General features: G+C 42.1%; 3 protein-coding genes, 3 long non-coding RNA genes, 1 other non-coding gene and 3 pseudogenes across 46 annotated transcripts; 5 read left to right on the top strand and 5 right to left on the bottom strand.

Moving 5' to 3' along the window:
* The first annotated feature begins 6430 nt into the window (after positions 1-6430).
* Positions 6431-193812, top strand: ANOS1 (anosmin 1). Of its 2 annotated transcripts, XM_077888262.1 has the most exons (14): positions 6431-6652; positions 42753-42800; positions 112392-112454; positions 132855-133077; positions 141316-141500; positions 143866-143995; positions 156232-156437; positions 159427-159571; positions 169348-169494; positions 182726-182820; positions 186382-186553; positions 186713-186927; positions 188659-188800; positions 189820-193812. In XM_077888262.1, the coding sequence occupies exons 1-14, from the start codon at positions 6446-6448 to the stop codon at positions 189876-189878; spliced, it is 2037 nt and encodes a 678-aa protein (XP_077744388.1). In that variant the 5' UTR covers positions 6431-6445; the 3' UTR covers positions 189879-193812. The 2 variants fall into 2 exon arrangements, with proteins under 2 accessions (XP_077744388.1, XP_077744389.1); XM_077888263.1 differs by lacking the exons at positions 169348-169494; positions 182726-182820; positions 186382-186553; ... (1 more) ...; positions 188659-188800; positions 189820-193812 and adding an exon at positions 160089-160733.
* Positions 193813-244660: 50848 nt separating this feature from the next.
* On the bottom strand, positions 244661-245183 carry LOC144307708 (ATP synthase peripheral stalk subunit d, mitochondrial pseudogene; annotated as a pseudogene).
* Positions 245184-275318: 30135 nt separating this feature from the next.
* LOC144308023 (uncharacterized) lies at positions 275319-680328 on the bottom strand. 11 transcript variants are annotated; one of them, XR_013374666.1, is made up of 14 exons: positions 679745-680328; positions 678830-679008; positions 678076-678220; positions 662642-662712; positions 577203-577353; positions 476202-476318; positions 459642-459812; positions 456102-456236; positions 454565-454767; positions 450421-450789; positions 395832-396057; positions 294511-294609; positions 293584-293695; positions 275319-276098 (listed from the first exon to the last, which is right to left on the bottom strand). It is a non-coding gene; the product is annotated as an uncharacterized LOC144308023 (long non-coding RNA). The 11 variants fall into 11 exon arrangements; XR_013374665.1 differs by lacking the exon at positions 678076-678220 and adding an exon at positions 665326-665462 and having other exon boundaries at positions 679745-680327; XR_013374667.1 differs by lacking the exon at positions 678076-678220 and having other exon boundaries at positions 450421-450603; positions 450692-450789; positions 679745-680324.
* Positions 503478-534781, top strand: LOC144308025 (uncharacterized). Of its 2 annotated transcripts, XR_013374676.1 has the most exons (4): positions 503478-503983; positions 527162-527266; positions 528616-528820; positions 534154-534781. It is a non-coding gene; the product is annotated as an uncharacterized LOC144308025 (long non-coding RNA). The 2 variants fall into 2 exon arrangements; XR_013374675.1 differs by lacking the exons at positions 503478-503983; positions 527162-527266; positions 528616-528820 and adding an exon at positions 533641-533962 and having other exon boundaries at positions 534154-534207; positions 534423-534781.
* Positions 680020-860636, top strand: PNPLA4 (patatin like domain 4, phospholipase and triacylglycerol lipase). 13 transcript variants are annotated; one of them, XR_013374661.1, is made up of 11 exons: positions 680023-680434; positions 681534-681718; positions 686440-686534; positions 686702-686846; positions 698610-698675; positions 708460-708612; positions 787820-787877; positions 822335-822521; positions 823275-823482; positions 828932-829035; positions 860328-860636. XR_013374661.1 is itself a non-coding variant. In XM_077888155.1 (8 exons), exons 3-8 carry the CDS (start codon positions 683935-683937, stop codon positions 709476-709478), a joined length of 648 nt encoding a protein of 215 aa, XP_077744281.1. In that variant the 5' UTR covers positions 681579-681718; positions 682797-682858; positions 683865-683934; the 3' UTR covers positions 709479-709586. The 13 variants fall into 13 exon arrangements, 10 of the variants coding, with proteins under 10 accessions (XP_077744273.1, XP_077744277.1, XP_077744275.1 ...); XR_013374662.1 differs by lacking the exon at positions 822335-822521 and having other exon boundaries at positions 860328-860623; XR_013374663.1 differs by lacking the exons at positions 787820-787877; positions 822335-822521; positions 823275-823482; positions 828932-829035; positions 860328-860636 and adding exons at positions 743850-744118; positions 749035-749121 and having other exon boundaries at positions 680276-680434.
* Positions 720066-743684, bottom strand: LOC144308022 (uncharacterized). 14 transcript variants are annotated; one of them, XM_077888165.1, is made up of 11 exons: positions 743583-743684; positions 743228-743403; positions 741610-741690; positions 739370-739563; positions 732624-732777; positions 731686-731766; positions 730937-731009; positions 729131-730010; positions 728474-728661; positions 727282-727435; positions 720066-726433 (listed from the first exon to the last, which is right to left on the bottom strand). In XM_077888165.1, exons 8-11 carry the CDS (start codon positions 729296-729298, stop codon positions 726242-726244), a joined length of 702 nt encoding a protein of 233 aa, XP_077744291.1. In that variant the 5' UTR covers positions 729299-730010; positions 730937-731009; positions 731686-731766; positions 732624-732777; positions 739370-739563; positions 741610-741690; positions 743228-743403; positions 743583-743684; the 3' UTR covers positions 720066-726241. The 14 variants fall into 14 exon arrangements, with proteins under 14 accessions (XP_077744291.1, XP_077744282.1, XP_077744294.1 ...); XM_077888156.1 differs by lacking the exon at positions 730937-731009; XM_077888168.1 differs by lacking the exon at positions 730937-731009 and having other exon boundaries at positions 720066-726693.
* On the bottom strand, positions 829789-829942 carry LOC144309351 (U4 spliceosomal RNA; annotated as a pseudogene).
* Positions 837360-837466, top strand: LOC144309373 (U6 spliceosomal RNA). Its single transcript, XR_013375389.1, has one exon. It is a non-coding gene; the product is annotated as a U6 spliceosomal RNA (small nuclear RNA).
* LOC144308968 (trifunctional enzyme subunit beta, mitochondrial pseudogene) lies at positions 845506-851323 on the top strand (annotated as a pseudogene).
* A 185769-nt stretch (positions 860637-1046405) lies between the features above and the next one.
* On the bottom strand, positions 1046406-1066927 carry LOC144307931 (uncharacterized). 3 transcript variants are annotated; one of them, XR_013374593.1, is made up of 4 exons: positions 1066148-1066927; positions 1054705-1054783; positions 1049009-1050088; positions 1046406-1046542 (listed from the first exon to the last, which is right to left on the bottom strand). It is a non-coding gene; the product is annotated as an uncharacterized LOC144307931 (long non-coding RNA). The 3 variants fall into 3 exon arrangements; XR_013374592.1 differs by lacking the exon at positions 1046406-1046542 and adding an exon at positions 1048294-1048653; XR_013374591.1 differs by lacking the exon at positions 1046406-1046542 and having other exon boundaries at positions 1048294-1050088.
* Positions 1066928-1107500: the final 40573 nt, after the last annotated feature.

Below are 1107500 nucleotides of genomic sequence, written 5' to 3' on the forward strand. Positions count from 1 at the left end.
ACAGACTGCTGAGGGAACAGAGCAAAGTGAGCTCCTGGCCTTGGCATTCCTTCTCTGGAACTCTAAGTCAACATTTTGTGCGAAAGGGAGAGTGAGTGTGTGAAGAGGGGTGCGAAGTATAGAAGCACCTGGAGAGAGGAGGGAAGGGATTGATATTTGCTTTCTGACTCCCTGAAATGACCAAACTCAGTTGGAGGGCAAAATATTCTCCAGCCCGGAGCGAGTTAGCCACTGCAGGAAATCCCAGGAGTAAACCAAAACTTTCTGTTTTTGTTCTGTGTTGGTCCTATGGGATGCTTCCCAACCACCCCCCTCCCGCCCCTGACCCAGTGGATTCGGAAGAGGAGTGTTAGTTCACGTGTTAGTTGCACTCATTGGTCTATTCACACTGTGTCTGGGTATCACGGTGCTTCTCTCTTGTCTTAAATGTATTTACCTTAATCTCTTGACTCTTGGTTCATCTTGTCTAAAGTGGACCGTGAGCATTGAAAGCCTCTTCTCCCCTCACCCCCAAACACTGTAGATAAAGCCTGCCAACTTTCTCTGCATTAGTTTCCCCTGGTGGTGAATTTTATTCACATAGTCTCATATTTTGGTGAATCTTAAGAAGCAAGCGATGTGTAAGCTGCAAAGGTGTTCTGAACCGAAGCTTCTTCAGATATAGCTCACACACACTCGGCCCTTGTCATTCACTGTTTTAGGGAATAGGTTGAAAACTGTTTAAAAGCATAGAAAAAATTCATTTGAAGACTACTACGCTCATTTCCGTAACTTATTTCAGTGTGATTGCATTGATGCAGGAAAGCCTGCCTGTGTTTCAGTCCACACTATTAATTGTGAGCACTGCAGGATCATCCTAGTCAGATTCATGCTCTAGAGTTGACAATGTAGTCCTAAGATTAGCTTATCACAGATGAGGGACTCTGTGGCCGCATTTTATGAATATGGCCAGCATGTGGCGCTGTTTCCTGTTAAAAGCTGCCTTTGTAACTTTTCAGAGTTCTCCAAACCTATGGCATTTACAGTGGTCAATGTAAATTTCAATGCAGTTGAAACATCAAAGAAAAACCCACTTAAGTCTTTACACAGAATAGAATTTCAGTATTTCTGAAGAGCACCTGTAGATTTCTTTTCATGTTTAGGAACGAACAGAATAAAAGTACGATTGTTTATTAAAACTTTGTTTTAGGAAAGCTTTAAAAAGTGTGATTTTACAAAATTTTAAATACGAATTTCACTGAAAAATGCATTATTTATTTCATACGAAAACTAGGCCAGTCATTAAGAGGGAAATCAGTTTTTTAAGTTATATTATTTTTAGACTTAGTAAAAATTGTATAATTTCGATTTCTTTTAATGTACTTATAATTCTCAAATTATATGTTGGGAGCAAACCAGTAATATTTTGGTTATGTGAAGAACTGGAAATCCACAAGTTACTTTTTATGTTTTAAATAGTTTCCTGCATTTGACTATTAAGTAGTACTTATTTTTTGGCTATATGTATGTTTTTCAGTAGCCACAGTTAGATGAGATGATGTTGGGATGAGGCTAAAATCAGTTCATTGCCCGGTTACTGGGACAAGTGGTCAGTTTTACTGGCTTTGAACATCCTTTGAAAACACTGGGTTTCCAAAACCCAGCATTCCTGGCATGGTCCAGCAGCCATTATGATCAGGAAGACACTAAAATCAACAGAGGTCATTAAATGTGCTATAGCTAAAAATTAGGAGGGAAAAAGCATTCACAGTTGAAATAGCACAGTCACCATACAGTTGCTCCCTGAAACATGAAAATGCGTATTGATACATTATGTTCTTTAGTAGTTCTTTTAATTTTAGTAATTATTGCAGTGATAAAATAAAACTTCAGTGGTGAGATCAGCTAGAATAGGTTCTTACATGCCTGCAGAACAGGTGCCAAATTTAATACTAATAGGTTGATGGTGACTTTGGGGGAAGTGAGACAAAAGAGCAGGGAGACCAGCTCCTGGAAAGAATTAGTCGGTTGAAATCATGTTTTTCGACAATCCTTTGTATATTTTGCCCAGAAAAGTTTTAGATTTCATTAAACTACTTTTCAGTGCACAAAAGTAATAGCAGTTTTCTGATGCTTCTTAATAAAATCTTAGTAAATATCAAGGTGATTAATAAAATTGATACCTTTAAACCTGTAAATGCAGCAACTGAATTTTTATAATCTCACTGAAGAGGACAATGTGTCATATGCTTAACTTATCCCCAAATAGGATATTGACATTGCACAATGATTAAAAAAAAAAAAAAGGTGGATGATTGCAAATGAATGTGAGTGTCCTTTTCTACAAAGTACAATATTTTCAATGGCCCTAATGCAAAAAGTTATCATTTATTTTTTTAGAACTTTACTTGTTTATTTATTCATGAGAGACACAGAGAGAGGCAGAGACACACACAGAAGGAGAGGCAGGCTCCCTGTGGGGAGCCCAATGCAGGGACTCGATCCCAGGACCCCAGGCCTATACCTTGAGCTGAAGGCAGAGATATTCAACCATTGAGCCACCCAGGCATCCCAAAAAGTTATCATTTTCATTTGTAGAAGGATGACATTGGTTGTCGGGAACTAGAGCAGTAAGAAGTACCATAGAGGTTCATCCCATTCTTGCCTGAAATCCTATTACAAAAGATGGAAATCTGATATTTGTCCATTCAGTTGTTAACTGCATCCCATGCTCCCCATCTCAGCATTTTTTGCCTCTTAAGGGCTCTGAATATTCCCTGGATCATGCAATTCCAAGCTAAGCAGAAAGGATAAAGGCTGGAGAAGGATAGCATAGTTAAAAAGAGTCCAGAAGGGCAGCCCTGGTGGCTCAGCTGTTTAGCGCCGCCTTCAGCCCAGGGTGTGGTCCTGGGGACCCCGGATCGAGTCCCACATCAGGCTCCCTGCATGGCATGGAGCCTGCTTCTCCCTCTGCCTGTGTCTCTGCTTCTCTCTGTCTCTCATGAATAATAATAATAATATCAAAAAAGAGTCCAGAAGAGTCTTCTTCCCAAAATTTTGAGAACTTAGTCTGCACATGTAGTTGTGAGAATGAGTCAAGGCTCTAGCAGGGGGACATTTCTTGGTTTTCTCAAATTTTCTTTTCCAGAAGTCAATTGCAGTTTCTGAGACTAAGTGCATGTTATTATGTCATCAAATGAAGGCAATTAAATTCATATGTGAGTGGGTTGTTTTCTAAATCAATTATCTGTAAAACCTGTCCCTGGTTCACAGGCAATAGGAACATTAGGTGTAGTTTAAAAGTTGAGATTCCAGCACCCTACCCCAGATACGGCTGAGCTGGAATCTCTGAACGTGGAGTCCTGAAGTGTATTTAGCAAGCTTCCCAGAGGGTTCTTACTCTCTGCTTAAAAATAAACAAACAACCCAAAAAACAAAAAGGGAAAGGAAGAAGAAACTCATATTCTAAATAAATTGCAAGGAAGAACATAGCTAACTTCGTGGAAACTGTGAATGAGGGCCTTATTTTGTGTGTTTCTTCTAGAACCTGACCAAGGTGGGCCATACAGTTTGGTCTTTGTTCACATAGATAGAAATGAGTCAGTTAAGACCCTTTTCCATTGTCCTTGCTGGATGGGTGTTTTGTCTATTTGAAGTCAAAGTGAAGTCAATATAAGGTTCATTTCTTCTCCAGACTAAATTCAGACCATGGGGTTCAAGTTGACATTGAAGAAAGGCTTGCTAGCTCTTTGTTACCAGTGCACCTGGACAATTGTCACCCACCCATTTATCTACCATTCCTTCTATACACTTAGAGTTCTCTTATCATGTGGTGGATCTTCATGACCTTTGAGAGCTTAGCCAGTCCTGTCAAAAGTTAGGGAGCTTCCATGAGCCAACTTGCAGGGTGAACTACATCATAAACTGGACACATGTAAGCAGAAAAAAACCCTTAGATTTCAGCTGTTACTCTGATGTGACCGAGATGTTTTCCTTTTAAAAGTTACTTTAAACCAAAATTAACATAAATAACATAAAAAAGGCCAGCAAATGCTAAAACAGGAAAGCAATATGACCGCAAGTATGATTTTAACATATGCATAAGGTGGCCCTATATGTTTAAATCTCAAGCTTTCTGTTCAACCGACTAGATGTTCTCTTTTGTGGTTTATTAGAAAATGCATTTATTCATGGAAATGAATATGCTGTGGAACCCATATAAGTAGCACACACACTGCTTTAAAAAAATACAGTGATCGCTTTGAACATTTAAAGGCTGTTTTTAAAAGCTCAGCATGCTTGTTCTTACGATTTCACTTTCTAGAGTATAAGTTTCATGATACGACATGCAAAGTTATAAATCAAAGATACCATAAGAAAATGTAGGCATGCGTTATATCCTTACCTTCACCAACACTAGGTATTTGCTTAACTTTAAAACTTAAATGCAATGGAAAGCTCTGATACAGCTTTTGGAAATGTTTTTAGTCATTTCCAGTGAAAGTGATAAGATTTAAAAGACAATTTCTGTATTCAGACATCACTCCTCCATTCACTGCTATGAGGCCATATCACCTTCCAGCTTGGGGTCACCATGGTTAGCTTCTTTGCTCAACTCAGTATTACCTGTTTAACATACTTTAAAAAGATTTCCATTCACAATTCTGAGCATCTTTTAAACTATTGAGCTCATGCCTAAATTTTTTTTATGTCTTTTGCTCAAGTGCAGTATTGTGACACATAGAGCTGGCTGCATTAACTCAACCCTTGTTCAAAATTAAAAATCAAGATGGTGACAGAACATAAAATCAAATGTGGGTCCTTCTAGATGGCCTCCGTATGGTGGTACGGGTTGCACACTCCTGAAGCCAGTTCTTCCTACAGAACCGTTTGAATGAGCCCACTCTGATTTTTAAAAATTCGTTGAGAAACACACTAAGCAAAGAATTCTGTTTGGCCTTGCTGACTTAATTATGTGAGGAAATATACATAGAAGATGATATGTATTGAAAAAGAACCATAGGTGTAATAGGATAACTGTAGATGGTTGTTGTCATTATAATTTAACAGGAAGACCTTAAAACCACAGAGTGGAAAATGTGCAGAAGAATGGGGATGTGGGAGGGGTTGGAAATTGGAAGGAGCCTAAGTTCTATGTGAAGAAGAATCCCACTTTGTGATGTATCTCCGGGCAGGTTGAGTGCATCTAGACATTAGCTGTGCTTGGCTGTGTGCTTGTGGAGCTACTAGGTTTTGGAACACATAAGTGCCATTGGGTATGAGAATGTGGAGAGGTCAGGACATAGGAGTATCAGGTGGTCAGCACCCGAATATGAGTGTGCGTGGGTCTTTGTGGTAAAGAAATAACCCCTTGCGTCAGGCACGGCCTTCAGGATCACAGCTCTGTCTCGGGCCTCCTAGCTCCTTGCTGTCACTTCCCAGTGGAGCTCCGGGAAGCATCACCTTTGTTATGGGCGGTGTATTGCAGGTGCTGCCACAGCTCCTTCGTGGCACAGCCCCCTCTAGGGACGGGGAACATAGGTGGCAGAGAGCATGGGATAAGATTGGAAGAGAAGGTGGGGCTGAATCTTGAGGCCTGGGGCAGATACAAGGGGAAAAGTTGGAGGAAGATTTCTGTTTTGAGTAACTCACCCTGGGAGACTAATGTTTACCAGAAGAACCGACACCCAGGGAAACCAGGGGTGTCTACCTAAGGAATGTCACCTGCCATGTACTCAGATCGGTTTCCAGGTAGTATTAGGGAATGAAGGGCGGAAGGAGGAAGGAAGGAAGGCGGGAGGGAGGGAGGAAGATGTCAGTCAAATGTGCTTGCCTGGCTTCTGACTCGTCTTATAACCGTTTCAGTTGTTCCTTAGCTCCTTCCACTACTTGGGAAAAAAGGCAATTAAAATATGCGAAAGTACGAGCGAAGCTTGCACCCGGGGAGGAAGCCTACGACGTGCAGGCGCTGCGGCCTTCCGTGGGTGGGCAGGTGGGACGCCCTTGGGGGCCCCGAGGCCCTCCTTTCCAAGAGGGCACCTACATGCCAGGCCCGGGCTCGCTCACACCTGAGCTTTACCTGGATGGCGGGGCGGGGGGCGGGATGCGGACTGTGGGGGCGCCAGCGTGGGAGACCGGCCACCCAGAGTGGGGCGCCCCGGGGGGACCGGCGGGCGCCGCCCTGCCTTGCAGCGCGGGGGCTCGCGGCCCCTCGGACCTGCCCACGGCCCTCGGCCGGCCCCCCTGTCACTCACTTTCCTTGCAGCCAATGGCGCGGCCGCCTGTCACCCTCACCCCGCCCCCGAGGCCGGCGGGGAGGAGGTTGGCGCGGCGGGCGCGGGGCTGGAGTTGAATGATTGAACTTTCCAGCGGAGTTGCGGCGGCCGCGAGGTTCCCGGCAGTGCGGCCCCGGCGCGGAGCTGGGAGCCTCGGCCAGCGCCCGGCGCCGCGCCCCCGACCCGCAGCCATGGTGCCCGGGGCGCCCGGCGCGGCCCTGAGCCTCTGCCTCTGGCTGGCGGCCTCCGGGGGCTGCCTGGCTGCCGGCCCCGGCGCGGCGGCCGCTCGGCGGCTGGACGAGTCCCTGTCGGCCGGGAGCGTCCAGCGCGCCCGCTGCGCCTCCAGGTGCCTGAGCTTGCAGATCACGCGCATCTCCGCCTTCTTCCAGCACTTCCAGGTACGGGAACCGCCGCCCCCGGGGCCGCGGGGCCGCGCGCCCAAACTTCTCGCCCGGCTTGGCCGGCGGGTCCCGCTTTCCTGCCGCGTGCGTTTTGCAGCCGGGGCGCTCGAACCCCTCCGTTCCGGCCGCCCCCTTGCTCCCGGGAGGAAAAGGAAACCCGCAGCATCTTTCCGTAACTGCCCCCCGCAGCGGGAACGCGGGGCGCTCGCCCTCCGGGCCGAGGCGGGCCGGCTCTGCGGGTGCCGGCGCGCGGCTGTGCGCGTGTTACTTTCCCCGGACTTCCGCGCGCGGGACGCCCCGCAAGGTCCCGGGTGCCGCCAGCACGGAGAGCGAGGCCGGCGAGGCGCGCCCAGCTGCGCCCCGGGACCCGCGCCACCCGCCCAGCCCCGCAGGTGCCCGCGGCCGACACCTTTGTCTCTGCTGAGCGGCGCTTTCGCGTTCGGCGGGCCCGGAGCAAGCGGCGCACCCTCGGAGCCCCAGGCGGGTCCTGGGGCCAAGTGGTGTCTTCCAGAACGTGTGCGTTGGGGAGGGGGCTGCTGGTAGCTGTGCGCGCCCCAGCTCGGAGCCGCGGAGCCTGTAGGTCTACTCAGTGGATGGTGTGGACAGTCAGGGAAGGGATGCAGGGATCGGGGCTTACAGGGCCGTGTGTGGATGGATGCTCCGACAAGCGCCCTGGGGTCAGTGACCCCCCCCCCCCCCGCCCCAGCCCGAGTTGGTCCTTGCAGCTTGCAGGTGGGAGAGCGTGTGTGTGAACCGAGGAGGTTTAGGGGGACGCACACGCGGAGCCTGTGGATTACCGGCCCGGTTGAGGGGAGCTCAGCGTCAGGCTCCCCGCGGGTCTGGCGTGGGAACCCGCGATGCCGGGGACGCATTCACGCGGCTTGCGGATTCTGCGGAGGCGCGGCCGGTTGCCTTTCCCAGCGGGTCTCTGAAATCGTCCACGCAGACGCCTTATTTCTCTCGAGTGCCATCGTTCTCTACCTGGCCCTCTCGCCTCTATGCTTAGCGGCTCACCTGTTCCAAGACGCTAACTCACTTCTGGCCGCAGGGAAAACTGCGGAGGCTAGATGGGGACCCAGGACTCTTTGGCAGGTTCTTAAGATAAGCCCTTTGACCTTAGAACTAAACTGGACGCCCCTCCAGCCTGGGCAGGTTAAAGGGGCTTTCCCAGGGGCCCTGGGAACTGAGCTGTGAGAGGAGGCGACTGTAGCGACAGACCCTCCCTGTAGCCTTCGGGGTGTTCATCCTGGCCTTAGAGCTGATGAAACCTGGCGCCCAGGGGCACCAGGACTCAAAGTCGGGGTCTTCAGAAACTGCCCCAGCCCGCCGAGTTTGCGTGTGCCTGAGCGCGCGTTCTCAAGGAAGCAACACGTTAGTGGGCTTCGGAGAAACGGGCACCCTCTGCGGTCCTCCGGATTCCTCCGGGAAGGGGGAAAGCGAGTGCTGCCGTCCTGAACTGAAATTACGCGGACATCCTGGAGAGGGCTCCTCCCCAGCCACCAGGTTTCAAAACCGCCGCCCCTGCCCTGCCCTGCCCTGCCCTGCAAGTCACTCTCCTGAGAAGATGCTACACCATTGTTGAATCCACGACAAAACCCAACAGAGCAACCCATTGCTGGAGAGAAAGAGTATCTCTTCTTCCTTTCTTCTCCTCTTTCTCTCTCTTCTTTTTCTTTCTAATTGAATTGTCGGTTGCTGTAATTTATTTGTTTTACAGTTTAAGCGGCTAAAGAAGCAGTTTAGATCAAGCCAATTCCCATGAAAGGCTTTTCTTGTGGTCTCCTGGCATGATTTCTCTTCGGAAGAAAAACTGCTGACAGAGTACACATTGCCAGACAACCCTGATTACATTTTAATTAGCTGGGGTGGGATACGCTGCAAATTACTGTTAGGACTTAATAACTGCTGTTTTTGCCATCAATGGCCCAGCCATTCGTGGAGGTTTAACCCTAACCTGGTAATGCCTATCTGATTTACCTAAATTGCAGGGATTATGCTTTCTTAAGATTTGAAAAGGCAGCAACACACTCTCCTTCTAAATCCTCCAGCCTCCCTGTCCCTCCCCCTTGTTAAATAATTGGGAGATGATGGAGGAGTCAGGCTGCTGCCAGCTCCTTGCCGGGCACGTGGTATCTATTAACAGCAAAGGCCAAGGCTGGAGGAAGCCTGTGGAAGAGCCCCTTCTATCAGGGTCACCCCACCCCCTGGTGCAAATGAGCCCAAGCAGAAGGCTGTTTCTGGAGCAGGTGGCCATTTTCAACTTCTTTTACACAGTTTTAGGCATCTTTTTAAGGACGGAAGAAGGCTTATCTCCATCCTTGAGGCTAGCGAAGTGTGCAGATTCTTAGGTGTGACAGCGGCCAGGGCTCAGCTATGGAGACCCCAACCTACGCGCTCGTGGTGTAGATGGAGACTTGAAGCCGCTAGGGGCAGTGCCCTAGAGTAGCAGGTCTGCAGAGGCAGGTGGAACCTAATTGTCTCTGTCCCAATTCCACATGCTCTCTAGCCTCCCAGCCCTGCAGTGATGAGGCTGTAGGGATACAGGTAGATAGATGGTGCCCACCTGGTGCCTTTGCTTCTGCAGTGCTGGGCAGGCTTCACCTGTCCACTGTGCAGCCATCAACTGGGTCCCAAGGGACTCAATACTAATGCATGGGGATGGCAGTGGTGATGGGGGAATTCCTGAAATATTTGGCACAGCCCCTGACATGGAAAACTTCAGAATTTCATACTAAAGGGAGATAGGTGGGTGAACTGCATCAGGTTGCTACTAAATGCTGGCCTCATTCATGAAAAGAAACAGTACAAGTTAGCACCTCACAGGATATCCATTCCTGGCTCTGCGTGCAGGGCATTTGGCACATTGCCATTTCAAGTTTGCCCATATCATATACACAATGTTGTTAAAATCCCACGAACAGAGACAGTAGGGAAGGACATCTTCTGTCTGTGGAACAAAGATGAGATCTGGGCTGTGGGGTATGGAGCAGGGATGTGGGCTTTGCAGCCAGGCAGGTGTGCTCTGCATCAGCTTTGCCACTTTGTAGATGGGTAGCTGGGGCAGACCACCTTCTTGAACTTCCAGCCTCCCATGGGACAGAGGTACCTACCTGGCAGGTGGAGATCATAGACCATGTTGGGGATAATGAAAGTGATGGTAGCAACGGAGCAAACACTGATTGGAAGATTAGTAAGTACAGCCTCTGTACTAGGTGTCCTACAAGTCCTGTTTCATTGAACCCCACAGCAGCCATATAAGGAAGGTACTATTTGTTTCCTAATTGATAAGCAAACAGAGATGCTGAGAACATAGGTTACTCACACAACTAATAGACAGTGGAGTTGGATCCCGAATGACAGTGGCTACCGGTTTTTGGTTTTGTTCTTATTTTTGAGTTTTATTGGTTAATTGGTTCATTTACTTCAAGACTAACTACCTAATAATTCTTGGGACTCAGTGCAAAATGAAAATGTATAGTCCATTCTTTCAAATAGCAAGAAAAAAAAAAGAGTTAAAGGTGCTTTTCCTTCTTCTGTGGCTCTTTCCATTTGTCATGGTGTTTCAGATTTGCTATTCCGTGCTGTTCTCAGTAAAGGAAAATTTAAAAATTAAGTTTTTGGTATGGATTTTGCACTTCATCTTTATATTATTCAGTGCCGGGTTTACGTGCAAACTTCAGAGCATTTCACTTGTATGCAGAATCACCAGCATTTCACACTTTGTATTTCCTGGCTCATGCCTGGAGAGTGCCAGATGCATACATGCTTGCTCAGCCATAACACTTGCTTGGTACTCTCTTCTGCAAGCTTCTAGACCATTGCATTGTACTTTGTTTTAGATGTTGTCCTCAGAAAGTTGAGCCAGGGGTCTCTCTCTTTCTCCCCTACTGTTCAAATGACAGCCAGTGGCAACTGCCAAGTCTACTGCAGCCTCCTTACTGGATGCAAGTACATACCTGTACCAGGGATGGGCTTGCTCCCTGAAAGTCTTGGACTCTGGCTGCCCACCCACCAAACACATGGTGTTGCTTCCGGCATGAGTTGAGGGCAGCCACCACTGTATTCTGGGATGCTGTGGCTCTTGCATGCATCAACCCTCCTTGGACCTTTGTCCATGTCCCTGCAGGGCCCAGAGTGTGACAGTCATTTTGGGGCAAGAAGTAGGAAGGGAGAAGCTGGGTGAAGACTGGGGTGCCAGGGGCAAAGGAGTGGGTAGTTGAGAACTTTTCCTGAGGAAGTGAAGGAACAGTGGGAGGCAGGATCATGTGTGATCTGAGGCTCCAAACCTCCAGAACAAGCTCCAGTATTCCATCAGACTTCTCATATGAAACATGAACTCAGGATAAAAACACTGAGATTTCAATATGGTGACCCCAGAGCATTAAGCCCCAGGTACTGTCCCTTTGAGCATGGACCACATGCATTGATCATATGTCCAGGAAGCGGCCCTGGTGTGGGTTTTTGTATTTCAAAGGTGCAGAACACTTGGGAAGGCTTAAGCCCACTTGCCATGGAGGTTCTTCCTAGAGTTTTCCACAGCATCAGAGCTTATGATGTTGACCAGCGTTCACTTGGAAAGAAACTCTACACTTGTTTTTTCAACTTCCTTAGGATATTAAAGAAGAAGGAAAGGAGGGAAGACTGTGTCTGAAATAAATTCCTCTTCAGCGAATCTCATTTAACTTAAGAGTGACTCCCTCTCTTATGCTAGTTGGGATATTCCTAGAGGAGCCCACTGTTGTCTCCCTTGGTCCTGTGCATTATGGCAAGCATGGAGCTCAGTCTCAGAGCCTTAACGATAGAGTCATTTCACTAAGTATTAGAAGACTTAGAACCTGCGCTTTCCGTGCTCTAGAGAATAGGACTTGGGAACAAATAGTAGCCCATGTGCAGCAGAGGAGGGGGGAGTGTGTCTGTTTCTTTGCCAGAACTCGGCCCTGCTTGGGGAAACAGTGGACCTTCGTGTTGGAAGATAAGTAGCAGGTTGCTGGCAGCCTTGGCCCCATGGGTCTAGAATTTTATTAGTGGTAAGAGATTCTTGTTTAATGGGACATTATTCACCCTATAAAGTACCACTGATAGGCTCGCTTAGGTAGCTGATTAGAGAGATCAGAAGCTTTTCCTAGCAGTAATTGGAAGCTGTTTGTTTTGGCAGAAGGGAGAACTAAGCTGGTGATTAGCTCATTCTACTTAGAGGACCAGCTTCTCCTCCAAGAAAAAGTAAATAAACAATTAGGGCATCAAAAACCCTTAGCTGCCACGAATCAGCCCTAGGCTCACTAACATTTGGAGGAGCACTTTTGTGGTGAATATACCCAGCCCTGGTGTGTCACTTTGCCCTGCAGTGAGTTGAAGTTACACGCCAGAATGGCCAGGCATTTAGAGAGTCTCCAGAAGGAAAGCCATTCTCAGCTTTGGCCCTTCTATTTCCTGGTCTGAGTCCCTGGGTCTCTGGCTGTGTTTCTAAGAATTTCTGAACTTAACCAAAACTAAACAGGAAGCTATTCATGGCAAATTTTTGTGTTTTTTAATTTTTTTAAAAAATATTTTATTTATTTATTCATGAGAGACACAGAGAGGCAGAGGGAGAAGCAGGCTCTCTGAGGGGAGCCTAATGCAGGCCTAGATCCCAGGGCCCTGGGGATTGTGACCTGAGGCGAAGGCAGACGCTCAACCACTGAGCCACTCAGATGGCCCAGGTTTTGTGTTTTTTTAATGTAGTGTTTCTCTTGAATGTGATGTAAAAGTCGATCTTCTTGTATTGTAGAACATTTTAGAAACACATTAAAAAACACTTATTAACTTGTTCATTCCTTTGTGTACTATGTCATTAAAGACGCATATATATGCTTTTATATATGTTTATATTGTATATATTTATATATGTTTGTACGTATTTCATACAATATCCTATATGCGTGAATGTGGTTGAGGGCCTAACTTAGACTTAAAAGTTAATGTTGGTGTGTTTCCACATAAAAAACTGAATCACAAATTAGGAGGTTATTTTTTCTTTGAAATGGGTTCACCAGATTGCATTGTATAACCTGTCCTTGTATGTTTCTGTGACTGGGTATAAAAGTAGGGTTAGGGGGCACCTAGCTGGCGCAGTGGGTAGAGCCTGTGACTCTTGATCTCAGGGTTGTGAGTTTGAGCCCCACGATGGGTGTAGAGATCAATTAAAAATGAAAAATAAAAAAACCTTTAAAGCAACTGTAGGGTTAGAGAAACTTATGAAAGGGTTAGTGGGCTCAGCTTGTATTAGTTCAGACATGGAGAGGTTCTTTTGCATCACTTGGCAATGCTTTATAGAATTCTCTCACACAATTTTGAAGGTGGGGGCTTGGGACAACAATCAGTGCAATATATTGATATTATCAAAATACATTTTACATATGAAAAACGGGAGCCGGAAGATGGCCAGTGCCCCATCGCCATGCCCTGGTGCGGAGCACTGCAGGCCTTACTTTGGAAGACCTGTTGAGCTCCAGACCTTTCGCGTTCCAGCGCTGGCTGCCTCGCACATTTCTGTTTCACTTATTCTGGACTCCGTGTTGTGGAAGTGTGTAGTCAATCAGCATATGGCATTTATTAAGTATGACCTAGTTTTTCCTCTTTACATTAATCAAAGATACCCCTAACTCTTTCAAGCTTCAGATCAGCAGGAGGTCGCCCGCATTACGGAGCAGACTGATAAAGCCGCTTCCTGACCTCTTAGTTAACCGTGTACCATCATCTTAGGAGAATGTGTAACTTCTTCTGGATTCTCTGAAATATTGGAACTGGGTCATAGACGCCTATTCCTTCTCAGTAGATGCTTTTGGTGACCTTCTGTCCCTCACCTCCCTAACCCCCAGCTCCTGTCTCAGCTGCTAATGGCTTCCAGCTGCTCCTCGCTTAGAGCACAGCCTTCTGCCCATGGGCATCATCTTGCCAGCAAGGCAACAACCCTCCTCCCTCCTTGGGGGGGAATCTTGCCATGGTCTCTGTGCTGGCAGCTATGGGAGGCTAGCTCCCTGCTGGAATAACTCTTGGGTGCAGTTTGTGCTCCAGAGCATTGCCTGGGAGCAGGCTTCCGCGGGCCTCCAGCTGAGATCCCTTCCCTGCCTCGCTCGTTCTCCTGCTTCCTTCTCTCTCTTGGCTTCCCCCAATTTATCACATATGCAGGAAGCCCCTTTGCAGCCTCTGCTTTGAGGGCACCCGATCTCAGACACCTACCTTCAGAGATACCTGATCGAACTCTATACAATTGTTTTTAAGATTGCACAACTTGGTGCTTTTAGAAATGACTCATTCAAGCACATACAGATGGTAGATAGAAGCAGGGAAAGAGAACCAGCTTTCACAACTCTCAGCTCAGACTTTTTCCCACTACCCCGTTAAAAAAACAATCTTGAGATTTTACACAAGGTAAAAAAAAAACCTTCTAAATGAAGAAGCACTTAGAGTCGGAACATTTTGTTATTTGCATTTAGTTTATGTCTCCTGATGATTTCGGTACAAAGATTTCAAATCTTGAGCCTGATAGGTAAGCGCATCATGCTCCCTCATTGGCCATGTGAAGTGTACGCACTGTTTAAGCAAGCTTGAAATAGTTACGTGGCTGTTGGACGATCAGTGGGGTAAGGGAACATTGTTAACCACAGTACCCCCTGCAGGTCTAGGAAGATGAAAAGCAGGACCAATTAGTGCAGCTATTTACCAACTTTGGATTTACTCAGTGAGCAACCAGGGAACCACATGCCCCAGGACCCAGAATAGGCTCTATATCCTTAGATTTCATATGGTGAGTGGAAGCATTGGTTCCACACGGTGAGTGGAGGCATTTTTCCTGGTGGTGGAGAAGGTTGGATGAAAGTAGTAATCCTTCGGGTGCCTGGGTGGCTTAGTCGGTTAAGCATCTGCCTTTGGCTCGGGTCATGATCCCGGGTCCTGGGATTGAGCCCCAGGTAGGGCTCCCTGCTTGGCCAGGAGTCTGCTTCTCTCTCTCCCTGCTCATGCTCTCTCTCTTGCTATGTCTTTCTGTTAGATAAATTAATAAAATCTTTTTAAAGAGTAGTAATCCTTGATAGTAATTAAGTAAAGAAAGGAATATGGGAACAGTGTTGTGGCTCATTTTAATGTAAATAACAGACTATGTAGATGCTCATTTTGTTTCTCCCTTAAAAAAAAAAGTTCCATTTATTTCAGCTAATATTGAACAGGATGGGTTGCAGTAGTTTCAAAGATGAGATTGTAAGATCCCTGCTCATGAGGATCTTACTGTCTAGTAGGGGCTAAGACTTGTAAACAGACAGCTTTGGTCCACACATGACTGCAAGGATAGTTATTGGTATAAGATCTCTGAGGAAGGAGCTTATCCCTATTGGGGAGAGTGTCCAGGTGACAGTTGAGCTGAACCTCAGATATTGGGTTATTCTAATCCAGAGCAACCAACATGAGTAAATGTGGACTTTGGTCTGTCTGTTGGGGACTCTAAGTGTCCGTAATGGACCTGATAGGGTGACAGGCCCTCAGCTAGCAGCCAGGGTTTAGAACTTGTCCCTGGGAGCTGTAACAAAGCTCACGTCCTTTGTTCTACAGATCAGGTTAAAAACATGCGCAGGCCATTACACTTAGAGGTGTGTGTACAGCTCTTCTTGCTGGTTCTTGCTGCTCTGGTTGAGCCATAGGCTACACTACTGGCAGCTCTGCTGCTCTTCATTTGATCTTTATGGAGATCTTGCCAGCACCCCTAAGAAAGAGCCCCCCAGATGAGCATAAGAAGGTGGAAGGAGGCTGCCCATTCCATCTCCTTGCCATCATGCTTATAACAGGACCCTGGTCTGAACTTGGGGTGGACCCAAAGTAAGAAACTCTCCTGAACTACTGAGCCACAGGTTAAAATGTATTTAGCATTGCATTTTATAGTGTCTTGGTGTTGACAAAGTAGTTTCACATAAAATATCTGTTTGACCTCCACAGCAACTCTGTGAGGTCAGGAGTGTTATTTTTCTTTTACAGATAAGGAAATTGAAGGTCTGGAAGTGAGGTAACCAAGGCTTTATAGCAGAACCTCAAGCACTAATTGTCATATTCCCAAATATTTATACTAAATGACCCTGCTTCTCAGGATGTTAACAGTGAGAGAAGACAGAGTGGAAATATCAACTGTAATGTAATTGAGAATCATGGAGTATTTAGGGGAAATATTGCTACATTTCTCATTGGCTCTGGAGGTACCGCTGCATCACAGAGTGGAACAGTTGTGGATAATTGGAAGATTAATGGAATGATAGAAAAAGCCTTAAAAAATACCAGCCCATCTACACCCATCTCTTGTCCATTTAACCATCCAAATATTTCTTCCAACCAATAAAAATCTGTCAAACATAGTCATCTTTCAAATATCTTAGGTTCTAGGGGACCTAGCACAAGTGAGATGTACTTCCTACCCTCATAAACTTTATTGTCTGCTAGAGAGAGAGAGAAATGTTGAAGCAAACAGTTGTAAAGAATTTTCAAGTGAAGAAAGAAACTATTATAATCGCACATTATTTAAAATCTTCCTTTATGATGGGACACCTGGGTGGCTCAGCGGTTGAGCATCTCCCTTGGGCTCAGGGTGTGATTCTGGGGTTCTGGGATTGAGTCCCGCATTGGGCTCCCTGTGGGGAGCCTGCTTCTCCCTCTGCCTATGTCTCTGCTTCTCTCTCTGTGTCTCTCATGAATAAATAAAGAAAATCTTTACGACCCAGCAATTGCACTACTGGGTATTTACCCCAAAGGTACTGATGTAGTGAAACGCCAGGACACGTGCACCCCAATGTTCATAGCATCAATGTCCTCAATAGCCAAACTGTGGAAGGAGCCACAATGTCCTTTGACAGATGAATGGATAAAGAAGATGTGGTCTATATACACAATGGAATATGACTCAGCCATCAGAAGAGACGAATACTCACCATTTGTTTTGACAAATGGAAACAGTGGATGGAACTGGAGGGTATTATGCTGAGTCAAGTAAGTCCATCGGAGGAGGACAATCATCATATGGTTTCACTCAAATGGGGAATAGAAGAAACAGTAAAAGGGATTATAAGGGAAAGGAGGAGACCTGAGTGGGAAAAATTAGAGAGGGAGACAAACCATGAGAGACTCCTAACTCTGGGAAATGAACAAAGGGTTGTGGAAGGGGAGGTGGGTTGGGGGATGGGGTCACTGGGTGAGGAACACTGAGGAGGGCACTTGATGGGATGAACACTGGCTGTTATACTATATGCTGGCAAATTGAATTTAAATTTTTAAAAATGTAAAAAAAAATCTTAAAATCTTCATACATGATGGTTTAATGCACAATCATAGTTTCTTAGATGAAGAGTTGTTTTTCTTCTAGAAATGGATTTTGTTTCTGTCCACCACCACTTTCACTTGTCTAGCAAACAGCAGAGTGTTACTGTGATCCTTGCAGAAATGTTTTGGGAACGGCCAGGCTCCTTAATGTGGTGGAGGCTGGTTTGCTCTCTGAGAGTAACAGAAGTCTTGGGACTTCAGCCTTGCTCTTGCTTCTTGGCTGCCATTGCACTTCTGTATGGTGGTGGGGTACATTTGGAGTATTCGCAAGTGGTAATTGTAGCTCATATGTATGTGACAGCTACTCTCAAGAACTCAGTGTGCCTTCTGTGCTTGCTCTCTTTCCATTTGTTTTGGTTCTGGGAGTATGTTTATACTTTATGATCCTTTCCAGCATCTGTGTAAGATATAAAAATTGGACAGTGAGGAGGGCTGCACATGAAAAGAACATGGTGACAAATTGGGGTTCTTTCATACACCAAGTGCTCAAATCTATCCTGAGGGTAATCTGAGAATAGCCTATCAAGAGGGAAGGAAGAAAAACTAAAAAAAGAACTAAAAAAAACAAAAACAAAAACAAAAACCTTTAAAATCACATTGTATTTACATTTTTGTTTTAAATTATAACATTTATCACTTAATAAGTTTTTTACTGTCCAAGTTATTAATATCCTGTCAACTAGAGAAAATATTATGTTACTGTGACCTCAGAAATAGATAATTTTGTTTTTCATATTGCCTTCTTTCTTTGAAAGGTAAGGTGAATAAGTTGTTAGCACTTAAATCGTATAATGTATGGTGATCCAAATCTTTATCTTTGGGAAGTGCATTTTCCTACTTGGTATGCACAGGATCTCAAAATGCATGTTTCCCGGGATCCCTGGGTGGCGCAGCGGTTTGGCGCCTGCCTTTGGCCCAGGGCGCGATCCTGGAGACCCGGGATCGAATCCCACATCGGGCTCCCGGTGCATGGAGCCTGCTTCTCCCTCTGCCTATGTCTCTGCCTCTCTCTCTCTCTCTGTGACTATCATAAATAAATAAAAATTAAAACAAATTTAAATCAAAATGCATGTTTCCCTTAATTTACTATCTAATCATCACTGATGGTTTTAAAATTTTCATACTTAATGTCTGTTATGTCCAAAGAAGTGATCATAGTATGAGTCTAAAAATAAAATATAAAAGAGTCCCTTTAATGAAACAAGAAACATTAATTTTGCAAAGTAATTCGTCACTTTCCAAAAATGTCATTAATCACACCAGCGCGTGGGACCAGAGAAATGTTGGGACATCATTTACTTATGAACTTCAGAGATGTCTTTTTCCTTATTTTTACACCTTTTTTCAAACCACTATAATATTATAATGCATTAATAATTCATATGTTTGAAACACATGAAATTATTTTTGGTGTTCCTCACTCCCTCTAATGCAAGTGACGTGCTTATCTAAAAACAAACCAGATGGGTTACATTCTTAGTTGGGAGGTTACTTACTGACAGCTCCTCTAAAAGAAAGGCTGAAACAGTTAAGAAAGTCTAAATGCAAACAAAAATAACGCTTTGAGGTTAAAGGTGATTTTACCTATTCACTGTGTTCCTGTTGGGTTAGTGTAAGTGGTTCATGCAATGTAAGTGAATCGACTCTTGTTTAATTTTCTGGTAACACATAATTGAGAGAGACAGCCCTTTTTAGACTTAAATAAATGTCTGTGCTCCCGTGTTTAAATGCCTACACAACTGGAAGTAATGGCACTCCTTCGAAATGTATACTGTTACACTTTGTGGACGGCAAAGATTGACAAAGGGACATGCAAATGTAAACTGCCAGGAGAGATTTAAAAGAGGGTACGCACCTTATATTAATATGTTGTCCTGTGCCCAGGGCCAGTTTCCCAAGTGCTGTTCTAAGAAACCAAAAATGCCAAGGAACTTGGCATTTCAGGGCCATTAGCTTGCTTTCCAGCAGGAGCAGATCCTTGCAGGATGCAAATACCAAGACCCTCTACAATCATGAGGGAATAATAATAATAATAACGGGACGCCTGGGTGGCTCAGCGGTTGAGCATCTGCTTTCGGCTAAGGGCATGATCCCACGGTCCCAAGATCGAGTCCCACATCGGGCTCCCTGCATGGAACCTGCTTCTCCCTCTGCCTCTGTCTCTACCTGCCTCTCTCTCTGTGTCTCTTATGAATAAATAAATAAAATCTTTAAAAATAATAATAATATGCCCCACATTTAGAGATGTGGAAATGTTTTCCGACAAACCTCCACACAGTTTCTTTTTGAGTTAACTCAGATTCCCTCCACCTATTCTTCACAGCAAGCTGCTTATTTTTAGTTGGCATCCCTTGCCTGATGGCCGTTTCTCCCAGTGGGCAGTGTCTTACGCACGATAGAGGAACAACCTCTTATGAAGAAGACCACCCCAGCCGTGTGGAGATCCGGTGGTGGCCAGGCCCCTGGGTTGAAAACCAGTCTTGCCTGACAGGCCTGCTATATAGGTGACTCAAGAAAAGGGAAAATTAGAGATTGCATCATAGCACAAACTTGGGGCTTGCTTTCTAGAGTTGAAGTCTGTTAATGATAAGAATGCCAAGTTTACACAGAAGTTACTGATTCCTTTTTTTAAAACAGAATTATTTATTTATTTGAGACACCAAGCAAGCATTTGTGGTGGGGGCAGGGTAGAGGCAGAGAGAGAGAATCTCAAGCAGACTCTGCACCTGGCCTGGATCCTGATGCAGGGCTCAATCCCACTGTCCCAGCTGAAACCAAGTCGGATGCCTAACCAACTGTGCTACCTAGATGCTCCTCATTACTTTCTGAAAGAAGGAGAAAAACTTGGAGGTAGGTTGAAAGCAGTCATTGTTTGAAAGTGGGCATTTTGTTTCCTATTTTCTCTTCCATGTTTTGGGCTCTTGCAGCTCATTGGAACCAAGAACATTGCCCTTATAGTCTAACTTATGTACCCTACAGTTCCTTTCTTCTTTCCTGGGCCAGAGTGGGCCCTCAGCAGAGATTTGGTGGATCTCCCTCCAGCACTTCTTTGAATAGAAATGCAATCTCTCTTTCTGTTTCCCTCCCCTCTTTTTATTTTGACACTTGGCTGTACCATTTTGAAAGCAGTACAGCCAAACTCATTTGCTCATCATTCCAGAAATGGCCTACATCTGGGAAGTTATTTTCCCATTGGGCCAGAATCTAAAAGAAAGTAGGGAACATCTTTCCTGTGTTGTTGTTGTGTCCACATTTTTGTATCCGGGATTATGAGATCATGTCCTCACAGCTGCAGAGAAATTAAAAAAATTCTGGACAGAATGTATTCACTTGTTAAATATCACTCTGATCGTAGGATAACATATTTAGAGGTGAGACTATTTTACAACAGACTTCCATTTGTATTTTGATCCTTCTGTTATTCAGGAGCCGTGGACTTGTATAATATCCTTTAACACATTTTTAGTAGGGCAAGATTTGTATAGCCTAGTCCCATTATTTACTCCACAATTTCATAAAAACAAAACAAAACAGGAGACTCCTGTTTTGAACAGTTATATGAAATTAGGGCTAAAATATTATTTTAGGGGTGCCTGGCTGGCTCAGTTGGTAGAACATGCGTGACTCTTGATCTTAGGGTTGTAAATTTTAGCTTCGCGTTGGGTGTAGAGATTACTTAAAAATCTTTTTAAAAAGTTTTTATTTGCATACATGTGTCTGTATGTGTATTTCCATATGTGCCTAGTTTAAGGTTTCTCAATCCTGACGCTATTGATATTTTGGGGAGAATCATTCTTTGTTGTGGGGCTGTTTTGTGCATTTTAGAAGTTTAGTACATACCCTTTCTTGTGTTTACCCACCGGGGGCCAGTAATATCCCTCCCACCTGAGTCATGAAAAAAAAATCTATATAGGTATATCTCCAAACACTGGAATCAATACATGCCACAGGGCAAAAATCACTCCTGTTGAAAGTCACTGGTGTAATTTTAACTCTTTCTTCTTTACATTTCTCTTAATTTGTGTGTCTCTAGTTCAGTATCTGTAGCTAAATATGGGTATCTATACCTAAACACACACATACATGTATGTATACATGAGTCTTTTATCACACATTCATGTGCCCTGTTTGAAGGATTAAACTCTAATGCAGAAACTAACAATTTGATTGCATTAACCATGTTCTGTTTCCCTTATAATTTGGGAGTTGGAAAGGTGTTCATTGATGTCTCCATTTGAGAATTTGGAAAAGACACTTGTTTTTATGAAATGCAATTAGAAAAAAAATGCTTTGCTTCCATTCAATGGCAGACATTCTTTTGAAAAGTAACAGTTGCATCTTTAATAACGCTGATTCTACACTGAATTTCACTCCAGAAACCAATATTGCACTGTATGTTAACTACTTACGATTAAAAAAAAAAAAAAAACCCGATTCTGAGAATATAACCTAGCATTTGTGGATGTGATCCTTTAAGAAAACGTGGGGCTTATTTTCCAGTCATGAGCAGACTGAAGTTGGTCATGTTGCATCTTTTCCTTCAAATACCCGCTAATTAAAAATTTTTTAATTTTGTGAGCTTGTCCTAAAGTCTGACTTTCTTGGAACTTCTTCACAAGTAAACGGCCTTTTTTTTTTTTTTTTTAAGAGGTTCTGTCTCTGAACTTTCTTTCAGACCATTTCCCTGCTATTTGCTCAAATTTCCTCACTTAGAACATGGTGGCAGTGAATGGGTAGAACTGATTCACCACGCTACACTACGATGGAGTTGAACCAGAGCAGAACTTCTCATGAGGTAGCTCCCCAGAAGTCTTGGCTATTGTGGTTTAGATGAGTTAGGCACCGAATGAGAGTGCCTGGTGCTGAAAATTTGGGGCCTCAAAAATGAACATGTGTACCCTCGATCCTTGACACCTCATAGTCTGGTCTGTGAGCAAAAAAAATAAAAAAGGAAGTAATTTTAACAACCTGAGGCTGAAGACCTCAACAGACACTTCACCAGAGGAAAGTATACAGGTAGCAAACAAGCATGTGAAAAGAAGCCCCGTGTCATATGTCATTGGGAAAACACACATTAAAACCAGGATGAGATACCACTCCACGCCTGTCAGAATGACCCAGATCTGGAATTTGGACAGCACCAAACACTGGTGAGGATGTGGAGCAACAGAAATTCTCATTTGCTGCTGGAAGGAATGCAAAATGGTGCAGCCACTTTGGAGGACAGCTTGGCCATTTATGTTAAAAAAACAACAACAACAAACAAAAACAAAAACATAAGAAACAGCAAGCCCAAAAAGGGAATCATTTGCCTTCCAGGACAGCAAACCAAGACTTAATTACAATTTCAATGTATCCCAGGACTGTGAGCTTTTAATAGAGGACCTGAAATTTCCTCATCAGCTCTAGTGAGGTAATCTACATGATAAAAACTCTCCTATTCCCTTCCCCACAAAAGGAGGATGTAATTATCCTTTCTTCTCCTTCCATAATAACTTCCTGCTCTACCCTTTTCCTATGAAAACCTTCCATTTTGTGTGATACCTCAGAGCATCTCTCTTACCAGGTGGGATGCTGCTTAGGTTCATGAATTGCTTAATAAAGCCAATTAGATCTTTACATTTACTTTGTCAAATTTAATTTTTTAGCACAACACTAAACACACTCATTTGATCCAGCAATTGAGCTCCTAGGTATTTACCCAAATGAATTGAAGATTTCTATTTATAAAAACTTGTGCATGGATGTTTATACACCTTTATTCATAATTACCAAAATTTGGAAGCAAACAGAATGCCTTCAGTAGGTAAATGGAGAAATAAACTGTGGACCATCCAGACAATGGAATATGATTCATCACTAAAAAAGTAATGAGCTACTAAGCCACAAAAAGACATGGAGGAAACTTAAATGCCTATTATTAAGTGACAAGCCAATCTGAAAAGACTTAATACACAATGATTCCAACTATGTGACATTCTTGAAAAAGCAAAATTCAGGAGACAATGAACAGATAAGTGTTTGTCAGGTTGGGGTAAGAAGAAGGAATTGGGTGAGCACAGAGGATTTAGGGCAGTGAAAGCACTTACATGATATTGTAATGGTGGATCCTCTGGTGGGGGTGTTATTAATAATGAGGGAGGCTGTGCAGGGGGCAGAGGATGTATGGGAAATCTCTGCACCTTTCTTGTAATTTTAGTATGAACCTAAAACTGCTCTAAAAAATTAAGATTTATTTTTAAATTTTTAAATTAAAAATTTAAAATTTTTAAATTTAATTTTTTAATTGCAAAAGCTTACCCTTTGAAATTTGTTTAAGAGTGCTTACTTCTGTGGATAAAGAATGAAATTCAGATGTCTTATATGCGTTCATTGGTTACAGATTTCCTATTCCCTTATGATCCATAAGAATAGATTCAGTAGAATTTTTAATTGAAATTTGAAATCCTGGATAAGTATTGTGTTAGGAGAAAAGAGCATTGAATTCTAGGTCATCTATTCTAATATGAAAACATACCTGACTTCCCAGATGCTGGGTGCTTAAAATTCTGCAGATAACACATTTTTCTTGGAATTGATTTTTTTTTTTTTTTTTTTTTTTTGCAAAATGCAGCGTTTTCTTGGGGTTATTGCTCTTCCTCTTGTATCACATTTAATTCATCATGTTTTCTCAAGTGGTCTCTCATTAAAGCATGCTATCTTTTGAAGTTCATATTAAAATAACCCAGAATCATGATGAATGGCTTAGAATATCATATAAGTCAGAATATAATTGACTACAAGGTGCTTTATTTTAGTTTGATTAATTATTCTGCACTCTCTAATGAATAACACATAAGTTAGCACAATGAAAAAGCATATATCACAAGTAAACAATGTGACAAAAATCTGACTTAAAGTCAATTAGAATGGGAAAAACATGTAGTTCTAGTATTTTTTTCTCTCTGCTTAGATTTTCCCCACTACAAATTAAAGTTGACTAAACTAAATCCTGAATCTTCCGGCCTATAAGTGTATATCAAGGTGGTAGATTTTGCTTTAGTATTAGAGTAAGTACTTCTGGGACTTAATGTATTCTAAAACATGTCAATAAACTCTTCTGTAGGAGTGCAAATGGAAAAAAATCATTCTCTTTTATGAGGCGTTGTATGTTTGTGCAAGTAGAAATTTTCAAATGGTTCTAGTTGTAATAGCAATAGAATGCAACTCCTGCTATCTGGAAACATCTTCTCTCTGGCTGCTGTTAATACTTGTGAGTAATTAGCTTGATAACTTAAAATTAATCCTCTCCTGGTCAACATGCCAGAAACCAGGCAGTAATGTTCCTTGTGGGAACTGCTTATTAAGAACAACAGATCACACCTGTCAAGCTTCACAGCTGTCAAGCATCTATTTTGAAAAATAGTAGGGAGACTTGAGAGTACCTTTAAACTCCTCTTTCTTTTTGTCCTATTCTCCTGAGCAATAAATAACTTCTTCCTAGAGTTGCTTCCTATGAAGATGCCCGTAGATGGAGGTGAGGCCAAACAGGACTGGAGGCCAACTGGCCACATCTGTGTTGGATGTCATCACCTTGAGCAATCTGTGCAGACACAGACTTGACCTGATTTAAAATTGTACACGTGTCTGTGTACACACATATCCAAAGGTCAGTTTGTTGTAGGATGCAGAATGTTGTCTTTTTCAGTAACTGGAAAGCTGTGAGACACCTAAAAGCTGGATGAAGTACTCCATTTACTTAGCAAACTTGGGGAGAAAAAGAAAGAAGCATTTGGAGTGATATTTCTTGGAATCATGGGTAGCAAACTAAGATGAATTATTTTCCCTTCCCATTGAGGTTCTGCAGCTTTAGTGAAGGTCAGAATCACCCGGCAGAGCTTTCAGCACACAGCTTACTGTACCTGCCTCCAGAATTTCTGATTCTGCAGGTTTGGAGTGAGACCCTAGAATTTGCATGTCGGACAAGCTTCCAGCCAGTGGCCTCACTTTGAGAACCATGGCTATAGACTTCTCCATGCACTAGGTTTCTCTCTAGTGGCTCTCTCTGCTCAATAAGATGTGCCAGGTTCTCACATTCAGCCCTTCCATTCTTGGACTCTTGGCCCCTTCATTCTTCTCATCTGCCTTCCTTCATCCAAGGTTATATTGACTTTATTAAGGTCTAGCTTATGATCCTATGAAGAGTCAGAGGTGGCTCCCTTGGTAGAAATGTTATTGAGGACACACTCAGTTTTACTATATAAGGGAGAGGGTTGGAATAGCTGTTGGCTGCTTTCTCTTTTGAAACCTAGGTTATGGTTCTAATTTGTTGATGGGGGAAGGAGGCCATTAATGCCTCCTCTGACCATATGTGTTCAGGGATGCAGGTCTAGGATGAAGAATCCTTAAGGGGAGACTTAAAGAGGATAGTTGGTAAGTAGTCAGGGTCCAATTTTGAAAGGAAGTAAAGGACATAAAGTTGAGGGTATGGACAGTAGAAAAAACATGGTTAAGAATAGGCTTATTACCTTGGGCGAGAATCATCTCATTGTGAATGTGTGCTTGTTCCACACTTACTTAAGTGGACCTGGACTGTTTGATCCAAAACAGTCTGCATTATGCTTAACAAATGCTACCTTTTTTTTTTTTTTTAAAGATTTTTAATCTATTTATTCATGAGAGACACATACAGACAGAGAGAGAGAGAGAGAGAGAGAGAGGCAGAAGCAGGCTCCATGCAGGAAGCCTGACTCGGGACCGATCCCGGGTCTCCAGGATCATGCCCTGGGATCATGCCCTGGGCCAAAGGCAGGCACCAAACCGCTGAGCCACCCAGGGATCCCCAACAAATGCTACCTTATGATGCAAACATATGCTCTAAGAATTAAGTACTTTATGTAAAGACAGACAAGGGACAAGTTGTTGTCAGCAAGATGGAGAGACAGATGGATCAGAGTGAGACACTGTGCTCTGACATATGCCTGTGGCAGGGAGTCCAAAGTTAAAGAGTAAACACTGATAGTAATTTTTGAAGCCCGTGGGAAATGTGCATGAAAATACTAAGTCAGGGATTCTCAACTGAGGTGCAGGTTGGGGTGTGGTTCAAACAACATAGCATTTGCCCCATGGCTTTAATTTATTTTTGTCACTGGTATGGTTTGAATTGTGTCCTCTTACTTCCCAAATCCGTAAGTTGATGATCTAATCTTCAGTACCTCAGAAAATGACCTTATTAGTAAAAAGAATTGCTGCAGATAGAATCAGTCAAGATGAGGTCATATCTGAGCAGGGTGAGCCCTCAATGCAATGTGACTGGGTCCTTATAAAAAGGGGAAACTTGGACACAGACGTGCATAGATGTGAGGCCATGAGTAGAGGCCCATGAAGATTAGACTGGCTCCCATAAGCCAAGGAAATGTGGGAAGTTAAGAAAGGCATGGAATGGATCCCTCCCCCTCCACCGAGCCTTCAACGAGAACATGGCCATATCGACATCTTGATTAAAGATCTCTAGACTCTAGAATTATGACAGTCAATTTCTGTTGTCTAAACCACCTAGTTTGTGGTACTTTGTCGTAGCAGCCCTAGGAAACTTATAGTCACTATATTTCATTTTGAATTTTAAATAATATTAAGAATAGTGTGGCATTGTGATTTATTTATTTATGTATATTTGGTAGTTCAGGTGACCAAAATATATTTCTCATCTGTTTGGTCTTCATCCACTGGTTCCTGGCTCCAAACCCTTGAAATTTCCTGTGACAGGAGTGATAGAGGTATTTTCTGTTTTGTTAATGAAGTGACTGTTGGAAAGCCCTTAAGTAAAGTAAGGATGGGGGCCAGTTGCTAGTGGCACCATCCTGTGAATAGAGAGTTGGAACTTTCAACCCTCCCCCTACATCCAGGAAGGGGAGAGGTGCTGAAGATTGAATCAGTCACCAGTGGCCAATGGTTTAATCAATCATACCTATGTAATGAAGCCTCCGGAAAAACCCCAAAGAGGAGAGTTTAGAGAGCTTCTGAGTTTGTGAACACATGGAGGTGAAGAGCCTGGAGAGGACATGAAAGATCCATCTCCTTTCCCCATACCTTGCCCTAAGTATGTCTTCTATCTGGTTGTTCCTGAATTACAACCTTTTATTAAAAGACAGTCATCTGGTAAAATGTTTCTCTGAGTTCTGTGAGCTGCTCTAGAAAACTAATCAAACCCAAGGAAGGGGTTTTTGGAAACTTAGCCTTTAGCATGATGGTCAGAAGCACAGGTAATAATCTGGACTTGGAGGACTGAGCCCTTTACCTGTGGAATCTGATGCTAGCTCTGAGTGGACAGTGTCAGAATTGATTTAATTCTCCAACACCCAGCTGGTGTCTGAGAACTCAGTGGTGTGTGGGGGAAACCCACACTCCATCCCACACTGGCATTGGGGCAGGAACTCAAAAGAAATAGTATTCAGTGTTACTGGATTTTCATGTTCCCCAAAAGGGGGGTGATGGGTAATGAGTTTAATTTAGTGCAGCACTGCATTGAAGACCTGTACTGATTTTATAATTTATGAGGATATTGTGTCTTTGGAAAGACCTGAAACAACGAAATAATGTAGAAATTCATAAGATTGATCTTCCTCATAAGCAATTGAGAAAACCATTTTCTTTCTTATTATATCAAAACTTGAGGGTTCTTAGAATTCTGACTTCTCCATAGTTACTTACATGAGCCACCCAGGACTCTAGACCTCCCCGAGACCTTCTAAATTATTAACAGTCCCCACTTTTGTGTAAATCGTTCATTTTGATGGACTTTGCATCTTGCCAGCTAGACTACCACTTTGACTTCAGATGATCACAAATGGTCTTCATAAACATCTCCGTGACCATCTACAAAAACACTCATCACTTTAGAAAAGAAGAAATTGATTTTTTTGAAAGCTTGCTATTTATGATGTGACCTGGAATGTGAAATAGGTTCTTGTGACTCCACATTAGGCATGCTTTCTGTTAGAATATTCTTATTTGTTTGAATCAGCAAAGTGTTGCACATTTTTAGCCTTCCTGGGTTTGATCTACACAGGGAGAACGTTGGTCTCTGTTAACTCCTAAAATTCTCACAATGACCTAAAATGTTCCTCAGAATCTTGTGTTACCAATGTTGCTGATGGCTTTCACATACCATTCAAATCTACGATGATGAATGGCCCTGTGTGTCCAGAGAGTCCTGGGTGGGGTAGTTTTGGGGTTTAGTGCTATCATTGGATGCTTAGATCCTCTTTCCCAACCCATTCTGTACTTTCTTTCTCCTCATACATTGGTGAGCATTTTTCAGAAAAATTCCCCATATCACATTCACTTCCAAGATGTGGGTTGTTTACATCATCATCTTGGTCCTACCACTCTGAGTATTATGGAACTTGATAATGTCTATGTGGTCTTCCTTCTTCATACTCACACGAGGTGGATCCTGTGTTGCCCCATCCAGTTTTGACTTTTTTTTTTTTTTTTTTTTAGGTATTATAAATGTTTTGGAGAGAGAGATGAGAGGATTTTGTTAATTAGAGAATAGGGTATTAGCAAGCAGAAAGTCTGAACTTTAAACTCCTCACTCCTTTACTCTTCATGCATTTGAGAGGTTTTAGTAGGGGTTCAAGGATGGAAAACTCAGAACAGTGTAACATGTCACCGAGATGCTGAAACTCTTTCCCTTGGAAAGTTCCTTGTATTATAAGACAATTACATGTCATTAACGAGTTAGATTTGTCTTTTTTTTCAGCAAGAAGATGGATTAAATGACCCTCAAAGATCGTCAGTGATTTGTAATTATATGGTATCGTCTGATTTGTAATTACATGGTATACAGTTTACAAACATTTTGAGTGGGTATTTAGAAACACATTTGGAGTCCCTTTTCTTGTCCTGGTTGTGTTTAGAGAACAGGCGTGGCCATGTTTGGATTGATCTTCTACTTTGACAGAGAGGAATTGACAGCTGTGCCCACCGATGCAAATGCTTTGCATAGAGGTGACCATTAGTCATAATGTAGAAGGTCTCAGAGAGGCCTGGAATCCTTCTACATGGTTCAGCCGTTTACCTGTGGAGAAGTCAGAGTTCTCCCTCAAAACATCTGATGTAATAATGAGTTTTCAGTTGCTATGAGTAAGGGCAGCATATGCACACTACCAGGTAGGACAGCGTTGAAGCCTGATGTAATTCAGAGAGCTTATGTGGCTTTGAATTTTGCTAGAACTTCCCTTGATGAACTTTCCACTTTGTTCATGTTTAAAGCATCCTACAATAAAAACACAGCAGCAGCAGCAGCAACAATCAAGGAAAGAAAAGACCAGAGGCCTCCTAAACATTGCTGGTCACTAAAGGTTCAAGTACACTTGAGCGCATTGTAAATTTGCGTCCCATCATTGTCTTTCCAGAGTACTGTAGCAAAGGATGTAATTAAGAATTGTGTAAAATTATGTGTTTAAATTGCTTTTCCACATTGCTCTTGCATTTTTTCCTGCTTTGATAATGATTTTAATTCTTATTCACAGGAATTTTGGAATGGTGCTGACATGTTTTTTTACTAAAAGGATTTCTGTGGTTTCTTTCAATTGTTTGGTTCACAGCCTCACAACAGAGTTGCTTTTAAATGCACAAATGAAAAATAGCCGCCAATAACAAGTTAAAACATATTGAAACAACGCTATGGTTTTCTTTGGTGAATACTTTCAAGAGAATACAATTCTCTTAGTTTAGGGAAAAGTGTATCGACCTGAAATGAAGTTGTCACACATCCTAAGCTAGCTTGGCCCACTGAGGAAGAATTTGTGGGGACTTAATGAGATCTGTTTTTGGGCAAGAATGTTCAGTAGCTCACCTGCTGTTTCCTGTTCCACCTTCTTCTCCTCCACTGGAAGGGCTCACTTCTGTGCAACGCTTCTGCCCTGCCACCGCATGGTTCATTTCTTCAACACCCTCACCTTTTTCAAGTAATATGCTTCATATCTACTTGGCTTTATTGTAACTTGGCTTCTTCCAAAAGCCTCTTAATTAGAGAAAACCCTTTCTTTCCTGCTGGACATATATGGGAATGTGATTAGTTTTCACACATTGTGTTATTCATGGAGCATATTCTAAGCTTCTGAGATCTGAGCTCAGGCTTGATTGGGTGATGTTCCCCGGATCAGCCCCTAAAGGACTAGCATGGGGCAGGAGTTGGGCTGTCATGCATTTGCAGCCACAGCCCCAAGTGGCTACCACAGCGTGATCTAGAGCAGGGGATGCCTTGGAGGTTGTTCTGACAGGGACGAGGAGGTTGGGCCTTTGTACCACAGCACTGACTGGTCACTCGATATGGGCTTCTCCCTGGAGTGTGGTGTAGGTTGGTAGCCTCTCTTCAACCAGGTACAGTTTCCAGGTGGGGAGAGGCAGAGTTTACCTATGAACTGTCAGCACTCAACACTCTCAGTAGGAAAGTGCATTTTAGCCATGGGCGCGTGGAGATACCTGGGTAGTGCCTGACAGGATTCGCTACAGACAATTTCTCGTTTGTGTAACAAGATTCTCCCTTTGGGGTCGAAACAGTCCCAGCTATTGGCACACCAGGGATGTATCATCCACCCGAACTCTTCTCCTTTACACATTTTAAACTTTATTTTCCCACTCTGACCATAAACACTTAGCATTTTCATGCTTTTATTTGCTTTCTACAACTGTTCTGTTCTACAACTGCTGTGTATCTTTTTCATCACTATACTTTCATTCCGTAATCTCTCAAAGTTCAGGCACTCTGTTGTCCTGGTGTTTACCACATGTGTTACATTATAAGAAACATTTGGGGGCATCTGTGTCTAGAGATTCCAGGGTCAGATCTAGATCTACTGAGTCCTTCCCGCGGAGAACCTCATTGTCTAACTGATTCCCCAGGTGATTCTTTGAACCATCAGTTTTGGAAGCACTGTTACACTGGCTAGTCCTCTTTTAATTTCCTGTGAAGTCTTATCTAGAATCCATGATGCATCTTTGTAAGAATTTTTGTTTTTGTTAGTGGCTTTATTTATTTATTTATTTATTTATTTATTTATTTAGCTCTTTGGGTATTCTCAGGCTATAGATTTCTAACTCTGAATCCATCAATCCCTAAGGCTGCCTACTTGGATGTGTCATTTCAGTGGTGGGTAGTGCTAGAGAAAGTCGTACAATCTGGGGCACCTGGGTGGCTCAGTCAGTTGGACATCTGACTTTGGCTCAGGTCATGATCCCTGGGTTGTCCTGGGATAAGGCTCTGCCTCAGGCTCTGTGTTTGGTAGGGAGTCTGCTTGTTCCTCTGCCCCTCTTCCTGCTAATGTGCGCTCTCTCTCTTTCTCTCTCTCTCTCTCAAATAATTTTTTTTTTTTTAAAGAAAATCACACAATCATGGAATGGTGTTACTATGAATCCCCATAGCTCTCAACCTTAGATATATGTCTGTACCATCCACCAGTCCTGCCAGGAGAGTTCAACTTGCTTCAACTCCCACATTCCTTTAGCAACTAAACCAGATGTTCATTGCTCCCTTCCAAACCCCACCCCCTACTCATCATCTCACTTCTTTTGGAAAATTACCTCAGTTCCAATTTCATTGAGAAAAACAAATAGAGCAAGAAGCACTTTCCATCACAATTCATGTCACTAGAAGTTCTGTGCGCACATTCCATGTTAGAGGTCATCGAAACTCACATTGAGTTTATTTTTTTGTGGTCTGGGTAGACCTCCATATTGCTGCTGTAAATACCCCCCTCCTTATAACCACTCACTCTCTATAACATACTGATCAGTTTAAGAAGTCATTCACTAATCATTTCCTGAATGCAGATTAGGGAAAGCAGGGGCAGCCCAGCCCCCAAAAGAGTTACTATCAAATTGTGTTGGTATAGAGAAGAAAGGGGCTTGATAGAGAGCCAGCATAAGTCTATAGAGGAGATTTTAATGAATCTAAGAAGTCACGGGTGAAACATCCATTTTTATGCAACATTAAGAAATAAAAAAAATTATAACAAAATCATGATACAGACTCAATGATTTTTTTTAAGCTTTTATTTATTTGAGAGAGAGAGAGAGCAAGCATGAGTGGGGAGAGGGCTAAAGGGAGAGTGGGAAGCACACTTCCCACTGAGCAGGGAACCCGAGTGGGTCTCCATCCTAGGACCCTGAGATCATGACCCAAACCAAAGGCAGACGCTTAACCGACTGAGCCACCCAGGTGCCCCATTGATGGTCTTTGATAAAAGAAGAATCATTTGGTCTCACTAATATCCTGTTGTTTTCTAATACCTTCTATCTGGCCTGGGAGGTTTGGTGATTTCTTAATGTGTTTATTTGCATTTGGTGACTCCTTTTGTTCATATATCAGTAATCATGTGACACAGCTTCATCTACTGTGCCATATTGCTTGCTTACATCCTGTCAGGTATTGGTTATTAGTTTCAAGAAAATATGAAAGTTTAGTCTTGTGGCAGTGAGTGTTTGGCACACTTCATTCTTTGCATTTCTGTGTACACTGTAATTTTCCCCTTCAATGCCAAATCATTGTCTAATTATATTAATCACATTTTACATGGCAGTTAAACCCAACATATGTAGAAGCAACCATGTACACAACTCAGTTTAGTTTAATTGATGACAGCATTCATAGCTATGACCAAGGTCACGTGTGTGAAATGTTGACCACTGTGTCATGACTGCTGCCTGGCCAGTAGTCATGGTGTCACATCCACCACAGTTGGGGAAAGATGTACCCTGACTGCAGAGACAATCAGGTTGTGGGTCTCAGTGAAGCACAGTGTCTCACAGCTTTGCCCAAGGTTGTTGAAAGGACATGTCCTATGTCCAGAAAAGTGGGTCCTGGGCATTAATCTTGTTTGTGGAACTCATTGCTCGTCTCACTTCTGCCAGTCTTTCTTTCTGTGCTTTGACTCTAATTACTGTGGATTACAGCAGGTGTAGCTGGGATACTCAAATGTTAGTGGGGACCCCATATCCCAGATTGGACAGTACTGGTGGTTGCCATGGAGACTGAGCTGAAGCTATATAACTGAACATAGCATCCAAGGTTCAGACACTGTTACCTCTGCATTCAGACACCTGCTAAAGACCACTGATATGCAGCCCACTGATCTGATGACAGCCCTCATGCCAGTGGCTTTTGTATGCTTGGGCTGCAGTGATCATAATTGGTGCAGATGTGCCTGTGCCTTTTGAGGTCAAAAACAAAATCTGCTTTTATATGAAAATATGATCTTATATTATTTTGTATTTAAAAGAGTCTTTAAATCTCATGTTTATGCTCAGAGACCCAATAAGCCATTTACCCCAGACTTTTTGGACTCTTTCTCTCTTTCTTCCCTATTCCATCCACTTCTCCCCTACTGCTCCTCATTTTCTCCTCTTCCCAGTTTTGTCTTTCTCAACATCACTCAGACACAAATTATTAAAGTCAGAAAAGCTTCAAAGTAGGTGTGGCTGACTATGATGCCTACCTTAGGGAGCAGGTGGTCTTTCCTACACAGCCCAACACCTCTGCCCTGCTGGAGTGGCCACTTTATTTCCACAAGCATGTGTTTACTTTCTAGACAAATCGATATAGTGACTGGTGAGAAGTTTCTGGAATTGGAGGAACTCACAATTGACATGTGAAGTAAACATTTCAGAGTAATGAATGGGAAGCAGTGAAGGAGAGTGACATTTATAGACACATTTTTTTTAATTATTCAGGTTTCCCATCAACAATGCTTTAGATCTTCGATTTATTGCAGTCACTCTCTTCTCATGCTTCCCTTACTTTGTCAAATGAGTCATTTACTAAATTTTAGCTATTACCTTTAATGCTCCCTCTAAACTTACTTAAGGCTAGATTTATTTCAGCACAAATCATTCCTTTCGTCTTGAAATCTTCTAGGGTTTTATGTAATAATGTTGAGATGATACACCTTACTAGAGTTACTTCCTGAAGATATACATTATAATACCAAATATGGCTTAGGGAATACATATCTGAAATCATAAATGTGGCAAGAGTGATTTAGTAATTAGCATGCCCTCATGGAGGAGATTCAAGTTGGTAAGCTATTGGTTGAGATGTCCTAAGAGAAGCCAAAACTTCTGATCCTATCGTGGGTCCCACCCTTCTCATAGGGACATTAAGGAGTAAAAGTTCTGGGGGCACCTGGGTGGCTCAATGGTTGAGTGTCTGCCTTTGGCACAGGTCGTGATCCCTGTCAAGTCCCACATTGGGCTCCCCACAAGGAGCCTGCTTCTCCCTCTGCCTATGTCTCTGCCTCTCTCTCTATGTGTGTGTGTGTGTCTCATGAATAAATAAATACAATCTTTAAAAAAAAAACAGTAAAAATTCTGTCTTGATCTAATGCTCTCCCACATATAGAACTCATTAGAATATTCCTTGTCAAAATTCATAGTAAAATGTTAATAAAATGTAATGTTTTCCCATATGGCATAGTCTGGCACTTGCTGTTCTATAAATTTTCTTTAGATAACTTTAATTATGTGCATCTGTAAAAAGATAATTAACATGACTATTTCTAAAATAATTTGTATTTGATCCTGGATGCAAGTTTTTGTTCCATTTTTGATATTGCTATGCTGAATCTCTTGAACTCTATAGGAAACAAAATAATGAACCTACTTCCTAAATATTCCTCTCAGAGAAGGTGAAAAATTTGTCTGGCTCAGTCTACTTATTTCATTCTTTTCAGGCCCTTATGATCTAATGATTAAAGTGTAAATTATATGACTCCCTATTCCATTCCATTATATATTGAATTAGTAATGTTTGATAAGATTGTCAGGGAGCCAATGGTAAGCCAGAGATACAGATAGACTCTAACATGTTCTCATGAAGTAAAAAGAACATAAATACATTTATATGTGTCCATCATGGTAGAGTGTTTTGGAAGACAAGGGCAAGGAGCTTGCAAGAGTGTGTGTAATGGGATCTGTGATAGCGGGTAGTGGTCAGGGAAAGCTTCCCAGAAGCAGTGGCATTTGCAGTGACCTGAAGGATACATGGGATTGGTATGGTGGAGGCACGAGTTCTGGGTGGAAGGGACAGTACTTGGAAAGGTTCTTATTCCCAAGCAAGCCGTTGGGCATGAAGAAGTGAAACGACAGTGTGGCCAGGCGTGCATTCCAGTGCTGGGCACAGGGAAGGGCTGGGCATCTGGAGAGAGGTACACGTGTATGGCCGAATGTTCTACAGGATTCAGTTCAATGTGATGTATTTGTAGAACCCAGAGAGAATTTTTTGACAGAGTGGAGGATGAAAGGCCATTTATTTACTGAGGGTGATCCATAACATTTGAAAGAAATCCTACTTATGAACAACCGACATAAACACAAAGCTTTCTTTTTTTCAACTCTGAAGTCGATTGCATTTTTTAGAGTACTTTCAGGTTCACAGCAAAACTGAGTAGAAGGTACAGTGTTCTGTAGACTGGCTGCCCCCACAGATGCATAGCCTCCCCTATTATGGACATCCCTCACTCATCCATTTGCTGTGTCTGTGAACCTGCAGTGACACGCCGTTATCCCCCATGTTCATAGTTGATGACAGGGTTCCCTCCTGGTGGTATACATTCTATGGGTTTTGACAAATGATAAAGATGTGTACTTGCCATTATTATATGAGAATAATTCCACTGCCTTAAAAATCCTCTGTGTTCCATCTCTTATCCTCACCCCACCTCCGCCCTGCCTGCCAGTGATCTTTCTACCATCTCCTACTTTTGCCTTTTTGGGAGTATTTTATATTTGGAATCATATAGCATGGAGCCTTTTCAGATTAGCTTCTCTCACTTAGTGGTATACATAGAAACGTCTTGAGAAATATTTTGAATGAAGTCTGTAGACGAGATGATAACTAGCAAAGATTCATTTAAAAAAACATTTCAAGCCACAAAAATGCCTTATCTCAATGTCCTATCTATTTTTTAGCTGCTGTTGAATACGTGAGAAAGTCCCAAGTATATTGACAGTAGAAAAGCACATCCTTATAATAACAAATGAAATCGAGTGTATTATTCCAAGTTCCAAATTAATAGGAAGATATTCTGGATTAAAATGAATTCCTGAATTTTAACCCATACCTTCATTTTGTTTTTTAAATTTTTTTATTTAAGTTTTGTAATCTCTACACCCAACATGGGGCTGGAATTCACCGTTCTGAGATCAAGAGTCGCAGGGTCTTAAGCTAACCATGCCAGGCGCCCCTCTGTACCTTCATATAAAAAAACCTTACATTTAGGGATCCCTGAGTGGCGCAGCGGTTTGGCGCCTGCCTTTGGCCCAGGGCGCGATCCTGGAGACCCGGGATCGAATCCCACGTCGGGCTCCTGGTGCATGGAGCCTGCTTCTCCCTCTGCCTATGTCTCTGCCTCTCTCTCTCTCTCTCTCTGTGACTATCATAAATAAATAAAAATTAAAAAAAAAAAAAAACCTTACATTTAATATGAGAGCAAAATTGTCAACTGAAAGTCGCAGCTGATTATTTGTAGCTTTATAGGGTTGAATAGTAAACATTTGGTCTGTCGCGGGGTTTCTGGGATAGTTTCACTTTCCTATCCTGCAATTGGACAATAGTGTTGTGTTTACAAAACTGCAAATTTATCAGTCCTTGTTCTATTTCTACACCTGGTTATGTTAAAGAAAATAGGTGGGATCTGTTCTAATTCTCTTTTCTTTTTTCAAATGGTTGTATATAGATAGATACTTTTCATTTATCTTTATCCTTTCCTTTTGGGTTGTCTTTGAGTGAATGAAGTGTTTTCTTTGCTTGAGGCTTTTGAAGAATTATTTTTCTTTAAGGAAAAAAAATCAAAAAGCTAGAAATGGAGAGACTTTGAAAATGTCATTGAAATAATGTCCGGGTGCAGTTGATTGAACTTATATAAACTCTTTGAAAGATGGATTGATGAGCATTCATGTTTGATCTAGTTAAACCAATAAAATACAGGATGTAATCTTTATATAATTACAAAAGTCCCACTGTCTGATCCTACCTGGAGGTTACAATAATGATTGAACAGACAAACGCCTTTCTTGTCTGATGTACTTTGACTCTTTATCTTTGCTGGCTTTAAGCCAGAACAAGACTGGGTTGCAAATACTGTATTTTATTTTTGTTGTCAAGTGGCTTAACTGGTGAAGGCTATTGTAATCTAAGAACTTCCCCTGGGGTGGGATGTTGAAATGTGCTGGATGCTTGTATTTTTCCATTACTCTTCTGCTCAAAGAGCATTACAGGTAAGCAACATAGGTGGATGGTGCAGTGTGTGTGCACCTGGCTGAAACACAGTAGCTGGAGTTAATCAGGGGGTTTACCAACATCCTTGATGCCATTAGGCAGTGTTCTTAGAAGTTCTTTGTAGAGATAAATAGTATGGCAAATGCTGATTGATAAAGGGAAAAGCAAAGAACAGCTGCAAAACCTTGACATGGCTGGGAGGGGATTGTTTTAAGAAAAACAGGAAACCTAAAACCCAAAAAGGAAATGCAGACAGACCTATCTATGTACCTGTGTGTGTGCATGTGTGTTTATAGAAAATTTCTGCATGGAGAAAACTTCATGAATAAATTCAAAAGGCAAACGGTCACTGGAAAATTTTTCCAATACTTATTATAGACAAATGATTATTAAATATAATTGGTACTCATAGCTGCTACAATGGCTTAAGGTTAAACAATCCAGAAGAGAAATTGTAAAATGCACAGACAGTTCACTCTAAAGGAAATGAAACTGAAAATAATACCTTTGCTCACTCATCATATTGACAAACGTGGCAAGATTTTTACCATTCAAGGTGAAAAGCATGATGGGCTCCCTCTTCTGAGCTTCACTAATAAGATTGGATGGGGTTATACATAGGAACCGGGAGATTTTAAGTACAGGATTACTCCCCCACTCCTGAAAACAATCATCATGGCAAACAAAGTAACATCAGTCATAATGGACTTTTTTCATACATCTAACTGTGCCAAACATTTTGCTAAATATTTTACGTGGATTATGTTTTTAATCCTCCCAAGCATTCTAGGACATGCTGTCTTCAGTAACAACAACAAAAAACTATTACCACCGTACTAATCTTTCATGCTTGTTTGCTATTGCCCCAAATATTTCTGTATAATGACAGCTTTTCATTTTATGATTAGTGGGAAATTTTGCTTAAAACAAAAATGCTGGGCAGCCTGGTGGCTCAGCGGTTTAGCTCTGCCTTTAGCCCGGGGCCTGATCCTGGGGACCTGGGATCGAGTCCCACATCAGGCTTCCTGCATGGAGCCTGCCTCTCCCTCTGCCTGTGTCTCTACCCCTCCCCCCATATCTCTCATGAATAAATACGTAAAATGTTCTTTAAAAAATGCTTTGGTTGAGGAAATGCATTGACGTTAATCCCCCCACCCAAATTGTAAACAGTTTAGGAGAGGCTCTACAGCTATTGGTTTGACAGGTGTAGGAGCACTGGGTTTCAGCATTGGGCTGGTGAGTAGATGGTGTATTTGCTGGGCAGCTGAAGGGAATCTCTGCTCCATTCTTGGCATTTTGTTGTTGAGGTTTGACCATTTTACCTACAGTCAGAGGAAACAAAAGGCTTCTAAGCAAGGTGTGCCAGGTACACGACTTCTTCTAGCCTCTATTTTTTTTAACCCTCTGACATTTACTACATAACAAATTTTATTTGTAGCAATAAGTCCAAATCCACTATAATCTGCTTTCTATCTATTTACCCACCCTCATTTCCTGTTCTCTGCTCCAACCCATCAATCTGATCTACTGCTTCCTGAACTTATGAGTCTCAGGACCATCCTAAGCAATTCTTAACTCCTTCTTCTGAGATCCTAACTCTGGAGATTCTTGCAAAAAACAAAAAACAAAACAAACAAACAAACAAAAAAAACAAAAAACAAAACACTGTAAAGCTCATCCTTGTTTAACAGAACCTTTACTCATTGTGGTGTCACAACTATGTTTAACTGTTTGCTTCATGGCTATAGATATCTTACTTGCCTTCTATGAGTCTCAGTTCCTTAACTGTAAAATGAGTAAATGAAGTTTATGTCCTCACGTGGGATGTGTGCGTGGGCTTAATGTGACAGACACCAAAGCAAGTGCGGCAGTGTAGATGCGGCCAATACCATATAATAATATTGATTGATAATAATCATGTCAAAGGGGTATCAACTCATCAGTAATACTTTATCAGCCACTTACTATGTGGCAGGCAGCAATTGCCATATCTGCTTTGCTACCGTAGGCTGCCTCTGATGGGAGCTAGTCCATTCACTAGTGTGATGCACTTAAACAATGAGGAAAAAGAAGCCCAGTCTCCTAGACCATACTCTAGCTGAGGAGCTGACTTAAATAAATGTATCCCAGGATGCCTGGGTGGCTTGGTGGTTGAGCATCTGCCTTCAGCTCAGGGCATGATCCTCGGGTCAGGGAATCGAGTCCTGTATCAGGCTCCAGGTGAGGACCCTGCTTCTCCCTCTGCCTATGTCTCTGTCTCTCTCTGTGTGTCTCTCATGAATAAATAAAATCTTAAAAAAAAAATAAGGAAATGTACCCCATCCTCTCTTGCCTTCGGATCTCTGTCTTGAGCACTGCAGCAAATACAGAGGCAGTTAGGGCACCCTGTATCCTCCACGGGTCCTGCCTATGTGTCCAGGAAAACTTGACTTGGGAGGGACTGAGATAGAAGCCGGGTGGTATCAGGGTCCCCAGCACAAGGAGCAGGACCTTCTGACCTGATGCAAGGAGGGTGAAGGTCCTTAGACCATAACCCTGGTAAATAGGTTGTGTGAGTTCGGAAACTGGCCTTGGCCCAGGCTCCAAGATCCAAGTTTATTCATTTCAGCCCTGAGTCCCTTTGGAAGGACCGTCACTGCTCACTGGGGAAGGACCATGGAACACTGAGGTTGGGGCCAGGATGTGCTCTGACAGGCGTGGTTCTTGCAAGTTCCAGCAGGAGTCCTCCCTGCATGGGGCAAGGAGGAGGGGAACCTCCCCAGCGAGATGTTGAGGTGGTCCTCATGTAGGAAGTTCTCCAGAGCTGCCCCAGATGCTGCTCTCAGCTTTTCCGTAATGTGATTCTCCTTTGCTTTTTGCGGTCATCATCCAGTTTATGTATGATCATCTCTGAGTCTGCATGACCCCCCTGTGAACTTTTAGTTTATCACTAAACTAATCCTTTGATGATTCTCAATCTGCACATAATGCTTTCTTTCTCGCAGCATTTCTACTAACACTTCATTCCTGGTACTTAAACCATGGCCACTATTTGTCCAGTTTTGACCTATACCCAGTCTAATTATTTCCCTAAGATAAATAAACCCTGCCCCAAATCGTGCTTAATCTCATCCCAGGCTGCTCATGTCCTTCACAAGCTTCAGTCCTGCTTGTGTGGCCAATGAACATTGAGATGTAGTGAGAGAGGAGAGGGTCTACTGAGGATGTGCAGAGGTCAGTAGGGGGATGGTCAGGTTGATAACCAGATTTGCTGAAACTGTAGGTATGGGTTGTGATTTGGGGGATGTAAGGCTGCAATGGAGAGTTAGGGCCGTGTGATAGATTTAATAGCTAAAGCTTTTAACATGGGGCTGCGGCCTGTTAGTCCTACTGAGCCAGTAGGATGAAGCTTTCTGCTCCTATACAGTTGAGATTGGTTCATTGGGAATCTTATATTATGAAGATATGTTATTGAAAGTGGGGTGTATTGAGACAGATTATTGGAAGCAGAATACAAAAAATTGTGATATGTCCATAGAAGGAAACCAGACAAAAAAGAAGTATTGATATTGAAATCAAGTATTGATTTTCTTTTTTTTTATTTATTTTTTATTTTTTATTTATTTATGATAGTCACACAGAGAGAGAGAGAGAGGCAGAGACACAGGCAGAGGGAGAAGCAGGCTCCATGCACCGGGAGCCCGACATGGGATTCGATCCTGGGTCTCCAGGATCCCGCCCTGGGCCAGAGGCAGGCGCTAAACCGCTGCGCCACCCAGGGATCCCAAGTATTGATTTTCAATGCAATATAGGCAGAGCAAAACACTATACCATTTAACAAAATGTGAAACATGATGCCATGTGGAAGAATCCAGACACAAAAGACCACATATTATACAATTCCATTTACATGGAATTTCCAGAATCAGTCAATCTACAGAGAAGGAAAGTAGATCAGTGGTTGCCAGGGGCTTGAGGGAGGGAGTGGCAGAGTGGCTGCTAATGAAGACAAGTTTCTTTCTGGGTTGTTGAAGATGTGCAGAAATTAGATAGTGGTGATGTTTGCACAGCCTTGTGAATATACTTCTTAGTATTTAGAATATACTTCTTAGTACAAACCATTGGTGTGTATACTTTATTTTTTAAATTTTTTTAAAAAAATTATTTATTTATTCATGAGAGACCCGGGGGGAGGGAGAGAGAGAGAGAGAGAGGCAGAGACAGAGGCAGAGGGAGAAGCAGGCTCCATGCAGGGAGCCTGATGTGGGACTCAATCCTGGGTCTCCAGGATGACGCCCTAGGCTGAAGGCGGCGCTAAACCACTGAGCCACCGCGGCTGCCCGGTGTGTACACTTTAAATGAATGCACTTCATGTATATGGATTATATCTCAGTGAATTTGTTATAAAAATATTTTTTAAAGATGTATTGGTTTAATTTTCTCTGAACAGATAACACTCATTCTATGGATAGAATATGATGTTCTCAAAATGCAAAGTTGAGAGTTTCAGACAGAGGAGACGGGTTATTTATTTATATATTTTAAAAAATTTATTTATTTATTCATGAGAGACACTGAGAGAGGCAGGGACACAGGCAGAGGGAGAAGCAGACTCCCTGTGTGCCCACAGTCCGATGAAGGACTCGATCCCAGGACTCCGGGATCATGACCTGAGCTGAAGGCAGACATTCCACTGAGCTGCCCAGGCATCTCAACACATTACTTTATATCATACTGAACTGTGCACTTCAAAGAACTGGAGGCCATGGCATCTAAATTGTGGGTTGATGGCTTTTACTATATCTACCAACCACCCCAGCCTAGCGCACTATGATGTAATATATCCCAGCCAAAGGAGAAGTCGTGACCAAGATGTTAGTCATGTGGAATGAGAGGTTTCCAAGCAGAAGTGCTAATGTTAGACACAATAAACCATAGTTGTGATGTTTGTTCCATACTGAGAGAATATCAGGCCATGCTAAATGATGTATGTGTATTATTTCCTTATGCCACTGACCTCATGCATGAGATATTGTTCTGTTTTACAAGATGGATAAATTCTAAGGTATAAGGATAGTTAAGTCCCTTGTCCACAGTTACACATCCAGTAGTAACAGGGAAAGAGAGCCTTCTCAGATCTGACCTGCAAGCTCAAACCCTTATTCCTGTGAACTGGTCGAGATGAAAAGCCTCTGACTTGTAAATTTATCAAAACTGCTTACTACAGGAGAAATGTCTAGTGTTCATTTTCCTGCTGTATTTCATAGCTCAGCACACTGGGAGAGGACACTTTTCCTTTTAGACAGCTTGAAATCTTTATTATTTTATATGTCTTTGTGTCTGTCATGAAGTCAAGGGCAAAATTGGACATACATTAGAAACACATTTTCTATTTTGGGAAGAGAACATCAGGATTGCAAAATTGGTCTTTTGTTAATGATGATATTGAAAAATGACATTCACAGTATGTAGTTATCAGTTAGAAAATTATTTAATGAACCAATATTTCTTTTTTTCTTTTTGCAGAACAATGGTTCCCTGGTTTGGTGCCAGAATCACAAGCAATGTTCTAAGGTATGTTCCCTACAACTGTGTCAGTATTTTTAAAAACTTAATTTTGGAATAATTATAGAGTCACAGGAAGTTTCAAAGACTGCAGAGGAATTACATGTGTTCTTCATCCAGTTTCCACCGACAGTTACACTTTACATGTTTGTAATACAATGTCAAAAGCAGAAAATTGACATTAGTACAATGTATGTACATCATTCTAGGACATTTCATCACATGTAGATTCAATTAGTGTAGCCACCACCGTAATCAAGATACATATATCAGTTTTTCTCTATCCCATCTTATTTCTGTCTCTGTAATTTTTTTAATATATTTTTTTAATTTTTTATTTATTTGTGATAGTCACAGAGAGAGAGAGAGAGAGAATGAGGCAGAGACACAGGCAGAGGGAGAAGCAGGCTCCATGCACCGGGAGCCCGACGTGGGATTCGATCCCGGGTCTCCAGGATCGCGCCCTGGGCCAAAGGCAGGCGCCAAACCGCTGCGCCACCCAGGGATCCCTGTAATTTTTTTAATCCAAAAACATTTTAGGAGAAAACACATTCTGGTTACTTTCAGGCCCACCCCCTGATTTCCACGGAGAGGAGAGGGCTGGAGGTTGAATCAATCACCAACGGCCAATGATTTAATCAATTATGCTCAGTTAATGAAACCTCCATTTAAAACAAAACAGAAAAGGAGGTGGTTCAGAGAGCTTCCAGGGTGTTAAACACATGCAGAGGTAGATTCGGGGACAGATGGTGTCCCTGGAAACTCCTCGCCATGTCCCCCTGCCTGGTCCTGAGCATCTCTTCCCATACCTGTTCCTGAGCTAACATCATTTTATAATAAACCTGTCTAAACTGATTTAGTAAGTAAACTGTTGCTCATGTGTTCTGGTGAGCCACCCTAGTGAATGAATGGAAGCTAACGAGGGGGTCGATTGGATCCACCCATCTACAGCAGGTCCTGTAGAAACATGGGTTGTCGCAGAAGCATGGGTTGTTGCAGAAGCATGGGCAACAACCGGGACTTGTGATTGGCCTTGAAATGGGGAGGGGGGCATGGGAGCGGGGTGGGGACAAGCTTGTAGGCCCAGCCCTTTAGCCATGGGATCTGACAGTGTTGCAAGGTACATGGTGTCAAAATGGACTTAATTTGTAGGACACTCAGCTAATGTTGCAGAACTGGTGAATATTTGCAGAAAATGCGCCCAGTCATCCACATGCAAATTGGAATTGCTTGTAGAACTTCCAGAATTACTGGTTAAATAATTTGACTCTTTAAATTATAAGGTCTGTTTCCCATTTTTAGGTGGTACTTGCTGTGTACACACACTCAAAAGGTGTCTTTATATTCATTGATACATTTGATAGCATACATTTTACCTCAACCCTAAAGCATTGCAATTTTTTAAAAAAGGGTATGTATATCCTTTTATATATATATATCCTTATATTTATATATATATCCATATATATATGTATATATATATTTGTAACATGTAATATATAAATGAATAAAGTTTACCATTGGCTAAAAATATTGGCAACTTTGGGATCATAATAATATTTCATGAGATTTATTTCATCAACATTGCTGTTAGACCTAAAATTGAAACAGTCCTTTATTTTATAACTAAAACTTTATCTGAGCAACACATAATACTGAAATAGCATATTTATGGAGAACATTATTATTTTGAGAGGTCTTTCAAACATTATTTCACAGTAAATGATTTTAGAATAACATTTCTAAACCAAAAACTTTATTATAATGATCCATTCCAATATGCATGCATGCATTATGTCATCTAGTACACATGCATATTAGTAAAAATAGAACAGAGTTCTTAGGTAAATGTGAAATAATTTGGTGAAAGTAAGCTTTGCTTAGCTCTGACTTGCTAATTAAATCTTGAGCAGAATGAAATGTCAGGTTTATGGTACTTTTACTCTTTTTATGTAATAACATAAACATTTGTTTTGATAAGACATTTCCTAGGATCTATTATACTAATTGTTCTTCAGCTAGAATGTTGAAGAACTTGTTTATGTCACCATTAAAGGAAAGTGTGTGTGTATACACACATACACACACACACACACACACACATACAGAGAGGAAAGGAGAGAAAGAGAGAATGCCATGAGGCTGATGAAATTTCCTAAGTAGTGTTTCTGTGCAGTTTTATATTAGTTGAGTATTATGTGAATTACCAGTATTATCTCTTATTTAAGTAACCCTTTTCTCCTTATTCCATTAAGAAATTAATTCTTTTTTATCCATTTAAAAGAACTTTGCATAGAAAAGTTTCATTTGAACTATGTTTTTCAGTATCCTAATTAAAGAACCCACCCCACCCCCTACTGGGCCTGCAGATTGTTAAACCATATCTTCTTATTGAATGATCAAGGCTGACATGAGAGACTGAATTTCACAAGAAAAGAAATAATTCCTTTTGCCTAAAAGCAAGAATGCGTTAATAAGTCTCAGCTAACGCCAACAGAAACTTTGGAATATAGTACAAAGCTGACATAAGTTAAAGGGTTGTCTTGAGTCTGAATCTTGGGGAATGAATCTTACATGTTAATCAAAGTTTATATCCTTTGGGTGTCATCACCACTGGATACATTTGCAGATAATTATACTTTGCATTTCTTTTGAGATTTGTAGAGCCTATATAAGTTTTTTGGTCTTAATCTTTAGGTTAATGAGGTGAAACGTGAGTGATAGAAACTCCATTTTACAGATAGGGACATTCAGGCACATAAGTATTTGGTAACAGTCCTGGAATCACTCAGCAGAGGGGTAGTAGGGTGCCAAAGTTTGGAACACTACCTTCTGCATTGTGTTGCTCAGAGGTGAACAACTTGAAAACCCGCTTTGAAAAAATATTGAGATAGGTGAGTACAAAATAAGACCTGGAAGTAATGATGATATAACTTCCTGAATATATTTGAAAAGATAAGGATCGCATAATTTTATGGAAACCACACACACTCATCATTTCTGGTTACCATCTACAAATATGATCTCTTCCTCCGATCTAACTGCCCTCCCACCTGCTCCTTGTCCAGTGTGCCATCATCTCTTGTCTGGACCATCCATGAGCATCATGTCGTGTCTCCCAGTTGCTGCTTTTGCTTCAAATAGTGTAGTCTCCCCAGGGCTCTGGGAAAGACCCTCTAAACTTATAAGTTGAGTCATACTGCTACCTTACGCCATTTAATATCTTTCCATCTTGTTCAGACCAAAACATTGGCCCTATGTCTCCACCTTTCTCTCCAACTTGACATCCTCCTAATTTTATCCCTTTGAGGCTGTTCTCTGCACCCAGAGCTCTCCTTCCTCAGACACCCAGTTCACCACCTGCTCTCATTACATCTCAGCACATGTGCACCTTCTCAGCCTTGCTTTCTCAGATCACTCCCTCCCTGCTTTACACGCTTCATTTACACCATGATGTAACATTTGGAGAGCCATTGCTTTATTCTTTCAGACTCTGTCTCCTTTACCAGAAAGTAAACTCTTTGTGGGCATCGACTCTGTCTTCTTTGTTCACTGTGGAGTCCTTTACTGTCATAGCTTAGAATGCTGTTTGACACCTACTAGTTGCTCAACATATATTTGTGATGAATGAAGAAATGAATAAATGAAATCTATATATTACATTTTATTCATGCCCCTGGAGCACATCTTTACTGCATTATCTTTATGAAAAAAGTCATATATAATCCATTTTGTATCTGTGTAACTTTGCAAGATTATTTATTATTCGTTCAGAAAATCTGCACCTTTGTCCTATATTCTGTTCTCCATAATGAAATCAGCACTACAAACACAAAAGTCTTTAGCACCACTCAACTCCTAGATCATATAGAGTAGTGACTTAGTGTCTTTGTAGATTTAGGCAGTGGTTCTCAACGTGGGGTGAGTTTGCTCCCAAGGAGACATTTAGCAATGGCTGGAGACATTTTTGGTTGTCACAGCTGGTGATAGAAAGCCACAGACATCAGATGGGTAGAGGTCAGGGATGCTGATAAACAATCTACAATGCACAGGACAGCCCTGCACAGCAGGAGTTATCTGGTCAAGTGTTCATCATGCTAAGGATGAGAACCCTGGTCCATACAATTTAGGTGTTATAAAATAAATTAGAAACACTGTTCTATCTTCACTAAAAATAATAATAATAAAAATTAAAAAATTAAAAAAACCCACAGTTCTATTCTAAGCAGTTTTACTTCCTTACATGACAGAAAATAAATGTATGATTTCCTGGGCATGTGGTATGTGTGGAGCGCTGTCAGGGGCTTGGTACCTATATGAATTCTAATTCTCTGCATATAAAGTAGGTGAGTGATGCTCTTTGCCTCCTAATCCAGTTTCTTTTCTACTAATCAAAACCTGGTTCCTCACCTGAGCGTATTACCACCTAGAATTAAGCATCTGCATAATTTGCAGCAAAGAGCAAAGCTCTTTCCCAAAGCTTTTTTGCTGCTAAATATGGCCATCTAATTTATTTCTAGCCCATTAAATATACTTGGAATGATTGTGAAGGACTTTTGAAATGCCTCTCTAAAGGGAAGTGAGTTAGCTAGAAAATGTACTCATTGGCTCTTCCACTTTTCTGTCCTCTGCTGCATAGGATGCAGGGGCTCCAGCAGCTGTCTTGGTCCATGAGTTTAGCCTTAAAGGTGGAGGCAAGTCTGAGAATAACCAATAAGATATTTAGAAGCCATCTGGGTCTTTGATACCGTGGAGCTGCCATTACAAGTCCTGGACTTCTAAAATTATTTGCACATGAAAGACAGATAACTTCCTATGTTAAAGTCATTGGTTTTTTTGTTTTTGTTTTTATATTTTGTTGTTGTTCTATGAAGATGGACTTGTATGTTAGTGAACCTAGTCTTGATTTTGTAATTGGCATGATTATCTCTTTTTCACAGATACTTACTTAGGAATGTTCGATGATCTTGGTACAGTGTCACTCGGCTACTAAGTACTAGCAACTACCAGAGATGGAATTTGAACTGAGTTGTGATGGAATCAGAAGCCAGTTGTGATGCAATCAGAAGCCAGTGGTTTTCCCATTATATACCCCACACATTTGAAGTCTTAGAGAACCATAAAAATATTACAAGAGATCCTTTGCTCAGGGCAGCAGTTGATTGCCCTGGTGCTTTGGGTTTTTTTCCGAACCATTCTCATGGCTACTGTGAAATGTGTAGCTTCCTGGAAACATTGTGGCCCAACTCTAGGGTAAGAATCCTACCTTCTTCTTCCTTTTACATCTTCATTGTCCAATGCTAAGGTAACAAGATCCTGTCTAAAGATGACCCACTCAGCGGATTCAGCTCCATTCAGGGATACATGACAAAAGCCTAGAAAAAAGAATTCCTTAGAAATTCCTCCATTTGGGTGATTGTTCACTTTGAGAGGGACAAATAGCTCAGGGGAACATGATTTGCTATTGGGCATTCCAAAATAGTTTGCAAAATTGACGTCTGAGCTCAGTGTCAGGCTAGGACAATTTTGGGCAAACCTTCTAAATATATCAAATCTACCAAAAATGACACCTTTTAGAATAACTTACTTTCAGAACTTCACTTTTAGTAGTAACTAGATAATAAGATCACCTGGTAGACAAACCATAAGAGAATCTTAACTCTAGGAAATAAATGGAGGGTCGCTGGAGGGGAGGGGGATGAGAATGGGGTAACTAGGAGATAGGCATTAAGGATGGCAGGTGATGAAATGAGCACTGGGTATTATATGCAACTGACAAATCACTAAATTCTCCCCCTGGAAATAATAATACACTATATGTTAAATAACTTGAATTTAAATGAAATCTAAACAAAAAATAATATCATATGTTTCTAATTAAGACCATAAACATATGCCATTGGCATAAAAGAGAAGAAAAACATTTTTATATTCTACCTAAATAATCTTTATAATCAATTTTTATCTTAATGTTTTCATCCAAGCAATCTTAAATACGTTTTGGGATAAATACTACTTTGGTGCTATAAAAACCTAATAAAATGTCCTAATAAAAAATTCATTTTTGACAATGTACATAAGAACTTCTTTTAATTAATCTGTCTCTTAAATAACACATTTTTCTATACCAAATATGTGAATTTCCTAATTTTTTTCCCATAGACTGTAATGGGATGGCTGTTCAGGACTTTCATTTATGTTTTTATTGTAATATTTTCTTGAAATACATTTCTTTTTATTTTTAATTTTTTTGAAATACATTTCATTTACTTGTTCTAATAGAGCTTAATTATTTCAGTTGCAACAAATACTCATTGAGCATGTCCTATGTCCCAGGCCCTCGTGATTAAGTAATATAACAGCACATTTGGTCTTTACTCTTACTTTTTACCTTTTTGGCTTGCTGAGCAAATCCTCCTTTAAAAATCTTCATTCCTTTTAAAAAATTGGCACAGGATCCCTTAAGAGTCCCCAGTATTGTGTTGACAGGCACATAACGCACCTTTTCCTTCTTTCACCGGCGAGGCTATTTGTACGTTTTTAGAATCCATCCTTTCTCTGCTCTTTGCTGATCCCATAATTCTTTCCCAATTATAGCTCTCCCCTCTTTCTACCACCTGGATTTTCCTCTGAATTCATGCATTAACTGGTTATTATGTAAGTGAGCATGTTCCTTTCAGATTCTGCTTGTTCCTCTGAGGTTTTACACCCCCTAACTCAGGACTCACCTGAATGGAAATATTTGAGTACAAAGGACAGAACTATTTGAGTGATCCCCTGACTTCTAGATTTTAGACTGTGGTCAGAGTTAGATGGATGGAGGTGAGGGAAGGTGAATGATGCACACCACTGGGATCACTGTAGGAAGGATGGACAGAAGAATTCTGAATCCAGGATTTTAGGAATATTCCACGGTAATTCTTTCATAATGCAGATAGGGAATCTGCTCCTAGCACACAGATGTATCCTGCCAAAGGCGAACTCCACTTCAGTGGAAGGCCTTAATCCCAGAACCTATTTTCCATTTGGCATGATTTCTCTGAAGACCAGGGATGATTTTGAAGCATTTGCCAGGGGGCTTGAATTGGTGGGCAGGACACCCTGGTATTTTGTCTCATTATGAACCATTCTATCATGTCGAGAATATCTTTTTTTCTTTCATTTCATGTTAAAGATTTTATTTATTTATATATTTATTCATTCATTCATTAATTCATTTATTTGAGAGAGTGATTGTGAACAGGAGTAGGGGGGTGCAGAGGGAGAGAAAGAAGCAGGCTCCCCACTGAGCAGAGAGCCCAATGTGGGGCTCCATCCCAGGACCCTGGGATCTTGACCTGAGCCAAATGTAGATGTCTAACCAACTGAGCCACCCAGTCGCCTTGAGAATATCTTTTTTTCTTAATGGCTTCTTTTTTTTTTTTTTAAATGCAACATTCCTTTTTTTTTTTTTTTTTTTAAAGGTTTTACTTATTTATTTGACACAGAGAGAAAAAGCCAGAGAGCATAGGCAGGGGGAATGGCAGAAGGAGAAGGGGAAGGAGATGGAAAAGCAGGCCCCTTGCTGAGCAGAGAGCCTGATTCTGGCTTGATTCCAAGACAGGATCATGACCTGAACTGAAGGCAGATGCTTTACCAGCTGAGCCACCCAGGGACCCCTCAAGGTGTGACATTCTATTAAACACAGTACAATGATACTGTGATTTGTAATACATACATATTTAGTCTTTGTTCCCATTTCTGGCACAGAGCTCCTAAAAGCCTTGACATTTCCTAAGTGGAGAGCACAGTAAAGATGTCTTTTGTTATATTAATGAGGTGACATTTGGAAAGCCCCTGAGAATGAAGGCTGTTTGCCAGTGGAGCCAACCACATGGCCATAGAGTTTTGGAACTTCTGGTTCCACCCCCATATGTCCAGGGAGGGGAGATGGGCAGGACTTAAGTCTTCAGTGGCCAGTGATTTACTTGATCACGTCTAGGTAATGAAGCCTCCTTAAAAACGCAAAAGGAGGGTTTTGGAGGGCTTCTAGGTTGATGAACACATTGGGGTGCTGGGAGAGTGGTGCCCTGGAGAGGACGTGGAAGCCCCATGTTCTTGCCCCAGGCCTGGCCCTGTGCATCTCTTCCATCTAGCTGTTCCTGACTTAAACCCCTACTGGTGATGTAGTAATCACCATGTTTCTCTGAGTTCTGTGAGCCACTCCAGGAAATGACTTGAACTCAAGGAGGGGCTTGTGGGAATCTCTGATTTCTAGCCAGTGGTCAGAATCACAGATGGCAAGCTGAGGCAGTAGGAGGACCAGAGTCTTACAGGACTTAACTGTGGGATCCGATGCCATCTCCAGGTAGGTGGTGTCAGAATGGGGCAGAATGGCTTTTTGGTGTAGGGAAGCTCATTCTCCACACACACATTGTAATTAGGGTCTAATACTTGATGTCAGGGGTCAGCAGAAAAGGCCAGATAGTAAATATTTTCATCTTTTGTAGCTCCTAAGGTTTCTGTGGCAACTATCACCTCTGCCATTGTACGCATGAAATCAGTGATCGATAATACATAAACAAATGAGTGTGGCTGTGTTCCAATAAAACTTTATTTATGGACGCTGAAATTTGAATTTCATGTCATTTTCACATATCATGAAATTTTATTTTTTCCTAACCATTTAAAAATGTAAAAACAATTCTTAGCTCACCAGCTGTACAAAAACAGGTGCCAGGCTGCATTTGGCCATTTGTGATAGTTTGCCAATCTGTTCTATGCCATTGCATTCACGTATGCAAAACCAAACTTAAACAAAACAATAAAATGCTTTCTTCTCTCAGCACAAAGACATATCTTGATGTATTCAAACTCAAACAAAAATGGACAGTTTCTAACATCATTTATGGAACATTGTTGGTTGGTGTGTGAGGATTTTTGAATGAGTGCATGATAAACAATAGTAAGAAAACGTCAAAGACATCATAGTTTTTGAAAATTCAGTGTTAAAATGGGATTATTAGAGCCAGCAAAAATTGTGAGGGACTTCAAAATGAGCAAAACAAAAACGACTTCAGAATGGATGTCCTCTGTTAGACCCTTCCAGGTTATCTCCATTGTTCCTTGTCTTTGAGCTATTTTCTTAGTCTGCAAATGGAAGAAAGCTGATAATAATGCAGATGATTCTGGTCCATGGAAATGCAAATGAATTGTGACCAGCGGAATGCAATTGATGCTCGCCCATGAATAGACCATTTTGCATCTATCTGTAAATCCGGTCCAGCATGTCTAGTTGTATGTGAATATATTTATAGTTATATTTCCTGGAATTCTCCTTCGAACCAAATGTGACATATTATTGGTCCTTGGAATATTTCCTGGTTTAAATCTAATCATCGACACATGTTCAGTTTGTGTTTGCACGAGGGTCATGCATTTACTTTATAAAAGATTCATCTTTTCACACTATGCTGTGTTGCTCTGTACCTAGGTATGGCACTCCGGGTGACAGCCCACCTGTCTGTGGGAAGCATGGTGCTCATCCTTCTCCTTTTGGGTGTTATAACTCACTCTCTTGCCGTGTTTCCCATTTGGTTTTGAGAGCGTGTGTTGAAAAGCAGTAATTTAGGGCCTGTCTTGGTGCTTTAGCGTGCTGCTTTCATCTCAGTGGGAGTTCACTTCTTACAAGGGCTCCAACTCCAAATTCTTCATCATGTTCCAGGTTTATTCAGAGCCAAATTTAGAGGTGAGGAATATTGGTTTTGCTTGTATGACCATTTGAACATCTGGACGGCTTCATTTGACATCTGTGAAATTTATTGGATAAGGGTCAAACCTCTGAAACACAGTGGAATGTGGCCATTGAAGGTTTTTGTTTTGTGTTAGATGCTTTCCATCATTTATGTGGTGAATCCATAGAGCCCAAGGAAAACATATCTTAAGGAGGAAAATGAGAAACTCAGGCACACATGGAGATGCACGGTGTCTGAATATCCAAGAACATCCTTTACTTTGCAACTCTAATAAACAGTGGATGAAAATTTCAGGTGTTTTATATAGTTTACAACATTTAAAGCCTATAGTAATACTGATGTCCTATAGTTTTCTCTGACTTTATACAATCAACTTCAAAGACAAAGTTGATGTATATTGAGCATCTCTTGCCTAACACACTGGTATCTCTTGGGAATTACCCACTATTTCATACGCAAAGCCACCATTGGCAGTGATTGTCAAAGAAGTGTAGCTTTGTATCCCTGGAACAGATAGCTTCTTATCGAAAACTTCCAAGTGGTATGATGAGTTCCCTTTATTGTGGTACCAGTGCTATTTACTTGAGTAAAAATCATGACATTATTTCTTTTTTTTTTTTTAAGATTTTATTTATTTATTCATGAGAGACACACAGAGAGAGGCAGAGACACAGAGAGGGAGAAGCAGGCTCCCTGCAGGGAGACTGATGCGGGACTCATCTCAGGACCCCCAGATCATGCCCTGAGCCCAAGGCAGATGCTCAAGCACTGAGTCACCCAGGTGCCCCCATGACATTAATTCTCAGGAGAGAATCAATAGGATGTCATGATGTGGGAAGAGAAGAGAGGCTCATTCTACCATTTCCTTAAACCAGTGGTAGAATTACGATGTACATGGAATGCATATGAGAAGAAATTGGTAGGTGCTTGAAGGTTGGGCTGGTGTTCTCTTGAAAACGCAGTCTGTACCTGTGACATGATATTAGCACGGTTAATACGGATTGTTGAATGTAAACTTGACTGACACTCTTACCACCTTATGCCAGAAAATGGCATGATTTTAGGTTCCCAAAGGTGAGCTTACCAAGAGATGTGAAGCCCCTTTTAAGGGATACTTGAGTCATTGAACTTCACAGGCTAAATGCAGGTAGGAATCAGTTGACCAACAAGTTTAGGTTAGGGCTCCTTGTGCAACCTCATTGTCAAGTACTCTGTCCAGTGTTGCTCTGAGGGAACATGCACAGGGATGCCACCTCTGATGTAAAGGCAGAGATGGAAAAAAAAGAGAGAGAGAGAAAGGTGAGAGAATACGAAGCAAACAAAAATAACTTATAAATGGGGTAAGTAAGCATCCAGAGTCAAAACTCCATTTCTTAAATGGTGAGGAAGCAGAGCTTAGCTGTGTGAGAAAGGCTGAAGGCTTCCAGCAGCGTCCCTGGTAGCGATAATGCAGGTGGGTCGAGGAGTTAATGGTTGAAACAATTAAGAGATTTGTGCCCCCTTCCGTCTGCCCCAGCCTCCTGGAATGCGAGCTCCCAGTTCTAATTGCCGCCTCCAGCATTGAAGGCAGCCTGAACTGGTGTCACCGATTTGCTTCTCCTCACATGTCATTCTTATGGTAAGTGTTTTCTGCCCTCATGCTGGGAACTTTTATCAAACATATTAGCGTGCTTTTGGGTGATCATTAGCCTGCAGTAGCTGGAACATTCCAGGCTTTTTTTTAACCTAGAAACTAGCCTGAAAGAACATGCAAAGCCTCCTGCTAGACTCAGAGCACAATCAACGTGTAAGGAAAAGAACAGGTTCTTATTTAGATTTAAATCCAACATGTGACATGTTAATAGCCCAATGTGTTTCCGATTTTCCATATCAATTTTTACGGGTGTGAAAGCCTCTTCCACCTGCCGGAAACTTCAAAGCAGAGACCCGTGGAAGGGAAAAAGCCACCTCTGTGTAAGTCCTTATTCGCACCCTTGCCTACTCTCTATTAATTTCTCCTCCTGTCCGATGAAAGAAGATGCCAACGAAATCTCTTACTTGGTTCACAATTGAAGAAGGGTTCCTGAAAGCTGGCTTTAGAAAGGGAATCTGTTTGAACATATGAAAAACATCTCAGTCAGGATGCATTACATGGTGATTATGGTCTGACAGATGTGTTGAGCTGTAATGTATTCATCAGAGGACACAGAGAGCATGGATGAGCGCCGATTGCTTGAAGATGTTGGGGTGTGATCTGGTGGCCTGCAGAAAGCACCAACAGTGGTGACTCTCAGGTTTTAGACAGGAAGCAGACGTTTGCGGGCATCATACACATGATCGTCCTTTGTTGCCCTACCTGCCCCAAGAAGGGTCCTTGTCAAAATATTCTCGGGGGGGGGGGGGTAGGGGATGGGGCAAACACTCAATGGGATTTAGCCTGTCAGCATTTGCTTAGCTATGTTCATAATTTGGACTCTATCCAATAGGTAATCCTTGACTGGAGGGTCAAGTCTAGTTGTTTTACCTACTTATACACAGGATTTCCTCTCAGAAAATGTGACTTGTTGCTGGTGCATCATTTGCCTTGGAAACATGATTTCTTTATGTTTTTAAGGGAACAGTCGTTACAAGAAAATAAATCTGGGTTTTATTTATTTTTTTTAAGTGTATTTTTTTGTAATCTCTACACTCCACGTGGGGCTCAAACTCACGACCCTGAGATCAAGAGTCTCGTGTTCTACCAACTGTGCCGGCTAGGTGCCTGAAATCTAGGTTTCAGTTTCAACTCTGTTTATACTAGTGAACAAGTATACACTCTTGCTATCTAACTTGCCTGAAAAAAAAAATAGGCTAATTTTTGCAAACTAATTTTCCTTTCTCAAAAGTTCTTATCTTTTATTTATTTGATTCAGGAGAACTTTCATCACCTTATAAATAATGACACCCAACTACAACTACCTTGGTATATTCATTTTGCAACTAGTTTAGGTCAGTGTGCTCCCTTGTAAGATTGATTGCTCAAAGCATGATGTTCTTTGGGTGATTCGAAGTGTGTGTGTGATGACTAAGCTGGACACTTGTTTTAAGTTCTTTTTCATCCTAGAAATAAATTATTGTGGCCATACTATATGATATATAGAACTGAGGCACACCTTCTATTTTCTTCTGGGTTGAAAGAGAAAAATATTTTTTTTGTAAGGAAGATCTTTGTCAAGTACTCCCTTCGATGCATGTCTACGCAGAGGTTGCATTACCTTTTTACTCAAACATCTTTGTTAGGATCTTTAATTTTCACAGTGGATATTGAGCTAACAAAAGTCTGCTGGCTATGAAATGACAGTGACATGTTAACAAAGCCGCTCTACTCCTGAAACTCGCCAAGGAGCAGCGTATCAAACTTGCTGTAGTCTCGTGCCACCGGAAGTCACCAGGTGGTGACAGGGAGAAACAATCTTTACATATGCCTGCTGGATACATAGTTTCCACATGCTCTGCAATCTATGTCTTGATTATAGAACTAAACTTTCTACTTTCCCATCTCAAAACTGTTCTTTAATGAATGGTTTTTATTGAATGCATATTGTTGTAGTGCAGCCTATGTAGTATTTTCAGAAACTGTCTCCGACAGTTTCTGAGGCTCAGCCAGTCTGAGGCTCAGAGACCCCAGCCTTTGGGACTACCCTGAGGAACTCGCAGACATTGGTCTGTTATTCTATGGCTTCCTTAGAAGGAAACTTTAGAAAGCATTCATTGTGTTTGCATCATCAATACTCATTATGTTTTCCCTAGAAATTGGTAGGGTTTGGTAGAGTTTTTTTTTTTTCCCCTCTTGTGGATACTGTGTACCTTAACCAATAGTGTTTTCCCCTTGAGTTGGCTGTTAGAAAGCTAAAAGATAAATAAAATACCCTATCTTTAACAAGGGTACCGAAATTAATCACATATATTTTGGAAACTAGCATTTTCCTGACTCTGTCTACTTGTTTATTGTCTCTGTTTTTCTTTCCCTTCATCTTGGTTTTCTCACACACCTAAGATTTGTGTTTTGGCTGTATCTTATGGATCTTGGTCAATTGTTTTTAAATGCCTTTAAGAGTGAAAATAGCCATAGAAAAATTCATAAACCCATTAAACAACAACTAGAAGGTTGCCATATTGAGGCCAAAACATGCCTGATGAGTCCTTTGGTTTCTGGGACCATTTCATAGTTAGCCAAGATGAGGTGACAAGACACCTGTATTCATAACAACAATCTTTCCACTGGGCAGTGATGATTATGGCATCATACTTGGAAAAGGAGCAGTGATTGCCACTTGTCAATTAGGTAATGGCTGTAACTGGGCAAAAGGAACAAGAAAAAGCAATTTAAATGATGAACCCAGGGGGAGGGCAGCATAAACGTGTTCTGATGGGAAATGAGGTAAGTGGAGCAAAGGTGGAAAGCTTTTGTTTGTGTGCACCCTTTGGAACCAAAGGGCTTTGGCCCTGTCTTCACAGATCTTAAGTCATAAATAGCAGAGGTCAAAGAATAGTCTTTAAAACTACACAATAAAGAAAGGACTTCTCTCAACTGGCTCTTTTCAGAGCATAGCTACCAATGTGGGTGAGTTCATTTTCTGTTTGTGTGGAGGAAAAAAATGACTTAAAGTGTGGACTTTGTAAAGATGTCTTTCTTTCTGTCTTCTTTCCATTATTATTAGTAGTAATTCTTTATGTTGATTTCTATGCAGAGCTTTCTCAATCTGCCATAGGCTATGGGAGTCCATACTGAAAATTTTAAACATAGAGAAATATATGTTGATAAACTGGGTTTTCAGCTTCTTTAACTACAGTGGAAACTCCAGTCAAGTGATAGTGGGGATCATGATGTGATTTTCATGATGGCAAGAGCTCAGTGCACGTCCACGCATCTCTTCGCTTTGGAAGACAGGTTGGGGATAAGGCAGAGACGAACAGGAGAAATTTGCTGGTGGTTAGAAAAATGGGATTACATGGCATTGCCTTATTAAACAATATGCATTTCAAGTGATTACAAGTGACTAATTCTGCATCAAGTTGCACAGAAGGAACACCGTTTACCGGAAGAACTCTGAAAGCGGCTGGGGCCAGGACAGGCCTTGCACTGTGCAAGCAAAGATCACTTTAAGAGTTCGGCCGCCCGCAGATGTGGCCGATTCAGCCTTTTGCAGACTTTTCTCATGTGCCTTGATGGCAGCATTGTTGAGAGTAAAAGGGGAGCTGCCCAGCGCCGCCTGGGGACACAGCTCGTCTTGGGCTCTGCTTGCTGATGAAGGTAGGGCTTTGATGCCCGTACAGCTCCCAGTTCTCACAGCTGAAAGGTTGAACTTGGGCGGTTGCAGATCAATGAGCTGCGTTTCCCAAGAGAAAGTGCACAATGGCTCCAGGACTATTAAGCTGTGAAGATTCATGCCTTCGCGTTTGGGAGTGTGTGTTCAGCAACTTTTCCTTGGGGAGGGGAGGGGGGCATGTGAGCTTTGGCTTTTTACATCCAACTGTATGCACATTTTCCCTTTTTGTATGAGGAAATAATGCCTGCACTAAGGATAACCCTCCCCTCCTCCTAAATCCTTCCACAAAAAGATACTGATTAAGGCTGGCATTCTGAAGAACTAAATGCTTCTTTAACTTTGCTTTATCTGCTTCAATGAGCACAGTGTACCGAGTCCGGGGAATTCACATTACGGCCGCGAGCAGCCCTCCCTATTCTCTAGGGCTCTTTGGGCACAGAAATAATCCCTTCCTAGGATCTTTTGAGAAAGCAACTCAACTATGCAGGCTAATCAACTGTAAATCGTGGCCAACTCGAAAGTATTGCATGAAGTAGCATCGAAAAGTGTTCTGATCACCAAAGAGCCCTGTTGCTCCGTCTCTCTAAACAAGGATAGTCGTTCCAAGACCCAGGACAAATTCAAGGCAGACACTTCTTTGCTGTATTTTAAAGCTCCGGAATGCTCCCCTCCTGATCCCATCCCCACCTTTGTCCTATGCGCTCTGTGTATGTTTCCCTATTTCGTTTCTTTGTCATTTTGAGACAAAAAGGCAACGAAACTCCTTAGAACTTTTGTTTTCCCAGTGGTAATGGAGAATATATAAGGAAAAGTGAATTCTGATGGAATGTTAAATTGCATCCACTGGGAAGCTTTTCTGTGGTGCTTCTAAACCATTTCCTGCCCAATCCTGATGCAATATCTGGAAGAAAGAAATCACACCTCCATGCGTGTGTGCGGCTGTGCTGATATCCCCTGATGTTATAACGTTGGCTGTCATTCTGCTGAAAGGCTGTGTCTTGATCGAGACTAAGGCACTACTAGTTTCCTGCAGTCTCCTTGGCTGGCAGGATAATGTCAGTGATGCATGTATAATAGCATAAATCCAGTATTAAGACACTTAAAGAAGAGAATTGAAGCATCTCTTCCTGAATTACCAGAATCTAACAGAAATGGGACTGTGGCATTTGCTCTCTGATATTTGGAAGGTAGGGTGAGAAGTCTGATTTTGGCCAGCAAAGTGTCCCTTCGTTCCCTGCTGTGTTCCTCTTGCTCTTCCTTCATCCACATATACATAAACCGCTGCCGTATTTCTATTCATATGGGTCATTTCTGGTTGATGGTCCTCTAGAAACTCTTGGAGTTACTGTGTCTTACTTTGAGCACAGTTCTGCTGTTGGTGTGAAAGACGGTGAGTGGCATGGTGGAGAGTCTGGTCTTTGGCATCCAGGGCACACAGTGTGGCTCACGAGCTCCATTGATGGGGTCTGAGTTGCTTATTTGCCCTCACCAAACCTCTGTCTCTCCCTGGATTCTCAGTATTAATTAAAAACGTGAATATTCACTCCATTACTTGAGCTAAAAGCCTCAGAATCCCCCTTCGTGCCTTCTCCTCCCTTGTGTCCATCTTTCTGTAAAGTCTTTGACATTCATCTCTCAGACCATTTTGCATCCCCTCTGCTGTAGCTCAAGCATGCATCGTCCCAGAAATACAGTAACTTATTGAAATTAAATTGAACAAACTTAGCAATTAAGAACAAGAAAAATAAATTTTATTTTACCTTCACGTATTCCTTCTTTGATGTTCTAAACTTCTTTATGTAATGTAGATCTGAGTTCTTGACCTATATCATTTTTCTTCTCTCTAAAGAACTTTTTGACATTTCTTGCAAGGTAGGTCTACTGGCAACACAGTCCCTCAATTTCTATTTGTGTGAGAAAGCCTTGATTTCTCCTTATCTTTCAAAACTGAATTTCACAGGTACAGAATTCTAGTTGGTGGGGTTTTTTGCCCTCAAAGGTTTAAATCTTTTTATCTGCTCTCCTTGCTGGCACAGTTTCTGAGGAGAAGTTGGTTGTAATTCTTATCTTTGTTCCAATATAGGTAAAGTATTTTTTTCTCTCGCGGTATTCTCAGGATTTTTAAAAATCTTTGATTTTCTGTACTTTGAGAGGGAGATGCCAAGGTGTAGAGTGTTTTGTCCTGCCTGTTGTTCACGGAGCTTCCTGGATCCATAGGTTGGTGTCTGATATGATTTTTTCCTCAGCCGTGTCCTTATTGACCAGCATGTCCATCACAAAGGTGTTCTTCCTCTCTGTTAACAGGGTTTTCTTTTGTTTGTGTGTTGTTTTTGTTGTATCTCTAGCAGGATTTCTTTTTGGTTCTTTCTTGGGATTTTCATCTCTCTCCTGAACATCTATATGTTCTTTCATGTTGTCTGCTTTTTCCATTAGACTCTTTAGCATTATGAATCATAGTTGTTTTAAACTCTTGGTCAGGTAATTCCTGCATCCCTGCCATATCCTGTTCTGATGCTTGCTTTTCCTTTCAGATAGTGTTTTTTGCCTTTCAGTATGCCTGGTAATTTTTTCTTGATAGCTGGATGCGACCCACCAGGTAAAAAGGAACTGCTGTAAATTGGCTCTTAGTAGCGTGGTGGGGAGGTGTGTGTGGAGGCTTAAGTGTTCGACAGATTAGGTCTTAGTGTTTTATTGAGCCTGTGCTCTGGGCTGTGAACTTCAAAAGTTCTCCTCCGTTACATTGACAGAATGGCTAAAGCCAGTTGGCTTTCCCGGATCACGTAGGCCCTGATAATACTCCATCAGGGAAGGGTCTGCTTAACTGCGCTCCCAGAAGGCAGGCACTGCCAAGAAGAACAGGCCAATCTGGCATATTTCAAAGTGGCTCTTTTTCCCCTTTGCCTGGCAAACTCTTGCGAGGATCTTTCTCCAATATTTGCTTGATAATCTGGTTGGGTTCTTACAGGTAAATTTCACAACATCGTGGGGCTTCCTTATCACTGGGTCCCCCTGAAGTTTTTAACTCCCAGATTCCTCATAATCGGCCTCCAGCAATTTGCCAATCACACTTCAGGTTTTCTTATGCCAGGACAGGTTCCTGAGATGCGTTCTGCTCTCGGTAAGCCACGATTCTCTGTGTGCATCTGTCCTTCTCTCCCATCTTGGGAGGAACACTTCCTTCTGTGTTCTCCCTTGTGTTGTGGATCTGAAAAGACTCATTTTTTCAAGTCTGTTTGGCTTTTTATTTGCAGTTAAGATAGAGTTATGACTTTCATGTTCCTTATGCGTGGTGCTGGAAGCCGGTGTGTCCATTTCGTGGATTTCTGCTGTGAGAGTCTTTTCCGTTACTGGTCAGATTGAATGTCTCTTCTGTGCAGCCTTTCCTGACCTTTATTTATATTTCTTCAGTCCTAGGACCAATTCATCATTCTCTGCTGTGTGCTAACAAGATGCTGTGTTTACATTTCACAGTCATTGTCCGTCTTGTAGGGTTTTGTTTCTGTGTGTTTGCACGTGGAACCTCATTACCAGTGTCCCCCTTTATTGTACTTTGTTTATCCTTCTTAGCTCACTTTACATTTGTCAGGCTTTAATTATGTACCATCCATGTGCCTGACCCGATGCTTGCGGAGAGTTCAGTAGGATGAGGGGATGGGGTGTGGGTTAGATAAAAATTTACTAGTCTGAATCAGAATTCTGAAATTCTGTGCTCTCAGAAAAACCCTGTGATCAGTATGAGTCTCTCACGTCCTTGACTTACATGAGTGGTAATTTGACATTTTTATTATTTTTAGATTCCCTCTGAAATGTGTTGATAGCAACTTTGGCTTGATCTTCAGTTATGAAGTTAATATCTTTCATTTGCTTGAGATTTACAGTTTGCAGACATCTTCACATAAATTAATACCATTTGCTTTTTAAAGCATCTTTCTGAGAAGGGAAGGGAAAATATTAACTTCCTTTGGCTGTTGTGCCAGATACGATGTAGAGAATAGCCTTTTGAAAGTCCCATGGCTAGTCAGATGTGGGGACGGTGAAATGGACCCCAGTGTCCATGGTAACTTTGAAAACGGGGGTGTAGGGGAGCCTGGAGGACAGGATCCTGACTTTATGCTAGTTGAAAAAAATGTGGGAAGGGAGAAATTTGAGGCTATGGTGATCCCCGCTTTTGGTAGTTTGGCTATAAAGAGAAGAGAATGAAGAAGACAGGATGTTGAGAGGCTGGATAATTTCTCAAATAGTGGATTTTGCTATATTCCCTGGAGGGCTTATAAATAAATATTCCTCTTCATATCATACTAGTTTGTATTGATACTGGTTTTCATTGCTCCATATAAAATTACTAGGTGAGTAGACTTGTCTAGACAGGGAATAGATTCTGTAGCTTGGCCTGCTGGCTAGGACTTGGCATTTGTGCTAATTTTGATGGGGTTAAAGAAAAAAAGACCCTTGGGATGGCTCTTAAAACTTCTCCTCCCACTGGCACTTGCTACTTCTCACTTCACAGCCCATTGGCCACACAAGTCACAGTTCCCCGAGTGACATCAATGAGACAGAGAACTGTATATAGTTCTGGTCATGGGCCATCCTCTTCTAGACAGGACATTTGGGATCAGCATGTAGTCTGCCTTGTAGGAAAATCACTTAGAATGATAAAATATTAGTTTTAATAGACATTTTTCAGATCTGCTCACATAATGCCAGTAATAGGATAAATTTTTACTTATTTGTATCTTCAGAATCTCAAATGAAAATGAACAGGTAGGAGAAGTGATTTTAGCATCATACCTGAGTCCTTGCATATTTAGCTGTAATGGAAAACAGTGCCCTGTTGCACTTTCATGGCTGTGAAACTACTCTGAGAAAGGAGAGCTTAGTGCAACTCAATTGGATGAAATACTGTAAATTTTTTAATGTGTGAAATTTCGGGCCATGTTTATTTAACAAAAGCTATATGCATCATGCTCTGCTGAAAATCCTTTTTCTATCAGTTTAAATTTTAAATTATTTTACATTATTCTGCTTATTGTCTTGGCATTATCCCAGGGATGCCACTGGGCAGTTCTCTGGCTTGGGCTGAATCTTTCCTTCCTTACCCTACTTTCTTTTCCAGTCAAGAAATCTTATAAAGATGCATACATGTGAGATTTGCATTTTAGGTGACTAGTCGAGGATCTGCCAGGTTTATTTATTTGACATTTAATGACTGTTTTTGCCACGAGAGACTACAAATTACTGGTGTCATGTCATACAACATAGTACAATGGACATTTGTGTCAAGACCCCAGCTTTGGGGGTCACTCGTTTAGACCAGATTTTTTTTTTTAACTTTAAAATGCATCCCCTGGAGATCTTGTCCAAATGTAGATTAATATTCAGCAGGTCTGGGTGTGGCTCAAGGTTTTGTATTTCTAAGTTTCTGGGTTTGCTGGTCTGTGGACTGTGTTTTGCATAGCAAGAGTCTAACCCACTAAGTTGAGAATATTGCAGCTCATGGTGGGGGCCGGTAGCATCACATCTAGAATAATTTTGCTAATTAGTGGCAACCGTTACTACATGTGGTTGAGTGAAATTTCCATTTTACTGTGTTACTATAGCTTTTTTTTTTTTTTTTTTTTGCTCCTAATGGACATTAGTCTGTGCCCCAAGCCATTAGTTAATTTTATTTCACCACAAACTAAAATTCATTCAGACAAGCTGAGTTCCAGAAACTTTTATTGCCATTATTTTAAAAGGAGATACTGTGTCTAAGAGACAAGTTCCTTTTATGTTGAGGGAAAGAGTCTCTCATTGTCAGCAGTCTGCTCATCGACCAGAAAAGCTTCTTTGACGTGACTACAAGACAAATGGAACACTTTACACCGTAGGGTGGCATGGGCACAAGGCAGAGGAAGGGAGTGAGTTTAAGCATCATATCCACAGCTCGCCACGGGGAGGGAAGCGTCGGCTCTTTGCTCGTGTTGTGTTCTTTCCTTCGTACTGCTTCAGCCTGAGCAGAGGTGCATGCCGCTGGGCCAGTTTTTAGGGCTGCTTGTTTTCTGTTAGCGGGGTGCACTGTGAGATGAAACCAAGGTGTTTCCTGCTGTTCTCCTGCCCCGATGCAAAGGTGACCGTAGGTGTGAAGTGTACATGTTTACGTGTGCGTGTGCCCCGTGGCTAGCAGAGCTGCATAACCGTGCTGTTCATCTTTTCTTTTAGCCATGATAAAATATACAGAATATTAAAAAGTTCCTCTTTTAGGGGCGCCTGGCTGGCTCCATTCTTGATCTCACAGTCATGAGCTTGAGCTCATGTTGTGCATAGAGCTTACTTAAAAAAAAATAGTTACCATTTTAATCACCTTTAAGTACACATTTCAGTGGTAGAAGTACGTTCACACTGTTGTGTGAGCCTCCTCCCCATCCATCTGCACAACATTCGCATCATCCCAGACAGAAACTCTGTCCCACTGCTCACTCCGTCTCCCCCCAGCCCTTGACAGCCACCCTCCTACTTCCTGACTCTATGAACTATTCTACACTAGGTCCTCCATGTAAGTGCAGTCATATAGGTTTTGTCCTTTTAGCCTGGCTTATTTCACTTAGCACAGTGCATATCTTTTTTTTTTTTTTTTAAAGATTTTATTTATTTGAGAGAGAGAGAGCGAGAGTGAGAGCATAAGCAGGGGAGGGACAGAGGAGAGAGAGAAGCAGACACACCACCGAGCAGGGAGCCCAATGTGCAGCTCGATCCCAGGACCCCGGGATCCTGACCTGAGCTGAAGGCAGATGCTTAGCCAACTGAGCCACCCAGGCCCCCCAGCATAGTGCACATCTTTTATTTTTTTATTTTTATTTTTTTTAAAGATTTTATTTATTTATTCATGATAGTCACACAGAGAGAGAGAGAGAGGCAGAGACATAGGCAGAGGGAGAAGCAGGCTCCATGCAGGGAGCCCGATGTGGGATTCGATCCCGGGTCTCCAGGATCGCGCCCTGGGCCAAAGGCAGGCGCCAAACTACTGCGCCACCCAGGGATCCCAGTGCACTTCTTTTAAAGCCAGGTTTTTATTCAGTTAATTATTATTTTGACTTTCAACTGTTGGAGAGTGTCATCATGCAATCTCTAGGACCCTTGAGCTAAGTACCCCATGAATCAGTGTTTTTGAACCATTTGTCCGTTGGAAAAGCCCTTGAACCTTGCAGATGCCTGACAGTTTTTGTTTCACATTAAAGTGAGTTGTTTATTTTGTTCTTTTGGTCACTGTTCACTCAGAGGCGCATTTTCCCTCCAGATTATATGACCCATGGAGTCCCAGTTGCTCCCAGAGTTAAGTGGTGTGTTTCCGATGTGGACTTTCATCTACTTTGGTGTTTACGTGTCTGTCTCCTTAGATAGATGGGAGTCTTCCTGAGATGAATGATTGTGGTTCCAGCCTCCCGGGCTCCTGGGAGCTCCTGGAAGGGTGGGTGGGGCGATCTCATTCTTTTCTGTGTCTTCCAGAGCCAAGATCGGCCACTCAGTAAAGTGTGATTGAGGCTTGGAGAATGTGTGATGGGAAGAATAGATGTGTTGGTATGCTCTGAAAGATGTCCTTTCAGTTTTTACAATAACCCAAGAAGTGGCTATGATTTTTCTCATTTTACAGTTTCGAAAGCTGGGTTCAGATGGAATGAGGCTTGTCCAGGTTTCCTGAAATTGGCTGCTTGTGGGCAAAATGGCAGGACTCTATCTCCAGAGCCCACACTCTTTCTCTGTACTTTAAATGACTTTCCCCGGCATCAGAATCTGTTAGTGGATTCACCCTGCAAGAAGTTGGAGGGGAAATACAGACTTTCACTGTAGTTCACCATCATGAGTATTGTTTCTTTCCAGCAGTATCTTGTCTAGCTTTTGGAACGTAGATCTGGAAAGACAGACATCTATGTCTGTTAGGCACTGGGGTTCAGTTGCCTTTGTGATTCCAGGGAGACTGTTTGTCTGAGATGCAATATTCCCTTTGAACTTGGACTCATTTTTGAACTCTCAAGGCATTTACAGGATTCCCTAACCTACCACAGTTATCTCGTTTTGACAGTTGTTTTTACTCCCTGAACTTTTCAAAGTATCCGATAAACCCTCGGAACCACACCCGCAAGGGCCTGGGGTTGGCTCAGAGTCCAGCGATAGGAATGAGGGGCGACCCGAGCAGGTCAGCAGTAGAGCTTGCGAGGTCAGGGCACTGCTGCTGCCCAAGAACAATCCGGACCTGCTCCTGCTGCCCGAGAACAATCGGACCTGCTCCTGCGTGGTGTGAGTGCTTAGTGGGGAGAGGCCTGCAGCCAGCGCGAACAGCTTGGGGTGGTTACGGCTGTTACTTCTTCCTTTGCTTCTGGACCTGCTGCTGGTACATATCTCTCTGTCTCATTATTCCCTCCCTGGGTGGCAGGTATGGATAGGAAACCCCTGTGGTGGGGTTTTTTTGTTTGTTTGTTTCCTTTTATTATTAATTTTGTACCTTTTAACACACTGCCAGGTTTGGATCGCCCTCACTGCTGTGAGTTGAAGACAGCAAATAATTATATGTAAAGAAATCGAAAGCTTAATTGTTCAACCTATCCTTAGCCCTTTCAGAAAAAAACATCCTGAACGTCCCTACGTATTTGTCAACAGTCTAGATTATATTATATAACAGTCTAGATAATAATCTTTTTATAAAATAAGTATCTTTTATTTTATAAATATCTTATTTTTTATTTATTTTATTTTAAGATTTATACATTTATTTATGATAGACTGAGAGAGAAAGAGAGAGGCAGAGACATAGGAGGAGGGAGAAGCAGGCTCCATGCCGGGAGCCCGACGTGGGACTCGATCCCGGGACTCCAGGATCGCGCCCTGGGCCAAAGGCAGGCGCTAAACCGCTGAGCCACCCAGGGATCCCCCTATAAATATCTTTTAATTTAAATTAGATAAAATTTAAAATTCACTTCCTTAGTTGCACTGGTGCAGTGGTTTTCAACCAGAAATAATTTGGCTGCTTCCGGGGGACATTCAGCAATGTCTGGGGACATGTTGGGTTGTCCTACCTGAGAGGAGGAGGTGCTGCTGGCAGCTGGGGGGTGGAGACCAGGGATGCTGCTGCCCACCTGACACTGTACAGGACGCCACACAGAGTGGCCTTTGACCCAAAATATCAGTAGTGCTGAGGCTGTAGGAACTCCACGCTAGCACTGTGTCCACACGAGGCTGGAGGCTGCGATGCTGGGCGGCACCTACCCAGACCGCCCCGTGCTCACCGCCCATGGTTGCGTGGGACCACACGCCCACGGTGAAGGCGCAGGCACAGCCAGTGAGGAGGAGCGCGAGTGGGGAAGGGAGTTTCTTATCCCGTTGGTTTTTGGAATGAGCTGCTGTAGACTCTAGATTCCTTCCCCATCCACTGTGTGTCTGAGACCACCCCCGCACCCCCCCACCCCCGTTCTCACTGAAGTCATGTTCTAGCCACGTTGGCACTGGTCCCCATTGTTGGACAGGCACTTTACCATCATGTGCCTCGCTGAATTTCTGCAGAACTCTAGAACATGTAAGCTCTCCATTTCACAGACTTACAAGATTGAGAGGGTAGGTGATTGATTTACTCGGGCTTCTCACTACGTGAAGGAACTAACGGATTCAAAAAGGAAGCCGACTTCACGATGCCCACGCTACGCGAGTGGAGCCCGGGCTCCCGGCTTGGGAGTGCATGCCCATCACACTGTCTTCACTGCTTTCTTTGGCAAAGTTTTGAAGGATTCAAGCAGTCAGTGTACAACAGTAGAAACAGGTCAACTCTTAGAACCCAAAATGGTTTTTATATCTTCAGCTTTCCATGCCACTCTCAGTGGGAAAGCAAGATATGAAGAAAACGGGATTCTTTGTCCTTTGTTGAGTAAGTCTGAGACAGTTGTGGGTCTTCCCAAATTGACAGATGATGTTTCCCTAAATACCTTTCCTCTGGAAGATCTCATGAAAGAAGAGAAGACCTCCTTCCCCCTCCCTTGCCCTTTTTCAACAGAATTAATGGACAAATGGTACAACACGTAACAATAAGTATCAGCTCATTTGATTTGTTTTATTGTTTTTTTTTTTTGTAAGCTTTGATTTATTTAAGAGAGAAAGAAAGAACATGAGTTGGGGGTCAGGGTAGGTGTAGGGACAGAGGGAGAGGTTCATCTGCCGAGCAGGGAGCCTGATGTGGGACTCAGCCCCAGGACCCTGGGATCATCATGAGCCACCCAGGCGCCCCTCATTTTAGTTTTCACATTTGGAAAGGCCATTCCTCTAAACTAATTCGTGCAAATAAAGATAACATAACACATGTGCCATCTGTAGCTTGTACTTTCAAAACAAAAACAAAACTTTAAACACTTGTAGTTAGGCTGTCTCAACTGAAGGAAAGCTCTTGGAGAGGAAATCAAAATGTATTAATGTTAAACCACATACGTGGAACTCAGTACTCAACTTTAGCTACTTTGCCATTGGAGTTAAATAAAAAACTAGTCAGTCAAAACAGCATTTTGGTTACAACAGCAAGGAATATCAATTAGGACACCCAAGGACAGACTCCTCTTAATTATATCTGAACGGGACTGTGGACATGGAAATGTTTGGTTGAAGAGACCGAGGGACGGGCTTGCTGTATTTAAGCATCTTGATGGTTGCATTCCACCAAAGGCTAAGAGCCTTGGCTATTTTCAGCTCCACCTTCACACAGAGCCTGCTGTTGTCATTAATTTCTCGAGACTATTAGGCATACGGGTGGACTGTCTCTGCACAGCACCCCGGAGGGAATTATTTCTGCAGAAGTGGTTACTGTGCCTTTCTTGGAGAGCCTGTGTCTCTGCTTTGAGAGTTGCAGGCAACATATGATCAACTTATGTATTTATGTATTACCACATGTTTTGGCCTAAAAATGATGCCTGTGAAAATGTGGAATACATTATGCTACAAAATACTTGGGAGCTTCTCTTTCTCTCTTAAGTTTGGAAAGGAAATTTGTGTTAGTCAAGGGGTGCCAAATTCACAGCTTTGGGGTTTTGAAAAGTTCCTTTCTTGACTAGGATGCATGGTAGTCCCAGCATGCTAGACTCCATTTCTGGACTTCCTTCTGTGGCCCACATATGCATTTCAGATCAGTTCTGGGAAGAATGGCTCCAGGATCAAGAGGGGGCTGAGGGAATGGGGATTTGCTCTCCCGTTACGTGGAGCTGACAGGGCAGAGGTGGCCTGGCAGGGAGGTTAAAATGTACGGATATTGCCGTTTGCCTGAGAAAATCTATTTGGCATTTCTCTATTGCTCCTGAGCTTCCATGCACGTTTCAGGGCAGGTCAGAGATTTCCATGTGTGGGTTATGAGTTTCATGTGAATGGGGCATGTGCATTTTATTAGGAACTCCTCAGGCTTAGAGCTTCATGCTCCTCATTTGACCTATCTATGTCTTTAAGACCTTAAGAAGAAGTACATGAGGCCCCACCAGCACTCAGTGAGTAACATTTATCTCAAGGCATGATTTTGGGAACTTGTTGATTTTATAAGTCTGATTTTACTGGATCCCAGAAATGCTAACATAACAAAACAAAGTAGCATTTTTTTCCTATGTCTTTTTTTTTTTTTTTTTTTTAAGATTTATTTATTCATTAGAGACATAGAGAGAGAGAGAGAGAGGCAGAGACAGGCAGAGGGAGAAGCAGGCTCCATGCAGGGAGCCCAATGTGGGACTCGATCCCAGGTCTCCAGGATCCCGGGCTGGGCTGAAGGCAGTGCTAAACTGCTGAGCCACTGGGGCTGCCCTCCTATGTCTTTTTTTTTTTTTTTAAGGTTTTTGCTTCTTTATTCATGAGAGACACAGAGAGAGGCAGGGACACAGGCAGAGGGAGAAGCGGGCTCCCTGTGGGGAGTACGATGTGGAACTTGATCCCAGGACCCCAGGATCACGACCTGAACCAAAGGCAGACACTCAACCACTGAGCCACCCAGGTATCTCATTTTTTTCCCTATTTCTAAACAAAAATTAACAAGAGAGTAACTTTTTATGAAACATAAACTTGGTTGAGACTTTGAGGACGTGCTTTTGGAACCCTTGCAACAGAGTCGTGCATTGATTCTGTGTCTCGATTTTCTGCCACATAGAAGTGAAGGGGCCCTACACATTCTTCCTGTGTTAAAAAAAAAAAAAAAAATCCAGACCATGAGTTTCTTGTTAGAAAGTAGAGAGATGAGCCAAACGGTCCTTACATTTGGCTTGTGGGGCCCTTCTTGGAAGCTTGTGAAGTTTCCTTTCCTGCTGGTGTTTGGAACTCGAAGAGAAGCTCAGCATAGAAGCTAGTTGACACCTTGGGCTGAGAGACAGCAAGGCAAATCTGGAAGGAAGAACGTGGTGTGGGTGGGAAGTTGCTCCTTGTTGGGGCCCACCTGCCCGGAAAGTGTCAACTCATTACAACCCCCTCAGCTCTCTCTGTACCCCTGCTGCCAGCTTCTGCACACATCTGCACATTTGACCCGTCCATCTCCTTGCACGGTGAGTCCACTCAGCCTGCGACGTGAGTGAAGCATTGATTCTGTAGCCATTTGGGGAAACTTACCTGATGCCATCCTTTAAAAATACAAGTTAACTTTCTTTTACTTTTTAAGGCAGAATGGGACTCACTACCCATTTATTAAAAGTTTCACAATCCTGGTGTGGAGGACAGTTTGGCAGGAGAGGTTGCCGTGTGCGGAGTCCTTCCGAGCAACCTTGTTGCCCGTGTCATCCTGGGTCCTGGGGGCTCACATATCAGCAGGCCTTCCTGAGCCCTTGAAACAACCACGTACTGTTTTTGACAGCATTTGGAAAACCTCTTCAGTTCTGCCTGACAGAGACTCTCCTTTTGCATGAAGCTTGTAATAATGGTGAACAGAAATGGGTAAAACTGCCAAGTTTCATTGTTCTGGACGGTTTTGAAGCGTCATCCTGTTGTATGAAAGCCCTTGTCGCTCTGTGGAAAAGAACAACAAAACATCACTCCTCATGACATCAATGAATAGAGAACAGAGCCAAATTTGGTGTTACATGCCACTTTTAAAAATACATTAGATTAGTGGGAGTTAGCTACGCACAAAGCTTTGAGTAGGGTTTACCGAATTCTCGCTAAAAAGATGGATTGATGGTGGGACAGTAACAATTTTAAAACATGGGTTTTATCTTAAAACTGGGTTACCACACCTTTATAGTTTTAAGTTAAAAGACATCTAAAGGGGCACTTAGGTGGCTCAGCAATTGAGCATCTGCCTTTGGCTCAGATCGTGATCTCGGGGTCCTGGGATCAAGTCCTATATCGGGCTTCCCCATAGGGAGCCTGCTTCTCCCTTTGCCTCTCTCTGTGTGTGTCTCTTATGAGTAAATAAATAAAATCATAAAAAAATAAATAAAATACATGTAAAATAACAAATGATTATAATGTAAGAAATAATTGCACGGTTCTGTTTTATACCATAGTATCCTTGCAGAAAGTTGAATAGTGCAGTGATACTCATAGTAATACTGACTTTGTACGTACTACCTAGATAGCATTGTGATTTCTTTCTTGGTTCTCTTATTTTACTAGATCTTAGTTGCCCTAGGGCAATGAAGAAAATGCCCTTTTACTCTTGTCTCCTGCTCTGTGAGATCATCTACTGTCTAATTGATTAGTTTTGCTGTTACCACCAGAATATCACTGGTGTTTAGGGTGAAGACCCCAGTTGATGAATTAACAGATTTGCAGATCCCTTCCTTGGCCAGTGAAGTGGGGAGGGTGTCTCGGTCTCAATTCTTCATCCAGGGGACAGGAGATAAGCCCCTCTGCCCACTGCTCCTGGCTCTCTGAAATGTAGCGGAGCTTGTTAGCAATGAATGACTCATGCTGGGAGCAAATGCACCCCTGGCCCCGACAGAGATTATAACACTGACCTCCGGTCACTTGACAAGAGAACTCTGTGGCGTGGCTCGACTTCCCACTGCTTCAAGCCAAGCCTAAATAGACTGTTCACGGAGAACTGGGCTGACAGATTAGGAATTTATATGCACAGATAGGGGCACGAGCAGCAGGATGTCTTCCCTGTAAGGCTCTCCAGGCAGTTTATATGCAGTGACCATTGAGAACTGACATTTTCCTAGTATAAAAGTAGGTCTGTAAACTCTCATGGCGTGACGGGGTGGGCTCAAGATTTAATTCTTTCTAATGTCAGGGCAGCCCTGTGAAGTAAACAGGGCTGTGGGGTGTGTGTGTGTGTGTGTGTGTGTGTGTGTGTGTAGCCATCTATGTCTGTGACTTCTCAGGGAAAGTGATTTTTGAATGTGATTTAAGAAAACTGATTTCTCTCACTGAATTTTTTTGTGAATGGTATTCTGTATACACAGTATTTATACACAAAATATGTAGCATCACAATACAAAATAAAATGAATATTGCTTTATTTGACAAAAGGTTGGTTTTTAGCAAGTATGGAGAAGTATTTCCTAAGACATACAACATACGTGACTCATGATGAGTTTGGACATTTGGTCGAGTTTACATTCCTGCTCAGCACTTCAGCACTGAGGCTTCAGAATGATGTTCTCTCTCTCTTCTCTCTCTCTCTCTCTCTCTCTCTCTCTCTCACTCAACCAGCAGGAAATTACTATGCGGAAGACTAATTTAGCACTGTGTCCCTCAGCAACAAGCAGAAAGGAAATGTAATTTGCACCTTTCTACAAATACCCTGTTATCTGATTTGCACGTCTTGACCCACTTTTCTGGAAAAATATATTTGAAGTTGAATATTTAAATAAAGCAAATTTGTTTCATAGAGATGAAAACATCTTTCTTAAAAGTAAATCATTTGACTAATTATAAATACCTCATGGGCTGAAATGGCAACGGTAGTGAGAACCTTATATTTCACCTCTCTCTTCTGGAAGTGAGATTCTCTTGTAGTAGAACAGGTACTTTGATAATTATGTAATGAATGACAAATATTATGAGAAGGACTTTTCCTCTACCAGTGATGAAATGAACGAGGAGATGGTAAATACTTAGTAAATGAATGAATTCCAATGTCATATTTCTCATGCTTACTTTGAAAAAATTAATTCATTTATTCATTGATTTAAAATATTCATTTTCAACCTCTTATGTACTGTACCCTTTTTAAAAAAAGGTTTTATTTATGTATTAGAGAGAGACAGAGCATGAGCAGGAGGAGGCAGAGGGAGGAGAAGCAGACTCCCTGATGAACAGGGAGCCTGACATGGGGCTTGATTTTAGGACCCTGGGGTCATGACCTGAGCCAAAGGCAGACAGTTAACTGACTGAGCCACCCAGGTGCCCCTGTCCCATGCCCATTCTATGGAAGTTTGGCATAGAGGCATAGACTTTGTGTCCATGGAACAGAACGGGTATTATAGATGCTGAAGGAAGAAAAAGAAAGCAAGACAGCCATTTCAAAAATGAATAGACATGCATCAAATATTTTGAAAAAAGAGTGCTATAATAGGAAAGATAAGAGAACGATTATTTTCTGAGGATGAAATTTCTCTGAAATTTTGAGGAGTAGGCTTAAGAACTTTCTAGGCAAAGGGAATAGCATGTGCAAAGGCACTGGGGCAGGAAAGAATTCTATATCTTTACAGAATTTTAAAAAGCTACCTTGGTGACTGAGACTTGGAAAGTTAGGCAGGGGCCTGACCTCCACAGGGTGTCAGAGGAGCAAGGATTCTATACTCTGTGTGAAGGATGAAGTGTAACAGGAGAAGCCACTGAGGAGTCATAAGTAAAGGGGGTATGACCTGGCACAAATTCTATTTGGGGAAGATTAACAGAGCTGAGAATGGAAATTGAGTGCATGTGTGCAAATTCAGGCAGAAACATGAGACTATGGGGAAGGCGGGGTGAAATAAGTGGATTTGGATTTTAAATCAGGAAGAATTGGCCAGGCTTGGACAGGGGGGTGTGAGGGGAGGGAAGCCTCCATATTCCAATGCCTGCGTTTCTTGGGAAGCTTGGGAGAAGCATGGATCAGTTACTGAGGTGAAGGGGAGGAGTGGAGGAGCTTGGATTTTCCTGGTGGGGAGGAGAGCTACACCAAAATTTCCCCATGGGCATGATAAATTTCAGCCTGTGAGATAATCAGGGGGAGCTCTTAGATAGTCAGTTGGGGAACTGGGATCTCTAGTTCAGAAACACTCAGGACTAGAGATGCAAATTGGAGTGATCCATGGTTGCATGATGTTCATGGCCACCTAGGAAAACCCTTGGGTAAGGCCATTATTTGTTGAGAGTGTTTGTAATCACTTCCCTCCTGGGTATTTAACAAGCATTGTTGTGTTGATGAGGATTGGCATTTAGTGGAGCGTTGGCATAGGTGAGAAAGCAAAATGGTGGACAGAGTGGTGCAGCCAACTGGCAGAGGCTGGGGCAGCGCGGCATCCAGTTAGGACTCTTCCTCTTTGCAACCACTGTGTGGCCATAGCCACTCCCTTCATCTCCTGCCTTTTTCTTCCCCAAAACGAAGACTCTAAAAATCAAATTTTACTTTGCAGCCTCATGAAGTGTCAACCACATAGGGAAATCATGATTTAAGTACCTTTCGTAGCGCGTTATAGGTGCTGTCCTGGTAGATGCTTCGTAAACTCACAGGAAGAAGGAAGCGATGAGCCCAGATGCTGGTGACTGGGGGACCGTTCCTGATGTGGTTTCACTCCACAGGCACTTTCACCCCCCAATTTACACACAGGATGAATATCCTACTTTTAGCAAAGAAGTCATGGTAACAGTTGTAGTACCTATTTCCAGGGGGCATTTCTGGATCCGGAAAAGAGAAATGTTTTCTGTAATCTCTCCTTTCATTGATTATCTATTTGGTAAGCTACCCGTATGTCCCATGCATTTTTATGATACTGAATAATATATGCAAATAGGCATTTTTACCAGTTTTGCTAGTAAAATCATTAAAATAATGGTTTCTTGTGTACTTTAAAACAATTCTTTTTTTTTTTTAAAGATTTATTAATTTGAGAGAGAGACAGCAGAGAGCACACAGAGGGAGAGGAGCAGATTCCCATTGAGCAGGGAGCCCAATATGGGGTTTGATCCCAGGACCCAGGATCATGACCTGAGCCGAAGGCAGACACTCCACTGACTGAGCCACCCAGGCACCCCTAAAACAATTCAATATAGAATTCTGGTTTTCTTTAGCATCTACCGAGTCACCTCAGTCTACATACCTACTTTGAGTCGACATCAGTTTCAACATAGTTTTTTTTGTACTGATGATAGGTTTCTTTTTGGAGGTGTCATCTTAAATCCAGTGCCATATGTTTGGGAGTATTAGATCTTAGATCTTTTAAATTAATAGACTTATGGGTGTTGTTGTTTTTTTCAGTAGTTTCAGATTGACGGAAAAATTGAGCAGAAGATAGAGTGAGCTCCCATATACTCCCTTCCCCGGCACAGTGTCCCTTCATTAACATCTTGCCTTAGTGTGGTCCAATAGTTACAAATGATGAGCCAATGGTAATACATTATTGCCTAATAAAGTCCTAGTTTACCTTACCCTTGACTCTTGGTGCTGTACATTCCATGAATTTGGACAAATGTGTAACATCATGTATCCACTGTTACGATATCCCGCACCACAGTTCCCTGCCCTAAAACCCCCTGACCTCTACCTACTTACCCTCTCTTCTTGCAAACTCCTGACAACCACTGATCTTTCTGCTGTCTCCATGAGTGGCTATGCATTTTCACCCTCATTTTGCTTTTTTCCCTTGGTTCTCTGTGTAGCTACAATGAAAGAACTTGCTGTTATACCTTTGACGGATGAGGGCACTGCCGAGTGCCCCCTCAGCTTCCCACACACAGATTCACACATCTCCAATTACTGAGAGGTGGCCTTTCCTCCACTGACCTTCAGGGGAAAAGGCTGTCAGGAGACAGAGAAAAGGCACAGAAAAGCAAGGACAGGAGTGAAAAAGACAGTGCCATGTGACTTCGGACTTCTTCTGGGTCCAGAGACTTGATTTCTATACCTGCCGCCACCCCCCCGCCCCCAACTTTACTGAGATGTCATTGACATGTCACATTGTGGACGTTTAAGTATACAGCGTGGTGATTTGATCCATAGAATATATATCGTGAAATGTTTACCACAATAAGATGAGTTAACACATAGTTACCATACTTGTGGGTGTGGTGAGGGTATTTGAGATGGGTTATCTTAGCTGCCTTCAAGTATGCAATACAGCATTATTAAGTATAGTCATCATGCTGAATCCCCAGAACTCATAGCTGGAAGTATGTGCCCTTGGACCACCTTTCCCCGTGTTCCCTCCACACCCCTCACCCCAGCTAGATCTTTTTTTTTTTTTTTTTCTTCTTTTAATAAGTAGTCTTCATGCCCAGCATGGAGTCCAACGCAGGGCCTGAACTCAGAACCCTGAGATCAAGACCTGAACTGAGATCAATACTCAGATGCTTGACCAACTGAGCCACCTAGGCACCCCACCCCAGCTACCTCTTTTTAATGCCATGGTGCTCCTGCCTCAACCCAAAGGTGTTGAATCAAACAATTTGGTTGTAGACAGGACAATGGAAGGCTCCCACAAAGCTGATTCACCTTTCCTGGGTTGATGTTGTTCTAGAAGCTGACACCCTGTACTTTGGATGATATTATCAATTCGGCAACTATGGACAGAGTGGTTCTTCTTGTTATTGTTGCTATAGCTTAATAGACCTAATGGACTCCTGGCAGTTGTAAGCACTTTGCAGGTATTAACTCACTTGGACCCTATGACGATCCAGTGAAGTAGTTACTGTTCTTTTCCTTGTTCTACGTAGGGGGAATTCTAAGAAAGACAGAGTCTGAACCCAGGACCCCTGGCTCTGCAATCCATGCTCTGACCTTCCAACCCTCCCCAGTTCCTTCATAACTCAGTCTTGCCCTTCCAATCCAGACCAGATTGGGGGGCGGGGGGCGGGCCTTCAAGAAAATGGCTGGTTCTCTCTAGTCTTTAGCAACTAAATTCCTTAACTTGCTCCCCGTCCCCCAGAAGAAACCCAGCACTTCCCTGATTATGTTCTGTGTCGGCCTGGCCTCATAGTGCAATAACATGGACGAGGGTGGTGACCTCTGCTCCCATCAACTCTTAGCTTCCTGCTTGACGTGTGAGCCCTGTCCTGCAGTCCCACTCATTCTCCAGAACTCTCATTTTCTATTTGAAAAGTGAAATGATTGGATGAGAAGCTCTCCTGAGGTTTTCTAGAAGATGAGGGATGACATTCTAAAACTTCCATGACATTATAGAGGAGTTTCATTAGTGCGGTACTGGGGAGGCTTGATTCTCTTGTAAAGTAAGTGTGAACTCATTTTTCTCCTCACTGTGGGCTTGAGTTTTGTTCACTATGTGCTAGAATTTTAAGGGTCAATTTCAGCAATGCTAAGCACAGGATGGCGTGGGGCTGGGTGAAAGAGTGTGGACACAGTTTATAATTTCCCAAGCACACAAAGTTCTGTGCTATTCAGCCCAAGGGCATTGGTGATGGTTGAGATTTCTGTTCTTTGCACGAGTCCAGTTGGCCTAGAGTAGGATGTATTTTTGCCCCAGATGGCTCCTGCTGTTGGCACCCGGCGTGTTTGTTTGGGGTGGGGAGTGCGAGGGTGGTTTGCTGGCATGAGGTGATGCTGTCAGCTGTTGGGCATCTCTGGACCTCATCCCAGGGCATATAAGGTGAATTGAGTGGGGTGAGAGTTGAATTTTCCAGATATCAAGAAGTCTGGAGACTGCCCTCAAAGGGCACTTACCACAAGTGATGAAAATCTCCATGTTCTGGAGACATACCATCATTTCATTCAGTACGAAACCAGTTTTTCCTCTTTTGCTTCTTGGACATTGGAGAATACTGAGTGTTTCCTCTTAAGGATCTTACCATGTCGTAGATACTATGTTCCACATTTGGAATATAGAGATTCAGCCTTCCTAAATTACGCTGTGGCCAACTGTAATGATGCAACAAGACGCTTAAAGTTAAAAATTGAAAAATTTTTGACTCCAGTGCGTATGAGAGAGAGAGAGAGAGAGAGAGAGAGAGAGAGATTAACAGAATTTCCCCTTGGGTCACAGTAGAAGCATTATTTAATTTTTTATCAAAACATATATGATACAGGCAAATATCACCTAATACTGGTAAGTTTGAGAGTCACTGAAAAATGAACATTCCCAACCCTTCCCAAATTCCTTTACTTCCTTGCATCTACATTTTAATCTTTAAAATTTGTTAAATTTGAGGGCACCTGGGTGGAGCATATGACTCTTGATCTTGGGATCTTGAGTTTGAGCCCTACATTGGGTGTAGAGATGACTTAAAATATTTTTTTAAAAATAAAATTTGTTAAATATGAACAAATAGTGCTAAGTATGTCTTAGAGTATACAATGAGTTTGAAATTTTGGATCTTTTTGTTTGTGCTTTCCTGTCTGACTGCTTTCCCTCCTTCCCTCCTGCCCTCCCTTCTTTCCTTCCTTCCATTTCTCTGACTCTCTTTATGTTTCTGTCTTTCTCTGTTGTTGTCACTTTTTGTGGAATGTGTATGAGTTGGGATGAAAGGAATGTGTTTTCAGTTTTAAGGAGTATCATCAAAAGTCATCAGCTTTGCCAGAATGAGCGCGGTAAATATTGCCACAATTACCTGCTTTGATGTTTTGAAGGTCAAATTAAGTGACCATTTTCTAATACTAGTAACTCCTATAAGAGGACAATGTTTTTTAATAAACATCTACACGAATTGGGTCCCCAATATTTCAGTACCTAAAATATCCACATCCTTCTTGAGTAGGTTTAAGAAGGAGATAATTTGAAGTTTTAAACTCCCAATAGTTGGGGCACCTGGGTGGGTCAGTCAGTTAAGCATCTGCCTTCAGCTCAGGTCATGATCTTAGGCTCCCTGCTTAGTGGGGAGTCTGCTTCTCCCTCTGCCCCTAACCTTTGCTCATGCATGTACCCAATCTCTGTCTGAAATAAATGAATAAGATCTTTGAAAAAAAAAAAAAAACTCCAATAGTTGTCCTAATGAGTACATTGTATAAAAAAATGCTGCTTCCATAATAAAGGCAATACACCCCTTCAAAAATACGGCTGGTTCATTCAGTGGAGTGTGTGCCTCTTGAGCTCAGGGTTGTGAATTACACCTCACACCAGGTAGACAGATTACTTAAAAATAAAATCTTAAAAAAATATGTGTACAATGGAAATAGAAAAAAATGTCACCCATCATTGCACTATTCCAATATTGACATTTGGTGGCATCTCTTTTCAGTCTTCTCCTACGAATGGGGAACTGTTGTTAGGAGAACTTCTCACTGGTGCTTGAGGCTCTTGTGGAACTGAGACAAGTTCACGTGTTGGGCACTGCTCTCTGTGGGGCCAGCTCTGGGAACCAGCATGGTTCTTCTGCATTTGTGAATCTGTACTCTGGTTTAAGGAAGAGCTTTATCGTCATGCTCATGTTTGTAGTATCAGGGTGGACTCCTGGATTCTTACTTTATAGAGAACAGGAAAATGGGAAGAAGAACAGATTTCAGTCTGTACTGTTACAACAGTGGGGAAAGAGCCCTCAGCATACAACGAGGCTCAACACCAAATCCAGTGAGGGTGAGTGGGGGTGTGTAGCCAAAGAGCAGGAGGGGGGTCAGTGGAAGCAGAATGACTAAGAGCAAACACCAGCCCTGAAGGGCGTTCCTGGCTACACCCACTTGACAGGATTCTTGCTGAAGGCTGGCCAGGGACTGGACGTCACCTGGGGGAGGCTGGGGATGAGGAATTGGATCAGATATTAAAGGTGACCAAATGGCCTGGATGAGGGTTCTGCTAAATGGATTCAGCTGGATTCTTGCTAAAACGGGGCTCTTGAGAACAGGCCCCAGGATGAGCCAAGGTCAGAAAAGAGCTCAGAGGAGACTGACTATAGTTTGGTCCAGGAGAGAGTCTTGGTTCACCTCACTGCACTGCCATCCATCGCCGTGTTATCACCTTCAGTTTGTCACTGCCATGGCCAGCGACAGCCTCTTCAGCCACACTCTGGTGTCCTTTGGACTCATGCTTGTTAAGTTTTGAGCCCTTAGGAAATTTCTAGCACAGCAGGATGTTGCTGGCTCATCGTATTGCTTTGCCCCACACCTACGAGTGGGCATCCCTCCAAGGGGCCCAGGGAACATGCCCCTCTTCGGTTCATGTTGCTGTCGGTGTGGTGTCTACAAGAAAGCGCAGTGTGAGACAACATGTCTAAAAATACTTGCCTGTGTGGTCCTGTGAAAATGTGTCCCCAACGTGATAGAAGTCGAGTTCCACACAAAGGTAGATGGGGCTGGAGAACAGGATGTGAACAAGTCTGTGAGAGCAGCAGAGATGGAGGCCAGCACCTCTTTCCCTGTGGTCCTCAGGACCTGTGAGAACTTACCGTTCAGGAGAGCTTCTCCAGACACACCATGAGGTGCCTCTGGCGGCAGCGGGCTTTCTGCTCAGCTTACACCCTAATTGGTTTTGAGGTTGTAAATTAAGGTAATTTGGGTAAAGTGACTCTTTTTATAAATGAAGCCCAATTGAAAAGGTAAATGGGCATGTGTGTGTGCATGCACACGAGTTTAATATCTAGTGGCTACAATTTCTGTATTGTCTGGGAGATTACTAATAACTACTTAAAAAAAATCACAGCAAAAAATTTTTTTTTTTTACAAAATAAGTAAATCACAGCAGAATGTTTGCTGGGAAAGTGCCCCACAAATCCCATCGTGGGTGCAGAAATACCTGGTAATGATGTAGGTGTTCTCCTTCCCCAAACCAGAGCTCTGTTTTACTTGTTTCCTGAGTCATGTCTCTCTGTGCTCGATGGTCTCACATCCTCATATTTCCCATATGAAATTGGAACTCTGAGTCATGCTAGTTTATGGCCATGTAGTTATGCAAATATTGATAGATTTAAATGCTTTATACACATACTTGCACATTGCCAATTGCAGGGGGAAGAGTCCCAAGTTAAATAATCCATCATACAAAATCAGTAATGTGGATACCAAAGTTTGAACAATGCAAGTATTTTAAAAAATTTCCCACAATACTTTGCATCAGGAATTAGGATACTGCATTTATTTTTTAGCAAAAGAGAACCCCTCACTTAAAGATTATAATAGGGCCTGGTGCAAAACGAGAATGAAGGCACTTTTAAAAATTAAGAACTCCAAGATGATGCAGGCCAAGCATGAAACCACGGGTGGTGTCTTCCAAACACAGAGCCCTGTGTTGACTGCAGAGACTGTACACTCATGAAGCCAGCCCTGCCTAAAATATTGACTGGCTATTTACAGAAAAAATCCTGTGATCCCAGCTTTACCTGCAGAGCTGAGAGTGGGGTCTTGAGCTTTGGGGACCTCTGCTTGCCCTAGAAACACAGATGCGTCTGCCTTGAACATAATCAAAAGCTACTGGTACACAAGGTTTGTATGATTCACAGAGAACCAGGATTGGGTTGGCTCTTCTTTCTTGTTTGCCTTCATTGATTTTTTTCTTAGCTCAGCATGCCCTGTACGTTGCCTTCCATCTGCTCCATTTCTGATTACTGCTTTCAGCTGTCCCATACCTTTCCGAGACCATCTTTTCTTTTGCTGATGCGTGGTGCCGTGGAAAGTGAATGTCCTTGCCCACCAGCTGCAGAGGGCAGGTCAAAGCATGGATGAATCTTGTTTGTCCTGCTCTCTGAGCAGTGCTGCTGATGGTGAAGGTGGCCAGTTGTGTCCAAGACTGAGCCATCCCCTGCGGTCGGGATACCTGGACACGTGGGGGGCACGAGGACGGTGGCTCTTTATTATTTTCACTATGTCCGCAAGGCACTCCTGGTCTGTGCCAGCTTTTCATCTTACGATCATGTTGTTGAAAACCGACCTCTGTGCTTCAGAGCCAAAATGTAACATGAAGACAGAGTTTGGGATAAAGAACAGTAGCTTTATTGCTTTGCCGGGCAAAGGAGGCTACAGCAGGCCATGGCCTTCAGCAAACTGCAAGGCTTCTTGGAGGAAGGGGCTGAGGATTTTATAGGGAAATACAGAATCTAGCTGATTTCGACAGGAATTGTGTGTGTGTTGCCAGCCTCTTTCATCCTGTTTTCAGGGTGGTACCGGGTTCTTCAAACAAAAGACTAGGAAGGAGGACAGGACGTTTGTGGAAGAGGAAAAAAAAGGTTACCTTAAGATTTTAAGTGATCTCTATACCCAGTGTGGAGCTCCAACGTGAAACCCCGAAATCAAGATTGCACGCTCCTGGAGGCGCCTGGGTGGCTCAGTTGGTGAAGGGTCTGCCTTCAGCTCAGGTCATGATCTCAAGGTATGGGATCGAGCCCCACATCGGGCTCCCTGCGATCTCAGGGTATGGGATCGAGCCCCACATCGGGCTCCCTGCGATCTCAGGGTATGGGATCGAGCCCCACATCGGGCTCCCTGCTCAGTGCGGAGTCTGCTTCTCCCTCTGCCTCTGTGTGCAGTCTCTCTCTCTCTCTGAACTAAATACAATCTTCAAACAAACAAAACAAAGGATTTCATACTCTACCGACAGAGCCAGCCAGACGCCCCTAAGAGACTACTTTAAAATCAAGTTTTGCTGAAGCATTAGTGGAGCCATTTTTATTTTTGTTCAGTCTTATGCTTTTTAAGTGGTTTCACTCAGAGCTAATCCTTGATTAAAATCAAATAAGTAATAGAGGGACACCTGGGTGGCTCAGCAGTTGATCGTCTGCTTTCAGCTCAGGGCGTGATCCTGGGGTCTTGAGATCGAGTCTCACATCAGGCTCCCCATAGGGAGCCTGCGTCTCCCTCTGTTTCTGCCTCTGTGTGTCTCTCATGAATAAATAAATAAAATCTTTTAAAAAGTAATAGAAACCCCAAATGTCTACTGTTTTGCCTGAATTATGCCGTCCCTCTGGTTTATATGTTGAAACCTTAACCCCCAGCACCTCAGCATGTGACTGTTTGGACTCAGGGTCACTTACGGGGTAACTGAGGTAGATCAGGTCATTAGGATGAGCCCTGATCCCATAGGACTGGGGTCCTTATAAGAAGAGATGGTGAGGACAGACACAGAGAGGGACGACTGCATGAGGACATAGGGAGGAGACAGTGTCTACTCCCTAAGGATGGAGGCCTGGAATAAGTCCTTCCCCCTTGGACCTTGGGAGGAACCAGCCCCTGATGGTGCACTTTCAGCCTCCGGAACTGAGACAAAGTACATTTCTGATGTTGACGCTGTCCAGTCTGTGGCTCTTTGTCATGGAAGCCCTAGGAGATGACACAGCTATCTAGTTCTGTACAGTTTCTCACCTGGCTGGTCTGTACACTGCTATAATCTGTCACAAATTCCTTAAGGATGCTTTAGCTTGTGGGGCGCCTGGGTAGTGCAGTCAGTTAAGTGTCTAACCCTTGATGTTGGCTCTGGACGTGATCTCAGAGTTGTGAGATCTGGTCCCATGTTGGGTTACACACTCAGTGCAGGATCTGCTTGAGACTCTCTCTCTCCTGCTGCCTCTCCTGCTCGTTCTCTCTTTCTCAAATAAAAACATAAATCTTTATTTTTATTTATTTATTTTTAGATTTGAATTATTTTTTCATGAGAGAGACACAGAGAGAGGCAGAGACATAGGGAGAGGGAGAAAGAGGCTCCCCCTGGGGAGCCTGATGCAGGGCTTGATCCCAGGACCCTGGGAACACGACCTGAGCCAAAGGCAGATGCTCAACCACCGAGCCACCCAGGCGTCCCAAAAAAGAAATATTTTTTAAAAAGAATAAAAATGCTTTTAATTTGCACTACAGCATATTTCTTGTCTCTTCTGTGTACTTACTCTTCAGCTTCCTGAACTGCCTGGCACGTATTACTCTCTGGGCCATTAGAGTGTTTATGATGCATGTATAGTGAAGGCCTCCAATTTTAGAGACACTCTCCACCTCTGCTGCATCGTGTATACACATGGAGTCGAAGCACAATTTGTGTACAAGATTGGAATAAAAAAAAAGATTGGAATACAGTGGTGGGTTGAGATATATACGGGTCACTGTTTTCTACAACATTCTGGTGCATCACCATTTTACCCGCAAAACCAAAGGGGAGGACGCAGACATCTCCTGGTGTCATGTTAGGGCTTTTGAAGATGTTCCCCAGACTGACTCCTTCAAGGAGATTGGGTCGTGTCCACAGTCATCCCGTTTGCTGGGTTTGTTGGGGTCCCGTCTCAAACGAGAATGCTCCTGAGAACAAGTATTAAATCAGTTCATACATTCCTGGAAGAAGTCCCTTCACCCGTCCAACAGATATTCATTGAACTATTACTGAATATCTTAGGCTCTGGGGATACACCAGACAACCTTTAAGCAGTGCCCAATCTTATGGTGTAAAACAGACAAGAAAGAGGAAATTAAAACAGAACCTGAAAATTGGCAGGAGTAAATGGACAGGGCAAATAATGGAAGCACCCCAGGACCCTGGGACGGGGTTGGCACTGACACCCAAGGATGAGTTAGCTCGTTCAAGCAGCGGGAGGGCGAGGGCTTTGCCAGCATTCCAGGACAGTGGGTAGCGTGTCACAAGAAAACAGAACGGCCCAGGACACCTTTGAGGCATTAGAGCTAACAGCACAGTCCTCATGAGTTCCCAGTATTTTCAAGGCGTGTGATACCAACTGCACATTCGAAGGTGGTAGCCCAGCGTGGCTGGAGCGTGCAGCTGCCCGAGGTGGTGAGTGTCTGGAGCAGGGCCCCCTCGCACAGGGCTCTGTGAACCGCTGAGTCCGAACTTCGTGGTGGGCAGGTCCGTCCCAGGCGTGAAGGTGCTGGCTTCCGTGGGCAGAGTAGCTGCGAAGAGTGAGTCGGGAAGCCAGGCATTGAGGTCCAAGGTGCTCACAGCCACCCAGGTGGGACAGCATAGTGGCCTGCATGAGGAAGTGGCCCAACAGACAGAAATGGATGGATCCAGAGCCTGTTCCAAAGGTTTAGGGCCATCAAGGTTCTTAGCAGCTGGGCGAACAGGGTATGACCCACTGTTCTGAAACGTAGTAAAGAGAGCTGGATGCCTTCAGTATCACTGCGCAGGGCTGGGGGGCATCACTTTGTCCCCCATATACTGATGGGGAAAGGGCAGAGAAAGGCTGCACGTGGCGTTTTGGCAAGCCATTCTGTCTCCCCGGCCACTGCTGTTGGCCGGTGCTGCTGGATCCCCGCCACAGAGGGGGCAGCAGTAGGCTTGCTCTGGACCAGGAAGGCTTTCCCCGCAGGCTGGGCATTTGCGGGGATGCAACACGATGTCCCGTGAGGTGCTGCAAATCTGCAAGCAGGGGCTGGGGTGGATGTGGCAGGCAGAAACCCGAGAGGCCTCTCTCAATTTTCTGATGCCTTAATTCTCCTCCCTTCACCTCCTCCCGACATTCATCAAGTGCTGGTCCTGGCGAGGCAGGTGCTGGCACCTCTGCTAACGGAGCGGGGTATTGACTCTGGGGTTCTGCGGCCCGGAGGGTCAGCGTCACAGCTCCGCTTATTCCGCTCGTGTTCCTGGTGTTGGACTGGATGACATCCCCTGAAATAAAGCATCTTTTCTACTTTATCATAGCCCGTGAACTGCCTACAAGAGAGGAACTTGCTTTCTAAGGGCCAGAGCCCTGTTCTTCTGATGGTATTGAAACTGCTTTATGAGATAAAAAGAAAACAATTTTGAGGTCTGAGACTCTTTCCAGAGGTCAGAATTCTGCTAATGATTTCCGTTGATTTTAATAAACATTTGATGAGCACCCGCTGCCTTCTCAGTTCCAGGTTTCTGCTGTACTGTGGGGAGGAGGTGATGAATTAGACCAGGGCTTGGCACATTCTTTCTCAAAAGAACCAGCTAACAAGGATTTGGGACTTTTGTGGGATGTAGTGACTTGCGCTGCTGCTCGGCTTGCTTACTGATAGCCTGCAAGCTGCTGTAGACAATGTGGAAACGAACGGCTCTGTGTGCCAGTAAAGTCTTGTTTTTGCTGCTGATGCTTGATTGTTAGGTAGTTGTCACACAGTACAGAAATTATTCTTTCGATTTTTTTTTCAACCACTTTTAAAGGAACCCCTATGGTTTGATTGCGGGCAGTACAAGAACAGGTGTCAGGCTGGTTTGGCCTCCAGTGACCTTAGTTTGCCAGACTCTGAATGACACACACAGCCCCTGATTTTAAGAAGCTTATGGGCTATTCTAGAGGGATAAATAGATGGGTAAGTCATGTCGCCACCTGTGAAGTGAGAGTGGTAGTCATGGGACAGAGATCACAAAACAGGCCTCGGGCTGTTTGCTACTGAACATATGTGCAAGGTTTAATTCCTAAAAATCGGCTCCAGTTCCTACACTTGACGAATTCAGTGGAGATAAAAGCAAGAATCAGGGAATGCAATATCTTGTTTATTTGCTAAAAAAGGACTTTTTTGTGTTCCCATCCTGGCAAGTTCTTAGCAAAAGATCAGAAGTACTTTTTGTTGCTGAGATGAATATCTCTTCGGATAAATGGAATAAAAATAGACCTCTAACAAGACCACAGTTTGTTTATTTTTTATGGTGTTATGTTTCCTACGAGTATAGCACAGATTTATTTTGAGGAGGAAAGGGGGTTGTGTTTAATTTCACTGAATGCCTTTTGATAATAAATATGGTTTGTGAATACTGAACCAGTCAGTGATGCAGACCAAGGGAAGACAAGACACGGGGTCCGGCTCCAAGGACCAGGGGTATGGGCTGGGTGGCAGGGGTATGAGCTCCGGCTGAGGCTGTAAGGCTTGGAGTTGAAAGTTAGGTCAGAGACATGGTCTGAGGCTGAAGCCGACGTGTAAAGCCATGAATTTCATCCCATTCAGGATCAGTACCAAAAGATTTAGCTGGAAGATTCCCTGAGGGCTACAGCCATGTCTATTTTGGTCACCACTGAATCCTTAGCACCTGGCACCATGCTTGTCACTCAGTAAAATTCAGCTGGAAACCGAAGACGTTGGTCTCATGTCTACAGCCGTGTGTCATGCCAGCTCATTCTCTACCAGTGCACTGAATATTTATTGCATACCTACTGGGTGCCAAAGCTGTTATGGGCTCCGGTGATACCAAAATGAAAAAGTAGACGCGTTCCAGGTCCTCATGGAGCTACCTTCTAGTGCAGGCAATGCATAAAAAACACAAGAATCAAGTTTAAATATGGTGGTTGGTGTAAAGAGCCAGGGAAAAAAAACTAAGCCAGGTAAGAGGGGGTGGGATGGAGTTGGGAAAAAGAGAGTTCCTTCTGCAAAAGACAGCTGCTAAAGGTCCTGCATACTTGCACATGTAGCAGTGATGTGGAGGGAGTGAGGGAGACAGTGTGGGTATATTGGGAAGCATTTTGAAGGTGGTGCCAACATGACCTGCCACTTTACTTTACTTCCTGGGGTAGGCAATAAGAATTCATGTGAGCACTTCCTTTCAATCCAGGAGAGCATCTAAGCATCATGTACACCTGTTCATGGATAGCCATCAGCTTAGCTCTGTTTCTCCTGTCTTCCACCTCGAAATCACTGAACTTAAAACGGGTACAATGAAGAGATAAAGTCATGAGAAAAATGAGCGTGAAAGAAACAAAATAGTGTGAATTATACCAGTGGTTCTAAATGGGATGGAGACTGGCTGAATCCAGTTGGGCAAAGGACTGATTATGCACTCACAGTTTGGAGGACCTTTTAGAATTGAGGGTGTTGACTTTGCTTTGGTGAGATGCTGCCCTTTAGTGAAACATGCCATGAGAAAGAGCCTTATGAGCATCTCAATATTGCTACTATGAAGACACTCTTGAATCCATTCCATTTTAGAATGTGGTTTTTCTGAACTTCAGAAGAAAAATTCTTTTTAGTATTTTTTTTAAAGATTTTATTTATTTGAAAAAGAGAGAGAGAGAGAGACCACAAGCAGGTGGGGGGAGTGGCAAAGGGAGCCAGACTTCCCATTGACCTGGATCCCAGGACCCTAGAATTATGATCTGAGTCAAAGACATACACTTAGTATTTGTGCCAGAAAGAGTTGTTTCCCCAGACTACTTCCTTGCGTTCAACTTATGTGTGCTTGAGTTGTGCAGACTGATCAAGTTCTTTTTCTGCTGGGTAGTAGAAAGCTCAGTGCAGTATTCATGGCCTCTGTTCAATGAATGATAAAGCCCCTGAAGAGTATAATTTTGTATCATTGGTTTGTCTTATTTCTTTTCATTAACTTCCAGGTTAGGTTATTTTTTTATAATTATGTGTGTCACTGTAGATCATTCCTACAGATGTAAGCCAAAGACTAAATGTACACCAGGCCAGAGCCAATGACCTCCCATTCTCTTGAGCTGCTGTCCAAAGGGCATGTCCAATGGGGAAATTTCACCCTGAGACGGGACCTCTGATCCCTGTGATCACTAATTGTGGTGGAAACTGTAGGAATAGAAATGGAGCTCCAGCAAACCTACTAGTTAGATGGGAGTTTGCTTCACGTAGATACGATAGCGGTCTGCCTCGGTTTGTATGCACGACTTCCCACCTTTGAATGTTTTATTGTGTGACCTTGTGGGAGCCAGTGGAGAAACCTCAATTTGGGAAATTGTTTTCTTGATTTAATACCATTTTAAATGGTTTTTAGGGCACCCGCTCGAGAATTCCATAAAGCAGAGACCCGTCCCTCACACACACTCCTGTTCTAAATCAGGCAAAAACGACAAATTTGATGATACTCGGCTGCCTATTAGCTGAGAATATTGCTCTGAAATACAGCTTGTCTTTAATTTTCCTCAAATAATGTTTTCCTCATCGATGAGGTGGTGGTTCCATTACTTCGCCACTCTCTGGCTAATTTTATTTAACATTTTCTACCCAGTTCTTCAGGGCTTTAACGTATTCTGTTCTCCTTTTCATGCACCCGGTGGTATTGGAGAGTCCTGGGAGGCTATTTGCATTGGTTTTAAGAGAGAGGGCATGGGAAGGCCGTCTGCTTTTGATGAGGGAACGTGTTTTGCGGCCCGAGAGGTGCAGGGCCTCCGAGCAGCATCTCTGAGCTCCCGGGCTGCTGGGACGGAGCCTTGCTTTCTGCTGCTCGGCTGCCCGGGTTCCCAGGGTCTCCCGCGCGCCCCATTCCTTCCCAGTATCTCTCTAGTCTGCAGACACTGTGTGCTTTCTTTCAGGTGTCACTGCGGATCAAAGCCACCCAAAGGACATTTGCATGAGAATCTGTAGAATGATTAATTAGCAATGGGCATTAGTAATTTTTCTTTAAGGCTTTGAAATGTCTTTCATTGATAAACTAGTTCTGTTAAGCCTTGACTCCTTTTCAAATGGTTTTCACCCAGTATTCCTTCTGTGACTACAAATTGGATTTCTCCCCCGTCTACACCTCTCCTATTACTTTGATTCTGCAGCATGCTTACGAGTGGTTAAAAGGACAGCCTCCTGAGGGTGATATCATTATCGGCCTGTTTTACGGGAGTGTATCTTCGAGCATCTCTCTCTCTCTCTTTTTTTAAAATCATTCCTACAGTTGTTCTATTTGCCCCATTTTGTAGCTCTAAATTCTGACCATGCTCTTCCCTTAGATGCAAATAGACTATGATTTGGCAACGTCTGATTCTCACTTGCCTTTTCTTGATTATCCGAAAAGCCTTTTGGGGTGTGTTCATAAAGGGCACATGGGAGGTACATCAGCGGACACTGTCTCAGCAGGCTGTGAGGCAGCAACGTTAGCAGAACGCGGGGTTCTGTGGTCACCTGCCCCTGCCTGCAGAACTCCCAGGGCAGACCCCGCACACCTGGAGCCTCTGCACAAGGCCATCGCACTGCCTCTGGAGCAGTGGCAGCTTCCCCAGGCAGCTGTCCTGGGCAGCAGGTAAACCTAACAGTGGCCAAGCCTGGGCAACAGTAAAGCCTTTGCCAATATGTGACTGAGGTGTGTAGAACGAAAACTTATGTAATTAAGAGAAATGAATAAAAATTCATTAAGCTTGCCAATTTCATACGTGAATGCATTGCGAGGACATCCGTCTGGGCCTTGGGGGGCTTCACACGGATGGAGGAGCCCTGAATTTTCAGTGTGATCAGCTCCCTGGGAAATCTGCTTCGGCCCCTATGGGAGAACCCTCTGTGGCCTGCTGCCCCGAGAGGAGGTGCCCTGCAAGTGGTGGAGCTTGTGCCGGCAACACTGAAGGTGACCGACCATTCCCGTTTGTGAGAATTTTAAATTGTGGTACTTGGTCTTGTGAAGACCGAGGGTGATGGCACGTAATCCTGCGTGAACCCGTGAGTACCTCCTCCTCATGCCCAGTCTCCCTCCGGTTACCTCGATGAACAAAGACAAAAGGCTTGGCCTCGTGGGTACAGGAGAAGAGGCCAGGAGGACTCTGGCAAAAGCTGGGGAGGAGGAGGAGGAGGAGGAGGAGGAGGGAATCTGTGGCAGGTGTGTTCTCTGTGCGTCAGGAAGGCACCGCCACTGCGGGTGAACGCGTGGGACCCACAGAGGCTGGTGGTGCGGTGCTGAGACGCGTCTTCAGTCCTCCTCTGGTCACAAACAGGACGTGTTGCCTTGAGTTCGTCGCATACGGATGGGCCACGGAATGCTCAGCAGAAGATGGGATTCTTCAGCCTCTCCGCTCTTTCTTCTGGCTTCTCCGTACTCTGTTTGCTTTGTCTCAACCTGGTCCCAACGATTCCATCGGTCTCTGCCTCTTACCGTTAGACACACGCGGATGGTTGCGGTTCTGTACTCTAGGAAATGTCTTGGGATTTCAGGACAGACCCTTTGTGGATACTCCAGGTGCTGAGGGGATTAGGTGTCATTCCTGGAAGAGGAGTGGTCTAGGGCCGGGTAGCACCTGTCCGCTGGTCCTCACGTCCTTAAAGCTTTCTCTGTTGGAGCCAGTGTAACGGCGGGTCTGGTGACGCGTCGGACGCTGACGCGGGACAGGGCCATCTCTTGGTTGGTTCTTCGTGCTAAAGATCAAATACCCGGGGTGTGTGTGTGTGTGTGTGTGTGTGTGTCCATTTTCATTCACTGAACATCTAGAGTGCCTTCTTCTGTGTGGTGTCTCTTAGAATGCCGTATGTCCTCACATCTATACCATCACTTTTAGAGAAAGAAGAGATATACAAGAAATTAAAAAGGAGCTTATATACTAATGAATCTGGACTTCGTAGAGAATCATTGGAGTATTTTAAAGATAATGTTGTTACTTAATATAAGTAGAGTAACATTTCTATGGTCCCTTGGTTTCATGAAGTGACAATAATTGGTCAAAATATAAAGAATATATTTAACTATTAATGAATTCTCATTCTTCACCTTGGCTTAGGTAAATAGCAAACTTAAAAATTTGCTTGTTTTGAAAAGAAAATTGCCTATTTTGAATTATACTTATTTTAGACTCTAGAACTCTTGCCAAGTTACTTCTTTTGAATGTTTAGTGGATGCTTCTTTTTAGCAGGTGATCTAATTAAATTTGTTTTCTTTGTTATGAAATTATCTTTATAAAATTATTGTACTTTAATATACTACTTGGCCCACTTTAGAAGCATGCAAATTATTTTCCACTATGAAGGTTAATCTGAGAACCATTTTAATTGGCTCGTCTGTCAGTTTGTGACATTATTACAACCTGATGAGCTTCCCTAGGTTTCAGATGCTTTGTGGGAAGTTTTGGTATTTGTTCCTCAAATTAGATGGCTGAGCTGAATAGGATAGGTCACAGTGTTGAAATGTAGTAAAATCAAAATGTATTTGGGTCAAAAGAGTATAAAGGAGAGAATTTTGATAATGTGATAATTCATTCTTTCCTCTGTCATTCATCTTAGTGGAAGTCTTAGGTCTTTTGTCAAGGAGGTTGAACACAGTAATTCTATTTGTTGACTGCTTATAACTAACAGAGAAAGTATCTCTAAAATAACTTCTAGCTGGAAACATTCTGTTCACTAAGAAAGCTAACAGATTTGACTTTTTTTGCATGAATATTCCAAAAGTCCCACAGAAATATTACTCAAAAAGCGATGTTGATTTGTGGAAATACTCTGTAAACCCTAAAGTTATTTTCAGATGTTAGTAAGAATTGTTATTGGTTTTACTTCTTTTCTTTCACCCTTTGAACTCTTACGGTGAGTTACTCCTGTTCCCACCTACTCGTAGCCCTCTGGCAGAATTTCAGTCTGGCTTCTGTTGGGAAATCCCTATCATGGGGACAGGGGTTCAGATTCAGAATCAGTAGGACTGCTCTGACTGCTCTTCCCCCGGTGGTGATGGTTGTGAGCTTATTTAGGGTCTTACCCTGTCGCCCTGGTTCTTAATGGGGAGGAAGGGGAGGTTTAGCCCTCCTCCCATCCCTCTGGGGGCATTTGGCAATGTTTTGAGACCTCGCTGCTCACAGGTGGGGAGGCAGATACTACTGGCATTTAGTGGGGAGAGGCTGAGGATGTTGCTCACACCACAGAACACACAGGACAGCCTCCCTGAACAAAGATTTATCCAACCCCAGATGTCAGTAGTGCTGAGGCTGAGAAACCCTGCCTGTTTTGACAAGATGAATAGTGTGTTTCTTACAGTGGCCTGCTCAGATCACCTTTTGAGGTGGAACAGTTTTCTCTGCAGACAGCGGATTGTGCTACATGGGGATCAAGCCCTCAACCCTGGTCTCATTAGAGCCTGAAAATGCTGTATGAAATATTCTCTTAAAAGTACGATTCTAAAAAAAAAAAAAAAAAAAAAAAAAAGTACGATTCTATTTTCAAGCTTCCCTTCTTGGCAGGCAGGGGTAGACTTTACTAATAATTGCAACCTAAAAAAGATAAAAAGCTTTCTTTCTATTGTAGCGAAGCATAGAAGGAAGATGGGTGTTGGTGCTTACATTTGTGTACATAGTGAGGAATAGGACATCCTTTCAACATAGCAAAGTACCTGAGAACCCTAGCAGGATCACTGGGCCTACAAAATGCACATTCCTGGGCCTGGAGATGTCTTTCTTGATTGTCTCGTGCTTATTACTGTTGTTTTCTGAACTCACCAGCATTTCCTTTGCTCACTCTTATTAACAACAACAACAACAACAAAATAGAATTTGTGATAGACGTGGTCATTTTGCTCTTCTTTCCCAGGAGAAGATTCTCCTAAGGCTTAAATACTGTAGATACAGCTAGAGATATTCTTGCCTCTTTCGAAAAAGTAAATTATGGAGGCCTATTTTCCAGAATCAGAGGCCACCTGTATGTCTCTATGCAGCCTTCGAGTCCCAACCCTCAATCTTACTGTATAAGAAGAAGAAACTTACACAAGACTTACACATGACAGGTAGACCCAAATTTCTGGATTTACAAAGAGTTTGAGCTTATGTCTCTTTACTTACAAGTGAGAGATAAGATGAATTGCAAAACAAATGGTAAAAACAAAAGAGCTTAAGGACAAGATATTTAGAAGATGAGAAATATGAAAAAAGGAAGCAATAGTAAAAACACTGAGTGCAATTCCACAAATCTACCACTCTATTGGTTAGGCAAGGTCATTGATTAAAATAAAGCCAACTGAAATGTCCAGGTGTCTTGCATTGAGATTCTGAGGGTCCACACAGGAAGCCTTTCTTTAGGAAGGCCAGCAGTCGAAATTTTTGTCAATTCACGCCGAAACATTGGCAGAAAGTCTTTCTGGTTCACCCTTCTGATTCAGGCAGGCATGGACATTCGTTGTGCAAACATTGTATGTTTGCAATGACTTCTTCTGGACATGTTGACTCCCCTCTGTCAACGTGAGGATGCACACAGCTCCCTGTTACTACTGTCTCATTGCACTTCTGGGGGAACTTTGAATGGTCTGTGGAGGAGCATGCATTTGAAATTGAGATCCCTTTGTGGTAAAAGCATTTCATTTCAAAATTATACGTGGGAAGTCCTAGTATAATGTTAAGGCCAAAAGGTACTCTACAGAGTGCTATTCTCATCAACCTAAATCTTAAAAAGAAGCAGAATAGAATAAAAATATAACTTACAACAGGAGGGCCCAATTTATTAGTGCAACATCTGATTTAAGCCTAAAATTGTAGCCACCAGTATCTTGGGTTGTTACATCATTTTGCCAAATTGACATATTCGATCAAGGTCTATGATTACGAGATGCAGACACACCATTTTCCCCCCACCCAGTATATAAGCATGTTAGGAATCCATAAATGGGAGTGCCAATTCCTGCATTGGTATGTGTAGAATTTATTTTAAAAGATTGATGGACTAATTGCATCCATCTTGCTGAAAGGAAAAACAAAAGGATCGCAAGAAGTAAGTTTAATGAGAAGATGAATGTTAAGGATTGCTATTTTATTTCATTGAACACTGCTGAGAGCCTCTTCTTTCCTCATTCCAAACATCTGATTATTCCCCCACTTACCAAAGATGAGCTATTTAGTTTGCAATGTATTGCTTTTATTTGCGGTGTGTATGTGTGCGTGTGTGTGCGTGCGTGTGTGTGCATGTGCATATGTGTGTCTGTGTCCAATTATGTTTGCAATGACTCTTCAGATTCATAAAATTTTTTATTTCTTATTGCTTTATCCCCTGAAAAATTCCTTACTCCTTGGGCATTCCATCTGTCTGACTACGCTACTTAGTTTCATAATTTAAAAATGCTTCTTCTTCTGCATGTAGGCTAAGCTTCTGAAGTAAATATCTAATCTTAGAACAGCATCAGAGAAGGAAGTATAATCCTGGAACAACGAGAAAGCATTGTTGTGTCAATTATAATTATATTAGAAAACCCTGTGTTTTCGAACTACTGATGTGAATCATAGTCACTGATTTAAGTTTTTAGGGGCCATCTCTACCCGTGGTTTCCTTCTGGAGCAGCAATCGTCATGGTAGCTTACAGAAATGATCGGCATTAATCATGTGCTCTAAAGCTTTTCCTCGTGGAGACTGTCTTAGATAGAACGAGCCCTTTATCAAGCTTGAATAGCAATGTCTGCTAATAGTGCAACAGGTTTCCCGTATCGAGAAGATTTCATTCCTGAATTCTCTGATTTTATTGCAAGTGGGGGAAAAAAGACCTAAGAAATATATCTTCAGTATTTCCAATTCCGTCTTTTGCAGGTTTTGTTTGTTGATTAAGAAGTCTGAGCAAAAGGCTGTGCTTTGTTTTCTTTTTTTCCTCTGTAAAGCAACAAGTGACCTCCTGCAAGAGGGAGAGAGCTCTGTCCCTCGTGGCTTAGTGGGATTGCTTGCAGGGTCTCAGGGTGCAGGGCCTTGGGGCGCAGGGCCTCGGGCAGCGCTCCCCCTGCTTCCCGGGACTGCGGAGGGGGGTGTGCGAGAAAAGCTGCCTCCTCGCTCCCCTGCCTCGCCCTCCCTCCCGTTGGAGGACCTCTGCTTGAAGACAAACAGATGCCCGGCTGCCAAATGCAGGACTTAACCTGACCCTCGGCTGGGCTCACAAAGGAGGGCTTTTAGGTCCCCAGGGAAACAGCCCCTGCATTTTATGGCGCCGTGAAATTCGGAGTGAAAAGCCCCAGCCCCTGCTTAGCCATGCGAGGCGGCCGTGCTGGGTGTGCTGGGTGCCCGGAGGGAAGTGGGGAGCGGCGGAGGGACAGGGACAAAGTTCCGCAGCCACAAAGGCGGCCTTCCCCCTCCTTTGATTGTTAGGTGGTCTGTAAAACTCCTGAGGACTAGTTGAGCCGGGGCACAAGAGCATTTTGTCGCTGGTTCCCTGGCCTTCTGGGTGGGGCTGGGCTGGGCGCAGTGACCGAGTCGGGGTCCTCTGGGTGCCCCTGCTCTTGCTCCTTAAGCCAACAGCCCCCGCACCTTCATGTCCAAAATAAAGAAATAAAAGTGAGAGGAGCTCATCACGTCACAGGAAGGACTGACTTGCCTTGTCGGACAGATCTTGAGTCTCTAAAGATACTTAGGACTCTGTTTTCTACAGAGGATGCCATTCTCATGGTTTACTTTGTCCGCTCTTTGGGGGCAGATCTTTGCAGGAGTCCATCACATTTCATACTTGAACTTAACACATTCGGTACACATTGCTCCTATTTTGAATAAACACACGGAGACCTTCCTAGTATATCAGCAACTGGAGGAAGAACATGGCACAGCATATAAAAGTGCCCTGAGCGCCAGTAGGAACGAGGGGGGTGTGGTTGGCGGCCACGGACGCGGCTGCTTTCCCATCACTGGGTGGCAGTGTCTTGGTTGAGCTTGGCTACCACGTTACCCTGTGGATTCAAGGTGTTCAAGGTCACTCTCATGAAGTGACACGTGGACCGAGCAAAGTGCATTGGGAAGCAAGTAATAACACGTGAAGGAAATACTCTATACTTTTGCTTCTGTGTGTCACTGGCCAGTTAGACTGTTCTATGTACTTGTCCTGAATCACAGAAGCTGCCTATTTAGATTTATGGGGTTGGTACATCTCACCTAAATTTCTTGAATAATGTGTGAGTGAGACAGTTTTTAAGCTCCCCCCGGATGGAAGAAAGCAGTCGGTAATGACATCGGCTATGTTGGAAGCGCCACACATGGCTCTCGTAATATAGTTGTGTCCACACGTACGTCGTCTTCAAGGTCATGCAGTCTTCCCGAGGGAATGTTACCATTTCATCCAGCAGACCTCTCCGTGCTGTCTTTATGAGGCCATTAAAGGATTGCTTCTACAAATGGTGCTGCATGTCTAGAGGAACGGAAGCTAGATCACTTGTCTCTGATAAAGGGAACATAAATTTCTTCAGTAACAGAGTCATTTTCTTTCTTCTGTATTTCAACATCATGCCTGCTATGCTTCTGGAAACACATTCAGTAATTACTCTAAGGATCGCGAAGATCCCATCTTCCATGTGCCCACAAGCTAAAGTTTACTCTGAGTAGCCTGTGGGTGTTAGAAATCTTGTCTCTCATCTCAGCACAGCAGAAACCTTTCGGGTGGCTCTACACTGCGGAAGTTTACAGCTTTATTTTCATATTTCAGAAGATCAGATCTGACAGGAGCATAATCTTCTACCTTCTTTTGCTACTCTTTCTTTTTCTTGCTCAGTCCTCTACTTTCTGTCTGCACAGGGCCTCACCCAGAGAGCTTTGCCCAGCTCCACGGCAGGGTCAGGCTGCTCTGTCTGTGCATCTCTCCACTCTTCCGTGGCCTTGACCACTGTGTTGTAATGGTGTCACTAATTCTGTCCTCTGTTATACTTGAGGTTGAAGCGGACAGAATGTCTATGTGTACACGTGCTCCCCATGTCTCTCAGAGTCCCGGACACATAGACGTGGCTCAGTAAACGTATATGCAGGAGAGGGAGGGAGGGAAGGAAGTAACAAAGTGGAAGGAGAATATTACTTTGCTTACTTACGTTTGTTTACTCCAAACTGAAGGGATCCCAGGGCTGGAGATGGACATTAGTGACATAGTGGACAGAGAGGCTGTACCTACATTCTTTGTATTTTTGATAGCGTAGGCATTAAATCTGAATGCGCATCTAGCATCTTAGACTCTTGTATTGACAATGAAGAAAACCAACCACTCTAGGTACATATAAACTGGGAGGAATTTAAACAGGGGATGAGGTGCTTCCCAAATGATTGGAAGTGTTGACGGAATGATTGGCTGTATGCCCAGCCTCCAGAAATGACTCCAGAGCGGTATAGAGCTGACCGTCTTGCTCACTTGGAGGCTCCTCTGGAATGTCTACCTCAGGGTTAAGAATCTTCCCCTGATGAAGCCTGTCTAGACCTGCAAGAAGACGAGGATGACAGTAGATATAGTGAACAGGGGACAGGTGAGGAAATACCTTCTGCTTCATTTCTGCCTCCAAGTGCTGCATGAATGCATTAATTAGCATAGCCTAATTGATTCAGAATCTCAGGGGCAAGGTCATCTGGGAAATGCAGTTTTTATTTCCTCTCATGCAGTAAAAAGAGAGAGTAATGGATGTTGAATGCACGCCTTTTGCTTTTTCTAACACTGAGTTCGTCATCCCCAATATGGTGGCCGCTAGCCACATATGGCTCTCTAAATTTAAATGAATTAAAATTAGTAAAACTAACTATTTAGTTTTTAGTCACATTGGCCACATTTTAAGCACTAATAGCCTTAACGGCTGACGGTTACCATATTGGACAGTGTACATATAGAGCATTTTCACCATTGCAGTATGTTGGATAGGACTGCTCCACATGATGCGAGCTGCCTTTTCTTCCAGATTTTTTGGTTCAGCAGATGAATGAGTGGGTAAAGGAGTCGAGAGAGTAAGCACAGAGTTAATTAAGCGGTGTTGAATTAGCAGAATTAAGCACAAAACAACAAAACAAGAACTCTGTGGTTAGATTCTTAACTATCTGTTTCAGGTCAATGGAGTTGACGAGAAAGCCGTATGTGCATTGCCTACAGTGTAAAGAAGGCCATTCTAGGCCCTGTGCAAAATTTCCTGAAAGACTGGGAGCATTAAACAAACTTCTCTCTGAGCCATACGTACTGAATTTGCACTTGCTGCTAGTTGTGATTCGGTTCACAAGTAGCTTTAATTGTCATCTTATTATAGTGGCATTCTATTGGACCCAGGAAACTCACTATCAGTCCTTTGAGGGGAAAGGAAGAACAAAATTAAATATCCAGATGAGATTTGTGTGAGTTCTGAGTTTGGGTTAAAGGTCAGATAGGTTCTATATAAATAGGATTTCCCACCCATAGCTAACATACACCCTCTATGACAGTGTTTTATTTTCAGCTTCTGGAAAGTTATGAATATTGTGACTCACTCATTAATTTTGAGCAGACCTACCACATAACGCCAAGTTGAATGGGTTTGTTCAGGGATGCGCTAATGTCTTAGAGGCGCTTTTATGTTGACAAAGCTGGGGTGATTTGATCTGGCAAGGGAGACAGGAAGCATGAAAGTCCTTATGAGTTTCGGTTCCCTAGTCCTTTCAAGAGCGCACCATGCCTTCCTTGAGCTTGACATGTCAGACAACCAAACCACACAGATAAGATATTAAGCTGTCAATGTTACAGACTGCTTCTATCTGAAAAGGATTAGTGTTGACACTCTTGCTGATTTATCCAACTAAGGACTTGCTTCATTTTTAGGTTGTCTCTTAGAACCTACTACAATCACTCACCTCTCAGACAAACAGATTTAATTTCTCGGAAATAATAAGCTGACAGTGTGTATCTACCTATGCCGTTCTTATATACTGCAGATAGAAGCAATCTTATTAACCCGCAGCACATAGAAGTTATTGGAAAGTAGCTCTCTGAGATTTCACAGAGGAGGAGCAAATAGAAAACTCCATTCCTCCTCCTGTCACATATGCAATGTTTTTAAGGCCAATAGCCCAGGGAAAAGGGACACCAGGCCACCCAACTTGGGAATACGATTGACACGGTTCTCCAACACTACCAATTACATGATTTCTTAGGAATTGTGTGTTGTTAAGAAAACGTATAGAAAAAATACATACGAAGATAAGGATCAACGCTAGACTTGCATAAGCTTTTAAATGTAGCATGAAGTGATGGAAATCCTAATCTCCATTCAACTTGAAGCATGTCAAGGAGGAGTTCTTTAACCTGGGGGCTCAGCAGTGTCAAAAGCATGCTGTGCAGATTAAATTCTGGCTTTCACTCAGGAGATGAGGTCTGGCCGTTTAAGCCTAAAAGGATGCTGGGCCTGGTGATTCCAGGCTATGCAAAATCTGATCTAGTGAAAGCTTGTGATTCTGGGTGCGCAAGGTGGTTCAGCCTCTAGGATCTGACTAATGGCTGGTATAGGTTTCTTGAGTTATTGTGATTACGTGGGGGTCAGTATTGAGAAAAATGAGTGGTTGATTGGATGGTCTGCCAGAGGACACAGATGTCTATGATCAAAGTATAATTTAAAAGTGTGTGTGTGCATGTGTGTGTTTGTACTTTCTGGGTTTAGAATGACACATAGAGATAATATTTTCTAGCTATTGTTGAATTTTTGAGCACTCTGATTGCATATAAATGTTTTATTTCCCCGGTGGAAATGCTAATGTGTCAGGTACGTCTTTGGGCCATCTGCTTCTTCAATAAATAAATTTTGTACCAAGGGTCAGTTCTTAAGTGTCTTCAGGAGAAAGTTCATGTTCGCATGTCACCTTCCTAATTTGAGGGAAGAGCACCCACCCCTTGTTACTTCCCTGCCTTGGCCAAGCACCAACATCAGTTTTCTCTCATTGGACTTGTAATAAACACGGCTTCTGCTGATTTTGGAATTTATGTGTGAATCTAGGCAGGATGTGCAAATACTACTGGAAGCTAATAATTATTCAGGACATGACATTGAGTGACTCACAACTGCAAACAAATAGATTGTACTCATTTCCTATTTTTATTGTGAGAAATCTTTTCCTCTGATGTTGTAAGAAGGGTTTGTTGAGTACAAAGGAGGGAGGACACTTTCAGGGGTGTGAACTTGTTTCCTGTGTTTTGTAATTAAAAACCAAGACAAGGTGAAGATGACGGGTCATGACAAAACCACCTGGATGAACAGAAGACCTCCAGGGTGACTCTAGCATCCCTGTCTTCTTATTGTAGGATTCCTGAGGCTGTGGTTAAGCCACCAGTTTATAGTACCTATTGGGTCTAACTGTACAGAGCCTAGAAGATTCTTAAACAGTTCTGTAGGAAGAACTGCCATCCAGTCACTACAGGTGTCAGACCTGAAGCATTTGTCTGTACATGTCCACTTTTCCTGGTTTAAATCAGTCCACTGATACCCACTTTATGATTTTCCATAGATCTGTGTTCATAATAGCTTTTTAATAATGTTGGATGAAGAAAATTTGTGATTTTGAGATTTCAAGGAATTTTAAGATAATGTATTTTTAAAATAGTTTTTTTTTTTTTTAAAGATTTATTTATTTAATTGAGAGAGAGAGAGGGAGAGGAGGGGGAGGAGCAAAAGGAAGGAATCTTGAAGCAGACTCCCGCCTCTGCCTGGCTCAATCCCATGACCCGTGAGATCGTGAAACTGAGCCAAAACCAAGAGTCAGACGCACAACTGGCTGAGCCACCCAGGTGTTCCTACTTTATGTATTTTTAATGTTTAACTTATTATTAAAAATTCAGAAAAATTATGAGTAAAAGGACTTCCACATACTATTTCTCTAGATCAGAGTGCAGCAAATGTTCTATGAAAGACGAGTAAATATTTTTTGGTTTCTTGGACATAAGGCCTGTCATAACTAGTCAACTCAGCTATGGTAGCACAGAAGCAACCAGAGGGAGTGTATAATATACGTGAATGGGCGTGACTGTGTTCCAATAAATTGTCTTTACCAAAGCAGATGGTGTGCCAGATTTGGTCTCTGGTTTCTAGTTGCTGACCTCAATCTAGATTTACGAATCGTTAACTTTTTTGTGCCTGTCATAGTTGCTTTATCACATCCTATGTATCCATAGAAAAAAAAATTATATGTGTGCATGCCCTTGTAATTGTTATTTTGTTTCCAACCATTTAGGAACGAGTTGCAGGTATTATGACTCTTTTACCCCCAAATTCTTCAGCATGCATCTCTTCCATGACTGCTGTGGAATTACCAAATTCAGGGAAATTCACGTTGATGGAACACTTTTATTCCATATATAGCGTTCTTTTACATGTTCCTGTTGGTGCCAGTAGCGTCTTTTGTAGCATTGTTTCATCTGATTCGGGATCTGGCGGGCCGTCTTGCTTTGCACTGGATTGTTGCGTATCTTTAGTCCCCTTGAGTTTGGAAGCATTTCTTATTCCTTGTTGTTTGTTTCCAACATTGGTATCTTTTTTAAAGACTAGAGGCTTGTTGCTTTGTACAAGGAGCCTCATTCTGGATTTTTATTTTTTTTATTTTTTTTGTTTCCTTGTGGTTCAGTTCAGGTTTTGCCTTTTGGGCAGGAATCCTGCCTTGAGAATGCTGTGTTTCTCCCATTCCTGGAGATGTCACTTTATGACTTAGTTAAAATATTCTCTGCCTGGTTTCTCCACTGTAAAGTGGTGACTTTCTCTTTGTAATTAATATCTTTTTGATTTGAGAAATAACCATGGGAGTATTATTTGAAGCTGCACTGGTCTGCTGAAATTCCTTAGTGGAAGATGAGGCAAAAAATCTGGATGCTAAGAAAGCATGTGTGGTCTTCAGTGAACCAGAATTCCATGACCTGTCTCAGGAGGCTTCATAATACACACAAGGACATGGTTAGGTGAGGAAGAGCTACAATGAGAGAGTAGTTTTCTGGTAAGAACTACCTTGATTAATCTCATTGTTCCGCTTCAGTTGTTTTTTGTTTATTTCTAAACACTTTCACTGAAATTAAAAGAGCTCCTGATGTTAGAGTTCCCTTTATTGTGAGAAATAGTTGCGATAAAAGGAGGCCCAGATTCGTAGATAAACATCATGGTGGGAGAGGAATTATCCTTTGATCGTTTCAGAGAAAGTTGATTTGTGATATGAAATGTCTGAGGCGTAACATTGTTGTGCAGGGTTGGCATGCTGATCCTCTGTGGTTTAGGCTCTGATGATTGTTCAACTGTACTTCCATAGGATGTCTGCCAAAAGATTTCATTATTTTGGCAAGACACAGCGCACTTTTCGACACACAGGATTGTAACAATTTCTATACCAATTTAGAGCTGGAGGGAGTCCATGAATACTTCTAAAGGCAGTAGGGTGCACATATTTTAGGGAATATATTGAAAAAAATCCACTTCCATCTAAAAACCAGATCTATAGTTTCCCAGAGAAATTGCTGCCATTAATTTAGGAAACAGAAATGGTCTTTGGAAACTTTTGTTGACAGCGTTGTTATATGCTTTGAATATATAACTGTATGAAATGAGAAGTTGGATTTGTGTGTGTGTGTGTGTGTGTGTGTGTGTGTGTGTGTGTGAGAAACTTAAAGCTTATTCCTTATATCCAGGCAACAATGCAGATAAAAATTAAATGTAAATTATTATTTGCTTTCTTGTTATTCAACAGAAAGTTTTTTTTGTGAAGGTATACTATATGTGCTACAAAATGCGCACTACCCTAGTGTCAGATTTTTCCTTCTGATCCCACCTTCTGACCACACACAAGACTAATGCCACCCAACCCAAACCTAGTTGTTGGGATTTTGAGGGAAAAAAAAATTGGTACTTTTCTAATTCCACCTAAAAGAAAAAAAGGTAGATATCAGGGAAATATGAGAGAACTGAAATAAGTTCTTTTTATGGGTCTTCTAGAAATGGAAGGCAACCAGATTCACCGAGTACCTATCTTGTGTAGATATTTTAGAAGGTTGTCTTTATAAAATTTATTTCAAAATGATTGTCTTTGGCAAATATTATTCCATTCTTTTATGTGGCAGAAACCTATGGTTCAGAGAGGTTAAAATAAACTGGAATGGGGGGAAAAACATTTAGCAGGTTAATCCGACTTCAAGGATCCACGGTCTATGTCTTGTCCTCAGACCTGCCAAAAATCATGCACTTCTGTGCCCTTGTGTGTCTTATTCATCTACTGAAGACCTCTCAAACTCCGCCATCAGAACTGCATCTAGAAGGGCACATGCATCTGATCACTTTTTCACTGGGAAAACTCTCCCTGGAACAGCTGTGCTACTCCTGACCATCGTCTTGTATGTCCACATCCAAATTCTTACATCCTTATGCTGAACAGTGAAATTGCATGGCCTGTGTCCAATTATAGATGGGGCCATGGACCAAAATCGTGCTACCCAGCCAATTGCCTCTATGAAGATGTGTTAGTTCCTGAATATGGAGGATGTAGGGTTGGGATAAATGTCATCAGAGAATCCTTGCATCTCTAAGATTCTATGTTTCCATGTTGTAGCCCCTGCAACATTCTTTGGGACCTTCATCAATTGATTATTTCCTATTTCTCCTCCATCTTCAGTTAGACCTCCTCCACCTGATCCTTTCCTTCTCTTCACCAACATGTTCGACATTTATTTCCTTTTGCACTTGTGGCCTAGATTTTTGCTTATAAATAAACATGACTTATTTATGTAACCTTTCTAGGCAGTATAGAATTGGCAGCATTTTGTGTGTGTGTGTGTGTGTGTGTGTGTGTGTGTGGTTCGCAGATTTAGCAGACCCATCACCTAGCATGTACCATGGTAATTAAATTCTGCAGATATCTATAAAAGCAATGAATGAATGAATGATGTAGAGAGAACGAACAGAGTTTGTAAATGCTCATCATTCTTCAACCTTTCTCCAGAACTACATGTCCACAGTTCCAGTAGCGTGTTGGGCATCCCTTCCATGTATTTCATGTTAGAGTCTTGATTGCTCAGCTTTTCCTATGTTTGTTTATTCCCCACGCTCCATCTTAGAGACACCAAGAGTTCCTTTCAGATCAAGGTTAGAAGTTTTGGTGTGTTTTCCTGTTCTCATTTGTCGCTCATTCCTACCTTTCACAGCAAACCAGCAACTGTGTCCATGAGCTTGCAGCTCTATGTTGCCTTTCCTAGGCTCATGTTCCTTTTCCTTTTATCCAGTGTCCTCTACTACCTAGATGGCATCTCAACCCTATACGTGGTAGACAGAAGCTTTGGAGAACATTGTAAAAACTTCTACTCCAGTTTCATTTTGCTGCAATACCTCACCTCTGTAATCTAACTCCTATTCCAACTCTCTTAGGGCTCCTGGACCCAGTTCCGATGTGGGGGGTTCCCCCCTCCCACATCACCAAGCAATTCCTGGATATCAGCAGCATGTTTGAGAATTCAACTCAATTCTGATGTTATCTATAGGGAGATGGCATCAGATTCCACCAAACCTATGAGATTGCCCACCTTGTGCCCAACTTCATAGGCCCATGTCAAATCCAGACCAGTGATAGATTGGAAGTTCCCACGACTCCCTCCTAGGGTTCCATCAATTTCCTAGAGCAGCTTACAGAATCCAGGGCAACACATTAACCAGTTTATTAAAAGATACAATAGGATACGAGTTAACAGGCAAGTGAAAAGATATATAGTGTGGAGTCCCCAACAAAGGAGCTTCTGTCCTCGTGGAGCTTGGGGCCCAGCTCTGTGGCACATGGAAGTGTTCTGGTTGCCCAAGCATGAAAAATGTCTGAAAGGATAAAAAAAATAGTCCCCTTGTGGATTTTTTTTGAATTGTGTGTGTATATATATACACATACACATATATACGTATAAAGTATATATATGTATAAATCTTTACGTGCATGTGTGTATATGTATATAGTTATATAACTATATATAACTATAACTGTATATATATATCTAAAGTAATCTCCACATCCAACATGGGGCTTGTACTCATGACCCTGCAATCAAGAATCATAGGTACTTTAACTCATCCAGCCAGGTGCTCCAGTCCTGTTGTGTTTTTATGGAGGCTTTATTACCTAGCCGTGAGTGACCACATATTAGCTGACTCAATCTCTAGCCCCTCTCTGCTCCACAGAAGTCAGGGGGTAGTACTGAGATTTCCAATCTTCTAATCACATGATTGGTCCTCCTGTCAATCAGCCTCTGTCCTGCGATGGGGGTGGAGGTGGGTCCTAAAGTCACCTTTCTTAATAACAAGACACCCATTTCACCTTTATGACTACTCTGATGCATTTTCAGGAACCATGGATGAAGATTAAATATATTTGAGAAATGTGTTTTGGTCATCTGAATGACCAAATATATATATATATTTTTTCAAATATATATTTTTTATAAATCATTATATTGCACCAAGACCCAAGTTATCTTAAACACAAAGTGAGGCAAATACCTCAATGTTTTAGGACTATCGTTGGCTCCTCATTGAGTTCCAAGGGGCCCTGTTTCTAGCCTTGTATTTTACAGCATCTTCTCTTTTAGCTATCACACATCACATCCTCCACATATACCATCCTGGCCCCAGATCTGCTAAAATTGGTCAAGTCCCACTCCTCCTCCTAAGTTAATTCATGAGTCCTCAATTCTATGCAGTCCTCTCCAATTATCCCATATGGAAATACATATCACTTTTACAGTGTCTTATGGCACATTATTCTTCTCTTGGTTATTTTATGCCGCATCACTTTAGACTTAGTCACATGGTTTCTCCCATGGAGATTATAAATTAATTTAGGGCAGAATGACTGCCAATTTCCCCCCACCTTGAGACTAGATGAATACATCGCACATGGGAAATACTCATTTTTACTTGTTGATTTGGCAGATGTTAATTTGAATAGGTTGGAATGTACGGGATGCTGGTTGCTTTGTTTTAATGGGTTCTATTTATTTAATATAATGTAATTATGGGTTCTGTTTCCTCGATTCTTGGACATGTGTGAAAATTTGAATTTTATAGTAACCTTTTGTGCTTCAGAATTTATTATAATTGCTATTTAGGTAATAGAATTTCCTTTTCTGGTAATGCAATATAAGGTAATAGAATTTCCTCTTACAGAAGTGTTTGGCTAATGTAAGGTATGGAATTTTGTGCTAATCCATCTGGATGGTACCAAAGCGGTATCAGTAATTTCCCTCTTTGTCAGTGCTTTGGCTCCTAAGAGTGGGATCCCTTCGTCTGTGATATGAAACACACAGTCTTAATGGTTATGATTTCATTAAGTACCTTCATTTGTAACACCTAGGGCATTCTGGAGCTGAATCCTTTCTGGGATCATTATAATTCGGTAATCTTCTAGATTTGCGAAGTACTTTTCAGTGTCCAAATCCTTTTCACATACATTACCTTATTAAGCCTTGTAGCACGTGGCATAAACAGCACAGCGGTCTGTAATGGAAAGAACATTCCTTTGAGTGTGCCAGAGTATGAGTCCAACTTCTAGTTCCTGAAATCTCAACCATAGTCACTTGCTTGGTTTACTCAGCCTCTCTACACTGCAGTTTCTCTCTCTAAAATGAAGGAATAACAGTATCTAATTTTACATACTTGCATAGATCTGTTGTTAGAGGTTCATTGAACAAATAATTTTAAAAGTGTTTTAGAAATCCATAAATGTTATGACACTCTTTGGCATCCAATAAAATGTTTAATATGAAGGACTGTATTCTCATATTTGAATTAGCAAATAGAGGCTAAATAATCTACATGATTTTCTCACAGGTGTAGGTTAGAGAACATGGCAGAGATAGGGCTCAAACCCAGGCTTCGTGTGCCTCTGTTCTGCACCATCTGCGCTGCCACAGTGCATGGGATGTTCCTGAGAATCTTTTCTGTCATTTGCATGCTCAGTCCCACAGGTCTTGTGAAGGATGAGGAACGGTTAGCAGATACAGGCCCTCCCTAGGATGAGTCAGTTGGAGATAGTGTCACGTAATTACAACTTGTAGCATTTGTAAGATGTGAGCATCCTTGAGGGAAAGCTGCATGGTTGCAGAGGGGGAGTCAGTGCATGTTGTGTGGATACCAGTGGTCAAAACAGGTGGTTTGAAGTTGCTGGTGGTTGGAGTGGAGGACAGACTAGACTCCCTTTAAGGAAGGTGTACAGTAACCCAGTGGAAGTCGAGGGATCTTGTGTTTGGGGAACAGGAAAAAGACCAGCTTCGTGGAAAGTAATTCATGAGCAATTAAAGAGGCTGGGGAGGCAGGATTTGCTGATTGACCAGATGTTTTGAATGTAAACCATATACTTTGGGCTTAATTTGGTAATTATTGTCTAATTTTATCAGAGAACTCACATTATCAAAACCATGTCTTAGAAGGATGAATGTGACCAAAACATGTAGAATTGTGGCATAATTAGAAGTGACAGTTTTGAGTTAGCCTTTACTCCTCTGTCCCGGGCAAGTTGTTGTTTCCTAGATCAACTCTGTTATTATGGCTAATCCACTGTATTTCTGTTGCCCTTTTTTTTTTTTTTTTTTTTTAAAGAAATTTCTCAACCTCAGCACTGTGAACATTTGGAGCCAGATAATTTTTTATCATGTTGGGGGGGGGCTAGCCTGTGCATTGTATGACATTCAAGCAACATGCCTGGCCTCTGCCTGCTAGAAACCGGTACGTCTCTCCTCTGTTGTTTCCAACAACCATCTCCAGAAATCACCAAAGGGCATCACTGAGAGGGCAAAATCACTTCCATTTCAAACCACTTACTTAAGAGCAATTAAAATAATTTATCTAATATCTTCTGCTATAAATAAATTGCAGAAAATTACCTACACAGCATTATGCAATACATTTAATGAACAGTTGGAAAGGTTTACATAAAGTCAGCATCACTGGCTTCTCTGAAGTTTGGAGAGCTGGGCAATTCTGGATAAGAACTGAAAGGCAGTGAAGAACAGTTGTGTCCTGGACATTGGGTGAGCTCTCCAGTTTACTGGTCTTCCTGCCACTCCCATTGTTCATAACTTACCCTCCTTCACTCTTACTCATTATCTGCTTGGCCCCTGGCAAAATACTTCCCCACTCAAATATGGGTGAGCCAGCTCCAGGAACTGCTTATAAAAACAATAAATTTATTTAACAGATGTTTATTGAGAGGCTACTATACATTAAGAATATTGTAGTAAATGTCCCAGAGTTTCAGTGCTCGTGTGTCTTACATTTTAATAGAATATTGTATGTACATGTTTGATATTGTGTATTTTGTATTATAAATGTAATACAGAAGTATCATCTAAGGAAATGATATTGCAAATACAATTTTCTAGATTAAGTGAAAAATAATAGTGTCTATAATCCAAAGGATAATTTATGTGATTAGCTCCGTCAACCAATTTTAAAAATTTTCTCTCAAATTTTAAGTTTTCTTCATTTGGCTTAAGCAGTTACATGGGAAGGAATCATTTCAAAGAGTTGATCATCCTAAAATCTGAAAGCTTAAAACACTTGCTAAATTCAGTTACCGTTTTGTTTGTTCTGTAATTTGATCAGGGCATGTATAGTTGTGATATGTAGTAAATTCCAAAGCAGTTGTCTGCTTGTAGTGTTGTTTTTCTCATGGAAATAAGATTTGAGTCTGCCCTCTTTTGACAAAACTTTTTTTTCTTTTAAATCTGGAGAAACAGGATGCTTTTTCTTCTTGTTTGAAGTATGAGAGAAATGGTAGGTTTTTGTTTTCTGTTTTTTGTTTTTTTTAAATCTCCCTCCCCCTTGGGCGTTTATTGCAATCATTTTACCTGGCTGAGAGCAGCACTACAAAGAAATAGAGCTTTGGCAAATTGATCCTGCAAAGATTTACTCCAATTTCTACATCCAGACTTCTTTTGTCAGATAGTTTTCACAGAGGATTATTAAAGGAAAATGTTGGCTGTCATTAATAACATTTTGTGATGTATCTTTAGACACTGATGATTACTGGTTATTGGAAATGAGGCAAGCATGCAATTGAAATAGAACTTTAAATGAATTGCATATACTGATGCTGGACTCGGCATATAGAGATGCTGGATTAACAAGAAGACAAGTACGTTATATGTTGCTTCCATTAGCATTTCACAAGCGTGCCTAGTTTTGTAAATGATATTTGTTTTACATAAGGTATTTGTTCCATAGTCTGTCAGGAATAGGATTATGTGGAATTGTGGAGATATCAAAGGAGTGAAACTTTTTAATGCACCAATGTTTATAGTTGAGACAATGCAACTAAGCACATGTGTTCAAAATTACATTTTCAGCAGTGATCCAAAGCAAGAATGGTGTAATTATTTTGAGACATGGTTAGCCACATTGCATTGAGCAGTTTTACATGGAATGGATGTTTGTTGGATGTTTCCTAAATAAAATGATAAAGACTTAGTTTGTAAGTAGCTGAACTTGTGTCCCTGGAAAATCCCCACATCTTATGGAGGGGTCCTCTCACATCATAGGACACGTCCCCACCTGAACAAAATCTCAAGGTATTCTGGAGAGTGCCATTTATTCACTTCAAATGGTCTTGAGAAGGAATTAGGTCTAGATACACTTATTAAGTGACCATTAAACTTTTTTTGGCTAGAAGCCAATGTCTTAAATACCGAGAAGTCTGAGGATAAGGAATCAGACATACCTTTAGGAAACAAAACTAACTCTTGACAGAACTCATAAAATATGTAAGAGAGACAAGTTTTTTTTTTTTTTTAAGATTTTATTTATTTATTTGAGAGAGAGCTCCCATGAGCAGAGACAGAGGGAGAGGGAGAAGCAGGCTCACTGATGAGTGCAAGGCCCCATGCAGAGCTGATCCTAGGACCCTGAGATCATGACCTGAGCTGAAGGCAGATGCTTAACCCATTGAGCCACCCAGGTGCCCCGGGAGACAAGGTTTTAAGTGATTTCATTGTTGTTAGAAAAATAGTATTCTTTTTAGAATTGTTATATTGACAAAAAACTGTGCATTTGTTTTAATATGCTTAGGACAGGTGAACACCAGGAAACTTGGGACAAACTTGTGTAAGTATTGGAAGAGGTCAAATTTTTTAAATTAAAATAACTAAAAATGAATTGTTCATCTGCAACATTAAAGAATATAAAATCTGAGATGTTCTTATAAGAAATAGATTTGATGATTTTTTTAATGAAAAATAAGAGAAAATGTGGGCTCTCTTTTTTTTTTTTTAGAGAGCGAGAGAGTGCTAATTTGCAATGGGGGCAGAGAGAATCTTAAGCAGACTCCACTTTTAGGGCAGAGCCTGATGTGGGACTTGATCTCTCAACCCTGAGATCATGATCTGACCTGAAATCAACAATTGGTCCACCCTATGTACTGAGCCACTCAGACGGTCCTATGGACTCTTTTTTTCCCCCAGCAAATTCTATAGCTTCCCCAGCTTTATCGACATAGGATTTACAACCTGTACAGCTTTCAGTGGTATGATATGATGATTTGATACACATATATATTGGGAAATGTTTACCACAATAAGGCAGTTCTTTTTTAAAGTGTAGTAAGCATCAGAATTTCCTAGAGAATTTGCTAACAGAGATTCCTGGGTTCTGATCCCAGAGATTCTGTTTCTAGGTCTAGGGGTGGGCCAGGAGTTTGCATTTCTGATAAACTGCAAGGTGGTGTTCATATTATCAGTCATCGATCACACTTTGAGCAGCATTGCTCTGACAGATTGGTGGTTGACACATGGACAGTAGAGTCTTACAGTTTAAACTGTATCTTTATTTTAAAACAGAGGGGGAGGTGACTACCAAGTAGAGTGAAAAACAGTATCCATATATATCCTGAATTCTAGAGTATACTTACCTGGAATTTAACTGAGAAGTTTGATCCTTACTGGAAAATTTACAAATAATGAAATAAAAATCATATGGATAAAATAATAATGACCTGATAGGAGCCAGGGATATGCCAATGTTTAGAGAATGACATAAAACATAAAATTGAGAATCAAGTCTCCATTCACATTAATGGACTGTATTTTATATAATATATATAGTACATGTAGTATATATAGTGTTATAGGATAGATATGTGTGTGTGTGTGTGTGTGTGTGTGTGTGTGTAGTTCCATGGTGTACTAGTATAGTATATATAATGTATGCAGTATATATGTAGTATACATAGCACTATATTGTACGTATTATTATACTAGTATTATATATAGTACTAAATGTAGTAATAAACTATTGTATACTTTATTCAACGATATTCTTTATTATTCTTTATATACATTTAATATATAATATGTATTGATATATACTATAAATATTATTACTATTAGCATTATGATTATTATTGAACAGTGGAGCCTGGTTATTATCTTTGATTAGTTCATATGTATGGTAATTCATTTTATTTTATTTATTTTATTTTATTTTTTTTTGGTAATTCATTTTAAACATATATTCAGACTTTATTCTCAATTCTGAAAGTCTCATGTCAGAGAGTTCATTCAATATATTTAGGTTGATTCAATATATTCTAGTATTTATTTCATAAATATTTATGTTAAGATACATTCAGTATATTTTAATAGAGTAATTAAACTGGATGCATGTAAATGCTGTTAGGTCCATTGAGCTAAAGATACTAGTTAACAATCATATGTTATAGATAGATATTTAGTACAATGCAACTTCACCCAGTCACCTGCAGGAGAATATACAGACAATACTCCTGTGTTACCATTTGTAAAGCAAGTTCACGTTAAAGTTTATGAAAAAACAAAATTCTTCTGTGACAGCAACTGTTAGAAAACATTTCTTTTTTTTTTTTCTTAAGATTGTATTTTTAAGTAATCTTGACACCCAGTGTGGGGCTCAAAGGCACAACCCTGAGATGAAGAGCTATGTGCTCTGCCAATCAGCCTGCCACGCAGCCCTAGAAAACATTTCTTACTGAATAAAAAAATTTCTCGTCTGAACTGTTCAGCCTGATGGTGAATGTCACTGCTTTTTCTACACATCCCCTCCAAACCATGCAACTTCTCATTTTCGGTTATGTTGAAATACACATTTTTTGTTTCTGTCCTATCGTGCCGCTCTTCCTCAGATTCCTATTATACCCCATTCAAATGATCCCCCAAGTAGCTGGGTTTCCTAAACTAATTAGCAAAAGTAAGGAGTGCAGATTCTTTTCCTTTTGGCCCTGTTTCTTATCTGTTTATTGATTTACTTTTATTGTTAATCTCTCCTAGTGTCTGGAGCCCTGCAAGGAGTCCTGGGACCTGCGGAAGCAGCAGTGCCAGAGCTTCTGTGAGGTAAGACAGCTCTGGTGCAAGCCCAGAGGTGCTCATGTCATGTCCTCAATCTGACAGTGCTCTGCTGGATCATTGACATAAAAGGGCACCTGCATTCCTCTGTAGGTTGGGAAGTTCAGTTTACATCAGGGATGGGTGTGTGTGTGTATGTGTGTGTTGTGAATTTGTATAAAAAAGAAAAACATCATTGAGCCTTCTTAAAATATAGTTACCTACTGCTTCCATTATTGGTTAATCAGAGAGAAAAAAATTATTACCTATGTGTAGGGACTAGAACCTTTTTATTTTTGTTTATTTTATTTTTTAAAAATATTTTATTTACTTATTCATGAGAGACACACAGAGAGAGGCAAAGACATAGGCAGAAAGAGAAGCAGGCTCCCTGCGGGCGGGGAGCCTGATATGGGATTCTGTCCCAGGACCCCGGGACTACGACCTGAGTGGAAGGCAGATGCTCAACCACTGAACCACCCAGGCGTCCCTAGGACCTTTTTTTTTTTTTTTTTTTTTTTTTATTATAGTCACACACAGAGAGAGAGAGAGAGAGAGGCAGAGACACAGGCAGAGGGAGAAGCAGGCTCCATGCAGGGAGCCCAACGTGGGATTCGATCCCGGGTCTCCAGGATCGCGCCCTGGGCCAAAGGCAGGCACCAAACCGCTGCGCCACCCAGGGATCCCCCTAGAACCTTTTTAAAGGTACAAACTATTGATGTCCTCTCCTGACTTTCCAACATGACTTTTCTATGAGTAATTGCCCCCGTGATGTTGGAAGTTTTCATGCTGTTAGGGGGAGGCCACCCATTTGATTGGGAGTGGGGTTCTCAACATTTTCATCTCATCATTCACCCTTTGGGCCCCCATATCCTGGTCAGAAGACTTGCTTGCTTTAACTGTATGGGAGGCTTCTTACTTGCCCTGTGCTTGGAGGTGGAGAATAAAGGGTGTTACTGTCCTGGACACGTGCTGTCTGAAATCCTCAGTCGGGCTGAGGAGGGGAAGAGCCGCTTTGCTGGACTGTGTCCTCCAGAGCAGATCAGGGCTGGGATATGCTCAGATGCAGCCAGGAGGACGTGGAGCCAGGCTGACCGCCTGGTGACCTCCCATAGAAAGGAGGGTGGGAAAGTCCATGAGGCCCGGTGGGGAACGGCGCTCCAAGGGCCCACCGTGGCAATCACAGAAGCTCTGTTGAGGGTCATGGGGAGTGAGCCAGAAAGGATGCCCTGTGGTACCGGAGTGCAACGATGGTACGGGGCTTCTCTGAAGGGAACTGGAGACCGATAGGAACTGCAGACGTCTGTGACCCTGCCTTTCCCCTGCGTGGAGCACTCATGGGATCCTGCCGCCTGCGTTTCACCATGGAAGGCACACAGATTCTATTCGGAGAATATGAATGTGGAATTAGGATAACAGTATCTCCATCCATCTTGTGCATAAAATATCTCCGCAGTCCTCACATCATTGGCCTTCCCAGTAACACGGAGCTAAGCAAAGGCATGTAGTAAGTCCGTGGGAGTTAGGCTTGGAAGCCGTGAAGGACTGGGGAATTGGAGCTCGTCAAGTCCAGTGGCTCCCCCCGCTCCAGGTAGAGAGACCAAGCCTAAAACCCCCACGTGTGTCACCTTTCCCTGCATCCCGGTGCTGCTGTGGCTGGGCTTCCCTGGGACAACTCTGCGAGGTCATGGTGTTATCGGGTTCTTGTAGAAAAGGGTTCAGTGTGGTTTTAGACAAGTGGAGAGGAGGAAGTGTTTCTCAACACTAATGTGATCAATATGTGGTCTTTCTAATCTCCCTTGTATTTCGCTTTGAAAGTTCTGCTCAGCATTTTGTGATGGGCTGGAATTTTGGCGATTTGCAGACTCTTCCATACTGATGTCTGTGTTGCCAGAAGCGCTTCGGACCTGAAGATTACTGTCAGTGAAGTCTTTGGATGCGTTTTGTAATTGTGGACATTAAAACGCCTCAAATAATAACACAGGACTGGCAGATACTCCAAGTTACTTAGCCAGTTGCTCTGCAAGGGCGCTCACAGCTAAGCTAACGATTCGGTGTTAACTCCTGTAAGACGAGAACCTTTCTAAGTCTTGGTGTCCAGCCCTTTCTGGATGGTGGCAGAGTAACATCAATCGTGCTTTGTGTCCTCCCTCATAGGAGCTGACATATTATCCACCCATTTTCTCAAAACATTTCGACTTCTTCGGGGAGTCGGTCCAAACTTTTCCAGAAAACATATGCTGACCTGGCATTAAATGTAGCATATCTTTATATTAGTTCTCTATTGCTGCATAACAAATTACCCCCAAGCTTAGTGGCTTAAAACAACACACATTTCTTATCTCATAGTCTCTGTGGGTCAGGAGTTTGGACATGACTTAAATGCACACTTTGCTCCAAGGTCCCACAGTGCTGTAATCAGGTGTTGGCCGGGCTGCTTCCTCATCTGGGGGCTCAGCTGCTTCTGCTGACACTCTGCTTCCAAGCTCATTGCAGTTATTGGCACAGTTCGTTTCCTTGCGGTTATAGGGCTGAGGTCCCATTCTCTCGAGGGCTGGGGGCAATTCTCAGCACCTGCAAGTTCCCTGCAGTTCCTTGCCCTATACACCCCCACCCTGCAGGCAGATCACAACATGGCTATTGACTTTTCAAAGCTAGAAGGAGAATCTTGATCTCCAGTCTGCTGAGACCAAGCCTTCTATAACAACATATTCTCGGGAGTGACACCCCTTCCCTTTTGCCATATTCTGATATTCTGCTGGTTAGAAGCAAGTCACAGCCGCCCCCTCCTCACCCCCTGACACACGCAAAGAGAGGTGATGAAGTCAGGGGAGATTGTGACTGATTGGGGCTCCCTGTGTGTCTACTACAAAAAGGAAAGAAAAAGAAGTGGATCAGGCCCCTTGAGGCATAGAACAGAGCAGAGTCATCAGACATACAAGAAAACAGATGAATTGATGCAGTGTCTTGTATGCCCTACAGCGTGCCCTCCTACTTCTATTTTGCGCTTTGTGCTATATGCAAACGGTACGTCCATAGGAATGAAAAGATGCTGTGGTAAGATCTTGAGGGACAAGATGTACCATGTTGTTTGCTTCATAAACATGTGATCCCTTAATATCAGTGAGTCTGGGTTGACGTTGTGACATCTTCTCCCCAAGAAGAAAGATGGAATTGGAGGTCATCGGAAACCTCGTTCCCTGGAAATTCCAAACGTGCTAGCACACTTCTGTAATAGCTCTTGTCTCAGAGATAACCATGAACGAAACCCAGCTTATTAAAATGGGCCTCGTGTGCAAACTGTGGTTTCTGCTCTGGCAGGAGAGGTTAATTGGAACTGCAGAGGCGGGACAGATAGAGGCCAGCTAATGTGACCCCTTTGTGGGCAGACCTCAGCTCAGTGGTCAGACCACTCAAGCCTCCCTGTTGCATTTCCTTCCTTTCAGCATTCTGAAAACCCTGCCTTGTTCCTTTCTGTTTGGCCATAATGTCTCCCTGTCCCGTTGGTGTAGACTGAATCCTGAAGGACTGGCCCTGTTTCGTCATTTCGGAGGCTGATCATTCACTGAGGCAGACCGGATACGATCCTGTTCTTCCTCTCACTTGTCTCATGACGTGCTATGAGTGCCTGTAGGGTTCCTATTTCCATGAACCTAGTAAGTGTTCCCTTTGTAAACGTCTAGACCCAGAAGCACTCTGGAATTTATTCATCAACAAGTGGAACAGCTGAACTGTTAGATCTGTTTGACCCGGTGGGTTTATCTGTAAGACACTCTGAGCTTTGCTTGTCTTCTAAGGCATGGTTTGCAAACCACGGCCCGCGGAGCAAAGCCAGTCGGGCTTCTAAGTTTTTCTAAGTAAGGTTTTATGGGAACGCGCCGCACCATAAGTTTGCTTGGATGCCGTCAGACGCAGCCTTCGTGCTACAGCAGCAGAGCTGAGACGTCCTGGCGGAGCCCAAGGTCCGTGAAGCTCAGACTACTTACCGTGTTTTCAAACTCCTGCTCTGAGAAACAGAAGAGCAGTCATCATCCCGGCACAGAGCGGCCTAGCGCTTCAGAATGTCGGTACTTCTTGATCTGTGTTACCAGCACCTGGTTCTAAACAAGGCGTTACTGTTCTTGGTATTTTAGTCATAAAATAAATTGTCTTCCACGGAAGAGATTTTTTGGAGGCGTGTTACTCATCATGTACCTAGAATTGGTTCATGGCTTCCTCGCACACTGATCTCTCTAACGTCTCATTTGATTATTTATACAATTCTGCTTTAACTACTTTGGGGCTGCTGTCAGAGTTCAAGATGTTGTTCCTTAAATGAGAAACTTAAATGTGTTAGAGTAGCTATCTTGCAGGATTCCTTGTGTGGATCAAAAGCAATAATTTTTGCTGTGTGTTTTTGGAGTATGTTGGGCTGTGACAGATACGTAGACAGGTCATGCTTTATTGTTTCAGCTTATTAATTAAACATTATCTCCATCTTATTATTTTTTTAAAAATTGAAAAAACCATAGCAAACCATTTTTCTTCCTGACCATAAAATGCACATTTCTTTCCATATAAATGTTTTTTCTTACATTTGTAGGGATGTAAATGATCAAGCAAAGTATTCTTTTTCTTTCTTAATGGTATAAAATAATTTTGTTTTAATTGCTATTGTCTTTGTTTTGATGAAACGTGATACATGGTAGTTAGAGTGACCTCCTTGCTGGAGGACACACCTCTCATCTTTACTTCTGATGTTTCTGATTTTGTGACATCCCCACCCTAGTAGGAACTCACCGGGATGTCCGCATTGACAATGCGAAGTGCACAGGAGGGTCACAGAGAGCTGAGACCTCCTCTGGGTCAGGGATCTGCTAGTGGGAGAGGTATCCTGGGCTTGCAGTAAAGCTGTTCTTGGACCAGCCTGGATTCTGATAGGTCTGGTTCTTGTCACAGTGAAAATAGGCATAGGAAGGAGGCTTTCACTCGACCACAGATAGAAAGAAATGAATTAATCCTGTTTTTTTTTTTTTTTTTTTTGCTTTTCAACATGTTTTCTTATTTGATTATTATATTTGATTTTCATAATGATTCTTAGAAGCTAGGTCTGAATTTTATTCAGTGAACTTAATGAGCAACAGGGCTGACATACAACAATGTGAAATGGTTTTATCTGCCCAAGATTGCATGTTTAATTGGTAAAGGTGGAAGATCTGGGATGGAGCTGGTGGTCCACCGCTTTTCCATGTACTCTGCCCCAGGCACGTCCTCCTAACGCTGCTTTGTGTCCCAGCCTACAACAGAGTGGAGGATGAAGTTGTACTTCTCCCCAGCAGGAAATAAATTAGAGCCTCTTTCTCATGTAAAGTTGTTGGCCAACCATCTGTGCTTAAACACCCTTGAACAAGAAGGGAGCTTTGATTATGCAAAATAATAGTTCGTGAAAGGTACATCTAGGAACTGCAGGAAGAACAAAGCTCCTTACTGCTTTGGATGTACTCCTGAAAACACACATCAGAAACTAAAGTGGTTACGATTTGTCACGCTCCTATGGGAAGCTCCTTGCACTCAAAACTTGTTACCCTTCCAGTGCTCCAAAACCCAGGTCTATGTCTTAAAATGTAGGGTGTTAAGTACATGCATCCCTTCAGGAATGGAAGCGGTACCCTCTCCCATCTGGGACATCTATAAGAGAGTTAAAGGTACTGGAAGAAACGAGTGAGTGTTGAATTAGAGAATGATATCCTATGCCCAGGTGTGTGTGTGTGTGGGGGGGCACAGGAATCAGAGCCAGGTGCATTGGAGGGTGTCATGTGGAGTTTGTGCATGGTTTATTCTGAAAGCTCCACGTTCCTTGGTGAAATCCGGTGTGTAGCCAGGAGTGATTATGAGATGCGGTGGAGGCTGGGGTGGCTGGCATGTAGCACGTTTTCAAGAAATGCTAGTTTTTAGTATTATAAATAGTCAAGTTTTATTTTTACAAATGATGAACTTTACCTTTACCTTTTCATAATGCAAATATTGAAAATGTAAAGGTATTATATTTCTGGAATGGGATCTCTGGGCGGGGGTGGAAAGAGCACACTCTGTCCCAGTTTCCTTTTCAATGTAGGGGATGGCGGGAGTCAGGGAATGGAAACATTTCAAGGAATGCTCGTGAAGTTTTACAATTGTTGTGAGAGTTCCTTTACCCGTCATCTTACAAGGAAGCTATTATCCTCATTATATCAAATTTTATAGTCCTGGAAAATGAGAAAATCAAGAATATTGAGTGACATTTTAGGGTTGTTCAGTAGTTTATGTTGTCTTGATGGGACATGTTCTCCATAGAATGTAGGCCCCCCCATTTTTTTGAAATAGACTCAATTTTTAATTGCATTTTTATATGATGCTGGGGGAATATAGAATTATGTGAGATTCAGTTAGAGGAGAATTAATGAGTTTTGAAAATTGATAAGAGGCCGAGGCTGGAGATTATTCTGAATGATTTAAAGACCTATCTTGTTTGAAAAGAGGGGCAGAGTAGATAGAGTTAAGGGAATAGCCTGAAAATTCTAAGAGCATCAAATTTAAGGAAAATATAAAAGATGCATGAAAAGCACTTAACCAGTGTCTGAACATGAGAAACATTGAATAAATATTAGCCATTTTCACTATGAAGGGGAGGGCAAGGTTAACACTTGAATTCTGTGATAGGTCAGGGAGGTGGCACTTAAAAGGAATTTTGTCATTACGAGGTGACCAGAAGCCTGTCAGAGGGTTTCACTGGAAGAGGAGCCATCCATCCGTAGAACTCTGAGTTGTAGAATAAGGTATATGGGAGGAAATGTAGACCGAATGCCCACGACTGTTTATGCTTGAGTTCGTTCTCTGAGACCGTCTGGGTGGAAGAAGGGGAGACAAGGGGCTGTGGCCAGGGGCTCACAGTCTGAGGACGTGATTTTGTGTACCTTTGCTCTGGGAGGACTTGAATGCATTCACGTGCAGTTGCCTACCCCGCCTCCCAGGATGGCCCTGAGCAGTGCTTTTCAGATTCCATGGTGCACACAGATCACCTGGGCATCTTCTAGAAGTGCATGTTCTGATTGAGTGGGTGTGTGCTGTGGGCACCCGGCATCTGCATGTCCAACAGGTGGCTCTGAGGCTGCGGGACCAGGGGCTGCACTGGTGCAGCAGGGATGTAGGTGTCCCTCTAAGATAGCTGTGTATAAATTCGTTTTATTTTCCTGTCTGCTTTGAAGATTTTCTTTCTATATCTGGTTTTAAGCATTGGTAAATTTTGACTGAGTAGCCTTTATATTTCTTCTGCTTGGGGGTCATGGAGATACTTCTAATTGTAATTCTGATTGGGGTTCTAGTTTTAATCAGATTTTTTATATATCAGCAATATCTTTTTTCTCTCTCTCTCTCTTATTTATTTATTTATTTATTTATTGAAAGAGAGCATGAGTGGGGGGAGCAGAGAGAGAGAGAGAGAACCTCAAGCAGACTGCATGCCCAACACAAAGCCCAGCTTGGGGCTTGATCTCATGACCCTGAGATCATGACCTGAGTCAAAATCAAAAGTCGGGTGCTTCGAGGACTGAGCCACCTGGGTGCCCCTATGTAGAAGCCAATATTTTTTCTATCCCATTCTCTGTTTCCTCTCCTTCTAGGACTCTAATTGTATGTGATAAACTTTGTATTATGGCCTGGGTCACTGAGTCTCTGATGATGTTTTTTATCTTCATCTTTCCCCTTCTCTTCTTTATCTTGATAATTTTTATCATTGTGTCTTCAAGTTGCCGTCAAGTGATCTTTTTCTTTCTATGGTGTCTAACATCTTTAAGATGCCATCAGGCATAGTTTTCACTTCTTCATTTTTACTTCTGGAAGTGTCATGCAGGTCTTTCTCCTACATTCCTGGACAGACAAAGCAGATTTATAATGACTTTTAAAATGTTATTTTCTTTATAAATAAAAAAAATGTTCTGTATCATATTACGTAAGTTTCCTTCTATTCTTGGTGTACCAGTGGGATTAACCTGAAATGAATATGGGGTTTATTAACTGCATTTTCTCCATTTATTTAAATGATAATTTGGTCTTTTACTTTAGTCTGTTCATCTAGTGACTAAGATCGATAGATTTTCTAATGTTGATCCGTCCTTGAATTCCTGAAATAAATCCTAGTTAGAGATCCTGTGTTGTTCTTTTGTTGGTTCTATTTGTTAATAGTATTTTTAGGTGTGTGTGTGTGTGTGTCTATTTGTGTAGGTGTGTATATAGGTGCCTGTATATATATTTTCATAAGTAACTTATGATTTACTTTTTCCCATTATCTTGGTCATTTTTGATATCAGAATTATATTAGCTTTTGTGAAATGGATTCTTGAAAGCTTTGTAGAACTTTCTTATAAAGCCAACATTTGAAATTTTGGTGTAGAATTGAGTTTACTAATTTTTTCAATTTCTGTTCTTTTATAATTCAAGTAGTTTCTTAGAAAAACTGTTTATCTTTTTTTTTTTTTGGCTTCCACATTATTGGTTTAAGGTTGTAAATAGCATTATGTTATTAAAGATAGTGTCTTTAAATAAATAAATAAATAAATAAATAAATAAATAAATAAAATGTTCTTTTCTGCTAACTCCATCACCTCTATCATTTCTGCTTTTGTTTCTTTAGATTTCTTTTTTTCTATTTCTTTTTCCTTTTGGACTTATGAGGGGAGAGGAGGTGGTCTTGTGGGACTGAGCCTTTCCCTGTGGGATCTGAAGCTGTTTCCAGGTAGATAGTGTCAGTAATGAGTTGAATTGTAGGACACCCCACTTGTATGGGGAACCTCCCTACCAGCAGTGAAATTGGGGGTGCAGACTTTTCTAGTTTGTAAAAAGGTAAAGTCTGTATTTTTTCTAAAGTATGCTTCTACTTGTAACTTGGATGGGTGTGATGGTTTTGCGGAGTTAGGCAATGTTTGCAAAATTCTTTGAGATGAAAGCCTGTTTAGAAACTTAAAAATAGGGATCCCTGGGTGGCACAGCGGTTTAGCGCCTGCCTTTGGCCCAGGGCGCAATCCTGGAGACCCGCGATCGAATCCCACGTCGGGCCCCCGGTGCATGGAGCCTGCTTCTCCCTCTGCCTATGTCTCTGCCTCTCTCTCTCTCTCTGTGACTATCATAAATAAATAAAATTTAAAAAAAATATTAGAAACTTAAAAATATAAGTCAAAGAGTGAACAACTACATTTCACAACTTTAGAATTTGTTCCTCTCTTTTTCCTTTTCTTCTTTTTTTTTAATTTTAAGGAGGCTCTTTGCCCAACGTGGGGCTTGAACTCATGATCCTGAGATTAAGAGTTGCATGTTCTACCAAGTGAGCCAGGCAGGCACCTCTAGAATTTGTTTCTCTTTAAGAGAAATTATTTATTTATTATTTTTATTATTTTTTTTTAAGAGAAATTATTTATATGAGGCTTTTAGGCAATCCATTATTAACCTATACTGTTTCCCATTGCTTTGTAGAATTTCTAGAACTATGTTTAAAAAATCGGGTATGAGGAATCCCTGGGTGGTTCAGTGATTTAGCGTCTGCCTTTGGCCCAGGGCATGATCCTGGAGTCCCGGGATTGAGGCCCCCAGTAGGCTCCCCTTAGGGAGCCTGCTTCTCCCTCTGCCTGTGTCTCTCATGAATAAATAAATAAAATCTTAAAAAAAAAATTCAGGTACTCATCTTAGTGGCTAACACTAATTTCAACTTTTATATGTGCTAAAACCTGTGCTAATTGTTTACATACTTAATACTTAGGGTAATATTACACAGTAATCGTAATTATCCCCCTTTTATGTTTGAAGACACTGAGACTTGTAGAATTAATTTTGCCTCCAAATCATACAGCTCCTACCTGACTGATGTATTTGCTAGTCCTTCATTCTAGAATATTCCTTTGTCTTTCACATCATGTAACTCATCCTAAATATAGATGGCTTTTTTTTTTTAAGATTTTTAATTTATTCATTAGAGAGAGAGCGCAAGCAGAGGGAGCAGCAGAGGGGGAGGGAGAAGGAGAGTGCCCACTGAGCAGGGAGCCTGATGCATTGACTCGATCCCAGGACCTTGAGATTATGACCTGAGCCAAAGGCAGACGCTTAAGCATCTGAGCCACCCAGGTGCCCCAATAACTTATGTTTTTAAAGAGCTTTCTCTTTGACAGTAGTTCTGATCAGATGGCTTAGAGAAATTCTGGAATATTCATATTTGAAGACTCCTTATTAACGAATGTCTTTGCCTTAAACCTTAACCAAAAAAGCACATTATTCTTTGTACATTTTCATTATATAGTGTTAACAAGCTTAGTTGCAAACAGCTTACTTAAGCTGTTAAAAAAAAAAGAAATAGCTTTCTTTTTAGAAAGCAAGAATTCTCTTGGTTTAATCCTTTTTAAAGGCTTATTTACTATTACTTCTTTTACTAAAGTCGAGTTGACACAATGTTCTATAGGTTTCAGGTGTAACTGAGTGATTCAGCTTCGGTGCACCTTCGCTGCTCCCCATAAGTGTAGCCAGCGCCCATCTGTCAGCCTACAACACTATTACAATACCACTGACTATTCCCTACACTCTTTTACCCCCCGACTGTCCATTCCATTAGTCTAATCCTCTTTGACCTCATGTGTACTTCCATTACTTTCTGTGTCTGCCTTGTTTTAATACAGATTAAACTGTTTAATGACTGCCCGCTCACTAGCAAACATATACACTGTAATCATAGCAGAGCATCATTTTCATACTTTCTTTTTCATCATTTGATTCCTAGTACCTAGAATGGCAGTTTGGCTTATCAATTAGTATATAAATCCTTCCATGGGCTGATTATTTCATGTGCATGCCTGGTCACTCTGGGTAACAAAACGCAGGCAGAAGGGGAGAGAAGGAAATGATAGTTTAACTGGAGGATCCTTGCTGTCCCTGACTCTCTGGAAGTTTTTGAATTTCTGGAATCAAATGTGTGCCTCATGATCTTCCAGAGATCTTCCAGCAACATTCTGGAGTGTTTCTCCCAGTGGAGCCATCCGACCATTGATATTTCCATACACGGTGACACATTTGCCTTCAAAAATAAAGAAAAGCAGGTCAAGGAAGAGGAAGTTGAGATACATAAGATGACTTAATTTGACAAAACATATGTATTCATTGGAAGTGACTTCCCTAATATGCATATTTCTGATTGTCTCCTATTTTGTATTATTCATGGCCAAGGTGTATAATTTGCCCGGGAAACAAATTAATTGTAATCCCATCTAACAAATTGGTGTGTATAATTGAGTTTCCAGGCAAATTATAATTGCATTTCCACGAATAAATTACAAACATTTGAATTGACAATGCTTTTTTCTATTTCATGCATACTTAGTACTCAGGTTTCTTCTTTGAAAGATGCAACTGGAAGTTTTAGTTGTTTTTTTTAACACTCACTATAATGTTTTTTATTATTTTATAGAAACTATATATGCACATTAAAAACTTAACAATCAACAGGCGAGTAAAACCAAACCATTACTCCAAATTCTACTACCCAGAATAGCCATGGTTACCTGTGCTAAAGAGTTTCCATAGCAAACCTAAGACTGCTCTCTTTAGAAATTCCGAATTAAGAGGTGGGCCCTTGCCCAGTAGGCAGGAACTTCGATTTGGGGAGGGTTCATACCATTCCCTGGCTGGTAATTGGTGCTCAGTGTTCTTGCAGGATTGGTACAAGCAGTGTGGCTTATGATGGACACCTGTTCCCTCCTGGGAGTCTGGATTTTTGGTCCATGCTAGGCAGCAGGTGACCAGCCTCAGTAAAAACTCTGGACACAGAGTGTCTCCTGAACTTCCCTGGTGACAGCATTGCACATGTGTTGTCTCAAGTCCTGATGTGAGAAACCAAGCACATCCTGTGTGATGGCACCATGATAGGACTCTCGGAAGCTTATGCCTGGTTTGCTCCGGACTATAAACTGTGCACGTTTTCCCTGTTCCGGATTTGGCTGTAGTAGATCACAGCCCAGAGTGGGACTATATGCTGAGTTCTGTGAGTCCCCCTGGTGAATCACCACCTGACCTGGGAATGCTCTTGGGGACCCTGATATATTACTATTAAGCAGACATCTTATCTGGCATTTCTTTTTTTTTTTTTTTTAATCTGGCATTTCTGTGCATGCTAGTTTTTAATGCTTGAAGTTTAATATTTTTTGAGTGTCATAGAAGAATAAGAAACTGCTAAATTTCAGGGAGAGAAAGATTATGAAAAATATTATGAGATCAAAAGCATTATTTCAAAAATTTTATATTTGTTTTATTATATACTGATGCCCTAAAAATTAAGTTCATTGTAAGTTACCTATATATTCCTCATACATATCCTATCGACCAATTTTTCTAACATTATTATTTCCTAATTTTTAGTTTTATTATATTATTCTTCCTTAACTATAATTCCTGCTTTATTCAATTTTAGTTCTATATTTATGTAGATGATAAAATGATTGAGTATTTTATGGTAATTTCTTTACACTTTGCTTCTAAATTTGATCATATTTTGGGGCACCTGGCTGGCTCAGTCAGTGGACCATGTGACTCTTGATTTCAGGGTTATGAGTTCAAACCCCATGCTGGGTATAGAGATTACTTACAAATCTTAAAAAAAAAAATTTTTTTTGACCGTATCTTAGTTTTTAATGGAGTCCATAAATACCATTTTCTTTAAAAATGTTCACAGCAAACTTTGCCTACCATTATATATGAAGTCCAAATTGGATTGCACAGTCTTTTCTCACATAACATATAAATGTGTGTGTTGTTTTCTTTGGGTGCTATTTTTTAAAAGATTTTATTTATTCATGAGAGAGAGAGAGAGAGAGAGAGAGAGAGAGAGAGACTGGCAGAGACATAGGCCGAGGGAGAAGCAGGCTCCATGCAGGGAGCTTGATGTGGGACTTGATCCTGGGTCTCCAGGATCAGGCCCTGGGCTGAAGTCGGGGCTAAACCGCTGAGCCACCCAGGTTGCCCATCTTTTGGGTACTATTATAGTAGCCCATTTATTCTTGTTTCCTGTTTATCTGTAGAATGGCTGAATTTGGCATTGCATCACTTTGCAAGAAAGGCTCATGGGTGCTATATTCTATGAGTTTTTCTGTATTTCAGAATGTTTCTGTCACATATACACTTAAATAACAGCTTATATATGATTTTATATATAATATATTTTTTTATTTTACTTATTATTATATAGTCATTGTTGTATTGGCTTTACACATTAGATTTTTTTTTTAATTTTTATTTATTTATGATAGTTACAGAGAGAGAGAGAGGCAGAGACACAGGCAGAGGGAGAAGCAGGCTCCATGCACCGGGAGCCCGATGTGGGATTCGATCCTGGGTCTCCAGGATCGCGCCCTGGGCCAAAGGCAGGCGCCAAACCGCTGCGCCACCCAGGGATCCCTACACATTAGATTTTGTAGGGAGGTACTAACTGGGGGGAAACTATATTTCCTCCATTATAATCAACCTGCCTTTTCAACCTGGATGCCTGAAAAATTATATTTTTATCCTTGAAATTCAATAGCACAAGCAATATTTCAGTGTTGCTTGTTTTTAATCAATATTCCTGGATGAGATTCCTGCCCTTTTGATTTACATATATATAATTTACATATATATGTATGTGTGTGTGTGTATATATATATATATGATTTCCATACATGCATTTATAGAAGAACCTATCTGCAATGTGTTCCCTCTATTCCTTGATATTTCAAGAGTTAGATGCTCACAGGTGATCCTAATAGGAAAGCCAGTTGAGAGCCAGTGGTTTAGCTCTTTTCTTAGTTTACCCAGAGATACCTTGTGGCCTTTAGAAATCCGCTGGCTGTAATAGTGGCCCACACCCTTACCTGTTCTGTGATTTGGGATAAATTATAATCTCCCTGAGCTTGTTTCCTCATTTGTACAATGGAAATAATAATGGTTATGGGGATTGGAGAGGAATAAGTGAGATGAGCAAGCAAAGCACCTGGAAGAGGGATTCTGTATTCATGGTGGCATTTGCTTATTGGCTGCAGCAGGAAAAAAAACCCTGCCCCGGCTCTGGCTCTTTGGAAAGGCTGCTATATTTGATGCATGATACAGTTCTGTTGAATTGAATTAAATACCAAGTGCAATGTTCTCTCCATATCTGAGGCCTCATATATATATAGGATTTCTAACATACTAAGTTTGCGAATTGAATGTTTTTATATTCATCATTCCATGATTACTGCATAAATTATTTTATTGTATAGTACCTTGCATTTTATACCAAACAAAACAAAGATGATAACATCTTTTACAGAAACATCCAAGAACTGTTAACCTACTATTGTAAGGATTTCACTTTATTTTTATCATTTGCCAGGCACGTTGAGATTAGCATATTGCCTAGATAAGGCACTAAGAAACACATTTTAGTTTTTACGCTAAGAATTGGGATGTAGGAGAGATTCATAAGAATTAACTAATATATAATATTCCATAAAATATTAAGGATCTTTCACCTAATCCCAAGAGTGTTTTCATTTACTATAGTACTTTGCCTTATCCAGCCCTTCTTTGAGTTCACGATGACAACCATGAGATAGTAACTATTCTAGAAAAATACATCATCTTTGAAGAGTATTCTGTTCTGAGTTTTGTATAGGGAAAGAGCAGAAGAAACAATGGACAAAAATTAATGAGCATAGTAACCATGACTTTTCCAAATTTTCAGTTGGAGCCACTGACTAGCAAACATTGCCATTTGTGTGATTAGTGCAATGATTCATATGAATAGTTTTATAAAACAGTTGTAGTTATATTAATTTTACAATGAATAGTTTGCCTAAATAGCTTGATAGAATTTCATAAAGAAGAAAAACTACATTTCGCACATATATCCGTGTTACCGCAGATGGTTTTCATTTACCATGAAGTTGATGGGCATTATACTCCTAATGATTTGGATGACTTGTATCTTTTCTAAATTTTTTACATCCCTCTTGATGAGTCTACCAATAATTAACTAGTAATATCACAAGAAATAGTAGGTGCTTATTGGTCAGAAGTGTATTTATTGACACTGAATGATCTTTGTTCACAGGATTTACAACTGGCCATTAGTGGACCAATTTACACATTTTCTCTATATCTAGAGTATTAATATTCACACATCATTTTCACTGACTTGCACTCATTTTGATCCTTTATTCCATTCAACTAGTACATTCTTAATAAGCTACGCTTAAAGGCATAGTGAGAGACCTGCATACACATACCATAAATTCTCCAATTTATATTCAGACCATTAATAGTTTTCAACCTCATCCAAGATAATTATCTGAGATTATTGATAGAGAACATCAAAATTTGCCTTCAGTAGAAATAAACAATGGAACAGTTAAATAGAATTCTTCTGTAAGATTGTTGTATCAAATCCATGTATTTGTAAGATGATCTTCAAAACTTAGACTTTTTTCTTTCTTATAAAGGCCAGCAGGGCAGCATTCCCCCTGTGGAGATTTCAGTGCTTACTCTGACGGTAGCACATTGGAGACTTGTGGATGATCACCGTAGAAGAAACAGAGCCAACTTTCTGTCTTTGGATCTTAAAACATTTTTGTCAGAGTAACAGAAGAATTTGGAAATGTTAAACAGTAAACTTGTAGCATGGGAAAAGAAAAGAGACACCAATTACTCTACTCCTATTGAGCACCCATTGTGGGCCAACTCTGCATAATAGCGCTTACTCCTTTGTATGCAGCGTCTCATGTAATATTCATAACGCTATTTGTACTATTTCAGGCTCATGGACCAGTCTAGAAAGCTCTGGTGCAAAGATGAACCTTTTTTGTTCCCACATTTGTTTCCATGGTTCTCAAAACAATCACAGGCACACACACACACACACACACACACACACACACACACACAATCACGTTTTTGAATCCATACCAAAAAGGAGAAATATTAAATAAATAGAACACCTCTGACATCAACCAGGAGATCTAAATTATCTAAATTATTGTCCTAATTATGATCGTTCTTATGTTCACTGGGAGAAAATGTTTCCGATCTGGGTCGGCCCCTGTTTTTGTTTTTAATTCTGCCCCATTTGCTCCCTAAGTAAATTATGAAGATGAGGAGATGCCACCGTTGTTTTCCTGTCCCTCACAGTTCGAGGGTGTGGCGCTTGGCACACAGATGATGAGAGCAACACGAGCAGGGAGCCCGTACCTCGTTATCTGAGTCCCCATTCATCCCTGGGTTCCTCTGTGAAGCTTGCATGGAGCTGATGTGATTATGCCGTGGTGCGAACTAAGCCACGGCGATTTCCCAGTTAACAAGCAGTAAACACTTGCCAGATTTAATAAAACTATTTCTACTTGGAAATTTCAGCCCATGTGGGCCAACTGATTTTGGTAACCAAGGTCTTTCAGTGCGCTGTGATGTATACAGTTTGTTGAGAGAGAAAGGCTGGCAAACACTCCATCATCATTGTCACAGCTCCCTTCACGGACTTTGATTCCAAAGTTAGGGTTGGACCTACATTTAGAAATTCAAAAGCCAACAAAGTAAAACACATCTAGTACCAGGCAGGAAAAATGAACTGAGAAACGGAGGAAGGGAGAAAAGCCTGAAGAATCGACTCTTTCACTGTTACAAACTTTCTAAAAAATTAACTTGCTACCAATGTGTGGGACTTCGGTATTGAAACCACAGCCTTCCTTCTAAGGTTTACCTGGAAAGTTCTTAGATTCAGACAGTACTTCGACTAGGAGTTAATCATTTATTTGACGTCCACGATTGTAATTTAAACTTTGAGGTTATGCTACGTCTAGCTAGTGTTTAGGTCTCCCCCTTTTTGTTAATTGGAGTGTGAGCTCTTCCCTTCTGCTTAATGGTCATGTGGTATTGCCACCTCAAAGAACATGACAGTTTATGCTGTCACTGCACCTGTCCCACGGGATACACACATGTCTCGCTCTTACATAGGTTTTTGTTTAATTGTGGTATAAAATACACATAATGTAGGGACGCCTGGATGGCTCAGTGGTTGAGCGTCTGCCTCCAGCTCAGGGCAAGATCCCAGGGTCCTGGGATCGAGTCCTACATCAACCTCCCTATGGGGAGCCTGCTTCTCCCTCTGCCTGTGTCTCTGTCTCTCTCTCCCTGTGTCTCTCATGAATCAATAAACTCTTAAAAAAATACACGTAATATAGCATTTATCATCCTAAGTCATGTACAGGTTTTCAGCTTTTATTTTTTAAGATTTATTTGTTTTAGAAAAAAGCACATGACCTGGGGGATGGGCAAAGCACGAGGGAGAAGCAAGCTCCCCGCCAGCATAGAGCCTGACATGGAGCACGACCCCAGGGCCCTAAGATCATACCTGGAGCTGAAACCAGGAGTTGGACATTTACCTAATTGAGCCCCTCAGCCACCCTGTATGCAAATTTTTAAAAAAGATTTTATTTATTCATGAGAGACACAGAGAGAGACAGGCAGAGACACAGGCAGAGGGAGAAGTAGGCTCCTGATGCAGGACTTGATCTCAGGACCCCAGGATCATGCCCTGAGCCAAAGGCAGACACACAACCACTGAGCCACCCAGGGGCCCCTGTATGCAGATTTTTTTCTTTTTTCTTTTTTTTTTTTTTAAGATTTTATTTATTTATTCATGAGAGACCAGAGAGAGAGGCAGAGACACAGGCAGAGGGAGAAGCAGGCTCCATGCAGGAAGCCCGACATGGGACTCGATCCCAAGTCTCCAGGATCAGGCCCTGGGCTGAAGTCGGCGCTAAACCGCTGAGCCACCCGGGCTGCCCTGTATGCAGATTTTTAATGCAGCAGTGTTTGGGGAATGAACCAGGAGCAGCACCATGGAACAATTTGCGCTGGTGTCAGAGTTACCCAGGGTTACTGGGATAGGTCCTTGTCCTGACGTTACCACGTTTGGGGTTTTTCATGATATTTCTGGTCACCATCAACATAAGAAATAACAGGATCATTAACCGTCTTTTTGGAAACAAGGTAGAAACATTCCTTTCTCTCCTCCTCACTCCTTACAGCAGGGACTTTGATGATGGGGAGGGTTTTTTCATTCCTTTTTAACCCTCTGTTGTTAACACACCTCTACCATGGTGTGAGATACTTCTGGCTACTAGTCCTCAATATTCGCTAACATTCTCCGGCCAGGCTACCTGGGGATGGCCTGTCTGCCTAGAGGGTCATAAGCGTCAGCGAGGAGCAGCGGGCAGCAGGCTGGCAGGCGTCACCAGATGTCACCAGATGGTAGAGAGCCATACTCAGTCATTATGAGAAGCAGCAGGCAGCGCATGGGCAGCCTTACAAGTGTAGCGGGTGCTGTCAGGTGTTCCCCAGGTGTGACCAGGTGCTGGAGAGCCGCATTCGGTCACCCACCAGCAGGCGTTACCAGGTGCTGCGGCATAGCGTGGAGCAGCAGGCGGCCTGGGGCACTCAGCCGCACGAGGCTCGGATCCCGCCCCTGGTCTGGGTTCACCCGCGCTACCATTCTTATTTCTAGAAGAAGTCAAACAATAAACAACGTGGCCTCCTTGAAGATCTCCTGCTTCCGGTGTCAAGAGCCGCCAGGCCCTCCCCGGAGCCACTCTCAGACACGGGTGTCCGCGTCGCCCGGGGCACGCTGAGTTGTCTCAGCCCCTGACAGTTCAGGCTTCGTGCACGGGGAGGGGCAGCTCAGGGGCCTCCGGGCGGGGGGTGAGCCGTGCTCCGCGCCACCCGGCTTCCCGGTCCCTGGGCTCCGCCACCACCGAGGCCTGTGGCGTTGCCTGCGTCCCGCAGCTGAGGGAAGCGGGGTGTGGGGGCGCCATACCCACGGCCTGCAGGCCTGGCTCACAAAGCAAAGCTCCGCGACCACGAGGCACCGCTGCAGAGGGGACAACGGGCGGCTGGGAATCTGCCAGGCTGGACAGGTGTGCTGCAGGTGAAAGCGGGTGTAGGGGGCTCGGTTGGGGTGTGGGTAGCAATCTTGGCAACCAGCTGTCCAGGCCAAAGGAGGGGTAGGCCGAAAGTTAGGATGATAGTGAGGGCCCTGGCAGCCGTCCTCCGCCAGGCGAAGGGACGCCGCAGCGTGAGGCCATTTCCCTCTGTTCCTGGGGGTGGGGCTGCTTTTAGGATCCTCAGCAGCTCCCTACTTGTGCGGCAGAAAGAAGCCCATATCCTCCGATTGCTTCTTATGTTCTAGTGGCAACCAAATGCTGTCCTGAACCTGTGTTCCCAAGGAGAAAGATGCATTTGATAGCTAGTTCTTTCCGTTACTCACACTCTTTCCATAATGCGACTCTAAATAAATCCAGGAATACCTGTTCTCACTAGTTGCAAAGCTCAGTGACCACAGAGCTCAGCGACCAATCAGTTTGATTGATTCTGGGTTCAACTGAAATATCATCAGCTAGAGGCTATTCAGAACCTGGCTGTGTCACAGGTAACGACGATTCATCTTTTTCACTGCGTAGTTTATTGATAATTCCGTATTGATAGGTGGTTGCATCTGCACATTAGCTCTAGAAACCGGATATTCTTAAAATATGTTCAGTTAAGGGAGGCTAAGATTACTTTTTGATAAGATATCAGCAAATATTACTGCTGTGAGGATTGCAAAGTTCCCGGAGGCCTACAGCTAAGGCCTTGTGATTAGCATTTAACACGTAAACAGAATGACTCATTAAAGAATTAAAATCTGTGTATGTCTACAGTAGTCCAAAGGGGGCCCTCAAATCGTAGAGACGCTTCATGAATATTTCTAATCAATTATTTGACAACTACATTTAACTCAGAATGTCATACTTTGTTGAACGTGTGTATGTATAACTGAGGAGATCTGTTTCTTGCAGGATAATGTTATAACTCATGGGTCAGATTCCTTTTAGAAATTAGCATAAAATATTAGTTCTTTAGGAGGAAAAGAAAGCAAATACATTTATTTCGTAAGACATTCCAGGGCGGGCACCTGGGTGGCTCAGTTGGTTGCGTGTCTGCCTTCGGCTCAGGTGATGATCCCAGCGTCCTGGGATTGAGCCCCATACCCAGCTCCTAGCTAAGTGGGGAGTCTGCTCTCTCTGTCTGCCTCTCCTCTCGCTCATGCTCTCTCTCGCTGTCTCTCTCAATTAAAAAGAATTACATTCTGGGGAAATTTTGACCAAATAAGAATTTTTACCTTCCTTTCCAGTGTCTTGGAAATCAAGCATCATGTATCTTTAATAAGTTTTCTTTCCAGGGAGCAGGCTGGGTCAGTCGGTAGAGCATGAGACTCCTGATCTCGGGGTTGTAAGTTCGAGCCCCACGTTGAGCGTGGAGATCACTTAAAGAAACCAAAATCCTTAAAAAATAAGTGAAATTTTCCTCTTCTCTCTTTAGCCTCTCTTCCCCAAGAAGAACTATGAATGCCTGACAAGCTGTGAGTTCCTCAAGTACATCCTGTCGGTGAAGCAGGGCGACTGCCCAGCCCCGGAGAAAGCCAGTGGGTTTGCCGCCGCCTGTGTGGAAAGTTGTGAAGCTGACAACGAGTGCTCTGGGGTTAAGAAGTGTTGTTCGAACGGGTGTGGACACACCTGTCAGGTGCCCAAGACGCTATACAAAGGTAAGGAGGAGAGCTGATGTGACGGGAACCTCACAGAGTCACTGGTGTGTGTGTGTGTGTGTGTGAGTGTGTAAGGATGTCAATCAAAGAAAGAGAAGAAAAAGGGTCAGAAAACACACTGTGACACACGGAAACTTCTGAAAATATTACTGGACCATACAGATCAGCCACGATGCACTCATTCTGGGGCGGGGCAAGTCCTTCTTCTTAGAGCGAACGTTTAGGAAGGTCATCACTTCACGAACTTCCTCGTACTTTTCCGCACGGGGAGTAAGTCAAGTAAGCTGCGCCGTGGACATGGGAGCAAATCGATTTAAATCCTTGGAAAATAGGCTGGGCGTGGGGCACCCTTGAAAAACGCATAACAAACGCATGGGTTTTGTGGTTTTCCTGTTGGCAGAATCCAAGAACAGAAGTGTCATTGTACGGACTTGAAATATTTTGATTAGCGTCTTGAGAACCCAGATGGAGGAATAGCTTTCTTCCAAAGACGGGGATGCAGTTTACCAAACAGTTTAGCAGATGTAATAGTTTACATTCACAGACACTTTCTAGAGCCCTAAACTCCTTGATGCTAAGGGCTACTTCCCTCTTCTGGGAATTGTGACTCGGTTCTTTGAAAGCAAACCCATTCTGTTGTGTTACGTACAGGTTTGGGTACCATCAGAGTATCCCGGGAAACAAGATTTTGCTGGTTCTTTGGGTCTTCTATGAAGAGTGAGATAGAATCAATCACTAGGCACTATTCATTACAAGTAGAGAGAGTCATCTCTCCCTCCCTCCGTCTCTCTTTCCCTGACACCAAGTATATATTCTTCCCAAATATAGGTCAGTTATTTTTAAACCGTATAAAAGAGTATTGCCAGCAGTGCCAGTGTTGAGTGATGTGCTGTTTTCAGAAGTCTGTTCTTACTATCACAACAGCTCTAGTCTCCCAGAACTCACGTCCCTGCCCATTTCCTCTGGCGCTCACTTGGAATTACTGTCTCTCGAATCTGTACAGTCCTCCCAGTTTTCCTTGTATTTGCATAGGGTCTTGGGAAACCTGGCATAAATATTACGACTCAAATTCAAAATAATTGCCCCTTCCCCGTCTTATCAGGTGACATGTCTTAATGGATTTAAAGTTTTACTGTTTTCATGCCTCTCATAAACTACATAAAATCACTTTTGCAAAACAACAGCATTTAATTTTTCTAAAGTCTACTATTAAGAAGCCTTTTCTGTTATTCTAGATCACTTACTATTTAAGTATTCACATTTACCATAAAAATAAGATGCTTTTAGAATGACTGTTGAAAACCCATTTGTAAAAACCCTTAGTGTTTTAAAAGGAGGGTGTTTTAAAGAGGCCATATAAATTAAAACATGCTTTTTATTTAAAAGCATTGAAGAGTCCGTATGAATTTCAAATATGTCTGGTTCACCAACAGTAAGGGAAATATTCTACAAAGGGCCAGCGTAAATGATTAATTATTAAAAGAGACTCACGTTTTAAACCTATGCTTAACTAAATATGATGAATTTTTTAAAAAGTGCTGAAGTCCCTCTTCTATAAAGTAGCTCTTAACTTGGGTTTTTTGCAGAGACAGGTGATTCTTGGAGAGCTAACCAGGAATAGAATAAACAGACTCTTGACCTGACGGTGACTTTTGCCTAGTGAGCCTAGGACAATATTACTGTTATTTTGAAAATATATATAAGTCCATGTAGGTATTTCCCCCTTGCTCTGTTGAGCAGTCCCTGAAGGAAGGCTGGCTTCCATATTGCTGGGGGGGGTGGGGGGGGTTCTGACATGCCACCAGGTAAGAACATGTGAGCCACAAGGGCTCCCCACAGCCTGCTGTGATGCTTTCTGTGACTGTCTTCGCTGATTAGGCACCTGGACTGTCTAATCACGTCCCTGACCAGGACTCACACTGCTTGCTCACTCTCAGGAGAGGACAGTGGTGCTGAGTTGTACCTAGCACTTGGCTTTGCAAGGACAAACACACGCAGCCAGACAGTCTGCATACAAATCACCTTTGCCAGTCTGTAGAGTACCTGCCATCAGGGTCCTGCTCGCCTGGGCTTTGTCTTCTTACTGACCTGAACCAAGTGGGGGAGATCACCTTGCCCTCCTCTTTTCTGCTCGTGCTAGGTCTTTGCCATCTTTTCCCTCAGGGAGCAGCACCCCGTCATGGGTTGGGATGGGCTGGTCCTACTCCCAGTCCACAAGTGCTGGAGTTGAGGCTATAAGCCGTTGCTCAGGTGATTTTTGGTAGCTGGTAGTAGAAATACATGTGACCTTAGCTCCCAGCTGGGCCAGCTCAACTATTATTTTCATTTTGTTTGTTTGTTTTTTTAAGATTTTATTTATTTATTCATGAGAGACAGAGCGAGAGGCAGAGACATAGGCAGAGGGAGTAGCAGGCTCCGTGCGAGGAGCCCAATGTGGGACTTGATCTTGGATCCTGGGATCATGCCCTGAGCTGAAGGCAGATGCCCAACCGCTGAGCCACCCAGGCATCCCTATTTTCATTTTGAGTCTATCCAACTATCATAATGGACCACAAATTATTGTATTAATATAGTAGAGATCAATCAAAAGATGGATCAATATCAAATATTTTAATGTGATAAAATCACTTATTTGTCATCGGGTAGAGGGGATAGCATCAGTCTGATAGCAGCCCCTATCTGGTCCAGTAGTGCCCTATCAGGGTAGTCATGCACATAATGCTCATTTGTGCATAAATAATTATCTCAGCTTCTGTAGTAAATTGATAGGTGTCAACTTCCATCCTGTTTTTTTCCTTTATTGTGTATGAGGTTAAACATTTATATAAATATATGTATACCTGAGCTGATTTGATTTGCAACTGCTGATTCTCATCATTGAGTTTTCTATTATTATATTTTCTGAATTTTTTAAATCACTAAGTTTCATATATGTATATATTTTAAAGATTTTATTTATTTAGTAATTAATGAGAGATATACAAAGAGAGGCAAAAACATAGGTAGAGGGAGAAGCAGGCTCCCTGTGGGGAATCCAGTGCGGTACTTGATCCTGGAACCCTGGGATCATGACCTGAGCCAAAGGCAGATGCTGAACCACTGAGCTATCCAGGTGCCCCAGTTAAACATTTATTTATTTATTCTTTCTTTCTTTCTTTCTTTCTTTCTTTCTTTCTTTCTTTCTTTCTTTCTATCTATCTTTTTCTTTCTTTTCTTTCTTCTTTCTTTCTTTCTTTCTTTCTTTCTTTCTTTCTTTCTTTCTTTCTTTCTTTCTTTCTTTCTTTCTTCTTTCTTTCTTTTCTTCATGAGAGACACAGAGAGAGGCAGAGACACAGGCAGAGGGAGAAGCAGGCTCCCCACAGTGAGCCTATTGCAGTACTTGATCCTAGGACTCTGGGATGACTTGAGCTGGAGGCATATGCTCAACCACTGGCACCCAGGTGCCCCTAAACATTTTTAAAATACAGAAACATAAGTGTTCTGTTTAGCCTCCTTTGTTTGTGGTAGGGAAGATGGTGGACATACTTGATGTTATGGCTTCTAAAGCTTTAGATGCTGCAAAATTGAGGGTTTTTTTTAAAAAGATATATTTATTTGTTTGAGAGAGAGAGAGAGAGAGAGAGAGAGTGAGTTGGGACAAGGGGCAGAGGGAGATGGAGAGAGAGAGTCCTAAGGAGACTCCATGCTGAGTGTAGAGCCTGACTTACCACCTTGAGCTGATCTTACCACCTTGAGATCATGACCTGAGCTGAAATCAAGAGTCAGATGCCTAACTGTGCCACTCAGTTGCCTCAAACTTGAGCACTTAAAAATAATGCATATTTTGAAAAGATGTTCAACGGAATGCATTATATTTGAGCATTTAATTTGCTTTATACTGTTAAGAATTATCCTTAGCTGATGCCTCTGGAGTTTAAAACAAAGGAAAACAACAATTTTTTTTTTCACTTTGCCCTTCAAATACAATTGTTAAGGGCATCCTGGAAGGCTTGCAAATGTTAATGTGGGTAAATGCTACCCAAGGTGCCAGTTTCCTGTAATGCAAAACTTAGTGTAGTTGAGGAAAGTTTAAAAGTCTGATTCTCCACAGGTAAAACAAAAAGGATTAAGTATCCAGGCACTCGTTTTCCCTTTGCTGCTCCCTCTGGCCTATTTCAAGGCCAGTTTACAGCTGAGTTAGGCTCTCTTCCCTCCCGAAGATGATATGATTTATTTTACTGCCCAAACTTCTGCTTCTCCTGACTCCTCCAGCAATGGCACTTGGTTAGGCAGGGCAGGAGAAAAGCTGAAATTGTTTTCCAAATGTAAGGATTGAGATGAATCTGTGGTATCCCTCTTTTCCCTTTACCGTGCATAAGCTGAAACTAATCACATATCAGTTTGTTTTCAAACAAATTGGATGATCCAATGATGGTATAGACTTAATATTTCCATGAATAGCTTCGTATGTGAAATATTGAAACTTAAAGTCTTTAGAGATGGACTAGTCCACTATTCAAAAATCAATTTTTTGACATTTAGACTCCTGACAGAAATGTTTTTACAAGGAACAATCAAGTCTGATTTGATTTGCAACTGCTGATTCTCATCATTGAGTTTTCTATTATATTTTCTGAATTTTTTTTTTTTTTAATATTTTATTTATTATTTATTTATTTAAGTCACAGACAGAGAGAGAGAGAGGCAGACACACAGGCAGAGAGAGAAGCAGGCTCCATGCACCGGGAGCCCGATGTGGGATTCGATCCCGGGTCTCCAGGATCGTGCCCTGGGCCAAAGGCAGGCGCCAAACCGCAGCGCCACCCAGGGATCCCTATTTTCTGAATTTTTTTAATCACTGATTTTCACCACAATACTTCTGATGCTTTAAAGAAAATACACCTATATTGCCACACGTTGTGGGATGTTGTAACATTTTTGACAGAATAGTGTGGATTTCAGGTGACTCATGTGTTCAAAAATAATTTAAAGTAGAAAAAGTCCAGTCATTTACATAATAAAGAACACGCTGAGGAGACATGCATTCTGCACATCTGGCTACACAAGTAGGGTGCTGGGTGAGCTACCTAGGACTGTGTAGAAGACCTGGGAGTGGGGGTTAGAGGTTCTGGGGGCTGGGGGGCCAAGCCCCATCTGCACACAATTACAGCTGAGTGCTGGAGTTACTTCCAATCAAGAGAGCCAGCTGACCCTAATGCAAAGCAGATGGACCATTTCTCAACATGCAAATCGTAAGATTGTTGTACATAATAATTGAAGAGTTTGTTAAATGAAGAAATGCGAACTGACATCGCTCTGATGCTCATTATGTTCAATTAAGGCTCTTGGCTGTTGAATGATATTCAACATTAAAACCTTATAGCAAGGGGATTCGGATGCTTGCTTTGCTGCTGATGAGTTCAGGTCACTTCAGCGGCTGCACTATTTACTGGAGATGCATTTATTCTAGAGGAATATACGTAGGAGAGCCAAGGAGAAACTTGTCTCAGAGAATGTGCTTTAGGATTTCAAAGAACTAACCAGCCATCTTCTCTTTACTGTGCACAAAAGAAACCATGTGAATCACAAAATGTTCTCAGCGGCCGCCCTCTCCACATACCCCCTTGGCCACCCTCTTCACATACCCCCTCGGTAGAAAGTGTGTCTAGTACCCGCCTGGAATGCAAACATGATACAAAGCAATCATTTTGTCGAGATTGGGTTTTCCTCTCTCTGAGCACACTTTGGTACTTTTTCCTTGACCTAAGTCTTCAGAGACCTACTTCGGGATAAAAACCCACTGGCAAACTTTGGGATTACCATCCTCTCAGGAATTGTCAGGAACTGGTCTTTTGTTTAAAACGAGGAAAGTTCTCTCAATGCAATAAAACTATTCATTCCATCTTGTAAATTCACTAATTGAGTTTTATTGTATTTTTATTTCATATTTACTTTTTAAAAACGTAAGAGTAAGCAAATACCCGTGCTAAGTTTTCTCCCTTCCCTAAAACGAGTCCCTCCAGCAGAGAGGGGTTGACCCCGTTGGTGCAAAGATTGTGTCACTGTGTCTCTATCGTCCGACTTCTGCAGATACATTCTTGAGGGTGGAATGGGACAGTGGGTTAGGCTGTTCTTCAGCAGACATTTACTGAGCATTTCTTGTTGTAGAATGTGCTCTCCTGGGCCACTGTGAGGTGTGGGAATGAAGGAGACCTGTTCCTTGAGGGCTGGGGGTACAGCTTCATGGGGAAGATGGACGTCATCCAGTGAGCTTCTGTAGTAGGAGTTCAGTGCACATTTTGACAGTTACAGGCTAAGCTTTGAAGAGGGGGCAGCAGAATGGAAGCTTTATTTCCAACTGCGAGGTGTAGGGTAAGTAGCTCTGAGGGCTGGCATTCAGACTGAGTCTGGAAGTATTCATGTGTCTGTAGTCAGAAAAGAGGAGGAAAGATACTTCAGACTGAAAAGAAATAGTAGTAGTAGGAAGTACCTGGCCGTGCGTTCCTAGAAAAGCTCTGTTTAAAAAGTAGGTTGTGTGACATATATGTAAAACATACCAGAGATAACCGGCAAGATGGCTGGTAGTAGATCATAAAGATGGGTGCCTGGGATGCCTTGACATGATGCACATGACGTGCTACTTGTTCATTCCACAGAAAATGGGATGCAGTGGAATAGTCAGAGAAGGTAGAGGAGACCCTCTGTCCTGTACTTAGGGGAATAATCATCACAAAACACTGTGAAGAGGGAATCAGAAAGATGTGCAGAGCTATGAAAACTGCCTCTTTTCTCGACTTTTCTCAGTGGCTTTTCCTCATTCAAAATGTAGAACGAAGCAGAAAACTCGGAGAGAAAAGCTGAGATCGGGTCATTGCTCCAGGCAACTTAATCTAACCCCAGACTCAATTACTTGATGTTCAGAATGTAGGCAATTAACCCTTCACCCACAGCACAAACTCACAGCGAGGATCAGTTGAGATACTAAGGTTATGGTACAGGGCAACGTACAGAGACAACCCATCAGCAAATCAAAACAGAGACTGCCGTGGGTATGGGAAATGTGTTTTCTAGAAAGTATTTGGCAGAACTCACTGACCTTTGATCTGATTTATTTGGTGCTATTTTAAAATTCTACAGTTCCACCCACCTAAATGTATAGGGACTCTAAAGCTTCCCCCAACAAGACTTTGTGTGAATTAAGATCAAAATGAAAATCAGAGTTGATAGTCAGTGACATCACTCACATGCGTCAGACATTGTCTACATTTTGTATTTGCACGGTTTTCAATTTCCCTTGAAATTGAACGCCAAAAAACTGGTGTTCGAAGTTCTGATGGCATCGAACATCATGGGGCCATGGACTCTAACTAATCCAGTTGGTTTTACATAGCTTACGAGTACAGAACTTTGTTTGAAACTTCCCTTTCCATAATGGCTGTGATTTTGAACTCTGGTTCTTAAATCTGTCAGTCGCCAGACCACTTGCATGCGCTGTAGGGGTAGAAAGAAATCAGAATGATTAACTACTTTAAAATGAGACACCTGTGAGGGACTTTTGCAGCAGGGCGGTCGCTCGTGCCAAAACCAAACACTATAAATTCATCATTTTCCAATTTTAAACCATAAGCCTATAGGAGAGAGCCCAGCAATCAATTGGGGAATGCGAGAGATCTACGCTTTGGAAATCATTCTTATAAGGTCTGACCACATGAGAGCATTTAGCCTTATAATTTTTCCCTGAAAAGGCAAATTTTCTGAGATGGGAGAGGTGAGCAAATCAGGGAACCATGTTAGAATGACCTTAGACTGTATCGGTAGAAGCAGAGCGTGGTAAATGGGAGCAGGGTCTTCAAAGTCTTCATGACTGTGGCCTCATGCGAATTCCTTGGGAACCTCCAGTGACGTAGCTCGGTAACATTGTTTATTCAGAATAATACACATGAAAGAATTGCTCTCCCATTGATTGGGGAGAAAAATACTCGTTCAGAATCAGGAACCGATTTAGGGCCTCTTGTAAAAATGGGAAAGTGAGAAGCAAAGGAGGTAATGCTATGGAGATGCGGCGGGCTGACCTCTGCGTCAGAAGGTTTCAAACTCGGAACCCGGACAGAGCGAAGCCACTTTTCTGGAGGGAAGTGAGCATCACTTGTCATTACCTGAGATTTGTCTTTTCTAAAGATTTGTCTTTTCTTCCTCAGCTTTCCCTGCATGCACCTGCATCCCTCGCTAACGGTTTTCGTGGCCACGGTCCTGTTTCAGGTGTCCCCCTGAAGCCCAGGAAGGAGTTGCGATTTACAGAACTGCAGTCCGGACAGCTGGAGATTAAGTGGTCCTCGAAATTCAATATTTCCATTGAGCCCGTGATCTACGTGGTACAGAGAAGGTGGAATTACGGGATCCATCCTAGCGAGGACGATGCCACACAGTGGCAGACAGTAGCCCAGGTGAGCGCTTCCTGGACCCCCCCCCCCACTTCGGTGACATCTGTCTACCACCCACCCGCAGGTACAGAGTGAACTCGCCGTGCCTCAGCCCGAATACCTGGCTACCGAAATGACTTAGTCAGCCGTGGACGTCATAGCATGCTGTCTGCAGAAGACATGTGTCTATGAGCTCCATAGATGTGACCCGGTGCGACCAGTAACCTGAGTGTTGGCTTTCTTTGCTCAAAAGACATGTGCAAGGGAGATTTTCTGAGTGTTCACATTTATTTCCTCCAAGAAGTATATTTCCTTGAGATAAACCTAAAACCCACCCAAGTAGGAGAAATGCAACTGTGTTAGGACTAGTTCATCTGAACCATTCCTGTTTCTCCTGCGTCGAAGCCTTCGCTCTACACAGGGACTGGGGTGGCGCGCAGTGAGATTCCTCTCTTGCACGGCCGTGGTGGGAGGGAGCCAGCAGACCCTCAATCATTGCTAAGTGCTTCCTCCGTCCTGGTCAACTGATACCCCACCTGGACGGCAGCACTCCCGGGGTTTATCTGAGCTCCGCTGCTTCCTCTGCTGTCTCGCTGATGAGAAAAGCAAAATATTTTCTTTCTTTTTAAGAGCTGTTAAATGGACTACCAGCTGTAAGAAACCTACACGGTTCTAGAGAAAGAACAAATTTTCAATGTGAACCTGCCTCATGCCCTCAGCAACTGCAGTGCCTTTTCCACATGTGTCTGCGGGCAGAAATTCTGACCCGGCGTCCATCAGGTCGTGTTGCTCCAAGGACGAGATTCCCATTGTGCCTTTCAGTAAATACAAAATAAATTTCAGCGGGCAGGTGTTTGTACAGGGAATTTGGCTCTTTCCTAATAGTAGTATATCAAAGAAGATAAACACTAAAATAATTTAGAGACACCCCCCACCCTAAGTAAATGAACAATTTGATGTACAAGAAACAAATTAGTGGCAAAAAAAAAAAAAAACAAAACTGGTCAAATAAATTTTGTAATTCTATTTCATACTTATTCTCTCAAAAAAAGTTTGCTTTCATAAAACATAAAGATGTCTGGCATACAGCCTAAAAGACTCTTTGATTTATGTGGTGTGCTTCCTTAATGGTATAATCTCACTTGTAAATTTTCCAAATTACTTAAAGACTTATGAAAGTAACTGACAATAAAATCAGCTCTTAAAAAAAAAAACATCAGGTCTTTTATCCCTTCTCTTCTGGAGAGAGGAAAGATCTTCAGTTAATCTTATTATCTTCGCTAGTTCACGTCTTTGTCTTCCTCCCACCTTCCTTTCTTTGCTAAATGCTGTGGGAATCACACTGAGTTCAGTTTTTGTAAACTCAAGGCTAGTAAACGTTGACGTCCGTGCAAGAGTCCCCTCCTGTTCCACCAAATGAGGTAGAAAACCATGTTGGAGAGTCCAGAGCCTTCCCTTGTAGATAGTAAAGCAAAGGTGACACCCCTTTTCAAGAGGTTATTGGGGACTGGGGTGTGGGAGGGTTCAGTTCCATCCTCCTGGCCTGCATTCATCACTGGGCGCAGGCTGAGTCCGCAGTGGCCGTAGACGAGGTGCCATACGTGGCCTTGTGGCCCTTGTCATCGGTGCAGGCGATTGCGGGTCTGCCGCAGGGTGGCGGAGAAAGAGCCACACTTCCCCTCAGCCTGATGAAGGGGGAGAGCTTAGTCCTGCCTTGTGCCTCCAGCAGGAGACGCAGCCCGTCTAGCACCTTCCCCAGTGTCCAGTGTTTTTCCCTTTGGACATTTTCTGGGACAGAGATATGTCAACACACCTCCCCTTGGACGAACATGACCGGGACCTTGCAGGTCTTAACCCGATTTACACAAATAAGGAAGAGAGGCTTGGGTTCAGTGTAATTCTAGAAGTTGTTAGTACTCCTTAAAGCGCATGGGTCCTCATAGCGACTTCCAAGACTGTATTTGGCAGGCACGCTAGAGAGGCATTTTCTTTCTATAATCGAAAGATGATTTCATTTTCTTGCCTATAATGTCATGATTAGCTCATGCGTATATTCGAATGCTCAGATGTGTAATTGAGGGATGAAACCCCTCGTGGCTTTAATGCTACATTAAATCACCAGACTTAAGTAGCCCAGGCACGTTCATCGCGTTGGCTCCAGAGATCTTTAACTGTTTGGGGTGAAATCTCTAGAAGTGGAATGAAGCACTTAAAACGTCCTAGAAATTCCTCGAGCCCTGACAGCTTTTCTGCCAACCGCGCTCGATGGCCACACTCCTGCACAAGGGCACAGGGAGGCCAGGGCGGCGTTGGGCCGGCTGCCGACGTGGTGTGCTCTGAAGGCGGACCCGACCGACCCGTCTCTCTGCCCTGTGACATTTCTCCTCAGACCACAGATGAGCGGGTCCAGCTGACCGACATACGACCCAGCAGGTGGTATCAGTTCCGAGTGGCAGCCGTCAACGTGCATGGCACCCGAGGCTTCACGGCCCCCAGCAAACACTTCCGCTCCTCCAAAGGTCAGTCCTGCTCTCCTGACCCCATGCTCTCCTTCCTCCCGGGCGCACCTGGGATGCGGAGCCGTGGTGTCCCCGTGTTCATATTTATGGTTGGTCAGCAGGTGGCTTTGCTGTTCTTTGTGAACGGGGCCAGATGTGTGAGGATGTACGATTAAGAACATCCTTGGGCCTTTTACCTTCAAAACATCACCCGAGATGATATAATGGGGTTTCCTCCACTTTGAAGTGGTGGTTTCCCATCAATCTTTGCCTCAAGATACTGTGGCGTAGTCACCATTCAATTAAGTGTTGGAGAGAAGGGTTTAGTTTGAGCTACTTCGGATGGTGCAGCTTTTCTTCAAACGGTGTTTGCATACAGTGTGTAATTAATCTCTTGTGCTTCAAAACATCCAGAATTGAAACCGTGAGTCACCTATGTCATTGCCATTATTTTCATTTTTTTAAAAGATTTTCTTTATTTATTCATGAGAGACACACACACACACAGAGGCAGAGACACAGGCAGAGGGAGGAGAAGCAGGCTCCATGCAGGGAGCCCAATGCGGGACTCAATCCCTGGACTCCAGGATCACGCCCTGGGCCGAAGGCAGACGCTCAACCACGGAACCACCCGGGTGTCCCTTGTTCCGTTCTTATTTCATTTGCTATTAGGAAAGTCTCTGGGATCCAACAAATACTAATGATGTGACATCTCAGGTAAGTTTAGTGTGTGGTAGTGGCAGGATGGACCTGGTTTAGATGCCAGTAATGCCTCCGTGTGTGTTTCTCCGGCTGTGCCTCCTTGGCTGTACACCTTCACCGCTCACTGTACATCTGCCACAAGATCCCGTTTCACAGATCGCGGCTAGTGAGCTGATTCACTTCCTAACCAACTATGGGAACGTTTGGAGTGGCTGCTATAACTTGTGATTTCTGTTGTGTGATTGGGGAAATGTCTACGTCGCAGCCAGTCTGTGCATTTCTCTCGATGTAATATTGCCGCCTCTTTGTCTATGTCATCGTTGGTCTTAGAAGTGGAAAGCTTGCAACCAAAATAAGTTAGTATTTGGATTCTGTTACACCGTATGCTGTGCGCTGTTAACTTTATTTTAAAAGACCTTTTAAAAAAGAAAGGGAAGCTGCATTTTTCCCTCCTTTGAGGCAAATCCACTAAGGAAGTTTAAAACTGCAATCATAGACATCAAACCTCATCTTGAGGCTGTGTCTCCAATTGGTCTGATGATTTAGAGAGGCAAAGGAAATAATTAACAGTGGGTTCAGAGGCAAGGATCAATAAGAGGCTTGAGAACTCTTCACCTTGGGTTTCATGGTTCAAATGCGATCCAGGCACGTCGAGGTCAAAATACGTTACCATCTGTGCGGTTGCCTGCAGGTTGCCTGGGCTGGTGCTTCCAGGTCAGGGCTGCAGATAGAGAGCAGCCGGTAGCAGCTTCCAGCCTTTGGAGACAGATGTGGGGTACCTTCAGTGGTTGGGTGGGATCTGGGCAGAGCTCTGCTGGCAGCCCCCAGTGCCAGCACCTCAGAGGCATCCATTCTGAGCATGTAGCCAGGCCATGCTGTCCCAGGATGCCCCCTGGATATCTGAGCACCTCAACAGTCTGCAATTCCAGCTGCACCCCTCAGATTTAAATAGGCTTTCGCTGAATGAGAATGCACCATGTTGGGGAGGCATGGCATTCACCATTACACTGTTGTTCTCGTCCCTGATTTTCCAGACACACCCAACACTGAGCGTTCCAGAGACACCGTCCTTGCAGTTCTGGCAAGCCAGAAATGTCTGCCCAGAATTCATAGTAGATTCTACTCTTTTCCCAGTGAAAATGCATCACAGAATTATGGAAATGTAACAGATCCACTAAATGGTTGAACACAATTCCTCTAGGATTTGTGTAAAGGACACTTGCCCATTTCCAAGACGGCACCACATCTTCCCTCACCTACTCAGATCTCCTCAAACGGAGAAATGTGCCTTAATGGGAAAATGGTTTATAACAACCTGACTGAAATATAATTATCATACCGTTAAACTCATTCCTCCGAAGAGTATAGTCCAGTCATTTGTACTATTTATGGAGGTGTGCATCACCATCGTCCACTTTAGAACCCTCCAAGAGCCTCCATACCTTACTGGGTAAACTTTAAGGTAGAAACAAAGTTAGTTCTGAATCTTCACCTTCTCATCACTCAAGTTTCATTCGCTTTTGTATTAAAGAAACATTTGTTGAGCTCCTATATGTGTCAGGCTCTGGTCTAGGCACAGGGGATAATAAATGAAGGAAAGGTGAAAAATGTGTGCTTTGGTGGAGCACACATACTCACACACACTCTTCTGCCAATTGGGGTTTTGAGGAAACAGTAAACAAGGTTAATAAGTAAAATACTCTTGTAGGATAGGTAGTGACAGCTGATGTTTGGGGTATTTTGGTTTTAGTTATAGGGAGAGTGGACAGAGGTTTTGCAGAGAGAGAGGTATTTGTGCAAAGGAGGTGAATCAGCCTTGTACCAATTTGAAAGAAGAGCATTGCAGTTACTGGAAATAATTGGTACAAAGGTCCTGTGGCAGGAGTGAATTTGCAGTGTTCATGGAACAGCAGAAGAGCCTGAGGGTTGGTTGAGCAGCAAAACAGGGCAGGGGAGCTGGAGATGAAGCCTGAGAAGCAGAAAGGAAGTGGGTTTGTTGGGTTTTCATAGCCACTGTAAAGAGCATGGATTTTACGCTCTGTTAGGTATGGGAGCAGAGCAAAGAACATGATGTGACTGAGATTTTAGTGGGGCCTCCCCAACTGTTGTGCAAAGAGGAGATGAGAGAGAGGAGGACAGAGAATCAGGGATGCCGGGGTCGTGGAGCTGGGGAGGGGGTCACTGCAGCCTTCCTGGTAGAAGATGATGGTCACTTGGACGCAGCGAGGAGGGAGCCCCCCGGGGGACACAGCTGATGGCACCTGAGAAGGTGCCCGTGCCTCGCAGGAAATGCATAGGATACAGAGTGATTTCGGGATACGCAGAGTTCCAGAGGGGTAGTCGCTTCCCAGTCACTGGGATTGCTGTTTCAGGCCCCGTTCTGCAAACAGCCTTCTTCCTTCAGCAACAGCTGAAGGACGTGCTGGTAAGGTCGCTGTTGAGAAGCACGAGTGGATAAGCTTTTGAAGCCGAAGACACAAAAACAGCTTGGTTTCTACCTTAACGTCCTCCCAGGAACGCACGAAGAATCTTACTGGGGGTGATGGAACCATTGTAAAAGTGGGTGACATGGGTTGCCCATCTCAGAAAATCCTAAACGTCATCGCATTGTTCGTTTAATGTGAGTTTTACAACATACAATTTAAGTTCCCCTAAAGTCATTTAAACAATTCCCCCCCCCCCCCATTAAGACCCCTTTCTCCATTGATGAGATTAAGTAAGCGGGAAAGATGTGGCGCCATCGTACCAAGGGCCGAGCATCCTTTGGACAGGCCCTGGAGGCCGTCTGCAGCCACTGAGCTGAACTGTGCTGGTCCCGTGATTCCGAGGTGCATCTTCAGTGAACCCGCAGTAGAACCTGTTCCGAATTCTGCAGAAGCACTTGCAGTCTCGAAAGCGTGAGAGCCACAGTCTAGAATGTTCCTCACGATGAGATGTACGGAAGTATGGATAAAGGGCGTATTTGTCAAAGCAGGAAATAGGACATTTTACCAGAGGCTGCTACGGTTCCAAAAACGGTGCATTTTCATTTAATAAAAGCCCATTTATTCCTGGTGTGCTCCAGAACTGAAACTGTACCGTTGTAAGTCCTCTAGTGGTTTAAAATGGCTTTGAGAAAGAATGATTGCCTCTAAAATAATAGTCTGTGCAAAGGGTAAGTAATTTCTAGTGTATTTGAGTTGGGTGGAGGGCCAGCCTCAGTAATTTAAGTCTGGGTCAAGGGAAAGAGGAAGGGATTTTTCTCCATCTACAATAAACACTTCTGAAAATAAAAGGAAAATTAAATGGAGAAAGAAAAAAAGAACTTGATAAAATGGGTTTCGTTTATGCTTTCTGCCTGGTATTCATTGGCCATAATCCTGATTTTTGTGGAAAAGCCCAAATTCTTGTCATTCTCTTCTTAACGGTTATGTTTAAATACAGAATTACTGTGGTTTGCCAGAATGGATTGGCTATTGACTAAGCTAATTTCCTTTTAACTCCTGTCTTTTCCCATAACTAAATCCTAACCCCTCAGAATGATGATTTTTACAGAAAATTCTGAGTTATGCATAGATTGGTAACTCAGGTTCATGTTTTCCTCCTCCCGGTGAATACCAGTCTTGTTGTTGGCCCCTCCCTATCTCCCCTGGAAGAGATGCATGATTATAAAATGGACAGAATCAATCAATAATTCCTCCTGGCAGCAGGAAGCTGCAAATAGCAGTTGGGATAATTTCTGTATTTACTTATTTAAATTTTCTACTACCTTCCCCCCAGTATTAAGATGGATAATTGGCTTCAGCTCTAAAAATTAAAATTACAAATTATTCAGTATCCTAATATCTTTGTTTTTTTTTGTTTTGTTTTGTTTTTTGTTTTCTATGTTTTGTTTTGTCTCGTTATTTGGAGTAGAACTGGTAGTGCTTCTCCACGGAGAATTAGCTTCCTAGGTCGCTGCTAGGATGAAGCATCTTTCTAGCTCCCAAGCTGCCAGATTGTAGGGTCTACCCCAACTCTTCTATCCTGTTGCATGGAGAATAAACCATAGGAGGCGTGGTGTGTAGAACCCTGAGGTGTTGCTAGGCCTGTCCCGTGTGTGCACAAGGATGTGGGAACATGCCCTGTTAGCAGGTGACCTGGACACACAGACAGTTCCTACAGCGATGGGGCTTCCCCAGAGGCCCAGGCATGTGAAAGCTTTGAGTGGGGGTGGCTTTCTTCGGAGGAAATCCAGGAAACCGGGTGGGTAGGAGGAGGAAAAGGTGCATTCTCATGTTGGTTGTCACCGGGGCAACCAGAACTCCTTCCCACGAGGACACCGTCACGGGACTCCGGCTGTTTCCTGGCCCATCTGTCCTGCACATGGGCACAGCCTCCTGAGGGCCCAGGTGAAGGCTCAGGCGACAGGCTGGCACTTAGAAGTTGAACTGTGTGTCCTGAGATTGTACAGTTGCAGGGACTGGGGGGTCTACCAGGCTTTTGCTCTAGACCCATAGGATTCCTATTACGGGGGCGTCTCGTACATTTTCAGTTGGGGTTTAAAATCAGTATATTAACAGTTCCATGGAAGGAATGCCCGCGTTAGCAGGTTCCCGGTCTCCTTCCTGTGCCCGACGCCGGTGTTAGCCGGAGACAGGCATGCCTTTCAGCCTCACTTGGCCTCTCCCCTGATGCCACCCTATGCCAGCACCCGGCAAGTGTCACGTTATGTAAGAAAGCTACCAATTTCTAACTGACAGAGTCCCCAGACTTGTGAGTAAACCACTAGGAGGGACAGTTGTACTTACAGAAAATGAAATTTTTGGGTTCCCTGCTATGTTTGCTTATAATTGCAGCAAATTGGTGTTTCACCTTGCCTTGAGCATGTTGGTATGAATCGAAGGGGCAAAAACTCTGTGTGCTTCACGTGCCCAGTGTTGGAAGTATGTATGGCTAAGGCCGAGTATCTCTGCCAAAATGCTCTTTTACTAGCTTGCCGAACTTGGGAAAGAGTGCTTCTGCCCCTCGGCATGACTTCTGCGCCTCAACATGGATAGTGACAGAAGGAAGGCTTCTAATTTTGTAGATGGTACAAAAGCAAAACCTGATTTTATTTTGATTTCTTTTTTTTGCGTGTTGCCAAGAGCAAGCAGACATTTACTTGGATGTTTGCAGTTAGTCAATATCAGTTTAAGGTTCTGGAATAGCAAACACTAAAGGGAACTTAGAAGGAAAAATGTTAAAATCCGCCTTCTGTTGTCATTCAGCTAATGCATTATTTTTTAGTTATGATATTCATTTCCCTCCACATTCACGTCCTTTCCTGCATCCTTCTGCTCTATTTTCCCATGTGTACAGGATGCATTTAAAAGAAAAATCAGGGCAGCCCAGGTGGGTCGGCGGTTTAGTGCTGCCTTTAGCCCAGGGTGTGATCCTGGAGACCTGGGATCGAGTCCCATGTCGGGCTCCCTGCATGGAGCCTGCTTCTCCCTCTGCCTGTGTCTCTGCCTCTCTCTCTGTCTCTCATGAATAAATAAATAAATAATTTTTAAAAAATCAGGGGATCCCTAGGTGCCTCAGCGGTTTAGCACTGCCTTCGGCCCAGGGTGTGATCCTGGAGACCGGGGATCTAGTCCCACGTCGGGCTCCCTGCATGAAGCCTGCTTCTCCCTCTGCCTGTGTCTCTGCCTCTCTCTTTGTCTCTCTCTCTCTCTCTCTCTCATGAATAAAGAAAATCTTTTAAAAAAGGAAAGAAAGAAAAATCAGCAGACAGCATTGCTTTCCAAGTGCCTAAGTATCACCCCGGATGTTATTCCATACCTTACAGAGTGTTAGTAAAAGGAGAACAGACATCACCGGGAGTAATAAAGTTCCCTGCTGCTCCGCGGGGACCCATGACTCTATGCGGCTCCGCAGCTGCTCCGTGTGTGCCATTTCCACTGGGCACGACTCCCCGGTGCATGTGTCTTGAAACTATTTAAGAGTTGGAAACGTGCCTGCCGTGTAGCTTCTGCAGCTTTTCAGAGGCTCATGAGTTGTGTCTCTAGATACTGCAGGGTGATTTCTTTTCCTCTCTTTAAAAAAAACAAAACAAAACAAAACAAAACAAAAAAACGAGGAAAGGAAAATTATCCTGACTGCTGAGTCTGGAAAGGAAAAGAAAAGCCAAATATTAGAACCAAACTTTCAATTTGGTTTTCGGTTGCAAAATGCATGAGTGCTTTTACCATTGCTTTAAAAATGTAACTCCACTTGATCACTATTACTTAGCTTAAGAGATATTTCTGTAGTGTGTGTCAGTGGGAGGTTTGATCTCTGGATACCATTTGGGGAAATCAAGTAAGTAATAAAAGTAACATCTATTTTCTTAGAACATATGTTGTTCCTCTATATGCACAAGTCTGAGTATATATGTGTATGTGCATGTGATTACTTATCAGCTCTTTTCTGCTGATAAGCACGCTACCATTCACTTGTGGCATTACCCACCAAAGGTTAAAGAAAGAATGAAACCTTAAATCTCTATGCGAAACCCAAATGTTCCACCTTCCATGGCTGGAAGCATCACATGTGATCGTGAATAAAAGGAACTATTTTTGTCCAACACTAACATTAGATAAATTCATGCTAAAGGATTAATACAGCTTGAACTGGAAAGTGTATGTAAGTAGAAAAAGCTACCACAGCCTTCCTCTGCCGGTTATCTTTGGAAGAGTGCTTCCTTCTGCTTTCGGAGATGGGTTTCTGCAGATAATTGGGGAGAACACAGAGGGAGTAGAAAGCAGCAGAAAGGGAATCAAGGTGGAGGAGAAATCCTCTGATTTAAGCTTCAGAGGGAGGGCTTGGAGAGCATTGGTCTTGTGATAAGACTCTGACCTTTCACTCTCTGCTCTAGAACGTAAATCTCCCACGCTCAATCTCCTCATCTGTAAAATGGCAACAAAAGTCCAACATTTACCCCACAAAGTATAACCATGCCTTGATAACATTAGAGATCGTGCTCATGTCATGTTTCAAAAGCTAATGGTAGTGCTGCTTTTGAAAGACTGGCTCAGGGGTTGGCAGTGTATGGCCCGTGGTCCAAATTTGGCTTGCTGCCTGCTTTTACAGATAAAGTTTTATTGGCACACAGCTCATTTGTTGGCATATTTTCCATGGTGGCTTTTGAGCTACAGGTGCAGAGTTAGGTAGTTGCCACAGAGCTCGCATGGTCTGCAAATCCTGAAGTGTTCACTCTCTGCCCCTGACTCAAAAAGCTTGTCAGTTCCTGCACTAGGTTATTAAAAGATGAACATGTTCCCCACAGAAGAGCTTTCCGTGTTTTCTTTTTGTAGGTACACTGGCCCATAGTAGCGATGGATGTGTAACATACGTAGAGATGAGGGCCACCTGGGTGGCTCAGCAGTTGAGCATCTGCCTTCGGCTCAGGGCGTGATCCCGGGGTCCTGGGATCGAGTCTCACATCAGGCTTCCTGTATGGAATCTGCTTCTCCCTCTGCCTGTGTCTCTGCCTCTCTCTCTGTGTCTCTCATGAATAAATAAATAAAATCTTAAAAAAAAGACATAGGTAGAGATGAGGCATGTGTGGGCGTGTATTTTAGAGCCTTGACGATGCCCTCTTTCTGCCTTCCTTTCCATTCTCCCGACTCTACTGCCCCCCATTACTTCAATGACCTTGGACAAGTTGCTTTACCTCTCTAACCGAAAGCATTTACCAGTTTTTTTTTTAAGTGCCAAGTAAATAAATGATAGAATGCGTTAGGGCTTTATTAAAATGTAGAGTCTTTATATATATATATATATTTTTTTTTCACATGCAGACTTCCAAGTAGACATTTCAAAATTTGAATGCAATTAAGACATCATGCAAACGAAAAGAAAAGATTCTGTGTGATTCAGCAAAGGGAATATATTTTCCTTTGCAATGGAACGAGCCATCACACAAAGCAGGGAATGGCTTGACTATGGGAATTTTAGGATTGAAAATGAAATCCTTCAGATTAGACAGATGGGATAGGCTGCCTCTCACCTGACGTCTACAGCAAATAAATGGAGAAATGAATATTTGGTTGACAGAGGAGAATCAGGAGACCAGAAAGTCTCTGCAATTGCCTTTTGCTTCATAACTGAACAGTGATTATTTGGGGGGCATCTCATCCTGGTAATGGAAGTACACCATCTTGATAGCGTAAATTGTTGAGAATAATGTAAAGGTAATGTCAGATAATGTAAAGCAAAAATTACTAATTCACATATTTGAAAGCATTATTTCCTCATATGTTGTTCTCAGGAATTATGTTGTTGTGTGTTTCATAATGTTCCATAAAGGAGATGATGTTATTCTGGATTTTGATGATCACATCCAAGTTATGATCAAGTTTTCTGGGGCAGTGAGTAAGAATGTACTGAATGGAGTAGATGAAGACACTGGTGAAATACCTAATATTATTACACTTGGATTTCTTGAGAAGAGGAGATGATTTTGAGCTCTTCCTGTGCACCTAGAATAACTTGAGAATTCACGTAACTTTATTTTCTGTACACAGACTTTCAGGTGCATCACTGAAAACATGTACAGCTGTGATCGTCTTTACATATTGAAATTATTTCCTTGTCTTGAAGTGATGATTAGCCTGCAAACTAGTTTCCCTCTCCAAAAACTCTGTAGCTCCTTTTTCTAGGTTACAGATGGAGTCGTACAATAGAGGAAGGAGGGTTGCTTTGAGTCTCTTATTTCAAGCCAGAAAGAGCCCCCCTTTGGTTTTCCAGTTCCCTTTATGGTCTTGTCACGATTCACCCATTTCAGTTGATGGGGTCGAAAACTGGAACTGAAATATCAGATTAAAGTCAACGTTTAGGAAAACTGTCATCCATTCACCTATTCATTTAGCATCTATTTCCTGAGTGCCTACCATGTGCTACGCACTCTTCTCCATGCTGGGAATACAGAAGTGAACAAAACAAAACAAAAAAATCTTCCTCCTCTCGTGGAGCTTTCATTATTGAGGGTAGAGCCAGATAGCAAATAAGGTACATAATAAGTGAGTTAACTGGTCATAAGGGCTGTGGAGAACAAGGAAGCAGGAGAAATCATGGTGAAAACTTTCTCGGGCGGGAGGAGAGAGCTGGTAGCTCTTTTGAATGGGGTGGCATCTGGTAGACCCACAGCAGGCGAGGCGCCCGCCACGGGGAGCTGCGGGGGCAAGCGGTAGGCAGACCGTGGGGACGTCTCAGCCTGGTGGTTGGCCTCTCCACGGCCTAGTAGGCAATGATGGGACTTGAGCAGAGGGCCTGGTGGGCCTGGGAAAGCATTTGGGAGGCAACGCGAGGCCCCAGTCTGCAGGACCTGGGGGACTGCTAATGCTTGGACCCTGAGCCGGGAAGCCTCAAGCGGGAGCGACGGACCCGGTGTGGGCACTACTGGGAGAGGCTCCGGAGGCCTCAGCACGGGCAGGGTTGAGGGGAGGCCCCTGCCACACTGCGGGAAAGGTGGCGGTGCCCGCGGCATCACGCGGTTGACCGCGGTGCGCTGAAGTCCGCCAGCAGGTGTTGCCGAAGGGCTCCGAGGGACGCTGTGACCTCAGGTGTCCCGTCTGGCTAAGCTCTGGCCAAGCGGAAGGAAGGAGTTTGCTCCTGAGCTGCGCTGACGACCAGGGCTGAGTCGGACGCCTCCTGCCTGGGGTGGCTCGGAGGCCCCGAGCGGAGCTGACCGTGCAGGCTCCCGTGAGCACATGCACCTGAGAGTCAGCGGAACAGAGCCCTTGGGTAAAGCTGTGACCGGACCAGAGCCCCAGGAGGTGCGAGGACACGAGGGGGCAGGGCTGGGGGGCGGCCCGTGCAGACGGCGGCGTGCGGTGAGCCAGCCGGGGAGGCCGAGCAGGAGCCGCACTGGGAGCAGAGTCGTGTCAGGTGGAGGCCGTGACTCAGAGCGCAGGCGGCCCAGCGGTGTCCCTGCGTCCACGTGCATGACCGGAGGGGGCTCCCCGGCGCTCCCCAGGCCCAGGGTGAGGCAAACCAGCGTTTTCCAGCTGACCCAGAACCCAGGGGCGCTCACACCTCTTGCTTTGTTGCCACCAGGTGCGGTGCTTTTCAAGTTCCGGCCTGCGGTAGATCATCTGCTTCAGAATTGTGTGTTTTACATAGAAAATATTTGACATAAAACCTACAAATACATATTTATGCAAATATATGAAATTTATACATATGGGGCCCCACGGGGACTCACTGAGTCAGCGTATCCCAGTGTATGTCTCGGGCGCTCCCAGAAGTTTCCTGAAGTTGACTGTCTCAGGACCACCTGATCAACAGTATCACGAACTGTGCTTTGGGTTAGCCACTCACCTGAAAAAGTGACTACGAAATGTTCTCATTTTTAAAGATTGAGCAATCAACCAGACCTGCGCTCCTTCCTTACATATCCAAGAAAAGCAAGAGATTTTTAAAAGTGATTCATGTTTTCATCATCCCCAAACCACACACAATCCCGACAGTAAAAACATGGGTATTTTTCCCTTGGTCTGCTTCATTTCTATCAAGTTAGCTATAACCTCTTTCCACTTCTGATGCAGATGGTATTATAAATATTCGAATTATTGACAGCATTTTTCTGGGAAAGCGTCTTCAAAACGAAACCATCTGTAAATAATTTGTGGTGAGCGGCATCTACACTTGCTCACTTTATGGCAGAGAATGAAGGAAAGGCCGTCTAGCTCATGCATGTTTAGTCATCTTCATATATATATATATATATACATGGAGATTTGTAGAGTAATAATTCCAGAGCCTAGTCTGTCTCTTGACAGCTGAGAAGGTTTTGGTTTATGTGACAAGCCAGAAATGGTGAAATTACAAAAATGGATGTCATCCGTATGCCATCCAATTTGCAATGTAGAGTAAGAAAAAAAAATGCTTTATTTTTGCTGATCTCCGTTTTTCACTCTTCCTGAAGCAAGGATCAAAAGCTACACGACCAGTAAGATGAAAACAATTACTCGGGTGAGCTGGACTTCTTTCTTTTTCTGCCCAGAGTTTTCAAAGCCAGGTCTACTCTGCTGACCTTTTTAATGCCAACCAGCCTAAGTGGAATCCTACCATGTTTGTTTGTTTTTTTAAAAAAGATTTTATTTATTTGAGAGAGAGCATATGTGAGCGGGGAGGGGCAAAAGGAGAGGGAGAAAGAATTTCAAGCAGACTTCGTGCTGAGTGCAGAGGCCAACTCGGGCTGGATCTCATGATTGTGGGATCACACCCTGAGCCAAAACCGAGAGTCAAACGCTTAACTGACACAGGTGCTCCCAATTTTACCATATTTCATAAAAATTTATCAATTGTGGTACAGTGAAAATTTAGCTGGGTTATAGTGGTATATAGAGCCTTCTGGATTACAAATGTGGCCCAAACGAATCTATCTTCCTGTTTTGTGCCCTGTATTTTCATTTGAGGCTTACAGAAGAGACTGTATTTGTTTTCAGCTTCTCTGCATGTAAAGGGCAGTGCTCATGTGTTGACAGTGTAGTTACTAGACATCCAAGGACATGGCTTTTGTTGTCACCTTGGTACTTGAGTATATGGTGTGTCTTTCTCCTGGATTTCAGATCCATCCGCACCCCCAGCTCCGGCCAACCTCCGACTTGCAAATTCCACCGTAAACAGTGACAACACTGTGACCGTGGCTATTGTTTGGGATCTCCCTGAGGAACCAGACATCCCCGTGCATCACTACAAGGTGTTTTGGAGCTGGACGGTCAACAGCAAATCCCTCGTCCCAACAAAAAAGAAGCGGAGAAAGACTACGGATGGGGTAAGTGGGTACGAGAAGCAAGAGTGGAGTCTTCTTGCAAAGTGTATTTGAACTCAAGGCCGCAGGTCCCAGGGGTGGCCTCTGGTGAGCTAAGAGAAGGAATGGGTGAAGGAAAACTTCCCATCCCTCTCTCTTGCGCTGAGGAAGTGCAGAGAGTGGAGGTCCATTCCAGAAGTTTTGCCTTTGACATTTTAGGTGAAAATAGCTGCAGGTAGCCCGTTGACCTACTCATCTCCAAATGGCAGGCACGATGCCAGAAAGGAGAGGAACAGAAATCATTTTTGTCTTGATGCCCTGTCATAGAAAATCACGTAATTCAAAATGTCCCTAGCATCTAGATCTTCTTTGGTTTTGGTTGAGATCCTTGTAAATCAATGAGCAATGTTCATGGCTTTTCTGTCGCAGGGGATTTCCTTCTGTAAGCTAATCAGCTTAGAAAATGCATGTTTGACAATATATTGCTCTCATTGATTAAAAGAACTTGGAATGGTTTATTTTCCAGATGCCAAGAAATAAAGTCTTCACTGAACCATTTTCTGAAATGAGATTGCTATGATCGTGAACATTTGGCATTGCATGAATTTCTTAGTGCACAAAAAGAAGTTACTCGGTTTCTTTTATTGTTGTTAGAAAACTTACATAAACAACTTCCCCCTAATTTATAAAGCTGAATTCCATAAAAAAATAAATATTTGAAAATGTCTTACAAAAAGGATGGTAAGCCTTTTTTTTTTTTTTTTTTGGCAGTGAAGATTCTAATTTCTGTGCCATTTAGAATTCTAAAACATGTCTCCAAAAGTCTGTAACCTTGATATTTAGCTGATGCCTATTTTGGTTTATTTTTAAGAAACTTTCTGACATTTCCATCTTTTATTTTTAAGGACTTCACCATAAGTGATAATTGGCAATGCGTGGTTGGCACATAGGAAGATTTAAAGGAGCTTAAATTGTGGGACCCATAAGGGGTAGGAAGCAAAATGGTAATAGTGCCTGCACACCACACACACACACACACACACACACACATGCACATACATGCACATACATGCACACACATACACCATCAATCAGCAAACAGCATCATGGGTTACTAGGAAACTGCAATGTATTTCTTTCCAGTGTCAATTAGATAAATAAAACGTGAACTGCAAAGTTAATTGACACCGTTAATAGGACAGGGTAGCCAAAATTGTAGGTCACTATTTAAATTTTTGGATCCACCATAGACAAGCTATAGGTCATGTGGATCACTAAATTCTCAATGTCAAAATCTCACCAGTTGAGATTAGGATTAGAAACTGGAGAAATCGGGCAGCCCGGGTGGCTCAGCAGTTAGCGCCGCTTGGAGACCCCGGATTGAGTCCCATGTCAGGCTCCCTGCATGGAGCCTGCTTCTCCCTCTGCCTGTGTCTCTGCCTCTCTCTCTCTCTCTCTCTCTCTCTCTCTGTCTCTCATGAAAAAATACATAAAATCTTTAAAAAAAAAATGGAGAAATCCAAGAGAACATGAGAAATTATAAAATTTTCTTTTTAGGGATCAGTGAGTCCCCATTTACTAAGAGATTTACTAATATCCTTGGTAAATAGGAGAGAGGGGATCTTCAAGGGGATGCTTTTTCAAAAGTAAGTTTTCTTTTAGTTTGGAGACAGCAGTTTGGGGAGAGTGATAATCCAACAGGAAACCCTAAGTAAAAGCAATGATTGGTAGTTTATGCAAACACACTACAGGTTAAAGGATGTAAAACGTCCACCAGGAGACCCCAAGAGGGTTTTCCTCCGGCAGCACCCGGTGCAGAGCACTGTCCCTCCTCCCCTCGAAGACCCAACCGTGGCCTGGAGTCTGCCTCTCTCTGACTTGCGGTTGTGCCGCCAGCCTTCCAGAGCCAAACAGCCGGAGATGGCTGCATTCTGATCGTTCATCCCTCAAAAGCCCGAATCCCATAGCAGCGCCATCCAGAATTTACAGTGAGCCTTATGGTCGCGGTTCTGGAATGCCCACGGAAAGCATGTTCTCGCGCCGAAAAGAGATCTCACAAGGCCCGAGAGTGTGATCAGAATGTTGGTAACAGGTGACGGTGGAATTGAAACACAGGAGTTCCTTAGGTGTTGCAGTGCCAGTGGGACACTCCCTGTCCCGTGTCACTGTCAGTACCACCCTGTAGTTTCTGGGCAAGCCTTACAGCCATCACATGCGTCAAAGACACCCAACTTTATTTTTCTTTCATTATTTTCATTTTTCTTCAGTTTCTTAGGAAACTAAGCTGGTTTCCCGTAACCCTAGAAAAAGCACCTGACTCAGGGTTATCAGACGTGTGCTCCTGTCTCGAGGCCACCATCAGACACCTGGCTCGCTCTGATGTGTCACTGGATCTCTCAGCCTGTAGTAGAATTCCTGTCTGGCCTCCAGCCATTAGGCAAAGAGGTCGTTTTGACTTGCTTCACTTAATGCTGCACGTCACACAGAGAAACCTGGATGAGTGCTTGACACTAACAATAACGATGACCAAAAAAAATCTTAAAACATTTTCTTAGGATGATTCTCCTCACTACTTTTGATTGAAATTTACTCATAGGACATTTAAAAGAAATATTTTAAATATGCAGTTAGTGCCAATTCATAATTTTTCCAGGTATGCCAACATGAGCTCGGTCAGTTTACAACCAACGCATCTCTCTTCTCTGTGAGATGGTGTCTAGAATGGGAGGGGACGGAATTATTCAGTTGTATAGTATCAGGGAGGATCCAGTCATTGGATGAGGAACAAGTTCCAAAAAATATGTGTGGTCATTCTATAAAATTTATTTTGATGCATGGTAAAAGAGGATTTTCGGATCCTAAAGACAAAGAGAATTGTGTGATCTTAGAAAACTGAGGGCAGAGCCAAGTAGGGGGTGACGTGCCGCTGCATGAGGACCGTGTGGCTTTGTGACGAAGAGGAGAGGCAGGGCAGGCGTGTAACGGGCGTGGTGAATTTTGTCTTCCTCTGCAGTCCCAGAATTCGGTGATCCTGGACAGACTCCAGCCAGACTCCAGCTACACCGTGGAGCTGCAGGCCGTGGCGTACTGGGGGCAGACGCGCCTGAAGGGGGCCAAGGCCTCCCTGCACTTCACGCCGGCGCACGCCGCCAGCCACAGTAAGTGCCGAGTCCTTGTCCTCCGGTGGGTGGTAAAGCTGGGGCTCGCCTAAGAGAGAGAGACAGACAGACAGAGAGACAGAGAGAGTGAGCTTGAGCCTTTCCCCGGCAGTCGTGACCTGGGAGACCCTGCTGGCCGTGAGCCTCCAGTGCTGGGTGAGATGACCTCTGGAACTACTGTGTGTCACACACTTCCACCTTTCAATTTTTTATCTGTTGAATATGCACTACTTTGGTGTCATAATGGAAGTTTAACAAGAAAACTTCCCACTCCTGCACATGGGGCAGGGGACACACCCGTTCTCACTGGCATTCCACAGCGGCCCCAGTCACTTCTGGAAAGGCTACTTCATATTCCACGGAGTTAATTATTCCCATATTGATTTCCCTTGTCTCCAGTTTTCCTAAACTAGTATGTTTGCCGCAGACCGTGCAAAGCAAAAGGAGGGTCTTTACATGGCACCCCCATCTGAGCCAGAAAATAAGTCGCTTTCTTATTCCTGGCTTTGTTCACAAGAGGGGCCGGGCCGGTGAGAGCCGCAGAGGAGAAGCGCCTGGCGAGGCTTCCGGAACGGGGCAGATGAAAGGAGCGTGTGATGTTGATTCCCTAGGAGGAGAGCCCCGTGGCGTCTGCCTTTCATCAGGGCCCGGTGCAGAGGGTAGAGCAATGGGCTCGAAGCTTGTCTGAATTTAGGAAAGGCGAGCCTCGCTCTGCAGACTTAGGCGCAGTCTTTGCTTGTAATTATCTTGTACCACCCGCAAAAAATAGGATCGGAATGAGCAGGTCTGTTTGAAATGACGCGTTCAAAAACGTTCCAGAAACAGAGCTTCCTACCTGCTTGAGAAACCGTCTCTTTGGAGATTAAATGTATTTGAAACAGTCTTCTCTTTCTCTGTATAACTCTGGGCACGATACAACTGTTACTGAAAAATTCTCATGAAAAAAAATTTTTTTTAACTTTTCTGTATGTTTAGAAACTTAGACTGATTTTTCAATCCTGTCATCCATCCGTTCCTCAACCTGAAATGTACGGCTACGAATTATGCCAGCACTGCGTCTAATATGGGGGGATACTTACTGTGTTACTCTTATACTATGAACACGCCGCACTATATAGTGTGCCTATGTACTGTGTAGCCCAAGTATACACGATCTAGTCCATTTGCACGTATATTTGTGTATATGTGCATATACATGGACACATGCACATACACATACATACACAACATACACAAATAGATGTGCATATGCACACACATACACGTAAGCATGCATATGCATGCACGGTACAGGATGCATATGCATGCATGCACACACATGTACACAGATACGCAGGCATATGCATGCATGTACACATGTACAGGATGCGTAAGCAGACACACATGTCCACAGATACACATGCACGCATGCACACGTGTACAGGATGCACAAGGATGCACATGTCTGTACACATACCCATGCACACACATACGTACACAGAGCCACCTGCATATGCACACACGCACACATCTGCATACACAGAGACACCCGCATATGCACGCATGCACATGGACGCACACACTCTGCAACACTGGATGCATGTGATCTCTGCCTAATGTGGAGTGTGGACGATGAACATGTAGACGCGATCACACAAGCATTAGTCCGCCGCGGAGGCAGCAGCAGCTAAGGTGGCGGTGCGGCCCGAGGGCCCGGAGCAGCGAGGCGTCGGCGGACGCAGGGCACGGGCACGGGTATGGAGTGTGCGGCAGGCTCCGCCCCTCAGCGTCAGCGCGGCCGGCTCCGGGCCCTCGGGCCTCCGGGTGCTGCGGCTCCTCGCTCTTCGCCGAGGCGCCCGTGTCCGCCGGCACGTGCCGTGGGCTGTGGGCCCAGTGGCCGCCGTGCTCAGGCCATCCGCACGTCCCCCCGCCGTGAGAGGGCCTCCTGAGGGGCCTGTGTCTGCGCTCCTGCTTCGCCTCGCCCTTCGGGGACGGCGCGAACCACGTCCCTGCCCCGTTGCCACCCGCTGTGGGGTTGCAGACGCCGCATTTGGGTGGATCCCCACAGCCCCGAGCCCCGAACCCCGAACGGGAGGCAGAGCTGCGGACCTCGGCCTGCCACGGTGGGGGGGGCGGCGCACGGAGCTGCTGCTCCCGGGACCCCCCAGGGGGGCTCCTGCTCCTGCTCCTGCTCCTCCCGCCCTTGTTGCCGCTTGCTCCTGGCCCCGCCCACTTGCTCTGGCCCCGCCCACCTCGCAGGCCCCTCCCACTTGCTCCTGGCCCCGCCCACCCCGGCCCTGCCACCTCGTAGGCCCCGCCCACTCCTGGCCTCGCTGGTCATGGGCCGTCCCACTCATGATCCCCCCGACCATGGTTCCGCCTACTCAGTGTTTGTCCTCTTCATGGTCCCTCCCTCCCATGCTTACCCCCAATCTTGGTTCCGCCTACTCATGTTCTCATGGCCCCTCCGGATTGTGGTTCCTCCCACTCATGGTTCCCGGGTACTCATGGTTCCGTCTACTCATGTACTCACTTCCTCATGGTCCCTCCCGTTTTTGGTTCCTCTGGCACATGGTTTCCCCTAATCATGGTTCCGCCTACTCCTGTTCTCTCCTCCTTGGCCCCTCCTGCCCCTGGTCCGGACCACTCACGGTCCGTCCCGCTCATGATCCTTCCTGCTCATGATCTTCCCGGACCATGGTTCCGCCTCCTGTTTGCTCCTTCTCATGGTCCCTCCCGCCCTGGGTCCCTCCCACTTATGGTTCTTCATACTCATGATTCCACCTCATGCTTTCACTTCCTCATGGTCCCTCCCCCTCATAGTTCCTACTGCTCATGCTTCCCCCCTAATCATGGTTCTGCCTATTCATGTTCTCCCAAAGTCCCTCCTGCTCTTGGTTTCCCCCACTCGTGGTTCCGCCTACTCATGTTCTCACTTCCTCATGGTTTTTCAGGCCCCTGGTCCCTCCTGCACATGGTTCCACCTACTCATGTTCTCTCCTCATGGTCCCTCCCGCCCTTGGTCCTCCCGCCCTTGGTCCTCCCGCTCATGGTTCCCCATACTCACGGTTCCACCTCATGTTCTCACTTCCTCATGATCCCTCCCCCTCATAGTCCCTCCAGCTTATGGTTCCCCCTTAATCATGGTTCCGCCTACTCATGTACTCATTCTTCATGTTCCCTCCCGCCCCCCTTCCCTCTCACTCGTGGTCTCTCCCACTCATGGTTCCACCCCCTCATGGCCCCTCCCGCTCCTTCCCGTCCCTGGTCCCTCTCGCTCATGGTTCCCCCCTAATCATGGTTCAACCCAGTCATGTTCTCTGGTGCCTCCCGCCCCTGGTCCCGACCGTTCACGGTCAGTCCCGCTCATCCTTCCAGACCATGGTTCTGCCTCCTGTTTGCTCCTCCTCATGGCCCCTCCTGCCCTTGGTCCTCCCGCTCATGGTCCCCATACTCATGGTTCCACCTCATGTTCTCAATTCCTCATGGTCCCTCCCCCTAATGGTTCCCCCTAATCATGGTTCTGCCTACTCATGTTCTCTCCTCCCAGAGTCCCTCCCACTCTTGGCTCCCCCCTACTCATGGTTCCTCCCGCACATGGTTTCCCCCCCAATCATGGTTCCGCCTACTCATGCTCTCTCCTCCTCATGGCCCCTCCCACTCCTGGTCCCTCCCGCTCATGGTCCTTCCTGCCCCTGTTCGCTCTCACTCCTGGTCTTTCCCACTCATGGTTCCCCCTAATCATGGTTCCGCCCACTCATGTTCTCCTCCTCATGGTCCCGACCGCCCCCAGTCCCGACCGCTCCTTGTCCCTCTCGCTCGTGATCTCTCCGACTCATGGTGCTTCCTGCCCCTGGTCCCTCCCGCTCATGGTTCCATCCTACTCATGGTTCTGCCCAGTCATGTTCTCCGGCCCCTCCCGCTCGTGCTCCCTCCTGCCCCTGGTCCCTCCTACTCATGGTTCCCCCCACTCATGGTTCCGCCCAGTCACGTTCTCCCCTCCTCAAAGCCCCTTTCCCGCTCATGGTTCCTCCCACTCATGGTTCCACCTCCTCATGACCCCTCCCGCCCCTGGTCCCTTCCGCTCATGGTTCCCCCTAATCACGGTTCCACCCACTTATGTTCTCTCTTCCTCATGGTCCTTCCCGCCCCTGGTCCCGCCCTCCTGGTCCTTCCTTGTCATTGTCCTGGGACCCTACCGACGGCCTCTCCTATGCCTGCTCTCTCCTGCCCTTGGTCCCTCCTGCTCATGGTTCCCCCCACTCATGGTTCCACCTCCTCCTGGCCCCTCCCGCCCCTGGTCCTCCCGCTCATGGTTCTCCCCCACTCATGGTTCCACCCAGTCACATTCTCTCCTCCTCATGGTCCCTCCCACTCATGGTTCCCCCCACTCATGGTTCCACCTCCTCATGGCCCCTCCCGCCCCTGGTCCTCCCACTCATGGTTCCCCCCACTCATGGTTCCGCCCAGTCACGTTCTCTCCTCCTCATGGTCCCTCCCGCTCATGGTTCCCCCCCTCATGGTTCCACCTCTTCCTGGCCCCTCCCGCCCCTGGTCCTCCCACTCATGGTTCCCCCCACTCATGGTTCCGCCCAGTCACGTTCTCTCCTCCTCATGGTCCCTCCCGCTCATGGTTCCCCCCTCATGTTTCCACCTCTTCAAGGCCCCTCCCACCCCTGGTCCTCTCGCTCATGGTTCCCCCCACTCATGGTTCCGCCCAGTCACATTCTCTCCTCCTCATGGTCCCTCCCGTTCATGGTCCGCCCCCGCCATGTTTCCACCTCGTCATGGCCCCTCCCGCCCCTGGTCCCTCCCGCTCATGGTTCCCCCCCTCATGGTTCCACCTCGTCAAGGCCCCTCCCGCCCCTGGTCCTCCCACTCATGGTTCCCCCCCCTCATGGTTCCCCCCCACTCATGGTTCCACCCAGTCACGTTCTCTCCTCCTCATGGTCCCTCCCACTCATGGTTCCCCCCACTCATGGTTCCACCTCCTCATGGCCCCTCCCGCCCCTGGTCCTCCCACTCATGGTTCCCCCCACTCATGGTTCCGCCCAGTCACGTTCTCTCCTCCTCATGGTCCCTCCCGCTCATGGTTCCCCCCCTCATGGTTCCACCTCTTCCTGGCCCCTCCCGCCCCTGGTCCTCCCACTCATGGTTCCCCCCACTCATGGTTCCGCCCAGTCACATTCTCTCCTCCTCATGGTCCCTCCCGTTCATGGTCCGCCACCGCCATGTTTCCACCTCGTCATGGCCCCTCCCGCCCCTGGTCCCTCCCGCTCATGGTTCCCCCCCTCATGGTTCCACCTCGTCAAGGCCCCTCCCGCCCCTGGTCCCTCCCTCTCATGGTTCCCCCCCTCATGGTTCCACCTCGTCAAGGCCCCTCCCGCCCCTGGTCCTCCCACTCATGGTTCCCCCCCTCATGGTTCCACCTCATCAAGGCCCCTCCCGCCCCTGGTCCCTCCCGCTCATGGTTCCCCCCCTCATGGTTCCACCTCGTCAAGGCCCCTCCCGCCCCTGGTCCCCGCCCCTCGTCCCGGTCCCTCCCATTGTCCCGGGACCGTAGGGTCGCCGTCCTACACCTGGTCCCACGCAGACGGAGCTGCCGCGGGGCTGTGCAGCCCGGTCGGGCTTTGTTCCAGGGCCTCGGCCGAGAAGCGAGCGCATGGGGTCGGTGGGGCGGCCGGCGGCCGAGCTTGGCGCCCGCGTGTAGGGGAGGAGCGTGGAGCTGCGTCGCCTGAAGCCGAGTGCAGGGCGGCCTCGTCCCTTCGAGGCGGCCACGGGTCCCCTGGCCGGAGCCGGGTCGCTGCTCTGTAACGCCAGGCAGACGCGTCCGTCCTTCCGCCCGCGCGGGCCCTCCCGAGGCCGGAGACCGCCCCTGCCCGCCGGGAAGAGCGTGTCCAGGAGGCAGGCGGGCGCGGGCACGCTCGGGGCACCGCCAGCCGCCCGCAGCTCCCCGTCGGGCCGGTGCTGAGCAGAGCGGCACTTTCTGCTCCGTCATCTTTGATCGTCACACGATGTCTCATCTGACCGATGGAGTCAGGGCAGCGGGCGCTGGGGGCTCAGCGGTGGAGCGTCTGCCTCGGGCTCTGCCGTGGTCCGGGCGGCGCCGGGGATCCAGTCCCCTGCCGGGCTCCCTGCTCCCGGGAGTCGGCCTCTCCCTGCCTCTGCCCCTGCTTGCGCTCTCCCCCTCCCACACTCTCTTTCTCTTTTATTTATTTTTTTTATATAAATTTTTATTTATTCATGATAGTCTCACACAGAGAGAGAGAGAGGCAGAGACACAGGCAGAGGGAGAAGCAGGCTCCATGCACCGGGAGTCCGACGTGGGACCCGATCCCGGGTCTCCAGGATCGCGCCCTGGGCCAAAGGCAGGCGCCAAACCGCTGCACCACCCAGGGATCCCTCTCTTTCTCTTTCAAATGAACAAACAAAATCTTTTTTAGAAGTCAACAACACTTACACCTAAGGGCCACCGGAGTCAGGACTAGCCGAAGCCTCTCATGTGGCTTCACAGAGGTGATGGAGGGAGCTAATATGTGAGGAGAGCAAAGCGCCGGTGACAGCGCACACCCTTTGGGTCCCGGCTGTGCTGGGAAGACTCGGGCTTCGCAGCGGATTAGGCCCCACGGACCTGCGCCTTGTCAGGCTCTCGGGTGCCCGCGCTGGGCTGCAGTCTCATCAGAGCAGCCGCTTGCCTCTTACGGGACCTGCACGTTGTCAGGCTCTCGGTGCCGCACTGGGCTGCGGTCTCATCAGAGCAGCCGCTCGCCTCTTACGGGACCTGCACGTTGTCAGGCTCTCGGTGCCGCACTGGGCTGCGGTCTCATCAGAGCAGCCGCTCGCCTCTTACGGGACCTGCGCCTTGTCAGGCTCTCGGGTGCCCACGCTGGGCTGCGGTCTCATCAGAGCTGCCGCTCGCCTCTTTCATGGACCAGCGCCTTGTCAGGCTCTCGGGTGCCCGTGCTGGGCTGTGGTCTCATCAGAGCAGCCACTTGCCTCTTACGGGACCTGCACGTTGTCAGGCTCTCGGGTGCCCGCACTGGGCTGCGGTCTCAGAGCAGCCGCTCGCCTCTTTCGGGACCTGCGCCTTGTCAGGCTCTCGGTGCCGCATTGAGCTGTGGTCTCATCAGAGCAGCCGCTCAGCCTCTTATGCGCACCTGCTCCTTGCCAGGCTCTCGGGTGCCCGCGCTGGGCTGTGGTCTCATCAGAGCAGCCGCTCAGCCTCTTATGCACACCTGCTCCTTGTCAGGCTCTCGGGTGCCCGCGCTGGGCTGCGGTCTCATCAGAGCATCCGCTGCCTCTTACAAGGACGCTGTGTATTCATCACAGACCAACCAGAAGTAAATGATCACAGCTTCGTCGTGCAGGCAAAGGACATGACCTTTCAGGGGCAAGAGGGGGGGGTGCCCGCCAGCATGTGAATCACTTTCTGAATTACATTTCTCCAGGCCTGCGGGCTCCTCAGCGTCTCTGCAGCCACAGGCTGAACGTTCATTACGTTCTATAAACGCGCCCCTCGAAGGACGAGCGACATAGCAGCCTTGGCTGGAAAGGCAGCTTGGTTTTCTGGAGGTCGGAGGAGCATCTGCAGGGCTGTCGCAGGGCCGATGCTTCACATTGCTGCCTGCACCTTGGGTGTTCCTCGAGCTCTGCAGACGACACTTGGCATGCAGACAGATACACGCAGAACCTCTTAATCTATAAAGTTTATCAGTTTTGACATTTGGAAAAATAGCCTACTCTCTCCGTTCTCTTACCTTTGGGACTTTATTGCACGTTTATTTACCACTCAAAGTGCAGGGCTCCCCCTTACTGCGAGGGCCACGCTCCTAGGCCTGAGGCTTGAGCCCCTCTGTCCTTTCCATGCAGCGAGCGTCTGCAGCACTACACATTCATGCATTTCAGCCCTGACACACAGAAAACTACATCCAACGTGTATGGAATGAAAAATAGTTTCTGCGGGACATCCCAGGAAATACGAAAATAAAATTTGCATAGAGATTAAACGTAGTATCTAAACCTTATCTTGAGTATCCGCTGGCGAATTCTCAAAGCCACAGATCTTTCAAGGGATTATTGGAAGCACACATGGGCTTGTGAAAATCTCAGTCCTTAGGCAGCCAGTTAACGCGTGCTTGAGGTGTGCACAGCAGGAGTTCATGGCGAACTCAGGAGAGCGATGACTTTGGGATGAGAGCCTAAGAGGGGGACACCCCCCGGGTGTGGATGGTGTCAAAGGGGGACACCCCCCAGTGTGGATGGTGTCAGTGGGGAACACCCCCTGGCATGGATGGTGTCAGAGGGGGACCCAGGCCATGGCTGCAGTCGAGCTCCCGGAGAGGCCAAGCAGGCCTGCACACAGCAGTGTGCACACAGCAGCGGGGTTCCCCCGGGCCCCCCGGGACCCACCCGAGTCCCCTGCGGAGCCAGGTTCTCCCCTTGGCGCAGCTCCTGGAGAAGAGCCCAGTGGCTCCAGAGCCAAGGGACTCATATGCTCCAGTCAGCGCTCCCCCCCCGCCCCCCACAGGGCTGAGCGCCAGGGTCCTGAATCCAGATGTGCTCACCCCACACGGTGCCTTCCCTAGGCTCCCAGCGCTCATGCTCTGGCGGCAGCAGCCAAGCCCAGGGAACAAGACCCAACGCTGGGAAACCACGGGTGTAGTGAGGCTGTTTGCTTCTGTGCCTCCCGGGACATCGTCCCCGAGGACAGCAGCTGGGGCCCCGCAGAGGTCAGGGGTCGTCAGGGCTCGGACAGGGGGCAGCACTGCAAGCTGCACTGACAGAGCCTGGCGCGCGCTGACCAGGGACCCAGCAGGTGTCAGGAACTGGGAATGGCATGAAGGGGACAGGCACAGCCACGTGAGGGCCGCACGACACAAACCACAGTAGAGGCAGAGCCAGATGGTGACGGGAGGTGGCCTCGGCCAAGCGCGAGGATTTCAAGTTTGGATTCCTGGGTTCAGGGGAATGCTTCCTGGTGTTTTCTCTGAGTGCAGCTCTTCTCTGCGTCCCGTTGCATGTGGGGCGGCATGTGAGGGGTGGGGTCGTCTGAATCCCATTTACAGTCCTTGTTGCAGTAAGTGTGCGGTGGAGACAGAGTTACAGTGACGGTGGGGAGAGCAGCACCGAGTCCGCAGACGACTCGGCCTCGCCGTCCCTAGAGCATCGCCTTGCCTACTACAAATGTCCTATCCTCTCTGCTAACTCGTTGCCACAGACACTCTTAGGCAATTCCTCCAGAGAACAGGCAACAGTGGGCTGGGAGCCACAAACACGTCCCTACCCCCCACTGTGCTCCCTCGTCTACCGACGTGCGGGATCACCTGCACCTGCCTGCTGCTTTCGCAAGAGCCCCGGGCCCAAGAGCTTCGTCTCTGTGGCCCCGGGCTCGCTGCCGGGCACCTAGGAGGTCTCACCGGGGACTGACAGGAAAGAACGAGTGAGCGCATGAACGAAGGCAGCCTTCAGGCCTAAAGCCTCATCTGAAGTATCATCGAGGTGCATTTGCTGACGTGATACTTCAGGTGCGAGTCAACACAGCAAAGTGCCCATTTAGGGGACCTTGTGGCGGCTGGGAGCGTAGAACTGCCGGCACATCTGTGCAAAGCTCTGTGGTTTCCAGGCCACGTGGTATCTTCATATCATTTCGTTTACTCTCTTCACAACTTTTTTAAAAAACCTATCATGAGAAACCGTATCCGTACGTCTGGTTTAACCCAGAGCCTCCCCGAAGGGTGAATGTGTACTGATTGCCCGTTACCTTGACCAGCGAATCACAATGTCGTACTTTGTTGCAGAAGAGCACGTCGGAAAATCCAGAAAGAGCCCGACGCACATACAGCCCCCTTTCCAGAGACGACGGCCCGCTCGCCTCCTGGAAATCGGAGCCCCCTTCTATCAAGACAACCAACTGCAGGTGAAGGTCTACTGGAAAAAGACCGAAGGTGCGCACACGCTCTCCTCGCTGGCGGCTGCCTTAAGTAGCCCGCTGACCCCGCGCTGCTAGTGCGAACTCAAGGTCGCGCCACGGGGTTGACTTGTTTTTTTTTTTTTTTTAAGATTTATTTATTTTAGAGATAACATGGGGGGGGCAGAGCGGGAGGGAGAGAGAACGAATGTCAAGCAGACTTCGTGCTGAGTGCGGAGCCCAGTGCCCTGTCGGATCCCACAACCCTGAGATCACGACCCGAGGCAAAACCGAGAGTCAGATGCGCGACCGACAGATGCACGCAGGCGCCCGCCACGGTGTTAATATTAAGGAAAATATCACCCGAACGAGACACTTAAAACACTTCGGTCCTCTCGTGGTTGCAGTTAAATGTCTTGCTGTTGTGCACTGTGAGGGGCCCGGCCCTTGTTTTCCAGGAGCCAGTCATCGGTCAGCGCGTGGCATCCTGTCACCTCAGGGATGTCGGCCTGTCTTCACAGGCACGCTGCTGCTGTGGCCTCTGGGGCACATATCACCCCCGACGAGCGGGGGCCTTTCGGTCGTTAGAGCGCCCAGAGCTTTGGAAGACAGAGCTTTGCGCCAGCTGACATTCCCACGGGCAGGGCACGACCATCCTGGGGCGCCCCCCACCCGCTCCCCGCCTTGCGGAACTCCCATCTTCCTGAGCTTGCTGCCTCTTGACAGCCGTGCGTTGTCTGAACGTGCGTCTTCGCCCCGCGGGCTGTCCTGCAAGCGTCCCTTACGCATCGAGGGTATGAGTCACCTGCGGGGTCCCTGTGTGACCAACACTTGCCTTCCTTCCTTCTCAGTGGCTCTCAGGTCTAGAGGGGGTCGATTCATCATCTTGTCTCCTTTAGGTGACCGCTCCCTGGGCCCCGGTGGAGAGTCTTTGCTTCTCCAGGGTCACACGGGTCCTCCCGTCGTCCCCTAGAAGGCAGTGTTGCACCTTTCTCTCTCGGGCTGACTTCCGCCTGGAGCTGACTTTAGTTATAGGGGTCACTGTCCTTTTATTCTTGTTTCCCTCCCGATCTCCAGCTGACAGAGCATCATTATGTAAAAAGCACTCTTTCCTGGGGCGCCCGGGTGGCTCAGCTGGCTGAGCATCTGACTCTGGATTTTGGCTCAGGCCCTGATCTCAGGGTTTGGGATCAAGCCTTGCATCAGGCTCTGCACTCACCAGGGTGTCTGCTCCAGACCTTCTCTTCCTGTCTCTGGCCCTCCCCACCTGTGCTCACTCTCTCTCTCTCAAGAAAATACGTATTTTTTTTTTATTTTATAATTTAAAAATTATAAAAATGACTCTTTCGCCCAAGCTCTGGTCTGCTACCCTGGCCCTAAATCAACAGTGCAGGCAGGTTACCTTTTTAACTTTCTGTGGCCTCTTATCTATTTTTCCAACTCTCTGGCATTACAACACTGCCTTAACCACCGTAGATTTGTAAATATCTTAAATCACAATCCTTCAGTTTTTTACTTCATTTTCAAATCCTCTAGACTCTTCTTGGCCCCTTGTAGTTTTACATCAGTGTGTGCATTAGTTTGTCAATTTCCACAAAAACCTCCCGAGATCTTTGTTGAAATGACAATCAGCCTCTCTGGTCATGACTAGAGAATTCGCATCTTCAAAATATGCACACTTATGTGTCAGTTTATTCGGGTTTTTAAGATTCTCTCTCAGCAGTGATTTACAATATATAAGGCAGAGGCATCGTACGATTTCATATCAATTTTCTAAAGTGTCTTTGATTATTTTGATCCCATTACGTACACGCACACGTTTTCTCAGTTTTATTTTCTGACTCTGGTTGTCACAGACATAAATACAGCCTCTCTTTATGCCTGGATGGTGGAGCCAGCTCTGTTGTCATGTTACCTTGCTCGTGACATTCCGTGCGATAGTCCTTTCCCGCTTGTCTGTAAAAGCAACCATGTGGCACGTAAATAATGCAAAGGTTATATTTTCCGCTCCAGACCTCTGACATTTCACGTGGCTCTCTTGCCTCAACGCTGGCTGTGGCGTTCAGCACAGGGTGGAGCGGGAGTGATCACTGCAGACGTGATGTGTTTTTATTTTTGACGCCTTCATTTCTGTTTCTTCAAAGCCGAATTAAACAGAAGCACTAGTTTCTGTCCTTCTTGGTTACTTGATCATTTACTAGTGATTCCAACTAATTATATGGAAACAAGGTAATGGTATTGATGGCTGAGAAAAGTCACCGTGGTGGACATCTGCAGGGAGTCACTATATGTAAAACACTGCACGCTTGCCAACTACTCTTTGAACCCCAATAACATAGAGTTTAAGAATACAGTCTTTAGTTTTTTTGAAGATTTTATTTATATATTCATGAGAGACACAGAGAGAGGCAGAGACGCAGGCAGAGAGGGAGAAGCGGGCGCCCGATGCGGGACTCGATCCTGGATCCCGGGATCACGCCCTGAGCCGCCCGGCGTCCTAGAATACAGTCTTTAAAAGGAGATGTATTTGGTTTCAAAGCCCAGGCGAACCGCTCGCCAAGTGTGTGATGTCGGGCAAGTCCCTCCCCACTCACACATCAGTGTCTCATCTGTAAAATGGCAATAGCGTGCCCATCTCACAGGGGCGGGGGGTGAAGTAATGGGATCTTTATGCGCGTGTGGATGGATACAAGCGTGTGCCAGTGTACACAGTTTTATATCCATGTGCGAATATCTGCTGCTCCTATTTCCCCAGCTGTATGGAGACAGAACTGACCCAGACCATCGCGCAGGTGCGCAACGTGATGGTTTCATACACCGAGCTCCTATGAAACGATTGGCGCAACAGGCCGCTGAGCACTTTATACCGGGCGTGCTAGGGGCCAGCTTTCTGCAGACACCCTTTAGCAGACGAACAAAATGCCGTGTGGATCTTTTTTCTTTTTTAAAGATTGTATTCATTTACTTGAGAATGAGAGAGAGCACGAGTGAGGAGAGGGGCAGAGGGAGAAGCAGACTCGCCCCTGAGCCGGGAGCCTGATGACACGGGACTCGATCCCAGGACCCTGAGGTCATGACCTGAGCCGAAGGCAGACACTCAACCGACGGAGCCACCCAGGCGCCCTGTCCCCTGCTGCTCTGAGCTAGTGTTCTTATCATGGATATGCATTGATTTTTATCGAATATTCTTCCTGAAAGTAATGAGAAGATCAATGACTTTTTCTCTCTTATTCTGTTAACATGATGAACTAAAGGGAAAATGATAGACTACCTCGTAGGCGTGCTGTGGGGCTTGGGTGGGAGCATGCGTACCGACGGTGGGGACGGCGTCTGGTAATCACCCCATAGGCGTCAGGGCTCTTACAGGGTTTCCTGCAGGTGGAAGGGTGACCGAAGCATAGAAGAGATGGGACTTTAAGAAGGATGGTGAGTGCCTCGTAGCTCTAGGACTGACCCTGTTCTCCTCCTCTGCAGACAACGGTGTAGGAACCTTTGGCAAACGTTCAAGGATTGAGTTTGCAGTATAGACGCGGTTAAGTCTAGGTACTGAGTTTGGCACCTGAAATGGGATGAACCATCGCTGCCCTCGCTCAGCAGCAGGAAATGGTCAGTGTTCCCACAGGGTGAGACTGCAGGGCGGGACGACCAAGGTCATGATGGTCTCAAAGATCGTGTGCGTGCGTGCGCGAGTGTACACGTACATGCGCTGCACATACACGTCACGGTCGGCCTAGAGCCCCGAGCCCAGCAGGGAGTTCTGTGGGAGAAACAGGAGCCACGGTTGGTGCAGTTACTGGGCCGTCGGGGTCTGCAGGTGGACGTCGACTCGCAGCAGATCCCACGGCCGCTGAGGTCCTGAGAACGCTCACGCTCTACCTCGAGTTTTGTCTTTTTTCCCCAAAAGCCCCCTGGGCTACATTACATCCACACACCATTTCCCCTTTGATTTTAAATCTGAAAGCCAAACGAGCATATCCCACCCGGAGCTTCGCGGGGCCAGAGCCTCCGAGGAGGAGACCGGGAGCTCGGGGGCCCAGCGCTCACCACGGCGGCGGCGCGTGCTCCACACATGCTCTAGATTGTTCTCCCCCCTGAAGCGCGTTAGGCAGGCCCCGTGTGACCTGCAGAACCCAAACCACGGTTCCCCCAGAACTTTCTGAAGCAAGTGCTGTTCATAATTATCACAAACCTAGGAAAGGAGGTGCCTTTTAAGTCAACACACAGTCCTCATGCGAATTCTGCTCAGAATGTGAATACGGCATCTCTTCCTGTCCCGGAGCAGGACGCTTTGGCTGCCTTTTGTAAACTTTTTGACTCTGTAAAAACCCTCCATTGTGTGCACCCTATGCAACGTGGTAAGACCCATTTCAAGTGGTGATAAAAAGTCTGTGACACAAGTAGCTGAATTGATTATTGACTTGTAACTAATGTTCACCAGCGGATACACTGATTTGAAACCTAAAAAAAAAAAAAAAAAACACACAAAACCCGAACGCTTGTGACAAATGAGAGTAGACGAGAATCTTGTTCACTGATCGAGACAAAATTATAAGTAGAAATTGGTTTCGAGATATGTCACATTTCCTAAAAAGCGAGGGTGGCCAGCATGTTGGTTTTGGAGCTAGGAGCTCAAAAGCACCAATCTGTTCATTTCCCTTGAAATTTTCCAAAGAGAGAGCTTCAAGTTTTTTGTTATTATTTTGACACAGCATATAATTCTGTAGAGAAATGACTCAAACATCATATAATAGGCCAACTTAGTGTCTATGGTAGCTGGGGTATAATAGTGAAGGCTCTGGAAAGAAGTAAGTATCCTCAACACTGATTTTGTAGAACCATCATTCTTCTAAAAGGTACAGTTCATTTAATTAATTAGTAATTTTATTATTCTTAGCTCATGTAATTAATTAGTGATTTTATTATTCTGCAGACATCAGTTCACTTTTACTGTGTGACAGCAGAATCCACAATTGATTCTTTTAAGCTTTCGGGTTTAGACTTAGTATTTGCGCTCCAAAAATATTTAAAAATTAGCTCAGAGAGAGAGAGAGAGAGAATATACTTTGAGGAGAAATGCCTTCTGTGTAGTAGGTGTTCAAAATTACTCTTTTTACAAAATTGTCCAAAATCAGAAAATCTGTCTGACCAAAGCATTTTTTTTTTTGACAAATATAGAGACCAAGGCACTACTTCCTGAAAGGAAGTCATTTAACTAACATTTATTGACGACCTACTACGTACCAGGTGGTATTTCTGCCGTTTGAGATGCCGCGAAGATCAGAAACTGCTGCCCTAGGGAGCTGGCATTTTCTGATGCCCTTGCCGGTGTGCGTGCCCCGCCACCAGCGTTGTGACTTTCTGTCCTTTGCTAGGCAGTGGCGCTCCAAGATGGCCTTTCTCCGAGCTCTGATTTCAATCACCCCAGAATTTAGAGATTAACATTTAATTTAAAAATTTGCGGCCCTGGGGTGCCCGGGTGGCACAGTCACTTGGGTGTCCAACTCTTGGTTTGGCCTCACGTCACGATCTAAGGGTCCTGGGACCGAGCACCATGTCCGGCTCTATGCTCAGCGGGAGTCTGCTCGAGGGGGTCTCCCTCTCCTCCTTCAGCTTCACCCACTCATGCTCTCTAAGATCAATAAATCCTAAAACATTTATTTCTTGTAGCCTTTAATTATGCCAGACACTGTGAGTTAGATGTATTTTAGAAACAAAAAAACATCTCCTTTTTGAAGCATAGTTGAAGCGTCCTGAAAGTAAATTTCAACATTTAAAAATACTTCTCAAGGACTTACTGACTTATTTGCAGAAGGAAAAACTTAAGTTCAAGAACCAGAGCAGCACAAGGCATTTAGCCTAGAATTTTCATATGTGTCCCCTTAGCAAACATTTGATTGAATGATGCTGTTTTTAATATTCTAGCTAATGCTGGGATCCTGAGGTCCTAAGTACAGGCTTGAGGGATTTTCGTAATTGTCAAGATGAAGCTAAAGACAAGATATTTGTATAAATGAGTTACGTGGACACAGTTTAGCTAGCATAGCATAGCGTGGGTGTTTTACGCTCTGGGATCTTTTTTTTTTTTTTTTTTTATGATAGTCATACAGAGAGAGAGAGAGAGGCAGAGACACAGGCAGAGGGAGAAGCAGGCTCCATGCACAGGGAGCCCGACGTGGGATTCGATCCCGGGTCTCCAGGATCGCGCCCTGGGCCAAAGGCAGGCGCCAAACCGCTGTGCCACCCAGGGATCCCCCGCTCTGGGGATCTTGAGAAATAACCAGTATCATTAACAGACAGTGTTCTGTACTCTCAGGGGTACAGTTTAGTGATTCAGCAATTCTGTAGGGACGTGAATTGGTGCTTCCGTATTTTATTTTCATCCCAGCGCGGTTAACGTGCACTGTCATAGTAGTGTCTGACGACAGTATAGTGATCCTACAAGTCTGTGTACTCCTCAGTGCTCGTGATGGGTGCGCTCTGCATCCCCATCACCGAGTTAACCGCCTCCCCCGCTGCCCCCCTCTGGTAACCACCAGTTTTCCTCCGTAAAGAGCCTGTTTCATGGTTTGTCTCTGTCTCTTTCCCTGTACTTGTTACTTTTGTTCCTTAAATTCCACATATGAGTGAAATCCTATGGTATTTGTCCTTCTCTGACCGACTCTTCCACCAGTGCTGTTGCAGATGGCAAGATTTCATTCTTTTTTCTAGCTGAGTAATATTCCACGGTATATACACACATTCCACATCTTCTTTATCCATTCATCAGCTGACGGACACTTGGGCTGCTTCCATAACTGGGCTATTTTAAATAATGCTGCTGTAAACATAGGGGTGCGGGGATCCCCGGGTGGCGCAGCGGTTTAGCGCCTGCCTTTGGCCCGGGGCGTGATCCTGGAGACCCAGGATCGAATCCCACGTCGGGCTCCCAGTGCATGGAGCCTGCTTCTCCCTCTGCCTATGTCTCTGCCTCTGTGTGTGTGTGTGTGACTATCATAAATAAATAAAAACTAAAAAAAAAAAAAAAAACACAGGGGTGCGTACAGCTTTCCAAATTAGTGTTTTTCTGTTCTTTGGGTAAACGCCTAGTACTGGAATTACTGGATCACGGGGTAGGTAGTTTTATTTTTAAATTTTTGAACAACCTCCATACTGTTCTCCATGGTGGCTGCAGCACTTTGCGTTCCCACCAACACCGCATGAGGGTTCCTTTTTGTCCACATCCTCACCAACACTGGTCTCCTCTGTTCTTTAGCCATTCTGACAGCCATTCTCTTTAATTTAGAGGTGACGGGAGACGTGGTATTTCATAGTTTTGATTTGCATTTCCCTGGTGTTGAGCATCTTTTCATGTGTCTGTTGGCATCTGTATGTCTTCTTTGGAGAAATGTCTGTTCATATCTTCTGCACATTTTTTAATTGGGTTTTTTGGGTTTTTGGTGTTCAGTTGTATCCGTTCTTTATATATTTTGGATACTAACCCTTTACTGGATATGTCATTTGTAAATATCCTGTCCTGGGCAGCCCAGGTGGCCCAGCGGTTTAGCTCTGCCTTCAGCCCAGAGCATGATCCTGGAGACCCAGGATCGAGTCCCACGTCAGGCTCCCTGCATGGAGCCTGCTTCTCCCTCTGCCTGGGTCTCTGCCTCTCTCTCTCTCTCTCTCTCTCTCTCTCGTCTCTTGTGAATAAATAAATAATCTTTTTTTAAAGATTTTTTCAAAAAAAAAATAAATAGATAAATAGATAGATAGATAGATAGATAAATAAATAAATAAATAAATAAATAAATAAATAAATATATATCCTGTCTCATTCGGGATATCCATAGCCTGTCTTTCGGTTGTTGATTATTTCCTGCACTGTACAAAAGGTTTTATTTTGATGAAGTCCCAATAATTTATTTTTGCTTTTGTTTCCCCCGTCTCAGGAGACTTATCTAGAAAAATGTTGCTAGGGCTCATGTCAGAGACATTACTGTCTGTGCTCCCTTGGAGGATTTTTATGGTTACAGGTCTCACAGTGAGGTCTTTAGTCCATTTTGAGTTTATATTGGTGTAAGATGTAAGAAGGGGGTCCTGGTTTATTCTTCTGTGTGTACCTGTTCAGTTCTCCCAAAACCATCTGTTGGAGAGATGTTTTCATTAATTACTCTTGCCTCCTTTGGGAAAGATTAATGACCATATAATCACGGGTTTATTTCTGGGTTCCCTCCATTCTGTTCCACTGATTTACGTGTGTGTTTTAACGGCCGTACCATACCATCTTGATGACTACAGCTTTGTAGGGTATCTTGACATCCGGGATTTTGATACCTCCCATTTTGTTCCTCTTCTTCAAGATTGCTTTGGCTCTTCAGAGTCTTTTGCGGCTCCATATAAATGTTAGGATTGTTTGTTCTAGCTCTATGAAAAATGCTGTTGCTATTTGGATAGGGATTGCATTGAATGCGTAGGTTGCTTTGGGTAGAATGGGCATTTTAATAATATTTGTTCCTCCAACCCACGAGCAGGGAATATCCTTCCATCTCGTTGTGTCATCTGTAGTTTTTTTCTTTCTTTTGAGTAAGCTCCATGCCCAACTCGGGACTTGACCCTGATATCAGAAGTCCCATGCTCTGCCATCCAGGCACCCCTTCAGTTTCTCTCATCAATGTTTTATCGTTTTCAGAGTACATGTCTTTTACTTTCTTGATTAAGCTTATTGCTAGGTATTTTATTATTTTTAGTGCAATTGTAAATGGAGTTGTTTTCTTAATTTCTCTGCTATGGCAGTCTTGGTGTATAGAGATGCAACAGATCTCTGGATATTGGTTTGGTATCTTCTGATTTTATAGAATTAATCAGTTTTATTAGTTCTGGGGGGGGAATTTTAGGCTTATCTATATACAGTATCATGTCGTCTGCAAATAGTGAAAGCTTTACTTCTTCCTTCCCAGCGTGGATGTGTTTTATTTCTTTTTCTTGTCTGATTGCCGTGGCTTTGACTTCCACTATTATGCTGAATAACAGTGGGGAGAGTGGACATCCTTGTCTTAGTTCTGAGCATAGGAGAAAAGCTCCGTTTTTCACCATTGAGTGTAACATTGGCTGTGGGTTTTTCATAGATGGCCTTTATTATGCTGAGGTGTATTCCCTCTAAACCTACTTTGTTGAGGGTTTTTATCACGAACAGATGTTGTACTTTGTCAAATGCTTTTTTTACATCTCTTGAAATGATCATGTGGCTTTTGTCCTTCCTCTTGTTGATGCGATATATCTCATTGATTGACTTGCAAATACTGAACCACCCGTGTATCCCAGGAATAAATCCTACTTGATGATGGAGAATGCTTTTGTGAATGTACTGCTGGATTGGATTTGCTGATATTTTGCTGAAGATTTTTGCATCCATCTTCATCAGGGATTTTGGCCTATCGTCCCCTTTTTTGTAGTGTCTTTATCTGGCTTTGGTAACAGGGTAATGCTGGCATTATACAACGAATTTGGAAGCTTTCCTTCTACTCTTTGGAATAGTTTGAGAAGAACAGGTGTTAACTCTTCTTTAAATGTTTGGTAGAATTTGCCTCTGAAGCCACCTGGTCCTGGACTTGTGTTTGTTGGGAGTTTGATTATTATTACTGATTCAGTTTCCTTTCTGATAATCAATCTGTTCAAATTTTGTATTTCTTCCGGATTTAGTTTTAGGAGGTATGTTTCTAGGAACTTATCCACTTCTTCTAGGCTGTCCAGTTTGTTGGCATATAATTTTTCATAATATTCTCTTATAATCCTTTCTATCAGTGGTGTTGGTTGTTATTATTCCTCTTTCACATATGATTTTATTTGAATCCTCTCTCTTTTTTATGAATCTGGCTAAAGGTATATCAATTTGGTTGATATTTTCAAAGAACCAGCTCCCGGATTCATTGCTCTGTTCTATTGTTCTTTTAGTTTCTGTTTCATGTATTTCTGCTCTAATCGTTTTTATTTCCTTCCTTCCTTCTGCTGGTTTGGGTTTTCTTTGTTCTTCTTGTTCTAGCTTCTTTAGGTATAAGGTTAGAGCTTTTTCTTGCTTCTTGAAGTAGGCCTGTATTACTGTAAGCTTCTTAGAATAGCTTTTAATGCATTCCAAAGATTTTGAGCCGTGTGTTTTCATTTTCATTTGTCTCCATGTATTTTTGGTTTCCTCTTTGATTTCACAGGTGACCAGATTATTATTTAGTAGTACGTTATGTAACCTCCATATATTTGTGTTCTTTCTGGATTTTTTTTTCTTGTGGTTGATTTTAGTTTCATAATGATATAGTTGAAGAGCTGCACAGTAGGACTTCAATCTTTTTGAATTTGTTGAGACTTGTTTTGTGGCCTAACGTGGGATCTACTGTGGAAAATGCCCCACATGCACTTGAAAAGAATGTATTCTGCTTGAGGATGGAATGTTCTAAATCTCTCAGATTCATCTGGTCCAATGTGTCATTCAGAGCCTCTGTTTCTTTGTTGATTTTCTGTTTGCGTGGTCTGTCCATTGATGTAAGTGGGATGTTAAAGTCCCCTATTATTATTGTATTATTATCAATTAGTTCCTTCTGGTTTGTTATTAAGTGCTTTATGTATTTGCGTGCTCCCTTGTGGGTGCCTAAGTAACCACAATGCTTATATCTTTGTTGGATTGTTTCCTTTATGGTAACATAGTGTCTCCCTTTGTCTGTTACTGTCTTTGGTTTAAAGTGTGTTTTGTCATATAAGTATTGCTACTCAGCTTTTTTTTTTTTCACTTCCATTTGCATGATAAATGCCTTTCCATCTCCTCACATTCAATGTGCAGGTGTCTTTAGGTCTGAAATAAGTCTTTTGCAGACAGCATATGGATGGGTCTTGCTTTTTTTAAAATTCAGCCTGTCACCCTGTTTCTTTTGATTGGGACATTTAGTCCATTTACATTCACAGTGATTATTGATAGACAGGTATGTACTTACTGCAATTTGGCTATTTGTTTTACAATTGTTTTTGTAGTTCTTTTTTTTTCCTTTTTGCCCTCTTCTCTACATCTCCTCTTAAAAGCAGTGGCCTTACAATGGGTCCTATAGCGCCCTGCTGTGCACTGTCTCCTGTTCCCCAGGACCCAGCAGTTCAGGGGTGTCCCTTGTGTGTGTCGTGTGCGCCCTACTGTTGTGGTTGAGCTGCGTTGGCCTTCCGTCCAGTCATCTGCAAGGGCTCTCTCTGCCTGTTGTGAGCTGCAGTGTTAATGGGCCGGTCTGGGGCATGTTGGCCTTGAGGTGGGTGCGACCAGCATTCTCCAGAGCTGCAGGAGCACAGAACTAGGGGCCACTGTCTGTGTTGTCCCCTGAGCGGCTTGTGTTGGTGGCGGGGTCTGCAGTCCATGTGGGTCCCCAGCCCACTGCTAGGGCTGCAGTCAAACTGCCTGTTTTCCCCTCTTCCCAGCGACAGGCATCACTTTGGGGTGATGGGCATTTGGGGTTACCAGGGTTTGTGAGGCCTCCTGCAGGAGGGACATGTGGCTTCAGGGCGTGAGCCTGCAGCACAGCAGCACTGTCAGCGAGCTAGGTGGAGAGTATTTGTGCTGCACTGGTCGGGCAGGTGTCTGTGAATCCGCAGGGGGAGGGGGCGGTGCCTGCCACTTGGAGAAATTTCCCAAAGATCCCTGCCTCTCCAGCACACATTCCAAGATTAATAAACATGTCTCCCTGCGGTGTAGCTCAGGCATTTTTTCGATGCCTGCTTCTGTGCTGCAGAATCTCGCGGGGCTATTTGTGGTGTTGTCTCTCTAAGGGTGGGGACTTGGGAACTCAGTTTTCTCTTACCCCCTAGCTCTGCAGAGTCCCGCCCACTGGTTTTTAAGTTCCAGGTGTTAAGCCCCAGTGACTGTAAGAGCTTGTGATGTTGTGCCCATCTGGTGTTCAAAGCCAGATGTTGTGGGGCTTTGTGTGCCCTGTGTGGGTCCGCAGTGCCTTGGGGGCTGCAGTGAGGGTCCCCTCCTCCCTCTGTGGGGGCCCCACCCCATCTCCACCTTCTCCCCCCTCTGCCGTGGCCTCTGGTCTACATGTAGCTGTGGAGAGCCTGTCCAGCCTGCGTTCAGGTGGCTCTGGGTTATGGACACCGCCCCCTGCAGGGTGGTCTTGCTTATCCATGTGATGACGTGAGCTGGTGATGCTCCTACTGCGCCGGCCTCCCTGGAAGTGCGGGGATGGATGCAGTATCCACAGAGCTGGTCTGTGCAGACATGACGGGCCCCGGACTCGGACCAGGCAGCCTCCAGAGCTCGGGGGGCTGGGGCCGAAAGGGGGCGAGCAGGTGTCGCAGTCCGTGCCTCCTCTCAGGAAAACAGCCGTGCTGGACATGGGCCCCGGCTTCCTGGAGTCCCCGGTCCTCAGGGGCCCACCGGAGACCATGTACCGCTCCATGGCGGCAAACCCGACTCCATCCCGAGTGGGGAGCGCCCGCCCCACAGTGGGCAGGAGTCTGCCCCCTGGGGCCAGACTCCGCCCAGTGTGGTGGCCCTGAGCCACCGGCAGCTCTGCGTTTAAGTTGATTTCCGTGCACTCAGAATTTATCCTATACAGTATTTCAGGAGCTTCACAGGCACGAATGGCTAGGGCCAGCACGTGCGCAAGGTTGTGTCGGGTGGTGCTGGCCAGATGGCCTGCCGCAGCCATCCACACTGCCCACGCCAACCTGCAGGCTTGTCCCCGCAATCCACACTGGCCACAGCCACCGACACTGCTCACGCCAGCCACCAGGCTTCGTCCTCATCTTCACTGAGGGTCAGATCCCCAGGGGAGGAGCCAGCCACTCTAGCCACACCTGTCCCCTTTGGAGATGCACCTGCCCCCTTACCTTCTGTGTTGTTCTGTGGCCAGAGTACCTTCCAGCATGAGGTATAGGCTGCCTCCGGGCCTCACGTGTGGCCAACGCAGCCGTGTTGGGTCCAGGCCCCCGAGAGCACTGCTGTGTGTGGCGGTGCCCAGAAGAGTGGTGCTTGAGGCCAGCGCGTGACTTCACGCAGCGACTTGGCACCCGTGTAGGCTGTAGATTCCTTCCCTGGGAAAGGATCCCACCACCTCTGGTGTGCACGGTGGGGCGTCTAGCAGGGGCTCCCTGCTCAGGCCCCCATGGGGATGGGGGGGCTGCGAGCCGCCCAGCCCAGGCCCATGCACTCACAGCAGGCCCCCTGCTGCACCCGGGCCGCCCGTGGCACCTGCCCTGGCCCTGGGGGAGGAGGGGCGGGGGCGGGAGGCTGCCAAGCGTCGAGCTTGTGTGCCCTGGCCTTGCAGATCCCAGCGTCAGCCGCTACCACGTGCACTGGCTCCCGGAGGCCTGCGCCCACAACCGGAGCTCCGCGCCAGGGACCGCTGCTGCCATCACCCAGGTGAGAGGTGACGGGCTCGGGTGGGAAAGGCGCGGACAGACATGCAGGGGTCTGACACTCGGATGCCTGGTTCCCAGAAATCGGGCGTCGACTAAATGCGAGGCGCGGAAGCAGAGGCGTCCTCCACCCCCAGGCCCTTCTCGCCACGCTTCCCGAGCTTGGGCCCCCGTGGGCCGGGCAGCTCCCCCAAGGCAAGGGCCAGCGGTTCCGGGGTGCCCAGGGCAGCGCACGGTTGCCTTGCGGGGGCTCGGGGGCTCCTCCGGGCTGGACGACAGCTCTGAATTATGTTCTCAATCTCGGCAGCGCAGCCTAAGGGAACGGTGCCCTGGGAGCCTCTGTGGGGCCCTGATGCTCGCTCAGCACCTTGTGGCCGGGGCATGGCAGCTCTTCCCTCTGCCAGACACGGTGCACCACCTTTTTTGTTTGTTTGTTTTTTTTAACATTTTATTTATTTATGCATGAGAGACACACAGAGAGAGAGAGAGAGGCAGAGACACAGGCAGAGGGAGAAGCAGGCTCCATGCCGGGAGCCCGACGCGGGACTCGATCCCGGGTCCCCAGGATCACGCTCTGGGCTGAAGGTGGCGCTAAACCGCTGAGCCACCGGGGCTGCCCAACACGTTTTTGATTCTTACTTTGAAGAGAACAGTAACCCCTTGGGGATGGTAACTCCATCAGCACTACTCCCTGAATTCTTTCAAATACTTGAGGTTCACGCGTGAATTAGAGAGTAGTGTCAACGGGCCAACAAAAAATGGTTTCGAGGGCAGAGAATCCTGCACAGTGTTGACGCCCGTGACGTGTGTGTGATGCAGCAGGACGGTCTCAAATATGCGAAGGCATGGCCCCAGCTGTGTAGTACGCTGACACATGATCTGTAAGTACATTTTTCTTTTGAGTATTTTCTAAAGCAACAAGTACAGTATTTTTAGAATCCTATCTGATCACATAACTCAGAGATAGTAAGATAAAACAAGTCAGTGGGTCCGCAGAAATACACTTTTTTACTGGATTTGACTTGTCTCAACTCATGCTCACCAACGCTGTTCCTTTTATTTTTCCACATGCTGTTTCCAAAGTTTGGAGACTTCATTAAAAAAAGAAAAAAGAGGGGATCCCTGGGTGGCTCAGCGGTTTAGCACCTGCCTTTGGCCCAGGGCGCGATCCTGGGGTCCCAGGATTGAGTCCCGCGTCGGGCTCCCAGCATGGAGCCTGCTTCTCCCTCGGCCTGTGTCTCTGCCCCTCTCTCTCTCTCTTTCTATGTCTATCATAAATAAATAAATCTTTAAAAAAAGAAAGAAAAGAAAAAGAAAAACAGAAAAAGAAACATTTTTGAAAAGGAAACCTACTCGAAAAGCACAGAAAAAAAGGAACAGAAGCAGGGTTTATTAAATTTTTTGTGGGCAGGGGTGAGGCTCCTAGTAGTTTTACCTGTGCATGCCTTGAAATCATATGAAATCTGGCTCATTTTCAGGGGCCCAGCCAACCTTTGGCTATCATCTTTAGAAACTCTCATAAGGTGAACATGTATGATGCGTCCCATAAACCTTTTTTTTTTAAGATTTTTTATTCATTTATTCATGAGAGACACACAGAGAGAGGTGGAGACACAGGCTGAGGGAGAAGCAGGCCCCAAGCAGGGAGCCCCATGAGGGACTCGATCCCAGGACCTCAGGACCACGCCCTGGGCTGAAGGCAGATGCTAAACCACTGAGCCACCCGGGCGTCCCGATGTGACCCATGGAAAGAAGAATCAGAAAGCGCTCCGCCAAAGGCTTAGACCTTGCTGATCTGCATTTTTAAACGACTTTCAGACCCATTTACTTTCTTTTTCTCTTGTTTTTTTTTATTGGGGTTTGATGTGCCAACATATAACACCCAGTGCTCATCCCGTCAGGTGCCCCCCGAGTGCCCGTCACCCCATCGCCCCGCCCTCCCCCTCCCCTTGTTCGTTTTCCAGAGTTAGGAGTCTCTCATGGTCCGTCTCCCTCTCTGGTATTTCCCACTCACGTTCTCGCCTTTCCCCTATACTCCCTTGCACTATTTCTGTATCCGGACCCACTTCTTTTCAAGCCCCGATGAGCACCAGCTACTTTACCTCTTGCTACAGATGGCCGCGCTCCCGGCCACGCGAACGCATTCTTGGAGCAGCTGCCAGGCGGTGCCCTTCGGGGCTCACGTGGGGTTGCAGTCTCTTCCCACGCAAAGCGCACATTCACTCCTGCGGGGCAGCACGCCGTCACCCAAGGGGACGCAGCAGGCCTGTGGCTCCCTGCTCGCACGCGGGTGGGCCCACTGCCCTGGCTCTGCTCCCCGCCTGGCACCTGGGTAAAGGGCCAGCAGCTCCCCCTGGTGCATTCTCGCGCCTCCCACTCCCACCGCGTGGCTCCCCGTGCACATCTGGAGGACTCCCAGTCTGCCAACCGCAGGGCTCCCCAGTGCACGTCCACACGGCTCCCACTCCACTAATCGCAGGGCTCCCCCATGCACATCTGCGTGACTCCCACTCCCCCAACCGCAGGGCTCCCCAGTGCATGTCCACAGGGCTCCCCTGTGTGTGTCTACACGGCTCCCACTCCATTAACCACAGAGCTCCCCAATGCACAAACCACAGAGCAGCTCCGCATGGCACGTCCACACGGCTCCCAGTCCACTAACCACAGAGCTCCCCAGTGCGCATCCCCACGGCTCCCGCTTGCGACTTCAGTGACCGGCGGAGTGTGCGGGCCTCGGCTTTTGCTGTAGTCCTCGGCCTGCTCCCCACCTCACGCACCCACGCTGCTGTCCGGCAGGGCCCCGTCCTGCACCCAGGGTGCCCGGGACAGAGGCGCCGTCTGCACCTTTCACACGAGTGGGTCAGGCTCGGATACGACCCCACACAGGGGAAGCAGGGCCGGTGAACGGAAAGGAAGCCTAGCTGCCCCGTCCTACGGCCCCGGCGGCAGTTCCCGGCAGTTCCCACGTCGCGCGTTGTGCCCCAGCCCCCTTCCTCCTTCCGCCCGCGCTCCGGGGCTCCCCGTGGCCGCGGTGCCTCGCCGGGACCAACAGCGGCCCTCCGGGACGAGGAGAGCGTGCGGTGCCAAGCATGGTCCTCCTTTTTCAAAAGGCAGACTCACCCGGGGCTAAGCCCGTGTCCCACTCACCCGGGGCTAAGCCCGTGTCCCACTCACACGGGGGCTAAGCCCGTGTCCCACTCACGGGGGCTAGGCCCGTGTCCCACTCACGTGGGGGGGAAGCCCCTGTCTCAGGGAAGCCTGAGCCCACCCCCTTTATTTTTGTATCAAAAATCAAATGAGTTTTGTGCCACCCCCCGCGTGGCTGGCCACTGGGACACGTGCCTGGACGCTCAGCGTCCTGGTCCAGAGCCCGTGCCCACAGCGGGGGGGCGGGGTGCTCAGGCCCGTAGCTCCTCACCACCTGCAGCGTGGCTCTGGTTCTCCGGAAAGCCACGCTGCACACGCCGCACCCGGGAAAGTGTCCCGGTGGGAACAGCGTGTCCCCTGCCAACGTGCAAGCCCCGGGTAGACTCGCTGCGAGCACGTGCTCTTTCTCTCGCTCTAGGAAAACTATATAATTCTTCAAGATCTAGCATTTTCCTGCAAATACAAGGTGACGGTCCAGCCGACCGGGCCCACGGGCCACCTGAAGGCCGAGACGGGCTTCTTCACGACGCCGCCCTGCTCTGCCCTGAAGGGGAAGAGCCCCAAGCCCGGGAGCTGCGCCGGCGACGCAGGTACCCAAGGACTTGCAGGTGCAGCCGGGGGTCCCCGTGTCCCTCCCGCGGGTTCGCCCCGTGGCCACACTGGGGGCCCGTGCCCTGCGCCCCGGGCCGGCGGTCGGGGTGGGGCCCCGGGGCCAGGGAGCGGCCTCAGCGACTCCTGCGCCCCCCCAGGTCCCCCGCCCAAGGTGCTGGCCAAGCCCGAGAACCTGTCCGCCTCGTTCGTGCTGCACGGGGCCAACGTCACGGCGCACTTCTCCTGGAGGGTGGCCCGCGGCGCGCAGCGGCCGCCCACCGGCTTCCAGGTGACCTGGGCCGAGGTGACCTCCGAGAGCAGGCACAACAGCCTGCCCAACAGCATCATCTCCCGCTCGCAGATCCTGCCGTCGGTACGTGCCCGCCGCCCTGCTCCAGGCCCCGCTGCGTCGGGGGCTCGGGCCACAGAGCCCCCCACGGAATGTGCTCCCCCCGGGACTCCCCCCAGCCCCCCATGGAGTCCCCCTCCACGGGGTAGTTCCCCAACTCCCCCCACGGAGCACCCCACGGAATGCGCCCCCCCGGAGGCCCCTCCACGGAGCTCCCCACGGAGCTCTTCCCCCCAGAGCTGCTCCCTCCACGGAGTGCTCCCCACGGAGCCCCCCCATGGAATGCTCCCCCCAGAGCTCCCTCCCGGAGCCCCCCCCACAGAGTGCGCCCCCCAGAACTACCCCCACGGAGCACCCACCCCCCAGCTCCCCCCATGGACCCTCCCACAAAGCCCCCCAAGCCCCCCTCCCCCCGCCACCGCAGACACTGACACATGGCAGGGCTGCTGTTGCAGGCTACACCCGCAGTCTCCCCAGTCGCCCCATGAACCCCACGTCCCCCTGGTCCAAGCCCGGAGCTGGGGGAAGGACGGCCACAAGGGGCCTGTTGTGTCCCCCCTTCCCCCCATGGATTTGGGCGCCGGCCCATAGCGAGCTGGCCTGGCCTGTCTTCCAGGCCGCTTAATTCCTTGGCTTCAAAAAACGCCCATGTGTGCGCCTTCACCCTCCCTCAAAATGCCCTTAGGGTATCCAACTCTGGCTCCAGAGGAAGAAAGACAAAAAGGGAAAAAAAACCCTTAAGTCCGGAAGGACAAATTCCTTGGAATTAGAAAGTACTTATTCTATGAATGTATTAGGTTTTATTGAATTTTGAGAAGAATGTGTTGGCATAAAAATAAACATTTTCAGCTATGGGCATTGACAGATATTGTGTTTTAAGGAAAACAGTTGGCTCGTTCACTGAAATTCGGATTATCAAGAATTCCCATCACAAGATGTGCAGATGAAAACTCTAAACCATGGGAAAGTCCTGCGTTAAGGACTAAAAACTGAAATCCCGACGGCGCCTGAGAACTGGCCCCTCGGCACCGCCTCGCTCTGCCAAGGGGCCCGGGCGGCCCGGCGCAGCACACGGCCACACGTGCGGCCCCACACTCACTCCCACAGCTCTCCCTGCTCACACCTGTTCTCCAGGCGCTCACCCCTGCAGCTCTGCGCTCACACCTGTTCTCGGGGCGCTCACCCCTGCAGCTCTGTGCTCACCCCTGCAGCTCTGCGCTCACACCTGTTCTCCGGGTGCTCACCCCTGCAGCTCTGTGCTCAACCCTGCAGCTCTGCGCTCACACCTGTTCTCTAGGCTCCTGCTGCTCTCCACGCACTCGCACCTGCTTTCCACGTGCTTACACGGGCTTTCCATGTGTTCTCACCTGCTACTCTGCATGCTCATACCTACTACTCTGCGTGCTCACACCTGCTGCTGTCCATGTGCTCACACTTCCTGCTCTCCACGCGCTCACACCTGCGACTCTATGCACACTTACACCTACTTGCCACGTGCTCCCCCGCTACTCTCCTTGTACTCAAGCCTGTTCTCTATGCACTCACACCTCCTACCCTCTGCAAGCTCACACCTATTATGCTCCGTGTGGCCACACCTGCTGTCCACACACTCAATCTATACTCTCCACATGCTCACACCTGCTTTCCACGTGCTCACACCTGGTCTCCACCGGGTAGTCACTCAGAGGATGTGTGCCCCTGTGCCTGTTGTTTCTGAAAGGTCACTGACGAGCATTTTTCTGTGTGATGCCCCAGGACCATAACGTCCTAACAGTGCCCAACCTGAGGCCGTCCACGCTGTACCGGCTGGAAGTGCAGGTGCTGACCGCGGGTGGCGAAGGGCCGGCCACCATCAAAACCTTCTGGACGCCCGACCTCACGCTGCCCTCAGGACACAGTGAGTGTGGGACCCACAGAGCCCATCATCTGCGTGCAACGCTAAGATCGCTGTGTTATCCCAGAGAACGGAGTTCTCTCAGCCTGAAAGCCTTCCTGCCCCGCGTCTCCCCGGGCTGGGTTTTGCTCAGCCTCCGTTAGCATGACCCTGTGGTTGGTGCTTCACTGCTCCCTCCCTGCAGTTTCCCTCCCCTCCCTTCCTCTGGTTTTCTGCACCTATCATGCTTTTTCCGTATCTTTCACACCATAAATACACACGAGGAAAAAAATCTGCAAACTCGTATGAGTCTCAATTATCTTAAAAATTGAGATTTTCAAATATGACGATAGAGGAAATATTTTGCTAAGGATTATTTTCTTATGGCACATATTTTCCTGTAATACATTACACGGATTTTCTTCGTAATATGACCTAAATCAATCTACTAGATTTACTGCTATGCCAAGTAAAGTCTTTAAAAAAAAATTATCACCCACTGTTTCAAAACAATGGGGCTCTGGCAGATTTTTAAATTATGTGCTTCATCTTTTTCAAGCTTACGCACATAAAGCAGTGACTAAAGGTTTACGTGTCGATAAGAAAACTGAGAAGCGAGCTCGGTTTTACACTGACACTTGCACAAACACATCCGCGCCCATAACTTCCGATGCCTAGAATTGCAACAAAACAGGCCTCACGTGGGCAAGTGTGGCGACCCCGATCTTCGTCAGGGTCGGCTGCATGCTTGCCTGGTGCTCCCCCTCTGACACCGGGATTCATGGGAGTCCCAGTGAAGTGTTCCCCTCCGCGGAGCTAGAAGGAGCTAGAAGGCCGTGGCTGGCCTGGGTCGCTGTGATGCAGGGAAGGAGCCTGTCCCGTTCCTGGGTGTGGGGGTGGGGGGGGAGCCCGATTCAGAGCAGGAGAGACGGGCTGCAGGAGGGAGGCTCGGGAGGCTCGCGGGTCTGATGCGCTCGCTCACTGCCAGGCGCTGCCTTCTGTGGCGCCACATGACTGACACGTAACGTCCTGTCCCCGCTCAGGACCGCATCTTAAGCACCGGCATCCTCCTCACTACAAGCCTTCCCCAGAAAGATACTAAACGGTTCAAAAAGATGTCTGAGAATGTACGAACGAGCAAGCTGCTTGAGCCTCCAGGTCCAGCCGCGCTGCTCCGGAGGCAGCAGGTGCCCACGCACCCTCCCTCTCCCGTGTAACCTTGTACCCTCCGTCCCTCTGCCCATCTCGACGCATGTGGAAACAGTCCCAGACGGCCCGTGGAGGTGGACGCACGCGTTCCCTGGAATGGAGGAGACGAAGACGGGGCCCATCTAGCTGGAAACCTGAATGTCCGCGGAGGAGTCTCGGTGGAATGAGTGCAGAGATGAGATCTCTCTGAATTTGGAGCCGCAAATTCTCAGAACGAATCAGTGTGACAGATACACAACTAATACACATACTAAGCATAACGTTCATCAATAAAACATTTTTAAATTAAATGATTGCTTTGATTCGCAAAATCAAATAAGATGGTGCAGTTTTTAAGGCCCGTTTACTCACATCTCTCCTAAGATGAGTTATAGCATGTGTGATTTTTTTTTAACCTCAGATCCGTAGCAGTTAACTTCCACGTACGAATGTGCGCACCTGCAGCCCCCCCGAGCCACACGCCAACACAGGCACATGAGCGTCGCGTGGGTGAGCTGTGCTTTACGAGAACCTTCCAAAGTGAATCGGCTGCCACGCACAGTCTGCCTTGGAGAAATTAGAATGCTTTTCCGGGGATACATTTGAATACTTCGTCCCATAAAATGAGAGCTTCCTGATGCGCATTCTTATTTATGTTTTCCTTTTTTCCTCCATGCAGAAAAGACCTGCTGGTATGCTTTGTTTTACCACGTCACATATTTCAAAATTTACAAAACCTCCTGCTTAACATGAGAGAATTCCAACTATTGAATATTTTGAGATCTTTCCTAAGGTTTGCCTTTTCCTCAAGTAAGCTATTTGTATGCGAGAATGTTCTCGGTGATGCAGACAAGAGGCTCCGGGTGATAGAGGACCGCTACTTCCCTGCCTTTACCGTCTCGAGTCCATTCTGCCGGACTGCTGGGCTCCCAACGACCCTTCGCGGCGTGGACACGGGTGGGAACGCATCGTCAGTGCGTGGTGCTGCTGGAAACCCACCACCGTTAGCTTAACCCAGTCTTTTCTTGAGGGAATACCCAGAGGTGTGGTTTGAAATATGCATCCATGTGTGTGTGTGTCCATACGTGTGTGTGAGATCCACACAGACACATCGCACACGCCGAGGGTGACTCACTGCGGACGTTCTCTTCACAGCTCAGCAGTGGTGCAGAGACCCGGGTCTCCTAAAGGGAAGGGCCACGTAGTTTCCCCGTCAGTGTTGACTCTGTGAGGAAACAGCAATTTATTGACATTTCAGCGTCTCAAAGGAACGGCTGCTCCCTCCTTTCGTTGTGCACCTAAGTCAATCTGGGAAGTGTTGGGGACCGTCCTCTTGGGTCGTGATGGTGGCCCCGGGCCCTTGCCCTGTGGTGGCTCCTGGAAGCGTGGGGATGTGGCGACTGCTCCTGGCAGGGACAGCTCTGGGTCCGTCGAGTCCACCGGTGTCTGAGGCGACCGCACCATACAACGGAGACGGGGTATTTGTATTATCCTGTGGATGCGTCTCTAGGAAAGGCGGCCTGGACGCGTGGATGCGCGGTAACAGGCAGTGAAACCCGCCTCCTGTGTAGCAGAGACGTAAAATGCCGATGAGCGCAATGTTCTACAGCTTCGTACCCTTCGTGACACTCGTCGGAAACGCCAGCGTGGACGTGCACGTGGCTTCCGAATGCTTTGCTGCAGCTGCTGACGCGGTCGGGACGGACTCAGCACAACGTGCTGCGACGCCCCCCACCAGCTCCCAGAGTTACGCGTTTGTCACCCAGAGAACGGGAAGCTCCCCTCGTTTCGACAGCCCGACACCTGACCCAACAGCACCGGTATCTTCGCAGAAACTATGATTTATGCCAGTGCTGCGAGCGGCATCTCAATTTCAAATTCTCAAATTCTCACAAATTAGGATGTCTAATGTTGGCTATAGCATTCTGTTTTACCTTATTTTGCCGTGAGCAAATCCAGTATTTGTGCCAGAAAATTCTTATACTGTTGTATAGTTCAAAATGCAGGAGTGTATACATAGATACGAAATATTATTAAATTATTATGTAAGTTTAATTTTATAAAGTTTAATTATATGTCTTTCGTCTGAGGAATAGACAACGAGCAAATATATTTTTAGTTTGGATGAAGGTTTTGAACTTACAAAATTGAAAGTAGCTCCTGTGAGTATCTAATTTTACTATAACAAAATTTTAATTTCATTCACATTATTGGAAGAAAAATGCTATTAATTATGGTTAAGGAAACGTGAGTTTCTTTTATGAATTTCAGTAATCCTCAATAATATGCAAATTGGCCAAGATATAATTACATTTTTTAAAAATGTTAAAAATGTGAGTGTCCTCATAAAGGGTTTACAATCTACAGGGGCTTTTTTAAAAAACATAGTTCTAGTGGCTAGGTCTCTAATATATCTTACTAAAATTAAATGCATCTCTCATAGGACAAAAAATATATTCCGTGATAATATTCACTCTTAGCAATTAAGCCCACGACAAATGCCAAGTCCTGTAATTCCCGGGGGTTAGTCACTGAGGTTGCACACGGTGTGCCTGCGCACGTGCTCCGCTGAAGGTACCGGCTCTGCGCCCTTCCAGCTGGAGCTCTGCAGGCGACTCTTGTGAGCGAGCATGTGCCCTCCCAAGTCCCTCCTTGTGTTACTCTGACGTATCGGAGACGATGAAATTGATGACAGGTAGCTCTCTGAAAAGCGTATTCAGCAAAGTTCAAGTGTAAAGCTGGGTCTGTACGCTGGGAACCTCAAAGGGCCTGTACGTGATTGTGCAGAGTGGGCCTGGTCCATGGCAGCGGGGCTGGCAGGTGCGGCCGGCAGGTGGGGTGGGGGCGGCTCACTGTGTGCAGGGAACCCCCACCCCGAATCCCAGGATGTATGTGCCCCTCAGGGGCCCGAGGCCTGGCCCCCGCCCCACCCACCACATGCCAGGAGCACTCCCCCAAGTAGTGAGAACCCACAATTCTCCACACACTGCCTACTCGCACCCGAGGTTATTGTCCCATCTCCCTTCCCCCCGCTTGAGAATCCCGCCCCGGACAGGCAGCGATCTGTACTAAACACGTGAGAATGTGCCGACTTAAGGCACCCCTTCCCGGGAACTGAGGAACAGCTGCAAACTTAGACATCGAAGCCCTGCGTTGTGTCTCTTGTGTCCACTGAAAGACCTGAATTTTGCCGTGTGTCCGTATGACGCAGGTACGAATACTTTCTCCTTCCTGTGAGTCCACGTCACTTGTGGTAGTGCCCTTCCTTCCGCCTCGTGCCGTGGATTTACTAATGAAGTTTACCCATTCCCACGATTGCAAATAGCTCTAAATCTTATTAAACAAACCTTCCCATTGTAACCAGAACACAGAGGCTAAGTATCTGTTGCATGTACTTATAATTCACTTAAGATAATAAATGCATAAAGATGGTGACTCTTCCCTATGGTTCTGCATGGCCAGACTCCGTTTCTTACCTCTACTGAATATTTTAGCAAGTTACACAATTTACAGAGTGATTAACAGAGGTCTGTTTGTAAAGGTATTATTATTCCTTTCCTTAATTATTCCGTAGTGTGCAGATAACAGAGCAGCCACCTTCTCATCCAAGTGGCCTACGGAGATCATGTCTCTTCTCCTGGTCATTTCAAGTCTATATTTATTTATGTATGTAATAAAAAAAAGTGATTTGTGTGTGCGTCTGTCATGTTATTTAGAGAGAAGTAATCTTGTAAAAAAACATTTTGTAAAAACAAAAAAGTATTGTAAATAGCCTGATATTCTGTGACTCATTATTTTCATGTTAGAGTTTGTACATACTGATCGGTAATAAAGTATCCTTAAACCTGCCCAATGGACTAGACTCATTTATTTATTAAAAAAAAGAAAGAAACCAATTTTATTTTTCCATTTTTTCCCTGTGTTCCCAGGGAGATAGAAAAAGTCAGCATGAACGGAATTTGAGGTGTGGTCAGTGTCACCCACCGCTCTTCATGCTAATGAAAGTTTTGTGGTTTGACAATCAACCCTTGAGAGTTGTTCCATCATATTTACTTATGGCTGGTGTTTCTGGCTCTTTGGTAGAATTTTCTGAAAGACTTCTTATTTATTTATTTATTTATTTATTTATTTATTTATTTATTTATTTAGAGAATCCCAAGCAGACTTCCCACTGAGCTCAGAGCCTGAATTGATATACAACCTCCTGGCCCTCGCCAGTGGCGGGAGAGTCATGTCTTCGTGTGCCCTGTAAATCATTCCTGTGACCTTCCAAAGCAAGGTCAACAACAGTGGTGCCAGAGGAGGAAGTATTCTGTTCTTGACCTTGGGTGGGAGGGTCCTGGGCTCTACTGTCAGGCTCCCCAGCGCAGTGGCCAATATCGGATGATGCCAACCCTAAAGATGGTGGCTGTGGCCACCCCACCAGCCTGAGTCCTCATGCCAGCTGCCTGAGCCACTGTCACCCAGTGAAGTGACCTCAGCCCAGACTCCTCCCGCCTTCAATGCGCCCACTCCCCGGGGCCCTGGTCCACTCCATAGTCTGACACTTCACTATCAGCGGTGTGGCCGCCATGCCTCCAACTGGTTCTTCCCTCCTCATCCTCCACCCTCCCAAGCACTCCTTCAAAACACTTCAAACCTAGCTCCTTGTCCAAGTCTTTTCCTCCACGAGCTACACTGTGGGGTCTACACATTGTTAGGGTCAGTGGAACCCCACGTCACAGACTCCAACCCCAACAAATATTTTTTCATATTGTTTGCTTTGGGGAGAGACTTTCACACAGCTTAGGGGTCTTAGGAACATGACTTTGTTACAACTTGGACAAGACCTTTACTCAGTCCACCAGCTAACAGAACAGGTCACGTCAGGAGAGGTAGGTGCGGGTGATGGAGGAAACCTTACACAGTAGGGACTGGGTCCCTTCTTGTGCCCTAGCACGTGGACACTGCCTGTCCCTTCCATGCCTCGGCTTTCCAATTCCAAGCAAGGATTTCGCCACTTCGTGGTTACTTGGAAGTTGGGTTGACCGTGTAGGGGTGCTCCGAAAACTCCAAAGAGTGTATGTGTGCGCGTGCACGCGTGTGTCTGGATTTGCCAGGTGACGGGGCTGGAACGTCAGTCCCAACGCAGAGCCCATCGTGCCTCAAGGCCTGGCCGTATCTGCTCTGGGCCCTTCCCACATCTCAGGAGTGACACTGGGCTGCGGGGCTCGATGGGGAGACTCGGCGGCTCGAGTGACGTCTTCACAGTGACAGGATCTCAGCCAGGTGATACCGTCAGGAGCTCACGAAACCAGATGATGAGTGAAAACAATCAGAATTCAGAGGTGACGGGCAGGTGGGCGCAGGAGTGCTTGACGACGCGTGACACCGCCCAGGCTTGTCCGCATAGCAGTTAGGGTCCCATGTCCGACTCTGATGCCACCCGCGCCTTAGCCTGAGGATGGGCCCACGCTGGCGGTGATGCCCCGGGGCGTCATGTGCGACGTCGCACCCCAAAGCAGGTGAGTGAGAGCGGTGTCTGGGCCCAGCTGTCACTGTACCACCGGGTGGTATCACACTTCGATGGAAACCCACGCCCTCAGGGCCATCAATCTCTTTGGCAGAAGTCCTCTTTCCTTTTTTTTTTTTTTGTTTTTTTTTAGTAAATTGTAGATCTGCATGCGATTGTAAGAAATAATAGACATTGCCAGCATTGACCTTTGTCCAGTTCTACCAACGGTGACATTTTCCATAAACGACAGTCCAACAGCAGCGGCTGGAAGTGGGCATCGGTACCAGCCACAGAGCGTCCTCTCACCTCCCTGGCTCTACCTGCACACGTGACACAACTGTATGTGATTGTAGGGTGTGTGCACGTGCCAGTGTGTTTGAAGCACAACATCTCAAAGACACCCTTACTTAAATTAATTTTGAGGAAGTATTGTGTATTTTTGCACATTTCCCTGAGGCCGAATGCCATTTGCCTTATGCTGACTTTAAGGATACGGCCGCAGGAACGATCAGCTCCATGTGCGCTCCACGCTGCCTCGAACTGCAGTCCATGGATCGTATTCTGAAGTGGCTACACGTCTGGCAAGTTTGTCCAAGAAAACCTGCCTTGTCCGATGAAACTAAATTTAAGTGTGATTAAGATCTGTAGATTTGCAAAGTCATTCCACGGACTAACAGTAATCCGGGTGCATAGCTGTGGCCCAGAGTGGCTGTGAGGAAGGAAGAAAAGGAAAGTGACCCTCGTTATTCTTTAGAATGGTAAGCGCTGCCCAAGGAGGGACGAGATTGCAGTTTCAGATCCACGTACCACTTAGACTGAGTTTTGAATGATCCCCTCTGGTTCTTAGCATGACCCCGGGTCACTTGCTCCCCAAACTGGCTGCCGACTAGATCCCCCGGGGAGCTCTGAAGAAGGCCAGTGTCTCGGGCGCCTTCAGATCTGGGGTGAAGCGCGGACAACAGGGCTGCTCGAAAGCATCCCCAGCTAATTCCAGAATGCGCCTGGTGCGGAGAAGCCTCTTCTGCGACGGGGGGATAGGAGTGAATGATAAATGGCATAAGCATTCCTGCTCACAGGGCAAGGACCTCAGCGTCACACTGAAGCATCACCTTCCCACTGCGCCACAGTGAGGTTTCCTCGGCGTACTTTATGCTTCCCTGCGTGACACACAGACACGGGCACAGTGGGCGTGCTTGTGAACACAGGCGTGTAGACACATGTAGGTACGCACAGACGTCACACACTCAGTCCTCTGGGAATTTATCGTGGGGAATACGGATAAAACACGGGTAGTCAAACACAGCGCGGACATCCTAGCGTGTTGTCAGTGGCGATTACCGTCTTTCCTGGCCCGGTGAAATGGCTTTCCGAGGCGCAGCTTGCAGTGATTTACATGTAGTCACAGAGCCAATTAGAATCGATCTGTCACTGCACGTCCAGCAGATTGTGAGCGATCCAAAACGGATTCTGATTGACCTTTTTGTCCAGTATCTCCTTCCTCGTCTCAAACGACGACCCATCAAATGCAGCTGGGATCACTAGGAATAATGGAAGCCACCCTCATTCCTTTGTTGACCCTCTGGGGCCCTCTGGGGCTCCCACTGGGTCGATCACAAGGCCCTCTCCGGGGTTTACGAGGGAAGCAGCTTCTGGGACTCAGCCCTAGAGCCAACACTTACTGAGGGCCAGCTCACAGTCGGTACCTGGCTGCCTGTGCTCCTTGCACGAGCTCATTCACATCTGCGACCATCCTAAGAGGGATGGTAGGTAGCATCCTAACACTGAGGAGAGTGAGACACAAGTTGTTATGTCAGCCCAAGATGAGGTAGCTGGCGAGTGACAAAGTCTGAAGATGAAGCCAGGCCATGAGGATCAGGCCTGGGTCCTTGTGCTCAACCACCAAAGTCTCCTGCCTGCCAGCCTGTCCTCCATAAGCTCAAGTTACAAAAGGAACGATGTAGAACGTGGCAAGTAGGACGATCCTAAGCTCCCCTTGTCCCACAGATTCGACTATATGACACGTCATATAGTAAATATGGGTAAATAACCCAGAAAGTGACCTAAAGACTCTCCACAACTAAGAGAAGAGGCCACATCAAAGAGGGTAGGAAGGGTGGAAATGCATTCAGGAATGAAACTGGTCCACAGGACTATCTGCAGTTGAGGTGTGGGGTGGGGGGACACTGAGGCACAGAGAAGGCAGAGGAGCAGAAGCCACAGCATGCACCCCAGCATGGGAGACCCACATGTGGGAAACAAATCCCCATTACATTTGGCTTCGAAAACCAGAGGAGCTTGACTCTTACTTTCTTTCCTTTGATGATTTTAAAGAGAGAGAGAGAGGGAGCGTGAGTAGCGGGAGCTGCAGGCAGAGGGAGAGGGAGAGGCAGGCTCCCCACTGAGCAGGGAGCCCAACGTGGGGCTTGATCCCAGGACCCTGAGATCATGACCTGAGCCGAAGGCAGGCACTTCACCGCCTGAGCCACCAGGCACCCCGAATTCTCACATTCTGATGATGAGTGGGACTTAAACACCTGGAACTTTACACATCCGCCAGGTGGGCTCTGGGAGAGCTGGAGGGCAACAGGAAACTCTGTCTCTGCCCATAAATAGGCAACACAACAAACAACACTGTTGAGTAGAACACAGAAGCAGCAGTTTGACAAACACCTGCAGGATACGGGAGGGAGATGTGTTTACTCTCAGAGCATAAGACAGAAGGGCACAGATCGTTGGGAGACTTCTCCAAGAACAAAGGAGCCGGTGGGCACCATTCCCACCACTAAACCAGCCCTACGAGAAATGTTAAAGGTGTAGTCTTGAATGGATAGGAAAGGCCGTTAGCAGTAGGAAAGTAGGTGCATGAATGCAGTAAAATTAAGGATATCTATAAAAATCAGTCAAGGGATTCACAAAACAAAAGGATAGAAACTGTGACATCACATGGGTGTCTGGGTGGCTCAGTCAGTTGCGTGTCTGACTCTTTATTTTGGCTCAGGTCATGATCTCAGGGTTGTGAGATCGACCCCGGCACTGGGCATGATGCCTGTTTAGGATTCTCTCTCTTCGTCTCCCTTGGCCCCTCCTCTCCCCCTACTCCCACTCTCTCTCTCAAAAAAATAAAAAATTAAAAAATAATAAAAATAAAATTTTAAAGTGTGACGCCATATACTTAAAACATGGAGGGTAGGACCACAGAATGGGTATAAACATAAGCAACCACCTACATAATGTAGGCTGCTATATGCTCAAGATGTTATCTATAAAGCTAAGGGTAATCACAAATCGAAAACCACTAACAGATACACAAAAAATAAAAAGAAATGAATCCACAAGTGTCACTACAGAAAGCCAATAACTGTGAGAGAAGAGAGCAAGAAAAGAAAGGGACACCGAAAACTATAAAAACAACCATAAGGCAATTTTTTAAAAATGCAAAAACTATCATAAATAATCTCACCTTACAACTAAAGGAGTTAGATAAAGAACAAAGAAAACCCAAAGCCAACAGAAGGAAGAAAATAATAAGGATTACAGCAAAAATAAACAAAATAGAAACTAAGAAAACAACAAGAAGAAGAACCATAGGCCAATATCTCAGGATTTCTGATAAACATAGGATGCAAAAGTCCTCAACAAAATATTAGCAACAAAATCTACTCTGCCTCTCTCTGTCTCTCATTAATAAATAAATAAAATCTTAAAAACAAAAGGTGTGTGTGTGTGGGGGGGGGCGATCCCTGGATGGCTCGGCAGTTTAGCGCCTGCCTTCAGCCCAGGGTGTGATCCTGGAGTCCCGGGATCAAGTCCCACGTCGGGCTCCCTGCATGGAGCCTACTTCTCCCCCTGCCTGTGTCTCTGCCTCTCTCTCTCTCTCTCTCTCTCTCTCTCATGAATAAATAAAATCTTAAAAAAAAAAAACAAAGCAAAAAAGCAAAAATAAAATATTAGCAACAAAATCCAACAATACATTAAAAATTTTGTTCACCATGCCCAAGTGGGATTTATTCCTGAGATTCAAGAGAGGTTCAATATTCACAAATTAATCATATAAAAACAAAGGAAGTATAAAAACCTTATGATCATTTCAATAGCTGTAGAAAAAGCATTTGACAAAATACAACATCCATTTAGGATAAAACCAGTAGGTTTAGAGGGAACACACCTCAACATAATAAAAGTCATCTATGAAAAACATAGCTAACGTTACACTCAATGGTGAAGAACTGAGAGCTTTTCTCCTAAGATCAGGAACAAGACAAGGATGTCCACTCTCACTATTTTTATTCGACAAAGTACTGGAAGTCCTAGCCACTGCACTCAGACAGGAAAAAGAAATAAAAGGTATCTAGATTGGTAAGGAAGAAGTGAAAAAAATTTTTAAGATGATTTATTTGAGAGAGACAGAAAGAGATCAAGAGAGGGAAAGCAAGGGATCCCTAGGTGGCTCAGCTGTGCCTGCCTTTGGCCCAGGGCGTGATCCTGGAGACCTGGGATCGAGTCCCGTGTCGGGCTCCCTGGGTGGAGCCTGCTTCTCCCTCTGCCTGTGTCTCTGCCTCTCTCTCTCTCTCTCTCTCTCTGTCTTTCATGTAAATAATTTTTTTAAAAAAATCTTTAAAAAGGGGGGAGCATCCCAGGTGGCTCAGCAGTTTAGTGCCACCTTCGGCCCAGGGCGTGATCCTGGAGATCTGGGATCGAGTCCCACGTCAGGCTCTCTGCATCTCTCTGTGTCTCTCATGGATAAATAAATAAAATCTTTAAAAATAAGTAAATAAACAAGAGGGAGAGCACAAGGTGGGGAGGAGGAGCAGAGAGAGAGAGAGAGAATCCCTAGCAGACTCCCCACTGAGCGCAGAGCCTGATGCAGGGCTTGATCTAGCGGCCCTGAGATCATAACCTGAGCCAAAATCAAGAGTCGGTTGTGTAACGAACTGAGCCACCTCGGTGCTCAAGGAAAAAGTAAAACTTTCACTCTCTGCAGATGACATGATACTATACAGAGAAAACTCTAAAGAATCCTCCAATAAAATACTAGAAGTAATGAAAGAATTCAGTAACGTTGCATGATTCAAACTCAATATACAGAAATCCATTTCATTTCTCTACATTAATAATGAAGGAGCAGAAAGAGAAATCATGAAAACATTCCCATTTGCAGTTGCATCAAAAATATAAAATACCTAGGAATAAACTTAAGCCAGGAAGTGATGGTTTGTACTCTAAAAACTATAAAACACTGATTAAAGAAATTGAAGATGACACAAACAAATGGAAAGATATTCCACGCTCACGGACTGGAAGAACAAATACTATTAAAATAGCCATACTACCCAAAGCAATCTGCAGATTTAATGAAAATCCTATCAGAATACCAGCAGCATTTTTCAGAGTTCAAACAATCTTAGGATTTTTATGAAACCACAAAAGACCCTGAATTGCCAAAGCCATCTTGAAAAAGAACAGGGGCACCTGGGTGGCTCAGTCAGTGGAGCGTTGGCCTTCAGCTCAGGTCATGATCCCAGGGTCCTGGGAGTGAGCTCTGCCCTGGGCTCCCTGCCCAGCAGGGAGTCTGCTTCTCCCTCTCCTTCTGCTGCTCCCCCTTCTTGTGCTCTCTCTTTCTCTGTCAAATAAATAAAATCTTAAAAAAAAAAAAAAAGGAACAAACCAGGTGGAATCACAATCCCAGATTTCAAGTATTTTATGAAGCTGTAGTAACCATAACAATGTGATACTAGCACAGACACAGATGCACAGATCAGCAGAATAGAACAGAGAGCCCAGAAATAAACCGACAATTATATAGTCATTAATCTTTGACAAAAGAGACAAAAACGTGCAATGGGAAAAAGACAATCTCTTCAACAAATGTTGTTGGAAAACTGCACAGCTACATGCAGAAGAATGAATAAGACCTTATAACCCACACAAAATACACTCAAAGTGGATTAAGAATCTAAATATAAGATCTGAAACTGTAAAACTCCATGAACAGAGCACAGGCAATAATCTTTCTGACACGGGCTGCAGCAGCATATTTCTAGAAATAGTGTCCTGAGGCAAGGGAAACAAAAGCAAAAATAAACTATTGGGACAACATCAAAATAGAAATCTTCTGCACAGCAAAGGAAACCATCAACAAAACTAAAATCGAAAAGAGTGGGAGAAGATATTTGCAAATGACATCTCTGATAGAGGGTTAGTATCCAAAATATATAAACATATAATTGAACATCAAAAAATCCCCCAAGTAATCCAATTAGAAATGAGAAGACAAGAACAGACATTTCCTCAAAGAAAACCTACAGATGGCCAACAGACACATGAAAAGATGCGCGACGTCACTCATCATCAGCGAAATGCAAATCAAAACCGTGAAGAGCTATCACCCCACACCTGTCAGAATGGCTAAAATCAACAAAAGAGGAAACAACAGGTGTTGGCGAGTATGTGGAGAAAAAAGGAGCCCTCGCGCGCTGTTGGTGGGAATGCAAACTGGTGCCGCCGCCACGGAGGGCGGTGTGGGGGGTCCTTAGAAAAAATAAAAATGGAGCTGCCATCTGATCCAGTGATTCCACTCCTGGGTATCTATCCAAAGAATACAAAAACACTGATTTGGAAAGGTATACGCACCTCTGCCTCTAACGCAGCGTTATCTACAATTGCCGAATTACGGGAACCAGCCAAGCGTCCGCTGATAGGCTGCACGGAGGACGAAGATGCCGACTCTATATGCAATGGAATATTAGTCACCATAACAAAGAATGAAATCTTGCCATTTGCAGAGACATGGATGGATCTAGAGGATATAATGCTAAGTAAAATAAGTCAGTCCCAGACAAATGTCATATGATTTCAGTCATATGTGGAGTTTGAAAAATATAACAAATGAACACAAGAAATAGATGAACCAAAACAACAGACTCTTAGCTCTAGAGAGCAAACTGGTGGTTCCTCCAGGGGAGTGGCGGGGGGATGGAGGAGCAGGTGACGGGGAAGAAGAGCACACTGGGAAGGGCACTGAGTCCTGTACAGAATTGTTGAATCACCAAACTGCACACCTGAGACCAATATGACACAGCACGTTGACTACACTGGAATTGAAACTTTAAAACAAGGCACTACTATGTAGCCTGTAAGTGAGCACAGTTGTGTGTGTGTAACACTGACGTGCGTGTAACACTATGGATCCATGGACGAAATGTGCAGGATTCTGAGTGGATACGATACTAAGCGCATTTATTTGTGTTTAGGGGGAGCTCAAGTTCCACGTCCGTGTGACTGGCTGCGAAGACAAGTCTGCTTGGTTGACACCGTTATGTTGTTGGGGTCACAGCTCACGGACCCCATGCGCTCCGGGCGGCACTCAGAGCTGCTGAACTGACTCCCGCGGGGCCTCCCGCCGTCTCGTCTCCGCGCACAACCGAACAGCCCCACTTGGCCCACGACCTAGCTTTTCTCGAAGTAGGACTTGGCCATGTGCACTGAGGCCGATGTGGGAAATGCTGAACATCTCCTACAGAATCTTCCCTGTTTTCTCTCCTCCGTCCCTTATGCAGATGGGTCAGAAATCGTAATTGTTATTTTACGTAGGACGTTATCCTTACTCTAGTTTCTGGGTATATTTGGGAGACCCTAGGACTTTTGAGGACTTAGTCAAGACTTGAAGAAAAGCGCGGTGTGTAGATACACCCCCGTTTGGGCTGCGGTGATGCAGCGCGCCCGGTTGGCTACGATTTGCGTGGTCCGCACTTGTTACTGCTTCCTGTCAAAAGGCCCATCGGATGGTAAATTAGGAAGTTGAGGCTGGAGGGCTTACGAAGCCAACTGCTCAGCAGCCCCTTTTGCAGGTGGGACTTTTGCATTGGACACCCCCAAGCCCTGGTCCGCCCGACAGTAGGAGGGGACGGTACGCGGGGCTCCGGGCTGCGCGGAGCGCTCCTGCCCAGTGGCTCCACTCAGCCTGCGAGGTGAGAGATGCATTTGGGGAACATTTCACGTGGGCAAATCTTTCTCAGTTTTGCTTTTTTTTTTTTTTTTTTTACTCTACCTGTACAGAGATTAGTGGTTACTGTCAAATGATGAATGTAAATACCATTAATTATTAATTAAGGACCCCACGCCCGACAGGCAGGAGCTCAATCCCCAGCCGGGCCCACGTGGGACAGAGCCACCGGGCCCAGCCGTGTGCTCCCGGGGGGGGCACCCAGGGTGCATCTGACAATTCCGTGTGCTCACTCATCCAGGAATTATTCCCCAAGAAGAATAAGAATAACACTTTTTTTTTTTTTTTTTTTTTTTTTTGAGAAAGCCAAAGTCTGTGCCTCACCTTTACGGATACACTTCACCCATCTATTTGAAATTTGTACAGATTCCCCGTTACCTTGCTTAAACTCTGGTGTTAGCGATTCCACGGCCTTCCAGACCTTCCTTTCCAACAGAGGGAATTGGAGAACTAGAGGGGACTAGTGACCTCTCTCTCTCCCCCCGACCCCCATTCGGTTCCCTCTCTCTCCCTCTGCAGCAAAGCCTTTGGTGCTTGGCTGCCATAAAGTCTGCAAAGACAGCCTGTGTCCTCGACTCCCCAGATCCAGAACACCTGAAGGGAGGCCAATCCTGGGGTCTGTTTCCTTGTCTGGTCCTCACCCTCCTGGGGGCTGCCTGCGGGCTGGCAGCGGGGCTCCCCCCCCCTCCACGCCTGTGCCAGCCGTGGGGCGCTGAGGGCTCCTCAGGCCGCCTTACTCTTGCCATCTCACTGCCTGGCTGCTCCACTGAATGGCTCCAGTATCTACACTGGGCCCATCCAAATAATCCAGGATAATTGCCCTATTGTCAAGTCAGCTGATGAGCAACCTTAAACCTTTTTTTAAAAGATTTTATTTATTTATTCATGAGAGGCACACAGAGAGAGGCAGAGACACAGGCAGAAGGAGAAGCAGGCTCCCTGCAGGGAGCCCGACGTGGGACTTGATCCCGGGACCCCAGGATTGTGCCCTGGCCCGAAGGCGACGCTCAACCACCAAGCCACCCAGGTGCCTCGAGCAAGCTTAATCCTATCTTCAATTTCAATTTTCCCTTGCTACATGAGGTGGCATTCACAGATTCCAGGGATTCGGATGTGGGCGTGCCCTTCACTAGAACCAGAATATGTTCTCAGATGAAATCATTCACATAGTAGACAAACATAAACTTGATATAAAAATTTCCCATTTCTTACTCCCTAGCTCAGCTACTGGGAGCTGATCATTACTGACGTTCCCTATACCCCCGTTATCTTCCCTGTTATGCTTCTACAGAGTGAAACCTCCTCTATTTTTTATGACAATTCAATCACACCACATGCATTATTCTCCAACCTGCCTTCTTGTCTATTAATGTCTTATTGATCTTTTCACAACCACACACATAAATCCAGCCATTCTTTGTAATTAGAATGTTACTGATTGGAAAACCATAAACTATATAACCATTTACATATGGATGGAGTCTGACACCCCCAATTTGTCACTATGTTCTTATTCATATATATGTCTTTGTACATATGTCTGTGTTCATGGACAGATGCCCATCCCACAATGTGTGTATATGTTACTATGTGTCTTTATATTTAAATATACATGTATTTATAAACTATACATTTATTTAAAATTATATTTAAATATGAATACATATATATATCTCCTTATACACATATCTGTACATAGATATGCAGATATTTTTGGAATGGACATTTAAAACAGATTCCAGAATATGTGCAATTTATTTTAGAAGTTGATACAGTCCTGCCACTATTTTCTGTGACATCCCATTTCCCCACCTCTGTGTCAACACTATCTAGTGTAACTTTTCCAAAATGTCCATATGTTGGCTAACAAATAATATCTAAGGTTGCTTCCTTTTTATTTCCTATCTTAGAAGAGAGTGCCAGCAATTATGGATCTATTCTCTGGCGATTTATTGTTTATGTCCAGTTGTGCTATGTGCCAACTGTTTTTCCCTGTTTACAATTTTTTACATAGAAATAAAGGAAGCAAGCCTGGCACTGTGCAAACAGTCTCTACAAGGACCAGCACCACTCCGAAGTGACTCCTGCTCTGGGGAGAGGGGAACATAAGCACACACATCATCCAAATGTGGCCTAAGGAGTGGGCTGGGGAGATACTGGGTCTGACCACAGGCCTTGCCCAAAAACAAGAGCTTCTCTGGGGATAAAACAGGGAATGTGCCTTGCATTTGGTGCTATTGCATCTCTGACAAATGCTCAGTCTAACTCAATTTGAGCCCAAGACAGGCCCAGACTGGCCCATGAACAACACAGGGACCAAATGACCTACCACGGGTAGAGAGCCATTGCAGATGCCTGGACTATAGGTAAAAGTGGCTCAGCCAATAGACGAGGGTGCATGCAACATGCCTAGGAGAAGGACCTGGTTCTGGTGAACAGGGGACACTGCACTGCAGGGCACAGGACCTCTTCTACACAAGGACACTGTCATCAAGAGCAGGAGATGTAGCTGACTTTCCTAACGCAGAAGCAGACCTAGAGAGGCAGACAAAATGAGGACGTGGAGGATTTTGTCCCACATGAAAGAACAGGACAACATCACAGCAAAAGAACCAAACAGAGGTAAGTAATATGCCTGCGAGAGAATTTAAAGTTATGGTCAAACAAATATTCACTGGATGTGACAAAAGAGTGGAGGATCCCAGTGAGAAATTCAATGAAGAGGCAGAAAACAAACCCAATCAGAGATGAAGGACTCAGTAACTGGAAGAGAAATACATGAGATGGAATGAACAGGCAAGTAGAGGAAGCAGAAGAAAGAAGCAGCAACCTGGAGGACAGGGTGATGGGAAGTCATCACGCTGAATGTCAGAAATAAGTAAGAGTTCTGAAAAATGAGAACAGACTCAGGGAACACGGTGACAGCATTAAGCATAATAACATTTGCATTACAAGGATCATAGAATTAGTAGAGCAAGGGAAGGAGGCAGAAAATGTATTTGAAGAAATAATACCTGAAAGCTTCCTGAATCTGGGGAAAGACACAGAAATCTAGATCAAGGCAGCATGGAGAGCCCCCAACAAAGCCAACCCAAAGACGTCCACACCAAGACACACAGCAATTAAATGGCAGAGCAGTGATGAGGACAGAACTTCTAAAGCATCAAGAGAAAAGAAAACACTTATGTAGAAAGTAAACCCGATAAAGCTATCAGTGGATTTTTTCGAGGAAATATACAGTCAAGAAAGGGCTCATGATATATTCCAAGTACTGAAAGAAAAAAACCTTGCACCCAAGAATACTATATCCAGCAAGGCTATCATTCAGAGTAGAATGAGAGATAAGAGGGTTTCGCAGACAAACAAAAGTTAAGGGAATTCATGACCACTAAAGCAATCTTACAAGAAATGTTAATGGGAACTCTTTGATTGGAAAGGAAAGAACATAAGTAGGAGTAAGAAAAGTCGGAAGCACAAAAGCAGTAAAATTAAGTATATAGATAAAAACCAGTCAAGGGATTAATAAAATAAAAGAATGTAAAGTATGACATCCTATACCTAACACATGGGAGGAGTGGAGTAAAGAATGGATTAAAACCTACCAATCAGGGGCAGGCCGGTGGCTCAGCAGTTTAGCGCCACCTTTGGCCCAGGGTGTGATCCTGGAGACCGGGGATCGAGTCCCATGTCAGGTTCTCTGCATGGACCCTGCTTGTCCCTCTGCCTGTCTCTCTCTCTCTTCTCTCTCTCTCTCTCATAAATAAATAAAATCTTAAAAAAATAAAATCAAATAAAACCTACCCATTAGCCTCAGCAATCAGATAACACAAAGAAATAAAGGGCTTCAAAATCGGCAAGGAAGAAGTCAAACTTTCACTATTTGCAGATGACCTGAAAACCCAAAAAGACCACAAAAAACTGCTAGAATTGATACAAAAATTTATTAAAGTCACAGGATACAAAATCAATGTAAAAAAAATCTGTTGCATTTCTAACACCAATAATGGACCAGCAGAAAGAGAAATTAAGAAACCAGTCTCATTTACAACTGTATGCAAAACAATGGGGTACTTGGGAATAAACCTAATCAAAGACTTGAAGACCTAAACTCTGAAAACTATAAAATACTGGTGAAAGAAATTGAAGATGACACAAACATATGGAAAGACATTCCATGCTCGCAGATCGGGAGAACAATCTATTAATCTGTTAATATGTCCACATTACCCAAAGCAATCTGCAACTTTAAAGCAATTCCAATCAAAATACTAACAGCATTTTTCACAGAACTAGAACAAATACTCCTACAATTTTTATGAAACCACAAAAGACCCCAAATAGCCAAAGCAACCTTGAGAAAGAAGAACAAAATTGGAGGTATCACAATTCAGATTCAAGATATACTGCAAAGCTGTCGTCATCAAAACAGTATGGTACTGGCACAAAGATAGACACAAAGATCAATGGGAACAGGATAGAAACCCCAAAAATGAACTCACAATTATATGGTCAATTAATCTTTGACAAAGCAGGAAAGAATACCCAGGGGTAAAAAGGCAGTCTCTTCAACAAACGGTATTGGGGAAACAGAACAGCTACAGGCAAAAGAATGAACTTGACCACTTACACCACCCACAAACATAAACTCAAAATGGATGAAAGACCTAAATGTAAGATCTGAAACCATAAAAACCCTAGAGGAGAGTACAAGCAATAATTTCTCTGACGTCAGCTGGAGCTACATTTTCCTAGATGTGTCTTTTGAGGCAAGGAAACAAAAGCAAAAATAAACTATTGGAACTGCATCAAAATAAAAAGCTTCTGCACAACAAAGGAAACCATCCACAAAACTAAAAGACAACTTACTGGATGGAACAAGATATTTGCAAATGACATATCTGCTGAAGGGTTAGTATCCAAAATATATAGAGAACGTAAACAACTCAACACCCAAAACCAGATAATCCTATTACAAATGGGCAGAACGTGATGAGACATTTCTCCAAAAAAGACATCCCGAGGGCCAACAGACACATGGAAAGATGCTCAATGTCACTCAACATCAAAGAAATGCAAAACTACGAGTTCTCACACCTGTCAGAATGGCTAAAATCAACCACACAAGAAACAAATGTTGGCGAGGATGTGGAGAAAAAGGAACCCTGTGCACTGTTGGTGGGAATATAAACTAGTACAGCCACTTTACAACAACAGTATGGAGGTTCCTGAAAAAACTAAAGACAGAGCTGCCATATGATCCAGTAATTCCACTATTGGATATTTGCCTAGGGAAAACAAAACAAAACAAAAAACCCCTCTAATTCGAAAAAGCTTTATGCACCTTATGTTTACTACAGCATTATTTTCAACAGCCTAGACATGGAAGCAAGTAAATGCCCACCAGTGGATGAATGGATAAGGAAAATGTGGTGTGTATACACACAATGGAATATTACATAGTTATAAAAAAAAAAAAGTAAGATTGTGCCATTTGAGACAACAAAGATGGACTTAGTGGCCGTTATGCTAAGTGGTACAAATCAGACTGAGAAAGATAAATACTATAATATTTCATTCATAAATGGAATCTTTTAAAACAGGGATAAAAAGCAAAATGCATAATCAGAACTCTACTACAGAGAACTGATGGATATGGGGTGCGTTTGGACAAAATCAGTGAAGGGAAGACGTAGTACCGGCCTCCAGTTCTGAAATGAGTGAGTCACAAGAATAAAAAGCAGAGCATAAGGAATACAGTAAACCATCCTGTGATAGTGATGTAATGGGGCAGACAGTAGCTACACTTGTGGTGAACGCAGCACAATGTACACACTTGTCACATCACTAAGCTGTACTTGAAGCTAATGTAGCATCGTGCGTCAACTATATTCTAATTAAAAAAAAAAAAATGGGCCCGTTCCAAGTGCCAGGGATTAGAATGGGGATGCAGGTCAAATTCAGGTGGAGGCATTGGGGAGTAGATGTGTGAGTGATGTAATGGGACTGCAGATTTGGGGTATTTTTGTAGCAAGAGTGGAAGGGAACCTTCAGACAAAAGGAGTACCTGTGGTTTGTTTGGGGGAGGGTTGATTGGATAATTTAACTAAATATCTGAAAGATATTTCTCTATTTCTTCAGCCCCTTTGCAATTTCAAATGAGGCAGGATGGATGTGGGTGACTATTCTAAAGTAGCTACGGCCCATTTTTATAAAGTGAACGCAACTCTATGTTTAGACTAGTTTCCCCATCTGACATGGGGCACCCCTTGTGTCTGAAATAGATAGGGCATGATTAGAGGCAGTTCTTTTGGTGATTTCAGAAAATCCCAGAGCAGGAGGTTAGGAACTGTTTCTTATACATTACAAAGAACACCAGGGAGGCTCCTCTGAACCATAAATCTAGTAGCTCCACGGAGAGGGGCTGAAACCCTGGGGAAGCTGGGCTTGGCTTTCACAGACTCCAGCAAGCACAACGGTGGGCTCCCATCACTTGTTGTTCACTTATTCCAACTTGTAGAGATTTCAGGACCTTGCATCTTCAGTTTGATGGTATTTATTACTCTGCAAATTATCAGCATGCATGACTGTATTCATGTACTATTTCCTTGTAAAACCAACAACTAAGAAAAAGAATGAGGGGCAGCCCTGGTGGTGCAGCGGTTTAGCACTGCCTGTGGCACAGGGCGTGATCCTGGAGACCCAGGATCGAGTCCCATGTCGGGCTTTCTGCATGGAGTCTGCTTCTCCCTCTGCCTGTCTCTCTCTCTCTCTCTGTGTCTCTATGAATAAATAAATTTTAAAAAATCTAAAAGAAAAAAAAAGAATGAGGTTAACATATTAAAAGGCAAATATATTTTCCATGTATTTTTATGTATAAATGATGCATACTCATTTTTATTCTCATTAAAACATATATTATTTCTAATATCCAACTGTCTTGCCCATTATGATGGGTTAGTAATACAATTAATGATTATTTCAATGCGTAATATGTACGCAGGGAAGGCTCGTAGCTCATCATATTGTATGTGAATTCACGTATCAGATAATGCTCTTGATGACACTTCAGATCTGGCAGGTGGTTGCTTGTCTGAAGATGGTCACTGTATGGACCCCATAAAATGGCCTCAAAATGAGAAGTCTGTACTAGGATTAAACAGGAGAAGAGATAGCTATGCTCTTATCTGGCTCTCTAGGACTTGATTTATGGATGAATATTTTCAATCCACGATTTTTTTACAGGACAATTTTAAACTACATGTCGATATGTGTGGGCTAGATTAGTTAAACGTACATGAAATAATCGTGGAATCTACTTAACTGTGTGTATGTCACATCATGCTAAAAGTTGGCAGTTAAGGAAAAGCCTGCTCTGGGCTCCTCCATGCTGTACAAACTCCCAGCCTACCCTCAGGATATCTTGCATTCCAAGCACATGACACATCCCATTTGTCATGTGAGGAGTCAACACCACGCCAACTGTCATGAATCAATACATCTTAATCACTCTCTGACTTACTCAGGTAGACATAAATATCAGTGTAAGTTCCCGTACTTTCTTCCTACATCCAAAAGGGTTGTTTTATGAATCCCACCCTCTGCTGAAGACCATCAGATGTGTCAACAACCACTGGAGTACAGCCAGACTGGGGCTGCCTGTGGAATTACCTCCAGAAGGGAATTATAAAAACAAACAAACAAAAAAACTTCTTTTACACTTCGTAATCCACTTTGTGGATGGAAGGACACTTCTTGGGGCACCAAGAAAGGAAGTACATTTTTGTAGCATTTTCTTTTCCACGGTGTATATCAACTGCAGTATATGGACATGAGGGTTATCTAGGGTGGGCCTTACTCTGGTTACACAATCCTCCAGCCACTTACACAAGGAAATAAGCATTCAAGAAATGTTTAATGAATTAATAAATGTAAGATGAATCAAGGATTTATGAGGAGATAAAAGAGGTTTGGCCTGAATTCTTACATAACCCACACTGGGATTCCAACGTTCAAGATGGCAGCCACCAGCATCCACCCTGGGGAGTGGGAGCTGGTTATAGCTGAGCTTGGTGCTGGGACGTAGTGAGGTGTCTCCTCCATCTGATATTCAAACACACCACACAGCAGCAAAAACCTTTGCTGTGTGCAGAAAGCTGTTCCTTGGTCATCTTTTTCTTCTTCTATCCTGAACCGCTATGGAGAGCCTACTAAGGAGAGAGATTTCTTTGTGACTCCCAAGGAGACCAATAAAGATTTAAGAATGACAGAGCCCACTGCTCTCTCCCTCTGCTGTCCCCACTGCCTCTTCAGGGTGGAACTGGTGCCACATGTGTCCAGCAACATTTGAGGGAAGGGACCCTGATTTTCTCTGTGGCCCAAGAAAAGCAGAGGAAGCAATGAAGACAGAGAACAAAAATCATGTTAATTTGAAGGTAGACATTGGAGGTTAAAGATCAGGAGACAGACTACAGGAAAAGTAATGAGAGTTTATTGTGAATGACAAGGTTTAATTTCTCTCTTCTCAGTTTTTCAGTGTTCATAAAGTTGTAGAAATATATAATATTTACCTAGTTATCTGTGTATCTCTATATATCTATACCTCTCTATATATTTATACCCTTAAACCTACCTATCTGTATACAAATATCTCCATGTCTTCTTTTAAAAAACTAAATTTGCTACAGGACTGCTTTGACAAGGATTGATTTACACTGTCTCAGTCTTTTATTGTTAATAATATAGCAGATATATCTGTAAATATCTATCTACACACACAGTCTTTTTTTTTTAAACTAAATCTTCCAGAAGGTTGTTTTGATAAACATTAGACAAAAATGAAGAGGAGTAAAATACTGGTTTCTGGAAAACTATACCCTTTCTCCATGAGTGGCATGTTTATTCGACTGCTATCTGTACACTGCAGTAACTTATTTTGCAATTCATTGTTTAACTCGAAAACCAGCCACAATAAACAATCCTGATACCTTGTTTGACTGAAGGACTCAATGTTTTTCATTTATCACTGTAAAACCAAGGACAGTTTTATAAGTTCTTTGGACATGGTGGTTACATGCAGAATAATTTGTCCTGAGTAGAAATAAATCCTCGCTAGTTTTTCGCTGCAAGTGCTCTATTGTTTAAATATACTAATTTTACTTTTGAAGCAATGATAGATACAGATACAAGCTACCCAACCAAACACAAAGATTGGAATTATGTGCCAAGGGAATTCACAGCATTAAAAACTCCCAACTTCTTTTTGCTGGCTTTTTTTTTTTTTCTTTTACTTCATGAGAGACACACACACAGAGGCAGAGACACAGGCAGAGAGGGAAGCAGGCTTCATGCAGGGAGCCTGATGTGGGACTTGATCCCAGGACTCCAGGATCACGCCCTGGGCTGAAGGCAGGTGCTTAACCGTTAAGCCACCCAGGCGTCTCTTTCTGCTGGCTTTTATGTAAGGAGAAGGCATTGGTTCTATTTTCCTGCAAAATTTCCTGGAATGACTTACAACACCATCATTGCCAATCCATCACATAGAACCTGTGTTGCTTTCACCTCTCAGTTCTTGGGAGCGTCCACATTAGAACCATGTCGATGGCAGCATCGGATTGCACAGTGAGGGCAGGCATGTGCAAACAAGTGCTACCAGGTGACGTGCCCTAAGGGTGTCATCTGAGATGGACTACGAGTCCCGCCTCGGAAGACGGCCTGCTTATAGCAATAGCTCTATTTTAAGCAATGCTTTGTAGTCCAACCCATCTTATTTAACCTTCATCAAATGGGTGTATGCAACACCAAAAGGTCCCGATAACTATCTAAGTGCTCTGTTGATGGAAGCCACCTGATGTTCTGATAACTGCCCTTAATGACTTCAGTAAATTTCACTTTGAAATCCTTGGTCAACCCCAAGCCCCTGATCAATCATACAGAAACACAAGCTGTCAAAGGCAAATGCTGGCCACATACTGGGAAAGTGAGATGTCCTTCTTGAGTGTCTTTCAAATCCTGATTTTGGCAGGCATACATTTTGGGTCTATGTCTATGAACAGATTTTTTTTTTCATACTCAGAACATAAAACTTAGTAATGCATAAAAGCCTTCTGAGGTATCCTGATGTTGTTTAGCAAGTTGACATGAATTTATGCCAGACGTCGGCTGAAACTGGCTGGTATCAGCCAAGGATTCTTAGACTCTAAGAACACATCTATTAAACACATCGTGTGGTTTCTCTCCTAGATAGCAACATGAAGTAATAATTAATAAAATGAACATCTCTTGCCATGTCTTCTTGTGCAAAATTTAAACACATATTGTAAGGATGGTCATTTAAGTTTTTTTAAAGAAACAATTATAAATGTGATTCTTTGTGTAAAAAATATAGGTAATCTATCTGAAATAATTTACACCTCTAGGTTTTTTGTTTCCCTTTTTAAGATTTTCTTTCTTTATTCATGAGAGACTCAGAGGCAGAGGCAGAGACACAGGCAGAGGGAGAAGCAGGCTCCCTGTGGGGAACCTGATGTGGGACTCAATCCCAGGACCCCAGTATCACAACCTAAGCCAAAGGCAGATGGTCAACCACTGAGCCCCCCAGGCCTTTATGCATTTTGGGGGAACTTATTATTAACTGTAAATAATATATATATTATATATGACATATATAATATATATGCAATTCCTATATAATAATCTATATATAAGATTCATATATACATATTAAATTTTAGGAAAACAAATATTATATTGAGGTACCATGGGATAGCTAACATTTCTCACTATGTTCATTGGCTATTGGTCAAGGGAGAATGCAAGTAGAGTCTATCAGCTTCCCTTACTAACCAGCAGTCACTATGACCAACAAGATGGTTGAACACTAAAAAAAAAAAAAAAAAAAAAAAAAAAGATGGTTGAACACTAAGGGAGCACTGATTCATATGTCAATATATGTCACTTGAAAGATGCCAGAAAATTGATGTTTCTTGCAGTTTTTTTGTTGTCGTTGTTTCATCTGTACACCTTTAAAATACTATACTGAAATTTTTTTTTCAGCAAGTGCTTCATGCTGTATTTAAATGTCTGGCATAAAACCATGATCTCTTTTTCATGGCAAATCCAACCTCCTTCATGTGATTGAATACTTAGAAGTTCTCTGCAGCTACAGAAAGGACAGGACACCCAAGCTGGGATTCCTAGGGTTGTCTCGTGTTTAGGGAATGTTTCAGGCAGAAGGAGTTATTGTTTGATCAGTTTTTAAATAAAATATCTAGGAATAAACTTAACCAGGAGGTGAAAGACCTGTACTCTGAAAACTATAAAACACTGATGAAAGAAATTGGAGATGACAAAAACACATGGAAAGACATTCCATCCTCGCAGATTAGAAGAACAAATATTGTTAAAATGTTCATAGTACCCAAAGCAATCTACATATTTAGTGCAATCCCCATCAAACTCCCACCAGCACTTTTCACAGAACTAGAATAAACAAACCTCAGATATGTATGGAACCACAAAAAAACCCAACAGCTAAAGTAATCCTGGGAAAAGAGAAAAAAACTGGTGGTATCACAATCTCAGATTTCAAGATATTCTACAAAGCAGTAGTCATCAAAACAGTATGGCATAGGCACAAAAGTAGACATGCAGAATAGAGAGCTCAGAAATAAACCCACCATTACAAGGTCAATTAATCTATAACAAAGGAGGCAAGGATGTCCAGTGGGAAAAAGTCTCCTCAACAAATGGTGTTGGGTAAACTGAACAGCTACATGCAAAAGAATGAATGGGACCACTTTTTTTTTTTTTAAGATTTTATTTATTTATTCATGAGAGACATAGAGAGAGGGACAAAGACATGAGCAGAGGGAGAAGCAGGCTTCCTATGGGGAGCCTGATGCAGGACTTGATCCAGACCTCAGGATCACAACCTGAGCCAAAGGCAGACGCTCAACCACTGAGCCACTCAGGGGCCCCAGAACCACTTTCTTACACCACACACAAAGATAAACTCAAAATAGATTAAAGAGTTAAATGTCAATCTTGAAACCATAAAAATCTTAGGAGAGCACAGGCAGTACTTCCCTGATGCTGGCTATAGCAATATATGTTCTCCTGAGGCAAGGGAAACAAAAGCAAAAATAAACTATTGGGACTACAGCAAAATAAAAAATTTCTGCACAGTAAAGGAAACCATCAACAAAATTAAAGACAATGTACTGAATGGGACAAGATATTTGCAAATGACATATCCAATAAACGTTAGTATCCTAAATATATAAAGAGCTAATGCAACAGAATACCCAGAAAACAAATGATCCAATTAAAAAATGGGCAGAAGACATGAACAGACATTTCTCCAAGTAAGACCTATAGATGGCCAACAGTCACACGGAAAGATGCTCAACATCACTCATCATCAGGAAATGCAAATCAAAACCACAATGAGATATCCCCTCACACCTGTCAGAAGGGCTAAAATCAAAAACACAAGAAACAGGTGTTGGTGAGGATGTGGCGAAAAGGGAGTACTTGTGCACTGTTGCTGGGAATGCAAGCTGTGGAGCCTCTGGAAAACACTGTGGAGGTTCCTCCAAGTTAAAAATAGAACTACCCTATACTTCAGCAATGGCACTACAGGTATTTACCCAAAGAGCATAAAAACACTAATTTGAAGATATATGCCCTCCTACGTTTATTGCAGTGTTATCTACAACAGCCAAGCTCTGGAAGCAGCCTGTGTGCACTGATGGATGACTGGCTAAAGAGGAAATGGTGTGGGAGGGGATGGAGCTGAGTGGCAGGCAGAGCACAGGCCTCGCATGTGTGAGGCCCTCGGTTTGGTCCTGTCACCTCCAGGCCTGACTTTCCTCTCTGCTTTGTTACACAAATCAGCACACTATTTGTTTTAATTGGAGAGAAGATATTATGGTGAATGAAAATATGGTCAGGTGTCAAACATAAACATATAAAAGCCTTCTTGCTGCCCATCATAATCACATTCATTTATTATTTGCTGGCAATTATGAAGGTTTCTTTTTTGTTTGTATAAACTCTAATTTTTATTACGTTTTTAAAATTTTTTATGGTTTTATTTATTTGAGAGAGAGAGCACAAGCGAGGTGATGGTCAGAGGGAGAAACAGGCTCCCCGCTCAACAGGGAGCCCAATGTGGGACTCGAACTCAGGACCCTGGGATCATGACTTGAGCCAAAGGCAGACACCTAACCAACTGAACCACCCAGGCACCCCTAACGTTTTTAAAAGTTTTTTTCAAGTTTATTATTTAAGTAATCTCTACACATGATGTAGAGCTTAAACTCACAACCCTGAGATCAAGAGTCACATGTGCTTCCGACTAAACCATCCAGGGGCCCCTCAAGGTATCAGGGATATATATATATATATATATATATATATATATATATATATATATATATAATTTTTTTTTTTTGGTATCAGGGATTTTTAAAATTAGTATTTCATTACAGTTGTGTCAGTGTTAGTTCACTAATTTTTGCCAGGACTATTACTGATCAAGCAAATAAATGCAGCAGTCATTTGAAGGGAAAAAAATATATATACACACACACATATGCTTATTTATATTTATATGATGGAATATTTTATATACAATGGAGTATTACTTGGCCATAAGAATAAAATCTTGCCATTTCCAACAACCTGGATTTAGCTGGAGGGTATGATACTCAGTGAAACAGGGTGCCCGGGTGGTTCGGTTGGTTAAGCGTGTCCTATCACTCAGGTCATGATCGTGGGGTCCTGGGATCCAGGCCCATGTCGGGCTCCCTGCTCAGAGAGGAGTGTACTCCTTCCACCTCTGCTGTTACCTCTGCTTGTGTTCTCTGGCTCTTGCTCTCCATCAAATAGACAAATCAAATCTTTAAAAAAATACTAAGTGAAATAAGTCAGGGAATATGATTTCACTCACATATGCAATTTAAGAAAGAAAACAAAAGAATAAAGGAGAAAAGAGACAAATAAAAAATGAGACTCTTAACCATAGAGGACAAACTGGTGGTTCCTGGAGGGGATTGGATGGGGGACGGGTGCAATAGGTGATGGGGATGAAGAGCACACTTATGATGAGCACAGTCACGTACAGCATTGTTGAATCACTATATTGTACACCTGAAATGAACATAACACTGTGTGTTAACAAACATAAATAAAACTAGTGCTTTAAAAAAATTTTTATACTGGGATGCCTACATAGCTTAGCGGTTAAGTGCCAGCCTTTGGCCCAGGGCGTGATCCTGGAGGCCCAGGATCGAGTCCCACGTGGGGCTCCCTGCACGGAGACTGCTTCTCCCTCTGCCTCTGTGTGTGTGTGTGTGTGTGTGTGTGTGTGTGTGTGTGTGTCATGAATAAATAAGTAAAATCTTTAAAATAAATTTAAAAAAATTTTTATCCATTTATTTCATATTAGTTCAAGTATCAAAGGGATCAGAATTTTAAATGTGTATTTTTTATATATATACAATAATAGACTGGAAATATCTGGCTTTGCTGATATATAAAATCCAGAATAATATTTTAAAAGAACCCTATCGTGCACTGAAAAAAATGTAATAAAAAAAGGATTTGATTTGAAGTTATTTCTACTACAAAGGGAATAATATTCACCTTATTGAGATGTATCACAGTGCTAAGAATTGAGCAAAACTTCGCAGTTTAGCATGAGGAGGACAGAGCATGCAGCTCCAGATGGAAGTATTTATTATCAGGCTTCCTGAAACACACTATCTTGTGCCTGATGCCAAATGATTAACAGATGCACTCTCTCTCCTTAAAAAAATACTCATGTAGACCAAATATGCTGCAAACAGGACATAAATTACACTTTTAAAAACAATACTAACCAAAAAAACAAACAAGAAACTCCAAAAGGGCGAATCTTCATCAGGAGTGATGAGAGAGTGCAGCAGGAGTCACGGTCTAAGTTCGAAAGCACTCTGCGGAATCCCAGCGCGGATTTCACCATCAGTCACGGTGCCACTTTCCGCTTTCTGCTACCAACCGGGAAGGGACAAGAAAAAGTTGCCCGCCAAGTGCCAAGGCTGTGGCCATACGACACAAAACAGTAGTGAGTAAAAGCAGTGGGAAGAGGGAGCACGTCTTAATACTGCCTTTTAGGGTTTATAGGCTTGCCCTCTTCGAGTACGTGGTTAAGTGCCATGGTTTTCTTGACTTTCTCTGCTCCTGTTCATTTCCCACAAGTATTCTATTTATTTATTTATTTATTTATTTATTTATTTATTTATTTATTTATTTATCTATCTATCTATCTATTTATTTATTTTTAAAAGAGCTTATTTATTTATTCATGATAGAGAGAGGCAGAGGGAGAAGCAGGCTCCATGCAGGGATCCCCACGTGGGACTCGATCCTGGGCCTCCAGGATCACGCCCTGGGCCAAAGGCAGGCGCTGAACCACTGACCCACCCAGGGATCCCCTCCCACAAGTTTTGTTTTGTTTTTTTTCCACAAGTATTTTAAATTGAAACGTTCTGAGGCCCAGTGGCCTACACTGGGGGCCCGCAGACACCCTGCACGCTGTCAGGCCCACGTGCCCTCCTGCCTCCTCCATCACCGTCCTCCTCCCTTTCACCTCAGTGCGTGGGAAGAAAGGAACTAGGGAGGTTCCGCTGGACTGGACTGGACAGGGGGAGCTGCGGTGCAGCAAACATGGGTTTTCAGGCTGCAGCCATGAGGGCTGGGCGTAAGGGCGCCCTGGTTACCTTATTTCTACCCTGTTAAAAAAATGCCATTTGAACTGTATCAAATTCATATACTGATTTTGAAGCATCATTTTTTCCCAATACCTATTAAGGACATGGCTCTTTCCTTTAATATGAACACAAAACTCTTGAATTTATATTTTACATATGTAATAGTATAATACACAATGTCTAGAAATACAGTTATATAGAAATGTTAGACTATACTGTATATGCACTATATATCATTAAATGAATATACAGAATGACTAAATATATATATGTATATAATATAATTATAATGTATTTTTCTTAATCATTCTGTAGTTTCTGCTATTAAGAAAGAAATGTATTTTTCCTAATTTCCCATTGGATATGGCTAGAATAGGGAGAAAATTGTTGAATATGACTAGTCTTGTTTACCTTATTAGTTTATCTTGTGAATTCTTACTTTTTTTCTTAGATATATAGTATTAGCATCTGCATACGAAGCATATCTGTGACTTTAAAAATAAATATAATGATTATTTAATTTCTTAGGTCTTTGTGTTTTAATGGGAATTTCCAAAGCAATGTTAAATATGAGTGGGGATGGTGTGCATCCCTGTCTTTTCCTTGATTTTAGTAGAAATAGTTCATCGGTTCTTTCTTTATCATGGTAACTGGTAGTAACTAGTCCATGTCATGATTACATCATTTTGTTCCAGTTCTTAGACTTTTTTTAGGAATAGCTGCCGAATTTATCAAATGCCTTTCCATCACCAGTCACCATGAATATAAACAGTTTTCTCCTTTAACGTGTTGGAACAAAAGATCTTCAGTCATGTCCATCCTGGATTAAATGTATCAGTCACCTTGAATACTTTCGACTCTTTAGACTAAAAATCTATTTAGAATGTTTGGATCTAGTTATGCATGATAATTATTCACAATTATTCTATATTTTTTTCAATTATTTTGTGCCTTAGCAAGCTTGAGCACTAAAACTATGCTACCATCATGAAAGTGGGCTGTTTTCCAACTTTTTCTATAGCCTAGAAAAGTTTTCATTTCATAGAAATGATTTATACCTTAAAGCTCAAATAAACCTCAGCTGTAAAGCCTGATGTGTATTATTACATCTGAGCCCAATGCGTATTATTTTGTAACCTAGCATCTCTTTAAGTTACCTTTTCAACACCTTCCTTAATTATTTGTAGATTCAGTTTTCTGCCTCTTTGGAAAGCAAGTTGGGATTTTCTTTGCAGGAAATCCACCATTCCCTTCAGAATTCTCCTATGTATTGCAATAGTAATGCAGCAAATATGCTCTTGTAATTATTTTAATCCCTTTAATGTCTGTGATCCCATTGTTGCTTTTATCCATAACCTCATTCATTTTTTGTGTCCTCAAATTTTCCCTCATCCATCTTTCTAGAAATACATGTATACTTATACCAATCACAATGATTCCATAATATCATCATTTATAAATTGATTTTACATCATTATGAGTATAGATCACTGTAAATGTGTGTATATAGTTACGATATATAGAGATGCATATATCATTGTAAATAGTACACAGATGTAACTATATACAGTTAATTTCAAAGAAATAATGTTTAGATCTATTTATCGTTTATGCTATTTTAGCAATTTTCATTTTAATCTTTATTCTTTTATTTTGCCTTTTTGTAGACATTCTTCATCAAGCTGAGGAGGCTTTCCCCTATTTCTACTGTACTGAGAGTTTTTATCATGCAAGAGTGTTGGGTTTTGTTGAATGCTTTCTCTGCATCTGTTATGATTATGTGATTCTTCTTTTTTTAGCCTGTTGATGTGCCGGATTACACTGAGTGATTTTGGAATGTCGAACTGGACTCAATGCTGGGATGAATCGAACTTGGTCAACGATACAATTCTTCTTATGGTTTTTTGGATTTGATTTGCTAATATTTCCTTAAAGATTTTTGCATCTATGTTCATGAGAGATTATTTATCTGTAGGTTTCTTGTAATATCTCTGCCTGGTTTTGGTATTAGGGAAATGTTGGCCTCAGAATGAGTTAGGAAGTATCCTTCTGTTTCTGTCCTCTGAAAGGGATTGTAGGAAACTGGTAAGATTCCTTCATAATATTTGGTTGAATTCACCAATGAATTGATCTGGGCCTCATGCTTTCTGTTTTGGAAGGTTGTTAATTTTTTTTATTCAACGTCTCTAACAGTTTTAGGCCTATTTGGACCATCTCTTTCTTCCTGTGAAAGACACAACAGAATTGTCCTGTTTCATCTAGGTTATCACATTTGTGAGCACAGAAATGTCCATCATGTTCTTTTATTAGCTTGTCAATGTCCATAGATCTGTAATGATATCCCCTCTTTCATTTCTGACATCATTAATTTGTATTACATCTCTTTTTTTCTTAGCCTGGGTAGAAGCTTATTGCTTGTATTGATATTTTTGAAGAACCAGATTTTAGTTTCAATGGTTTTCTCTATTGATTTCATTTTGAATTTCATTGATCTCTCCATTTTTTTTTTCTGGTCACATTGGATTTAATTTGCTCCTCTTTTTCTAGTTTCATAATGTGAAATAGACTGTTGATTTTCAATCTTTCTTCTTCTCAGACCACAACAGAATTAATTAATATATACGTCCCATGCTATACATTTTCCTCTAAGCACTGTCTTCACTGCATCCCATGCATTTTGATAAGTTTTATTTTCATTTTTATGGAGTTCAAAATATTTTGTCATTTCTTTGACCTGTTGTGTTCTTTAGAAGTGTGTTGTTTAATCTCCACATATTTTGAAATTTTCCAGTCACCTTTTTATTATTGGTTTCTAGTTTAATTCTGTTGTGATCTGAGAGGAGACCTTATGGTTTCTACTTTTTCTAAAACAGCATTAACCCATATTCAGTCTTTTCCATTTAATAATGAAGGCTTAGGTGGATGTAAATAAGTTTGTCACATGCTTTGTCACACAGGATTAACCTTCTCATTACTTGCTAGATAACTGATAGCTCTGGTATGACTTTCCTGTGGTCGAAGTGTTCTTTCATACATTACTTGCTTAGTTGTTCAGTTCACATATGAATCCATCAATTTATAACTGATTAGGTTTTAGAGCTCATTTTGTATCATTGATATGTAGCTTTGTTCATGAAAGTGTTTTGTAAAATCTGGACATTTTAGATACAATTGGGGGATTTTTGTTTTGCAAAGTCACAATCAGCACGTAGATAAATACATACACACGTATATCTACAGATATAGGTACAACTGTAAATACAGATATAGCTATGGATAGACATAAAGAGATATTATAGAGACCTATTGATATATATGATATAGATACAGACACACAGACATACATACAGATATAAATAGAGATATAAACAGATATCCTGCCCATATGCCCTTAGCCTGTATGATTTCATCCACCCTGCTCTGGTCTGTTTTCCAGTGTCTCAGCTCCCAGCACCTGTGTCTCCTTGGCTGAGGGCCTTCTCTGGCCACCAGAGCCTACTCTGGCTGAGCACACAGGGTGCCAGATGGGCCAGGGGATTAATGCCTCCCACATGGGCCCCAGCCAATGGCTGATGGGCACTGATGGCCAACAGTGTCAGCCTCCTCTTCTCAAGGGGGTGAGAGCTCCAAAGCTTGTGTTATGCACTGCCTCCCAGACACAGTCAGGAGAATTAAACTTCAGTTGCCCACCCTGGGAACTTGCTGGAAAAAAACACCCTTTCTTAGCTTCTTCCTATACTTTACTTCCCCTCTCTCTCACTGATGTTTCTTAAGATCACATCTCACATAAACTGCTCACATTCAAACATCAACTGTCTCAACATCAACTCCTGTAATGGACACACACGCATGCACACACATACACACACACATCATATGGTGGGAAATAAGTGTTCTCTTCTGCTGAATTCATGTCTAGGGGAGGTAATTCCATTACTTAATCTGACCAGAACATAAAGATTTGGCATGTTCTGGTAACATTCTTTGGTGGGTAATACATTTATGACAGAATTTAAGATCTGTATTCTAATTTGGATTGTAATCTATTATCTTTCATGAACTGATGGGGCATCCTGCTTGGCATGCTATGAGCAAAAAGGCTTTGCCTGGTCTGTTAAGTATGTAGCTGCAAATAGGGTCACGTTTTGTCTGATAATGTTTCTCACAGCCACAGCCAGCAGGTCTTAGATGACTTAGACCTGGCTAGAAGCTCAATCTTCTTCCTGAACAACAGTAACAAAAATCCAAGTTGGGACAGCCCAAATCAGTGCTTGAACAATGTCTGTTTTGAGCGGGAAAAAAAACCCTAGCATTGAAAGTTGGGCATATCCCATCATATGGGGTACAATTTAGCATGGATGTACATGGAGTTGCTGGTTTAAGAAAAAAAACTGACTAAAACAAAGGAAGCCAATATAACATGTGCTGCTGATTTATAGTTCTGCAATCATTTCAAATTAGATGCAGCTAATGTTGGCAAACATCCATCAGTCAGTGGTTCATAACTCTGTCCCATTCAAACTCACATAAATTGAGGGGTTCCCAGAGTATAACCTTTCTAAAGTTCTCCAATAATGGCTTAGGGTCCTGTTCTAATAAGCCGGAGTGGTCTAATAGAGGATGGTACATTATCCCTCTATCTCCCTCACCGGATCTACTCATGCAGACCCTAAGTCCAGTAATGCATGAATTGCCATCAGAGATTAAATGCTTTGAAAGGAAGTAGATACAAACTGAGATGAAACCCACATTACACTATCTGGTCTTTCTCAAATGGTATTTGAAAGAATAACAAGAGCATATCTACATTAAATCATCAAAGCTTCTTTCAAGCTAATCTAGTCATCCAGTGTATGTATACAAGGTTTTCAAAAGTTCTTAATCAAGAATGATTTCAGGGGTCATGAGTTCACCTATATGTTAAACTATACACTATGACAAAGTTACTCATTGGATTTACTTGATTCAATGAAAATTAGTCAAAATTATTAATTTGCCTTACTCTTTAGGATCATGTGGGTGTTTAAAATATTTTGCTTATTCAGCTGAACAGTTTCCAACTCAGTTTGTCGTTACGGAGACAAAATCAACTGTCTTTAAATGGTGAATAGATCTAATAATGTTCCATTCTTTTTTATTTATAGAACCATGAGCATTGAAATGTTTGCTGTTGTCAATGGTTAGGTTTTGGATGATTTCTTTCTTTCTTCTCCTTTTCTTTGCTCAGCATTATTATGGTAATTGCTCCATAAGAGATGATGTAACCATGGCTTGGCTACATAACTACAACTTGCCTTACAAAAATCCGGCTAAGAGCATGAGAGCCCAAACAAAATCATCATGTGGCCTATACTCTAGGTGTCTGCACGCAAGCACGTCCCCCTGTGAGGAATGCTTCGTCAGCCATTGCCCTGTTGAGCAGACACACTCAGGTGGGTTCTCACATGTACATTCTGGACCCATAGTTTGGAAATCTTGGCAGAGGAGAGGCCCATTGTGTTGGAGACAAGGGAAAATATAACAGGGAGACCAAGAAGAAAAGTAGTAAGAACTAACAAGTTCTGACAGCCAGGAGAACAACAGAGGCATGGTTGGTCAGAATGGTTTTTAACTCTTATCTCCACACTTCTGGCTCTACTGGGGTCCGGTTCTCCCAGGGGATCTCCATGGGCAATCCCAGCTAAGTACCTCTGCAGCACAGTGGCCTCTTGATGGTCATTCTGCAGGCTCTTTACTCTCATGAATATCCTCAGTGTTTGAGATAAATGGGAGGAGGGGGGAGCTTTCTGTGGCTAAAGTTGGGAAAACCTAGTTAACATGCCTTGCAAGAGGAGGCAGCTAGATGGGTGGTAAGTATTAAGAAGGGCACTTACGGTGAGCACTGGTGTGTTTACTAGTGATGAATCACTGAATTCTGCTCCTGAAACCAATACTGCTCTGTATATTAACTGACTACAATTTAAATAAAAATTTGAAAAGAAAGAAAAGAAAAAGAAACTATCCTCCTTCCAAGGTCAAAATACTACTCCAGTTGCTCTGGAAATTGAGGCATCCTTGTGCTATTATTGTTATTGTCAATAACATAAGCATATGTTATGGTTGGTGGTGGGGGTTTACAGTGTTTGAGCGTCTGGTGAGTGCCAGGCACTGCACTGTATTATGTGCTGGGGCCTAAAGATGCTGAACATCTTCCCCCAGCTGTAGGGTTGGCCATACAAATACAGGATAGTTCCAACGAACTGTGCTAAATGCTAGTAGACACTGCATATTAAGGAGCCGTGGAGAAGGGACACAGCAACAGGTTCTTGGGATTCACAAGTTTTAAATAACTGGTTTGCAACGTCTCTTTATGAATTAAAGGGGGAATAAAAGTACCCAAGTTTTACTCATTCATTTAGTCTCGTGCATTTACACTGGCTTTCTCAGGGTGAGTATTTGAAGTGCAAAACACAGTGAAGGAGCTCAAAGGGCTCTTCTTAGGCAGAGCCCTGTATCCACTGCAGAGCTGATGAAACCACAACAAAGGGAACAGTAGGGCAAGGACTGTTCAGACGGGCAGACAAGGAGGTGGAAAATATGTGCCTTGCTCGAGTCCAGCCTTCCCTGCTCCATGTCACACCTGTGTTTGAACTGTCACGAATCTCTCACATAGTAGGGATGCAGCTTCAAAGAACTCCCCAAACGCACTGAAGTTTAGACCTAAGTTGGCTTCTCATTACCTTACTCTCAGGATAATTCATGCCACCAAACTGTTCTTTCCAAGCAGTGCAGAAATAAAAGTTAAAAAGATTGAAATTGAACTTGAAAAGTTTGCCCTTTAAAAAGTAGAATCACAACATTAGTATTAATACCACTTAAACTGTGGAGTTAAAATATTAATGTTTTCCATTTAGAATGAAATTTAATAATGTATAGAAAAGTAATACATACATTAGAGGTTTAGAAGCATAAGCGGTAAAAGATAATGAGGCTTTTGTCTTTGTAAAATGACTTAAAGTCAGACTAGTTTAAAATGAACCTTATAAACCTTGATTCTGTCATCATTAGTGTGTGGTTTCTAGGCTGATCTTATTGAAAACCTTGGGGGGACAGATTTTGAAACTTTCTAATCTAATATTCTTTGTCACTCATGAAAAGTGGCTTTGCACAGAGTTGAAGATAAAGTTTGAACTGTGCAGTGTTGAGATAAAAAACTAGGTGGTTTATTTTTTCATATTATATTCTATGCACACATACACTTTTCTCGCATTTATTTAAAGTTTTCAGAGCTGGAGGTCAGGATGCAGTGCCCGCTCTTTCACACTGTTGACATCTCAACAGTGGCAGGCAATCAGAGGGCTGACTTAATTTGCATAATGCCCAGGTTTATAGTAAATGATTTTTAAAAAGACCTTGCAAGGAAGATGCTTGTGTATTATTTAAAGGCATCCATATAATTCTGCTTAAGAGGCAACTTTCAATATAGCCAATTGAGTGTCAGATGGAATTACAATCTGAAAAAATTCACTCAACTCTTTCATAGATGGGGAACTGTGATTGCCCTCCTCCACACAGACGGTTCCAAACTCTCCCTTCCCCTATTCATCATTGCAAGCAGCCTTCAGAGATGACTGCCAGTGACCCCTGCTTCCTCACCTCCATGCCTGTGTAATCCCCTCTTGTTGAGTGTGGGCTAGAAGTAATACTTAGCTACTCAGGAACAGACCTGCAACGTGTAAATGTAGCACTTTGGAGGTTGTTACGAAAGACTGACTTCTATTCTGTGGGCCTCTCTGTCTGGTTCTTCTCACTTGTTTCAATCAGGTAACTGGTGAGCTGCCCTATGGAGACTCCCATATGACAAGGAACTGAGGGCAGTTTCCTACCAGCCACCAATAAAGAACTGAGATCTTCAAATGGCTCATGAGAATCTGGATCCCACCATTCTTCCAAAAAACATGAGAAAGATCAGTCTCAGACTGATGTCCAAGGTGACTGCAGCCTCACGAGAAAGCCTACGCCAGACAATGTCATGTAAACCATGCAGGATTCCTGACTCACAGAAACGGCGAGGCAACAAATGCTGTTGTCTGCCTTTACATTTTGGGATAATTTGTTACACAGCAATAAATAACTACTGCACCACTATACCATCTCTGAGAGTGAAACTTCATAAAAACTCCTGGACTAGATCTATTATGAGTAAATAGAAAGCACCGTGTCCTATCTTTTCATAAGTTGAAAAACTGACAAGATATTTACTAAATACTAGTTGAAATTATCTTAATCCTAGATCAACACAGGGGAGTTCCTGAGAAGACTAAGATGAACATACATGGTCCATGGTGGTGGTGGAAAGGTCTCCACTGGTGATTTTTGGCAGAATTGGTTTTCAGTTTGAAATTAACTATGCGTGTGTGGTATGATCTTGAGCAGGTAACTTGGTCTTTTTGAGTCTGTGTCTCATTAACCAAATTGAAATGATAAAACCTATCATGTAGCATTTTTGTGAGGCTAGAATCCTTTGTGTGGAGGATTTGCTGTTTTAAAGGACTTAACGCAACAAATATTTTTTTTCATGTCCCCAGTCGCCCAAAGAGCTCTTAATTTAACAAGGAAGACAGAAATGGAAAAATATGGTATGTGTTTTAATAGAGGGAGATTAGCTTTTTTTTTTTTTAAGATTTTATTTATTTTTTCAAGAGAAACACAGAGAGAGAAGCAGAGACACAGGCAGAGGGAGAAGCAGGCTCCCTGTGGGGAGGACCCTGGGATCACGACCCAAGCTGAAGGCAGATGCTCAACCGCTGAGGAACCCGGGTGCCCCAATAGAGGGAGATTCAATGTACAATAAGAATACAGGGCAAGGAGCAATCACTCCTTCATCTAAATATTAAAAACATTCTGGGAAAAACAACAACAACAAAAAAAACATTCTGGGATGCCTGGGTGGCTTGGTTGGTTAAGTGTCTGACTCTTGATTTCAGCTCAGGTCATGATCTCAGGGTCATGAAACCAAGCCCTGTTTCAGGCTCTGCACTGGGCATGGAGCCTGCTTAAGATTCTTTCTCCTTCTTCTTCCTCTACCCCTCCATCTTCTCTTAAACAAAACAAACAAAACAAAAAACAAAAAAACTCCAAAATGACAACATCCTTAGTAGGTTGTGTCTGAAGATAGGAAATAAAAAATGGATAAAACTATCATTTTTTCCCCCATTGGCAAGATTGCCTCAGCTAACTCTGAAGGTGAGACCACTCTTATCAATTACGTATGGCTTTTCCTGAGTTAGACAGAAGGGAGTATCTAACATCAAGGTTGGATCTGTAAGTCAACTACAAGCAATGTGAAGAATTTGAGATACATACACATGTATATCCATTTTTAAAATTTTATTATTTATTTTAATACAAAGCTTTGGCATTAGCAATTTTATGAAAAAATAAAATGTACTAAAAATAAACGCTTGTATGGCATGATTGGTAAATGATGCACAAAAATAGGTTCTTTTTTCCTTCAAGGCAATCAGTCAGAAAGCAGTTTTTTTCTTCTTCAGAACCACTCTACCAATGGTTACTGCAATGTTGATCTCTCCTGTTCTGGGAGTGAGCTCCCCATCCTGTGCAAGAGGCGAGATCCCCGAAGTTCGAAGTGGCTCGAGGCCAAACCTTTCCTAAGGAATGGCTGTCCTTAGTTCCCTGTACAGTGCACAGTCTCTGATAATAAATGCCGGGTCTGTCTAATATAAAAAGCTTCATTAAATGTTTCTCTAGTATAACCTTCAGGAAATGGGAATTTGGATAAGGCACGAATACCTCATAAATCTGTCTAATTGCAAAGTGCTTTGTTTTAATGTTCAATTAGCATTTACTGAGATGTATTTCCTCAAGTTCACTGGGCTGCTTGAGTTCCTCACCTTCTAGCTCCTTCCAAAAATATAGCTATCTCCATATTACATATACACCTAAACCTATTATACGTACATGGTGGGAAAATGTATCTTTGTCTCTGCTTTTGGTCTGGCTGCTGTACTGCAATGTCTAAATGAACACCAAGCTTCTTCAACACACTGAGGAGAATCAATGCGGTTCCTAAGCCAACTCACTGAGAACCCATGGCTCTTTGCGGGAGGAGGGCTGAGCCCCTGATTCTTCCTGGAGTCTTCTGATGGAACAGAAGGTGGCAGCCACCTCCTCTGGTGTAACACAGATCTGTAAAGTCACTCAGATGCTTAGCCCATCCTGTCACCCCTCGGGGTCCGAATGCACCAGAAGTGCTCTCTGAGGAACACAGCTGCATGCTATTGTTCCTCTCTGTTCCGTGACTGGAAACTTCTATAAATCACTGTTCTTGTTGCTGCTGTCTCCTATGGTCTGTTCACCTCTGTTGGAGTTTTATGAAGTTGTGAGAAAAAGTTCTGATTGCCCAGTCCTCCTCCTGAGGATGGTGGGCCACTGAGAGTAGGCAAGGGTTCCTTCTTTTTGGGTAGAATTCACATTACTGCAGAAGGGATGAATTCTGGGCAAACTATTTCTAGAGACTTTTCTATAAAGAATGTTAGAATTTTTATGATTTTCTAAAATCATCATGAATCTTTTTTAAAAAAAATTATTTATTCATGAGAGACGTAGAAAGAGAGAGGCAGAGACACAGACAGAGGGAGAAGCAGGCTCCATGCAGGGAGACCGACGTGGGACTCGATCCTGGGACCCCGGATCACACCCTGAGCCGAAGGCAGACGCTCAACCTGAGCCACCCAGGCATCCCATCATGAGTCTTTTTAATTAAAACTCTGTGGCCAATTGTCAAACGCATTCATTTCCCAAATTTAGGAAGGCGGTGTTCTTGGGACGACGACGGTGACTTTCTCTTGAGTAAATGCTTTATGGAATAGGAGTGACTTGGAATGTGTTGAAGTAAGAAACTGTTTTGATCCGTGGAAACCAGTGTATTCTGATTTTTTCCCCTCACCAATGTCTACCTTGATTTTCTACTTTGTAGCAGCTTTTCTCTTTTCAAGAGTTATCTATCACCTTAGACTATAGGGCTGCTGTGGCTCTAGCTTATTGCACTCTCTGAAACATTTTCAAAGGCTTCCAAGCATCTGTCACACCTGAAGCAAGTATTTATTTAATTAAAGAATAAGCCTCTGAAAGATCTTTTGCATTAGGTTAAATGTTTGCAGTTTTACAGTTTGCTATTTCTCCCTAAAAATTGCCTTCATTCACAGTAAAGGCTGGAGAACCACATGGAAGGAAAAATAAATACATGTTTTAGGACAGCAAAATTTTATGAAAAAAATGTTAGCATAGTAGAATTGTTTCATGTTTTCTGCTAGGTAAGCGTAAGCTAAAGATTAAACATGTAAACACAGCTTTCCCCTTGAAAATCTTGGCATATTTTCCGATGTTTGAACACACTCAAAATAATTTTCATATGAACAAAAGTGAATTCAATTCTCACCTATTCTGCAGTGCTGCATGATAATTCTGTTAAAGCTAAATAGAAAGCTGACATTTATTTCCTTAACCTCATCTCATTATATTTATTCTCAATTTGCACAATTGGGAGATTTTCCAAGCCTTCCAGCAATAGATACATTATATAATAAGCCATGATCCAAAAACCATGTTACAGGGAAATAAAAGCCTTGACATTTTCATTGACTACAAATTTGTTCCAGGCTAACAATGTGATAAAATTTAACTCCTTTTAGATATTGGCATATTAAAAGAGTAATTTCATTTTGTGTAGAATGTCAAGTATGCTACAGGTTAGACCACATCTAAATATACCAAATCACAGTCTCTATTCATAATACAGAATGGGAAATAAATGCTATTCTCTTCCGTGGGATCCTGACAGACTTCAACAACTAGTGGCATCACTCTTTGAAAGAGCCTGAACATGATCTCTTATTTTCTTCCTCAACTGTAGTGGTCCAAATAGTCATAGTAATTCATTGGAATTGGTGTCTTTTGGTATGTTTGGTATGTTTTGTTTAGCCAAGAACGACATGCAAGATTGCAAGAACACTCCCTTCAAATACTTAGAGGGCTGCTCCCTGAAAAGGAAGAAGACATGCTTATTGTTCTTCAAATAAAACAAAGAATAATGTAGAGAATTTCAGGAAGGGTCTCTGCTCGTAATACACAGGAAATGCCAACTAGTGAAATTAGTGAAATAAGTACCGTTAAAAGATAATAGGTACTCTTGAGAACTTCCAAGAAACCTAGCAGAGTAGGAGGTCCTTGAGTCAACCTGTCCCACAGATATACCTATTTACATCAGTGTAAATAATGCAGAAGGTGACCTGAAGAGTGGCAGATGAGACTCTGCACAGTAAGTTGTAGAGAAGAAGCCACATCGAAGAGGGTAGGAAGGGTAGAGATGTGGTCTGGAGCCAAACAGACCTGTAACACTCTTCTTGAGAGAGAGAGGCCCTGGAAGCATGGAGGAGGGCAAGGAGCAGACCCTACACAGGGTACACCAGGAATCTAACTGGGAAATAAGTCCCTATAACATTTGTCATTGAAAACCAGTGGGGCTTAATTGTGCCAGTTCTAACAATCAGTAGGATGTAACACATGAAACTTAAAAAAAAATCAGCAGGCTTGGGGCACCTGGGTAATTCAGTCAGTTAAGTGCCTTCAGCTTAGGTCATGACGCTAGGATCCTGGGATCGAGCCCCATGTTGGGCCTCCTGCTCACTGGGGAGTCTGCTTCTCCCTCTCCCTCTGCACGTCCCCTGCCCCCCACTGTGCTCACACTCTCTCATTCTCTCTCAAATCAATAAAATCTTTTTTTTTTTTTTTAAATCAGTGGGCTTGGCTCTGAGAGAGCCAGAGGGCAAGAGGATACTGAGAGTCCCTGCCCTTAAAGAGACAGTATAACACATAGCCCCCCTGAGATACAGCATAGAAGTAGTAGCTTGAAAAATGCCTGGGGTATATGGAAAGGAGATTTATTTACTAATTTCAGAGCTAGAAGGGCAAAGATCTTTGGGAGATGTCTCCAAGAAAAAAGTGCTGGTGGGTACCATTTCCTCCCCTACCCTGATTCCCTGGGCAACTGCTGGAACCAGTACAATGTGGACACTCTCCACCTGGCTTGCTAATAGCTAGTCTCAACCCCGTGTTCTCCTGTGGTGCTGACCTCTAAACACACCCTTGTGAAGAGTCCATCCAATGTGGTGCCACAAGCAAGGCATTGTGCAGGCAGCCCTGAAATGGCATTGTGCAGGCAGCCCTGAAATGGGCCAGCACCACTCCTGCCCTGGGGAGAGGGGAAGATAACCACACATAGCAGTCTGACAGCAGCCACAGCATTGGGTTGAATGCAGAAATCTGGTCTGATTGCAGTTTCTGGCCACAAATAAAAGGTTCTCAGGGGACAAACACAGACGGTGTCCTACAGTTTGGTGCAAATGCAGTTCTAGAAAATGACTAGTTTGACTCAACCCAAGCCCAAGGCAGCCTCAGGCTGTCCTACTAACAATACAGGTATGAAATCCTGCCCTCCACAGGCAAAGGGAGCCTTTGCACATGACTGGCCAAAGGCTAATGAGTCTCAACCAATAATAGGGTGCATGTAACACACAACACACATAGGAGTCACCGTGAAGTGCCAGTGGCTCATGAACAGGGGACACTGCACTATAGGGCACTATAGGACCTCCTCTTCATTAAGTCACTACTTTCAAGAGCAGGAGATGTAGTTGACTTTCCTAACTCACAGAAACAGACCCAGAGAGTCACAGAAAATGAGGACATAGAGGAATATGTCCCAAATGAAAGAACAAGACAATAACCATAGCAAGAGAGATAAATGAACAGCAATATACAATATGTAATATATCTGATACAGAATTTAAAGTCATGATCATAAAGATACTGGATTTGAGAAGAGAGTGGGGGATCTCAGTGGCACCCTTAAAGAGATGGAAAACATAAAAAAAGAACAATTTTCAAATTGAGATGAAGAATTCAATAACTGGAATTTTAAAAATTGCTGGATATGGAACACCTGGGTGGCTTAGTGGTTGGGGGTCTGCTTTTGGCTCAGGGCATGATCCTGGTCTGGGGACTGAGTCTTGCATCGGGCTCCTTGCGAGGAGCCTGCTTCTCCCTCTGCCTGTGTCTCTGCCTCTCTCTGTGTGTCTCTCATGAGTAAATAAATAAATAAAATCTTAAAAAAAATAAAAATAAAAAATCGCTGGATAGAATAAATAGTAGAGGAAGCAGAAGAATGGATCAGTGACCTGGAGGACAGAGATAGAAAGCAATCAAACTGAGCAGTTGAGAAAAATAAATAAATAAATGAAACAGATTAAAGGAACTCAGACACATCATAGAGAATAGGAGCACTTGTTAGAGGGGTCTCAGAAGAGGAAGAGAGAGAAAAGAGTGCAGAAAATGTATCTGAAGAAATAACAGCTGAACATGTCCTGAATCTGGGGAAGAAAAAGAAATCCAGATCCAGGAGGCATAGTTAGTCTCCAGCAAAATCAACTGAAGGAGGTCCACACCAAGATACACAGTAATTAAAATGGCAAGAAGCAGTGATAAAGAGAAAATTCTAAAAGCAGCAAAAAAGAAAACAGTTACATACAAGGGAAACCACATAAAGCTATCATTTTTTTTTTCCCAACAAAACTTTGCAGGCCAGAAGGAATTGGCATAATATAATCAAGCTGAAAGGAAAGCCTGCAACCAAGAATACCGTAGCTGGCAAGGCTATTATTCAGAATAGAAGGGGAGATAAAGAGTTTCTCAGACAAACAGAAGTTAAAGGTATTCATCACCACTAAACCAGCCTTACAAGAAATGTTAAAGGAGACTTTCTGAGTGGAAAAGGAAGACCATAAGCAGAAGCAAGAAAAATAAGAAGCACAAAAGCAATAAAATTAAGTATATAAAAATCAGCCAAATGATTCACCAAAAAATGTGTATGACTCCATATACCTAAAATGTGGGGGGAGAAGAGTAAAAATGTAGTGCTTTTAGAATGGATTCACATTTAAGTGACCATCACCTTAATATAGACTGCTATATGTGTTAGATGTTATATACAAACCTAATGGTAACCACAAATAAAAAACCAGTAACAGATATGAAGAGGGAGAGAGAGAGGAGAGAGAGAGAGAGAGAGAGAGAAAGAGAGAGAGAGAGAGAGAGAAATGAACCCAAGTTTATCACTAAAGAAAGCCAGCAAAGCATGAGAGAAAACAAGAGAAGAAACATCAGAGATAAACTGCAAAAACAACCATAAAGCAAGCAAGAAAGGGCAATAAGTACTTATCAAAAATTACTTCGAATGTAAATGGACTAAATTCTCCAATCAAAAGACACAGGGTGACAAGAAGGATAAAAACACAAGACCTAAAAATGCTGTACAAGAGACTCATTTCAGACCTAAAGACACCTGTGGATTGAATATGAGGAGATGGAAAAGTATTTATTATACAAATAGAAGTGAAATGAAAGCTGGTGAGCAATACTTATAATGGACAAAATAGATTTAAATCAAGGACTGTAACAAGAGACAAAGAAGGACACTGCATAATCATAATGGGAGCAATCCAACAAGGTATAACAATTATAAATATTTATGCATCGATGAGGGAGCAACGAAATACATAAAGCAGTTAATAACAAACAGAAAGAAAGTAACAGAAAGGAAGCAATCAATAGAAATACAATAATGATCGAAGACTTTAACACCTCACTTACATCCATGGATAGGTCACCCAAACAGAAAATCAACAAGGAAACAGTGGCTTTGCATGACACTGGATCAGATGGATCTAACAGATATATATATTCAGAACATTCTATCCTAAAACAACAGAATACACATTCTTCTCAAGTGCACATGGAGCATTCTCCAGAGGAGATCACATATTAGGTCACAAAACAAGTCTCAACAAATTCAAAAAGACTTAAGTCGTACCATGTATTTTTTCTGACCACAACACTATGAGTCTAGAAATCAACCACAAGAAAGAAATCTGGAAAGAACACCAATACATGGAGGTTATATAACATGCCACTAAACAATGAATGGGTCAACCAGGAAATCAAAGAGACAAATGAAAATGAAACACAATGATCTAAAATATTTGGGATTCAGCAAAAGCTACTCTGGGAGGGAAATTTATAACAACAGGCCTACCTGAAGAAGAAAGAAAAATACTAAATAAATAGCTTAACTTTACATCTACAGGAGCTAGAAAAAAGAACAAAAAAAAATCCCAAACCAATAGAAGGATGGAAATATTAAAGCTTAGATCACGAATAAATGAAATAGGAACTAAAAACACATTAGAACAGATTAATAAAACGGGAAGCTGATTCTTTGAAAAGATCAATGAAACTGATATATCTTTAATAAGATACACCAAAAAGAGAGAGAGTAAGGGAGAAAGAACTAAAATAAACAAAATTGGAATGAGAGAGAAGAAATAATAACCAATGCCACAGAAATATAAAGGATTATAAAAGAATATTATGAATAATTACATGCCAAAAAATTGGTCCATCTAGAAGAAACGCATAAATTTCTAGAAACATATAACTTCCCAAAACTGAATCAAAGAAGCAAAAAATCTGAACAGACCAATTGCCAGCAATGAATTGAATCGGTAATAAAAGAAACTCTGAAAAAAGTTCAGGACCAGGTAGCTTCACAGGGGAATTCTACTAAAAACCTAAAGAAGAGTTAATTAATATCTACTCTTCTCAAACTATTCCAAAAACCAGAAGAGGGAAGAAAACTTCCAAATTCATTCTATGAGCATTACCCTGACACCAAAACCAGATAAAACGACTACAAAAAAAAACTAAGATCAATATCTGATGAACATAGATGCAAAAATCCTTTAAAAAATTTAGCAAAATAGGGGATCCCTGGGTGGCTCAGTGGTTTGGCACCTGTCTTCGGGGCAGGGCGTGATCCTGGAGTCCCAGGATCGAGTCCCGCGTCGGGCTCCCTGCATGGAGCCTGCTTCTCTCTGCCTCTCTCTCTCTCATGAATAAATAAATAAAATCTTTAAAAAAAATTAGCAAAATAAATCCAACAATACATTAAAAAAATCTTTCACTACAATTAAGTAGGATTTATTCCTGGGTTGTAAGGGTGGTTCAGTACAAATCAATCAAATCAATCACAAATCACAGGGACAAGAGAAAGGATAAAAATCATAATGATTATTTTAACAGATGCAGAAAAAGCATTGATAAAGTACAACATCTATTCATGATAAAAACCCTAGACAAAGTAAGTGTAGAGGGAATATATCTCAACATAATAAAGGCCATCTATGAAAAATGCATACCTAACATCCCACTCAAAGATGAAAAACTGACAGCTTTTCCTACAAGGTCAGGAACAAGACAAGGACGTCCAGTCTCACCACTTTTATTCAATATAGTACTGAAAGTCCTAGCTACAGCAATCAGACAATAAAATGAGACAAAAGCATGCAAATTGGAGGGAAGAAGTAAAAATTTCACTATTTGCAGATGACAAGATACTATATATATAAAAGACCAGCAAGATTCCACAAAAACTACTAAAATTCATAAGGGAATTCAGTAGGGTTGCAGGATACAAAATCAATATACAGAAATCTGTTGCATTTCTACACACTAATAATGAAGTAACAGAAGGAGAAATTAAGAAAACAATCCCATTAAAATTGCAATAATAATAATATACTTAGGAATAAACTTAACTAAAGAGGTGAAAGACCTGTCAGTCCCAAAACTATAAAACACTGACAAAAGAAACTGAAAATGACACAAACAAATGGAAAGACAGCCCATGTGCATGGATTAGAAGAACAAATATTATTAAAATGTCCCTGCTACCCAAAGCGATCTACACATTTAATACAATCCTTATCAAAATACCAACATTTTTCACAGAACGCAAACAAGTAATCCTAAAATTTGTATGGAACCACAAAAGACCTTGAATTGCCAAAGCAATATTGAAAAAGAATAAAACTGAAGTATCACAATCCCAGATTTCAAGATATATTACAAAGTTGTAATAAGACAGTAATTTACTGTCACAAAAAGACACATAGATCAGAACAGAATACAAAGGCCAGAAATAAACCCACGATTATATATTCAATTAATCTTTGACAAAGGAGTCAAGAATATGCAATGGGAAAAAGGCAGTTTCTTCAGCAACTGGTGTTGGGAAAAGTGGACTGAAACATACAAAAAATGAAACAGGACTTCTCTTTTACACCATATATAAAAATAAACTCAAAATGGATTCATAGCTAAATGTGAGACCTGAAACCATAAAAATCCTAGAAGACAGCAAAGGTAGAAATTTCTCACATCAGCTCTAGCAACATTTTTCTAGATATGTCACCCGAGGCAAGGGACACAAAAGCAAAAATAATCTACTAGGACAACAGCAAAATAAAAAGCTTCTGCACGGCAACAGAAACCATCAACAAAACTAAAAGACAACTTACTAAATGGAAGAAACTATTTGCAAATTACTTCTCCAATATAATTTGGTATCCAAAATATATAGAGCTTCTACAACTTAACACCCCCAAACCAAATAATCCAATTAAAAAATGGGCAGAAGACATGAACAGACATTTCTCCAACGATGGCCACCAGACACATGAAAGGATGCTTAAGGTCATTCATCAGCAGGGAAATGCAAATCAAAGCACAATGAGATATCACGTCACATCTGTCAGAATGACTAAAATCAACAGCACAAGAAACAAGTGCTGGAGAGGACGTGGAGAAAAAAGGACCCTTGTGCACTGTTGATGGGAATGCAAATTAGTGTAGACACTGTGGAGAACAGTATAGAGGTTCCTCAAAATATTGAAAATGTAATTACTGTATGAGTCAGTATTTACCCAAAACATATGAAAACACATTCAAAAAGCTACATGTACCCTTATGTGTACTGCAGCATTGTTTATAATAGCAAAGATATGGAAGCAGCCCAAGTGTCCATATGAATGGATAAAGCAGATGTGGTAGGCATATAAAATGGAATATTATTCAGTCACATAAGAGTGAAATCTTGTCATTTGTAACAACATGGATGGAGCTAGAGCGTATAATGCTAAGTGAGATAAGTCAGTCAGAGCAAATACCACACGATGGCATTCATATGTGGTGTTTAAAAAGAAAACAGGGATCCCTGGGTGGCGCAGCGGTTTAGCGCCTGCCTTTGGTCCAGGGCGCGATCCTGGAGACCCGGGATCAAGTCCCACGTCGGGCTCCCGGTGCATGGAGCCTGCTTCTCTCTCTGCCTGTGTCTCTGCCTCTCTCTCTCTCTCTCTCTCTCTTTCTGTGTGACTATCATAAATAAATTAAATTAAAAAAAAAAAAGAAAACAACTGAACAATGAAAAAAAAAAAAAAAGCAATGAATAAAATACCAGACTCTTAACTCTAGAGAACACATTGGTAATTGCCAGAGGAGAACGAGCAGGGGAATGGGTGAAAGAGGTGATGGGGATTACTAATGCACGTATCATGATTAGTACTAATGTACAATTTTTTTTTTCCAAGAGAGAACATGTGGGAAGGAGGGCAGAGGGAGATGGAGAGAGAGAAACCTGAGCAGGATCCATGCTCAGCTTAAAGCCAGCCGTGGGGCTCGATCTTATGACCCTGAGGTCATGACCTCAGTTGAAATCAAGGGTCGGATGCTTAATCAACCGAGTCACCCAGGCGCCCCACTGTACAGAGTTCCTGAATCAGTATATTGTACATGTAAACCTACATAGCAGTCTACTGTACGTTAACTATTCTGGAATTAAAAAAGGTAATGGGTAGTCTCAACTACTGGACTTATATTCAAAATTAGCTGAGGCATCAGTGTTGAAGAAGAGGTTGGTATAGCAAACTAGGCGCTCACTCAACTAGCGTCCAAAGGCTACATTATGACATTAAAGCATTTACAGATTTTCACAAAAATAATTATTCTGTTACTACGTACACCAGTCTCTGCCTCCTAAATTCGATCTTCACACAGCCTAATTGCTGAGTTTGTTTTGCAGGCATAATTTACGTGTTATCACTTTTGGATGCTACAAATACCTGGAGGCATTCATTGGAGAGAATGGTATCTGTCATCACGTGAGTCAATGCATTTTCTTAATAAACTAATAAGCGGAGACCGTGATTTATCTTTACCTTCATTCTGACATTTAACAAACAATAAACGATAATGTTGCATCAGAAAGTCGTAAGAACTGCTGGGCACGGGTGCCAAACCGCAGGGGCTCCCCGCAATTAAATGCCTTTGCGTTATCCACGAGCCCATAGTGATGGCAGATGAAACCACAGAGAATGCCAACTAATAAATGCTGAATAGATGAAGTCAGAAAATCACCAATTCACAACTATCACAGTGGCATCCATGGCAATTAGATGCCAAAGTCAGTTTTAAAAATAAATTTAAATTCAGTTAACGGAGTGTATTATTGTTGTTTGAGAGGTAGAGTTTAGTGATTCTTCAGTTGTGTCTGACACCCAGAGTTCATTACATCACGTGCCCTCCTTAATGCCCATCACCCACTTACTGCATCCACCCCCTCTCCCCAGCAACCCTCAGTTTGTTCTCCCCAGAGTTAAGCATTTCTTATGGCTTGTCTTCCTCTCTAATTTCATCCTGTCTAATTTTTTCCCTCCCTTCTCCTATGCTCCTCTGTTTTGTATCTTGAATTCCACATATGAGTGAAATCATATAATAATTGTCTTTCTCTAACATTTCACTTAGCATAATACCCTCAAGGTCGTTGTAAATGGTGAGATTTCTTTTTTTTTTTTTTTTTTTGATGGATGCCAAAGTGAGTTTGATGAACAAGATAATATATACAGTGTCAAAATCCCTCACTGATTTCTTACCTATACAACACACTTCCTCTGAATGGCAAAGGGAAAACTAGCAACTTTACAGGAAAAAAAAAAACAAAACAAGGAGATGTCCCTTTAATCAAGTGATGCAGTTTCACATCATCAATTACTGGATAAAGGGACACCAGGAGCTCCCTGATAGGAGGCGCTGCAGGGGACACACCACCCCTTACGTGCTGTTCTTGCCCACAACAAATAAATTGGATCTAATCGTGAGGAATCATTAGACAAACTCATGCATTCCACTAAAGAACTGGCCTACAGTCTTCAGAAATATTACTGTCATTAAACACAACGGGAGGTTCTCTGACGCACATGAGCCAGGATGCCGGAAAGCAGACGCGAAACAATGAGAAGTCACAGTAAACTTTAACAAGAATACCTGTTTATATGCTCTTTCAGCAGAATGCCTTGCAATGCAAAGTGCAGTAAAACTTAACATGTTTAAGCAGAGACACGCCTAATGGTAGACTTCTTACGCTGTTTGGGGGTATACTATTCGGGCCTGCATAACGTCGGGGATGCCTGACCTTCCTAACACCCATTGCAAAATTTCTGCAAAGCCCAATGCCAAATGTAAAAGCTGGAAACGATCATGCTTTTCTCGATTTGACTTTAATAATACACGTTTTACAGTGTGTTTATTTACATATGGTAAACTGTAATATAATGTGGTATAAGCCTCATTCCACGGTTTTCCAAGTTTGATGTAAAATGTTCTCAGAAGTAATATTAATAAATGAAAAATGAAAAAAAGGATTAATCCAAACAGCTTCCTGTGACAGAATCCAATTTTAAATATATGTATACAATTTGCTCAAACTGTTCACAGAGTTCAAGGCCATCAGAGATTTTTTAGAAATCCTATCAACCTCACATATATATCTGAAGAATTTAGGCCAGAAATCTTTAGTGACAATTATCAATGAGACTGTATCCTTCGAGTCCCTTGTCCGTGACGGAGTAGAGGTAGAAAATTGGTTGAACGTCATAAGTAAGTGGTGACTAAGTTCATGATGTGTATTTCTGAATGGGTTTTGAGGATATTAGAAGCGTCCATCCACAGATGAATGGCTGAAGAAGGTATATGGTGTGTATACACATACACAATGGAATATTACTCAGGGATAAAAAGGAATGAAATCTTGCCATTTGTAATGACAGGGATGGATCTACAGGGTATTCTGTTCAGGGACGTAAGTCATCACAGAAACACAAATACCATTTGATTTCACAGATATGTGGAATTTCAGAAACAAGACAAATGAACAAAGAAAAAAAAGACATAAACCCCCCAGACTCTTAGCTCTAGAGAACACACTGATGGTCACTGGAGGAGAGCGGAGTGGGGGACGGGGGACACAGGTGATGGGGACTGAAATAACACTTACACCATGAGCACTGAGTAACATACAGAATTGCCGAATCACTACTGTACACCTGAAACTATATAACACTATGTCAATTATACTTTTAAAAAATGTTAAGTGGTTCTACCCATGCATCGAAAAGAAGAGACGTCAAAGTATTGAGTGACAAATCACCATAGTACCTGAAGCTGTGTGTCAAATGGTTTCTCCTCCTTTCCTGGAAAGAAGCACAGGCCGGGGCGCCACCAAGCCCGGAGAGTTAGATGGTAAACGAGCAGAGATGTTTGGCTGGAGGGACGTGAGCTAGAGCAGTCTGGCCATATTCTTCTTCGGCAGTTGAAATGCCAGCACCTGAGCCTCCTCGAGATGGAAAACAGCATCTGGAAGAGCGCTCCTCGACGCAGCAGCCTCCAGGGACAGCGGAGGGAGAGCCATCTCCCCTGTTCCCAAGGTGCAGTTTCGGTGACTAACAAGGAGGAAATGGTTCTTCCCTCCCCTCCCACTAGCAAGTTACTGGTGATCTCTTGAATCCACATGGCATCAAGTTAGAACTAAAGCCTGTTTCTAGAAAACACGTAGTCAAGCGTGGGGTGCTCCTGTGAAGGTGAAGTGGTGGCTGCTCCCACGGAAGGTCATCTCCATCACTGCCCGAGACTCCATCCAGCCTTGGAGCCTGACAGCTGCCCAGGTCGCGATGTTACGTAAAGTATAACACAAGGCAGTCTCAGGACACATGACCTTTGCACCTGGTCCTACTCTGGTCACTGCCCCAAACCCATGCTCCATTCTGGGAACTAGGACCGGATTTTGAAAGTAGCAGATCATGTATATATATATACATATTTCTTTTCTATTTAAGCCAAATTATATATATTATTATTACTATATATCATATATAATTTATTTAAATTTTAATTATATATAATTATATATTATAAATATATAATATTAAATTTAAATTATAATTTAAATATATATAATTTATAATAATATATATAATAATTATTATTATATATATATCATTATGGATGTGGCTTTACCACATTCAGGCTGTAGGCTCTTAGCCTACATTCATTATCTCAGAAATCTAAGCTATTTAAGGTGAACATCGGAAGAACGTTCAAAGATGCTAAATTCTCACTGGGTCTGGATTTCATGGTACCTTTGTTTCCCACAGGGACCAGTGGTGACACCTCCTGCCTATTCCATATTGTGCTCATTGAAAATTTGAGATACTTAACCATAATCTTATTTGCATCTTGGGTTTCTACATCATGATAAACTTTTTCATCTTTTGTATGAATAAATGCTAAGATGGGGAAATGAAGAACCACATATTTAATTCTTCACTTAATTGTGCCCACTTGGGTAAAACAGAAGAGCTGAGGTGGTTTTATTCCCAAGGCAATTATCCATGAGGAGATACACATCACTCTAAAACCCCTAAAATGTGGTTCCTCCAGGTAACCATATACATTTCCTAATGCATCAAGAGCTGAGAAACCCCAAGTGGAGGGACTGTGTCGTCAGCCTGCAGGTTTATCTGGGTTCTGTTTCCTCACATGCATTGGCTGGAAGCACCCCTAGGGGACCCTGGATGATGGAGACCAACTGATAAGTGGTTTTCCATACTTCCCCCAAATGCAAACGTAAGCACTTTAAACGCTCAAAGCCCAGCACCCTTTGGTGCCTGCAAACAAGATGGCTTACTTGGCGTTGCCTTACATAAGTAACCAGAGGAATAAGGTCTGTGTGCCTGTCTTTGGATTCAGGAGCCATAAATCTCAAGCGAGTTGAAAAGGCTTGTGTGGAGACTTCATGAGAGGTGGGCGTTCTCGTGGTCTGTTTGCTCCATCAGACATCTGTATGCAATAGCTCACAACGACATCCGAGGAGTATTACAAGTCACACGATACCACTTTCCCCCAGGATAACTCAGGGAAGAGAGTTCCTCTTGTCCCCTTGGCCTCCCGTTAAACTTTGTACAAACACATCAGCGTGAATTCAGGTATGCATACAATTTTCTTTTCCATTTTAGCCAAATATCTGTTTTCTATCAGTTGTAACTTTGGTAAAGAAGAAAACCCAAAAAACCCCCACTGCCTATGTGGGAGGGGAAAGACCAGTGTTTACACTATCAGTATAAATTATATCAGTTTACCTAGCTTGGGATTATGAGAACGTCTGGAAAACACTTCAGTTCTCTAAAAAATGAAACTTTCCTTCAGCAGAAATTCAAAAAAGATAGAGGGAAAAAAGAGACTCATCCTAGACTTAGGTGATTCTATGCAGATAAGAAAATCATAAGGAAAGAGAATGGAAACCAAACCCCAAACAGACAAAACAGAATTTTGATTTGTTGTATTAACACTTCCAAAGTGTTTCGAGAGATTCAACCAGGACTTCTATAAAACTTTGGTCATACTTAGTCTCATATAAATTCCTTCTCTTTCTGAGTTCAGATAAAGTTACAGAAATCAAAGTATTTTCAATAAGGGCAGTTTCTTGATTCAACCTTGACAGCACGTGGCAGGTGTACAAGAAAAGTATCTGTGCCGGCTGCTTCATCATTTTCTGGATAATCACTGTCCAAAAGCATCTTGTTCACATATGTACTCTTATTTCCAACCATATGAACATACCTTTTAAAAAACTTGGTGGTGGTGGGGGGGCGCCTGGGTGGCTCAGTCATTAAACATCTGCCTTTGGCTCAGGTCATGATCCCGTGATCTTGGGATCAAGCCTTGCATCTGGCTTGCTGCTCTACAGGGAGCCTGCTTCTCCCACTCCCTCTGCCTCTCCCCCTGCTTGTGCTCGTTCTCTGCCTCTCTCTCTGTCAAATAAATAAAATCTTAAAAAATGTTGGAAGTAATATCTAGTATATTTTTTCTTCCTGGTCATTTTCTTTCTTTCTTTCTCTTCTCTCTCTCTTTCTCTTTCTTTCTTTCTTTCTTTCTTTCTTTCTTTCTTTCTTTTTCTTTCTTTCTTTCTTCTTTCTTTCTTCTTTCTCTTTCTTTCTTTCTTTCTTCTTTCTTTTTCTTTCTTTCTTTCTTTCTTTCTTTCTTTCTCTTTCTTTCTTTCTTTCTTCTTTCTCTTTCTTTTTTCTTTCTTTCTTTCTTTCTTTCTTTCTTTCTTTCTTTCTTTCTTTCTTTCTTTCTTTCTTTCTTTCTTTCTTTCTTTCTCTCTTTTCTCCACCGTTTATAAGGCCAGGGCTTTCTCTCCAACTCAAGTTTATAAATTTTTGATTGGCTTGTGAGGCCAATAGGGATACTTCTTCTTGTCTAATTTGGTTTCTGGGAAAACTTCATTCAGGTCCTCAATGGTCATCTGATCAAACGGAATTATGTTCTTCATCTTTTCCAGCTCATTTTCATATTCTTCAATGCTGGCCTTTGAGAGAGACAAAAATTCAGCACAGCTTTTCACATCTTCTTTTTCCTCAGCATCCACCTGGACAGTGTATTTATCCTCTGGCACAGGAACCTTCAGGGCACTAAATTTCTTCTCAAAGTCATCTACCAAGCCAGCCTTTGCCACATTGGCCTTGTAGTAAGCCCAGTCGATAGCAGGTGGTTTCTCAGGAAGAGTAGCCAACCTTGAGGTTAGCGTCTCATTCCAGGATTTCAGGGAATTGGCAATGGCCTTCTGGCTTCAGGGTATGATCTCCCCAAAAGCTACCCAGTTTTTAGAGCAAGTTTTCACCCGACCATCTTGAGATCCTTCACCGACCCCGGTGGCTCACAGTCCACAGTAGCCCATTTTTTATCTTTTTGTAGACTGTCACCATGAAATCAGCCGTTGGGCTGAAGTTTATTGTCCCATAAGGATGAGCACTCAAGAAGGCAGGAAGATCAGAGTCAAATTTGCGCTTTGAATAGCAAACTTGAGCTCTCAGTTCACAGAAGAAATGCTGGTCTTCAGATCAAAGCATTATCTTCCAAGAAATCGGTGCTTGAGAAGGTATATTTTTTTCTAACTCCAAATTTCTTGTTTAGATATCAAGAGTCAGATCCTTGGAGAACTCAAAACCTTTAGAGGGCTTTAGACCCCTGGAGTGAGAGTGACACAGCATGAGATAAGCACATCCCCAAGCAAAGTGAAACCACAGTCCCAACAGAAAGGAGCCGATGAAGGGATGTCACAGCACCACACCTGCTATCAAGAAGCAGACGAAACTTCAAGATGTGCCCACACACCTTTTTCCCACCTGAAACTCTTACAAGAGGCAACCCCTTCCTCTAATAGAAAAAAAACATACATGTGGGAGAGGAACAAAGAGGGACAGGCAGTCTTCTGAGTCTCCGGGGCCCCCAGAGACATACGGGGGAGCTTCAGAACCGGAGAGGATTGAGGGCCCAGCTGAAAAGAACAGATAACATCCTGGAAATTAAGACTTCTCTGAGAGAAAGGAGATCAAAAGACAGAAATGCCCTGGCAGATTTACCTCCAGGAAGAGGCAGCCTTTGGAACCCGCACAATGCAGGTTAGAGAGCTCAGTGGCAGCCACGAGCCGAGAAAAAAAGGATCTGTGTGTGTCAGAGTCCTTGGTTCCACTTTTAACTTGCTATACGTGGCATATAGAATACAGGAATTAACCTCTCAGAAATTAGTTTCCCTGCAGCAAAACTGGGATAAAATAATCCCTAAGTTTTAAGGTCGCTGGTAGGATTTCACATAATTACCCAGCGAATACACATAGCAAGCGTTCAGTAAGTTGTAGGTGATATTATGGTTGCGATCATTACGACTGTTAGGAAAAAATCAGTCTGTGATGTGGGGCATTCCAATGATCATTGTGTCTGAATTTAATTAGGTGAGAATAATCTGTGCCCATCATCTTCCCTGATTAGCATGCAGCAATTATTACACAAAACAAATGACAAAACATTTCAATCCATTTGCAGGAGTAACTATTTTAGATAGATTATTCTGTACTGGCAGACATAAAGATCATGACAATGCATGGCAAATCATTCCAAGGTGCCTATGACTTGTCAAATTAAGAAATCCCTTCAAGATAAGCTTGTGTAAGAAAATGAGACTCCGGGGCACCCGGGTGGCTCAGTGGTTGAGTATCTGCCTTTGGCTCAGGTCATGATCCCCGGGTCCCGGGATTGAGTCCGTATCGGGCTCCCCACAGGGACCCTGCTTCTCCCTCTGCCTGTGTCTCTGCCTCTATGTGTGTGTCTCTTATGAAAAAATATTTTTTTTAAAAGGATTAAGGTTGCTCATCAGCTAACTTGACAACTGGGAAATTGTGTGGCTCGTGGACCAGCACGGTAACATCACCCGGGAGACAGCGAGAAATGCAAATTCCCAGGCCCCAACCCAGCGCTGCAGAACCAGCATGTGCATAAGAAGATCCCAGGTACTTCTGGGGCATGTTAAAGTTTGAGAAGTGCTGGCCTAGGCCAATCTCCTAGTTAACATTCTAGCACTGGCATTACACCAAGCAAGAGAGAGAATTCTGAAGTGTCTTTGAATAAAGCTTACTTTTATGTCCCATAACACAAATAGATCAAATACATAATAACGTCAAGTGGCAGAGATGAGCAATTTTAGAAACAGAGAAATGAGTAAATGCAAACTTGTGAAAAGTTATGCTAATATCATGACAAAGTAAAATTTATATTCTGCAAACGCTCATTTTTGTTCGAAATGAGGGCATTGCTTTCAGAAATCAGTAACATTAAGGACATGGTTCTGAGAATAAAATGTCTGTGCTCTTTTTTTTTGTTGTCATTTTTACATCATTATGGGCTGTAGACTTCCCTTTGTCACCAAGCCTAGACACTGTGAGTTAAAACCTTCTCTGGAAAACTATATGCACAACCTCTAGTTGAGGATAATTAAAACTGTTTGCAAATAAATAATTCCGGCATCCAAGATATAAATTCTTTTTTTATGAAGATTTTATTTATTTATTTATTTATTTAGAGAGGCAGAGACACAGGGAGAGGGAGAAGCAGGCTTCATGCAGGGAGCCCGACGTGGGACTCGATCCCGGGTGTCCAGGATCCCACCCCTGGCTGCAGGCGGTGCCAAACCGCTGCACCACTGGGGCTGCCCCAAGATATAAATTCTTTTAAAATTATCTAATGAAAAAACAATAAAATAAAAATAAAATGATCTAATGAGAGTCATTCTGTTTTAGTTAACTTGATCCACCTACAGGTGATGATTATTCCCATGCATTGTATGCTAAGATGTGTAGAAAATGCTGCAGAGCACACACGCCGGTGGCACACACGGTGTGCGTGCATCTGGTTCCCTCACCCGGCAGGGAACATGTGTTCTGTATCTGTATTTACCCACAGCACGAATCACTGCCGCACGCTGGACGCTCCACTAACGTTACCAAGTAAAAATGTATGTTTGCAGCAAACTGTCTGTGCTTCTCTGCCTTTGTGATATTTTTGGTCATAACCTGACTAGGTCATCACCCACTTCATATCAGCTGCTTAAAAAGGTGAGGTTTTCCAAGTGAACTCTCAGCTCACTGTCCTTTGCTTTCGTTTTTATTATTTTTATGCATTGTTTGTTGAATTCTGTTAAAGGCCATACGGGGTGTTACGCTATCTTCCGGGGACTTTCCCACCTGTGACAGACACCTGGCAGCAGAGGTGGGCAACGGCACTGCGAGAGGAGACAGGTGTCCTGCTACCACCTACCCCGATGACCAGGGAGGCCACCCTGTGCTCAGGCATCCCTGGAGCCCCCAGGCTGTACCTCTGGATGGAGCCCAGGCCCCCTACAGCTAATTACCAACCAGCACCTTCCTTAGGACTTGCCCTTAAGCACATCGCAAAGTCCATTTGGAACAAAATCATGTTCCATTCTTTATTCAGAGAAACACATTTGCACTCAATTAAGCACTTGAACTGGTATTTCACATTGTATGGGTGTTTTTCACCTCATTTTGTTCCCTGGCAGAAATACACTGATTTCTGTTTTCCAAGGATTTGTCTTTTTGCTTCATAATCAACCACCCTCTACATTTTTATAGTCGTATTTTCCATCCCATGTCTTTTAAGACTTAATTTTTCATAATTTATAGATTATCATTTATAGTTTTATCTTTCACCTATGATAATAGGGGAGATTTTAACATGACAATGCAGTAGAAATAAAACCAAGACAAAGACTTTCTGTTTAGTATGGAATTCATTTGTGAGAGTTTAAATAAATTTTGCATATTATTCACCTTCAATGTCAGTGGCTCGCTAGGAAATGAAAGCTAAAAAAAAAAAAGAACCAAGCAACGAGATTCCACTCAATTTTTCCTCTCAGACACTAACAGGTCAACAGTCCTCCAACAGATTCTTTGTTTCTTACTGAGACAAAAATGAAGACTTTGATGTTTGTCTCTGACTGACCGTGTTGAACATGACTCGCATAAGTGAAAATTGCCATTAAAACATGAAACTCTTCATTGCAAAGACTGGTAATACAAACCTGTGACACTCCATTTAATGTTATTTGTAAGAGCGTGTGCATAGATGCCAGAAAAAAAATCAGCTGATTCTAGCAAATTGGTTGTTTGCCCATTTAAACAAAGGAAAATATTAAGCAATTGTTCTACTAGCTGATAGGTATTTATTTATTGTTTATTTATTTTTAACTGATAGTTTTGAAATGGAACCAAATGAATTAGTCAAAATTGTGACTTGCGGGTTCTGGGGGAATGTCCATAACCATGGTGAAAACAGTGTGACCCACACAGCGCTCACTGTCACACCAAGGCCAACAATGTGCAGAATTAATTTAAGGAGGCCGTGATGTCTTTGGGACATCTGCACTTTGAAAACCCACTGGTTACAGGGATGAATTATCCACTTAAGTTCTTGGCCAGTTTCCTTCTTCAAAGCTGCTCAAGTTTACTGGAGAAACCTGGTGTCTATCACCCCCTAAACTGCCCACTGAACGAACTCCTAGGTGAGTAAAGGGGATCCGTGTCACTGAAGTGAACTGCTGTAGGAGTTAGTGGACCGAGATTCCAATTCTGAGAAGTGTATAAATCAACATGGGTCAATCTGTGAACTGCTCTGCTGGTTGTTTTTTTTTTGTTTTGTTTTTTGTTTTTTTTTTTTGAATTGAGACACACACACATACACTCTGAGCCCATGGAACTGGGGTTACCAGAACAGAATGGATGATCATCTGCAAAGGGCTGAAAAGAAAAACAAAACAAAAAACCCAAGACTGTCAGTCTATAATTCTGCATATAGTAAAAATACCATTAAAAAATGAGAGGGGAAGTAAAGACTTTTTAAGACACACAAAACCTAAGAAATTTGTCTCTGGGAGACATGCTCTGTAAGAAATCTTTTTTTTTTTTTAAGATTTTATTTACTTATTCATGAAAGACAGAGAGAGAGAGAGAGAGAGAGAGAGAGAGAGACAGGCAGAGGGAGAAGCAGGCTCCATGCACGGAGCCCAATGCGGGACTCGATCCCAGGACCCAGGATCACTCCCTGGGCCGAAGGCAGGTGTTAAACCACTGAGCCACTCAGGGATCGCTCTGCAAGAAATCTCAAACAGAGCTCTGCAGGCAAAATGGAAGTGACACCAGAGGAAAACTGAATTTATACAAAGTGAAGAGTGTGACAAACATAAGACTTTTATTTTCTCATTTTAAAATGTATTTTAAAAATAATGAACAGTTTAGGGGCTCCTGAGAGGTTAAATGTCTGCCTTTCACTCAGGTCATGATCTCAGGGTCCTGGAATCCCCACGTTGGCTCCCTGTTCAGTGGGGAGTCTGCTTCTCCCTCTGACCCTGCCATCCCTGCTTGTGCCCTCTCTCTTGCTCTCACTTGCTCTCTCTCTCTCTCAAATAATCTAAAAAAGTAATTAACAGTTTAAAGCAAAAATTTAATGGTAAATTATAGGTTTAACATACGTTGAACTAAAATGTGTTATAAAAATAACACAAGAGCGGATAAGTGTACTGTTGTGAGCTTCTTACATTGGTTGAATGTGTTACACTATTATTTGAAGGTGTTAAAGATGCATTATAAATACTTTCATAGCCATTATAAGATTATAAAGAAGTATATATAATAATTTAATGGTTGAGTTAAATGGGATTCTACAAAGTGAATTTTTATTATATACACATACACAGAAACTTTTACTTATTTATCCTAAATAATGCTTAAAATTCTAATACAAATAATAAGCCCTAGCCAGATCAACTATGAAAATCTTCCTAAGATTTCTAGGGAGATTAAAAGTGCATGCTGACTTCAATGAAGAGTTTCAAATTGATGAACTGTTACTTTTTAAAAATTTGGTAACTGGCTTCTTAAACATGCCAAATTAAATATGCATTATGGCCTAAGTAACAGTAGCACTGTGGTCAGCACTATGCTTACCTCCTCCTTCCTCCAAAGTGCACTGCCTACCCTCACAACCTCCCACTAGGTATCACACCCAGCTTGGGAGTGGGTCACTGAGAAATCTAGTGATTTCCAGAGCAACCACCAATCAGGCAAATTCTACTCTCTTCCTAAGAAGAGCTCCCCCAACCCCCACCCCCACCCCTGGCCTTGAGATTGACTGGCAGATGATACCAACCAGACCAATTCCAGGACACGATTTCAAGTGGTGTGTAGGCAAGAGTTCAGGACGGATGCCAGAATGAGGGGGATGAAGGTCAGAGGAACTAACAGCATTGCACACAACCAGATCCAAGGGCCTTATTTTTCCATCTGAGAGCCTACAAAGAAGTCTACGTGACTTCCAAGATTTAATATTTAAGAGAATGGGGGATGAGCCTTCTGTTACTTCTGTTATCCAATCTGCAACGTGAATGCCTCGAAATACTTTAATAAAAAATTTTGCAAAGGATAAGGGATTAAAACCAGGAACCAAAGTATCCTAAAATTAAGTTAGCAAATGAAAAATCAATAGCAAAATATTGACCCTAAACTGAGTAAAAGGCTCAGTACCCAGTTTGATGGGAATTCTAAGGAAAGAAAAAGCTCAATCACTGCTCTTAGTTAACAACCAACCAGTGGGAGATACAGAATTTATTATCCATGAGAAGCACAAAAACAAGACGGGGCATATGGGAGCCTCATTTACTACTGTCTACTTCAATTTAGGAGAGGAAAAAAACGAGATCTCTATTGCATGCAATATGAGTTCAGATATTTTCTTCCAGGAAGTGGGCTTCGGTTGGGCTTAAAAGGATCAAATTAAATGGAAAATGAGAGAAGACCTAAGTCTGGAATGGTGGGGGCGAGGGTGCAGAGGTAAGCATGCAGAGAACATAAGTCAGAGAGTGGGAGGCCAGCCTTTTGCACAGATAAACATATTGGAATGATTTTGTTACTCTAATCACAGACTGTTTAAATGGATCCCTTGGTCGTTCTTTTCTCACATTTGCCCTGAGATGTCATACCCCTCACTTTGGGTTTCCCTTGGATTTCAAATGAATATAGTCAGAAATGAAATACTATAGTAAGTGAGGAAATCTTCACCCAAATACCCCGTTCATTGTTAACTGTGTATTTCAGCAATGAGAAATACTTTATAGATCACCTACTGTAGAGAAGACACAGTGACAGATGCTGAGATATGGTCCCTGGCCTTAAACAGCTTATTATCTATAAGGGTAAACATCCATGTGCATGTGTGATTATATCTGGAAACAGGTGATAACAGTACCAATAAGGTAGTAAATTCAAAGAAGAGGTTGCCACTTCCTATTGTGGGGATTATGTAAACTTTAGAGCAATAGGTATCAGTTAGCTACAGCTGCCATAACAAAACACCGTAGCCAACATTTGTTTTTTCGCAGTTCTGAGTTTGGGAAGTCTAAGATGAAGGTGCCAGCAAGGTGGGTTTTATTCTGAAGTCTCTTCTCTTGGGTTGCCTGTGGCCACCATCTTGATGTGTGTTCAGATGGCCTCTTTGTGTGTGTTAGCTCTCTGGTGTCTGCTGTTTTTGTTTTAAGATTTTATCTATTTGAGAGAGAGAGAGAGAGAGAGAGCATGGAGAAGGGCAGAGGGAGAGGGAGAAGCAGACTCCTCACTGAACAGGGAGCCCGACATGATGCTTGATCCCAGGACCCTGAGATCATGACCTGAGCCTATGGCAGATACTTAACCGACTGAGCCACCCAGGCACTCCCCTGGTGTCTGTCTTGTAAGTGCACTGATGCCACCATGAGGCCCCTTCCTCATGACTCCATCTAACTCTTATTCCCTTCCAGAGGTCTCACCTCTAAAATCCATCACACTGGGCGTCAGGGCTTCAACATATGAAATCTGAGGGGACACAGAATCTGTCCATGACAGTCAGTGGGTTTTGAAGGCTGGGAGAGTTGCTAAGGTGAAGGAGGTAGACTAGGGGACCGCAGAGAGGGGTGAGGGAACACACTTGCTTCCTGTGCTCCGGCCCCCTGATTGCAAATCCACATCAGTGTTGTTGAGACCACTGGTTACAACCATCATGATGACACTAGGTCAAGAGACTCAAGGTAAAAGGCTTGACTTAGGCGATGGGAACAGCTAAAGATAAGGAAACTCCCCAAGCAACACAGGATTGGAGGCTATAGTGCCAGGAGAAGACAGAGGGACATGTCATGGTGGTCTGGCTCAGGTAACCACTTCCTTCAACTGCTGCAAAACTTTCAGCTGGAACAACCAGAGAGTGTTCTGGTTTAGGGACCCTTGATGGAATCTCATGTTGGCAACTATCAGAAGAGCTCTTAAGACACTGTTGTTTATGGGAGTCTTTCGGCTTGCTGATGTTCAGAAGAGGGCAAGTGAGCAAAATGGGAGAAAGAGAAAAAGAGAAGAAGAAAAAAAACAACAGTAGGAGACCATTTTCAAGGGTCCAAACAAAGGAAACTGGATTCTGTCTGAATGCATTCATGCCAGGACACCTGGGTGGCTCAGTGGTTGAGCATCTGCCTTTGGCTCAGATCATGATCCCAGGGTCCTGGGATCGAGTCCCACATCGGGCTACCCACAGGGAGCCTGCTTCTTCCTCTGCTTATGTCTCTGTTTCTCTCATGAATAAATAAAATCTTTAAAAAAAATACATTCATGCCACCTGGGGACCTCTGCATGGACCTGCTTTTGGGCTTCAGTTACGTTGTCCCAGTATGACAAGGCTGTGCTCAAACATAGGGGCAATACTATCTCCTGACCGTTTCTTACTGAGGTAGAAGAATAATTTAATTACAAAAAGACACTGGAGGTCTATCAGGTTTTCTCATTTGGTGGTTCCAGCTGAATCCCACATGCTTTTTTGGGGGGGAAATGGCTTTTGGTGTCATCTATAATTATTTTCAAGGTTTTAAGTGTAACAAAGACACCGCTGAGCCACCCGGACTGCCCTGGGGCAGATATTATTTATTATTAAGATATTATTTATTTGAGCTCAGGGTACAGGTTTTCTTCCCACATCTTTGCCCTTTCATGGGGCTCTAAGTGTATAATCAGAATGACACAGATTTCCCTAGCTGGACTCAGGAAGCAGCGCTGCAGCAGACGCGCAGTGAGCGGCGGTGGGTAGACATCAATGGGATCTTGTCTTGATGACGAACGGTAATAGGGTAAAGGGAGACGCATGATATAGAGGCCATCTTTCAGAGGTATTTAAACCGTGGAATGAGTTAAATAAGGGTTTTCACTGAACAGCGGCACTGGAGCTGCGAGGCCGTGGCAGACTCCCGGCCCTTGGGCCACGGCAGCGGGTGTAGGCCGTGGGGTGACAGCAGCGTCACCTGCTTAGTAGTGGTGATTTCATCCTATTGTGTCACTGTAGGTGCGCAGCATGAGGACCCTGGGACCCCCGTGCCCCCACTTCTCGTCCCAGGCTTCATGCTCACAGTGCCCCCGGAGACCTCAGGGCCGCCTGACTGCCTGGGCCTGCCTGGGCCACACTGTGACCCCCAGGTCAACGACAGCCCCCCATCTGAAAAGAGGGCATTTCCTCGGAAGGGTTCATGGTCTTAAACTGAAGCAAACAGTTTAAGACCAGCAGCAAACAGCCAGCGTGGTGGAATGTCCGGCGGCGGGGCCGAGGAGGGCAGGGAGCCTGCTGAGGGCGGCGTGCGGCGCGGACCAGGGTTCCAGGACCAGGAGCCCCCAGGAGAGGCCGACGCACATCTCCCGCGGGGGTGCACACTGTCAGGGGCCAGCCCCGGTGCTGCCGAGCTGTCTCGGGGTGCGTCGGGGGCCAGGCTCCTCGGGCTCCCGTGGCCCACCCACCTGGGGGGGCCCGTCGGGGTGCGGCGAGACGGCCCTGGTAGACCGCCCATGGCCCTGATCTGCAGCTCGGCTGGGCGGTTAGGGCGCTGGCACAGAGCCTGCCTCCAGGGAGGCGGCCGGGATGGACTGGGGCGGCACCGACGCCCCTGGCTTCTGGCCCCTAGGAAAAGCCCAAAGGGTCTCACCGTTACAGGTACACGGAAACGGTCCGGGAGGCCTGCAGAGGGATCCTGTGCCGTCCAGATTCACGTAAGGAGCTGCCCGGCTCCTGGCTGTAAGCAGTAGGGGTAACACAGTTGTCCTGGACACGGATCCCCTTCTCACCCCACCTGTAATGCGGCGCATAGGAGGAGCTCCAAAATCCTTGATAGGGCGCCCGGGGGGCTCAGTCAGTTGAGCGCCGGCCTTGGGCTCAGGTCAGGAACCCGGGCCTTGGGATTGAGGCCTACGTCGGGCTCTCTGCTCAGCGGGGAGCCTGCTTCTCCCTCTCTCTGCCCATTCCCCCAGCTCATGTTCTCTCTCTTACTCAAATAAATAATATCTTAAAAAAAAATTGTTGATGGGGCAGCCTGGGTGGCTCAGCGGTTTAGTGCCGCCTTCAGCCCAAGGCCTGAGCCTGGAGACGCAGGATCGAGTCCTACGTCGGGCTCCCTGCATGGAGCCTGCTTCTTCCTCTGCCTGTGTCTCTGCCTCTCTCTCTCTCTCTCTCTCTCTCTCTCTCTCTGTCATAAATAGATAAATTAAAAAATCTTAAAAAAAAATTCTTGATGGATTCCACCAAATCAGTTTTTTATATAATTCTTTCTGTGACTGTTCTCATTTGAAGATCAACTATGCTCATACTAGGTTCCAGAGATGCTGTTCACTCCATTTCTTTTCTTTTTTAAGATTTTATCCACTTACTCATGAGAGACCCAGAGAGAGAGAGGTAGAGACACAGGCAGAGGGAGAAGCAGGCTCCCTGTGGGGAGCCTGACATGGGACTTGATCCCAGGACCCCAGGGTCACGCCTTAAACGAAAGGCAGAGGCTCAGCCGCTGAGCCCCCCGGGGCCCCAGGTCAGTCCATTCCTGTGGCTAGGAAAAGGCCAGAGTGCAGAACACTTTCCGGACGGAGCCGAAGGTTGGGTGGCAGCCCTCTGCTCTTGCTAACGAGCCGAACCAGCACCTGTACGTTGGGGACCCACAGCGAGGACAGTGGACAGTGTCAGCGCAGCCCCCAGGGCCGTGGGGCTTCGGGCGCAGCCTTTGCTGATGGGTGGCAGGCTGCTGTGGACGAGGCCAGCTGGTGCATCCTGGCCGGGGGGGGTGACCCCAGAGGAGTGAGGGGACAGCACACTGGAGGCCCCACCCTGGCATCTCCGGGCGGCCCACGGGCGCTGTGGTGCGAGGGGCTCCTTCGCGCGAGCACGACGGCAGTCCCTCACGGCGAGGCCTCTTGGTGACAGCTCCCTCCTAGTGAGACAGGACAGCCTCTTCACTGGAGCAAACAGAACAAAAATGAAAACCAAGCAGAATGCTGACTTCCAGTGAGCAGAGCTCCGCATGTGCACCCTCCCTGCGGCTAATAGGCCGCGTGGACCGACGCCAACCCAAGACTTAGGATGACTGGGCAAAGCTGGGGGAGCCCGCGGCCCGGGGGGCGGCTGGCGGGGGGCCTGTGTGCTGGGGAATAGCAAGGACCGCATGTCCCCAGCTGGGTGGGGGGACTGCAGCCAGGCTGAGCTCCATGAAACCAGGGACTCGGAGACGAAGCTGACAGAAGCGGACACGATCTTGCCCACTGCCTGGTGGCTCTGGCTTACTTTGAAGGTGTGGCTTAGGGCCCCGGATAAGGTAGACATGCTACAAAGTTAAGTAAAAAGAAGGCAAATTAACCATGTTGCTGGTTTAGGAACATGAGGATCAGCCACATTCCCAGTCTCATTAGGGCAGGACTGCCAAGCCTGATGCCCTTTGCCCTGGGGACACCTGCCAGGGGGGCCTAGAGGACCTACTAAGGAGCCCAGGTACTGGAAGATTCCAGGTGGGTTAGCGCATGTCCTTCTCTGAATATACCTACAATGCAGATTCATACCCTTACGGAGACATGGGAGAAACTGTCTATGAAGCCAATGGTTGAGGGATAAGACTGGTCCACCATGAAACAAAAAGAGCTGTGATAAAGATTTTAAAAGAACTATTTTGATTCCCCCAAAGGGTAAGTAAAAGTTGAATATTAAAAAAGAGAGATTTTAAAAAGCCAGATGTAGAACAAAGATGGACTTTAAAAGACATCAAAAACAATGAAGATTGAAAAAATGTTCTCCAAAATGAAAAAAAAAATTATTGAAGGGATAGGATAAACAGCAGACTTTGAAATCTAAAAACAGAGTTTGTAACCGGGAAGGGAGTGCGTACAAATTTATTCAGAGTCAGCACAGACATAGAAAGAGGAAAGAAATATGAAAGAAGTTAAACAATTTGGGGAATATATTGAGAAGCTACTACATAAGTTTAATTAAAGTTCCAGAAGAAATAAACGTTTTAGGAAAAAAATTCGGGCAGCCCGGGTGGCTCAGCGGTTTAGTGCTGCCTTCGGCCCAGGGCCTGATCCTGGAGACCTGGGATCGAGTCCCACATCAGGCTCCCTGCAGGGAGCCTTCTTCTCCCTCTGCTTGTGTCTCTGCCTTTCTCTCTCACTGTATCTCTCATGATAAATAAATAAAATCTTAAAAAACCAAACAAACAAAAAAACCATACTGGTGAACTTTATAAAAGAAAAAAATTGCTTTACTGAACTTTATGGAAATGAAGAAAGGCAAGAGTAGTCCAATCAAACGTGCAATCAAATAGCAAGCAGGATCAATAAAACCACCAAACCCCAGACAATAATCTTAAGGAAATGGCACAACTTCAAGGATACAGATAAAATGAAAGCATGTCCCAAACAAAAAGCACAATTTGGTTGGAATGAGTTGCAATTACAGTGCCAGATTTCTTACTTGCAAAAACAGGTCAGAAGGTGACAAAGGGAAAAATACATAAATGACAAATCTGTTCTCTCCAGAATTATTATGGAATGTAGACAAAACAAAAGTCACAAAGGACGGAGGCTCTGAACACTCTCAAGGACAGAGGTCACCCAATTGATCAACGTTTATGGGACCCACCGCTCCACAGCACCAGAATACATATTCTTTTAAAGGGACACGTGGAATAAGTATCCACAGGGATATCTGCAGGGCCATAAAACATCACACTTTTTAAAAAATTTTATTTATTCATGAGAGATAGAGAGAGAGAGGCAGAGACATAGGCAGAGGGAGAAGCAGGCTCCCTGCAGGGAGCCCGATGTGGGACTCGATCCCAGGACCCCAGGATCACACCCTGAGCTGAAAGCAGACACTCAACCACTGAGCCACCCAGGGGTCCCCAAAAAACCTCAATTTAAAAGGATTGAAAATATACACACATATTCAGCAACAAGAAGAGAATTAGAAATAAGTAACAAAAATATCTAGGAAATCCCAATAATATATAAATATGAAAATATATGTGAAAAATCCAATAAATATATTTGGAAATTAAGCAACATGTTTATAGGACAAGAAAGAAATGACAATGGGAATCAGAAAATATGAAAAACTAAGTGATAAGGAAAATAACATGTACAAGAAAGTCTACTGCGCTCAAGGCTCTTCTTAGAAAAGCAGAAATTTTCAAATCTGAGAAACCGAACTTCTATTTAAGCTAGAAATAGAACTGCAAACTAATCCCAAATTAAGTAAAAAACAAAACAAAACTAAACAAGAAACATCAAAGGCAGTATTGAAAGCACTGAAATAGAAATTAAAGAAAAAATAGCAAATATCACCCAAACCAAAGTAATAGTACATAGAAAGAGGTCAAAAGCAGAGGTAAACCTGATCCAACATGGTGTGGGGGCAGCGGAGGAAGAAGGGGATACAGATAGAGTGATTGGTGGTATTCCTAAGGAAATGAGGAGCATCACTGGACATATTACATGATGTTAGGGGGCTGTTGTGAAAAATTTTATGCCAGTAAAATTAAACACTCAGATAAAGCTGACATTAAAGAAACCCATACATTACCAGCACACACATATGCATACACAGGGAAAAAGAATCAGAATAGGCCTGACTTTGAATTTAAAACTAAAACCTTCTTCCAAAGAAAATTTGAGGTCAAACAGCTCAACTGATGAATTCTAGACATTAAAGGAAGAAATAATATGAAAACCATACAAACTCCTTCAAAAAAACCCAGAAGGCACATTATATATGATTGAGTAAAGCCAGAGTAATCCTGATACCGAAAACAAGTAAGAACAGTATAAGAAATAAAACATAAACACAACAATACTTCACAAAATAAAATTCAGCAATCATCAGGAACAAAAAGATAATACATTATGGCCAAAGGAGCTTCATCAAAAGCAAGGCTGAATTAACATGTAAAAAAACCAATCAATGTAACTCCTTTTATTAATATAAGAGACAAATGCAGTAAGTTTAAAAGTATAAAGGGCTTGTGATAAAATTTAAGACCCACTCACAACTGTGGGAGTCTGACTGTAAAACACTGTACACTTGCCACTAAAATGTAGCTTAAGAAAATGATATTTTTTTCTCATATGTTGTACTGATGGTCACAGTTAGCGCAACAATACAGTTATTCCTTGATTCTGGAACAACACTGGGTTTGAACTACAAGGGTCCACATACACATGGGTTTTCTTTTTCAATAAATAGAGTACGGTACCATAAATGTATTTTGTCTTCCTTAATGGTTTTCTTTTTTTTTTTTTAAGATTTATTTATTTATTTATTCAGAGAGAGCGAGAGAGAGACAGAGACACAGGCGGAGGGAGAAGCAGGCTCCATGCAGGAAGCCCGACGTGGGACTCGATCCCGGATCTCCAGGATCACACCCCAGGCTGCAGGCAGCGCTAAACCACTGCACCACCGGGGCTGCCCCCTTAATGATTTTCTGAATAGCATCTTCTTTCCCCTAGCTCACTTTATTGTAAGAACAGAGTATGTAATACATAGAACATAAAGATATGTGATAATCAACTGTTTGTTACCAATAAGGCTTCCAGTTGACAGTCGGCCATTAGTGGTTAACTTTTTGGAGAATCAGAAGTTATAGACATATTTTTGACTGTGCAGGGGCCCGGCACCCAAACCCCAGGTTTGTTCTAGGTTCAACTGTAAATTGCATTATCTAAAGTGATGATATTAAGAAGGTAGAGGCAAGAGGGTATCATTGCAGAAACATGGTTTTGTGTGTAGACGATACTACAGTATACAGATGACTATTAATTCTAATTGGTGAATTTCGCATGGGGTTAGAATGAAAAGGTCATTAGAAATGCATTAGTTCTATGTTTACATGCTAGTAACAAGGAAATGGAATTGTGAGTACCAAAATGCCATCTACAACAACATCATAAAACATAGAGTATCAGGGATAAATCCAACAAAATCTGAGCAAAACCTCTGCCCTGAAACAACACAACATTGCCAAGAGAAATTAAAGTAGATTAAGATAAATGAAAACATGAATCATGCTCACGTATTCGAAGACTCCATTTGTTAAGATCTCAATTTCAGGCCTGTTATCTATAGATGGAATGCAATTCTAATTATATTTCCAGCAAGCTTTGTTGACAGGCAATGCCGGAAATTTAGAGGGGTGGCAAAGGACCCAGAATAGCCAAAACAACCTTGAAAAACATGAGCAACTTTGCAGGCCTCCTGTTACTTGCTTTTGAGAGTTCCTGTGGAGCTAGAGTAGGTCAGAGTAAAAATTAGGACTGTGTGGCCTCAGGAAGACACATAGGTCACAACAGTGATGTGAAAGGGCCACACAACTAGATGGTGAGAACTATCCCCAAGTAATTTCATGGGAAAAGAGGAGATTTTTCAAATTATAATAATGAAGAAAAGATGGAATAAGACAATTAAAACGTCCTTCTTCCATGGAAGAAGTTAAAATCTGGGGACAAATTACAAAAACACTCACTTGGGATCCCTACAAATTGAACAGTAGTTCACACAAGGGACTGAAATCCAGATTTGAAACGGTCCCCTAACAGTTTTTCCTTCTTGGTTTCCCAGCTTTGAGGGAGTGGAGCGCTGAGGGGATGCGCTGAGGGGAGCCTGACCTGGTTAGGGGGGGCGGGGGAAGGGCCACCGGTGACTCCTCTCCAGGAGAAACTGCCCTTAAACCAGGCAAGGGGCCTCCTGCACCCGGGAGGGAGGAGGGCATCCGGGTTTCTCTGGGCCTGGCTGCGCTCTCCCCTCTCCTGATGCTGGCTGAATGACCACACTGCTCTGGGGGCAGCTATGGGGCTGCAGCTACAGCCCCCACAGCAGACCCGTCCCACTTCTTTCCCCAGGAGCCCTGCGGCCTGTCGCCTGTAGGCAAATCGTGATCTCTCCTCTCTCCCTGCTTCATCCCAAATGTGGCCCTGCTCACACAGACCTGCACAATAGTGCTGGGAGTGTGTGTGTGTGTGTGTGTGTGTGTGTGCAGCCACAGCCCTCATAGAAACCTGTCTTTCTGGCCACAGGAATCGGGTAAGGAGGCAGCTAGGAGGCACAGACTGTGGGGAACATCTGGCAGATTTAACAAAAATACAAGATTGCAAATAAAAATACAGGATTCTTAGTAAAATTATCATTTCAGATCAACAGTGAAGATGTTTTTAATATAAGCATGTTCCACGGGCTATTTAGGATGCACCCATACTAAACCATATATATTCATTATATACTGAACTGGGCATGGTGTATTTTTGCTGGTGACCCTACGTGGGGCTGATTCCAGAGGGGGCGAGCCAGAGAAACGCAGTCCCTACTTCTCTATGTAAGGCATCCGAAGTCCCGGTCAGAGGAGGCTTAGGAGGTTTATTCCTAAACTCTGCAACATGTGGAACAGAGAGGAGGAAGCAGAGCACTGAACCACGACATGAACCACTTCGGGGATGCACGCGCCGGGCACACTCACACAGCCAGCAAAGGCTCTGAAGACTGACGTGACATTGGAACCACCACCTACAGAAAGCAGGACCAAAGCTAGGCTCTGAACCTACCCAACTTTATACCAATTAAAAAAAAAACAAATTTACAAAAATGGTGATGATAGAACAGCTGGATATCTAAATGGAAAAACAGCCAACGTGAATGCATCAGAGACTGAAACATAAAATCTAAAATCATAAACAATTTCTAGAGTAAAATAAACACAGAATATATGATCCTGGGGCAGCCAAAGACTTCTCAGGACACAGAATGTATTCAGTAGAAAGGAAGAGTTAATAAATTAGGCTTTTCAAAACTAAAAAAAAAATCACCTTCTACTTATCAAAAGATACCTTTAAGAAAATGGGATGTGAAAACACCAGACAGAAGAAAGTAATCACAATTACAATGTCTGAACCTCGCCATGTTCTTCCCATCATGTTCTTAAAACATCTCCGAATGTTAAAAAAAAAAAAAAAAAAAAAAAAAGAGAAGCAGATGGAGGGCTTCCCAGAGGCTCCACAGAGAACTATCTGAGGTGATGACATGTTCTGTGTCCAGACAGGGGTACGTTCTGCAAAGGTGCCTGCACTTTACAGAATTCCTCAAGCTGTTAACACTATTCAAATCATTAAGAAACATATACAAATATTGAAAATTTGACATTGTTTTCTTTTAATTTGCATAAGAAGAGATACTGTAAATGAGATTTTTTAAAAGACACTTTATTTATTCATGAGAGACACACAGAGAGAGGCAGAGACACAGGCAGAGGAAGAAGCAGGCTCCTCACAGGGAGCCCGACGCGGGACTCGATCCCGGGACTGGGATCCTGCCCTGGGCCGAAGGCAGGTGCTCAACCACGGAGCCACCCAGGCGTCCCTATAAAGGAGATTTTTTTAAAAGAAAAATCAAGTCACAGAGGAGAAGGCCACATATGCCAATTTATTTTACTGATATGGATGGTTTCTGGATATAATTTTTTAATAAGAACAACAGATTACTAATTTAAAAATCCCCAAGACACTTCAAAATGCACAAGTTATATGGAATGCAATCTAGTGAAAAGCAAACCAAAATGGACAACGACCAGAAAGAGCCTGACTTCACTGTGAGGTTAGAAAAGAAGTTACAAAATATCGCAAAGGCATGAGTTTCTATCCCAAAAGAGCAGTATTACTATGTGTTGATGGGAGCATGTATGACTGATTTGATTCTTCTGGTGGGCAGCTGGCAATACTGAACAAAGTTACACCTGCACTTGCTCCTACCCCATGGACCACCTGGAAACTGCACCTCTGTGGGTCTATTCTGGAGCAGGTCTCATCCTTGGTTGCACATTAGCAACCCCTCTTCCGGAATACAGTGTAATAAACGTTCTCGTGCATCATTACTTATCGATCAGATGCAAGAGTTTCTCTAGAGGAGGGGAGGGGCTTATCTCAGTCCCAGATGCCCGTTAGAACCTCAGAAGGTGTTCTTTACAAAGAGCAGGGCCTGTTACTTGCTGTCCAAATCTCAGGAAGTTGGTCTGGGAGAGGTCTGATGAGGAGCCTGGGCTGCTGCGAAACTCTTGAAACTCTTGACACCTGGGCTGCAATGCAATATGTCTGTTTTTGAGCTCCAAGTAATGTGTAAACAAATTACAGGACTGAAGGTAACAGCAAAAACCCAGAAGCAGCTTAGATGTTCACTGATAGGAGAATGCATAAATATGTCACCATATATATACAAATATGGTCAGGATAGTTCACTGAGACCTGCCCTGCACTTAAAATATATGATACCATCATCTATATAATATGGCTGAAGTTAAAACACATAATTTTGTGTGGGGAAAAAAAATGAGTACAAAAGAGCACAGACAATATGATGCCATTTACATAACTTAACCATATATTGTCTACAGATGCACATGAGTGCATAATAAAAGTATGCGAGTTTGTATGAGGATAATAAAAACCAAGTAAGGATTAATAATTATATCTGGGATGGGCAGGAGAGAAAGGGAATGGGGACCAATATATGTGGTCGATGATTCTAATAGTTAAAAAGTATGTGAACCAAATAAGGCAGAATATTAAAAGTTATGCGAGGTGCGAAACTGCTCATTATAACATTCTCCATACTTTTCTCTGTGATGCAGTCGGTAGAGCATCCGCCTCGTGATTTCAGCTTAGGTCATGCACTCAGGGACCTGAGATCGAGCCACGCGCCCGGCTCTGTGCTCAGAATGGAGTCTGCTTGGGTTTCTCTCTCCTTTTCCCTCTGCTCCTCTCACATAATCTTTAAAAAATATTTTATGATTCAAAAGCATTTATAATAAACACTAATGAAAAGCTAGCTGACCAGAAAGTGGCAGCATTAAGATACCTATCCGGGTCTTCCACTGAAGCACTATTACTATTTTTTTCTGAGTTTATTTTTTATTTATTTATTTTTAAGATTTTATTTATTTATTCATGAGAGACCCAGAGAGAGGCAGAGACACAGGCAGAGGGAGAAGCAGGCTTCCCGTGGGGACCCCGATGCAGGACTCGATCCTGGGACCCCAGGATCATGACCTGAGCCAAAGGCAGACGTTCAACCACTGAGACACTCAGGTGCTCGCATTATTACTATTTTTAATGATTTTCTTTTTGTTCTCCAGACCGAATGTTATATACTCCTTCTTTTCAAGACGTCGTCCTCCTATTTTCCTTCCTAAAATTCCTTCCTTTTCCAGCCTTCTCTATGTTATTAATACAATAAGCTTAATGAAACAAAGAACAACAAAACACACATGTTTCAACTAGACTATGGTTTCAATATGGTTTCTTCATCTTTTGAGAGAAATGCATATAATAGGATCCAATTTTACTGCCCACACAGAACACTTGAGCACAGGGTTGGAACCTGCTAGAGTCGTCATTGCTTCCAGACTCTAACACCCAAGCATGATGAAGTGTGAACGGAGGATAGCTTTCCGGATATTTAACTGCCATGGTCACTGGATGTTTCCAATGAAAGGTTTCCCAAAGCAGATTCTCAATTTACCAATAGGTTTAGAATGGATCTGTCTGCACCATGAAATGGAACTCTCTTTCTTGAACTCGACACACTATTTAAATAATTTACAAAAGCCCTGCTTGTGTTTTTTTTTTTCTTTCGTCTGGAAATGGCACTTTGAGCTGTCAGACTCCTTTTTACATCATCACTGGGAAATCCAGGGGGGTTCAGGAAGAAGTTTGGCATGGGAAATCTATTCCAGAACAGTTGCTACCTTTCATCACAGAGGACAGGCAGTTATTTCACCCTGGGACATCACGCAAGGCCTACGGTTGACACGGTGCTCCACGAGGACAAGTTTGCATCACATGTGTCCCACCGGAGTGGAAGTTTGCCAAAAACATACTCAGATGCTCAACCCCTGAGCCTTCCAGGTGCCCCCACATAGCTATTTCTAATTTGGGAATATGTTAGACCTCTTCTTGATCTTCTTCAACCTCTTCTCCTGTGTCGTAAGTTTTTGCGTCAAACCTCATTTGAGTGGAAAATAGGTGCTTTTTACTTGGATAGAGACAGAACTCAAGTCCACAACATGCTGCTGTGTGATAGCAGACAAACAGCTTAGGCACTCTGAGCTCAGGAATCTTCACCTATCACAATACGTACTTCTCACAAAGATGCCGTGTGAGTAGACCCGAATCCCATTTACACAAAGGCTGGCTTCCATTACTCGCCTGCTCAACATTTGTTTGCCTTCACTCCTAATGGCTTTCAACCAGGAGCGCATTTTCTTGGCCTTGACTTGAACTTGCAAACCAGATTCAGGATTAGATATGTAGTGGATGCCCAGTTAATGCTTTATGAATTTAAAACTTATATACTTCCAAGCCTTTCAGGATGCAGTTTTCTTTAAATAAACTTTTTATTTGTAAATAATTCTGGATCTATGGAAAGTTGGAAAGACAGTAAGTAGAGAGAGTTCCTATGCCCCCCTGAGATGTTCCCATCTTGCACAACCACAGGACATTTGTCCCAGCTAAGAGATGAATGTTGCTGTACTACTATTAGTTAAACTCCACACTGTGCTTGGGTTTTTTCAACTCTCCAGGGTAATGCCCTCTTCCTGTCCCAGATTCCACTGAGGGTCCCACACTGCGATCATCTTCAGGTCTCATTAGCCTCCCACAATATATGGCATTTTGGGTTTCCTTGTTTCTCATGATCTTGACAATTCTTAGGGCTACCGGTCAGGTAGTTTGTACAATGTCCTTCGCTCTGGGCTTGCCTGGTTTTAGGAGCATTGGCCTGGTGTATGGATTACAGGGAAGAGCCCCACACAAGTGAAATCCCCTTGCCAGCACACCACATCTGGTGGGCCTGATCAGGGCACTAGTTAAGAATCCCGAAGCAACAATATTTAGTAGTCAAGAGCGCCTGATGCTCTAAAAGAGCCTGCAAAGCTTCTAGAAACAACTATCTTGTTTTCAGAATGCCTTTGCTCTGCGTGTCTTGTGGCAAATAGCACTGTGGGCTACATCCGGATCATGAGATGTCCCACATTTCCAACCAGATGCACGAGCGAGGAAGGGAACCATAAGAATTGAGCTAGTAGGCAAGCAGGCAAGCAAACCACAGAGCATGAGGGCAACGGTTAGTTTGGAAGACGCCTCCTTGCTCTGTTGGCTCTCAGAAGCGCGCTGCCAGCCGACTGTTCTCGAACATCTGCTGTCAACAGCTGCCCCGTTCCGCAAACAGCGCCACCTCATGTGCACACAGAATCATGGTTCCTGGGCATTTGTGGCTCTGTGTGTGGCCCGGTGCAGCCTGGGACGCGGGCCTGCAAAAATAGAATAATTCTTCCCACGTTGAGACAGAATTAGCACATGTGAACTTCTGCTTGGCTGAAAGGACACACACAATGCACATATTTCCTGCCAACAAAATTCATCCAACAGATACCGGGGGGTGTGGGGTGTGGGGTGTGGGGTGTGTGTTTGTAGGGTTACTGATGCTGGCGGCTGGAGCTGAGGCCGCACAAAGCAGAAAGAGCTACAAATGTCTCCCTCTTTCTTCCCCGTCCTCTCTTCCCAGCCGGCCTTCTCTGCCCCACAGACTGAACTTGAAGTCCACATGGGTGGCTCTGCACCGCCGTCCGGAGGGGGTCTGGCTGCCAGCGCAGGGGGCTGGGGGTCGGCCCGTGGCGGTGCAGGCCCCGGACGCTGCTGCCCAGCGCGCAGAGGCTGCCCGCCCAAGGCCAGCGTGCGGAGGCCCAGAAGCCCTGTGGCGCACTGATCCCCCCTCTTGTCACCCATCTTCTGGAGCACAACACGCCCTCCTCCATGTCTCCTTTCCTCCACGCCTCCTCTAGGACTCTCAGTGTGGGATTCACGCTGTCCCCACTCTCCCGGTGTCTACACTGAGCTCGGTCACTGTGACATCTCTAAAGCCAGCCACATCCAGATCCAAACCGCAGTTGTTTCTCTGAAGCTCCTCCTGGGCTCACGTGTTCTGGCCACTTTGGCTCTGAAGACCATGATTCTCTGAAATAACCTGCCAACCACGCTGTCCATTTAGTCTCATCACGCCCAGCGATGGGCGACTGTCCTGCCACCACTCTAGGTCCCATCTGCCGTCTCGCCACCCACTCTTCCCTCCAGTTTACAGCAAACCAACCAACCCGTGAACCACTCATTCCGTGAACATCTACGGCTGTTTCATGGCGGAACAGCCCTAGATGTACAGCGAAGATGCCAAGAGAGTGCAGAGTCCCAGGCCCCACTCAGCCGCCCTCTTTCCTGCTCAACTTTCACACCACGGTCCCCGTGTCTCTACTAAGGAAGCACCTGGGCCGTTCCTGGGCACATCTCGTTTCATCCTCTTCCACCCTCACACTGCAACGGACACCATTGCCTCGCCTGGGTTTCCAGCTTGCACATGGCAGATTCGGGGGCTTCTCAGCACCCACAATCATGAGAGCCAATTCCTCATTTAATCTCCAAATATTCTCCCCTTGCATCTGTTTCTCTGGAGAACCCTAAGACAACCTGGAAACTAAATCATCACTGTACCCAGGATGGTTTGAAAATGCTTGCTTCCCTCTATCCCAGACACATCTCCTGCATTTTGCTTAAGAGTTTTATATTTCTCTGGTCACTCCTTGTCTGGGCTCCAGGATTTCTTGCCTTTTTATGATAGAAGTCCTGTCTAGTGCAAACCTGTGTCCTTCACAGACACTCAAAAGACACACGCTAAGGGAAACGAATGATCCATTCATCGACAGCTTGTGTTTATAGCCTCACACACAATATCATATTTCTTGTCTCTAAATCAAGACTCTTGTGGGTTTCAGTAAGACAAGGCTGAAGTACTTTGGGGTGCAAAGCTGGAAGGGGCTCCCAAATGCAGCAGTTTTAAACATGTGGCAGAGGCACAATATATAGGTATGTTTTCGTTTTAAGAAAATCCATTGCAGGAAAGTTAGCAGAGCAGAGTAGCAGCTCATCCACATCCGCAGGGGTTTGGTAAACACCAGAGTTGGTGTGGCCTGAACTCAGAAGGCATCCTGCAGAGCCAGGCTCAACTTCAAATCCTCCAGAAGGGCTTTCTTTGCTGTCTGAGTTGGAAACCAATCTCTCCTTCCATGGAAATCTTACAGAACTCTTTCCTCACGCTCCCTTTGACTTCAGTATCGTGTGGCTAAATACTGTTATTTAGCATCACACACATATGCATGATGCTTACTTTTGCTCGTTGTCTGTAGAGGGCACTCGTCATGGTACACCACACCCTCCACGTGCTTCCTGTCTGTGCCATGCAGGACATCAACGGGACATGACTCTATAACAAATGATTCCCTGAGTTCTGATGCCCCATGTCTTCAGTTCCCTTCCATCAGCACGTGATGCTGGTCTGGAATTTTTAGGAAGAAATATCAGCTGCTGCTTCTCTTCTAGGGAAAGAGACCCGAACAACTCACACGTACGTCGGTCTTTCACTCAAGCAAAGAGCAAGCTATTTCCTCAAAATAAAAACAACGCAGAGTCCTTAATATACAAATGTTTCTTCTTCTAAGATGTGTCATACTGGCTGCAAAAAAAAAAAAAAAAATCCCTTTCTAAAATAAGTTTGTGATAGAGTCTTAACCCAAGTTAGGTGTGTGTGTTGGCACCTGCGCGCTGAGTGGGGAGTTTCCCCATGGTGTCTGCATGCCGTATTGTCCTCCGTGGCTGACGCCCACTCCTCACTGTCCTGTTGTCCTGGGCCCTTCCAGGAGCAGTAACGATGCTCAGTAGCAATGTTCATCCTCCGACACCTCCTCTTCTTCCACACTTTCACTGGTAAATTTCTTGGCAGTAGCTCCAGGAATCATTAAAACTACCAGAAACGTCTCCAATTTTGTTACTCAAAATCAAACACAGAAAATATACAGATAGTATTTTGAGCATGTGCCAAAGTCTGTTTTCTTTACACCCTGAACTAGATACTGGACTCTCTGAAGCTGCGTAGAAGCCAAGCGTATTTTTACTCCAAACATGATCATTCATGCTTCATGATTAAATGACCTGTTTCATTATTTCAGAGATGAGGCGTGTTATATGTTCAATCTACTCTGAGTGGCTCTTCCAGTTTTTGCCTCATGCTCTTCTGGGCTTCACCTCCTATAAATCCTCAATACATGTGTGTCAACTAAATAGTCTCGATAACACAGACATGTCTACAGCAAGATAGCAGCCCTTGCCTAATTTCACATTGTTAGCTTGGGGAGAATTCTATCCCACTCAGAATATAAAGTGATGATGAATCGCCGGAGCTGTCACACGACTTCTTGTCAGACAAATGAATCCTGCAATTGGCATTGTTCTGATTCCAAGTAGACTTGGTGCGAAGGCACATGTGTGAGCACCTTGTCCAAACCCATCCATCAGCAGCAAACATCTGACAGCAGAGGGCTCGGATTTTAATTGTTGTTGAAATTTGTGTGTTTTTCACATCCAACTGTCTATGAACAATAAGGTGGAAAACTGAGACAAAAAATTCAGATAATTTAAAAAATCCTATTTTTTATCAGTTATTTGAGTGTATAAATGAAGTTCTTATAAAACAAAGAGATTTCAATCTTTGAACTGTTCAGTGAGAAGAGGTAACAGACTATGAAAATGTAATTTCCATGTATTTAAAATGTTAACATTTCACTTCAATATTTTAAATACAGTGAAGACAAGATACAAAATAAATACAGCAAATATACTGTATATAGCCTGCATTTGAATCATAGGGCAGCAAAATACTATTTGATTAAAATTTATATATATAAAAGTTCTTGGGGTAACTAAAATTCTGAATTTTCAGCAATGGTATTTGCTTCAGGGACAATATATATTTTATTACTTTAAATACATGACTAGTCTTCTGAACCAGCGACTGAGATGCACTCTCATGCAACGCTCTGTAATTAAATTAAAAGTATAGTTGGGACGCCTGGGTGGCTCAGTAGTTGAGCTTCTGCCTTCCACTCAGGGTGTGATCCCGGGGTTCCAGGATCAAGTCCCACATCGGGCTCCCCGCAGGGAGCCTGCTTCTCCCTCTGCCTGTGTCTCTGCCTCTCTGTCTCTCAAGAATAAATAAATAAAATCTAAAGAAAATAAAATCGCTACTGCCTTTCAAGGTTAAAGTCACATTCTATTGGTATTCATATCTTTGGAAGTATGCAAAGATCTCAGAAAATAACTTTTTGTGAAACTCAAAGGCCCTATAGCACATATTTACATGGCTCTGTTGTTTTACAAAGTATTTCCAGTAAAATCGTCTTTTTGAACCATGAAAGGTAACGTGCCTTGCTGTGCTATGTAAGACTTTATTCATCAACTAGGACACATTAAATTTTCCAGATTAACTGTCAATTCGTGTGTGTGTACGTTTGTGCACACATGCACTCGAGCCTGCAGATATTAATGATGTTTAATTTTAAAAGGGGAGATGTGCATTTTTGGAATATAACTGAGAAATAACAATGACATAATTATGTTGAACCTCGGGGAAGCAGCAGAGCCCATGAGTCAATTTAGGAGGACAGAAATTACTAAAAATCAGGAGTGATGCTCAAGTGATTTCAGGTTAATTAAAACAGGGCTTGACCTAATAGCCCTACAGACCCTCCACTAGCTGGTGTGACCTAGGTCACAAAGTCCCTTCGGTGGCCTGGCTTGTCAATACACCAGCCAGAGTGCTGGTAAACTAAAGCCTGTGCTTTAAAAATCAATCTCGAATTAACGGGTCCATAATCAAGCAAAAAGGTTGGACTTACATCACCCACACCAGATTGCAGGATGGAAGTCCAATTTAATAAGCATTGAATAGTATCTCACTCTCAACAGTATTTTCGTTCAGACCACGTCTCTACACTTCAGAACCTAATTTTACAAATTAAATTAAATATATACAATCAGTTAATAAATGAAATTAAATGATCTATCCCTTGAAGAAGGATGTAATCCAAATGTTTCCGGGTGAATCCAGAAATAGCATATATACTGACGGATGCACATGCATTCTCATACCTAATACGTGTTACTTAATTATGAGCAGAGACGTTAAACAGTACAATACAGTGCTTCCACTTATAAAGCAAGATGGAACATGATTTAGGATTCGTACAGGTACAGAATGCAAAACCCATACAAACCATAAGGTAAGAAAAGTGAAAACCCAGCAAAAAAGAAAAATAACCAATTATTAATGATTCTTATATTAAACTCATCTATGTCTTCAGGCCCCTTCTGCCCAAAACATAGTGTGAGGATGCACACCTGGCTTGATGCAAGAGGCAGACTGGTCTAACTGCCTCAGACTGAAGCACAAGGGGACAGCTACAGGACAAGATGTGGTCTGCTATGAAGGGCACACAAACTTTTGCTTGTGTGGGGAACTGGGCTGCAGCTATGTTTTATTTCCAATTTTTCACCTTTTTAAAATATTTTATTTATTTATTTGAGAGAGAGAGAGAGAGAGCGAGTGAGCACCCATGAGAAGGGGGGATGGGCAGAGGGAGAAGCAGACTCCCTGCTGAGCAGGGAGCCCAACACAGGGCTCAATCCTAGGATCCCTGATGCAGAACTCGATCCCAGGACCCTGAGATCATGACCTGAGCCAAAGGCAGATGCTCAACTGACCGAGCCACCAAGGCGCCCTGCTGCTATGTCTTCAGTTGCCTGTGGATAGAACATATCTTGTCACTTGGCAGGTGCCCAGCAGACAGGGGTGCATGAATGAATGAATGGCTATTCTGAATATTAGCACAAATTCAATGGTTATCAGGCTCAATGACTGGGACAGCGCCTACCCCTGGGGAGGTCTCCAGCACGCCCCCCACCTCAGCATGTCTCATCTGTACTTTTACCCCTGAGTGGACACGTCTGTCATCCCTTCCACTCCAAATCCCCTACGAGAAGGACAAGAGTGAAGGGTTCCTCTAACTTCTCAGACCATCTCGGGATCCTTGTGAGGTCATGCATGTGCCTCCTCCTTGCTGCGTCTGACACCAAACCACTAAGTGGTTACATGTTTCAGCAGACCACAGAGTTTGTTTTTATTATTTTTAAAAAAGACATTATTTATTTATTCATGAGAGACACACAGAGAGAGGCAGAGACACAGGCAGAGGGAGAAGCAGGCTCTATGCAGGGAGCCCGATGCGGGACTCGATCCCGGCACTCTGGGATCATGCCCTGAGCCGAAGGCAGATGCTCTACCGCTGAGCCACCCAAGCAACCTGACCACAGAGTTTAATCTGTGCCTCCCACAATGTTGAGAACTTTACCCCTGTTCTGCCACATGGGTTTGTAAATCATCAAATTGAGGCTCTTAATTATCCCTGGAAAATCTTTCTTTTTCCTTCTAAGACAAAATATGGTGAATCGTAAGTAGAAATACAATTACACTCAGAAAAAATGATTATCAACTTACATTAAAAATGTAAATATTCTTTGAGACTCCCAGTACGTAAAACTGAAGGTAAGTTTTGTTTTGTTTTGATTGTTTATTCTTATATTAAAGAGGGTAAATTTTTGATACATACTTCAAATCCTTCTCACCCCAAATTTTCATTCACTTATTGTTTATGGTGTTTTTGATATTTTTATTTTTATTTGGTGTACAGTGAAAACCAAGGGATACAGACTTTTCCAGGAAGGGCCAGTGAACATTTCAGGATTTGTGGCTGCATACAATCTCTGTTGCACATTCCTCTTTGTCTTCTCTCATTTTTCTGTTTTCTCTATTTTTCTTCCTTTTGTCATTTTTTGATATCTTTTTTTTTTCTTCTCTCTTTGTTTTGTTTTACAACCATTTAAACATGTAAAAACCATTCTTAGAATGGGTAAGTAAGATCCATTCTCAGGTTAGAACTGGCATACTTGCTATATAGTTTTCCACACCCTGCTATCACTGGTTTGTTTCATTGTTTTAAATTACTTACTTTAAAAAATTGTTTTTAATCATTGCACATTTTTTTAAAGTATGGTAACCCCTAGTCATTAAACCATTTATATTGCAGTTATTGGCATTTCTTATATTTTTATACTTAAACTTTTTCCTCTATCTGGATATTCTGTTGATGTGAGGACATACTATCTTCATATTATGTCTACAGTGAAGGAAGACGTTGTTTTCAGAAAATCAGCTGCGTCCATGCCATGGATTGGTCAATGGGACTGTTCTCATTGAAAATGCCACCTTTATCATATCTTAATTTCTTACTCATCTTTGGAAATTTTTCTAGAATTTACATTTGTATGTTTATATCAATTCCTAAACCATCATCCTACCACCTTATGATAATCACTTTGCATTTCTTCAATATCTGTTAAGCCCCATTCATTGTTGCTTTTCAAAAATATTTTACCTTTCTCCTATACTTATGTTATTTCATCATTTTTTTGTGCTCCAGGTTCCCCATCTCTTTCCAAATGTTTTCAGGAGAGTTTCAGCAATTATATATTATATATGATAACATAAAGAAATTATAATGTAAACAAGGAGAGATTCTATTCTTGCCCATTCTCAAATCTTCCTTAACAACTACTAAAACTTATTAGTAACATAAATGTAGTTTAAATGTCTTCTCTTCATATATGACAAAGCAGTACTAATCCAAAAAATAGGTGCATAGGTCAGTGGACCAGAATATAGAGCCCAGAAATAAACCCACGTTTATGTAATCAATTAATCTACAACATAGGAGGCAGAGAACACAATGGGAAAAAATCCCTTCAACAACTAGTGCTGGGAAAACTAGACATCAATGTGCGAAAGAATGAAACTAGACACTTTCCTATACTGACAGAAAAGTAAAGTCACATGGATTAAAGACTTAAATGTGAGACCTAAAACCACAAAAACTCTACGAGAGAGCACAGGCAGTAATTTCTCTGACATTGGTCATAGCAACATATTTCTAGATGTCTCCTGATGCAAGAAAAACAAAAACAAAAATAAACTATTGGGACTTCATCACAAGAAAAAGCTGCACAGCAAAGGAAACACTCAACAAAACTAAAAGGCAACTCATAGAATGAGAAAAGATACTTGCAAATGATATATCTGATAAAGGGTTAGTATCAAAAATATATAAAGAACTTGTACAACACCAAAAAAGCCAAATAATTCCATTAAAAAATAGGCAGAAAAAAATGGGCAGAAGATGTAAGCATGTGAACAAACATTTACGTAAAGAAGACATACAGATGGGGCAACAGATACATGAAAAGATGCTCAACATCACTAATCAGCAGAGAAATGTCAATCAAAATTACAATGAGATATTGCCTCACACCTGTCAGAATGGCTAAAATCAATAACACAAGAAACAACAGGTGTTGGAAAGGATGTAGATAAAAAGGAACCATTGTGCACCGCTGGTGGAAATGCTAGCTGGTGCAGCCACTGTGGAAAACAGTATGGAGCCTCCTCAAAAAATTAAAAAGAATTATGACAAGATCCAGTAATTCCACTAGTGAGTATTTACCCAAATACAAAAACCTAATTCCAAAAGCTATACACACTACTATGTTCACTGCTGCATTATTTGCAGTAGCCAAGCTATGGAAGCAACCCAAGTGTCTATCAATAGATGAATGAATAAAAAAGATATGAAACGGAGTATTAGTCATAAACAAAAATGAAATCTTGCCCTTTGCAACAACATGGATGAGTATAGAGGATACAATGCTAAGTGAAATAAGCCAGTTAGAGAATAACAAATACCATATGATTTCACTCATATGTGAAATTTAAAAAACAAAACAAACCAACAAAGAAAAAAGAGACCAATAAAAAAATAGGCACTTAGCTATAGAGAAGATGATGGTTACCAGGGGGGAGTTGGTGGGGAATGGGTGAAATAGGTGATGGGGATGAAGAGTACACTTACCGTGATGAGCATATTTTTAGCATCGTGGAGTTTAGTCATGAGTGGTTACTTTACTTATAATATTTGAGATATCAAGTAGTTTCAACCCTTCTTTAAGCAGAAAACAAATGACAGGGCAGTAAAAAATAAAAGAAGACAAAGACAAGAAGCAATGAAATACAGGGAGAGCTTGCTCAAGATTCAGGACATTACCAAAGCTTTATTCTAACCCTCAGGATAAAGACAGTCATAGAGATATATCCCGGATATTGAGTACAAAGGATAGAGTAATTCTACTAGCTAATTTGTCCAAATTAGAACTTAAGTATCTGACTTAATAAATGAATGGTCAGGAAGGTTGGTTTACTCTTGAACAATACTTACCCAGTGGCATATTATCACGGTACTTTCAACTGCAGGCACCACCACCTTTTTTTTTTTTTTTTTTTTTAAGCACGGGATCTTAAAAAATATCTATTTAGGATGTAGCTAATGCTATGTCCTTCTCAAATGGACATATTTAACAGATGAAAACTGGGTTGAGTAGCAATTATATGTGGATGTTGTAAAATATTTTTCATTGAGTCTGTAAGTCTTCCAGTGACCTTATAAGAGGCAGGTCACCTTATGTGATCAGGTGCTTTAGTTTCCTCATTTCTGAAATGAGCGAAGCAGTAGAAGATTTCAGTGGATTTCTGCATATAAATGTTTTTTCGCACACTATCTGTGTAGATTACTTGGGGTTGATCCAGCTATGTCCCCATCGATGCCTTGATTGAAGAATTCAGCTTCACCCATGTGATTGTTGTTAGTATAAATGAAGTGCAAGGGAAATTGGATCTGTTTGGACTCACAGATGGCTTAAGCAGGTGCACTGTTTTGAGAACAGCCTTGGGTCTCTTGCTGCGGGCTGCATGGGGCTCAGAGGTTATGCGTCGAGAGCAAGGTCTTGGATGCCTGGTAAACCTCAGCAGCTTTTGGTGGAGATGGAAAAAAAAAAAAAAAGAAAGACCACATTTCTGTGAATTTATGGACTGCAAAGATAACTGCATATGCATCTGTTTTCTCTTATTGAAAACACATGAAAGCTATTGCTAGACAGGAAAATTCAGCTCTCCAGTTCATGGAAGTGAGCCACTGCATGAACCCCAAAGGGTGCTGGAACATATCAGACATGTACAAAGTCATCAGGAGGTTACAGCGACGCTGCCATTGAGACCAACACCAGATGAAGACTTCAGTGCATCCTAGGCTCTTGAGCATGAACGGCCATGAGAACAAACATGTTCAAATTTGAGTAGGAGCTGTACTTCACACACGCGACATGAGCAAGAAGGAAATGTTTCAGGCTTACACATGCATCCAGAAAGTTCTCTCTTAACTAAAAATCAAAGGAGAAATCAAACTTTCCCAATTGGAAGTTATATGTTGAAGAGCAGTGGCTTCTATGGCACAGTTCATGTTGATATGTGGACTTAGTTGGGATTTAAAATCAGTCCTGGTGTTTCCAATATTCCAGCTGTACCCACACATTTAAACCTGCCCTGGCCAATATGGCTGGCACCCACCTACTGCAGTCTCTACTGTTGATGAAGAATAGAAATGGTTCAACTCATCATTGATGAGCGCTGTGAAACTGTCAAACAGTTTTTAAAGAAGAGTTTTGAGAACTTTCTATGAGTTGCACACTTTGCCTGGCACTTAAAATTCAAAGGTGCATAGAATATTATCCTTTCTCTCAAAAGTCATGATTCACTAGATTAGACTAAGTTTTTTCTTATGCCATCAGTATTTATTATTTTTAGAATGTTTCTAAGCTCTACCTCATTATTATCCACACCCATTTCTTAACTCTGATTTTCTTCTTAGTTGGTCATCCCACAGAAGAGATATTGGGACCACATTCTCCTTCAACTTGTCCATTTTCCCTGCAAAGGACTGAATTGGGATGCTAGAGATTTTAGTTCCTTGTCAGAACTAGCACCTATTTGGGGCCTCTGTAAATCCATTTTGCTTCTCTGGGCATTAATTTCTTCATCTAAAATTAGGGGCTTGAGCAATAGAATCTCTCTGGTTCCTTCTAGATCTAACCTTCTAGGAATCTGTGATTCTAGGTGGGCTCCTAACCCTCAAGCATTATCTCTGTAGTTCTACTTTGTGGACCAAGGACAGTATGATTAATGTGCACCCAAGATTTTACACGAATGATGGCTCATGATGACATGTAAAAATAGCTCTGTCTCTTGATATTAAAAACTTATTTTTGGTGGATACTATTTTCCACTCTTTTCCCCTAATGAACAGTCCCCAGATAACTTATGGTATTTCCCCCCCAGAATTCCAAACCCACCTTCATAAGATTTTTTTTAATGTTTTTATCTAAAGGAATATGTCTTAATTCTTCAGGAAAATTCTAAGACAAGATTCTAAAGACATTTTGGATCACCTCAGCATCACTGAAATAATTACATAATATAAATCTAACAACCTGCTCTCCACTGCCCAGGTGCAACTAATTGTCAATTTCTTGTATGTACGCTGTATTGTTTTATATTTTATTAGCTTTTCATTTATTACATCTAAAGAAAATACAGTCTTGCCTGACTGGCCAATTTTCATATTCTTAAGTAACTGTTTTACAAAATGTCTAGCATAGAGCAGCAAATAGATTAATTTTATCTTCAAAGAGACAACTATAAAGAAAACAACTGGTTCTCTTTGCTTAAACTTGTCACACAAACTGAGAATTATATATAGTTAAAAAAACATTGCATGATTTCACTTATGTGTGGAACCTAAAAGAATCAAATTTGGGATGCCTGGGTGGCTCAGCGGTTGAGCGCCTGCCTTCGACTCAGGGTGTGATCACGGAGCCCCAGAATAGAGTCCCACATCGGGCTCCCTGCAGGGAGCCTGCTACTCCCTCTGCCTGTGTCTCTGCCTCTCTCTCTCGGAGTCTCTCATGAATAAATAAATAAAATCTTACATAAAATAGAGCAGAGAATGGAATGTCTGCCAGGGCGGGGGTGATGGGAGTTGTTGTTCAGTGGGTATAAATTACATTACATGAAGAAGTCCTGGAGATCCACTCTACAGAACAGATTATACAGTTAACAATATTGTATACTTAAATTTTTCTAGAAGGATATGTCTTATGTTTTCTTACCATACCCAAATAATGTAATGATGGTGATGGTGGTAAAGAATCTGGGAAGAGGGGATCCCTGGGTGGCCCAGAGGTTTAGCACCTGCCTTTGGCCCAGGGCATGATCCTGGAGTCCCAGGATCGAGTCCCATGTCGGGCTCCTGCATGGAGCCTGCTTCTCCCTCTGCCTATGTCTCTGCCTCTCTCTCTCTCTCATGAATAAATAAATAAAATCTTAAAAAAAAAAAAAAAAGAATCTGTGAGGAAACTTTGGGAGGCGATGGATATACTTATGTCCTTGGTAGTGGTGATGGTCTCACAGATGTACAGTTAATCCTAAACTCATTGAGATGCATACATTAAACATGTACTGCTTATCATATATTAATCACAACTCAATAAAGTGGATTTTAAAATGTATGGGGAGGGGCAGCCCGGATGGCTCAGCGGTTTGGCGCCACCTTCAGCCCAGGGTGTGATCCTGGGGACCCGGAGTCGAGTCCCACATCGGGCTCCGTGCATGGAGCCTGCTGCTCTCTCTGCCTCTCTCTCTCTGTGTCTCTCGTGAATAAATAAATAAAATCTTTATAAATAAATAAATAAATAAATAAATAAATAAATAAATAAATAAAATGTATGGGGGAGTAGTCAACCTCACTACTGAAGAAGAAAGAAAGAAAGAAAGAAAAACGAATACCAGACTTTCAGTTTGTTAAACTGGCAAAACCTCTGAGAAGTTAAGATTGTCTGTTGTTTGAGTGTGTCCAGTGGATATAAATTGTAATTTGGTAAGCTTTCAGCATATGTGTCAAGTACTTTTTTTTAAAAGATTTTTATTTATTTATTCATGAGACACACACACACACAAAGAGAGGCAGAGACACAGGCAGAGGGAGGAGCAGGCTCCATGCAGGGAGCCCGACGTGGGACTCGATTCTGGGGCTCCGTGATCACACCCTGGACTGAAGGCAACGCTAAACCGCTGGGCCACTGGGGCTTCCCAGTGTCAAGTACTTAAAATATGGGTATACTCTTCATATGGCAATTTCACATTTGGAAATTTATTCTAAGGACATTAAACATAAAAAGCTATCATAAAATCAAAATTAATACATATCAACAAATATCAAAAAACCTGTGGAAGTCTTAGTCAAAATAGCAAATATTAGTCAAAAATAGAATAATATCTATAGCAGAAAAATGTATAGGTAAAAACATAAAACAGTATTTTATGCAATTACTAAAATGGCATGGATATGATAATATAAAACGAAAAATGGAATAAAAGATTTTGATAAATATAGAAGAAACATAAAGCAATAAAGTTAGTAACTACAGAAGGCCACATAGAATGACTGTCAACAGCTAGCTAACTATATATTTTTTTCAAAATTGCTTGTAAATATTATGTATTGATTTTATAACATAGCAACATCAAATTCATTTCATTTAAAAACAGGCACTACCAAACCATGTTTGTCTTTCCAACATTCAGTTAGATTTTTCATGTGGCCAGGAGTTTGTTGTGATGTTTGCCTTCAAAGCTCATTCATAACACACGCTTGTGTACAGGCCGACCTCTAGCTTTCTACTCAATTTGTTTCTATCACTTACTTTTTATTTTTAAAATTTTATTTAAATTCAATTTGCCAACAAATAGCCTAACACATGGCGCCCTCCTTAATGCCCGTCGCCCAGTTACCCCATCCCCCTACCCACTTCCCCTTTTGCAACCCTTTGTTTCCCAGAGTTAGGAGTTTCTTATGGTTTGTCTTTACCACTTACTTTTTAAAGGAGATAAATGAATTGTGTTCTACAAGCCAGCATAAAAACCCAAAAGCCACCTAGAAGATGAAGTTAGAAATCATCTAACAAGGTTTTCTCCAGCTACTGAAAAACCAACCATAAGCCAGATAGAGTAAGTTCATTGTAGCCAGTGGATTGACCAATCATATGAATTTACAAAGGGTGTGGTTGTGAGATGCGGGGAGTTCAGGCATCATCTGTAAATTACTGCCTTTGCTGTAACTGTGTTCTGAGCCTACTGCTATCACAGGAGGGACAGAGTCTCAAAGTGTCATCTGTCCATATGACTAGCATCAGACGAGGACGGCTCAACGCCTGCAAACTCAGACAAGAGATGGGGAACCAGGGCTTCTAGTCTTTACTGCGGGAAAGGAAGCAGAGTGAAAACAGAGAAGCTGTCCCTGATGATGGACACTTGCCTAGGCTCAATCTACTTTAAGATGTATTTGCAGTACTTTGGTTCTAGTTTTCAAAATCGTGTGTCTTCAAAATATTTTGAGAGGCAACGATCTCAAGTTTTATGCAATTAAACTGAAGCCTGCTTGAGTTACCACGGGGGAATGCTAATGATGATTAATATTTAAAATCGTAGAGCGTGACGTTTGTGTTATAGCTTAAAAATCGAAAGATTACTGCCACATTATGCTGTGTGGTTCCCCCAGGGATACAGTGACATTGGATTCTCTCTTTACCATATTTTTACAGGTCACAGAGGGCAAACGCGAGAGTTACGTACAAGTTTGTACAATTTTGTGTTCTTCATAAAAACACTGAAGACATCATACTGCTTATATTTTCTTATGAATTATAGAGAGTAGAGAAAAATTGTCCTTTGTACCGTTATTCCCACATTCATCTGTGTGCCCCCAAATAAACAGCATGTATAGCCTGGTACACATTATTTTGGGTATATTTATACACACAGATTAAAATACAGGATTGCATAAATATTCTGAACTAGTTGCTTTTAAACAACTTTCTGTGAGCAAATGAAGACATATCACCCTGTTACTAGTTCTCAGTATCACTTCATGCTAATATAGATTTCTTTAACCAGTGTTATGATGTTGGCATTTTAGGAAGTTTACAATTACACTTTTATCAAACAATGTTTTTTTTTTTTTTTAAGATTTGTTTATTCATGATAGACAGAGAGAGAGAGAGAGAGAGAATGGCAGAGACACAGGCAGAGGGAGAAGCAGGCTCCATGCTGGGAGCCCAACATGGGACTGAATCTCGGGGCTCCAGGATTGCGCCCTGGGCCAAAGGCAAGCGCTAAACTGCTGAGCCATCCAGGGATCCCCTTTATCAAACAATGTTAAAAGAATTTCTATTTATCTTGTATAACTGTGGTTAAATTTCTGAAAAATAGCAATAGAATTGTTCAATTCCAGTTATGCACATTTATAACGAATATTCTTTTTTTTTTAAAGATTTTATTTATTTATTCATGAAAGACACACACACAGAGAGAGAGAGAGGCAGAGACACAGGCAGAGGGAGAAGCAGGCTCCATGCAGGGAGCCCAACGCGGGAACCGATCTCGGGGCCCCAGGATGAGGCCCTGGGCCAAAGGCAGCGCTAAACTGCTAAACCGCTAAGCCACCCGGGCTGCCCTATAATGAATACTCCTACTTGCCCTCTATGTATGCCTTGTCACTTCAAGCTGGATTATACGGTATCTCCTATGTTAATGTATTTTTTAAAAAGATCTTAGTGATTTGAGAGAGGGAGAGAGAACTTGCAAGCATGAACAGGGGGAGGGGCTGAGGGAGAAGCAGGCTTCCCGCTGAGCAGGGAGTGGGATACGGAACTCAATTCCAGGACCCTGGGATCATAACAAGTTGAAGGCAGATGTTTAACCGACTGAGCCACCCGGGCGCCCCAACTGTACTTAATTTTTATGAAACTACTCTGAATTGTGGATTTATTTTATGTAAAATTTTATTTACTTGAGAGACAGCGAGCATGAGCAGGGGCAGAGAGAGAGGCAGAGGGTGGGGGAGAAGCCGACTCCCCGCTGAGGACGGAGCTTAACTAGGGGCTCAGTCCCAGGATCCTGAGATCATGACCTGAGCCGAGGGGTGACGCTTAAGCACCTGAGCCACCCAGGTGCCCCTATGTCATTGTATTTTTAATTATACTCTTTTTGTTGTTGTTTGATGATTTCTTGAGTAAGTATTCTTTTTTTAAAAAAAAAGACTTTAAAGTAATCTTTAAACTCAGCATGGGGCTTGAACCCACAACCTTGAGATCAGGAGCTACACACTCCACTGACTAAGCCAGCAAGGTGCTCCTTTAATAAGTATTCTATACACAATTTGTAATGCTGAAAATTGTCTATTGTATCCCTCCCTTCCTTTTCTAGTGTGTTTACCTTTTTCCTACAGATCTGTAAAATCTTCTACAAAAGGTACATGCCAGAAAAAAATTCCAAATTTGATACTGATAATGATCATCTGCCTTGCACATCCTTTATGGTCATGTTATTGTAAGGGATGGGGAAGAGCTGAATTTTTATATACTTATACTCAACCTGAAATGTGATAATTTGAATTTATAGAATGAATAGAGAACATTCTAAGACCCTTATCAAAATATGGTTCTCAAAGTCTCAGAAAGAGACATATAGTTTTAGTGAGAAGTAAGCTTCACCTACCATCTAGCCAACAGATAATCAATACATAACGCTAAGCAAGTCTAGTAATACAAATTTGTTAACTAATGGAAAAGAGGTAGCCAAGCTATTTCTAGATTGAGAAAACTATCAGTTACTCACTTTTTCCCACTTTCTAAAGTATTATTGCTGGTACCTAAGAAAATGGGTATAGTCAAGGATAAATTTTTGAAAATATATCTGACCTTGGGGCACCTGGGAGGTTCATTTGGTTAAGCGTCTGACTATTGATTTCAGCTCAGGTGGTGATCTCATGGGTTGTGAGATTGAGCCATGAAATGGGGGCTCCATGCTCAGCAGAGGCTGCTTGAAATTCTCTCCTCTTCTTTCTCCCTCTGCCTCTCCCTTCATGTGTGTGCGCGCGCACACACACACACACACACACACACCCTCTCTCTCTCTCTCTCTAAGAAAATCTTTAAAAAAAAAATGTAAATCTGACCAAGAGATATGTAAGCAATGAAACTAATACTTTTCTAAAAAATATTTTACTTATTTATTCAGGAGAGACACAGAGACACAGGTAGAGGGCTCCCTGTGGTGGGGAGCCCCATGCAGGACTCGATTCCAGGACCCTGGGATCACACCCTGAACTGAAGGCAGATGCTCAACCCATGAGCCACCCAGGGGTCCCTGAAATTAATACTTGAATCTCCATTGCACGCTTTTATCAGTAATCTCTCACCTGGGCATGACAGTTTGCCAAGTGCTTTAACACTCTCAGCTTGCACGACATCTAAAACAATCTGACTGGCTGTCAGCCTCTAATATTAACCAACAAGAAATAGTCTCTATGTCAAGGCATTTTTTAATGTCATCAGAAATTATGGGCCCTCCCTTAGTTTTATCTGCTTTAGGGGAGCAACTTGCAAATATATTTTTCATGGAAATGAAAGAAAATATATTTTTGCTGTGATTACAGAAGCCACTGCTTATAACTCTGCCTGTTAGGTTCATATTCCCAGACATCTATTTGATCACAATATAGAGGCGTGGGACCATCCAGAGAGATTTGAGATTTACAAGAGCATCCAACATGGTTTCAGGGTCTGGTTTGATTGATCCACACTGAATTGAGTTGAACAGGGGGGAAAAATCTGAAAGCCTTTCCATTTTTTCCAATTTATTTTAACTGAACAAGAGAAAACTCCAAGCAAACAAATTCAGGGCTGTGATTTAACGCACCACATTAGCTCCATGCTTTGCTATATACACCAGCATGCAGGAAAATAATGAAACAAGTCAGCCTGGAGTTATGGGCCTTGGCTTTTAATCATCTGGCTTGTTCTCAATGTGCTACAGAATTTCCCTGAATAAACACATTTGAGTGGAGTCAGTCACTCCTTGCAAAGTATTCTCAACCATCACAAATCACAAACGCTACATCTTTGTGCTACCTGTGTTTCAACCGTTGTCAAATGTAGCATTCTAACTTGTGCTTAAGGATTTGCTCCTTCTCAGGGTGCCTAGAACCCTTGCTGTGATAGAGATGACCAGGGCCAAGTGGAACATTTTATTTTTATTATTTTATTTTATTTTATTTTATTATTATTTTTTACTCAAGTCATTTCATTTACTGACGCGATGTCCTTTTCCATCCATCCTAGAAAGGAGTTATTTCTGCTGGCTGCAAACATCTGAAAATGGACAGTGAGAATTCTTGACTGAGAGGAATGGAAATTCCATCAGTCTAGCTCACAAAAATGGAGGAGAAGATTAAGAAATGTCATGGGAATCCAGAAAAACTGAACAAGGAGTACTTAGAAAATTCAGGTATCTAATGAAACAAATACTCTCACCTATCCGTCTCCACCATCCACACCTCAGCTTTTGGAAAGACAATTGTCTGACCTTTAAGTCAGATGCCAAATTGTAGAGACGTGTTTTTCAACATGATAGAAAGATTACAACCATTCTTAAAGACTTCTCCCAGATCATGTTGATATATATCTCTATCTCTATCTCTATCTCTATCTATCTATATCATCATCATCATCATCATCATCATCATCATCATCATCAAGAGTCACATGCTCCACATACTGAGCCAGGCATCCCTCTATTGCTACATTTTTTATGGCAAGAATGTTAATATAAAACAGCATTTATTCAGGAAAAATAGATGTCAATCTCCTTATCCCATAAGACAGTGAAGGCTGAGGGTGTGATCAGTCCTCTTCTTGACCAGAAAGGAAAAAGGACTGTAATGTTTTAAGGGGATACTGTATTTTATTCTCCAGGCACCTGAGCACATTCATCTCAACATACCGGGAGAAACTTAATTGCAAGATGCTAGCAAATTGAGGTTGATTCTTTCACCATGAGGGAGCTATCTCTTATATTTCAACTAGAGAGCATGTGTTTTTTTACTCTTCTGGACTAAAAACACTTTTTTAAAGTATTAGTTGTTTATTTTGTTCACACAAATCTTGCCTCCCCAATGATACTTGTTGAGTAGATGATGTTCTTATTCAGATACTTTCACTTGAACTCCGTACATTACTACTTATTTTTTGTGTTCTCAAAGTAATAGATATGCATGTAAAGGCAAATTTTTAAATTTCTAAATATCCACTCAAGGTCCTCCATAATACTTCCTCCCCAATATAGCCATGTTATAAATATATATCTGCAACAATGAATCTCATTATACATTCTAATGATATCATATTCCTATTTTTGCATAGCACCTTTCATTTCCATAGGATTACCTCAAAGTTCAGGGCACTATTCCATTAGATGAATGTAAAATAAGGTACTGAATAATATTCTATTATAAACAATTATGTCTTCACTTCCTTTTTCTATAAAAATGAACACCTGTATTTGTGTGTCTTATTTTATCTATCCTTACTTTCTAGATAGCTATATCTTTGAGCATTTTTGCAAATATTTTTATAACTAGCTTTTTTGGAACAAATCACACTATCAAGAATTATATACACTTTAAATGTACTGAATATATACAATAGAAACTTGAGTATATTCATTAATTTAATCCACCAAGATTTTTCAAAAGTTTCCATTTTCCAGCATTTTTCTTTCTTTCTTTTTAAAATAAAAACCATGTTACTATCACTTTGTAATTTTTTTTCACCAAAATAATAGGAAAAAAGTAAAGCCTTGCAAAATTATTTTCCGGCAGGAGGGACAGCATGAGTTTGGTTTTTAAAATGTTAATTAGTTAATTTATTTCTCTTTTTCTGGAAATTGCCTGTTCACAGTTTTGCTCATTTTTGTTTTGTTGATTGTGAAGAGTATTTTAAGGAGGTAAATAACAGACGCCAACTTTTTGCTTATTGATTCATGACCATTTGTTTCCAAATAATTCTGTAATTTGAATTTTTAGATAGTTCGTTTTGCTTACAAAAAAATAAAATATCAAGGTTTTTCTTCACTCTTTCATTTCTAATTATCATGCCTTGAAATACCTTCCTTGGCAGAGCATTACAAAAGAGCCACCCATGTTTTTTTATTTTTGTACTGTTATAGTTTTATGACATATAATTTTTTAAAAATCTATCTATAATTCACTTTGTTGTGTGGAGGGGAGAGGAAACCAATCTTCATGAGAATAGTACCAGCTTTATGAGATACTTCTATTTGTTATTATATTCTTGTTTTTACAATCTGTCTATTCGAGCATATGTTTATTACTGCTTCAGTTTTATGGTTCTATATATTCTAATGCTTCATAATTTCTATTTTCAGAGTCTTCTTTGCTGTTCTTTCATTCCAGATGAATTTTAAAAGTCAACAAAAAGAATTTGGCTAGAGTTGTTTTGAATTTTTATAAATTAACTTAGGGAAAACCAACATTTCTACATTATTGAGCTGTCTCACTGATAATTTATGTTTTGCTTCTGAGGTACTTCAATTTTCTTTAGCTTTATGGCTTTCTTCATATTTTTCATTCATAACACTTGCTAAGTTTACTCCCGGGAGTGTAATTATTTTGTTTGCTACTGTGAATGCAATATTTCATACATGCTATTTTTTTGGGTGTCATCTGGGGGTAGAAACATTTTCATATAAGTATCTTTCACAAGTGAATTCTTCAGTGTTTTGTTTTGTTTCTAATTTCTTGTCAGACTCTGAAAAGGTTTTTTAGTTACTAGCCCTTTAGTGGGACTGTGTAAACATTTTGATGATAACAGAACATTTCTCTTTATTTCCATCATGCTTAGAAAGACTACTGTTGTCTCATTGCTCAGCATGATGGTATAATTTGTCTTGTGTCATCTCTCAGATGAAGAAAGTAGGAGGCTCTTTTGACTTAACTAAGGAATTTTGTTAAATGTTAACCTTTTTCAGATGTCTATTTCTGTGCAGCAGCAAGAGAACCTTATTGCTTTGACTTTGTCATTATGACCAATCTCATCATATTTACTAATGTTAACCTGTACTGATTGTCAGATTTCTGGGAGGAATGCTGTCATTATATGCTCTTCTTAAAAAAGTCTAGACTCACGCACACATTCATTCATTCAACCTATATTTGACTGTCTGCTCTATACCAATACATTCGGTATAATGCAATGTAATGGGATTCCAGAGTGTGCAATGACTAAACAAAGGAATACGAGGTACACATATTAACTTGGGAGTGGGATGATGTGTGACTACTACCGACATGGTGCCATCTTTCTAAGGAGTTGATGATTTCAGCGAATGAATGATGAAAAGAATTCTGCTCTGAGCTAGCATGAGCACTCTGAGTTGTGAATGGGTCTGGCCTCTTCAATGATCAAAATGAATGTGAGTTTGGTGGTGGGTTATTGATCAGTGCTGGATTTATTATTAAACTAATGAATCGTTGTAAGGCTCCTTCTAAAACATCACACCTAAATTTACATTTTGTTATTCTATATTCTTATTACAAATGGTTCTTTAATTCAGTATCAAAAAACCTGTATCTGTCTCTGCTGATAGAGAAAAGTGATAAAAGGTCATTAGCTGTTGAGTCAAGACTTTTCTTTAAGGGTCATGGAAGTTTGATAAACAAGGGAGTGGCTTGACTATATACATATTTTTAAACTATATATATGTATATATATTTTTAACTGTATATATGCAAATATATTTGATAGACTTTATATTTTTAGAGCAGTTTTAGGTTCACAGGAAAATTGAGGGTGGCAGCTTACAAGCTTCCCCTATGCCCCCCTCTCCCCTGTGAACGTTGCTACCAGAGTGGGACATTTGTTACAACTGATGAATGTACAGTGACTCACTGTAACCTCCCAGAATCCATAGTTTACATCAGGGTTCCCTCTTAGTGTTGCACATTCTATGGGTTTAGACAACCGTATAATGGTGTATATTCATCATTCTCGTATCACACAGAGTCATTTCACTGCTCAAAAATGCACTGTGCTTCACCTGTTCATCTCTCCCTCCTTCTGATTGATATTTTTAAAAGATCATGCTGGCTGTTGGTCAGATGATTTATTATATGAAGGGGACACTGGAAGAAGGGAATATGTTTCTATGAGCCAAAATTTTGTTTTGCTCCTTGCATTACTATTTATAAAATAAAACTAATATGATTTTTGTCAGACTTGGGACTTAAAATATTTTCAGAAGAGGGAATTTTAAGCCCTTTCTGCAAAATAAGGCTGGATTTGTATAAAATCTTTGGCATCACACTATTCAAGAGAATATTTCCAATCCCTTTTCTTTTGCTTAGCTTCAGCAGACGAAAAGTTCCTAGACAGTGGTTACTGTTCTGTAACCTCTCAGCATGCTCTCTAGAGAAAGCAGACAGTCTTCTGCTGCTGTTTGTATGTGATGGAGTTACGTTGGGGCCTGACCACGCCCTTCTTTTCCCAGGTGTGGCTATTTCGTGTGTTCCCGTGATATCTATATGTACTTCCGGTCGTTTAATAACGTACATGTATACATATATGCATACATGCACACCCACATACATATATACTTAAACACACACACATACACACAGTCAAATCTATTGTCTGTGGCAATGAGGTTCTATAAATCACCCTGCAAACTGAATTTGCAAATCCTGAACCGTTGCTCCTAAGGGAAATGCAAGGAAGGGTGCCTGCAGGCCTCTGGTCATTTTCATCAATTGATCAATACATAACCGTGTTTTACGTGTGTTTTTGCTTAAAGATTCCTTATTAAGGAGCACTCGGCTGGCTCAGTAGGTGGAGCTGCGGCTCTTGACCTCAGGATCATGAGTTTGAACCCCATGTTGTGTAGAGATTACTTAAAAAAAGGAAGAAAAGAAACAAAACAGTTTAAAAATGACAGCTTTCTTATTTAATATATATTGGTGCTTCATCCAGACCAAATGCCCATCCATCAGCACTGGATAACTCATGCCGCAATGAAATTTTTCTCACACTATTTTCTCGTAAAGACATATCACAGCCACCTTACACTCAGGGACACTGGACAGCACGTTACACTGTGCTCACGGGTCATTTTATGTTCTGCAATCAGCAACCAAAAGCACAAAAAATGAGAAAAACATGAGACCACATAAAGGACATCTGCTTTCAGTACAAGAACTGAAAGAGGAAGAAGGCAAAGCATGGTCTTATTCCAACTCAGCTGGGAATGTGGGTGTGTCGATGAGAAATTTTTACCATTCTGCACATCCACGGATGACTGTGAAAGCATCACAAGTATTGGTTTGGGGTTACAAACAAACGTTAACAAAGTAAGCAAACATGCACACGCAGACTCCACCACAATGACGATGCACTGTGTGTATCTTCTGGAACCTACTGCGAGCTTTCCGAGGGCAGGACGCTCAGACAGGACCCAACATTCCTTGTTTCAATGAAAACAGCATCATGCCTTCTCCTGCCCAGTTCACACACTACACTGTTTTCATCCATTCATAAGGTATAGAGTTCTTTAAAAAACTTTGAAACCTGAATAGACAAAAGCGATAAAAGTGGGTTTTCTGTGCTTGATTTCTGTCCTCCTCTCTCCCTTCGGGAGGGTAATGTAAATTGTATAAGACATTATTGTACAAGCAAGCACTAACACTCTAGAAACCATGCTTTTCAGATTCTAGAAGGTTGGCTCAGTGCATTTTTCCTTGCCCAAAGCTGACTTGCTCCCCAGGTGCTCTTGCAGTAAAAGACAATGATATTTCCTCTCCCAGATAAAACAACACATACAGTTCCCAGCTACGTGCCATTCTAGAGCTATTTGTAGTGTAAAAATGTCTAATATAGAACAGCTGGTACCAAAATGAATATTTCACCACTTAGTGTAAATTGTACAGTTGGTATTTCAAATGCTCCTTTTCCCATCAAGAATTATTGGGTAGAATGGCCTCCTGGAAGTAATTAATCTCTGCTCGATGTGGAGCCCTGTTAGGGAGACGTGAGCCCCCAAGATCAGTTAAGACGCATGATTTAAAGGGCGTTTCACAAAAATCTGCCACAAACACAGCCATCTATGTAGGAGGTCTTTTGGAGCATTTTCAACACATTTTTGTGTTATAACTCACCCCGTGTGAAGTTATAGAAGGACTGGGCTTACACACTTGAGGTTTGATAACGCAAAATGAAGCAAAATTAGACCTTAATCTGTGTCAACACCAACTCAATGAAGTTCTCAACATACTCCATCCCTGGGTCTGGCAGACAAGCAGGGCGATGCAGCCAATGGTGTACACATGTCTGTCATCTCTGCTTCTCCCTGCCTCTGAGGGCTGTGCTGGAAAGCGTTCCCAGAGATCCCAGGGCTCCTGAAACTGACTGTGGCCACAGGTCCCTTCCCAGGTCCAACGTTCTGGAAGATGTGCTGACAAACCCAACATAACTCCAAGAGAGCTCGTCGCTGAATGTGTCATTCTCCCATCCACTATACAGCCACATGAAGAAGCATCTGAGGCCTGTGGGCCTGGAAAGTCTAGGGATCACTGGGGTATTACCAATATGTTCCTAAGGGAACTGTTCAGAACGAAGGAACCAAGAGGGGGAAGGACGGCGGAGCCGGATGGTCCCGTGACTGGAAAGAGGCTGAGCTGTGCTCTATCCCATCACTGACAGGTTCCGAGCAGAATGCCCATTTGGAGCAGGACGGCCGGTGGGCATCTGCGTCCTGGGAGAGGAGCTAGCTGGATGGATTCCTGCAGACCCTTCGGGTATGTTTGGCAAGACCCATTCCAAATCCCGACTGTGGGCGTTGCTGGGTTTTCCAAAGGCCACCAGCCAGAACCAGGACTGGTCCAGGTATGAGGCGGGGCTGCATTCCCTGCTGGCCTGAGCTGGAGAGGATGGGAAGGTGCTCAGGGCAGAGGACACAGAAGTCAACTGTGCCTCTGGCTTGGCCTCTCACGGGACTTGCCTTTATTTCTGTTTTGGGGGAAATAAACTGGCTTCCCGTGAGAGTACTCCAGACAGATGGCTGCTCTAGGACTCAAAGAAAATGCTGTTTGATCTAGAAGAATTCTGGCACTCACACAGTAACCTAAGGCCGCTGTGTTTTTGACACTATTATAGCACATTTGGCCAAAGACACAATCGTGCTAAGAATAAATACTAATGAGGTGCTGGCCTTCCTGGTTTTTTTTAAAAAAAGATTCTTAAAAATTTAATTATTTGAGAGAGTGAAAGTGAGAGAGATCACAGAAGGAAAGGGAGAAGCAGACTCCCCACCGAGCGGGGACCCCACCGAGCGGGGAGCACAGGCGGGGCTCCATCCCAGGACACTGGACGCTCTGGTGCTGTGATCCGGGACTCCTGGCCTCCAGAACTGCGAGAAAGAAATGTCTGCTGCTTAGGGGCCCCTCGGCATGTGCTGTTCTGTTGTGGCTGCCCCAACAGACTAAGGCGCTAATGGGACAACATACAGCCGAGGGCAGGCGCCTAACTGACCGAGCCACCCAGCGGCCCCTGTCTTCCTGGTTTTGCTCCCTCTACAAGCACGATCATTTTAGTGTTAATCAGCGGTAAAATTCTACTGGAGCAAAACATCATTACATCCACTGGAAATGTCAGTCCAGAAACAAGAAAATAAGGACCTTGCTTGCTCTTCATTCTCTAAAACAATACCTTGTGTCTGAAAAAGCGTATGAGAAATTAACATATCAGTTTTGTTTTGTTTTGTTTTGTTTTGTTTTTACTTCTCAAATTCCACTGTATGGCTATATGGCTCAAAGACAGAATTTTAAAGTTTGTTTTTAGGAATTCAAATTTGTTTTTATTTCTAAAGTAGATCTAAAACTCCTTTCCCTGAAGAATCCAGCCATCTAACATTTGAACCAGTGCCGAAATCCCTAACAGTACACTTTGTTTTCTAAAATGCTCTCTCTCATGAATGATAGGTTAACTGAAAAGATTTTTTTCCTGTTTTCTTTTGTTTTCTGTAAATCCCAAAGGTTAGATTCCTGCTAATTTTGCCACAAAAGCATGTTGCACTAATAAATCTCTAGATTTATCTGTCTTTGTTCTTGTCAGGGGGGAAAAACAGCTCTGACACATTTTTCAGCATTCTAAAATGTGTTTCCAGAGGTCAGAGTCATCGTGAGTTGGGATGTGCTTGCATGGTACACGTTTTCCAGTCCTATTTTAACAGGACAGATTTAAATAACATAAAATGAGAGCTATTTTTTGGTTAATTGACCGGTTAAATAATAGTTTACTCCAAGCAAATGATAAACACACGTATAAAAATTACATTTACATAGAGGAAAACTGAATGAAAATCCCCTAAATGTAGGTCAAATATACTGCCATTTAATAAACCACCTTCAAGTTTGTTCTTAAGTTACATTGATCAGCAGAGAAAATGTGATGCGATGGGCACTGAGATCCTCGTCCGGGGTGACGAAGCAGGGCACCATGGAGCTACAGTTCCTTCAAGGGTGTCTGAGGAAGTGGCTTAGGTGACACTGCCTTCACCTAGAGATCTCCACCTGACGCCTGATTTCAGTTCAACGTTACTCCCATAGAAAACGATTCATGGATTCCCAATAGCACATCACAGGACTTACTCCATCTTGTCAGGTAATGGATCCATAATTCACATTTAAAAAATCATTTGCTGAACCTTTGTATTTACCAAGAGGGTACACATCCTGTGATGCAGAATACAGGAAGCTTGTCTGGATTTTTGGTTTTGCTCATTCTTTTGTCCCTAGTGCTTAACCCAATCCTTGGTACACAGTAAGTGCTTAACAAATACTCATGGGAAAAATGGAAAGAGAAAAGTGAATTCATGAATACTCATGGTTTAAAATACCTGTTCCATTTTCATGCTGAGGAAGAAAAGTTAAGTAACATTTTCCCAATCGATCACATACAGTTACACAATTTTTATATCCGTTCTATAAGGCTACCTACGTATCTGTGATGTTGAGAGCAAAGATTCCTCAACACTTAGCTTCTCGGCTGTTCATTTAACTTTTTTTTGGTGAACGTCTTCCTGTGTTATAATGTGAAATAGCAAAAGGGAAGGAGCAAATCTCTTTTGTGTCAGATCACTGATTTTGTTCCAGCCTTGAAACTCTGCTGTTTGGTACCAGGGGGAATGATTCCCGTACCTTAGACCGAGTGTCACTCCCCGCCCTGTGTGATATTGTGTTCATACCTACTCCCCATGTTGCCTGTAGCAGTGTGTCTATGCCCGTCAGAATGGTAACAGGACAACATATAGGATCATTTCTTCAAAACTCCATATATAGGCGTTACTGACACCAGTCCCCTCCCCGTTGGTGTGCTGAAACCGTAAGCCCTAGTGTTAGAGAAGAGGTCCTCTGGGAGGTGACTACATCAGGAGGGTTGCACCCTCATCAGTGAGAGGAGTGCCCTTCTCAAGGAGATCCCAGAGAGCTGCCTCATACCTCCATCCGTGTGAGGACACAGCGAGAGGACGGCTGTCCTCGAAGCAGGGAGCGGGCCTTCGCAGACGCTGAATGCTCTGGTGCTGTGATCCGGGACGCCTGGCCTCCAGAACTGTGAGAAGGAAATGTCTGCTATTTAGGGGCCCCCCAGCATGTGCTGTTCTGTCGTGGCTGCCCCAACAGACTAAGGCAGTAACACACTGTTATCATTCAGAGTGGCCTGTGCAGAGATAGATGCAGAGGACGGTGAAGAACCTCTCGAAATGCACAGTATTGTGGGGTCAAGGGAGAAAATGAAGACACTGAGAGAAGATTATTCCTTCATATCTCAGTGATTAATCAAACTATTGTATCTAAGAAAGGTTTTCTCACTGACAGCACTCTCAAATTTTAAGGTGAGGTGACTACAGAAAAAAAACAACAAACAAAAACAAATCACCAGGCAATTCTTTACGACTACCTTCCCGAAAATAATTTAAAATGTCAAGTGGTAATTTGGCCCTGGTGTTTAAAAGAACTGGAATAATCATCTCTCTGTGGTCAAAGGCCATTTCAGCCTTCCTGGCGACTGAACTGATTCAAGTCTTTGAAGCTTTCATTTACTTTTTTGGATATGCACGTTTAAAGGTCAGAATTTTCACGATTACTGTTAGAATGCTTCTTCTGGGTTTATATGAACCCCCGACACTGGTTTGCAACCATGAGAACCTGGTTTCTATTAATCTCCCTTCTTTTTTATTCCTCATTAACTCATACTCAAAGAGAGGATATGACAGGCTTACCTCCACTCTATAAAACGTTTCGCTGCGTTCAATGTGAGGGATGTGGCCAAGAATCTGAGAATGAAGCCTGCAGTAAGAAATCCACATTTACAGAGAGTGTGACCTTTGCAGATGTGCTCATGTCAGGTACAAACGTGGGGCTTACCGATTTTTCAGCAAGGTGCTGGAGATAAAAATAGAGTTGGCTTTTAACAATCACCGTCTTGCCTTCTGATGATCATTGCTCTTCCATTTTCTCTATCTCCTGGTCACCAGAAACAAAATAATAGACATAGATGAGATCACACAACACCATGTATATATATAATATATATATATTTTATATATATAATATTTTGATTACACATACATAATATTATATAATATATAATGCATATATACACTACATAATGCATATATAAATAAAACCATATATGTTTGTCTGTAATCCACTCATACATTTGGTGTCCAACATTATACAAGAAGACAAAGACTGCCCGAATCTTATTTTTTGTATACTTTGGTCTTGAATGTAGTATTTTTTTTAAGTTTTATGCATTTTTTAAAGCCATGTTGATAACCCAGCATGGGACTAGAAGTCACGATCCTGAGATCAAGAGCTGTATGCTCTTCCAACTGAGCGCCATACAGGGCGCCAGCCAGGCGCCCCTTGATTGTGATATTTTACAGTAACAAACAAAACCATATTCAAATGAAACCATGGTGTCCACAGTCCCTTGGAGCTCTCTGACACTTGCTAACAATCCACTTGCCAGAGTGTAACAGACAAATTTTCCTATGTGACAAAAACATAAGTGGTTCATGTTTATTAGTAACTAAGATGATTGGGGCATTTGATACAAACCTAAAAAATAATACATTGTTTATTATGGATATTTACTCAAGCCTGTATCTAATCCTACATGAAACATCTTGTAAGGTGGCAAAATATGCAAGATAGGTGAATGTTTGTGAACCTGTGCTTACCTGATATCATTGCTTACATCTAAATGCTGGAAAAATAAAATTTTTAAAAGAGCAATTAAAATAATGTATCCTTAAATTGTAGTGTCTTTGCAGAGTCAAATATTGGCCACATTGGTTTTGCTAAGGTTACATGTTGTCAAACATTCTGTGAAAAGGGAAAAATTCGGTTTATTTCCTGAAACCATGGGGTTTAGAAAGGGGGTTGTTTCTCTGTGATAAGAATGAATGCTTTATATTCCAAAGCAGATACGGTTTAGGGTTTTTCACTGCTCACAAATAAATCATGAATCTATAAACCGGGAGCACTAATTACAGATAATCTCATGCCATGGTTTTAATTTTCAGGATCTGAGACCCCTGAAATTTAATTGAGTCTCAATATGTCAGCCCAGTCCCCAGCAAATGGATGTCAAAGGGAATGGAGAGAAGCTTCCAGACCACCTCAGCCAGGTGCTATTGTTAGCTATGCCTCTGTAATGTTCCCAGGCTGCCCATCTGCAGAGCCCTCAAATCCACTCTATTCAAACCACCCTCCGCCATACTTGAGGTCTGCGCAGGAATCTCAGGAACTTAAAGCATGTTGCAAATACTAATGGCATGTGAGCATGTGAAGCATGTAAAGAGCACAACTTGAAGAAGGTAAATATTAGCTCCACTTGACCGTGATGTCAAATAAGGTAGAGCTGCCCAAACTCATACCAGGCCCGTGGAAGTGGAAGACCATCCCTGAGCGACTGGAACTACACCCCTCCTGCTTCTCCCATCGTCTTGCTGAAGGGGTTACGACAGAGCGCTACCGGTGTACTCTGCGTAGCCAGAGCTGGCATCACCCAAAACAGTTACTGAGAACTGAGATGTCAAATACTCATTCGGAAGACTGGTCAAGTCTAAGTCACGTTGTGCCCAAGTAACACATATGTTCACAAATGAGCAATAGAGATCTACCAGTCTGCGTGTTGATGTGTCGGTTGTGATGAACAGAGAGGCTGAAAGTCTCATGTTTGCTTAATTTGCTTGAATAAGGGGCCCAACACAAGCAAACTACAAAACCTAGTAAGGAAAACAAAATGAATGGAAATGGAAATGTACTAGGACAAGGTCTATCTGTGCCAGGCATTGTGAGCCATAAAGAATAAACCATGGGGACACCTGGGTGGCTCAGTGGGTTGAATGTCTGTCTGCCTTCAGCTCAGGTCATGATCCCGGGGTCCTGGGATCAAGCCCCATGTCAAGCTCCCCGCTCAGTGTGGAGTCTGCTTCTCCCTCTCCCTCTACTCCCCCCTTTCTCCTGTGCTGTTGTGCTCTATCTCTCTAATAAATAATTCGATAAAATCTTTAAGAAAAAAAAGAATACGCCATGGCCCATGTCCTTCAGAATGATGGGCCTCTCCCGGTGCATGGAGCCTGCTTCTCCCTCTGCCTATGTCTCTGCCTCTCTCTCTCTCTGTAGGACTATCATAAATAAATTAAAAAAAAAAAAGAAAAAGAATGATGGGCCTCAGATGACCAAATAGGTTTTAACTAACAAGCTGGAAATGACCCACAGAACAGACAGATTTTATTCAGTCTGTATGGGGCTCAAGCTCATGGGACAAGGAATATAGTGTCTAAGCCTCAGTTTTCTGAAGATTAAATTAGTTTGGATATATGAAGAGATTGGCCCAGCTGATCGTCATTCAACAGAAGAACAACTGGAAGCCAATTCACAGTCAAGAATAACCTAATGTCACCCCCAGGAACACCCATGGAATAGAACTCTGCCCCCAGAACTAAGTTTACCATAAATCCAAAAGGGGGGAAGGAATCTCCCCCTCAACTAAGTCCAATGCTTCTTCTCTTAATTCTAATTTCTATACTTCGATCTGCATTTCTCAAGGTCAGTTGGGAATAGGAAACCCCTCCTTCCCTGGAAGAAATGTCTCCCACTACACGATGCAGTGGGGTGCCTTTGCTTCTGGTCCTAACAGCTTGATTTCATCACAATACTAGAATTTGCTCTCCATTTACTCACATGTATTCATTCTCTCATTGAGTATAATTCAAATATTTGAGAGAAACACTCATTTCCAACACAGGATTCTATAAATACAATGCTGAACAACACAGGTGGGTCTCCTGGCCTTAGGGATTTTGGCATGGCCTCTGTAGGCTTTCCAAAGTGTAAAGATGTGAGTCATGCAGTCTTAACCCATCTCACATGGTGTAGCCCAGACCTTTATACTCTTGTACATTTCTCAAGTCTTCACGCTTGGAAATAACTATTTCCACACACAGCTAGACGAAGACCATTAAATACTTGGTACTTGAACATCTTTAATCACGCTGTATTTTACAATCATATTGAGAAAAGCAACATTCTTCTGGAAAAAAAAGTTGCATATTCCATAGCTGTGACTCAACCATTTGCTGTGTCATACTGAATCTTATCTTTTGGGCTTCCCTGCTTCCAGAGTAAGGGTTAGCTAGGAAATATTCACAGAATAGCTTTATAGAAAGGGTGGGATGGTCAAATGAGGGCATAGTTGGAAAGTACTCCTATGACCTGAGATGAGACTGGCTCCATCATGGTATGGGGGTGATCTGGGATTCAAAGAAGGGGTGTTATTCTGTGTGGAGGAATCCAGGATTTGGGTGTGGTCTGGGAGTGGGGAGGGGCATGTTGAGTGTGTGGAAGGAGGTGATCAGGCTCTAGAGACTTGACCAGGCTGACGGGACAGGCCCTTCACAGGAAGAAGCAGTAGTAGGTGGTAAGAGTAGACACCAAGTCTGAGCAACCAGTGTTAAGTCTTGAAAGTCAGACTATCCTATCTTTATCTACTTTTCACTTCTCCCCCAGCATTCTGGAAAGTCTTGAATCTCAAATACAAGTGTGTGAATTTCTTCTAGAGAGACTGAGGATGCATTAAAGACAATTTAGAAGTCATCAAAGTATCACCATGGGAAGGATGCACCTGTGGGGCTTCCAGAACCACCCCAACAGGCCGTGGCCCCATGCTCCATCCACCAGTCAGTGTCTCAGATTATTAGTATCTCCCTGACAAGTTTCCTCTTGACATGTAGCAAATCAAGGGCATCAACCTGCTGCAACTTCCTAAGCCTTTGAAAGAGATCCTGAGTAATGCCTTTCTGATTCGGAGCAAGGACATTTTGACAGCTCCTTTATTAGAAGGGCATTTTATACCCCGGTGAGATGTGGTAAACAAAAGAATGTCAGGTTGATATTGGTATCCAGGTAGGAAGTAGGACAAAATCATGGTGACTATTTGCGTCCCCACAGTAACCTATTCACTGATGATTTTCTTTATTTGACACTGTATTATATAAGGAGGTGGTAGCTTTTTTGGATAAAGCTTTTTTTCATCTTTCTGCCCCAGGAGACACCAGTTAGGAATCAACTGAAATATGGAAATTCCAGAGAGAATCTCCCTCCAGACTGACATGTTTTGCAGAGTGATTGGACCAACGTGAATGAAGTGATGGGCTCTCTAGAGTTGGGTAGCACCAAAGTCAGATATAAGTAATTTTCTCTAGGGGTGTGCGTGTGTGTGCGCGCATGTGTGTATATGTGACTATCTGCACTCACTCACCCACAGATACACTTAAAAAGATATATAATGAGATAATGCATCTTGTTTTATTTGTTTGAATCAACATGTTTTAGGGTAAGGCTCAATTCATCAAGAGCCCCAGTTAAGAGAGACAGCAAATGCATGTCTCTGCTACTCATTTCTCCTACATTTTTGTAGAAAACACCACCTCCCCGCCTAGAGGAGGGGAGGGAAACTCAGAATTTTGTTTTAAATATTCTAGGAAAATATATACAGGAAGTTTTACTAAGTTCTATTAGTCACTCCTGCACACAGAAGAGTAATTTCAAAAGTAACAAAGACTAAGTGCTTGAGGGCTTACAGGTGAGATCTCATGGTAGGGGTGTACAGGATAGAGAGGTTTGCATAGTACCTCCGTGTCGGAGCTCAGGTTTGACTGCCTTCCTAGCTGTACCTTTACAATTCCATCAAGTCTGTGCATGCTGAGGACCTGTTAATGAGTGAGTCCATGGGGCAGAAGCTGAAATTGGTGCTACATATCTGTTATAAAACAAAAACAGGGCTTTTGAATTGCAAATTTGGAGGTAGACTCCTGGCTCATGAAACTATTCCGCTACATTATTTGCAACCTGGGATGTAAAGTGCGTAGCAAAGTCTAGACCTGTTTTATTTACTTTCTTTTTTGCTGCTGCAAACCGCGCCCCCCCCCCTTTCTTCTCTTCCCCTTAAAAGAAAGTGACTGGGCTGGCATGTTCATCAAAGCAATTTAGTAAGAATGCATTTTGACAGACTGCATTAAGAATGTTGACTTGTGAAAACAAAGGATGGTTTTATAATGCACATAAATTATATGCTTTTAAACAACTGAAGGTTCAGGATTCTTTAATGATACTCAAGCAGAGAAGAATGGAGTTTGCCTATTTTTCATTTCAGCACTTCAACAGGCTTTTTTAGGATTCCATGACTGACAAAACTCAAAACAAAACAAAAAAAAAAGAGAGCACAGCACATAGTGGTTTCCTATTTGCATTTATTAAACTTAAATTTAAGTCAACTCATACTTACTAAGTATCAACTGTGAGCCCAAGACTGTGCTGCATACTACTAGGGATACAAGAGTGGGCTGAACCATGTCAGAAGACCTTTAGAGGAAATTATCTCCTCACACGAGTACTTAGTTATGCGATGCAATAAAAATGTGAACTACATGACTGGGAAAAGGTATTGTGTGATTTCGAAGAAGCACTTGATTATATTTGATTGAGGGTTCATCAGAGAGTTTATTTGAAAGCAAGTTGTGACCTACACATTTCCACAGGGATGGATACAAAAGACACAGCATGGAGAGAGATTCTGTAAGCAAAATCAGTATGAACCAAGGTCAAATCCAAGCTGTGTTGTGGTGGACGCTTTTATTTTGTGTCTAAAGTACACGCAGAGAGGATGCCTGGATGGCTCAGCAGTTTGGCACCTGCCTTCAGCCAAGGCCGTGATCCTGGGGTCCTGGGATCGAGTCCCGCGTCCCGCATTGGGCTCCCTGCATGGAGCCTGCTTCTCCCTCTGCCTATGTCTCTGCCTCTCTCTGTGTGTGTCTCTCATGAATAAATAAATTAAATCGTTTTAAAAAAATAAAGTTCATAGAGAGGAAGCAGCAGAGATAAAGCTAGGAAAAAAGGTCATTAAGAAAACACTAGGATCAGAGCTGTGCTTTAGAGTAACTACTCCTAAAATGGTGTGTGGTTGGAAAGGTGTGAGATATGACAAGATCCACCAGGGTTAAGGTCAAATAGTTCTTTCATGATTTAGAAAAACCTGGAAATGATACAACAATGAGTTGGAAACTTCTATCTCAGGAAACAAATAAATACATAAACAGATATAATTTGTAGCAACATCAAAGATATTGAATACCAAGAAAGAAATCTAACTCTATGAAATCTTTTACACAGGAAACAATAAAAATGCAGAGAGAATGTAAAGAAGACCTAAGTAGAGAAAGATATCATGTTCATATATTGGAGAACGCAATAATTTTTAAAGACCCATTCTCTGCAGCTTGATTTATAGGTTCAATGTAATCCCAATGCATAATTTCACCACTTTTTTTTTTTTTTTTTTTTTTGTGGCAACCGAGAACTTGAGTTCTAACATTTCTATGGAAAGTCGAAGGCCTAGATTAGCAAGGTTCTCCTGAAGATCAAATGTCAAGGGCTTAAGTTACTAGATATGAAGACATACAATGAAGCTTCAGTAATCAAGACAGTAGCACATTTGTAAAACACATAAAACAAGAAAAAAGATGCAGCACAAGAGTAGACAAAAAGACCTGTGAAAAATAGCATAGAATCTGTAGAATGACCCGTTTATACAGTCTGCTTATTTATGAGAAGGCACCACATCAATTGTCAGGGAAAGGACTGCCAATTAAGCAAGTCATTCTGGTTTAATTGGATATCGATATTTTAAAAAAAGCAATCATACCTTTATGTTATATAAATTCATATGACATAGATCACAGACTATCTGTAAAATGTCAATAGTGCAACTTATAGAATAAACCAGGAGAGTATGTATATGAACTTGGGGTTCATAATAAGCAATTTTTAAATAATACAAAAAATCAGTTGGCATAAAAGAATAAAAAAGGTAATTGGTTTTCATTAAATAATGTTAAGAACTTTAGCTCATCATCAGATAGCAATAGAAATTAAAGGATAACATAGAAAGTAGGACATCACAGTCTCAAGAAAAAAAAAAAAAAAAAAAAAAACCCAAAACCTCAAACCCAGTATTTATAGTATGTAAGGTACTAATCCTACAAACTACAAAAAAAGACAATTGAAATAAGCTGAAATAAGCTGAAATAAGTGAAATAAGTGCCTGAGCTGGCACTTTCCGAACGAGGATTTCTGAATGGTCAATACACTTATGAAAAGTTACGCAACATCATTACCCGGCAGGAAAATCCAAATGAAAACCAGAATGCATGCCACTGCCCGGCCACTAGAACGGACAAATTGCAATAAGAAGACTGGTAATTCCAAGTCTCTACATGGCTGTGAAGGAAGAGAAACCAAGAGTGTGGCTGGTGGGTGCGTGAACTGGCAACCACTTTGGGGGATGTTTGGCAGCGTCAACTGAAGCCAAACCCAGAGTGACCCCATGGGCAGCAATTTCATTCCTGGGTGTGTGGCAACGACCAATGAATACATACATTCAAAAAAGGCAGGAGAGCATGCCTCATGCCTTTACTGGAGCAACCCAAATCATCATCAACAATACAATGGATAAAACCAGTTGTGGTATATTTTAACCAAAAAAATGACCAAGTAATAATGAAAATAGAATGAACTATTGCTGCATGGAACAACATGAATCTCAGAGACATAATGATGAGCAAACGAAAGCCAGAAACAGAAGTGTGCTGCCTGATTATTTATCTATAGGTTTGGTTTACCTGCGTTAGTGGATGTGGATATGATGGCGACTCTGGTAAGAAGATGACAGCAATTGAAAAGGGGAACAATGGAGTCTTTTGGGGTCCTGGGAGTATTTGTATTTTGACCAGAGTGATAGTAACATAGGTATATTTCTATGTAAAATACCACTGAATTTCACACTTAAAGATTTGTATAGGTTACCTATATTATGCCTCAAACATGATAATTTTTAAAAATTTCTGATTTTTCCCCTTCACCTACTATATGGTAAAATGTTCCATTTAAACAACACCAAAAAACAAACAAACAAACAAAAAAACGATTGTAAAGGCATTTTTTTTTAAGAAATGGGACAAAAATCAATTTCCAGTTCTTGTTTCCCAGAATTCCATGCACATATTTATTTTCAAATACTATGCATTTCAGCAAAATGGTGGAGAAGAGATATATTTCCTTTTCATTATTGGGGGAAAAAGGACTCAGAGGCTACCAGAGGCTATTGCAATCATTGCAATGATTGGATGCATAAAATGAAGCTACCTCCTTTTATAAAAATGCTTGCCCTGATCATGTTATATATTGGGATTTCAAAAGAAATGTTACCCAAAAGAATTATATTGTACCTGACCATTTATGGCCCTCATTTCATTTCAAATATATCTTAAAGTTATCCCTGGAAAGAAAATAGCCCTTTGATAATATACATGAGATCATGTGCTGAATTTGCAAAGTCGGGCAATTTTGACTGGAATAAATTCATAATAGCAGTAATAAGTTTCAAACAGATAGGCCAATACTCGCTTTATTATCTTTCTTTTGCTCTTTGGCACATAAAGACATTTATGGAAAACTTCAGCAGAGGATCTAAAGGCTCACATGTGAAAGTGACTCAAATTTCACTAATTTTAAAGCATGTAAGTAATGATGTAAAATGCAATCGCATCAGTGGAAAATTCTTGTCGGTCAGTAGTTTTGGGGTTCAAATGATTTTGAGTAAGTATATTCCATAAAGCTCTTGCCACAGAGAAACATGACATTAGGATATTTTTTAATCAAGCTCTTTAATTCCAGTATAGTCAACACTCGGCACCATATCAGTTTCAGGTGTACAATATAGCGATTCAGGAATTCTGTACACGGCTCAGTGCTCATTACGAGAAGTGTGCTCTTCATCTTCTTCACCTACTTCACCCATCCCCCACCCACCTGCCCTCTGACCACCACCAGTTCATTCTTCGTAGAGTCTATTTCTTGATTTGTCTCTCTCCCCCTGCCCTCTTCTTCCCTATGCTCCTGTGTTTTGTAGCTTAAATTCCACATATGGGTGAAGTCATATGGTATTGGTCCCTTCCTGGCTCTGCCACTTGTCCATCATCTCTGGGAACTTGGGCAGATCCCAGTCTGGTTCCTTGTATAGAAAGGGCCAATGATAATGCCAAGCTCCCTGAGTTATCCTGAGAATCAGATGGCGGAGAGCAGGCCAGGTCAGTGGCACGGGGTCCTGCATACAGCCGGCCTTCCATAAATGCGAGCCGTATGTGTGACCCCGTTATGCTTGGGTGGGGGCAGGTTTTCTTGCTGTGCCCCCCGATGGCCTTGTGGGCATGCATTTCTGGGGTCCTCTTATAAGGGTGCTAGGCTACTCTGATGGCCTCATTTTAATCTAACTACCTCTCTAAAGAGCCTACCTACGCTGTCTCCGGAGGCAAGGGCACCCTGAAACACTATGAATCTTAGGGGCACAGAGGGAAGTCAGGAGTGTGTAGGGACGGGGGCTTAGGGGAGAAGAGGGTGCTCTGGGGTACGACGTGTAGTCAGAGGCGCCCCTTCGACTCTGGGCATGCCGAGCATGGAGGGATGCGCTGGGCAGAGGGGCCAGGGGAGGCCTCAGAGCAGGAGGGCGGCTCATTCCCGCACCAGCGACCGAGGGGGGCCTGGGGCCTCACCGGCCACCGCCACTGCCCCACGCACAGGGGAGACCGCCCTCTGTGTTTCTCACTGTCTCCTCTACAGGGGTCCTTCCTCCCACTCCCCCCCCCCACGCTCTCTTCTGGGGGCTGATCGGCAAGCGCAGGGAGCCAGGCCTCCCGGGCCAGCGCGTGCACCCCATGGTGCAAGTCCTCTGTGATTGCAAGACGACACCTAACTTTCCAGGCCATGGGTTGTTACTGCTTGCTGAGGTTTAGAAGAGATTTGAATTATGATGTTGCATTATCGAAAATCCGATAATATCTGCAGCTGACAAAAAAAATGTCTTTTTGGTTAAGGTACTTCTATACCCACCAATCTAAGTGGTATAGATACGGCTATATCCCCAAATTCCTATGTGGAAGGCTGAGTCCCTGTGACACTCTATTTGGAAATAGGGCCTGGGAGGAGGAAATAAAGGTTAAGTGGGGTCCTATGGGTAGGCTCTTAATCTGACAGGACTGGAGCCAGTGTAAGGAGAACAACAAGGGACGGCAGTCTCTCCCTGTCCGTGTAAGCATTTTGAGAAGTGGCCACCAGCACACCAGAAAGAGAGTGCTCAGACACCAGACCACACCAGACCTCCATCTGGGATCTTCCAGCACCTAGAACTGTGAGGAAATAACTTTGTTGTTTCAGCTGTGAAGTCTGCGGCAGCCTGAGCAGACTAATATACACATATCAGTACAATGGCAAATACTGTCAACCATCTATTTTCTCACATATGAAAATCATGCTTTGTTATCATATATATTTCATTATATATATATATATATATATATATATATATATATATATATATAGTTGGGATAGGTAGAGTGAGAGCCCCTAAATACGTCCACATCCTAATGCCCAGAACCAGCCAATATGTCATCACAAATGGCAAAAGGGCCTCTGCAGGTGGGATGAAGTTAAGGACCTTGAGATAAGGAAAGAATCCTGGCTTACCTAGGTGGGCCTGACACTGTCACAAGGGCCTTTGCAAGAGGGAGGCAGGAGGGTAGGCATCAGAGAAGGAGGTGTGACAGCAGAACCAGAGGGGAGTGTTGGGAGGGCACACAATGCTGGGATGCAGGGAGCCTCTAGAAGCTAAAGAAATAAGAAATCCAATTTTCCCCTAGGCCTCCAAGGGGAACACATCCTTGCCACATCTCAATTGTAGCCCAGCTGAAACGCGAGAACTGCAAGATCCTAACTCCGTGTTGTTTACAACAACCACAATTGGTGCTAAGCTATTAAAGCTGACATAGGAAAATAGTACATGATTCTAAAAGGAAACCCTGGGAGCAGAATTATTAAAAGAAAATACTAAAAATTAAGCTGAACGGAGAACCCACCATTACGGTTTGAGGATGGACTGCTGCAAAGCCTCACCTACAGAGAATCAGACATCTACATGTTCTCAATGATAATTTAAAAAAAAAGATTTAAACCCCTAAATGCATGCTCATACGCCTCTTCAGACAGTAACAGCTTAAACTCAGGGTCCATTCTGTATTTTGTTAGCATCAGAAGAAAATACTGCCACCTGTGTTGACATACTCTGAAGAACACAGAGCAGCACGAGAAAGCTCAGGAGGACCTGGGACCTGCACATTCACTGCGACGGCCAGAGGACCTAATTGTCGCTTCCTCAGTCACACAGAGAGGCTCTCTGTTGCTGCTTCACGCAACTGCAGAGAGAAAGATGCCCTTTCCTATTTATTCTGGACAGTCAGCACATTGGGAGCTCGTAATTAGTATGAGTCTTTCCCTTTGTGGCTAAAGTCAGCAGGAAGTTGTCTGAAAAGTAACGCTGCACTTTTAACATTTCAGCTAATTTTCCCAACCTTGAAAAATTCACGCTGGTAAAATGAATGCCTCTGGAAAAAGAAGAGAGAGCTGATTGTGTTGTTCTTTACAGTGGAATGAAAGAAAACTGTCCTTGGAAAACAAAGGTCAAAGGTCACAGGCTTTCCATTCTAAACCTGAAGTCTGGTTTTGCCTCGTGGGGCTCTGCCCGGATCCACCCTTACTCCCCGGGCCTGCGGTGGTCAGTCCTCACCGCCTCCACGGTGGTTCAGCCTCATGCCGCTGAGTGCATCTCACTGCCTTGAGGTGACCAGTTCTGAGTCCTTTCCCTTTGTTGGTTTGGTAAACCAGTGGCAATTGGGGGACAGGGTCTGGGTCTGAATTCTGCATGCTTTTTTCCATTTCTCTCTATTGCATGTGTGTGTACAGTATTTGGTATACAGTAGGCACTTAATCCTGTCCAGTCATTATCTCCTGTTTCTGCCCCCTGCAGGCGTGTATGGGCCCAGGCACCATTCATTGCTTGGGAGCCTGTCTCCCCAACCTTCCTCCTGGGACTTTTCTGCCCAGACAAGCATTAGGCACCAACCTTCTCCTGTATCAGGACCAAGGATCCTTGGAGAAACCCCATCCTGGCCCCACTGCTGTGCCCTTCTCTAACTCAGAACAACTCAATGGTCTCTGCCTTTAGTCTGTGGCTTCGAATTTCCAGCTTTTCCCCTTACTCAGGTACCTTCCAATGAGACCATTGCTTTACATCCCCGAAAACAAGACCCCGCCCCTCAAGGAGATGGCGTTTGGGATAACACCTGTTCAGACATTCAAAGAACACTGAAGATGCACTCACCCTCTCTTCCTTTCCAATTTAGATTGCAACCCTGCAACAAAGAGGTAGGATTTGGGGAGACTGAGGGGGTGACAAGGTTCTTAACCTGTGAAAAGTCTTATGGTTCCTGGTTCCCATGACACACGCTGTCTGTCAGCAAGGAGCACAGAGAATGAGCAACAGAACCAGACTGCAGCCGAGGGTATGCTAAGGAGGCAGTGTATAGGAAGCAGGAGCACGCATGGGACACGGCATTCCACACAGCAAGAATCTCCTAGACTTGGAAGAAATAGGACAATGATCTTATGAGTTCAAATCACCAATTCGAAAATAAACTTTACAGACATTCCTTGGTTCTTGGCTGGGCCCTACTAGGTGTAGGGGCAGAAGGCACCACTACTATAGTCATTTATTTCTTGAGGACCAAATACTTTCTGGATTGGTATCACTGCCAGTACCTGACCCATGTCTGCAGTCTTCCACGCCAGCAACTATACTTGTGTGAAAATACACCTCCACTTCACCTTTCATTGTGTAAGTAATAGCATGCTTCAAGCTTTAAACTTCTGAAAGAAGGGATCATTTCTAATGTTTAACATGAACTTCCTTTGTCTAGAACAGTCTAACACCACTTAAGGAGCCATGATGCTTATCAGCAAGATAAGGTTTCATTTATTGAACTTTATAAATACATTTAAAAATATTGAGAAATTACTAATTTGGAAATGCATCTGATCATTTTTTTTCCCAAAATTTTAATGAATGTGTGGGGTTTTTTTCTTTATTTTTAAAGAGTAAGCTCAATACCCAATGTGGGGCTTGAACTCATGACCAAGAGTTGCATGCTCTACCAACTGAGCCACCCAGGCATCCCCTGATTTTTCATTTTTAAAACTTGACAGAAGTTCAGCAAAGCAGAAAAGAAGATCTATTGGCAAAAGACAATCTCTTCAACAAACGGTATTGGAAAACTGGATAGCCACATACGAAAGAATGAAACTGGATCACTCTCTTATACTATATGCAAAAATAAATTCAAAATGGATGAAAGACCTAAATGTGAGGCATGAAACCATCAAAATCCTAAAGGAGAATAGATGCAGGTGGCAACCTCTTTGACCCCGGCTGTAGCAACTTTTTACTAGATATGTCCCCTGAGGCAAGGGAAACAAAAGCAAAAATAAACTATTGGGACTTCATCAAAATGAAAAGCTTCTGCACAGCAAAGGAAACAGTCAACAAAAGTAAAAAACAACCTACTGAGTGGGAGAAGACATTTGCAAATGATACATCTGATAAAGGGTTAGTATCCAAAATATATAAAGAACTTAGACAACTCTACACCCAAAAAGCAAATAATCCAGTTAAAAAAAATGGGCAAAAGACTCAAATAGACATTTTTCCAAAGAAGACATCCAGATGGCTACCAGACACATAGAAACATGCTTACCATCACTCATCATCAGAAAAGTACAAATCAAAACCATGATGAGCTATCACCTCACACCTGTCAAATAGCTAAAATTAACAACACTGGAAACAACAGATGTTGGTGAGAGAAAAGGGAACCCTCTTACAGTGTTGGTGGGAATGCAAACTGGTGCAGCCACTCTGGAAGACAGTGTGGAGATCCCTCAAAAAGTTAAAAATAAGAGCTACCTTATGATGCAGCAAAAATACACTAGTAGGTATTTATCCAAAGATTCAAAAATACTAATTTGAAGGGATACATGCACCCCGATATTTATAGCAGCGTTATCTACAACAGCCGAGCTATGGAAAGAGCCCAAATAAATGTCCACTGACTGATGAATGGATAAAGAAGATGTAATAAACAATGGAATATTCTCCAGCCATCAAAAAGCATGAAACCTTGCCATTTGCAACAACATGGATGGAGCTAGAGAGTATAATGCTAAGCAAAGTAAGTCCGAGAAAGATAAATATCGTATGATTTGACTCATATGTGGAATTTAAGAAACAAAACAGATGAACATAGGGAAAACACAAAAGAGAGGGAAGCCATAAAACAGATTCTTAACTAATAGAGAACAAACGGAGGGTTACTGGAGCAGGGGATGGATTACATAGTGATGGGTGCTAAGGAGGGTACTTGGTAGGATGAGCACTGGGTATGTACAAAAGTGATGAATCATAAATTCTACTCTTGAGGCAGAGACACAGGCAGAGGGAGAAGCAGGCTCCACACAGGGAGCCCGACGTGGGACTTGATCCCGGAACCCCAGGATCACCCCCTGAGCCGAAGGCAAATGCTCAACCGCTGAGCCACCCAGGCGTCCCAAGTCATTATCTTTAAATGGAAATTTTCATTGCAATCCTAATTATTTATTATATTTATAATTATTTATTTGTAAGTATTTTCAATTAGTATAAAGTCTTCTTTTACTAATTACAGTTTCTTGGCAGGTTGGCTATTTGTCTTTCTTTGAAATACTGTGAAGATAAATACAAATTGTGTATAAAATGAATTTAAAGCCCCTGACATTTATGCAACAATAAATAAATAATATAGTAACTATCCTAGAAGTAATGCTTCTCTGTCTCAGTCCTCATTTATACCCAGGTAATATTGGATAAGAGAGCTGAGCAATATTGAAGCAGCAAATGTGCACAAAACATCTGCAGGGAAATAATGATTCTACTGAATCATTGAAAATTCACCCGAAACACTCAGGTCACACACTGAACTTCCTCTGTAGCTGCAGCTGGCAGCCGTTGCAGCAGGTCAGATGTCGGTCGCCCCCTTTTAGCTTTGACTGGTGGAAAGAGAACATGACCGCCTTTTGGGGTCTTTTCTTACAACTACACACAGAGAAAAGCTGGTTCGCTTGCGGTGAAACCAGCCACTCGGCTCATGGGGAAACATGTAATCGTGATAAGGAAAATAAATGAGCCTTGGGGGTGCTGTTCCAGAGACATCGGGAGAAATAGCGAACCAAAAAGATGGAACAACTTCTGATTTATGCAAAGGGAACTCCCAATTCTTTGTAGGTTTTTGGTGCTAAAAGAATTTTAGAGCCATGTTATGAAATGCCACGATTTTATAGTCCAAGCGCTGTGCTGGGGCGCAGGGATTTTTTTCAAGTTGGTGCAGCTGGCTAGTGGCAGTGACAGTAAAAATCCAGGGGTGATGATACCCATCCCAACACCATCTCTACAAAGTGCATTGCTTCCAGGAATTCCTCTACTGTTGATACTCATCACGTCGGTACTGGAAGTGGAGGTGAGGAATGTGTTCCCCACCAGGTAGGTTAGAACGTGCAGCCATTTCACCGTAGAAATTAGAGTCAGTCCGTTTTACGTACGCAGCCACACGCCTGACAAACTAAGCCTCTTCGCACTGTTGTTTTATATAATCTTCGCCATCAGAGCGAAGGGAAGGGGGACCGAACCTATAAAGCATCTAAATGGAGCCTGCACAAAAGCTCCCTGAACGTGACATCGCCGCTGGACCCCCGCTCGGATCCCTGCAGCCCTCTTCCCCAGAGATGCCTGCTTCCCTAGCTCTGCGCGTCCTCTCACCTCCTTTATCGGATGCATGTGACTAAAGCTTCTGTGAGCATTCTCGTGCAAGTCCTTTGTGCACACTTGTTGTTATTTTTCTCGCCTGAACATACCTAGGAGTTGAGCTGCAGCCTAAAATCCCTGCAGAGGAGCACGGTCCACACGTGCCGTGTGCTCCGAGTATGAACGTTGGCAGCAGCAAACAGCAAGGCCGGTTACGGGCAACACCTGGCCAAACCCTGACATGGTCACCTGAGCGGGAGAGACTCAGCTCTGGTACCCACGCGTGGAAGGGAAGGGGCACAGCCAAGGCGGAGGGCTGGTGTAAGCTCTCCTGCACGCTCCTGCTGTGTGTGCTGGGAAGCTCCTTAGGAAAAGGAGCAAAGAGCCCGGCCTCCCCAAAGGGGAGCGGAACGGTGTGGCCCGGGTGCGAAGCATCCCTGAACACACGTTAGTCGGCGGGGCCTCCTGTCTGCCTCCCCCCTTCCACGTTTGACATAGAGCTCGATTAGTATTTTGGCCCAACGGTTGCTTTTTCCAGGGGCGGCAAACTGCAACCTTTACTCTTACTTCTGATCACTTCATAAGGCAGATTTCAGCTTTCGTAGTTGTGAAAGAGGGCCACACGGAGGCAGGGTTCCACTGGAGCGTCGGTGCTAATAGAAGGACACCTGCTGGTGCTTTCTATTCAGTCCGGACGCCAACACTGTGGGTCTGCGTGCTTGTGTCAAGGGGGAAAGCCCGGAGACCTCCCTTTCAGCTGCCATCATCGCATCCTAATCATTGGATCTTGCTCTGCAGTGATGCACAGCGTTGCTTAGCCTTCCTTCGGCCCTCTACTCTTTATTCTCGGGGCCCCAAAGATCACACCTGCTCCCCGTCTGCCCCCCCTGGAAACTTTCTAGGCCACGCCTCTTCCAGCTCCCTTTCTGCCTTCCTCCACATGGTTTCTTTCATAGCATTTTTAAAATTACATACACAAGTGTACGCAAGAATGCAGGCTCCCAGGGCCCCTGCAGCATTGCTGCCAAGGCAACATCTCGCAGGAGTGCACCCAACGGCACCAGCAGGAGGCTGACACCCACCAGCCTCATTCACGTGTCCCCAGCTCTCCGTGCACACAGCTGTGTGCACTGCAATGCTATTTTATCACTCCTCCCTAAAAGTCTGACATGAGGTTACTCCTCACTTTAAGTCTCTAAACATCCCACATGTCAAAATATCCCCAAACTCTCAGAGACCCAATTCCTCTTTGTATGCAATGTGCATCCCTCCTGAGATGGACGCAGATATTTTTGGATTCTGAAATCCTTTTCACTTAACCAATAGTCAGTCCTTCGCTCAGCAGGATTCTCTGAGAGGGTGCAGAGAGTCACTGCCATTTCGAGCTGTAGGGCTTCATAGTAAATCCCCATGCCTCGATTTCTCAACTGTCTTTCACTGGGACCCACATTAGCCCTTTTTAAAAATCTTGCCATGGTCTGATTTTGGACCTTGAAATACAAATATGAATGTAAGACGTAAATGTGTTGATAAATGAGGACAGACATTTAGAATGTGGGGAAGGAGATTCCACACCATGTGATTTTGCTTTATTTCAAAGCCCCAAATTATAACGGCCACAAGCTCTATAACGAAGAAAGTTTTAAAGAGGCCATTTCAGATTACATGCAGAGTGTGAGACGCATTCGGGGGACACAAAGAAACACAGAGGTAGGATTTTATTTGCCTTCCCAGCAGGCAATTTCCTGGATGCGCCAGGGGATTACGGAGTCACAGAGAAGAAGCCCCTCCTACGTGAGGGCAGTTTTAAGGTGAGATAAGTTGTATGTGGGGGGGGGTGCATATATATGAAAAATAGTGAAAGGGAATAAAGAGGAAAGGAGAAAATGCGAGTGGGAAATATCAGAGAGAGAGACACACCATGAGAGACCCCTAACTCTGGGAAATGAACAAGGGGTGGCAGGGGGCGGTGGGCGGGGGGTGGGGGTGACTGGGTGACGGGCACTGAGGGGGGCACTTGATGGGATGACCATCAATAACACTGGGTGTTATTCTGTATGTTGGCAAATTGAACACCAATAAAAAATAAATTAAAAAAAATAAAGGGGGGTGCATTTGTGGGAAGTGATGACTTGCTCTCGAGTGGGCAGTGCAGAGCTCACCCGCCGACGGAGGGCCTGTCAAGCTCCCTGTCCCGGACACCTGGGGCAGCAGACTCGGGCCCGGAGGCCCACCCTGCGGCACTGCTGGGCGCACTGCACCCACGACGCACTCTCCTAACCCGTCTCTGACTGTTTCTCGTTCGAGACCGTCATGCCAACCGCCTCCCGACGAGCCGCCGCTCAGCTTGCATGGTGACGGAGCCCCGAGACCTCGGCAAAGCCCCCCCGCCTCCCGGCGCCGCCCCGGGCCAGCAAGCGGGAGTGCGCTCAGCGTCGGGCGGGAGGGACACGGGGAGGGGGCCCGGGCGGTTCACGCACTGCCCTGGCAACACGGAAGACTAAGACGAAATACTCTGTTTACAGGAAAATTTACCCCAGACGTAAGAGAACTAATTCAAGCAAGGACCGCAGCTACTCGAGCCAGGGCTCTGCTTTGGCGATTTCAATGGAACCGTGTGGCTCAAGTAGCCCAAATGTCCAGGGACAATTCTTCTAACGGAGGAGAAAAAACCCGTTGATAGAATCAATAATAATCTTTAGGCACACCATATGCACTGGATTCAAATTATCTTCAATTATATGTATCCTTGGGCAGCCCCAGTGGCCCAGCGGGTTAGCGCCGCCTTCCGCCCAGGGCGTGATCCTGGGGTCCCAGGACCGAGTCCCACGTCGGGCTCCCTGCATGGAGCCCGCTTCTCCCTCTGCCTGGGTCTCTGCCTCTCTCTCTCTGTGTGTCTCATGAATAAATAAATAAAATCTTGTCCTTGACTCCTGAATCCGCCAAGCAAATACACCTTCCTTGGAACGTCACCGTCACGGCCTCCCGCCCCGAGGCTCTTTAGAGAAGTAACAGTTCAGACGTTGCATGTTTTGGTTTTAAGGGAAGGGGAAAGACCATTCTGGATTTCCTTTTCTTCCAGCTGCGACCCTAGCCTTTCACAAACTCTTCTTTGCACACGCAAGAAGCAGAAAACTTCCTGCCAAAGAAGGGGCCGGATTTGCTTGAGCCAGCTGCAAGTCGGAGCCCAGGGGCCGGCGATCCTAACTCTGAGGCTCCTGACACAGGGCACCGCTCTCCCTGCTCCACGGCTGGTCTTCCCCTCCGCGAGGGATCACTTCCTACCTGCCTCACAGGGAGGCTGTGATGTTTGAGTCGGATGATGGGAGCCGAGATGCCAGGATGCCAGCCCTGAGAGCCCCATCCGAACGCAAAAGGATGATTCTCACTTTCCCCGGCAGGACCCTTGGAACTTGCAGGAGGTGGTCAGCACGAACTCCCAACGCTGCGGCCCATAATCTGAGAATGTCAGCAACCGGCGGCCTTTCTGTTCTTGGGACCCCAGGGCCGGCCAGCAACAAGGGGCACGTTTTTCTTCTGTGTGCGTGCCGAGCGCTCAGCTTGCGGCCAGGGTGGTGCCGGCCCCCACCCCTGTTATCAGGAGGCTGATAAAGAAACTTGGACACATTCTTCAGGGTCTTCTTGGCACAGAGGCCCGGAATAGTTTTGCCTCTTCATCTCGATTCCCTTTCAGCTCAGCAAACACAGCCAGTGGCTCCAATCGAGGTTGTGCCTTTGCAGGTCACGCTGGGCCAACGAGAATCACCGGGGGCTGATAAAGTTAAATCAAGACGCATATTTTTGTACACTGGAGGCTTGGCAGGCCGAGAACGAGACAGTTTTCAAGCAAGAACCTGGAAGCTTTTGTTTTGTTTTGTTTGCCAAAATAGTATTTGTTTCGGAGGCTGCCTCTTTGGGTTATGTGGAAGGAAAGGAATCCTGAATGGAAGGCATGCTCCTTTTAAATATTTCCCAGGAGGCATGGGACCATGGGTTTGTGACTTTGGGAAGAGCACCCTGGAGGATGCTGCCCCTCAGCTGGGGACTTTTCTGGCAAAATGCCACCTGCTTAGTTTCTTAGAGAATGGGGCCTCTTTCAGAGCAACCGAGAGGGAGCAAGTAGAAGGTGGTTTTGTTATTACACCAGAAAAAGCGGTTTTTTAAGGATAACTTTGGCTAAGAGTTTCTTTAAAAGGCTCGAGGGGGATCCCTGGGTGGCGCAGCGGTTTGGCGCCTGCCTTTGGCCCAGGGCACGATCCTGGAGACCCGGGATCGAATCCCACGTCGGGCTCCCGGTGCATGGAGCCTGCTTCTCCCTCTGCCTGTGTCTCTGCCTCTCTCTCTCTCTCTCTCTCTCTCTCTGTTACTATCATAAAAAAAAAAAAAAAAGGCTTGAGGAAATAAAAGAGGTCTGTTTGCTGAGTTGACAGTAAATCCCTCCTACACTTTCACAAATGTGGATCCCTTCCCATTTCAGGAAGATGGCCCCAGAACATGGAAACATTGGCCAATATGAATAAGAGATTGTGCCAAAGTAGGGTAAAGAAAAACGGGGTCTGGACGGGTTAATTTCCTGCAAATAAACTGAACTGTTGGAAGAGGCGCCCATCATGACGAGAGGATGCATCCTGGCACCAGAACCCTGAGACACAGTCTCTCCTCGGCTACCAGTCTCAAGATGGATGAGGGTCTGCGTGGGGTCTCCTGGCTTCATCCACACTCGGGGCAACCCGGAGCTGACAAGCAAAGCCATTACAAGCCTCAGCTGATGCCAAGACCACTGCCTGGCCCACAAGTGGTACGAATGTCACAAAGCCATTAACATCTGGGCCTTATAGACGGCGACATTCTCACTCTAAGTGCAGTAGAATGTGCATCAGTGTGGCCAGTAGCCTCAGTCTGGGATAATTTAAACAATTTATTTTTCCTTTGCTTTTCCGGGCTAACATCCTAAAGGATGTCTGCTTGCATTTGCTCATCTCAGATTTTAGGTTAAGATCTTTACTCATACCATGGTCCAGGGGTTTTTCTGCAGAATTTTCCTATAAAGTGCTAGACAGTAAATAGTTTAGACCTGGAAGGGCATGTGGTCTCTGTCGCCAGCTACTCAGCTCTGCCATTCTAGAATGAAAATAGCCAAAACAATGCGTAAAGCAATGGATGTCACTGTGTCTCAAAACAACTTTAATAAAACAAGCGATGGGCCAGATTTGGCTCATAGACTACAGTTTATTGTCCCTTGCTGTAGAAGCAGATATCATCCAGGTATTTAGGGTCTGGGGTCCTGAGCACTGAGATCATAGCTTCCAGCAGGAGTTGGTCAGCTACAACCCGTGGGCCAAATGTTACCAGTTTATCCAGTGAAATATTCTATCACAAGCCCAATAAGGGAGCTGTGCTCAACTATACCAACATACTATACCTTAGAAACTTGATACTAAATGAAAGAAATCGAGTCCCTAAACACGGCATCTTGAGTATCGTTTTTTTTAAAAAGCAAAAACAAACTTGATCTGTTTTGGTGTTATCATACGTTACTCTCACTTGTCACTTCTGGTTTGGGTTTACTACGAATAAAGCTGCCATGACATTTGTGCACGTATCTTTGAGTGGACATATGTTATCATTTCTCAGGGAAATGAGGAAATGACTGAGTGGAATGGGTAGGTGATATGACAGGTGGAATGGGTAACTTTCTAAGAAAAAGCCAAGTTGTTCTGCAAAGTGGTTGTGACATTTCACATTCCCGCAAGTCACACACGTGGTCTAATTGCTCCAAATCTTCACCAACGCTTTCTATGGTCACTGTTTTTGATTCTAATAATTTTGTTTGGTGTGTACTCCTATCTCACCATGATTTTAATGTGCTTTTTCCAATGGTTCATGATAAGGAGGACTTTTAGTCAACGGTGTCTGGGAGGTAAGGGGCGAATGTTGCCAATTATTTCCAAAGGATGAAGAAATAACATTTTGCCCCATCTCATTATGGTGGTTGTTACAAGTACATACTCATGAACTGAAAAGTAGGTACATTTCATTCTACATGAAATAACCGCAACAAAACCAATACAAATATATGAAATTGATTTGGAAAGCCTGCCAAACAAAACGGATCCAGGGACAAATGCACATGTAATAAAATTCTATTTAAAAAACCCCCAAAACCCCAAGATAACAAAAAGCACAAAAATTCAGTATAGTGTCTATCGCTGGGAAGAGAAAAGATGATGAGAGAAGAGGAATACAAATTTACTTTCATAGGTGTTTAGAGGGCCTACAGGGGTTCATTTTATTCTTATGGTTTGTAATTTTTTTTAAAAGATTTTATTTATTATTTATTCATGAGAGACACAAACAGAGAGAGAGAGAGGCGGAGACACAGGCAGAGGGAGAAGCAGGCTCCATGCAGGGAGCCCGATGTGGGACTTGATCCTGGGACCCCAGGATCACGCCCTGGGCGGAAGGCGGCGCTAAACCGCTGAGCCACCCGGGAGCCCTCTGGTCCGTAATTTATACCAAGGTAACACATATGTGGTTTGGATACACAGAACATTGCAGAGAAAATTCTACTTATGAACACAAGCTCTTAATGTTTGGGTTAGAACCTTAGGAACGGTCAAGTCCAAGTAATTTTTGTAAATCCTACATCTCTGTGATGTGGGACACACTGTGGTGGCCAGTAGCATTAGGTCTTTCTGACAGGACAAACCTCATCTGGAAAACATGTTGCAAGACTCTAAGGACATACTCATAAGTTTTCAACGGGAGTCAGTAAGTAATTCAAAATTGAAGGGGGTCATAGAATCTGATTTATGTTTTTAAAAGATCACTAGGGACATGGAGGAAATTTGAATGCATATTAGTAAGTGAAAGAAACCAGTCTGAAAAGGCTACATCCTGTATGATTCCAAGGAGATGACATTCTGGAGAAGGCAAAACTATGGAGAGAGAGAGAAAAGAAAAAAAAGAATAATTATGGGTGTTGAAGGGGAGAGAAGGGTGGAACACAGAAGGTTTGAGGGCAGTGAAAGTACTCTGTGTGACATGACAGCATAAGGAGGCACATACATGAGCAGACGTTTGTCCAAACCCACAGAACGTACATCACACAGAGCGAACCCCAAGGTCAACTCTGGACTCTGGGTGATAATGACGTGTCAACATAGGCTCATTCTTGTGAAAGAAAATGTCTCGCTCTGGTGACTGGTTTTGACCCCGGTGGAGGCTGTGCGCATGTGGGGGCACGGGGGCATGTGGGAAATCTCCGTCCCTTCCTTTCAGTCTTATTAGAAGCCAACAACTGCTCTAAAAAATTGCTTGAAGAATCACTAGGGCTGCCTGATAGTGACTAAGCAGAACAGAATCCCAGCAGTTGCTGGGTGTCTACTGGGGTTTGCCCTTGAAGTGGGTGGGAGAGGTGAGGTCGGACAGAGGGAGGTGGATTTTGGTCAATACTCTAGAGTGAAAATTGTCAGGATGTGTGGATGCTAGAATATAATTTTAAAATCCCTCTCATACGATACCCATCATCTCACCCATCAGGCCCCTATGTAATGTTTGACTTTTGTTAGGATCTGCTGGCTGGCTGGCTAGGTCATTGCAAGAATTCCTAACAGTCGTTTCTGTTTTATATCACTATGAGATTCAGAGTACAGATTTGACAGCTAACAGGCAGAAATAATAACCAAGTGCCAGTTGGTGTTTTCTTTTGGACATTAATCTTATATTTGTCCTAAACCAGGGGCAGGCGACAGATGGCATCTTAGCAAATGCATACATTCAGTGCTCCCTTCTGCATTCTTCTCTGAAGGCAGGCCAGTGATGAGGGACCCCCATCACTCAAAAATAATGAACTCAGAACTCCCCCATAGAGACCATGCTTTGCTCAACAGGAAGAGAATGATAGGAAAATCTGAACTCTGCACATGGTAGCACTGCACGTAGCTGTAAAAAATTGTTGTTTCAACTTTCTGCGGCTAGCGAAGAGGCTTTAAAATGAGGGCCACATGACACATTACTAGAGGACACGAGTGACAAAGCCCACACTCTGCCTAACATCTTCTGTCCCCCCAGCGTCCTCACATCCACATCCAACTGTCATCTCCCCACCTCCGCCCCCCACTCCAGATTTTAGATGTTTGCACTGTTTGGTCACCATGCAAGGTTGCCCGTTACGGAGGTCTACACTCCAGTCATCTCTTCTAGATGTTTAAGGGAGTCTCAGTCCCCCATCTTTATTCCACTGCCCCCGGCCCGGGCTGAGTGGAATAACCTCTGAAATTTTTTTCCTGATGGTCACGCTGTTGTTGAGGACAAGGTGAGTGTCCAACTGCACAGGTTCCCCCTCCTGTCATCTGAAGCACGTGTGTTGTATGCTCGGGCTTCCTCATTAGGAAGCGTATTTTGAATCTGAATGCAGCCAATTCAGTAATCAACATTCCAGATGAAGAGGGAAGAGCTTTCATTGATTTAATTTTGTGAAAACCATGGAAAGACACCATTGTGCTTGGATTTCTTCCTCACCCGTTGCTGATGCTGAATGGAGGGCAGGCCGGGGAGGTATAATCCGACTGCAGCACGTGACTGGAAGCGAACGAAGCCCAAAAGCCCACCAGGGGACCGTGAACACCCGTGTCTGCCCTAAACACACTAAGGGTTAAGTGAAACAGCAAAAGGAAACATTTCTCAGAATAATGGAAAAGATGGGGGGGGGGGAAGAGATTGAGGATTTAGCTCCGCTCTTGCCTTATCTCATCAATAGCGGAGGGTGCAGGAGCCTGACTTTTAGGATCTGCTAAGAATTCTGCACTTTCTTTCAGTAACGTCTGCTCTTGGTAGGTAAGATGGTCCAGATGCCGTGTATAATTAGATACTGTAGACAAAAATACTTAGGAATATTTTAAACATTCTGCAAGAGGAAAATAGTTTAATCACTTAATGTGGTTGGAGCACGCTCTATCACAGTAATATAGAATGCATCCTTTTAGACTGGCTTTCTCACCTAGCAATGCATATTTAAGATTCATCCATGTCTTTTTGTGGCTCGATAGCTCTCTCTGTGTTGTTCAATCACCGAGCGATGTTGTCCAGTGTCCCGACATACCACAGGTAGTTTAGCATTCACCTCCTGAAGGGCATTCTGGTCATGGCCAGGTTTTGGTGATTATGACTAATGCTGCTATCAACACTGATGGGTAGGTTTTTGTCTGGACGTATTTTTAAAATTGGTTGCATAAGTCTTTAGGGCCATGGTTGCAGGCACAGTCAGCCTATGTTTAGCTCTGTTAGAAAATACTAAACTGTATTTGAAATGCACTATTTTGCATCCCCACCAGCACTGAGCGAAAGCTCATGCTTCTGTATGTCTTCTCCAGTAACTGGAGTTGTCAGGTCTTTAAGCTATTCTAACAGTGTGGAAGACAACTCATTTTAATTTTTAATTCCCTAAAAAAAAAAAAAAAGGTGTTGGACATCCTTTTTTATGCTTATTTGTCATTTGTATATCTTTTATCAGTGAAGAGTCTGCTCAGGTTTTTTTTTTTTTTTTTTTGCCAATTACTGACTGAGCTGTTTGCGTTGTTACTGTTGAGTTTTAAGACTTGTTTGTATATTTTGGATGTAATTTCTTCATCAGATATGTATTTTGCAAATATTTTCTTTTAGTCTGTGTCTTCTAATTTCATTCTTTGGAAATGTGTTTCACAGAGTAGTTCCCAATTTTCACGAAGTCCTACTTACCAATCTGATTCTTTTCTCAACCAGGCCTTTGGTGTCATATCTAAAAACTCACTGCCAAACCCAAAGTCACCTACATTTTCCCCTTGGGGTTATTTTCTACAAGTTTCAGTCTTGTGTTTTACACTTGGGTCAATGCTCCATGTTCAGATGGTTTTGAAGAGCATCGCTTTTCTGAAAGTCCAAGTCTAGGTCTTTTTGTTTGTTTGCATAATGACATCTAATGGTTCCAGCACCAGAAGATTATATACTGTCCATAGAGCTGCCTTTGCTCCCTTATCAACAGCCAATTGACTCTGTTTTTGTGGTTCTGTTAGTTGACTCTCCACTCTCGTCCTTTGGTCTCTTTGTATCTGGGTGACATGAGAGTGCACATCAAGTATCAGGCATGTGTGCCATGCCCTCCGTGGACACCGACCACGATGTCACCATCTCTTCTCAGCTCACGGTGTCCTGCAATGGTACTTATCCAACATGACCTAAAAAACCTAGTATGTCTAACAATTCTTCTTTCAGTTCAATACGAATAACAAGCAGCTTTCTTCACTGATGCCATATTCTTTTTTTTTTTTTCATTATAGAAATAATGAGGTCCTGGGGGAGACTGAGAGTGAGTGAACATGATATGGTAACACTGAATATTCACGTCATTGAGAGCAAGAAGGACGCCACCTCTCAAAATAGATGGCAGAAGTTTTCTTTTTTGCCTTTGCTCGAAGACTTCTAATAGGACTTTCTTATCTCATTTTAGATACAGACATGCTTTTCTCTAACAGCCAGGCACGGAAGGCCACATGTTGCTCCCATTTATATGCAATGTCTAGACTCGACCACGCATTCAGACAAGAAGGAGATTGGTGGCTGCGTCATGGTGGTGTGGTGGGAGGGGGTGGGGCAGGGGTAAAGCTGAAAGCGACACGTTTCTTTCTAGGATGACGGAAACGTTCTGGAATTATATAGTGGTGGTGACTGCACAACTTTGTAAATGGACTAAAAAGCACTGTCTTATTGTATGCATGGTATATGTCTACCTAAACAAGATCAACAAAGTACTTATTCTTTAAAAAAAAATATTAAATCAGTGTAAACTTCATGAGTTAAAAAAAAAATTAAATTGCATGTGTTTTTTCATTATAAAAGTAAGGTAACATTTTAGAAAAAGAGAAGGAACTGGCTGAGTGGCCCAGCCAGTTAAGCATCTGCCTTTGGCTCAGGTCATGATCCCAGGGTCCAGGGATCGAGTTCCACATCAAGCTCCCTGCTCCATGGGGAGTCTGCTTCTTCCTTTCCCTCTCTCATGAATAAATAAATTTAAAATCTTTAAAAGAAAAAATAGAGAAAGAAGAAGATATCACTGATATTTATTCCAAATAGTTTTTTGTAGTTCTCTTTTGTGCTGACTAGCTTATTAATTGCAAGCTTGCCATCATACTTCAATCTTCTGTTTTTTACCTGGAGAGGTGAGAGCTCTAAAACAGAAGCCATGGTTTCAGGGAAGCTTCCTGAAACCATGGAGACATAGTGCCATTTGCGTGTTCTGTATCACACAGCACATCTCACCAGAGCTCCCCGCTCCCAGGGTTCTATTTTCTCCCTGTGTCTGGCCAAAAGGGAGCTGTGTACCCGAGCTCCCATTCTTCCCTGGCCTTCTGCTTTTTGCCTTCTTCCTTCTGCCCAACCAGGATGAAGAACAAGGAAAAGAAACTTCAAGTTGTTTGTTTGTTTGGTCCAGACACTGTGCAAAATAGCATGCTGGAAGCAATCTCCTTCACAAGACCAGGTTAAAGAAGCCGTTACTCTATCAACCAAACTTGCATTTCCTAAGACTGGTTTTGTCACAGAAAGTGCAGCCACGCAGTGTTGGTTGGTGAATGCTGGTAACATGGGAAATGGCATAGGGGGGTCTATTCACAACACTTATCAACAGGAACATTCATGCCTGGACAGAGTGTGTTACCCAACCCCTTATAATGGCTGATGTGAATATAATTAAATTTACTGACAGAGTTTTTTTGTTTTTTTTTCCCAAAGAGTGCTTCGAAGCCACAATAAATGGCTTTTTAAAAGATGCCAAACCATTGCAGTGATTTGTTTATTACACATCATGCCACTGAGCACTCACAGATGCAAAGCATGTGCTGGGCAGAGCAACATATGCACACCTGCTGTAGTTCCCATTTGTCCAAATATAGGACCGAGGCCTTTGAGATGACATGACCAAGGCTGTGCATTTATACTAAGAGAAGGAGGCCAGAATTACACTGCCCGTTGGAGGTGCTCTACTACGCACTCTAACCAACGTGGTGCAGCCACAATGCAGAACACTTGCTTGCTCTAAGGATAGAAATATCACTACAGTTTGCACTGGAACGTCATAAACGACATGAAGTCCTTGAGGCCACGGTGATGCCATCAAAACAAAAGTGTCAAAGCAACCTCAACCAGGTCGTCCAATTTCCAATGTGTCATTTCACAGGTTGAAATAGATTCTCCGACACTTTATTTCGGTCTTTTTCCAAGATGAGGAAGCTGAGGGCCGTCAACAGAGAAAGAAGCAGAACCTTCCATGTATTTGTGAATAACCCAAGTGCCAAGAAAACAGCAGAGTATTTCCAGTTATGTAAAAGACGGATTTGCAAGAGTAAATATATATTCAAAATTTACACTGCTGGCCTGAGAAAATGTTTTAAAAATATTTCTCAAATATGCCACTTTGGAAATGCCCATTGAAAAGAAATTTCAATATCTAACTTGTGAGGCCTTTCCTGTGTTTTGAGGAATAATTCTCTGCCTTGAGACCAACAGTTGTTAAGAACAGTGACATTATAAAGTTTGTCACCGTGCTCAAAAATGGAAAAAATTAGGAGAATGTTGTCTAAAGAGCAACATAATTTATTACCATATTACCACATTGCTGGGTTTCATCTTCAGCAGGGTAATAAGGTTAAAAATCTTCACTGCGATCTCAGTATAAAAACGATGCCGATACCTATTACCTAGTATACATATTTTATACTAATGGGATGTAAGCTTTCTACTTGATGATGAAAATAAAGTACCCAAATATGTAAAATCAAGTAGTTTTCACCTGCTGAGAAGAATATTATTAGTGCTGAAAATTTGGTATCATGTGGTGCTTGCAAGTCTTCTCCTATCCTAAAAGACAATAAAATTGAGGAGGAAAGAGTTCCAATTATTCACCTAATAAGCAAATCAAATAAGCACTTAAAATTTAGTGTCCTTGTAAAAATAAGACTTACTTCGGTGTTAAATTTTTCTTGCCACCCCCCTAAGATGTATACAACCTTTTACCGTCTTAAATGAGACTTTCTTTATTGCAAGTTTTATGATGAGCAAGTTGGCTGAGTGTAATTTGCCACAGCAAAAGTGAAAAACACGGGTTTCGTTAATGAATAGCATCAACAGAATGTTCTATCAAATGAGGGGCAGGGCAGCAACAGCGTACACTCGCCAAAGAGCTCCCAGAAACTAAGGGCTATGGAGAGAACACTGGGTATGAAAGGAGAGATGCCATCATCCATGATCCTTCCTTGAAGGCTCGCGGCATGCAGATTTCCTGGACACTGGGCCTGATGGAAATCACCAGATCTCAAATATTTTAAAATTTTTTTTAAATTTTTATTTATTTATGATAGTCACAGAGACAGAGAGAGAGAGAGAGAGAGAGAGAGAGACAGAGACATAGGCAGAGGGAGAAGCAGGCTCCATGCACCGGGAGCCCGATGTGGGATTCGATCCCGGGTCTCCAGGATCACGCCCTGGGCCAAAGGCAGGCGCCAAACCGCTGCGCCACCCAGGGATCCCCTCAAATATTATAGCTGTGTCTACAGGACCACGGAAAGCTTTTCCAGTGGCTACACTGTAAATGGCACCAAAACCGAGGCTGACTTCAAAGGTACTTAAGAACTGTGCCATGTGTTTGAAGTCCAGGAGACAATGGATATATTCATTTCCACAAAGTAGCCATTTAGGTAAAAATGTTACTTTTTCATCTTGCTGCCTTCCAGACACTTCAAAACATCCCACTGCACAGCACGAAATATGATCCCAATGATTTGGAGGTGTATCAGGAGTTTTACGCTATGCTTATCAAAGTTCTAGTGAGTAAACCGTATCTGTAGAAGTTGTTGCAAACAGGGGAATTATGAGATATTGAGGCAGTATTTCTAGACAGAAACCCAGGACCTTCGTCTTCATCGTTTCTCCTGATGAAATACTCTTTTGCTACCTGTGTGTCTTCACATCTTCCCAGCTTAATAAAGGCTAAAAAACACAAGATCCATTTTGATAGGTAGTGTTCTCTAATATTTGTAAAGCAGGAGCAAAAGATGTACATACATGGAATTTTAAATACTGAAATTTCTCACACTACATCTATGTAACAGTAAGCTGCCGAATTTTTTTTTTTTTTTTTTTTTTTTTGTCCAAGAGTGGTTTTCTCTTTGTCTTTCTTGTCCACATGCAGTCATTGATGTTTAAAATGTAGAATGGGGGCACCTGGGTGGCTCAGGGGTTGAGCATCTGCCTTTGACCCAGGCCGTGATCCCGGGGAACTGGGATCGAGTCCCGTGTTGGACTCCCCGCAGGGAGCCTGCTTCTCCCTCTGCCTGTGTCTCTGCCTCTCTCTGTGTCTCTCATGAATAAATAAATAAATAAATAAATAAATAAAATCTTAAAAAAGTAAATAAAATGTAGACTAGGGATCTGAGACTTTGACTACTGATCTGGAAACATGAGTGCTGCACAGAAACGAGCTGCTAACACAGCACTTGGAAACGTGAGCACAGAGACAGCCCGTCAGTCCCGTGGCTCGCACAGACTGGCCACAGTCCGAGGGAGAGGCTGCAACAAGAGGGTGAACCCCAGGAGGCAGGATGGGTCGGGGCCATCGTGAAGACTGCCTGCTACACTCAACAAATTACAGACCATTCGTCTTCACTTAAAAACTCCCATTTATTTCCTATGTGCCCAAATTTACATTTTTCCCTTGGGATGTAAAGAACTAGACTTTGTGGATGAAACAAGCTATGGTTCTAAGGCTCGTGGTGGAAAAAACCAGCATGTCTCAGGCTCAACTAAGAGTGCAAATTCTCTTAGAAATATGTTTGGTCCTGCCAACTCTGAGATGTATTGTGCCAAAGTCAAAATTCCTCTCACTTCAAACTCTAGAGAATTCTCAGGAAATTTAAATCGCATGGCTATTGTTCATTCCTTAGTCAAGTCATCAAATATTTTCCTTTAAAAGATCCTTAATGTCCAAAAATTATTCACATCTGATTTCTCACAGACAGAGGGCCAGGTTTGCCAGGAATATATCAAATTATACTCACAGAATTTGGAGTTTGGTTTATATTTTCTACCTGCTTGGAAAGTTGGATGTTGGCCCTATGTTATTTGTTTACCAATTCTGCTTCTCTTCAAAACCCTTTCTAGATATCTAGACATCTGTTCTTGTTATCCATAACTTAAGTGAAAAACACCAGCAAAAAACCCAAACATAAGCAGAATATCCAAATCAATCCAGAAACATAAATCACTGTAAAGATAAAATATAAGAAGGAAAAAGCAAAATACATTTGATATCTTTAGAAACCACTCCAAGGGATCCCCATGGATGTCTAGTTTCCTTGTCTTATGGACCCAAATGCTCAGCAATGTTTCCATCACATATTTGCATGTATATAATGAGGAATTCTTGCTTGAAACTGGGAAATCACACCGCAGAACCCTTTCTTCAGCCTTCTATAATAACTGCTTATAAATCATTTGATTCTTGTCCTAACTTGGAAGAGCTCTGAAATTCCATTAAGAGGCCCCTATGATCCACAAAGGAGGAAATCAGATCCAAGAGGAACATGGCCTAGTTCATGGAGCTGGAGCTCCAGAAAGTTGGAACGAGAATTCAGAGCATCAGACCCAAACCCCCTTCAGCAAAACCTTCCATAGGAGAGGAATGTGGAACCAGATCTGCATTTAAACCATGAATCTTCTGTTCCGGACTCAGGGATGCTAATTAACATCTTAAAATATTGTTTTCTCCATCTGTAATAATAGGAGGAGCAAACACCTCATGAGCACCCATATGACCTCAACTGTCCCATTAACCTTTCATTTCAGGTGCCCTCCCAATGCCATGTATGGGGGTACTGCCATTATCCCCCTTCTACAAATACGAAAACCGAGGCACAAAGAGGTTAAAATACACAGTGAATAAAACCTGAATATAATGTTGGTCTATAGTTGGTGCTCATAGCTTGAACACCTATGCCCCTTCCTTTAAATCCAGGACAGAGTTGTTTGAGGGTGAAAACAGGTAAGGAATTCTGAGAGGTAAGGTAAATATGTGGGCCTTTTCTTCCTTCCTTAAAAGTCAAGCAATCAGGCCAATGGACACATGAAAAGATATTCATCATCACTTACCATCAAGGAAATACACATCAAAACTACAGTGATATATCCCCCTCATACCTGTAAGAATGGCTAAAATCAACAACACAAGAAACAAGTGTTGGCAAGAATGTGGAGAAAAATGCTCATGCACTGTTGGTAGGAATGTAAACTGGTGCAGCCACTGTGGAGAACAGTATGGAGCTTCCTCAAACAGTTAAAAATAGAACTACCCTATCATCCAGCAATCACACTACTAGGTATGTATTCAGAGAATACAGGAACACTAATTCAAAGGGATACATGCACCCCTATGTTTATTGCACCATTAATTACAACAGCCAAAGTATGGAAGCAGCCCAAGTATTCATCAACAGATGAGCACATAAAGAAGAGTGGCATAGATACATAGATAGATATAGAGATATATATAATGGAATACTACTCAGCCATCAAAAAGAAAATCTTACCACTCACAACAATGTGGACGGAGCTAAGGAGTATAATGTTAAGTGAAATAAGTCAGAGGACGACAAATATCATTTGATTTCACTCATATGTGGAATTTAAGAAACAAAACAAATGAGCAAAAGGAAAAAGAGAGAGAAACCAAGAAACGGACCCCAGAGAACGTATTGATGGACACCAGAGGGGGAGGTGGGTGCGGGATGGGTGACATGGGTGATGGGGATGAAGGAGTGCACTTAGGATGAACACTGAGTGTTGTATGAAAGTGCCGGATCATTATATTGTATACCTCAAACCAATACAACGCAGAGTGTTAACTTACTAGAATTAAAATAGAAACTTAAACAAAAGGGCACACGAAACAAACAAAAAAAAAAGCCAAGCAATGAAATGTGAATGTTTTGATGTACTGTCTATACCTACACCTACGCTTCCATCTATTCCTCCAGTTAAACAGCATCACACATATGAGAATTCTTTATAAATATAAAAGAGAAAGTCTAATATCCCGTTATCTAAAGATATCATAAATTCAGAGTGGTTTGGGAAAGCTGCATTTCCTGGAAGGAATCAAACTTGCAAAACAAACGAATAAACAAGCTCTTTCGGTGAAAGAAAACCAAAGATTAGATAGGTCAACGCATTTCAAGTAGTGAAAGCGAAAACACCCTCTGCCTCTGCCCTATACATATCCATTAGGAAGGTACCAGAATCCCAATTCCCTTCCTAGCATGCATTAGCTTCTTCTCCACCGAGGTAAACAGAAACTAAATATTCAATATGTAAATAATTGCATTTACATCTCAGGATACTGAGGGGTTCATTACCAAGTTTCCCAAGGCACATTTGAAACAAAAGAGCACTTTTCTTGTTTTGGGACCAACTAACCCTACACATCATGCAGCATAGTGAAGGCTTGATATTTGCAAGAAGTGGGTTTTTTCTTCCCCCAGAGTCAGAATTTTGTCACCCATCTTACCCCTTTTCACCAGGGAGATGATGTCAGTTTTGTCCATCCCGCTCTCCCACATCTCTCTGGCTCAGTCTTAGATGCAGATTATCACCACCTTGCCAGGTAATCCAAGCTCCTTGTGGAGCTTTGTCCACTGAAATGCATTGCACACCACAACACCACGTGGTCTGGCTGTCCATCATTTGACATAGATTAAAGACAAAGTTCAGAACCTACGGCAGTGACAGCCCCCAGCCATGCCCAGACATGCACATGACAAGTCTGTGCTATTAAAACACCAATGGCAGTTTGGTCAAATTGTATCTCCGATGGCTTGGACCATGGAAATCATAGTTTTGAAAGAGCATCTTTTAGAAGAGAAATTAATGGGAAGATGATACTTTGGAAGCCCCCTCTGCTTCCTGGAGGAGCTTCCTCTGTTTGATTGGTTGAGCCTCGCTTGCATTTCCAGTGGTGAGCCCGTACCCATTTCACAGACTTGCATGAGGCATACAAGTGCTGCGGAGATTCTTCAGTATTTTACTAATTTTAAATGACACTTTGAGAACTCGTTGTGAGGTAACACTTTGTGCTAATAATGCTAGAGGCTACAGATAAACCTGATTTCAGGGGCACCTGGGTGGCTCAGGGGTTGAGCAGCTGCCTTTGGCTCAGGGCGTGATCCTGGGGTCCTGGGATCGAGTCCCTCATTGGGGTCCCTGCGGAGAGCCTGCTTCTCCTTCTGTCTGTGTCTCCTCCTTTCTCTCGCTGTCTCTCATGAATAAATAAAATCTTAAAAAAAAAAAACCTGATCGTGAAGAAATACCACTGGATTGTCTCTGCAGTCTACACTACCTGTAGGTTTATGGTGTTAGTCATCGAGCAGTTTAAAAAAAAAAAAAAAGTGAGCATTCCAGGAAATAATACCATGGAACATATTTTATAAGGAATAATATTCTATATCCTGAGGCTTTAAAATATAATCCTTTAATTTTTTCCTGGTGTATTTTTCATTACTTCCATAGTTTTATTAATTTTTCTTCCCTGACGAATGCTCCCTATTCTGACAAAACTGAGTAAGGGCAATGCTGGCCTCTGTGAAGTCATCCTCGTGGCCCTTCATCCTCCCGGCACCAGAAATTACACAAATGACACTTAATTGAATGTGAATACTTTCAGGCAAAGCTCTATTTTAGGAAAAAACAAGGAGATTAACTCGTGATGTCCATATTACGTTCTTGACTGTGCTTTTCAACGTCTGCTTTTCAGCCTCAGTCCAAAAAAATGTGGTTGAAGTAGAAGCATTTTAAAAAAAAAAAAAAAAGTGACAGCCTGGGTTGGAACCAGCAGCGCGGCAAAATGACAGCACTGCGCCCCCAGGGGAGAAAGGCTGTCACTAATCAGCTGAGTCAGCCTGGAGGGCGCCCGGGACCCCAGCACCTGCAGCGCCTTCCCTGGGGGGCCCGTGGCACCCCAGCGCTGGGGAACCGCTGGCGCTGGCAGCGCCCGGCAGGCCTGCCCTTGGCAATGCCCCGCCTCGTTCCCGATGTCCTTCCACGAGCGAGCCGTGGAAAGGCAAGGCAGGGCCAAGGCCGCTCAGCTCTCCAAAGCAGACACCCCAGGTTCTCCAGGGACCCCGCGGTTCCAGGACAGTGGGGCCCAGGGCCAGGGGCGCCGTCGGGCGGTCGGATGGCAAGGGGAGCACGTTTGGGGCCTCCGAAGAGCATCACTGCCAACGCAGTGTTTGTGACCAGTCTTAAAAAGGGTGTGTGTGTTTTCAACTCCATCCTCATGTATGAATCCAATCACACTGACTCTACGCAGAAAAGGAGGGTAAATGGTACTAGGAGACAGCAGTACAGAAACATTTTCTGCTTTACGAAGGCTTCCGAATTACTCAAATCTGAAGGATGTGTCTCGGATGCTAACAAATACTAACTGGCCACTGATGCAAGCAGGGGGGAACTTGGGCCTTGGGCCGAAATTTCAAACCAAAGAACGTAGCTGTTCCTTGTTGTCTAAGAGTAACAGTGTCCCCCAAATATTGGCTTGGAACAAGAAGAGCGATTTTGCTCCCGATGGTAGGCTGGTCCAGCACGCTAGACAGCTCTCCCCAGGGGTGCGTCCTGCCCTTGCCCACACGCAGGGGCTGGGCAAGTCCAGCCCATGCCCTCTCCACTTGCAGGTCTGGGTGTGGCCTGGGATGATCCAACAGCCGCAGGCTGCCACAGCGGGGACTCTGCACCAGTGTTCTCTCTTGCTCTCTCATGTCTGACATGGTTTTTCTGTACAGTAACCTCTGGGTTGCCAGACTCTTCACACGAGGACTCAGAGCTCCAAGAGGCACTTTCCCAGACAAACCAGCATCAACTGGATGGATTTCTGTAACCCGGCCTCAGCAGCAAAACGGTGAAAGGTCTACCACACTCTGTTTACTGATGAGATGTCCCAAAGGCCCACCCAGGCCCAGCAGGAGGGACACAGACACCATCCTTCACTCCTCACCTTCCAGATGGGAGGGGGTCAGGAGTTTGTGGACATATTGTAAAACCACCATAGTCTGCTCATTAGTGATCAACATTCCTTTTATATACTATTCCATATAGACTTGTCCCTTCTCAAAATGCCCCAATGGTCTTGTCTACTAGGGCACCAAGTCCAAATTCAAGGCATAGACTCCCGGCATCAAAATATGGATCAGGTGCAGAGAAGTGTCCTTTTGATCTGAGGATCTGTGACATGGGTCAAGCAGCTATCGCAGCATGGCAAGTGGCTTCCACATGTAGGAGTCCAGAAGGAGATCCAGGCTGATATAGCAATCCCGCAGGGTCATTCCACTAAACACGGAGGATGATGGTGTATGTGATATGTATGGATATATAGGTGTATACACACCCAGCTAGATATACACCTAGATGCATAGGATACTAATAGGTCTATGTATTTGACCTGTGTGCACATATATCTTTGAGAAAAAAAATTTTACTGACAAAAATGTTTACTTTGAAAGACATTAACAAGCAAAAGATTCTACACAAACCCTGAAGAGGGTATGTAGTGAGGAAAAATCACCATCTCTTGGTACACACAACCATGCTTTAAGATAATTAATGAAAAAAATCTGCTTTGCTCATTTGTTTTTTGTCCTGTACCAACCCTGTACTGGTTAAATCTTCTGTTTTCAGTAACTACTAAATCCTGAGGAGCCAGGGAAACTCGTACAGAAGTCTGTATAACTCTCAGTGTGTAGCTCAATGTAGGTGTTGAAGATCTGCTCCACGAATGAACAGACCACACTTCTGTGCTGCCTTTCCTGAGGACATGGGGAATGGGTGCCCAGTCCTGACGTCAGGGGCTACGGAGTGTGGTGGCCAATGCTGTAGCTTGTCACACCTGCTTGAAGTGGGGTTCCACGTATGCCTATCCCACCTTCCACGGGCAGCTATGACCAGTGTTCTTCAAGCTGGGTCCTGGGCCAAGTTCATTGTGAAAGCACAGACGCGTTGGAAGAATGCTTCCTCTGAGTGGTGCACCCAGCATCTGTTGAGAGCAACCGGTGGACAGAAAGACTTCGAACGTAATCGAGAGCTAATATATAAACTAAATAAACAGCCGAGATTATCTTAATACACAGCTTCATTTCTGTGTGTGTGGCGACTGCCAGCAAAATGTGGAGACTTGGACTACTTCAACAGTCATAAACATAATAATAATAAATAATAGCTAAAAATGCTCTCCCTCTACCCATGAATATATACTATTACTTTATATATTGTGTCTGGATTCAACTTCCAGACCATGACATCACTGCCAATATATCATCCCAATTTGCCAGCAAAATACCATCATGTGTTGCTAAAGAGAAAATATGTTCCTGGTGAAAGCAGAGCTCATGATGTAGATTTGTAATTGTTATTTCAATGGTAAGAAATATGTAAGCTGTCAGGAAAACAGTATTTATTGAGTGTCCACTGGGTCACTGGATACAAAGATTCAATAGTTATCCATATGCTCATGTTGGAGACAAAACAACAATTTCAGGACCTTCCTTTATTTCTTTTTGAATGTGACTTCATATCTCTAGTATCCTCCTATTAGGCCCAAATGTCTGTATTTTTTAATTTAATTTAATTTTTAAGGATTTTATTTATTTATTCATGAGAGACACAGAGAGAGACCCAGAGACCCAGGCAGAGGGAGACGCAGGCTCCCTTCGGGGGGCCCAATGAGGGACTCAATCCTGGAACCCCGGGATCACGACCCGAGCCAAAGGCAGACGCTCAACCACTGAGCCACCCCGGCCTCCCCAAATGCCTGTGTTTTAAACCTGTAAGTGGTAAATATAAAGGAATGAATCTATTCAAGCAGCATAATATCAAACAAACCGCAATGACTGGGTCCCTGAACCAAGGTTAAGAGACAGATTCTGCGCGCGGTCTGAGTCTAAAGAGCGTTGTCCAGTTTGTCAGATGCCTCTGCAAATGCACATTTTACAGCCCGGCTTCTCCGGCCCGCAGCCTCCACTCCTAAATCCAGCCTGCCCCTGCTCTGCCTTCCCCCTAGTCGGAACACACTGCGGGGAGGCTGGGGGCTGGGATGCTCCGAGGCCTGGACGTGAGTACGCGGGCAGGGTCTGCGGCCTGGAGTGAGTGGCGAGGGTGTGGGCTGTGGGCGGGGGGCAGGAGCAGGAGGAGGCGCACTGGGGGCAATCGGAGCTGAAAACCACGAAGACCCCTCGAGGCGAGGGTATGCGGGAGGTGGTGGCGCCACCCAAGTGAGGAGGTCCAAAGGGAGCTGGGCAGGCCGGGTGGTGAGGGCAGCTGGCAGGCGCCGCAGGTCCCCAGTAAGCGGCACTGTCGCAGGGCTGCAGCGTCCGCAGGGCACCCCTACCTGCTTCCCGGAGCCGGCCTAGGAGGTGAGGGCCGGGTGCAATCGTGGGGGCCTCGGCCTCCTTCCCTCTCGGAAGGAGAGGGACCTAGTCTCGGAGACTAGGTCGGAGACTAGGTCTTGGGGTCCGGGCTGCTGTCCTCTAAGCAGTGACACCTGCGGCCGGCCTGCACGCTCACTTCCGCGGCGGGCAGGGCGCCGGGGCGGGGACCCCCAGCCGCCCTTGGTGCCCCCGTTTCTCCCTCGTCACTGCCCTGCTCCGTCCGGCCCGGACACTGCCTGGAAGCTGCTGCGGTCATGTCATCACCCCCGGGTGGCAGGTGCTCAGGCCGAGCAGTGAGAGCCTTAGAGGCCCAGAGCCACTCGGGCGCTGTTGGTGGGTTTAGTGTTCGGTCGTGATGCTAAGGTGGCTTAGTTGTATTACTCCCTTTAAGGCCCGTGAAAGGGAGGTGGAGAGAGGTGAAGTCATCTGTGTGAGGACCAGCAGAGCCGAAGGGATGGACTTGGAGACGGAAGCACTTAGAACCTTCCTGAAGCCCTCCTCCTCCTCCGCTGACATTTCACCCACACAGGACTGAGCTGCTCCAGGGCCACGCATATGCAAGGGGTTTTGGTAAATGCACAGAACTGTGAAGGTATTTTCTCTTCCTTATCATATTGTAAACATTTTTTCTCTAGTTTATTTGATTATAGGAATTCTGTATATAATATATGTAACATACAAACTAGGTGTTGTTGATCAACTGTTTATAATATTGGAAAGGCTTTCGGTCAACTACTAATAGTAGTTACATTTGGGAGGAGTCCAAACTTAAAAGTGGACTTTACACTTGCAGGAGGTCGGCACGCCAACCCTCACATTGTTCAATGGCCAACTGTAATTCAAGTTCACATAATTTCTAATTTTCCACTTGCTTCCACGGACAGGACGTCCCAGTCCTTATGTACGACTAAGTCTTCGACCATGGCTTGGGATCCTATCCCATCAAACGCCTGTTAGGGACTCGGTGGCTTTTCCTGTGTCTTCAACCTCACCCTGTCTCTGGTCCCCTTCCAGGGTATCCACGTAGAACGTATCTTCCGTAATAATTCAACAAAAAACAACTCCCCTCAACCCTGACTTCTATTAGGTCCACCCGACAATGTCTGTGCCCTCTTTAAATTTCTCACAAGTCTCGTCTGCGCCTTCCACGTCTCCTTCTCCATATTACATTCACCTCTACACCCGCTCACATGCTCATGCCACCATTATGCAACAGAACTTTCCTCCTCAAGTCCTCACTGACCGTCCCATTGTGTGTCCCCCTGAACCCTTGCTTGGCCTTTCTGTGCTTGATCCGCACTTGGTATGTGACCCCGCTGTCTGTTTGGCTTCAATGACATCCTGATATTGTGCTTTTCTGTGTCTCTGGCTACTTCTTCAGTCTCCATTGTGAGATCCTTTCCCTCTCCTTCTCCTTTCAAGGTTAGAGCAGAGCGGGGTACTGTCCTCACACCTGTCCACCACTCCTGTGGCTCTGCATCAGGGGCTTCTCAGCTTTGACACTGCCCGGTTGACCTTTTGGGCTGGGTCATTCTCTGTTGTGGGAGGTGGGGCCGGGGCGGGTGATGCAGGACGTTTACTAGCATCCCTCGTCTCTACCCACTACATGCTGGTGGCTCCCCTTCCTCTCATGTAGACTTCCTTCCTAAGATTTAGGATGTCCAGGCACTGCTATGTGTTCCCTGGGCATAAAATCACGTCTGGTTGAATGACCCCCATTTCTCCGTCTCTTTAATTAGCATCTATGTTAAAATCTGTAACTAAACACTTCCACACTTAGATTCCCCATCCAGACCTTTCTCCTGAGCACCAGATTCTTCAGTCCTATTTGATAATTTCACTTGGATGTCCCAACGCAGAGGAATGTAAGTTTGACACCCCCACACTGAAGTCTCATTCCCGTGAGCTGTCTGGGTTCTGAGACTCCTGGCGTCAGCAGATGGTGCCACCAAACACACAGCCTCCCAAGCCAGGATGTCAGGGCCTCTCTCAGCCCACATCCAATGCAGCACCACGCCTCCCAGATTCTTCTTTCATATATAGCCTCCTCTCTCTTTCCTCCACTTCTACTTTTCCTACAGCTTCCACACTCTCTCCTCTACTGAGGGCCACAGCTTCACAGCTTCCTAAAGTATACCCTGGCTTCCAACCAGCTTTAAACACTCACCAGTCCACGTGCAAGCAGAAGGATTGTGCCAGAGCTCAAACCCACCCATGCCTTTCAAATATCTCCACATCTTACCACATTTCAGTGTTGTTTTGATAAAGTTCGACCTCCACAGCTCTATGACATGGCCCTGCTTGATTGTGACCCCCTAATTGTTTAGGTCATCGCCACCCTTCCCTAACACTCGTCACCTAGCCATTATTGACTCCGAGCTACAAAACGGTGCCATGTATGTGTGTCCCCTCCGTGGCCCTGCACTGAATGTTCCTCCTGCCTGGATGACCTTCTCCTCTCTCTCAACTCCTTCTCCTGCCTCACTTACTCCTCTACTTGCCAGCACAGCAAGGAAGCTTTCCCAAACCGCCAAGACCCAGAGACAGGCCTCTCTTGTGATCCACCTGCCGATGACCAGCACATTCCACCCATGCCCTACGGCCATCGCCTGCTGACTTATGCCGTTCCCTCCCAGCCTGTAAGCTCCGTGAGTGCATGTGAGCCACTTCATTACTCTTTCATTTTTAGACCCCATTGTAAATATTGCACAGGGAAGTAACCAGCCCATAAATTTAATGAATACAGGAGAAAATAATGCATGGATGATACATCTGGGTAATAATGTATTTTATCATCCAGAAACAATTGTATTGCACTCTGAGTCACCATGTTGCAATTTAAAACTGTGGGACAGAATTTTATTGCAATATTGTTATTAGCACTTTCCTTCTTCCTTATAAGGGACACGGGATTAAAGGGAATGGCAGGGGGTCAGGGGAGGCAAGGAAGGAGTGTGTGCGGAGTGCCAGTTCTATGCCGAGCTCTTCACACACCATCTCACTGAATGCTCACAGCGACTCTTGGAGGCAGGCATCAGTTTGGGGTCTGGGCATCCGAGGCTCCTGGATAATAATTACCACTCTCTGGCTTATCAGAACACATATTAATTATCACAGTTTTTATGGGTTGCAAGTTTGGGTACAAGAAGTGTCATCCCGACATATCCACCGGTGCCTCCCCAAATCGGGATAATGGATTTTACAGGGCGTGTGCAAAAGGGGGGGACGAGTTCTACTGGTCATAGTAATTAATCATCTGCAAATACACGAGCCTTCCTGTCCAAAAGAGCTAGGTATAAAGCCCAAATCCTTAGGTGGGTTATTGGATCCCCTGTGAATCTCAGCAATTCACAGTAACTTGTGGTAATGTGCTACAAAGCAATAGATAACTAATGAACTGTGCTATGTGCTTACACAGAAACACCACGCAACACCTGCGGAAGACAGCAAGAATTCCTTTTCTGCCCTAGTTCCCAATATCCTTGACACTTTGGAAGGCACTGTTAATCATCCGCATTAAAAAAAAAGTCCCCAAACCTGGTCTGCCAAGAAACCTCATTGTGCCAGCAACACTGTCTCTCTCTATAAAAGTAATATAGTAATATTAGAGCCACTTGCTTTTCTAGGCCCCTAAGTAGTTTCCCATCTTTTGGACGGACTTTCCGAATGGCCAGTGCTTTAAAACAAAAGACCTGAGTGAAAATGCAGCTGCACAACCAGCGTCTGGTGAGGCGGCTCCGCGGGCAAAGGCGCCCCACTCAGGTGGCTCCCGGCACCGATTTATGGGGCTGAGTTGGCACCACATCAGACACGAGTTGCGGCGAAGCACGCCAGGCACTTCTCGCTACGGTGAAGCTGAACAGCAGGTAGGTCTGGACTCCCACAGATCTCTTTCCTGGAAAGTTGAGCGACCAAGTCTCAACCGAGGTGGCGCCTTACCAGTGAAAACTCAAAGCCTCCAAAGATGAAAAAGAAGCCTGCCTGTAGCCTCGGGTTTCTCATCCTGACGCTGCTGACGTTTGGGGCTGGGTAGTTGTTGGTTGTGGGGGCTGTCCTAGGCAATTTAGGGCATTCAGCAGGATCTCTGGTCTCTACCCACTAGATGCCCCAAGAGCCTCCTCTCTCTCCTTGCAGGTACACTGCCCACCGGGGAGGTAAGTCGCCCCCAGTTGGGAGCCTCTGCTTCAAGCACACCGATGAACTCTATTCTCAGTGCTCAGTGACAACAATCTGATCTAGCACACATGGGATCAGACAAGCTAAAAAAGGTGAAGACTTGAGATACGTTGCCAGGATTCCAAAAGAAAAGAGTTTCCAACATCTACTACACTTCAAGGTCCTTTAAAATTACTTACATAACTTTAAAAAACAGAGCCAGAAAATACATCATTCACTTTCCTTATGTGCTCTCCACATAAAGTGGCAACTTAGTTGTGGATTTTATAGAGAAGAAGCGACCATAACTGAGCGCGGACAGACTACTCTAAACATACATTTCTCTGGAGCATCCTTCAAAGGAATTCTATTTTATTTTTCAGATGGATGAACTATTTGCTTTAAAGAATAGCATACTGTTTTCCTCGTAAAGAGGATTATTCTTTTGACTCACATAATCATCTCCTAAGTGGGCAGCTTGAGTTCAGATTTCTTTCTGTTTCCACAAGAAGCCTGCACCTTGATAAAGATAGGTTGTTATGAGATTAGTCTTGGTCCTTGGAACACCAAGATCATATTTTATTACTTTCACTGTCTACATCACCATGACAATCTTTATACTTCCTCTCCTTGAGGAAACTCTCCAATTGACTTTTAACTATTCCTGTAAACATTTTTTTACTTTATTTTAGAAAAATGAGACGTAGTTTGGTTTATCTTGTGTTATATTCAACATTTCTCAAAGCAGGACACAAAAGTAACATTGAAAGGAGGTAATTTTTACTGACTTGTTTTAGATAAAATTACTATTTTTCCTCAAACTATGATTTTTATTTTTTATTTTTTAAAAAAGATTTTATTTATTCATTCATGAGCTACACAGAGAGAGGGAGAGAGAGGCAGAGACACACAGGCAGAGGGATAAGCAGGCTCCACGCAGGGAGCCGGACGTGGGACTTGATCCCAGGACCCCAGGACCGTGCCCTGGGGCGAAAGCAGGTGCAAAACCGCTGAGCCACCCAGGGATCCCCAAACTATGATTTTTAAATGGAATAAGCATTCTGATCCTTGTTGGACATGTTCTTAAAATGAGTACATTTCTTTTTAATTTTATTCCCACATCAATGTTTATCACAAATATGTGAAGGTATATTAAAACATTTAATGACGTTTGAAAGTCTATTTAAAATAGGGAGACTATGAATCCCAGAGATGTGGATTTTATATTAATAGGAATTGCCTCCCAGCTCATAATAGATTGATACTATTTTTCGATTGAGGATTGAAAGTACATTTTAAAAGGAGAATGGAAAGTATCTGTCTACAGCACATAGTATGGGTGAACAGAAATTGGGGGTTGGAGGATTTTTCTCAAGTCATGAAGTCACATGTGACACAATCTGCCCATATTTACAAAAAACAAACAAACACAGAGACAGAGAGAGGAGAGAAGGATCCAGGTAATACCCATTTATTTCAAATACAACAGCCTATTGACGGACGAAGCCTGTACATCTACATCTGGAACCTTCAGCGTAAGTATGCACCCTGCACTAAATTCTGAATTTCAGACCCTCTCCCCTTTCATAAGTGACTTAGGATTTGGGCTGTCCAGCAATCCCCAGCCTCTCATTGTCAAAGAGATAAGGACGCGTGGTGTTCTGCTTGTAACTTCACTACCACGTGGCATGATACAACCATCCGAGCTTTAGACCAACACCTGCCAAACACCCCCATATTTACTAGCCAGCAGGCACAAATCTGCCAAACTGTGCCAGTAGCCGAGCTGACGCATCACCTGCTGCCGCTCAGTACTCAAAGCAATACTTGGCTACAAAGATTCAGCGCCAGCCACACACCGGGATCGTCTGTGTAGGATTCCAGCAGGAAGCAGAAGTCACAGAAACAAGTGGTCTTCCACAACCCAAGCACTGAGCTCAGGATCGCAGGCTGCTGCGAGTGGGGGCGTATGGGGGGCGCGGGGGGCCAGCTCCTCATGCACCCAGCGGCGGCTATCCTAACCAACACCATGCATTCCATAATCACGCTCTTGTTTCGTTTCTGGTATCGCTGATGTTCTTTAAGAAATTAACTGCTTGATTTTAAGTAATCTTAGGTAGCACCACTTAGGTGATAAGTAACCACGTATGGACTGTGGATTCCTGGTGGGGTGCTTCTGTCGCAACCCACCCTTGACCTGTGAATGGTGGATGAATGTCCTTCAGATGTTAATTAACCATGAGCTGTATAGCGATTGTATTTTTTTTATAGAAAGTTATAGACAATATAAAATTTCTACTTTCTGTAATATAGACACAGCCCTGGGAGTGGAAATTCCCTATTTCTACGAATGGGGGATTTAAAACTAGCAACCAGAAAATAGATGTTATGCACTTGGAACATACGCTTCCCCTTCTTTATTTTACAGGGCTTCCCATCCGAGCATATTCTGCTGTTCCCACTGCTGTGCTGGTTGGGATAACACACGTTGGAAATTACATAAATGCCATGGTTATATGATTAGGACATCTTTGTAAAAAGTGTGATTTCCAGCTATAAAACAGGAGGAACAGCTAAGTACAAAGACAAAAAAGGAGATGGCCAAAACATTTCAGGTGAAAAGAATCTCAAAACAGCACATATTTTAGGGGGTCGGGCAGGAGACATGAAGAGATGCAGAAAGGGGAAGGCAGGGTCATGACTTCTCAATTTCTATCTCTTTACCATTTTTGAACTTTTCCAGAAATGTGTTACAATGTGTTTAGCTCTGTTTTTAATCTGTAATATATTAAAGACAATGTTTTTTCTTCTGTGTTAACAATTTTAGGAGATCAGTAAAAAGTTAAATGGAGATGTTTCCCTCAAGACGCGAACAATTTGTTACATGCAGGTATTAAAAGAATTTAAGGGAATGTGTAAATATTGAAACCAAGACTAATGGTTGTGTTAAGGAAAAAACCAGGTGAGAGAGAGAGAGAAAAGAAAGATTCATGTGACCTGAGTGATAAATCATTTGTGGAGGAGGTGAGACCCCAAACTGGGTGGAATTCTGGGGGAAAACTTTAGTTAACACATGAAAACATCTAAGAAAAAAAATGTTTTTTTTTTCTATATATTTCTGAGAAAAGGGACAGATAGCATTGTTTTAATAGGATTAAAATTGACAGAGTTTTATCACAGACCTCAAATTAACCAGTCTGAGACACAGCATTTACCTTGCCAAAATGCCTCTCTGGCTGTTTTGATATAAACCACCACCACATACATACCCATTCACCAAAAGTCATCATTAGTCCAATCAGCTATTACCCGAATGGGGCTGAGGAAGCCAAGGGCACAGGAAGCAAGTGGGTCTTGAACACACACAAAGGTGGAATTCAGCAGCACGGAGACCCCAGAGCAGCTCCCTCCAAGATACCTACAGGCTTATGAACACAGGTGTACTGAAGGCCCGATCAAGCAAGTAGGATTATAATGGCAAAAATAAGCAGTAGCTGCTAGCAAACAGGAAAAAAAAAAAAAAAAAAAAAATCAGGTCACAGAGAAGTTCTTGTCCCCCCATGTTCTCTTCCCATTTATTTTTCTTTTTTAAAAAAGATTTTATTTATTTACTTATGAGAGACACAGGCAGAGGGAGAAGCAGGCTTCCTGTGGGGAGCCTGATGTGGGACTTGATCCTGAGACCCCGGGATCATGCCCGAGCTGAAGGCAGGCGCTAAACCACTGAGCCACCCAGGGGCCCCATCTGCCGATTTCTAAACTGTTCAAGTTGGGTAACATCTCAGCCTCCGTCAGTACAGGACTCGTCATGCCTCCAGAGGAAATACACTCGCGAAGACGGTTATCTGTCCACCAAGGATCCTTAACGTAGAGCAGATGTGTTTAAATCTCTCTCGCTCTGGCTAATACCGCCAGGAACGTTAAAGCTCTGTTTAATAAGGAACATCAAATACTTCAATAGGCAGTTGGGATTTTCCCTCCCATTTATTAAGGCACATAAATCACCTTGAAAGGAACAGTGCTTGGTTACCTCTTTATTTTTAATATGTTTGCTGAGAGAGATAAACCATGGCCATCAAAACAGACATTGGTCCACTTCTGCACAAGATGAAAAGTTTGTAATTTTGAGAGTTCTCCATGTGTTGGGATTTCAGGGTGCTGTGGATGTCAAACATGTTCCCCTGAACACTGATGCAATGTGGTGCAATCGGGTGGACCCTGGACATCAGGAGCATTATTTTTGTCATGTTACCAATTTCCCTTTGACCTCTTACTCTTTCTCTGTGCACATTTCAGAAAATGGAGACAACAGGATTAACGAAGAAGTACAGTTTAAACAGCAGCAATATTTCTTGGATGGGATTTAGCTTTCAACAGGTATGAATATCAATACTGCAGTAACAGGAGTAAAATTTCTTAGATCAGTGATTCCCAAGATGTGGTCCATGGACAAGCATCGCCATCACCTAGGGATCATTCAACACTGGGAAGGAATCTTTGTGTCCCACCCAAACCTACTGATGTGGGGAGTCTGTAGGTGAGGCCGGTTCTATTCCAGGAAGAGACCCTTCCTGGAATGGGGACCTAAGTGGGACCTGACCTGGGGAAGTGACCCTCTCTGTTTGATTTTCACGTGTGACAAAGTTCAAGAACTACTGTCCTCGATGTGAATCAGGATCGTCAAGTCTTTAAGAAAGGACTCTCCATGGGGCACCGGGGGGGCTCAGTCGGTTAAGTGTGTGACTCAGGTCATGATCTCAGGTCGGGCCCTGCCCCGTGGGGGGCTCCATGCTGAGTGTGGAGCCTGCTTGGGACTCCCTCCCCACCCCCCAACTCATGCTTTTTCTCGCTCTCTTGAGGGGGGAAAAAGACCTTCCACTGCAATACAATATTTTCAGAAATACACAGTGCCATTTCTGTAGTATTTTTATTTCATAGCTACAACTCATTTTCTATCAAAGAGACAGTATTCTTCTAAATATAATGACAAATTATATATTTTAATTGACAAATATTGACATAGAAATAGTGATAGGCTAGTGGTTATCTAATGATTTCAATATGACAAACTATACAACTTTTCTTTCTGGAAAGCGTCAATCGGAAAAGGACAAACATATGGTCCATTCATTTGGGGAATATAAAAATTAGTGAAAGGGAATAAAGGAAAAGGAGTGAAAATATCAGTGAGGGTGACAAACCATGAGAGACTCCTAATTCTGGGAAATGAACAAGGGGTAGTGGGAGGGGGGGGTGGGCGGGGGGTTGGGGTGACTGGGCGATGGGCACTGAGGGGGGCACTTGGGATGAGCACTGGGTGTTATGCTAAATGTTGGCAAATTGAACTTCAATTAAAAAATTTTAAAAACTTAAAAAACTAAAAAAATAGCTTCTCTGAAGAACTCACAAAATGGATGAACAATGGAAAAGACTTGCCCTGCGTCAGGAGAACAATGAGTGCGCACGGATCTCTGCCATCCTGAATGCTGGCTTACTGCGGTGAAGCCTCACTAAACGCCTAGGATATGGATACTCATAGTATTTGCATTCGACCCAGAAGAACTGAGCTCCGCTGGTTAGCTAGCCCACCCGAGGGCACGGGGCCAGCGAAGTGGATTTCACAGCTCCGACTCTAAAGCCTATGCTTCCCTCTCTGCAGCTGCACCGTTCATCATCATGACTACACCTGTGTCCTTCCTGGTTAAAGGTGACAGTCTTTTTCCCCTCCCTTTACCTGTTTTGCAAAAAGTCAACCTCATTGTCCCCATTCTGATTCAAAGCACTATGGCCACAATCACAATGCAGCTTCCCAGCAGCTCTCAAGGATGAGGTTTATGTGTGAAAAGAGGCCCTTTGGGGGCACCTGGGTGGCTCAGAGGTTGAGCGTCTGCCTTCAGCTCAGGTTGTGATCCCAGGGTCCTGGATCGAGTCCCGCATCAGGTCTCTGCATGGAGCCTGTTTCTCCCTCTGCCTGTGTCTCTGCCTCTGTATGTGTGTGTGTCATGAATAAATAAATAAAATCTTAAACAAAAAAACCCAATAGAGGCTCTTGTAAACTAGGGCTAAGTGGGACCTGACCTGGGGAAGTGAGGATGGGAAGTACGGCCTCCCTCTTCTCTGACTGGGGCAAGACATCTATGCCCACTTGGCTCATATGATGCTCTTCTAAGCACGGCCTGGCTGGGAAGGTGGCTTGCTTGGAGGTGGCATCTCTTTTAAGATGTCACTTCTCCTTAGTTGCCTGCTAGCACCCTTTCCTAAGTATCTACTAATACAAAGAGGGAAATTCAGTTTATTCTAGAAGTATAAAAAGCCACTCAGATAGGGTAGGAGAGTTTGTTTATTGAGATGAGAGTGTGAGCAGGGGTCAGAGGGAGACGGAGAGAATCTTAAAATAGGCTCCACATTCAGTGTGGAGCCTGACATGGGGCTTGATCTCATGATCCTGGGATCACAACCTGAACCAAAATCAAGATCAGATGCTCAATAGACTAAGCCCCCCAGGCACCCTAATATAAGAGTTTACATAAAGAATTAATTTAAATGATGGAACTCAGAACATTTGTAGGCATGTGACTTTCATAGTTTATATTTAAACAACTGGATAGTTTAATTTAAACTGTATATGAAGTAATATAGTTTATGTTTAAACTGTGTATGTCTGTGAGAGAGAGTATTTTGCGTAAGAGGAGATATGGCCAAAATATACAATACTAGGAATAGTTAATTTTTCTGTCTTAATGTTTGTAATACGCTCAAGGATGCTTGATCTGCTCCTTTCAACGTAATCCAGATTTATTTCATTTACGTGGCTTTTACAGCAATTGGTGAGCCACTAGAAAGGTTTCCTAGAAAGGTCTGGGTGGGACCTAAGAACTTTACTCCAGGTTTCCACCCTGAGGTGGGGCCATCCATATCTTTCACCTGCACCAAGACAGCCATCTGTTCATGGTTCTGTCTTTGTCGCCTCATCCAACCTATCCTCTGCCCTGAAGTCAGAGCAAACGTGTTCAAATGGAAGCCAAATCTTATTCCCTCTCTCCTCAAAGCCTCCCATGAAAGTCAAAGTCCTTAAAAAGGACTCGTGCTCATACCTGGGCTGGCCCTCCCTCCACCTCCTCCTTTGTCCTCTTTCTCTGCCTTGAACACATCCATCCTGGCCCACATCTTTCTGTTCCTGGACAACTATGAATTACTAAGTCTCCATGCCCCCCATCCCACCTTCTTCACTCTCCAACCAGCCTCCTTTATGGTGCTAGATCTCCCCACCACCTGGGACGCTGTGCATCCAGTAACAAGGACGGTGGGGAAGCATGGAGAACAGTGCCTTGCCCATAAGAGGCTCTCAGTAAATATCTGCACCCCACGAATGGATACATGTGAGAAATATCTAGAAGACCTCAACAGAAATGAACCCAAACCCCACCAACATTTTAAGCACTGAGCTAAGACCTGTCACTGCAGGAAGGCAGGCCATCACACTGAGGTTTACATATCATTTGAGATTGTTCCAAATGGTAGCAGACAGACACCTCTCACTCACTCAAGCCTGGGAAGGTGGACACAGCATTTCCACAATCATCTGGTGGCCCGAGCCTGTGCTCAGCAGCAAGCATGCCCGGCCCTGGTTCTAGCATCCCACAACTGCTTCCTCTCCTCACTTCTGGTCCTCAGAACACAATTATTAACAATCGCAAAAGCTGACATGAAGGTGAAGAGGATGCCTTCACGAGGTCTTCTCTTTCTGCAAAGATATTTGCAGATATTTCTATTGTCCCATATTCATTGAAAAGGGGTCAGATACTGAATTTTGATCAAATATTTATTGAGAAAAAATTTTTAAATAATCCTAAAATCTACAAAAGATCTCAAATAGCCAAAGCAATCTTGAAAAAATAATGAAATTGGACGTATCACAATCCCAGATTTCAAGATATACTGCAAAGTTATGGGCACAAAAATAGATACATAGATCACTGGAACAGAATAGGGAGCCCAGAAATAAACCCACGATTATATAGTAAATTAATCTTCAACAAAGGAGGCAAGACTATCCAATGGGAAAGACAGTCTCTTTAACAAATGATGTTGGGAAAACTGGACGGCCAGATGCAAAAGAACAAAGTTGGAACACATTCTTTCACCATACACAAAAATAGACCACAAAAATAAAAATAAACTAGGGATGCCTGGGTGGCTCAGTGGTTGAGTGTCTGCCTTCAGCTCAGGGCATGATTGCAGGGTCCTGGGATCGAGTCCCACATCAGGCTCCCCACCAGAAGCCTGCTTCTCCTTCTGCCTGTGTCTCTGTCTCTCTGTGTCTCTCATGAATAAATAAATAAAATCTTTAAAAACACCAAAAAACCCTCCTGAATGGGAGATGTTTGCAACTGACATATCTCATAAAAGGTTAGTAGCCAAAATATAGAAAGAACTTGTACAACTCAACACATAACCTCCCCAAATAATCCAATTGAAAATAGGCAGAAGACATGAACAGACATTTCTTTCTCCAAAGAAGACATTCAGATGGCCAATAGACACAAAAAGGGTGCTCAACCTCGCTCATCACCAAGGAAATGAAAATCAAAACAAACCACAATGTGATAACACCTCACACCTGTCAGAATTGGTAAATTAAAAACACAAGAAAAAACAAGTGTTGCTGAGGATGTGGAGAAAAAGGAATCCTCTTGCACTGCTGGTGGGAATGCAAACAGGTGCAGCCACTGTGGAAGACTGTGGAGGTTCCTCAAAACATTACAAAAAAAAATAACTCTAGGATCTAGTAGTTCTACTGGATATTTATCCAAAGAGTATGAAACACTAATTTGAAAAGATATACTCACCCCTATGTTTACTGCAGTATTATTTACAACAGGCAGGATGCTGAAGCAGACCAAGTAGCCACCAACAAATGAATGGGTAAAGAAAATGCAGTATATACACACACACTCACACACACACTCACATACACAATGGAGTTTTATTCAGCCATAAAAAAGAATGAAGTCTTGTTATTTGCAAAAACACAGGTGGAGCTAGGGAGTATAATGCTAAGTGAAACAAGTCAGTCCAAGAAAGACAAATATCATATGTGTAATGTAATCAACAAAACACACCAACAAAGAAAAGAGACAAACCAAGAAACAGACTCTTAATTACAGAGAACACACCGATGGTCATTAGAGGGCAGGTGAGAGAGGGGATGTGGGATTCGGGTGATGGGGATTAAGGAAGGCACCTGTGTGATGAGCGGTGAGTCATGTATAGAACTATTGGATCACTAGATAGTACACCTGAGACTAACATAAAACTGTATGATAACTATACTGGAATTAAATTTAAAACAAAACAAAAAAGAAATATATTTTGCATGTTTTCGTTAACTTGTCACAGCAGAGTTTCAAACATTTCTTTGAGGTCGTGGGAAGGGGTAGCATTTTGCAATTCTAGGAGGCTATAAGGTTATTTAAAGAACTGTGTCCACAAAGAATGGGCAAATGCCCAAGGGCACTGAACGTGTGACTGGGAATAAAGGATGACAAGAGCATTTCAAATGTTTATAGTTCATCTGATCAGTGGATGTAATAATTTCATTTCTGGTTTCAAAATAGATGGATGAGCCGTGTATTTTTTTCCTGGAACTATCTGGCCAATTGGTTTAAGTGATTTTAACACAAAACTGATTTAAGAAGAAGAATGTGAGGATGTTTCTGCCTAACTGAATTATTCTGGGAACTTCCTCCCACCTTCCTAAGAGGAACTGTTCAGACTTGATTTGCTCTCCATCCCTTGGAGATCTATTTTACTTTGCTCTGCACCCATCAAATCTTTCTACCTCACTCCAACTGGCACCACATCCACATCAATTTAACACACATTTCAAGGTCTACTGTGAGCATGAGATGATTGTAGTGTCACTCTATAGAGTTTTCCATTATAGTGGTAATTAGGAAACTCTGACCATGGGATGGTCTTAGTTAGTGCCACTCTACAGAGCCTTCAATTATAGTGGTCAGTAGGATGAAAAGCAAAATCTCACTAAACAATACAAATAGCTATAGATCCATGATGTCAAATGTCAATAGATACAGAAAAATGGGTTGAAAAAATATGTTTTATCCAGAGGATACCGAACATTTTGGATTCTGACTGTAGCATTAAAAAAATAAAAGAACATAGAAGGATCCTCCTTCTATATTGTTCCTTCTGAAATCACTGATGGTCAGTTGCTCTGGTCAATGAAACCTCAGCAGAGCTGTTGGCAATACTCCCTTGGGTGCTGAGGTTTACAACACCTGTCAGCTTCATTCTGAGGATGCTATTTGACACCCTACACTGTAAGGACAGCCGAGGCTGTGAAATCTTAAGGGAAACAAAAAAACAATACAAAATAAAATTTTTCTTCTTTTATTTTTATTTTATTTATTTATTCATGAGAGAGAGAGAGAGAGAGAGAGAGAGAGGCAGAGGCAGAAGCAGGCTCCATGCATGGAGCCCGACGTGGGACTTGATCCCGGGTTTCCAGGACCAGGCCCTGGGCTGAAGGTGGTGCTAAACCGCCAAGCCACTCAGGCTGCCCAATTTTTTCATCTTTTAAAAAAATTATTGTTGGCTTATCTTATCAATACGTTTCTTTCTTTCTTTTTCTTTTTCTTTCTTTCTTTCTTTCCTTTTTTAATTTTTTTTAGCATTTTGGGTATGTCAGGTTATTTTACAATTTCCTATTTTCACTCGGTTTTCCATCCAATTTGTTCTGGCCCATTGCCCCAGGCCTGGAAGCATTACGCATGCTTTGCCGATGTTCCCAGGATAGTTCTCAGTGGAGATGACTGATCAACAACACACTGACATGGAAGGTGAGCCCAGGACATGTGACTGAAGCTCTATGTCTAAAAAATTTAACGTCTTGCTGCAACATTGGTACAAACTTCACTTCCTTATCCGAATGACTTAGTATCTACTGCACGGTCTCATGGATGAGTGGCAGCCCAGCGACAGGTAAATGGGTCAACAAAAGTGCATGCTTTATATTTTTACTCATTCTATTTTCTGATTGCTATAATAAGTCACTTGGCTTGAACCCGAGCCCAACATGCTAACTTTGTTTGCTATGTTCTTATCAAAATGCAAAAGCAAGACAAGGTGACTTTTCCATGTGAGTGAAGGAAGTACACTTCCTCAGATTGCACTCAGAAGCCAGGTCTTCTTCTATTATTCGAGTCAGGTCAAAATCCCTGCAGGAGTATGGGTACACAAGGCACGATACGGCTTTTCAGTGTTAGTTTATTCTACTTTTGTATGTCTTCCATGCCAGCGAGCAACAGGTAATGATTTGTACTTCACTTGATCACAGTACTTCCTCTCTCAAAGAATCATTGCAACAGAAACAAAGATATGTCTAAACTCTGGAATTCTGCTCTGACCAGAAGTGAATAGAAAAGGTTTACAAGGCTTACTTAGTATACGAATGTACAGTTGACCCTGAACAACACGGTTTTGAGCTGCCTGGGTCCACTGGTACATGGATATATATAAATGTGCTTTCTCTTCCTCATGATTTTTGTAATCACATTTTCCTTTCTCCAGCTTACTTTAATGTAAGGATACAGTATATACACATAGGATATAAAATACTCATTCATACACTACTTATGTTATCAGTAAGGTTGATAACATAAGAGAGCTATTAGTGACTAAGTTTTGGGGGAGTCAAAGTTATACACAGATTTTGGACTGTAAGGGGTGGTCAGCGTTCCTAGCCCCAAATTGTTCAAGGGTCAACTATAACCTGGCTAGGTGAAAGTGATGAATAAATGCAGTTTTATGGAGTGTAACCTTGGATTGTTGGGGAAATGGCCCTATTGTTTGTAAATGCATAGGGATGGGTAGTTTTCTCAAGCACTGAGAGGAGCAGGGGGGCTTGGCAGAAAAAAAAAAAAAAAAACTGAGTTCAAGGGAACTGGGAGTACTTTCTCAGGGGGGAAAAGGCTATTCCCCAGCTGGGAAGCATTTCCTTTCCTGGACATGGATTTAGGTTGCATTGACTTTAAGAATTGTTGATCTTTGGAAAGTGTGTATATGTGTACTTGATCTTTCATTTTCTAATAATTATCCTCTTGAAGACCAAGAAGATCAAAGAGCAGAATATTCCCCTCCCAGTGACACAGAGACCGTCAAGGGACCTAACCATGGAGTATCTCAGCACTTGCTGGAGCTGTCCTGTCCAGTCCTATGGCCACTACTCACACGCGACAACTTATATTCAAATCAATTCCAATGTAATAGAATGAGAGGCTCGCTTCTGTCACACTAGCCACATTCTAAGTGCTCAACAGCCGAGTGAGGGTAGTAGCCACCATAGTGGCGAGCACAGGATTTTAAAGCATTGCCATCATCGTAACAATTTCCATCCGACAGTGTGGTCCTGGACTGTTCTCGGGAGTGGGGATGCCTTGCCCCTTCTGCTAACACTGGCATAACCCAATAACTCAAGCCTTTGGAAAGGCAGTGTTTGGAGGGAATGGACTCAATGGACTGCACTTAAAGGAAGGGAAGGGGAGTCAGCCTGAAGGGGTGTTATGGTGATGCTGAGCTGAGGTCGAGATCTGTAAATGAGGAGTCAGGTTACTCTCTCTCATCTGTCCTTTCTCATCTATTATCTCTCTCTTTTCATTTCTCTGTCTCAGTAGTTTCTACCTTTTGTTTTCACATCAGTTCTTTTACCTGGTCTCTCTCTCCCCAGTTTTAAAGAAAAAACAGGTACTCTCTGGGATTATTGCACATGGTTAGAACTGGAATAAACCAAACAGTGATGCCATGTACTTTTGTTTTCTTCCCTTTTCTTTTCGGGGAAGGTTTATTGATCTTTTTTTGTCATTTAAATGAACTCCAGGTGCCTGGGTGGCTCAGTGGTTGAGCGGCTGCCTTTGGCTCAGGGCGTGATCGCAGAGTTCCAGGATTAAGTCCCGCATCGGGCTCCTTGGGAGCAGCCTGTTTCTCCCTCTGCCTCTCTTTCTCTCTGTCTCTCTGATGAATAAATAAATAAAATCTTTTAAAAAAACTAACTCCAGGTATTCCAAAGTCTATTTTACATAACTTTGTTGGGGAATTGAGAGAGGAAGTACCATGTTCATACTGTGTGCTACAGAGGTGAGGAGTGATTGCAGTGACAGAGCCAAGAAAGGATACCGGTAGATGAGCATTTAGCTGCACAGGATATATTCAAAATATTATTTTTGGAGGAAGGGTTGGGAATGCAATTTTCTATTTTAATAAAGTACATTTTATTTCAAAATAAATGTTTTGGCTCAGCCTTTTCTCCTTCAGTTTCATTATGCAAAAAGTGGAAGGACAATTACCTGTGCTAATTTCCAATTTTCTTCTTATATCCCACTTGTTTGGAAGACTTTTAATGAGAGTTACCATTGGAATAAGATCCTCACTTTATCTTGTTTCTTTTTATTCTTATTCTAAAGAATTTAGATGTATAAAAAAATATTCCTAAAATGTTTATTGGAGGATACAACTTTCTTGGTATTATTTCTTGGAGTTTTATTCACCAAATATTTTCATGATACATTATGAGTTATGGACACTGAATTCCTCAGTCAAGATGAAGGATCAGAATTATGTTACTGGTCTTCATTTCAGGACTACACGAATCATAATACGTTTCTGTTCATTTGTTTTAATGCATAAACTGCCCTCTGGGAGAAGCCTTAGACCAGTTCAATTCTTCCATCTTGGACTACTTTCCTCACTTTTGCTGATGGACAGCCAATCCCTGCAGTTAGCCATATTCTTTTTCTAACTGGGAAAGTGAACCTGACTGCAATCTCACTCCACCAGCCTGGGAGATGTGGCCTAAGAACAGTTTGATTTTTTCCTCATTCCCAGACAGTTCTCAAAGAAAGGGAAGACAAAGTAGAGGGGATAGGATAGGTTCAGGTAGTTTGGGGTTAGAGCATCAGAAGTGTTGATGGAAAGACCTCATTAGGGGATCCCTGGGTGGCTCAGCAGTTTAGTGATCTAAACTCTAGTGATCTTCGGCTCAGGTCGTGATCCTGGAGACCTGGGATCGGGTCCCGCATCAGGATCCCTGCATGAAGCCTGCTTCTCCCTCTGCCTGTGTTTCTGTCTCTCTCTGTGTGTCTCTCATGAATAAATAAATAAAATCTTTTTTTAAAAAAAAGAAAGATATCATTATTTTAATGCACAATCATACTGCAGGATGCTCCTGTTGGTTTTATCAAATATTCTATTTCAAAGGACACATATGCAAAACGAGTGTGAGGCAGTGCCAATGCAGTTGACCCATCTCACCTTTAAGGATTCAGATCCCACTGTGTGCCTACACATTTTAACCTCAAATATTTAGAAGTTAGCAATCCCTTTGGTATCACTCCAGTTTCCTTTTCTATAGCTAAATTTAAGAAAAATGCATTAATTCATTGTACTTAAAAAGCATGATCCTTAGAAATTATTTCTATCTGCATCTCTGTCTTACTGCCCACACTCGTATCCATGTGTGAGCAAGGCCTGGAATGACATCCTCTAGACATTGCCATGGATTGTGTCTCAGGTGAATTTTGGGTGCATCACTGCAACGTTTTATTTCCCTAGTACTTAAAAATTCACAGAACTGCATAATTCTTATATAAGCAATAGGGTTATATGATGTTAGACCTTTTGCTTGACTTATACTTTTTTCTTTAAATCACAAATCTTTATGTAGAAGATATCTTTGCATTTGAATCTTGGTCTACATTTTTAAAACTGTGTGATAGGCCAGATTCCTAGATATGGAATCCCATAGGCAAATATAGAATACATTTAAGACACCTGCTATACTCCTTTCCAGATATGTGCCTTCCTCACTACACATCTGTTTTCTTGCATTTAAGAGCTACTGATCTAAATCTCTCTCCTAAAATAATAATGCTGCTTGAATCAGAGGACAAAAAAATGCAAAATACAACTGCCTTTAATTTTCTGTTTTTCTAAAGATGAGTTGATGATGCGACTTGACAACCGAGATCTGGAAAAACAGGTAAGGGGGCAACGCATGATTTTGGATACTCCTCCCTGAGTGGAGCTCTGACTCCAAAATATGAACCGTGGGTCCCTAACGCCATTACTTTATCACCTCTCCAGAGACTGCTTCTACCTAAACAATATATGAAAACATGTGGAGATCACACTGTTTTAAAACATTATCACTAACCCCCCTCCACAACCCTTATCACTTAAAATACTGGACTAACCAATTATGTACCAGATGTCCTTTTCACGTGTCATAAAATCAAAGTCCTATATTCACACAGTGTGGATCTTCTGCCCAAACTAACACATTGTTTAATGTAAACACCTACCACAAAACACTGAAGAGTTTTTAAAGTAAATATGTAAATGTTCATAATCAGAATAAATAGCACTATTTTCAAATCAGTACCATATTTCCACTAAAACCTACATTTTACTGACTTAAAAAAAAAAGTTAGGTAGGCTCCATGCCCAGTGTAGAGCCCAACACAGGGCTTGAACTCATGACCCTAAGATCAAGACCTGAGCTGAGAATAAGAGTCAGATGCTTAACCAACTAAGTCACCCAGATACCCCAAAACCCACTTTTTATATTTAACTATTTTCACATTTATGTGACTATATCAAATAAACAGTATATTGAAGAGGATCATATTCAAACAACATACCGGTTAAGTGACAAGTTAGTTACATAAAATGATATCAGTTTTTGCAATCCGATAGTCCTGCCTATAAATGTAGAGTTATGAATAGTAGAATGAGACCTATAAATATAAAGAACAAACTGAGGGCTACCAGGGCAGGCGGGGGGCAAAATGGGTGAAGGTGGGTGGGAGCAACAGGTTACGACATGAATAAGATCCAGAAATAAATGGCACCACATAACGAGTTAGGGGAGTGGTATCGTAACAGCGCTGGACGGGGACAGACGGCAGCTGTGCTTGTGGGGAGCACAGCCTTAACACATAGAGATGTCAAATCACTACAGTGTGCACCTGAAACTGATGTAACTTCGTGGGTCAACTGTATTCAAAATTTAAAAAAAATGTAGAGTTATGATAATTTGCCATGTACTTTAAGAATTATAAGATTGTAAATGATCTTTGACATTATTGGGATTTGTATATATTGTATATATTGAGGCCCAAAGGGCCCAAAGAACAGGCATATTCCTTTTCTTTTTTTTTTTTTTTGGAACTGGCATATTTCAATATCAGAGAGCAAAGCAGCTATGAAGCAGGACATAACAAAAGTTCATGTCTCCCTATCTAGTCTTGCTGTCTAACATTTAGATAAGATAGAAATCAAATTAAGATTTAAACAAATAATTGGGGCACCTGGGTGGCTCAGTTGGTTAAGTGTGTGCCTTCGGCTCAGGTCAAGATCCCGGGGTCCCAGGACTGAGCCCCCACATCGGGCTCCCTGCTCAGAGGGGAGTCTGCTTCTCCTTCTGCCACTTACCCTGCTAGTGCTCTCTCACACTCTCAAATAAATAAAATTAAAAAAAAAAAAAAAGATTCTCTCTCTCCCTCACCCTCTGCCCCTGCCCCACCCCCCATGCTTCCATGCTTTCTTACTAAAACAACTTTAACAATTTTAAAATTAGAAAAAAAAAAAAAAGATTTAACTGAACAACTTCCAACACATCTGGCTTTTTTTTTTTTTTTAAATCTACAACCCTGACTAGTTCATTATGGTCAACTTCTAGCTACGCACTTTACTGAGTGGAATCTCAAACTAAAGACCAAGGAGGTGGCTTGTGATCTGAACATCTTAGCAAAATCCAACTGAATCAAAATTTTTTCTTAGTTTTTCCCTTTCAGTTTAGTCTTGTTGAAACAATTTAGATCTCTCTAGACTGAGGAGGTTGGCCGTGGGAGCCCAGAAAGAGTGGGTGGCAACTCAGAGGCTTCAGTTGCTTGTAGGATGCCAGAGCTCTTTGAGCATAATTTGAACCTCACTGAGCTGCCCAAATTTCAACCGTCCTTGAGGAAAAACAGGAAGTCTGTACCACAGCCAGAGAGAGATTCCCTGAATTCCAAATGGAAACAGAGTATTTCTCCATGCCTTGAAGTTGCACTGAGCCCAAATGTGTAGCCTAGAAATTAATTATTAAATGTTGTTTCTGGACCAACAGATGAGCTAGTTTTAAAGCTTCTACCATAAAAAAAGAAAGAGAGAAATGACTCTTCTATTAAAAGACACAAAGTAAGTGAAATTGTCTTTTGGCTCAAAATTTTCTTCACATTATTTTATTGACATTTATATGAAGTCTTTATGGAAACAAAATTTTCTGCTGCTTGGGCTCCAAGAGAAAGTGTGAGTCTGTTCTCATCTACGCATCCAGGAGAGGACGCGTCACCATAATTGCAGCCCACGAGGAACTGGTCCCTTAAACTTCTGATAAGGACGTGAACAAAATAATAGACAAGGCTTTGCTATTTCTTCTTAAATAATGGACAGAACTCTGATTGTTTTACTCCAGCTTCTTTTTGCCTGAAAAATAACTTTGAACTTCTAGCATAAGATACACTAGAACAGCGATCATCAGAAAGGACCATAACACATGCTGTTGGGGATACAGAGACACGAGCCCTCATCCACTGCTGCTGGGAAGGAAACACCGTGTGCTGTGGACAATAGTTTGCCAGCTTCTTACATAGCTGAACATACCATGTGCCTCAGCAATTCATCTCCGAAGTGTCTACCCAAGAGAAATGAAGGCATGGGTCTACACAAAGACTTGCACACGAATGCTCACAGCCGCATCATTCCAAACACCAAACAAATGGAAACAACGTAAGTAACCCACCAACTGAAGGATGGATAAATGGTATTTGGTATCCCCATTCAATGAAATATTGCAGCACTCTGGGTCCATCAGGACCTGGGAACCATGCAGCAGGGCAAACAGGGGAAGTTCAACGTAACGAATTCTGAACTATGATGAATGAGTAACTCTCAGACATATGGGAAATCTATCTGGTGCCCCTGGCCTCTGGGAGCGTGTCCAAGCAAAGGCAAACCAGGAATGGGTTTAGAATTTTTTAGAGGGAGCATGGTTCTATGGCCAGAGTGTCAACACGCATGCTGCTCTGACCGGGCCAGAGTTGGGCTGCAGTTGCTGGGCCACCCCTGGAATGCAGGTGGGTGAGCAGGTGATTAGCAACCAGCCAGCAAGGCCACGTGGGAGCTCGCAGAAGGAAAGGGCCTCGTGTGTGACTCTCTGCAAAGAGCCTGGTTTCTGAGTTGAGTGGGCTGAGGTGAGCTGATGGCCAGGCCCAGGTGTCAGGGTTGTTCAGGGTCATAGTCCCGGGACTGAGGTGGGCTCTGTCCAGGTGAAGTCCTCACATCCCCACCTCTATCTCTCCCCATGCACCTGCAAAGAAGCTGCAGGCTCGCCTTCCCCTTGCCATGTCCCTCCAGCGCCGCCTACTGAGAAAACTTGCCTTGGTGCTCGTGTGAAGTGGAGAGATGCTCAGAGGGATTCCTAGCTTACCACAGAGCATATGCATTGGGGGGGGGGGGTGTTGTGGGCTGAGAGGCAATAAAGAAATGACTGGTAAGAATTCTGTCCAGCGTAAAAAAAAGAATGCGGTGCTGGTACTTCCTAAAAGCTGGATGAAACGCAAAGACATGCTGAGTGAAGGCCCGCCGTCCCAAATCCAGCAGCCCACTCTCTGGGCTGATGAGAAGAGCAAAGAGAAGTTCCTCGGTGCTCGCAGGCAGCTTGGCTGCTCCCGTGAGTAGCTTCTGCGAAGCGCAGAACCGCACACGAGAGTTAGCGGTAGGCCACGCTCGGTGCCATGGGGCCACACGCAGTTCGCCGTGTCCTTCAGAGGGGACCCCGACGCTAGACAGCACGTGTGACCTACAGTGCGCGTGTCCTTGTCGCTCTTCTCCAGGCACCGGCCACACTGCTGTAGGACCGGGAGCACACGCAGGGCGCTGCCACCGACCTGGGCGACCGGCTGCGTCCTGGCCCAGCGTCCCACGACGTCCACCCAGAGTCTGCCTCTCCCGGGCCACGGAGGGTCACTTTATTTCCACTCTCTCTTCTGCCCCCAGAGACAACCAAACATCTCGTTCACCGAAGTCTATCAGAGGAAAAACCAACGAAGTCATTTGCACCTATGTCTCTCCATTCATGCGCTGAGGAGGAACAGGAAGGTTCTCCTTTCAGGCCATCAGATTATCGATATTGGGATTTAAACATGGAATCCTCATGTGGAGTGCCAAGGCAGGCACAGAGTAAGAAAAAAAAGAAAGAAAGAAAGAAAGAAAGAAAGAAAGAAAGAAAGAAAGAAAGAAAGAAAAGAAATGGTTGACCTTATCCAAAGATGATAAGATGATGTGAGAATATGCCCAGAAACTCACAAATACCAGACACAACTCTTGGGACTTCAGTAGAAGGTACAGGTCCTGTTGGCCTGTTGAGGCCTTATCACGGCAGAGGATTGCCTTATCAACTAAGGAAATAGCCAGCTTAGACTGAGAAGGAGGAAGAGAAGTAACTGAGCTGTTGTTCTGGCACCAGAGAATTGGTACTCTACAGTGGAGAGGACTTCCACTTGTCTTCGTTCCAAGTCTACCCACACGCACGAAACTCCATCTTCTCACACTCTGGGCCACCTCATAAACACCTCAAGAGCAGGCGGTCCTGGACACTTCGGGTCACTTGTCATGACTGTTCCGCAGACGCATTTATTAGTTAACAAGGGCCTTCAAACATCCAAATCCTTTGCCCAGTGAATGACTCAGAGTGGAAACTCCATGCACTGCCAGGGCACTGGGAAACATCTCTTGAAGCAGACAGACCTCTCAAAAAGTAATTATAAATAGAATCAGAAAAATGGCAAATACATCATCTCACTTGACCATAGTCATAGCATCAGAGTTAACATTTTAAGTCCAGACCATCTGGGCTTGATTCTCCTCTCTTGAAATTCTATGGGAGATATTTTGGTTCTGCTTGGGAAAGTTTCGGATGAGTTACAAGCAGGATGAGAATGCACCTCTGTTGCTGAAATAGATCTCTCTTCTTCCCTCACTCTTAGTTTGAGAAAAGTTGTTTGGGGAATAATTTACAATATACTGAAGGATGGAGAATGTTTCTCATGCCAGCAGCTATCGACCTGAAGCTCAAACAAATGACAATCACTTGTGCATAAGGCGGCCTGTTTCCTCTGTATCAGGAGAAACCCAATTTCCCAGACTGTGGGCACTTCTCTGCTGTTCCTTACTGCATGCGTGTTTGGATAAGTTCACTCTGCCTCCTAAGAATGTTCTGTTACGTGGTGACAGACACACAGTAAAAGAAAACAGTCTCTCTCCTCTCTCTGCTTCGTGTTGCTACCTCCCCTCCTCCTCAAGCTCTGTGGGAGCTGCTAACAGTTTGCGAGTCACTGATGTAACAAATGCATTTGTTTTTAAAACTTGTACAAGTGCTTTTGTCACATCAACAGAAGACTTCTGGAGAAAAAAAAATACCATCTACAATCTTTCCACCCTAACACATTCTTTCTTTAAATTAAAAAAAAAATCCATCTTGACTTTGTCCATATGGATACATATTTTTAAAAATAGTTTGATTGTAGTATAACATGTAGTACAACCTGATTGGTTACTTTGTTTTAAGGAATTCTTTTTATTTGATTTGGCCTCTTGCTGAACTGGAATTTTTATTCAAGTAATTTCATAAGATCCAATAAATCCAGTAATATTCACTTAATGCTCCCTAGGAAGATCACTTACTTAGACATCAGGAAAGAAGAGAATTTTGAAATCTGTCTTTAAAGGAAGAAAAGTTTTAAGCATTTCAGCGTTAATATGAAAGTCTCAAGTAATGCTCCAGTTATTGAAGATACATTCCACTTAAAATTATTTCCTTGCCACATAAGGGTGTGCGTATTTTCAATTACATTTTCTATCATTCTGCAAATTGAAGATGCTACTTCTGTCTGTAGAAATTCAAGGTGGCCACTGGCACAGTATTAGTGAATTACAAGTGGGTCACAGATCTCCTAAGCTACAAATAATGGCATCATCCCCAGCCAAGAGTGATGTAGCTGTGGATCTACAGCTGTGGAGGCCCTCAGTGTCTCTCCTTTCATGGTTGGCACATCAGGGGATGGAATGAAGACATCTGCCCATCTGCCCATACACCTGCATAGAAGCAAGTGCAGTGTGGACGTGTGTTCATTCTGGCTCTCTTTTTATCTCTGATTTTTCCTTGGGCAACCAGCTCCTTCTCCAGTGTTAACACACAAGGTGCTTTGGGAGGCCTGAGACCCCTTCTGAATTCCAGGAGTAGCCCTGAAGGGCCTTCCTCCATCAATAGATCCTGTGGTCCTAACCACGGTGGCCAGTCCCAGAACGGGCAGGTTGCCCAGTCCAGGACACAGACAGAGTGAATGCTAAAAGGCATCCCCCATCATGAGGTACAAGAGATGCTCGTTCTTCCCGTGGCTGTGAGATGATGTGAAGCTATGGTGGACATGTGGTGGCTCAGCTACTACAGTACAGAGCCTGCTGGACTGAGCAGCCACCAGTTAGCACCTTTGGTTTACGTCAGCATTGGGAGAGGCACAGCAGTGAGATAGTGATGTCCTTGGTGACTTGGATTCTATCAGCTTCTTGATCAGGTTTGGTGTGATGAGATAGATCACTGGGTTTTCTTTTTTTTCCCCTGTGAATTGTCTTTATTATTCAATATTAGTTCCCACTAGTCTCAGTGTGCCTACTGAACACTTCAATGTGGCTCGTCCAGCTGTCTTGCATGGTGAGTGTGAAATATATACTGGATTTCAGATTTGGTAAAACAAATACTTCCACACTGACTATGCATTGAAATTATAATACTTTAAATATACTGGGGGACTGACATGTGCTGTTCAAATTACCTTCACCTGTTTCTCCTAGAAAATACAACATACATAAGTGGCTTGTATATGTGACCCTCAATATATTGGACAGCACTAGTTTAACCCATTTTGAATTTTCTTTATGATTTGTAACATGAAGGCTCTTCACTTGTACTATGCCTTATATCTAAAAACTCAGGTGGGTTACACCACGCCTGATTTGCATACTTGAAAAATGCTTCTAAGTTAGAGGTGATGTGTACCTCAGCATCCTACTTACCAAAGTCTAAAGTCACGTTACAGTGCATGTGGTTTTTATTGGCAGTACTGGGCTAAGATTTTTTTTTTTTTTTTTTTTTTTTGCCTATGTGCTTTACTTATAAGGCCTTAGAAATTAGAGGCTTCATTATCACTCAAAAGTATAAAATTTCTCTTACTCCCAAACTCACTGCAAAGACCTGAAAATTGGCTGAAATTCTTTCCCATCTGGTCATACGACAGTAAAGTAACCAGCTTCCAAGAAAGCCTCCAATGATCCCTACGTCTGGGGTCTGTGTCCCTGTAGCATCCCCACTCGTGCTGAATAGGGCTGACTATAACCAAGGGGAAATGATGGCATGTGACTGGCTAGCCTTGGTTACAAAGACACTTTAGTCTCTGTTTTGCATTGTCTCTGATACCTCACTTGGGAGGAAGCCAGCTGCCACGCTGTGAGGACACTGAGGAGGCTCCATGGGGAAGCCCACGTAACCGGGAAATGGAGGCTCAGGCTATCAGCCACGGAAGCTGAACCTCCATTCTCCAGAACCATCAGAGACAACAGCTCCAACCAACAACTCAAATGTAGGGTCCTGAGAGATCTGGAGCCTGAACCACACAGCCAGGTCACTTGCAAATTCCAGGTTCACAGACCATGAATGTGTATTCATAACAACATCAATACATATATTCATATAAATATAAAATACACTTATTGCTTTAAATGCAAAGCAAAGTGTTAGGATCATTGGTTACACAGTAATAGATATTTACTGTAGCCCATTTTTTTAATAGAATAAGACATTCCATAAACTATTGTTATTTTTCAAGAAGAACAATTCTCAAAGTCGTGTGCCCCCTTCCTAAGCCACCTCCTTCTATTCCCCACTTCTCCACTGAAATTCTGTTATCCCAGTTGTGTGGTTACATTTAGGCTATCTGGGATATGCTATGTCCAATTCTCAGACTTAAGAGTAGTTTGGGCTACTGAAAAATGGCTGTGTCTGCTCCGAAGAGCCAGATACCTCTTTGTTATGTTTCACATTACTTGAATCATGAACAAATTATTTTAGTCTTAAAAAAATCTTAGTGGAGCACCTGGGTGGCTCAGTCAGTTGGCATCTGGCTTCGGCTCAGGTCAGATTCCAGGGTCCTATGATCGAGCCCCACATTGGGCTTTCTGCTCAACAGGGAGTCTGCTTCTCCCTCTCCATCTGCCTCTGCCCCTTGCCCCCCACTCCATCACTTGTGCTCTCTCTAGCTCTCTCTCTCTCTCTTAAATAAGTAAGTAAAATCTTAAAAGAAAAAGATCTCAGAATGGTCGGGTGGCTCAGTGGTTGAGCATCTACCTTTGGCTCAGATTGTGATCCTGGGGTCCTGGGATCAAGTCCCACATCAGGCTCCCTGCAGGGAGCTTGTTTCTCCCTCTGCATATGTCTCTGTGTCTCTGTGTCTCTCATGAATAAATAAATAAAATATTTTTTTTTTAAAAAAAGAAAAAGATCTCCTAGTGGTAAATCGGTCCAGTGGTCTCCTCCAGGTTCTTGAAAATCTTCATTATTTCTTCCAGGGGTCACTCAGCCTATGTTTAAATATGGCATTATTTCCTCCCCACCTCTCAGAATAGCCTTTATCATTCGTGCACTGCTCTCTGTGGCGGAGAACAGGCATCCTTGGAATATGCTGAAATACACAGGTGGACTACAGGGCTCCATGAGCCCCTTAAGATGGCATCGTCATGCTGTGAGATTGTGCTCATGTGAGTTTTTAGTGGAAATTTGCTATAGCTTAGTACCTCATGAGATTAAGTATTTTAAGAACAAATATACAAGAAGTGATTGCATACATAGAGTTAAAAATCAATTTCAGCCACTTTTATATATGAGTGCTAAATGTTCTTTACAGATAATAATAATTATTAAATAATATTAAATAATAATTATTATTAATATAACAATAATAATAAGATATAATAATAATATCCATGTGGCCCTGCCTGGTTCCCATACTCTACCTCTCTTCCTAATAGAAATCTTCAAATCGACCTGCATGTAACTCTCACCTGCCTTAACTAGTTAATTCTTTCAGGTTCTTAAGGTGACCTTCCCCCCTGCCACACCTCCCATTATTTTCCAATAGGAATACAAGGTCATCTCAACCATGGAAGACTGGACTGGATTCCCTTCCCTATTCCTTCAAATGGTTTAATTTATTTTTTATTGTTGTTGTTTTCGATGTTACTTATTTGAGAGAGAGAAAGAGGGCATGTATGTGTGTGCACATACACACAAGCAGGCAGAGGGAGAAGGAGAGACTCTCAAGGAGACTCTGTGCTAAGCCCAGAGACCGACCTGGGGCTCAATCTCATGACCTTGAGATCATGACCTGAGCCTAAATCAAGAGCCGGATGCTTAACCCACTGAGCCACCCGGGCACCCCTAAACTTATTTTTTTAAAAGATATTATTTATTTATTCATGAGAGACACACAGAGAGAGAGAGAGAAAGAGAGAGAGGCAGAGACACAGGCAGAGGGAGAAGCAGGCTCCATGCAAGGAGCCTGACACGGGACTCGATCCTGGGACCCCAGGACTACGCCCCAGGTGGAAGGCAGGCGCTAAACCGCTGAGCCATCCAGGGATCCCCTACACTTGTTTAATCTTACTGCAAATTCTGGACTGTGCCACCACCATGGTCAGGTAAACTGACCGTGCCACACAGAATCAGCAAGATGATGATGCAATCTTTGTCAATAGGCCAATTTGTCAACATTCAAATATAATTATTCTATATGAATTTGAACAAATCATTTATATCTAATCATCACATCTAGTAAAAAAGGCTGTTGTAGATGGTTTTTGAGATCTCTTAAACTCTAAATGTCTAGAATCTTCCCAAATTTTTCTACTGATCCCCTTTCCCCATTACTCCACTTATTCTATCTTGTTCACACTTTATTTTTTTACAAAACAAAGTAGGTCATAAGAGTAAATTATAGTGCTAAGTAGGCTATATTTTATATCAATGCAACCCCTTTGCTGTGGTAGGTTTGTTTGCTAATTCCTTATTATAACGTTCTATTTATCTCCATAATGCATGTGTGCTTATCACATATTCTTAGTTATGACTCAAATAAAAATAACTTAGCATTCATTTTATGTCAGATTTGTATTCTTTGTAAAGTCTAACTGTAGTCAAACTGTGATACAAATAATTATATTAAATTTGAGAGATGAGCCAAGCAGTATGTATGTATTTATTTTAAAAGATTTTATTTATTTATTCGTGAGAGACACAGAGAGAGAGAGAGGCAGAGACACAGGCAGAGGGAGAAGCAGGCTCCATGCAGGGAGCCCGACGTGGGACTCGATCCTGGATCTCCAGGATCACACCCCAGGCCGAAGGCAGTGTTAAACCGCTGGGCCACCGGGGCTGCCCCCAAGTAGTATTTAAATGTACACTGGAGACAGTATTTTATTTATAGTACATTAAATGTGATTAAAATAGTTCTGGATCTTCAGAGTACATACTGGATTAATTATACCCTTAGTCCAAAGGGACTATCATCATTGATCCTTCTGTGGCAACCTTTCATGGTAGTTATTTTTCCTTTTATTAATCCAATGAACATCTATGTCTGGTTATTTTAACCAGGCATTAGGTTAAAGCTGAGATGCAGGGAGAATGCAGATAAAGACAGTGGAAGAAAGCCCATAAACACCGTATGCACCAAGGAGCAAACAAAAAGCAAAGTAAAGTGAACACTAACAGAATTACTGGGCTAAAACCCCCAAAATGTGAAAACACATTCCATAAACTTTAAAAAGTGGCAAAGGAGAAGAGAGAAGTGTCTAGTGAACTCAAGTGTCAAAGGCATCTGATATTACTACCTTTGCTTCTTAAAAGTACCAAAAGTACTTTTGAGCCTGGATGGCTCAGATGGTTAAACATCTGCCTTCAGCTCGGGTCGTGATCTTTAGGTCCTGGGACCAAGCCCCACGTTGGGCTTCCAGTTCAGCTGGGAGTCTGCTTCTCCCTCTGCATCTCTTCTTGCTTATGCTCTCTTGGTCTCTGTCTCTGTCTCTCTAATGAATAAGTGAAAAATCTTAAAAGAAGAGTATCAAAATATAATTGAGCTTAAAAATGAAAAGTATGTATAGAATTAGCAGATACACTGAGTTCTTGGCAAAATTAATGAGAATATGCACGTCCTCTTCAAAGCTTTTTAAAATTGAAGTATAAAGAAATGTAGTATCTCAAACACCAAGTAAAGTAAACTAGTTTAAGATGAAGCTGACCTCTCACTGTAAACTAGCTGCACTAAGTACCAAAACAGAGTCAATGTATGCAGGACTTTGAGGAGAGAACTTTATATAATCATGATACTTATGAATGGGATAGAGACACACCAGCTTGCAGAAGATCGGGATTACGTCTGTTTCATTCACTAGGATGCAATCATTTGTTTTCCTAACAGACATATTTATCGAGCATCTGTTATGTATAAGGTACTATGCTAGGGCTACAGCAGAGAAACAAGACACATTGAGTGGGAGGCAGGCAATAAACAAATCAGTACCCAATTAATTTCTACTTCCAATTATGAAAAGTGCTGTCAAGAAATAAATCACACTGTGGAGGTTAGCGACAGCCATGCTAAGGAATATGGTTTGAGTGCAAGGGAGGATTAACTGCTTACTCATCACACGGGATGGATGCAATACTTATCCCACATGCAGAGAGTGATGCTCATGAAATACTCCGTGAAAGTATCCAAGGGCAGGTAAGGTATCATTTGAAAAGAGAAGAATAATGCAACGTGATCCCAAAGAGCAAGATGAGGCCCAGTTTCTGGAAGCTTGGCGGGACATGAGGGACGCTGAAATTCATCTGAGAAACCGCAGAATGTCACAGATGACTTCTCACTACTGCAGTGACCAGATGTAGTCTTGTGTTTCTAACAGATCTGTCTGGCTAACGAAGATTGGACTGAGGAATGGAGAAAATATGTGGGAGACCAGTTAGGAGGCCCATGATGTGGTCTGTGTGAGGCACGATGGCAGTTTCTGACAAAGTGATAACAAGAGATTGACAGGGAGGGAGAGTTTGGATAGATAAAAATCCACAGGATGTAGCAACTGATGTGCTTGCAATAGATGAAGGGAGGCAGAAAGAAGTCAAGAATGCTTTCCATGTATTTGCTTGTACAAATGGCTTTTTGGGGTGACACATGTAACAAGAAGCACGTTGGGAAGGGAAGACTGTGAGGTGTTTTTTTGGGGGAAATGTTAAGTTTGATGTGCCTTGGAGATTCACAAGTGGACACAGTTGGATGTGTGGGTGTGGAGTGTAGAGAAGAGTCTGGACTATACAGTTATTCATTTTGACTGAAGGGTGTCTAGTTGTTGATTGACACAATAGTTATAAAAGAGCCCGTGATTCAGCCTTGGGGACGGGGTCAATATTCAAACGTCATAGTAAGTTCTCAATAAATATTTGTTGAATGCTTGATTGGCCTTCTTAGAGGTGAAAAGTCTATTCTTGGTAAACTCAATATACATTATTTTCTCAGTTTTTGAGTGTGAATAAGATTTGAGGAGATCTGAATTAACAGCTGCCATTGGAAACTGAAACAATGTTATTAAATATATAATGAGTATCTCATGTATGTAGGTGGCACTTGAAACATATCACTTCATTCTTGACTTTGCTATAGAGAAAAACATGAATTGAGGGTTGTTTGTAATCTTTGGTAGCATCTGTGTGAGTATCAATGGGTCTCAGGAGGGATGGAGAGAGCTTTGGGACAAGTGGCCTCAGTGCCTTACTCACAGGCAGGCTTTACCGTGGGCATTTGAATCAGCAAGAAGGGATCCATCTTTGGAGAATAGTGGGGGCTACTTGGGGAGGTACCGGTCACAGAGGATGGACTTGTAGCATTTTCCACAAGAGAACACCTCACCGCAGTCCCTCCAGTAGGAGGATCAAAGTGGTTGGAAGTGCTCAGAAAGCAAGTCTAGCTAGCAAACACACAGAGCACCGTGTAAGGTTTGAGAGGAACTAGATTTCCTACAGAGCTGTAGGGGACGGAACCAGAGAAATAAGATTTTGTAATTGCTATTGTGTTCCTAACTTTATCTACAGGTTGTTCTGTTCTTGCATCTGTCATCTACTGCCAGGATGCTGCTGCATGACAAACAAGCACAAACCGCAGAGGCATTCAACCATAAGTGTTTATTACTCCTGCGTTTGCTGGCGGTGGGGGTGGGGTCAGCCAGGTGGCTCTGCTGGGCTCACATAAAACACAGCTTGCTGGCTGGTCTTGGTCGGGGCAGAGGGAGTGACCTGGCTATGTTCCAGGTGTGTCTCACCCTTCGGCAGCTAGCCTGGACATACTCTCTTGCTACTGGCAGAGGGGAAAGAAAGAGGCCCAGCCCAATCATGGAAGCGCTTCTCATTCTTCTAGTTGCATCAAGTCTGATACCTTCCCGCTGGCCAAAGCAAGTCATATGAATGAGACTGGAGTCCAGGCTGGGGAAGAACACCTTGACCATAGTAGGACAGCACCATGCAGTTACATGACAAAGGGGGGAGAAACTGGAAATAATGATGCAGTCTACTATGCATGGCTTAAATATTAATTAGGCAGAATCAGATGATTGGTCTCCCTCAGTTTAATAGATTTCATTCACAGCTACATTTCTGCTTTTCAGGACATTTTCTAATTTTTTTTTTTTTTTTTTTTACCTCAACTGACACTCTTTTTAAGTTAAATTTCCTGTGTTCACCAAAGAAACAAATATATGCTATTGGTGTGTCCAGTTAATGGTGTGGCCATGAAACAATTTAATATGTCACCCAGGAAGCCAGCAAACATTTCCTGAGCTAATCTACACCCCGTCTTTTAAGTACGTTCCATGTTGAACATGGAGCCCAACGTGGAGCTTGAATTGATGGCCCGGAGATCAAGACCTGAGCTAAGATCAAGAGATGGACGCTTAACCAACTGAGCCAGGTGCCCCTACGCTCATCTTTTACTGGCAGAAACATCCCTGAAGAAAGTCTGACTCCTCTAGGAAGCCAGAGCCAGAAATGAAGTGCCCTGAGGGTACTTTCCTTCTCTCTCACTGAAGTAACCATCCATTAACGCTCTCCTTTCAAAGTCACTCCGAGGCCTTCCACGTTGGTTAAAACAAGGCAGGTTCTGATTTGTCACGTCTCAGTGTTCTTTTCCCCGCCTATGTGCTTCATTTACATGCCTCACAGATTCAGTTCTTCGCCTTGTAATGTAAATATTCAAAATTTACTGAGCATCCAGTCTGGGCTGGGTACTAAATTGAGTCCTGAGGACCAGACACGGTTACCAGATAAAATACAAGATGCTGACTTAGATCTGAAGGTCAGAGAAACCAACAAATATTTTTTTAATATAAGCATGACTCAACTATTGCACAGGGTATACGTCCTCTGAAACAAAATCAACTCATTGTTTCTCTGACCTTCAAATTTAACTAGGTCTTGTGCTTTTATTTGCTAAATCCAGCAACGCTAGATCTGGAACAAGAAACAGACACAATTGCTGCCTTCCCAGACTTCACTGTCTACTAGACAAGACAGGCACGTAAGAAGATAATTACAAGATTTTTTTTTAATTGAAGTTAAGAAGTAGGCACTTTTATTTGTTATATTTGAGGATATTTAATAAGGACACGGATCCATTCTGTGGGTTTCAGAGAAGGCTTCCTCTTATCTCTTAATACTCAGTTATTAAAATAGCGTAGGCTCCTACTGTATCACATTCTAATTGCTACAGAAAGACGAGCTGAATTCCAGGACAGAGGTCTCCCCGGGTAGGAGACATCTGCTATGGAAAGAGGAAACGCACAGAAACCCTAGAATTTGACAACTCAAAGGGACTTCGGAGAGCACGCCCACATCGCTGCGATGTACCTGGCTTCCAGGTAGGTCCCGGGGCCCTCACTCGTGCAGTCAGGGTCATGGCCAGGGCCGGTGCCCTGATTGCTGCCGGGTCCCCCAGTATACTCCTTCCTACCTCCAGAACCCCACAGGGAAGCACAGTGTGGGGTCTGGCCCCCATGAGCCAACCCCACTCTTCTCGCCAGTGCTCAGGATTCAGCTCTGTCCCGCCCTTACAATACGTTCCCATTACGCACTATTAATCACAGAATTGTTTCCTATAGTAAGAGACTCTTGTATTTCCAGCGCCTCTTTCCTCTCTGAAACTAAAGTGATTTCATACCTTGGAGTTCACCGACATCTTTAATATTTCCCAAGTTGGAGGCTTAGACGTCAAAGGTACAAATAAACAAACTGCAGGCTGCACAGCCCTGGGGACGATTTGGGTTTGCAGAAGAATAAGGCTCGATTTCACAACAACCTTGTCTGATCTTGTGCGAGCAAGCTGCAGTGCTCGGATATGCCTGGGCAGGACGCGCCTTACACCGATGAATTATGGATGAGAAGCCCACACTTCTGCAGAGTCGAAGCAGCACGATGCCCCCTTCAGAAAGCTCCGACTTTCCCTCACGGGCGTCCACGCCGAGGATTCACACAGGTGACCTCGATGTGCGCACAGTTCAGGCAAGGTGAGAATCGGTACCTTGAGCCGCCGTGCATCACCAAGCCTGTCTAAGTGACCACTTGGCAGAGGGGCAAATTACGTGTGGGGGCTGGTTAAAGCTGGCAATCACAGCTTTCAAGATCCTAAGTTTTCAAATGCCAAAGGCAACTTTTTAAGAACCTTGAAATCCCCAAACGTCATCTCATACATAAAGAAGAGTATGATATCAAGGTTGACGATGTGTCTAGGCTGAAGTATTCTAAGCCTGAAGTGTTCTGGAGGGTGGCCTGGGTATCTGTGACAAAATGGAACATAACCGTGTCCTGGGGTGACAGATTTCTAACTCCCTGGGGACCTTAATAGGTGGATTTAAACATCACACTATTTTACTACTGCAGCAAACAAGAGCATGTCAAACCATAAGCTGTTATTTGTGCTCAGAAATAAAAGATATAAGAATGGATCTTCTGCCTTCCAAAGAATCATGCATGCATAGTTTACAAACACACACACACACACACACACACACACACACACACCGTGAGTCTCAAGACAAACCACCTTTGTGTTGAATAAACACATCTCAGCTTGTCCACATTTTGAACAGATAATTGTTTCTGGGGTTATTTTGATAAATCCTATGTAAGTCACTCATTTCTGTGCTGACACACAGAAGGTTTACAATAATAGTAGTTTCCTTCTCTTTTCTTGGACTACATCAAAGCAAGGATCTTTGTGGTATACAAGTTTTCGAATGAAAGGAAAATTGAAAATTAGTTGTTTACCTCTCTCTTGGGAAAATTTTTTAAAAGGTAAAATACAAGAGAAAAACCATTTATGCAAATGTGTTTGTTGTGATCAAGTATTTTTAAGGATATGTCAATGCAGATTAAGCAAAATTAAAGTACGAGCGGTGGGCGAGTAAGTCAGAAGAAATAAGTAATTTAAAGCATTCAAGCTGGGCTCCTTCTTCTGGGCCACCCTCCCTCAACACAATACACTTTTGTTTTCCTTTGGTTGAAATAAAATATGTAAAATGACCCTTTGCCATAGGACCAATGCACGTGCTCGTATATACACTATAAACATCTACTTGGAATGCTCTCCCTCTAACTCTTAACATGACTCCCTCCTTCTTGCCCTTCAACTATTCATTTTATCCCGTCTTGTACTTATACATCCCACTGTGCTCTTAGGAACTTGTTTAAATATTTACCTTTTGATGCCCAATGAGCCACAAGCACAAGGAAGGTAGACAATGTGTCTTGGAGCTACCACAGCCTGATGCCTGGCAAATAGTAGACACTTGCAACACATTCATTATAAGGGTATGATTGCCTCAGATCTTTATTTACCTTCGCAGGATCTATCGAATAGAATAAACCTGCTTATTGCATCCAAGGCAGGGAGGGTACTAAGATCCCCATAGAAATCATTTCCTGTGGTTAGGATCTGGTCCCCGGTACTGTGGGGGCAGCCCAATCAGGCAAGGCACACATCATTCATTGCACGGTCACCTACTGTGTGCTGCTGCAGTAGAACCAGAGCTTGTGTTGGAATCAACACTCTCCACGGGCCCAAATAATGAAGCCCCTGAGTGCTGCATGAAGAGGTGGTGAGCGAAGAGGGAGCAGCATGCTTCACAGTACCGTGCTCAGGAAAGAGCAGCAGTCGCTTTGTGTTGAGTGGACAAGGTGAGGGCTGCACAGAGCCACCTCCAGATCCCATGCCAGAAATCAGGAGCACATCCCGGCACTGGGTGCAGCCCGGGGGAAGCTATGGAGAGTGCAGGAGGATTAGTCACATGCAGGATGACTTGCTGGGCAGTGTGTACCAGGGAGGCATGCAAGTGGGTGGACCAGGAAAGTCGGGTGAGTCAGAGGCACCTGGCACAGATTGTGCAGGTACAGGGACAAGACCTCAGGTCTACCAGACAGGGTGGAACGGAAGCATGTCGGGACCTTAACTGGACAGCCCTAAAAGCAGCAAATGTAGGAGGTAACAAACCAGCTGGGTGGAGGTAGTGCTGATGGCAAGAACCCTGAGAAAATAAAGAAGCAGAAGGATATGAAGCGGAAGGTCATGAGGCCTGCTGATTTGTCTGCGGGCAGCTGCTATGGTCCAACAGCATGGCTTGGCTCCCTGTGGACACAAACCAGGGACGCCGCTTGCTTCTGGGGTTATGTGTGGTGTCTTGAAATGAAGAAGATGCGGAATCCCATCCATCTATTCAGCACGCTGAGTCATGCGGAATGTTTCCAGCTTGGCTATTTGTTTACACAGAGTTCCCGACACTCCTACTCAACTGGTAAAGACTACAGAACAGCACGATTTGGAAGTTGTCCTTCCTACTCATAATCTTGGGGTAGTAGGTAGTGCAGTCAAAACTGTGAGCTTTGTTTGTTTGTTTGCTAACCGATACACTCAACAAGTATTATATAGCACATTCGATATTCATGTAGAGTTCCATACCCACACGTTGGGCTCCACGTGAATATACAAGGTGCCATGGAAGTACTCCTGGAACACACACACATGCATGAATATGTACTGTGGAACATGCTTCTAGATGCTGCAGGTTGACAAGAAGACCGTTCTCAAGAAGCCTGCCGAGGAATGTACCTGGAAAGACAGAGCCGTGTGCTGCAGGGGTGGAGAGTGCATGGAGCAGAGAGCAGGGGTGGAGCAGTGAGGTGGGGAATCAAGGAGCTTCCTCGTCCAAGCTCATCCTCATGATGGACTTGGAAAGGATGAAGGAGCGAGGCAGACAAGTGAGGGAACAGTGATCCGGGCAGTAGGAGAAGCTCTTCTTAATGTGGGTCTGGAGGCACTCAATGGTGCAAGTGGGAAGACCAGCTGACTTGGTTTTATGAGTCCAGGGAAGAAAAGTAGCAGACAGTGAGGCCAGACCACATGGGCTAGCAAGGGAGTGAGAACTTGATCCGGAGACAGGGGGGGGAGTGTGGACGAGAAGGCAGGAGCTAGGGGAATCTGTGGTTTCGTGCTCTGGGGGCCGGATGGACATGTGTGTTCAGTGCATCAGCTCCACTGAGCTTTCTGCCCGTGATATGTGCTCTTGAGACACTGCCTGTCAGTAACGTGTTTCAAAGGAAGGACTAGAGTTCGGATCGGGTGGAGGGCTGGGGTGGGGGGAGCACATAATCAGATCCATGCCGTATGGAGACTGTCCAACGGCAGGATGGAGAACGTACACGAAAGCTGCCAGGATACCCCCGTGGCCTCTGTACCTGACGGGAATGAGCACAGGCCTCGGACCAGGGGATGGCGGCGGTGATGGGAAGAGGGGAGGAGGCCGGGCGGCTGCGGGGAGCACCTGTGGGCACTGGAGTGACAGCGGGGGTGCTGTGAAGGACGCTGGCAGGCTGCGTGGACGAACAAGGAGGGTCCCTGCCCTGCACTTTGCTTCACGTGGCCACGCTCCTGAGGCACAGACACAGAGACCGTTTTGCCACGAGGCCTGGTTTGGAAAATCTTTACTGTGCATCTCAGCATCATCGGGATGGAGAATTTGTGGGATTGATCTTTCCCTCTATAGTGAGTGACTATAATATCCCATTTCCTGGTTTCGGCTTGTGGTCCTAGACTCATGAACAGAATGTGCCAGCACGGCGGGTTACAAATACATGCGTAGGTAGACACACGTGTATATATGCAAATATAACTCTGTGTGTGTGTGTGTGTGTGTCTGTGTGTGTGTGCGCGCGCGCTCAGCATACGCAGCACCGATACAAACCGCTCTAACACGCTTAGCGGAGCCAAATGCGCACTTGCACCTTTTCTCTTAGGACCACCGCCCTGCAGGGCAGCTGTGTGACATGTACGGTGTCAGCCGAGCCGCGTCCTCCTCGCAGGGCGTTCCCACCCCCGGGAGGGAGGAGGGATAACCTTCCTGCCTGGGCTCGGGGAGGGACGCACATAAAACACACAGAGAAGCAGGGAGAAAACTGTGATGACAGCAGGGGTGTGGCTCTAACGTCAGTTGTGTGTATCATCCGCAGGCCTCCGCGGAGACGACGCAGGTCTCACAGCCCAGAAGGCCCCAGGGCCGTGGTCAGGCAGAGGACGGGAGCCCTGGAGGGAGGGCGCCCATGCGCAAGAACGCGGCACCCACAGCCAACAGCCCGGCCCCTGGCTAGTAGCAGGTGGGGCGGGGAGCCCACCGAGGCACAAGGGGAAGGAATGTTGGAAAGGCGAAGAGGGGTGACTTTCAGGAGCCCCTGTGAAGCCGACTCCATACCCGCAGGCAGCTTGACCAGGAGAGCAGAGGGACGTTGTCCAGCATCCCCTCCACTCCAGCTACGGCCTCTGGGTGAGAAGACACTGCCTGTGCACAGACCCTCTCGGACAGTCTCTCTAACAACAAAGGGTGAAATCAATGTATTAAAAAAGATGCTAATTTAGGGACAGAGGCCGGAGCATATCTATTCAGAACTTAGTAGCATCCTGAACAAGGCAGATCCAATAAGCTTTCTGACCTTCAGGAGCTTCCTTTAAAAAAGAGAATGAGAACTCAAACTCAAAAAACAAACTGACAAAGATACAGAGGCCTGCCAGATGATACACACCACTGCCAAAGCGAGGCACCCTGTCACTCCACCTGGAGCCTGCGGGTGACACACTGGGAAGCATAGGGACCCCGCCAATCCATGCCTACCTGGAACCTCAGAATGGGACCTTATTTGGAAATCGGGTTCTGCAGATGTGATTAGAAACATTCAACCAGCCTACACTGAATGAGGGTGAACCCTAAGCTCACTGAGTGACCTCCTCGTAAGAAGACAGGGACATAGACGGAGACAGGGGGAAGAAGGCCAGGTGGTGGTGGGCACAGAGAGGGGTGGCATGTCCACAGGACAAGACATGATGAGGACTGCAGGCAAACCTCAGAAGCCAGGGACAGAATCTGGCCCTGCTGACACCTTTTTAGGACTCCCAGCCTCCCAACTATGGGATGGTAAGTGTCTGTTGCTTGCAGCCACTGAGCTGGCGGTCATTTCTCAAGGCATCCCTGGAAATTTGACGTCTCTCTCTCCTATACATATGTCAGGAGGATGATTGTTCACACTACCGGCTTCTTCAAGCAGCCTGACCTGAAATGTGTTCACATCCGTGCTAGGGAGGAGCTGCAGTGAGGACATAAGCAGGTGTTAAGCACATAGGAAGCCCCAGGCCCTCAGCTGGGGGTTGACTTTTGCCAATTCCTAGAATCTCCACAAACAGCTCTGTCAGGGATACACCTTCTCCCCATTGCTGAGATGGGAAAACCCATGGCCAATGGGCTACACCCCTTTCTCACCTTTCACAGGCCAGGTCGCAAACCTGGTTTTCAAAAATCCCAAGCCACGAACACCTGTCAGCACCAAGATGTGTCCCAGCTGTCTTGACACTGTGTCTTGCCTAAAAAGGTCCGCATTTAGATGGATGTCATGTTTGTAAAAAAAAAAAAAAAAGGGATTTGTTCAAGAATACAGATCAAGTCGTCAAAAAAAAAAAAAAAAAAGAATAAAGATCAAGTCATATTAGCTTTGTTTACTCTATCAGCTCATTAGATTCAGGAGGCTCCGGGCTCCCTGGCAGAGCTAATCAAATGGAATCAAATCGAAAAGACTTCTAAATGAGAGTCACTCATCATCCTGACAATGCCTGGATGTGGCATTTTAATTAAGGAATAGTGCCTCACGTTTCACGTAAGCCAGGAAGACGGGACCATGAATGATGACACAAGGATGCTGGCCCATGCTTCTGAAATTCAGGGTTCCTGTTAGGGACGGAAGAATGGAAACTTGGGCTCTATTTGTATTTCTTTCTAGGGGCTGCTAGAACCAATGACAACAACCCAGGGAGCTTGAAAGAATACAAGTTTTTCTCTTTCATAGTTCTGGAAGCCAGAAGTCTGAAATGAAGGTGTCAGCAGACCTGTGCTCTCTGAAAGCTCTAGCAAGGGAGCCTTCCTTGCCTCTTCTGCATTCTTGTGGGGGCTGCAACCCATGACGTTCCCTAGCTTGTAGATAGCTCCCTCTGTTCTCTGCCCCGATTGTCAGGGCTTTCTCTTCTGTATTTGTGTGTGTGTGTGTGTGTGTGTGTCCACACTTCCGTCTGCTTATAAGGTCAGCAGTCATTGGGTTCGGGGCCCAGTGTCACCCATCATGACTCCATACTGACTTGATGACATCAGTAAAGGTCTGTTTTCCAAGTAAGATCACATCCCTGGGCCAGGTAACCATGAATTTGGGGGGAATATCCAGTCTAGTGCAACGAGGTATAATTTTTTTAAGTACTAAGCGTAGGTTTACTTGCTTTATATTGGCCTTCTAATTAGGCTTTTCCTTTCTACCAGTGTTACAACAAAATTGCACTGTTTGCCATCAAAAATCTCTTTAGCTTCCTTCAGGGAAGACAGAAACTCAGCTGGGGACTTGGGGTGTGTTGTCCCCTCCCACAGGGAGGGCTGATGGCTCGCTAAGGAAGACCTCTATGTCCTCACGTTCCTGCACCTGTTGTGTGCTGTTCCTGCTTCCCTCCTCACCGGTGCTGGCTCAGTCCAAACTCCGATTCCTTCTGGTCCATGCTATTTCCTGAATCTTCTGACTACCTGCCAAACCCATCTTTTTCTCATTACAAAAAAACATCAAGTCTGTGGTCATTTTTGGGTCATGGAATTGAAAATATTCCTCCCTGTATCTGCATGGGACTTTGCTGTTTAATATTTCATATCCATGTAGAATAAATCTAGTGCACATTTTATGCATGTCCAGATTTAATATATAGCTATAAATTATAAATTCATGGCAAACAAGACTGAGACCTTACAAATATTTTTTGTCTTTTTATTTCCACTTATTTACTTTTTAAAAAGATTTTATTTACTTAAGAGAGCGAGAGAGCGTGAGAGAGCAGAGACGGAGAGGGAGAAGCAGACTCCCCAGTGAGCGGGGGGCCGCTCGGAGCTCCACCCCAGGATGGTGGGATCACGACCTGAGCTAAAGGCAGACGCTTAATCGACTGAGCCACCCAGTTGCTCCTATTCCACTTGTTTAAATTCCCTATAGCTAAAGAAAGTCTGTTTGAAATTAGAAATTTTCTTAAGAGTCACATTTCCAGGGTAGCAGCTCTTTTTTTAAAGTGATGAATATCCCGTGGGGAACAGAGGCTAATGGTTTAACCATTAAAGAGTGTACATCACACACCGCTAAGCTTTCAAACGAATGCAGCCAACCAACCAAACATAAAGACACAACTTGATGAGGGAGATAGCATGAATGGGATTTCTTATTATAAGAGAATCTTTTTTCCTGTTTTAAACAAGTTTAAAAAAAAAAGTTTAAAAAAAAATTCCTCCTTCTGTCCGCAAATTACTTTGCTGATTATGCCTCTGCCTGAAGCATCAGCTATATACATATGAGTGGGAAAATAAGGAAAATTTTCAAGTTCATCATTCTGTCTTTGGAAACAACCGGATGTGGAAAAATCTGTGAATGTTGCAAAAGTGTTTCTAAATGAGGTTTGCATAAAGCAGAGCATTCAGCTTAAAAGCTTCATACGTTGGGGGTATTCTCCTCAACACCTAGAATCACAGGGAATGCTAAAATATTTTATCAAGTTAATAAATAATCTCTTAATGGAGGATGCATTTTTTGGGGGGGGCTGGGGTTGGGGTGAGCTGAGAAAAGGTAAATACATGAGTTAACATTTTTATCATTTTTTTAAGCCATTCGCCACACTTCCTACCTTAGTATGTTAGAAGATTAAAGGATATTGTTCATAGGACCAAGAAAAAGTGACTAGATGCAGAGAATAATCCTGCCATGAATTCCGCATTTCATCTGCCCCAGGCACGCAAACATAAACAAAACCGTGGAGAAATATTGTTCTTTTGTGAAATGATGTCTTAAAATTATAGTGATTCAGTACAGAGAATTCTGTCCCTTTAAGGTGTGTTCATGAAAGCAGAAATTCACCCTGTCTCCAAGGCTTCCTTCCTAAGATGACGCAAACCAAACACACCATTGGCTGCCCCGTGGCAAAGGCAAGCAAAGAGATGTATCAGGATGGGAAGGCATTTCAGAGAAGATGTTTCTTTACCTTCTCAAATAACCAACAAGAATAATGTGGTAGAAATCCAAGAGAGGGTTTCTCCAATTCCCACATTCATTAAAAGTTTATGTAGGGGGACGCCTGGGTGGCTCAGTGATTAGGCATCTGCCTTTGGCTGAGGGTGTGATCCCGGGGTCCTGGGATGGAGTCCGGCATCAGGATCCCCCCAGGGAGCCTGCTTCTCCCTCTGCTTGGGTCTCTGCCTTTCTCTCTGTGTCTCTCATGAATAAATAAATAAAATCTTTAAAAAAGTTTATGTAGGGAAAAAAAAACACATTCACCAGGTCCCAGTGAAGAGCAGGATGAAACTCCACCTTTTAAAAAGACATCCTTGTTACGGGTAAAGATATTCAGACCATCTCTATAAAAATGCTCTGCTTGAATCAAATAAGCTGTACACAAATAAAGTGTTTTGAAGTCATTTAAAATGGAAAAATCCGAAACCTTGTGAGCAGAAACAGATGCCTGGTCAGCAACTATCACAGCCCAGGAGGGTGACAATTAATTATGCACTGCCATGCAAATGTTTTCACTTTCGCAGACCTGCTGAATCCAAGCGGCCTGTCGTGGTGCATAGTGGCTAAGGCCTGGCAGCCTGAGACAGATTCCCTGTGTTCAAATTCCGACTCCCCACGCTCGCTGGGCAATCCGAAGTAATCAGTTAATCACCCAGGCCTCAGCGTCCTTATTGGTACAGTTGGGAAAGTAAAAACTCGTTATGCCCCTGATATTGTTAGAATCAGGCACATAATGATGAAAACTGTTACTTTTAGAATCTTTCCAAAATGCTATGTTTTGCTCTTACTTAAAACTGAAACGGGTTTTCATACACATTTCTGACAATTTTGTTATCTGAATACTATTTAAATAAAAAATCTTCGGGCACCTGGGTGGCTCAGTGGTTCAGGGTCTGCCTTTGGTTCAACTCCTGATCCCGGGGTCCTGGGATCGAACCCACATTGGGCTCCCTGCGAGGAGCCTGCTTCTCCCTCTGCCTGTGTCTCTGCCTCTTTCTCTGTGTTTTTCATGAATAAATAAAGTCTTTCTAAAAAAATAATCTCCAGAAAAAAATATGCATGCTCCTTTCCCTAAACATCCTCTCTCTTATCAAATAATATAAGAATTTTCCTGATCTTTGGGAAGGGGTTTCAATCACCCGGGCTGAGGGAGAAACAAAATTTCTCCATCAGTAAATTTGTGAGACCAGGGATTCCATCCCGTCCTATCCCTAAGTTGGCTGTTCATATTCAGGAAATTACAGCATAAGTGAGGTTCATCTGTAGCATCATCTGCCTTGTTTACGAGGCTACAGAGTGCACTCCATGGTTGCTGAGGTGGAGAACAGCTGGAAAATGTCTCCGGGCACTAATATTCCCCTACCTTGCCAGTCTTTGCTCATCACCTGTCTGCTAGCAGTTTGCCTACCTCCAAGACATTCTTGTCTAAGGTTCTTACTGAATCTCTTTTTTTGCCACGGAGTGCAGTGGTACCGCATAAACTATTAAATTAGACTTCAAGCAATCGGTCCGTGAGTCCGTCAGCTGCTACTAAGGCCTGCTTTTCACCAGGTGCTGGGAGGACACGGTTCCCCGACCACACTGGCTGCTGTCCTGTCCGGAATCTCAGCCGTGCAGTCTCTTCTGGAATTGGGACCCAGACCCGCACGCTTGTCTAAGTCCTTACACTCGGACCGCCCTAAGAAGTGTCTAGTCGAGCGAGCGTATCTCTGCTCCCCATGACCTCCACAACTGTCTGGTAACCCCACATCAGGTCCTTTCTTACCCGCCCCCTATTTTCACTCAGGCTCTGTCCTGTTTTATGAAGAATCTTCCTGATGCCTGACCACTCATCCAAACTCAACCCACTTCTCTCTTTAAAGACCAACTGGTCTGGGGGAGTTTCTGAACCTCCCAGGCCCACGGTGCTCTTCCTGAACTCCAGTGGGCTTTCCTTCCATGACCCCTCCCGGCACTGATCACGTCGTATGTGGTGAAACACAGACCTCTATTTGCAATGTGCACGCACAATGAGATGCCAAGTGTGTGCCTCTCCATGACGCTGGCCCATTGCTGGATCTGAAGAGACATCTTGAAAATCTCATCTGGTTGAACATAACGAGAATGTGTAGTGAGCCGCCAGGAGTTCCTCATTTGGTTGTGATTTGGCTGAATTTTGTGCTACTGGGGTACAATCTGGAGGAACTTATGGAAAGGTACGCCTTCCCAGTCCAGTGATCTTGACTGAGACTTCATGAACAATTTCTGGAATGTTTTCTTGTTTATTGGAGGGAAATGTAAAGTAGTGTAACTGTATATATGAAAATCGATTCTGGATTGAGGCATTGAAAATTCAAATATTAAGACTCTTTTTCGGGACGCCTGGGTGGCCTAGCGGTTGAGCATCTGCCTTTGCCTCAGGGCGTGATCCCACAGTCCTGGGATTGAGTCCCACACTGGGCTCCCTGCAGGGAGCCTGCTTCTCCTTCTGCCCATGTCTCTGCCTGCCTCTCTCTCTGTGTCTCTCATGAATAAATAAATAAAATCTTTATAAAAAAAAAAGACTCTTTTTCAGGCCAGGTTATGTTTCAGAATTATATGTGGAATTAAATAAAGATACAAAGCCTGGGTCACACAAAGGACATTAAGAAATCAAATGCTATGGGCTCTTGTGAGTCTGTCAGTGTTCCAGCTTTCATTTTCACAAGCATCCAGATTTTGCAAAATAGTCATTTAACACACAAGTTTGAGGCATGTACCGTGGTAAGACGAAACTTACAAAATGCAAGATATTATGGATAAATTTAATAGCTGAACTCAATAGCTATGACAGTATGAAGCCCAGAAATCAACACAATTGATTTATGATGGGAAAAAAGATTCTCCGTGGAGGGGCTGTTGGGATGTGCTCACCACTGGAGGTTGTAAAGAGCCTAAGGATGAAAAACACAGTGAGGCTATGGACAGATGCTGGCACTTCCTGCCTACAAAGCCATCACACTTGCTCAGCTAGTCCTCAGGGAACCCTGATTTATCTCAAGACTTCAAGACAAATTGAAGTTTGCTTGTTGGAATGCTGGGCATCCCTCAACCAAGTTAAGAATTTACATTATGATCTTTAAATTTCTTAATAAATGATCACCAAGCCACCTACTTTCCTGATACTGAAAGGAGATGAATGATGCCCCTTGAAGACATGGGCAAAGGGACACTCAGCTAAGTTCCCCGTTGCGCCATCCAGGGCTGAGCACTCTACCCGCATCACTAGTGTCACTGCAGTCCTACTGGTGAGGAATCATTCCATTTTACACAACGGTAGCATAAAATGTTTGAATTTTAAGTGTGCAACAGAAGTTAAACTTGGATAGCTTCCTACATTATTTAAAGGAATACCTTCTTCCATGGAACGATAACATAAAACAGAGAACTGGAAACAATTTCACGATGAATCGATATCTATTCACATCGATTTTGACAAAGTGGACGCAGGCAGATCAAAAAAATGCAAAGTTACCAGCTCACCTCAAGCCACTCCTATGCCTCTCTAATCATTCCTCTAACACATTTCACATGAGGCTGACTGTTTCAATCAAATTATGCAGGGAGCTAGTGCACATGATCTATTCATTGCTTGAGATTATTTAAACTTTATTCACGCAACTGGGTGGATCACTACACAGATACCATGGACATTATTTTGCTTATATCTTTTTCCCACAGAGAAAGCCTTCACAAAGCTGTAACTTATCAACATGCTTTGGCTTTAATTGAAATCTGTGTTAGTTTGGGTTTCCCCAAAGGAGACCTTGAGTCCAGGACGTGAGGGCAGTTTATTTGGAAAGGCATCCTAGGAAGCATTGTTGAGGAAGTGTGAAGGTTCAAGGCAGAAGGAAGAACAGCTAGAAATGGTTCCTACCATCCATATAGAGAGCTTCTTCCAATAAGACTTTCCAAGAACACTCAGAATTGTCTCACTGAGGGTTACTTAACCCCTGGTGGTTGTTTCAGGGGAGTTAACTCCTCTCTGCTTGCTATTCGTGACTGCCTGGGGTAGATCAGACTCCAGGGAGACCAAGGAGAAGCCCTTCTGCACCATAGAAAAGTATTCCAAGACTGAGCAGAGTATCAGCTTCCCAGAAGCCGAGCTCACCATGAACTCCTACAGCATCAAGAGCTTCACTCCTAGAACCAGTAGAAGTCAACATTATGTGCATTTTGAAAAATGATCATTGACAAGATCACCTTTGCCTAGCTTACATAAAAGTATGGGCCATAAACACCACTCAGGGGTGGCCCAGGGGGCTCAGTGGTTTAGCGCCGCCTTCAGCCCAGGGTGTGATCCTGGAGACCCAGGATCGAGTCCCACGTAAGGCTCCCTGCATGGAGCCTGCTTCTCCCTCTGCCTGTCTCTCTCTCTCTCTCTCCCTCTCCTTCTCTCTCTCTCTCTCTCTGTATGTCTCTCATTAATAAATAAATAAAATCTTAAAAAAAAAAACAGCACTCAGACCCAGGAAAACACCTGTCTTTTCTGATGATCCAGTGGGCGTCATCTCATTGAACACTGGCACTTTCAATTCATTATGTTTCTCTCCTTGCCATGGCTCCCAGAAACACAAAGTTAACTTTTCAGCTGCCTTCCAATAACTCACATGTCCCTGACATTTCTTCTGTAACTATTACTACTACTCATCTCTACACTGATGTGGAGGTTTTACCATACTTTGTAGATTTTGTATACCAGCATGGGACTTATATATTGTCTCAAATACATTTTGAAAAGAGACCTGGATTAGGAATAATAAATTTTAAAAAAGGAATAATAAATCAAAGGGCAATTGGAAAAGAAGTAACTTATGAGAGTCAAGAGAGTTCAGTCAAAATAGAAAATACTTGTACCATGTCTCTACTTTGTTCAAGGCATGACACATTTTGCTTACCTTAAACCTCACATGTCTTCATTGTATAAATGAGGAACAAAACTACCTGCGCTGAAGTTTATCATTTGGTAAATGGAAGTGCTAGGACATGAATACAAGGCCTTCTGGCTCTACCTGCCTCATGCTATGAGCTACAGATACTGAAGACAGTGAGTGGTATCAGATAACTGCTAATAATGGAGATACGTACAATATGTATGTAGTAACACATTATCTACTTTCTACTTTCCTTTGGCTTTGGAATTTTTCCTACGATCACAGAGATAATGCAGAATGAAAGATTCAATCAAGGGTCAACATTTCATCTGCTCTTGAGATGCTTCGAGACCTCATTTTTAATTGTAAGATGACCTACTACCCAGTTTGATGTATTATTAGCAGCTTTTGTGGACTGTCTATACTTATTGCATATAAACCTTTAGAAGCAACTGCAAATGAATTAGAATATCAATCATTTTAATCTTATTTATTTTGAAAGGCAGATTCATGATGGTGGAGTGAGTATACATTCTCTGCTGTTCTGAAGAATTTGGCTACTGTACAGGCTTGTCACAGGGAGAAATAATCCCTAAGAAACCACTGCTTCCCACCGATGGCACCATTTGTTTTGAACAAAGTGCAAGTGAGAAGGCCTTCTTTCTCAAAACTGAACATTGCTAAATCCAGTTACGGCCCACCTTGGGGTTAATAATGAGTACTAACAGATTTATGTTATAAGCCAATTTTATGGGAGCTACCAACTCATGATTTTCAGAGGATAAACTTATTCAATTTGGTGAAAATGGTCGCTACTGTGTAAATAGTTGCCTCTGACGAGTCCAAGATGATTTCAAGTATTTAATAAGTAATAGGTTAAGGGCACACAGTGATCATAATGGAGCCAGATCAGCATGGCATCCATGACAGACCACAGCTACACCCATAGTAGCAGATTCAGGAGGGACAGCACTGGAAGTAAATACATCTGTGGATTCTCCATCTCAGCCCAGATTTCACAAAATTCAAAGAGGAAGAGGAATTCAAAACACTAACTCAAAACTTCAATATAAAGTGTGACTATACACATTTCCTGTTTCCAAACTGGATTGAGATGGGTCTAAGTGTGTGAATCTGCTCCAGTACAGTTGTATCTAAAACTAACAATGAGAGAAATTCACACCCCCCATACTCCTCCCCCCCTCCTCCCCCGCCGGTAAATTTCAGTTTGCTTGGGTAGTGAAGCAATCGAACACGCTTCAGGTCCTTCATTATTTCTAAACAATTGGCAAGATTTAAAAACCTTATTAAAGACATGTATTTAGTAACAAGTTCAGTGTCAAACTTGCTGGCTTAGCACGGCTTTATGTTTTTATCTTACGACCATTTCCACGGTGGAGGGAGAAGTGACCCACGCTGAAAAATGGTAGTGAGCTCAGCGCTGATGCTCATGGACAGAAGGGGGAAAAGTTCACACACGAGTCTGGAACTTGAAGTTGCTAATAGGCAAACACTGCTCTTATATTTAAGCAAAGGCAGAGAAAAAGGACCTTATTTTCCATACCAGCCACCATTAGTGTTTAGGACACTCAATCCTATGGCTAGATGTGGCAATATCTGGGACTTCTGCATAAACAGGAGTTTCAGAACAAAGTGATCAACTGCACGATGACATACTATGTGCCTAGACCAAAAGACATGTGAGATCTGTATACAGAGAAAGGGAGATGCAGCGGCGTTTCTTTACATTTGCATCCAGAAACTAATACGAGTACTTGTTTATACTGGCTGGGGAGGAGGTGGATGGAGTGGGCAAAGGGTGGGCGTCAGATCCTCCAGACACCTTTTCATTCCTTTTTTTTTAAAGATTATTTATTTATTTATTTATTTATTTATTTATTTATTTATTTATTTATTTATTTATGATAGACACACAGAGAGAGACAGAGAGAGAGAGAGAGAGAGAGAGAGAGAGGCAGAGACACAGGAGGAGGGAGAAGCAGGCTCCATGCCGGGAGCCCGACGTGGGACTCGATCCCAGGACTCCAGGATTGTACCCTGGGCCAAAGGCAAGCGCTAAACCACTGAGCCACCCAGGGATCCCCCACCTTTTCATTCTTTAATCAATACACTTTCCTTCCTGTCAAGGGCCTCCCAGTCACTCCTTCCCCTCCATGCAGGTGGTGCTTCAGGGACAGTAAGTCCTCTCAAGAAAACCCTGCTTAGATGTTTTGGTTAGACCACCTTCCTAATGAGAAGGCCCATTATAAAATGTTCTTAGAGCCTTGTACTTCTAATTCCCTACAGTGCAATGCAGTTCTCTTTGCATGTGTGTGTGTGTGTGTGTGTGTGTGTGTGTGTGTGTACTGGATGCTTCTCCTCCAACACTACGCTGTGAGCCCCTCTGGAGAACAGGGTCTTGGTTTCTGCCATCTAATGACTGACTCTTTAGTGCCTGGCACAGTGTTTGTGTCTGAGTAGCTTCCATACCGACTTCTCTCACCTGCTGCTAAGTGGCAGTGTGTCTACCTAGACCAATATAGACACATTGCCATTTATTATCTATATGCATTTTCACCAATTTAATCTGAATACTATAGAATGCTTGGAGACCCACAGAAGAAACTCTTCAGAAACACATACTCATCACTGTCCTTTCATGCAAAAAAATTTTATCAAAATAGTTCTGCATATGTACCTTGTTATTTAGAAAATTATCTGTTCTTATGAAGTTTTCAAATTTATTTCCACAGACTAGAGTTAACATAATTCCTTCTATAATATTTTTAACTTTCCCTGTTATATCTGTAACCTTATCTCAAATTTTGGATTTGTAACTTTCAACAACTTTTAAATTATATTATCTACCGACTTCTTCATTTTACTAATTTTTTCCAAAGAGTCAATACTTGGGTTTATTTATCATTTGTCTGTTTCTTAATGCTTATTTGCATTTTTCTTCTTTTTGTCTTTTCTCTTTTAAAATTCAGAAATGCTTTGAAGTTCACAGCAAAATTGAAGGAAAGTATTACTTTTATTTTCAATTAACTTCAGTTGAATGTTCCTCACATATTTTTCTTTCCTATTACTAATTATTTAAAGTTATGGCATTTCTTCTGTGCATTTTAGCCACCCACAATAAAAATGTTATTTTCTGTATATTTTGCATTTTGAGTTTTTATTTTGTCTTTTACTCAACAGTTAAGACTTCATAATTAGTTTGATTTTATTTTACTTTTAATTTTTCAGGAGTTTTTAAAAACTTTTTTATTACTGGTTTCTCATTTTATTGTTTGTAAAGAGATGTAGTAGTTACTATTTCTACTCTCTGGAATCTTTTAAGTTGTGTGTGGATGTGTGTGTATGCATGTGTCTAAGTGTGAGAATCTCTTGTTTCGAATAGGTGGACAAATTTATCTCTTTGACATTTATTGCTGTGACATACATTAGCTATTTTATCTTTAATTTATTTTTTGCTCCTCAAATTTTTTCACACTATTTTTATGGAGTTTTGACAGTAGTAATAAAAAGGAAGGAGGTTCTGGAAGTATTTTCAGTAAAAAAGAAAAAAAATAGAGGTGATATTGTGCCCTTCTAATCAAAATGAGCTAGAAACTAGCAGTTAGATGGATTGTAAGAAAACTTTAGGAACTATTTGGAAAGGAGGCCAATTTGCATTTCTGTTTTGTTCTTGATACTCTATTTTTTTAAAAGTCAGATATCACTAATGATGAACCTTTTCTCTTATGTAAAGAAGAGAGAAGGAGTCACACTGACTTTTGCTCTTGATAGTAATTCACAGATTTCAGAAAGAAATGATTTTTATGAGTTATCTTCAAGTTCTTAAGAATAAACTTCATATTTAAGGGGAAAAATTAAGTCTTTTTAAGTTGCTTATCATTATATCAAGATGTGCATAATTGATTTTTCAAGGGAACATTCTCACTTTCTACTTGAGACAATTTGAAACGTGCTACAAAAATTCATTGTCTTTGACAGAACTTTAAATTGTTTCTTCTCTCATGATGGCTCATCAACTGCTTTTGCTTTATCAGAGTCAAAGTGTTTTACCATCAAATTATTCTGCTTAAATTCCTTCTTTAAAGTTCCCTAAACATAAAATTCGTTTAGCATAACATTATGCTCTGTTGAACCTAATGTATTTAATTAATTTTTTTATTATTTTTTGAGCCAAGGAAAAAAATAGAAGAAATGAACCTGAAGGATCATGCATTTAAGTATGCATTTAAGTATGCATTTAAGCTCATATAATTTTAGAGTCTTCCATTCTTACAGAAAGCTTTTTCAATAAATTTCATCTTAAGAGCTAAAAAAATTAACATTTCAGATACTTATGGATTAAAAATATGTAATATGATGTTGAATATGTGTTTTAAGTGTTTACTAAAAGAGAGCAATCTGCCCACGACTAACAACAATTCATGGCATATCCAGGGTAGTTTTCTTCATTTCTCTGGAGTCATCTTTCTCTACAAGTAAGAGTCTCAGGCAACGGTTTCTGAAGTCTCCAATGGGTTGAAGGGGAACAGACAATGACACCCTACAATATGCGTATTTGGTGTAAGGATTATATTGAGACCGATTATTTTTAAGAAACAGCACACACAGGAGAAGCTCTGAAAACCCAGCAGAAGCTGTCCTTTTGTAAGAGAAATTTACAAGTACCAGGGGAATCTCCATTTGTAAGGGTGGCACCCTCTGTGTAGCAGGAACAGAAGGATTCTAAATTTCTAGAGACTGTTATTAGCAGAGAAGACAGACAATATCAACAGACAATAAGTAGCAAGTGGTGTAGATATTGTTTCAGAGACATCTAAAGTTCAAAAAAAATATTTTCCATTAGTGCCATTTATTATCTGTATTACAAAAATGGTGATTAGCATGAAAATGTTAAATTTACGATGCAGGCATGTATAGTTGCAAAACCTGGCTGGCATGCAATTTGAAGTCAGTTAAAATTTTAACAGCCAGAGTTCAACGCATTGTAGGTTACCAATATGCAGTCATGGAAAAATGGGAGAAATGGACAACATAGTAAAAAAAAAATCATCTATTTCATTTTTCTCTAAGTTACTGATAACCAGAGGTCAAGCAAAAAAGTCTGTGGACATATCCCCAAGTCCAGAGATGGGAAGTGATTCAGTCCCCTCAGAAATAATTAAAATTTATTTGCTGGAATTATACCTTAGTGTATAAAGAATGAAGGGGTTTTTGGAATGTGGATACAATGATTTTCTTCTTCAAGGCAATGGCCAAGATGTGGTAGTAGTGTGTGTGCATGTCTTGGGTGTCCTGGTGTTAGTATATGTCTGGGCTTCCTTGGATTCTAAGGAAGAAGCCAAAAAGCAAGATCAACTATTAGATTAGAAAAAAGAAGGTGTATGATTTGTAGGGAAAAGAATCACTATACAAAATTTAAAGAAGTTCCAAATAAAAGTTTTACTTTGTCACCTTTGTTAAAAACATTTTCCCCCTTACAGACTTTTTAATCATCTTTGAGATTTGGCAGAAAGAATAAAAGTAGTGAGGCGTTTTAAGATTTCTTCATGTATGTCATTAAAAAATTGCTTTCTTTCATGAAATGTGTTTTTCTAACCAACACACATTAATAATTTAGGGTCATTCTATACTATTTTTCATTTAAAACATTAATTGAGAAGAAAAAGGTCTCAAAAGAGATTTCTTTTTGAGCTGTAAATCTCAGAACAGGTACACTGCGCACATTGGTGTTTAACAGCATCACTGTTACAGGCATATTTTCAATGATTGCTACCTTGCTGGAAGCACACCCATCTCTAAGTGTGTATAGAGTTCATTCTGTGTACATCCAGGAACTACAGAAACATAATAGCAGGTTGCTATCATTTAAAACTTAGGGAGACAGTAAAACATGTTACAGTTCTAGGATAAAGTGAAACAATGGGTACTGCAACACTGAAATGGCAGCTAATGCATTAAGTTGGAAAATGTATAATTTTGACAAATGTTTTAATTCCTTCAAGTGGTTACAGGTACAAGGATGTACATTGCAGAAGCACAAGATTTTACGAGCATTTCTTAGAGGCTCATGCATTTAGCGAAGGAAATCTTCAAATTGCTTAAACCTAGAATTAAATGATTTGCTTATATACAGCTTTTGACAAATTGAAGAAATTAGTGGTCTTTAATCTATGTCTACAAAAAAAGCACTTAGTAAAATAGGCCTGCTCATGATTAAAGAAAAATCCCCTTGCCCTACACCTCCCATTATGTATGTCACTCCAGGATCAGATACTGTTAAAAATTAATATTTTTAATTAATCTATGCTTCTGTCCCACTAACTCTATATATGAGTATATGGCTATTTCTTGATTTATTATCTGGAGATACAGACTATTAGCTTCTAGCTTTTCTATCTTTCTCATATCATCCCCCCTTCCATCCCATAATCCTCACAATTTAACTCAATAATTATTTTAAGTTATCTAAATCCTGCCAGTATGGAACTCCATATAGTTAATGACTTAGGACCACTTCAGCAGCTACACATGTTAATAAACACATTCCTTTCCCTATTTCACTGACCTTCAACCCCTACCTAAAAAAAGTCTTGTACTGACTGCTTTGAATACACTTGATTTGGGGTTACAAACAAACTCCAGTGTAAATAAAAAATCTAGGAACAATTAGGATTAAATGTATGCTTTCTTTATTCTGGGTGCTCAGAAATTTACAATGATGTGCATCAAGTGGGTCTATTTTAATTCACCATATTTAGCTCTCAGGAGGTTCGGGGGGAAGCAGGTATACGTAAATATATCTCTACAGTTCTCCGGCTTTTCTCTGCATTGTTTCTTTGATATTTCCGCCTCTCTTTTTTTCTGATCATCCTATGGAAACACACATGGGGCACCTGTTACTAAGTTAAAAGTGTAACAGTGTAAAGAAAAACAGTGTAAAGAAAAGAGGAAAATGTCTGCAAAAGATGCCAGAAAATTAGTAAATGGTACAACCCTGCAGGAAGGGGACAGCCATGAGATCTTCAGGCAAGTCCTGACTCGACCTATTAACTAATACAGGAAATGTTTGTGGCTTCCCATGTGCCAGGCAAGGAGCCAGGCACACACTCCACTAATGCACGGACTCACTTCTCCTTTACGGCTCCAAGTTACAGATGAGGAACATCCGGGGGGAAGGGACGTCAGTCAGGGCTTTGCGACAGTGGGAGCACTTCGCCAGAAGCCAGATCTGTGTGACCCCACAGCTCATGCACTAACCTCACTCCTAATCAGTGCACGCGTGTCCCGGCCCGGGAGTTGCACAGACAGACTGGTTTGATGCCACGTCACAGAACATGTTGGGGGCATGTGTGTTCTGCACACTCAGAGGTCTCCAGAGGGAGAGGCCCAGGTGTTCATGTGATCATCACTGGACAATGCTCCTTTTCTGGGGCTCACTTCTTTCTGCTCCCAGTCTTCACACAGCACTTCAGGCTCCATGAGAGGTCATCTTAAACAGGGAAATCACTGAACTAAGGCATGATTCCAAAGCGTGGCACTCAACAGACTGGTTGAAAGGACACTTGTTTATAGCTTCAAGCTGAAACAAGAACGTAGGGTGCCACCTTGTTCAAACTTGGTGGGGCAAGTGAGTGTCAGGTGACTCTAATTTTTCACCACGTGCTTGAGGTCACCTTTCAGATAAGTTACTTGTACGACAACCCCTGCTTTGGGTTCTATTGTTGAGAAAACTCAAACTATGTCAGACATAGTGTGATTCTTGGGATTCCAAAGAAGATAATCAGAGGCAATGACGTCTATGAGGGCAGAAGCTGTGACTATGTTGTTTCCCGTGGTTGAGCGCCTTCTGTCCAAAGTCTGGCTGGTGGCAGGTCCCAACAATTATTTTTGAATGAATCACTTGCAAAAAGTAAGAATGACTGGTGTACCTTTTCTTTCCCTAATCATACCTTTCTTTTGTGCATATGAAGCCACATCAGCTTTGAATTTAATATGCACGGTCAAACAGAGCTCCATGCGCATGGAGCGTACGGAATCCTGCTGACTATCTGGTTGATTTTTTAAATACGGCAGAAATAACAGTTTGAAAACCAAAGTGCTTTGATGTGCAGTAAGGAGACTCTTGTCAGAGAGCCAAGCACTTGTGGGTTTTAAGGGTCAAGAAAAGCAACATCTTTTTTTTTTTTTTTTATATATCAGGAGCAGAATTTATGGAAGGATTGGTGGCATCATCAGAACTCTATTTCCTACTAAAAGAACGAAGTGCTTGCCCAGAAAGCTGGGATAAAGTAATCTCGCTAGAATATGCTGCAGTTGGGTATTTGATTGTGGCAAATCCATTCCTGCCAAGCCCCGGGAGCTTCCGTTGTACCACTGCCTTGACTTTCTTCTCTCTAACTGCTCCTGTGCTCTGGAAACGCATGGTCTTCTTTTACCTTCACCAGCCTGTACAATTGGAGGGCCCTCCTGCTCTTTTCATCATCTTGCGACACAATCTATGGATATGCCCACGCACGTCTTTCCTTCTTCCCCAACACGCCTGCTTCTGCATTTATTTAGAGCTTCACTCTCCTTTGCAGATCTGTACCGTCAACAAGGAATCTCTACCTGGACTGGACACCCTACAGCTGTCTGACATTCATTATGTCCTCAATCTAGCATTCCTTCACTGCCAGCCCCTACAGCATACACGACCCCCTCCCCCCCTTATATTCCCTGCTTGGGTCACACTAAGGGAAGGAGACAATAATTTGGGACTTCTCATCCCCTCTGGCCTAAACCACAGACTCGCAAGTCACTTTGGTGCCTATCACATTCATCACACTCCAAATCCAGTCAGTCACCAAATTCTCTTAATTAGACCTAAACGTGTCCACATGTACATATTTGTGGATTTTATACTGGATGTCCCTGTTCTTTCTCTTATGCCCATGCACACAGAGCACTCATATTTCTCCGTTCTGCTCTCCAGGCCAGCCAGGTCTTCCACATCTTTCTCTAGTGCATCCTCCATACCATTAATAAGACAGCCATTTCTAGTAGGCAAGGATGACTGTGCTATTCTCTGGTTTACAATCCTTCAGTGGTTGTGGGTTGCCAATAAAGATCAAGTGCATGTGGATTTTTACAGCTCAGCCTATCTGTCACAAACTGGCCTTATAAAAGTACTTCACTTGTTTGCTGTGTACCTGTCCACATGTTTTTTGTCACACACATACTTAGTGATCGATCATTAAGTCTCTAGTACTAGACAAATTCTCATGGGTAATGTAGCCATGTCTCCTGCCACTTTATTTTTTTTTTAAGATTTTATTTATTTATTCATGAGAGACATAGAGAGAGAGAGAGAGGCAGAGACACAAGCAAAGGGAAAAAAGCAGGCTCCACAAAGGGAGCCCGACGTGGGACTCGATCCCTAGACTCCAGGATCATGTCCTGGGCTGAAGGCAGGTGCTAAACCACTGAGCCACCCAGGCGTCCCTCCCTTGCCATCTTAAAATCCATTTGCCCTGGCCAACTTTTTATATTTAAGGCTTGGATCAAAACCATTAAAAATTTTTTTAAACTTCATTTTTAAAAAAGATACTATTTATTTATTTGAGAGCAAGAGCACAAGCATGTATGAGTGGGGTTAGGGGCAGAGGGAGAAGTAGGTTCCCTGATGAGCAGGGAGCCTGATGAGGGGCTCAATCCCAGGACCCTGGGATCATGACCTGAACCGAACACAGGCGCTCAACCAACTGAGCCACCCAGGCACCCCCAAACAATTTCTTAAGTCAATTTCTCTGTGAATATGTATCCCTACATATTTTCTCTTCACCTTAAGCAATTATTATTTCAGCTGTATGTATTTTCATATGAACCACCCCACTGAAGACCACGTTATATGCAGAAAGAAACTTTTGTTTTTTCACATTACTTTTTGTTCTGTGTGTGCCAAGCACGATGCCTAGTATTTGCTCAATGAATCAAAAGGGGTGTTAAATCGATGTATTATCTGGGCTTTTTTCCTCTCACCTTGAACTAACATCAGATGTGAAAAACCCCCAGAAAAGTCTGGCTTAAAACAATTTTAAAAATTAAAATTAAAATTAAAAAAAGAGAAAAGTCTGGCTTCCTGGTAATGAAAATATCTTTAATCACTGAAGTTCTTTTTGCCAATTACAGCTAGCGCTCTCTACCCATACTCTCTCTTCTACCTCAGGTCAAAACACTAAAGGTAGTAACTGTTGCTTCTGCAGGTCCACAGTTTCCAAACATGGATCTGGGTAAGTCTAATTTGCATCCAGACTTAGTAAATGGGTCACTGTGGTAAACTAATCAACTATGAAGATCCAGGAGTTCCAGCAGAGCTGGGTTTCCAAACCATTGTTCATGAGGAGAAGGGGCCACAATATTTCCTGAAAATTGCACATAAAAGGGATTTAGAAAGGTTCAAATATATTCATTGCTTCCCAACTCCTGTGTGGACAGGAGATCACAGACATGAGTTGTTCACTGGTTTTTCTCCCATGTCCACTGGTGGTGAGGTCGTGGCCTCAAGACGATGCTCTACTCAACACTGGAAAACAAAGGGTGCTTGGAAGGCTACTGCTAGCTCACAGTGAGAAACCAGAGTGTCTACTAGAAGGATGTAATCATCACCGAATTCCGACTCCTGGCATGGGTGCATTGGCTTCATCTGATTTCTCCCAACACAGTGGGAGAAGGAGAGGAGCCCAATTAAATGTAACAAATGCATAAACAAATTTAGCCGTGATGACTTGAATAGATGAGGATAATCAAGCCTGGACACAGAACTTGGTTTCCAAGTCTGGAATTTCTGATGAGAAGTTCCTCTCATCATCAGCCAACACATACTCATTTTTTAAAGACTCTCAGTTTATAAGGAAAATTGCTTCTCGATGCCCTTTTGTGCCCAGGCGAACAGCAGAGAAATCGTGATAGTGTCAGCATGGAGAAAGGAGGACAGTTAATAAGGTAAAAGTAATTATCCAGCTATGAGGAGCAGCGAGCTGTCTGGCTGGGCTGGGGAGTAACTGAAGGTGAACTAATTAGTATTCTTTTTAATGTACATTTTTAGGGTGGGCGAAATTCCATATAATAGTTGCCAAAATCATTCTAACAGCTTAAGCATATCAAATATATGTCTGCTTACTTTTGCTTTAACTACTTCCTGAGAAAAATACATTAACTAATCGTTAAAAATATATCCCTCCCTGTTCTGAATCTCTGGCGCAGAAGAGGGGTAAATGATACCACACCCGCTCAGATCACGCTGAATTTTCACACTTGTCCATGTAGGTCCTCACACTTGTCCACAACAGGTCCTCTGTTCCTTATGACGTGCTCCCTTTGATCTCTACCCCCACCCCCTCCCTCCCCGTCCCCTCAGCAACTATGTAACAAGCTTCGGGTGAGTTATCTGCTCATCTGTTTTCAAGAAATATGCATCATTCTTTGTGTGTTTCCTGTTTTTGCAAAAAATATCAATCTATCCCTTTATATGCGCATCTTTTCATGCCAAACTATGCTTTTACGTTCTATCCGTGTTGCTATGTCATTTGCCGAGTAAATGTACCAGGAGTAACCAAGTACCACAAATTTAGAGCCTTCAGTCATCCCAACCTCTTAGCTCAACCAAAGGGTGGTAGCTTCTTCCTGAAATTGGAACCTCTGTGTTACCGTTTTGCCTTTTCCGTTCTGCCCTGGATTTTACCACCAAAAAGAACTAGATTTGACCAACAACTTCAAGGAGCTTGGAAGCAGATCCTGCTCTAGTCACACTTCCAGAGGAGACAGAGCCCCAGCTGACACCTTGACTGAGGTCACATGAGACCCTAGCAGAGGACCCAGCTACATCACCCCCACACTCTGGACCCATGGAAACTGAGATAATGCACGGGTTTTAAGCTGTTCAGGGTGTTATGTAGTGACAGATAATGCATAAAAACCCCAGTAATGGCTTCAGCTCCTCTCAGAGTCAACCCTATACTCCTGAGATCACCTGGTAGACCAGAGGCAAAGAGGCACACGGCTTCCCTTGTTCTTTGCCACTCCCTGACCCCCCACGTTCTGTGACACAGACACAGCATCCTCTTGAGTTTGATGTGAACCTTTACAGCTCTGGGTTCTGACTGGTTCAAACTGTTCTGACTCAAGTCCTTGATTCAAATCAGTGACGCTGAGCAATCTGCTGCCCTTGTTTGTACAATGATTATTACAGGACCCATTCTGCATTTATACAGAGAAAATTAAATGAGATAGTTCATGAACATACTCAAGGCATCACCCAGCACTTACCAAGTACTCATAAAACATGAACCACAGAATTTTTGCTACTTACTGAAATTAAATGAAAGGAGATTTGTGTGCTACCAAGAATACTAGGTTGTTGGCGGATCGATGTAAAAGCTGAAAGGAATCAATGGAAAGAAAGAGCAACATTATTTGATAACAATGAGGAGAGATCACGGAAGGAAAATGAAGGAACTCCTCAAAGCCATTCCATGTTTAGACACAAAGGACGGCTGGACGTGCTTTCCTCTTGACTGATTCCACATCTATTTGAATATTAGATATTTGAGCATCAAGCCTCATAAACCAGAAGGAAGGCCCTCCTGCCATTGGACGAGAGGGACCCGTGATACAGAGAGAACCCTATCGGCCACTTCATGTTACTCTGGCAGACAGGGTTTATTTTCTTACAAAAGCTTAAGTCTCAAAATGCACACCTTGTAAGCAGGAATACGGTTGATGGAAATTCCTCCCTGAATTATGTGAATTTACAAAACTGTGTTTATTCACATCAAAGGGGGCTCCAGAGGCAGCACTTTTGAGCATTACCATGGACAGAAATGACCGTGTTTTCTCTCTCCCAAATACTGCAGGCATGAAACATCTTTCCTCTTTTCCTTTCAGAACTCCACTCCAACTGTAGCCACTCCTCATGATTCTCTTTCTGGGTCTGATTTGTTCACTCTGAGTTTGCAATCAACACACATTTTCATGGGGTCCTCATTCTCTTATCTCTCCAAGGATCATGCCCAAAGCCCTTCCTCCTCCAATCAAACCACAGTACCATCTTCAGTAATAGGCACTTTTGACCAGGATAATGAATGTCTGACACAACAAGACTGACCCCGTCACAAAGTATGGTGACAACACAAACTTATGAAGGTGACTTCCCATTTTGGAATTTCTGAGGAACATCGTGAGAGGACAAAGACCCCTTCTCCATGGTCCAGCATGCTGCAAAGACAGGAAGTATGCACAGAGCAGAGGGCAAACAGAGAAGTCCATTGTTTTAAAAAGAAATAATGGTATCACGTCGGGGACAGATAACTATGATATGGGCCCCCTTGAGTTTTGTAAATAAAGGTTTACTTGAGCACAGCCACTGATGGTTTGTTTTATACGGTACATATCTCTAGATGCTTACTTACTAGGACAACAGAGTTTGGGAGCTGAAATCGAGACTCTATGGCTCACAAAGCCCAAGCTATTTGCTCTCTGACCCTTTACACGAACAGCATCCTGAGCCCTATACAGTGGGCAGCAGCGTACACTGGTTGGGGAACCAGGGGAGGACCCTAGTTGCATGCAACGAGTCCTTGCATCTCGTATAACAGTGCTGTGCACCAGACTCAAAGAAGCAGAACTACGCCTAGCCCACAGCATGAGAGCTGCTCTCCGAATGAGAGCTGTTTCCCAACCCTGATGTAGGTAATTTAAAAGCAGTAAATCGTGTTTTTGTACATTCATAGTGCATCTTATTTCAGAGAAAAATAAACATAGCAAGAGACTTCATTAGTCAGTGTCCTTCTGCATCAATCAAGTACTTCTTTTCTGTATAATATTTACTAAATGAAGGTCCAGATGAGAATTCTCCAATTAGCATTTTAATATATTATACCATCAGGATAGATACACATTTCATTTGCTGATAACTTTTGGAGGAAAACATTATTTAAGTGGGATCCCAAATGTAAGTAAAGTTATAATGGAACACCAAGTTGGATGACCAAGATTTGTGCAATAAAGCACAATTTAAGTAGAATGAGGTGACAGTATTGTTGGAACAAGGGAACATATCAAAGTATAAATTACTAAATCGCCACAGAAGGAATTGGAAAGGAAAAATCCCACGATACACATCAGGCACTGGATGTGATTTTTGAAGTTTTGCGCTACGGGGCAACAGAAGCCAGGGTGAGTCACCAGGTGCTTCAGAGACAGTGCTGTGTGAAATCATTCGATGGCAGGGCTACCGTAACCTGCTTGGGCTCTTTCTGGTTCCCTGCGTGACTGTGTCTCTGTGGGGACACCTGGGAGGTGACCCTGCCATTGGCACCCCTCCAGCCTGTGTCACAGAGCCACTTCTTGCCTCCTGGACCTAATGCCGCTGCTCATGTGTCACCGGTGCGGCCCCACCCCCACCTCCCAGGCTGCACGTTGCATCGGCTCCCACCTGTGCACCTGCGGTGACACGCATTTGCAGAACCTCCCTGTTCGCGGCAAATGAAAGAGACGCTTCTCCAGCACCCCTATTCAAACTCTCAAAGGACTCTATGAAGAAGTGCCAGCACCGAGGACATAGAGCTTATTCAGAATGTCTGGCCGGTGAAAATGCAGGGGTCTCGAGTTCCCTTTCCAGTGAGACGCCAGGCTGAAGTTGCTGGCCGGGGAGTCGGGGAGTCAATGTGAGGATTCTGTTAGGCTTGGCAGGGGCCCTGCCCCAGGAGGGAGCCAACATGACCCCCCGGGCAGGTGACGCCATCTCTGCCCCACTGGAGGAACTCCAGTTGGACAGAACAAATGGCCTTTCTATTAAATATCTATTTGGATGATTGGGTTGCAACAAAGAGGAAGCTCTGTGAGCAAGGGCAGGCTTATCGATCAGGAACATGTGTCCAAACCCCACTTCTCATCTGAACGATCTCAGTGTTTGCACTTACCAGAATGTGGTTGAATTGAGCACATCGGGGAAGAAGACATTCATCTTGGCTTCGGTCTCGCATATGTAAAATTGCTCTAGGAATGAATAGGCTGGGCTGTTTGTGTGCCAGGGCCTGTAGCCGGGATGAAGACACAAAACATCATTGTTGGCTGTGGAGGAGAGGTGCCCAGCCTGTGAAACTTTCCAAAGACTGGGGGCAGAAAACTCTGTTCATGCCAGGATACCTGAAAAATAGAAAAATGAAAAAGACTTAGCAGCAGTTTACCTCTATTCATTTTAGGTTAAGGACCAAGATTTGCGCAAGAGTCTCTTCCTTCACATGGAAATTCACCTGTTTAAATAGTCCCTCTGAAGAACACTTCTAAAATTAGCAGAGGTCTGCTGATGGGAACCATTTGCAATTTGCAGGCAACACCCTTTGCCAGAAACACTGAAGAAATAAAAACAAAATAACAGGGAAACACACACACACCCACCCCAACCACTCATTAAAAAAAGAAAAACTTCAATGAAACATAGATGACCCATTTATCCTATCAACAATCAAGCTTGGCAGGTTGCTAATTAGAACAATGTAAAGCAGATTCTGTCTAATTGGACGTTTACGTTTAAGAATATGTTCAAGCTGCTGTGATTCAATACTGGAAAATAACGCTCTCAAGTAGATCTGTTTGAGCGTGGCCTCTCCCATGCCCAATCTCAGGCAAATCTGGTTTGATTTATGAGAGCGCTGAAGAGCCCATATTCAGGGCCCGCCAAGTGCTCCTCTCTGTGGTCCGGGGCACAGGGCTGGTTGCTGTGCGGCCACCTCGCTCCCAGTCCCGGGAGGCATTCTCCAAGCCTTGGGTGGGTGACAGCAGTTTGGCCGTTCTATGTATTTCTTTCTTCTTTTTTCTCTCCATCAGAAAAGGAGAACCACTCTTTATTTGCAAGCAAAATGTCTTGTTCATGAAAGAAAATGTCTGCTTCCCTTCTGCCCATCTGTAACAAATCTATCTCCTTAAAATTGTACTTTTTTGTGGCCTTTACTTCTGGAAATACCAAACACATAGAGTTTAATATGAAATAAGTAACAGAGAAAAAAAAAGGAACATATGCAAATCATCTTTCTATGATACATCTTATTCCAGCAGACCTTCTGCAATGAGATTCAGAGGCTCCCTTTGTGCATATGGGTCTCCATTAGGAAAAGTCAACTTGTCTACACTCTAAAAAAGCATCCTGCTAATTCGAGAACTGATTCCCTGGAATACAGTTTTGTGTAGGTTTTATCAGGAATGAGCTTATAAGACAGTTCAGATAATGTAAGCTGTTATTGCAACGAAGAGACCAAGGAACAAATAAGAGAGTGATTTGTCCACCTGGACAGTGGGACAGATGATGCAGTGGAGATAACTACACAAGGAGTGCACAACTCTGCAGCAGCCAGTCCACACCTCCATTTTGTAAATTAGAAAAAAAGAAGGTTGTGCTTCCTGGATCATAGATAACTGGCTGTGTCTGCATAGAAGAATTTCCATCTCAGAGAACCGTTTCACACTGTGCAAGGAAAACAGTTCCCCTTTAGAGGACCGTATGTGTGACGGGAGCCCCGCGTGAGGGTACAAAATCTGTATGTTGCTACCATCTTGAACTCATCTCTCCTTTTTTCTTACAGCAGGGAGATCTGAGCAACGAACCAAAATCAACCCATTTTTTCCTCTGGAACCTTTCAGGCCACCAAAAATTAAATAAATAAGCTTCTTTCTTCCAAAATAAACAAATGAGGCTATACACAGAAGGAAATTGCACCCTGCTGCATGATCAACAAGCTCAATAATTAGAGTCAGATTAAGAAACAAAACAAAACAAAACACCTAAGGATAAAAAGGGAAAAAAGAATCCAAATGGTACATCTGGGACCAGACGACAGCAAAGAAAGATTTAGATTCCATTCCGTGATGGGCCTTGAGGGTCCCTGAGGAAAGCTCTCTGCAAATATCTCCCTGGTAATATGCCTAGAATCCTCTACTCAGGTGTCCTCACTTTCGGACTGGAGGCCTCTCGGAGGTAGTTCTGCTGCCCTTGGAACACGGTGTCTTCTGGAAGAAGTCCTACGAGAAATGCAAATAGCCTCTGTGCACCAGTGTAAAGGCTGTTGTGCAAACAACAGGTCTCGGGTGGCTCTGAGGGGATGGGTCCTGTCGAGGAGAGCTTTGCTGACAGTACTGAGAGAGCTGAGGCTGGGGACAGGAAGAGGCAGCCAATGTCACAGGGATCACGGAGTAGCTGTGAGGAGCTGGCTTCTAAGGACATGCTGGCTTGAAGAAAAACGGACGGAACTCGAGTTCTGAGACCAGACATCTGAAGCTCATGACCTTCCTTAGGCCTTGTACTGGCAGTTCTACTTCTACTTCCTGGCTACTTTGAGTGGAATCCTAACGTATTTTGCATGACAAACAGCATTTTTATTCCCACTGAAAAAGACTCACCTGATCCATTAAACAATTTAAAAAAGAAATTTACTTAGTTGGGGCATAGTTGGATTTTATTACACTCATTTAGAATTTATTAGCTCTGTGAACTCAAATGCTTCCAGGTGGCATAATGAAGGCTTTTAAAAACTGGATTTTAAAATTCATAGTGTAGTCAGTTGGCCTCAATAATTAAATGAGAGTGAAAATATATTTCAGTTACTGCAGTTAAATGCCTTCACCCAAACCTTGTCATGAAAAACAGGCCTTGGCAACATGCCAACATCATCGCATCAGCAAGCTGAATGGGGCTGAGCGCAGTAGTCAGGAAGGACACATTCCTTCGTCATTTACAATACAGATGGCAGACCCCGGACAACCTCCCACTTATCCACTTCTAGCCCATAAAAAAAGAGAAAGGTGGAAATTCAAGGGAATTTGGTCACCACAGTGAATGTTTGCTTATAATGGGTTATCACCCTAATACACAGCTGGGGGCACTAGGTCAGGAGGACATGCCTCTGGTATTTCATTCACCCAGTCACCTCTGGAAGGTGATTCCAACAAATCTGGAGGCTGAGGGACAACAGGCAGGCTGTCTCTTGGCTGCATGCTTGCTGATTTGCGGGAACTTGATTTCTGTTCCTGCCATTTGAGCATGGCCATATGTGTTGAAAGTTCTTGGGAGCCTTGCCTGTGTCCCTGAGAGTTTAGGATCTACATGAACCCAGGGAGGTAACACCTGCTGATGACCTGGAAAGTTCTGAGGGCCAGAGCAGTTCTGGAGATCCAATAGCAAGGAGATACTGCCTGGGTGAAGTTGTCTACATCCCTCAACTTGGTGAGAAGAATATGTTTTTCCTTAGGTTACCTGAATGATGAAAAAGGGCACCAGGCTTTTTTCTGTCTTGAAGTTAGTATGTTCAACTGGTACAAACCCAGAGAGCTCCAGCGGTAGGAGCCTGTGGAGGAACACTTGGTAAAGGAGTATGAAAGGTCAACGTGAGGCAAGGCTTGTTTGTAATAGGCAGTTGTGCAGTGCTGAGGACCCCACGGGTCCCTCCAAGAACTCCCACGGGCAACTCTCCAACAGACCACCATTCTACACTCAAACACCTACCACAGGGGCACCCAGATGGCTCACTTGGTGAAGTGTCTGCCTTTGGCTCAGGTCATGATCCCAGGGTCCTGGCATTGAGTTCCATGTGGGGCTCCCCCTCCTCAGTGGGAGCCTGCTTCTTCCTCTCTATGCCTCTCTCCACTCATGCTCTCCCGCTCTCTCAAATAAATAAATCTTTAAAAAACAAACCAAAAAACACCTGCCACAAAGCCAGCTCTGACCACCTGCCAACATAAGACAACCCTGACATAACAAGCCTAGTTCAGTGAACCAGTCAGTATCCCTACCTTCTTTAAATTCTTCCCCCATGTGCTCTAAATCTGTAAGAGGCAAAGTGGGAAAAGAAGGAGGCAGATGGAAGAAGAGTCAAGTCATACACGCTTCTCTTCTGCAAGTCCCTGAGGTAGAAACTGGGTGAAGAAGAGAAGTCTAGTATTAATTCTAAATCTGAATCTGAATGAGACTTTTTTCATGCCAGAAAATGAGACTTGATTACAAAAATGAGACTTTCTCTCAAAACTGGAAAGGTCTGGAAAGTAATAGGATATGGTCAAGATTTGTTTAAGGGTTAGGACAAGAATCCCTAAGGGCAGCCTGGGTGGCTCGGTGGTTTGGTGCCGCCTTCGGCCCAGGATGTGATCCTGGAGTCCTAGGATCGAGTCCCATGTCGGGCTCCCTGCGTGAAGCTTGCTTCTCCCTCTGCCTGTGTCTCTGCCTCTCTCTCTCTCTCTGTCTCTCTCATGAATAAACAAAATTAAAAAAAAAAAAAAGAATCCCTAAGATGAAACACGTTGAAGGAAATGGTAAAGGCAAGTAAAGCTATTTGCTCCGTGTTGCTCACTTAGTTCAGACATATACAATCCACTCATTATATTTATTCTAGCAGACCCATGGGCACATTTCTTCTCTCTGGTGTCTCCGTGAAGCCAATGTCTCCAATCAACTGGCTTTCTCGCTGCACTTTCCCTTCTATGAGATCACGTTTTATGTGTCAAGCAAAGAACCTTTTTGTTTTTTCACTACCACTTTCCAAGAAGACTTTTGAAACATTTTTTTCCTAATCAACACCCCATTAGATTTTGATGCCACAAATATATTTATATGTTTGTATATTGTATTATATTTTGTTTTGTATGTGTATAGAGCAAGACTTTTTGAGAATGCCTGCCTCAAATAATTCACTTATTCCCACCTTGGGTAAAATAAAGAAGTGAGTCTGGAGTTAGTGGCTCTCCCTCTTGTATGTGAAGGAGCAACAAGGTTGTACAGAGTTTTCTCCATGAATACTCAAAAGGGTGAGGGTCAAGCCCAAGAGCAGGTGCAATTTTATGCACCACCCAGAAGAGGTACCAACCATACAGCACTCTACGTGAATACAATGGAGGGGCCCTTCCAATTCAACTCAAGCCGCTGTATTTTTATATGTCTGTCCATTAGGGTTTTTACGCAATATGCCAGTTTATAAAAATGCTTCAGGGTTGCAGATACAAGTTAAAAAAAAAAAAAAAAAAAGCCTTGTCTCCACGAGCCAGAATGTCCCCTATACTTTCAGATTCTGGCTCTGTGATTAACAAGGCCGTAACACATATTGAAATTTTAACAGAAAGGCAAGTATGTACTCAGGAAGATTCAAGAATGTTTGTGGGATTTCATCTGACAAGGAAAATGTATTTTTTATGGAGATTGGTCTGTCTGCCCCTCAAATCACTCCCATACGGCAGTTTGCTGATAAACCTTACTCCATTAATCCATGAGAGAGTCCTGCCAGTGATAGATGTTTACAGCTTTTTTTTTTTTTCAGGGAAAAAGAAACATATAGTATAGCATGTAACATTTTTGGGTTGTTACAGTTTATTCAATGCAATATAAAGTGTTTCATTTAAGTTAAAATACGACAGCTCTGTGAAATCGGATTATGATATATTTGGGCTTTATTGCACGGTGAGAGAAGTTTCATACGAGAGGTCAATACCATATCAACTTTTACAGCTCTTCTGGTTTATATCGCCTGCAGTGTGATGATCCAATCAATTATATCATTCAGTTTATTTGACACAAAACCAATAGCACTGTGGACACAGACGCAAAGTATGAGTCTAACTGAAAATCTTGCCTTGCTGTGAAATGCTATCCAATAAGGAGGGAAATATTCACTCCTTAACATATGAAATGTTATAGACAGAGAGGACTGTGGCTACCTTGACTTAAAGGTGCTTCCAGGGGTGCCCCGTGGCTCAGTAAGTTGGCTTCCTTCAGCCCAGGTCATGATCCTGGGATCCAGGGATCCAGACCTGCATCAGGCTCCCTGCCCAGTAGGGAGTTTGCTTCTCTCTACCCTTCTGCCCCGGTCCCAGCTCATGCTCTCTCTCTCTCTCTCTCTTTCAAATAATAAATAAAATCTTAAAAAAAAAAAAAAAAAGGCATTTCCAACAAGGTCAGGTGACTTTTGAGCTGGGTTTTGTAGAGTGTTGCCAAGAAGAGAATGGAATAGGATTCCAGATACAGGAAACAACTTGGTTAACGTGTCTCGGGAGTCTTATACAGTGTTTGGAATTTCCATCCTGTTCTTGGCTTCTTCCTGCGAAGGTGATATGAGACATGGCAAGAAGACAGGGAGACAGGGGCGGTCCTGCCGGAGGCAAGAAACTGCTTTACAGGCTCATGTCAGTTTTCCAGACTTCTCACACAATGCCAACATGGTTGAGATTTACCCTCCACATGATGGCAAGTCCCTGAAAGGCTCAGGCAGGGGAGAGAGGTGTTGCTCTATCTTACACTGGCAAGTCCGAGTTGTACAAGAGAGAGACGACGTACGCAGCAGAGAAGACGTGCAGTAGGAGGGCATGGAGGTGAGGTCAAGCTATTCTTAGATCCTGGAGTCAGTATGATGTGGAATTCATGCCAGGGAACAGGGTCTTAACAAGATTTCTAATGAGAACAATATGCTTCAGGCTTGCTTGTGATAGAGTCATTTGAAACTGTTTAGAGATGAGTGATTATCTGGTTTTAAGTGCTTCTTGCGCATAGATAATGTGTATACAGAATCAGGTGTAAACCAACAGAGACAGAGACAGAGAGAGGCTATCGATATATCCATACCTGCATTTTAAAAACAACTGATTTTATACTATTTTAACTTACTGATACATCTCAGAGTGAGAAGTTTGAATTCTGCATTAAGCTACAGAATTTAAACCCCAAAGAAGTGCACTGAAATATCAAATGTAGAGTAACTCTAGGCAGAGTCCTAAAGATATTTCAAAATTACAGAATTACAAAAAAAAAAAAAAAAAGAAAGAAAGAAAGAAAAAAAGAAATCAGCAACCTACTTGCCTAAGGTCAGACAACTATCAAGTATATTTTCAACGGGGCACACTCTGTTGAAAAGTTGAGTATTTGTGAGATCACTGTCAATTAACAGTGTATTTATTTTCTAATTTATAGATAAGACCATGTTCATATATCAACAAACCCATGTGTACATTTTCAAAAGGCAGGCATGATGGTAGGCTTGCAGGTGGGGTTAGGAGGGAAAGCCTCCAGGGCAAGGAGTCCTACGAGCTCCATTTACCTTCATGACTGTCCAAATACTATCAATCTCTCATTTTAAAAATGATTCCCTCTTACAAACAAAAGGGGTGCTGTTTCTTTGGGATATCTAGCAAACTATAAGTCTTGATCCTTCCAATGGGAAAAATAATTTTGAGCTAAATTTCAAAATTTAGTCAAATTAATTTTTCAAGTGGTTCTTTCTTAAGAAAATTAAATACAGGAGAACAGATGCAAGTGTGCTGAAAATGAGACTGATGACTTACTTCCAAGAATGAGTTTTTCCTACATGGGAAGATTCACAGCAGGATCACTTGAAATAGAGAAGTGACCCAGTGCCCGTACGTATGAAAGAGTTCGGACTCCTGATATGGGGCTCCGGCATTGCATTATATTATCAAGTAAGTAACTGACACATAAAGGCAAAAACTCATTTACGTTTAAGCTCTGACAGCCTCCAGCATTTTTCCTCCTTACTGTTTGACCACATTGATTGAGAGAGAGTATTATGACATGTCACCCACAGCTGCTTATGACCTTCTGATAGGCTCTAGAGAATCTATTTCCAAGATAACCCATCTAGGCTAAATACAGGGTTTGAAGAAATAGCTTGTAGGGTGGAACTAGTTCCAAATCCAAGGTCTGTGTATCTTTTTCACAAGTCGTTGTGGCTAGGTTTTTGCACATGACGTCATGTACCAGGTCTCCCTGTCCAATCACTGTTAAGTGGAAGTGACAAAGCTCTAGACATGATTAAGGCAGGAATGGATGCTCATCATATGGAACTGGATGTTATTCTTTGATGAGCTTATAGACATAACATTTAATACAAAGAGATGCCAAGGATGATCTAATTTGACTTGCACTTGGCTAATATCCCAAGTTTATACTAGGTGTAATAGGCGGGCAGCTCATCATCTGAAGAAAAATCAAATTTAAAAAGTTATCTTGTGTATATCGATTTGTGGAGAAAAATAGGCAGCAAAGAAAGCCATAGCACTATTGTCACGAAAATACTGCTGGGCTGTGTTTGGATGAGGGAATCCGCAAGGGCATGTTCGTGGCTCGCTGACGCCAGTGGAGCCTTCCAGGGTGCGGCGGGGCCGGCAGGCCATTCTGCTTTCCTGGCGCCCGTTTCCTTACCAACGCGTCTTTATTACATCCGTAGTCAAACTTCTATTTTACAGAGGTTCTGTCATTTACGTTCTGCTACCAAACACACTCAAATTTCCTAATTACAATTCACATGTTGGGATGCCCCCGGGGGGCTCAGTGGTCGAGCACCTGCTTTCGGCCCAGGGTGTGACCCCGGGGTCTGGGATCGAGTCCCACATCGGTCTCCCCATGGGGAGCCTGCTTCTCCCTCTGCCTCTCTCTCTCTCTCTCTCTCTGTGTGTCTCTCATGAATATATAAATAAATAAAAAAATTTAAAAAATCATTAGCATGGCAACTTTCCCCAAATACAGGGAAACCTGGTGTCTCGTGCAGGCTGCTGTAACAGAAGGGCACAGGCTGGGTGGCTTATAAACAAGGACTTGTTCCACTCAGCTCTGGAGGCTGGAAGTCTGACATAAGGACACCACAGCAGTTGTGTTTGAGTGGGGGCCCTTCTTCTCACTGAGTCCTCATGTGGTAGAAGGCAAGACAGTTTCTTTCAGAAGGGTGCTAACCTCATTCATGGAGGCTGCTCCCTTATGACCTGATGGCCTCCCAAGGATCCCATCCTCAAATATCATCATATTGGGGGTTAGGTTTCAACATATGAATTTGGGGGGGGGCATAAACATTCATCAGTAACACTTAGTTTTTAACAAACTTTAATAACTAAGAGAAGAATCGTTGATGAGAACTCATCTGCTTTTTACTCATTGATATAAAGCTGCCTTTAATACACAGAGTCCTTTAAGATGGCTCCTTAGCAGTTTGTGTCTCTATCATGTTTGATGACAGATGATAGGTAGGATAGACAAGATGACAGATTATATAACAGATTATATAGGGACGTAGACAGAGCGAGAGAGAGGAGGAGGAGGAGGTGCAGAAGAGAGGGAGGGAAAACCAAGGACACCATGGACATCGGGTTGTCCTGTGGTGTTAATCTGCTTCATCTCTGGACTACCAAGTGTGCCCAGAGGCGTCCCTGGGGTCCTAAAAAACACAAACTGAGAAGGTCTGAGGTAGGATAGCTAAGATGAACACTGTGCCCTGGAAGGCAGATGCTGTCAGGGAGAGTGAATCACAAGGAGCAGCTCAGCGCAGCAGCAGCTGAGCTCCCAGGTGAGGTCAGAGGATGCGTGGCTGTCCACAGAGGGGACAGATACACAAGATGTGGAAATGACGTTTCGGGGTGTCTGTTGACAGTAGTATTGGCATGAGGGCTGCAGGCTGAAGACCATATCCTCATGATTGCCATTCAGAGGAGATTCCCCACTCCACTTGGGGAGGGCAAAGGTCAGTGGTCTTTGGGGAAGATTTCCTGTGCTCAGTTGTGACCATCAGCATGAAGAAAACTGAGTTGAAAAACATGCTTTTCTGGTCATTAAAATTGATAGAAATGTTCATAATATAGTCAATCTGCATCATAAATATATTCATCTCATCAGGGATAGTCTAGGCCCTTTTCTGACGAGGGTAACATGTTGATCATGTCACTTTTAAGACAATGAAAAGAAGCATAAAAATCACTGGTGTGTTTTTAAAATTCAGTGTTCCAACAGGAATGCAAACATACAATGTTTATACTAGGCTCCACCAACAACCAGAGGGATTGACACAACTTTGGTACTGCCAGGAAATAGGAAGATTACTAATATTTTTCCAAAGTCTAACATTTGTTATTAGGTGCTAAGCAAAATAAGTTAGTCAGAGAAAGACAAATACCATATGATGTCACTTATATGTGGAATTTTAAGAAACAAAACAAATGAACAAAGTAAAAAAAAAAAAAAGAGAGAGAGACAGACAGACAAACCAAGAAAGGGACTCTTAACTACAGAAAACACACTGATGATCACTAGAAAGGGGGTGAGTGTGGGGATGGGGGAGTCAGGTGATGGGGATTAAGGAGGGCACTTGTGATGAGCACTGAGTCATGTATAGAAATCCTAAATCACTATATTGTACACCTGAAGCCAACATAATACTGTAGGTTAACTATACTGGATTTAAAACTATATAGTTTTATATATATATATATATATGAGAAACAAAAATATATAATTAGGTTTCAGTTCTTAGTAAGGTACTGTCTCCAAATGATGCCAGATACTATATACATTAATCAAGAAATCATGAAAGATGTGTAGAAGGGATAAGATTAGTAAGAAAGACAATAATGGAATTATTTCATCTGTATTTTCAAAAGACTGGCATGATATGAAATTAGCTTGTGTATGTATATGCATTTATCATAAAATCAGAACATCTGTTCTGCATTGAAATTGGAAAACAAAATTATAGTGTTGCTGTTGGAAGGTCTTGCATGTAAATTGTCAAGAATTTGAGGGCTATTTAATTGTCTTGTAAGAGACAATGAAATAATTCTGCTTTGTAGCAAAGAAATACAGAAAATGACTTTAGTTAGTTTGGGGATTCTATAAATACTATTGAAAATTACTTCCAGAGCCCATGTAACCATTGCATTTTCTATTTGTAATAAATAAGTTATAAAAGTAATACCTTAATTCTGGTTTCTGGATCATTAAATCAATCAATAGGATCTTGGCATTTAGTCTGACATTTCCTTAAATGGGTTGGCTGACCCTATGGGGCACTGCTGAAATGCCCCCATGGACTGAATTCTCTCCAGTGCTACTTTCAAGGGCAGAAGTGTTTCCGAGTTTAGGGAGCATGCAAAGGGGCTGTACACAACACCATCCACTGTCTCACACTTACTTTCTATACACACTCTAGAGGGGTTTGGCTTGTTTGGTTTTTAATGGTAGTAGATTAGCCTGTAGTCAAGAGTCCTGAGTGTCAATGTCTAAAATTTCATTATTTTTTCAAACTCCTGATATTTTTCTTAAATTATGTTGGCAGTAGGACAGAGTACTACAGGCACCAAAAGATACAAAGGAATAGTCTTCTGGTTTCATACGCGGGACACAAGAGCTAAATAATACAGGTTATTCAATATCATGAGCACCAACACATTTTAACACTACTTGTCAATTCTCCATGGATTAGAAAAATGTATGGTGATTATCTTATTTGGGCTTTTCTTTTTTCTTTTTCCTCCAAAGCTGATCTTGAAATAAAGATGTGAAGGCAAGTTGTTCACCCAGGAGGTGATCACGAGCATCATGGTAAGGAGTAAGGAGAGATAGAAAAGGAGTATTGCAAATAACCACTGTGTTGGTGAGTGCCTCTGCAAGGCTTAGAGATCACACATCGGAACTGTTCCATGAGAGACAGAGGGTATTTATCCACCAGCACGAGTCCCTCCTTCAATGAGTGTTACTGTCAGAGTACGGTTCACCAGAGGCTTCACTCCCCAGCACTTCCATGGGCCAGGGATGCTTCTAACAGCCATAGATTGCCCTTGGATGGGGAGATGCAGGTATGCGAGGTCTGAAGCTGTGCATGTGTAGAGAAAATGTGCACATGGCTTCTGAGATGGTGGGAAAGCATGTTCGCAGGAGCCTCAGTATATGTTCTACTGACATAATCAATGATTATACCTGCATTTACTTGATGGCTGAGTCTGGGGTGGGGGGACGCAAGAGGAAATGAACAACTTCATTGGTTTCTTCTTCTCCTCCTGGTAACTTTCTGATGGTCCCAATAAAAAATTCTCTTCCTCTGCTCAGTCTTTTCCTACTATCCAAATTTAGGACACTCTACTTTCTATATCCCACAGCATTTCTGTCACATAATTAAATGTGTAGGTACCATGTCTCATTATCCAACACTCAAGAATGTTTTCTGAACTAATGAATGAGATGTGTTCCTTTTCTACCCCAGTTGTAACTAATTCCCAGAAATTTAGTGGCAAAGAAAACCCAAATATTTTCTCTCACAGTCCTGAAAGTCAGAAGGCCAACACAGGTCTCATGGATTAAAGTCAAGGTGTCAGCAGGGCTATGTTCCCTCTGGAGGCTTTAGGGGAGGATCTGTGTCCTTGTGTTGCCAGCTTCCGGAGGCTGCCTGCATTCCTTGGTTCATGGACCCCCTTCCTCCATCACAAAGGCAGCAATGTGTCCCTGGCCGTTCTTCCCTCGGTCTCATCTCTTTTCTGACTACAGCTCTACTGTGTTCCAGAGGCTGCAAGGACAGACATGTGAATTCATGAACCCCAGGTTTTATGCAGTTCTAGAAAGTCCATGATTCTCTTCTTTGGACAAAGGACAAAGGAGTGCCATTGACAGCACAAGGTGGTTCTCTTGTTGAGGGAAAGGGAGGCAATCAAGCATTCTTGGTCTGAGTTCTCTTCCTTCATATACCTTGGATTTTCTCTTCCTTTGCACCATTTTGGTGAAAGAGGAATGTGGAAAATAATTCCTTTTTCTGTAGTTTATAGTTCTGTAAATAACATTCATCAGATGATTTCTTCCTGCCTATTCATTCAGATTCATCCTGGTCTGGTACAACACTGTTTCATGGGTTGAGAGGCAACAGCAGGGACACAGTACATCTAAGTTCATTTGTTTGTGACACTTTGTAATGAAGGGGTTATGTTCTCATGAGCTCCAATGATCTCCCTCTTAGGGGAGAAGGATCAAGGGAAGAGCAGTAAAGTATGAAAGTTCTCCAGGTTATAAAGGTTATTATACCATATCTTTCTGATTCTGCCTCCAACAAATAGTGTAGAAGGTATTATTCATGTGCTTCCACGCTGTTATCACTAGCACTAAAAAGAAAGACAGACACACAGCTCATGATTAATCACACACATATACACCATAAGGTGAAGGTATGAGATTTAGTGTAGTATTTTTTTTTAAGATTTTATTTATTTATTCATGAATGACACAGATAGAGAGAGAGGGAGAGACACAGGCAGAGGGAGAAGCAGGCTCCATGCAGGAAGCCTGATGTGGGACTTGATCTCAGGACTCCAGGATCATGCCCTGGGCCAAAGGCAGACGCTCAACCGCTGAGCCACCCAGGTGTCCCTAGTGTAGTATTTTTTTTTTCTGCAAGGAGTGATAATAAAAATGCTGCCATGTTAAAAAATTAAATGAAATACGTTGCAGCCCAGTAGTAAATGTCAAGTAATATTATTTTAAAATATTAGTATGATTTAGAATAAAAATCTTATATATTAAATATTTTATAAGAGGAATTATAAATTGTGGTGATGATAGGAATGTTAGCAATGGGTATCCTTACAATCAAACTTTTATTTAATCTAAAAGGTCATTAACTAAAACTACTACCATTTATTCAATAATGACTCCCATATGCATTTAAAGTGATTTTATGTGCATTATTTACTACCTCTATGTCATACCTCTTCAAGTTAGCTTCCCATTGTATCAATGTGAATGTGGAAGCAGAACAGTTAAGAAGCGTACTAATGGTCACACAATAACCAACTCCTCCAACTGTAATTAGAAGGACCCAAGATACAGAATCAGTTAATTGCATTTTTATAGACGGTAATGATGGCAAAGCACTATGAATCATAATAGGGATTCTTTCTTTTTTTAAAATAGACCTCATTTTTTTAGAGCTGTATTAAATTCACTGTACAACTTGGCAACAGGCAGAGTTTTTATATACCTCCTGCCCCTACACACCTACAACCCTCTTTCTCAACATCCTCCACCAGAGTGGCACATTCATACAATCAATAGGTTACAACCAATAACCTTTCACTGACACATCATAATCACCCAGAGTCCACACATTTCACTGTGGTTCACTCTTGGTGTTGTGCATTACATGGGCTCTGACAAATGTATAATGACATGCATCTACCATTAAAGTACAATAAAGAAACTTCTGGGGATGATGGTAGAGTAGGAGGATCATAAGTGCACCTCATCCTGCAGATACATCTAGATGACACCCACATCAATGTAACTAACCCAGAGAGTGACCCAAAGACTGGCACAACACTCTCCATAGCTTACCCAAGACAAGAAGCCACCTTGAAAATGGTAGGAAAGGTGGAGATGTGGTCTGGAACCAAACCAAACAACAAAATTGACCTGAGGAGGGAGGGACCCACAAGCAGAGAAGGGAGAGGAGAGGAACAGACCCCAGGCACTCTAGGCAACAGAGGACCCACTCTGGGAAGACGAGTCCCCATAACATTTGGCTTTGAAAAGCATAGGGAATTAACACTGCAAGTTTTTACAATTAACAGGGCTTAACACCTAGAACTTATAGAACAGAGGGCAGAGCCAGAGGGCCAGAGGAAATTGAGTCCCCATCCTTAAAGAGACAGTATAACCCACAGCCCCCCTTGAGGTACAGCACAGAAGTACAGAAAGAAGGGGCACTTTGAAAAATGCCTAGGGCATATTGGAAGGAGGTTTATTTACTCAGAGTATGTGCTGGAGAAGCAGGGATCTGTAACAGACTTCTCCAAGAGCACCATTTCCTCACCCCTGACCACCAGCCTATGCACAGCAACAGCAGCATGAACCAGCACAAACACTCTCCGCCTCGCTAACACTATACCCCACCACAAGACTCTCCTGTGGACCCACCTCACCTAAACTATCCTCAGCAGAAATCCATCCAAAGTGGCTCCAGGTCTCTCCCATAGCAGATGGGGAGTCTCAAAAGTAGCACCAAATTAATGTCAGTGTGCAAACAGCCCTGAGAGGGGCCACAACCATCCTAAAGTGACTCCTGCCCTGGGGAGAGGGAAAGAGAACCACACACACCAGTCCTACTGCAGCAATGATAGTGAACCAGTCCTAGTGCAGGAATGATAGTGAACTGAGGGCAGACATCCAGTCTGATGGCAGGACCTGCCCACCAATGAACGCTTCTCAGGGGACAATACAGGGAATGTACCCTACAGTTCTGTGCTATCCCAGCTGTGGCAAGCATGTGGCCTGACTCAACTCAAGCCTAAGGCAGCCCCAGAATGGTCTACTAACAACACAGGGGCTGAAACCTGCCCATAACAGGCAAAGAGAGCCACTGCAGGTGACTGGACTGACAGCAAACACAGCTCAACCACAATAGTAGAGCACATGCAACATACACAGGAGACACCCTGAAGTGCCAGGTTCTGGAGCATAGAAGACACTGCACAACAGGGCACTACAGGCACAACAATGGTCTTCATAAGACCACTACTTTTAAGAGGAAGGGACATAGCTGACTGTCCTGATACACAGAAAAGACATACAAAGTTAAACAAAATGAGGACATAGAGGGAAATGTCCCAAATGAAAGAACAGGACAAAATCACAGCAAGAGAGCTAAAGGAAACAGAGATAAACAATATGCTTGATGAAGAATTTGAAATAATAATCATAAAGGTACTCATTGGACTTGAGAAAAGAATGGAGGATCTCGGTAGGACCCTCAACAAGGAAATAGAAAATATAAGTAATAATGAATCAGAGATGAAGAAATCAATAATAGAAATTAAAAATACAATATAGGGAATGAATAGTAGACTTGAGAAAGCAGAAGAATGAATCAGTGACCTAAAGGACAAAGAAAAAGTAAATAGGAATTATAAAAAATGAAAATAAATAAATAAATGAATGAATATAAAAAATAAATATTTTTATATGAATATAAAAGATGAAAATTGACTTAGGAGACTCAGCAACACCATCAAGTCTAATAGCACTTGCATTATAGGAATCCTAGTAGGAGAATAGAGAGAAAAGGGTGCAGAGAATTTACTTAAAGAAATAATAGCTGAAAACTAATCTGGAGAAGGAAACAAATTCAGATCTAGGAAGCACAGAGAGCCCCCAGTGAAGTCAACCCAAGGAGGTCCACGCCAAGATATACAGCAATTCAAATGACAAAAAGTAGTGACAAAGAATTTTAAAAGTAGCAAGAGAAAAGAGTTACATACAGGGGATATCTATAAGATTATTACCTGATTTTTCAGAAGAAATGTTGCAGGCCAGAGAGAGTGGCATAATATAGTCAAACTCTGAAAGGAAAAAAACTGTAGCCAAGAATACTGTATCCAGCAAGGCTATCATTTAGAACAGAAGGAGAAAGAGTTTCTCAGACAAACAAAAGTTCATGGAATTCACGACAAAACCAGTCTTATAAAAAATGTTAAAGGAGATTCTCTGTGTGGAAAAGAAAGACCATAAAAGCAGGAATAAGAAAAGTAAGAATCACAAAAGCAATAAAATCAAGTATATCTAAAAATAAATCAGTCAAGGGAATCTCAAAATGCAACAAGGTATTATACCATATACCTATAAAGCGGGAGGGAGAAAAGTAAAAATTTAGTGCTTTTAGAAAGGGTACAAACTTACGTGACCATCAACTTAATGTAGACTGTTATACAAATGTTATACATAAGCCTATTGTGAGGTCACAAGACAAGTCTCAACAATATCAGAAAGACTAAAGTCATACCATGAATCTTTTCCAAACACAACCCTATGATACTAGAAATCAACCACAAGAAAAATCTGGAAAGAACACAAATACATGGAGGCTAAATAACACACCACTATACAATGAATGGGTCAACAAAGAAATCAGAGATGACATTAAAAAATTATATGAAAACAAATGAAAATGAAAACACAATGGCCAAAATCTTTGGGATACAGCAAAAACTGTTCTAAGAGGGAGGTTTATAGCAATACAAGCCTACTTCAAGAAGCAAGGAAACTCTCAAATAAATAACCTAAACTTACATCTAAAGGAGCTAGAAAAAGAAGAGCCAATAGAAGGAAGGAAATAAAAAGGATTAGAGCAAAAATAAGTGAAACAGAAACAAAAACAAACAAACAACAACAAAAACAACCCTGTAGAACAGATAAATGAAACTAGGAACCAGTTCTTTGAAAAATTCAACAAAATTGATAGACTTCTACCAAACCTGACGGGGGGGGGGGGAGAGAGAAGTCAAATAAAAAAAGACAAGAAATAACAGCCGACACCACGGAAATACAAAGGATTATAAGAGAATATTATGAAAAATTACATGCCAACTAAATGGACAATCTGGAAGAAATGGATAAATTCCTAGAAACATATAACCTACTAAAACTGAATCAGGAAGAAATAGAAAATTTCAACAGTACAATTAAGAGAAATGAAATTAAAAACTCCCAACAAACAAAAGTCCAGGACCACATGGAGTCATAGGTAAATTCTACCAAACACTTAAAGAATTAATACCTATTCTTCTCAAACTATTCCAAAAAATAGAAGAGGAAGTAAAGCTTTCAAATTTATTCCATGAGGCCAGCATGACCTGATACCAAAACCAGAAAAAAGCATTTTAAAAAAGAGGCCTGCAGATCAGTACCTGCATAAATGCAGAAATCCTCAACAAAATATTAGCAAACTGAATGCAAGATGGATATAAAAAAAAAAAATAGTTCACCACAATCGAGTGGGATTTATTCCTGGCATGCAAGGGTGGTTCAATATTTGCAAATCCATCAACACGATACATCATATAAACAAAAGAAAGGACACAAAACATAATCATTTCAACAGATTTTGAAAAAGTATTTGACAAAGTGCCACATCTATTCATGATAAAAACCCTCAACAAAGGTGGTTTAGAGGGAACACACCTCAACATAATAAAGCCCATATATGAAAAACCCACAGCTAACATCATACTCAATGGTTAAAAACTGGGCTTGTCCCCTACGATTAAGAACAAGACAAGAATATCTACTCTCACCACTTTTATTCCACACAGAACTTAAGTCCTAGCCACAGCAATCAGACAAGAAAAATAAATAAAAGGCATCCAAATTGCTAAAGAAGAAGTAAAACTTCCTCTATTTGCAGATTACATGATACTCTGTATAGAAAGTCCTAAAGGATACCACCAAAAAACTACGGAATTGATAAATGAATTCATAATACTGTAGGATACAAAATCCACGTATGGAAATTTGTTCCATTTCTATACACTAATAATGAAGTAGCAGAAAGAGAAATGTGGAAAACAATCCCATTTACAATTACACCAAAAATAATAAAATACCTAAGAATAAACTTAACCAAGCAGGTAAAAGACCTCTACTCTAGAAGACACTGATGAAAGAACTTGAAAATGGCACAAAGAAATGGGAAGGTATTCTGTGCTCACGGATTGAAAGAACAAAAATTAAAATATCCATACTATCTAAAGCAATCTACAGATTTAATGTAATCCCAAAATAGCCAAAGCCATCTTAAAAAAACAAGAATAAAGCTGAAGGTATCATAATCCAAGATTTCAAGATATACCACAAAGATGTAGTTATCAAAACAGTATGATATTAACACAAAAGTAGATACAAAGATCAAAAGAATAGAACAGAGTGTGCAGAAATTAACCCACGATTATATGGTCAATTCATATAGGACAAAGGAGACACGGATATATAATGGCAAAAAGTCCCTTCGACAAATGGTGTTGGGAAGACTGGACAGGTACATGCAAAAGAATGAAACTGGACTACTTTTTCACACCATACACAAAAATATATGTGAGACTTGAAACAAAAATCCTACAAGACAGCACAGGTGGTAATTTCTCTGATATGGCTATAGCAATATTTTTCTAGATATGTCTCCTGAGGCAGGGGAAACAAAAGCAAAAATAAACTACTTGGACTACATCAAAATCAAAAGCTTCTGCACAGCAAAGGAAATAATGAACAGAACTTAAAGATAACCTATGAATGGGAGATGTTTGCCAATGACATATCTGATAAATGGTCAGTACCCAAAATATAGAAAGACGTGTACAACTGAACATACAAAAAACCCCATGTAATTAAATTTAAAAAGGGTAAAAGACATGAACAGACATTTCTCCAAAGAAGATATACAGATGTCCAACAGACACATGAAAAGGAGCTCAAAGGAGCTCAACATCACTCATCACGAGGGAAATGCAAATCAAAACCACATGCGGTATCTTAGAATGGCTAAGATAAAAAACAAGACACACTGGCAAGGACGTGGTGTAAAAGGAATGCTGTTGCACTGTTGGTGGGAATGCAAACTGGTACAGCCACTGTGTAAAACAGTATGGAGCTTCCTCAAAATATTAAAAATAGAACTATGCTATGATCTAGCCACTACACTACTGGGTAGCTACCAAAAGAATTATGAAAAACACTAATTTGAAAAAATATATGCACCCCTATTGTAGCAGCATTATCTACAATAACCACAATATAGAAATAAAGTGTCCACTGACTGATGAATGGATAAAAAAGAGGTGGTATATACATACACTGGAATATTACTCAACTATAAAAAAGAATGGAATTTTGCAATTTGCAATAACATGGATGGATCTAGAGATGGATCTAGATCAAGTGAAATAAGTCAGTCAGATAAAGATAAATATGTGATTTCACTCATATATTTGAATAATTGAAAAAACAATACAAGCTAACAAAAAAAGGAAGAAATGTAAACATAGGCTTTTAACTATAAAGAGCAAACTGGTGGTACCAGTTAGAAGGTGGGTGGGGTGATGGGTCAAATAGGTGAAAGAGATTAATTGTATACTTACTGTGATGAACACTGAGTCATGTACAGAATTGCTGAATCACTATATTGTATACCTTAAATTAATATGACACTGTAGGTTCATTATACTGGAATTTTAAAAATAATAAAAAATGAAAAAGAAAATACAGTATCATGTAGAATAGTATCACTGCTCTAAAAATCTTGTGCTTACCCTATTCATATATATTTCCTCTTGAGGGATCCCTGGGTGGCGTAGTGGTTTAGCGCCTGCCTTTGGCCCAGGGTGCGATCCTGGAGACCCGGGATCGAATCCCACATCGGGCTCCCTGTGCATGGAGCCTGCTTCTCCCTCTGCCTATGTCTCTGCCTCTCTCTCTCTCTCTCTCTCTGTGTGACTATCATAAATAAATAAAAATTAAAAAAAAATTTCCTCTTGAATGTTATCTCCTATAGTAGCTTTTAAAAGATCATTAGATCCCTCAACTATAAAATGAGGACTCAAACTAAATCATCCTTTGGCTTCCTGCAAAATAATATGAATATATTTGCAATTGGAAAAAAAACCATATCTAATCTATAAGGTTTTCAAAAAGATATGGATATATTTTCTTTAATGTCACATAAATTATTCAGTAAAGATATGGACAAATTTTCTCTAATCTCACATAAATTATTCAGTATTAGCTCTAACTAGCTAATCCAGATCCGCTGTTGCATGATGGCTGTAAAATCTGGAGTTCCTGGCCTAACTCATTATAACAGTCCTACACAGAAGCCGAACCATCCACAGAAAGTGTCCAGTCAATTCAATGTAATTTAAATGATGGTACCTTCCAAAGACAGCTTATTCCTGCCAGGTTTCAGATTATTTATCAATCTCAGGATGAATCTGACTAAAGACAGAATTAGTTACATGAAAATAAATAATTTTATTCCAAGCATGGAGTTAATAACAAGGTTAGATGTAGCTGTGGCTAATTGGTTATGCATAGTCAACTCAACTAAAAAGTACTGAGTGGGCTGTAGCTGTATGTACGGGAAATGGAAAAATACTAAAATGGGAAAATGGAGACTCTTAATAAAGTACAATCCATGCACTTAGAAAACAAAGTCAACAAATAAAAATGTAATTCATTCAAGTATGTGAAACTTTAAGTAAAACATGTTGTTTAAGAATAATGGTTGTAACAAAGAATTTTTTCCTCTAGCATGTAATGGAACACTTTGATTTGAAAGTTAGGTGCTTCCAAATAACACAATGTTGTCAGGTACGTGACTAGTACCAGACTGAGTAAAACTACAGATACAATCTCAAAATGGGTCACGGAATGATCATGTGAATGAAGCCATAAAAATCTCTCTCGTCTTTCTGTCTCGTGGTTGTACACTGTCTGAATTTCCTTCACTGATCTTCTCTTTGAGGCAAGTTAGTAACATTTTGAGGAGCACTGAACTCATTAGAACATTTTTAATCATCTAAACCACTGTAGTGATCAATTGTTTATTCTATTGTGCAGCCAAAGAAAATCATTGAAGAAAATGGTATCTGTAAGAATCACAGTGGTCACCCCTGTTGATTCACGTAGATCATTTTGATTGAGCCATATGATTCCAGGTAGAGGGCATAAATTGCTCTTTTTTTTTAATTGCTCTTTTTTTTTTTTTTTTTTTTTTTTATGATAGGCACACAGTGAGAGAGAGAGAGGCAGAGACACAGGCAGAGGGAGAAGCAGGCTCCATGCACCGGGAGCCCAACGTGGGATTCGATCCTGGGTCTCCAGGATCGCGCCCTGGGCCAAAGGCAGGCGCTAAACCACTGCGCCACCCAGGGATCCCTTAATTGCTCTTTTTTTAATCGTTTTTTTCATTATCACTTTCCTAAGGATCCTTGTAAGGCCTTATTTTCTCTACTTGCCATTCCCAATGAAATTTTAATCCTTCAGATATCCTGTAAAAATTTATATATTGTTATGTATACCTATATTATATATATATAAAAGAGTATGATTTTTTTTCACCCAGAAGAACAAATTTCTAACCCTATGGTGACAATATTGGTCCTATTGAGAATAATGGCATGAATGAACCACTTAATAGTTAAGAGGAAAGCACGGAACATAGAAAATTCTTCTTAGATGGCTATAGTGCTTTTGTATACTTACTATTAATATGAATTACTAAACGACTTAGGCTCTATTTCTGGTCAGATATCACACAACAGAAAATGACTATTTATTTGAACAAACAATTCTTTGTTTTTAAACTTAAATTCAATTAATTCACATGTAGTATTACCAGTTTCAGAGGTAGAATTCAATGATTTATCAGTTGCATACAACACCCAGTGCACAATATGTTACATGCCCTCCTTAATGCCCATCCCCCAGTTACCCCATCTCCTCCCCTCCAGCAACCCTGTTTGTTTCCTAGAGTTAAGAGTCTCTTATGGTTTGTCTCCCTCTGCATTGTCATCTTACTTTATTTTTCCCTCCCTTCCCCAAAACACACATTTCTTAAGGCAAGTAGTGCCTCATTTCCATTTCTGCATTATTTATCAAAGATAGAGAAGTGCATTGTAGCTGTGCAAGTTAGCTTTTCCTGAATGGATGGAGGATGGACAGGTGGATGGACTGATGAATGAGTGAAAACTGTTATAAAATAGGACACAGAACAGGCTTTTACAAAAACTCACTCACTACTGGGAAGTGAAGAGATGGGACTGTTAATTTGTATGGAGGAAGGTCATCTAAGAATTTTATATCCAAGTACTTAGTAACAAGTTATTTCTAAAGTGGATTGTGTGCCTCAGCTACACTAGACACTAAAGTCGTTGTGAGGTCAGATGAGTGTATCTGATGCAAAGTCGTTCTTTTAGTGAGTATTACAATGAGCAGCTGCCAAGCACCAATGCTGCCTTCATGCCCTGACGTCCTTATCAGAGAGAACTCACCTTGGAAAGATACTTATATTTATATATTTGATAGACCTTATTTTTTAGAGAAGTTCTGGGTTCACAACAAAATTGAGCAGAAGGAACAGGGGGATTCCCATACACTCCTGCCCCCACTCATGCATAGCCTCTCCTAATATCAACACCCTGCACCAAAGGGTATTTTTATCATTGATGTACCTCCAAGAACATGTCATTAGCCCCAGAGTCCACAGTTGACATTAAGACGCACTCCTGGTGTTGCACAGTCTATGGGTTTAGACAAATATACGATGTCATGTACTCGCCTTGACAGTATCATACAGAATGGCTTCACTGCCCTAAAAATCTGCAGTGCGCTGCCTCTTCACCTCTTCCTCTCCATAGTGCCTCGCTACTACTGATCTTGTTACTGTCTCCCTAGCTTTGTCTTTTACAGAATGCAAAGCTGGAATCTTACAGTATGCAGCCTCTTTACACCGGCTTTTTTCACACGTGATATGCATCGAAGCTTTCTCCATATGTTTTCATGGCTTGATAGCTCACCTCTTCTTGGTCCTAAATAACATCCCATTGTCTGAATGTATCAGTTTATTCATTCACCTATTGAGGGACATCTCTGTTACTTCCAAATTTTGGCAATTATAAATAAGGCTCATAATAATAGCTATGTGCAGGGTTTCTGTATTTCTAGAGGAAAGACTGATCAGGAACCTTCCATTATTATGTAAATTGTTCACAATAAAATCACAGATTTTCCTTGAGATCAGGTTACCTGGTAATTCCCAATGCTATCACTTTAGAGCACTGGCATGACCCACAAGCCACTGGGTCAAACAGCTGACCCCTGAACAATGGGTTTGAACTGCATGGGTCCACTTAAAGGTGTGTTTGTTTTTTGATAAGTAACGTACAGTACCCTAGTGTATTTCCTCTTCCTTATGACTTTCTTAATCATACTGTCTTTTCTCTAACTCACTTTTATTTTTTTTCTAACTCACTTTATTGTAAGAATACACATATTATAAAAAATGTAATAGTCTACTGCTTATGCTATGGGTCAGATTCCCACCAACAGCTGGCTATTAGTAAAGTTTTTGGAGAGTCAGAAGTTATATGTGGATTTTCAACTGCACAGGGGGTCTGAACCCCAATCCCTGCAGCGTTTAAGGTCACATGTATTGCTTTCCTTAGCACAAAAATATCAGAAGAAACTTACCTTCTCTCATCTGTATCATTAAAAAAATCATTTTTTACAAATGGAAACTTGTACTAAGTGAGATAATTAAAAAGTGTGAACAAGTGTTCTCATATCCACTGATCCAAAAATAAAATTTATTTTTGAATACTCATGACTTTGCCTTGACCTCCTGCGTCCATTTTTTCGAAGGTACATAAAACGCGGAATTCCTATCTTTGCAAGTATTTCTTATGGAATATCCATAGTTGTACAAGAGAACAAAATATAATATGGCTTCGATTTAACCTTAAAACTCTCTGAAATTAAGTATAACTTAAAATGGAACATAAAATAATCATGTCTCAAAAGCACTGCAAATTTGGAATTTAATGAAGAAAACTAACACAAAATTAGATTGAATATATTATCCCATATGGTGTCCTTTCAAGTAAATTGAAACCTTTTTTCTTTTTGTGACTCATTACCTCCCCACTCTCTCTGTCATCACAAATGAGACTTTCAATTTTACTATTTTTGGAATTATGTTAATGATGTGAATGGTATTTGCTGGTATTAAAACTTCAGAAGACAACACAATTAGGAAAAATAGTATGAGACCAAAGATTTCCAGAGCAGACATTTTATGAGGAAAAAGAACATTAGAGTGCTTCCACTCAGCTATGATTTCTAAATCTTCAATGCAATGATTGTCGAACGATAGAAGCTTAGAGTGGGAAGCAACCTTTCCAACTCCTTCACCTCACAGAACCAACAACATTTCTAAAAACTGATTTTTAAACTAAGATGTACTTTTTCCAGGGGAAAAGAAACAGTCTTACTTATCTGGAAAGGATTTTTCTGCAGAGCATCTTCTTCTGTATTTTTCTGAGTTTCTTTTTCCCTCACGTTTTGTAAGTTTCAAAGTTGTTTTAACCTATGAAATATGATGTCTTTTGAAACACAATGAGTATTCTTTATGGGACCTGTAAGACTTCTGAATGCAATGAGACATGAGGCAGCTATGCTTCCAAGGGCATTATTAATCGGAGGACACTGGTTTCTGTGTTTTGGGTCTGATCCTGCATCCTACAGATGAATGACAGGGATTAGAGGGGTACATTTCTCCTTACTACACTGGGGTGGAAGATGGGGAACACAGATGTTTCTGTAGACAGAAACCTGAGGATCCAAGGAAAATGAAAACTATTGATGATGGCACTCATGATGTGAAACCTACCACACCAGTCAAGCCCGTCCCCAGCATGTCCACCACCACATTCCTGATTCTCTCCTTTATCACTGATTTCTACCCTGTTATGAAGTGATGGCCAAATTCCCTTAATAAAGAGCAAAACCCCTCCAACTTCAGTGCCGCGGAAACAGGAAATAAAGTCCAGCTTTATCACTTAGGATCTGTGTAACCTTCTCCAAAGCAACCCATGGCAGCTATGAACATTAAAGAAATCGTAATTCACCAGAATGCCTGAAATATCGGTTGAATCCACAAGAAACGAATGGGGTTTCTATTACAAGTAACTGGTATTATCAGTGAACAAAACTGATATCATTTTCATCACATAAAAACATGATTTATTATCTCATGACTAAAGAGATAGAATGTTTCTCACTGCACAGCAAAGCCAAGGTAATTTTAGCATTAAGAAAGCACCAGTTCCTGAGAGTGGGATGTTAGCATCCTAGCAGGACCTCCTTCCTACAACCTCTCCTTAACAGTCTCAGAAGGTTGAATAGTTTTCCATTTTTCCCTGGGATGTGCAAGCCAGTGCCACATTCATTGCAGTCGTTGACTTCTGCGTCAAGTAAATACCATGTAAGATGCCAGGAGACCTTCAAATTAGCAGTAAGTGCATTCCAAAAGATGCTTCCTTCCCCCACCACCTACCAAAAAATGGCCATCCCAGAAGGAAATGACCAGATTTCTTCTGTGTATTTCCTGATCATTTTAAAATTCACCCACTTGAGCTTCCCATAAAACTGTGACAATGATTTCTTTAAATTAAGACGTAAAAATTAACTGAAGTGAATTTCTTAGATAAGAAAGAAGAAATATTCCCTCCAAATCATCCAGAATCCCTAGAAAAGCTTTCTGGCTTTATCTTCACCCATTTTTATGCTTTTAGAGAGTATAATTAATTTTTTAATAGTTTATACCTGGTTATCAAAACTACAATTACGCTGAAATATCTTTATTACTGAAATTTATGGGACATAGTCTTTTGACTGTCACAACTGTGAAAGTCTTTTTTTTTTTATTTTTATATTTTATTTGTTTATTCACGAGAGACACAGAGAGAGGCAGACACATAGGCAGAGGGAGAAGCAGGCTCCCTGTGGGGAGCCTGATGTGGGACTCGATTCCAGGACTCCAGGATCATGACCTGAGCCAAAGGCAGATGTTCCACCACTGAGCCACCCAGGTGCCCCACAACTGTGAAAGTCTTAATCTTTTGAGGCAACCTTGGAGCTACAAAAGAGCTATAGCTAATTTTGCATTAAGATGGATTGTAGGGCAGCCCAGGTGGCTCAGCGGTTTAGCGCCGCCTTCAGCCCAGGGCATGATCCCGGAGACCCGGGATCCAGTCCCACGTCGAGCTCCCTGCATGGAGCCTGCTTCTCCCTCTGCCTGTGTCTCTGCCTCTCTCTCTGTGTCTCTCATGAATAAATAAATAAAATCTTAAAAAAAAAAAAAAAGATGTTTCCTAAATAAAGTGACTGCATTTGATGATAATTTTGTTTTGTTTTTTTTTGTTTGTTTTTTTGTTTTTTTAATGATAATTTTGTTAACAGAAAAGGAGAAACTGAAATATTTCAATTTGACTCCTTACAACTTAAAGTCTCAGGATTCATTTCTTCATTTGTAGAACACAGAAAATAGTATTTCTCTCATCTGACATATTCTCTGTGAAAGTATTTCAATAGTCTCTGGGACATATCTCCCAATGACTATTAGTTATCTTTTCCTGAATGTGACTCATAAGCTGGTTCTGATACCAATTTAAAAAAAAAAAAAGCTTCAAGACTTTTTAGAGCTGTAATAACATTTTTAAAATACATGTGTCCCCACTCGAGGGGACCACGTTGAAGGAAAGTACTCATTTGCATGGGTAAGATCTCCCATTACTTGGTTAATAGTCATCACATCAGGTAGATTGCATTCCAGAAACTCTTGTTTGTAGACATCAAACTGATGAGTGCTTGGTATTCAGGGCATGCAAGGGGAAGGTTCTGAGAGGTCAAACCTTTCTGCTGTTTCTCATTCTTTATTCACCTGAAATACTTCAGGAATGGGGAAATACTCTGGGACCTACCAAAATTAGGAATGCCTTCCCTTTCTGGAAGGACCTTAATTAAGGTTTTGAAATGGATGTGTGTCGTTATCAAGACTGTTTCTTTCTTTCTTTTAAAGATTTTACTTTTTTTTTTTTTAAGATTTATTTATTCATGAGAGACACACACACACAGAGAGAGAGAGAGAGAGAGAGAGAGGCAGAGACACGGGCAGAGGGAGAAACAGGCTCCTCACAGGGAGCCCAATACGGGACTCAATCCCAGGACCTCAGGATCACGCCCTGAGCCAAAGGCAGTTGCTCAACCACTGAGCCCCCCAGGCTGTTTCTACAGACGCTTTATCCACGAAACAATTAGGACAGGGGACCTGGATGCTTCCAGATTCCTTTTGCAGGGAGCATTCGCTATTGGAATGATCCAGGCCCCCAGGAAGGAATGTTTGGCCACAGCTTGTCTACACATTCTATGATCTCCACGGGAGGGATGTGGAGAGGGCTGGCAATCCTTGTAAGCAGGTAGCATTGTTCTAACACCGAGGAGCCATGACACAGATGCATGCTCTGTGAACCAGAAGATGCGCACCATGGCAATTGTACAGCACACATTCCCTTTCCTTATTGCATATTCTATTTCTGACTCTATTTCTTAGAAAAAGACATGCAAGTCCTTGGAGTACCTTGCTCAGACAATTCCATCTGTTGCATGAAGGACAGGAAAACAATTTCATAGGGTACACCTGAGGGGCTTCCAGAGGCTGCCTGATGAAAGATTTGTAGCAGTAAAGACGTCTGAGTTAACCAAGAAACTGTTTTGATTTAAACGTCCCATTGTATCTATGCTCGTGAGATGGTTCAATTGCATTTTTATGTGAGACTGTTCTATTTACATGGGCGGCTTCTTGACATTTTCATTTATTCCCCCAGAACAGGTTATATGCAGAGATATAGCACAGGGATTATCTTTTTATGAACATTGGACTTGGCGTTGTTTGCGAGAGTTCCTTATGCGTGGCCTGCGTTTCTTTTATAGTTCTAGGCTTTTTTTCAGGTAACTGACTGCTTATTGAATCAAATTTGAGGATTTTAAAATTTTTTAAAATTTCACTATATTTCCTTGTTTTTTAGGACATTCTGAGTGTGGTTTTGCTTCACCTGCCACTAGCATTGCCTTTCTTGCTTTATGTTTGCCTCACAGGAGCTGGCCCATGCCTGTGTTTCTCACCTTCATTATCTGGTGTTTCATGTGATTTGGGGACACAAGGAGCATTGCTGGATTGAGTACATTAGCCTGAGTGCCTTGCCTTTGTTTTTTATTTTATTTTATTTGAGTGCCTTGCCTTTGGATTGGACACTGCGCTCTATTCACATTTAGAATAACAGTCAATATATTTGCTTCTATTCTTTCCATCTTATTTTAAATTTTTAAAAACGTGTGCATTTTTAGTGAGGCACCATTTATAAGAAGTGGAGTGCGCAAATCTTGAGTGTGCTGGTCAGTAACTCTTTCGGGAGAGACATGCCCAAGGAACGGACCCAGATCAAGCTATCACTCCTGTTGTCCCATGTGTCACTTGTGCTTGCTTCCTCTTTTTTTCTAAGTTCTGTTCTGCTGTATGAATGTATGACAGTTTTCATTCTCCAGGTGATGGCTGCTTCCAGTTGTTTTTATTTCTGAATTAGAGGTTTTACTCTATATGCTTATCCACCCTTTCTGTGGAGGAATGCATTCATTTCTTTTGGGTGTATGGATAAAAGTGGAATACCCAGATTATTCAGTGAGCAAATATTTATTGGTAGCATACACTGTCAAGTAATTTCCAAACTGTATCATTTTATACTCCCACCAACAATTGTATTATTTTATACTTACACTTTCTCTGTGTTTTTGCCAACACTTCATATTGTCAGGTTTTTTTGTTTTGTTTTGTTTTGTTTTGTTATCTGCTAAGTATGCTCTGGTATCTTACTGTGGTTTTTTTTTTTTTTTTTTAAAGATGTATTTATTTATTTATTCATGATAGACACAGAGATTGAAAGAGAGGCAGAGACACAGGAGGAGGGAGAAGCAGGCTCCATGCCGGGAGCCCGACGTGGGACTCAATCCCGGGACTCCAGGATCGTGCCTTGGTCCAAAGGCAGGCGCTAAACCGCTGAGCCACCCAGGGATCCCTCTTACTGTGGTTTTAGTTCATGACTGCTGGGTAGTGCTTAGCACCTTTTCATATGTTATTGGAGTTTTTTTGATATCTTCTCATATGAAATGCCTGATTTAAAACTTTTATCCATTTTTAAAAATTAGTCCCTCTAAAAATAGGTTGTTTCACTCTTTATTGATGTATAGGAATTTATTATAAATATTGACTGAAAAGATTTTGTTAAACGTATGAATTGTGAATATTTTCTCACAGTATGAAGAGGCACAAAGATGTGCCTTTGTTGAGTTGGTATTTTTTTGTTTTGAATACAGCCCAATGTATTATTATTTTAATAAGCAGTGCAGTTTGCACATTGGCAAAGAAATGATTATGCATGCTTAAGTTAAAAACATACACCCTTATGTCTTGGAGAAAGTTTATAGTTTTAGTCTTTGCTTCTCAGTTTTTGTCCAAAAGCATATTAATTATTATGAGTTAGGGTCAGTGTCTACTTTCTTCCCTTATAGGCATCCAATTTTTATATCACAATTTGCCGGAGAGATTTTCCAATTTCCATTGAATTGTGTGACCCCTACAATCATCCACGACTAGATCTATTCCTGGACTGGACCATCGCCTCTGCTTATCATCGATCTTTGTATTGATATCACGCTATTACTATAGCTTCAGCAGTAAGTACTGAAGTCAGACAATCAAAGTGCTTCATCTTCCTTCTTCATCTTTATCATCATCTTGAGGCATGTAGTTCCTTCGAATCAGTATAAATTTGATCATCTGCTTGTCCATTTCCATGATAAAATGTTGGAATTTTTATGGGGACTTCATTGACTATATCTATCAACTGGGAGAAAAACGTGATAAAACCTGAGTATTTACACATCTCTCAACATATTTCAGTCTTCACTAAATAATTCCTAAAATGTTTTATAGTCTTTATTGTGGAAATCTTATCATCCTCCAATAAATTTGATCTTTGATATTCAAAGTTTTTTATGTTGTTTTGAATAATGTTTTTATGAATACTGATTTAATTTTATTTTTTTGTCCATAGAGCCCAACATGGGGCTTGAACTCACAGCCCTGAGATCAAGACCTGAGCTGGCATTAAGAGTCTGATGCTTAACTGACTGAGCCATCCAGGCACCCCTATAAATACTGTTTTAAACCATTTTCCAACAGTTTGTGGCTGTTCTATAGGCAAGCAATTGATGTTTTGTGTTTTTATACTAATATTGTATTCTGTGACCTTAATAAATTTGCTTAACATTTTAGACTATATATATATATAGTATATATATATATATATATATATATATATATATATATATATATCTCACAGGATTTATGAGCACAATGACATGTGAGGAAGTAATAATAGTTAATGATGGTTTTACTTCATCCTTTCATAAATTTGACCTTGTATTTTTTTTTCCCTTAGTCACTGGCTAGTGCCTTCGGTAAAATGTAATTAAAGTAGACAGCCTTGTCTTCTTCCCTAAATTAAGAGTAAAATATTCAATATTTCAACACCATATTATGAGGGTAGCTTTTTAAAAAAGATATCCTTCATCAGCTCTATAGTTATCTTCTGTTTTTAGTTTTCTGAGAATTTATACGATAAACAGATGTTCACCTTTTTCCTATTGCTTTTTCTGCATCTACTATGAATTTTCTTTCTTTTTTCATGAGGTGAATGGTACTGACTGCTTTTCAAATGATATAACCAACCTTACACTCCTAAGAGAAATCCCAGCTGCTCATGATACATCCTTTCTAGATTATCCCTGAATTCAATTTACTGTTGTTTTATCAGGATATTTACATATACATTCATGAGAAATATTGGTTTATAATTCAGTTTTTTTCCCTGAAAAGTCCTCGTCAAATTTTGGTATCAAGGATCAACTGGTTTCATAACACAAGCTAGGAAAGAATCCTTCTTTATTTCCTGAAAGAATGTGTATATTATTGGTATTGCTAATTAAATGTTTACTCACTGGTGAGATTTCTCAACTGCTTAAGTGAAACTAGGCCTTTTTTTTTTTTTTTTGAAGTTTGTTTTAATAAATAATTCAATTTATTTTACAGGTAGGATATTCCAAGTTTCTTCTTTTTTCTTCTATTGTAATAACTTGTGTTTTTTTGAAGACTTTGTCGATTTCATCTAAGATGTAAGTCTTACTAGCATAATGTACTTTAAAAAGTTTTATTCCTTGCACATGTTATAGAATATCTAACTAGTGGGCCACCCCTACTACCACCACCATTTCCTTTTCTCCTGGTGATGCATTCTGGGGGAATTTCCCTAAATAACTGTGATGGTTAATTTTACCTGTCAATTTGACTGGCTGCAGGACTTCCAAATAGCTGGTAGAATGTTAATTCTGGGTGTGTCTGGGAGGGTGTTGCCAGAAGACATTTTCATTTGAATCATAAAAGAAGAGCCATCTTCTCCAGGGTGGGTGGGCATCATCCATCCATTGAGAGCATCAATACCATAAACAGGTGGAGACAGAACACTTGCTCTCCTGCCCTCAAACATCAGTGTTCCAGGCTCTCAGGCCTTAGGGTTGGGATCACTCATCGTCTCTCCTGGGCCTCCAGTTTGCACATGGCACATCACGGGCTCAGCATCCATAACCATATAAGCCAGTTCCTCATAATGCATCTCTTTCTATACATTATCAGTCCCCTATTGGTTATGTTTCTCTGGAGAACCCTGACTAATGCATTGTCTTTTCCAGTGCACTAGTTTCCTCTTAGGTTGTGTCAAGTGTGCTATATAACCTGTTGATCGAGCTTCTCCAAATTTCGATAATCCTAGTTCAATTTATAGGAGTTATTTTTTTCATATTCAAATGTTTACCTTCATGTCTAATAATCTCTAGTTCCACTTATATTTATGTGAACTATTTTTCTTATTTCTCTGAACATCTTATACCCATCTGTTCTAGTAAGTAAGATCTGTAAGAAATTGCTCTCTGAACTCCCACCATTGTGGCTTTCCTTCCTGTGTACCCAATAACCTCAAAGTGTGAGTTGACTGTTGATCTCAATCATTAGATATTCTGCAAGCCTAATTTGAAATATACTTTTTCAAAATTCCATTGTCACTTGTGAGACCAGGTATATTTTTTCCCATTATTTTTTCACCTTTCAATTTTCAGTCTGAAAACAAATATATATATATAATCATATGTAATATTATGTATATATCACATTGCACATGATACTATATATGTATATCCCATCATAATATCATATGTAAGATTGTATCTATTACATGGCATATGATACATATTATACATATTAAATAGCACCTATGTTAAATGTGAATCATTTTACATTTTCTTTTTTTTTTTTTTTTTTTACATTTTATTTTCTTGTATTGCTCTTCAGGTATTTGATATTTTCTATGAGGATAAATCACTGAATTGATTTTCTTCTTCAACTCATAGAAACAAGCATAATGCTATATAATATCACAAAAATGTGTTTTAAAATGAAATGTTTGAACTCATAATGAATTTTTAATTCCAAAGTTTATACTTTATAATATTTATAATATTATATATATATTTTATAATATTTATAAGCACAGTATTAGTGCTCAACTTTCCTTTACTTACTCTATTAGGATAAACTTCACTGATAGATTGGAGGGACTGAATAATAAAATTATACAGTGGGGTAAAAGTTAAAAGGAAAGATAAATTTTTTTCTTTTCCCTTAGGCACTTTATGGAGTGGTGTGAATCTGTACATAGCTGGAATGATTTATAAAGGACATTTTCTGACTTAAGCCAGGAGTTGTAATGATCAGAATCCAAGTAGATAAGACAGTTCTTTGCTCATTGTCACATCCACTTAACTAATAGAACCTGGTATCACTTTTAAATGCTTCAAAGTTTTAATCTTCTAAAAATGGAACTGACACCGTTATTATATAACCCCAAATATCATAATGCAATGACCTGTACACAATCTTTAAAACCTTCATTTTATCATCATAAATGTCTCGATTATTTTTGTTATCAGCAATATTGGATCCATGTTAGGGCTTAGAGTACAATATCCAGGGAACATAAGTTTATACAATCTATTATTCAACAAGACTTTTGGATAAATTAGAAAGTGGAAATTATAAAAACCGTGTAAGAAAATCAAATCTAGCTCTTCTTATTTGGGATCATGCTCATTATCTTCACAACAATGCCTGCCTTTTAAAAAATTTAAGTACTGGCTTTCTGATGAAAATAGTACTTTGATAATATACTGTGAGTAGAACAATTCAATGGATATGGGCAGTTTTACAAATGTTTAAATTATTTGAATTGAATTTCGGCTATGTTCATAGGGAAACATAAGACCTACAAAATTTTTCATGAAGTAAAACAGTGAAAAATTGCAAAAAAATATATAGTTGTCTTAATGATTATGGTTTCCTTAAAAATTTCATCTGCAGTTGTTTAACTGGCAAACTGAAATGTTCCATCATTCAGTTTTAGGTTGTGATATGAGCTGTCTAATCTATTATACAGATTCTGCTGACAAGTTCTTTCTGGCTGGGTTAACTGCTCATCTACTCAATTTCTTCATGACAGTGGTATTCTGAGATCATCTCTTTCATTTATAGAGAGATTTCATAAGATTTCCAAGGTGCATCTGCTTTTGGTCCCAGTCTCATAAATTCTCTTATGCATGTTGTACAAACATTTTGAGGCCGTGCTTTTACTATTGGTATCTTTTTAGCAGCATACACATTAACTAAATCACCAAGAAGGCTGATTTATCTTGCAGGCTGGCTATTCTGAGCCAACAAAACAAAACCCAAAAGAGTAAACAGCAAAACTTATACATAGCCTTTCAAAATATTTCTTCACATTTGTGAAAATGTCCTAAGATTATTTCATGGGAGATTATAGATTTTTCAGTTTCAATCTCAATATCTTTCCCCCAAACACATTTCTGACAACTGATCTTATTGCAAGGAACACAAGGGGGTACAGCAGCCAGAACCTGTCTCCCCACTATCATATTCACATATCACTGTTGCACAGTCACACCATCTGCAAAACCTCACGAAGTTTTCTTCAGACTAACGCATACACCTGTCTGTCACCCCAGGTTACTGAAGAGTACGGTTCAGACATGCACCCTACTCCCCACCGCATACTGCAGCCTGACTACCAGCCCTACCTTGAGCCAGTGCAGGTCTTCCTGAGTTCATTGGTCTCTCTGTCTTCACTAAGTCTAATGGACATTTCTCTTCTCATGTGGCCTATTTCTTTAGCAGGAACCAGCCCTGTTGAGTGCTATTTCCTTCTTGAAAGGCAATCCTTCTTCCATGTGTTGCAATGGCTAATTGGGGACATTAAGGTCTGCTGTGGGCATGTATAAAATATCCTTAAACTCTCAAAACTGTTGAATTGATTGAAGGCTGCCAACCGTCCTTGGTTCCCATCTAAGCTGCCTTTCATGAATTATTCAATCATCTCTACAGAGTAATTGATGTTATCCTTGACCTCAGAACTTAATTTTAAACCATAGAGAGTAACTAATCCATGCTTTCATCTAAGCATTCATTGAAAACCTACCTTCAGGACAGTACATAGCACATAATAGCTTATTTATAATTATTATGTCCCTTTACCAATACTACTTTAAAGACACTGTGTTTCAAGACCTGTTACTGGGGATGGAGAGATGAATCAGATAAGAATATTGAATTCAAAAGAGTTCAATAAGACTCTCATAAAGAAATTAAAATATATATGACAGGGATCCCTGGGTGGCGCAGCGGTTTGGCGCCTGCCTTTGGCCCAGGGCGCGATCCTGGAGACCCGGGATCGAATCCCACATCGGGCTCCCTGCATGGAGCCTGCTTCTCCCTCTGCCTATGTCTCTGCCTCTCTCTCTCTCTCTGTGTGACTATCATAAATAAATAAAATCTTAAAAAAATAAAATAAAATATATATGACAAAAAAGTGTTCATTACTGTACACACATGTGTGCAAGCATGTACACATACATACACACAATTTATAAAGATAAATAGCACCTATGATATAGCAGGTACTATCCTAAAATCAGATATGGATCATGCCTCCATGGTCTGCAATACACTGGGGAAACAGACATTAATAAATCCATTCTAACAAACATGAAGTTACAACTCTAATGAACTTCCTACAGTGGCAGATCCATGGTACTTTGATAACATGTACCACAAAGATACACCTTGGTGAGAGATCCGCAGGAGCATCCCTACTAAGAAAGGACATTGATGTGATCTTTAGTGTAAGACTAAGAGGTAATGATGGGCAGAGGAGAGGCAAGAACAAGAGTGGATTTGGAAAACATTATGTGGTACAAGAGAAGCACAGGAAAAATATGACTGACTAATAATAAATCAGTCAGTCTGCCAGAGATACAGAATCAACAAAATGTGTGTATATATAAATGGAGAGACAGAGAAAGAGAGAGATTTTAAGGACATAGTTCATCTGGTTGTGGGAGCCAGAAAATCTGATTTCCAAGGTAAGATTGAAATCATCCACCTGACAAAAATGGAATAGTGTTTGGTTTAAATCTCAAAGGATGGATGGCATTTAAACAGAATGATTTTGGGATGTGGGGGGAGGGACACATTCCAAATATCCCCGGTAAGGAATCCGGGGGTATGTAGGAGGCACAGAGAGCGGCTCACAAGAGTATGTGAACATCACATCAATCTTGGGATGTGAGAATGGAAACATGTGAGGGGCCAGAATATGGTTAAGGAATTTGGATTAATTTTGTAGGCAATGAGATTTTTTGAGTAGGAAAGTGATTATCAAAGCCAGAGAGATTAAGATGTTTGTATAAGATGTATTGAGATAAGAGTGATTGAAGAACATAATTAATTAGTACACTTGTACAGTAATTATTTAAGGAGTACAATGAAATCTACTGCACATTGGGGATCCCTGGGTGGCTCAGTGGTTTAACACCTGCCTTCGGCCCAGGGTGTGATACTGGAGTCCTGGGATCAAGTCCTGAACTGGGCTCCCTGCATGGAGCCTGCTTCTCCCTCTGCCTGTGTCTCTGCCTCTCTCTCTCTCTGTGTCTCTCATGAATAAATAAATAAAATCTTAAAAAAAAGAAAGAAAAAAAGAAATCTATTGCACATTATATGCTGTTCTAATTTACTAGGTAACTCAACATTTTTTTCCAAATTGCTCTTATTAATTTATTTCCCTCAACAATGGTGCCTCATCCTTCCTTCCATGTCCTCTCATACTTATCAGACGTTTAGATTTTAGCCAGTCAGTATCTCAGCATAGCTTTAATTTGCATTTCCCTCATTAATAACAAGAATGAACTTTTTTCTTATTTTTGTTGGCAATTTGTGTTTCTTCTGCTATGAAATACTTTCTCATGTATTTTCCTATTTTCCCCTTGGTTTGTTTGAATGTTTCTTATTGATGTGTAGACATTATTTATCCATTTTGAAGAAAGCTTCTTTTGTTGGCAATAGGTATAGCAAATATTTCTTCTCAGCTGTGGCGTGTTTTATTTTCGTGGTACCATTTTTTAAACTGAATCATGCATTATAAACAATAAAAGTCACTTATCTCAGGTGCAATGTTCAGAGAATTTTGACAAATACCTTCAATCCAGTAACCATTTATATTTAATGTGGTAACGGATATACTGAGACAAGTATTATCGTGCTATTTGCTGTCTATTTGCCTATTTTTCATGCCTTTTTCCTCATTAGCATCTTTATTTTGGCTTGTTTTTTTTTTTTTTGGCTTGTTTTTATGATTCTATTTTACCTCTTTTTTAGGGTATTAGCTATAGTTTTTTTTTTTATCTGAGTTGTTGCTGCAAGATTCATACATACTCTGCATTATTAACTTATTTTTTTGCATTATTAACTTATTATAGTCTATCTTCAACATTACTATGCCTCCTCACATTTAGTATAGAAACCTTAAAAAATTTACTACGACTTCCTGTTCTGGAATTCATGCTATTGTCATGTGTTTTACTTTTACAAGGGTTAAAACCTCTTAATATATTTTTATTAATTTGGGTAAAACAGTCAACTATATTATAAAGATACTTAAATAATAAAAATATCACACTTATACTTGCATAATTACCATTTCCAGTGCGTTTCATTCCTTTGTGTAGATACATGTACTGCTCTGATAACTGATCTAAAACATACTATCTTGGGCCTAAAACTATACTGTGACTTCTCTTTGTCTCCCCACTTCTGTTTTTCCTGTCTTCTGATATTTCCTTATATTTTATTCATATTCTTTTACTGGTTATTTTATGAGACTTACCTTGCAAGTTTACCTTTTAATAAAGCCTGGAGTAAAAGATTATCTTCACTTTTATTGTACGTGACCTGTTCTAAAATCATATGCTTAGCATCTTTCAAGTCACCTAAAATTTAATAAATGAAAGAGTAGAGTAGAAAGATGGACTGTGAAATCAGATAGTCCTGATTTTTTTTTAAGGGTTATTTATTTAATTGAGAGAGTGACAGAGAGCGGGAAAGAGAGAGTGTGCGTGCGCGCGAGAGAGAGCATGCACATGCAAGGCAAGGGGCAGAGGGAGAGGGACAAAGAGACCCAGGCAGACTTCACACTGAGGGCAGACCCCAATGTGGGTATTGATCTCGTAACCCTGACATCACAACCTGAGCTGAAATCAAGAGTCAGACACTCAGGATGCCTGGGTGGCTTGGCAGTTGAGTGTCTGCCTTTGATTCAGGGCATGATCCCATGGTCCTGGTATCGAGTCCCACATCGGGCTCCCTGCATGGAGCCTCCTTCTCCCTCTGCCTACAGTTTCTGCTTCTCTCTCCGTGTCTCTCATGAATATATAAATAAAGTCTTAAAAAAAAAAAGAGTCAGACACTCAAGCAACTGTACTACCCTGGACCACAGATAGGCCTGATTTTTAAGCTTAGATTCATCTTTTCTTGACTAGAAACTTGGGTAAATAACTTATCAAGACCTGGTCTTCTGCTATATAAAGGGACATAATATTTAATTGCATAATTTACAGGATAGGATTAAAAGGCACACAGTAGGTGCTCATAAAGATTAGTGACTGTTCCTTCCCTATATTTAATAAGGCATATTTTAGTATAGAGATTTTATCCATTTGATTTGAAATACTCAATATTCAAACACATTTCTACCAACCCAAGATATAATGTGAACAGAGAAGAAAATATAACAACAGTGTTTCAGTGAATTTAAGAATGAATGAATACACTGTGTTTTAAGCACCAATAACCTACTATACTTCAAAACTAGAGGCAGGATCATGGAAAGGAGTCTATTTTCATCTTGCTTGTTGGATTATCACATTAGTCCTTTATTTCAACTGATCTCAGCTTTTTAAACTATGAAATGCAAATACTGAATTATGATGCCTTTAATATAATGTGGATTTCTAAATTTTTGGGATTCTCTGATTTGATAATTTGGGAAAGTAAACTGTGCATCTCATTGTTCACGAGAGAAAGGATGAACACATCTAACATTTCAATCTATAATATAAACCCACAAATATAATTTTATAGATGCAGTAACTATAAAGGAATATTTTATATGAATACAATTACTCCATGTGTTTTAAACACTTTTTAAAGCAGAAATCAGTAGCTTCCTGCTTAGAATCAGTAAGTACCTTATTTACTGTCCTCTGATCTCTTACAAAAATATATTTCACTGATGCATGTTACAAGGCCATGAAGTTGCATTTTTCAAATGGCAAACTCCATACTTGGATGCATTTTTGTTTTTCCTCTTCAGAATGCGGGTGCAGTGAGTACTCTTCTATCTGACAGTGTGGGAGGCTCTGTTGTTATTAATTGCTTGTCCACATTGGATTTACATGCTGTCGGACATTATTGATTTCCTTCCTAATGAGAGGTTGAATCTCATTACTGTCCTAACTCATGATTATTCCTGCAGATTAGCAATAATGAATCAAAGTATGTTGTCACCAGTTGACTGAATGCCTAAGAATATGACACATTTTTAACTTCAAAGTAAAATCACTTTATCCAGTTCTGCTTTTTCCAAAAATGCAATACTATTTGAACAGCTTATTATAGAAATTGTGCCAATGCTCCTACCTTACCAAGTGGAATAAATTAATAACGTGCTTTAAGAAATCTTTTACCAAAAAAAAAAGAAAGAAAGAAAAAGAAATCTTTTACCAGCGTGTTTTTGTATTACCAAACTAAAGCTTCAGGTGAGTTGTTTTAGATTTGTTGTTTTAGATCTTATTTCATGGCATAATAATGAACAATTTTTATATCACTAAATAAGTGAATCAATATGCAGTGCTAATTCATTGGTGTTCAGGTTTCTGCACAAAATTAATTCTATTATGCCTGAGACCACTCTTTCTTGCACAGATCCCTCACTCTTAAGAGACGGATTTTTCGTACTTTGAATTTTGTGTGTTAATATCATGTTATGACATCACTCACTCTTACCCTCTGCACCTGCAAAGTTTCCTCTGTTGGTTCAGTGCTTCTTTCTACCTCAGCTAGATTCACAACCTTTCTGCGTATCAACACCAAATCTCCCTCCTTCCCTTAGCTCACGGCCCTTCCGTCTTCTTTGGACCTTTGCTCCTTTACTATCTAACTTGTCTCCTTCATCCTTGGTCTCCACTTCCCCCTTGTGAACATCTAAATCTGAAGATATGCTTAACTTTCCTGCCTTGAAAGAACTCCACTTCAATTCCTTTTCTTAAATTTTTGCACCTGTTCTTCTTCCCTTTCAGGAAAATAATAATATTCTGAAATAACATTCTAAGATCAATAATGCTTCCCCTTTACCCTTTCTAATACTTTTAGCTTTCTGCAAAACAGACTCCACCTCTACTATGAAGCTGAAACTGTTTTTGGAGTTTGCTTCACAAGACGATTTTTTTTAACCTAAAAATGGTCAATTTTGCAGCATTTGAAACCACAGAATATATTTCTACTTGATTTCTGTTTTTCTCCAATTTCCCTGCCTTCTGTCTTTCTCTTTGATTGCACTTCCTCTTCCATCCCCTTCTGCCCCTTAATGTTGATGTTGATTCAGGATTTATAATCGGTCATCATCTTTCTCTCTAAACTCTTGGCAGTATCACCCACCTCCAGGCTACAACTACATCTCCAGGGCAGGGACTTGCCCTCCTGTCTCAGTCTCAGACTTTTCTTCCAGACTGCCTCCTGGACATCCTCATGGGGCTGTGACTCAAATGACTACAATGCATTCTACTGAGGCAAGAATTCATATTCATCTGTTCAAACATAGTACTCTTCCTGGAGCATGTTTAGCACCACTAAACACCCTCTAGCCCCAAAGAGATGCAAGCTTCCAGTCTTGTGATGCTCTCTTTCAAGGTATGAGGAGCCAGCTGTGACTCTGCCTCAATGTTCCCATCTTGCTCCATATACTTTCTAACAGCACTTGTCTAGGATTTACTATTACTCTCTGGATTATTCCTTATTTCTGTGTTTATCCATCCATAACTATTAACTGAGAATCAAGAAGGTGCTCCATATTAGTGTACATTCTAGGTAGAGAAGAATTTCAGGGTGTAAGAGAAAAGAAGAGGTAAATGCAAATAAATACACAATGATAAACACCAGTGTAAATGCTTGAAAGAGACATGCGTATGGAACAGTAGTGTAAGAATAGATGTTTGTATACCTAAGAAAGCTATCCAGAGAAGTAAGATTTAAGAACAGATTTGAGAATTAGCATAGACAGGTAGAGAGGGAAACTGCAGGTCATTAAGAATGACCAGAGGTGCCCCTCGGTGGCATAGTCAGTTAGGTGCCTGACTCTTGGTTTTGGTTCAGATCATGATCTCAGGGTCATGAGACTGAGCCACACATTGGCTATGGGCTCAGCATGGAGTCTGCTAAGGTTTCTCTTTTGCTCTCCCTTGCCCCTCCCTGTGCATGCTTGCTCTCTCTTTCTCTTTCTTGCTTTAAAATGAATAGATAAATCTTAAAGAACAAACAAACAAACAAATAAACAAAAAGAATGACCAAAACACCAAAACATGGAGGGCACAGTAGGATAAGGTGGAAATTTACAGGTTACCAGGGGCAGGATTATAAAATTTCCCCTCCAATTATGCTAAAGAAGTAGGATATTATCTGAAAGTTAATAAGGGACCACTGAAAGAACTGAACAAAGGGATTTATGCAACAGATTTCTTTTTGCTTCTCACTCCAATAGTAGTCTGGAGTATGATTTGGTGTGGGAATAGTTTAAAGATATACCTGTGTCTTACCTTACACAGGTAAGACATACTTTGTAGTGTGTTATGATAATTAAAATTTTAAAACTGGCAGCTGGTGCAATGCAGAGATGGCTTGCAGAAATAATAAGCAGATTGAATCTTTAGGACTTAGAATGTGATTAAACATCAATTTATTAAACATAAGGGGGAAGACAGAAGCTATAGGCAAGCTTGGGACTTGATCCATTATGTAGATGGTGGTGCTTTTAATCCAGGAGAGGATGTGGAAGGTACAGATTTGAAGGAAACAATACACTGGTTTTTGAGAATCTTTATTTTAAGGGGCCCTTGGTAAAACCAGAGAAGTCTAACAGTTTCTAGGCTATAAGGATGAGTAAGTTGGAGGGTTTCATGACAGAGCTAGAACTTTGGGAGTTATCCAATCAGTGGTGTCTACATGGGAACTGTGGGGATTTGGGAGAAAGTTTCCATTACTAGGAAAATATGTAATATTTGTCAGCAAATGTAGCTGAGAACACTATTTTGGTGAAAACACTATTTATAGGAATTTGTAAGGAAGTACATCTTGAAAAGAAAATTGAGATGGAAGAGTCAAAGAAATAGGGGAAAAATCATCACAGAAAATGAGTAGGTCATTGGAAAGAAGTCAACAAAATGGAGCTTGGGCAGACTTCCCCTGTGGCTCTGAATTTCTGCCTCCATATCTCCATCAGAAACATCCCAATCATTCTCAGGCACAATTCAATCTAAATAATTCTGTTGAGACCCTCTTCCTAAAGCATAGGGCTCTACATTTTATCCCATCATGCTAACAACCATGATATGGTTTTTGTGAAGTCATGGGGATGGGCTGACAGTACAACTCTTAAGTCAGCCTTCAAGGCCTCTCAACACTTAGTCCCAAACAATCTGTACCTCTTCCAAAAAGGAATCCACCTTTCCCTCTCCTCTGCCTGTACATCACTGCCTGTGGGATACTCTGACAGAAATAAGTTTTATAATTCACTTTTCTCTGGATGCATTTGTTTGTGCTTCTCTCTGCCCCACTAGAATTCTGAAAGTTTTGAGTGTAGTATTTTGCACTTAATAAATGGAGAAATTACTGTCAATTTTGTTAAGTCCTAATGGCGATTATCTTAAGGGCTGAATTCTATCATTTAGAAATACAGAAATTTTAGGAGCCAAAGGACTTTAGAGATCCTTTAGGTCAAGCAGCTCATTTCCCAGACAAAACCAAGACCAAAAGTTATTTGCTCAAAGGCATGAAGCAATCAGTGCCAGAGCAGACATAAGCATCAGCTCTTGATATAGTACAAAATGAAATTGAAAATTATTTCACCTCATAAAATTAATGTAATTTTGGTGAAATCCATGCTGAAAGATCTCAGATAAAGTGTCATAAATTAAAATACGTATGAAATCCTTTTGACCAGAATTTACTGGCAGTTGTTTGCACTACAAAATAAAATGTATTATTTACATATATAAAATTTATTATGATTAGCTTGCAAACTATAGCTTACAAGTTAGAAAAATATGTTTCTATTTTAACTGTTTTCTAATTTTAGGGGTTTGTAATTGCATTTACAAAGTCCCTGGTTTCACCCAGCATCTTAAAAACATATTTAAATTATGACTTTAGGTTCTCAAATGAGTGACAAAGGTCAGTCATGTCTGCTCAACGCTAATAAATTAGTCCAAAACTGGACAATCTGACTTCAATAGAAACAGATACTTCTAACAAAGTGGGAGAAAGATAGTGCTGGTGGATTAAACCACAATTACATTTTTAAATATCACCGTTCCTCGGAAAACATCACTATGGCCGGAAAAATCATACTTACTTAAAACTCACTCTTGATCCCTGAAATGACATTCTGTAACTCCAACATATGGCGTACTTCTTTTCTGAGTCAGTCATTTTATCTTAGATGCCCTTTAAAGCAGCATTCCTGGATGTTAAAATGATGTAGGACTTTTTATTACATTTACCAGCCAATTTGCTGATATATATATCACATGCAGTGATCCCCTTTCCTAAGAAGAAATTCCTAGTTTTAATTTACATGTTTAGAAAGTTATATGCTTGAAGTTTTAAATCATGTGGTTTTATAACTTAAGCTAGCGAGTTACAAATAATCTTGTGAGGAAGAAAAAGTCGTATTTTAATGTAAATGTAACTTCTTGGGCCCCCCACTGTCACTTTAGATTTTGCAAAACAGCAAATGAGTTCCTGTTTTTAATTTACCTCCAGGCAGTCTTTGGCTTACTTGGAGGCTGATGATCTCTAGACTGAAAGGGGAGGCCTTCAAGTAGGTTGTCTGCAACCTATTAGTTCTAGAGTTGAGTGTCTACCCTTGGCTGCCTACTTATAACAGAGAGAAGGTAATTACCTAGTTAACGGGAAAAATAAAATTTGACCCAAATTATCCCAGCGATTGCTTTGTTTGAAAGAGGAGCCCAGACTGGTATGTAAATGACATTGAGAGATAAGGTATAGGAAGAGATCAAGTAACAGCATCCCTACATCTCCTGTGGGCTGCTGGCGACTAGGTCACTTGCAACACTGCGCTGACAAGGTCAAGGGTAGGCTAAATCCCCTAGTGGGTGGCTGTGCTCTGAGCCTTCGCCACAAGCTGCACTTTTAACTCCAGCTGTTTCAGAATACACTTATCTTAAATATAGGAAAACAGTTATAATTATCTATACACAGCTGGGCATATGCATATCACTGGGGAAAAGTAGAAGTGACTGTATGACATAAACGCAGGTAACTGGGAAATAAGTTATAAAGTTATTCCATTACAATGGACAGTTTCTTCCATACGAAGACTGTTTGAGGATGATTCTTCAGTTGGCGCTCTGACGGGCTGCCGATGGACGTCTATTTAAAATCGTGTTTCTGTAATCGGCCTCATTAGTTTTCTGAAGAATGTGCGCACTCGGCCCCGTGTGTCAGTCGGGAAGTCACGCGGCCTGGCCTTTCAGTATAAACCTGCAATGCTGCAAACCACTTTCTTAGCAGTAGCTGACATCATATTTGTGCAGTGATCATGAAAGGTAGGTGGGGGATTGTAATATCCGCGGAGAAGTGTTTTGAGGACATGCAAGCTGTGCTTCTTGGGTCACCCTTAGTTCCTGCTTCAAAACCAGCATTCAACAGGATGGCTTCTGCAAGCAAGCAGTTAGCTCATGCGTGCGTTTATTATCCTAACCTTACTTTCCTTTATTCTAATTACCTCTATTTTCCCTAGGCCATTGTAAATGTTTCTGTAAGTTACCACTAATTGTCTGAGGGTGAGGTAAGCCCAATAAACCTAATTGAATAAACGAGTTAAAACCAGTAAGAAAAGTGACCGCACATACACTGCCCTTTGGGAGCTAGTAAGATTTATTTATCCATCATTCCTCTCCTTCTGCTCAACCTCTGAAATCACAGGGAAACGTGAACATTGGTTATTTAAAACGCAGCACAATACATCTTGGCAAGAACCTTTCAGATGCATTGACATTGACAGCGGAAAACCCAGGCAGCAGGCAACGTTGACCTTCTCACTGTCAGCTGCCCTGTCTCCTAGAGGATCTCAACACCACTCTCGGTGCTGGGAAACACATCATTTACTCTGCTGGTATGCATACTCACTTGAGCTACAATACAATTTAGTCCAATTCACATTATTAAATCAAGGGAAAAAGCAAAGTGTCCTTAAAAGAACTCTTCAGTTGAGGAAGTTGACAGGAAGAAATCAATTGCTCCTTCTAATAATATTAGTTCCAAACATGCCGGCTATTGGAGTAGGACACTGCAGAACCCTTCCAGTGGCTTCCAACAGGAATTTCTACAGTGATGGAAATATTTTATAATTGCACTTTCTGAGATGGAAGCACATTTGAAAGGTGGCTAGTACAACCGAGGAACTGATTTTTAAATTTTATTTAATCTTGAATAATGCAAAACTGGATAGAAAAGGTGTAGACTTTGGACAAACGAACATTGATACTCCATTCTGACATCTCATTGTTTATGTTGTTTGCCTGTCCTTGCTATCTTTTCTAGTTATTTAGTAGTTAATTGAATAAAATCTCTACTTCTGTATTTTTTAAAAAAGATTTATACATTCATTTTTATAGAAAGAGAGGTGGAAGGAGCAGGGAGACTCTCAGGCTGACTCTCCACTGAGTGCGGAGCCTGACTGGAGGCTTGATTTCAGAACTCCAAGATCATGACCTGAGCCAAAACCAAGAGTCAGACACTCAACTGACTGAGCCACCCAGGTGTCTCATCCTGTTCTAGATTCTTAATGCCTAAAAGCATCACATCTGCAAAACCAAAATGGGTCAAGCTTACCTGGTATCCTAAAAAGAAAATGATGCATGGATACTGTAAAGTTCCTTTATAGTAACTGATATAATTTAAGTTCTAAGATCAACTCTACTACATTTATCTGGTTCATTCACAGAGAATTTGAAAGCAGAAAATATCTGAAGACATTGTAAGACTTAAGATTTTGCCTAAAGATTGTTACTATCATTTTACAAATATAAAAATGAACGTAAGGAAAAAATAACTCCAATATTACAAATCTCTATGTAGTCTGCTTTACATGAAACCACTCCCCTTACACTTGGACAATGTACTAATACGATTTGTTACCAGTTCATGACATACTGGTTTTGACCACTTTGGAGTATTTTTTAATTGAATGAGATGCAATTAATGGTGTTTATGAGGTATAGCAGGATCCATCTCTTTAGCTATGATTATGACAGAAAATTAGAATTACCAGTCTTGGGGTTACTTAAGACTTTCCTAATTTGAGTTATGGTGCCATCTGCTTTTCTATATATCCAGCTAGACTCTGAAAAGCCATTCTGACTCATATTTCACCTTTTTCCTCTCCCCATGAATCCACATATGCATCAAGTCCTAGAGATTGAACCTTACCACTTCACTGAAATCTGTGCCCCCTTGCCTCCCCTCAGCCCTTGCTGTGGTTCTATCTTACATTAGATTCTGTTTATACTTTCTTAACACCCACCAGCCTCTGCTCTAGGTCCTCCAAAGGTCTGTCACCAAAAGTTAATGTCTTCTCTGCCTAGAGTTAACTCCGTATCATGATCTACCTTGTTAAAAAATAAAACAAAACAAAATACACATATGCAAACTTCACTTCCAGAATAAAATAAAAACTCTCCTCTTTAGATTAATATTTAATATCCTCCAACATACTAATTTGCCTATTTATTAATGCCTTCATATAATATCTTTCCCTATAAATAATTCCTAGCACTATAGGTTAATAGTAATCAGGACCAATGCTAAGGAAAATAACAATAATATACAAAAAAAAAAAAGTTATGGACTGTGATAAGTAGCAAAAAAGGAAACTAAGCAGTGTTGACCTAAAGCATGTAGCCTCATGACTGAATCTACGAGTTCAGGAAGTACTTTATGGGAACGTGACCTTAGAATGAAGATCTCATGAGTACATAAACAACTAATCTTGGAGAAGGAGGAGGAGAGAAGGAAGAAGATTGCAGGGGAAGGAACAGTGTTTATGTACAAAGGGGTTTGGCCAGAGGAAGCAGCGTCTGCTCAAGAAACTGAAAAAACTCTGTGTTGTTGTTCAGGAAGAAAGACCAGAACACCAGTAACCAGTAAGCCTGGAGCAATAACTTGGAACCAGAACTGGTAGGAACAATGGTAAAGATTAAGGAATTCTCCAGGTGACAGGGGATCAAGGTGGGGCCTAATCACCTCTTTACAGATAACTGTTTCTGCTGTATTGAAAAAGGATTGAGGGCAGCCCAAGTGGTTCAGCGGTTTAGTGCCGCCTTCAGCCCGGGGTGTGATCCTGGAGACCCAGGATTGAGTCCCATGTCAGGCTCCCTGCATGGAGCCTGCTTCTCCCTCTGCCTGTGTCTCTGCCTCTCATGAATAAAGAAATAAAATCTTAAAAAAGAAAAAGAAAAGAAAAAGGATTGATCAGTGGTATCCTCAGTAAGTTACTCCCAGGAAAGACTTGACAGCAATTTGTGATACACTCATGGACATGGTATAGCATGGTGTGAGAGGTATTTAAAAGGAAACATTGGCAGATGGATGCAATGTGGACGGTAGGAAGGGCGACAGTCAGGGACTCCCTTGAGGTCAATACTGGTTCATTTAGTCATGTTCAAATTCCAGGTGCCACTGAGACACCCAAGTGCAGATGTGAGGGACACATAAGGAGATGTGAGGGACACAGAGAAAGTACATGGGGGACATCCACATTTAGGTAGCGCTTGAAGCCTGGGGCATGGTGGACACTGCCTGGGATGAGCTCTACTCCTGAGCTTGGCTTTCAGAAGGTGAAAGTGGCACTCGTGCTGCTGGTGGTAGAGTTACATCTGGCCCATAGGTCTACTTTCTTCAGCCATCAGGGCATTATAAAATGCAATTTAGCTTTTATGTGCACTTGCCATAATGAGCACCAGGTAATGTATGGAGGGGTTGAATCACACTATATTGCACACCTGAAACTAATACAACATTTTATGTTAACTGGAATTTAAATAAAAAATATAGATTGTTAGGCTCTAGTTCAGTCTCTCTAAATCACAATATCCAGGGTTATGCCCTGGAAATCTGCATTTCCAAAAAGCCTTCTATAGGATTTTAATGTGGGTGGCTGATGTTTCTGTTCTTGACTCTTTCATTTTCCTTATGCAATTTTAAAACTATCCTTCTATTCACACTCTATCCTCTTTATATTCTAATACATAATTTTTTTCAGGATTATGAAATTCAGGATAATTTTTCATTATCACAAGGATAATGTGAGACAAATAATCTTGACTATTTCTTTTTCATAAATAAAAGCTGTATATTCATCCCAGAATTTATGACCAAGAAAAGATTGTTAAGGATTCTAAATTTAAGGGTTTTTTTTTTTTCCTCTTCTCAACAGAATTAAAAAGATAGACCATCTCCTTTTAATTAGTAAAACAACATTTGCATGCATGGCCTTGAAGGAAAAAAATCTATTATAAAGATAGTAAGATAAATACTTAGACATGAATAATTCCAATTTCAAATACTATTTATCATATGGAAATCACAGACTAATTTAATAAAAAATACTGATATAAATTCTGTTTCTTCGATGTAAAAAGTATAAAAGTCCAAGTTTAATCTTATTCCTGGTCATTTCCTTGGCTATCCTGGATCAACCTGAGCAATCAGATTAGAATAAATTAACAAATATTCCTTTAGCTAAATATTAAAAGGTGCATACATATTTTTCCCAGGGTGTTTGTCAATGAAAAGTGTATCTGAGACTTCTCTAAAGTTCTGTACAATTTGGAGCAGGATCATTCTGGGCCACTCTTTGAGTCTTCCGTTGTGCTAAGATTTTGGTGTTCTTTCTCGGGTTTCCAAGGAGTCTCCAGTGAATTGGACTGAGTTTTATTTCTGTGTTCCCATGGTTGAAGCCTAATTTGATTGACAAGTGTTTGCAGAGAGGCTGCTGTGTGCCCAGGAATTTGGCATAAAGACCAAAAAATAACAGACAGCCTCTTTCCATGAGGACATTCCAGGATTCATGCAATAAATATGGTGCAAATACTTACAATGACCACTTATGAGAGGGTCAGGTAAGACTACGATGTTCTAACTGAATTACTTGGTCCAAGGTATATGGAAATGATGAGGATGCTGTGCAAAGAAACACCTCCCTATGGAAATGGTTGTCAGTGTTCTCCAGTCTCTATGTGAACACATGATGTCTGGATGACCCTTACCCTTGAGAAATGCTCCCTTTTGGATATCACCATTTGTTTTATTTTCAAAATTAAAAGAACATCTTAGGAGTGGAAAAATACAAAACAGAGGACACACTAACTTTAAAGTCACAGTAGTAAAAATCAGGCTGATATATTCATAAATATTATACTGTAAGCTGACATAAATCTATGAAAAAGAAAGAGTTCTCTCTCAAAATAAGAGATTTTGGTGGCTTCAAATTTCTCTTGGGATTTCATTAGATCTCACTTGCTTACTGATTACAGAAAAAAGGCAGTGAGTTCTTCTGGTGGCTTACTGCAGCCCAACTGCCCTTGGGGCACTTGATGACAACTCTGTCATTGTGTCCTTTTTTTTTTTTTTTTAATAATGGATATAGATTTCACAACATACAATGTTACATTAGTTTTAGGTGTACAACAGAGTGATCTGACAACTCTCTTTATTATGCTATGCTCACCACAAGCATAGCTATCATTTATCACCAAACCACACCATTACAGTACAATTGACTATATTCTCTATGATGTTCCTTGTAACCCCATGATTTATTTACAATCCTGAGACAAGACCTGAACTGTGATCAAGAGTCAGATGCTTGACCAACTGAGCCACTCAGGTACCCTCTCAGCTTCATTTTAAATCCATAAACAGTGATGCTATATAATCAACCTGTATACTACCAAACATTCAGGTTACAAAGTATCTTTCAAGGATTGTATTTTAAACACTTCTTATTTAAAAATACTGTTCTCTCTCTTACAATGCATGCTAGTAATTATAAGGACTTGAAGCATATTTTATGAGACATTCATCATACCCCATAGTTCACTCTTGAGTGGGATGCTTTGGAAATTTTAAGACCAAACTGAGAGACCAAAATGCAAACATGTCAGTCATCTACAATCACTGGAGTCAAACTGATGTTCAAATCACAAATGTGATGTCGTATTACTCATTATAATGACTTGTGTGTGAGGGTGATCATGCCCAGGAATTTCTAAGGTCCTGCTTTCCTATTTACACATAGTAGAGCTGTTTGGTTGCAAGTCTGTGAATATGCCTAAATCTCTCTGTTTATGTCTCAGCTGCTGTCATGTTTTCAGGATAGAAACAAATCCTGGGCTCTGTCCAGTCTCCTGTGGTGCTGATCATCACCAAGATGGCCAAGACTGCTCATATCTCTGGGGTCCAAATACTACTTGTCCTCTGTGCTCTGAGGTCACTATTTATGGGTCCCTCTCAGCCACAGTAAAAGCATAATTGAAGCCTCATCTCTACAAACACACATTTCATCTTCACTTTAAGAAAAAAGAAACTCTGGAATTGGGAAATGATGCATGGGACTTTGCTCTTCTAGGACATGTGGAGAAGGAAGAGATTTAATTTTTCTCTGGGGGTAAAATCCTTTCTGAAGCAGTATTTAACCGTTGACTTGTCATTTCATACTGGCTGTTACAGGGGCTAGAATTTCCCCTTTCCGTCTCACTTCTCTGTTCTTTCTACCAACCAAAGGCATCCAAGCATGGATTCCAGGGCATTCCAAAGCTCTGAGCCAGCTTCTCTTTGGGCATGAAGATAGACTTCTTGGGTTCACAATTCATCTGTGCTTTAGTTCTAGAAAACTAAGACGACCATTAGCTGGAGGCTACATTTAGGGTTTTAAAGTTTCCTTTGGGAAAATGTAGGCCAATAACCCTACACACATCTTTCCCATTCCCACAAGTAAAACTCCGACTGCATTCCAAAGTGATTTTCCCTTGGGCCAAGAACAAAATGTGAAACACAGAATGGGAAAGAGTTCAACTTTAACGTTGTGATCTTGTTCCAAATCCAAACTCACAACAACTAAGAAATGTTGTATAGTGCTATGTTTACAATATCTAACAAATGTCATTGGTATGCCATCATCTTTGAGTTACTTAGATATTATGATAAAATATCTATATTTAAATACTTTGTTTCTTCACTAACTCAATTAAATATTTAATACCTAAAATATTTGAGACCAGCAGATACAATGAATTTAAAATGTGATATATTTCTTTTAATTGTACCACATTCCCATATTAAAGAGAGTAGACCATGAAACTACATGTTATTTCACAAGAGAGTTAACTCCATTGTATATTATTTGTGAAATTTGTCTCCCATGTAAAAAAATTCATACTTCCCAAAAGTCTCTTTCAAGTTTACATGACGTTTCTAGTCTATCAGTCCTTATACATACTTAGTTTCCAGTAACTTAAGTTTAAAAATATAAGTTATAGTTCTGTAGTTACATACAGGTCTAGTGTTAATATCATAACTGGAATTTTTAACACCCTGCACTGATTTGAAGCATGCTGGTTGTATTAGAGGCGGTACGTCTGAAATTACGATAACCAGTTCTCATAAAAGCCATAGCCTGCCATGCAACACCTGAGCCTCAGAAGGAATATGTTGAAAATAAATATTATCGTGTTGATCAGAAGAAAAACTATAACATATTTCATTTAAATGTGGGACAAAGGTGTAAGATACTATGAGCATTTTTAAACACCTAGAAAACCTAAACAATTAAATGATAGTTATTAAAAAAGAGATAGCAAAATATGTGAAGAGAGAGAAAGGTGAGGGAGAGAATACAGATAAATTATAAACAAAGAATATGTACTTCCTAATTTGTCTTGATGTCACTGGGGAGTCCCATTGACTGTCCTGACAGACAACAGTCTTTACAGCATTGGCTCCAATATCATAAGTCATGACTGCAATGTGGTATTATAATATTTAAGTCAAAAAAAAATCTGAAAGAACAAGTCCCATTAGAAAATCTATTTCCATTCGCTGTCAATTCCATTTCTGACTCTACTCCTTTTACTCTGCTAAATATGGAGCCAAATTGATTCCCCATCATAGAATTCACTTCAGCAATTTCTCTTAATGTGAGCAGCAAGAGATTAAAAGGCAAAATGAAGATTCTGTGAAGTGCAGTGCTTCTGCCGCAGAGTCCGCACAGATACAGACAGATGGAGGTAAACAGTCTATGGGATTCCATCCATCTCTAGAAGACAGAAGGCTCTGTAATAGCCACATACACACAAAAAGTCAGAACTCTACACTTGCAACTGTTATAAATTTCAAATGACTGCCTTTTTTCATCCTGTGGCCATAAAATAAGCACTGTAATTCTCAGGTTGTAGATCTGGCCAGTTTTGAAATCATCTACATTTACAATTCTCTATTTTTATCACATTACTGCAACCCAATTCATATCCTCCTTGCTGATGTGGTCTGACGTTTTTGTTGGCATGAGCTGAGTGGTGACAGATTCCTTCATTTCTGAATATCTTCCCAGCTCCTGACAAGCTCGATTTTGCGCCAACTCACAGCATATGTGCTTACCCCACACTTTTCAAAGAAAGTACTATTTTAGGAGCACTTTTGCCTTATTGCAGCTCTTTATCTCCTCACCTGTGCATTTCCTTTGCCTTTATTTCTTGAATTAAAATGTAAAAGGCAACCAATTACACAGCTGGTGTGAAGGAGAAAAAGGCACAGATGTGCTGCTCCTGTGGCAGAGTCATTCCTTGAGAGATGCTGTAGTTGTACAATGGCCCGACGCAAGAGTCCCTGCTCGGATCCCCACACCTCAGATGTAAAAGTTCACATCCTGGGCAGGGCAAAAGGGTTTCTGAAAGATGTCAATAAAGTTACTGATCGTTTCATTTTGAGTTAAGGGAAAGGGAGGTTATCCTAGTGGGTCTGATCCTGTCACATGGAGTCCTTTATAAGCTGGCATTTTCTCTGGTTTGTCACCAGAAGGGGAAGTCACAGATATGCCAAGCATGAGAAGGTGTCAATGACTTCTGGGTGCCTTTGAAGGCAAGTGAGAGTGGTCCTTGCCAAATATCCAGCCACAAAGCAAGGACCTCTGTCCTACAAGAAGCTGGATTCTTCATGCATGTGCATGAGCCTGGAGACTGAGTCTCTTCCAGAGCCTAAAGATCAGAGCCTACCCTTTGACTTCAGCTTTCTAAGGCCTTCACCAGAGAATTCAGCAAGATGTTGCTAGATTTCTGACCTGGGGAATTGTGAGCTAATAACAGTTGTTTATTAGCTAATAATAGGTATTGTTTGAAGCCCCCCAGATTTGTGGTAATGTGTTACACCATGAGAGAAAACTATAGCAATGTCTTCTATCCAAACTAAGGATCCGCGATTTAGAAATCAAGTGTCCATGATTAATTCTCTAGCTTTTTGCTTAAAGTCATACTGCTTGCACTATCTACACTAGCTCTCAAACTCATCCCTTTCTGATTTTCAGCCTGGACTTTGGTGAAACTTCTGTGAGAACCTCCTCACTCCTCATATACAGTCTCTGCTCTGAGGTCCCTCTTATTCTCCACCACTAGACTCACCTTTCAGAAACACAGCTGTGACCATGCTATGTTGATAATTAAAAACTATTCATTAATCATTATTATATGCTTTATTAGTTGTAAAACTCTCCTGATGGGACTCATATTCTTTGAGACCTGTCTGCTGTCTACTTTTCTGGCATTATTTCCCTTCTCTTGACATCATGCACCTTTTGCTCCATTGAAATGGATGCATTTGCTCTTCTTCTAGCATGTTCTAAGTTCTGCCTTTGCACAAGTATGAAACACATGCCAAGCAAGACATTGCCTGTTCTTTACACTGACTTCAGATGTAACCTACTGCATGAAGACCTCCTGTGTAGTATGAATGTCTCTTCCACTTCTAGTTTCCTTGGCACAAGAATATGGCCCTGGGAAGTCTATGCCTCACCATCCAGCTTCTCTTGTAGCCTTCTGAGCTCATAAAATGCAAAATCTACATTGTATTTATCCTTCTATTCCTTCAAGCACTTGGTTCAATGCTTAAGGTTGTGCAGATTCCCCAAAACAATGAATCTGGGCACGTAGTAAAGAGTATCTAAGGATGTGCAGGTCTCCTTAAAATAAAAATACAATACACATCTAAGTTTTAAAAATGCCAGAGCCCAGGACATCATACACCAAATGATCTAACATTTTGTGGTCATGGTTGTTGTTTGTTCACTGACTTTTCAAAGAAGGGAACAAAGAAAAGAATACAGGAAGATTAGACTCAAGTGGCATAAAAATACCAAACGCTGAGTGGCTAATTCCTAGTAGTAGTGAGATGAAATGAAATATAAAACACCTTACTTTTACGTTGTACCTACCTCACAAATTAAGTCCTCACTGTTGTTGCACAGGTTAGGCCTATTTCTCTTAGTGACTCCCAGCCTGCTTTAATGAGTCCGAGCTCACGATGCCCAGCTGATGTTTCATCTGCTGTTTTGCTCAAACTTCCAAAAATGTGCAATTCCTTTGCTGCGGGCATCCTTTGCTCCTTAATTTTCAATCTAATTTAGGCAAACAGTTGGGGTCAGATGTAAAATAAATGTGATGAATGCAGGATGGATGCAAACTCCAAAATCTAGGAGTCCTTACTTGGAAGGTATTTTCTTTGCTCTTATTCAAAGAGAGAGAAGACATCATTCTGCAGCCTTAGTTCATTAGGCAGACTCTCAGCTTCCATGTCCATGATTCTAGAAAAAAAGTGAAAACAAAACAATTGAGATTTAAAATAAAACTGCTGAAGAAGTAGGTGTTTGAGATACACTTTCATACTTACAAAATCAAAATATTTTTGTTAAAATCTATACAAAAGGTATTTTTATATTCTGTGCTTTCAGAAGTTAGGCTAGATTTTTATTTATGAAACTTATTTCTAATAAAATCAGGTCAAGTTACAAGTGATTAGTGTAAATGTCACATAAAATGGAAACATTTCATAGGAAAAGAGTACCTTTAGTAACTGGAGGTTTTTGTTTGTGAACAAATTTCAAAAAGGGCATATTTCATTTAGTGTTTTAAATGTTTCTTTATACTATGTTACAGTAGCAGGATAAAGAACATTAGTACGGAAGGAATGTTATAGATGGCTTATCCAATCTCTTCACTTCATGGGAGAAGAAAAAAAAGTTAATGTAATGTGGGTTTATTGTGCAAATTGTGTTGTGTGTCTCAGATCTGAATCATCAAACTGTATTACATGTATGAAAATGTGGTCACGGAGTTATGTTTCTGTAAGTTTAGTTATGCACAAATAAACTCTTGGCATCTTCTGGTTCAACATTGTGGGTGGAGAACAATCAGAAGTCTTTCCTCCTTCCCAGACACCCATTTAAAAACAACAGCCTCCAAGAAGGAACACAGAATTGGTAAGAAAATTAGAAGAAGTTCATCTGTGAACAAGAAACCCCAACAAGACTCTTCATGTAAGAAACTGAGCAGTGCAACCCATCTTCCAGAACACGTGTTTGATTATGTAATGATAATCAGACTCAGAGGACAAGAAGTAGAGGCCAGAGAGTAGAAGGAGCTGGGTTATGAAGGCTGGCTAGCAGGGAGATTTCCTAGGCAGTTTGTCACGCTGCCTCCCTCATGCCTGCACAAAACAAGCACTAAAGGGCTCCCTAAGTTTCCAAGTTGAAAGAGTGCCAGGAGAAAATGAATAACCAGGCTGAGTTCTGGTATCCCAGGGTAAGGACTATCCTTATTTTATCATTCAGGAACTTTGTAATATGAAATCCAACCCTCAAAAGCTCAATCCAACAAAACCTTCTACGTCCACAAATTGCTCATCTGGACTGAATACCTGGATGGCTTTCATGTTCACTGGGGAAAGCAATGGCAAAATGGAACATCATAAAACCACAGGGGAAGAAAGTCTCACCAACCACTTTGTACAATCAACCTCATTGTCTGAAAACCCCAGGTCACTACTCAGGAAAAAGTTAGGCAGAAGGTAAGGTAAAAAACGAAACAAACGCTCTGTACATTAAAGATAAAGCTGATCTCAAAGGGAACAGATGATTTAGGAAAGATAATCTCACACACACACACACACACACACACACACACACACACACAGACCTAGCCCTCAACGGTATTCAGATCGTCTTGCATCTATTAACAAAAATTACATTTATGTGAAAAGGAAATCATGATAAACCCAGAAAGAGTACTTGCAAAATAAAAATATAAGGATGGAAATAATTCATTGGAAGAATGGAAGACTAAGTAAGGAAATTCCTAGAACATACAGCTACAAGATAAATAGATACAATTTGAGATATAAGTGATTTTGTTGCTCAATCAAAACCTTAGATCACACCAGTAAGGCTTATAAAGAAAGAAAACAAACAGGAATACATTATTTTTAAAACTATAAAGTCAGAAACACATGGTTTTAGGTCAAAAGTGCTATAAATGAATAACTCAAATCCTTGTGAAATTTCAAAATGCCAAGAATGAGATAAACTTCACAGACAGTAGAATATATAATCAGGGTAGATTATCTACAAGTGAATGAGATTAAGATTGGCCTTAGACATTTCACATATGAGTGTGGTTATATAAAATAAAGAGTATTATAAAGAACATATAAAATATCCCAGAGTTCTTAGGAAAAGTGATACAAACCCAGTCAAACTATTAATCAAGCCTGAAGGAGCAAAGCATAAACATATTCTGGCTTCATAAAATTTATGTCCTACACAGTCTCCTTGATGACATAACTTGAAGATATATTTCAGGAAAATATGAAAAAGAGAATGTCTGGGTTCCAAGAAGTGCTTGAAGTAACCCAGGAGGGAGGAATAAGTAGAAGGGAGGGAGGGAAAGAAGGAAGCAAGCAAACAACATCTGAGAAGCTATCCTGGAGGCAAAGAGTCCAAATTAGGAGTAAAAATTTATGCATCTTTAGGAAAACAACAACAATAGCAAAAAACTAAATGAGAAATGGAATGGATTCCATCAGAGTTGTAAGTAATATGACTAAAAACGAAATAAGTAATGAAGTATATGGTTTATAAGGCGTGTGCTTATTCTTACAAGACACGGCGTTGTAAGAGCCCTGGACATTCCAGAAGATGGCCCACTGCCAACAAGAAACGTACATCAGGATGACTGTAAGTTTCCATCTGAAGTGGACTACAGGGTCGGATGCGCTTGAGGAAGAGCAGAAAGGCATCCGTGCAGGATACGTGCTCCCACCCGCCGCTGTGAGTGATGCTGGGCACGCTCCCTGAGCCCCCGCAAGAAAGCACCCCATGTACTCTGAGGTGTAGGCAGTGTTCACGCGGCCACGGCAGTGGCAACAGCACAGCTAAGGGAGGGCACGCTGCCTGAGGTGCTCACACTACTTCCAGGAGCCCGTGAAAATGTGCTGATTTCCTTAGTATCAGAAGAAAAACAACAACAACACATATTTAGGGTCAAATGAAATGTTTTGCTTTTCCCTTCTCACATCTGCACATGAATGAATACATGGCCGAGTACATACCTTTATAGGGCTGACTGTATAGGGTGTCTCCCTAAATGAGGACAGGTACCACCCAGGTGCAGCTGTGGGTCTAGGTTTTATGGACCTGTCATCTGGGGGTACACTGTCAATGTCCGATTCACAGCTTCCTCCTGGTTCTGTTTCTGCATGTTAATTTACTTTCATCAGCACTGGGTACATTCATTAAAACTAGCTCAAGGCAAGAGACAGGATCCTCCTTTTACTATTTGATTTCAGACATATTATTAAACTGTTTTCGGCTTTTGAGTATTTATACATTCCTGGATTATTACAAAGCAGAAGGATGGTTTCCTAATGTTACCAAAATTTCCCATCATCACAGCTCCAAACCACATATTGGCCACTTCATAAGAAACAAAAATCAACCCGTTGACATTGTGAGTTCAAGCCAATGCTGGGCCTTCTGTGATTCCACAGCCATGTTTTATTAATTTAAAGTGGGGGTGCCTGAAACATTTTCTGCAGACTATAACGTGGGTCGCTCCTCAGGGAAAATGCTCATCTAGAATGCTCTAGGAGTGTTCTGACTCGACACTGCAATGGACAAAGATATTTCTAAAACATGATGAAAAGTAACTATTTCGACCAGATAGCTCAAACAGGTCTTGCTAATCGAAGAGAAATGAAAGAAGAACAGAAGGACGGAACCTCAGCCTACTTATGACTCAAGACAGTTGTTTTGGCTCCTGATGCACATTCAAATCAACTTTAAAAAATGAGCTCTGAAAAACAGAGGGGCATTTCTCATAAGCTTCCTACCCTGTCACCCTGAGTTAGAAGCCACACTAGCATTTTTACAAACAAGTCTCTTGTTGACCTTAATGGGCAACAGGACACAGAAAAAAATGACTTGAAGCCACAAAGCTAGTGACACTGTACACATGGGACATATTATCCAAAAAAATTAAAAATGTGCTGGCCACGACCACCATACCTAGAACACTAGTACTGACCTGTGCCTTCCTTATGCCTTTAGCAGAAGTCTGTCCCAAATGTTCAACGTCTTCCTTAACATGCCCCATGTTCCACAAATGTCACAGATATTACTAAATCCATCTCTAAAATCAATCCTTGAAATTGACTCGTAATCATATAATAGCCATGTCGGGCCTATTTACAAATTGTAAGGTTGGATCTCACCAAGGACATAGTAAAGCTGAAATGAGACACACAAATTAATGTTAAGACTGAATTGTATTATAGGGATTTAAAAATATCTCATTCGGTTAAAAACTCCTGAAAACTAATTCCCTTCTGAACTCGTTTTCCAAATCAACTGGCCATGCTCCTCAATCAATACAGTTAAACAAGCACCACAAATCAGTACAGTTGATTTCCAAATACATGGCCCTGTAAAAATATGGTTGAATCCAACTTTTTCCCAATTTTACTGTGTATCTCCTCCAAAGAGTTAATTATTTTCTGAATTTTAGAATACTGTTCTCCATGTAAAATCACCTTTATACTGCTGCATTTTATAGAAGTTCCAGTGTGTGTTGCTAATTTCATCGAGTGACTCCCTATCTCTTTCATCATTGGCATAGTTTCAGATTATCTGGATTTTCAAACATGTGATTAGCTCCTGACTCCAGTCTTCTACGTACAGTTTAGATACAATTACGGCAAGCATTCCATATTACTTGGAAAGATCAAGGGAGTCTTTCTTGCTTATGTTTCCATTTCCTCCTCCCTCCTTCACACTGGAATATACTGGTAAAAAATTTATTTTGTAGAATCTACTTAATTATCTTTAAGTTAGTGACAGATTTAATGGTAATGCATCCTGGTCATATCATCTTATCTGAGGATCTCCAGAGTTGATCCTTCTGAAATTTACCAGTCTTAATTCTATTAATCTTAAATGTCTGAAATACACTGTACAAAGAAAGACTGATGGATACAGAGATCATAAGGTTTGGTAACGTTGTTCATAATATCCAAGTTATAAATCTTCCTTTGAAATTTCTGTGGCATTTTATTTCTCTTCACTTAGTTTCCAATTTGTATTTAATTCTTTTAAAGGATGACAGTAATATGTATCCACCCAAAAGGCATTGCCAAAAAAGAAAAATGACTGTTTTCATGAGCATCTTGAGGCAGAATATTTTTTTCTTATTACAAGTTAACACCATAAAAATTTGGTGTTACTTGTACACATTTAAGTAGAGGGGAGAATATATAATTATTCATCTGATTACTGACTTGAGTTTTCTGCTTTATATTACTACAAAGTACTGAAGTCTGTATCTTTGCAAAACAAAATGACTCCGTGAAAAGGGCACATTGCATTAGATATATTAAAATACAAAATAGTCTCGGTGGACCATGAAAAGGATTACAAATTACACTTTTAAAAGGAAAATCAGTACCTATTTGTGTTACACTGCATTCTGTATGTATCTCTGAATATATAAACATATTTTTCCTTATATTCCCACGGGAAAATGAATCGAGTTTACAGCAACAAAGAAAACTAATTACAATGCTTACCATTATATTTCCTGCACATAAGACATTATTTGACTCACGAGTGGTTAACATGAAAGCCATTCTCATACTGTTCTAGAAGCACCATGGATGGCTGTGACCACACAGTATAAAACTATAAGCCCATGTGTTCAAAGCCTGTGCATATAGAAAAGATAGGAGAAAGTGTTAACAGATTCTAAAAATGTCAAGGTCATGGATGACTTCCTGAATCTGCTCTTTTTCTGTTTTTCATTATCATGTGTGACTTTTTTTTTTTTTTTAATGTTTTTTCAAAAGCATTAGGTTGAGGAGTGGAGGAGATGAAGAGGCAGGCCACAGGGGATTTCTAGGACAGTGAATCTATTTGTGTGACAATATGATAGTAGATACGTGTTATTACATGTTTGTCCAAACCCACTGCATGTACAACCCCAATCATGAACCTTATGGTACACTGGGGATGCTGGGTGATCATGATGGGCCAATGTTCATCTTTAGTAAAAAATGTACTATTCTGGAAAGTGATGCCGATAATGGGGAAGACTATGTGTGAGGGAGCAGGTGCTCTATGAGAAACCTCTGTACCTCCCTCCCAATTTTGTTATAAACCTAAAACTGCCCTAAAAATTTTTTTTGAAATCACCAGGAATGGTGGCTCTGAGTTCAAAGAGCATACAGTCCCATGTAGTACATCAGCATTATCTACTACTCTTCTAACTTCTGAGAGTGGTTCGCAAAACTGAGCTGTGGGACACCTGGGTGGCTCAGTGGTTGCGCATCTGCCTTCAGCTCAGGTCATGATCCTGGGGTCCTAGGATCAAGTCCCGCATCGGGCTCCCCACAGGGAGTCTGCTTCTCCCTCTGTCTGTGTCTCTGCCTCTCTGTGTCTCTCATGAATAAATAAATACAATCTTTAAAGAAAACAAAAAAAATGGGCAGCCTAGGTGGCTCAGGGGTTTATTGCCACCTTCGGCCCAGGGTGTGATCCTGGAGACCTGGGATCGAGTCCTACATCAGGCTCCCTGCATGGAACCTGCTTCTCCCTCTGCCTGTATCTCTACCTCTCTGTGTCTCTCATGAATAAATAAATAAAATCTTAAAAAAAAAAAAAAACCACAAAACTGAGGCACAGTTCTTAAAACAGCCATTATGCACGGCTGCTCTCAGTCTCTCAGAAAGGAGGGAGGACACTGCCCCCGCTACCAACATTACAGTATCTCCAGCTTCTGCAAATGCAAGGGGAGAATCTGCAAATATCTCTGCAGATGCTCTGGGCTTTCAAGGCTCCTTTTTTTCTGGGTTCTACATATCTGGGATCCACTATTGTATATTCACATGTTTAGAGAAATGTTATGTCAGCTGAGGATTCTCATGGGACATTTAAGTGCGATAAACATTCATTACAGTATTTTCTGGCATTTTAATCAATTAATGGGATGGATGATGTCTTTATCCATTATTTTTTTTTTTTAATTTATTTTTTTTTTATTGGTGTTCAATTTACTAACATACAGAATAACACCCAGTGCCCGTCACCCATTCACTCCCACCCCCCGCCCTCCTCCCCTTCTACCACCCCTAGTTCGTTTCCCAGAGTTAGCAGTCTTTATGTTCTGTCTCCCTTTCTGATATTTCCCACACATTTCTTCTCCCTTCCCTTATTTTCCCTTTCACTATTATTTATATTCCCCAAATGAATGAGAACATATAATGTTTGTCCTTCTCCGACTGACTTACTTCACTCAGCATAATACCCTCCAGTTCCATCCACAGATTGCTAGAACTCATACAGCAATTCGGTAGCGTGGCAGGATACAAAATCAATGCCCAGAAGTCAGTGGCATTTCTATACACTAACAATGAGACTGAAGAAAGAGAAATTAAGGAGTCAATCCCATTTACAATTGCATTATTTTTTATATAACATAATAACTGCTTTATTCATTTACAAAGGACAAAAACAGAAAATTAGAGAGAGATAAAAATCAGAGCAAATAAAGTTGTAAGTTTAGGCCCAATACATAAACCAAATGTGTTAAAAAGTGAAGTACCGCAGGCAGATGATAAGAAGGAAAATATCATAATTCTCTGGAAAAGGATATTCTAAGACCCATGAAGAAAACAGTAAATATCATTAATTGAGCCCATACCATATTTTAGTACTGGATGGAATATTTCATTTGTAAACCATCCCAATAACATTCCTGTTAGATACATGTGTCTATACTCATTTCCTCACAAGAAAACTCAAGTTCAAAAATCTCAGTACTTGCGAGGTCCCACGACTATACAGGGAGCAGATGGAACTCGCCCAAAAGCCTCCTTACCTATTGGCTCTTATGCCTTTATCACAATGTTCTTAATTGTTCTTGAAATATTAAGCCAAATAACCTCCTCCCAAACATTTACCAAAAGGGAACTGTCTTAACAAATCAAAAGTTATATCCCGGGAAATACACATAGCAGTAAAAATTGTGAAATGCCCACAGAAGAGATTAGCAGACAAGGTTTTGGTATTCTGATCAAAAGACCATCTTTAACTCACAATTTATAATTCTGAAGCACATTTGGTATTATGGAAAATGATGCTGATCAAGAAAGCAGACTGTAACATTTCATGAAGAATATAATTTCTAACACAGACAACCTAACTCCAGGGTGGCATTTTAAAATCATTTAATAATTGTTGTGGTTTTAAACAAATATTTTATTTATTTATTCATGAGAGACACATAGAGAGAGGCAAAGACACATGCAGAGGGAGAAGCAGGGTCCCTGCAGGGAACATGATGCAAGACTCCATTCCAGGACCCCAGGATCACGACCTGAGCCATGGGCAGATGCTCAACCACTGAGCCACCCAGGTGTCCTCAAAATTTTTGTGTTTTAAGCAGATTAGAATTCTGATGTTTTGGGATGCCTGGGTGGCTCAGCGGTTGAGCATCTGCCTTTGGCTCAGAGCATAATCCCAGAGTCCCGGGATTGAGTCTCGGGATCCAGTCCCACATCGGGCTCCCTGCAGGGAGCTTGCTTCTCCCTCTGCCTGTGACTCTGCCTGTGTGTGTGTGTGTGTGTATGTGTGTGTGTCTCACAAATAAATAAATAAAATCTAAAAAAAAAAAAAAAGAATTCTGATGTTTTAAAATTTAAATACCCTATAGCTTTTGAAAAATAGTAGCACTGAAAAATAGTAGTGCGAGTGGGTGTAGTTTGAACTTAATGAAAATCTTTAAGGAATCTAATTAAGATGTGATTAACAAAACAGATCCATTAAGCCTGCAGTTTTTTTTTTTTTTTATTTTGTTGTTGTTGTTGTTGTTGTTTTTAAACAGTGGGTTTATTTATTTTTTTAATTTATTTATGATAGAGAGAGAGAGAGAGGCAGAGACACAGGCAGAGGGAGAAGCAGGCTCCATGCACCGGGAGCCTGACGTGGGATTCGATCCCGGGTCTCCAGGATCGCGCCCTGGGCCAAAGGCAGGCGCCAAACCGCTGCGCCACCCAGGGATCCCAAGCCTGCAGTTTTATAACGGAAGAAAAAACATAAGGGCTTTAATATACCTTTGGTCATTTAACACCTGCAGGAAGCATGAACCACCTTCTGCCATAACCCTGTGTTTTGGGACTGTTGCTGCAACCTCTCTGTATGAGTTTCCTTATCTGAAAAAGGGTGGGATTGGAGATCATCTCTTCACTCGCCTTCAGTGGTCATATTCTACAAGTGTATAAATCCTAGGAAGAAAACATAAAACAAGAAGCACAGTCATTGGCATGGCACTACATAGTATTAAGAGAATAGCTTTGGAGTTGTTAGTTGAGACAATCCAAAATACTGAACCTGCAAATAGCTCTGGATAAATTACATACCCCTGTACAGATTTCTAAGAGGTCTTATGAAGGTTAACAGTCTGTGATAGACAGGCAGGTTAAACCGGTCACGTTTAGGACTACATTTTCAGCCAAATACTGGCGTGTTCACATCATAGCTTCCTTCTGAGGGGACTGTCTCTGACATTTTTGAGCTCCTAGGCACACACAAAAGGGATGGGGCTCCTCATGGTTCGTGCTGGTGGACTGGCCCATGTGGTAAGAGTGATGAAAGACTCAGAAGGATCACAGCGCTGGAAAGACCACTGCACCTTGTCTGCCTGTCTCCCCCACGCCCTAATATTCTACGTCCAATACCTCACCCACAACTCAAGGTCACTGCTCTCACATGACCCACATAAGCCCATCTTCAGAATTTAGTCAGATAATTCCTGTTGTCTAACTGATACGTAAAAGGCACGTCTTTACATTCTTTTCCACTTATTATCAGACAGACTGATTAGATCCATCCATTTTATGCATACTTTAAGGTATTCACTATTATGATCCATGGCATAGATCCAAAAATATAAGAGAATGTATTTTTCTATTTGTGGATATTTGGACAGTTTCTAATTTAGGGCTGGAAATAAAAAATTCAAATGGAAAAATTCAACTTCCTGTGTATACATACTCCCTGATTTAACAGTACCAGCAAATGATGCCTCCAAAAGTTAGGCATGAAATGGAGGATGGGGTGCATTCATCCAGGATGATTTTTTTCAAACCCTCTTTGCTATCCTGACCCCCTATTTTTGCCACTAGTAACAAATTCAAATGCTTTAAAAGAGGGGTAGTCCATTGCCTATGTTCAAGCTGCATATTAAGTATACAAATCCACTCCATGATGCTCAAACCAAGTTACACCACGTGTTTCTTTTAACTGCTCTATATGCAGCTTCATTCTCTTCTGAATACTTTAGATTCTTCGCATCTGTCACCATCACGACTTATATAGACACTTCAAAGACATCTGATACGATTTTATGTATCTGTAGACTGTGTGTAATGCTAAAATCACAGCTTCTCGGAGCATCACTGCAGCGGCCATGCACTGCTGAATTTACTGTTCCTTTCTGTTTCGGGAGAGAGCTAAGTCCTCTCCTCTTACCTGGCTAGGTCACATACAAACTGCACTATGCAGCATCTATACCTCAGAGCGAACACGAGCAGGTTCTACAGAATGGTCAAAACCAATCCGAACATCCTGATCATACTTCTGGACCTACATGAAAGAATGAACTTGACACATTTTTCCAAAGAAGCCAAGAATAAAAGTAATTTTGGAATTTGGGGTTTGTGTAGTGGCCTGGTTGTAAATTTCTTTTTAAGTGATTGAATTTCATCTTGTCTGAAAACTAAAATAACAGGAAATAACTGAGAGGCCAAGGAATGAATTTATAATACGATAACTTATATAAGCTTTACATAAATGCTGTAAAGAGCATAATTTGATTTTTTTTAAGTGTGTCCAATAATATTTGAAAACCAAATAGGTGGATAGCCTGGGTGGCTTGGCGGTTTAGTGTCGCCTTCAACCCGGGGCCTGATTCTGGAGACCTGGGATCGAGTCCCACGTCGGGCTCCCTGCATGGAGCCTGCTTCTACCTCTGCCTGTGTCTCTGTCTCTCTCTTTCTGTATCTCTCATGAATAAATAAATTAAATCTTAAAAAAAAAAAAAAGAAAACCAAATAGGTATTATGGTTTAGCAGAATGAAACTGGGATAAATCTGTCTATGATAGTAGACATCATTAATTCAAAATCTGTCCCCCAATCTGCCTTCTTAGGAAAACTGATATACTGGATGTAAAATATTCCAACAAAGACCATCATTTCCAAAAATGTAAGATGATCACTACAGTCAATCTCTTTAATTCAGTTATTTATTATATTATCTTCATTTTACCTATACTCAGGGTACCATCAGGAAAATTTCCATATTCACTTTCTTTTAGCAAATATTCTCCAAGTACACAGTATAGTATATCTCTTCCTCTGAGCTAAGAAAAGTGTATATTACAGTGAGGACAGAGATGTATAAAGTTTTAGGTTTTTTTTTTTTTTTTTAATGAAAAATACCTATAAAGATTTCATCTCTTTTCAGGTTTTCAGACAAGCACATGCTTAAGGTATTTCTGTGCTAAGACTCTGCAATCTTTTCTATATCCCTAAAAGCCTCTAACTGAGTATCTTTATGCAACAATTTGAAGTCCACATCCATCGTCTTTGTAACTGAAGGGCATGGAGACTTTTTATCTTTGCTATCACATTCACTTCTCTTATTTTCCAACTTTAGAGCCTGTTTTCTTCATGTGGGTTTCAGCTGACTTATCTACAAAGAATTTACTCTCTAAGTTATCAATCATTTCACTGCTTGAACGGTCTCTTGAACTTTTCCAAATATCAGAACAATTCAAATCATGGTGTTAGATTAATACCGACTCTCTTGTTGTGGCCATTATGAACTTTAAATCCTTTAATTTGAAAAAAAATTACATGAATTCACATGAAGTTCACATCATTTATTTCCTGATGTATGTATGTCTGAAAACCCTACGGCAAGACTCTTTTTCAAATGCCAATTATTCATATCTTTGTCGACAGCTTTATTTTTTTAGCCACTCAGAATGATAGTTTTCTAGGACTTTGAAGGTCCTCATTCCTGAAGCTGTTCAAACACAGCTGGGTGCCCATGTAACAAGGATGTAATAGGAAGCACCAAACAGTGCTGTGAATCTAATCTAGAAAACTCCCAACTTCCCTTCCAATGCTCATATATCCTGAGGCTCTTTGAGTCAACAGATCGGTGTTTTTGCCTGATTTATATTCTGAATGCTCCTGAGGGAATTAAACTCGTCTTTTCTGGTGATCCAATAGATACAGAAATGAGACCTCAGGGAATGGCCCAACATGCTGATGAAATTTTACTGAGACAGAAATATAATCTGCATAATTAGTACATATCTATACAAGCATATTTATTTAAAGGGCTGATAATTCTTAACTGTATTAGTAGGCTTTTAGTAGGCTCTTTTAGTAGGCTCCACACCCAACTTGGGGCTTGAACTCATGACCCTGAGATCAAGAATTGCATATTCCACCAACTGAGCCAGCCAGGCACCCTTATTTTTGTTTGTTTTTAATTTTTACCTTTTTAAAAAGATTTTATTTATTTATTCACGAGAGACACAGAGATAGAGAGGCAGAGATACAGGCAGAGGGAGAAGCAGGCTCCATGCAGGGAGCCTGACGTGGGACTCGATCCTGGGTCTCCAGGATCACACCCTGGGCTGAAGGCAGTGCTAAACCACTGAGCCACCTGGGCTGCCCTTTGTTTTTTAATGATGATCCTGCTTAGACGGAAAATGTTAGATTTTAAAAAATTTTTTATTTATTTATGATAGTCACAGAGAGAGAGAGAGAGAGAGAGAGGCAGAGACACAGGCAGAGGGAGAAGCAGGCTCCATGCACTGAGAGCCCGACGTGGAATTCGATCCCGGGTCTCCCGGATCACGCCCTGGGCCAAAGGCAGGCGCTAAACCGCTGCGCCACCCAGGGATCCCAGATTTTTAAAAAATTAAGTGATTTCTATGTTCAATGTGGGGCTCAAACTCATGACCCCAAGATTGAGAATCACATGCTTTCCTAAGACAGGCACCCCAAATGCTGGATTTTTATTACTGCAAATGCAAAGGAGCCAGAGGCAAGTAGAATATGTTTACTGTCTACTTTTTGTTATTTCTTGCAATTTGTTACTGAAATAATTCAATGTTCTAAGGATTAACTTTGTTATTTCTTATGGAATAAATTGTAGCTGGCCAGGGCACTGGAAGATGAGAACATATCAATAGTCAGTACTTTGGCTTCAGAAGATGTTAAGAAAATTTATGGTTCCCACATTCCAGAATTTTCTTCCAGAAACAACTAAAAGCGATGTTTAAAACTAACTGATTTCAATAATTAAATATAAAAGTTGGATGGTTAGGATATTTAATACATTTATAACATGCATTTGATAGTGGGTGATTCTATAGTGCAGGTTTCATGTTTTTTCTTTACAAAATCCACGTAAAGGTTGTAGGCAAGTGTAGGGATGCCTGGGTGGCTCAGGGGTTGAGCATCTCCCTTCAGCTCAGGGCGTGATCGTGGAGTCCTGGGATCGAGTTCCACATCAGGCTCCCTGCAGGGAGCCTGCTTCTCCCTCTGCCTGTGTGTGTCTCTGCCTCTCTCTGTGTGTCTCTCATGAATAAATAAATAAAATCTTAAAAAAAAAAAAAAAGGTTCCAGGCAAGTCTAGAAACAAAGTTTATTCCTATAATCAATGAAAGTTGTTGAGTACCAATTTGGTGTTATGCAGTGGGGATGCAAAGACTTGAAAAAAGGAGGAGTATGCTAGACCTATATGCACATCACTGCAATCTACCAGCCGTCTACCCAGGTCTATTTGCCTGCCTACCTACCTACCTACCCGGCTACCTCACTACATATGTAACAAGAGAATTACAAAGGCACAGAGGGAGGTCCCTTCTCTTTAGGGGAAGTCAGGTTAGGCTTCCTGGTCCTTAGTCAGGTTAGTGAAAAGTAGGCTTTTCCTGCAAAGGTACTTATGAACAGATATTATAGTGCCTGCAGTTAATATTATGTAATGTGGTTGTGATCATAGTCAACAAGGTATTGATTTTGCACTGCTATGTCACAATCTAGCCTAACACTTGGTATTTTATTAAAACAATTTTTTATTATCTCTCAGGATAGAGTGTGTCAGCTGGGCTCAACCAGCAGTTCTTCCTCACTGTGATATTGGCTGAAGCCACAGATATCTGAAAGAGCTTGACTGGACTGGAATATTTAAAACGGTTTAGTCATATTCCTGGCAGCCTGTCAGGGATCCTTAAAAGGCTGTCTCAGATACTCTTCCCGAGTCTCAAGGTCTCCCAGTTGTCTTGTCAGCAGGGAAGCTGGAGTTCTTACTCAGTGGCTCAGCGACTGTGGTATCACAAGGGTAAATCTTCCACACCCACCTGGGACTCAGGCATGGAGGAGCACAGCATCATGTGACCAACAGGGTCAAGGAGACAGCCCAAGGAGGAGGGGGCTATACAAGGGCACGCACACAAGATGTGGTTCAATGGGAGTTGTGTTTGGAGACTTGTAACCAGCCTCTGATACCTGGTTTCCAAAACATTCACTTCTTTTCCATGATGCCGAAGTCTCATCTCATTCTAGCATCAGGATCAGGCTTAAATTAGAAGACTGTGTCTCCTAAATCATCTCCAGGTGCGGATGGGTTTACTTGGACGTAGCTCCTCTTGCTCTAAAGACGTGTGAACCAAAGAGATGACTGACTGGCCTCTTAGATCCAAACCTACAACCTCAACACAGAGGCCATCTTAGACTCAATGGCTACTTCTAAGTGTATGTAGGCTGTGCTAGAACAATGGCCTCATGTGGTCCACTGTTCTAGTCAGCTGAGAGGTTCTACCAGGTTCTATCTTAACCATTGCAGACATCTTAACATTGGCCTTACTATATCACTTTTGCTTTGATCTTTACCCTGAGGTACTGTGCTGGATTTGATCTTTTCCCCGGGATTTTAACTTCTCTGCATCCATTCGTCTTACTGTAGTGCCTTAAACATGCAGCCAGGAGGGACTAGATGATGTTTGAAGCAATTTGCATGAAGATGTCTTGTTGCAGTGCACCAACCTATTAGGTATATTTCCTATCTTCCAAAAATACAATTTTAACAATACTTGTGAATGCACAGCACACTCACATTTCTTCCCAGCATCTTAAAGCAGTTTCCTTGACACTTTTACAGCCTCCTTACATTTTCCTAGACCCTTGGTTTACTGTTGCATCTTGACCGGTTTGCCACGCATGGCCCTGGACAGAGACTTGAGTTTTTACTGATATGTCACAAACAAATGCTTCTCAACATCATTTTCCTTGTTTTTTTCTAAGGAATGTGGTGTAAACACTAAGTTGTCCCTAGCCCCTGGATTTGAAGAGGGTTGGTCTGTACTCTTCTGGGGACATGGGACATGCCATTCATAGGGTGGCCCAACATGGCTGTTTTGCCTTTTCTGTAGGGGATGGATTTACCCCAGGTAGATGCTACTCTCAGGCATCTGGTTGTTCTCTGCATTCAGCTTCACACCCTGAAGGCTTTTTACTCCCATCACAGAATCTGCTTGGTTCTCCTTCTGGCCAAGCTCAATGGCACCACTCGAGCCACTTCCACACACCTCACTGAAAATGGACAAGTGAGTGAGAACTGGAAGCTGGCCTTAGCTTTCGGTCTTCAAGGATGGGGAAGAAGATGCCCTGTAGGCTCTCTGGGTGGCCCAGCTCACTCCACAGATCTTGAACTATTTGATTTCTTTTTAATCTTCCTCTCTTCTATGTTCCCAAGATTTAGACAAGCAAGGAAAAGAAAATAAAGTCGTGTTCCTGTTCCATTTTCTCATCGTACTGTGTACTCTACCTGCCTTCTCATGTCTTCAATGGCACATGGATCTTCAGAAAGGGACTTTTTTCCTTGGAAAGTTTCTTCCACTCCACCCTGGGCCAAATTCTTTGTCTATCCTAATGGCACTCTGACAAGTTGAGGGTAATTATGGATCATTTAACAGGTTCAGATTTACCAACCTCTCCTTATAGAGATTGAAAGGAGAGAGGAATGAGAAGCTACATGGAAAGGCACCAAGCTAAGCTTTGCAGACACTTGGAAACGTCAGGTTACATAGCATGCTGGTCATAAATCCTCTCCTTTGTTTGAATGCTGCTGGTGTTAGAGACTAGGCTGGTTAGTGTTTGGTTTGTGTGTTTTCAGATTTTACTCTTGCTTATCTATCCCTCTTTTCCATTACAATTTATCTGTTGCAAAACCTGGGTTGTTTGAATCATAGTGTTTTCCAGAGTCTGAGTATTACTTATTGCCTACTGATGTGCTTAAACAAGTTGTTCCATTCTCTGCGTTCCCTGATAATCATCAGCTGAATTCAGGGGCTTAATCAAAATCAGATTTAATCCATTTGGCAAGACCATAGTTGGAATTGAATTTTTCATCAGGACATAAATATTTTCTGGCTTTGCTCTCTTTTATGCTATTAGCACTGAGTGTTCAATACCTACATCCATTAATTCATCGAGGACAAAAAATGGTGATGTTCTAGTCTGATCAATTTACTTATTCATTTATTTAACTGCAGTTACTGTAATTCTCAGCTAACATTCTGTTGCTTATATAGGAAGAGAAGATGCCTATTAGATTTTCAATGTAATCAATTGGCTAACTCTCATCTTCACAATGTGACCAACTGGTCTTATTCTTAAATGTCTTTATAAATTCATGGATTAAAGTGTATTTGGTGGGTTTTAATCCATTACAAGCTTTATCCTCTGTGAAGCTCAAACTGGCTCAGCTTTGGCCAGTGTGAGTTCTATCAAGTTGGCCACTGAGTCTTTTTGACATAACCCTACTAGATTCTGGTATATTTTTTTCCTATGATTTTTCATGATGCTCTAGTCTCATCTTCTGCATCTCCTGCCCCAGGACAAGAATCAGCCATTTCTCCAAGAAATCCAAGCTTCTGAAAACAGGAAATGATACATGAAAACCAAAGTCTGGGTCCTAGGAATGTCATTGCCACTGAATTAGTTTTTGTTTCTAAGAATTTTCAACATACTTGAAAAGTATATATGAAACTTGAGAGTTCATACTCATATTTCCAATGCAAATTTAGAAATGCAAGGTTCTTAATCTCTTCCATATCACATCTTTGTTCCACATTAAGAATCTTCACACTCATCTCCCCTCCGGTAACCCTCAGTTTATTCTCTAGAGTTAAGAGTCCGTCTCTTGGTTGGCCCCTCTCTTTTTTTTCTCTTTGCTTATTTTTTGTTTCTTAAATTCTACATATGAGTGAAATCATATGGTATTTGTCTTTCTCTGACTTATTTCACTTAGCATTACACCCTGTAGCTCCATCTACGTTGTTGCAAATGGTAAGATTTCATTTCTTTTCATGGATAAGCAATATTCCATTGTGTATATATACCACATCTTTTTCTTAAAGTTTATTTTTTTAAGTTATCTGTACCCCCCCCAAAAGTTATCTGTACCCCCTACACAGAGCTCAAATTCCAAATCCCAAGATCAAGAGTCACATGCTCTCTCAACTGAGCCAGCCAGGCACTCCATACCACATTTTCTTTATCCATTTCTCAACTGATAGATACTTGGTCTGCTTCCATATCTTGGTTATTGTAAATAATGCTACTGTAAACACGGGGTGCATATATCCCTCTGAATTAGTATTCTTCTATTCTTTGGGTAGATATCTAGAAGTACCATTGCAGGATCATATGGTAGTTCTATTTTTAACTTTAAAAAAAGATTTATTTATTTGAGAGAAAGAGGGAGAGAGTGCTTGAGCATGAGTTGGTGGGGGGGGGGGGAGAGGGAGAAAGCCTCCAAGTAGACTCCCCACTGAGTGTGGAGCCTGACATGAGGCTTGATCTTACAACCCATAAGATTACTATCTGAGCCAAAACCAAGTGTCAGATACTCAACTGACTAAGCCACCCAGGCATCCCTATTTTTAACTTTTTGAGGAACCTCCATACTGTTTTCTAGAGTGGCTGCTGCAGTTAGCATTCATATCAACAGTGCAAGAGGGTTCCCCCTTGTCTGCATCTTCACCAACACCTGTCGTTTCCTGTGTTGCTGATTTTAGCCATTCTGACAGGTGTGAGGTGATATATCATTGTCATTTTGATTTTTATTTCCCTGATGATCAGTGAGATCAAGCATCTTTTTATGTGTCTCATGGCCATCTGTATGTCTTCTTTGAAAAAGTGTCTATTCACGTCTTCTGTGCATTTTTTAAACTGGATTATTTGTGGTTTGGGCATTGGGTTTTATAAATTCTTTATAGATTTTGGACACTAAATCTTTATCAGATATGTCATTGGCAAATATATTCTCCCATTACATAGGCTGCCTTTCAGTTTTGATTATTTCCTTCACTGTGCAGAAGCTTTTTAAAAAATTTTTTAAACTTTTTTCAGAAGTTTTTTTTTTTTTAATGAAATCCCAATAGTTTATTTTTGCTTTTGTTTGCCTTATCTCAGGAGACATATATAGAAAAATGCTACTACAGCTGATGTCAGAGAAATGAATGCCTGTGCTCTCTTCTATGATCTATATGGTTCTGGATCTCACATTTAGGTCTTTAATCTATTTTGAGTTTGTTTTTGTTTTCTTTTCTCTTAATGACTCCAATGGGATGTCTCAGCAACAAGACATATTTGGTTGAATTTATTTTTATTACTCTCACTTCTATTTTGCCTGGAACTTTAATCTGAAATAACTGTTGGATTGTATGAAATTATTTTTTGATACTTATTAAAACAGTAAAGTTATTTTTTCAATTAACTTAATGCCACAAATTACATTAATAGATTTCCTAATATTGAATCATGCCAGTATTCCTAAAATAGATATTGTTTCATCATGGGGTATTACTTCTTAATATACTGCTAGCTTAAATGTTCACTTAAAGAGTTTGCATTAATATTTATGTAATTGATATGACCCATATATATGCCTATAATTCTCTTATTTTCTGATCTCTGTCGTATTTTAATGTCTCAGTTAATCTACCTTTATAATATCTAATCTATATAATGTGTTCCTTCTTTTTTTCTGGTCTTGGTCAGTTTCAGTAACATAGAGATTAATTTTTCTTTTAAAGCTGAATAGCATTGAAATGTCACTGTTTTTATATCATGGGCTAAGATCACCTATGAAATAACCTTTATTTGTCACTTTGTAGGTGAGTAGAGAGAGTGAGGGCATCTTTGACATCTTTTTTTTCAATATAGACCTTGACTATCAGTCTGTTTCTTAAAATTCCACCAAGAAAAAGATCATCCTCACAAACATTCTACTGTTTTCCATATATATAACCATTTTAAAAAAATATTTTTAAAATATTTTCATTTATTTATTCATGAAAGACACACACAGAGAGAGAGGCAGAGACACAGGCAGAGGGAGTAAAGGGCTCCATGCAAGGAGCACAATGTGGGACTCAAACCTGGGACTCTAGGATCTCACCTGGGCCAAAGGCAGGTGCTCAACCACTGAGCCACTCAGGCATCCCTATATGCCGTTTTTATATTCTTACTTATCCATTACATTTTATTCTCTCTTTCTCCTTCAATCCTTCTTTTTCTCTCTTCTCTCTTTTCTTCACTTAGACTAGTATATGCAGTATTTTCTCTATAGGCCTGTGGTGTGCACCAGGCCTTCAGAAGTTAGACCCTACAAGTAACTATCAGTTGTTTCTAGACCACAAGGCCGGTTCTAAGACAGTAAATGTAAATCTTGTCTCCATCTGCAACCTTCTACTAATCCTTGGCTTATCTTAAATTGCTCCAAGAAACTCACAGGAACCAATATGAAACATTCATTAAAGCTAATATGGCCATCTCATCATGGAATAAGACAGTAAGAAACAAGCTCTCAAACCCAATGATGAGAACCAAGAAAAACAAACACTGAGCCCTCTGCAGAACGAAGGCTGTTGCAGTGAGCATTTTTTGTTTGTTGTCTGACGGATTTATTGAGACCTGACTCTGCTCTCAGAGCTCCCACACACATGGATTTGGAGTGGGTGCCAAGATGCCACCAAGCCAGCACCAGACAGTGTCCAGTCATCCACCCACATTCCAAATACAGCCCTGGATCATGAGAGTACCCAGCACAGGGACAGGTAGTGACATTATTCCTTGGGTCCATTTGCTCTTCCTCTTTCCTCTGTACCTAAATAAGTAAGTCTCTGCAACGAGTAGATTCTTAAAATACTTTATCCAGCTCACATAAAGGTCTTGAGAAGGCTAGATTTGTGTAAACTGGTCCTATTTCTGATTAGATATCCTTCCTACATCTTTGGAACTAGACTCAGGACTTGTTCTCTGGTGAGATGCTTCCAGCTTGGGCCACGTGAAGCCATACTGAGCCAAATCAAATACTGTGATCACAGGGAAACTTCATAACCTCCAAGCTCTCAAAATTAGGCCAAAATGTTTCTCACCTAAAGTGACTTTAGTTCCAGAACAGGTGGACAGTGGATAAGCCTTCGGAGTCATCTGAATCCATCCCCATAATCTCCCACTCCCTGCTTCCTGTTTTGGCTTCATGTGTTCTGTTCGCCATGCCTGTGACCTTATCTCTTAAGAGCACTAGGGTCAAATGGAACAACGATAGTATGGGCAGATTTAAGTTGTATACATTGCCAGTTTGTTCCAAGAAACTACACAGTATTTATTCATATATCTCACCTATTTTCCTATCTTCCAACTATTCTTTTTGTTGTTAGCTATATTAATTTCTCCTTTCTTCTATTTTTAGGGTTGCCTAGTTAAATTATTGTAAGGCTTGTTTGAAATGGAAATATTAGATACTTTGAATTTTCTTCTAAGAACATTCTGAACTGGACTGTCTGCCTGTAATGGGCGGAGGTGGCTCACATTGATTTATTACTTCTCAGGAATTCAGGGAGCCTGGTGTTCAATGCTGTCATTATTAAAAATTATATAAAACAAAATAATACATTATACAAAACAAAAGTGTATTAAAACCATAGTAATACTTGCCCAAACCTACAATTCTCTTATTGTCTTATTTTTTCATTACATATTATCTCCGCCTTTGAGGTTATTGATGTCGAAGGCAGTTATGTTAGATAGTGGTGGCTCCCGCTGACCTCTCTTCATTTCTGTGTGCAGTGACTACACTGGTAGCTTGGAATTGGCCATGGTGGGAGTATTTATACCACGGAAGTCAGCAAGGGCTACAAACTGGGACTTAAACTGATTATTTTGTTGATTTTCTCCGGGCTTAAGAAAATGTTGCAGAAAATTATAATAGTGCAGATTAACTATAAAACAGTGTTGACTCTAAAGCCATTACACTGTGAACAGTATGCACGTGTGCACGTACATGTGTGCACACACACCTCCAAACACACATAGGGAGGAATTATCTCCCAGTATTCAAGGACTATTGCCTACTCAATTCGGCAAAGACATTACTCAGTTAATGATGCACAAGTTCTGATGTTCTCACTGTTTTATCTCTGTCTTACTTATTAATATAACCAGCTACACAAATAATACTCATGCTGGATTTATACTAGGGGAACCAGTTGTTAAATGCTTCTCAGCTAACCACTGATCATCTCCAATGCATTTTTGTTTCATAGTTTGCCCACTAGCATTAGTTTCTAAATAATCTGTAATTATATTTTAAATGTCCTCTTTAACTCTTATTATTTAAAGAGTGCTGTTTTCAAAAGAACATGCCACTTCAGACTTTATTATATTTTTTATTAGGTTCTAATTTTTTGTTCCCTATGTCATAAAATCTGATATCTTTTACTACCCCTTTTGATTTTGGAGGGTGGTGTTTCACTGTGGCCAAACATAAAGCCAAATTTTACAAATGTTTTGTAGGTCTTAAAACAGAAGGCATGGTCTACCTAACTTGGCAGTGGATACATACATATTAAATAAATAGATATATATGTTGAATCCTGACAATTACTTTACTTGGTTCTTCCATAAACTTTTCCAATATTGTTTATGTGATCTCTGAGATCTGAGCAGTCACCGTGAGGAGCCTCCCTTTCTCCTTGTATGTATTTCCAATAGTTTTTACCCATGATGATTAAGTACATTCATAGCTAGGGACACCTGGGTGGCTCAGTTTGTTAAGGATCTGACTCTGGATCTCAGTTCAGGTCTTAATCCCGGGTTATGAGTTTTAAGCCTCGTCCTGGGCTCCATGCTGGGCATGGAGGAAAGAAAGAAAGAAAAGAAAGGAAAGAAGAAGGAAAAGAAAAGATGAAAAGAAAGAGAAAAGAAAAGGAAAGAGGAAGGAAGAAGGAAGGAAGGAAGGAAAGAAAGAAAAGAGAGAGAGGGAGAGAGAGGGAGGAAGAAATAAAGAGAAAGAAAGAAAGCACCCACATTCATAGCTGTTGATACTTTTTCTAGTAGCGTTCACTGCTTTGGCTTTTATCTATATTTTTCTTTATCCCCCTTAATATTAACTTTTCCTCCCTAATATACATTGCATCCTTTTTCAATAAAAATGTTTGGATCAAATTGTTTCAAGTATGTCTCTGGGAGACAATTTATCACTTGATTTTAGTGTCTTTTTATATTCGTAGAGATCCTATTCACATTTACTGTCAAGATTAAACTGTCATTTTGTATGTTGTGTTACGTGAAGTTTGGTATCTCTCTGTGCCTTTCTATTTGTGTTTCTTTCGTAATATGGGAAACATGCAGTGAGTTTCTTAGCAGCGTAAATTTAGGACAGTTCTCTGGCTCTCTGAAAGGAGTCAGGCACATTGTTTTCTCAAGTGTAGGACGGCCTGATCACATCTACCCAACGGAGTTGCGGGAGGCTGAGTTCTGTATCTCTCTCTCTATCTGACCTCCAGTCAGTCTCTCAAGCACATATGGAGTGTGGATAGGTCGGATCTCACTAATGTCATTACCTCATTCTTCTCCTTGTGGAATGAGTGACATTTCCTACCCTATTGTGGGCATGTCACTCCCACATAAGACAAGCCCTGCCATGGTAATAGAAGGAAGGTCAAGGGAATGCTGGCCAAGCCAGTCATTTAGTGGAGCTGAGCTTTCTTTTCTCCAGCAGAGCCTCCTCTTCTGCTATTGTCCCCAGAAAAGACAATTGCTGATGATTTTATGGCTGCTAAAAAGTATCTCATCATAGATGTCATACAAAAGTCAAATGTCTTATAAGGATTAAATCATATCTGATATATTTCCATGTTTTTACCTCCAGAATAACCTGTTTTACTTGGGGCCTCATCACCACAATGCAATAACCCATATGGATTGTATTAAACAACCAGGCTGCATCAAGAGTGCAGACTGAGTTTCAATGCACGTGCAATATATTTCCAATTTGCTGCTTGCTACCTTCGTAAACATCTATTAGAGTTAAGATTGTTTCCTTAAAAACTAAGGAACTTGATCTAAAACTGAGTTAAATTCAATCTAAGCTTTTAAACGATAGAAATAAATCATTGAAAAAGAAGAAAAAGTTTATATATGGTAAGCAAATACTATTATCTTTCCCTTTTTTATTCTAAACATACATATTTTTTCCTCCTTTGTGAGATAGAGATGTACATATATGTGTGTGTACATGGGATTACATGTAGGCATACTTATGTACCTAATCTATTCTGAGACCTTAGTGAGTGGGCAACTTTACAAGTTCCTGGGAACAGTAACCAAAAAGCTATCCTCAGGTTACATAGAGTAGCAGAAAACCAAACACACAAAGACAACCCGCCAACATACCAAGCATAGTATGAGTAGTCAGGACAGGATAGACTACGATATTGTAACCAACAAGCTCCCATTTCAGTGACTCAGTGAAACCAAGACATATCTATTGCTCCCTTCATGTGCACGCAGCACTCACCCAGTTAACACATTGGCCTCCGATCGTTCCCAAAGCAGACGAAACAAGAGCTAAAGCATTCTGTGGGATGTTGTCCCAGAGCAGTATAGGAAGTGGCTTCCACCCATTCTTCCCATTCCATTTGTCAGGACTTTGGTATATCTCAAGCCTAACTGCAAAAGGAGGATGGAGAGTCGTGTGCTGGAATCAGAACTGCTGTGGTGGACAGAGCCATTAGCATCTTTCAGGACACAGGTGGTGGCCTAGGCCATGGTAGAAGTAAGGGTAGGCCTCTCTACAAAGGTGGGCCATTGCAGAATGGGGAGGATGGCTGAGCCGAATGCTAACATTATTACGGATGTTCAAAAATCAAATACACAAGAAAAGACGAATTTCCATAATATATGACATAGTATACACACACACACACACACACACACACACACACACACACACACATTCTCCTGAAGCTCTGAAAAAGATGGAAGCTTCCCTCTGAGGTCAGCAAGTTGTGTTCCAATCACCAAGATCTAACAGATACAGGAGTAAGTAGTTGAGCTAAACTGAAACAATCGTATTCTTTCTTCTTCTGATGAGACATGCATGGAGGCACACCAAGGGCAAAGACATCAGAGCTATATTTTCTTTCTAATACACTCTTATGTAATTTTTTGTCATTATTACCTAGGGCTATTTAATGATTTGGGTTTTTATTTAAGAAACAAATGAATACAGGGCTGGCGTGGGTAGCTAAGCTAGTTGAGCATCTGACTCTTGATTTCGGCTCAGGTCATGATCTCAGGGTCGTGATATTGAGCCTCGTGTTGGGCTCTGCACTGGGTGTGGAGCCTGCTTAAGATTCTCTCTCTCCCTCCCCTCCTGCTCCTTTACCCCTTGCTCCTGCATGCTCTTTTTCTTTCTCTAAAACAACAACCATAACAACAACAAAACAAGTGAATCCATTAACACTTGATGAAACTGGATTTTTAAAAAACATTTTACATGTGACAACCAAATATATAATTTGAACCTAAAACTATAGTCACAATCCCTTGATGTTGGTCATTCTCAGGAAAATAAATTCAGTCTTGATAAAGTAAGATAATGAGATGGTAAAATGTCCAAGATTTAAAATGTAAAAAACTATACAGACAGTAAAAAGAGAAGTGGTCGCCAGGGATTAGGGGACGGCAGGAAGGGATGAACAGATGGTTTACAGGGGTTTTGGGCATAGAAATTATGCTAGTGTATGTTACTATAATGGTACATATATGACATATGTTTGGTAAAACCCATAAAACTGAACAACTAAAAAAGTGAACCCTTATATAAACTAGGGAGTTTAGTTAACAAAGATGTATTAACATTTGTTCATTGATTATAACAAACAGACCACACTAATATGTCAGCAACAGAGGACACTGACTGGAGAAGGAAAGCAGAGGATATACGAACTCCGTACTTTCTGCTCAAGTTTTCAGTAAACCTAAAACTGCTAAGAAATCAAGTCTATTAATAATTTTTAAAACAATTCCATCCATAGAACACAGAAAGTGAAATGTTTCTAATGGTAGAAAATTTAAGTCGTGCCTTAATCAGTAAGTTGCTGAGGGAATTAATGGCACAGTATGTTGCAGTATGTAATATACAATTTTGCCCTGAACAATCAGAAACTTCAAAAAAGTAGTTTTCCGAAGCATGAACACAAAGCGGGTGTTATACATGGTTTGCAGAAAAACCTACCTGAAGTGCTCCTAAGATGACTTAGAAGGGCTTCCTGTCCTCACTTGCTGCCTAGATTCCTCCTCATGCTTCAATTCTTTTGTGTAAAGAAGGCATCGTCCATAACCCAGTCTTGATCTGCAAAGAGCACATGAATTGCAAATAACTTAGACTTAATAAATTTATTAGAGGGCTTTGTTCTATGGCAGGGGAAAAATCAAGCCACTGTGACCTCAATTTGAGGGCCACACAAAGCATGGGCGGCACAATCCCCAACTCTGCTCTCGTGGCGAATCCCTGCATTTGATAGGGAGTGCTCACAATAGTCTGTATGGAGATGCATTTACTTCCCACCCCCCATCCCAAGCCTGAGAACATTGCGGAGCTGGCGGAGCGGTCTCTAAGGCTGGTGTGCCAGCCCCGAGCATCCTAATTCCACCCTCGGCGGCTGATAACTGAGCAGCCTGGGCTCCAGCTCCCATGCTTTCCAAGAGGCACCAAAATGCTCCTTCAAGCCCATTAACTTTGAATGTGGTCCCCACCAACAAGGCTGCCCATTGTTAACCACAGCTGAATTCCGTGAAATGCTGGTTTTGAATGTTTTGAGTAAAAATTCTTCCCAAGCTGTGAAAAGTTGGCAAGAGTCTGATTAATGGGACTGGAACTGAAACAATGCACCGTGTGGCTAAGTAATCGGGGAAGCTTGGAAAATGAAGAAGAACTTGAAATACAAGACGTTAGCCAAGGCCAATGACGCCAACCAAACCAAACAAAATAATGTTATCATCTGGGAAAAGAAATACACAGATTGGTTGCAAAGTGCTCTGGGCTGATTTAAAGATCAAACAGCCGTGTCCTCATAGAAGAACCAAAAAAATAAAACAAAAAACAAAAAATAAAACAAAACAAACGAAACAAACAAAACAAAACCCCAAAAAACTAAACAAAACAAAAACTCCAAAAAATAGTCATCATTCTGAGAATGTGAGCAGTTGGATTACTGGTTCATCATAATTAGGAACAGGATTCTTGGTTCTACCTGAGTGAAGCCTGCAGCAGCTGTGTGTACACCTCCTCCAAAAGGCATATTTCCTAAAGGGATTTAGGGGATTTGCCTTAGCCTTTTCAGAGTGGCCCCAATCTGTTCTGTCCTTTGTGTTATATCTCTGAGACTCCTGGAATCTTTTCCAATCATTTATCGTCAAAGCTCTCCAAAACCTATTCTCAACTGAACTCTCTACCTCTGATGTCATTGGGAAAAAGGAAGCCACCAGCCTAGGACTCATGTGCCTATTTTAAGAATCTAATGTAATAGATACAGAAAATTTTCTGTATCCAGACTCTATTCTACATCCAAGAAATATTTCTTGATTCTAGAAAATAGGTACCAGGACAAGGTGGCTCTCAAAACTTCTCCCCATCACATGCCCTCTCTGCGTCTCTGAGTCACTTTTAGCATCCCCAAGCCCCAGGAGTCAACAGTAGTTCCTGCCTTATGGGCTTGTTCTGACAACTGAACTCTCTACCATACGTGAGATGCTTAACACAGATACGTGACACTGTGCATTCCTCCATAAGCTCTCTATAGAAGTCAACTCTAATGAGCACTGCTGATATTAACACTGTCATATAAGAAAGTAAGATGAGTGCAGCAGTCATTTCCTCATTTGTGTCTTTCACCCATTAATACCCCATACCCATACACATTAAAAACCATGGATATCCCCGGAAATATTCTCTCACTTTCTCCACCTGATACAATATACCCATAAAGTCATGATAACTAAATACCACACATAGCATAGTCACTACTTACTGGATGTCTGTTGTGAATCATGGGTTACACATTTAAAAAAATCATTCCTGAAAAATGAAAATATAAATGCAATGCAACTCATCCATCCAGTAAATATTTATTGAGCCCTCCACATATTATCTTGGTGATCTGCTAGTGATCAAAACCAATTAATTTGTTCTTAGTGAGAACTGATTTTAGTGTGAAGAGAGAAAAATGTCTACGGTATGTCAAGGGGTTGATAATTTATATGAAGAACAGATCAGGGGAAGAGCTAGAGGCTGCTGGGAGTGTCAAGGCATAACGACCTTGTGTGGTCAGGGAGAAAACGTGGAAGGAGGAGGGGCATGGGGTCAGGTATAAATCAGCACTCGCTTTTTCTCTATATGTTTTCAGAATGCTTGACTTGACGCATGCAGCATTATGCTCTGATCAAAACTAATAGAGGGACAAAAGAAAATTAGATTTCTCCACTGTCATAAAATACATAATAAAATGTGTTTAAATAATATGGGCAGCCCGTGTGGCTTAGCGGTTTAGCACCGCCTTCAGTCCAGGACATGATCCTGGAGACCCGGGATGGAGTCCCATGTTGGGCTCCCTGCATGGAGCCTGCTTCTCCCTCTGCCTGTGTCCCTGCCTCTTTCTCCTCTCTTTCTCTCTCTCTCTCTGTCTCTCATGAATAAATAAATAAAATCTTTTAAAAAATAATATTAGTTGTAAGGACTGCCCCTGTATTAGTCTGCTCCACAGGTCACATATTTTGGACTCTCCTTGGCTCCATGGAACAATGAGCATGTCTCTAAGACTTGATTTTGTATCCCTGAGGTCTGCCCCATGGTGGATATGGTGAAGGGTTAATAATGGAAAATAGAGCAGGTGTGTATTCTTTCTCCTTGAGCCCATCAAAGAAAGTTGATGCCATCTCCCCAACATGCTGAACCCTCACTCCTCTCATTCCCACTGTTTGGGACCAGTCAGTAGGAGGCTGTTGCCCAAATGAGAGATGGTAGCTTTGGAACCAGAGCATAACACCAGAGGCAGTCTTGCTTAGGCAGTAGAGCAGATGTATGATACAAATATTTAGGAAAAATAAGGCTAAGTGGAGGCTCAGTTTTTCTCATCCTCCTCTTTCATCCTTTTTCTTTTCTTTCACCATAAAAGAGAAGACACAAACTCCATGCCAAATTAGAAAGACCCTTGGAAGGATACAGAGCATGAGGTGCCCATTCTGTTCACAAGAAAGGCTGCTGCCTCCTGCCTCCCTCAGACCAAGGCAAGGGGAACAGATGACAGAGTCCTGAAGTGAACTCAGGAATCCTATGACAGAGGGAACACATGCTCACATCTTGGGGGCCAAGGGCAAGGATTTGTAGGTCGCTCAGATCTGTCTGGTATGGCCCAGAAGCACAGGAGAAGAAATGGCATATGGCAGCAAAGAAAAGGTGTCCCATGGACCCTGAGAGACAGGGTAAGAAGAACAGCTAAAATTCCAATTTCCCCATATGATGTGGATTTCAGCTGAGACAGAGCTGGGATGAATAGTGAGACATTGCCCGTGTCAGGTGGGACAGAATGTCCTATTGCATTTCAGCAAGGGGCCAACCAACAGCTGGGAATTGAGGGCAGCAGAGGGGCAAGCCAATGACTGGAAGTGATGCCATGCTCCAGTGCAATGATTATAAATAGCCTAGGATTTCAGATGTCATCTCATTGAAGAGGAGAAAGCAAGCTGTAAATGATTTAATTGACCCGAAATGAACGGGTTTACCTAGAATTTTGCTATAGCCTAATTGCCTGCCACCTGGCAAAATGAGGACTCAAATTTAGCCTATGCAGAGTTATTAAAAAAAAAAAAACAGAAAAATATTTTTATACAGCTAAGTATTTGATTTAAAGTACCTGACCCACTCACTCTTTTAAGGACTTGGTATTATCACTGATACCAGTGGTAATAATGTATCAGTATTAAAAAGCACAGCGAAACTAGAGAAATATTTGAGGCCTGGTTTTGGTTAAAAATAACAAACTAGGAGTGCACTGAGCAGGCAAAGCACTTACTTAATTTGCAAAAGCATTCACAAATTACCAAACAGGGCTTCCAGGAAGGGAAAGTCATTTGTAACAAGCTACGTGCTCTTGCCCTCAGGTTGACTTTACCTGGCATCATTTTCCATAACTTGCAATTCTGTTTACTTGGAAAGGAGCCGGGGAACAACTACTAAGGGATGTGGAGGGGGTTCCTGTAAAAGAGCCTTTAGAAAGCTTCTCCTCCTACTCTCTCATGATGTATATTTGTTCTTTAACCACACAATGTCAAGGGTTTCTTTGACCGGAGTTGACTTTTTTCTCTTTCAATTTCTTTTTCAATCTGTTTTTTTTCCCCCCTTCTTTCCCTATATAGAACCAGAAAGACTTAGTCTAGTGTAGCTTTCTTGCCTCTATATCAGGGCTTAGCAAACAGCTTATGGACCGATTCAGCCCCTTGCCTACTTTTGTAAATAAAGTTTTATTAGAACATAGCCTTGCTCATTTATTTGCATATTGTCTATGCCTGCTTTCACACTACAACAGCACACCTCAGTGACTGCACCAGTGACCATGGAATGTTCGCAAAGCTGGAAATATTTATTCAGTGGCCTTTTACAGAAAAAGTTTACCAACTTCTACTCTATACTGCAGTATGGACTGATCTATATTGAAGGACATTCTATAAAATACCTGAGCAGTACCCCCTTGAAACTGACGAGGACATCTAAAATAGGGGAAGTCTGAAAAACTGTCCCCGACTAGAGGACTAGAAGGAGCCATGGCATCTAAAGGCAAGGTGTTACCAGTGAGAATGTCTAAAATTAACAAGACAGGAAACAGCAAATGTTGGAGAGGATGTGGAGAAAGAGGAACCTTCTTACACTGTTGGTGGGAATGTGAACTGATACAGCCACTCTGGAAAACCGTGTGGAGGTTCCTCAAGAAGTTAAAATAGAGCTACCCTACGACCCAGCAATTGCACTACTGGATATTTACCCCAAAGATACTGATGTAGTGAAACATCAGAACACGTGCATCTCAATGTTCACAGCATCAATGCCCACAATAGCCAAACTGTGGAAGGAGCCACGGTGTCCTTTGACAGATGAATGGATAAAGAAATGGGTACATATACACAATAGAATATGACTCAGCCATCAGAAAAGACAAACACCCATTTGCTTCGATGTGGATGGAACTGGAGGGTATTATGCTGAGTGAAGTAAGTCCATCGGAGAAGGACAATCATCATATGGTTTCACTCATGTGTGGAATAGAAGAAATAGTGAAAAGGATTATAAGGGAAAGGAGGGGAACCAAGTGGGAAAAATTAGAGAGGGAGACAAACCATGAGAGATTCCTAACTCTGGGAAACAAGCAAAGGGTTGCAGAAGGGGAGTGGGGATGAGGAGATGTGGTAACTGGGTGATGGGCACTAAGGAGGGCACCTGATGGGATAAACACTGGGTGTTATACCATATGTTGGCAAACTGAACTTAAATAAAAAATAAAGATAGGGTGTTATCCTACAACAGAAAAAGACATTCAATAAAAAGTAAGGAAATCTAGAAAAAGTTTGGAGTTTAGTTAATAATATAACAATATTGATTTATCAATGATGGCCAAGGTACTGTGTTAATGTATATCAAGAACAGTCATGAAATGAACTCTAAATTAATTCCGTAACATCTCATACAAATGCAAGGACATCTTAAAAGTTAAGGAGAAAAACAGGGTCGCAGCAAATTTTTGGGTCCTTGTTTTATTTATTTATGCACTTTCAAAAAAATCCATCCTTTAACAGTATCTCTAATGAGGGAAGATCTTTTTTTCTTTAAAAATACTTTTCAAAGTCCTAGGTGACTTGAGTATATTGCACAAGGATTGGTTTCTACAACTCTAAGAGGAGGAGAATGTACTAAATAATATATTAGTTCCTTGCCAACTGTTTCCATGGAGTTGAGCAGACGTTCACACTAAAAGATTCATCTTGGGGCGCCTGCGTGGTGCAATCGGTTAAATATCCAACTCTTGGTTTCAGCTCAGGTCATGATCTTAAGGTCATGAGATCGAGCCGTGTGTTGGACTCTGCTCAGTGTGGAATCTACTTGAGATTCTCTCTCTCCCTCCCTTCTCCCCTTGCTAGTGTTTTCTCTCCAAAAAAATTAATATATGAATCTTAAAAAAAAAAAAAGTTTCACCTTGCTTTGTCCTCATAAGACTTGAAGTTTTCCATGATTACTGCATGCTGAATTAGATTTCCTGAAAGTCAACTCATCCTAAGCCACAGCACCTGTCTCTGAGGCGAAAGTCATTATGTGCACACATTCGGTGTACACCCTGAAATCTGGGACTCCTTGCATAGTTCTGAGAAATGCCTAGTGTGAGTGAAGGAATTTAGAGTGAAGATCTTGTGAGGGGAAGAAAGGATTGCTCTTCTGTAACAACATTAAGTCAATGGTACAAAAATCCAAAGAAGGCCTTACACAGAGAATCAATTCTACTAACAGTGGTATTGGGTGATGTGGAGGCCAAGAAAAAGTTCAGTCTCTAAACTGCCTAACTGCACCAACTATAATCAGAAACACACTGTTCAATACAGTAGCCACTCGCCACATGTAGCTGTTTAGCATTTAGAAGGGGGGCACTCACAAACTGAGAGGGCTGGGAATATGAAATACATTCAGACCTCAAAGACTAAATATGCAAAAAGGTGAAATATAAAGTACCTCCTCATATATTTTATGATGATTGCATGCAGAACTTCGAATATTTCACAAGCACTGTGTCAAATAAAATATAGTGTTAAATTCATTTTACTAGTATCTCTTTACCTTTCTGAGGCGGTTACTAGAAATTTTACAATTACAGAGCCACCTCAGATTTTGGCTTCTGTTGAAATTCTAGTAGTCAAAGATGATTTAGAAAAAAACAGAGAAAAATTTTATTATGTACTGTTTCAAGCACTATTTCATGTTCCCCCCAAAAAGCTTCTGAGTGTAATGTAGGAGGTTCCTCAGGAAATGAAGCATTCCTGTGTAAGTGTCAGGGTGATGCAGATAATCTTTGCATGATATTCTAAAAATTCAACAGTTTAATGTGGAAAAATACAAACAGTAAAACCAATGTTCACTTAAAAGGAAGACAGTAATCTCTGGAATTCCTTTTTTCCAGGAATGTCCATCTTTACACCTTGCTGGACAAAATTCATGCCCATTCTTCTCCAAGGGAGTGCAACTGCTCACCCTGACATGAATATCAGCCTTGCATCGCACACTACTGGACTTCCCTGACCAGTGACCAGTGACCAGGGTATATACCCTAAGGCTTCCCCAAAAGCAGGGCCATAGGTCCCTGAAGCTAAGAGCCTGCAGTGTTTTAAGCTCTGATCCTGACAGCAACCTGCTAGTGTGTTCACAGGCCAAAGAATGAGACTCAGTGTGGCCGCTCTAACAGCCTGTAACCCCACACAAAAGTGCTGGGTGGCTGCGTGGGTGCTTTGCTGCACCTTCACTCACTGGGTGTCTGCACTGTGTGACGCATGCCCCTCGGGCCGCCCCAGGAGATCTGCAGCCTTCCTGAGCTCCAGTGCCTGAGCTTCACAACTCACATGTATACAGCAGATAAAGACAGAACAAGCATCTGGTCACAAATATGCGTGGTCTTCACGTGAAGGATAGCAGAGTCACGATCAACGTGAGCTACTTTATAAATGTATTATTATTTTTTTTAAAGTATTTTTTTTCAATTTTTATTTATTTATGATAGTCACAGAGAGAGAGAGAGAGAGACAGAGACACAGGCCGAGGGAGAAGCAGGCTCCATGCACCAGGAGCCCGATGTGGGATTCGATCCCGGGTCTCCAGGATCGCGCCCTGGGCCAAAGGCAGGCGCCAAACCGCTGCGCCACCCAGGGATCCCTAAATTTATTATTATTATTTACTTAAAGGCAAGCTTTGACTTTCTGTCTTTTCAGTGAAATTCGTGATGTTGAGCTTTCAACTTCTTACAGTAAGACTTATAAGTTGAGGGAGTTGGCCATTTTACTAAATATAAAGAAGGTAGTTATTCTTGGCTTCAGTATTTATTTACTCCAGCAAATAATGAGAAAATGCTGCTCTGATGAAACAGTTGGCCCTTGCAGAAGTTATGACTTGTCTGTCTTCTATATGTTTTTACAATATGTTTTCACTTACATAATGGTTCAAATTATCTGCTAAGTGCCAAGGTCACACAAAGTTCATATTTTGAAAATACCTGTAAAAAAGAGTGCGGTGAAATGACTTTTTTCCTTGAGGCGGGGGGGGATGGGGAATTGTGTGCAGAGAGGGGCTCTTACTGCATCATTTTATCCAGTGAACTACAGCATTAGCTTCAAGTGACTGACCTCAAGCTATGCCGCAGCATCTTAATTGCTAGGAGAGATGAATACTTGATAAAAGATGGGTGAAAAGATTAGTTCTAAAGATAGCAAAGAATCCAGAGCATAATAAACCCAATCCTGAGCATGGCACCAACATCATTTCACCATAGTCTGTAGATAAGGGGCATATTTCACTGTTGGTATCATGTGTGCCTACAACCAGCCATATTTCCCATTCTTGCCATTTGACTCTGTAGCACGAAGGCACTTCCTATTGCAGAAAGTAGCTGCACATACCAGACTTTCATAATTACTCAGTGGGTCAAATGATCAACCACCTGGTTCCAACAGTTCTGAAATCCCAATACTCTTTTTTTATTGCTAATTTGATTAAGCACTGTCTTCATCTGAAACTCCATTTCAAATGCATTTTTTTAAATTAAATTTTGTTTCTTAATTGCCCTTCTCACAGCCCCTGAGCTGTCTGGAGGATCTGGAGATGCCATCCATTTAAGAAACCACTATTCTCACATGGGAAAAGTCTACGGAACTACTTTTTGCAGACTGCAAACGTGAATTAATATGCAAAAGACCATTATTCCGAGAGTACAAATGCCACTGAAAATGCCATTCACATCCTTGCTTTCCATCTTTATTTATTTAGAAGTCACTTCTCAGAGGAGAATCAGGATAGGAAACCTCCTCTGGCCGAATCCTAGTTTTATTATCACGGGGACCACTCACAGGAAGAAGTGGCATTAGTCTTTTCTCCTCCACCTTCTGTAACACACAGTCTTGGGAAGATAGTTAACAATTCTGTATTGTACACTTCAAAGTTGTTAAGAGAGTTGATGTCACATATTTTTAGCATAATCCAGACAGGAAATTAAGGGACAGTATGGTGTTTGCTAATGCTACACTGGTTATCCCACGGCAACATATATGAGTATCCCATCAATGCTGTTGTACATCTCAAAATTACACAATGCCGTATGTCAATTATATGATAATAACATTGGGGACAAATATTATGAAATTCTCCCCACCCCCAGACCTTGACTTGCTTAATCTTTTGCCTGCATCGGTTTTTTTGGATCTCCCCTCTCTTTAGCTCCTACAAAGACTCAATTCTCCAACTCTGAGCAGTGCCTCCTTGCCCTGAATTGCGTGGTCCTCAGGACACCCTTGATTTGGCAAGTAGGACACACAACCTGTACTGCCTTTTTTTTTTTTTTCTAATGTGAATACTGCATCTCTGTTCCCACATGCATTGTCCTTAAGGCCATAAAATGTATTTTATTAGAATTTTATCATGTCTGCCCAGGAATATGGAAAGGGAGATGACCAATTCAGCTCAATGGGAAAATATTATGGACTGTGTATTGGAAATGGATTTTTATAGGCTGGCCACAAGACTATGCCTTTCAACTCCTTTAAAAGACTCATGGATGACCACCTGGACTCTGTCTTCTAGAATCTCACAGGAATTTCTATGGCCTTTTCTTGTAGCCTTTTCTTGTAGCTCCCCATCCATTGTTTTAAATGACACTGGTTATGATTCTTCAGTTATTTATTATGTGTCCCTATTTATTCACCTGTGGCACTACTGAGTCACTCCTTCAACACATATTGTAATATAGACAGCTGACAGGTCAACTCTAATATTTTATGACTTACAAATCATACACTGATGTCTAAAGAAGCAACTTCAGTTAGCCCACTGTCTGTTCCTAAATTTCTCACCGCAGGAGAAAGATGTTCCCTCCTCCCTGGATATTCATCTCCAAAAAATACACTCGGAATTTTCAGGGAACATGAGGTAAGCATTAAAACTTTTTTCTCAAGATAATGAAACATAAACATAACAATCATGGTTTGAGCAAGATTTGAAAATACATCTAGTGATATTTTACCTTTAAGTTCAATTTTCCCCCTAAGTAGCTTTAAGATTAAATCTAGAACAAATAACTCTGTAAGCACATAAGTAGACCTTTTTACTTGATTTTAAGAGTTTGGAGTAAACCAATTTCGGTCTCCAATGATTAGAGCAAGGGCACTGAAATTCATTCCTGCTCTTTTTGTGTTTCTAGAAAATGATCCATTTATAACATGTGCTGATATAATCCTATATCTAGGTAGAACAATTATGTTGTTATCCAGGGTTGCTTAAGGAAACACTGAGGTTGTTTTAATACACATGTTAATAACAGTATTAGTTAAGAATGGTGGAGGTATTGCATTTCCTTATGAACTAGAAACATGTCTCTAAGATTTCAGGCAAAGATAGGTACCAGGCTCCTTAAAGAAATAAAAATTCTTAATTCCAAGTTATTGTGGACATTTTTGTAGAATCTAATAATGCATTTTAATAAAGTAGAAATACTACAGGTTTTATACTAATAAATGATTCAAAAATCAGTGAAAATATCCTAAATGATGGCACCTCATATATGCTAAAAATTATCCTTTCCAAAATGTCCCTAAGTAAATATTCTGTTTTAAGTATCATGTTGATGAGTGTTTCTCCACTAGTTCCCCAAAGATGGCAGCATGTTCATTACATGTCTGACGCCACCCTTTAACTTTCATTTTTATGCAGGCTGCCCACGATTCATATACCAAATGACATTGCTTCTAGATCTATGCATTCTAATAAGAGACTTAGCAGAATATATCACAAAAGCAATTATACTACATTTTATGTGGAAAAACAGTATTTTTTGACTAGGGATGAAAAATAAGGAATCAGGAAGATGTGTCACTCAGGAAAACCAATTGTTATATCTCTGTCCACTCATCTTTGACTTCTCTGCTATCCTCCTCCTCCTCCATTCCTTCTCTGTGTTCAGTTCTATCTCCCCTTGTTATGCTTGGCCTGGGACTTCAGGGGAAGTAAACCCATGTCCAGCCTTGAGCATGAGTCGGATTCTAATAAGGACCAGTGCGGTCCAAGGCTTTCATCTGGAAAGGGCAACAGTGGCCAGATACTTCAGAGTATGCCAGATTTGTAAAACAGTGTACGACCAGCAAGGAAGTTGGCTCTCCTGCCTTTGAAAGCAATGGGTTCAGGAATACCATGCCACCACTCAGGCGAATGAGAGTAAGGGATTTCCTGAGGTATTCTAAGAAAAGTGTCTTTGCTCTTTCAGCACAAGTAAAGGACCAGACAGCCTTCTTCCTTTCCGACTGTGAGAGCAGAAGTCCTGAAATGCTCGGTCTTGCTCTACCACGGAAGCAAAGAATGACTTATTTTCAGAGCTTCATCAACAAAGTCAATGCTTTAAGACATTTCCCAAAGAAAAAGTATCTAAGAACTACAAAACGCTAAGACTAAATGAATGGAAATTTAAAGATACATTCTAATGAGTGTTCCTTTCAGCCTTAATAGGCTGCTCTGAGAAGGAGCTGCCTCCAACCAACTGAAGCCCTGGAATTAACATAGAATTGAATTCATAATTTGTACCCTCCACTGGTCTTTCATCAGCTCACTTTCCCAAGTGTGGATCCTGCAGACCAGAATTTCAGATCCCAGAGGGTTGAACTGAATTAGAAATGGGGTGGGTTGTTCTTTGCTTTCTATGCTTGGAGAGTTCTCTGGCATTGAAATATTAACATTTGTACTGACATATTAATAAACTTTGTTAAGGATTTTCATTGTTGTGTCATCTAGGAGATCTTAATTTTATATTTTCCCCTTGGAAATGTAGTGGATGAAATAAATACCTGGTTTTCCTATCATGTGCTAATCTAATTCATAAGTATCTTTTTAAAAAAAATTTATTTATTTATGATAGTCACACAGAGAGAGAGAGAGAGAGGCAGAGACATAGGCAGAGGGAGAAGCAGGCTCCATGCACCGGGAGCCCGACGTGGGATTCGATCCCGGGTCTCCAGGATCGTGCCCTGGGCCAAAGGCAGGCGCTAAACCGCTGCGCCACCCAGGGTTCCCTAATTCATAAGTATCTTATACTGTAATTAGACACTTGGATTTTCATCTACAGAGAGCTTCTCCCTCCCTCCTTTATCCTTCCTTCCTCCTTCCTCCTTCCCCCTTCTTTCCCCATTTCCTTCCTTCCTTCCTTGGTGATCTTGGTGAGAACAGGAATCATTGCTTTCTTCTAGGATAGCACTGAAGCAATTTCTTCTAATTTAAACACGGTTATTTTGTTCAACTCTGTTCTGTCTAGATGCTGGGTGAGATGAAGGCACCTGGAGACCTAATGACAGAGTAGGACTGGAGTCAAAAGTGTATCTCCTGATCTGTTAGCGACCACACTAGCTTTAAAGAAGTGGAACCCCACCTCAAAGATCATTATAACAGACCAGACCATTTCCACGGGCACAATTTTGAAAGTCTTCACTCGGCTGGTTCGAATCCCTTGGTTTGATCAGGTTTCCCGAAGTTTAAAAGCCCCTCCCTGTTACTTTGTTCTTGCCTATGGTCTTTCAATGCACGTTTTTCCTCTCAGAGTGATGACCTTTCTGTGTGCATGCATTTTCTTACCTGGACTATTCTGTCCAGCACCTAAATCAATTATAGCAGCACGAATCTCTGAGCATGAAATGACTTTCGGGAGCTACATTTCTCTCAGTCACCAGAAGAAATCCACCCTCAAAAATGAGCTGCCGTCAAGCAAAGTGTTTTAAAAGGTTGAGGGTATTTGATAAACACTACACGAAAACGTTCAATTAAAATTGGTCAAGTGACTGTAACAGATAGAAAAATAGAAACTGTGGATTGCTAAATTAGATTAGGCCATAGACTGCTGGTCCATTACACCCCGTAGGGTGTCCTTGACAGTGTTTTAAACATCAAGATCCACAATACAACAGACATTTCCTGAAAATGGACTTGACACAGTATCAGAAGGGGACACAAGAAACTTCCTGACCTAAAGGGCCAGAATCTGTCTCATATTATTTAACTTGCTTTACATGTTTTTTTTTTTTTTCACTCTATATCTTTATATAGCTAGGTTGTCTGATACCGTAGATAGTAGCTACACAGGGCAATTACATTCATATTTAAACACATTAAAATTAAAAGACTATGTTTATCTTTTTTTTTCTTGATGAATTATTTAATTTAATTTAATTTAATAAATATGAGTTAGTTAATTATTTTAGAAAGAGAGAGAAAGTGTAGGGAGGAGCAGAAGGAGAAAGAAATTTTAGCAGACTTCTCGCTGAAGTTGGAGCCTGACATGGGGCTTGTCTCGACCCTGAGATCTTAACTCAAGCTGAAACCAAGAGTCTGACACTTAACCAACTGAGCCACCTGGGGATCTGACTATGCTTATCTTGATGAGCACAGACAAAAGTATGTAATTTTGAATCATTATACTATGCACTTGAAATTATTCTAACGCTGTATAGTTACTGCACTTCAATAAAAAATAAAAACAGTACGATTCATAAAAAATGTAGATTAAAAAAATGAAGTTTCTCTATCACCTTAGCCACATATTAGTAGCCACATGTGGCTAGTGGTTACCATATTGGATGGCACAGATAGGAAATATCTCAAGTATCACAGAAAGTTCTAGTGAACACACTGCTATACAGGATGTAATTATATCTGAGGTTCACTCTCAAGGCTTGGGTTTCTGTTCTCTGGGGTGAGCATTCTGCTACGTTAGTAACAATCTCTGCACTGAGTGTACAAACCCCCATATCTCTGTCAGAACCATGTGACATTCTTCTTCAGCTCCAAATCATTCAGCTCTTCCTCTGACCCACTCAATACCCACACTCCCCTCTCATGAATATACCAGGCCCTTGAGGATTTCCAAGGCCCATGCCTCCGGCATTTATTAGTCTTCCATCCTCATCCTACACCAGCTTGGGGTTCAAGCCAGATGGAGACTCTCTGCTCACTTCTTTCCTACTTTTGAGCAATAGAAACTTTGCCTCCTACACCATTGCTCTCAGCTTTCCACACTTCATAGAGTATTTACCTGCTTCTGGGGAATCAGATAGACTTTTCCCCTAAGTGGGAATTCCTGAATCACTAAATACGTCCATTTTAGAACTTGCATCCCAGTGATTAGTAGATATGCCTTCCAGGTCCAGTTTCCTTAGAGCATCTTGATGTCTGTGGGTCTTGTACTTTAGCATCTCTCTATGCCTGATGCATATTAGGTAATCGATGCATTTGGAATTAGATTTAATTTCTACACCATGATAGCTCTTTGGAAACTTGTTTTGGCCTGCACGAGTAAGCACAAGTGTTACCACAGAAGTGCTGCATTGTATTGATCCAAAATATTAACTTTATGTTCTCTTACAATTTCCACAGGACATTAGTACAGAAGAAGGATTTTAAAAAGGTGCTTACTATTATAATTATAATATTATAATTCTATAATTGGATGGCATTCTATCTTGATACAGTGGATAGTCTAGTGTGTATACTGTCTTCTTTTTAACATCTCCCAATAAAGCCTTGCTTGCTGGAATCAAGACTGCTTTGGTGTAAGGCTGACAACACCCTTTCTTCTCTATGTGTGTTCCTCTCTTGCTATCTGTCTATGCATACACACACACACACACACAACAGGCACACACATGCACGCATTTTTCTTTCTCTGTGGTCTGTGTACCTTGTCTCTCCAGCCGTTGCACTCTCATTCTCTCGCTCTCGCTCTCACGCTCACACCACTGTGTTTGTTTTATATTGTTCTGACTCCCCTCCACAAATCCTCTAATTCTCATTGCATTTGTCTGCTCCAGCTGCCTGCTGGGTTTGATCCTCTCCCTTCATTCTCTGCTCTGATTCTCGTCTCTGTGCTCTCTCCCCTGTGAACGTGGCGGGGCCTCAGCCCATGGCCCCACACAGCCCAGGCGAAGCTCCTCTTCAGGGAGGGTCATCCTTCCTGAGATGTGCACCCAGGCTGCCCCTTTGCTGGGAAGAGCCAGCCCTTTTCAGCTGTTGCAGAGGTTACAGCTGACAAGGGGGGAAGAGCGAAGGTACACCCAAGCATGAACTCAGCCACACCACTGCAGGATAAAATTCTGGGAGGTTCCAGAAAGGTAAACGATAAACCCCATGGGACAGGGGAAGCAGAGGCAGAGGAGTGCGGCTCTTCCACATAGCACTTTAAAACCTCAGGGTTATTGCAGTTGTTCAGACTTTCTGGGGTGTACATATTTAAATAAAGTGTACTCAGCTCTAAAATACTAGATGGTGATGAAAATAATTGATCTACATGTGATCTACACAGCTCTGCACCTCTGATTTTCAAAACAGTGCACCACAGAAGTCACAGTGACTCAAAACAGTGATGCCCATTGATAAAAAGCATCCCTCCTACGGTGCCAATGAGTTTTTCTTTCACTTCAACCTGAGACAGTCTTGTGAAGGAACACATGAATTCGTTTATCCCAACACTTATTCCTGGGCTGTACACTGCCTCTGCCCTGCCACGACAGACACAGACCCTGAGAACAGACAGGAGCATGGTCTGCTTTCAGCAATGTCACTATCGCCCCTGTGGAGTTACACAAACGGAGAGAAGAGAGCCGTTGTACAGGCCTTTACTTTTGATTCATCATGTAGTAAAGAAACGTAGGGCACCATCCATAGAACTTGTCTGGTTACTGCTCTGCGGGAAGCCCCCAAATACATTTATAATGACATGGGGGAATGACACACTTTCCTTCCTCGGTGCATGTCCCCATTGTGCCTGGGTAGCTGGAATTCCTAAAGAAGAAACTAATTGACATAGCTGCCTTCAAGAGCCCAGGTGGGGACAATAGCTTGTAGCACATACACACGAGTTTGTATCCTACAAGAACGTGTTTTGAAAACAAATTGTATGTGGCAGATCGCTTATTAAGGCTATTTTGCGGGGGGAGAGAAAAGGAGATGCAACCAGAAAATGTGGTAAGTCAAGTAGGGATTGCTCTATAAACGAGTCTTGACCTAGTCACATGCCCAGTCACCTTGCAGGTGAGGGTGGTAGAGGTATAACAGACATGACACGCAACAACCACAAGGGTAAGTGGTGACGAAGTCTTCAAGAACTGATGATCTGCGGGCACTTCTGCATTCGCACAAAGTCCATATTTGGAATGAGTTTTCCACTGTTGGACAGATAATTATTTCAGTTCAAGATTCAATGGGATGCCCTTCCTGAGATTAAACCCTTCAGATTTTATTTTCTTCAGGTGCCATCACTGCACTGGTTGTATAGAATGTCTTTGTTTTGTTTGCCTACATAAATATGAGAAAACAAACAGATCTGCTTTACTCAAAGTCCACCAATTTAAACAATCTCATTCAAAAACACACTCAAAAAACATGCAGAATAATGTCCAACTACCTATCCAGACACCATGGTGTAGCCAAGTTGACAATGTAAAATGAACAATGGCACCATCCCTCGCTCTTATTTCTGTTTTGAGATTCAGAACAGTCACACAATGTCTACTCAATATTTATCTCCACCAACTTTCAAAGATACTTCAAGTTCACTCAAGAGAGAATTCAGAATTGTTCTCTTTAGACCACACTCCTTCTACTAGCCAATCCGTGTCCATCAGTTACGCAAACTGGAGGCCTGAGATACGTTCCTGAGGATTCCCCTCACCAATCTCTTCCCACAAGCAAATGACCAGGTATTGCTCCGTCTTGTTAACTTCAAATCCGCGACACCTGCAGCAGCATCGAGTCAGCTCTGTCTTCACTGAACAGCACCCTCATGCAGGCCACTGTCCCCTGTGGGCTGGATCTAACTGCTCTGTCCTCTTATTGTCTCTTGTTCTTAGGGAATGGCTACAACTCTCAGTACTTCCTAGAAAGCCCTGCAGGATCCTTCCTCCTCTCTGTTCTGTGCACATTCATCATGGGCTGTGATGTTCTCCCCCTTGGAACATCCAGACGCCCCTCCCAGCCTATCACCACCAGCTGCAGAAACCTCAAGTTCCCAACCACCCTAGCACCTCGCCCGGCAGCAATGACCCCCCCAGGCAACTCTACCACCTTGTCCCAGGCCTGATGAACACATATCAATCCATCGGGGACACCTTCTCTGAACCCCAAGCCAGATGGGCCTTCCAACAGAATGTGTCACATTCTCAATGACATATTTTCTGTGATTACTGCTTCATTATCTGACTATCCACAAGCCTGCAGATTGCTTAAGGAGAGGTGTTTTGTTGAGGTGAAACTTTACTTTCATTGAAACAGTAAGTACACCAAAAATGTTTGCTTAATGAGTGATTTTTCATTGTTCTCGGTTTTTATCTCATTCATAATTTTTTTCCATGGGGCGCTGTAACCAAGAATAACACCTTTCCATTCTCTCAGTGATGTCTGATTCCTCCTATGTCACCATTCCCACAAACAGAATTGAACATGGATTTGAGAGAAGTGGGCATCTGCTGTGTTTTCACGATTATGAACAGGAAAAAAAATGTTTCTGTTCAAATGAAAGCAGGCCTTCCATTAACACCTATGGTGGTCCCTTCCTCAGTAATTCCTGAGTGAGAATCATGAATTCTCCCTTACTGACACACATCAGTGTGTCCAACTCCCTTACTGACACACATCAGTGTGATGATAGCAACAAGCACTTTGTTCAACACCACCTGAACATATAAATAACAATCAGAATATGTGAGAACTGCCATTTAAAAATTCAGTCAAGTAGGGTGCCCCTGGCTGGTGCAGTTAGTAGAGCACGCAACTCTCCGTCTCAGGGTCCTGAAATCTAGCCCCATGCTGGCTAGATAGATTACTGAAAAATAAAATCTGAAAGAGTCAGTCAAGGATTCATTGTTATACACTTAGGCATAACTTGGAGATTTTCCACACTTTGTTTTAAATAGCAATGACAAAAATAAAATAATAAAATAAAATTGTTCATGAAGCCATATTGACTTCTAGATGAGTCAATCCCTTCATCAGATTCACCTTTACAACTATGGCAGTAACTGGTTACCAAAAGGAGAAAATATCAAGTGAGGAATGTGTCCATGGTATCCTCAGAGCATTGGGCTGTCTTCTGCCCTGGCTTTATCTTTTTATCTTTACAGGGCTTTTCTACAACTTCCGTAGCATTTCTGCTATAGAATAAGCGAATGATACAATCACAAGAATTCACTTCCATCATACTTGGCAGAGGGGACCATATTCGCAAGGCTGTCTGGTTCTATTAATTCTAGAGTTTTTATAACACATCTGCCATCACATACATATACATAAGGCAAAGGTAAGAGGAATTAGAAACCAAAATACAATAATTACATCTAATAATCAGTATATCTGCAGTGTGGAAATTCTGTACAGCCAAGAGTTCTTTAAAAACCATACCCAAGCACATGCATACATGCACTGCACAAATTCGTTAGATCTGAATGGGATATAATAAAGCTCCAGTGTGACCAACACAGTTAGACAATTCCTTGCCATTTAAATTTTTAGGGGTTTAATCCTCCTCAGCCACTTTTAGGTAAAAAATGACATGGGTAATGTGTTTTACACACGACATACCAATCTGAAAAAAAGAACTGTGCATATTTTAATTTTAATAAAACTTTCCATTTATGCTCCTGCTTAAGTTAACACTGAATATTTCTGTTCCAGAATTACAGGAACCTTTCAAGTATTATTGAAGGGTTAACCATTACAGGGGAAAACCATGACACCCAGTGGCCAAAGACTTTCAATGCTGCATAAATTTCTCTGTGTCCTCTGTTCTTTGTATCTGCCATAAATTTATCTATCTACCTGTCAATATATCTGCTTACTTGTTGAATAAAATACATAAAGTTGAAATAGGTAATGTGTTTATGATTTCATATTTTCAGCATATTTGCATGAAAACTATTAAACTGAAAAATGACAGATGTCAATGTTGTACAGTTTGTGTGCCGATACAGGGTACCTGTGTCAACGTTACTCCGAACATATCTCTTAAATACCTATTTACAAAGAACCTGCTCATCTCCACTCATGATTAGAACTCATTCTGTTCTGGCCTACTTTTTTTTCCCCCTGAAAAACTCCTCAGAGAAAGATGAAATGAATTATTCACTGGGTAAACCAATAATGGAGGTACTCTTATTTATATATTAAGCAGAGTACTGCATAATAAAAAGAGAACTTTTATGATGAGTAATTTATTCATACTTTTATTGCTCCTCTTTCCCTGGCCAATTTTACTTACTACTATTTTTCTTCCTTGATTGATCTCATTCCTTTTATAAACCTAGGAAGGTATACAGTAGTGGTTAAGAAAAAGTTCTAATCAGATTCCAATCTTTTCATGTAATTGAAAAGTTTCCTAAGGTCCTCAAACTTCACTGTCCTTAGTTGAAATAGGGGATTATTTTTTTTTAATTTAAAAATACTGTAAAAATAGTAGACTTATGAGCAATAAAAAATGTACAGAATCGTTGAATCGCTGTATTATACACTTGAAACTAACAGAATGCTGTAGTTAACTATACTTGAATTAAAATTAAAAACTTTAAAAATATGGTATAAATAATTCCTATGTCTCTATGGTTACTATTAATTTGTATCCAGTGGATAGATTCTCCACCTGTTGAATAAAATCAGGGGAACTCTGGAAGAATCATTTCCCTAGTGTACCATTCATTCATTTCTTGTGTTTCCATTTCAGTACTGTTCTCCAGGAGATATAGCTGATGTGGGGGCTCACTGGGTGCCTTGAGAATGGATATTCAAACATGTTTATTGTCTGCATTCTTTAACTTACTTGGGCATGTTAATACTGAAAGTGAACAAAATTTCCCAAAAAGAGATCAGGTGGTGTTCTGGGCCTGAAAAATTGTCTTTTATGACCTAGTCAACTTTGGTTTCAGAATTGTTCTCTGAGATTCTTTATGGCCCAAGAAGCCAACAAACAAATACATTCAGAGAAAAAATAATTTTCTTCTATTTTTTAAATTTGAGGTCCATCTCTTTTCTTTGTTTTCTCCTTTGAAAACGGAGTAGGCTTTATAGCCCTCTGTCCCATTTACCTCGGCTTCCTTCCTGTACTGTTTTATTGCCAAAGTACAAGACAAGATGTTTGTGGTACTAAAGATGGAGGTGCTCCAAGTTTTCCAACTGACTGAACTCTGTCTCTCCATGGATGACATGCAGTACAGACAGGGCGGCAATATAAAGCACAAGTGTTAATGAACCCTCCACGACGCCCACAGAAATTAGACCACATGGATGTCAGCAGCTGGCCTTTCTGAAAGAAGACTTCAACTACTTCCATTTTGACTTCAAATTTCCTCATTGGGGATCCCTGGGTGGCTCAGGGGTTTAGCGCCTGCCTTCGGCTCAGAGCGTGATCCTGGAGTCCGGGGATGGAGTTCCACCTCGGGCTCCCTACATGGAGCCTGCTTCTTCTTCTGCCTGTGTCTCTGCCTCTCTCTCTCTCTGTGCCTCTCATAAATAAATAAATAAATAAATAAATAAATAAATAAATAAATAAAATATTTTTAAAAATCTCCTCATTAATTAATTCTTTCCATCTTATCTCTTAAATAAGGCAAAAGATCCTGAGAGCAAAGCACTCCCTGATGGGAACCCCCTCAAACCGTAAGGACTGCCTTGAGCTAGCAAGACCCCATGATTGACCACAAAGACAATGATACACCTGATCTTTACTGCCCACCTGCTCATACCCACCGAGTACCATATTTTCCTTATATGAACCTCAAAATAATTTGGAGACAGTCTTTGAGATGTTAGTCTGCCTGCCGTCTTCCTGGTGTTGGCCTCACTGAAATGAGTTTGTTTCTAGTTTGAACACCACCGTCTCTCTGCCTTTGCATTCTGTCAGCAGCAAGTGGCTGAACCTGGTCTGTTTGGGACCTCCAGAGCCACGTGCTCCTACACCCCTGCGCCTTGGCTGCATTCCTACGTTCCATGTGGAAGGGGTGATGTACACGGAGCAAATCCTGAGAAGTCATCTATCTGTACCACCATGCTGACTACTCCTTCTCAACCCCAAGCTGTTTCAGGGACTTTTGAAGCACACCTGGAGTTCAGAAATGTTCAGTATCTGCTAAGAAATGGAAATAACTCCCCCCCCCCCACTTTTAATTTCTGTTTATGGTGCAGTATTTAAATAAAATCAGGTAGGGGGTTAGCCTTCTGATATATCAGCTGCCTTTTCACATACCATGCACCTTCAATATTCATTTGGGAAAAACGAGCCTCAGATACTTGGAGAGAGGTGAAGTAGGAGAATAGTAATTAAAGAGCCAAAGACAGATCAACCAAGAATGGACTCCATATCCCATCACATCTTCATCAGTAACTTAAGCACAGCTGCTCTGTGGCTGTGATGTTGTGATTTATGGTAAGAAATATATATTTGATTTCTGTCCGTGGTTCCTGGCACACAGCTCCCAAAATTCTTGTAATTTCCTCTGTAAAAGCAACGAGGCATTTTTGTTTTGTTTTATAACTTAATTTTATTTCCAGCGCCTGAAATAGCTCCAGAGCCACTAAGGTGAAATGGGTGCTTTTGTTATTCAAAACAAGCCCCTTTCAACCACACCAGAGGTTAAATGAATGAGGTGACTTTCGAAAGCCCCTGAGGATGGGGGCTGGTTGCCAGGGGAACCAACCTTGAGATGAGAGGGTTGGAAGTTTCAGGCCCACCTCTGACTCCGGGGAAGGGAGAGAGGCTGCAAACTGACTCTGTCACTCATGGCCAATGATTCGATCAATCTTGCCTCCATAAAAATCCCAAATTATGGGGCATGAGGATCTTCTGGGTTGATGAAAATTGTTGGTGCTGGCGTGGCGTGGAAGCTGCCAGCCCCTACCCACAGACCTTGATCTACTTATCTCTCGAACCTGACTGTTCCTGAGTTATATCCTGTTAGAATCAACCAGTGATCCAGTAAGTGAAATGTTTTCCTGAGTTTTGTGAGCTGCTCCATCAGATTAATCAAAACTGAAGACGAGGAATCTGATTTATAGACAAATGGTCAGCAACACGGGTGACAGCCTGGATGTTAAATTTGCCTCAGCCCTGGTGGCTTAGCGGTTTGGCGCCGCCTTCGGCCCAGGGTGTGATCCCCAGTCCCACATCGGGTTCCCTGCATGGAGCCTGCCTCTCCCTCTGTCTGTGTCTCTCTGCCTCTCTTTCTCTCTCTGTGTCTCACGAATAAATAAATAAAAACCTTAAAAAAAAAAAAGAGTTAAAAAAAAAATTAGCCTCTGAAGGGTGGGGGAAGGTAGTCTTGTGGGACTGAGCCCTTACCCCATGGGATCTGACCCTATCTGCAGGTGGACTGTGTAAAACAGAGTAAACTGTAGCATACTCAACTGGTGTCACAGAATTGCTCGGTGTGGGGGGAACCCACACACATTTGGAGTACAAAGTATCCTGTAAGTAATAAAAATACAGAAAAATAGAAAGAAGAACATTTTTCCTTTACATTGAAAAAAAACATTTTTATAATGTCTATTTCATAATCTATACAATAATATTTATATCCATTAATTCATTTTTTGATATTTTTATTTCCATCATAATAAATATTTATATTTTTCCATAATCAAGTGTATCAGTTCCTTTGTAGTAGATTTTTAAAAAAAAGTTTGTGAGGATGACATTTGTTTCAGTTTATAAAATGACTTGTTATTATTGAATACTAGAGAAATGGTCCTTCCTTGCGTTGATTATAAGGAAATTTGGTTATATTTCAATCTCAGCCTTTCCTCTCCCTTGGTGACGGGAGACTTTCCAGGCCATACTATCGTTGGTTTTCAAACAACAGCATTGGCTGGTATGTCCATGACTGTTTAGGTTGGGTGCTTAGCAGATTGATGTCTGTGTTCCGCAGACATCTCTGCCACACTGTCTCTGTCCATAGTGTAAGGCTGTTAAAATAACTGCAGAGATTTCTCGGTGTCTGTGTAACATTTTTCTTAGCCACTGGCTTTTAGCTTTCTCACAATCTCTTTCTTGTTTTTACACAAATAGATCCATTTCTGCCAGTATGTAAAGTGGTCTCATATCCCATTCAATGCTGAGCACACGCCTGTCTAATGCACATTTCTGCCATGAATAATCTGTTCACACGGTACTTTACTAGGCTTGAGGAGTTTTAAAGTTGAACCTAGCTTTGGAGGATGCAGACAGTGACTGTGTATAGATGATGAGATGCTACCTTTTTTCCTTTAAATTATATGCCCAATGTGGGGCTCAAACTCACGACCTCGAGATCAAGAGTCAGAGTCACATGCTCTGCTGACTGAGCCAGCCAGATATACTGAGATGCTACCTTAAAAACTTTATCCATATGTAGTAACAATATTTAATGTACCTAGTAAACAGAACATATTTTTTTGGGTTAAACTCCTTTTAAAATGAAAGCTATACACTCTCTTAATAAATAATAATTAATAATACACACAGGCACTCACATGTACATACCTACATGTGTGTACATGCACACACATACACACTTAAAGTGTACCTAGGCATGGTCCACCCAGAGATGCATCACCTGATACATCTTACTTTGACTAAATTATATTTAAAAGGAAACTTATGCCCTTAATTGTACATATTGCATACAATTGTATTCTATATAATACTGTTATGCATGGATCTTATTTATTATTTAGACTTTAAGTAAATGGATTTGTGTATATACGTACACAACTTGCTCCTATACATATAAGTGTATAAACACATAAGTAACAGGACAATTTGTATATATACATATTTTGTATATACATAATATATGGAACAATCTAAAGACTGAATATTTAACTATTTAATAATTTTTATTTTTAGATGCAATAGGGGTATTATAAGATTTATATATAAAATTCTATGATGTCTGAGATTTTCTTCAAAATAATTTCCTGGGGTATGGAGGAATGGCTTAAAGTGCTGATGATACCAAACTGGCCATGAATTAATTACTGCATAATTGTAGAACTAGTACACAGGAGTTTATCACTACTTCCCTGAAACCCTTCACCTCCCTGAATCCAGTACCCAATCCCACAGACGAACACCAGACATGGATAAGCACTTTCATCAGCTTCTTACACAGCCTTCAAAATTACTTTATGAATTTACAAAAAAACACAAATGCAGAGTTTTATTTCCCCTTCTTTATGCAGTAAATAGAACATAGACATGGATTTACAACTTCCTTTTTTCTACTTAACATTGGAGAATATTTCTTATCCTTCCATGGTAGTGGCAATCCTGTCATTGGAGCATACATATTCTATTTAATCCTTTCTCTACTGAGAGAGACTTAGGTTGCTTGGAAACCTTTACTATTAATATGTTATTCATAAGTGACATTGTGCAAATACCCTACCTATCCCACATGCACACATATATCTGCAGGATAAATTCTCCTTTGCTATACTTCTTGTAGTTGGAAGTTTCATGTCTTCTGACCACATGGTCATCCTCTAGAATGTTAGCTGCTAAAAGAATTCCTTCCCCGACATCATCTGCTGGGTGGGCTAGGAGGCCATGCATGTACCCCTAGAGAGTGCAGGACATGTGTTCCTCATGGCACTTCTCACACAGCATGCACTGCCACTGCAGGGGCTCCTTACTTTCTGCCATTTCAGCTCTGTCTTATTCACTTCCTCTCATCTGTGCTTTATACTTTGTCTAGGCCAGAAGAGGCTCTCACAGTGTTTGTTACATGAACGCTGAAGAAAATAACTGAGGTCTCTATGTGTTATATAATCTCTAAATCAATTTTAAAATGAAAAAAAAAACTGGCAAAGAAGAAATAAAAAAGCTCATATTAAAAATAAGTATAACATAATCAAATTCAGGAAAAAATATAAAAAACATGGTTAAAAGTAATCCAAAAGTAACATTTTTCAAATTTTGGATGCAATGGGAATGGAACTAATAATATCTTTTTCTTTTTCTTTTTTCTGCTTTTATTGCCTGTGGAAACTCCATTATAACCAAGCATACTTTTATAACAATTTTGTTTTTTAAAAAAACAACACAACAACAAAAAAACACACAACATAAAAGTTGATACAGTAACAAAGAAAAAATATTTATCCTGTATACATAAATATATATATATGTCTTTACATATGGACATGGGGCAATCATCTATTATCATTTTGGAATGGTTATATGGAGTTGTTTTGCTAAAGCACATTTCAATTAAATGTTCCTCAATAAACGAATTTCTCCTAAATTCAGCCACTGCTTCACTGACTGATGTACTACTCATGAATTAATTCACTCAATATCTCAGCAAATATTTATAGTGGTTTTCTTCTTAGTAAAAGACTATGTTAGTGCTATAAACTATTCAAAATCTGTTGCATAATAATCCTGGGCTCTGTAAATTTAGAGGAGAGCAGGAAATAATGTTCTATTATCAATAAATCATGTAACTGCACTTAAAAACAATCCCATTTACAATTGCACCAAAAGTAATAAAATACTTAGGAATAAACTTAACTAAGCAAGTGAAAGACCTGTACTCTGAAAACTATAAAACATTGATGAAAAATATTGAATATGACACAAACAAATGCAAAGGTATTCCATGCTCATGAATTAGAAAAACAGGTATTGTTAAAATGTCCACGCTACCCAAAGGAATTGACAGTTAATGCAATCCCTATCAAACTACTACCAGCATTTTTCACAGAACTAGAACAAATAATTCTAAAATTTGTATAGAACCACAAAAGACCTCAGAAAGTCAAAGCAATCTTGAAAAACAAAAGCAAAGCTGGAAGTATCACAACATCCCAGATTTCAAGTTATAATACAAAGCTGTAGTGTTCAAAACAGTATAATACTAACACAAAAACAGACACACAGATCCACAGAATGGAATAGAGAGCCCAGAAATAAAGCCACACTTTTATGGTCAATTAATCTTTGACAGAGCAGGAAAGAATATCCAATGTGAAAAGAAAAGCCTCTTCAACAAATGGTGTTGGAGAAACTGCATAGATACAAGCAAAAGGATGAAACTGGACTACTTTTTTAAAAAATAATTTCATTTGAGACAGACACAGAGAGAGAGAGTATGAGCAGGGGGAGAGACAGAGAAGCAGACTTCCTGCTGAGTCAGGAGCCCCATGTGGGGCCAATCCCAAGACCAGGAGATCATGACCTGAGCCAAAGGCAGACACCCAACCATCTGAGCCAACCAGGTGCCCCCAAACTGGACCACTTTTTAACACTATATTACAAAAACAGACTCAAAATGGGTTAAAGACCTAAATGTGAGATCTGTAACCATAAAAATGAGAGCACAGGCAGTAATGCCTCTGACTTCAGTCCTAACAACATTTCTCTAAATATGGCTCCTGAGGCTAAGGAAATAAAAGCGAAATATTCTAACTACATCAAAATAAAAACCTTCTGCACAGTGAAGGAAATAATCAATCAAATGAAAAGACAACCTATTGAGTGGGAGAAGATATTTGCAAATGGCATATCTGATAAAGAGGTAGTATCCAAAATATATAAAATTTATACAATTCAACACCAAAAAAAAGACAAATAATCCAACTAAAAAGGAATGAAGGGAGTTAAAAAGATAAGCCAGGAAACAGACTCTTAACCCTAGAGAACAAACTGATGGTTACCAGAGGGAGGTAGGATGGGGATAGGGAAAACAGGTAGATTAAGGAGATTGAAAGTATAGCCATCCTGATGAGCACTGAATAATACGCAAAATAGATGAACCACCACACTGTACACCTATACTGGAATCAAAATTAAAATTAAAAGAAATATTTCCTATCAGCTTTGAGATTTTAAGAAATGGAAGGGAATAGAAAACAGTTTACATTTATCATGTGCTACATAGGAACATACACAAATATTTACAATATATTATTAAAACTTACTCATGGTATATGTTATTAAATCATGTTTATGGATTTAGAAAAAAGGAAATTATATATATTGAGAACACTTCCTGCTATTGAAAAATTTCTGGAAATCACGAATGTGAGCTGTCTACATCAGTATTTCTGTGACTGGCCAAACAGTACTACGGCCCAGAGGGCAATGGCTAGGGACAGATGACTGGACCAGGTTGCCGTGGCTGGAAAATTAGGAGATTCCATCAAACCTCATTCCAGAACCCTCTCAAAGAACAACTTGAAAGCACTGTGAGTCACTTAGATTTTGCTTCCTGGACCTTTGTGGCAGCTGATGAGGCTTAGAAACAAGCACATTTATCTGGACTGAATAGGAAATCTACTACGGCACCACTTCAAAACTTGGTGCTAAACAAGCAGCTGAAAGAAATGATTTACCAGGATACACTTAACCATAATCAGAAATGACATGCATTAAAAACTAGGGCTGCAACATGAAAACATCATAAAATGAATCATGTGAAGTCATATCACAAATTAAATCTTTGATATATTCTCTAATTCCACATTGCTGGATTCTAAGCATCTATGTGATCAGGAACACTGCTTTTGTTGACACAGCTTCCAATGTTTAATTTCTTAAATGATCAACAGCATTCATTTATTAGTTGCACAGTGAAGGCAATGATGTCTATGAAGCCCTTCTACGCTGAGAGGAGATATTAAAATTCTTTTCTTATAATGCAAGGATTATGACATACAAGAAATGGTCCAAAGTAAGTAATGAGATTTAAGGTAAGATTTTGTTCATTATGTATTTGCAATGAATCCAAATATACTATTAATACTTTGAAATGAATATGTATCTTCTCTAAATTAATTTTATTGTAAGCATCTCTTTCTGTTTACACAGAAAAGCCTTACAAATTTAAATAATGAGAAATCATGTTTGCCACATATACTCAGGAATAAACATATTTTGCATTAAAAACAATCTTTTATGTGGATAAATGTCTTCAACTCACAGAAAACAAGCCTAACTGATCTAAAATTAGTAAGAGAGGTTTTAAAGATTTGATTTCATTTTTGAGAGAGAGAGAGAGAGAAAATAAGCAGTGGTAAGCGTAGGGGGAGTGGGAGAAAGAATCTCAAGCAGACTCCCTCCCTGAGCTCAGAGCTTGATGTGGGACTTGATCTCACGACTGTGAGGATCATGACCTGAGCCAAAATCAAGAATCAGACAATCAACTGATCCACCGAGGTGCCCCAGTAGGACAGGTTTTAAATAGGGATCTGCAATTATAGCCCACTGAGCAGACCTACCTACATCTTTTTATAAATAAAGTCTTACTGGAATACAGCCCTATCCATTCACTCATGCATTGTCTGTAGCCACTTTCAGGCTAAAGCAGCAAAGCTGTGTGGCTGAGATGAAACCCTACTGCTATGAAGTCAATCATATGTACCACTGGACTCTGTATAGCAAACCTCTGACTTCTGGTTTATTTTTTATTTTTTAAAAGATTTTATTTATTTATTCTTGAAAGACAGAGAGAGAGAGAGAGAGAGGCAGAGACACAGGCAGAGGGAGAAGCAGGCTCCATGCAGGGAGCCCGATGTGGGACTCGATCCCAGGTCTCCAGGATCATGCCCTGGGCCAAAGGTGGCGCTAAACCGCGGAGCCACCTGGGCTGCCCTGACTTCTGGTTCAGAGCCATTGGCCTCACACCTGAACTTGAATCAGAATCCCTGGAGATTTGTCAATGCACAGATTACTAGGACCCACCAGCAGAGGCTCTGACTCAGCAGGTCTGGGATGGGGGCCTAAGAATTTGCATTTCTTTTTTTTTTTTTTTTAGAATTTGCATTTCTAACCAGTTCCCAAGTAATACTGAGGTTGCTGATCTGAAGAGCACACTTGGAGAACCCTTAGTGAAGACAAACACATTATTTCCCATAGCTACGTCAGTTTCCTCTGCTTCAATACATGTTGCTAAATTAGCAACTTCAGTTGCACCTTTTATCTTCGCATGATCCATCACAAATGATTCTCATCCACAGCTCTGAAGTGTAGACAGTCATTACCCAACCCCCTCACTAGACCCGTAAGGAACTTACACTATCACAGAGGCTAAATGGCTTATCCTGGAAGAGACCCAAAGTCAATAGTAGCAGATGACTGCAAGCCCAGGTTTCTTCAACAATTACTGAAGTCTCCAAGTCACATGATGTTTTTACAGAAATTCCAGAATCACTTGATGGAAAAAAAACCAGAAGTCAACTTGTCACTTGTTGTACCTCTAAGCCCCTGGTACACTAGAGCTTCCCAACTACTCAGGGTCCTCTGTTTTTCAACTACACAGAAATGAAAAAAGCTACTTTCCATTCACTTTTAAAATTGAAGCTTTCCACAAAATATAGGTGCCATTTGCTTACAAGTTTAAAATGATTCAGTAAAACTAAAATGACCTTGAAAAATAAACTAACTCTAGCAATAAAGTAAGTGGTGATTCTGTTTTCTGTGATTAGATTCCATTATTTAGAAAAGGATTTTCAATGTCAGTGTTATCAACATTATCTATTACATTAGCAGTAAGGAGTCAAGTTTTTAAAGACATGATCTTGAATCAATTATATTATGTAATAGCTTTCCAAACTGTGACACTATCAAAGATCTTTTCTTAAATGTCACAGCTAGTCAAAATACACGCTTACTTTGAATTTCAGAGCCATCCACACTAGTTACATTAGTATCCTTCAAACTTCTTGACATAAATGCCCCTTCAAAGAGAATCACATTTGGTTATTATCTTTAAGAAGAAGAAGAAAAGGAAAAAAATAGTACTTCTGAGGTCAAGTTCACAGGCAAAAGAAACAACTGCGAGTACAATGAAAGATTCAGTACGTCCTATGACGTAAATGCTGAAGCCATTTTTTAATGAAGGATTTGGATTTTATCACATTCAACATGCAAGATGGCATAACAAAAGTTGCAAAAGAAAGAACCACAGTGCAGTTATAATCTTTTTGCTTCAGCAACTCCCTCTCGTTCCTAGCCTAGAAGACATGCCCTTTTCCTGCTGATGGGTATCTTACTTCTGCAAGGGGAAATGCAGTGCTCACGAGAAAGAACATGAAGACCCTCTGCATTACGATGCTAATCGAAGGCATAATCAAGCATCCAACAGATAATGAAGACATTGACCTTCAGTGCAATACATCAATTTTCAAAAATCCACAATGATTGTTCACATTACTTGTTAGCCAAAATAAATCTAACACCAGGTACCAAGTAATACATTATATCTTAAGAAGAATCTGCAGAATTACATTTTACTTTGATGGCAATCTAGAATCAAGCCAGTTCAAAAAAAAAAAAAACAAGTAGTTCCATGTAGCGATATGATGCTATAATAAGTCCATTTCATTTCTTTTAACACTGCTAAATTCTGGGACTGCTGTATTGATGATAGTTGCAATACCTCAATGGGATTATTTCTCCTCTCTACATACCGGCCGCTGACCTCTCACCTGTTCCTAGCTTTCCCTATGTTCATCAGTCTGTGGCTCTTGTTGTGATGTCCAGAATGTTCCTTTTGTATCTTTCCTTCATTTTTAACTTTGTCCTTACAGAACCAGTAAGACTTTGTTGTTTTGACTAGCCACCCTGTGGATGTTTCCAAACATTGATTTCTCCAAATATTCCCTATCTTTTGTCAATTCTTGTCATCCTTCGTCTGAGATGGATGGCTTTGTCTCAGACACCTTAACATTAAATATTCCTCTCTCTGGCCACTAACACTCCTACTCCTCCAGCTCACGTGCTCATACAACACCTTCCACCTCCAGTCCCATAACCCCTTATCAGTCTCCCTTATATTATTGGCTCTCTCCATATATATATATATATATATATATATATATGGAGATATATTTGCTCCATAAATATTTACTCCATAAATATATCTCCAAGATATATTTCTTCAGATATCTAGCCAATGCATTTAACTCCTCTGGCCCAGTTTTGCATATGTCTTCCCATTAAAAGTCCAATTCTGAGTTGATGCATGTATCAAATGCTGGCTTATGTGTTCTGGGTATATTGTTTATCACAATTCTTGGGGACAGATGAGAAAACAGAGAGACAAATTATCTGCCTAAAATTACATCACAGACTCAAATCAGGCAGCCTGGCCCCATGGCCCTTCTTCACTAGGATGCCATTTCTCTGCCCCAATAAAGAACACGACCACCTCTCCTCTGGTGAATCCACGAACCGGGTAGAGGAGCCTTGGTACCATGTTTCCTGAGTAGTGGAGGTGTATCAAATTAAACCAGCAATCAGAGAGAAAGATACAATATATAGAGGCCATAAATCCTTGTAGTATTTACTCTTTGGCTCTAGGTTCTGAGACTTTTTCCATTTTTTCCCTTTTTCTGAATCTTTGGACAGATGCTGGTTTTTTTTGTTTTTGTTTTTGTTTTTAATTTATGATAGTCACACAGAGAGAGAGAGAGAGAGGCAGAGACAGAGGCAGAGGGAGAAGCAGGCTCCATGCACCAGGAGCCCGACGTGGGATTCGATCCCGGGTCTCCGGGATCGCGCCCTGGGCCAAAGGCAGGCGCCAAACCGCTGGGCCACCCAGGGATCCCCCAGATGCTGTTTTTTGTTTGTTTGTTTGTTTTTAATAACTAAACCTTTGACCTCATGACTGTTTCCCTATTCTCAGCCAAACTGTACTTTTCTGTGAAGAGTGAAAATAGAAGTCCTGGGATTGGAACTTCTTAGTTTAAACTGACATTTTTGCATGGAAAAGGGGCAATCTTTTGTTCCTTATCTCCTACTGTAATTGCAAAGATGTTCTTTCTATTCTCTCCCCGTATTCTGGATCCCACTAACTACTGAATTTCTCAGGACAGACATTGTATCTATTATCTACTCTTCTCCCAGAGTTTCATCCTCTCCATCCAATGCTTCCTTTCTATCCACATTCTAAAAATAAACAAAAGCTCTCTGTCAGCTTCCAGCTACTTTCCATATTTCTCTGTGTTATAGCTAGGGTTATCTACATTTGCATTCCTTACTTTCTCACCTCCCACTGAACTTCACCTTTAAAATGGAAAGAAATCTCTTCAAAGCAAGAGAGACAATACTGAAGGGCATTTTTAAAACACTCAGTAGGGACATCTGGGTGGCTCAGTGGTTGAGCATCTGCCTCAGGGCATGATCCTGGAGTCTCTGGATAGTGTCCCACATAGGGCACCATGCAGGGAGCCTGCTTCTCCCTCTGCCTATGTCTCTGCCTCTCTGTCTCTCTCTCTCTGTGTCTCTCGTGAATAAATAAAAATCTTTAAAAAAAATAAAAATAAAAAACATTCAGTGAATCTTTACTAGCTTTAGACTTACAGAAAAGTTGCAGGAATACTAGAGTTCTTACATACCACACCCAGTTCCCCCTACTGTGAGTATCTTATATTAGTCTGCTGTATTTGTAACAACTAATGAACTGACACTGATAACATTATTATTAATTGTCACTCCTTTGATTTTCCTTCGTTCTTCCCCTGATGTTGGCTTATTGCTCCAAGATCCCAACTAGGGCATCACATTATGTTTAGTGGTCTTGTCTTCTTGGTCTTGCTTATTAGACTATGACAATTTCTCTGACAATCCTTGTTTTTGATGACGTTGGCAGCGTTGAGAATGTTAGCCAGGTAATTTGTAAAACATCTCTCAATTCTGTTTCTCTCATGATTCAACTAGGGTCATGAGTATTTGAGAGGAAGATCACAAAGGTGAAGTGTCTTTCTCATATCATATCAAAGTTATATGCTGTCAACATGACTTACCACAGTCAATGTTGACTTTGATCATTGAGTTTGTCTGGTTTCTCCACTGCAAAATTACTCTTCTTTTACTTCCAAAGAACATTTTAGATCGGTGGATTTTTGTAACAACTACCTGTGTGTGAGTGTATGTGTGTGAGAGAGAGTTGTCCTTTGTGGAAATGAGGCAATATGCCTTGAGTTTGGATTGTAATGGTGCGGCACAGTGAGAGGATGACACAGAAAACTCAAGTCCAAAGAATAGGGACTTTGAGTGACCGAGAAAACCTAAGCATCTGGGATTGAACAAATATCTCAGGCTGAATGTGAAATGGTGAATTATATTCTCTATTACGTGGGCATCAAACTAAATTGCTGTGACGCAAAAAACTGTAAATACAACAGTTCAAAGAGGAGATATGTTCGCTTCTCTCTTCTGCAGCAGCCCAGAGATAGGTGGATGGCCAAGGGCTGGAAGGAGAGCTTTGCCATCCTCAACAGCTGATTTGACATCTCTAGGTTAAAGTCAACTACTCCACTTGCCAATGCCATTAAGCCAATAGGAAAAAAAAAAAAATGGAAAGCATCTGTCTTTCTTCCTCAAGGAAGGAAGGCAGAAATTGTTCATGGCACCACTATTCATATTCCATTGGCCTGAACTTAGTAACATGACAACATACAAAGCTACAAACCAGTGCGAACACTTCAGGGTCTAACTTGATGCCCATATGCTTGCTCAAACTTCATTAGGTTTATGTGGAAAAAAGTATCTAGAAGAGAAAAGATACTGGGAGAATAAATATAGGTCAAAAGTGGGCGGCTCATTAACTATCTGCTGCCAGGCTATTTGTTATGAGTTCAAATAAAACAAATGATATCTGGACCAAAGCAACAAACCGAACCAGTATCTTTCTGACATTCTCCAAATGTCAGGTACCTACCACACAGCTTAAACAAGGAGTCAAGTGGGGTTGTGACAGAAAACAATGCCCTTGAAATTTCTGAGTTTTGATGGAGGCATTAATCTCTGCATTTCTTCCCAGGAATGCAATTTTAATTTTGTTGCAGTATTTTAATAAGGAAGCCAGCTCTATAGGCCTCCCCCTTGATTTCTTCCTATCGTGCTCCGGGGATCATGAAGCCAAGTGAGGGGATTCTCCCATTGCTGACTATTTCTTTCCAACTGTGCACTCAAGTTGTAGGAAAAGGATGACAGGATGGTTTCCAGATATGCAGGCTTAATGCCCTCAAAGTCTATTTTTACCAAACCCCCAGAATCCTCCAGTGTGACTGATGGAATCATTGGCATTTTCAAACCCAGAGCTTAGAGTCAGCTCGGAGATGGTGTCTACAAAATCTAAGATGTGATGTGTTCTCCTTCTTCAGGGTTCAGACACCCAGATAAAAGGCTGCAGCTATTGGGGGAAGGCCAGAAGGAGAGTTTGTAATTCACAAATTAGCCACATCTCAGAATACCTGATCTAGTTGGAGGGTTTATAATTCATACATGTAGCATCATCCCACACACCTGGTCTAGGCTGCAGGATTTTTTATTTATTTATTTATTTATTTTTAATTTTTATTTATTTATGATAGTCACACACACACACACAGAGAGAGAGAGAGAGAGGCAGAGACATAGGCAGAGGGAGAAGCAGGCTCCATGCACCGGGAGCCCGACGTGGGATTCGATCCCGGGTCTCCAGGATCGCGCCCTGGGCCAAAGGCAGGCGCCAAACCGCTGCGCCACCCAGGGATCCCGGCTGCAGGATTTATTCATGTACATTTGTATTATTTTTTAGAAAGGGAGAGACACAGAGAAAAAGGAGGGGCAGAGGAAGAGAGAAAGAGAATATTAAGCAGGCTCCGTGCCCAGCACAGAGCCAGGCAAAGGGCTAGATCTCACAGCACTGAGCCGAAATCAAGAGCTGGATACTTAACTGACTGAACCACTGAGGTGCCCCTTGGCTGCAGGATTTAGAATTCATATGTAACATCATCTCTGATAGCTGGTGTAGGCTGAAGGATTTATGATTCACACACGTAGCATCATCCCAGATAACTAGTCTAGGTTGAATGACCTCCCCTTCATGCAAAGGTCTTGGAACTGACTAAGACATTAAGACTACATCTGTCCTGATCCGGCTTCTGTTTACCAGACCTAATTTGCTTCATGTGCACAGTTCAAACAGGATCGTAGTAAGATTTCTAAACCCTTCAACACAAAAGAAACGTAAAGAGGGTGGGATGGAGGATAAGTAATGAGGGGATTCCTTATGGGGCCTGATGCCAACTAAAAACACAGAACATTAATAGATTTTGTCTTCATACCATGGTTTTAGCCATACCATTTTTACTGAGCAAAAGCAACCCTTTGATATCATGGGGAAATAACTGAATTCAAGAATCTACTATTGAGAGTAGGCTTATCAAATATTCCACTGACAAGACGTAGATAAGCCTAAGCCTGCTGCACAAAATACGAATATATGTGATCTCTCTTCATGAACAAGAATATGCATTATCAATAATTCTGGATTCTCTGAGTATTTTGAAATGCTTTCTTATAGGGATTACAGTTAAAATACATCCAATCCATGTGTCTTATCGCTTACCCATCTCAATAATAGATAGGGGAAATATATAGGAAAATAACCTCTTGGCTTGCCTTATTTTGACATCAAATGGAATTTATAATTTTCTAACATAAGGACAAAATGCAATTAATGATAACCATTTTAATGTCTAAAATTAACTTAATTCCAAAACTAGAATTATAACTAAAATAAATTTTGTAGTATAAGTTACAAGAGTCTTAAATTCTAAAGGCGTCTGAAATGAATATATGCATCTTGATGATTTGCAGAATTTATTAAAATGATGCTTTGGATACCTTGAAAAGGCTTCACCTTTTTAAAAATCTAATTAAAAATAAACAAGTTGATTTTCTTTCTTCTCTGTGAAAAAGATACAGAGAGGGTTTTGTTCTATTAAATAGGAAACAATTTTTATTAAGCAAACACCAAAATCATGTTCCCTTTATGGATGTAGGGCAAAATATTTCAATGTGATCTCTGCCTCTCACTACGTAAGTGCTACACTGACAGACAATAAAACTCAATTGAGTTTTAACATCTGCTTCAGTACTGACAGAAAGTTAATCATTTCATTGCTATATTGATCTGCACCTTTTTGATTTTTTTTCTTTCTAATAATGAAGTTCCAATGAAACAGCTAGCTAAGTAAATGCCATTTCAGTGTTCAAGGTTGATGGATTACATTCAATAATTCTGGTTAGTGGCGCATTAGAATGATGAGTGGAGACACCCAGGGTTTGGGGATGGTTTGCTGATGACTTCTCAGGGGATAAATGCAAGGAGAAGCATTCAGGAGTTAGTAATCACCACACCATGTAAACAACAAGTGCGTTAACATATGGAGTCAAGAAAAAAAAAAAGCATACGGAGTCAACAAGGCAGAGGTCAAGAATGGAGGGGGAAACTTTGCCCAAGACATCCCGGAAGTTCTGTATCTACCTGTGCTTCTCCCAAAGAGGGGAACCAAAGACTCCTCTTTCTTTTTTTTTTTTTCTTTTTTCTTAAGACTCCTCTTTCTTTAAGTAACTGGGGTTAGGTTCTATTCCTCTGAAACCACAGATTTCCTCATCAGTATATAGCTAACGTAGCAAGTTTAATTAACCCCTCCTAAAGAGCACAGTTTCCTATTAGGATTAAATGTTATCTATAAAAATTGACCTTGAGGAGAAATTAAGAAATCTTTCCCTTCCTAGACTGGTGTAATTAGAACAGAAACGATGGGCATGTTTTGCATGAATTTCATCTTGGTTAAGACCAAGAAACTGACAACACTGATACCCGCTGATATAAAATTCAATAATGATTTTAATTATAACTCAGAACGTTTTTATCTCTCCCAGATAAAAACATAAAAGCAACAAGCCAACATACATAATTTTCCTGTTTAAATCTTAATTAGAAAAAAATGCACTATGAAATTATTTTAGACACATGAAGAACTATAGACTTGTTTTAACCTCTTGGCTTGCCTTATTTTGACAGCAAATGGCATGTAATAGTCCCTGCGAGTGTGCGCAGGGGACTCCTATTAAATAAACAACTGAATTTAGTAACTGCTAGATATTTCTATTTTAATTGAATTTATCCCTAAGTCTGAAAGTACAGCCCCAGAGCAGCAGTGGAAGTAGCAGAAAGAAATCACTGATTTTGTCATTTCCATCTACATTAATATGCTGCTCAGGCAGCTGGGGAGTCAGGGTGCCTGGCCTCTCCTCGGCACTGAGAAGCCCGACCACACGGTGAAGGCAGGTTTCCTCACTGGATACTCTCAACTTTGATGCATGTCTTTCCTTCTCCCCCAACCTATTTATTAGATAGATTCTATATAACCTTCTGTTTCTTTCATTTTAATGATTCTGTCAGAATCTGCATTTGAAACTGATCTATTTTTAATAGGGTGGTAAACTGAAACTCAAAGATGGTCTTTGCACAGTTTTGCAGCGCTTTATACCAGCCACACCACACACGCTCAGTTTATGTGGGATTTCATCAAACGTCATCCATCCTCTGGCTTAGAGGAAAAACTATCCTGTACCCACTCCAATAAAACACCGCTGAGCAAGGACCTCACAGACCCCTCCAGGATTTCAAGGTCAGCCAGAGCAGTAGGTGGAATTTGCTGCATTCTGGTCACCTCCACCAGGACATTTGATAAATGGCCTCCGCTTGAAAAGAGGTCAGAGTATTGCTAGTAGACCTGTAAGAGCTACAGCCAGGGACTTTTCTCAATGGGACTGTCTGCCATTCTCCATTGCCTTATCCCTTTGTCCAACTTAAAACTGCCTTCCCTTGTCCTTTCCTGAGCTTGGTAGGCTGGATAAGGCCCTTTGCCTTTCAAGGTGTCCTCCTCCTAATCCCAGATCCCGGGAATCTGTTACCTTACAAGGTAAAAGGGACTGTGCAGATGTAATTAAGTTAGGGATTTTGAGATGGGAGAGTATCCTGCATTATTCCTTTGGGCCAACGTAATGACAAGTGTCTATAAGTGAAAGTGGGAGGCAGGAGAGGGTCACAGAGAGACATCTGAGGATGCAGTGCTGCTGGCTCTGAAGAAGGAGGAAGGGGCCACAGGACAAGGAATGCACACAGCATCTAGAAGAAGGAGAAGACAAGGAAACGGATTCTCTCCTAGAGCCTCCATAAGGAACCTAGTTCTGCCAACCCTGTGATTTTAGCCTCGTATCATCTTTTAGGATATCAGACCCTCAGAACTGAAAGATAATAAATCAGATTGCTTTGAGCCACTAAGTTTGTAGTCATTTTTTACACTAGTAATAGAAATCTCATACACTGGGCACTCTATATTGCACACTGACAGAGCTGATCATGTGACTTTCCAAAAAAGTCCTCTGTGATTTTAATCAATTAATGACACCTCAAGTTTTCACTAGAACTCAAACTTCACTTAATGAGATGGCAGGCAGGATTTGAGAGGAGACAGGAGTTCCGTTTATGGCAACACCATAATACAGGTTTCGTAATCAGATCCAGAACCCACCGCTGATCCTCAAGTGTGAGAACTCAGAACCATCACTGTTTCCCCTTCTTTGAATAATTACCTGTCACCAAAGATACGTTTCTGCTGGTAGTTTATGATTTGTCAACTCTACATGATGTCCTGTTATGATACATGAAGTGTATGTACATTATGATCTCTCTCTTTTCCACTTAGTCCAGTACTTTTTGTCATGATATCACTGAATAGGCTTTCTCTTTTAGTTACTGCTATGGGTGGAATGGTGCACCCCCAAAATTCATAGCTGGAGTCGTAATCCCCATTCCCCAAGAATATAATTTTATTTGGAGATTGGGTCGTTACAGAAGTAATCAAATTGAATGCCATCATTAGGGTGGATATTAATCCAATATAATTGGTGTCCTTACAAAATGGGGAAATTTGGAAAGGACACAAACATGCTTAAGGGAAGATGACAGGCAGGCACACAGAACAATGCCATATGTAGATGAAAGCAGGGATCAGAGTGATGTTTCTACAGGCCAAGTAATGCCAAAGCCTGCCGAAGCCTTCCAGCAAACCAGCAGAAGCTAGGTGAGACCCACGGAGCAGATTCTCCCTCCCAGCCCTCAGAAGGAACCAATCCCACCAATACCTTGATCTTGGACTTCTAGCCTCAAGAACTATGAGGCACTACATCTCTTTTGTTTAAGCCACCCCAGTCTGTGGGACTTTAAAGCATCCCTAGCAAAATGACATGCTTACCTAAATCACTTGAAATAGCACGTACAGGGCAGCCCAGGTGGCTCAGTGGTTTAGCGCCGCCTTCGGCCAGGGGCATGATCCTAGGGTCCCAGGATCGAATCCTACGTCGGGCTCCCTGCATGGAGCCTGCTTCTCCCTCTGCCTGTGTCTGTGCTTCTCTCTCTGTGTGTTTCTCATGAATAAATAAGTAAAATCTTAAAAAAGAAAAGAAAAGAAAAGAAAAGAAATAGCACGTACAGCAAAAACAATTTCCTTGCCTTGCTGTATCAGAGAAGAAAAGGACACAGGTGGGGATGACTGGGTGACAGGCACTGAGGGGGGCACTTGATGGGATGAGTACTGGGTGTTATTCTATAACACCCAGTTGGCAAATTGAACACCAATAAAAAATAAATTTATAAAAAAAAAGTTAGAAAAAAAAAAGGACACAGGTGTCTGGGAACAGAAGAGGACTTTGCAGCTATTATATTATCCACTGTCTTATCCGTTAGGCTGGAACATGGGGGGATGCCATTTGGCTAAAACTGACACCTGTGAGAACTGATGGCCTCATCCACTTCCTGTGGGAGGAAAGACAAAAATCCACAACAAGAGCAGGAAGAGAGGAGGAAAGCCTGGCAGTACAGTCGCCTGCCTGCTCCCCACCAATGCTCTCTATTCCCTAACACATCTCCCCTCCCAGCCCAACTATTTCTAGGACAGGAGTAAGTCACATGTAAGGACATTTACTCTTTGTATCCATACCGTATGATTAGATCCATGGTTCTCAACTGAGGGTGAATTTGTCCCCCAGAAGCCACATGGCAATATTCAGAGACATTTTTGGGCATCTCAGGTGGAAGAGTGCTACTGGCATCCAGTGGGTAGAGATCCGGGTTGCTGCTTAAGCCTTCCAATGCACAGTATGACCCCTGCTACAAGAAAGAATCATGTGGCTCCTAATGTCCCAGTGCCAAGGTTAAGAAATCCTGCATTAGAGGAGGGGGAGCACTCTCAATGGAGAGGAAACCCCAAGAGAAGCTGCCATAATCCATCCCTGTAATCCATCCCTACCAGCAGCTCCACGTCAGGGGAGGAGTGAGGTGCTTGGCAAAGACAGTAGAAGAGTATCTGCACTGGGGGCCCCTGGGGACACCAGCACAGAACTCCGCTTTCATCTCACCATCCAGCTCTGGAGGTTTTGTCATCCCTGGCCAAGAGTTTGCTCCCCTGGGCAGCACACGTTATTTCTGTATCCCCAGTTTCTAGCACAGATCTGAGCACAAAGCAGACATTAACATTTCCTAAATTAATAGACAGTGTTTCCACTGTTAACATCAATTACTAAAATAAATACCAGTGACCCTTTCTACAGTTAAACATAGAATATCTATGGTAGTCCCAGCTGCCACCTTTCTATTGCTTAAAAATCGTAGTCCCTTCTAATCCCTACGTCTTTACAGTTTCCTTTTGGGATACTGGTAGATAAGTAAAATGAAGATCCTCAGAATCTCACACCCTCTATTTATAATTTCCTTACGGCCACACAGAAATCATCTTTATTTCAATAACAGATCCAATATATTAAAAATTTAGAAAGAGAGGCATCACGCTAACTATTCTACACGCATGATTTATTAAGGCCCCCAGGGGGAATGACGGTTATCATCCCCATTTTACATCTGTCCTCCAGTGGAGAGAAATTAAGACACAGAGTCGTCGGGGGTGGGCTGGGAACTCGCACCCAGACTGCTGGCCTCTGGACTCCAAACCTTAGCCAGCACTCTACAGAAGGCCTCCGCTTTGTGCACAAACCGATGTAGTTATATGTACAAGGTCATTCGTGTTCCTCCTGTTTCACAGGAGGGCAGTGGAATCCAGGGTGGTTAAGGGAGCTGGCTCAGATCCCCCAGGCAGGAAACGGCCGAACTGGGATTCATATTCTATCTAACTACAGAGCCTAGGGCTCTGGCCTCATGTGGCCTGTCTCTTGCGCCTTCCGTCTTGCCTGCGTCTGCATGGGGCTTTTTCCTCCTCTTGAGGCAGAGTGTGCACCTCCTCCATGGCATCATTCATCAAACGTCCCTGCCATAGTCTCCTTCTGCTCTGGGTTCTCCCCACTGATTCATTGTGCGTCCATTCCAAGGCTCTCCCTGCAATTGTGGGCTTTCTATCCTCCCGGAATCTTGGTAGCCGCCACTTCCAGTTTGCCCCTCTACATCTGCTGACAGCTCTTTTTCTGCCTCTACTGCTCTGCTGCCCCCAGGCCTTACCCTCCACTCAAATACTGGTCTTGAGGGTGAAAGTATGAGGAGAAGAGGGATTGGGGCCAGCACCTGGCTATTCTGCAAGAGTGCATCGATTTGCACCAATGCAGCCACAAAAGACAGGGTTCAAAGGCATGGGACCGCTGGCCTCAGTCTCTTTGGGGAGACTGTGGGGCCATGGACAATACCATAGTGCTAAAGGAAGCTAATCACTATGGTGGTTATTACCAGTCTCTGATGACTGAGTAATGTTACCTCAAGATACCTGGGTGAATTTTAGAAGATAAACCTGTTATGTCTGAATCTACGGCCCCAACATGTTTTCACCCAGAGCAGGAGCAAAATTTATTTGTAGAACTGAGGTAAACATCGTCTAAAATCTATTTTCAGTCTCCTCCCCAAACATGTTTCCAAAGGGCAAGAATTATACCTTTGAAATCTCCTCAGCGTTCAGTTCCAACATATGATTTGCCTTGCCCAGTAGCTTCTATTTGATGTTTGGTACTCATCAGTAAAGCTCGTTAGATTCCAAATGCACTTGCAACTCGGTTGACTTGACTCAGAAATCTCCTGTATTCACACAGCATGAGTCACAGCACCCGAAACAGTTTGTTGGCATCTTTGTCAATCCCTTTCAGTCAAGGAAAGTTCAGTCAAGGAGTCAAACTCTCCTTAGGAAGCCCTTCAGAGACTCAAGTCTTAAGAAAGGCTTTTGAATATATCTCATTCTGTTTGCTGTTAAGAATTCCCCCCTTAATTTAAGACATTAGTATTTTCTTAACCTATCCATCGTTCAGCCAAGCTTAAAAAAATTACATTTAACTGAAATAAAAGTCAAGGAAATTGTTTTGTTTCTTAGAGACAGCTGGAATTATTGAAATCTAACAGACTTTGGGATTCAGCTTTACTATTCTAAAAGCAATAGGGAAACGTATGAATTTATATTTTGACTGAGATTTATAATTCTGTCAATCATTTACAAGGAAATATGGGTTTTCTATAAGATTATAAGTGTTTACGAATAAGAATGTGATTGCAGTGTGGTAGCCTAAAACAGAGGCAGGATTCATTGGATTTTACATCCTGTGGGCTCTCCTGTCTCCTGTTTACACAGTGATGGGTGGCCTGGTCCTGTCTCTCTGCCAGGTTTAATTTACTGGAGTGGATTGAAATGGATTAGAAATAAAGTACTGTTCTGCTTGGAGAAAGCTTGATCTTCTTTGATCACACTTTTAACTAGCATTAAAATTAATTTAAAAAAATACTAGACAAAGACACCACAATCCCTTTTTTGCAACTTCCAATCAACCAGAGAGCCAAATAATTAAGGTATTTATTCTTTTTTAATGCAAAGCAAATTTCAGTTTTTAAAACAAGTTATTTCCACTGAAAGTTTCCATGTCCCTGCAGCACCAGGCCCTAAGCATTCTTTGTTAATCACAGAATTGAAGAGCTAATCGCAGAATCCTACATGTTTATACCAACTTCAGATCAGAATTGGAAAATGTGGAAAATATTCTAACATAAATTGTTTTGCTTTAGCCTACACTAGTAGTCAGTATTTACCAGTGACCCTGTTCTTAGTCTCATGTCTACTTCTCCTAAAATGTTACAAGTATCTATGAAATACAGAACAAAAGTAAAAACAATTTTCCTACACTAACACACTGAATCCCACCTCCAGTATAGGGTTTCTGTCCCTTACAATATAAACCACCTCCAATTTTCCCCCATTTGGCCATAACTAATTTGAGAACACATCTACTTGGCCTCTACAATGTTCTGTAAAGAATGAAGACTGAGGGACACCTGGGTGGCTCAGTGGTTTAGCACCTGCCTTTGGTCCAGGACGTGATCCTGGAGTCCCGGGATCGAGTCCTGAATGGGGCTCCCTGCATGGAGCCTGCTTCTCCCTTTGCCTGTGTCTCTGCTTCTTTCTCGCTCTCTGTCTCTCATGAATAAATAAAAAAATCTAAAAAGAAAGAATGAAGACAGAGCATTTTCAGGTGACAGACTCAGGTAAGGGAATTGGAAACATTGAATATTTTTCTGGACAAACGCTATGCTATGAAACTGTGACCTGTGCTTCCAGGGAATGGATGGGGGTCAGAAGCTTTGCGGTGCCCTTATTAGCATGATTGGGTCACTATAACAGAATATCACAGACTGAGTGGCTTAAACAACAGACATGAGTGTCTCATGTTCTGGAGTGCAAAGTCCAAGGTCAAGGTGCTGGCACAATCCGTGGTCTGTCTTCTTCTTCTTTAATGCCAGCATTAGGGTCCTGCTCTGTGATCTCATCTGACCTAATTACTTCCCAGAAGTCCCACTTCCACACATTATCACAGCAGAGGTTCAGGCTTCCACACAGGAATGGGGAAGGGGTAGAAGTCAATCCATGGCAGTACACTGGCATCCCTAGTTTCCAATCAGATGTCAGGATCTTCAGAATGAGGGAAGGATGCTAATGCCTATTCATGGCCTTGGAGAATTCTGCACAGGAAACCTCAGTAACCATGGTCCCTCAGCTTGAAGAGAAGAGGTCCCGGCCATAGGGGTGAGGAACAAAGCTGCCACTTGTAGGAGAGGATCCCAGCCTGGAGAAGGGTTGGAATCAAGAGTGTGGAATGGGCATCCAGCCTTGGAAGTTGAGGAACGTAAAGAAAGAAAACCTACCTGGGGCAATAATACACAATTTGATGTAAAGAACAAAGAGAAAGGGAATCCCACGGAGTTGACAGGGAAGACCATTCTTCAAGAAAGGCAGAGCACATAAAATCCCGGGGAGCAGAAACAGAAACTGCAGAGAGCAAGCATGATGAAAGGAAGGAGATGGTAGGAATGAAAACAGGCTGAGGTCAAGGGGCATGCAGAGGCAAGCAAGCAGCAGGGTGGAGCTTTGCCAGTGCAGCCTGGCACACTGGAGGAAAGACACAAGAGGGAGAAGCCCATCGGAGTGCAGGTGGGCAAGCACTGGGCTTCAGACTTGTGGGAAGGAAGGGGACGGAATGCAAAAGCTTATACCAGGAATGGTATCATCAGCACTTGGAGACTGTGGGTTTCCTGGAGTCCAGAGAATCAAATACCTGGTATTATCCACCCATCTCCTCTTGGTCTTATTGGATGGCCAATGCCCACCTCCAAAAGGTTCTGTGTACTGAACACTGCACGAGCAATACCAAGTTTGTAGCACCATCTTGACCCAATTCACTCATGCTCAAGGCGTCTCATTTCTCATTTACTTGTCTTTCTCCTTGAGTGCCCCGCTCCTACTTTCAGAGGCACTGCATGCTCATTACCTGCAGCGTCTCTCAAGAGCACCTTGGATCTTTCAGAGAAAAGGAGCTCAATTAAGCTAATGAATATAAACAAATATGCTTCTCAGATTCTGAAATGAAGCAAAAGCATGTTCCGGACCCACCCAGTTGTGCCATTAAAGCTTGTGCCCAGTCTTTCTACAGCTCTAAAATGTATACCCATCCTCACAGAAGGATTCTACTGAGATAGGTTACATTGCTGCTTTGTGATTTGAAAAATAACAAGCTTTTCTGGCATAGTAACGTGCATTATAGCTTCTGCCACAATCCCAGAAACATCACCTCGCCCGCCTGCTGCTTCGCTGACAGATATGTCATGTTACCCCAGAGTCTTCAGAGGAAGGTTTTTGAATCGCCTATGCAATGCACAAGCCTTGATGTTTGCAATGTCTCACCCTTCTAATTATTTAAAAAGAGAGAAAAATGATTTCAAAACCTTTCAGAGTCAAGTTTTACTATTTTCCCTAGCACGGTCTACTCAGGTCAGGTTTACCCTTCCCATGTAAATAGTGAGATCTGGACCAGTCTAAAAGTTAATGTTTAGAGAAGCAGATTAATGATGTAGGTCTTGCAGGATTGAATGGTTCTCCAGTGATCGGACACTATGAACCATAGTGTAGCAATGTCACTAAACATAAAGGCATCTGATACAAAAGGGGCTCTGATCTACATTATTTCACAAATAATTGTTTCAGGAGGAACTGCTTTGTCCCTGTTAATTATCTCATTTGTTTATCATTTCCTTAATCACTACAACTTTAACTATATTTAATCAGTTAAACATTTATCAGTTTGAATGGAGAATAGGAAAATTGAGCTTGCATCCTCCTCTCTAGATGTTAATAGTTCTCTTAACTAAGGAATTCTTATAAGGATACCATGGATGAACCTGGTCAAGGTGAACCTTATAACAAGGTACACTATGAGACTTTTTTTCCCCAGTGATACATAAGATGTTTATGGATCTGACTGATCCTTACATATACAACCATAATCCTTCCTTATGGTGGTGGAAAATTCTTCCTCGGCACCCACCTTCCGCCACTATCTTCATGACTTCCGTGATCTTTATCATACTAAAACATGAAATATTTGTGCAACAGACAAGCAAGAAAAAGACTGTCAAAGGATTCAGTTAGGAAGCCAACAGGTTGATGGAAAACTTTTCCTATTTTTAACTTTATATCAAGTTGTAATTTTCAGAAACCATCTGAGATAACATTTTTTTTCTAAACCAATCCTGATACTTGAATGTTATAAGGTTTACTTTGAAAAACAAACTAAAATATAACTGGCAAAATAGGAACTGTCTCTAGAAAGTTTTGCTCTGAGTTTGGAAAACTGCTCTAGAACATAAACGTTTTACCTGCAACTTGGCAATGATGTTTGCACAAATGTAGACATACAAAGACTGGCGAGGAGTAGGTTAGACATTTTTTACACTACACATTGCCACAGATACGCGCAACTTACACAGTAGGCGCAGACACCGCGCCCCCTACCCCCAGTGCTGTTAGACACATCTGCTCAAAATCGACTTCAGAGCATTCAGCATCCCAATCAAACATGCCCACACTTTCCCACCTCATGAGGATTGCAGGCTGACTGCCTCATCATTGCATTCCAAGTTGACCCCCACCGGATTTTGCTCACTGCCTGATGGCACACTAGCCCCCTTCATTCTAAAGACCCTTCCCCCAGCTTTTATCACCGTGCTGCCTCTCCCTGGGACGTCCTTCACTGTCCTCTGCCAACATCCACTTCTCCTGCAAGGCCTAGCTCAAATATTATCTCTTTTATTAAGCCTTCCTGAAATCCCTTCCCATAGTCAGAATTAATTAGCTCTGCCTCTGTGTTCTGCAGAATTATAAATTTACTTCTATAATAACTTGCAGAGTCTGACTCTATTCTGTGTCACGGGTCCTCCATCAGCTGTGACCTCTGACGACAGGAATCATTGCTTATTTGGTTACGTATCTCATTCTCCTGAGGCAGAACCCACAAGAGCCAAGTGCTGAAGGGTGGGTGGGACATACCCCTGAAAGCCAAGGTCCAGAACGGGCTGCAGCGATGCTCTGTATTACAGCTCTGTGTCTTGACGGGAGGCTGTCCGGACTGCCTCGCAGCCACGCTACAGGAGACTAGCGCACGCCAGCTGAACATACAACACCCAACACCAAACACTGGAGGTCCCCAGCACTGTCTCGGTCACATACGCTCTCATTCTCGGAGAGGAGGACATGGCACGCAGGGGTTGACGGGGAGCGCACTTGGGAACGCAGAGTGAACCCGTGGGAGCCGGGGATGCCAGCTTTGTATAAGATGCTAAGGTGCCCCTTCACATGGGAGGGGGTGAATAATTCTGCAGGCAGGCCAGAGGTGAAACCCCTTATGTTGAGTACCACTGAAATGAAGCTGGTTAGCTGGGGAGGGAGCCTTTCTTGCTGAGTGAGAGACATTTCTGGTAGGGAGGGGACTCGCAGAACTTTAGGGTCCCATGAGGCTTCAAGATATCAAGGCAGTACTTGAATTTTTAGGTACTACAATACAGAGTCTAGCAAATTCTTTTTTTCCTTGTTCTAAAGTGTGTTCAGCTACTAGGCAGGTATCTCTATCTCGACCAAAGCTTGTAGACATTGGTCAATAAGTGTTAAGGGGCACTGGGGTGGCTCAGTCGGTTAAGTGTCTGACTCTAGAGTTTGGTACAAGTCATGATCTCATGGTCCTGGGATCAAACCCCATGTTGGGCTCCATGCTCAGCTGGGAACCTACTTGTTTCCCTCTCTTTCTGCTCTCCTCCTGCTCTCTCTCTCTCTCTCTGAAATAAATAAATCCTTTAAAAAATAATAAAAAATTATTGTTTTGAAATTAATCAAAATAGAGGGCATCTCTGAGAAGCCCCACCACTACAACATGTGCTGTAGTTTTGTTTTGTTTGCTTTATTCTTCATGGTAATTTGGGTAATTCAGTGGTAACCTGGAGAGGAGCCCATCACTTCTATCCCCAAATGACCATTCTTTCCACATTTCTTTGCAATCTAGTAACTCAGAGAAAAACATAAATAAATGAAAAACAGGGGTTCTGTGTCCAGGAGAGGCTTGCAGTAGAGGAGGAAGGGCAAGGTAAGTACATAGTAACTGCTAATACCGAGAGGTGAAAGTCCAGCAGAGCTCCACAACATTGTAGAAAATACCCAATCTATAGCCAGCATTGAATTTCATCTCTGCTTTCATAAATAAATTATGCCTGTCATTTCTTTTAGACATGGTTCTTACTCTAAAACATTCTCCGAGAACCCTGGGGCATTTGCTGTGTTCCACTTCAGATATAGATATAATTCACGGGAATGGGACAAGGGTTGATCAATAAAACTTACAAACTGTTTCAGCATTTGGAAGTGCAAAAAATGCCTTAGAGTAAAATTCCCAGGGAAACTGTAGTCACTGAGGTGGGTTTAATTCTTACTAGTCTTCATTCGTGGCTCAGGAAATTTCATTACCTAAGGAAATGATTTTAGGAATTTTTAAAGCTGTAATAGAGTCCACAAGCCACCTGATTAAAGTTTCCTTTAAGAATTGGATGCCACTGTGCCTTCCTATTCTCTGTCCTGGCTTCACGTGGAGGGTAGGAAGTGAAGGGCATCGATGTGATTTTGGGCTGTTTGACAAGAATATATAAATACGTGAGTATAAGAATAAAAATATATGAATATAAAAATATGGTAAGATGTGTGATAAGAGTTAGATTTAGATTACTCTGTATCTCCCAGAGTCTGTCCGATGCAAAGACATCATCCCTGGATGCATTCAGAGGGAATTCACTTAAAATGAGTTGTTTACAAAGGAGTAGAAGTTCAGAAGCAGCTGAAAGGAGAAAGGGAAGTCGCCCTGAGATTAGCAGCTGCAGAAAGTTCCTGCCATGCTTCTGCGGGATGAGAAAAGGAGCCATGATGGTGATGGTGCCAGGTACACTCCAACCGGAAACCACACCTAGAGTGTGCTGTAAAAAATGTATTTTCCCACCTTAAGAGGGAGAGGTTGACAACGGATCATCTGGCACAGACTCAACGAAGAAAGCATTAGAGAAGGAACCACAAAAATTAAGAAGTCAGGCTGCCCGTGATGACACGGTGTGGGGTGCAGGCTAGGGGATAAGCAGCTGTGCAGAAATGCAGAACAGTGATGCTCATGTGACATCCTCTCAGGTCCATTAAATAAATGCAGTCCACACCTAGCAGCCCCATCATTACCACTGGTCAGGTAACATGCAGCAGCTCTCTGTGCTGGCTACATCTAGTTTCCCTCACATCCTCGGGGGTAAGTCAACACTATTTGGTGCCTTTCCCAAAAGCCCTAGAAGATGCTGGCAACAGAACTCGAAGGGGCATGGGACAGGAGTGTGATGGGAACTTGGGCTGGTCAGAATCCTGATTTCTTCCTGCATACAACAGGCTGGTGTGCTGGCCACCTGTATACCTTCCTTGCTAAAGACTTCTGAAAATCTGGACCAGGGCAATGGGGCAGAAAGAGGTACTGCACTAGAATTAAAATAGTATCACCCTTTTGCCTTATTATAACAATCCACACATCGGCACAGAAATACTCAATATCTAGATGGTATATTTTTGCAAAGAAACTGATGTTACTTAGATGTACAAGCCTGTTTAAAGTTTCTGAATGTTTTGAAGGGGACAGCCTTTTCTGTAGGCCTCTAAAAGCCTACAGGATGTTGAACCGAGAATCACAAACACATGGTAGATAGGATCCTTACTCAGGGTTTGCAGACCATCTCTGAATGGCTGCAGGCATTGCAGTGGAATGCCTCAAAAAAGAGAATGCTTATGATACGAAGTAGAAATGAACTAGTTGGGTCTTAGGTCCCAGTTTTAGCCAGGGGGCCAGGTTAAAACTAGTGACCTGTACGTGTGGCACACAAATTCATGACACTGATTGAACGAGGCAGTGTGAAAGGACTTCTGGTTTTTGACATGTCTGATATCCTGATCAATTAACATACAGGCCACTTGACAAACAACAAGCTCCAAGTCTGGCAAATCTAGTGGAATCTAAAACCAAACCAATCAATGGAGACACGTCTGCCTGAATCATTGCTGGTTGTGAGTTTGTATCCAAATGAAGAATGTGTTTGAAACTATATAAATTTCATAATGCTTTTGGTTTTCTTTCTTTGTCAAACTTGGATTTGATTTTTCACCCTGAAGTTAAAACAGATCAAATTCAAATCAAACCAAATAAAGTACATGCTAAAAGCCCATAATACACACAATCTGGCCTCTCTCTGCTACCAACACACACACACACACACACACACACACACACACATAATGGGATGTATAAAAAGTAATTATATTTCTTAAAAAGAGGGATGGATAAGTGGTTTTATTAGGTTCACCAGAAAAGTTAATTAAATTTAGATATAAAATACACTTAAGATTATGTATGTAAAATTTTCTCCCCTGTGGTAATCTTAGCTAAATGATTCATACTTTCTTGAAACTGCCCAAATGTGTAAAGTTGAGGCCAATTATAAAAATGAGGCTGCTTATTTATTCAGCAAAGATTTACTGATCATCCAATATTGGGGACTAAAGGGTCCCACTAAAGTAAAGTTTTTTTTAAAAAGTATTTAAGCAATCTCTACACCCAATGTGGAGCTTAAACTCATGACCCTGAGATCAAGAGTTGCATGATCTTCCAACTGAGCCAGTCAAGTGCCCCGAGGACCTACTAAATTAACATAAACTTTTTCTCACCTGAATTTGGAAATGAGAGAGAAGTCAGGCAATTGGAAATGAAAATATATAATCTGTGTCTGTGGGAACTTGGATTGAAAGATATAAGTTAGGAATGCAGAAAATGGATTTCATCCTAGTTAACCTCACAAACTGTATCTCCAGTTGCCCAGGAGGGATGTGGCCCTGTGACACTATGTTGGGGACAGGCAGACCAGAATGTCTGCTTTTTGGGAGGAAGTATGCCTCTAACAATGGAGAGAAAAGAGGAACCAAACTTTGAACGAAATATAAACATTTTAAATAAAGGCAGGATTACTCTTGGATTTGAGTGGCTTATCCTACTCCTGGCCCTGAGCCATAATAATGTGTTCAGTTCATACCACCAATTGTTAAAGTCACATTTTCAAAAGTGAGATACTTTTTCTGCATTCAGTCTTCATCTCTGTATGTCTTTACTCTTAACTTCTCTCCCATATTACCATTTGTTTCAGATAGGACTTTCGTGATGGCACCGGGACCACCTGGATTATCCAAGATCATCTCCCCATCTCAAGGTCCATCTGCATGTGCTCGCTTCAGCAGCACATACATTCAAGGTCCATCTGCAGTCTCTTTTGCCATGTAGGGTAACATATACACAGACTCTGGGCATTAGGACAGGGACATCTTTGGGAGCCATTATTTTGCCTCCTGGAACATCCCAGTGTAGCAATGGCTTCCAGGAAAATCTCTCACTGCCTACTGGGCTGATTCTCTCAATGACATGGCCCAAAGTTGCCAGACCAGCAGGCTTCTCTCTATATGACTATGTTCAATGGGTCCCAGCACTTGCAGGTATGTCTGATGTGCAAGATAAACAAGATTTGAAATGGATAGAAACTAGCTTCTGGAAATGTCTTCCAATTTTACAGCATGTATATGAAAGAAATTTGTTAGACATTTTCCTAGATTTGACATAATTCCAGGAATTTTAATCATATCCCACTGAGTTCCAACACCTAGGGCCATTTTGTGAGGTTAAACGGTATTCATATCCAAAGCCAGCTTAGTTCACATGTTGCTAAGAGAGCCTTAAAAGCCTGAACACATGAATCCAAGAGATTTCCCTTCCACTGCTTCCTCAGGTGACCGCCGTTAATAAAACCCAAAACACAACAGAAGTGGTGGTAGCCGTTTGTTTCCCTTCTGCCAACATCAGCTTGATCTTAACAATTTTTTAATGCTTGAGGTTCACATACTCATCCCCCTCGCCCCCACATGCATGGAACCTGGGTGCAATTTAAAGTCCTGGCATGAAACCATGAAACCCAGACTATAAAACACCTTATTAAAAAAAAAAAAAAAAAGGCAAATGAGTGCCTATTCCTGCCCCCATATCTGAAAATGCTGAATATGAAAATGAAAATAATGTATTTTCATTGAATCAAGTCCTTTCCTCCAGCTGATGTCTTACACGTCCTCAAGCTGCTCAGCTGCTGTCAAGAAGGTCTTTATGTGTCCAGAGCCTGTGTGGCTCTACAGCAAGCTACCTCCACCGGCACCCTATGGCCCTATTAGCCGAGTCCCACACAAGGTTGCGGAGCTGGCATCCATCTGCAGGCTGGTTTTTACCTAAGATAACCTATCACTACAAAAATATTTTCTTATCTATTAATATGTCCAGAACTGCACTGATTCACCAAAGGGAAAATTATAAAGTTTTTCAAGCAATTTCAATTTCAATTTTTCCAGCAAAGCCACTTGCTTTAGTATTGGAAATACTTGCAGGGCCAGAAGTCTTGAGCCCAACCCCCACTTGAAGCTTCAATAACTTCCGGTCGACATGTGTCCCAAATCCAAATCCATGTCTATTTCTCAAGGTTCCTCAAGAAAAGGCCTGAGTTTAGTGGTTGGGCTTTCTCAAATCATTCTTTTTTTTTTTTTTTTTCTTTCTTCTGCACACTAGAAAAGAAGTATTTGATATTTATCAACAAGAAGCTAAACCAAATCCTAGAAGTTTTCGTTTTTCCACTCAGCAAACAGCAGTGCTAAATGATCCCAGGGCCTGTCATATCATAGGAGATTGAGATTATAGAGAATCAGACAAGAATACATGTTCTCACAGGGTCAGCTGCCTCCAAGGCTGGAAGTAAAAGAGGGGAGAAGCCAAGGTATGTACCCTCAATTCCCTTTCTCAAAGTCACAGTAGGTATATAATTCCTTTTCTGTAGGGGAGGCAGGAGGGAGGGGCAGAGAGACCAGGAGGCTTGTGCTAATAGATGTTCTTCCTTGAGTAAATATAAAGAGTAGAAGGGAAACTTGATTCTCCCATCATTGCCTCCTTTGTGCCTGGAATTATTCTAGGTCATCACAAATGGATTCTCCTTTTTACTATTTACACATGGAAGTTATTAAAATCCACCTCAAAATGTCAAGATAGCATGGAAAATTTCCAAAATCAGAAAGCACAGTTAAAAATAAGTTTGTGCTCCCATTGTTACAAGATTGTGTCCAAAATAAACGAAAGAACCCATAAATTCACATCATAGAGTCAACTGGGAACATACAAGCAAGAAGACTAGCCAAACTGGCTGCAGAGCCACCATAATGACCTTTGAAATAAATATTATGGTCAATTCTTCAGAACTTTAGACGAGAAAAAAAAAAAAACCATCCCAATACTAGAATTTAAAAAGAAGAAAAGCAGTACCCTTTTCTTATAGTATAAATAAATTATTCCCTTTGGAAAAACTGAAAAGATGCATTTTTCATTTAGAAAATATTTGTCTCTTTTTGGATAATGTCAGTTACCACAAAGTAATATGATGATAAATTCCTTTTATGACTCATCTTTAAAATGGCTTGAAATTCACATTGGAAATCATACGTCCATGGCTACTTTCTATTTCAATTACTGTAAGTGAAAAATATTCTGCAACATCTCAAGGAGAGATTTAACAAATCTGAAACTCATGCAGGGCTCTTCATCCCACACTCGTTAATAGACAAATTATCTACTTTCCTCAAAGTAATCCAAGAATCTCAGGACAGTTCATCAGGAATAGAGCATCTCCACATAGACCTCACGGAAATGTTCTCCAATACCAAATAAATTGTGTCTGTGCCTTTATACATCAACTAAACCATTTCTCAGAGCAAGACCATTATACTTTTGCCACTATCTTACAAGCTGTTTTGAGTAGCACTGTGGCTGACCATTTGAAACTGACTCTTAGACCTCCCATTCCCTTTCTGTTCGACTACTGGTCTCTGAATCTTTGGCCACAAGTACTGGCTTGTTTCAATAAACATTAAAAGCTGCCCTGGCAGGGTATTTCGAATAGAAATGGATCCAGCTACTTGCTAAAGGTCAATAACATTTGATGGGATCAGTAAGATTTTTCCAACTTTTTCCAGCAACTGGTCCAGTATTAAACAATAACTTGCTTCAAAATGCCTGTATTTCATAGTGTTTACTGAGCACATAGAATGTTATTCTGTGATAAGGAACACTATCCCAAGTGGAAACTAGGACAAGTACGGTGATGGATAACAATCACCAAAATGGCACTGGCTTATACTTGTAGTAACAGAGCAACAAAGAAACTCATATTTTAGGGTAGAGAACTGAGAACCTTGGACAGACCTTGAAAATAGTTGGTAAATTTGTCACATACGGTAAGTTAAAAGGTGGAGTATGTAATTTTTGCAGAATGTGAATGGAAAAGACAGAAGGTTCTTGTGTTCACTGTTTCTAACTGCTTTTATTAAGGCATTACAGAGAAAGAAGATTAACTGGGGCATAATTGGCCAATTTGCAAGCAGAGATGTAAGGAAATAGGGAGGTCAGGGATTGAGGTTATTAAGAAAAAGAAAATTGTGTCTGTTCACCAGCAGTTGTTACAAATGTTGCTCAGAGCCTCTCTCAGAGGACATATTAAGCTATTTCAGGCAAATAAAGAAATCAAGCCTGAAGGCAATAATCTGATTCAGGATGTCACCTAATTATTAGATGACCTCGTGGTAGCCAGGATTAAGATGAGAAAGTCTTGTGTTAAACTTCCTTTTTTCCCCCCTTCTTAATCAAACAAGTAAGGCAGACTTGAAACTTTTCTCCAGAAAAGAGCTTCAGGAAAAACAACAAGAACACAAATCTACTGGGTAGTAAATACATTGGAAACCTACTATGTTTTTGAGGAATTTATGTTTTAATGAAATCACATGTGTGGCCTGTAAAAGTATACCCAAAAAATCTCTCGTGGACGTGAGAAAGAAGAGCTTGTAGAGATCTACAGCAACCCAAGCAGAATGTAATGCTCAATGTCCACTTCATACATAGCCAAGGAGGGTGAGGAACAAGGACACGTCTCTCAAGAGCCAAGCAGCTACACCACCGCCAGCAGCATTGCTATCCGGTAAGATTTCATGACTGCTATGTATCTGCTCCTCATTCTTCCTTCTTTTGAATGGAAGATACTCATATCAACCTTACTACTGCCCTGACATTTTACATGAGAGAGGGAATGGAAGTTGGCTATTAATTTTTAATTTAAAATGTGGGTGATCAGGAGCTTCACATGGACCTGAAGAAGAAAACTGTATCTCTCTCAAAACCTTGTATTTTGTGCTGGATGTTCCCACTACATGCGACTTTGGGTTGTGTCTTAGAACGGAGTCCAGGTATTTCTATGTGTGGAAAGTAATCAATGTGCATCTATTTACGTGCTTGGAGACTGGACTTTTGGGTGACTGCTAAGTATTTCCCTGTTTTTTTGTTTTGTTCTGCAATTAAAGTCACTATACACTTTATTTCTGGTCTTTAGGTACAGGTATGGTCTGTATCTACTTTTCAGAAGTGAGAAGTAAACAATTGTGGCATGAAACATCCAGGTCTTTATGGTGCTTTAATTGAACTGTCTCCCTTTTCTTTCTTGCTGGCTAAAATTTGTGATACACAGAATTGCATTAAGGAGGGTGAGTCTCCTGCTCTCCTGGGTTTTTTTTTTTTTTTTTTTTTTTTTTGATGATCCTTTGGAGCCATATCTATTTTTACACTCTGGCCCCATTATAAGAGAAATGCACACCTGTCTTTTTGATCCACTGTGATATGCTTTCTCCTTGTTATAACTACTTAGCTTTTACCTTAATACAGCAATAGTCAAGAAAGGTGCTAAAAGAGCCAACAGTCCCCAAACTGGAAAATTTGATCTTAACAAAAATTTAGTTTTTGTTAGTTTCCACTGGCTCTTATCTTCTTTGCCCATTACTATCAGTGGAAAGAGCCCAGATGGCTCCAGCCATTCTTGCCATCACTTTAAAAGGATCACTGCGGTAAGCCTTCTGCAGATCCCTTTTAAGAAAAAGTAAATTCACTATTCTTGCTACGCTGTCTCATTTAAGAGACAGCCAGTTAAGAAGATGAAGCTGTGAGCTTTCCACACGCATTTGCTGCAATTGCCTCAAAAAAATTTTAGCTGAGGAAAAAAAGTTTTGACTTCTTTGTATGCTGACTCTTAACACTATTCGTCAATTAATCAATTTTAGTATCTTTATTAAATATTTATTGTGTTGAAGCTCTTGGGCCACGGAAGGAGAAGAATAACAAACAGCTTGAAAATATCCCTCATGCCAGGCCCTCCAAATGTATTTATAAAAACAGAAAAGTACCACACGTGGTACTTGTCAGTCCCGAATGCAATGACAGGCAGGCCACAAAAGTCAATAGAGGCGGCATCCTGTGAATCTGAACGGACTCCGAAAGCTAACATGGAGAAGGAGCAGGCTTCTGCTACTTCTGCAGAGATGAAGAGAGTTCTTTTATAAAGTGAAGAGAGTTGTTTTTTCTATAGATGGGAGATGGAGAATGCAAAAACATCCAGTTATTCCTTAATTCATTCCCCATCTATGCATCAAGCATCTATCATGTGTTGGCAATGGTGATGGAAACTGGACATACAGAGAACCTGCCCTCTAGAGGAAAAAGAAAGAGAATAAGGTGATTTCTTTCTAGATACTATGTGTTTCTCTGAATATTATGAAAACCACCATTTATTTCCTAATGATATACATAGGAAATTTTGGAATTATTCCTGACATTTTGTTCTCCTTGACCTCTCTTAGCGACTTACCAAGTCCCAAAGTCTTCCTGTGTGGGGTAACATATATAACAAAACAATTATTATAAATGGATGGCTGATAAAACAATTATATGCTAGGGAAAAAAAGGCCAAGGAGTTATAAATGGCAATACCACAAGGAGAGACAAAAGGAATTGTTTAAGGATGCCTAGATGGCTCAGTTAAGCATCTGATGCTTTTTAGTTTGTTTTTAAGATTTCATTTATTTATTTGACAGAGAAAGAGCACAAGCAGGGAGCAGCAGGCAGAGGGAAAGGGAGAAGCAGACTCCCCTTTGAGCAGGGAGACCAACATGGGACTAGATCTTAGGACCCTGGGATCATGACCTAAGCCCAAAGCAGATGCTCAACCAAGTGAACCACCCAGGAGCCCCAAGTGTCCAACTCTTGATTTCAACTCAGGTCATGATCTTACAGTTGTGAGATTGAGTCCAGTGTCAGGCTCCATGCCAGATGGGGAGCCTGCTTGAGATTCTCTCTCTCTCTTTCCCTCTGGCTCTCTCTATGAGAGAGAGAGAGAGAGAGAGAGAGAGGTGATTTAAATAGGGCCCACAAGTTCTCTTAGGTAAGAACATTTCATTTGTGAACTAAAGAATGAAAAGACAGTGTCCGTGGCCATGTGAAGGGGAGGAGGAGTAAGGACCCCACTACCTGGAATTGCTACCTGCAAAGAGCATTAACAGTTGAAAGATCCAGTGTGTTTTGATACAAAAGACTTTGGTGGGATTGGTGGGTGGAGTATGAGGGAGAGGTTCTCAAGACATGAGAACAACAAGTAACAAAGGGCTGCTTCACATGGAACCTTGAGGTCACACTAAAGAATCAGGAGACAATGAATTTGCCTGAGAGGACAGTTTTGGATATGAAAAGGCTGGAATAGGAAGACCAAAGAGGTGGTTCCCTGGGGCAGATACCAGGAATGCTTATGGTGGCCCCATTTTATGGGTCCCTGAAGGCAAAGGCATTTAAATATTACCTGTTGCAGTATGGGACCAACAGTAGTGTTGAGCAGAGTGGCATCTAGGGAGGTCAATCACTCGTAGGTTAGGGATGGAGGTGGGGGATAGAGCAGGATGCAGGCAGAGCTACTGCCAAGTTAAAAGAAAAGATAAGGGTAAGACGGATGAAAATGAAGAGTGATCACAAGATACCCCACACAGGAAGACTTTGGGACTTGGTAAGTCGCTAAGAGAGGTCAAGGAGAACAAAATGTCAGGAATAATTCCAAAATTTCCCATGTATATCATTAAGAAATAAATGGTGGTTTTCATAATATCCAGAGAAACACATAGTATCTAGAAAGAAATCACCTTATAGCAGAAAAAACATCAAATAAAGATGACTTTTTATTCTCCTGTCTTCATTAAGGTTTACTGAAGTAATTAAGGCCCCTCACGACAATTTGGAACCTGGCCCTCGTTGGTATGTACAATTACCTTGGCATTCAATTGTTCTCTCTGATTGCTTCAAGGTGAAGAAAGACGAAGGGAGATGGGTCAGTAATGTGAATGGTATGTTTATGCATATGAACAACCCACGACCTCAATGCATGCCGTGGGAGTGAACTCTGGTAGTCTAAAGAGCAAAGTGTGCACCTGGGCTGCGGGGAATGATTACACATGTATCACTTCTTCTAGAACCTGTAGATCATCACTGCTGGCATGACGGCCATTGTTAACACTTGTGAAACAGGGGACACGAGCATCCAGAACCTTCTGGAAAGGGTGTCCGCTGGAAGCATTCACTGCTCTCTGCCAGCACTACATCCCTTGGCAGTAGGATTCTCTTAACAACTGAGCTCAGCACCATGGAGCCCATCCATCTCTGACAGTCTTCCAGCCACTGATAGTCAAGTGTGTAGCCTGGCTGAGGACGGATACAACGAGGGCAGTCAGCAACTTGCTGCAGCCCATCTTGCCAGGTGGTTAACTTTTCAGAGCCACACTTCTCATTCTAAATTAGATAAAAAAGCAGGGAAGGACTGCCATGCCTACTGTCCCCCACAAATCACTGGGCATATAAAATACATCTGTGCCTCACACATGCAATCCTCTGTTTCAGACGATCACAACTTTCTGTGAGGGTCTGGCAAAGGCAAGGGAGCAGAGCTAGGGCAGAGGCTTTCTAGGTCACTGCTGGCATTCTCAGGCTTGCATGTGGTACAGGCACCCTCCACAAGGAAAGTGATGCTAAATGACATGAGCCAGCCACAAAAGGACAAATACTGTATGACTGCTCTTGTAGGAGGTACCCAGAGTGGTCAAATTCACAGAACAGAAAGTAGAATGGTGGCTGTAGGGGCTGGTGGGAGGAGAGAGAGGGGATTTAGTATTTAATGGGGACAGCCTTTCAGTGTTGCAAGATGGGAAAGTTTTGCATAATGGATGGTGGCAATGGTTGCATACAATGTGAATGTAGTTAATGCCACTGAACGTACACTTAAAAATGGGTAAAACAGCAAATTTTGTTATATATGTTACCACAATTAAAAAAAAATAAGTAAATACATACACGCACACACCCCAAAAAACCCATACAACCAAGAAGTCTTGAGCGCATGAACGGATAAATAAACTTTGGTACATTGGGGCAATGGGATATTATTCAGTACTAAAAAGAGCTGAACAGGGGCGCCTGAGTGGCTCAGGGGTTGAGTGTCTGCCTTCAGCTCAGGGCATGATCCGTGGGTCCTGGGATCGAGTCCCGCATCTGGCTCCCTGCATGGATCCTGCTTCTCCCTCTGCCTGTGTCTTTGCTTCTCTGTCTCTCATAAATAAATGAAATCTTTAAATTAATTAATTAATTAAAATAAAATAAAAAGAGCTGAACAGTGATGAAAAGCCATGGAGGAACCATAAACATATATTACTATGAGAAAGAAGGCAGTCTGAAAAGGCTACGTGCTGTATGATTCCAACTCCATGACATTCTGGAAAAGGCAAAGCCACGAAAACAGAAAGATCCACCAGTGGGCTGCCAGGGCTAGGGGGCAGAAGGGATGAATAGGTGGAGCACAGAGGTTTCTTAGGACAGTGCAAATACTATGTATGATACTACAACGATAGAATCATGCCAGTGTACGTTTGTTCAAACCCATAGAATGTAAGGCATTAAGAGCGAACTGCAATGTGAATTATGGACTCCAGATGATAATGACATGTCAATGTAGGTTCATCAGTTTTAACAAATGTCAAGTCTGGTGGGGATGCTGATAATGGGGCAGCCTCTGCATATATGGGAGCAGGGGGTGCATAAAAAATCTCTATATTTTACCCTCAGTTCTACTGTGAACCTACAGCTGCTCTTAAAAATACCCTTAGTAAAGAAAAATATATCAATGAAAAAATCAACTTCCCCTTGATCTCCAGCACTGGTTTACTTAAATTAGCATCTTCGTGTTATGTAAATAGATGCAAATGTAAACTGATTATACATCCCCTTGATCTTTAGCATTATACAACAATAAAAGCAAACCAAATTTACAAGTTAAAAGCAAACAAAACCGCCAAACCAATAAAATCCAAATTAATGTTAATTTAATGTGATAGAAGCTGCTGTGTTGCTAAAACTGAATGCTTGCTTAGAACATCATTGTGGAACGGGCTTCCAGGTGCAGGTGTGCTGAACGTGCCATACAGGGTGATGCGCTCAACTGCAATGCCCCCCATTCTTACCACGCATGTGTGTATCTCTCTTTTTGGAAGAACACAGTTCATCTAGCAACCTGTGTTGAAATTATTCAGTATTCTTTGGAATAAACACATCATTTATGAACCGAGCCCATGTCTCTTTCCTTCTCTCTACTTGAGATAAGCAAAGGGTACCCCTTGGTGCCAAAGTAATTTCAAACACAAAGGCACTGAGACCTCACAATGAACCTTGCATAAAGTTACCCATCTTGATGATTCTGGGCATACTTCATTCATTTAGATTATCATCAAAATGAAGACAAAAAATATGAAGGAACAATATGGTAGAAAATCAGCCAAATATCAAAAACATGTCTATAGACCCTCAAACTGGATTCAATGACAGATGGACCAATATTGAACTGTTTTCGTATTCTTCCTATATTATGTTCAGGTGGGTCCAGAGGCAAAGAAATGGAAATAGTAGTCGACACAGGATTTAAATTCAGTTGTCATTTAATCACAGTGTGAGAAAACAGTAATCATAATAATTTCTCCAGTATGTTTTCCTCCTTGAAAAAAGGATTAGGTTGTGTCTTCAATCCATTCTATCTTTAAAGTTCTAATTTTAATGTGATAGTTTTTTGGTTGGCAGCTCTATATGTTATTTTTTTTTAGAGATTTTATTTATTTATTCATGAGAGACCCCGAAAGAGAGGCAGAGACACAGGCAGAGGGAGTAGAAGCAGGCTCCATGCAAGGAGTCCGATGTGGGACTTGATCCCAGAAATCTGGGATCAGGCCCTGAGCCAAAGGCAGACACTCAACAATTGAGGCACCTGGGCACCCCAGCTGTATATGTTAAGTATAATACAATTTTAATTGCAATAAAATAATTTTTAAAAAACTGGTGTCAGCACTATGTACTAGAGCAGTGCACTGTATAATTCAAATCACTGCTAAATAAACATATGTATATCTATCTATATGTATATATGTGTATATATGTGTGTGTGTGTGCATAGTATCAATGTTTTCAGTTTAGGCTTCTCATAGCCAACCATGAATAGATTTTTGTACTTTCTTAAGCAGATCTTGAAACAAAGTTACAGTACTCCCATTAGTGCAATCCTGAACTTAATAAATCAGCTGTACTTCTCTTATAATATTTCCTGTGTGTCCTATAAAAATGATGTAAATTGATACATACCAGGGATCTGCAAATATCTTCAGGAAAGGGTGAGATATAAATATGTTTGTCTTTGTAGGCCATAGGGGTGGCTATTCAACTCTGCCACTGCAGCAAAAACAGGTACAGACATATGCAAACACAATGACCTTGGATGGATATGTTCCAATAAAACTTTATTTATAAAAACAGCCAGCCAAGTTCAGCAAAGAGCTACCATTTGCTAATTCCTGGTAAATATGAAGGACCCAATATGATAAAAACAAATCTAAGAAAATAAAGAATAGATTTGATGCTCCTGTAATGGTTTAGATGTAGAAACACTGCAACTTCTAAGTTTAAAGCATCAGACTTTAAAAGGAAATTGTACACAATTCTTAAATGTTTTAATGTATAGTATCATGTGTATGAAAATTAACTTGATACGGTGCAAATGTGTTTATTTTTCTCATTTGGATTATGTGAAACTTTGTAAGGTGAAAGCATACAAACGATCTAATTTTCTTTCAACATCTTCCTTGACATAAAGTTGAAGAGAGACTCAAGGATAATTTGATGTCAATGAACAGTTAAACTTTCCGGAGTATTTTTTCTGCAACAAGCAATCTTAGAGGATAAAAATTTCTTTCTGCTCCTTAACAAAAGTATGATCTTCCTCAATGTAAGTTATTTTTTCTTAAAGATTTTGCTGCTCTTGGAAGTCACGTATCATCTTCATCCCACTGATATAAACATGGACTTTCTGTAAGTTTAGAATAAACATCAATGCAGAAAAAAAATCCTTGTACAAAAAACAGCTTTAGCATCACATGCTAGAACACTGCCTATTGTCTTAACTTCTTGTAAAAATCAACATTGATCTATAGCAAATAAAAGTCTATGTCATGTCAAATTAAGACTTAGCTTAAAATCCAAGGTTAAGTCAGCATGACAGTTGTGAATTAAATTTTATTTATGGGTTATATTTTTCAGTGTTTTAATGAACACAATTTAAATCTTATAGTCAATCTAAAAGCATTTAACTATGAACAATAATAATATAATCTTTAAAATAAACAGATCCAAAAGGAAATAACGTATGACATTCCCCCTAATTCAGAAAGAACAGTATATAAAAATGTTCCTAACTGTTGACCTTGAAGGCAAAATAAATTTGGGTATAACAGTCATACTGACTGTTGACTGACTTTGGAAATGCAAAGAAAATCCTGATGCTGGACACTGAACACTATTTTAAATCTCTCTGATAATATGTAATGTGTGCCTCTTCTCTTAGGGGTCTATAGAGATTTAGGCAGCATGGAAGATGAGGGATGAATTAAACATTTACATTTTAGGATCATCAAGAAATTTAAACCCATTTATCCAATTAATTAACATACATTCTTCCTTCAAAGCTTCAAGTTTAGATTTAAATAATCTATTTTTATGAAGAATCAACAATCCAAATAAATTTTATTTTAGTTCTGGTAGATGCTGACAAGGTACAGAATGATGGGGAAAACACAAACTAACTCCAAAAAGTGAAAAAAAAAGTAGATGAAGCTAGAAAATTTGGTCCTGTTTTGCAGTATCCTAAGATCTTAGATGTGACTACAATTTTCAGGTAGCACAGGTACCAAAGATGAGTTTGAGATTCATGCAGAGACACAAATGACTGTCAGAAAAAATGTGAGGCAAAAATACAAAAAAAAAAAAAAAAAAAAAAAAAACCCTAGAAGAAATAGATGGAAAAAAAGCAGGATTTCTGCATTTTGTTTTGTTTTGTTGTTTTAAGATTTTATTTGAGAGTGAGAGAGAGCAAGCACAAGCCAGGGAAATGGGGGCAAAGGGAGAGGGAGAGGCAGCCTCCCCGAGCAGGGAGCCTGACTCAGGGCTCCATTGTAGGACCCTGGGATCATGACCTGAGCCAAAGGCAGATGCTTCACTGACTGAGCCACCCAGGAGCCCCTTCTGCATAGTTCTTGAATCACAGAGTTTTTACTCACACCACCAAAATCATAAGATGACGTGTTGAATTTTGTACATGTGGGATGCCTGGATGGTGAAGTCAGTTGATCGACAAACCCTTGGGTTTCGCTCAGGTCATGATCTCAGGGTTGTGAAATAGAGCCCCTGCGTCAGGCTTTGCAATCAACTTGAAGTATGCCTAAGACTCTCTCTCCCTCTGCCTCTCCCTCCGACCACTCACTCACACTTTCTCTCTAAAATAAATAAATCTTAAAAGAAAAATTTTTTTTTTACATGTAAAGAGTAAGGATATGCTTGAAGTTTGGGAAAGATCAAATCTTTCTGGAAATTGGAATAACCATGTTCCAGTAGAACATAACTATGAACTCTGCCTGTCACAGAATGAGAAATGCTATGACTTCTCTAAGTTGAGTAGGTTCATATCATGCCTCTCTCACTTATAAACCTGTTCTGTATTTTGTTGGTGGATCCTACAGTCTACCGTAGAATATTTCAATTGTTGTGATCAAGGTGACTTTGGTCTATCTGCATACATTTCCCCGTTGTATCTATACTCTCCTGATTTTATCAGAGAGAGTGTACACAAATTAAGTTTCTAAATAAAGCAACGTAAGATCATTCATTTCAAAATAAATCAATACCACAGAATGAACAAGGGATTCGAGGTCAGAAGATCTGGGTTAAAATACCAAACTCTACCAGCAGCTAGGCACTTAGCAACACTGATGAGGTTAGATTCTTTCTCTCCATGTCTCTCTATGCATATTTATCTGATCCAACTCCCTGGAAGGAGTTTTATTTTGTAAAATAAGATGAGATCTGTGAAAGTACTTAGCCAAAGGAGAAATCTCTACATGGCAACAGTCAAGGGGATATAACATAAGAGGTTCCAGAATGGGAGGCAGACCAGGTCCTAGCTCTACACTTATATTTAAAGAGCTGTGTGACCCTGAGGAAGCCATGCAAGTGGAGTAGTATTGCAGAATCACTGGAGATTTGGAGAGAGACAAAATTTCAAATCCCTATTAAATTTCAAATCCCTATTAAATTTCAAATCCCTATTAACTGTGTATCACTGAACCTATTTATTATCTCTTTCCTCGGTGTCCAAATTGGTAAAGAGTAAATGATGAAACTTCAGAAGGTTTGTGTAGGAATTAAATACCTAAACTCTGTATAGACTGCCAGTGATTGGGGCTAAATAGCTTCTTAATGACCGAAATTCCTGTCGAATGTCTAATACATGAAGGTATACCTACCAACCTCTGTCAGCAGGGGAAACCTTCACCAGGTCTTGCACACGTCAAGCTGGCTTTGCTGATTATTTCCCCTTCCGAAGATGTCTACCTACCCTGCTCTGAATTCACAGACTGTATTCATCCCTCAAGATTGATATCAAACATCATCTTCCAAGGAGAGCCTATACAATACATATTTTACTTATTTTTCAGCTTGTATTTTCAAAAGGCATTTGCAAATGCTATAATTTCAACCTCTACCATCCTCAAAATGAAAGATACATCAAGAATATTTAATTCCATTTTTTAAGGTGGGGAATTCATTCAAGAGGCACTGATCAGAGTTGACCAACATTTCACAGAAAGGTCACTGTTGCTTCTGTTTTTTACCCCTCTTCATTTTGATTAAATAAACTTCTTGATCCAGAAATCACATAAGAGATAATATTTCTCATGATGAAAAATCTAAATACACATTTAATTTAAAAAAAACCTTAAACCAAGACTCTACACATATGTACCTTAGCGTTTCAAAAGAAAAATGAAAACATTTAATTTGCACAATCAGACACCTCTGAACACTGACCTGTTTTTTTACTTGAAAGTTTTTATTGTGCATATCTACAGACCTAGCATCATATATTCTCTGACTTCAAAAAGTAGGGGTGAGGGTGAGTTGGTTATAGTCATACAACAGTGGATGCAGGCAACCTCTGTATGTGTGTGTTATTTTCCATTGGGGATATTTAGACACTTGACAAGGTAGAGTGTTCCTTATATAATATATTACCGAGTTTGACCACAGCAAATCCCTACTCAAGAGCTCTTCTGGAGCATTTTTTCTTGTCTTGTTGAATCTCATATCTAGTTACTAGTTAAATATAGGCAAAAAAAGATGCTGATGTTAAAAAAATAAATAACAGCTGCAGAAATAATAAGGTTTCTTGGCTATTGATCAGTCCCATAGCTGCACTCATAGTAACTGCAAGACAATTTCTGTGGGAAAGACCTACCTCAAAGCACTGCATGATATACAAAGATATGAGATGAAATAAAATTTAAATCTTTGAATATTCACTTGCCCTGACCATGTTGGAATACAAGCTTGAAAAGAAAAAAAGGAATACAAACTTGAAATTACTAGTGGCAATGCAATTTAAACATTCTTAAGAGTAACACAGACTTTTTTAGGGTGGGGAAGGCATTAATTTAGCAAATACAGTAAAATCCCTTAGTTTGCATTTTAGTATCTCCTGAGGTCAGAGTACAGCAAAATCATTCTCAAAACTTATGCAAATTAGTATTTTGATATATCACCTTGTTAGTATGATTCAACCACATTACAACAGAAGATGTGGTCAGATGATAGCATTAAGTTGCAACAGCCCTTGTTCATCAAAAATAGTTTACTCATTCAAAAAAGGAGGAAATATGGTGATTAAAATAATATACCTGGCCACTTTTTCACTGGCAGATTAGCCTATTTTTACTTCAACATGGGAACGAATTCCAAGTGCTAGACCAAGAAATGAAATTAAGTGACCTCGTTCTCAATGAGGCAAGCAAGTGCCCCTTTGCATCTTCCAAATAGGAAGGTCTGAGTACAATGCATTCACAACACCCTGATTCAGATGGGACAGAACAAGTTAACACATTCTAAAGGAGCATCATATCCAAAGTTTTAAAGTATTACATTTTTTAGTTAAAGTATAGGCATCACTTACTCAAAATAAAGTTCACATTTAGTGCTTGCTTCGGCAGCACATTTACAAAATAATGTTCATATTTAGAACACATGGTTTAGCTAATGGGACTGGATGAAATGGACTCTTCCCATACCGTTAATACAGCTACATATGGATTTAGTAGTTTTTTTATGTGCTATCTTGGGAATTTTTCTAGGATTTATAACATTATTTATATGAGAAAATGTGTTCTGAATTCAACCGACCACTTACAAATGGACTGTTGGAAATTTCCTACTATAATAAACACATCCCCAAGACAATATACAATGTTGCTTAGTATCTAGAGAAGTGTTTTATTGTCCGCTGAAATTTTACCTTCAGTGATAATATGACTTGCATAGCCATGAGGTATCAAGAGCAGGAGAATGATTATCACGGCTGAAACCCTTATGAAACTGGTGAAAATTTGTCAATGTGTTTGTACTTGAGGAGTTTTTTTTATAGCAAATAAGAAAAGTGCCTACTAGGTGCTTCCCCGTATATGACAGGAATATGGCCGAACTAGAAAATGACAACCATATGCTCTTATTTTGAAGGGGTCGCAAAAGACCTATTTCAGTGAAAATGTATATCAAAATGTACTTTAGAACCCCATTCCCTACTGGGTACTGAAATAGAGATTACTGCATTATATCTCAGATCTCAGCCAGGCATGGTGTGACTGTCAGTGGTGGGATAAGTGACACCAGATTGGTGATGACTAGAAATTTAAACCTGCCCATTTGGAGAAGGTGAGTTGCTGAAATCCATAGATACTTAAGCCCAATTCAATGCAAAGATGGATTCATGGATAAGAGTCAGCCAGATGCACAAGGAAAGTCAATAGAAGTTATGCAGAAGGACAATGGATTGGCACAGAAGTTAAAACGTTAGGCTTTGGAATGGATCAATCATGAGGGTACATTCAGACTCTGCCACTTAGTGGCTATGTAACCCATGCCACAATTTTAAACTTCTGACTCTGACTTTTTTCTTATGTAAAATGGGAATAATACTTTAAATTTTATAATCTTGCAGAGGTTAAGGGGATAAGGTGTGCTAAGTACTTGATGTATCATAGGAACTCATGTTGCTGCACCAAGTAATATCACTTGAAGAGAGGCACCTAGAATCTCAGACATGAACATACCAATGCAAACTGGAGGAGGACAAGATGCAGGGAAAGGGGGCAGACAAGAGGCATCGCACAGCTCTGGAAGGGGACAGCAGTGCCTCAAAGCAACAGGCCTGCAATCCCTCCCCCTACCAGCACTGGCATCATTATGAAAGGTTGCCTCTAAGATCACTCCCAAGAAAATAAATCCAACCCAAAGGTAAAGGCAGCTGTGCAAGTGCACTTTTCAGAGGGGTCCACTGCTCCTTCCTTTCCAACAACCTCTAAGTCCTTACCATCAACACAGATATCTGGAAGATGCTTACTAGGGTTGCTCACCCTCAAGGGAAGGTCTGAGAGACTTCCAAGTTTGGGGAGTTTAGGGTTCTGGGGAGGATAGTGATGTCATAGATCATGGGTTACTAGAACCAGAAAAGGCAGGTGGCATGCTACGAGAGAGTGACAAAATAGAATCTGTTTTATTACATCACTTGCACAAAAGCATGAGGACTTGATGCTAAGTACCACAATGGTCCTAAACGTTAGGACCTAAAGGAGGTTAAACTTAACACACAGGATTAACTGGCCCAACCAAGGCAAAAGTACAGATGCGGAGACCAGGGCATCAACTCCAACATGTTGTTCCACCAACAAGTTAGACACCTACACATAGGGGACCCATTACCAGGCATGTGGAAATAAACCTACTATGTCCTATCTTTACCATGTCATCTCAGGTGGCAAAACAGCCATTGATAAAGAACAAAACTAATTTTTACATAATATGGCAATTTTGAAAAGAGTGAGCCGAATTTTAGTGGTATGAAGTACATAAGCATTTGGTACATAGATAGGACATTGGTTTAAAATCCTAATGTATGCATATTTCTTGAGTTATAGCTACCTGACCCCGACTTGGATTTCTGTGACTGCCCTCCCCTCTTTTCTTTCCTATGTTTGGAGTATTCTCTCAATTCTAAATGTAGCTGGTTTGATATCTAAGCCATGGATACAAATGCAACACCCACTTGATCATTCAAGATGGTGGCAACTAGATAGAGACTTCCAGCTGGATTCATTATATACCTAGGCTGTAGTTGCTCCCCAAAAAAATTCTCCAATACTCAAAAGAAACTAAAAATGTATGGTGATATGAAAAGACTGATGTAAATGCAGCTCTTTTCAGATAACATGCTGCCATATTTTCATGTTTGCCTGTGTTGTTCTCACTCCATCTGAGAAGTAGAGGGATTTGTTTCATTTGCTTATTTTAAGTCAGCTCCACTCCCAGCATGTAGCCCAATGTGCGGCTTGAACTCACAATTCTGAGATCAAGTCCTGAGCTGGGATCAAAAGTGGGACTCTCAGCTGACCAAGCTACCCACTACCCATGCACCCCAGAATTAGAAGGATTTAATAAGCTTCAGAAAGATGAGAATAGTCTAGACAACTAAACTTCCAGAGACTTAATTCTTGTCACCTTTTCCAAAAGTTGGAAATTTCCTCAGATAAATCAAAGCTGCTACAGCAATTAGGAATGACAAGGTTTCATCCACATACTGTTTTGTCTAATGAATTCCCCAACGGTGCAGTGTTCATGACTTTTAATTATCAAACCACCCACAGTCACCCACATGGATCTATGTCATTTACTGGAGATCATCTATCTATCTTTTCCCTCAAAGAAATGAATATAGGAGCAGCAGGGCTCAGTCTAGACTTCTTTTTTTAGACTATGATAGATCTAGAAGAATCATGACTACAATAAGTAACCACAATATGGGCAATGCACTGTTTTATTTTGCTAGTGGATCAGGTTTATGCTGTTTCTCTCTATATATGGTACACAGGGAAAGCATCAATCAACCTCAGGGCAGCTCACAAAAACCAGCAACAGAAAAGAAATGTAAAGCCAACTCTTATATAAATATTTATCTGCATACCTACACATGCCTATGTCTATGGAATTCCACATGGCTGCATATAAAGTGTTTCAGTGAGTCAACTAGCTAATCTTCTCATCAATCATGACTCAACAGCATGAAAATGTCTCCACTTTTTAATTACTCATGTTCCTGCCACCTACTTTGACCATAAAATTTGTCAATTGGCAGAAATTGCTCTATCAACTTAGTGATGGCTTAATAATCAAAGAGAAATCATGAAAAGTCCAGGAAGGTGAATTTATACCAACATAATAGAGGCCTAAGTAAGCAAATCATGGACTGAATCCTCCGCTCAGCAGCAGTACTGGAGTACTCCTGACAGTCACTCAGGCTCTATTTTCAACAAGAACGGGGTACCTACTCGAATCACTCCTTGGAATCCTCAGACCATAATGCCGTTATGTTTTGTCTGGCTCTCACAGAAAGTAAATTCCAAATCACTGTGGCCCATTCATTTGAATGGGTGACCCTTGTAAGATTTTCTCTGTCTCAAGAAAAGCTGTTTGTTAGATGTCCCTGGTTTGCACACATATACAACTTGAGTCAGTTGGTGATAAATCATCTACATGCTGTTGACACAAACTGATTCTCCATCCAGCTGCCAGTGTGTGTGGCTGCAATACTGCTTATTCTCAATCCCTTATGCCAGATAAACAGGCCTATGCTGTCGAACTCTCCACTGCTGTTGGCCAACTAATCATTCTCAGTTACTGTGTGGGTTTACTGACTTATTGTGAGTAGTTGATGATCATGGGTAGAGTCACCATTTTCCTACCTGCCTTGGGGTGCTTTTCCAGATTGCTGAGCCCTCTCCAATGTTTGCAAACTAATTCACAATCCTGAAATACTTCTGGTAAGTTCCCCATGGAGGAGAACTTGTTGGGAAGATAACTATTTCTGTAGAAGTTTAATTTCAAAGTATTTCACAAATGAAAAGGAGTGGAATCTATTTTGCTTGTGACTTTGATTAAGAAGCAGAGAACATAGTTGAGATGCACTCCAATGTTCAAAGAAGAGCTAATTAGAATGTTGATATAATACTTATATATTAATTCTCCACATTCACCACTGGGCACAAAAAATAGAATGCATATTCAAAGTTCGACTAACCAATCATCTATAAATTATGGAGATGATGTGGTTAACTAGGAATAAAAGAAACTATTTAGTTGGTGGTTAGCAACTGAACATAATCCATTAAACACTATATAAGATTTCATTTCACAATTAGTCTACATTAGGGTTTCTCAACACCAGCAGTATTGATGCTCTGCATCAAATAAGGAACTGCCTGTGCAACTTAGGATGCTTGTCATGAGGAACAGTCCTGTGCATTGCAGGATGTTTAGCAGCAGCCCTGGCCTCTGCTCACTCAGTGCCATGATCACCACCTCACTCCCTTGTGACTATCAAAAAGGTCTGCAGACGTTGCTGATATCTCTTGCAGGCAAAATCATGACCAGTTGAGAACCACTGGCTGATATAAATAAACAACCGGAAACATCAAAGTTGCAGGTCTATCAGATAGTCCATTGGTTAATAATTCATGAATCTGTTCAGCATTTACTGAGCACATTTCCCATGCCAAGGGCTGTGCGCAGTACAGATGATGCGACAGGGAACAAGACATCTCCTCTCAAAAGGCATATATGTTTCCAGGGCAGGGAAAGACAGACTAATGTTGCAAACCTAAGCAGTCACGGCAGAAGGGCCAGGTTGGCAACTGAGGTGTAAAGTTGTTCAGGATGTTCCTGGGGAGCCACTGAGGGCTCTTAAGCTGGAGATCCCATAACATGATCTGACCTGTATTCCAGAAACTGTGGTTGGTCTCTGCTTGCACATCAGTTGGAAGCAAACAAGCCTAGGGCTGCAGCGAGGTTATCATGCTGTAACTGTATCTCAGGGAATGGGAATGGGGATGGAGACCATGGAAAAAAAATACTGAGAAAAAGCTGTGGGACAATGGAGGGTAATTGATGGGTGTATGTTGGGGTGGGGGTTGCTGGTGGGGAAGAAAGAACCAAACAAGAATGGGTCTTCCTGTCCTGGCTTTGGCATGGCTAGATGATGACCTCTGATAACCTTGGGGGAAAAATAGCGTTTGAATGGGGACTGCTGATATGAATATGATGTCTTAGTGATCAACTGTCCCCAGGTAAAACACAACACAAAAACCAGTACTTTCAATATTTATAAAGTTAATATTTAAAACATTCAAATGAATTTGACAGTCTAACAAAGTCCCTGCAAAGTTGAATAATTTTTGTAAATGAAATAAAACTTATAAACCTATGAAACCTCAGGTTCTCAAATATCCCAATGTCTTTTGTAAAGTTAGTAAAATGTTTTTATGCCTTTCATCTTAAATCTATCACCCAGCTGTATGTTTTACATTAGAATTATGAGCCAAGATGTTCAACTTTTTATTGGGCACCGTTCTATTAAATGTTGCCCTGATTAAATCCCCAAAGCAGTGCAAATGGGTCTGAATACTATGGATTTTTTTAAAAGATTTTATTTATTTATTCATGAGAGACAGAGAGAGAGAGAGAGAGGCAGAGACATAGGCAGAGGGAGAAGCAGGCTCCATTCAGAGAGCCTGACATGGGACTCTATCCCAGGTCCCCAGGATCACACCCCGGGCTGCAGGCGGCACTAAACCGCTGCGCCACCTGGGCTGCCCAGTACTATGCGTTCTTATGATGCCTCCTTCGAGTTCAGCTTGCCGAGGCAAGGGATACCGGCTCTAAGTGGGGTTACATTAATTCAGGCAATTTACTCATCTCCCAAGCATGTTATGGTGTCCTCTCAGTGAGACGTGGAGCACACACGGAACTGATATTCCTACATGTTGTCTTAACCCCTCATGCACTTGGAGACTACACTGCATGCTCTCCACACTGTGTGGTCTCTCAATCTGCAGACTCCATCTGAGCTGCAGACTACCTAATCTCCCACTCTGACTGGAAATTACAACACCCCATTCTAGTTGCTTCATCAAGATAATTCATGATCTGAATGTTAAATTTTATTCTCTATTCCTTACAGATTCTTTCTGTTAGAGGAGCCACTACTCTTAGAATCATCTAAAGGGACAGTAATTGGATTCTGTGTATCTCTGAAGGCTGTGTTTTGATCTCTTTTACAACCCAAACATGAGGCAAAAGGCAAGGTCATAAAACAATGAATTTCATTATCCATAGGATGAGTGTGAAGTAATTAAAAAATGTTACTCTCTGGAGGCTTTTGCCCATAAATTGCTGAAATGTAATTTTCAATTAATATATACATGGGTTATATAATACATTCAAGACGTATCATAACTCTGACATTAATTGTTTGGTCAATCTTTGCATAAGTAAATGGATTATTTAAAAGTACACCCAATTAAAGTGCCTGGCTGGCTCTGACTGCACAGCATGTGACTCTTGATCTCAGGATCATGAGTTCAAGCCCCAGGCTGGGAATAGACATTGTTTTAAAAACACAAACAAACAAACATCTAATTGCTACCATAAGCATGAGATTATTATATTTTTTAATACTGTATTTCAGAAAAAAAGGAAAAAATCTTGTCTTTTAGCAAATTCATGTTTCAACAAATAAGCCATTTTCCAAGTATATCATTTTGTGCAAAAATCTGGCCATACAGCAATGCCTTTATAAATATCACATGATTCTCAGGGTTTTGTCCTAGATGTCTAAGATAGAGTTGTTCCCCAGCTGAGATCAGGAACAGAAAAAGGAGGGTAGATGAGGGATGGAACAGATATAATTTGGGACATGTTGAGTTTAACAAGAATTGCATTAAATCCATAAATTATTCTTCACATCTTTCAAATATCCACTCCTTCCTTCCAGGCAAAGAGAGTAGAATGAAAGCATACCATAAAATTACCCTATTCAATTATAATGATATATGGCCCTCTAAAAGTGAAAACCTCTGAAATTTATCAAGAACTACACTATAAACTTTCAAAAAGTACTAGAGAAAGAAGAAGAAAAAAACCAACTGGTTCATTTGGAAATGAACAGGTCTGACTTCAAATTATTTACCTATTTTCATCTTTCTGAAAACATACTTGGGCAGCATTAACTTCTTAAGAATTTTTTTTTTTTGTAATTTCTTCCCTTTGTGTTTTTGTTTTAAGTGTTTATTTATTTATGTGACATCAAGCACAAGCACAAGGAATGGCAGGCAGAGGCAGAGGGAGAAGCAGACTCCCCACTGAGCAGGGAGCCCAATGAGGGGGCTTGATCCCAGAACCCCGGGATCCTGACCTGAGCTGAAGGCAGATGTTTTACCGACTGAGCCACCAGGTGCTTCTTTTTGAGAAGTATATTCAGATAGCTGTAAAGAAAAGTCTGGGAGGGTGGGAGAGGGAATGGTGAAATGAAATGAACAAGCAGGTGAGTGTGAATGTGCACACATACACAAGAGGAATTACGTCCCACCCCATCCTCCAAATGAAGGCAACAAATCTGTTCTCTGGAAAATAACATTATGCAATTCTGAGGCTATAAACGATTTTTGAAAGTTTAGAAATTCTGGAATTCAAATATACTAATGTGAATTTTGAATTTCCCAGAATGAATTATAATATGTGCTATTTTCCAAACTCCTATGGCCTTTTTTCCTCAAATAAAATTCCTTCGGACTATGTCTTCCTGCACGTTGAGCAGTTGCCATGCTGTGATATCAAATAAGTGTCCTTTGTTTTTAGAGACCAAATAGCTTCACATATGTAAAAATATGCAATGCTGCTAGATTGCCAGATTTGGCAAACAGAAATACAGGCTATCACATTAAATTTAAGATTCAGATCAACAGTGGCTAATTGTTAGTAGATGTATAGCCCATGCCCAAATTAAAAACACATTTATCTGAAATTCAGATTTAATGGGTATCCTGTATTTTCTCTGGCAATCCTAAACACTCAAGAAGAAAAAGCTCAAAGAGTTCTGACATTTAGTGGGGAGAATGGGAAGCTAAACTATCTGGGGTTGGTGTAAGCAGGCTACCATATATCAATACCATTCTGAACACCTGAATCTCTTATTATTTACCCCTAAATCTTCATTCCATTCTGTCCTGGATGTTGTGTTACTTCAAAACATAAATTTTGCCATTTTTTTTTCTTTTTATTTACTCCTTCACTGAGTTGTTTGTATCCCCATATGATAAGGAATCAATCACAAAAGGTATTTATCAGCTAGTAATAAACTTCATACTTAAGAAAAAAATGTTTTAAAAAAAAAAACTGTAAAATTGTACCTCAGAGGGACACGAAATAGCTGATAAGGGCCAAAAGAATTCACCACAGGATATTCTCAGATGTATCTGATGGTGTTACACTTCAGTCATTATTAACAGTTCCTACAAATTTTCCTTTTTCACAATGACTAGCACATCATTATTTTTCTTAAGTAATGAAAAGCTGGGAACCTTGCCAAGAGTGATCTTAACAGATGCCATTTTATCATTTCAGTGAATTCCATCATTTTTCACATCCTAGTAATTATATTTCAGACGTACAATTCCTGCTGAGTATGGCAATCTGCCGCCTCACAACAGACCCAGAAACGATTAAGCTGAGAACTGCACCCATGCTGGGGACTCGCTGCCATGGCGCGCCTCACCGGCGGCTTGTGTTTGGGGAATTCACTGTTTCCATTTTGTGCTTCATTTCCACTCACCTTATCTCTCATGTCCCACACCAACTTAACTACAGGGAATCATTAAAGTCTTATTTTCTTTTGGGATTATGAACGCATGGAGTTGGAGAAAATGGACCTGAAGGTGGTATCTCATGAACTCCTCACTCCTGAGCTAACCATAATCACCTTCCCAAGGAACACCAACCAATAGCATCAAAGGGCACACTAGTTTTCCAATGTTTGTTGAGAATGACAATAGTTGATGTGTGTCTAATCTTTCTTCCAATAAATTGAGACCTGAATCCAAGCAGCCTGGATATATAAGGATGTCTTCAGTGATATTAATTTGTTTCTTTGACATACCAGCAAATTCACATAAGGAACAATCTTTGTTTCTCATAGTTCATCAGGCCAAATGGATGATTTGCACCATAGCAGGGGATTCATACAACATGCAAACTCAGTCCCAGATGGGCCTGGACACTGGCCATAACACTAGATTTGTCAGTCTTCTTTCCAGTGAGGAAGGAGGAGCAATGCACTCAGAGACATTTGCCAGCGTCCTTAGTAGACCTGGGAACCCTGTGCTCACAGAACAGCCCCAAGTTTGTGGGAACTGGCGTTGACAGTCCTTTTTCACTCTGAGTTTCATTCATAGCACATACGGGAAGTCCTGTCTGCTCTGTGGAGCAATGGAAGGTCAGTTGAGGCCAAGTGACCTCTGGATGAAGCTTTGCCTTTCAGTCCTTTCTACATGAAAGGTGACCGCTATGGGGACACACCTCACTGGCCAACAGCAAGAGATCCTTGTGTGTGGAGGAAACCGAAGCTCTTTAAAGAAACAGAAATGGAAGCAAACGTCCAACTGACAAAGGCTGAAAGACCTAGAGATATAGGAACAGTAGCAACCATTCAATTAGGAAGATGACTGGGTACTCGTTCATTTTTAACTTACTCTGAAAATTACTGGGATGATTTCATTAGCTACCCTTTCAAACTGGCCAATTTGAGAGAACTCTCATCCGGAAAGCCACTCCTAAGTATGGGTTATATTAGAGACTCATGACCTGAAACATAAAGAATTGTTCTCTTTTTGATGTGATTATGTTTTTTAAAGTGAAGTATGAAAGCCAATACTTAGATTCTGAAAGCAAAGGGATGACCTTCTCCTAGAATGGGTAGGTAAAGAGAAAATTGATCACAATCTTCAAATTAGAAGTTGTAACTATGAGGATGCAGTGGGGGTGATAAGCACATCTATTCGCAAATCCTTCATCAAGCTGCAGAGGAAGAAGGGACATTTCTCTGCTCACACAGCTGACAACATGGGGGAAGCTGGTGTTTCTCCCAAAACAGATGTTTCTGAATCCATGCGACACGGGAAGAGGCTAGTCATGTTAATAAATGAACAATCTCTGAGGTATTTTTAATGACACCATTTCCTGGGCACCTAGAGTATAGAAGGTTTCCTGTCCTTGCCTCCTCCCTTTTTCATTTGTTTTTTCAAAGACTCAAGTCCAAAGGCTTATAGCCTATTCTAAAAGACAGATGATTATTTTGTACTTGGATTAATCTGGCTGCGTCAAATAAATATTCATCTGCAAATCTGATGCTTTCTATGCTTAGAAATAAAATAGATACAAGTTATGGAAATGTTGAAAACTAAAATATACAAGGCAGTGTTGGCCTGAACATATTGTTTCCAAATTAAATTTATGTGTAAAAATGAAAGATTCATTTAGCATATACAAAAGCTATATGACATTATACTCTATCACTTATATCTTATGGCTATATATATGCTGGTTCTATCTATCCATCTATCCACCTATCCATCCTGACACCTAAAAAACAATAAGACCAACATCACACTATGTATCGCTCATCCTTCCCAGTAATAAATGCTTCATTTTTAAAAATTTTATTTTAATGGGCCAGTATTTGACTTAAGTTTATTCAAGCATTTAGTTATTCTCAGATTTAGAAATTTGGATCATAAAATATTTATAGTTGTAGCAAATAGTTTTATGGCATCTATGCATATAAATTCATGGATACTGTTTTATTTTTATTTTATTTTTTTAAAGATTTTACTTATTTATTCATGATAGACAGACAGAGAGAGAGAGAGAGAGAGAAAGAGAGAAATAGAGAAGCAGATACACAGGCAGAGGGAGAAGCAGGCTCCACACCGGGAGCCTGATGTGAAACTCCATCCCGGGACCAGGATCACGCCCTGGGCCAAAGGCAGGCGTTAAACTGCTGAGCCACCTAGGGATCCCCATGGATACTGTTTTATAATCCATAATCCCTAATGCTGCGGGTAGAGGTATACCAGTAGTTCCAACCACAAGGCTTACTGTGACAAAAAATACTCAGGGAAATCTGCATGTGAGGCCCGGTAGGAAAGGAACAGGTGGGTAACTGACACAGACACAGATCCTGTTAGTGCCAGGAAAACCTCTTTTTGCAGGGGGCTTCCCAGAATACATCGCTTTGCGTTAATATATTTGGGTTGTGGTACGATGGAAATACAATACTTCTATCTCTGTGCTTTCCATTTGGGAAATAGGAGAATTCATCTGGATTCCTGTGATGCAACCCAATAAATATGTCCATCAGAAAGCTGACATCTGTGCTAGTTCCCATGGCTCCTGCAACAAATTATCATAAACTCGGTGGCTTAAACCAACACAAACTTCTATGTTGCAGTTCTAGAGGTCTCAAACAAGTCTCATGGGGCTAAAATTAAGACGTCAGCAAGGTTGTATTCTTTGTGGAGTCTCTGGGGAGAATCCATCTCCTTGCCTTTTCCAGCTCCTGGAGGTGCCTGCATCCCTTGGCTCGTGGCCCCTCCCTCCATCTTCAAAGCCAGCAATGGTGGGTCAAGTTCTTGTCACACTGCATCACCCTTACCCCACTTCTGTCTCCCTCTTCTGCTTTTAAGGATCCTCATCATTACACTGGATCCTATTTTATGTTCAGCAGTTCACAAACCATCTCCAAGGTTATTCCCCTTTACCACATAAAGAAACTTACAGATTCTAGGATTCAGATGTGGACATCACTGGGGGATGTGTCATTATTCCACCCACTGCAGTAGCCTGTTCTGAAACATGTGGTAGCTGTGGATATCACATGTGCACCATAACATGGGATGCATAACAAAAACCAAGGAAGAAGCTGAGATTTCCTGGCAGAATGAGGAGAATGGGAACTGTGTTTGGGAATTAATGTTCAGGATGAAGAACGAGGTGTCCATGAAGAAAGTAGGAGCAGCTGGAGGAGGAGCAAAGGGAACCAGGAGAGACTGGTAATGGTATGATGTGGTGTGAACGGGAAGGTGTGATGGATTCAAGCTGATAAGAATGTGTCCCTGAGAAATCCTTGCTGAAGATACTGGACAAATAGCCCCAGAGGTAATGGATCTTAATTTTGAGTCACAGTTAAGATACAGAAAACATTCCTATCTCTTTTTTATATGTACACTATATAAAACATGTTGTCCTCCCATGGCAAACATTTATACATCACTTCACATTGCCCATCATGTCTGAATCACATTGACAATCCTGTACCCATACATGGACTGTCTGAGCAGAGCTACTACCAGTAAGAACTTTCCATGAATTTGTTATGGCTGGATGCAGTGAACTTGAAAGAAAGAATCTCCTGCGTGGCTACATTTAGATTAATGCAGTCCATTCCTGCTAAATGTCTGCATGCAAAGAGGAGTAACTAATCTTGCTTTACTCTAACAAAGTTCTGTCTTGAGAGCTATAGTTTGAATGACCAACTTTGGGGAAGGGGGATAAATTATTGTTGTTCTATAAGTTTGCTTTTGTTTCCCTTTCATTAAGACATTCAGGTAATTTGATAATGCTTTTTTAATATGCAGTCCATACATAAAAAATACCAAAATAAGCAGAGTTGATGCATAGATCAATGGGAAGGTAAAGATGAACACTTAACAGGATTAAATCAGTATTAAGAGATGTGACCAGGGAAGCCTATTTACTATTCTGAAACAAGAAAGAGTCAAGATTTTCCCCCATTTTAAGAAAGGGCAATATAGATGTCAGACCTCCCAAAATACAAAATACTTATAGAAAAAGAGAGACACACACAGAGAAACTCTCTGTATGAATGGAAATTTGATAATTTAATCTTTTTTTTTCTAAATTAGAAGTGTAAGTTTGAAAATGAGAAAGTATGCAGTTTAAAAGGCTGTCCTCAAATCCAGCAATGTAGTCTTTATAATTACAGTCATGGACCTAGAATTTCAGTGTAGATGACCCATCCATTACCGTGAATTTCTGTACTTTAGTTTTTTAGACACCTTAGACAATGACTAATTATATGCTATTGGAGTACTGAACTTTTATAATGGTATTCATAAACGTGAAATAATATACACCTTATATCCTATTTCAGGTTTATAATTGTAATTATGAGATTGTTTTCATATAGTATCAATCTTTTTCAATGTTTTATTCAATGATTTATTCACCTTATACAAACGCACTTATTAGAAAGACTCGGTAGGCATGTAATAAGAAGAAAGAAGGTATTCACGTCCCCAGGTTACTTTATCTCTTAACGGGTCATAATTCATTGCGTGGATTTTTCTTATTCAGACTTAATTCATTCTTCATTAACCCTTCTCTTCTCAGCTTCTACACAGCCTACACCTCTAAGACAGACCTATAAAATCACTCTCTCTCCAACTAGAAGTTGGCTACAATAAGAAGTAGTTATCATCTCTAGTCTAGAGTAGAATCTGAAGGGTAATATAAGCCCCCCCCCATTAGTAAGATGGGATAAGATGTAATAATACTGATCTCAAGATGCAACAGCTCACACAAAATTGTTTACTATTAACAGCTGGTTGATCAACAAGGATCTGCTCTGTATTCAAACCTGTGCTGAGACCCATAGTAGTTTTAGATGTGCCTCTCCAGGGAGACATGTGGTTCAGAGCAATAAGCAATGATGCAAAATGATCATTTCCCTCATGCCTGTCCTGACCCAGGGAGCCACCTATGTGATGTTGTTTAGGGGTTCTTAAAATTGCCCTAGACCCCAAATTTCCCAGCATCACTCAGTCTCTGTGTCCAATATTTCATGGGTGACTTACTGAATTTATTTAGTAAGGGACCAAAATAAAGTGGAACTAACCCATCTAAAGAGAGAATATATAAATTCATTTCCTGATGTGGAGTTTAGAATACATTGGTTTTCTAGGGTAGATACTCCCCAGTTAAACTGGTCACTAGTTAAAGCCATGATAACATCAGTTACGGTATTTCATTATGGAGAAGATGAGCAGGGATACATTGTTTTGTGGGGGGAACAAACTTTAGTTATTAAATCAAGATATAATAAATATTTTATTGAGCAGCCACTATGAACAAGGCATTTTGTTAAGTACTGGCTAGGTGACAAGGATGACTAATATGGGGCACACACACTCCAGAGTGTAGCCATCTGTGACTCAGACAAACATACATCACAGTGTAGGATGCTGCATAGCGTATGACGATACTATAAATCAGTCAGAAACAAAAGATCTGTAAGAGTTGAAATTCAGAGCTAACTACAGGAATGGGGCACCAGCAGGGCTTTACAAGTGTTGCAGGGCTGGGCCAAAGTCACCAAAGTGGGACTGTGCTCTCTGTGCCTGGATGACGGACAGATTTCTGGGGGAATGGTATGACCTGGGTGTGGGGGGAGGCAGGGGGATGGGAATGAGGTAAAAGGGAAGCTCCATGTCAGCTGAACTCTGGAACAGACTCTATGGGTTGGGAGAAGCAATTAAAAGGCTTAGTTCTGCAAAGGTAACTCTCTGGTCTTTATTTGGGATGGATTAGCATGGGGAAAGAATGGAGGCAGAGACAACAAACAGCTAGAAAGTTAGTGTGGCTGCTCTGGAGACAAGCTCTAACTGTGAGCAGGGACATGAAAAATAGGAGCAGACTCTTTAAACTCTCTAAAAGATACAATTAGCAGGACTTTGCTGCTGAAAGGCATAAGGGAAGACAGAGAGGAGAGAGGAGATAATTGTTAGCTTTTGAGAAGGAACAAATGGCAGAAAAAACAAAAACGAAAACAAAAAACAAAACAATTCAAACTCAAAACAGAGAAAGTAGACAGACCAGCCAGGTGGCCTTTTGAGTTACACAGACCTTAGGGAGAGAGATGGAGAAGAGGCAGGTTTCAAATTAAGAACAGTTGCGCAGAGGGAGCAGTGGTGGGACATGCACGTCCTTTCAATTCACGGGACAGCGACCTTTGATGGGGCCAAGCACCAGCTGCGGGAGAGCAGCTTGTCTGATTTGACAATTCCACAAATGGGGAAGGTACTGAAAATGATCTAGCATTGAAACCTTGTTTAAACATAATGTGTAAGAATTTTATTTGCTCATAACCAAGTATGCGTTTAGATGAAGCTAATGATACATCCAAACCACAGGGCAGGAGTTAGGGAGTGTTTATACTTAAATCTGAGGCAATGCATTGGCAAGAGGCACTAAGTATGACTTCTCTGTATAAATCACCCACGGTGGGCCAGCAAATGTAAATATGTCATCAGCGTGACAGTAAGTAAGGCTGACTTGGTCAAAATGGTGGCTTGGTTAATCTCCTACAGCCTTTCATAATTCCGTTTTAAATTATTTTTGTTTGCTTCACCTACACTTACAACTTTCCTCATGAAATACTATTTGGGCTGATGTAGTAATTTGGTCACTACTTATCCAATATTTTATCCTTTTTTCTGCCATCATAATTATTTCCCTCTAATGCATGTTATTGCTTTGAATTTTTTAAAAAGATTTTATTTATTTATTCATGAGAGACACAGAAAGAGAGAGACAGAGGCAGAGACAGAGGCAGAGGGAGAAGCAGGCTCCATGTGGGGAGCCTGATGTGGGACTCGATCTCGGGTCTCCAGGATCACGCCCTGGGCTGAAGGCAGGCGCTAAACCGCTGAGCCACCCGGGCTGCCCTGCTTTGAATTTTTTATTTGCAATATTTATTTATACTTATTCCTTCCATGCTATGCTATGAAAAAATTAATATATTTTGCCCATTTCAAATTTAACTATAAATAAATGATAGGTTCATTGTTAAAACCAAAGCTGTTTCACCAGTCATAAAAAATATAACATAGTTTGGTAGTCTGTTCTATTCTCCATCTTTACATCATTTTAAATTAATACATATAAGAGATAATGTGTAAGTGTTCAGCACTATGGCTAGTAAACACATAGCCAATAAAGGGCTTTACTCTGTCACCATTGTCTTTTTGTTCCACGTCTTGGAGCCAGCTTTATATTTTGGACAGTCCAAAGACTGTTCTAGTGCTGGCCAGGCTTTAGTATGCTTATCTGAGCTGGAGAGGGCAGTTACCTGTTCTGGTCTTAGTGGCTTCACGTGCAAATAGAGGAGCACCTTAATTCTCTCTCTATTCTGTGAATTGCTACCCATTCAATCATTTGGTTATTTTGGGTTCACGTTGTTTCTTCTCCCTTATGCTCTTTTTCATACAATGTAACTTTTTATTCTCTCCTGAAAGATTCTCTTTTTTAAACCAAGTGTCTAATGACTACTAACTATGGAATGAATAAAGCCATTCATTGATTTAATTTAGCACTGTGCACTGAGCACAGGATCAGTCTGGGCTGTGGATTTCATGCTGACTGAGAAGGAAAGCCATGCTGGGCTTGATCATGGACACTCACGTGGCAGTACCAGGACATACGCTAGACCAGGTAAGTATCATGACTTACACCTGAATGCAATCACTGTGGCTGCACAGAAAGGCAAGGGTAGAAACAGGTAGACCAGATGGCCAGCCCACCCTCATAGCCCTCAAGATGAGTCTGATGCCTACTTGGGAACCTCCTTTAGGATGGTGGAGGTGGAAGTGGTGAGAAGTGATCATACTCTATAGATGTCACTGGAAGACAGAGTCTACACAATACTCCACTGATTGAGATACAGAATGTATCAACATGATCCATGTACAACAACTGGGAAAAAGTCTGCCATCTGCAGCCACAGCGACGAGTCTGTGGTAAGATCGCAATTTTTTTGTGGGGTGAGGCATGGCGAGATAGAAACCAAAAGTTCTCACTGTTGGACAGTTTCTCTGTGTAGAGAAAAAGAAATATAAACATAAATCCAAATACTTCTCTCATAGGAGCACAAGGATTAGGGGTTTTGAGACTTCCTTGGTCATCTGATTTCATTTATACCTGATGTGACTGGGAGAAGAGGCAGTGCGCCAACTCCCTTCCTGCCAGGTGGTGTAAGCCTGGGACATGGAAACAACAACTTCTCATAGTGCATTCAACAAACACAGACAAGGCGCTCGTTATATGACAGCGCTGTTCCCTAACCCTGGGTTAGTGCAAACAACAGACGGACCACATCCCTGTCTTCACAGTGTTGATGTCCAGTGGCTTTGAGCTCATGACTACCAACAAGAATTTCCCCTGTGCCTGCCGGCCTGATTCTGATTGCCAAAGCCACAGGGAGTAAGCTGTCATCCAGCATCCCCTCCCCTCCCTGTGTGCTAAGGGGCTATAAGGACAGTGGCCACCAGGCATCAGCAGGGGACCCCCACTGGGTTAGCCCTTTACCTGCCCCTCACTGAGTCTCACACTGGAACACTCTGTTAACCTGCCTCCACTTCCCTCCCTCCTGAAACCTTCCACGGTGTTTCCTAGCCCTAAGTTATACCCTCTGTGAGCTCCTCTAGTCCTCAGATCTTCCCTGAACACCCCTTCTTCTCTCCCTGTCACAAACTTAGCCCTTCTCTGATGACATGGCTTTGTGTACAACTGTCCCTTCTGTCCCACAGCTTCCAGACACAGCAAGGCCTGGAGACACCTAATTTTTCATCAGTCCCATTTCCTTCAGGTGATTCCTCTGCATTCCCTGCCATGGACTGATTCTTCCTTACTGAGGCCCCACCTTGGTTGGAGGCCTTTCCTACAGTACAATGTAACATGGTGGTATGTTTACGCTTAGTCCCTCTCTTTGTCTCTTTTCTCTCTTTATGAGCTGCATGTATTGTCTGACTGTAGAACATGATGCATTTTCTTTTGCCTTAGAATGTATCACAATCTTAGCAGGTTTGTCTGCTTGAGATCTCCCAAGGCCAAAATTAAGATATGGGCAGGACTAGGCTCCTACCGGAGATCCAGGAAAGAACCTTCAAGTTCATGTAAGTTCTTGGCATGTGGACATGAGGTGGAGGCTCTCTCTCTGGCTGCTGGCTGGGGTCCTTCTCAGCTACAAGGTCCTTCATGTGTCTTTGTGTCAGAGTGCCTCTACTGCAGCCAAGACCTCTTTACATCTCTTGGCTTTTGCAGAAGTCCTAGGATCCACCTACATGTCAACCTGCCATACCTCCCAACAAACACTTCCAAGCTCATGTGTTTTCTCAGGAGTGACATAAAGGGCCAAACATAGAGATGGAAAAAGCGGTATATCCTGGAAGAGACTGTGAATTGATGAAACACTTCCATACTTCCCTCTGAACACAATGTGAGTGACTGCTAGAAGCTGACAATGCTTTCAGACAATGCCATGAAGTCAAGCCATGAACACCAAGGGTAGCTGCGTATGATGCACAACTGCACGGGCAAGAGGAGGGAAAAACTGTGTGTCTTCAAAGAGTTCATATTTCTAAACAAATAGTGAGAAAGTGCAAGTGTCAAACACTTGAGACGTAGGCTTTCAACTGATCTCCACTCATTATTGTAGGGAGCAAGGCCCCATGTCTAAAGGGATGATTACATGCTGCGGAGCTGGATGAGTCACAGCATTTGTTATGGTAATTCATGGGATGCGGAGATCCACGGTGAGTGCTCATAGGCTCAAAATAATAGTCTTGTTTTCCATAGAGAATTCACATGTACTTGAATGCTTAAAAGCGATGGAAGAAATTAAAGACGAGATGACTGTTTCATCTGTTCTTTTAAACTAACAATTATAAAATCATAAAAAGAAAAAGAAAAGAGGCAGTGTAGTATACAGAATGTTTACCAGATCCTGTAAGGAATGATTTCCAGTCCTTGTTTGTTCATTAACTGGCAACATGACCTTGGGCAAGCATTACACTCTGCCTAACACATCACCTCCATGTATTTAAGATAATAATACGTGACTTAATGTCTTAGGTCACTTTCACCTCAAAGGCATGGTCAAATGGTGCATCTTTGGCACCATGCAGTACTGCAGACATGTCCAGGTCTCAGCCCTGTCAAGCACCTTCTAAGAGCTCCAGGGACACTTCTGTATCACCCAATCTCATTCAATGTCTGTAAATGATCTCCCTCATTCGATTGCCTTCTGGCATAGCCAATTCCCTTTCCTGATGGAAGAAGTGGCTATGTCTGACCACAATCGGTTCCTTGGGTTTTACTCTAATAGACTCACATACAGACAGCTAACTGAACTATTTTACTGCCATAAATTTGTCCCAGGACTGCATTTCACAGGATGGCAGTCTAAACTGATTAAGGCACTCCACATGATCCCACTGTTTTTCCATGTTAAATTTTCACACACCAATCTACCATGCCCGGAACTGAGGGGCAAATCTTGGAGGAAGAAGACTCTAATTTTATGATTTTCTATTAAAGGGGTGAAACTAATAATTTTCCAGATTTTACTGATTCTTTCTGGGGAATTCAAAAATAATTCAATCATCTGTTTTATCAAGTAGAACATTCATCCAAATCCTCCATCCTATTAGCCATTGTCTCACCAGTCCTTGCACAAAAAGAAAAAAACAAGGCACAGGACCACAGAAAAAAATGCACAAGTTCTTCAAATGAGCATGGCACAGAAGAACACACATGTAGTCTTACTGTGCTGTCGCTTTTCACCACACGTTCCATATAAGTAGAACTCTGTTTTCATTATTTTTTTGGATGGGTGCTGTTAGAGGGATAGTGGTGGAAAATATTTGGCCCTGATTAAAAAATTCACATGATGAAATTCTGTATTAAAGTGTGCTTATCTTTTTTCAGTACTGGTATTTAAGAGATTGATAATTTCTCTTTTTTATTTCTGTTCCTGGAATGCACATCCCTAGGCCTTCCGTGTAGTTTGTATATATCCAAAATTATATATTTATAATATGTATGTATGTGAGCTATAAATGTCTAAGATACATACATGAAGTATGCACATCTGATTATATATACAGTTATATATATGCAGTATATAAATCTGAATACATAAATATGTAGCCATCTGAACTAAATCATAAATTAATGTGATAAATGCTTAAGCCACCATGATGGGTAGCAGAACAAAATGAAAATACTTTACAGTTATGAGACCCTGGTAAGGGTCAGTGAGCCTTTCATCTAGAGTTATTCACTGAGCACCTATTTTTTAATTTTTATTTTCCAAGGTTATATTTATATATTTGAGACATGAGCAGGGTGTGGGGGACGACAGAGGGAGAGGGAGAAGCAGACTCCCTGCTGAGAAGGAAGCCTGACTCAAGGCTTGATCCCAGGACCCCAAGATCATGACTCAAGCTGAAGGCAGATGCCTAACCGACTGAGCCACCCAGGCGCCCCTCACTGAGTATCTATTAAACATCTGTTTCTTAAAGTAAGGCAGCAAGAGATTAAGAAATAGAAAAATAGGGATCCCTGGGTGGCGCAGCGGTTTGGCGCCTGCCTTTGGCCCAGGGCGCGATCCTGGAGACCTGGGATCGAATCCCACATCGGGCTCCCGGTGCATGGAGCCTGCTTCTCCCTCTGCCTGTGTCTCTGCCTCTCTCTCTCTCTCTCTCTCTGTGACTATCATAAATAAATAAAAAAAAATTAAAAAAAAAAATAGAAAAATAAAAAATAAAAGTTCCTTGTGCTTTAGTTCAAATTGTGGTTCCATAAAATCATCATCCTCCTAAAAGAGTTGTAACAAAAAATTACAAAAGAGGACTGGGTGGGCTTCTGCACCATTGTGTTAAGGCTGGTCCACTTGCTAAATGAGGAAAGCAAAGAGCTCTCTGATTAAGGGACTTTAGCCTTGCGTCTCTGAGGCTTTATCCATTCCTCTCTATTCAAAACCATCTTCACTGAAAATCTTCATCATTTGCACAACATGTTCCCAGGGCCCTCAGGAAAATCCTCCTTTCTATCAGTTTCCTTCTTCTCACCTCTCCAGCACTGTGGTTTGACAGACCTCACTGATTCATCTTCTCTTTTCCAATGTTTCTTGTTCTTTGAAGCAGATCTACGGGCAGTGCCTACCAATCCCACTTCTATAATATTTTTATACTTCATGGTTTCACTATCAGACACACTATCCTACTTTTTGCCTTTAGGTGTAGCAATGACTAGTAAAAACATCCCCAGGCTTTGTCTCAACCCTAGAACCCTGCACATAAATGTAACTACTGTATCTTTGAAGTACTCTATCAGTGACACCTGGGTGGCTCAGTGGTTGAGCGTCTGCCTTTGACTCAGGTTGTGATCCAGGGGTCCTGGGATTGAGTTCCGAGTCAGACTTCCTGTGGGGAGCCTGCTTCTCTCTCTGCCTATGTCTCTGCCTCTCTATGTCTCTCATTAATAAATAAATACAATCTTTAAAAAAGAATAAAAAGGACTCTATCAGGAAACCCTACTTCCTTCTGCCTTCTTTTAATGTTACTCTTCTTTCTTGTCACTGTTTTTAAATATCTTTATTAAAGTGTAACTGATACATAAAGAACTGCATGAGTTTAATGTATACAATTTGATGAGTTTGCATACAAGCAGAACAACTGATGCATATACTCATGAAATCATCACCTGTCCCTAAAGCTCTCTGCTGTCAAGGAGATGACAATGTCTTTTGAAAATTTAGTCCTGCTCACTTGAGCACAGACATGTTTGAAATGGAAGAATTCCGTAGACACGTAGTATCTCTAGGCTGAAATAAACAGTCCTGGCCCCAGAGAAGACTCATTCAGGACCCCAGGACATACTGACAGCTTATTTCTGACTCTGTAAGCAGGATGCACAAATGTAGGGAAGAGAAAAATGGTCCTCAAAGCTGGAATCAGAGGACCCCAAATTATTGGCAGTATTTTTGGACTCCTTTACTGACTTGTCTGAGTCCTTGAAATAGCTAATTTTGACCAGTGGCTTCTCTGCAAATCCTGTCTCCTCACGGTGACTAGCCGATGCATTTCCATCTGGGACAATGACCCATAATCAGTTTAGCTTCCAACCTAGTTTTAGACAGCGACAACTAGGGATACCAGATGACTCAAGTCTGGACATTAAACAGAATGAGTTTATATTCAGGCATTACTCTTGGACAAAGAGCAAATCTTGAACTTGTCCTGGACAAACAGAGTTTCCTGGCTGCCTTATCTCTATTCTGATCTGCCCAAGACCTTTGTTTGTCACAAACAGAAAATGACAAAATAGGGTTTTATCTAATGTAATTGTGGTGTGTGGAAAATACTCTCTTGATGAAGAGGCTATGGCAATAAGCTAAGACTGCAGTCATGAAAGCATCTCCTAGGGGAACAAGCTTTCAATAAGTAAGCAATGTGCTCTGTCCCTCTGATCAATGCGATGCACTTCCTTTGTCCAATTAATCTTTTCACTCCGGGCACACTCTCTCTGGGCCGTATCTGTTGTCTGTTGATCAGCCAATCCATGTCTCTCACAAAACAGCTCAAAGGCCCTAGCCTACTCTCCAAAGTCACACAGTCACCTGACTCTTAATAAAGGATTCTGATATTCTAGAGATAAACACTGAAATGCAACTATGGAGTTGGCTTCAAAATAACCCAAAATGGAGGGACAGGAGGTGCTGATGGTGCAAAACTGGCCATGAGTACCTATGTATCAAAGCTGAGTGATGGGAAATTACTATACCACTACATTACTTAACTTTTGTGTTTAAAATTTTTATAGTAAAATTTTTAAAATATGCTTTTGACTAGCCCTTTGTATCTCCTATACCCAAATTCAGCCATGTCTTCATGTCTTAAGTTACCTATTTGAACTTGGCTTGATTGATGGTTTTCCACTTCTCTTCTCAAGCTCTTTATAAAACATTAATGTGTTGTTCAATCATTTCACATTTGCACACTGATGGTCTACCATGGGTTAGCTACTGTCCTAAGTACTGGTCTAGAATAAGTAACATAACACGAACCCTGCCCTCACACAGCTAATAGTTGAGCAGGTATTCAGAAATGTGCAGATGCACATACCAGCAAGCATGTGTGATGAAGCGTCAAGAACACTTGGCTCACAGCCAGTGCTGGGGGTGAGTGGTCTGCCATAACTGGGGGTTACAGTCAACTGTTGTAACTGTAATTTGAATAAGTAGATATGTGGTTAAATCGTTCAGGCAGATAGAGATTCAGAAGCAAGAATCCAAGAAATGTAAGAGCCTTGTATAATAAATGTCAACTACCATTGAAAAAAGTATGTAATTTCTATACAGCAGTAATGAACTGCAGAAGAGTGAAAGACCTGTACTCGAAAACTATAAAACACCGATGAAGGAAATTGAGGAAGATACAAAGGAATGGAAAGACATTCCATGCTCATGGATTGGAAGAACAAATATTGTTAATATGTCCATACTATCCAAAGAAATTTAATGTAATCCCTATTAAAATACCATCAGCATTTTTCATAGAGCTGGGACAAGCAATCCTAAAACTCATATGGAACCATTAAATACCTCAAATAGACAAAGTAATCTTGAAAAAGAAAAGCAAAGCTGGAGGCATCACAATTCCAGACTTCAAGTCATTTTACAGAGCTATAGTGACCATGATGGTTTGGTACTGGCACAAAATAGACACACAGGTTAAAAAAAAAAAAAAAAAAGAATAGGGCAGCCTGGGTGGCTCAGCGGTTTAGCACCACCATCGGCCCAGGGCATGATCCTGGAGACCCGGGATTGAGTCCTATGTCAGGTTCCCTGCATGGAGCCTGCTTCTCCCTCTGCTTGTGTCTTTGCCTCTCTCTCTCTCTCTCTGTCTCTCTCATGAATAAATAAATATATAAATCTTTTTTTAAAAATGGTTAAAAAAAATAGAAACCTCAAAAATAAACCCACAACTATGTGATCATTTAATCTTCAACAAAGTAGGAAAGCATATCTATCCCCTAGGAAGAAGACAGTCTCTTCAACAAATTGTGTTGGGAAAACTGAACAGCTATAGGCAAAAGAATGGAACTGGACCACTTTCTTACACCATACACAAAAATAAATTCAAAATGGATTAAAGGCCTAAATGAGAAACCACTAAAATCCTAGAGAACACAAGTACAAGTCTTTGATGTTGGCCACAGTAACTTTTTTTCATATTTGAGTCTTGAGGCAAAGGAAACAAAATAAAAAATAAACTACTAAGGCTTCATCAAAATAAAAAGCTTCTGCACAGTGAAGAAAATGATCAACAAAACTAAAAGGTAATCTATGGAATGGAAGAAGATATATGCAAATTACATATCTGATAAAGGGTTAGTATCCAAAATATATAAAGATCTTATAAAACTTAACATCCAAAAACCAAACTGGATAACTGAAAAATGGGTAGAAGATAAGAAATGTCTATTCGTGTCCAATAGACACATGAAAAGATGCTTAACATCACTAATCATCATGAAATGCAAATCAAAACCGCAAGAAAATACCACCTCACACCTGTCAGAATAACTAAAATAAAAAACACAAGAAACAACAAATGTTAGCAAGGATGTAAAGAAAAAAAAGAACATTCTTGTACTGTTGGTGGGAATGCAAACTGGTACAACCACTGTGGAAAATGGTATGGAGGTTCTCCAAAAAGTTAAAAATAGAACTATCTACCCCATGATTCAGCAATCATGCTACTGGGTATTTACCCAAAGAATACAAAAATGCTGATTCAATGTTTATAGCAGCATTATCTACAAAAGCCAATTTACAGAAACAATCTAAGTGTCTATCAACTGATGAATAGGTAAAGAAGGTATGGAATATATACACAATGGAATGTTACTCAGCCATGAAAATAAGACTGAAACCTTGTCGTTTGCGAAGACATGGGTGGAACTAGAGAGTATGATGCTAAGCAAAATAAGTCAGTCAGAAAAAGACAAATACCATATGATTTCACTCATATGTGGAATTAAAGAAACAAATGAGCAAAAGGAAGAAAAGAGGGATAAGAAGAGAGACAAACCGAGAAACAGACTCTTAACTACACAGAGCACACTGATGGGGGGGTGGTGTTAAACAGATGATGGCGATGAAGGAGTGCACTTGTTGTGATGAGCACCGGTGATACATGGAAGTGCTGAATCACTATATTTTATACCTGAAACTAAATAGTACACTGTATGTTAACTAACTGCAATTAAAATGAAAACTTAAAAAAAAAAAAGAAAATACCAGAACTATAAGTGAGCATGAAAATGTAGTTTATTTTGCACCCTATATATGGACAGTGATCATTCTACCTGATTAAAAGATGATTATAAAAACCAAAGATTCATCCAGGAAACAACACAGTCATCATATGACAATTTGCAATATTTCAAAACAGAGTGAATTAAAAAGGTGCTTCGTCTGGTTTTAATTTTCATTATAGTAACTTTGTTAAAGTTATGTCCCTCCTTTCTTACTATTCAAAGCTGACTGCTGTGAATAGCTGGGAGGAAGAGATGTTTTGTGCTGGGATAACACTACCTACTTCTCCGTGAAAATCTTGAGGGAGGGACCTCTGGGTGGCTCAGCAGTTGAGCATCTGCCTTCGGCCCAGGGCGTGATCCTGGAGACCCGGGATTGAGTCCCACATTGGGCTCCCTGCATGGAGCCTGCTCCTCCTTCTGCCTGTGTCTCTGACTCTCTCTCTGTGTCTCTCATGAATAAATAAATAAAATCTTTAAAAAAAAATCTTGAGGGAATATGATGGACAGTTTTATTCCCAGATGCTCCATTATTTTCTGACTGCACCAAAATCATGGTGCGCCACAATCTACAAAGTACATCAAACAGATGCTGACACCTGCTGCAGCTCTTTGCAAGCTGCTGGACTCGAGAAGGAATTTCAGTATCTCATGCTGGCAATCAATATGCTGTGAGATTTCTGATGGTTCAATTCTCTCACAGAAAAAAAAAATCACATATAGGATTTAATTGGCTGTGATCTGATTATATTTACATGACCTAGGAATGAAAAGATATGTCTTTTCTCTAGATTAGTAAAAAAAATAAATAAAAAAATTAAAAAAGTCTAATTTTCCAAGAAACATTTCCTCTTGAAATACATGGGTGCTTTTCTCTAAATAATAACATCATCTTCTAGGACTCTACTTTTAATTTATTGAAGGCCTACTTTATTATTTCTAATAAAAGAAAATAAAGTATAAAACATACATAAACAAATGTCCATGTATATGTCACCTAGAATTAATAACAGGGGTGCTTTATTATTTCTAATAAAACAGGGTATAAAACATATTTAAACAAATGTCCCTGTATATGTCACCCAGAATTAACAATAGGAGTCACTTGTTTCAGCTCATTTGAAAAGAGCATGAAACATTTCACATAAAGATGAAGTCACCCATGACAACATCCTGTCCTGTCACTTGTACTCTTTCTCCTTGTAACTACCACCAAGAATCTGATGCATAGGGGCATCTGGGTGGCTCAGTGGGTTAAGCATCTGACCTTGACTCAGGTCATGATCCTGGGTCCTTGGATTGAACCCTGCGTTGGGCTCCCTGCTCAGCAGGGGCCTGCTTCTCACTCTTTCCATCCCCCAGTTGTGCTCCTTCTCTCTCAACTAAATAGATAAAAATAAAATAAAAAAGAAAGAAGAAAGAAGAAAGAAAGAAAAGATAAAGAAAGAAAGAAAGAAAGAAAGAAAGAAAGAAAGAAAGAAAAGAAAAGAATAGAATGTAATGCGTAGCCAGACTCTTCTAAAGAAAGTTCTCAGACATAAGTGTCTCATAAAGAGTACAGTGATCCATGCATCTTCAGTGACCATGAATGGTACATAGTTAATCTTCTCCCTACAACTTGGTTTTTATTTTGCTCTTAATTGATAGCTTTTCACATGTATAGTGAATTACTTTTATTTTATTTTATTTTATTTATTTTATTTTATTTTATTTTATTTTCATGAGAGATACAGAGAGAAAGAGACAGAGAGAGGCAGAGACACAGGAGGAGGGAGAAGCAGGCTCCATGCACCCAGAGCCCGACGTGGGATTCGATCCCGGGCCTCCAGGATTGCGCCCTGGGCCAAAGGCAGGTGCCAAACCGCTGAGCCACCCAGGGATCCCCGTGAATTACTTTTAAATGTTACATTTATTGTATCACATATTATGGATCTGTTCCCCACTTACTATCATCTACTGATAGATGTATGAGTTTTTCCTACCAAAAAATGAGAAACTAAGCAATGAACTTCCTTGTACAAATCTTTTTGAGCTCACTTAAATATTCTAATTTTTGCCAAAAAATAGTGACGCATTTGTATTTGATTTTTTACATGTGTGTATCCAATTGCTTTTTGCCATTTACCTTTGACATTTTATCTATTTACTCTTATCTTTGGCATTTTTTTTTAAAGGCTTTATTTATTTATTCATGAGAGACAGAGAAAGAGAGCCAGAGACACAAGCAGAGGGAGAAACTGGATCCCTGAATGGAGCCTGATACGGGACTCAATCTTGGACCCCAGCATCACGCACCGAGCCAAAGGTAGATGCTCAACCGCTGAGCCACCCAGGTGTTCCATCCTTTGGCATTTTAAAAATCAGTTTAGTTATTTTGTTGCCATATTATCTGGTCTACCCAAAATCAGGACTGTGGTATGTTCTCATGCATTTTTAGGTAGGCTCTTACCAGACATAACCACCTTATGAATACACCTATTCATTTTCCATGTTGTTCTGTCATTACCTTTTTATCTATCTTTCAAACAAAAAGTAAAACAGATTAACAATATTTACTATTACTCGATCACTGTTAAGAACTCATATATCAAAAGTGGCCTAGAACAAAATGTTCCTACTGGTGAGAAGGAAGATGTTTAAAGGGTTCCAGTGTCATAAATTCATCGCTCTGCTGTTTACTCCAATACTTTCTGCAAAAGTTCTGGTACTGGCACAAAATAGACACATGTGTGTCTAATATGTGTTGAGTTGTACGCATACTTTATTTTATTTTGTATGTATATTTTATATACAACTCCCATCCTGTCATCTTCACAGGTAACTGCTACGTCTTCTAATGGTAACAGTGATGATCATCTACATGAAAATTTTCCAATGTTCCCCATAACAATCAGAGATAGCATAATTTCTTGAAAACTAAACACCATGGAAGCATTTACATACATCACCCTACTTTAGTATCACCCCATTATGATCAGAGGAATTATTTCCTTCACATCACAGAAGAGGGAAATGAGACTCTATGAGATTATACATGTTACCCCTAGTCACTCATCCAGCCAGTGACTTGATGACAATGAGCCAAGGAACACAGACAGCCCTAGACCTGAGCTATCCATGTCTATGTCTTGGACACAGCAAGGACACAGGGAGACTTATAAGCCAATGCAAAACGTGCTTAACGAGGATCACAAAATTCTAATTAGGAAGGCGCGTTTTCTTGTCTCATGTGGGTAAGAAATTTAAAACAAGGGATTGAGGGACACCCAGGTAGCTCAGCTGGTTGAGTATTCGACTCTTGGTTTCGGCTCAGGTCATGGGATTGAGCCCTGAGTCAGGCTCTGCACTCAGCAGGGAGTCTGTCTCTCTCCCTCTCCCTGTACCCCCCAATCACACACACTCTTTCTCTCTGAAATAAATAAATCTTTTAAAAAACACAAATGAAAAAAATACAAATGATTAAGAATGATTAAAAACACAAGTTTCAACATTATATATACAAATGAGAAGATCATTTATGAATTCTTATTCTAGGAGAATTTGCAAATCTTCAAAGGCCAAATATATTTAGTTAGCATCTTGACTCTGGTGTTTAATGCAAAAAAAATTATTTCCACAAGCGCTTAGGTCATTTTGTAAATTGAGTGTGTGGTTAATGGAGAGTGAATTCCCTAAATGAGGGTTTTCCTGACTTGCATGATGATAAGAAACAATTGGAGAACTTGTTAAAAGTACTGAGTCTTAGTGTCAAACCTGGGCACAGTGTAGCCAAGTACCTAAGGCGTGAACTCCTACCCAGCCATGCTCTGAGTATCAGTCACCAGACAGTGTTAATTCAGGACAAGCAGGAAAAGAAACAACACACACAACATTGTCAGATTCATCTGTGGTCCCTAAATTAGTTTTCACCAAAAATACAAAAAGAAGATGGATTAGTCAACTCAAATACAAATTTGTTGCATTTGTAATCTGGCAAATTTCCAAAGACCAGATATATTAATTTTGTAACTAGAATTTAGCGCTTAATAGGAAAAAAAAATCTCTCCAGACATATAGGCTGTTCTGATAAATTTCATCTATCCGTCCATATCCTGGATTGAAGTATGCAAACAAAAAAGTAATTATGTGATACCTTTCTAAGCTTGAGAATGATAAAAAAAAATTGTGACTGCCCAGCATTAACATTTATGAAAACTTGCTTTTGTACAGACAAGCAAAGTCATCTTTATTCTGCAAACCCAGTGCCATTTGACTACAGAAAAACTGTCAGGGTAGAAGGTGTTCAACGTGCCCCAGGCTGACCATATCAACGTTTTAAAGTAGTCTGGATACTAGTCTATATTCTAAATCAGGTCTCTAAAAGGAGCACAAATTTTTCTGTCTCCACATCTGATCCTTCACACCAACTAGATATAGTTTACAAACAGATTTCTCAGTTTGCAGGTTCCAAGCCACTTTTATGAAATACCCTCCCTCCAATAAACTGCTTGTTCACTGTTTTGTGCTTTCCAAATATTGGGAAACTTATGAACAATCTCACCAGGAACCATTTATTCAGGACACAGTAGCTCATCTAGTTTAGATGAATTGATTATGTTACTGATACATGCATTTAGCAAACAAAATATGCTGTACTCACACATGCCAGGTGATTATAAAGGCGTATGTGTGTATGGGGAAGGCAGTGCTTGAGAGGGCGGACTTTCGGCTTTTTTTACATTAGCACAACGTCCTTACACATCTGTCTTCTCACACTGCAGGAGAAGCAAATAATTTCATCCAGGATAGTGACCATCATGCTACACAGCATGCCTACCTCCTTTGTGCAGCTTGGTCCTAAGTGACTGACGAGCTGCTCTCTGGGTCGACATAAAGGTCAAGAACAACAGTAACAATAAACATGTACCCTCCAGAAAAATTCCAAACAAATACACAAACCACTAAAAAATACTGCCTTAAGACTTCATATATTAAAAACAAACAAGCTGACCTCAGGCAGGAATGGCCAGAGAAGCACCAAAAAGAAATTCTGTTGAAAGAAACCTTTAGTTCTGAAATGTTCCAAGGCATCAGCAGCAAACATAAATTCTCCTGGGGGGAGGTGCCCTCCAGGCAAGCCTCATAAAAATTCTACAGTTAGATCCAAATGAAAAAAGAATTATAATAAAAAAATCATAAAATATACAAATTCTACCCACCATGTGGGATACACACTAGAATCAAACAAGAGGATTTAAACCCAAAAGATATCAGACTTTGAGACTGTCAAAGCAGAATATGAAATAAGTATATATTAAATATATTTTTAAAAACAGAAGGAATCAACAAATGTGTAAGGAATGAGATAAAAATGGCCAGGCAGATTTTTGAGAAAATATCTGGTAGAACTTTAAAAATGGAAGGAAAGTAAAACAGATAGTTGAAATTTCAAAAATCAATGGTAGGATTACAGGCAGATTGAGAGAGCTGAAGAGAATACTAGGAATCATAACACGGATGTACAAAAAGCAGCCACCATGGACTGCAGACAGGTAAAGAAGTATGGAAATTAAATAGACTTTTTAGAGTTCGCTGACTGAATGATAATGTCCCACATAAATTCAATGGAACACAAGGAGATTTTTTTTTCTTGGGGTTTGATGAAAAGCACAAATTTTCAGAATTAGAAAGATCAGTCAAGGGGACGCCTGGGTGGCTCAGCGATTGAGTGCTTCCCTTTGGCCCAGGGCGTGATCCTGGAGTCCCAGGATCGAGTTCCACATCGGGCTCCCTGCATGGAGCCTATTTCTCCCTCTGCCTGTGTCTCTGCCTCTGTCTCTCTCTGTGTGTGTGTGTCTCTGATGAATAAATAAATAAAATCTTTAAAAAAGAAAGAAAGAAAGATCAGTCAATCCCAAGCAGGACAATTAAAAAGAAAGCTGAATCCCATACCAGTCAAATTGATACTATCAACGACAAGGACACAGAAAAGTTGAACCTAAAATGCATATACTAGGAAAAACGATTGTTTAAAGTTCTTGTGTCAAGAACTCAAACCAATCATTTAAGGAAATAAAGTCTAAGAAATAGGTCAACAAAGTACAAGGATGGTAATAATAAAGCATAAACTAATAAAACAGAAGACAAAGAAATAAAAGAGCTAAATGCTGGATCTTTTCCAAAAAAGGTAAGGACGGGGCACCTGGGTGGCTCAGTAGGTTGAGCACCTGCCTTCAGCTCAGGTCATGATCTCAGGGCCATAGGATCAAGCCCTGCATCAGGCTCCCTGCTCAGTGGGGAGTCTACTTCTTTCTCTCCCTCTGCCTTCTCCCCTCTTGCTCTTAAATAACTAAAATCGTTAAAAAGAAAGAAGAAAGAAAAAAAGAAAGAAAGAAAGAAAGAAAGAAAGAAAGAAAGAAAGAAAGAAAGAAGAAAGAAAGAAAGAAAGAAAGAAAGAAAGAAAGAAAGAAGAAAGAAAGAAAGAAAGAAAGAAAGAAAGAAAGAAAGAAAGATGAGAATGACAGCCTTCTAGAAATTTGACCTAGCAAGAAGTAAAAATAATAAAGCACACATAACTGACCCTAGAAATGAACCAGGCAGGTTAACTATATTATACTCAAAATTTCTAGATTTAGATTATACACATTCCTTTATAAACATTAAGACAAACTCAAAAGGAGACTGAAATCCTGAATCATCTGACATACATTCAATAAAAATGGTATAATTATGCTTCAGCACAATGTGTGTGTATGTGTTTCACAATAAAAACCTGAGAATCAGTCGTGGCTGGTGATGCAAGCACAGCACTCTTTCATGCACCCAATGGAGTATCCGTTATCCATATGTAACTATTTAAACTTAAATTAATTAAAACTAAATAAAATTTAAAACTCAGCTCTTTGGTTTTGGCAGCCATGGTTATGGCACCAAGTACCATACTGCCACATGTGCCTAGTAAAAGATATTTTGGTACAGAGAGGCCAGGTGAGGTTCTGAGGCCAAGGACGAAGTCATGTTAACAGTCAGTGAAATGGTAACCCTTACAATGAGGGTCTTTGAGGTGGTGGGCAAATTTTTCTGCAAAGAACCAGATAATAAATATTTTCAGCTATATTGTGGGCCAAAGGATGTGATAAGAACTCAAATCTGCCGCTGTATTGCAATGCAGCCACAGACTGCTCATCCCCCAGTGGCCATGGCTGCTGGCCAACAAGACTTTATTTACAAAACAGGTGGTGGTGGCCCAGCTTTGGTGCAGAGGCGCTAGTCGGCCAACCCCAGTCACAGGGGAGGGGTGCCGAAAACAACAAACAACAAAAACCTATGGTTTCCCATTTCCTCAGAATGCTGTTTGCAAATAGGAGAAAAGTACCGCCATTGGTTACTATTTATAGTCCTGTGGTACTTTCTGGAACACAACACTCTCGACCAAGAAAATGCCAGACCAGACCAATTTGGTGTTTGTTTGGTTTGGTTTTGCACTGCCATGAAAGTAGTCGTGTCCACTGAGCACCAAGCAAGGCCAGCTCTGATCGGTACCATCTCTTTCCCCCGTAGTATGCCTTGCACACTCTACTGAAGAGCGCAGGATGATTCCATGGATCAAACTGGCTCAAATTACAAGCTACCTGGGGACTGTCCTGTCCCTTTAATACCCACCCCGAGAGGCTGAGGGGCTCTGATTAGTGCTGGGGCTCTGACATGCCTGGCTGGAAATGCCGCAGCAGCTTGTTAAACAGAAGCAGGTGACCTCCACCTTCCTATGCCTTGTGACAAGCCTCCTCAGGTCTCTGACCCCTCTTTCTACATTTGCTCTTTGCTCCAACGAGGAATAAAAGGCATACTCCCTCTTGCCTGTCACAAAGACGCTGTGTGGAAGGCCTTCACTCAGAGCTGGGGCATAAAGACTGAAAAAGCTCCCCAACCTCCTCGAACCAGCCTTGAAGAGATGAATCTAGCAGAAACCTTGGGCCCCTCTAGACACACAAATACACAAGGTTATGTTGCTCTCTTGAACACCTTTACAAACAGCAGGGTATCAGGTACAGGAGCAAAAACACAGCTCACTGCTCAACAAATGTGAAATACAGCATGAACACAAAACAAACAAAGCTCCCCTTTAGTGAGAAAAAGCCTTCTGAAACCACAGTGATTTCATTCATGTCTCGGAGTGGGCTTAGGGCCTGCGTTTCCCTATGAAAACAGTGTGATACCATCTCTCACATAACTCTTGGGCTTGCCTCCACTCCATTTGGCTTCCCAACTGCCCAGGTGAACAAAGGAACACATTTACGTGAAGAAAACCCAGAAGCAACAATGACAATGTCTGGGCTGATGCTGCATTCATAATTTGGGAAACGTGGATTATACTTCTTTGATAACTGGGGGTAATATTTAGTAACCTCTGCTGGGAGCTGGGAGCAGAGCTGGTACTCATTACACAACACTGAGCCCATGAGTAACTCTGCAGCTGACATGAATATATGGCTGGACCTCAGTGGCCAAAGGTGTGTGTGTCTTAACACACGACATCTTCAGAAAGGTCAGAAGTGCCATACACACACAGGAATAAAGTAAATGAGCATTCGCTGAATTTTGCTGTCTCCAAGTCTCTGCATATAATCTCTTTTTCAGTTGTTCAGATGAAGTGATTAAAGCTCACAGAGGTTAAAATTGGATCACATAACTAGAAAGGAGGTGACTCATGTCCCTAAGGCTAGACTCTCCTTGACTTATATACCTGTTTTCTTCTATTTCCTATAAAAGTGGGCTTACAATGATCACATCCTTATAGTATCTGCTGAGTTGAGAAATTTTAGGGCTGTAGATTACTTCTATACTAAAAATGCAGCCATGATACATATGTATGTGTGTATCATACATGTGTGTGTATGTGTGTACATGTACATACACATAATTTTTTTGCAAAGACTTCATTCCATATTCCCACATCGGGCTCCCTGCATGGAGCCTGCTTCTCCCTCAGCCTGTGTCTCTGCCTCTCTCTCTCCATGTCTCTCTTGAATAAATAAATAAAATCTTAAAAAAAAAAAAAGGGGCAGCCCTGGTGGCTCAGCGGTTTAGCGCCGCCTTCAGCCCAGGGCCTGATCCTGGGATCCGGGATCGAGTCCCACGTTGGGCTCCCTGCATGGAGCCTGCTTCAGACTGCCTGCGTCTCTGCCTGCGTCTCTGTGTCTCCCATGAATAAATAAATAAAATCTAAAAAATAAAAAATTTAAAAATTTAAAAAAAGAAAGAAATAGAAAGAATCTTTGCATGGAGTACCACAGAAAGAACCTTCCTCCAAAATTGTAATAGGTTGTAGGATCACACTTTAGATTTATTTAGAATAACCAACTTTAGTTGGCAGTATGTGGATATTACTAAGGCCTTTAACATCAAGCATACTAAAGAATGAAGGCAGAGGTCTCATCAGAAAATATATACGTCTGCAAGCTTTGGAACATAAGTTTTTTACCATGAGAAGGAAAAAAACAATAGATTCGTTTCTGAAACAATACCTTCAAGCGTCAGGTGATTAGTGTCCTTTCTAACTTCTCCAGTAACGCTGCATGGGTAACTCGATGGGAAACATGCGTTTTATGTGACCCAGACATCTGACCATGAAGGATCACCTCTGCATCTTCATGAAGAATATCCATTTCCATGGCACTGTGAGGAAAAGAACAGCAATAATCATAGGGCAACAATGTCTTAGAGAGTTGCCCTGTGGCCAAGCAGTTGTTTTCTCTGCTAGTTGGAACTGACATGAGACACAGAGCTCAATGCAAATGGTCATCGTACACCTATCTCCCCAAGTGCCAGGCTCATAGAAAGGACAAAGTTGCAGCTAAAGTTGATCGATTAGCACAATGCACATAGACTGTACCAACTCTGTAGAGAGTGTATTGTATTTATTCTTATTCTGACTGTACCTCTTGACCACCTCATGCATATACAGAAGTACTGCTAACTCCCTGAAAAATCTGGGCAAGTAGCCAAAGAACATTCCTATCTTGGCACAGAAAGGCGATTGCCTGAGAAAACATCAGAAAAAGCCACCTCCACCACCGACTGTGGGGCGGGCTCTGAAGTGTAAGGGCAAGTTGCAGAAGCAGAGCCAGACAAGGCTGGGCGAGAACAGATGAATGTTTGGACAACGCCACGAGGCCCCTCCCAATCTGGGAATCACCTAATTTAAATTCATCAGGAATAAAGTGGGGCAAGTTCCTCGTTGTCCAGAAATGCCAACCACACGCTTCATATTCCTTTCATTCACATTTGCACATGAGGGCTTTATTTAAGCCTGTCCTAAAAATATAAATTCAAGATAATCACACCATGTTTTTGCTGTGCACAAGCTGTGTGCAGACATGCATGCATATGCTCATTAGAAAACTATGTCCATCTTACTGTGCTCACCTAATACCTATTTCATAGTCCTAAGTAGAACTTCTGAGATCACAAAGGAGAAATCCCACACCAGGAGGATCCAGCGGACAGCTGCTGCTGGGATGCACATGGCCACGGGCAACGACAAAAAGGTGCCTGCCAGGCTTCATTTCTCTTTGAAGGAGCAAAAGTGAAGTCAACCTCTCATGACCCAGAAAGAGGATATTTTTCTCTCCATGCCTGTCAATGAATTCACCATGTCGTTCTACTTTTTTTCTGGATTTACAGAAACATGCCTTGCTGGTGGACAAGTTCCTTTTATAAGTTTATACGATCAAATAATACACTCTTTTGGGACAGAAGTGGTCATTGATAAATACGAATTGTGGATGAATTAAACATTTAGATATATATCTAACTTGAATCCTTATGTTTGTTTCCAAATCAAAAGTGTTTAATAGCCCAATGGAGCCAATGATAAGAGCTTGTGAAGCCTGCTGGAAGAGGGGCAATGATTTAGATTCTGGAAGGTTCTGTGCCCAGTCAGTTGTACATTGGTGGTAAGAGGTAACTGAAATAGTTTCTAAGCTTCTACATGTATTACCTCACTCAACAGAGATCCATGCTACATTTGGATCATTCTTATCAATACCATTCATTCTCGTCTGTCCTGGAAGTTAGTGAAGACAGCATTCATCAAATGCATGGCATCATATAATTTTAGCACCAGAAGTGATTTGGTGGATCCTTGTCCCAAGCTTATTTTTTAATTAATTAATTAATTAATTAATTATGAGAGAGAGCGTGTGCGTGCATGAATTGGTGGGGGGAGGGAAAGAGGCAGAGGGAGAAACAGATTCCACACTGAGCTGCAACCCAACACAGTGCTCGATTGCAGGATCCCAGGATCATGACCTGAGTCGAAGGCAGGCACTTAACCCATTGAGACACCCAGGCATCCCTCAAGCTTATTTTTTTTTATGGATGAGAAGGCTATAAAGCCCAGATAAAGGAAATCCTAAGTTTATATTTTTTAATGGTAAAGCGAAAAGTAAGGCACGTGTCTTTGTGTGCCTGATACTTTTTCTGCTAAATATTGGAGCCTCTTTAGCTCATATTTGTTTACATTTTGGTTAAGCTCATGTCTTGAAGAAAAGTTTTTAGTCTAGACTTGTGTTCGTCTTATATTCCCACCTAGGCTTGAAGCAAGTTGGCAGTGAAGTTTATGTGTTACAGATCTGTAAAATACATAGGCCATTTGCAAAGTCAGCATGAAGGTTGCCTTGGTAGCAAAAATAAGCCCAAGATGAGAAGTGACCTCAATTTACTAAGACAAGTAAGTGATTCAGTCATTCTTTTCCACTTAACCAGTGTTGCTGAAGCATGAGACACATGCTCAAGAGCTAAGAGTATTTGAAAGCACAAGCTTAGCTGATCTTTGGGTCCATCTTCCCTCTTCACAAAGTTTCTAAAAATGATGAAGTACTTGCTTTGTTCTGTGTGGAGGAGCACTTCACAGAAACACAACCCACTGGACAGGATTATGCTCCAGAACAGGCTCAAATCCCACTCATTCCTGCACTAACTCCACAGAAGTAGGTATCTATGAAGAAAACATGGAGTAACTCTCTCTACATGTCTACTCAGGTTGTGTGTACAGACCTTTTTGTCTGTCTTCCCAGAAGCTCAGGTCACCCCCACATTAAGGGAAAAGCCACAGACAAAGGATTGACCTGTCAGTGTTCTTCAAGCTGGGGTGCAAGTTTTCTGTGTTTTTGTTCTGTGCCTATTGCCTCTTTGCATATCTTCCCTCTCCAAATGCCTGGGACAGGAGTTCTCTCTCTCATCTACTAACACCGATTTTCTACAGGTACAAGGTGCCTCTGCTGAAATCGCGTGGCCTGTCACTGCCCATTATACTGACTGTCTTGGTCCACACTGGGCTCTCCGGGCATCCACTCCCACACCCCAGCTCTCTCTCCTGGCACAGGTCATCTTACCCCCACATTGTCTTTTACTGTAAGCAACCTATTCCGTCATGTTGAAAGCATCCCCGGCTCTGTTCTGGTATTCTCTCTGGTTCTCTGTATTCATCCCTTTCCAGAGTCAACCCCTCTCTCCTTCCCTTCCAACCTCCACGACATTAAATCTCACCTATGTACCTGCAGAACCATCCCTCACCAGGCACCCACTCTTACACTCTGGGTGCCTCCAGCCTGTTTGATTATTTCTTTATCAACTGGAGCAGCACTGATGATCTTTATTCAGACTGAAAAATTAATGTCGTTTTTTTTCTTTTTTCCAGCTTTCTGGTTATACCACAATTCTCCTAAGCTGCAAGAAAATCGAATATGTGGCTCTGTTTGACAGTTCTCTTTCTTCTTGTTAGTACAAGTTTGATTCATATCTATTGATCCAAGGCAATATGCAGGATTCTTTGGAAGATCCTTTCAATTTAATTCTTCCTATATTTATCTAAACAGACAACCTTTTCTCCTTGGCCCACATGCTGTTGCTCCACAGCACCCACCCACAAAAGCTTTAAATAGTACAGGCTTGCTTTCTTCCTACATCAGACCTATACCCCTGCCAGCCTTTCAAGTCTTTTTTTTTTTTTACTATTTATTTATTTATTCATGAGAAACACAGAGAGGAGAGAGAGAGAGAGAAGCAGAGACACAGGCAGAGGGAGATGCAGGCTCCATGCAGGGAGCCCGACGTGGGACTCGATCCCGGGACCCCAGGATCACACCCTGGGCTGAAGGTGGGACTAAACCCCTGAGCCACCCAGGCTGCCCCCTTTCAAGTCTTTTAATAATTTTCCCGAATCTCCTTGATGTACCTTCCAGTCCAGTTAGAGCTCTCTTGCTATTACAACACATATCCTTCATTTTTATTACAGGGAAGTTGCTTCATTTGGCATAAATGTTACCCTTTGCTATAAAGTTGATCTTTGCTATAGAGTGACATTCTAACATGTTTATCCCCATAATACCTGCCCATAAAAGCCACTCTTCCCCCAGAATTTATGTAAATATTTCATAGCCCCATGTGAAGTTCTATGATCATAGGGCAGTCCCGCTTGGGTTATAAAGGCTCCCCTGCATCCTTAGGGCACTCTGCACCCTGGTATTTCTCTACCCAATACCCACTCTCTCCCTCTTCCTTATCAGAACCATAATGCTGAGGATGACAGCATGTCTGCTGAAAATGCTCCCCATTCCAGATTCCCTCACAACCAGAGATAGCCAGGGAGAAAGAAGGCAGACTTCCAGGTGTGTGCTTTTGCTCGAGTCTCTTGTTTTTTCCTACTGACACCTTCGCCCTAGGCTTGGAGCTCCAGAAGCCATCGTGCAAGAATTTCTAAGTCAGAGCAGGAAAATCTCCAGGATCTAAGTCCCCAAGTCATTCATCTGCACAGCAGTCCCGGGCCACCTACAACCCAAGTTCTTGTTATGTGAGAAAAATAAATAAATAAAGCCCTACTCCTTCACATGGCTACAGCTTTGCCTTGCTGTATAGTTGGTAGACTATATATTTTGGCATTGGAAAACAGTTGTGCATTGTTACAGATTTATAAAATTATACTTTTTATATATTGTATTCCCCGCCATAAGAACTTATCAAAATCAAAAGTAAAAAGTAGTTAAATAAATATAATCTTCCTAGACTCAACTAAGTATTTTCTTTAGACTCAATTTCAATTTCATCCATCAACTCCAGAGCTTATTTTTCAAGTTGTGTGAGTTCTCCAACATCTAGGAGTTCAGAAACTGATGAATGATTTCCATGAACATTGAGAGCTATCAAATTAAGCATGTCTCTTATAGACTGACTATAGAAATGACAAACTTTGGCCACATTAAAGGGGCTAACTGCCAAATTCACCATTATATGTCATTATCAAACACCAAGGGTTAAATACTCCAGATATTTTTGTCAGTGTAGTTAATCTTATTCATTTCAGCCCACCTTGCATTATGTTCTCCTGTGGCCATGGTTTCGTGCCCTCTCCTGCTCCATCTTAGGGATATCCAGGGAACCATGCTCCCTGGATATCAAATCGGAGCAGGTACCATATTATGTGCAGGTCCAACAGAGCTGCTTGTGGATAAGTTTGCTGTTCCTTCGCTGGGCATTGACATAACCACTTTCCTCTCCTCAATGCAGCTTCCTAAGGAGAATGAGGTAGCGACAGATTTTTAGAAAGGTCTTACTGACGAGGTAAGAGAGAAAAGAAAGAGGCCTGGGGCTCTGTGCTCTTACGTTCAATGGCTTCCTCTCACCAGTCAAGAACTGCTGAGTGTAATAGTGGGAGTGTTGAAACGGATGAAAGACATCCCTATGGGGATTCGAGCCCTGAAATGTAATCCTTTTGTCATCTTTCCAAGGAGAGCTCTTTGACGGTGAGTATCATCAGTCATCTTTGAATGGAACCTTTAATCTGTGGAGCTCAGCCTGTGGAATCTGCCCTGTTTACTGATCCTCTGTGATAAGGGCCATCAAGAAAGGAGCACTGTTCACACAGAACCTTATGCTGAAGCCTGGCTCCACCACACACCTGTCACCAGGAGTCACTGCCAGGGTGCTACCTGCTGAGCAGTGGTGACAGGCTCAACGGGGGCAGCAGCCCATATCAAGCCTCAGTCAATGGCTTCTCAATCATCCAGCCAACTTCTTGGGCTTGACAGGAGAAAGCAAATAGATGAATGAGGTCACCCATTTAAAGCATCGCATTCACAGACTAGACTCTCAAGTCGACACAAACTCACAAACACACACACACACACACACACACACACCATTCTGGTCTCTGACTGTGAATACCATCAACTTAGGTTGAAACGACACTGAATTATGATAAGCCACAGACCCTATACAATTTAAATATTTCAATTACATCCTAAATATTTATCTTCTTCAAATAATGTTATACTTGATTAAAATTGTCCAGGGTATGGAACCACCAAATACCAAATTTGCAATTGGTGGGTCAACTGGGGAAACATGAATATCAAAATTAGATTAGATATTGCAATTAGTAATTTTATTAGCTGTGAACATGATTTATATATATATTTTTTTTCATGCATTTCTTAGGAAATCCATGCTTAAACATTGACAAATAAAGTGGAATAATGTCTTCAGCTTACTGTGAACTCGTGGGAGAAGGAAGGAAGGAAAGGAGGGAAGAAAGGGGGAAAATATGACAAAATATTAACGAGTGTTAAACATAGGTGGTGTTTATATGGGCGTTCACACTAATCCACCTTTTATTTTCTGTATATTTAACACTCTTATAATAATACTTTGAAATTAAAAATAAATGACTGAGTACAAAAAAAAATCTCTCCAGGATAACGTCAAAAATGAAGAAAGATATGTGTTGAAATCATCAGGTTCTCTTGGCAAAAGACAAGGGAAAACCTAAAACCCAAGTTATTATTCTCAACTATAAATGTAAAATAAAAACAATAAAAATGTAGAGTTCCGAATTAATCCTAGATTAATTAACTGGGTAGTAATTAATTAGCTATGACTCATTATCCTTCCAAATAATTTAATAGGCACACAATTCCCCAATGCTGCAATGGACTTTAACAAATCTTATGGTGCACAGGTGTGCTATGCATTACAAAGATAAGTTCCAAATAGAAGCAGAGAAATTCCTAGTCTCCTCTCATGAAGAGTTCCCAGTTGGGAACACATGAGCCATAGTTTGCTTTGTTCTTAAAATGTAAACGCTTTCAGTATTCTGGCTTCCCCTTAGATTGAATAAATCTTTCACGTTTTAAAATGTAAAGCATTCAAACTCTGATGAACAAAGGCCCTTTCCTGTTTTCACAATGCATCCTACTTGGTCTCTGCTCATGTCTAAATGTGTCTGAGACTCAGATTTTCACCTTTCACTAAGTGCTTAGGAGACTCATGTCCAGAAGCCATTTTCATAGCAGATATTCAAATATGAAATCACAAAGTTCCTTCCTTATGCACACACCATGTATAAAGTCTCGGTCATTTTTTGGAATTGAGTGTATGTATAAAAGTTAGAAATAAATGTGGGATCTACACACTGAAATAAAAATTAAAATTCTATGCTCTCAGACTCTATTTGCTACACTAGTCCACCCTGTTAGTGAACTCAAATTTAGTTTCTGATGATTCTACTATTCTTCTCCAAATATCTCCTGATAACAGACACAGCTTCTGGGTGGACATCTTTTGTCAATGTTACTGAGAGTCACACCTCCATGTTCATGGAAGACAGGAAAGCGTGGGAGTTTGATACAAGACATTGAGCCTAGCAACTGGATTGCTGAGTTCCTACAGAAAGCAAAATAAAATAAAACTCCTAACTTCAGAAGATGAAACACTAGACTTGACAAGGGTCTCAGCCACTCAGAAGCCTTTCCTTTCAAGAATGTAACATAGCTTGGAGCAGGAAAGAAGAGGGTGAAGGACATGAGAGAGAAAGGAGTGTGATTGTTGTCCTAGCCTCCTCATTCACTATCTTAGAGATCATTCATTTATGGAACACACAAATTCAGAATATACTGTGGGATGTTTTCTCTAGATTCTTTTCAATAATCAATCAATAAGCATCATTTCCAAATTTTCAGGTAAATCTTGAAAACCTTTAGCTGATTTCCCATAGTGCCAATGGTTCCTTAATCTGCTCTTACATTTCCAAATAATTCTCTAAGACAGTTTCCTTTTCCCCAATCTACTATTTTGCCATAAACATAAATTTCCATTTTTTGAAACTCTGTTCCAAAAACTGGCTGCATATGTGCCTCTAATTCATTTTTTCCTGCATGAAATAGCAATTTCAAAATATTAGAAATCTGGGGTACCCGGGTGGCTCAGTGGTTGAGTGTCTGCCTTTGGCTTAGGTCCTGATCCCCCAGTCCTGGGATCGAGTCCTGTATGGGATTCCCTGCTTTTCCCTCTGCCTATGTCTCTGCCTGTCTGTGTCTCCATGAATTAAAAAAACAAAAAAATCTTAAATAAAATAAAAAATAAAATAAAATATTAGAAATCCCATTATTTCTTTCAAAGTGTGCTTTTATAAAATTACATTTAACCTGGGAAATCACAGGAGGAGCCAAGATTTCTAGGAATAAGTATTACAAGGTCTTTTCAAGGCCTCAAATTCAAAGACATAATCCTTAATCTGACAAGTATTTAATTTGTTTCCCCCAAATTTTAGTAACAGAATCTCTCTATGCCCTAAAGTTTCCTATCAAAGACACTGCATTTCCTAGCTTCCCTTGCAAATGGATGTGGCTTTGTGGTTAAGCTCTGGTCAACAAGGAAAAGCAAAGTTTTACTTCCGGATAGTAGCCTTCTGGGGTGCGGGGTGATGACATCCCAGTTGATGCGAAGATTAGGGCTTCAGCAGCCACCTTACCATAAGTATAAGGTACAGTGGGGTTCAGAGCTGGAAGAAACCTGGATCTCTGATGACTTTGTGAGGCCACATACCATCTCATATGGCCTCCTCCAAACTTTATGTGACTTAAGATGACTTTTATTTTTTCTAGCTACTACTATTTCTGTCACATGATGCAATATGACCCACGAACCTTGGGATTGGACATGGGTCTTCCCAGGATGTTTCTTGGAAAAATCTAGCCCTGTTCTTATGATCTCCCACCCCTATCCCCGCTTGAGGCTCAGAGGTATCCTTCCTCTTGATGCTCCTAGCCTGAAGAGTACAGGACTTTACAGTTTTTCTGTGCTGGGCATAGGAATCTTCTGTGGGATTATCTAAGGTCCTACATGCTGCCTGCTATCTCCCTTGTGATTTATCAAGGAAGCAGGGTTCCCCTCTGTAAGATTTCCTGAGAAGGGGTGTGGTAAGGTTGCCCAGTAAATTACAGGACTCTCAGTTATGAATTGCAGATAAACAGTGAAAGAAAAGACCCTGGTATATCACATGGCCTTGCAGCTTCCATCAGCTGCAAAAACACAGCAGTTGCTAGAAGGAAAGTGAAGCCGGAAACCGGAAAAATGTAAAAAGAAGACCAATAACTCAACAAACAAGGCATCTGGGGCCTATTGAATGTAAAGGCAAACAATTCAGTGCAGCCTGGTCTGCCTCAAGGACGACCTCTGTATTATAGGTTTAAACACAAGTAAAGGTTCGTGGTGGTGGTGTTGGATCGTTGGCCACATAAATTAAAGTCTCCAGGTTCTATTGAAGGGCAAAGTGATGGACAATGTATTTTATGGGTTTTCTTTTTCCATACAGAAATGGATGAATATGCATTAAAAACCCACATGTCGGGGCTCCCTGGGTGGCTCAGCGGTTTAGTGCCTGTCTTCAGCCCAGGGAATGATCCTCGAGACTTGGGATCGAGTTCCACGTCGGGCTCCCTGAATGGAGCCTGCTTCTCTCTCTGCCTGTGTCTTTATCTCTCTCTCTCTCTCTCTCTCTGTCTCTAATGAATAAATAAATAAAATCTTAAAAAAAAAATACCACGTCTTAAAAGGCTTCTGTTTTCAATAAAATTCACGCATATAAGAATCCTCATTCTCCTATGAATAAACCAGGATGGCCCAAGACACTTGCTTTCTGTTTGCTTTTTTTAAATTGCAGTATAAAGAGTCTTCCAATGACCTAACTACAAATATACTTTCTTAGGAGCCTCATTTAATTGCAAGAAAAAGAAAAACATGGTATTTGTGTGTATTTACATGTCTCCATGTATACATTGAGGGGATATTTTTCGAGACATCATTTTAAAGACTTAACGCAATTTTATGTGGATGAGAATCCAGTCACTGACCTCAGTGCCCTGGAAAAGAATGTTTTTGAGAAAGAGGAGAGGGGTGCACAAGCGAGCTCTACCTCACACTGTACAATTACTCACATATTCATGTACGGTGACATGCTCTGTCAGCCTGCTGTCCTGAAGAACAGAATCTATCTCATGCTTTTGGAGCCAGTACTAGGTTTCCAGTGTTACCCACACATTTAACCAGCAGCAGACCTAAGCTGCAGACCCTGAACAATTTGGCTCTCAGGCCATAGACAATATCATTTTATTTTCGCTTGCATAGCCTCTGGCACAACAGTTGTTACGTGAACTTTTTACTTTAGGAACCAAAACTCCCATAATTTCATCAACTCTAATTATTTCCTACCTGTTGTATTCTAAACTGAGTAAAATCTCAACACATGTGTATTTGCTGCTGCCAGTGAAACCAAAGCACCGGGGTGTGTAAATGCACACCATACACAACAGTCAGAAACAGAAATCTGTACAGTCAGGAATGTGAATCAGAATTTCCCCCAAAGCGTCACTGGCATCTAAGGGACACTTTTAAAGCTGATGGCCTCTTGACTGCCCTTGTTTGAATCGAATTAACACAATTTTTCCTTACCCAAAACGAAAGCCAAATTTCAAAAGGAAACTTTGGTTTCCTTTAGTTTAGAATGTAACAAAGAAAGAGGAACATCCCAACAGGACACGGGGACACCTGTGATGACCGACAAAAGCTCCTGCCAAAACTAACATCAATCATACGCTAAATTCTCTACCTGAAATGTTTTCTGGCACAATCTCTCTCCCTAGTATTCATAAAAGTGAATAGTAACACTTTCTGAGATTCTTAAATCTCAGAAACACCTTTTATTGAGTGTGACTTTGCAGGCTTATTCAATAGGGGCTGGTTTATATTACAGACACTTGGGGCCTTGGGTGCTGAAGCCCTATTTGTTGGACCAAATTCTTCTGGTGTGTGTACTGCACTTGTACCTGTGTGAAAAACCCACGTTTATCATTTCACACCAAATCCTTTAGTTCACCTCAGTGTTATATAGTAAATTGCCTGTGTGCTGATGCTTTTGATAAGTTCTGGCAGGGTTTAAAAGTTACACTCTGAAATGATGGCTAACGTCCAAGGTGCATTTCTATAGGATGGCAGAAGGAAGACACCCCCTTTCCCAAAACTGCTCCATTCCTGGGTTCAGAGATTCCACGTGTATTTAACTGAGAGAAAATATATTTGAAAGATTTCTCTAAATGTTTCTATCTCAAACATTACCTGTTTGACTCATTACCTATTCTATTCATGAATTTGTGTAGGAAGAATTCAGGTGATGAGAATTTGGGTAGTGAAGGACAACTTACAGACCATTTCATTCCTATGTAATTAGTACACTTACCACCACATTATGCCAATTTTCCCATTAAACTTGGCACCTGTGGTGATAATGTATCAATCACGGTGGATGTCGGTACGTAACGCTAACGAACAACATGAAGGAGGTAACGTTGCAGCTGTCCTTTCTCAACAAACCGTTCAGCGCTGCTTATCTATATACCATGTCTACATTCAGCTACATACGTATGTCTGTGCCTTTGAAGGACAGGTGTAAATGTCGTGATGGAGAAGTTCTAGTAACCCCCACAAGAGTTCTAATAAGGTCATGAGGGCTGAAATCAGTTCAGAGGATGAAGGGACACGTGAATAGTGGGCCAAGAGCAGTGGGGAAGGAGGCCCTGTGGGGCGAGCTGCCAAGGGGGTCCCACGGAGATGAATAGACAATGCATGGGGCTCAGACCTGGGGCTGGGCTTACTAGAGAGTCAAGTCCACATGGAGCTGCTGACTCACTCACGGCAAACACATAACTTCCCCTGCTGGTTCACACTCGTTTTCAGAGAAGCTGCTGTTCTGCACATATAGTCCCTTTTATAGGGTCTCGACCATTTGGTATCTTGCAATTATTCCAACCACCTCCAGGCTCAATATTCCAGGGATTCTCATTTACACTAATCCCAGGACATGTCAAAGAACATAAATTATGAACGGGACACTGAAATTGAAGGCAGGCAAGAAGCTAAGACAAAACACACAGAGAAGAAAGAGGAGGAAGAAGGTTTTCAAGTATGTGAGAGAGAGTGCATGTACTCTCATACTGTGAGGAGAATAAGAAATTGGGCTTAAAACTTAAACGCGGGATCCCTGGGTGGCGCAGCGGTTTGGCGCCTGCCTTTGACTCAGAGCGTGATCCTGGAGACCCGGGATTGAATCCCACGTCGGGCTCCCGGTGCATGGAGCCTGCTTCTCCCTCTGCCTGTGTCTCTGCCTCTCTCTCTCTCTCTCTCTGTGACTATCATAAATAAATTTAAAAAAAAAAATTAAAAAAAAAAAAACTTAAACGCAAAGAAAAAAGTGCTCACCATCCAGGGTCTGTAAATCCCACTTGACTTCCTTAGCATATCAAAATTTCCAGATTAAAAAAAACAAAAAACAAATATGCATGTACAAGATTCACATCCCCAAGTCACAGAACTTTCCAGAAATTTCCTTAAGAACCTATTCACACCCTGAAGCGAAAGAACTTTCCAGAAATTTCTTTGGAATCCAGAGAAGAAATAACTCCTAGACCTCAGGAAACAGATGAGAGAGAGAGGCAGAGACACAGGCAGAGAGAAACAGGCTCCACGCAGGGAGCCCGAGGTGGGACTGGATCCCGGGACTCCAGGATCACGTCCTGGGCCGAAAGGAGGCGCCAAACCACTGAGCCACCCTAGAAACAGATTTAAACAAGGCTTAATGGGGAGGAATTCACAGCCTTGCTAAGGTCTGGGAATTTTTTCTCTCAGGTGAGTTGGGCTCAAATAGTTTTGTCAGCAGTTTTCACTTCACGTGCTTTAGAAACAATGGTTTTTAGAGTGATCATTTTATGGATATGCAAAAATCTGTTCCTGAGCAGTATCAGTCCTTGAAGTCATGCTTATAAAATACTGTTAATTTCTTTTGACAGACTTTGAAGTAACTCCAAAGAAAGACTACTGATGAATAGGTCCAGGTTATAGATGATGTTGGTTTGTGAGCAAGTGCACCTTTGTAGCCCATGGATCCTTTTATCCATGTGGTCCTTTCTGATCATTACCTGGATGACAATAACGATGTTCCAAATGACGAGATTTAGAAAGAACAGTCTATGGGTTAGAAGGGAGAATCCATTCTCAACAGTTTGGAATGAGCTCTTAAGACCAACATGATTTACTTTTAATGCAAGGGCACAAATATTATATCACTGTTAACAGAAACCCAGAAATAGCATTACAAAGGATAAAGAGGGATCCCTGGGTGGCGCAGCGGTTTGGCGCCTGCCTTTGGCCCAGGGCGCGATCCTGGAGACCCGGGATCAAATCCCACGTCAGGCTCCCGGTGCATGGAGCCTGCTTCTCCCTCTGCCTGTGTCTCTGCCTCTCTCTCTCTCTCCGTGTGACTATCATGAATAAATAAATTTAAAAAAAAAAAGAAAAAAAAATTAAAAAAAAAAAACAAAGGATAAAGAAGTCTACTCCCAAGCCTGCAACACCATAATATTTTTAGTATGGTTTTGATTTGATTTTCTTAAGCATTATTTTACTCACAGATACTATTTTAACATAATGGTAAAGTAAATAAAGTCTTAAATCTATGATTAAAAAAAAGCAAATCCAGAAATATTAGATATGAGGGAGTAGGATATAAAACTACTTAAAAAAGCTACTTCTCTTCAAGTTCAATATAAATCAAGAGTGTAATTACTGTCTCAAAGCAAATGCAATTCTGACTTCATTAATGGAACTATGAACAGAAAGAAACATAATAATAAAGAATAGTTCCCATCTACCCCAGGTCTTTCCACCACAAGGGTGCTGCCCTCAGACCTAAGCAATTTGACGTGGGTGCTGACAGGCCAACAGATGTACTCAAGGGTGAATCCAACAGTGAGAGGACTGCAAGACCTGAGCTGGAAGGAGGGTGGGGAAGTGGGGAAAAGACCGGGAACACCGGGGACATAGAAACAAGCCTCACATACTAGAAGTTGCTCTGTTTGGAAAACTTAAAGCTACGCAGTGCTGCTGGGGAGGGCAGCATAAGAAGGACAGAGGCATTCCAGAGATCTTTTGTTTCGAAACAAGCAGGGACTTGAAATCTCTTCAGAGATGCAAGTGGTCATTTCAGAAGGTGGTCATTTCTTCATTCTTTAGTGAAGATCTGTGTAGGGTTTTCGGTGAGAATATTTATGAACTGAGTAGATGCTTAGATTGGAAACACTAAGTCCTTTCCAAATACAACAGTCTGTACTCTATTCCTATGAGATCCAAATTCACAAAAATTAAAACTAGAACTTTGGGGTAGTTGCTGTCCTTCTCTCTTCTGCCCAACCTCCAGTTCAGTATGTCCAGGATGATTCTCTCAGTTTCATGGAGCAAACGAGCATCCACAACTTCCCTGCTGATGAACTTGAACGTGCTGCTGCAGCTCTCTGAAGGTGCAGAAACCAGACTAGGTAACTGCTTTCACATGTGGGCTGCTCCTTCTCTTCCCACGCACCTGAACCATGTGGAACATTTCATCAGGTGATGAAAAAGAGATGTATTAAAGGACAATAGGATTTTGTTTCATAGTCTGGTAAAATACAAGAGTGTTTCCCAGGTAAATGTAGGGGAAAGCATTTGGCGAATCCAATATTTTCTGATTTTTATTTAAGACTCACTTTTGTATTCTCCTTGGCTCTGCCCTAACCTATTGAAGCCAAAAACAATTAGAACACAAAGAGGGTTTTGAAAATATTTGAACTTAATTCACAGAGTTAAAGGTAAGGGGACGTTAAAGACTCAGAAGCCAAGCTATGAGTAAGGAATAAAATAAAAAGCCATAAAATGATTCCCTTGAAATTTCCTTCTGCAACAACGACCATAAAAATTCCAAGTTTCATGAAGCCAAATGCAATACTCAACACCTAACTAAAATGCACCCTATTAAACACATCATAATTTTTATTTTTGTAATGTTGAGGTCAGCCTTGAAAATTTACAATATTCCAAAATTAATTTACCTGAAAAATATTTAAATAAACATTCATCCAATTTGACAAAGTTTTGTATTTTCCCTATAAGCATTAATTGAAGATCTTCCCACTTGATAAAGGCACAGGACAGCATACAGCCACATGGGGACTATTAGAGACAGCTGGTTGGCCATCCAAGAAATGGCAGAGGAAGAGGTTATAACCTAGGTCAACGGACAGTAGTATTGTTGCCTTTAAAGGAGCTGTTCTTCATGCCCCTAGGAGTACAGGATGACAATCTAAGACATTAACAGAGTGTGTCTCTAGGGCAGAGATTACTTTGGCCAACACCCTGAATGTACACACCAAAGTCATCCACGCCCTTCGAAGCAGTTGTCAAGATTTTATTTAATAACGCTCCCTTCTCTCAACCATTTTGGATTCTCTCCCCTCTTTTATGCTGTCCTCATATCTGATATCTTTTAGAGTGGGTTTTTAATTTTTTAAATTTACTTTATTTAAGTACAGTTGATACATAATGTTATATTAGTTTCAAGTGTACAACATAGTGATTCTAAATCCTATACATTTACTCTGTGCTCACCACACTTAGTGTAGTCACCATCTGTCACCATAAAATGTTATCACAATATTATTCATTATATTCCATATGATATACTTTCCATTCCCATGACTTGACTTTATTATGCAACCAATAATCATTCTGAGAAAAGTAAGATTGGTAGATATGGTAAATTAATTGAACAGTTCATTCAATTTTCGGTATAAAAAAAGAAATCATAAAAGTGGGATGCCTGGGTGGCTCAGCAGTTGACCATCTGCCTTTGGCTCAGGGTGTGATCCTGGCCAGGGGATTGAGTCCCACATCGAGCTCCCTGCGAGGAGCCTGCTTCTCCCTCTGCCTCTGTCTCTGCCTCTTTCTGTGTCTCTCATGAATAAATGAATAAAATCTTTTAAAAAAATCATAAAAGTTTTCTAGAAATAACACGAGAGCAATCACAAATGAATTCCCAAAATCATGATTTGAACAAGTTCATAACCTCGCTCCAGGCACACCTGCAAATACTAATCAGAATCAGGAAATAGTGCTTCCTAACCACCAGTCTGAGAACTGACAGTGCTGGACAAGAAATTTTTACAAATCCATGAAAACTTTACTCTGAAAACCTAATTTTCTACAATGTATTAACTGATTTAATGAGTATATGAAGATCTGCTATTATATTTGGGAGCTACAGGGAGGCCCTCATGTCTTCTTAAGACTCTAAGGGAAATATATTATAGACATACGCTTTTAACCTTAAAAGCATATTTCTATACCTAAATTTTTGGTTAACACGTAAACCCGTTAAATTAATAAACTATCAATGCAGTAGATTTCGATCATTTTACTGACGCCATGACACACTTCAAATATTAAAGTATCTTGGGGAATCCCTGGGTGGCTCAGCGGTTTGGTGCCTGCCTTCACCCCAGGGCGTGGTTCTGGAGTCCAGGATCGAGTTCTGCTTCCAGCTCCCTGCATGGAAGAGATGCTAGATGCTTCTCCCTCTGCCTGTGTCTCTGCCTCCCTCTCCCTCTGTGTCTCCCATGAAAAAGTAAATAAAATCTTAAAAAAATAAAGTATCTTTGCTCTCCCTATAATTTCTCTGCAGCTGTCAGCTCCTCTTCTCCCAAAGCTCACCATTCCATGCTTCCCCTCTCCAGCCAGCTGCCATGCCATCCATCTCCACTTTCCAGAAAGCAGGCTTCTCTTCCTACACGCCTGAGGAGAGGGCTGTAACAGTCTCTCCCAAATGCTAAACACCTCATTTCTCCAGTGATGTGTCTGGCTTGCAATGAAACCTCAGGCCTCAGGCCTGGTCTTTCTGTGGTCTCCCACTTGTCAGCTATGGACTGTTAACACGTCATTCCGACAGTTACTTAGGGGCCCCCAGCTTTTCTGAGTCAGATGCCTCTCAGGCACTCTGCCTAGTAGAGAAAGTTGTTTCGGTCAGACACAAAAAAGACGTATTTTATGCCTTTTCCTGTTACCATCATTGGTCAGGTCCACACTTAGGCATGTGATTGGGTTAACTCTTGCAATGCTCGTATTTGAAGAAGATGCAGTACATGCCTCTTTGTGGGACTACACGGTTGGTTTTAAACCTCTACTGAGAGTATCGTACGATATACAGACACTCCTCTTAGGGACCACCTTTAGAACAGCTGATCTAAAGACAGAACATCTTGCTTTTCTATTTTCAGAAACACAATTCCTGGCACTCTGTCGTAATCAATATGTGTTCTCTCAAATTAACATTTTAATTAATTACAGAAAGTTAGAGAGATGCACGGACAGATGGACAGATGGATAAATCTATCACTGACTGGTTGTGGTTCAGGCTCTGCTACTGGCCAGTAAACTCATTTTTTATTTCATTTTCCTCATTTGTTGTTGGGACTTGACATATGATTCTGTATTTTATTGGCAAATTACTTTTAAACTCATTTAATTTTACTGAAAGCATATTTTTTACCACAAAAAACTGCTTAGCTTGAGTTTAACTTAAGATTAGTGAGGTCACCAAAACTTATCTCCAAAGGTAGTGGTCAACTCAATTTCCTATAGTAAACATGTTTTAAAATTTTAATTGAACAAAGAAAAAGCTTTCTGAAGCAAATATCTAACAAATATCTACCAGTAACAAACACATTCTAGACTCCAGGTTACAGGTCAACGATCTTTGGAACTAATAAAAAAATACTTCCAATATTATAGAAAAGGTCTTTGCAGTTTTAGTCCGACTTTCAACTTTGTGCTGATGAAATTCAGAATAAAGATAGATTTACCTTGAATTTTTAATAACACTTGTGTAACTGTTTATTGATCACGCATATTGCTCTGACAAAATGTAAGCACAGTGTGCAAACAGTCCCTTTTATTTTCAGGGTTCTCATAATTCCTGCTTAAAGCCCATAGCTACTGCTTTGGTAACACATTAAGAACCAAAGGCAAAAAACAAAAAAAACAAAAACAAAAACAAAAAACCAAAGGCATTTCAATTTGCTTTTAAATTAAAAATAAATTCCAAGAAATAAAGAGAATAGTGTTGGTTTATAATGTTCTAGGATCACCTGTAGCCCTAACAGTCAGTGGTTCTGGCCAATAAGCTTCCTTAAACAGGGCTCATGTGTAATCAAGTTCTGAATCTCCAGTGCCCAACACTCCCTGGCACATTTATGAGCACCTCAAAAGTGCTCATTTACACTTGACAGGATGAGCACTGGGTGTTATTCTATATGTTGCCAAATTGAACACCAATAAAAAATAAATTTATAAAAAAAAGTGCTCATTTAACTAATATAGTATTGGATCTTATTCCTACCTGTTTTCAGAGGACCATAAACAATTCATTCTACCATCAGCTCCTGGATCAACCTCGTATTAACTATCATTTGGCAAATGCTAGTTGTGAACACAGTGTGTGTGTTCACAAATTGAGATAGACAGTAGTGCCAGATACAGTGTACACACTGCGACATCATGGGCTTTGGAAATTAAAGACAAATACATTCTTCAAGAAACAGACAACATAGACTAACACAGGCCGGGAAGATGGTGGAGCAAGAGGACTGTAAACTTATTTGTCCCGCAGATACAAATAGGCAACATTCATATCAGTGTAAGTAACCTAGAAAATGACCCAAAGACTAGCAGAACAAGCTACACAACTAAAGGTAGATAAAAGCCACATCAAAGAGGGTAGGAAGGGCAGAGATGCCATAGGGAGCAAGAGGGATCCCACTGACATCAATGGACAGATCTTCCAAACCGAAAATCAATAAGAGAACAATGGTTTTGAATGACACACTGAACTAGATGGATTTAACAGATATGCTCAAAACATTCCATCCTAAGACAGCAGAAGACACATTCTTTTCTAGTACGCATGGAACATTTTGCAGAACAGATCACATATTAGGCCACAAAACAAGTTTCAACAAATTAAAAAAGACTGAAGTCATACCATGCATGTTTTCCAACCAACACTATGAAACTAGAAATCAACCACAAGAAAAAAACTGAACAGAGCACAAAAACATGGAAGTTAAATAACATGCTGTTCCATGATGAATGGGGTCAACCAAGATATCAAAGAACAAATTAAAAATTACATGGAGAGAAATTAAAATATAAAACAAAACAGCCCATAATCTCTGTATGCAGCAAAATCTGTTCTAAAAGGGAAGTTGATAGCAATATAGGCCTACCTCAAAAAGCAAGAAAAATCTCAAATATACAACTTAACATTACACCTAAAAGAGCTAGATAAAGAACCAACAAAACCCAAAACCAGCTGAAGGAACGAAATAATAAAGATTAGGACAGAAATAAATGATATAGGAACTCAAAACAAAACAAAATAAAAAACCAACAAACAATAAAACACACCAATGAAACGAGGAGCTGATTCTTTGTAGATATCAAGAAAATTGATAAACCTTTAGCCAGATTCATAAAAAGAGAGAGAGAGAGAGAGAGAACCCAAATAAACAAAATCAGAAATAAAAGAGGAGAAATAACAGACACCACTGAAAAACAAACAATTATAAGACATTATGAAAAACTATAAGCCAATAAATTGGACAACCTAGAAGAAGTGGATAAATTTCTAGGAACAAAACTGAATCAGGAAGAAATAGAAAATCTGAACAGACCAATTACCAGCAATGGAATTGAACTGGTAATAAAAACTGCCAAAGAAAAACTTCCAAATTCATTCTATGAGGCCAGCATTGTCCTGATACTGAAACCAAATAAAGAAATCATGATAAAAGATAACTAAGGCCAGTATCTCTGATGAACACAGGTGCAAAAGTCCTCAACGAAATACTAGAAAATTGAATTCAACAATACATTAAAAAAAATCAGAGGCACGCACCTTGGTGATTCAGTCTGTTAAGCATCTGATTCTTAATCTCAGTTCAGGTCTTAATCTCAGGGTCATGAGTTCAAGCCCCAAAATTATTCACCAGGGTCAAGTGGGATTTATTTCCAGGATACAAGGGTAGTTTCATACTTCCAAAACAATCAACATGATATATCACATCAACAAGGGAAAGAATAAATATCTTATGACCATTTCAAAAGATGCAGAAAAAGCATTTGACAAAATAGAACACCCATACATGATAAAAGCCCTCAACAAAGTAGGTTTAGAGGAAACATACCTCACTATAATAGAGGTCATCTATGAAAAACCCATAGCTAACATCATACTTGATGGTTAAAAACAGAGCTTTTCCCCTAAGGTCAGGAACAAGACAAGGATGTTCATTCTCACCACTTTTATTCAACATAGTACTGGAAATCCTAGCCACACCAATCAGACAAGAAATAAAATGCATCCAAACTGGTAAGGAAGGGGGCACCTGAGTGGCTCAGTGGTTGAGCATCTGCCTTTGGCTCAGGTCATGATCCCGGGGTCCTGGCAGTGAGTCCCACCTCAGGCTTCTTGTGGGGAGCCTGTTTCTTCCTCTGTATGTATCTCATGAATAAATAAATAAAGTCTTTTAAAAATTGGTAAGGAAGAAGTAAAGCTTTTACTATTTACAGATGACTTGATATTGTATACAGAAAATTATAAAGATTCCACCAAAAAATTACTAGAACACATAAAAGAATTCAGTAAGGTCACAGGATACAAAATCAATATTCAGAAATCCATTGCTTTTCTATATACTAATAATGAAGAGCAAAAAGAGAAATTAAGAGAATAGTACCATTTACAATTGCATCAAAAATAATAAAATACAGGCAGCCCCGGTGGCTTAGCGGTTTAGCGCTGCCTTCAGCCCAGGGTGTGATCCTGGAGACCCGGGATCGAGTCCCACATCGGGCTCCCTGCATGGAGCCTGCTTCTCCCTCTGTCTGTCTGTCTGTCTCTCTCTCTTTCTGTCTCTAATAAATAAATAAATAAAATCTTTAAAAAAATAATAAAATACCTAGGAATAAATTTAACCAAAGAGGTAAAATATCTGTATTCTAAAAACTGTAAAACACTTATGAAAGAAAGTGAAGACAACACAGAGAAATGGAAAAACATTCCATGCTCATGGATTAGAAGAACAAATACTGTTTATATGTCCATACTACCCAAAGCAATCTACACATTTAATGCAATCCCTATCAAAATACCTTGGTATTTTCATACCAACAGTATTTAGGACAAACGGTCCTAAAATTTATATGGAACCACAAAAGACCCCAAGTAGTGAAAATGATCTTGAAAAACAAAACTAGAGGTATCACAGACTTCAAGTTATATTATAAACCTATAGTAATCAAAACAGTATAGTACTGGCACAAAAACAGACACACACATAACGGAACAAAATAGAAAGCTCAGAAATAAACTCACAACTATATGGTCAATTAATCTTCAACAAGGCAGAATGAATATCCAGTGGGAAAAGAAGAGTATCTTCAACAAATGGAGTTGATAGCTACATGCAAAAGAAGCATACTGGACCACTTTCTTATACCATACACAAAAATAAACTCAAAATGGATTAAGGATCTAAATGTGAGACCTGAAACCATAACAATCTTACAAGAGAGCAAGCAGTAATTTCTTTGACATCAGTTGTAAAAACATCTTTCTAGAGATGTCTCCTGAGGCAAGAGAAACAAAAGCAAAAATAAAGTATATTGGGACTCCATCAAAATAAAGGCAAAGGAAAAAAACCAACAAAACTAAAAGACAGCTTACAAAATGGAAGCAGATATTTGCACAGAACATATCCAATAAAGGGTTAGTATTCAAAATATATAAAGAACTTACACAACTGAACACCAAAAACCAAATAATCCATTCAAAAATGGGCAGAAGACATGAACAGATGTTTCTCCAAAGAAGACATAAGATGACTGACAGACATATGAAAATACACTCATCATCACCTATCATCAGGGAAATGCAAATCAAAACTACAATGTAATATCCCCTCACACCTGTCAGAATGGCTAAAATCAACAACACAAGAAACAGCAACTGCTGGTGAGGATGCGAAAAAAAAGAAAACCCTCCGGTCCGAATGTGAACTGGTGCAGCCACTCTGGAAAACTGTGTGGAGGTTCCTCAAAGAGTTAAAAATACAGCTACCCCAACGACACAGCAATTGCACTGCTGGGGATTTACCCCAAAGATAGAGATGCAGTGACAGTCCGAGACACCTGCCCCAATGTTTATAGCAGCAGTGCCCACAATAGCCACACTGTGGAAGGAGCCTCAGTGCCCATTGACAGATGAATGGATAAAGAAGATGTGGTCTCTAGATACAGTGGAATATGACTCAGCCATCAGAAGGGACAAATACCCACCATGTGCTTCAACGTGGATGGAACTGGAAGGTATTATGCTGAGTGAAGTAAGTCAATCGGAGAAGGACAATCATCATATGGTTTCATTCATGTGTGGAATATGAGAAATAGTGAAAGGGATTATAAGGGAAAGGAGAGAAAACAAGTGCGAAAAATCAAACAGGGAGACAGAACATGAGAGACTCCTAACTCTGGGAAAAGAAAAAGGGGTAGTGGAAGGGGAGGTGGGTGGGGGGATGGGGTGACTGGGTGAGGGGCACTGAGTGTGGGCACCTGATGGGATGAGCCCTGGGTGTTGGCAAATCAAACTCCACTAAAAAAATATACACATAAAAAAAAAAAAAAGAAAAAAGAAAAAGAAAACCCTCTTACACTGTTGGTGGGAATGCAAACTGGTGTAGCTACTCTGGAGAACAGTATGGAGGTTGCTCAAAAAGTTAAAAATAGAACTATGCTACAATCCAGTAATCACACTACTGGGTATTTATGCAAAGAACAGGAAACCACTAATTCGAAAGGGCATATACAATCCTATGTTTATTGCACCATTATCAACAATATCCAAAGTATGTAAGCAGCTGAAATGTCCATCAACTGATGAATAGATAAAGATGATATGGTATACACACACACACACACACACACACACACACACACACACACATTGGAATATTACTCAGCCATAAGAAAGAATGAAATCCTGCCATTTGCACCAACATGGATGGAAATAGAGGGTATAATACTAAGTGAAGTCAGAGAAAAGATAAATACCATATGATCTCATTCAATGTGGAATTTAAAAAACAAAACAAAGTGGGAATAAAGAGACAAACTAAGGAACAGATTCTTACATACAGAGAACAAACTGGTGGGGACCAGAAGGCAGGTGCATGGGGGGGATGAGTGAAATAGGTGAAGGGGATGAAGAGTACACGTATCTAGATAAGCACTGAGTAATATATGGAAGTGCTGAATCACTATATTGTACACTGAAACTGATATAACACTGTATATTAACTACACTAGAATTATAATTCTTTTTTAAGATTTGATTTGAGAGAGCAAGCATATGAATAGGAGGGGCAGAGGGTGAGGAAGAAGCAGACTCCCCACTGAGCAGGCAGCCTGCTGCAAGGCTCGATCCCAGGACCCCAGAATCACAATGTGAGCTGAAGGCAGACACTTAACCCACTGAGCTACCCGGGTGCCTCTAAAAGTTCTTTAAAAAGGAAAAAACAGACAATGTGGTAGATGATCAATACTAAGAATTTCTACAGATTAAAGAGCAGTGGGTCTAGAGAACTAGAAGCCATGTGTGTTATCTCAGCAACAATGACTTTAGTGGTGTTAAGAGAAATCATTCTAAGGAGGGCCAAACAGAGGGGAGAGCATGACACAACCCGGTCTACCTCGACTGGCAGTAGAGGTGACCATCTAGAAGCTAGGCAACACCAGAAATGTCACCTTTCCATACTGCCCCATTACACCAACACTGTGTCTGCGGTACCTTCCTAATCCTCAGTGATAGGCCTTCGTGATGCCACCTCAGTTCCAATACCGTGTTGAAGAACTGCAAGTGTGCGAGTCCTGCTCAATGCATGTATTCCCCAACCACTAGATTTATCCAAAGAAATGTCCTGCCATGACCCAGACTGAGTAATTCCCTAAATGAAAATCATTATCTTCCCCTTTGTGAGATCCTTCTCCTTCTCTTTTCCTAACCACTCAGATGAAAACGTCAGACATCTGTCTATTCCTAAAACGTCCCCTGCAAATGGCAAACAGGCTCCCACATGCTTTCCTTAATACACACTATCATCTTGCTTGTTCCAATGCTCTTAAAATGTTAGCTACAGATCTGAAAAATCTCCTTCCTGGATGATGCCAGTCGTGTCCTAAGTCTCCCTCTCTCTGCCTACACACTACAGTATTTGAACTGCCAAGAGATAAGTGTTCCAAAACACAAGCCTGACCATGGGACTCCCCAGCTGAAGCTCTTTAATAGCTCCCTGGGATCTGCTTGATGACGTATCAAGCATGGCCTTCAGAGCCCTCTGTGTCTGTTCCCATCAGGTTCCATAGCCTCTCCTCCTGCGATGGACTCTGCATGTGATGGGTTGATGTCATCTCTCTGCCCAAAGTCACAACTGTGACAAGTATCCATGCTATTGTTCCTCTGGCTGTCTATACCAAGACTACTTTTCTCCCTTGCTGCCTGCAATATCTGTTCAAATATCACCTGTTAAGACACAGTTCAAATATCTCTGCTGGGAATCTTTTCCTAAGTATCTTCTCAAGCACCATGAAGTGACTTCTCCATTCTTTGCAACCTCTGGAGGTCAGAGGCCACATCTAACACAACCCCAAGTACCAAGAGCCTCCTGCAGTTGTCAGATCTTTAGGAGCACTTGAGACAGGTCTCAATACATAATGGAAACAAAACTTAGAATAACTGTGAGTCAAGTGAGGAGGCATACATTTGCTCTTCCATAATCAAATTCTTTACTAAGACCTAAGTAAATATGCTGCACTTTAAATATAAAGCCAACTGAACAGAACTACCAAAAATACTTAAATGGGTGTTCCTAAGAAAGTTGCAATATTATCTGACATATCATACACTAAGATAGACCATTAACTTCACACTGTTAATCCTGGGAGCTGTAGATACAGAACTACTTCTCATTGCACTAAGAACAACTGTTCCACAGACATGAGATATTTTTACTTAAGTATTTTAGTTATTATAAACGAGAACAAGATTTACAAACCCAATTAAAAATTCTATTGCCCTTTAGTAACTTTACAAAAACCTTATGAATTAAAGCTTCATCATGTGCAGTTAAATTTAAAACCCTAGACACTTATATGAGAAAATGATCCTACCCAATATTCAAATTCCCTCCCCCAGATTGCTCTTCCAAAAATATGGAAAGTGTATACCAAGTAAGCTAAGAGAATTTCTGGTGGGTACAATTTCGTTAGCAACGTCTCTGGAATTTAAATTTGTTTCAAAACCTAGTTTAAAATGCTTCTTGCCTCCCCTGTCCATGTTATAAACAAAAACAACTATTATTAACACAACAAAAAAATGCAGTGTTCCTTTGCTTCCAAGCACAAACATGCATTTATTAAAAAAAACTAGTTCTGAAGTGTGCCCCTTATGTTAGACAACATTCAGGGACAGAGGTGAGATGTAGGGAAAGTGCACTGGAGTTGATGCTGGAGAACATGAGTTCTAGGACTCACTCTAGTCAGCCAGCTGCCGACCGTCTGGTTTAACTTGTCTGCACTCTATCTTATTCATGTTCAAAATTGTAACACACTCTGGTTGTTTGGAAGAATCAAAGGAGGCACTACAGCACATTTAATAAAACGTAAAACTATATATACAAATGCAAGGTATTATGTATGTGTGCTTCTAGCTCGGCATAGTCTACCACTGGAATATCAAACATCTTCAAATATTAACCAGGTCTCTCCCTTGAGAGCTGCCGTGTTGCTCGGTATGAAAGTGCAAAGTCACATGCAACTGACAAAGGTTTTAAACTGATTTGGGTTCTAAATGTCCAAAGGGAAAAATTCTAGATGACTTTATGTCTTCAAGACTAATTCATGGCATCTGTTTGAACAAGAACAGGAGACAAAATTGCTGAAGCTTATCATTTAGGTAAGGATCTCCACTGAGTGGGGACAGATTAGAAATTGCTAATTGTAGTGAAAGGGAAAATAAGGGAAGGGAGAAGAAATGTGTGGGAAATATCAGAAAGGGAGACAGAACATAAAGACTGCTAACTCTGGGAAACGAACTAGGGGTGGTAGAAGGGGAGGAGGGCGGGGGGTGGGAGTGAATGGGTGACGGGCACTGGGTGTTATTCTGTATGTTAGTAAATTGAACACCAATAAAAAAAAAATAATAAAAAAAAAAATAAATAAATAAATAAATAAATAAATAAATAAATAAATAAAAAAAAAAAGAAATTGCTAATTGGTGTACTGTGGGGACCCAGAAAACAGGAAATAGCCATTTCTTAATGCTGTGCTATATAAATCAGCACAAACCCGTGGATTTTAACAACTGTGCAAAGATCTAAATGTGGATCTATTTCTAACCAACATTTGTTTTTTCTTGAATTCAGGTGTCTGTTTATTTTAAAAATTCCTGAGTTCCTGTAGTTAGCAACAATGACATAAATATTTTGGAAAACAGTCCAGCCCATGTTGAGGGTAAAACACTGCCCAAAAGCATATAATGTCTCTGCAATTAAGTAGAAACAATAAAGAGATAGTGTCCCTTTAGGTAACAAAAGAAATCATAAAATACATTTCTGGAATCAAACATATATAAGCAAAGCATTGGTATGACTTGTAATGGCAAATGAAAGTATTTCTAAAAGTTTTTTAAAAGGGGAAGAAAATAGTCTTATGACAAATCAGGTGCATTATATATATTACAAAACATCTAAATAAAATAAATACAGTCAGTGTCAATGCAAGAGCTACTTCTCCACCTAAGTGGATAATAATTAGGTTCAGGCTTCCGTCTTCATAGTCTGAGAGCCAAAATAAGTTTTGAACTTGACTGCACTTTTCCTAACATGAATCCAGAGTGAATGGTCAGATGAGAGAAAATCAACCATGAGATTGAGATGGTTGGATTAAGTATAAAACAATTAGAATCTTGAAAGCACAGTAAGTAATCAATGAAGAAAATCAGCTTTTGAAATGCTTCAGAAAACATGAAAAGAACCATAAAATGTAAATGTAAAATTAAATCAATACTACTTTTATTCTTCTGCAACTTGGCACTGTTCACATGTGGGGATGGATAACCTTTTGCTATAACGAACCATGTAGCTTCATGCCCATCCTCAATCCACTAGATGCCCCCCTGAAGGAGACGTTACCTCCTATCTAGAACCACTGATAGACTAGTATTTGCATGGCCATTAAAATGTCTCTCAAAGCAAACAAAACATTAAGAAGTGAGTTTATCCATTAGAGTTTCCTCTTGTACACTTGTGCATTTGTTGTCGTTTTGTTGGAGAGTTGCCACAAAAGACAGTCATGACTGCCCTCTAATGAATAATGTCTAGGTCCATGGGCTCTGGTAAGCGCCTCAGCCTTACACCTGCAGTGGCCTTGGGGTGGAAAGAGACAGATGATGTGAGGCATCTGTGAGGGAAATCCACCCATAAGATGGTCCTGAATGAATGAGGGGAAACGAGAGAGGAAAACCCAAATGCATCTTGTTAGGGCTACAGAAACATTTCTGGTACAGGGGAGAAGAATGGGGCATATGGCTGTCAGGTGCCAACATTCATCTCCTAAATCAGCAGAATGGTAGCCATGATAAAGTTCAACACTGATGTGACAATGAACAGAGTCCTAGGTCAGCCTGGTAGGATGAGTCTGCTCTGTGTGTCTGCAGAGAATGCTGAATTCCCCTGGGCAGCAAGAGTCCCATCACCTGATGGCTATGAGGGCCAGAGAACAGCAGAAATCAGAGTACAGCAAGGAGAGAACTGGCATGTTCTTGCCTGGGACTTTCCTGAAGTGCTGAAGCCGCTGATCACAAGTCATTAGACAATTATGGAGGCAGTGCCATATTGCTGCAGGACAACCCAGGTGGTGTGTGCATCCTTTATTCACCCCGTTGAAACAAGAAAGACTGATAGAATGGGAAAGAATCCACTGCATTAAGTTTGTGGGGCACGCCACAGTCCAATGTAGAGAAAATAAGTAGAGATTAACAGGTAAGAGGGAAAAATCCAAGAAGCTGCCTAGAAAAGAGGCAATCTATGACAGAATGGATGAATTCACCGTGAATTTAGTGAGAAATAAGCATCACATAAGAAATGATACAGATTATGAGCCACTAAATACAACATGAATCTGAGTCCATGTCGAGATAAACCAGTAACACAGAGAGGAGAAAGCTCTTCCTCCCAGTATGATGTCAACTGAGCACCGCAGAGGGAATGGTGGAATCAGGATGGCAGTGCATGATCAAACCAGACCTCTGCCCAAAACACTTACTGATGACAGTGGAGAAACCAGCTAGACTCCTCCTTAACCAAGTGATCTAGCCTAAAAATCACAAGCCGTGAGGCAAACCTACCAGCAGATAGGATGCAAGGAGAAGAACAACAGAGTCCTCTCTGTGACGCTCCTGCTAAATATGCACAACCCAAATGCAGGCACATGGAAATACAAGACAAACTCCACTCGAGGCCCACTACACAAATAACTGGCACACAACCTTCAAAACCACCAGGGTCCAGGAAGTTAGAGAAAGGCTGAGGGACTGCTTTTGATTGCAAGAAACCAAAGGAAGGAACATTAGAGGCCTTTGAGTGGTTCTGTACAGAATCCTCTTGCCATAAAGACCATTATTAGGACACCTGGCAAAGCTGAATAGGGTCTGTGGTTGTCCTGTGTAGAAAATATGTGAATATTGCATCAGTAATTGGGTTCTAGTGGCTTAGGAAAAATAAAAGTCGCTGGAATATTATGCAGCTATGCTTAAGTTTAGGATGATTTCAAAATAAAAATTAAGAAGGATTAGATGTGGATTAGACTTCTTTCAAAAGGGAAATAGGAAGGGGTGCCTGGCTGGCTCAGTTGGAAGAGCATGTGATTCGATCTCCAGTTGTGATTTTAAGCCCCAGGTTGGGTACAGAGATTACTAAGAAAAAATAAATAAAACTTTTAAAAAATCTGAAAATCTTCACTTCTGCAGAATAAAAATACTTAGTATTCAGAGACACTAGATTCATTAAAGAGTATATGAATAAGGAAATACTGTCTTACAGAAAAAGTACCCTTTATTTTTTACATTAATTTTTAAAAAGCCAAGAATAGATCGCTATATTGCACGTGTAATTATCTTCTTTAAAAATATTTTTCAGAGCTAGACTATTTTATCTGATGAAGCTGATTTTTTAAATCATTTTTGTTTCATCATGAGAAGTATACTCTTAATCACCTATTTCACACATCCCTCCCTCCTCCCCTCTGGTGACCAATAGTGTGCTTTAGAGTTGAGTCTGTTTCTTGGTTTTTCTCTCTTTTATCCCCCTTTGCTCATCTGTTTTGTTTCTTAAATTCCACACATGAATGAAATCATATGGTATTTGTCCTCTGACAAACTTATTTTGCTTAGCTCTCTACCTCTAGATCCATGTCATTGCATAGTAGTCTCTAGCTCCAACCATGTCATTGCAAATGGCAAGATTTCATTCTTTTTTATGGCTAAGTAACATTCTTGTGTGTGCTAATGTGTGTGTGTACCACATGCCACCTCTTGTATATCCATTCATCAGTTGATGGACATTTTGGCTGCTTCCATATCTTGGCTATTGTAAATAGGGCTGCTACAAACATTGGAGTGCATGTATCCCTTTGAGTTCGTGTTTTTTGTGTTCTTTGGGCAAACGATTACTGGATCATAGAGCACAGTTCTATTTTTAATTTTTTCAGGAAACTCCATACTGTTTTCCACAGTAGCTGCACCAGTTTACATTCCCATCAACAATATAAGAAGGAGGCTTTTTTTATCCATATCCTTGCCAACACTTGTTGTTTCTTCTGTTTTCTGTTTTTGTTTTTGTTTTTTAATTTTAGCCATTCTGACAGGTGTGAGGGGATATCTCATGTGGTTTTGTTTTGCATTTCCTTGATGACAGGTGATGATGAATGTATTTTCATGAGTCTATTGGCCATCTACAGGTCTTCTCTGGAGAAATGTCTGTTCATGTGTTCTGCTCATTTTTAATTGGATTATTTCTTTTTGGAGAGAGCTGAGTTGTAGAAGTTCTTTATATATTTGGTTACTAACCCTTTATTGGATATATCATTTGCAAATATCTTTTCCCATTTTGTACGTTGCTTTTTAGTTTTATTGTTTCTTCCACTGAGCAGAGAAGCTTTTTATTTTTATGAAATCCCAACAGTTTATTTTTGCTCTTATTTCCCTTGCTTCAGGAGACATATCTCTAGACATATCTAGAAAAATGTTGCTATGGCTGATGTCAGAGAGATTAATGCCCATGCTCTCTTCTAAGACTTTTATGGTTTCTGGTTTCACATTTAAGTCTTTAATCCATTTTCAGTTTATGTTTGTATAGGGTGAAATAAAGTAGTCTAGTTTCATTCTTCTGCATGCGGCTGTATGGTTTTCCCAACACTGTTCATTGAGGAGACTGTCTTTTCCCATTGTTTTTTTTTTCCCATTGTTTATTCATTCCTCCTAAGCTGATTTTTTACACTGATATATGAATATGAAACACACATTATTCAAACTCAAATAGTTTAACATTAATGATTGCTGGTTTGACCACAAAATCCTGAGGCACATTAATTTTGAGTGCCTACTCAGGTAGAATTCAAACAGGCCAGATCACCATCTGTAGCAACAGCAGCAGGGACTTTTAACTAAGCAGTAAAAGTTATGTTGGCATGACTGGTCGGTCTATCCATAGCTTCTATATGTTGCTCTGATATAATATGCCAAGTCTCCCATGCTAAGGGATTAGTGACCAGCCTTGGTATGAGGAGAACATTAATCCAGCCCAGTGATTTTCCATCAGTGCTGATTCTGTCCCCCAGGGGACATGAGGCAATGTCTGCAGACATGTTATGTCGTCACAACTGGGGGGTGAATGCTACAGGCATCTGGTGGGGTAGAGGCCAGAGATGCTGCTTAACATTCTATAATGCATATGACAGTCTTTACGGCAAAGAGTTATCCAGCTCTGAACATCAGTCATGCAGAATCTAAGAGTCACTGACCTAGCTTCTTGTGCAAACCACACTGTTTGAAGGAAGGACCTTACTATGGTTTGGTTCCACTAGGATACCTTCTGACTGCATCAGAAGTAGATTTAAAATGACTGAAAGGGGGAGATGAAATGATTTTAGGGAACCAGAATACTGCAGAGGTATTCTAAAAAGATATTATTTTGAGTAATACTTTCAAAAACCACAATTTTATCATAATTGAAAATTAATTTTCTAAGCCACACACAGTAATTAGCAATGTGAATTTGGGACTTTGAGTGCAAAAGAGGCCAGAGCCACACAATCTTCAATGTATCAACAGAGTGATGCAGATTGCATAGGAGGGGAAACACAATTTTTTAAGTTGTGAAAATTTCACAAGTTTCAGGAACCAGTGGTCATATGCTACTGGGCAGCAGCTACTCTGGATATAGAGGCAGACAGAAAAATTTGAAAAGAAGATGTAGTATGATTAGGAAGAAGATGCTGATGGGCATTTTCCAAAAAGCTATGGAGGTGTAAACTGAGACAGTAAATCTCAAGGACAAGGCTCTGTTACATTCCCATATGCAGGTCAACCAAGATTTCTAGGTACAGTACTTCCTTGGTTGTTGAACCACTGCAAGGTGGTTCCCGTTTGACGGTTTTTAAGAAAACCACATGTGCTGCAAATTCTAACATAGGTTAGGACAATAACTAAAATTATTTATTTGTCGCTACACAGAATTTTATTATAACGTATTAATTTTCCAATTTTTAGTGTATCCTAGCTCTTTTTACTTGATCCAAAATAATGAATTATTCTGCCTTTATTTGATTTCTATCTTAGTTTTTGTATGAAATAATAGGGTGTTAATGCATAGCAAACTTTATAATTCATTTATTTCTTGTGATACTGTCATTCCTACATTAAATGTCATAACCTACACATCAAAATTCAAATCTCTAGGGGATCCCTGGGTGGCTCAGCGGTTTAGTGCCTGCCTTTGGCTCAGGGTGTGATCCTGGAGTCCCGGGATCGGGTCCCACGTCGGGCTTCCTGCATGGAGCCTGCTTCTCCCTCTGCCTGTGTCTCCGCCTCTCTCTCTATCTCTCATGAATAAATAAATAAAATCTTTAAAAAAATTCAAATCTCTAACTTGGAAATATTGTTTGCCTGAAAAAAATTAGATCTCAGATGTTCAACTGGATGATTTATTTTATTTGAGATCATGGAGAATCACAGGGGTTAAACCCAGCCAACGATCTTAGGGTAAAACCAAACTTAGACTACAGACATTGGCATATAAAAACTCCAAATCTGAAAACCCAATGCAGGTTCAAGGACCAGAGATGCAAGACCTGGTTGAGAAGAGGGCAGAAGAAATGAAGTGGTAGTAGGAAGAATCGTCCAGGGAAACCAATTTGAACAAGACTGCACATCTGGGGCGTTTGGCTAGCTCAGTCGGAAGAGCACGTGACTCCTGATCTTAGGGTCACAAGCTGAACCGCACACTAGGTGAACCAATTAAGAAAGAAAGAAAGAAAGAAAGAAAGAAAGAAAGAAAGAAAGAAAGAAAGAAAGAAAGGGAAAAAAGACTGTACATCTGGAATTCACTTTAATAGGAAAGAACTTGGAAGATATGTGCAAAAGGTGGATGGCCAGAGGGAAAGTGGACAGTTCTAGTCCAACCAGAACTCCACCTCACCATGTGTTATCTGGTTTGGTAAAGTACACTCATTCATCCACTTACCACTTATTTCATAGTTATTTATTAAAGCAACCTATGGCAGAGTTCTCACAAAAAGAGAATAGTTGGCTTTTAATTTCTGATACAGCTTTTTCCTACTTTGCAAATACTAACAGCAATTACATTCAATGAATGCTTACGAGTGCTAGAGACTGTGCTAATAACCATATGATGTAGCTATTACTACTACAATTATTCAAATATGAAGAAACAAGGTTGAGAAACAGACATACTCAAAGTCACAGAGCCATTAGCGAATACAGCCAGGCTTGCAGATGTGATCCTTGTGATTTCTAACTTCCCACTGAAATATTTTTGAGGAAAAGACTCACATTACTACTGAAAGCTATGTGACCACTCTTCTCAAAACAGGCAAGAATTGGCAAGAATCCACTCATAATGAGGATGATGGAGGTAAGAAAAGACAGTAAGTAGTTGCCTAAAGAGAACTCAAGGTATGTGGCTACCATGGGTAAACTAATAATTTGGTATATTTTTCAAACATATAGTCTAAATATACCTGTGTACTATTTTTAATTGGAGTAGAAAAATATTTCCAATTCAAATAACCATAAGCATATTATTGTGTGTTAGATATAAGAAATATAGGGATCCCTGTGTGGCACAGCAGTTTAGTGCCTGCCTTTGGCCCAGGGCGCGATCCTGGAGACCTGGGATCAAATCCCACGTTGGGCTCCCGGTGCATGGAGCCTGCTTCTCCCTCTGCCTATGTCTCTGCCTCTCTCTCTCTCTCTCTGTGACTATCATAAGTAAGTATATAAATAAATAAATGAAATATATTCCATGCATACAACGTAACATTCCACCTTATACAGTAGAATCATCTTCATTAAGGATAAATTAAGGATTTATGGATAGAATCAACAAAGTCTAGGGCACCTGGGTGGCTCAGTGGTTGAGCATATGCCTTTGGCTCAGGTTGTAATCCCAGGGTCCTGGAATCAAGTCCCACATCAGGCTCCCCGCAGGGCACCTGCTTCTCCCTCCACCTATATATCTCCCTGTCTCTCTGTGTGACTGAATAAATAAAATCACAAAAAAAAAAAAAAGAATCAACAAAGTCTATATCCAGTTCATCACACTGGATGATTATTAACTTACAGAACTCAGATGGTTAAAATTGCCTCAGAGTTTGATGATCAGCCAGAAGTGTCTCTGCTTAACAGAAAAGTTTTCCTTTTTCATGTTATATCTACCTCATGAAGGTAACTAATTATTTCCCCAGTCACTTAAGAAGTTATATGTAAAAATAGGAATTAATTAATATAGTCCAATGGCATTTTTTGCTTAGAGGCTGGCGTGCTGGAGAGTCAGCTTGCTAGTCTTAATTCAATTATGGGTACTCCTGTGTATGAGTCATATAAATCAAAGTTCCTTGATGACCCACTGTATTATTCATAGTTCATAGAGTCAACTCTATTTACTGATGAAAAAAAAGAATCTCAAGAATGTGATGAACATGTAGCAAGAATGATAAATTTTAACAAAAATTATTGGGAGAATATATGCTTGAAAACACTCACACAATTTTTAAAAAGATTTTATTTTTTTTAAGTAATCTCTATACCCAACATGGGGCTGGAACTCACAACCCTAAGATCAAGAGTTGAATGCTCTACTGACTGAGCCAGCCAGGGGCTCCAATGCCCATGAAATTTTTAACAAAAACATGTGTAAAATAGGACTGCCACCATCATATATTAAGGGAACTATAAAGATTTGGTCATTGTAATAATGTATTTACTTACGTTAATTCATTTGAGTAGTTTCAGTATCAATATTGTTAACAGGATCAGTTGATGAATAACCCTATTATTGGAGGATCCAAGTTCCAGCATTGCATTTGAGATAATGAGCTAAAGAACACATATTATTCAATGATGTTTCTTGTAAAAAGATTTTCAGCTCACGGATACAACAAATTTCTTTTGAAATGGTTACAAAATTAAATATAAAAAACTTTTGACAACTAGTTGAACATACAGAGAATATCTATCTAATATTACAATATACAATGACCTTTACAAACATATAAGCAAAGCCAGAAAACAATTTAAGATTTTGAGTACATATCAATTAAAATTTTTTTCTTTGCATTTCATGGAAAAAGCAAAACTGTTCAGTAAAATTTGAAAAAATGATTGCAATGTGTGTAGGGACAGGATGCTGTTATTGACTGAATGTTTGCATGCCCCCATATTCCTATGTTGAAGCTCTAACTCCCAGTGCGGTGGCTGTGGGAGGTACAGCCTTTGGAAAATAATTACATTAGATGAGTTCATGAGTGCAGGCTTCCATGATGGAATTAGTGTCCTTATAAGAAGAGACACCAGAGGTCTTTCTCCACCAATATCTACTTAAAACTCATCCAACCCTAATATTACTAATCAAAATCATGAAATATGTCTCACTTATCAAATTCAATAAGGCATTTTTAGAAAAAAAAAGGATATAGTATGTGTGAGAGATCATGGAAATAACTCCATTCATAATCTATTGTTAGGACTTTAGTTAATACAATGTTCCTGAGTTGGAATTGCCAAAATATGTTAAAACATAAAAAAATAAATAAATAACTCCATGGGGGGCTGGGAGGGTGGCTTATAACCCAGGACTACTCTAGTCAAGAGAAAAATAAAGAGCAATAACAGTGATTCAATATTCACAAATCAAACAACATGATACATTACATCAATAAGTGAAGGTAAAAGAACTATATGATCATTTCAATAGATGCAGATAAAGCATTTGACAAAGTACAACATCCATTCATGATAAACCCTCAACAAAATAGGTTTAAAGGGAACATATCTCAACATAATAAAAGCCATCTATGAAAAACTCACAGCTAATCCTAAATGGGGAAAACCTGAGAGCTTTTCCTCTATAGTTAGAAACAAGACAAGGATGTCCACTTTCTCCACTGTTGTTCAACATAGTACTGGAATAGCCTCAGACAACACAAAGAAATAAAAGGCATCCAAATATGCAAGGAAGAAGTCAAACTTTTACTATTTGCAGACAACATGATGGTCTATGATGGTCTATGTCGAAAATCTGAAAAACCCCACCAAAAAAAACCCTGCTAGAACTGATATGGGAATTCAGGATGAACTTCCCTATGATCCAGCATATCCAGGTATTTACCCAAAGAATACAAGAACACTAGTTCAACAGGATACATGTACTTCTATGTTTATTGCAGCATTATTTACCATGGTCAAGACATGGAAGCGGCCCAAGTGTCCACTGACTGATAATGGATAAAGAAGATGTAAAAGCAAACAAAAAAAAATGGATAAAGAAGATGTGATACAGACATACACAAACACAATGGAATATTATTCAGGTATAAAAGAGAATAAAATCTTGCCATTTACAACAACATGGATGGAGCCAAAGAGTACAATGCTAAGTGAAATAAGTCAGAGAAACACAAATACCATGTGATTTCACTCATAAGTGGACTTTAAGAAACAAAACAAATGAGCAAAGGGAAAAACAGAGATAAACCTAGAAACAGACTCTTAACTCTAGAGAACACACTGATGAGTACCAGAGGGGAGATGGGTAGGGGGAATGGGTGAAATAGGTGATGGGGATGAAGAGTACTCTTACTGATAGATACCGAGTAAAATACAGAATTGTTATACACCTATATTATACACTTGAAACTAATATTACACTGTATGTTAACTATACTGGAATTAAAACAGAAACTTAAATGGGCAATAAAGAGTACCAGGACAAATGGTTAGCAATTTGGGTAAAATACAAAGATTTAGAGATCTACATCAAATCAAACTAATTTTAATCTCATTTTACAGAATTTAATTAAAATGATTTCAAGAAGAAAACACACATGAGTATCTGATTTCCAGGTCAATGATTTTTATGTATTTATTTGTTGTTTAAAGATTTTATTTATTTATTTATTTATTTATTTATTTTAAAGATTTTATTTTTTAAACTAATCTCTACACCCAGTGTGGTGCTCGAACTCAGGACCCCGAGATTAAGCCAGCCAAGTGCCCCCAGGTGAATGCATTTTCAACTTCTAAGTAGTAGAAGCAAATATTTTCTATTATAATTATATACACAATTATACATGTATACTCATAATTGTAAATATACAAAAATATATTAAAAGTATTTTAGAAACTTATAAAGGTTATCTTAATCTTTGAAAAATTAGCACTTTTAGCAACATTACCAGTCATACTTCTAACAATCTTGAATTCCATTCTTAAACTTTTAAACCAACTGTCTTTATCTAGCTCAATGCTTATGCAGTTTCCCTCACAGTCTTTGCTCCACAGGACCCAGGTTTGTAACTAACAGGTGACTTCTATTTAGTTTAGACACTGCCCTGCCATACACATATTTAAATTCATGTTCAACATCTTGCAAACAGCCCATCTCAGAGGGATTGCATGCCTAGGCTTTCCTGGAATTTGCCTGACCTTAGTACGCAGAGGCTCCTTTCCACAGTTACCTATATTTTTTTTTAAGCCTAAACTTCACTGCTTTCTCCAGAGCTCCACTAAAGGTCTTTGAATTTCCCAGGCCCTATAGTTCCTCCCAAATCCTGAATGTGCTTATACCATGTTTTCAGTTTACCATGCATGCCCCCTCTGTAATGTAATATTCTTTTTTTTTTTTTAAGATTTTATTTATTTATTCATGAGAGACACAGAGAGAGACAGAGAGAGGCAGAGGGAGAAGCAGGCTCAATGCAGGGAGCCCAATGCAGGACTCAATCCCAGGACCCCTGGGATCATGCCCCAAGGCAAAGTCAGACGCTCAACCACTGAGCCACCCAGGGGTCCCTGTCCTGTAATATTCCATCACGCCTTTTTACCTCTCCTCAAATGAAATCCATAGGTAGCATAATCTGTCTACATATATTATTATAAACTGTATAGAAAACAATGCCCACTGCAATCTAAAGCAGAAATAAAGAAAATATAATTTAAATTTATAATAAATTATCATTTAGAATATGTAAATGATTGGGCACAATGTTAAGAGCATGCAGGATAAGGTTGCATATGCTTGCTTTCATTTGTAAAGAACTTCAAATATTGGGGGTCCCTGGGTGGCTCAGTGGTTTGGCACTGGCCTCCGGCCCAGGGTGTGGTCCTAGGGTCTCGGGATCGAGTTCACATCAGGCTCCCTGCATGGAGCCTGCTTCTCCCTCTGCCTGTGTCTCTGCCTCTCTCTCTCTCTTTCTCTGTGTCTCTCATGAATAAATAAATAAAATCTTAAAAAAAAAAAAGAACCTCAGATATAAGAGATGACAATTTAATTGGATAATAATGATACTTTTAAAAAAAATTTGTATTTTGAAAACAGGGAAGCATATCTGTGCATAGTTGTAAATCTACTATAAATACATAAACATCACATGCACCCTAACACAGGAGTCTCTACCAACTACTCAGGGAGGGGCATTGTCAAAATAATGTGATTTCCTCAAGCAGTGAATAACTGTTCATGATATTCTAAATGGAACGAAGCAAAATATTTACTCAATCTACCTGCCAGTCTTATTTCTAGAATACTAGTATATATTAAAACCATAGAGGTGCCTGGCTGGCTCAGCTGGTGAAGCATGTGACTCTTAATCTCAGAGTTTTGGGTTCAAACCTCACGTTAGGTATAGAGATTACTTAAAAATAAAATCTTAAAAAAACACATAAAGAGAATGTATTGAATTTCTACAAATAAGTTAATTTTTAGCTTGGGAGAATCATATTCAACTTTTTCCAATGGGTCACTGAAAAGGTATGTGATGTGGGCACTTCTCTCTTGAGCAGAACACTTGTATATGTTATGGGGCCTGTGGGATCCCCTGTATAACCATGATAACTGGAACATGTCCTCCTCCAAATTCCAATGATATCCCGGGGAGGAAGAAGTGACATCCCCCTGAAAACCATCAATTCTCCATCCTTCCCAGTTCACAGTCTTAGAGCCAGCTTCGAATACTATTCCAGAAAGTTGCTATTTCTTCTCCTCTGTTTCTTTGTACATCTGAAGCACAACTTGCTTCTATTCTCAGCCCTTTCTCTTTTCCCTGCAAGTCCTTCATCTGCATCTCTGTTTACCTTTGTACAGATTAAAATTTAAAATATATATACTTTTAAATTTATTTATTTGAGAGATAACATGAGCAGGGAGGACAGGGAGAAGCAGACTCCCCGCTGACCAAGGAACCTGACTCAGGGCTTGATCCCAGGACCCTGGGATTATAACCTGAGCTGAAGGCAGATGCTTAATGACTCAGCCACCCAGGCACTCCACATGTGAAATATTTTTAGTAACACACACATAGTGACATTTCTTTTTTTTTTTTTTTTTTGAGATTTTATTTATTTATTCATGAGAAACACAGAGGGAGAGAGAGAGAGATGCAGAGACACAGGTGGAGGGAGAAGCAGGCTCCATGCAGGGAGCCTGATGTGGGACTCGATCCTGAGTCTCTAGGATCAGGCCCTGGGCTGAAGGTGGCACTAAACCACTGAGCCACTGGGGCTGCCCCATAGTGACATTTCTTTTTTTTTATTTTTATTTTTATTTTTTTAATTTTTATTTATTTATGATAGTCACAGAGAGAGAGAGAGGCAGAGACATAGGCAGAGGGAGAAGCAGGCTCCATGCACCGGGAGCCCGACGTGGGATTCGATCCCAGGTCTCCAGGATAGCGCCCTGGGCCAAAGGCAGGCGCCAAACTGCTGCGCCACCCAGGGATCCCCATAGTGACATTTCTTAAGCAAGAAATATGGATGACATTTTTATTAGCCAAGTTAATATGAATTTAGTTGTAAGGATTTTTGCACAAAGAATTAAAGGAAATTGAGCTGAGGAAATTTTTAAAAAGAAATATAAAATGTTAAGCTCAGATATTTTTATTTGCTTATTTAACATGAACTAACAGTAACAAAGATGTTTTTAAAAAATCATAAGTGCTATAACACATTATTCAACGTATATAGATATCAGAATTTCCAGAATATTTCATCATATTAGAAAAGTTAAATTTAATTTAAAGCATTAGCTGTATGTGCCCCACTTGTATAAAGCACTTAGCTATTCCTGTGAATGAACTTGTTCTCATTCATCCAAGAAACAGGCTGCTACTCCATTAGCTGCTTGGGTCACAATGTTGCCAGGATGGACACACTGTAATAAAATTCTGATGTTATCAGTGCTGACTTAGATAGCTCTAACCCTGGGTTTCAAATACTTCAGGATAGCGCTAGCCATGTATTTATTATTGCCGTGGCCACGTATAACATTTCAGGGTGGGAAGGATCCATCTATGACCTGAATGATGTGGTGTTGACAAGACTTCTCAACTTCTCTCATACTATGAATGAGTCCTAATAGAAGGCTTGGAATGAAGACAAATTCCTCCAGAGTTCAAACTTTATTAGAAATACGTATCTGTATGATGACAGATGCTGCCCATTCTCTCATACCCCAAGTTTTGGCTATAGTATGAGCTTTATAATAAGCAAATTAATCTCAGTTTAGTTCATTTCAGTAAATCTTTCTTGAGCACTATCCATGCATAAGGCACTGTAAAAATACATGTAAAATGATCATGTACACTGGTATTCATGAGAAGGCACCCTAGTTACTACCCATCTGAGTATTTTCACTCTTCAGGCAGAAAGAAATGAGAGTCCCTTTGAACGTAAGCTGGTAGTGCATAAGAAACAATACAAGGAATGTCTTCTATTCATGGTCACAGTCAGCTTTGATTGGTACGTTTCCCCAGGCATATCATGATACATCTAAAAAAAAAAAAAAAAAAAAAAGCACTGACAAGGGCTATAAAACACAAAAGTTTTTCAAGTGCCACAGAGGAGGCAGCTTCATCAAGAGATTAAAGGAGAAAAAGAGGTAAAGAAAAGCCTTCTCTCTGTATTTCTAGAATCATGTTTTATTGCCCAGTGAAAAGCAAGTCAGTTACAGCAGCTGAAAGTCTTAGAGCACATAATTCAAGCATATGGCTGTTCATACACCATCTGCAACCAAGCAGTATTGCCTTTAGCTGGAAACAATGAATTGACTGAAATTCAGAAATCGATTGGTGCCAATGGGAAGCACCAGGGTGTCAAATACCACCTGATCTAACCATCTCATCACTACTACTTTTCCTACAATGATGGAGAATGGCTTTACAGCACTCCTCTCCCTCCTGCATCTCCCCTAACACACAGCCATGCATTTCACATGCTCAAAGGGAAAGGGGCTAAGGAATGGTAAGTGACCAGAAAAAGATCCTGCACATGGGTACAGGGCCACTCAGCTAGTTCCACGGGGCTGTCCACACCCATGGAACCGCAAGGAGGCCATGCAGCAGAGACCTGAAATGGGCCACCCACTGCAATCAGAGGAAAAGATGGAAGCACTCAGGGTCAGAGGCATCCAGAGAAGAAGAGGGGCTGAAGGCAGCACAGAGGACAGGAGGTGAGGCAGGCACATGGTCGCTGCACAAGAAGGGGGTAAAAACAGGTCGATAAGTTTGCTTTGGAAACAAATATTACTAATTATAGTCATGTTTCTCCAGGTCATAAAAGGGAAGCTTCCAGAAGTGGAAGTGTTATCCGTTAGCTTTCCGAACAAAGCTCATAAAAGTAATGGGACTCCCAACCTGGATATGACACGAATTTCCTTTGTCATAACCCTAAAAATTGATGCTGAGGTGCTGTGTGTGGGAGATGAGCTGACATTTTTTTGAGGCAATCACATTAGGAATGTAAATTATTAGTAAAATAAAACTATTTTTATCTATCCCCACATCTGTGCAATCTAGATGAAGTATTTCTGTCACAGTGTTTGTTGTGATGAACTCTGTCACTCCACGTGCCTTGATTTTATCACAGAAGACATCATGAAGCAGTGCCAATAAAAACGCAACCACAATTTCAAGCCCCTCCTGGAGTGTGTCACACAGAATTCATCACTCCATCTTCCGAGGCTGCTGGGCACTGCCAACACTTTCGTCTCACAAGTGGCTTTCTGGCCATCGCGCCTACTATAGTAGCAGAGTGCCTTGATTGATATCAATTGCTGAATCATCTTTTTCCCCCTTATCTAAGACACTTCATGGAATCTCATTATTAAACTGATTTTGTTCCTGCCAGCAGGACATATTGTCCTTTGTTCATAAATCTAGTTTAGCCGAAACTTTTATTCACACCCAACTGAAGCCTGTATCACACTCTTATCTACTAACTTTCCATGACAGCTTCTGATGACAAGATTGGCTTGAGGAAGGAAATGTGGAAAAAGAGATACTTAGAATAAAGTGATATTCCTTGTTCCCTCAGAGCTCCTTTGGTTGCAAACTTCCATTAGTCTCCTATCTGCCTATGGTTTTTTCCTCCAGTTTTTATCTCAGGTTTCTCATATTTTCTTTTTTAAAACTCTTAACCCTCTGCGAGGAGTCGTCATCTTCAAGTAACAATGACTGGATTATTCTGACTTCTTTGGGAATGTCTTCGATTCCTGAACCATTTTAACACTCACACAACCCCAGATATTTCTTCTTTAAGGGAATTTAAAAAAACCATTAGGTGACAACTAACTTGAAAACCATTTCCCAAATATTTTTGTCCTCTATTGAGCAAACAATTGAATAACAGCTATCTTAAAAGCCAATCAAATGTTTGCAAAATAAATGCTGGCTTTGCCAGAAAAAAATCTGTAAAAGTATTTGAATAGTGCACTCAAACAAATACTTGCATGATGGGCAAAGAACACATCAGAAATACTTGAGTGTTCCCCTCTTGTGCACCTGTGGTCACTCAGGCTTCATTCTCCACCTATGCAAGAACTCGGTAGGTACTGGGTGAAATTACTCGTTCCCCACCTCTCCCCCAAGCACAAAAGGTCAACTTAATCAAAACACTTTGCCAAAAAGAGAATTTTTGTAGTCTAATACACACCCACTTCAAATTGTTTGCAGTCCCTTGCAATTCAATACTCACGGTGGCAATCTGACAGAAAAGGATCGAAAAAACTAGAAACTTGGCATCTGTGAAAAGCAGTTATAGCAGGTCTTGATCAACAATACACTGCTTGGGGAAAAAATACTCCCACTGAAATTCTTACCAGGAATGAGTGCTTGCTCTGTCAACCCGTCAGAACAGCCGTACCATCCCACAGAACTCACCCTTGTACTTGGTAAGTTCTGTCAAAGTCTATTCTTAGGTAACTTGCTTACTTCATATGAGAAAGGATGGTTGTACATCTAAACTCTGATGAAACTCAACAAAAAATATGGGGTCTGGGTGGCGCAGCTGGTTAAGTGGCTGCTTTTGGCTTGAGTCATGATCCTGGGGTCCTGGGGTCAAGTCCCATATTGGGCTCCTTGCTCAGCAGGAAGCCTGCTTTCCCTTCTTTCCCTGCCTGCCCCAGCTTTCCCTCCTTGTATGCTCTGTCTCTCTGTGTCAAATGAAAAACTAAAATCTTAAAAAAATAAAAAAGAAATAAATTTAACAAAAAATAAGTTGTATCCCTACAGCACCTATTTCAATATATTATATATTTTTCAATATATTATACTGCAAAAATGTATCTCAAGAAGATACTGAAAGAGGGGTTCCTGGGTGGCTCAGCAGTTTAGCGCTTGCCTTCGGCCCGGGGCGTGATCCTGGAGACCCAGGATCGAGTCCCGCATCGGGCTCCCTGCCTGGAGCCTGTGTCTCCCTCTGCCTGTGTCTCTGCCACTCTCTCTGTCTCTCATGAATAAATAAATAAAATCTTAAAAAAAAAAAAAAGATACTGAAAGATTTAACGTTATCTGGTCTACCTTTCTCTTGAAATTTATACTTAAAATCTAATACATCTAATATTGTAAATGTTGAAAATTCTACTCAAGAGAAATCTCAATTATATAATTTTTTAAGATTTTATTTATTTATTCATGAGAGACACACAGAGAGAGGCAGAGACACAGGCAGAGGGAGAAGCAGGCTCCATGCAGGGAGCCCGTTGTGGGACTCGATCCTGGGACTCCAGGATCACGCCCTGGGCCAAAGGCAGACACTCAACTGCTGAGCCACCCAGGCGTCCCTCAATTATGATCTATAATTATGTCCACAGTGTCTGAATTAGTGAAGCTTTTAAAATTACATGAAAATTCTGTAATGTGCTTCAGTAGTTCTCAAGCAGGGGCAGCTCTGCCCTTCCTTTGGTTCCCCTAAAAGAGGCATTCACAACGTTTGGAGATATTTGTGGTTGTCAGGACTGGGAATCTAGTGGGTGGTGGCCAGGGATGCTGCTGAACACCCTACAATGCACAGGGCAGCCCCACAACAGTTATCTAGGCAAAATGATAACAGTATTCAATCTGACAAATCCTGCTTTACTGTGACTTGTATCTTCTCTAGGTAAAACCAGTCTGAAACATGAGAAAATGCCTTATGAAATGTATTTTCTGAATTAAGTATTACTAATTTTGAGAATTTTGACACAAATATGAATAAAATAGATATGAGTTGGGAAACTGTCTTCTGGAAACTAAAATTGTTAATATCATTTTCCAAAACATGGCTTCCTATCTTCCTAAAGAAACACTTAGAAAGTTCTTACTCTGAACGCATCCCCATTTGATGAACTTTCAGAAAAAGGACCAAAGAGTTAAGTGAAATTTAATTAGAAACATTCAATGTTTGTTCAATTTCTTTTAAAATGCCACATGGATTTCAAAATTAAAGGTGAGATCTATGTGACTAATGAGCAAGTGGTCACTCTACAGTGTAGTAAGTTTAGAGAGGTATCTGTCAATATTAAAAGAGAAATTGATATTTGTCATCTCTAAAACTCTGATAGAACTGTTTTATTATAGACTCTAATCTTGGCTGTGACCTGAGTATAGGTATCAGCTCATGTAAAATACGAGTGTTACATTTGGGTAGCATGTGACTCAAACCATCATCAGAAAGGGGCTGCTTGTAGTTGGTACTGGGCACTGGGCATTTACAGCCACTGGGAACTTGGCACTTGGGAAGCCTCAGGGTACTTACAGCCCCTCTTGTCCTGAGGAGCAGAGTTTGCGTGGAGGAGAGGGGGAAAGAAGGCTGTTGGTCTCAAATGGCCCATTGTGCAATCCAGAGAGAGTAGTTAGGGCCCCATGGGAATTTCTGCTCACTGCACCTTAAGTGTCCAAAGACTGTGCTTGGATGAGCGTCTTCCTAGACTACTTTACTATCTCTAATCTCCTGCATTTCCTTCTTATGTGGCTTTTTCCACCTCCTATCCCAGAAGAAAATAATCATGTAAGGGCTTCCATTTGTGAGATTCCATTTCCTTCTAACCCTGAATACAGGCTCCCTCCCACCACATGCTGTATGTATATGGTTCTGTCTCCACCTAAATTGAAGTGACCCACATATGGCTCTTATTTCAAACTTTTCCATTTCTGGGTGAAAGGCATTTTGTAGTTCTACAAAGAAGTGGTCAAGAAAGGGGATGAGGTACACTTTCCTCTTGTATGTTACAAAGAAGGATGCCTGTTTCATAGTCTCTATGCAGAAACTATTACAATGTGATAGATATACATATCACATGCTTACCTTTATAACCCAGAGGATATTGAGCAAATTGAAAAAACAAAAATTAAAACAGAGCTACTATTATCAGAAGAATTTTTAAGGTATTTCATAAGAAGTTTTGATACAATGCAAACAGGACTCCAGTATGAACTCACAGCCAAACAGTAAGCTTGTCCTGCACGAAGGGCCTTCACTGCCATGGTAAGTACAGCCTGGAGTTTCATGCTCAACCCCTCTGTACACCATAGAGAGTCCACTGCATACACAGGGCTTCTATACAACAATGTTTGAATATTCACTTAACAGCTATAGAGTTTCATGACAGGATGCAAGTTTTGTTATCCTCAGAATAGTTTTCCACTGTATTTGTAGATATGGATTTTAAGAAATCCTCTTTAAATTGTTATACAGAGAATTACTTGGAAAAAAAAATGAACCTCCTTAACAACTGGAGGCAAGATTTTCATACTCAGAAGAGCAACTGAAGAACAATTACCGACCAACAAACTGTACAGCCTAGAACAGATACATTCCTAGTATACACAACCTGCCAAGACTAAATCATGTAGAGATAGAATTCTATCCAGCCTTAAAAGAAAAAGAAATCCTGCCATTTCTAATGTCATGGATGGATGTCCAGGGCATTATGCTAAGTGAAACAAGCCAGAGAGAGAAAGACAAATATACTCCACATTCTCACTTTTATGTGGAATCTAAAAAAAAAAAAAAAAAGTCAAAGTCATAGAAACAGACTGCAGGAAAGTGGTTGGTAAGTGGCTCTGAGTGGGGGAAATAGGATGAATTGGTATATAAGTGTACAAATTTTATGTTACAAGATGAATGAGACTTGAGCTAACGTACAGCACAAGAACTACACGGAGAAAAAAAAAGAACTAAACGGAGTGGTGTAATTAAAATGTGCTAAGACAGCAGGACCTAAATGGTCTCTCGCACACACAAAAATGTAAATATGGGAGGTAATGGGTGTTAGCCCAATGGGAACCTTTCACGATGTACAGATGCATCTAATTATTCATTTACACCTTTTGAATATCTCACAATTTCATCAGTTAAGTCTCAAAAATACTGGGGTTTGGGGGAGTGAAAAGCAATCCAACTTAGAAGCGCCCCTGGAAGGCTGGGTCTTAACGAGGCTCAGGAGGCTATGCTCTATATTGAATTCAGAGTCCGTATCATCAAATTAAATTGCAGAACAGGGTTAGGAGAATAAGTAGAATGCAAAGAAAGCCTTAGACCATGAAGTATTTGGGTGAAGCTTCTCGACTGAAATTACCGCCAGGGAGACCAAACATAAGCAAGCAACCTAGTACCAAGTTCAGGTGCTCAGGTGCTCAGGATGGTCAGTGAGGTGAGGCGGGTGGGGGGTAATGGTTAATTCCGGCCTGGCGTCAAAACGTTGATAGCAGCACGAACGAATGCAGTACAAAGCCACCAGGTGCCTGATTCTCCGGCTGTCCTGCTGAGCGTGTGCATTAACACACGCTTGCAGGAATAGGAATTGAGAAGGGTTGAGAAGAGTCAAAAAAAGGAAGGCCCTCCACCCAGTACTTGAAACCTCAGGATTCTGAGCTCCTTCCCTCCACTTTGGTGGGGCAGGCAAAATCATATTTGCATTTGAATCCCAACCCTGGAGACTGAAGCAGCAAGCATTCTTTTTTAGTTCAAGTGGAAATTCAAGTTGGCAACAGTACTGCAACTTCAGGTCTTTCCAAGGGGACAGACTCCAAAGGTTTCAGGCACAGGATTTCAGTTCCTAAATCCTGCGAGGTGAGACACATGAACTGTTTGCCAAGGCGGTTCCTCTTTTAGCTGATCCCGAGAAAAGTCCTAATGCTTCTCAAAGAAGCCTGGTGTCAGTTCTGTCAAAACCACAGATGATCAGGATGTGTTTTCAGGGCTCATTCCCTGGTTCTTTGCGTACAGACGAACAATTTAGCTACATTCAGGACGACTCCACAAACGTCCTGACTTATTGGCTTTGTAGAACTCACGATAATGAAGAGGCGGTGGAGGGTGGTGGTATAAAAAGCTCCAGAAAGCTACGATATTATTTTACTATTTGAGTACTTTAAAAAAAAAAAAAAAAGCACTAAAAAATAGAATCTGAGAGAGTGACAAAACATGAGAGACTCCTAACTCTGGGAAACGAACAAGGGGTAGGGGAAGGAGAGGTGGGCGGGGGATGGAGTGACTGGGTGACGGGCACTGCAGGGGCCACTTGACGGGATGAGCACTGGGTGTTATACTATATGTTGGCAAACCGAACTTCAAAAATATAAATGTATATATAAAATAAAAAATAAAAATAAGAATCTGATGCACTACAGCAAAAGTTCAAACTAGATCTCTATTTTTTTAAAATAAAAGACCAGGATCAGGTGCCAGTAAATGTTGCCACAAACACAGTTGTTGTCACACTATGGAAAATACATTATTTAAACATTAAAACCAGAAACCTAGTGTTAACCGTGTAACAGGAAGGCAGGACAAAATTGAGAAGACCAGTGAGTGAAAGGTGGGTTTTTTCTTTTTATTATGGGACAGCGCCCCCTGCAGGAACAACTAATGTCCATTTCACAGTAAAGGCTTTTCAGTGATCTCTAATTTTTTTTGTATCAGATTTCATTACTTAGTAAAGTAACAGGTGAGAAGTTTCTCAGAGAATTTCATGCTGAAATGATATTATGTAACACTAATTCAGGTGACAACATGTACAATTAATCTTTTGATTCTTCTTAGAAACACCGCATTATAAAATTTCCATAAAGGGAAGCTGTCTCCCAACCATGTATGATAAATAGACACAAATCACCCATAAGGCAATAAAAAATACAAACAGTTCCCCAGTGGGGTAATGAATCCCACAGAGGACTAATTAAAATGTATCAGCAAATTTCTGCATATAGGTTCTTGCCTTAAAAGGACACTTATGTTATCAATGAACTATATAATATCTATTTAATATCTACTTATTTCATATAGAATAAATTCACAAATCTAGTCTATTCTGAGTAACTGTAGTTAAGTTCTGAAAGGAGGTGGTTAAAACAAACTAAGCACAAAAAAGTAGATAATCATCCAAAATCATCTTTTTTTTTTTTTAAGATTTTATTTATTCATGATATGCAGAGGGAGAAGCAGCCTTCCTGCAGGAAGCCTGATGTGGGACTCAATCCCAGTAGCCCAGGATTACAACCTGAGCCAAAGGCAGATGCTCAAGCCCCCCAGGTGCCTCCAAATCTTCTTTAAAAATTTTTTTAGAAAACACATGTGCCATAGATTGGGGTCTCTGGGAGCAGATACTGAGATGGGTCCCCCATGAGGAGATTCATTCCGGATCAATGCACATGGAAAGCAGCAGGAGGAAACAGGATTTGCTGGAAACAGTGCTCACTGAAGTACAATGCCACCATGACAAAGCTCTGGCCAATCCCACAGGAGACAGCACCAAATATGGCTGGTGGCACCGTCTGGTGTTGGAGTAGAAAGCTGTGCTATCTCTCCCTACCTCAAGCATCCTTAGGGTGTTAGCCACCCTAGTTAAGATATGCCCTTGGGGGATCCCTGGGTGGCGCAGCAGTTTAGCGCCTGCCTTTGGCCCAGGGCGCGATCCTGGAGACCCGGGATCGAATCCCACATTGGGCTCCTGGTGCATGGAGCCTGCTTCATCCCTCTGCCTGTGTCTCTGCCTCTCTCTCTCTCTCTCTCACTGTGTGCCTATCATTAATAAGTAGAATAAAATAAAATAATTAAAAAAATAGTTTAAAAAAAAAAGATGCCCTTGGGACATAGCTTAGTACAGCTAAAGCAGCCTGAAAGAGCTGCCTCCTACCCACATACCCCCAGGTAGGCTGCAAGACCTTCTTACAGGGGTCAGGTAGCATGTCATATGTCCACCACAGTCCACCCCTTTTATTCACCTCTGTTCAGGGATCCTATCTCTCCTAGGATCCAGCTTCTCCTGGGGAACATTTCGTGCAGAAAGCTTAAGAGCACAAACAGAAGCCCCTAGGGCTACATCTCATTGTACCTTCCATACACCTCTGCGGGCTTGGTGGCTTTCCTGATGCAGTGATACTGAATCCTCATGCCTGACGGGTCTGAGGCCAGACACCAAGCTCCTCTCAATGCTGCGTTGCTGCACCTCTGTTTTGCTGAAAACAAATCACTTGGGTCACTTCTTCCTCTCTGCCCTTGTCACCCGTGTCTCTATCTCTTCTGATGAAAGAGGTCAAAATGACGACACCTCCTTTTCTTGGCTCATAGAAACAACAAGCCTAGAGTACCCAGGCAGCAGAGGTAGCTTACAGTTTCATGGGATCCTCTCTTGTTCTCTGGCAAAGGTGTGCTGCTCTGGGTACCAGCACTTGTAACCTTGCAAAATGGAGAGCCGCAGACACAGAAAGCATAAAGTACCCCCCACCACCACCACTGGCCGGGAGGAGTAAATGGTGAGCAGGGACCTTTCTAATCCCCCACTTGGGTTCAGATCCCATGTTCTCTTTGGATACTGGTACCATATTCAGCCTCTGACTGAATGTGCATTCCATACACTGAAGGACAGCACCCTATCTTTGTAGGCAGCCTGACGGAATTTTTCGGTCATCAATTAATCTCATCCTCTCACCCCTGTGTCTTGTCCACTTTCTGCCTCATACGTGGTCAGTGTTCAACTTCTTACTACTGAGCTCATCTGACCTCAGACTCCTGCCCTGACAGTTTTTCTCTTTCTGCTCAGAGAATCAGGACCACGGCAGGAAGTCTGCAGTTCTGCACTTCCCAACACCAGGGGGCACACTTTATAAAGGATTACTCAGCCCTTCCCTGCAAAAGTGCAGCCTTTAAACAGGACACAGCACAATGACATCCCTATGAACAAAAAGGACATCTCTAAGTCCGTAGGCTCAGAGATACCTTTTTATACAGAAACTGGCATTTGGAGAGAAAAAAATGAATGTTATTCAGTGAGTTTTATTGGAACAAGCTGTTATCTAATATTTGACTACTGGAAATGCTATATGATTTGTGTATAATTTGTATGTAACTAAAGAAACACTATCACCTTTCATGATCATTATCTCTACTGCCATCATAAAAAATCAGTATGTCATTAGTGTAAAAAAAAAAGAGTTTTTTTGAAGGTCTGTTCTGTGGGAGTGATGAGCAACGTTTTTAAACAAATAAGAGGAAACTGCCTGTGTTTAAATTGTACAGTTTCCATTTGCTATGCTTTTTCTCTCCATGCTTGGTAAGGGTCAGAAAATCTTTTGAGAAACTTGAAATACTGAGATGCTTCCCCTAAGAAAAATATAATTATGGACATGCATATATAATTTTCAGGTGTTCATGATTTCCCTAAAGATTTTGAAAGATTCCATGTGTTTTAGAATTTGTAAAGCAAGAGAATATGCACTGGATTTAGGTTCAAAACAGTTGGTGACAATCCTGGTTCTACCATTTACTACTGGCGTGGAACTCTTGGAGAGGCATTTTGCAGCTGTAGAGTGAATACAGAGTATATAATTATATCTGATATAAGGCATCAAATGAGAGGGGGAAACTTCTGCCCAAAGCTAGGTGCTTATTTTTTCAAAAAGTTACATTATTAATAATGTTGTTCACCTTATAGCTATGATTTTCTACAGTTTCCTTCCCCCAATCTCTTCTATGCTTACTAACCAAACTGTTTCTCAAAAGTTACACCTTTCTCATAAAATAAGTGAAGTGTTGGCCTTCAGGATTTTTTCCCCATTAAGTGTGGTTATAAAATATAATGATATCCACATTGCATTTAGGTATCTTTGTGCCTAAAAATATAGCAAGTTTGAGTACGTGTTGATGTGTTATTTTATGGGCTACAAATAACTAAAATGTGTGCAGTATGATCAGTAAAAAAGGTCAGAGTTACAGGCAAAACCCCAAGACCTCCACAATTAGCCAGTCCTTATTAGGATTGAGATGCTGAGTGATACTTGATGAAATGATCAAGTTTCCTCTGGGATCCACAGCTCAGCTACATCATTTCAAAGGACAAATTAATCAATAAGTAGTCTTTAAACTTCTACTAGATTCCTGGTATTATAGTGACTAAGTTATGAAGATACACTGCAGTGTGCGACACAGAGCTGGCCGGCAAATATTTTACAACACTCTTCCTGGAGATGTCCCATGCATGCAAACGCACAACTGACAATGTGTGAGATAGGGATCAGTGAGTTGTGCAAGGGGTGGGCTGGAGGGTCAGCACATGCAAGCACATGCGCATGCACACACACACACACACACACACACACACACGCACGTGCACGCAGACCTGCCTGGAGGAAGTTTCCAGGAGAAGTCTGAGCTACCAGGAAAAAACATGAGCTGGAAGGAGCTGGATCGCTTCCAGCACAAACACCAGATAGGGATGGAGAGAGAAGAGCAGAAAGCTGGGGCAAAAGGAGAGACTCTTGGGCAACTGTTTCCCTATTTTCTAGCTAATAATATTGATGAAGAAGCAGAAGGCAAGCTGAGGACAAAGCAGAAGCTGACACCCCGCAACCCCCATCCCCGCCGAGAGGGATGTGTGTGTGACATACCTCAGGCACTCCTGGCTGCCCTAAAGCTAAGAGAAGGAAAAACAGATAGTTAACTTAAGAAATCACAAGACCTGAGTCTCCCTCAGTTTACAAATATCTTAGTAATTTACAAGAACAAAGCATTTTTATCAATAACCTAGCTTCCAGAAGGAAATGTAGATACAATTAAATATCCTTATAACCTGCAGCTCATGGACACATACTTGAAGCCGCCAGAGTGTAATGTTCCTCCAGGAAGCTCCCAACTATCTTAATGTTAATGCCTCACTAGAGGGAAAAAACAACCTTGACAATGGCAAGGCCTCCAGTATCCTCTAGGTCCTCTTTAGCATATGAAAGTTCTTTTGAAACCTCCATTTTCCTAACCCCCAACTCCCAAGTATGTAATCAGCCACCCCCCTCACAGTCCCAGGGCAGCAGGTCTTTCTGCCCACGGGTCCTACCCCCTTTAATACAACCACCATTTTGCACCAAAGACACCTCAAGAATTCTTTCTCAGTTGTCAATTCTAGATCATTCTGCCAGAGAAGTGAGGTAGATCAGACCCATGTGTCTTCCTCAACGCCATCACTAACTGTCTGCAGTGTGACTCTGAACCCTTTCTGGACCTTCTTTCTCCAATTTCTATTGAAATAACAGGCTTTTTGCATGTCTGCTCCCTTGGATTGATGGAAAGAGGATTCATGAAATTTGATTTGAAGGGTTTACAGATCTCTACAATAAAAATGCAATACTTTAAAAAGAGGGGAGATAGAGACAGAGAGAATATGCTTCCCATTAACGTCTCAGGGCATTTTGGACATTGGACTCAAGAAAACCACGTCAGTAGTTACTGACTCTTCAGCGTTAACTTGATGGCCAAAGCTTGCTCTATTGAGCGAGTTAATCGGCACGCAAGTCCCGAAGCTGCATTTCACCTGATTTGAGATATGATGTTAGAATCTAGGCTCAGCATCCCTAAAGTATCATGCCTCAAGTTATTCATCTGGTGCACAGATGAGGTTTCTATCATAAGAAAAGTGACCTATGTTATACAAAAGAGCTCCCAGCTGCAGGTGAATCTTCCTGTCCCTCATGTATCACTGTCAACCACTGCCTGCAGTGAGAGTCACAAATGAAGGTCAGCGACAGCACGTCATGCTTTCATGAAAGTTCTCCAGGGCTCCAGCACTTTGAGAGGCTACAGCGGAGAGTGTCCTATAAGGGCAAATCAGGAGGTGGGTTGCTGGCTTGGGGACTTCTGTTTAAGTCTTAAGCAAAAGGGCTGAACATAATAAAAAAGGTTAAGAATAACAGAAAGGAACATGCTATGAAGTCTGTGCCACAGTCAATTTTAGATACTTAATTATCTCACTTCACTATAATGTGATTTGTCACATCATCACCCACTGAGCATCTGCATTCCCTTTGTTTGAAAGAATGTTTCCAAAAAGTCTTCGTGTTTATTCATCTAAAGATAGATTCTGATCATTGGTACTTATTACACAGCAGTCCCCAAAGATTGAGGGAATGTGGGTTCATTCCTCCTGGGTTATACACAGATATTCTCCTAGTTCACAGCTTTGCTGTCTCTAGAAGGGTGTCTGAGAAGGGCAAACATGCTACCTACGAGGAAGGCACCCAGGAATGCTTTCAATATCCATGGCAAGTGTACTGGTAAAAGGGAGGGAAAAACAACATAAATTTCATTTTCCCTTTCTACACACAATAAGCAAGCCTGGCATGTTTTCTATAAAAACATATATTTTTATTTAAGAGGCAGTACCATGGATCTCATGTTCTTACCTATAAAACCATGGTTTTGGGGAGGAACCTATTATTTAATAGTTTGCACTGAGTCATATACCCTAAAATTTAAATAAATCATCGCTTAGGAAATAACATCTCAAAGACAAGATAACAGTAGTAGGGTTTTTTTTTTTTTCAAGTAGGCTCCATGCCCATCATGGGGCTCGAACTCACGACCCCTAGATGAGTTGCATGCTCCGCAGCTGAGCAAGCCAGGCGCCCTGAGTGTAGTACAGTTTTTAAATCTCCATAAATCCTTCTGTAAAAATAGAGCAACTGAAAATAAAATAGACACTCTACTAGTTTCCTATTGTTACTGAGCCAACTGACCTCAAATTTAGTGGCTTAAAATGACATGTTTTAACGACCGCATGTTTCTTATGACTCTGGAAATTAAAAATCCAGGAAGATCTTAATGGTCCTAAAATCTTATGGCTGCATTCCTTTATGGAGGCTCTAGAGGATTATTTTTTTTGAAGTTTCTTTAAAGTCTAATAATTTGGGGGCACCTGGCTGGCTCAGTCGATGGAGCATGCAGGTTTTGATCTCAGGGGCATGAGTTCAATCCTCACATTGAGTGTAGAGATTACTTAAAAATCTTAATAAAGGAAGGAAAGGGGCAAGGGAGGTGGAAGTCTGATAATTTTGTTAGACTATATACCTTTATATACCTTTATACTATATAACCTTAGTTTTACCGAGGTTAGTTTTCCTAGGTACAGAGTATGCCTTTTTAATGTGGAGATTCAAATCCTCTTTTATTTCAAGAAAATATTCTTGCATTAAAATTATTAGTATTGTTCCATTGTATTGCCATGTGTTTTATCCCCTAAAGATTATATGTAGGGCAGCCCCGGTGGCTCAGCAGTTTAGCGCCACCTTCAGTCCAAGGCCTGATCCTGGAGTCCCATGTCGGGCTCCCTGCATGGAGCCTGCTTCTCCCTCTGCCTGTGTCTCTGCCTCTCTCTCTCTGTGTTTCTCATGAATAAATAAATAAAATCTTAAAAAAAAAAAAGATTATATGTAGAGTAACCAATGGTTTCAACAATGTTTTATCTCTTGAAGATAACTTGGCAAGGGAATGGAACAATACTTAAAAAAAAAAAAAAACATTAAAATCATCTGCTAAAGGAAAAATGGATTGATTATGGTAACAATCATAGCATCTACAAGTACCCAAGCAAGGTTAAGACCCAAGCAGTCCTTGTTATTCGAGATGATCTGGTGGCCCTCATGTGTGAGGCACAAGGTAGCCCTGAGGGTCAGATGAGTCACCGTAGACGCCCAAAGAGAGGAAACTCTTGGCATCCACCTCCACCTCATATTCAAGATTTCATGTGCATCGTAAGCATGCATAAGTCATTATTCTAGGGTATACTCAACATATTTTATCATGACTATTGACAGAAGAATGTAATCATGGCAGGAGCTCCCCAAGTTAAGAACACCCAACCCAAGATGTCTTGTATGTATGGACGTCCAGCTTGAGCTGAGCCAGAGAAAAGTAATGAGAATGATTAGAACAGTTTTGATGCAAATTCTGTCGCAGAGTTTTCTGTCTCCAGATGAGCCCACAGGCTATGCCAGATGTTCAATGCAATGCAGACCTTGTATCTCACTCTTCAGCTGGCTAAGCCAGATGGCAATGAGATGCTATCTCTATCTTTCTTTCTTATTCACCTGTCAAGTTAAGACTTTTGCATGTTCATCCCCAAGTAACCAACTCCAGAGAGGGAAAGCAGCCAAGTGTTGACTATTCCCTTCCCAAAATAAGAAGATGGAATGCCTTGGAGGTGTCTATGGCAAACATCTGCTGGAGTAGGGGACTGCTACAAGTTTAAGTGAGGAAACTAAGAATCTCTTTGTACTTTTCTTTCTGAAAATTTCTTCTTTTTTCATTTCTTTGTAGCTTTCCCCCTAGATTCTGGACTTACAGCTACTTTATTTAGGAAGAGGTAAAGCTGTGGGAGAATAAAGAGCAGGCTGACTGTAATCCTTTCTTCTGTGGGGTTCACCTGCCTTCACTGCAGCTTCTTCTACAAACGTGCTTGGAGAGACTAAGGATTCTTTTTTTAAAAAAATAAGATTTTATTTATTTATTTGAGAGACAGATAGCAAAAAAGAGCAGAGCCCAACCCCAGGACCCCAGGATCATGACCCGAGCTGAAGGCAGATATTAAGCGACTGAGCCACCCAGGCACCCCTATTTTTTTTTAAAGAATTTATTTATATATTTGAGAGAGAGAGTACACACAAGCAGAGGGAGCAGCGGAAGGAGAGGGAGAAGCAGGCTCACTGAGCCAAAGACACACACTTAACCACCTGAGCCAGCCAGGTGCCCCTGGGACTGAGGATTCTTGGTGGAAGTTAGCTCTGCTCCTCTGCCTTTCATCCTTCCCATAAACAGTGCGCTCCAGAGCCCAACCTGAGAGCAGTCTGTGCCAATCTCTTCTATAGCTGATTGGCAATATAATCCTAATTGGAATCCAAATAAATCAACTGTTGTCCACTCCCAATGTTTCAGTGTGGAAGCCACTGCACGCCCTGATAATAACCCTCTTCTGTGAGATACAGAACTTGAAATGATGCTCCTGACATCTTTATGAAAGTGTCAGATATTTTCATACACATATTCTGCAGTTTGAGAAAACTGTGTTTCCACAATGATGGGGAGCTTTTCTGCATGGATCCCTTTGATATTGGTGCATTTGCATATGTTGAAACAGTGGGTCGATGTCACCCTGTTTTTTCTCACTGAGAGCCTTGCACTTTTCTCACTCTGTCTGCAACAGCAGCTCCTTCCGTGATGTCATTTCCAACTTCTCCCCTCTGCAGACTCCCGGCATCAATTCTAAGAGTTACCACACAGGTTCCCTTTCCCCTCCACACACACACCTTGAGGACTTAGCTCTAAGGCCCCGAGGCAGCAAAGGCAGGAGGCAGCAAGCAGTTCCTCCTTCCAGCTGGTGTCCAAGTTATGGAGGGGATTGTGATTCTGAGAGGTAAAGAGATCACACGTCGGGGCGCTGGGCCACCGAGAGGGGCTGAGATGGAGGAAATGTATTAAAGACAGAAGTCCTGCTGGATCCTGCATGAGCTGATAAGGAACTCAGGAAAAGTAAAGGACTGCCTCACCCTATTCTCTGGTTTTGGTCTCTGTGTCAAGTTGCAATTGTGAGATTTTCCTTCAAACAACACATCTGTTCACCTCATCTTTCAAAATGCTGCCAAGAGAGCTCCACGTTTGTTTTAGGCACACGAGTGTGGTGCCCACCAGGCAGGCCCTCCTGCAGCAACTAAACAAGAAGCTATCATCTGGTTCTGCTGGACCAGCACAGAGGCCAGAGAAACCATCCATGCGGGTGGCGCTGGCTGAGTGAGAAGGGCAATTTCCGTGCTGCCTTGCTCCTTGCTCAGTGTGCAAAACGTTTGCACTTCATTGTATAAAACATACGCACAACAAAGAGCATTGCCACTACCCAATACAGATACACTTAATTCAAACAAATGCAGTTAAATTGCTATTTCTATGTGTATTACAGCTTAAGTAGATGTTTGCAAACATCTGACCAGGAACATAACTTTCATGTATAATTTGTATCCAAAAGAACAACAACAACAAAAAACCCCAAAAGAACAACAAAATTACGACTTAATTTCTAAGGAGACCACTTGGATACAGCCTCTTTATCAGCTAGTTTTTACTAACTTCCTTTGATACTATTAAAGAACAAAAATTCAGGTGAGTAAATTTGAAGATCTAGTTGGCTTTATTAAGGGCTGCCTGACAGGGGCAGCATCCCTTGTAGCCATCAGAGAGCTCCCAGGATTTGTTCAACATGGAAGGTTTTTATAGGAAGGAGGGTGGAGACTAGAAAATTACCAGTGAAAGAACAGAAAGGATTATTCCAGGCAAGGTCATCTCCCCTCAGGGGAAGGGCAAGGGGTCTTATTAGGTAGATTACCTCATCTTCCCTTGGGGAATGAAGGGGAGATTTCACAAATTCCCTCACTGGTGCTTATCAGAAAATCTCTGACAGGTCAAAACTTATATTTCTGCAGGAGGTTGAAACTGCAAGTAGGTAAAGTATTAAGCCCCAGTTTGATGAGTTGGCTAAGGGAAGCCATATTTGGCAAGTGGTGTTCTTTTTAACAATAGTTTCCAAATATTTGCAGTATTCCTTCTGCATTGAAGAAGAAGAAGAAGAAGAAGAAGAAGAAGAAGAAGAAGAAGAAGAAGAAGAAAAAGAAGAAGAAAAAGAAGCAGCAGCAGCAGCAGAGGCAGCAGTGGTGGCAGTGGTGGTGGCAGCAGCATAATTCATCCATCCATCACTCTGCTGGATGGCCTTTAGGAGATGCTCAGGTAATCTGGATTGTTTGTCTCCCTAAAACCACCCAGCACAGCAAGCACCCTGCTAATCTGAACTGTAAGGGACTAATATGCATGCGGAGCAGTCTTCCTGGCAAAGAGAGAATTCACCAGGGCACCCTGAAAGCACTGGAATGCCCAAGTGCCTCTGAATGTTGAACAGAGCCAACACACCATGTTGACAATAATGACGTGTGAGGGCCTTTTAAAGAGGAGGCAGATGAGAGGACCACAATCTTACTGATCATCTGATCAATCATATTGACAGTTGTCAATCTAAAGTAAATCCACCCCTGCTGGGTTCTACCTGAATCCACTTCTGAACCCTCACAGCTAAGGATCAAATCTTGGACTTCCAGAACTCACTGGAGTCAGTTATGCACTACAAGGCTTATGGGACCAACCAGCTGGCCATCCCCAAGTGACGCCTGGACATCAACACACTGTCCAAATGAGCCCAAGTCAGGTCTACTGTTCTGTGAGCTTGAATTGTCACCAGTTGTGGGTATATCTCAATAAAGGCAGGTCATGAGCTGAAGGATACCCAGCCAGAGAAGGATACTATAATAACATCTATGTTCATCATCCAAATCTCCTGCAACCCAGAAATCCCCAAATGCCTCTATTCGTTTCCTAGGACTACTACCACAAAGCCCCACAGACTGGGGGATTAAACCACAGATACTTATTTCCTCACTATTCTGGAGGCTGGAAGTCTGAGATCATAGTGTAAACAGAAATGGTCTGTCTCTGCGGCACATACATGCCATCTTCTCCCCATGTCCTCACAAGGTGGCGGCCCCTCTTTGTGTCGTCATCTCCTTCTTATAAAGGCACCAGTCAGATTAGGGTCTACCAAGTGACTTCACTTTACTGTAATTAGCTCTTTACAGAAATTGTAAATTTCTGAGTTCCCAAGGGTTAGAACACCAAATATGAATTTGGGGGGGTGTGGAGGGCACACACTTCAGCCCATAACAGCCTCCCAGAAAAAAAACAAAAACTTTTTTTAAGAAACTATAATTATTATGTGCGATGATACAGCAATTTTATTTTCCATTTGCTATAACGAAGGAAATTAACAGAGCTCATCACCATATTATAATCAGACTAAGAAATATTCCTCACGTATGCTCACATATTTCACTGAACACAACCCTGAAATCCACATCAGATTCTTCTCATCCTTCAGTTCAGTGCAGATTTGCAGTGGGGTTTAAGAAAAATAGTCAAATTTCCCTTGTACATTTTCCAAAGTGCTAAAACATCAACAATACGAAATCTTGTCTGAAATGCAATGTTTTGGGGCAAATGAAATTTAGGTAAGTGCTGCCTTTCAAGATCTCTTACTATGAGAGTTTCATAAAGCTCTTGCTACAAACACTGTTCTTGACAAAGCAATCCACCACCCATGCAATAAGTGTCAGCTCACTTCAAGAACAGGAAAAAAAAAAAAAGAAAGAAAGAAAGGGGAAAGTGTTGGTTTATATATTGACAAAGAAAAATAATATGGGAAGATCTGTAAAAAAGTTAGGGGAAAAAAGCAGAAGATGAATGTCAAGGTTTGTTACAAGAGAATGCAAATTTTATTAACAGGAATTATCAAAAATTCTTGCTAAGGGAATTTATGAGCACTAATCACAATGAAGATTAGACAAATGATTTTTTTAAAAGATTTTATTTATTTATTTATTCATGAGAGAGAGAGAGAGAGAGAGAGGGGCAGAGACACAGGCAGAGGGAGAAGAGGGCTCCATGATGTGGGACTCGATCGATCCCGGGACTCCAGGATCATGCCCTGGGCCAAAGGCAGGTGCTAAACTGCTGAGCCACCCAGGGATCCCCCAAGATTAGACAAATGATTATAAAATAATTTGAACTAGAAGCTCAATGGAAAACACATGGGTCTGGGTCTTCAGTTACTTTTTACTAATGAAAAGTATACATAATATGCTAGGACGACTTTTGTTTTTTAAGTATGTACATATGTATTTCTTAGAGAAAGAGAGCAGGGTTGGGGGGGTAGGCAGAGGGAAGAAGGACAAGCAGACTCCGTGCTGAGCACAGAGCCCACACTGAGCTCAATCCTAGGACTACAAGACTGTGACCTGAGCTAAAATCAAGAGTCAGTCAGACAATCAACCAACTGAGCCACCCAGGCACCCCTATAACATACCATCACACCTTAATTCAACAATACTATCAAGCCTCTGTGATTTCTAAAGCAGTGAGGCTAGATTATGAGTGACAAAGGGGGTTAACAAATAGACTCTATTCTCAAAGAACTCCCAGTTTTGAGAGGAAGTCAATAACGATTGCTGATTTTAAAGTAGTTTAGGGAAAAGATGTGTGAAATACATTCCTGCTTCTAGAGGTCAACTCTTACAGGGACTAGATTTCCTCTTCTTCATGTCACCCAGTGCCTCTGCCTAGAGGCCACCTGGCTCCTAGATACAACTATTGACTCCCTTTCTGCAGACCCCTCTCCCCCAGTAAGTCATGACAAAGCCCCGGGCCCCTCCCCGCGGATAGGAGCAGGCTCCCACGTGGGAGGTTCTGCAGTCTGCATTTCTACTGCACTGAACACCCTTGTCCCCGTGCTAGCATGGCACCATCTCTCAAGCAGGTGTGCTCCAGATTTTCAAACTGGAAACGGACAATGCCCCTCTGCGTCTGGCTTTCCTTCTTCTCAATCTCTATGTCACCACTGCAGGTAACTCCAGAGGAGGATCCAGACTTGCTATTGCACCACATAAACTGCTTATTTCCCTTCTTTCTACTGTATCCACCTAAAATATTTTTGGGGGAGAGACTCTTCCTTGAAATCAGAGGTCTGCACACTATAGCCCTAGGGAGATCAAATCCAGCAGAGCTCTGTTCTGATTTTTTATGGCCCAACATTAAGAATTTGGAATTCTGGACTTTTTTTTTTTAATGGGTTAAAAAAAAATTCAAAGATTTAGTGACACATGAAAATTGTTTAAATTCAAATTCCGTCACCTAAATGACAATATTTGGAACTCAGTCACACTGGTTTAAGTATTGTCTATGGTGCTTTTGTACTACACCAGAGCGGAGTAAGCACAGAGCCTAAAATATTTACTATCTGAAGCACTAGAGAAACAGTTTGCTGATCCTAGACTTAACACTTACCCTGTACTCCCTCTATTCTAGGACTGGAGTAACATTTGACATTCAGGCCACTGCTTTTCTTTTGATATGTAAAGCTAGCTATAAATCCCCTTTCTCCCTGATAAAGCCTGACTTTCAAGATTGGCTGCTTCACTCTTAGGTTCTCAAAAAACAGTGCGCTTTGGGAGGAAGTGAACAATGACCTCATTATTTCTGCTTTCCTTTCCTGCTTTAGAAATCCTTATCGGCATTTTAGATAATGGATGATTCCGGTTCACTGGGGGGGAGAAGCTATGCCCAAGGGCAAGCAAAAGAGCACAGGAATATTTTTCAAAAAATATCGCCTTCAGTACAAATACAAATGACATCAATGAGGGTAGGGAGTGACATGCAGCATAAAGGGATGAAGGGATGTGAGGAATAAGAAGAGAGATGGGGATAATTATGAGACTGGAATGAGACTTTTAGGGATGAGCAGAGATGGGAGGGAAGGTGACACAGAAAATAATGTGAGCAGAAGCCTCACAATGTGGGTGCTCAGACAGTTACTCTGTGAGCCTGATATTTGGAGACAACGGGACACGGAAATGAGGGAAACATAGTGACCCTCTAAAGGGTAAATGATTACAGTCACATGCTGTAGATTAACCAATGTGGCAATGAATCAAGATACAGTCTGTCAACATGTGACCAAAGGTGCTACAGGACGTCTTGCCCCCGAGACGCTCGGATTTCATTTCCGGCAGACACAGTGTGAGTGAGTGGAGCGAAAAAAACAAAGTCACATTAATTATACTCTGTCTCATAAAGCAAAGAAACAAGTAAGAAGGGCAACGAATGCAGACCTCAGGAAAGGAGAAATCAGAGCACTTTACACAGTCTCTTCCTATATCATTTCCCCACATAATTTATGTTTCCCTCTTCCCAACCTAGGTGCTCTGTGATTCATTGTATCTGTAACAGTCTTGTTTGTTTGGGTAACCTCCTCCTAATATCACATAGTCAATAAATGCCACTGGGATTCACAATCTGAATTATGCATTTCTTAATAAGAAATATCCAAAGAATCAAGAATAAGCCCATAGTCACAGGTGTCATGTGACCCAATAAACTAGGAACCCACAGGGAGTAGAGCTTACCTTAATTTATAGAACACACATGTTCCTGAGCTATTGAGCTAAAATCATGTGTTAACTTGTAGAACGTGCCTTTGCAGAATTCCTTCCTAGAAATGCAGACCCTTGGGGCACCTGGGCGGCTCAGCCACTTAAGCGGCCAACTCTTGATTTGGGCTCTGGTCATCTCAGGGTCCTGGGATGGAGCCCTGCCTCAAGTCCGTGCTTGGTGGGGGGTCTGCATGAGATTCCCCCTCTCTCTTTCCCATGCTCTGACCCCAGCTCAGTCTCGCTGACAAATAAATAAATCTAAACAACAACAACAACAACCCAAAAACCAATGCAGACTCTTGTGGAATATATTTGAGCGCCACAAAAGAAAAAATAGAATTTAAGAAAATATCTTTTTCTTATTAAATATTTAACTGCAAGATTTGATATTTCTAACTGAACACAGATTACAATCAAATCAAGTTACAGAGTGTAAACAGTGTTTTAGGGGAGAATGGTACTGCACTGAGTCAAGGGAACGGTATTGTACTGAGGGGAAGAATGGGAGTCTAATCACTTGACCTGCTTGGGTGTTGGTTCATAGGGATCAGGACGTGCACCTCAATTAACCGAGTATTTCCAGCTTTGAAAACTGGCAGGTGTAGAGTGACCTCTCTGACCTTCACCTGAAACAGGTCAGAAAACTCTCATGGGAGAGGTGCCCTCCCCATACTCAGAGGAAAGCAGTGTCCTTACCTCTGAAGACAGGAGACACAAAGGAATCTGAACACACAGGTCTTGTGAAGTCTCCCCCAGTTCACTCTGTGTTATCATAACTTCCCACAGCATCCACTCTGCACCAAATCTAGCATAAAAACTCTCAGGCTCAACCTTTCTCCATATCTTCATTTCCTTATGAAGGCCTCCATGTCACACAAACTTCTATTAAATAAAATTGTATGCTTTCCCTTGTTAATATGTTGTTTATTACTGAGGTCCTAGTTGACAACTTAAAAGGGTAGAGGAAAAAGACAAGTTTCCTCCCCTCCATGGTGCTTTGTTGAGTAAGAAGTTTGAAGAGGATGACATCTAAAATATCTTCTGCTTTTAGAGTCTATGATCTTATTCCATCTGATTTTTTATTTTTAATGTAGGTTCCCTAGCCAGCATGGAGCCTAATGTGTGGCTTGAACTCAGGACCCTGAGATCAAGATGTGAGCTGACATCAAGAGTCAGATGTTTAATTGACTGAGCCACCCAGGAATCCTCCAGGTAATTCTTAAATATTTAATACAATTCCGTGAGAGGTCACTATGCATGAAATATCATGCATGTGATATCAGCTGGCTTCCAGGAGGAAGGGGTAGAAAACTGAAAGAGCAGTCCCTGCCTGACAAAGCTTCAGTGTTCTTCGTAATTGGGCAACAAGCCATGTGATGAGAAAATGCTGTAAATTCTCTAAATAATGTCCCTAGATTCTAATCTAATTTAAGCAAATTATGCCCTCTAAATATTTTCTTCAGCTTTTCTCTCCATGATTCCCTACTAATTCATAACATCCTCAGTAACTTGTGTTCTAAAGAAGAGAGTCAGGGGGGTGCCTGGGTGGCTCAGTGGTTGAGCATCTGCCTTCAGTTCAGGCTGTAATCCCAGGGTCCTGGGATCAAGTTCCGTGTTGGGCTCCCCGTGGGGAACCTGCTTCTCTCTCTGCCTATGTTTCTGCTTCTCTCTCTGTGTCTCTCATGAATAAACAAATAAAATCTTAAAAAAAATAAATGAAGAGAGTCATGCGAAAGCATGTATGTAGAAAGAAAGCATCACTAAGAAATTTATGGGTCATATTTTTAGGTCCATGTACTGTCTGCCTAACCAATCACGTGTCGGGAACCAGCACAGTCCTCTGATAATGCGCATCAAAACCGTCAGACAGCATGTGCCGTGTCTACAGGTGTCCTTCACTTTGCTTACATCACAAAGCTTTGAAATCAAACTCCACATGAGGCTTCCGGGTGCTATTCTAACTTGGTCTTACTAATTTGCAGGCTGTGTAATTTCGTTCTCTTTGGGCATGCATCTTTCTTGGTCATCAACAGGCAAAATCTCAAAATCACATGTTGCTAAGACTAGCCTGACAAGTAATTCCAATCATAGATGAACAACCCACTTTCCTCTGAATATGCCTTGTATACAGATCTAGCAATGTTCTCCAGTCAGCAGGTTAATTAATGATGGAATGATTAAATTTATACTTTTTGCCCCTTTAGGAAATGAATAGCAGCCCACTGAACTCTGCCTCTGGTCCTTCTAGCTCTTTATCATGAACCCAGAAAAAGATAGTTTTAATTTGCTATGAATTGCAAAATCAAAGAATTTTGAATCCAGAAATAGTATAGTACATAGGAAGTACAGAACCCACAAGAGCTCCTAAATCCTGGTGTATCCTCTTTAAAGACCTCCTTGTCTCATTTACTAAATTATCATCTGGAAACAGTTCAAGTAAATAGAAATATGGCTAAAATCACAATGTACTCTCATCACTGTGCATTTATGCCATGCGTTGTATGTAGCTTTCATTATTTATTTACGTTTTTTTCCTCAATACTAACAACAGGAGCAGTTTCTATGTTCCAAATAAGGGAAAAAAATCTCCAGTGGGAGAAAGTTTAAAGCACCACTACAGTTGGCAGAGCCTTCCTACTAAGATTTTTCTTTCTTTTTTTTTCTTAATTTAATTATTTATTAATTTATTTTATTTATTTTTAAGGTAAGCTCTACACCCAAACTGGGGCTTGAACTCACAACCCTGAGATCAAGAGTTGCATGTATTACTGACTTAGCCAACCAGGCACTCCCAAGATATTGCTTAAATTTCAGATTTCAATGAAGCGAGTTATGCTTCAATTAACAAAGGAAATGATGTTCTTAGCATGTATGATTATCCTGTGCAGCTTAATTAACCTTGGCTACTATGAAATACTCACTACACATCCTAATCTTACCCTCTTCTACCGTCACACACCTACACGCACCATTATGCATTTGTAACCTCTGCGGAAGCCTGCTTGTACTAGTGAACCACCTTTAGCAAGTTATTTCTTCCCTGGCTAAGTAAAGGGAGGAAGTACCAGAGTAAGTGAAAGGACCTTACTTTACATGTCTGCCATCCACCTGACCCTGCCAGGCATTGTACTCGAGTTCTCTCTCATTAGCTCACATTTACAGTTTGACACTCAGGAGTAACAAAAAATAAAACACATAAATTCTGTATAATTAAATGTGATTCCTAAGTGAAACACATTTTATCTTCTGAAATTGGCAGCTCAGCTTTGTTCCAGCAAGCAGACTCCAGTTGTGATTTGTAGAATATATACCTTCTGGCTGATTGACCAGCTTGGCCATCAGCCAACTGACAAATCTGAAAACAAACCAAGAGTGGGTATTTGCCAGTGACTTCCTGGAAGGCAAACGTGACAGCCCTGACTTTAATCTCGGCACCAGAGGCTTCAGTAATAGTTGTGCCAAAACTAGAGTCAAGCAGGAATCACAGAGTTGGATAGGAACTCAAAGGAGTCATTTCCAGGAAGAGCAAATTCAGAGGTGGCCCAGGATGCTTGGCAATACTTTAGCCTGTGTTAGAGACAAAGTGTTTATTTGTAATGTGATGCGGGTAAACTCTTGGCCAGCTCAATGAGTGTGAAGTTACAGTAAACCCAGTGCTCTATCAGGGTTTCAGATTCTCCTACCACATCCCTGAGCATCACACCAGCAGTGCCACACACTTCTCTTACCCATCTTTTTCTGAAAATCCTTTGAGAATCCTGACTAGCTTATAGGAAGAACATTCTCTTCCAGATGATATTTCCAATTTATGTTTCCCTTAAGTTTTTTGGTCAAAGATGACACACTGGGATGCCTGGGTGGCTCAGCAGTTGAGCATCTGCCTTTGGCGCAGGGCATGATCCCGGGGCCCAGGAACGAGTCCCGCGTCGGGCTCCCTGAAGGCAGCCTGCTTCTCCTTCTGCCTGCGTTTCTGCCTCTCTCTGTGTGTCTCTCATGAATAAATAGATAAAATCTTTAAAAAAAAAAAAAAAAGATGACACACTGTCTCATTGATTTATGGTTCCACAGCAACCTGGAGCTTTTACATGGCATGTATTAGATTCTCTCTGCATATGTATTTTTAATTAACTAAGGTTTGTGATAGGACAAAGTATCACCAGGTAATCAATACTTTTTATGTATGTAAGGATGGGAATATGATACAGAATGAAAGAGTACAGGCTGCCAAAGGAGACAAGAAGTAATGGCATGATTCCTCTCTCTTCTTCTCTGCAAACTTTCATAAAATATAGACAGTGGTGGACAGCATACAAGCATTGTATGTTCATAGTCTCCTGGGTCTTCTAGGAACCCATTCTTTTTTCCAGGAAAAAAAAAAAAAAAAAGACACCTCATTCAGGACAATTTCACCTAATGGTCAAAAGCCTTAACTCCACACTTGATCTTAGCCAAAAGGCCGAGAAGCGGCGATCAAAAACCTTAACTCCAAAAGAATTTCGGCTTCCAAATGGAACTGCAGGTCTCAAAGATATCGCTTGTCCTGCAGGGCAAAAGAAAAGCTATTGTAGTTCTAAATTCCACATGCAAATTGGCTTATATCCAGAAGAAGAGGGTCTATCCACCTTTTCCCAGAAATAGCTGTTTCATCTCTTACTGAATTTTAATTCCAAAAGGTATCACGTGTCACCATGCCGGTGGGCAGACCTCCAACATGTTTGTACTTACAACATTCCCACTATGCTGTTCAATGCTTCCTCCCTTTATTATGAGTATAATGTCAGGGGCTACACCATCCACTATGGGACTGGGGTCTTAAAGGTCTTGGTCCCTCCACCCCCATCCACTTCCACCTCCATCCTGCCTGGCAGTCCACCAGAAACGTTATCTATTTGTTGCAACTGCTGACACAGTTTGACACTTCCTGTCCTGTCCTGATATTCGTAGGTGTGCCCAAATGAATCAGCTCATACAAGTAAAATCAAGGTGGGTGAAGAGGGCAAATCTTTACCAAGCTTCGCCAGGAAGTTCCTTTGTATTGTCATTTTGAGCCCCCCCCAGAACTCCTATTACATGTTATTTTCTAGACATTCTGCATACTGTAAGTATCCATTCAACCTTTTATCTTTCTAATATAGAATGCTTCCCTAAATATCATTTTCTGAATTTTAAAAGAGGTGGCAAATAGTCAATGACTCTTGAGGAAATAGCTCAGAAAGCTGGGATAAAACAAGCCAACTGAATACTAATTTGACTACAATGCTGTTTTATTCAAGGACAAATTTGATTATTTAAGAAAAGAGTTCTAATCTCCATTATCTTGCTATCAAATGGCATATAACAGAAATAAGAAATTATACTTAGTTTTACTACTCACGGAGTTAGAATTACTATTCCAGGAGTACTTAATTCCTTATGAATAAAGTTCTAAAAAAATGTATATATATTGCTATTTAAAGCAAGGACTATATACTTTAATGACATCTCTAAATTTGCACCGAACTCTGCACCGGACTACATTCTCTCACACCCATTAGCTATCTGTGAGACTCTTGCAGAGACCCAATGGAGGAGCTGCTCTTAGCAGCTATGTTCTTCATAGATGATTGGGCTAAAGGTCCTGAATGAGGATGAACGTGCAGGGGATGAAGGGTTAACCGGTTATCCTAGAACCCAAACCCTTCTAACACACCATCTTATGCCTTTTCATACAGCATTTTAATTGACAGAGAATTTCTCTTGTGGAAAATACATGAGACCAAATTATCTCTGTCATTGTAAAAATGGTTTTATACTTTTCAGGCTCATAAAATGTTTACTTGAATTAACCATGAAACATAATGCCTGGTTCACCTATATTCTAATGCTAAAAAGTACAGGGGCAGCCCGGGTGGCTCAGCGGTTTAGTGCCGCCTTCAGCCCAGGGTGTGATCCTGGAGACCCGGGATCGAGTCCCATGTCAGGCTCCCTGCATGGAGCCTGCTTCTCCCTCTGCCTCCTCTCTCTCTCTCTCTCTCTCTCTCTCTCTGTGTGTGTCTCTCATGAATAAATAAATAAAATCTTTTAAAAAAAAAGTACAAAGTTTTCATGTAATGATTTTGTATTTGATTATATTGCAATCTATTTTACAATCAGTCACCAATTTTTCCATTCTTGCTATGTACTGGGTCTTCAGAAATCAAGGCTGATGTTGCCATGTTTGCCTAAGTAAAGTTATACACATAATGCAATGTAGAGACAGTTGAGGTGGGCTGACTGTCAGGATAGTGTCAGGGGTCAACTGAGAGCATTGCTATTTTGTTAATTCAGGATCTGCCATATTTTCTATATTGCCCCAGTGGGACTGGTGGATGGATCATGTTCTCCATGTGTTTTGAGTAAGACAGCAGGTTGGATTAAGAGGTTACTCTGAAGTCCTGTCTCAATGGGATAACCCAGGTCTAAAGGCAAAGGATTGAAATGGAGGATCTTCTTGTCAACTTCATTCTAGCGTCCTGCTTGATGTCGGAGATTATGACTGATCATAGTGTAATGCAACTTCCAGCTCATGATTCAGAACATGCTGAACATGACTCTTGTCATTTTCTGGCTCTCTCTTAAAAAAATTTCATTTAGGGGAACCTGGGTGGTTCAGATAGTTAAGTGTCTGCTTTGGCTCAGGTCATGATCCCAGGGTCCTGGATTGAGCCCCACATCAGGCTCCCTGCTCATTGGGGAGCCAGCTTCTCCCTCTCCCTCTGCTGCTCCCCCTGCTTGTGCTCTCTCCCTGTAAAATAGATAAATAACATCTTAAAAAAAAAAAAAAAAGCTTTCCGCTAGCCTTTCTTTCTTAGACTAGAGCATAATGCCAGCTTCCACTGGTGAACTGAAATCCCCACAACAGACTTTTGAACACTGCACTAAGAACCTTGAACCCAAAAAAAGATGCCAAAGGAATCATAAAAACCGATTTCACACATTCATCAGATCATTACTTTGACATATGCCTTCACCTTCTTCAATCATAAAGACAATGTAGAAATGTAGCAGTGGTAACCTATGTGAGCAGAAGAAATTTAGGCTATCGGCTGCTCTCCTTAAAGCCTTTTTCAAAATGAAGTTAGTTCCTTAGCCTGGTACTGTATGTTCCCACTTCTCCCCCTTTAACCCGGAAACCAGACACTGAGATCCATAATTGCCTCTTAGCTGAATCCATGAAAACAGTGTCAGCTTCTAACTAGATGTGGTCACCGGGACACAGAATCACACCTCCCTAGAACTTGTCCCTCTGTACCCACCAATTCTCGTCAAATGCCATGTGTTATCCATTCTACATCTTGAGACCACTCAAATCTTTCTTTTCTCTTGTACTTCAGGTGCTCTAAACAATACTCTGTCTGAAACTATCTGCCAACATGTCAGCTACACTTAGGTTTATAGAACCCTTCCCATCGCAACATAATTAACATTTTTACAGTACAGTTCTCCCCGTTCCCACCTTCCTCATGCATGGTCCATAATTCCCCACTGCCCACAGGCACCGTCCAAACACTTTAACCTGATGTTCTATTAGACCCACAGGTCTCATTTCATCCCACATCCTGCAGACCAACAAGCAACCCTGATATCGTGACATAGCACAATTCCAATGATCTCAAACAGAAAAGCCAGTTCACCCTCAATTAATAGAAAAATAAAACTCCAGGGTAGCCCGGGTGGCTCAGCAGTTTGGCGCCACCTTCACCCCAGGGTGTGATCCTGGAGACCCAGGATCGAGTCTCACGTCGTCGAGCTCCCTGCATGGGGCCTGCTTCTCCCTCTGCCTGGGTCTCTGCCTCTCTCTCAATGTCTCTCATGAATAAATAAAATCTTAAAAAAAAAAAAAAGAAAAAGGAAACTCCAGTGTGAGTCTTGACAATTACTTATGTGTTACTTATTTTCCTTCTTGTCATCTGCATTTTGAAATGTGTTTTTCTCAGTGAATATACATTTTTTGGACAAGGAAGTTTAGAAATTCCTGAGCTATGGGTCCATTTACAAGTCAGCTTTCCTATTGACTTGTGCTTTAATTTCTGCTTTTCAGCTCAGTTCTTTATTGGGTATAAGGTGTAAGCCCAAATTCCAGGTTGGTGGGCAATAACTCATAGAGACTCTCACTGTGAGCACTTCTCTACATCTCTCAGACTCAACTGCTACTTTTTCTTGCCTGAACCTTTATGGATTTCCCTAATCTTCAATAGTGATCTTCTATCACTGAAGCTACTAAGAAGCCCTTGTTACACACGGCCCCACATCCCAGGTATTTACTCTGCCCTGTCCTGTCCTAGAACAAACTAGAAATGGGTGTAATGTTAGGGACTTCTCTGGCCTTCTGCCCATCAGCTCTTCCTCACCTCCAGCAGATCCTATTATCAACTTAACCAGTTAAGCTGCAGTTTAACCAGGCTTTACTATTATACTTACATATCATATATATGCATATACATGTATATATTTATCTATTTGTATAGTACAAACATGTAGTGTATACATGGTACATATGCTACTAACAAATATATGCTATATATGTATAACATATCTATATACACAGTCATATATATACACACATAGGTATAGCAGGGACGTATTATACATGTGTGTATATGTATACATATGCACATATATGTGCATACACGTACACTACATATATGTAGTATATATACTACTAACACACTACATATATGACAGATATACATACTATCATACACACAGGTATAGTGAATATGTATTATGTGTATATATGTACCTATACATACACATACGCGTACATGCATGTATGTGTCCACATGTATGTATATGCACAAATGTATACACACACATATATACACTTATGTATATATACAAATACATGCATGTATATGTGTACACAAATACACACGCACACATGTATATGCATCTCTAGGTGTTGTGTATATATGTACATATATGTATGCATACACACATATATGTACACACAAATACATATGTGTGTATTTCCTACCTCCTTGCTGAGGAGCAAATAATTTTTCAAAGTTATCTACTTTACTGAGTGTCCCAGAAAAGGAATAGATAAGCAGACAGTTTGAAACTAGAGGAAAAAAATGTCCTAGGTGAGCTGATAAAGTTTAGAATCACCACTCTCTGCTGCCAACTATCAAACGTTCATATTTTGCAATATCTCTGCTAAATGAAAAGCTTTATTTTCCAACCAAAGGTCTATAAAAGTTTGTCAATTTTAATTTGGAAACAAATGTTAGGAAAGACCTAAACACAAGAAACTGACTCATGAGGACACATACATTATCAAATATACAAGAAAATCTTTTTAACAGCAAAAACAAAAATAGATGGTATACATGATTGTTTTTCTTATGTTTTTGGAAACACTTTGGAAAAGTATCAGGAACCAGCGTTGAGGTGTCAAGGAACACCTGTGGTGTCAGACACTATAGAATTCCCACATAGGTACATACATGTGTGATACACAGAGCAGACTAAGGATGTTCAGCTAGGACTACACTCAGTCCAACGTGAATCCTGGTCTACAAAGCATCATTGAATAAGAATGTGATGCATGTGAAAATGTAAACAATGTACTAGTCACAGAGAAATTACACAAAGAGGGTAAAACTAACTGCAGGAAAAAGTTGGACCATGTAGCGAGGCAGTGTTCTCAAACAAAGAACAGAACTGTAAATAAATTACAAAGCAGCGGCAAGGTAAAAGAATAGAAATAAGGGCCTGCAGAAAACAGCTTTTTCTTGTACAGAATTCATTATCCTGAAGGAAATTAAATAGAAGTACTTTACTTTAGACAGAAGAATATTTCATGTGAAAATGTCAGTGACAAAACAAACAGTGATTATTAAAATGGAAACAGTATGAATTAGTATGCCACTGTCAGCAATACTTTACTCTGTGAAGAATATTTTATTATTTGCACTAAGTACTAAGTTTTTCAAGTGCAACAGGATGGGGCAGCAGAATAAATTACTTGGACCCAATAATCCAGAACAGAGCCTGGGGTACAGCTAGTGCCATATTGGTACCAATCCCATTAAAGACTGGAGGGCAGATATGCATCCAAGAAGACAGTTTTGTCTTTACTGTTTTAACCAGAGCCCCCAAACTACTCTCCGAGTACTGTCATATAGGTGGATCAATGGCATACATTAATGTCTTACACGGGCTTTGGGTATGACAGGCACAGGGTGGTACTCTGACTACGTTTCTCCCTGTGGGGGGTCAAAGGTGATTCTACCCAAGGGCGGCCAACAGGATCAAATGAACCACTTTGTGGAAGGCAACAGGAACACTTTCTGAGATCCAGAGTTGTCTCAGAACCAAAACCTCATATCCAGGGGAGCATGGGTCGCTAGAAGGCATCACTTGGAAAAGAAAGGGAAGAGGAGAAGAAACAGGGAGAGAGGAGAAGGAGATGAAAGAGGAAGAAGAGGAAAGAATATATATAAGATAGTAGTAATGAACAGCTAAGTGTATATACTGGAAAATTTAGTAAAATAAATGTAGCTAGTTATTTAGCACTTATGCTTTTATACTACCTCACGTTTATTTATTTTTTTAAGATTTTATTTATTTATGCATGAGAGAAAACAGAGAGAGGCAGAGACAGAGGCAGAGGGAGAAGCAGGCTCCCTGTGGGGAGTCCTAGATGGGACTTGATCTTGGACCTTGGGATCATGCCCTGGGCAGAAGGCAGATGCTCAACTGCTAAGCCACCCAGGCGTCCCCCTACCTCATGTTTATAAAACATCTTCAGATTATGTCTTGTAAAGTTACGACATGAAATACTTTATTTTACAAATGATGGATGTATACTGGTCATACTTCTGGTAGAAGGTGAAATTGAGACTTCACTGTCAGTCCCAGGAGAGTGAGACTCCAAAATTGGGCTTTTAGGAACTCCTGAGATCAGACCCCTTCACAGCCTTCAAAAATACTTGCTTTTTTAAAGAACCATATAACTGCCCATGAAACTCTACCAACGCACATCTAAAGAAAACTACCAGCTCTCTTATTATAGTTTGGATGAAAGTCACTAATTCATTTACACAATTATTGCAAACTTATAATAATGGGAAGTTTTTTTTTTTTAAATAAGTAATTCAACTTTTTTTTTTAAAGATTTTATTTATTTATTCATGAGAAACACAGAGAGAGAAGCAGAGACACAGGCACAGGGAGAAGCAGGCTCCCCACAGGGATCCCGGTGTGGGACTCAATCCCAGGACCCCAGGATCATGACCTGGGCCAAAGGTAGGTGCTCAACCACTGAGCCACCCAGGAGTCCCATAATTCAACTCTTGAAATAAAATTTATTGATATTGATGTGTGTGCTTATTGTTCAAGAAAGAAAAATCACTTCTTTTCCATCAAAAGGTAGCTCAAGGCTGAATAAGTAGTCAAGTCTTTGAAGTCAGTCTGTAGTTGGAAGGACCTTTCAGTAGCATTTCCTGGCAGGGATGCTAGGAAAGCATTGCATGGTACTAGGATACAAAAAGGAACAGGGTAAAAGTCTAAAATCTGTATGTAAATAAACAGAGAAATACATAAATATGTTTCTGCAAATAAACAGTGATGAACCAATGGACTGAGGTTGTAACAGAGGATCAAGAAGGCAAGAAGGAGTGGCACCTGGGTGGCTCAGTGGTTGAGCATCTTCTGCCTTTGGCTCAGGTCGTGATCCCTGAGTCCCAGGATCAAGTCTCACATTGGGCTCCCTTTAGGGAGCTCCCTTTAGGGAGCTCTGTCTATGTCTCTGCTTGTCTCTCGGTGTCTCTCATGAATAAAGAAATAAAATCTAAAATAAAAAAAAAAGAAGGCAAGAACAAATGGCACCTGCTGCCTCAATGTGTAGAGCAAGCAACTTCTGATCTCAGGGTCATGTGTTCAAGCCCCATACTAGGCATAGAGTCTACTTTAAAAAAAGAAAAAAAAAAGAGAGAGAGAAAAGAGAGCATCATTTCTGCCTTAACAAGAAAGGGCACAACTGGAGATGCCAACCCAAAGAAACAGAGACTTCAATAGGTCCAAAGCACTAGTCTGGAGACTCCAGACAAACAAGACAAAGGAGCAAGGAGGACATGCTCAGTGAAGGGGCAGCTTGTGCAAAAGCAGAGAAGCACAAGAAAACATGTGATTCTTGAAAAGTGAGAATATAAGTTGATTGGCACTTGGCACATGGGAGGCTGCCAGGTGGAAAAAGATGATAATGGAGAGTCTAAGAAAGAAGCTCTTTTTTCTTTTTTTAAAGATTTTTCTTTTATTTATTTATTCATGATAGAGAGAGAGAGAGAGAGAGAGAGGCAGAGACACAGGCAGAGGGAAAAGCAGGCTCCATGCACCGGGAGCCCGACGTGGGATTCGATCCCGGGACTCCAGGATCGCGCCCTGGGGCAAAGGCAGGTGCTAAACCACTGAGCCACCCAGGGATCCCCAAGAAGCTCTTTTTATAAGTGCCCACCAATAGCGGCCCTTTTATTATTATTACCATTATTATTATTACTACTATCTTTTAATTATTTTTACTTAATTAAACAAATTTTTTTAAAGATTTATTTATTTATGATAGACAGAGAGAGAGAGAGAGAGAAGCAGAGACACAGGCGGAGGGAGAAGCAGGCTCCATGCTGGGAGCCCAATGCGGGACTCGATCCCGGGACTCCAGGATCACGCCCTGGGCCAAAGACAGGTGCCAAACTGCTGAGCCACCCAGGGATCCCCAAAAAGTTTTAAATGTATTTTTACTTTTTCATTTGAAGATCAATGGTCAATATTTATTTTTTTAAAGTTTTATTTATTTAAAAAATCTCTACACCCCATGTGGGGCTCAAACTCACAACCCTGTGATCAAGAGTAGCATACTCTTTTGACTAAGTCAGCTAGTTGCCCCAAGTTAGTATTTCTTTTTTTTTTTAATATTTTATTTATTTATTCATGAAAGACACACAGAGAGAGGCAGAGACACAGGCAGAGGGAGAAGCAGGCTCCCTGGAGGGAGCCTGACACAGGACTCAATCCCGGGACCCGAGGATCACACCCTGAGCCAAAGGCAGATGCTCAACCACTGAGTCACCCAGGCGTCCCCCCAGGTCAGCATTTAAAGAGAAAGAGCAACATAGGACACATCACCATCACCAATAAAGACTGCATCAAGAGGAGAATGACATGTTTCTGATCTCAAGGTTCTTCCGTGTGTGTGTGTGTGTGTGTGTGTGTATACATAGTATATATACACAACATCATAAAAATAGCACACGTATATATGTATATATAACATGATAGCTATATAAGGAGACCAAACACCCGGCAGTGAAATCATTCCACAGAGTATACACCCCTCAAGCAACATACCCCAGGGAAGTACAAGGCAAAGATGAGCACCAAAGTAGACACTGATGGAAAAGTGGGCCACACACAGAATCTGATGGACGTCAAGGGTTTCTAGACAAAGAAAATCAGCTGAGCAAAAGCTCTGAGGACAAACTGCCCCACAAGAAGCCCACAACCTACACCAGAAGTAACGAGATAATTTTGAGAGTGGAGAAAATGCAGTAGAGAGATGTTCTTAGATGCTATGACCTTGTGACAGTAAGAATTAAAGTCAAACAGGGGTGGGGAGCAAAAAACATTCAGGAAATGTGAACTGGAATAATCTGAGCACCTTATTTATCACATCATGATCAAGGCCTTAGCATTGCAGATCTTGGAGATACAAAGAGACCTGTATGCCAAGAAACTTGACCTGTGTTTAAGGCACTCATAGTACAACAAAAACCACTGATCTTTTTACAGTTTCATAGTTTTGCCTTTCCCAGAATGTCATAGAGTTGGAATCATGAACTCTGAAGCTTTTTCAGGTCAACTTTTCGCACTTAGTAATACGTACTGCAGGTTCCCACCATGTTTTTCCATGGCCTGATAGCTCCTTTTTGATGCTGAGTAATACTCCATTGCCTGAATGGGCTACAGTCTATTTCTCCATTCATCTACTGAAAGACACCTTGGTTGCTTTCAAGTTTTGGCAATTACGAACAAAAGTGCCATACAGGGTTGTGTGCAGGTTTCTGTGTACACATAAGTTTTCAGCTCCTCTGGGTAAATACTAAGGAGCACAATTGCTAGATCATATGGCTAGACTATGTTTAGTTCTGTAAGAAATCATCAAACTGTCTTCCAAAGTAGCCACTTTGCACCATCTTGCATTCCCACCAGCAATGAACGAGGCAGTTCTTCTCGCTCCACCTCCTCCCCAGCATTTGGTGTTGTCAATGTTTTGGATTTCACCATCTCTAACAGTTGTGTGGTGGTATCTCATGACTGTTTTAACTTGCATAGGATGTGGAACATCCTTTCATATGCTTGTTTGCCATCTGTACTCTACCAGTTTTAACTGATGGAGATTCTTTGCAGTGTCACGTGAATACCTGGGCAGATACGAAAGATAAGCAGCTGTGTTTCCAGTCACAAAACTCTGTTCTCCCTACAACTTTGAGTTGAATGGGCTTTAAGCACAGGTAGATGTTCTGCCAGAGAAAGGCATCAATAAAGTCAGATACCACCTCAGAGGAGATGCCCCCACGTGCACGGAGTGTGGGAAGCACCGTGATTTGAAGAGGCTAAGATATGCTATTCTCTGGAAGGTCTGGACAAGGACCAAGCCAACAGCCCTAGTAAGTCACCAAATACTACCACAAATGTTATTAAGCTCTCTCTGAAATCTTTTTTTTTTTTTTTTTTATTTACTTATGATAGTCACAGAGAGAGAGAGAGAGAGAGAGGCAGAGACATAGGCAGAGGGAGAAGCAGGCTCCATGCACCGGGAGCCTGATGTGGGATTCGATCCCGGGTCTCCAGGATCGCGCCCTGGGCCAAAGGCAGGCGCTAAACCGCTGCGCCACCCAGGGATCCCGTCTCTCTCTGAAATCTTGACCTTAGCAGAGCATACAGGTCTATGAAATCCAAAAGAATATTCATGATCACTGTGAAAAATCTAGGAGGAAGAAACCACATCTCTACTAGAATCTTATCAAAAGGCTGGAGAAACCAGTCCTCAGGTCTTCCTTCACTGTAGACTCCCTAGTGAGTCATTTTAGAAAGTGATTCCATAAGTCCTCCGCTGCAGGAAGGTACACACACTATTAACATCACTAGAGCAGCTGCCTCAAAATTAATTTAGTACACTGATTTCCGTATCACTTTGAAATGCAGAATTGGTCATGTCATGGCTGTCGTACTACATTTTATTGGAAAAAAAGTTTTACTCCTGGGAAGTGAAATTCAATCACTTGTGTACAAACCAAAATGTGACTTTTTCAAAATTGTTTGAAATGTCTCAGAAATGTTTCTTTGGGGGTGCCTGGGGTGGCTCAGTCAGTTGGGTTCTTGATTTTGGCTTGTGTCACGATCTCTAGGTCATGGTGGGATTAAGCCCCATGTCTGGGTCTGCATTCAGCACAGTCTCTGCAGGAGATTCTTTTTCTCTCTCTCTGTCCCTCCCCACCCCTGTTCACGCACATGCACTGTCTCTTTCTTGCTTAAAAAAAAAAAAAGAAAAAAGAAAGATGTTTGCAAAAGGAGGACTGGACAATGGCAGAGCCACCTACTTCTAAAATACATCATTTTTATAAATTAAATACTATGACATATAGAAATAGTGGAGCAAAAGATATTCAGATGAAATATATTGGACAACTACTATTTCATTGCAACTCATGGAAAATATACTCTTGTTAATAATACTGCTGTAAGTAGTATTTTAAGTAAATTTTAATTTACTTAAAATTTAAAAAATACTATTGCTGTATATTACATTTTCTCTTAAAATATTTTATTTATTTGAAGGGGGAGCAGAGTGAGAGGGAATACGAGCTGAGGGGCAGGTAGGGGCAGAGGGAGAGGGAGAAGCAGGCTCCTCCCTGAGTAGGGAACCTGACACAGGGCTTGATCCCAGACCCTGAGATCACAACCAGAGCCTAAGGCAGATGCTAAACCGACTGAGCCAGCCAGGTGCCCTTCTATATTACATTTTAAAGTCACCACTGTATATCAAAAGCCAGAAAGACAGTCACCATTATTCTAGTCATATGAAAGAGTTAACTGCCATTGGTAAATTGTGAAGTGGATTATCTGCAAGAAGGATGTGTGGGTGGCTCAGCGGTTAACCATCTGCCTTTGGCTCAGGGCGTGATCCTGGAGTCCTGGGATCGAGTCCCACATCGGGCTCCCTGCATAGAGCCTGCTATTCCCTCTGCCTATGACTCTGCCTCTCTTTCTCTCTCTCTGTCTCTCATGAATAAATAAATAAAATCTTAAGGAAAAAAGTATCTGCAAGATTTTCTTTTAAGGGGATAGTGGAGAGTAGCAGGTATCAACTCCTTGTCTTTAAGTTGAAAGGCAAAGACAAGATCTTGGAAGAAACGCTAGGTGGCTCAGTCAACTGTGCTAATATTAGGAAAACTTTTCTCTAAAATCTGGTTCCTTGGGGCACCCTGGTGCCTCGGTTGGTGAAGTGTCTGCCCAGGTCATGATCCTGGCCCAGGTCATGATCCTGGGGTCCTGGGATATGGCCCCCTACTCAGCAGGGACCCTGCTTATCCTTCTGCTACTCCCCCTGCTTGTGTTCTCTCACTCTCTTTGTCAAATAAATACAATCTTTAAAAATTTTTTTAAAAATAAAATCTGGGGGATCCCTGGGTGGCTCAGTGGTTTGGCACCTGCCTTTGGCCCAGGGCGCGATCCTGGAGTCCAGGGATCGGGTCCCATGTCAGGCTCTCTGCATGTGTCTCTGCCTCTCTCTCTGTTTCTCATGAATAAATAAATAAAATCTTAAAAAAAATAAAAATAAAAAATAAAATCTTGTTTCTGGACAGCAGCACAGTTTCCAATCCACATTAGTTACAAACATGGATGATGGCCTGGGAGTCAGAGACATTGGCATGTATGGGGCTCCCAGGACTATGAGGTCGTTGGGTGCTTCTTGGGTGACATGCCAGTTTGAGATCCAAAAGGAAGAGTTTCATTCATCTTGTAAACAGGTAAAAACACAGAGTAAAATAACTCAGTGATGTATAGATGATACCAAGATTAAAGGGATCGATCTATCCTTAGAGAAACATCCCCAAAGTGGTCTGTAAACATTACTGATTGTAAAGGGTAGAAGCTGGCAAGATTATAAAACTTCTCCAGTCCCACAGCAACTGCATAACTTTATCAGAGTGCGCATTATGCCAATAGAGAGATGACATTGCTTGTGATTAGTAAGCAACACTGGTGTCTGGAGGCCATCTGGCGCTTTATGGATAGGCACAACTGAACTAAGCCAGGTGGTTTATACTCCTTTGAACACAGAGGGAAATCAGTGACTGCTTGGTATGACACAAAGCATCTTCCTGCTCAGAAGGCCAACTCCATCTATCACTTCTCTTTTTCTTTACCACGGAGGCCATCCAATGGCTCACAAATGGATACCTCCATATAAGTAAAACACGTTGAAAGTCTAACGGGTTCTGGAAGGTGCAGAGTTCTTATACTCTGGTGTTGACAACTGAACTGTCTCTTTGGAAAGGACTGTCACAGTCGAGACATTCTAAGCAGGTGACAGCAGCATTGGCAATTCACGTCATTGTGTATGTATGCTGTCATTTTCATCCAGATAACAAGTCAGAATTCTCTAGGACTACTTAAACCCTTTGCAATAGGCCATCCTTGGTTGATCTTGTAATCACATTATTCCAGAAAGTGTATCTGTAAAGCTTTGGTTATTTCCACATTGAAAGAGATTCCCCACTGATCAGATTAAGTTAGAATGAACTCTGATGAGCACAACTGTTTCAGCATCCAAGGTAGGGTCACTGAAACATATTGATCAATTTAAGCAAAATCAGATTTTGATATGGTCTCTCTAACTCCCTCATTCTCTCAAGTACCTACAGTAAGCAGTTGATTCTCTCCGAATCCTGAATGAGCCTAAGTGCTTTGTTCATAGGAAATAAATGTATGTTTTCCAAGATGTTTCATTGTATATTTTTATGTCAGCCTAAACATCACAGTTCCCTGACAATGTGTTCTCTCCAAGAACATAATTCTTGATTGGATACTCAAGCTCCTCTTCATTTTGTGGTATGTTATTAATTGACTCAAGGATTTTGTATATCTGTTATGGGCTAATTTCTTTGCTAAGTGCTGGGAATGCAAAGTAGGACATGGTTTCTGTTCTAGACTACAGAAAGACTTGCAAAACAATAATTATAGTATTCTGTGCCATGGTTGCTAATAAAGGAAATGTGAAGTGAGAACACAGAGGAGGGACTCCCAGCATGTCTTGGAAGAACCAGAAAGACACTGAGATTAAATGTCTCTTTTAATTGTCCCCTTTCCTCAGAAAATGTCTGGGGAAATGTGTTGACCTTTCTTTCTTAAATTAGGTAATTTTAAGACTGAAATCTTGCCATTTGCAACAGCATGAATGAAGGTAGAGAGTATGATGCTAAGCAAAATACGTCAGTCAGAAAGACAAACACCATATGATTTCACTTTTATGTGGAATTTAAGAAACATGAACATAGAGGGGGAAAAAGAGGCACACTAAGGAACAGACTCTTAACTATAGAGAACGCAACGATGGCCACTAGAGGGGATGGGGGGGATGAGTGAAATAGGTGATGCAGATGAAGAGTACACTTATCATGATGAGCACTGAGTAACATAGAGAACTGTTGAATCACTCTATTAGATACCTGAAGTAATATTACACTATTTAAAAAAATTAAAACAAACTCTGAGTTTTATCTATGACCATACACCAACAACAATGTGAACATTCCAAACTTCTATGAGGTACTGCACTAAGATCTTCAAGGTATCGTACAATCCATGAATTTCACGAGGATAAAGTCAATAATGCTGAGTGATATGAACTTCTACCATCCTTGGTTTCACTCTGATGGACTTCAATTGAAACACGTTATTTTCCTGGATCCGCACTTCTGATTGGGTCATCCTGGAAAAATATGCCCAATGATGAGACAATATTCTTACTAACACCATAACAAAATGCCCACTTGCATGGATTTGTATGTATACTGAATATAGACTTCTTGTGTATCCTTTAAAAGCCAGACTACTGGCTAAATAGTATCCTACCCTTACTGGGGCATGTACATTCTAAGTAATATTGACCTTAAGGCCAAAATCAAGTCTAATGTTGTCTGAGAAAGTTTCAGCTAAGAAGACTGCATCACTGCTTGTCACAGAAACGACAGTTCAGATCTCTTGGTCAGAGTCAAATTTTCTTTTGTTTTAAGGTTTCATAAATATTGTCACTAGGCACGTCATATCTAGCAGGGCCATGTGTGATATTCGGAAAACTAATAATGAGACAACTGATAAAACTGTTGATTTGTTTTCTCAATTCAATTTTCCAAATAAGAAAGGACAGTATTCACAAGAAGGTGCTTTCAGAAATTATAAATGATGATCAACTGTTTTCTACATAAATGAATCCAGTGGGTTGGGAGACCTCAGTAGTGCAAAAGTTTGTTGACTTACATGGAAAGAGGGCCTATTTCTATTTTAATGACTTATCTTATTATAGAAAAATTAAGAAATGCTCTCCACTTAACAATCTAAAGAAACATCCTGCTTACTCATAAGATGTTCAACATGACTCTAAAGCAATCCCATATTCAATTCCTTTTAGAAGGAAAATAGCCTCCCAAAGCCTCAGTTCCTCATCAGTAGGGGACTATATAATTTACATACTATGCATAATTTACATACTAGTTGTTTATCCCTACAACTAGAGTGAAAGGGGTAGGCTAACCAGATGGGGCAGTGGACAAGGCGTGTCAACTGGGGTATCCTTCGTAAACATATGGTTACCCCACACATCAAAAGGAAGCTTGTTGGTTTGATCCAGCCACATTTGCCCAAAGGCTACATGGTAGCATCACCTTGGAGAACACACATACACACACTTACAACATATACAAATACAGATGCACACATGTGTACATGTATATACTTAAATGCCTAAGCCCTTCACTAGACCAATTAAATCTGATTTCTGAAAGTGTACTGAATCTTGGGCAACAATCATTTTTAAAAGCTCCCCCCCCCAAAATTAAAATAATAAAAAATAAAAGCTCCCCCATGGGGCATGCCTGAGGGGCTCAGTTGGTGAAGCATCTGCCTTTAGCTCAGGTCATGATCCCAGGGTCCTGGAATTGAACCCCATGTGGGGCTCTCTACTCCACAGGTTGTCTGCTTGTCCCTCTCCCTCTGCTGTTCCCCCTTTGCCTGTGCTCTCTAGCTCTCTTTCTCTGTCAAATAAATAAATAAAATCTTTAAAAAAAAAAAAAAAAAACCTCCCCCAAATGATACAAATATGCAGCAGCATTGAGAACCTGTGAACTGGATGATCTCCAGCTCTTAAAGTCTGGGATCAGAACTCTGGAGAGCAAATTTACAGCACATGCTGTTATCAAAGTTTTATAAGAACATGCTACTCTCATTTCTAGAACACAAAATGTTTAATAGCAGTAAGATAATAACCAACATTTACTGACAAAGGATTTACAGTTAACAAAACACTTTCTCAACAACATTTTTTTCTCTCATATTAACCCCACAAGAACGTCAGATTGGTTATTATTACAGACTTTCTGTGGGTGGGGAAATTCAGACATAAAAGATCAGATACGGGGATGCTTGGGTGGCTCAGAGGTTGAGCGTCTACCTTTGACTCAGGGCATGATCCCAGGATCCTGGGATTGAGTCCCGCATTGGGCTCTCTGAGTGGAGCCTGCTTCTCCCTCTGCCTATGTCTCTGCCTCTCTCTCTCTCTCTCTCTCATGAACAAATAAATAAATCTTAAAAAAAAAAAAAAAGATCAGATATGTAGTGACAAGTTATATCATACAACAAGCCTGTGGAATAATCAATCCCAGGTCTTGATTCTAAGGGCAGAAGATGGGAGCCAGTATGAGGGATTCCTATTCCATAGGTCTGAATTCTACTTCTATCATTTGCTAGCTTGATGAGTTGGGACAAGTTATTTAACTCCTCTGTATGTTATCTCTGAAATTAGAATCCTACTGATCTGTTCTTTGAAGTATTGCTATAAGTACTGCATGATATTTTACACAGCAGGCCTCAGCCTTGTGACCAATAAATTGATGTTATTAGTAGAGCTACTCTATTTCTTCTCCTCCTCTCACTCTCTCCCCTCCTTTTACTACTATAATTACTACTACCACTAGAACTAATAATAATAATCCCTGCTATATGCAGAGTAAACGGCCCTTCAAATAAGCAAGCTTAATTACAATCTTTACCCTCTTCCCACATACTCTGCCAAAACACCAAAATGAAACATCTTCAAAGAAGACAGTCTAGGAAATCAGACACACCCCAGAAGCATACCAATATTGAACTTGGGTCATCTTTGTCAGACACAGCAAACAACCCAGACCGCTGACAGGCACTAAGCTGGGTTTAGAAACCTCAGTGACCAGCAGCCTTGAAGACATGTTGCTCCAATCTGCCTTCCAGATAGAACTCAGAGACCTACTGCAAGGAGGGAACAGGGCTGGCCATATCCAAACACAGCACCTCCAGACTTGCTGCTGTGTGGAAAGTGAGGCCTCACTCTTCTTGAGGAAGCTGCCAGCCAAGGGTAGAGGATGGTCATTGGTAGGAGGGTATGGCCATCACTGCCCAGGAGCTGCCACTCTACAGGCAAGCTTCCCATCAGCCTGTCCTTTCTTGTGTGGCTCTCGCCACTCAATCCTTCCCTAATTTCCCCATCCTTTCACACGTATCCAATGACGCTGTAGTCAGACAACTTCCCAGTAAAAAATAAGAGCCCAAAACACCCACATACATTCCAAACAACCATGTCAAGGCTGGTGGGGTTGTGCCCTACAAGACTGAGAAACAACAGTGTGGAAGATAAATTCTGACAATTGTTTTGTTCCAAAATTCTATTCTTTTATGATTTTCTAAGAGTTTATTATTTGGAAAGTTCTATGAAGTTATGAAATACACTTGACTTGTCTATCTGAGTGCCTACAACATGAAGCTGAAGGGGGGAAAAAGTGATTATGGATCATGTTCTAGTCATGTCATCTTTGTTTTGCAAATTAAATTTGTTACACCACATTAGCTCAAAGATATGAACATTTTAATAATTCCAGATCCATAAATTGCAAGAAAAATGAATTAGATTTTAAAATGTATTCAGTTCCATGGCACTGGGTTCCTTGAGGATATATTTTTCATCTAAGACAGAAAAGGTATTCTAAATGACTGCATTTCCATTTTCTCCACTTAATTTCATGCTCATTTTTGTAATTCATGTGTTTCAACATATTTAAGACATTGAAAATAAAACCTTCATGACAGATGGTAAAGTATTAGTTTGATCTAGTAATCTAAATGTTTTTAATATTATCATGGTTAAGAATAATAACAATAGAATAGTTGCTACAAGACAGTATTCTCTGCTCTTTGTAGATATTAACTTGCTTGGCTTCAGAAACATTTAAAATATTTTTTAAAGTTTATTTATTTGAGCAATCTCTGCACCCAACACGGATGGGGCTCAAACTCACAACCCCACCATCAAGGCTTGCATACTCTATGAACTGAGTCACCCATGCACCCCCAGAAACACTTAAAATTTTTAGTATAATCACTGTCTTGTATATGTTAACAACCATTTCACAGACTATCTGATCTGGTAGGTTAAATATTTTTAATGTTACTATTTTGTGGTTTAGGATAATGATAATACAATACCTACACAGCTCTTTGAACAAAGAGTATTCTATGCTCCTTACACATATGAACTCATTTAGCCTCATACACATTCTATAATTTGGGTGTAATCATCATCTCTAATCCGTAGATTAGGAATCGAGGAACATAGAGGTCAAGTAACCTTTCCAAGGTCACACAGTTTTAAGTGGTAGAGCCTGGATTTGAACCAGGCAGTCTGCATGAACCAGAAAAATCAAACACTGACTTATTTTAAGCCATGTCAATTAAACTTCTAGTCTGTGTGTGTGTATAGGTAAATGTATCAATGCAGATGCAAACTGAATAATATTAAATCGAGTGAATTTGTCTTAAACAAATGTATCCATTTTAAATCTAAATTTAAAATCCAAACACATATGGTCCTTGTCAAAGTACTCACCCCGAGTATCTGACGCATGTTCAGTGTGCCTTGGCAGTGTGGACTCTCTTATTCAGATTACAGAGGCACCCCTGGAATTGAGATAACAAATTAGCAAGCTATCCAAGGAAACTCGTCCCCGCACTCAGACCTATCTGGGGTTAGACCTGAACAAGGATTTTTCATGTGCAACAATCATTTTGTCAGACCTTTTGCAGTCAATTATCAGTAAGCATTCGTGGAGTACCTACTGCATGCCATTCCCTCTGCTAAATCCTGGGGTGTTTAAAAGGTCACTACCAATCCACTGATGTAGCAGGATTTCTTGGCCTTCACCATAGGTTTGACTATGAAACATTCCAATTAATGCTCTTTCTTTTTTTATATATATCAATCATATATTTTTATGAAAAATGTGTTTTCTCAAGAAGTGCGATGAGAAGTGTGACATTTTACAAAAATCTTTAATGTCTGGGGTAACAGAAGACAAGTAGATTTCACGTTTGCTTCTTCATTTAATCTCTTGTGACACTGCTTTCTTTGTCAATACACCACTCACACCCTGGGATTCCACTGGCCATATTCAGTGTAGAAGTCACGTTGCTTTTATGTGCAACTTGACTCCAGGGACTGGGTAGGAGCCTGGAATCTCCCTATGCCACCTTCCATTCAAAGTGTGAGCTCTTGTATCACAATGGCTGGGTGTCATCTCTCTCTTTCATTAGACTGTGGTCTACCTATCTCACTCATCCACAGGGACTATAAAAATGCGAACATATACAGCACTCAATCAATACTGCTGAATAAATATAGTCACAAAAATAAAGTCCTCGATTATGGAGACGATTCATAACCTTTAAGGCAACCATGTTGACCAAAACATTTCTTTGAAAATATAAGCTCTAGGGCAGCCCCGGCGGCACAGCGGTTTAGCGCCGCCTGCAGTCCAGAGTGTGATCCTGGAGACCCTGGATCGAGTCCCACATCAGGTTCTGTATGATGTCTGCTTCTCCCTCTGCCTGTCTCTGCCTCTCTCTCTCTGTCTCTATGAATAAATAAATAAAAATCTTTAAAAAAAATATAAGCTCTAATAGATGTGTTTTAAAAAACCTACTATATTAACATTATAGACATTTTTGTCTTCATGTATTTAAATTTCTAGCACTTGAGGCCCATGGTGTGAAAGAATTTATAAATTCATTAAGACCTAAGTTCAAACAGCTTGGTTATTAAACTTGGTGAGGAGATGTCATTTAGGTGGTAAACAAGCCTCATAGTTAATTAAACATCAATACCGAACATAATCTTTGCTCTGTTCTCCTTCACACGTGGGCAACATTGAGTGCTAAAATGGTATTCACCAGAGATGCTGGGGGGGGGGCTCAGTTGGTTTTGGCTCAGGTCATGATCTCAGGGTCATGAAATAGAGCTTCCACATTCAGTTCCACATTCAGTGGAGTCTGCTTGAAATTCTTTCTCTTTCCTTTCCCCCCTCCTTCTGCTCCTCCCCCAACTCAGAGTTGCATGCACTCTCCCTCTCAAGTAAATAAATAAAATCTAAATAAATAAAATGATATACACCAGTCTGAGTTATGGACAACATGTCTAGAAGCCACATATGCAAAAAAGAGTCTTATGTATATTTACTAGTAGTAGCTCATTCACCATAAAATTAATGATTGTCAGTTATTTGGTTATCTCACATTCATGGCCTTTTATATAATTTTTTTATATAATGCTTTATATTAAAATTTGAGATATATATCTTCAGAAAGTAAATTACATACATTTACCTACATGGGTGTGTGATACATACATCACACATATTAATTTTCTAAGCATAGTCAATATTTTCTCAAAATCTGTATTTGTATTCTCTAAATTTTCTATAATGAGTATGTGCTTCCTTGAAAACAAGAATATTTTACTTATTTTTTAAAAGATATTTATTTATTTATTTGAGAAAGAGAGAGAGCGTGAGCACAAGCAGGGGAAGGGGCAGAGAGAGGGAGAGGGAGAAGCAGACTGCCTGCTGAGCTGGGATCCAGACGTGTGGCTCCTCACTGACCGTGGAGCCCAGTGAAGGTCTCAGTCCCAGGACCCTGAAATCTCAACCTGAGCCGAAATTAAGAGTCAGATGCTTAACCAACTGAGCCACCCAGGTACCCATCTTATGCTTATTTTTTATTATTTTTATTTTTTTATGCTTATTTTTTAAATTAAACTTTCTTCACTAAAAAAAAAGGGGGGGTGCAGGGGGCAGCCCGGGTGGCTCAGCAGTTTATTTTATTGTTTTTTTAAATATTTTATTTATTTATTGGCACAGAGAGAGGGGCAGAGACACAGACAGAGGGAGAAGCAGGCTCTATGCAGGGAGCCCGACGTGGGACTCGATCCTGGGTCTCCAGGATCACACCCCAGGCTGCAGGTGGCGCCAAACTGCTGCGCCACCAGGGCTGCCCTAGCTCAGCAGTTTAGCGCCGCCTTCAGCCCAGGGCCTGATCCTGGAGACCCCGGGGTCAAGTCCCATGTCAGGCTCCCTGCATGGAGCCTGCTTCTCCCTCTGCCTCTCTCTCTGTGTCTCTCATGAATAATTAAAAAAAAAAAAAGTAAATACATAAACTGGATGTAATAAATAAATGGCTAGCTGGCACCTCAGTGAACACTTTAAATAACAATAAACATTAAAAACAGTGTAAGGGCACCTGAGTGGCTCAGTCATTAAGCATCTGCCTTCAGCTCAGGTGATGATCTCAGGGTCCTGGGAGTTCCACGCTGGGCTCCTTGCTTCTCCTTCTTCCTTTGCCCCTCCCCTCATTCATGTGCACTCTCACTTTGCCCTCTAAAAAATAAATAAAACAGTCTAAACAGGTAACTCTCTAACCATCTGACTTTTATTCAGGACAGAATCTAGTTCATCTACATCTGAAACCAGTAAATCCTCTGCAGAGTACAGGTGAGGAAAGCAGGAGAAATGAGGACAAAAAGAACCACCATGAATCTAACTTATCTGTTTTCCAGCATTTATGTATTTAATCTTATATCGAGATTTCAGGAACACCTGGATGGCTCAGTGGTTGAGCATCTGCCTTGGCCTCAGGGTGTGATCCCGGGGTCTGGGGATCGAGTCCCATATTGGGCTCCCTGCGAGGAACCTGCTTCTCCCTCTGCCTATGTCTCTGTCTCTCTCTCTCATGAATAAATAAATTAAATTTAAAAAACACAATTATATCGAGATTTCAGTCATGACAATGGTAAGCAACAAAAGCAGCCCTTTTGACGCAGCAAACAGATGGTAAAAAATGATATGAACAGTTTCTGACTCCTCGTGGAGGTGATGAGGGGCACGGTACAATACAGGCAAGGGAGACTCAGTCATTTCCAGTGGCACTGAGGCCAGGTGCAATTGAGACCTCCTAGGAGCTGTGGCTTCTCCCTGGCATTTACAGGTGGTAAGTAATGTCCTCTATGGTAAGTAATGTCCTCTTCAATCGGCCAGCAGGGGGCAGCCTGGAAATAGGTACAGAAAACAAAACATATCTTGAAGATTCCAGGAAGCCTATTTTCCCACGCAGGTCGGATCCATCTGGCATCAATTTTTGTGGGATTACGCACATCATCTTGGAGGATACACAGCCACTCTTCTGAAAGTCATGCACTCACTGAGGGCAAACATTTCTGAGAATCTGCTGTGCTTAATTGCTACTATCATTGTAATTGAGTTGCTTGAACAAAATCAAGAATCAGAAGTTTCCTCAACTTTTTGACAACAGCCAACAAATAACCATGGAGAAATAGAAACTATACGATAGCAGTAACAGTCTTTCAACAGAGTATATACTAAAACCAGCCTTTGCAGAGTCACTGGCTGGCACACAGCGACTGGAGCAAGTAACTCTTTGTCTCAGGGTTGTGACATTAAGCCTCTCGTTGGGTACAGAAATTACTTAAAAAATAAGATCTTAAAAAACAACAAGCCAGCCTTTGTTTATAGGTCCCAGCTATGCTAGAAGTATTTCTTTCTTTTGCTTCCTATTGTCCAGATCATGTGGTAAGGGTGTTTTGGAATGTCTGTAAGGGAACTTTCTTTATATCCTTCTGAGTTTTTATTGTGGAGACTGAGATAAGGAATAATGATCAGGAAAGACTCTGGCACGTAGCCGGGCTCAAATAACTGTTACTTGGTTATTATTAACTATTACGTTTTTTTTTTGTTGTTGTTGTTGTTTTTAAACTTTTATTTATTTATGATAGTCACACACAGAGAGAGAGAGAGGCAGAGACACAGGCAGAGGGAGAAGCAGGCTCCATGCACCGGGATCCCGACGTGGGACTCGATCCCGGATCCCCAGGATCGCGCCCTGGGCCAAAGGCAGGCGCCAAACCGCTGCGCCACCCAGGGATCCCCTATTACGTTTTTATGCAGGACACTTAATCAAGTCTAAAGGCCACAATAGAAACTTGGGGAGTGCTGGTCCAACTCATGAGCTTCCAGGCTTTGGCGCTCACCCCTCATCAGGGAGCAATGGTCGGACCAAAGATAGAGCCACATACACACTGGACCAATTATATGTCTTCTCCACCAGAAAACCAGCTATTCTTTTGTGCCATTTGACCGAACTGAGGTTATGTAAACTTCTGAACTGACAGGCTCCTGTGTCTGGTCCCATACAGCTTGAGAAGCAGAGAAAGTCGGATCTCCTGAGAGAAAGGGAAATGAGCATGCCAGATGAGACTCCACATGAGCCTAGAAATCCAAAGCAGAAGCATCGTTTCTTAAGGCTTTCCAATTCCTAGTACCAATCCTCAAGGCTTCCATCTTTTCCTGGGTTCTATAATCTAACAATATTTTTTTTTCTCTCCACATATGGTGACTTCTGCTTTTTCTCTTAGCAACCAATGGAATCAAAGTAATCTCTACACCCAATGTGGGGCTTGAATTATAACCTCGAGATTAAGAGTTACGTGCTTTACCAGTTGAGCTAGCCAGATGCCCGTCTTTCAGCTTGTGTTTTATAAGTGAAGTCCAGTGGGACACTATACAGCCAATAAGCAGAATGGAAATATGATTCTCCTTATCATCCTCTTCACATAGAGAATCTGCGATGCCTCATGAGTGCAGAATTACAGTAGCCTCACCAAACATGGGAGATCAGTGAGTTTTGAAGCAAGTACAAGCTAGGCATGTTGCATCTAGGACTGAGTCAGCATGGGTGCAGCCAGCCTCAAGAAGACACGTTATCCCATCCCAACCAGAACTTTCTTCACCAACAGAAAGAAGGAACCAGTGTCCTAGGAAGCACAAATGACCAATATCAAACTCTATTATGTTCATTTTTCCTCAAGTCACTTTCCTGCATTGGCCCACCACCAAAAGTGACGAAAGAGAAGGAAAGCACAGGACAGAATCACTCAGCCCCTTTTTCTTTAAGCTCTTCCACATTCATCAGGTAGAGAGTGTTGGTGGAATGTGTGCAGATCAAGGCATGAAATAAAGAGAATTTGATTACTTTGCAGAACATCCTCACTGTTGTGGTAAACACAAAATGTATATGAAGGTAGGAGTTACAGATTATGAACTGTGGGATTCCACATCCTAGTTAAATAGTCTGATACTTGTCTCCAAAGTAGGCATAATGCAACATCAGCAAAATGGTAAAATTCATGTCAATAATTTAGTTTTAGTTTCTCTTTCTTTAGAAAGACATGAAATAGCAAATAACAACTTCCATAACATGTTGAAAGAAATGGAAGTAAAAAAAAGACTCTTATTTTTTATTTATTGTTCAAGATTTCATTCCTTTATTCATGAGAGACAGAGAGAGAGGCAGAGACACAGACAGAGGGAGAGGCTCCCTGTAGGAAGCCCGATGTGGGACTCGATCCTGGAACCAGGGAACCACGACCTGAGGCAAAGGCAAGACATTCAACCACTGAGCTACCCAGGGGCCCAAGAAAAGACTTTCAATGGCACCTTTCTCCCTCCTTTTGGAGCAAGGGTTCTTGCATTTCCCTTTTGCATTGGACCCTGAAAACTGTATCAGCTCTGTTCCTGGGACCTTGTGTCACACATAAAGATAGAACTTCTGGTCAAGTTACAGGCTCTGCATCCATCTCTGCTGGTCTGGTTTGGTTCCTGGCCTGGAGTTTACAGAGAGGTCATCTGGCATTGTGGCACATCAATTTTATTCCTAATGCTAGAGTCCACAATCCTGGCTTTCTGTGTTGATTTTCAAATTCCACGACTCCAGGTTCTGCATCCCAATCTTAGGCTGGTCCTGATTCTCCCACCCCTTCTAAGACTGCTCATCAGGCTGAGCAGAATCCTCGAGATCACCACGCTAAGCTTATTTTAGCTCAGACTCTGCATCCGGGCACCTCTCTCCCCCAAATCTTCATTATGGCTCTGGCGCCACACTGGCCAAATTGAGAACTTCTCCAAGAACAATGGTTTTCAAGCCTGGCTACACTGGATTTACCTGTGAATTGTTTGCTTGTTTCTCCTTTCCAAATAATATTGATGTCTGGCTTCCATCCTAGACTAATCAAAAGCAGCGGGATTAAGAACCAAGACACTAGGGTATTACAGCCTCTTACAGCTGTCTTTGGAAAAATGAACACAGCCTTTATTTCTCTGCATGTGTCTATAAATGGCCCCTCTACCCCCAAACATACACGAGAAGCGGAGGAATTAACACGCTGATTTTCTATGTCAATGCCCCTCCTTCCATCTCCCACTCAACTGTGCTAGTGGGCAGGATGGGCTTTCTCCTTCTGTGCAGGCAGGGACTTACCCTAAGTTATAGCCCAAATTCTCTCCTCATAAAGAGTCTACTGAAATTAGTAGTCCTCAGGGCATCACAGCACCTGATATGGAGGCCTCAGGCCTAGAGACTGCATGAAAGTTTTAGGCACAAATGATGTCACTTAATTTGAATATGCAGAGGGAGAAGGGAGGAGACCCCAAGTCTAAGTCATGAGAATCCCAATTTCATGGTTTGGTGGAGGATGAGTCTCTATAGATCCTGGGAAGGTACAGCTGGACAGCTTCATTTCTCACTTCATTTATCAATGTCTTTATGAAAATGCCTGCTATAAACACCTGTGAGTGTACATCTACTTTGACTCTGGCACTAGAGAGGCACCAGGGCATAGTAGTCAAGAAGTGAATCCTGTCTCTGGTAATGGTCAAGGATCTCAAAAAAGTTAGTCTCCTGTGCCTCAGTTAGCCATCCTTAAAACGTGAGTGCCACTGTAGGTATTCACAGGGTTCTTAGGAATAGCAAACACATTGGTATTTGTAAGGTGATTAGAAGAGGCAAATTGCAAACACAACTCAAGAGTATGTTAAATAAAGAAAAACAAAGTGGACATCATGTTTTTCCTCCAACAACGTAAAATATAAAGCAAATAAAAATACATTCAGAGGATTTTTGTGTTGCTCAAGGTATCACTATGATTTGCCATTCTAGCAGAGTTTAAAAAAAAAAAAGAAGTATGAGCCAAATATCAGGAAAATGTGTAAATAATGGAAACAACCTTTGATTCAATAATCACATGTCAACACCTAATGAAAATACAGCCTAGGTGGATGTTAACTCAAGTACTATACAAGTAAAAGTGGGATCACTGAATTGATGTGCTTTGACTACATTGTTATGAGAAGTATTTCTCTTCTAAAAATGAAGCAAAAATGGGACACCTGAGTGGCTCAGCAGTTGAGCTTCTGCCTTTGGCTCAGCTGGTTCGAGTCCCACATTGGGCTCCCTGCATGGAGCCTGCTTTTCCTTCTGCTTCTGTCTCTGCCTCTCTCTCTGTGTCTCTCATGAATAAATAACTAAAATCTTTGAAATTAATTAACTAAAATAAAATACAAATTAAGCAAAAATGTTATTTTATTTTCCTTTATAACACAAGGAAAATGAGCTTTAGTATTCGTCTCTGTTCACAGAATGGTGAAATTAAATTTAATTACATTTTTAAAAAAGATTTCATTTATTTATTTGACTGAGAGAGCACAAGTAGAGAGAGCAGCAGAGGGGGAGGGAGAGGGAGAATCAGACTCCCAGTTGGGCAGGGAGCCCGATGTGGAGCTTGATCCAGTGACCCCAGGATCATGACCTGAGCCCAAGGCAGACACTCAACCGACTGAGCCACCAAGACACCCCTCATTTTTTTTCTTTTAAAGATTCATTATTTTACTGAGAGAAAGAGTATGTGCACATGAGCAGGGCGAGGAGCAGAGGGAGATTAGCAGAGACTCCCCACTGAGCCTGGAGCCCAATAAACAACCAAGAATCGGAGGTACAAACATAAGAAAACATTTAAGTGTAAATAAGTTTAGGGGTGCCAAGGTGGCTCAGCTGGTTAAGCCTCCAACTCTTGATTTTGGCTCAGGTCATAATCTCAGGGCCATGGAATTGAGCCTTGTGTGGGGCTTCGTGCTCAGCGAGAAGCATGCTCAGCGAGGAGTCTGCTTGAGATTTTCCCTCTCCTTTCCCTCTCCTCACCAGCCCCATCTCTAAAATAAGTAAACAGATCTTAAAAAAAAAAAAAAAAAAAAAAAAAGAAATCTTGCCATTTGCGATGACATGGATGAAGGTACAAAATATGCTAAGTGAAATAAGTCAGTGAGAGAAAGACAAATACCATATGATTTCACTCATGTGGTATTTAAGAAACAAAACAGATGTACAAAGAAAAAAGGAGACAAACCAAAAAACAGACTCTTAACTATAGAGGACAAACTGATGATAACTAGAGGGGAGGTTGGGGGGGGGCGGTGAGTGAAATGGGTAAGGGGAATGAAGAGCACACTTATCATGATGAGTACTGAGTCATGTACAGAATTGTTGAATCGCTATATTGTACACCTGTAACTAATGTAACATCGTATGTTAACAATACTGGAATTAAGAATTAAAACAATAAAAAAATGTAAATTAAATAAGTAAAATTTAGAGTATATGTACATGAAAATGAAGGATAATTACATTTCAGAATTACAAAGCCTTCTGAACACCCTTAAATTTACGATCCCTGTGAGACATGTTCTACATCTACAGCTTTTTTTTGGTTTGTTTTTAAAGATTTCACTTATTTATTCACGAGAGACACACACAGAGAGAGAGGCAGAGACACAAGCAGAGGGAGAAGCAGGCTCCTTGCAGGGAGCAGATTGGGCCTGGATCCCAGGACCCCAGGATCATGCCCTAGCCAAAGACTGCCGCCACTCAACCACTGAGCCACCCAGGCATTCCTAGAGTTGTTTTTTTTAAGTGAGATGTGCATCTGTGGCTACTCAAAGGACTGTATTTCATGAAAAGCTTACTTTCTTAATATGGCAATTCAAAAGTATGTTAAGAGTGAGATCATGTACCCCAAGGCGAGGAGAGAGAGAATAAGATACTGGAAACAAAGCCCAGTGCTTAAAATGACAACCTAAGTAGAGCTACCTGCCTCCTATGAGAAATTTATAAATGCAAAACTAGTATTTGGCAAGACTGAGGTACCTGGGTAGCTAAGTGATTGAGCGTCTGCCTTTGGTTCAGGTCATGATCTGGGGGTCATGGGATTGAGTCCCGCATCAGGCTCCCCACAGGGAGGCTGCTTCTCCCTCTGCCTATGTCGCTGCCTATCTGTGCCTCTCATAAATAAACAAAATCTTAAAAAAATTTTTTTGGTTAAGTCTACACCTGGATTAGGCTTCCCTAGGCAATGGTGTGGTTGGGATAGGATGACTTTGAACTTGCCATCTTCTCTATTCAGGAAATGAATTCTGTGTTTTATTTTTTTAAGATTTTTAATTTATTTATTCATGAGAGACACACAGAGAGAGGCAGAGACACAGGGAGAGGGAGAAACAGGCTCCATACAGGGATCCTGATGCGGGACTCAATCCCGAGACTCCAGGATCACGCCCCAAGCTGAAGGCAGGTGCTTAACCGTTGAGCCACCCAGGCATCCCTTCATTATTTTAAATATATCTGTCTGTAGAAACCTAGGACAGTTTATCAGAACTTGGGGATTGTTTTCCCCTCAGGGAAAACTGTATCAGTCTCTATAATTTAACAAATATCACCATGTACTACCATCATATTTTATGATCTTCTACTCTGTGTTCTGATAATTTGAGCCATAATAGGTGGTCTTGAAATTACAGCTGTCTTTTACAGGTCAGGCTGAGACCTTTTGAAATTTCACTCTGACTTCAACTTCAGACTTCTCATCCACTGTACCTGTTCATTTTGTAGTTTGTTTTTTTTTTTTTTTTTTAAGATTTTATTTGTTTATTCATGAGAGACACAGAGAGGCAGAGACACAGGCAGAGGGAGAAGCAGGCCCCATGCAAGGAGCCCAATGCAGAAATTGATCCCGGGACTCCAGAATCACGCCCTGGGCCGAAGGCAGGTGCTAAACCGCTGAGCCACCCAGGGATCCCCCATTTTGTGGTTTCCTAAACAGAATGCATGTGTGTAGTTGGGGATGTCCTTTGATCTCAAAATTCAGAAGATGTTGTAAACAGTGTTTTTGAAAGTTTGTGTTAATTGCATAGGTACTTTTGGTTTTAAAATAAAATGTTAGTGGGCACTCACTAAATGGGGACTATATACTCTTTATAAAAATGGATTATAATGAGTGATGAAAAGACATTTGGGATCACTTCCTACTCTGCAAAATGTTTTTAGTAGAATAGCATTGCCATTATTGTCACTGTTGTCAAAAAAAAATGTTTGCTAGCACCTATTTCTTTGACCGTAGGTGTAAGAGAAGATCCTTGCTACAGCTCTGAGTGTACCACAGCTTCCTACAGGGAAATTTATCAAAGGGAAACATTTCTATCCATTTACACCAATGTGGTGAGCAACATATCCAATATCCCATATGATTAAAAAAACAAACAATTCTATTGCTAATTGAATGCTAAACATTTATGCCAAATAATACTTACCATACATTTAAACCTAACTAATACTGTCAACTAACTTTTCAAGGCATCAAACATCATAGTTGGGTTCTTATTTGTTTGGGGGACTATGCATCAGGTAATTATGTATTGTGCAGTTTTATATAACCAAGGAATAATATTTTTTGTTTTATATAGAAATAATGGCTGCATTTTTACTTGTGTTTAATTCAACAAATATTTATGGAATATTATAGTAGATATGTTTATTTAGACTGCCAGACTTTTTCTTTTTTCTTTTTTTATTTTTACTTATTTATTTATTTTTTTGCCAGACTTCTTCCTAAGGAGGCTTGCCCAACCAAGTCCATCTGGACCCAGCTTCCAGCCTGGACTAGAGTTACTGCTTCCAGTCCTATTTGGCCATTGCTTGCACAGCACATGCTCCTTCAATCATGGGCCCACATCATTGTACAGGTCTCCCCTGCTTTTTGAAGGCTCGCATTACACCACTTCCCTTTTACAAAAGACCTACATTAGTACCTCTTTATTAGCCAAAAGAAAGAGGATTTTCAGTTTTACGAAAATACAGCATTTCACGTTTTGTAGCGAGCAGTTACAGAGGCAGTACCACCCCAAGCAGTAAGCATGGTGCCAGCCAAGAGTGGCACCTTCAAGCTCCTTCTCTGGAAACTGCATGCAGCATCACAAAACCAGGCCACCGGAGCTCTGAACTGTGTCTGTGAACATCTGTGCTTTAACTCAATGTATTTTGTGCATCTGTTACCAAAATGTGTCCTAAGGTAACAGATTTTTTGAGGTCTGGGAATGGACAAAAATGTTTCCATATAAATTAATGGTAATTGCTTCTTTGCTTTACACTATTTGGGTTAATGAAATATTTCATAGGGATGTTCTACTTTCAGATGGCAAGAAATCTGTATTACAATTTGCTGTTCACAATACTCTTCCAGGGATATTCATGTGATAAAAACGGAACCAGAGTCTAAGCTTCTAAGTCTGAAAGATGGACAGTGATCAGCTGGGACGCTGCTGGGGCATGAACCTCCTGCGGATGCCCTGCCTGGAGAATGAAACTAAATGAAACCCAAGTGCTTGATCCAGGCATTACTGCAGTGAGCCCTACCTCTAAACTTCTAGATAATTTCAACCAGCAATTCTCTTCCTGCTTAAGCCAGATATCTGAAACACAACAACTAAAGATTCCCAACCCTTACAAACGTTTATGAGTCTTGAGCTATCTACTAGATGCTGGCAAAAACCACGAAGTACAAGACAGTGCCTGCTCCAAATGACCTCTGAGCACAGAGAGTGGAGGGCCCATATCTCAACCAAAATAAAACATCATAAATGCTTTGGCAATGCCTCATGCACCAACAAAGGGGAAGATATGGTGAATACTAACAGGAGGTGGCTGAACGTTACCCAAAAGGATATAATGAGACAGCAAAGCCTGATTTAGGCTTCGAAGAATAAAGTAGGGCTTAAAAGAAGAGAAAAATGTGCAAGGACATTCCAGCAAGAAAAAAGTGAATTAAAGGCAAGAAGTTTATCTTAAGATTCCCCCCCCCCCCCCCCCACCGAATGCCTAGCCCAGTCTCTTTCATATATGAGACACCAGAAAAAGTTTAAAGAGTAACCAAGGGCATAAAGAGAAAAATGATTAGATAAATGATTTCTCTGGAGTTAAGGCCTTGCCTTGGCCAATGACATAATGACCTTTTATAACACAGCTCCTAATAGGAATTATGTTCTTTTTACAATAACCTACTTTATGATATGGCTTCCAGGAAAAGTAATAATCAAAAAGAGTTACTGCTGTGACTGTTAAGTGGGGAGAGGGTGGCCTTAATTAATTGCTGGACTTGCTTTTTATTTTTCTTTCTCACATACGAACAAGTTCTCTAAATGGCATTAATAAACACATTTATGGGTCACATCGATCAAGGGTTTCTTCCATTTTTCAGTAAAATTATAAATATCTAAATATGAACACTAATTGCAAATTCTGATCAGAGAAAGAACTGAGGGAAGAAACAAGGTTCTGAAAGCTATGGTGGTCAAATAGCATGCAAGACTCAGCACAGAATGAGAGCTTATATTTTATTAATTCATTGTTGAAACAATGTAGGAAAGATGGGACTCTGCACAGGGAGTGTTTTGGGATGATGGGGACCTGGGCTGATAATCTCTGCATCTGTCTGGATGTGGGAAAACTGTTTTAATTCTAAATATTCGTGTGTGTGTGTGTATATATATATATATGTATATATATGTTTTTTCCTTTCATCGCTGTTGTGAGTTATACAAGACAATGCGTATGCAGGACTGGAAGGTCAAGGAAGGACAATAATTGAAGAAACTAGTAATAAGTAGATCGCAGTAAATAAGAGTAGATGCTTAGGAAAGGAAGTCATTTTGCAAAAACAAAACAGACTGAAATCTTTATTTTGTCTCCTTGAAATGAGGTGATTAGATAATTGGATGTTTTAGCAATTAGGGTGTTTCCCTTGGTAACAGCAACAGTAATGTTTAAATACAGTACTCCACATTAAAAGAGAATATTTTGATAAACTTCATGAAGCTGAAGGCACCAAAGCTGACATTGTTTATCATTCAACAATTTCATTTTTTGACGTTATTTCCCTAAAAACCTCTTCCACGCTAAGAAAATCATTTGAAGGACAGCAAGAAAGGTGGTTTCCATCCACCTGTACAAACTGTGGACCATGAATGTGGTCAGATAAAGGGTACAGCTCTTCTGCAGTATAATATCCAAGGCAGACAACACATTTTCTTCTTTAGCGCTTTTTTTAAATATTTAGGACTCTGTAATGCATTTGGTACTCCAACTCCACTACCTGCGTATCAAAGACCTAAACTTCTCTTCTATAAAATATATGAAGTATGCAAATTTTAAAAGATCTTCTGCTCTTACACTTATGTAGACTACGAACCACAGGCACTGTAATTCCTATACAACAGTAGAAACACTCTAGCATTTCTATTGCTCAACGCAAATGTATAGTACATTGGGAATGTCTTAAATTAGAATGAAGCTTTAAAAAATAAATAAAAAGAAACTTCTAAATAAATGCTAAATTTTTAAAATGTCTCTTTCACATGAATAACTTGATATTTAATTTCTATGCCATGTAAAGAAGACTTATAGATTACATATTCCTAGATGCATCTAACCATAAATTACACTTCAGAACGTCTACTTTGAAAATGTTTAGTTTCCACATTATCAAAGTCCTTTGTTACGTATGCGTATATACATGTATAACAGAAAAATATATATTACATGTAAAACTCATGCATATTTTGAAAAAAAAATTTTGCCATTTAGAAAAGATTTAGTGTTCCTGTAAGTAATTGGTTCCTCTAGCAAATTTCTAGAGAGAGAAAATGGCAGATGCAGAAGTATCATCTTGATTGGAAGATTGAGTAACTCGATTCCAAGCAGGTTAAGAAAGCAAACAGTAGGGCGCCTGGGTGGCTTAGTCAGTGAAGCGTCTGCCTTCGGCTCAGGTCATGATCTCAGGGTCCTGGGATCTAGTCCCACAACTAGCTCCCTACTCACTGGGCAGCCTGCTTCTCCCTCTCCCTCTGCCTCTCCCCCTGCTCATGCCCTCTCTCTCTGCCCCTCCCCCTGCTCACGCCCTCTCTCATGCACACTCTTTTACTCTCAAATAAATAAAATATTAAGGAAAAAAAAAAAAGCCAACTGTAAAAGGGTGAGTGCAGTGGGGCAGTGAGTCGGGGAGCACTGTAGCTTTGACCACAGGCTCTAGAAATGCCATCATAGCTTAATCCTGCTTCTCTCTCAGCCCCGATTGCCCCTTTATTTGGGGACCGGCTCCCTCTGGGTGGAGGCGTTCATTGCTTGTCCTTCTTTCGAGAGCGATCCATGGGAAGGGATGCGGCCTCCCCGGGTTCAGATGGGAAGTTCTACTCCATGACTGCAAATGTGCCTTTCTCTGACATTGGTGGTGTTCTCAAAACAAGAGAATGCTTCAAGTAGGCATGAAAGGTATGCCAACAGGGCGGTTATTAGCTGATACCTCCGTTAAAGGGGCACTGTTCTGTGTTTGTAACACCGTGGCCACTTTCCCCTGAAATCAGGACCAGTACCCGAGATTCCAGGAGGAGGTGACAGGGGTGAGGAGTCATGAGAAAGGAAAGAGGACAAGTGTGTTGCAGGGGCAATGTTAGCATGCCCCGCAGAGGTGTTCACGTGCATAAAGGAGCCAAAATTGGGAAATAACATTAAAGTACATGCGCAGCGAACTGGAAGAGATCAGACTCAGACTCAGAAATACTGAGAGAAGGTCCTATTCTTGGGGTCAGGATGTGGCAAGTAGCCCCATATTCTGTACCTGTCTCCCTCTTTATGGAATACACGGTAAAACGTTGTGGGAGGAAGCTTGGCACAAGGAGAGGAGAATCAGGTTTAAACAGTGTGTTTTCGTGCCAGGTGCGACTGTAGGCGTCTCTGTGAGCTACTCCCCAGCTCAGTGCTCACCTCCAGAGCATCTGTGTGGCTCAGGAACAGCACATGATCAGGTCTCCGTAATGATGCATCTTCAGTCTCCTTGCCCACTCCAGTCTGCATCCCTCATGAGGAAGAACTGAATTCTTTTCAACTTTGTAAGCCCTGTACCAGGAGACTGTTATACAATGAATGCTTCATGAATGTTGGATAAATGGCTAAATAAAGCAGTTCAAGACTAAATTACTAAGGAAGACAGAGAAGCAAACACAAGCAAATGAATTATTATTAAAAAAAAGTTCTTCAAGGTCAATTAAATTACTGTATATTCACAAGAGTAATTTACTGAAATCCAACAGCCAAAACATATTTATTGATGATGTTACCGCTGGCCCCTAAATTACAAAAACAAATACGAATGAATCTCATATATATATATTTATATTTTATTTATTTATTCACAAGAGACACACAGAGAGAGGCAGAGACCGGAGCAGGAGGAGAAGCAGGCTCCCTGCGGGGAGCCCAATGCACAGGTGGATCCCAGGATCACGACCCAAGCCGAAGGCAGATGCTCAACCCCTGAGCCGTGCAGGCAGGCGCCCCTGACTCTGATATTCTTTGTTACTTTAGGGAGGTGACCGTTTCCGTTAGCTGCATGTGAGCATGATAAGGGCGAAACAGAGAGACCACGTTTTAAAAGAGCGTTTAAAACGGTAAGAACGGAGTTTCGGAGTTTTCTGAAGTCACGTGGCACGACACTTTAAGGCAGTAGCAGCTCACTCACCCGCAGTTGTGCCCACGGTGGGTGCCGTCGTCTTCCCTTCAAGCGGGGGCTCCCGCGGTCCTGGTGCGCATGCACGCTGCGCAGGGGGCAATGTTCCCATCTGCTGGATCCACCTGCCGGCAGGGCCCGAAGGCAGGACACCGCCGCCCCCGCTCCTGGCCGCGTGGACTCGGCCTGTCCTTGAAGTTTGAAGGTCAGCAGATCGCTTTACGCCAGCAGCGGCAGGAGCGGCAGCTCGAGCAGGGCCTCCCAAACCCTAGTGCGCATGTCAGCACCGTGCACCGCGCACCAGGGGCTCCGCGGCGCGGCCTCGGCCTCCTGCTTCCCGGCAGGCTTCGCGGAGGGCGCTGCCCTCTCGCCCTCCCGCCCTCCCGCAGCTGCACCACGTGCACTGCAGCCCCCCGTCACGCCAGTCCTATTGGCAGCAAGACGCCACCTTGCTTAGGCCCCGGCGGGTCCTGAGGCGCAAGGGTGTCAGGAGGCTGTTTGCGACTGTGAGGCGCCATGTGGTCCCCAGTCACCACATCCGGGGCCCTCGCTCAGGCCCTCAGGCGGGGTCGCGCTGCAGAGCCCAGGCCACGGCCTCGCGATCAGGGACGCACAGGCCATGAGGCGACCCCGCCCCGCGCCCCAGGGCAGGACGCGCACACTGCTCAGAGCGTCCTCAGGCAGGGGGACCTGGGGGACCTTCCCCGGGGGCTCTGCGACTGCTGCAGGCTGGCTTACGGGGCCTACACAGGGAAGGAGGCCCCACAGGGGACGTCGGCCGCACGGCCACCACCCAAAGCCACCACCATCTCTCACTGACTCTACACGCCCACGGCCGCCACCAAAGGAAGCCACAGGCCGAGTGCTGCAGGCCCGCCGTGTGGCACGGGCGTCTTTACCACCATCCCGTTTCACACAGAAAATCACCTGAGAAGCTCAGACAGGTAAGGCAAGCCGCGCTGGGTCAGCAGCCCGAGGCGCCTGACGATGTGGCCGCTGCCCACAGCCGCGGCCCGGCCTCTCCGATTACGCTTCCGTTAAAAAGGCTACTCAGGAACGGGGAAGGCACCGCCAGACGCGGAAAGCGCTAGGAAGTCCGCTCTCCACAAGCCGGCACGTGGACCCCGCCTTCCCCGCCAGCGGCACCGCCCGGACGGTGGGGAGAGGAAGAAAAACCACTTCCGGGAGACACGCCAGCGCTTCCGGGGCGCGCGCGGCGCAGGAGGGTCGTTCAGGGTCACCGACCTCGCCGGGGAGGGGCCAGCCCCCAGGTGGCGCTACGACGCGCAGGCGGACGGACACGCATCGCTGCGTATGGAGGACAGCAGCCCTGGACACGAAAGGGTTGCCCCTTACCCGCGCCCGGGGACGCCGGGGTCAAGCGTCCGAGGGTGCGCCGCCGCCATGTTGAGTCCAGGGGGTTTAAATGGGGTGGGCGGGGCCCAGGGATGCCTGCGTCGCATGGTGACGTCGCAGCCTGCGCGGGTAGGCCCGCCCGGACCCCTCCCGCGAGACCTTCCAGTCGGCCAGCGCGGGCCGGCCCTGGGGGGCGGGGCCTTGTTGAGTGACGGCTCCGCTGAAGGGGGTTCAGCATGGAAGTGCCTGGAGCCTGCCTTGGTAGGCGGGGCGCGGGGCGGGCGCGGGGCGGGCTCTGGTGGCTCCCCCCGGGTGGGCGGGTCGGAGCAAGCCCCCAGCGCCGGGGGCTGAGGCTGCTTCCTGCACCGAGCTCCGCCGCTCCACCCCCACCCCCACCCCCACCCCCACCCCCACCCCCACCCCGGCTGCAGAAAGGAGGCGTGCCGCGGCCGGGGCTCCTCCCTGCACACAGCGGAGGCCTTCGGCCCCTAAACTCGAGGCCCGCGCCGGGCCGTGTGCCTCCCCTGGAGGCTCCGGAGGAGGCAGGGAGGAGACCCGAGGACCTCCAGGTGTGCAGCTTTGTGGCCTCACGGTACCCACCACCTGGTGACATGCAGCCCACTGAGGCTTCGGAAACGCGCTTCTGTCCTGAAATCGCTCACAAGTCATCCGGGACTGTGCCTGACGGCCCTTGCGGCCTTCAATTGCCCTTGCCACTCACGGCCTTAATGTATCTTGAGAAACTAGGCAATGAAATCTATATTTCACTGTTGAATGATGGCTCGTTGCATTATGCAAGAATCGTGGGCATCCTTGTTTTTGTTTTTTGGAATTAAATATGTATATATTATATCCATATATGTGGATGCTTGCAGTGCAAGTGTGGGGCAAGCGAGCAGGGACTGCTCTTGAAATGCGGTGATGCACTTGCAAAGGAGACCACGTGTGTCCTTTCTGTGCAATGTGCTAGTGCCTAGCCATTTCACCTTCCACAATAGTACCCCCCCCAAAAAAAAAAGGTTAAAAAGGTCAGGAAAAAAGGCAATTGTAATTTACTGATCTGCTTCTACCCGGGGCACATCAGATTGTAGATAGCATAATCTATGAGATAAATACATATGAAATGTTGGGACTTTTCACAAGTAATAAAACTATATGGGGCCAAGGGGAGAGGGGAGAAAAGTTTTCGTGAAAAATTTGGGTACTTAATGAGACTTTTATTGACAATATTGTGTTCAGCACAGAGAATTATACGTTAAAACCGTGTTGGAACGATGAGACATGGGACAACACACCAGTGTGTAAAGAACTATACCAACTTACAGCATTTTTGTTTTTTTGTGTGTCCTCAATTTCGCAGCTAGAATGAAGCACATCAACTTGTCGTTTGCGGCCTGCGGGTTTCTGAGCATTTACCACTTGGGGGCAGCATCCGCACTTTGTAGACATGGAAAAAAGCTCCTGAAGGATGTCAAGGCCTTTGCAGGGGCTTCTGCGGGATCCTTGGTGGCTTCTGTCCTGCTAACGGCACCAGAAAAACTAGAGGTAATGAAGTAGTAACTAGGCTGCGTTCCTTGTTAAGAAATCAACACTGAGCGGCAGGCATGAACGTTGGCTCTACTAAGTTAACTGCAGACAAATAATCCTTTTCCTGGGTAACAGGAAAGGTCAAGACTTTTTTTTTTTTTTAATTTAATTATTACGGATTTCTGCTCTGGATTTGGGGAAGATTATGTTGGATGACAGTGAGGCAAGGAAATCAAATGCCTCTTTTTACTCTTGAGTGTCTATTTAGTCATAAAATTCCGGCTCTGTTTCTTTCTACCAAAGGCTATTTCTTCTTTATCTGATCATGAGAACACAGGGTCTGTTTGCAAGGCCTGGAAAATGGGGCCGATAATGCTTTGCTCCCTCCCATTTACAAACAGGTGTATAAAGGAAAATTGGGCTGATGATTTCTGCTAAGTGGAATGCTGCAGAGATTCTGTTTGTTTTTGATTCTCACAGATAAAAAATTTTGATTTCCAGGCAGTTTATCCAGAAGTAATGAGAATAAGCCTTCATTAGGTATTTCATTTAATGCAGTCTACGTCATAAAAAGGTTTTCCATTTCTAGACAGCAATCGTACATTTCCTGACTTTAAGAACTGTCTTCTGTAGGTGCAGAATGGCATATTCATTCATTACTTACATACTCTGGTGGCTCTGAACAATTGAATAATAATTAGCATACTCAGGCCCAAGAATAAATTTAAGTCCCATTTAAAACATTAAAATTAGGACGCCTGGGTGACTCAGTGGGTGAGCATCTGCCTGTAGCTCAGGGCATGATTCTGGGGTCCTGGGATCGAGTCCTGCATCGGGCTTCCTGCAGGGAGCCCTCTTCTCCCTCTGCCTGTCTCTGCCTCCCTCTCTGTGTCTCACATGAGTAAATTAAAAAAAAAATCTTCTAAAAATAATAAATAAAATGTCAAAACTATAAAATCGTAAACATCGAGAATCTTGTTCTCACCATCGAGGATGAGCTCTGTATGAAAGAGAAACAGGATTTGAGGCCAGTTGTATGGGAATCCACTTATGTTTTCCTCCTATTTTTGTACGGTTGCTTTATTGGAAATGCAAGAAGGGAAGAAGTGCTGTGAACGGATTGCATGGAGTGAGCACCTGAAGGCAGTGAACACACGTGTGAGCACTACCCCCCCCCCCCCCCCCCCACACACACACACACTAGCAGAATCCTATGGTTTGGACTGCAAGCCAGCTCCTTTCCAGAACTCTCAAGAGGCTGGGGACTCCTAAGGGGTTGTTTCCTCCTCCTCCGTGTCACCTTTTCCTTTCAGGGAGGCAGATCCTCAGCTTTGTAATTGAATAGGCTTGGTTTTATTTTTATTTTATTTTATTTTATTTTTTTTTAATTTTTTTAAATTTATTTATGATAGTCACAGAGAGAGAAAGAGGGAGAGGCAGAGACATAGGCAAAGGGAGAAGCAGGCTCCATGCACCGAGAGCCCGATGTGGGATTTGATCCCGGGTCTCCAGGATCGCGCCCTGGGCCAAAGGCAGGCGCCAAACCGCTGCGCCACCCAGGGATCCCTAGGCTTGGTTTTAAATCCTCAGATTGGGCAGCCCTGGTGGCTCAGCGGTTTAGCGCCGCCTGCAGCCCAGGATGTGATCCTGGAGACTCTGGATCGAGTCCCTCGTCAGGCTCCCTGCATGAAGCCTGCTTCTGTCTCTGCCTGTCTCTGCCTCTCTCTCTTTCTCCTCACTGTACATTCTCATGAATAAATAAATACAATCTTTAAAAAAATAAATAAATCCTCAGATTGAGGAATGCATAAAGTGTCATGTAAAATTGACTTTATTTGGAAATTCTGCCCTAATACAGCCACTTCACTGAAATTCTGTGATGTTCACACACTGACACTTGATCTGAATTTGAGACGTGAGATCATTATTTCAAGCTAGATTATGTGTTCTTGTGTATTTTTTCGATGAACCCTATTGCACCGTCTAGTGGTGTTGGTATGATGGCATTGGTTATAGGTGGGTAAAGGGGCAGGACTTCCTGGGTGCTCACATTGGAAGGTGCAGAATGATTTTCTGTATTGACCTAGAGCATCCTCATTTTTCGTTTGTCAAAACAAATTCTTAGCCATTTGATGTAAGTTTATTTTATTTCCTTTTGTTTTAGAGTTTGGAATACACTACTTGTAGGATTGCTTTGAGGTTTTGAGCAAACTGTTTTCTACTTATTCACATCCATGTTAGCTCAGCTCTTGCTGATGGTTCCTCGAGCTTTGTGGTGTTGTGACAAATACGTGAGTAATTAATCTAGTTCTGAGCTTTTATGCATGTATAATTAAGAGGAGCACCTGATGCCTGGTGTATTTTAGGTAGTAGGCAAATTTAGACGCCCATACGTAAGAGCTCAGTGCTGCAGCCTTTTTTCAGCCCGTTAGTTGCAAGGCACAGTGTTAGATATAGTGGGGAATGCAGAGATGAGTAAGTCCTTGCTTAATAAGTTTCCAGTCTGATCATGGGAGTGTGTGTATGGTGTGTGTGTGTGTGTGCGCGCGTGTGTGTGTCTGTAACTAAAATTAATACAAGAAAGTAGGCCAAGTGGGCAGTCTGGCTTAGTAGAAAGAGCACATAGTTTGGGGGCTGCCCCTTACAGCAGCTTCCTGACAGCAGGCTGCATCCGTTCTCTGCCTACAAACCACCCACCTCACAGACACAGATCAGATTGTCTTATTCCCCCTACCTTCCCCTCCCAGCCCCAGGGCTCTGTTTTGACTTAGGATCGGATCCAGATTTCTCAGCATGTCTCCTGAGCTCCACCACCCCCCTCCCCGCAAGTCCCCTCCTCACCCCCCATGACTTAGTCCTCTCCTGGCTCGATGATGGCTTTGAGGTCAGTACCCCTCACTGGCTTGTGCTCACAGTTGTCCCTGCCAGTCTTTCTCACCTACCTCCATGTCCTGTCCAGCTCCTACTCACATTTTCTGTCTCACCCAAAAGTCACGTTGGAGGGAACCCGTGGCTGACACGCACTGTATCAGTTTTTTGTGGCTGCTACCATAAATGACCATAAACTTAGTGGCTTAAAACAACACGTTTTTATTCTCTTAGATTTCTAGAGGTCATAATTCTGGAAAAATCAAATTGTCCGCAGGGCCAAGCTCCCTCTGGAGGCTCTGGAGAATGTGTTTCCTTGCCTTTCACAGTTTGCGCAGGCAGCCTGCATTCCTGAGCTTAGAGCCCCTTCCTCCATCTTTGAGACATAAGCACAGCATCTTTTTTTTTTTTTTTTTAAGACTTTATTTATTCATGAGAGACATAGAGACATAGGTAGAAGGAGAAGCAGGCTCCATGCAGGGAGCCTGATGTGGGACTCAAACCAGGGACCCTGGGATCACAGCCTGAGCCAAAGGCAGACACTCAACCGCTGAGCCACCCGGGCGTCCCAAGCACAGCATCTTCAAATCTCTCTCTCTAATGCTGACATTTCCACCTTCCTCTTTCACTTATACAGATCCTTGTGATTACACTGGACTCCCCTAGATAATCCAGGATAACTGCCCCATCTCAAAATCTTTAACTTATTCACATCTGTAAAATCTCTTTCGTTGTATAGGAAGCATTCACGGAGTCCAGAGGCTAGAATGTGGGATCTTTGGGGGTGAAAGGCTTGGTTCTTCCTGCTAACCACACTGTTGTGGCACTCTCCTAGTTCTTGGGGATTTACACACTGAGCAGTCCTAAGTCCCATGAGGGCACGGGCTCTTTGTCTTTCATTCTACCTGAATCCCAGTGCCTAGGACCCTGTAGAGGTTGCTTAATGCATGATTTAATAAAGAAAAGATCGGCCTGGGTTCAGATCCTGACTCTGGAGTTATTTTGATGAGATAACTGGGAAAGATGTCCAATCTTTCCAAATCTCAGTTTTTTTACTTGTCAAGTGGGGTATTGTACCCACCTTACATGGTTATGTGACCACGAGCTAACAGAAACTGCATCTGTAGATCCCAGCATGTTAGATGCTCCCCTCTCTTTACCACTCAGGACTCTTACAAAATACCAATGCCTAGGGACACCTGGGTGGTGCAATGCTTGAGTGTCTGCCTTCGGCTCAGGGCGTGATCCCAGGATCTGGGATCGAGTCCTGCATTGGGCTCCCTGCATGGAGGCGGCTTCTCCCCCTGCCTATGTCTCTGCCACTCTATGTGTCTTTTATGAATAAATAAATAAATCTTAAAAAACAAAACAAAACAATGCCCAACAGTGATCTCCAAAGACAAACAGCACTCATCACGATGCCTCCCTGGTCATTGGTGTTGCCGTGAGTAATCAGTACTATTGCAATCGCACTGCCTCAGAGGCCACAGACTTGGGATGGGAGAGGAGGTCAGCCATGTTGGAGAAATGTGTAGAACAATGTGCTAATAAATGAGAATCAAAATTGAGCTTTCGAGGATTTCCCAGATGTGGGCAAAGCCATTTGAGGTGGCTTAGAAAGAAAAGAAAGGGGAAAAAAGTTTGGATCTGGGAGAACACATAGCTTGCCTGGGAGCTAAGACCCGTGGGTGAAGGGGGCCAGGTGCTAAGGTAATATACCTGTAAAGGAAAGGAGCACCTTAAATCTAAGGGTTGGGTTTATAAGATCTAGGGTCCAGTTGCCTTGTGTGGTGGCCACAGAATGCTGGAAAAAGAGGGAATTTTTTCTTTCTTTATAAATCATAGGTTCACGTACTCATTTTTTTTTTCAGGAGTGTAATGAATTTACCTACAAGTTTGCTGAAGAAATCCGAAGGCAGTCTTTTGGGGCAGTTACACCTGGATATGATTTCATGGCCCGATTGAGGTATATACGTGTATATAGAACATTTCCACCAACGCATGTGAAGACAGAGTGTTGAGGATGCTCTGTATAAACCGCGGCATGCTCAGCTCAGCGTTCTCCCTATTAAAATATTTACAAGGCATTCAATAATTGAAGGTGAATAACGCAGGTTACTTTTTCCTCCTTAGAAGCGGAATGGAGTTGATTCTTCCTCCCAACGCCCATGAGCTGGCCCACAACCGACTGCATGTATCTATCACCAACACCAAAACCAGAGAAAATTACCTGGTCTCCAGTTTTTCCTCCAGGGAGGACCTCATTAAGGTAACCCAGGTAACACGCATGTCATGTTTGAGGAATTCATCCAGGGCTGACTTAATTCCTTCTCACAGGCGAACGTCATCACGTTCTTTAGAGCCAGGGTTTCACATCAAGCCTGATAGATGATGAGTACTCACTAAATGATGTGATCGATGAATGGGTGAACCATGTCCCTCAGTGGCCACCGCAGAGGCTCCAGAGACCCCCGTGCTGCTTCTGTGCTTTTCTCATGATCGTCAACAAACCCATATTCAGGTCACCGACGCGGCTGGATAGCATCACAGTACTAAGTTCCCTGAGTGACATAGCTGGTATCTCCTGGTTCACATAAGACTTTGTACATGTGCAGCCTTTTTCAGTTCTCTGCAGGTAGGACAGGTGTGATTACTGCCCTGTTATTCTGGTTTTTTTTTTTTTTTTTTTTTTTAAGCAGAGGAGAAATAGATGGAGAGATTTTACGTGACATGCTCAAGGTCATACCGGCTGCCCGTGGGAATGCATTCTGGACCCCAGGTCTCTTGACTTTCCAATGTAATGTTCCAGTTCATTCTCCCATTTTGTTTTCATGCTTTCCTATCCAGACACATTTGAAAGTTGCTCAGTTGCGAATTTATGATCTCTGGGAAATACTTTGGCTAGAGTTGCAAATAACAGTGTGCTTGCTAAGGTAATACATCAAATACTTGTAAATTGGAAAGAGTGCTCTTTTCCTACAAAAGCCGGGCAATTTTTTCTCTGTTTTCCCTTTGGTGGGAATTATGGCCAGCTTCAGATAATATGGAGAAAGTGTGTTTGGATACAGCAGGGGGAGATGGATTGAGAGGAACTGGTAAAAGTTCTGCTTGAATTACATGATAAATGCATTGATTTTTACTATCGAGTCTTACTGTTCAAGTTTTACTGTGTGAATGATATAATTTGAAATACCTAATGAAATGTTGAACTGACAAGTAAAATTACTTTGTGACTTAATAGATTAGAATATTTTTACTTGGTGTGCTGACTATGCCAGTCTTGCACTTACACATTAATAGTCTGTCTTAGAAAAAGAAATATTAGAAATATTTTCCTATAATCTTATGGAGACTTGCAAAATATAAAGGGAGGAACTGGTCAGTCCATGCCTGAATTGTCACAACCTGCTGATGTCAACACAGATACAAGGAGCTGCCAGTGTGCCGGAAGACCTCTTCTGGTTGGAACGGCAGCAGGACTGTGTTCCCTTTTGTCAGAAGACAGGAGCCATGCATTGCAGTTATGACCTGCTCATTGCATCCGTCCTTGGCTACTCTTATCTACAGTAGCAGAGCCCCTGGTATTTCCTGTCTCCTCTCCTAACTTCCCGATCACTGTTCCCGATCCCATATTTTACTGCTTTACTTAGTTTTTATTGTCACTCTTTCTTCAGTAGAATGTAAGCTCCAAACGGGCAGGGGTTGCTCTGTTTTGTCCACTGTGATAGTTGCATTGCCTGGCAAAGGGCCAGCTCCAACATATGTGGTCAGTCGGTGAATATGAATGAACACATAAATGACCTGAGGTGGCATCTGTTACAATGGCTTCATTGAAAACAAAAGAAGGGCTGCCTGGGTGACTTGCTGGGTTGAGCGTCCGAATTTGGCATGGGTCTTGATCTCAAGGCTGTGAGTTAAGGCCCTACATTAGGCTCCATGCTGGGCGTGGAGCCTAATTAAAAAAACAAAAACAAGGGGATCCCCGGGTGGCTCAGCGGTTTAGTGCCTGCCTTTGGCCCAGGGCATGGCCCTGGGGTCTCGGGATCGAGTCCCACGTCAGACTCCCTGTATGGAGCCTGCTTCTCCCTCTGCTTGTGTCTCTGCCTCTCTGTGTATGTGTGTGTATGTCTCATGAATAAAAAAATAAAATTGAAACAAAAACAAAAACCAAAAGAAGAAAGCATCTGGATCCTATGTTTAGTGACCTTTACAAAATAAGTTAGCTGGTCAGTGGCCCAGCTGGACTACGGTCCAGATGTCCAACATTGTGCTTGATTACATCACACGCTGGATAAAATTATCCCCCTCTCAATTCCCTTTATATGGCAATGTGGTTGGCTGAATAATCGCCTCCAAAGACGTCCACACCCTAATCTCTAGCACCTGTGGATATGTTACCTCCCATGGCAAAAAGGATTTTGTAGATATAATTGAGGTAAAGATCTTAAAATGGGGGAGATGATCCTGGATTGTCTGGGTGGATCCAAACAAAGTACCTAAGTTCTTAAAAATGGAGGTCTTCCTTGGGGGCCATTGTTCTTTCTGAGCTGTAGAGCCCTCATGCAAGTAGAGCATAGAGGCAGGAGGGCGCTGTGGGCTGCTTCACTGACAGCCAGCGAAGCAAAGAGGACTTCAGTCCTGCAACCAATGGAAATGAATTCTCCCAGTGTCTGAGTGAGCAGGAAACATTTTCCCCTACACCCTCCCAGAAGGAATGCGGCCCTACCAACACCTGGGTTTTAGCTGCACAACAGATTCTAATCTCAAGACCACATGGTAAAAGATTGGTGTTATTTTAAGCCTCTATGTTTGTAGTAATTTGTTACAGCAGCAATAGCAAACTACTGCAGTAAGTAAACATGATTTTTTTTTCAATTTCTTTTGTTTTAGATAATAACTATTCAGAGAATTGGTGTAATTACTTGAGTTCATTGAACAGAAGAGAAATAGTTGACACAAAATGTGTAATATCTTGTAAGGAGAATAATTGAATAATTAACATTTATCCTAGGTTATACAAGAAGCATTTTAAATATTTAGCAGAATGCTCTAACCTTTTTCCGGCCTAAAAATAGGAAGGATGGATAGTTCCTTGATGGCAGATAGTGGCTATGAAATGTCTGAAGTCCATGCCTGGAATACTCAAGAAGCATTTAGTTCAACAGTAAGACCAGGTAGAGACTAGAAAAGGGAAGAAGAAAAGGCATGGAGGGGAAAGAAAGCAAACCCACTGCTGGTGCATCATCAGCTTCTGTGCTCTGAGTAACCAAAAGACCAGTGGTGGAGTGTCGTGTGGAGCGCCACGCGGCAGGATGGCTGTTCACTGCCCAGTGCAGAGGGGAGGGCGAGGAAGCTGCCTGCTGGTGCTTCCATTTCCCTCAAGAGGAGATGGGAGGCCTCCCAAAGCCAAGAGGGGAAGCAGCCCCAACCCCACGGTGCACACTCCAGTCTCCTGGGAGCTCTGCACACCTGGCTCTGAACACAGCGTTGGGCTTACTTCCCAGTATTTGTAAATTCTGGAGATGACACAGAGAAACTAAAGCTGCAACCAGAGGTAGAGTACATCAGGTATCAGTTGGTAGCTAGTGAAGGAATCTAGGAGTACTAAATACTAGGGATTTCAACTACAATGTTGCATTTTATACCCATTTTATCATTATTTATTCTCTTACTGACTGGTGTTCTTAATGTTTTGTTTTTTTTTTAATGCTGAGCTTATTAACCACCAGCTGACTGCACCTTTTATTATATTTTTTAAGATTTTATTTATTCATGAGAGGCACAGAGAGAGAGGCAGAGACACAGGCAGAGGGACAAGCAGGCTCCATGCAGGCAGCCCGATGTGGGACTCGATCCTGGGACTCCAGGATAATGCCCTGGGCCGAAGGCAGATGCTCAACCACTGAGCCACCCAGGCTTCCCTGACTGCACCTTTTATTACAAACTGGATGTCTTTGTATTCTAAAGTGTGTGTGTATATGTCTATGTATGTCAAGTCCTCTGTGTGTATGTGTGTGTGTGCACGCAAACATGTGTGTGGTCTCTTGGAATATTGCATGTTTTATGTGCATCTCCCTGTGTTCATATCTAGGCCTCTCATTTCCTGACACTGTCCCTGGGGACTAGTTAGATTTGAGTCTCAGTTTGTCCAGTTGTGAAATGGACATAAGTCAATCTGTGTCAAAATGGAGAACAAATGTATAAAGCAAGACAAGTGTGTTTCGGCAGGAAAGCCCCGTATGCTTGTTGATTACAGCCAGTATTCAGTAAATAGTAAACAAGTCAGATTGTAAGCCACACACGTTACTGGTCAGCATGCCTGTAGGAAGTGTCACAGCCTTCTTTCTGTGGTGTTGGAGTCACCCTTTCTTACACATTTTATTCTTTTCCCCCTTACTTGTCATCCATATTCAAGAACAGTGTACTAACCTACACCTACAGTATCTCGGGAAGTGGATTACTACCCTGTTTTGCATATGATCTTAGACCTCTTCATCATTGGCTTTTGTTTCTGTGTGATGACTCATAAATTGTATTCATTCACTTTGCTTCTAGTTGCATGAAAGATGATTGTTTCATTTGCTATCTGCAATGATAGCTGAATATTTTCTAAGAACCTATGTTGGCCAATTAAGTGGTCCAAAGATCCCAATTAGGGTTGAATTTCCATCGTATCCTGAATCTTCTGCCCACGGTGACTTAGCTCAGCACTATGGTCTGAATGTCTCTAGCACCCCACACTGAATTCATAGTCAATCCCAAATCCCTGATGTGATGGCATCAGGAGGTGGACCTTTGAGAGTGAGATCATGAAGTAGAACCCTCATAAATGGGACTAGTCCCCTGATAAAACAGACCCCAGCCAGCCACCTCAGCCTATCTGCTTTGTGAGAACACAGCGAGAAGCAGGCTCTCAGCGGGCACTAAATCTGTCCGCACCATGACCCTGGATATGCCAGCCTCCAGAAATGTGAGAAGTCAGTTTCTGTTGTTTAGAAGCCACCCAGCCTGTAAAATTTTGCTGTAGCATCGGAAATGGTCTAGGACAGGAAACTGGGCCTGACGTGGGGGAATGTCTATAACAAATACTTAGACATGTGGCTAAGAAGCAGCTCTGGAAGGGGGTAATGGACAGAGGGTGGGAGAGCATAAAAGTACACGCTAGAAAGAGCCCACATTGCTGTGAGTGGACCTTTAAAAGGCTTGGACAAGAAAGAGATGAACTGGAGACAGAGCTGTCATCTTCTCAGTGACTCCCTAAGGGGCACCATGGGCAGAAAGGTGGTAGGACTACAGACAGTAAAGCCATTCTGATGAGGTCTCAGACAGAAACAAGGACGTAGTCTTGGAGGGAGGAAAGGCCCTTCTTGCTCTGTGGTAGCAAAGAACTTGGCTAAACTGTGTTCTTCTCCCAGTGTTTTCTGGAAGGAATAACTTGTGAGAGATAAAAATGGGTATTTGATGAGGCCTCATTCTAAGCAGAGCGCTGGAGGAGCTGCCTGGTTTCTCTTGACTGCTTATATAAAATGCAAGCCCAGAGAAATGGCTTAAAGATGAAATCACTTATCAAAGCCAGGTAGAGCTTAAAGATTTGGACCATTCTCAGCCTGTCCTTATTGAAAAGAGTGACAGCGTCTTTAGAACAGAACTGGAAGGTGTGGCCAAACAGCCATCTCAAGAGGATGTTGTCAGCCATGTAAAGAAGCCAGGACTATTGTCCAAGATGGAGGAAGTATGACCCCTGAGGCATTGCACGGATGCTCTGGGCTGCCTCTTTCCTGAGAAGCCTAGAGTACAAGGGTGAGTGGAGGCACAGCCTCGCCTCTCACTTGGCAATCCACCCCACTCAGAGCCATGGGAGTGGGGCCACTGTAAAGACCCTAGACAAAGAAGAACGCCGTGGGGAGCCTCTGGCAGGAGACTCAGAACAACCAACACAGAGGTGGAGCCCAGCCCTTGCCCCGCAGAGGTGTAGGGGCAGGACCCTGCCACCATGGGCCTGCAGGACACAACATCAAGCCAAGGAGGATTGTCATCAAGCCATAAGGTCTCATGGAATTTGCTCCATTGGGTTTCAGACTTGGCTCCAAACGTGTTACCTCTTTGCACTTTCCTATTTCTCCCTTTTGGAATGGGAAGGTCTATCCTGTGCCTTCTCACCACATATTTTGGAAGCACATAGCATCATGATTTCACAGGTTCACAGCTGGAGAGCAGATTGCCTCAGGATGAATGGTACCTCGAGTCTCACCCATAGCTGATTTAGATATTGAGGTGAGACTTCAAACTTTCAACTCTGAGTTGATGATAGAACAGCTTAAGACTTTTTGGCTATTGGGAGGGATTGAATGTATTTTGCATGCAAGAAGGATGTGAATTTGGGGGAGCCAGAGGTGGAATGCTATGTTTTGCATGTTTTGAACGAACCAAAATTCGGGTTGAACCGAGCCCCCATGAGATGGTATTAGCAGGTAGGACCTTTGGGAGTGATTAAGTTATGAAGGGAGAACCTCGTGAATGGGAATAGTGCCCTTACAATGTGACCGCAGAGCCCCTTCTGCCATAAGAGGACACAGTGAGAAGATGGCTGTGCCTGAATCAGGAAGTGGGCTCTCACCAGACACCAGATCTGCCTATGCCATGTTCACGCATTTGCAGTCCCCAGAACTGTGATAAATGTCTGTTGTTTATAAGTCACCCAGTTTATAGTATTTGGTTATAGCAGCCTGATCCTCAGGGTTGTTGTTGGTGGCTTCCCCCGACCCCCATTCCCTGTATGCCACTACAGGACAGACATGTGGCCTTCAGATATTATTTTGCCCAGACTTTACTTGTGTGGTGTACGCCCCTCCTTCCCAGGCATGACAGAGGCCAAGACAGGGAGACACATGTGATATATGGTACCACACCAGTAGGACATGACCCCCAGAGGGAAGATCCCTTTATGTAGTTAAACCAGAGCCCAAGAGGCCCCCTCCTTCAGATGCCTCACTTTTGGTTCTCATCAACCGGAGACATTTCATTTTGGATGCCACACTCTTTTGTGGGGTGAGTTGAGGGATGGATGAAAATGTTCCCTTGGAGGATGAAATCCAGTGATCATTTGTGCCTGTGGGTTGGTTACTTTCTTTTTTTTTTTTTTTTAATTATTTATTTATTTATGATAGTCACAGAGAGAGAGAGAGAGAGGCAGAGACACAGGCAGAGGGAGAAGCAGGCTCCCTGCACCGGGAGCCCGATGTGGGATTCGATCCTGGGTCTCCAGAATCGCGCCCTGGGCCAAAGGCAGGCGCCAAACCACTGCGCCACCCAGGGATCCCGGTTGGTTACTTTCAACACCAAATGGAGATCGTTTTATGCAAAGGCAGATGGTACTTTGGTAAATGGAAGAGCCTGGTGCTTGTCTGCGGTGGAGTGTGGATGGGATGATTGGCACAACTTGTCAGTGCCTTGGTTTCTTTGCAAGTTGGCATCCACACTTTCCCACCTACCCTACAAATTACTTCAGAGATCAGGTATATAATGTGTGTGGAAGTGCTTCCTCAGGTCCTCCTGAGAGCTTACTCTCTTTTGTTGACTCTTTCATGTGTGCTATGGTCTGTAGCAACTCCTTCACTTGGGAGCTCCTTTACACAGTATCCCCTGAACTCTGGGCTAGTTTTCTTCACAAGGAAACACACAATCAGGAAATCCAAGCACATTTTAATATCAGCCTTCAGCAAACTGTGATTAGGGAGGTAAATTCTTTGTTTATAAGGAAGTCCTATGTCACTTCCACAGCTGAGCAGAAATGGTTTTGAAAGTAACTGTGCCATGGAGTGGTAGTGTCTGCCACTTGTCTGAATTAGTACCAGTCATTGAATTCTTCGTCTTTAAAACTGATGGACATGTGTGGTCTGAGCTGGTCTTTTGACCCAGTGGAATGCTTGTCAATATGTATTCCCAGGAGGGCTGTTTCCCGTGTCCCTCTTGGGAAGAACCAGCCTGTCTCCGTTGCTACGGTGTCCTATATTTCTGCACACATAGCAAGAATGCTCTTATAGCAAGATCTTCTCACATTTAGCCTTCTGAAGGTGAAATAAGGCCTGAATTTAAGATTGGTCATTATCTTGGGAAGACTGGGGAAGATAAATTTGAATCTGTCTTTGAATTTCAACTACACCAGCAGGTTCTGAATAAACAGCCAGATCCTCATTAAACTCCACAGCAAACTTTAGGCATAAATGAAACTTGTTGGGAATTTATTCTCTAAGGAAGCCGGGCCACATAATTTTCTAAACACCCCTTTTCTATAAAATGTGAAATGAAAAGAGCTAGTCAGAACGTGGATTGAATATGCACTTGGCAATGTTTTGTACAATTGCTGCAGGAAGTAACTAACTTTTATTTTTATCATTGTATATTTAGTAAAAACGAGACAAAAACAGATCAATGTTTAAACCTACATTCATTGCTTAAAGTGCTGGGCTCTATGACAGGCCATGAATGGCAAGACCCTGATTTCTGCATCAGTGTTGCCAACCATGGTGTCACTGATATTGGGGTCTGGTCCTTCTCTGGGGTGGTATATCCTGTGCACTATAGGATGTTTAGAGGGATCCCTGGACTCTACCCACCAGATGCCAGTTGTATTCACCCCACACACACACACACACACACACAGACACACTTGAGACACACAACAGTCTCCAGACATCACTCAGTGTCCCCAGGAAACAAAGACACCCTGTCCCCTCTCCTGTTGAGAACCCCTGTTCTACATGTATTGAGACTTACTGGTGAGAAGAATGTCAGTGGGAAAACAATGAGACAGAGTGGAAGGACGCGTTCACACTTACTATCTTCTCAAGTGGCCGGAGTCTGCCAGTGTTGGTCTCTTTCCTTAGAAAATCCTCTCTGTTGGCAATAAAATGGCCACAGGCAGACTAAGAAAAGCCACTTATTCTCATCTGTGGAAGCTAATTTTCCCCACTAAACGTAGGTTGATATACAAATCAGCAGTGCATATAAAGGGAAAAAGTGCAGTATGACAGGATAAATACATTGATTTGGAAGAGTGACAGGTATTTTCCCGTCCAATGCGCTCTTCGAATCAGTTAGGAGGATTTGTACTGTTCTTATCTGTAGGAAGGTAATTGAATAGCATTTTTCAACCAAACACTGCAAGAGTTCCAAGCATTAACTCCTGAACTTCACATTGTACTCTGACACGGGGGAAGAAAACCCCACGTAATTCCGATTCTTATGGAAGTGGTCTGTTCGGTGGTGGGGTTTTTTTTTGTTTGTTTGGCTTTTGGGTTTTTTTTGTTGTTGTTGTTGTTTTGCAGGGCAGATATAATTGTGCAGCATAATGAAATAAATCGTTATAGTTACAAAGTGTCTTTGCTTCTTTAAAGAGCATTAAGTACTGCAATCTCACAATATGTGTGCCATCCACAAAGAGCTCCAGTTATTGCTACAGTATCATGTTGCATTTTGCCAAATAACTGCATTAAATAGCCACAGTGTGCCTGCAAAACATACCTAGAGTCTGTAATTGTTTTTTTTTTTTTTTTTTTTAAGGGAGTAGCCAATTGATGACAGAGCCAAATTTAGTTAGGGGGAATGCAACAGCCTTTCTCTGAAAAACACCCAACTGCTGATGTATTGGGTCCTAAAGGGTGGGTTTCTATCCTGTAGTCCCCGACTAGCGTGTGAAATAATGTCACTCCTGCTTTGCCACTTTGTGCACTGGGTATGCCTAACGTCACGGCACACTATTCTATCAAGCTGCACGTTTCAAAAGTAATGCCTGAGTATAGGCCTGTCTACACTCGCTCTTCTTTGTAGATGGTTGACAAAATCTCATGCAAGATTGCCATTGTACTTTGGTTTGATGCCCTGCTATCCATATCTTGAAGGTTTTTCTTTTTTTAAGATTTTATTTATTTATTTGAGAGAGAGGAGAGAAAGAGCATGAGCAGTGGGGAAGGGCAGAGGGAGAGGGAGAAGCAGACTCCCAATGTGGGACTCCATCCTAACACCCTGGGATCATGACCTCAGCTCAGTACAGATACTTAACTGATTGAGCCACCCAGGTGTCCTTATGTGTTTGCATTTTTAATACCTGTATTTTCATTTTGCACTGGGCACACAAAATATGGAGCTGGTTCTGGCACAGAGCACCAGCACGGGACAACAGAGGTGCGTGACATGTGTCATTGCCTTTCTTCTTTCCTGCTGGAGTCCTTGGATTGTGCTACTATACCACTGAGTTTGCTACCACACCAATCTGACACCCCAGGTGTTCCTGGGCCACCTGTCTGGAGCCCATTGCTGTGAGGGTGGTTAGAACCAGGACCTCTCCCCTTGTACTCCACAAGCCCCCAAAACATGGGGAAATCCTCATTTCTCCTGTCGTTCAGACTGGTGGGGAAGCATCAGGGGTCTTCATTCCTACCTCAGAGAAGGCTAAGAAATAACAGGTATCTGTCAAGCATCAGCTCTGGGAAGGACTGACCGACCTTGCCGGACACACAGACCCTTTCCCTTCAGCAGCTCTGGGCACAGAGGAGCCAGGAGGCACGTTTCGAGGAGGAAGCAGTGCATTAGGAAAGCCTGTACCAACTTCTAGGTACACATGTAGAAATAAATGGGTTCCAGCTGTGTCAGGCTGAAGCCCAGAGAGGCCTTTTCCTACAGAAAGTGCATTTTGCTGGTGACCAGATCTATTATTTATTCATAGTTGAGAATAAATGGGCCTTTGACTGCTCACCTCAGAAAACATACCTATATTATGGTTTCTTTTGGGGGGAAATGCCCTCTGAGTCCTAAATAATTCTACATAGGTGATTTACAAATCAGTTTTGGGGCCATAATCCATTTCTGAATAATATATGGTCCCCCCCCCCCACGGAGTATCATGAAATGTTTCACAACAAATAACTGTAGCATCTTCGCTTACTAGTTGAAAGATGATAGCTTAAATATTCAGCGTCTACTGCTGTGTCTTTCCAAATAGAACAGTAGTGATTTGGAAACTATACTTGAAAATAAAACATGTATATGTCAGAAAAGTTCCCAATGCCCAGCTTCTTCTGTTGGAAGAAATGGCAATATTTTAAATGACAGTCTTTTTTGCCTTTTTCAAAGGAAGATAAAGGATAATTGGTGTCCCTACCTGCCACTGTCTCATTATATATCCAGACCATGTTGCTAGCACAGGAAATGTGTTGCTCTGCTTAACAACATCCTGGTGACAAATCAGAACACCTCCAAGCTGCAGGCTAGTGTCCCCTGTAATAACCAGAAGGGTGTGCTCCCCTGAAAGATAATAGTACAACTTTATTTTTACTTTTTTAAAGAAAACTCTACAACCAACTTGGGGCTCAGATTCATGACCCCAAAATCAAGAGTCACAGGCTCAGGACACCTGGGTCGCTCAGTGGGTTAAGCGCCTGCCTTCAGCTCAGGTCATGATCTCAGGGTCCTGGGATCAAGTCCCACACCAATGGGCTCTCTGCTCAGTGGGGAGTCTGTTTCTCCTTCTCCCTCTGCCTGCCACTCCCCTGTTTGTGCATGCTCGCTCTCTCTCTCTGATAAGTAAATGAATAAAGTCTAAAAAAGAAAAAGATAAAAGTCACAGGCTCTACATTCTGAGCCAGCCAGGCGCCACAAGGAACCAACTGTAGAATGATTTTTACAGTATATGATAGAGTATTGTAAATAATTTATGAGTACATACTCAAGAATTTAGACTTACCTGGAGTTTTAATGTAATGACTTGGCTGTCTACAATTAAAATCCCAATTTTACTTAAGTAAAGTCAGCTAAGTCACAGAATATTGAATTGTTCATATCTCTTTAGGGTCTTTTCAGATATTACAAGTATTATCTTCTATTTAACTGGATCCTATGTGCACTTGAGCTATACAGGACTGACTTAATTTTTTATACTAACCATTGTTAGTTTTTGAAAACTTTTTATAGTAGATAAATTAATTTTGTGGAACATGTGCTAATGCCTATGTTTATGAGCTATTTCTTTATTGTGTTCATCTAGGTTCTCTTGGCCAGCAGCTTCGTGCCCATTTATGCAGGGCTGAAACCAGTGGAATACCAAGGGCAGGTAACTTTCTCTTAACTGATGAATTATTAGAAATTCCCGTATTAATATGTTTCCTTTGAAGGATCCAGTTTTGTAATTATTCTAGTGTTTCCAAAGCAGTTTATATGATTTTTTCCCATAGTTTTGTTTGTAACAGAAACAAAACAAAACAAAACCAAGTACAGAGGCCTTGGTGTCTTATTGTCAAGATCTTGACATTCAGAATTAATGGGATACTGCTTTTTTTAAAACTTCATCCAGGAGCACCTGGGTGGCTCAGTGGTTGAGCGTCTGTCTTCGGCTCAGGACATGATCCTGGGGTCCTGGAATCGAGTCCCACTCCAGGCTCCCTACAGTGAGCCTGTTTTTCCCTCTGCCTATGTCTCTGCTTGTCTGTGTCTCTCATGAATAAATAAATAAAAATCTAAAAAACATAAAAATAAAAACTTCATTTTGTTAAAAAAAAGTAAAAGACTTAAAAATAATAAAGTCCTCTTTGCAGCTCCTTTTATTTTTATTTTTGTAAAGATTTTATTTACTCATGAGAGACAGAGAGAGAGAGAGAGAGAGGGAGGGAGAGAGGGGCAGAGACACAGGCAGAGGAAGAAGCAGGCTCTACACAGGGAGCCTGACATGGGACTCGATCCCTGGTCTCCAGGATCACACCCTGGGCCGAAGGCAGGCGCTAAACCGCTGAGCCACCCAGGGGTCCCCTGCAGCTCCTTTTATAAGCAGAAGTGTGTTTTCAGGTGGGAAAAGGCATCAAGGCGCCCACACACCTGGCCCTGATCAACCAAAGCTGGCGCTCCTTCCTCTATCCCCGACACAGGAGTCCCTTCCCAGGCAGCGAGCCCTTCTTCTCTCAGGCCCTTCACTTACCGGAGTGTTTGTCAAACAGTCTGCATTCCAGGAGAGCTCCCTTCACTTGGGGCTGACACTCAAGGCAGGAGGCAGGCTCTGGGAGACAAACTTAGAGGTGACCACCCACCTGCAGTCTGCTCCCAGTCAGCACTATGGGAAGGTATTTTTTTTAAAAAAAGATTTTATTTATTAGCACATATGAGTGTACATGAGTGGGGGTCTGAAGGGCAGAAGGAGAAGCAGACTCCCTGCTGAGCAGGGAGCTTGATCCAGGGCTTAATCCCCCAGGACCCCGGGCTCATGACCCAAGCGAAAATCAAGAGTCAGACACTCAACCATCTAAGCCACCCAGGCGCCCCTATGGGAACGTATTTTAGCCAGCTCCTTTCTGCGTTCTGTACCGTGGTTGCATTAAATGTTCATCATCCTACCCTCTCCGGCTCCTGCACAGAGATACACACTTTATAATCGAATATGGTATCTATTTAACACGCACCAGAGATATGCATTTTATAATCAAATAGGCTACCTTTAACACATACCGAATATATACATTTTATTATCAAATACACTATTTAACACATATCAGAGATACAGATTTTATAATCAAATACACTAACAGCTTAAGACATACCAGAGGTATACATTTTATAATCAAATACAGTATCTACTTAACACATACCAGAGATATGTATTTGTAATCAAATATAGCATCTATTTGACATATAGCAGAAATATGCATTTTATAATCAAATATGCTGTCTACTTAACACATAACAGTAATCTGTATTTATGATCAAATACAGCATCTATTTAACACATACTGAAGATGCATACTGTAGAGTCAAACACAGCATCTATTTAACACCCAAGATCAAGCACATACTCCTGGATGAAGAGATGTGATTCGTTTTACTTGTTTCATATATACATAGTATGTATTTAGCCTTTGATAGGTACGTGAAAAATGTTTAATATCTGTCATTCATTCATTCATTCATTCACTTACCGTGAGGGCCCAACATGGTACCTGAACAGAGGGAACTGATTTTTACAAATCTCTTACCTTATATGATTGGGAACCTGTCTGAGTTCTGATCTTGCAAATCCTCACAGTTTTACAGTTTTATTTCTTTGATCTCTCCTGGCCTTTGCAGTCGTTTGCTGGGCTTCCTGTATAATTCTGGGTCCAGACTGGTTGGCCCCCAGATGGCTGCCTAAAGGGACAGACAAGGAGAACAAGGGACAGAGAGGTCACGTACATGGAAAAGTCATGTAAATACCAAGATGCAGATCCCAAGAGTGACAGCTGTTCTGACATGAACTCTATTTATTAGCCATATGCATACAGGCTATCTTTCTGACTGGTTAGAAACAAAATACACACTTTTTTAAGAGCAACATAAAATTATTTAAACATTAGCTCATGGAAAGCATTTTTTAAAAAAGATTTTATTTATTTATTCATGAGAGACAGAGAGAGAGAGAGAGGGGCAGAGACACGGGCAGAGGGAGAAGCAGGCTCCGTGCAGGGAGCCCGACGTGGGAGTGGGACTCGATCCTGGGATTCCAGGATCATGCCCTGGGCTGAAGGCAGGCACTAAACTGCTGAGCCACCCAGGGATCCCCGCATTTTTTTTTCCTATTGTTGATACTGTATCTCAGAACTAGCAGGTATTTAGCCCCCAAGAAAGTGTGAGCTGTGTTGTCATCTAAAATTTTATTTGAGGGGCACCTGGGTGGTTCCGTGGTTGAGCATCTGCCTCGGGCTCAGGTCATGATCCTGGGGTCTGGGGATCGAGTCCTGCATCAGGCTCTCTGCAGGCAGCCTGCTTCTCACTCTGCCTATGTCTCTGCCTCTCTTTGTGTGTCTCTCATGAATAAATAAATAAAATCTTTAAAAATAAAATAAAATATTTTAAAGTAAGTTAAAAACCTTTCCCTCTTACTGTAGGAGTAAAAGTTAATATTTATTTTTAGGTGTAAATCTTGAATAAAGGTGCTATCGAAATGAACTCTTAGGAACTTTAACTTTATAATGATCTGAAATGTAATGATTTTACTTCAAAGCTTGAGTTTATAATATACAGTGATAGAAATGGCTAAATGGGAAAAAATGGTAAGATGCTTTAGAGATTATATATTATGAAAGGGGATGTTGGGAATCCAGAGTCACCAGAGTTGCCAGTGTGGTCAATAATTAAGAGGTAGCAGGTAGGATGTAGATACAGTGTGTGACAGTAAGGAGGTGGGAACTTCAGAGAGGATGGAATCAAGGTGACAACAGAGCTGAGCCCCAGAGCCCACTGCAATCTAAGACTGTGCTAAACACTTTCCTGTTGAAACATTAGTAACAGTAGAAAAATGTGCCGGTGGCAGAGGCTTCTAGTTTTCTTGCACCATGAACTTTTCTTTGCTTCCTTACAACAGAGTTAGAGTTGTTAGCTGGACCCGGTGCAGTGTGTCTAACAGGCCACATTTCCTGACTTCCCTTGTAGGTAGGTATGACTACACATTTAAGTGCTGACCCCTGAGATACAAACTGAATTACAGTGGGACTTACCTTTCATTATTTCCTGCTTCCCAGAGCTTAGATGTGATGACTGGAACTGTAGCAGGTGTTGTGGATCATGAGGTCACAAATCACAACCTGGGGTTGGACACAGAATGAGCTGACCCTGAATGATTTGAGGAGCCCTCCCCCCTTACCACTCCACTCTGCATTTTCCTTCTCCCAAAAAAGAAATTAAAACCAATGCTGTGATTGTTTTCTGTCACCTACAACAGAATGCTCTCATCTGTTGCGGGGATTCCTACCTGGTGTTTTACAGATGAGGATATTTGGATGCAGAGATGTTCATTGACTTCACTGAGGCCACCTAGCTAGTAAGGGGGCAGCTTCTCCAGGATGACCTCCAGTGTGTGTGTCTCTGCTGTGCCTCTTGTTCCACTTTGCTTAGTGCGTTCCTTTTATTAAAAAAAAAAAAAAAAAAAAAAAATCTCCCCTGGATTATTTCTCCCCATCCCCATTCCCACTTCTTGGATTTGTGCCCTGACAGCTAAGAATGGTTAAAAGGGTCAGATGTTCTCAGCTGAATTCCCCATTATATGGGAATGTGGAAGCAGAGCCACAGCTAAACAGCAGGAAATGCAGTCCCAGAGCTGTGAGACGATGGGGACCATCACCGAGTCCCTTGACCTTGGGCAGGAGGACTCAGTCTTGCTGAGTACCTGTGTCTGTGCACAGTAGACACATGACTACTTCATTTTAATGCCTCTTTGAAAGCATTCAGTTTTCCTTGGCAGTTTACTGATGTCCACAAAGAGGAGACCCCATGCACATAATGACGGACAGAGCCCTCGGGAGACCTCGTCCATTTATGCAGACAGCTGACCACACGCCAGTGTCGTTCTGTGCTTATCACAGACTCTCCATCAGCCTGAGAGCCTCCCACAGTTTTATAGGATTTCTAGGCCAAGTTATTTTCCAGAATCATTCCATTTTCAGGGAAATGCTAACTTTGCTTTAAACACAGTGTTTTGCTGTGGGTGTGAGCTTCTCCGAGGATTGAAATCACAGAAAAATTTCCATCAATCTGAAAACACCTCTTCTGTTTTAAGTTCTAATCTTTTCATGGAACTTGGGTCTTGACTTGGTTGGTTTGCTGTGGTGGTTTCTCTAAAGTGATAGAGGTGGCGCTAGCAGTGGGGGCAAGGGGAAATCAGGTTTACTTGTATTTGGGCCGTAGATCCTTGGGAGGCAGAGCAGTGCCCGTGTGGCAGTGCCAAGGAGGGCCACGAGTACACCCTGCTCCTGTCACTACCGTGCAATGCACAGACCTCCTTGTTTCTACATCTGGTAGAACCTGTATTGAACATGCTGGATTTTATTAACATGTATTTGTGAGCCTGATATTTTTAAAATCAATTATCAATCATGTAAAAATATCAAACTTTCGTAACGCAGATTAACTTAAGAGACAGACAGTATATTTCCTACCTAATCTGTCTGCCAATTGTTGGAAGTGGTATGACATCTATTTCATTTAACCTAATTTTTTTTAAAGTTCTCGTAGCTTTTATTGGCTTTATCTTATAAGATCATCTTTAGTATCCTGTTTATGGGAGATAGTCATTAACAGCTGAATACATGAATGAAAGGATGCAAACATATTAAAGGTCAGACCTGTAATTTTACTAATGAATTTTCTATCAGTATATATGGCCTCTGAACATGCGTACTATCAGGGCACATTTGCACAAGTTCTTGCCATCAATTTGGAACAAAAATGATATTTTCAAGAGGAGGTTTTAACAAGTTTTTGTTTTTTAAGAGATAGCATTATCATTGGCAAGTGACTAAAATGTCAGAATAACAGAATAAGATCATCTTTAGAACTGATATATGCAGATCCCAAGAAAAGCTGTAGGGTTTTGTGTTTTGTGTGTCTCTTTTTTTTTGTCTGAATTAGAATTCAGGTAATATTTTGACTGTTATATAAAGAAAATTTAACATTGACTTATTCTAGTCCACTGAGAATTTTGTATGGATTATAGATTATTATTTCTTTCATTATTGACATATTTGTGGGATAGAGAATTGTGGAATACTCTGTTACTAAGCATTTGTATAAAATTATCACTACAGATCTTAGACTTCTGTTTCTTCGTGATTTAGGCATTTCACACGGATATTTGGCTCAGTCCCATCAGAGCAGTGACCTCTGACCATGTAGCTGATGACCAGCTAGATTTGGCTGGATGGAAATCTGTTTATCAATTCACATTTATCCTGAAAGAGAAGATCTTATTTTTCAGCAACAATCTAAATTTTTTTGCATTGTCTGTTTGAAAAAACAGTTTTCCAGGGAATATTTTTGATCTAAGACTCCAGCATTTTCTCAAAGTTAGTATCTAGTCATCACTTTTAAATGAAAAATCAGAAATTCAAAAATTAAGACAATGTACCAATAATCTTTAATAGAAGTAAAATGTTGCAGGGTTTTTCACCTTCTTCTTAAACTTTACTTTAGCTGTCTCCCTTTAATTAACAAAAGCTCATCTATCTCTCCCCACCTCCTGTCTTTCTTAACTTCAAATGGTAAATTCTGACTTCTGTTGTGGAGAGTGGGTATCTCCTTGTTTTTCTGTCCCTCTCACCATCCCTCCCCTCTATTTTCAGAATCAAGAACCAAGAAGGTTCTGTTGGACATAAGTATTTTTTCCTCTGTATCATACAAGACATGTTTGCAAATACAAAGCAATTCTTCAGGCCATATTTCCTGCTCCTGGCCCCACCTCCCCAACTGTGCAGAAAACAATTACATCTACCCAGGTACATGGCTCTTTTACACTGTGTGAAAAGGAAAAATGCAAGTAAGAAGACCGCATACTCTGCAGCAGGGTTTGGGGGTGTTTTCTTTAAAGTATCCAGTAGAAAAAAAAAATAATAATAAATAAATAAAATAAAGCATCCAGTAGTAAATACTTCTGGCATTGTAGGACATACAGTCTCTGTTGACACATCTACTCAAGTTTGCTGTCATAGGAAATGCAGCACAGCAATATGTAAACAAAAGGGCACAGCTATATGCCAGTAAAACTTCATTTATAAAAGCAGGTGGTGGGCCGCGGTTTGCCAACCTGTAAGCTAGAATGAGTAACTGCAAGCCTCAATTTTCTTTTCTGTAAAATGAGAAAACAGTATACTAGCATGACCTTCCTATCTGATAGCATTCTCGGAAAGATTGAGTAATACGGGACAGGTCGTTTTATAAACCATTAGGCCCTGTGTCCTGGTACTTACAATAATTATAGACATCAACATCTCATTCATTCTTCCAGCAAAGTATTTTGTATTCACTTGCTTTTTGAACAAAACACCCGAAGACAGATCAGCCCTGCATCAAGTTTTTCTCATAAATATACACATCTCACTGTCTAGCATGTATCCAGCTTCACATTGGATGCTCTGAGGTACTTGCAGAAAGAATTAATAGGCCCTTACAGTAGAGATTACTTCCTTAGGTTTTCTTTTCTTTCTTTCTTTCTTTTTTTTTTAAGATTTTTAACTTCTTCATTAGAGAGCGAGAGAGAGCACAAGCATGGGGAACTGCAGAGGGAGAGGAAGACGCAGGCTCCCCACTAAGCAGGGAGCCCGACATAGGGCTCAATACCAGGACCCTGGGATCATGACCTGAGCCTAAGGCAAACACTTAACTGACTGAGCCACCTAGGTAACCCACTTTCTTACTTAGATTTTTCCTTAATAGAGGAATTGCTTGAATTCATAGACCCTGGGGCAAATTCTTCATATGTTCCCAGAGTATATCAGTGTGTAAGGCAAAATTTACAAGTCCTGACATTTGCATAACCTGACCTATTTGGGTGTGACAGTTGCCTTTAGAAGTGATACAAAACCATCATGGGAAGAACCAGCACAGTTTAGTTTTCTCCCTGCAGAAGATTCAGAATCATACATGCCCATGGTGGTAGTTACCAGCTTACAGAAGAATGCTGTCCCACAGGGTGGGAAAGAAGGGATGACTTGCAGGAATCTGTAGCAAACAGCCAGCGAATTCATAGACAGCAGTAGTTTAAATGCAGACATTTAAACCAGAGCACGTGACATATAAAATATTTCCACTTTTAATTTGGGGTTGAGGAATGTTTACTGCTGTTACTGTTGTTTCTAGAGATTTTGCTAGAATCAGCATGCCTGAATGCATGTGTGGTTTTTGGGAATGGTACAGCTCCCCAGAGCATAAATCAGGAGACAGATGCATTGCACGTAGAGTATCTGAGGGGTAGGGTTACAGTTATAGAGGAGCCAGTAACGGTGCAAATTTAATCAAGTCATCTGATAAGCTGTATGTTTTCCGTAGTCATTTATCCAATCAGAATGTGCTAACAAGAATGAAGAAAATTTGGAGAAGGAATTTTCGGTTCCCGGAAACAGCAGTCATTAACCCTGTGGTAAATTAGAACACTGCAGTGTGATGAGCCAGATTGCCCTCCTTTCCCTTAACTTGACGAAGTCAGATGAGCTCATACGACACACGGTACATATTTTTAATTTCCCTTGATGAAAACTACACATATTTTTACATCATTGGTGATCCAACCTACTGAGAATATGAACAATAATTTCGGAAGGTTTTTTTTTTTTTTTTTTCTTCTCCGGGTATTAACACATTCCAGAAGTCTGTATCCATGTCCAAAGCAATCAGAAAAACAAAACAAAACAAAAAGAAGGTCTGGGACAAAAAGGCATGAAACCAGATATTTTGGGGCCTTCTCCCTGCAAATCTCCCTTATTTTAAGCTCTGTTTTTATAAGTATATATATACACACACACACACACACACACACACACACACACACATACACACAAACATATATGAACATGGGTGTGTTAAACACACACAAATACATGTAACTCTGTGTCTATATAATATATATAATGTAATTACATGATAATACTCATTCCTTTAAAAAGAATGACAATATGTAAACTATTCAGATCAGTTTCATTATAATCTACTCTACTTCTATTTTGTCCAAACCCGAATGCAATCCTCTCAACTTTTCACACACTTTCACTTTTCATGTATTTACTCTTACTCCCTTTGGGGGGAGTTAGTGGCTGACCAAAGCCACTGTAAGCACTGCAATACTAAACATTCAGTCACCAGTTTTAGCAATAAAAATGAGTTAAAAAGACATTAAAAAAAAAAAAAAGACACCTCAGAACAAAATGAACGTCTGTTTCAACCTAGTTCAGGGCATTTCCTGTTTCTCCCTCTGCCCTCTGCCTCTGCTGAACAGTACTGCTTTGGTTCTTCTATATGGCATTCCCAATGTTCAGGGGAAACTTAGCATACAGCACTAAAGATTCTTTTGTGAGGGGTGCTCAACCATTATCAGACTTTGTTTTTTCCCTGTCAACGGGAAGATATCTCAGATACTACTTAGAGAATCTGTACCTCAGTTTTGCGTGTGTCTTTGTGTTTATTGTTAGAGCTGATTATCTCAATATGTCGGTTCAAAGATGGCTTGAGACTCTTTTGCTTCGAAATGGATAGCATAAGGAACATTATCTTCATGTTTCTTTAGTTGTCCTTTTTTAGCACACAATTGTGCAGAAGCGACTACAAACTTCTCTTACCTGCTTTGTCCATCTGTCTCCTTTGAGTATGGGTCTGAAAACACAGAACCTCTTCTGAGTTCAGTGGAGTTTTGTTTGTTTTTATATAGTACTTCCATTCTTTATGGCTTTAAAACCTTCTGTCTTAAACTCAGGTGCCACTTTGGAAATAGGATTTCTGGTTGTTCAGTTTACTTTTAACTTTGCTACAGAAAATGACAATTTTTAAATCTTGTAAAAAAAAATGGAATGTCCTCTTATGGTAGATGGTTATTCAGTATCAATGGTAAATGTGGCTCTCCGTTTTATTAATGAACCCCATCCTTATTATATGTCCTGTGTATGCACTGTCGTCATAAAAATTTAGGTACATTTTATGTATAATAATCTAGTTAAAGCTTTTAAACAGTTGGAGAGACTTCCTGATTCTGTGAGGTTCTCATATGGATAAATGATATGTGTACAAAGACTTGTATGAAAATCACTGATCTGGTTGGTCATCATCAATAGTAATTGAGAGCATTTCTAGCGCATGGATTATATTAGAAGGAAGGAGTCCTCTTGGGACTCCTGGGTGGTGTGATCTCGGGATCCTGGGATCGAGTCCCACATTCGGCTCCCTGAGAGGAGCCTGCTTCTCCCTCTGCCTATCTCTGTGTATCTCTGTGTGTCTCTCATAAATAAATACAAAATCTTAAAAAAAAAAAAAAAGGAAAGTCCTCTTCAAAAATTTGTGCTCATCTTCACATGGGAGGTGTGTCATTGACATGTGCTGACAAGGGGTATTTCTTTCCACAGAAGTGGGTAGATGGGGGCCTCACGAACAGCCTTCCCATCCTGCCTGTAGGCCGGACGGTGACCATCTCACCCTTCAGTGGACGACTGGACATCTCCCCACAGGATAAAGGGCAGCTGGATCTCTACATTAATATCACCAATCAGGACATAATGGTGAGTTGTATGTTCAGTTGTATTTGAAGATAGTTGCCTAAAATTTTCCACACGTTTCCAAAACTTTGGAAGCTCATTGATAATTTTAGGTAGAAATTGCATCTTCTCATTCATTTTTTTTTTTAATAGTTTACAACATGTATCATACACATGGGCCTGAGGGTACCTAAACCCTATGAGCATACAAGTCTTTCGCTCTTTATTGTCTGGGACAAGTTCTCTGTTTCTTCACTTCTTCAGGACAGTAAACTTTGGCAGGATTTCAGTTGCAGTTAAATCACATCAATTATTTGTTTTTTAAAATGGTGATAGTTAAGTATGGCAAAATATTGTAGATAAACTTAGGGACTCAACCGAATAACTTATATAAAATATTGACTCCCTTATATCCAATCTAATGGTTGTCAAGAGGAGGTGATGTTACACAAAGGAGATGTGTGGTTGACACATCCGAGAGGTGCTACTGGCATCCAGTGAGTAGAGGCTAGGGATGCTGTCAATGTCCTGTGGTATACAGGACCACCCCCACAACAAATGAGTATCTGGCCCCAAATGTCAATAGTACCAAAACTGAGAAACCCTAATCTAGTCTATGGGTGAAGTTAAACGTTTTAAGTTCGATTTTTCTCAAACTGATTTTTTTAAATCACTGTTTGTATCGATGATAAGAAATCATAGGTTACATTTACTTGTACTGTAATGTCCTATGGCTTCGATCTGTTCTTCTGTTCTAGTTGTCCGTGGCAAACTTGGTGAGGCTTAACCAAGCCCTTTTCCCACCAAGCAAGAGGAAAATGGAATCACTGTATCAAGATGGCTTTGATGACGCCATTAAGTTTTTACTGAAAGAAAATTGGTTTGAATAGAATGCTTACAAGTTCATAATGCAAAATAGATTTCATACCTTTTTTTTCATTTTTGTCCACATAGCTTTTGATGAAGGTTTCAAATTAAATCATTTTCTAAAAAAACTATCATTTTTGTAATATTTTTATAGTATTTGTGATTATTATTGTAATATTTGTGATTATTTTTACTATGCAAGGAAATGAGAAGCATTTTATTAGGCAACGTCATTAAGAAGGATGCATACAGGTTCTGAGGAGTCTCTTTCAGAGAGCGATCATGTCCTTTGAAAAATTTAGATGGGTAAGCAATTTGGGTAAACCATAGGATATTGAAAACAGAGGGCTGCCGCCACATATGCTTTCTTCCTACAAAGAATGTGACTGCATGTTTGTGATGTGAAACATGGGTGTTTGCATGGCATACTCGTCATACCAAGCATGGAGGAACAAAGGTCTGCCCCTATGGGTAGACAGATTGTGCCTGGTGAGGAGGCAGAGGATGAATGGGACATGGTGGCCCAGAAGCCCAGCAGTTGTGACACTAGGTGGGATTTCCTTATTCTTCAGGAGAGGTTTATCTCCTCCCCACCTGCTTCCTTTCCAACCCTAACCTCCCCCACCACTGGCAAACCCCCAGGCCCTGGACCCCACTAACATGATTATCAGGCTGTTTTGATGCTTCTCTGTTGTAAGCCCTAAGCTCTCATTAATAATTTTCTCCATGTCTCTCTATCTTTCTCTTTCAGCCTATGTCTTGGTTTCTCTCTGTGTTCGTGCAAGGCCACACGTCACCAAATGTTTAGCCATTACTCTATGTACTGGATATATCTATTCCAGGAACCTAGATAATATACCATTAAACGTGAAGAAGTAGGTAGCCTAGTGAGTAAGAATTAAATCCAAAATAAGCATTCATCTATTATTTTAAGTCATATTATACTGATTTAGATATTCCCTTTTTTGAGTAACAATCTTGTCCCTTTGAAGACTTGTATGCGGGTTTATAGTAATTCACGGACACTGTCTCAAATCTTAAACCTGTTTTTATGGGGCTTTGCCGAGCATAAACTCTTAATTACTAAGAGGCCGTTAGAAACAAACCAGTTTCATTGCATGTCTTTAATTGTTATGCATTTCTCTTTTAACATTTGAAACCATTCTTTAAATCAGTTTTATGGTTCTTAAAAGCCCCAAATACACAATTTTTAGCACATAACCAGGAACGATTGCCTTTTTTCTTATGAGTTATGCAGAGACTCTTGATAGAGTAGTGATATTCCTTGGGGTATGTATTTCTCGCTACTCTAGAAAATAGATAGTTGAATCTTAATACATCCTTTTATAAGTGACATGACCATGTTCAGTTCTGTTTCACATCTCTATGTTCACTAGATTTCTCCTCTTTTATCATTTTATGTGACTGTCCTCTTGGCATGATATTTCAATAAATTTTGTATGGATGCCTCCCTCGAGCAAAAACAAATCTTAGTATGTTAGACATCTAAGCTACTGCACCTACTACTTACATCTTCGACCACGTAGGTGGACACTACCTTCCTTGAGAAACACGCTGAGATCATGGACAGATAGGTCTGCAGTGCAGCAACTAGGTTCTCCCTCTTGGGAAAAGTAGCAGTGTACTGCAGTATGTAATTTGTACGTGCCAGGGTGTGTATCAAGTTCTCCAGTGAGGCAGGACACAAAGCATGCTCTGTGGGTGGTCAGAATGTGTCCCCATGCATCTATCCTGTTGGAAACCAGGCATTCAGCACAGGCTGTGCCACACAGCATTGGCATCAGTATTCTGAAGCGCTGTACCACTGGTAGATAGAAAAATCTCAGGAGACTGTGTGACCCCGATCCTAATAGGTTTGCTGTGATTGTCAGCCTGGTAAGTCCCCGCTTTCCTATCGGGGCAGTTTCTTAATGCCTTTGAATCTGTCATTTAAAATTTAATTAGTCTTTCTGTTCTTCTTTTCATCAACACTTTTTGCTTTGTAACTATGGTAACCCACTGTTTCCATTGACAATTAGAGAAACTAGATTTGGTTTTGAAGTTAAATAATGCTCTAAAGGAGCAAGTAGTATATTTTAAAAAAAACAACTCTGTCACATTCTGGTTTCAAAATATTGGATATATTGTGTGCATACCAGAAACTGACAAAGAAATAGCTGACTGGCTCTGGGCATTGAATTGGGAGTCTAAACAGTTATGCGCACTTAAAATGGGCAGATTTCAGGTATTCTGCTCTTAATTTTTTTTCCTGATGGTTAAAACAGATACATATAAATAACTTTCCCTTTTTGTATTTGTAAATATTAATCATAGAAAGTTTCGGGATCCAGTCCATTAATTTTATAGTTGAGGAACCAATAATTAAGGAAGTTCACGGTTTAGAGGTTTTTCTTGCCTAAGCTATATCTGCACTATGGCAAAATAAAATTGAAAGTTGAAGTAATTATCCACATAATTCAAAGCAGGAGAAAAAGCAATCTCTGCAGGCCACAAAAAGTGGACAAATTTTTAAACAGCAACAATAATAATTACTAGCGACTAGTAGCAATTACTAATAATTACTAGTAATTATTATTAATTACTATTATTATTATTATTTACAGATTGACAGTTCAGTTGGGCTGAATTCACCATGTAATTACTCAGCTTTGCACTCAGTTTTGCCTCTGGTGACACAACTCAAACCTTTGCTTACTCAGTGCTAATACATATATTTACATATTCCTGACATATGTCCCTCAGTATAATTTCTCATACACTTAACTCACAGAAAGAGGGGCAAAAATATGATTCAATCTTTTCCACAGTGTAGACAGTATTTCTGGGTACACAGTCCTGCACTCCTTATAACAATAGCATTTCTAACCTAATCTGGAAATAAGGTAACGTTACGTAGTCAAAAGTGAATGTACAGAAGCCTCCTTAAACATACATATGTACGCATGCACACATATACCTGAAGTACAACAGGTCATGGCACAGACATCTGGACTGTGCAGAGATGAAGTGTTTACTTACTGAATTTTTTCATTTACCCACTGTGAATGTTTCATTTACTTCCCATGTTTACAAATGTTCTTTAAGCTATATACAGTTGAATTCACTTTTGTGGGCAGACCAGGTAAAGTGCAAAGCAGTGTACCATCCATTTATGGAAGCCACGCAGTACCAGGCAGTCCAGGAACATAGCTCTCTCCTGATGGGTTCATCAGCTTTGCTGTACAGTTTTGCAGCTGTGGGCAAGCTCGGCAAGCTGAGAAGGTTCATGGATTTAGAAATGTGTGCAATCCCATCCTGAAAGGTGCAGGTCAAATGAGATACTCTACTTCCAAAGCCTGGAAATGAGTCATACAAAGGTTCTATAGGACATAGGTGGGTTTCTGCCCTCATGAAGTTCACTTGATAAAGCAGAAAATGGACAAACAAGAAATTCAGGCCGCACTAGCTAACAGGTGTGACAGGGCCAGGAAGCTTGAAGGGGGTGCACAAAGCAAGGAGAGACCCTAAGGACATACTGGTATCAATTGCTAGCCAAGGGATCCCTGGTGGCGCAGCGGTTTAGCGCCTGCCTTTGGCCCAGGGCGTGATCCTGGAGACCCGGGATCGAATCCCACGTCGGGCTCCCGGTGCATGGAGCCTGCTTCTCCCTCTGCCTATGTCTCTGCCTCTCTCTCTCTGTGTGTGTGTGTGTGTGTGTGTGTGTGTGTGACTATCATAAATAAATAAAAATTTTAAAAAATTGCTAAAAGATCAGAGCTCTACCATCAACCCCCAACCCATTACTCACCTGGGCTGGGAAGAAGAAACGCTAGTTGAGAAGCAGAGGATGACACCTATTCAAATCCAGAAGTCACTTCAGGAAAGGGGAGAATCTGCCAAAGCAGTGATGGCTCCCTGGGCTTGCTTACATGGGAGACACTTTGGCAATGAGCATACTCCCCAGTGACCCAAAAACTCAGCTTCTGGCAAGGCTGCGGAGCTAGGAGATGAAGCTGTCCTGAGCAGCCTGAAGCAGAAGTATCTGACAGTGGTTTGAAATCCAAGGGAGTTAGCAGCGCCATTCCCTCCTAGAGAGGGACGGGATCTGCTTCCTTTGGCTATTTCTGATTGCTCCTCCCACTGGCTGAACAGAATCATGGCAGTGTTACTGACCATATCAAGGTGTGCTAGCCTCTTTGGGATGCTTTAACAGAACACCAGACACTGGGTGGCTTATAGCCTACAGGGATTTACTTCTCACTGTTCTGGAGCCTGGAAGTCTAAGACAAGGCACTGGCAGGTTTGGTGTCTGCTGAGTGCCAGCTTCCTGGTTTGCAGCCAGCCATGTGCTCTCTGTGTCTTCACAAGGCAGAAGGGTGAGGGGGCACTTTGGGGTCTCTTTAATTAGTGCTCTTTGGTCTGGACCAATGTCTCTTCAGTTTGGACCATTTTATCCAGTCTTTCTTTGACTTCATGACACTGGGAATATCAGTGGGAGTTTGGAAGATTATGGGTCCTTTTCTATGTTAGTTGCCTAGGACTGCCATAACTACTACCACACACTGGTTTAAAACAGCAGAACCTTCTTCTTTCACAGTTTCAAGAGGTCAGAATCTAAAAATCAAGGTGTTGGCCAGGTTAGCTGCTTCTGGAGGCTAGAAGAAAACTCTGTTCCATGCCTCTCTCCAAACTACTGGTGGCTGCTGGCAGGCTTTGGCGTTTCTTAGCTATGGCAGCATGGTTCCAACACCTGCTTGTCTTCACATGTGCTTCTCTGTGCATATGTCTGAGTCTTATGTTCTTAGAAGGATGCCGGTCTTTGGATTCAGGGGCCACCTAAATCAAGGAGGAACCCATCTTGACATTCTTAATGAATTCTATCTGCAAAGACCTGTTTACAAGTGAGCTCACATTCTGAGGTTCTGCATGGACATGACTTTGGGGGGGTTCACTATTCTACCCACAGAAATTATTTTATATGATTTCCCTCAGTTCGGGTTTATCTGATGTTTCCTCATGATTGGCAGGGAAATCACAAATGCAATGCTGCCTTTTTCTCATTGCATTTTATCAGATGGTACATGACTTAACCTCGGTGAAAGTGATGTCTGCCAGGCTTTTCCTGTACAAAGTTATTCTATCCTCATTTATAATTAATGTATATCTGTGGTGCAGCATTTTCAAAATCATATAAATACCTGCTTCTTTGTTAGGCTGTCAATTTATTTCTGTGTGGACTCATGGTTTCTTATTTTATTCAATGGATTATGCTCTGGTACTATCATGATTAGTTTTTGTTTGTTTTTAAAGATTTTATTTATTCATAAGACAGAGAGAGAGAGAGAGGCAGAGACACAGGCAGAGGGAGAAGCAGGCTCCATGCAGGGAGCCTGACGTGGGACTCGATCCCAGGTCTCCAGGATCAGGCCTTGGGCCGAAGGTGGCACTAAACTGCCGAGCCACCCGGGCTGTCCCTATCATGATTTGTTTTGATGCCCAAATTGTCCTCAGTTTGGTCAGCAGGAACCTATTTTGGCTGACTTCTGTGTCATCATCCTTTGTCATATCCTCATCATCCTTTGAGCATTTCCTTGCTTTCTGGAACAAGATTCTCTAGGCTTCCCTTCTACTTTCTCTTTCCCAGCTCTGAAATCTGCCATTTCTGCAAGTGTTTTAATTACTTATGGTAGAAAACAGTATTTGTATTTATGGTAGGAAAAAAGAGCAAAAGTATTTTCCTTTGTAAGTTGTGTCTAGCACACCAAGATTTTCAACACTTGAGGAATGGATGACTCCATGCTTCGATAAACAAGATTATCACTTAAAAAATTTTGCGAGAATTTAAAGTATTCATTAAAAAGCTGACAGGAACAGATGAAAATAGTACTTTTATACCAGCAGAACCTAAGAAATGAAATGATGCATTTGCAATAGCAAAAATATGCATATTATCTAAAATCTGTGCAAGGAGTACCTGGGTGGCTCAGTTAAGTGTGTGACTCTTGGTTTTGGCTCAGGTTATCATCTCAGACTACAGAGATGGAGCCCCTATGGCAGGCTCCACACCCAGTGGGGAGCCCACTTGTTCCTTTCCCTTTAATCCTCCCCCTCTGCTCCTGCCCCTTTATGTGCTCTTTCTCATAAATCAATCAATCTTAAAAAAATTTTTTTTAAATATGCAAGAAACATGAAAACTCTACAGACTTACCTAATTATGTGATAATAAAATGTTTCCAGTGGGAACATCAAATTCTGGGTGGTGTCTAGTCTCTTCATATTAAGCCACAAATTTTGCAAATTTCATTCACACTCTCAATGTTCATGTTTTCTAAATGTGACAAATAGATGTTAAAGTTCAGTTGGCAGAAGGAATGCTCAGTGGTGGCCAAGAAAGGTTAAGTAATTTTGTGACCTTAACGTTCTTCATTTCTTCAGAGAATTTTTTTTTTAAAGATTTTATTTATTTATTCATGACAGAGAGAGGCAGAGGGAGAAGCAGGCTCCATTCCATGCAGGGAGCCCGATGTGGGACTTGATCCTGGGTCTCCAGGATCATGCCCGGGGCTGAAGGTGGCGCTAAATCACTGGGCCACCAGGGCTGCCCCAGAGAATTTTTCCTTAATGTCTTTTGCCTACTTTTCCAAGGAGGCATTAGAAATGAGTTTTTTGTTTGTTTTGTTTATTTAAGGGAAGCCAAATAGAAGTCATTTTTAGGACAGTTAATTGTTGAAAGCTGTTGTTGCATGTGAAGGAAACCCAATTCAAATTACTTTAATCCAAAGAGAAATACAAGAAAGATGATTGCCACATTTTATGGCAATGACTAGTACCTTTGGCTGCACATTCTGGGGTATATCTGGCACACCTGCATGCAGCTGCTCAAATCACATCTCCAGATACAATCTATCTTTAGAATAGGTTCTCTCCAGATGGTGAGTAAGGTGGTTGCTCTCTGAGCAAAACTCATTATTTTACATATAAGTGGTTAAAGGGCATAGGGAGGTTTTTTTTGTTTGTTTGTTTGTTTTTTTTTTCTTAATAGCCCTAACGGAAAGTCCAAGGGAAAATTCTGGATGGGTGTGATTGGGTCATGTGTCATCTCTGCCCTCCTGTGGGCTTGGCATTGGATATTCCGACAGTTCAGGCATGGAGCCCAAAGGGAAGAGAGAAATACTGAAATATTTTTATTACTGACTTTTAATAAAATTGATGTTTGCACAGTAATATTATTAAAAGGAGCTCTTCCTCCAAGGAAGCCACAGGTGTACAGTTCATTCACATGAGCAGTCCACTGTGTTGAGTTCAGCAGAGAAGGCCAGTTAAGATATGGATAAAAAAGCCACTGAATGTGACACCAGAGGAGTGTGGATCAGTGAGAGCCAATTTTATAGAGGGATGGTCTCATGAAACAAACGTTGAGTTGGAGAGTTAAAATAGTTGAAACGATATAAATAAGATTCTAGTCTTTAGTTTTCAAGTGACAGCTTGCAAAGACATTACTAAGTCTTTGAGTCATGTTCCTTTAGGTCCCTGGATTTCAAGCTGAAGTCCTTAAACCAATACGGGTGCATCACCTGGGAACATGTTAGCAATGCAGAAGCTCAGGCTTCTTGCTCAACCTAATAAATAGAATCAGCGTTTTAAACTACATTCCAAGTGATTCGTTGCGTTTTGAGAAATACTGGTCAGATGGCCGTTTCCATAGTAATGGGAAGAAGAACTTGTTCAAGGAGGGCACTAATGGCAGATGGCATAGACAATATTGTCATATTCTGTAGTCAGATTTTTCCCCCAAAATACTTGGTATTAAAGGGTTGGAGAGAAGACCGTAAACGTGGAAGTTTGATGTGTGGATAGGTATTACTTCTGGTGGGGGGCAGTAGGGAGATAGGGAAGGAAGATGTAGGCATAAGTGTTAGCAAATGAGAAAGATGCAGTGCATGGGGGAAAGCAAGAGAGCACGGAGGGGACCTTGTATCATTTCCAGTGAAAGCTGGTAGAAGCCGGATCAGAAGCACTGGTGGAAGACTGAACAGGACCTCTTTTAAAGAAGCCAGATCTTCAGGAGACACGTTGGCCATGCCCAACATTTCTGAGGGATAGAGAAAAGTGAACAGGGTGCTGACTTTCATCTTAGAACAAAAGGCAGGTCATTCAAGTTTACAACATCTATGAAGAAAATGTGGGTCTTCCAGGCCAGCTGGTATCATTTATTGTACAATTAGTGAAACCACTCAGAAACAGCGGACACCTGGAAACACTGACTATGGACCCTGTTGGTGAGAAAGTGGCGAACAGGAAAGTGGAATTTTATGGAGTGAAGGATCCTAGGGTGTCAGAGCTGGATTTCCATGAGTAGGATAACAGAGTATAAGAAATGAGGCTCTAGCATCTGGGAGAGAAACACGGAAATGCCACAATTGCAAGTTATTTTCCTTTTGATGCAAAACTCCATAAAACCTTCTGTACATAGGACTGCGGTGTTGGTGAGCAAGTTTCTAAACTCATTAGAGAAAATTGCTTTACCTTTGACATTAATAGAAAACGAATATCCAAATTCCATTAGCTTTTGACGAAAGAGTCTATTAGTAATGGATGGGATGTTCTGCAGTAACTTAATTTAATGGTTGGTAATGATAATATTTGTCTTTTTACCTCCAATGGTAGAATGACTTTAGCCGTTCACTTAATAAAGTTTAAAACTCTGCAAAAGTTTATATGTTATCTTTTTACTATACCCAAATTTTGCAAAAAATCTGTTTTCAAGTTCTATTAGATTAATTCTAATGTTTAAAAGGAGCCAATGCCACGTGTTTGCTAGTAAATTCACTCTTTGGCTACCCTGTGATACAAGTTTTGTTCCTTGTGTCTTGTGCTCAACTCTCACACCTCCCCTGTTCTTCCTAGAATAAGCCAGAAAGCTCATTTTCTATGCCAAGGAGGAAATCAAGTGCCTCTAGTGGGAATCCCACCAGCTTCTCAAAACCAGTTGAGCAAATCTTGCACAGCTTCCCTTCCTTTCTCCGTGCTTAAATGGAGAGAACATCTCTCTCCTCTTATAGCCCAGAATTTGTGCATTTACCTTGTAGCCTCACCTCTTTTTAAGGAGCCCTATGCTTCATTTCTCTAGTCTCTCACTTTTCACTACCCTTTCTCTTTCATACTTCCCAGTGCTAACAGGCTTTGCTCTTTCCCATATAAAACATAACACGCTCCCTTGGTCCCACTTCCCCAAGACACCACCCTGTGTCTGGGCTCACCTTTGGAGCCAAATTTCTTGAGCTGTACCACCGCCACCTCTATTTACTCACCTCCTACCAATCCTCCTCTTTGCTAGTCTGTCTTTCTCATCCACCTCCATCCAGGTGGCTCCTGCTAAGATCTGAGAGAGGGGGTGTTGACAAATATAGGACGTACAGTTTTCATTCCTGTCCCACACGGTGTCTGCAAACACGCATGTTCTCCTGTACTGTTCCCCGTGTCCCTGGCTGTGTTTCCCAGAGCCCTGTACCAGCATCTTCTGCACACCTCTCAGGATGGGACAGGTCACATCCCCTTGTGAACCCCTACCCTTTCTCACTGCTTCCCAGTGGGTTATTGGGTCTTCATGTGCAGTCCATCAGATGATGGTGCCCGAGATCTAGCCGGGGCCCAGACATCTGTCCTATGATCTCCAAACCCATCTATCCAAGTGCCTACTGACTGCCTCCACTGGGTAGTCTCAGAAATGCTTTCAAACTTGAGATGGCTTTCAACTTTCAGTTTCATCCCTCCCATTGGGCAGTAATGAGTGACTCTCAGTTATGTTCTTTGTCAAGTGGTATCCACAGGGTTAACTATATACAGTCTTCAATTTTACCTGTTATCCTTTGACTTTTAATTCTTTCACCTTACATTTTTAAATGCTGAATTCAATCACATACTTCCCTTTCAATGGTGAACACATTTTTTTTTTTTTTTTTTTTTTTTTTTTTGTGAACACATTTAATAAGAATTCTAGGGGCTCTTGTCTGGCTCAATTGGTACGGCATGCAACTCTTGATCTTGGGGTTGTGAGTTTGAGCCCCATGTTTGGGCATAGAGATTATGAAAAAAAGAATTCTATTAATAGCAAAAAATGGTTCCTTGGGATGGCCTTCTTTGCTTCCTATTTCTTGATTTAAATATTCTAAAATTACATATTTTCAAATAATGATTATATCGTTAGTATTTTCAGAAACTTATTTGCCATATTCCAGAGGGAATTCTTTCCTTAGTTTTCACTCTCCTTAACCAGCAGTTATTTCTAGATTTAATTTAAATCTCCAATACTAGTAGCTATGAACAAGGTGAAATATTGATGCATCTGCCCTTTTTAATGTTGATAGATTCCTTATATCCAAGTTTATGTGCATGAAGAATACCACTATTTTTACTGATACCCAATTTATTTTTACAGCATTCTTCTAAATACTCATATTTTATTTACTTAACCAATAAAGCAAAAGGTCATTAAGCAAAACGATTAAGTTTCTATGGACATTTGAACATTGATTACACACCTAATGAAAATTTCTAGTCATTTAATTCAAATCACAGTCTGATATGTCTGATTTTCTTAAATGCTTTAATGTCATATAGATCAGATACAATAAGTGCACATAATATTGAACGTGTTGAAAATTGGACTAATTCACTTAGGATAATCAGATCAAAAGTACTAAGAACTTAAGTTTCATGGATATTTATTATCTTTATTCTTATTCTCTCTTATTCATCATTAGAGTTGTCATTGTTGCATTTCATCAATTTTACCAACTGTACACATGTCAAATATTTCAATAATATCACGCTGTAAAGATAACGAGTATTCAGACTGCACATGGTTGAAGGATCTGGTTTCTCAACCAGTATATTCTTGAAGTAGGTATTGAGAATATTTTGTGTGTTCCAAGTTGATTTCCCTTGAGTTAATCCCTCAACTGGAGAGGTCGTACTTTTCGTCTTACCTTTAGTCCTTCACACAAGGAATTGTCCAAGTCACTGCAACAAATAGTTGGTCAGTTTTATTTTTTGCAAACCCTAGTTTTTAACCCCAGTGTCACTAGATCTGGACATCTCATCCTCTTTTACAGTTCATCCTAAACTTATTTATATTGTGCCATTTCTGCCTTCTTACACAGACTGGCATATAGAGAGGGACCCTTCTCTACTATTGCTAGTGCTGAATGAGACCTGGTCAAGTGCAGTCAATTCGACAGTTCAACGTAGCTCTTGGAAATTACTACCGTCATTGCTCATCTACATTTAGTCCTAGGGATTGACTTCTTATATTATATGTAATTATATAATGCTATATATTAATAGCATTATATTTATGAGATTAACATTCCCAGGGGTTGGTCCCTTCAACTCTCACATGCTTATGGTTATTATCGCTTATGCATACCGACTGAACACATGTCCTGCACTGTGCAAGTTGAAGTCCTGTCAATTCTGTCTGAGTTTGTCCAAATTTGGGGATAGTGATAAAAAATAAAATTATGAAGTTGCTTTTGATAGCCATCTGCCATGCTCAAGAAATAGTATCTAAACACCCTCACAGACTATCACCAGCTGCGACTTTAGAACCAGATTGGTCCCTTGGAAATAAAAACAGGTGTTTTACATACTATAAATATAGTTAGACAGATGGAATGTTTAGAATAAAGAAAAATACTCCTTACCTACTTATTTTAGTTCCCATTATCTCCCTGTTCCTGAATAATCCGCACTATCAGTAGAATGTTATTTATGGGAGAAAACAGCCAAGAAAAAAGTGAAAGAAACAAACTTTTGTTTACAGCAAATAACAAGATGCAGAAAATCAGTGAATGTAGAATGATATAAAGCAGAACCAATGCAGAGTACTAAAATACTATACAGTTATTAACATTTACATCAGCCTTAGTTTTGTGCTTGCTAATGTATTTTGATTATGATGCATTTCTGTAAAGACGTATCTTCATACTCTTTTTAAGATTTTATTTTACTTGAGAGAGAGCATGTATGCAAGCAGGGGGAGGGGCAGGAGAGGGAAAGAGAGAGAGAATCTCAACCAGACTCCACGCTGAGCACAGACCCTAACCTCGTCCATCCTGAGAACGTGATCTCACGGTAATCTAAGAGTTTTACACTCAACCAACTAAGCCACCCAGGTGGCCCCTATCTTCATACCCTTGATGAATATTCTTTCAACATTCATGACATGAGATAATCTGCAACAATATTCACAGAAGTTTACATTCCTGACATTTTGTAGAAGAAGAAGCCACTTACTTTTACAATTGCCTTGTACATGCAAAGCATTTGGGCTTATGAATAACCCTTGTGATTATTTTGAGGATGGAGATGTGTGATGCACAAGATGTGACATGTCAGCTTCAGGTGGGATTGCCTCCTCAATAGGAGTCAGAAGTTATATTTTATATATATATATAAATCTATTTATATATAGTTATATATATAGTTATACATACATATAACATTAATTTTTATTTTTTTAAAGATTTTACTTATTTATCTTAGAGAGATAGAGAGAAAACACAAGCTGCAGGGCAGAAGGAGAGGAAGAGAATTCCAGGCAGATTGCCCAGCACAGAGCTGTCTCAGTTCTCGATCCCAGGACCCAAGACCACAAGCCAATACTGATAGATGCTCAACTGATTGAGCCACCCAGGCATCCCTATTTAATTTTTAAATAGAATATACAAAAGAACTCTTAGGTTCTCAAGCCATAAATATTTTTTTTCAAGCCATAAATATTCAATGAGCAGCAGCCAAATGCCCAACTACCTCCTACTGCATGGATTCCAAGTGTTTTTAGAAAGTTTGCATCTGGTGGGTAATCTTACTTTGAAAGTTATGTGTATATTTTTATTTATTTATTTTAAGGTTAAGCATGTTTTACTTCAAAATGGGATCATATCTACATATTTATAAAAAACAAAGAAAAAAGTCTTCGAATCATTCCTCGTACAAATATAGTACAAATATTACTTGTTATATGATTGGTATATATTTGGTTCCTTGTGTGAAACACACAAGCACAAAAGCAAGATAAAAAAAAAAAAGCAAGATAAAGAATAGATTTGGTTCATACTTTCTATACGGCATATATTCTTCTGCAACTTTCTTTTATTTTATTTTTTTTCAAAATCCAGTAGCATATCACAAAAATCATTCCCATGAATTCACTCATTATTTTTTTTTAAGATTTTATTTATTTATTCATGAGAGACACACAGAGAGAGGCAGAGATACAGGCAGAGGGAGAAGCAGGCTCCATTCAGGAAGCCCAATGTGGGACTCAATCCCAGGACCGTGGAATCACACCCTGAGCCAAAGGCAGACAGACGTTCAACTACTGAGCCACCCAGGCGTCCCTCACTAATTACTTTCAAGTGGCCTTATCTTAGGACCCTGAAACGCAAATGATCATTTCCTACATGTGGTCACTTAGATTCCTTTTGACCTTTGTGTATGAATCTTTGCACAACAGACATATTTACATTGGGAAAAACTCCAACAGGTATAATTGCTACTCAAAGGGAACACACAATTAAAACTCCAACAGCTAAGGGCAAATTACCATTCAAAAAAGGTTGTACAGGGGTGCCTGGATGGCTCAGTGTGTTAAGCATCTGCCTTTAGATCAGGTCATGACCCCAGGGTCCTGGGATTGAGCCCTGCATTAGGATCCCTACTCAGTGGAGAGCCTGCTTCCTCCTCTCCCTCTGCTGCTCCCCCTGCTTGTGTGCGCTCGCTCTCTTTCTTTCCAATAAATAAAATCTTTAAAAAACAACAAAAAAGCTAATGATAAATGAAATTAGAAAGCAATGCTATAGCCAAGAAGATAATAAATCCATTTCTCTGCTCATTTAAATCTTTTTTTTTTTTTAAGATTTTATTTTTTTATTCATGAGAGACACAGAGAGAGAGAATGAGGCAGAGACATAGGCAGAGGGAGAAACAGGCTCCATGCAGGAGCCCAATGTGGGACTCAATCCTGGGTCTCCAGGATCATGCCCTGGGCTGAATGCGGCACTAACCCACTGAGCCACCGAGGCTGCCCTCTGCTCATTTAAATCTTATTGTAGGTGGGATCTGAAGAGGAAGAAATGCCAACAAGAGATGTTCATATAACATTCTGTTAACCACTCACTCATTCACTCTTCACTGATGAGGGGCCAACATAGCAGTGCATCCCCAGGAACAACATCTAATATACTTTTTGGATGCAAAATTAGTCTACAGCCATACCACCCTGAACGCGCCCAATCTTGTCTAGATGCAAAATTGAAGACCTTCTGTGAAAATGGTTAGAGGGACCAAAGTGACAAGTAAATATCATTGAAGTTTCAGATAATTACAATTTTTCATTAAAATAAACCAGCTTACTGTCTTCAGAGCATGTTAATGATACTAACTTAGAAGTTAGGGGAATTCTACAATGGATTACTGTTTGCCATGTCTTGCTCATGAAATCTGTTTCAAGATTTTCCTTCCCTGTAGCTTTAAGTTAATACTTAAAAGTGAGCATCCTTTATGGTAAATGATGCTCGTTCGGAGGGACATAATTTTTTTGTTTTCTTTCTTGAGCCAGATGTTCCTTGTCTTTCAGAGTTTATGACTTGCAATTGTGAAGAATTGTCTGCTAATTCCCACTACCATTCTAGAAGAGCAAAGTTCTGTGGGTGCTTTAAGTGGATAGCCAGCCAAATGCAGATTGTTCTTTTTAACTTTCAGCCTGCAGTCCCAATTTGCTTAGCTCTGCTCATGCTGATTCTGTGCTGAAACACACACTCTGGGTTCCCTCTTTTTAGAATCTGAACATTCTTCTTTCTAACAGACAGAAAGACAGTTCTAACATCTGGATTTACTTTCCCTAAGCATAGGATACCTCTCCTAAGGTCTTCTAAAAGTACACTTCTGTTCAGGCTTGTCTTTTATCCCTTATACCCTCTCTTATTATTCTTCACCATCTGGTTTGGTTGCCTCTTAATTAGGTTAATGACTTATTAACCCTGGTAAGGGTGAAACATTCATTTGCATTGAAATTCTCCTCATTGCTAATATGTGTGTGTGTGTGTGTGTGTACGCACACGCGTGCATTAATCCTATACAGTAGAATGATCTAAAAAAATTAAATTTTAAGATTAAGGATGAATTACTCTATGTCAGATATGCAGTATGTGCACCATGTGGTAGGATGAGAAGAGGGTACCCAAATCATGACACACAGCTGCAGTACTCAAAATGATTACGTGATTACTACATTGAAAAGAGTCCTTGTATACGTGTTGGCGTACAAAAGTAGTATGGAAAACTTTTTTTAAAGATTTATTTATTGGGGCACCTGGGTGGCTCAGTCAATTAAGTTAAGTGTCTGCCTCAGCTCAGGGCATGATCCTAGGGTTCTGAGATCGAGTCCTTCGTTGGGCTCCCTGCTCAGTGGGGAGCCTGCTTCTCCCTCTCCCTCTGCCCCTGTTCCTTTGCTCTCTCTTGCTCACTGTCTCTTAAATAAATAAATAAAATTTTAAAAAAACATAAAGATTCATTTATTTTGAGAGAGAGAGAACATGAGAGCATGGGAGCAGGAAAAGGGACAGAGGAGAGAATCTTTCAGGCCAACTCCTGGCTAAGTGAGAAGCCCAATGTGGGGCTTGATCCCATGACCCATGAGATCATGACCTGAGCTAAAATCAACAGTTGGAAATTTAGCCACCTAAGCCATTGAGTGCCCCTGAAAGATTTTTTTTTTCCAAGTTATTTATTTATTTAATCTTTACACCCAACTTGGAACTAAACCTCCTGACCTCCAGATCAAGAGTCATAAGCTCTTCCAACTGACCCAGCCAGGCACAACTGGAAGATTTTTTTTTTTTTTTTTTTTAAGGCTTCAGAAACGAGACTAGGGGAAGTGTTCATGCATCGTTGGGAGTGGTGGTTAAATGAACGCTCTGTGGAATAGCATGGTTGGTGAAGAAGAAGGGATGATCACTTGGGAGAACATGGGGCACATGCTAATGCAACATTCATTCATCAGAAGCATCTTCTAAATTCAGGGTGATAAATAGTGTGAGCTAAGACCACATCCCAGCCTGCAGACAGAGGCATGTTGGCCTACCCGAGCAGGGTGCAGTGACTCCTGTGGTGGCCCAAAGACACTGATGATCTCTGAGTATGGGAGCAGAAAGGCATCGTCATTTTACCAAAGGAAACTAAGCCTGAAGTCGTGAAGTGAGAACCAGGAAAGACTTAAGTAACCGTGTGAGAGATAATTATAATTCTCAGAAGGCAGGAGAGGGGTGTGGATTAAAGTAGTAGCACAGAAAAGAGAAATCATTGGGTTTCCTCTTTCATTCATGCTACATGAGTCCCTCAGATCTCGCCACTCTCGCTGAAAATATAAGTCTTCAAAATCTGGATGAAATAACCTTTTAAAGACTTCCCTCTCTCTCTTTTTTTAAAGCATACACAAATTAGTCTTTGTTATTTCATACCTTTTTTTTGGCATGAATATTTTAGGAATACCTTTTTTTTGCTCAAGTGAGTTATTAAAGTCTTTAGGAATTTTTAGTAAATATCACTGGCTTTAATTATGAATTAATTAGGGTCAAACTTGTGAAGACTTGTTCAAAGCACTGAAAAGCTGCAAAGACTCCACAGAACTGCCTGAGAACTAGCTTCTGGGAGGAGCCAAAACCCAGAGCGATCAGGGAATGTTGGGCCTTTCTAGCTGCTGTGGCTCAAAGAGAGAAGCAGCTCATAGCACACAATTAGGCATAGACGTGGGTGGAGCCCTTGCCCTGCCTTCAGGGCAGATGTCCACCAGCAGGACTGCCCAAGGTCTGGAGTGCCACAGGAGGTGCTCCTGTCTTCCGGTGGGAGCCTCCCGGAAAGGCAAATCAGCTGAACCTCGCCCCAGCCTCAGCCCCACAGACAAGGCTGCCTTGGCCTAAGGAGAGGACAGGAGGAAGAAAGTGGTGAACAACATGTCCTCGCAGAAGTGTGGTCTAGATCAGATGTGTTCGCTCTGGTAGGACATCCGGGCCGGAACTGTAGACATTGTGTATAAAAATACCCAGCTGGGAGCCATGAGACTCAGGGGTGGCATTTGCGTGGTGCTGCCCTGGAGGTAGTAGAGCTCTGGGGGGTGATGGACATTCCAGAAGCCTGGAAGGTGCTCACGAGGAGAAGAACAGACGCAAAGATGTGCTAGAGATGGAGGGTAAGGAGACAAGGGCTATCAGATTCTCCCAGAACTGGCCCCAGGCCACGATCCACAGGGAAGGGAATGGAAGGAAGGGTCCTCAGGACAAAGCATTCTAGGAGGAGGGAAACCAGGAAGAAGAGGGTCGGGAACCTTGCTAAGTCCCGGTGGGAGGGAGCTCTCAGGGGAGCCAGCAGCAGCGGGGCCATGGCTCCGCTGGCCTTCTAGGACCCGAGGAGGTCACCGATGCCAGCCACGCGACGAGAGGGGGCAGCCGGAAAATCCACGGGCTCCTGTGAGCCCACCGTGGAGGACACGGAGGCCAAGCCCGTGAGCCAGACCCGAGGGCCACAAGCTGACAAGTGGCCGCACAGACAGCAGTGCCGGAGAGCCCTGGGGGAAGAAGGGAGCTTTAGAGCGGGACGAGGGGAAGAGCAGCAGTGAATAGACGTGGCCCGGGGGAGCCCCGTCTGGCTGTTGAACCCTGAAATACGGCGGCAGAAAGCTCCGCGTTGAGGGCACGTGTTGGGAAGAGCTGTTCACGAGATGCACCTGGATATGTTAAGAGCCAAATAAGAGGGACAGCAACTTACCTTGCGTAAAGCTTCCTTACATTCCAACTGGAAGTAACTTTTACTAGGAGGCACTCCGTAAGAGCCTCCCCGGGGACCGGCGCATGGGAGACTGCAGGCGGGTGGAGCGGGCCCTGTGCCGGGGACTTCTGTCTCAAGACTTCCCGGAAGGGCTCTTTACGCTCAGGACATTATGGAAGCCACAAAAGAATGACAAGAAATGGGTTTGCACGCGTGTGAGATTTCCAAGGGCACAATCTATGCTTTTAATTTCAGCACAAGTTCCATGAAAGGCCTAAGACTCTTAGGTAACTCTCCATCATGTTCTTTCCTTCTTCCTCCTTCCTTCCTGCTTTGTGTTCATCCTGACTCTGTTTCTTCTCTCCCCTTCCTTCCCTTTCTTTTCTTGCTTCCTCCTTCCCTTCCTTCCATCTACCTTCTTTGCATTCTTCCTCTTTCCTCCCTCCCTCCCTTCTACTACAATAGAACGCAGTTGAGCTGAGTCCCCAGCATCAGCAGAAGGCACATGTCTCCGACCCCACAATGAGATGGAAGGGAGCTGGCGTGTGCCTGGTTGCCGCTGCAGACCCAGGCATTTCTCACTCGGTGGCCCCACTGCAAGTGCAGATGGCAAAGTCCTCAGTGGAAATAAGCATGCCCCCCACAAATGACACACCTGCCTCTCAGAACATGTTGTCACAGCCCTGTCACAACCCCTCCCGCAGCAGGACCCTCAGCCCTCAAGTCTGCCGGCAGGGGTGAGCTCTGGCCCCGAAGAAAGCTGAATCCTTATCCCAAGCCTCCATCCCAGTGATGGGCAGCTTCTCTTTGCTCTCAGGAATCCCCAATAACGGCTGCCTACTTCCTCTGGCTTCCCCAAGTTGCCGGCTGTTTCCAAATCTGCCAGCCTCGTCATCCATAGTTTCATGAGTAAACACAATAGATTTTGGATACTACTGAAATGTTTCCTTCTGGCCTTTTTTTTTTTTTTTTTTTTTTTTTATTCATGAGAGACACAGAGAGAGAGGCAGAGACACAGGCAGAGGGAAAGGCAGGCTACATGCAGGGAGCCCAACGTGGGACTCGATCCCGGGACTCTAGGATCATGCCCTGGGCCGAAGGCAGGCAGTACACCACTGAGCCACCCAGGGATCCCCATGCTTCTGGCCTTTCAGTCTTGTGTCTATCGCTGCAAATTGACTTTAGCACTCACCTCCCCACACCCTGAATAGCAGAGTCTTCATTTGCTCCCATCCCTGACTCTCTGGCACTGCTGGGTAACCCGTCTGTTGTGAAGCAGCTCTGGTGGCTTCCATTCCTCTTGAAGTCTATGGGGGTATGTTCACCATCACTTTCTTCCCCAAAGTTTGAACACATCGCCTCAATTCCCAGAACATCCAGCTGAAACAAGCAAAGCCAAACAACCAGTTAAATGATACAAATGGCTTTTTCCTTTTCAGTCTACAAAGTATCTTCACATTTTGTAGAGTTCTTCCTATTACAAATTACAAAGTGATCACAATATCTAATATATTTGTTATGTATTTCTTTACAACCTTGCACACAATGCCTATTGGTTGAGTAACCCAATTAATAGAGAAGAGAACGAGAAAGAGTAGATTTATATTACTTGTAAAATTCACTAATCCGAGGTCAGTAAAATTCCATTTAATACAAAGCTTAAGAACTCAAATAGATCTAAATATATTATTAATGAAATCACATCTTCTTTTATCTACTCAATAAAGCATGAGCAGATTTATTTTTATTGTATTTCCATTCATTTATTCAAGAAGTATTTATTAAAATGCTAGGCCCTGAGTAGGCTAATAAGCAAGATGGACAAGATCCCTGTTCTCACAGAACTTACATTTTCTGTGATGTTTGGGTAGAATTTCAGGTGATAAAAAATATATATAAGGAAAGGAAAACAAATCTCTCCAACAGCAGAATTACAAGAAACAACTTCATCTCTAACACAGTGGTTCTCAATGGGCAGTGATTCCCTGTAGGGAACATGGACAATGCTTGGAGTCATTTTTGGAGTGATAGCTGGAGGGCTACTATTGCATCTAGTGTCTAGATGGAGACCAGAGGTGCTGTTCAATGTCCTGCGATGCACAGGACACCCCCACTACAGGGAAATATCCAGACACAAATGTTGATAGGGCTGAGATCCAGAAACCGTGCTCTGACACTACAATTATGATTACATGCATCATATTCTTTTATACATATTTGATCTCACTGATAGGCACACGTAAGACATTTTTGCTGCTGCTTTGGAATTCCAATAGTATTTTTAAGGTTAAAAATTACTCTTTTTTTCAAAGAAGAAAAGACTTAAACCTTTCATTTTTTTTTCTTAAGCATACACAATAATCCAATTTCCTTTCACAAAATGCCTTCTTAAGGAAGGACTGTAACTTTCAAAATCCCAGAGCACTGACCACCACCATTATCCAACTGAAGACTGACCAATCCCAAGAAACTGCATTTTTTAGGAAAAATATTAATCTGATGGAGAAATCTAATGATTCTGCATTTGTGACTTTTGAAAGCAGGAGAAAGTCTTGGAAGATTCCAAGCTCTCAGCTGCAGTGTTATCTTAAATCCAGTAAAATTGCAATCTCCTGTCCATTCCAGGCTTATTTATGTAGCCAAATGAGACGATTATCAGAGTAGGGTATCAAGAGAAATGTTGCTTTCTTGACGGTCCTGCCGAACATAAATTCCATATTCATCACTCTCTGCAAAATAGAATTAAATAGAATTAAATGTACTAAATCTCAAGGATTTGATGGCAATGGAATTATATTCATTTTTATTCAGTTGCCAATGAAACTGTGAAACTTACCTAGTGCTCTGGACAATGCCATCATCCTTCAGGGCCTCTACTAAAGGACAGTCTAACCATGTGAACCTCTCTCTTCATCACTTCCCCCTCCTGCCCCAACCTCACCACCTGCAGGAGCTCCACTGACATCATCTTTGTCTTCCTAAACTGCCTTCTCTCTTTGGCTGTTTTTTTATTTTTTTTTTTAAATGGACAAGTGTCTGCAACTAGTGCTGTGTCTTAAGGAAGCAACTCATTACAGTGCTGTATATTCATAGCATTTTTACGTTTCCTTCTATCCTTTTTATATCTTTAATTACATTTAAGCATTTAAATCCATTATGTATCATAATCAAACATCATCTTGCCTTGCTTCTATTCCTCTTTTAAATCTAGATTTCTAAAACGACTGTTGTATTTTTATCTGCTTAACCCCATCCTCTCTGGTTTTTGTGGACACAGATATTTCCGTGGTGTGTTGTGAATTCCTGCACAACCCAGGGACATGACTTGCCTGGAAAACCATATCTGTTCTATGACAGAAAACACAGGAGAATACAGTCATGAGAGCTTGGACTTTGTGGATAGACAAGACTGAATTCTCACCCTCTCTCAGCTTCTTATAAGTCACTTAATCTCCAGAACCAAAATAGATTCATCAAATGAATACAGGACTTATTTTGAAATTGTTATGAGAATTACATATGTGGGAATGATGGCAGCTCAACACATATTTGTTACCTCTGCTGCAAAAATAATGTGTGCAGGCTGCTCTTCAAAGCAGGAACACCTACTAGACCAGACCTGGTTTCTTCTTTTCGCTGATTCCAAAATACCTACCTTTGCAGATTTTTCAATGGAAAATGCCATCTGGGCAGCTGGGAGCCAAAATGCTAACCAATGGTCTCCTCCACTGCAGAAATCAATCAGATACACACATCTCACTCTTGAACTTACCTTGGGTAAGAAGGGTAGGGTTTAAAGGTTTAAAATTCCTTAAATAAAAAAGAAATTGTAATAGAGGAGGTTTTTGTGAGCTTGCAAAAGTCTAAAGCCTTCCTTTGTTTGAAAAATACTGTACACGGAATTGTCACAAAAAGAAAGCATAGTTACATTCTTTTAGGAAAGGAAACATCTTCAGGTGTTACTTACCCATAAACCAGTTACAATCAAGGCAGCCCAGGTGGCTCAGTGGTTTAGCACCACCTTCAGCCCAGGGCATGATAATGGAGACCCGGGATTGAGTCCCACGTCAGGCTCCCTGCATGGAACCTACTTCTCTCCCTCTGCCTGTGTCTCTACCTCTCTTTCTCTCTGTGTGTCTCATGAATAAATAAATAAAATCTTAAAAAAAAAAAGAAACTAGTTACAATCACTCAGAATACATATAACACACATTCCTAGGAGTAAAAGTGAGTGTAAACTTACCTAGGTGGAAAGATTCTTACAAAAGCCAAAGACATTAAAAGCACATTTTTTCCCTTAAAAAAAAATTCTCACATTTCAGAAATGGAGATACCATATAATCTGTGCATTTTCTTGCATTACATTGAGGTGGGTATTAGCAATAAGTGTTGAGAAAAATATACCTGTAGAATCTTCTTGATTCGCACTTTCAATCTGCAGTCTTGTGTTGCTGTATCAGTCTGTATCATATCCAACACCATGTGCTAAAACAGAAGCAGAGTAAAAAACAGGACTTTTCTCTGCTTAAGAGAACATTCTTCTGAAGCTTGGCAGCATTGCTACCAGTCAAGACTTTTCCATATAATATAATGGAATAAATCAATAGATTTATTATGGTCATTTGTCAAAATTTTACATTGAAATAATGATACTCCATAATATAGTCAAGACAGCATGCTGATAGGAACTAAACATGAAAAATTTTTAATATTTTAAAATGGTATAAATAGTTTTGGCAGGAATGAATGTTTTGAAACAACAAAATTAGTTATTTATATATGTACACGGAAAGGGGAGCTTTACACAGCTCCACATAAAATAATGAAATTATTGATTAAATGAGGAAATTCAGTGATGGCTACAGGAAGTCATTATCAAGAAGTCTTTCTGCTAATTTCACATGTGTGCCTCATTTTGTTAACTGACTAAAATGAAATAATGAAACAAAAAGCAAAATAATTAGGCTCTCATCCTTCTATTTCAATCTAGCTGTGACATGGATGTAAGCCAGGAATGACAATAAAGAATGGGTAGGCCTCATGCTGTTTCCAATGAAGCTCTAAAACCTTGAGCTTGCAAAACTGAAATAATGTCACCTTTTACACAGCGGACACTCTGAGCTTGGCATGCTGGGTTTGAAAGCAGTTACAGAACAGCTGCATTGCACAAATGGTGACCCCCTCCCCGAGGACCATTTTTTGACTTGGTCACCTGTCACTATGTTGCCTTGTGGACAACACTTTCTCATTCTCACAACCAAGAGGCCCATGGGCTTTTGGGCAAATATTTGAATTGTAAGCGAGTGAATCTAAGTGCAAAATCATAAACAATGGAAACTTACAGATCTTCAGCTCTGGAGTTCACAAGTCCATATGGGTTTCACAGATGGCAGCAAGGCTGCGGTCCTTTCTGGAGGCGCTACAGCAGAGCATGTTTTCTTGTCTTCTACAGCTTAGAAAGGTTGATCACATTCTTTGGCTTGTGGACTCTTTCCCCTTCAAAGCCAACAATGACCCAGTGAGTCCTACCACCTCATGAGGTATCACCTCATTCGAACACTGCTCTGCCTCCCATTTCCACATTTAAGTACCCTTAGGATTACACTGGTGGCCTAGGATAATCCTCTTATTTTAAAGTCTACTAATTAGCAGGCTTAATTCCATCTGCAACTTTAATTCTCCTTTGACATCTAAAAATGTGGTCACACATTTTGGGAATTATGAGACAGACAGACATCATTGTGGGAAAGCGCATTATTACAAGGTAGCAATCATCTACTTCCTGTTACTTCACACATCTAAAATTGAAGTACACAGAATGAATGAGATTGAGAATTAAGGAATAAGATTTAGAATTTACTCCGAAAACCACACCATTCTGTTTTAAAACTATGCTCCTGTGTTCTGTATATCTAATTGTGGTATGTATTTCCAATGATAATGTTGTAAAATGGAATCTTCTGTGTGCCTTTTGCAGAAACATTCTAAATGTGCAAACATGGAAATCTTGTGCATTTACTTTTAAACCTCTAAGCAGGGGCACCTGGGTGGCTCAGTGGTTAAGCATCTGCCTTCAGCTCAGGCTGTGATCCTGGGGTCCTTGGATTGAATCCCGCATCAGGAATCCGCATCTCGGGGCCTACTTCTCCCTCTGCCTATGTTTCTGCCTCTCTGTGTCTCTCATGAATAAATAAATAAATAAAATCTTAAAAAAATAAATCTCTAAGCATATAAATATTAACACATTCATTTGCCAGGTGAAATACATAAATACAACAAAACAAGGCATGTCACAGCATGACAATCTCTAAGGTGAAGCACATGACATAGTAATATGGAAACCAGGATTTGAAGTAAGCTGTACACCCAACATGGGGCTTGAATTCACGACCCCAAGATCAAGAGTTGCATGCTCTACCAAAAGAGCCAGCCACGTGCTCCCTGGAAACCATGATTTGATGAAACACTTAAAAACATATTGAATGGAAATTACTTACCCAATGACTTAAACAATAAATATGTCTATCAATGTGTTTTCCTCTTTAGTTCTCTGTTTTTCAAATGGCTCCCATCCATTTCCTTCCAAAATCAGTACATACTGAATGATGACCTCATTTTGTGTTTTGGTGGTTATACTTCTTTTAATCACGCTCAGAAAGGTTATTGAGAAGTACTTTTCTCTATTTTTCATAATCTGAAGTTGATTTAAGTAATTCTGTTTGTCTTTTTTTTAGAAATATATATAGAAAATTAATGTTCCAAGTCTTTAACCAATGCATCTGCACAAAAAGAAGTTTTATAAAAAAGCAACAAAGTTTGATTTGCTGAAATGTTTGATACTAAAATATGTCAAGGACAAAATTTGAAAGCACTCATCAATTAAGATAAAATGTCAATGGAGCTATTATAGTCATGAATATTTATGAGGTGAATGACAAAGCATCCAAATATATTTGAAATGTACTTACAAAATGTGTTTTAAAATGCAAAGACACTAAATTGTTTGGGGAAACTTTATTTATTTTTTTTTGTTTTGTTTTTTGTTTGGGGAAACTTTAACACACTTTTCCAGTCTTTTGACAGGATAAGTCAAAAGAAATAAATCAATGAAAATGTAGAGATGTGTACAATATGATCAATAATGTTCATTAATAGATGCAAATTAAACCGTGAGTCCTAGGAGCAGCAAATGCTCTTTCTGTTTTGGCAAATGGTATGCACATTGATTCACCAAGAGGATCATACGATAGGTAATAAAGACTACTATATTAACTTAAAAAAAATCTGAAAATATTGTTGAGTGCAACACACACACATACACATACACACAATTTGCTAACAATATGGTAATAACACTACCCTCTCACCTCAACAGCAGCAGGAAACCCTAGGATTAGACAACCTCCCTCACCAAAAAAAAAAAAGTTTGAAATCTCTTATAGAGAACACCTATAACCCATCAAAATTTGCCCCTCCACATACTCCCTATCATATTACCTTCAGGTATTTTCTTCAAAACACTTGCCTGAAATATTTTTACAAAAATAGCGTTGGGGACGCCTGGGTGGCTCAGTGGTTGAACATCTACCTTTGGCTCAGGGCGTGATCCGGGGTCCGGGTATCAAGTCCCACTTTGGGCTCCCCGTGAAGAGCCTGCTTCTCTCTCTGTCTATGTCTCTGCCTCTCTCTGTGTCTCTCATGAATAAATAAATAAAATCTTTAAAAAAAGATTCAGGATGCCTGTGTGGCTTGAGTCTATTAAGCATCTGCCTTCAGCACAGGTCTTGGGATCAAGTCCCACAGCAGGCTCCCTGCTCAGCAGAGTGCTTCTGCTTCTGTCTCTGTCCCTCTGCCTATTCTCTCTGTCTCTCTCTCTCAAATAAATAAATAAAATCTTTAAAAAAAATAGATTCTATTATTTAGAACAGTTTTAGGTTCACAGTTAAGGTGAGCAGAAATCACAGACATCCCCCTGCCCCCCTAAGTGCACAGCCTATCCTACTATCAAAATCTCACGCAAGATGTTAACATCCACAAACCTACACTGACACATCATTATCACCCAGAGTCCATGCTTTACTTTAGGGTTCATTCTTGGGCTTGTGCATCCTGTGGGTTTGGGCAAATGTATAATGACGTGTATCACTGTTATAGGGTACAGAATAGACTTGCTGTGCTAAAAACCCTCTGTACTCAGCTTATTCATTGCCCCCTCCCCCCCCAATCCCCTGGCAACCACTGATTTTTTTACTGTCTCTGTAGTTTTGCCTTTTCCAGAAAGTCAGAATTGGAATCACGCAGTATGTAGACTTTTCAGACTGGCTTCTTTCACTTAGTGATATGCACTACAGGTTCCATCCGTGGCTTTCCATGGCCTGATAGCTCATTTCTTTCTAGCACTGAATGATGTTCTGCTTTGGAGGTACAACCGTTTATGTATCCATTCGCCCACTGAAGGACACCTTGCTTGCTTCCAGATATTGGCAATGATGTTATAAACACCCATGCGCAGGTTTTTTGTGTGGATATAAGATTTTGCATCCTTTGGTTAGTAAATAGCAAAGAGCACCATTGCTGGATCTTATGGTAAAAGTAAGTTTAGTTTTTAACAAACTGCCAAACTGTCTTCCAAGGTGACCTTATCATTTTGTGTTCCCATAACCTGCATATGAGAGCTCCTGATTTTCAGCATCCACACCAGCAATTTGTGTTGTCAGTATTTTGCATTTTCACCATTCCAACATTTGTGTATCTCATTCAAATTTGTGATTCCCTAATAACATATGATGTGGAACTTCTCTTTATCGACGTGTTTGCCATAAGTGTACCTTTATGGTGAGGCGTCTGCCCAGATACCTTGACTATTTTTAAATTGAGTTATTTTCTTATTGTTGAACGTTAAGACTTCTTTGTATATTTTGGATAACAACAGCCCTTCATCAGATCTGTCTTCTGCAAATATATTTTTAAAATATTTTTAATTTTTTCATTTGAGAGAGAAAGACAGAGAAAGAACAAGTGGGAAAGAGGCAGAGGGAGAAGCAGACTCCCCGCTGAGCTGGGAGCCTCATGTGGGGCTCAATCCCAGAACCTGGAGATCACAACCCAAGCCAAAGGCAGATGCCTAGCCATCCAGCCACCCTGCAAATAGTTCTTCTAGACTGTGTTTTCTCTTCCCATTGCCACGATGGTATCTTTTGTAGAGCAGACCTTTTTGATTTTAATGCAATATTGGCTATCAGTTATTTTTTTCATGGATTATATCTAAAATGTCATTACCAAACCCCAGATCATCTAGATTTTCTCCTGTGTTATCATCTAGATGTCTATGGTTTCCTCATTTTACACTTATCTCTGTGATGCACTTGAGTTAATTTTTTAAGGAGTATAAGGTCTGGGGTGCCCAGCTGGCTCCATTGGTAGATTGTGTGACTCTTAATCTCAAAGTTGTGAATTTGAGCCCCATGGTGGGTGTGGAGATTATTTAAAAATAAAATCTTAAAAAAAACATTAAAAAATAAAGGGTATATAAGGTCTATGGTCTAGATTTATTTTAAAAGATTTTTATTTTTATTTATTTATTTATTTATATTTTATTTATTAATTTTTAAAAATATTTTATTTATTCATAAGAGACAGAGAGAGAGAGAGGCAGAGACACAGGCAGAGGGAGAAGCAGGCACCATGCAGGGAGCCCAATGTGGGACTCGATCCCGGGACCCCAAGATCATGCCCTGGACCAAAGGCAGGCGCTAAACCACTGAGCCACCCAGAGATCCCCTATTTATTTTTTTTTAAATTTACTTATTTATTCATGAGAGAGAGAGAGCGGCAGAGACACAGACAGAGGGAAAAGCAGGCTCCATGCAGGGAGCCCGATGCAGAACTTGATCCCGGCACTCCGGGATCACGCCCTGAGCCAAAGACAGACACCCAACTGCTGAGCCACCCAGGTGTCCCAAAAGAGTTTTATTTTTAAGTAATCTCTACAGCCAGCATGGGGCTCGCATTTACAAACCCGGAGACCAAGTGTTGCAGGCTCTCAGACTGAGCCAGCCAGAGACCCCTAGATTAATTTTTTTGCATGTGGATGTCCAGTTGCTCCAGCACCATTTGTTGAAAAGATGATCTGTTCACCATCATATTTCCTTAGTTCCTTTGTCAAAGATCAGCTGACTATATTTGTGTGGGTCTGTTTCTCAGCTGCCTGCTCTGTTCCCTTTGCCCGTTTGTCTGTTCTTTTGCCACACTGTCTTGATGATGAAGTATCTTTTTATTCACGTGCTTGCATACTATACACTGGCTCCTCTCTCCACCTTCTCTGTCTTATTCAACAATGCATCAATAAATAAATGTTTTGAAATACATATACTGGATTGGTTGGGTTAAAGAGGAAAATAGCATGTCAACTACATTCACCTATCATCTCACTTAGTCATAATATGACTGGGACGAGAGGGACAGGCAGGACGTTGGCCAGTAGGGGTGCTGGTGACCAGAAATGGCTGAATATTGAACTGGATGGATTTCAGTTCAGTCAAAGGCATTCTTAGAGGCAAGTTCCTAGTCATCAAAGTTTTCCACAGTGAGCGAACAAGCAAAACCCACAGTACATCTGGGAGTCATTCAACTTAATTAGTTAAAAAGGGAAAATGAGGGGCAGCCGGGTGGTTGAGCGGTTTAGCGCTGCCTTCAACCCAGAGCCTGATCCTGGAGACCCGGGATCGAGTCCCACGTCGGGCTCCCTGCATGGAGCCTGCTTCTCCCTCTGCCTGTGTCTCTGCCTCTCTCTCTCCCTCTGTGTGTGTGTGTGTGTGTGTCTCATGAGTAAATAAAATCTTTTTAAAAATTAAAAAAAAAAGGCAAAATGAAAGTGAACAATACAGCAAACTAAATACAGATTAAGATGACAACTAATGAGTTAGGAAAAATGTAAATCTACAGAAGAAAAATACAATGGGCAAATTAACAGAAAGAGGGCAGTTGAAGAAGTAACCTATTTTTTCTGCTCTTAGATTAAAAGGCAAAAATAAACAAGGAAAATGAATAATTATGTCAGATTGAATTAACTGCTACATATCAAATGGTGTGGCTCCAGGTCTATTTATTAAATAGCTGATTTTTCACAATTTAATTCATCTAATGCTATGTTATTTAAAACTAGTTTTTCTAAGGCAATTGATTGCTTTTGAACATACTCGATTCATCAAATTTTCCAAAATCAGTTTTAAGGAAAATTGTTCTTAAATATAGTCAATGAATTGGAGGTAATTTGAAATAATTTTTCCTATTAATTCCTTCTCAAACAGGATTGCTTATGCGAACTACAGAATATAAACAGTGATTTTAGTGAACATCCTCTTAAATCTAGTATTAATATAGGTGCACAGAAGAAAAGTCATTACCAGGGCACCTGCCTCACTCATCATTGGAGTGTGCAACTCTTCATTTTAGGGTTGTAGGTTTGAGCCCCACATTGGGTGTAGACATTACTTAAAAATGCAATCTTCAGAAAAAAATTCATGACTCTTAGGGCTTAATTCTCTCAAAGAATCTGGGTTGAAAAGGGCTATATGGACTCACTTTTTGTGAATATATTACTTATCCCTACTGCATTCAAATGAAGTCATAGTAAAACTGCAGAACTTTACATCTCTGAAAATGTACCATTATAATATGGTCAGGCATTTTTTATCAGAGTTAACTATTGCATTTTCAAGAGAGTTCTGTATTTAAAACCTTTCCCTTTGGCTCAGGGCGTGATCCCGGGGTCCAGGATGGAGTCCCACATCTGGCTCCTTGCAGGGAGCTTGTTTCTCTCTCTGCCTGTGTCTCTGCCTCCTTCTGTCTCTCTCTGTGTCTCCTCATGAATGAATAAAATCATTTTAAAAAATGAATAAAACCTTTCCAGTCCTTTTATCTAACAATTGTAAATATCGTCAGATAAATGTACAAGAGGCCTATTGAGCGATTTAGAAATAATTTCTTTATAATCATAAAAAACCCTGAAACCAGCTAACATATAACAAGAGATGCTTATAAAACACTGTTGACCTGATGCATATATAATGAGGTGAAAACCACTCACGTTCACAATCGCCTCGTCATCCCTGTGGGGGCAGGTGTGACTATCTCTGGCTTCCCACAAAAGGTTTGGGAGGAGGAAGCCATTCATAGCGGATAAAAGACAGGTGCTGATTGTTACAAAGCAGAGGCAGAAACTGAGGATTTGAATTCCATGCTCCATAGTTGCATCTCCAACTTCATCACTCTATGATCAAACTGAGAAGCAGCAAACAGCACATGATTAAGACTCTATGTAAGGCCAATGTAGGCAGCCAATGTCTGCACACAAAAGCACATGAAACATCTTTGCAGAGACGTATTTTTTTAATTTTTATTTTTTTGCAGAGACTTATCAAATGCCAACACTTTTGTCTGATGACTGTCCCACATTAGACTACATGTGCAGTCTAATTTTACTACTATAAACATTTACTAATTTTTACTATAAACATGTTTGTTTAATATTGTTTAATATCATAAAAAGAAAATAATGATTACCGATAAGCCTCAAGAAATTAGTCTTTAATTAGTAAAAAAGACAAAATTCTGTAAAAGATGATGAAAAGGCAGGAGGCTGGAGAAAAAAAGGCAGTAGAAGGAAATTAACAAAACTAGATCTTGGGGATCCCTGGGTGGTGCAGCGGTTTGGCGCCTGCCTTTGGCCCAGGGCACGATCCTGGAGACCGGGGATCGAATCCCACGTCGGGCTCCCGGTGCATGGAGCCTGCTTCTCCCTCTGCCTCTGTCTCTGCCTCTCTCTCTCTCTCTCTGTGTGACTATCATAAATAAATATTTTAAAAAATTAAAAAAAAAAAACTAGATCTGAGACGGATGCCTGGGTGGCTCAGTGGTTGGGAGTCTGCCTTTGGCTCAGGGCATGATCCCAGGGTTCTGGGATGAGTCCTGCATCAGGCTCCCCTGCTTCTCCCTCTGCCTGTATCTCTGCCTCTCTCTGTGTATCTCTATGAATAAATAAAATCTTAAAAAAAAAAAAAAACTAGACCTGAGAAACTGAATATGGCAGACACACAGAAAGGCAGTTAAGGATTTATAAGACAATGTTATGCACAGATCTGCACAGATACACTGGAAAATGTTAGAGAAGTTGAGAACAATCCTTTGAAAATATAAATTACTGAAATTAAACTGAGCATTCTAGACAAACTTGGAAATCTGTGTAAATCAATAAAAGAAAGGAAAAGAAAGTAAAAAGTGAAACAAAAATCAGGAAATGATAGTGAAGATTCTGAGGGCACACAGATTTACTGATGAATTTATTCAAGCTTACACAACAGAATGATATCATTAACACACACACAGATGTTGGAAATCCATTGTATTATCACACGCTTGCATGATTCTGATAGGAATATGTGAGGAATACAGGGCAGAAGAGAGCATATTATATATTAGTACATTCAACTCTCAAAAATGTCCTTTTAAATCTTGGGCAGACAGCAAAAATTTACAAGAGCTACAAATGGGGCCACTCTAATTTGCAGGAGAGAGAATGCAGGAAAGACAAGGCAGGCCAGTAAGCAGAACTCGGCTGCTGTTCTCATTGCTTGGCCAAACCCTAGTCCTCTTTGCATGCACTGCATTGCGCATTCTGGACCTACACTTATGCAGCAGAAGAGAAAAACTTGCAACCTGGCAAAATGGGGTCTTTAAACCCAGGACCATTAGCCTCCACGGGGCTTTCTTGAGTTCATCCACTTACCCGCATACCCAGAACACTCTCATCAAAATTGGTTTCATACTAAAGCCATCCAGGTGGTTTAAAAGAATGCTGATGTTTGGACCCCATCCCAGAATATTCTGATGGAATTGGCGTTGAGTATGGCCTGAGCATCTAGATTTTTTTAATCTTCCTGGTCAGATCCAGTGTGCAAATCTGAAAACAAGTGGCTTAGAAAACACTGAGAAATCGGGGCGCCTGGGTGGCTCAGTTGGTTAAGCATCGACTCTTGATTTCAGCCCGTGAACTCGGGGTCCCGAGATCAAGTCCCACTTGGGCTCTGCGCTGAGCACCGAGTCTACTTGGGATTCTCCCTCTCTGCCCCTCCCCAACTTGCACGTGTACATGTATGCTCTCTCTCTTTCAAATAAATAAATAGATTTTAAAAAAGAAATCACCAAGAGATCTTGTGGATTTCGGTTCCTTTGGTGCCGGAGAGGTTGGTGGTAGCTCAATAACTCTCAGGCCGTGACTGCTGGTCTGCAGGCCACACTCTGAATGACAGGGATCTAAGAGGATCTTACCTTCTCCTTTCTCCTCAATGTCCAACATCTGTCCAATGTCCAGGACCTTCTCCACATTCTTGCTTGCAGTTCATGACCTTCCTATTTCATGGGGAAAGTGTGAAGCCTCGATAGAGAGATTACAACAGCTCTGCCTCACTCTACCCACCTACCCACCTGATTCCCACACATTTCATCCTTCCCTCTGTGACTGCAGGGCAACCCGGGGCCCATCTGCTTGTATCATAAGTCCTAAGTCAGCGTGGACTTCTCTATGACTTCCACAATCCTCCCTCCCATCTGTGTCATTATTAGGTGGTCACACTGAACTGGATCAATTAAATGAGCAGCAGGTGATTACTCTGCTGTCAAACCCCACCCCTGCCAAAAGGAACAGAAAAAAAATAATCTTCTTATTCCCATTTCCTTTGTCAGCAACTGCCCACATTGTGTTCTCCTGCTGGTAAAACACCTTCAAAAAAATTGGTTTATTATGACATATTCAGATCTCTATCTTACATTTTTCTTTAACACAAGGTGTCTGCACACCTCTCCAATGAAAATGGGTCTTTTTGAGGTCACCAGTGACCTCTCAGCTGCAGCATGCAATGCCAAACCCGTCCTCAGCCACCTGGACTTACCAATCATTTTTAAAATTTTGATTCTAGTTAGTTAACATATGGTGTTATATTAGTTTCAGGTGTATGACAGGGTGATTCAACACCTCCATACAGTACCTGGTGCTCATCACAAATGCACTCCTTAAACCCCATCACCTTCTTCACCCATACCCCCCTCCCCAGACTTCCTGCATCCTTTGACACAGTCCTCACTGTCTGCACCTTGGAATCCTTTCCTCATGTGGACACTTGACTCTCCTGTTGTATCCCTCCGTAGAATGCAGAATGACTACCATAGTAGATTTAGCTAACACCTCCATCACTTCACAAAATTACCACGTTTCTTTTTTTTTAAGTAGGCTTTATGCCCAACATGGGGCTTGAACTCATCACCCTGACATGAAGAATCACATGCTCTACCGACTGAGCCAGCCAAGCACCCCTAGTGGTTATTACATTCAAGACCTACTATCTCAGCAAATCTTGTTTTTTTTAAAATTTGTTTATTTATTTATTTTATAAATTTATTTTTTATTGGTGTTCAATTTGCCAACATATAGAATAACACCCAGTGCTCATCCCGTCAAGTGCCCACCTCAGTCCCGTCACCCAGTCACCCCCACCCTCTGCCACCTCCCCTTCCACCACCCCTAGTTCGTTTCCCAGAGTTAGGAGTCTTTCATGTTCTGTCTCCCTTTCTGATATTTCCCACTCATTTTTTCTCCTTTCCCCTTTATTCCCTTTCACTATTTTTTATTTTTTAAACATTTTATTTTATTTTATTTTTTATATGATAGTCACACACACAGAGAGAGAGAGAGGCAGAGACACAGGCAGAGGGAGAAGCAGGCTCCATGCACTGGGAGCCCGACGTGGGATTCGATTCCGGGTCTCCAGGATCGCGCCCTGGGCCAAAGGCAGGCGCTAAACCGCTGCGCCACCCAGGGATCCCTCACTATTTTTTATATTCCCCAAATGAATGAGAACATACAATGTTTGTCCTTCTCCGATTGACTTACTTCACTCAGCATAATACCCTCCAGTTCCATCCACGTCGAAGCAAATGGTGGGTATTTGTCGTTTCTAATGGCTGAGGAATATTCCATTGTATACATAGACCACATCTTCTTTATCCATTCATCTGTCGATGGACACCGAGGCTCCTTCCACAGTTTGGCTATCGTCGACACTGCTGCTATAAACATCGGGGTGCAGATACTTCAGCAAATCTTAAGTATATAATGCAATGATGTTAACTACAGTCAGCATGCTGCGCATTAGATCTCCAGAACTTACTCATCTTATTACTGGAAGTTTATGCCCTTTGACCAACATCTTTCCCTTCCCCCCCTCACCTAAGTGCCCAGAAACCACCTCTTATTTTTTGTTTCTCACAGTTTGGCTTCTTCAGACACCACAGGTAAGTGAGATCATATGATATTGGTCCTTCTCTGTCTGACTTATGTCAACCAATAGAATGTCCTCAAGTTCCATCTGTGTTGTCACAAATGGCCTTTTCAGCCAGGAGAAAGAAGGAGATACTCATCTTAGTCCTAACATAACAAAACCTGAGGGCCTCAGCACTCCTTCTCAAATGCCTAACCAAAAAGTTAAAACTAAAAATCACTACTTCCCTTGCAGTCTTCTTCACCTTAGCTTATGTCAACTCTTCAGATGAAGCCTCAGCAGTCATCTTTGAGCTCTGTCCACCCTTCACAGCTCCAGTGTTTCATGAAGACTTAACAGCATCCATCTTCCAAGTATGAGCAGCGTCTGATCACTTTTCTCCCAATCCTCTACTACCCCCTCGAAGCCACCATCCTTGCTCTCTTGGGGTGTAGCAGTCACATTTTGAGTGGATTCCTGATTCGACTTTCCCTCCTGCAGATGGAAAGGCAGAAAGCAGACATGTAAGCTAGATACCGCCAGCCTATGTGCCAACCTTTCCATAGCTCACCACTTCCATGCCAGTAGACATCAGTGTCCTTACAAAGTTCTGAAAGGTCTCTCTGTGACTTACTACTCTTTTCTTCTTGATCATTCTACTCATTCCCAGGAGCCACAGAAGGCCCGTTCTGATCCCTGAACACTTAAATATCCTTCTAAAGCATGGGCAATGTCCACTCTTCCTCACAGGCTCTTCCTTAGATAGCCACATGGTTCCCTTCCTCATTACCTCCCATGTTGTCTACAAGAGGACATTTTCCAGCACCTTATAAAGAAGGTAGTCATATTTTTCACGAAGTATTTCTCAATATTTTAAAAAAGATGTATGTATTTATTTATTTGAGAGTGGGGGAGGAGCAGAGGGAGGGCGAGAAAGAGTCTTAAGCAGACTCTGCCCTGAGCACATAGCCTAATGTGGGACTTGATCTCAGAACACTTGAGATCAGGACCTGAGCTGAAATCGAGAGTGGGCTGCTCAACTGACTATGCCACCTGGGTGCCCCAGTATTTCTTAATATTGTAAATTTATATTAAGAAAAAAAATTAACGTCACTATGGAGTACATTTTAAAAATGGGGAGAAGGGTGCCTGGGAGGCTCAGTCAGTTAAGTGTCCTACTCTTGATCTCGGTTCAGGTCCTGATCTTAGGGTCATGAGTTCAAGACCCATGTTGGGCTCCAAGCTGGACATGGAGACTACTTAAAGAAGGGAGGAGACAAACATTTTGCCAGATAGTGAGAAAAAATCTTTTAGAATAGTGCCTCCCAAATTTTAATGTGCATGTGGAATACCTGGGGATCCTGTTAAAATGCAAATCCAGATTCAGTAGCTCTGGAGACAGGACAGAAGGATATATGCATTTCTAACAGACTCCCAGGTGATGCAGGTCTGTGGGCCACAATATGAATAGATAGTCCTTAGAAGATTTGTTTTTGGCCTTTAGAAATCTTGAAACATATAAAAATATAGAAAGAAGGGAAAAAAGGAAATCATTGTGTGTTCTTCCTACTTCTGATTTATCACTGGTAATGTGGCATATTTGTGTTCTGTTCACATGTAGGCTGCATTTCTCTTCCCTACATTGACCCAGTAAAATAAATAAATAAAAATGATCATGCAGGGCAGCCCGGGTGGCTCAGTGGTTTAGCGCCTGCCTTTGGCCCAGGGTGCGATCCTGGAGTCCGGGGATCAAGTCCCACATCGGGCTTCCTGTGTGGAGCCTGCTTCTCCCTCTGCCTGTGTCTCTGCATGTCTCTCTCTCTCTCTCTCTCTCTCTCTTTCTCTCTGTGTATGTCTCTCATGAATAAATAAATAATCTTTAAAAAAATGATCATGCATATACAAGCAGTGTATGGGATACTGAGTACATAAAAATAAGTGGAAATCTAGCACCTCTGGTCAGTGAGGCATCCATTGACACGAATGTGAAGGAACAAAGGACACACAGAAGGTAACAATTCCGTTTTAATCACTAAACTGGGACACACACAAAACTCCACGTAACCATGCAGACTTTGTACAGCAAATACTAAATGCTCAGCATTCCCTTCTGCACATTCAAATCCAGAAGATGAACAACAGTTCATGATCAACTTGAAGAACTTACACGATTTCTCTGTAACATTCAGAAACAATTTCTATCACTGATATTTCATCTGCATAATGTGTAATTATACAGCAAAGACAGATAAATAGTAAAACATCAATGGTATCTCAAGAAAAGTGTTTTGGGAAGTTCAGTCTAAGTGAACACATGCACATCGTGTGGTATTTGGTTTAATTTCCATTATGGAAACAATTTTATTCTGCTGAGACACACAATTACTTCAACTCTGACAACCATCTTATTAAAATGGCATTATATTTTCCCATAAAATTGGATGTTTTGAGAATTGAAAATGGAACTAATTTGTTTCTGTGTTCATAAAAACAGTCTGTGAACACTGGTTTGTGCCATTATCGGTTTGGTTTTTTATATTTTGTGCAGACAGTAATCCGGGCAGAGTTTGCACGCAGGAGAGAAAGGATGATCTATTCTTCTCTCCTTACATTATTGGGTAGACTAGTCATTTGTCCATTAACTTATTCACTACATAATCAAGTGATTAAGATAAATTTCCTACCTTTGAGGATCTCAGTTCAGAAAGGAAGACATGTATATGATTAAGGATTCATTCATGAGGGCAAGGGAGAGAGAATGGAAATCTAGTATTGTGGGCAGAGGAGCAAGAATGGACTGACCAGCCTTGTGTGAATGGAGTGTTGCTTTTAATATGTCTTGAAGAATTAAAACCTTAAAAAAGTGTATTCCGTGTTTTTCATTCTCTTAGAGTGAGTAAAGGAAATTAATATTAGAGGGCATAGAATATGGAAAAGCTTGGGGACAGCTTCACATGGACAAGGCGGAGACAGTAGAATGGGATGGAATAGACGAAAGGTGAGAAACAGTCTGGCCAGATTTGGACAGATTTTGTTCCTCAAGGGAGATTTTTAGCCAGAAGGAAGTGACACAGCTTTGTCCAATGGCACCAAAATTTAGAAGGTACAAAATTTTTAAAGATTACAGAAATCGAACTCTTACATTTACATAGGACAACGTATGCATTTCTTTGGCAGTAATAGAAAAAAAAAATGTGAGTTTGGAGTCTGCTTCACAAAGTCAGAGAAAAACACCATCAGATGGTCCCAAAAGTGATTACACTGATCAGTGGGCCATTTCATAAAAGGTATAGTTTGGGTGTTTGTGGCAGAAAAGCCAGGAGTTGGAAATTGAAGGAGTTTGTGGAAAGCAAGGAAGTGTCAACCTTTTTATCTTGTAAAAGTGTTTAAAAGTGTATTAAAGGTATGTATGTGTGTATATACATATATATATATACACAAAACGACCTTGCTTATACTGTAATTAAAACCAGGAGCCTTATCTCTTATCTCTAGAACTCCAGAGGCATGCATTTTTAATTACTGGAGCTGTTTCTTCAGGTATTTCTTTTTCTTTTTTTTTTTTTTTTTAACAAGGATGTGCTGGGGGCTTTTTTTGTTTTTTTGTTTTGTTTTGTTTTGTTTTGTTTTGTTTTTAGAGATTATCCACCTGTTACTTATTTGTGTCTCTCATCATTTCCATTCTAAGACTTCCCCTACTACCCAACCCCATATAACAATTTTTGGCTAAGTCAAAAGACATTGTTGATATTATTAAGGCTATATACCTATTATTCAGTGCCAAAACATATAACACACAATGAAACAGTTTCCTTTTGTACAACTCTTTGGTTTTCCCTGGAGAAGTAATTGCCTGTTATTTGCTTGCTTATTTTATTTATCTATTACTGAGTTATCACCAACCTCTCTGACAAAAGCATACATCTGTTGTTCTCAAAAATAGTCAAACAAATCTGTATGACTTTGGATTGGTCTCCAGACATGCTATGTAGCTTCCATACTTTATTCTCCTCACCATCACTCTTGGGATTTCTTTGTTTTTTTTTTTTTTTTTTTTGGATTTCTTTGTTTTATCTCTTGTCTTTGCCATTCCTGTGTCTTTACCCTCAGTATTTTCTCTTTTGGTAAAGCACACACTTCAGTACTTCCCTCAGAAAAGAAGGTAAATTATTGAGATTTTGAAAATCCGCAAATACTTGTATTTTACATTCACAGTTGGTTGATAATTCAGCTTGGCATGAGATTTTATATGGGGAATAATTTTCCCATCGGTTTTCCAAGGCATTGCAAAGTTGTACATCAGTGTGATTATTGATTGTTTTTATGTTACGGTAGAGTTCCACTACCTAGAAGACTGAATTAGGTTAAATTCAACATTCAAAATTATGAAATATTCAGTCCTTTCCACACTTGCCCACTAAGTGCCGAACAGCCAGAGCTCCTTTCTCAAGAAACTGACCAACCCTGGGGAAAGGAACTTCAGATGCTGTTTGAGTGGTGGTCCCCCAGTGGGAGATCACAGTCTCTACTGAGTTATTCTGTTGTAAAGTCCGCCAATAGAAAACGGAAGAGGACAGGTAAAATTATCCTTAAAAAAATATATCTGCACTATTTCTTTCTTTTGTTTCTAAAGTTGGGTGCTTTGTGCATTAACTTTGAGCCTTTCTTCTTTACAAACATGACAGAACTAAGTGATCATTATGTATAAAATATCACAATGTGACATATTTATGTTTATAGACAAAGGCAAAGCAGATCTACTAATATAAAATCAGCATAGAGATCAGTCGCATTGGGTTATCAAATGAGATTCTGAAATCTTACCCATTATCAAACGTTACTAATAATTCAACACAGAAAAACAAGATCTGGGATCATCAACACTATTCAAATTCTTTCCTGTTTCGTTAGGACACTCCCTGGCCCTCATTTTACTTTTGAAATCTCTGAGCAACGCTTGTGGGAACATTCTCTATAAAGAATAGTCTCTCCTAAAATTTCTCCTTTGGTACTCAGGAGTTACATAGCTTATGTAACATTTTCTGGGGAGCTGTATCCCTAAATCCATAAAGAATATTAGTCATGGGATCCCTGGGTGGCGCAGCGGTTTGGCTCCTGCCTTTGGCCCAGGGCGCGATCCTGGAGACCCGGGATCGAATCCCACGTCAGGCTCCCGGTGCATGGAGCCTGCTTCATCCCTCTGCCTGTGTCTCTGCCTCTCTCTCTCTCTCTCTCTCTCTGTGTGACTATCCTAAATAAATAAATAAAATATTTAAAAAATATTAAAAAAAAAAGAATATTAGTTATGCCAGTTACATTCTGCTGAAGTGGATCATAGATATGGACTCTCCTCTAGGAAATAGCATTGCAGTGATTGCCAAGAGCTGACACCGACAAGCTCATAGGGCGACTGCCCTGGTCACTTTTCTTTTTTCCTCAGTGTCCCAGCAGAATACACAAATGGATTCCTGGACTGCTGTGAACCCTACCTGTTCCAAAGGCATTACATTTCTTTCTAAACTCTTAATTTTAGCATTATTTTAAAATTTTTAAACATCAGAAAATACAGAGAGTAAGTCAAGATTTGATTGTTCAGTTAACTTCGGGAAGACGGATGAGCTAATGTCAGTATTTTAGGACATGAGCAAGAGAATCATAATACAAGCTCATTGTGGAGTTCTTAGTAAGGAATAGGCACTTGTCTGATACAAAAATGGTTTTAAAAATGGGAGCTCTTTATGATTATATCTTATCCCTTTGTTTATCACTGTTGTTGAAAGGTCCAGAGATGTGATCCATATTGCTTTCAAATCTCTTCATCGGTGATGGGATTATCTCTCATTTTGGGAAAGCTTTTTTGCTTTAATAGCTTCTGCAATTCTTTTAGCTATTACCCTACCCGTGGAAAGTTTATTCCCCAAGTAGTCCATGTGTTTCAGGTTGTTATCCCTACAGAGAGCTCTTCTTTGCCAAAAGCAGATGAACCCACTACAACAGTCTCATGCATTGAGAAAGAGTATTCTCACAAACGGTTACTCTTCCCGCAGTCAAACTGAATATGGGGCCAATGAATCACCAGACTTCTGACCCAGGAAAAGTTGCATAAATCAATGGTACTCTCTAAATAATATATGAGACTGGATACTCAATATGTTTCACACTGAGGTCTGGGAGGAGGGGGACTTTGGGATAGCAGAGAAGAGATTAATGAGGCTGTGTATGTTTCCTGCTCTGCGGGTAAATAACTCAATATTTGCCAGGAAGTCATTGATGGAAAACAGTAGACCCTGCATTTAAGTCTGAGATATTTTGAGACCATACTCAATAGAAATTAATTAAGTGCTACAATATCTATGATTAAATAAGTCTTTGGGGAAATGAGGAAACTCACTAAAAAAAAGGAAAGAAGAGAAAGGAAGCCAATTCTAGGCGGGAGTGGAAGAAGCTACACAGACTAAGCTGTAAACACTGTTCATTCAAGTCATGGCAAAAACAGCCCTGCGTATACTTTCTATTTCTCACATTCTTATGTCATTCAGTGAGTCTTGTTGGGCCTTGTTTCTGTAAAACATGATCCATGAGTCCTCAAATAGAGTGGGTTATTCAGGGGAACATCCAAGGCTGGTGGGAGAGGGGTCTTAGAAGGGGGAAGATGGTGAAGGGTGGGAATATCGCAAAGAGAATGACAGAATTTTTGTTAAGTGGAGGCCATTCCTAAAAGAAAGAAAGAAGAAAGAAAAAAGAAGAAAGAAAGAAAGAAAGAAAGAAAGAAAGAAAGAAAGAAAGAAAAGAAAGAAAGAAAGAAAAGAAAGAAAGAAAGAAAGAAAGAAAGAAAGAAAGAAAGAAAGAAAGAAAAGAAAGAAAGAAAGAAAAGAAAGAAAGAAAAGAAAGAAAGAAAGAAAGAAAGAAAGAAAGAAAGAAAGAAAGAAAGAAAAAGAAAAAAGAAAGAAGAAAGGAAGGAAGGAAGAAAGAAAGGAAGGAAGGAAGGAAGGGAGAGAGAGAAAGAAAGAGGAGGCCATTCCTGTGTTTGAGATGCCAGGTATATGGGAGACACAGAGACATTGCTGAAAGCTATTGGAGGGATGGATGTCTCTCATTTAAGTACATGTGATTTCACTCAGAACACCATTAGTCAATGATAGGTTGAAGTCGAGCTTCCTGGAGAAATTTATGTCTGTGATGAACCAGCAATTTACAAAGAACTGAAGTGTGATAGAGAAAAAAGAAGTTCCATACTGGGATTTGAAACAGTAGACATGTGCCAATCCAGACAGGAAGAAAGGGAGGCAAGGGTGAAGATAGAACAGATAACCAAAGGGAAGAACACATTCAAAGATCCTCCCCCCTTAGAGTAAAGACCAACTTTAACCAAATACAACCCTTGGGTTCTCTGTGGACTAGAGGCTCCCAGATTCTCAGCAGCATCTCATCAGCCACAAAACTTCCCACTTGGGCACCTGGAGCTTCCACTGCATAGCCATTCTTGCCTCTGTTCCAGATCAGACGCTAAGACCTAGCAGCTGATTGGATATGGGGCCTGAAGGAGAGAAGTCAGTGGAATTCCCATATGGCACTGGATGGTGGTAAACTGGTACAACCATTTATAAGGGCAGTTTGTCTCACACTCTTTAAGCACTTTACAAATTTTGTTGATGGTATTATCTATGTCCTACAGAGGATGGAATGGCAGCCATTCTATTAGAGAGGTAAAGTGATTGACTTCAAGTCTCTTATCAGAGCTTGGTTTTAAGCTCATATTTGCCAGACTTCAAAGCCCTTGTACCTCCTGCCCCAGATATAAAGCCAAGATATAAAGACAAATTATACACTGCTAGGGTTCTTATGTTTAAAAATGGGACCTTTTTATAATGCAAAGACAAGGTATTGGAACTCACAGCTCTTTTAGAAATAGCTATTTTATGTCAAATTTTTATAAAATACCATTGTTTGTATCCATCTAAGAAATAACATAGAGAAATATAGCCATGGTGTTCTGATTCCTTCATGGTCATGTTTTATGGCTTAAAATTTGATGCTATAGACTGAATATTTTGTGTCCAAAATGCAAATTAGAACCCAGTGGGATGGTATTTGCAAGTAGGAGCCTTTGGGAGGTGATTAGGTGAGGGAGGAGGTGCAGACTTCATGAATGGGATTAGTGACCTTATAAAGAGTCTCCAGAGAGAGGACACAGCCTGAAGACTACAAGCCAGGAAGTCAGGTCTCACCAGACACCTGCTCATACCTTGATCTTGGACTTCCAGCCTTAGAACCGTGAGAAATAAATGTCTGTTATTTATAAGCCATCCAGACTGTAATATTTTGGATGAAGACACTGGGTTTGGGTTGGCAGTTGATTAGGATAGTATCAAGAAGAAGGTTATATTAACGTTAGGGTTAGTGCATGTTCCAAATGGATTTTATTTTCTACCTACTTCTAAATCAATACTGGGAAAGAAAAGCACAGATTCTAGGAAATGATGCTAAATTAGTCATTTCCCCCAATATTAAGCCTGTACTAAATGTATTCTTATTTTTGTAGGATTTCTTTCTTTCTTTTTGTGTTTAAATATTTTATTTATTAATTCATGAGGGACACAGAGAGAGAGGCGGAGACACAGGCAGAGGGAGAAGCAGGCTCCTCACAGGGAGCCCATGTGGGACTTGATCCCCAGACCCGGGATCACAACCTGAACCAAAGGCGGCCGCTCAACCGCTGCGCCACCCAGAGGCTCCTGTAGGATTTACTTCTTAATCTGTATAAATTAGTGAGCCCCAACTGAACACCAGACAAGAAATGACACAAACAAGAGAAAACCAGTCAAAAGCCGTTGGAAAAGACAGGAGGACAACGAATTTCGCTAAACGTTGGCGGTTTGAGCAATTAGAGTCTGCTTGAACAATGAAGGAGAAATGCCAAGTGAAAACTAGTGATCAGATCTGCACGTTAACCGCAGCAAGGAATCAAGCACGCAGTAACTGCGCAGTGTACTGCATACAGCTTAAAGAGTAGGAACAAACATCACTAATGAAACAAAGTAACAAAATTTATGTAAATTATGGGCACCAAACCATAGAGGGAGAACTCTAAGGATTTTCCTTTCAGTAGGTAAAGTCCAGCAGAATGGCATTATTAAGGTCAACTTTCACTTTTTTACTTTTTTTTTTTTTTAAGATTTTACTTATTTGAGACAGAGTGAGAGGGAAAGCATGAATGAGGGGGTGACTCAATCCCAGGACCTCGAGATCATGACCTGAGCCAAAGGCAGACGCTTAACCAACCGAGCCACCCAGGTGCCCCTAAATTCAACTTTTATACTATAATCTTTGAAACTCTGTCTTAAAACTCAGGATATTATTATTGAAAATTGTTTTCAAAATGGTCACTTCTCTCGCTGAATAAATAGATTTGTCTACTTTGAGAAACTGGAAAATAATTTATTGACCTAGGGAATCAATAGTAAAGTACTGGATTCACAACAATAAAAACCCAATAAAACCATTACAAAATATCATCTGAGGGTAGTTATCCTGAAACCTTACAGTTGGTCCAGTCGACATGGATATTGCAGCCTGTCATAACTGCACATGATAAATTAACAGTAGAAATGCACATTAGCCATCATTTGAACATTCCAGACTGCTGGTAAATCTACCTTAAAGATGTTCACCTTCAGCCTAATGATATATTTATGTGGATTCAAAATTCCTGTGAGCATTAATGGAAACTTTGATCCTTTAATGAATGCGAAGGCAGAGTGTTACGATGAACGCTTAGATGATATATTTAATTTATTCCTAAAATATATAATACTGCTTGCTGTGACTATGCCAACCGGAGTAATTGGTTGCAATTAAAATAATGAGATATTCCCAATAATGATACATATAATACAAATGCTGAGTGATATGTAATTTGTAATTCCTAGATAATTTTTATGCTGATGCATTTCTTCATAATAATTTTTATGCTGATACATTTCTTCATAATTATAGTAATCTTTTGAGCTAATACAAATACATTTTGTCATATGGATTATATTCTGGAAGAATTACTTTTCAACATAGCTAATTTGAAAACCATTTGACTAGACCTAAAAAATAGTGTATGCATGTCATTTGGAAAAAGGAACTTTGAGAAGCCATCATCTACAAAGTTGAACACATGTTTACTCTGTGTCCCCACATTGCCGCTCCTGGATAAATACCCAACATAAATGTGTATGTATATGTGTTCACCGAAAGACATGAGCAAGAGCGGTAATTTTAAGCTATACACTTTTTTTTAAATAAAGATTTTACTTACTTATTCATGAGAGGCACCAAGAGAGAGGCAGAGACACAGGCAGAGGGAGAAGCAGAGTCCCTGTGGAGGAATATGAGACTCGATCCCAGGACCCAGGTCACGGCCTGAGCTGAAGGCTGATGCTAAACAGGTGCCCCTAAACTATAGACTTTTGAGAATAAAAGGAAGGGGCTGGCTATCTGACGTGCTTCAGTTTGGAGGCAGCAATGATGATTTAGAAATTGGATACAGTCCCCACATGGCAGAAATACTGCCTAATTATGACATGATTTAAAACAAGCTAGTTCATATCCCAGATAATGGGATACTTAATATTACCTGGCTAATATTTATTGAATGCTGTGTGAAAAAATAAATGTATTGAGTGGCCATGTGACTATTGCTGTTAGTACTCAATGTATATCACCGTCTTTACTCCTGAAAACAACTTTATGAAATATTTTTTTGTGCCTTATGTTTGAGAAGCTGAAAACAATCAGCCAGTGGTGCAACACCATGGTTGAGAGACAAGAAGTGGGGAATGAGCCTGGACAGGTAGGTAAAGGCAAGTCATGTGAGGCATGAGTTTCACTTCTGTTTTAATTGTGGTTGGAAGCACAGGGGTGGGGGGGCTTGAGATGGAATAATAATTTATAACCAAATTTAGAATGTTTGGTTAATAATTACTGGATTGTAGAGGAGGATAAGTGGGTCTTGGAAGAGCCCTTGGAAGGTCTTATAACTGCAAAGATGAAAGATGGTGGCAGCTAGGGGTAAGGTGTTGGTGGTGGGCATGAAGGAAATTGGACAGGTTTAGTAATTAATTAAATTTTAAAATATTTTATTTTATTATTAAATGATCTCCACACCCAATATAGGGCTCAAACTTACAACCCTGAGATCAAGAGTCTCATGCTTTAGTGACTGAGCCAGTTACGTGCCCTTGGACTATAATTTAAAAATGGAGTGGACAGTCTTATTGATATGGTCTATTAATGGGTGTGATGGGACAGCAAGACAGGAACCAAATGTGTAAGTGGGAGTTCACCTGCTGTTTACTGAGATGGAGAAGTTGGGAAGAGTGTATGTTTGTGTGCAGTACAGAATCAACAGCTTTATGTTGGACGTGTTAGTTTTGAGTTGCCTCATAGGCATCCAAGGGTAGATATCAATTAGGTAGTTGGACTTAGGATTTTAGAGATGAGTTCAGGGCTGCTGACAAGAACGGGGGTTCATCTCGATACAAAGGCGATGTATGACCATGGGGATAGATAACACTGATGTGGAGACAGAGCAGCTGGTGGAGTAATGGAGGCCGTGCATGGGGTGTTAGGAGAGCCCACCATTTACAAGTAGGACAGAAGAGATAGCACAATGAGAAAAACTGTCCAGGTGTGTGCTATCATCAGACATAAGAAAATATATTTACAACAGAAATTAACAGAAAGGGCAGCCCGGGTGGCTTAGCAGTTTGGTGCCGCCTTCAGCCTGGGACTTGATCCTGGAGACCCAGGGCTCCCTGCATGGAGCCTGCTTCTCCCTCTGCCTGCGGCTCTGCCTCTCTCTCTCTCTCTCTTTCTGTGTGTGTTCTCATGAATAAATAAATAAAATCTTTAAAAAGAAAGAAAGAAAGAAAGAAAGAAAGAAAGAAAGAAAGAAAGAAAGAGAAAGAAAGAAAGAAAGAAAGAAAGAAAGAAAGAAAGAAAGAAAGAAAGAAAAGAAAGAAAGAAAGAAAGAAAGAAAGAAAGAAAGAAAGAAAGAAAGAAAGAAAGAAAGAAATTAACGGGGAAAGGGATTAAAACCTAAGGACAACAGCTAAATAATTTTAAATGCTTTTTACAGTTTCCAAGATTTAACTTAATAGCAGTCAAAATGGTAGCATTAAAATATATGCAAGTTTCTAAGATTATATACTTTTGTGTGTGTGAAAGAAAAGGATCTCAGCTATTTAAAAAAATTGGGGGAGGACTTGGGCGGCTCAGTGGGTTAAGCATCTGCCTTCAGCTCAGGTCATGATCTCAGGGTCCTGGGATCAAGACCGACGTCAGGCTCTCTGCTCAGCGGGGAGTCTGCTTCTCCCTCTCCCTCTGCCCCTCATCCCTGCTGGTGCTCCTTCTCTCTCATTCGCTCTCTTGCTCTCGCTCTCAAATAAATAAAATAAATTTTTAAACAAAATTTTTAAAACTTCCAAAAATGGAGCAAACATCTTTATCAGGTAGCGTGAGAAGTCTAATTTTCCTGACAGTTGGTCCAAAGAGACATCTAAGTTAAGAAATGAATATCTTTGCTTTCTTTAGCTGACAGAAATCGATCCCGGGCAGTGTCTTTCCTCAAATGTCACTACCACCATCTCTATATCTTTGGAGATCAGTTCCTGATAAATGATGGTGCCTGATTACGAGGCACACCGATGTTTTCTTAACTTCGGTCTCCCAGGTGACCATGTCAAACGGATGCCATGTGGCAACTGGGCCATTTGTCAGACATCACGGAGAGGGCAGCATTTGCTGAAGTATAATCGAGATCATCGAAGTTTCGTACTAGACTGCCACCTTGGAATCAGAATGCTGTGCGCAATAGCACTAATGACGTAAAAGCAGAGCTCTTTGGGTGTGCATTTAAGCTATGGATTTAACAGTTTATTTTTTCTTTGTACACATCCAAAGGGAACGCTGCTTTGTTCCCTCACCAACATGGCAAGAGTAGCTTCCAGAGAAGACCGTGGTAGCAAAACACCGTGGCATGTGTCTGCGGAATAATCACCACTGGAGAGGAGACTCACTTGCTTCTGATACACCAGACTTCCTGGGCTCAGTTGAGGCAGGCTGGTATTGTTCCACGGGTGAGTTACGTGGTGACACTTCCATGTCTCCACGCTAAGTAACAGGGACTTGCTGGGGAGGCAGCGGTCACGCTGGGCTTGCTTCAGAGGAAGCCTCTTATCCCTGATCTCGATTCTTAGAGGCTTGCATTTCCCTGCTTTCCGTTAGCCAAAGCAGGCGCTGAATCTCACATCCCGTCGCCTGAAGCCTCCAGGGTTACATCAGTCAGAAAACCCGCACACTATGGGTGTCTTACTTGGGGCAGTGCTCCTTTATCCTAGGCAGGTTTGGACTCCTATCCCATGCTTCTCAGAAAATCTGCAGTTTCACCACGATCCTATATTTTTGATTTTTACAAAATTACAAGTTGAGATAATATTTAATTTTATTTTAGAAACCTTAAAGGCAGGCGCCTGGGTGATTCAGTGACTGAGCCTCTGCCTTTGGCTCAGGCTGTCATCCTGGGGTCCTGGGATCAAGACACATTCGGGTCCCTGCAGGGAGTAGCAGGGAACCTACCTCTCCCTCTGCCTATGTCTCTGCCCCTCTCTCTGTGTCTCTCATGAATAAATAAATAAAATATTAAAAAAAAAAAAAAGAAATCTGAAAAGCAAAGAAGAAAATATAAGTAATGGGTAATGTCTTTACCTGAGATAGTGATTTGTTCTTATCTCTTGAGATTCTGAATATTTTTCCTTTCATACTCTTTTGCCACCATCCCCTCCTTTTCTTTTTCTAAGTGTGATGGGGGAAGTGTGTAAATGTGGGTAAATAGAGGTGTCCATAGGTCATGTAGATATACAGGTATATATCTTTCTAAATTTAATTCTATATACTGCTACAGCCTGTATTTCCAAATTAATATTCTGTTTTTGAACTTTACCCATGACCCCATGAATTGGAAACATAATTCTTTTTCTTTTTTAAGATTTTATTTATTTATTCATGAAAAACACAGAGAGGCAGAGACACAGGGAGAGGGAGAAGCAGGCTTCCTGTAGGAGTCTCATGCAGGACTCGATCCTGGGACTCCGGGACCTCACCCTGAGCTGAAGGCAGATGCTCAACCACTGGGCCACCCAGGAGTCCCTGGAAACATAATTCTTAACAGCTGCATAATAATTTAAGTTTACACAGGCACCATGATTTACTTACCTCTTTTACACTGAGTAGTCTGATCCCTTTCATATTCCAACATTGTGCTGAAGATCCTTCTGTGGTGTGACTGTGATCCTATGTGCTGGTTACCCAGAGCCCCCGATGTGTACTTGTGGATGAGATGTTCTCAGCTTCATGTCTGCATGGAAGAAGATACCCAGAAAACTATCAGATATTAACACTCTCATTGTCATCATGACCAAAGTTGAATAAGGAATAAGACTGAATATCTGAATTAGATATAGTATGTGGCTTAGGTCCAAATATGTATTTTCAACAGGTATGCAGGGTCATTTCACGGTAACAGCTACTCTAAAAAACAAATAAACAAAAAAACCCTCGAAGAATTCTGATCTCAACCCAATATAGATGGCAGCAATCAGGATGACAATTGTCTATGATGAGGAGAAAGACTTAGTGCATGAGAGAGTGTCAGGGTTCATTTAGAAGTTGGGAAGAGAAAAAAGAAGTTGGGAACATGAGATATTCAAATTTAGTGACCTGGCAGTTCTGCTGGCTGCCAGCTATTTCTGAGTCATCTACGAATACTAGAGGAACATCTGTCCCTTCCAAATCATTAAGTGATGTAATCCTTTAACGATCAACTTTCACCATCCCAAATGGTTCAGTCGATAGCACTTGCACTTTTGTTTTTACTTTTGTTTCGTTTTTCTTCATAAATATGTGTTGTTAACCTATAGTATATTACGTGGATGTCTCCCCTTTGCTGAACCACCTAGAAAATATGGACCACTGCAGGATGCCCAAAGATGGGTTGAGCAGTTAGCCTGCCTCATCTTAGAATTGTCCTCAACATAACTGAGAAAAGGATTTCTACACACCTCAAGAAATTGGAGACTCTCGGGAAAATGAGGCATGCATAACCTCAATGAAAGACAAGCCTGTTCATTCATCTGATGTCGTATCTGCTGACAACCATACAGTTAGGAGTCAACTCTTGGATGAAGTAAACCACAAGACAAAAAGATAAAGATAAATTAGGATGTAATCTATCAGAAAACTCTGAAAAATTTGGTGCTTCTATGTAGCCATATTCAGGAGCTTGAGAAACTTGGGTGGAGAATGTAGGTCAACATTTGTTGAGAGATAAGCCGAAGAGAGATTCATTGGTATATTATCCTTTGCTCCTAAGAGAAAACACACATTTATGTGTAGAAACCGGTCTCTCCCTTCCCTTGCACTCGCTGTCACGTCCACCTAACTAAAATTCAAGGAATGTCTTATTGTGTGGGCTTTTATGACTGACAGTAGAGGATATGAACAATAATTCACTTGCAAAATTGCAGAAACTCTACTCAAATGGGAATCTCTGTAATATATTCTCTAGAGAAGGCAGGCATATAGCATCCTATGGTCTCTCAATTAACGTATTCTTGAAGGTCCAGGAAGTGTGTATCTGTAAAACCCCAATAAACTTTGTTGACTCAGAAAGCCTTCTCACAGGTTTATGTCAAGCATCAACAAACTCAAGGGAAGCATTTTGCCTTTTTTCTTTTTTTTCCAGTTTCCAGACATTTCTACACAGGAATATTTCCTTTCCAACACTAGACCTTGATCTTGCCACTATTTTCAGAGTTTCTTCTATCTGGTATTTGGTGAAACAGTTTGGCAGGGAGAAAGAATGACAGAGTGGATTTTTAGTGTCTCCTTCTATTTTTATATCCCCTACTGAGAGGCTCCATATGAAGAGTTACTGGATGATTCATTCTTGACAACTGCATACGATTGTAGGACACCTTTCTCTCCTTCCTCCGAGGCTGCCCTTAGTCAATCTGATATTCTCTGACAGTGCCAGAGGATTCATGATGTTTGCCCAAAAACTTCCCTTCTCTGAATGCAGCACACAATCAGGGCATTCTCTTCCTCATCATTTGAAAAAAAAAAAAGTTTCTGGATTTATCAGCTGCACAACAATATGTCCTTGTCCCTTTTTGATACATTGAAAAAAATCAAAGTAGAAATGATTCATACCTCCCACTCCATTTTGGTGTGGCCCCTGGAGCCTACGCAGCATTACCTTGGAGAACAATGATAGGAATGTCCTTATGCAAAGCACATCTTACTCGCCCGTAATACACCAAACTCTATAAACGTCAGCAAACTGCCTTCTGGGAAGAACCTATAAAAAACAAAAATGAGAACAAGGCAAATTGCTACAAATCTATGCCCCCAAACTAGGCAATAGGAAATCATTTTACAGTAGTTGAATGCACAAAGTAAAATACTATAAAATGTGGAGCTGGGAATCACAAGTTGGAAATAAAACCGGGGACGTGAGCCCCTTCAGGAAGCGAGATGAGAAAGTGCTATGGAATGACGCTGAGGAAAAAGGGGAGGGGGGTGCAATGTACACTTTACAAGCACTGTTTGGAAGTGGATAGAAAAGGTCATCTTTGCAGTAGGGAGAGAAAGAGCGGGGCCGGGTCGGGCTAGAGAGTAGGCCGTCTGCATTTGACAGGTCAGAGTAAACAGACTGCTCTGACAAAGAATCAAAAGAAGAGAAAAACCACCCTATTTTGCCCTGTCAATAAAATTATTGGGTATGAACTTTCAGTTGTAGTCATCCTTTAAATCATGTGGTTTTATTTTATTTATTTATTTATTTTTAAAGATTTTATTCATGGGAGACACACACAGAGAGAGAGAGAGAGAGGCAGAGACACAGGCAGAGGGAGAAGCAGGCTCCATGCAGGGAGCCCGACGTGGGACTCCATCCTGGGTCTCCAGTATCACGCCCTGGGCCGAAGGCAAGCACTGAACCACTGAGCCACCCAGGGAACCCCCCCCCCCCAAATCATGTGCTTTTAAAATATTTAAACAATGAAGCAATTTTAGCCAGGTGTGCTATGAGACATCCCCAAGGTACGTTTCCCCTTTACGCACCTGCTGCGTTCTCCTCTGCAATAGTGACGTGTGAGGCTCACGGCCTTCCAAGCCTGACCTTCCGTGGGGCGGTCGTGACTCCCCTTGGAATTGTTCACCTTTACTGGGACATGTCCCTGAGCCTCAGTGTGCTTGTTGGGAAACGAGACTGGCACCGGCCCCAGAGAATAGTGGAGGATCCGTATGTAAGTGAGTAGATGTATGTGAAGACCTGTGAAGCTGTAAGCACCGTGTTAACACGAGATGGTGAAGACGCGCAGTCAGCACGTGGCTGTGGGAGCATTTCCACTGGTAGGAGTTTGTGGATGAAGATCCCTGAGCAGCATCTCAACTGCAGGTCACTGTGACGGCTGCCGAGAAGCACACACCCAATGTGCTATTTGGCGATGATAAAAATTACATTATATTTCCTAGCTGGCTGTTCCTGGATTGTCTGACGGTCATCTCCAGGTGCACGTGAACGGCACCGTACATGCACTGCAGTCCCGCCAGGTTAGGCTAACATGCTCTCTGGCCTCCCCCTGCAGAGGTTACCCAACACTTAACAAAACATCCTTGGTGGCCCCTGAGGAAAACTCTTAGAATCATTTCCAGCACCTCTACTCCGTCCGTCGCCTCCTCGACTTCCTGGCTGCTTTTCAGCCCCTGTGATGGATCACTGCACCTTTGTTCAGCGTTTTAAATTTTCCATGCTGAAACACATCTTGACACATCCTCTCTGATCCCTCTAACTACTCATTTGGCTTCACTTGACAGTTCTTCGTGGCCTCACCTCTGTAACTGGGACCCTCTTTGTACATGCCAGCCTGGGAAGCTCACTTTCCCATCTGTACGACTACCTGCTTTTAAAGTATAATTAATCTTTATGAGTTTTACCATCACCAGGGATGGTCTTAGCAGAATGACAGGGTCAAATTTTACAGCATCTCCATCAGCTTTTCTGACCTCCCTTCTTAGAGCTGCCCAAACATCTGCTTCCTTGATGCTTTCATAAACTTCCAGTGCCTTGGGACTCCCCTCCTGTGCCACATTGATGATTATTTCTTATTACGTGGTCAAATTGAGTGTTTATCTAGATGGAATATCAGGTACCAAGAGCAAAATGAAACAAGATAAAGCAAGGTTTTATAACATTCGCAATTTAACCAAATACACTCTTGCCTAAATTTAAAGAAGTGCCTAACTTCTTTTTTTTAATTATTTTTTTAAAGATTTTATTTATTTATTCATGAGAGACACACACACAGAGAGAGAGAGAGAGAGATTGAGGCAGAGACCCAGGCAGAGGGAGAAGCAGGCTCCATGCAGGGAGCCCGATGTGGGACTCGATCCCGGGACTCCAGGATCACGCCCTGGGCTGAAGGTGGCACTAAACTGCTGAGTTCCCGGGCTGCCCTTTTAAAATTATTTTTAAGATTTTATTTATTTATTTATTTTAGAATGAGAGAGCATGCACTGGGAGGGGGGAGAGGCAGAGGGGAACAGAGAGGGGAAGAATCTCAAGCAGACTCCATGCTGAGCACAGAGCCCAATGCAGGGCTCTGTCTCATGACCCAGAAATCATGACCTGAGGTGAAACCAGAGTTGGATGCTTAACCGACTGAGCCGCCCAGGCGTCCCTGGAAGTGCATAACTTTCAAACAAGAAGGGAAAGCGAGAAAGTGGGTACATTTGACACAAGGGAGGCTGCTCAGCAGGGAAGCGGGGAGGGTTTCATTGGACCTCCACTCACCAGGTGATAGATACTAAATCATCTAGAGCTTGTCTTGTTCTGTAGACAAAGGTAGAAGATTCTGGTCTAGCAGAATGTTCAAGGAATCACAGAGCTTAAGACCTGATCCCAGAGGCTTTGTGCAATCCAGTATTTCTCAGAAGGGACCACCTTGTTTGATATGTACTCTTAAAAAAACCTCAGAACAGTGTGATCAACTGTTTCTCATTTTTCTCCAACTGCATTCCATGAACCATCCATGCATCCCATTCAACACATTCATTTACCAGCTTCCATATATCCAACAAGTATTAATGAGGTACCTCCTTATGCCCGTCTTACACTGTGTTGCAGAAACATACCCATCCTTGCCTTCCCAGCAGGAGAGAATGACATTACATTCAGAAGTACCAGCAAACCCGGAGGACACACAGACAACCTGAATTACAGCCTCTATCCCCCTGTCTACCTCCTCTCCACACACATAATGGAGTTTTCAATATGAACCTATGGTGCTTTGTCCAAGGTTGCTTGCCCTAGCTGAGGAATATCCTAGGGAAAGCTAAATCCTGAGGGCAGGGAAGAAATGGAAATAACCTGCATGTTGTGTGCCCCACTTCTAGAAGGGTCTAGACTACTGTCCCAGTTTGGTGGGTACACGTAGGGCTAAAGGCTCCATGGGGTCCTTCAATCTACAGGCCTGCATTTAGCAGTTGATTTGCTTTTCCTACAGCCATCCTTGACTTCATGCTAAAAGTATCAGGCTGAGGGTTTTTATGCTTTGGTTACAAACCACCCCCTAACCCACCTACCTACCACTTTCAAAATCCACCTCGTCAGAAACCATCCTCTTTGTCTTCCCCTGTTCCTTCCCTACAACCAACTTCAGAATTCCTAGTCTATTTCCAATTTAAATTCTCGAACATCCAGAGTTGCTTCTTCATTTCAAATGCAATGAATCAGTAATAAAAGCAGATTTCATTAATTCGCTCACTGTATTCCTCTGGAGGGAAAGGCAGGTAATAAAAATCATGTTACGATGGGTATATTATGTGTCCTTCTCTGCTCCAGGGTATCATGCTTTTATTTGATTTATGATGAGCCACAGACTAGACAAACAGATAGTTAATAGAAATTAATTCTCTTGTTTGTAAAATAGTATTTTATTAAATCTTTTTGGGTTTTAAAAACTCTACAGTAAACTAGAGGAGTATAAGACAGGCCCTAGTGGATGCCTGCTGAATAGAAAGGGAATTAATGTATAAAATAATGGAGAACTAAATTCTGTGATTAAAACATGCTGAGTATTGTTAATTACGTATAGACTATAAATGAATTAAATCCTTTAGAGTCTATACAACTAGTGGTCATAGTTTGCTGCTAGAGCATGGAGTTTACAAAATCATAGATAATTTTTTAAAATTCTATATGTACACATATGTATGTATACATACATATACATTTATATATGTGTGTATCCACATGTTTATATGTATGTACACATACACACCAACATGTGGAGGCATTTGAATCATTAATGTACTATATACAGAATGCTGTTACATACAGTTAAAGATGGTTTTATTACAAATTGGTAAATATTCAATATAGGGGTATTAAATACAGTGATTCTCATAATATGTATTAAAAAGAATTAATAAAAATTGGCCAGAAACGTTGTTTCAGGGCATTGGACAAATGTTTTACTAATAAGCAACCAGAATATAAGTCAATGGAGAGATTATAATATATATGTATTTTTTTATATTTTATAAATGTATAAAATTATAGCAATGCTTTGACATGTCTGTTGGACAGTGTATGATGAAGCACCATGAATTATCTTTGGCTGGGGATTTGTAACCTGAGTCTTGAGCAGAGAAACAAAGTAGGACAGAGCAGGCTATAATGTATTCCCTAGACTGCCAAAGCGGACAGCTTGATTCACAGGTACTTTTCTGTGTCCATGATGTTTCGATAGGAAGGAAGGAAGGAAGGAAGGAAGGAAGGAAGGAAGGAAGGAAGGAAGGAAGATGGATTGATGGATGGATGGAAAAAGTTTGTATATATCAAGAATTTCAACTTTATCCAAAGCAACAAATACATTAAATATTTAACATCTACTTGTTATAACTGAACACTTTGCTCGAAATATGATGAGGCAAAAATGAGGTATATAACTCTTGAGGCAAGTCTCTGTACCTCCTGTTCATTATTAGCCTGCTGCCACTGACAATCCACCATATACGTTATGAAGTGCATTTTCAGATCTCGGCAGTGGTTTTGTATTTGAACACGTTACTGAATAGTAGGAGAGAGGACGGTGGATTATTTAAGGAAAGCCAGATTAAAATCTTTCATGGTTGATGCCAATGAGGAGTACATAAAATACTCTTAATTTGGCATTAGAATAAAATAATGAAATAATACTTTTAGGGGTCACCTGGATCTGTTCTTCCACTGGGTAACTGATGTCTCCCTAGAGGATGTAGAAAATAAAGCTGGCCCTAAACTGTGCTGGCGAGGATTTCATCAATATATTTTAACAGGTATTTTGAAAAGTCTTGGCACATAGTAGGATCTCCGTCACCTCTGGTCCCGTTCCTTCATGGGAATGACTTATCAACATATGTGTGTCTGACCCCCAAATTCTCAGGTTAGGACATCAGTGGAGGTGGGCAGCTATATGGTTTTGCACTTGCTGCCCCTTTGATACTCTGCTCCAGTGTGACTCTGGGAAGTTCAGAGGCTTTAACTTCACCAGCAGAACTTAAACTTGGCTGGAAGTTCTGGCTGCAGAGGCTGCCATTCACAAGTCAGACTTCTCCCAGGAAGACCACCTGAGAATGTGGGAAGCCTCAGAAGTTCTCAAATAAAGTGACAAGGTCCAATGTGACTCACGATCACAAGGCTACGTCTGCTGTGCCTATAAACAAACAACTTTTGGCCAGAAACTTGGAATCTGCAACCAGACAGTCAGTGATGCTCAAACTTTAAGGGAGCCAGATCATCACGCCATGTGATTGTTGATAGTAACACTGGAACTGGGTCTGTGGAACCTGCCTCTTATATAAGGTTCCCTGGTGGTTCTGATGCATTTGGACTGAGGACCCCATATTGAAAACCACCACGTCTGGTATGGGTGATGCACAGTATCTCCTACCAGAGGTGCCAGCGGTTCATAGCTAATGTTTCCCACCACATGATTCCCAACTTTCTCTTCTGTAGTCAACTAATTCATTGTTACAACCACAGCTAAATATTGGTTAAAGGCAAATTATTGATGCCTGCGTATTTTTTTTTGAAAATTTATTTATTTGAGAGAGACAGTGTGAAATAGAACATGAGCACCAGGGAGGGGCAGAGGGAGAGGGAGAAGCAGGCTTCCAGCTGAGCCGAGAGCCTGACATGGGGCTTGACCCCAGAACCCAGAGATCATGACCTGAGCCAAAGGCAGACGCTTAGTCCACTGAGCCACCCAGGCGCCCCTGATGCCTGTGTATTGAGAGAAATTGTACAGAAAAGCACCATCTAGTAAAGAATGTTATTTCCTTTTTTATTTCTCTGGCCATAAATAGCGTTATTCTGTGTTTGCTTCCCTAACCATCTCCTATGAATTGGCCCACACTCACTCTTACCCTGTACCAAGTAACTCTATTTTCTTCATGGCATTTTATCCCATTTAAAGCAATAACCTAGTGAAATATATTTTTGCTTGATCCTTCTCTGCCTCTCACTCCAACACAATGAAAGTCCTCCAGTATTCCTAGATTCTAGAGCAGCCCATTAAACAGCAGAACTGCTCAGTGAATACTGAAAAATAAAATTGTGGAGGGAAGGCGAGAAGGAAGGACGGGGTGGTGGTGCCAAGGAGAGTATTATTTGTAAAGAAACTGGTTTCTCTAATCTAGATTTTCTCTAGTGGCTGATAGCATAAAGCACCTTAACTTCTGCAAAGTTGGGCTCTGCTGCTATGTAAGAACCTTCATTTCTGCCTTTTAGTTTTTTTTTTTTTAAGATTTTATTTATTTATTCATGAAAGACACACAGAGAGAAAGGCAGAGATATAGGCAGAGGCTGAAGCAGGCTCCAGGCAGGGAGCCTGATGTGGGACTCGATCCTGAGACTGCGGATCACGCCCTGGGCCAGGGGTAGGTGCTCAACCACTGAGCACTCAGCGTTTTAGTTTTACGAAGAGAAAAACATTTATTACCTTTGCTAACAGTTTTTTTCTTAACTCCGAGGGCAGTTTTTATTACATGTACCATGACTTCTTTGAGTTAAAATACTTGTTGGCTGCGGATAAGGGTTGAGGTTCTTGATACGTACAAACAAAATATAGTCCTTAAAAATATTGTAAGCAATGACTCTAATTTCTCATAAATTTTCTGAACTGTACATGGGTCCCAGATAAACGCATATGTACATGTGATCAAGAAATAAATTTCTTGCCCATTGGCTTATCCTTTGAAAGTTCAAATGCTTCCTTCTACATAAGCCCACCTGTGACTCTCGTCTTCTCGGTTGGAAGGATCTTTTCCTAACTTATACTCAATATCAACGCTTGGGACTAGTGCTGGGTTCCTCATGCCTGACGTCCAGGACACTCTCAATTCTCATCACTTGACCAAGCTCAGCCGCTTCTCACCCCCACAGCCTCTGCCTACCCTATGGACCTAGTGAAACAATGTCAATTCTCATTATGCAGTCGTTATGGTCTGTACAGAGCTGTCAACACTAAATTAGCGAATACGGAACCATGCCTGGAGGTTGGAATATCAAGTTAGATTTCTGGGAGCCGTTGGTCACCACATTTTTATCAACCAATCAATAGGTAACCTTGTTGTAAGTGTGTTTCTGTTCAAAGACACCATATTTAACAGATTATTTTGGTCATTCGCATGGGGCCAAGGCCAACAATTCATGCCTGCAAGAAGTGTATCTACCTCATGATATCCTCCATAAGATACATCACGGACTTCTTGCACTTCCAAACACTGAACAGCAATTTAACACTATGCTCTGGGTTGTTTTCAGCAGTGACATCATAAACAAAGGGCAGAGAAATATAGAAAACTTGGCACTGAGTTTTCTCAGTTTTCCCCCCCAAAGAGGACACTTGTTTATTGCCTGAGAGCTGAAACAAGAACAGAGTGTCCGCTTGGTCAACCCCAACCGGACATGTGCTTGAATTTTTCTACGCTCTATGTCCATGATTGGTCCCCAAAGTGCTGACAGTATGGATTTTAGAGACTGCAACAAGTGGATGAATTTGCAAATATAGAGTCCATGAATAATGAGGAGGGGCTTCTGCCCCCTAACTGGTCTCCCTGTTTCTATTCTGGCCCAGCCACCGCATGGCAGTTGACATAATTTGTCAGCAATATATATTAATCATTATTAGACTCTTCTGCTTACTACCACACAGCAGCTTCCCATTGCAGTCAAAATAATACAGTTCTAGCACCTTCCAGTGGCCCAAGGGATGCACGTGTGTCTTGCCCCTTCCTACAGGGACCCACTCATAGCTTATCCCATCCTCCTAAAAATATTCCTTTCACTGCTTTGCCCTCGCTCCTGGCATCCTGTCTCAGAGTTTCCCTCCAACATCTACTTTGGCTGCTGATTGGGCCCTTTGGCAAAGCCGGCCCCCTTTCGGCACAGGGTCACTGTGTAAATACCATTTTATCAAAGAATTCCCAGATACTGCATCGGAGGTCCTGGTTCATCTCGGGTTCTGCACTTGTCCTTACTGGTAGTGGGTTTATTCTTTTGCTGGCGTGTTGGTAATCCACACCTACATGTATACAAGTTCCCCGATGATGCAGTCCACCTTTCTAGCGCACAGGGCAACGTTCTGGTTCATAGCATGCAAGTCGTGTATGAATAACTTGCAGAGCATTGCTGTGTACTATTTTATGGCAGTAATTTATGTGTTTGTCCTTATTTTGTCTCTAAAACGGAAGGTCTTGTCCAGCAGGGACAGAGTCGAGGTCTGGTTTCACACAAGAGAGTTTATACTACATCTCCTCTCCCTGCTGTGCCATGTAGAGTGACAAGGCTATGGGTAGCAACGGTAGCAACAGTGCCAACATTTGAATAGCTGTTGTATATTATTAGCTAAAAATACCTTTATTATGTGGCCCCAGGTCTGGCGCATGTGTATTTCATTTTTTGCTTCCTAACAAGACTCTGATACTTACTGGTTGAAATCAACAGCAACCATTTATTTTATTTTTATTTTTTAATTTTTCACAAATCTGCAATTGGAGCTGGCCTCAAGGGGGGTACAGCTTGTCTCTGTTCCATGTGGTGACAGCTGGCTTCCTGGAAGGATAGCTGGAGGCTGTCATCAGAAATGTGACTGTCTCATGTCTGGGGAAGACCGTCTGGGACCTCAGCTGGGCAGCTGGCAGGCACTAGCGTGTTACCTATCTGTGGCTACTTGGCTTCCCCAAAGCCTGGTGGTTGGGGCCCAAGGTGAGAATTCCACAGCCCTGGGAAGGATTTTGCCAGTTCCAGTAACTCTCTATGCCCTTTTGCTGTTGACTCCCTAAGAGGAGGAGAATGGAGAGAAGAATGCTTCCTCTTGCTCCCCTCTAAATAAAAGACATCATCTATTTATTTTAGCAAACAATTTTCTGAAGAGACGTTTATCTCCTTCTCTTCTGTATTGCAAATACCTTCAGGCAGCCTTTCAATGAACATCACTGAGCAACTCTGTGTCAGGATCTCTATCAGGATGTGGAGATGCTGAGATATTTGTCACAATCTCTACCCTCGGGTGGCTCCTGGTAGAGGAAGACAACTAACTCCAATTCTTATGGTGTATCTCAAAAGCAAGGTACAATTTTTGTCAAACTCATGGGGAGATTAAGTACTTAAATGCATTCCTTCACAGAGTCTGAGCAGGTGCTATGAAACGTCAAAGGCTTCTCCAAAATTAAAACAACCCAGCCAGTGTTGAAAATTTCCAGAAAGTTTCCAGGACATTCCCTCCTGAAGTGGGATCATTGCAATTATATGTAGATGTAGAAATAGGCACTAATAGCATGCATATACGTGCTAACATAGAATAATCAAATTCAACAAATACATGTTGACTTATATCCATAAATACATAAAATGAATAACCTGAGAAGAATTGCTAGAATGGATCAATATCTATTTCCATAAAATTTTCTTCTTGGGCAAGAATGTATTACATCTGCAGGTGAGAATTTCCATAATGATTCAGGTGTATGAATATCTGGCTAAATGTGTGGCTGCGTTTTTGTTGTTCTGCTTTGATAAACCATCACCAAACTTCTAAATGAGCAGCCGTCTTACTCACTAATTGAATATTTTAACTTTTTTTCCTCTGTAGAGCTGGTGTGTCATTATATTTTCCATTTTGTGCCTTGCTTTTCATGCATTTAAAGTGCTGGAGCAGCTGTTTATTTGGAAAGGTTCCATTATGGCCATAATAATCTCCAACTAATTGCACATCAAATATTTATTTCTTGCACATTAAATTAATGAAGCAGTTTCAACAAGAGAAAAATTGGATCAGGTTGGCAAACAGTGCCTATAAATTCATGAAAGATTCCCAGTTCTTTTTTGGCAAGACTTCTTTAATACAGATTAACAATTTTTAAATGGAAAATTTTTCCATTATCTTGTTGTGACTTTTAAAAATAGGCAAGCTTTCTTTATTAAAGTGCTTTTCTCAATTTTTCTTGATATATTATTGCTTTCAGAAATGAAAAGAAAAAACATGAGTTTCCTCCCATTGATTCTCACATCAGTTATTTGGTATCTTCTTAGCCTTGAATTTAACATGATTTTTTTTTTCTATTTCTACTTTTGATACTGTAAATGGTTTTAGTGGCTGGACTTCTACTTCTTATTTTTTCAGCTTTATTGAGGTATAGCTGACATACTAAAAATGGTACTAATTTTTTAATGTGTTACGACATGATGAGCCTGGATACATGCACACATCTACAGATCCGACCAACACGGTCAGGACCATGCACATCTCCAACACGTCCTGAAGTGTGCCCTTTTGTTCCTTGTATTGTTTTTGTTTGTTTGTTTTGTGGTAAGAACACCTTATGTGATATTTACTGTCTTAACAGAATCCGAAGTGCCCTTATAACATATTGTTAACTCTTGGCACTATGTTGCACAGCTGGTCTCTGGAACTTAATCATCTTCTGTAACTGAAATTTTATACTCGTTGAAGCAAAACTCTCCATTTCCCCCTCCACTCAGCTCCTGGCAACCACCACTGTATTCCCTGCTCCTATGAGTCTGATGATTTAAGTAGCATCATGCAATATTCTGCATGACTTAAATAGACTCATGCAGTATTCTATCCTGGCTTATTTCTTCTGTAACTGATGTATTTCTCTTGCAAAGACATTTTTGATGAATACATACGAATGGCCAAACAGGTATGTGAAAAGATGCTCAACACCAATAATTATCACGGGAATGCAGATTAAAACTACAGTGAGATATCACCTCACACATGTTAAGTTGGCAATTACTTAAAAAAAAAAAAAACCACCATAAAAGAAACAAGTGCTGAGGATGAGGAGAAATTGGAACCTCTGTCCACCGGTATTGTAATGTTGGGAATGCAACATGGTGGAGCACTATGGAAGGCAGCATGGAGGATTCTCAAAAACTGAAAATTAGAACTACCATGGTATCCAGCAATCACACTTCTGGGTAGATATCGAAAAGAATTGAAATCAAGACCTTAAAGACATTTCTGCACCTCTATGTATTTATTGCACCACTATTCACAGTAGTCGATATGAAAACAACCCAAGCGTCCTTCAAGAGATAAATGGATAAAGAAACTATATATACATATAAGAGGATATTATTCAGCCTTAAAAGAAAGGAAACAGATGGAACTTGAAGACATTGTGCTATGTCAACTGGTGAACTTAAATCTTTGCTGATTAAAATTAGCAGCTGACAATTTATTCTGAAAATCACTTTTTTACATTCAAGTGACATCTTTTTTTCTTTTGGTACATTCTCTGAAAGATTTCTGATACTGTTTCCTTTTCGACCCATTGCTGGTGTATAGAAAATGACAAATTATTCTGGGGAAGAGTTTCAGGAAAAGAACTGCTCCAAACAGTTGGTTTGTGGACACTAAGGATAATGCCCGATTTCATTCATCAGAATAAATTATCTTACAGTTTGACAATAGCAGAGTTACTACCAAATATTACTGTGTACACTGCTCAACAGAGAACATGGCTACAACTAAAGTATCCTGGATAAAGATTTTCCTAAACTAGTTACTGACTGTTAAATTGTATGAGTCATTAGTTGTCCCTTTCTGCATACGTTTTGGGGTAGGGTTCTTGGCTTTGGGTACTTGTGAACGAAGCATGTTTTCCATTTGTTTGCAGTAAGATCCTTTAAAAGCCAGTTGAGAAGTTCACACCAGGCTGTTTCCTTCAGTCACAGGACTGAACCAGACCACATATGTGTGTATATGCATGGCCCATGTGATTATGGAGGCTGACAAGTCCCTCGATCTGCCGTCCACAAGCCAGAGATGCAGGAAAACATATGGTTAGTTCCAGCCCAGGTCAACAGGCCAGAGAACTGGAGTGCTGGTGGTGTTAAGTGCCAGTCTAAGGACAGGAGAAGACTGATGGTCAACCCATGGGGTCAGGCAGAAAGAGTGCTTCTCCTTTCCTTCATCTTTTTGTTCTGTTCATGCCCTCAAGAGATTGGATGAAGCCTACCCACACTGGGAAGGGCCATCTGCTTTACTAAGTCAACCAATTCCAATGCTGATCTCATTTGGAAACACCCTCACAAACATACCCAAAAATAAGATATAACCAAATCTCTGGGCACCCTGTGGCCCAATCAAGTTGACACATAAAATTAACCATCCTACATCTTGAGGACTTAGATGCTCTCTGGTGGAAACCCATGTGATATTTACTGATATTTACTGATATTTATTTATTCCCCCTAGATTTTCTTTAGCATCTTTGGCTTCTTCTAGATACCAAAAGCCAGATTTCCAGCTCCCTCTTCACCCCCTGGTCATGACTACCCAGAAGGACCTCCAGACATTGCGAGGGATGTGCTGGGACACAGTCCTCTGCTCCAGTTGAGCATCACTGACCTAGCTCAACCTCATTCCATCGGAATGTCCCCTTTAGAGCCTTCTACATTTCCTGCCAGTGCGTTCCCTAATGTGAATTAAGTGTTCTTCAAGCAGTCTAATTATCAAAACGAACAACACACTCACAAGGGAGGATTATTCCACATGAATGAAAGACAGAGATAAACTTCTTCCCGTTCCTCTCACACAGTGTCTTGGTCTTTGCAAGGGAAATCAGATATTATCGCTAGGTGAATGGTGTCCAAATTGTATGCACGCTAGAATCATCCAGTGATTTTTAAAAACTCCAAAGACCATATGACCTGCCAGAAAATAATTCAAAATCTCTGAGAGCGGCACACAGGCGTCACTAAATTTTGATAATCCCATTGCATTTCCAATGTGGAGACACATTTGGAAACCACAGGCCTAGATTTTTGCTAAATTAGAGAAGTAATGTAATTAATTAGTCATCACATTTTTTGTTGTCATCCTGAACCTAGTACTTACAAAACATCCATGTTATCTTGGACACAGTGCCACGTATATTTTTCTCTTAAGTGTTTTGGCTATGACATCATATGCTCATCACAAGCCTGAGAAAAGGGCATATGAATTCTAAGATATAGTGAGTGGCATCCAGAAGGTGCATAAACAAGAACAGTTACTACATAATTAATTCTTTCCATTTAATCATTTTTGAACATTTAAGTGAGTTCATCACTTTAATTACAACCACATTTTCAATAATTGTCTATTAAGCTGAACAAATAATTTAATTAGTGGCTCATCATCAGCAAGAATTTTATGTTCATTATCCTAATCTTGGTACACTGGAATATATTTTCAAGTAATTTTTTTTTCATTTTCAGAAAAGCTACTTATATGGCATGTACCATGAACTGTAGCATGCCTGAGAATATCTCTCTGTTGCTTTCCTAGTTGAGTTGAATCTTAGGTTGAATCTGTGGCTCACAATTACTAACCCCTCCATATTCTATAGATACCCCTTGATATTTCAGTATCCACTATTCCAGGGTGGCTTGAGACCAGTCCACTGTTGTTAGCTTTCTGCATCACCTGTGTCATTTGCGAGGGTAGTTATGGATATTATTTCACTTTTATTGAAATCATGGTGTCTTCGTTTGGTTCTATTTTGATTAACTTCTCCTGAAGCCCTAGTGAACCCATTCAAACTGGAATCATGTTTTCTCACTATGGTGACACTTTCTTTTGTCACGAATCCTGACTATTATATCTGTTCCATGTGCTTTCAAATCACCTTCAAAACACGAATTATAAGTTGATTCTTTTCTTTGTCATTTATAATTTTAATCTTTTTCCATTTAAATCCATGTTCCCCATTTTTCTGCAGTCTGGGAAAGTGTCCCACATTTTTAGAGGCCAGAAAATTGATTTTTTTTTGTGTGTGTGTGTGTCTGTTCCACTCTTTAATAATTTCAATGCAGATCTAAATTTGAGTTTTGGGGTTTTTTTGTTTGGTCAAGTCTATGCTCACCTTGCCCTGCTCTCTTCTTACACTCTATGAATGCTTTTTAATTTTTGCAATCTGCAAGACCAAGGTCAGTCCAAATATCCTAATTACAAAATAATCTCAATTCCCTAGAAAGCTGGTTATGTATGATGAAGATCTAGAACCTTTTCCAAATGATTCTTTAGAAAGAAATTCTGCTTTAAATGCTTCCCCTTTTCGAAGTTAAGGAACAGGTAAACCTAGAGATTTCTGTATCCTACTTGTCTTTCTCTGAAAAGCAGTTCCTTGCTGTGAACCATTTACACTTCTATAGATAACCCATACAGAATTAGAAAAACATTTTGAAGGACTATATTTGTCTCAGCCTTGAAATAGGTTTGATTCTCAGACCAGATTAGCCCATGCTGAGACAGAAGGCAGAGGGTTGAGTTAGAGCAGGATCTTACCCAGGCAAAGTCTATGGAAAGCCCCATACCTCTCAGGACCTATATTTTCCTACTGAAAGCCACACGTTCAATCAGTAGTTGCCATTGGATCAATATACCCAATGTGACCCTCCTTCCACGCGTCTTACAAGGCCCAAGGTAGGGAATGATTAGTTAGGCACAAGGCTTGCCTGAGGAAGGATGGTTAATGATGGAGGCTTATGGGGGAAGAATAAGATTTTGCTCATCACTCCAAGAGATGGCAGTGTGATTACTTATACAGAGTGTAAGTATCATGCAAGTTCTGTAGTGAAAGGGATGAATCATGCGGGACAGAGACGGAAGGTAAGAAGTCACAGGAATGATACCATTTCAGGAAAACAGCCACTCCCATTGTTTTGTTTTTTAAAAATTTTATTTAAATTCAATTTGCCAACATATAGTATAACACCCAGTGCTCATCCCATCAAGTGCCCCCCTCAGTGCCTATCATCCAGTCTCCCCATCCCCCTACCCACCTCCACTTCCGCAACCCTTTATTTATATCCCAGAGTAAGGAGTCTCTCATGGTTTGTCTTCCTCTCTAATTTTTCCTCATTCAGGTTCCCTCCTTCCCATAAGGCCCCTTCCACTATTTCTTATATTCCACATATGAGTGAAACCATATAATTATCTTTCTCTGATTGACTTACTTCACTCAACATAATACCCTCCAGCTCCATCCATGTCAAAGCAAATGGTGGGTATTCTGAAGGCTGAGTCATATTCTATTGTGTATATAGACCACATCTTCTTTATCCATTCATTTGTCGAAGGACATCGTGGGTCCTTCCACAGTTTGGCTACTGTGGACAGTGATGCTTTGAACATTGGGGTGCAGGTATCACATCATTTCACTACCTCTGTATCTTTGGGATAAGTACCCAGTAAGCAACTCCCATTTTGTGATTGCTCGGTACTTTATACCCATTATTTTGCTTACATGTCCTAATGCTTTCACATGGCCATGGGGAAGGCTGAGCAAGCATTCAGAACTCCGGTTTGAGAAGACAGATGGGACTATGACCATCCAAGCAGCATGCCTGACAAGTTCCTAACCAGGTGGTATCTCCATTCTTCCATTTGCAGATGGGGTGACACGAACGCCTATGGAATGTGGTTGTCATACAGTTGTAAAGGATTCATGCGGGTTGGGCAGCTGACATTGAGCCCAGCACACTCTGTGTGCTAAACCATTCCAATTGCCCAGACTCAGAAATTTCAGCTTAGAGGGTAAAGAGATGCGTGCGACTTTATGAGCCAAGCACATAGGAGAGCCATAAAGTGTTTTGGGGACTTCACCTAGGGGACAGGAACAAAGAAAGAAATTTACTTGGGAAAAAAAAAGAAATAGCTGAATTCAGAGAAAACCACCTAAAGCCTGGACAGTATTCCTTCTAGAAAATACAGCATCTCCTGCATGGTCCTCGTCTTTCACTCTTTCACTCTGGGCTGAGAAAGGCCTGCCTTTGGCTTTAATCACTGATGTGAAGATAAGAGAATAAGATGTGTTGACTACAGGGTCCGCATTCCACAGCCCTCAACACACCTTATAGGGTGGTTTAAATTTGGAAACTATTAGGTTTCAGGAGAACAATTAGCCAGACCACCTGTTGAGCATCTCTAACAGGAAAAAAAGTTTCTTCTTGCATTCTTTAAGAAGATTCGCAGGCTGGTGCTTGTCACATCCAAGGTGGCATGTGGGGCTGTGGATGCTAATAATGAAGCTGCCATGATCTCACCTGGTTACTAGAGCAAGATCATCTGGTCAGGACAGGCTAGAGACCAGGCAGTGAAATTTAGCACATTCTTTTCAAGTTCCTTGGCCATAGGGAGTTGGAAGTGCTCAGACCCACATTCTCTTCCTCTGGCAGGTTTCATAAAACTTTGAACCAAAATAAGCACCTAAGGCAAACATAAGACACTATGAAGAGACCCAGGCACAGAAGACAGAGCTCAGCTAAGCAGGGAACCACCATCCTTTGTAGTATGTGTACAGACTCAGGCTTCATGTTTTCTGGGTGTTTTTCCCCCCTCCTCCAGAGGTAGAATGTCTTGCTGGAAGATTTTCCTTTGAAGGAAAGCTTTTGGGATGAAGGGGTGAGAGACCAGTAATTGCTTACCTGTGGGCAATTCATGAATTTGAGGATTTGGTGTTTGTTGAAGTGGGAGAGTTTGGGAATAATATCAAAAGAAAATTTACTTCCACTCGGTTTAAAACAGCTAGGTTTTCACACTCCTCTGTGCAGTCACACACAGAGCCATGGGCCACTGCTGTATGCTCTGCCAACCATGCTCTACAATGGTTCTGATTGTAGACCATCTGGGGACTGCGGGCTCTCGCTTACATTGTGCTTGTCGGGGAAGGCCCGATTAAGATGGCCATGTCCCCATGGGAGACCCAGACAGAAAAAGGCACTTCTGAGTCTATCAGACCTCTCAAGCACCTGACATCCTGCCTCACTCTTTCTAGATGTCTGCTGGTGAATCTTCCTCATTAACCCTGTAACGTGAGCATTGACACATCACTCTGGCAAAGGAAGACCCTGAATCCCAGAGGTTGAGTCGATTCCCAAAGTTACAAGTGGGACCAAAAATACAACCAGGTCTGTCTGATATGGAAACCTACCCTCTTGTATTTAGACACAGAGCTGGCCACAGCTGGTGGGAAAGGAAAAGAGGGACAGCGGCTGGAGCACGCAGGCCAGCTCTGGTTTTTGCTGTGCTGGGTGGGTGATGTGCTGTCTTGGAGGTGTGCTTTGCTCTATGGTGACAATGCAACTGGGCTAGAAGGGGTAGAAATACACTTCTTACGTCCTCTCAAGCCCATATCCTGGAAATGAGCTTCACCAGGCATTGCCAAGCAAGATGGAGACATTGTGGGCAGTGTCATTCTTTATGTGCTTATGAAGAAGCAACAGAATGGTTGATGTTTTGGTCCTTTATAATGAATTTCATTGACTGTATATTGTCAGTTGAAAAGAAGGAAGGTGCTCGAAAGGAAGTGACAAAAGGGCAGGAACATTTATTTGAGGGACTACAGGAGACAACTGGGCTATAACTGTACATGTCACTCTTCAGAGGTATACCACTCTTGATTAAGCAGAAATTCATTGGGATTTCTTCAGTTCCAAGTTTGAATGAGTCTGGACTGACAGGTGATATTAGGGGATTGTCGGGGAATGGTCATCCAAACTGTGCGGCTGATAGGTTTCAATAAGAACTCCCACACCTGCGCCTCTGCTTACATGCGTGTCTCCCTCTCTTGCATGTCGCGCAGCTTCCCTGGCTCTGAATCATTCAAGCATTCTCCCCCCAAAGTCATTTTGACTGAGTGATATTTTGTGCGGGGGGTGATACTTGCTATTGCTCTTTCCAAGTGATATAAAGAGCACAGGTTAATTTGCATCTCTGAAAGGCAGAGTTCATGCACAATAATATTATTCTGCTCATTTTCCCTCTTGAGGATCATGAATTACATGTTGGTATATTATTCAGCTAGAGTAACACCTGGAAAAAAACTTCAACATGCAATATAGGCACGGATTTCTCTAAGAAATGTCCGTGCGTATGTGTGTGTTTGTGTGTATTTTAAAGATGTCCATCCTTGCATCCTCTTGCAACTGCACTCATTCAATTAACGTATCCCTATGTTTGTAAAGAGGATGTGCTGGCAAAGCGTGAAAGAACAGTCCCTGCTTCTGAGCCTCCTAATTGGAGAACTCAACCTACTTTATCCTGAGTCTTTCCCAGTAGCCTTTCTGTTGTCAAGGTGTATTATTTATTAACTCAACCTGTGATGTGTATTCTTTGAAAAAATAAAAAGAATATATTTTAAAATATTTTAATCTCAGTAATAGAGTACTTAGTTAAATTTTTAACAGAAAGCTGTGATACTCCGTTCGAGAGCAACCGTACGAGGGAAAAATAAGATGAAGAGATACATCTGGGTAAGAGCCAGTACATAAAATGTGCAATGAGCGGAACAGCTGCCCCTTATCCATCTGCAGACGTTCTGCAGACACATACTTCGCGTGCTGCAGCTGGGATACAGAACTGTCCCTGTCACTGGAAGAGGAGGTCACGTAGAGAAAATGCTCCCAGACATAGCAGAATGGATTCTAAAACAAAATATCTGTATCAGCGAAGACCTTTTGAATCCAGTATAAAAAGGAGGGCTTTGCTGTGTTCTGCTGTGTCTCACTTGACTACATTATCAAGGCTCACTGTGGGCTAGATAGCACTCTTCTGCACACAGCAGTGAGCTGTAAAAAAAAAAAAAAAAAAAAAAAAAACACCAAAAGATTTCCTTCCCAGCAAGGAAAGATTTTATTATTGTAGGAAATCCAACTTTCGTTCTGGTTCTGTAGATAATTACTTTTTGAAGGGGAAAACAGTATTGAATATTTGATGGCATTTAAATCTTTCTTACAGCATCTTTTGTTCAATTATTCAAAGTCTTTTTAGATAAACGTAAAATAAATAGGCACACGGACAAATGGTAGTGAAATATTAACGGAGAGGGTGGGTGAAGTCCCGCAGGCACTGATATTCTTGTTTCAGGAAGGGATGGACTCATGGTGGGGTCGTCCATAATTTTGCAGAAGTCAAACACCTAATGTCTACCTGCTGTGGACTGAGAGTCCGGCAGCCCTGGTCACCCCATTGCTTGGAGCTTCTGTTTGGTTTCTGGCCCCCCAAAAAACTGATCTCTTCATTTGGGAGTTTGGCGATCACTCTTCCGTTTTTACGTTTTATGTTTCATCTCTCTGTCCTACGTGTTAGAAGCAAGAACAGACCTCAAAGTGTGAGCTTAAAATTTCATCTAAACTCAAAGGTGCAGGGTACCTGGGTGGCTCAGTCAATTAAGCATCTGCCTTCAGCTCAGGATGTGATCCCTGAGTCCTGGGATCGAGCCCTGAGTCGGGCTCCCTGTTCAGCGGGGAGCCTGCTTCTCCCTCTCCCTCTGTGGCTCCCCTGATTGTGCTCTCTCTTTCAAATAAATAAATAAAATCTTAAGAGGAAGAGACACCAGAGCAGCGTCTCTCCAACACAGGAGGACACAGCTAGAAGGCTGCAGTCTATAAGCCACGAGGAGCGCTCTCACCAGGACTCAACTGCCGTGTGCCCAGTGTCTGCATACCCCAGAATTCATATATATAATCTTAACTCCTGGTGCACCTGGCTAGCTCAGTTGGTAGAGCATGCGACTCTTGATCTCAGGGATGTGACTTTGAGCCCCACATTATGTGTGGAGCCTACTTATAAACAAACAAATAAATAAAACTTAAAAAAAAAATCCTAACTGCCAATGTGATGTTATGTGGAGGTGGGGCATCTGGGAGGTGATAAAGTCATGGGGCTGCACTCCTGAAAAAGACACCAAGGACCTCCCTCATCTTCCTGCCACTCGTGGACACAACGAGAAGATGGTCATCTATGAACCAGACACTGAATCTGCTCAGCACCTTGGTCTCAATCTTCTTGGCTTCTAGAACCGTGAAGAATATATTCCTGCCAGCTCATAAATCACCCAGACTATGATGTTTTGCTGTAGCAATGTGAATGCTGTTAAGATCCCACATGCCGACATCCTGATCCCTGACGTCCAAGCTCTAGAACTGTGAGAAAATACATTTCTGTTGTTTAAGTGTGTGGAACTTGGTTATGGCAGCCTGAGCCCACCAAGGCAGGAAGCCGCAGGAGATAAGATCCCTCTACTTACCAGGCCACATAAGTACATCAGAGTGAGCAACTTGAGGTTGGCCTGGTGGATCTGCTACCAACACGTAGATACGGCACGTTGGGCACATAACAACAGGCAAATGCAACTGAAATATTTTGGATACTCACTGTTTTTTTTTTTTTAAAGATTTTTATTTATTCATGAGAGACAGAGAAAGAGAGACACAAAGAGAGAGAGAGAGAGAGAGAGAGAGAGAGAGGCAGAGACACAGGCAGAGGGAGAAGCAGGCTCCACGCAGGGAGCCCGACACGGAACTCGATCCCGGGACTCCAGGATCACGCCCTGGGCTGAAGTAGGCGCTAAATCGCTGAGCCACCCAGGCTGCCCTGGGGTGTGTGTGTGTGTGTGTGTGTGTGTGTGTGTGTTTAAATATTTCTTATTTGACATCATTCCTTGATATCTTAAACTTCATATTGCTAGAATCTGATCTCCTCAAATTGAGGACAATAAATAGGACAATAAATAAGTAAGGATACCATTTCCTAATACATGTTACCACCTTTGAAGCTTCTAGGACAAGACAAGCTGTAGATAAATCAATGACTTAGACAGAAAATAGATGGATAGGTAGCCAAAAATATAGCATTAGTTCATGATTAGCAAGTGATTCAATCCTACTAGAAAAATGAAAAGCTTCTGAAGGGCAAAGCTAAATCTCTCCATTAATTACATACCAAATAAAGGAACTCTATGAAAAAAATAAACCCGCAGCAAATCCAGAAGTATAAAAATCAGCTACTTTTACATCACCGATGAGACTCATCTTTTCTATACGAGACAATATCACCTATTTAAATCTGAAGCTATTTTTGTGTTTGCCTCATCTGTGTAGGTACTATATTTAAGGCAGACGTGTGATGGAGGACAGCACGCCTACTCCTGTGGATTAATTTAGGGGATTCACTTGAAAAATAGCCTTACCTTCCTCTAAATTAAGAAATATTTACTCTCACTCTGCAGATGTCGAAGGAGAAAAGAAATGATAGGGCTCTTGGTTTCAAGAGAAATGTCTCTTTATAGTGTTATAAATTGTGCCTTGCAAATTAAACTTCCACAAGCAAAAGTTTCCCTCTACTCTGGGAAAATAGACATTGTGAATACAAGGCTTTTCTTTCCAATTTTAGGGCTTCTGGATAAACTTAGAAAAAGTTAAAAACAGCTCAATATGACTCAGGTAACAACAACGGAAAAATAGGAAAACATGGATAAGTCAGTCACCTGATTAAGAAAAATATAACTATTAAAGTTGCTATAAAGAATAAAACTCTTGTTTCTGCAGAACCACACTACCTCTCTGCACCCCATTTATATCACATAGTGGCCCTAAATAGAATTTTTAGATAAGTGGGCACCTCGGTGGCTCAGTGGGTGAGCAACTGTCTTCAGCTCAGGTTGTGATCCTGGGGTCCTGGGATCGAGTCCCATGTCGGGCTCCCTGCAGGGAGCCTGCTTCTCCCTCTGCCTGTGTCTCTGCTTCTCTCTCTGTGTCTCTCATGAATAAATAAAATCTTTAAAAGAAAAAGAGAATTTTTATTTAAGCGTAAGTTTTAAGTAGATATTTTTTGACATTTCACCAGATGGATGAAAATGATTTTACAAATGGAACAGTTTTATTAAACTGTAAATGTTCAATTAAAGAATTGTGCATTTATAAAAAAGCCAACTCACACACAAATGCACAACATCAACATATTTTTAATTCAGGTCTATATGCCTGCGGATGCCAACATTAAACAAATCTAGTCTCCTACTTGAGTGTGGGGCAGCAAAGGATGGAGGAATGGTGGGGGTGAGTGCGGTGGGTTTTCAAATAGAAATCTCTCTGTAAAGAAAGGAGTTGCAGTTTCCATTAAAATTGGTGGAAAATGATAAGATAATTTGCAGTTTAACCTCTGCCCTCAAGTAGCTTATAGAAATCAGGACATGCAAACAACTCTATCCGCCAGAATAAAATGCACAATAGAAGTAAAAAAAGAAAGAAAGAACAAGCCATGGTAGCACTAAATCAGAACAGATTCACTCTGACAAGGCTGGGGCGTGAAGTTGAGAGCAAAGTGGTGGACAATATGGGGCAAAAGGCCTTGCAAACAAGCCTTGAAAGAGAGATTTTTCCATTGTTAAGAAAATGGTCTGAGATACCACAAAAAATTAAGTCATTTTTTATGCTATATGCATTTATTCCAACTTAGATGCAAGCTAGCCTCCTTTGGGAGGCTCCTGGAAAACTACTTACTCCAGCAATGTGTAAGCTAGTGCAAGCTTAGCCTGATGGCAGCGTTACGGTGGGACAGGGAGGGGACAGGGGCACAGGCAGGAAGCTCAGGGTGTCAGATCCCAAGCAGAGCACAATGGCTGGTGCAGCATCCCGGCCGAGGGAGGAGCCCGGGGGAGGGCGGCAGGAGGGGCAGATGAGGGGCCGGATGGGCCATGGCAAAGGCAAGGCAGCTACTTCCTTCCTTGGCCTGGCGCTGGGCCCTGGCCTCCTTTCCCCGGAAGCTGTCTGTTTGCACTCACTGCCCTCCTCCTCCATCGCTGGGCCTCCAGTGGGATCAGCAGGACACAGAGACCCAGGTGATCACAAGGACTCTGAGGTTATGGCACGGCCCGTGCCAGGCAGGTGACATGGGCAGGTGCCCGCGGGCAGCTGTGGCACCACAGAGCTGCGGGGGGCGAGGGATGCAGGGTGTGCACACTGGCAAACATGACGCCATAGAAGCCCAACTTGGACCCAAAACATCCTTTTGAAAATTTCTTTCTTTTCTTTTTTCTTTTCTTTTCTTTTCTTTTCTTTTCTTTTCTTTTCTTTTCTTTTCTTTTCTTTTCTTTTCTTTTTTCTTTTCTTTCTTTTCTTTTCTTCTTTTCTTTTCTTTTTCTTTTCTTCTTTCTTTTCTCTTTTCTTTCTCTTTCTTTCTTTCTTTCTTTCTTTCTTTCTTTCTTTCTTTCTTTCTTTCTTTCTTTCTATCAGTTTCAAAATCCCAAGCCCAAAATTCATTTCTCCATGTACGATATACTAAATAATACATAGCAAAGAGACCCATGAGCACGGTCCTTGACCGGATCATCTCCAAAGCCTTTCTTTAACCAGAGTTTCAATTCAATGTTATTAGAAGAGTAAAAAGAGAAACAAAACTTTTCCTCTCAATTGCTTAAAATTCCCTGATATGCTTGGGCGCTGTATGGATGGGAAAGAAAATGCTTTCAGGATGAAAATTAAAAATTAATGACTTTTAGATTTGAAGCATAAAAGCCAAAAAAGAAAAAAAAGAATTGATTTTGCATTTTCTCCCTCCCTCCAATAGATTTATAGTCCCAAGCTTTTTCTCTGAAAGTAGACAGGATTTTAAAATAAATCTAAACACACACTTTTTGAAACATACCTCAGCACGTGATTTTCATTGTATGAGGAGAGGGGCTGGGGAAGAAGTATCAGAAAACAAAACGGATGCTCACAATTGGGATGTGCTCCGGCGGCCAAAGAGGGTGGAAAATCACACTGGTTAATTATTTAAGATTGGAAAAGAAATATCCGTTTCCTGTAGAGAGATGGCATCGCATACTAGCTACAAAGCCCAGCGAATAAATAGGCTGCAGGGAAACCTAGGACTACTCGCTTCAGTTTACCAACTAAATAGAAACAGTGCATTTTAACTAGTGGAACATTGCACGTGCAGAAAGAAGCGTGAGTATTTTTAGTTTATCGCAATAGTTACGCAACGGACGAGGAGTAAAGTCTATCATTTGGAATTGGTTTCGCAGTGACCAGGCCTAGCACGCTGGTGGTGGCTGATGAAGGTGTTTAGTGTCAAGTGTTAGTTTAGAATTAAAAAATCAGGACTCCCTGTTTACCTTGAAGAATGATGATTGATGGGTGCCATAGGTCCCACAAAAATAGAATTCATCGCTCTGCTCAACAACCTTGCACACTTGGAGGTCAGTAGTGGCCTTGCCTTGCCACATGTCCCCTGCTAGTGAGGACTGGCAGATAGAGAGCAACAGTATAAAATTCTGGAGGTCGAGGTGCCTGGGTGATTTAGTCGGTTTAGCGTCCAACTCAATTTCAGCTCAGGTCATGATCTCAGGGTCCTGAAGTTGAGCCCCCGTATTGGGCATGCACGAGGTGTGGAGCCTACTTAAGAGTCTCTCTCCTTCTGCTTACCGTCCCTCTAAAAATAAGATGAAGTGCTGGGGAAAGTGTATTCCCGTATTTTTTTTTTTTTAAGTTTCTCTCTTGCTGGAATTAAAATTCAAAAATAAAAAACCTTAATTAATTAAAAAAAAAAGTTTCTTTCTTCCATCACTGCCGACAGCAATCTTAAAAGCCTCCGATGCCCCTAGAGTCCACATAGGCTTTGAAGTCATCCCTCCTGCCAGCTTCTCCAGCTCTGGGCATATGCTTGGCCCATTCACCCATCACTATTCACTGTTACCTCCCAAGAATCTAACTTTAAGTCGGGAGCTCTACTGCAAAGCCATCTGGATAACCTGATTTTGTGCTAAGTCCTAAGCCACGAGTTCTCAACCTTGACGGCACACTAGAATAACCACACTAGAGTAGCGTTCAAAAGCTCCAGTGTCTCCCCAGACCAATTAAATTAGAATCTGGCAATACCGTTGCTTGTTTCCTATGCCCACAGCAGCTCAGGTTAGGAAATGGCCAGTGGTTCAGTGTATTCGCCATGAGGAGAAAGGCCTTAACATAGCAGTTCCTTTCGAGAACACTCCGTGGGGTGGAGTCCCAGGTACTGGGGAGTCCAGAAAACTGGGGTTCTGCACGCCTGCGCATTGGTGAGTTGACACCTATTATGTCACACTCTCAGAGATGGAACCGATAGGCCAAATATTCTAGAAGTCCTGGCTTTTAAAACATACAAGCAAAACAAATACAGAAAAATAAACTCTTTTTAAATGTATTTAATCCGGAACTCGCAACATTTTTTTTCCGGAGCATCTAGATTCGCATATGTCTAAGTGAGGCCGTGTGGTTCCTCCCTGGGGAAGGGGCTGCACACGATTCCTTGTGAGGTGCTAGAACGTGGGCCCAAAGACAGGAGGGGATCCATGAGAGGCTCCACAGCCTGCTCTCTGGCATTACTCACTTTTTTCATAAAAGTCTTGGCTCCCTCAATCTGTAAGTCCTCTCAGCACATGGAACCGGCTTTTCCTCGCACAGGAAGAGCCAGGCAGGGATTCATTTGGTGAGATTCACTTTACTTCCCTCCATGAGGAAATTCAGATACCCGACTCTGCAGCTGCAGTGACCCTCAGACCTTATCGAAGATGAAATGATAAAACTCCAGCTGTGAGTCCTCATCCCGTCAGCTAACGCCAACAGTCCCCAGGTCCATCATCTGTAAAAGTGAAGATGATGGAATTACTGGCCTCGCAATGTGAGTGACGAGGAGACACAGCTGTCATTTTCAGAGAACACAGTCACACGGCTGGCCCAGGGACCACAAGCAACAGACGAACACAACCTGTTCGACTGTTTTAAAAGGACCGACTTGGTGCAGACAGTGCATAGAGAATCCGCACAGGGGCCGCGTGGGGAGGAGATGCCTGCAGCTCCCAGACCCTCCACTGCCGTGTGGCGTCCCCACAGCAGCTAGGAAATGGCAAGTGGCCAACAGAAGGAGAAAGAAGTCAAGAGGCTTGGAGGGGTCCACGTGGACATTCGTACTGACAAGACCAAGTGGTGCAGGAACCCAGGAGCATCCATTTCATATGCGGAACAAGGAGGAAGCAAGGACAACAGGATGTCAATTCTTTTCTTTCAGGCCTTATTTTTTAAGAGCAGTTTTAATTTGCAACAAAACTGAGAGAGAGGCACAGAGATTTCCCATAGATTATCTCCCCCATCGCATGCACACTCCACCCCTCACCCCAGATACATCTTCATGGACACGTGATCATCGCCAATCCCCATCTTAGCTTTCGCTCTCGGTGGTGTACGTTCAGTGCGGCTGGACAAATTTATAGTGACATATATGTGTCATTAAAATATCACAATTTTTGATGCCTCTCAAAGTCTCTGTGCACTATTTGTGCCCCCCTTTCTCTCTGACAATCGCTGATCTTTTCACTGTCTGCACTGTTTCGCATCTTCCAGAATGTCACACACTTGGCATCATACAGTAAGTAGTCTGTTGAGACTAGCTGCTTGGGCGTCGTAAGATGCATTTAAGGTTCTGCTGTGAATACTAATTCTTAAGAGTAATGGATGATACAGGGGCGCGTGGGTGGCTCAGTCGGTTAAGCTTTTGCGTTTGGTTCAGGTCACAATGTCGGGTTCCTGGGATAGAGCCTCGCCTCGAGCTCCCCGCTTAGTGGGGAGTCTGCTTCTCCTTCTACCTCTGTGCTCCACCCTCTGCTCTCACTCTGTTTCTCAAATTAATACAATCCTAAAAAGAAAAAAAAAAAAGTAATGGATAATTCAGAGGAGGTTCTGATGAGAATGATTTCAGGTGGCATGAACAGTGGAAGATTTAAAAGTTAAATATTATCTATGATGCAGATTAGTTGGCAATTTTTAAGGAGAATGAGTTGGTCACAGCAGGAGAACTTTATTGATGTTAATATTTTTTGTTTTAAATACTACCTTGGAAAACGTGCACCATAACATATGCCCTCAGAGGTTAACGTCAGCATCTCGTAGGGTTGGTGTAAAATCCTGGAGAGTTCCCTGCACATTAGAAAGGAGGGTGTAGGAAGAGAAAATCAGATGTAATGCAGGTTCCACACGTGATGTAAAGGCACTTCTGCAAACACCAGAGTAAGCTGCACTCACTAATTAAGACATTCTCTCCTAAGATAACATCTCATTATTGCTGATCTAATTGGGAATTCATGAGATTTAGACGTCGCCTAGCAAAATGTTATCTTTGCAAAAGCAAAGCTCGCTTTCACACATTGTACACATTTTTAAAGTAGCAAACCTGTACAGACCTTCAAATCGTAATATTATGTAGAACCATTCTTTCCACTAATGTGAAGTGGTGAGGTTTACAGATTTTCTATTTTGATGCACAATTCATACTTCTGATTTTCAAAATAGAATCTACATTTTATACGCTGGATCCGAGTCTTGTATTAATTGTAAATCAATCATTTATACATATGATTGTAAAGGGTAAAAATACAAAGTATACATACTTCTTAAGGGTAGAAATGGTTCCCCCCTTTTTCATTAAAATGGAAAAGGTCTAATTTTAAGGGCTCATGAATCTATATAAAATCAGAACCATTACCTGGCCTGTCCGTTGCTATGGCTACATACTCATGTGATCTGTAGATCTGATATAATTCAGGTATCTGCAGAGCAATATCATTGCAAAGACATCAGAGAAAATTTAAGCAGCATAGGGAACCAAGAAAAATAATTTACAAAGAAGATTTTAAAAGAAAAAAGGCACTGGAGGAAACAAAATTTCTTACTTTATTTTGTAATATATTTTCTACCTTTATTATTAAATATTTGTACATATGTTTAATATATGTTCATTCTCTCCTAGGGATCTATTTCTTCCATTAAAACTGAAAAGTGCACACACTAACTGGACAAGAAAAAAGGTAAAGATTTCCTTAGCTATGGAATGTACTGCATGAAAATAATGAAATACATTTGTAGAGAATAAAATTGTTTTTGCTTTCAAACCATAAATTACAAGAGCCATGTTTCTGTAAAGAGATTTATCTGGCACCAAACCTCTATTATATTTTATTGAGTGACCTTTGATAAAATAATAGAGCTCTGTTACCTTTGTAAACATTAACTTTCTGAGTTAACAGTTGGATTTGTCATCCAAAAGTAGAGACGAAATTTACAATAAAACAATGGTTAGGTATTGATGTGGTAAAAAAGGCAAGTCCCTTAGCATTCACACCTGGCTGACAGATATAAAAACCATGTTCAGGGGAACCCTGGGTGGCGCAGCGGTTTAGCGCCTGCCTTTGGCCCAGGGCGCGATCCTGGAGAATCCCACGATTCTGGATCGAATCCCACGTCGGGCTCCCGGTGCATGGAGCCTGCTTCTCCCTCTGCCTATGTCTCTGCCTCTCTCTCTCTCTCTCTCTGTGACTATCATAAATAAATTAAAAAATTAAAAAAAAAAAAACATGTTCAGGGATGAATTGCATAATTAATTAACACCACTGGACATGATTTTCACCTGAATCTATTAGAGCCAAAGCAGGCATTCAGGTCCGGGGATCACAGGAAACCATGCTTCTTAACTGGCATCGTAAAGTGATGGGTGCATAGTGACTCTTGTAGGGATGGTATTTTGCAGAAGTCTTTTGATGCAATTAAAAGAACACAGAATTACCAGGGTGCCTGGTTGGCTTAGCTGGAAAAGCATGCGACTCTTGATCTCAGAGTCCAGAACTCAAGCCCCATGTTGAGTGTAGAGATTACTTAAATAAATAAACTGAAAGAAAAGAAAGAAAGAAAGAAAAAAGAATGTAGAATTACTGATGAAAACTAGAGAAGAGGGATCCCTGGGTGGCGCAGCGGTTTAGCGCCTGCCTTTGGCCCAGGGCACGGTCCTGGAGACCTGGGATTGAGTCCCACGTCGGGCTCCCAGTGCATGGAGCCTGCTTCTCCCTCTGCCTGTGTCTCTGCCTCTCTCTCTCTCTCTCTCACTGTGTGCCTATCATAAATAAATAAAGTAAAATTAAAAAAAAAAAAGAAAACTAGAGAAGAAAGCATAAAGATCAAGAGAGAAAAAATATTTGATGGCAAAGATGGAGAATACTGAACAAACAGGAGAGCACTCAGAAATCAAAGAAGAAATACTGAACACCGGTCCAGAAAGAAGCCCCAGACATGAGTAAGCAAGCCACAGTCAACATAAAAGAAAGTGATTGTGGCAACAGGAAAGTGACCTGTGACCCCCCGTGATCTAGCTCTGCCTCTTCATGACTGTATCAGTCAGGAGTTTCCAGAGAAACAAAACCAACATGATGGATAGATAATAGATAAACTGATGATAGATCAATTGATTGATGGGTTGATTGATAGGTGATAGATTGATAGATGGCAGGTAGGTAGATAGGTAGAGAGATGCCTATATAGGTTCTGGAGGTCTATGTATCCATCCACCATATTGCTATATACTGAGATTTGCCTTTGGGAAACAGGCTTGTATGATCTAGGGGGCTGAAATTAGTAGGGCAGGCCAGGAGGCTGGAGACTCAGGATGTCAGTGTTACAGTTTTGAAGCTGGATCGCTTTCTCCAGGGACTCCTACTTTTTTGTATTCTAAGTCTGCAAGGGACTGGATGAGGTCCACCCATATTACCCAGGGTAATCTCCTTAAACACAACTGATAGGGGATCCCTGGGTGGCTCAGCTGTTTAGCACCTACCTTTGGCCCAGGGCGTGATCCTGGAGACCCGGGATCGAGTCCCGTGTCGGGCTCTCTGAATGGAGCCTGCTTCTCCCTCTGCCTGCGTCTCTGCCTCTCTTTCTCTCTCTGTAGCTCTCATGAATAAATAAATAAAATCTTAAAAAAAAAAAAAAAACACAGCTGATAGCTGCTGCTGCTCACATCTACAAAACCTCCATAGCAACATCCACTCTGGAGTCTGACCCATCTTCTGGGCACCAGAATAAAGACACATCGCTGACCAACTCCTCTCTCCCTCTCAGGTATACACCTGCCTCTCGCATCAAAGCCAACAGATTCCTCTGTGTTGAGTTAGCATACGCTGGATAAATCTGCATTCTTTTCAGTTTGTTTGCACCCTGGCTGATCACTGGAATCTCCAGGGCCACAGCTGCCGATGGTCAGGCTAGTTGTGTTTACAATGACGTATGTAAATGAGATGGAACTGCAGAGACAGTGGACCCAGGCTCTACATTCATGGACTCCACGGTTACAGAGGTTTGGTCTGTATGATCAGACATCTCTTCATGCTTTCACACACTTCTTGATATTGTTGTGAGTCGCAGACAGGGGTGAGATAATAGCACGGTGGCTTCTGTTATTGGGCTGCAGGGGTCTGATAACACCCTTGCCACTTACGAGCTGATGACCTGCAGAAAACTGGCTACTCTCTGTAAACCTTAGTCTGCTCACTTTCTTGCACCTGCTGTACAGCTAATAAGTACCAAGCTGGATTTTTGTCATGATGCCATTGCAGAATGTGTGTAAATTCGATAGGACAGGATGTATCCAGTCAATACCAGCTACGGTTATTAGCCCTTGTCAGTCATCCCTGACCCAGACCATGGCAAGATAAGGGGTATCTATAGCTGCAGGACGTGGGGTGTGTACTGAAGATGGGGTGGCCATGTGTGACTCTCTAGAAAACTTGCTCTGTTCCAACAGTAAGTTGTCTGTAACAAGAGGTAAGGAGGTAAGGCTGATGTTCAAGTCTCTTATTTAAAAAAAAAAAAAAATCACTCCCGTGATCACACAAGTGCCCTAGCTCTGTCTTTCTGCTTCACAGCCAAACAGTAACAGAGTTGTCCATGACTTGCTCTTTTTGCTCTGAGTCCTCAACCCACAGCAGCCTAGCATCTGCCCTAGTACGATTCTGAGATGAATCTTGGATCCTGGACACTTCTCACTAATTTGTCCTGCCTCCCAAAAAGCTCTTGTACATTTCCACCTTTCTAGAATCTTCCTTTGTGGTAACAGCCCCTTTGCAGTGTCGCAGACAAGTGCTCGTGTAGTGCTAACAATGACATGAGTCACTCATATTCTGCATCAGTAAATAAATGTATGCATCTTATTAATATTTTATATGACCTTAAAAAAGTGGTTTTGCAAATGCTCTGGGAGATCAGATTGATGATTCCATATTGTCCACACTGTCCCCCTGCAGGCATTTTGCAGCTCAGAATGATGGCCTGCACTAGGGCTTCTTGGGTTTTCATCTGTATTCATCTGCAAGTTTCTCACCCACCGCCTACCCACCACCATTTATGCTTCTCATCTGTGAAGCAGCACAAAGTGGTACACTAAGTTGCTGACTCCCTTCCTGACTCCCTGGGTGTCCTTATTTTGTCCTGATTTGATTTGAATAGGATAAGATTAGGAAAATGGAAATTTACCACAATGCCAGCAACATGGTTGTTTCTCGGGTGGAACTGGGTAGCAGAGGAAAAAGAGAAAGGAGGCTTATGTTTCACTATATGCCCCTCAGGACCTTTGAATTTTGTGCAATGTGCATGTAAGCTTATTGCACTACGTTAACTAAGAAAATGAGAGTAACTGAACAATCAGGAAATGAATTTAACTGTAGGATACCAAAATCAGAACCTGTCAACTTTTATTTAAAAAATTACATAGTCAAAACGAAATGTTTTCCGTAGATCTTATATTTTCATATTCCCAGTTACATGCTATAGATCACCACTGCCTTGCAGATTTCTTCCCACCTGGGGAATCTAGAAGTCAACGCAGAGACTCGGTATTTTTTTTTTTTTTTTTAGATTTCTGCTTTGTAAAAAAAAAAAAAAAAAAAAAGATTTCTGCTTTGTCAACTATCTTTCTTACGAGCGAGTGACCCCATTAGCAATATGTCACCTGGGAGTGTAAAGAACAATGGCACGCTTGTAGCTCTCAACACTTGCTCGGGTTTCACCTTTCTTTCTAGTCTAGCTGAAGACCATGAAAGTAGGCTCTCTCTCAACTTGGCCTTGACCCTGAAGCTCCTAATGGGATCAATGCCAGCAGATCCCTGGGGAATGATGCAGCTTCCCAGGCCCTGGGACAATACATGCTCTGCAGCACCAAAAGCATCAAAAGGTTGTTTCTCAAATACAGAATAAAGCAGATGCTTCAAAAATGTTCTCCTATGGGCTCACTCCAAACGCACAGCTGCTGCTCTGCAGCCCTTCCCCGGCCGCTACTTTCTAACATTAGGTGAATCATAGAAGACCAGGTTTGGGACCCAGTGACATCACTGTGTCAAAGAAAACCCAGGAAGCCTCCATCTTCTTCTCTGACTTGACACTGGATCTAAAAGCTCTCCTTCTCCTCTTCTTTGCATCAAATACGGAGGAGAGTGCCATGCACAATGGACAGAATATCAGACATCCTCTTGCTGTCTTCGTATAGTCCAGAACATCCACCCCTCCTTTCCATGTTGGGTACACACAGGAACACTGCAAAGACTTGCTTTCTGTCTGAGATTATATATACATCAGAATAGATGGGAGTTGCTGCATTGCAGACCTTGGACTGAGGCAGAAAACAGAGACGTCATTGCTGGAGAATGCCAGATAAAGGTTAGGCTAACATGACCCAGGGCATGTTCTCCGTTAGAACTGCTTTGCATTCAAACTAACATACGGTGGGGGATCCCCGGGTGGCTCAGCGGTTGAGCGCCTGCCTTCAGCCCAGGGCGTGATCCTGGGGTCCCAGGATCGAGTCCCGCATCGGACTCCCTGTGTGGAACCTGCATCTCCCTCTGCCTCTCTCTCTCTCTCTGTGTGTGTCTCTCATGAATAAATAATAAAGTGAAATCTTAAAAAAAAAGTAACGTACAGTCATTTACATAGATGAGAGCACAGCGGCCCATCTTCCCAGACTGATCTCTGTACCGTCAAAGCACACACATCAAGACTGCTGCCATATTCTGTGTCATCTACCCCTTTTGCTATTTGATTGAAAATTATTTTCTCATTTTTTTCCATCCTTTATAGAAGCACATACTTTTTAAAAAAAATCTAAATAAAGATTATTTTTTTCTTTATCGCCGTCAGCCTATATACTCTGTGGGAAAATCTGCTGTGAATAAGAATTTAAAGAAAGTGCCTTAGGCTCCGAATAAGGCATTTTAAAAGACTTTTTTTTTTTATGATTTTATTTATTTGAGGGAGAGAGAGAGAGAGCATGAGTGGGGTTGGGTGGGGTGAGGGAGAAGGAGAAGCAGACACTCCCCACTGATCAGGGAGCCCAACTTGACCCTGGGATCATGTTCCAAGCAGAAGGCAGCCACTGCTTAACCAACTGAGCCACCCAGGTGCCCCTAAAGGACAGTTTAAACATTACTGAGGTAAGTGCAGGGCCTTACAAGTTATCTACTTTGAAAGGAAATGTATGGGATCCCTGGGTGGCTCGGCGCTTTAGCGCCTGCCTTTGGCCCAGGGCACGATCCTGGAGTCCCAGGATCGAGTCTCGGGATCGAGTCTCAGGATCGAGTCCCGCGTTGGGCTCCCAGCATGGAGCCTGCTTCTCCCTCCTCCTTCCTGTGTCTCTGCCCCTCTCTCTCTCTGTCTCTCTCTCTCTATGTCTATCATAAATAAATAAATCTTAAAAAAAAAAAGAAAGGAAATGTACATTTGGATAGAGGAGTTGGGTAACTTGTTTTAAAGATGATAAAAACATAACTACTATAAACCAACCATAATCAACAGGCACATTAAAAAGCAAAAATGACTTCTCGGTATTTCTTTGCCCTCACACCTTGCATTATTTGCCTGTGTTAAGGGACATCTAACATTATTTCAATGTCACAATCTAACATCTTAATCTCTTGGCTTAATTTCACTTTTCTAGCCGACATAGAAAAATTTACAACTCATATCAATACCAGAAGGCATCCTATTTTCCCGGTAGCTAAATTATTAATAAATATGTCAAGGAAAGAAAACTAGCATCGACCCTTTCTGTAGCTTGACTACCTTAAGTCAATACATGCGGACTATTGACCCTGAAGTCAGTTTCCCACAGGGTGTAGTGTTTTGGAAGCTAATTTGCCCCTATTTGTAGGGAAGCAGATGGTGCAGTGACCAAAAACATTGTCTGAGAGACAAGGGACAGGGTTTTCAGTCCTCATACTGCCACCAAGGCACCTTTCCTTATCTTTCCCTGACTTTGCAAGCAAAGGAAGGGCTATAATTAGGACTTGGAATATCCCTTCCATTTCAGGATTCAGTGCTAAAGTGCTCCCTTCAACGTGAGAGGCAGGGGTCTGTAACTAGAAATCTCCTTTTCATCCGTCTTGATGGCTATACTGGACCAGCTGCCAGGAGAAGACCTAGTATAAGTATGAGGCCAGAGCTTCCACTGTCTCCTCAGATTCATTGTTAAACCCTCCCTGGGTCATTTTTTGAGAGAGATGAACAGAAGACACTGAGTTCTGAGAGAGTCCTTACTCAATTCAGGTGTAAGAAAACCAATCCAAAGATCAAATAGAATTTCCTTGGCATGTCCTTTGTAATGATAAAATCCCATTTAAGATAAGCATCGTCACTCCCCTTGCAATGGATGAGACAAACCAGGCTTTCAAATGTTAGGGAACTTGGGTAGGGCCCTGGCCTCTCTTCAAACATGGTGCCATTTCTGATGTGGAATTCTCTCCCATACGGTGGGTCTTTCTTGTGGAATCATACCTCCTGCAGTCAGTCTTCCCAAGGTCAAGATTCTCAGAGCCTTCAGTGTCACCACAGATAGGTAGCTACTCCAATATACCAAAGAGTCAATGTCTCTTGAGTGTGTTCAAGTGTGTCTAGGTCCTTGTCCACATGACAGATTCCAACCCCACAGGTGTGCGCCAGCCTGCAAGACATAATCTGGTCACCATCTCCTTCATTCCAAACACTGTTCTCTGAGAATGAAGCCTAAAATCTTACGCAGCTCTCGTTGTGGTCAATTCATATCTTCAACTTATTAAATGATAAGATACTTGATACAGCCTGTTTTCTTTGCAAGTTCCATCTGGGCCGCCGGAAGGAAGGCTGGGCTATTCACACCATCAGCATTCATCTCGGAAAAGTAGACTCAGTTCCGGTCCGTTGGTATCTTTTGCATGAGTTGGTATCTTTCCGATGAGTTGATGGTAGATGAGTTCGGAAATGTTCAAGCAGAGCTTTTATCAGACAGCTAACAGTAAACATGAAATTCTCGGCAGGAAGCTAGAAATAAGAAAGAAATGTTTACATAGTACCACAGTTCCTGTTTCTGATCCTAACTCCAGCTGACACTGAGCTAAAATGTACTTTGGTCCGCGATGTTTGTGAGCATCTAGCCCCTGGATGCCCTTGCTTTGCCTCTACGGGAAGGCATAACCCTTCTTTTCTGAGGTGAACTGGACTGGGAACTGCTTCTGTGTCTGTCTAAGACTTGCTCCCCTTCTCTCTGTAGCCTCAGGACAACCTCTGCCCGGTATCACTGTGGGGATTCTGTTTTTCTGTCACCGAGGTCCTGGTGGGTGAAAGACACTTCTCAATGGACTGCAAGGTTCTCTTCCTAGATGTCAGGCCATCTCGTACTTGTTTTCAACTGTCTTTGACCCTTTCTCCTACTAGACCTTGTGACCTGCTAGTGGTTCCAACTGGTAGGAAGCTATTTAAAACTTGATTCAACTCACTAAGATATCTGTGATCCCTCTAAGCCTCAGATCTTGTGAAAACTCTTGAACATGCCTCAGGTCCTTAACACTTGACAAATTGCTACTCATGTCGGGACGAAAGAACCTGAAATCCAAGACTTTCCCTACTGGCATGTTGGTCCATTCATGGACATCCTTCAGGCTGATCTTTCAGAAAACTATTCATTTGCTTAATTTAGCTCATCTCGCCACTGACAGTTTGCTAGGGAATGAGATTTTAAGCTATATCCTAGAGTACAGGAACCTAACACAAGTAAAAGAGAAAAAAAAAGCCCCAGATGATTTCAGTAAAAAATGTGTCATCGCTTCTGCCTCAGTAGATTCGTGAGCTAGGAGAAGAGAACAGTACTCTAATTGTATGGAAAAGAAAAAAAAGGATGGTTTGGCAGAAGGCTGGTGAAAAAAGAAGGTTCATCATATGGAATTAAATACCAGTAATTGGATTCTTCTTAGTATTTGTGGAGAGAAACAAAGAATAGAATTCTTCTTTTTTTCCTTAGAGGGGGCAGATAGGAACAGAGAGAGAATCTTTAGTAGGATCCATGCCCAGAGCAGGGCTCAATGTGAGCCTTGATGTCACAGCTCTGGATCATGACTGGAGCCAAAGTCAAGAGTATGAGGCCTAACAGACTGAGCCACCCTGACTCACCTAGAATTCCTTTTTAGTGAGTTTTTGTGCTTGGTTTAAATACACTAGACACAACTGTGGCACGCACCAAGTGAGCCACATGCTCAGTAGACTTTCACGTAAGCACACGCATGTATGGAAGCAGACTCTAAGGAAACAGTTGCTGGAACGTACATGCAGGATTTAATATGGGGAATCTCAGGAACGTGGCCAGCTTGGCCAGGTGTTTCAGCTCTCTGTCCTCTTCCTTCCTCAACGAGAAAATGAAGAGTGTGCATGGCAAATCTAAAATTATGTCTGCCACCAGACTATGCTCTTAAAACTTTTACTTTCATTGATGACAGATAACACTATATATATATATATAAAACCCACCAGAAATTTAGGGGAATGGACTCAGTTTCTCAGGATCCACTTGTTCAGTCACTATAGGGAAGGATAAAAGGTATGCACAAAACACCAACAAAGTAGATGCAGTGGTAAGTTCCTATTAATTCCAACAAATTATTTTGTACTTCTTGACATATTATCCTCTAAATCCGCCATCGTGCTTCAGCATCTATATGGCACAGTCCCAGACTCACATACAGACAGCAAAGGGAAACGTCATGTTGCAGTACTCTCTACCGGATAGGATTTTCATGGCAGAAGGAAAGTGAGTAACGGAGTTGCCTGTGCAGAGTTCCAGGAATGTAGTTACCCCTGGTTCATGATAAGCCAAACGGGATCAAATTAAAGGGCCAGGTAAACAGAAGAAAGTATTATAGAAGTTGATTGAGGCAAGACCATTGGGAGAGTAGAACAAAGTGGCATGCATGGGAAGGACAAGGTGTGCATCGGAGGTGTGCTACATTGAGGGCAGCTGATTGAGAAACGCCTTCTATCAGGTGGAGTCCTGATGACACCCCTTGTTGTAAAGTATTGATCTCCGCATGTGCCTTTGTGTTAATAATCACGGGATACCCTTAGAGAAAATGATTCAGCTATAAGAAGGAAGGAAATTCTGACACATGGTACAACACAGATGAACCTTGAGTACACAGTGCTACATGAAATAAGCCAGCCGAATAACACACGTGACAAATAATGGAATTATTGCCATGAATTTGGCTTCCTGACTTTTTGATGGTCTACTCAGCAAACAGTTGATGTTAGAAACAAAGGTTTTATGTTCATTGAGCAAATTCTCTGGTGCATGCACTTGACAAACCAAATATTTCAGATTAAAAGAAAATGTGTTGGAGCTTGCAATATTGGTGCAAAATTTTAAAAAATCTTCCTGTACTGCCTATATGACCCACCCATACTGTGTTATTTGATATTTGGATATAGAATACATAAGATCAAATGGCATTAAGAAGTGGACCGAGTAGAGTTTAAATAAACAATCCACAAGTACATTCTGCAAAGGAAGGAACCCCTGGATGTTAAAGTCCCAAGAATTTCCATGCCCAAAAAACAAACATGAACTCTTCTTGGTCAACAATATTGTTCTTGATTCATCTATTTTTTTAATGAATGTCATTTCATCAAATTATTCAAATGGAAGTTTCACACTGTTCCTAAAACACCCCTGTAGAAATCACTGTAAAACAGCTGATTATTATAAATGGGAATTCAGACTCAAAGTCTGTGGAAGCTCTGTGGTAACCAGGGTAAAATCCCCCAGGTTTGTTTTCCATACTATAAAATATCTAGATTAGGAAATTAGGATGAACAAGTTTTCAGTGAAAATGAGCTCTGAATGAGTATTTTGCACCTAAACGAAAAATCAGTGTTCAAGTCCTAATGGGAAACAGTATGCTACCTCTCTTGAACCTCCAGGGTATTCGTTGGCAATCATTCCTAAGAAAGCTACTTTATACCACCTGCCTTGGCATGTCTGATACATCCTCAGCCTCCCCCACTAGTATCATACATAGTGAGGAGTATTATATAATGTCCAGTGACAGTTGTGAAGAATTTCACATTTTTAAATGTTTCTAATGAAACCATGATGTGTTAAAATGATACTAGAAAGTGATTTTACCCAATTATGTGTAATATGTCACATGAGATTTTTATTTTAGGCAGGGGATCAAGGTAGTTGTGATTGGGTATCAGTGAGATCAATCCTGTTAGTGAATATTTAATTTTATAACTATATTTCCTCCTCTATTTCTGTAAAATCCATACACCCCTCTATCATTTGATCGATATTAAATTATATTAAACAGATAGCAGTTTTATTAGATTAGCTGCCACAGAATGGTGGCTCATATTTTCAAATATATTTATTTACATGCAGATCATTTTCTGTGCCGTCTTAATATTGGGAGAGAGGGAGCGTCTAAGAAGATCCACATATGTAGTGGTGTGAACAGTCTTCTCACAGACTGTGAGACCCAGGTATTGGTAGAAGTAGGATGGGCAATTCCTGCAAACAGGTCAGATGACTTCCTTGAGTTTAATAGATCCACTGGTGATGAAGGCAGTTTGTAGAGCACCTGGATTTCTAAACCATCAGGCCGGTTTCCAATCCAATGTAGTGTTTCTCATTGAAAATGACAGACATAATGTCATTTTCATTGGAGTATGAATTTCCTAGTGTACCGTGTATGTAGGTGGCCTTCCTTGTCCTATGAAATCCAACCAGAAGAAAATCCACAGGAACCGAGTGCAGATTTCCTTTGCATCCCAATAAATAAGTAGTTGTTAAATGGCCAACTGGAGTGAGTGATGGGCAGACATCTGGGGGAAAGGAAAGCAGTGGAAATCCTAACCTAGACAGTTGTGTTTGTTTGATTCTGCCTATTTCCATCAAATGAAATAATCCATTACCACATAAACCCAAGGCACTCTGGATGGAATCAATCACCGGGAAAAATAAAAAGGTCACATTTGATCATTCGTAAATTAAACCAATCCCATTCCCTGTCCAATCCATCAGCATTTGGAAAACAGGCTAAATTTTATTGAGTCTGCCAGTTTCAAATTGGAAATCCATATTTTATTATATTTTTACAGCAGAAATAGTGTAGGACATGCTAAGTACAAGTAGCCAAGAAAGAGCTAGTTAACGTGGCCCTTTATCGTGGGCTTTCTTCTACACCAATGGCAGTTAGCTGGCTGCGATGTTAATCTCTTATCTTAACATCACATGGGAAGAATGTTTCACTGATCCAAATTCTTAAAGCATCCCAAATTCCAAACACATGTCCAACCCACCATTTTGTGCAGTCAGTGAGACCTCTCCTGCTGTGCTGCTAGGACAACCCAGTCAACTTTGAACTTTACCATTTGTTAGAGATACTCTAAAGCAAGGAAACTAAGGAAACACAAGGCTCACTCTTTCATATCAGGTAAGAAATGAATACCTTTGAATTGAGAAGAAATCCAGTTCAAGAAGCAAGAATTTAGGTCCAAAACAGAGAAGGTCTGAGTCAGGGCATTCATTTTGAGTTCAGTATCCCCCAAATACAAACTGGCAGATATGGAATGACCCCCAAGTCAAACGCATATCTGGAAGTCCTAAAGACTCGCAGGTAGGTCCTCACAAGGTTAAATGAGTCCTAGGGCCATGCCACTCAAATTGAACGTTCATGGGTCCAATATATTGAATATCTAAAGAGCTCCCAATTGATTCCTATGTAGATGGTGCACAGATCACACTTTGAAAAAAAAAGGCAAAGAGGGATGAACACAAAGGTCTAGTGCGAAAGTTCTTAGATTTGGCTTCAGATTAGACAGTCCCCTGGAGAGCATTAACAAAGGCCTATACCCTGGAACCGCCCCTAGATAAATCAATTCAGAATATCTGCAACCCAAAGTCAAGCATCAGGTATTTTTTTTTTTTTAATTTATTTATGATAGTCACAGAGAGAGAGAGAGAGAGAGGCAGAGACACAGGCAGAGGGAGAAGCAGGCTCCATGCACCGGGAGCCTGATGTGGGATTCGATCCCGGGTCTCCAGGATCGCGCCCTGGGCCAAAGGCAGGCGCCAAACCGCTGCGCCACCCAGGGATCCCGCATCAGGTATTTTTATCCCTATCTCTATGGAGGTATTATTGACAAATAAAAATGGCATATATTTAAGGTATACGACATGTGTGGATATATGTATACATTGAAATGTTTACCACAATCATGCTAATAAACATCTCCATGACCGTGATCATAGAGCTACTTTTTTGCTTTGATGAGAACAATTAAGGTCTATTTTTTGCAAATATCAAGCAGACGCTACAGCCTTGCTAACTACAGTCACCAAGCTGGCCGTTAGATCCCCAGGACTCACTGATCCTGCAGGTGTTTGGATGTTCTGCAAGATCACCAGGTGACTCTAAAGTGGAGCCAAGGTCGAGAAACCATGGGCTATGCTCATGCTCTCACTTGCTAATATGCATGCGTATCACAAAGAAGATGTTGTTTAACTGCACACTGTGATTCAGTAAGTCTGGGTCAGGCCCAAGAGTTTATATTTCCAACAGGCTCGGGAACACTGACGCAGCTAGACCCCACTCTGAGTAGCAAGGCCGTAGGTGACTTACCTGTTTGGCTGCACCCAGCATCAAGACCTCGTAATGTAGCACCCGGGGTCCTACTGACCCTGATGCACAGAAGAGTTTTCTGTATCATTTCAAAGATGAAAACATAGCAAGAAAGAACTTACAGAAATACAGAAAAATAAATAGATGCATCAAATATATTTCATATGTATCATACACAAATGTTTATAGACTTAGTATATATTTTATATAAGTATGTCTAATAATATTTTTAGAAATATATTTTATACAGGGGCACCTGGCTCAGTTGGTTAAGCATCTGCCTTTGGCTCAGGTCATGATCCCGAGGTCCTGGGATTGAGCCCGAGTCAGGCTCCTTGCTTGGCAGTGAGTCTGCTTCTCCCTCTCCTTCTGTCATCTCTCTCGCTCTCACTCTCTCTCAAATAAAAAAATAAAAATCTTTAAAAAATATATTTTTAATGCAAATATTCTTTACACATATAAAATACATATTGTATTATTTATATAAAAATAAATAAGATGTAAAAATAAGAAAAAGATGTGAGTAAATAAATTTCTCATTTACAACGTTTATTCATTTGTATGACTAAATAAATTAGTCATGTGGGTTGAGGTTTTTTTAACCATCTTTTATTTCAAAAGCTGTAGGTAAATAAATTAACCATATATTAAGATATGATTCAGAAAGCCTAATTTTAGCCCAAGAAAGCCCTTCTCCTAACTGCCAATCACGGCTGCTACATACCAACCCCCCTGGCAGTCTAGAAAGGTCCAAACATCATGTTAACATATCTCTCTCCTCAGGAGACTCTTTTGTGAGAGGGAGGGACCAAATTATGATTTTTTGTAGCTGTGTGAGAGCACTTTTTCTTTCCCAGGCTTTGAATGTACATGTGACCACAAAGCTGCAAAACGTACCAGGAGGTAGGTTAGACTCCAGGAAACCTAATTTCGGGAACACGGGTCTGCCTCTAAGGCCTGGGAGTCAGAAACAGCAGGTGCCTCCTGTGGTCTGGCGCACTCACCTGGGCCTCCCCGTGCTCCTAATAGCTCCGAGCAAACCTCGACACCGCAGGCTCTGCACACAGGGCAACAGAACCAGCCTAGCAATTTTGTCACTCCCTGTTGTTCCGTTTTCTCCCATGTCAGGGAACTGCATTAAATGTTAAAAGAAAATCACAGGCCCACACCAGCATCGCGTGGGTGATGGCCCCAAGTCGGTAAGCCAAGACTTAATGCCTCCTCTCACTGCCTTCCGAAAGCTCCCGATATGTAATCTTGAACCAGTGAACGTGGGCATCTTCCTATTTACTAGGAATTTACTAGGAATATTGCTGATAAACCCCCTCCGTTCCTCTGAAGAGGGCGGCCTGGCCTCACCCAATGGGTCCTTCGCCAGTAATTTCCTTTTTCTCCGATTCCTCTACCTTTCAAAACCTTCGTCTGTATCTGATTGGAGCTACCCTCTACTTGCTAGATGTGATGCTGCCCAGTTCAAGTCTGACTCCTAAAGCCTATGAGATCTTTAACATTTACTCAGCTGAACTGTTGTTAGTTAACCACATACTTCCATATCCTAGTTTCCAAAGGCATTCCTACTGCATCCATGTGTGGACCAAAGCAGCTACGTATTGAGAACAGCTGGCAACTATTTCAAGAGAATATTACGTTATTCTTTTACTTCATAACAAAACATGGGACCACCCACAAAGACTTGGGGGCAAAGAGTTTGGTGCCATCTGCACTGTGTTATGTGCATGCATTGTGTATCTACAGCTCCGGCAACTGGGAGTAACACCCCTGTCCTAGCCCTGCTAGGCCTGCAAAACTAGCTTATATGGAGAAAAAGGAAGATGCACCCACAATTCTGTCCCGATCACTGATTCTCTGTGTGTTCGGGAGTAGAAATGCTGAAGAGGTGGGCAGGACAGATAGGAGGTGTGGCATTCTTTCACTTAAAGTTGATAAAAGCTTGAAGACAAAAGCAAATCATAATTTCATATAAGAAAACATTCAACACTCTACAGATATTTTAAGATGCCAGCAGAGGCAGATCTACATGGAGTCTAATGCTTAGAAAATGCAGGCAATTTATCAAGAGAGAGAAAAATGTTAGAGTCCTGGGGGAGAACCAAGAAAGGATGCTGAAGTCTATCCTTCATTAGCTTCAGGAGAAGACTAAGAAACAAAAAGAGGGGGTTACGATTGTATTGGGTGTGCTAGAGCATGGCTGTTAAGGTCACAGATTCTGACAGTTGTACGGTTGTAGGTCCTGGAAGCAGCCGACCTCTTTCCATCATGGTGCTAGGACTTCTCAACTTCGTAATCCATGCAAATCAAGTTAACCTTCCATGCACGCAGTTTGTTCATAGGGCACTTGTGAGGGGTTATTTGAAACAATGTGCACTGACTTCCATGTCACAATAGGTTAATATATTAAATTAAATTTAAAAGAGAATTATCAATACGAAGTTTTTAGACCATTACACCAACTCCTTAGTCTGAAAATGAGGGGCTGAATGGCTGCATTTCAGCGTCTGCTCAGCCTCTCTAGGAATTTTATTTTAGGGAACCAGGTTGCCGTAGGTTAGGAAGCAAAATGCTTCTTTGTTAACATATGCAAGGTATAAATGCATAAGAAATGATAGAGTTAAAACAAATAATTTTTAAGTTTGTAACACATATATATCATGCAAAGATCAGTGAATGGTAAAATCATTATGTAAAAGTTTAATGGTCAAAAAGAATAAAGTAGTTTGGGGTTATTAACCCAAATTATTAAATAAATATCCAAAAGTCAGGGCTCCTGGGTAGCTCAGGTGGTGAAGTGTCTGCCTTTGGCTCAATCCTGATCCTGGGGTCCTGCGATCAAGCCCTGCATCCAGCTCTCTGCTCAGAGGGGAGTCTGCTTCTCCCTCGCCTCCCTGATCACACTCTCTGTCACTATCTCTCTCCTCTCTCTCTCTCTCTCTCTCAAATCAATAAACAAAATCTTAAAAAAAAATCTATGAGTCTGTGGTGATATAAATGAAATATTTGATAAACACGTAGGAATACTGAAAAGCCTCATGCAGGAGAGTTGCAAAGAATTTATGTCGTGCTCCAACTGTAAGAAGGTAGAGACTAATTCCCTACTTCTTCTAGATTTCCTTCTCAAGAGTACGGAATGGATGGAGATACAAGAAAGAAAAATAAAACAGTTAAATTTACAGTGGATGAACCTGAGAGACAACTCAGGTGAACAGGGTCAACATCCACAACGCTAAGTCATATATGCACCTGTGATATGATGTGAAGAAACACTGTACCCTTACAGTCTGCATCCCTCAAACCCATAACCCCAGTCAAATCGCGAGAAAAACTTGAGTCAAATTGCGAGAAAAACTTGAGTCAAATTCAAATTGACACACATTCGACAAAATACTGGCCAGCACTCCTCCAAACTGTCAAGGCTATCAACAAAAACTGAAAAATTATCACAGCCAAAAGAAGTCTTAAGAAGATGTGACAAGTAAATACAGTGTAAGGTTTGGATAGGATCCTGAACAAAAAAGGACATTAGGGAAAAACTCAAGAAAACTGAAGAATACATGAACTCCAGTTACGGAAATGTATTGATACTGGTTCATTAATTGTGAGAAATGTGCCATCCTCATACAAGACGTTGATAATATGGGAAATGGGTTGTGGCATATATGGGAACTCTGTGCTATGTTTGTAGTATTTTTCTGAAGATTTAAAAGTATTCTACAATGTGGGCACCTGGGTGGCTCAGTTGGTGAAGAGTCTGCCCTCAGCTGAGGTCATGATGATCCCAGGGTTCTGGCTCCCACTCACTTACTTTGACATCACTCTTCGAATCTCTGTGGTGGACGACCAAGCACCAGGGGCCAGCAGATGAAATTAAACGTTACCACTTAGGAAGGGCTGTTGACTAACATGCTCACACTGTATGTAAAGCTTATAGAATTACCATAATTAGGAAATGTGGGAGACAGGGCAAGTTAACACACACAAAGCACTTCAGCAGCTAACATGTCTTTTGTTTTTTTCCTTAAATACCAAGTCAGTACCATTAAAAAATGGCAAGGTTGGGGTAATAAATGTAGACTTCAAGAAACAACTTTGATTAGATCCTGGTTTGAAGAAACCATCTATAAACCCTCTATGTGAAGGCAATTGGGAAAATTTTAATATGGCTTGATGATCTTCAGAAAACCACTTCACTGGCATTAAAATAGTATTGTGATTTCGGTGGGAGATACTCTTATTTTTTTAAAGGATATTTTTGTTCCTTTGTTTTATTTTTGTTTTCTAAAGATTTTGTTTTTAAGTAATCTCTACACTGACAACCCTGAAATCAAGAGTCACATAATCCACCAACAGAGCCAGCCAGGTGCCCCTAAAAGCTATCTTTTGGAATAAAATGCAATGATCCCTATAATTTATTTCAAAATATTCACTTAAAAATCAAATACAGTATGTCAAAATGGCTAATATTAGTGAAATCTGGATGATGCACACATGGTATATGCGTCAGCTTCTGCTCCATAACAAAATTCCCAACCCTGAGTGATTTAATAGAGTAATTGTTTATTCTTTCTTGTATGTCTTTGTGTTACCTGGTGGTGAGTGGGTCTAGGTTGCACTTCCCTGGGCAGGACTATTATATTATGGGGCCAGTAAGCTGGGCCACACTGCTCTCATGGCTGGGGCAGAAATTGAAGTGGGGACACCTCATCCCACAAACTCACTGCAAGCTTCTCTTGCACCCTGTTGAGTGAGACAAGTTACGTGGCCAACAGCACAACAGCAGTGGAAGAAGAAATATACTTTGCCTCTAGTGGAAAAAACCCCTCAAAAGTTATACAGCGAAGAACACAGACATTGGGAGGAGTGGCGTTATGAGCAACAATGCATGCAGCTTTCTTTTTCAGCAATGGGGCTTTATGATATCATGCTCTCATTCATTCTGTATGTTTAGAAATTTTCACAAATCCAACCCCTTGTTTTCCTAAGAAGATCTCAATAATGTTCTTTGTATATTTACTACTCTCTCTGATTCTTTCCTAATTCTGTTGTACACACAGCCAGTGCACACTACATTCAAGTATGTGGGATGAGTGTACTTAGCAAACTGATCACTCTTCTGTATGACAGGGAAATATTATTTCCTCCATTTTGTCCATTCTTCAAATTTCCAGAAAGGCTTTTCAATAAATGTGAATTTTTGAAGATTAAATATCTACCTCCGAGACCACCATTTATAAACTTCCTCTCAAACCCCAAACTAATTTTGTGATTTATCATTCATATTAACCTATTCTATTATTGGCACAATCTCAGAGGAGTAAAGTGAATGAAAACTACTTCTTCCTTTTTTTTAAGATTTTTTGATCCAAATTACTCTAACGGTGGGTGGCATCAGCCTCAAGGTACATTTCACTATTCTATGCATTTAAATCCCCACAGAAAGATATAAATTCAAAGGGCATTTCATTTCTGAGTTGCCTTTGATTTATACAAGTTGTCTTCAAAAGGGGCAGTGGGTAAGGCTGCTAAGAATGATGGTGTCCAGAGCTGTCCATCACCCCTCACATATCATATCTGATCCTGGGTCGCTTAGCATTCCTTGTGCAGTAGAAATCTGACCAAAGGATGACTTTAATTTAGCAGTGAACACTGGCACTGGCCTATATCGACACCATTTTGAAGAAATCACAGCGTTTGTAATAAATTGAGGGCAATGGGAATCAGGTGGAATCAATGTGGCTTGTTATGGTTACATTTCCTTTTTTCCTGTTTTCTTTAATTTCCCACAGATGTGTTTTTTTTCTCCTTCTATTCCTCCTTCTCATTGTTATTCTTGTTTTCTTTTGAGGGGGGAGCCCTGAATGCTTGTATCATTGCTACTAAACACTGGCAGTCACTTCTTTATCCTTACATAGGAGTTGTCAAAGGAACAGGGCAAGGATATAAATTCAACAGTTGCTATTAATAAGTGTGAGAAAGGAAGACATTTGCAAACAAGACTTTAAATATCTAATTAGAATGAAAACCTCTCTAATTATATCTGGTTTATGCTTATAACTATGTCCATTTTATATATGTTATGAAGAGTATTTAAAAAAAAAAGCATTGTAGTAATCTCCCCAATCTTTTAGTTAAGTTGCAAACCAAAATGTTAATTGGATTTATGTGTGATTTTATTTATTTATTTTTTTGCTTTCTTATTATGGAATTGGCAATCTGTGGCATTTCCTTTCAGTTGTATGCTGATAGGTCTGAGCAATTAAGAAAAAGAATATTTGGTAACAGACTAAAAGAAATGGAATATTTTCAGAAATAGAAAATTGTTTTGTCTAACCAAAGAAAGATAGCTTACTTAGTCCCTGTAAGCCAAACTATGATCAGAGGAGTAAATGGGCCCTAGAGAAGAATTTATGGTAGTCAAAACATGAAGAATTTAGAAATGACAAGGAATCAATAAACTTCAGTGCTGTGGAGGAAGAAGAGACATCGAGATGTGAATAATAACAACACTGAATGTTCCTTTGACAAAATAGTTTGCAAAACTTGTTGAGCATGGACAGCTGTGTGCAAAAACCCGTGCGGGTAAGAAAAAGGGAATGAAGATGCCATTCTTGAGAGGAAGAACCTTACAACTTCGGTACCTCTTGATTTTCCAAAAGCTTTCACATCTGTGACCTTTTCGTAGCTAGATCATGCCTGGAAGGGTAAGGGAAAATGACTAGTTCTGTCTAAATCATTAACCTATCCCAGAGAACCTAGTGTACTTGACAAAGTTTAAGAGCAAGTGATTGGCAACCTGGGTCAAGACTTCATTTCAATATGGTGGAGCGGGAAGCAAGGCCTGGGGCTTCACCTATTTGCAGGAATTGGTTTGAACCCAAGTATCAGCTGCGTGGCAGGGCTAACCATTGACCTTTAACAAGTCCATCTCGAAGCCCAAATCCTTCCTCTAGAACATAGATATTATAACACATGGATTTTTACCAGAATTAAATGAAACAATGAGGATTCATGGCCATGTCCACTTTTGAGATAGTCATATACAACACAGGACAGAAAGTGCACAAAAGGGTGGCCGGTGTGCCAAATCAACAATACGTGGACAAACTTACAAATAAGATTTTATTAGGAGATGGCCACACCCACTGGTTTATGTATTGTTTATGGCACTTTGATGCGGCAACAGCAGAGTTGAGTGGTCACGTCAGCAGAGGCTGTATGACCCTACAGAGGGGCATCGTATTTTAAATTTTTGAGGGAAACGCAGAAACAACTGACTTCCGTCAGACCTCAGCAAACAACGTTCTGGCGGTTGTTCTGAGTTGCAACATTAAATCATCCTACCTCCTCGCAAAGCTGAGTCTGGGGCTGTGTGAAAAATCAAAGTGGAACAGGAAATGAGGGTGGGTGAGTTCAAGCTGATTCCAAAGTTTTTGCAGTTTTGCAGTGATTCACAGGCATACACATTGCTAAATAGATGTGGTCATTTAGGAAGGAAATTTTTAAATATTTCATGTATGTTATTTGTTTAAATGTTGGTATGATGTTAGTATATACATTCTTTATGTGTGTCTATACCTAGGCTACCTCTACATCCAACATGGAGCTTGAACTCATGCCCCCAAGATCAAGAGTCACATGCTCTACTCACTGAGCCAGGCAGCGCCTCTGTACATTCTTCTTAAGTTGTGTGGGTTCAGACTGTCCCATCTTTACCTTAAAGGTGCTATGAAGCAGCTGCTGAGACACTACGGGGTCATGGCCCCTGGAAGACTAGACATCTCTGACTCAGACTGTGCTGACACAAAGTAGGTGTGGCCTGGTGCTGATCTTAGACTGCCTGTCTGCATTCAATTTCAGCCTTGCTTGCTTATCCAATGCCCAAGAAGACTTTGCCTTGATGTGCATCAATATAGGTTTAAAAAAGCGGTCTTTCTGTAAAAACTGCCTTGACCTTCAGAAATGACACCAGTGAGTACAACCCCTGCTACCATGGTAGTGGGCAGGGATGACCCTACACAGACCAAATCCCCTTCTTCCTCCAAGAGTCTGCTAACCCAAACTTTGTCTAGGGTCAGGTGGATGGCGAATCTGACCTAATTCCATTTCTCATTTGGAAGCTGCCTCTCTGCTCTGCCTTGGGCATCTTTCCATCCGCTGCCGGTAGCCCTCACTGTGATTTATCCACTAGGAGAAACTGGATACTGGGAGCATGTGTGTTTCTTCTCTGAGGGCCACAGCTGCTAGTTTGAAACATGGAGCTGTTGGCCAGGAAATCATCTTCAGTGGACAGGATGAAGGGTTAGCCTACCACGTAAGCGCATTACAGACCATGAGCACTTATCTTCCTTTGTTCCAAGCTAAGGGATTCTTCACTGCTCTCATCCTCTGCTGATGATCATTGGAACCTCTTCATTTCTAATTTTCAACACTATTATTATCAGGCTGATCTAAAGACCCCTTATAGACGATACCTAACAAACACTCATATACTAATTATTTTTACTTTCCCCTAGCAAGATAATAAAGGTGATTTTCATTCAGAGTGCATTTTGTGGTTCAGGGACTCTGGCCTATTTACAGTTTTTGACTTTCCCATTTGAGAGATGAGAATAATAATAATTTTAACTGACAAAAAAATCCCACACTGATATGGATTTCCCTATTTTTATATTCCTATGCACAGGACGCTTTATCTTAAGTCTACATGATACTAAAAATAAAACCTTACCCAAGGCTACGTCTGTTTTGAAAATAAATTCACATAGGGATTAGGTGGGAAAGCAAAGTTTCCTTCGTCTGAAGGTAACAGCAGAGCTTTGGTAAATGCTGAACCGTTAGTAGCCTCATGCGTTTAGCAGACTGATTTTCAAGTCTCTGGGTTGAGAGCTAAATGCAAGTCCAGTTCGTGCCATCCATACTGGGACTTTAATGCCCTGGACAACTGGCAGGACAAAATTCTGGCAGTTTGCCGAACGCCATCTTCAGGATGAAATGAGAGTTTCCCTGCAGTCTGGATGCAACTCTAGCATCCGAAGACTCAAAAGGAGACCTCTTATTCCTGAGCCCAGATGATCCCCAGGGGGCCCTTCTTCTCACACATGGTTCCTTTACATCCTGGAGGCTTATGTCCACTGTTGGTAACCTTTCCAGAGTCCAAACTCTTGTATTCCTAGAACGTGACCTTTTTTTCTGGGAGACACTTGACCTTGAGAGTGTAACTTCCCTGGATCATGACTTGGTTATTGAGACCCTTACCAGTTGAGAAGCTTCTTGGCTTTGTGTCATCTACCATGTGTCTCTCAGTGCCTTCACACAACTGTTAGGTCGCCTTAAATGTTCTTAGTTAGACATCCTTGAAGATCCCTATTCACATCCATCTGTTTCATATTGCCCTATGACCCTGGTCTAATCATCAAATGAACATCTGGAGAAACCAAGAAAGGTTTAGTATTTTCTGGAAGCTTTCTATTCTCTGCAAATAAAAACCACCCAACTTTAATGTGGAATGTGTCCTAGTCTCCCAGCCAACACCTGGACATCATCAGGCAACTGCTCATTTCTTAACTCTGAGGACTGTGCAATAAACTTCAGTTGGTTCTACATTCTCACCCCTGCCTTTTATTCCTCTGGACCCTGGGATGTGGAGGAAAGACGTTCATGACCAATGTAAATGGACAGTCAGCAAAGTGAGGATTTCAACGCTCACCTCATGGTTGGCAAAACTTCTTTATTTGCTAGGCCCACTGAAGGGTGATTTTTCTGGACTCTTTCACGCTGTGAACCTAATCAATAAGCCATATAATTTTGCAAAATTTAATCATGCTGGCCCCTTCTCACTTGTTGGAGTGCTTAATTTACATATTCCTTCAGGTCAAGGGGGAAAGGTACGGTCATTGTCACCCCACTCCTCAAGAAGCCTATAGTTAATATATTGAGCATGCTTTCACTTTTCCTGTGTGGTTTACATTTAAGCAGACACAGCTTGAGGGTCCTTTATAAGAGCAGAAGTAATAGGTTTTAGTGAAAAAGAGAAGCTTTTCCCATTCACTTGTTACTTTGGATTTGTAGTCTAACAAAATAGGAATGTACACATTTGATTAAGTTAAACTGATAAGAATGTTGTTGTGGTAATTGCCTCAAAATGAATGTAGATAAGTAAAAAAGGAAGAATATCCCAATCTAAATGGGATGTTAAGCATGGGCTCTTTGGTCTTGAATAAATCAGATATGTATCTGCCACCAACAACAAAGTTAAAAAAAAAAAAAGTCACATTTACTCTTTTTCTCCATGCCTGGAGCAAGTTGCCCATATTACATATTATCTACTTGTAAGACAGCATGCAAATATATGAGCTCTTATCGTTTTATATATGAATTAAATGTATGACTTACAATTAAATATTGTAAAGAACATATGGTTATCCCGCATGTTATTTGTGTAGAGAAGGGATCCTCAGAAGTGGGTGGCGATCTCCCCCACAGATAACATTTAGCAATGTCTGGAAATCAGGTGGTTCTCACAGCTGAGGGGAGAGGAGGCCACAGGCCTAGTGTCAAGACCCAGGAATACTGCTAGACATCCTGCAATGCATAGGAAAACCCTCTCTACCCACAATAAAAATAATTATCAGGCTCTAAGATCAGTAGTGCAATGTTTGAGAAATCATGGTCTAAATACACATACATATTTTCTGGTGTTATATTCATTATGAACCAAAGGTGGCACTTAGAATCTCCATTTCAACTGCCTCACTCAATTCTCACAATTGTCTGATGAGGTTTTACCCACTATACAGATGAAAAAGTGGAGAATGAACCAGATCAATCTTGCTTTGCATCGTGACTGTCCCTCTTCCTAGCTAAGGTTAAGAAGTTCCTGGGCCTATCATTCTCCACTTTTTCTTTCTTTCTTTTTTCTTTTTTTAAAAATATATTTTATTTATTTATTCATGAGAGACAGAGAGAGAGAGAGAGAGAGAGAGAGAGAGAAGAGACATAGGCAGAGGCAGAAGCAAGCTCCATGTGAGCCTGATGTGAGACTTGATCCCGGGTCTCCAGGATCATGCCCTGGGCCAAAAGCAGGCACCAAACCACTGAGCTACCCAGGGATCCCCCCCTTTTTTTTATGTCTCCCAAGGATGCCCCTCATTCCCACCCACATTCTAAGCACATTTCTCCACTCTTCCTGTTGATTATGCAAGCTGTTCAGTGTCTCTCCAATATTGACTCCTTCATCACACCATCAGCCTGCATTAGTTCCTGCTACAAATGCCAGGTCAACAGAAGTGGACAACACGAGGTAGCTCACCTAGGACAACAGTCACTTGAGCAGAGGCACCATGACATAGGTGGAATCTGAGTGACGTGTCTGAGCTGTAAGATGGAAAAAGTGGAGACATCCACACAGAGAAAAGAGAAGCAGAAATGAAGAGGGAAGGGAAGATAAAATGTCACAGGCTACTTAAAGCAGGCCAGGGCCATGAACTAAAGTACCTGCTCTGCTATTCCTGAGAGCTTACAGGTTTGAAGATTCGTCCTCACATGAGTTGTATTGGGATTCCAGTCTTAAAATATCTATTCAGCAGGAATGCATGTATAGCATACACACACACAGCTGAATGCATGCCATGTATCTACTGCATACACATAAATATCATATATGTAATATATACACACATAATAGGAGTATTTATAAAGATATGTGGCGTACATATATCGTACACATGTGCATATGTGCTATTCAGGTGGTATAAATACACACGACCTACATATAAATTTATACCTATGTCATATAATATATACCATGGAGTAAAACTGGCCACAGAGCATCCGTCGCCTAACCACAAGTGTGCCTTGATGAACCCTCCTACTAGGTCCTGAAGTTGAACTAGTTCCTGTGGGAGGTGCAGATGATTACCTTCTGGGTTTCCTTTTCTCAAGGTGCCATGACTCACACATGGCAGAAACCCAGTCACAGTTAGAAGGAAAGGTGAAGAAGGTACATAAAGTGTGAGGAGCAATGCAATGGATAACAGGTAAATGGTCCAAGCTTCGAGACAAAGACATGTGAATTATCTACAGTGGAAAACAAAATGTTGTGGCGATCGGGGGGAGGAAGAGGACTGAACTTTCATGGAAATCTCAAGAAGACACCCACTTGAATGCCACTTGGATCGGTGGAGAAAAAGCCAATATTTTCCTGAAGAACACGTAGCATGATGTTAGGCATGTTCAGAAGAAAACAAGTGGATGTAGCAAATAGTCATCTCATATCAATGGCATTTTTTTTTAAACACATGGTGCCAAGGATTACAAATATATGTAAGATTGTCTTAGAAGAAAAGGACTTTCAAGAAAGCTTGGAACAGAGAAGGTCCAGATTACAAAAGTCACTTCAATTAATAAACGATACGAAGGGAGGAGTGAGTACAGGAAGCATCTGGACTGAATATTAGGAATACTTGAGTCAACTCAGCTTCGCTGTGCAGATATTGCTAAAGTTGGCACATACAATGACAAGCCATGACTGTCTAGAATGGTGAATTCGATACCTTTGCAAATGTAGAAAGTTAGAAAGTATTGATCTACTAGAAGGGAAATGAAGGGGATTTCTAGTTTCGTTATCTTGCTACTGAATTGCCTAGTACAGCATTTTACCCAACCGTGGCATTACTGACATTTTGCCAATTGCATAATCCTTGTGGTCAGTTGGGCAGACCTGGGCATTGCGTGAATGTTTAGTTCGATCACTGGACACTACCTACCAGATGCCAGGAGCACCCTTCTCCAATATCAAAACCATAAATGTCTCCCTGCATTGATAGATGTCTTCTGCAGAGAAAATAGCCTCCAGCTGAGAAATATTGCTCTAATGTCTATCTTGCTGGCCTAAAATGAATGCTTGCCAATCCTTAAGAAAGGTTTTCACAGGTTACCCCATTTTAGCTCTCTTTCCATCTAATCCAAGTGTCTTACCATAAACTTTATTTTTATGAAGCCCAGATACTTCATCAAACAACTAATGGAATTATTGGAAATGGAATTACAACAGTAAATTCTGTTGGCTGGACAAGCAGTTGAGTGACAATGTAATTATCACCAGCTATGAAGTTAGGAAATAATTTTACTCACATAATTCTCACAATCTTAGAATAATTTCTCAGCTCTCTTAGACTAAAGAATGATGGGACCCATCAGGTATGGAAATTCCCTGTTCTATGCCATTTCTGATACCAAGACAGGTCCGCAGGAAGTATGAATGGGAGTGAGGATGCTCATGAGGCTCAAGAGCCAACCTTGGCAATACAGGAAGCGGTTGGGTCTTGGGTTTGTGAAAGGATGATGCGGCATGGGTACTGTCAATGCACACGGGAATTCCTGGAAAATCTAGCTGTTGGTGTCCCTTGGAGACCATTGTTTCGAGTATCAGATCCACAAGATCTCCTAATCAATGGTGCAGGAGCCTTTGTTCCTCTCCTTTGTTGTCCATTCTTATTCTCAAGACTTATGCAGTCTATGATCCCAGTTTTCTTCCTACTAGTGCTGAAAGAGCAACCTGTTGCCACCTCCAGGCTAAAACTTCATGTGATCACAGGAGGAGCAAGGGGAGGGCTCCCCCTCACCCTCCATCTAATGGGCCACAATAAAGTTTAGCTGGCACCATCCTGTGTCCAAACTGTCAAACCACAAGTTTTACATGCACTTTTCTTTCTCCTGTGCCTTTTCTGTCTCAGAAAAGACTTCCATGCATTTCAAAAGAGGAATATATCCAAAACAGCAGCATGCCCATGCAAAAGAAGTAACAATTACATCCATATTGTCTTCGTAGGCAGGTATTTCAAAAGCCAATTCTAGACGAGAGTCTTGTTTTTGTAACCTATTTTCCCAGCTTTTCCTTGAATCTGAAATTTATGGGATAATCTAAACTTTTAGGATTTGAAAAACAGCGTGGTAATCTTTTCATTTTCTATAGGCTTTCTTATTTTGAACTGCATCAAAAATAAATATGTTTTATGGCCCTGAACTTCAAGTAGGTTTTAAAAGTCATTTAAGGATATACTTCTGTTACGTTTGGGATCAAATCTTGATGAACAGCCCACTGTGTCTATTCCCTCAGGATAACCCACTACTTTATGATGTTGGACTATGGCTACTAAATAAGAATAAGAACAAATGTCAGGAATCGTGATCAGAAGCAAAAGAGCCCAGCTGCTGTGTGAAGATGCCATGTTGGGAGATGTAGCACCTTGATGGATCTCAGGCCATGAATATGAATCGAGTCCAGTGAATAAGCAAACAGAGTAGATGTAAACTAATGATAATACCCCAAACATAAAGCCTGAAAATTCAGCAAGCCAACAATTTCGGACATATGAACATTAATTCACTTTTCTAGGTGGTATGTTATGAATGTGTGTGTCTTGTATTTCTTCTATGCCACTCCCAAGGATCGGATTATGATGTTACGGAAGAGGTGAAATGTTTAAAAATGACCTTCGTGACCGGTGTGAAATTGCTGTATGGTACTATGCATACCTGGAAAACCATACAGAGCATCTGTGGGAGTCTTGAAATGACAACACTACAATCTGAGACGACAAGTTTTCTGCAGCATACACCTTTTCTAGTCAACTTTCGGTATTGTTATTTTTCATCTATGAACAATATGAAATGATCCTCCTTTCAAAACGACAGCTAGAAAAATCCTTAAAGAGCTGGTATTCTTTAAAAAATGGGGTTAAATTGGGACGCCTGGGTGGCTCAGCAGTTGAGCGCCTCCCTTTGGCCCAGGGTGTGATCCTGGAGTCCCGGGATCGAGTCCCGCGTCGGGCTCCCTGAATGGGTCCTGCTTTTCCCTCTGCCTGTGTCTCTGCCTCTCTCTCTGTATCTCTCATGAATAAATAAACAAAATATTTTTTAAATGGGGTTAAATTTACAAAATTAATTGTGTAATGATTAGTCCCCAAATTAGTGAGATAAAGTTATTTCGCTAAGATAATCACCACATTTTAAGGGCATATACTCTGTGCAAATAAAGTGCCCTCAGGACAAGACAGCCAATATAAATAAGTGTACCAGTGAGTAAGGAAGTTGTTTTTATATATTCTGAAATTCTGTAAAAAGAAAGGAACAGAGTGAAAACTTATGGAGTGATTGGTATGGCTACTTCAGATAAAGCAGGAAATAATGCAATGGCGCTCAGACACGTCAATACTGACATTGATTATATCCTTATATCACAACATATATGAGGATTGCTATGATTTATCCCTTACATTGAAAAGGAGTAAACAATAAACAACCAGGAAAAAAAAAACAATAAACAATCAGAAAATTGGACAAAATGTGTGAAACAATTGCCTTCAGATATTGTACAATGGTCAGCACAGGAATGTGATCAGTGATAGAAGAAAATAGTAAGGTGAGTCTAACAATTGCCCTAACTTTGTGCCCAGAGGAACATTTTAGGCTGTAAAAGCAGAGGAGGCAATCTAGCTGGAAGACGCAGACCAAATTTAGAGAGGCTCTGTTGGCAACAACAGGCAGGCTGAGTTCCAGAAAGTATGGCACTCGTGAGTAAAAGCATCCTAAAACTCCTACCACAGGGGGCTCCTGCCTAGCTCAGTTGGTAGAGCATACTGACTCTTTTGTGTTTTTCTTTAAGATTTTATTTATTTAATCGACAGGGAGAGAGAGTAGAAGCTGGGGGAGCAGCAGGCAGAGGGAGAAGCAGGCTTCCTTGGTGAGCAGGGAGCCTGATGTGGGGCTTGATCCCAGGACTTCAGGATCATGATCTTACTCAAAGGCAGATGCTTAACCCAAGCCACCCGAGCCCCTCAGTAAAACATACTGAGTGTTGATCATGGGGTCATGAGTTCAAGCCTCACTTTGGAGGAAGAGTTTGCTTTAAAAAAAAAAGTTTTTAAAATAAAAAAATTAATAAAGACGTAAAACTCACTCCTACAAGAGATGCATCTTAGGGAAAATACATTGAGAAGAATCTTGGACACAAAATATAGTTATCGATATTGGGGAACACAAAAAAATCAAGGAGATTTATTTAGAAAGATAATGTAGCTGGCCAAAATTATAAACTGCCCAACACACTTTGTGTCGGCTGGTCCAGATATAAAGTCCTGGGAGGGAACATCCAAATGGCTAATATTAGGTCCTGGTTCTCATATTGATCAGGTCAGGGAGAGCCAGAACATGAGCTTGCAGCTTTGAAAGTAAATAGCTCAGTCTTCCCTGAAACCTCATAACTAAGTCCCCCCAAACCCACCAGAGGTGTCAGGTGTCAAGTGGGCAAATGATTTACTTTAGATCAGTGTTTCTCATCTCTTGTTGGGAGGGTGTGTTGCTAATGTTCTTCCTAAAACGCCTTTTCAAACTTCATTTTCCCACTCAAATGACATATAATTTTAATACCACCTCTATCTATGTATGCATTTAACTTTTATATGCTTAGATAATCTATGTATATCTGTGCTTTATAAATACAAAGAGCAGGATTTGTTCCTCCCCAAGAATTTTTTTGTTTTTCTTGGATGTAAGATCTCCCACTGAGAATATTTGCTCTAGAACAGCACTATCCAATGTAACTTTCTGTAATGAAGGCAACACTTTGTAATATATGGTACCCAGTTATTTCCTGTGGCTAGGGGACTGTTTTAACTGTAATTAATTTAAATGGGTACAAATGGCTGGTAGTTACCATATTGGATAACAAAGTTCTAGACAGGTAAGAAGAAAATAATTAGAACTCCCCAAGGAGTAGCTCATGAAGATCCTGAAGAAGCATATATGAAAGCCATGGTACTCAGTCAGGGGTGATTTTACTCTATCCCCACCCATTTCGGGGGACAACTAGCAAATTCTGAGGACATTTTGGTTTGTCACAAGTGGGGCAGGTGCTAGGGTGCTAATGGCATCCCATCAGTAGAAATCAGGAAAGCTGGTGAACACATTATAATGCATCAGACAAGCTCCTCCTACCCCCGCAAAGAATTACTGAGCCCCCACATGAACAGTGTCAGGTTGAGAAACTGTGGTAAAGGCAGACTAGCTGAAACTAGAGCTTGGGATTGCAGCCTCTCCAAACACCTCCTTGCAGTTGGGAAAGCACAGGACCAAAAGGCTCACTTCCTGCCATGATTCCTGAAGCAGAAAGAAGCTGCTGGGCTCAATGAGGGTGTGTGTATATCAAAACTGTCTCTTGGGATTTGCATCAGGCTCAGGTAAAATGTCTGCTTACCCCTTCCCTTAGAGCCTAAACAACAGAGAGTAAAATGCATGCTTCTGAAATCTCCTGATGCATGCCCATCCAACTGAGGTGCACTAGTCACGTTACTAATGCGGGGGAGTAGTCCCACGGTAGTCTATTTGGCTTCCAGTAGGATTAAAAATATCATAAATACGGTTTCCATGCCAGTTTGGAGAATTGGCTCAGAAGATGGGAATTACTGGTAAACCATCTGTGGTTCAGCAAGAAAAATCTACATTTTCTAGTGAGATTTTGGGTGATGTAAACCATGTAGGGAAGTGTGACAGGGCATGTTCACAAATATTTGTATCTGTATTCCAGGCCAACAGCAATCCTATAGGAGTGGGGCAAAGAGCTCTAGGATTTCTTGGAGCAGCACAGTCAAACCTGTACAATATAACAGAGAGGAAAGCTAATCTGGCCAAATAGCTTACAAGTGGCCACTGTAAAACTATTCTGTGATTCTGTTAGTTAGTTTCTTCATCTCTATTTTGTTTTTGTTGTATGAGTTAGGTTAAGCGTTGCCACCATGAAAAATCCATGGCATATAGTATTTCAGGAAAAGTGAGCGAGGGAGGAAATGCCTAGACAAAAGAAAATGATATTACCAAAAAGTTTGAGTGTCTGACAGAGGAATCTTACACATACTAGATCAACAGTTTCATACGGAGGGGGGGTGGTGCTCTGTGCCCCTGAGGACACCCAGAATAAAGATTTACACTGAAACTCAGTGCCCTGGGGACTAAAGATTGGGAAAACCCAATCTGGTGATACATGCTAAGTGGTGAAAATGTGTTCCCTTTGGAAACTTTTAACCATCTCTGTTTCTGGTTTAAATTATATATATAAATTATATGTAAATAATATATTTATTATATATATTATATATAATATACTTATATATTATATCATATATTGTATATTTTTATATATTTATATTTAATTATATTTAAATATTTTACTTAATATAATATATATATTTATATATAAATTTATATATTATGTATATATATATATATGTATATATATATATATACACACTCAGTGGCCTAGGGACTAAAATAACTATGTGTGTGTGTGTGTGTGTGTGTGTGTGTGTGTGTGTGTAATTTAAACCAGAAACAGAGATGGTTAAAAGTTTCCAAAGGGAACACATTTTCACCACTTAGCATGCATCACCAGATTGGGTTTTCCTGTTCAACATCATGACGATCACAAATACGATCCGAGCACTCAAATGCAGTGTCAGAAATTCACTCCACTTACTAAGGTTGTATTAATGCACGTTAGCCATCAACTCAGCTGCTGCCGAAAACCTCCTAGAGCAAAAGTATCACTCTTCTAATTCATTATGAAATGGTGCAAAACATTAAAATGGGGTTATTCTTTGCCAAAATGAAACCTCAAGACTTGCAGTGATGACCTACTTCTAAAAGGTGCTGGGGAAGGGGCCAGTTACTGGAAGAAATCAACGGCCTTCTGGGCTCCGTAGTGGGAGGAATTATCATCCGGAATCTAGAAATATGCAGGAGAAAACAGAACCTAGAGAGAAGCCTATGGGAGGCAAAGTCTTTAAAGATCGAGAGGTAAATGAGGGATAAAAAGAAAAGTCTTTGGCTGGAGAGAGTTGCTCATGCATTCTCTGTACTTTAAACTTTTTTATTATAAAGATCCATCACACTTTATGAGGAACTACAGAAGATTTTATAAAGTAAGAGAGAAAAAGGCCCCCACTGTCATTCTTTTTTTTTTTTTCTTTTTAAATCAATGAAATTATATACTACAATGAATGAGACAAGAAGGGTTACAAGAATGGGACGATACTGGAGGTCCTGTAAATCAGCACAACTCTTGAAGACACTCCTTTGGAAACACGTATCCAAATGCATAAAATCCTATGCCCTTTGATTCAGTGTTCATATTTGTAAGAATCCATCCTAAGCATAACCAAACTCTTGTGTAAGGTTTAGGAGTGTGCCAAAAATGACCAGCAAGTGATCGATCCAGAAATACTGGAGATGCAATATTAATTTCCTGGAATATGATTTGGACAATGTAGCCACTTGAAAGTGTTCGCCTTGGGTTAGGGGAGGAAGGTATTTCCCATCGCTGCCCCTCCAGTAACAGCATGCCCAGGGAGCATGTTTGCAAAGTATGGAGAGTGTGTCATCCTAGAACTTAGGTTTTTCTGAGCCCTCCAGGTAAAGAGTGAGATGGTGGATGCTGTGGGTGAGTTATCTGTACTTCCATGCAAAATCCAGTAGCCAGTGAATTAGAAGAGAGATAAAACACCCTTGAAGCTTGAGTACAAGGGCACAAGATTGACCTCTCTGATAGATTCTTCTGCACAGTCTCTATTCTCTGCTGGAACTCCAAGGAACCACACCGGCCACTTACAAGTCTGAATAAGTCCTGGGCCTTCTCAGACCTACAGAAGACACCTTCTAGCAAATAAGCAGGGAAGGGTCACCACAGTCTCCACCTCACTCAGACCCTGATATAAGAAAAGGAAAGTCTTGCTGGTCCTCCAAAGCTACCTGAGTTAGCCACAGGCTGCCACAAATAAGGGTTGAGACATCACATCTTGCAAGCAAGGAAGAAGAGAGTGAACATTCCTTTGAGAGGGAGCAGCTACCCTTCCTTCAAGCAAGGAAGAAGGAAGTGTGTTTCATTTATGGGGGTCATGCCATCTATAGAATAAGGCTGAGCCTCATATCTGGAGCCCATTGTACCTAATCCATAAAATAATGGACAATACAAGAGAAAAAAATTGACAAGTTTTAAGAATTTTTCTTTTAAGTTATAATTAGGAATCCACATTGGCTGCCTGGATCTAAAATGATGAGTTCCGCCCCCGCGGGATTGGGGTCCAGGCAGGCTCGGTGCCCCCCGCCCCCAGCCCCCCGGTAAAAAATAAATAAATAAATAAAATGATGAGTTCCTAAACAAGCAAAAACAAGTAAACCCAGAAAGAGAAGGATACCATGGAAAACTGAATAGCCTTGTGCAAGAAATTCTAACAGGAAAAAAAAAAAAGAAATATTAAAAGCAGAAGTACAGGTGAGAGATGTGGAAGACAAAGCCCGAAGACGGGAGTGTATCCACCAATACATAGAATATGCCCATAAATATGTGTGAGGATATTATTATATTATTCACACAAGTCCTATTGTGCTATAATACCCGTCTGCTTCCTGCAGCTTCTACCACTGTGCTCGAAGAGTCAGCAACACTCCAGTAGAACAAACTCTAGAAAATCAATTTATGAAAAGAGTTAAGAGCGTTGACCCTGATTCTTGACTCCGGGGTTGAAATTCCAGTTCGCCCACTTGCCCCCTGTGAATTCCTTGACTTCTATATACTTCACTTATCTGTTTTGTAAAAGAAGCACAAAGTATCTATCACTGGCTTTATTGGGTGAATATAAGGATCGCACACCTTAAAACGCAGAACAAAGTAGAATGTTACCCAGGATGCTAATGCTACGTAATTAGAAACTGATGCTTTTTAACAACAGCCCCATATTTTATAGAAGGCACGGAACAGCTGCCCTATTACACACACACAGAAGCTTTCGTTCCCTCGCTGTAGCAAGCTTCCTTAGATGTTAAGATCTTTGTTCATTTCTTCAAATGCCTAACAACTTATAATTTGCATACTTGGTGTCAAGTTCATTAACCTTGAAGAAATGTGAAATATTTAAAGCAGGTTTTGAGACTTGATGTACACAAGTAGGTTACCTGTCTGATTACATGTAATGGTGGCGATGATGACATTCATGAATAATAACCTATATCAAGCTCTCTTGAGGCATTATCCACTTCAGGCTGAAATCCATTTCAGATGGCACCTTCCATGAAGTGAAGCTCTTCTGAAGCTCTTCAGAGAACACACATCATAGTTGTGTTTAAAATGAAAAGGAAATTCCCTTCCATCCTAGTACCTTTTAAAACATTGGTGTCTTTTTTTGAAGATTTTATTTGAGAGTAAGAGAGCATGAGCAGAGGGGAGGGGCGGAGGGAGAGGAAGAAGCAGACTCTCTGCTGAGCAGGGAGCCGGACATGGGGCTGGATCCCAAGATCCCAGGATCATGACCTGAGCTCAAGGCAGACGCTTAATCAACTGAGCCCCCCAGGCACTATAAACACAGTTGTATCTTGTATGTAATTGTACATATTTGTGCATATTAACTGATTTTCTGTATTAAACTTTCTATAACGGTATGTATTATGTTTCTCTCTCACAGTGTCTTTAGCTCCGAAGAGAGTGGTTTGCTCCCAAAAGAGAGGGAGAATAATCATAGCCAATACCCATCATCGTAATAGGCTGGCACAGTAGTGGTGATCACAAGAGAATATACTTCCTAAGAGGTCCTGAGCTGGTGTCAGATAGATATTCACAGCCCTTAGATGTGTTCACTTGCGGAGCACAAGGTAAAAAAAAAAAAAAAAATCATTTGCAAGTATTAAAAAAAAAATCACATTAACAGCCCGAATTTGCTATTGCTGGTCTTGGAAGGTCACTTAAAGATGTGGCAATATCTGGACTTCTGTGGCCTGGAGGTCAGAGGTTGGAGCTGATGGGTAGCTGCTGCTCCCTCTCAAAGGAATGTTCACTCTCTGGTTCACCAAAACGTCCCTCAGTTCTGCTATCTGGAGCCATGCCCGCTGGCATCGGAGATGAAATCTCCTGCGTCAGGGTGTATCCAGCATTTCACTGAGGGCTTCACATTCATTATTTCATTTAAGACACAAAATTCTATAGAGGAATGCCCTTCTTTCCTCCCTCCCTCCCTCCCTCTGTTTATAAAAAGGGTGAGGGGAAGGGGAGCAGAGACAGAGAGAAGAGAGTCTTTTTTTTTTTTTTTTTTTTTTGAGAAGAGAGTCTTAATTAAGTAGGCTCCATGCCCACCACATGAGCCCAACCCTGGGCTCGATCTCAGGACCCTGAGATCATGATCTGAGCCGAAATCAAAAGTCATACACTTAACCGACTACACCACTAGATGCCCCTGAATGTTTTTTTAATATTTTTTAAAAAAGATTTTACTTATTTATTCATGGGAGGTACACAGAGAGAGGCAGAGACACACAGGCAGAGGGAGAGGCAGGCTCCAGAGACTGAGATGCCTGTTGCACCAGCTCAGTGACTTCATCCATGACCCGAATCTCACTCCTTCCTTGCAGGAGCCTGCGAGGTGACACAGCTCCCAGACAGACTCCTGCCTCCATCTGCTCTGGAACCATCAACATAACATATTTAACAAGAACTATGAGGTCCTACCACGTGCCGGGCACCATTTTGGCTCTGTGGACACAAGAGAAAACAACACAGACGTGATCCTGGGCCGTGTGAGTCACAAGGGATGTAGAGAGACACAACATAACCGGATGAGTAAGTACAAATTATGTCATCACACACTGTGATTAGCACTAAAATATTAGTAATGATAAAGCAGGATGTGAGATAAGCAGGATGAGGAGAGGGATATAAGGAACACAACCACCTCCCCATGATTATGTCTAACCTAATCTTCCCCTCTCGCCTCTCCATACAAACGTGTCCAGAAGGCTTATCTATTTTGTTGTACTTTTAGTTTTTTTCAATAACAAATATATATATATATAATTTTAAAAAAATTAGTTTTCTTCTCCATCCTAATGTTGTAGCATCCAAAAAGAATCTAGTCTACCTTGTTCCTTACCGTAGGCTCTCAAGAGCTGTTAGAGCTCCAATGTAAATATTTTTCATGCTGCGCACACACTAGGTCATTTGTTCTTTTGGTTATAGGGTTTCAGTCAAAGTGCCTGGAGTTCTCTTTTCTTTGGACAGGACACATTTATTTATATGTGTTAAAACTTTCAGGAAACATGTGCTGGGAACCTGCAGCTCCATCCCAATGGAATGTGTGGCAAAACCAAAGTGCATAAACCTCTATCCTTTCCTTCCAACACTTCAGTAAATAGGGGAGACCTAGGTGTAAACAAGTAATTTAGAAAGTGTCATCCATGCCACTTCTGATATTCAGTCAACAGCAGTGATCGGAGAACACCATCTCCTCCTCCAGAGTAACAGAAAGCTATGTTATGTGCTCACCCAATCCTTCCATAACAACCCTGGGCAGGATTCTTTCTTTTTTTATTGAGAAGTGGGACATTGAAATATGTATTAGGATACTTCTGATTTCGAGAAGCAGACAATTATTTTTGTTACTTGAAGCACTAAATAGGAATTTGAATGTGGATTAAGTTTCTCACTAACTGTTGGAAAAACACCCCAAAGCCCAGGCACAAGGGCAACTGCAAAGACCGCACCTAAAGAAGATGTAGCCACAAACCCCGTAAACAGTCCAAAAGTGCCCATTTCTGTGACTCCACTCCAGATTTCAGTCTGTTGATGAATCTGACAAAGGTCCAACCTGAATTGGCCATGTGATCTTGAATCAATCAACTATAACCAACAACAGAGCAAGTGCTCATCAATTTGGGGTTGAGCAGATGGGCCAACCTCTCAAAATTACCATTTGCAGAGAAGGAGGAAGAAGTTGTAGAAGGACATGTTCAAAGGCAGCTCACCTCCTCCTTTTGTAACAACCTATGTGCGCAATAGTGAAAGTGGGATTGAGGGAAAGCAAAGAAGGTCGGAGACATTTACTTGGAAGGCTGACTCCGTAATTGTCATCGAGCAGATGAAGGGTTATTATGGAGAGAACTGTGGCCAATTCTTCTTAATCTTCATAGAGCTAGAATGAATGGATGTAAGTGCCAACCAGGGAAAGTTAGGTTTGAGATTAGAAAGAATGTCTTGACAGTAAAAGTTATTAAGCATTAACCAAAGACTGTTGGTCATAAAAGGCATTAGAAGAGATCCAATCTTCATTTTAAAAATCACTTAAGTTACCATTTCTTTTATATAAAATTGATTGTTTTAAGAAGGTGTTAAGATAGAAAAAGAATTACCAGAAGAAACAAACAATTTTTACAGTAAAATTTGAGACCTGGGGATTAAGCAATCTCACAGCAACCAAAGAATGATAAATAATAGATAAGATCAGTTTAAGGTCAACTATTTTCTGGTCAAATATATACACTGGAAAGATAATGAAGGTCACTACAGTTTATTACTTTATGTTTTGAGTGCCGTGTCACGAGACTTTCCCTGGACAAGAACACCATTTTAATGAAGTGCTCTGGGTAATTATAATCACTTGGATGAGTTTCAAGTTAGCTACTCCATATTCCAAAACTGTGTCCTTATCAGAAGACCCTAAATTTGTTCTCGCCAGCTTGAAACACCAGGGGCAAAATAGAGTATCGCCAGAGTTGTCACAAATTTATTAGACAGGTATTTGTGGTGTATCCTAAGAAATCTTAGGTGTAAAGCACCCATGCAAGATGTAGAGAATTGGAAATGTGGGAACTTCTTGATGGAAAAGTGCAAAGTGCCAGTTGTAGGTAGGTAGGTAATGACACATACAATGTCAGTGTAAATGCTTGAGAGGAAACATCCCAATTTTTCCTTATATTATCATCCACCTTCTATCCATAGCAGTACTGGGTATTCAGTTAGATTTTTTTTTTTTTTCACTCACAAACCTTTACACCCATCAGCTGTTAACTCACTTTACAAAGTAAACGTTCAGTTTCAAGTGTTGAAGCAAGAACTGTCCGGGATACCAAGTGTTATTCTACGTGCGTTTATTTATATCACAGTGGAGAAAATCGGGTGGATGAAGCAGTATTGGAATTATTGAAATAGCTCCATCAGTTTCCACATTGTGTTCTTTACATGTAAGTCTGTAAATGGCAATGCCTCCTTGAATGCTCCCCTCCAAAAAAGCACAAGGCACACATTCACCATTTTGAGTGTTTGGTTGTTCTTGCTGCTTTCGTTGTGCTGCTGTTAGGAAAACGGAGGAAGCTCTTTTTTGTCTTATCGTTAGGACCAAGTAAAAGAAAGTGCATGTGCAACAAAATAATCAGGGACTAGTTAAAAAGGTACAAAGCAGAATGAAACACAGACACACATACACACATAATGTGTTCTTTCATTCAAAAATATCTATGCATTGGGGCTCCTGGGTGGCTCAGTAGGGTAAGTGGCTGCCTTTGGCTCAGATCGTGATCCCAGGGTCCTGAGACTGAGTCCCAAGTCAGGCTCCCTGCTCAGTGGGAAGTCTGCTTCTCCCTCTGCCCCTTTGCCTTCATGTGCTCTCTCTCTCAAATAAATGAATGAAATCGTTAAAAAGATACGTGTATGCATTGATTAACTCCAGTGTACTAAGGGCTTTACAAGTTAAAATTAGAAGCAAAGAGACAATTAAAATATAATGTACATTTTTATTTTAATTAAGGAAGTTCAGTATGATGTTAAAACCCAGACTTTGTAGCACAGTGACCCAGTTTGTGCATGTCATCTCTTTCCTGATGGCCCTGACTGCTGCATGCAGTGTGTTCTCTAATTACCTACACCCAGAAAATGGTTTTACAGTCTACTTCTGGGGTCACGTCACATTCAGACAAGTCTCCTGCTATGCTCTGCATGAAATGGAGTCTGAGAGGCAGATTTTCCCTTGCGCTCTCAAACATTCAAGGCATTTATTTTTTAACATTATTGTTGCTATTGACTTTTAAAATAATTTTACATCTTATTTATCAAGAACATTAGCTTCAGATCCAAGGGAAATCCTAAACGATGGCTGTCTAGATCCTGCAGTCCAGGGTTAAAACAGTGAGCAGCGTCCTTCCATCTGTGTGGGCAGCAAGAGGTGTTGGGCCACTTTTCCCCGAAAGCCTGCCAACAGCTGAACTGGCCTAGGGATGCAGAATCATAGGGGATTTTGAGTGTTTTCTTGATGAACGAAATAAACTCAGTCAACTTTTAGGAACTGCAGCTTGAAATCATATCTTTGAAACCCAGATAGAAAATTATTGATCTCATTTGTGTGGTCCACAGAATCAGAACAGGATACAGTTAATAAATGTGCAGCCTACTTTTTCAACAACAGATACTTGTAACTGAACACCAGATAACACCACGGCTGTGTGACAGAGCAAAGCAGTGGATAATGTGTGTGCGTGTTGGGGGGAGGGGGTTGGGGAGTAGTGTTAAATGGTAATGCAAAGGTTGAATTGAATCTCATAAAACTCAGGGCAAAATTCCACTTATTGTGTAGAATCACCAGTTAAGTGAACAACAACCTGGGACTCCTTCAAATGCACTTATCCACTGAGTGTTAATTTGAAAGTTACTCAACAGTAGTACTAGCACTCAGTGGTATGTTCACTGGTTCAGGTGAGGGTCCTGCTTCTCAGTCACAGGCACTGTCTCATTTTGACTCCCCCAAAAGCAAATCCACTTCCCCAGGCAAGGATTAAGATGCACAACATTTAATTGAGAGGTGGTTCTCCCTCAGAAGGACATGGATTTGGGAGACAGGGGAAAGAGAAAAGTCAATAAATCTTGTGTTAAGTGAGTAACCTTGTGGAGAATAGGAGCTCAGTCCTCCAAGAAACTGTAGAGCAGCTCTCAAAGTTGTCCAACAAAGGGGTCAAGAAGCTGGGATTTTTTTTTTTTTTTGATAGAGCACATGCACGAAAGCAAGGGGGTAAGGTAGGGCAGAGGGAGAGGGAGAGAGGGAATCTGAAGCAGGCTCCACGTCCATAACAGAGCCCTGAGCTCATGACCTGAGCTGAAATTAAAACACAGACGCTTAACCATCTGAGCCCTCTGGGGGCCCAGAAGCTAGGACATTTCATAGCCACTCCAGCCCTGGCTAGTTGAGGGTCACTGGCAAAGTAGCTGCCCAGTGGTATCAGTCTGCATCTTCCTAGAGTCAGAGAGTGCTCACCAGAGTGCCCTGTGAGGACGGTGTGAACAGGGTGTCCCATCATAGAGTTAGAGCTCCACCTAGACTAGCAGGAGGTCCACTGTTGTCAATATCTCATCCCAAAAACTCAACCAATGCTTTGTCCAAAACTGTCAGTGGAGCTTGCACAATCAAATGGTATCCTTCCCAACCAACACATTCATGGACATGGGACTCCTCCTGGTATCCACACGGTGTCAGGTACAACATTGCTTCCCCCAGAGTTCAGGATTTTACTTAAAATGGTGTGATTTCCTTCTTTTACATCTTTCAGAGGGTGACATTCCTTCCTGTCCCCCCAAATTACCCCCCAAATTGTCTAGGTTGACTGGCTGAGGGGGGAGCGGTACCACATTGGCCACCCACTGAACCACATATATCCAATTGGATGAATTCATTCAACCTGAGATTGTAATATTTAATTTATGTTGGAGTCTGTCTACAATGCACAACCGCTTCAAGACTCAAAGGGAAGCGATAGGAGTGTGAAGTACTTTCTGTTTAGGGCTTGGTGCATGTCTATATGTGCAAGTGGAGGCCCATGGGAGGTCTACTTAAAAACAGAACCCATCCGTCACGGGAAAAAAGAGTTCTGTTAGACTTTTCCTGTCCTTGAGTAAGTCTTTCTAGAAAAAATGGCGATACGTGGAAATTGTCCCAAACGTGAAGAGCTAAAGTGGATACCCATTTGGCACCTTCCCATCTGTATAGCCAAAACCAACCAACCAACCAGCCAACCAACCAGCCAACCAACCAACCTTGGCCCAATGCCTGAGTGTTGGCTCTACATTTCAGAATACATCTATTAATGAAGTGAACACTTCATCAAATATTTTATCCCATGTGCAGAAACCAACCAAACAAAACCCTTCACAGCCCTCAGACCTGTTCTTCGAAAGTCAAGTGAGAGGAAAATTATCTTCCTCACATAGCTTTGCTGCCTATGAAAATAACATCTTGTTTGTTCTGGCCTAGGTGTCATGCTGATTATGGTCAAAGCTCTCCAGACTCCCTGAATTTTTGGCAAAATCAACCCTCACTCAGGATAAATTTTCTTAGGAGCCGCTCTGAGATACATAGTAACTCATTGCTATTTTAATTGTTAATAAAATGAAAAGTTAATTCTGGTTGCTGAGAGTGTCCTCACACGAAATAATTATCTCTGGCTACATCTGCAGGCTCTGTCAAAAGACAGACTTTTCAGGCATACTTAAGAGACGGAGTGAGCTAAATGCATAGAACACCATTCTATTCACACATCTGCTCTTTCTTATCACCTACATTATTGAATGTGACCTGTTTGGGCCACTTTAATAATGGCACTTTTCCAAGATCCAGGGAAGAATTTCCATTTTAGAATTGCAAATGGAACGTAGTAAAATTCAACAGTAGCAACTCCAAACTTGAGAAGTTCATCAATATTTATGCAGCTGGATTACAGTCATTTACGGATGATGCAATCAGCGTTTGAAGCTATCTTGTGGGAGTTAATTTTAAAGTTTAAATGTATGCTGCAGTCATGTTTGGGTATTTAATTGTCTGTTACCTGGGTCTAAATGCCAGAGTTACAGCCACATTGAAAAATGCATATTGAAATAATCAGCTTCCATTTATTTCATCTTATATTCACACATTTAAGTGGTAAGTTAATTGAAAGTGTGTGCAGTTACCATATTTCACAATTTGGATATGTATGGCAAAATATAGCTTTAAAATGCATTTTGCTTAAGTAACATCAAACGTATCATTTGGAGAGTTTCAGAAACCTTGACAATTAAATCCAAGTGTTCTCTGTGGTGTCTGAACATGGCAGGTCTAGATTGCGATTGACTTACACAATTGTAGCATAATATTAAACTGGACTTAGAAGCTCACCCAATGGCTCTTAAAGATGAAATCCAAATAAATGAAGAATGTATTTCCAATGAGCAATAATCACGCCTCGGATAAACCTCATTGGCTACGATACTGCCACTGCGCAAAGCTGAAGAACGTATTTCCATGTTAATTATTAATATGTAAGAGGACAGCAGAAATATTTGTTTCTGTAGAGCCAGGCACAAAGTATAACAGACAATCAGTAAGCAGTTCATGCTCATTAAGTAGATAAGTGAGGCTGGTGAGCAATCTTTAAACCATGAATGATCTGAAGATCAGGGCTTGGGGTGACAATATCCAGAGCCATAAGTGTGCAGTCATGGGCATGACTCTATTATTCCATCATCTATGATGAAAAATGAGAACATTCTGCTGTCATCAGGAAGTCTTTGATGATATTTGAGAAGCATCCTGTGGCACTGCTAGGAAAAGACAGCAGATTTCCGGCAATGGCAGACTGAACGTTTTGTGGAGAACTTTATCAGTTTGGATCTGTTGGAAATCAGCTTTTCTCACAACATTGTGGGAAAATTTCCAGAAAATTATGCAAGAGCAATGTATTCATGGAATAGTCATACATTTTTTTAACAGCAGAATGAGCCTATCATTAAGTGAACCTAAATGATGCCCTTGTTTCATGAAAAATATTATCATCCTAATAAATAACCAAGCTGCCCTTTGGTGTTACTGAGTACCAGTTTAGTGATTCTTTTTTTTTTTTTTTTTAATATTTTATTTATTTATTCATGAGAGACACAGAGAGAGAGAGTCAGAGACACAGGCAGAGGGAGAAGCAGGCTCCATTCAGGGAGCCCGACATGGGACCCGATCCCGGGACCCCAGGATCACGCCCTGGGCCGAAGGCAGGTGCTAAAGCACTGAGCCACTTGGGGATCCCCCCAATGAGCCACTCGGGGATCCCCAGTTTAGTGATTCTTAATCATTATAAAGGGTCTGTATGTGTTATTTCATATGTACTTTATCTTTTGAAAACATGTTCTTGAATATTAGTATAAATAACTCCCAGATACGTGAGACAATGTAGACGTGTCTCTCTGATTTGTCCAGATGGGTAAGAAGGTCAGGAGAGCTGAATGCAGGATTGTAAGGTCACTTCTTCAAGTTAGGTGGTGGGTATAACCCAGAATGGGCACCCCTTCAAGTTACATACTGGGTATGACCCAGAACAGGCACCCGTTCAGGTTTCCTACTGGGTATGACCCAGAATAAGCACTTCTTCATGGCAAGTACCAGATATGATCCAAAATGGGTTTTTTGTCAAGTTCAATACTGTGTGACCCACAATGGCCTTGGTCAACTTGGACTCATTACCCACTGCCTGTTTTTATATAGCCCACAAGCTAAGACTGGGGTTTACATTTTTAAATCAGCATAAGTTAAATAAGTTAAAGGAAGCAGAATATCTCATGGCACATGAAAATTATATGAACTTCAAATTTTAGTGTCTATACATCAAGTTTTATTGAACATAGTCTTGCCTATTTGGTTACGCGTTCCCTGTGGCAAATTCCACGTCACGACAGGCAACCCAAGTAGTTACTAGAAGGACCACGAGGTCCCTAGAGCCAAAACTATTTAATTTCTGGTCCCATATGGAAAACATTTCCTGGGATCCCTGGGTGGCGCAGTGGTTTGGCACCTGCCTTTGGCCCAGGGCGCGATCCTGGAGACCCGGGATCAAATCCCACATCGGGCTCCTGGTGCATGGAGCCTGCTTCTCCCTCTGCCTGTGTCTCTGCCTCTCTCTCTCTCTCTCTCTGTGTGACTATCATAAAAAAAAAAAAATTTAGAAAAAAAAAAAAAGGAAAACATTTCCTGGTGTCTGGTCTGGAACTCTTCAATATACGAAGGTTAGATTAAGTTTTAAAAACTGTAAAATGATCTTCTTGTACTGTAAAACTATAAAGTGAGCTCTTTAATATTTTATAATACAAATATTTGAAAATGCTCAATAATACATGATTTGGATAAAGGAAATCCCAAGCCACTAAGAAGGACTAAGAAGGCAAAAGCCAAGAAGTTAGAGTGAATATTTACATGAAAAAAAAATAAGCTCAAGAATCTATAATTATATATAAACTTGGCCCTGAGCTCCAGGCACACTGGCTAAAAAAGAAGAAAGGAAACTTCATCTCAATTTCCCTCTCAGGTCTGAGAGCAATTTCTCAAGTGTGTTTCTACCATCAGTTCTAACGAAACTTGAGTTTCATGAAACTAGAAAATACTGGTGGTAAGCTTCATGAAATAGGTCTTTGTTTACTAGGAAACTGTACATGTAGAGATAGTCCCAAAGCTTGGAATCGTGGCCAAAGAGAGGGTGGCACTTAGCTAACATAAATCTGAAATCTTCATTGTTAAAGCTCTTAGGAAATAAACCTAAAATGGTTTCTGTTTCTTTTTGGGATAAAGGTGGAGGGGAAATTGTCTGTATGTAATATCTTAGCACTCAAAAATCTAATTTACTCCAGAAAAATATTTGTTCCATGAAAGGTCTCCATTTCACACTACTGTTGACTCTCGTTGCAAGATTATCAGGATGCAAATTTATGAAACTGAAAGAATTTATTTTAAAAAAAAGTCCTTGGAAATAAAGAGTGAGGAGAAGTCAGCATCCATTGTCACCAGCTGGTGAGGTTTTCACTTACCATCTAAAGGAATACACTGAGACCTCACAGCACTATAATTCTTTGGAAAATTTTAAAATCAGAACCAGAACCCCTGAGAATTTAATTTCAACTCAACGCCTCTCTTGAATACATTATTTTATTGTGATACAAGGGCCATAAGTCACCAAAGGAAAATGACTTAATGGAGCTTGTATTTTGGCCTCTTTTTGCATGAAATAGATGGAAATTTGTCCGTCCCAAGAGAGTAGTCACCTACACTTTTCCCTAAAAATATGCACCATGGAGGCATCTCTCCAGATGCAAAAAGGCATGACAAGCCTGGGTATAGGACTCCTGTCTGAATAGCAAATGTGGATTCCTCGTCAAAAGGTGAAACAAGGCAGCCCTGGTGGTGCAGCAGTTTAGTGCTGCCTGCAGCCCAGGGTGTAATCCTGGAGACCTGGGATTGAGTCCCATGTCGGGCTCCCTGCATGGAGCCTGCTTCTCCCTCTGCCTGTGTCTCTGCCTCTCTCTCTCTCTCTCTCTCTCTCTCTCTCATGAATAGATAAATAAAATCTTTTTTTAAAAAAAGGTGAAACAAGGTGCAAAGAACAAGAACTCAATTCTTACGAACAAATAATGAACAGAGAATCCTCATTGCTCATTGCATAAAGAACAATGTTGCCCAAGTGGATCCTCATTCAAAGTCCTCATTTCATTCTGGAGAAGACTTAAGTTATTTGCGAGTTGAACAAAACACGGATATTTTTTTAAAAAGTAAATATATGACTTGAATGAGGGCCCTGGTGAGACCTGAGGACCATTTAATTATATAAGATTTCAGAACATGATGCCTGAAAACCTCGTGGGAGATCACATTCTCAACCCAAAGCTTAGATGATCTTCAGATCACTGTGAAACAGCAGACACACTGGGAAGTGATGCCTGCCCAGCTGATCTGAATTTGTGGGGAGTCTTTTCCAGAAGTCACCTTGGAGGCTTCTTGCAGGAAGATGATTAGATCCGCATCACAATAGCCACCAAAGCACACTACAACAAGATCGGAAATTCCAGAAAACAAAAACAGACTAGTGGTCCCAGGTAAACTGTAAAGCATTGACCAGACTCAAACAGAAGCTACAACTAAAACACAGACTTGAAGGTCAAGCTTATTTATCCCACGACTCTGCATAGACGAGGCCACGTGATTCAAGTCAGAGACACAGTTTTGGTCTGCGCCGTGCCCAAAGCATCCCTCCAGAACAACATCTTGGGGCACTTGCTGCCTTTATGCCTCTCAGGAAATGCACGTCATTTGTATCAACACTGCATTGACGTTATAACGGTAGCAAATTTGTACAAGATACGCTGTTTTGGAAGTTCTGTGACTCTACCCACTGATACTTATCAATGTCATTCAGGATATTAGATAAATTAATAAGTGTGGTGTGAGATCAAAGCTACCACTGACCCAGTCCATTTCAGTCTTATGAAGTGTAATACGGAAACATTATGTCTCACTATCCAGTAACAAATTATTAATAATATGTTCTGATAATTAAGAACTACACCATCAACCTAAGGATCAATTGCCAAATTGCTCTTTATCTATTCAACAGTATCTTCATAAAAACAGGCTAAGCTTTAGTCTTCACAAGGACTGGAATGAACTCACAATATTACAAACCTAACTTATTATTGGTTATAAGCTATACATATGATATCTCTTTTTTAAAGATTATTATTACTATTATTATTATTCATTTGAGAGGGAGAGAGCAAGAGCACCACCAGAGGGATGGGGAGAGGGAAACGGAGAAGCAGATTCTCCAATGAGCAGGGAGCGCGATGCAGGACTCAATCCCAGGACCCTAAGATCATAACCTGAGCCGAAGGCAGATGCTTACCCAGCTGAGCCACCCAATTGTCCCAGATGTGAAATCATTTAAGAAAAAAGTCAATGTCTCCCTAGAGCAAATTTAGTGAACATTTAATTCAATACTCATTCGTGATACTGACCATCAGTTATACCGGAAAAGATGTAAACATCTTACCTAATAAACTACTACAAACGTATATAGTTCATAGCAAATGTGAGACAGAAATCATTTCTTATATTCTGCATGGAAGGCCACATGCTATATAATAAAATAAGGGCATGCATTTATTAAAAGGATCAGGATTGGAAAGAAAAACAAATGCTATCATTGATTGTGGATGTAATGATTGCTATGTAATGATTGCTGTAATGGATGTAATGATTGCTATGTGGAAAACTTAAAATAATCCACCGACCAATTACTGAACAAATGCAAGAATTTTAAGTTAGGCTACCACAAGGATCAATGTAAAAGTCCTATTATATTTGAAGGTATTAGAAATGACCTAGAATACTTTTTAAAATTATGGATTATCGTGAAATCAGTGGTACCTAGTAAAGTTAAACATGCTTGAAGTTTATAGAGAAACACCTGAAGTTTGCTTTAGATACATTCTATAGACAATTATAACTATTGGTTCAAAAATGGGTAATTCATGATTGGAAAAGCAGGAAGGAACTGACCCAGGAATATACCAATCCATGAATGGAAATATGACACAATAGAGAACTAACATTACACCATCTGCACTAATAGAGGGACTCCTCAATCAGTGTGATGCAGTGATTGGTGATCAATAGGAAAAAATAAAGAACATGGAGTTTAACCCCCATATCTTAAATAAACTTCATTACTGATCGATTAAGAACATGAAAAACAAAGAAACTTTTGTTTCCTCTAAGAAACTTTTATAAGAAAATACACCGCAATGTTACTCTGGGAAGGGAAAATGTTTTTCAGACCCAATCCATCCAGAAATGCCCCAACATTGTAAGAGGTGGGTTGTTCTGCCTGTGGCATTTATTGGGTTACCTTCAGATTTAAAAAGCTCATGTGTGCATATGATTGCAACGATTTCATTCTATATATAAAGGCGTGTTCCATTAAGAGCAAATGCCTTCCGCATTCTTGCAAATTTTCAGAGGTGCAAGTTTCTAACTTAGTGAAATGCTCCCTGGATGCTGCTGAGCAATTTTGTAAATTGAGTTTGTGAACTTGACCCTGAGTTCCTCCAAAGAATCGGAGTTTGATGAATGAATAATCAGATTAAGGTATCTGCATCAATCCTCTGTTCATCAACAATTATTAAAACTTAAAATTGCACAAGGCCCTTATGACCCCCCGTCTAAATGGGATATGGTCAAAAAAGAATTTTTCCCCACCATGGATCTGGGAAAATAAAGGACTTCTGTTTTTAACTGTGATGTGGAGGATGGCACAGATTCCGTTGGCAATTAAACCATTAGGGTAATAAAAAACAGCTCTGAAATCATCATATGCTTGAATACTTGGAGAAGACTTTCAAGAGATTATTCTGGTATACAAGCTATGCATTTTTCAAACACATATCCTCGGAAAGAAATCTGTGTGCAAGCACCGCTGATAGGCATAGATAAATTACTGGATTTCCAAAGTTCTTTAATTGTGAAGCTGTAAAGTAGCCAGATCTCTCCTAAGACCAATAGGGGCAAGACATTTCATTTTGGTAAACTCTCCAGCAAAAATATGTTTTTAATAATACAATCCTAAGTGCTCAGTCCGATTGTCCGCACTGCAGTGCTTCGATCATAAAGACTGCATGGGAGCTGCACTGCCCGGAGCCAGCTGAAAGAGCAGAGGTGCGCTTGGCCAACTCAGCCAAGGGAGGCCTTACAACTCGCTTCACGGCCTACAAAGAAGTATTCGTGGACGGGTCTGAAGGGACGCCCTTCTTCTGCTCTGAGAAACACAATATATGATTGAACTTTGACTTCTTCCCAACCTCTCTATAAGAATGAGCCAAATGCCAAGGTTACTTTGTTGGATTTATTGAAAAAAGCATTTTTGTTGCTTTACATAGTTGCATAATATCAGAGAATGAGATTGGGGACCTACATCCCACGTTCTCTACCGCACAGGAAAATGTTTTCATTCTTTACTCAGATGTGGAAAGAAATTTTATGACTTCTTGAATTATCAAAAAGGAGATATATGCTTTTCCACTCCGTTAAGAGAGGGAAAGGATCACATACTTTCAGCCCATCAAACCAGAGCATGACAGTATCTTCCATTCAGTCTCTTGTATGGCGTGGTCTTCTGGGTAAAGGTTCAGTCTTTCGTATCCCCACTGCCCCATGCTTCTCTGCAATGTAACATCCATGTCTGTAGGCAAACTACCATGAACTCATGGTGCTCGGGAGAAAGAAGACTTAGATCCACACGGGTTCCTTGAATGCTCACTCTTCTCTGCAGCAGAAAAAAACCCTGTGTGGTCTGGCTCCTGTACTCGGTTATATCTGCGCAATCTATCCCGCTGGGAGGGTGTGCCACCATGTGTCTCTGGTCTCCAAGCTGTACCTGAAAGACTTCCCTCTCCCTCCCCCTCCCCAGCCGATGGTGACCCTCTAACCTTCTCAGCACCTCCATATCTCATTACACTTACATAAGATTCCCTACCTGTCACACAAAGGCTCAGCCACATGCCACGTCCCTAAACTCTGAAGACACATCCCTCAGACAGTATCTCTGCAACCAAGTGAGACTATGAGCCACTGGGAGAACTGGCTTTGTGTGAGAGCTCTATCATGGCCCCATGGAGATGGGATCTAGCACTCCAGTGTGCTTCCATACTATCTCCCTGTTTCTATAGCTCCATCCTAAAACAGTTGAGGGAAATGAGGGCCCTGGTTTCTAATCACTGCTCACTCCTGCTTACCATCTCCCAGGAAAGACCTAGTCTTCCCAATTCATTCCCCATGTCCATGTCATATCCTAAGTCAGGATGGCGCCAAGAGCTCAGCCTTAAGAAATGCTACAGCTGTGCTCGCTTCGGCAGCACATATACTAAAACTGGAAGGATACAGAGAAGATTAGCATGGCCCCTGCGCAAGGATGACACGCCAATTCGTGAAGCGTTCCATATTTTTAAATGACAAATACCCACCATTTGCTTCGACATGGATGGACCTGGAGGGTCTGATGCTGAGTGAAATGAGTCAATCAGAGAAGGACAAACATTTTACGGTCTCATTCATTTGGGGAATATAAAAGTTAGTGAAAGGGAATAAAGGGAAAGCAGAGAAAATGAGTGAAAACATCAGTAAGGGTGACAAAACATGAGAGACTCCTAACTCTGGGAAATGAAGAAAGGGTGGTAGAAGGGAGGTGGGTGGGGGGTTGCGGTTACTGGGTGATGGGCACTGAGGTGGGGGGTACTTGGGATGAGCACTGGGTGTTATGCTATATGCTGGCAAATTGAACTCCAATAAAAAAAAATTAAAAATAAAAAAGTTGGGAACTGAAATCTGTTCAGTTAGAAAGTTCCAAAATACCCTGGCTCAAATAGATGGATTTTTTTTTTTTTGAGGATACTGCTTTGTGAAAACTCAGAAATGTTTTTTTCTTTATAGGAATAATGCAAAATTGCTAAATCTACAAAGCTAATCATAGGAGCTGAAGCTAATTTTTAAAACTAAACCAAGTTCATAGTCAAAAGAACATTCAAAAACTTAGAATGAAGCTAAAATTAAAGTTGTCCTTTCAGTTTTTTGTTATCCAGTTGTCCTTTCAGTTTTTTGTTATCCATATGTGTATTTTACTTGTTATGTACATGATGATTAGAGTCCTGTTTTCTTTTTGTCTGTAATAAAAAAAAAAATTAAGAAATGCTACAGCTGATTTAGACCTTCCCAAATTCACCTCCAAAACACTTTCCCCCATGGGATGGTATTTAGATATGGGGCTGATGACAGGTGATTAGGTCACGAGGATGGAGCCCTCAGGATGGGGTTAGTACTCTTCTTAAACAGACCCTAGAGAGCTCCCTCATCCATTGTGCAACGTGAGGCTCTAGCAAGAAGACGGCCGTCTATGAACCAGGAAACGGGCTCTCACGTGACACTGAATCTGCCAATGCCTTGATCTTGGACTTCCAGCCTACAGAACTGTGAGGAATGCATTTCCCTTGTTTAATTTTTTATTTTTTATTTTTTTGCATTTCTCTTGTTTATAAGCCACCAAGTCTATGGTATCTGTTATCGCAGCCCAAAAGGACTCAGCCAGGGGCCCTCTCGACACCCCTGAAGAAGCCGGATTTGGCCAGACATTGCTGTGGACGTGGATCGTTCAACTGATCTCAGAACCACATTAATGAAAACAAAAATATCGTCCTCGTTATTCACATTTCACTTTGCAAGAGTGCAAAGAAGGTCACCAAGTGGAAGGACATGCCCTGATTGCAAGCCAACTTCATCTCGTGCCTTTTCTATGTACTATTGGACAACGACTTGACACCACCACGCCACAGCAACATATGCCACCCGGGGCAGGAAGCCGCCGCCGCACACCACCCCTCACAGCGGCAGGCGAGCCCTTTCCAAGGACGACACTCAAGGAGGCTTGCGTTATAGGTTCGTTGAGGTCCAAGTAGCCATGGAGAGCCATGGAGTTGGGAAGTGGCTGTTTCCCATTTGCAGGCCCCTGGAAGTCTTACCTTCTGACCCGCTGCAGTCTCTCAATTCAGGGGCTGCCGGGCAAGCGTGTATCGTCCAGACGCACGGAAGGCGAAGGCTCCCTAAGGGAGTTACAGGCCGCCCTCCCGGACGGCCCAGCCCCGCAATCTGATCAAAGCCACGATGAGCGACAAAGTTGTCCACGAGGCAGCAAGGGACCGTCTCTGAGGCTGCGAAGCGGAGGGCGGCACAGGGAGGCCTGCGGCCACCGGCCAGACGAACTGTCCCCGCAACAGCACCCGAGCAGTCTAGACGCTGCGACCTGCCCCAGGCATCAGGTCTTCTCATTACTGACAACTCCTCGGAGCCGGACCACGTTGGCAGACCGAAGAGAGCGCGCTGAGCCGAGCCCCGCACTCTGATTTGAACCGAGGCTCTGGATTCCACCTTGTCTTTGGGTGAACGCAGGGCCCCAGAGTAACTGTGTTCTTGCAAATCTGCTAGGGCAACTGAGGCGAAAGAGAGGGGGCTGCTGCCGACAGGGACGGTGTCTGGATCTGTGTGCAGAGCTGGCGATGGGCCATGGACATAGGGACAGGCATGTGCTCTACAGAACGGGGGCACAGGTGTCATGGGGTCAAACCACAGCAAGGGCAAGGGCTGCACACGGCCTCTAGGGAGCAGCGTGGGTGGGGCCCTGCTGCCTGCTGGTTGTCTGACCAGGGGACAGCTTCAGGTCTTGCGGGCCCAGCATCCTGGTGGACAAACTGAGAACACTCACATCTAACTCTCAAGCAGTGGATTTATCACAAATCCAGTCCTGGACAAGAAGCCACATCTCTTTCTCCTTAAGGACAGCACTGCCCATTTGGTCTGATCATGGTCTAAGCATAATTTTCTTTTTCTTCTTCTTTACCCTATAAGTACCTTTTGTATATTATTTCATAACGTATACCATCTATGGTGTAGGAACCCATCCTTGGTCAAATCAAGTAGTGGATGTTCATTGGTAAATTCACTTAATACATTAAAAAAAAAACTTATGGGGTTAGTTTCCAGCTCTGTCACTTACTAGCTCATTGGCACATTATAAATTATTTAAGCTCCCAGAGTCTCTTCTGCCTTTGCTTCATAAAGGAAGTGTTTCACAGGGTTATGTGAAAATTTAAAATTGCACATGTAAAGAAAAATAAGGTGTGTATGTGTATGCACATGTATGCAGGAACATAAAACGTGTACATGTATGTATACACATGGCACAAACATACAGACATGCATGTGTGTTCATACATATAAATATTTCATTTCCATATCTTTTGTCAAAATATCAGCAAGACTCCCTTACGCCCTATTCATCACAGAAAGTAGCCTTCTATGGCTTATCATTATGGTGAAGGTCACTTGTGAGTTTTTGGTTAGAAAACATTTTCCAGGGGCACTGCCTGGCTCAGTCCAAAGAGCATAAAACTCTGGATCTCGGAGTCATGAGTTTGAGCCCCATGTTGGGTGTAGAAATGAAAGAAGAGAAGAAGAGAGGAGGGGAGATGAGGTGAGGTGAGGTGAGGTGATGGGGAGAAGAGAAGAAGAGAAAGAAGAGAAGAGAAGAGAAGAGAAGAGAAGAGAAGAGAAGAGAAGAGAAGAGAGAGGAGAGGAGAGGAGAGGAGAGGAGAGGAGAGGAGAGGAGAGGAGAGGAGAAGAGAAGAGAGAAGAGAAGAGAAAGAAGAGAAGAGAAGAGAAGAGAAGAGAAGAGAAGAGAAGAGAAGAGAAGAGAAGAGAAGAGAAGAGAAGAGAAGCACTGGACATTGATCATTGGCACAAGCTCCTATCACATCAGGTTACACAGCTGCCCCATTGTTTCAATCCTAAAGAGTTATATTGCACTTTCTATGTCAAGTTCACAGTTTATATAAATTTAAGGCCTTCTGAATATACGGTCTGACACTAACATCTTACAGCAAGTCTATCCATCTTGAACAACACATTCTCTGCCATATTCCAAGACTTAGTCACACCCCATCAATGAAGAGACAGGTACGCATGTCTCCACGTTAGTACACTTAGTTTATTATTCATATCCTGTGTTTCGGCCATATCCATACCTGAGGTTATATCTGTAGGTCCATCTCTGGTTCCTCTATGTCTGAGTATATATGGGATTTGAGCTACAACATACTGTCATTTGTGGCTTTCACTGCCTTTGTAACTTGACTCGCTATTTATGGGGAAAAAAATACGAACAGAGAAAATATTTGTAGACCTCATACTGTTCCTGTGTTTCAATTATTCTGCTTTTATTTTTTTTTAAGTTTTTAAAATTTATTTATGATAGTCACAGAGAGAGAGAGAGAGAGAGAGAGGCAGAGACATAGGCAGAGGGAGAAGCAGGCTCCATGCACTGGGAGCCCGACGTGGGATTCGATCCCGGGTCTCCAGGAGAGCGCCCTGGGCCAAAGGCAGGCACCAAACCACTGCGCCACCCAGGGATCCCAATTATTCTGCTTTTAAAACCACATTGAGACCACCTGAAATGGCCCACACGGTAAGAGTGTCACAGTACAATGCACTTCAATGTTTGTCTCTCCAGGACCGGGTGCTCATGAAATATGAATTAAGTGACAACGTGGTCCTAATGAAGATCATGCCACAGAAAGAGACCATTTTTCTCTTTGTCCTAGACCTTGGTTTTCATTCATTGCTGTTATCAAAAAAAGTCATTTTAAGAGCATGATCACTACAAATTACATAAGGAGATTTACGACGAGATTTTGTTATGGTTCTACGGAAGCACTGGCACTTTTTAAATATACCCCTCCTTTGGGGTAATAGGCAACTGCCAATGATATGGGAAACAGAGGTAGAAGAAAATATATTTCCTTACTACCTACAACAAAGACATCTCAAGAATTCTTTCTTGGCCATCGGCTTCAAACCCTAATGTCTTTCCTACATCACCAAGATGAAGAACTTGGTTTTAATTAGTATTGAGAAGAAAATTAAAAAAAAACCAAAACTCTAGGCTTTGCAAACACCAAATATAAAAATTGATTTGTATGTATATATGTACCTCCCCACACACATACAAAGATTTTTTTTTTAAATCAAAGTAAAGAGCTGATCATGGATGATTAGAATTAAAAAATGAAGTCATATTGGAGCACATGCCTGGCTCAGTCAGTAGAGCATATGACTCCTGATCTCAGGGTTGTGAGTTCAAGCCCCATGCTGGCTGTAAAGATTAATTAAAAATAAAATCTTTTAAAAAATGCCTTAATAATGCATATAGCATAAGACAACATGAACTGAGTGGATTTGAAATTATTTGCAGGGCCACCTGGGTGGCTCAGTGGTTGAGCATCTGCCTTTGGCTCAGATCATGATCCTGGGGTCCTGGGATTGAGTTCTGCATCAGATTCCCCACAGGGAGCCTGCTTCTCCCTCTGCCTTTGTCTTGGCCTCTCTCTCTCTCTGTCAGAGTCTCTCATGGACAGATAAATCAAATCCTTAAAAAAATTAATTTAAAAAAAAAGGAAATATTTGCAAAGAGAACCTAGACACTATTGGGACGAAGTGGAACTTTTAAATACTGAGAATGTTTATTCCTGAGTGCCATACAACCATCTCATTCTGAGACTTTAAAGATGCTGACACCTGCACACATCAAGAACTCAAGTATCTGAGATTATTACCTACGTGCAAGTCAACAGGCTACCTGCAAGTTTCATTAATGTTGGTAGAAGACGAGAGATCCCGGGTCAGAGAAGAAGGAAAGACTGTTATTCACAACACAGTGGGAGCACGAACACTACCATATTTTCATCAGTTCCGCCTGCCCCAATATCCTTCAGGGTGACCCACATGTGCTGAGATGGAGCCTCCACGAGATGTGGGTTAAGTTATGGAGAGAAATCCTGAGTTTAAAGGAACCTGAATGCTTTATAACAGAAAGTACATACTGAGCACCAGCGTGGTACCCTTATATTTCCAGTAACACAAAAAACAGCATACCAAAATTGTGAAGGATTGGGTTCGGCAAAACTATAATTCTAACAGGTTAGGTCATCTCAATGTAACAACAGTAAACAAAAAATAAATTTGAGAAAAAACCTTGCAGTTTAAATTAATGAAAACTGGGTTATGTACTTTTCAATTAGGCCTTCTTTTTTTAAAAGATGTTATTTATTTATTCATGAGACACAGGCAGAAGGAGAAGCAGGCTCCACGCAGGGAGCCCGATGTGGGACTCGATCCCAGGACCCCAGGATCAGGACCTGAGCCAAAGGCAGACGCTCAACCACTGAGCCACCCAGGCGCCCTCAATTAGGGCTTCTTAATGAAGAATTTTGCCTTTATGTGTGTCCCATCAGGCCAAAATTTTAAACAGTAATACAAGTATCCATGGATATTTTTCTATTACTTTCATTAAATCATTTTTCTAAATCGAAGATTATTAACTATGCCTTGACTCTTAACATATTAGTAAATTAAAATCAAATATTAATGCTCATGTACGATAATAAAACACTGAAGCTGAGAATCTGTAAAAAGGAAGCATTGGGGGCTGCCTGTGGCTCAGGTCATGAACCTGGGATCTTGGGATCCAGCCCAGCATCTGGCTCCCTGCTCAGCGCGGAGCCTGCTTCTCCCTCTCCCGTGTCCCCTGCTGTTCTCTCTCTCTTTCTCTCTCTCTGTCTCTCTGTCAAATAAATAAATAAAATCTTAAAAAAAAAAGAGAGAGGCACTGACCATATAATTACATTCTCAGTCATGAATTTGCTGGTGACATAAATTGAAGGCAATAGGAATGACAACTGGTATCCCTTAAGGGATAATAATTTACCAGGCACTGCACTAAGCCTTGTGTGTAAACGTACCGTTTAATTTTAACAAAACCTTGGCGTCCATCCTGTTACAGGCATACCTATTTCATGCATCAGGATGTGGAGGTTTAGAGAATCTGCATAGTTCAAAAAGTCACATTAACTGCAGCAAGGCTCTGAAGGCAGACACAACCAAGTTATTCACATCCACACCTCTGCCAATGAAAACTTAAATAAAGAAGAGCTTAAACATGGTCCCTAAACACATCTGATTCTATAGACAAAGTAATTGTTTCATATATCTTGCACCTGGGGCATACGTGAAACTGGTACATTATATTTCTCTTTACAGTGGATTGAAAACTATTTAAATGAAGAAAACACCCAAATTTGTGCCACCTAAGCCTTATGTAAAATTACACTGTATTTATGGTCTCCTGGATGTTAGGAACACATGCACATTTTCATCCGTTGTCTCATTTTATAAAAACAAAAATCTAGAAATGTGCACAATCTCATTTTCTTTTAAAGATCTTATTTATTTATGCACGAGACACACACAGAGAGAGAAGCAGGCTCCATGCAGGGAGCCCGATGTGGGACTCGATCCCGGGTCTCCAGGATCACGCCCTGTGCTGAAGGCGGCGTTAAACCATTGAGCCATCCGGGCTGCCACAATCTCTTTTTTTTTTTTTTAAACAATAAAGCTTATTCTTTGTATTTCATTCACATTTCCTCCTTATGCAGGCACACATTTTACAGCTGCAATCTTGCCATGAATAAAATTTGGGTTTTGTCTTTGTCATTTAATTGACAAATATTTTGAATGTTGTTCTATAAACATAGGAATTATCATTTTAATGCTGTGTGTTAGTTCTATCAGTTTACAAAACATTTTTCACTCCTTTACCCACTAATATGGGGTTACTTTAATTCCCCTTTTCATTCTTTGGGATGTTTATTTATTTAAAGCATTATTAAAGAGTAAAGTAGACATTCATTTATATTCCACTTTAAATGTCTTTATGAAATGGACAATCAGAAACTTTGAACCAACAATGTGTGATACCAGAACTTTCATTATAAACTTACTGGGAGGGATCCCTGGGTGGCTCAGGGGTTTAGCGCCTGCCTTCGGCCCAGGGTGTGATCCTGGGGCCCAGGGATCGAGTCCCACATCAGGCTCCTTGCATGGAGCCTGCTTCTCCCTCTGCCTGTGTCTCTGCCTCTCTCTCTGTGTCTCTCTCTTTCTCTCTGTGTCTCTCATGAATAAATAAATAAAATCTTTAAAAATAAATAAAAATAAAATAAAATAAAATAAATTTACTGGGACAGTGTATTTTATTATATAACCCGTCACCAAATTTATTAAAGTAAAACCAAGTGTCATTTTTTTTGTCCGAGTGTGATTGGTTGCAAGGAGCTAAGCCATCTCAGGCTAACTCAAAAACCGTTGGTACAATTTTCAACCACAGCTGGAGGCAAAGGTAAATCTATAAAACAGGGCGAAGAAGAAAAGAAGGGCTAAAGAGGAGGAAGACCTGCAGGACGACAGCAGGAGGGGCTCCTGCCATTTTATTCACTTGTCCTTTCCTACCACCTCTCCTTCTAGTCTTCCAACAAGAACCAACACAATCTCTTGAATCTTTTAAGGACACAAACACTCTAGAGAAAATTCGAGTTACCCTCCATCTAGCCATGGATTCTGACCCAATTCCACACTCCAGCCACTATCTTCCCCACGAAGCTGCTGACACAACCATTGTACCAGCGAGCAGGGATTGCCAGTTCAGCAGGACTTGGGAGTTGAGGAGACTCCTCAGAGAAGAGAGGGAGTTTTGTTGAAGACCTGAGCTGCACTGAGATGACCTGGAGATCTGGGTGAAATGCAGATTCTGATTCTGTACGTCTCAGAAGCTGCTTTTCTTTCTTTTCTTTTCTCTTTTCTTTTCTTTTCTTTTCTTTTCTTTCTTTTCTTTCTTTTCTTTTCTTTTCTTTTCTTTTCTTTTCTTTCTTTTTCTTTCTTTCTTTCTTTCTTTTTCTTTCTTTCTTTCTTCCTTCCTTCCTTCCTTCCTTCCTTCCTTCCTTCCTTCCTTCCTTCCTTATCTTCTTACTTTCTTCTTTCTAAGATTTTATTTATTTATTCATGAGAGACACACAGAGAGAGGCAGAGACACAGGCAGAGGGAGAGGCAGGCTCCCTGCAGGGAGCCCAACGTGGGACTCGATCCCGGAACTTCAGGATCAAGGCCTGAGTAGAAGGCAGATGTTCAACCACTGAGCCACCCAGGTACACCCAGAATATGCTTTTCTAATAAATTTCCACGTGATGCTCCTGACTTGGAGACCAGGACTTGAATCACAAAAGGAATAGGCCACTGGTTCTCCAACTTGGCTGCACAACAGACTCACCACGAGTGGTTTAACATAGTAATTTAAAAATCCTGAAAGTGAGAATTACATTGCTTCTCAACAAGGGCAGTTCTCTTCCCCAGTGGATCACTGGCAATATCTGGAGACGTTTTGGTAACCACAAGGTAGACAAGAGATGCTAGGCTACATGCATGGAAAAGTTCAAGTGAAAGATGCTGCTTGATACCTTGGAGAGCACAGGACGACCCCCAAGAAAGCAATATCCAGCCCCAATGTCAATGCTCGCAACGTTGAGAAACCTTTGGGGAGCTCTTACTCCAAATCATGCCCAGTCCCCTTGCTGTTTACTGGTGTAAAATTAACGTCCAAATACTTCACTGATGGATGGTTGGCGAATCTATGTTAACACATTAACTGAGCAATGGGTGTTAATAATTGACTTTCTATAACCTTGACACAGAATTGCAAAAGCCAGTGCTGTATTCAGCTCTGCTATCAAACACAATAGGACGGGAGGGGAGAAGTCTGCCTATTTTGGCAAATTTTGGAGTGCTGGCCCTTGAAATTGTTCTTTAAGTTCAAAGATGAATCCTGCAAGGCAGATTTCTGTGAATGATTCATTGTACTGTGATGCTTTTAAATCTCAAATTCCTTAGGAAAGGCTTCTCTGTGTGTTTGAACATGTTATTCTTTGCATTGTGCAGTGTAGCTAAGTGCTTTATAAACAGGGTGTTTTATGACCTACTTGAAAAGTAAACTATCCTACATCTGCAGGATGAAAGTGGAGGCTGGCTTGTACCACTGAATCAAAGAGATAAACTTAACACTCTGCAGAAAGTTGCAGGGGATGCTTCTTGGAGAACCACTCAGGAAGGGCTTTTTATGAATTTTATTTCATGCAGTAGCTTATCTTGTATTTTCTGTATTTCCTTCAGAACACTGTGAAAATTCTTCACGGAAGAAAAAAAACCCTCAGTTGGCATTTTTCATGCAGCACAGAAATCAGATATATGTATCAAACAAGTAAAAAGAAAGCCTATTTGTTACCTAGAACTCCAGAAGCCAAAAAAAAAAAAAAAAAAAATCAAAAGACTGGAAAATGCTAATTATCAAGATGTTTTGTAAAATTCCAAAAAATTACATTAATGAAAGAGTCTTCATTGCTAATACCAACTGTTTCCTCATAGCTCTACATAAGTGAAAAAAACATATGAATAAACCAATGACCATCAACTTTTGATGAGCGTGTGTATATGTCTGTGTATGTGCACATAAGTATGGACATATGAATGCAGAGGTCAAGGGTAGGATTTTTACATAAATGAGCTTTAAGCTTATGTTGGGGTTATTCTATCCGCATGAAAACACATCTATTTTATTTTGCCACCTTATTATTAGATTTAAAAAAAACAAAAAAGGGGTGCCTGGATGGCTCCCTTCTGGAGCCAGCCAGCCAGTGATTGAGTGTCTGCCTTTGGCTCAGGAGGTGATCCCAGGGTCCTGGGATCAAGTTATGCATCAGGCTCCCTCTGCCTGTGTCTCTGCGACTCTCACGAATAATATTAATAATAAAAAGACAAAGTAAGAGTAGTTAAAGAATAGAGGGTATCATGAACAGTATGACTATCACTCCCAACCGTTGAATTGATCAACCAAAAATCAGCACTGATTGCTAAATATTCTACAATGTTAGGTCCTTACAGAGACTCAGATTCCAAAGGAGCATATTTCAGTGCTTCTGGGCATAGTCTGTGTATGAAACAGATTCAGACCTTAACAGTCCCCTATTTTTTTTCAGCTTAAGAAATAAATTTTGGTTTAGTCCCAGCACATTAAAAAAAATCTTCCCGAGAAACTGGGCACTCAGATTTTCTGTAAGAGCTCTGAGCTGTTCTTCCAAGGAAGAGCTGCCCTAGCTGTCCAGACCAAATCAAAGAAAACCTTAGCCAACCCCAACACAAGGAGTATCGTGATGGTGGATGATGTTCACGTTCCATTTTTGCAGGCAGGCACAGGGAAGAAGGACCTGATGCCATATGGTTTGGCTACAGCAGCACTTTCAGGTTTGTAGCATCAGACGCACGTCCCAAAGGAAGTCGTCGATTGTATCATCTTTGGTCCAGATATATAGGAAGTGAAACTAGCCGTGTCGCTAGAGAGGCTGCATGTGGAGCTGGCTTCCCTGACAAAGACTCTTGCTCACGCTGTCACCACGGTTTCATCTCTGTTCACCCAGCCAAGACCACAGGTGTTGGCTTGATAGCTTCTGGGCAGTGTGGTGTGGTCATGACAGTCTGATGTCTGTATTGTCATTCAAGGAAAATGAGGAAAATGGTTCTTGATCTCAATGAGGCCAAGACTCCAGGTCAGCAAGTGTCTTTAATCTCTAACTTCAGATTGAATTTCCATTGTGGGAGTTCCCTACAGTGATCAAGTTCTTCACCAGTGAGAAAATGGGCCCTTCTGCAGATGGGCTGGCCACTGCCTTAGCTGATTCCCAACCGGACCAGGATGAGTGCGTGCTGTGCTTACAGCGTGGCCACAGGACTCCTGTCTAATGCTGTATCCTTCAAAATACCAGAAACAGATACAGTTCACAACGATAATGGCATTTGTCCTTCATCTCTGGAGCAGGTGGTCAAACTGAAACCTGCATCCATCAAGACCTGTGGCACACGGACAGCTGCAAATTCTTTCACGACTGATGGTAGATCTGCAATGCTGATTATAGGAAAAGAAAAAGCTCTGGCTACTCATTATAATCCTAAAGCATATGTGTGAGATTTTGTGTATGTTTCCCAGAATCCAAAAGATCAACTTTTACTTGGACCTCAACATATGCTACTCCAAACGTTCTGGAAAAGGCAGTATTAACAATGAATGAAATTGATGCTTTGGAGTCTCACGGAGCATTCTCAAGTCAGTTGGTGGCTGATTTTAAAGCCATGGATTCTGATTGGTTCGCACAAAACTACCCAGGAAGAAAAAGATCAAGGTTGGATAACCCTCTTTGGAGAAATTTAACAACTGGGTGGACAGCTGTCCCTGGGACACCAATTGGGAGCTAATGCCTGCCGGTTGGTCAAGGCGGCTGCTAAGAGATGGAGGAAGAGAGGAGGCCAGTACGGCTTAGTGGACGCCTGTGCTGCTGGAGGGGAGGCCATGCTATGCTCCTAGAAGCTTATACAAAATGAGAGAGAGAGAGAGGGGTGACGTGGAGTTTCTGTGCCACACTCACGAGAAGCAGTGCCATTCTAGTGCATGACGAAATGACATCCGTAGCTCTCAGCTCCTGTTAGGAAAACAGAATTTGTGGCCTTCTGTTAACTACTTTGCAATTAAGCCTTGCTGGTGTTCTGAGCTTTGCAGCAATCACGGCTTACTGCTCTTTAAGGGACTTCTTAGTGATCAGAATCTCACGCAGTGCTACGTTTAAGCAACTGTTTTTGTTCTCTATTTTCATTAAAGACTAACTGAGTGGGTGCAATTTGGGAAAGAGTTTAGCTGAGATTTGGAATCGTGTCTGTAACATTTCCAAATTATACACCTTTGCTATTTGTGACCTAAAGATAAAGGACTTGGATGTTCTGTGTGTTGGATGTTCCATTTCTATAAAATGCAAACCAATGTGCCTAAAGAAGCTTACTTATGGAAAGATAATTCAGTTTAAATGTCACTGAAAACTTACAGCAAATGTTTATTTTATTTTTTAAAGAGGTTATTTATTTATTCATGAGAGACACGGAGAGAGCGAGAGAGACACAGGCAGAGGGAGAAGCAGGCTCCGTGCAGGGAGCCCGATGTGGGATCACTCCGGGATCACAGACGCTCCACCACTGAGCCACCCAGGCATCCCACGGCCAGTATGTACATATATAAGGACCCTGTTAACCTTAATAAGGTGGGAAAGTATTAAAGAAAATAAAAGAAATAAATCATATATTTTGTTTTTTTCTTGTAACAAAGCAAGTTGGGGGTATCAGCTAACTTCCCTAAATCTGTGATGGGGATTTGTATCTGGTATTTATGGAGTAGATGCTGTGAAAATTTTATTTACATTTCGTGCATATGTCATCTTCACAGAAACATGCTGAAGTAAGATGCAAATTATATACAAAGAGAGTGAGACATGCATATTCTTTGCAGGAGGCCAATATTGGAATTGGGGTCTGAACCCAAAGCCGAGGGTCCTAGACCGTATCTTGCTCTGTCCTGTCACTAGGGACATTCCTCCATCTTCTCCAGGAGGTGGCTGCCCAGAGTCATTCGAATGCACATTTTGACTGGAAACCTGGACTGGTCTCCTCAGCATTTCAGCCAACACACTGATGGTGCAGATTGATTAGGTAAGAGGTTAACGGCCAATATGGAGGAAGAGGTGACTAAGACAACTGGGTGAGTTCCACCACAGCCAGCTCCCAAATATGACCCTGGATCTTGTCCCTACGTTTGCAAGTGTGATTCTCTTCAGCGACCTGACTTCTTCCTCTCTGGGGTAGAGCTCTGTAGTGTGCACCTTGCAAATCATCCGCAGCTACCTGGGATGTCCTGCCAGGCCTGGGGCTGGCCCCTGCGTTCACATCATTGTACTAGGGCGTCCGTGGTGGTACTCGAGCTGCGCTGAGCAGGCGTGTAGACGTGTGGGGGAGTCACACGCGGCGCTAGACACAGAACCACAGCCTCGTGAGTGCAGTAAAGTGGGGAGACGCTCCTGGAGGGAACACGGGAGCCCCAGACATGACTGGCTTCTTTGGGCTTTGGCCAACCCCTCGTTAATGAGGAGCAGTGATCCTGCCCTCCCACCATGCTCTCCAAGGACTTCTTGGAAGAATCATGTGCGAAAGCATTCTGTAAATGGATGGTGGAAAACTCTGTAAATCAAATCACATTATTACGCTGTGTGCTTTCCTGATGTTAACAATGCAGACGCTACTCATAGGCACGTATTTTGAACCTCTGTGACTTTAGAGGTTAACTTCTGTTCATTATTACCAAATAACTATTTATTGTTTAATCTAATAATACATGTTTATGTCACATTAATAAGATGTGTGTGTTTGCGTGTGTGTGTGTGTGTATTCTGGGTGGACATTCTCTAGTTTGGTCATTTTTATCTTAAAAGGATCCTTTGAAATAAAATTGCTTCCCACGTGTTTCAAAGGACTTTCAAGCCTTGATTTATCGACAATTATCTGTGTAGGACTAAATAGGTGTCCTTTATTGAAATGCCAGACATAAGCCCTTTAAACTTTGAATTTTCAAGCTCTGTAGAGTTGGCTCTCATGCATTACAGTGAGGATACGCTCTCTCTTTAGGGTCATCAGCTTAAAGATGAGCACAGGATGTTTGGCTAAATTAGGTGTACAAGGAGACGTTAGCATATGGGCTCAATTCCAGGCAGGGAGTCAGGTGAATGCTTGTGAAGGCATAGCTCCAAATACTGGTTTTCAGGTGAAGCCCCATGTAGAGAGGATGCACCACGGAGGAGGGAAGGGGAAATGCTGCAGGCATAGTTATTCTGAGGGTATGGCTATGCTCTGGGTGCAGCTACCCCAGCCGTGTCCACTGGAAACTTCTCTGGCAGCATGGAGGCTGATGCTGAGGATGCCTGATGCTGACACAAGGGGAAATCACATGCACTCAGAACAGGCACTAAGTGAGATTAAGGGACAGGAGCCCGAGCCTTGTCAGCCTTATGAGTAAGTGATGGCGGGTGTTGGTCTCAGCCTGCCATAAGGAACTCCCGGAGGCACAGGGAGGATTCAGGAAGGGAAGCAAAAGCTAGATCCCAGCTGGGTTGCCAACCCATTCTCTCAGTGTAGACGCAAGCTTTGTGTGGGCACAGCACATTGTCTTACACGGTATTCCATACGGAGCTGCAAAGCTGACCTGGACATATAGAAGATTGGGACAGGAATGGGGTGCTGGATGGATGTGAGTGAACACACCCATAAGCCATTGGGTGGAGAGAAATATAAACAATGGGACTGACGCAGGGGCTGACTTGGCCACCTGCACGGATGTCCCCACATGAGATGCAGTGGTGCCGTGCTCCTCAGAATCAGCATCTGTCGCCTTTCCTCCATCGTGACAACCGCGTGTTCCAAAAGGCACATCTGAAAACAAAACAAAACAAAACAAAACAAAACAAAAAAACAAAAAGGCACATCTGTGCAGAATGTGTGTTTGCTACCAACGCACCCAGATATGTACCTAAAAGAAATACTTAAAGACCTCGCAGGATTCAGGAGCATCTGTAGGTCACTCTATGTTTCAATTCCTCTTTCATTATTACTAAACTCAAAAATCTACGTCTTCCCCAAAGGACTGATTTTTGTGTGTACGCCGAAAGCAATACAAGGAACGTGTGTTTTGTGATTTAAAAAAAAAAAAACATTTGGCTCTGTGATATTTATTTTTATTAATATTTTTAAACGTATGAGGAAATGTTGCTAAACTCTAAGTGATTTTAGCCGTCCTCAAGTTAAGGTTTGTACTTAATATGTTCCTCTGGCCATCACTGTATGTATTAACAATCACAGCCACCAGGCATCGGGCTGTCAGTGGGAGGGACGGAGTGCCAAAAATTAAGGAGGTGTTTGTTAAAAACACGAAATCATAAGATTTAAGTTAAATTGAGAGCACAGCAAGGAAATGGTTTCCCTGACTGTGACAGAAATGAACACCTCACACCATCATCCGCTAATAATGTACCATAGTAAAATGTTATTACAACTAACCATCCCTTTGACGAGCAACCTGTTGAAGTTTTCAGAAAAGAAATAGACACAATTTCATTAAGTTATTTTTTCCTTCATATCCCCCATAGGTGTAATAAAAATATCAAAAATAGTTTGAAATACCGTGGCTATGAAAGATGGTAACAAGCAACAGGGAAAAAAAAATCTGTATTCTAAAAATTTATCTCAACTTTTATTAGCAGTTGGGGAAGAAAAAGGAGAAAAAAGGATGAAGTGAATTTCTCAGATGCAAACTTCTTTTCTTAACCTGTAAATATTCATTTCTTTTTACGATGGCATCAATGTTGAATGATAGTTGAATGTGAAATTCAGACCGGCAAATATATTCCCTACAAAACAATACAAATTAGGTAAATAGAGCATATATCATTGAAGGGATTTTTCCTCATTTTACTTGCCTTTAAAAATATTTTATTATTTGTTTTATTTTATTTTATTTTATTTTATTTTATTTTATTTTATTTTATTTTATATTTTTTTCTTTAAAAATATTTTAGATAAAATGCTGGCTTTTAAAAATCCTTTGTCCTCAAAATTGAGTCTAAATGTTATAATCTCATATAAGACAGATGAGAGGAACATCTCATGGATCCACTCTGTGCGACTTCAAATCTTTTCACAACAAAATGTCTTCTACGGCTCTTGATAAAAGATCTGAGCCATTCACCTGATTGCTCACACCTCAGTCATTATTAAATAATGCTCATGATCTGACACGGTATCACACTTGAAAGACCAAGTTCTCCTTTGAGACACCTGACCTCCTGACTTGCCACAACAGGATGTGGTTGGGGTGACCGCCAGCCTCAAGGATCAGAGCTCTTTGCTTCAAGGTTTCTAGGGAAGAACACGGCTCAACGTGCCATGTGTGCATTTCAGAAAAATAAAGCAACTTAACTGTGCAGACCCTAAGCTCACGATTAGCCTTTCCAGTTTAAACAGCACTTCTGTAGGTTGATGATGCACCTTAACCCATTCTAGAAAAGCTACAGTAAATAAGGAAAACTGCTGACAATCTAATCAATGAGAAGGCCGAATTTAATCTGATGCATTTCACGAAGGTAATGGTTACTTCCGAATCATTCAAATACAAGCCTCCCATAAAATGAGAACTTTTCTTCCATACTTTAAGATGAACTGCGTACGTAAACACAAAAAACAAAATAAAGCAAAAGCAAAAACAAAGACAGAACAGTAACACTCCTGACAGGGAGCATACATATTTTTTATGTAAACTGCGAGGAATGCATAAGGCTGTCAATTTAAGAAGTGTATGTGTGAATATTCCACACACTCAGTTCCGGTGGCCAACCGTGTATTCCACGTACGTTTACGCTATGCAAGCAGGCACAGCAGGCGGTGAATGAATGATTCGGATTCTCATCCCTGAGACCAGGGACTGCAGTGAATCTGTAAATATGTTTTCATTTCTTATGCAACAATGAGTTGGCTTAATTGAATTTGATCAAATAACCAAACCCACTGTTATTTAAAATATTAGTTATGGTATTATTATTATTATGGTAAAAGTATTATGTAAAAACTAAGTTCTACATGTCATGCAAAAATAAGTTCTATGGATCCCTTAGAATCTTTTTTACATGATTAGATTTAAATATCTTATCACTTTAGGACTTTGACACTCTCAAATCTGAAGTTACTGGTATTAACGGAGCAAGAGAAAGAGAAAGAAGAAACAAAACATAATGAAAAATAAGCCTAAACTGAAGTCAACTTTAAAACATTAGGGTAGGGCAGCCCCGGTGGCTCAGTGGTTTAGCACTGCCTTTGGTCTGGGGCGTGATCCTGGAGGCTCAGGATCGAGACCCACATCGGGCTCCCTGCATGGAGCCTGCTTCTCTCTCTGTCTGTGTCTCTGTCTCTCTCTCTCTGCGTCTCTCATGAAAAAATAAATAAAATCTTTAAAAAATATATATTAGGGTAGGTGGAAATCAGTATCATACATACATATGTGTATTTATAATCATATATATACATTTACAAACATGATATTATTTTGTATATAATGAACATGATCTATAGGCATATATTATAGAACATGCATATTATATATAATAAATACTCATGTTATATACATACATGTCGTACATGAGATCTAGACATCTCTATACAAGACTCTGATTATTCCCCCACCTGAAGTGCGGTATTCCTCTCTGCCATTCCCTTAGTTTCCTTCTGATCCCACTGATGCCTGAATAACGGCAGAAGAAAATTCAGACATGAGCTCATAATTATGACTAGGAGATGAAGTGACATAGGTGTGACACGGCTCTGCTGAACGCCTGCTGTTATTTCATGGTTAAGTTCCGAGATTCAAATACTCCCTGAGATTTGGCTGAAAGCAACAGGTTTCCGTTCAGCAAACTCATATTAATAGTAAAACTCAAAGGCACATTATTGACATCTCATTTATTAAGATAGGCAAATGGAAGCACCGTGGGGATAAATTCTCAAAATCTGTCTCATCATTCCAGGAGAAAACAAACTTCTCATTAACTGCGTTATTAAATGCGCAGGATCCACAATAAAAGCAATTTGAAATAGGGGTCTTTAAACACAGAATAATATTTATTCTGTGATCAGGATCTTAAATGCTTTTCTGGGTAAGAATGTCTAAAGAATGTCATTGCAAAGTACGTGACTGAGAATGAGAAAATCCAGGCAAAATGAAGTGTAGGAGAAATCACTTTCCCAAAGGTTAGTCATTTGTACCCTATCCATCACTCCACATTTCCTAGAGTCCATTTATAGGGTTTTCCCACTTTGATCTCCTTTTCTAAATACAACTGTATTTCCCATTTAAAAACACCAGTAGGTGAAGTCAAAAGTATTTCAAGTTTCTACATCACTATTTTTTAATAGACACAGACAAAAGTGCCTAAAGTCAAATCCTTCGAGGATGCATTCTTTTTATGACTTTTGATTACAAGACCAAAGACCGGTAATATGATTTAAAAACATATTCTTTACAGTAGGAAATATTAGCTATAAAATGATTATCAAAAAAAATTATGGCAGTGGTTATGATAATTTGCATAAAATGAATGTCTTTTGTCTTTGTATTTGAGAAAGCACATATGGTTCTAAATAGCCATAAGGTATGTTCCTGTTACATATGGAAAAGAGAAAAAAGGAAGTGTTATTTTAGGACTAAGAGCCTAAAGACGGGGTCAGTCCATGTCCACTGGATTTCCATGTTGCTATAACAACGTCAGTTCTTCACAAGAAACAAGATGGTAGAAGGTGGTTGGGGAAGATACAACTTGTGTCTCTATAGGTTCTGTATGCATATTGGATAGAGTGTACAAATGTCATGAGCTCTGAGATAATAATCTAAATCTGTCAGCACATTTCGGTGAACATCACTCCATATTTAGTATCTGGCAGCTAAAAAATGGAGAATGTTCTAGAATATTTCATACTACATTACTAACCACTGTAATTTCCCCTATTCCTAAATCTTAATGGTTTTTCTTAACTATCTTTCCAAGTCCAAATTGGGACTTTGTCCCTGTATTATATGTTGGGAACCTTAAATTGTATGAGAAATGTTGACATTAATGATGTTCACGTATTAAATTGATCTGTCAGGGCTCAGTGAAACCGTGAAATGAGTCCAGTGATTTGGACTCTCTCCATCCCTGGGATATTTTAATGCCATAAAGACACTTAATACCAACATATAATAGGTATACTGTATTTTAAACAACCACCATCTTTCTGGAGGAGGTAATAGAATAATAATTTGTTTACTAAAGAGGCCAGGATGCAGTTTTATGTAAAACAAAGTACTAGTTCAGCTGCATTATAAACTCTATCATCTGAATTATCCCTGCCTATTATTATGGACTGTGCAGCCTGTTTGCCTACACAATTAGAAAGTCTGAAAACTTACAAAGTGGAGAGTCTAACATGCCATGACAACACCCATCAAAACCAGAGGTGTAAATAACTTGTCATTTCAACAAGGCTTAGCCACGGAACACACTTAATTACTAGAAAATATTTGTGAAATAGAAAATAAACATTGAGATTTTCCTGACTTTTCCTTAGACCCCTGACAATGATGTAAATACAGTTTCTTCACATTTATTATGTCTAATATTCTTTTAGTCAGTTTGTCAGAGAAAACAATTACCTACAGAGAAACGAAAGTTACAAAAAAAAAATCTGCGAGCTAAACTATCACTGACATGTTATCATTATAGACTAATTCCAACCTATTATAATTTTTCGTTATGACTCACACAATTAAAATTTTAGAATATGTGACTTTAAAATGTTTAATTCATTACTTGCTATCTAGTTATAATGATCAATATTAGAAATGTATTAATCAAATTATTAGAGATTTATAAGACTAAATTGGTGAAATACCTAAGTTAAAGAGATAGCTGAGTAGGGGATCCCTAGGTGGCTCAGCGGTTTAGCGCCTGCCTTCCGCCTAGGGTGTGATCCTGGAGACCCAGGATCGAGTCCCACATTGAGCTCCCTGCATGAAGCCTGCTTCTCCTTCTGCCTGTGTCTCTGTCTCTCTCATGAATAAATAAATAAAATCTTTTTTTAAAAAAGAGAGACAGCTGAGTATTTAAATTAGCCTCCGACTTCTACTAAAAATCTTTGAATTAGCAGTATGCATATTTAGAATCATTGAATTTGTCCCAAATTGTTTAGGTCTTTCTCAACACTCAACGCTTTAATCATTCTAAGAATCATTCTCTAACCAATCACACTTTCAGAAAAATTTATCTGAGACTATCGGCCAAAGGACTTCTCATAATGAATTAATAATATTACTGTCATCTGTTATTACTATCACTTGCAACTAGGAAAAGCATCGGGAAGTAGTTTGTGGTTCTGAGTCCTTAACCATGAGAGAGCGCTAGTTACAAGGTGGTTCTATTTTGCTTAATTTTGCACCTGCTGATTGTGAGAACACATGGGAAACAGATGCGAGAGTTTACTCAGTGGAAAATATTGCTGATATTTTATCCAGGTGGTTGTTCTCAAGAGTATTGGCCCATCCTGACACTTTGTCATGTTCACTTGTGCATTTTGCCCCCATGTAAATGTTTCTATTTCTATGAAAGTAGTCCACAGGCTACTGTACACATGCCACCCAGGGAAGTCTATAAACTAGCTTACCCATAACTAATGGAGTCTGTAGACAAGCTTATCCATATCCAGTTAAGTCTATAGACTACTTTATCGATACCCAATGGAATGTACAGACTAGTTTACTTAGAACGAGTGAAGTCTATAGACTAGATTAACCATTCTTAACAGACTCTGTAGACTAGTTTATCTGGTTAAGCCTAAAGCCTAGACTACCTTATCCATAATGCAGTCAATTCTATAGACTAGCTTACTTACATAGTGAAGTCTATACAGCAGCTTACACCAAATGAAGTCTACAAACCAGTTTACTTAAGCCTAGTGAAGTCTATAGACTAGGTTAATCATTCCTAATGGAGTCTGTAGACTAGTTATTGATATCCACTAAAGTTTATCGACTAGGTTACCCATAGCAATGCAGTCTGTAAACTAGATTATTCATATCCAGTGAAATCTGTAGACTAGCTTACTCATATCCACGTTAGTATATGTACTGGCAAAATCACATCCAATGGAGAGTATAAACTAATTTACACCTACCCAAACACTTATCTCTCAAATAGTCATTGCTCCCCGGTATCTAGTTATTTAAGGAAACCTTTCTATATGACACACATTTTTATTAAAGAAAAAGAGGATTTCAATATACCATTAGATTGAAATAACACATCTGTAGCCCTTGCGCCATTCTTCTAAAAGTCATTGGGTGTTTCATGGTGTCCAACACATCTAAATAGAAGCACTGGGCCTCTCTTGAGGGACCCAGTTGACATCTTTGTGAATGTCTCCATTTTTCAATGCACAGAGCAAAGAGACAACAGGCCTCCTTCCATTTCCAGAAAACTCCATCAGGACTAAATGTATTGCTCAATACTAGTGACTGTTTCACAGTGGTTCCTAATATAATTATATCCTCCTTTCTCTACATGGTTTCCAGTGTCTTTTTATGTTTATTTAACAATCAGACCCAAAACCAGTATGCTTCTTTCATTGTACCATTTTAATTTATTACTGTACAAGTATTAATTGAGTGTCTACCGTGTCAGGAATCAGGTTAGTACTGATGATAATGAAGTGAGCAAGTGATATATGATCTGTGTCTGCCAAGACTTTATTAATAACTAGGAAACTCTGAATTAATAATAATATAACATCAAGAATAACAGTAATAGTAACTGTTGAAAATGTTGTAAGAGGCACACACATAAAAGGCATTAAAATTACTATTATAAGGAATAGCAATATTTTTGGAAAGCTGAATGTACATCATAATGATATTAATGGATGTTCTTTCTGAAACAGTAGCATATTTAGAATTCTCACATCTAGGGCAGCCCTGGTGGCTCAGTGGTTTAGCGCTGCCTTCAGCCCAGGGCCTGATCCTGGAGACCCAGGATCGAGTCCCACGTCAGGCTCCTTGTATGGAGCCTGCTTCTCCCTCTGCCTGTGTCTCTGCCAATCTCTCTCTCTCTCTCTGTGTGTGTGTCTCATGAATAAATAAATAAAATCTTAAAAAAAAATAGAATTCTCACATCTAGCATATTCTAATGTCTTTGTTATCTCTGCCTCCTGGTAATTTATGCCTCTGAGATCTAGATCTGCTCTCTGGAAACCAACAGCCTATGTTCATTTCTTCCACCTCGTAATTTTCAGTTATTTCAACAGAAAGATCCTGCCTTTTCTAGGAGTGCCTGGGTGGCTCAGTCAGTTAAGCATGCGACTCTCAGTTTTAGCTCAGGTCAAGATCTCAGAGTTATAAGATCGAAGACCCACTTCAGGCTCCATGTTGAGTGTGGAACCTGCCATAGGTTCTCTCTTTCCCTCTCCCTCTGCCCTGCTCACATAGGGTCTTTCCCTGGCTCTCTTAAACAACAACAACAACAACAACAACAACAAAAACCCTGCATTTTCTAGATTAAAACTCTCCACCTGTTCCAACACTGCCTAAATAAGAGCTTGCCATCATCTCACCCAATGCATGCAAGTTTCCTAGATACTCCCCACTTAAATAGCAGGACAAGGAAAAGCAGTGAAAACCCCCAAAAGAGGTCATTGGAACACAAGTAGATTGGGAGATTTTATATCCATAAATGCCTCACGCCTGCTTGTTGACACCCTATGATGGTTTTTTTTTTCCGACACCCTATGATTTATGCTACAGTGAACACATACACCTATTAGCTGCTGCTTCTGCATGCTTTCTCAGAGCCCAGACCCATACTTTCCTTTGACACTAAAATCTTTCTTTTAGGGTGAACACAACAACAGCAATGAAAACAACAAAACAGAGGAGCAGGTACAGATGCAATGTAATTTGTGGACAGGGAAGTGGCCACATTTCGTTTTCACTTATCCATCTGCAGTGAGCAAACAGCACGGTCTGGAAATAAAACATGAGGTGCCTTCATGAAACACTGGAATGTGGTGTGAGAAGTCCGATTAAACCACTACTATCAACTGGAGTCTTTATGCTTCTATATATTTGTAGAGCAAATCAGTCAACTGGCTGAATGAAGTTAAAAAAAAGGCGAAATTGCAATGGAGTGGGTGGGCACCAATTAGGAAGCGCCCAAATCATGACATGCTGAGAGCAAAGACATCATGACTCAAGTAAGTGCTTAATTAACACATGGCAAAAATGAGGTCTTTCCAAGGAAAGGAAATGTGATGGTGATGCGTTCTCTGGTTGTTAACTTTGAAAGCTGGTGATTTGAGATCTCCTCCTCTGTATTTTTAATATCTGTTTGTAAATCTGAGTTAAAGCAATAATTTCAAGGGGAATTCCTCTGTCGTCTGGCAGACTACCAGTCATTCCCCTGCGTTAAGACTCATGGATCTGCCAGGCACTGATTCATTGCTCTGTTATTTTCTATTGTATCTTTAGAAATCAACTCTACAGAGAATCGAAAGGGAAATTCATGTATTTGGCACACTTATTGCAAGATTGTCCTGAATCATTTTGTGGCCTCTGCAAGGCACAGGTGGTAGAGATGATAAATAGGTTTCTCTTTTCTTTCTTTTTTTTTTTTTTAAAGATTTTATTTATTTATTCATGATAGTCACACAGAGAGAGACAGAGAGGCAGAGACACAGGCAGAGGGAGAAGCAGGCTCTATGCAGGGAGCCCGATGTGGGATTCGATCCCGGGTCTCCAGGATCGTGCCCCAGGCCAAAGGCAGGCGCCAAACCGCTGCGCCACCCAGGGATCCCCGGTTTCTCTTTTCTTAATATGGCTTCGGTCCTGAGCCACAGAAGTGGCTCGCTAGCAATTTCCTTTATCTCCTCACAAGTTCCTTGTCCGGGGGTTGTGTATGGCCAAGTCCAGAACCGTTTAAGCACATGTGCACATTCAGAGCTGGATCGCTCAGCTGATGGGTGGTTGTCAATCAGATAAGAGACCCAGAAATGTCTGCCATGACCCAAGGTATACGAGTCCAGGGAAAGATGTAATTTTTCAAGAGGTCCCAGAGGTTCACTTCAGTTCAGGACATCTACTTCAATGCAGACTGGAGAGCCAACTTTAAACTCTAAAAGGGCAATTACCCATGTAGCTTTCCAGCAGTCTTCTAGCTAAGTTCAGACTGTATTACATCCACCCCCCACTTTGGGTCCATATTCTGTAAGGCCTCTGGGTGTAACTATTAGGCTTCCAGTCTACTCTTATGCACCTAATTAAAATTGGTATCAGAAAATCACGTACATTTCTACCACAACGATTCATGGATGGTGCTGATATGAAGCATTATGAGGTCATTTTTTAAATATGCTTTTCTTAAATCAGAGTGTCCATAAACTTAAAAACAAAGCAAATTTCAGAGTTTAGCTTTTTTTTGGGGGGGTGGGGGGGTTAGAGACACCAGAAAATACACTTTTATTTTTATTCAACATCCTGTTAATTTAATTTCATAAGCATATTTCTAACCTATGAATACAGGACTAATGCAAACTTGTTTATGTTAGACACGTACTCAAAGTTTAGCCTTTCAGTAGAACAAGGATCCAGAAATGTTGAGCTCTATTATGTTGTTGTTGATGATGTTGTTGTTGAGCTCTATTAAAGCAATTCCAAGAGTATAAACAAAAATTTTGATATTTTTGGAATATCTGGAATGCTGTCTTTGGAATCTGAGAACTCATTGTTTAGCTTCCTCTGTCAGAGATAATGAAGTAACACCTTGGTTTCTTATTCAAGAAGAAAAAACAAACAAACAACAACAACCACCACCAAGTTTTACAAAGTAATTTTGAATTTAGTTTGTGGTTCTCCTTTAAGGGTCAAGAAAGATTGGGAGACAACACACCAAAACTTTAGGCTCCAAAAAAGATAGCCTGTTTTTACTTCTTTTCACTAATCTGTACTGTCAGCTTTTCTCCTAACATGTAATTATTTTTATCATTGGGATTGTTTTTTTTAAATATACCATAAATTGGAGATTTCATAGTTCTGAAATTCTTCATGTAGGTCCAAAAATCACTAATGACTTGGGAGTATCAGCAAAGTTATCTGGCGTGTTGTAATTCATGTGATTAATCAGTCTAACAGAATACTACTCTGGATGGCCTCTTCCCCCATTTTCACATCCTATTTCAAACAAGACACCTCAGTTCTTGTTGTGCTTCCTCTAATCCCTTCGGCATGAGTCTGTTAGGAGAAAAAAATAATCATCTGCACCGGTTTCAAAAAGAGGCAACTGTCTGTGTCACAAACATTGTGATTCATGACTTCTCTGTAAAGCTTATCAGAATTCTACACTAATTTTATTCTCAAAAAAGCGCTGTTCCCAAATTTTCAGGCCTATGTGAGCACCAAGCAGTCTTAATAATAATAACTATAATTTATTGAACAGTTAAATGTCTTCCAGGTGTTCTAAGCATTCTGAATGTACCAGTGGATTTAATTCTCTAAGCAACACTCTCAAGAAGTAATATTAATAACCCCATGTTTTTAGGAGAAAGCTGATGCTCTGAGATTTAAAGGGTCTTATCCACATTCCCCAAAATGATAAACTATTGTGCTGGCATTTGAACACAGAGCTCCTTTCTTCCAATTTTAGGCAAGCCCTACTGACATTTGAGACCACAGCCAAAATCCATTATATCACCTTATCCTTCTGGCAAGAACATAAGTGCCAAAAACACGAGTTCTATATTGGTTTTGATTATTCAGCCAATTTCCCGGTGTTATTAAGAGTATTTGAAGATTTTTTTAAAAAGACTTTCCTGCTTTATCATTTTATTTCATCCGCAGGGCACCAGGGTAAACTAATACAAGCATGCTTCAAAAGTGATAACCTCTGAAGCCACTTTTTCATCTTGGTGAAGCAGCTGTTAATCTCATGTGGTCTGAAACGCAATTGAACTCTGTCCCTCTGATAGTAAAATAATCATTATAATTATTAGCATGTTAATTTAAGATGTGGCAGAGGATGTTATAATAACTTAAGTTGATTAACCAAATGATGGTTGGATTGTAGAAAGAAGAACTCAACAACGGTTTTGTAGGTCTTGATAACAATTGGGTGTTGCACAACGTCTGGAATGACGTTCCAACCTGAGAGCCACAGCAATAAGGATTCTTCTTTCAATACTAGACCATAAGCTCCATTACCCTTGAGAACAATCCCATTAAAGACATCCATGGACACACTCTGAAAAGTTGAATTTTAGATGGTAACTTCTAACATAAAACAGAATTGGAAATAGAGACAGGTTGTAAAAAGTGGTTTATGGGCCATGTGAATCTTACATATTCTTTAGATTTCCTAAGTTGGAAAATTTATCGAAATATGTCCCCAGAAATACTCACAGCTTTCATATTAGACTAATTACCTTTTGGCTCAGCGGTTTCGCGACTGCCTTTGGCCCAGGGCGTGATCCTGGAGACTCGGGATCGAGTCCCACATCAGGCTCCTGGCATGGAGCCTGCTTCTCTCTCTGCCTCTCTATGTCTATCATGAATAAATAAATAAAATCTTTAAAAAAATAGATTAATTACCTTTGACTATTCATTAATTGCCTTTTTGAGTATGAGACAGCAAAAATGATAATTTTTGTATTTTCGTTAACACAGCTGCTATATATAAAATGTTCACAAGACAAATCCTTCTTGGAATTTGGTATCATGGAAATATCTGTTTACCTAACCAATCTGTTTACTTTAAAAGATTAAAAAAATAATATAACTTCTCTTCCTCTAAAGAGAACAAATATTAGGATATAAATGTAATTTCTACATTAGTTTAAGTTTGAATTTACTGTCATTATCTTTTACCAGGATTTATATAAATATAGTTTGCAATGAATTGTCTAATTATGTTTGGTCTCAGGTACCTACTGCTGCATAGTGATATACTTACAATTTCATTGCTTAAAACAGCAATTGTCAATTTTCTCACATTACTGGGTCTTGTTAATTTGGTCAGGACTCACCTGAGGCTCATGTCAGTTGTTTGTGGCTTCTCTGGGGTCAATTTTCTGGGGTCTTGGCTGGGACAGCAAAGTTGCCTGGGCCTCTGCCTATCTGATCTCACTTCTTCCAGGAGGATAGACGGGCTTGTTCATACAGTAGCAGTTTTCAAAGAGAACAGAAATGCAAGCCTTGTGGAATTCTAGAAGTCCAGGTTTGAAACATTAATCACTCCAACACATTCAATTGGTGACAGCAAACTAAGACACCAGTCCTAATTCATGGGGTTAGGAAATGGACTCTCATCATTTGAGGAGCAGAACTGCACAAAATCCGTGCCCATCTTTAATCTACCCCAGCTACAGATAGTATAAAGTCTAAGTGATTCACCCTTACATGCAATCATTACTGCAAACCAATAAATTTTTGTCATTGTAATGAAATGATAGATTTCCACTTAAGGAAATGAAAATCCAAACTCAGTCGGTAGCACTTCAAATATAAATAAAAGTAATTCATGTACATTTCAAATGAATACAGGATTCATCAATTAAGGAAACATCCGAGGTTTCACAGTATAAATGAATTATAGCGTCAGTGAAACAGAATTTAATTGCAATATATTGACACAGAGTATGACATCCTTTCAAAATACTTAAAACAGTGAACTGAATTATAGTCTTCCTATGATTGAAAACAAAGTTTTATCTTGTTTTCCCTTATACCTTATCCTTTCCATTAATGCTAGACAGATTTTTAAATAAATAATAAGGGGATATATGTGTGTGGACGCATATGTTAGTATGCTCCCAAGTGCTTTACAAGATGGAACATAGCATTATGTAAGAAAATATTAAAAATCTAACAAATAACTACTTCAAAGCCACCATTTCTTCTCTCTCTCTCTCCCTCTCTCTCTCTCTCTTTCTCACAGTAGCTATCTGCCTAGAAATAGGTTTAGATATAAACTGACCAAAATTGAAAATTAATAAATTTAGTCATTGGAATTTAAAGAGAAGACAAATAGACATTTATGGAATTGTTTCTTACTAAGTATGCATTTCCAGAATCTTCTAAATTTATCTGACGGATAAATAGTAACTCTCCTCTTTCCCTGACCTGAGCTTGTTCACAATCATCTCAAAGATAAATAAGATGATTATCCCAAAGGCAGCATTTGAAAGCAGGTATTGAAAGCAGGTATCCATCCCTCTTTACCCTTACCCCCATTCTACACTCGTCTGGATATAATTGTAGCCTTTCATCTGAAGTGATTCCTAGCACAAGTAGTGCAAAGGCATAAGAGTGATCTTGACAGCAGGGCTTTTTTGCAAAAAGGAGCAAACAAAATGGCATTTTCAATTGGCTTTGATGGAAGACGGAGTTCAGCGGTGAGTGTCCAGTTCAAGTACCCAGCTTTCGCAGTTAGAACCAAAAGATGGGAAGGGATTGCTCTACCAGGGTAATTATAGGGCCACGGCCATAAAGCAATCTCCGTAATGTCTCTGTGATTTCCTGTCTCCCTTTGTGAGCTGGCACACCCTGGAATAGCCAGTATGGAGTCCACCTCCTCTGTCCTTTTGTGGGAGGTGTGTTATTTCACCATGAACTTGGGGCCGCCATTACTGTCATAAAAGTAGCTCATGGAATGTGACAGCTGAGAGTCAGAATGTAATCCCTGTAGAGGTTTACGAGGAAATACAGCACTTTCCTGAACAACAGTCAGCATGCTTTTCCTCCCAGGGGACCGAGATAGAAACATATTCAGTGGGAAACTCCTCATCATGGTAGAGAGGCCCCATCTGAGAAATATTTATGAGACAGCCATTGTATTCGGGACCATTGTGGTGGCATAATTGTGAAGCATATCTTGTCCCAGCGGTCCAGGGCAATAGCTATTCTAGGTGACTAATTTATTGTCTCAGGTCCAAGTTTAACTATGCATAGGAAAAGGTGCATTAGCTTACAAATTTCTATTGTTGATAATCATATTGCTTGATATTGCACAACAATGGATGAGAGGCTCCAGGCTCGGAAGTGGTGGCCCCCAGATGAATGTATCCACATTTACCTACATGGAGTGCTCCAGCCTCATGGATGGAAGACTGCATGTGGTTGGACTGCTACAGCCTTAGCTCTAGTGTGGCCTTCATTGATGAGATAAACATCCTCCCCCTCCGAGCTTTCATCATGGAAGAAAACATTGGTTCATGCAAACGAGCAATACTGTCTGTGATGGATAGTGATGGAGATCTATCTCTGTCATATATCCAGGATGTATGGGCTTCCCTTAATTTACTAATCCAGAGTAGTATTTTACAAAAGTACATGACAAACCTTAGTGGATCACTACCTTTGCCACTTCCATTTGTTGCAACAGTCTTACTATCCACTGCCCACACAAAGGCCATGTTTATTTTGGGTAACTTCAAGGTATAATACAAGTTCTTCTGATATCAAGACAGGGAGGAAGGAAAGGATCCCTCAGATGTGCCTCCACTGGATGGCCTTGACGATGTTGTAGTCTGCTTGTCCTTTCCATGACAGGCTGTATAGAACTGTTCTAGTTCATGAGGACGGAGGAGGCACCATCAAGCCCCAGGTCAAGCAGATCTCTACAGAGCGTCATGGAACCATATTTTCTGTTTGATCCCCAGTGGGTAGCATCACAGCTCATACTTAGAGGGGACTTTTTATTGCTCAATGTTTGACCATGACCACAGAGATGGAGGCCTCCAGCGCCAACCACTTTTGTTAAATCCCTGTGCTTGGGACCTGTAGCATATACAGAATCCATAATCTCTCCTATTCTTGACCAAAGAACTCACTGAAGGGCAGACAGGGGTTTCAAAGTTTCGAACAAAAATCCACTATTACATTCATAGAAAGTTCAAAATTTAAAAATAATCTATATTTGTGAAGTTTTGTTTTTATGGGAATAACTCAGAAGGTTGTATATGTAAGTAACAGCATCTCATAACTAAAACTTAAGTTTTTATTTAACTCTATTTGTATTTTTAGAATTTTAGTTCCTTTATAGCGTTATGTAGAGTACTTTCCTTTAATTTTGCATTTGAAAAATGACCCAAATTTCAGCCAAAGATCCATTTCACAAAGGCAAAATGGTGGGAAGGATCCAGTAGATCCATTTATTATAGACCACAGACTACTTTAAGCATTGATGGGTTTCATCTTAGAACATCTGGTGTTACCCAACCGGAAACAAATCTGAGTAATCAAATAGTTTTCGAGAACATTTTCTCCTTGAATTGTCCATAACAAGGCAATGGGATATTATGGAAAAGACCTTGGCATTGGACCTCAGAACTGGGAGACTGTATTCCAGAGATTTATCTTTTCTGACCCTCAGTGTCATCATCTGTACAATGGGGGTAGTGATAACTAACAGCAATTGATGAGAATTTACTACATGCAAGGCACCATGTGAAGATTTTTACCTGCACTTCACTTCCACAATATTTAGCTCTCACAAGTACTGACTAAAAGCAGAACTAACTATTATCACTATCTTACAGATAAGGCAGCTGGGACATGAGGTGATTATGTATACATGTAAGCTCTCCCAGGAAGAGGCAAAACTGAAAACTGAGTGTAAGTTTGCCTGGCTCCTGAGTTCTGATTTGCAGGATCAGGATATCCAGTTGATATTTATAAAGTTGTTCATATAGAAGAGGTGCTCAAGAGGAGGTGTATTTTATCATTACAAAAGCTTATGCCAATCATTTTTCTGAAAACTAGATATACTATGACTAAGGGATTTTTCTGGGACTATCAGTCTGGGATTAAGAAAAAGAAATGGAGAATGCAAGCTGGTGCAGCCACTCTGGAAAACAGTATGGAGGTTCCTCAAGAAGGTAAAAACAGAGCTACCTTCGCACTCAGCAGTTGCACTACTGGGTATTTATCCCAAAGATACAAATGTAGTGATCAGAGGGGCCCCAATGCTTATAGCAGCGCTGTCTACAACAGCCAAACTGTGGAAGGAGACAAGATGGCCATAGACAGATGACCGGATAAAAAAGATGTGGTAAATCTAAACAATGGAATATTACTGAGACATTAGAAAGGATGAATACCTACCATTTACATTGAGGTGGATGGAACCGGTGAGTATGATGTTGAGTAAAATGAGTCAATTGGAGAAAGACAATTATTATTTGGTTTCACTGTTGTGTAGAATATAAGAAATAGTGAAAGGGACCATAAGAGAAGGAGGGGAAACTGAATAGAAAAAAACTAGAGAAAGACAAACCATGAGAGACTCTTAAATCGGATACAGACTGAGGGTTGCTGTAGGTGAGGTGGGGGGGAGATGGGTAACTGGGTGACAGGCATTAAGGAGGGCACGTGATGTGATGAGTAATGGGTATCATACAGTATGTTGGCAAACTGAACATAAATTTAAAAAAATACATTAATGCCTTTTAAAAAAAGAAATGGGCAGAACCTTGCAAAATGTGTCTTGAGTGAATCCATGTTGTAAATGCCTGTTGTTATTTTTTCTAAAATCCTAAATGATAAGTGCTTAAAAAATTGTTCTAGGGACGCCTCGGTGGCTCAGTGGTTGAGCCTCTGCCTTTGGCTCAGGGCATGATCCTGGTCCCAGGATCAAGTCCCACATCGGGAGCCCTGTGGGGAGCCTACTTCTCCCTCTGCCTGTGTCTCTTCCTTTCTCTCTCTCTGTCTCTCATGAATAAATACATAAAATCTTACAAAAAAAAAAAACTGTTCTAGAATTTGGCCCAGGATTTCATATCTCTGTGACTCTTGAACTATTTACTTTGTTGAAAGCAATTCCATTTAAAAAGACAACAGGAATAAGCATTCTTCAAATTCTAGAATGTAGATATCCTACCGGAAATGATATGGTTTCCCCAACAAAGTGATGGCATGGAACAAGGAAAGAGGGAGTGCAAATAAAAGGTAAGAAACCTGAAGATATATTTCAGTGATGTATCACAACCTATGCTGTCAGCCTCTGATACCGATGAAATGAAGAAAGATTCCTACCCTACATAATTCTTTTATTCCTCAGTAAAATCATCCCCCTTCCAGAAACTCCGAATTTCATATTGAAAGCTTTCCAACCCATTCTAGCTACCTATCTTCCCTTATACTACCTACCTTGAGCCAAGGGAAAAGTACATTGCCTGTAAACTTAAGTCTTTTTTTTTTTTTTTTATGGCATAACCTGGACCTAATCATAAGGAGACATCAAGACAAGCTCAAAATGAAGTCATTCAATAAAATAGATGACCTGCACTCTTCAAAAGTGGCACATGACAGGAAAAACTCAGGAATTACTCTAGATTAAGAAAATAATAACTGAAGAAACACAGCAACTGAAGGATAAGATCGGATGTTATTCTTATAACTGGCAGCATCTGAAGAGGCCTCTAGATAGAGAATAATAGTACTGGATCAACATGAAGTTCCTGATTTTCATCATTATAATATGCTTATGTAAGAGAATGCCTTATTTTACTACGTACTATTCCTATGCCCTTTGTCTGTGCAAAGTCTTGGATTCGTTGCAGGAAAGCATAGTCAAATACTTGAATAAGATTCAAGTGTCTGTATTATGTATGAAAAATAAATCCTTTCCAATCTTGCTATCTTGCCTGCTTACCCAAAATTCCACAGTCAGAATTTACATATTTGCTCATCGATTTTCATTCAAGTAAATATTTTTTTGAAATGAACCACAGTCCCACCTCCCATCATAGCAGCCTGTTTTATTTTAAAGACCATCTAGTAGCAATCTCAGAACACAGGGATATTCATAGGGTAAACCAGGAACTACGGTTTTTCAGAAGTGGGCAAAACCATCTTCGGTGACTATGCAGGACAGGGAAGTTTGCCAGAATGAGCTCATGAAGCAGTGTTTCTCAAAGCGTGGGTTTCAGACCACGCACATTAGCATTCCCTGGATACTGATTATGCTGGCAGATTCCTGGGACCCATTCCAGACCTCCTGAATCAGAGTCTCTAGGGATTTGGCTGGGAAATACACACTTTAAATACACAGCCCAGGTGATTCTGATACTTCAGTATTGATAAAATATTTTTTAGTATCTTCTGTGTGCCAGATGGCATTCAAGGTCCTGATTTAAAAATATAGTCAACAGTAAATAGGATGCAAAATGGTTAAGGCCCTTTGGAAGACCATTTGGCCATTTCTTACAAAACTAAAACATACTCCTACCATAGGATCCAGCAGTCACACTCTTGGTATTTTCCCAAAGGAAATGAAAACTTAAATCCACACAAAAACCTGCACATGGATGTTTATAACAGCTTTATTCATCATTGCCAGAATTTGGAAGAAACCAAGATATCTTTCAGTAGGTGAATGGCTAAATTAAGCTGTGCTACAACCAGACAAGGGGATAATACCAGTACTAAAAGGAAACAAGCCATCCAACCATGAAAAACTAAACCTAGGGAGACTCTATAAAGATCAGCAGCAGTCGGGAGGTTTGGGGGCAAGAGAGGGATAAATACTTGGGACACAGAGAATTCTTAGGGCAGTGAAATTATTTCGTATGAAACTGTAATGGTGGATACACGTCATTATACATTTGTCCAAATTCAAAGAAAACACAATGTCACAAGTGAGCCCTAAGGGAGACTACGGACAACAGGTGATAATGAAAGAGAGATTGCATCCTCTAAGGCAGTCACAACATTAAAAAACAAAAAGCCAACTGTCTATGGACTCATGCAGGATTGAGTGGCTCTGCAGTTTGAGAACAAATATCCCAAGGGATGCTTAGAAACTCAATTGGTCATGATTTGATGATAGAGCAAGAGCAACATCTCCTAGAAGGAAGCGATACTAATACCTGCAAAAATTAGGGAAATGCTAAGATAAGAATCAAGGTTTACATCATTTATAATGATCTTTTTATTTTAAGACAGACTTAGATTTACAGGAATGTTGGAAAAATACTACAGGAAATTCCAGCACATGCCTCTCACCCATTTCTGCTAATGTTAGCATCTTATATAACTATGATCCACGAATCACAACGAAAAACACTGCACATTAGCGCTAACTACGTGGTACACATAGGTTGGATTTCAGTCATGGGACTTTTCTGTTGCAGAGCCCTGCACTGCATTAGGTTTGCATGTCTCCTTAGTTTCCTGTGGCCTCTTACAGTTTGTCATCACCTCGACAGTTTTGAGAAGTACGGTGCGGGTATTTTATAGTATGCTTCTTATTATAGGCTTATATCCTTGATTTTTGTTCTCTCATGACTAGACAGGGGTTAAAGATCACAGAGGTGAAGGACCTTTCTGCTCACATCTTATCATTGAGTACAAGCCAGCACCCTAACTTCTCACTAGGAATGACCTTAATCTTCACTATGAACATGACTTGGTCACCTAGGCAAAGTAATGTTTGAGCTCTCCCTTTTGATGTCAAGGTGTCAAGAGGGAGGCTAGGAACAATTACTGAAGGGAAGAGTAGGCTTGAATTGTCAACGGGACATCCACATAGAATCAGTTGGAAATTTGGTTCTTTCAGAGGAAAGATCTGGGATGGACAGCCCCTCCCATGCACCTCGCCGAGCTCCACACATAGAATAGAAAAACAGCATCAGTCACCTGATGCCCTGGACACACCTCATCATGTCCCTTTCACTCCACGGTTCTCCTGGCACTGTTTTCCTTCACCCTGAGGACAAAGTGGCTCATCACTTGAACAGCACTCAAGACTGAGAGTGTTCCCTCACAACATCAACACATTTATTCGAACTGAAAAATGGAATCACAATTTTTGATGGAAAATCAAATTAGGCTTTTTGATCAGATCAGGAGGATTCGTTTTACAAGTTTCACTATATAATGTAGATTTTTTTCATCAACAAAAACTGAATCTGCTGTCCAACATTTCTATAGAAATAGGTTTTAGATTATAGATACATAATGGCGATCTGTAAATATAGGTGATAATTAAATCCTTCTTCAGCATTCACCACATAACAATTCTTAGAGGCCAACATTAAAATAGGTAGGAAAATATATAATACTGTTTCAAAATTATTCTTCCAAAATGAAACTGGACAAAGGGATCCCTGGGCAGCTCAGAGGTTTAGTGCCTGCCTTCAGCCCAGGGCGTGACCCCGGGGTCCCAGGATCAAGTCCCACATTGGGCTCCCTGCATGGAGCCTGCTTCTCCCTCTGCCTGTGTCTCTGCCTCTCTCTTTCTCTTTCTCTGTCTCTGTCTTATGAATAAATACAATCTTTTTTACAAAAAAGAAATTGGATGAAAAGTTTTTAAAAAGCGTGTTTATGTTCAGTGTACCATTCAGAATTAACAGTGGAATTTGTAAGGAGCTGATCTACAGACAACAGTAATGATGTATAAAGACATGAGGACAGGGTGGGGGTTGAGGGCTGGGCATAGATTGGAAGAAAATTGGTGTGAATTGAGAGCAAATCATGGGGAGCCATCTGGTAGTAATAACAGCTTACTTTCCTGCATGTAATGAGACCTATTTTTATCATCATTTCAGACAAATAGTAAGGGATAGATAATGGAATCTCTATTCCACATTTTTGGGGAATTTATAAGCAAAGAAAGTGTTGGGGCAGAAGTCTGTTTGGCTTTACACAGGAACCTGTCTTGAATTTTGACATCCAGATTCTAAGGGCTATATACATTACATTTTACATTTCCACCAACGACATACAGCTATGTATCTCCATATGGAGCACTTGGAACTCAAAATTGGTCTATGGAGATGAGACTTAACAGGAGAAAACAGTAACTCATTTTTAAGCAGGGTTGAAAACAGGACAGTAGAAAAATCCTCCAAGTGAATGCATAGTTCACGTAATGCTACACAGGCAGATTGAAGTGAAGATATAGGTAGGGAGGGTGTGGAGGTGGTGATCAGGAGGGCTGGGGGCATTGTTTCAGTCTTTGTTTTGTTTTTAAGATTTTATTTATTTATTCATGAGAGACACAGAGAGAAAGAGACAGGGAGAGAGAGAGAGAGGCAGAAACATAGGCAGAGGAAGGAGCAGGCTCCCTGCAGGGATCCCAATGTGGGACTCGATCCCAGGATGCCCGGGTGATGACCTGAGCCAAAGGCAGACACTCAACTGCTGAGCCAGCCAAGCATCCCAATTGTTTTAAGAACAAAATAATAAAACATAAAAAATAAGCCATGATAAAGATTGGAAGTTACAGTATCTAAGCCCAAATACCAGAGGATTTGATGGCTGAGTTCCCCAGTGAGAAGTTTGGGTAAAAATGAAAATACCTTGCAAGTTCAAAGCAAGGTGAAATGCATGTGGGATACTTTCTAAATCCAAGTTGTCAATCCACAAGAGGAGGGGTAGAAGAAGAGAGTATGGGGTTGGAGAAAATGATCACAGAATTAGACATTGACCAGGAAAGACTGCTGATGATCCTAAGCCATAATGAGCGACTTGAAGCCACAAGAGGTCGGCAGAACAGGGAGACACTCCCAGGGCTATGAAGAAAAGAACGGGTAGTTCTTTCTGGGACATAAAAAGCCAAGGCCTCGTACTCTCTCCCATAAAACACCCCTCACAATTTCTGAAGGAACCTAAAGGAAGACAACATTGTAGAATGCCAGATGAGAGAAGAGAATGAATAAATCCCCAGTAGAACGTCTTTCCACAAGTACAAACGTTGACTTAAAGTATAATATTTTCATGGAAAAAAAGTATTTTCATGGAGTTTATCAAAATAAAGTGAACTGACGATTGCCAAACTGAGAAGAAAGTTCCTGAATGCACTTTTCCCATTATAGAATACAAAGTAATATAAATGGCATTGGTTAAACTTCATTTCATAATTTAAAAATACACCATCCAGTCTTATAAATTCTAATAACCCATGATAACAATGTACACATGTTCTGTATGATAAAATAAATTTGCTTTTAGAGCTCATTATACTGAATTGAAATTATATCAGTTTCATGTATGTCTCTTAATCTTAGTGATGTTCTGTGAATAAAATAAAACTCTGAGATGTCAAATGAAAAAGATATTGACTTATATCCAAGGAGGAGTTATGAACTAATGGAAGGGGCCAGTATTTCATACAAAGTAAATAGTTCCTTCTCAAAGAAATAATTATGCAGAGAATTAAACTCTATAGGTATAGGGACAGCCATAAGTAGTGAGGACAAGGATAGGTATTTCCTGAAAGGTCAAATGTATGTTTCAGCAGTACATATTTTCTAGCAGTTATATATATCATGAGGATAATTATTTCAATATTGATATAAAGACAAAATTTCACAGATAATGAAGAGGATGGCTTTCAAATAACAGTTTTATGTCTTGTTCATATTGCCAGAAAGAAAAGAGGAAAAAATGATCGAAAAATCAATCAATAGACAAGCACCCACAACAGAAAAGAGAAAAAGACATCAAAACAGTGATTATAATTGTATTCCATATGGTAAAAAGGTAAGGTGGTTACACTGACAATTAAAAATGATCCATATCAGATAAAAAATTGAATTCAAAGAGATGAAAACTATAGAATCTGAGATAATACACCAGTGCACGTGGTCAGCAGATTAGACACTGTAGAAGAAAAGATTAGTGGAGTTGATGTATATCAATAGAAACTATACAGACAGAAACACAAGGAGAAAAGAGGAATTTTTTTAAAATTAGGATGAAATTTAGTAGAAATTATTGGAATATGGATCTTTCTGCAAGCAATGACATGTGGTGCAATCTTCTCATGATACTGGGCAGAGGCTGCAGCTAACAGTAAACCCGTGATCGATCACAAAGGTCAACTAGTGATACACTGACAAGCATTCTGTCCCCATACGGTGATTCTGTTTGTCACAATCAGTATGGTATTCAATAAATGAAACAACATTTTATTATAAAATAGGCTTTGTATTAGAAGATTTTGCCAAACTGTAGGCTAATTTCAGCGTTCAGGACACATTTAAGGTAGGCTGGGCTAAGCTATGGTGCTCAGGAGGTTTGGTGTATTAAATGCATTTTAGATTTACAGTATTTTCAGTTTACGATGAGTTTTATCAGGACATAGCTCCATCATAAGTCAAGGAAGATATGTATTTTTTAAAGGCTCCATTTATTTTAGAAAGCAGGGTGCATGAATTGGGGGAGGAGCAGAGGGAGAAAGATAATCTTCAGCAAAATCCCTGCTGAGTGGGGAAGCCACTACATCTTGATCCCATAACCCTGAGATCCTGATCCCATGGGAAATAAGAGTTTGTTGTTCAACCAACCAAGCCAACCAGACACCTCAAGGAAGATCTGTATTTAGTAAATTATGATTTATGCATACATTTTATCTTCCAAATATTAAGCTTTCATTGGCTTCTCATTATTTTTCTGTGTTTTGATTCCTAAGGATCTATATGTAATTTATCTCCATACTCTTATTACTGGAGTCAAGAAAGTGCCTTTTAATAAGTGATTGGTTTGATCTATCATGAATATATAGCAGTTACAGAAATTCCTCAAGTAGCTTTCACAACAAAAAATACGACTGTTAAACTTTAGGAACATGTTTTATTGCCCTTATAAATGAGTGTCTTAAAATGAGTATTGAAATCTCATGTCATAACCATTTATTCTCAAAATCCTATCTTTTGTTATATTGTGTTTGGGAATTTATGGTCAAAAGAAGTCTGATTAGTTTCTTACTCTGTACCATCTTCTTCTGATATTTTTATCCTGCTAAGAAGCTTATATTATAGGATTCTTTTTTTAATGTACATATTAAAAATGAAAATCACTGGGACACCTGGGTGGCTCAGAGGTTGAGCATCTGCCTTCAGCTCAGGTCGTGATCCCAAGGTCCTAAGACTGAGTCCTGCATCAGGCTCCCTGTAGGGAGCCTGCTTCTCCCTCTCTGTGTTTCGCATGAATGAATAAAATCTATAAAAAAGCAAAAAAGCAAATCAATGTGATATATTGATATCTTTCATTTTTCCACCTACCTATAAAGACTCAAGATCTCTTATTCAGTCACCTGTGGTTCTGTTATTCCTTATGATATCTCTATTTTTTTCCTATTGTGCTGAGTGTCTGGAGGCTCTGTATAACACATCTTCCTCTCACCAACTACACCTCTTTATTTTTTGAAAATCTGAGTTATAGGGTTATTTCTATATTTCACCTTCCAATTCACCTTTCTGAACATTCAACATACACTTCCCTACTCTAATTGTAATTTTAGATATTCAGACACCATTGCCATTTAATCTCTCATATTCGTGATCTATGGTTGCAGTCTTCCAAAGATTGTTTATTTCATAATCTCTCAAATCCTAATGACAATGTCCTTGAGAATATTTCTTGGGGTGACAGTGACTGTGACAGTGACAGTGACTGCATATGTCTGCAGTCACTGTTATGTTTCTGTTATATCTTTATTTCTGTTATGTTTGTGTTATATCTTTATTTCTATTTGGAGTGTTGACAGGGAATTGTACACATTATTTGCCAGCCAGGTTAAGTATTCAGTGTTCATATAAAAGGGGTAAAAAAGAGAAATCAGGGTTCCTACAACTTTACATTTCTCTGTGGCCAAAGGTGTGACCCTTGGAGAGCCAAGAGATATTGCTATAGACTGAGGAAGCCTCTCTGATGAAGAAGGTTTATTTCTTTGGTGTGTCTGTTGGTAGTTGGGGGGAATGGGGAGCAGTCTCTTTTAATATATGGTACTAGACATGGACCATAGAGCAAAACTTATGTTCTACAGAGTCTTTTCCTTTGCGCCATCTCCATCAGATGGAGATTTTTCCCCACCTGGGTTATCTCAGACTCAACCGGATGCCAACCAATATCTTTTGTACAAGACAGTATAAGAGTGTGTGTAGGGCGAAGCCTCCCCTCCCAAGGGAACTGCAGTTTGATGGAAATTTCATTCTTCCTTATCCTGTTTTCTTCTATGTGAGAAGGAGCCATTGGCACTTTCCAGAAATAGATACTATTACGTTGTACATGCTTAGACCATTTTCATTGGATTTGGAATAGAAAAAGTTGGGCAACCCGGGTGGCTCAGCGGTTAAGCACCGCCTTCAGTCCAGGGCGTGATCCTGGAGACCCCGGATCAAGTCCCATGTTGGGCTCCCTGCATGGAGCTTGTTTCTCCCTCTGCCTGTCTCTCTCTCTCTCTCTCTCTCTCTGCATGTGTGTCTCTCATGAATAAATAAATAAGATCTTTAAAAAAAAAAAGGAAAAGAAAAAGTTAAATGTTGATGCTCAAGTTATCATGGGCTGAGAATCTTTCTGTCATTTTTAAGTCTTGGGCTAATCAAGTCCAGTCCCTTTGATTATCTGCATGTAATTTATCCCTTTAATCTTTTTTAGCAATCTTCCCTAACACCTCACAAATGGCATTAATGTTCTTCTATAGAGAGTAGCATAAACTGGACAGAGTTCTATAAATTTAAAGAATATTATTACCCAGGGATGCCCTGTACTTCCACTCAGAATATCTTTGTTCTACAACTTGTATTATGTCCAGCACGGAAAATATCAGAGTGACGCTGGTATTGCAGAAGAATAGTGATGTGTCCCAAAACTCTCTTGGCTTTTCTATCCAGGCCTAAAACCACAACACAACTCCTGCTAGGTGGAACCAGGTAACACGGTGGGGTTCTGAACAACAGAACGTGGTCAGAAAGGATGAGCAGCATTTCTGAGCCAGGCTTAGAACTTGGTTTCTATATTTAAAAAAAAAAATGGGGCACCTGGGTGGCTCAGTGGTTGAGCATCTGCCTTTGGCTCAAGTCCTGGGGTCCTGGGATAGAGTCCATGTCAGGCTCCCTGCATGAAGCCTGCTTCTCCCTCTGCCTGTGTCTCTGCCTCTCTCTCTCTCTCATGAATAAATGAACAAAATCTATTTACAAAAAAGAATTTGGTTTCTAAGTTTTTGGTTTAAAAATATTTTGTAGAAACTATACTGCTGACTATGTTAATTAATCAATACTAAAATATAAGTGATGTTCAAAACTTTGAATTCTGCTATTTACCCCACAGATCTTGTGTGTCTCTCCAGGTTCTTGTGACTTCAGTGGTCTCTTGGTTTATTAACTTCATGTTCTACTTCAGTCATAACAACATTTGAAGAATTCTACATCAGAATGGAACCAAGTAGATATCTCCTGGAGTTAGCCTCTTTGTGGCTAGATGATAAAGTAAATACTATACCACGGGGTACAAATTCATCAATGGAAGACCAAAGACAGATGGACACTCAAAAGATTGATTCCTCACAATTTTCTCCCTACAATGCAATCTTTCCTTGACTACTCTGTTCTGCCCGGCTGTGGACTATTCACCAGGCTGAGCAAGGACACCTGTTTAAAGTTTTCTTATTATCTCTATCAAGATGCAAGATGTTATCTACATGTCATCATGATTTATTGGGAGAAGTCAGTGCAATGACACATCACCCTGCAATGTCTTCATCCTCATTTCCCTCATCTTCCCTGCTCTGGGATACACCTTCAAAATAAAACAAGGAAACACAATCCTTTCTTCTGGCTCTGTTTTCCAGTGAAACCAGGATAAATCACAGCATTTTACAGAGAATTTGCATTTTTAAAATTAAGGGAAAGGAATAAGGAGTTCACGGAGACGTCACATTCAGAATTATGTTGATTTCAGCACAGAATTCCTAATAGCTGTGAGCCTTAGTGCACTGCACTATATCCATGGAGACACTCATTTCCAATGTAAGCCAGAACTACACAGGATCAGACAATAGTAGGGGTAGGACCATTAAGTATGACAGTAGTACAATCCTTCAAAACACTTCTAATTCAATTCCTGTACCATTAATAAAAGTACTTGCATACTACATAAAGACCATCTTAGGGCTGTCATAACAAAATATCACTGATGAAATGGTTTACACTACAGAAATCTATGTTCTCATGGATGAGGAGACTAAAATTCTGAAATGAACATGTTCATAGGGTTGTTTATTCATGAGGCCTTTATCATTGGCTTATAGATGCTGTCCTTTCCCTGGGACTTCATATCATCTTCCCTCTGCATTTCTGAGTTGTAATCTCATCTTATAAATGCACCATTCCTATTAGGATTAGAGCCTTACCCTAGCAAACTCCTAAAGATCCTGTCTCCAAATACAGTCATAGACTCAGATTCAGAGTGTTGTGTCATTGCTATCTGAATTTGGGGGAAATACAATTCAGCCTATAGTAGTGGCTGTGTCTATGTAAACTTTGGCCCTGGAGACCATGGAATTTAAGAAACAAGAATACAAGCAAAAATTGTGATACCGGGATCCCTGGGTGGCGCAGTGGTTTGGCGTCTGCCTTTGGCCCAGGGCACGATCCTGGAGACCCAGGATCGAATCCCACATCGGGCTCCCGGTGCATGGAGCCTGCTTCTCCCTCTGCCTGTGTCTCTGCCTCTCTCTCTCTCTCTGTGTGTGTGTGACTATCATAAATTTAAAAAAAAATAAAATAAAAAAATTGTGATACCTATGTGTGTCAGATAGGGATCATTGGTTGTAAACAATAAAACTACTCATAACTAACATGAGAGCAAAAGAAAAATGATTGCAAAGAATTGGGCATGGTCCATGAAATTCAAGGAATAACCAAAAATTCAAGGCCCAAAATGAAAAAAGCATAGGGCAGCTCCGGGGAATCTCTATAGCAAGAGCATAATAATATCTCTCATATGTCCATACTGCTGCTCGGGTGAATGCCAATCCAATCTCATCCTTTAATCTAAGCAGGATTTGGTGTCTTAGGAGAGCAAAACTCTGGTCTAACCTCTACCCTTGCTCATTCCTTCATAACGGATGGGAATTCATTTACATTCATAGCCCAAAAAGAACTGCATACACTCTGGGATGTGCAATTCTCCAAACACACACACATTCAAAAAAGAAAAAAAAAAAAAAAGACCATAAAGAAGAAAAACGAGGAAGGAAAGGAAAGAAAATCCTATCTCCCTAAATTGGCTGCCATTGTTCACACCAATTGGCTAATTGCCAAGATTCTCAGTGTTGTGGACACAAATCGAATCTACAAAGCTGGGAGGACCTTAGCCCCTTCTGCCATTCTCTCCTTGCATCTGTATTTTATCCTCCATTAGATTTGGCATCACATATCATTATTTCTTTGGCCAGAAGCTGTGAGAACAGGAAGGACTCTGCTGATTCAGCAGGAAGTCCAGCCGCTTGTGTGAGAGAGATGCCCAAAGGCATGTCCCCTGCCATTAATTTTTGTAGTTTTCAATTATTGCTCTTTGCTTTCACAATGCTAAAATTGTGCCATATTTTTGTTACAGCTCTTTCAAGAAATCTTTGCTGCTCTTCTTACTGTTACAGCCTGCTAGTGGCTCTTTTAAAGAGCCCCAATCTTTTAGAGTAGGAAAACAATAGAATGCTGGCTATCAAAATAACTATAATAAAGAAATCTGCCATCGAGAGGTAAAAGGATGGCTGAATTTCTTGAATTTTTGCTTCTTCTGGAAGGAACATCTAACTCAGGAAGGATTTTTGTTCCACCTATATTAAAACCCACACATAGTATTTCACATATCAGAGGACCCCGTGCATAGATCTCATTTTACATAAATAAAATATCACACCAAATATAACATAAGAGGCGACCTGGTGTTGTTAAAACTCTAATGTCCTGGCCTTATGGTCCTGTATCTCTTTCTCTTTGACAAATATCACACGTTCCACCTTCCTCCAACCTAAAAGAGTTCACATGTCCATTTGACAAGAAAACCACACATAAGCCCTTTGCCATCCCACATTAGCCATAGGTCTAGAATAGGAGTCACCAAAGATTTCTCTGTAAAAGGGCAGAAAATAAATATTTTTGGCTTAGTGGGCAATAGGGCCTCTGATCCAACCACTGACCTCTAATAATATCATGACGAAATAACCATACACGACTTGCCAATAAATGGGAGAGTCTATATTTCATTAACGTTTTTGTACATAAACACGGAGACGTGCAGATTTTACCTGATAGGTTGTGGTTTGTTCACTCATGTCCTATAAAATTCTGCCTTCATCACTAATGTATTAAATTCTGACCATTTACACAACAGCAATTTAAAAATAATTACTGTATTTTTTATCGTGTTATATATCTATCTTGTAACAACACACCTGTGCAAATATACTAATCTCCATAGAAATCCAATAAGGCCACAACCTCTGCACCAAAAAAGACAGATTGAGCTCAGTTGGCCAATCTGGTTAAGATCTCCAAACCTTCCAAGTGAAGCTCCAGATTTAGTAGTTTTGGGTGTGTGACTCACCATGGGTTGGACTGTGGTTGTAAGAAATCCCAGAATCCCAGAATCTCAGCAGTCCAATCACTGTAGGTTTCTGGCCTGAATTCACAGCAACTGTATAGTAAAAAAAACTTCAAGCTTAGAAATATCTGATGTGGGTTTAGGTTGTTAATACCTCCAGAAACCCTACAAGTATACACACAAATCTTCCATAAAGGAGCTGAGTAAAATCACAGTCCACAAAGACTTCTCCTACATAAAGTTCCAGCAAACATAGCTCATAATCAGAAACCACAGAATAGAAGCAGGAACCCAGAGAATGAGCAAGAGTCAGGAAAACGAACAAATGGCAGAAACAGATACTTTAGATACTGGAACGACCCAATACAAAGCAATATATAATAAACATATCATTAAAGAAAAAGAAATGTTCATACTCAAGAGTAAGGAGAAGTAGTATTAAAATAGAAAAAAAAAGCCTAAAGAAGTTGAAAGATTGAAATTATACAAATACATATATTTGAAACTGAAGCAGTAGCCAAAATACAGTATTGTTTACAAAATGCAAGACACAGGGATCCCTGGGTGGCTCAGCGGTTTAGCGCCTGCCTTTGGCCTAGGGCGTGATCCTGGAGACCCGGGATCGAATCCCACGTCAGGCTCCCGGTGCATGGAGCCTGCTTCTCCCTCTGCCTGTGTCTCTGCCCCTCTCTCTCTCTCTCTCTCTGTGTGACTATCATAAATAAATAAATAAATAAATAAATAAATAAATAAATAAATAAATAAAAATTAAAAAAAAAAAACAAAATGCAAGACACAGATATAAGGATTTTAACACATTAACTCATGTGATCCTTATAACATCCCTATGGAGTAGACAGTAATTACCCTAAAGTCACACAGCTAATACGTATCAGAACTAAGATATGAAACCCAGCTGTCTGCATCATAAGTTGACGTCTTGACCTCCCGACCAATGCAAAATACGATCTGTGGGTGGCTGCATCCACGGAGCAAAGGACACTGAAGTAATAATTAAACTATCAAACTGGAATAGAGATGTGAGAGCATGGAAAGGAATGCAAACAATGAAATGAATGTGACACAAGTGTTAAGACTGCAAGGGAAGGTCTACTACACAACGAAGAGTTCTGGGGGGGAGGAGGGCACAGAAAGCAGGAACAACAGGGTGAGGGCAAGCACTTCCCACAGATGGTGAAATGCAAAGCATATCAGATTCAGTGACAACCACGAAACTCACACAGAGTGAAAAGACAAGGAATCCACACTTGAGAGACGGTAATGAAAATGGGGGCCCCCACAAACATGAATGTGAAAGAGGAGATGAAAAAAAAAAGGCTCTCTAATGCACACGTGCGCGCGCGTGCACACACACACACACACACACACCACCCAACCATTTCCTGCACACAGTCAACTTCTAAACAGGATCAAAGGCAGTCAGAGGAGACAGAAAACCATTCTTCATGTTGCCCAGAAAATAACTATAACCCATAATTGCACTCCCAACAGAATAATCTTCTCAAGGACAAGGTAGGGATAGATTTTAGATCACAAAAACTGACGATTCACCATAAAGAGAGGCCTACTATAGAATCTCTAAAGGAAGTTTAGGGAAGAGGGAAAATGCTCCCAGAAGGAGGATCTAAAGTACAGAAAGGCTGAAGAGCAAGAACAAAAGGAGGATGTTATAGAACTTGCTGAAATCTTTTAAAATGTATCTGAAAATGTAAAAAGGGCCGAGAATCACCAAAATCATCCCAGATAAGGGTGAGTATGTGCTAGCAGATAATCAGCTCAAATCTAAAGTAGCCAAGGCAGGGTGCAATGCTATTCCTAACAGCACAACATAAAGAAAATAGAGAAAAGCTGAAAGCAACCTGTCTTAGTCGGCTGGGGTTGTTAGACCAAATACCACAGGCCGAGTGGCTTCAAAAACAAGTATTTATTTCTCATAATTCTGGAGGCTGTAAGTTGAGCATCAAGGGAGTAGCAAGAGCGGGTTCTGGTGAGGGACATCTTCCTGGCTGGTGGGTGACCACCTTCGTGCTGTATCTGCACATGATGGAGAAGAGACCAAGAGACCAGAGACCCCCTCTATCTTCCTCTTTTTAGAAGTGCTTATATCCAACCCCATAGGTCAACCCCAGTACGGGTGGGTAGTGAAACCCTGAAACATCCCCAAGTGCCCATTCCGAAATGCCATCGCATTGGAGATTCACACTGTAGCATATGAACTTTGGGGGAGGTGCACACATCTATTCAATCCTCAGCACCAAAAGAACGACCATTCAAAGAAGAACGCACATAAATAAATTACAGTTTGACAGATTCATAGTATGAAATCATATGTATGGAATAGTTCATTGTAATGTGTCTTATTAACGTACTTCTTTTGTTATAAAGAAACATTTATTACCAGACAAATTTAATAGGACTTAATATCCTAAGATAGTGAAATGTACTCATATAAATTCAGACCATTTATCTTCCATTTCAAAGGACAGCCATTAAATGGCATTATTAATCTAGACAAATAATGAATAATAAGAAAGAGACTTTGGTATGGACCCAAATTGACGTTTTCATTTGTAAATAAGAGAATCTCAATGGATTGAAGTAAGTGGTTTTCAAAGGGGTGTGCAATGTGCCAAACAACTGCAAAGTGTCCCAACGGTACTGAACGGCAGCTGTAAGTCACACATCCTGCAAAGTGGTGGCAGCTATACGTTGTTTTCATTCCATCTGTCAACAGCAACCCTGCGACGTACAACTATCCTTATAATACCAATGAGGAGCACAGCCTCAAGGGTAGAGGGGAATTAAACCTCCCAAATCTTCTGATGGAAGAGAAAAACGCTGAGGGACGGCCAGTGTTAATTTGGCATCACCAAGGATCTGGAAGGTGCGTATCCTCACAACACAGCAAACCCATTCCGAGGCACTCCCCTGGCCCAACCAGGATTGAGAAGGACATTCAGCAGCAGGCCTGGCCGTTGAACTCCCAAATCCTTGCTTTTTATCACCTCCTGCTTTGCAATGCATCTTCAATGCAGGGCCGAGGCCTGGGGAAATTTCTTCACAAACCATGCTCCTAACATAGCAGCCTTCGTGGAGATCAAACTCTTCCTATCATTTTACCAGATACACTGTATCCCAGCACCAGGGTATCATTACTCTTTCTCCTTCGAGTACTACCCCTGCTGCACAGCTGGACACAGACTTATTTCATCTGCAATCTACCCTTCCGATAAGGATGGCCATTTCCACAAAACGGGAGGTCACTTGACGCTCAGAACCAAACTGTTACTTCCTCTGTGTTACTTCCTGTGTGCAATATTTGACCTGGGTGTTCCACGATGTGAATTAGTACGTAAGCCAGGTTTGCGATTATTAGCCTTTTTGAGAACATCTTAGCAGTGACTGTGATGAAAATACTACATCTGACTGGCAATATGCTGCGGATTAAACAGTTGATAGGACACAGTGCCTTAGCTGTCCGTTGCTATCGCTAGATGCGGGAGGAGTTGATAGCAGGTCCAGACTCAATCCTAAATAGGTGTTGGAAACAGTTCCATCCTTATGGACAACCTCATCCCAGGTAGTCATCCTACTACGTAGTCATCCTACTCCATCATCAATTTTAAGGAGGTTTTTAAATATTTTATTTATTTATATGAGATAGAACAAGAGCCAGCAAGAGAGAGAACATGAGTGGGGGAGAGGGAGAAGCAGATTTCCTGCTGAGCAGGGAATCTGATGCAGGGCTCCATCCTAGGACCCTAAGACCATGACATGAACCAAAGGCAGACATTTAATGGGCTGAGCTACCCAGGCCCTTATTAACTGCAAGTCACAATTCACTGGTGTAGATTAGTACCATTGAAATGGCCAAATCAGGAAATGGAAATCCAACTTTAGCTCCCTGGGGAACCACTTACAAGCAAGGTGAACTTGGAGAAGTTATGTGTTTTCAGTGGCACCTAGACCCTCATAAGATGAGACTTATGCATAGGGTTTCCCTAGGATCAAGGGAGAGATTCCTTATCTCAGGTACCATCTCATGGGGTCTACGTGAGGATCCCCTAACCCGTAGATAGACTTATGCTCTCTAGCCCAGAATAAGACCGTGGGCAAGATATTTGCAAGCAGGATAGTTAGAGAGAACCGGATACATATGCTCACCCATATGCATGGCAAAACACTCTGTAAGTGTAACGTATGATGCCAGTTAGAGTTCTTCCTATCCAGGCATATAGCCAGGTGCTATGCTTACTCTGCAGAGTACCCCAAGACCTGCTACGTGCCGGCTGCAATGCGCACTTGGGGAGGATAAGCATTATCACTACCACAGGGCAGGATGGATGCTTCAGAGAGATTTAGGTAGATTTGCAGTCTCTTGTTTAGATTTCCCTGGAGACTAAGGAGTCCACCAGGAGCAGTTTCCCAAAGACCTAATTTATTGGTAGGGAGAAATGAGCCAAATAAATGGATATGATTTGCTCTATGATAGGACTAGGATTCTTTTTTTTTTTAATCTGATGCATAAATCGATGTAATGTAACACCTTACTCACTACCTGGAAGGCAGTCACGAGCAATATCAAAGACAAAGCTCTTCAAACTGATTGGGAATATCACTGTAAGGTGAGTACTTTCAGAGTCTTGACGACAAAGCCTCTTTTTCCCTACCAGAATTCCACCTCTATCAGTAAGATGTTCCATACAACATGATGTTGGAAGGTCATTTAAAAGTCTTTAAAAATCAAAATGGCAAGTGCTCCTCAGGAAACTATATGTTAATAGACAAACCCACATCTTAGATAATTTCCAAAGGAAAGATGATTCATTACGATGAATTACATTAAAGTCTTAGTAAATGAAGATATTCATGGAAGAATTATTATGATAAAAAAAATCATGATCAAGACAAATGCCTGACATTGAATATAGCTTAATAAAGTCTGAACATGGGGCACCTGGGTGGCTCAGCCGGTTAAGTGTCTGCCTTTGGCTTAGGTCATGATCCCAGAGTCTTGGGATATAGTCCTACACTGGGCTCCCTGCTCAATGGGGAGTCAGTCTCCTTCTCCCTCTGCCTCTACCCCTGCTTGTGCTCTCTCTCTCTGTCAAATAAAAAAATAAAATAAAGTCTGATAATGTCAGATTTTAAGCTCCCCTTAGTCGCAGATATCATTTTACTTAGGAAAAGAGGCAGATGTGGGATATATTCTGACACATTTGAATTAACCTGAAAACTCCTTTAATCAACTCAAAACCTTTGACTGGAACGTTGAACCCCTAATTACTGGCTTCACTGGAGGAGTTCCAATGCAAGTTGAGAATACTTTCAGAACATTCCTTGGGAATTCTTAATTGTGGAGCAGTTGTAAAACTCAACTTTACTATAGTATTCAGGTGACTAAAAAAATAGCATATTGTCATGAAAACACCTTAGAACAGGATCATATGTGATAATAATTTATGTAGTTTTCTAAAATATTTCTTATTTTTTTATATTTTCCTTACATCTAAAATGAAAACACATGGTGCTTTTCATTGCTTTACATATTCACTCTGCATTCTCTCAGAATACTGTACATAACCCCCTACACTAGCCCCCTTTATATGTGAAACAGACACATGTAACTGCAAACAAAACCTAACAGGGGGCTAGTCCATGTGACACCTGAACACCACTCCAGGTGACCCCCCCATCTCTAACCTGTAACAAATAAGAGAGCCCTGATGCATAGGTCACTGTCTGTACTCCAACACACCTCCACCCTTCTGGATCTTGCACAGCTTTCTGACCATATGGTGGACACGCCTCATCCCACCACGTGACCCATGAGCAGCGTGGCCCATCCAGGCATTGCCCACATTTCAGGATAAGGTTGAAGGTTTGGGCCCCACCAGCGTCTCAAGGGGCCAAAGAAGCAAAAGAGAAATGTAGAGGGCAAGTCTCTATGGGGCACTGGGGACCAATGGGAGAGAGGAACTGGGAGGATTTTAGGGGTGCCTTCTGAAACCTGTTCCAAAGCACAAACATGCCATGTTGTCCACATGAATGTCCTGCGGAGTCTGCTGCGAGCTGCTGCACAGAGAAGCCAAGTTGAGAATGCAAAGAATAACCTGCTTCTCAATCTTTTCTGCATCTGCCTACCCCCTCCCCTCCATGGCCTGGGACTGCTGCTTACAAGAAAGCACTGACCCACGCTTTGCACAACGTCTGGTTTTGGAGGCTCTGGGTAAGAAATGTGGTCCTTCTATCTCTCTAAATTAAACATGGGCAGGGAAAACAGGACCAAATGCATAAAAGAAGGTCCTACACATCATTAAGGGAAAACAATCGATCGACTTCAAACATCTCAACAAAGAAATAAATATACAAGTAAATGATAAATAATGTGCAGCTGCTGCAAAACAAAGCCCACAAAAAACTGTAGGTGTGAGTCAATAGTTGTCTTTAAAACATATGAGATGTCACAGCCCCAGTCCTATTACCTAGCGTTTTGGATTATTATTCTATGCATTTAAAGAAATTGTGTCACTTGGATATATCCCCTCAAAGACAAAATGATACAAAGTTTATTTGTGAGCTCAATTTATGATTCACTCTGTCATGAAAAAGAGTGAAAAGAAAAACGTTCAGTAGGGATATTTGTTGCACACCTAATAAAATTGCAACAAGTCTGCATTGCTGGGAGCCTCTAAAATAAAGTGGGTACTAGAGTCCTCAGAATTAAGAATATTAAAATATTGGGCAGCCCGGGTGGCTCAGGGGTTTAGCGTTGCCTTCAGCCCAGGGCCTGATCCTGGAGACCCGGGATCGAGTCCCACATCGGGCTCCCTGTATGGGGCCTGCTTGTGTCTCTGTCTCTGTGTGTGTGTGTGTCTCGTGAATAAATAAATAAAATCTTTTAAAAAAAGAATATTAAAATATCAAAAAACAGGCCATTTCAGCACATAAAACATGAGCAAAGGGTTCAAAATGGCCCTACAGACTGCAAGTCTGTGCAGAAGGGCTATTTTACTCCAATGGCAATTAAACAATGAAAGTGTTTGCCAAAGGCATATGTGGTATCTTCGAACCTGAAAAAAAAGTAATAAAAAATTTTTGGAAAAAAAAAAAACAGGACAGGGGAAATGAGTAGCACGGCCCCCCTTGCTCTCTCATAGGGTAATTCTAAGATGAAGTCCCAGCATTTTCCTAGAAGAAGTAAGCTGCAGACATCCATGGAGCCAGGGGCTGAATATCACTTAGTTTATGGCTGTGCACTCCAGCGTGGTAACCACAAACCACAACTCTCCTGAGCCCTTGAAATGTGCAGCATCTCAATCAAGACGTGCTTTCCGTATCAAAGTTGCACATCAACTTTGAAGACTTAATATTGAAAAAAAAGACATGATGTACCTCATTAATAATTTTGTACTCATTACATGATGAAATGGTGTTTTAGCTGTACTGGATTAAGAAAAATCTATCTATAAAATAAACATTTTCCAGCGGTGGCCACCTGGGTGGCTCCTTTGGTTAAGCATCCGCCTTCTGCTCTGGTTGAGACTTCAGGGCCTGGGTTGGATGCCCGCTCAGCAGGGAGTCTGCTTCTCTCTCTGCCTCTGCATCTCCTTCTCTCTCTCCTGCTCCCACTGTTCTTCCTCTGATTCAAATAAATAAATAAAAATCTTTTAAAAATTAAACATCTTCCCTGTTTTTCTATATAGTACAAAAATGTAGCTAGTAGAAAATTTTAAATGATAGATTTGACTCGCAGTATTTATCTGTACACTAAAGGGCTTTACCAATTGCCTTTCCTACCCTGTCTCATTTTCCCAATCACCAGGCCTTAGATTTCAAACAACCCACTACATTTGAACACTAGTCACCGTATGTGGTTACAGAGAAGCCCAAACTAAAGAAAATGATATATATTAATATGCCCCCCACCCTCCACGATCGACATAAGAAATTCTGTTTTCACTTTCTGGTCATGGAGAGTCGGTACAGAAAAACTCTTCTTCTCAAAATTATTTCTATGTTTGCATAAAGACATATCATAAAAGAGTCAAAAGTAAAACTTTCAATTGGTGTATTTATTGTGCAAAATAAAGTGTGAAGTCTTCAGTGCTATTATTTAGTATTTTGTATTCTTTGCTACATATTTATAAAGCAATGGTGCCATATATATGCAAAGTATTCACGGTTGTGCAACAGATCTCTAGAACTTTTTCACTTTGTAAAACTGAAACTCTATTCCCACTGGACAATTAACTCAACATTTCCCCATCTACCCAGCTCCTTCCAACTGCAACTCGACTTTCTGGTTTTATGAATTTGACTAATTTAAACACTTCATATAAGTGGATTCATATAGTATTTGTCTTTTGTGACTGACTCAAATCACTTAGAATAATGTCTTCAAGGATCGTGCATTTTGAAGCATGAAACCGGATTTCTATTTTTTTTAAATTATTTTTTTAAATTTTTTTATTTATTTATGATAGTCACACACAGAGAGAGAAGCAGAGACATAGGCAGAGGGAGAAGCAGGCTCCATGCACTGGGAGCCTGACGTGGGATTCGATCCCAGGTCTCCAGGATCGTGCCCTGGGCCAAAGGCAGGCGCCAAACCGCTGCGCCACCCAGGGATCCCGGATTTCTATTTTTTGAAGACCAAACAGTATTCTATTGTGTCTCTAGATGACATTTATACCACGTTTGCTTTATCTAGTCATCTATCGTTGAGTATTTGGATTTCTTCCACAACTTGGATATTTTGAGCAATGCTGTAATAAACATGGGTGTTCAATTATCTTTTTGATCCTGCTTTCAAGTCTTCTAGATGTAAATATAGAGAAGTAGACTTCTGGATCATGTGATGATTCTTTTTTTCCCCCCAATTTTTGAGGTATCCCTGTACTGTTTTCGACAGCAGCTGTACAATTTTACATACCCACGTATTTCCCTACAACCTCACCATCATTGTTGAATTTTTCTATTAGTTTCTTTAATCCTGAACATCCTAATTGACATGCTATGTATTCCATTGTAGTTGTGGTTTGCATTTCTCTAATTAGATACTCATATATCTTTTTTCAGAGGAATGTCTACTCAAGTTTTTAACCATTGTTTCAATAAGGTTATTTGTGTGGTTTGTTTAAGTAGGATCCATGCCCAGCATGGAGCCCAAAAAAGGGAGTTCAAGACCTCAAATGAGATCAAGAGTCAGACACTTAATGACTGAGCCACCCAGGCCACCCCTTGGGTTTTATGTATTTATTTTTTTGGGGGGGGGGGTGATTTTTATTTATTTATTTATCTTTAGATTTTATTTATTTATTCATGATAGACACACACACACACAGAGAGAGAGAGAGAGAAGCAGAGGCACAGGCAGAGGGAGGAGCAGGCTCCATGCAGGGAGTCTGACATGGGACTCGATCCTGGGACTCCAGGATCATGCCCTGAGCGGAAGGCAGGAGCTTAAACTGCTGAGCCACCCAGGCTGCCCTGGGGAGGTTATTTTTAATGTAGGAGCCCTCTATATTTTGCACATTAACCTTACGTCAAATGTATGATTTAGAAAAATTTCTCCCATTCTGTATGTTGCCTTTTCATTTTGTGGATCATTTCCTTTGATGTGCAGATTTCAAGTTTGATATAGTCCCATTTGTCTGTTTTTAGTTTTAATTCCTCTGCTTTTGATGCCATAGCTAAAAAATCATTAACAAATGCACTGTAATGAAACTTTTCCCCTACGTTTTCTTCCAGGAGGTTTTTTTTTTTTTTTTTTTTTTTTAATCATTTTAACTCTTAGGTTTAAGTTTTTCATCCAGTTGGAGTTAATTTCTGCATTTAAGCTACAGTTCCATCCACAGCCTTTTCTGTGGGGATAACAAGTTTTTGCAGCACAGTTTGTTAAAAAGAGCCTGCGCATTCCTCACTCATTGTGTGGGGTTGGCACCCTTGTTGAAAATGATTTGACCATACACACGGGGGACCGCTTCTGGTCTCTCGGTTTTGTTCCATTCTCCTATATGTCTTTCTTTATGCCAGAAGCACACGGTTTTGATTACAGTAGTTTTCTATTATGTTTTGTCATAAGGAAGTGTGAGACCTCCAAATTTGTTCTTTACAAGAATATTTTGGTTACTTGAGGTCACTTGTGACTCTGTATTAATTTTAGGTTTTGTTGTCCTATTTCTGTTTTTTAGACAGGGGAGGAAGAGAACGTGCATGTGAGCATCGGGGAAGGGGCAGAGAGAGAAGGAGAGAAAGAATTATGCAGGCTCCACACACAGCATGGAGCCAGACATGGGGCTTGATCCCACTACCTTGAGACCATGACCTGAGCTGAAATCAAGAGTCAGATGCTTAAATGACTGAGCCACCCAGGTACCCCTGTTGTCCTATATATATATATATTTAAAAAAGCAATGGAATTTGAAAGGGACTGCATTGAATCTAGAGTGTTTTCTGTAGTATGAACGCTTTAACTATAGTGTCTTCTACTCCATGAGCACAGGATGACTTTCCATTTATTTGGGTCTTCTTTAATTCCTTTCATAATGTTCTACAGTTTGAAGTATACAAGTTTTTCATCTTTTGGTTTATTCCGAAGTATTTTATTCTTTTTCATGCTATTTTAAATGGGGCTGTTTCCTTAATTTCCTTTTCAGAGAGGTCACCGTTAGTGTACAGAAAGCAAGTGATTTTTGTGCCTGGAGTTTTGCATCCTGTGGCTTTGATGAATCTATTAGTTCTAAGAGCTTTTGCATGGAAATTTTAGGGTTTTCTACATGTAAGATCAACATTTGCATTTGTTACCCTTCATCTTTGCATTACTGCCCTTGCCCTTGCGGTGCCTCAAGAGACACAATTTCTTCGATGCAGAGCCCTACAAAGACATCTGCATAATTGATTCATTATTTTTTAAAAAATCAAGCAACAGGCTGAATGCGATTAGCACAATTCCAAGCTGTTGGATGGCTGAGGCTCCAGAGCCTTTCACTGGGACATTTCAATAACGAAGTAAAGCAGGGAGGACCGCTCCTGCCTGCGTGCCTGGCTGCTTCCCCACCTGTTGGCAATGATGGGCTTTTATTCACATCCCAGGATGAGAAACATAAAATGTATTCAGAAAGCACCATGGGGAAAAGAGAAGGCAAAAACACTCCAGAATTTTTGGCAGTCTCATCTATTCTACAAGTAACTTGTTAAAATGAGCCAATTTTCCTCCAGTGCTGGCTACTTATAGCTTGGCTGTTTCTCTCACAGTCATGGGTTTTTAACCTGAAGCGTGGATGGAATGCATGAACATGTGTGCAAATCTGAAAACACCTCCTCCCGTCATGGCGATTTAAACTGGCATCAGGACCATGACACTAAAATTTCAAGGCGCTAAATATTATAAGCTCCATCAGCCGATACAATAGGCTAGGAGATTAAAACAAGGATACTATTCCCAGCATGAGAAGAAATATTACTCTGAATAATTTAAAGAATGCTATCATAAACTCACAGGAAATGAAGTTCAGAACTGCCCATCACTGAAAGGATATTGGCAGAGGGATGAAGGAGTATGGAAAGGCAGGAAAAGAACATGATCACTCGAATCCTTGATCGTGGTAATCTTTTCCCATTGGGGTAGAATTTGGAAAGAGTAGAGTAGAAGCATGTCAGTTAAGGAGAGGAAAGAAAGCTCAAGGGTTCCAGTTTGAGGAGGAAGCAACCTTTCTCTTTTGGTTAGTAAAAGGCAAGACCCAATCCTAGCCTCACTTTGCTGGGTATCACGTGACCAAGTGTCAGGAAGCAAAAGCGTTGAGCTGCACTATGAAAACCTCCCAGCTGGGCTCCCCCAAGCCTTTTCAGCTTCTACCAACTCAAAGCTCCAATGGCCAAGAGCTTGGAAAATACATGTGGAGGATGGTGCCTCCCTAAGATGCAGAGGCTCTGGGTCCACAGCCTGCATGGGGACAAGCTGCCTGCCCATCAGGCGCCCATGTCGTGGTCTTTAAAGTACTCAGTACATGGGTCCATATGTGTTCTGGCAGCTCATGGAGTAAATGTGTAAGCTCTAATAAGATATTCAATGTGCCTCAAGACATTTGCTCCCCAGAAACAATTATATTACTACAACTAGAAGGAAGGAAACAAAGTGCTGAAAATTAAAATGGTTGGTTGCCAGCCTCAGTATTATCCTGATCATAAGCTCATCCGAATTTGAAATTAGATAATTCTCCCCTCTGTATCATCTGGCATTTGAATACTATATTTCATTGATTCTAAGGAACACAGTTGCGATTAGCATGTGTCTTAAACTTGATGGACTGCTATAGTCAAAGTGACCTTTTAAAACAATTTCTTAGTGGTATATAAAATAAAGGCTCAAGTTTCAATCTTGCCATCTTCTATTTGACGAAGTAGAATGCTGTGTGCTGGTTATCGGGATTATAACTGCCACACGGTTTCTGTTCCTCCACGATGAAGACACGCTTCCCTGTGGCTTCTGAGTTACATTATCCCCGGAAAGCTATGATATTATGTGGTCAAGGCCAAATCGGTAATATCCGGCTTGGAAGTTAACAAGTAGCTCTGACTAGGAGCTGCATCTCCGGGTGATAGATTGCCTGGACATGACATCACAATAGAACCTTCCAATTTCCCCAAACCAAGTGCACCAGCTGAGGCCCAAAGCCTTTACAGAATGGTTTGTGGAAAGGTTTAATTTTCCTCTTAGCTGTAACAGTATGGACATATGGAAATAGTAACAAGAATTACAGTCCGTTCCTAAAGCACCAATTAGATCATATTTAGACTATGATGGATTTCCGTAAAGCTTGGTAAATATATTTTATATGTCCCACTGATCTGCAGCATCATAAAAAAAATACACAACGATTCAACAGATGGTTGATGTCTGCATTAAACATGATATCTGGAAGTTAAAATAAATATTTGGAAATATGAATGTGGTCTGAGTGTCTACTCTCCCAGGAAAGATAATCAGGATAATGCTTATAAAAAAATATACATGAAATCCTTTACTTCCTTGGGTCTTTTAGAGAACCTCTCAACAAACCGCAGCACCTGGAGATACAGCACAAAGCAGTGTTCCTTATTCTGTTAGGCCTGTTCTCTTTCTTGAAAAGAGCTCAATCTAATACCCAATGCTCACATGAAACACAGATCAGCAGACTATGGCCCCAGGGCCAAGTACAGTCCACTGCCTGTTTTTACACAGCTCATGAGCTGAGAATTTTTTGTTCTTGTTGCATTTTTAAATATTTCAAAAGGTTTAAAAGAATAGTATTTTGTGGCATGTGAAAACTCTGTGAAATTCCTATTTTTTGGGTCCTTATATAAAACCTGACACACAACCACATTTATTTGTTTTTGCATCATCTCTGGCTGCTTTTGGGCTACACAGAGAGATCGAGCTTTAGGGACATACAGGATCTGCGCCATAAAGCCTGAGATGTTTACTGTCTGGTACTCTGCAGAAGTGTGTTGATCCCCGAGTTTAAGCCCCATGACAACAAGGACTTCATGGCATCAGCAAGGCTTGGGAGCTTCTGTGAAATACAGAATCTCAGGCCCTGCCCCGCAAAAGACTGACATGAGAATGTAGTTTTTTAGTCGACCATCAGCTGATTTATGTAAACATTAAAAGCTGACGAGTCTTAATCAAAATAGATACCCTATATATTAATCAAGAAAGATATGTCCATTTGAGGAGATACAAAAACACAGAATCTTAACTCATATGAGTCATGAGAAGTCAAAGATGAGATGTTAGATTTTATGCAGGAAAAATGTGTGGAAATTTTATTTTATTTTATTTTATTTTTTTTGTGTGTGGAAATTTTAGACGTAACCCCAAACAACAACAAAATGGAAAGAGAAGACAAAGGTAAGCCTAATTTAGTTTTCTAAAATGGGCACTTGCTTAATCACACAAATTTTTTGTATTTATAATTGATCTAATTACATATGCTTTGCATACCTCACAATACGGAAGTGAATAGTGAACCAGGACAGCCATGTAAACTCCTTCATCCGTACACCAGTCACTACCGGGGAATAGGTGTTCTAGGGTTTTGTGCCAGAACAGAAACAGCACTTCTGTGGCCCATGTATCATTATAACCAATTCATCAATATCCAATTATCAGTAGTCAATTGCACTTTTCACGTTGACATTTTCAACTTGTTATTTCATCATCATCGGACAATGATTTCTTAGAAAGGGCCTATCTGTATTCCACATTCCTGAGGGGAGTACCTTAACTTTGTAATATTCTGTTTCCTAGAAACAAATGCATGCTCCTTCTGATGGTGACCCAGGCGGTTCTCGGGATTTTCTTCTCTGGTCATTAATCATGGATAAAGAATTGACAGGGTGAGGATTGTAGCTTTGCCTACAGCAAATGGAAACACATTTCCACGAGGAGGCTGTCATCTAGCCCTAGTAATGGAAGATGACCTCAAAGAACCAGCATTTACCAAGCTCCATCCTCCCAATGCATGTTTTCTATTACTTCAATTCCAAATAGGGTGAGCACCTCCAGATGGCATAACCTTCCAAATATTTGAGGGGCGGGGGACGTTTGTAAAACATAATGACGTCTGATGAAATCTCCCAAGACAAGAGCCATACTTATCTACTCCATGTACTTAGCCACCATTAAATAGATTTGAATAGAAATCAGTTATCACAGGCTATTTACAACATGAATCAATCATCTGTAGCTCTAAGTCTTGACCATGTGGTGGTCCATGCACACAGGTGTTTTCCGATTCAAGTTTAACTAGTGGTGATGGCCCTATCAGGTGTGGTTTACATCATCACCATGGCCTCATTTACAACTTGTCACAACAACTTTGCCCCTTCCTCATTCCTATCCTTCACATTACCAGAAAGCCCCTTATTCGGCCTCTGACTTCATGCCGAGCCCGACCACATTCTACTGCGGTGACCTGAACACCAGAATACTAATTGGATTTCCCATGAAAGGCATCCCTTCAGTGTTAAAGAAATCATCATGGTTTCTACTGCTTTGAGTCATTTGCTGGAAGAATATATATAACAAAGATGTTCTGATTTTTATATTAAACCATTATACTTACTAATACAATTCCCATAATAAATACACGTTTTTAAAAGATGTTATTTATTATTTATTTATTTATTCGACAGAACACAAGCTAGTGGAATGAGAGAGAAGTAGGATTCCCACTGAGCAGAGAGCTCAACGTGGGGTTCCATCCCAGGATCCTGGAACTATGGCCTGAACAGAAGGGAGATGCTTAACCCACTAAGCCACCCAAGCACCCTAAATACAAGGTTTATAGTAAAAGCAATATTTTGCATTGGATCCCTTTAATGGTGAAAAAAATGCAACAGGAAAGTACATAGTCTAGTGTTTTCACCCAGATTGAAAATCCATCTGAAGTAATTTACTATGCACTTAACCATGATACGATGAAATTAGTTATGAGGACTGACCATTTGGATTTACTTATTAGCTGCAAGGATAGAACCCAATGCTAGCTATCTTAAGGGAGAAATGAAAAGAAAAACAATTTAACCTGTGGGATAACTGGTAGCTAGCTCAGAGAGAAAGGAGCATCCAATATGGACAAAGCATCTCCAGGATGCAAGTAGCAGGGACTGTTTGAGTGTTTCATTAGAGGTCAGCTCCTGGGATGAATCCCCTGAAGCCCTTTTCCTGCTCTGTTTATCATGCAAAATCCCTAAAGAAATGATTCAGCTGCCCTAATTTACATGACACCTTCACCTAGTGATGATGCCAACTCAACCCCACCATCCCAAAAAGTCAGGATGGTATCACTGGGAGTGGGATGAGTAAATAAATATGTGATCATAAACAAAAATTCATCTAAAATTCCTGGTTTCTGGGGCATGTGGCTGGCTTAGTCATTACCACACGCAGCTCTTGATCATGGGGATGTATGTTCTAGACTCACACTGAGTATAAAGATTATTTAAAAATAAAATAAAATAGTGAATCCTGGGTGTCCTGAGTGGCTCAGTGGTTGAGCATCTATCTACCTTTGGCTCAGCTCATGATCCCAGGGTCCCGGGATCCAGTCTCTCCTTCTCCCTGTGCCCATGTCTCTGCCTCTGTCTGTGTCTCTCATGAATAAATAAAATCTTAAAAAAATAATAAAATAAAATTGCTGGTCTCTTATTATCCAGAAAAAAAAAACCTCTTTTCATACACACATTTTCAAAATTCTCCTCCACCTCACACATGTTGAATTCCATGTACAGTAAAAACCCGCATAATTCCTTCTCAAGAGGAGACAGCCTAGAGCCTCATCACCTGGATGTCCTTGCCTCTCTGTCTTTATTTGGATCCCAGTTGATATTCAACAATATAGGTTGTAAGGGATACAATGAACCACCACAGCCAACTTACCCTGCTATGTCAGAGGGAAGGACAAGGAAATAAGGCATTAAATTAAAAACTGTAACTATAGGAGGCAGAATGAGACAGGAAATGCAGCTGGTGGAGCCTACAGGTGCCATATCATGTTCTTCACCTGCCTCTTTCACCACCTACTCAAGACTCTCGATACTCTAGGAAGCACTGCTATTCACAGGGGTTCTTTACTTGGTGGAATAGGCTACATAAGCAATCTGAACCCTGTGAGTGATGCCCAGACAGGGTTAGGTTGTCTTCCATTCACCGTGACCACCAAGCATGGTGTGCAAGTAGTCATCCCACTGGGCTCTTCCTTGTCCCGACAGAGCAGGGTCCAATTTCCCCTTGATTGTCAAAGTCAACATACAACACCCTAAACACATAAAATAAGAACATGGGAAGCCCCCAGTAGACCAACAGGGAAGCCTTAGCTTCACAAGAGTGTTACTATCCAGTTCAGAAGGCACTTCAACATCAGGTAGTCCAATGTATGAATTACACGAGTTTAGAGTCAACTGGATGGAAAACAGACATGTTTTGAGTGTTTCATTAGGGACTGTCATGAGTAGAGACAGACACACAAAGAGTCTGATAAAAAGAAAAAAAAGCATACACTTGTTTGAAGATTAAGCTATTATGACAAGGAGAATATTGATTTAGAAATATTTGGGGGGGATCCCTGGGTGGCTCAGCGGTTTAGCGCCTGCCTTTGGCCCAGGGTGCGATCCTGGAGTCCCGGGATCGAGTCCCACGTCGGGCTCCCGGCATGGAGCCTGCTTCTTCTTCCTCCTGTGTCTCTGGCTCTCTCTCTATGTCTATCATAAATAAATAAATAAATAAATAAATAAATAAATAAATACATAAATACATAAATACATAAATACATCTTTTAAAAAAATAGAAATATTTGGAGTAGGGGATCCCTGGGTGGCTCAGTAGTTTAGCACCTGCCTTTGGCCCAGGGCGAGATCCTGGAGTCCCAGGATCGAGTCCCACGTCAGGCTCCCTGCATGGAGCCTGCTTCTCCCTCTGCCGCTCTCTCTCTCTCTCTCTCTGTCTCTCATAAATAAATAAATAGAATCTTAAAAAAAATAGAAATATCTGGAATATTTGCAAAATGCTATGTATTCTTACCTCAAATTCTGCAATTTTTAACCTTAATGTTAATACATATTTCAATTTTTGTCTATATATTATGTGTGCTACATGGTAGCAATGTTACCTTGCACAAACTTCTTCAACTTCATGCCCAAAACCCTTTTTCATCTTTTTAAAGATCATTATTTAATTACGGTGATGCTATCCTTCACATGGCATTTTAAAGCGGTCTGAACTGGGACTTAATCCTAGAGAGTCATTTGTGGAAGGAACAATCCTGTCTTTTTAGATGGTAAGTATATTACTAGGGACTAGTGAAATAATGCTAATAAAGAAAACAAAGACCTGTGAATAACAAAACACAAAACATTATCAGGGCTAGGTTTGCCCGTTGTGATTATTTTTGCTTGTGCTCTTCCACTAAAAAAGGAAGAGGAGTTAAACTAATGAAAAATGCATAATAAAGGAAACTGTAGGCCTATGGATTTAGATGTGATTATTGCCAAGAGTGATAGAGAAACAGTCTAATAGGACAAAACCAATTACCTATTTATTACAACAGAGATGTGCTGAGCAGGAAAAATGAGAGTTTGTGCTTTTGCAAGGCTCATAAACCAGCAAACGGTACTGATTCTTGGAAGCAGGGTTTGTATTAGCTGATGTAACCTATCAATGCTCCCTTGGGAGATTTAGATTTCTTCATTTTTGATTGATCACAACAAAATTCTTTATTTTAAAGCACCGCGTACAGTTTACTGATTTACTAGTAAACAGGTTCATCCATTTGGGGACAGCATTCCGCTTATAAACAAACCATAAAAACATAAAAATTAATAAAAAGGAATAGCAAGGGAAATTTGGACACAAAATGAAGGTCATAAATTAAGGCAAATTTTTCTTTAGACGTGTGTTTTTATGACCCAGGCTGTGTTTTATTACAGAGAAGTAATGTGACCATTTGTTGTAAATGAAATAATTCTCCACTTGATCTTTTCCTACCATGAACAAGTTGGACAGTATTCTGTGCTTAAAGGAGTCTTTGTTTGAAATATTGCCTCAGTGTTTGATTTACACTTTCTAGCATTTTAACATCATAGAGTTTTACACGTGCATGATACCTTAATACTCAATCCCCAGCTTTTACCAGTATTTCCTAGCACACACAACAAAGCTACCTGAGACAAATAACAGAATAGCATGCACTGGGAGACGGGGAGAAATTTCTTTCATAACCTGATTTATTCCTTAATTCCTTTTACAAAGAAACGTGCATGAAGCTATTTATGGCTGATTTTTGAGGACATTTAGAAATTATTTATTGGTGTCCCCTACAGGAAGATCTTCACTAGTAAATGTGTCTTTTCTAGAAAGAAATGTTACTAGATTATAGTAATTCTGGATTCCTCATCTTTGACACTAAAACATTTGGGATGGGATCACTCTTGTTGTAGGTAAATATCCTGTGTTATAGGATGTTTATTCTAGCAGCATCCCGGATCACTAACCCTTAGAGGTCTGTTAACAACTTTCCCACTCAATCAGGGAAACCAAAAACTCCAACATGTAACCCATTCACTCCAACATTTTATTTTATTTTTGTTATTAATAGCTTTCATTTGTATACGTTGAGGTGTTAAGCATTTCACACGCAATTTTGTAACCTTCATGTTTCTATAGGTCAGTGACTTTCCTCTATTTTACCAATAGAGGAGTTACTGTGAAGACAGTCTAAACATGTTTCTCAAAATACAACGTGCACACACATCAGCTGGGATTCAGTTCACCTGCAGATTCTGTTTCAACAGATCTGGGGTGGAGGTAGAGAGTGTGCATTTTAACAAGCTCCCAGGTGATGCAGATGTTGCCGTTCCAAGGACGGGACGTTGAGGAGGAGACCGTGAAACATGCCCAAAGTCCCACAGCTAGACACCAGTGCCGTCATAATTGGAACTCCAGTCTGTTTCTCATACAGGTTACGCTGTCTCATTCTGCCCCTGGGTGTGAACGTCTACACCAAGATGCTGGCGTTGGTCTTCTTGGAATGGCCACAGTGTCTAGCATTCCACCTCCCTTTCATGCCTACCAACAGGGCTCAGGTGTGATAAAGGTAGAACACAATCACCCACCTTAAGTGGATTCACACTAATTGGACAACCACTGAATCCCTCTTTCTGGGTTCATACATTCATCTAATAAGTAAAAGGTGCATCACCATTTAGCTGCCAGGCAGGGGACCAGAGCCTCGATAAAAACAAAGATGAAGGGGAGAGAATCCTTCTCTCTTGAACTTCATCTTTAATTGGCAATGTCAATACATGAACAGATCATTATGAAACCGCATTCCAGGTGTATCGCTGAAGCGGGAACAGGGAAATGACTGGGGCTAAGATCGAAACTGGTAACACTTCACCCCATCTCTGATAAAACCAGCCCCAGTCATGGCCCTTCATTCTGTAGCCATGGCAGTTTGGGGCCACTGCTTGGGACTAGTGTGTTGTATTTTGAACAAGCCCGCCTGGTTCTGCCTCACAAGCTGGCAATGACAATGTATGTTTATTCTTCAGCAAGATATGTGACAAACAATAGAAGAAATGGAAAATTTCATTTAGAGAGACACATCAGGAAATTATCTGTCCATCGCTGTTACACTCATCACATTATGATTTCTCCAGCATGTGTGTACTGTGTTTTAGTGCATCCGTGGAATGATAGGCAATGTAGGAAAAATATAGAAAAAGGTAGATAATGCTATTGACAGTAGAAAATGCTGCCTCCAGACCATGGGAGGTAAACGAGGCAATCTGTAAGTTATTACACATGGTCCATTTGTAAAATTGGGAATTGACCTCAAAGTTTCCTAATAAGTGTTTCAGGTTAAAGAATTAATCACAACTACTGTTATAAACTTTATCTGATCCTGAATTATTTGCAACTTCGCTCCAAACTTTTCTCACCTGCACCTGGAACATCATTCTTTCTACTGATACACACCTATTGCACATCATGAATTACCCCGTATGCCATTGATCTTTGGAGGAATGATGTCAGTATAATGTAAAAGTTGTGCTGGTTCATATAAATTTTATTCCAGAGATTAATGTTTCATACCACCAAGTCACAGCAACAGAATACAAAGCAATCAGCCCCACAGGAAAGAAGAGAGCTGTAAACAATTTCCACCCACCCCAAACTCTTTTTCTGGCTCAGGTAGCCAGACATCCCCTCCATCTTTGACATGCCTGTCACCATATTCTCCAGGACGTTGGTGCATGTTTATCTTTCTTCCATATACTTCCCTATATCTCTTCCATGTCCCATCAAGACATGATTATTTAATTTTCAATAATATTCTACACTCATCTGTGCATCCTTTTAAAATTAGTCTTTTGTGTCCTAGTGGGTTTGATATTACTTTATTTACTTTTCTTATTACTCAGGGCAGAAAATTCCAAAGGTTTTAAGAAAGATATTCCTCCCTGAAGGAAATGTGATGAGGTGTCTCCCAGAATTTTGTCCATGAGAGTCATCCAGGGCATCAACGTCATAGTACGGATGGCCTGAACGGGACTTGCATTTAGATCTCAACCCAGAGACCTGAAAATCAGTCTGCCAAACACATGAGGATGCTAATAGTTCACAATTTCTGTGATTACGAGATTGGTTTTTCAGGTATTTAAGTGTGATGTAATACCAAAAAAATAAACAAAACAAAAAGCCCCAAAACAGCCAGCAATCAAAATAAATAGCCTTTGTATTTGTCTTCAAAGTGTCCATTTGCTCAAATTTTTACTTTACTTTGCCTGCAAGAAACGTTACAAAATCTTCATTTCACTGTATCTGTCAGTGGAACCACAGATCTCTGGCTGTCTCTCATTTCACAACAAAATTTCATAAAATACGAATCTCTAACAAGCATGTCCTCCTCACTACTGCTCAGTCACTGCTCAGCCTACTTCACTCTGGTTTCATCTCAACCCCTGCACTAACACAGCTTCTGCATTGGCCACAAAGGGCCCTTTTGTGACTCCACAGTCAAAACCCTAGACACAGCCTGCAAGCCCTTCCACTGGACACACAGACCGCGGGGTACTCAAACAATGCACCACCACCCGCAATGGAGAAGTGATGCAGGAGCGTGCACGAACCTCACGTGCATTGTGTAGAGTGAAAGAAGCCAAATTCAAAGACTACAACTGGCTATGTCCATCATATGTGACATTCTTGCAAAGACCACGTGGACAGGGAACAGACGTGAGGTGGCCAGGACTGGGTTTGGGGATGCTTACAGGGACATTCGGGGGTGGGCTGGGGGAGGACAGAAGTGCTTATGGAAGTGGTCTACATCCTCATGGAGTGGTGTTCCACAAGTGTCGATACCTGTCAACGTCACAAAACTGACCACTTAAAAGTGTTGATTTTCCCCTGTGCGAATTATATACCACCCACATCTTCCCATCAAGCTTCCCAAATGCTCCAAAAAAATGCAGCTGCATGGCCTTCTGTTCTGACCCTCTTGTCATCCTGCTCTCCTGCTTACCAGCTTCCTCAACCTACAAGATGATGAACGGACAACTTGCCCAGATGGCTCCCCTGTACTCGGGAGTCATGTATGAAGTCATGTCTGGATGTCGGGGCCATGCCTGTCATGAGGGCTACACAGGGCTACCCCTCCCCACTCTCCAGCTGGATGGAACACATCGCCGTTTCATATAGACTGGGGAAAAAACACTAACTTCATCTCTTGCTCATCCCCTCATTTGATAAAGAAGTCCACTCTTTCTACCCTTTAGGAGGTCTCACACCTGCTCCCTTCCATCCATGCGTATAGACATGGCCTTGGTTCAGTCTCCCGTCTCTCTGTGCTGGCTCTCCTCTCTGATTCCAATCAGCCACTTATTCATATGAATAAAATGGACCGAGTCCCTTCCACATGTCAGTGCTCAACACTTAATTTCAAGAGACTCTCAACCCAGGCAGCAGAGGCTAAATTCCTAACATGTACTCATGCCAGAAGATCCTCATGAGAACAGCTCCTAACGTATGTAGTTTTTTTAAAAAAGGAATCATTTATTATATATTAAATACTGAGACTGAGTATACAAAGATAAATACTCTATGCTGCCCTCAAGGAAATAGGTAAGTAAATAAATATAATAAAATGGCTCCTCACATCCAGCCCTCGAAGACACCGTCTGCAACACCTGTGCTTTCGAAATCATCGCTTGGTAAAGAGAGAGCCTGTCATCTGGAAGCGGTTTGCTTGTCTTTATCTCTGATTTTCCCCGAAGGAAGGCTGTAATTTTGCTCTCTTTCTCAAGTTGAAAATCAATGCTGAACGTAAGTTCCTCCTCTATGTTGACTCAAAATAAAACGACTGTTTACAGTGAGAAATAAAACGTTCAAGTAGTAGATCCAGTCAATATGACCCAAACATATTTTTTCAGCTTCACTGAGGCATAAGTGACAAATAAAATTGTAAGATATTTAAAGTTTACAACATGATGATTTGACACCTTATACTTTTTGAAAGGATTCCCCTGAATACATCAAAAACGTATTTACTTTGGGGGCCCCTGGGTGGCTCAGGGATTGAGCATCTGCCTTTGGCTCAGGTTGTGATCCTGGGGTCCTAGGATCAAATCCCGCATCGGGCTCCCTGAGGGGACCCTGCTTCTCCCTCTGCCTGTGTCTCTGCCTCTCTCTGTGTGTTTCTCATGAATAAAAAAATAAGTAAAAATAAAAAAAAAAACATTTACTTTGGTGTGTGTGAGAACACTGAAGATGTATGTTGTTATCAAATTATGCAACAGTGCTGTCAACCACAGTCACCATCGTATACATTAGATCCTCAGATATTATTCCCAATCTCCCTCTTTCTCCAATGCCCAGCAACCAACAGTCTACTGTCAGCACTGAGGCATTTAAATTTTTATTTGCTTTTTAAAAAGATTCCACATAAAAGTGATACCATGCAGTACTTATCTCTTTCCCTGTCTGGATCATCTCACTTAGCATAATGCACTTGACATTCATCCACGGTTCCGTATATGAGAAAATATCCTTGTATGTTAAGGCTGGAGCATAGTAGCTCACCTTTCTTTCTCTCACATGATCTTTTTCTTTTTTAAAGATTTTATTAACTAATTCATGAGAGACACAGAAGGAGAAGCAGAGACATAGGTAGAGGGAGATCCAGGCTGCCTGTAGGAAACCCAATGTGGGACTCAATCCCAGGACCTGGGGATCACAACCTGAACCGAAAGCAGACACTCAACCACTGAGTCACCAGGTGCCCCTATCTTTTACACGTTCTTGATCAGTTCATCCATTGATAAACATGTAGCTTGTTTCCAAACCTTGGCTATTGTGAATTCTACTGCCAGGACCATGTGGGTATAGATAGGGTCTTGAGAGAATGCTTTTGTTTCCTTTGGATATATACCCAGAAGTGAGATCGCTGGATGATATGGTTGTTCTGTTCCAAGTTATGATGGGTTACGAAGATAGACACTGATAAAAAAAAATTATTCATGAGATTTGTTAAAATGGCAAAGGAGACTTTACTCAAGATTGCCAGGGTAGGTACAGAGACCATGCAATGAGGTTTTGCAAGAGAGGAGAGAGAATGGGCTCAACCTCACAAACAAGGAAAGCCAAGAAGCACAGTAGGGGGGGGGGGGTTGGCAATGGTAGAGGGGGGCAGCGGGGCAGGGCAGCATTGAGTAGGAAATTACTGACAAGGTCGGGTAATTTGTTGCTACAACGAACTGAATGGGTTCTTGCTGAAAAGCCAATCAAGCTGATCACACAGCACCTGGGGAATGATGGAGACGCAGGAGATCAATGAGATATGCAGGACATGGGATCCTGGGCAAACCACCTTGATAGGATTCATGCCAAAACTGGGCTCTTGGAGGACATGTCCCAGCTTAGAGCCTAGTCAGACTCAAAAAGGGTCTGGCTGGAGTTTGTGGAAGGACAAAATCTGTCAAGATTTATTCATTCATTCATTCATTCATTCATTTATTTGATAGATAGATAGATGCTCAAGCCAGTGTCGGGTGGGAGTGCGTAAGGGGAGGGAGAGGAAAAAGTAGACTCTGTGCAGAGCAAGCTGGACTCTGAGATCACGACCAGAGCCAAAATCAAGAGTCTGACACTTAACCCACTGATCCACCCAGGCTCCCCTATAGTTTACACTTTTAATCACCCTAAGAAACTGATCAGAATGAAGGGGATTTGAAAGGAAAATTTAATTGCTAATGTCAGGAACTTAGAATCGCATAAAGAAGACAAGAGGATAATGGTTTTTTAAATGCATTCTAAAAAGGAAGAGTATTGAGAAAAACAACACTGTAAAAAAAAAAAGTTATCTTAAGAATGACATTAACATTCATAAAGAGATGCCTCTATGGAGCTACTGACTCATCCGGACAGACGAGACGGCCACATGAGTGGCCCCCATCTTTTGCCCATCAATCTCTCGTAGAGAAGGCATTCTGTGTGAGAATGGAGTGCATCCACGCATAATGAGTTCAAAACTTGGAAATCATATTTCAAGGAAACTCACTCCATTTTTAAACTAAGCACACATAAAATATAGCCAGTTCCACTTGCAAAAGTATTTCACGTTGACAGACCTGGCAAAGTATGCGCTGTATCAGGCTGTTTGTCAAAAACCCACAAACTGTATCCTAATAATTGTTCTCTTCTCTGTTTACCAGACAAAATATGTGATGCTATATATCTGAGTATGTTAAATAGGTACCATCTGGCCCCCCTCCCCAACGAGGGAGATGGGGAGAGAGAGAGAGAGAGGAAGGAATATCGTTTGTTACACAAAGTACTTTTTCATTACCTTTAGACATTTAGCAGACATATGGCAGACCACAGAGGCAAGAAGATAACTGTTCCTTCAGCCTCCGCAGAATCTAATACAAAGTATGAACTGCTCATGGGTAGCTGAATCCCCTTTCTCTAAATGAACACATTTGGAGGCAAATGTCTGCAGCGCCTTCAGGATGGTCATTTCTTCACAACATTAAGAATGTTACTCTTAAAGCCATCTACTTTAAAGTTTTGTCAAATCAGAATATGAAGGTATTACCAATGGCCAATTTTGCAATAGTTAATTTTTCTAAAAAGACAGTAAGAGAGATAAGCCATTTGTGTATTTTATTTCACTTTCTACTGCAATATCTGTATCACAAAAGGAACAGACCAGCATTGTCTAGAGAGTCGTGCTTTGCTAGCAGAACATCTTTCCCCAAAAAGAAAAAAAGAAAATCTACGAGTCGGTAAAGACTCTATTGGAAGTGTGGATCACTTATACTTTGCCGGCCATTTGTCCCCCTGCATTTTAATATGTTTGTCTAGAGCTTGAACACAGAGGTATGATCATTAACACAGTATGCTCAATCTTTGGAATCAAAAAACATAATGGCACTTTATCAAGGTACTTATACCTCATGCTACAAAATGGAAAAAATAATCCCCATCGAATGGACAGGGGCCAACCCCCAGTGTGTGAGTCACTCGGATGAGGAACACCTGAGGGACACTGGGAAAGTCCTCATCTGTGGTTCAAGTGAGCACATCATGGTGAGCTGCACATCGACTACTGACAGCAAGAGGTGATGTTTGCATGTGTTTATACGATTCACCCTTTCCTGCTCTGAGCCAGCTGGATGAAGGTGTGGAGTCCCCTATTCTTTGTGACGGGGACCCCCAGCTGCAAGGATGAATACACAGCAGACATTCCTTTCGACTGTGAAATGTATTCCTACAAGAGAAGATGGTCCACACACGACACGACCTTCCCTGGGTTTCACGTTATTGCTGACCAGAGCGGGGGTGAGAAGACTACAGATGCACGAACTGGGCAATGAAACAGACCAGGAACTTCCGAGCCCCCCTTTAAGATGAATCAGGCAGGGAAACAAATGAGGAACGTCTGAGCCCCGTTAAACAGCATCCGATAAAATGTAAAACTGAGTATCAACCAGATCTAAACATCTTTGTTGAGTGGTTGACATTTCCTCCTCCGGTTCTGTGCTTTCAAAGAAAGAAATGTTTTGACTGAGTGCACGACTGAGTAGTTGGAAGCTGCAATGGGATACAGGAGAGAAGGGACTTACGCAGTCAGTATAAGACAATCCCCAGAACACTCTAGGGAGTCCTAAGACTTCTTGAAATACGAGCTACAAGTAACAAATGACCTGGAGAACCTTCACCGGACACGACCACCCTTATATAGTCTTGGGAATTTGCAATTTCCTGGTAGAGTCAGGCCGCCTCGCGGGCAGATGGTTCAATGCTAGCTTTGTACTATTACAGAAGGCGTCTCTGCTGATCCGAATGCTCCTGGTGGAAGGAAAATATTGACTGTTCCAACCCGGGGTGAAAGTCCTGTCCTGGGTTGTGGAGCAGAGACTAGAGCAGAGCGTCTACTTATACCTGCGAACTGGGTTCCTTTGCTCAGTGGATGAACTTCAGTCTCATCTTTGTCTTCTGGTTTGTGTTCTGGTTTGTTAAAATGGGCCCATTTAAGCTGTGTTTCAGTGGAACCATGTGTAGTAGTTTTACATTGTGTTAATGCAGCTTTTCTGGTTCCATGCTTTCCAGAATTGATCTTGCTGTAGAATTCTGGGTGAGAGTTGGCCATACGGAGAATTCTGTGACACTGAAATGTTCTCTGAGATTGGGAAGCAGCTGTTATAGGTTGCTGTGGGGCCAGAACAGGATGCATTCCTTCAAGTTGTCACTGATGCGCTTGACAAACTAGGTAGTGGTGGCAGCTGGGACCATAAATGTTAGCATCCTTCCAGAAAAATTTCATCACTGACCCCAGGGAGCCCTGACAGGTGCATAGCCAGTGCCAGGCAAAGAGCACTGGCTTCTTCTGCAGATCCCCATGGGTGCCACTTTATCCCAAAGGGACCTATTTCTCCTGGTAGGTTCCAAGCAGTCCCTATGGGTGCCACTTTACCCTGAAGGACCCTAGTTGTCCTGGTAGTTTCCAAGAGGTCCCCATGGAGATCAGGCTATCTAGGTGGAACCTGGTTGTTCTGGTGTGTATCAAGCAGTCTCCATGGCTGCCAGTTCATACGAGAGGGCCTTAGTTATCCTGGTAGATTCCAAGTGGTCCCCATGGGTGTCAGGCCTTTCCAGAGGGTTCTAGTTGTCCTGGTAGGTTCCAAGCTGACTCTCCTGGAAAGCACTAAGTCCTGAAGGGCTCCAGTTCTCCAGGTTGTTTCAAAGACCCCATGAGCACCAGTTTATACTGGAGGGTTCTCGTTGTCCTGGTAGGTTCCAAGGGATCTTCATGGCAACCAGGTTGGTCATCTTCACCAGCTCCTTTTGTGCACCATAGCTAATGACTTTGCTCTGATTCCCCAACTGTCCTCTTAGGATCTTTTACCATCCTGGCATCTCTCACACTTATGTAAGGCCTAATAAAAATCCCCATACTTCTCTGTTTTGTTCCATTTTCTTTTAAATATTAAGTTTGTAATACTTGTTTTTCCATTTAATTCCTCTTACTTGTAGAACTTTTTAGTCATTTTCTTTCTATTTGGTCCTTAACCACAGTGTAAAGTAGTAAGACAGCACTTTGATCTCTCCTGACTGCTGCTTTCCAGTAACAAACAAACGCATGTTCAAATGCAGCAATATAGGGCAGCCCCGGTGGCTCAGCGGTTTAGCACCGCCTTCAATCCAGGACGTGATCCTGGAGACCCGGGATCGAATCCCACATCGGGCTCCCTGCATGGAGCCTGCTTCTCCCTCTGCCTGTGTCTCTGCCTCTCTCTCTCCTCTCTGTGCTTCTCATGAATGAATGAATGAATAAATAAAATCTTTTAAAAAAATTCTTAAAAAAAACAAATGCGGCAGTATAGAGGGACTACTAAAACCCACTGCTGGGATGCCTGCGTGGCCCGTGGCTGAGCATCTGCCTTTGGCTCGGCGTGTGATCCCGGGGTCTCGGGATCCAGTCACTTATCGGGCTCCTTGCATGGAGCCTGTTTCCCCTGTCTCTGCCTCTCTCTGTGTCTCTCATAAATAAATAAATAAATAAAATCTTAAAAAAAAAATAAAACCCGCTGCCTATAATGTGAGAATATTCCTTTGACCATAAGATAGGACTGAATGTCTGATCTATGATTAGCATTATTCTGCACTAACATGTTTGAAATGGTAGCATTGTAATCCCAAAGGCCATCTCCACCAAACAACCTGCTGCGATAGACCCAGATTCCCTGTAATCCCATATTCCCAACTTATTTGACACATAACAAAACAAAAATTCCTCCTTATTCCATACTGGGCATGGCACCTGACCTATGGCAATCAAGCATATACAGAAAAAAAAAATCAAGTTTTCTTCTTCTAAACAGAAATATGTTAAAACCTGGGGCAGGTGTTGGGTACAGCTTGATCCAACTTTAAAAGTCTTGGCCCAGTGTCCCAGGACTCCAGTCTTGGTTCTGCGTCCTCACAGTCTGGTGTTGGTGGAAGTCCCTTCCAACCCCTCGAGGGCTCATCTTCTGATGTCATTACTACCACAACCAAGCGCTGATGAGAAAGGGAAATTAATAACTCAAACAGTAACTATTACAACAAACATAGCACTATCTTTGCATCAACAAGTAATGGTAACTAGAATGTCATGTCATTAATTCCTCTACCAGTCTACACGAAGTGGTTATTTTTACACAGATAATAGATGACAGAGCCAAAGTATGAGCCCTGAACTATCTGTCTCTAAATTCCTTCTACTGAAACTCTGGTGTGATAAAATTTATAAGCCAAGGAGTCATGTCCCTAATGACTTGATTATCTCCCCCAAGGTTCTGGAAGACTCCTCGATGCTGATGCCAACATACCTGGACCTACATACCTTGTAACTGATACATACACCCTTTGGAAACGTTGTTCTAACCATGTGTCCTTCCCTCCATCCGTTGCTATATTCTAACATTTCCAACACAGGGGCACCTAGGTGGCTCATTCAGTTAAGCATCTGCCCTTCCGCCAAGGTCCTGATCTCAAGGGTAGGGTTTCTTGCTTAGTGAGTCTGCTTCTCCCTCTCCTGCTCCCCCTGCTTATGCTCTCTGTCAAATAAACAAATAAAAAATCTGTAAAAAAAAATAAAATGAAATGAAATTCCTGAGATCCAATGACCACCTGCCTGAATGTCCTCCATGCTTGAACTCTTTGTTTCAAACCTTGGCAGAGGGAAGCCAACGGGGGAAAATTCAGAATGTCAGTAAAAGCAGCAGCAGGGCAGGGTCGCACAACCGAAACTAAATGTAAATCCTGAGAGGTAAACCAAAAGCTTCGGGAAGATACAAAGTCCTTGTAAAAACAAAGACATTACTGCAGGAGTGCATGCTGCTCCCCCAAATAGCTGTTATTCTGCTGTTTATCTGTGCTGTGCTCAACCACAGGAGTGCCTTCAAAGGGCCAAGCAGCTCTCACAGTAATTACAGAACAAACTCAATCCTTCTGTCTGTGTTTGCTGCAAGTTCAGCATGACAAAACAGCCTTTCTCCACAACCAAGCTTCAGGATATACATTTCCAATTGTTTCTGTTTTAACTATGTCTGTCCCAATATGATCCCCTCCTGGCCAAACCCCTCCAGGTCTCCCCCCCAAAATGTGAAAAACTGGAAACTATTAGAGTTTGTATTCTGTACTGCGGTATCCTGGGAAGATCAGGGAACCCCTGAAAACCCCTTTTCCCCTACGTTTGAAGGGTACCACCATAAACCACCCCATACTCATATGCGTCTTTGGCTTTGGGATTATTATGAACTGAAGGCGTCTGAGACCCAGGACACACGAGAGAAGCTTTTACCTCCATCAGCCTCCATGCAGAATGCATCAATTTCCCCTTTTGTAATGGAAATTCACATTTATAAAGGGAATTTCCATTTGTAAAGATGTTTCCACACCAGGTGATGAGCTAGTCCCGGGGAGACATTTCTTCTCCCCTTAAAGAGATGCTTATCTGCATAACAAGGCAGCCCCATATTTGCCATATTTTCCTTCCTCTCCTTCCCCAAATCTGCCTCCCCCACCAAAGCCTTGCTTTGTTTGGCTTAAAATGGGTGTATCGCCCAATTGTCTGGATGCCTACCTGTGCCACATTAGTTTTTGTGAGCGCCATTGCATTAACAATGACTTTTTACCCTCTTGTTAACCTCTTATGTGTTTGATTCATGGCTCTAGCCACTGATCTCAGCAGGTAGAAGGAAAAAAAGATTTTTCTTCTCCCCTCTACGTTCAAGAAAATCCATTAAGGGGAGAGAGGAAAAAAGTAATGACTCTCGCCCACGGATATATGTGTGTGTGCCCATGTGTGCGCATGCACGCACTTATGTGTGAGGACATATATGCACTTCAACGCTGCTCCCAAAGTTGGCATTACTCGTAATGCTCCTTTTCTGTGCTTAGATCCTGTCTGTGGTGACAAATGTCTTCAGTGGGCAGGAGCCATCTGCTTTGTGGGACTATTCTGGTCAAGTTGGCCTAGCTATCACATTTGCATCAACTGAGTAGGGGCCACAGGCTTTCATGCCTTCTCAGGAGGGGACAGAAGAGTAGATAAAATACTTTACAAAATGCATTATTCCTGAGTGATCGCGCTATTGGTCTTGAATCGGAACATACAGACGCTGCCTTGCTGCCATTTCTGAAAACAACGGGCACATACGCACACATCACACAGTAAGGGGATGAAAATCCAAACTCGAAATAGACCCAACTCCTTTCAAACGGAAAACAAATAAATGTTGCTACGTTGGACCAGAGGGGACACAATATACAAATAATAACTACAAGACAGTTGCTCATAGAATCATCTAATAGTCAACGTTAGCAAAATACAACCAGCAGGTATCTGTGAGCAGCATTGGAGAGGTACTGTTTGCAACTTAAAATACTAACATTTCATTATATTTAAAAAAAAATGGTTCAGATTTCCTTGTCCACCCTTTTTTCTTTTAGAGTCTTCCGTAGGCTTAGGTGAATCAAGTGCTTAGCTTAATCTGCTTCATAAAACATGCCTGCTCCAAAACATCCTCTCACCAAAGCCAGTGTAACAACAGGTAACTCTGGGCTTTATCGATCTTTGCTTTTCAAGCTCAGGAGAAGGTAGCAGCTTACTAAGGTATTTGCTTGAATTGACCCGACCTTTGTTAAAGAATTGCCTGGAAGTTTATAGCAGCGATGTCCACAACAGGCAAACTGTGTCAAGAGCCCAGGTGTCCAACGACAGAAGAATGGATAAAGAAGATGTGTTGTGCACATATATACACATATGAGCATATATAAACACATATACATGTGGAACTGGAGGGTACTATGCTAGTCGAAATACGTCAATCAGAGAAAGACAATTATCATATGATCTCACTCAAATCTGGAGTTTAAGAAACAAAACAGGAGCATAAGGGGAGAGAGGAAAAAATAAAACAAGATGAAATCAGAGAGGGAGACAACCACAAGAGACTCTTAAACAAAGGAAACAAATTGAGGGGTAATGCTTCATGCCTAAGATCTCACTTTGATAAGTTTATCTAGTTATTTTTCTTCCTTTGGAAAAGGAGACCCAGACTATCCCTGGGTAGCTTGGGTGTGTGTGAGAATATAGAGGGCAGGATGGAGCCACTCAGGTTAAGCAGGGGGGTCCGTGCGAAGCAATGATGCGAGCCGTCCTAGGGAGTTATTGCCAATACTAGCACCAGCTGACACCCCAGAACCCAACACGAGCAGAGGAGGCCCGCAAGGCACCAACACTGATTAAATCCCTTCCGAAAGGGAGGATATACAGGTAGACTTTTAAGTAGTCTCTACACCCAGTGTGGAGGGAGCTGGAGCTCACAACCCAGAGGTCAGCAGTTGCATTCTGACCGAGCCAGCCAGGTGCCCCGCAAAGGAATGATTTTGTAGCAAGCCATCAGACTCTTCAGACATGACCCCACTACGATCGTTTTTGGAAAAGTAGCTGCCCCCGCAGGCTGTGAACAGGATCGAGGCCCCAGGGTGCCTCCAGGAGAGAAGCAGCGGGTGCCCAGGGCTGCCTGGTGGGACCCGGTGCCCCAACTCAGCTGGGCCCCCCAGGCTTACCGCATGTAGGGCTCCTTACCTTCCCCCCCAGATGTCACCTTGCCTGTGGTGTGACTTGTCTTCTGTCCACTCTCTGCACCGGGTGAGAAGCCAAGTTAAGCACGTGGTGAAATGGCATGGAGCGGGAATGCGGGACCTGCTTTAGGATTATGTTGACCCTGCTTATGGCTGAATAGGGCTGAGGGTGTGGAAGGACAGGAGTGTGCGTGCACCTGTACCGTGTGCTCAGGACCCCACAGAGGCACAGATGCGGCTGTGGTCGCAAGAACTGTGATCATCCTTTGAAAGCTGAGTTCAGAAACAGAAGGAAGCACCCCCAGCAAACACACAAGCGTCCGGTGTCACTTTTCCTGGCGGTAGGTTTGGTAGTTCTGGTAAATGGAGGAAGATGTGGCAACTTCTGGTGTCTCTCAAGTCAGACAGGCTGCAGAAATAATCCTCACCCTAGTAAGAACCTAGCATGCGGGATCTGGGGTGCGCTGCTCACGTACATCCACTTGCTTCCAAAACCACCCCTTATGTGCAACACGAGTGTCTCTGTACGTCCCAACAGAATCGGAGTCTCCACTCTGCAAACAGTGCTGCACAATTTACATTTGGAATGGAATTCCTACCGTTAGAACAGAAGTTTGTTATGTTTGCTGTTTCCTTTAATTTATCAGTTGTCCAATAACCTAAATGACAACTGGGCACTTGACTGTGGTTCTCCAGGGGGTAGATTGTGCCCCCGCTACCCTGGGACATGCGGCAATGACCAGAGACACATTTGACGGTCACAACTTGAGGGGTAGGGTGCTATTGGCAGAAAATGTCAGAGATAGGGACGCTGGTATGCCTCCTACTACGTAGAGAAGCGACCCCACATTCCCACCACCGCTGCAAAAAAAACGGCAGCCCTAAATATCAAATGTGCCCAGCGTGACGACATGGCACAAGAAGCAGGACGGTGTTCCTTCAGGTAGAAGCGATCGCTGCACCCCTGAATGTCACCCCCCCTTCACTAGCCCACGTCAGGCGCTGAACACTGGGCCGCGATCCATGGCCCGCTCACACCAAGGCTCCACCGATGAACCCCCGGGCCCGACAGAGTGAGCCACAGACAGGAGAGCCTCGCCTGCTGACAGAGGCCCACACGACACAGAGGCAGGGGACAAGAGTTCGCAGTGGCCGACTCAGGGAGGTGCCACTGCCCCGCGGCCCAAGTGGGCCCCGCCAACCGCGTCTCTTCGGACACCATTTACCTCAACGATGACAGTCACGGTGCCATTTATTGTAATTACATCGAACTTTCTGTAAACGGAGAAGCCTGGGAAGGGATTTCCAGAGAGCCTTCCGAGGTGAGGGTCCTACCGCGAATACCTTCCAACGCTGGTGTAAGTCTGCGGAGGAAGTGAAGCGGGGCCGTGGGGCGGTGGTGGCTGCAGACGGATGCTTGTGGCTCCCTCCCTGCGGAAGACAGCGTGGGGCCAGCTTGGCTCTGTTGGCTGATGGATGAGTTGGCTTTACTTAAAAAGGTCAGGAGCCTGTTTCTGTAAGACTTCAAAATGATGGAGGTGGAGGTCTGCACGCCTCTGTCTCCCGCTCCCCATCGACAGGACTGGTCCCCTGCAAAGGGCTTGAATCATCTCACAGCTCTCTCCCTGACAACACAGGACCACCTCCCCAGCCACCATCTCCACGATGAATTTTGCTTCTCAGTGGAAAAAAACAAACATTTACAAAGAAGGAGGTGTGGGGTCGGGGTGGGGGGGGGGGGAGAAGAATGAAGGAGCAAGCTTTTTTATTTTTTTTAGGTGCAAGCTTTTATGGCTCAAACTGACCTTGGGGCCTTGTGACAGGCACAGACCATATTCCTACTCAGAACACAATCCCACACCCAGACTCCGAGATTGCCGTGCACTGGCTTTTGTCCTTCACTTAAGAATATATCCTGTATGTCGACACCAAGGTATTTGCATTCGGTGCCATAGAATTGAATAGTATTTTCCTTGTTATACCATCTTATGTCTTGTGCTATTTTGAAGTTTGCCTTCTGTAACAAAAAAAAAAAATAGATAAGTAGATGCTAGATAGATAGGTAGATAAAAAGAAGATGGAGAGATGAATAGCATCATGGATTGGTAGCGCAGAAAAGTAAGCACAAAGGATTTTCAAAAATACTAGCCTAGAAAGACCCCTTTCTTATTTAGAATAAGGTCTAAGAACAGCAGCGTTTCAAGTGATACATAAAATGGAGGGATGGAGAAGACAAGGAATGTGCACATCTGAATGGCACACAACGCGCATATTGATAACGGAGTCCGACCAGGCTGTGTTCCCTGGACACCGGGATTCAGGAAGTCTTTCTGTCTCTTGAGTCCACCCCTCTGCACTGGGCGACACAGACCCAGGTGAATCCACATCAAATCAATCCGAGAACAATAAAAGCCACTTGAGCTGTTGGGCTGATAGAAATCCAATGGAGGATTTCCCGTGAGGCTCAACAGAGGGAGAGGATGAGGAGAAACCAGATTGATCACTTCAGCTGTATCATAAATAGTCCCTTTCCTGTGAGGATGCCCCTTCACACAGGTGGACAGCATAGGTCTGTCCACTAAGCTCCCCAAGACTGGCCATTTGGCCAACATGATAGCCAGCTCATTACCCGGCATTTGTAAGACCATCTTTCCCACACATGAAAATCTCAAAGACAGCACAGAGTCTTATCCTTCATAGCCAGCACGTAAACATAACACAACAAACGCTTATTAAATCCACAAGTGAACAAATACATGCATCCATCAGGGCAGAAGCCTGAAGCAACATGAAGGTTGCCATATACTAGTCACTGTTCTAAGGAGGTCAGTCAGCTAGGGCAACCTAACTAGCAAGCAATGGAGCTCAGAACTTCATTTTTTTTTTAAGATTTTATTTATTTTATCAATGAGAGACACAGAGAGAGAGAGAGAGAGAGACAGAGACACAGGCAGAGGGAGAAGCAGACTCCGTGCAGGGAGCCCAATGTGGGACTCGATCCTCGGTCTCCAGGATCACGCCCTGGGCTGAAGGCGGCACTAAACCGCTGGAGCTCATAACTTCTTACAAACATTTGCTGCAGCATCATAGTAATAGTTTAAGAAAAACAATCAGAGATGGAATCAACATAAGTGTCCATCAATGGATAAGTGAGTAAAGCCAATGCGATCTATACCTGCAACAGAGTGACAAGGGAGAAAATTATGTCACATAGGACAACACACATGGGCGGAGTAAGTCAGGCACAGAACACCAAATATATGATCTCTCTTATATGTGGAATCTAAAAACAAAAGTAAACAAAAATACTGAACTCCAATATACAGAGCTGCCAAAGACAGGAAAGTAGAGGACACCATAGAGGATGTAATATGTAGCAGAGTGGTGATAGTTAACAATACCAAATTGTTTATTTTGAAAATTGCCAAGGGAGTAAGTTTTAAAAGTTATAATCACAACTGAAAACTACAAAACGTTGATGAAAGAAAGTGAAGATGACACAAGGAAGTGGAGAGACATTCCATGCTTGTGGATTGGAAGAACAAGTGTTGTTAAAATGTCTATACTACCCAAAGTAATCTACCCATTTACTGCAATCTCTATCAAAATACCAACAGCGTTTTTCATGGAGCTAGAACAAACGATTCTAAAATTTGTATGGAATCAGAAAACAGCCCAAATATAGCCAAAGCAACCTTGAAAAAGAAAAACAAAGCGGGAGGCACCATAATCCTGGACTTCAAGTTATATTAAAAAGCTGTTAAAAAAAAAAAAAAAACCTAGTCATCAAAACAGTATGGTACTGGCACAAAACTATACACAGATAAATGGAACAGAACAAAAAACCCTAGAAGTAAATCCATAATTATACGGTCAATTAATCTTTGACAAAGCAGTGAAGAATATCCAATGGTTAAAACATAGTTTCAAAAAACAGTGTTGAGAAAACTGGATTTTTTTTTTTTTGCAACATGCAAAAGAGTGAAACTGGACCACTTTTAAACACCACACACACAATCTCAAAATGGATGAAAGACCTAAATGTGAGATAGGAAACCATAAAAAAATCTTAGAAGAGAACACAGGCCATAACCTCTGTGACATTGGACATAGCAACTTCTTTCTAGATGTTTCCTAATGGAAAAAAAAATACAAACTACTGGGAAAACATCAAAATAAAAAGCTTCTGCACAGCAAAAGAAGCAATCAACAGAACTAAAAGGCAACATACTGAATAGGAGAAGATATTTGAAAGTAACATATCTGATAAGGGGTTGGTATCCAAAATATATAAAGAACCGATACAACTTAATTCCCAAAAAGACAAATAACCCAATTAAAAAATGGGCAGAAGACATGAACAGACATTTCTCCAAAGAAAACATCCAGGTAGCCAACAGACACATGAAAAGATGTTCAATATCACTACCATCAGGGAAATACAAACGAAACTATGATATCAAATGAGACATCACCTCACACTGTTGAGAATGGTTAAAATCATTAACACAAGAAACACGAGGTGCTGGTGAGGACGGGGAGAAAGGGGGCGCGCCCTCTTCTGCTGCTGGTGGGCATGCAAACTGGTGCAGCCACTCTGGGAAACTGTGGAGGTTCCTCAAAAAGTTGATAATAGAGCTACCCCACGACCCAGGAATTGCTCCACTGGGGATTTATCCAAGGAATACAAAAACACGAATTCAAAAGGATACATGCACGCTGATGATTACTGCAGCATTATTTACAAAGCTCAGGTATGGGGGCACCTGGGTGTCTCAGCAGTTGAGCATCTGCCTTTGGCTCAGGTCATGATCCTGGGGTCCTGGGATCGAGTCCCACATCGGGCTCCCTCTGTCTATGTCTCTCTTTGCCTCTCAATCTGTGTCTCTCATGAATAAATAAGTAAAATCTAAAAAAAAAAGAAAAGCTAAGATATGGAAGCAGCACAAGTATCCATCAACTGATGAATGGATGAAGATGTCATATCTATAAATGGAATATATTTCAGACATAAGAAAGAATGAACTCTTGCCATTTGGAAGGACATGGATAAAGCTAGAGATTACAACGCTCAGCAAAATAAGTCGGCCAGAGAAAGACAAATACATGATCTCATTCGTATGTGGAATGTAATAAATAAAACAGCAAAGGGAAAAAAGAGGAAAGAGAGAGGCAAACCAAGAGGAAAAGACCAAACTGATGGTTACGGGGGGGGGGTGGGGTGGGGGTGGGGATGTGGGATGGGTGAAACAGGTAATGGGATTGGGGAGGGCACTTGTCAGGAGGAGCCCGGGGTGATGTATGGAAGCATTGAATCACTCTATCACAGACTTGAAATCAATATAACACCGTATGTTAACTAACTAGAATTAAAGTAAAAACTTAAAAGTAGTTATAACCGCAAGCAAAAGAATGGTAACGATGTCTGTAGTGATGGACGCTAACTAGACTGAGTGCGATGATCATTTTGTAATATATACAGACTTCGAGGCATTATGTCGTACACTGGAAACTAATATAATATGTCAGTGATAAGCAACGAAAAATAAAAACAGAAGCATTTTCAAGTTTGAGACTCTGATATTTTTTTCTCATGTGTGGAGCTAATGAAATAGCTTCCATATTGAAGAATAAAAAAGAATTCTTACGTGAAGAACTTAAGAACAGGGGGATCCCTGGGTGGCTCAGCGGTTTAGTGCCTGCCTTTGGCCCAGGGCGCGGTCCTGGAGTCCCGGGATTGACTCCCACATCGGGCTCCCGCCATGGAGTCTGCCTCTCTCTCTAGGTCTCTCATGAATAAATAAATAAAATCTTAAAAAAAAAAAGAACTTAAGAACAAAGCCAATGGACCCTCAGAAGCTATATGCAAATCAAAATAATAGCATTCAACAAACACCCCATGTGCCATCTAGTAGATGGGCATGGACCATCTTATTATGTGGTCATCTGATAAAACCTGCGACCCAGAATAGTAGGGCAAGGAGTCCAGGGTATTTAATTCTAAGTATAGGCAGATGGGATACGAAAATATGATAGGAATATTATATGGTCTCATTCATTTGGGGAATATAATAGTGAAAGGGAATAAAGGGGAAAGGAGAAAAAATGAGTGGGAAATATCAGAGAGTGAGACAGAACATGAGAGACTCCCAAATCTGGGAAACGAACTAGGGGTGGTAGAAGGGGAGGTGGGTGGGGAGTGGGGGTGACTGGGTGACGGGCACTGAGGGGGGCACTTGACGGGACGAGCACTGGGTGTTATTGTATATGTTGGCAAATTGAACACCAATAAAAATAAATTTATTAAAAAAATTAAAATAAAAAATTTTAAAAAAAGAAAATATGATAGGCATGTCTCACAGACCTAGATGCTCAAAATCCCAGGATTAGGTTCTGCAAGGACCTGCAGTGGAGACCGCCTAGGGTGAGCTGAGGCAACCCTGGTCTGTGCACAAGATGACGAGGTGCAGAGAAGCAACCCAGCTCCGCTCCTGCAGCCGCGTGGCCCAGACTGGAAGGAAGCCCCATGGAGAAACGCGAGCCGGGTCTATACAAGAGGCCTGATGTCAAAGCCCATGAATAAGACGCCGCATTAAGGATTCCAGACAAGTGTAAAGAGAGACAGGACTGGCATGAGCTACTTTTTAATTGCACACCTATTCCATTTTTTATTCATATATATACAAATTGATTCGTTCTTTCCACAAATGATTATTGATCATCGGTGAGAACAGCTCTTCTTCAATTTTAATGAGCAATGAATCATCCAGGCGGCCCGACAGAGAATGCAGATGGCTCGGGAGAACCCAGTGGGCCGCGATCTGCACTCGGAATAGCCAACCCGCCCCTGCTGATGCAGCTGATGCTGCTGGTGTGTGGGCCACGCTGTCCAGGATGCGGATCCAAAGGGGATTTCTTGGGGATCCCTGGGTGGCTCAGAGGTTTAGCGCCAACCTTTGGCCAAGGGCGTGATCCAGGAATCGCGGGATCGAGCCCCATGTCAGGCTTCCGGCATGGAGCCTGCTTCTCCCTCTGCCTGTGTCTCTGCCTCTCTCTTTCTCTCTCTCTCTAGGTCTATCATAAATAAATAAGTCTTTAAAATTAAAATAAATAAACAAACAAACAAAAGGGATTTCTTGGTCTTTCTGGTTCAACAAATTCCTCTACTCAATGGGACAAAAACAACAACAAGGTTTTCACCAAAAGTGTTTTTACCCTCCAGCTGACCGGGATATGAAGGAAAAATTTTTTAAAATAAATAAATGTTTAAAAACTATACACTTTTTATTCCAGCTCTAATGTTACGTTCTATTATCCTATATGGATGTATACGTGCCCTGTGTTTACAGAGGATCATCATCCTCTAATCCTAACTGGCCTAGAATGTGTTAGGAGCGTGTCCTCGGCCACTCACCATTGCCAATGGTCTGTTCTCTGACCAGCACCACTGTATGATGATCTAGAAAATGTGGGCATTGCTTGTGTGTGTGTTTTCCCAACTCAAGATGGGAGAAACCAGTGAGACGGCCTTGACACAGGCTCCTGTGGCTGCCAGGGTCTCGTGGGCAGTGCACGCAGAGGACCTACCCGGTTGTGAGAGGTCCTGCTGCCATTCTCCATGGACACCTGGAGAGCGGGTCACGCCATACCCACGCAGGACTTCATAGCTCTATCAGGCTGGCTCTCCCTGAAGTTTTTTGAACTGGTACGGTGAACTCTGAGTGAGCGTCATGTCTGCAGTCTGGCCCTGGTGCCAGGAGGGCAAGCCCCATGTGTACAAGGGCGTTGGAGGTGACCATACCCTTCACCACCACAGGGAGACCCATGATAACCCAAGAAAATCAGTTCAGTCTCCTTCTTCCATGATCCCCTTTGGAAGAATGTGTAGACTCCTTGAGTAAACACTTTCCCTTCTTCCTTTTAGGTTCGGTGAGTGGGACATGCAAATTAAACTAACAATAACACATTAACAGAAAAAAAAAAAAAGGTATAGAGATTCTGTTGCTGACAAATTTACATTTGACATGCGAGGAAAGGGATTCACAGAATAATTAAAACCCCGAAGAGGCAGTCAGACCCAGAAGCTTATAAAAAACAGTTTAATTAAGGACACATTAATTGTTGAGAGGAGGCAGGACAATGGAAGGAGGGAGAGTCTAGGCTTCTAGAGGTGGCAAACTGTGGGAAGGAAATACATGATGGAAATTAACGCTAGAAAATGATTTTTTTTTTTTTTTTTTTTAGTAAGGCTTGTTATACAGACTCGAGTTGGTACCCTCTGCTGCTACTTAAGAGTCAACTCCAGTGATTATGGTGTTTTTTTTTTTTTTTTTTTTCCAGAGACACCTGGGTTGCTCAGTGGTCGAGCATCTGCCTTCGGCTCAGGGCATGACCCCGGGGTCCCAAGATTGAGTCCCTGCATGGAGCCTGCTTCTCCCTCTGCCTGTGTCTCTGTGTGTTTCTCATGAATAAATGAATAAAATCTTTTTGTTTTTTTAAAGAGTTGTTTTCTTCTGGATAACAGAGAAAGAAAAAGTTTTACAAAAGAAGCTGTGTTACCTTTGCAAACAGCAATGGATGCCCTGCTTTTAGGCAGAAAATGGGAGGATTCATTCCTTTTTTGCTATCTAATTGGTTTTAGCTCTAATCCTTAGGCCAAAGCGGCACATTCTGATTCACCTTCATTTGCCATGTCAGAATCCTATAAACTGTTTCTTCCTATTCTTTGCTAAGAAACACACTGCTCCTTCAGCCCCAGACATCTTTGGTATTTCGTGTGTATGACTGCTAATTTCCTTGATCTCTTAAAAAATCAAGCACCCCTTAGTTTCTAAGGTGTCCCCATTACACATAGGGCCATCCCTGAGACATTTCTAACAACTTCTACTTAAAAAGGAGCCCGGGAGTGGCCAGTTGGGGAGACATGCAACTCAAGATCTCAGGGTTGTGTCTTCAAGCCTCACACTGCAGGTAGAGATTACTTAAACTATTTAAGATAAAAATAAATAAAAAGTAGCCATTTGCATTATTATACGAGGAGTAGCTGTCTTTCCCTCCAGATTGTGGAAGCGGAGAGCACGAGGATATACTCTAGGCACTCGCACAATCCATGGCATGTGACAGGTGTCTACAGGTTGTGCAGCACAGATGGATTAGATGCGTCCGCCGCTGACTGCTAGGCATATCGTGTTGACTTACTCAATTCCCACAACTGGCCAAGTGTAGTGGGGTCTGTTCCCGCGTGCGTTTCAGACAGAGGGAAAATTATAGCACTCAAGTAGGCAGGATTCATGCCTGGGTAGGCTGGTGTGGCCCCCAAGGGACCAAACACAGGGGTGGGGCGGAGGAGGAATCATGGCAAACAGGTGTGCTGCGCAGAATTCTTGAAAGTCTCCCCCTCCGTGTGCACATGTCGTGCACAGTGTGCACTGCACCTCCTTTCTAATAGTTTAAAATCTTTTCCTGGAGGGGAAGAAAAGCCTCACTGCTGTTGAGGATGGGATAGGATAGGATAGGATAGGATAGGATAGGATAGGATAGGAACGGAACGGAACGGAACGGAAAGGAAAGGAAAGGAAAGGAAAGGAAAGGAAAGGAAAGGAAAGGAAAGGAAAGGAAAGGAAAGGAGGGATCCCTGGGTGGCGCAGCGGTTTGGCGCCTGCCTTTGGCCCAGGGCGCGATCCTGGAGACCCGGGATCGGATCCCACGTCAGGCTCCCGGTGCATGGAGCCTGCTTCTCCCTCTGCCTCTCTCTCCTCTCTCTCTCTCTCTCTGTGATTATCATAAATAAATAAAAAAAAAAAAAGGAAAGGAGGGACAGCACCCCATCTTACTATGGAATAGAAACAGACAAAAACACTGGGCTTTCAAATTATTGTTTCCTCATTTCCCATATACGTCGTGGGAAAGGCACGACCTCCCTCCAATTTTTCAGACCTCCCAAGTGTTTGGGTCATAACATTCAGACACCGTAGATTCAGAAGTGGTCGCTAAGGAGGCAACACCATGCACCTGACAGGCCGGTTTCATGAATGCTGTGACTCACATAGCTGAGTGGACACCCCGCCAGGTATCTGCCCTCCCTTCCCTGTGCAAACACAGACGCACGTAATATATTGCTCTGCGCGTGGACGCTCACCACAAGGATGCACGAGGTAAATAAATACTTAAACTTACACGTGAGCCTTCTCTCAACTCCATCTGTTCGGAATGCTCCTGAGCTGTGGTTACTTAATGAAGTTGTGCGTTAGCACCCAGATCAGCATTTAGAACGGACCGGGTGGAGTGATGCTCTGAAGCCACTCACAGTGGAAAATACTCTTTGTCTTCATTGATCGGGGATCTGTTAAATCCTTTGAATACACACGGCTCCACAGGACAGAAAGTGCTATCCACCCACCCCCCCCAGGAACCAGTGAAACTCTGTCCATTTACACCCTTTTCAGGCTGCAGTGCTCCAGGCAATGGACAATCGAGTGTCACCGTGGTCTGAAAAAATACGCATCAGTTTCTATCACAATGTACAAACGGAGGATGATCCCAACAATGGCAAAATGCGGCCCAAGAGATAAAAGCAAATAAGCACTTCTATAACCTTTGAAAACACAACGCGAAGGCAAAACGCTTGTAGACACCTGCAGAAATGTGCTCAACCTACTCCATCATTTTTGTTTTCTTTTTTAAAGCAAGGGAGAGAGCGCGCACAAGCTTTGGGGGGCTGGGGGTAGAAGGAGAGAGAGACTCTCAAGCAGGCTCCATATGAAGCACAGGGCACAATTCTGAGCTCGATCTTACCACCTTGAGCCAAAATCAAGAGCAGGATGATGAGCCGAATGAATCACCCAGGCACACTCCCTACTCGATCATTTTTAAATTTCACCAGCCATTTTTTCCTCTTTAACGTAATGCACACAATACAACCGTCAACACATTGTTTTTGAGTTTGATATAAAATAAACCATATGGCTTTACGAGAGCAGAAATGTTACCCTGAATGTCAAATAATTTCCTTAAATGATCAAATGGTTCACAGTAAACAGCTTGACGGACAAAAGCCAATAGTCACGACTGACGAAAACCGGTCGAATCATTGTGTTGTACACCTGAAACTAATGTCACACTGTGTGTCAACTATACGTCAAAGACTATTCTTAAATGTACAACTACGCTTAAAGAAATAAATGAGAAAGCTTAAAAATATCATAACTCAGGAGGAATTTTCAGTAACATCAGATAGTATTTGTAACAAAATAGTCATGGGAAAACAGTACAGCGTGTATGCATGCACCATGTACACGGGGTATTATTATAATTAGACAACGGGAAGAATAGGACAGAAAGACATGGGTGAACAGCTACTCCGTATATATATGCAAGAAAGTAGAAATAAAGGAAAATCTCTACAGAGGTACACCAAAATCACAACTACTTAAGGACGTCAGGCGGGATTTTCCTAAAGACCCATGTTCCAAAAGAATAGATGGAACCTACAACAATCAACATGTCTTGACCATATGAGTCACAATTCATGACTCTTCCCTACATATTAAATTTGGATAAATAAATAAATAAATAAATAAATAAATAAATAAATAATAAATTTGGGTCACCATATATGCTGTTCTGTGCATCTCTGCCCATGCATCCAATTGGATCTCCTCAAATTGGTTCGAACCAACAATATCCAGGGATATTCCATGTGAAATATCCAATAGCTGTTTCTATTTCCCGAATCACACGGTATTTCATATTCCCAGTGGCTGTAATCATTCTAAAGATAAATGATGTTAGGTAATGTTAGGCAGTTAGGCCACATGAGAACAACTAGAGAGTATTATTTGTAGACACACTCCGTGGCCTACACACATATACGTACGTATGTGTGTAACGTGTATAGGACCACAAGGATAAACATCACTGACTTAGTTGTATCACCAACTCCAAAGGAGGAGATCGATGGGAAGGTCAAAGCCACAGCCTAGAGCCCACTTCGCCATCCTGCTTCCTGGACAACACCTACTGGCCTTGGTGGAAATCCTGCCCACCCACCCCATTCGAAAACATCCACTTCTCCCCTGTGAGATTTTGCAAACTCTGCTTAATGCCACTTAGCCTCAAATTCCTCAGCCTATGAAGTGGCAATCGTGATCACCACACCTGCTCCGCTTTGTCTTGTGGAGATGTAATTCTCAGCCCCAGGTGAGGAGGCGCCAAGTCAAAAACAACCATTTCCTAGAGTTCGTGCGGATCAATGCAGGGGCCCTCTTCCACCATCCCAACTTCCCGACGCATTCTCAGATAAAAGCCAGCCCTCACTGATGTTGGAGGTGACGGTGAACAAGCGTTTCTATTCCAGCTACGACGGGGCTCCGCTCGGCCGACGGCAGGCTGGGGCCACGACCCGTGGGCACCGGACCCAAGCTCCCTTGAACCCAGCCACCCGCATCCGTTTCTGTGGGGTCCGTGGCTCCTTTCACCCCGCAGAGGAGCAGCGGGAGGCTCCCTGGCCCCCAAACCTTTACGTATTTACCGTCTGGGTCTTTGCAGAAAGTTGGCTGAGGCTTGGTCTTGAGTCTCGACGGGGCCCGTGCAGGAGTTTCTCTCTGTGTTCAGGGGTTCTTCATCTCCAGGGATGTAGGGCGCGGGCGCGTGGGACACCCCGACCCGGGGCCTCTGTCGTCCGCAGTGCCACGGGAGGAGGTAACGGCCTAAGGATGAGCGATGACGCGTGGATCCGGGCTTCGGTGACCACAACACAATGTCCTTAGGAAGACGCGGGCCGGGACTCGGCGCTAACGGGGTGCTGGCCTCACGGTCCCCGCGCCGGCGGACGGCAGCGCCGTGTCTGAGAAGAAGGCAGCCGCCAACAGCGACAAGCCCCTGTCCCCCGGCGTCCCCTCCCGTTTCACTGGCTGCATCGCTATGAGACTCGGGGATTTCGATTCATGTCTCATGTCCCCGGGGGGCTGCGCCTTGCAGGGACCCTGCGGGGTGGCCGGCCGGGCGGGGTCGCGGGCTGCAGGTGCAGGTGTCCCGAGGGACTCGTGGGCCCGGGTCGGCCAGACAGTGGCCTGGCCTACAGCCAGCGGCGCCACGCGGCCCTGCTCCCGTGTGCTCTGGAGGCAGCGCTGCACCTATGCAACCTGCTGGCCGGAGCCATCATTTGGGGCCCAGGGGAGACCCCAAGGCCCGCACTTCCCCGCCAGGCCGCGCGGCTCCCCCCGCGCTGACGCCCGCCCGAGGCAGGACACAGAGTGACCGCCGGCGACGACAGGTGCCCCCGTCCTCACCAGAAGCCGGCCTCGCCCGCTGCGACCCCCTAGGGGACGACGGCCGAGCCACCATCCTGAACATCCGAGGCGGGGCAGCGCCGGGGCCGCTCTCCTAAAACACAGTCGATACCACAAAAAAAAGCAGAAGAGAGAGACAAAAATATCAAATCTTGAAACCAGAAGCAGAAACCTAGGAAGACGATGAAGGAAGCGTCCTGGTGGCTGTAGGGAGACCTGCGGAGCCTTCGGGAAGCTCAGGGCTCCTCCCCGGGTTGGCTGGAAACCCAGACGCGCACGGGAGGAAAGAAAGGCCAAAGGAAAGAAATCCGAGCAGCGCGCTTTTGTGTTTCCTCGGTGCACTTGAGGAATACGGAGGGCGGGCGTACCTGGGCGGCAAGTGCCAGGTGTGCGGGGTCCCCAGGCAAGGTGTGCAGGGTCCCCAGGCAAGGTGCACACGGTCTCAGGCAAGGTGTGCAGGCTCCCCAGGGAAGGTGCGCACGGTCCTCAGGGAAGGTGTGCAGGGTCCCCAGGCAAGGTGTGCGGGGTCCCCAGGGAAGGTGCACACGGTCCCCAGGGAAGGTGTGCGGGGTCCCCAGGCAAGCCGTGCAGGGTCCCCAGGCAAGCCGTGCACACTCCGCACTCCAGGAGTAGCCTGCTAGTGTGAAAACCAGAAAGGGTCTCAGGTCACCAGGATGCCATGCGGAATAGAGCTTTCCCTTCTTCAAGACCTGAATCTCTCCTTCCTACATGTTCTCTGTTTCCCGAAAACAAACGGCTGAAAAGTGCCGAGGACGTTCTATAGAACCTGCTGGTACTGGGAGAGGAGATGAGCACGAATTGCACGGGGGGAGCTGAAGGACTTTCTCGCTCAATGTCCGTTCTGCACACGGCATAGTGAGGCTCTAACACGGTGCACAGCGGAGTGTGGACTGAGAACACCACCGCCCTGCTCACTGTGTACACTGAAGCCATCCTAGTAGAGGCACCCGGATGATAGAATCCAAACCTCCACTCTGGGTTTTGGTGCTGGGGGAAAACACATCCTTTGGCGTGTTTGGGTTCTAGAGCATTTAGCTGGCATATCATTTCCTGGCAGAGGTCAGAAAACTGGGTTGCTTTCTATAGTTTCTAGACCAAACTGGATCTCCAGTGTGTGTGTGTGTGTGTGTGTGTGTGTGTGTTGTTTTAGTTTACAGTCACACATCTGCAAAACTCTGCATTTGTTTCTTCCCCCCCAAGATGCAGGGCATGCTGTGTCACTCTGAAAAGGGTTCGTGTGTTCACGTTGAAGCTGGGTGGAGAATGCAAGGCCTCCCGTCCAGAACATGGATTCCTCCACCGTGAATGCGCCCCGTGCAATCACTCTGGATAATGCCCCTCATTGGATTTAAAGGACTGTGACGTTCATACTACTAGAGCTATTTCGTTTTAATATTCTACGACAAAAGAAGATCAACCTCCATCACGACTTCCGTATGTATCTGCGCAAATTCCACCTTTTTTGAAACTGCACCCATTGTAAGGATGGCTGCTTCAGGCCAGGTGTGGGTCACGCGTTGGCTGGCAGGTTAAACCCCCTTAGACCCAGACGTCCTTACTGAGCTCAAGAGTTGAGGCTTTGGTTTCCACTTTAGGGAGACCTTCGGCTGTACGTTTGTACTTACTACCTGGCCAGTGACGAATCACGTTCCACCTTCACTAAAGTCAGTGCAGCATTTCCTTTCATGAAATAGTCTGGCGGTTACAGCTTGGCTCTTTAGGACTTCACTGATGCTGTGTTTGCAGGCATTTACATATTTCCTAACAATTGCATATATCGAGTATCCAGTTAAAAACCAACTACTAAAAAAAAATAAAATAAAATAAAAACCAACTACTGAGTTGGCAGGACAAAGGAGAGTGGAATTGTAAGGTCCCAGGGTCATCCCTGGTTTTGCCACATGCCAGCTGTGTGAGCTCGAGAATGCACCGGGCTCCAGGATGGCTCCTTTGTATTTATGGGAACTCAGAGAGCATCTGATTGGAAGGGTTCAGGTGCTGTACGCAGGGAGTGCTACATCGTTGTCGGCCAACAGGATGGGAAGGCGGTGATGCCATCTAATCAACCTGCACATCAAGTGAGAAGCAAACCCAAAGCTGGAGCTCACGCTACCTCCTTCTGCCAAGAGCGGCTCCCACTGCAAGTGACAACTCTGTGCTGCTAAGGACTGTGGTGACAAAAGGGTCTTTATTAGAGCTGGTGCCTTTGAGGAAGGAAAGACACATTATGGGGGTGTGGTTTAGTGAGCCAGTCACATATCCTTTTGGTAATGGATGTACGACACTGAAGACGTTTGGTGATCACAGAAGTAGAAATGAATTTTAAAACAGGCCTTTTAAATGGCCTTCAACAGGTTCCCCAAAACGCCGAGATTATGCTTGCTTTGAGAATTTATAAACGCGGCCTGAAAGCTTACGGAACATGAAATTTGGACACTTGGCTGTGATACAGAAGTGAAAACAAAAACCACTGTTCCTACTGCAGTGCAAATGTGTCTGAGTACTATGGATTCTCTTTTTTTTTTTTTTTAAGATTTTATTTATTTATTCATGAGAGACAGAGAGAGAGAGAGAGAGAGAGAGGCAGAGACACAGGCAGAGGGAGAAGCAGGCTCCATGCAGGGAGCCCGATACGGGACTCAATCCCAGGTCTCCAGGATCACACCCCGGGCTAAAGGCAGGCACCAAACCGCTGAGCCACCCAGGCTGCCCGGTGGCTAATTTTAAATGTTTTTTAATTGCTAATTAAAAAAAAAAAAAAAACACGATTGATTTGACAAAGGACAGAAGTAGACCAGCTCTAATACGTGAATGATCAAAGATCTTTTACCTAAAGTCAAAGAAAAAGGAGAATCTCCAATGGGGAAGAAATGACAGCTGTCCTAGCATTTTAGGAAGCGGATCACCACTGTCCTGAACTCCTTGCACATACACACTGGAGCCTATTGTCAATGGATGCTGCTTCCCGGGGACCCAAGGCACAAATTCAGTCTCACAATTTAGGAATTGATCTCCCGTTAGCTGAAATTTGTTTTCTGGCATGTGACAAAAGCCAGCTCCAGCTGCTAAAATAGCGAGCGGCTCTACCTTGCTGGGTGTCAGGTGAATAGTAATACCCCCCCTGGATTGTGCACCTTCCTTGCTACGAATCAGATGGAGAGATACGTCAGGTTTGGAAAGAGAAGAAAACCTGTTGAGGGACTCCCTCTCTCTGTATCATCACACAGCCTCTTGGAAGTATTATAAATTCATGAGCAAATATCACTGCTTACAGAGGGATGCTACCTACAATCACTGTGGCCCCACATAGGCAGATTCTGTTAGCCACCGACCATGATGAGCCACAGATACATTTCCAAGACTAAAGACCAAATACAAACCTAGAGAAAATACATGTTGTAGTAAAAGAGAGTTACCACCATGTGGGCTGTTGGTTATTGACACAGTACGCTCAGGCACTCAGGTCTTGGTTCATCTTACAGATTCAACCATTCTTTCAACACATACGCAGTGGAGATACAATTTTTAGCAAAACAGGGCTTAGATTGTGTCCTCTGGAAGCTTACAGTCTAAGATGGAGTTCTATGAACTTAGTGGAAAAGAGAAATGTAATGAAAAAAGAAAGGTAGAAAGACACTCAAGGAGCAGCAGGGTGGCTCAGTCGGTTAAGCGTCTGCCTTCGGCTCAGGTCCTGGTCCTGGAGTTCTGGGATCGAGCTCCCTGAATGTCGGGGGATCTGCTACTCCTTCTGCCTCTACCCCTCCCCCCTGTCTCTCTCTCTCTCTCTCTCAAATAAATAAAATCCTTTAAAAAAAGATACTCAACAAGAATGAGAGAGAAGGAAGGAATGGAAGAAAGAGGAAGGAAGGAGAAAGAAGCCGGAAGATGGTAAATGTGACAGTAGCTAAGGAGGAGAGTACATCACGTTTGGCGAAGCTCTTTTCCTATGACAGGTGCCACACGGACGGTGAACCGACATTCAGAGTCAGGGGGGCACCCTGAGGACAGCCGGGCACGCGGCCTCAAGAACAGGGTTTGGAAACTAAGAGCAGATCTAGGACAGGAAGAGCTGGGAGCAAGAGAATTATGCGTGTGCCTCATTATCTTCCCACTCAAAGTAGGGGCAAGGCTATGAAGGGACACGTTGAGGTCGGATGGAGTCAGGTAACAGGCACAGGAAACACCTGACAGATCTGCACACGGATGGGGGGACCCTATGCTCGTTTACCCCTCTATCACTCTTTCTTTGTTCCTTCATTAAGTTTTGGTGATGATCCGAGTATAAGAAAATAAGAGCCTACAGTTTAGAGAGAGAGGGGAAGTAGGGTAAGTACTAAGACTTTGGGGGGATATGAAGCAACTGCTCTTGGAAATGTGCACAAAATGAGATTAAAAATTAATGGGTCACTGATTGTTGTGGGAAAAGGAAGCTTTTCTATTGCTTTAGGGTTTATTAGAGGGCATAGAAATTAGAGAGCTCCTGAATTAATGTTTCTTGAGTGCTGTCTCCAGGAAAAAAAAAATCTAAAAACTCACAGTACAAGATCAGAGCTTCTTAGCACTCATATTTTTTTTCTTTTTTTAAGAGCAACCTAACATTAATATGAATCGTTCACAAGGTTCGGCTAGAAAACATTTTTTTTTTTTTTTTGCTTTTCAGTCATAAAAGATGGAAGAGGAAAAACAGATTATAAACTCAAGAAGTAATGTTGCTGCATAATGGAAAGAGTTCTGGAGAACATGTAGACAGTGGCCCACCTGAAAGCACTATATTGGAACTTCCTCGTGTACCTCCGTGGACTCTCCTGGCATACGCTGCCCTCCATGTCCTCACATGCTTCCTCACTGCGGGGACCCTGGCACCCACTGTCTACAGGGACTCGTGTCTTGGGGGCTGGCACAAGGGCTGGGTCCCAGCTTGGCCGCACTATAGCAAGAGCTACAGCGCTCTGGCATGCATTAAAGTGTGGAAGCTCTAGCCCCCTCTTTCAGAGGTGATACAATGAAGTGCCAGTCCTCTGGGTGTGAGTATGGTATCCCCAGTGGTTGCCTGGATGGCCTAGAAGCACAAGACTGTTAATACCCTGTAGGGTACATCCCAGAGGAAACAATAACTCTATCTCCCTTTCCTCCCGCAGTGGACTTCTCTGGAAGATCCCATTCTTCCTCCCATTCTTCCTTCCTCTGTGTGTTTTCCCGTCTTGCTGGGACCAGTTCCATAACGCACTGTCTTTTGCTTGATGTTTTTGGGTTTCTTTCTCCCAGGAAAGCATCACTGCGTAGGCTCTGCCTTTGGCGTGCCCTGCCTTCTAGGGAATCCGGGCATAGACAATATGAACTTTCTTGGGCTGTAAAGCAGACCCACAGACAGGATTCAGAATTTACACAGCCCGACCTCCTTGAAGGAGTGGGGTCTGTACTGCGGGTGGTTGAGGGGTGATTATACGCTTTTGCACAATTGCAAAAGCTTTCATCTATGGAACATGGAAATAAGCTGCTGGGGGAAGACAAAACTTTGTGGAGATCGAGTGGCTGCGGGCCTGAACTGGTAGGAGGACAGTTCCGTGGGGTGGCTGCTTTCAACGACATCCGAAGCCTTGGAAAAAGAAAAGGGTAAGTGGCTGACTGTCCATTTCATGCATGCTGGGCAAGCCAGGAGGCCCATGGGAAGCTCTCTGGGGCAGCACCAGGATGGAGAGTCATGGGGCAGAGCAGCCACGATGACTGGATGTGGAGCCCTGACCGGCCTGTTGTGTGAAAGCGGGCCCTGGTAGGGAAAGAGCAATCCCTGAGAACTGTGTTGGGCTAACATGAGGATGGCAAACCCCACACCCCAGGGAGCCTTCCTGACCCCACAACCCACTGTTCAAAAGAAGCCACTTGCACCTTTGCAACCTCTCCTCCCTTGGCAACCTCTCCTCCCTTTGCAATTGAGCTCACCCAGAGGAGGTGTCTCTGAAAAGTGTATATTCCTCAAGACAAACCCCCATCATCCTTTGTGTTCCCAAAAGCTGTGATTTTAAAACTTGGGGCTGCATTAGAATCACCTGAAAGCCTCAGGCATGGACTCCTGAGCTCTGTGCTCAAAGCCTCTGAATCGGTGGCTCTGGGGCCGGTCCTGGGAACTCATCCTTCCCATACAATTCCAGGCCATGTTGTTCTTGTGACCTCAGGCCCCACAGTGAGCAACAACTGGTGTGGTCCTCTATTTTGATCTCATCACAGATGAGCGGGGCAGGATGAGCCTTACTCTGCAGAAACGAACAGCCTAAACCCCAAATGAGATGCATCACCAGCCTAACCGGAAGGAGCTACAGGGATCCGTGTGGAAGTGAATCCTGAGACAGGCCGGGAATGCAAGAGCAGCTACACGGTGAGGGAAGAGACGTCACTGGCAAGGCTGCATTCACACGTGACTGGGATTTGAGCTTCTGAAGGACGTCTAGAGCTGGTCCAGTGAGTCTGCAGTGATGACATTTAGAATAGTGGACCTAGGAATGGCCTTCCGCGCATAAGAGGGACCTGCCAGAAGTCACTGTAGAACCGAGAGACAGTTCGAGGACAAGGGGCTTTGGGGTGCTAACATGAATGGTTCCCGGAAAACAGGAGACAACACCACCTGATGTTGTTCCCTGGCAGGATTCAAAGACCTCCCACATCACTGAAGCAGGAAGGATTGCACAGGTGAGGGGGGATCTGCACAGTTTAGAAGCCACTCGGCAGGTGTGTTCTGTGCACCACGGTTGAGAATGGATGGTGCAGCCACACAACCAGATTCCCTAACACTGATGGCATTAGATGTTGGAATGGTAGCGGAAAGGTGCCAGCACTTAGCCATCACAATGCGTCCTACAGCTTAATCGGCATCATTGCGGAGCAAAAATTAGCATGTCTGAAGCCCACGATTCTGTGGATAACTCGGTGCACGTTCAATTCTAAACAAAATGTACGTTGTTGACTATGTGCAAAGAAAGAAGGTTGTGGGATCCCTGGGTGGCTGAGTGGTAGGGATCCCTGGGTGTGGTTTTGGCCCAGGGCGTGATCCTGGAGTCCCGGCATAGAGTCCCACGTCAGGCTCCCTGCATGGAGCCTGCTTCTCCCTCTGCCTGTGTCTCTGCCTCTCTCTCTGTGTCTCTCATGAATAAATAAATAAAATATTAAAAAAAAAAAAGAAAGAAAGAAAAGGTTGCAATGCCTCCTTCAATAACAGAACTGCCCTCCTTGGAGGGGAGGCACGAATCAGGGAAGCAGTCTCAAGCTGAAAGACTAAGTGTAGCACCTGCAAGTATTGCAGTGCAAGCAAACAGTTCAAAATAGAAAGTCTATTTCACATGAATGAAATGTACATGTAAATATAAGCATATGCATATAATTCTATGCAAATACATACACATATATAGTTCCTGAAAGTCATTATAAACATGATTTAGGTCTAACTCAGTCCAGGGGTACCTGGGCAGCTCAGTGGGTTAAGCATCTGCCTTCAGCTCAGGTCATGATCTCAGGGGCCTGGGATCGAGCCCTAGTTAGGGCTCTCTGCTCAGTGGGGAGTCTGCTTCTTCCTCTCCCCGCTTCCTACTCAAGATGTCTCTCAAATAAATAAAAATATTTTTAAAAATTAAAAAAATAAACATAACTCAGTTCAATTTAAGATGGCATCTTTTTTCAGACCATTGACCAGGGTGAAGGGTGTAAGGATGAACAGCACATTCTTCTATTTGGGGATATTAAAGTACGGAAGGAAAGTAAATGTAAACTCCACGCACAAATCGACAAGGTACGAGCAAGAGCCGAGCGGCAAGAGTGAATCGCAGTAGGGGTCTGTGGGGACAGGCGTCCAGAGCAAGAGGACCCTAGGTAGACGTGAGGCAAGTCACCATCTGGAAGGGACAGAAAGAGGGCTGGTGAAACAAGTGCAGAGGGAAGAGTGTGCAAAGAGACCCATCTGCGAGTGGGTGTCATGAGTGCCCTGGTCCTAATGCACAGTTTCCACTGTTAACTTTGTAATGAAGTCCAGGAAAATTAAAGATAGAAACTTTGCAAGAAAAAAAACCCCACTATCTAGGCTGGGATCTCAGTGTGCCTTGTGCAGAATGACAGCCACCTCCCTTCCCGAAAACAACCCTGTGTGAGATCTTCCAAGTGCTTGAATTCTCTCTCTTGGTTTATGGTCATTGCTCTCCACGCAGAGCACAACTGGGGTTTTCTTCTTTATTAAAAAAAATAAACAAAGCTAGCGATGAGCCATCACCTCTGCCGACTTTTTAATTATATTTTGATGGCTTTTCAGGAATAACACCTTTCTGCAATCATACATCAAAAGCCAACAAAATTAAACCCACACCTGAGGGCCTACCAAATCACAGACATCTTTACTGAAACAACACAAAATTAATTTGAAAAATGTTGATATTTGAAAACATTTTTCCTCCCCTCACTATTAAATGTGTCTCCGATACATCAAAAGCGAACCTTTTTATTAGTGTTCCTTTCTAAGATTGCTAAGCAGGCGCCACTATCTGTCAGGCTTGCGAGCGTTGGTAGAAATCTTTCTGCCCCTGCGGGCTGAGCGCCTCAGGATTTCTCCTGCGGCCTGGCTGCCACCGCCCTGCATGATGGGTCTCTGTCTGTAACCTCTGTCTGTAACCAGCCTTTGCACGATGATTTCCAAGGGTGATGAGCATCACAACCCACAAACAGGTAGGTCAAATCCCGGAGCACTAGCTATGGGCAGCTTGCAGGGCCATCCCATACCCGTGTTAGCTAACACACTGCTGCTCCTAAAAAGTCTCCACAAACCCTCCCTGTACCAGGATCCAGTATCTATCGTTGCCAGAGGAAGTATCCGGGGTCCCACGTTTCAGAGCTTTTACCTGCTTCTCACTACCTAACAACTACACCTGACGACTTCTGAATTTTGCCTCAAATCCTGGCCAACTAAATTAGACAACAGTTAAGTGGAAACATGTACGCTGCAGGGTCACAGCATTGAAAATATTAGAATTACATGCCTTTAAGTCATTAAACTCTTGGTTGTAGTTTTGCAGTATTTCAATAGCTGAACTTTTCAATAGTTCATTCAAGAAGTATTTACTGGATACCCCATGTGGGAGAACTCATGCTAGGTGCTGGGAATCCACCCATCCAATCTATCCTTCCCTTTCAACACGTATTTATTGAACACTTCTTGGCTCTAAGAGACAATTTTAGACTCCGGCGGTGAATGAAACAAATCTCATTAAAATCACCCTAAGAGAATTTATAGAAGTTCCTATAAATAATAAATAGCAAGAGATGATCCCTCTGCCAGTTGCATTAAATGGATAAGGACCATGGTGGTAATTGTATTAAAAACAAAAGTGACTTAAAAATAGAATGATCACGACAGCAAAAAAATAATAGGTACTAAGCTCTGGATCTGAGCAGCTTGCAGTACCGTGACTTTTTACATGCGTTATAGTTGACCAACAACAAAGTAACCTGAGATTGGCCCCTTCAATACCTACTTTACATAGACCTTCAAGTATGCTTTCATACTAACTGGCCTAATATTACCACATCAACAAAAAAGAATGAAATGGTAAAGAATGCTACCTCCCACAACACAGATTAGCCTCAAAAATGTGTTGCTAAGTGAAAAAAGCACAACAAAAATTACTATGCAGTATACTACTCTATGCATATAGAAAGCCCAGCAGAGGCGGGGCACTTGCATGGCACAGTTGGTTGAGTGTCTGACTCTTGGTTTCAGCTCACATTGTGATCTTGGGGTCATTAGATCGAGGCCCACATTGGACTCCACACTGAGTGCAGAGTCTACTGAAGTCTCTCTCCCTCTCCCTCTGACCCTCCTTGCCTTCCGTTTACTCTCTCTCTCAAATAAATACATAACTATATATTTTTTTTAATTTAAAAAGATGGAAGTCCAGAATAGGTGACTGTATGGACAAAGAGAATAGGTTACTGATATCTGGGGGCCAGCAGTTGGAGCAGGGATCACACATGGACACAAGTGATCTTATTTAGGGTGATGGAAATTTTCTCCAACTGGATTGTGTGAGGGTCGCACAGCTCCATAAATTATTAAAAATCATTAAACATGAGAGTTCTATGGTAAATAAATTACACCTCGATAGAGCTGTTAAAAAAAAAAAAAAAAAGGAAGCAATGGCCCTAGCCCAAGAAGAGTGAAATATCTCATCTTTAAGGACCATTAATCTACTTCTCTACAGAGTTTCCTGTTTATAACCTTTCCTGCTTAGAAAGATGTACACTCCTGTATGTCTCCTTTGCCCTAACGCTGCCACCTCACTCAATGTACTTCTGGTGTTGAAAGAGGCTTCCCACACCAAGGAAGTCTGCGACACCAACAGGACGACCTACGATTCAACTCAATTCTGGCACTGTTTACCTGGAGACAGCATCGGATCCCACGGTGAAGGATTCAGTGCCACAAGTCTGCCTCCTGCCCTTCAGACACCATTTACAAGTCCAGATTGTCACCTGTGCTTCTGACCCATGGGCTATAGATCGGAGGTCCTTGTCCTTGGGCTTGACTGATTTGCTAGACTGCCTCACAGAGCTCAGGAAAACAATCTACTCACTGTTTCCCAATTTCCCAGGAAAGGATATGGTGTAGAACAGAGAGCACATATGCATGGAAGAGATGCGCAGGGTGAGGAATATGAGAAGGCTGAGGACCTTCTGGGCCATTTCTGGGCACCACTCTCCTGGCACCTCCAAGCATTCACCAGGATACAAGCTCCCCTAACCCCATACTTCAGGGATTTTTATGGGGGCTTCATCATGAAGACACGATCGATCGTAAGTCTATTGCCAGCCCCTCCCCTTCTCCTGGAGGTTGGGGATGAGGCTGAAAGTTCCAAGCTTCTAATAGTGGCCTGGCCTTTGTGGTGACCAGTCCCCAACCGTGAGCCCATCAAGTCACCTCATCATAACACAAGATGCTCTTATCCTCCAGGGAATTACAAAGGATTGCGGAGCTCTGGTCGGAACTGCAGGCAGACACCAATATCTATTTTCCAGTAGCTGACATTCCTATATTAGGAAACTCCAGATCCTTTGCATGGCATGCAGACCCAGCTTTTTCAGCTGAAATCAAGCTGCCTTTCAGACACAGATATCAATCACTTTTGAACGCCTGCATGGCCATCTGAGCGCTAAATGCCCGTGGTTTCATCCAAGTCCAGGGCACAGAGTGCTGTTCTATCTAATTTCTCTCCTCTAGCAAGTCAGTGAGCTTGCATGCTGGTGCACAGAAAGAGAAGTAGCATTTATCAAGCCCCTCACGCCTGGGCCAAACACAGCCACCTTGCAGAAATCTTTTATCATTCCTCATAAAAACCTGGACAATGGGCTTCATCGACTCCCTGCTCAAATGCAGGCACTGCCATTTGCAGAAGTGACATTATGTGGTTCAAGGTCATGAAGACAATTGATGGCAAGGTCAAAATATGAAACAAGCTCTCCCCACATCTAGGAACTGTCCTGTTAATTAATGGTATTAATTAATGCTAATGCTCCACAGCACCACCCAATCTGAGTTGGGGTCCTTAAGGGGCTAAGACATCTGAAGCTTTGAAGCCACAGAGCACTTGGTGGTTGGGCGAAGTTAAATAAGTATGTCAGTAGGGACGCCTTGGTGGCTCTGGGGTTGAGCACGTGCCTTCACCCCAGGGCGTGATCCTGGAGTCTGGGGATCCAGTCCCACATCCGGTTCCCTGGGGAAGCCTGCTTCAACCTGTGCCTATGTCTCTGCCTCTCTCTGTGTCTCTCATAAATAAATCAGTAAAATCTTAAAAAACAAAAAAAGTATGTTGGTAGTGACTACACGGCACTGTGTCTCTAATCCTATTGTAACACAGTCATGCAAAATCCCCAAAGAGCCGTAACACTGAATTGTCTTTAAATAAAATATATCTCCAATTTCATTTTTATCACACCAATGAATTGGTGCCAAGCACACTTCAATTATTGTGTATTGTTTTTTTTTTTTTCAAAATTCCACTTAAATCTTTCTCTAAAAATAAACATTTTCCTTGCTCAAGGGCATGTAGGATGAGCTAGGGGAGTCCACAGCGTACTGGTCTGAACAGAGGACAGAATGAACCCAGACAAAGAGACTGGAGCACAAAGGAAGAAAACCACGAAACACAATTTTGTTAAAACATTTAAACAATGCCGGAGGGTGTTTATGGAAATGTAGTGAAGTAGACTGACATAGGGACCATATTTCTGACAAGAATTCCTAAGACTGTATTTGATTTCAAGGACAACGATAGTTGGTGCTGTCGCAAATTAGTCACACAAAGTGTGTGATATACATCATCAGTCATGCTCAAGTGTAATAATCTCCCGTTGTGGGAGTTAGCTGGCAATATATGCAGCTATTTTCTGTTTTCCACACTGAGGACAGGCGTGCTACGGGCATCCACTGTGTAGAAACCAAGGATCTCCTAGACATCACCCAACGCGCAAGGCAGCCCCCAACAAAGAGCTATTATCCAGCTTCAAATGTCGATGTGCCCGGGTGGGAAAAACAGGGTTCAACTGAGGCCACAAATCCATTCTGTGCCGCTAACAACTATCCTTAGGAGGATCACTAAACTGGTAATGATCTGGATTATATATTTTCTTAGAATCACTTGATATAATTTACTAGAATTCTACAAGCTGGGGGGAGTTCATCACAACATCTTCTTAAGGAAAACAATCCTGTAGAATAACTCGGCGACCAAAGTGTAGCACTATCACATGGTAGGGAGACTTGCACTTGGACGTGTGTTGCAGATACCACCATTCTTATAAGCAGGACCCATCGCTGGGGCAAGTGCAGAATGATGTAAGGGACCGTGCAGCCATTCCCACTGGCCTCTGGAAAACCATCCACACGATGAAATAAAGAGATTTTTTAAAATTCCTTTTACAAAGGAAGAACCTAGTCAGGACTTCTGTTTCCAAATTACCTTTCGCTATGAGACAGTGGTTTATCTCTTTACAGATTCTTGTGTAGAAACTGTTCAGCTGTGGATGCAGTGGTGTTCAGGGTAAGTGTCGGGTCCTGATGGTTGAATGAAGCATCTCGATTGTGCTTCCAAAAGCCAGATTTAGAAATAAAGTTGCTCCATCCATTAATTTCCTGCAGTCATGGCAGCATTAATATATATTGACTTACTGGAAACCTTTCAGGTTCCGGTAGCTTCATCCCCAGTCTTATGCATTCATGAGAGCCATTTAGGTTTACCAGACAAAAAGCAGTTTCACAGTTAATAAACATTTTTAAAAATTTATCTCTTAATCCTTATACAAAGGGACACTCGAAACCCCACGTCAGTATTCTGTAGGTTCACGTCAGAGTTTCTAATGAGAGGACCCCATTGTGGGGAGCCACATTTCTCCTACAACCCAGGATGTGCCAGATGCTGTGTACTCTTGGGTCCTGCCTCTGGCCAGCGAGGTAATTTGGTCTCCATCATCCATTCAAAGCCAATGTTCTAGCTACAATCAACAATAAAAAAAAAAAAAAACCCACAATAGAGATGACATCAGTCATAACTCTTCACCTGCAAGACTGTCATAACTCCTGCACTTGATGGTTTGGAAACTTCACAGTGGCTTGGAAAGCCAAACCATTTACTGACTGGAGAAGGACTCTGCGGGCTAGTTGCGATCTTTAATGGAAAAAGCAGCAAGTTCTGTCACAGACATTATAAATAACGGTGGAGTATTTGAGCGCGAGGATTAGCACGCCTGACAAATTTGAATTACCAGGGGGGTAATGCTGATATTCAGAAACCAGGGGAAACTACTTCTTTACCTGTTTTGTTTCCACAGAATTCATCTGCATGTGAATACGTGTTGTCTGCAAGCACAGAAAGAGGCTCCTTCTTTCCCACTTCCTGTGGATGTTTGCATAATATTTAAGCATTAATTATGTAATGTTTGTCAAGTGTTTGAAGCTCCTAGGGAAAAGGCACTATATTAACAGCATTATTATTAGCGTTTTCTCTGTTAAATTTCCATTACAAAATGCATCAGGAAATGAGTAGTGGCCATCTGTCACACAGCTTAAATGCTTGCATTCTACAGAATTTTGTTTATTGCTGAATGGAGGTACTTTGTAAGCGATATATAAAAATCATTCTTGAAAATGAGTTGAACAGCTGTTGTGTTCTATACTAATTTTAACACCTTGCTAGCAGCTATTATTTTTGATAATGTGAAAAACAAATCACAGTTTCCATTTACTCGCTTTTAATAATGATCACATAAGCATACATTGTGTTAAGCGATAAGTGGTTTTGTTAATCACGAGCAAAACCAGAGGCACGTATTTGACTTCCTGATGGATTTCCAGGTATCTAGCGAAGTCACTTCTTGCCCTCAGCTTCCTTCCACATGTCCTTGAGAATGAGCCCTAGAACAGGAAGGGCTCAATAAGCAGAATCCTTTAGCCCAATTTAATCTTTACCTGCCCCTTCATCAACTCTGATTATTTTCTGACATTCGATCATTGTATTTGGCACAAATAGCATCTTTTAATTTGCCCATTTCCTCAATCCTGACTAGAACTGACTATTTTCCATGAGTACCAGCCACTGGTGCTTTATTTGTTCTGAATTTCTTGATCAGGTCCTTACCCAGATTTGGAATGAGGTGCGATCTTTCTGTCATTTGAATGAGAACTTAATTTAGAAAGAAAAGAATCATGGAAGGTAAACAGAGTGCTGCAAGCATGTTTTATTTCCCCTAAATCTTCATTTGCCTTTTAATTTATTTAAGGACTGGTGTGAAAGGGACATATATTTACATTACATATTTTTTTTGACTTCTAGGTTTAAGATGATGACTAAAAAGGACTTTTCTCCAGAGCAAAAAAAGGAGAAGAAGAAGAAAGAGAAGAAGAAACAATTTCCATATTTGGATTTTTTAGACTATTTGTTTAAATTACATAAAATTTATTTTGGTGCAAATTATGAGGAATTCAGTTGCATTATGTTTTCAAATAGTTTTTCAGCTGCCCCATCACCAATTTTTTTAATCTATTTTTCAAAAGTATCAACATAATCATGGACTCATCTTCTGTGTCTACACATTTTTCTGACATTCTACTAACTGCACTGATGTGCCTCTCAATTATTAGGCCAATACTCAATCATTTAAATACAGTCTTTATATTTTTGCACCTGATACCACCAAGATAAAAGTTGCATTTTTTTCCTTGAATGAGCTGAATGGGACTAAGCCAGTAAGCACAAACATCTAAATGTCTCTCTGTATATGGGAGAAATTAAGTGGCAATGCATCCCCTTGAAAACCTAGTTAATATTTTTATAAAGTGAAGCAATACATGAAAGTTTTTCACCACTGAAAATACAGAAGTCTTAAAAATGGCCCCGGGTTGATCAGATGGATTATGGCCACAAGATCTTGCCGGGTGGGTTCTTACCAACTGCGATGATAATATTCCATCAGGATCTTTGAACTTTGTCTTTAGAGGTGCAGAGCTGAATCCCACCATAACAGTTCCTCTACCCATAACGGGAGATAGAACCCTAGTATTTGATCCTAACTCCAAATACAGAGGGATGTCAAATTTGGCCGTTAGTGAGGATTTCCTCTGAATGCAAGTTACAGAAAACTCTGCTAGAGTAACAGACACAGTTACCATAGTTACATAAATCCACAGGTAGATTTATCTCGGCAAACACTGTAGGCTGAGTGGGAGCAGCTCAAGAAAATGTACCCACTGCTCAAGGCTTCTTCTAGTTTTGATTCCACCTGGTCTTGCTGTCCCTGGTCAGCAAACGGCCGCAGAGTCTGAGGATGCCATACCAAATTTCCAAGCAGAAAGAAAAGGTAAAGGAAAAAAGTGCCAGCAGTGGAAGAAGCTACCTGTCTTGCTGGTCACTGCCATGTCCCATGGACACCCCTGGCTGCAGCAAAGCTTGGCGAATCGAGTTGCTTTCACAGCTTTTGGTCCAGAGGTAGATAAAGAGGATGAAGCTAGACATAGCTGGGAGCTCATTACAATACAGTGTCACACTACAAAACTGCTACCTTCATGTCAGAGGGGGCTCTGAACTAATGAAAGAAACCCAAAACTAAATACATCCTGAGAAAGTGCTTATATTCAAAACTGGGAGAAACTTCTCAAGACTTGAGTTGCTCACCTCTTTAAGAAATTAGATTATCCCAAAGAAAGTATCAAGTGAACTCCAGAATTGCCTTCCAAAGTACAACCCCCAAGCAAAGAGGAACTTGGAAATTTAGGATCATAACTCACAAATCATACAAGCCATCCGAGGAAAATAATTCCACCATGCAAAAACTTCAAAAAAATCAAATGCATGTTATTCTTTAAAAAAATCTTCAAGAACTCCAAATACAGACAAAGGAATAAAATTACTCATCAAGAGAAATTCTGTATATAATCAAACTGTCAATGAGCAATGAAACAGTGAAACTTGGTTGGTGTCTAAACAGTTATCATGGTGATTAAGTATAAGGCAAGATTCAGAATTCAATCTATAAAAAGCAAAACAACGTAATGCATGTTATAATATATAAAATAAGATACTATTTTCTAACTGATATAGTTACAATAGCCTTAATCTTAAAAAAACAAAAATCAGTTCATTTTTAACAAAATCTATTTTTAAATTTTTTTTAATTTTTATTTTTTTAAGATTTTATTTACTTATGAGAGAGACAGAGACAGAGAGAGAGGCAGAGACACAGGCAGAGGGAGAAGCAGGCTCCCTGCAGGGAGCCTGACATGGGACTCGATCTGGGGTCTCCAGGATCAGGCCCAGGCCGAAGGCGACGCTAAATTGCTGGCCCACTGGGGCTGCCTAACAAAATCTATAGAGGGAAGTTAAATGACGCTAAATGCTAAAAATTGTGCTAAATAATTACTAAGGGGCAGAGGGCAGTGATACTACTTTAGAACTAAATATCCAACTATGTTTTCTTTGGCATAGTTTTCAAACAATCATAGAAAAAAAGAAAATATGAGCAGTTAAGTAAAAAGCAGAAAATAAAATATCAAGAAAGAACAAATATCCAAGATTTAACAAAATGACCAAGAACCAAATATCAATCATTAATTAAATTGTACTTATGTTGCTAATGGAATTGAAAATAGTTAAAACGTTCTGTTGTGCAAGGGGAATGAATAAATCCTAGAGATCTCTTGTACAACATAGTGTCTAAACAGCAAGTTCTTGTGCACTTACACACTTCTTGAGAGGTTAAAGCTCATATGAAGTGTTCTTGTGACAATGAACAAACAAAAATAAAACAAGGACATATTCAGAGGTGACGGCTACGTCTATTACCTTGACTGTGGTGACAGTATCATGGTGTAGGCATATATTCAAAGTCATCAAATTCTATATATTAAATATGTGTAGTTTGGGGTATATAATTTATACTACAATAAAGCTGTTTTAAAACATTTCTCGGCAGCCTGGGTGGCTCAGCGGTTTAGCGCCACCTTCAGCCCAGGGTGTGATCCTGGAGACCTGGGATCGAGTCCCATGTCGGGCTCCCTGCATGGAGCCTGCTTCTCCCTCTGCCTGGGTCTCTGCCTCTCTCTCTCTCTCTCTCTCTCTCTGTCTCTCATGAATAAATAAATAAACTCTTTTTTAAAAAATTAAAAAAATAAAACATTTCTTAAGGGGTACCTGAGTGGCTCAGTGGTTGAGCAGCTGCCTTTGGGTTGGGTCTTGATCTGGGGGTCAAGGGATCAAATCTCACATCATGCTCCCTGCAGGGAGCCTGCTCCTTCCTCGGCCTTTGTCTGTGCCTCTCTCATGAATAAACAAAATCTTTAAAAAACTTCTTAAATAGAAGAAAATATAAAAATAATGGATAATAAAGTTAGTCAAAGGTAAGCCTATTATGGGGATTAAGAAGTATCAGGTCCATCAGGAAGAACCAGATATTGTGCCAGAAATGACTTACAGTATTTTTTTTCATAACTCAAATAAGTTAGTTAAAATAGGGCTTGAGATTCCAGCATCAACCCTTGCTGCCTGTATGACTTAGACAAAATTATCTAACTTCTAACTCTTGGTTTTGTTTCTATAAAATAGGATTGATAATATTTTCTGGTTCATGGAAATAATTTTAAGATTTTGAATTAATCCAGGAAAAGCCTGGGATCACACTGGGCACATATTAATGGTCCTTTAAATATTACCATTGTGCTCATTTTCCAAAGGGAAATATCTGGGAGTCAATGGTACCTCAAGGTCAAGTATCTCAACTAGAGAGGTAAAAATATGGAACTAGAACATAAGTAGACAAATTGGTGTCTACCTAGTGAGGACACTTGAAAATAAGGGCAGGAGTCAGAAAGCTATATAAACAGTGATTTCATTTTTTTAAAGATTTTATTTATTTATTCATGAGAGGCTCACAGAGAGAGGTGAGGGAGAAGGGACTTTATCCCAGGACCCCAGTATCACAGCCTAAGCCAAAGGCAGAGGCTCAACCACTGAGACACTCAGGTGTCCCATAAACAGTGATTTTAAAACACAGACTTATGTGTACGTTATAACACTCAAAGAAAATGTAACTTGTAATGCAACTTAAGGAAATAACCCCCCCCCCTCAAAAAAAGAAAGAAAGAAAGAAAGAAAGAAAGAAAGAAAGAAAGAAAGAAAGAAAGAAAGAAAGAAATCAGAATTGGAACCAGAATGGTGCTTTCTATGAATTCTCTCAACTCTTGACTAGCTTTATCACTTCTGCCATTTTGAAAGCCCTCCCCCACCCTAAAGTTAGGGGAATGTGGGATTCTTCTCAGCCCGCTGCTCTTGGACTCCAATTTGTCTTCACCTCTCTTGAAGCTTTGTATTTCAAGTTGTGATAGTTTTGAATTTCTGGCCTTCCTCTCGATCTGCTTGACGAATGTAGTCTTCTGATGTTTGGCATGAGGGTGATGTGGTGTTTACTTCCATGCGCTCCTGTGTTTCTTTAAGCATCAAATGTTGGCAGCATCACCCTTGATCTGTGAAAGTTCATCCAAAACTGGAGCTTTCTACTCATTTGAAATATGGGCTCCGTGCTTAAAAAGGCAAAAAAATCAAAGCAGTACAAAGAAGGTGTTATGAAATAGTTGTGTGTCAGCTATTCACCAAATCAATTTCTCCTTTGACACCTGGTTGTTCAGCACGCTCGTCAGGTTCTCTTCCCGTTAAAGCTGATGCTTGACGATGTTCTAGTCAATGGTTCATGAGTAGATGCGATGTGTGTCCCATCCAAGCCTGGCTCATAAAAATCTCCAATGAATTTCCTCCATGGTTCCCCACCCCTCCTGCTGTGTGGGATATAGTGATGACCCTTCAGGACACCCTTGGGTACTGTGACTTGAAGATGGATCCCCTAAATGATTGCTGGGAACACAGAACTCCCTTCCACTCAAGTCTGCTCACTCAGGTCAGCCCACCCTGGACTCCTAGCAAGAAGACAGCTTCACTGGATGAGAGTCTTATTCACTCGTTTTATTGGTTACAAATCCAGGAAATATGAGCTACCGGGGAGGGCTATCCAGATGAACAAGGTTTCTTCTCTTCTGCTGGGTGTATATCATATAGCGCCAGCTAATGCCAACAAGGTACAGGTGGAGTCTCAGATCTACTCCTTAGGAAGGCAAAATCTACACTGGTGTGAAGGCTCAGATTCTACTCCCTCTCAGTTCCTGTCCAGAGGAAATCCTGGTTACCACATTTTGTTTTAAGGGTCACTTCCTAGCTTTTGACCAGGTATAGGTATAGAAATTAGTAACACGTTGGTGAAAGATTAATTGTTCTAAGACAGTTCCTGACAAAGTGTGTAGAAAACATAAATAAATGTTTAGGTGCTGTAGTATGACAACGTTCTAGCCAATGGCGTATGAGCAAAAGTGATGTGTGTCATTTCTGAGCCTGGCTCTTGAAAATCTCCCATAAATTTCCCCCATGTTTTTCTCTTTCTGCTATATGGCATCTGTTCCTTTTAGGGAAACCTTGGACACCATGAATTAAATAATAATAATAATAATAATAATAATAATAGTAAATTTAAAAAAAAAACCTACTGCAGTAAGGATAATGCACACTGCATTTCAATAAAGTCATAACAGAGTAAGGAGAGGTCCAGAGAAGAAAACACAGGATGATTGAAAGTTCAGAGCTGCTGCTCTATGCAGACAGCCTTAAAGGATTAGCAGGATTCCATCTGCAAAGACCAAAGCTGACAGGCTATAGCACTGAAGTTTATAAACTCATAAAAGAAAGACCTGGGATGAACAAGGACTTGTTCACCAAATCCCAGTTTGCCACGATGCCCTTTCCTTTATAAGTAGAAAGAAGGCAATTTAAGGAAAACAGAGAAAAGGTGAGTTAACAAAACAGAGCAGGTAACAGTGGCCCTATGTGCAGAAATCCTAACCTAGAAAACCAGAGGCTAATATAGCAAATATAGGGGGGAAAAAAACAAACCACTTCTAATGAGTACCAGAAAAATTCACACGTGATGGTTTCATTATGGGAGCTAAAATGATGCCTAAAAAAATTAAAGAGCCGAAAAGCGATTGACCTAAAATGAATGACTTGCAATTGGAAGACGCCTGGGTTTTGAACCTTTACAACAATGGCATTGCACACACGTTCTTGCCAGCTACGCAGCTTTGCAAATTGCCCCTGCATTGCCTCTTCAGGTTAGCTGCAAAATATTGTTGCTGTTAGATTTATTTTGTATCAGGCAAAGTGTTGTTTTTATGGAACTGCCCATGGAGAGGAGCCGTCATAGATTCTGAGCGACATGGAGAAGCCTTGGTAAACCACTAAATTTAGATAGGATGGAGCCATACACTGAAAGTCTTAAATGACCTCACTTTTCAAATCTCCTCCAGGCATGAAATAGACCCACTCGTGTAAGATGTAGTGTGAGCAGTTGCAGGGGGGATAAGGAGACGTTCGGCTATCACAGCAGGAATGTAAATCACGAGACAGTCACTGATGAAATCCCCGGATGCTCACAGATTAAATATAGTTACTTTTAAAATCAAGTTACACACAATTCTTGCTTTCTAGAGGATTGCTGTCTAAAGCAAGTAACGTGGCTTCTGGTTATTGCAAGAGCAACACTTTCATCTTTTTTAGGAATTCTTTCAATTGGAAAAGGGCTCTTAGTCTTTGGAAACAATCCCGATTCCAAATAGCAAAGATTCTACTCAACTGATTAAAAATTAATATACGTTATGCCTGAACATTATGAGACACAATTTCTCAAAAGAGCAGTGAACTTCTAGAAATCAGTTTTAAGTATTCCTTACCACATTCTGGCAGGAGTAGTAAAAATGGCCACTGGCACACTTGTAAATTTAAAGATGTGTTTTGAATTAAGTGCTAGAGTTTGGATCATGACTGAATCTGTTTAATCAATGGACAGATGTTTATTAAATATTTACTGTCATGATTTATGTGGCCAGGAGGAACATTCATTGCAGAATTAAACACACACACGCATACACACACACACACACACACACACACACACACAAAGAACACAAAAAAGAAAAATAAAGGCCAACAATGCCCAGCCGGGAACCTAATGTGCCAGAAGTTGTTTCGGAGCATTTCTGCACGGCATGTCAAATTCATGGTGCAAGTATCACAAGTAGCTACAGTGCTACAGCACATAACTGCCACCTTGGTACACCAATGGACATTTTTTTTATGCATGTATGCAATTAACTATGACTCATGACTTCCTGTTAAAATTGTAGCAAATCCCTGCTGACTTCCTTTGCAACCTTTTAATAATAATGGTCATTAACTCTCACGGTCAAAAATTTTATACATACATACATACATACATATAAATTGAATTTTTGACCTTTAGGTCTAAAGAAATAAATACTGACCTTTTCAATAAAATGTTTTGTAATTATCCAAAGCAGATCCCTTTATACTCTCATCATTAACTCTAAAAGGAACGCTATCTTAACTTTGCTCCCTGAGATCCCATCCCATCTTTTCCTCCATGTCCCTAACCCTCCTCCTGTGTTAATGCATGGCCACCCTCTCTACTCTTGTTACTTCCTGTCCCCTACCTCTTCCCTTTATGTCACTTCTGGTCCAATCTCTCCATCTCTCCTTTCACCACCTGGCTCCTCCTTCTCTCAGGTCATTGGCTTCCTCTGCCTCCCTCATTTACATCATGTCTTGACCTTTCCCCTCAACCTCCTATCCCACCACAATGCATAATGAGCTCTCCCCTGACTTAATGCCATGCCCCATAGATGAAGGGCCCACGACTTGGTAGAAGGAAGAGTGGATTCAGAAGGCCTTCGTGAAAAGCCTCACCTGATTTGGTGGACAGACCTCTGGACATGGATGGCCCCTCAACATGGTCCACCCATAAAATGAAGTGGTGGACCAGTTCTTATAACCATGCCAGGACCACTTACATTGAATGCATCCCTGCCCATGGAGGGAATGGAGGGACGCACAGCCTTGGAAGAGGAGCTAGCTCTCTTTAACTGAGGGCAATTAAGAAGAGAGACTCAACTGAGGTCTGTCCACAGAACCCTCAGAACCACAGGTGCTGTGGTCCTGAAGAAGTCTCTGTGGAGGATACCACCACTTCCACGACCCTAACCTTGTCTACAGAACTGCGTCCTGACGCTGGAAAGCACACAAAGATCATGAAAATGTCATCTGGACCTTACAGAAACATATAATTCCATTAGAGAAATGAGACACATATGCATCTCTGAGTACTACTTATTGACTCTCTCCCATCAGATAGCTCAGAAAACTTGGGTTTAAAAAAAAAAAAAAAAAAAAAGAAAACTTGGGTTTTAATTGCTTTAAAACCTCTTGTGACTGAAAGCAATGCGCTCATAATGTCAAACGAGGGGGTCCATACAGAATGATCTTGGGGCCAAATCTTGTTGCTACCTATCTTAATAAATAAAGCATTAGTGAAGGACATCTTGTCCATTCATTATCTATTTCCCATGGCCGTTTTTGTGTTGCACAGCAAATTATATAAGTTGTGACAAAGACCACATGGCCTTCAAAGTCTAAATTATTTACTATCTGGTGCTTTGCAGGGAAAGGTTGCCAACAGTCACATTGGGGCATTATGATTCTTAAGGAATTAAGTGAAAATAGATCTGGATCAATCTTATTATTACAAAAAAAAATGCCTTGCAGGATGGCTTGCAGGAAGGTTGCTTTTTCTATAAGACTGTATATAAACATTTTTGATGAACCACCCAAAATGGACTTTCGTGGTGATTTCTCCAGCCCCACCACAACATAAGGAAGAAGTCCTCCCAATACTTCACAATACTACCCGAACAGCCATGGCACGACATGTTCTGGTTCTGTGCAGTTCAGAAATAAAGAATCCCACAGTACTCAGTAACAATTGCAAGACAAATCTATGTTTTGATTTTTTGGGAGAAAGCAGTAACTTACCAAAAAGTACTTGGCCCATTATTGTGACAGACTATAAAACACTTAGTTAAGGGCGAATGTGTTGAAAGTTACGGGCCCCTCTTCACTTCAGGAATCATGTTATTTTGTCCAACTCTGAAGGTATTTAGAATGACTTTATATGAACAAAAACAAATAGCTTTCTGTTACATAAAAAGCCAGAATTTCTAATTTAAAGCATTTGAAGAGTCTCTACCTCTCTGATGACTGATGGATGTGGCAAATGTATATATTGAATCAATGAATTCAAAAATGAGCAAACAAATGGAGATGTCTTTCTAATCTTATCATTCACCACCTTTTCTTAATCTATCTTGTACTTGCACTAAATTGAACGACTCTCAATTTATTAGATTTTATAGTCATTTCTGTGTTTCCCTCATTTTTCCTACTCAATTACAAATCTAAAAGGAAGTACTTTTCTTGCCAGACTTTGCATTCCCTACCACATTAAGTTTAGAGCCTCATCCATATTGCACAATCAATGTCTGAAAGTGGAGGGGATTGATTATTACTTAAAAGGCAAGTGACTGGCAAGATGATGACCTTCTACCACCACCTCTGGTTTCCATTTGTTACCACATGTGTAAGCTTTTGGGTGTACAAATGCCAGAACTCACTCTGACAAAGTTTAAGGAAAGAGTAAAAGACTCTATGGGAGGAAGACTGGGGTGAGCTCCAGAAGAGCACTAAAAGTAGACTCCATCAGCATCAGTAAAGATAGCCCGGGGAACTGTTCTTAAGGACCCCAAAGGTCAGGACGTCTCCCAATTGGAATGACTTCATTCCAATAAACACTTGAGGGACACTGTTTTTAAAAATGGATTCCTATTCAGTTTCTACCTGGGTCCAGCAGTAGCACCTCATGACAAATGGACTCAAAGGCTTACTAGGACCACAGGGACAAAACAGAGGTAGATCCCACAGAACAGATAGGAGAAGGGGAAGGGACCTGAGCAAGCAACACATGAAGACAGCTAGACAAATTTCAGGGTCTTCTTTAAATAGATGGGGTAACAGGACTTTTATCTCCTAGTTACTAAGGCCCGGGAGATTGATTAGAAATAAATAGCATAGAAGTAATTTTATCCAATAACTAAAAATTAGATCTTGTAAAAAAAAAAAAGTTAGGAAGACTTCTGGTAGAAGGAGCCATATAAAATACAGTCCCCAAATCACAGGGCCCTCAGCACTGCGTGTGCTATAACGTCATCTGGAAAATCAGCCACTCAGCAGGCAATCTCGTTGACTGCATGGGGAAAGATAAAGCACAAGCAACCCCAAAAGCACTAGACTCATAAAATGCAGAGGACAGTCAGGAGCTGAGGCAGCCTCGCCAAGTTCATAGGCTCCAGCCAGAAGTATGAGATTCAGAGGCCTCCCATGGAGGGAAATGTATGGGCAAGTACAGAAATGTAAGTGGTGTCTGGGATCTTATTGTAGTGGCAGCTCATTATTCCCATTACCTGGAGAAGTTAATAAACACAACGGCCAGCATCCCTGTATAAGCATGCTCAAAGGACCCAACTGGACCCTGTGTACAGTGTTTTCCAGAGGTGACACCAGACACATGAGACACAAATCTAGGCTTAAAGCCCAGTGATAGGAGTGGTCATTTGTATGCTACCTGGGCATCCAAAGCCACTTGCCTAAATGACACTTGAACATTTTCATCTAGATCTTTTGAATGATAATTTCTGGCTTTATTGCATATTTCATCTGGGCCACTTCCAAATGGATCTTCTGGCATGGTTATACACTATGATAGAGTGATATTCAGTTTAAAAATCATTACCTTAATCATCTCTGCTAGTTTGATTTAGTGTGAGGGATGGTTGATTTAGTTTCCTTGTTTACTTTAAGAATTTTACTCACGGTGAAATTTGTTTTGTTTTAAATTGAACCCGTGGATTGCACAACAAAGGTTTAGAGCACATAGGTGTGGGGTTTGTTTCCAATACGCGGGTGTTATATCAAATTTGACAATGTAACTTTGAGCTGAACCATGTATTAAAATTTTGTGCTTCAGGGGCACCTGGGTGGTTCAGCCAGTTCAGTGTCTGCTTTAGGCTCAGATCATGATCTCAGGGACTTGGGATCGAGCCCGCATCAGGCTCCCTGCTGCTGGGGAGCCTGCTTTTTCCTCTCCCTCCCCATACTTGTGCTCTCTATCTGAAATAAATGAAATCTTCTAAAAAATGTGTTTGTTTCACTTTTTAAAGAGATTTTATTTATTTATTCATGAGAGACACAGAGAGGCAGAGACACAGGCAGAGGGAGAAGCAGACTCGATCCCAGGACCCCAGGATCACGCCCTGAGCCAAAGACAGACGCTCAATCGCTGGGCCACCCAGGTGTCCCAAAATGCTTTTGTTTCAAATGAGGGAGTAGAAGAATTAATTTTATAAGGTATCTTCTGAATGTAGTTGGAGAACACTGGACCATCTGGGGTTACAATAAACTCATTAGGAGTGAGACCATACCATATTATGCAATCTAGTCAGTGATGCCAACATCTTGTCTTTATTCAACTTGGCCTAATACCTGCATTTTGAAATGTTTTCTAATGTCTTAAAAATAGTTTCTCACAGGCAAGAAACATAAAAATAGGTTAAATTTAACTACATCAAAATAAAACTCCTGTGCATCCAAGGACACGATCAACATTTTGAAAAGGGTACCTATGGACTGCAAGAAAATAATTGCAAATCATCTCTCTGTTAGGGGGCTGATATCCAGAATATATAAAGAACTCCTACAACTACTCATACAAGCAGCAACAAGAAAACTAAATAACCCAAATTAAAAATGAGCCAAGAATTTAAATCTATATCTCTCCCAAGATGCTATACAAATGGTCAAGAATCCTAGGAGAAGATATTTAGCATCAATAATCACCAGGGAAATGCAAATCAAAAACCACAATGAAATGATCACTTCACACCCATTAGGATGGCTACTCTCAAGACAAACAAAAATAACAAGTGTTGGGAAGGAGGCAGAAAAATCGGAACTCTCGTGTAGAGTTGGTAAGGATAAAAAATAGTGTAGCCACTCTGGAAAACAATACGGAGATTCCAAAAAATTAAAAATAGCATCACCATATGATCTACAGTTCCACTTCTGGATATATCCTCAAAAGAATGAAAAGCAGTGTCTTTTAATACACATATGTATGTTTATGACAGCACAATTCACAACAGTCAAGATGTAGAAGCAACCCAAGTGCCTACTGGCAGGCGAATGACTAAACAATATAGTATATATCCATAGCATGGAATATTACTCATCCTTAAAAAGGAAGGACATTCTGACACATGCTATAAAAAGAATGAACCTGGAGGATATTATACAAAATTCTGGGTGATTATTTCATAATGTGTAAATGTCACAGCACATAATATAAACACAATCCTACCAAACCCAGCATACCTTCTCTAAGACATGAACTCAAAAAAAAAAAAAAAAAAAAAAGACGTGAACTCAGAAGATCTTATTGGAACAGTCCCGGGGTCCAAAATATGCGATGGACCAAGGGCTGGGAAATTAGCCCAATAAATGGGCTAATTTATTGTAAAATGTGTAATTGGAAAATATGGAATGTGAAAACATCCAGGTCAAGTTTCATAGTGGGGCTGAGGGAAATGGATTTTAAAGATCACTTGTGTTCAGAGTCAGGCCTGCAAGGGAGCTACAAGAGTAGACTTGCCACCTGAACAGCCATTGAACAGAAGCCTGTGCCGTGCACTGTCCAAAGAGAAATGCTTTGGCTGCTGTTCAGCAACCTCCTTTTTGGAATGCTGGCTTTTAGGATGGCATGGATTCTGGCTACTTTGTTGTCAATTTGCCTGGACAGTGGTGCCTAAGTGGTCAAACATTACCCCAGATGCTGCCAAGAAGGTGCGCTGTCCATGTGCCAACATCTACCATAAGCTGACTTTCAGTAAACAAAATTACCCTCTTTCACTGGGTGGCTCAGTTGGTTAGGAGTCTGCTTTCAGCTTAGGTCTCGATCCGGGGTCTTGGGGTCAAGCCCCCCGTCGCGCTCCCTGCTCAAGGAGAAGCCTGCTTCTCCGTCTCCTCCCCTCACTTGCTATCTCTGTTTCTCTCTCAGATAAATAAATAAAAATAAAATCTTTTGATAAAGTGCTGCCTCGGACCATAACGTAAAAATCCTTCCTGAGTTTCCAGCCTGCCCGTCTGCCCTATGGGCCCGGGCCCAAGACCACAACCTCAACTCCCTGCCTGACGTTCCAGCCCAGGGGCCTGTCATCCTGAAGAGAGAATTCAGACTCAAGATTGCTACGTCGTCTTACGTGAGTTTCCAGCTGGCCAGACGAGCCTAGGGCATGGACTTGCCAGGCAACGCACCTGCGTGAGCCAATTCTTTAAAGTAAATCTGCCTCTCACGAACCCGTATGTCTGGATACACATACAGTGGGCTATGCATCCTGCTGTCTTAGAAACCCCTACCTGATGGAGCTCTTAACCTAAGCAAGCAAGCTGGGCTTTGGAAGCCGACCCCTTAGCGGCAGACAACAGCAGCGTGGCCCACCAGCGGAGATCCTGCTCTTTTTTCCCCAATAATTACTCTTGCTTCACAAGGGCCATGCCACGATCTTGCTTCTCACTGTCACTTCAACCTAGTGCGTTCAGGGGAACTGGGATCTTCCAAATTTCCCTCTTCCCATCACCACCGCTGAATATGAGATATCGAGGGAGCATGTTGCCTGGTTATCAGTGACACGTCCTGATGCATAATTCATTCTGGAACTAGCTGTACTGTGGGCGCTACAGGTTGTGCCCAGGCTGGAGGAGAGTAAACACACATCTGAGGACTCCCAGTCTGACTTCACAAATCTTTTCCCAAGCAAGCCTCATAAATAAACATAAGCCGTCGCCGAAATGTGGTCAGCCAGCAGGGCAGTGCTCGAGAAAAATAGCTTCATTGTACAGGACAGCCGACCAGAGTGCGGAAGGCCTCTGGGCAAGCTAATGAAACATGCAGTGATCGGAAGGTGGGACAAATGAATTTCCTTCACCTACCCTTATTTCCAAGATAGATGAAACAGCTTTTCTTAAAACAGCATTATTTTTTTTTTCTTATTTAAGAGAATTGGTTTTGCTTCCCAAGGTGGATAATAATTAGAAACGTGCCTATAAAAACCGGTGCCACAGCAGAGTTGGATGTTTAAAAACAGACTAACTTGGGGCATGATCTTTGCATTTTTTTCTCTCCTCGTGGATTTTTTTTTTTTTTAACTTTTAAAAATATTTGTATTTATTTAAGAGAGAGTGGGAGAGGACGCATGGGTGGGCGAAGGGGCAGATGGAGAGAGAGAAGCAGACTTCCCACTGAGCAGAGAGCACAATGGGGGCTCGTACCAGGACCCCCGGATCATGACCTCAAGGCAGACGCCTAACCTACTGAGCCACCCAGGTGCCCCTCCAGGTATGTTTCTATTCATAAAGGTTGATCGTTTCCAAGTTGTTCGCTGAGAGCATTTTCTTTTCCGTCCCACCTGCCTGTACTTTCTCTCAGTCCCAGGGGAATCATCATGCCCAGATCCCCCAAACTCCTCACTGCGCGTCTAGGGCATTATTAAGCTTTCCAGGTATTTCCTGGGACTTCTATTATTAGCCTGGACACCAGAAAGAATCAAGGTGAGGCAGACATCTCCCCACACAGCCTGCGGATAAACCTAATTCCGATCGCTCAGAGCTTTTCCTTGCCAATAATCATGGTCCAAGGAAGATAAAGCATTTTGTCCAAACACCCTGCTGCTGAGAATTGTGGCGAGTTTAGCGAAGGAAGATTTTCTAGCTCATTTTAACCATTTTTGCATGGTGAGATTTGCTATGGTGTATTAGAGAGCTCCGGGAGAAAGGGAAAGCCTCCTGGAATATCACAGAACTTATTTCTGTCAGTATATAGGTTGATGTGAGCTTTTATGAAAATATGCAACTAGACCTGAAGTCAGTCATTTCCATGGCTGTTTAGAGAAAAATCATCACTCAAAGGCAGGTTCGAATTGCAGGATATCCAGTAAACACACCTACTGGCCTGCTCTATAGGAAATGACCTTAACAAACAAAGATTTTATTCTGCAAAGACTTTTTCCCCCCAGGGATGAAAAAGCAGAAGATAAAGTGCAAAGTGTGTAACTTGAGAGCATCTTTATGATGACCTGAGAAGTTCTTTCTCATTTTCTTGTCTCCTCCCTCCTCCCACCCAAACCCTTTCTTTTCTGCTTAGATGAGCGGTTTTGCATAAGGCAACAGAACGTTAAAGATGCAACTAGCACCCCCTTCAGCCTCTTTCCCTCTTTAATTTACGACCTACAGGTTCTTCCTAAGGGGAACCAATTTTGCGAGGTTGGAGTGTAGCTTCGCCTCCGTTTCTTTTGTAGCTGCAGTAATAGGACGGTGCATTGTTATCTTAATTTATCTTGTCGATGGTACTAATCAGGGTCATTCTTTTCCGCAAACCTTCTGTACCCTCTCCCCACTTGAGACTGGGGGCTTTTATACTGGCTTGTACCAATTCTTGATGTGCTTTGGATACAAACCAGCAGTCACTTGCCGGTGTTGCTAATATATTTCCCTAGCGTGTGGTTGTGGTTTGTTACTTGACGCGTTGATGGTGTGAGACATACAGATGGTTTCATTTTTGAGGTGGTCACATTCACTTTCAGTAGGGAAGACGACATTTTTGCATTCCTGTCTGTCCCAGGCATCAATTAGCATTTTATGTAGTTGAGAGGGAGAAGGTGAAGAAGTTCAATAATCTAATATGCATATCCAAGCAGTTCTCTTGTTTGCACATTATGGCTCACTTACAACCATCATAAGCCTCGTTTCATCAAACGACAAGCCCTGATGACCCTCAACAAGCACCTGAGAAGAAAGGTCTTCCTCCTTCCCACATCAGCTACAACTACTCCTTCATATAGGTTTTGGCTGGTCCTCATTTCTGAGATTTATTCAAGCATATAGCCCACCCCTCTCTTTATCATTTTCATTCTCTTACTGTCATGAAGTGGAGAGAAAAAATATCAGTGTGGGTGATCCATTCATCCCTTTTTAGTATGAAGACCACACACCTGCTTCCAACTCAAGAGACCTCTTCTGATGAATGAATGCCCTCCCCTTCTCTTTGCGCGGACAGGTGATGGGGAGGTGTTCAAGCTTCCCAGCAGATTTCTAGAGCTCCTCCTCGATATTTGGAGTGGCTAAAGAGTATAAATGTACATAAAACATGACATGGCAAATCACTGCTTGACGCTATGGAAGGTAAACGGATTTTACACCATGTTGTCCAGTTAAGCAAGCAGAGCTCCGTGTCGCTCTGTTTTTAGTAATTACATATATCTCTGACTGCGCATTACTGCATGTAATGTATATCATTATTTATATAATCCTTCTGCTATTGTTGGGTCAATTTGCAGTTGGCCTATTCTTTATTTCAGTGATTCCAGAAGTAAGGCTTAATTACCTGCATTATAATCACCTTAAAGGATTTTATAAAATCAGATTCCTTGATACTACCCAAAACATGCAGCCTAAGAATCTCTGATATTGATGCTTAGAAAATAGAATTTTAACCACCTCTCTTGTTGATTTACATATACCTCAAATTTTTTAAATCATGACTTCATCGTGTACTCGATATTTCCATTTTGTTAGTCCAAATGGGCAGACGTTCACAACAGAAACAGAGAGGCAAACCAAGGGCATGGATTTAAGCATGTTCCTATCGGTGACTAGCCCGCCGAGCTCCAGTTCCAAATGTCTCACGTACTGTGAACCCTCATGAATGTCTCACTAGCACTGAAAACTCCAATGTTTGGGACAGAGGATGCGTTTCCAATTAGGGCAGGTATGGAGACAGTAGAGGATACTCTATGGGAACACAGAGTGTGGTTTGTGAATGCTGGGGGTGGAGACACAGAGTTGTCTTCTCAGAGAGGGCGAAACGTCAACCAGCTGCGGAAGAACCGGGAAAGCAATCATCATGAAATGGCAACATGCATTCCGTGGAGGGAAAGGACACCAGAAAGGGTATGATATGGGGGTGGAGGGGGTTGTTGTCAATAAGCCAGCAGCGATTAGAAGACTGGCCATTCGAAAGGGGGAAAGCCATGTCTGAAACTAAACTATTCAGATTCCTCTGGGAGCCTGTCAACTGCACCCTGATAGGTCTGCATTCTAGAATCGATGCAGAACCATCAGCAGATTTCTGCACTGGCAAATAATATTTGACCCAGACTGTTCTGGACGCATGCAGCCTGACCTTGACTATGCCCATATCCTGGTGCAAACTGATGAAAGCTTCGACTGTGGCTTTAGGTTGAAGGATGGAGGAGAGAAAACAGACGCACAGAGGATCTGAAGGGAATGGGAGATGGACAACCCCATCCAGAAAACAGTGACAATTTGCGTCCTAAATGACTAATTTTCTCAGTTAAGCTGTATTACTAAAGTGACACAAGTATAAAATAATTACTGAATGTTTCCAAATTCCTTCAGCTTCTTGTTCAAGCCTGACATAACTGTTACTTCTATCACAGCTTGCTCTGCCTATATCGCAACCACACTGAAAACCCACGTACCTTCCGTTCTTGCTCATCCATTAGTACATGATCTAAGCCATCATTCTTACGCCTGCCTCCTCTGGGACCGTTTCATTAATTAGGGACAATACTGCTAGCCAGAAAGAAATGGGAATTAAAGCAGCCCAATTGAATCTAGTGAATTTGGTTACTTGATAATGATGTTGATGCACGTTTTGAGATGGAAAGTGTTTGAGACTATTGATTAAAATTAGGTTTGAGATTACCTGGAGATTTCATTTATCCTGACTCCTTCTTGTTCGTGATTAGCATAGATAGCAGAGTTGTGTTTCTGCTAAGAACAAATTGTACTTCTTATTGTGTGGATCAGATTGATTTCACCATGGTATGACCCTGGGAATGTGAAACTCTATGAAAATTTACCTGCTACTTTTGCAGCTACCTAATTGTTCACGTTTTACTTGAAATCATTCTTCTTCTTTGGTTGGGAGTGTTTCAGTTTGCTTATTGCTCAGGAGAGATAGAGATTGACTCATAACCCAATAAATAAGATGCACAGGAGAGAAGCTCTGTTCAAGCTTACCACATTCTGAATGGAGACTATGTGTAAAGACGTAAGCATGATGAAGTAGAAGGAATTCGCGAAGGACCAGATTCCTCTCAATCTATAACCTATTCATCTGGCCTTCGTGAATGAGAGAAGTGTATTTTCCCAGTTTTCCTGACTTACGGACTCCAAACCACTTATGGCATGGATCAGATACTTTCCCCTAAAACACTTAATTTAGCTAGACTTTAGGGATATAAAGTTGGTATACAAAACCCTTTCTTGTTTCTATATTAGTAAGAGAAGTGTTTCCATGTTGGTAGAAAGCAACTGGAAGATGAGATTTAAAAAATGACCATCATCATTTACTCTCTCACCATCCACAAAAATCACTTAGCTATGGATTTCACAAAAATTGCCCCAAAATCTGTACACTCAAAACCACAAAACACTGCTGAGACAAAGGAACAAAGACATAAATTAATGGGGATATTTACTTCTTTCACAAATGATAGGATTCCATATTTGTGAGATGTCACTTCTCCCCACAAGGTTCACAGACTCCATGTTATCCAAATACAAGCCACAAGGAGGTTTTCTGTAGGAATTCTCAAATTGAATTCTAAAATGTATATGAAAATGCAAAAGACATAGATCCTTCAAGCCATCTTGAAAATAACAAGTCTTCTAGCACGTGACAATTTGTGGGTAACATGCTTCTAACAGCCTGACTGTGGTCCTCAGAAGACAATTCTTCAAAAGAAGGTTGCCCTAGGATCATAAGGAAAGCAGCATAGGACACTGGGGGAATGGCACTCAGCACCCACTGTCTCAGTCAGTGACAGGAAACAATCGTATTTTCCTTAATTGGCAAACCCAGTGACTGGTTTCAAATAGAGTTAAAAAGAGGTTAATATGGAACATCGTGACTGAGAGCCACCTGTTAGAGAGTCAAGTGGAAAGAAATGTTCAGATAGAAGTTGCACTTAAGAGTCTGGGCTTCAGGGCAGGGGGTATAATCTGGGAGTCAGTATCATTGAGTTAACATGTAAACTTGATGTTAAAAGATTGTCAAGGCAACGAATGTAGACGTGGAAGAAAGGATGCAGAGAATGGACACTGGGGCACACTCCAGATCTAGAATAGGGGGAGAAAAGAATCCAGGAAAGGAGAATGAAGAGAACTGGCACAAAAGTAGGAGGAAAATCAGCAAAGTGAAATCTTGAAATCTACGTCAAGGAGAATTTTAACAAGTAAAAGGAGTTATTCCATTGTTTCAGATAACGTTAATACATCAAGATAAAATGATTAAGGATGGCTAGGTTAATTAATAGAAAGGTGAGATTTAATAATAGGAAGATCATTGGTGATCCTGAGAAGGTTAGTTTTCTTGGATGGTGGTAAGAAAAGTTCTAGTAAATTCTAGAGTAAACAGATATTTTAAAATAAACCATATACCCTTTAAGTAATATCAAATAAGTCAATGTTTGCAAATAATAAAGTATATGAATGCAAAGGTTTAATATTTTTATTACACAGATGCCAAGATTTTAGTAAACATAAAAAATATCAATTGGCGTATTAAACTAGTTGGAAAATGATTTTTTAAATCTTTTTTTTTAATTTTTATTTATTTATGATAGTCACACAGAGAGAGAGAGAGAGGCAGAGACACAGGCAGAGGGAGAAGCAGGCTCCATGCACCGGGAGCCCGACGCGGGATTCGATCCCGGGTCTCCAGGATCGCGCCCTGGGCCAAAGGCAGGCGCCAAACCGCTGCGCCACCCAGGGATCCCCTGATTTTTAATCTTAGGGGGAAAAATAGTAAGGCCAAAGGTATTTTTTCCTCAAGGTATATCCCCCCTAAATCTCTAGGTAAGAGAAAGGACATACTCAGAGGGAAAATATTTACCTGCCAGCAAATCCTTGGACATTAGGGCCAAAATGAGAAGAGGAGGCTTTAGCCATAGCAAGTTTGATGTACCTAGGAGAGCCAGTGCAGTTAAGAGGACACAAGAAAGCCACCAGGATGCCAAAGGGCAGAGAGCTACAGGAGTAAATCAATCAGGATGTCAAAATGAAGAACACAGGACGTCTGAGAGATGAATTGAAGGGTTAGCAGAAAGTGTGCAGAAGCAGAAGCAGTGGCTGTAGTTCAAGACACTTCAGTATGAATCCTGACAATACCCCGATTCTGTGCGGGTTCCTCTGCATCAGGGTTGTCAGTTCCTGCCCTACTTGAGGTTACTTTTTGTGTAAGGGTCCGTTTCACAGAAGAGAGAAGTGAACTGAGAAAAGGAAAATATAAATAAAACAGATGCATCCTGCGATCGTGAGACACATTTTCATACTGCAACCGGCTTGGACCGGGAGCGTGTACCATTTTGTCCCCGAGAGTGGTTCAGAATATAAATAGCTATTGTGTAGAGAGGCCCGGCCACTCTCTCTGCTGCCCCTGGTCCTCAGGACCACAGTGATGGAGATCGTCACTCAGGGCTGAGTCTGTACCTGTCAGCTCTGATTTATCAGGTACAAGGCAGGTCTGAATTGTCCTTGTCAGTCACCAGCCAAGCATACCAGGACGTGGGGCAGATCAATCACAGGTCTGGTGAATGGAGTATTTGGATTAATTTATCCCTTGAATGGAAAATTTGGATTCATTTGTCCCTTACAAAGGATGTTCTCACCTCAAGGGTTAAAGCAACTACTGGATGCAAATGAACTTAAACACTTTGATGTGCTGCTAAGGGCTCTTTTCTTCTGACACGCAAATCATTTACAGGACCTGCAGTTTTGTGTCAGTTTGTAAAAGACTAAAATATCTAATTGTTTTTTTTAAAAAAAGGAATCAATAATTGTAAACCATGGTGTCAAGAATTAGAAAAAGATTAATTGCAGGTGGTCCTTGCTTAGGGTGAATTAACAACCCCAGTGAGCAAGGTTCTAGCAATTAATAAAATAACCAGCCATAAGATTTACATTAGTGTTCAAAGGTCAATCCATTACAATGAAGGAGTGTATTCATTAGGAAAAGAAAACTCGAGGGAAATCCTCTAACTGCCCCTGATCCTGCATGATTGCATTAGCCTTTACACTGGCAAAAACCTATAAAAGGAAAGATATGATGTTGTAGCAGTAATGGATATGAACTGCTCTTCACAAACACTGAGTAGTAACTGCATTATTGTTCAGCTCTTGAGCTGGCTGGCAGGAAACGGAATGAGAGCTTGGGGAAGCAAACGTGCAGCTTCGCTTTCAATCATACAGCAGTAATGGACTTATTCTCATCTATAGGAACTAAAGAGGGCAGTGGGAGATTTTTTCCCCCCTCTTTTTTCTCCTACAATCTACATGCTATATTTCTAACTCTTCCTCTTGAGATATTGATAAAATGTACAAAGCTGGGATGGTTAAGATTTCCAGTTTGGAAATTAAGGAGGAAAGAATGTCTTCATATAAAATAATGAATTTAAAAAATATACATAGTATAGTGCACATTACTTGGATAGCGTGAAGTTAGCAGAACATGGCTTGATAATTTTTCCTATACAACTGTGTCCAGTTTTGATTGTGTAAATCAAATCTAAGATTAGGATATAGAACTTTTTCCTGCCTACCTGAAGGCTCCCTTAATTTCCTTTCCAGTCAACATTCCCTCATGGTTAACTATGGTTTTGATTCCTATCATACGGTGTACATGTTCACAAAAAATTCCTGTCATCAGAATCATACGACATGTACTCTTATGGGTCTAGCATCTTTTGTTCCATATTATTTTTGTGATACCTATCCATATTCTTGCATGAAGCATCCATTCACTTCTTATTGTGAGATAATATTCCATTTTAAGAATATAGTGCAAGTATATTGTCTTGCGGCACCTGGGTGGCTCAGTGGTTGAGTGTGTGCCTTCGGCTCAGGTCATGATCTTGACTCAGGTCATGATTCCAGAGTCCTGGGATCGAGTCCCACGTCAGGCTCCCTGCGGGGAGCCTGCTTCTCCCTCTGCCTGTGTCTCTGCCTCTCTCTGTGTGTCTCTCATGAATAAATAAAATCGTTAAAAAAAGAATATAGTACAATTATTTTATCTTAATGATGATAGTTGGGTTCTATACAGTCGGAGCCGATGATGAACAAAGTTCCTGTAAACATGGGAGGCAGATGTACTCATTTCTCACAGCGACATACCAAGGGGTAGATTTCCTGTCTCATAGACAAGGCAAAATTTCAGTTTAAATTGATACTACGAAATGATTGTTAATTTACATTCCCACCAAGTATGGGTAAAAATCGCTTCCAAGCTCACCAACACTTGGCATTTCTTTTTTATGTTACCTATTCTGGCGAGTTTAAATATCACACTTTTGATGCATATTAAGGTATATTACAAACACTCAAATTGTTTCCATATTGTTCAAACTGAAGAGATCTTGTAAAATCTAATTAAACACTCTATCCTTCATATCATATCATAGAAATTATTTTATATTAGTTGCCATTTTGAAAGGCCAGAAAATAGAATTTGCTAGGTTTATGCAGCATTTGTTGATTTAGCATGACTGGCACCTGTTTACATTTTCTAACACCCCACACCATAACCGGCATTTAGGCTGGCTAAGCCTTGGCTCATTTTTATGTGGTTGTATATCCTGATCTTGGGGACCCTGACAAATATTTGTTCTTTTGCAAGTTTAAAATTTTAATGTAATATATGCTTTACCAAGATTCTGCACTTCGCCCCTTTCTCTCCCTTTCTACACGCTCTCCCTGAATGCCTTCACCCATGCTCTCAGAGGGAAAGCTCACACAGAACTCCCAAAACAAACCTCAGGTCTCATGAAAGAGTGAAAAATTGAACCCTAGCGCTTTCAATACCTTTGGTTCCATTGCACACTGTGAACCGAAGAACAGAACATTGAGCTGATATAAATTTGACTTATATACCCCAATGTTAGTGTATCCAAAATAAGCATAGACTTTTTTTAAGGTAAGATAATTCCCGAGTAGCTCTTTAGAAATAAAAGAATATGAATTCAGAGTTTCTATTTACATCCCTAAAATATACATTTACGGATTACTTTAGCAAGATAAGGCAAAGCTTAATGTAACATTCTACTATAATACTCATTCACTTCTTAATTCATTCTGCTAATATTTATTGAAAACCTATTAGCATATGTTGTAGTTACCAAATCATGTTCTTCAATTAATATTTACCCAGTAGGAAGACCGAAATTAAGTAACCAAATAAATATTTAACAATGTCCGTTAATTATCCCTCAGGTCACTTGGTGAGATACAAGAAACGTTAAAAGCATTAAAATGTAACCCAAATCATTCATTCATTTGAAGATTTTAGACTAAACATTTCAACAGACCGTTAGAAAAAAACCATCCTCAATCAGGAATGTCGACCATCACTATTTGGAAGCGGGAACCCGTTTTAGCCTCCCATCAACCAATACAAGCCACATTTCACATGAAAAATCGACCCAGGCGGCTTAAGAAACAGGTTGCTGATTGGTTCACTGCAATGTGACTCTTCCAAGGATCACTTTCATGAGCAGGCAATTCGAAGAATGATTTCCCAGCACCATCTGCCTAAAGCACCTGAAGACATTCGAAACTGAGCTATTTTATAAGGAAAATGTGCCACGAGAAAGGCAGCGAGCTCAGGTGCATCCATGAAATTTCCAGTAACACGTCACACCAAGCTGATGGAGGGGACTGCCATCATCAGCCACCGGGGCTCACCTATGTAAAAGGATTTCTTCTTAGTTTAATTTTTGTTACTTCAGCAGCCTCTGGGAGCGATTTTGCTGTGTGTGTGTGTGTGTGTGTGGGTGTGTGTGTGTGTGTGTTTAGGACAAGAGCAATCTCTCACAGTACATTTCCTTCAAACACATGAGTGATGGACGTAATTCAGACCCCGTTCCATGCAGCAGACCATTTACAGACCCACACACGTATTCACAAGGATACAAGCCCTCCTATGGAAACTACCGAGCTAGGGAAGCAGGTTCACTTAACAGAAGTCGGATTGGGGCAGGAATTGCCCTTAGCACGTTCAAGGTCCTCATGCCTCCTCTAGGGACACTTAAACTACGTTTCCGGCGATGTGCACGAGTAGCGATTTTGTGTACTGCAACCTGAATTTACTGTACCTCTCTAAGCTACTGTGCCTAGCATACTACACATGACAAATAATGAACTAAGAAAGGAAGGCTCCACACGAGGAATACTAGTTTGTTATGATTTAAATTGAAATTTAACGCTTTGCTTACCTTGTAAATCTAAAGAGGGAGATGGTGCTTCAAAGGAATTGTGCACCTGCCAGCTCACTAGCGTATTGTCTACATGTCAAAAAAAAAAAAAACAAAAAAACAAAAAAAAAAACAATACTAATGAAATAACTGGAGATAATTCCTCTGCTTAGGTTGCCTTGAAGTTAAGGCAGGAGGGAAGCGAGGCTCAGGAGCTAGGCTGACCAAAGTCAAACCATTTTGGTTTTAGGGTGACCTTTAACCGAAAAGTCAGCAAGTCATAAAAAGAACGCCAAGATCCAACTCATGGACACATGAGCGGGGACAACACCCCGCTCCCTCCAGCTGTCTGAGCCGCACACACTGGACATTAAGAATCGCTCCCATAGGAGATCCCTGGGTGGCTCAGCGGTTTAGCGCCTGCCTTTGGCCCAGGGTGCGATCCTGGAGTCTCAGCATCAAGTCCCGCGTCGGGCTCCTGGCATGGAGCCTGCTTCCACCTCCTCCTGTATCTCTGCCTCTCTCTCTCTCTCTTTCATAAATAAATAAATAAATAAACAAACAAACAATAAAAAAAGAATTGCTCCCATAGGTAATTCCACAACCCCAAGACCCTAGAAAAAATAACCACCCAATGTACATATTAAACCCAATGTTGAAGAGTAAACTTCTCCCTACATGTTTAGCCAATTAGAAAAGACTTCTAAATTCCTTCACTGGAGGCAAGGGAAGGGGTCTTCTTCATCACATGGAAGGAGAGAATGCTACTTTGTCTATGAAGAAGCTCCTTTCTCACTTTTCTCTAAATGGTTTATAAATTTTCGTCCCTTTCTCTAAATGGTTTTCTCTGGAATTCTTTCCCATACAAAGCCAAGAACCTTCTTGCCAAGAGTCCTGAGGCCATCCCTCTTAGGGTCGAGGCCCATCTGGCACCAAAGTCAGTGATTGTTCACGTGCATAAAGCCGACGTATCAAACGAATACCAAACAAAATAATGGTAGGTAACTCGTGTTCATAAGTTGCCTCCAAATCACCAATGGGTCTTTATGAAAACATATAAATATCTGGAAGGACATATTCCTTTTATGGAAGAATTGAGACAAGAGAGGATTCATTGATACAATTTACTCCACTGACATAATTACCACACGTTAACTAGCCTTCCTTACACACCAGCTTTTCTAGTTATAAAAAGGAGATAAAAATCAACTTCTTGGAGTAAAGCAGACAAGCCTCCTGTGATGGTCTTCTTGTAGAAGCAACATTCAGAGATTTCCCCATCAGAAGGTATTTTAAGAACTAGAGTAGAGTCTATGGACCAAATCTTGGTCCCTGCCTAGGGCCTTTTATTTTGTTAATACAGTCACAATTGTTTCTTACAGACTGTCCTTATTACCTTTGGCTGCTTTTGAGAACTACCCCAACCAGAGAAGGGACTTTGCAACAGAAATGGTATGACCCCAGAAACATTCACTGGCATGCCTTTTAAGGAAAAGTTTGCACATACCTGAATTAGACCAATTCCCTCTTGTAGTGATGACAAGCCTGAGATCCACATCAACTCCAGGACCACCCCAGGCCAGGCAAAAAGCTCCACCCTAACCCCAACACACACACACACACACACACACACACACACACACCACACTTTTAAAACACCAATGTTTTATAGAGTAATTGGCATTCAGGACCCCTGGGTGGCTCAGCCGTTGAGCATCTGCCTTCAGCTCAGGGCGTGATCCCGGACTCCAGGATCAAGTCCCGCATTGGGCTCCCTGCAAGAAGCCTACTTTTCCCTCTGCCTGTGTGTCTGCCTCTCTCTCTCTCTGTGTCTCTCATGAATAATTAAATAAATCTTTATTAAAAAAAAAAAAGAATAATTGGCATTCAGTGGTGCTTTCCAAAAAGGTCTCAGAATGAAGTACTGCCTATATTTGAACATATATATGGATATAGAACATATGTTAGAGTATATTAATATAGAATATGAAAGATTAATCATGAATATAGAATCACATATAATACCTTATAAATATAAAATACTGTGCATATATGTTGTATACAGTATATATATGTGGGTATACATTAGGTGGATAGTTATAAAATATGTATTCTGTATTATATATTTATATATATGTGTGTGTATTATATGGAGATATACACACATACACAGTATACATGGAGGGAGGGGGGGAGGGAGAGAGAGAGAACACAGGTCTTGGGCACACTGTGCCCCCAAGGCCAGATCCAGCTTGCTGCCTGATTTTGTGCGGCCTGCATGCTAAGAATGGTTCTTACATCTTTAAATAGTTCTCCCAAAATATCAAGACTATTTTATAACATGTGAAAAGTATGTGAAATTCAAATGTTAGCCTCCACAAATAGAGTTTTCATGTAGCACAGCCGTGTGTTTTGTATATGCATTGCCTGTGACGACTTTGCACCAGAATGGCAGAGTTGACTATCTGCGACCCAGACTGGGCCCCACAAAGCCTGAAATGTTTATTATCTAGCCCCTTGCAGAAAAAGTCCAATGACTCCTACCAGAGAAGCTCTTGCGTGTCCTTGGTGTCCCTCGTGTCCCCCAAGGTCTGTGAAGCTATGCTTCTCTTGGCCCTCAAGGAGGACCTCACTACATAGCGAAAACAAAAATTTTTTTTTAAAGATTTATTTATTTATTTATGATAGACACAGAGAGAGAGTGAGAGAGAGAGAGGCAGAGACACAGGAGGAGGGAGAAGCAGGCTCCATGCCGGGAGCCCGACGTGGGACTTGATCCCGGGACTCCAGGATCGCACCCTGGGCCAAAGGCAGGCACTAAACCGCTGAGCTACCCAGGGATCCCCTACATAGCAAAAAATTAAACATGAAGACTTTGATTGTTCTCATTAAGAAAGTGCACCTTCTTACACTAGAAAGTGCTCGCCAGCTTCTCAAATGACCACGTGTCTCTAACCTCACCTCCTGTGTATTTCCTCGCCCACCCCGTGTTCCCAAAAGAATCATCCTTCTTCCCCCAAACCAGTGCAATCCTACAAGCACCTTATTGGGCAATACCGTCCCCATGAGTGTTGGGTATGAGCTTAGGTTTCTTGGCTTACATAAAAGTACAGTAGCATAAAATGAACATGACGCAATGCTCTTTGTTCACAAGCCAAATGCCTGGATTCTATCATTCCATTCCAGATGAGGTCCGCAAGGATAACATATATTTATATTTTAAAAGATTTTATTTATTTATTCATGAGAATATACAGAGAGGAGAGAGAGGCAGAGACACAGGCAGAAGGAGAAGCAGGCTCCATGCAGGGAACCCGATGTGGGACTCGACCCCGGGTCTCCAGGATCATGCCCTGGGCTGAAGGCAGTGCTAAACCACTGAGCCACCCAGGCTACCCGCAAGGATAACATATATTAACCAAATACTGTACTACCGATTTGTGACCTGAGACATTTGGGAAAGACTTAAACCTGTTTGCATGATGCCTGCATAAGTGGAAGGTAGTTGCAGAGGAGCAGAACCAGAAGGATGTATATCTATGTGTGTATATGTGTGTATGTGTGTGTATACATACATTATAGGAAATATATATTAAATATAACACATTATATCATATTCTATATAATTTAATATATATTCAACATAATATAAATTTATTATAGGGAATTAGCTCACAGTATTATGGAGACTGGCAAATGCAAAATCTGCAGAGCCAATTTCCCATTTCAAATGACAAGGCCAGAAGCTAGCTAAACTTTCTAGTTTAAACTGGAAAATTCTTATACCACAGAAGGTCGGCCTTTTGATCTCTTAAGCCTTCAAGTGAATAGTTGAGGTCTTCCACAACAGGGAGAGCCTTCAGCCTTACTCAGACAACCCACTTACATGTTAATCTCATCCATAAACACTCTGGAAGAAACATCCAGAATAATGATTGACCAAATATGCAGGTACCTCATGGTCTGCTCCAGTTGACAAAAGGTATTGATGAACCATCACTGGAGCGCTGATGGACCAATGATTCATACTTCCAGTACCCAAGGGTAGAGGAGTTAGGCAACAGATTGTGTCTAAACTCAGAAATTGAGCAATTCTAATGGGCTTGACTGGGTGCCTTGGAGGTTTCCCTAGCTTACTACGCACGGAGTCGCTTACAGCGTTGAGCCTGCTCGACCGTGTCAGAAGTCAACACCAAGGAACAGAAAGCAGTATTTCTGTTATTGGTTAAATTCACTAAACAAATAAGTCTGTCCCACTTTGAATGTCTTTCACCCTCTGCCTAAGGTTAAGAAAAATTTCAATTTGCATTTTATTTAGGTAACAAACCAGTGAAATTCTTTAAGAAAGCTGTTGCAGGATGCTGAGACCTCACACGATACATCTACAGATTTATCATTTTCGATATTCATCTCACCATCTTTCTATGTGTTCCAGTATTTAACATTTTGCTCTGTGTTCTCCATTCTTTCTTTATTTAGACCTACTGTCCCTACTCTCATTTCTCCTCCCTGAGACTTTCCACCTGCACCCAACTCAGGAAATCAAAGTCAAACTCCTACATCCAGTGTTTCTTAAGAGTACCCGACTTTCGCTTGCTTTTGTGACACTTCTGAACACCGAATTACACCTGCCAGGTCAAAAGGAGCATGGGTTTAGGGATTATGCAGTCAAGATTCAAGTTCTGAAAGACTGTCTAGCACAAAGGAAAATAAGGACAGGTTTGTTCCCAGGGCAACAAGAGAAGAGAAGCTTATTTAGAAAATAAAAGGAAGGAACTCAATAAAAATTAAGTAGACCCTTTGGGGGTAAAAAAGGAAAGGAAGGGAGCCTAAGGGAAAGAACATAAAGGAGCATGACAGGAAGCTGTCCCAGGCTCTGTCCAGGACAATTCTTCAACCGATCCTGCAGAGAGATGGTTCTCATCACAGTTGTTGATGACCAAACCTGACGCTGAGAGAAGGCATGACCTACACCAGGTCACCGAGCTGCTAACATGCCCATGACCCTGACTCTCATGTTCCATCCATCATTCCAACTACTGAGATAATTATTATAAACGATCTCTCAGAACCATCTCAATGATCATGATATTCAGACTGAGCACCAAACAAGCTCACAATATCAGTCCTTTTTTTCCCAACAGATTATAACTCGCACAAACAAGGAAAACTTTAGAAAACCACTCAAAACATCATATAATTATGTGCTAAGTTATCACCTTTCTAAGGACTGCCAACAATTCTTACTTTGGTGATCACATGCTCAAAAATAATCAGTACGACTCAGAAGGTGGCTGAGCAGGAGGTGGGAAGATGTCTTAAAACCAGAATTGATTTTCCCCACTAAATTGCTGATGACTAAAGAGAGATGGTCCTTAAAATTGTAGCACAATGTTAATGAAAAGGGAATATGAGAAGGTTATGAGGATGGCAGTTTTTTCTCAGCAATTTGCTTCAACCTTCTCCTTGAAGAATCACTGGAAACGCTCATTAACCGAGCTGGGAGTTGCATGTGCTGCCGTGAATCCTCTGCTGTTCTAATTCACTGGTGATTATTAGCTAAGGGGTTACATGCACAAAGTAATACAAATTAAAGTATGACAGTATGAGAATGCGAACTTCAACAGACAGTGTGTCACTGTGCGTGTCTTTTCTCCACATACTAGGGTTGTCCTTTAGAATACAGCACCTTAATTAACTAGGATTTTTAAGGCACCACATGTACTTTTAATAAGAGACAGGTGGCGCTTAAACACAACTATCAAGAAGGCTGTAAAAATGAATTTAGAATTTCATTTTAAGGAGAGAAAAGAATGAGAAACAGACAATATGACTTAAAACCTAAGTCTAAAAAAATATATAAAAACTAAGTCTAATAATGACCCACCCCTCGGGTGCCAATGCTAATCCCCTCGCCATTCCTCTATACCTCCTCCTGCCCCTCTGCAAGTACAGCGGAAGTTCAAGCAACCCTAATGCTTCACAAGATGATGAATCACCCAGAACATGATAACTTTTGTTCTTCGTACTCTATCTAATAAGACAAGAAGGTGTGCAGATATCATCATAGATTATTTGCAACAGGAGTAAAGAGTGTTGTGATAGCCTTAAACCGAACATTCAAAATCTGGCCACTCCATTCTCCGAATATGGCACGTGGCTACTTTTTAGTGTCTTAAGTAAGGAAGAAGGTGGGCTAATTTTACGATAGGTAGGTAGATCCTCGAAGATATGGCTGTATATGTACATCTAGGCAGAGACACAGATGCTCTAGACTGGGTGTCACTTTGCACACGGGAGATGCAGCCTTGCAGCCTTGCAGTGGGTGGTAAACCCATCACCAGCGTTGTTCATCACCTGTCAACGGACACTTGCCTGACTCTCCGGCTTCACTCCTATTCTCTCGTACATTCCTCTAGAATACCAAGAGGAAACTGCCAAAAAAAAAAAATATGTTGATGACTATATAAGCTCTACCCACGGATTTTCATGAAACCAGTAGCACAGGGACTGGCCCTTCACAAACCCATGGAGCTTCCAGAAACCACTGCTTCATTTAGTACAGGCTCTCAGGACACCTGTTGAGTACATCTTCTAGAATATTAAGGTTTATTGTCTAATTGACCAGGCTGTAATTTCCATAGTGTTATCCTTGCCCACAAAAAAAAAAATAAATAAAAATAAAAATAAGGCACCCCTGGGTGGCTCAGTGATTGAGCACCTGCCTTCAGCTCAGGGCGTGCATGACCCCGGGGTCCCGGGATCGAGTCCCACATCAGGCTCCCTGCGTGGAGCCTGCTTCTCTCTCTGCCTGTGTCTCTGCCTCTCTCTGTGTCTCTCATGAATAAATAAATAAAATCTTTTAAAAAAGAAAAAAGAAAAGAAGGAAAAACTGGGCTCACATTACCCATCTCTCACCATTACAGATTTCTTATTCCCCATTTCTCAATGACTACTAGCAAGAGATAGAATTCACCTGACTTTAAATTTATTTTTAAAACCTGTGTTCTGGGCAGCCCCGGTGGCACAGCGGTTTAGCGCCGCCTGCAGCCAGGGGTGTGATCCTGGAGACCTGGGATTGAGTCCCACGTTGGGCTCCCTGCAAGGAGCCTGCTTCTCCCTCTGCCTGTGTCTCTGCTTCTCTCTCTCTAAATAAATAAATAAATAAATAAATAAATAAATAAATAAATAAATAAATCTTAAAAACAAACAAAAAAACCTGTGTTCTTACTGTTTCCTCATTTATCAGAGGCTTAAGTCCCTCCCAACTCCATTTGCTTTTATCTTCAAAATTTGAAGACCATTTTCTAGTGTAGAAAGGCAGAAGAAGATCAGTATTTGAAGCAGTCCTGTGCTCTCTCTCTGTTAACATCATCTGCTCTCAGGAGTGGGCTTGGGTTTTCTTGGACTTCTTACCCAAAATCTACCTCTAAAAATAGCTTTTAGATTTCCTTAGTATTTTCCACCAGCCTAGGATTCAATGTTTCTTACCATTCTTTTTTTATGATCTTATCACTACATATTTTTAAGTGTTCTTTTGATTTTCAATGTCACCAGGAACAACATCTTGCTGCCCCCAACCTGACACTCTATGAATCCTCTCAGCGTAAAACATACGTAAAACTCCCATCTTAACCAAGAAAAAAAAATCTCAGGTATTACTCCAAATGAATGACTACCGTTAAAGCAAAATTTGTATTTTTTTCTTTTAAAAATTATTTTTAACTTTCTACTAGGGAAAATATAAAACGTAGAAAAAGTTAATGTGATGGTACAATGAAATCCCAGTAATCTATCACCTGACTTCCAAAAACTAGCAATATTTTGCCATTCTATGTCAGATACCTCCACACATTTCTTGAGACAAAATATGCACACATCAAAATACAGAAAAATCATCTCAACTCTTTGCACAAACAGATACACCTCTATTAATCCAAAACGCCAATACCATATAGAACATTTTCATCTCTTCAGAAAGCTCTCCTCTCTTCCTGGCCAATTTTCCAGCAAACACTGTTCTGCTATTCCTGTGCCATGGTGCTGCGTGCTTAGTTTTGCTCGCTCTTGCAGCTCCCATACGTGGAAGTCTCTAGTATCAAGGGACTTTCATTCATCATTATGTCTGTGAGCTTCACGCGGACTATTCCTTAGATCAGGAGCTTGATCCTTTTGACTGCTAAGTGGTACTGCGGGGTAGGAGCATGCCATCAGCCATATGCCTCCTATATACAATGAACAGTTCATCCATTCTCCTGTTCTGCATTCCGCTTGTTTCCACGTTGGGGCATTTGTAAATGAAGACGATATTATCGTTCTTGCATAATTACTTTTCATGGATAAACACCTAAGAATGGAATTTCTGGGTCAAAAGACAAGATGCAGATTTCATTTTATAAGAACCTGCCAACATTACTGCAAAGTTGTCAGACCGAAGAGATTCGTCTCTCCCATGAGATTTCTTTTGTCAATTTTTTTCCTTTTAACTTCAGCCATTCTGTTTGCCACACAAATGGTGTCTCATTGCACTTTCATTTATTTTTAAAGGTATTTATTTATTTATTTATTTATTTAACAGAGAGAGAGAGAGAGAGAGAGAGAGAGGCAGAGAGCCAGTGAGCAGGGGGCAGAGCAGAGGGAAAGAGAGAATCACAAGTATACTCCTCACTGACTGTGGACCCCGACACGGGGCTGTCTCCCACGACCCTGAGATCATCACCTGAGCTGGAATCAAGACTCAGATGCTAGCCATCTGAGCCACCCAGGTGCCCCTCACTGCCCTTTGAATTTGGATTTCTCAAATGACTAATGATATCCAACACATTTTCATGTGCTTGCAGCTGTTTGTGTATCAGCTTTAAATAAAACTTTTCAGGGCTGCCTGGGTGGCTCAGCGGTTTAGCGCCTGCCTTTGGCCCAGGGCATGATCTTGGCAGACCCAGGATTGAGTGCCCCGTCAGGCTCCCTGCATGGAGCCTGCTTCTGCCTCTCTGCCTCTCTCTGTGTCTCTCATAAATAAATAAATACATTTTAAAAATAAATAAATAAAATAAAACTTTTCATTTCTGTTATACTGAAAATTCCCCCAAATAATAGTTTCATTTTTGACCTTACCCCACACTCCCTATTGCTGATATTTTACATAGCCACGGTATAATTATCAACAAAGAGGGCAGCCTGGGTGGCTCAGTGGTTTAGCACTGCATTCAGCCCGGGTGTGATCCTGGAGACCCTGGATTGAGTCCCGCATCAGGCCCCCCCACCGGGAGCCTGCTTCTCCCTCTGCCTGTGTCTCTGCTTCTCTCTCTCTCTCTGTGTGTCTCTCATGGATAAATAAAAAACATCTTTAAAAAATAAAAATAATAAAAATAAATAATTATCAACAAAGAGAAATGAACATCAATACAATGTCAACTGGATCATATTTGTTTACATGCATTTTAATAGGTAAAAGTATGTGGTTCACAACGAAAATCATTTAAAAAGAGTTATACTGAATAGTCTCCTGCCTATTTAGACCTGTCCTCCCATTTCTGGACAACTCTCCTTCCAGAGCCTTTTAATTCCTCTATATTCAAATATGAATATACATTGCTACTCCTTTTCCTTAAAGAAAAAGTGGCACACCATATAAACTCTCCTGTCCCTCACTTTCTCTACTTACGAGCTTTCTGGAGATTTTACATGATCAGTGCATAAAGCCCTTCTCATTCATTTGGCAACTGCACGTTATGTCACTGTCAGGATGTACTCCCGTTTATACAACTACATGCATTTTTAAAGATCCCTCCACCCTCATATTTGTCAGAGTGATGTTTTATGATGGTGTTGCCAGAACTGCACTTCAGTTCAGAATTTCTGAGCAGGGGATCATAACCAGGTTAAGTTCTGATGGGGGAAGTAGGTCTGCTTGACCCGGTTGGCCTCGGTTTATCATGCACCCAGACACAGGAACCCACAAGGTAAGCACATCAGCTCCTTCAGAGGACATTGCTGAAACCCAGAGAACATGGATTCCACCGACAGGGGGAGAGTGGCCCTGCTAGACTCTATAGAGAACAGAATGCCTCACAGATGATCCCAGCCCATCTGGCAGACGTACTAACACAGACCAAATCCAGTATCTGGACGTGGTAGACACCAGAAGACAGAACCTCCTGATTCAGGCAGTGTTATGATGCCTTTGGCATCAAGGGTGCATTAGGTCCCCTCCACCCCCACCTCAACAGTAGGTCTCATCAAGTAACTCAGACACAGTCAGAATCATGGGATCCACTGGCTCTAATCCAGAACCCGCGTCAGCCGGGCATTAGAAGCCATCAGACAGCTTCCCATTGGCTCTTCTTCTCCCCCTTGCCGTTCCCCAACACCCAGCAAAAGCTCTGGAGCTTGGTTCCTTTCCTGTCCCTGTTCTGCTAAAGCAGGACTCTGAGCGAGTTCCTCACCCTCTCCAGCTCTCCATCATCTCATCTTTCTGTGCAGCTAACACATTTCAAGGGTTCACAGAGCAAGTCACTTTCCCTGCTGAAATCCCTGTGGTGACTCCCCACTGCCTCAAAGACAAAATTCCAAGTCTGCCTCGCAGAAAGACATACAGCAGAACTCTATGCGTACAAGCCCTGTCACACGAGAAAAGCAATGCATTAGTTCAGAAAGCACATCTCTGCCATAGAAGGATAAAGACGTGAATAAGGGCGATCAACAATTCGGAAGAGTGCACATATCTGGGGAGACCGGAAAAAATGTGATCGGGCAGGGGCACGCAGTAGGCTTTGCTTAGTATACATCATTAAATAAAAGAGAATGACCTCCCCGCGTCTGGTCTCCGCGTCTGGCATAAAACCCTCGTGCTGCCAGCCTAGGCTTGGTTACTCGGCTCTCATGCATGGAATAGACTTGGCTGAACCTGCCTGGTACAAATGCCAGGATTCACACGATCCGAAGATGTTACAGATGGCGTCTCTGGATTAACAATGCCACGAAATAAAATTACTACAGCGGCACAAAAGTTTTTGTTGGTAAAAGAAAGCGGAAGCCAAGTTTTTAGGATCAAATTCCATCAAGAGTTGGAGAATTTGAGCTCTTTTTAATTTAAGCTTGATGTGGTGACTTTAAGCATGGGAATAAACACAATTCACAAGTCGGTGGGAAATAAGACTTACAATACGCTGTTTCACAGAGCAGTCAGGGGAGAAGTTACATTCCTGCTGTTTTTCCATTTACTTAATCATTGGACTGCAGGGCTTCCTTATCTAACCCCACCCTCCTCACTCCTTGAATTGAAACAAAAGAGAACATTTCTCAGTCTAGATGGATTAAACCTACATCTTATTTCTTGCCAATGTGCAAATGACTGGAACAATTTGATTATCATGTGTTTGGGGAGGGTGAGACTTAAATTGTTTACTAGGAGAACATCATGCCTCTGATAAATCCTGTACATGTGGATGTGTTGTTGGTGTATTGATGGAACTCAAATACTATAGGTTCTCTACTGTCACCTTTTCACTATGTATTCTAAAAACACGGGGGGGGGGGAGGAAGAAGGGAAGGAAAGACAGAAGGAAGAGAGGAAGAAAGGAAGGAAGGAAGTGGATGGATGGAGGGAGGGAGGGAGGGAGGGAGGACAGGAAGCAAGCAATGGAGCTCTTGTTACAATTTTTGACGCTCTCCATGGTATTTACCAAGTCAGCACTGCATCCAGCAAAAGGTATCATATTCAGATGAGGTCATTAAGTGAAGAATCATGCACAAACCTGTGGGAACCTGACTCATGAAGGATAAGGAAGTGCCCAGGAGGTGTGAAAGGCCCCTGAGTCTAGATACAGAGGGAGCATTCCTATCCAGGGTCTGAAGGAGCAGGTGCCAGAATCCAGAACGAGGCAGCCCCCTGGGCCAGCTGGCGTGGTCTCGTGCAAAAACAGCAGAGGGGATCACCGGCGTGACTCTACTCCCACCTCTTTGAATGTGCTGCCAATAATCTGCTATTTTCCAGTGCTCCAACTGATGGTAAGCAAGGATTAAGGATGGGTCCGTGCAGTGCACTCCAGCCATCCAGAGCCCAGAGGCTGGACTACATGGAAGGAAATCTGAATTGCAGAATGTTTAGCGCCCTATGCAAGGCCGAGTCACGGCCACTCGACTCTGTGATGTTCACCTTGCACTTCACTATTTTTAACCGAAGCCTTCGAGGGGCAGAGTGCCTGCTAAGATGCGTTTATCTGATTGCTCACAACGTTCTCCTTCCACGTTAGAGAGCTAAGACCATTGTGCTTTCATTTTCTTCTAGCCCTAGTACTGCCTAGGACACTACTTGCTGATCACAGAAGTTCAAAAAATGGGTACTCAGGAAAGGAGACTGAAATCAGCAATATCCATATGAGACCATGAGACACAAGGGCAGACCTCAATGAACAGATGGCATTCTGTGCTGACTGCATCTCCCCGGCACCCAGATTTGCTCCCACGGAACCCCGTCTGTAAACTGAAGGTACAGGACCTGCAGCTACAATAAAAAATGATGTCTTTTCCCCCAATTCACGGGAGGAAGGGAAGCAGAAGTCAATGGTTAAAAATTGTCAATTTTAAGTTGTTCTTCCAAAATCTTGTCTTAGGTCTCAGGAATCTGCTAGTGCATGTCTGCTCATAAAAGACAAGCCACTCGAACAGAAGCAAATAACCAGCCTCAGGAAAAATTCAGAACCGTCCTATTAAAGATGATTGTGTCTGTGGCTGAGGTTTGACACTGCATAGGGAACATGGTCATATTTCCTGATGATAAAATTTCTCTTAAATACTTTTTCAAGGGGTCAAAATATCAACATCCCATAATGTCCTCAAAGAACGTGGTGAATTTTGGTCTCTCAATTAGCTGAAAATAGTTTAGAATCCCTCTCACAACCAAGCCAGGGTCTCTCTTTGATCTTCATGGAAAGCTCCCATTGGGCACATAAATCAAGAGTAAGATGCCCAGAAGCACCTTATTGGGAGATGTTCCATCTTCTCTGAATTTCACTTAGGCTAGATTTCAGGCAGCTTCATTTCTTGCTCCTGACAATTTGCATTATGAAAACAGAGGTTTTTCAGTATAAAAATCTATTACTTTATCGAGTATGCGGTTTCAGGCTACATACACCTGTGGCGCCTCCCTCATCCTACACTCTTAGGATACTGTTCATCCTCCCGAACCTACACACACATCTTCCCCCTGGCGAAATGTGTGCCCCATGCTTATTGACGAACTGTTGGCCAAGATCTGAGAGCCGATAGAGTCCCATCCTTAGAAACAGAAGATACCAGAATAATAAAGTTAAAGGAATACCTGCCAAGCAAACCACAATGTAGAAGCCAAATGACAAGAAAAAACCAGCGGGATTGTTCTGTTCCTTCCTCAATATTTATTGAGTCCCTACCTGTGCCAGAGACCATCCTTGGTACTGAATATACAACAGGGAACAAACATAGATAAAACCCTTGCCTTCGAGGAGCTGACCTCTCGTAAAGGAAGACTATCAATAAACATAATGAATACACAGGTTATAAAACCTATTAGTACGTGATAAAAGCGATAGAGGAAAATAGAGCAGGACAAAGAGGTTTATATTGAAGATGAATGCACTTAGGTTTTAAGAGACTTTTCTTATTTGTTATTTTTTTTAATCACACTTCCTTTGCTCCCTCTTAGTCTTCGAGAAAACGACCTTGAAAACAAAGCACTCTCTGAAGAAAGTGGGTGTGGTATGTTTTCAGGGCACCATGTCCGAGGCAGCCTCACTCTACATCCCGTTGGTGGACAATGTGTGGGAGTAGCCAAAGACAGAGGGTGACGTTTTGCAGCTTTAAAGGAATTTTCTGCATGTTTGAACGATTGCACGTTTTTAAAGTATTAAATTTAAAAATTAAACAAAGAGAGCAGGATTCAAATTGAATTTGTGGTTCCCTGGCTTAGAAGCCAACTGGAACAAAGAAATATTTCTAGGATTTTAAGTGTTAAAAGTCCCTATCAGTTTGGTCCCATAGAACATTATTCTGAGATGATGGGAACCTACTAACCCCATGTAGCTACTGAGCATTTGAAAGATGGCTTAGTGCAACAGAAGTTATGTTTAATTAATTTAAATTGAATTAGCCACATGTGGCTAACAGTTACGGTATTAAAGACCCCAGGTCCACATATGTCTGTCATCTTCAGCATGGTGATGCCCAATGTCCTTATATTTCAGCTGAGTATTTCATAAAGCATCTGCACCCAAACCAACGTCATTTCAATCCCGGGCACTTGGGTTCCATTCAGGAACGTGTATCCACCAACTCGCAAACGTCAAAGATGACGTTAAGCGCTGCAGACCCGCAGGGGAGGGCTCTTGCCCTGGTATGTTTCTGTGACTCCTTGGGCCACATGCTCTGACTCCCTCCTCTCCCACACCCCACTGCATCCCACGGCATCAACCAACACACCTCTCTCTTTGTCTCTTCTCCACGTCTGCAAATTACAGTCAGGGAGAACAACTTGAAACCTAGCTCACCAGCTGTGCGTTGCAAGATGCCCCACCACAGGAAGTCTTTAAAATACATAACTGCTATCCTCAGTCCATCCGTGGAACTATGTCATACCGCAGGGACAATGAACAAGACATTCCTAAGAAGTACCTGGTTAATAAAAATTCTCCACGTAGGCACAACTAATTTTAAGAAAAAGGATGGTAGGTTTAGTCCTGCCTCCAAGGCAGCTAAGTCACATCTTCATTTCTAACTAATAGATAAAAGTGGGATGCTGTGAGGGACTGAGGTGGGAAATGTCATTTTTTTGTTCACATTCAATCCCATAGAAGAACTCTCAAAACAGGGGAGGGGACATCGGCGGAAAGGGGGGAGCGGAAATATTTCTACTTGCACAGGGTAAGTCTTTGGGTGAGCACCGCCCCTCGAGGAAAAAAGGGACAAGACTTTTCTTCAGTCCTACTCTTCCATGCTGCCTTCAAAAGACCGAGTGTGACTCAGTTTACTAAAACAGAATCTGATAGAGCACGTGCAATTCAGCAAGCGCATGCACTAATATTGCAAAGGAAGTAATGTCCATTCTTGAACAACATCGGTGCACCAATCCCCCCTACAGTTGGCCATCCATGTACAACCTCTGACCCCCTCACAGGTTGACTACTAAGAGTCTTTTTTTTTTTTTTTTGACTACTAAGAGTCTACTGCTGACCAAAACCTTCCCGATAACATGAGCAGCCCATTAACATCTATGTTCTAAATTATCTGATTACATACAGTGTTCTCACACTAAGGTCATCTAGAGAAAATAAAATGTGCTGACGAAAATCATAAGGAAGAGAAACTAAATTTACAGTCCTGGAAGGTATTTATCAAAAAGTATCTGCATGTTAGTGGACCCACACTGTTCAAACCCATGTTGTTCAAGGGTCAGCTGTAATCTGAATAAATTCCTACAGAAGCCCCTTTAGGGAAAAAGATGTGAAATGTAACAAAAAGGACGATCAAAAGAAACCGGAGACGGGAGTAGTCTGCTAGTGCACGACACATCTCCTTAATCAGAAACTGGACTGAAAAGCAGCTCAGATCATAGGACCATAGGACAGCTCAGTTTTAGCTCGAGGAATAGACAAACCAAACTTTCAGCATCTGAGATCATCGTCACTGGATGGAGCTCTCGATCTGTTCCTCCCTCTGCTCACCGGTCTCTTTCAACCCGACTCAAGAGGAACCTGAAGCTGGAAGAAGCTTCACTCTGGAGAACAAGATCCAAGAAGGTAAGCGTGGCGGCCGGAGCACCCCTGAACAGGACACAGGCTGAGTCTGGAAGTGGAAATTCATACTAATACACCAGAGAGGGGAACCCAGAGTAGTGAGGGAAAGGAACCCAGTTGGGTGTGTTTACACGATCCCACAGAATTTAATTTACCACGACGACATTTTAGTTTAATGGGACACGACCACACTTGGGATAGCCACTTAAATGCAGGCAACTCAGAATCATGTCAATACATTTGGCAAATGCTTAAGCCTTAATATCCCTGGCTTTTTAAAATAACTATATAAACATTAAGTTTACAGTTTAAAGTAAACAAAAAAAAAATTCTATTTCCCAGATCGCTTCCGTTTGAGAGCTTACCTCCAGCCATATCTCAGGAAGGCTACCATGCGTTTCCTCGGGAGATCACAAACTGTTTAAATTTACTAGTGTTTCGGTATGTCTGAAGAATTGAAGAGTATAGAGCAGGGAGCGGGTAATAAACATTTTCTCGGAAAATAATCCAACAACACTTAATGTTCTCGCCTGCTGTGGACAGAGCCCAGAAATAGAATTATATTAGGCGCTCCACTGTGACCTGATTTTACAGAGGGAATGGGTATGCAAATATTCTTTTTTAAGGCATGATACCACTGTGAGTTCGTACTGTATATTTCCTTAAAGAGAATCAAAATAGTTTATCCTCTCAAAGATCTTTCAAAGGAGAGCCTTCATATATTTGGGATGGATTGATTGACTGGAGAACCAATCAACTTCCCTCTCTCCCTCCTCTTTCTCATTGATTTTGTAACCTGAACTCTCCCATAAACATTTTGGCTTCCTTGTGAACACATGGAAGGGAGTCGGAAAAAAAGCAAGATGAAGATCCGTGTTCTTTGAACAAAGCAGTTTAAAAACATATTGGATCTCATCTCATTCAACTTGAAACAGAGTCACAAAACGTGCTCTCCATTTACAACTTCTGTGACATTTTGCTGGCATTAAACCATCTGAAACAGATGATCCCTCCCCATTCTTCATGAATCCAGTATACGAGAATTGCTCAGTTTCTTCCTCTGTATGTGGTGAGAAAGTCTAAAATCCCAGGAAACGAGAGCAGCGCATTCTCTCAGGTGGGTGACTCTGTTTCTCCTCCACTGGATCAGACCTACGGTGAAAAACTTTGGTGATGCACACACGCAATCTGACATTGGATTAAAAAGCCTAAGTACAGACAGAGGTATAGCTCGGGGTAAAGCACTTTGACTGCAAAAACCCAAGTAGAAGAAGAAACAAGAGTTCTCAATCGTAAGTAATCACCCACTCAAGTTTCTCAGTTGGTAAGTCTTATTTCTGTTTTCATACCATGAACCAGCTTATACACTCTTGAATAACCTTCTACTAAACTGTCCATGCACAAGTATATAAAGATACTAGGCAAGACAAAAAAAAGGTGTGAATCTCCTTGACAGACTAAGCAGCAGTGTGTGATGACTTAAACAGATGCTCTATTTTAGCTCACAAGTGAATTTCCAACTTGCAAATCATTTCTGAATGTTAATGATCTCCATCCCTCACAGTGGGTTTCTGGGCAAATGACTCTCTTCTCACTGACCTGAATTCATGTTGTCTTTGAATTCCAGAAACAGGAGATGATTTATTAAAATACAACCATGGGGCGCCAGTTGGCTAAGTGTCTGACTCTTGGTTTCGGTTCAGGTCATGATCTCAAGGTCATGGGACCCAGCCCTGCTTCAGGCTCCAGGCTCAGCATGCAGACTGCATGAGATTCTCTCTCCATCTCTCTCTGCCTCTGCCCCTCTCATTCATGCTCTCTCTCAAATAAATCTTTAAAAGAAATAAAGCAAAAGGCAGCCTTTTGTAGACATTCCCAAGGACATACGGAATCTACTTTGTAAGACCGTGATCTCGGAACTATGCTGTGAGGGTGGGCACAAGAGGAAGAACGTACGGGATCCAGCAAGTGGAGGGGAAAGATGAAGAGGTGGGCTCCTTTGCCCACCAGGCAAGCATGATGTAATTTCTTTTCTCTGTAGGCTTTATTCTAGGAGATTTCTGCGTAAATACTGGAGGAATAGTTCAGGAGTAGCTTTATCCTCCTAAATGTCTCCTGAACAAAGAGTCTGGTTATGTCTGGGACTCCGCAACAGATAAGGGAAACTAATTTGCTTTCGATATGTATTTTGCTCTTTAATCTCACTCAGGAATGTGGGATCTTATGCCAATGCTGGATCAAAGGATCGCTGTAAAGGACAACTGGTTTCCAGTGGTCTCAGTCTGGTTCTTATAAAGTGGGGGAAGCAATGTCTATCCTGTGTTCCTTCACAAGAGATTACGAATACCAAATGAAATATTTTACTTTTTCTTAAATTTTCTTTAAGTAATCTCTACAACAAACTTGGGGTTCGAACTCAGAACACTGAGATCAATAGTTGTATGATTTGGTCCATATCCTACTTGTTGACCTTATATGGAATCACCAACCAAGCGTCCAGCTTCACTTTCCTAAGACCCACAGGAAATATTTCTTTCCCTCAAGGAAATGAGAATCACGCAAATGGAAACCAAGAAGCCAGTGAGCAACACACTACTGAGGATGCGCCTCAGGATCATGGAAGTTTGAAGCCTTGTATAGGTAGGTACTGCTTCCTTACATCTACACTTTCTCTCGATTTGAAAAGGTTTTCTGGTTTTGGGTTTTTAATAGGATATGACATTGGCATCCATAAGTGCTGTTCCCGTTTGATAAATGAAAGCTTCAAAACATGAAGAGGATACCAAGAGGGGTTGGATCGCTTCTAGACGCTGGTGCCAGACTTGATGAGGAGGGTCTCCTTTGAGCGGGAACATGGGGTATGTGTGCAGAGGCACAGCGGAATAAGCAAATGCTTCCTTTAGAGAGATTTTAGCCAGGAGGGAGGGGTTGACAAAGCACTGAGCAGAGAAGATGGGAACACAAGAATGGAAGAGTCAGGAGGAAGGGAGAAGACGTGAGAGGTGCTTAAAGTCAACCATCCAAAGCACCACCAGTTCCACGTCTCAGAGAAATACACGCAGGGCCCTTGTGAGAACGTTGCCATGCACGTCAGAAGTGATTCTGAGAAAATTACTCTAACACTGCATGCTTTGAATCCATATTTTTACACTTTATGCAAAACTACGAAAATGTGGAGGTTATCAGAAACACAGTATCGTTAGCTTTCAGAGGAGAAGAATCATTCATTGCCTACTCTTTGGGGTTTATATTTAAATCTCCCCAATCGCACAGGAGGTTACAGTTTATGAGGCTTTTAAAAATGAGTATTTCGAGGGCACCTGGGGGAGCTCAGTGGGTTAAGTGTCTGCCTTCGTCTCGGGGCATGATCTCGGGGTCCTGGGATGGAGCCTCACATTGGCCTCCCTGCTCAGCAGGGCGCCCTCCCCTCTCCCTCTGCTGCTGCTCCCCTGCTCATGCTCTTGCTCTCTGTCTCTCAAATAAATACACAAAATCTTAAAAACAACACTGAGGGAAGACCTGGGTTCTTACCATGATCGCAAGCATTCAACAGACCTTAGTTTTGCTGTCATTGCCACCGTACAAGTTGTTGTAGCTTTCGTTTTCAAGACATTTGCTTACCGATGTTACGATCTACTTTAGAAAATGTAAGCAGAGAAGAACGTCCTGGGAGATACAGATAGTTACGTCTCCAGAAGGGATGTAAAAATAGAGCCACAGATATATTTGCATGAGAAACTCCTAGAACCACCATGAAGAATTAACTGGCCAGAGGCAGGAGCAGCTCCATTGTCTCAGCAGGCAACAGCTGCCAAAAGCCAACCTCAAAAACCACACCACCACCCAGGCCCGCAGAGAACCCAGTTCGCACCTCAACCATGGGAGAGGCTACAAGGGGGTTTCCTTTGTATGGTTTGCTCATCAAGGTCTGGGACACAGAATCAGAACTTACAATGGGAGGATGTGTAAAATGAAGAGATAATGCTTGGTTAATACTGCAGGTTAACAATCCGTCACTCACGGCCATTAACTTGATGGCTGTAGACTTAAAGCCAAACAATCGGTGTCTCTCCCTTGGGGAACCTTCAAAGGGAAAAGATTGGCTGGGATAATCATGACTGATGACCCTTATTTGTATGTTTGTTGGATAAATTACATGTCTCAGGGAAGTTTGTGATTTTCGCTATTGGTATTTGCCCTTGAGAGAAAACTGCTAGATTGATAGCTAAAATCTTAATTGCTACCCGGGCAATTAAGCTATCCTCGGAAACTCAGACGAGCTTACAAGACAGAGAGGAATTAAAGATGTTTGCGTTGCTCACATAAATAAATTTAATGGGGGTGACCACAGCCATCCTATTGCAGAGAGAGACAAAGGAAGGAGGAGAAAAATGAGAAGGGAGAAAAGGAAAAGGCAGCTTTCATTAACAACAATACAGAGCCTTTTTTTTTTTTTTAAGGAAAACAACTCATTTTGGTTATATAAGGTGCTCTTCTCTCCCAATATTAAGGAAGCACATTAGCTGTTTTCATAGACAGAGCATGCATTTACCAGAAGTCAGACAAAGATGTGCTGGACACAGCTGGAAGCCTGGCACATTCCGCATTTGCTCCAGAGCTCCGTGGCTACCTGGCGACTAGGACACTTGTTCTACTTGGCAGCCGGGGAAGCACGGCCTACAGGCTCCGGCGCCAGGCATGTCCTTACACCCAGCACCTGGCATCCTTTTGTAGCCACGGCTGAAAGCAGGAGGCACCTCCTCTTGCTCTCCTGTTTGTGAAACGCGAGTACCCCTGGGTTGCTGTGCTTGGAGGGGAGTGGCTTCCTGTGCCCACTTAGGAGGGTTAGGATGTCGCGCAGCACCCCTGACCTCCGACCACTAGATGCCAGTCACACCCCCTCCTCCCCCTGCAACTTGGAACAACCTGGAAGGTCTCCAGGGATTGCCTAATGTCCCTCCAGGGGCAATACTGCCCTCCTGCATTTCAGGATCTGTTTTCTAGACGTGAAGTCAAAGAGAAAATCCTTCATCTTGGTACTACTCTGCTATATCGGGAGAGAGAGAAAAATGAAGAGGTTTTATTTGTTGTTGTTCTTTTTTAGATTTCAAAATCATCACAAAATATCACAAAATATCAACTCATCCCTCTAAGACCTTCCCTTCAAACCAACGAAGACAGAGTCAGATTAATCGGTTGGCTTTTCTGGCTGAAGGAGGATGGGGACATTGATATTTTCTCTGCCCTCTGCACCTTGACACGACTTCTTTCCCATTGACAGAGCAGGCAAGCAGCCATAGAGTGTTACCATCTGCTTGCATCTAATTCACACCATTTCCTTCTGTGAAAATTTTCTCCCACATTCAACAAATGTCTAATTTCATTTTTATGATTTTTTTTTAAAGGAAGATTGGAATCACTAAAAAATCAGAAGACACATCCACAGTGGAAGATTAGGTACTTTTTTTTTTTTTTTTCCAAATGACTGTGCCAGATTTCTCATCAGGCAACCAAATTACATATCTCTAACACCCACACAGTTGTTGGGAACATCATGCCATATTACGCATTATGACGCATAAATCACTAATGCATTTAAATTTTAAATAAACAGTTGCACCAATGCTAGACGCCTTTGGTTCTGGACGGGTAAGTTTTCCTTCTAGGTCTTGGCTAGAACTGACGATCTGATGAGAGATACAGATTCGATCTGGCCCGAGTGAAACTGCCATTGGAAACAATGCATTTTGTTTGTGTGGCATCTGGAAGCAAGTGGGACCGGGCAGATTTTATCAGGGAACCTTGTTTTTCCTTTTCCAAAGACTTCACTCACAGCTCTCTGAAAAGAATGACTCCACACAATACATGACACCCCGGGGATTCCAGTGGCACGTAATTAATTTTCTTGCCCGTGTTATGAGACCATTTGCAAGCTGTTTGGAAGCCAAGTCTCTGTCCTCTGGAATCATTTTTTTAAGACTAGCTTCCAGTTGTCATTCAACATGATGTATACCATGGGAGATATCTATTTGATTTGAAGTATTGGCAGTCGGTTGCAGGGTGGATCAATTTCATGCGCTGCTAATAAGACACGAGACGTATTTGTGGGGGGGGGGGGGCAATAGTCTCCTTGATCACGTCTAAGCCTTGCTGGGTTGCGCGCAAAGCCAGGACTGCAAGGGGCCCTGGCGATCGGTGGCTCAGGCTCTCAAGGTTTCTGATCAATCTTCACCGGAACACACACAGTTTGTCTTCTCCCACTGGTCAGACTTCAGTGTGTTCCGCCATAGTCCCCATGGTGTGCCTTTTCCTAAGGAGTGGGCCTTGATATCAGTGGAAAGAGGTGATCCTTAGAGCCCACTGTGACCCAACTTGATAATTTTTGCTATGCTCCAGAGCTTTCTTACCTTGATGGATTTCTTTCCATTTTTTAATTTTTTTTTCTTTGTGGAATAGTCTAGCAGCTGGCAAAGTACTAGATATGATTGAGAAACTGTAGAAAAGGGGCACCTGGGTGGCTCAGTGGTTGAGCGTCCACCTTTGGCTCAGGTTGTGATCCTGGAGTCCTAAGATTGAGTCCCACATTGGGAAGAAGCCGCCTCTTCTTCTCTCTGTGTATCTCATGAATAAATGAAAAAAACATAAAAAAAAAAAAAGAAGAAAGAAAGAAAGAAAGAAAGAAAGAAAGAGTAGATCTCCAGATTATCAACATGTTGAGGGCATTTCGCAGCACAAATTGTGGATCATATGGTTACAAGTGTGATTTTGTTAAACTAGATTTTCTAATGTCTGGACCAGAAGAACTTCTTGAATTTTCTCATCCACACTGGAGCTATTTCCTCTCAAGACCCACCCCCTTGATCCCAGGGGAAAGATGTTCACATCAAAATCTGGGGCTTAGCCTACAAATCAAAGGAAAATAAAACAAAACACCCATCATCCCTTCATGTTGTTGCAAATTATTTCACTAGCTCTCATGGTTGATTTGTTTATATTTCCTTGCATTTATCCATTCTTACACTACAGTTTAGGGGGAAAAAATCACAAAGCTAATGTCTTCCAAGAGAGAGGGTGAGTTCTCCCTTGGATCTATTATGTTGGGGAGAATACTTGTAGGTTCAGTTGTCTTTGTAGAGTTAGAGACACAGGACAGGACACCAGCTCCACATCCCTCTGAGTAAGGGACATGAATAAAGAGATTGAGATAGAAAAGCACAGAAGGGAGAAAGCAATTGCTAATGGGACAACATCTCCACGTGGCGGAACCACTGTTAGAAACACAGATAACGTCTCTAAAACGATCATACAGTTCACTGGTGCCCCTGGACCCCATCACTAACTTCCCTCCACTACCCACTCACTGTTGACTCAACCTGGTATCTCCAGCTGCATATGCTCGTGGTTTCAAAATTATTTACTAAGTACCAACCGGATGTCAGAATCTGTGTGAGACCCAGGGTGAGTTGGACAGCTACAGACCAGGCTTCACACAGCGCAAAGTCTATTGGGTCTTTGCCTTCCATATTTTACCAGGAAGCTGAAAGAAGTTCTATCTACAGCCACGGGCCAATGTTCATTTGAAATGGTCAGCCTGGCTTTCCAGGCTGTCAAAACTCTCCATCCTCTTCCCTGCTCAGGACTCTTCCACTTTTGAACCTATTTTGAGCTACCATTTCTGTTCCTTCGGTCCCTTTTTTCCCCTCTCCCAGAACACCCTTCTGTCATTATCACATATAGCCATGGATCTAGGCATGTTCCTCCAGCTGCTGAAGAGTGAGTGAGGAAGTGTCTACAGAAATTGTGGTTAAAGAAACTCTGAAAATGAACTGAATAAAGATGAATATGTGACTGGGTAGCCAAAGGTCCCTCTCCTACATTGAATCTTCACCCATCAACTTCAACCTAGACCTTCAGAATATCCTTTTGTAATGTGAATCATCTGTTCACTTACAAAAAACAGATTTATTTATTTGACGGGGAACGAGCATGACTGGGGGTGGTGGGAGGGGTAGATGAACAGAAACCCAAGCAAACTCCATGTCGAGCATGGAGTCTGATGTGGGGCTCAATCCCACAACCCCAAGGTCAGGACCTGAGGCAAAATCAAGAGTCTGGACATCTAAGTGACAGAGCCACCCAGGCATCCTTCACTTGCGGAGGGCAGCATGCTATTCATCAGGAGTACCAGGGCTGATGTCCTAAGTGCATGCAGGAAAAATCCGTTCCTACGGAATGGAAAGAACAGAGACTTGGTTCACTTCGATCAGCCTTGAGGGACGCCTGGGTGGCTCTGCCTATCAAGATACAGAAAGAACACAAATGGGAACACTTCTTTTCAAGACTGATTTTTTAAAAAATATATTTTATTTATTTATTCATGAGAGACACAGAGAGGGAGGCAGAGACATAGAGGGAGAAGCAGGTTCCTCTCAGGGAACCTGATGTGGGACTCCTTCCCAGGACTCTGGAATCACACCATGAGCCGAATAAAATCTTAAAAAAAATCAGTCTTGAAAAGAAGTGTTACCATTTGTGTTCTTTCTGTATCTTCATAGATGGCTTGTGTGTATTTCCAGAACTTTAGTGATAATACGGTTTATCAACACTTGGTTTTAAAGAAAAAAAAAATGCCCTTAATTGCGTTGGATGGACATTGCCATTACAGTACGGAAATGCCCAAGGTAAGGCGGCGTCTTGGTGGCCTGCTGCTGCCTCTCCTGTGGGGCAGATAAAATCATGGAGGAGGATGGGAGAAAGGAAGGAAAAGAAAGTAAAGGGAAGAGAAGGGTAGGGTGTAGCATTTAGTGATCCCCTCTGTAAGCCAGGCACCGTGCTAGGAAGGAGTCTGGGATACCCCATGCATTACATAGAGTCCCTGCCTTTGAAGACCATGGTCAATTCTCCCCTGGAATCCAGTATCTTCCATTGATCCACTTGTCTGGAAAAGAATGCCTAAGTGCATGTGTTTTTCCCATTATTCAAAAAATGTGAAATATTACTAAAGGATGGATCACTCGAAATACTACCTCCAATCAATTTGAGATCGTTGTGTTGGGTAAACCTCTGAATGCGTCTTCTTAGGCATTTTATTGGAAAATCGTGTTCATATTATTAGATCATTATTGCTTATTCATGCACTCTCTCTGCTTGCAGAGGAGTCAATAATAACTCTACCATGTAGGGTGTATTTATAACGAGCTAGGCTTTTTACATTTCTCAGCTCCTTCTTCCTTAGAACAATTCCCTAGTGTGGTTGATATTATTTTCACCATTTTACAGATGAGAAAACTTAACCCGCTGAGACGTTCAATAAATCGTTCAGCTTGAGAGTGACAGAAGAGGACCCAACACAGGCCTGTGTGTCTACATTCACCCCTTCCGTGAATTATTACAGCAAAACATGCCCATCAGTATAACTAGTTCTGCTAGTTAGGCACTGGCATGCTGTTTAATTCCTTGGTTAACCATGTAGTCTGGCAACAACTAGCAGCGATGATGATGAAAATGTAACAGGTCAGCCTATGCACCTGACATTCCTCATGCCTGTAATTACATCAAAGGCCAACTGTTTAATAAAAAAGAAAACCAACATTCAAAGAGTCTTCAAAATTCCTAACAAGCAAAAACCTAGATCTCAGCCCTAAACATAGGATGCATTCCATAAATGTTTGTGAAGAAAATAAAATTCTAGTTGCAAATCAGTCATTATTATTTCTATCCACCCTCCAGAAGAAATCTTCCAGAGACCGAGTGATAACTTTCCCTGATTATTAGAATTCTTTTGAAAAATAAGTCTGTGCTTTTAGGTAGCTATTATTTTTTTAAAAAAGAGATTTACTGAGTGGGAAATATCAGAGAGGGAGACAGAACATGAGAGACTCCTAACTCTGGGAAACGAACTAGGGGTGGTGGAAGGGGAGGGGCGTGGGGGTGACTGGGTGCCGGGCACTGAGGGGGGCACATGATGGGATGAGCACTGGGTGTTATATGTTGGCAAACTGAACACCAATAAAAAAGTAATTAATTTAAAAAGTAAAATGCAAATAAAAAGGTATTTACTTCTTAGAGCGCGAGAGAGGGAGCACACACGGGAGGAGCAGGGGGAGAGGGAGAGAGAATTTCAAGATGACTTCACGCTGAGCATGGGGCCTGATGTGGGACTCGATCTCATGACCCGAAGATCATGACTAGAGCCAAAACCAAGAGTGGGATGCTTAACCGACGGAGCTAGCCAGGCGCCCCTAGAGAGCTATTCTTTCTGCGTCAAGGTACAGATTCCAGGGTTCTTGTACTCAAATGTATGGTTTTCGTGGTTACGTCCATCATTTCTGTTCTTGCCAGCACCATACGGTGTAGCCCGATACTCATATATATAATGAGTTGAATAAGCATATATTCTGGCTCCAGAGAGATTTACAGATGCTCGTGGGCATACTCCAGGCCTCTTCTCATATCTCTCCATTACAGGCCAAAGTGTAGGTACCCGGATAACGTGGGTGCGTTAGCACTGAGCCAGTGTGGAAGTACAGAAAGAGCCAATTATCTTGAAAAAGTCACTTAACAACAGCAGCAACAGACCCGAATAGTGGCTGAGAAATACAAGCAGCGCAACGGACAATGGTTTCCATTGTTGCCATTGGTTTTGTCGGCTCCACCCAAACCAAGTTTCCTGGACCAGGAAAGACCTCACGAAGTGCATTAAGGGATGCTGGCTGGAGTCCCTGAGGATGTGCCTTCACTTCTGTGCCCTGCACCTGCTAATTCTACAGACCTATGTGAACCACCAAGTCCTCTGGTCTTTGCCTCATCTCTCAAATCCAACCTGTACTGTCTTCAGTTAGAAAGCCTGATGTAAGTCCAATTCCCATTTAAAAGCCTCTGGCAATTTCTCAGTGCTTCTCGGATAGACCTAGAAAACCGTGACAGTACTGCCCACCTACATCTGGAGTTTGGGCCTTTGCACATGCACTAAGCGCCAGGGCCTTTGCACATGCAGTTTCCTCTGCTGTTACAACTGTCCAGCCGTCCTCTCCCAACTAGACTATATGCTCCCAGAGGGCAGGGAGCAGATTGGTTTTCTCCTCAGCTTTGTAATCTTGGTCATTAGATCCTTAGGGCCTGGCACACGGCAGGTGGGTGGACTTTACACACATACACGTACAGTAGGAAGTAAGGCTGTGTTTATTTTTTTCTACTCTGCTCCTTTATCACCCACAACAGTGTCTCAGGCATAAGAGTTAGATATATGTGCATGGAACAAACAGTAGCTGTAATTAACATAATTATTTTATTATCGGAGTAAATGATTGGCAAAATCTTACCAAAGGAGTGTGACTGGGTGTCCTCCAAAGAGCCTGAGTGGCTTCCATCATCTATCACTTCACAGCCAAGTGGGACCTGCTATCTTTTTGTCCTCCTTGGACCCATTAATCATGCCAGATCTTGCCAGGTTACGTTGAATACTACAGAAGTGCAATTCCAATTCTGCTCAAAAACACGCAAACCACGGAAGATACTTCCTTGCCAAAGTGGGTCACCCAGCGGTGGCAAAAGTGATGCTCATCACCGTCTGTGTGACATTCGGTGCTGAAATAGCATCCGAAAGGCTCAAGGAGGGGGTACTCCCAGCCTCCGCAGAGCCAGCACCGGGGAAGGGGGTGAGGACCGTGTGGTGCCTGCCTTGTGCATGCAATTTCAGGAGGCACAAAAAAAAACTCAGTCAAAAAGATTTCAGAGTTTAAATCAAAATTCATGACATTAAAATCTTAAAAAAATATTTTTACAAGGAAATGCCTTGAGTAGGCATTCAAAGTACTACTCACGAAAGCGGGCTTCATGCCCGGAGGCCTGCGGAGGACGTATTTTACACACCCAGATGGGACAAATCCTGAGAATAATACAGTTGGAGAGGCAGACTCGAGTCATCTCATACCCTATTTTAATATTCCGTAATTGACAAAATCAGGGCAACCAAAGTTTAACAAAGCTCTCGGATTGCACCGCATGTTGTCGATGCTATCGCCAACGTTGTAAATGTGGAAACCTCGCCAAGTGTCTACCGTGAGATCACTGGCCAAGATCACGCTCCCCAACCGATTCGCAGATGTCCCTACACTTGACGTTTTCTCTTTGTGGGTCTCCCCAAGTCTTACTAGGGTTAGTTAAAGTCCCTCCTCTGACGCACATGATCTCGTCTGCACTCCTGGAAATATTATGTTCATTGACGTCTGCAGGCCATAATCGCCATCTATTTTCATGTATGTGGGCCTTGACTCCACAATTAGTTTGAGAGCACTTTGTGCGTTAGAACGTTTAAGTGCGTTCATTGTCAAATTACCAATTGGTAATTTGAAAATGAAGCGTTAGCAAATGTTTACTGGAATACTAGTAGATGATCCTTAAACATGTCCATTTACTTTCAAGCTGAGAAACCCAGGGGCAGCAGGTTGGCTGAGTTGCTGGCGCCTGTGACTTCTGACCTCGCAGTTGTGAGTTCAAATCCCATGTTGGGTGAAGAGACTAGAAATAAAATCTTAAAAAACAAAACAAACCAAAACACTGAGAAACCCAGGGTGCAATATTAAAAGCCATGAATTAACAACATTTTGGTTCTCTGTCATCCCGGTTAATGCATAAATCATTCTCGTAGGAATTGTATTGAATCAGAGGAATTTTTAAAAATCCACTGTGTGTGAAAATTTCACAGATTTTTAACAGAAGGTAAAAGTGAATTTTTTTTCCCCCTTGGCAGCTGAAAGGAATATAAAACAACAGATTGACTTTCTGGGCATGATTCTCAGGATGAGAAAAATATAGAGTCACATATTGTAGATGAGAAGGAAAAAAAAAAACCCCACAAAATCTCATGAATCATGTGTAATATCCAAATTCTAAACTATTGAGACTTCCTCACTGGAAAATATATAGTAAGTGGAAGTTGCACATTTGATTTTCATGAGTCTCTTTCCCTCGTTGAGCTCAGTAAACACTTTATGTGGAATATGCTGTGGCTTCTACCTGCTTTAATAATATATTTTGTCATCTATTAGTTGGTTAAATACAACCAGTAATCTGAGCTGATCTGGAAAATGAGCTCCAGGCTGGCATGGTGTCATCTGCTCCTAATTTACGACTGGGACATCCAGTCCCCTTTTGATATACCCGACAATTTTTTGCAACGATAGAAATTATGTGAACATAGAGAAACACACATTTATGCCGCTGGTGTTGTTTCCAGAGATATTGTCTGATTTATGGCTCAGTTAGGGCTTCCTGGTCTGTCTCTGCCCTTGTAAAGCCCCTGTTGTGTTTCATGACACAAAGCATAGAACTTTCCTAATTTCACTTTGCTCACTCAAGCACTCAGCCGTTGTGCGTGGCCCACCCTGCACCCCATCTTTACGTGTCTTCACATGCACGACAAACTACGCTACAGCCTCATGAACACTGCACCCGCATGGAGGTTCCTCTGGGGCAGGAGCAAGGGTGCTGGTGCTGACGCATTTCTCTCGTCTCACCACTTGGCTTCCCAATGTGCCCCGTGATCCTCAACCTTAAGAGCTCGCCTCAGTGGACAGGTTTATCAGCAGCAGCTCGCACTCCGTGCAGCTACTCCAGGCTGTGACGGGCTCCGCTCTGATGTCACCAAAATGTATTCACCTTCACGGAGACTCATCGGTCATTGCCGAGGGCCCCTTGGTAGCTCAAGCACTGCCATTTGGGATGACCCAGCCAGAGCACACCGTGATGTCTAGCTGCCACCACGGTCTTCATGCACCGTGTCCAGGCAGACAGAGTCATTCTTTGGATACTCGCCCGCACCACACTGCACGCAAGACGGCAGGACTTGCCTGTTCCCCTCGCCTTGCCAAAGCGCAGCTCCAGCCTGGCTCATCTGGTGTCTTCAGCTACTTACAAGCTAAACCCACTGCCCCTTTGGACTAAGCTTCTGGGCCCCTAAAGTCATGGGCGGGAAGTAAAGCAGACTTTAAGCAACCGAGAACTTAAGGACAATTGTCCTTAAGAGAACCTGCATGCCATTTTCCCATCTGTTTGAGACTCAGCCAGTGAGGGGTGAACAATTCATAGCAGGCAGATTAAAGACACAAACAAGTGTCTTGGGTTCTAGGGCGATCTTCCGTCCCGTTTATTCCCGGAATGACAAACAGCAGAAAAATAACAGTTCTGTAGAGAACGCGTACAAGATTCATACTCCGCTGTCCTTCTGTGATCTTCTCTTCTTTATCTTGTTTCATTTTCCGTATCCTTAAGTTGGACAATTATTTCATTACGTTTAAGCTCTTCTAAACGGTCCCTCCATATAAATATTTTGAGTCATTCATTTCCCTTTGATTTCATTTTAGTAGAATCTCACGTTTTTTCATACATAATACATTTGTTTAGTCCTATTTTCTCATTTTCCTCTAACATTTCTTCTCTAAACCATTAATATTTAGAATTACATTTTGGGAAGGCCTGGGGGGCACAGTCGCTTAAACATGTGACTCTAGTTTCAGCTCAGGTCATGATCTTGGGGTCATGGGATTGAGCTCTGACTTGGGGCTCCCCAGTAGGTGCAGTATGCTGGAGATTTTTCTCTCCCTCAGCTCCTACTCCCACTCACATTCAATCTCACTCTCAAGTAAATAAATGTTTAAAAAAAGGAATTGCATTTTAATTGTGAAAAATATGGGATTCCAGTTATATTTTAACTTGATTTTCTTTTTTTTTTTAAGGTTTTATTTATTTATTCATGAGAGATACACACAGAGAGACAGAGGCAGAGACACAGGCAGAGGGAAAAGCAGGCTCCATGCAGGGAGCCCGACGTGGGACTCGAACTCGGGACTCCAGGATCATGCCCTGAGCCGAAGGTGGCGCTAAACCGCCAGGCCACTGGGGCTGCCCTTAACTTGATTTTAAATCTAATTTCATCAAGAACAGGATCTGTATATGCTTCCTATCATATTGATGTATGTCATGGCATGTAGATATTTTTGTCCAGTTTTTTTTTTTTAAGATTTTATTTATTTATTCATGAGAGACACACAGAGAGAGGCACAGATGTAGGCAGAGGGAGAAGCAGGCTCCCCAAAGGGAGCTTGGGATCACGACCCGAGCCAAAGGAAGACGCTCAACCACTGAGCCACTCAGGTGCCCCTTCAGCTTTCTATTCTTTCTTTAGATCTATATCATTTGCACAGACATGCACACACACACATAAATAAAGCATGTAATACATTTAAAATTCCATTCTAATAATCTATGATTTTGTCTTAGTTGATTTATATGTATGGTTATTCAATGCAGTAAAACCCAATTATAATGCAATCAGGTAAAAAACATGTGTGTCAACAAAAAGAATGCATAATATGACCCAGGCAAGTGCGAGTGGCCCCTAAGCCAAGCTTTACCCCCTCCTGACTGTAGTTCACTCCACTGGGTAGGGATGAACTCCCCCGAATTAAATGACAACGCTCTAGCGATTGGTTGGGGTATTAGCATTTATTCCAGGAGTGAGGGGATTGTTTGTCACTTAGGGGGGGACGCCTGCGTGGCTCAGTGGTTGAGTACAGCCTGCTGCTCGGGGCGTGACCCCCGGGGTCCCGGGATCGAGTCCCACATCAGACTCCCTGCAAGGACCCTGCTTCTCCCTCTGCCTGTGTTTCTGCCTCTCTGTGTCTCTCATGAATAAATACATAAAATTAAACAAACAAAAAACAAAGTGGGATGATGGGACTAGGAGAATATTGGCACTTATGCACATTCTCCTATTAATTTTTTGTTTCTGAGTATCCCTGGTAAAGACGTATGTTACAAAATATGGTATATATTTATGTTTTGATATATTATAATTAGTAAAACCCCAGTAACTCAGACAAAGGTGCCAGCATAGGAGTAACTATTGTTCTAGGAATAAAAGTCACCTTTCAGTTCGTACACAAATGTGGTCACTAAGCAAGGATATTGATACAGTCAATACTTTCAAAAAAAAAATCTATTATGTTGAGGATAAAATTCTTGGCACAGATGAAATACAAAATATTCATTCAAGAAAGGAAAAATAACAATGTGCATTTTTCAGTTGTTGAAGTGTTTACTTATATAGTTTTAAATGGATAATAGTTGTCAGACCACAATACCCAGATGTAATTGAAAACATTTATAAGAGCGATACACGATTTTTAGTTTAATACGTCAACTTTCCACACACCCGAAAGCTGTGCTATTTCCAGATACTGAAATTCATTACAAAAGACTTTACATCCTAAGTGGAAACGTATGTCAGCGACTCATGAAAGAATGTCAGGGTGGTATCGGCTACGAATACTCATGGCTAAATACTAAACAAAATTGTGTTTCGCAGAACCCGGCACCACATTGAAAAAAATGCCAGGACCAAGCAGGATTCACTAGGAATAAAAAAAAAAAAAAAAAAATGCAAGGACTCAAAGTATGTCTCCTGATAGTCACCTTAGGTTAGAGGCCTTTGCTCACGGGAGGAGAAGGGAATAAGCCAATAAATTGGAGGCTCAGGGATTCGAAGAAGAATGAATAAATTAATCCCAGTGGTGTGGCAGGTAATACCTGCAAAAGGCAGAGAATCGATGATGTCACTAAGTCAAACTATAGGATAATCCATCAAGGTACCTGCAAGCATCAACATGCAAAGTGACCAATATATCCCCAAACCTGAGTATTTACCGGAGGAGTGAACCACACACACACACACACACACACACAGACGCACACACACGATACCATCCTCAGGAACAGGCCTAAAAGGAGACGTGCAAAAGGAGACCCACAGAAAGACTTTATGGATTTCTGGAAAGTACACGGAAGAGACGGAAAGATGTCAGGTGGGCGGATTCCAGCATAGAGGTTCGCATGGAGGTTAGCGACCTGGTGTCTGGAGTCCACGGCAGGACCCTCACAAGCACGTCCCGCAGCACGTTCCCGAGTCGGACGAGCTGCTCCGGGACGTGCCGCAGGAGGCGCGGCTCCCGCAGAGCCCGCAGGGCCCGCCCCGGGGGGCAGCGCTGTCCGCGGACGGGCCACCCAAGCGCACACGCACCCCGACGCCCGCGATTCAGGAAGCACCTGAGCCTCCCGGGCACCAGACGCTCAGGACACACCAGGCCGCGCAAGTGGGACACGGCGTGCGGAGCAACGGCCAGACCCACGGGGCAGCCCCGGACCGGCACTCGCCGCAAGCGGAGCCAAACCCCAGGTGCGGGCGGCAGTCGGCTTGCCCCGACCATCCCCTTGCGGTGAACACCAACAGTCGGCACCGTCCTGGCCTGGCACACGGCCTGCGGGAGCTCGTGCTCGGGGGCACTCTGGGACGACGCCACTGCACAGGAACCGATGTGTGCGTGTGTGCGCGTGTGCGTGTGCCTGTGTGTGCGCCTGCGTGCACGCTCCTGGCCCCCCGGGCACGACAGACACAGGTGCATGCGCGCACTGGCCCCAGGACCCTGCTCTCGGCGGCCGGAACCTGCTGCAGCCAGGAAAAGTAGCCGAGCTCAGAGGCGACCCAGGGCACTCCGGGGTAGGGTTGGGTGGGACAGAGTCATCCCAGGAAAAGTAGCCGAGCTCAGAGTCGACTGGGACATGGAGGCGGGGGGGGGGCGGGGGGGGGAGGCAGAGGCATCACAGGAAAAGTAGCCGAGCTCAGAGGTGACCCAGGGCACTCCGGGGTAGGGTTGGGTGGGACAGAGTCATCCCAGGAAAAGTAGCCGAGCTCAGAGTCGACTGGGACATGGAGGCGGGGGGGGGGCGGGGGGGGGGAGGCAGAGGCATCACAGGAAAAGTAGCCGAGCTCAGAGGTGACCCAGGGCACTCCGGGGTAGGGTTGGGTGGGACAGAGTCATCCCAGGAAAAGTAGCCGAGCTCAGAGTCGACTGGGGCACAGAGGAGGGGGGTGGGTTGGGAGGCAGAAGCATCACAGGAAAAGTAGCCGAGCTCAGAGTTAACCAGGGCACTTGGCTAGGAGGCAGTGTCACCCCAGGAAAAGTAGCCGAGCTCAGAATCGACTCAGGGCACTGGTGGGGAGAGGGGCAGTCACCCCAGGAAAAGTAGCCAAGCTCAGAGTTGACTGGGGCACTGGGGGGAGATGGCAGAGGCATCCCAGGAAAAGTAGCCGAGCTCAGAAGCAACCCAGGGCACTGGGTGGTGGGGGAGGGCACAGTCATCCCAGGAATAGTAGCCGAGCCCAGAGTCGATTGGGGCACTGGGGGGGAGGGGGCAGAATCATCCCAGGAAAAGTAGCCGACCTCAGAGTTGACTGGGGCACTGCCTGGGGATGGTAGTCACTCCAGGAAAAGTAGCCGAGCTCAGAGTTGACAGTGGGTGGCCCCCCAGTGGGCACTGGGGGGGGGGGAAGCAGAGGGCAAAGGCATCCCAGGAAAAGTAGCGGACGTCAGAGTTAACCAGGGCACGCGGCGGGAGGCAGACTCGCCCCAGGAAAAGTAGCCGAGCTCAGAGGCGCCCCAGGGCACTGGGGAGGAGAGGGCAGAGGTATCCCAGGAAAAGTAGCCGACGTCAGAGGCGACCAGGGCACTGGGGGGTGGGGTGGGGCAGTCACCCCAGGAAAAGTAGCTGAGCTCAGAGTTGACTGAGGCACTGGGTTGGGGTGGGGGGGAAGGGCAGAGTCATCCCAGGAAAAGTAGCCGAGCTCAGAGGTGACCAAGACATGGCAGGTACCCAGTGCCCCCAGAGTCTCCAGGAAGCCTGGCGTGGCTGAGCCACCCCGCAGGGACTGTGAAGAACTCAGGCGGGCAAAGACAGTCCATGACAGAGGCCGGATGGGGGGAAAGAACGGGCGTCCCAGCCGTTCCGGGAAAGCTAGCGGGTGCCCGGAGTTCCAGGGAGCACAGTCGACGACCGAGCCACACTAGGAGAATCAGCCGATCGCCAGGTCGTTCCAGGGAAGGCAGTCGATGACCCAGTCGCTCCAGGAAACACGGTTCAGGGCATCCCAGGGACACTGATGACCTAGTGAGGTCAGGAAGCGCCGTGGGTCACTACGCCACTCCAGGAACAGCCGATGACCCTGCCATTCCAGGGAAAACTGGACGGACGAAACTTCCCGGAGGATGCGTGGATGGCAGAGTCATTCCAGGAAAAACAGGCGACCACCAGGTTGTTCCAGGAATAGGTGGGTGACTAAGTCAGCCAGATAATTGAGCCGTTCTAGGAAAACCAGTTCAGGATGAAGCCATTCTAGGAAGAGCTGAGGACCAGTCATTCTAGGAAAAGCAATGGATGACGGAGCCATTCCAGGAATAGGGGACGACCAAGGCATCCAGGGACAGCAAGTCGATGGCTGAGCCATTCCAGGAAAACTAGTCGACCACCAAGTCATTCCAGTAAAAGGAGTCAAAGACCGAACCAATCATTCAAGGAAAAACAGTCGATGACTGAGTCATCCAAGAGACGAGAATGAATACTCAAGCAACTCCAGGATACAGAGCGGAGAGCCAAGCCATCCTAGGAATACTGCAGGCCACGGCACTCGGCACTCGGCACTCGAGGAAGCACAGGGGACCACCCAGCCCTTCCAGGAAAGGGTGGTGACCAGTCATTCCAGGAGAAATCGTGGAGGAATGACTCACTCCAGGAAAAAGAGTAGATGACCAAGTCATCGAGGGAAGGCAATTCCACAAATGAGTCATTCCAGGAAAAAGAGCTGATGACAGAGTCAGTCGCAAGAAAACAGCCCATGCCTGAGCCATTTTAGGAAAAACAGTTCCTGACTAAGCCATTCCGGGAATATTGATGACCAATCTTTTTAGGAAACACACTGGAAAACACCCTGGAGAAGCAGGCAGTTCTAAGAAAACTCGACGACCAAGTCATTCTAGGAAAAGCAGTAGATGACTGAGCCGTTCCAGGAAAATAGTGGATGAATGAGTCATCCGGGGAAAACAAGTCAAAAACCGAGTCATTCCAGGGAAAAGTAGTGGATGACTGAATCATTCCAGGAAACATAGGTGATGACCGAGTCATCTAGGGGGAAACAAGTCCATAATCCAGTCGCTCTAGGGAAAACAATAGATGACTGAGACATTCCAGGAAAAAGAATCGATGACCGAGTCATCCAGGGAAAACAAGTAACTGAGCCATTGCAGGAAAAATAGTGGATGACCGAGTCATCCAGGGAAACAAGTCGATAACTGAGCCATTCCAGGAAAAGTAGTGGATGACCGAGTCACCCAGGGAAAACAAGTCAATAACCGAGTCATTCCAGGAAAAATATCGCAGTTGATAGGAGTCAACCCAGGGAAAAGAGCTGATGACTCGGTAGAGGCAAAGTCACCTCCCTAAAAATGGCGGAAACAGCCAAGGAAACCTAGTGTGTGAGCAAATCAGGCCAAAGAAGCAGATGCAAAAATAACGCAGCCACGGCAGGTAGCGAGTGATCGCCTGAGGCTAAGACGTGATGCTCAGGTCATCGCAAGGCCCAGCGGAGCACTGGGTCAGGAGAGAGTGTCCGTGGAGTCCTTTAGGGGGAAAGAGTCCGGGACACAGTGAGTGGAAGACAATCACTAGGACTCACTCCAGGAAAAGGAGTGGATGACCGAGTCACACCAGGAGAAACAGTGGGTGGCCAACTCCCTCCAGGAAAACCAGCCGATGGCCTATGGCCAAGTCATTCCAGGAGAAACAATGACTCCTTCTAGGAAAAATAGTCAACCGCCGAGTCATTCCAGGAAAGCAAGTTGATGACCGAATCATCCCAGGAATGACAGCCGATGCCCATGTCGGCCCAGGGAAAAAGACGGCGGACGGCCAAGGTGGTCCCGGGACATAATCGCTGAAACACTCCAGGGAGAAGGTCGAATTGCCGGCATGACTGAAACCTAAACGAAGAAAAAGAGGCCTACTAACAAAACACTGCAAGGAAAAAACAAAACAAAACAATTGATGAAAACATGGCAGACGGTGAGGTTATCTCCTAAGTCTGGAAACAGGTGAAGATTGAGTCACTGCACAGAAAACTGTCAATAAATATGTCAGGGGGGAAAAGGACCCACTGCAAGGAAAACAGTGGAGGATCAAACCAGGTCAGGGAGGAGTGTCGATGACTGAGCCACATCGCCCAGAGGGTTGATTAGCGATGACTGATGCAGGCAGGGAGAGGAGTCGATGACCAAGCCAGGGAGGGGACGTCCTCAATGACTGAGTCCAGGAAAATCAGTCAATGACCTAGTCACCGCACGAGACAGGCCTGGTTAAGGACGATTACATCGCTCTAGAGAACCACTGATGACCTAGGTGGCCATTCTAGGGGAAACAGTCGATGACCGAGCCAGCCCAGGGGAAACAGTCGATGACCGAGCAAGCACAGGGATAACAGTCGATGACCGAGCCACCCCAGGGGAAATAGTCGATGACCGAGCCAGCCCAGGGAAAAAAATGGATAACCGATCCACTGTAAGGGACACCTTGACGACCAAATACTGCGAAAATTCCGTGAGTGAAGGAAAGAGAAAATAGTGTGTCACTCCCAGAGAAACCGGGGAGAAGTCACACCCTAGGTCCCCGCGCCCAGGGAAGACTGGAGACACCCGCGCCCCTGCAGGGCACTCAGAGGACGCCCGGGCATCAGGGCCACGGCGCGGTCAGCACAGGGACGCAGCCTGGACGCTTCCTAAGGCAGGGAAACAGCGAGAATGTGTGTCCTCCTCGGCGCACACGGTACACGGTGAGGACGCGGACGCGGGCCACGCCCCCAGGACCACCCACGGACGCCAGGCAGGCTGGCCGAATGCAGCACAATCGAGTAGTGAGCACCGCGCCAGGAACAGCAGGCGATCATCGAGTGGGGCGAGCCAGGAGACACAATCGATTACCAGATGTACAGATCTGCCCATGCTCCAGGAAAACCAGTAGATGCCAGAGTAATCGCACAGGAGACACCTGCTCCAGTGGCAGGTGTCACTGCGTCCCTCCATGGAACCATCTGACGCTGGGGGAGAGAAGCATGACGTCACTGACCCGCGAGGACGTAGAGCGGCTGGGGGTCCACCACAGTCGCGGACGGGGAAGCGCAAGGGCAGAGCAGGTGGTGCCCGGGGCTACCTGTGTCCTCCCAGTGACCCCGGGGCACCCCTGGGGTAGGACCGCGGGAGGTCGGGGCCCTGCAGGTGCACTTCTGCCGGGTTCCCTGCGTGCAGCCCAGGATTTATCAAATCCATCAAAATATGAGGTCTTTCTCCCTACCAAATAAATTCCGCTGTTGCCTCAATTACATATATATATATGTATATATATATATACACATTATTTGTTACAAAGTTAATATTTGCATGTATCATGCACTTAGATACACATGTACGGATCAGTAATATGAGATTTTTCCCATGGTTCAGCTGTGGTCGTGTGAAAATAGTATCTACTTTAATAATTAAAAATATTAAATAGTATCTACATTGATACTTAAAATATTAAATAGCCTCTATTATAATAATTAAAAATATTAAACGGTATGCACATTAAAAATATTAAGTATCTACTTTAATAATTAAAATATTATCTAATTGAGAGGAACTTTATGGTAAGTTTTGATTTCGGGTTAATTATATTTCCGTGCGCACACAGACATCACTGCGCAAACACTGCTGTTTTTCACAAAATTGTTGGCTCTTATTGGAATATGAAGAATGTTTAATCTTTTTCATTTGCTCTTCTCATTCACCTGGATTTTTTTTATCGGGATGCCTTCAATTTGCATATTTGTGTTTTGGTAAAATTAAATATTCAAATCCAAGTCAATGGACTATGTCTCTAAACGCTCAGGGTTGGTTTTCTGTACCTAGGATGTTACAGATTTCTGCGTATGCGTTCTAAACCTTGCTTATTCAACTTACTTGTATGAACTGATCATTATCAACATTATTAGAAGTTGGTAGCTTTTGTTTTGTTTTTTCAATGTTTTCTGGGAGATTATCACCATAGCAGAGAAACAAAAATATTGATTTATGGGGACGGCTGGGTGGCTCAGTGGTCGATCATCTGCGTTTGGCCGGGGCATGACCCTGGGGTCCTGGGATCGAGTCCTGCATCAGGCTCCCCACAAGGAGCCGGCTTCTCCCTCTGCCTGTGTCTCTGCCTCTCTCTCTGGGTCTCTCATGAATAAATGAATACAATCTTTAAAAAAAATTGATTTGTGTATTTAACTTGTATTGACGTTATTTTAGCTGCTTAAGATTTACTTAATTTCAGATTGCTTGTACTCCTCTCAAGTAGACTGCAAATAGCAATAATTTTGTCTCATGTTCTCATATTAAAAGAAGATTTTAGCAACTTCTTTTGTGTTTTATTATCTAAAGTAGACAAAAGGAGTTTAACAATAGCAATGAAAGCTCATTTCATCATCCTGTACTAATTGGAATAGATGTTTTCCAGAATCACTATTACACTTCATTGTTATTTTAGGTCAATAATATTTATCACTTATAAGCAATTTCTTTCTCCATCTGTTTCATTTAGATTTTTTGGGTTTTATGTGCTCGCTTCGGCAGCACATATACTAGATTTTTTGGGTTTTGTTTGTTTGTTTTTTAAGTAGTCTCCATGCCCTGTGTGAAACCCAACATGGAGCTTCATTCAGATGTTTAACAGACTGAGCCACCCAGGTGCCCCTAGATTTTATTTCTAAGGGCTGTGATATTTGTCAGCTATCTACATGACGTCAATAGATATCCAGTTACATCCACGTTGCTCATTTTCAATATTTATGGTCATTAAATATAGTGATATCATTCCCAAAGTTGAGACTTTGAAAAATGAAATTTTACTCAATTGTATTATTCTTTGCAGCTATACCTATAAAATACCTGCCAACACTTTATATATAAAATGTGGTCCATGAAGAAACGTGGTCCATAAATGACACTTTTCTATTTTGTCGTTTTAAATTTCACGATCCACTTCTTTAAATTAGTGTTAAACTCGTGTGTAAAATGGCAGGGACAATTTGCATATTTTCTATTGGAGGGTAGCATATTGGGCAACCCCAAAACATGCCACTTTGACATAAGGATTGTTTTAAATTGAAGGTGACTGAGAAGGAGCTCCCTTCGATCCCCTATTAGGGTAAAAGTAGGACATGAATATGCAAAGACAAAGGCTTATCCCTGTAGAGGCCACTGGCCTGAAGAAAGCACCACAGGAGAAATCTCTAGAAGCTGAAGCCCTGAACGCAGTTTCTCCTTTGCCAGGCTGTCCGGTCCTCCACGAGACACGCTCTTTGTTGAAGATGCTACACGGCTGGAGTCCTAAGTGACCTGAGGGGGAACTCATTTTCCCTCGGTATCTCCCCTGTACACGGGAGCTGTACGTGTCAATAGACTTTTTGTTTTGTTTTGTTTTCCTCTTTTGATCTGCCTTTTGTTTCAGGGGTCGGAAGGGGAGGCAGAGAGGAAATTATTTTTCCTCCCCTACACTGCTGTCTGCAATATTTTAAATGGGAGCCTCTCTAACTTGAACGTGGGTTAAAGCATCACTTGGAAGGCTTCTTAAATTATAGATTCCTCTTTGCCGCATCTCTGCACCAAATGTGTTCCGTTCAGTAAGACCGATGGGGACCCATTTCTAACAAGCTTCCAGGTGGAGCCCACAGAGCCCATCCCCACTCTTAGAAATGCCGTAGATGGCCCTGGAATTGTTAAACGTATAAATATAAATTAGCCATTAAGCCCATTAACTGCAATTTTTAATAGATCAAATTTTTTTTTAAATTCATGAAAGTTTCCTACATTGTCCACATCAATTTTGAAAGTTTACATCTTCTCAGAAATAATCCATTTCGCCTGTATTCTCCAGTAAGTGGCACTTAATCTTGTCCTGCAATTCACTGAACTCGTGAGATTTTCTTGAATTAACGCACATCTCTGCATTTCCATGATTTTCCAAATGGTTTGGAAGGTCTGTGCTACTTCAGACAGTTCAAAGAAAATTTGGAGGGTTTCTTTTTCTTCCATTTTGCCTTTTTCAATGATTAAAGACTGTATTTCCCAATCAGTTAAGTCATCGGTTATTATAGAATTATTATTATTATCTGGATAGATGCCACATTCAAGAGTTGGGGAGAGATTTCTCACTGTTCATTAGTAAAAAGGGAATCCATTATTTCCGCAAAGCATGTTTTCAGTCCCAAGAATGATGAGATACAAATAGATGCATTAAAACCAGAACACCGTTGACTGGAAAATAACGGCACGAGTTTTGTGCTACCAGAGTCCAATGTGGAATCTCATGTCTGGATACTACGATAGAACATCGTCAAATCCTTCACGTCATGAGCCATCAAATGCATCCTGGCGTCACCCCCACTGGCAGAGCTTACCCCCCAACAATCTTCTGCAGAGAGTAGGGACTGTGACGGCCTGGTGCTCTGCAGCAACACCACTCAGACGCCTGCTCAGGTTCTGAAATTGAGCATCAACCCAGCCACAGCAGGTGGATTTGCCAGACGTGGTTCGTAGCCTCATCATCGTGAACCGTGTCCTGCTATTTTCTTGCAGGTTAAAACTGGATGCAAACTGTTTCTGTGGATCTTACCAACAACGTTCCATGAAATACGCTGTTCTGGGCTGTTCAATGAAATACGCTTCCATGACAAAATGTGGCAAGAGACCACACAGGTGGTTTCCATGAGAAGTTCACCATGAAAATATACTGCGGTTAATGACGCGCATTTTAAGACGACTCTGGAGCCATTCGCACCCGTCAACCTCACCCTGATCAACACCTACCTGCAAATGCATTTCCTGATTAGTTTGTGAGAAACCACCAGTCAAGATTTCCTTTGTTTGCTTCTAACTGGTGAGTGTTCCAAATTGTACGGAACACGTGGGTTCAGGAATTGACAATCCCTGCCTTGCAGCTTTAAAAAAACGAAATGGCTCCAGAATCTGCTCCAATTTACCCAAGATGTCCACTGACTTTGCTTCTGTCTCTACAGAGAGGTCGTCAAGATGGCTTTTCGGTGCGATGCCGACTGTTGTCTTTGTTAAAAAAAATAATAATAATTACATGGCAGGATGTCTGGGTGGCTCAGTTGGCTGAGTGTCCCACTCTGGTTTCCAGCTCAGGTCACGCACGCTCTCAGGGTCATGGGATCGAGCCCGGAGTCTGGCTCCACAGTCAGCGAGGAGTCTGCTTGAGGATTTTCTCTCTCCCACTGCCCCTCTTCCCCTACCCTCCTCTCTCTCTGAAATATATCTCTTTTAAAATCAGATTGCCAATTTGACCCATTTTCTTCTCCTCTTCAGACCTAAAATCCCTCAAATCACTCCTGAAACGATATAACTTGCACCCTCTATTTCCTTTTGTTACTGAATGTGTGATACAACCCTCGATTTTTACCTCTTAATTTGTTTCTGTCACTAACTGCTCCTTGTCTAGGACCCTTTGTTCTTAGTTCCCTGAGAAAATGCTACTTTATAATCAACATTTTATAGGACATTTCTAACTGTGCCTGTCTCCAGCTATCTGACGCTGGACTTGAACTTCTTGAAAAAATAAGAAAGCCACAGTCTATACATCTTTTTGTCATAATCATGAGGCAGCTCAAAATTTTTTTGAATCAAATTGACCCTTGGGGGATTTTTTTTTTTCCAGGATGTATTTCTGTTTCTCAAAGATCCTTCATTACAAATCTTTTCCTCTGGAATTATACCTGAATCATGCTACCAAGTTCTCACGCCACCACGATTCACCATTATTTCACAGCCTTTTTCTAGATTATGAAGCGGACTATCGGTATATGCTCACTTCTCAACTTTCACAGTTTCATGTTAAAGACAAATAACATAGGAATTACAAAGAAATTATGTCTTTTAAACTGTATTCCATGTTTCCTTTAATTGAAATGACAGATTTTAACAAGCTGTTCTTGTTTACTTGCAACTAGTTTGGTAAATAAGAACATTTGTGTTTCACGCCTGGCTGAGTAAACTGAATGCAGACCAAAACAGGAAAAGAGAGAGAGAGAATAAAAAAGAAAAGCATTTTATATTCCGAGCATTTGATCCAAGCAACAGGATTGCAAGCCCACAGAAAACATGTGCCATAACATAAAAGACTGATTTCTACAGTTGAAAACATAACTTAGCAACCAAGACCCACGCAAGAGCAATGACCGGGCACATACAGGTTCCCAAAACACAACCATGCCCACTTCTATTTGTCAATCAAAAAACCAGTAGGGGTAGAAAACAAATTGTCGCTTCATTTGAGATTTCAACACATGCCTGGTGCAGGATGTGATTTCAATTTTACCTGCAGAGTTGATCACACACGAACCCTAGTTAACTCACTGACCATCACTGGAGTGAAGACCATGACCCAGAAGTAGAGTGTTGAGGAGATGTGGCCCCAGAGTCCATAGGTGTGAAACTCTCCAGCTGATTTTCATAAATATCTTACGTTTCAGGAACACCTCAAAGGGGCGGTTCTCAAACTCATGGCCCCAGGGTTCCTTTATTCTTAAGAGACTACGGAGGATTCCCAGGGAGTAGGCCTCTTGTCATTTCCCAGACTGGAAATTAAAACTGAGACCTTTTCCTACTATTTACTTAGTAATGACGCTATGTCAAAACATCAGTAACAGATTTGTAGAAAATAAGCATGTTTTAGAAAACATAAAGTTAGAAGGGGGTCATTGTTTTTACAATTGTAAAACAGTTGTTTTGCCTGGCCTTTGTAAATGGCTGGATTCTAGTATCTGCCTCCGTTTTCAATCTGTGGTCATATGTTGTTTTGCTTGGAGTGTCTGAAAAAATCTACTCTTGTATAGCTATGTGGCTGGAAAACAGAGGAGGTATTTTAATAGCTTTTTCAGATAACTGTGTACATTTTTTCCTTGACGTATCATCCACATTCTATGAAGAGTAGTTTCTTAAGGATTACTTGAAATTTGGAATCTGTAGTCAGTAAATGTTTCATATGCTGTTACATATATTAAAATCCATGGGCATATCTTGCATTTTATTTTTTTAAAGATTTTTATTTATTTATTTTTCTTTTTTATCCTTTTTTTTAAAATTTTTTATTGGTGTTCAATTTACCAACATACAGAATAACTTGCATTTTAAAAGGATCTTTTAGCCATGCATGATTTTGTAACATGATGCATTATTCATATACAAAATATTGCTTCAGTACGTTTTGCACATCTTCTAAATATTTGCACATTGTACTCTATAGCATTAAAAACCTCAATTGTTAAAATCACTGATGTCCTCAGAAGAGTGTCTAAGCACTGGAAAGCTGTCAAAGATTCTTGTCACTTGCTGTTCTTCTTGAGAGTGTCTAGGTCACTTTGGTCACTTAAAAAAAAAAAATCTTCCAAACTGTGCAGTCCAAAGTGTATCTAGCAATCATTCCTTCAAGTAGAACTGACGTTCCGCTTGAGAAACGTGTCCCAATTAGCACAAAACCCACATAATGGGACGAGTGCTTACCCTCACGAAAGCCACGACATTCTATTACCAGGAGAACCAGTTTACGCATGCTTCCCATTTTATCACACTGACTATTGATAAGACTTAATACCCTAGTATTGAGATTTAGTGTCATTAAGACTGTTTCCCCACTTTGTCAAGGGCATCAAGTGAAACAGGATTGTCATAAACCAGCAACGTGTATCACAGGCGAACAATGTGACAATTCACTGCCATTATTTGCACCAAGGTGCCAGCAGTTTTGCCCTGCACTCCTTTTTGTATTATCAGTACAAAGTCGATCCAGCAAAAAAAGGCAAACAGCATTGTCAGTAGAGTAGTTCTGACAACCCTTTGAATTTGGAGATGCCCATGGGTCTGAGAATCACACCTCAAGAGCCCACAGTTTAGTATCTTAGGGGACGTTGGTTTCCACCAATATTTTTTCACTCTATATAAGGTGTGTGTGTGTGTGTGTGTGTTTTTTTCTTTAAAATTACTACCAAATAATTGTTCTTGATTTAACAGATTTTTAAAGGTCCCTGTCTGATGTGTGGAAAGCTGTCTTCAGTTATGCCTGGTCTCCTGCCATGTATGAAACATCTGTATTTGCAAAATGTGCTACAATCCCTTCAGGCCAAGAGGAATCTTGGGAAAGCAACACGGTGAGTGCAAAAGTGTTGCAACGTATAATCATCTTCCACTCTCCAGAGTGAACAGTGGTAAGCTCTCATGAATTGTTGAGTCATGAATTATAACAAAATGATTGATCTAGAGGAGGTGCTAGGTAGAAAAATTGCTTGCCTGGTGAAATTGAATTAAGTTGGGTTCAGGAAAGCACAGAATGAAGAGAGGCAGTGTTCATGCCAATCCATCACTAGACGTCTGCACGGAGGCCGATGGTGCCAGGAGAAAATCTTAGAATCAAGTTCTTAAGAGGAATTCAAAAGGCAAGAGAAAAGAGGTTCAGAAAAGAGAAAAATGCAGAGCTAATAACTTGATCTCAGATCGCAGGTCAGAACAGCCAATTGACAACTTGCAAGACACACCTATGAAGGCAAGGGAAACAAAAGCAAAAATGAACTATCGGGACTTAATCAGGATTAAAAAGCTTCTGCACAGCAAAAGAAACAGTCAACAAAACTAAAAGACAACCCGTAGAACGGGAGAACATATTTGCAAATGACATATCAGATTTTTGCTGGTGACAAGGAATGCCTGAAAAGAACATTTCCTACTTCCCCATCCCAACGGGAATGTGTGTAGCCAGACTACATCCCCTCCACTTCCCCACTCTCTTGGGGAATAGACCCCACAGAATGCTTCCCACCTCAAAACGTCATCCCGTATTGAAGACATAAGCTGGACTGCAAACAAACTTGTAGAGATTGCATGTGCTCTTGGGGGGTCTTTTGTGCTGACCATACTATGCTGGTATCTTCTACCTCTAGAAGCCCCTTGGAATAAAAGATCTCATTGGAATAGGGGTGGGTTCTTCCTTCCAAAGAAATAAATTCCTTTGAGAATTTTAGTGCATTGCTTCTTTAAATGCACACCTACATGCACATAATTTTACACCTATCAAGGGATTCTTAGACCCTCCACAGTTTATCCATGATGTCAAGTTAAAAAAAAAAACAACAAAAAACCTATATAAGGGCTATCAGATTGAGGTTTATTCCAAAGTTTGATGTCCGTAGAACATTTTCAAAGCATCTTTAATAGAATCATCCTTAACTGATGATTGTCGAGATACCGCAGCCCTCTCTTGAGTGCATGAGGATGTTACTTTCAGCTCCTTAAGCTACAATATGTATCCTTCAAATTCTGGAAATTTCAACTTGGAATACCTAATGTAGTTGCTGTGAACTATAGTTTAATCAGAAGGGGCAGCCAAAGCAACTCTGAAGTAGCTCAGCACCTCATTTTCCCTGCCAGTCTTCAGCTCATAATTATGCAAATGAAACCTTGCCTTTTGCTAGAACTCATAATTCACATCCTAAGGGCTATTGGTCGACAACTGTTTATTGAAAAACTGCCACGCATCCAGAGCTCCGCCAGGCTCTCCCAATCCATGGCGTGGTGTACTATCGAGGAACGTGCAATGCAAATGAAAAATCAAGGCTCATACCAGAAAGGATTAGTGAAAAGGAAAAGACTAGGTGTAATCAAGTCCTGAGCCAGGAATATCAGTTGGAAGTGCCACAGAGTTCAGGGAAGAGGGATGTTTGAGTAAGGCACGTCACTCCGCTGCAAAATTGGGTCTAGGGTAAATGGTTGGAGACAGAGTTATGTAACTGGCTAATTTCCATGTCCGGTCCTTTTGGGTGAAGTCGTGCGCCATCCTGGACCTCTACATAGATACACCATCTAGGGTCTACAGATCATAAGCTTGGTAAATTCAAGGACGTTTGGCATTTCCCCCAAAGTGTGCATTCTGATAAGGGCAACAGGAAATTCAAGATGAAAAATAACAGAATGGCAAGGAAGTTATCTTAAAACTAAGGAATTATCTTACAGATAGCTCTTTTTCTCTGCATCTTTCCCACTGCTCATCCAGACTCAGCAAGAGATAAGGCATATTTACACACCTAGCTGGGCCTGTTATGGTCTACTGCTCTTAGATCATAGATAAACATCCAGAGGAAGGGCCACACTCTCTGTCCCTGCCATTATCCAATGGTTACTGGGTGTCTTCTACTAGTGGAGAAATGCAGTCAGTATGTATGCAGATTTGTGTATAGGGGCTTGGGGGAAAACAGATGGGAGCAGAAGATGCAAGAATAAATATCCTATGCTCGATTCCCATGCCTAGTTCACAGGCTAGCCAACAGAGAGCTGCAGAGACGAACCATCATGAAACAGCATCCTTAGGCTACGACGGAGCCATGTTGAAAATGCTGAAGGAGCACGGATACGCCGTGCGGAAGTGCCAAGCACCCTACTGACACGCTACAAATGAGAATTTAATGAAAAAGAAGTGCAGATTGAGAGCCAAAATGCATTCCTGCACTGCAGAAAGTACCACATCAAGTGGAAATCAATACGGAAGACAATACTGACAAGTTGACGGTGATATAACACTTAACTGACCCTCCGACGAGTCCAACTGCTAATGAACGTGTGTGTGGCGTGTTCCAGGAACGCAGAGTGCTATACTTTCTTCTTTAATGGCCTCTGTAATTTGGGGAGTACGATATGTCAGTCAATAATAGAAAATAGGCAAAATACTGCAAGTGCTAACAAAACAAGTATAAAATCTGTAAGGCTTTAAACTGACAACAAGAACAAAACCTAACATATACGAAATAAGTAAAGGGTTCCATTTAAAAGGCAAATTAAGCCACACACAGCAAACCAACAGACACATCTTTTTAACTCATTACACACATAGGATACAAGCATTACCTTCCATAACTAGCAGTATGATCTCAAGAGTTGATTTCGCCCCTGCGCTATTGCACGGATATGCAGTGCGCCGTGTTGTTCCCATCTCTAGGTTTCTTGGTGGAAATGCCCTCACGACTATACACCTTGGTCAATACGTAATCCCACTGGAGAGATCATGACTAATGATTCCGTAGCTCTACTGTACAGCTGACTTGTATTGCTGACCCCATATGCTTATTTAAGGACAATTTTAATGGGATAGTCACTGAAATCAACAGAACATGAAAATGTTCTTGGTGTACAGAAAGTGCTGGAAAAGTGTAGTGGCTAGTGGTTCTCTATACTGTCATTCTGTGAAAGACCAAAGGGCTGAGTTAGTAGAAAATTCCTTTGATCCAGGAAGTAAGTGGGGTTCATGCATTTTTTATTAGCGAATAACTAAAAACCAGCACTTTTTTTATCCCCCCACAAAGTCACTTATGGAATAATGTAACCCAGTCAAAATAAATTCACTCTAAAAAAAAATAAATAAATAAATTCACTCTACATCTGAGTTTTTAAACTTGTTAATTTCAAGTTTCTCATTAAGGCCCTTCTTACTCTCCAAGATCTGAGTCTGCTATAACCTCAATTTCCACTAAAATAGCATCCTTCTGTCTCCGTTCATTGTCGTCGTCTCTGCCTGTTTTCCTGCCTGGAATGACACAGGATGGCACAGCACGAGAGTGGCACAGTTGTGGCTAATTCGTAATGTTGACGGTTAGCATAATGCTTGTTCTCTTGTAATACAGAATTCCTGTATTTTATGCCTCCTCATCTACAAAGTCCAGACTTTATGACTCTGAAATCCAGGCTTCCCACAAGTTCATTGTGCTCATCTTAGGTCTTGGTTTTCATCCTCATGCATCCCGATTGACAAGCCGCATACCTAATTGGCTTAGGAGAGCTCTGCCTTAATGCCCTTCCTCATGACTTTCTCAAACACAGGATGCATTTATCTCGTAGACAGAATGAACCAAATGGGCCTTGTCACTCCCTGGGACCGACACCGCGTCCCCTCTTCTCTCCGGATTTCAGCACTCCGGTAGTGGACAGCCCCATACCCGCCATCATCCTAGCCCGCTCTATGGTCTCAGTGCACTCCAAGCACCGAGGTTCCTGCCACAAAGTCAACACCCCTCAAATACAGGACTGTGGGAATCACTGGATCAAGTTCCCTCCACTTCAGATCCTGGTATACCAAAAAATTTTACCAGAAATGTCTCAATGAGCTCTTGTGAGAGGTTGAACAAGCGCCCCCTGCCTCTTTTTTTCTGTTCCACGTTTAATATGAAATGGTAATAAGATGGTTAGCTACATGGATACAGGCCTAATGTCCTACAGGCATTTCTTTTTATAAAGAAACACGAGATTAGTGTGTTTCAGAGGTACCTTTTCTGTAAGCAGTGTTTCAAAGTCAATAGCTGAAGATTTGGGGTGACTTTATATCCAGAGACTGGTTAAATAGGAAAGCAAGCTCCACTATAATCTTGTCTGAAAAAGTGGTTGAAACAGAAATGGAAATTGCCATCAAACACAGAAGATTGCTTTCGTGCAATTTCCCTGTTTTATGTTCAAACACATTTATTTTCAGAAACATTGTCTCTTCCTTTCCAAGGGATCAAATTCACAACTTATTCTTGAGTCTCTTTGCTTAAATGGCCTCAGAATTAAGCTGTACAATGCCTTGCTTTCTTCAAAGCACCCACATCCTGCTCCAGTGAAATTCCTGGAGAGACCACAGGGTGTCTCTTAGAACAGACAACACTAAAGAGGCTTCAGAGTTCCTCAGTGAAGCCTGGATGGCAGAGCAACATCACACATGTCTAACCGAAATGCTTCATCTTCTATTCCCTTTCTTACAAACGCCCATAGGTAAGAAAACCATATTATACAGAGAGAGCCTTCAGAGGTCTGTGCCTAGGATCACAGAATGCAGTAGGATAAAAACCCAGATCAAACAACCTCACAGAAAGAACTCCTGGAGTTAACTACGCTGGATCTTCCATTGGCTTCGCTTAGATGTAGCAAATTGCAGAGAAAAACGTCTATTCAGCTCTACCTACTTTCCCTGAATCTCATCCTTTCTCCAAAACCATCCGATAAATTGCCTTCCAATTGCTCCAATCTCCTCTGCTATCACAGATCACTCTCAGGGTTTGTTTCTACACAAAAATCAACCCTTAAAATGACGGATCATCCACTTCCTGCTTTCCCCTCCAATTCTCAGTATTCAGAACTTGTGTTTACGCTTTGCCTTGTTGACACAAGTTCGGATATGCCAGAGAAAAACAGCAACAGTGAAAACTCACCATGATGGGCTTCCTGGGAAAGTGGCTCTCAATTATTAATAAGAAGCAAACAAAATGCAACATCACTCTAGTGTTCTTTGAGAAGTTAGCATGGATTCTTCTCATTTTTCACCAAATAGAAACATCTACAGCACAAAACGGAAATAAACTTGCGTCAACTACAATGATGGGGATGTGTTCAGCTTGCACCCACGGCATCTACCTATATTAGAAGCCGTATCAAGCTGGTTGGAAATAAACAAAGACGTCCTCCCCTTCCTCAGGTGAAGGCAACCAGAGGCTGTTTATTCACAACTTGCTATAGATAGGGAGTCAGTCACCACTACTTCTGACATAGACCCCAAGGCAGGCTTCAGATGCGCAGTGACTGCAGGCTATTGGCCAGGGGACCTAGAAGTACTCTAAATACAAGTCCTCAGTTTGGGGAGCATATTTCACTTTCTCTAGTTGGTCCTGAACTAGAAGAGAGGCCAAAGCATCCTGAGGTGACTGCTAAAAAGCCTGGAGTTTGGGCTCTAGAGGCAGTTGCTGAAGAGGTGAAGGTCTGGGTATTATGGCCATATATGGTCTGTCCACTGTCCATCTGTACATCCCATCTCTCCACTTCATTTGCAAAGCCCCACTACTTTAAAAAAAATGTTCAAGGGCACTTGGGTGGCTCAGTTGGTTAAGCTTCTGCCTTCAGCTGAGGTCATGATCTCAGGATCCTGGGATCAAGCCCCAGGTTGGGCTCCCTGCTCAGCAGGGAGTCTGTGTCTCCCTCTGCCTTTCCTTGTCCACCCCACATCCTCTTGTGACATCTCTCTCTCAAACAAATAAATATTTTTTAAATGTCCAGTTAGGATTAGTCATGAAAGATTTATTTATAAGAACAAAACAGCATTTAAAGAAATTATAAATTGCAAATCATTTGAAGGCCAAACCAACAGAATTTTATAATGATCATGAATATAAGTTACTAACATGATTTTTATGTATTTTTTTTAAGATTTTATTTATTCATGAGAGACACAGAAAGGGAGGCAGACACATAGAGGGAGAAGCAGGCTCCGGGCAGAGAGCCCAACGTGAGACTCGATCCCAGGAATCTGGGATCATAGCCTGAGCCGAAGGCAGGCACTCAACTGCTGAGCCACCTGGGTATCCTGATTTTTATGTATTTTTTAAAGATTTTATTTATTTATTTGCCAGAGAGAGAGACTGAGTACATACAAGCAGGGGGAACAGCAGGAGAGGGAGAGGCAGGGAAAGTGCCGCAGGGCTCCATCCAAGGATCCTGGGATCATGACCTGAACTGAAGGCAGATGCTTAAATGACTGAGCCACCCACGTGCACGCTAACATGAATTTTATTTTATTTTATTTTATTTATTATTATTATTATTTTTTTTTACTAAGATGATTTTTAAAGGCTTGTAGGCATTGGAAAGGATCCCAACAGTACTTGGGCCCATTCTTTTTCTAAATCAAGAAACTGAAGAATAGAATGACAACTAGTCCAAGGCCATACAACTGATAAAAGTCATGGTCTGGACCAAGCATTTGATGCTCAGACTGCATCAATGACCATGCGACCTCGAAAGTATTTTCCTGCAGGGTGTTTTGGGGGTGCTTTTGCTTGGCACTTGTTCACTTCACATAAGCTATTTCACTCCTGAAGTAAAATGGCAATGTCCGATTCTACACGAACCCACGTTAGAATGGGCCATTCAACAAACGCACAAACAGGACTTCTTATATGATCAATAACAACACATCTTGACAGGTGTATCGAATGTGCCTGCAAGGCCCCAACATCAATATTCAATGAAGAGGCTAACAAAGAAAGTATGAATCTGTTATAGCTCATACTTTGAGAAAATTAAGGTGAGCCTGTCTTACAATTACAGACAAGAGCATCTTCAGGTAATTGTCTCTGTGAGGGCGATTCTGTGATTTTTGTCTTAAGCATGATTGCTGCACTGCAGTTTTTTCTTCCCCATCCTTTGATTTAGTGTGCATTTTCAAAGAAGTGAAGTCTATTTCTAGAGAGGGAATCTTGCAAACAATGATCAAAGTGTAAATGTATGCAAATTCAGTGTTTCACCTTAATTACCTCACTAGTGCCTGTCAGCAGCCACTTCCAAGGTTTTGCTGATTAGCAAATGATCCTAAATAATTATTATTTCATCTACAAGTACAATGATTCTGAGCCCTGGCTTCCAGCCCAGCAACTGTACTGCCTTCCTCCCCTCCGTCTGCTCCTCTGGAACTAAGCCACATCATATAGCCCAAATTAGCAGCGACCCTACCCCATTTTAAATAAATCTCCACACGCTCGTTCCTTTATGATATTGTAAGCCAGGATCTCTTAGGGAGCGCTACAGGTCATGATGGTGCGCAGAAGTGGCAAATGGGTTTCATGATGTGGCGATAAAGACCTTCTATGTCCCTGTTTGAATTCCACTCCCCACCAAATATACGTTTTCCAAAATATAAATTTTTCCAATGCATGCATGTGTTGGCTTTCAAAACTCACATTTGCTGACGAAAACTGGAATTTTCAAAAACACTCGACGCAGTGTTTCAAGAAAATAATTTCAACTTAATTACACGTTGGAAGTGGCTGGATACACATGATCCGTGTACTGTTAGCTACGAGGAGGACTGCACTTCTATCTCATACTTGAGAGGAGTAATTCCTAATAGCAGAAACAATATGGCATGTGATTTAAGACCTCGGACACTAATATCAACTAATAATATCAACTAAACGCAGTGAAGTGTACCAGTGTAGCAGAGAATGGGACGTCTTCCATTTAAGGAAAATCTCCCTTCTTTAAAAAATAGATTTATTTTTTTCATGAGAGACACACACAGAGGCAGAGACACAGGCAGAGGGAGAAGCAGGCTCCATGTAGAGAGCCCGACATGGGACTCGATCCCGGGTCTCCAGGATCACACCCTGGGCTGAAGGCAGTGCCAAACCGCTGAGCCACCCGGGATGCCCAGAAAAATCTCCATTTTTAAAAGAAATCCTTGGGATACCTGGGTGGCTCCATTGGTTGAGCATCTGTCTTTGGCTCAGGTCATGATCCCGGGGTCCTGGGATCCAGCCCCAAGTCAGGCTCCCTGCTCAGAGGGAAGCCTGCTTTTCCTTCTGCCTCTCCCCCTGCTCCGCGGTCTCCATCTCTCACTTACTCTCTCTCAAATAAACAAAATGTTTAAAAAAAAAATCAAAGAAATTGTTGTCTCTATTGCGCTGCCGAAAGACAAAGCTCCTGGGAAGTACACGTTACACATTTGTTGAATGAGGAATGAATGAAGGGTTGCATGCATGCATGAATGGCTCCAATGAGCCTGGAGAAGAAATCCATAAATACCAGACGAATGAGCGGGTCACCAAAAGGAAGGGGTATCTGCATTGGTAACTTCTGTCGGCCAGGTTGTGGTCAAATTTAGAAATCCTTCCACCAACTATCAAGGATTCAAGTGGTCTATATCCACAACTGACCTTCCCTAAAGCACGTCTCCCTGGACAAGGGGTGCTTCATATAAGTGGCCACAGAAAACGCCAACAGATGATGTGCGGAGGGTCTTGGGTGAACACCTGCCACTTGCCAGCCCTCCAGCAAATGCCTTCTGTAATGTGAGCATCCATTTTCTTTTGTAAAATTATGCGGTTCAGATTCACCTTGCAGAATACCTGTTAAGGATTTACAGACAATTTTGGTTGAGTCTCTCAGACACAGTGGCTTGCCAACAAAAAAATGGCTTTTGGCATTAACACTGTAGGAATAAATGCCCTTTCTGTTGGCATAGGTGACTTCATGAATCTTGACATCTAGTCTAGGAATCTGCTCTATCTCTTCCACTTAAATGAATAAGTGGTTGATAGATAGCACACTCTGAGTCTTGTTTGCCTTATCCAATTATAGAGCTAAAATATTTTGAGTCACTCTTGAGAATGCACATGAAGCATTTTTTGAATGCGTGAAACATAAATTTTCTGCATTTAATACACTGCTCTATTTGTTCTATTGTTATATGGACAACTTACATGTTTATGAATAGAAAAGTACAAGAACTGTTTCATGTCTCCCCATGCAATTGCAGTTTTGGAAATGTTGAATGCTCGTCAGTATTCTTACATTTGTTTCCACGGAAGAATTTTTTTTTTAAAGATTTTATTTATTTATTCATGAGAGACACAGAGAGAGAGAGAGACAGAGACATAGGCAGAGAGAGAAGCAGGCCCCATGCAGGGAGGCCGACGTGGGACTCGATCCCAGGACTCTGGGATCACGCCCTGAGCCAAAGGCAGATGTTCAACCGCTGAGCCACCCAAGCGTCCCTCCATGAAAGAATTTATTAAGACAGAAAGTATCAAATAAACACAGAGTAGGAGATTTCAGGTCACGGAGCAACTTGATTTATAAAATAGACTTTCAGGAATTTCCTTTAAACATTTAAAAAATATTATTTAATGTAAAATTCCAGAGGTTAAATAAGATTATTGACCAAGAAAGTGGACTATGTCCTGGGATAATAGGAAATTATTGATTTCAAAATGATTAAACAAGATTTTTAACTAATTACTTATGGAGCTGCTTAAAACAAATCGATCCCATATACGTGCCTCGAGCAGGCTCTAAATGTGGTGCATGAGTCTACTGGAGCTAGCACCTAGGCACGGAAACATGTTTATATTAGCCAAAAATTTTCCTCAGTTCAGAGTTTAGGGGGAAAAAGAAAGTCGCTTGTAGTTTTCGAGGCCTTAATTTTACAGATGAGGAGGTACGCTGAAGAGATCGTGTCTCGCCTGAGGTTCTAATAAGGAATGGAAGACTCTAAATGAGAATCCAAATTATATGAGAAATCCAGGTTCACTTATGACTTGTGTGTCTTTTAATAAGCTATGAGTAGGAAGAAGAGGCACCATAATTAAAACCACTAGACATGAGAATAGGGTTTGGAATCTTTTTCCAACCAAGCTTCGGTGTGGAGCTTTGCTCCCCACCATATGGCATCAAACATTTTATTGTTGTTCCATGGGCTCTGAGCACCAGCCTTGCTCTACTCAGAGCTGAATTTAGATGCAGGCAAGCTCCTAACCCATTAACTTCTGATCCAAATTATGCTCTTATTTCAGTTCAAAGTAGATTAGTTCCATTCTTTGCTAGATGAGGTATACTGAACTAATTCAAGAAAAGTCATAATTTGGGTGAAATGCCTTTTCTGCTAGCACTACCCATTGGCAAAAGCTACTTATAGTTGTTGAAGACCACCGGTGAGTACATCTTCAAGCGCTGACATCCTAGGTTAAATTAATTCAGAATATTCATCGATGATGGAATAGTTAATAAAGTATTTCTCTTATTGAAATAGTGCCATTTCTAAGAAACTACCATAGTTTCAATATAGTCTATATTTTGCTATTTTTGGGGAAATGCTCTTACTAAGTGGCCATTTACATAAAATGAGATGTGCTTTTAAAGCACTTTTATGAAGATGAATTTGCTTCCAGCTTCATGCCACCTCATAAATGTAATAGGAAAACCTCCTTATACTGTAAATGTCTGCCCTTTTATCTATTTCAAAGTTTCCTAACAAAACTAGGAAATCCAACTGTGAGAAATAGCTCAACATGACAAAGCCATGTTCTTCGTTAAGTGTGAGGAAGGGTAAGAACTTGCAAATGAAGTGATGTTTACGGCATGTTCATTAGTGGAAACAGAATCTGCCCGAACATAACACTTAGGCTTCCTGAGAAAGACAAGGTCGATCGGCTGCTAATAATAATTACACACACCCTGTGTGCATAGTTGGGCTGGTAAAAGAGAGAAAAAAAAAAAAGTGAGGTGGAAGGGAAAAAAAGAAATGACAGAGAAAGATTAGTAAAATATTTGAAAGCACAATCTCAGGGTCAGGAGGTCAAAGACTATATTCTAAAATCGAAGTCAGAATGGAATTGGATGAAGGTCAAACTTCTAAAGACGTAAAAAGCACTGAGAAACCTGGCCATTTTCCAATGTGGTCAAACGTGTTTGGGGGCCAACAGATACAAACGTTGTTCGACCACACAGAAAATGTAAAAATCACAAAACAATCTCTGCAAATCTGGGATATTAAATAAGCTCTGATCATCTAGTTAATGATAAACATTTTATTTTATTTTATTTTATTTATTTATTTATTTTTTTGATAAACATTTTATAAAGGAAATTTTAAGAAGCTATATACTGTTTGGCCAGTCTGGAAGTTAGCTAATAACTTGCAGATGGAATTTCTAGTTCAATACAGTGTCTTAAGCCACACATTAGCCTGCCTCCCTCCTTTCCCAGGATGCTACTGAAATGACAGTCAAGTCATAAAAGATATATGCTAACTCCATGATAGGGTCAGAAAGAAGACAGGGTATCTCTAACCCTTTGGAACATTTTTAAATGGAAATGAGACTATCTGAGTCTAAAAAATGATAATTGGAGCTTGGAAATTGATGTGTGTTTGATCTGTAGACGGTATGCATCAAAAATCACGGGGGTAACAGACACACATGTATATGCAGGTCTACCAGATAGCCCCTCACACCAATGTGGTTATGGATCAGCTGCTGAATCTGGGCCCAGCCAAAGGCCTCAAGGTCTTGCTTTCTAAATAGGGAGAGATTTTCATGGAAGAGCCCTTCATATAGCCATGGAATTGAAAAGAGAGAAGATGGACAGAAACCAAGGAGATCTGAGGTCATTCTTTGATGGAAAAAATGAAATGAAAGGAAGGCCTGCCAAGGGACGAAAAGGTCAGGGTCCTCACTTTGCAGGATGAAGGCATCCCTTGGTTTCATTGAGACCCTAAGAGTGCCATTGTGAACCCCACATGTTCTCTCAGAGAAACCCATCTGTGGACAGGACCTGTCATCCCCACATCTATGAAGAAAGCCGGTTAGCAACAGAGTCATGTGGCTGGGAGGCATTCGTTCCACCTACCTTAGTCTACTCACTCTTGTATTCAGCACTAGAAACATTTGAACAAAGACAACCAGCTGGTAGAAAAACAAGCACATAAGCCAAATAAAAAACACCCATAAGTCATCACCAAGATGTCAAAGAACAACTAAAAATAGATGAGACAGGTAGAACAGAAGAAAGAAAATCCTCTTAAAGTCCAATTAGTATCTTAACAGACACTCAAGTGGATGTTCAGTAAGGAAAATGACTTTATGTCACCAAAAGGACGGTACAGGAAACGATAGCTACTAGAAATAAATAAAGTTCATGGAAAACCTCAGGACAGAATGAAGACAGCTGAAGAATAAATTTGTGATCTATAGGATAAAACTAAGCAAATCTTCCAGAACGTAGAACAAAAATTACAGAGAAACAGAAAGTAAATTGAAGAGGGACAGAGAGGTGAGTAAGGAAGTAAATTAATAAGCTCGGAGGATTTCTAGGAGGTGGGAACCCAGAGCAGAGAGAGGCAATATATTAGATGGAGTAATTTAATCATTTGTAGGAGAAATTATTGTACCTTCAGAGTGAATGGCAGGAAGGCAGCCTAATGAAGCCACAGCCACCCCACCCCACATGCCGGTGGATGCCCAGAACCACAGGAGGACAAGAAAAAATTCTGAAAGCTTAAAGAGAAGGAGGGGGTGGGTGGTGACCATATTTTTGAAAAACACAGATCTCATCACATCCTTGGAGACTGGAAGGCCTACAGCTCGGACTTCAAAGTTCTGAAAGAAACTGTGTTTGCACCAGGATCTTGTTTAAAGCAAGCTTTACGCCCATCTTGGGGCTGGAACTCATGACACCGAGATCAAGGGTCGTAGGCTCTACCGACCGAGCCGGCCAGGCGCCCCTGGCACCAGGGTTTTACGTCCACAAACTACTGCACCGCATGAAGGGCTTTTTTTGAATAATCAAGGTCTCACAATGCTCACGGCACACATGCTTCTTCTTTGAAAAACAAATCCTTAGGATACATTGGGCCAAAGAATTAAGGGGAGAGACAAAAGATCCAAAGAACTACGCAGTGGATATGCAGTGAAGCGCTTCACAGCAATAAAAGCAGATGGTCTGCAGGTGTATTGACCACGGATGAAGCTCAGCCACACCACGCCGCGTGGAAGCAGCCAGGCCCCCACACACCAGACACACCAAGACTCCTTCCCACATGAGTCCGCTTTAATAGAAACACGCAGAAGGAATGCACCTTGGTGGTGGCGACCCACGTCGGTTCATTTTGTGAAAATCCACGAAGCCGGACACGGGCTGCTTGTGCTCCCTTCTGTGTGTTCTTCTCCGAGAAGCAGCTTCACTCCAAATAGCAGTAAGTAAAGTGATTGCCTCTTACGTGCCACGAAATCTCTGAGGCTGTCGGGGTTCATGGCGCTCGTTTTACAGGGAGAAGGCCAACCACCCAGGCGTGAAGGAAAAGGCGGGCCCAGCACGCACAGCAGCTTTCCCTTCCCTGGTCTACAGGCTGGAAGCCCACTGGGGATGGCCAAAGGCTACTGGCCAACACACAACTGTGCCCCGGCAGCGGGAGAGGGCAAGCTACATGGGCATCGTGCTGCTCTCTTGGCCCACAGAAAACCCCCCGAAATCAAAAACAAGCACGTTCCAGGCAAAGAAAGGGACGCGCTGGCAAGAAGGCTGGCATCGAATCCCGCTGTCGGAGGAGATACCTGGCTGAGACCTGTTCCACGGGCTGGGGGGCTGGGGCGCCAGGGGCTGCGTGCTGAGACAAGCGGGGGGCTCACCTCGTTCCTGCCAGGCTTCAGCTCTGCTAGGACAGGGAATCTTCCTGATCTGCATGATGTCACAAACGTTGGGCCAGATCCCAGACATGGGGTCTCCGGAGGCGGACCCCTCAGGAGGGCCGTCACAGGAGCTGGAGTCTGCCCTCCAGAGTCGGCAGGGCCGCATTTCACCACCTCGTATTACCTGGACAGGGATGATGCTTTAGATCCGGAGTCTAGTCACTTGGTTATAATAGTCTCGGACTTTTCCTTTTTTTTTTTTTTTTTAAGATTTTATTTATTTATTAATGAGAGACATACAGAGAGAGAGAGAGAGGCAGAGACCCAGGCAGAGGGAGAAGCAGGCTCCATGCGGGTAGCCCGACGCGGGACTTGATCCCGGGTCTCCAGGATCATGCCCTGGATGGAAGGTGACGACAAACCGCTGAGCCACCCGGGGATCCCAAGTCTCATACTCTTCCGACGGGCAGATGAGGAGAGAGCCTGTTGTTGTAGGTACGTCTGACACATGGGCAAAATGTGCCTGATGGAGTTGGAGTTGCTTAGAGCAGGTATCTGACCCGGGCACAAGGACTCCGGAGCCCAGTGCCATGAAGGGTCATGATGTGCTGAGTCTGGATGAGAGAAAAGGAAGGGGGCGCGTGGCCGGTGTGCGGGTCTCTAGTTCTCTGCACTGAGGAACAGCCCTCATTCTATTCTACATTGCTCAGGTGAGGCCGTCAGGTGTACGTATCCACCTGTCCTCCAGGATAGCCTATCAGCCCCTGCAGGACTCTTGAGCCAAGATATCCCCCCATCTGAGCCCTAACGGGGCTCTCGGGCACAGGTATGCACCTGTCTCCCCCACATAAGGATGCTCCGAAGAGCTGGCCCTGGCCCATGCTAGTCTCATTCATCAGATACATTCATCTGTCCCGGGGTGAACTGTCACCTAGCAGGTCTGGTCAGTGTCCTTCGGAGTTTTGTGTAAAGCTCGGTGATGAACTAAACCAGAATCCGCCAAAAAAAATGGGCCTCTTTGGAAAGAGGAATTTTTGGAGCTGATTATTCTGAGCAACAGCAGGCGCCAGAGCAGCTCTGAAAACACAGCGGAAGTTACTTTGTTGAAAGGGAATTTACATTTATAAAGGAAACTTCATTTGTGAAGGTGCATTCATCTCAGCACCAAGGAAAGCAGGTGAGCTAACAAGAGAGTCTCACCGTGGAAAAGACGCCAACTTAAATCTGCATTTAAAAAAAAAAACAAAAAACGCATCCTGGGAAGCCTGGGTGGCTCACTGGTTGAGCAGCTACCTCTGGCTCAGGTCGGGATCCTGGGGTCCTGGGATCCAGTCTCCCACCCCCACCTCTTTTGTTAGAATTAGAAAGTATCAGAGAGGGTAACTGTGACCTGCCAGTGGCCGTCTTTCCAACCAAGTGCAAGAGTTGTGTCTACCGGGGACAGACTGACCAACAGCCTGCAGGTGCAGGACGCAGAAGGGGAAGTCAACACCTGTCGGAGCCACCTGGCCGAGTAATCTGGCCCTGGGAGCACACCTCTCCATTTCTGGGTAAGCCGCCTTGTGCTAGGTATCCATCCCTGCCCCCCCCAACACCCCCCCCTCCACTGGCCAGGCCGCGGTAATGTAAATATGACAAATGAGAACGGGCTACCGCTTGCTGCGTACCCTGGAGGCCTGTTTGAGTAGCCACGTCCTAATCCCACTTTCGATCGCGGAAATCACATTTCTCTCTCACAGGGGATACATCTTATTTACTAATCCCACGGAGATATGGAAATTTGAAACTAAAGAAAAACAGTAGAGGGAAAAGAAGATTCAAAGCAGATTCTGAAGCCTGAGCAGGAATTAACACATGAAAGGAAAGCTGTGGTTACAAGTGTCTACAAGTGTCCTCATGAACCCGGGTCAGGGCAGAGCCGCCAAGTAGCTACACACACACAAAAGTCATTTGTGATTATAATCTGTCCCTCTGTGAATAAGATCCTCCTCCACAATCGCACAGCGGTATTAGGTCTGGGAGGGATTTTTATCTCCATGTGTGTGATGCACAGTCCCGTGCGTCTACTCATGTAGTAGGTGCTCAATAAAGGTCACGTCGATGGCATGAATCCTATAGGATTCTCCATGTATTCCATTTGCCATCCAGTAATTCCCACACTCTACTTACAAGCCCCCATACTTTGAGTTGTAGGGCCCTAGAACACCCAAATATTGTCATATAGATTATTTGCCATGATAGCAATTCCCCCCCATTTTCTAAAGGAATTTGATAAAGGAAATTTCCATTTGTAAAGATGGAAATCATTCATCAGATATGTTCATCTGTCCCAAAAAGAGAGCCAGTCGGGGAGATACCAGGTGACCACCGGAGAGGCTTATCTGCGTCACAAGGCAGCGCCTACATATCTTGGATTTCCTCCCTTCCCCGTCCCCCAACTTGCCGTCCCCCAAGTCCCCCAACTTGCCTCCCGTGCCAGAAGCCCCAATCCCTTTCTTTCTTTAAGATGGGAAATAACTCACAAACACGTGGCCACTTCTTGTGCTGCGTCCATGCTTATGCATGCAATTAAAACCAGGCTTTGTCCCATTAATCTGCTCCATGGACAGGAACCATGTGTCCTGAAGGGGTCTGCTTCACACACGGGCAACGAGGCACACGTCAGTGGCAGCATTTACGCATTAAATCATGCACGGGGTCACCTAGACAAGGCCTTAAAAGCAAGGAGGGGAAAAAAAAAAGCAAGGAGGGCCTGGTGTGATCCAGCATGGAAGGATTCAGTCTCCAGCCCAAAGAACCCTATCTGCTGTGTTCTCAGAGAGGATGGATTTATGCGGGGGGTGGGGTGGGGGGGGGAGGAGTGTAAAGTAAAGCCCTGGATGAAAATTTACAATAACAGTAACAGGGAGGACATGACAAAGCAGGAAGGAGGGCAGGAGGAAGAAGCAGCAAGAGAAGGAAGGGGAGGAGGAGGAGAAAAGGAGAAAGGGGAGCTGGAGAAGCAGGTGCACTGAGGAAGGTGTGGGAAGATAAGATGTATTAGGGGAAGAGTGGGAGGAGGAGCAAGAGGAGAAAAAGGAGGAGAAGGAGGAAAAGAACAAAGGAGAAGGAAGAGGAGGAGGTGGAGATGCAGAAGGAGAGATGTGTAGGAGGAGGAAGAGGAGGGCAGGAGAGGAGAGGCAGGAGTTAGAAGACTAGGGGAGAAGAAGTAGATGAGGAAGAGGAGGAAGAAGAGAAGGAGGGGAGGAAGAGAAGCAGGAGGTAGAAGATGAAGAAGGAAGAAGAGGTAGAAGAAGAGGAAGGGAGAAGGAGGAGTAGAAGAGCAACTGAAGGGGAGAAGGAGTGGAAGAGGAAGAGAAGGAGAAGGAGTGAAAGAGGAAGAGGAAAAGGACTGGAAGAGGAAGAGGAGGAGGAGTGGAAGAGGAGGAGGAGGAGGAGTAGTGGAAGAGGAAGAGGAGTGGAAGAGGAAGAGGAGAAGGAGTGGAAAAGGAGGAGGAGGAGGAGTGGAAGAGGAAGAGGATGAGGAGTGGAAGAGGAGGAGGAGGAGGAGTGGAAGAGGAAGAGGAGGAGGAGTGGAAGAGGAAGAGGAGGAGGAGTGGAAGAGGAAGAGGAGGAGGAGGAGTGGAAGAGGAAGAGGAGGAGGAGGAGTGGAAGAGGAAGAGGAGGAGGAGGAGTGGAAGAGGAAGAGGAGGAGGAGGAGTGGAAGAGGAGGAGGAGGAGTGAAAAGGAGGAGGAGGAGTGGAAGAGGAAGAGGAGGAGGAGTGGAAGAGGAGGAGGAGGAGTGGAAGAGGAAGAGGAGGAGGAGTGGAAAAGAGGAGGAGGAGGAAGAGTGGAAGGGGAGGAGGAGGAATGGAAGAGGAAGAGGAGGAGGAGGAGTGGAAGAGGAAGAGGAGGAGGAAGGGAGGAGGAGTGGATGAGACAGAGGAAGAGGAGGAGGAGGAGTGGAGGAGGAGGCAGAAGGGGACTAGTGGATGAGGAAGAGGAGGAGGAGTGGAAGAGGAAGAGGAGGAGGAGGAGTGGAAGAGGAGGAGGAGGAGTGGAAGAGGAAGAGGAGGAGGAGGAGGAAGGGAGGAGGAGTGGATGAGGCAGAGGAAGAGGAGGAGGAGGAGTGGAAGAGGAGGAAGGGGAGTAGTGGATGAGGAAGAGGGGGAGGAGTGGAGGAGGAAGAGGAAGTGCAGGAGGAGGCAGCGAGAAGGAAGCGGGGACGAAGGCAGACTTGTAGGCTCCGTCGCCCGAGGGGGACAGCAGGGCACGCGGCCGGCGTGTCGGGACACCCGCCCAGGGCCGCAGGAACCCAAGGAGCGCGGCCCGCGGGCAGGGGCACCGGGTGTGACCGGGGCGGGCACCGTGGTACTTAGCACGAGTCGCGGAGAGGCCTCCGTGTCCTGCACCCGGCTCCTGTCCTCAGGGCCCCCGGCGGCCGGGAGAGGGGGCTTGGGGCGCCACGGGCCTGGACAAGGAACAGCCCCAAATATCCACAGCAGAGTTGCACACTGTCCTGTCACTAGAAGGTCACAGCGGAGACGCTGGGCGGCGGGCGGGCCGCGATGTCGGAGCACAGGGCCGGCCCGGCCCCCGGGAGCCCCGGCCGCTGCACCTGCCCGGGGTGGGCACCCTCGGGCCCGATCCGCTGGGAGGGCAGCTCGGGAGCAGCGGGGCCAGGGCGCAACCCTCCCAGGACGCCAGGCCAGCACCACCGGCCGCGGCCCCTCTGTGCGCCCTTGGTCCCCCGGGGTGAGCGCACCCACACGGAACCAGCACACTGCCGGGTGCACCCTGCACACCAAAGGGCTGCAGCGCCCCAGGGCGCCCCGGTGGACAGTGCGCTGGGTGCCACCTGGGGTCCTGCGGCCGCCTGAGGCCGTCACCCGGGCCTGCGGCCTTCACTCCTCTGCGAGCTCGGTGACCCTTCTCGACGCTGTCAACGCACAGCTTAGACTCGACCCAAAACGACGGAAAATTCATTTCCCTAACAGCCCTTTTTTGTTTTAGAAAGTTACTTCTACACTTGCCATCTTGGCCGCGTACGTAAGAATCAACCTAGACCACGGATTATCTCAAGGGCTTCACAGACCTTGGGGAACGCACGGCTTTCAGTCACGTATTTAGATCAGATATTCGTGTGTTCGCACACACACAGGCATGGAAAGCATTATACGACGGGACGCCCGGCCGGTGATGCATGTGACCCCTGACCCCGGGGTTGTGAGTTCAAGCCCCAATGTTTGACGTAGAGATTACTTAAAAATAAAAAAAATCTTGGGGCACCTGCGTGACTCAGTTGGTTGAGCATCTGCCTTCAGCTCAGGTGATGATCTCCGGGTCCTGGGCTCAAGCTCCACGTCGTGGAGTCTGCTTCTCCCCGTCCCTCTGCCTGTGCCTGCTGCTCCCCCTCCTTGTGCTCTCTCTTTGTGTCAAATAAATAAATAAATGAAATAATAAAAAAAAAATTTAGGGATGCCCGGGTGGCTCAGCGGTTGAGTGTCTGCCTTTCGTTCAGGGTGTGACCCTGGGATCCTGGGATCGGTCCCGCACTGGGCTCCCTGCATGGAGCCTGCTTCTCCCTCTGCCTGTGCCTCTGCCTCTCTCTCTCCATGTCTCTCATGAATAAATAGATAAAATCTTAAAAAAAAAAAAAAAAAAAAACAAGTTTGAGAATTTCTCTAAGCAGCTGAAAGAGGTTTACCTTCCATTATTCTCTGTACACAGAACCAGTATCTTGTTCTCAGCACTTTGCTAATGGAAGTCACAAAAATGAAGACAAAAATCTAATAAAAATGTCTTCTTTTTACTTTATTGTTTTGGTACTTCTACACTGCAGAAAACTTTAAATCCTCTCCGAAGCACAAGAAATGCTCTGCAGTGGCCTTCCCTGACCTCATCCCCGCCCCCCTTCCCCCCAGTGCTTTCCTTGTTGGATCTGAACGAGCAGAGTTGATACTCTGCACCAAGGAAAAAAAGAAAAAAAGAAAGCAATTTATTCGTCTTCCTTGTTCTAAGGACATTCGATGAAATCTCTGGACAAGTTTTAAAAGATTCATATATCCTCGAGGAAGACCTGCTCCTGACAAAATGAAGCAGAGACTTTTTTTTTTTTAAGTGAGGAGAGAAGAAAACACAAGCCAGTAAAATTATGTAAATTATGCAAATATCTGTTAAGATTCAGGCAGAGTGAATTCACAGTGTGGATTACTGCGGCTTGAACGTCTAAGGTCTGCAGCGCAATGGGGAGGAAAACCGCTTTTCCTTCCAGGCTGCTAGTTTCAGAGCAGATCCCGAAGCCTTCCATCAGCGGGACTCTGCTGGGCAGCTCTTGGTAAGCTGAGAGATATCTGGACGGGAAGTTTCCACGGAAAGCCAAGGCCAGGGAGTGGCCGCCACATGCCTTTGTCACGCTCCGTCCACAGCTCTAGGGGAAGTCTGCATCCTGAGTGTGCTTCCTCCAGACCGATGAGGGAGGCGCTGTATCTCCGTCACTTCCCTGATGAGACCTGGCTCACCATTTCCCATGGACGAGATGCGAAGAGTAGCAGGCATTTTCAGTGGGGTCTTCTCCCTGGATGCCCCTGCGTAATTTCGTCATTAACGCTCAGGTTTACCTGAAATGATCATATTTGCTCGTCTGCTTGCCTGTCAACTAAAGCCAACTCCCCCCGTAGGAGGAATCGGCTTTGGTTTCCATGACCCAGTCTGACCCTCGCTCCAAGGAGTGACCTCGACGTTGGCATCCCACCCGTTCTTTTCTCACCAGCAAGTCAGCTCTGGATTCCGGTCCTGGCCACACGTACACTCCCTCTGTAAATCGAAAAACTAACACTTAGCGGGCTCTGGCCCCACGTCCAGAATCGTTCTGTCGGCCATACAACTCCTGTTGCGCGCTTCGGCATCCCCATGACACAGCTGCACCATTTTCACCGATGCCCAAGAGCAGAAACGCAGAGGTTGAGATGGTAAACTGAAGTTGTTGGCTGCTGCTAAATTTGTGATAATTTGGTCTCTCACGGAAGCAACAGAAATGGGACAATCTTAGACAAACTAGAAGCGGAATGATTGCTTGTTGACATGGAAGGTTCTCTGACCTGCCCTTGAAATTGAGAAACACTGAACTTGGCAGGATCACGGTACTCACCTCTCACCTCCTGTCTTTGCTGCAAACTCCCAGCCCTTCTGGGATTCACCCCCTCACCCTCACACACGTCCCCCTTCTACTTCCCGCCTTTCCTAAGGCCAACCCTTTCGGTTCAATGTTTGCAGAGCAAAAGGGAACGTCTAAATTCCGAACCCGAGTTGCGATCTTGCTTCCCTTCATCAAGGTGAAGATTAAAACCCTGCACTCAATCATCTTGTCTTCCTGGCCTCTTTGTCCTTGATATTACCAAAACTGATATATTCCACCGTGAATTTTTATGTTGGTCTTTCAACTGAATCATAACCCAGTGACTCCATTGTCTGAGCATCTCTCCCTTTCTCCGGCTGACGGTTTCTTCCAGTTTTGTGAACAAAACAGAAACACTGGAGATAAATACATAAGAAAAGTTGACAGGGGGATAAATGTATGTGGATCTTATTTCATAGCAGATTCTCCTTCAATTTGTACTAAACTTCAAGCTCCTCACCATGACCCTAGGGCTCCCCAGAAACCTGCCCCTGCTAATGCCCACCACATCATTCTTGACCCTCTCCCTTTTATCCACCGTCTTCTACACAGAGGACTGGCTTTCCTGGTTAGCCAGTCAACAGCAGCACCCTATAATTATGGAATTAATTCACTAACATAGGAGGGGCACTCCTGGGAATTCCTCACCTCTCCCCCTGGGACTCTACTGGTCTTACGAGGTTCTTGTATTTTCCTAATAGGGTCAAAGATGAAATGGGGCCATTATAATATGACACTACTGGGGCTAATACCATGGTCATCAACATTTGAGCCACAGGCATGCAATATCTGTGCACTAGGAGAGTTTTAGTAGGGCTAGCTGGGTCATCTCCATTTATGTACCAACGTGGGAATTTTTTTGAAGATTCTATATTTATTTGAGAGAGAGAGAGAGAGAGAACGAGTGGGGGTGGGGGGCTGACACCCCGCTAAGCAGGGAGCCCCATGTGGGGCTTGATCCCACAACGCTGGGATCATGGCCTGAGCTGAAGGCACACGCTTAACCGACTGAGTCACCCAGGTGCCCCAACATGGGCATGTGTCAAGAAAAATTTTAAAATACCTGGGGAAGAAATCAGTCTGTGAACTGGGTGTAGCAGTTTAACAATGAAATTTTAAGAGTAAACCTACAGGCATACTTCAAGGAAACTATCAATGCCTTTTGACCAGCGTTCGGTCTTTATTCTGGGGACTTGGGCTCTCCCCCGCTCTGGATCCAGAGACCCAGTCATGTGAGTTTTCCGTGTAGGGCAAAGGTGAGGTGGTACCTGGATGATGATGTGAACTGCTGTCAAAAGATCCCGCGTCCAAGTGCCCTGGCATGACACGGTTTGACATCTAATGAAATCTAAACAGTAATGGTTTCTACCTCTACATCATACCTTTTGTTACCTTTTCATCATATTTAGTATTCAGGCTAGGTTTACCATAGAGTCTGTGAGAATTACAGTTAATATAATCAAATTAAATAATAGCTGTGATGTTCATTTGCAATTATCATCGCAGATTATTAGAACAAGGTCAGTTGTGGATAAAGTAGTTGTTCTTCAACCAACCTCCACTTATCTGGCTCCCCAGGGGTTGATTGTTGGCTCTTTTTCTCTGTTAAACGTGCCAGTTTTAGATACATTGACAAAATCTAGTCTCTGACCTGCTGGCTGAAGACCCTGGCAGGAGAGGGTAATTATATCATGAGATCACCAATCTCAAGGCCCCTTCTTAAGACCCAGACCACTGCACTTTTGTTTATCTTCACATTGGCCCTATAGCTTACATATTCTATGGCGCCTATGCCACTAGTTCAGTGACAAATCAACCCTATATCCCAGTTAAGCGCTGACCACCAAATGCCAAGGAGCGTTAGTCAGAAAATAACTAGCTAAGGAAATGTTCCAGATAAAAGGAAATCTAAATACAATGAGTCATCTTTGGTTGCTGATTGGGAAAGAGAAGTAACATTGGGGGAACTGACAAAAATGCGAATGCAGAAGTAGATTAGGGAAGGGCATTGGATGAAGGTCAAATTTCTTTTTTTAAAAAAGATACCATTTCAAAAATAAAAAAATAAGAATAAATTAAAAAAAGATTTTATTTCATTTTTGGGGAAAGGGAGAGAGACAAACAGAGCAGAGGGAGGAGGAGAATCTCAAGCAGACCCCGTGCTGAGCACAGAGCCTCAGGTGGAGTTCAATGTCACAACCCTGAGCTCACAACCTGAGCCAAAATCAAGAGTGAGATGCTTAACTGATGGAGCCACCCAGGTGCCCCGTGAAGGTCAAATTTCTTGATTGTGAGCAAACCTAGTTACATAAGGGGAGGTCTTTGTGCTTAAAAAACATACACTGAGGGAGCTCCTGGGTGTCTCAGTGGGTTAAGTGTCTGCCTTCGGCGGCTCAACTCATGATCCCAAGGTCCTAGGATCAAATCCGGCATCGGGCTCCCTGCTCAGCGGGGAGCCTGCTTCTGCCTCTCCCTCTGCCTGCTGCTCCCCCTGCTTGTGGTCTGTCAAATAAATAAAATCTCACAAAAAAAAAAAAAAAAAAAAGGAAAAAAAGAAAAAGAAACATACACTGAAATATTTAGGAGTAAGAGGGCCTGTAACTTACTTTCAAATGGTCAGGTGAGAAGAGGCAGATAAAACGGAGGCAAATGCATAAAATTGATTATATGTACATAAAACGGATACAAAATTCCGTGTACTCATTTCCCAAGTTTTCTGTAAGTTTAAAATAATGTTAAAATTAAAATATTCCAAGGGATTAAATGGGGACACATATAAGCATTTACCAGCTCAGAAAAGGTGGACTCCCAAGGAACAGGATATAAAATCTGGTAATGAGCGTATACAGCGAACATATGAAGTGTTGAGTTGCCATCTTTGAAGGCAGATATGAGCTATGGATCGAATGATGAATACATAAATATTGAATAGACTATACAAACCCATACATATGAGGCTGCAAGACTGCAATGAAAACAAATTTATTTCCATTGCATTTGTTTTAATCTCCAGCTGCCAGTTTTATGAGATTCACTACCCAATATATTTTCAATTAATTCAACATACAGAATGCATCTGTAGTGTGTTTACTGTAGTTTAAGACCCTAGTAATCTTCTTGATGGTTTCACCATCCAAAAGAAAAGAACAAGAAAGCACAAAAAGCCTCCCTCGGTTGGCTTCGTTGTTTCCTTTTATATGGACACAGACCTCTTAAAAGACTTTTTCACTTATAAAAATATGTGTTTGAAGAGGACATACACTTACATAAAAAGGGAATAAAATGATGGAATGCAGCATTGATTCTCATGAAATCAAAAGTTCCGAATGATGGATTCTCAATTTTCACAAACCCTCCCCCCCCCCATTGCCACATCCATGTCTTTCAATGAATAGAGATTTGGGAGAATCTCACATTTCGCAATCGCTGATAACCACTTTGGAATAAAAACCGTCCAAAGTTAGAAAATGATGCTGTAACTCCCAGCCCAGTGATCCCCCAGCCACGCATCACGTTTCGGGGATTATGTTAGACTTGTGGAAGTTCTCTTTCTTTGCTCCTACACCATGAGGCTGTGGATTAAGAATTATTTAAATTCAAAATCCACTGTCTTTGCTTTTGCTAGTTTATCTTACCGAAGTTCCGTGATGATGTTACATGTTCCCGAGAGTTCTATCTGCTGTGTCCTGACTTACCAATGAATAACTAAAATATTGCTAGAAGAGTTTCCTCTGCCAGAGCACTTTTCAATCTCCCATGCCCTCAGGATTCGCATTTAATGTTAAGATGCCTCTGTATGAACAATGCAATCAAATTGTCTCCGAGGTTAGATAGAAAGGCTCTTACACTCTTGCCTCAATTCCACAATTGCTAGACAGTAAGTAAACAATAAATGGTTTTGTAGTGCCAAGACGATAAAGCAGCCAGTAGAAATGGGAAATGATTTTTATCATACCAAACTCCAAGCAAAAAAAAAAAAAAAAAAAGAATGACTGGAGATATAAAAAGTCTCAAATGTTTCTCCTAAAATCTACCTGTACTTTAAAATGTTTTAGATAACAGATTCACAGGTTTGAAGCTTCCTTGGGAAAAGCAAGGAAGCAAGGAATTACTGTCATGAATTAAAAGAATTCCTAGCTTTTTGTAAATTGAGCCTTGCTTCGCCTTTATCTTGTGCTCCTGTTACAGAGTCCCACCTATATTATGAAATAAATCAGATCCTGCAGACACAGTGGTTGACCAAGACCTTACTACGTTAAGTTGAAGTGACTCCATCATTAAGAGCAGAATTGCAAAAAAAAAAAAAAAAAAAAGAGCAGAATTGCTAGGTGAGACAGAAAACAAATACCAACAATGAACTTGGTCCTAAAGTGAGCCTGTGTCCTGGCAACAGATAGAACTGGGGTAAATGTTATGATCAAAATAGGGCCAGTTAGAGTTCTCCTTCTGGGGGTAGGAGCTCAGATCTAAAAATATGTCATGGAACTATGTGATAGTTTCTTGAAATAGGAGACATCAGCTCCAGAGCTATCTGGAGGAAGACAAAGTACAACAAAACAAGAATCCAGTACATGGGCTTGTCCAAAGACACATTTTCAGGAGAAGGTGGTGAAGTCATGCCCGTGATATAGATAGATTTAATTTTACTCTTGAAATAAGAGGGCAGCAGGCTTGGACGCCTGGGTGGCTCAGTGGTTGGGCGCCTGCCATGGGCTCAGGTTGTGGTCCTGGGATCGGGGATTGAATTCCGCATCAGGCTCCCCACATGGAGCCTGCTTCTCCCTCTGCCTGTGTCTCTGCCTCTCTCTCTCTCTCTCTCTCATGAATAAATAAAATCTTTAAAAAACGAGGGCAGCAGGCAGATGTTAGCATCTGTGGGAAGGCCATGTCAACAATGCACCCGAATTGCATATGGCGGCAAACCGTTCTTTCTGCTGGGAGGGGGAATGTCTACCTGAGTCTACAAAGTCTGCAGATCCATCATTTAGCTACAGGGTAGAGACACAAAGCAGTAAAAGACAATGAAGTGGGCTGGGACCAGACAGCCCAGAAGAGTGTGCTCTAGGAAATGCAGAGATTTCTACTACAGAACACCTGGTATGTTCTTACCTCTTCCCACCCACACCCCCACGTCACCACACCCCTATACCACTCACCACAAGTTCCAATCTGGTCTCTTATTCAGGTCCACATGGACTGCTAGGAGAGCAGAAAGCCATACTTAATTCCCTCAACCAGGATGCCATGGCAACGTCCTCCAGACTCCCAACAACTTTATCTGTCATTTTTTTCCAGTACTTATCACACACTAATTTGAATTACAGTCTGTTTTGCATCCCCTTGATCTAAACCAGAGCCCCTAGCAAGCAAGGGCTTTACATAACACACATAATTCAATGAAGTTTTATGACATGAATGAATGGATATTGCTCATCCTGGTTGAAGGTCCCCCCTCTCCCTTCCCACAGATACCCCAATTCTGTAAGGCATGTGTGAGTCGCTTTTACAGCCATTACACCTACAGGACTCAACAACTTTGAATATCTGCTCTGGGCAAGAACCACTCCCAACCACCAAGAGTGCACAGCTGCACACACAGACACACACACTCTGTGTCTCACTCCTGAGAACTTCCTCCCCGACATTTCTAATACAGGGCCCATTAGACATGCGGGCAGTGGGAGGTCTCACCCTCCCGCCACACCTAACCGCACAAGGTGCCAGCTGAACACATACAAACACACCCTTCTCTATCAGGAATGTGTAATTGAGATTTAGAGGCACTGTCCCTTTGAACCGACATCGTGCAAAAATCAGCATGGGATGAAACAGCCACGTTGCTGGCCGCATGCAGAATCAGAATCAGTAAAAGCAAGAGAGCAAAGAGGATTTTAAAAAAAAAAAAAAGGTGAAGCACAACTCATACAGATGAAAAATGAACACAATGGGGCACCTGGATGATTCAGTCAGTGGAGCGTCTGCCTTGGGCTCGGATCATGATCTCAGGGTCCTGGGATGGAGCCTCGGAGCCAGGCTCCCTGCTCAGCGGGGTGTCTGCTTGTCCCTCTGCCCCTCCCCTCACTCATGCATTCCCTCTCTAATATATAAATAAAATCTTTAAAATTATATAGATCTATAAATAAAAATGAACACATTACAGATTTTATTGTACTCATTAATCAACAAGAGACCCAAACACACATTATATAGCTGGTTCAAAAAGGGAAAAGCACACATTCATATGGTGCAAAGGAACTGAACTGGGCAAAACTTTTTTTGATGGCCAGGGGGGTGGGGAGGGTCAGTCAAAAGTTTCTTGAAGGAGACAGTGTTTGCATCTCTGTTACTCCCCATTTGCAGAAACGTCCAGCACGGTTGAGAGCATGAACAGGAGTCAGAAATCCAGAAATCGGTGGGGGGGGGGGGGGCACATGGGAGCCAACGCCAAGTGTTCCAGGGAAGTACAATTCCTTCTTATAAAGCCATGTAGTAAGAGGGAGAGAGCTACTGTCTGTGTTCCAGGGTCTTTGCTGTGCATGGTTTCATTCCTCAAGAGGCCCAGCCATACATCCTCCCAGGGGGTTTCTAATCGATGTTACGCTGGTCCTGTAATAAATTCTGTTTGCTCATCCAGTTGAACTCCTACAAGCGGTTTTCTGTTGTTTGCCAACAAAAGTGCCTCTGATAAGATACTCAGATCATCAGGAAGAAAAAATAGGTCAAGACTTGCTGATGAAACTCTCTGAACAACCCTAATTTCCTTCCTTTTCTGGTACAGGGTTTCCAGAATCGTTTTGGTCTAAGCAAGACCTAGGGAGCCATGGATGGAGACCCTCACATAGCTACACATACCCTCTGAGGGTCTTGATGCTGCTCTGTGGTTCAGAAAAACATACAAAAAAAAATAAACAATGGAAAGAAGGCAATGGTCTTCGATAATTGTACTCGGAACAAATGTAAGGGTCGTATCTCCAGAATCATTACCGAGGACATCTATCTTTTCTGGAAAAGGCGATGGTTGCGTACAACCAGCATTTCTACTCAGCAACCAAGGACTGAAGCCAGGTAGGGCACACCTGCCTCGCCCCACCTGGAGTTGCCAGCCCGCCAATCCTACCCAATAGGGTTCCCTGCATGCTTCAAGCCCTGCCCCCAACCCCTGCTCCACCCGTTGCAGGGTGTGGCCTGTAGGAAGACCCTCAGTACTTTATTATGCTTCCTTCCTAGGACACGGGCCGCCCCGGTCTATTTCCTAGTCCCTTTCAGGCCACATTACAGGTTTCTTGTCTTTCGTTCACCTGGGGTGAACTTGTACCTGCATGCAAGCTGGCACAGCTGCTGGGGTCCCCCAAAGTGTGCTCTGCGTGTGGATTAATGACACCCAATAGATTCCCGTGAGATTGCCATGCAGGCTCAATCTTTCTAAGAAACTCAATAAGGTCAAAAAAAAAAAAAGCTTTTTGTTTTATTTCTTAAGCAGGCTCCACAATAGACGTGGAGCTCAATGGAGGGCTTGAACTCAAAACCCTGAGATCATGACCTCAGCAGAAACCACAATTCTGATGCTTAAACAACTGAGCTACCCAGGTGCTCCCAAAAAGCGTTATTTAAACATATTTTGACCCTACCACATACACAGATCACTACAGAAATTCCAGGTTAAATCCATTTCTCTCCCAACTGAAAACTTTTTTAAAAACATACTTCAAAACTAGAAAAATTTTTGAAAACTAGAAAACTCTTTTTAAAACATTTCAAAATTTAAACATCGGTTAATTCCATTTTGCTTTAGACTGATTTTAGTTGTTTTTACTTCTCAGTAATAATTCATTTGCTTTCAAAGAATGAGTTAGCTACGTTTATTCTTTTCTCATAGACATGCTTGATTAAAAAATGAATGACTAAAATAGATAAAACAGTCTTTTGTTAGGAAAATTATAAATGCTAAAGTCACCGTAATTTTTGTATCTTCTCATTATAATCAGGAGCTCAGTGGAGAATACCGAACACAAAAGCCTCTCCTTTTTGAGCTATATTAAAATTTTTGCTCAGTTCCCTGACAAATAAAATACTCCTATGGATCTTAAAGCTTTCACCATTCCTTAATTAGGGACACTTCTTTTCAAATAAATCTTATCCAAAAAAGTTTCACTATGATAAAAACAGACTACAAGATCAGCAGAACTCATTAGGATATAAAAGGTGAAAAAAAAGGCCACCTATAGCAAAGGAAGAAAATATTTTAAAAATTTTTTATCTTTTTTAAAAAGAGTTTTAAAAAGTAGTCACCTGCTATATCTGGACGAAAAAAAAGTCTTTGTTTCAACAAGTAGATCGACCAAAATGAAACGGAGTACTACCTACTGTAGTATACGATAGGTGGAAAGACATCAAAATCTTAAATGTTCATGCCTTATCTATTCACCAGTTCCACCTAGGAAAGTATCCCAGGAAGATCATCAGGCAAATGTGCAAACACATGTACAAACATACTTATCCCATTTTTATTTAAGAGAGAAGAGTTTAGAGATGCATTAAATATTCATCAAGAGGGCTGGCGATCCCAGATTATAGTACAATTTACACAACGAAATACCAGGGAGCTACTTCAAACGATCCTAGATCGAGACAGATAATGGACAGATAAGACAAAATGTCCTTCATCTATTCTAATAGGGGAGGACAAGCAAATACAAATTTTATATTTATTAGAGCAGCCTTGTGGTCACGGGCGAAAATCATGAGTTACATTTTTTTTTTTTAATTCCAGGATCAGCTGATTTCTAAGCTGATAACCATCACCAGGGTTTGGAGCGATGAAGGAAGGGTCTATCATTCCTGGAAACGCTGGTGAAGCCAGATTCCTATCGGTCCCTGCAATTACGTAGATTTGATAATTTATCACCGTTCAGTGATGGGACTTTCCATTCAGTTAACAGGTGGGTCTGAGCTGGATAAAAGGAGAAGGTACTAATGGCATCTCCTACTTTTCTCCTGCTGTGGCTTGTACCCAGCTCAGGGAACTGGTATTTGATGCGGCCCAAGGAACAAGCCCGAGGAGAACTCTGAAAAAATTATTCTCCTGTGTATTTGCACATTTAGGTCTCTTTCATTCGATGGGTCTATTATCCTCGGGACTTGGGACTCAAGGGCTGCTGCACAAAATGTAGAATTTATAATCCTAGGTCATTTTTCTGCACTGTGAGTTGGAAGGATCTTAGTCAATCCTCATTAGAGTGATTTTCCCCCCTCTCTTTTCTTTCAGTGAACAGATGGACAGAGACAGACGTTTCCCCCTATAATATCAAATGGAGTTTGTTCAACATTTGTAAAACTTGCTGCCTCGGAAACTTGATCAGACAAGTTTGGAGTTAAACCAGATATATGACAACAGAGCAAAATCGGGCCTCTCTCATTCTAAATCCAAACCTGCAACAAAATTATTAGGAATAATAACTGCCCAGGATCAAATCAAACGAATATTAATTAAAGGTTGAGGAGGTCTCATTCCCAAAATCCTTCATGCTCTTTCACGACTCCTACTAACTTAGAGGAAATAGAAGCAACAGAAGAATACCCAAACCAGAACTTATTAGTTTTATTATCACTTAAAGTTCTCTGAAATGACCTCGATGCAATTATCCGGTCAAACTAATCAACAGAGAGCCCATTCCTTCTGCAAAAGGTTCTGGCAGATGTGCCTGCGTGCTGAATTCCTCGTGGCAAACGAGCCAGCCTCTAAGTCAGGGAAATACACGTACACATAAAATATGAAGACTGGAGCCCATGAGATGCTCCACAAAATGTAGAATTTAAAAACTTCGATCGTTTTCCTGCGCTCGGGAGTTACAAATCTGTATATATTCATTTATTCATAGTGTTTAAAGTGTGCATACATCATTTTATACAATTCCTTATTTTAATGGGCTGTTGATTAACTGAATGATGATAAGCCTTGGTCTTTTTGGATAATAAAAAAAATGAGGAAGCTCATCGCAATCGTCTGAAAAATGCCCTAGGAAATACCTTAGCTCTGTTTCAAACACTCCCTGCAGTGCCAGTAAGTAGAACAAGACCCCCAGCTTTCTAGTAAAGGCTAAACCCAACACCAGTGGGGCTCCCAACAGTGCCCCCTGGACTTGAAGATGGCCAAGGCCTCTCACCAAACCAAGGTGCATGAGAATACCCAGTCTGCGCACTTGCCAGCAGGAGACCGAAGGTGAACAGGACGGCACTGGCCCCCCAAACACAGTACTCCTGCCTGGCGACCAAGCAATTCTCCACTGGGGAGTGGCTGTGAACCAGGGCGGGGTGTGGAGAAGAAAGGCGGAAGAGGGGTACAGAATTATGGGCCCCTAAGTGGAGGCCTGAGCAAGTTATTTGCACGGCCCCGCTCTACGGTTCAAACTCGGGGTAATCAGGGGGAACCGAAAATGCTATTAAGTCAATTAGATGCACGTAAATGAACTCAATGAGACTTATAAACGCCATCAAGGTCTGAAAAAAATATTTATAGTATTTAGCTATGAACCAAAGTTTTTAAGATAATTTTCCCCAAAATAATGTTTAGATTTTTTTTTTTTTGCAAATTCAGAGAGTTGTTTTTTTTTTTTTTTTTTTGCATTTGAGAAAGAAGATCCAATATATTGGATAGCAGATGTCTCAAGAAATATTTGTCAGGCTCCACATACCCTTGAAGCTAGAGTTATTGATAAATATACCAAGAAGCGTCTTTGGTTGTCATATTATTTTTAAATCAGGCTGATATGTTGTTTACCAAACTATTCAAATGGATTAGTTCCACGAACACAGGCTCCCTTTCTTTTGCAAATTATAGGCACTATTGCAGGATGGATTCTTCTCAACTATCTAGAACCCCACTCCCACTGTCTCCCAGACCTAGTGCTTTGGGGGTACAGAAGAGTGACAAAAACTTACTTTTTGTCCCTCATGCACTTGACCGAAGCCTTGACCTTCCTGTGAACCCCGCTCCTCTTAACACACTGGACACAGAAAGTTAATCACTTTCCTATAAACGCAACACAACAGGCAACGGGTTTTCTGAAAACACTGTGTTCCTAGGAAATGAAACTTTTTCCCCCCCTCTTCAGCGTGAAATCGATAATTAGCAAGTTCCAGCGTCGAGTGTGGTGAGCGAGATAAGACCGCAGGAATTCCAGACAGAAGCCTCACATCTCAAGATTTAGTTCAGCTGTTTACCTGCAGATGGCATGGACTTTTTGACTTTGGAAGGTCTTTCACTTGTGGACTCCTTCACCTCCGGATCGGGCAAGAGGCAGTCGCGAGCACGAGCACATGGAGAAAGCCTGGGGTGCACCAACAAGCGGGGGGGCCGAGACCCACCGCCCCTCTGCGGGCTCTGTGGCAGGGAGGTGCCTTTGCACCTGAGCCAGGGAGGTGCCTGACCCAAACCAGTGGTGGCCGCTCGCAACTTGGATCCTCGCCCAAGACCACCTTGCTCCCCACTAGACACGACAGCAGAAGGCAGGCTTTCTTAATTCCCTTTGACTAGAGTATTTCCATCAACCTCCACGTCGGGTTAACCCGCACTGAGCTCCCACCTCACTGCCGCCAACGCCGTCGGAGCAGGGCCCAGCAGGACAAAGGGACCATATGTGGCGCCCCTCACAGCGTAGGTCTGTCCCTGTGTGCGTAGGCCTGTCTCCCTGTCCCTGTGTGTAGGCCTGTCCCTGTGTGCATAGGCCTGTCCCCCTGTCCCTGTGTGTAGGCCTGTCCCCGTGTGGGTAGGTCTGTCCCGGTGTACGGGAACTCTAGACGGGGCACGCTGGGCCTTATTCCTGTGTATGTTCCCAACTCTAAGCCCCAACCCGGGACACAGCAGGTGTTCAAGGAATACACCTGAGAAGAGGGGAGACAAGCTGCACACCTTCTTTTTACTAACAGCCCGTTATTTATACCTACATTTAGCCCCACATACACTCCTGCAACACCTCATTCTACTGGAGCATATCCTGCCGGGTAACAAGTGACCCCCTCGTGGCAATGTAGACATTTCCTGAAGCTCTCGGACTTCCTCGGCTTTTAGTTCTTCTCTCCAGTAGCTTCTCCCATTTGTGCGCAGGTGACTTAATTCAAGCTGCCGTCGGCCTGGTTTTCTGGCCGCGCGGGACTCGAGCCCATGCTGGGCCGGGGCCAATCGCACCCCGTGGTGTCCCCAGGGGCCCGCTGCAACCCCGGGACAGGCAGGCTGGGGTCGCGGCCGGAGTGGCAGGGAGGCGGGACAAGGGCTCCCGGGGGCCTGCACTCGGCCCAGCCCGCCATCCCCCGCCGTCCCAGCCAGGCCCCTGGCACATTCCCCATGTCAGGGACGCGCTCCTCTCAGGTGTCTGTCACTGAAAGCTAGAAAACATCCCCAAGAGGCCTGAACACCCCACTCGTGAGCCGTCGTGACCTTTCTCCTCTTCCCTCGGGCCCTAAGAGCAGCCAAGCCAATAGACGGACGTTGGGCCCACTCAGCCTGGTTGACCATATGTTTGCAGAAATGCCCAATTCCAGGCAGTCATCGGAGGCTATTTCACAGGGTGTCTTCCTCGGGCCACACTTCTTGGAGTCGCATAGTTGTGTGACAGGCCTCCAGGCCCTGGTATGCATTAGAACAGGGCAAACCCGGAGCCTCTGCAAATTCCCTGCCTCCCCAGCCCAGGGCTTCTCAACCTCGGCACTATTGGTACTTGCCACTGGATGGCTCTTTGCCCAGGGGCCATCCGGGGCACTGCACAATAGTTAGCGGCATCCCTGGCCCCGACCCACTGGATGACCATACACCGTACTAGCCTCCTGTTGCAGCGATCAAAAATGTCTTGCCAAACCGCATCCCCAGAAAAAGCCGTATGTTACCACCCTGTCCTGAAAATGCACAAAGAACCACCACCCGGTAAACGCTCTGAAAAGTCCTGCGGTACAAAAACAAGTCATACCGACAGCAGTCTCCAATGTATTTAGCCGTTTGCTAGAGGACACACCATTTTCTCTCACAAGAGGCAGACTTGAACAGAAGACTACTTTGGAACTACCATTCTAGAAAATATTCTTCTTAACCCTATTCTAAGCACATGAGACAAACACTTGACCTAATTTAGGCACTTGTGAAATACGCCCCACAATCAAACGTCTATTTAAAACCTCCAATTATTGACTTATGAATATGAAATCCCACCTAATAGACACCTTTATAACAGAGATGATTACTCTAAGGTTATTTAATTACCATATGATTATTTGTGAGCGTATTTATCTAGAAATACATATTTTTACCAATACATAGTGCCCCCAACAGGAGCACTTTGTACTCTTGTCATATTGGTGACGCATTATTTACTTATATGTACACACCTCATGTTTCAAACGCAGTTAGTAGTTGATCATTTTTACAACTGGAATGCCACGGTCACCAGGAGCATTAAAGTCAGTTTGGACCCCAACTGCCGGACAACTCCCAGCTTGCCTGGGAAAATTAAACTCTTCCGAATTAAGAATGGGAATATTTAATCCAGAAAACTAACATCATAAAAATAAATAAAAATAAATATAAAATAAAAAAAAAGAAAACTAACATCATGTAAAATTCTGGTCACCACATACAACGTGTGGGGTTTTCTTGCCCACACGGCAAGTCAATTCTCCAGCACCAGCTGGGCGGCCTACAGTTCAACTCAGTCTACCAACCTGGTGAGAGACCCCGACTCCAAGGTAAGAGCTCAGTCCTACAAGACTGCCCCCTGCACCCTCCCCCCGCCCCAAACACAGACTTCAGATGCCAATGGCGAGTCCACTCTTACCTGTGCTTCTGACCAAAGGGTCCCCACACCTGCTTCCTTCGGTTCCATTAATCTGCTTGAGCGGCTCACCGACCTCAGAGACACCCGTTCCTTGCTAGATCTCCGGCTTACTGCGAAAGGCTAACTCAGGAACAGCCAGCTGGAAAAGACCCGTAGGACCAGGTGGGGGGAAGGGCACGGGGCTTCCACGGTCTCTCCAGATGCTCCTCTCTCCCCAAATCACCACGTGGTCACCATCCCGAAAGCTCTCCAAACCCAGCCCTTTTAGGTTTTTATGGAGGCTCCATCACTTAAGCCTGATTGATTAAATCACTGCCCGGTGGCAACCGACTCAACCTCCAGCCCCTCTCTCAAGTCAGGGTTGTTTTCCGGGTTAGCGGTGCCCCCCTGACTCAGGTGCATTCCAGAAGTCATTCGTTATCATTACAAAAGACACCCCTGCAGCTCTCTTTACAGGAAATTCCAAGAGTTTTAGGAGCTCTGAGCCAGAAACCATGACAAAGACCAAATACATGTTTCTTACAGAAATCACAGCATCACACCATGCTTATACAGGAGACGTAAGATTATCTAAACGCGAAAATGCTCCTTAAATGTTGTACGTCCAAGACCCAAATGTACCATCTCCTGACCAGAGCGGGGTGGGGCGGATTCTCTGACAGCTTTTACAAGTTTGTAGCTTTGCCAGAAGAAATTTGTTTCCCTACCCATGAAACTCATATGACAATGTATGATAACTATACTGAAATTAAAATAAAAATTTGTGTTTTCTGGGCCCCCGGGTGATTCAGTGGTTGAGCATCTGCCTTCAACTCAGTGCATGATCCTGGAGTCCTGCATTGGGCTCCCTGCGGGGAGCCTGCTTCTCCCTCTGCCTGTGTCTCTGCCTCTCTCTCTCTCTCTCTCTCTCTCATGAATAAATAGAATCTTTAAAAAAAAAGAAAATATTCGATATTAGAACATGTTGTTTTTCTTGAGATCAATTCTGACCTTTCACACTCTCTGGGGATATTGGAAAACGCAGCTGAGGAAGGAAACGAGGGCTGGGCATTTTGGAATTCCCCATACCCTAATGCAAAGGGACCAACAAACTTCTCCCAAAAAGGACCAGAGTAAATATTTGAGGCTTTGAGGCCATATGGTCTCTGTTGCAACTACACATCTCTGCTCTTACAGCACCACGGACAACACTTAAAAGGATGGCCATTGCTCGGTTCTAGTAAAACTTTATTTACAAAAGCAGGTGGTGGGCAGGATTTGGCCCACGAGCTATAATTTGCCACCTCCTGTCCTGCAGTGTGAAATGCTGATAAGGAATGAACAGGTAACAGAACTTCAGAAAAATAAAACAGCACCTGTCTCTAGCTGCTGGGACAGCTCCTATTCTGTAATGACAAAAAAGAAAAGAAAAAAAACAGCGCCAAGGTGAAACCTCCATCCAAGTATGCGACTAAATGATCATTTGTTAAAACTTTTTATCGGGGAAAAATCGTGCACCTCTGAATTCTTTTCAAATCGAAGGTCTGTCATTGCTGTTGGACCGCGCTTCGCAGAATGTTGCTTTACTCTCAGGCAACCTGTTCACTGGAGTATTGATCACATTATAATCCCTCTGATTCAGCTTTTTCTGGCTGTTTTCCAAGTCATAACCATTTCTGCCACTACATAAATCTCCTCAATAATTTTCCCCAAATTAAGTCCCCTCTGTCTATTTTGATCAACCAATTTCCCTCCTACCAACTCCAGATTCGATCAGCCACACATGGCTGATGGAATCTGTTTTTAAAAGGACATTCTGTGATTAGGCAATTTTCTTCAAGGATGATTGCTGAGAAAAGCATCAACAGCAATATCATTTTCCAGGCAAGAAATATCTGAGCTGGAGATGGGTTTCCTTCCTTCTTTCCTTCCTTCCTTCTTTCCTTCTTCCTTCCTTCCTTCCTTCCTTCCTTCCTTCCTTCCTTCCTTCCTTCCTTCCTTCCTTCCTTCCTTCCTTCTTCCTTTCTTCCTTCCTTCTTCCCTCCTACCCTCCTTCCTCCCTTTTTTGTCCCTGAAGTCTTCAATTTGCCACCGATTGAATTGCTGCAGAATCTACAGGCAGACAGATTTCCAATTCAACAAATCCTCAGTGTCCATGCTCGCCCATGCTGCTGTGGCTCTGCAGGTTGCAAGCACATCTTTTCCCACTTCTTTGTACCCGACATTCAGTTTTGGGGTGTCCTGCCTCCAGCAGCATCCTCAGGGGACTGCCTGGGTTTGGGATAATGGAACAGAGAAGGAGGACCAGGCGCCCAAATGCCCTCCTCTCTGTGCATCTCCATCATATCCTTCCCCCACATCCCAAATCGTAGCCAGCACTTGCATACAGGGTAAAGATGAATGCCCATCTCCCAGACCTTAGAGGTGAAGGAAAAACAAAACCACGAAGTCACTGTTTCTGCTGCAGGGCCCTCCAGAAGCCGGGCTGAGGCTGGGATTTTGCAGAAGTCACATTCTCTGGGCCCTCTCTTCCTTCTTGTCCTGTGTTCTCACTCCTTGGTTGGCTTTCCCTCCCTGAACCCCAGGAATCCTAGCCCAGAGTCTGCATGTGGTGGGGGAATCTGACCTGAGTCTTAGGCTGTAGGAGGCACTATGCCGGGTATCAGGAATGTTCCTTCTTCACCCCTAACTCCTAAGGGCCCCTGCTCACGTAGTTGGATACCGTCCTCTGGCACAAATATCTTAAGCCAATGCACCAAATATCTGCAGTAAGAAAATTGTATAAATAACATGCACAGAAAAAGTAGGTCTGTAGTCACTTACATTCTCTCTAATCTTCCCAACTGGCTATAGGCCATCTCATGTTTGGGGTAATGGGGGTGGGGGTGGGGTCTCCTGCAGGACATCATAACAATTGCCTGACACCTAAACTAACCAAAGTGTTCCTTCAGGACAGGATATTTCTCTCTGGTTTCATCCAGTGATTGAGATAGCAAATGAGAGTAGGGCCTGATTGATTAATACGACCACCTCTGCTCTCAGATCAATACAGTCTGAACTGCCTCCAAAATACAATTTTTATCTATTTACCCAGCATCGATCAGACCCTGGTAAACTGATTCAGAATGATACAGAATAATTTATGAAACAAAATGTCAGCGTACATGACAGGCACGAGGAGGAAAGTCACAGGGGCCTGTTCAGCTCAGCCCACCTCGGCCACTGAGGAGGTACCTGGGAAGCCAGGCATTTTATCACATGGTAATTTCTGTTGGAATTAGCGAAAAGTGATTTCAGACAGGTCCCAGCTAGGCTTCAGCATAAACGTCCTAAACCCTTCTACAGGAGGGATTTGCATGTGGAATTAGCTGGAAGCTTTCCTCCCTTCTAGCTCGCTGTGGTGGAGCGCTAATTGCTTGCATAATGGCAAGTGGCTGATATCAAAATGCTTTCCTTGTATTAGACTTTGTTTCACATCTATGTGTGCTCCTGTTCAGGTTGTTAATGATACTTTAGAGTTACACTGATTATCTTCACTTTTATTAGCGATTAAGCCTGAGCCTGTTATGTACATTTTATTTTCCATTCTTCAACTCTGATGACACGTCTTGCATACTAATTATCCCACTGGATGGGTATTAAATACTTCGGAAGCCAGATGGTTTTGAAGGAGTGCTACTTTGAAAGGAAATGTAATCCACTGTACCTACATGTGAAAAAAACGACACTTTAAAACTTCAACAAGAAAATATATTAAAATGCGGTTATGACTTTGAGTAGTAAAAGTTTTCTTAACTGGTACAAAGAATACAAATCAAGAAGGAAATGACTGATGTGTTGATAACTTCGAAATTATACAATAAATTCCGTAGCCTTAACTGTAACGACCAATAATAAACAAAACACATAAAACACAGCTGATATTGTTTTTTTGTGCATAAAACAGATGAAACTTTTATATCGATAATATATAATTAAGACACATATTATATAACCACATATATTTTAGGACACATCTTATATATAACTATATACAATAGAAGATATTTGGCACCACTAATATATGCATATATCTGTGTACGTGTATAAGCTTCAATAAAAAACAAAAGCCACAGAAAACTGGCAAAGAATATCAACAGGAAATTCTCAGAAAAGGTTATCCGGATAGCTAATAAATACACAAAAAGATATCTGAATGCACCAATAGTCACAGGAATGTAAATGAAAACACCAGCGAGGTGTTCTTCACAACAAGATCAACAACTATTAAGAAGTCGGCCACAGTCCAATTGTCAGAAGCTGGTTCAAACTCTATACCGTAGGGCGATACAAGGACGTTCCTGCCCCCTGAGCCAAAAGTTTCATTCCCAATTACATATTTTAAAGAACCACTTGGATCTGTGTTCAAAACAACCATGTATAGGCAGCTTCCTTGAGGCATTTCCTAGAACAGCAGAAAATTGGAAACAACTTTCCATCAACAGAGAAACCAAGTCGCATGTTGGATATTCTTTTTTTTTTTTTTTTCACATGTTGGATATTCAAGCAATGAAAGAACTGTCCAGCAGATCAAAGGAATCAACTAGAGATAGGCCAACATTCCAAAATCTCTAACACAAATGGGGGGACACAGATCATAAGTACCAGAAGGCTATGCTCACTATGATGCCATTGATGTAAAGCTTTAAATCGTGCAAAACAAGTCAAAATATTATTTCTGAAAAGATGGCATCCACAGCAACATTTTAAAGACAAATAATGAAAAATATATACCAAATTTAGGATCCATATTTTTCTGGGGGAAAGATAGGATGGGAATGAGTGGGGAAAGCATACAAAGACTATGTCAGCTCTGTTACTTTCTGTATACTTTAAAAATTTATTTATTTATTCATGAAAGACAGAGAGAGAAAGAAAGAGAGAGGCAGAGACATAGGCAGAGGGAGAAGCAGGCTCCATGCAGGGAGCCCGACGTGGGACTTGATCCCAGGTCTCAGGATCATACCCCGGGCCGAAGGCGGCGCTAAACCACTGGGCCGCCCGGGCTGCCCTGTTACTTTCTATAATTAAAGATGATGTGAGTTTGTCAATAATTCTCTGAGAAGTTACCCAACATAAATAAGTCATTACATATAATTGTATGCCAGACACTATTTATTTAGTGAAAATAAAAAAGCCTCATTATTTTCTCAAGGCAAATGATGTGTATCTAAACTACCCATGTCGGGCTCAGTGGTTGAGTATCTCCCTTCGGCTCAGGTCGTGATCCTGAGGCCCTGGAATCGAGTCCCACATTGGGCTCCCTGCATGGAGCCTGCTTCTCCCTCTGCCTGTGTCTCTGCCTCTCTCTCTGTGCCTCTCATGAATGAATAAATAAAATCTTAAGAAAAAAAAAACTATCCATGTCATAGGTTAGCAATGAACTGTCTACCAGCCCCCAAATTTTGCTCCATTTCTGTCCAGATAAATGTGTTCTGAGTAATTAAACATTCATTTGAGGTCGCTTCAAGGTAGACATGAGTGGAAACTTGACTCTGATGCTAAAGATAAAGATGAAATCAGAGTGCAACCAAAGACAGCATTTTCTTCTGAATTCTTGTGAGCCCTGCATCGCACCATGAGTGCGGATGTGAGAGCGTTACATGAGGGTTTCACTTAGAACTCAAGTTCCGGGCTTTATTTCCATACACTTGGTCTGGAGTGTGGAGATGATCGCATGTCAGTATTCTCTTTCCTGTTTGGATTCACAAGGTCATCTCAAGTGACAGAAGTCCTATCGAGTTTTTAGTGAAGTAACTCCAACTTGGAAGGACACACATAGAAAGAAATATGCAGAAGAGCGGTTCTCAAAAGAGAAGAAGCAATTAACTTCCTGCTCTGTAAGAAAGTCTTTGCAAATCATTTTCAGGAATTGTAATAAGAAGGTCAGTTAAGTCTCAGGTATTAAGAGAATTCAAATCCTGTAATGTTTAACGTCTATGAATCTCATCAACAGTCACGGAATTATTAATCTGATAGTAAATATCCCAGAGTTATAACAAGTTGATATTTTTGAACTCAGACTTGCCTGATTTGAAACAGTTCCAAAAAGTGACTTCAACCAAAGCAGCACAGAGCTGCAGATTAGAGAGTTTATTCATAATCACAGCTGATTCTATTAAAGAAATTGTGCTTCCATCCAGAGCTAATGGCCTATGACCTCTGTGGACACATAATTTGAGTGTCATGCCCTATTTAGATGACTGACATACACAATGCTTCATGTCACTCATGAAGGTTGATATCATTTACTCTTAATTCTAAGGCTTATTGAATCTTAAAGATGTGACTCATGCAGAATAAAGGTAGCAAAATGAAAAGAAAGAACACAGCATCCAGGGTACGGCTTGGTGGACCGTGTTACACGGAAGGGAAAAGACACAAAGAACATTCCAGATGGAACACAAATGAGAGCTTCATGTCTGGCACCAGCACCAAGAATTGTTTTGTTGGATACCCTTTATAATACAAGCACTGGAGTATTAGGAATAGAACACACACATACCCAGTCCTCTTGCACACTACAGGTAATATGCACAGACACCTATATCGTTTTACGGATGGAAACCTCACTATTGTTCTGCTTCTAGAGCAGTCACTAGAAGATTCTAAAGAAATATCATAAAACCAGAGCACTTCTTCTTTTTTTTTTTTTTTTTAAACCAGAGCACTTCTTTGAGGGTCAAGGTGTCCAATTAATAGAATCTGTCTGCCCCATCGAAGCTCTAAAGTAATTCAGAAAAAAAATGATTTATGGAGACCAAAGTGACATCAAAACAGCAGAGATTGGAGAAGGTTGTTTCTCTCAGGGGCCAACGTAGTGTTGACCCCAAAATCACAGTCATGCCTTCAGTTCCAGCCAGCACTGGATGGAAGTAGGCTTCCCTTTAAGGCTTTCCCTTCCACAACATGGAAAAGCAGACAGGATGGACTTTCCCCACAGGCTGCTGACTCCCAGAAGAAAGGGGAACAGCTGCAGCTGCTGAAAGCATGCCCCTTACAACTCAGATAAGGCGCCGCACTTCCCATGGGGATTGGGTGGGAGCAGGCAATAAGGGAAAAGCAAGAGAAGTTCCAAGCTCTACAGCCACCACTAGAAGGACATCGACCATGGTGAAGCATTTCCTCCTTCCTCAAATTCGAAGGAAAAAATTATTTATGCAAGGATCTGAAATCCACAGTTACTCAACATGACATCTCTCTGTCACACAGATATTTGTTCAAACACCTACTATGGGGATCCCTGGGTGGCACAGCGGTTTGGCGCCTGCCTTTGGCCCAGGGCGCGATCCTGGAGACCCGGGATCGAGTCCCACGTCGGGCTCCTGGTGCATGGAGCCTGTTTCTCCCTCTGCCTATGTCTCTGCCTCTCTCTCTCTCTCCCTGTGACTATCATAAATAAATAAAAATTAAAAAAAATATATATATATAACACCTACTATGCACCATGTGCATAAATGCAGAAAGCGTGCACTCCCGTGTTCACACTCACTGGAGTATGTGGGTCTCATTGACACGTGACGTAGCAAGGATTTCTTTATGCCCACGGTGTGCTCATAGAACAAGAAGAGTTGACAACCAATGAAACAGAGACTGTGGTAGCTACACAAGATTTAGATGTAGGTTTTACCCGTGAAATGAAGCAGAACAAACCAGTCTTGACAAAGCTGGCTGGGAACCTTAGGCTCCTTCACATGGTCCCAGAACTACCACGGTTTTAGAGCTACCCAGTGCATGGCCTCATGTTCTGGGGATGGGAGCAAGGGAGGAAAAGAGGAAGGAAAGGAGAAGGAAGGAAACAGAATACCATAAAGGCTGGAATGTCCACCTTGCTAATAATGCCAACACAGGTGAAATGGACATCTCCAACGGTTTTCAAGTTTTACCAACCATGGCCAACAGTTAACGGAGAAGCTGTGTAAGAGACACAGAGAAGTACTTACTCCAAGTCAGAAATATTTGAAGAGTTAGTGAATGGAAAATAAAAATATGAAAATATGATTTATAACAGTGATATTACTCATTGAAGAGGTAATGTTCTGAGCGATCGGATTAATCACCACTATTACTGGAACACAGGGACTCACTGGGCTACAAAGATACCTTTGTCTATAGAGAATAATGCTGCTAAATTTTTATAAAACATTAAATTAAAAATAACTTATGTGTATCTCTATGTATTTGCAATGTAATTTTAAAGTCAGTAGGCTCTATAAATTTTAATTTGTTAGAGATGCATAGCCCTTTCTACAAGAATAATTCTATGAAATCTTTTCCACTTACCTCTAGTTACACAGGTAAGATGAAATGATTTTCTTTTTTGCTACATACTTCAGTAAATTTAAATCCAAGCCAACTTCCTCTGAGAAGAAAATTCAGATATTAATTTTTCTTCAGTTTTATAAATATCCTTCTGTAGCTTTGAGTACAACTACTTCTTTTCATTTAAAGCTCTAGTATTAAAGAAATAAGAAGAAATTATAGTGGGAAAATCCAGTAACTACATGGTATGCTGTTACCTAATAGATTATAAAACTTAGGAACATTAGTTAAAGAACATTTTTTAAACCCGAGAAGTTCCATTTCCAGCATTATGGCCGATTGGATGTTGCAGGAACCCCATCCAGTACAGAAACTAAGAAAATGACAGATAAAATGTAAACTTTTTTTTTTTTAAGCAGATCTGTGCTGGTGACTGAGATTCAAGTACTCTGAAGGACAAGTCCCTGAGGTGAGCTAGCATGGAGGAGTGCCAGCCCTGAAGATGCTTCTCAATCACTGGCCACCACGAGCTGGTCATTTAAGGGGTCTATGTGCTGAAGACAGCAGTCAAAAGCTCTGGTCTGAAAAATGAAAGCACTACTTGAAACTCTTGCATGGAAGGGAAGACTCAGGGTTACCAGCTGGTATATCAATTCAATTCAATCCCAATCAAAAAACAAAACAAAACAAAACACCAAGGAGACTTTTATGGAAAGTGAGAAGCTGGTTCTAAAGTTTATATGGAAAAAAAAAACATAAAAATAAAGTTTATATGGAAATTCAAAAGAGCTAGCAGAGACAAGATGTCCTTGAAGAAGAGCAAAGTTGGAAGATGTACACTACCACATTTGGGGACTTAGAATTGTGGAAATAAACAAAGACATCCCTCACTCTAAGTAAGAATAAGCCAAGGCTCTTCAGTCGGTTGAAGAAGCGGGAGGCATGCTCAGTAGAAGCAGGATATCTTAGGTGATTGGTCTGGGGAGCGTAGCTGTCTTTCCCAGGTTGGTCCTGAGTTGCAAGAAAGAAGAAAAGTTAGGGCTACTGGAAGACACTGACCAGGTCGTGAGCATTCCAGGCCAACTGCTGCAGAGCCTGGGGTTTAGCTTCTGCACTGGTCCAAGCTCTATTTTCATATTTGATCTGGACATTGGCCATCTGATACTCAGTCTCTCAATATAAAGCTCATACTCATTAACATGGTATGGTCATGGCTCAAAACTAGAACCACAATGAGAGTCCTCAAAGAAACCCACGCTTAATTTAGGGTGAGACTGTGAATGCGGCTCAAGTGGGGGGAAAGGGGGTCTTTTTAATACATGGTGTGGGATCAGCTGGAGATTCTCACAGGGAAAAACTCTGATTAATATTAAACTTTAAAAGAATATTAAATATTAAAAGAATAAAAACTGGACAACTTCCAACTAGTTGCAGACACAATGGGAAGGGGATCAGAATATGGTACCCCAAAATACATCACTTTGGCATGAGGATCATTTTGAGCTACAGGTATGGAGAAGTAACAAACGCAGGAAGAGTTACTTGCCACCCAGTATCTACCTAAAAGCAGGGCGTACATGGCCCTCGGAGGACGTTCACCACACACCTGTCCGCCCAGAAAAGAGTGGCATTCCTTATCATCACAGGGGAGTGGACACCATGGTTAATTTTCAAAAACAGACCTTACTAAAATAGCCTGTACCTTGCACTAGTGGCCCCCTGCCCCTTTCCTAGTTCCTTTCACACCCCTGAGGCCCAAAGGGTATATAATCTTTCTTAAAAGGGTATATAAGTCCCTGAGTGAAATCATTTGTTTTCCTACCTTGCTGTGGACATAGAAATTAATAAAGATTCTGTGCCTTTTCTCTTGTTCATCTTTCTTTTGTTATTTTAACTCACACAGTCGCTTTGGCAGCACGTATGCTAATTCTCACACGCCCACGTAATGAACCTAAGAGGTGAGAGGAGAAATTTTTCTTCCCTAGTAAATGAAGTCAGGAAAGAGAATTAAACCTGGGTCCCATCTGAGAGCAGTTCGGGTTTGCATTTTCTTTCCTGAGCATCAATGAATGCAAAACTCATCGTTATTAAAAAAAAAAAAAATTCTAAGGGATGCATATTAATGAGCTGAATCTAATTATTAGTGTTGCAAAATAACAATAAGCAATCGCTAATGGAATACAATGGCCTGGCTTTTTAACGTGAGGCAATAAAAGAAGGTTAATCTGTGAATGGAGTCTGAGTTTGCAGGGGTTTCAACTGTTCTTTCAAATAATAACCTCAAAATGAGTTTGTTCTTCACCAAATTTACTCTACATAAGCATCCAGATATGGGAGAGAGGGTAAGTTCTGAAGCTTGGATTCAGCAGTTAAAAGCTTGAAAGGGTTTGAATAAAGTGACATGACTTAATGCGATAATTACTGCGGTGTGCTCCCCACTACTGCAGCCTCAAAGCTTCCATGGCTGGCCACACATGCACCTGCCCAGAGCAGAGCCTCACACAAGAAATGCTCCATGGTCCCCATTGAGTGGTGTGTAAGGGCCCAAATCAGGCGGAGGCCCCAGAAGGGTGCATTATGCAAGGGGACATTAAGAAATTAGTATCTTTATGAAATGACGGTCACAGCGTTGGCAGGTCAGAAGGAGAAGGATGATGGCTGTTTCTTTATCTGCAGGCAGACCCGGGCACACTTAGGCATCCGGGAGGGTCAGATCCTCCAAATACCTAAATCCACTCATGCAAAAAAGGCATTGGGCACATACATTCATGAGCACTTCGCCAAGTCTCCGAGAGGAGGGCCCCATGGTTCTCCAAGAGCCCATTCAGGCAAGTGGACCATGCCTGCTTTGACAGCGCTACGAAGAATTCGATGAATGTACTTGTTGTCATACCCAGGAAAGCCGAGCGAGAAACAATCCAAGCCTGACAGAAATGCAATCATTGCTTCAAATGAAACACTTAGGCACAAATGTAGGCCTCTATGTCCTGGGTCAAGTCTGCTCTAACTAGGGAGTCAGCGCCATCCTGTGTGTTTGGCAGAGACATAGATTTCAAAGAGAGGAAAAGGATCTACGCTTTTCTGCAATAAATATTCTAAGCAGAGGGAAGAGAGAACATCTCAACCCTTATTTTTCTCGGGGACAATTAAGCCTCTTATTTTTTTATTTTGTATTTGCCCTTACAGCGCTGGGCCGGGGAGTCAACAGGAACGTCAAAGAGGAAGCTTCTGACGGGCTTCATATCGTCCTTAGAAGCCCTCCGTCATTCACAATGTCCTCACATTTTCCAAAATGAATTCAGTTGCGCTAAGCGCTGAGACCGTCTTTGGAAACCCAGTTGGACAAGGTAGAAAAAGATATTTTAACTCTGCAGCCAAATTTAATGGTGTTTAAAAAAAAATCCAGTCCGTTCTTTGGCTCTGTGTGTGGGTCACTGCTGCTAGGATGGAACGGGGTTAGGGGTGTAAGGGAGATGAACAGTGTTTGTGTCTGTCTGCTCGGTCTCCAAACCTCTAGAAGGATGTCAACAGAGACGCATCATCCAATGTGGCCCACACATTATAACGGTGTCAGGCTACAGGGATACCAATTAAGGAACTGATTTCAGAATTATTTTGACAACATGAGCATGTGAGAGAAATAAAAACTTATGGCTTGTCTTATGATTTAATGAGCACATCATTTATGCCATGCTCTACCCAACACAATATTCTCCAAATTCCGATGCTGAGAGCTATAACCAGAGATGTAAAATCAGAGAAGTGCATGCTTCTTTCACCTAGGCTCCATCTGCGCTGTCATATAAAACACTTTATATTTTGTCACAAATAATCATCTGATTCAACCCGCACTTTGTAATCCTGACAGGAGAAGCTGCGCTGAGAAGTAGGGTCGGTGGCTCGCATGGGGCCTATGGCTTACTGAAAATCCGTAAGGAGGAGGAAGAAGACCATCTCCTCAGATTTGTGGAGTCTCAAAGCCAACAAAGCCACGTGTGCTGACTGATGCCAATGCTGACCATTGGTTCCATTTCTTTCCTTTGTGTTCTGGTTCTTTTATTTATTTATTTAATTAATTAATTAATTTATTTATTTATTTATTTATTTATTTATGATAGGCACACAGTGAGAGAGAGAGAGGCAGAGACACAGGCAGAGGGAGAAGCAGGCTCCATGCACCGGGAGCCTGACGTGGGATTTGATACTGGGTCTCCAGGATCGCGCCCTGGGCCAAAGGCAGGCGCTAAACCGCTGCGCCACCCAAGGATCCCCTGTGTTCTGGTTCTTACAGCCGCTACGTAGAGCTCTGGGGCTGGCTGCGCGGCATAGGACCTGTAGAGGCAGTCATACAGGACCCCATGCTGGTTTAATGCCCTGCTGTCCTCACTGAAATTCTTGATAATTTTTTTTCTTTGTACTTGTGTCTTGTGAGGGAAGTGCAATGGGACAATGGAGCATGCATGTGAGAAGAAATGCACACAGGATGTGTGTTCAGTGTTCCTCACTGCCCTGTTCACGTATAGCACGTGCAATGTTCCAACAGCACAGAGTTCTGGGGGACCCCCCAACAGATGGGAATCCATGAGGCTCAAAGTGAGGACGAGGTGAGCATGTCACATCTATAAGGAGTAAGTGTGAGTGTTGAGAGCTCAGAGAGGCCATGCCTTCCATCTGAACCACAGCGTGCTTCAAATGCAAAAAGAAGGGAAGCGAATGACGTTCTGCAGAAATACAACAACACTGGAACTCATCATGGCCTTTCTCGTGGAACCTCGCAATCACTCAGGCTGAGATTGCTAACACTGAGGGAAAGACAAAGCTAGGTCAGCGCAGGATTCTTTTCCTACACTGTCCTTCCTCATCCGCAAATCAGTGGTGGGAGAATTGGCAGATTGTGCACACAGAAAGAAGCAAGATACAGTTGATGCAGTTTTGTGCAGGGTTTCCCCTTTTGTATTGTTCTGGTGAGAACAAAACACATATGAATGTACCAGCGATGAAATATAAATTGGGTAATTTCAGTGGTTCTGTATATAAGTTAAATGCTCTTATATTTGCATTTAAAACTGACATTGCGCAACAGAAAGATGAATGGTAATCCCCAAGCTAATAATTTAAAATTTTAATTTCCTTTACTTAGAACAACGTTGCATAGCGAATATAGAACACCATGACAAAGCAAGAGACAGAGTATGGAAGAAAGGACACAGCTTTACACCTCATTCCTTTGATAGCGTGTTTTTCCTACTTTTTGAACATGGGGCCTCACATTTTCATTTTGTGCTAGGGCTCCACACATTATGTAGCCAATCCTGTCTGGATCTGTATTCTTTATTTATATATTCCACCCACCTTTCTATTTTTTTAAAAAGATTTTATTTATTTATTCATGAGAGACACACACAGAAAGAGAGAGAGAAAGAGAGAGAGAGAGAGGCAGAGACACACGCAGAGGGAGAAGCAGGCTCCATGCTGGGAGCCCGATGTGGGACTGGATCCCAGGACTCCAGGTTCATGCCCTGGGCTGAAGGCGGTGCTAAACCGCTGAGCTACTCGGGCTGCCCTCCACCCACCTTTCTAGAAGCTAGATGTTATAAAGAAAATTCTTCCATTCTCTTCATGGGCAGCTTTTGTTTTTTAAGTAACCCTCTACACCCAACGTGGAGCTCGAACTCATGACCCGGAGATTGGGAGCCACATGCTCTACCGACTGAGGCAGCCAGGTGGCTCTTCATTGGCAGCTTTTATTTTTTTCACTTTGATATTCAAAAATATTCAGCATACGTATGCTGTACATACATTTACCTTTTGGGACATTTTACAATCAATCCCTTTAACAAGTACACTTGAAAGATGAACTGACAATCTTGCTTTCAGGAAGTCAGTCTTGTACATTTTTGCTAGAACATTAATTGTCTCTATATCCCTTCTGCACTGGAAACCTAGCACGGATACTTGACAATCTTTGCCAGATGCTTGTGTTGAGCTTACCCTAAGTCAGCAGTTCTCAATCCTGACTGCACATTAAAATGGCCTGGGTAAAAATTAATTAATTAAAAAATAATAAAATAAAATATAATATAAAAAATAAAATGAAATAAAATAAATAATAAAAAATAAAATAAAATAAATAAAAGAAAAGAAAAGAAAGAAAAGAAAAGAAAGAAAAGGAAAGAAAAGAAAAGAAAAGAAAAGAAAAGAAAAGAAAAGAAAAGAAAAGAAAAGAAAAGAAAAGAAACGAAACTAAAAAATGGCCTGGGTAGCATCTATTAAAAAAAAAAAAACCGAAACCGAAACCAGTCCTAGGGCTTCACTGTAGACGAGGTACTCCAAATTCTCCAGAAGTCTAAAATACAATCAAAGTCAAGATAAGTTCCCTAAATCTGTGACATGTTTTGTAAGTCTGTCTCTGCACAAAAATATCATGAGCACCTTGCTGAAATCCCAGACTCCTAAACAAATTAATTGAGTCCTAAAGGGTAGAGACTGCACACATTTCAAAAGCACTCCCAGGTGATTCTTATGAGTAGGATCATTTAGAAAGCACTGCTCTAAGAGAGGAGACGGAAAGAAGAACGTGAAAAATGATCAGCAATGGAATTGCCAGTGATAAAAGGCTTTGAGGATAATGCTGTTTTTCTTTTCTTTTTTTTTTTAATGCTGTTTTTCTAAACATACAAATGCTCCTGCATTGTGTATATATTTGCAACAAATTACTGTCAGCCTATGGGCTTCCACCAGCACGATTATTACCTTGTGGTTACTGGGGGTCAGGAATCCAGGTGTGCTTTAGCTGGGTCTTCTATTTCAGGGCCCCTCACACGGCTGCCAGCGAGGTGTGTCGGTCAGGGCAGTGGTCTCATCTGAGGCTCAACCGCTTCCGAGCTCCTATGGCTTGTTGGCAGAATGGAGACCTTGTGAACAACTGGACTAATAAGGGCCTCAGCTTCCCGTTGGCTGAACAAGGCCCTCAGTTCTCAGGGCGTCTGCAACATGGGAGCCTCCCTCTGCAGAGCCGGCAAAGGAGACTGGCTCCAAGTGATACGGGAATTAGAGCCTCATGCCGTATCATCGCAGAAGTGGCACCAAACCTCCTCTCTTGTGTTCTGTTGGTGTGAAGTGAGTCTCAGGTCCTTCCCACACGTAACACAAGGTAATTACATGAGGGTGTGGATTCTAGCAGTGGAGGACATTAGGAGCCAGCTTAGAGTCTGATAAAAGGTTGACCAGTGAAGCCACTAAGAGTGTACATTGTCTATAGGGAGAGCCCCTAGGTTCACGTGCCTGGCATCCCATCGTACCATCATGTAACCTTCACACCCCCTTAGTGTCACTGGTCCTCAGTTTTACAGATCTGCACAAGGGGGTTAAAGTGATGTGTTCTTTATGGTTATTGTTGAAATGGTCACCTGAATTACTATGTGCAATGAGCCTGGCAAAATGGGCAGCACGTATTAACAGCTCCGTGAATAAGAGGTTGGTATGGTAAGCATTTCCCCAAGAATATGGGTATGCCATATTCAAGGCTCCTTCTCTCCTTTGTCCCATATCAGCGAACGAGAAAATGTGATCTTGTACAGTGGGCCGATGATGCAGTGGTTTAGCAAGGAAAAGCGTGTTTGACCCTCTTAAGTGTGTACTCATAAAAGCTTGGTGCAAAAAAAACCAAAAACAACAAAAACAACACAGCGCTGTGCTTTTATCACATCTCTGCTACGGCGGCTCAGGACAGGGGGGTATAAATGCTTCAACGTGTACTTGTGCTTGGTGCAAATTGAATAGCATTGTGCGTCCATCACACCCCTGCTACTGGGGTTCAAAATGGCTTCATTCACACGTTCCCTGAACACGGATTGTGTCAGGCACTGTTTCCTAATGCGCCGATAACCCCACTGGCCAAAGCAAGGCAGCACACCCACACAACTGTAATAGGAGGAAGAGCGCAATCAATCGTTCAAGGCACCGACAAGCACAACACTGTGGCAGCTCAGAGGGGAGAGAATCGCGTCAGGCCCCAAATTCCATGTACGTAGCATCTAAGGAAAGGGCAGTAAATAAAATACGTCACTCCTGGAAAGTCTACAGGAAGCCTGTTACTCAACGAATGATGGGCGAGTGCATTTTTGGCTCAAAGAAGCGAAGCTTTAGTTGTTGTGCAGAATCCTGGCCTCTTCCGTGGTATTATTATTGCTCACGGCTGAGACTCAGCATCTGTTAGAGTCTTTCCACGGGGGTGGGTTGGACTCCCTTTTACTCACAACTTGGTTTAGAGGTCAAGATTGGTAACAGCACAAGCTCCAAGAATATATGAAAAGATTCATTACTCATGTAATGAGTAATCTTTCCGGGGGAGAGCAGGGCAGGCTCCCAAACTGGTACAAAATGGCTCTAGAGAGGATGGAAAGAGGCAGCTGAGCTCCCCGCTGGGCAGGGCACGGGGTTGGCCCGATGGTTCCTGACACAGGCTGGGGCTTGCACAGCGTAAACCTCTCACCCTTGCCCACGGAGGCTGCCCCTGCGGCATTCTCATCATCTTGTTTGCAGGTAGGACCAGGGGGAGGCCTTCTCCTTAAAAGCTGCCAGCAGGCAAATGTCAAAAATGGACACAGACCCTTTAGTACAGTATCTTATTTATGCACGTTCAGTGACCAGGTCAGAAGACTTCATCCACTTGCCCAGGGTCAGGAGCCACAGCAGGAATTCCAGAAATAGCAAGAATCCAGGCTACTTGTGCTCCAGGTTAAGTTTATGCCTGCTTTCCATGCAGAACAAATGCTCTTCCCCTGCATGTGACCTCCTGAAATGCATAATCCAGGGTGGGGGATCACAGCCCCTCCTGACCACGTCGGAGAAGAAGATGAGCAGAGAGACCAAAAGTCAAAGTCTGGGGACGAGGGCTCAGCTATGACAAGATATAAAGCATCACTCACTTCCTCTTTTTTTTTGTTGTTATACCCAGGGATTAAATACAAGGATTCTACACAAGGATTTCTCAAAAAAAAAAAAAAAAAAAAAAAAAAGGCATTTTTATGTCTCAAATTAAACACAAGTATTCTTTGCAAAGATTCTCTAAAAAAAAAAAAAGGTATTTTTATGTCAGGGTTATGAATTCTGCCTCTCTAGAGGAGACAGCTTAAGGCTCTTTGTTATGACAGTATTATTATTTAAGAACCAGCGATCAGTATCATCCCCTCCTCTTCAGAGAGCTGGATTTCTTAGCAAACTGTGAAGAATAACACAAGTTTTCAGACAGGAGGGTCCTCCACTGAAGAGTCGGCCTCTTAGAAGATGTAAATAGAGGTCAAGAGGGATGGCCAAGGACGTAGCTTTCTGGGGTGCCTCTTACCTCCAGTTAGCAATGTCTTTCATATGCGGATGAGAGAGTTTCAATTCCCGTTCTCCAGAACCCACTTCTCTTCCTCAGCAGCCAAACCCAAGTAGTCAACATAAGTGACAGAAACATCACATAGCAGATATTCTCTCTTGTAATTAAATCTTCTTTTTAAAGTTTGCAAACGACCCTTTAAATAAACCTGAAAGGGGAAAATACCAGGCGATGCTTCCACTGTCTGAAAGGTTGTTTTGTCAGAGGTTTTTTTTTTTTTTTCTTTTTTCTTTTCTAGCAGACAGGCACTCATTTTTATATTTTAAATAAAGTTTTTTTTTAAGATTTTATTTATTTATTCCTGAGAGGCAGAGACACAGGCAGAGGGAGAAGCAGGCTCCATGCAGGGAGCCCGACGTGGGACTCGACCCCGGGACCTCAGGATCACACCCTGGGTGGAAGGCAGGTGCTAAACCGCTGAGCCACCCAGGCTGCCCTCCAGACACGCACTCATGTGTCTACAGGCATCTGTTCTGGGCTGGGCCCTGGGGGTCAGGCATGGAAAATATACTGACAAATAGCCAGGAACATAAAGAAATAAGTTCAGGGTGCTAAGACATATGGTGAACAAAAATAAAATGCATGGTGTAAAATGAGCCGAAGCAATCTCAGACGGGATCGGGGATGTAATTCAACACATTCTTCAATACTGAGCCCAAAGGACACTTGCTTTATCAAGACGTCTTCAACATTTTCCTCTTTAGTTTATTGTACATGCCATTTGGGCTGTTCCCTGGGTGAGATGATTACAAACAGTGCTGCTAAAAAACAAAAAAACAAAAAAACATTCTTTTCGGATACCTGGGTGGCTCAGCGGTTGAGCGTCTGCCTTTGGCTCAGGGCATGATCCGGGGAGCCTGCTTCTCCCTCTGCCTGTGTCTCTCATGAATAAATAAATAAAATCTTAAAAAAAAAAAACACACATTCTTTTCTGCATGGACAGTAAACAAATGTGTGGTTTCTTAGACTGGAATTGCTAAGCCACAGGGCTGTGCATGCACCGCGCATTGGCAGGTGCTCTCCGTTTTACGGGCCAACCGGTGTGCACACCCATAAGAGTTCTAGTTGGTCCACATCTTCACCAACACTTAACATTGTCGGTCTTTTCCATTTTAGCAACTCCTGGAGGTTGTGCAGTGACCATCCCGTGGGCTCAGTTTGCATTCTCCTGATGGTTAATAAATTCGAGAAGCTTTAATTTTTGGTTATTTAGATGGTATCCTCTCAAGGTGCTTATTCACTACATCTTTTCAACTGTGTTTTCTGCATATCTGGTATTGATTTAAAGGTGTTCTTTGTATATCCAGTATATAAGTCTTTTCTTTGTCATGTGTCACAACTACCTTCTCCACAACTGACCTCCTCACTCCGTGAATGTTGTGCTTTAATGAACAGAAGTCATAAATGTTTTTGCTTTTCACTGTGGCATGATTTAACTTTCCCTGATAAGGGCAGCCCCGGTGGCTCAGCGGTTTAGCGCCACCTTCAACCCAGGGCATGATCCTGGAGTCTCGGGATCGAGTCCCGCGTCGGGCTCCTTGCATGGAGCCTGCTTCTCCCTCTGCCTGTGTCTCTGCCTCTCTCTCTCTCTCTCTCTGTGTCTCTCATGAATAAATAAATAAATAAATAAATAAATAAATAAATAAATTAATTAATTAATTAAAAAAAATTCCCTGATAACTACACCTCCCACCCCAAGCACTCAAAGGCACACATTTTCTTTCTTTCTTTCTTTTTTTTAAAGCACACATTTTCGTCCCAGTGTTTACTAAATGCATCCAGGACAGCTCCCGACAAGCTGCATCTTGAGTATTTGTTCATACACTTAAATCATCATCCACAGAGCATATAATCTTCACCACAACAGGACTATCCTCTTCATCACAGTAGGAGCATAACGACACTCCATTTCTATTTCTATAAATGTGAAGATTTAAGCAACACCATTTGTTTACTGTAAGAAAAAAAATCAGCAGGCAGTTTACAACATTTGAAATCGTAGAATAGTTTCGTATCCAATGAACACCCTCTCGATGCATTAGAGGGGGTCTTTGTTCAATAGATTAATCCCCAATTTACCTGTGTTAGTCATTAGAGTTGCACTCAGTTGAGCCACATTCCGTTTATTTTCATTCTGACATCCATCTGGGTTTGCCTCTGGGAAAGTGTAATTAGGAAAACGGTACGTCTTAGAAAGCTGGATCAAAGCGGCATGTTAGCTTCATCCCTGACAATCACGGTGGTTGAAAGGCCAGTTCAAAAAAAAAAAAAAAAGAAAGAAAGAAAAGAAAAGAAAAAAAGAAAGAAAGGCCAGTTCACCGGGAACCTGCCTGCTTGGTGCAGTGCTCAGCAGAGACAACAACTCAGGGCGGAGAAACGTGGGCTGATGTTGAGTCGAGTAGGACAACATCGGGGCCGAGGACACGGCCGGGCCGGAGATGAAGGATCTGGGGGGCAGAGAAGGATGGACGGTCTTGTAACGACGAGATACCCCCGACTGGGAGGAAGACAGATGGATCACTAACGTGCCAGCGAGGCCCCAGGCCAGCTGTCAAAGACAACTGGTCACCCCGGGTTTAAGGGGTGGGATCCCGAGGCCAACGGAGGCCCGCGGCCTGTGTCCACGTTCCACAAACGTCTCAGCCCCGACTTCTGATGGTGGCGTAAGTCCTCGCCAGCAGCTGCTGCCCTGTGCTGCCCGGGTCAGCGTTCACACACAACACCGACTTTCGAACTGAATGAAAATGCCAGGATCCGGGCTGCAGTCGATCCGGTTCCCAGGCATGCTGCTGCCGGCATCACGGTAACCCTAGACGTGCCAGCAGGGGAGGAGGCCTCGAGCATCACAGGCGTGTCCAGGGCTTCACACAGACGAAGGTTCCGGAACGTTGCACAGGCCGCTATTTCCTTGGTGGGGTCGCTAAGAGATGCATTTTATCTGATTTTTGGAAACCTCTCATCACGTTGCTAAGTAAGAAATAAGTTGTTTTCCTTGGATTTCTGCATGGAGACAGGTAGCATTCGCGTGCGCGAGAAATTACCTGGCCACCCCGTCCGAACCCAGATTTCAAATCAACACGTCTGCACGTGGCCCAAAGCTCTGCATTTCTAACAAACCCCCAGGAGACACACGCAGCTGGGCCGCAGATCGTATTTTGTGTCATAAGGGGCAAAACCCCCCGAAGCCAATGGGCAGCGTGCCACCGTTACGGGACATGCACCTGCATCCGTTTTCTGTGGCTGCTGTAACAAAGCGCCAGAGGCTGAGCAGCTTCAAGCGACACGCACTCACCAGCTCCCTGTTCTGCGTTTCCAGAGCGCAGTTCAGAAACGCCAAGTTGTCTGTTGAGGGTCTCCCAAGGCTGGAGGTACGCTGTCACCCAGGCTGGCTCGCTACGTGCAGGCTCTGGGAAGAATCCGTTTTCCAGGCATGCAGGTGCTGGGCAGGGTCCAGTGCCTGGAAGCTGCAGGGTGGAGGTCGCTGCCGCCCTTCTGGCTGCCAGCCGCGGGCTGCCCTTTGCTCCCGGGCCCACCTCTTCGGTCCCTGCATGAAGTCCCCTACGTCCCAGACCCAGAAGGGCGCCTGCAATCCAATGCATCCCGCTGCATTGCTTCTCTGCTGCTGCTGCGTCTGCCTCCCTCCGGGACTTTATACAGGTGATCAAAGGGGGCCCGTTCACACAATCCAGGATCGTCTCCCTAGTTCAAGATCCACAACTTTAATCAGATCTGCAAAGTCCCTTTTTGCCATGAACGTGTCACCTTCACGGCTTCTGGGGTCAGGGCGTGGAAATCTCTGGGTGGCTATCTTCCCGCCTGTCCTAATGCCAGACATTATCATTGTGTGATGGCCTCGAGGTCTATATCCTCATTGCTTTAGGGGGCAGGTGTGAGATAGGTCTCTGGGTCGCTCTCGGAAAGACTGCTACACCCAAACACATGCATGTGCATGCGTACACACACGTGAGCACACACATACACAGCGTCCTTTCAAACTGCGTTCCTGCGCTCTAGCTGCCATGTACCACAGTCACCAAGTACCACAGTCACTACGGAGCTTAAGTAACAGAATTTCATTTTCTGACACACATTTTTTAAAAGATTTTATTCATTTATTTTAGAGGCAGAGAGCAGGGGCTGAGAGAGAGGGAGAAGCAGACTCCCCGCTGAGCAGGGAGCCTGACACGGGGCTCAATCCCAGGACCCCATGATCACGACCTGAGCTGAAGGCAGACGCGTCACCATCCGAGTCACCCAGGGGCCTCCTGACACACATTTTTTCCATCACCTGTGCACGTACCTATGTGCAAATGTCCTCTTCTCACCAGGACACCATGCATAGGACCTCCTTTTATATTAATTACCTCCGTAAACACCCCCGTCTGCAAATAACAGTCCATATTCTGAGGTGCTGGGGGCCAGAGCTCCAACACATGAATTTGGGGGGCACACAATTCAGCCATAATTCATCACACAGGAAGGGCCTAGTCACTGGTCCCATTGCCAACACTCATTTTTGCCTGCTTTTGAGCAAATCTAAGCACTAATGAAACTGCCCCGGAAGCTGAGCTTCCATCGTCTGCTCTCACTTACGGCTCCAGGTATCTCAAATCTTTGCTCTTGCAAATGGACCCCCTCCTGCTGAGGGGACAGGGAGGCACTTAGAGAAAAGAGCTAGTCTGAGCAAGAAATAAAAAACAGATAAACCTGCATTCCTCATAATAGCTTTGCAAAAGACCTGAAACGGTTTCAATTATACGGTCGTGCCTGTTCCTTATTTGTACTTGAGTTATGCTCTGATGTCAGATTCTAGTAAAGCAAAGCAATTAGCTGGAAAGGGCTTAGCAGAAAGCACAGAACAGAGGCAGGTATAAAGAGTGAGAACTCACTCTCCAGTATTCAAATGCAAACTCCAACTGCAACAATCAATAGTTTGCATCTTTGTCAACAATAGTCAGAGCTGCTTCATTTTACATTTTACGTGTGGGTTGTAGACTCTTGTGTCACCAGGTTGGCTTTGTTCATGAGGCTACTGACCCAGCAGGGACGGGCTGTTTCCTGCCAGGTAGAACCAAATTGTCCTTATTCCACATATAGGCACACCCTGGGCCCTGTAGCAAGGCCTGCTGTGTGCTGAAAGGGAGATTCCAGGGTTAGCGGTTGGACTGTGGGCAAGGACTCCAGCCAGCACTCGCAGGTTTCTGACGCTCAAGCCTTGCTACTTCAGAAGACGGCTCTGGCCAGCTGTTCAAATCAGAAACAAGTGAAGGTCGCTTCAGACACCAAACCTATCCCCGGCTATCAAAATACCCTTGACCTCCACGTCTGTCACAACACACTGATTTTCTTTCTTCCTTAAGGTTAAATTAAGACTTCGCACAGGATAAGGTCAGGCCTCTATGAGATGCGCAGTGGAGCTGTGTCTCCAAAGGTAGCAGCCTTCTCCGTTAGGGAAACCAAGGAGTAGGGCTGACGGATGCTGAAAAGAGAGACTGTCTCATGAAATGCACCAACAAACAAGATCTTGGGTAAGGCGATGGTATTTTGAGGCAAGTGAGCAAAATGGAGGAGGTAGGCCATTGGAAATAACTTGGCGTCGAAATGAGTTAGAGTCACACATTCTGCCCACATTGGCTGAAAAAAGCACGTTACAGCGGCATCTAAGCACAGGCAAGACTCCATGGATGACGCACAAGATGGCTCCAGGATGCCGGCAGGTGCATCTGTTTCCAGGTAACGTGCATATCTGGTGCAAGGTGCCGGGCTCTTCTTAACTCGGCCCAGGTGGCACCCACCTGCATGCACTGGAATGTCAAGGCCACACGCTAACGAATATGGCCTTCATTCTTGGTCACGGCCTTTGCATCCCTGTCCCATCTCTTATTCTCCCCTAATTTCTCACCTCCGTGTTCATCTCCCTGCCTTCAGGTTTTCACAGAGCAGTACCTGGGCCAACAGAGATATTCTTCCAAGTAGCATCAAGGAGGAGACCTTCCACGATCATTTCACCACCTCCCAAGATCCACTTCCCAGCAATGGGAACGTGGTAGAGAGCATCGCTCTCCAGAGTTCCAGGTGGGTCCCAGTTCCTGGTCACGAGTCACAGCCCCTGTTAGACCTCAGAGCTCTGAGGACCAGCCAATTCCATCACTGTCCTGGAATCAGCAGACTGGTTTTTAGAGCAGGAATCTCACCCAGCATCATCCTAATTGCACCAAGAAGGGACTTGGGAAAGGGGAAAGAAGAGAGAAGAAGCAAGACGGCAGGACATGGAAATGCAGCTTTGGGGGAACCCTGGACTGTTTAGGGCACAGACAATGGGGAGCACAATGAAAAGGAAGGGATGATAGAAAAAAGAAAATCTGCCTGAATTAAAATCTCGACCTCCCACACAGGATCATGAACCTAACCTCTCTCTCCTACGTTATGCAATCACTTAATTTTCATCACCCAAAGCTGTGAATCAGCTAAACTTTTTTTCTAAATTTGACACAAATAACATAAGCATTTCCAACTATTATTTCTATTCAAAGAAGTGATTAATTCTCCTTATGCAAAATCAGATTTTTTTTTTTAAGATTTTACTTATTCATTCATGAGAGACAGAGAGAGAGAGACAGAGACACAGGAGGAGGGAGAAGCAGGCTCCATGCAGGGAGCCTGATGTGAGACTCGAACCCGGGACTCCAGGATCATGCCCTGGGCCGAAGGCAGATGCTAAACCACCGAGCCACCCAGGGATCCCATAATATCATATTTCTTGAACAAGAAAGCCAGGTTCATCATCCACACTAAATAATTCTGACTCGCTGTAGGCCCTCTTTGTCTCATGTTCCCTTAATTACTCTTATTTTAATTCCACATTAGAGTGCGGTACAACATTATGCTGTAAAACAAATGCTGTCAATAGGCTTTATTATCACCAAACAAGAAGTCAAGCAGAAGTGCATTGTGAAATCTCCGGCCTGCTTACATACAGCAGCAAAAAATAAAAAAAAAAAAAAAGAAAGAAAGAAAAAGTGGCAACGCTTACTTCATGCATATTTCTGGATGTTTGGGGAAAAGGGGTTTTATCCGCCCCAAACTATGTAGCTTGGGCTTCTTTCTATTGTGTCTGTTGTCAGATTTCGTCTGCTGAGTTTCTTATAATTGAAAAGAGGATTAGACTACATTTATAATTGTATCTATAAATATAATGGTTGAAAGTTTCTCTCTCCCCGTAGGGATAAGAGGAAGATTTGGAAGATATGCTCTGCATAAATTCGTATTTTCTCCTAAGATCAACTCTTTCCTCTTTCTGTCAAGCCTACCTTTTAATTTTTCCCCGTGGCCATGATCCTAAATTTGACTCAAGCCCTCAACCACGTTAAACACTGAAATGACAGCTGAGCTTAATATTACTGGAATTTAACAAGTCGAAGTAGGCCTACTCCAAAAGGATGACATTTCTGCATATTGGCTCCGGATGGTCCTGAGTGCCATTTATTATTAATTGCTAGGGATATCAGGAGTGTTTGTGAATGCCCAAGATGTTTTTAGTACAGTTCTCTATTGCTCCGACAAAACTAGGAACCGTGTACCACTCTGAAAACCGACATCCTACCCTCCCGAGGTTTCCGACTTAATGAAGTTTGTCAGAGCCATATATTAAGCTGGCAAGGGTCCAACCACTTCCAACCTCATAATATCAGGAGTTTTGATAACCTCCCAGGAAAAGATGCTTCCAAATAGGACTTCTAGTGGGGTTGTGATCTCTGGGACCAGCCAGAGTTTTGGCAATGGCCATTTATACCCTCCCGTGATTAGCAGAGAGGCTTGCTCATCCTTGTCACTCACGGACTGGCCGGTGGAAGCTCTGTCATCTTCTGATGTCACCGTGCCAACACGAGGTGTCAGGCTTTCTAGCAGCGGGGAATACACAACTGGAGAGGCAAGTCAAGGTGGCACCTCAACTCAGAAGTGACACACATCCCTTCTAGTTACGCCGCACGGTGCAAAGTCATCTGACCACGTCGGCCTTCAGGGGCATGGCCTTTCCTCCGTGTTCCCGGAAGCAGAGGAGGACCAGCTGCAGGAGTGAAAAATGCATCCCACAAGCGCACGGAGTACAGAGCATGCTCGACCCACGATGCCAAGCAAAACACAAGTCCCCCGACGTTCTCCAGGCCATCTTAAAGAACACCCAAGCGTTTCTAGGAGTTAATTCAATGCACTGGTTGAGCCATATTATGAACAAGCAAAATTGCCATGACTGAATAGTGCCTATTTCCGACCCCTCTACATATTAATATTTATGGCATGGCACAAACAGGTCTGAAATAACATGTATTAAGTAAATGACTCTGACCATGTCTGCATCTGGGGCAGGCAGGGGGTACATCAGGCTCTGTGTGGGACAATAGCGGACTTTATAAGGGAGACACCAGAAGTTGAGGCTAATTGTGTCTCTTTGAGGTATTGGGGATTTACTTGTATTTATCTTGTGAAAAGCATAGTGTACAACTATAGGGAAGTTAGAGGAGAGAGGAGGGAACGCTAGAAGCATGTTGATGTCTTATTCTGCTACAGTTTTGCTTCCCTCTCCTTCTGATTTTGTAGCTTACAACTGACCTGCAGAGCTCATGCAATCTGCTTTGTTTCACATGGAAAACCGCGTCCCAGCAGGACGTGTGTCCTGCCCAGGTAGGTGCCCACCAGCTAGGAGGGTGGCTGAAAATTACTCCTATGGAATATACGCATACACAAGATCCCTCCGGCAGGGGGTGGGGGGGTGGGGGGGGGGAAGGGAGCCCTGCTGGACACAGGTCACAAGATCCATTTCCAAAAAATTAGTTGTTCAACGTCATACAATCTTCTTTCAAAAGGGCAGCACCAAATGTTTCCAGAACTTTTCAAATTCTAATAGTAATTACATTCCTTTACTAACACCATTAATCTCAGCATGGTTACCAAAAAATAAAAAATAAACTAGTAACGGGTTTTATTTATTTTTTTTACTAGCAAAGGATGGTAAGCAAAATTTGGTTTTCCTATACTCTAAATGTTAGTGTTTTGAGATGAAAGTATTCACATTCAGATGCTCAGTAGTTGAGCAGCTGCCTTTGACTCAGGTCGTGGTCCTGGGTCCTGGGATCGAGTCCCATGTCTGGCTTCTCATGGGGCGTCTGCTTCTCCCTCTGCCTGTGTCTCTGCCTCTCTCTCTCTCTGTGTCTCTCATGAGTAAATAAAATATTTTTAAAAAGAAAATATTCACATTCAAACACTTTGCACGGATCATGAGAATGTGAGCCGACAATGCCAATGAGATCGTCTAAGTTAATCCTGCAGGTATTTATAATCCTTTGGTCCAGAAGGCCAACATCATTCCGTTTTGCCTTCTGATGTGGAGTGTCCACGGTGGTGTTCTGGGTTGATGAATTATAAGTTTACAGTGTGCAGCACAGATGCCCAAAAATGTATACATTCACAGCCTTATTTTTATTTTATTTTATTTTTTTTTTATGATAGTCACAGAGAGAGAGAGAGAGGCAGAGACACAGGCAGAGGGAGAAGCAGGCTCCATGCACCGGGAGCCCGACGTGGGATTCAATCCCGGGTCTCCAGGATCGCGCCCTGGGCCAAAGGCAGGCGCCAAACCGCTGCGCCACCCAGGGATCCCCCCATTCACAGCCTTATTATGCAAGTTTTCCGCATACGTAAAGGCATGTGGCTGTGGTTACCAAGTAGGCGCCTCTGCAGATATTAGAGAGAAACAATAAAAAAATATATATATGTTCAAGGAAAAAAGGAAGCCACTACATCCACTTTAATTGTCCATATTTGGGAATGATTACACACAGATGGAAATGGGCATAAGTCTAATTACATCTTCCAGCCTCTGCCTTCCTGAGCTTGTAGATTAATGTTCACACTTGGCACATGTCCATGTTTTTTACTTAATTCATATACAACATCATTTTATTTAGGAAGTGGCAAGAGAGGGACACCTGGGTGACTCAGTGGTTGAGCGTCTGCCTTCTGCTCGGGGCGAGACCCTGGAGTCCCGGGATCGAGTCCCACACCGGGCTCCCTGTGAGGAGCCTGCTTCTCCCTCTGCCTGTGTCTCTGCCTCTCATGAATAAATAAATAAAACCTTAAAAAAAAAAAAAAAAGAAGTAGCAAGAGGAATCAAAACTCCTTGGGCCACACATAAAGGACAAACACACCTGACAGGTTCGATATCACACACTCACAGACCTGGCATGTTTTCCAACACCTCTCAGCTCACGCATGTCTTGGTAATGACGGAGTCCACCCTGCATTTCCATGACCAGACCAATGCTTCCTCATGCCCCGGCGCAGCGGACACTTCTAAAATCACACGGATTCTTATCATGTGGTTTCTAGCACCTCTCATTCTGCAAAAGCTGGAGCCATGCCTATAGTTCGGGCAAGGAGAAAAATACTTATAAGGAACACTTCCTACTTTAGCTTTCTTGGGATAGTATTGTTTGAGACACCGGGCAACTGTTGAAATATTTCTCCAACTACCCATCTCTTTTTGGACCATATGCTTACGACTTTCAATCATGCTTTTTTTGTTGTTATTCACATGCATTTTTGAGTGTCTATGTTTCCTGATTGACCTGACTGCAAAATATCCTCTTTTATATGCATTTCTCGGTATATATGATCAAGGACTGATCTTTCTGCGGAAGCTTTTCAATGGAACGTTGGATGCACAGGTTCCTGCCTATATTTGCGAGGCAGCAGCTCTCAGGAGGTTAGCCTGCTGCATGAAATGATGCAATGTAGTCAGTGGCGTGGATGAAAACTACTTTTTCTAACATCCTTCCTCTTTCTCATCAGGAAACAAAGCATGAAATATCAATTATTCCTCTAATATTTATATCCCAGATGTTGACGTATGTGTGTGTATATAGGTGTGTGGACACCTGCACACAGAGAGAATCGACTATTTTATAGGAATTCTATTTTATAGAATATTTTATATTCTTTTCTTCCTGAATTCATGATACTACCAGGACTCCATTCTACATAAACCAACATATCCCTCATTACGCCATAAATATGTCGGAATGGCTGGCATTTGCTAAGCACGGTTCTAGCCACTGGGAATAAAAAACGAAGCCCCGCCCTTACATATTATTTATTTGATCTTCTGGCCAAGGAAACAATCACGATCCATACAGGTAGAGACATACATGTAATGAAAGGAAGATGAAAGGAAGAGAGTGCCAAGCTGCAATTCGGGATCGGCACTTGATACCGATCGCCACCATATCCTGCCATTTTATATACTTTGGGAAAGCCTTGCCAAGGAGAGCATTTTTTTTTTTTTTTTTTTTTTAGGGAGAGCATTTTTGAGAAGAAAAGCGAACACCACGACAGAGCCACACAGCTTTCTACCCACACAGAGCCAACAGCGAGTATGACTGGCGTATCTGAAGGCTGTGTGGATGGGGAGGAGCTGCTCCAGGTTGTTCGGGGGAAAATACACATGGAAACCGGGATGATGGCCAATGGGAAAGGAATCTGAAAAAGGCGGACCAAGACTCTTGGAGTAGAGGCTCCCCCGCAAAGGAAACATAGGATGTCATTGCTCAAGGTCAGTTATCCAAGACTAAAAGGATGACCGTGAAACCAGCCCTGGAGCGTGGCAGGCAAGCTCTGCATGATGGACAAGCGCAGACAGGTGGTGGCAGTCAGCCCAGGCCCCCTCCGTTCCTAAAGGGGGGCTCTCCTACCAGGGGGACCCGGCTCCGTCCCGCCTCTGCAGTGCCCATTCTCCCCTGCTGTCTAAGTCCACACTGAAGCTTCTGGTAATGCTCCTAAGAACCATGGCTTACCCTTGGTCCCTCAGGTGTGCTTTCACCCTTTCTCTGGTTTCTTACACCACTCCCTTGAAGGGGACGAAGAGCACATGCTCACCATGCACGGCCAATTGCACGGCCCCTCTGTCCCTAATGCCCTTTACTTGTGCTTCCGTCTCAGCAATATCCCCCCCCCCCCAAACCAATGCAGGTAACTCCCCCTTCATCACAGTCACGTACCTCTGGGGCCTGCTGCACGAGCGTGCCGTTGCTACTGCAACCCTCTGGCCCCAGATCAGCAGCTGAAGATAACACTGAGTTAGTCCCTCACAGCCAGGTCGTTCAGAAGTCGAGCCCGGCTCAACTGGTGCTTCTGCTCACGTCCTCATGGGCCAAAAGTAACCTGTGGGCCTCTAGGGACTTTCACCTGGAGACTCTGAGAAAGAGTCACTCCTAGGTTCATTCAGGTCATTGGCGGAATCCAGTTCCATGGGATTCTCGCACCGAGGTCTCAGCTTCCTCACTGGCTCACGCCCAGGGTTGTTCTCAGCTCTAGAAGCTGTCTGATTTCTCTTTCTTTCTTTCTTTCTTTCTTTCTTTCTTTCTTTCTTTCTTTCTTTCTTTTTTTTTTTTTAGATTTTATTTATTTGAGAGAAAGAAATCTCAAACTTCTTTTGAAAGAGAAGAGAGAGAGAGATTAGGAGCATGAACAGGAAGGACAGAGGGAGAAGCAGGCCCCTCGCCGAGCAAGGAGCTCGATGTGGGACTCAGTCCCAGGACACTGAGATCATCACCTGAGCTGAAGGCAGATGCTTAACTGGCTGAGCCCCCCCTGGCGCCCCAAAGCTGCCTGAATTCTTGATCACATCGTCACCTCCATCTTTACACCAGCAACAATGCATCGTGTCCTTCTCAGGCTTTAGCTCCCAGGACACATCTGTTCCTCTCAGTCAGGAAAATCACCTGCTTTGAACGGGTCATGTGATTCCACTGGGCGTCCCCCCAATAAATTAGCAAGATTTCTGCATTTAAGGTCAGACGATGAGTAACCTTCATTCTCTCCATAGAGTCTTCTTGCCATATGACCATTATGGGAGTTACGCCAGGGGCTGAAGGTCATGGGGGCCAGAATTATGCCCAGCACACCCACTGAACATCTCCATCTGAGCATCTATGTTGTTCCTCAAGCTCAACAAGTCCCAAATGCCTTCTCGTTCAAAGTTATCTGTCCTCTGATTTTCTAAATATCTGCAATGGCATCGCTATTCACCATTTCTGCCCATTCTGGTTTCTCCCTCTACTACTAAATTTCTCAGTATCACACCCGTAAGATCCTGTGACAAGGTGCATGCCAAGCCTTTCCTTGTCCCAGCAAATACAGAAAATGAGCACATCTTTATGCCATACTGGTGTCAATACACATGGCGGCCAACAACTCTAGCCACTCCTGGCTCTGCTCAACCATCCCATGGTGGAGTAGATAGGTATCTCAGCATCACTTCTTTTTTTTTTTTATTTTTTTAAAAATTTATTTAATTAATTAATTAATTAATTAATTTCCAGCATCACTTCTTAAATTATAGTGTTCATGGCCTGCAGACCACACCACTTACACCACCTTGGAGCTCATTAGAAATGAAGAGTCTCACATCCATCCCTGATAGACGGGATCCAAATTCAACATGGTCCCCAGTTGCTAGTAAGCCAGAGCTATAGAAGGAGGCCTTATATCTGAGGTCTCAGCATTTCCTTCGTCATCTTTAGGGTGTTGAAATATAATGAATGAAGCATGTAGATTCCTTATCTCTCTGAGTTTCAACCTCTTATCTCCTTGAGATATGAGCATCCTTGCATCCCTGACCCTTTTAGTTAATCTTATCCTGAATTTCTCCCACACTGGTTTACTGTCCATCACAAACACCAACTTCAGATGATCCTTCCTGAAGGTTCTTTGAGCACCATTGATATAGCTCATTTAATTTTGCTGGATAATCACGCATGTCTGGAGAGTTTCTCACGCATGCTCTTTCCCTAGATATGCTTCATGAGGTCTGAATAGCTGTCTACTTTGTAGGAACAGCAAGTGCACATAAATCATGCCAAATGATGTATCTCTGTGTGGTCTTGTTTTCTTTTCTTTCCATAATTCATATTGTTATCAGCGTTCATACTCATGTTCACAGATGGATTACTGCCTGGTTAAAATAAATATCTGTGATTGCTATTTGTTATTAAATGTTCAAGGTGCAATGGAGTTTGATTTTTTCTTCATTTTTGTAAGGCAAGGGAGAGACTGAATTTTAATCTCGGTAATATATCTTCCAGTCTGCTACATCTGTAGGGAAACATGAATCTTAGACTTAAGTTGTTTATGGTGATAAATAGTATATCATTCAACAGGCACCATGTTCCTTGTACATTTAAAAAATGGCATTTAATTGCAAGTGTCTAAAATTATGATATAGGTTGGTTTCTGGCAATGTCCTTTAGGTGATCAGGATTTTTAGACGATTCACATTTTTTTTTGACTTTTAGAAATTAGAATTATTTCAAATCTTAAATTTCTTAAATGATGCACATTCCTCTTTTTAATTTTTTTTAGTAAATGTACTGGGCATAAAGAAGCCCAACACGGGGCTTGAATTCATGATCCTGACATGAAGACCTGAGCTGAGATCAAGAGTAGGACACTTAACCACTCAGCTGGCCCAATGATACACATTCTCATAACTATTAACTAAATGTCACATTTAATGTAAGATACGTACCGCAATCCTATTATTAAAATGTATAATTGTGATATGATTTCTAAATATAGAAAGCAACTATAAAAGGACAAAACTGAATAAATACATGGACAGATTGCATTGTTATTCTAGACTTCCAAGCAGCTATGTTCCACATGATTGGGAATTATTACAATTCAGTCAACGTGATACATTTTATTGAGCATTATGAGAATAAAAAATAAGGAAGACACAGAGCCATCTTAAGACCTTATAATTGCCAAACACACTCATGAAAAGAGCAAGTACTCCTTTAGCACACCTGAGAGAAATCTCAGTAGACAGGAATGGCCAAGTGATGAATGGCTTTGTGCCTTAAAGTATAGCAGGATTTTGAACAAATGAAAGGCAGAGGGAATTTGGAAAGAAACCTCAGTAATGGGAATATGTGTGGTTGTCCCGAAGAAAGCCATGCTCTTCAAAGTCCTAATTATAATGCACCTACTGATCTGGTTTTAAGTCTAGATAACCAAAATGGTGGTGGTGGTAGGGAGAGGGAATGAAGGAAAGATCTGCCTTAAATCCATTTCCTTAATAACAGCCATTTAATTTTGCTGTTAAACTATAAAATGCTTATAAAGCAAATAAGGTGTGCATAATACATAATCCACTGACATACCTCTGAAACATTTAATTATGGAATAAAGTTTAATGAAAAGACATTCATTAAATTCCCATGGAGTATTTTCTGCTTTGCTGCACTCATGATTTAATACCTTGAAGTTCTGGGGGGAAAAATCACAGAAAATTCAAATTCTGAACTTTCAATGACAGAAGAAGTTTGGGAGGGAACAAATGATGTGTATTATCAATTTTCAAAGTTTGTTGCAAGAGGGGAACGTCCTCTCGGGGCCTTGAGAGATTCTTCCACAATTCACATGGCTTGCAAATGTATCACGTTCCTGATTTATTGCATCCTACAAACTGATGTAATTGGCCCATTTTCAGATCATGCACTATGATGACGTGTGATTTACAGAGGCGTGGGAAGAGATCTGGCCCTAGTGAGTTGCAATGTAGAATGGTCTTATTCTGTTCCCATTCGGTTTAGACATGATTTGTTTCCTGGCCTACTGAATGAGTTTTATATCTATAGTTGCTAAGGTTTCTTGCCTTTTCACCTCTTTATATGGCTTTTTTGGGGGGCATCTGCCTAACAATGGCAGGATTGGTAGTTTTTGTATGTGTCTGCTTCTTTCACTAAATGGTAGCCTTTATGAGGCCTGCCTTAATTCATCACTCATTACCTTAACATGGCAGGTGTGTGTTGCTTGGAAAGGAGGTAGGAGGGGATCCCTGGATGGCTCCAGTGGTTTAGTGTCTGCCTTCAGCCCAGGACGTGGTCCTGGGGACCAGGGATCGAGTCCCACATGGGGCTCCCTGCATAGGGCCTGCTTCTCCCTCTGCCTATGTCTCTCCCTGCCTCTCTCTCTGCATCTCTCATGAATAAACAAATAAAACCTTTAAAAAAAAAAAAGAAAAAGGAAAGGAGGTAGGAGGAATTGCCAAAGAAAAGAAAAGAAAAAAAAGGCAAGAAAAGAGCGAATGTAATTGAGTCCAAACAGAAACAGATCAAAGGCATGTGAGTCAAGAAACATTACATAACGAATATTTCCAACCTCATCCCACACGTGGTTTCCAAATTCCCACCATGCTCAGTAATGGAGCATCTATGAATTTTGGTTTTCAAGGTGGTTTCCATGTGTCACCTTACAGCCACACTGATGTGGACATTTCCTAGTTTGGGTATTTTCCTTCATTACCTTTGGGGTCAATGAGTCCTGCTCAGTGGCTTACAAATGGGACATTATTAAACGTTTGAACTAGAAGAAACTGCTGCTCACAATTTAGGCCAGAACCTAGGAACACACAAACCATACACACCTCTGAAGGACCGGAAGTGGGCTCAATAAAATCACTATGGCAGTTGGAAGAAGAACCTTCTACTCTGTCACAGTCTCCCCTTTACCTAGAAATATTTATTATCATATATGTTGTTCCCTGTTCCCTGGAGCCTGGAACTCAAAGTTGGAAAACCTGGGAGCCTGTAAACCTCCCCCCTCACACCGCTGATAGCTGAAGGTTGCAGGGAGAAACTCTTGATGCCTCTCGTCACAAAATCGATACTTTCAGAGAGTTCGGGAAGGCTCTGCAGCTGTGCGTGTGACTTCATTCTAAGCTAGTGTTGAAGAGAATTTTTACACTTGAGTAGCAACCCAGGAGCTATAAGAAAGACTTTACTAAAACAATGAACTTTATCACGCTGTGGCCGGTAGAACTAGTTTTCTCTCCTATTAGGCGAGCGCTTTATGTCTTGGTTTACGCCATTTTATTCAACGAAAACACACACATGCCTGACTTTTCCCAAGATCCTCCTTATAAAAATTTTTACTAGGAAGTGAAGAGTGCTGGAGGAGAGGCTACGTCTTGGCTCTACACGCTGTGTTCATCAGAACGACACCGACATTTTTGTTTTACTTAGTTTTTATTGCTTCTCTAAACTGTCTATCTGTCCTTCCATCCATTCTTTAATCCCTACTTTCACTGGACCAAAACTGGATCCCTCCATCTAAAGGCCTCTCCCAGGAGCCCCCCTGGGAGCAAATCTCTAGTCTCTGGCACACCAAAGGATTCAAAAAACATTGAATATTATGATTAAGAAATAGCACGCATTTGCTGCGCGAGCATACGAGTTCCGCGCTCTAAGGGGATGAGCTCTCCAACGAGTTTTATACCTTATAACTAAAAATAATCCTGTATCAAGGAGAGCTACCTTTGAAACTCACTTTTTACTCAGTATCCACTTTCAGAGCGAAAGGCCATCGATTCCTACCTAGCAATGTACGGCCCAAATTCTCTTCCCACAATGGACCCAAAGAGACATAAGCTTAAAACGTTTTCCCCTTATCGCTCAGTGTTTACCACGTTTTATTCTGGACAATGTGTATTGTGGATTTTTCTGAAGCTATTGTATCGAAGTCACTCTATCTCGGACTTCTATAAACGAACATGACAAATTGCTTCTACGATTTCTTTGTAATCCACAGCCCAACAAGCTTCCCTAGAAAGGTAACCAGAGCTTTCGATATATTCTCCATGACTCACTGTGATCACCCACCTTTGAGAGCGAGGCATGACGGTAGGCGAGTGAACAAAAGGATGTGGCTGTGTTTTACTCTCCAGGTTGATGTGCAGAAAAGTGTTCCCCACTCCCTTGTCCTATGATACTTTTACTAGGGCATTGCTGCATAATTATCTCGACTCAGCTTCCAATATTTCCTTCCTTTGTCTGGGAACTGGTCTCCCTCCCATTTATTCTTTGAAGTTGAGAATAATTAAAAAGCCATTAGAGTTCTCTCTTTGCAATGACACTACATAAATTAAATCTTGGTGGTGTTGAAAAGCTGTAACGTGACCTAACCCTTCCAAAGTGTCACTTTATCTACAATTCAAATTTCATTTGTGTGAACAGGTCTCCTTCAAGTGTTGTTAATTTGAAACTCAAGGATTTAGATGTAAATAATGAAAATATATTACTTATTATTAATGTGACAGCTTCTAGATTATCTTCAGTCTGGGGACGTGTATTAATCGGTAAAGAATAGTGTTTTCTAAAGGACCTACCACAGTAGGAAAGTCTCTATTGGTATTTTTAAAGTAAAGTAGATGATTCTCCTGCAGTTTTGGTAGAAGGAAGGTTATTAATCCTTACACTCTCTGTCAATGTTTATGTAGATAAAGAGGATTTTTTTTTACTGGTTTTCAAGTAGAAAGAATTAAGGTCTGAATGAATTGAATTGAGGGAGATTATGGAAACAAGCTGCAAAGACATTCAAGAGAGACCAACACAGTGTTCTCAGAAATGTGCATTCACTTTCCCACCTTCTCTAGCTGAGTAGCATGCAACACTTATGAAGATTCAGAGTTGAACAAGAGATTATTTTTGAGCCACTGAATCACACGGGCTCATACACACAACAGCCCCACGAACAGAATTACAATCTAAGGGCAAGTGTTCTTATCAAAACAGAAATACTGGGGCACCTGGGTGGCTCAGAGGTTGAGCATCTGCCTTTGGCTCAGGGCGTGATCCTGGAATTCCAGGATCCAGTCCCACATCGGGCTCCCTGCAGGGAGCCTGCTTCTCCCTCTGCCTGTGTCTCTGCCTCTCTCTGTCTCTCATCAATCAATAAATAAAATCTTTAAAAAACCCACAAATATTAGGGATGGGAGAAAATTAATTTTATAGACAAAAGTATCTAAGCGTAAAATAGGAATGAGTTCATGGACGAAATTCTAAGAAAGCAGATTAGTCTAGCTATAAAAGTTAAATAAAAGAGTCAAGATTTTTATAAGTATATATCAAAATCATTAACTACTGATAGGCACACCATATTGAAATCTATCTTAAAAATACCCTTTCTTATTTATATTGTGAATTAGCTGCAGTTTACTTAATCATCTATAAATTGTACAGTTCAAATGATGAACAATATCTGGGGGAAGAACCTGTTTCGTGGGAGAATAAATAGGGAGTTTAGAGAGTGTTTTGGAGATGTATTAAATGAGCATGGAGAGCATAAAAGTCACATGCAAACATGCAGTGTTATATGGTTTCCATCGTTTGGACCATTGGCAAAGTCAGCACAGGAGGCCTTGTAGGACAGCTGAAGTCACACATTTGTGACTCCACCTCTGGCCCCTTGAAGAGAAGTCAACTGCAAGCTTACAACATAGGCTGCAGTCCATCACTGGACTGTTTCCATGAGCCCGGGGCTGTAAGAATCACAGAGATACAAAGTCACTGGTATTGATGGGGTTTTCTTATGGACAATTGCAGAGGTGGATATGGAAAATTAAAGTCTGGCAAAAAAATCTGAAAAGAATGATGTGTCTAACTGGATGATAATAGCAAAATGATCGTACGATCTGAAGATGACGACAGTACCAACAGGTAAGAGGGATTTGGAATTTAGATTAGCAAGAAAGAAAGGTGAATAGGAGGAGTGTCTAGAGAAAATACTTATGAAATGGGACTCAAGACTCAAAAAGTCAATGCAAGGAACTAAGTAGACCATAGAGTTGGGAAACCCTGAATGGGAAACGTACATCCTACTTGACATTCTGAACATCCTGGTGACAATGGGTGACAGGACGGGCTGAAAGTATAACCAAAATCTAGGACAAAACCTGTCTCCCTTCACACCACCTCCCATGTCTTTACTTTTTCAACACCCTGTTGAAAACATTTCAAAAATGTTCTGAAATAAAATACTCCTAAACTGATAAAGTAACACTTTGTGTGCAGGGTCTACAAACGTACCCAAATGACTACCAATGAATATGGCGTGGAGACTGTCAAGGTTTTAGGGAGGAGATCTTCAGAGCCCAAACACATTGTGATCCAAAGGAAACGATCTGTTACGAGCATATCCCAACTACAAAATAAGCCAGAAAGAAGCTGCTTGGGTGAGTGGGGTGCACGTTATTCTTCACATTCTTGCTACTCAAGACGTATCTACTAGAATGCATGCGAGAGAAGAGATTTTTGAAGGACAGGCCTAATGCACGTGACAATGGAATATGCAATGATTGTACACGTTGGGTGTATATCTCAATAATAAAATCTCTATGGAAGGCTGTTTCACATTTCACAAACAGAGCTTTTATTGTGTCTTACTCTTGCCTAAAGGTCTGTCCCTACTACTCACCCCATAAGATCCAAATTCCTCCATGTAGCAATCAAGATATTATAATAATAGGACCTCTACCATGAAATTAACCCTAATTCAGCCCATCTTCCAAGGTGGGCATAACCCTGAGTGCCGCCTGCGTCCATTTGCTCCTATCATCGCCTCCTCTTTGAGAAGATCAAAATCTCCCCATCCTATAAGGACCACTGCCAATGATCTCCAGGGTCAGTGGACAGTAGTGAGGATGAACTGCCTCTATGCCATGTTCACAGCATTAGTTAGTAAAATAAACACTATTTGTGGCCTCAGGAAACTGCCTGGAAGACAGAGGTATCCAATATGTAAAAAAAACAAATAGAATCTCAAATTCTGAGCATTTCTGAACAAAACAGCAGGTGTTCTAACAGAATGATAAGAGGAAGCTCACTGAGATTTGGGCATGGAAAATAAGTTAATGAAAGTGACCTCTGACAGGTTTTAAAGAGAACTGTATGACCTAATTTATTTTTTCCAAGTCATAATCCTTCTTTAATTTTTTTTTAAAGATTTTATATATTTATTCATTAGAGACAGAGAGAGAGAGAGACAGAGGCAGAGACATACGAAGAGAGAGAAGCAGGCTCTCTGCAGGGAGCCCAATGTGGGATTCGATCCCAGGACTCCAGGATCTCGCCCTGGGCTGAAGGCAGGCGCTAAACCACTGATCCACCCAGGGATCCCTTTCTCTAATTTTCTGAAACAGGTATTCTTTAACCAGTGACAGATTTTGCCAAACTATCCTGCTGCCCTGTGCATATTGGCTTCTTCTTTTGTGTTGGCACGTGTTGGCGTGGCATATGATTGGGTTCTTCATGAATTAATACTATTATTTCTCTTTAATATTTTAACCCCACCTCTTCGGAATAGTAGGTGGGAGAGCTATTGATATAGACTTCCCAACCTGAACCTGACAAATATTTGTTTTTAGCAGGAAGAGAAATTGCTGGATGCTCCTGGGGTGGGGAATAGAGGTGACCAGGAACCATTATTATAAGGATATATCTTTCTCACCTATAAAAGGGAAAGCAACGAATCAGAAGAATCTTTTCTGGATGCAAAAAATATTTGAATTGCATAAGATCATAAAATATAAAAATTCAGAATATATTACAAATTTCAGAAAATATTGGAAGTCAGAAGACATATTAGTACTGGCAGAAAAATAGGTGGAGAGGAATAAGTGATGAAAATATTGGTAATGTATTCTCTTAATATGATATGAAAAAAGAAATACAGATTAAAACATGAGGCACTCTCGCTTAGTCTCCAGTACAAACATAAAAATTCTCCCGATTTCTTCCAGTTCCCAATGATCAAGCCATAGTTTAGTCGTGGGTAACCTTCAAAGTTAATGGTCCTCACTCTCCTAAAATTAAGGGCATGAGAAATTTAATCCTATTGCACCGTGAAATCAGTTTCACAAACATTGTAAGCCCTGTCCCTAGATCATAAATCCCCCCACTTCCTGTCTTCCTGTAACTTTCTCGAAGATAAGCATATTTTATACCTAAAATTTCACCATGTGTAACAAAAATTACGTCTCTCCCTTTGAATCTGACATAGTGACTCGTACCTAAAAACAAACAAACAAAAAAGGGTATTTGTGATAATGGGATCTTTCTAGCCAGGTGTTTTTGCTTGCCAGCATAATTTCTGGACTTGTCTTCAGGAAATAGCTTCTTCCGAGCCGTCCCGATTTAACTGACATTTAAAAATATTTGGATTCTGCAATGGCAGATAGATGACATTATGCATTTTTCAAAACCCAGACAATGGCACAACACAAAGAGTGAACACCAATGGAAACGATGAACTTTGGTGAATAAGAATGTATCCATGCTAGCTCATTAATTGTGACAAATGTAGTACACTAATGAGACATGTAAGGAACCGCAGAAACTGAGGACGCATGCAAGACAAGAGAATTCTGAAGGACAGGTCTAATAAACGTGACAAGGATATTATTATTATTATTATTATATTATTATATTATTTATATTTCTATTAGAGGAACTCTCTATACTTCATGCTCATTTTTTCCACAAATATAAAATCATTCTTTTTTTAAAAAAATATTTATTTATTTGACAGAGAGGCAGAGAGAGCACAAGCAGGGGGAGCAGGAGGCAGAGGGAGAAGGAGAAGTAGCCTCCCCACTGAGCAGGGAGCCCAATGTGGGGCTAGAGCCCAGGACTCTGGGATCATGACCTGAGCCAAAGGCAGACGCTTCACCGACGGAGTCACCCAGGTGCCCCATAAAACTATTCTTTTTTTTTTTTCCTCTTTTTTTCTTTTTTTTTAAGATTTTATTTATTTTTTCATGAGAGGCACAGAGAGAGGCAGAGACACAGGCAGAGGGAGAAGCAATGTGGGAGGGAGCCCAATGTGGGACTCGATCTCGGGACCCCAGGACCATGCCCTGAGCCAAAGGCAGATGCTTCATCAACTGAGCCATCCGGGCGCCCCATAAAACTATTCTTAAAAAGAAAATCTATTAATTAAGAACATGTATACATGCCATAACATTCAAACTTATTTAAACCCTTTTGAACACCAGCCATTAAAATGGAAAGGCACGTTGCTAAAAGACCGGTCAGATAATGGACCAAAAGTAAATGGTAATTGGGGGCACCCAGCTGGCTCAGTCAGTGGAGTGACTCTTGATTCCAGGGTTGTGAGTTCGAGTCCCATGTTGGGTGTAGAGATTACTTAAAAATAAATAAATACATAAATATATTTTTTAGAGTAAAAGTTAATAATGGAATGGGTTCTTCTCTCGAGTCACCCAAGGTAGAGCGTGAACAGTCTTCAGGAACTGGAAGTAGCTACAGATGGATGTGATGCTATGAATCCTCGGGACTCGTCTGCAGCTGGACCACTAATTTAGATGCTTAGCTTCTTCATATGAGAGATGCCTCCAGGAGCTAGCCGAGCCTCTTGAGTATCATCCAGTAAGATGTGCTGCGTAGTGCGGGTCGATTAGGATTCAGCCCGATTTCTCGGTTCTTTCCACACCCTGAGCTCATGACTACAGAGCCCAGCAGAGCCTCCTATGGGCACTCTGGCCCAGGGCATGTCCATCAGGAACAGGATAAGTAGGTTCTAATGACTTGAGTTCTCTATTTCCCTTACTGTAACACGATTTGGTGGTGTTGGAAATAGAAATGTTTCTCTTCTATGACCACGATACACTGATCAATATGAAATAATCCCTTTGGGGAATGTTTTGGCCATTTCTTATAAAGTTAAGCTTTATTTTTTTTAAAGTTTTATTTATTTATTTATTTATGATACACACACAGAGAGAGAGAGAGAGAGAGAGAGAGGCAGAGACACAGGAGGAGGGAGAAGCAGGCTCCATGTCGGGAGCCCGACATGGGACTTGACCCTGGGACTCCAGGACCGCGCCCTGGGCCAAAGGCAGGCACTAAACCGCTGAGCCACCCAGGGATCCCCCATTTCTTATAAAGTTAAACATGACCTAGCCATCCTACTCCTGCATATTTATCCAAGAGAAATAGAAATCTATGTCTACATAAAGACACGTACATGAATGTTCACAGCAGCTTGATTCAAAAAAGCCCCCAACAGGGAACAGCCTTAAAGCCCATTAAGAGGTGAAATAATGAAATATATTATGGTATTTTTATATCTGGAACAAAAATGCACAAAGAGGTTGAAGTAAATAGACGGAAGAATATAAATCTTGTAAACACCAAACAAACAAAAAGCAGTGCGGCTGTCTTATCAGACAAAATGTATTCTATGAATGAATCTCTGCTAGATAAACAAAATACACAGCGAGAGAGACTATAACAAAGCCTTAAAATACATAAAGGAAAAATGGAAAGAACTACAAGGAGTTATGAACAAATCTGTAGTTATCATGAGGGAATTTAATACATGTTTTCCAGGAACTAGTAGAGCCAGCAGACAAACACTAGTAAACACAGAGATTAAAATGTTTCAATTAGCACACCTAATAGACATACATTGCACTAAAATGAGAAAGTATGCATTCTCTGCAAGCGTACAGAAAACGTCCCCGTAAATGGATGCTCTACTGCACCAGAAAATAAGTCTCAATGTGTTTCAAAAGACTGAAAACACAGTGCAGATCTCTGACCACTATGCAATTAACTTCGACATCCCCAGGTATTTGGAGATGTTTTTTTAAAGGCTGCATTATCCGCACGTAAATGCGGAAAGCATAATGGAAAATGAAAAATATTTTTAAATAAATGATCTGAAAAATGCATAGCAAACCTTTTTGGGTGCACCTAGAGCGATGTTCCTGGAAACAGTGTGCATTAGCAAAGACGAAGGGCTGGAAATTCATAAAGTCGTCACCATTCTAAAATGTTAAAAATTGGTAAATAATTGGGAAGCAGACAGAGAAGGAAATGGGGACATAAGAGCAGAATTTAATTAAATAGAAAGCAAATGTGTAAGAGGGCACATGCATGAAAATAAAAATTGGTTTTTCAAAAGGCCCAATAAAATGAGCAAATTACCAAGTCTGATCATTCAATAGGCAGGGAGAGAAAGAAGGAAGGAAGAAATAACCAACATTGCAAAGGAAAGTGGGGGTACCCTAAGATCTTACGGCATTAAAGAGATAATAGGAAAGAAAACATTAAGGCAATAAATCCCTAAAAAGATGTCACTTAAAAACCAAGAGAATAAATAGAGAGCCTCAAGTCATATATGCCTTAAGAAAATTAAATTCGTAGTCAAATATTCCCAGAACGAAAATGCTAGGCTCACAGAGCTTCATCAGTGACTGTTATAAAGCACTCAGAGAACAAGTAATTCAAATTTTATTCAAACTCTTATGGAGAACAGAGAAGGGAAGGCTCAATAAATCATTTTATGATGCTAACATCATCTTCATTCCAATACCTGACAAAGCAGCATGAGAAAGAATACTTATGGGCCAATCTTCCTCAACAGATACAATAAGCAAAAAAAAAAAAAAAAAAAAAGAAAGAAAAAAATTTTTTAGCACGTACCTCTGGCAGTGTGGTACAAATGATAATGCACCATGAGCAGGTGGCTTTACCCTGGGACTGCGAGGGCTGGTTTAAGATATTAGCATCCTTCTGGAAACCATTCCCTCGGGACGACGTTTTGGTTGCATGCATTTGCATTTCCATGTGAAATTAATGACTTTATTGGACTGCTCACATCAAAAACGATGCGAAACGAAAGATATGGTTTGTTATGAAAGATCCAATCCTTTGGGACATAAGGTTGAAAATAGGTCATGTATCAGTTGGTCATGGTTAAAGGACAGGCGCACAGAGCTTCATGATTCCCACGTCACCCTTAGACACACAGTTTTTTTTAAAGATTTTATTTATTTATTCATGAGACATAGAGAGAGAGAGAGAGAGAGAGAGAGAGAGAGGCAGAGACATAGGCAGAGGGAGAAGCAGGCTCCATGCAGGGAGCCTGACGCAGGACTCGATCCCGGGACCCCAGGATCACGTCCCGGGCCGAAGGCAGGTGCTCAACCGCTGAGCCACCCAGACATCCCAAGACTTTATTTTCACTTATTTTTTAATTTGAGTATAGTTGACAGGGCAGCCCCCCGTTTATAACTCCCTTTGGGAGAGCTGTGCTAGGAATGAGGCTGCTGAGGTCCGCAGGTGGATCAAGGCTGTGCTTCTCCTCGGCGTCCTCCACTGCCGAGCTCAGACAGGACAGCGCCCGTCGCCAGGTGACACGAAGCTTAACCGGAGTGTCTTCCAGCGAACGCAGCCGAACCTTCCTTGTTATGAAACTCTTACCTGGGGATCCCCGGGTGGCTCAGCGGTTCAGCGCCTGCCTTCTGGAGCCCCGGGATCGAGTCCTGCGTCGGGCTCCTTGCATGGAGCCTGCTCGTCCCTCCTCCTGGGTCTCTGCCTCTCTCTCTCTATATATATATCTATCATAAATAAACAAATAAATATAAAAAAAAAAAAAGAAAAAAAGAAACTCTTACCCGAGAAAAAGGAACCGTGAACTGGAACTCCGCGGCACCACGGACAAGGCCGCGTCAACCCTTAGCCCTCGCGGCATTGGGGGGGGGGGGTCGGTCTCCTAAAAACAATCACCTTTATTTTATTTAAATATTTTAATCCATGTTTATTTATTTTATTATTTTTTTTATTTTATGATAGTCACAGAGAGAGAGAGAGAGAGAGGCAGAGACATAGGCAGAGGGAGAAGCGGGCTCCATGCCCCGGGAGCCGGACACGGGACTCGATCCCAGGTCTCCAGGATCGCGCCCTGGGCCAAAGGCAGGCGCCAAAGCGCTGCGCCAACCAGGGATCCCAACAATAACCTTTAAAGCAGGGGGTTATATTCCACTGAAAGAGAGGCCAGGAGGGCATATCCTCAGGACACGGGACACTGCGACTATCTGACTTTAAAAGCAATCATAAAAGACGGGTCCAGTGTCAGGTAAAAGAAAAAAAAAAAAGAAAAAAAACAAGAGCTCGGAGCGCTGTAATTCCAGACTACCCGGAAGGCAGGCAGCTGAACGGGTTTGCAGAGCTGTGGCCCAGATTCCCAGGTGGTAGCTGCAGGCACCGAAGTCTGTTGTTCAGTAAAATTGACACAGACGCATATTTCAAAAGAAATTCCCACATCCTGGCTGCCCCTGGGCTTCGAAGGTCCCACCTGCGGAGAGGCAGGCCCAAGGCCGCTGCCAGCCGGTGGGGGGGGTGCAGGCCCAAGGCCGCTGCCAGCTGGGGGGGTCCCAGGCCCAAGGCCGCTGCCAGCCGGTGGGGGGGACGCAGGCCCAAGGCCGCTGCCAGCCGGGGGGCGGGGGATGCAGGCCCAAGGCTGGAGCTCTGCGCGTCACCGGGTGTCCTGCACATGGCCAGACCCACAGACAGGAAACTGGGGAAGACCGCTGGGGGGGCCTGGACAGACGGCAAGGGAGGGGGGTGGTCCAGGCTGCGCCGTCTCGTTCATCCCCAAGTCTTGTGAACTGGCCAGTTGCCCTCTGTCGCTGTTCTTACCTTTCCTCACCCTGGGATGTAGTGAGTGAGTGAAGGCGGACTTCTGTAGAAGGCAGACTTCCAGCACGGCCGGTCCGGGAGCCCTGGCTCCTGATAGCCTAGCCCTCTGTGACCCCCTCCTCTAGGGTGAGGGCTGGGCCCTATAAAGACTTCCTTGCATGGCACAGAGTTCTGGGTGCTGCTTCCGTGACTGGAAGGCTGGGCTCCCACCTTGCTGGAAGAGTCTCTTCCTGCCCTTAATGGCACGAGAGGCCGTGTCGGAAAGACCCAACTGCACGTTGGCTGCTCCAGGGCAGGGAACTGACGGAGACCTCCTACCAACAGCTCATAAGAAACAGGGTCGTGCCCATAACTGGTGGATGAGCTTGAGAGCAGGGCCTCCCCCGTCAAACCCTGAGGTGAGAGTGCATTCCCAGCCGCCACCTTGACCAGGAAGCCTCATAAGAGAAGCCAGCTTCACAGCCCAGTAAGCCAGGCGTGGACTCCCGACCCACAAAAACTGTAACATGAGAAATGGGCATTGTTTTAACCTACTCGGTGTCTCTACTCTGAAAATCTAGGCTGACAACGGGCGCCCCTGGGTGGCTCAGTCAGTTAAGTGTCTGCCTTCAGCTCAGGTCATGACCTCAGGGTCATGGGATTGAGCCCCACCTCAGGCTTTCTGCTCACTCTGCTCCCACCCACCTCTTACTTGCTTGTGAGCTCTCACTCTCAAATAAATAAATAAATATCTTTAAAAAATAAAATAAAAATCTAGGCTGATGAATCCAGTGTATTTCTAGCAACCCACTAGTATTTTTTACCCAAGAGATCTTTAAACCCCTAAAAATGAAAGTAGAAATAATATATGATCGCACAAAAGGGTTTGCATACCTACGTCAAGATCGCATTATCTACTGCACCGACGTCCTAGACGGTTTTTCAGGGTTTATGATGCATAACACACAGAATTGGAACTGCAACATGATTTTTTTTTTTTAAATTTTTATTTATTTATGATAGTCACAGAGAGAGAGGGAGAGGCAGAGACACAGGCAGAGGGAGAAGCAGGCTCCATGCACCAGGAGCCCGACGTGGGATTCGATCCCAGGTCTCCAGGATCGCACCCTGCGCCAAAGGCAGGCGCCAAACCGCTGCGCCACCCAGGGATCCCTGCAACATGATTTTGGTAAAGCCCTTCTACTTTAAAACTTACAGATATGCCCTGTGTATCGGGGTGGAAGGAATTACTTTTATTTCTACTTCATAGGGAGAAATGAAATTGTCTTCGAGTCACGAGATCTGTGATGGCATGATCGTATCATCTGTCATCCAACAGTGATAATTCACGAGGCTAATTTTGTAACTTGCCAAGTCGTTAACAAATAACCCATAAAGATCTAACAACCGAAGTAATTGGCAGTCGTTTTTCCTTCTGGATGAGAAGATGCATGATAAAATTGAAATTTGCTTCACTGTTACTTTAATTGTTTACTGCTCATCTTTGTTCATTTGTAGTGTTTTTACTTCTCAGAGTTTTGTTTTTGTGGGTTTTTTTTGGGGGGAGGTTTGGTTTGGGTTCTTTTCATTTGATACTTGATACCAGCACTTCATGGCAGCGGATGTGTATTATCATTGTCACTATCATATAAAGAGTGATTAAAGTTATTATGAGACTTTCTCAAAGTCAAACAATTGGAGGGAATAGTCATCAATGTAGAACTGCCCTCAAAAATCTCCATCTCAGGGATGACTGGGTGGCCCAGTGGTTGAGCGACGGCCTTCGGCTCGGGTCGTGATCCAGGCGTCCTGGGTCCTCCCACAAGAAGCCTGCTTCTCCCTCTGCCTGTGTCTTTGCCTCTCTATGTGTCTCTCATGAATAAATAAATAAAATCTTTTTAAAAAACTCCACCTCAAATCCAGAAATGTTAGATATCATTCCTCTGCCTGCCATGTTTTCATGACAGATTCCTATGCTTTGTATTATTCTGTCAATTTTTTAAAGTCTTTTTTTTTTTAAACTAAACTCTACTCCCAATGTGGGACCTGAACTCATGAGTCTGAGATCAAGAGTCACATGTTCTACGGACTGAGCCAGCCAGATGCCCCTTCTTCTACCATTTTTTCTCAACTAAAATCTACTTTCCCCAATTTGAGTACCACCAACAACTAAGCAGTATTTCCTAATCGTTCAAGGTGACCTCACCAATGAATCCTACTCAATGCCTGTTCATAATATAGAGACAGGTTTTGCAAAACTAATATATAGGTTCAGTTTTGCTAAATCAAGGACCCATTAACAATAAGAGAAAAGATATAGCAATTCCTGGTTTCTAAATTTTACCCTGACATATAAAGTCTGAAATAATCAGAAAAAAGTGACATTCAATCAGAACAAAACTGGAGGCATCCCAATCCCTGATTTCAAGATCTACTACAAAGCTGTAGTCATCAAAACAGTAGAGTAATGGCATAAATACCAAGACATAGATCAATGAAATAGAATAGAGACCAGAAATAAACCCACATTTTCATGGACAATTAGTCCATGACAAAGAAGGCAAGAATATACAACGGGGAAAAGTCTCTTCAACAAATGGTGTTGGGAAAACTGGACCGCTGCATGCAAGTGAATGGCACTGGACCACTTTCTTAAACCACACACAAGAATAAACTCAAAATGGACTAAAGACCTAAATTGTGAGACCTGAAGCCATAAAACTCCTAGAAGAAAACATAGGCACTCATCTCATTGACATCAGCTGTAGCAACATCTTTCTAGATACGCCTCCAGAGGCAAGGGAAACGAAAACAAAATTAAACTATTGAGACGTATTCAAAATAAAAAGCTTTTGCACGGTGAGGGAAATGATCAACAGAATATAAAGATAACCCGTCAAATGGGAGAGTATCTTTGCAAATGATATATCTGATAGGAAGCTTCTATCCAAAATGTAGAAAGGTCTTACACAGAGGCACTTGGCTGACCTAGTAGAGCATGAAGTCTTGATCTTGGGCTTGTGAGCCTGAGCCCCACATCGGGTGTAGGGATTACTTAAAAATAAAATCTTTAAAAACAGAAAGAACTTATATAATTCAACACCAAAAAAAAAAAAAAAAAAACAACCCAAAAATAAATAGAACAATTAAAAATGAGCAGAAGACACGGAGAGACAGACTGTTAACTATAGAGAACAAAGTGATGGTCTCCAGAGTGGAGCTAGAAGGGGAGATGGGTGGATGGGGATGACGGGCTGCACTTGTCATGATGAGCACAGGGTGATATAAACAAGTCCTGAGTCACTGTATTGTACGCCTGAAACTAATATAATACTGCACGTTAATTACACTGGAATTAAAAATAAATATTTTTTCTTAAAGAGTTGACACAAAGACGTTTAAATAAATGGATTAAAATCTCAAAAGGAAATATTCAATTAAGGTGTTACTATTCTCTATTAGGTGGAAACTTAAACATTAAAAAAAAATTGTCAGAAAAAAAAATGTCAGAATGCTAAAATCCTACTTCTAAAATCACTGTGCTATTTCCTCCGTAAAATCAGTTCTTGCATCGCACTATTGATCAGAAAATTACTGGCAGCCACACTCCCACCCTTCAAAATGTGTACCTTTTCCATTTAAACACGTGGCCCTTTAAAATAATTTTTTAGGGCAGCCCCGGTGGCTCAGTGGTTTAGTGCTACCTTTGGCCCAGGGCCTGATCCTGGAGACCTGGGATTGAGTCCCACATCGGGCTCCCTGCGTGGAGCCTGCTTCTCCCTCTGCCTGTGTCTCTGCCCCCCCGCCCCCATGTGTCTCATGAATAAATAAATAAATAAAATCTTAAAAAAAATAATTTTTAAAAGTAGGTTCCACGCCCAGTGTGCTGACCAATGCAGGGCTCGAACTCACGACCCCGAGATCAAGATGTGAGCTGAGATCAAGAGCTAGACGTTCATCCTATTGAGCCAGCCAGGTGCCCCCCAGATTCTTAATAGTCCAGTAGATACAAGGTCATTGTAGGATGAACAGAGAGTATGACTGGAGATTTACCTGAAAGGTAAATCAGATGCCCCTAAACATAACCCAAAATAATCCTGAAATCTCACCATTAGCTCATAGCATGTCTGTGAGATCTGTTTTCTGAAATTATGCACTGCATGGTGGTTGCCTCCGAATCGATAGCTGCATCCCTCCAAAATTCATACACTGAAGCCCCGACATGGTGGCATCTGGAAAGGTAGGGGGGTTTGGGACGTAATGAGTGGCAGAGGTGGTCATGAAAGGGCGCTCCCATGATGGGATTATTGCCCCCGTGAGAAGAGACCCCACTTTCTCTGATTCTCCCCTATGGGGTCACAGAAGAAGGTGGCCATCCCAAAGCCAGAGGAGGGTCCCCAAACCTCTACGCACACAACTATTTCCTTTTATATTAGTTGATTTAATACACCAACCCCAAACTCTATGACATTTTGTAGATATTGTCTCTTTCGCCCCAGAACCCAGCACAATCTGGCTGTGAAGATCCGTGTGTTTGTGCGTTTCCATGTAAAATGCTTTGGCAACTGTGGATGTGATTCAAGTACAAAGCCTTGTTGTTCAACACATTTATCCTACTGCTGTTATTACAGATCTTCAGCTAGAATTTGCTCACATGGTGTCTAACATCTCAATTAATAACATCTCAACTGTCCTGAGATAGTCAACTTATTAAGCACATGGAATATAATTGCTTTTTTGATGTTTGGATAATTTTGGAAATCATTAAGAGACCATTGTAGTCCGGAGCTCTTTCTCTGCAATGCATTTCATCAAACGCTTGAGAGGATGCACATGAACTGACCATTTATGTCTCTTTGCCGGGGAAGGGGAGGCCTCGTCAAACTGCACTCCCTCGTATGCATTTGCAGCGACTAGTTATTAATCTTATAACCTTTTCTAATTAATAGAGTAAAGTGTAAAATGAAGACAAATTGAATGTATCCAAGGGTAAAATACACTCAACCACTAAATGTATGCTTCTGCAGGAATAAAAAAATAATCTATGAACACTTCACCACAGAGGAAAGCTGCTCTGTGCTTATTTATAGACAAAATGCAAAGATGCAAACTCACTCTTTTGTCACTTGCTTCTCTGCGTCTTCTTTCATGATGCCCCTGAAATTGCTAGGGATAAGTACTGTAAACATCATCATTACTGTTATTTATTTTATAGAGCACCCCTTTGAAGGATCCCAGAGCTGCAGAAGACACAGCAAGACACAGAGAAACAACAAACACATTTGTAACTGCAAGACACCCACAGGGAAAATCATAAAGAGTTGAAAAGAAGTAAGAGGCATGGATCGTAAAAATGAACTGGATTCAATGTTACGGCCAACAACAGTGAGTATTCATGTCTAAAAAGAACTCCAGAATGCAAAGGGGTGTTTTTTTTTTTTTTTTTCTTTTCTCTCTCTCTCTCTCCAAAAGCAATGCTTGAGAAACAGCCTATTAAGTCAAAATGCAGTGCAGGCTGTCCCAACCTCTATTGCTATTTTTATGCATTTATTTCTCTGCTGTCGGGGCGCTGTCCTGTCCATTGCAGGGTGTTCCCCACAGGCTCTGGCTTCCTGACTTTCTTCTAAGCGTGGCCGAGGGAATGGGAGTGAAGTGGTTTAGTAGATACAACTGAAGTCTACCTCATAGGTTGGCTTTGAGTTCATTAAAGGGCAGATTATCTCAGGTGGGCCTTGCCTAATCAGGGAAGCCTTTTAAAAGGAGATCCCTTGACAAAGCAGCAAAACCCCCCTCCTTGCAGCCAGTCAGTTGAAGGAACAGGTTGCCACGATGCTGCCATCTCAAGGAAAGAATTTCTCCCAACGTGCTAAGAATCAGATTCCCCCTCGGGTGAGCCTCCAGATGAGAACACAGCTCAGCCACATCCTGACAGCAGCCTTCAGAGCAGAGGACTCAGTGAAGTTGTTCTCAGATTCCCGATCCACGGAATGTGTGAGATAATAGACGGGTGTTGCTTTAAGCTGCTAAGTTGGTGGCTACTTGTTACACAGAAACAGATAACTGCCACACTATCCACTCCCATGCTCTGTTCACAAATATTTATTTATTTATTTATTATTCATTTATTTATTTATTTTTTATTTTTAATTTTTTTAGATTTTATTTATTTATTCATGAGAGACACAGAGAGGGAGAGAGGCAGAGACACAGGTAGAGAGAGAAGGAGGCTCCATGCAGGGAGCCCAATGTGGGACTCGATCCTGGGGCTCCAGGATTACTCTCTGGGCTGAAGGCAAGCACTCAACCACTGAGCCACCCCGGCATCCGTGTTCACAAATATTTAAAAAAAAAAATTTGAGAGTGGGGGTGGGGGATAGAGGGAGAAGCAGACTCCTTGCTGAGCAGAGGCCAACGTGGGGCTCGATCCCAGGACCCTGAGATCACGACCCGAGCCAAAGGCAGATGCTTAATGGACTGAGCCACCCAGGCGCCCCGACAAACACTCTCTCTTTAGAAATCACATTCCCCAAAGTCAACCCTGGTGGACTCGTCACAGTACAAGGCATGGACGTGCACTCACGTCCGGTGGCTAAACCTCACGCTGGAATCACCAACAGCTTCACTAAGAATGGAAACCTCCCGCTATGTCAATGCCAACGGAAAGTGTGCAGACCCACCTCTTCTAAGTACTAGTCTAGAGCATTTGCTGTGACCCTCAACCAGGAACCAAGAGAGTGTGCAGTACGGGGGCCTTGGTCACCGAGACCTTGCTCATAGTTCACCTGTTGGTGGAAAAGGGAAGAGGACCACCTACAGCATGGATATGGGTGGAATTTATGCACATGGATCATGAAGAGCTAACCAAGCGGCTTATTGCCCCACCTCCCCCGCCACGCTTCATGCCTCCAAACTCTCCTGCATTCAACATTTTCTGATAAAATCTCCTATAAAACTGAAGGTGAATTTTTAACATGGAAACCAATATCTATCTTAATATTCTATGTGGTGTTTAAATACAAATGAAGGGATAGGAAAGCTGCAGTCCCTACAACATTTCTCAGCCCCTTGGGCAGCCTGAATAAACAGCGGACGCCGCAAGAGATGGGGTAAAGCGTTCCGAGATGCGGCAAGCCTGGGAAGCATGGCCAGTGCGTCCGAATCCTGCTCACACCTGCCAATTCATTTTCTGCAGTCAGAAGAGATTTGCTCCGGGGCTGCCACTGGATTTTGAAAGTCCCTGACTTTCAGGAAAGCACAGATCGGTAGAAGGCCCTGGGTTTCGGTAAGGGCAAATTTGGGATAAAGCAGCGTGCTCTGCTGGAGCACCCAGCGCAGCACATATACTCCCATGTCAAAGGGTTAGAGCTCATATGTGCATCCCCTTCAAAGTCTGGCTTTATGAGGTCCCTTCTGGGCCAAGAAAGCAATCCCGAGGCATCTCACAGGGCATGTCTGGATTGAGTTCTAATTCGGATGCAGAAAGCAGCACGTCTTCCTTCCCACCCCCACCCTAAATAACTGGCCAATCCTTCTGACACGCCAAGTGAGGTCCAGCAGCGAGGGTTACCATCAAATATTAAGAAGAGGACTTTTATCTTAACTAGAAGGGCTAGAAGCAAGGATAATCCTAATGATGGACAGAAATACTTTGCTTGAAAGGGTCTTTGAAAACCAGGAAAAATAACGTAGCAGGATTTCCCTACAGTTACTGGGAGAGATTAAAGGACCGCTTCCCCTATTCCGTTTGTGCAAAATTTTAAAAGTATGATTTCCAGAGGTTTCGGAACCTGAAGTACAGATAGAAACAAACAAACAAACCCCAATATAGTGCATTTGCTAGATCGACATGGCCGGACTCACAAATCACCATCACAAATTGCAATTAAGGATAAAATTCAGTGTGACAAATTTGTGCAAAGAAAAAAGGGACATATATGTTGGAAATACGTAGACACACGCAGCATCACGCCTGTTAGTAGGCGCTTACCGCGTGCACTGAGCGCGGGTAGTTGTGCACGACGTTTGAGTTCGAAACCCACAGCCACGGAGTGTGGACGTACACGTATGACCTTGCAAGCCAGCTCGGCAGAGCGATCCTGGGACCAGACCTCCACACTCACCTGGGCTTTCATGCTGCAAAGCCTTCGGGAGGCGCGCACATCCTGTGAGCGGTCCGGGAATCCACGGCCTGTCAAGGGGCGTGACTGTGGTGCGAGCCGGGGAAGGATGTCCTGCGTGTTCGGACGGCGATGACCTGGGGAAGCGCTTCCTGCCCCCCACGGTCTAAGGAGGAGGCCGGGAAGGGAGGGCGCGCGCAGTGCCGTGCAGAGGGTGGCAGCGTGGGGCCCGTGGCAGGCCCGGCGTGGGGACACCCTGCTCCCGACATCGCGGGCGGCGGGCCCACCTCAGGCACCCGCACAGGAAGGGCAGCTCGTGCTGAGGGCCACTGTAGCCGCGTCCTCGCAGGGACGGAGGGAGAGGGACGGAGGGACGGGGGGGGGGGGGGGTTTGTGCAAGAGGCACCCCTGTCCCGTGACCCTCCCTCTCACTGATCTCCCACCGGCGCTCACCGCAGGTCAAACCATCCTGAAGCCCGAGACACAGAATCCCGACCCGGTCCACACTGGCCAGAGACACAGACTCCCCAGACTTGGTCTACACTGGCCAACACACAGACTCCCCAGACTCGGGCCACACTGGCCGACACACAGAATCCCCAGACTTGGTCCACACTGGCCCAGACAGACTCCCCAGACTCAGGCCACACTGGCCAACACACATAATCCCCAGGCACGGTCCACACTGGCCAGAGACACAGACTCCCCAGACTTGGTCCACACTGGCCGACACAGACTCCCCAGACTCGGTCCACTCTGGCCAACACACAGACTCCCCAGACTCGGTCCACACCGGCCGAGACACAGAGTCCCCAGACTCGGGCCACAGTGACCAGCCTCCCGGGGCCCCGGGCGAGGAGGAGGGCAGGACTAGAGCATCCCGGGGGGAGCAGGCGACGGCCCAGGGCGGCCAGGAGACCCCGTCCCACATGGGCAGTGCTCACGACAGCCGCAGGCCCCGAGGTGCGGGGTGCACGAGCCACGAGCCCGGCTGGGCGCCCACTGCCTCCTGGACCCCGTGGTCCTCGGGGGGGGGGCCGCGCCGCCGCCGCCGAGCTCTTCACGAGCCAGGCTCTGCGGCGCCCGGGGGCGGTGAGTCGTGGGAAGAGCCGGGAGCCGGAGCCACCATCCATCCCCGCGCTGCCAGCCCCGGCCACAGCCACACGACAGCCGGCGGGAAGCGGACGAGCCGTCTGTTCGGTGCCGCCCACGGCGTTCACGGACAGGCTGGGCGTCGAACACGGGGGGACGAGCAGTCAAGTCACATATTCAACCGTGCTTGGGTACAAGAGGAAAAGCCGTATGTCACCGTTTTCTCTGTCATCCCCAAATACCAATGAGATCAGTAAAAACACGCCGACTCTGGACGTCCAAACTGCTTGCTCCAAAGCAGCTTCTGGGTCCTTGTTGACCCAGCAGTTCAAGCACCGTCGACTGTGCCATCCCAAGACTTGGTTCTTTGCCGGGTCCTCCCAGAAGGGGGCATTTCCTCGCGTGGGCTTTGCGGGCACACTCCAGCCCTGCAGTTCCTGGCACCCACCGAGCAGGATCTCCAACAGCAGCAGCCACGCGAGCCCAGCATCGCCCTTGCCTCGGGCACCACAGCACCAGCCATCGGGGCCCTGGACGGCTTTACCCCGCCTGAAGGAACACGTCCTTCCCTGACACCTTCCCTTCCAAGCTGGAGCTCACATGTGCCCTTGAGAGTCTTGCGTTTCATCCCATGTCGTCGTCCCTTTACGTTTGATGGTGGATTTTTATCCCACTCAGAAAATGTCATAATTATTGATGATGATCTAAAAGAGTCATTTTTCATCACAGACGCTGAAGAAAGATAAGAAGACAGATGCTGTCCTAGTGGCGAATGTCTTTCATATTTTGGGGGCAAACAATCCTGAGTTGCTCTGGGAAAATAGGAAAGAAGACATTAGCATGCCACAGGTTAACGGAATCAATGTAAATAACTGTGCATTTTAGACTGTCTCCTTCCAAATATTTGGAAGGCACACTGAAATGATTTTCTGACACTCACACACGCTTCTGGAGAAAAATAATGTGCACATCTGTATTCCTGGGATGAAGATGACAAACAGCACATCTTCCTTGTAATATGTGAGCTGATGGTTTTGCCCTTAGGGGGGAAAAGCAGCATTTGGGCCATTTTATCTGGGCGCCATAGCAACAGGAGGCAAATGATCAAGTGTGGATTCACTTCAAAGGGCCGGCCTGCCACACGACACCTTAAACACCTGCTCACGTGGATGTGCATGGGCATCAGGACGCGGAGTTGAGAGCTGCAGAGCTACCAAGGTGGTTGTACTGTGCCGAGCAAGGACCCTGGGGAGAGAAGGGCAGCTCTGTCCCAGAGCTTAGCTCGTTGCATTCGTTTCCTTTGGTTGCTGGAACAAATCTCTCCAGCTTCCAGAGGCTGCCCACGTTCCCTGGCTTAGCGTCACGTCATTCTGACTCTGCTTCTGTTGTCACATCTCTTGATCTCAGCTCAGACTTTGATCTCAGGCTTGTGAGTTCAAGCCGCATGTTGGGCTCCGTGCTGGGTGCATTTAAGCCACAAGATTCATTCCAGAAGCAGGAGAGAGCCAGGGGACACATTCCGTCCTGGACCTTCTGGAACATATGCCACTTGGTCAGCACCTGATTTTGCCCCGTGAACACTCTCTCAGACTTAGGACTTCAAGAGCAGTGAGATAATAAATTCGTGTTGTTTGAAGCCACTAGATTTGTTCCAGCAGCCACAGTTTAAAAAAAAAAAATGATAAGGGCTCCTGGATGGCTCAGACAGTTAAGCATGTGACTTCAGTTCAGGTCATGATCTCCAGGTCCTGGGATCGAGCCCCACTGGCTTCCCCCCTCCCCCAACTCATGCTCGCTCTCACTCTCTCTCTCTCTCTCTCTCTCAAATAAATAAAAAAATCTTTAAAATAATTTTAACAAACTGACCACCAGCCTAAAGCCTTCTTGGCTTCCTTTGGAGCCCTGTCTCTAGAAGAGACATTAGTTTGATGAATATCCTAATGTGACAAACATGGAAAGCAACAGTTTACACCATTAGGAAAAGTTCATACACTTTATGTAAATTGCTGAGGGCACAGCTCATAGTGAGGAATGTCAGATATCATTGCTACGTCATCAGAGTTGTGACATAGGAGGGAGTTTCAAGAGCATTGCCCACTTGTCCTACCAGTAACGTGTAAGCTACACGGGATGTGGAGAATTCATTTATTTTTGCATTACTTTGAGATAATGAGTAATGCCAATATACCTCCTCAGTACAAACTCTGTGTGTGTGTGTGTGTGTGTGTGTGTGTGTGTGTGTGTGTGTGTGTGTACTACTTCTCCACCATAAGAAACATTTTTTTTCTCTTAGCGGCACTTGTATTCATTTCATTTCTCGAGCTTTTACGCAGCTGAAATCCCACTGAGAATTGCATTTATTTTTGAATGGCCTATCCAAAACCTTTGGAAAGATGTGAGCAAACAAATCCCTGGTTGTCTTGCAGCACGTTTCCTGTACTTGTAAAGGGTGTTGTTTTGTGCCAGACTCTTACGCGAGGTCCTTGGGAAAAAAAAAAAAAAAGTCGCTTCTCTATTTTAAACTGAGAAAATGAATTTTACATTGATTCGAACACAGACGTTTAATAAGGATCTCTAATAGACTTCATCGACTCTGCATGCCTGAGATAATAGAAGGATTAAATGCAAAGAAATTATACTTGAAAAACATAAAATATAGAGTAATGGATTCCTTGATCTATTATTCCAATCACGATTTCATTCCCTTTTCTTTTCCCTTCTTGTTTTATTATCTCCTGATTTTGTCTTAGCAAAAGGCAGAACCTCTATTCACAACAAGCAATCTCTCTCCTCCTAGACTTTAATCAGCATGCTCACATGGGTGTTCTAGAGGTTTTCTCAATACAGTGCCTTTTTAAAAGATTTTATTTATTTGAGAAAGAGAGGAAGAGCACAAGGAGAGAGGGAGAGGGAGAAGCAGACTCCCCACTGAGCAGGGAGCATGACGCAGGACTAGATCCCAGGACCCCGGGATCAGGACCAGAGCTGAAGGCAGAGGCTTCACCGACTGAGCCCCCCAGGGGCCCCAATATAGTGCTTTCTTATTTCATTTTAGAAAGGCTCTTGATTCCCAACACTTTCCGGAAACAAACCAGTAATGCTTGAAACGGAAGAACACAATTAAAATGTACTTTCACCTACCACTTCTCCCTCTCCCTACCACCCCAGTCTCTCCGCAGATGCTGGAACATGTAGATTTCTACTGGCTTTGACTTTAAAAAGCAGTGAAAAAAAGTAAAAAAAATCTCTTGCTTTTAATGAGTTGTCCTTAAAAACTGATGGCTGGGTTTGAGATTACCCATGATTCGAGGGGATTGTAGGGAGAGGACAAAAAGGGATGGAGGATGGAGGGCCCCTGTAAGAGAGAAAGCTAACCTATACCGACTCACTGCCCCTCCCATCTCTGAAGGTTCTCCACACAGAGGAGTCCCTCAGGCAAAAGACACCTAGCAGCCTCACCACTCTCTATGCCATACTAAGGAGTCATGCCTGAGAAAGATCCAGCTCAACCTAAGATTGCTCGAACGACTTCAATGTTTTTTGAGATCAACCATTGCTCTTCTGAGAAAATGCATTCGAATCCCTCCCTGCTGGGCACATCATACAATCAAAATATTGCTCTGCAACCGTCAGCATGAGAACAAGGCCTTAGAAGGAGAAGACAGCTACTCACTCAAGTTGGTTGAACTCACCCTTGCGTGAAAAACAGACTGAATCCTGCATCTCGGGCCACAAGGGACATGCCAGGTACGTCCCAAATGCCTGCTCATCTTGGGGCTTGCCTGCCTAGGAATGACAGGTCAGAGAGCTGTGATGTGCATCCATGCCCCACCCCAGTGTAGCCTCGAAACCTCAAAAGGGCCATTCTTGGATGGCCAAGAATCCAGACTGCTACCTCGCGTGTAGGCAGCCCTTCTATTTCCCTGTATTCCTGTCTTTGTGGTCGTTCTAAGCAATGTGCCAATTGCTGTCACTCTCCTGTCCACTGTCACGACAGCCTGACTCATAACGTGTGGAATCGATGCTACTAAATCCTGAAGCTGACTTGACGAAACACTACCACTGAGCCAGTTATAGGCACCCAGTGAGGACAGGGAGGATACATGAGATGATGAGCTGAATTAGAATAATGTCTCCTTCCAGCACAGAAAGCGATTAAGAAAATGTTTCTACCGAAAGAGACACAGATACAGACAAATGACATAAGACAACGTGCTTATGCCCGTAACTGAGATACTCGCAAGGACGGGTGCGATTAATTTTTCTTGAGAAGGAAGGAAAAACAGAAGACACTAAAATCGCTCCTCAAGTTGGCGTTGTTCAAGAATGGAAGGAAACCGTGCACAAAAGAAGAGATGGGATGACAGGAAAACGAAACGCGAAATTAATAGAGAGCACGGAAGACGTGTCTCTTATTGAAGTAGGTTTCGGCAATGATTCCTAATACATCTCCTTCTTGAATTCTCACAACACATCAAAAATAAAAAGGCCCAAGAAAAAAAATCCAGTAAAGAAACGTATTTATAAAGACCAGCATTTCCCAGATGAGTTGGACACTGGACCCCCCTTTTTTTTTTCCCAAGGAATACCCCTTGGGACATACTGAGCCAAGGTACCACGTGTCTTGAGAAGACAGTTTGGGAAAAGACACTCCTGGAAAAGGGGCTTCTGTAGTTACAGCAAGCAGGGAGAGAAAGCCACCTTCCCATGGGCGCTCGAGCTGGAATCCCCATCCCCCTGCCCACCGGGGAGGTCTCTCCAAGCCAAGCGGTCGCTCAGGGGGTCTCCTCTTTAACGGGACGTGTACAGCAGAACACCAATGTGTACGTGTGCATCACAAACACAACTCCCGTGAAGACCAGCAGGACTGGACGGCCAGCCTGTGTCCTCCCTTCCTGGGCATCAGCATAAGAAACGCTAATCTGACGGAGAGAGTTACTTGAGGAACACGTGTCTTGCTCTCTTAGGGCTGCCGTAACCCAATACTGTCTTCTCACAGGGCGCAAATATCCCATAAGAGGTAGGCTCGCCCCATTAGAACCTTCACTCCTATGAATTCTGAGGCTGGTAGATTGTATCAAAGCTTACTGATGTGATCTCTATGAAATGCAAATATAAACCGCCTACGACACATCTCTATTAAAAGGAGAAACCGACTCCTCAGAATGCCCTGTTCCCTGGGTGCCTTTCCAACTTCCTTTGTCCGCAGATCCCTAGAGACATCGCCAGGCTTCTGCCCCTTGCTCATGCCCCTGCCTAGAATCCTCTCCCCACGATCTTTATCTGGCTGGCTCCTTTAATACCTGCTCAGGATGCAATCCACTGGGGAGCATATCCATGTCTTGGCGGACAGATAGAGATGCTTGAAAAGTGCTGTTGAACGAATGAGGTAGTATCACTTTCATGCTTCAGTAGAATTAACTCTGTAGGCATGACCCAGGCTCAGTTTGCAAGTCTGGAAGTGAGTTGACAATAGTCGTACAAAGGGTATTGATTGGCCCTTGTCCTCAGGGGACGAGAGTGAATAAAAGTTTAATTTCACACTTGGTGCGCTCAAGGTAGTATATCAGAGACCCTGCATGTGAAGAGAGGGGCTGGAAAATGCTGGGGCAATCATCGGAAGGATTTACTGGCCATGGGCTCTGAGCCACGTGGGTGGGAGATCATGAGCGTCACACAGGAGTGTGAGCAAAGGCCGTGCGTTTCCAGACAAGGCCAGTGGAGGCCACTCATCTACCCCCAAATTGAACAGAAGTTCAAGAAATACTCCAAAGAGTGGACAAGAGGCCATGAAATGCAAAGGTCTCGACCCAAAAGGCTGTTGAGAAAAGCCAAGAAGGCTGAGCTGAAATGTAGGAACGAGCTCTGGGTTTGCCTTTAGGATAAAGCATGAGTTATCAAGTGAGGACAAGATGGGTCTGGAGAGGGTCCAGAGCGCTCACATGGGTGCATCTATGCCACCCCATCATAGAGGCGGATGGCCCCACGCTGTGAGGTTCATGTGCTAGCTGCAAGACTGCTGCGTGACAAACCCTCACACTACAAGAACCCATGTGTTGTTCGCGCAGCTGGAGTGGAACACGCTCATCCCCTGGGCCTGCTCGCACATCAGGGGGCTGGCCGGATGTTGGATGAGCCTAATGGGCCCAAGGCGGGTGACGAGGGTAAACCAGTGCTGGTGCACACCGTGCCCCACTCCCCTAGACCTGGCGGCAAGCCTGGGCTCATCTTGTCCTAGTGGAGGCAAGGAGAAGAACAAATGGAAGCACACCGGAGCTTTCTGCAGCCTCTGCCTCTGTCATATCTGCTCATGTCCCACTGTCTGGACATACAGGCAGGTCCACGCGATGGTGACAGGGGAAGGGACATGAGTACAGGGTGGGGGAAGCGCAGGGACTGTCAGCACATGCAGGAGGGTTTGGAGCAGCTCCGTCCAACCACAGTCCTCAATGCTTGTATGAGTTCTGCTTAAGGACAGACAAACTGCTTCCCTTAAGCCAACAAAGAGAGTTTTATACTGGAAGTCACTGGAAAGGTGGCAGAGTCCTGAAAAAGCAAACAGAGGCTGAGGTGATGGTGGTGGAAGTGGCTTTCATCCTGGGGCCGGACAGCAAGGGAAGAGATGATGTCAGACACCCGGGAGCATGGGGAGAGGGGCCCCAGGACCTGTGCTGGGACCTCCAAGGGATGACCCTGCCTAGCTCACGTCTGAACCTCTGAGGGCCCCGGAAAATGGGTCTAGAAGGTCCAAAGAGATGAGGACCTTACTTACCCCACGGCTGTGGCTGGAGCAGCAGCTGGGAATCCCTCTCCCGCTTCTCACCCTGCTGTATCATCTCTCCAGCATCCCTGCTGGACAGGCCCCAACACGAAGCCAACAGGCAAAGGGGAAAGTATATGGCC

Source organism: Canis aureus, chromosome X (genome assembly GCF_053574225.1).
Source record: "Canis aureus isolate CA01 chromosome X, VMU_Caureus_v.1.0, whole genome shotgun sequence".
Classification (NCBI taxonomy): Eukaryota; Metazoa; Chordata; class Mammalia; order Carnivora; family Canidae; genus Canis; species Canis aureus.

Bases quoted from the DNA above. Each gene is read 5' to 3' on its own strand.
- ANOS1 (XM_077888262.1), top strand. From the start codon at position 6,446: ATGGTGCCCGGGGCGCCCGGCGCGGCCCTGAGCCTCTGCCTCTGGCTG. The intron at 6,653-42,752 runs GTACGGGAACCG...TTCTTTTTGCAG, and splicing joins CCTTCTTCCAGCACTTCCAG to AACAATGGTTCCCTGGTTTG. The intron at 156,438-159,426 runs GTAAGTGGGTAC...CTTCCTCTGCAG, and splicing joins GGAGAAAGACTACGGATGGG to TCCCAGAATTCGGTGATCCT.
- PNPLA4 (XM_077888145.1), top strand. From the start codon at position 680,410: ATGGAAGTGCCTGGAGCCTGCCTTG. The intron at 680,435-681,533 runs GTAGGCGGGGCG...TCAATTTCGCAG, and splicing joins AGTGCCTGGAGCCTGCCTTG to CTAGAATGAAGCACATCAAC. The intron at 681,719-686,439 runs GTAATGAAGTAG...TTTTTTTTTCAG, and splicing joins CGGCACCAGAAAAACTAGAG to GAGTGTAATGAATTTACCTA.
- LOC144308022 (XM_077888166.1), bottom strand. From the start codon at position 729,298: ATGACTCCAAGCATTGTCCATGTTCCCTACAGGGAATCACTGCCCATT. The intron at 728,662-729,130 runs GTAAGTTCTGTG...TGCTTGTTTCAG, and splicing joins ACCCAAACATCACAGAAAAT to CTGGATGTTCTGGGAATTGA. The intron at 726,434-727,281 runs GTAAGTTGCTGT...TCCTCTCCTTAG, and splicing joins GTAAGGAAGCTTTACGCAAG to GCCAAGGCAGCCTTGTCTGT.